Here is a 1,075,376-nt window from a genome sequence, read left to right on the forward strand (position 1 = left end):
ACCAGATGTATTCCATGCATTAAGAAAGGTGGAAGGAAGGGAAAACGATTACCTGCATGGTTAAAAGGTGAGGTGATAGAGGCTATTTTAGCCAAAAGATCTTCTTTCAAAAACTGGAAGATGGATTCTTCAGAAGAAAGTAGGATAAAGCATAAGCACTGGCAAGTTAAATGTAAGACATTGATAAGACAGGCTAAGAGGAAATTTGAAAAGAAGTTGGCCACAGAGGCAAAAACTCACAATAAAAATCTTTTTAAAATATATCCACAGCAGAAAGCCTGCAAGGGAGTAAGTTGGACTGTTGGATGATCAAGGGGTTAAAGGGGCACCTAGAGAAGATAAGCCCATCGTGGAAAGATTAAACTATTTCTTTGCATCGGTATTTACTAAAGAGGATGTTGGAGAGATACCTGCTCTGGAGAAGGTTTTCACAAGTGATGATTCAGATCAACTGAACCAAATCACAGTGAACCTAGAAGATGTGGAAGGCCTGATTGACAAACTGAAGAGTAGTAAATCACCTGGACCGGATGGTATACACCCCAGGGTTGTATACCATCCGGTCCAGGTGATTCTGAAGGAACTTAAAAATGAAATTTCAGAACTAGTAGTAAAAATTTGTAATCTATCATTAAAATCATCCATTGTACCTGAAGACTGGAGGGTGGCCAATGTGACCCCCCCAGGAAAAATCATGGAAACTGTTATAAAGAATAAAATCACAAAACATTTATATAGTCATGGTTTGATGGGACACAGCCAGCATTGATTTACCCAAGGAAAGTCTTGTCTCACAAATCTCCTATATTTGTTTGAAGGGGTAAATAAACATGTGGACAAAGGTGAACCGGTAGATGCGGTGTATTTGAATTTTCAGAAGGCGTACAACAAAGTCCTGCATGAGAGGCTTCTAAGAAAACCAAAAGTTATAGGATAGAAGGCGATCTCCTTTTGTGGATTGCAATTTGGTTAAAAGACAGAAAACAGAGAGTAGGATTAAATGGTCTGTTTTCACACTGGAAAAAGGTAAACAGTGGAGTGCCTCAGGAATCTGTACTTGGACCGGTGCTTTTTAATATATCTATAAATGATGTGAAAAGGGGTATGACGAGTGAGATGATCAAATTTGCAGATGACACAAAATTATGCAGAGTAGTTAAATCTCAAGCAGATTGTGATGAATTGCAAGAGGACCTTGCAAGACTGGAAGATTGGACTTTCAAATGGCAGATGAAATTTAACGTGGACAAGTGCAAAGTGATGCATAGAGGGAAAAATAACCCTTGCTATAGTTACACAATGTTAGGTTCTATCTTAGGAGTTACCACCCAGGAAAGAGATCTAGGCATCATAGTGGATAATATGTTGAAATCGTCAGCTCAGTGTGCTGTGGCGATCAAAAAAGCAAACAGAATGTTAGGAATTATTAGGAAGGGAATGGCACATAAAACGGAGGATGTCATAATGCCTCTATATTGGTCTAAGGTGAGATCACACCTTGAATACTGTGTGCAATTCTGGTCTCTGCATCTCAAAAAGAATATAGCTGCACTGGAGAAAGTGCAGAGAAGGGCGACCAAATTGATAAGGGGCATAGAACAGCTGCCCTATGAGGAAAGGCTAAAGACGTTATTGCTGTTCAGTTTGGAGAAGAGACAACTGAAGGGGGATATGAAAGCAGTCTACAAAAACATGAAAGGACTTGACAAGTTAATGTAAATCGGTTATTTACTCTCTCAGATAACAGAAGGACCAGGGAGCACTCCATGATGTTAGCAAGTAGCTCATTTAAAACAAATCAAATCAAATCAATTTCACTCAGCACATAGTTAAGCACTGGAATTCATTGCCAGAGGATGTGGTTACAGCTGTTAGGGTAACTGGGTTTAAAAAAGGTTTGGATAAGTTCCTAGAGAAAAAAATCCATAAACTGCTATTACTGTAATTAATAAGTAATAGTAGCTTGTGATTTATCTAATGTTTGGGTACTTGTGACTTGTGTTGGAAACAGGATACTGGGCATGATGGACCCTTGGTCTGACCCAGTATGGCATATCTTATGTTCTTATGTTCATTTATTGTTGCTTTTGTTTAATAAACCAGCTTTGTCAGGGGTATGTCAATACATTAGGCATTACTACATATACTGTCAACATCTTGTATCATGTTACAAGGTTGTTTTATACTGTCTGGCATCTCAAGCCTCCTATTTGTCTGTTCATTTGGTATTATATTTTTTTATTTTCAGACTTCTTAACATTCGCCAGTCTAGTATTCCTGTTTATCTGATTGTTTCATCTATAAGGTTCAATTTCTATTGGATACAGAATGAAATAATCACAATTAAAGACTAATTCACTCATGCTGTTTGGCTTCCTAATATAACTGTGCTCTCTCTCTTTTTTTTTTTTTTGATCTTTCTAGTTTGAGGGAGAACAGAGATTTTAATTCACTTCTACGTGGCTCCCCCATCATCAATTTTCATAAGAGTTTTTTTTTATTTTCTTGATCTTACCTTATTTTTATCATACAGTGTTTCTTGAAAATTGGGGAAGGACTATTAGAGATTAAGTGAATTCCAGTTTGTGAAAGATAGTGATTTAAGCAAATTCCTTTTTCCTCCCTGTTGAATAATGAAGTTTAGATAGCTGAACTTTCTGTACTGATTCCTTTTATGCTACACTCAACATCAAAGCTATGATTAAAACTTCACTCCAAGTACATTTGACCTGATAAGAGGACAAACCACTGAAGTCTGGCAAGCATGCCAAGGTCTAGTTAAGTAAAGATAATAAAAACCTGCAGTGCTGCAGACAGCAAAGTAAAATATACTTTTTTTTCCCTCTTTGTTTTATTTATCACCATATTTTTATTTTTCTTACTGTTGAGTTAGCCTTATGAAATGTTGTGCTCATGAATGTATGACCCAACTAGTTAAAGCAGTGGTTTCCAGCTCTGTTTATGCTAGGGAGAGCTATTACAAAATCACACATGCTACAAAATCAACTCCCTTCAGAACCTACTGGGGGGCAATTTTCAAAGATATTTCTGCACTTGATAAAAAATCGCTTGGAAAGAAAATTGTCCTGCCCCCCCTCCTCCGCGGGGAAAAAGTACGTGCACTGTAAACACGTATCTTTTTCCTTGTGAGGTAAAATGGTGGAGCTGGGGGCAGGCCCTGGGCGGGCTGGCTCAGGCACATGCAAGGATTTCATTCTGAAATTTGCACACATCTTTTAATATTCATATGGCCCTGCAAATATTAAAACGAAAATCCCAGTGGCATTGCGGCCTGTGGAAATTTCATTTCAAAACTCCATGGGGCATTTCCCTTTGCAAATCTGCTTGCAGACCCATGGGTACAAAATGCCTGTGGGCTTGCAAGCTCCCTGCACTCTCTGAAAATAACCCTCATTATGTAGCAGTCTTTTCTTCCACTGTTTTATACCATAAATGAGAAATAAAAGTCAACAAACAAGTTGTAGATGATACTTTTTTTTATTGAACTAACTTTGTACACTTTCTTCTTGCTTTCTGCATCCTTCATCAAGTCAGTGCAGAATAACCTACTGATGTTGATGCCTAAATATACAAATCATTCAATTACAGGTTGTCTTATAATGATAGTATGGTTGTGTTTGTTTTCAAAATTGTAAACTAAGATGATGATGTAGTTATAGAGGACTAAGAAAACAGAGGGAGAGACAGAGCAAAAATAACAGCTATAGGAGGACTATGGGGCTCCTATAATAAAGTTTTCAGCCCATTTAATGTCCATGGGAAAAATACTTATCACAATGGGCCCTCTGTACTGACCCAACGAAGGGAGCATAGCTCTTGAAAGAATGTCACAAAAGGACAACCGGTATATCAGTCCAATTAAAAGGTATCGCCTACAACTTGCTTGTTGACCTTTATTTCTACGTTTCAAAATGGATGAACATGACTACTGCACTACTCATCTTCTCAAAAGAAATCAAAATCAGAATGATACATTTTCATCAATAAAGCATAGTCTTTCCACTTCGTATTTTTTTCCACTGGAGCAGCATACAATGTACCCTTGCTAGCTGTCCATAGTTCACTTGTTGGATCCCACCCACAAGCTGAAAACTCCTGAGCTAGGTATAGGGCATGAAAACTCAATTCTACTAATGCATTTGGTTCTTAACTTGGTAAACGTGGGGCAAGAGTTAGCAAGTGACGCCTCACATTCTGAATTAAATTTTCTAAAGATTACAGAGAATTTAGATGCCTGATGTCAGTTAAGATGTCTGACAAATTATTTAAACACACGCAGTATCTTAAAAATCTAAATTTAGACAGCTGTTAGGTTTGTTCCACATTTTCTGACTGTATAGTCTTCTACCTGTCTTGTTTCCATTATTTTCTCAACCTGTCGTCTTCCGGAATGGTTGGATGAAAGTGCTTATGGTCTGTTTGCATTGTTTGTCACTGTATTGTCCATATTTGTTTTAGAATATAACATAGAAGACAGATTTTGTGTGAATCAGAAGAGTATGGAGCTTGGCAGAGGGTGTGAGAGGGGGCATAAGAGTATGGGTGGTGAGAGGCTGGTCAGCAGAAGAAGGAGAAATAAGGGAGAGGTGAATAGAAAAGGACACACAAGAGGCTAGGAGAGACTAAGAAGGACAGAATTAAGGGAAGGACATGAGAAGAAAAGGAGGAGGAGGAGCAGACAGGAATTTGGAATCCAACCACTCCCAGCAGAATCAAAATATGGAGGCACTTCAACAGGACAGATCCTATAATTGTGTCAAGGCCCTGGATTGACAGACAAAAAGTTCAGTGAAGAAGAGCTGTGACATACTCCTGAAGAGGGTTATGGAGAACTGCAGAGTCCTTTTTGGCAAAAAAGCCACAAGAAGGTCGATGCTGCCAAACAGAAAGTTTGGAAAGCCACTGCAGTTGAAATTAGCAGGCTTATGTTTGGCACAGTTGGAGCATGATGCTACATAGGAGTACATGACCTCCTTGATAGTAGGCCACCAATAATACTTCTGTAATTTCAGCAGGGTACGGTGTTGACCAGGATGGCCAGCCAGCTTGGAATCATGAGCCCAGTGTAGTATTTTCCTTCTGAGGTTCTTTGGTACAATAGTTTTACCGGCAGGCATGGAGTGGGTAGCCGCCAAGATGACTTTCTTCGGGTCGATGATATGCTGTGGTTCTTCAGGAACATCCTCCGAAAGGAAAGAGCAAGACAGGGCATCTGCTCTAGTATTCTTGTCTCCGGGATGGTATTTGAGCACAAAGTCAAAGCAATTAAAAAACAAGGACCATCTGGCTTGTCTGTGGTTAAGACGTTGCGCATATGGAGATACTCTAGATTCTTATGGTCCGAGAATACAGTAATTTGATGTTGGGCGCCTTCGAGCCAAGGCTGCCATTCCTCAAATGCCATCTTAATAGCCAGGACCTCTTTATCTTCGATCCCATAGTTCTTCTCTGCAGGAGAAAAGAGCTGCAAGAAAAAGAAGCAGGGATGTAAGGCTCTTAAAATCTCCCAGTTTGGCTCAACACGGTCCCTACTCCAACATCTGAAGCTTCAGCCTCCACGATGAAGGGTCTGTTGGGGTCCGGATGACGCAGGCATGGCTCGGTGGAAAAGGCAGTCTTTAATTTCTTGAATGCAGAAATGGCCTCCGCAGACCACTTAGAAGCGTTAGCCCTTTCCGTGTCTTCGCAGTTAAGGGCACAGTTAAAGAGAGTAGTAGTTGTTGATAAAGCTTCTATAGTAATTTGTGAACCCCAAATATCGTCTCAGGAACTTCAGACTGGTTGGTTGAGACCAATTCTTGTTACTCTCTAATTTTTGGGGATCCATCTGGAAGCCTTGTTTCTGATACGATGTAGTCAAGAAAAGGCACAGATTCCTTGTGATAACTCACATTTCGACAATTTGGCATAGAGACAGTGTTCTCAAAGTCTCAGTAATACTTGTTTGACATCTGCTAGATGAGTAGGCATATCTTGTGAAAAGATCAAGATGTCATCTAGGTAAACGACACATTGTACAGAAGGTCCTGCAAGATGTCGTTCATCATGTTCTGAAACACGGCGGGGGTGTTGCATCAGGCCGAAAGGCATCACCACATATTCGAAATGCCGTCTCGAGTGTTGAAAGCTGTTTTCTACTCATCGCCATCGCGAATGCGAACCAAGTTATAGGCTCCCTTTAAGTCAAGTTTTGAGAATATCTTGGCCCCTGCAGTCAATCAAACAGCTCGAGATCAGAGGTAGGGGGTATTGGTCTTTAATCGTGATCTCGTTCAGACCTCTATAATCGATACAAGGATGCAATGGTACCGTTCCTTCTTCCCCCACGAAGAAGAAGCCTGCGCCTGCAGTAGACTTAGATGGTCTAATAAACCCTTTTTGCAAATTCTCCTCAATATACTCCGACATGGCTTTTATTCTCCACCACCGACAGGGGGTAGGCAAGTCCTTTAGGGTGCATGGCCTTCGGTTCAGTACAACGGGTAACAGCACCTGGTAAAGGCTCCCCATGTTTAGTTGATAAGAGTAGTGGAGTCTTCATAGTGGTGAGGGGATCCTCAAGTGTTCCACTAAACATCGAAGAATAAAATTACCTCCTGCCCCTGAGTCCACCAGGGCAAGAGTCTGAAACTGCAACGGTCCGCAGATCAGAGAGACAGGGAGAGAGAGTGGAGGAGAGGGCGTAGTGAGGCCTAAGAAGAGTCCTCCCGCAAGACATAGGCCTGTTCATTTCTCGGACATATCGGGCATGTTTGGACTGCATGACCAGCTTGTCCACAGTACATGCACAATCCGTTCCTCTTCCAAAGTCTTCTCTCTTTGGATGTCAGGTGTCCGCTACCAAGTTGCATCGGTTCTTCCTTACTGGCAATGGGAGCCAATGGAACCTATCCTGAGTGCAGGCTTAGCACAAACTTCCTTCTGAACCGGTCCTCTATGAGGCTTGAGCTCTAACATCTTATCACAAAGCCGGTGATCAATTCTAGTAGCCAAGGCCACTAGCTCATCTAGCGACTCAGGAGTTTCACGAGCAGCCAGCTCGTCCTTCAAGCGGAATCCAAATCTTTAAAGAAGAGAGTTTTCAGGCATCAAGTGTCCCAATGTAGTTCAGTCGCAAGAGTCTGAACTCTATAGCGAAATCAGCCAGAGGTTGGTTGCCTTGCTTCAGGTTCCACCAATGTAGAACCAGCAACAGTATACGGGGTAGGATAATCGAAAACAGACTGAAACAAGTCCATGAATCCATCAATATCCTGAAGTATAGGGTCTTTGCGTTCCCACAGCGCAGAAACCTAAGTCAAAGCCCCTTCCATCCAGGTAGGATAGAATATAAGTAGTCTTGGCGTAGGCTGTTTTGGCGAAATGAGTAGGTTGCAATGCAAAATGCATACAACACTGATTTAAGAAGCCTCTTGTTTTGTGAATCTCTCCAGAAAAATGTACTGGAGCAGCAAGAGGCACAATAGTCTTTATAGTTACTTTGGGTAACTGACCTTCATTACTCGATATAGAACCTTGATTCTTCTGTGCATGCAGCTGATGAAACGAAGTAGTTAATTTCTCCAATGTGTCTTGTTGTTCAGCAATGTGCCGGGCCAGGCCTGGAATGGCCTGCAAGGCGTTGAGCTGAGTCGGACCCATGGAGTTAGCAATCTGTTATGGTTATTGGTGTTTGGGTAGATCCTTGGACACTGTGACAGCTGACCACGCCCACGGGGTTCAGTCCCGTGAGGGACCACAGTGTCAGGCTAAACTCCGGACAGACAAACACAGATTTGAGTCTTTTATTAAACAGTATTTGGAACCACTAGAGGTGGCAGTAGTGAGTAGTAGTTGTAGAGCCCAACTGGGCACGTCTTTTACAGAATGCTGGATCGTTTCCTCTGGAAGCAGTGCTGTAGTGGAAAGAGACTGAGAGTTATGAGCACACAATAGAATTAGCTTTCAGAGTCCCAAGTAGAATAGAAGAGCTCCAAGTCAGGGAGAGCAGGCCCTCGAGGAGCGAGTACCTGATCCCTTAGAGCAGAGAGACTCGGTAGCGTTGTACTCACTAGCAGTAGCCAAGATTCCACTAGACAAGAGGTCTGGCACCAGAGCACAGGCAGACCCTCGAGGAGCGAGTACCTGATTCCGGCGAAGTGGCACTGTAGAGTAGAGAAAGATTTTTTCTTGTACTTACCGATGATGACTGTAGTTAGTTCTTTCAAGTAGAAGGTAGACATTTGCAGGCAGTGACACAGGGAACATGAGCCCTCGAGGAGCGAGTAGTACTGGTTTCCTGATAGCACCTGAAAGAAGCAGAGAGGCCCCCAAGGAGCGGGTACCCCGTTAGTGACCCCGAAGGGTAGTAAGAGTTCCAGTAGAGCTGGAGTGGCAGCAGAGTAGCTTAGGAACGGAAAGCGAATCCCATCCATAGAGTTCCAGTTGCTAACTCGATGAGCTAGCAAATGCAGTTGGCAGATATACCCTGTGTCGTGACGTCAGAACAGAGGGACGCCCCTGATGTTCGCGCCAACCTGGAAATAAAGATGAGCGTGGCTAGTGCGCGAACATGCCCTAGAGGTACCTTGGAGGAGCATGGCGGGATGGCAGCACCAAAGCTGTCCAGGACACTGGAGAGGTCCGGCAAACAGACGGCGCGGTGGCCATCAGTCCAAGGTGAGCAGGAGGAGAAGCAAGTAGAGAGAGGTAGGCGGGGCGAAGCCATCAAAGACCGATGGACGCAACAGTTGTTGCCTGAATGAAATCCTCTTGTTCCACATTTCCTCTTGCCGTTGAAGCATAGAGCAATGTTGGAGTCTCATTAACCATGTGAATGTTTATTGAATAAGGGTATTAATCACCAGGTAGTAGCCGTCATTCTCGCAAGCCACCCCCATACCTCTTCTCTTCATTCCCATCCTCCAGGCTTTACGGATCCACAGTGTTTATCCCACGCCCCTTTGAAATCCTTCACAGTTTTGGTCTTCACCATTTCCTCCGGAAGGGCGTTCCAGGCATCTACCACAATCTCCATTGTTCGATGTAATATATATTCTCTAACCTTGGTTCGATGTAAACCGATGTGATATGTCTATTCATGAACGTCGGTATAGAAAAGTTCTAAATAAATAAATAAAATAAGAAATACTTCCTGACCTTGGTTCTGAGTCTTCTTCCTGGAGTTTAAATCGTGACCCCTGGTTCTGCTGATTTTTTTCCAACGGAAAAGGTTGTGGTTTACTTTGGATCATTAAAACCTTTCAAGTACCTGAACGTCTGTTTCATATCACCCCTGCTCCTCCTTTCCTCCAGGGTATACATATTTAGATTCTTCAGTCTCTCCTCATAAGCCATTCTATGAAGACCATCCACCTTTTGGTCACCCTTCTTATACCAGTTTCACATTCAGAGAATGGTAGGTTTTCTCATGTAGAAATCACCTCCCTTTCACAAAGAGGCAGCAAACATGCTCTCACACAAGCTCTCTCACCAGGGGTGCCTCAAGATAATCTGCTGCTGGAAGCGAGGAAAGAGCTAGCCCACCCAGCACAAATCAGCGAGAAAGCAAAAAAAGGGAGGTATCCCCCCTCGGCATCTAGCTCTTTTGGCTATTCAAAATGCTAGGGAAGGGGGGGGATGTGGGGTCAGGATCCCCAGAAGAGTGGCAGATAGAATGCTAATGATATTTCTAGGAAGCTGGCAGGAACCCCACCCCCTGCCTCTCAACTTTCCCCGGCATTTGCCCACAGGAAAAGTTGGAGCTGGGTGAGTGGTGTGCTCTGAGTGTGACTCTCAAGGCTGGTGCAAGGTATTAGGTGCTTTAGGTAAACCTTACACCCAATTCCTGCCCCTCTCTCCCAGCCCTTCCCATACACAATTAAAAATTATGCATTTATAATAACAGATTTTACATGAAAAAGGACAAAATGCAATCTTCTGAGGTAAGAACATCATTTACAATATATATATTATATTTGAATGCACTAATGTGGTGTCAACCAAAAAACACTGCAAAAAAAAGACACTTGGAACCCATGTGATATTAGGTCTATTGTGAAGAGCGTTAGATGCAAGCTTGGCCTTCAGAAAGCCATGAGTAAACTGAATTACAAATGACAATATAATAAACTTCCCATACCAAAACAGCACTAACTGCCAGCACTTAAACAGTAACAACCTTATCTATGAAAAGGCAATACTGTAAATATTACACCAGGCCCTAAAAAACTGATGCAGCGGCTATTGGGAAAACAGGCCAAGCTGTTATAGATCCCTACAAAGAATCTACATGCTAGCAGAATCTTAGTCACAAAAGCAGAACACAGACAGACCACACCAAATGCACAATAAAGGGCTCATAAAGTATAATTAGAAACAAGCAAACAAAAACTGAACTGGAAACTGCAACAAGTCTGACTTCATATATAATGCAACAATGGAACGAAACATCATCATTCCTCATTAAACATAAAACAATAAAATAAAAAAATATAAAATATAATAGTAAAACTAAACTCAAAAAAGAATACATATTCATAACAGCTGATGAATAGAACATCCAATGATTGCAAACATAAAACATTTGTTTTTTAATTTCCCAAACATCAATAAAATATTTCAAAATAGTAGACACATCAAACACCACCCAATAATTAAAACTAATGCTAAAATACATCCCCTGCTCTCCATATCTGGAAACTTTAGATTTTAGTCACCCTAAGATTGTCATGGATTAATCAGGGGTGGGAGGTATGCACAAACTTTCTCCTCGCTCTCATATATACATGCTCTAACACATATGTTCATTCTCACAAACTCCCTTATATTCTCTTTCTCACACATGCTCACTGGCTCATATGCTTTCTCTCACAGACATACTCATTGTGTCACAAACTATCTCATGTTCTCACTCACACCCATGATCACTGGCTTACTCGTTCTATCTTACACTCGCATACAGGCCCACTGGCTTAGTCCTCTTTTTCATATATATGCTCATTGGCTCACTCATTCTTTCTTGCTTCCACATAACCTCACTGGTTCACTCACTGTCACACACATTTTTACGGAAACCAGAGCAAGCTCGACTGTATTGTCCAGTAGAATAAGTTTATCCTCATCATTCTTGACTATGCCACACAATATCCAGAGGCAGTACCACTATGAAATATGAAGTCCCCGATGGTGGTGACCACCCTAATGGAGGTTTTTCATGACTGGGGATGCCCAAGGAGATCCTGATGGATCAGGGGACCCTGTTCATATCCAAAGTAATGAAACAATACTGTGCTTTGCTCAAGATAAATACTCTGCATACCTCTGTGTATCTCCTGCTGACCAATGGCCTCGTTGAGCACTTCAATCAGCTGCTCAGGCAAATGTGAGGAAATTTATGGATGAAAATGGCAAGAATTAAGATTCATGGTTACCCTATGTGCTGTTTGCAATCCATGAAGTAACCCAAAGCTCAATAGAGTTTTCTTTTTTTTTGCAAGTTATTTGAATGTGTTTATTGTTTACAGAACAAAAAGTCTTAAAAAAATATGTTAGAGATTTCTCCTTTTGAGTTACTGTATGGGAGAAGGCCAGAGGAATTTTGGACATAGCTCACGAAACTTGGTAAGACGAAAGGTACACCAGGCAAAACCTGTTGATTACTTGCTTCGCGTACCGGATCACCTAAAAAAATCTGGGGAGGCAGCCTGCCTATGCTTAGAGAAGGTTCAGGCTATCCAAGCCCAAGGTTATAACTCGCTCCACGTCTGAAGAGTGTTCCAGCTGGGGGACCTCACCCTTGTCCACCTCCCATCTTCAGAAAGCAAGTTGTTAGTCTTGTGTCAAGGACTCTATAAAGCTTTGGAGAAAAACAGGGCCTGTGGGTTACAAAATAGCCCAGCTAGATAAATGAAAGAAAACTCAGATCTACCATGTAAACCTTCTGAAGAAAAGGGTTGCAGGTGTGTGGAGGGTGCAAGAAGATTTTAGTCCAAAGGTCGGATCTGAAGTGGATCGAACCCAGATTCCTTTCAGAGAGCAGCTGTCCACCACACAGAAAGCTGACTTCAATCAGCTGGTGGAGCAAAACAAGGAAATCATCTCGAATCTACCAGGTCACACCCACCTGGTGCAGCATGACATCATTACACCTCCTGAAGTTGCTGTGCAGCAATAACTCTATTGGATTCCCAAGGCCAGGTGCCATGTCATTGAGACTCAAGTGTAGGAACAACCAGTTCTTGCTAACAGGGCAAGCAGTGAAGATTGATTCTCTGATGTCAGTAAAAATGGACTTTAGTATTTGGCTATGCACAGCCAAATGCAGGCATGAGAGAGACTCTTCAGTGCTGTGCATATGACTAAACCTGATGGAATTATTGGTTGCTTCTAGCCCAATTGGCGCCTAAAAGAGGCCCCAAGCAACATGGGCAAAGATGTTACTGTGTGAATTGATACTACAATAATATCAGAGTTTTGTTTTTATGGCTCCTAGTGTCCATCTGAGAATAGACTTATCAGTGCCTTGTCAAACCTGCCCCTCTATCATTTGTTTCTCTGACAGCTCGTTGTTGTGCCCGCCGGTCGCAGGCGGCTGCGACCTATGCTGCTCATCTCCTTTCTCTACACATCTCCACGGTCTGGGCAGAATGGCGGCCTCTGCTTCCACACGCTGGCCTCATGGCGTGCCCGGGATGGCGTGGGTGCTCCCGGCAGCGATCTTTCATCTGGGGTTACTTAGGCACGTGCGCACCTGCCATCCTTTTAACTACATCATGGCGGGAACCTAGGGGGTGTCCCCACCGCATGACGTCACCCGCTCAGGATACTTAAACCCAGCTGACCATCTGAGCTACGAGTTAGCAAAGGAATCTCGTCCTGCTAGTTCTGCTACCTTGGGACTTCCTCACTGACTACTGGGTGACCTAGATACCCACTCCTCGGGGGCCTTGCACAACTCAGGGCTATCTGCTCCTCGGAGAGCCATCTCTCTCTCTTCTCTTTTCAGTGAGTTCCTGCATCGTTCTCGTCTACTCCTGCTGATCCTGCACCAGTCATCCTCGGGGCTTTGCCACCTCTGTCTCGACCTTCTAGGTGTGAGTAATCTACCTTGTGGCACAGAATCTTGGTTACCCCGCTTGAGGACCACTACCAGATCCATCGTGTCTTGTGCCATCTCTACCAATGGCTTCCGGCCTACCCTGTGCTGTGGACCATTACCGGGACAGCCAGCACAAGCCAGCCTAGATAAGGTATACACCAGGACTCTCCGCGCTGCGGAGTTCTACGGGACTGGTCAGCTGATTCCAACCTCGTCTGCTTGCTCTTCAAGATTGTTGCTGTACATAAAGTTGTCTCTTGTTGTATCTCTGCTGAGACCTTGCAATGTTGGGGTAAGGGGCCCACAGGGTTCCTCCCTGTGGGTGGAGTCTTCACTTGCCTTGACCCAAGGGCCCACTATTTAGTTCAAGACACACCGAACATAACACATCGTTGAACTGTGCCAGCAAACAAGGACTGAAAAAGAGCAGGAAACTCAGCTAATTAAAAGCCTAATTATATATTCACCTGACTATGCATGAGGATGTTGAGTTATGCAGAGGTGAGCCCATTAAAAGGCTGCAGGATGCAGAGCTTGTGGTTGTTTGGTGGTTCATTGGGCCGCTTGTCACACCTCATAAGAAGAAACGATCCTTCCCGTGCTGCTGTTCCACCCCTGTTATGCTGCTCGGCATCCGGGGCAAAAAACGACTGGCAGAGACCAAAAGGCACAGCAGAGACCTTCTCAGGTAGCAGCTACAGGAGAGCTGAATAGCCCTACTGCTGAAGTGATAGGGGCTGTCCTCTCTATGGCTGTGTGAAGATTTGCGACAGGTTGAGACTTCTGAATCCCAGAGAAAAGGTGGCGGAGGTTCCATAGGGTGAGAACTGGGACTTCTTTTTCCCTAATTTGTGGGGTCAGTCAGTTAGAGTTTATTAGCATTATAAAAGCAAGTCTCTGCAAAAGTGATGTGGAGCAAGCCTTAATCAATTGTAATCTGATAAACTGGAGGTTCTGCATGCCTCTCTAAATTGCTGCTTCCTTATTTGGTGTTTCTCTATTATTAGTGCTGTGAATTGTGTATTATACCTAGTTTGTGTACTGCTAGGAATAAACGCATGTATTCAGACAAACAGTTTGGTGAATTTTTCTAAGGAAACAAACAGGAGGGTCACTGGAATTAGGAGCATCCAGAGAAAGTGGGAGGGTTAGAAAGAAATCCTAACTCATTTTGCTTACAGAAGTGAAGGGGATGCTCCGGCTCGGACTTATAGAGGAGTCTAACAGCGATTGGAACTATCCCATAGTGCTGGTGCCAAAGCCAGACGGGAGTATAAGGTTCTGCATTGACTTCAAAAAGGTCAACAAAGTCTTCAAACTTGATGCATTGAGTGGATGAACTGTTTGAGCATCTGGGATCAGCCCAGTTCATTTCCACCCTGGACCTTACAAAAGGGTATTGGCAGGTGCCCTTCACACTAACGGCAAAGGAGAAGACTGCTTTCTCGATGCCAGGAGGACTTTTCCAGTTCACCATCCTCCTTTTTGGACTCTAGGGCACACCCACAATGTTTCATTGCTTGGTTGACCACCTGCTCTGCCCACATCAAGGGTATGCAGCCGCCTACTTGGATGACATCGTGCTGTACAACCCAGATTGAAAGACACATTTAAGCCAACTTCAGGCCATGTTAACCAGTCTGAAGAAAGAAGGACTGATGGCCAACCCTTATAAGTACTTGCTGGGAAGGCAGGAAGTCCAGTATCTTGGCTACCCCATGGGGAAAGGCAAGGTCCACCCACAGTCCCAAGATTGAGGTGATCACCCAGATGCCAGTCCCGCAAACAAAAGCAAAAGTGAGATCAGTCCTGGGCCTCACTGGGATATTACAGAAGATTTATCCCCAGTTATTTAGGGAAGGCAGAGCCTTTCACAAGGCTGTTGATGAAGAAAGCACCAGAGCAGGTCCAGTGATCAGAGGAAGCAGAGGAGGCCTTCTAGGCTCTGAAAGAGGTGTTATGCTCCAAACCAGTCCTGATAAGTCTGGACTTCACCGAACCTTTCACGGTGAAGACCAATGCTTCAGAAGCAAGCTTGGGAGCAATCTTAGTGTAATAGAAGAATGGCCAAGAACATCCTCTGGCATACATTAGCCAGAAGCTGATGCCACAAGAGAGGCATTACTCAACAGTTGGCAGTCAAGTGGGGCTTATGTAAGAGAGTCTACAGGAATCTCCCTCAGACCACCTTAAGGAACTGGCCACAGCTATCTGGACCGGTCCTCCTTAAGTCCCAACCCAACAAGGGATTCTGGGCCCAGGGAAGATCCCTTCAGCCTAGCATAAAAAGGCAGAGCCCAGAAAGGTTAGATGGGCCCTGGGAAGCAAGCAGGAAGCCAGCCCATGTGAAGACCTGTTTTGTTTAATGTTGTTTATTTCCAGAACTGCAAGGTGAGCAGCTTTTCTTGTGTGTTTTGTTTTTTGAACATGAGAAAACAGCTGGAGTCTGCCTTCTTTATCTTCCCAGCTGTTTCCCAAGCCACTATCGCCCAAGTTACCATGGTTCCAAATAGCATTTTTTTCAGACTATGACAAATACTTCTTTCTTTGTTAATACCTCCTGAATATCATCTTTTATAACAGTGGCTATATATTTTTTGTCTTTATTCATCCTCAGGAGACCAAAAAGGGTTGTGGATGAATTGAGCCCAGTTTCAGCTAAGTCTAGATTGTTATCTACTTGTGATGAAGGTTTTTTGTTTTTCTATTTGACTAATGAGCCCAGTGAGGTTAAGGAACTTTGTATTAAGTTTTAATTTTGGCTAGGAAACATGTAAAGGCTGCTGTAGAAACCAGTCTCCATCATTTGTTTCCTTTTAATACAATGTGCTGTGTATAGAACATAACTCTTCAACTAAACTTTTAAATGCTCTGAATATTTTGCTGTGTGTCAGCATTTTGGGAACATAATAGCTTTTGGCACTGGATGGAAGAAAACATTTAAAAAAATTGATCACGGTGTTCTCTGTGTGCTTATAATGTTAATCCAAGGAGCAGGAGGCATTACATGCAAGGAATAATTGCAATCTGAACATGTAAACAAAATAGGCCAGTACAACTGTTAATAGTAACACTTGCGAAAGCTTGCTGGGCAGACTGGATGGGCCGTTTGGTCTTCTTCTGCCGTCATTTCTCTGTTTCTATGTTAATTACTATATTTTATTAACTATAAGAATAATTATTCCTCTCATATCATCTCCTTTTCTGTAGGGTAAATCATGGAACACATGCCACACTATTCTTTTGCTCTGATTCCACTTAAGTGAAATTGAAACAAAAAAAAAATGTCAGAAAGGAGCTGAGGAAAATTTCTTTTCTGAAACCCTTTCTTGCCACTTTTAAGGAGACAGTAATATGATCACTGCAACACATTGTAACACTTTATTGAAGAGATGCATTGGCAGTCCCTACCTACCGGGTCAACATCTGACATCTCCACAAACTCTCTGACCATACACGCACCCTCACCTCCACCCACACACCTCCCACATTTACGCATTCACTCTTGCACACCCACACAACTGAGACTTACACTGCATGCATGTGCTTGCACTCCAGCACTCAGACAAATCATTCACACACACACACATCCCTAAAAGCCTATTCATTAACATACACAGAACGCAGAAGTTATCCAAAATAAAACGAAAGTATAAAAATAAAAAATATGAAACTAGATTTGTTTTAGGTTTCACCCTCTACCCATTGGGCAGGAGGAAAGAAGAGATGGTTATATTGGTGCCTATTTCGCCCCCATTTCTGGAGAGGTGGGGGCTTCTCCTCTCACTGCAGGTCAGGGCCACCTGAATAAGACAAAAGGACAAGCTGCCGGTATAAAGTAGGAAAGAACCCTTCGCATCTCTTCACCTCTAGAGCAAACTGACTGGTGGCGTGCCTGAACTGTAAGACACAGGTCATGCGGAAAGGCTGCTGTGTCTGATGGGTAAACAAGAGAAAAAAAGAAGTAGTAGACATAAACTCAAATAGAAAGATGCAACAGTTAGACTTAAAAGCAAAGAATAAAAAGGGAGAATTCCTGAGAAGACATACAACAGCAACTTAATAGACACTTTTTAGGGACCACAGAAAATAAGAATGTGCAAGCAAAACAAGACCAGGACCCAGAGAACAGAAAGGAAAGAATGCCATGATACATACACCTATTGACCACACAAACAGAGAACCAAATATATCATCACACCAAACACTTCAATATCAACATGCAAAAATGTTTATTAAGAATAATACATCCTATCTAGACAATCAATACTATCTAGCCATTCAAACAATCACCCCATTCACTCATTAAAACAAAATCAGTACATCAATCAATGGACCTAACGTCTGCAATTTTAAATTCTTAAGCAACTTGTAAAAACAAAAAGTGTACAGGTCTCATATATTTTAACAAACCGCAGCAGTAATCATGATAAAATACATGAATGCATCGAACACATTAAAGCATCCTCTGTAATTTTTCTCAAATGGACCTAATCCACTTCACCGGTCCATTAAAAATAATTATAACTATATACTGCCTTAATGCAGTTAACTGAGTTCCTCTCCACCGTACACTTAACTATTACCCCCACTCTTCACCGGTCCATTGAAGATAGTTGTTACTAGGCACTGGCTTAATACTGTTCACTCGATTCCTCTCCGCCATTCACACGGCTATTCCCCAGTTGTTACTAAGCACTGGCTTAATGCCGTTCACTCGATTCCTCTCCGACGTTCACACGGCTATTCCCCAAGTGTACGGTGAAGAGGAACTCAGTTAACCACATTAAGGCAGTATATAGTTATAATTATTTCTAATGGACCGGTGAAGGTGGATTAGGTCCATTTGAGAAAAATTACGGAGGATGCTTTAATGTGTTCGATGCATTCATGTATATTATCATGATTACTGCTGCGGTTTGTTAAAATATATGAGACCTGTACACTTTTTGTTTTTACAAGTTGCTTAAGAATTTAAAATTGCAGACGTTAGGTCCATTGATTGATGTACTGATTTTGTTTTAATGAGTGAATGGGGTGATTGTTTGAATGGCTAGATAGTATTGATTGTCTAGATAGGATGTATTATTCTTAATAAACATTTTTGCATGTTGATATTGAAGTGTTTGATGTGATGATATATTTGGTTCTCTGTGTGGTCAATATTATTGAATATTAGAGAACCTATTTGAATATTTGCCCTCTGTGTTTGTATTACCATGGTACATACACAGGCAGAACAGAAAAACAGAAAGAGACAGAAGAAGGGAACCTGCACTTTGGAAAATAGGACCAAATCACCTTAAGCTTTGTCATGGGAGCAAGTGCCTGGCATCAAAATGTTGCCGTCCTTTTGGCCCTGAAAGTGCTGCAGACAGGCCAAACTTCTCTCCTGGGCTGCCTGCACCTCCTTCCACCTCACAATTGCAGCTCCAGGCCTCCACTCAGTAGGAACCCAAAGCAGGGCTGCAGGGGGATGAAATCCTATCAGTGCTTCTCCGCACAAAAACAACAACTTTTCCACATACTCAAAGCAAAATTATCTAACAATACAGCCAAGAGTGTAAGAACATAAGAAATTGCCATACTGGGTCAGACCAAGGGTCCATCAAGCCCAGCATCCTGTTTCCAACAGAGGCCAAACCAGGCCACAAGAACCTGGCAATTACCCAAACACTAAGAAGATCCCATGCTACTGATGCAATTAATAGCAGTGGCTATTCCCTAAGGGGCAGATTTTCAAAGGCTACGCGCGTAACATACGTGCGTAACCCAAGAAAATCTGCCCCTGCCCTGAAAGTGCCCCCGGGATGCACGTATATCCCAGGGCTTCGAAAAAGGGGCGGGAAAGGGGCGTGTCCAGGGCAAGATGGCAATCCGGGGGCGTGGTGGCAGTCCGGGGTGTGTCCTGAGCCCTCTTCTATTCTGGCCGTGCTGGAGGTTCGATGGCCGGCAGCCAGCCGGCGCGCTCAAGATACGCCTGCCTCTGGCTGGCGTAAGACATAAAATAAAGTAAGGAGGGGGAATTTAGGTAGGGCTGGGGGGTGGGTTAGATAGGGGAAGGGAGGGGAAGGTGGGGGGGGCCGGAAAAAAAGTTCCCTCCAAGGCCGTTCCGATTTCGAAGCGGCCTTGGAGGGAACGGGGAAAGCCATCGTGTCTCCCCTCAGGCTCGGCATGTGCAATTCCAGAGCTTAATTGTGCGTTGAGTGAAAAATAATTTTCTCCTATTAGTCTTAAATGTGCTACTGGTTAACTTCATGGAATGCCTCTAGTCCTTTTTTTTATATCTATAATATCAACAATCCTTCCCCATACTCCATCCTCCCAATCTCTCCCTCTATCCCTCCACCCATCATCCACCCCCTACTCACAAGGATGAGATTAAGAGGCATGGCAGGCACTAGGGATGGGAAGAGGGGAAAATTTTGGGGTTTTTTTTTCGTTTTGTTTTTGGGGGGCTTTTTCCCCACGAATTTTGTTTTGTGTAATTTTTTTTCATTTCTTAAAAAAAAACAAAATAAACATTGAACCTCCCCCCCCCCAAAAAAAAAAATGGAAAAAAAGGAAATGGAGCCTCCTAGGTTCTCCCATGCTCGCCTCACACCCTCCCACTCAGAAAAATGCCAGGGCGAGGATCCTCCCAGGCCCTCACTTAGCTGGTCTGGGGGGATCCACAGCCAGGGCCTTGCGTGGGGCCTAGGATGAGGTTGCGGTGACCTACTATGACCTAGGCCTACAACAGCTGAGGCTTAGGCCTGGGCCTAGTTGTCAGAGCCAGCTGGTCCTGATGCCTAAGTCCAGGTTGAAGTCTCGGCCTTGAGCAGACCTAGGCCTTGGTAGGTCGCCACAACCTCCGCCTATGTCTTACACAAGGCCTAGGCTTATATGCCTGGACTTGATGCCTTGGCCTTGGCCAGGGCACAGGCCCAGACCTAGACTCGATGCTGCCCGGCCCAGAGCCCGGGCCTCGGAGCTCTTCTTCAGCATCTTCTTTCTTCAGCTCTTCTTCACTAACTAATGCTGTCCGCTGTAATTGTTGTGCCAGAGTTAATTCAATGGCTGTACATCAAAATGGTGCCTTCCGCTGGGGAGGTTGCACTGGAATTAATTCCAGCCAATGACTCCAGCGACAGCGTCAGTTGGCAAAGAAAAGCTGAAGAAAGAAGACGCTGAAGAGGAGCTCTGAGGCTGGGCTCCTGGCCTGGGCATTGGCCTGGGTCCAGGCTGAGGTACCAGCATTGGGACCGGGCCAGGATGCAGCGTCAGATTTGGTAATATGGATGGGTCATTGAGAAATTTTGTGGGCCTAGGCTTGGGTCTGGGTCTTTGCTTGGGTCTTGGCCTAGGCCCTAGTATTGGGCCAGACCTAGGCTGACACCCCGGCTCCCGCTCAGGTCGTGGCCTATGCCTAGGCAAGACCCAGGCCTCTGACCTTGGCCTAGGCCAAGACGCCACAGTTGAGCTTGGGCATAGGCTGGGACCCCTGCTTTAGGTCTCAGACTACTCCCTACGCAAGGTCCTGGCTTCGGGTTTAGACCTAGGCGTGACCAGGGACTTATTTTTTTTTTTTTTTAAATAGATTTTCCAAACAAAACGAGATTCAGATGAATTTCACTCATTCTGTTTTGAAAACGATCTGAAATGAAATAGGAAATTTTGTATCATTTCCTATTTCATTTCTCTCAAATGCCCATCCCTAGAAGGCACCAAATACCAAAAGCATTTAAGGATTATGCATTTTTTTCACACCATTGGATAAGTGGGTCCCATAAACTCATAAAGGAATCAAGCTTATCTTTACAGAGAGTAGTTAATTTCCCCAGATAATACACATTAAAGAGGCATTTGACCCTATCCGAGTTGAGAGCATAGCAACTCTCTTCCAATGGGCTACAATTTAATATTTGGCCGTTGATACAATCTGGGTCATCAATTTTACTTTACTAGATTGCAAATCATCTGGGAATATAGACAGAAGAAAAATTCTTGGGTCCCTAACCACCTTCACAGACAATACCTGAAGCAATTCTTATAGCTTTCTTCAGAATGATTACGCATATTATACAGTCCCACCAGATCACACAGATGTCAGTAAGTGTCTGGGCAGCCAGATGGATTCCATGCAATCCAGCTGGTATCAAATACCATCTTAGTCATATCTTGTAGCCATTCTCCAGTAGAGATAAAGAGAGAGAAAACTTTTTTTTCCATCGACTAAAAACACTTATTCCATAACATTTCATCCATTCCACCCCCCAGATCTCTCTCCCAAGCTAAAATATATTGAGCCCCCAGATTTAGGGCCAAGAAAGGGATATATTTTGTATATCAATCCTTTTTTTTTAGCAATCTTAAAGCAAACGATCTCAAATGCAATTGGGAGTCTAGAGGATTCCCTTATATATTATCTTGTCATGTAAGAAGTGCTGTACCTTTGTATAGCCATTAGGTCATTAAAATGGAGCACCTTTTATTCTGAAAAAAACTGACCCAAGTACATAAGCCCCAGCCCATTCCATCTCTGAAAAACTGAGTGTATGTTCTCAGGGACAAAAGCCTTATTAAAACTAAAAGAAGTTAATGGGGAATAATCGCGATGATCTGTAAGTACAATTCTATAATTTCTTCACAGCTTAAGAGATAATGCAGCAAGAGGGTTTTTAATGCAAGCTATCTCTCCCTTCATCTTAGGCCCTTAAATTTCACCCCTTGCTTCCATGAGTCCATTAATTACCACATGCAAATGTCTCTAAGTTACGCCGTAACATAATAATGCTTGAAACTAGGGACAGCCAAACCTCGTGCCAAATTTTTTCTGATACGTAACCCTCTGAGAAACTCGTGGAGGCCTATGCCTCCAAATAAAACAAATATTCTTTGCTGGAGTAATTTAGGAAGGCATCTGATATAGCTACAGGTAAGGTCTGGAATAGATAACACCATCTGGGTAAAATTGCCATCCTAACTGCTGCCCCTATCAAAGGAACATAGTTCAGGCAAAACAAGTGTTTCCCGTCTGTTGCCAGATGGATTCCCAAGTATCTCACACTGTCATGAACCCACTAACAGAGAATTTGAGAAGAAGCTTTCCAGTGAAGCAAAGCTAATAATAAAAACTTTTCAAGTACATTCAAAGCAAAAAAGCCTGTGAGGGAATCAGTAGGACCACTAGATGACTAAGGTACAAAAGAGGTACTCAGGGAGGACAAGGAAAAGCAGAAAAACTGAATGAATTCTTTGCCTTGGTCTTTACTGAGGAGGACATTGGGACCATATCCACATCTGAAACATTCTTTATTGGTGGAGATTCAGAGAAACTAAAACAAATATCATTGACTATGGAGGATGTATTAGATCATATTGACAAACTAAAGAGTAACAATCACTGGGACCAGATGGCATCCACCCCAGAGTTGAAAAAGAGCTAAAATATTAAATTGCGAACCTGTTGATAGTATTCTGTTACCTATCATTTAAAACAGCCATGATTCCTGAAGACTGGAAAGTGGCCAATGTGACACTGATTTTTAAAAAGGGATCCAGGCTTGATCTGGGAAACTATAGATAGGGGCGGCTCACGGCAATCTGCTGCTTGAGGCGAGGGATGAGATGGCGTCCCTTCACCCCGCCTCCCCCCTCACACATACACTGTCACACACACACACACACACATACATACGCTTATACACACCCACAACCTCTCTCACAGACACTGATGCACTCTAAGGCTCTAAGACCCTCTATCTCCCCCGCAATCCCCCCATGTAAGCTCTTATCCCCCCCCCCCCGGATTCTCTCATACACACTCATGCTCTCACTCTCACTGGCTCTCTCACATACACACACACACACACACACCCAGGCAAGCTCCCATTCTCACAGACAGACCCCAGGAAGGCACCCATTCATTCACCTACCCACACCCAAGCAATTACACATACACACCCACACTCAGGCTCTCACCCCCCCCTGCCCAATGACACACACAAGTTCTCACCCTCCCACTGACACACACACAAGGTCTCCCATACACACACAGCCTCTCACCTACACACACAGGCTCTCACCCTCCTGCAACACACACAAGGCAGTCACCCACACACATCCATAGGGCCTAGACCTTTTTTTCAGCCACCGCGTCGTCCTCCTCTCTTGGGTCACCAGTCTTGCGGCAGCAGGAGATGACGAGTCCTGTTTCTCCCAATGTTATCTCCTGCTGCCGCAAGACCCGCAGCAGCAGGAGATGTGGAGAAAAACGTGAATACTGCTGCCCGGGGTTGCCACTGAGTAGATTGGACAGGGTTTTGGTTTATCCCTGCCCGATCTGATGTTTGACTTCGGAGGCAGGGTGAGGCGGTGGCACCGGTACAGGTGTTTTGGAGGAGCATTTTTTGCCGGTCAAAATTCTGCTGCCTGAGGCCACCGCCTCACCCTGCCTCATGACAGAACCGCCCCTGACTATAGACCAGTGAGCCTGAGTCTGTGCCAGGCAAAATGGTAGAGGACATTCTTAAAAACAAAACCACTGGCCGTATGGGTAGACAAAGCCTAATGGGGAAGAGTAAACATGTTTTTAGCAATGGAAAGTCTTGTCTTACCAATCTTTTTTACATTTTTTTGAAGGTGTAAATAAACATATAGATAAAGGTGAGTTGGTTGATATATTGTATATGGATTTTCAGAAGGCATTTGACAAAGTCTCCCAGAAGAGACTCCTCAGGAAATTAAAAAATCATGGGATAACAGACTATTGTGTCCTATTGTGGGTTTGTAACTGGTTAAAAGTCAGGAAACAAAGGTAGGACCAAATGGTTAGTTTTCCAAATCAAGGGCCTGATTCACTAAAACATTTCTCCAATTCTCTGTCTATGGGACAGACCCCAAGAAAAGTCATTAGTGCCATACCATGGGAATTAGTACTAGGACCTGTACTGTCTAATACAGTGGTTTCCAACCCTCTCCTGGAGGCACACCTAATTGGTCTGGTTTTCAGGATATCCATAATGAATATGCATAAGATAGGTTTGCATACATTAAATGAATAAATAAATAAATTTACAAGAAATCATACGACTTACAAAAATCCAGTCTAAATAACATATATGAGATAAAAATTATAATGCCAATCAGTTGGAAAATGTTATGCAAATAAACAAATTAACCCATTGGTGTGTAAGTTTAGGAGTGACGCATTTAACTAAGGGTAATTGCTTAGAAGAGCTGAGCTAGGGGGTTTACTCTGTGCTTCCCCTTGAGAACCATTTGGAAAATGACTTTCTATCCTTTTGGAAGTCCTTATTATTTAAACTGACCTTTGCAGCAGATATTTAATCCTACCAAGCTTGGGATATGTTCTTGTTTTACTGCTTTGAACTACCCTGTTTTATTTTGCCTTGTGACTCACAGTGAAGCCAGTCTAAATAGTTTCTTCTATGATTTTTATTTTGTAGTGTATTTTGGGCATGGAGATTAATTTTATTTAATGTGGGAGACCAAGTGATCAAGACTAATAATGGTTTTAATTTTGAATCTGTCCATGTTGTGTTTGTTATTGCAATTTTTATGAACTGAGATCTTCACTGAGCAACTTTTTCAAACCAGAGGAATGTTAATCATCAACAGTGCTTTTTTTTTTTTTTTTTTAGAAAAAACAGTGAAAATATTCATATGTAGGGCCATCCTTCGAGGGGGGGGGGGGGCCCAACTGCCTACATCTCTCTTCAAGATAGCCCCACCCTTTCCAAATAGCCAATGCAAATATTACACTGGCCCCAGCACACCAACACATCTCTTATTGGGAAAACATAACACGCAAACTGCTGGAGATTCCTCCATAGAAACTACCCTCTAGTAGTATCTCACTTCATTCATACAGGCAGAACATGGACAGACCCTCACCAAATGGTGGATAATAATGAGCCAGTTGATATAGAGTATTTGGAATTTCAGAAGGTGTTTGACAAAGTCCCCCATGAGAGGCTTCTAAGAAAATTTAAAAAAAATCAAGGGATAGGAGGTAATGTCCTCTTGTGGATTTGCAACCTGGTTAAAAGATAGGAAACAGAGAGTAGGACTAAAAGGCCAGTTTTCTCTGCGGAGAAGGATAAACAATGGAGTTCTGGGATCTGTACTCAGACCAGTACTTTTTTAATATATGTAAAAATGATCTGAAAAGGGGAACAATGAGTGAAATAATCATACTTGCAGACAACATAAAATTATTCTGAGTTGTTAAATCACAAGTGGATTGTGAAAAATTGCAGGACTTTGCAAGATTGGAAGACTGGACATCCAAATGGCAGATAAAATTTAAGTTGGACAAGTGCAAAGTGATGCACATGGGGAAAAGTAACCCACCATGTAGTTATACTATGCTAGATTCCAGATTAGGCGTTATCACCCAGGAAAGGACCTGGGTGTCATAATGGACAATATTTTGAAATCCTCGACTCAGTGTATGGCAGCCGTCAGGAAGGAATGGAAAATAAACAGAGAATGTCATAATGTCTCTGTATTGCTCCATGGTGAGGCCACCTCTGGAGTATTGTGTGCAGTTCTGATCACCACATCTCAAAAAAAATATAGTTGCATTGGAAAAGTTATAGAGTAAGGCAACCAAAATGATAACGGGGATGGAACTGTTCCCCCTATAAGAAGGGCTAAAGAGGTTAGGGCTGTTCAGCTTGGAGAAAAGAAGGCTGAGGCAAGATATGATAGAGGTCTATAAAATCAGTGGAATAGAACAGGAACTGTAAATTGATTGTTTGCTTTTTCAAAAAATTCAAAGACTAGGGGACACTTCATGAAGTTTGTAAGTAGCACATTCAAAACAAATAGGAGAATTTTCTTTTTCACTCCATGTATAATTAAGCTCTGGAATTCATTGGCAGAAGATGTGGTTAAGGCAGTTAGTGAAGTTGGGTTTAAAAAAAGGTTTGGACAAATTCCTGCAGAAGTCCATAAACTGTTATTAACCAAGTAGACTTAGGGGTAGATTTTCAAAGGGTTACTTGTGTAACTCCGAAAACCTGCCCCTGCGCGTGCCGAGACTATTTTGCATAGGCTTGGCGGCGCGCGCAAGCCCCGGGACGCATATATGTCCTGGGGCTTTGAAAAGGGGCGGGAAGGGGGCAGGGTTGTGGGCATGGCACTGATCCAGGGGTGGTTCGGGGGTGGGACAGAGGCCTCCGGCACAGTGGCAGTGCCGGGGGTTGGCGCGCCGGCAGCAGGCTGGTGTGCGCAAGATACACCTGACAGAGGCAGGCATAAAAAGTTAAACAAGGTCGGTAGGGGGATTTAGGTAGGGCTGGGTTAGATAGGGGAAGGGAGGGGAAGGTGGGGGGAAAGAGGAAGAAAATTTCCCTCCGAGGCTGCTCCGATTTTGAAGCGGCCTTGGAAGGAACGGGGAAAGCCATCGAGCCTCCCCTAGGGCTCGGCACGCGCAAGGTGCACAAGTGTGTACCCCCTTGCACGCGCCGCCCCTGGATTTTATAACATGCGCGCAGCAGCACGCGCATGTTATAAAATCGGGTGTACATTTGTGCGCACTAGGTAGCGCGCACAAATGTACCCCGCGCACGCTTCTCTTAAAATCTACCCCTTAGGGAATAGCCATTACTTATTACTGTGTAATAACAGCATGGGATCTATTTACCATTTGGGATCTTGCCATGTACTTAAAACCTGGATTGTCCATTGTTGGAAACTGGGTATATGCTTGGGCTGGCCCTTTATGGCAAATCTTATCTTTGTATGTTCTAAATACAGAATAAGTGACCACAAATTAGAAATGGAGATATGCTGACAAAAACTGACATGGAAACTCCAAGAAACCAAACAATGGGGCTGATGCAATAAAAGTGCGCCGAACGCGGGTGCTCAGTGTTCACCACCTGCTTTCCTAATGTGCACCCAGGCACTGCTCCTGGGGGTGCCTTGCAAAATTTAAATTAGGGATCGCGCTGCCAAGGAGGTGCTGGGGTCGACTGCAGAGGTTGGCTATCAATGGGATGAGAAAACAGACGCTAAATTTACTGGCGTCCGTTCTCCTCACCAGCACAAGGCCACAGGTTCAGAAAACAGACGCTCGTTAAGTAAGCCCTAACCTGACTGCCGGCAATCTTTTTTTTTTTTTTTTTAAATCTTTTAAACTTTTCATTCCTCCAACTTAATATGGCCATGATATTAAGTCGGAGGATGTACAGAAAAAGCAGTATTTTCTGCTTTTCTGTACAACGTTTTGGGCTGCTCAGAAATTAACACCTGCATGAGGAATATTTGCTTACATAGGAGGTAGTGAATGCAAATACATCTTATGCATATTCATTAAAGATATCCTGAAAACCCGACTGGCTGGGGGGAGGGGGGGGGGGAGAGGCAAGGATAGGTTTGAGCACACCTGGGGAGGGTAAGAGTGCACAAGTTTGTGACCTGTAACTTTATAAGAGGATGGAAGCAAGGAGAGCGCTGGGGTCAGGGAGGGAGGAAGGGAAATAATGCTGGGGATCATCACTGGAGGGGGAAAAGTTGGTGGTGGTGATGGAGCAAGATAGTGTGGATTAGCAGGATGAAGGTGGAGCAAAAAAGGTAAAGGGATGCGTGTGAAAGAGGATACACTCAGGAATAATCTAAGGAAATATTTCTGTCGCAGTTGTGGGCCCTTGGGCTGTGACGGGGTTGGCACTGACAGCTGGCAGATGCGACCTTCCTGGGGCTGAGCTGGAGCTGGGTTCCAGGGGCTGGCAGGTCTTAAGTGAGAGTCTCTTCAGAGCGGTCAGAGAGCGAGTGTGTCCGGATACAGGCAGAGAACAAAAGATGGTCAAGATACGCAGCAGGGGGTCAGCAGCTGGCAAGAGAGTAGTCTGGTCCGTAGCAGAGGTCACTACTGGCGGCAGGCAAGAGAGTGGTCTGGGTCTGTGGCAGAGGTCAGTCCCAGGAGATCAGGCCAAGAGAGAGACAGACAGACCAAGGCAGGGGAGGATGGACCAGGCAAGACAAGGAACTGACAAGGCAAGAACCAAGCAAGGATACAGACACAACAAGAATCAGGTACAAGCAAGGCAAAGCAGGACACAAACAGGACCAAGGCAAGAGACAAAGGCAAGGCGAGAGTAAGGCAAAGGGAAAGCACAAAAACAAGGCATGAGGAGACACAAGGGCAGCACACATTGCAGGCAAGACCTGTTGCTGAGGCAATTATTATTCTGAGAGGTGGGTTTAAGAAGGCTGGTCCTGCTGTGGTCATCAGGAGGTACTGTGGCTGGATTCCCACTCTGGGGCCTTTAAGTATAGGTGTGCCATGTGCATGTGGGCCTATGGAGGATCCCAGGAGTGAGCAGCATGGCAGTGTGCCGAGTGAGGGCATTGTTTGTCAGCGGCATCCATGCCACACAAGGGAACCGACGGCATCGTGGGGGTGAGTGCTGTCGGTTGTGGGATCGTTCCGCGACCGACAAATGTTACAATTTCTTTACAGAAAGGGTGGTGGATGCATGGAATTAGCCTCCCAGTGGAGGGGGTGGAAACAAGGACAGTTATCTGAATCTGAGAAAGCACGAGACAAGCACAGGGGAATCTCAGAATGGCAGGGATTGAGGAGCTGAGCAATTGGTGTGGGTGGGCAGATTAGATAGGCTGTCAGATATGCATTATCCCTTCCTCCTACCTATGCATGCCCCTCCCCTGCCTTCCACTAATCAACAGCAATCTCAGAACAATCACAATTCAAAAGTTCCCAGGTATGTCTACAGAGATGATGCATTCTCCTGCAGTGATTGGGTTTTGTGCTACCTTCTCTTGCAGGATTGGCTGGAGGTGCCATGTTTTTGCATGGGCCGTGGAGAATGGCTGGAGATGCCTCGACCACATTCTCCTGCGAGCCTGCACAGAAGAGAAGGTGCAAGGAGGAAGGGAGACCTGGAGCAGAGGCGATGTCAGTATCAAGCTCATGTTTGTATCTTGGGAACCACAAGGCAAATCTAGAAGGCGACTGAAATGGTGCCAGTACACAGTAATGGCTTGTACCGCCTGAAATAAATCCCTGATTGTCAATATACAAACAAATAATATAAACCTTTCAGGCTTGCTCAGCTTCAAGTTATCAGAGCCAGTTAGTGATTCAAGGGCAGAGCTCCAATCTTTTGTCTCAGCAGTCCGCTTGTTCAAGGCCAGCCAGAGCCTGTCTGCCTTTATAATTCTAGCTGTGATTAAGAGAAGGTAGACAGTGTGTGAGAAAGTGCCAGAGTTAGTGATGAGGGGGACTGGAGATGAGCTAGAGCTGGTTGGGGGGGGGGGGGGGGGGGAATGAACGAAAGCCGGTGGAGGCAATTGGGAGGGGGGAGAAGGGAGAGGACGTGTAAGAGAGGGGCTGATGTTCGAGAGTAGGGTATGTAAGAGGTTCAGAGAATGTATTGGGGGAAGGAAGTGTGAGAGGCAAATAGAGAAAGGGATTGGGAGGACTGGAAAGCATGTGTAGGGATGACTGGAGGGAGAGAGAATCAGACCTGGAACAATAGAAGGCAGGCATGAGAGCAAGAGAGGAAATGACTGGAGATGAAGAAGTAGGAGCAGATAATGATGAGGTGCTGGGAGAGCATGAGAGGGAATGACTGGAAGGGGGTAAGAGTGAAAAAGAATGGGATGGGAGAAGTGAGAGGGGATTGTTGGACAGTAAGAAATGAGATGGTGGATGGGAGAAGGACAAGAGCAGGAGACTGGTAAGGAGAGAAATCTAGTGAGGGAGATTGAGGGCTGACAGGTGGCAGTGGAGAAGGGAGATAATGTTGGCATAATGAGAACTGGAGGGTGAGAGATGGTAAGAACATAAGAAATTGCCTTACTGGGTAAGAGGTTCAGAGAATGTATTGGGGGAAGGATGTGTGAGAGGCAAATAGCATCCTGTTTCCAACAGTGGCCAATCCAGGCTACAAGTACCTGGCAAGTACCCAAAAACTAAGTCTATTCCATTCTATTGGTGCTAGTAATAGCAGTGGCTATTTTCGAAGACAACTTGATTAATAACAGGTAATGGACTTCTCCTCCAAGAACTTATCCAAACTTTTTTTAAACCCAGTGTTATGCCCGTCAGTCGCAGATGACTGCGACCGCACTTATTACATCCTGCACCGTTCTCCAGCCCTTCCCGGGTCTGCTCGCGGCACAGGCCAGTCTCCACCGCCGCGTTCCCCATGGCTCCTCATGGTGGCTGAGATGCCGCTGCCACCCACGTTGTCTCTGGGCTTTCCTAGGCGCATGCGCACGCCACCGGGCCCTCCTTTGAAGCCTCTTCGGCGGGAACCTTGGAGGTGTCCCTGTTTGATGATGTCATCAGATCAGGTACTTAAGCTCCACCTTCGCTCTCAGCTAGCCGACTTGGCAACAAGTTCCGTTCGTCTCTACTAGCTCCTGCTTATGTTCCTGTGGCTATGCTATTGGACTCCATTGGACCTTGGACTCTGGTACCCACTCCTCAGGGGCCAGTGGGCACTCTGTACGGGGACCTTGTCTCCTGGCCTCCCCCGCTCCTCGGGCTGGCTCTGCGCTTGCTGGAGTACTCTGCAAGGCTCCCCGCTCCTCGGGGCTGCCCCTGGTACACCTTTACCTCTCAGGAGTTGCTATTGTGCTTCCCCATTCCTTGGGGTTGTGCCTACATGCTGTGTTGGACTGTCGGCGCTTCCCCGCTCCTCGGGGCTGCGCCCTCATTCGATACAAGAGACTCAAGCACCATCCCGCTCCTCGGGGTCGTGCTCTCGTGCTACACTGCGACTGGCCACGCCTCCCCATTCCTCGGGGTCACGCTTAAGTGCTACTAAAGATTGCCAGCACTTCCCCGCTCCTTGGGGCTGTGCTTCTCTATCATACTGAGACTGTCGGTGCTCCCTGCTCCTCGGATTTCAAACTATGTCATCACCGGAGACCTCACTCGGGCTTCCCTGCTCCGTGGGTAGGCCTACGTCACTGCAGCGGCATCGCCCTCGCTCCCTGCTCCGCCCCTCGGGGAGGGTGTCTCCACTATACCTCCTGTACGCCAGCCTCAAGCCTGCCCGCTCTGTGGTCTACCTGGCGCCTTCCCTCTCGGGGCCCTCATTCCAAGTACTAGCCTCAGCCTGTTTGTCTACTGGGGAATTTCCCTGACATCTCGGGACCTCTCCACATCTCACCCAGAGTTCCCTGCCGTTCCTGACCTCGCCTCCCGGCGGTGTGGGCTCCTCCCCACAGGTGGTACCAACTCACACCTCGGGCCAAGGGTCCACATACCCACAAACCTTAACATCCAGTTACACTAACTACACTAACCACATCCCCTGGCAACAAACTCCAGAGTTTAATTGTGCGTTGAGTGAAAAAGAATTTTCTCCGATTAGTTTTAAATGTGCTACATGCTAACTTCAAGGAGTGCCCCCTAGTCCTTCTATTATCTGAAAGAGTAAATAACCAATTCACATTTATCTGTTCTAGATATCTCATGATTTTAAAGACCTCTATCATATCCCACCTCAACCGTCTTTTCTCCAAGCTGAACAGCCCTAACCTCTTTAGTCTAACCTTATAGGGGAGCAGTTCCATCCCCTTTATCATTTTGGTCGCCCTTATCTGTACTTTCTCCATTGCAACTATATCTTTCTTGAGATGCGGTAACCAGAATTGTACACAGTAGTCAAGATGCGGTCTCACCATGGAGCGATACAGAGGCATTATGACATACTCCGTTTTATTCACTATTCCTTTCCTAATAATTCCTAACATTCTGTTTGCTTTTTTGACTGCCATAGCACACTGATTTCAAAGTATTATCCATTATGATGCCTAGATCTCTTTCCTGGGCGGTAACTCCTAATATGGAACCTAACATCATCTAACTACAGCATGGGTTATTGTTCCCTATATGCATGAGGAACTTTGTCAAATGCTTTCTGAAATACAAATACACTATATCTACCGGTTCACCTCTACAAGTTTATTAACCCCTTCAAAAAAGTAAAGCAAATTTGTGAAGTATGACTTGCCTTGGGTAAAGTCATGCTGATTTTGTTCCATTAAACCATGTCTTTCTATATGTTATGTGATTTTGATCTTTAGAACACTTTCTACTATTTTTCCTGGCACTGAAGTCAGGCTAACCGGTCTGTAGTTTCCAGGATTGTCCCTGGAGCCCTTTTTAAATATTGGGGTTACATTAGCCACCCTCTAGTCTTCAGGTAAATAGATGATTTTAATGATCGATTACAAATTTTAACTAATAGATCTGAAAATTAATTTTTAAGTTACTTCAGAACTCTGGGGTGTATACCATCTGATCCAGGTGATTTACTACTCTTCAGTTTGTCAATCAGGCCTTCCACATCTTCTAGGTTCACCGTGATTTGGTTCAGTTCATCTGAATCATTACTCATGAAAACCTTCCAAACGGGTACCTCCACAACATCCTCTTCAGTAAACATCGAAGCAAAAAAAATCATTTAATCTTTCCAAGATGGCCTTCTCTTCTCTAACTGCCCCTTTAACCCCTCGATCATCTAATGGTCCAACTGACTCCTTCCCAGGCTTTCTGCTTCGGATATATTTTTAAAAGTTTTTACTGTGAGTTTTTGCCTGTTCAGCCAACTTCTTTTCAAATTCTCTCTTAACCTGTCTTATCAATGTCTTACATTTAACTTGTCAATGCTTATGCTTTATCTTATTTTCTTCTATTGGATCCTTCTTCCAATTTTTGAATGAAGATCTTTTGGCTAAAATAGCCTCTTTCACCTCACCTTTTAACCATGCCAGCAATCATTTTGCCTTCCTTCCACCTTCCTTCCTTTGGTGAAAGAGGAGGAGGAGTGAAATCTAGGCAGCAATGGAGAGGCAGAGAAGAGAGAAATGGAAAAAAAATAAGATAAAAGAGAGAGATCAGAGTCAGATCTAGGATAAGAAGTGAAGAAGACAGGAAAAGAGAGAACAGGCAAAAAATGGAAAGGAGATCATGAAAAGGAGCTAGGAGAAGAATGATAAGAGGAAAATGGCAAAAAGGGTTCAGAACTTGCGTGATGATAAAAATATGTAACCCCTCCTTAATGTACAAGTTGAGTACGGAGGAGGACATAAAGTTATTTGTAAGTTCTTTGGGGAAGGGACTCTGGCTAGCTTTTACTTCTCCTCCCATCCCAAGGTGTAGGTACTTCGGACTAGGGGTGGAAATGTGAGCTGTGTGTTGAGTGCCAAACAAACCACACTCAGATCACGTAGGCAGTGTCCAAAATAATGCTTTACTGATACGGTTTCTTTGAATGGCACAATGAAATATGGTAAATCACACACCACAGACTCTGCAGTTTCTCTCAGAATTACAGATCTTTTCCCCTCTATCTATGCATTAGTTTTTATTGGGCCTGGAATCCATCCACACTTCTGGATTAGATTGTGCAATGGTCCCTCTGGGTTAGGCTCCCTTGGATGGATGGGAAACTCCTCTCCATGGCACAAAAATCTATCTTGGCACAGAGTTAATGGCTCTATCCCTCAGGGCTCTTTGTGGATGCCAGATGGGTGCCCTCCCTTGAATGTAGATCTTTTACTCACAGTTAGTAGATTGATCTTCTGGTGGGATCTCTGGTGGTAGGAATCCTTATGGACTGCAGTTCTTGCCAGTCCCCTTTGATGGGCTAGAAAAGGGGCAGAAAACACTTCCTCCCAGATGGTGGAAAACAAATCTTCTTTCCCAACTTAGATAACTGCAGGAATACGCTGCAATGGGTCGGTGCCTTTGTTTGGCAGATCTTCCCTAAACACTGGGCATCTTCATTCCAGGGTTCCCCATTGCATAGGCTTCGGAAAGGCCCAGGCTTTCAGCAGGGCTCCTCTAAATAAATGTTCAAAATCCCCAAAATCAGTCCTAGAGCAGCCATTCTGCACCTCATGGGGAGAGTAAAGCAGCAGAGCCTCTTTTGCTTATCCTGGAGGGGTTTTGGAGGGTCTCTGAGACTCCAGGAAGGCCCAAAATCCAATTTAGGAAAATACAACCTCTCACTCTCAATTTAGACTGCTCCCAGAGCTTATTGCAGAGCTCCGCTATAAAACCTCAGGACCAAGGGTATCTATTACAGCTCCGCCAATGGGAGGGCTGTCTATAAATGGGTACTCCCCTAATTATTTCCCTATCTGCACTAGACTGTTGTGAAACCTATTAGTAACTCAAAAAGTGGACTGGGTTACAAATAAATGCCCAGACAACAAAGGTAGAAAAAAGGAATTTTATTTTCAGTTTAGTGATTGGAATATGTCATCTTTGGAAATGCGCATCTCTTATATTTTGTAGTTTGCTCAATAGAGGAGAAAATGGATTTCTGTTTCTTTTTCTTCAGAGTTGCATTTCTTGCTGATTCTGGTTTTTTGGGACTTGGGATTTTTGTCTACACATTTCTAATTTGTGGTTGACTGTTCTATATTTGGTGAGGGATTTTGCTAATGTGTAGTTTCTGTGAGGTATTTTGCTAGTGTGTAGTTTCTTTGTAGAGAATGCATAGCAATCTGGCATGGTTTTCTTCCAGTAGGAGGTGTATTGATGTTCTAGCGCTTTGTGTGCTATTTGCAATGTTACCTTTTCATAGGTAGGGTTGTTGAGTCCTGGCAGTTAATGCTGTTATCATATGATAGAGTTCACACATCGGTTCTGAGAGATCAATATTCAGTTACCCGGACAACTTTAGCCAGATACTCAGTGACACTTATCAGGTAAAAGTGCCGCTGAATATACTTGGGTAAAGTTATTCAGATAAAGTTATCTGTGTAACACTGCTTCTCACCAGCTTACTGAATATTGAAAAATAATATATAGTGGGCCAAGAGCCTGATCCCCAAAATAAAATCAAATGTAGGGGGCCGTGTGCCAGATTTTACCTCCCTCATGTACCAAAAAGAAAAAAAAATCTGGAGTGAAATCCCCTTCCCGCCTCCCAAAAGAAAAATACCGGTAAAGCCCAGAGGGAGGAAGAGAGGCTCTTACTTCCTCCTGCTAGGCTGAGCATTAAGTGCCAGTAGCTCTGAAAGCTGTCAGCATTTATTATTCATTTATGCACTTCATTCTGAGGTAAAGCAACCAGTCACATGAACAGGGATTGGCTGCTTCTCTGTCAGGGAGTTCTGAACAGGGATTGGCTGCTTCACCCCAGAGTGAAGTGAAGAAATGAATACTTAAGGGCCAGTGGCTGTCAGAGCTACTGGAACTTAGCATTCAGTGCAGCAGCAAGAGGGAAGAGCCTCTATTCCCTCCCCCACCCCCCTCCCTGCTGGGCTTCAGGGGAATTTTGTTGGAGGGCTTCAGGTGGGATTTGGTCTACAATTCTTTTTTTTAATATTAGGGAGGGGTGGTGGGATATGATGCTCGGTCCACTACATTTTATTTTATCTTGGGTGGGGATCCAGCGTTGAGCCTGCTACCTTTTTTCGTAGCTATCTGGATAACTTTAGGAAAGCAACTCTTCCAACCAGAAATAGCTGGAGGGATGACTTTATCTGGCTAGTGCTGAAAATCAGAGGCCAGGTACATTTTAGCCATGCCCCTGGAACTCCCCTCCCCCCCCCCTCCCTTTGTATTTGGTACTTTTTTTTTCTGGTGAATAGGGGACATTTTTCAATGCTTTATTTTGCCTGCCTCACTCCAAAAGTTACCCAGACAAATACTTTGAATATTAACTCCTGGGTGTGTTTTTTTGCAGTGTTTTGTGTCACTTCAGAATGTGCAAGGTAGTAGAGGGAGTGTGTGCTGCTGTCATGAATGTGAAACCATAATGTATATATATATATTTTTGTATAGTGAGGTGAAAGGGAAACATCCTGGTTCTGCTCTGCATCCATTCTTTGGAGATTTTCTATGAAGACCATCCAGATCGCTACATTCATCACAACAGGACCTTCTTGGGATTCTCTCTCCATTAGAAATTAGATTGGAGGTTACAAATGTGCAGCATTTAGTTCTCAAGCATTACTTCTCTGGAATGGTCTCCCATTGGAAATTCTCTTAGAGTCAAACTATTTGAAATTTAGGAAAGGCGCCAAAGCTTGGCTTTTTAGACAGGCTTTTATTATTTCAATTTATCACATTGTTTTTGTTAATTGATGGTTGTATATTTTGGTTTTTGTTAGGATTGCATTTTTATGTTAAATATTTTATGCTTATTTTATTACATGTAAACAGCTTTGATTTTTGATGGAAAGGTGGTATATCAAAATAAATAAATTAATGTAAACTAAAGCTAGACATGTGGGGTTTATATTGGCATTCTTTCCCATCCAATATTGTTATGAGTTAATGATAGACCCTGGACTTCACTCTCATATTGAACTGGTTGAATGATGCTATCAAATAATTTTAATAGTAGTTTTATTGAGTGATTGAACTGGCTGCCTGGTTCATCCTTACAGTGGTACTTCTGTTGTGTTTGGGGGATAATTATTTTACATTTTGAATTTGAGATGCCTTGAATATTCAATTTGGCAGAACTGAGGAGTTATTAAGAAAAATACATTGATTAAAAGAAAGCTTTTTGGAGAATCAAACCACTATAAGATTGTTTTAAAAGCAAATGCACTTTTATTAATGTCTGGCACCCCTACCTGCAAAATGTATCCCCTAGGGCTAGATGTGAGTTGTCTACCCATGAATAGATCAGTTGAGTAGGATCCTCCGTTTGGTCTACTTTCTAGCTGTTAGATGAGGAAGGGTGGGGGTGGGGGGTGGGACTGGGGCTAGGGTATCAAAATATGTAAATGTTCTGTCATGTACTTGTAATATGTAGGGTGTATCAGAAACAAATGCACCCTGCTGTTTTTCTGATGTTGTTAAAGACCTTTGAATTAATAAAACAGATTTGAAATAAAAAGCTTTTTTGCACTTTTATAGTATGGAGTTTGTGCCTTACTAAAATATAATCTTCAAAATATTTTATGATTGACTAAACTGTGTTAAAATTAATAACAAAAGCTTCATAGTATATTTTCTTAGTGAAAATAAAGTGGAAGGTGTTCAATAAATTGTGCACTAAATACAGACATATCAAAACTTCTAAATGAAATGCTTAAAGCAGTGATAATTACTATGCATAGTTGAAATATTTAAATGTAGCTGTACATAATTACAAGGGTATGGCTGCTGTTAATTGCTAGACTTTGTGCCCTTTCAGCAAATAGCATCATCTCAAATCCCACTGGCAACAACATATTATAATTTATATATATATCATTAACAGCTAATGAAAAAGATGTGTTTTAAAGGTGACCATTAATCTACGATACAAGTTTTTTGTCTTGTGGTTTATTGTGAAGCAGGCATCTTGGTTTTTAATTTTTTTCTTATTTATCTTTAGTGGCTGACTATGAACTAATTTTAACATCAGCCAAGCAGAATGTTTTCTGAATTCAGATGATAATCTGCAGATTTAACAAAGGTTTTGTTTAGGTGTTGATAATGTCAACCATCTGATTAGAAGCCCAGCGTAAACAGCTATAAACATCAGTAAAGTTAAAAATTGGAACTAAATAAATATTGTTTCTGGCATACCTTCCACTGATTTTTCTCCTTTGTGTTATAGCAAAGCCATTTTTCCACTGACTTTGTTTGTTAGAACACTGAAAATCCCAGGCAAACTAAAATAAAAACTGGAAAAGAAGGTCCCTACTCCAGAAGCATGGCATGAAAAGGATGGTCAGTGGATGTCAAAGGGGCTGGAGGGTGGGACCAGAAAGCCTGGAAAACTGGATCCTGCTGGGACAAGAAATTGGAAGGAGGCAAGGGGAGGCCTGGGACCAGAAGGAATTCCAGGCAAGACCTCAAGCATGGTAAAAAGGAAATAACACCGGAGTTCCCCTTGCAACCTCTGAGAGCAGGTCTTCCCTATCCCTAGGCATCCCGAACACAGAGTTCCCAGTTCTCTGAATCCAACAAGGCTCAGGTGTCAAGCAAAGCTCCTACCACATAAAAGTCCAAAATATTCCCAGGACAACCACTTTGCACCTTGGGAGAAGAATACAGCCGTGGAGCCTTTGACCTGTCCCGAAAGATCCCAGGCAGGATGGAGTCTAGGTCCCCAGGCACTTGGCCATTTTTTAAATCCAGTTACACTAACTGCCTTCACCACATCCTCTTGCAATGACTTCCAGAACTTAATTGTGCATTCATTGAAAAAGAATGTTCTCTGTTGTTTTTTTTTATATACTTTATTTTTTATTGGAGATTTCATTAACAGTAAATGAAATAACAATATGGAACATAAAAAGAAAAACTAAAAAAAGAAGAAACTCTTCAAAATGTCAATAATATAAATCATCTAGTCCACATTAAATTGGGGGGGGGAAGATAAAAAACATAGTAATATACATAGATACTGTAGAACCACTACTATTTTCATTACTCTAACTCTCTAAACAGTTGTCTTATCCCTAATAAATGTTTCAAGGTGTGAAGGGTCAGTGAACACAAATCTCGTCCCTTGAAAAGTAACCAAACATTTACATGGGTATCTAAGAAAGATCCTAGCTCCCATTTCAATAATTCTATTTTTAACTGCAAAAATTACTTTCTATGAGCTTGTGTAACTCTAGAGACATCCAGAAACACATTTATTCGCTGACCACAAAACCTATCTTTATAAGTACAAAATTTCCAAAAGCAAGATTTTTATCCTGTTCATGTGCAAAAGAAACTATGAGAGTAGCTCTAATGGAATATCATGAATAGATGATTCTAGGAAATCTGAAAGTTTAAGACTCTCAACCACCAGAGAATCTATTACACTTTCCTCAACTGCCACTACTTTCTTACCTGTTGGAAGGTAATATAAAGTAGATAATGGAGGGCATTTATTATCAGGAATCGCTAAAATATCAACAAAATACTTTTCAATAATTCAAAAGCTGAAAGCAACCTATTTTGTGGAAAATTTAAAAATCTCTAATTTTCCCCCCTAAACTGATTTTCCAAATTATCTGAGTATGAGTGTTGCGGTTCTGGCCGCGAGCACCGCGACCAGACCCTTACCTCCGTGCTCCTGGACCTACTCCCGCTTCTGGAGGCCTGGTTTGCGCCCTGTTTGGTGGCGTCCCCATGGGGGCTGCGCCGCCGGGAAGCTTTCCATGGACGCCCTGCTTCTAGGTGCGCGCTCACGCCACTTGGACGCTTTTCTAGGCCGTTTCCCGCCAGTGGTAACTCCGCCCAGTTCCTGACGTCAGACGCTGTGGCCTTGATAAGCCGGCCGCGGACACTCAATCTTTGCCTTGCAACGGGCTTAGCTCCTGGTTCCCTGTTGCGTCGTGCCCCGGAATGAGTTACCTTGATACTCGCTCCGTTCCTGCTTGCCTGCTACAGTACCCAAGTCTTGCTACAGTTCCTGCCTGGTTCCAGAACCCGAGCCCTGTTACAGTACGTGTCTACTGTCCTAGTCTGGTTCCAGTTCTCAGTCCTGATCAACAACCCGCCTAAGTCCCAGTGGCCGGGCCCCTACGGGCTCCTCCTGGGGGTGCTTCGGCTTCCAAGGGTGAAGCCGCCTAAGTCCCAGCAGTTGGGCTCCTACGGGCTCCTCCCGGGGGAGTACCAGCTTCCAGGGTGAAGAGCACCTCTACGTCCTGCCTGAACATCTGCCTCCCAGCCTGCCACATACTAGAGACATTGACCACCTTTCCCAGTCTCCTGCAGGTCGGCCTAAGGGTCCACTAAACTGAGACTCCATAACAGATTGCAAGGCCATGGACTCGGCGGATGTGTCCGCTCCCTCGGATCTGCCCGGGATGGCCCGGCAGATGCTACAGCACCAGAGCTACATTGATACTCTGGCAGCCACGGTGGAACGGCTATCCTCTCGCCTGGAGTCCTTGCCTCCTGCTGGCGGGGTCCCCGAGGGACACAGCTCTTCTGTGACTCAGCTACCGGCACCCTCCCGCTACACTGGAGATTTAAGGACCTGCCGCAGCTTTCTGAACCAATGTTTCGTACGGTTCTCTCTGTTGCCCCGGCAGTTCCCCTCGGTTGCGGTGAAAGTGGGCGTATATCCTGTCCCTGCTTGATGGGAAAGCCTTAATATGGGCTTCTCCCCTTTGGGAAAACAATGATCCTTCGCTAACGAACTTACAATAGTTCATCTCGAACTTCTGACAGGCCTTTGATGAGCCCGTCTGAGTAGCCACGGCTACATCTGATCTGCTGCAACTCCGTCAGGGGCCTCGCTCCTTGGCAGATTATGCTATGGAGTTTCGGACTTTAGCCCAAGAAGTAGGTTGGCAGGATGGTAGTCTGAAGGCCATCTTCTTGGAGGGTCTTTCCGAATGCATAAAGGATGAGATTGCTGCTCGAGATCTGCCGGAGGACCTCAACGCCTTAATAGAGATGGCCGCCCGCATTGACCGCCACCTACAACAACGGGCCAAGGAGCAACGCTCCTCTCGCCACAGTTCGGCTGTTGGGTCGGCGAGACCTGTGCCTTCTCCTAAGACATCTCGTCCAGATTCTCCCACCTGCGAACCTATGCAGCTGGGTCGGGCCCCGCTTTCTGCTGAAGAGAGACAACGTTGCCGTTCTTTGAAGTTGTGTTTGTATTATGGTCAGAAGGGCCACTTCTTGGCACGCTGCCAGGAGCGTGCGGAAAATGCCAAAGCCTAGGAGGTCGGGAGGAGCTCCTCCTAGGCTGTGCTACAGCTCCTCAATGTACCGTGCCTGTTACCCTGGAGGGTCCATTGAGACGACTGCATTCCTGGATTCTGGAGCCGGAGGTAATTTCATCCTGTAGGACTTAGTCTCCCAGTTGCAAATTCCTACGCATAGACGGGAGGTCCCGTTATGAATTACCTCTATCCAGGGGACGCTCCTTCCAGGACCTGTCCTGATGTCCACGGCACCCATTACCGTCCGCACCGGGGCGATCCATTCAGAGGAGATAGCCTCCTTATTAGCGCAACATCTCATTTAAATAGAGAATTGCACGCACAGGAGAGGTACCTGGGCGCATATCGGGAGAGTAGGCGCTCAACATGGAGCGCCAGCTATCCTGCACTTTTTACAGTATCGGCCTGTCTGTTGGGATTTCTCATTAGAAATTAACTCATTCATAGTTTTGAGCTGTACATCATGCTCTTGTGATTTCAGTCTTCAGTTATTTTGCACTATTGCAGCATAGAAGTAGATAGGGACTTATCAACCCGATTTACCACCCGCCAAATGTACAAAAGAGTAATGTCCTTAGAATTTGCTGAATCGATAGGTATCTCTGAAAAGGATAAAATAGAAGGCAAAGGAGCACTCCCAACCAAAGGAGGAGCTTCATAGGTTGAGGAAAGATTAATAAGTTCAAAGATGAATCTATAATAGAAAGAACATTACCCTTTAGCTGAACATCGGGTCCCTCAGCTCTCATAAGAGGGGCTCACCACCTGGAGAGCTAATGTATATAGGGGTGGCGGTATCCACCTCCAGTTGAAGAGGTATTGAGTTCGTGCCTGGACTTAGGGAGGCCCCAAAATAGAGGACGGTTCCCTCTCACAGTCTACTATGACTTCCTCAATTTGCCAGGTAAGATGGCGATTCGGGCCTTGGACGATAGGAGATACCATATAAATCTTTGCCTTTCATTTTCTTCCTATGAAGAAAGATGCCAAGAGAAACATCCTTGCTAAGGGGTGTGCCCTTTGGCATGTGGTTTCAGCTGCACGCCGCTGCTGCCACCCAGATGAAATAGGCCGTAAGTCAGGACCTCTCTTTGTCACTGGTGCCCCAAGATAGATGTAACAGCATAAGGAGGGTAATCTCACCACTGGCTTTCGGCTCTCTTCTCCTCTCTTTCCCCTCTGATTTGTTTTGAATGTGCTACTTATCTACTTCATGGAGTGTCCCCATATCTTTTATTTTTTGAAAGAGTAAATAACCAATTTATATTTACCATTCTATTTCACTCATGATTTTATAGACCTCTATTATATCCTCCCTTAGCTGTCTCTTACCCAAGTTGAGCAGCCCTAACCTCTTTAGCCTTTCCTGATAAGGGAGCAGTTCCATTCCCTTTATCATTCTGGTTGCCCATCTCTTACCTTTTTCATTGCATGCAACTATATCTTTTTTTTAGATGTGGTGATCAGAAATGCACACAACATTATAGGTGTAGCTGTACCATGGAACAATACAGAGGCATTATGATATTCTCCATTTTATTTTCTATTCCTTTCGTAATAATTCCTAACATTGTTTGCTTTTATGACTGTCGAGATGAGGATTTGACAACTCTAAAAAAAAAGAGCACACACCACTTAGTTTTACACTATTATAACCAACAGTCCAACACAATTATAACCAACAGTCCATTAAAAAAAACCCCAAGCAAATAATGTTTTATGAGGCCGTTACAAGGGTCAAAAGTCTGAGAAAGGAGTGTTAAGGCAGGCGTAAAGTGATGAAATAGATTAGCAGTCAATTGCCCACTCATTGAGACAAATAAGCGCAATGCTTGTGAAAAATTAACCGATTACATTATTTGCAATGGGCAATAACTCTCTGGCCTCTGCTCTATGGGACTGTTCTGCATTTGTTAGCTCTGCAGAGCCACTGGTGCCGCAAGTCAGCGCTTCTGTAAATCAGTGTTGTCAGACATCGGATAACTTTTCTGGAAAATGTGGGCTATAAATTAATGCATTATCATATTTATACAATAATTGCACAGAGTGACTGCAAAGGTCGTTTTGTTTTTCCTCACGCTTTTAAAAGCTGCGCTGGGGCACAGCGAGCGGCAACACAAACTTGCGCGAAAGGGCGAAAAACACAGTTGACTCGTTAACTTCAAACAGGGCCGGCCGAGCCGGGCCGCCTACCACGCCCCCTTTCGGGTCTCCGGCAGCCAATCAGCTAAGCCCGAGTGAGCACTCCGACTTGCCTCGCGCAGCGTTGTAGGGTGAGAAGGGGGAGGGGCAGGGGCGGAGCTTTCCGGCTTGCCTCGGCCTTGTCTGCTTTCCCCCCCCCCCCCCTCCCCCCGCCCTCGTTACCCCGGTTCCCTGCAGCCTATTGGCCGCGGTCTTCCCGGAGGCGGGGGGCGGAGCGCGGCTTGCTGGGTTACGCTGGCCCGCCTGGACAGGTTGTGGTGGAGCTTTCCCTCTCCCGCGGCCACCTGCCTGCCTCGAGGTAGGTCGGTGTGGGCTCCGGGTGCCTCCTCCTCCTGCCCTGAGATACGGAGGGCTGTGGAGCAGAGTTTGTTGCTGGAGTGTAATCTCAGTGCCTTCTACTTTTGACGGGGGGGTGGGGCTGTTTGTGTTTGTGGGTGCAGTGGAGTTTGCTTCACTAGAATTTCAGTGCCTCTCACTCCCTTCTGCTGCCAGGTAAGGGGAGGCTGCCTGCCTGCCTGCTTACTGAGTTTTTGTCTTGCTCTCTGCCGGGCCTTCTCGGTGCTGTTACAAGTGGGTCGGTGAGCCAGGGTGACTGCCATGGGGCCCCGAGGTGGTGGGGGCACCACACGGCGCTTTTGATTCACTCAGTGAGCCTGAAAGGATTGGGGGGGGACGGGACGGGACGGGACGCTCCAAGCATCCCTTGCCCCGGTGCCATTTTGTCCCGTGACTCCCCCTGATCGTGCACCTCCATTCCCCTCTGGCGGGCGCTGCGTGGCCGTTTCAGGGGTGAGGCGTTGATTTTTGAAGCCGAACCACCCATTGTAGTGATTATGGGGGAGGGACTCGCCCGGCCCGGCCTGGCCTGGTTCAGCCCTGGCAGGTGCCGTTCCTGGTACTCGCGCAGGGCCCCGGCCGGTGCTAAAGCTAGCCCGATTCTTGTTCCTCCGTTTCGCATCTCCCGGTGCCTGTGCGGCACGTGCTCTCTTTCTTCCGCCCCTCCGTTTCCCTTCCAGCTTGCTGCAGCCCCAGCCTCGGAAGGGTCTAAATCTCCTATTCGGCCTCCTGAGACAGTTTCTGTTATGTAAGGACCATGTTATGTCTTAATCCCCTCTCCAGTTCAAATGGAGGTGGCGCATGGTGGAACAATTTCCATCTTTTATTTCTTCCCCCCAAGCCAAAGTGAATGACTGATTATTAATAAAGAATAATAACTGTTATTCAGGAAAAGTTTCTCCTTAGTCTTTCCCTTCCTTGTCATGTGGTTTTCTGCTGTCAGAGGATGCAGGAAGGATATTCTGTAAACACTACAAGGTCTACTTGGGTTTACTTCCTCCTTCGGACCTAAAATTAAATGCATAAACTTCATTCTTTTAGTAAGACAACTATAATATTTTTTAAAAAGTCATTTTAACCAAATCTTTTTTTTTTTTTTTTTTTAAGATTCTGTTCAGGGTATTGACTCTGTCTGCAATAGTAACTGACAGAACTTGATAATGCCAATGCTTTCCTTCTAACAGGATTCTGTCAGAAAGTTACAATGGGATAATCAGGCCTGGAGTTATCAAGCACACTAAAGCCTTGTGCCTAGGGCTGTGAAAATCTGGTGGCAGTACTGAATCTCACTCCTCAGAGGACCGCTCTCTGGTTCCTGAACCTGCCCTTTTCCTCCCAGGCAGCTTGCAGGGAACATGAAAGGCGAATGTAACAGAGCAAAGCAGATCATTTTGGGGAGATTACAAGGGACTGTGTGTGGGATCACTGGGGAATGAAAGGGAAACAGTTTGGGAGCATATGTCTGTGTGAGAATAGTATTGAGTGGTGGTGGGATTGGGGGTAAAAACTACTTTCTGATGCCATTCTCTTCTCCAACATATGAACACCCTGCTTAAAATCTCCATCAAGGATAGGGTGTCCCAGCTGTCACTTAGTGAAAGAGATCTTAACTATTCCAGCTCTCAGTTGATAGTAGCAGCAATTATCATAGTGATAGACCTCATGCTGTCCCAACTTTAGTCGGGGATAGTAGCAGATTTCAGGGTAAGCTCTTTAAGCACTGCTTCCAATGTATAATAGACCCAGTTTCAGGTCTGACCTTTTATGAAGCATTTGGATTTTTAGAATGTTTTTCTTGTGATACACACTTTTCCATTTTAGCAGCTTATGGTGATTTTTTGTAAACTATGATCATTATGAGGTTCCCATATGATAATTTTGTGTTTCAGACTGGCATCATTGCTCTAAACACTTGCTTCGCTCCCAGGGGACACTGCAATTAAAGGCACCACACACCGCATTACTGCACCAAGTGACATTCACCATTTTCTCCAAGATGTCTGTAGCTCCGGTGACAAAACAAGGCTCTTCCGGTCAAAGCATCAGGAAGTTTTACACCAAAAAGAGAGGCTATGATCTCACCCGCAATCCGTACCTCAATAAGGTAAAAAAAAAAAAGTATTGCAGTTTCAGAGCAACTAGGATCTCAATCTCTACTTTTAATTATTGTGAGGGGGATGTGGTTTGGTGTGGGGGGTTGAAGTGGAGGCCTCACAAGGGGAGCTGACTCCAAGAGAGTCTCGGGTTAGGTGGGGTTGTACTCTTTCTCACGCCTTTACATCATTGGATTCCTCCCTCTACCCAAAATAAGTGAAAATAATCATTTGGCTATATTTATTGGGGGTTCTGCTTGATAAATGTACACTCACTTGTTGCCATTTCATTGCAGGGGAGGGAGGTGTAGCACAACTGTAAACTGTTATTATCTAGAAGAGATGCTGCTTGGCAAGCTCCGGCCTGTTCCCTAATTCAGGCGTGTCTCTTATGGCCGGGTGGGAACGATTTTGTATATGTCACCATCGGTTTCCACTTACAGAGCAGGTTCAATTCTACTTCCTCCAGGCCTGGAAAAGGGCATTACAGGGCCAGTTCTTACCTTAGTGAGCCTTCAAAACATTAACAGCATGGCTAAGGCCAGAGCAGAAAGGAATTCACTTTAGAAAATAATGCGGTATTCAGTTTCCCCTGCAATGCCCTGTCTCTGTCGTCGGATTGGTACGCCCACAAGCTGGGATAAAGAGCATGGGTTTGAATTTCTTTTTCCATCTGCTTGTAATGCTTGGGGTGGGGGAGTGAAAGCTGGTTATCGGGTTTTTTTTTTTTTTATTAAAGGGTAGTTACCCTCTTACCATAGTTCAGTACCTTTTATCATTAGTCCCTTTGGAAGCTGCCACCTGACAATGGTGAAATGTGTGCACACAAATTTGGAGGCTACTCAGCTGCAGTAACTGAGGTGCAAGCTGACTGTTGAGATTCTCTCCATTGCCAGATTTATTCAAGATTGGCATGAGGTTTACTAAAACTTAATATAGCAGCAGTAGCATTAGAAGGGTATGACTGTGTTCCAAGTTTCGTAACTGCCAATTGATTAGCTGGGAGTTGGCGGCTTCAAACACATTACCTCAGTTTCTTTCCTGGGATAGTCACCAGATTTACAGTCTCACATGTCTTAGAGCATTTGGACCTAAACTACTTTCACATCTATGCTTAATAATAATATTGTTTAGAGCAGACTTAACCTTTTTGATTTTTCTTTGAGGTCTCTTTCATGCCTTAGTTTTACAGATATCACAGTGTAAGTTAGTACTCTTGTCTAATCAGTTATTGTAAAGCTGTCTTATACTAAGGTGTGTAGGTCCTACAATATGATACTTTCAATTCTCAAAACTAGAACACTTTGCAGCTACCTATAGTTGCATGTTGCAGTGTGGTTAGTGGTGGATGCAGGTACATCTTCATTGACTCTATATTTTATTTTAGCTTTTTATATTCCGCTTTTTGGCAGTTTAAAGCACATTACATTCAGGTACTATAGGTATTTTCCTAGCCCCAGAGGGTTTATAATCTCATTTTGTACCTGAGGCAACGTAGTGTAAAGTGACTTGCCCAAAGTCACAAGGAGCAACAGGAGGATTTGAACTCTGGTTTCTCTGGTTTGTAGCCCACTGCTCTAACCACCAATTTCTGGATGTGCTTCAGTGACAGCATTGTGGAGACAGTGAACCAGAACAGTGCAAACAAGGTCTTGTCTATTCTTCACTAAGAGTTCTCTTAATGACTGCATATCTGGTGCAGTTTGAACTAGAACCCAGTAGCAAGGCTCTAACTTCCATTTGAATAGACTCTTTAGTGTTACACTAAGAATACCAAGGCCTATATTACTTTAGAATAGTAGTACCAACCGTGGTATTGAGCAAATTAGATTACTATAATGTTTTGTATAGAGGGATGTCTAAAATAATGTTCTGTTTGTTACAGATGGCACAGAATGCTGCTGCCAGGATTAGCAATGGTACCAGATATTGTGAGAGTATTTTTCTGAAAATTAAATTGCACTGGCTTCCACTAAAAATGGGCACTCTTTAACTAGTTACCATTATTCATGAGTTACTTTTCAATGTGAACTCCTTCATGTCTTAAAAAGTTGTTGACCCTTTATGTTCCAAAGCATTAGATTTGCTCCTTAGGTTAAAAACATAAGAAGTTGCAATAATAGGTCAGACCAAAGGGCCATAAAGCCAAGCATCCTGTTTCCAACAGTGGCCCATCTAGAATACAAGTACCTGGCAAGTTCCCAGACATTAAATAGATTCCATGCTGGTAATAATCAATGGCTGTGTTCTAAGTCAACTTGATTAATAGCAGTTTATGGATTTTCCAGGAACTTATCCAAACCTTTTTTAAACCCAGCTAAACTAACTGCCTTAATCACATCCTCTGGCAATGAATTCCAGAGCTTAATTGTATGTTGAGTGAGAAAAAGTTTCTTTGTTTTAAATGTGCTACTTGCTAACTTCATAGAGTGCCCCCTAGTCCTTTTATCTGAAAGAGTAAACAACTGATTCACATTGACCCATTCTAGTTCTCTCATGATTTTGTAGACCTCCATGATATCCCCTCTCAGCCGACCATTCTCCATGCTGAACAACTCTATCCTCTTTAGCCTTTCATCATAGGGAGCTGTTCCATCCCATTTATCATTTTGGTCGCCCTTCTTTGTACCTTCTCCACTGCATCTCTAACTTTCTGAGATGTGGCGACCAGAATTGCACACAGTACTCAAGGTGTGGTCTCACCATGGAGCGATACAGAGGCATTATGACATTCTTTGTTTTATTCACCATTTTCTTCCTAATAATTCCTAACATTCTATTTGCTTTTTTGACTACTGCAGCACACTGAACTGATGATTTCAATGCATTGTCCACTATGACGCCTGGATCTTTTTCCTGGGGGTGGTAATCCCTAACATACTAACATCGTGTAACTATAGCGTGAGTTATTTTTCCCTATATGCTTCACCTTACACTTGTCCACATTAAATTTAATCTGCTATTTGGATGCCCAGACTTCCAGTCTTGCAAGATCCTCCTGCAATTTATCATTGTCTGCATGTGACGTAACTGTTCTGAATATTCCTCTGTACTCTGGCAGGTCAATCCCCACCAGTGGGTTATGCACCTCTGCCAGGAGATAGACAGAGCAAAAGCTGATATTGGGCTATATAGTCCCACCCTGACATCAGACCGCCAATATTCTCCGTCTCTAGCAGATGGTGGATTTGCATTTTCCTACAGGGGGAATGAAGCAAGAAAGTAAAGATAAAAAGGAAGAAAGAAGTGCAAAAGGAGACATCAGGAAGACTAGATGTCTATATAGCCCTGCTTGCCTCTTGAGGTGATACCGTGCAGTCCTCTCTCAGTAAGAGTGTCTTAGTATGGTAGCCTTGGGTGGCATGGACTTAAATTCAATTAGCAGTTGCAGGCTGAGAGAGGCTCTGTGGTGAAGGCTTTTGCACTCCCCCTCCCATAGCTGGGACCCGTTCCTACTCTCAGCCAGGGAGGGCTGAACTCAGGTAAAGGTTTTTACTATATTCATTTAAAAAAAAAAAAAAAAGCAGTAGAAAGAGAAGTTTTCCTACTGGTTTCCTCTGCATTCAGCCTTCCCACTCGCGTCTCTGGGGAGGTCTATGAGGTGTAGAGGTAGTTCAGGCACGGCGGCTTGAGTAGCCATTTGACTAGGCCTAGCTTTCAGGTTTCTCCTTTTTGCAGTGCGTTGTAGGCCACGAGGGTGCTCGATCAGCGTGTGCCTGCACTTCCCTATTATGCGTCCATTGCCAACTGTGCGTACAAGATTTGGGTGTCCTAGCTTTTGGATGCACTCCTTGGGTGTGTGTATACCTGGACGCCCAGTTTGGGTGATTAGTTTGGGCAAGCATACTATGTGCGTGTACCTAGATTCACATTTTTTGGACGTCTGTTTTAGGCATGGCTTTTATGGGCTGGTACCTGACTGTACTTCTTGTGTGTCTAGCTTGGTGTGTGCTTGTAAGTGCCTGAGCACCTTACAACCATAGCGCCCACAGCAAAGAAGTCTAGGTGCTTATCTATTTGTGCTGTATGTCACATCAGGGCAATAGTCAGAGCTTTCTTTAAGCCTGTCAGTTCTGCCTGGATGCTTGTGGGGATTTTGCCGACGATGGTCCATTTCTTTGGACTAAGGGGAATGGGATCAAGGGTGACATGACGCTGGTGTCCCTCACCTTTGGTTGAGCCATGGGCTGATTCCTCAGGGAAAACTTGCTCTCAGGATGTCAGGTTCTTATCTATGGATCAGTCCTCCTTTTCCTGGGTGGAATTCCAGACATTTTTACAGGGGCAGCCTTCTGAATCGATTGCGCATACTGGTTTGGGTACACATGCTCAGAGTTCTTCAGTGCCTGCCGCCACGGTCAAGCGCTGTGACGCAGTGTGGCCTGACAAGGCTCGAATGCAGGTGGATCAGGATGACACCAATGATGATGGTGACTCTCATGTGGAGGAAGGAGAGATTCCCCCAGATCTGGAGCCACACAGAGCTGCTCTTCGTCTCTTTCATAGAGATGAGTTGCTGAGCTTGATCTCTCAGACTTTGAAGACCCTCGGAGTGGCTGGAGCTGACTTCTTGGGGATACAGAAGGAGGCTCTCATTTTGGTCACCCTACATAAGGTCTCATGTTTCTTTCCCCTTCTGGATGCAATTCAGGAGTTGCTTGATCTGGAATGGAGTTTGCCAGAGGAGTCCTTCAAAGGGGGGTTGCACCTTGGTGGGTTTATACCCCATAAATCTGTAGGCCAGAAAGCAGTTGCATTTCTCTGAGATGTGTTCTGTCATGAAGCGAACCACCATCCCGTTAAAGGGAGACGCAGCTCTTAAGGATGCTCAGGATAGGAGAATTGAGGTTATCCTAAAGCAAGACATTGAGGTGGTGGCAATGAACATGCAAATTGCGTTTTGTTGCAGCCTCCAAAGCTAATCTTACAAAGATGCCCTTTAAAGGCTTGCTTTTGTTTGGGAGTGAGTTGGAGAAACTGGCCAGTAAGTGGGGCAAATCACTGCTTCCTTGGTTGCCGGAGGATAAGAAGCAATTGCAGCACCCCTTTGGTATGAGGGACATCTCATGTATGAGGGTTTCCATGCAGTTTTGACCTTTCAGAGGATTCTCTTTCGGTAGATCTTAGTCCTTTCATCTCAGACATCCCAAGAGAGGAGCGGTCTCATGTGGTGGACCTTCCCGAGTTTGTTAATGAAGGTTTGCTGACCCACCTTCAGGGACGAGATAGGGGGAATGTCTCTCTTTTATCAGAGGAGGGTCAAAATCACATCTGAGGTAATATGAGAGGGATATGCGCTGGAATATCGTAGTGTTCCTCGGGACGTGTTCATGTTGTCTCCTTGTCACTTCCCACAGAAGAAGCAGGCAGTGAAGTCCACGCTTTAAAGGCTCCTCAGGCTGTAGGTCTGGTGCCCACGTCTCAAAGTATGGGGCGATATTCCATTTATTTTGTTGTACCCAAGAAGGAAGGTTCCTTTTGTCCCATCCTAGTTCTCAAGCGGGTCAACAGTCATTTGAAGGTAACTCATTTTCGTATGGAATCCCTACACTCTGTGGTGATGGCCGTGCAGTTGTGGGAATTTCTGACCTCCCTGGATCTGTCTGAGGCCTACCTTCATATTCCCATACATTTGGAACGTCAATGTTTTCTATGTTTTGCAGTGTTGGGACGCCATTATCAGTTTCAGGCACTGCACTTTAATCTGGCCACCGCCCCATAACGTTTTCCAAGGTTATGGCGGAGTAGAGGCAGCCTTGAGAAGAGACAGAATCTTGGTGCACCCATACATGGACGACTGGCTGATTCAAGCCAAGTCTCAGGTAGAGAGCCGCCTGATGCACAAGGTGATCTCCTTGTTGCAGGAGGTCAATTGGGTGGTGAACTTGGCCAAGAGCAGTTGGAGTATCTGTGGGGTTCAGTTTGACACAGGATAGGACAAGGTTTTCCTACTGGAAGTTTGAATTCAGAAATTGATGTCTCAGGTGTGTCAGTTGGTGAATGTTATGCCCAGTCGCAGGAGAGATCCGTAGTCTCTGGTCATAGATGCTCTCATACAGGTCTGGCAAGGAGACAGATTGCTTTATACCTTTCCTCCATGGCCATTGCTGGGTAGGATGATTCGTAGTATAGAAGGTCACGGGAGGTGGCGTTGGTTTTGCCCAGGTGTCTGTGGTATGCAGATTTTCAAAGACTCCTGGTGGATACCCCTCTTCAGCTTCCACTGTGCTGAGATCTGTTACAACAGGGTCCAGTTCTTCACAAGGATCCGACTCTGTTCTGTCTTACGGTTTGGATCTTGAGAGGGCTCGTCTGTTGAAGCATGGGTATTCTTTCGTGGTGATTTCCACTTTACTATGCGGTCGGAAGTTCTCCACTTCCTTAGTCTATGTGCAGGTTTGGAGAGTATTTGAGACCTCGTGTGAGGCGTGTGGTGTTCTTCCTTGTTCAGATCCCACTCATTCTGGATTTTTTGCAAAGTGGATTGAACAAAGAATTATCCCTGAATTGCAGGCCAAATTTGCGGCTGTTGGCTGTTTCAGGGGTCCAGTGAACAGTGACTCCTTGTCGACCCATCTTGATGCGGTTCATTTTGGGAGGGCGTGACGCATCTTAGGCCTCCCTTGATGTTACCGATCCCCTTATGGAGTCTTAACTTGGTGCTGGATTTCTTGGCGGGGCCTACATTCTGACTGCTGCGTAGCCTTTCCTTGCAGTTGACCTTGAAGACTGTGTTCCTGGTAGCTATATGTTCAGCACATAGAATTTCTGAGCTTCAGGCCTTGTCTTGCCAGGAGCTGTTCCTTTGGGCGACTCCAGGGGATTAGAGCTATGTACTGTTCCCTCTTTCTTCCCAAAGTGGTGTCAGACTTTGTTGAATCAGTCAATCTCCTTGCTGTCCCTGGATAAGGTCAAAGATGCAAAGGAGTATCGCCTCATGCGCTTCTTGTATGTCATGAGACTTGTCGTGCGGTATGGCTGAATGGCTAAACACGGCAATACGCGTGCATATCCCTCAAAGAAACCTCAAGTCAGCAAACAAGGGCTTATTAACAATACCTTCACTAAAGTCAGCATGCCTTAGCCAGGTGCAAGATCAAGCGATATCAATAGCAGGTCCCAAGCTCTGGAATACATTACCAGCCCAGAGACTACAAGCCAACACCAAGAAATTTTAAGAGCAAGCTTAAGACATAGCTTTTTGAATGTGCATACACAGATATTAACTAACAAATGACTGCATGATTGTTGTTAGTTTTTTAAGAAATTTTGTTTTTCTTAACCTGCTTCCTTGTAATGTATAGTATAGTTGTTCCTCACCATGATTTTACTACTGACTTTTACTTATTCTTATCTTTTATTTATTTACCTGATTTAATTTTATTAATGACTTACTGTATTTTCCCTCTTTTGTTGTAAACCGTTGTGAACATTTTTACTGATGTGATGGTATATAAAAACCTAATAAACTAAACTATCTGGAGGTTTCTGAGCGTTTCTGGAAGATGCATTGCCTGTTTGTCCTCCATGGTGGGAGTAGGCAGGGTGCTCCAGCTTCATGGGCTATCATAGCTCACTTGATTAAGGAGGTAGTCACTTCTGCGTATGTGGATGCTGAAAAGCCGTTGCCTATTCAGGTTAAGGCTTATTCCACTAGGGCTCAGGCAGCATCATGGGCAGAGGTTAGATTGTCTCCCGTCGACATTTGCTGAGCTGCGATGTGGTCCTCCTTACATACGTTTTCCAGGTTTTATCGTCCGGATATGCAATCCCGGGAGGACGCAGCCTTTGCAAGGGCGGTGTTGACTGGACCCTGGACAGCCTCTCATCCTGTTCAGGAGTAGCTTCCCACTGGTTCTGAGTCCATCTGTCTACACCCTAGGAAATTGAGAAATTACTTAGCTGATAATTTTGTTTTTTCTTAGTGTAGACAGATGGACTCAGCTTCTCGCCCTTGGTTGCCTCATGAGTGTGTCAGTATTCCTCCTGTGGGGCTTTGGATCCCAAGGGATTTCTGGTAAGTGTTTGTTCAGTCTCTAGATTGGGATACCTAGATTCTTACATGAGTTCAGTGTTTCTTGTTGGTTGGGTACAGTTATGGTTGACTGGTTTTAATAGTTTTTTGCTAGTCTGTTCACAGTTGCTTTTGAAGAGAATACTGGCAGGCTTTAGTCACTGCAAGATTGTATATACTGTGATGTGAGCTTGCTCCATCTCCATCTGCTGGGCCTGAGTCCGTTTGTGTACACTATGGAAAACAAAATTATCAGGTAAGTAACTTCTCCAATCTCTTAACCTACCCAATGGCAGATATATTCCAGGTGAAATAGCAAATTACAGATTGTTTCATGTTGGCCAGCATGATGAATTTTCAATTTAGAGGCCTGGATCCCCCAGCCTAATCCCAGTCTTCTTTGTCCAGCGAAATATAAAATACCTTTTGCCACATAGAATAAATAACTTGATGGATGGATGTCATAATGCCTCTGTATTGCTCCATGGTGAGACCGCACCTTGAATACTGTGTACAATTCTGGTCGCCGCATCTCAAAAAAGATATAATTGCGATGGAGAAGGTACAGAGAAGGGCTACCAAAATGATAAAGGGAATGGAACAACTCCCCTATGAGGAAAGACTAAAGAGGTTAGGACTTTTCAGCTTGGAGAAGAGACGACTGAGGGGGGATATGATAGAGGTGTTTAAAATCATGAGAGGTCTAGAACGGGTAGATGTGAATCGGTTTTTGGGTACTTGCCAGGTTCTTGTGGCCTGGATTGGCCACTGTTGGAAACAGGATGCTGGGCTTGATGGACCCTTGGTCTGACCCAGTATGGCATTTTCTTATGTTCTTATGGATCATCCTCCCTATTACCATAGTTTTGCTGAACTCTCTTCATAGCCACCCTCCCTCCTCCCTCACCTTCATTCCCTTCCTCTCCTTCCCCTCCTTGCATACCTCTTATAACCAGAACTACAGACTTTTTTTTTTCAGCAGAATCATCGCCCAACTATAGGTGTAAGAGGTCTCACCTCATGCGCAGGGACCTCACTCTTCCTCCCCTTAAACTGTAAATAGAACATTCCTAAATATAAGAAACATTTGGTAACCTAATTTGCAGCCCTGTTCATATTTGCCAGGACATTGATTCATAATTAGAAATATCAACATTGCTATAAACAGCAAAGAAAACACAATAGTCAGGTCCTCTCCATTCCATTTCATAAAAGCAGTGTAGTTGACATCTGTGAATAAATCTGTGGCAGCCAGAATTCTTCTCTATGCCATTGATTTGCAAACGTGTGGCTGCTGCTTCCTGAAAATATATAATTCATGGCAATAGCACAAATGCCGATTTTTAAACCTCTCAAAAGGATCAGCTAGCTCCAAAATTCCTGCTAGCAGAGTTTCCTTCATATTGTCCATTCTGCCATCACAAGTCAAGTGCAGCCTACAATTAATCATGTTTGTACTTCTGTTGATTAAACAAAAGGAGTGTTTGCTTCATTAACACATTCAAGCTCTCTATTGCTCAGGATCATAATGCCTTAGTCAAACCTCAATAAATGTCCACATAAGAAAGATCGACGGAATCTCTAATTGAGCTAGTAATGTTAAAGCTTAAGAAGCACACTTTAGGCTGGTAGTGTAGCGCCAAACTCATAGAAGTGAGGTGTATGGCAATTGAGAGCCCTGAAAGTCATTTGCATGCTTGTACCTGATGATTTGTAAAAATTCCTGAGCTTTTTTAGTCAAAAAAAAAAAAAAAAAAAAAGACAGTTTCCATAGGTCTCTTTAAACATAGCTGGAAACTGCAAAGCTGATGGGATGTGTCATTCAGCCAGCTTTGCATAGACTGGGGAGAAAGCTCTCTGCACTGACACTACTGCTGAAAAGTTCTGAAATATTAAAATCTGAGTCCCATTATAGAGCACGTTCCTAATCTTTTGATAGGTTTATATAATTTCTACCTTATAAGCAAAATTAAAAAAAAATTTTCAGCCAAGGTCTATTAGGCTGTAAGTTTTTAACACCAAATCTGAGCGCATTCAACTTTTAAGGATGTCATATTGTACACTTGGAGGCTAGAACCCATGGCAGCCATTCCTCTGTTATGTTAAATCTTTTTCATATATGCTCTCCAGAAGACACACACAGCAGAATTCCATTTTCCAGGTCTTCTAATTTAGTAGCCTGCTGGTCCCATGCTGATCTCGGAGAATTTCTCAGATTCTAAGGATAGAACACTATCATCTTGTCCTGAAACTCATGTTTCCATCTCTTGCATATTTCTCTTTGTAGCGAGAACACCTCATTTAGAATAGATTTTTACAAATTATGCCACTGGATCTTGAATCTCTGAGGTGAATGGGTTACTCACCATACCTGCTGTTTTCTGACTGACGCCTTTAGTTTCTTTTTGTCTCATCACTTTATTATAGTTGCCATCCCTTGAGCCCGTGGATGATTAAGCACTCACAAATATCCACTCTGGTGTTTTGTGCAGTATTAAGATGTGTTGCTGAAGGTTTTTGGAATAAAGCCACTTATTTAGATGTTATGCGAGAGGGAGGTCACGGAGCAGATGAACACGTCCTTCCCTCATATCGTGTCACATGACTGCTTGATTTTTGTCGCGAAGGGAGGGTAGTGAGTTGTTGGGCCGCTGTTAGGCAGTACCAACTTACATTGTGCGAGCACAAGATAAGCCTTAATAGGTGGCATCTGATACGCCACAAGACGAAACCTTTTGTCTGACCAGCCAGGCTTGAGCCCAGAGGTCCTGGCGACTGGCAGGGCTGGGTAGAAGAAACTGTGGCTGGCCTGAGGTCAAGGCAAGGAGAGCAAGTGAAGTCAAGGTAATGAGAAATCAGGCCGGGGGGAGAAATTTAAACAGGATAGACAGGAGAAGGAACGATTGGAACAATGTAGGGCAGGAACACAGGAAAAAAAGGGAACAAGGCAGGAAGAAAACCGGAAATAAGGCAAGAACACACTGTAGTAACTAGCACTGCAGAACGAGCAGGAGACCTACAAAAACACTGTAAAAAGGCTCTGAGCTTCCTTTAATACGAGGCTGGATGTGATGTCACCTGTGCGTCATGGAAATCCAGCCAGCAGACCCTATAAAAGGAGCTGAAACTGCAGGAAATTCGGTCCTGTTCCTTGGATGCATCATGATGCTGGAGGTGCTTCAGACACTAGGTGAGAAGTATTGCATTTTATCTTAAATGGAAATACTGATATGGACATTGAGAAAGTGTTGATCCAAATAGCCAGCCAATGTTTGAACCTCAGACTTAAAGAAAACCCACAGTGCAAATGCTGAACAAACACTGTGTACCTCTACATAATGCAAACAGCACATCATGCATCATCCAACAAATCCAAACCAGGAAAAATAAAAAGTCTAACAATATTACAACTACTAATGACGGGCAAAAAGACTGAGCTGGTAGACATACTGCAAGGAATAACAGAATGTACCAGAAAAAAAACCCCCTTTGACATGAAATACACTTTTCATACCATCCTGCCAGAAAATGAGAACGCTTTGCATGCATTTGCCCGCTCGGCTGTAAAGAAATCCATATTTGTATTTATTTTACCAAACAGCTGATGTGAGCTGCATCAGGGAGCGACTGCCCCTTCAAGAAGTCCAGCAAATCAATACACGGAGGTTTAGAGGAGTAGTGCATTTAACCAGCACATGGACATTCACAGGTTAAGACAATTTTATTTTTTAAACCTTTTGGTTCCTCAGACTTAATATTGCCACAATATTAAGTCTGAGGTAGTACAGAAAAAGTAGTATCTTCTGCATTTCTGAACACTTTTTTGGGCTGGTTGGACACACTTTTTTTTTTTTTTTTGATCTGGGGAGAATAGCATATGTATGCTGATGAGGCTGAGCACTATTAGTTTCACGGGGATTGGATGCGTGTTTTGGAAGCGCTAATCCCCTTATAGAATAAGGGGCTGTGGATGCGTGTCCCAAACCCGCGTCCAACCACTGGTTAAACAGTGCACTCGACTGAGCGCACTGTATTGCATCAGCTTCCAAGTGGGTTATAGGTGGGATTAATTTAGGAAGGGCAGTTAAAATTGAGTGAAGTTGCAAGAAAGAAGGCTTTTTAGAAGGTTATATAAAACAGCTACAGAGGTGGGTGGGACTCTAAAAGAGAGTAAGTAGGTAGGAAGTCAGGGGCCAATATATGGGGGGATTGTAAAAATGTATCTTAAAAGGAGGAGTAGCATTGAGTCTCTAAATTTAAGGTGATGATTATAAGAGAAATATTCTCAGTGTTAAAATTAGATACTGAGCTGCTGGGATCTGAGAAGATTTGTATGGTCCCGATATGAAGTTTACAATAGTTTGAATGTTTGTTTTGGAGAATGATGCTGAAGCTAGGAAATGTGGGTGTGGGAAACGGTTCATATACTGTATATAGTACACTAGTTAAAATGAAGGCATGGGATTAAATGATTGGGTGTTTACAGAGGAAGCCAGGACAAATGCAGATATGTCTGAAATAAGTGAGATGAGCCTGGAAAGTGAATGAGTGAAAAAGAAATGGAAGAGGACTATATTTCTTAGGAAGGTTTCCAGTATATGTTATTAGGGATTAGACTTCTTAGGACTGCTTTTAACATGTGTAGTGCTAGCTTACTCTTATTTTTTTACTTTCTGGGAGAAACTAAGATCTATTGTGGGAGATGTAAGTTGTGGGAAGAACCAGTCAGAGACGAGATTCCTCTTGCATGTATGGGGCCAGATGCTTGTTCTGAGATGATTCAACTGCAGAAATCACAAAAGGTGTGGCTGGTGTTGATTGTTTTAGTATCAGTAACCAATGTTGTATGGACTTGTGCTTTAATTGTTGATTTAAATCTGGGTGCTTAAAGATCAAGAACTATAAATTCATTTGGGAATTTGTGTGTTTAAGTGGTATTTCTGAATGTGAATGGGATAAATTGCTCAATTAAAATGATTTAGAATTTTTGTTAATAAGGAGAGGTGTGTGAAAAGTGGAGGACCAGTAGCAGGAGGCCATCTTCCAGCACAGACAGTGTTAATAACCTGCTGGCCCCTCTCTCTCCCCCCCCCCCCCACAGACATGTCACCTGACCCTGTATGAGAAGCGGGTCTGCAAGGGCTTCTAGATAAAATGTAACTGTATATATAGTGTTTGTTTTTCTATCCCACTTCCCCAAGTAAAGAATCCTTGCATTTTGCCACAGAAGAGTTCTGAGTCATTTCTGCTTCACAGAAAGGGTTTCTCCTGGAGGCATGAAGGTCCCTGCTGCACACACCCCATTTCTGAACCTGAATAAGCAGATCGGGCCAGAACTGGTACCAGACAAGGAGAGAAAAATCCATCAAAAAGTAATTGGAGGCCTATACGGAACCTGTTCCATGAGCTTATTTTTGGAGAAAGTCACTGTAGTTTCATGTTGCCATGGCTTCTTATACCATTATGTGTATCTCTGGTCTCGGCATGGACAGGTTGATGCTGCTATGAAGTTCTCACCTGGCATCTGTGCTGATGTGCTAGGCTTAGATGAAAATGCACCAGTTTGTAGGTTTGTGTGATATTCCTATCAGTATCGAAGAATCCAATGCATGAACCTTGACACCTTGGGCATGCCAAGCTCTTTCATATTAATCATACTTTGCCCACACAATCCAGCATACACTGCGTGCTCCAGTATCACACATTTGCAGTGTAATACTCGCAGTCTGACACAATGCACTAAGCATTAAACCTAGTGATGGAAAGGGGATGACAAAAACCAGCAAAAATCTACCATGAGAGTCTGTACCCATAAGGTATAATACTTATTTTATTTTTTATGTATGTAGTGATATTTTTATGTAAAAGTAAAATAAGTCCAGGTGTGAAAATTCAAGTTTGACCAACACCTGGAGAATGCATGGATAAAAAATTCACAGTTGCAGCAAGACTCAACAAGTGAACCTCCAACCAGCACCATTTAGGATTTGATGCTGTGCATGAACTATAGTATACAACACTAGGGATGTGAATCGGGTGCCCGATCGTTCCCGCTTTCGGGTCTGTCTGGCTGCGGGAAAATCTCGTTTTCCCACGGATCCCCGTTTTTTTGTTTTAGTGAAAAATCGTTTTTCAGGTTAGTGCGTGCTAACTCCCGTTAGCGTGCGCACTAACCCAAAAAAAGATTTTTACGAAAATTTGAGGGGAAAAGTGATCATTTCTGTTTTTACCTGATATCGTACGATATTTCAATTTACCGTAGTTAGAAAAATGATTCACATCCCTATACAACACTATCTCATGGATAAATTTCATTCATATCCATTTATGGAGAGCTCCTTGATAGATGTGCCAAGAGAGCAGAGCCTTGCTTGAGTTTGCAGGAGCAGAAACACATCTTTGTCCCATACTCCATACAAGTTTCTACTTGTTTTACACGTCCAAGTCCAATGTAATCTTCTAAAACTGTAACCTTTAACATACAATGCAACACAAATGAAAATACTGCCTTACAGTTATTAGTTTTATTTTGTGATTCTTTTAATTCTTGATGGAACTATGGTTTACAGGTTTGTACTTCTATTCACAGAAAACAGAAATTCAAGGAGGGGGCAATATTCAGACTGCCTGTGTTGGTGCAAAGTCTGTGCATATTTTTTACTCATGGTCTTTGCATGGATTTTCACTTTGAAAACTGCTTTGGGCACAAAATATGTGCAGATGCTTGTGCCTATTTATGTTGGTAGAATTTTGCTGGTAAAATATGGGCATAGCTTTCAAAATGCCATCTACATGTGTACTTTTACTCCCTGGGACTATTTCTTCTCAATAAATGTAACAATACATAAATGTAACAATACACATGTTGTGGAACACTGCATGCACTTTGGCTATATTGAAGGCAAGCAAATTTCAGACAACTGATTTACATGGGTAAGATGCTTTGCAAATTACCCTCCCTGTGCATTTATTTATGCATTTATTTTTGCCTGTTTGAAAATCAGTGAATGTTTGTCTAATAAATCATGTTAATAAAGACAAACACCTTCCAAAACTTTACCACCACTGTGTATTGAGGTGTTGCATGCTATCAGGTCATTGAGAATAATTAATATATCCGCCAAGATGGCAAGGATAAACAGGACCCCCAGCTTGAAGTTTTTTTACTCATATACTGTTCAGTATATCTGATGCAGACTTACTCTAAAATTAATGCGAGTCTGGAGAAGAGTTGACAACTACAATAAATTATACTGAAAATTAAAAAAAAAACAACAAAATCATCATGTCAGTAGAAACAGCATGTGTGATGGTTCTGTGCCAAATTGAGCTAGGCTGAAGTACTCAAGAGTTAGGGACTCTGTCTTGGTACATCTCTGCATAGTAAAGTAGTTTGCAAGGATGTGCATAAAACCAGATTTTATGCACCTAAGTGGATATTTTGAAAATAGTCCCAGTGGATATGTACAGAACATGATTTTGCACATACTTGTTGTATACGCATACTAAGTAGGTTTTCCATGGGGGAGTGGTGGGGGATGGAATTGGGGCAGGATCAGGATTTATGTGCATACTTTCGATTTTTGAAAAGTGTGTAAATCCGCATGCACAAAATTACACCTGCCTCTGAGCAGGTGTAATTTGGTGCTTATATGCCCTGCAGGGGTCTGTGTACACCTGTGAATATTCTGGCTGAAACCTGCGGGTAAAGAATATCCACAGATTTTAGTCTATGCAGGCTTTTTGAAAATTACCTTCAGTACATCCAATTGTGCAAAAAATGGTGGTGTACCCTGCGTCACCCGGTCTCTTTTCATGGAGGAATGAACTACATGCTCTACTTGTAATGGAAAAGATGGCAATATATATTACTACCCCAAACCAAATAAGCCTGATACTTCACTTTCAGTGCATATCCAGAATAGCCCTCTGCTTCAACGGCAGGGGGTAATGAAAAAAGGTGGATCTATATTCAGGCAACAACCAACAAGGACTGAATTACATAGTCTGGATAAACAGATAAGCATGGGTGTAGCTTGCTTATTGCGGTGGTTAATACCCCTAACTAATTAAGCTATTTCACTTAGATGCAGTTCCAACACTGCTCTCTACATTAGTGGTGGGGTTGGAAGGGAAATAGAATGAGAGAGGTTACTAAGAGCCAAGAGAAACAGATAAGTATGTGAGAGAAAAAAAAGTGCGAAAGCTTGCTGGGCAGACTGGATGGGCCATTTGGTCGTCTTCTGCCGTCATTTCTATGTTTCTATGTAATTTTCCTGGGGGAAACAGCGTTTTTACAGACCTGGACACACTAGTTTGGGCTCATAGTTTGATTTTGAATGATTTAGCATGATATAGTTGCTATTGGCTTGTGGTACGGTATGTCAATAGCAGATTCTGGGTACATATTTGCTAGATGTGGGGGAGGGGAAATGGGGGAAAGGAGGGTATATGTTCATGATATTTCTTGTTATTATGCTTGTCTATAAATGGTCTGTACAGAATCCACATACCTGTGTCCTGTTGTACATGTTTTGTTAAAAGTTCAATAAACATATTCAGACATAAAATGGCAAAGGTAAAATGTGTCTGTGACAAAAAAAAGTCAGTAAAAATTGTCATGAGTTGTCAATACTGGCCTGGAGCACTGTAATTATAATGCAACCTACAGAGGTTAACACCATCTAATAAGTATAGTCTGCTAAATACAACATGCCCACAGTGATCAGATCAGGATTCTGGCCTTTGGTAACCTTGCTTGCTAATTTATTACATCAGGTTCCAGTTTCCTTTATGCAGACAACAGCATAAAATCCTTGTGTGACCCTGATGTGCATTTCCTATCTGCTTCCTCAAATGAGGTATATCTGTGTTATTGTGTCTCGCATAATGTACTACAAAGTCTGATCTACACTAAATCAATATGCATTCTAAGTCCGATATTCAGCAGCGAGGGAGTGCCATGGCTATCACACATAGACGAATACTTTTATCTGGCTAACTTTAGGTCTGCTTTCATGCAGTCCCAAAAGTTATTAGACTAACTTAGCTGGATAAAGCTGAATATTGGCATTTATTTTGGCTAAGCTGGCCAGATAGCTGACTCTGTCTCGGAATGCTCCTCTTCCTCACCCCCCCCCCCCCTTAGGGTATCTTTTTATCCGGATAAAATGAAAGCCAGATAGATTCTGGCCATAGAACATGTCCAGATAGTCAAACAACAACAGTTGTCCTGCCAAGTCCGAATTTAGCCTGAGAAATGGTGCCGAATTTACATTTATAAGGAACAGGAGAGTAAAGAATTCAGGCCCTGAAGAATTTCCAATTTAACATCACATTTAAAGATCTAATACAGGAACAGGGAGACCAATATTCAATAGGCTGTTTAGAGGAAAAGTCATCCTGGATACAGTTAGCCGGTTAAGTTTTCCAGTATATTCCACAGCATAAATGTCCTGCTGAATATACTTGTTTAAAGTTACCTGGCTATGTATAGCCAAATATCTTTAACCTTATCCAGCCATAACTTTAGGTCTAACCAGCCATATTCAAATTAATCTGGCCTCATGGGGCCGGTAACTCGCTACTTACCTGGATCTCTTCAGAGAGATCCAGGTAGGTAGAGCATCTTAAAAAGTCAGTCGTGGGCCTCCAGGCATGATGCTCACTACCACATGTATTTACCCTACTCCATGGGTAACCTGCCGACAACCTTTAAATCTTTCGAATTTTAAAACTTGCCATAAAAAAAATGTTGCTGTTTGCCTGGGCCTCCCCCCTCCCTCCCCAGTCACCTCCTTCCCCTCCCCAGGCTGACACCCTCCCTCCCAAGTTATGCTGGAAGCGGATGGGGTAGCAGAGAACAGCAATCCTGGCATGGAGAAGGGGGGACACTTTTGCAGGTGACGGGTGGGGGGGGAGGAGGAAGAAGAGGGAAATACTTTTATTTTAGCAGAGAGGGAGGAGGAGGCCTAGGCCTGGGCTGGCGGCAATATTTTTAGCAAATACAAATATATAAGAAATGCACATTCTCAAAGATGCAAAATCTTTTTTTTTTTTTTTTTTTTTTTTTTTTTACCTTTGTTGTCTGACTTTATTTTTCCAATTGGTTGGTCCCTTTTTTTTTTTTTTACCCTTGTGTGTGTCTTCCTTATTCCTTTTTCAGGGTCGTTTCTTCTTCTCCTGTCTTTCCTTCCACCTTCATACATACAGACTTTCTCTCACATAGGATCCCACTCTTGCATGCTCTCTCTCATGTAGGCTTTCACTCTCATATGCTCTTGCTCTTATATACCCTCTCTCTCACACACACACGCACACATACACACACAGGTTCTCGCGTGCTCTCTTGCATGAGGATTCCCACTCCCCCACACACACAGGCTGTCACTCTCACATACAGGCTCCCATTCCCCCTCCACAGACACACAGGCTCTCGTGTTTACATACTCACACAGCTTCATATTTGCATGCAGACTTCTACTCCCATATGTACACACACACAGGCTCCCACTCTCAAATGCTCTTACAGGCAAGCTCCTTCAAACAAGCACTTTCATATGTGCTCTCTCTCCCATACACACACTCACTCACATGATCACTCTCTCACACACACCAAGGCAGACAAACTTATGCTCCTGCCCCTGAACCCCTCTCGAGTCCTTCGTGGTCTATCTGCAGCCAGGAGCACCCTCTAGCTCCAGGCTGGTCAATGCCATTTTCCAAAATGGCACTAGCCAGCCATTGCCCCTAGGTTGTGGGCATGGGTCTCACAGACCCTCAGGGTTTTGTTTTTTTTAGCTCACTGCAGGGGGGTTGTTTTTGGGTTGTGTGGCGCTTTAAAATAATGGCAACCCTGTGTGAAGTAGGTCACGGCTGTAACATTTTCCTAGGGAGGGGTGAAATATCGCAGGAATACCGCCCCCCCCCCCAATGATATTTCGCCCTCCTATGGTCAAATATTGCAGTATAGTAACTCTCCTGAGGCAATGAAAGATAAAGTCCTTATCTAAAAAATGTAAAGTGATTACACATGATCCTCTTAGTCTTTCATGATTATCAACAGCAATTTATTAAACAAAAAACAAGTAAATAACATTTTGTGAAGCTGTTACAAAGGTCAAAGGTTTGACAAAGAGCTGCTTAAGAAATGCAGGAGAGAGCTGCTGAAATATGTTAGAAGCCAATTGCCTCTCAATCAGGCAAATATCTGGCATGTTTGTAAAATATTAACAGACTTCATTGTTGCAGTGGGCAATAAGTTGCTGGCCTCTGCCCTGTGCAAGCGTAGCCTGCTTTTCCCAGCTCTACAGAACCCTCTTGCCCTAAGTCAGTGCAGTTTTTTGAATATTTGCTTCAGTCTCGTGAATACTTCAGCTCAAGCTGTCAGCTCTTGCCTCACTGCACCAAATTACAGCAGTGGACAATTTTCACACGCTGCTAATTTACATTTTTTTTTCTTGCTAAATTACTTGCCGTCCTCCCCAAGATGTATCAAGTTCTGGGGATACAAAAAGAGTCTTCCACACAAGGTGTGGAGCAATCCGACAGCAAAACTTCAAATTACACCAAAAAGAGAGGCTACGATATCACTCGCAATCCGAACTTCAATAAGGTAAAATTTTAAACAAAAATTATAATTTGTCCTAGAATCAGAGAAACTAGGGAGCTCTGTCTTCATTAAGAATTTAATGTGAGACTGATTTGATTTCATGGTGAGGCTCAAACAGTTATCACAATGGGACTTGAGTCCGACAGTCTCATATGTTGGGTGGGTGTGTGCTCAGTTGTTTCTCAAACCTTTATTTTGTTGGAAAAAAACTCCAAATAAGTGAATGTAATAATTTCAGATATATTTTGGGGTTGTACTTGATAAGGTACAGTGCTTTGTATGGGAGGGGAGGTGTGCTACAACTTTAAAGTGCAGTCCTCTTGCACTTTTGCTTCCCCACTCTACTACTGCAGTCCTCTCCCTCTGTCCTTTTGGGCTCTTGATTGGGGCCATGGCCTTCTCTTGCTGAGCCCCCCAGGTGCCCTCAAACATGCTGCTGCCTGTCATGCAGGAAAAATTCATTCTCCCTAGGCAAGCAGTCCAGTTCTTCAAACATGGCTAGAATGTTTTGCTTCCTATTGTAACTCATTCCTCCTTTTAACAGTTTTTGTTGAACTGATTAATACTGCTTTAGCAGCTAAAGAAATTGAATATTGTGTAGTCAGTGAGCACTTAACATTTACATGAGATTATAAAGCAACAGAAAATATTCAGCCAGTCGGATCACTAATGCAATTGAACAGTTCATCCTGTTTGCTTCAGTTTATGAAGTACCAGAGGATTTTCAGTCAATTTGATTTCTAGATTTGCTGATCATTCAGTTCCCTCTTCTCCCTGTATACATAGCTATAGGTAGGTGTCAGTTCTTATGTGCCCAGTAACTACTTTCTTTGTGTCCAACAAAGACCTTGAAACATTTTAAGGCTCCAGAGCAGTTTTATATTCCAGAAACTTTGTTACTCTAAGAGCATGAGGGTTTCAGAATGAAGATTGGAGTTAACATCTAGGGTGAGAAGGGCGTCTGATTGAAGATCAAGCTTTGGTCTGGGGTTGAAAGTATGTGATCAGGGATGGAAATAGAGTTCAAACATAGATTTATACTACTTTGAAGAATAGTGCACATCTGTGAGGCTTTATCTGCATAATTGTAGAATTACAAGAACAAAAACAGAGATGTGAAAATGTCTTCTCCTCCCCATGCCCCCATTTCTGGCTAAATTTTGTGTGGGTAGTGAGTTTTGTGCACAAAGATCTCCTGAAATAAAGAGGAGCTGATGGAGGTGGTGTGGTTACATTTTAACCAGTGAATGGTAATCCCCATTACCCATCTAAACATAACTGGGTAAGTCTGGTAATCAGGTAACTTTAGCTGGATTTATTCAGCAGTGCACCTATTCTGAAAAATGCTGCTGAATATCTGGATAGGTCATTTGGGCATCTTTCACACTCACTGGCCCTCTGTGTGAACTACATGCAGATATTTAAAAAAATCAAATGTATGCACATAGTTGTTTCTCCTGACCTAATACTGTCTTCCGGACTACCTATATTTTGAGGTTAAGTATAGCTGGCTTATTTAAAGAAAAAAAGTGTCTTGTGTCACTCAGCATGGGATAGTTTTCAGCCCCGTAAATCTAGTTAAGTAGATCCTTCTGAAAATAGTCCTCATCGAGCAACCATATAGAAGCCAAAACAATACTCTTTTTCTCATGAATGATAGTGAAATAGAAATTACTGATCAGAAAATGTCAGCTGGCTTTAAATAGTATTAAAAGCAAAAAATATTATTTTTTTTTAACTTTGTGTATGTGTGTGTGTGTATACACTTCTGTTTAATCACATTTTGAGGGCAATTGTCAGACATTTATGCTGGTAAATGTACTAAATGGCTGCTAAAAATTTCCCTCAATGCAACTGAAAATATGCTCAGTGTTCCACAATTAGAGAAGGTATTTCTGTGGGCGTGTTTCTGCAGGGAGACGGAAATAAGACATGTTCATTGCGTTTTCAAATCTACGCATGTTTACCATGAAAACAAGTAGGGAACATAGATTTGTAAAAATAGTGTGAGTTGGGAGACAGATAAGAACATGCCATACTGGGTCAGACCAAGGGTCCATCAAGCCCAGCATCCTGTTTCCAACAGTGTCCAATCCAGGCTATAAGAACCTGGCAAGTACCCAAAAACTAAGTCTATTCCATGTTACCGTTGCTAGTAATAGCAGTGGCTATTTTCTAAGTCAACTTAATAGCAGGTAATGGACTTCTCCTCCAAGAACTTATTCAATCCTTTTTTAAACACAGCTATACTAACTGCACTAACCACATCCTCTGGCAACAAATTCCAGAGTTTAATTCTGCGTTGAGTGAAAAAACTTTCTCCGATTAGTTTTAAATGTGCCACATGCTAACTTCATGGAGTGCCCCTTAGTCTATTATCTGAAAGAGTAAATAACCGATTCACATCTACCCGTTCTAGACGTCTCATGATTTTAAACACCTCTATCATATCCCCCCTCAGCCGTCTCTTCTCCAAGCTCAAAAGTCCTAACCTCTTTAGTCTTTCCTCATAGGAGAGCTGTTCCATTCCCCTTATTTTGGTCGCCGTTCTCTGTACCTTCTCCATTGCAACTATATCTTTTTTTGAGATGCGGCGACCAGAATTGTACACAGTATTCAAGGTGTGGTCTCACCATGGAGCGATAGAGGCATTATGACATTTTCCGTTTTGTTCACCATTCCCTTTCTAATAATTCCCAACATTCTGTTTGCTTTTTTGACTGCCGCAGCACACTGAACCGATTCAGTGCATTAACCACTATGATGCCTAGATCTCTTCTTGGGTGGTAGCACCAAATATGGAACCTAACATTGTGTAACTATAGCATGGGTTAGTTTTCCCTATATGCATCACCTTGCACTTATCCACATTAAATTTCATCTGCCATTTTGATGCCCAATTTTCCAGTCTCACAAGGTCTTCCTGCAATTTATCACAATCTGCTTGTGATTTAACTACTCTGAACAATTTTGTATCATCTGCAAATTTGATTACCTCACTCATCGTATTTCTTTCCAGATCATTTATAAATATATTGAAAAGTAAGGGTCCCAATACAGATCCCTGAGGCACTCCACTGCCCATTCCCTTCCACTGAGAAACTGTTTCTTGTCTTTTAGCCAGTTTGTAATCCACGAAAGGACTTCGCCACCTATCCCATGACTTTTTACTTTTCCAAGAAGACTCTCATGAGGAACTTTGTCAAACGCCTTCTGAAAATCCAAGTATACTACATCTACCAGTTTTCCTTTATCCACATGTTTATTAACTCCTTCGTTGAGTATCAGAGGATCCAGCATATGGAGGATAGCTAATGTAACCCCAATATTTAAAAAGGGCTCCAGAGGCGATCTGGGAAACTACATACCGGTTAGCCTGACTTCAGTGCCAGGAAAAATAGTGGAAAGTGTTCTAAACATCAAAATCACAGAACATATAGAAAGACATGGTTTAATGGAACAAAGTCAGCATGACTTTACCCAGGGCAAGTCTTACCTCACAAATCTGCTTCACTTTTTTGAAGGATTTGGAGGAGAGGATCTGTGACAAGAGTGTATTAATGGGGAGACTAGCTGGGAGGAAGAAAGTGTGGAAGAGAGAGTGTAAAGGAACAGATTTTATTTTGTTTACACAACGAGCTGTGTAACCTGGACTGCCAAGCTGACTGCATTATCGGATTGGACACCCCCAACCCGTCAGTTGGCTGCATCATTGGAAGGGAACTTCCCCTTTTATATATATATTTTTATGTTCTGCTTTTAAGCACTTCAAAGTGGATTGCATTCATGTACTGTAGGTATTTCCCTGTCCCCAGAGGGCTTACAATCTGATTTTGTACCTGAGGCAATGGAGAGTAAAGTACCATGTCCAAGGTCACAAGGAGTTACAGTGGGATTTGAACCCTGGTTTTCCTGGTTTGCAGCCTAGGGCAGCAGCCATTTTGTGAGATGATGATCCTAGCGCCCAATGAAGTATTTTTGTCAAGTGGCCTCAGTTTGAAAAATGGTGAAAATCTCTGGTCTGTGGGGAAAATGCTTAGTATATAGATTCCTAAATTGGTAATCCACATGCATGAATTCTTCTGACTGAACACAAGATAATATTCCTCTGTTCTGTAATGACAATCTAGTTTTTACAGTATTCCATGGTCTGAATTTCTGGTAAAAACCTAAAATAAGAGCATATTAGTGAAAATGTCTAAATTCCCTATTTATTTAATTCCATCTATCTATTTACTTATTTGTGTTTAGAAATATTTATATTCCATTGATCTAGCAATTATCATATTCCAAACAAATGCCAGCTACAATAATAAAAATAACCAAGAAAAAAAAATACTTCATGGCAGTTTCTTCTTACCCAGCCTCTCTTTCTCCCAGGACAAGCAGGATGGTAGTCCTCACATGTGGGTGACGTCAGCAGACGGAGCCCTATCACGGAAACTTTTCTGTCAAAGTTTCTAGAACTTTTGACTGGCACACTGAGCATGCCATAATCCCTGTAGCCACAGGGGTCTCCCTTCAGTCTGTTTTTTTTCCGCGCTGCAGTTTGCCTCGCGGTAGGAGCTCTGTGATAATTTCTCACTACTTTTCCTCATGGAAAAACTTGAAGTTTTCTTCACAAAAAGTTCCCTCAAAGGGATCTCCCATCGCGACATTGTTTTCTCCTTGCTCGGTGAGTAATATCCACTGTCTTCGGTCAGTTCCTGCTAACCTATCCTCTGTTCCCGCAGGCCACCGACTGTTTTTACAGCCCCCTTTTTTTGCATCATGGCGACGGGCTTTAGAAAATGCGCAGAGTGTCCGCGTACCATGTCAATTACTGACCCGCATGATGTCTGTGTTGTGTCTTGGCTCATCACACGATGTTCGTCGATGCCTGAACTGTGCTCAAATGACCCCGAAGGGCAGGCGTGCTTGCCTGGACAAGATGGAGTCCCTTTTCAAAATAAAGCTAACTCCATCGACGTCCACGCAATCGTCACCGGCAGGAACATCGATAAAATCCATCGACAAACCTCGCTGGGAGCAGCAAGCCATGGTGACTGTCATCGACAGCATCTAGGGCATCTGCATAGTGTTCCTTGGTGCCGGAGAAAGACTGGATTGAGCACTGAGGGAAGCACCAGTGCGATTAGCATCGGCTTCGATGGCTATCGAGCCAATTGCGAAGAGGACACGGGTAGAGGAGCCTCCAACCTCCTCTCCATCTGAGATACCGAGGTGATCCCCCACCGATATCGGTGCTGGGTACTGAGCCCCCACAGATTCCTGTGGTGGTGCCAGTAGCACCTAGCCTGCCTCCCTCTGCAGCTGTGTTGCCTACACCAGCTTCCAGGGAGGAGCTGGACATACTTGTCCGACAGGCGGGCCTTTGATGCCCTCCGGAACCTTCAACTATCGATCCCATACCAGCACAGACACTGGAGCCATCAGTCTTCACACTGGGATACACTCATTGGTGCCCTTCTGACCCACCCTGGGCCATCGGTACCAAGACAACCTACTGAGTCTCTGAAACCCCTGATTCCCATGCTGGGGTCCTCTGAAGACGAAAGCACGGACTCCAGTCCTCTTCCAGAGCCGGTTCCTGGTCCGTCAGGGCTCTAGGGATCGAGGCCCCCACGATTACCCTTGATGCTATTGAGGGATCTGCTGAGGCCAACATGTCCTGGAGTAGCAGGGTTTTCCCCTCCCTCGGGATCTCAGCCTGAGACCCTGTATGATCCATGGGAGGATATTGACACCGACATTTCTACAGAGGACATATTCTCAGAGCTATCTCCTCCGGAAGAAAGGAAACTGTCTCCTCCAGAAGACCTCTGCTTTGCGAATTTTATAAAGGAAATGTCAGAGACCATCCCCTTTGACTTAATCACCGAGGAGGACACACGTCACAAGACATTGGAAGTCCTTCAATGTGTAGATGCCCACAAAGAAATTATAGCCATTCCAGTCCACGAAGTGCTCTTGGATCTGCAACATCGCCTATGGGAGCATCCTTGCACTGTCCAACCAGTTAATAGAAAGACAGATGCAACTTATTTAGTTCAGCATACTCCAGGGTTTTAGAAGCCACAGTTATCTCGCCAGTTAATGGTAGTGGAATCTGTGCAGAAGAAGGCCATTCTTCAGCTTCCCCTGGAAAGGACCAAGTATTTTTGGATGGTTGGGCCGAAAGATCTTTCAAAGTTCTATGCTAGTGTCACGCATAGCTGCCTATCAATTATGCATGACACAATACCAGAGGAACTTGTGGAAACAGGTCCAAGGCATAGCGGACTTTCTGTCTCAACAACAGCAAGAACACCTCACTGCCATTCTCCAGAAAGGCCTCGAGGCAGGAAAACATGAGGTCAGAGCTGCATATGATTCCTTCAAGACAGCGTCTCGCATATCAGCAACAGGATCAGTTCCAGAAGAGGGGCCTGGCTTAAAGCATCTGACTTGCAAACTGAAGTTCAAGACAAGCTCGCTGATCTCCGCTGCACCGGAGATAATCTCTTTGGTGACAAAATTCAGGACTCAGTAGCTCAATTAAAAGATCACCATGAGACCCTGCGTCAGCTCTCCACGGAACCTCCTTCAGCTCGTAAAATCACCAGAAGGGATACCAGAATACCCTTTTATTGCTCACGCAAGTACTACCCACCCACATCTTGCGTGAGACCAGCCAGACCACCACAAAGGGGACAGCCACTTCAGACCAAGCCGTCCAGATCTCAGCCAGCCCCGCAAACAGGCCCAGCCTCTGGATTTTGAAACTTACCCAGAGAACAGCGGCCACTTTCTAAATCCAAGACCAGACTTGCCGGTAGGAGGTTGGCTACACCATTTTATAACTAACTGGCACTACACAATTACCACAGACCAAGGGGTTATATCCATCATAACCCAAGGATACCATCTAAACTTTCTCAAGGTACCCCTGGACTCACCACCCAACCCACTCTGGATGTAAAAAGATCACACAACTCTTCTACAGTCTGAACTGTCCACCCTACTGAGCGCCATTCCCTGGGCACAGCAGGGCAGAGGGTTATTCTCCTGCTATTTTCTCATTCCAAAGAAATCAGGCGGCCTCTGCCCCATCCTAGACCTCTGCAATCTCAACAAATTTCTATAGAAAGAAAAATTCAGGATGGTGACCCTGAGCACCATGCTTTCCCTTCTGCAAAAAGGAGATTGGCTCTGTTCTCTGGATCTTCAAGACGCTTATGCGCACATTCCAATATTCCGACATCACCGCAAATACCTGCGCTTTATATTGGGACATCAACATTTTCAGTACCGGGTTCTGCCTTTTGGACTCGCCTCGGCACCCCGTGTATTTACAAAGTGCCTAGCAGTTGCTGCGGCCCATCTACGCAGACATAGCATACACTTCTTTCTTTATCTGGACGACTGGCTAATCAAGAGCCAATCCAAACAAGGAGCTCTCAACACTCTCAAACTCACCATCAATCTGCTACACTCGTTGGGGTTTCTCATCAATTACCAGAAATCCCACCTGATTCCATCTCACTTCCTGACTTTCATCTGAGCAGATTTGGACACCACAGTCGCAAAGGCCTTCCTGCCCAATGACCGCGCAGACACACTATCCAAGCTAGCTACGTCTCTGCGCACAAAAGAAACAGCCTCAGCCCATCAATTCCTCACGTTGTTGGGCCAAATGGCTTCCATGGTCCATGTCACTCCTATGGCCAGGCTGGCCATGAGGATAACTCAATGGAGCCACTGAGATTTCATTCATCCTCTTTAATCCCAGATCCATGTAACCCACCAGCTGCGCCTATCACTTCTCTGGTGGACAAACAAAGCCAACTTGCTGACAGGTCTACCCTTCCAGTAACCAGTTCCTCAAGTGAGTTTAACCACAGAAGCATCCAACTTGGGTTGGGGGGCTCATGTGAACAACCTTCAAACCCAAGGGACTTGGACATAACTCGAAGCAAAGTTTCAAATCAACTTCCTAGAGCTTCAAGCCATACACTATGCTCTATTTGCATTCAAAGACTGCTTTCATACAAGACTGTTCTCATACAAACAGACATCACAGTTGCAATGTAGTACTTGAACAAACAGGGAGGCACAGGCTCTTATCTCCTCTGCCAAGAAGTTGCGCAGATCTGGGCCTTGCACACTCCATGCATCTCAGGGCCACTTATTTGGCAGGCATACAGAACATAGTAGCAGATTGCCTCAGTCAACAGTTCCATCCCCACGAGTGGTCACTGGATCCTGTGGTAATGAACAAAATCTTCCAACGCTGGGGTCAGTCAACAATAGACCTCTTTGCATCCAAACTGAATCACAATGTGGACAGATTCTGCTCCCTGCACAAGCAGCAAAACAAATTAGCCATGGACGCCTTTGCTCGCCCCTGAAACACCGGCCTCTGAAACACCGGCCTCCTAATAGCCAAAACTCCTGTGAAACTACAACAGGACAAAGGGTCAATGACCCTCATAGCCCTGTTATTGGCCTTGACAAGTATGGTTTTCCATGCTTCTTGACCTCTTGTTCCGAGAACCCATTCACCTGGGCACAGCGCTCAATCTCTTAACTCAGAACCAAGGCATGCTACTCCATCCGAACCTTCAAACCCAATCCCTCACAGCCTGGATGTTGAAAGCTTGATCCTACAACCGCTCAACCTTTCAACTGATGTCTCTCAAGTGCTTGTAGCTTCACGAAAGCTTTTCACACGAAAGTCCTATCGTTCTAAGTGGAATATATTGACCACATGGTTCACGCAAAAAGGTATTAACCCCTTTTCCTGCCCCACTTCACCTTTCAGACTCTGGTCTCCAGACTTCCTCGGTACTGGTACACCTCAGTGCTATTTCTGCGTACCACAAGGGAGTAGGGGATGCCCCGATAACAGCGCAACCCCTAGTGAGTCGGTTTATGAGGGGCCTGTTACAACTTAAGCCCCCTCTATGGCCACCAATTATAGAATGGAACCTAAACATAGTACTTACAAGGCTCATGCACTCCCCGTTTGACCCTTTGCATTCCTGTGATAGTAAGCGTCTTACATGGAAAGTTCTTTTCCTAGTAGCCATTACATCTGCTCGAAGGGTTAGTGAATTACAAGCACTTGTCACATACTCACCTTATACAAAGTTCCTACATGAGAGTGGTCCTTCGTACTCACCCTAAATTCCTTCCCAAGTTGATGATGGACTTTCACCTGAATCAATCTATAGTTTTGCCCACCTTTTTCCCAAGGCCTCACTCTCACCAGGGCGAGAGAATTTTACACACCTTGGATTGTAAACGTGCACTTGCATTTTCCCTAGACCACAGTCCATAGGAAATCCACCCAACTCTGTTTCTTTTGACAAAAACAAACCAGGAGTTGCAGTGGGCAAACAAACTCTCTCCAACTGGCTAGCAGACTGTATCAAATTTTGCTATCAAAAAGCAGGCCTTCCCCTCCATGGATGAGTGAAGGCGCACTCTGTAAGAGCCATGGCAACCTCAGTAGCAACTATCTTTCAGTACCGATTGCTGAGATTTGGAAAGCTGCAACATGGAGTTCTCTTCACACATTTGCAGCACATTACTGCCTGGACAAGGAAGGATGACAGGACTCTGCCTTTGGCCAATCCGTCTTAAAGAACTTATTTCCAGTATAATCCCAACTCCTTCCACATCCATCTGCTGTGATTTTCAGGCTGCCTCATTTTTCCAAACAGTACACCAGTTATTGTTCCTCTTGCACAAGTTGTATACTGTTGGTCCAAATTAAACATCAGTCAGCCTGTAGCTTGCTAATCACCCACATGTGAGGACTACCAACCTGCTTGTCCTGGGAGAAAGCAGAGTTGTTTACCTGTAACAAGTGTTTTTCCCAGGACAGCAGGATGTAGTCCTCACGAAACCCACTCGCCACCCTGTGGATTTGGGTCCGAAATCGTTTTATTTTTTTGCTCGCCCCTTTTGCTACAAACGAGACTGAAGGGAGACCCCTGTGGCTACAGGGATTATGGCATGCTGGGCATGCTCAATGTGCCAGTCAAAAGTTCTAGAACCTTTGACAGAAATGTTTTCCGTGATAGGGCTCCATCTGCTGAAGTCGCCCACATGCGAGGACTACATCCTGCTGTCCTGGGAGAACACCTGTTACAGGTAAGCAACTCTGCTTTCCCCCTCCCCCCCCCCCCCCCCATACCAAACCTTATCTTCAGGTTCTATCTTTCAAACTTCTTGGCTGTCTGCTCGGTCTTGCTTTTTCTCACCTCTGGTGTGTCCTGTCTGCATTCTCACAACCTCTGGCCTATATAAGTTTCTATTTCCATTTCTCTACATAGGATCTCTCTCTTTGCTCTCTAACCTTCCCCAAAGCTTCATCTTTCTTCTTATCGCCAAGGGCTAGGATGGTCAGATGTTCTATCTTCTTTTTTTTTTTTTTGTAACTTATGTTAAGTTTTCTCATACAACAAAACAGTAAAAAACATGAACAAGCAAACAGTGGGTCACACAACAGACATCCTGGTTACATTGGCATTATTTATGGTACAGAATTCAGAGAGTGCGCACACAGATATATAAGCCAACTGTTTTCCCAAAATGGGATAACCCAGTACTGTTGCCATTCTGTGCCAGTGTACCCGCATGTCTCCCCCATCCCTCCCCCCGTGTACCAACATGTCTGTGTGCCTGTGTGAACACCTAGTGTGTTTTGGGCTTCAAGTGTTCATCGAAGGGTTTCCAGACTTTTTTAATCTCAGACCATCATTTCGCCGAGGCCGACCTTGCACTAAAGATATTTCAATGTGTATAACTTGATTAATAAACGGAACCAATGATCATAATGGGGTACTGACTCTGAGACCCAATTGGAAAGAATGACTTTTTTCCCCCCACTAAACTAACTTTTGGATGAACTTTAGACCATATGCATCTATCCCTGGTGGGGTGGACTGGGCAGTACCAAAAAGCCAAAGCATAGAGTCTTCTGGGAGTGCAGCTTCTAACATTTGATTGCACCTGACTATGATCTGCTGCCAGACCTCTTGATCTCGGTTCAGGTCCAGAAACTATGTGGAAAAGAGCCAGTGTCCATCCGACATTTGACGCATATCGGGGATTCAGTCAAACGTGCCCAGAATGCCCTATCCAGGGTCATATAGAATTGTCTCAGAAATTTATATTGCAATTCCCTAAATAAGGCGCACTCAGACCAGTCGTGAATCTCTGAAAAACATAGAGTATAGGCCTGCAATTATAATGAGAAAGCTGGCCACTTCTGCCATTTGCTGAAGGCGTCTGACAGGTCCCCCTGATCTATATTTGCCTGCAAGACTTTACGATATGAAGCAATAGACTGTTTTTGCAATTTGGTGGCCATCAGGATGCTATGCAGGGACCAAAACTGCGGAGAAATCCGCAGCAAGCTCTCATGCTTGTGAATAAAGTGTCTAAGTTGCAAGTTCAGGAAAATAATCTGAAGCTGATAGCGAGAATGCTTGTTGGAGCTCTGTGAAAGTAATTGACCTATTTTCCTTAAACACTGATATACATACTTCAGCCCCTTTTACCGCCATTTATGGAATATGGAACAAGAGTTAGCCGGAGGAAATAGGTCATGATCACACATGCTCAATAGGGCCGAAAGCTTCGAGGGGAGATTCACCCGTGAACATAAAAAGGCCCATGCTTTACGGCAAGCCTGTACTAAGGGTTGGGTGGCCACTGCCATTGACAAGGCCGCCTTGGTGGTCTGTAACATATGGTTGAGTGATGAGAGATCCAACCAGTCCCTTAACTGGTGCTGCGGGTTGAAATAGGAGGCTCCGACAATAACATCGTTCAAGTGTCTCAGCAAGCATGCCAGATTATATATATGTAAATTGGGGCAATTCATCCCACCCTTGGCCACTGGTTGTATAAGGATGTGTAATGCTATTCGTGCTTTCTTTCCATTCCATATGAATTTCCGGAGTATTTATTTTTTTATTTATTTATTAAGGCTTTTATATACCGACTTTCTTGATACAAATCAAATCAATTCGGTTTACAATGAACTAAGCAGAGTATACAATTAACCAATCAACAAGAGATACGGAGCATACAGTTACATTATAACAAGGAAGCCTTAACTTGGAGTAGGAAAATAAAGAAGGGGTGAACGGAGCAATAAATATATAAATAAAATGAAATAAAATATAATAAATACTATATACAGAAGAGGGGGCAAGGGGCCAACCTCTCTTTAATGGATATTATGCATGAAAAATTTGGAGAGTTTTGTTTACAGAGATGTGTGGTGCACAATTCTAGATCAGGCAATGGAGTTTGTAGAGGGGAAGGCTTGTAGTTCCCACGTCTTTGCAGTCCCGTTTTGTAAGCCACGGCGGGGTCATCTGCAGAACATACAGCCACTTAGGTAAAATCATCATTTTGATTAGTTGGATCCTGCCCTATCCTGCCGTTTCTTTAAGAGTTGTGCAGTGGTTTGTAGCAGTGGCCCAATATTGGCCCCATAGAAGTCTTTCAGATTATTGGGAATTTTGATGCCTAAATATTTCATGGATGTTTCCACCAATTTTAGAGGAAAGGGTCCCCGCCATGACATCCTTACCCTACTCCCCATATCTAGAGCCTCCGACTTTTCTTGATTTATCCGCAGTCCTGCAAATTTACCATATTCAGTCTGTAAGTGAAGTAAGGGGGCTAATGACGACTGTGGGGTAGTAAGAAAGATTAAGATGTCATAAGTGAAAAATGCAATTTTTGAACGTGTAAACCAATCTTCTTTTTTTTTTTTTTTAAAAGTCCTGTATCCTGCTCCAAAGCAAGAACAGGATCCACAATTATTTTATTTTTATTTTTCAATGTGGCTATACACAGTAAAAGAAATTTGAACAACTTTCATACATGACACGTATTGGCAGATCTAGGAATTCAAACAGGCATGCGATGATATGGTATATTATCATGTCCCTGTACTCCTCGTTCCTTTTTATCATTATCTGCCCTTCTGCTCTTTCTAGGTTCCTCTCCAAATTGCGCCCCCCCCCCCCCCCCCGGCCACCCCCCATCCCTCTACCCAGGTTCCTCTTAACCTACTCCGTAGGTAAGTGCCTAGGTCTCTTTGAAAATTCTCCTTTGAAACTTTAACCAAATAGCGCAAAGTAATTAGAATGCAATTCAAGTGGTCTTACATGATGATCAACAGTAGGCCATTAAAAATAAAGAAACAAAAAACAAATACTGTTTTATCAGGCTTTAAAGTGATTGAAAAGCCAGGACAAAAGTAATGAAATATACTAGAAACAATTTGCCAACTATTGAAGCAAAAACCTGCATGCTTGTAAAACATTAACGGACTAGATTTATTTGCAGTGGGCAGTGAGTTTCTGGTCTCCGCCTCCTGCTAGTGTGACCTGCAGTTGTCAGCTGTATGGGGAGACAGTTGTCTCTGAATTCTCATTTTAGCCCCAGGGAACACTGCAGCTAAACCTGCCAGCTGCTGCCATCTCATCACACCAAATTAGTGTGCTGGGTGCTTTTTCACAAGCCTATTTGTGTCCCATTATGTTCTGCAAGATGTCTCAAGGGATACAGAATGGGTCTTCTTGTCAAGGCACAGAGAAATCCAATAGGAAATCATCTGTTTCCAGCAAAGAGAGAGGCTATGATCTCACCCGAAACCCATTCCTCAATAAGGTAAAATTTAAAATGTTTTAAATTATTTCTTCAAGCATCAAAGTAGTTTAGAGCTCGGTCTGTATTGATAATTAACATGTGGGTGTTTTTGAGGTGTGTGGTATTGGTATCACGACAGTTCATTATAGGTTGAGAAGGGGTTGTGTTTGGTTGTTTCTTATGTTGTTGTTTGGAACCCCCTCAGATAAGTGAAAGTAATAGTTTGGATATATTTGCTTGATGTGCAGCACCCACTTGTTTTATAGTTCTTTGCAGGAGAGGGAGGTTAATCACAATTATAAACTGTCATTTTCTTGCAGAGATGTTGATTTATAAGCCTCACACTTTCCATAATTCAGGCACTTGTCTCACGTGATTGGGGGTCAGCACTTTCATATGTCACTGGCCACTTCCACTTTCAGAGCAGATTCCTCTTCCTGACCAGACCTTTATCCAGTGAGCCTTCCAAAACTTAGTGTTCTAAGGGACAGAGAACCAGTGATACCAGGGTTCAGATTCCATGGCACTGCCACCAAATATACCCAGATAAGTATTAAAGACTGGTCCAATTATGGAAGAGGGACAATCTCCTCCTTTCCAAAGGGGGGAGGCCCAAGCCAGCTCTGACCCTTCTAGCTGAGAGAGGATATGTTACTTTGGCCTTGTCTGTGAGAAAAAGGATTGTCTGGAGCTCAAAGTGCATGCAGCATAAATTTAGAAAGCACCTGCACTCCAAGGGCTTCCGATGGAACAGAGGTGGCACCGCACAAGGAGCTGTAAGTACAGCCAGTTGTGGTGGAGCCACCAGAGGAGCAGGAGCCTGTGGGGAAGCTGATCACACATCTAACTGAGCGACCAATCAGTCCAATACCCCCGTGACCTGGTCTAAGATGTTTTGCTGCTGCTGGATCCTTTCGGACAGGCTGGGAATGGCCTGTAGGATAGCCATCTCCACTGGGTCCATGGCTTCAGCAATTCGTAACACCCGCAAGAATGGTGGACCCTTGCTACTATGGTGCAATTGGCACAGGCTAGTGAACAAGCCCACTTGGCCCACACTGGCAGCTGGCGGAGGAGCTCTATGGTGGGACTAGCTGGAGCTTCTCCTATACCAGATGCAGTGCCCTTTGTTCATCTCAGCATGAGGCCTCTGCAGTGGAGCCTTCAATCTCAGTGGTATCAGCTAACTCAACCCCTATCTCTACTCGTAATGAGATCATTTCTCTATTGGTGGATGAACCAGTAGATTATTGAGACTGATTCCTCTCTTTGATCGATATGGTATCAGGTGATGCTGGTTCCAGATGGGTCCACTGTTGGGGAGCACATATGGGCTCTGCGCCAACTCCTGGAACACGGTCCAAGTCAGAACATCGGTTTCATAACAATTTGGAGTTCAGTTGTTTGAAATGCCCTTGAAGCCTTCTCCCCTGCTCTTTAAAGGATGACAATTTTGATTCAAATTGACAATAAAGTGGCATCTTCTACATCAGCAAACAGGGGGGTGCGGGATCCTGTATGCTTTGTCAGGATGCTCAGAAGATCTTGGAGTGGGCAATCACCCATAGTACCTTCCTGCAAACAACTTTCTGGGTGTCGTTAACATGTTAGACTGCCTTAGTCAGGTTTTCCTTCCTTATGAATGGGTCATGGATCAGTTGGTGGCAGACATTCTTTTCCATTCTTTTCTCTGTTGACCTGTTTGTCATGGAGAGCAGCAAGGTTAAGCAGTTCTGCTCCGTTCATCAAAGCAAGTTCAGGCTTGCATTGTACACCTTCCTAATCTCTTGGGCGACAGATCTACTGTACACGTTATTGCCTCTTACACTAATGATGAAGACCATGCAGAAATTACTCAAGGATAGAGCTAGTCTCATCCTCATCGGGCCAGTCTGGCCCAGACAAGTCTGGTTCTCCTATCTTATCAGGTTCAGTTTAATCTCAGATTCATCTTGTGCCAGATCTGTCTTTTTGTTGATGCAGGAGAATGGCAATCAGCCTCAGAACCTGGACATTGAGCACTCGGTAGTGTCTTCCCTAGCGCTTTCTAAAGAAATCAAGGATTTTCTGATTTCAGCATGGCGTCTATCAGAAAGGTGTACAACTTCAAATCGAGACTGTTCTTCCTGTGGTGTCATTCACCTGTATTCCAGAGGACCAACTTCAATATCTGCTTCATTTATCGTTCTCTGGCCTTAGTACTTTATTTCTGAGAGTTCATTTCAGCACTATAACTGCATATCACATGCGAGTAGAGTACAAACCTATTTCCATTCATCCATAAACTTCCAGGTTCATGAAGGGGTTATTGCATACTAATCCTCCAGTTTCAAAGACTGCTGTCCCGTGGTAGCTCAGTAGTTTTAGTGCAACTAATGAGGACTTTTGACCTGCTGGAGTCCGTTTCATTGAAGTTCCTTACATGGAAAGTGGTATTCCTTGTGGCCATAACATCGGCTAGATAAGTCTGTGAACTTCAGGCCTTTGCTTCCTTCTCACTGAATTTCCAGTTCTTCCACAGCAGGGTCGTTCTCTGCACCCATCCTAACTTTCTTCCCAAAATGGTCTCTGCTTTCACATCAAGCCATAATTCTGCCTCTATTCTTCCCAAGGCCTCATGCACACAAAAGGGAAAATGCCCTTTTGCAGTCCAATCTTTGGAAGAGAATACATCCACATTGTCAGGCCTCTTAGCTATTTGTGTCTTATGATCCTAATAGGCTGGGCATAACGGTTGTTAAGCACACCATTTCCAACTGGCTTGCAAATTGTACTGCACTATCAGGCTGATACAGTATGGTGCGCTTGGCTGAGCGCACCGTTTAGCACCCGTTTGGCAACATGTTTTCAACATGTGCCTATTATCCCTTATACTGTAAGGGGTAATAGTGCCTCGAAAACGCACGGTCAACCTCGCAAAAACTAATAGTGCTCATTACATGCAAATGCATGTTGATGAGCATATTAGTTGCCCAGGATACTGAAAGTAAAATGTGCCTGCCCAAGGCTCTCCTGCACTTTTTACAGAATCGGCCTGATTTTATGTGCTAGCTGGCTGTCGAGTTTTGACAGAGTCCTTAATCTAAGTCAAGGCTATGGCCACTTTGGTTGCTCATCTTGGAACTGCTTTATTGTCTCTTCACACCTTCATGTCCCATTTCGTATGGACAATCTTTCAAGAACTTACAGTAACTTTGGACAAGCAGTTTGTGCAGCCTGCTCTCCCAGTAGTCCACTTTCATTAGGTGAACTGGGTTGCTTATTCGGTAAGTGCTCTGTGTGCAAACCTCAGCTTGGCTAATTCAGCACTGCTTGTTGATGGAGAAAAGAAAGTTTGCTTATCATAAACTGTGTTCTCTGTAGACCAGCAGGATGAATTATCCATAGCTAATACCTGCCTACCTGCCTCCCTAGAGAGTTGACTACCTTGCTTAAGCTAAGCTATGAAAGGCTGAGGGGCTCATGAGGTGGCTATGGGGGATCTCTCACACATGCGCAATAGTGTAGAATGAGAAGTCCGATTGGTGCCATCAGATGACGTTACCCACATGTGGCTGATTTCTCCTGTTTATGGAGAACACTGTTCACGGTGAGCAAACTTGCTTATATCTAGCAGCACTGACCTGCTGATGCTGGTGGTAACTGTGGCAGCACAACAATTTTGTATCTGCTTTAGAGCTGGATATGTTTTGATCCTTACTATAATTAAAAGATGTGTAGCAGAGACTTAACTTTTCCTTTTGTCTACTACACTTAACCTTTCATTGATTACTCTCTTGCAGCAGTAACCCTGGGGAAAAGACTTTAGGATGTGAAGATATGTATGCAAGATTATATGTAGTAGACTTGAGACAAATGTCAAGTCTCTGCTGCACATCTTTTTAATTCATCTTCTTACTTGAGATGTTAGTGTTTGGGCCTGTTTTTATAACATTTTCCAATTTACTATTTCTTCTCTTGTACCACAGTTACATTTATTAATATCCCTTACAATTTTCTTCTAGCATGGCAAAACCACTGAAACTGTTCGTGTGTCATCCACCCTATCTATTCTTTTCCTTTATATTTATTTTGTGGAAGTCATAACTTCTTGTAAGCACACTGTGGTTTTAAGACTCTTCAGTTAGCCAGACCAATGGCTTAGTGATTATTCCCAGCTATGCAGAAGCTCTGGCTTTGATTCTTATACTTTGTTTATGCTCATTAGTTTGGCAGAACTTGTGGAGGTGGAATTCTGAGCCTTGGGGTAACTGAAACCCAGATCAAACAAACAATTCAGCCTGTGATACCTTTTTTTAGTGGCCCATCAAATGCTGTGGTGGTCATAATGTGATGCTTCTGTTGCAGCCAGATAGGGTTACTAACCTTCAAACTGGTCATTCTCTGTAGACTAGACCCCCACCTTTGTGGATTGTCGCTCTTATCAAGCAGGCTATTTCTAGTTGTGATACTGACTCAGGTGACAGCAGGTTGTGAAACAGCACGAGCCAAGGACTGAACTAATGCATGCTCCTAGGCACTGCCTTAATTATGGGACCTAAAAGTATGCATTAGCTCAGTCCCTGGTTCAAGCTAATTCACAACCTGTTGCCGCAATCGGGATCAGGACCATCCTGCTTCATGAGAGAGAGGAGGTCTTGGGGTGGGTAGGGGAGGGAAAAAGTCTGTGGGTAGGGTTGAAGCAGCAGTGGAGGAGAAGATGAAATGAACTTGGGACAAGTGATGGTAGGAGGTGGTTTGTGGAGGAGGAGTGGAGGTGTGGGGAGTGTTTGCTAGAAATGCCAGCAGTTGCTGACTTTTAAAGGTCCTGCTTATCTCCCTTAATCAAAACTAGTCAGGCTGACCCAGTACCGGTCCTTTGGGAACTCTGTGTCTGGGTTTAGAGGAGTCCCTGCGGGTGGGCAAATCAGCAACCCATGCAGGATCCAACAAGTGTGTGGTTTTGACCATAAATGGCTCTCTCTGATTCACACCTTTGAATCAGTTTATTTATCTGGAGAGACCAGGAGGAACCAGCAGCCCCATAAAGAGCCTCTTTGGGGAAGAAGGTTACATATGTGTTTATTTAGAGCCTGAAAATAGCCATACAAATCACTGATGTAATGACTCTGAGATACTTTTTAAAAATTGACTGTTGCATTGTCATTTTGCTCTTTATGGGACAGTTTGGTCTATCATAATAAAAGCATAAAAATATAACTTAAATAACTTTTATTAGCAGGCACAATTATTTTAATTTTTAATGTACTCTTGATCTAGCGGTTCATATGTGTCTCCCATAGAAAACAGTATAGAAGAGTCTTTATCTTCCAGTCGTTCAGAAAATGTTATCAAAAGGAAATGTGAAAAAAAAAAAGGTAAATTAAGGTAAAACAAATATTGGCAAATGCATAATGAGTAATCTGGAAAGAGAAACTCTTTGTGGATATACTTGAAATTTTACCCAGGGGGAGGTAAATCAAACTCATAGCCCCATTATAACAAATTGAGTTTTCTTTTCATTGGACATATACAACAAACCAATTGACTGTATCACCTGCAGCTGAGTACATAGAAGTAAAAGATCTCTGTATTTCAGATTTTTATCTTGATCTCTATTAATATATTTTCAGTAGTAGTGGAATTGAAATATGAATGTCAAAGCTTGATCATTTTTTAGTCTCAATAGCAGTAATTTGAATACATGCCTTTTCATTCAGCTAGCTTTACTAAAATAAATAGGAACTTGGGTCATGAAGAGTTCTTGTATTATACAAATCTTAGTTGTATTAACCAAGGGATTCTGTATAAATTTAATAATTTGTTGAAAACATCTCTGTCATATCTAAATTAAAATGTAGCTAAGATTGTATGAGCAATAAATTTGTGTCTATAAAATGGTAGATGGTGTTGCATAGTTTGTGTCCAGGTTCCTAGCTGGAAGGTGTGACCCAATCAGTGTGAGCCATAGGTGGGCACTTTATGCAGATTGGTGAGCAAGACACCAGTAGGGCAGATAGTTTTAGTTTTAACAGTGACAAGTACTACTCTGACAATTTTTTTCCATCCCCAGGCACCTGGCAGAAACAAACACGCATACAAACAAAGATAAACACAGAAACGGAAACAAATTATTCAATAAATATACACACGGTTAATGCGACTCCAACATTGCTCTAAGCTTCAGCGGCAATGAGGAAATGTGGAAAAAAGGATTTGCATTCACAAAAAAGTGGGGAGTAGCTTGCTTGTTACGGCGGTTACTACACCAAATCAAATAAGCCTGATACTTCACTTTCAATGCATATAAAGCATAGCTCTCTGCTTCAACGGCAGGGGGGAATGAAGAAACGTGGATCTATATTCAGGCAACAACCAACAAAGACTGAATTACATAGTCTGGATAAACAGATAAGCATGGGTGTAGCTTGCTTATTGCGGTGATTAATACCCCTAACTAATTTAGCTATTTCACTTAGATGCAGTTCCACACTTCTCTCTACTTAATGGCGGGGGTGGAAAGGAAATAGAATAAAAAAAGGTTACTAAGAGCCAAGAGTAACAGATAAGTATGAGAGAGAAAAAAAAAAGTGCGAAAGCTTGCTGGGCAGACTGGATGGGCTGTGTGGTCTTCTTCTGCCGTCATTTCTATGTTTCTGTTTCAAATACATGCATAAAACTTACACATGACCACAAACAATAAATTTGTATTTGAATGAGACAGTCCCCCCCCCCCCCCCTCAGTTCTCCCCTTTGTACTATGCCATTGTACGCCTAATCCAGTTAGTTTGTGTTCCTTGCACACTTTGGGGTAGATCTTAAAAACATACGCGCGCGCACTTTTGTTCGCGCCCAGGCGTGAACAAAAGTACACTGGATTTTATAAGATATGCGCGTATCTTATAAAATCCAGGGTCTGCGCGCGCAAGGGGGTGCACATTTGTGCAACCTGCGCGCGCCGAGCCCAGCGCGCGCTGCCTGTTCCCTCCGAGGCCGCTCCGATTTCGGAGCGGCCTCGGAGGGAACTTTCCTTCGCCCCCCCCCCCCTTTACCTTTGTTGGCAGATTTACGTCTGCTGAAAGCAGACGTAAATCTGCGCGCGCCAGTGGACTGTTGGCGTGCCATCACCCGACCCAGGGGCTGATCTGGAGACCCTGACCACGCCCCCGGGCCGGCACCACGCCCCTGAGCCCGCCCATGAAATGCCACGTCATTCCGCATCGCCCCCCGACACGCCCCTTTTACGAAGCCCCGGGACTTACGCGCGTCCCGGGGCTCTGCGCTCGCCGGCGGCCTATGCAAAATAGGTGCGCTGGCGCGCGTAAATCCAGCTGGATTTACGCGCGCAGGGCATTTAAAATCCACCCCTTTGTGATTTCATTAAGTTTATCCTATATTGTTAGTAAGTTATGGTTATGTTGATTGCTCTTCGCTCTGTCCTCCTAACTTCTTTCCTTTCTCTCCCTCACTCTCTCACTCCTGCCCCCCCTCATCCCGCACCTTGTTCAATGTAATTTTCCTTTCCTTGAGTTAATTGTAAACCGGCGTGATGTTTCACGAATGTCTGTATATTAAAAAGTTCATAAATAAAAAAAAATAAATTTAAACACACAAACACATCCCTGCAGATACAGATTTTTCTTACTACATATTGTTTAAAATGTACTTAACATGAATTAACCATTCAAGGAGGACAGGCCACATGTGTAAACTATCAAAATACATTAAATATACTTTGAAGTCACAATATAAATACTCCTTTGTGCACAGCTCATAGTGAGTACTCTTTGTTCTTGTGACCTTCAATTTTTCATCAGTGATACCCATCCAGGTAATCAAAACCATAACTGGACAAGGTAGCTATGGCCCTGTTCTGCCAGTTCTTCAAAAGAAAAATTGTCAATCAAGGTCTGCTTTGATTTCAGTCTCTGTAAAAATATTTCATCTACTAACTCTTACCCTCTATCTATATTCCTAATTGATTCTTAGTCTATCTTGAAGAAAACTGCTGTGATTTATGTCTTGCTCACTCAATCTGAACCTGACTGTTTTCGTATCACTGAGACATGGTCCATAGATTGATATACAACAACTGAAGCAATATTCTCCTCCTGATTATTGTGTTTCTCAGGAACACAACAGGAAAGGCAAAAGCTTGTTTGTAATTTACAAGAGATCATTTCAGGTAATTAAACATCCTGCCTCCGTGCCCGCCTCCTTTCCATATGAGCTGCTATTGTTAACTTCTAAAGCTGTTAATATATACTTATCATACTGCCTGCCTGGTATACAATCTTCACAGTATTTCCCCAATTTTTGAATTCTTAGATGTCAAAAAGCTGGCGAATTGCTTCTTGATAATATGGCAGCATGTGGATGGGAGCAAATCATAGATTCTTTGACCCATAAGGTTGGTCACATATTAGATCTAGTGTTCTTGAATTGTTCAACTGTCTCCTTGAATCATGCTAATTTATCAGTAATTAAGTTTCTTGGTCAGACCACTCACTTATTAATATTCCCTTAGGTATGGTCCCACCCCTTACAACTGGTCTGGGTGAGCAGATGGTTATCTTTAAACGAGAATATATTGACTCAGTTTTATTTAAAAAGAAGTTTCTGCCACTTCTTTCTAATAATGTTTCAGATTCCTTTGAAAATACTATTCATAAATGGCATGATTCTATCCTGTCTGTGAATGAGTTAGCACCAATTAAACTATGGAGGCTTAAATGGAGAGCTAATGCCTAATGGTTTACACAGTTACTTGTCAGAAATGCCTTTTAAGTTGCCCTGAGTCTCGATAACATAAATTGACTACTGCTGAATGTCAAAGCTAATATAAAGCGCAGTTATCGCAACATAGACAAGCCATCCATGTGGTCAAAATATTTTATAACAATAGAATCATATCATCCAGTAATCAGGACGAGAACTGTATAAAAAAACCCCCCAAAAACCTAACTCGTTCAGCTCCAGATGTTAACACTTTTCCTCAGGCAGAAGCAAAAACTGCTCTTTGTGATTTGTTTGCTATTTTACCTCCAAGCTTTCAACCTTGTGTTCTTCTTTTCTAATCACTACTGCTTCTGCTGCTGTTAATGTCATTACCAGTTCACTGAAATTTCTCATGTGGAAACCTTACAGATTATATGTTCTTTAAATTCTTCCTCTTTTCTGCTAGACCCTTGCCCTACAGTTCTGCTAAAGTGTTGTCAACGAAATTACAGCACTTATCACTTCCATTGACCATTCATCTTTAAGATCAGGTCTCTTTCCTTCCTTCTTACAGCATACTTGTGTGAAGCCCTTAACCTCCCTAGATCCCTCTGATGTCTCTAATTACCACTCTATTTTTTCTTCTCTTATTCATCGCAAAAGTTATTGAATGTATTATGCTGAGACAGCTATCCCAATTTTTCAACAATTCAATTTTGGACCAACATCAATTTGGCTTCTGTAAACTTCATAGTACTGAGACAGTCCTCTCCCTCCTTGAAACCATTGGGATAGCAGTTTGGCACTGGCATGATGGCTCTTTTTTCACTGGTTATGTTAAGCAGGTTAGAATTGATCATTTCACTTCTTCTTGACATGTAGTCAACTTGGGCGTACCGCAAGGCTCCTCTCTTTCTGCTGCTCTTACTCCGCTGTTCCAATTATTGACTGAATTGGGCTTATCCTACAAATTGTATGCCTACGACATACAATTTTGTTGTCCTTTAAGGTATTTCTGGTCAACATCCATTGTTTGCTTTACTATGTCTGAGCACTATCTGGCATTGGCTTCACTATAACAAACTCTTTCAGTATAATGAAGACCGAGGTTCTCATTCTTGGCCATCCACCCAGTATTCCACTCCTCCTTCTCTTAAGTTTGGGCATACTATTACTCTATCCCAGATTGTATGCGATTTAGGAGTAACAATTGATCCTAAACTTTCAGTGGTACTCAGATTAAATCTGTGGTAAAGAGATCTTTTATAAAACTAAATCTCTTATGACATCTAAAACCTTGGTATGTGGAGTGGACTCACTATAGCAAGTGGACACACCCCGAGACAGAACTAACTGGAGCTTTGCTTTTACCAACTGTCTTCCTGGCACATTGGGTTCTGACAGCCTGCAGGGATTAGGTGGGTCCCTGGGGTCAGAGAAGAAGCAAATGTCTGAGTCCAAGCAATGGTCAGGGCTGGCAGCAGGTGGTGTAATCTAGTAGGTAGGCTGAGGGTCGAGGTGGGTGGACAGTATAATCGGTAGACGGGCCAGGGATCAAGGCAGGTGTCAGCGATCAATGGGTCCAAGCAGGGGGTTAGATCTAGGCAGTAGTCTGGAAAGGTCAAGTCCAAGCCTAGGTCAGAATTAAGGTGAGCAAGCCAATGGGAAACAAAAGAGCAGAGAACAAGGCAGACAAGTCAGGGGAATGAATAAGATATGGACAGGCCAAGGCCGAACAAGGAAGGGAACAGGCAAGCCAGAAGCAGACAAGGCGAGACAGAAAACAGCAACATGCACTGGAAGAAGAAAGCACAAGAGGACTGTTGCTGAGGTAGTGTGAAGGAGTCTGGAGAACCCTTAATTGCAAGAGTGTCGGTGATTTCATCAAAAGGTGCTGAGGATAGGATTCTGCTCGCGTGCCCTTTAAGGCTAGGTACTTCGGCTGTGTGCGCATCTAAGTGCAGTTTGGGGGAGTGGTGATTGGCGAAGTCTTACGCTACACTGAGCGGCACAGGTTCTTCGAGGTGGCATCTTCGCCACGGGACTGATCTGCTGGAGTCAGAGGTGAGTAAAGTGGCTTGTGGGGCTATTCTGCAAGTTGCTGAGCACAGCAAACCGGGTTCTAGCGATGCCCCCAATGCACGAGGACCATGTTTATCATGGATCCCCATGATAAATGTGTCATCTGCCTAGGGGCATTGCTTAATGTCTGGGGTTGCCACAAGTGTGCACAAATGATCCACGAAGGATGCCAGTTCCATCTGGAGATCATGGAACATCTCTTTGAGGACACAGAGGATGGCACCACCTTTCCTCGAGTTGCTACTTGACTCCTTGCAGGCGCTTGTTGGTACTCTGACACTGGCACTGATATTGGCTCCTGCTGCAGTACCAATGCCCAGAGGGGCATTGGAATCGGTGCCAACCATCCTTATGGTCCTCCCCAATTCCTTGGAAGGGGAAACTCCCCAGGGGGAGGGAGATAGGGCCTAGACCCCAAAGCCTCCCCATCAGCCAGCTGCCCTGTTATCTCTGGCTGAGGACTGAGCTCTCCACCCCTGCTAACCATAGTGGGGAGGAATCCAAGTAGTATTGGGGATGTTGAGGTTTTGATGGTGGCTCGATGATGAGGCATCAGATGGTCTTCCCTCCGATCCCTCTCCTCTAGTTGACAGAAGGAAGTCCCCTCCAGAGGACCTCTCTTCTCCAGGATTTGTTCAGTTGATGGCGGAGGCCATCCTATTTATTTTGGAGATGGAGGAAGATACTAGGCACAAAATGCTGGATATCTTCCAGTATGTGGAGCTTCCTAAGGCAGTCCCAGTGCACAAGTTCCTTCAGGAGTTGCTGTTGATGATGTGGGAGAATCTTTTCTCAGTGGCTCCCATTAACAAGAAGGCGGATCCCATATACCTTGTCCAGAAGGCTCATGGATTTGAGAAGCATCAACTTCCACACCAATCTGTGATGGTCAAATCCTCTCTCAAGAAGGCCAAGCATTCTATAACCCACTCCTTAGGCCCACCGGGGAGGGATCCTAGGGCCATGGATACTTTTGGGAAGAAAGTGTTTCAGGGTGCTATGCTCATTGCCTACATAGCGCCCTACCAGCTCTTCGTGGGCCAGTACATGTGAAATATCCTGGAGCAGGTGCAGGAGGTGGCTGTGTAGCTTCATGTGAAGCATCAAGACACCCTCCAGTCATTGGTGAACAAGGGCATGGAGTGTGGAAAACAGAGTTAGATTGACTTAGTGTTTTCAAAGCAGCATAGAGTTTCTGCTGTTTGGAATCGGGACCCATAGATTCATTTGGCTGCCAGCCTCTGATCTCCTCTTGGAAGTGCAGGATCGACTAACTGATGTATCATGCACCAGAGAAAATCTCTTTGGAAATAGAGTAATGGTTGCAGTAGTACAGATCCATGATCATTGTGAAATTGAATTTCCACGGCCATTCCAGACCTGATCACCTCCTCCAGGAGGTTCCCAAGATATGGGCAGAAGTCTTTGTTCCACCTGAGGAGATACTATCATCCACTCTTTCCCATCAGCAGCAGGGCCAACGCAGCCTTCCCAGGCAGCAGAGGAGGCCTAAGCCCCAGACAGCATCCTAGTCAACTTTGGGGATGGGGTTTTGACTGAATTGGAGAGAGCATGTTATAAAGTCATAGTGGACAGAGGGCAATTGACATACATTGCTGTTGCTCGGATAGAAATGACTGAAACAATTTAAATACAATCTCCTGAAATTCCTGCTTAAGCCAAACAGGAGAGCAGAATGGCATGGTTCAGCATAGAAAAGGCTGCAGTTACATCTAATAAAACTATTACACAACTTGCCTCCTGATCAAAACTTATGGCATCTATGCTTGTCAGTGTAAGGGTCTCTCTACTAAAATAAATAAATAAATTTTCTAAAACCAAATTAATAGTAGTATAAAGCTTCATTCTCATCTAGAAACTTGTTCAACTGGCTTAAAACTACATTGTGATTTTTGCTAAAAAGAGGACTGTTGATATCTAATGGATCCAGGGAGAGTTTTATCCGTAAAGGCTTTGCTGATGCTTTTTTTAGGCTACTCGGCATGCATCCCTCAGAGTGATAAATTCACACCCTTTCTTATGTATTCTGCCTAATCTTGTCATAAAGCTTTATTTATGACTGGTAGGCATATGGTCAATGCATATGGGGTAGGATTAAGTCTAAATAAAATTCACACGCTCTTCCTTTGTTACCGAAGAGAAACAGTCCCAACCTCATGACTTGGGGATATCCTTTATTGATCTTGAAATAATCAGGCATTGGAAGATCAGTATTCTACTTTTACGTGTGTAAATCTTTTTGAAAATTACTCCATCATTCTAAAAATAACATGTATTTCTTCTAAAGTATGCAGGTATTATCTTCGGATTATGAGGCGGCTGCACTGCTCACTGTGCTAAGAAGGCAGGTACATGCATAGGCACATCACTTAATTTTCATAACTTTTAGATAGATTTGATGGGAGAGCGTGGGATTTGAACATGTCTCAGGAGATTGCTTAACTTGAATTGCAAGGTGAATTCCAGCAGAAATACAAAGCACTTTGTGTAGATGACGTTGCATAGGATATTTAAGTTAAGACTACATTTTTGGCTTCATCAAACTATCTGTCCTAGTCATGCACCTTTGTTTTTGTCCTGCCTGTTTCCTTCTGCTCCTTTGAGTTTCCAGCTCATTTGAAACTAGCCTTTATCAGGATGAGACATGAACCTTTTTTGGCATCTGCCATTTTTAACTCTTTCCTTTCCCATCTAGCCTAAATTCTGTAGCAAAAGCCTTTGGCCAGGTTTTACAGTCTGCAGCTGTGTCCAGAACCTGGTGTGTGTATACTTTGTTTGGTAAGAAGATGTCCTAGGGCCTATAAATGCTGTTTCTGCAGTGTCCTGAGCCTTGGCCAGCCCAAAGAGCCGAGGCTAGACTCTGGCATTGCACCAGAATCTTCTGCATTGTACCACACAGCTAGTCATATTCTTTGCTATCACTTTATTAACATTGACTTCTAAACTTTACTACAGCACTTAAAGCCAATTTCAATATCTTTTATACACACTCTCGCAGCAGAAGTCTCTCAAAGTACTTCATTTCTCTTGTATACATATTCCCACTTTTTTAATCTATAAAGGAACATAAAGCTGTCAAAACCTTTTTAGCTGCTTAAACATAAAGAAGTCAGTATTAAAAACAAAACATTTAAATGGATAATTTGGCTTTACATGGATAACTTGGATAACCTGGAATTTGATAACTGATGAGTTAGATGGATAAGTTGTGAGTTATCCATCTAAATAGCTTTGAATATTGAGCTGAAAATAGTCTGCAAGAAACAAAAACACTCTCTTTAAAAAAACAACAAAAAAAACAAAACAAACCCCCCCATATATATGCATATATATGTGTATGTGTATATATCTGTTCCCAAAAAGATTGTATTTTGCCTTTAATAATATTGTGCAGAACTAACAGTTCCAAATGTTTCCAGAAGTACCTTTTTAAAGTAGCTTTGCAAAAAAGGCTATACTTACTCTATTCTGGGCAATGTTTACAAAATTCCCTATACTTTACAGTCATGTTACTTATTCATTAAATAGAGAATGAAAATTGGACTTCAAACAGCATTTCACCATAGCCAGTCTACAAATTGGCTGTGCTCTGGCTGACCTGTGATTCTAGGAAATCCTTTGTAGTATACTTGGCCCCACATAGAAAAGGGAAGAAACTAACATTTCCTCGTTGCACTGGCTGCGGATCTTGAAGATATGGTAGATATTTGTTAAAATAATGAAAATGTTGTATTTACCTCCTTTGGCAGAATTTCTCAATCCAGTTCTCAGGAGAGCCCTAGCTGAGATATTGTGTTTTCAGGTACATTGGCATATACTGGGTCACTATATATATATATATATATATATATCGCATTGCTGTTCAGTTCTTGTGCTGTGCAATTGTATGATACAGCCATACAAAGCAACTAAACAGTACTGACTTTGAAATGGACCTTTAAGGGTGTGATATCGAAAATGGAACTTAGCCTGATAACTACTTCTTATCTCGCTAAATGGCACTGCTGAATATCTGGCTATGTTCAACAGGTGCCACTTAACTCAGGCACAGGGAAAGGGTGGGATTGGGGAGGAGTTGAATTGGCCAGATGAGTTAACAGGCTAACTTGATATCAAGAATTAGCTGGCTGAATTATCCAGCCAACTTTTGGTCTGGCCATAGTGCTGTTCTAAAGTTGGCTGGTTTAACTTATCCAGCTAACTTTAAGATATCCAGGTATATTCAATGATGTGGCTGCACCACTGATTATACAACACTAGTTAGCTGGATAAGTTTACTGGCTAGCAGAGCTACGCCATGGCTGAATATAGACCTCAAGATGACTACTTCAAAATGTCTGTTTTGAGAATTGTTCATGACTTCTAGATCTAGACAATCATCGTAGGACGAATGTGATGTTTGCAACAAACACTGTGGTAATGCATGGGTTCATACATGGTGGATCCCGGTTTAATATGGATTAAATCAGAGCAAATAAAAGGTTTGTTTTTTGCATATGTCTTTTTATTAACACGTCTTTGTTATAGGAAACAACATTACAACAGAATTCGAAATCCAAAGGCATATCTGAACGAGTCCTAATCTGAAAAACAATTTAACAGTGACTGACAAGTATCACATTTCCTTCACACTAATTTTTCCCCTACTTCTCCCTATTCTCGATCCTCCCTCCCTTCTGCCCCCATGATCAGCCGAGGTTCTTGCAGCTTCATTATACCTACTATGGCACAGAATACATCCATCAACATCTTTATATACTCTGTCCTATAAAATCATAACCCATTCTGGGTTTTTTTCCTTAGCACTACGAATTAGCTCATTACTGTTTGTTTAGGACATTTCAAGGACACTAGGTCTTAAAGGTGTCCTTGAAATTTATATTGACCAATATGCAGGATATATTCTTCCTTCCTTTCTTTGGTCCATCCCCAGTTTTCACTCCAAATTCACAAGTAAGGAAAGAGACACTAGGTAGAAAACTTTGGACATATGCCCCCCGTACTTTCCAGAAATATCTGGAAGGTGATATTTTGGGGAATTTTTCCCATGATCTATATTCTAACCAAAACAGTTCAGTTAATTCTGCCATCCACAGCACCTTAGAAGGTGCTTCTGGAGCTAGCCATTTAACCAAGATACATTTTTTTTAGCAATGCAGAAACCTTTGATCGTGAACAGGTGGTCATACTTAGATCACTTGAGTCTTTGGTTTTACTGACAATTATCAGAACTCGGACAGTGACAGAACCTCAATCTTAAGAATAGTCTTCACATGATATACTACTTGCTCTAAAAGAAATCTCTGATAAATACACATTCCCACATACAGAGAAACAGGGTAGCTTTGCTTTCACTGCATTTCAGTTATAATTTTTACTGATACCCATTTGGAATGCTCAATAGGGGAATATCACTATTCTGTGGATCACTTTTTAATTGTTCTCTCAAAGGAACTGATAAAATCGCTTTGCTCATCCCCATCATGCTATCATACATATCATCTTCAATGGGAGCTGTCACCTCTCCAAATACAAAATTCTCTTAACATATAATCCCACGATTAAAGTAATCTGTATTGAAACACGTGGTATTTAGAAACTTAGACAAATTACAACGCTGTGTATGACAATGTTTTCATATATTCAAAATATGAGTTTAAGGACCGTCATATCACCCACAGTGCTCACAAGTTAAACTTGTATTTCATGCACTTCATTGGGGTCACTTTTAATCATTGGTCCGAGTAGCTAGCATCCAAAACGTCAAAGTTCAATTTTTGTTTTTTTGTATAATTTTTTGCTATATATTAAAAGGTATCAACTTCCCTTATTCGTAGCTGTCAGGGTCACTCGTCCGCTTAAAACTCTAAGCGGGGAAATGGCGTCGGGTTCGAAAAATTGACGGACCTGCAGCATCGCTCAAGTTTCTTGCATGAATTGGCACCGCTTAAAGATCTGCCTGTATCCCCGTCAATGAATCAAGAGGGGAGTGCTGGATCAGGAGAGTCTAAACAGATGTCTCTGAAGCAGCCTGTGTTGTGAAACGTGTGCGTCGGACGAGTGACCCCGACAGCTACGAATAAGGGAAGTTGATACCTTTTAATATATAGCAAAAAATTATACAAAAAAACAAAAATTGAACTTTGACGTTTTGGATGCTAGCTACTCGGACCAATGATTAAAAGTGACCCCAATGAAGTGCATGAAATACAAGTTTAACTTGTGAGCACTGTGGGTGATATGACGGTCCTTAAACTCATATTTTGAATATATGAAAACATTGTCATACACAGCGTTGTAATTTGTCTAAGTTTCTAAATACCACGTGTTTCAATATATATAGCTGTCACCTCTCCCCCATGTCTGCCAATGATTTCAATGTATGATATATACTAACAATGTAAATATATGTTATATTTGTTCCCTTGATATATTCATATGTTTCTGAAAGCCTTTAGAATTAATATTAGAAGTATTATTAGTATTAGAAGAGCTTAAAAGAAAATGTAACTTGCTAACTGTCTATATGCAAAGTGATCTTTATCTGTAAATCCCAGTTTTTCCTTACAGTGCTCAAAGGAGAACATAATTGCATTTTGACTATCAAAAAATATATTGCACCATATCTATTTTATTAATGCTTAACTTTTGAAATATTTTGTTATGATCCCCTGGGGAAAAATCAAATTGCCTCTAATTGGCAACTATAATGATACCTCCCATGAAAGTGATAATTGCTTCACAAAATGCTAAGCATATCTCATAGAGAACACTAAAGTTCTCTATGAGATAGTTATTGTGTTGGTTTGTAAAGGTTTAATAGTTACATCAATTTTTTAATTGTATGTTATACATTATTGGATGGTCCACAGTCTGTACAGTCTGTTTTCCATCAAAACTGTTATATGGAATTTATTTTATTTAATACCTATTAATAATGTCAATGTAAAGCTTGTTGCTAAGTTATTGTTAAATGTAAACCGCGGTGATGTATTTCTTTACGTACTGCGGTATATAAAAACCCTTAAATAAATAAAGGATTGGTTGCTATATAATTGGGAATATTGGACTGCTTACCATGCAATAAATATTGTAAGGGGCCACTGTCAATTGCTCCATGCCTGTGTCAGAGTAGCAGTTGCTCATCCACAACCAATCTCCAACCAATCGCAGTAGATGTCCAATATTGTAATATTTAATGTTGGGCAAACCCTACTCTCCTTCTTCCACAGGAGTGGAGAGCTTTGCATTAGAAAGCCACAGTCTTTTTCTGTTATTCCAAATAAACTGGAAACACAATTTATGCAAAAGTTTTAAATCTTTTGGTCTTATCACTAGTGGCACCATATGAAGGGTGTATAGTAGTTTTGGCAATAACATTTTAAACAATGCAATTCTCCCCAACACTGAGGGGGAGTAATGTATCCATTTTTTGGTGTTAATACGAAAGGACTCTATAATGGGAGTAATATTAGAGGGGTACCATTCCTCAGTTTTCCAAATATTTAATTGAATCGTGAGTCCATTTTAGGGGGAAATTAGGCCAGTTATGCGATACATAACTTACAATATGTATCGCCTTTGATTTATCAAAGTTTATCTTAAATCCCGAAAGTCCCATACGTCATAAAAAATCTCCAATATTTTCTCCATATGTGTCCTGTTTCTGGAATGTATAACAGGATATCATCCACAAACAGATAAATTGTAGGCAAATGATGCTCTTATAGTATAAATGGTTTTTATTGGCATTTATATAAACAAACATACAAAAACATTCAAAACATCTGAGGATGGTTAGGTTCTGATACCTTACCCAGCCATTGCCCAAGGGGATCAACCGAAGTTTAATTCCCCCAGTTACCCATGCCCCCTACTAGTACCATCTAGAATCCCAGTGGAATCGGCATGACACTGCCTAAATCAATATAATGAACCATTACAGTGAAATGGTACACTTCAGTCATTAAGTATTCGACTCTGTGCATGCTGTGGAAGAGCTTGTATATACACCTCCCAAATCGCTAGGAAACGCCCCCGGTGTTCCGGTGAGCTGCGGGAAGACAAGTGTTCCATTTGCATCATAGAGTAGAAAAGGTTCCGCCAAGCCTAACAGATGGAGGGTCCGTGCTGTGCCAAAACAACAAAATTACCCTTTTCCCCACCAAGCATGCCTTCTGAATTAATAAGGGTGTGAGGATCTTGTATCCTTAGAGGGGGGATACAGCCAAATAAAGCCATAATGGGGCCACTGGGATAGAGACCTGCAATAACGCCACCAGGTATCTAGCCACTCGGCTCCAAAATAGTTTAACAGTAGGGCATGCCCAAAAAGCATGGGCTAATGTACCCTGTGCCTATCTGCATCTATCGCAAGTCGCTGTGTCAGATATAGTCAGGCATTGTGCCACCTTGGTTGAAATATAAGCCCTCCCCAAGAACTTGTATTGTAGCTCTCGATAATACATATTGTACGAGATCCTGGTGACTCTACCATAACTGCGGATAATTGAAGGAGTGACCATAAATTCCCCATCGCTAGTCCAATGATCTGCGAGCACATCATATATTTCCTGCCTCCCCAGTGCCTGCAAGCCTTTATAATATTTAGACAGGGAAGGAGGCTTTGCCTTCGTAAGCTCCAGTCTAGCTTCCAGTTTCTGAAAGGCTGACTGTTGTAGAAATGCCGAGGGCATCGCTTTGAGGTAATGTGTAATCTGTATGTATGGGAAAAGAGATGAGGCCCCAGTCTATAATGTTTACACAGTTTAGTGAAGGAAATCGGCTTCCCCTCCCTCGTTATTAAATGCCCCGATTGGGTAATGCCCAGGGTCTGCCATTTCCGAAGACTTGGAACCTGGGGGAAAAGTCAACAACCAATAAGACATGAATTTTATAGTCTGGGAAAACAAGCATGGGTGTAACTTGCTGATGCAGCTGTTACTACCCTTAATCAATAAACCTTATACTTGTGATGTAACTCTAACATTGCTTTCTGCTTCAGCGGCAAGAGATAATGGGGAATTGGACTTGGACAGCAACCAACAAGGGCCCTTACTTTAACGATTTGGGAAACTAAGTATGAGGGTAACTTGTAAGGCAGGCACTTGCCATCCCCGAATAATAACTTTATGGGGCAGACCTGTTTGCCCAGCAAGCTTATGGTAGCACTGGATGGACCATTTGGTCCTTTTCTGCCATCGTTTCTATGTTAATGTCTCTAATTTTTCGAGCAACCTCATTGCAACCAGATTGTAATACTACACCACCGCCCCTTCGACTGCATCTAAATGGGGCCTGTACTCAAGCAGCAAAGTTTTCAGTTCATTAATTTGTACAGATATTGAGGCGAATCTGCTGGCTATCGCTGCTGAAGCAACTTCTGTTTCTTTATTGCTGCACTTTCCACTACACTGTGCCTTGCTCTTTACCTGCATCGGCCATCTTATCTTTGGCTGACTTTGGTTTCTCTTTATCCTTTTTGCCAAGTTTCCTTGGCATGTCCCCATGGGATTTCTTCATATATCAGTCAATTGACATATATAGATTCCAGATTTGTCACTTAGAAGCCTTAAAGGTCATTGATGGTTACAATATTTGCGGATGATCAGTGGTTAGCTCCCAGAGCCCAGACCAAAATGTCTGCATCACATGAGTCCAATAAAACGTTTATTATCAGTGAGCAGACCTACAGAATATATACTGTATAGTGTATTTTTCTTCATAATTTTGCTGCACTGCGTGCACCAGTGATTAGGAAGTAAATATGAAGTAAATAACTTAAAGGTAAATTTTAAAAACAACATATGCGTAAAATTAGCATATATGTGCGTAAGTAGTCTCTACTCATGTATTCCGTATTTTATAAAAAGTCCAAACTGTTTTCACTTTCGCATGCATATATATGTATGTAAAAATAGTGGTCTAGGGTGATTCCTGGGTGGGACCAACAGTTGCATGTCTGAGTTGATATTTAAAAAAAACACAACCCACATATATGTGCCAACTTGCATATTTTTACAGCTGCTATTTATCTGGCTTAAGTGATATTAAATGTGTTTGTTTAGTACTGATTGGGTGGGAAGTCTGGGTGAACTGGGGTGAGTTCAAGCTGAACAAACCAGGTGTGTCTTGGTGACCTGGAGAAGGACCTGGCAAACTGGTGGACTAACTGGTTAAACTGGTAATTTCACTCATGCATATGTTTTAAAGTGCACCGATTTTATGTGTGCAAATCATGACATATGAGTAAGTCCTATTTTATTGTGGCACTTAAAATATAAATGTGTATATTTTTAAAATGGTAAAATACATATGTTCAATGCACTGAAATATGTGGTTTCAATGCATTTCATGTATTTGCACATTGTCCTACATATGCACATATGTTTATTTATTTATTTAAAATTGTTTATATACCGCTTTTACAATTTGAGGATTAATCAAAATGGTTAACAATAAACATGTTGTGCGGTAAACACATGAATATAATCGTCCTTAGCAGAGGTAAACCATATTGTATCAAAACACACTTGGTGCTGTAATATACTGTATCATTCAATACTACATTTGCACCTATGTAATTCTATTCAAATGTTTGGAAAAGCTTTAATGAAAAACTGTTGCTGATAATTTTTAAGAAAGTAGTTACCTTCAAAACAAGTGGTGCGGTGTTACAAGTATGGCACTCGTTTTACACTACTTTATCATTCTTATCATGCTGAAATTTCATCATTGGTCTGTATTCTTTTTTTTGAAAACTATATTGTATGCATGTAAATCACTACACCACCCTCTTCCATGGATATGATGGTGGATCACCTTATGGCAGAATTGACTGCAAAACAGGAACTCATACATTTCGATGTGATGACCAGATGGAGGATACATGTGCAGAGATGAAATGCATGCAAAAGAAAATATGCCAGATTTGTAGAGTCCAGAGTATCAGCAAGGGAGAGCACAGCTGCAGCCAATGTGATGTCTGATTGCATTTGTGCTTCATTTGTTGACATTGCTGGTGCTTTACATGGTCTTGACACCATTTTGTGGTATGTAAATCAGAGACTGAATTATGTGACCAGACTCATGTTCCCCCAGGAGGCAAGCACATCCTCCTCAGAAATCAGTGTCCCCCCCCCCCCCCGCCCCCATCACGTAGAGGTAATGGCCACAGATATAAGCAGTATCCTTGAGGCGAGTTCCCATCATTACTTTTTCTGGACCTGATCCTATGCTACACAATTGTTGACCTCATCTAGACCCATTTTTACCTTATGCTGGACTACCAATGATTGTGTCTCAGTTCTCTTGTGACAGGTGGCTGGTACATAGCTATCCGTCAGATTCCTGGGTGCGTTCCTTGTTGACAATAGGAAACTAGCGGTAGTCTGTTACCATGCTGGATCACTAATGACAGTTCCCTGCCCAGCACATGTCTGACCACCAATGTCATCTGCCACACCAGACCACCAATGATTTTCTGAACCCCATTGTGCTGTCTTGTTAGGGCTGCATATTGAGAGAGGCTTTATTTTCCAGTGGTGCGTCATTTTGCGTTGCTGCAGTATGTGCAAATGGTGGCTACGTTCCAGCTCTTTCTTCCAGTGCACATGCGTTTTCCACTCTGATTCCTTGTCTATATACAGATGCTTCTCCCACCCATCACTGCCATTGCATGACTCAACATGATGCTCATCTCTTTAATGTTTACATTTACTGAATGAAATTATGATACAAACCTAACAATTGCGCAACGTGCGATGTTTACACAAAACACAATGGGGCAGATTTTAAAAAAGTACGTGCACCCGGCGCAAACAAGAGTACGCCAGATTTTAATAGATACGCGTGTATCTTTTAAACATCTGGGGTCTGTGCGCGCAAGGCTGCGCAAAATCAGTAGCCTGAGCGTGCCGAGCCGCACAGCCTGCCTCCGTTCCTTCCGAGGCCTCTCCGAAATCGGAGTGGCCTTGGAAGGAACTTTCTTTCCGGCGCCACCCGCCCCCCCGGCCCTAACTAATTCCCCCCCCCCCTACCTTTATTTCAAAAGTTACACCTGCCTGGGCCAGCTGCCGATGTTCCAGTCCGGGGGCTGGTCTGGAGGCCGGTGCCTCGCCCCCCGGAACGCCCCCCGATGATGCGCCGGCCGTGACCAGCCCCAGGACTTTCGCGTGTCCTGGGGCTTGCGCGAGCCCCCGAGCCTATGCAACAGCTTTTCGGGGGTTTCGCGCATACCCCTTTGAAAATCTGCCCCAGTATATGTACATCAGACATTTTCTCCCCAAGTAACTTGAAATACAATAGCTGAAAATGTAAACCATCCCTTTTATCTCTTCTCTTTACGTGAGTATTTAAACTCCAACATTTCACAGTATCATTCTATGATTCCCCGGTGGGTGCCGGAAGGCTTCAGAATTGATTTTATAAATTTTGTTTCTCTTTTCCCTTTTGCAGGTGAGTGCAATGTTGCTTGTCACTGAAGTATGAGGAGATGGTGGTTGTATGCTTACTCTTCTTTCTGATGCAGATGCTTCTCCCCCTCGACTCTGCCATTACCTGACCTGCTATCAATGCTCAACTTTTCTCTTCCAGTGAGTATTTACATTTCATTATTCCACCCCACTATTCCTGCTACTTCCCCAGTGGGCTGAACAGCTTCAGACTTGCAATTCTTCTAACTTATTTTTCTCTCTTTGCTTTCTTTTACAGGTGGGTGCATTGTCGTTGCTTGTCGCTGCAGTATTCAGAGATGGTCGTTGTGTGCCTGCTCTTCCTTTCAGTGTGGATGCTTCTCCTGCTCGGACGCTTAATTTCTGCCATTGCCTGATCTGCCGCTTGCCGATACTCAACTCTTCTCTCAGCATTCACAGTTTAACATTCAAAGCATGTACTCCTGCTGGTTCTCTGGTGGGCTCAACAGCTTCAGACTTGCATGTAGTCTCATTTTTTCCCCTTTTCCTTTTCTCTCTTGCAAATGGGTGCAAATTCATCATCAGCACTTGTCACTGAAGTATGCAGGGATGGTAGCTCCCTACCAGCTCACTCATTGCCACTGTTTTGATGAGATGATGGTTCATCTATAATTTTTTCTTCGGGAATGCTTCGTCCACCTTGCCAGGCTTTCAGCGGGGGGCTCAGTTTATGGACCTGTTGATGGAATTTGTGGACTTTTGCTGCATATGCAACTTTGCATTTTATGTAACCACTTTTAATCGAATTGTTTGTTTACACCATTGCTTTTGAAGTCAAGTAAACAATCTCAAACTTTTACATGTCTTGTGGTGTTTTTTTTTTTTTCCTTTAGGTCCTGTGGCAAAGTGGTCTAGGCCTGCAGCCTGGGTCCAGAGATTTGCAAGACTGGTCTTGTAAATCTCTGGATGAGGGTTGCTGGGTATCAGTTTCACGGATGTCACAGGCTGAGCATACTTGGTCCAGGGACTTCCACAGTGGGAAATTATAAAAAAACCAAATACAAATAAATAAATAACTATAATTCACAAAACAGGCACATTGCAACATTTTTAAAAACAGGAACATTTACAACTTGAACATATTCATAACAATGCATTTTTTTTCTGGCATTCATCTTCTTGGAGGTTGGCGCCAATCTGTTAAGAGAAACATGTTGAAGTCAGAATTCCACTCCACACACCACCCAGTTAACCCATCCCACCACCACTTTGTGTACAAACTATGGTTGCCAACTGCTCTGTTTTGGACCAGACAGTCAGACTTTTAGGCATGTTGTGCAGCGTCCAGTCAGAAGTACCAAGCAGAAGCTAAAAGTCCGGTTTTGCAGGTGGTTCCTTCTCCGCCCCTCAGACTCCTAGTTACAGAGAGAAAAAGACAGGATTGGAGCTTTGGAGAGGAGAGCTGCATTTTATTCCTTCCCCGCCTCTTTTCTTATGCTGTGATTGGACAGCAGAGCCCTCAGCAATCAGTGGCTCCCCACATTTCTGTAGCAATCACGCTCTTGGCCCCTCCCCTCACAGCATGCTGGGCCAGGACCTGAGAGAGGGGCTGCAGTGAGCCAGCCAAGACAGATACAGGCACAGAGCAGAAGGTGGAGAAACAGAGAGACAGATGGAGGTACTAGGGGAGAGATAGAAGGGACAGACGAAAGGGGAGATAGACACATGGGGAGCATGGTAGTGTTGAGAATCAGAGGGAGACATGGAGGGAGGGAATGGGTCAATGGTCTTTTGCTCAGTCTAGCTGATAGCAGCAGCTGTCTTGAAAAGTGCCCTATAGTCTGTATCTTCTTCCCTCTGGTCTCTCTCTCTGGACCCATGACTTATCCCTTAGCAACTTGGAATTTACTTGATGTTAAAAACCATATATGTACTGCATTCTCTACCCATGCCTGTACCCCTTTCCTGGCCTTTTCCCTGCCATGAACACAATCTCCTCCCCCCCCCCCCCCCCCCCAATTATCTCGCTGCTCCCTTCAGGCCTATTACAAGGTTTCCCAGTGCCCCGGGCAATGTAGGTAATATGGCTGGGTGGGGGTGAAGGCAGTGCCTCCTTTTTTTGATGTAACTGGCCTGCTGAGCCAGCAGCCACATAGGGGCTAAATAATGCTTGTTCCACTACAATGGTGGCATGCAACACTGATGGCAAGCCCCCTAATGAGGTGTGTTAGTGCACCCTGGGCATCTGTTAGCCTTTTCTCCCCTCTTTCCCCCACCCCCTTCCCTGCCCAGCATGCTTCTGACCTGAGTTCATGAGTGAGAGAGGAAGATGTATGAGTGAGTGTTTGTGTGTGACAGAATGTATGTGCATGGGAGAGGTACACAGTAAAAAAAAAAAAAAAAAAAAAGTGTGCCACCCACCACCACACGCTAATAATCCACGAGATAATCCAAGAAATGGGTAGCAGCTGAGTGACAGGGTTCCTCCTTCATTGCCCTGAGAGGCTGGAAGAGAAATTGGCTGTGTGCAGCCTGTTAATTCATTATTGCTCTTTAATGCTTACACACATCCAGTGTTTAGGCACTTCACTGGCAGGATCTAACATTTATGCAAATAAAGGACACCATCTCTCTTCTCCCCTCCCCCCCACTTCCGCGCCTGGTCCTCAAGTGTTCAGTCCTGGTCTGTGTAAATGTTGGCAACCCTAGCAGAAATGTACTTCCGATGTAGTCTGAAATGACCTTGTGACGGAGCCAATTCACCTTTTCTGTGCTGTTCTGTCTGTGGCAGGTGTAAACATTTTGGGCTGTAGTGCCAGGTCCAGTTTCACCTCATGATTTATGCCATGCTAGAAGACAATATTGTAGAGCATTCGGCACACCTCTACAATATCTGCTATTTTCTCTGGTGAATTCTAGATCTCACTTCCAGAGTGGTAAAGGCAGCGGAACCTGCTTTTCAAAACATTGAAATGTATGTTCAATGATTGCTCTGGTTTTTGCCTGTGCCTCACTGTAATGGATTTCTGCTGCTGTATGTGGTGCAGACAAGGGCGTGAACAGCCATGCCTTGTAGACGTAAACAGCATCTCTTCCCTTACAAACTTCTTTTTGTTTTGTTATTTTTTTTTTTATTACTGTTTAGCAAGGTGTGTAGTAGTATTCAGAAAATTTCTAGCTTTTTGTACCCATCCCAGAGAGCTTAACTTTGTAGAGAATTAGTATGTGGTTTGGCACCATTTACCAAAAAGTTCATTCTATTCTGCCTTTAATATCTGTCCTAGAGAGCTTCCCTTGAAAATATTTAGCTAAACTTTTGGTACCCACCCCCTAACCTGCTTCATTCTATAGCGGAATAGTATGTACTTCTGGTACCATGCACGTCAAAGTGTGCATTAATCTAGTTTTAGTACTCACCCAAAAGAGTTTACATTGCAACTTTTAAGCATGCGTTTTGTTTCAGCTTGCGTTTCAAACTCACCAAACAACCACCAGCCTTTGCCGTATTTCCCTTCAGTGAAATTTTGGCCACGATGACTCTGCAAGGATGGAGGAGTCGTGGTTGCTTCCAGCAAACTTCACTGGTATCTTGCAATGTGCACAGGAGGGTCAACATGTATATTCATGGAGTGAAAATGCTTCCTGTTATGGTATGTCATTTCTCTCCTGGGTGTGTATGTGTTGGGGGAGTAAGAGCAACACGGGTACAATCAGTTGCTCCTATTACATTCAGCATGCTAGCTATGTCAAAGAGAGCGTGCTTCATCTCCTGCCACTCCGTAAGATGCTGTGGATACTTGATGTACTACCTGACCCATTTCTTCATGGCTCTCAGCACTTGACTGATATGCTTTGAAAACATCATCTGATCCATGCTAGCCACCAAAGCTACTGTGTTCCGGAATGAGCCTGTGGCGCGAAAATGTAAAGCACCGAGAAGCTTGACTAAGCTTGGAATAGCATTTCCATGCTCTTCTAGATGATTATCATACTTGATTTCTTCATAGAGAGAATTACTCTGGAGCTCAGTCTATATGTCCGCATCACATCTGTTTCTGGCAAACCTAGCAGTGTTGTCCTCGGGCGCAATATCTGCTGCCTGCCTGCTCTTCTATGAAAGACTTGAGCCAAGTCCCGCTTCTCTTGGGCCTCCTCTCTTCTGCAATAAACTGTCCATTTCCTCTCTCTTCCTCGCTATAAAACATTTGCTGCTGTTCTTCTTCGGCTGACCTGTAAAATGTACCAAAGCATAAAAAACCCCAGACATAATCCATAATTACAATAGAGAAGCATCTACACACAGCCACACAAATGCCAGCAATGGACTAAAAGGGCTACCAGACATCTGCTTTTAACGTTTACTCCTGCCCTTACTCAGTTGTTAAAGAACTCAGTAATAAAATAGGCACTAAAATGTCTTCCTGTTTAACGCGGCTGTCTGAATTGCTGGGTAATAGCTAATTGCTTCACTTACATGGCATTTGCATGCACCCCTGCCAAGCCAACAGTCTTTTTACTCTGACTTTTGCACTGGTTTGTTTTCGGGGCTAAAACCCATATTACATACATGCTAAAATCTACCCAGGAATGAATTAAAATGAAAACTAGTTTTTGCTTGTTTTTATTAGCAGATTATTAGAAAATGTTATCTCTATATGGCTGCTTTAACAGTGCTGTTCCTTTAATTCTGTTGCAAAAAAGTACTCTAATGTTTTGCAGACCTTTGTGAGTTTTCCATGGCTTTTGTTTTAATGGACATTTTGGATGTCATCTGATGAACTAAGTTTCATTCTTACATTTTTGTCAGCATAAGAATCTCAAATACAACAAAAAATCTGCAAGTCGCTTTGGTTATATGTTTTTTTTTAACTAGATTTTTTTCTGCAAGAATTTCATCTACTGTCACTTTTTTTTCTGGAAGGGAAAGTTTCTGTGGAAGGCTTTGAGCAAGCATCAACTTGTACAAAAAGCATTGTGAGACTTTTGCCTAGTTGAACTGAGGACCCATTTCAGTGTGTAAATGTCCTTTTATTGCATATTTATGTTCAACACTACATAGCAGCATTCTTTTAGCATATGATCCACTGGTTCAAAGTGTCTCGTAAAATGAATCAGACAGGTCCAGACATACTTTATGAAATGTATTAAATTCATTTTATTGCCATAAGTATTGTAGGTTTAAATGTTTTCTTGAGAAAAGCCATACAAATATTGACATTGCTATGAAAACCATGAATGCAGCTGTCATCAGAATGACTAAGGACTTCTCAGAGTGCAGATAAAGAGATGATAGAAAGTCTCAGTGATTGAGTACTTGGCAGTTAAGATTCAGTGCAAAATCATGCATTTGAAGTTGCAGTACATGATGGGGTGGGAGATTGATGTGCATTGACCAGGAGAGAAACCGCTGGGTGATCATAAACGCACATACATAGCTTATGCTATTTTATAAACACACAAAATATGCACATTTTCGGTTTTGTGTGCATATTTGCATATGCAAATAAAGGGTGGTCTGGGGTGATTCCGGGCAGGGCTAAGAGTTGCACGCTATTTTATAAGAGACTTATGTGATTTCATTTGGCAGCTTATTTGCTCAGCTTTATACCTGCTAATTATCTTGTGCAATTGATATCAAATTCCTCTGTTGTCTGCTATTGGTTGGTTGACAGGTCTGAGTGTACTGGGGGAGTTCAGGGGAAAGAAGTAGAAGGGTCTCCATGACATGGAGAAGGACTCTGTGAACTGGTGGAGGTATTGATAACTAGTGAATTTATTTACATGCATGTTTTAAAATGTTCTGGTGCACACAGAGAGGCTAGGCGTAGCCTGGTGATTAGAACAGCAGGCTGTTAACCAGGGTTGAAATACTATTGCTATTCCTTTATTTATTTATTTATTTATTTAAAACCTTTTTTATACCGTCGCTAAGTTATGTACCATCGCAACGATTTACAAATAGGCACAAATAGGTATATATAGGTAGGTATCGTACATTCTAACAAGTGCCAACTAAAAACGGTTACAATATCATTAATAAAGTTAAATTTCCGGGTAAGTCTCGTCACCCTCCATTGCCTCAGGTAAAAATTTAGGGCCAGATTTAGTAAGGCTTTTCGCCCATTCTGTGTGTCTGGGAAAAATGCTTAGTAAATAAGGCCCTTAAATAGTAAGCCGTTTAAGGATTGGGAAATACCTACACTACCCAAAAGTAATTCTTTTCAAAGTGTCATGAAAGACCCAAGTGTCATGAAAGACACAGATTGGCAAGAAATTTCGGAGCAGCAATATCTGCATTTATTTATTTAATTTATTTAAACAGATTTATATACCGTTTTCCAGTAAAAAAAATACTGACCAAAGCGGTTTACAACAATAAATAACCTTAAAATTAAAAGGTTAAAAATTTGAGATAAAATAAAACTTAAGGAAATAAATAGGTAAGAATAAAAATACAGGATATTTCATAATCAATAAAAAATAATAATGACTAAAACAGATTGGCCAGTTTCTGTTAAAAATGAAAAGCAGGAATAAGTAAAAGTAGTACTATATAAATCAAATAATTAGTCTTATTTACTTCAATCTAAGATATTTCTAAATCTTTAAAAGCTTCCTGAAAGAGGTAGGTTTTCAAAGCCTTCTTAAAGTCTTTTCGACTGCTTATTAACCTAAGCGGGTCTGGCAATGCGTTCCACAGTATAGGGCCAGCGACCGAGAAAGCTCTGTTCCTAGTCATGCACAACGCCGCATTAAAGAAAATCAACAGGGTTACTACCTTTAAGCAGACAGCAAGACATTCTACAACAATAATAGTCTATATATTAATTGGTGTATATGCAAAATTTGGGGGTCAGGGGTAAAGATAGCTAATCTCTGCCCTAAAGAGATGCTTTTGAAAAATTCATAAAAATATATCCTGGAAGGCAAAATGTGGGTCAAGGTAAGAGTCTCCCTCTTCTACGCAGGTTTCAGTAATAAACCACATATCCACTTTATATTTTATGCTTTATAGTCATTCCAAATTAGTTGCAAATGGAGAGGGCATTATAATACCTAACTGGCACGAGGAAGGACATTCTATCTGAACTTGATGGCTAGAACATTTTGAAATAGCATTTAGATATCTTGGATAGATAACTTTAAAATATCCCTGTCTCCCTCTCTCTGACCCCCCCCACCCAGAGATGTGTTGCAGGGAGAGAACACACATGTTAAACAACTACAATAAAAGAAATTCAAATATCAAATTAAGTGCTTACTAATTTATTTTTTTTAAATATACTGCTCTCTTCAATTACAATTGATTCTAAGCATTTAACAAATATATAAAACTATAACATTAATTAAAAAAACATAATAAAATTAAAAACAAAGACAGAACAATTTCCTAAGAAGCATTTCAATACACAATGCCTTCATTCATATAACAAGGACCAGTCTCTTAAATTCAAATTTCAAATGCTTCCAAGAAATACTCTGACCTGCTTATAAAATATTTTGTAGTCAAGCAACCCTCTTAATTGTAAAGGTAAGGCATTCTTTGTTGTTGGCCCAGTCACAGCAAAAGCCCGCTTATGGGTGTCTTGCAGCTGAGCATCGGTAAATGATGTAACTACAAACAGAAAATTATCTGGAGACTGCGCTCAATTGCGCACAAAGGGGCAAAACCGTTTGGCACACTTTCTTGGAACAACTCTGGAGGTGCACTGCCTCTGGTTTTCAGCTTTTCTTCAAGCTCCTGCTAATGTGGTCATAATTGGGTGGGACTTAATCAGGAAAGAGAAGAAAAACCAATGAAGCAACACACAATGCCTCTGAAGGAAAGTCTACAACTCTTACCAATAAATTGCTGAGTGCAGTTTCTAAGCAGTCACACATGCAAGTAAACTACTTGTGTATGGCCTCCGTGTGCATAAGTTTACCTATACTGAACGGGGGTGTTCCCAGGGCTAGAGTTTTCAGGATACATGTTAATTTTCCAAAACTTTCCTGTGCAGAAATTAATAGGTATAATTATGTGCAGGTAGTTTTATTTATTCTTATGGGCTGTGGTGACTCCAGGCTCCTCCTCTCTCCATTTTTGGCAGCATATTCATGTTCCCGCATGTTGCACTTCTGAGTCTGTGCTGAGCCAGAGTGGCAGGGATCCTGCCAGAAACTTCTTCTGGTATGGGGCTGCTGCTCATTTGTGCTTGTGTGGCAACTGTGAAGCCATGCTCTTACACTGCAGGAAAGTGCTGCAACCGAAGCATTGGCCAGAGCATGCCTTCACAGTCATATAACTCTAGGATGAAAATTAGTTTAAACCAATTTTCATCTTTGGAACAATCTTGGAATTTGAGTAAAAATCTGTTTAAACTGAAAGTCCCTTGATAATCCAACCATTGGGTTGGTTCACCTTTCCGAGAGCCAAGAGTAGGCATTTTCTGTTGTTGGCCCAATCTACTGGAACATCTTCCTTGAGCAGATACACATCTCTTCAAATAAGCTGACTTTCAGAAAATAACTGAATGTGGCTGTTCAGACAACCATTGGCTAGATGCTTGATGATTGATGATTTCTACATTGAGTACTCATTGAATTAGTAATATTGTTCCTATATGTTTTCAGCTGTATTTTTTAATGAAGTTCTAAGTAGCAGTTCAAGTTATGTGTATATACCGTATTTTTCGCTCCATAAGACGCACCTGACCATAAGACGCACCTAGGATTCAGAGGGGGAAAATTTAAAAAAAAAAAAAATTGTGCTAAACCGGCTCTGCGTCTGGGCGTCTTATGGAGCAAATTAGGGGAGTGCATAGTTTTTTTTTTTCTCCCCATTTTGTTTTCGGGTCTGGGGAGGGCCATTTCGGTCCACTCCCCAGATCAGAAAATTTTTCTTTCTGTGGGAACCCCCAAAACCCCCCCCCCCCATCCCAACCCTTTAAATTAACAACCTCCACCCCCCTGACCCCCCCAAGACCTGCCGAATTAATTTCCTGCAACCCCCCACCCTCCTGACCCCCCCAAGACCTGCCAAACGTCCCTGGTGGTCCAGCGGGGGTCCGGGAACGATCTCCTGGGCGTGAGCCGTCGGCTGCCAGTAAACAAAATGGCGCCGACGGCCCTATGCCCTCACTATGTCACTGAGACCGACCACTGCTAGTGGTCGGTCTCAGTGACATAGTGAGGGCATAGGGCCGTCGGCGCCATTTTGTTTACTGGCAGCCGACGGCCCTATGCCCTCACTATGTCACTGAGACCGACCAATAGCAGCGATCGGTCTCAGTGACATAGTGAGGGCATAGGGCCGTCGGCTGCCAGTAAACAAAATGGCGCCGACGGCCCTATGCCCTCACTATGTCACTGAGACTGACCAATAGCAGCGGTCGGTCTCAGTGACATAGTGAGGGCATAGGGCCGTCGGCGCCATTTTGTTTACTGGCAGCCGACGGCCCACGCCCAGGAAATCATTCCCGGACCCCCGCTGGACCACCAGGGACGTTTGGCAGGTCTTGGGGGGGGGGGTCAGGAGGGTGGGGGGGTTGCAGGAAATTCATTTGTCAGGTCTTGGGGGGGGGGGGGGGTTGTAGGAAATTAAGTCGGCAGGTCTTGGGGGAGTCGGGGGGGGGGGGGGGTGTTTGTTAGATTTTTGTTTGGTTTTTTTTTTATATTCGCTCCATAAGACGCACATACATTTTCCCCCCACCTTTGGGGGAAAAAAAGTGCGTCTTATGGAGCGAAAAATACGGTATATATTTACATTTATTTTAATTGCTTATCGTTGTTTGATTTACCCTACTTTGAACTTTGTGATTAGTGAAAGTTAAGCTTTCAAATAAAAATAAAACTTTCCATCTACTTAGTCACCTTTATATCAGGCAATAGCTTTAAACAAACAGTGTTTCCACATCAAATAACTTTTTAATTTAGTTTTCATGTACAATATTTTTTACTGGATAGTTTCTTTGTTTATAATGAACTAACACACATCTATCAAGCTTTACCAGTTCCAGAATCTTGTTAAATCCAGTCTTTTTTTTCCACAGATGTAACGATTCACATTTAGTTTCAGGTGACCTTACTTGAGTTGACCATTCAAAGGGCTGTCATTTAATACAGGGAGAAAGATCTGTTGTATTGCCTTCTTATGTTCTGAAGAGATTAGAAATTGCCATATTGGGTCAGACCAAGGGTACATCAAGCCCAGCATCCTGTTTCCAACAGCGGCCAATCCAGGCTATAAGTACCTGGCAAGTACCCAAAAACTAAGTATATCCCATGCTACTGATGCTAGTAATAGCAGTGGCTATTTTCTAAGTCAACTTAATTAATAGCAGGTAATGGACTTCTCCTCCAAGAACTTATCCAAACCTTTTTTAAACCCAGCTACACTAACTGCACTAACCACATCCCCTGGCAACAAATTCCAGAGTTTAATTGTATGTTAGGTGAAAAAGAATTTTCTCCGATTAGTTTTAAATGTGCTACATGCTAACTTCATGGCATGCTCCCTAGTCCTTCTATTATCCAAAAGAGTAAATAACCAATTCACATTTATCTGTTCTAGACCTCTCATGATTTTAAACACCTCTATCATATCCCCCCCTCAACCGTCTCTTCTCCAAACTGAACAGCCCTAACCTCTATAGTCTTTCCTCATAGGGGAGCAGTTCCATCCCTTTTATCATTTTGGTTGCTCTTCTCTGTACCTTCATCGCAACTATAATCTTTTTTGAGATGCGGCGACCAGAATTGTACACAGTATTCAAGGTGTGGTCTTACCATGGAGCGATACAGAAGCATTATGATATTTTCCGTTTTATCCCAGGACAAGCAGGCTAGTCCTCACATATGGGTGACGTCACTGGATGGAGCCCTATCACGGAAAGCTTTCTGTTAAAGTATCTAGAAACATTTGACTGGCCCACTGAGCATGCCCAGCATGCCATGATCCCTCGAGCCACAGGGGTCTCCCTTCAGTCTTCGTTTTTCCGCGCTGCAGTTAGCATTGCAGTGAAGGAGCCCTGTGTGATTCCTCACACATCTACTGTGAGAAAAAAAGTTTAAAAAATCTCTCATTTCACCAACCGGTGAGTACAATTTTTCCCATTTCGATCCGGGTTAAAATAATTTTTTGGTCAGAAGGCCGTCGACGGCTGTCCGGCCTTCATCATGACCACGGGCTTCAAAAAAAATGCCCGAAGTGCCCTCACAAAACGTCGATTGCCGACCCGCATGTCAAGTGTGTTTTGTGCTTGGGAGAGCTGCACGCTGTTTCTTCCAGCCCTCAATGTGCTGAGATGACCACCAAGGGCAGGTGGGCCCGACAAGAAAAGATGGAACATCTCTTCCATATACGGCTTATACCGTCGACGTCGATTCATTTGTCTCCGGCTGGAGCGTCTAAAAGATTGGTTGTTCGCAATCGTCGCACTGATGGCTCCGGAGACCGGCTATCACCGATTCCGTCCGCGGCATCGGTGAAATCAACATCTGGGCTTGAAAAAACCATGGAACATAAACAAAAGCATCATAGGTATTAATGGACGTTGACGCCAGAAGCCTTACTGTTGCCAAAAGAGCCATCGCCGAAGAGGCCTCGTCTACAAGAGCCATCGAGGCCTACTACTCAGAGGCATTCCCCACCTGCAAAGGTGCCGGGCATCGAGCCACCACAGGGACCTGTGGAAATGCCACTACCTATAGCTGCTCTGACCTCACCAGCTATAAGGGAGGAACTGGACAGATTCATCCGCCAGGCAGTGAAAGAAGCTCTCCGGGATCTTCGTCCATCGACACTGCTGGAACCGGTGCCGGTGCTGTCACCAGTGCCGGTGCCCTCGCAGATGCAGATGCTTGTTCTGATGCCAATGCCTGCTCCGATGCCGATACTGGACTTTTCAATATTCCAGCCACTGATGTTGAAGCTCGATGCCCTGATTGGAGCTCTTCCAGTGCAGCCTATCACTCCGATTCCTGTCGGTGACTATGAGGCCTCGGGGGCTTCGCTGCCTTCTGAACCCATGCCAGGGCCCTCCAGACTTTCTCGGCCGAGAATCCCGGTATCTCCATCGATGCCGTTCTTTTCCCCATCGATGCCTCCACAAAAGAGACCAATGCCATCGATGCCTCCTCATACTTCTACAAGGCGCCCTCCATCAGACTCTTGGGATGACAGAGACACAGACACCTCTTCAGAGGACATCCTGTCTGAGCCGTCCCCACCTGAAGACAGGAAAAAGTCACCCCCAGAGGACTTATCTTTTACCAATTTTGTAAAGGACATGGCTGACACTATTCCCTTTCAACTAGTGTCAGAAGAAGATACCAGACAAAAGACCTTAGAGGTTCTACAGTTTGTGGACCCACCTGAGGAGGTACTAGCAATTCCGGTACATGAAGTCCTAGTAGACCTGCAGCACAGGCTATGGGAACACCCATGCTCAGTACCACCGGTTAACAAAAGGATGGATACCACCTATCTGGTGCAGCACATCCTGGTTATCAGAGGGCCCAACTTCCACACCAATCTGTGGTGGTAGAATCCACCCAGAAAAAATCAGAGAATATGCCTTCATTCATCAAGTCCGCCTGGCAAAGAACGAAAGTTCTTAGACACTCTAGGCAGAAAAGTCTTTCAAGGCTCTATGCTTGTTTCCAGGATAGCATGATGTTAACTATATATGATGCAGTATCAGCGCAACCTCTGGAAACAGATGTATCAACTATCTGAGACTTTACCTTAACAGTATCAGGACTCAGTAAGTGACTTCATTCACAAAGGTTTGGAAGCAGGCAAGCACGAGGTCCATGCTGCCTGTGACAGTTTTGAGACCTCTTTACGGGTAGCTGCAACTGGTATCAGTGCACGTTGTTGGGCCTGGCTCAAAACTTCTGACCTCAGGCCTGAAGTTCAAGAGAAGCTAGCAGATCTGCCTTGTGTTGGTGATAACCTTTTTGGAACACCAGTTCAGGATGCAGTAGCACAGCTCAAGGAACACTCTAAAACTCTGCGTCAACTGTCTGCTATCCCACAAGATAACCTCCTCTGCTCCACGTCGCACAGCGCGGAAGGACACCAGAAAGCCCTACTATAGACCACATAGGTACTATCCACCAGCACCCCGTGGTAGAGCATCCAGACCAGTGCAAAGAACCCAGCCTAGACAGCCGAGAGCTTCTAGGCCTCAACCTCCTCCTCAAACAGGCCCAGCATCAGGCTTTTGAAAACCAGCCAGAGGACAGCAGCCACTCCACCAACCTGAACCCAGAGATACCAGTGGGAGGTCGGGTCTCTCTCTTCCAGCCTCATTGGTCAAACATCACAACAGATCAATGGGTGCTATCAATTATAACACAAGGTTACCATCTGAATTTTCTCACAGTACCAAAAGACTCCCCACCAAAGTCTGTTTGGATACACAAGGATCATATCACTCTTCTGCAAGCAGAATTATCCACCCTTCTGAGAGCCAGGACCATGGAACCAGTTCCCTGACCTTAGCAGGGTAGAGGATTCTACTCTTGTAATTTCCTCATTCCAAAGAAAACAGGTGGCCTACGTCCCATCCTAGACCTCCGAAATCTCAACAAATTTCTACAGAAAGAGAAGTTCAGAATGGTCTCCTTAGGCACCATGCTTCCCCTTCTCCAAACAGGAGACTTTCTCTGTTCTTTGGATCTGCAAGACGCTTACGCTCACATTCCAATATTCCCTCCTCATCGCAAGTTTCTGCGTTTCCTGGTGGGTCATCAGCATTTCCAATACCAGGTTCTATCATTCGGACTTGCCTCAGCACCCCGGGTATTCACAAAGTGCCTAGCAGTGGCAGCGGCTCATCTGCACAAGGAAAGTGTACATGTTTTTCCTTATCTAGACGACTGGCTCATCAGAAGCCAATCACAGCAAGGAGCTCTTGCTTTTCTCAGGCTCTGCTCAATCTGCTCCACTCGCTGGGATTTCTAATCAACTACCAAAAATCCCCCATCATCCCATCTCGCCCACTACAATTCATCGGAGCAGAGTTGAACACCATAATATCAAGAGCCTTCCTCCTGGAAGACCGGGCGGCGATACTCTCCTCATTAGCAAACTCTCTGCGCTTAAAGAAACAGGCGACAGCACATCAGTTTCTAACTCTGCTCAGCCACATGGCCTCCACAGTTCATGTCACTCCTATGGCCAGATTAGCCATGAGAATAACCTTTGCCCATGCAATGTCACGGGGGCTACCGGTGCCATTGGTCAACCCCTGTCACATGGTAGGAACACAAGATGGCGCCAATGGCCATGTGACAGGGGCTGACCAATGGCGCCGGTAGCCCCTGTGACATAGTAGTTCAGAGGCTATCCGCACCATTTTGAGCAAGGCTGGCACGCCGGGCACGGAGGGACAAATGGCTCCCGGGACCCTGCTGGACCACCAGGGATGTTAGTAAGTCTTGGGGAGGGATCGGGATGGGGGGGGGGGGTTGTATTATAGTTAATCTTAATGCTTGGGATGGTTTTTAATTTAAAAAAAAAAAAAAAAAAAAGTGCCCCTCTCCCCGTACAAACCCGAAAAACGGATTTTCCCTGAAGTTCGGGGAAAATCCTTTTCGGGGTTCGGGGCCCCGGACCCATGACAAATTAGGCAATTTCGTTGTAATTGCCTAGTTCGTGATAAACGATTGCACATCTCTACATCTAAGTGCTATCTCAGCGTACCATCATACAATAGGGGATGCACCGATATCAGCGCAACCCCTTGTCAGTAAGTTTATGAGAGGTTTAATTCACCTTAAACCCCCGTTACGGCCACCAGTCACAGAATGGGACCTTAATGTAGTACTAACAAGACTCATGTGTTCTCCTTTCTGAACCCATGGATTCCTGCAATATTAAATTTCTTACATGGAAAGTTCTCTTCTTAGTAGCTATTACATCTGCTAGAAGGGTTAGTGAGTTACAAGCACTTGTCCCATACTCACCCTATATAAGGTTCTTACATGATCGAGTGGTACTCCGTACTCACCCTAAATTCCTTCCCAAGGTAGTTACGGAATTCCACTTGAATCTGTCCATAGTCTTGTCAACATTCTTCCCAAGACCTCACTCTCACAAGGGTGAGAGGGCTTTACACACCTTGGACTATAAACATGCACTCGCATATTACCTAGATCGCACAACAGTCCATAGGAAATCCACTCAACTTTTTGTTTCTGATAACAGAGTAAAGCAGTGGGCAAACAAACTCCCTCCAACTGGCTAGCAGATTGTATAGAGTTTTGCTATAAAAAAGCAGGCCTTCCTCTCCAAGGGCGAGTAAAGGCACACTCAGTAAGAGCAATGTCAACCTCAGTAGCACGCTATCGTTCAGTACCAATAACTGACATATGTAAAGCTGCAACATGGAGTTCTCTTCACATCTTTGTAGCTCATTACTGTTTGGTCAAAGAAGGACGACAAGATTCAGCCTATGGACAATCTGTCCTAAAGAACTTGTTACTAGCATAATCCCAACTCCTGCATCCAACCTGCTGTGATTTTAGGCTGCCTCAATTTTTTCCAACAGCACTGTCATTGTTGTGCCCGTTGCACAAGTTGTATGCTGTTGGTGCATTACAAAATGACTCAGCCTGTATTGCTAATTACCCATATGTGAGGACTAGCATCCTGCTTGTCCTGGGATAAAGCAAAATTGCTTACCTTGTAATGGGTGTTATCCCAGGACAGTAGGATGTAGTCCTCACGAAACCCACCTGCCACCCCGCTGAGTTGGGTCCGATACGTTTTATTATTTTATTTTTGCTAACACTTATTGCTATACACGAGACTGAAGGGGAGACCCCTGTGGCTCGAGGGATCATGGCATGCTCAGTGGACTCAGTGTGCCAGTCAAAAGTTTCTAGAAACTTTGACAAAGTTTTCCGTGTTAGGGCTCCGTCCAGTGACGTCACCCATATGTGAGGACTACATCCTGCTGTCCTGGGATAACACCTTTTACAAGGTAAGCAATTTTGCTTTATTCACCATTCTCTTCCTAATAATTTCTAAAATTCTGTTTGCTTTTTTGACTGCTGCAGCACACTGAGCCGATGATTTCAATGTGTTATCCAGTATGACACCTACATCTCTTTCCTGGGTGGTAGCTCCCAATATGGAACCTAGCATTGTGTAACTACAGCATGGGTTATTTTTCCCTAGATGCATTACCTTGCACTTATCCACATTACAGTTTATCTGCCATTTGGATACCCAGTTTTCAGTCTCACAAGGTCCTCCTGCAATTTATCACAATCTGCTTGTGATTTAACTATTCTGAATAATTTTGTATCATCTGCAAATTTGATTACCTCACTCGTCGTATTCCTTTCCGGATCATTTATAAATATATTGAAAAGCACGGGTCCCAGAACAGATCCCGGAGGCATTCCACTGCCCACCCCCCACCACTGAGAAAATTGTCCCTTTAACCTACTCTCTGTTTCCTGTCTTTTAACCAGTTTGTAATCCACAAAAACACATCGCCACCTATCCCATGACTTTTTACTTTTCTTAGAAGCCTCTCATGACGAAATTTGTCGATTACCTGCTATTAATTAAGTTGACTTAGAAAATAGCTACTGCTATTACTAGCAACAGTAACATGGAAGAGACTTAATTTTTGGGTACTTGCCAGGTTCTTATGGCCTGTTGGAAACAGGGTGCTGGGCTTGATGGACCCTTGGTCTGACCCAGTATGGCATGTTCTTATGTTAGATTTGATCATATTATGATCACTATTGCCAAGCGGCCCCACCACTGTTACCTCTTTCCCCAAATCCTGTGCTCCACTGAGAATTACATCTAACATTGCTCCCTCTCTCATCGATTCCTGAACCAATTGCTCCATAAAATTGTCATTTATTCCATCCAGGAACTTTATCTCTCTAGCATGTCCTGATGTTATATTTACCCAGTCAATATTGGGATAGTTGAAATCTCTCTAGCATGCCCTGATGCTAGAGAGAGATAAAGCATAAGCATTGGCAAGTTAAATGTAAGACATTGGTAAGACAGGCTAAGGGAGAATTTTGAAAAGAAGTTGATCATAGAGGCAAAAGTTCACAATAAAAACTATTCAAATATCCAAAGCAGCCTGCAAGGGTGTCAGTTGGACCATTGGAAGATCAAGATGTTAAAGGGGCATTTAGGGAAGATAAGGTCAACAAGGAAAGAAGGTTTTCATGGGTGGTGATTCTGATCAAATGATCCAAATCACAGTGAATTTGGAAGATGTGGTAGGCCTGATTGAAGAGTAGTAAATCATCTAGACCAGATGGTATATACCCCAGGGTTCTGAAAGAACTAAAAAATGAAAATTCAGACCTATTAGTAAAAATTTGTAACCTATCATTAAAATCATCTGATGTACCTGAAGATTGGAAGATGGCCAATGTAACACCTATATTTAAAAAGGGATCCAGGGGTGATCTGGGAAACTATAGACTGGTAAGCCTGACTTCAATGCCTGGAAAAATCATGGAAACTGTTATAAAGAATAAAATCATAAAACATTTAGATAGACATGGTTTGATGGGACACAGCCAGCATGGATTTGCCCAAGGGGAAGTCTTGCCTCACAAATCTCCTACATTTTTTTTTTAAAGGGATGAATAAACATGGTGGACAAAGGTGAACCAGTAGATGTGATGTATTTGGATTTTCAGGAGGCATTTGACAAAGTCCTGCATGAGAAGCTTCTAAGAAAATGAAAAAGTCATGGGATAGGAGGTGATGTCCTTTTGTGGATTGCAAGTTGGTTAAAAGACAGGAAACAGAGAGTAGGATTAAATGGGCAGTTTTCACAGTGGAAAAAGGTAAACAGTGGAGTGCCTCAGGGATCTGTACTTGGACCGGTGCTTTTTAATATATTTCTAAATCATTTGGAAAGGGGTACAATGAGTGAGGTGATCAAATTTGTGGATGAGACAAAATTATGCAGAATAGTTAAATCTCAAGTGGATTGTGATGAATTGCAGGAGGACCTTGCGAGACTGGAAGATTGGGCTTCCAAATGGCAGATGAAATTTAACGTGGACAAGTGCAAAGTGATGCATATAGGGAAAAATAACCCTTGCTGCAGTTACACAATTTTAGGTTCTATCTTAGGAGTTACCACCCAGGAAAAAGATCTAGGCGTCATAGTGGATAATAAATTGAAATAGTGTGTTGTGGCGATCAAAAAAGCAAATAGAATGTTAGGTATTAAGAAGGCAATGGAAAATAAAACTTAGGATTTCATAATGCCTCTATCGCTCCATGGTGAGACCGCACCTTGAATACTGTGTACAATTCCTGTCTCTGCATCTCAGAAAGGATATAGCTGTACTGGAGAAAGTGTAGAGAAGGGCGACCAAAATGATAAGGGGCATGGAACAGCTGCCCTATGAGGAAAGGCTAAAGAAGTTATGGCTGTTCAGTTTAGAAAAGAGACTGAGGGGGGGATATGATAGAAGTCTATAAAATCATGAAAGGACTTGAACGAGTTAATGTAAATAAGTTATTTACTCTCAGATAATAAAAGGACTAGGGGCAGTCCATGAAGTTAGCAAGTTGCTCATTTAAAACAAATCAAAGAAATTTATTTCACTCAGAGCATAGCTAAGCTCTAGAATTCATTGCCAGAGGATGTGGTTACAGCAGTTAGTGTAACTGGGGTTAAAATTTTTTTTGGATATGTTCATAGAGGATAAATCCATAAACTGCTATGACGGTAATTAATAAACAGTAGTAGCTTGGGATCTATCTAATGTTTTGGTACTTACCAGGTACTTGTGACTTGGATTGACCATTGTTGGAGAGAGGATATTGGGCTTGATGGACCCTTAGTCTGACCCAGTATGGCATATCATAAGTTGTGTTAGGAGGAACCAAAGAAAAGCAGTAATTCTGCTTTTTTTTTTTTTTTTTTTTTGAGACCTTGATGCGTGTCAAGAATTGACGTCAGCTCTGAGCTGGTGTTAATTCTTGCATGTAAAAAAGTGCGCGTCCGGCACATGGTGATTTTTTTTACATTGGGGGCAATAGCTAATAGCCTCATCTATGTGGCATTTATATGTGACGAGCTTGTTTGAGGAGCGTTTTGGACGCACTAATCCCCTTTATGCATTGGGCGTTAGCCTAGTGCATCCAAAACGTGCGTCCAATCATGGGCTATCCTATGCGCTAGCCTAAGCACACGATATTGCATTGGCCCCTTGTGTCTACACTTCTGATAGGATCTAAGTTTTCAGCTTTGTTCCCAAGGGTTAGCCTGTGGTGCAGGGAACAGGAGAGGCTATGGTGAAGCTGGAGCAAATAGAATAGAGAAGAGCTACTGTACTCCATAATCTAGCCCCTTCTCTCCTGTTTCCTCCCGTCCCAGGCAGCTGCAGAGAACAGGAAAGAAGAGGACAGGTGATGCTGGAATAGATGGTAGAGCAAAGAATTCAGTTTTTGTCTGCAGATTTCTTCTAATTGTGGTCTCTTAGTCTGTATTTGGTGACGATCTGTCTGTATTTTGCATGTGTGGTTGAGGTGAGGTAGTCTGCTAATGTGTAGTTTCTGTGTAGGGGCCTGTAGCAGTCCAGCTTCTTCTGTTTTCCCAGTACTTTTTTACATCTTTGATAAGTGTCTTTTTTGCAGGGTTTGCTGTTATTTCATAGAATTCCTGCTAATGAGATAAAATGGTCCCTGTCTTTTATTAAACTGCAGATATTAACCTCTTTTGAGACTTGGGTAATTTTCACTAGTGTGCATAACTCAGCATGCATGATTAGGCATGCATAAAGTTACGCCTGTGTTCTATAAACCGTAGAGTGGGTACTGTGTATCACTGCCCTGAAAATACATGTACATTTTTTTAATGCAGGGATCCACATAATTTACACACCAATTTTATAAAAGTGCATGCATTTAACTTATTATATAATTGTAACTTGGGCACGTAATGACCCTCAGTTTATGCGCAGAGGCAGGTATTTTATAAAGTTGACTAATGTAAGCTTCTATCTTCTTTATGAAAATACTTGTGCATGTACTTGAAAGCATCAGTTCGCCTACATCCTCCACTTGCTCCAGGACCCTCCCCCCCTCACCATTCAAAAACTGTAGACAAAATATCTGTGGTATGATTAGGTGTAAAAGCATGCACATGTATTTGATATATTCATGTACTCCATTTATAAAATACATACAATCACACATACTTTCAGTCCCTGCCCATGGAATGCCCTTATTGTATATATTTTTATATTTTTTTGTAGCTGCAATGAATCTACACGCATGATCCTACCCTTCTGAAAATTTGCTTACCGTGTGCAGTGGCTATTTATGGGCCTGTATGTGGTGCCTTAAAATATTTGGTTCAGTGTGTGGCAGCAGTCAAAATAGTAAATAGAATGTTAAGAATTATTTGGAAAGGAATAGAGTACAAAACTGAGAATATCATAATGCCTTTGTATGGATCTGTGGCGTTACAGCATCTTGAGTATTGACTGCCCCATCTAAAAAAAAAAAAAAGATAGAACAGACATAGAAAAGTTACAAAGAAGGGCAGCAGACATTTGGGGGGCAACAGGCCAGCTGAAGACTTGCTGCTTTTAGCTGTGCTGAATCTCACTCAATAGAGAACAGCCATCTGCTTCCTGATCCAGCCCCCTCCCTGCCAGGCAACATGCAAAGAGTAGGAGAGCCTGCAGCAGACAAAGGAGGATCACTTTGGGGACGTTAAGAGGGCCTGAGTAGAGATCATTGGAGGGTGAGAAGAGAGACTGGAGGATGAGGGGGAGATCGGCTGGGGGGGGGAGGGGGGCGTATGTCTGTGAGAGAGGGGAACAAGAGTAAGGGGACAGTGTTGTGTGTGTGTGTGACAGATGGGATTGTGTGTGTGTATTGATGTCATGTTGAGTGGGATATTAGAGAGGGGGATGCAAGGAGAAGCAAGACCCAGAGCATGGTAGGGACACAGTCTTCCTCTTCTCCCCACTCACTGCAATTCAAATCTTCCTTGCCTTGATCTTGGAATCTATCCACCAGATCCTGGAACCTCCCTCCCTTCCTTCTTTCCTGGTCCTGGAACCCATTCCCCAACCCTGCCTACTCCCTCTTCCTTTTCCTCAATCCAACTACCTCCCTCTCTCTCTCTTCTTCTCCATCCCAGATTCCTAATCTTCCCTATCTCCCTTCCATCTCATCCATAGTCCTCCCTCTTTCTCATCACCCCATTCCTGATCTGCCTCCCTTCCATGCACTATCCCTAAGGTTTCCCCCCTGTACTGATACTTGAGATCACTTTTCTTCATCCCATAAAAAAATAAAATTATACATACTATTAATTAAAGTGTAAAACAGTTTTTATAATGTAATAAAAATAAGATGGAAATGTTGGCCAGTTTACTTTAGAATTTTTTATTTTGTGCCACAGATCTATCCCTGAACTGACTGTGCCTTAGACCTTCTGCTCCCTGTTAACCAACCTCAGGAGGTGGGAGAAGGGAAGGAGGGGTGGCAGGGGGCGACAGCAGCAACAGTGCCTAGGGGTGCAAAAATCCTAAATCTGTCATTTGGATAAAGGGGATGGAAAAGTTCACTTATGGAGAAAGGCTAAACAGATTATCACTCTCTAGCTCGGAAAAGAGACAACTGAGAGGAGATATGTTTGAGATTTGTAAAATTATGAGTGGGGTGGAATGGGTAAATAGATAATGGTTATTTATCCTTTCAAATAACACGAGGACTTAGGGGAACACTCCATGAAACTAGCAATTGGTAGATTTAAAACAAATCGTATGAAGTATTTTTTCACTTAGACTGTAACTTTAAAATGAGCGCACAAGTACTCGTACGCTAAAATTTTAAATTGTGCACACAGTTGCGGGTATGATTTGAAATATGTCTACCGCATGCATGTGTGCTCCTAATTTTAAGTGGTTACTCGAGCAAAAGTATTTCGCCTTTCTTCCTTGGGACTTTGTTGGCTTTAATGTGCGCAGGTAAGCAGATTTTAAAACATATTCACGTGAAGGACATTCCCAGTTTTACAAATTAGTTCATCAGTTTGCCCAGCCCATCTCGAGTCCTCCAGATTCCTCTGGTTCTTCAGTCTGCCCACCTCCCAGTTGACCCAGACCCCTCACCCAGTTGTTTTAGGCCTAAACAGAGATATATGCAGGCTTATACCTCATCAAGCACAGAAGTAATCGTGCACGGCTAGCAGCCCGCTGTGTGCTGTGGCCCCTGGATTTAAAATATGGATTTATGCATGTAAATTTTGGCCCTACCCTGGAATACCCTTGACATGCCCCAACTCCTCCCCTTTTATTTTTACTCACACACATGCATATACATGTGTAATTTGCGGCTTTTAAAAAAAGTGTTGTGTATATGGGCCTTTTAACGCGAGCAATGCTTTTAAAATTAATCCCTTAGTTCACAATCAAGCTATAGAATCTGTTGCCAGAGGATGTGGTTAAAGTGAGTATCATAGTGGGATTCAAAAGAGGATTGGACAAGTTCCTGAAGGAAAAGTTCTTAAACAGTTATTAGCCAGGTAGACTTAGGAAAGCTAACACTTAACTTGTTAGATCAACTATTGGAGATCTGTTGGTACTTGCAACCTGGACTGGCCCCTTTTGGAGACAGATTTCTGGGCTCAATGGAATTTGGTCTGACCCAGCATGGCACTTGGTAATGTTCTTATGCCAATTTTTGAAAATTACCCCGTTTCCCCTCATTCTACCCAAACATGTATTTCTTGTCTGTCTGTCTTGACTAGATTGTAAACTCCTGGAGCAAGAACGCTCTCATGTATATCTGTACAGCACTGTATACATCTTGTAGTGCTATATATATGTTCAATAGTAATAATAGTACCAGGGCCTGGTGTAATATTTACAGTGCTGCTTTTTCATATATGAGGTTGTTGCTGTTTTGAGTTCCGGGAATTAGTGCTGTTTTGGTATGACTGTTTGCCTTATAGGTTCTTGTGACTTATTTTCAGGGTCTTGTTTGGTAATGGAAAGTGATGTGTCACTGTTACTGAGCTGACAACAGAATTAGAATTATTTTTTGTTTGGTGAGTAGTAAAGGAGAACCAAGTTCCAGCCAGCTAGCCATTTCAGAGATTACTTCTAGGAATGCAGTATGGATTTCTTTTAATTTATAAATGTATGTATGTATTAATTTTTTCCAGTCTACATGTTAAAATCAGACAATGAGATGCTTTTTGAAACAAAATGTGAATATTTAAAAGTAAGGTGCTCAATTTTTACATATTATCTGAGAGATGTGATGATATGGGTCATCATAATTGAATTTAATTATCAAAATATCGGGGACTGGGAGGGGCAGGGAGAGGATGAAGATTCACCTAGGGTGCCTATTACCTTTGCACCGGCCCTGCCAGTATAACTTGACTAAATTTGTCTTTCAGAATGTTTTCTCTTTTCCACTATGTAGGTGGCACAGGGTTATCCTAAAAGATAATGCCTCCCTGGCACAGAAGGCTGGAGCCAGTTCCTCCCTGCTTATTCAGGTAGTACATGGCTACCTAATTATTTGTACTAACATAATTATGTTGGCTGCCCAGTTGCTGAAGGCTATGATGCAACTTCTAGTTCGAAACAGATTATCAGTTATACTCCCCATGCAGTAGTGACCCACAGGGCATGCTTGCAGGGAAGCATAACAGCAATGCTAGCTCCAGCTGGCATTATTAATACTATTTAGTTTGAAACAAGGCACATAATAAAATGGTATGTGGGCCTCATTATTTAAAACAAAAATCTGCATACTTGTAAGACACACACAAACAGCTCTCAGTGATGTTAATGGAGAGATAGTATCTGTAATTTTAATTTCAGTTAAACTCGCACCTTTCTGGAGATAAAGCCCACATCCAACGTATGTTACAATAAGATTAATAGTATATATACATAATATAACAATAGAAATCAAATACAATATAAAAATATAAATATACTCACTATCTAGACCAAGGATTAGCAAACCCCCTGGCATGCGTTCCACCAGTCAGCACATGAGTTTTCACAGACCCGACAGCCCAATCTCCCAACTTCTGATCTTTCTAGCATACTTCTTTGTAGTAGTGGTATACTGGCTAGCAGAAAATGATGGTGGATGTAAGGCAGCATATGCTCCTGGCCTCTGAAACTGGGCTTAGAGCTGTATTCACTTTCTATTACTATTTCTGTCATGGGCTATGAAAGAAGGGAGAGAATGGGATTGGAGCACCACAGGACTTTTCTGGCAGTAGAGTTTAGGTGGCATGATTCCATCAAACGAGAAGGCCCTGGAGAAGTTAGTCTTGTAAGTCCCCTTGCTCTCACAGAGATGAGGGTTCCCAAAAAATATTGCTGATCCTTGGTTTTGGCAAAGGATTGAATAATGAAAGCAAACAAAAGAGAATGACATTTTACAATTCAAAAGGAAGGAAAGCAGTTTGGGTAATATTTTTTCACTTATTTTTATAGAGCTGTACAATGGTGGAAAGTATGATAAGTCCCTTCCCCCAAAGAACTTGAAATATTAGGGGGTAATTTTGAAAAGGATTTATGTGTAAATGCAACTACTGTTGTAGCAATTTTCAAAAGCCCACTTATGGGGGTAAAATGTATTTACACATGTAAAACCCAATTTTAAGCATATAAATGCTGCTTTAAAATTGGGCCTTAAGTGAGTATCGGAGGCAATGGGAGATAAAATGACTTGCCTAAGATTAAAAGGAGTGTGAGTAGTAGAAATATGATTTGATCCCTAGCCTATCTGGTTCGCAGCTGTTCTAATCACTGTGGTTTTCTTTTTCCCTGCAGATTTGTTTGACTAAATCTCAGAGTTAGCTGGAAGAATATTTTGAATATTGACCCCTCTAATCTATCTATATAAATAAAAATGTTAAATAGTTTGTACCAAATCGCTAATCTCAGCAACCGCTTAATCGATTGCGTTCAAATTTGGACACAAGTTTCACCTCACATACGGCAAGGATCTTCTACACTTACATTACATATATGTCTCACCGGGGGCTGGTAAAAAAGTTTTAAAATTTGGTTCCACAAAACAGCGACATCTGGTGGACGTAAGCGGAAGCTCTTACACCTTGCACAAACGCTTACACCCCACCACACGTGACCAATGTTTGCGATTCACACACCCTCTGAGCAGACACAAATCCACCCTCCTCACACCGCACCCCCCCCCCCCCGCACACATGCCAATTGTACTTATTTCATACACCCTCAAAAAACACACACAAACCCACTAAATACCAGCATGCTACACCGGGAGGCCACTCATATGCCACATGTTTTCAATTCCCACACCCTATGAACTCACACACAAACACCCTCCTCACACCCCTCACGCACATGACTTTTCTACTTACTGCCCTCAACCTCCGAACGCACAGAAAACTGCAGAATAGTTCGGGCTGCTCCAGCGGGAGGGGGCAACACCGCTCCGTGACACATCGCATACACTACGGCCGTCGGCTGCCAGCAATCAAAATGGCGCCGACAGCTCTTTCCGTTACTAGGACACTCGGGAACGCCAATAGCGGCAGTAGCCCATGTGACATAGTAAGAGCGAGGGTCTGTCGACGCCATTTTCTGAACTGGCAACCGGCGCACCTTCGCCCTTACTATCTGAGCGAGACGACTGCTCCCATTGCTCCACCTCGAGAGCCCGGCGCCAATACTTCCATGTCGGAACGAACGCCCGCTCCACTAACTACCATTTTTGAAAGGTATCGTCGGGCCTGCGGGGGGGGGGGGGGTATGGGGATGTTCTTGCGTCCATGTTCGGAGGGGGGGGGGGCCAGGGGGCAGTTCCAAGATTCTGCAACTCTTGTGGCTTAGTCTATTTCGCCGGCCTGGTGGGGGGGAAGGGAGGGTGGGGGAGGCTTATATAAACACAATGTTTCTGTGGGGATTACTTTGGGGTGCAAAGGGGGAGGGCACACACAAACACATACACAAAATGTGCACCATCTCCGAAAGGTTACAAAACAGTCCTCACCAGGTGGGGAGTCACTGAGGTGACAGGGGAGGGAGAATGAGGAGGGAGGTAACTGTCAGGGGAGGAAGAATGAGGGGACAGAATTGGAGTGGGGACAGGGGAGATTAGGGGGGGGGGAATGACCAAGGGGGAAGAGGATGAGTGACTGAGCTAAATGAGCAAGGGGAAGGGGCAGGGAGGGCAAAGAATCTGACTCAGCCACTGCAACGCCTGGCAGGGGTCCGCTAGTATTTTCATAAATATGTTAGAGTAGCTTTAAAAGAGTACGCCTGTGCTGTTCAGCTTGGAGAAGAGAGGGCTGAGGGGGGATATGATAGAAGTCTTTAAGATCATGAGAGGTCTTGAACGAGTAGATGTGAATCGGTTATTTACACTTTCGAATAATAGAAGGACTAGGGGGCATTCCATGAAGTTAGCAAGTAGCACATTTAAGACTAATCGGAGAAAATTCGTTTTCACTCAATGTACAATAAAGCTGTGGAATTTGTTGCCAGAGGATGTGGTTAGTGCAGTTAGTGTAGCTGGGTTCAAAAAAGGTTTGGATAAGTTCTTGGAGGAGAAGTCCATTAACTGCTATTAATCAAGTTGACTTGGGGAATGGCCACCGCTATTGCTGTCATCAGTAGCATGGGATCTTCTTAGTGTTTGGGTAATTGCCAGGGTCTTGTGGCCTGGTTTGGCCTCTGTTGGACCCAGCATGGCAATTTCTTATGTTCTTATGTTCTTAATTTATTGCAATAGGCAAATTTAGTAGGAATTTGGTTTTTGAAACTGAAACATTCAGGTGAATTTTCAAAGGAGTTATGCATGTAAATGTAATATACTATTATAGCAATTTTCAAAAGCCATTTATCCACATTAATAGGTAAATTTTAAAAGGAGTGGCATGCACCCATAAATGTGTGTATTGGGCACGTGAGCAAGAATACGCTTAATTTTATATCGTGTGCAAGTACACGCGTATCATTTAAAATATTCCTACCGCTCATACTCACACAAGTGACCATGGGGTGGGGGGGGGGGGGGGGGGGAGAGACAATCTGACCCCTAATCTGACCCCTAAAAAAAACCCACCTGAGTCGAAAGTTCCCCTCTTACAGTGGGAGATATATAAAGTATCAGATTCTCTTCTCTCTTGCTGTCTCTCTCTCAGGCCCATTGATGATGATGATTTGTTTTAGATAAATTTGTTGTTGCTTGCTCACTTAAGATAATTAGTTTGCTCTTTCCCATGATCTAATGGCTATGTACTGAAAAGGTTTAGAATTACATCTGCTTTATATCCTCCTGTGAAGTAAAAATTTCATTAGATCTACCTATTTGTCATCAACGGTGAATGCGTGAGCTATATCAAAAAGCATATTGGTGAATTCTGGCAACATTTTTGTTTAAAAAAAAATACTGTAATTATATCAGTAACTAAACTGTTTATAAGAGATAAGCTAATGTTCATTTTGAATACCTGCCAGTTTTAGAAATGTTAATTGATAGCAGATGAAGATTGCCAAACTCATTTTTTCAATCCATTTTCCCTATTTACTGGAATACCACAAATTCTATTTTATTTCCAGCATTACAGCTACTTTAGTACTACTCAGGATCCTCTGTGTTGTCTGTCTGTCTTTTAGAATTCTGTTCTAGTCTTGTCATCTCCACTGGGAGACTGATCCATGCAGTCACCCATTCTGTAAGGAGGTACTGCTTTACATTTCTCTGGAATATACTCACTCCAACTTCGTGCCATGGCTCTCTTTGTTCTAGAGCTTTTTCTTTCATAGAAAAATATTTACTTGTTGTTCTTCTCCTTTTATATCCTAGCACTCAAGTGGCTCTCTTCTCATCCTGTTTGGTGACTGAAGTAATCAGATATACTTTCTCCTGTTTTGTCATCAGCACCCCCTCTTCTATTGTAGATTGTTCCTCTGAATTTCCGAGTCCTACATATTTGATTCTGCACATTTTTCTATTAAATCTGTTAAGAGATTTGTGGTACAATGGAGTTTGGATAACAGAATGCCTTCTAAAGGAAAAAAAAACAAGCCAGGGAGGTTTCCTTTTGCAAGACTAGTAAAATAGCACTGCTTTCATTAACAAGGTAAAAAGGAGCTGTAAACAGCCAGCAGCTAAACTCACATAGAAACAGGAAGCTAGTAAGAACATATACAGAGCAGTATAGAAGCTCTAGTAGCTCAGAATCATTAGTTTCTAGCTCAGTACATTCCAGGACAGTGACATGAAACACGTTTCCAACAAAATCTTTGTTGCCACAATCCTGACAGTTTTTATCAGGAAGAGGTAGGAAATACTTCTCTTCAGTGCTGCTACTGCTTCTAACTTCTCCTGACATCTTTAGAGTACTTTTTTGACATTCATAGTGTCATACTACTAAAAAATACTAGGCATATGTTGGTGTTGTGTATGTAGAATCTAAAGAAATTATACCAAGAGATCCATATTCAAAAGCTATTTAGACAGCGTAATAGTTATCTGTTTAGAAACATAGAAAGGATGGCAGAAAAGGACCAAATGGTCCATCCAGTCTGCCCAGCAAGCTTAAGGTAGTAATTGCCTTGCTGTGCAAGTTACTCCCATATTTCTCTTAAGGGTAATAAGTGTTGCTTTGTGCAGTTATCCTGAAACCTTATGATACCCATAATTTAAGCTAGTAACATTTTTTTCTCCTAGGACAAGCAGGATGGTAGCCCTCACACATGGGTGACATCATCGGATGGATCCTAGCAAGGAACCTTGACCTCAAAGATTCTAGAACTCTCAAACATGCCCTACTGAGCATGTGTAGCTATAGTCATCACTCTGCCCCCTAGGCAGAGTCCCTTAATCTCTCTTTTTCCTTGGAGCTATGTGGTCGTGGAAGTTGGGTACTCATGGTATTCAGCTTTGCTTTCTTCTTACAGTTCTTATAAGTGATTTATTCTAGAGCTGCAGCTGTGTTCTTTCCTTTTCCTGTAGTTTTATTTCTTCTCTTTTTTCGTCGTCTTTCCAACTGTCTGCTGGCCTCATGGGAAGCTCCCCTGTACTGTCTGGTAGAGTCTGTTACTTAAAAAAAGAAGGAAGGAAAACTGTTTTGCAGTTTTGTATCTGTGTCCTCTCCTTGCTCTGTCTTTTTTTTTTTTTTTTTTTGTTCCCCTGGTGCTGACAGGACTGACTTCTGCAGTCTGTCGGTGATCCATGTAGGCTGCTGAGCCTAGGGACTTCCCTGAGTTCTACCCAGGCTGGAGTTCCATGTTGTTTCAATGATCATTCGGCATCGATGGATTCAGATGGTGGAGGGATCGAGGACTGTGTTGTTCCTGTGGGGGCGAGAGCTCATCCTATATTCCAAGCAGCTAGTCTCCATGAGCGGGAGCCCTGGATGACATAGCCTCCCCTCCTGCTTGCCAGTCTTGGCAGTGCAGTCTCCTTGGGAGAGAAGGTGAGCAGGAGCCTGTGCTAGCAGGTTGCTGCTGCAACTCCGTGCCATACCCAGTAATGATTGCCTGTGCACATCTGTGACCAGCGCATCGTTTTTCCGACGCATTGATATCAGGACCGCGTCGGGATCCCAGATTTAAGCTAGTAACATTTTTTACTGGATGATGAGCTTCTTGAAAATTCAGACAGTGTTGCTTGACCTGCTTTGCTTATGGACTTGACTATAGAAGCAGTCCTGTGCTTTTTCCCTTATGTCTGTATATCAGTACCCCAGACCATAGAAATCAGTGCCCTCTTGGTTTTTGTCTGAATACAATTCCCCTTTTCTCCCTGCTGTTGAAATGTGGAGCAATGTTTCAGTTGCATTTAAAGCATCAAGGCTTATTGATTAAGGGTCGAAAACTCCGTGCTTTCTGCTAAGGGTAGTAACTGCCGCATCAGCAAGTTGTTAAGGATAGTAACTGCTGCACCAGCAAGTTACCCCCCTGCACACTATTCTTCATTTCCGTCCTCTAGCTGTGTAATCAAGGAGCAATATTGCAGTTGCATTAAAAGCATCAAGTCTTATGGGTTAAGGGTAGTAATCTGCATGCCTTCTGCTAAGGATAGTAACTGCTGTACCAGCAAGTTACCCCCTGGCTTACCTGGCCATATTCAACCTTTATCTGGCTAAATTCTAGCTGGCTAATAAGTTAGGATGCTAGAATTTAGCTGGATATGTTGGGGGGTAGGGGGGGTTCAGGGGCGTAACTGGGAGGAGTTGAGTTAGCGGCTAAGTTAACCAGCTAACTCTGATATTCAGAGTTAGCTGGAGGATTTAGCCAGCTAATAGGGTCATTTATCAAAATGCGATATGGCCTTATTGCATGCGTTAGGGCCTTATCGTGTGTGATAACACCCTACTGCACATGATGATGGTCACATTGTGGTGGTATTATTTAAATGAGGGGAAGGGGAGGAGTGTGGGTGGGGTTTGGGTATGTTATGGCCTGGCAGTACAGCAGGTGCTAATGTTTTCCACATTCTCACAGGACAAGCAGGATGGTAGTCCTCACATATGGGTGACATCACAGGATGTAGCCCTGTAGGGAAAACTTTTCTGTCAAAGTTTCTATAAAGCTTTGACTGACACTGAGTGCACTGAGCATGCTCAGCCTGCAATTATCCCTGTGACCACAGGTTTCTCCCTCAGTCTTCTTTTTTCCGCTCTGCAGTAAGCATAGCGGTTAGGAGCTCTGTGAGAAATTGTAACACTTTTTCGTCACGGAAACACTTACACTTTTACTTCACAAACACTTTTTCCCTGCACGGGTCTCCCTTCGCATACATTTATTCAACGCTCGGTGAATACTGTGCCCTGTTTTTCGGTCCATTCCTGTCATCTCCCTGGCCTGCCAACCAACTGCGGCCTTCCCTCTCCCTATGTTTTCATAGTTAGCTACACATAGTCTGCGAGTGTCCCTTTGTGACACTCTGCCTGGTTATTAGCGCTAGTGAGACAGGGACTTCCATGGTTTCCATTGCCACCAGGGCCTCTGTCGAATCCAGGTCCTTCGATTTCCTCGGTAGCCTGCGCAATCTATGCCCCCATCGCTACTGTTGGTACCTCCTTCCAGACTGTCCTGCATTCTTCGATGCCATCGGAACCCCTCCCCTGCGGTACATTGATGCCATCGTTCCCTGCATTGATTCTGTTAGTGCCATCCATGTTTTTCATCCATGGCACTGATTTTTCCCTGGGTTTCATCGATGCCATCATTGCTCGGATGGATGCCATCGATGCACACCCTTGTGTCGTCGGTGCCATCGATAACCGGGTTGATGCCATCGTCGCCCGGGGCACTTCCATCAATGCAAGGATCATTTCCATCAATGCCATCGTTTATTTTATCGATGTCATCGATGTCCAGGACACTTCCATCGGTGCCATCGTCAATTCCATCGGTGCCTGGGTCGATGCCCGGGTAGATGGCATCTATGCCAATGCCGGTGGCAATGTCGATGCCATCGATGTTCCTATAGATGCGGTCATTGACGCCGATGCCGCCATCATTTTTTCCAATGCCAATGATGTTTTTTGATTCTTGATGCCACATCGTTTCCATAGATAGCTACGCCAATGCCATCTGTGCTTTCGTCACTGTTATCTTTGCTCTGCCCGGGTCATTGACGTTTTTCATATATATATTTTGACGATGCCCTTGAGGCTGCTTCGGCCGCCATCGACACCGTCAATACCGACATAGCACCTCCAAGTAATGCCCTCGCCTAAACACAGTGCTCCATGCTTTGGGTTCTTATTAAAGCCCCGTATTAGCCTATGACGCTACATAGTGCCAGGAGCAGTGCAGGCATGATGACAGTCCGTCAACATTCGCCATCCAAGACAGCGAGGGCATTCACCTCGGCACTGGGGAAAGACCGGGCCAAGCACCGTGGCACTCATTGTCACCGGCACGGTGACCGTCCGCCACCGACGCCATCCAGCACATCGGTGCTATCCTTCTCGGTGCTGGAGAATGCCTGGGCCGAGCAACATCACCACTGCCATCGCCACTGTTCCACACGGTGCTGGCAGTCCTTGGTGCTCCAGAAACACTGGAATGAGTGCCGAAGAATTCTGGATTGGCATCACGACACATCGAGCCGCTGCAGCGAGGGCTGGGTTCACGAGTCATAATGGCTCCCCTGTACCCGAGGCGTGCCCCACCGACATCGGTGTGGGATTGTGGCCCTCCAGAAATTACTGTGGTAGCGCCAGCCACGCTCAGGCTGTCTCCTCTATACCTGCGCTACCATACCAGGTTTCAGAGTTGAGACGGACGTTACGTCTGACAGGCTATCCCTCCATGATTCCTGAAATCCACGGAGCCATCAATCTTCACCGGCTCGTCCTTCGGTGATCCATGTCGGATGGTAAGTAGTCTAATCCCGCTTCAGTGGCATTTCCATTGAGATCTCTTCTCTAATTCGGGCCACATCGTTCGAAAGGTTCTAGGTCGCCTGTCTTCCAAGAACTGTATTAGTGTCACATATCACTATTGCCAGCTATGTCAGACACCATAGCAAGAGAACCTCTCTACCATTTATTTGGGATTGCATCAGGACATCCTCCCGTTGTCAGCAACGGGACCCTGTACTGATTAATACTCTGGCTTCTGGTTCCTAATTCAGGACTGAAGTTCCAGATGGATTCACTGATCTGCTAAACACAAGATCCAGCAAATACTGCCTCAAGTGCAAGTCCACCTCGAAACCTGGCGACAGGTCTCGACGTTTTCTTGTACAGCACACAGAAATGCGGGTAAGACTTTACCGCTCACGCTCCCTTGGGAGGTTACATCAGCCCCGCCAGTTGGGCACCTCCGGGTCTCTCAACTTGCCGGATGTCAGAGTGGCTACCTCACTCTGTACCAAGATTCACGGTACACTCCCCCGGACGCTACAAAGCGCAGGAGGGAGGGGGGTTGGGGAGTTTTAATTATACTATTCTTTCTTTCAACAGAAAGTAGTTACTCTCCGCCCATCCTGGACCTCAGAAATACCAACTTTCTTCAGAAGGCACAGATAAAATGGTATCTCTCGTCACCATGCTTCCATATCGCAGTAAGCAGATTGCCTCTAATCTTTCTATGTACTTCATGGTGAGTCAACAATATTACAATCCCAAGCTCTGCCGGTTGCACCAGCTCCGGCAACTGGGGTATTTCATTAAATCACTATCGGTGACTGCTGTTCTCTACGGAGTACAACATCATTCACGCTTTTCCTTGCATGGACAGCTGCATAACCATAGTCAGTCCAAGCAAGGAGCTCTAACTTCTTCATGACTCATTATAAATCTACTACCTGGGTTTGCTGTCACTGCTATAAATCCCTTATAGAACACTTCTGGACCCCACAGTCACAATGACCTTCCTGACCAGCAACCTTGCAGACATTCTAACAAATTCCTGTATGTCCCTGCGTGCATATTTCATAACTTCAGCCCCTCAATTCTTTCATTGTCGGGCCATGGGGTTTTTTCACTATGCATTTTCCTCATAGATCCAAAATTGCTATGGGTTAGGTTTAGTGAAATTTTATTATCAGTGGGTCTAAGCTGTTCAACTGCTTTCATCCCTCATCCATATTGCAGATCTAGAACCAAAATCTAGTCTGCTTCTGCTAATGCTTGCATCTACTCAGGGTTGTAAAGTTTGACCAAACATTTTCTTAACCCAATATGCATCTATTCCACTCCAGGCACAGTTTCACATGAACTTCCTGGAGCTTGTAGCCATGAGTTATACCCTTATGCCTTCCAATACTGTCTCTGCAACACATCTTTGTGCATACAGACAGACAGCATAGGGACAATGTGCTTTCCAACACACAAGCACGCATAACCTTTTAGCTGCTCTGCTAGGAAGCTCCACAGCTCTACCCTTGGCCCTTGCTCGCTCCATGCATCCTCGGGCCACTTATCTGACAGACTTACTGAACGCACTAACAGACCTTCTTCATATAGGTTTCCATACTCTTGAATGGTCTTGGACTACATGTGTAGCGAGAGAAACCTTCTAGCGCCGAGGTCAACCTAACTTTTGCCCTCTGCGTCCGCATCGAACCATACGGTGCACAGATTCTCCTACCTACTCATGTTTCCAATGCGTTCCCATAGGTGCCTTTGTTCCTTCAAGGCCCTATTCCACTGCCTCTCATAGCCAGCACTCTTCTAATGCTGAAACGGGACGGGGTTCACTGTTCCTCAGACCCATGTCTTGGCTGAGACCAGTATGCTTCTCATACTTCTCGGTCTATCACACCAGTAACCAGTTCGCCTTCTCACAAGTCAGTCTCATATCATAGACTCACTGATGTTCTCAGGTACTGGTAGCGTCACAAAAACCCTTCCACACCCAAATCCTACCATTCAAAATGACATGATTTACCACATGACGCTTACAAAAGGGTTTTACCCCTTTTTCTTTTTTCTACACCACTCTTTTTTCTTACTCCCTCGGATTCTGCTCCCCAGATATCCTTCATATGGGTACACCTTGGTTCCAATTGGCGTACCACTTGGGAGTGGGGATACTCGTTTAATGGTCAACCCCTTCTGAGTCAGCTTACCATGGATTATCCACTGATCAAGCCGCCTCTGTTTTTCACTAGTCACGGAATGGGACATGTAATTTGTGCTTACAAGGCTCAATCGTTCTCCATTCGAGCCTTTCCATTCCTCTCACTTAACAGTCTGCCATGGGGAACTCTTTCCCTCATAGACATCACTTCTACCAAAAGGGTCAGTGAGTTACACACCTTGTTACATACTCACCCGACCCTGCGTTCCTCCGTGACAGAGTGGTTTTACGTTTTCAACCTCATATCCTTCTTAAGGTAGACGTTGCATCTCACCTTACTCAGAATATACTCTGCCCACTTTCCCAACACCTCTCTCTCACCAAAGCGAGAGGGATTTTTCACACCTTGGACTGTAATAGTGCACTTGCATTCTATCTAGACCGCACTACACTCCATAGGAATTCCACCTAACTCTTTCCTTCTGTGGCAAGAGCCAAGCTGCGAGTTCCAGTGGGCAAACAAACCTATTCTTCCTAATTGACGGTCTGTATCTCTTTTTCCTACCAACAAGCAGGCATTTCAGTACAACACTATGTGTAACCACACTCTGTTCCGTCCGTCCCAACCTCCATAGCTTACCTTTGGCTGGTGCTGCTTGTACATATTTATCAGGCTGCAACCTGGAGCTCTCTCCATACCTTCACCGCCATTATTGCTTAGATATGACTAGCTAGCATGCTCCATGTTTGGCCAGTCCATCTACTCCTATTCTTTTCGGTTTAACTACCCAACATTCTTCCACCAACCTGTTAAGGGTTTCAGGATGCCCTCCGTTCCAAATTCCACCCCCGTCATTGCGCCTTTTGCGCGTCTTGGGTGCATTTGGTGCACTCTCGGGCATCCTCAGCTCAGTACTCACCCGTATGTGAGGTCTACCATCCTGCTTGTCCTGTGAGAAAGCAAATGTTGCTTACCTGTAACAGGTGTTCTCACAGGTCAGCAGGATGTTAGTCCTCACGAAACCCACCTGCCACCCCGCGGAATTGGTCTGTATACGTTTTTACTTTTAGTTTCGCTTGTGCTTTTTGCTATAAGACGAGACTGAGGGAGACACCTGTGGTCACAGGGATAATTGCAGGCTGAGCATGCTCAGTGCACTCAGTGTGCCAGTGTCAGTCAAAGCTTTATAGAAACTTTTCCGTAAAGTGCTCCATCCTGTAATGTCACCCATATGTGAGGATTAACATCCTGCTGTCCTGTGAGAACACCTGTTACAGGTAAGCAACATTTGCTTTATCACCGGCAGCACCATGGGAAATAACTACATCTTTTCCCATGCCACTATGGGTGTGAAAGTGTGTGGCCCACCTGCAACTGCGGCAGGCAAAAACGCATCGCTGCAATGCGGCTGACTGCACAATTTCGCTCTCTCCCCCCCCCCTTTTTTTTTTAGTGCAGCTCAACATTCTACTATATATATAGCAGAATGATGAATCTAGCTATAAGTCTGGTCGAGTCAGAGCTGTCCTAAAGAGTGCCGGCTATATTCAGTAGTGTGGCTGCATTGTTGAATATGCCTCCAAAGTTAGCCGGATAGGTTTATCTGACTAACTTTGCTATCCAGACTGTCTGAATAGAGGCCTCTAAGATTCCATGCAACTAACAGTATTTCATGGGCGAGATTAAATCAAACAAACACAAGAACATATGCAACCACTTAATTTATATTTCATCAACATATTTATTATTTATCTTCCAATTAAACTTGCTCAAGGCAAGTTACAGCATAAGATCAACAATACAGAAAAACAATATAAATAGAAAAAAAAACAAGCAATCAAAGTTTAATTAACAAGCAAGTATAAGAAATCTGATGCATTGCATAATTTAAAATTTTAAAAGCATGTTATAACAAAGCAAGTTCTAGCCAATACATTTTAAATTACAAGCCTATTTAAAGAGCCATGTTTTGAATCCTTTCTAAAAAGTAAACATTAGTTAGATGAGTCTCCTTAAGTACTGAATTCGATAATCCTGGACCAAACAACATGAAAACTTGTTTTCTAGTGCTAATAAAATAGTGCTTTAAAAAAACCTTCATCTGCTGGGTGCAAACGTTGAAGTGTCTTATATGGAATTAATCGGTTCCTTCAAAATTATGGTCCAGAATCATGTTTAGCTTTAAAAATGAGTCATAGCTTTAAACTTACTATAATACTTTATGGGTAACCAGTGAAGACTCATTAAAATACTCCCCCTGTGAATAAACAAATATATCAAAGCCCTAAAGGTTACTAAAACACAAAATTTTTGTTCAACAAAAGGGAAAACCTCAGACAGCATGCCAACAGTAATCACTCAAAAGATGATGTACTGCAGGCAAAAAAAATTCCATCATAGGTTTAAAAACAAGACAACCCCCCCCCCTTCATGTACTTTTTATGTAGAAAAAAATTGAGGCGAGAAGAAACTTCATTTACTTAAAACTGTCATAAGGTACTTTTGCTATTCAACTGAATGTAGTCCAGCTTTCCAGCATCAGAAGATGATGATCAAAACTGAGTTTGCATAAACATTGACAGACTGCGGTCGTCCCTGAAGCTTGCCTGCTGATTGAGGTAATGTTTCTTTCTTATTCAGCATTCAGTGGCTACTGGGTCTTAGGACAGCAGTTTTGAACATCTTATTCTGACGCCTGATGCTAGAAGGTTGGCGTAGAGTTGAGTAAGATAAGTACTTTGTGACACTAGAATTTAAGTTTATGAAGTTCTTCTTTTTTCTTAATTAAAAATTTTTTTTTTTACATAAAAATTGCACAAAAGGGCTTTTGACCAATGATGGCATATTTTTATGATTGCCAAAATCACAAATAATGGAACCAAGAGAATGCACTCCAAATATTCAATTATCCAACAACAAGGGAGATGCAAAAATGAAATTAGTTAGTCCAACAAATCTTAAACTTTGAAATAGGACTGCTTTTTATTTTTCAGCGCGGCAACGCCATTGCTCAATTGTCAAACATAGACAGTTCTCTTTAGGGTCCCCCGACACGGACCCGTGTTTCGTCCGGAGGCTGCATCGGGAGGGATGGAATAGACACTTTAAAACTGAAATGTAAACAATACATATAGATAATGTTTAACAGGACCAACAAACAAGGGTAAACAATTTCAAAAAGTTTTTGCTGATGAAACATACCTTAAATGTGGCGTTTTCATTCATAAAGTTGACAAAGCAAGGAGTGCAAGCAGTAAGGACAGGACCCGGCATTTAAAGGGAGAAATTTTGGCGCGAAATGGGGGCCAATGGGAAGAAATGTTTGTGATTAAAACAACCAATCAGAGGCAGGGTTACATGTAGGAGGACATCATGTAATGAATATTGCCATTCAATCTCATTATTTTAGCCCCTTAGGATGTAAACAATCAAGTTTAAAAATCCATTTTTGCTCTTTGCGGATTAACATTTCTGAAAATTTACCACCTCGGGATGGTGGGGACAAAACATCAATGACAAAGAATCTTATATCACTTTCTGAGTGTCCTGATGCAAGCCAGTGGTGACTAAAGGGGTTGTCTCCCGTTTGTTTTTAATATTAGAACGATGCTCCACAATTCTGGTGCGAATAGGACAAGTGGTTTTCCCTACATATATTTTTGTACACGGACACAGGATTACATAAATCACCCCCCGGGACTGACATGTGGATGAGAAATGAAATTTCTTATGAGAAAGAGGATGTTCAAAAAAGTTTAAGATTTGTTGAACTAACTAATTTCATTTTTGCTTCTCCCTTGTTGTTGGATAATATTTTTATGATTGAACATCTTTTCTGAATGATAACTACTGTTGGTGGGCTATCTGCAGTTTTTCTCTTTTGTTAAATAATTCTGTGCTCCAGTGGTCTGTAGGTCTTTAATACATTTATTTATCAAAATACATGACGTCCAAAATGTTGAGCATTGTAATTGTGAAGTATCATAGCCTCTTACCCAGCCAGAAAGGTTAGCAGTTGAAAAAAGATATAGGCGTGCATCCTTTGTATCTGCATTTGTAAATTAATAACCTATCTTTTTTGATTTGAGTGCAATTGTCAAAGCCATTTACTTGGGTAGAGAAGATGGGGTTTTACCTATAATTTAATCTGTACTTATAAGTGCTCTAGGATAATAAACTTAGAATAATATCTATTCTCCAAATGACAAGCAGGATGGTAGTCGTCACACATGGGTGACATCCTCAGATGGAGCCAGATGCATAAAACTTATGTCAAAGTTTCTAGAAAATTTCACTAGGCACACTGAGCATGCCCTTTATCACGTGTCCATGCGGGATCCCTCTTCAGTCTCTCTTTTTTCTGCAGAGCTGTCAGCATTGCAGTTGGATTGAGCTCTAAAGCTTTGGTTTTTTGCCTTGTGGAAAACTTCTTTTTTGTGGTTTTTCACTGTCTCTTTTCAAAAGTCCATCGCTGGGTCCCTCTCGGTACCTTCCTGTAGTGTCCCCAGCCAGGGCTTTCGACGTTCGGGTAAATTTCCTTTTGTGGTCATTCTCCCGTGATGGCTGTGCCTCAGTACCCGTTCTTTATCGCCACCTGCCGCCATGGTTCCAAACTTTTCCCATTTGTTTCGCCCTATCATGGCTGCATCTGGTTTCCGCCAATGCACCCAGTACCTGAGGACCATGTTGTACACCGATCCTCATGAGGTTTGTATCTTCTGCCTGGGTGCATCGCATGACGTTCAGGGTTGCTGTTTGTGCATCCAGATGACTCCGAAGGGATGTCTGTTTCACTCTACAAGATGGACAACCTCTTCGGGTTGAAATCTCAGGCATCATCGGACCTTGGAGCTGCACCAATGGACAATATGTCATCGGTGGGACTTTCGGTTCTGTTGAAGTCGCCAGTGGATAGGGGCGCAGGAGACCAACTGTTGTCGATCTCCCTGGGCCAAAGACGTCTGGTTCATTGTTTGTTTTTTGACCTCAACACTGGGGAAAAACCGGGTCGAGCATTGTGGGAAGACCTAGAAGCGTTGGCTCTGGTCACTGTCGCAGCATTGTCCCGGGCATGGGGACGCACCGGCTTTTTCCACGATGCCTCTGAAGCAACCCCATGGAGAGGAGTGCCAGATGTCCATTGATGCCCGAGGTCTGTGACTGTCTCCATTGGTCCTGGTGCCAGTCACAGATCCTCCTTCTGGGTCCGAGGAAGATCTGGCCAGCCCTTTTCCTCCCAGTTGGGGTTGGCATCGGCAACGTTTGAGGAGGAGCTGGAGTGTCTAGTTCAGCTGGTGATGGAGCGGGCGCTGCAGGGCTTCGGTCCCGTGGCACTGAATGCACTAGAGCCGATGCCGCTCGTGCTTGTACTGCTTCTGGAGAAGCTCACTGTGCTCATCAGTGCCTTACCGACCCAGCTGGCATTGGTTCGCGGGATGGCACCAGTGTTCAGGGCACCGAGGCCTCCCCCCTACCGATATGGTGGTCGTCATCAGTTCCTCCGAGGAGGAAGCTCCACAGAGGCTGATGGAGACACTGAGGCCAGTAGTCCCCCATCCAGTTCTATTGGAGTCTGCACCCCTGGATACTGGCTGAGCACCTAGGGCCCATCCCCCGTGGTATACAGTGAAGATGAGGGTCCCTATGACCCCTGGGGGATGATTAGACTGAATCCTCCGAGGATTCGGATGGTCTCCTATCAGACCCTTCTCCTCCAAAGGAACAAAAGAGGTCCCCACCTGAGGACTTGACCTTCGCAGGGTTTGTCAGAGTGATGGCTGAGGCCATTCCTTTCCAGCTTTTAACTGAAGAAGACAACAGGCACAAAATGCATGAGATTCTTCAGCTCGTGGAGCCTCCTAAGGAGATTGTGGCATTCCTGGTACACAAGATCCTTACGGATATGGTGCTGAGGTTGTGGGACCACCCCCTCACAGTGTCCCCATGCAAGGTGATCTCCTTATTGCAGGAACTAGGCTGGATGGTGAACTTGGCCAAGCGCAAGCTGCAGCCATCCCAAACACTGGTTACCTAGGTGTTCGCTTCGAAATGAAGCAAGGCAGGGTGTTCCTGCCAGAGAGCCACATTTAGAAGTTAATGGTGCAGATGTGATTTTTGACAGAATCAGTGCGCCCAACTGGGTGGTCTTATCTACAGGTGCTTGGATTGATGGCAGCCTAGAGGTGGTTCTATGGATGAGGGCAGATATTTTTCCTCTTCAGCACACCCTGTTGGCTCATTTGAGTCCGCAGTTTCAAGACTATTCGATTCGATTTCACCATCCGGTGAAAACTGGCATACAGTTGCAGTGGTGATTGCAAGCAGACCATATAAAGAAAGGGGCTTACCTTTGTTCACCAGACTGGCTAGTACTCACCACAGATGCGAGCCTCCAGGTTTGGGGGGCCCATTGTCAGGAGTTGACGGTCAAGGGCGCTGGAAATACAGAAGTCTCTCTAGAACATCAATCGCCTGGAAGGCCCAGGCTGTCCGGTTGGCCTGCTTATGATTTGTGGACTGATTGCAGGGTTGAGTGGTCTGGAAAATGTCAGACAATGCCAAGACAGTGGCTTACATCAATCACCAGGGAGGAACCAAGAGACAGCAAGTGACCGCAGGAAATAGCCCAACTCATGGAATAGGCAGAAGTGCATCTTAAGGAGATTTCAGCCTCCCATGTTGCAGGAAAAGACAATGTAAAAACTGATTTTCTCAGCAAACAGAGTCGATCCAGGAGAATGGGAATTGTTGAATTTATTTATTTATTTAACATGTTTTGTATACCGTCATTCGGTTTAGCCATCACAACGGTTTACAGGAAAAAGTACATAGTAAAATTAAGGATTTAACAGAGAGTATAACATAGTTGAAAATAGGTAACATTGATGGAAATAATATTAGAGGTTAGTTCTTATAAGTAGAAAAAGGTCTTGAAAAAGTATTGTTGGTTTCATGGTTGTGTTGAGATTTTATGTATGTACCGGTTGGTACCTCTGATTTCTTGCTGTAGTCTGGTTGGGAGTTTGTTGGTGTTGATGATTAAGTGTTTCTGAGAAAGCTCTGGTAAATAGCCATGTTTTTAATTCTTTTTTGAAAGTTTTGGTGTCAAATTGCATTCTTAGATTGAGGGGTAAAGAGTTCCATAGAGAGGGACTGGCAATGGATATTTTTCTCTCTCTCTCTCTCTCTCTCTCTCTCTCTCTCGTTGATGATAGATTCGTGGTTTTTGCATGAGGAATTTTGAGGAGGCCTTTATTCATTGAGCGAAGGTTCCTTTTTGGAGTATGTAATTCTATGTGTTTGGTTAGCCAGTAGTTTTGTTCAGCAATTATTTTGTGGAGGATTGATAAAACTTTATATTCAATTCTGTATTTTATAGGGAGCCAGTGTAGGGAGATGAGAGTTGGTGTAATATGTTCTTGTTTCTTAGCTCCTGTAAGAATTCTGGCAGCTGCGTTGTGCAGTATCTGGAGTAGACGGATGGTAGAAAAAGGAGGCCAAGGAGTAGGGCATTGCAGTAGTCCAGGTTTGCAAATAAAAGTTGTAGGACTGTTCTGAAATCATTTTGCGAGAGGAAAGGTTTAAGATGTCTTAGTATAAGTAATTTGTGATAACCTTCTTTGATTTTATTTGTTATGTGGGTTTTGAAGGATAATTCTTTGTCAATTGTATCTCCAAGCTTTCTGGCATGGACAACAGGAGAGATTAATGTTTCTGGGTTATCGGTTTTGAGTGGTTGTATGCGTGAGTCATTGATTTTTTTGTCAAGAATAATTAATTCTGTTTTCTCAATGTTTATTATGAGTTTTAGGTTGGAAAGGCATTGTTTGATTTTTGAGAGATAGAAAGTTGTTTTCTCATAGGTTTCTTTTATTGTATTTGAAATGGCACAAGTATTTGAATGTCATCAGCATAGAGGAAATGGGTCAGTCCTAGATGATCCAGCGTGTGACAGATTGGTAGGAGATAGATGTTAAAAAGTGTGGCTGATAGGGGCAGATCCTTGTGGGACTCCTGTATTTAAGTTCACTTTATTTTAAAGGTTGTTGTTGAATGTTACTTGAAAACTTCTTTGGGATAAAAAGGAGGTGAACCATTTTAGTATAGTGCCTTTTATCCCTATTTCAGATAGTTTGTCGAGTAGAATGGAATGGTTGACTGTGTCGAAGGCAGCTGACAAATCTAGGAGTAATAAAATGTAACTTAGTCCTTTGTCAAATCCTCGAATGACTGTGTCATTAAGTGATAGTAATGTTTCTGTACTTAAATTTTTTCTGAAACCAAATTGTGTGGGGTGAAGTATATTATTCGTTTCCAGGTATTCTGAGAGTTGGGAGTGGACAATTTTTTCTATGATTTTAGCAATGAAAGGTAGATTTGATATGGGTCTATAATTTTGGATGTTTTCCGGGTCAAGATTTATCTTTTTTATTAATGGTTTGATGATTGCTGATTTTAAGCATTCAGGATAAGTACCTTCAGTGAGGGAGAGGTTGACAATGTCCTTTATTGTTTTTATTATTGAGTTGTGAAGTAGTTTAATTGTTTGTATGGGGATGCTGTCAATGGAGTGATTTGCTGGATTCATTTTTTTGATTATTTTTTGAATTTCAAGTGATGAGGCAAATTCAAATTCATGCCAGGTTGTTGATGTTTCCAGAGATGGTATTGGAATTTGGGTGTGTGAGATGGAGTTGAAGTTAGAGTTGTTTATTAATTTTCTGATTTTTTTCAGTGAAATATTCAGCTAAATCGTTGCTTTTGATTGTGTTAGGAGTTCTTGTTTCATTAGGTGATTTGATGAGTTTTTTTACAATGGTGAAAAGCATTCTTGGGTTCTGTTTATATTTTGATTATTTTTGATTAGAAGTCTTTCTTTGTATTATTAATAAGCTTTTTGTAATTTGCTAAATGGGATCGGTATGCATTGAGTGATTAGGATGTTTTTTGTTCTTGCGCCATAATCTTTCTGAGTTCTCGTTTAGCTGTTCTTATGGTGTCGTTGTACCATTGATTGTTATGTTTAGGATTCTTTATTGCTTTTGTGATAATTGGGTTTGTTTTATCTGCTATGGCTTTAGTGATGTTTATCCATGATGTTGTTGCTGTTTCAGTGTTTGTGAGGTCAAAATTCTTGTTCTTCTTGCAGATTTCGTTGCAGTGTTTCAGTGTCAAAAGGAGGGCGATATGAAATAGTTTTTATGTAGTTTTTTGTTGTTGCGGGTATACTGTTATGAGTAAGGGTGGCATGGATGAGTTGGTGATCAGACCATGGGATTTCAATGATTTTTATGTGAATGATATGTTCCAGCTCATAGTGGACCACTGGGGTCTCCCATATCTAGACCTTCTGATGACATCTCACAATGTGAAGGGTTCTCGCTTCTTCAGTTGCAGGAGAGACCAAAAGTCCTTGGGCTTCGATGCCCTTGTAGAGGAGTGAAAGGCGGGCAAGCTCCTATATACTTTTCCCCCATGGCTCATGTTGGTCAGAATCATTTGGAGGATCGAGAGTTACCCGGGGATGGTACTTCTGGTGACACCAGATTGGCCCAGGAGGCCATGCTGTGTAGATCTGCAAAGGTTCCTGGTGGACCCTCCTATCCAATTACTGGTTCACAGGGATCTGCTGCGACAGGGCCCTGTTATTCACAAAGATCTATCTCGATTTTGTCTTATGATATGGCCCTTGAGAGGGCTCGGGTGCCGAAGTGTGGGTATTCCACTGAGGTGATCACCACCTTGCTATGAGCAAGAAAGTTCTCCACTTCTTTAGCCTATGTGTGGGTTTGGCGAGTGAGGCTTGGTGTGAAGTTCGAGGGATCCTTCCTCGTTCGGTTAAGATCCTACTCATTCTGGAGTTTTTGCAGTATGGAATGAAAAAAGGGTTTGGCCCTTAAAGCATTGAAAGTACAGGTGGCGGCTCTCGGCTGTTTTCGAGGTCAGGTGAAGGGTGGACCTTTGCTCATCCAGATGTGACTCGCTTCTTAAAAGGTGTAAAGCATATTTGTCCTCCCCTGCAGTTGCTAGTGCCTTTGTGGAATTTTCATCTGGTTTTGGATTTCTTGGGGGGAGGGTTCCACCTTCCGACCACTGCGTAGCCTGTCCTTGATGTTACTTACATTGAAAATGGAGTTTCTTGTAGCAGTTTGTTCTGCACGAAGAATCGCCGAACTGCAGGCATTGACTTGCCGGGAACCATTCCTGAGAGTGACTCCGTGGGCAATACAAAGGTGGTCTCAGATTTTTATTTGAATTAATCAATTTCCCTGCCGTCTCTGGACAGAGAGCGATGCAGATGAATATCGCCTTTTTCAATGCTTGGATGTTAAAAGGCATATAGTAAGGTATTTGGAGGTTTCTGAACCTCTCAGGAAGATGGACCAGCTGTTTATACTCAATAGTGGGAGTAAACAGGGCGAACCAGCTTCACAGGCTACAATAACACGCCTGATTAAGGAGATAGTCATGGTGCATATGTGGATGCTGAGCAGCTTGCCTAATCAGGTTAGGACTCATCAGACGGTGTCATGGGCAGAAATTAGATTGCTGTCTCCTGTCGAGATTTGCCAAGCTGCGACATGGTCATCCTTACATACGTTTTCCAAGCATTATCACCTGGATGTGCAGGCCTGTGAGGACACCGTCTTCACATGTGCAGTTTTGATTGGACCACGGGCAGCTTCCTGCCCTGTTCAGAAGTAGCCTTGGTACATCCTACTGGTTCTGGATGCACCTGTCTGAACGCTAAGACAGGAGAAATTACTACTTACCTGATAATTTCCTTTTCTTTAGTACAGACAGTGGATACACCTTCCTGCCCTTGGCTGCCGAATAATTGTGCTGTGGTCCTCCTACATGGCTGCGTGTTCCAGGGAGTACTGGTAAGTGTCATTCCAGTCCCTAGACTAGTGTTATTGCACTCCTTATCTGAGCTCAGTAGTTTCCTATTGGCTGAGTTCTGGAGTGGTTGTTTAATAGTCAAGTTTTTGTTAATGCAGGGCTATATCTATCGTGACGTCAGCTTTGCTCCGTCTGAATATGCTGGTAGAGGTACATAACCCACTGGTTCTGGATCCACCTGTCTGTACTAAAGAAAAGGAAATTGTCAGATAAGTAGTAATTTCTCCTTTTCTTTTCAAGCAGCAAATAAATGTAAGAATCAAGCAATTATCTTCTTCATTCAACAAATGTATCATGCAAGTACCAAGTTAGAATTAAGAATGCCAATAAATGAAAAACAATTGCTATCTTTAGGTTTATCATTAATTATATTCTACAAGCCGTTAAGCCCGTTAAAACGGGCTACATCCCTCTGTGTCTCACCTCCCCCTCTTTCTCTCTCCCCTCACTCTTCACCACCCCCTCCCTCACCCACTCCTCCCCACCCTCCCTCTCCTATCACTCAGTCCCTCCCTCCCACTCAGTCTCACTCACTCCCTCCCCCCTCTCTCCCTCCCTCTCACTCACTCAGTCCCACTCACTCTCACTCAGTCCCCACTCCCTCCGTCCTCTCCCTCAGTCCCACTCCCTCCCTCAGTCCCTCCCCCTCACTCAATCCCTCCCTCCCACTCAGTCCCTCCCTCCCCCCTCCCTCTCACTCACTCAGTCCCACTCACTCTCCCTCAGTCCCACTCCCTCCCTCTCTCTCCCAGTCCCACTCCCTCCCTCAGTCCCCCCTCTCCCTCTCACTCAGTCCCTCCCCCTCACTCAATCCCTCCCCCTCACTCAGTCACTCCCTCCCACTCTCTCTCTCCGTCCCTCCCTCTCTCTCTTCTCCCTCCCTCGCTACCGCCGTCGCCGCTACCGCCGTCGCTCGCTACCGCCGTCGCCGCCCGCTGCCGGTACCGCCGCTGCTGCCACTGGACGCCGCCATTTTTTTTTCTTTCTGAAGCTGCCTCAGAGCGACGTGCTCGCCCGCACATGCGCGGTAGAGCTGGTCTCTACTGCGCATTTGCGGGCCGTCGGTCACAGGCCATTTATAAGGTAGATAATCTAAAATATCTTACCTGAGCAGAAATATTACAAAAGATAAGATTGAGAGCATAGAGGAACAGTCTAATAAGGGCATATAAGAGCAAATCAAGGGACATAGTGAAACAAATTGATAACCAAGCGGTGACCTGGAAGAGTGGAAAAATAATGTAGGCACATAGGGCCTGCATGCTCAGGGAGTTTTGCTGCCTCCTGATTTTGTGGTGATGGACCATCTCCTCGGTCTTCCCAATGAAGGTTTGCGGGCTCACCTGATGATGCAGGAGATAGGTGGTCACCTTTCCCGATTTTATCACATACTACTTTGGATCAATGGGTTCTCTAAGTCAGTGGTCCCCAACCCTGTCCTGGGGACCCACCAGCCAGTTGGATTTTCAGGTGCATGCAAATTTTCTCTCATGTATATTCATTGTGGATATCCTGAAAACCTGACTTTGCTGGTGGGCCTCCAGGTCAGGGTTGGGGACCACTTCTCTAAGTGATTCAGAACTGGTATGCTTTAGAACTTCTTTGCATTCCTCCGGATGCCTTCATGGTCTCTCCATGCAACTCTCCTTAGAAGAGGGTAGAAATGGAAGTCTGATCGCTTGTTTGTGCTCCATGGTGGAGGTTGTTGGGGCTAGACAGGTCGCTGGATTTGCATGTGCGGTATTGACTGGACCACTGGCAGCCTCCCGCCCTTTTCGAGATTAGCTTTGGTACGTCCCATTCATTTGGATTGACATACCCGAATGCTAAGGCAAACTGGGAACAAACTGGTGAGACTAGTAATGGCATTGGCCTGTGTCCCTTTTTAGTTTAAAACATTAAATTATCCAAAATAACCACATGCACAAATCTTCAGAGTGCACTGTCTCTTTATGCACTCCAAAGTTTATTTAGAAAAACAATTGAATTTTTTCAATTAAGAACATAAATTGCCATGCTGGGTCAGACCAAGGGTCCATCAAGCCCAGCGTCCTGTTTCCAACAGAGGCCAAACTAGGCCACAAGAACCTGGCAATTATCCAAACACTAAGAAGATCCCATGCTACTGATGCAATTAATAGCAGTGGCTATTCCCTAAGTAAACTTGATTAATAGCAGTTAATGGACTTCTCCTCCAAGAACTTATCCAAACCTTTTTTGAACCCAGCTACACTAACTGCACTAACCACATCCTCTGGCAACAAATTCCAGAGCTTTATTGTGCATTGAATGAAAAAGAATTTTCTCCGATTAGTCTTAAATGTGCTACTTGCAAACTTCATGGAATGCCCCCTGGTCCTTCTATTATTCAAAAGTGTAAATAACCGAGTCATATCTACTCGTTCAAGGCCTCTCATGATCTTAAAGACCTCTATCATATCCCCCCTCAGCTGTCTCTTCTCCAAGCTGAACAGCCCTAACCTCTTCAGCCTTTCCTCAGAGGGGAGCTGTTCATCCCCTTTATCATTTTGGTTGCCCTTCTCTGTACCTTCTCCATCGCAACTATATCTTTTTTGAGATGTAGCGTCCAGAATTGTACACAGTATTCAAGGTGTGGTCTCACCATGGAGCAATATAGAGGCATTATTTATTTATTTATAATTTTTTATGACATTTTCCATTTTATTAACCATTCCGTTCCTAATAATTCCCAACATTCTGTTTGCTTTTGTGACTGCTGCAGCACACTGAGCCGACAATTTTAAAGTATTATCTACTATGATGCCTAGATCTTTTTCCTGGGTGGTAGCTCCTAATATGGAACCTAACATCGTGTAACTACAGCAAGGGTTATTTTTCCCTATATGCAACACCTTGCACTTGTCCACATTAAATTTCATCTGCCATTTGGATGCCCAATCTTTCAGTCTTGCAAGGTCCTCCTGTAATGTATCACAGTCTGTTTGTGATTTAACTACTCTGAATAATTTTGTATCATCCGCAAATTTGATAACCTCACTCGTCGTATTCCTTTCCAGATCATTTATATATATATTGAAAAGCACCGGTCCAAGTACAGATCCCTGAGGCACTCCACTGTTTACCCTTTTCCACTGAGAAAATTGACCATTTAATCCTACTCTCTGTTTTCTGTCTTTTAACCAGTTTGTAATCCACGAAAGGACATCGCCTCCTATCCCATGATTTTTTAGTTTTCTTAGAAGCCTCTCATGAGGGACTTTGTCAAACGCCTTCTGAAAATCCAAATACACTACATCTACTGGTTCACCTTTATCTACATGTTTATTAACCCCTTCAAAAAAATGAAGCAGATTTGTTAGGCAAGACTTCCCTTGGGTACATCCATGTTGACTGTGTTCCATTAAATCATGTCTTTCTATATGCTCTACAATTTTGATCTTGTGAATAGTTTCCACTATTTTTCCCTGCACTGAAGTTAGGCTCACTGGTCTATAGTTACCCGGATCGCCCCTGGAGCCTTTTTTAAATATTGGGGTTACATTGGCCACCCTCCAGTCTTCAGGTACAATGGATGATTTTAATGATAGGTTACAAATTTTAACTAATAGATAAGAAATTTCATTTTTGAGTTCCTTCAATACCCTAGGATGCATACCATCCGGTCCAGGTGATTTGCTACTCTTTAGTTTGTCAATCTGGCCTACTACATCTTCCAGGTTCACAGTGATTTCGTTCAGTTCATCTGACTCATCACCCCTGAAAACCATCTCCGGAACTGGTATCTTCCCAACATCCTCATTAGTAAACACGGAAGCAAAGAATGGCCTTATCTTCCCTAAGAGCCCCTTTAACCCCTCGGTTATCTAATGGTCCAACCGACTCCCTCACAGGTTTCATGCTTTGGATATATTTAAAAAAGTTTTTATTATGAGTTTTTGCCTCTGTGGCCAACTTCATTTCAAATTCTCTCTTCGCCTGTCTTATCAATGTTTTACACTTAACTTGACAATGCTTATGTTTTATCCTATTTTCTTCAGATGGATCCTTCTTCCAATTTTTGAAGGATGTTTTTTTGGCTAAAATAGCCTCTTTCCTCTCATCTTTTAACCATGACGGTAATCGTTTTGCCTTCCTTCCACCTTTCTTAATATGTGGAATACATATGGACTGCGCCTCTAGGATTGTATTTTTAAACTATGTCCAAGCCTGTTGAACACTTTTAACCTTTGCAGCTGCACCTTTCAATTTTTTTCTAACTATTTTCCTCATTTTATCATTACTACCTTCCCATTTCCTCTCAACTCCTCTTGCAGCCCAGAACACATCCATCTGAACCCATATCCCATGCTTAAAATACTCCCACTTATGTGGTGGAAACAGGATTTGCTCGCAGATGTGCGCATCCATTTCAAATAGGGCACACTTGTATGTGCTTTCAGACTGTTATACTACGTGTGCATATACACGTGTATGTAATACAGTGGCCGCGACCATTACACTGGTAAAAAAAAGTTTTTGTTTCCTTCAGGCTTTTTGGTGTTCCAAATAGATTTTTTGATGCTGATCACAGATATTACTTCGAAATTTGTACATCACATAAGGTTTTTGAGAAACGGCCAATTTTATGTTACAATAATTGTGAAATTTTAAAACATAATCTTGCGTACATATATTTTCTTGCTGGACAGTTGTTTTTATGATTTTTAAAATTCATGTCATATTTTTGATGGCCATAAGCAACGTAACATGGCACAATCCAAAGCTGAAGAACTGGCCCAATTTTTCCAAAATAAAATCGACAATCTTTTAACCCAACTGCCTTCCAATACAGCAGACGCCCTCCCAACATACCAACACCCGACATTCTTAAACTCCTGCCTTAACACTTTTGAGCCCGTCTCTTCCACTGAGATACAAACCATCCTGAGAAGAATGAAACCTTCATCTCATCCTGCAGACCACATCCCCACTAAACTACTTCTATCCATTCCAGACACAATAGCTACATCATTGACAAACATCATCAACTGCTCTCTAGCCCAAGGATCCTTCCCAGACGATCTCAAAATGGCCTCAATCTCACCTCTCCTAAAGAAACCCAACCTTGACCCAAAGGACCCCATCAACTTCCGCCCCATAGCTAACCTCCCATTCATCGCCAAGATCATGGAAAAACTTGTTAACACTCAACTCTCAAACTACATAGAAGACAACAATCTCCTCTTCGCCCCACAACACGGATTTCGAAAAAATCGAGGCACAGAATCTCTCCTCATCTCTTTGACAGACCATATACTATTGGGCCTTGACAAAGGAAACTCGTTCCTACTAATCTTGCTAGACCTATCCGCAGCGTTTGATACGGTCAACCATGCCATCCTCCTAAACCTATTGTCATCCATAGGAATCAGCGGCACCGTCTTCTCCTGGTTTAAAACCTTTCTCAACAATAGAGGTTACAAAGTTAAACTCCAAAACAAGGAATCCTCAAGATTTGACTCTGCTATAGGAGTCCCACAAGGTTCTTCACTATCCCCGACTCTATTCAATATTTACCTTCTTCCACTATGCCAACTTCTCACTGACCTCAATCTAAAGTTTTTCCTATACGCAGATGATATTCAAATCATCATCCCTATTAAAGACACTTACTCTAATGCTCTTGACTACTGGGAATCATGCCACCAAAAAATCAAACTACTCAACAGCCTACACCTCATCTTAAATTCCTCCAAGACTGAGATCCTACTCATCTCGCCTGAAAACACAAACAACAGTACTCTTCCTTCCAATCTTCTTACCACACAAACCAGAGACCTAGGAGTGATAATAGATAACCGGCTAAACTTCAAGGCACACATCAATAAAACAACTAAAGACTGCTTCTATAAACTCCAGGTCCTAAAAAGGATAAGACCTCTTTTCCACGCTCACGATTTCAGAACGATCATCCAAGCAGTCATTTTCTCGAAACTGGACTACTGCAATTCCCTATTGCTAGGTCTACCTTCATCCTACTCCAAACCACTCCAGATGGTGCAAAATTCAGCAGCCCGTATTCTGACAGGCACAAGGAAAAGAGACCACATCTCCCCCGTCTTGAAAGAGCTACATTGGTTACCCATATACTTCCGCATCATGTATAAGGCCTTAACCATCATCTATAAAACTATACATCAACTCACCACTCTCGATCTCCAACTCCCTCTCCAATTACATAATTCTACTAGACCTACCAGAGATGCTTATAGAGGCTCCCTACTAGTTCCCCCAGCGAAAACGACCAAACACATCACCCTAAGAGATCGCGCCACCTCCACAGCTGGCCCTCTACTGTGGAATTCCATTCCTACAGACCTCAGACAGGAGCCATGCCTCCCAACATTTAGGAAAAAACTTAAGACTTGGTTATTCAAGCAAGCTTTTCCGGACACAACCTAATGACACAATCCAATGACTCATAAAACACCTTGCCGTTTGTATTTAATATTTATTCTATACTACATTTATATTGTATTTTGTTAACTAGTCTCTCCTCTCTTCTTCCTTCCAAGTTCGGCTTCCCTTGTTAAATGTAACTGTACCTTCTGTCACCACAGTTCTAGTTCCATGTATTTATTATCATTTTTTGTATTTATTGCACCCCCGTTCTATGTAAACCAGCAAGATATGTTTTCATGATTGCCGGTATATAAAAACTCTAAATAAATAAATAAAAATAAATAAATACACCAAGAAACTCTGCCTGATCATGCCAGAACTTGCTGGGCAAGCCCCAGCTCGGCTGCAAGATTTCAACTTGTTTCCATGATGACGCATGCAGCGTCTGTGTGAATGAGTGAATCGTATCGCTAAAACTGTTGAGTTTAAAACTTGTGGATTTAATTTCATATACTTTATGAAATGTTGGGCCAATGTCGTCATAGCTGTGACACGTTTTGTTATATCTGTGGTGAGTTTACTCTGAAAGCACAGAAAAGGAGTATGATTGCACTCATTAAGAAGGCATTCGAGTTATACTTTGGGTGCAAAATTGGTGACCAGGATAGAGCATGGGCTCCTCATACATGTTGCGCATCTTGCGCTAGTAGTGTGTGAGCTTGGCTGAAAAGTGTGCGGCCATGCCGTTTGCCATCCCAATGATATGGAGGGAACAGAAAGATCATATAACTGACTGTTACTTCTGCATGACGAATGTCAGGATACTCATCAAAGAAAAGGAAGTTTGAGTACCCTTACCTTGCATCAGCAATGAGACCAGTGCCGCATGATGACAGTCTTCCTGTTCCAAAACCGCCAGAGGTATGGACACTTGAGGATGAGGAGGTAGGCGATAATGGCGAGCTGTCGCAGTTGGAAGCTGCAGCTGATCCTGACTTTGTGCTATCAACATCCAGTGATCCTCATTTAATATCTCAGTCACAGCTGAACAATCTGGTCAGAGATTTGGCTTTATCGAAGAGTCAGGCGGAGCTGCTTGGGTCAAGGCTGCAAGGATGGAATCTTTTGTCATCTGTTACGAAAATTTCAGTATTTCGCAGCCGTCATGAAGATTTGACAAAATATTTCAACCAAGTAGACAGTAGGACGTTTTGCTGTCACATCAATGGATTGTTTTGTGCTCTCGGATGTGACCACAACCCAACAGAATGGTGACTGTTTATTGATTCATCCATCTTAAGTTTGAAGGCTATTTTGCTGCACAATGGCAGTATCTGTCCATCAATACCTGTCGGACATACCGTTCATGTGAAAGAAATGTATGAGAATATGCAGCTACTGCTGAACCACATTGAGTACTCTAGGTACAACTGGAATTTGTGTAGTGATCTCAAGGTAGTTGCAATTCTACTGGGTCTGCAGCTTGGTTACACCAAGCATTGTTGTTTCCTTTGTGAGTGGGACAGTCGAGCAAGAGATTTGCATTACATCAGAAAAGTCTGGCCTCTCCACTAGAAGTTGGTTCCAGGGCAGAAGAATGTTGTGCACGACCCATTGGCGGATCCAAGTAAGATATTTCTTCCACTTTTGCACATCAAATTTGGGCTGATGAAAAACTTCGTTCAGGCAATGAACAAGCAAAGTAAAGCCTTTGATTATTTGCGGCAGATGTTTTCACGCATACGTGACGCCAAGATAAAAGGTGTTTTCGTTGGCCCACAAATCCGAGCTGTGATGAAGGACAGCCACTTTGATGGTCTTCTGCAAGGTACAGAATATGTTGCGTGGTCAGCCTTCAAGAATGTCATTTGTAACTTTCAAACAGGTTGAAAATCTGCTTCGGGTATACAAATTGATGAAGTGCAACATGCCATTGAAGATACATTTTCTTCATTCTCACTTGGACTTCTTCCCAGACAACCTTGGCACTGTGAGTTTCAAACATGGTGAAAGGTTTCATCAAGTCATTGTCAAAATGGCGAAACGGTATCAAGGCAAGTGGAACCCCTCCATGCTGGTTGGCTATTGTTGGACTCTCATCCGTGAAGCGTCAGAAAGTGATTAAGAGCGAAAATCTGCGGCAAAACATTTTTAGTTTTGTTTTCTGGTGCCAACATTGCCATTATAGCTTATGCTGCTACAGATTTCTAACAATGCTTAATGTATATCGCACTTTTCTAGCAAACGGTATGTGATACAAACATAATAAATGCATATTTGTGTTCAGCATGTTAAAATCTACTTGTTTCACCGAAGTTGTGGAGGAAACAAAATGTTCCTAGAAATGTGTTTACCAGTGTTATAGATGTGTTTATGCATGCCTGGTATAACATAGGCTGAAAGTGTGCAAATCCCGCTTCCAGTGAAAATCCCGCTTCCAGTGCATAAGTGAGTCAGTGAAGCAGCCAGTATCCCACTGCTAGTACATTTTCCCCTAACATAGAAGATTTAGGAAGAGGGCAGGTAAGAAAATAATTTATTTTTTTTTGGCCTAGCAGGGCTGTGTAGGTGTATGTCAGAAAAGCCCTCGTTTTATCGCTTGTGATAATAGCCGTGATAACTGCTACTATGGCACGATATAAACTGTTTTCCCTCTACTGCACAAAAGGTGTAGTTAAATTCGAAGTTAAATCCCATGTTTACTTTGTACTTTACCACTCCTGTACTTTTGGCGAAGTATAGTAGGAATGCCTCATTTATATAATTTTCTAGCTTTTGCATACTCATCATATTTGCATGCAAATTCGCGACACAATAAAGATCACTCATTTATTGTGCGTTAGACCCCTTTTATCGCACCATAAGGCCCTAATGTGGTTTGATGAAAGACCCTGCCAAGTTCCTAAATCTAGGCTAATGAATTGCAGGTTTAAATTTAGGCTTCTAAGTTTTGGGAGCACTTTCAGCTTAAAACAGAGGTGTCTAATTTAGGCACCTAAGTGAACCACTGAGTGTTTTGTTGAAAATTGACTGCAGAGTGACAAATATAATGTGGGGCCATATCCTGGACATGGTATTATGAAAGCAAAGAAGAGAAATGGTAAACGATAAGGCCTATACTGGAGATAAAATATTTTGGGGGTAGATTTTATTTATTTATTTAAGTGTTTTATATACCGTCATTCCAAAAGAAGATCACAATGGTTTACAAAATAATAATTCATATACTTAGATAACATTTACATTCATGGTTAACATTAATATTTTAGGTCAACCCAACAGCAAATATGTATTCTAAGTCATATTCATACATTTTCTAGGCCAACATGAGTGAGTGGAAAAGAGGAAGCAACACACGAGGCATAACAAAGTGGGAAACATATATGAAAGAGGACTTTAAAAGAATAGGAAGGATTACATAAAAGACTGCAAAGATGTAGTATGTGTATAATTAATGAACATATAGTTCTATCTTCAGGTGGACATGTTGAGCAAATGCTGGTTTAACCCTGGTGCATGTATGGAGATGCAGTTCTGATTTCCCAATGCAGTTTCCCAAGAAAAATCAGACTTACATCTTCATGCATGCACTTGAGTAACACCAGAACTGTGTAAGCTTGTCTCCCTGGAGATGGTGATCCTAGGCATAAAGGACATGAAAGGGTAGGAGGAGGGGAGAAAAGAGGCAGGGAGAACTTATAAATGTACATTTCAAAGTGTAATGAAGTGGATATATTGGAGGAACAAAGAAAGAGATTGGATGGTAAGGGGGGAAAAAAAAGCAGGACCAAAGTGCATAGAGCAAGTGTGACTGTGGTTGGTAGACAAAATTGATTTAATGCTTAATCTGTATGGTTTGCCACTGCGTGGTGTACAGTACCTCTAACACATTTAATATAATCACTCCTAAGTTCCTAGTGAGAGGTTAGCGTTAAGATAATATTTATAGTATGTGGTTTGTATAGAGGCCATACCTCAGGTGTGGCCCAAATAATTTTACATTGAGCTAAGGAAAAATTGAGAAAATTCAGCCAAGTATGTTTTTAGCTGCAGAGCAAACTCTGATCCTTTCATTTCTCCAAAAGTTGTCTGAATCAAAGCCAATTTTTCTCCATGTAGGGATCCCTTGGATTCCCCAGTAATGTGTTCTGTTTACAAGGAAATGTTTTTGGAGTACAGAATATGTGATATGTTCCATTTGTAAGAGCACCTCTTTCTGTGAGTGGTACTGCCATAGTGGAATGTACCTATGAGGGATATATTGTATGGATCACTAATTTTTCTAGAGTTTAGTCATGTGATGTGTAGTGGGAGCAGTTGCAGACTTGGAGGCAGGAAACTGTATGCTCCCTACCAAGGAGTAAGCAAAGCCAATGCTTTCTATTCTCACAGTATTTCTTAGTCCCCTAAAGTTGAGGATAAGTGAGAATTCCCCAGAAATAGAAGAAAGCTCTTGCTTTAGTAATTTTCAGATAAGGAGAGGCATCGGAGCAAGAAAATTCCAGTTGCTCAATGCTTTACTTCGGCGCCATTTTGATTACTGGCAGCCGACGGCCCTTTGCCCTTACTATGTCACAGGGGCTACCGCTGCCATTGGTCAGCCCCAGTGACATAGTAAGGGCAAAGGGCCGTCGGCGCCATTTTGATTACTGGCAGCCAACGGCCCAAGCCCAGGAGATCACTCCCGGACCGCTCCTGGATCCCCGCTGGACCACCAGGGAATTTTGGCAGGTCTTGGGGGAGTCAGGAGGGTGGGGGGGGGGTTGTTAGATTTTTAGTTTTGTTCTTTTTTATATTCGCTCCATAAGACGCACATACATTTTCCCCCCACTTTTGGGGGGAAAAAAGTGCGTCTTATGGAGCGAAAAATACGGTAATAAATTGCTAAACAAAACTTGAAGGACAATCATACAAGGCTTTGTGAGGCTAATTCGTGTTGTGCCACTCCAACGCCAGAAGTATCAAGAAATCAGTTGTTGAAAACCTTTTGTATATCTTTTTGAAAAATTGCATATTAAAACTTATTTTCATGAATCACAATGTAGCCATGCTTCCCTGACATCCCAGACATGGGACATTGTTTCAGAATTCATCAGGGGTAACAAATCATTGTTCATGAATTTTACAAAGTAAAAATGAAACCAGGACAAGATGTTTATATAGCTTCAAAAAATAGACATATAAATTAATATCTCTGACCATAATCTCAAAGAATTTTCTATTTTCAAACATAATCTTTTTTCGGTACAAATCACTGTAATTAAAAAAATGACCTTCTTGTAGTAAATCTCAGAGTTGCATTTAAACCATGTTTCAAAATACTATACAGCCACCATCTCTAAATGGAAGTGAGCAGCAAACGATAGAAGCTGGCCTCCCAGGAGGAAAGGCCTGTACTGGAAACAGCTACAAAGTCTCCAGTTCAGGGGCAAAGAGGGGGCAGAAAAAAAAAAATCTCCCTTTCCCCTAAAATGGAAAAATACAAAATTTGCAACAAACTTGAATCAAGATCTCTTCTCACTCTGGGTGCTGCAACATCCTCTTATGCTGGTTGAACAAGTTTAGAGTCTCTTCTGATCACCCTGAGCAGGGATTTCAGCTTCCCAGGAATGGAACAGGTCAAAAATGTAGAAACCAGAAAAACTGTAAAATCTTCTTAATAGCCCTCTTCCTTCCAGCCCTATTACAGGAACTGGCAGGGCACATATCTCTCTTTATCTATGTCAGACCTAGCTCAGAGCATACGTGATACACATCCTTCCCTTCTGATAGCAATCTACATCTGCCCTAAACTAACCTCCCCTTGTGCCTAAAGGATATCCAATTCCAGACAAACTCTGGGGGAGATGCTGTAATGAATGGTTTGGCCCTCTGCAACTGACTACCCAAAGGCTGGGACTAGGGACATCTAGTAGAGACACCAGGGGGTTTCTACAGTTTCATCCTCATCACATCCCTCCAAGGCACATAAAAAATAAAATCAGTTTTTATACAGAGAGAGAGCCTGCCGAAGTCCTTTAGAAAATGGACTTTAAAAAACAATCATGCTAATTTCTAGATGAAGTAAAATAAAACCTCAGGGTTGTGGGCTGGTTAGTAACTTGGTGGTAATGCTGTGCGCCTGCAATGTATAGCAACTGAGTTTAAATTCCTGGATTAGGTCTTCTGCTCTGTAGTTCAACTGTGGATGCTGTCAGGGTAGTGTTTACAGCTCCTGGGGGAAGGAGTACAAATAATAATGCAGCTATGATGTTTTGTAGACAGATTTAAGGCCACAATTGCAGGGTTCCGAATGGAGCCCTGATGTATGGGCCCTGACTGAGAACAGTTGCTGCAGTGAGTGAGCTAAATGAGTTAAGAGGGGTTATAAAGTAAGGGAAAAAAAATCCTGTGACAGTGGTGAATAAAGGTTTATGGTGCCATTGCCCATCATTCTGGGTCTGTTTGACCTGGAAGCCCCAAATAACTGTAGGAAAGCTACCAGGGCAAAATACTGCCCCCACTAAGGGTTTTTGTAAGTAGTGCTTTTAATTGAAACTAGAAGCCTTGCAACGGTTTTATATGGTTAATTAAATGATAGAAATTCAAGCTTCTTTTCTGAAATCTCTGGATAAGATAAGACTGTCTGTTGTAGGAGGTCAGATATTAACTTCACCTATGCACACTGTGCTGGATGGATAACATCTTTATTGCATATGGCTCTTAACTCTTTTAACTTGGTGTGCACCAGCATATAGTTGTACAACCCTGGATCAGGGGAATGAGTTTGTGTTTAGGCTAATTGCCTTTATATTTTTTATCGTGTTGGCTTTTCAGATTGGGGCAGTATGCAGATTACTGAGGAAAATACATTTGTTCTGCTTTCTATCCTTTACAAACTGCTATACAAACATGCAAGAACAAAACTGACAGTGTCTGAGATGTTTTTTTGAAAGTGTTCAGCATCTACAGTAATATTTTAATTTCATAATTATTTACTTTCCCCAAACAGTAGACCCAAAGCTGTTTACATTATTAAAAAAAATATTCATGATAAACTATTACCAAATTATTTTTTTTTAATATTTGAGGCATCCAGATGCATACAGTTTTAATTAGAGCTCGAGTAACATTTTTTTAAAATTTGTTACTAAAGCAACAATTCATAGTAGAGATATGCAGAGGAAGTGGTTATCATCTTGGCTGATATTTAGATTTTTTTTTTTTTATACGCCATACAGAAATCTTCCATATAAGTATTAAAAAATAGTTTGTTGGTCGTGGGCTCCTTGTGTGTTTGGGTGTCAATTTTAGTATATCACGCAAAGGGATAAGTGATCAATTTCAATATGCTATCACTTAAGAATTATTTTCCTGGAATAAATGCAAGAACAACTTGATCTGATTTACAGTGTTTGCAAGAACTTTGCCAGATAATGCAGATGACTATAATCATCACAAATAAGACAAATTCATCTGTCTCCCTGCACTAGTATTTAGACATGTTAGACTTAATTTTCAGTAGTGTGCATAACTCGGTACATACGCCCATGGTGTGCCTAAAGTTATGCTTGTATTTCAAAAATTGTGCAGTGGGAGCTACATAATTTATAAAATACCTGCATATCTCTTCCCCAAAAGTACATGTGTATTTGTCAGTATTTACACAAGTTTGTAATGGAGTGCTGCATATATTTTTGGAAAATATTTTATTTATTTATTTAAACAATTTTATATACAGACAGTCGGGAGCATCACATCGGTTTACATATAACATAATGTAGCAACAGGCTTTACAATAAACACTGATCTGGGAAATTGCTATAAAGGCAAAAAGGGTAACCATGTATGTGGGAGCAGAAAATATTCAAACAATTGGATAACTTGAAGAATTATTTACAATCACAGTTAGACATTAAAACCAGAGTGAGTTAATTATGTTTGGAGTAGATCACTGGCCGTATTGACAGAAAATTATATACACGGCTGATGTGAAAAAGTGTGTACTTAAGGTAAGAGCAGGGTATTCAGAGACTATACACTATGGAGAGAACGTGTTTGCTGTCCAGGAGGGGGAGGAAATATAACAATCAAAAGCATTTTTATCAAAGTACACACACATTTTATATTTACATGCACAATAACTGTAATGTGTGATAATAAATCTGTTTATGCGTGGAAGCAGGAATTTTGCAAAGTTGGCTGATGTCTGAGCTTATATCTCTCTTATGAAAATACTTGTGCATATACTTACAAGTGCAGGTTTGCCAATACCTACACTAGTTGATCCAGCCCTTCATCAAGTCACCCACTCACTTCACCACTTTTTCCAGACCACTTGCCTAAAAAACTGCAGACAAATTAAATCTGACTTTTCTTTTCTTTTATTAGCAGGTGTAAAAGCATGTGTGTATGTTTGATAACATATACACGCACTCCAGTTTTAAAACATATAAATATATGCATACTTTAAAACCCCCCCACCTATGAAAGCCCTCAAACGACCTTCTTTGTACACGCATACTTTTCTGCATGGCAGCAACTGTATATACAAACTCCCATCTTTCAGAAAAATTTCTTATCACTCACAGAGACTACTTATGCACATATATGCTGATTTTACATGCACAGTAAACTTACCCTTAAAGGCTTAGCCATGAAAAGTTTGTGATGCACGGTATATGCAAGTTAAGAGGCACACTATAGGAAGTGTAGGCCTTTTTAACAGGTATGCATGCGTTCTGCATCCTGAGATCTCCCATGCCAGTTGGCCTAAAGTGAAAGGACTGATCAATACAGGAGATTTCTTCTCTAACCTCTTGGCAAAAAATCATAGGGGGTATAAACATCCATCCTTTGATGTAGTGGCATGATACACTGGAATGTCATTAAGTGACACCGTTCCGAGAACAAAAGCAATGCAGGTAGGAAGTATCTGCTTTCCCTCCTGTAGGCAAAGAATTCTGGAGCATAAGGACAGGTGAGTAGGTATTCCAGGTGAGAGGGGTATAAGGATCCTTTGCTGAGTGCTCATCCGACCTGCAGGTGGTGCTGTGGGCTACCTGGACTATCTGACCTATTTCTCCTAGTTTGATATCTCCCCATTTCCACCTGGCAGCATCTTTTTTCCTCTATAGATCTGTATTGATACTGAGGCATTTTCATCAGACAGTTGCCAAAGCTTGGTCCTGCTTTTTGGTCCTCATAATCTGGCTCCATTCCTGTATCCAGAAGACTGCATTATTTTCAATGTTGCTGTTTATGCTCCTACCTGGGCTCTTGGATTTCTGGTTCATTCCTGCTCCTTACTCTGTTCCAGACCTCTCATTCCCTGTCTGTTCCGTGGTCTATACTGTTTTTCATGCCTTGCTGGCTACCAGCTTTAGAGGACTCAACCCAAAAGGAAGATGGCTAGTCTAGGTGGATGTCAAACTCTGTTGGCCAAGATTTGACTTCCCTGGTACTCGGCTGCTTGTTTCTGGGGCAACCAGTGAACAACAATAGACACAATAGATACCTGAGCCTACTTTTGAATGCTGGGAGCGTTAAAGGTACCAGAGCCTCTAGATTTCAATATCAGAGTAAGGAACCAGTTTGGTGGGGAGGGGCTGCACTTTGCTATTTGCATCAAGCTAACATTTTATATCACCTTGGAGCTGATGTTGGGCCTTCGGGAAATTTTATGATCCTTTGTGAATAATCTCTATTGCTCTCCTTAATACACGATAAGCTAGATTATAAGAGCTGTGCACACATAGACATGCCAATTTTAATAAATCATGCGCACATGTTATAAAATCCACTACTCTGCGGACATGCGCGCATGATTTTATATTGATGCGTTCATATGCCATCTCGCACGTGTAAGTGGGGGGGAATTTAGTAGATGCTCATAGTGACACATTAGGGCCTATTTCACTGTTCCCTCTCAGCTCACCCCAATAAAGGAGCGGACTTCCTAAACCCCCTACCTAACCTGCTTCCCTTTTACCCTTCTAGCTCCGACCCTTAAAACCCCGCTGACTAAATGTTTTTATTTTATTACTTACCCGCAGTCCATAGCAGCAGCAAGTTATGCGGTTGTGGGGTCCCAGCTTACACTTGTGTGTGACACTGACTTAATGGCCCAAAAAACAAAATGGAAGTCGGTCTAGGGTAGCCATAGATGTGAAAAAACAAAAGCAAGACCGATGCCTTGAAAAGAGAATTTATTAAATGCAATAACGCCCAAAAGGGTGCCCCTTTTTGCAAAAACCGTACAAATGCATGTACCAGGAGATATGTGCGTGCTTATGGGCCTCTTAAAATACATGCGGCCCGTGTGCGTCCTAGTCACACTTGGATCTCCTGGATTTGCTGTGCATAGAACTTTTAAAATTTGCTGTTATTTGTGTATTTGCATGCATATATGTACTTTTTTTTTAGCATCCATGTGCAAGCCCAGTTTAGCATGGGTTCTCACTTGTGCTAGATTGTTAGTGGCTAGCCTGCTTTTAGTATGCATGCTTATAGTGTGACTTAGTGATTAGGGCCCCAAATGTCTGTAGGCATTTCAGGAATAATTTTGAAAGCCATGTATGCATGTAAATAGCTGTTCTTAACTAACTTACCGTATTTTGCGCTCCATAAGACGCCCTTGACCATAAGATGCGATAGCGTAACGCACGTTATCGCACGCAACACTAAGCACCCCTCATTTTAATTTACTCAGCCCTAGCTCCTCCTATTCGGGAAAAACTTTTTAATTTGCATACGTATCTCACAATGTGCTATTTATCGCAGGCGTTGGGGCCTTATCGCCCGTGATAAGGTCCTAACGCAATTTGATAAATGACCCTGTGGGTCAGAAACTGGCTGAGTGGGAGATGACAAAGGCTAGTCGTAAATGGAGTTTGCTCTGAGCAGGGGAGATTTACTAATGGTGTGCCTCAGGGATCTTTTCAACATTTTCATGAGCAACATAGCAGGAGGATTATCGTACATTTTAATGCCGGAAATTTTAATGCCGGAAATAACTACACCTTTTTTCCTGGTGTTATGCTGTGCGATATGCCCGAAATGAGATTTGCACTAAAAATCGCAAACCCTATTTCAGGCGGAAGGAGGGGAGGGGAGAGAGAGAGAGAACCTCTGGGGAACATAAGAACATAAGAAATTGCCATGCTGGGTCAGACCAAGGGTCCATCAAGCCCAGCATCCTGTATCCAACAGAGGCCAAACCAGGCCACAAGAACCTGGCAATTATCCAAACACTAAGAAGATCCCATGTTACTGATGCAATTAATAGCAGTGGCTATTCCCTAAGTAAACTTGATTAATAGCCGTTAATGGACTTCTCCAAGAATTTATCCAAACCTTTTTTGAACCCAGCTACACTAACTGCACTAACCACATCCTCTGGCAACATATTCCAGAGCTTTATTGTGCGTTGAGTGAAAAAGAATTTTCTCCGATTAGTCTTAAATGTGCTACTTGCTAACTTCATGGAATGCCCTCTAGTCCTTCTATTATTCAAAAGTGTAAATAATAGGACTAGGGAGGCACATATTAGTCAACTTTTTATACCACTGTGAGCGGAGCAACTAGTAACTCGAAGTGAGGTTTTGGTGGTCATCTGGGTTTTGGAGGGCAGTTTTAAATGCAGTCAGAGGTACCAACAGCACAGTACACATCAGTGAAGATTTTATGTGATTTGGAGTGAGGAAAGGTACACAAAGATGAGATTTGTATAATATATTCTTGACCTAGTTTGGTGCACTCTCTACCTAGCTGCTATCACTGGGCACTTCTCAGCTTACAATGTGAAAATATTGTGGGTGCAATAAATTTAACTCGTTGTGGAAAATAGTGCTCTATGCGGTATCTCAAAAATTTACCCTAACCATGCCCCTTTTTTTTTTTTTTTTTTTTTTTTTTTTTTTTTATCGTGGGCGCTATTTATGCAAAATTTTTAGGAAAACGATAAATCTAGATCCCAGTTAGTCACTCTTAAATTCCATACTAAAGGCGTTCATTTTATTTATAAGTCTTCTATGTGGAACATGTCAAAGGCCTTACTGAAATCCAAGTACACTACATCTAGTGCTTTCCTTTGATCCAACTCTTTGGTTCCCCCAATCAAAGAAATTGTTCAGATTCATATGACAAGATTTATCTTTGGTAAATCATGTCTCCTTGGATCTTGCAATCCACTGGATTATAAAATCTGCACTATTCTATGTTTTAGCAGTGGTTCCATTAATTTGCTCACCACAGAGATCAGCCTTCTCCTTACTTCCACTTGTATGAACAGGAACCATATCTGCTCTTCTCAAGTCCTCCAGAACTATTCCTGACTCTAATCAGCATAACTTCCAGGACATCTCTAAGTTCTCTTAGCTTACCCTCTGATGTATCCTATCCGGCTCCATTGCCTTATCTGCTTTGTTTAGTTAGCTCTTCATGAACATATTGTACTGTTCCAAAAATCAATTGAGGTTTACCACTCTTTCAATCTTATTTCTGTTAATTTTATGTGATCCTGATCCAGTTCCTTCTACAGTGAAATCTGAACAGAAATATTTAAGCAATTTTGCTTTTTTCTCCTTAGCCTCTCAATATTCCTTCCCTTTACCTCTGAGTTTCACTATGCCATTTTTGCACGTCCTCCTATTACTAACATATCTATATAAAAAAGAAAGGTCTTGTGCCCCCATTTTACTATATTTGCTATTTTTCTTCTATTTGAATTTTTGCATTCCTGACTACTTTCCCAGCTTCTCTTAATTTTTCCAGATATTGTCGCCTGTCTTCCTCTTTCTTGATCTCTTGTAGTTTATGAAAGCTAACCTTTTCTACCTTAACTTTTCAGGTACTACTTTAGAAAACAATACAGCCTCTTTTTTTTCCCCTCTTCCCTTTATTTACTTTCCTAATAAAAAGGTTAGTTGCTCTTATAATGTCTCTCTTTTCAGTTTTACCTGCAGCTCTTCTTCCACCAGATTTTCCCATCCTGCTAATGACTCCTTAAGGTACGCCCCATTTTAAGAAAGTTAGCTTTTCTGAAGTCTCTGACCCTCACCTTAGAATGAATCTTAATCTCTTGCGCCCAGCACTAAACTACTATCTTGTGATCACTGGATCCCAGATAATCATTCACTACAACATCAGAAATACTGTCCCCATTGGTAAATACCAGGTCCAGTATTGCTTCTTCCCATGTGAGTTCTGTTACCAGTTGATATAGAAGTTCTCCTTGCAGATAATCCAGGATCTCTCTAGTTCTAAAAGATACTGCAGCCAGGATGTCCCAATTGAAATTCCCTAGCAAGAGCACCTCCCCTTTTGTAATTTTGTGAATATCCTCCATTAAATCTATTTTTCTGTCTGTGATGGAGGTCTAAATAAATAATATAAATAATGCTCCATTACCTGTACCCAGATTAACCCACAGTGCCTGCTCCTTACCTTGTAAACCCAGCAGTGCTGTTGCTTTAATATTGTATTTTTATATATAATACCATGCCTCTTCCCTTCTTTCCTACCTGATCCTTCCTGAATAGATTGTAGCCTGGTATAACTATACCCCAATCATAGTTTTCTGTGTTCCATGTCTCCATGGCAGCCATTATATCAAAATCAGCTTCTTCCATGACTGGCTCTAGTTCCAGGGCTTTATTTCCATAGTATGAGCATTAGTGTACGTGACGTTCCAAATATTGCCCTTTTTTCCCATTTCTCCCATTTCTGTACAAGTATGTAATGTTTTACTTACCTTAGGGTTTTGTTTACCCATTCATGATGATTCTGGTTTAAAGGCCTCCTCAGTAAGTTTGCCATTCTGTGTTGAAAAATGCTGTACCCCTTTGACAGGTGGACCACATCTCTGCTCTGCAGTCCTTGAAATATCATCCCATGGTCCAGGAAGCCAAAAAACTCTCATCACCACGATCTACGCATCCACTTATTCATCTCCAGAATGCGAGCTTCTTTCCTTGAGCCTTTTTCATTGACTGAGAGGATAGAGGAGAATACTTATCTGTACACCTGTCTGCTTTAACCTCTCTTCTAGAGCCATGAAGTCACTTTTGATGTATCCTGTGTTGTGTCTAGCACTATCATCGTGCCAACAAGAATGAACAGCATAAGATAGTAGTTGGTAATCTTGAGGATTTTCACAATCTCCCCATAATGTCTTGGATTTTGGCAGTCTGGAGACAGCGCACCTCCCAGGATACCATTTCTGGTTGGCAGATGGATGCCTTCGTGCCCCTCAGAAGTGAGTCACCAGCCACCACTTCCCTCTGCTTCTTCAGTGCAGTGATTGTTGTGCCTGCAGCTTTGGGTTTTACACATTTTGGTTCCTTTTCCTCATGGGATGGTATCTCCTCTTCCACTTCTAGGGCTGCATACCGGTCATTGAGCTCAAGGGAGATTGGAACCATGGTGTAGGGTCTAGTAGCAGTAGTAATCTGGATCCAGCGGTCATCTCATGGCCCAGTTTCACCTTCCTCTCTGCTTGAGTTCTCTATCTTGGATGCCTTAATAAGCATTTCATCTATATAGTCCCCATTTTTCTGGATGCTTCTCAGTTTCTCCACCTCCTCTCTGAATTCTGCCATCTGGTTCATTAGGTTCACCTGAACTTTAGGTGTTTTGATTCCGCAAATAACTAAGTTTATCTATATTACATCCTTGGGATAGTCTTCCATCTCATTTCAGGTTATTCTATGTAATCCAGACCCCTAGTGGGTGTAAGGAATGAGTTGAACGTGAGCCCCACTTGCCTTGGCACAACCTCATGAGCAGGGCCCCAAGGCCCACGCCAACAGTAGGTGAATGTGCTTAGCACAGGCCAGACTAAGACAGAGTTCGAGTCTATATCAAGCCAAAGCTGAGGCTGAGGACCCGGCGCAAGCAAGGCTGATGGCTTGACTCAAAGCTGACTGTTTGACCCAAGGCTGACTGCTTTAGACAAGGTAGATGGCTTGCACAGAACGAGGCTGGAGACCGAAGCGAAGCTGAAGCCTGACAACTGAAGCAAGGCTGAGGGCTGAAGCGGAGCTGAAGACAGGTGTCAGACTGTGAAGCTGAAGAGTAGCTAAAGACTTGGAGCAACCTGAGAGCAGGAACAAGCTGGAGTGGGATGCAAAAGATATCAGGAGACACCCCATAGACAGTTCTCCAGACTTTTTATTTCTTTTGACAAGAATAGGTTGATGTTTCCGTTGCCAGGTAGACACTATCCAGATGGCTAGTAGATTGCATCTCCTTCTGTTATGCACAGGCATGACTACATCTTGCGGGTTATGTCAATGCTCAATCTGTCAGAGCCATGGCAGCGTTGGTGGCCCACTTACGAGCAGTTCCCGTGGAGGAGATCTGCAAGGCTGCGACGTGGACTTCTCTCCACACATTCACATCCCATTATTGTCTTGATAGGGATGGCCGATGTGACAGTAGGTTCGGTCAAACTGTCCTTTGGAACCTGTTTGAGGTGTAGAACCCAACTCTGCCGTTGTTTGGGTTCAGACTGTCTCCCCCCTCTATTACCAACAGCACCGGTGGTGTTGTGCCTGTTGGTCCCTTTTGTATTGGAGAGCAGCCTGTAGCTAGGGATTCACCCATGGGTGAGGACTACCATCCTGCTTGTTCTTGGAGAAAGCAGAGTAGCTTACCTGTAACAGGAGTTCTCTGAGGACAGCAGGATGTTATTCCTCACGAAACCCACCCGCCATCCCGCGGAGTTGGGTTTCTCCTATGTTTTATTTTAATCATAATTCTGTTATGAGCCTGAAGAGGGGACCCCGCGTGGATGCATGCTAGGCATGCCCAGTGTGCCTAGTCAAAGTTCTAGAAACTTTGACATAAGTTTTCTGCATCAGGGCTTCATCTGATTATATCACTCATGTGAGGACTAACATCCTACTGTCCTTGGAGAATATCTGTTACACTAAAGCAGAGTCGCTTACCTGTAATTGCATTTTTAAAAAGTTTTTGACAGGTTTCTGGAGGAAAAGTCCATTAGCCATTATTAAAATAGAGTTGCAGAAATCCACTGCCTATTCTTGGGATAAGCAGCTTGGAATCTATCTACTCTTTGGGATCCTGCCAGGTACTTGTGATCTGGATTGGCCACTGTGAAAACAGGATTCTGGGCTTGATGGACCTTTGATCTGACCCAGTATGGCAAATCTTATGCACTTATTAGTGATGTCTGCAGCTTGATCTGTACCTATTTTATTGCAGTGCTGGTTGTCATTGGCAAATAGGTGACATTCGATGTTAAAGTATTGCATGAAGTTGCAGATTGTGTAGATGTAAATATTGAAAGAGGGTTGGAGAAAGTATTAAACCCTCTTAGAATGATTGAACCTTTTAAGTGCTTGGGAGTCCCCATTTGTATGGCTGAGCTTATCCTACATGTCCACAGAGAAAGCTAAGTTGTTTATCTGTAACAGATGTTCTTTGTAGACAGAAGGATAAATCTATCACACAATTCCTCCCACTTTTCCTTTAGAACTGAATTTTAGTTAAGACTGAGGAGATTCATGTGGTGGCTGATTGCACAAAATGGTCTGTGCATGCTCAGAATGACCTTTTCTGTCTTTCTGTCCTCTGACAGAAATTTTCTGTCTTGGTGCCATCAGATGATCTTATTCCACTTGAGTGGCTGATTTATCTTGTCTATGGAGAGCACTTGTTATAGGTAAGCAACTTAGCTTTACCCACACCAAAGGGGGAACAATAATCAAAATGTGATTGTATGTGGGTAAACATGTTTTTTTATTTTGTCAGTTTTAGAAGTTGCATACTTGGTAAAAAAAATGGTCATATGGAGGCAGTTCAGCTATGTGCTCAAACAGTTTTTTCATGCAGTTTTAAAAATGTGGCTTCTAATTTTCTGTTTTTTGTCTAATACCCAGCCAATTACATTTTGAAAACATGGGTTGGCGCTGTTGCCTAGGCTGCAGCACTATGTGCTGAGATGAGAGGGATCCAGGCAGGGGCAGATTGCAGGAAAATATCAGCCCCGAGGGATTTTGTCCAAACTGGCCCATGGGGGTATCTGTGACTCAGTCATGCACTTTCTGTGCAGCATGTGCTTCAACAGCTCCCAAAAGTTCGCCAAGCCAATCATTGAGAGGTACCATCATATGACCCGAAGCCTGGCAGAACTGTGAGAAAAAAATCTCCAACATAAATTTCATGTAAAGTAAAATGGTAGATGTAATGTATTTGGATTTTCAGAAGGCGTTTGACAAAGTCCCTTATGAGAGGCTTCTGAGAACTAAAAAGTCATGGGATATGAGGCGATGTCCTTTTGTGGATTGCAAACTGGTTAAAAGACAGGAAACAGAGTAGGATGAAATGGTTAATTTTCTCAGTGGAAAAGGGTAAACAGTGGAGTGCCTTAGGGATCTGTTCTTGGACCGGTGCTTTTCAATATTTTTACAAATGATCTGAAAAGGAATATGATGAGTGAGGTAATCAGATTTGCAGATGATACAAAATTATTCAGAGCAGTTAAATCTCAAGCTGATTGTGATAAATTGCAGGAAGACCTTGCGAGACTGGAAGATCGGGCATCCAAATGGTAGATGAAATTTAATGTGGACAAGTGCAAGGTGTTGCATATAGGGAAAAATAACCCATGCTCTAGTTACACGGTGTTATTTATTTATTTATTTATTTATTTATTTGTTGAGTTTTATATACCGTCATTCGGTAAAGCCATCATAACGGTTTACAAAATTTAAATTGTAACTCTCTTAACAATTGTGGAAAAAGTATAACAATGTGCATATTAAACAGAGGTTAAACATTTCAAGTCCAGAAAGTATCATTATGTGGGAGGAGGAGGGATTGTTTGTTCTGGTTGGAGAGAAGTTATTTTGAGGTTTTTGAATGAAAGTTTGATTGGGAGTTAGGATGTTCAGAAGTATGAAGGTCAGGGTAGAATTTGCGAAACAGTAATGTTTTTAGGTCTCTTTTGAACACTTTGAGGTTGGGTGGGGTTCTCAGATCTTTAGGTAGGGAGTTCCAAAATTTAGGGGAGGCAATGGAAAAGGCTCTTTCTCTTGTTGTTGTTAGATGCGCATCTCTGATGGGGGGGATGTTTAAGCATCCTGAGTTGTTTGTTAGGTTAGTTAGGTTAGTTTGTTAGGTTCCATATTAGGAGTTAACACCCAGGAAAATGATCTAGGCATCATAGTGGATAATACATTGAAATTGTCAGCTCAGTGTGTGCACTATTCCCTAGGAAGGGAATAGTGAATAAACTGGAAAATGCATAATGCCTCTGTATCGATCCACGGTGAGACTGCACCTTGAGTACTGTACACAATTCTGGTTACCGCATCTCAAAAAAGATATAGTTGCACTAGAGGAAGGTACAGAGAAGGGTGACCAAAATGATAAAGAGGATGGAATAGCTCCCCTATGAGGAAAGGCTAAAGAGGTTAGGGCTGTTCAGCTTGGAGAAGAGAAGGCTGAGGGAGGAAATAATAGAGGTCTTTAAAATCATGAGAGGTCTAGAACGGGTAAATGTGAATTGGTTATTTACTCTTTTGGATAATAGAAGGATTAGGGGAGCACTCCATGAAGTTAGCAAGTGGCACAATTAAAACTAATCAGAGAAAATTCTTTCACTCAACGCACAATTAAGCTCTGGAATTTGTTGCCAGAGGATGTGGTTAGTGCAGTTATTAGCTGGGTTAAAAAAAAGTTTGGATACATTTTTGGAGGAGAAGCCCATTAACTGCTGTTAATCAAGTTGACTTAGGAAATAGCCACTGCTATTACTGACAGTAGCTTGGGATCTACATAGTGTTTGGGTACTTGCCAGGTACTTGTAGCCTGGATTGGCCACAGCTGGAAACAGGATGCTGGATGCTGGACTTGATAGACCCTTGGTCTCACCCAGTATGGCAATTTATGTTCTTATCTCCTCCCTGCATGCTGCCCATTTACCACCACATTGCGGGCTCTTTCTGTAGCTAGGATGAGGTATGCATGATTGCACGTGTTCTCAGAAATTAGCTCCTATTAGTTTGAACCACCACTCGTGTCTCTTATGCCTTCAAGGTGCTAAGAGCAGAGCTCAGATGGTGGCCTATATCAGAGCATCAAGTAGTGGCGCACCTGATCAAGTCTGAATGCACACTGGTTGAGAAACACTGCCCATGCCCTGCTCTACATGCTTACTCCTGGGGGAGGGGAGGGAGAATACCAGAAATGATCCCTACTGGTGACTTCCTCCAGGGCTTGAGAAAAAGGAAACTTAAGCCAAAACTATATGCATTACTGCTCCAGCAGAGAGTGGGGATAGTCTAGCCCATCGCAGCATAGCTCCAGATGGAATTCTGCTTTCTAATGTGAAACCAGGTCATCAGAAAACCTTACAGTCTTGCAGCTCCCTAGCTGCAGCCTCACCCTCCATGCACACAATTACAAATTATATATTAGTAATAAGATTTGAAATGAAAAATGCACATTTATAGTACAGTAAGTCTCCTGTCAGTCAACTGGTGTGTAATCCATGCCACCACCTTGTCACTCACTCCCAAGCTTCTCATTTTATTTTCAGGCCTAGTATGTGGGACCATATAAAAAATTTTGCTGAAATCCAAGTAGATCACTTCAAGTGCTCTTCCTCGATCCAATTCTCTAGTCACCCAATCAAAAAAATCAATCAGATTTGTCTGACAGGAACTTCCCCTGGTGAATTCTTGTTGCCTCGGGCCCAGAAACTCATAACACATGTGATAATACTAGCACATGGCGCAAATGCAAAATTTGGGAAGGAGTGGGATTTATGAAAATGAGCGGCAATATCGCACCTTGCGATAGATTAATGCATGCTATCACACAGTTTTAATACCAGAAATAACTACACCTTTTTTCCTGGCGGTAAGCTGTGCGATATGACAGAAATGGCCGCAGTGCAATTTGCGATACATTTTTTGGATTGCATTTTGGCCATTTCTGGGCTTGAGAGGGGAAAGGTGGAGGAGAGAGAGAGAGAGAGCCTCTGGGGAGGCCCTCACAGTGTGCAACTATTTATATGCCTATAGGAGGGCCATCTAATAGCTCGAAGTGAGGTGCTGGTGGTGGTTTAAGGTTTAGTGGCCAGTTTGTCATGTAGAGTGAGACGTACGACAGCACAGTACACCTCGGTGAACATTTGACATCATTTGGAGTGAGGAAAGCCTCACAAAGATGAAATTTTGTACTATGTTAGCTTGTCTTAGCTTTATGGTACCCGGTTCTAGAGATCTATGTTTATTTATTATTTATTTAATTTGTAGGACCGATACTGAATTGGATTCTCAAATTGGAAAGCCACTCTTGGTTTAAAGTCTACTTTACTTTATTAATGTATTAATTACTAAATAACTTCTTTTGAAAATGTTTAAACCAGTCTCATAGGAGATGAATACCCCAAAGTTAGGTTTATTTCATCTCAAAGTGATCAAATCCAAGTCGAATGGTACTTTATCTTGCCGGACATATGACGATCAAATCCTGACATGAATTCATGTTTCGAACACCAGTCTGCATCAGGAGGTATCTTCTTCCAAACACTCACATGTCACCCAACCTCAAGAGATCAATCCAAATTGAAGATTTCTGTATACAAATTCACTTCATCTTATTAAACTTTGTCAATCCTCATTCCAGTGCATTTAAAATTGATGTGAAATTGACGTCAAATCTTCACCGAAGTGTACTGTGCTGTTCATACTTCTCACTCTGCATGAAACACTGACCCCTAAACCACCACAACACCTTACCTCGAGCTATTAGATGACCCTCCTATAGAGATATAAATACTTGACTACTATGAGGGCCTTCTAGTCTCTCTCTCTCTCCCCCCCCTCTCAGCACGAGATGCGAAATAGGAATTATCGCGTGATGCGGTAATTCTAAAATGTTGTGAACCTGCCCGTGACGAGTGTGGGCAGGTCCCCTATGTTTCGTGGGCAGGTCCCCTACCTCTCGTGGCCAGGCGGGCTGCTGACGCTGTTCCAGCAAGGCAGACCACCGCCAATGCTGTCCTCCGCGACCCGGAGGCTGCGGCCTTCTTCTGCCCTGCACAGCAGGGCTGAGCCCCGCCGGGAGCCTCCTTTGCTCCTGGAGTCGCCGCTACCGCTCCTGCTCTGCCTAACACATCTTCTTGCCGCTGCTGCCGCTCCTGGGGTCCTTGGACGGCAGGGGAGCCGTCCTTGCTGCTGCCGGGGTCTTCTGACAGCAGGGACAGTGCTGGGGAGGAGCCGGCTGTCGTGGTACATGTGGGCACCAACGACATAAGAAAATGTGGGAGGGAGGTTCTGGAAGCCAAATTTAGGCTCTTAGGTAGAAAGCTTAAATCCAGAACCTCCAGGGTAGCATTCTCTGAAATGCTCCCTGTTCCACGCGCAGGTCACCAGAGGCAGGCAGAGCTCCGGAGTCTCAATGCGTGGATGAGACGATGGTGCAAGGAAGAGGGATTCAGTTTTGTTAGGAACTGGGGAACCTTTTGGGGAAGGGGGAGTCTCTTCCGAAGGGATGGGCTGCACCTTAACCAGGGTGGAACCAGACTGCTGACGCTAACCTTTAAAAAGGAGATAGAGCAGCTTTTAAACTAGAACAAAGGGGAAAGCCGACAGTCGCTCAGCAGCGCATGGTTCGGAGAGAGGTATCTTTAAAGGATACTAATGATGCATTAGAATTAGAGCATCCCGACAGTGAGGTTCCAATAATTAGAAAAGTAGTCCAAGTGCCTGTAACTAAAAGCTCACCTGAGCTAAAAAATTCTAACTTATCCCTATCAATTAAAAAGCAGAATGAAAATACAAACAAAAAACAAACTTTGAAATGTTTGTATGCTAATGCCAGAAGTCTAAGAAGAAAGATGGGAGAATTAGAATGTATAGCAGTAAATGATGACTAGACTTAATTGGCATCTCAGAGACATGGTGGAAAGAGGATAACCAATGGGACACTGCTATACCGGGGTACAAATTATATCGCAATGACAGAGAGGAGCACTCAGGAGGAGGTGTGGCGCTTTATGTCCGGGATGGCATAGAGTCCAACAGGATAAACATCCTGCATGAGACTAAATGAAAATTGAATCTTTATGGGTAGAAATCTCTTGTGTGTCTGGGAAGACTATAGTGATAGGGGTATACTACCGTCCACCTGGTCAAGATGGTGAGACGGACAGTGAAATGCTAAGAGAAATTAGGGAAGCTAACCAAATTGGTAGTGCGGTAATAATGGGAGACTTCAATTACCCCAATATAGACTGGGTAAATGTATCATCGGGTCACGCTAGAGAGATAACGTTCCTGGATGGAATAAATGATAGCTTTATGGAGCAATTGGTTCAGGAACCGAAGAGAGAGGGAGCATTTTTAGATCTAATTTTCAGTGGAGCACAGGACTTGGTGAGAGAGGTAACGGTGGTGGGGCCGCTTGGCAATAGTGATCATAATATGATCAAATTTGATTTAATGACTGGAAAAGGAACAGTGTGCAAATCCAAGGCTCTCGTGCTAAACTTTCAAAAGGGAAACTTTGATAAAATGAGAAAAATTGTTAGAAAAAACTGAAAGGAGCAGCTACAAAAGTAAAAAAAAATGTCCAAGAGACGTGGTCATTTTTTAAAAATACCATTCTAGAAGCAAAGTCCATATGTATTCCACACATTAAGAAAGGTGGAAAGAAGGCAAAACGATTACCGGCATGGTTAAAAGGGGAGGTGAAAGAAGCTATTTTAGCCAAAAGATCTTCATTCAAAAATTGGAAGAAGGATCCAACAGAAGAAAATAGGGTAAAGCATAAACATTGGCAAGTTAAATGTAAGACATTGATAAGACAGGCTAAGAGAGAATTTGAAAAGAAGTTGGCTGTAGAGGCAAAAACTCACAGTAAAAACTTTTTTAAATATATCCGAAGCAGAAAGCCTGTGAGGGAGTCAGTTGGACCGTTAGATGATCGAGGGGTTAAAGGGGCACTTAGAGAAGATAAGGCCATCGCGGAAAGATTAAATGATTTCTTTGCTTCGGTGTTTACTGAAGAGGATGTTGGGGAGGTACCCGTAATGGAGAAGGTTTTCATGGGCAATGATTCAGATGGACTGAATCAAATCACGGTGAACCTAGAAGATGTGGTAGGCCTGATTGACAAACTGAAGAGTAGTAAATCACCTGGACCGGATGGTATACACCCCAGAGTTCTGAAGGAACTAAAAAATGAAATTTCAGACCTATTAGTAAAAATTTGTAACTTATCATTAAAATCATCCATTGTACCTGAAGACTGGAGGATAGCAAATGTAACCCCAATATTTAAAAAGGGCTCCAGGGGCGATCCGGGAAACTACAGACCGGTTAGCCTGACTTCAGTGCCAGGAAAAATAGTGGAAAGTGTTCTAAACATCAAAATCACAGAACATATAGAAAGACATGGTTTAATGGAACAAAGTCAGCATGGCTTTACCCAGGGCAAGTCTTGCCTCACAAATCTGCTTCACTTTTTTGAAGGAGTTAATAAACATGTGGATAAAGGTGAACCGGTAGATATAGTATACTTGGATTTTCAGAAGGCGTTTGACAAAGTTCCTCATGAGAGGCTTCTAGGAAAAGTAAAAAGTCATGGGATAGGTGGCGATGTCCTTTCGTGGATTGCAAACTGGCTAAAAGACAGGAAACAGAGAGTAGGATTAAATGGGCAATTTTCTCAGTGGAAGGGAGTGGACAGTGGAGTGCCTCAGGGATCTGTATTGGGACCCTTACTGTTCAATATATTTATAGATGATCTGGAAAGAAATACGACGAGTGAGATAATCAAATTTGCAGATGACACAAAATTGTTCAGAGTAGTTAAATCACAAGCAGATTGTGATAAATTGCAGGAAGACCTTGTGAGACTGGAAAATTGGGCATCCAAATGGCAGATGAAATTTAATGTGGATAAGTGCAAGGTGATGCATATAGGGAAAAATAACCCATGCTATAATTACACGATGTTGGGTTCCATATTAGGTGCTACAACCCAAGAAAGAGATCTAGGTGTCATAGTGGATAACACATTGAAATCGTCGGTTCAGTGTGCTGCGGCAGTCAAAAAAGCAAACAGAATGTTGGGAATTATTAGAAAAGGAATGATGAATAAAACGGAAAATGTCATAATGCCTCTGTATCGCTCCATGGTGAGACCGCACCTTGAATACTGTGTACAATTCTGGTCGCCGCATCTCAAAAAAGATATAATTGCGATGGAGAAGGTACAGAGAAGGGCTACCAAAATGATAAGGGGAATGGAACAGCTCCCCTATGAGGAAAAACTAAAGAGGTTAGGACTTTTCAGCTTGGAGAAGAGACGACTGAGGGGGGATATGATAGAGGTGTTTAAAATCATGAGAGGTCTAGAACGGGTAGATGTGAATCTGTTATTTACTCTTTCGGATAGTAGAAAGACTAGGGGGCACTCCATGAAGTTAGCATGGGGCACATTTAAAACTAATCGGAGAAAGTTCTTTTTTACTCAACGCACAATTAAACTCTGGAATTTGTTGCCAGAGGATGTGGTTAGTGCAGTTAGTATAGCTGTGTTTAAAAAAGGATTGGATAAGTTCTTGGAGAAGAAGTCCATTACCTGCTATTAAGTTCACTTAGAGAATAGCCACTGCCATTAGCAATGGTAACATGGAATAGACTTAGTTTTTGGGTAATTGCCAGGTTCTTATGGCCTGGATTGGCCACTGTTGGAAACAGGATGCTGGGCTTGATGGACCCTTGGTCTGACTCAGTATGGCATTTTCTTATGTTCTTATGTTCTTAGGGAAGCCGTCCCTGCCAGTGCCTGCAGCCTGCCAGCTCTTCCTTCTATCTTCGCAGCAGGGAGCCGCTCTGTCCTGGGCCCTCCACATGGCGGACGCCACCAATAACCCTGCTCTCTTCTGCTTCTCCCTAGGCGCAGGCGTGCGCCTTTCTTCAGCATTTAAAGGGCCAGTGGCGGGAAAAGGTCCCGCGGCCCTCAGAGATGACCTCATCACTCTGCCTTGCTTCAGCCCTATAAAAAGGGCCCTGTGCCAGTCCATCTTTGCCTTCGCAAGGAGTTAGTTGCTCCTGGATGTTACTGTCCTTGGCTTCAAGAGTCTTCTGTGATCATCGCTTCTTCAGGGTCCTGTGTTCCTTGTTCTTAGTTGGAGCTCCATGTCTTGTCTAGTTGTCTGTGATCCAGTCCTGATGTCTGTCTTCCCATTCCTGATGTTCCGTGATCCAGTCCCTAATGTTCCTGACGTCTGTAATCCAGCCTTGATGTCCTGAACACTTGGTTCCTCGTCGCCACCCTTCCTGGCATGCCATGTCGTGGTCTACGACCAGCCCTATGGGCGGGCTGAGTAGGGCGTCTCGTGGCACAAGGCCTGCCTTCTCACCAGCAGCACAAGCCTCCGGAGGGTCATCCTTGCTTGAAGCTTAATCCCATTTAGGCCCTGTCTCCTGAATCTTGTCCCAGCCCTCAGAGCTCCTTGTGCCTGCTCCGTCCATGTTTTAGACTCTGCTTGAACCTATGCCATCCCAGAGTGGTCTGAGACCACCAATAGGCGGCTGTGTAGGGCGCGCCCCGGTGCAGGCCTCTACAGTTTCTAGGACATGTTTCTCTCACTTGCTCCACTATTTCGTCTAGAATCTGCCCCGCTTCCAGCGTGGTCCACGACCAGCCCCGTGGGTGGGCCGCGTCGCAGTCTCAACCCAATACCTTGTTCCTGAGTCTTCATCCAAGTATCCACATCTTCGCCTGAGTCTTTGTCCAAGTATCCATGTCTTCACCTGAGTCTTCATCTGAGCCTTCCATGTTCAAAGGCCTTCGTTTGCCCCTGGGCTCCATCCGGCCTGCCACTTCTTGCCACTTCAGCAGCAGGTCCGAAAGGGCTTGGAATGGTCGGAGGACCATTCAAAGACCACCATTGCGTTATTGGTCTTCCCGAAGCGTGCAGGTCCGGAGGAGGGTCAGTACCTTCAGTCATCTTTGTCTTCGTTCCAGCCTTGCTCCTGCTCAGGATTCCATCGTCTGTCTTCAGTCCAGCCTTGCTCCTGTCCAGCCCATGCTCAGGCATGCCTCGCCTGCCTCGGCACCTCTTTGGAGTTCCTCTGAGGTCGAGTCGTGGTCCAAGAACACACAATCCCCTGGAAAGTGGAATCGCTCTCCTAGCGCTTCCTAACATAAAATTTCCATAAACACTCCTCTTTTTCTTAGCACGGGCTTTATCCATGTGTTATTATAGCATTTTGATGAATCTAGGGGTTAGTCGGCAGTATCAGACACTCAGTTGACAGTGAGATGATTCTATCAACAATATAGAAAGCCATATTATATCCGATGGAAACCATACAAATATTTTCCGCCCTACAGGCCTCAACAGTTTCCATCGTTCCAACAGCTGCTTTCTCAAGCTCAGCCAGCTCCAACTAGAGGACGTGCAAGAGACAGAGGAAACAACAAAAGCCCTCCCAGTTGTTTCTTCAAAAACCTCCACCATCTTTTTGAAGAACACAGAGCCACAGCCTCTCCTTCCCTGTAGGGGCAGAATAACATATTTTGCCTCGCAGTGGAACCAATTTACTTTAGATCAATGGGTTCTTCAAATTATCCGTGAGGGTTGTTATCTGAATTTTTTCTCCCAACCTCCTCTTCCATGCCATACAACCCATTTGAGGAACTCTTCTCAGTCACCTCTTCTGGAACAGGAGATCCATGTCCTGCTCCAGCAAAGGGCCATTCAGCTGGTGCCCAAACACCAAATCAAACCAGGGTACTACTCCCAATACTTCCTCATCCCCAAACGCTCAGGGGGTCTCTGTCCAATTCTAGATTTACGCTTCCTAAACAAGTATCTTTGGAAGGAAAACTCAAGATGACTTCCCTCAATCTGGTACTCCCATTCATTCAGGCAAATGATTGGATGTGCTTGTTGACCGCAAAGATGCCTACACTCACATTCCAATACACCCCTCCTGTTGGCGGTTCCTATGCTTCCAAGTGAATTCCAGGCACTACCAATATAAAGTTCTCCCTTTTGGTATATCCTCGATTCTGAGTTTTAGCAAAGTGTCTGGCTGTGGTTGTGGCTCCCCTCAGGCGTCAAGGGATCCACTTCTTTCCCTATCTGGTCAATTGGTTGATAGTTTTCCCCGACCAAATGTTCCTGGGTCAACATCTGGAATCTACAATCTCCTGTCTGAAGTCGCTGGGATTCCTCATCAACTAAAAGAAGTCTGTACTCCAACCAGCTCTGATTTTACAATTTATATGGGCCAGAATAGACTGTCCAATCTCAGGCCTTCCTACCCCAAAAGAGAATTGGTCGACTTTATCATTTCTGCACAGATTTGCTCCTCAGCTCAAGGATCACAACCTGCTAAATACTGATATTATGTAGTATTTCACACTCGCTTGCACATGTGCTATCTCCAATGGGGATTGAAATCACAATGGACCCAATATCTTGGTGGACATTGGTTGGAGATAACCATATCAGACACCATAAAAAAGGACATTTGTTAGTGGTTGAACCCGAAAGTCCTAACTGTAGGATCACCTCTTCGATATCCAGCTCACACCTTAAAACTCACCACAGACACCTCCACTCAAGGTTGGGGAGCACATCTACTCCATCACAAGACTCGGGGTCAGTGGTCAAAAGAAGAACTTGCTTACCAAATAAATCTTCTGGAACTTGGAGCCATGAGATATGCCTTAATGACCTTTACTCTTCTGCTACAAGGTCATATCCTCATGATTCATACAGACAATCAGGTTGCCATGTTTTACATGAACAAACAGGGTGGTTCAGGATCCTGGATTCTCTGCAGAGAAGCAGTATGGATCTGGGAATGGGCCCTCTACAACTCAATGACCTTGAGGGCCATATACTTATTGGGGATAGCGAACACGCTAACAGACCATCTCAGCAGAATATTTCATCCCCATGAATGGTCACTCACCCAGCAGTAGCAAACTGAATCTTTCTATAGTGAGGCTGCTCTTGGATAGATCTTTTCACTACAGAATGAAACCGAAAAGTACTCCGCTTTGCTCCATATGCCTAAGCCATCTCAGAAGGGCACAGGTAGCCTTTTAATATCATGGTAAAGAGGTCTCCTTTGTGTTTCCTCTGATACTTCTTGTCTCAAGAACAGTTCAGAAAAGGATACCGTATAAGGCTCGTATGACACTCATAGCGCCTGTGTAGCCGAGACAACCCTGGTTTGCTTATCTGGTACAGTACTCCGAGAGCGATCTGTTAGATCTTGGTCAAGACCCAGATCTCTTGACTCAGGAAGGGGGCTCCCTTCTTCATCCTCTACACTCCTCCCTCTACCTGACGGCTTGGATGTTGAATGTGAGATTTTGCAAGGATTAGCTCAAAAGATATTCAAAGAGTTATCATAGCTACGACCAAAATGATAAAGGGGATGGAACAGCTCCCCTATGAGGAAAGGCTGAAGAGGTTAGGGCTGTCAGCTTGGAGAAGAGATGGCTGAAGGGGGATATGATAGAGCTCTTTAAAATCATGAGAGTTCTTGAACGAGTAGGACTAGGGGGCATTCCATGAAGTTAGCATGTAGCACATTTAAGACTAATCGGAGAAAATTCTTTTTTCATTCGATGCACAATAAAGCTCTGGAATTTGTTGCCAGAGGATGTGGTTATTGCAGTTAGTGTAGCTGGGTTCAAAAAAGGTTTGGATAAGTTCTTGGAGGAGAAGTCCATTAATGGCTATTAATCAAGTTTACTTAGGGAATAGCCACTGCTATTAATTGCGTCAGTAGCATGGGATCTTCTTAGTATTTGGGTAATTGCCAGGTTCTTGTGGCCTGGTTTGGCCTCTGCTGGAAACGGGATGCTGGGCTTGATGGACCCTTGGTCTGACCCAGCATGGCAATTTCTTATGTAAAACCATCCACCAGATGTAACTATTCCTTTAAAAGGAAAAGGTATGCCGAGTGGTTTCAGACTTGAAAAGTTTGCCCTTTCTCTTCTACATCCAGCGACATCCTCACTTACTACATCTTTCCAAGTCAGGATTAGCAACATTGTGAATTGAGTTATCTATTGTTGTTTACCACGAGAGGGTCAAAGACTCTTCAATAGCTTCTCACCCTTTGGTGTCACGTTTCATGAGAGGACTCTTTAACCTTCATCCTCCAATCTGCAAACCTCCAGTTCCTTGGGATTTAAATGTGGTCTTATCAGCTATAATGAAGCCTCCCTTTTGAACCATTACATTCTGTACATTTCAGATATCTCACTTGGAAAATGTTTTTTCTCATAGAAATCACTTCTGCCCGATGAGTGAGTGAGCTCAAGCATTAGTTCACTTCTCTCCCTACTTGCAATTTTATCACGACAAAGTAGTTCTCAGAACTTATCCTAAATTTCTACCTAAAGTGGTTTCAGCTTTTCACGTTAATCAGGACATTTCACTACCTGTCGTCTTTCCCAAACCACACAGGAACAGAAGAGAATCTTTGCTCCATACCTTAGACTGTAAAAGAGCTTTAGTTTACTATAAACAAAGAACTAACCCCCTTCGGCAAGCCTCACAACTGTTCATCTCATTCAACCCTAACTTGTTAGGAGTACCAGTCTCCAAAAGGCCAATATCCAACTGGCTCTCAAACTGTATTCAATTCTGTCACCCTTCAGCAAATGTACCCATCTCCAGTTCAGTCACTGCACATCAGATGCGAGCCACAGCATCCTCTGTGGCACATCTATGAAGGGCATCTGCAAAGCGGCACATCTATAGAGGGCATCTGCAAAGCGGCTACTTGGTCATCAATTCACACCTTTACCGCTCATTTCTGCCATGTCCAGCTTAGGCTTCAGACAGTGGTCTGGGAAAAGCAGTATTATCAAGTGTGTTTAACCAAAAAGACATGTCCATGGGGCAGTATAAAAAAAAACAAACCCCAAACTTCTGCATATCTATATGTATAATGAACTTTTGGGTTGGTCAGTCGACCTCATACTAAAAAGTATTTTTCCTTTGGGTTTGGGGCTCCCAAATAGGACTAATTCAGCTGCTTATCCATGGAAAAGAAGCAAGTTTGCTTACCGTAAACAGTGATTTCCATGGTTAGCAGGATGAATTAGCCAATCGTACCCTCCCTGAACATCTCTTGTCTCTGCTATTTCTGTCATACTGCTGTCTTCTAGTTTTCTTACTAACTGAAGAGATGAGTCTCGTGCTTTGCGTGGGAAGTGCCACACAGGCGCAGTAGTTTCAAAACTTTAACTTGAATGTCTGCGAGAGCGCTGTTGGTTATGTCACCCATATAGCAGGGCTAATTCATCCTGCAATCTACAGAAAACACTATTTACAGTAAGCAAACTTGCTTCTACTGAGGCCCAGGTGGCAAGGAAAGAAAATAACTGCTTTTATGTTTGTCCTTGCTGTCCAATAAGTTGTGCTGACATTCACCTCAAACATGCTTCTCCAGTTCTTGGGTCATGTGGCATGGCCCCTGGGATTGGGGTGCAGTGGGATTGGGAGAAAAGGCCAGAGAGGTGGCCAAGAAGTCAAAATTCTGAATATATTCACACATTCATTATTCAGTCAATAATTTGGTGGTGACAGGTATAACAGACAGATATGTACTTCATTAAGTTAACAGATTAAGCACTGAAATGCTGCTGATGGACAGATGTTTCAATTAAGTTGGACAATAATCCATTTTATTTCCTCTTTTTCTCTTTTGACTTTATAAGAACAGATGTGACACAAATCATTGTATGAAGAATCTGGATTGTGAACTCTTGACTGCTGATTTAACATGTTCAGTTTAATGGCTTCCTTATTCTGACTTGGAATGTACAGCACTTGCAATTTTCCTTTCAAAACAGAGGAAGTCTATAACTTTTAAATTATGGAGTGTAGGGTTCATTTTGCAAAGCTATATGATAGTTTCCTGCTCTGTATCGTATATAAACTGATGGGAATTTTGCAGTAGAGATGCTTCATCATTTAAAAAAACAAGATGCTACTGATTTGCTATATACTTGGCATTGCTGCCAGGGGTTCTCCCTGCCTTCTACTGCATTCTTGTCTCTGGTTTATTTACATATCTCCTTGCTTTCAGTTTTCATTTTTGTATTTCCCCAGAATCTAAATGATTTAATACAAGGGTGTCAAACCTGAGTTCTCTGGGATGGAAATGGCTCAGTAAGTTCCTTGATCTGTTCCACTAGGAGGCCTCACCTTGTCTCTGCTGCTTCCTGCTGCAGACACCAGTTCTTCAATGAAAGGAACTGTGCGAGCAGGCATAAGCAGTCCTCCTCCTTTCCTTCCACAAGTTTCCTGCCCTACCCCTCTCTATCCCCATAGTAGCCTGCCAGTTCCTCCTACACGTGCCCAGCCGAGCCCTCTGGTCTTGCTCTGCCTGTACTAGAGCTAGAAACCAGCAATGCTGGCAAGTGTGGGCAAGAGCATAATTACTGCTTCTGCCACAATTAGCTGCTCTGGTCAATAGAGGGCATGGGTGTAGGGTGGTGGAGTGAATGATGAGAGCTGTGGCAGCCAGTGGAGAGAGAGAAGTAGTGTACAGAAAAGAACTGAACAGTGGGAGTGCTGAAGTAGCTCTCATCTCATCGCTGTTTAACTTGCAAAGGGGAAGACAATCTCCATATCTGACCCTACAGCTCTCTTCTCTATTGATGCCATGGTAAATCTGTCAGGTCCACTACAGACTAGAGATGTGAATCGTGTGATCGATCGTCTTAACGATCGATTTCGGCTGGGGGGGGGAGGGAATCGGATCGTCGCGGTTTTATTTTTGTAAATAGTGTAAATCGTAAATCGGGGAGGGCGGGAAAACCGGCACACTAAAACATCCCTAAAACCTACCCCGACCCTTTAAAATAAATCCTCCACCCTCCCGAACCCCCCCAAAATGCCTTAAATTACCTGGGGTCCAGAGCGGGGGTCCCGGTGTGCTTTTACTCTCGGGCCTGCGGTGCGTTGTAGAAATGGCGCCGGCGCTACCTTTGCCCTGTCATGACAGGTCAAAGATAGCGCCGGTGCCATTTTGTTTTTTGTCCCCCGACGTCAGGAGCGTAGGAGATCGCTCCCGGACCTCCGCTGGACCCACAGGGACTTTTGGCCAGCTTGGGGGGGGGCCTCCTGACCCCCACAAGACTTGCCAAAAGTCCAGCGGGGGTCCGGGAGCGACCTCCTGCACTCGAATCGTGTTGCCGTATGGCCGGCGGCATTTTGCACAAAATGGCGCCGGCCGTACGGCAACACGATTCGACTGTAGGAGATCGCTCCCGGACCCCCTCTGGACCCCCAGGGACTTTTGGCCAGTTTGGGGGGGGCCTCCTGACCCCCACAAGACTTGCCAAAAGTCCAGCGGGTGTCCGGAATGACCTCCTGCAGTCGAATCGTGTTGCCGTACGGCTGGCGGCATTTTGCACAAAATGGCGCCGGCCGTACACTCCTGACGTCGGGGGACAAAAAACAAAATGGCGCCGGCACTACCTTTGACAGGGCAAAGGTAGCGCCGGCGCCATTTCTACAACGCACCGCAGGCCCGAGAGTAAAAGATCACACCGGGACCCCCGCTCTGAACCCCAGGTAATTTAAGGCATTTTGGGGGGGTTCGGGAGGGTGGGGGATTTATTTTAAAGGGTCGGGTGGGTTTTAGGGTTGTTTTAGTGTGCCGGTTTTTCTGCCCTCCCCCTCCCCCCGATTTACGATTTTTGACGATAAATCGGGGGAATTCCTATTGTATCGCGCTTTTAATGATTTTTGACGATTTAAAATATATCGGACGATATTTTAAATAATCAAAAAACGATTCACATCCCTACTACAGACTTCCTTCAGTGTTTCCTCTGGCTTTACCCTTAACAGACATAATTCACCAGTCTATATACAGCCCCTATACACAGTTCCAAGGACTGATTTTCACGTCTGGACTTCTCTGGACCTCCTCCAGCAATTTCCTTCTGCTTCTCCCTGCCCAGGGATAGTAAGTTCCCATCTTTCAGCTGCTAGATAGTTCAATTAGTCATTTGCTCATGTATCCAGCCTGACAACCAGTTTGCATGTCAGGACTATTATGTACCTCCTTCAGTATTTCCCCTGACTTCAGGTCATTGTTCAAGATTCTTTGCACCTCTCGTAGAGGAAATGACATTGATATCGATTTGAGACCATTTTTGCCTTATATTGACATTGATTTGAGATTAACTATCTTAAAAAAAAAATATTTGCAAAGAAAAATTTACTAAAAAAAAAAAAAAAAGGTTTTCTGGCCCTTGAAGATGAATGATTGAACAGCCCGGGTGGCCCATTCTCTGCAGGGTATACTGTCTGGCTTGCTGACACCTTCTTTATATTTTCATATTGGAGAGTAAGCTGGTTTGCATATACATTTTGTTTGTTGTTCCCTTTTTGTTTTTTTGGGGAAAAAAAAGTACCCTATTCACACATACCCAAAAGTAACCCTTGAAGGGGCAGCTCTCCCCCTCAGCAACCAGGCCCAGAGCCTAGGCTTCATACTGTACTCCCAGTTTATCACTAAAAAACAAGTCCAAGCAGTAAGTAAAGCAAATTTCTTATACTTTCACGTGGGTAATATCAACTAGCGGCACCAAATGGGACCCCATCTCTCTGAGCTCATTATAGTTTTTACCCTACTGAGCATGCACAGAAGTTCCCACTCGCTCTGCCTCATGAGCCCCTCAATCTTTTTATGTCCGAGCTTTCATATGGACGTGTGCCCTCTCTCTTTCTGTTCTTTGCATACTTTGTATTTCTTCTTTAAAAGATTTTTTTCCTTCCAACTCTATTCACGTTGCCTTGCTGCTTTGGTAGCCTCTCAGGAGCACTTTTCAGTGCTACTAAAATGATCAAGAAGGTGGGATGAAGACCAGGAAATCAACATGGAGAAAAGTAAGTGTTCTGATTTACCCCCCCTGGATCTTGAAACACAGACTGCAGTGGGTTGTTTGAGCACTATTAATGGACTTTAATTGTAAAAAGGATTTCTTCTGCTTCGATATATATTTTTTGCATCAAAACTTTGTCGTCATATCATCATCTACTGAGAGCCCTATGATTATATTGAAGCTATTGGCATTACAGTTTAGTATTAGCTCATGTACCAACCTTCCTATAAGAAGATCTCGTAGCGTAAGTATCTTACATGTTAAGGAAATTTGGTAGAATTTGGTAGAATTTTTTTTATTGTGCTCACATTTTGAATATTCTACCTATTTTGATTTATCTGTTGAGTGTGAAACAATATATGACTCCATGATTAATTCAATAATCCCTTGGTCAGCAAATTGAAAATTAATACCAACGAGGACACTAAATTTTAAGGTCTGGGAAAACAAGTAGGAGTGGGGGTAACTTGCTGATGTGGCTGTTGCTATCCTTTAACCAATAAGCCTGATACTTTTGATGCTACCTCAAGCTTGCTGGACAGACTGGATGAACTGGTCCTTTTCTGCCATCATTTCTGTTTCTATAATTCAGTCCTGATAAAAAGAAAAAAAATATATATATATATATCAAAATTCTTTTTTTCCATACTTCCCTGTTAAACTACATAAAGTCAGTCAGAAATGTCTAGGCCTTTAGAATATGATGAAAAAGCTTGCCCAAATAATTGTCTTCAGTTTTTCTCAAACCTTGTTAAATCCCTCTTGCTCTTAAATTCCAAAGGTATTCCACTCCAGAGTGTGGACCCTATCACCAAGAAAGCCCTCTTACTGTGTAAGTTGCAGTCATATCCCTCTTCAAAAGAAGATACAGTTAATAGCATGTTCCCTGCTGAATGCAGCAATCAGGCAAGAAGATAATGGATTAAATCCTTTGTATAAACAGGACCAGCTTATATGTATGAACTAAAACCAACAACTTGAACTATACTTTAAAGGCTATAGGAAGCCAGTGGAGTTCTTTCAAGTAGGGGAGGTATCGTGTTCCACTGTTCGGTTAAGGCTTGTGGACACAAACACGATTATCCTTGGTAATTAATGCAACAGTTTTTATTTATAGGAATGCACATAGCTCAGGCTCCTTTCATCTTTCACTTAACTGAAGCACTAAACCTAGTTCAATAATTTTCTACTCACAGCATTTGAGTCTAGGTCCCATCATACAGTGTGTGAAGGAGTTTACAGGAAAGAGCCTAGAACATCTCAAGGGATCTGCTCCAGGTATCTGACCCAGTCTCCTTTAAGGATCAGTACAGAATGGTTCCATAAGCAAGGGAATAAAAGAGCAAGGCCAGGAGGGAACTAAGAGGACCCTGGAGAGCAGGAGGACGTAGACAATATACTAAGACTGTTTGACTGCTATTTGGATTTAAAGCCACTGAGGTAAGCAGGTCTTTTTCTGCTTTTGTTTGGCTGTGTAAATAATAAAAACATTTCTGTGAAGAGAGGCTTGAGTCCAGACTGCTTGTCTTCAGACACCCTCCCCAAGCCAAGGGTCTTTCCCATGGCATCACACTGGGTTCTTCACTGGTATTCCAGTCTAAGTTCAGAGCACAAGCCTAACTCTCAGCCCTTGGGGCCAGTTGGTTATGATATTTTGGGTCTTTTATACATACTCTCATTTTATTACCCTCCTTTCACTGTTGCCCCCTCTGGCTCTGTGTTTCCTTAGCTTTGCTACAACTTGTCTTTCTTAGATTCTTTATCTCTGTCATTATTGGCAATGACTGCTATAGGCCTCTGCATAGTTATAGACCTGCTCTATACCACAGTGCTTCTCACCTATCATACAATATCCCTTTTGACTGCACTTTAAAGTCAGGCAATCCATGCCAGTCCCAGTCTAGTCTCTCTTTGATTCTACTGAACAGTCAGGCAATTCATAAGCATATCTCTGTTTTATTAGACCTACTTGAAGATGGAAAGCCAGACTTACTGTGTATAGCTGAATCATGGCTGACACCTTCAGATTCAGTACTGCTGAACCAGCTATGCCTTCCTGGTTACATAGTTTTCTCTAAACTGCGCGTCAAGCGAAGAGGCGGCGTCCTGCTTATTGCAGCCAAACCTCCTTGCAGTTAAGTGTTGTGAACTCTGAGGATATTCACCCTCTGAAAGTTCTTTATTTAGAGTCTGCCCTGAAATAAAGTATTAGCTTGATATATGCCCCTTGGAGGGGCATATATCATTTGTTGATTCTCTCTTAGCGATCAAAGTTTATGCAAAGAGTGCTATCATCATAGAAGATTTTAATGTTCATCTTGATTCCTGCCTACCTACTGTGGTTTGTTCAGATTTTCTCACCATTATGCAGGCTTTGGGGTGGACCTAACTAGTTCAGTCTCCCACACATAAACTGGGGCACACCCTGGACCTCATTTTTGTACAGAGGGATTGGACTCTTTCCCAGCCTTCTGGAGTGGTCTGTTCTGTGGTCCTTGGACAGATCATTTCTTACTTTCATGCTCTCTCTCATATTCAGGCTTGCCCTTACATGTGATCCATCCTCCCAAAGCTATTTTGAGGCGGTTGCCTATCGAGCCTGATGAATTGCGCACTAGGTGGATTCCCAGTCTCTCTAATCCATTAGCACAAGTTGCTGACATTTTAGTCATCGTATTCACTGCACAATCCCTTGGACAGTTTTGCACCTATGTAACCTTTATAGGTTCGCTGATAAAAAAAAACCCAAAACAAACAAAAAAACCAAAAACAAAAAACTGCCCTTTGGTATACTCGCTCTCTCAAAGATATGAAACGTAGACTCAGGCCGCTGAGTGGCACTGGAGAAAAAATGTCAGATTTCACTCATTTGTTTTATCATTCTCAACTGTCCACTTACAAAGAGGCTATTGATCAAGCTAAGAGCTCATGATATTCCTTACAGATTGCTGCCACTGCTTCTTGCCCACGTGAGCTATTTCAAATAGTTAACTCACTAGTTACTCCACTCACTTGCAGCTCCTTGACCGCCATACGTTCTGTGTGTAACCTTTTTGCTTCATCTTTTACAAAGCAAATCTGTTGGTTGACACCTTTGCCACTTTGGTTCCCAGCAGTTCTCCCTCAGAACTGCTGGGAATCATTCCTCATGGAATGATTTCTCTTTCACCTTATCTGTGGCGATATCTTAATCAGTTGAAAGACAGCTTTTGCATTTTGAACTTCTGTTTGACTGCTTTGCTTAAGGTGCTGCGCACTGAAATAAGCCCTATCATTAGCTCTCTTATCTATGTCTCACGCTCTAAAGGTGGTGTTCCCCCAAAGCTAAAAACAGCAGTGGTGCATCCATTGATGAAAAAAACCTGGCTTGAATCCTCTAGATCTAGGGAATGTTCGGCCCATTTCTTCTCTCCCAGTCTTAGCAAAGATCACTGAAAAAATTATTTATAATCAGCTACAGGAGTATTTGGATATTAATAACTTTCTTGATAGTTCTTATTTTGGTTTCAAGCCATGTCACAGTACCGAAACACTGCTGGTATCTGTGTTCAACACCATCTACTTAGGCTTCGATTCTGGTTCTCAGTATCTCCTGGTCTTGCTTGACTTATCTTCAACCTTTGACACATTTAATCATAGTCTCTTATTGGGTCGTCTTGCAGCATTGGGCATTGCATCTACCATTTTCTCTTGGTTTTCTTCCTTCCTTTCTAACCGGTCTTATTATGTAATGATTGGCAATTTCTCTTCCAAAATGCACACTCTAACCACAGCTGACCCTCAGGGATCTTCTCTGTTTCCTATTCTCTTCAACATCTACCTTACTCATTTCTGTTCTGTTCTTTCCAGTCTTTCCATTTGTTCTTTCTATCACCTGTTCATTTGATTTTGCCCTGCAAAATCTTAGTCTGCTTAAGAAAGATTAAGAATTGGGTTTACTATAACAGGCTTTCCCCCAGTTTATGAAAAAGTGAAATTGTGTTTCTCTCCTGGGAGACTTGGTCTGATATTCCTGCAAACTTACTTTGAAGGATTTTCCATCCCCATTCTTTTAAGTGCTTGTAACCTGGGGGTCATAGTTGACTCCCCTTTATCTATGTGCCCATACATTAACTCTGTGATTCACTCTGCTTACTTCAAACTTTGGACTCTACATTCTCTGAAGCCTTTCCTAACCACTCATGATTTTCATAGTGACCCAGTCCTTCATCTTATCGTCGCTCGACTCTTGTAACAGCTTGTTCTTAGGTCTGCCCGACTCCCATCTTTGGGTTCTGCAGTTAATTCAGAATTCTGCAGCTAGATTGATTTCTGGTTCCTCGCCGCGTAAACATATGTCCCCGATTCTCGATAGCTTACACCGGTTCCCAGTTGCCTGGCGAGTAAGAACGTTCTAACCATGGTCTTTAAAGCCCTACATGGGCTTGCACCGATTGGTATCAAATTTCTATCCGACATTGCACTCCAGGTTGCCAACTATGTTCTTACTCTCAGCTGTTATTAGTTATTCCTACCCCAAAACAAGTACGATTGACCACTCTTCACAAAAGAAATTTTGATATAGCTGGTCCAAGTTTATGGAATGAGTTACCCATGACAATCAGATGAGAGAATGACCTGCTTCATTTTCAGAAGAAGCTCAAAACTTATCTTTTCCCCTGAGCTTTCCCAGGCTAGTAACTGGCATACTCTGGGCACTAAGTGCTGTACCTTTTGTACTGCAGATTTATTGTTGGTTAACTAGTTGCTTTTCCTAATGTTTGGTATCTGCCTTTGTAATTTCTTGTACTGTTTTATTTGGTTGAGTCTTGTACTCCCAGATACTCTGGCGATTGAATGTATTTTGACAATGTTATCGTGTCTTTTGTTATCCACTAAGATTCTTGGATTAGTGGACTTTAAAATTCGTAAATAAATAAATAAGGCACTGAAGCTTCACCTCAGCCATCAAGTTGCCAGAGCACTGGGCCTTTCCTAGCAATTCCTTTTTGAACCCCTGAGGACCAGTTCAGTTCCTTGTGGGTGTGGGACCATATCCCATGCTAACATACGTCTTGAGACGGCCTCAGTTTAAATCACTCTGTGCTCTCACAAGCAGGGCACAGGCCTTTGACTGGGCAGACTCCAGTTTAAAATCTACTAAACCACCTTTTTACTCTGACATCCCAACACTGACAACTTGAAATCAGCCTTACTGCAGTGTTATGGATCAGCTGCAATGCATGTAATTGATATTTGGGCAAACACGCACAGAGTTCATGATTGCATAATGACAATATACACAGCTAAGCTGCACTTTATTGAACTTTCTAATACCGAAATAGCTCAAACTGTGCCTATATTCTTTTTTAAATAGTTTGTGTCTTTATATTTGTATGAAAATGTAAATGAGTTGTAATAACTTATCAGCCTTTTAAAATTTGATGCCAGTTGGCAACACGAAATTTAATATGATAGTGATTGGCAGGACTGTCCACTGTGACCTGCAAATGGGTCAGAGTGCATAGTGCTGCCAAGGAGTTCCTTTTGAGAGTCAGTATTAGAGCCAGTAAGAGCTAGGACAGGGGGTCCTGCTGGTAGGAGGTGAGATGGACAGAGAGGTTGCTGAGGGGAAAGTATTTTGGTTCACTTTGTGCACTAGGGATCTGAGTTGTGGGTTGAGTGTGTGGTACTCTGGGAATTGGGAATCTCTGTTGCGAGAGGAGGATGGGGGTGGGCAGGGGAGGGTAGTTTAGAGGTTGGTTTGGGTTGGGGATGTGCCTTTCTTTTGGGGGTGGTTAACACAGAGGAAGATCTAATAAACTAATTTTAGGAAGAGTCACGTGTTCAAGGACAGTGCTCTGGACATCATTAGTTGAATACTTCAGGCATGGCAAAATACTCTAAAATTGGTGTGCCCAATTTTCAGTATGTTTTTTAATATATAGGCCCTAAGACAGGGCTTCCCAAACCTGTCCTAGGGACAGAATATCCACAATGAATATGTTTGAGATAAATTTGCATATCATAGAGACTCAGTATATGCAAATTTATCTCAAGCATATTCATTGTGGATATTCTGAAAACCCAACTGGCTGTGGGGTCCTCAGGACAGGATTGGGAAGCCCTGCCCTAAGATGTCTGGAAGTGTAGTACTGTGTAGTACTGTGATGATCATATTTCAAATACTCTAACTCCAGCACTATTTTAGATCATATCGTACAACATCCCCTTTTCTTTTTATTCAAGATATTGCATTCTTACTGAATGTGGTTTCCAGAAGCAATATTTTGCTAAAGTATGCTAAGCAATCAGATTTTAACCCATCAAAATAGAAGAAACATGCCGGGGATTAATATTTAAAAAATAAGACATTTTATAAACTTTGTTTGGTTTCTTACCAAAAGTTGTCTATAATTTAATTATAGAAAAGACTTCATTTCATAAAGCAACACATCTGTTTTTTGTTATTCCAATGTCAGTGTTTGAATCTTTATGCCTAAAATTTAAGACCTACATTTTTCTTTCTGTCATAAAAACTGCCAGAAGTGAATTACGATGTGGTGAAAAGGTTGTGCTGTATCATACATTCTTGTTAAATTGATGACGTGTGTTAAATATAATAATGGGTATTTCAGAAAGTCAAAAAAATGACTCTGAAGCGAGCTATGGCCCTGGCACATAATGCAGAAGTTTTCAACCCTGTCATTGAATACCTCCTCGAATACCATCCTCAAGCGTCATAAACAGGTCTAGTTTTCAGGATGTCTACAGTGAATGTGCATGAAATACATTTCCATGCACTACTTCCATTATATGCAAATATATTTCATGTATGTTTGTTATGGACAGCGTGAAAACCATACCTGTTTATGGCTTTTGAGGCCCAAAGTTGGCAACCATTGCCCTAGGCAGTTGGGTTTTCAGGCTCTCCAGAATGAATATGCATGAGGTACATTTGTATACACACATCTTCAATTTAATATATCTCCTGCACTTTCATTGTGGATATCCTGAAAACCTGACTGGCTATGCCAGTGGTATTCATTCCCAGCCCTCGAGGGCCATCATCAAGCCAGTTTTCAGGATATCCCTAATGAATATGCATTATATAATATTGTGGATGCAAATCCATCTCGTGCATATTCATCAGGAATATCCTGCAAACCAGACCTGTTGGTGACCCTCGAGGGCTGGGAATGAATATCACTGGTCTATGGGATACTCTAGGACAGAAATGAAAAGCCCCAGTGTAACACATTACCATTCTGCCACCCAGCTGGTTTCTGTTGAGAATTTTCATACTCACTTCATTGGATTGGGTTTAAATTGCTATGAATCTATGTAGGGATCTTCATTTTCAGTTTTTATTTTATTTTTCTCAGGCATTTGTATTCCTTATAATGAACAAAAATGGGAAAACAATCAGTGGAAATGTCATTAGTGGGAAAATGTATTCATTTATTTATATTGATTTTCTCCCATTATTGCTCATTATAATAAAGTTGGATAAATACATGAAAAAAAAAGACAGTCTCTAAACATGTTTTCTTGAACTTTTTTGTCATTGCTTTCCTCAATTAACACTTTATAGTGAAACCTGAAATAAGATTCACCAAACTACTTCACAACCTCTTATCAGAATGTTATAATTTTCAAGTCCTATATTACACGATAAAAGCCATCATTTGGAAGATACTCTGCAACATGAGCCTAGTAAATTTTATTCCAGCATCAGTAGAGGGGGCAATTTTCACAGGGATTTCTGAGGATTAAAAGCATTTTATTTGCATTAATCGCTTGTCTGAACATTTCTCACTTTTATGTGAGTATGTAGTTCCTGCATTTTTATCTGTATTGAAGTGGAATGTGTTCCCAGGCTGGAGTTAGGTCAGAGGAATAAACTGGCCTATAGTTTTGTATTTTTAATTGTGTGTGTATTTTTGGTTGGAAAAACCATGTGCATATCTCTGTAGGTACTTTTTCCGTAGGCAGTTTTCAAAGTGCAAGTATCCATGTACTTTTGTTTTGAAAATTGGTGCAAAGTTTGGAAGCAAAAAAAAAAAAATATATATATGGACAGTTTGAAAATTGTCCCCTGAATATACAGGTAAAAGGGAACTGAATGTGGTACAGGTTTACAGAAATTTTCACCTCTGGGTCATCAATTCAAACTGGAATTAAGTCAGTGATGACTAAAATCATTACCATCTGAATGTTTGGTGTTCTATGTATAATGAGCTGGTGGTCTTGGGGTCTGATTTACTAAGGCTTTTCTCCTGCTCTGTGTCTATGTGAAAAAAGCTTGGCAAATCAAATCTTTAGTCAGGTTCCCAATAGATAGGTGTCCATATCATTAAAAAAAAAAAAAAAAACAACCACCACCACCCTCACAATTTAGAAACTAATTGGTACCACTGTTAAAATTTCAACAGAGAGGCCGGAGACTTTTAACATGCAATGGAGGCAGAATTATCCCCTTGCCCTTAGAGTGGATCCCTCCAGAGCAGGTCTGAGGCATATCTATCTACAGGATAATGTAGTTAAACTTGCAGTGCTGCAGCCTATGTCCTATGGAGGGTACTTGCCAGGTTCTTATGGCCTGGATTGGCCACTGTTGGAAACAGGATGCTGGGCTTGATGGACCCTTGGTCTGACCCAGTATGGCATTTTCTTATGTTCTTAATGCTGTAAATTAGGGCACCTTTCACAAGCAGTAATTCGTTAGAAAATGTACAGAAGATATTTAGGAGATGGAAAGTCTTTTACTTTGAAATGAGTGAGCACGTTAAGTCTGAAGATTCACGTGATGAATATTAAAGTGTAGTTATTATCACTTCTGAAGAATATCTGCCTTTTGATAAAGGAAGAAACAAGTATTCAATCTATTGTCACTTTCTCTAATTGTGTGAAAATATATCTCTTGCCTAGTTCAGGTTGCAATGTTCTTTTCAAGTTGGTTTTTTTTTTTTTTTTTAAAGATAAATATATTTTTTTAACCAGTAAATTTTCAGGCATGGTCATCAACTGGTTTTAAAATTGTCTGTCCAGAGAAGATTACAGATTTAAAACTGTACAGCAAAATTCTACTAACATTTAGAAAACTGAAGAACACAAAATTCTAATGCAGATACACTTTTGTCATATGGCCTTTTTATAAAAATATTTGTATATTTTTGGAGTACAAGCTTGGTTACATTTGGCTTTTGTATAACATATTGTCAGACTAACTTACACTTTGTACTTAATTACATAGAAACTTAGAAAATGATGGCAGAGGAGGACCACAATGCCCATCTAGTCTGCCCATTCCTGATGCAATCCCATGGAGCCGACCCAATTCAAGATTTTACCCTTCTGTCTTTGCAGCATGCTTTCTTGAATTCTATTACTGTTCTGACCTCTACCATCTCCACTGAGAGGCTTTTCTGTGTATCTACCATGTGTTCTGTGAAGAAATGTTTTTTTGTTAGTGGAGTCCACCACACTTTTGCCGCATTTCATAACTCCTCGCTTTAGAATTTGCTTTTCTTTAAATGCTTCCTTGTTCATTGTTAATGCCATTATCATATGCCCCTGCCTCATCTCTCTTCCATGGACATTTTCAAAAGTTGCAGGTGTGAATCCAAACCTGTCCTCCATCTCGGTCATTTTTCCCCCTCCCTGTCTTCCTCCACCTCTGTTGCCATTAGATCGTCATAGGAGTCCTGAAACCTGGCCACCCAGGATCCTCCTGTTTTACCAACTGGCACCATCTTCTTTTTTAAGGGTCACTAACCAAGGCCCCACCAAAGGGCCTGCCCCTTTTTACGCCCTTCTGTGCACACTGAGGGAACACCCTAGTCCAAAGCTCTTCTAATTCCCCTAGCGCTGAAGGCCAATCCTGCCTTCATCCTGCAGCTGCAGGAAAGCCCACTCTCCCCCCCCACTCACTTTCCTTGCTAATAGTGGAGGACCCCCCTGAAAGATCCACTTTTGCTTTTACTTCCAGGTTTTGCCAGCTTTTACCCTTCACTCCCCTGCCTGTTTCCTATTCATACAGTGGCCCATCATGTGCTTTACCACATCTCTTCCCTTATAATTACTGGTAGGGGAAAATATGCACTCTATTACCACCCATCCCCTCACTGGCACTCAAGAACTTGATATTTGCTTATATACATCCCAGAGAACATGAACCCTCTGGAAAAATCTCTTCCCATAACGCACCTCACATACTCGTTCTCTTAAACACCAGATCCATTCAGGATCTTGCAGACCAGGCTGCTGACATTCTCTGCCTAACAGAAACCTGGACTTGTGAAGCTGATACTCAGCTCTGTCAAATCTGCTTGCAGGATTACTCCTTTGCTCACTATCTACACCAGAAGAAACGGGTGGACACGTGGCAGTTCTTTCAAGGAAATCTCTGGCCTATTTCAGACCCCCAAAAGGAAATTGGATGGCATCAAATCCCTACTAATTCAAACATAACCCAACCCAAGTAGAGGCTGTTTCTAGTATATCACCTGCCTTAGTACAGCTCCTTCCTGGAGCTCCTAACATTATTGTACGAGATCATTCTGGAACTCCAGATGTCCCTTATCTTGGGCAACTTTAATATTCACATTGACATCCGTAACTCAACAAATGCAGAAGAGTTCCTGTCCACCCTCAAAGCTCTTGATCTGTCTCTGTTGATAATGGATCTAATCTTGTACTTTTGCCACCAACATTTCTACAAGAAATTTCATTCAGTTGATCACATCATTTCTCTATCTTGGACTGACCACTACGTAATCCATCTGGAGATACTAATCCTCCCAAGCAATGCAGTTACTACAGGACCACCTGCAAAGTTGGTCAGACCTACTGAACACTTCACCCTAGAGAACTTCCTGCAGAAATTCAAAGGACTGACTAACAGCCTGGTCTTGGCTACATCTGACAGGGATACCTCCACTTCTGTTCTAGTTGACAGTGGAACTCTGACCTCAGGAAAACCTTGCCCAAACAAGAATCACAACCATTAAGATCCCCAGACCCAACCCCCTAAGCTGAAGGAATAATAAACAGAAGGTTAGAACTGGCAGAAATCTAAATCACAAGCTAACAGAGACATTTACAGAAAACATCAGAAAACCTACTGCAAGCAATTCTAGAGACTGAGAAGCTATTACTTCAAAACCATCATCCAAGCAGAGAACTTATCTAGAGAACTTTTCTGCATGATTAATATAGCTTCTTCTCTTCACACTGATGCCTACTGCATCTGAATTCTGAATCTAAATTCTTTGTCAATAAGATTGCAAACCGCAACACAGAACTCAAACAAGGATCACCCGGCACTGTCTGAACCAGACACTACTACACGCTCCCTCTCCTCCTTTGACTCCTACCTCTGGATGAAGTGAACTCCATCCTTGCAGACTTTAAGCTTAGTACTTATTTACAATATTTACAGTGTTTATATACCATCCTTCCAATTCGATCAGGGCAGTTCACACTATTAAAATATACATAAAATTAGCAGTACAACATTACACAACAGTAATCTCAGCATAATCTGTGGATCTTAATTGGTCCCTTATGCTGTCCTAAATAACCATGTTTTCAATTCCCTTTTGAAAGTTGTTAAATCCTTGGATATAATTAGTGCTTCTGGCATTGCATTCCATAATGAGGCCATTCTCTAAGTCAACTTGATTAATAGCAGTTAATGGACTTCTGAAGACTGGAGGGTGGCCAATGTAACCCCAATATTTAAAAAAGGCTCCAGGGGCAATCCGGGTAACTATAGACCAGTGAGCCTGACTTCAGTGCTGGGAAAAATAGTGGAAACTATTCTCAAGATCAAAATCGTAGAGCATATTGAAAGACATGATTTAATGGGACACAGTCAACATGGATTTACCCAAGGGAAGTCTTGCCTAACAAATCTGCTTCATTTTTTTGAAGGGGTTAATAAACATGTAGATAAAGGTGAACTGGTAGATGTAGTGTATTTGGATTTTCAGAAGGCGTGTGACAAAGTCCCTCATGAGAGGCTTCTACGAAAACTAAAATGTCATGGGATAGGAGGCGATGTCCTTTCATGGATTACAAACTGGTTAAAAGACAGGAAACAGAGAGTAGGATTAAATGGTCAATTTTCTCAGTGGAAAAGGGTAAACAGTGGAGTGCCTCAGGGATCTGTACTTGGACCGGTGCTTTTCAATATATATATAAATGATCTGGAAAGGAATACGACGAGTGAGATTATCAAATTTGCAGATGATACAAAATTATTCAGAGTAGTTAAATCACAAGCGGATTGTGATACATTACAGAAGGACCTTGCAAGACTGGAAGATTGGGCATCGAAATGGCAGACGAAATGTAATGTGGACAAGTGCAAGGTGTTGCATATAGGGAAAAATAACCCTTGCTGTAGTTACACGATGTTAGGTTCCATATTAGGAGCTACTACCCAGGAAAAAGATCTAGGCATCATAGTGGATAATACTTTAAAATCGTCGGCTCAGTGTGCTGCAGCAGTCAAAAAAGCAAATAGAATGTTAGGAATTATTAGGAAGGGAATGGTTAATAGAACAGAAAATGGCATAATGCCTCTATATCGCTCCATGGTGAGACCTCACCTTGAATACTGTGTACAATTCTGGTTGCCGCATCTCAAAAAAGATATAGTTGCGATGGAGAAGGTACAGAGAAGGGCAACCAAAATGATAAAGGGGATGGAACAGCTCCCCTATGAGGAAAGGCTGAAGAGGTTAGGGCTGTTCAGCTTGGAGAAGAGACAGCTGAGGGGGGATATGATAGAGGTCTTTAAGATCATGAGAGGTCTTGAACGAATAGATGTGACTCGGTTATTTACACTTTCGAATAATAGAAGGACTAGGGGGCATTCCATGAAGTTAGCAAATAACACATTTAAGACTAATCAGAGAAAATTCTTTTTCACTCAACGCACAATAAAGCTCTGGAATTTGTTGCCAGAGGAGGTGGTTAGTGCAGTTAGTGTAGCTGGGTTCAAAAAAGGTTTGGATAAGTTCTTGGAGGAGAAGTCCATTAATGGCTATTAATCAATTATACTTAGGGAATAGCCACTGCTATTAATTGCATCAGTAGCATGGGTTCTTCTTAGTGTTTGGGTAATTGCCAGGTTCTTGTGGCCTGGTTTTGGCCTCTGTTGGAAACAGGATGCTGGGCTTGATGGACCCTTGGTCTGACCCAGCATGGCAATTTCTTATGTTCTTATGTTTTCCTCCAAGAACTTATCCAAACCTTTTTTGAACCTAGCTACACTAACTGCACTAACCACATCCTCTGGCAACAAATTCCAGAGCTTAATTGTGCGTTGAGTGAAAATAATTTTCTCCGATTAGTCTTAAATGTGCTACTTGCTAACTTCATGGAGTGTCCCCTAGTCCTTCTATTATCCGAAAGTGTAAATAACCGATTCACATCTACTCATTCAAGATCTCTCATGATTTTAAAGACCTCTATCATATCCTCCCTCAGCCATCTCTTCTCCAAGCTGAACAGCAGCTCTAATCTCTTCAGCCTTTCCTCATAGGGGAGTTGTTCCATTCCCTTTATCTAGGGAAGCTGAAACTTTATAGTACCATTTCTTATGGGTTGCATGAAGCGGCATGTTTCTTTATGCATGCTCTGGCACCCACAGCATCTACACTCGCTCCTCATTCTGGCTCCCAATTAATGAAATCACTGGTGGACGGGGCTAAGCAGCCCCACCAGGTAAGTAGCGGTGACTAGTCTGGGGAGCAAAGAATGAAGTCTGGGCCTCTGGATGGCAATAAAAGGCAGCTATCAGCAGGTGGAGAGTAGATAGTAAGTGCCTATGGTGTTCATGCTCACTCCTTATCATGGCACCCAATTGATGTCACTGGTGGGAGGGGCTAGGCATTCCATTGGTAAGGACAGGTGGCTGTTTGCTGCTTCAAACTGCCAGGGCAGGAAAGTCTTCCAAGGTGCCATGCTGGTGGCCCGCATCACCGCCTACCAGGTCTATATGACTCAATACAACCGCAATCTCTGGAAACAGGTCCAGGACTTCACAGAGGGTCTACCTCAACAACAGGAGGCCCTCTTGGCCATTGTCCTGCTGGGTCTCAAGGCCGGGAACACGAAGTGTGTTCCACCTATGATGTATTTGAGACCGCAGCCTGCGTAGCTGCGGATGGCATCTGCACCAGGAGAATGACATGGCTCAGAGCCTCTGATCTCCGGCCGGAGGTCCAGGACAAATTAAGCCAGTCTCCCCTGCACAGGCGAAAGCCTTTTCGGGGATAAAGTCAGGGATGCAGTAGCACAATTGAAAGACCATCATGACACCCTTGTCCTCGGCCAGGAAGTCCTCTAGGAAAGGATCCCGGAAGCCTTTCTACAGGCAGAGGAGGTATTATCCTCCAGTCTCCAGGGCTCGCACGCCTTGTACCGGCTTGATGGGCTGCTCTCGCCAGCAATGAGCGCTAGGCCCCAGCAAGCCCTGGCCACGGGCTTTTGACTGGCGGCAAGGGAGCGAATGCCAGTTGACCGTACCCCTGCCGTCAGATCCCCTGGTTGGAGGTGGGCTCTTGAGCTTCTCCCATCGCTGGGAAGAAATCACTTCGGACCGATGGGTCCTCACTATCATCCTTCAGGGGTACCATCTAAACTTCCAGTTGGCTCCCAGAGACCTCTCCCCCATGTCCATCGTGGAGTTCGTCTACCTATTAGGTCATACTTCAGACAGAACTCACCGCCCTCGTGGCGGGTGCAGTGGAACTAGTTCCTCCACTTCAGTGGGGCTGAGGGTTCTATTCGAGGTACTTCCTCATTCCGAAAAAGAATGGTGGCTTGTGCCCCATTCTCAGCCTCCGGGCGTTGAACAAGTTTCTTGTAAGAGAAAAGTTCAAGATGGTCTCTCTGGATAGACTGCTCCTGCTCCTGAGGAAGAGACTGGCTTTGCTCTCTCGATCTCAAGGAGGCTTATGTGAACATTGCTATCTTTCCCAGCCACCGAACATAAGAACATAAGAAAATGCCATACTGGGTCAGACCAAGGGTCCATCAAGCCCAGCATCCTGTTTCCAACAGTGGCCAATCCAGGCCATAAGAACCTGGCAAGTACCCAAAAACTAAGTCTATTCCATGTAACCATTGCTAATGGCAGTGGCTATTCTCTGAGGGGTGGATTTTCAGAGCCCTGCTCGCCTAAATCCGCCCAAAACCGGGCGGATTTAGGCGAGCAGGGCCCTGCGCGCCGGTAAGCCTATTTTACATAGGCCTACCGGCGCGCAGAGCCCCGGGACTCGCGTAAGTCCCGGGGTTTTCGGAGGGGGCGTGTCGGGGGCGGGCCCGAACCGCGCAGCGTTATCGGGGCGTGTCGGGAGCGTTCCGGGGGCGGGCCCGGGGGCGTGGCTGCGGCCCGGGGGCGTGGCCGCGCCCTCCGGACCCGCCCCCAGGTCGCGTCCCGGCGCGCAGGAGGCCCGCTGACGCACAGGGATTTACGCCTCCCCTAGGGGAAGGGAGGGGAAGGTGAGGGGAGGGCAAAAGGAAGTTCCCTCCGAGGCCGCTCCGTTTTCGGAGCGGCCTCGGAGGGAACGGGGGTAGGCTGCGCGGCTCGGCGCGCGCCGGCTATACAAAATCGATAGCCTTGCGCTCGCCGATCCAGGTTTTTAGCAGATACGCGCGGCTCCGCGCGTATCTACTAAAATCCAGCGTACTTTTGTTTGCGCCTGGAGCGCAAACAAAAGTAGGCCTATTCGCGGAGTATGAAAATCCGCCCCTAAGTGAACTTAATAGCAGGTAATGGACTTCTCCTCCAAGAACTTATCCAATCCTTTTTTAAACACAGCTATACTAACTGCACGAACCACATTCTCTGGCAACAAATTCCAGAGTTTAATTGTGCGTTGAGTAAAAAAGAACTTTCTCCGATTAGTTTTAAATGTGCCCCATGCTAACTTCATGGAGTGTCCCCTAGTCTTTCTACTATCCGAAAGAGTAAATAACCGATTCACATCTACCCGTTCTAGACCTCTCATGATTTTAAACACCTCTATCATATCCCCCCTCAGTCGTCTCTTCTCCAAGCTGAAAAGTCCTAACCTCTTTAGTCTTTCCTCATAGGGGAGTTGTTCCATTCCCCTTATCATTTTGGTAGCCCTTCTCTGTACCTTCTCCATCGCAATTATATCTTTTTTGAGATGCGGCGACCAGAATTGTACACAGTATTCAAGGTGCGGTCTCACCATGGAGCGATACAGAGGCATTATGACATTTTCCGTTTTATTCATCATTCCTTTTCTAATAATTCCCAACATTCTGTTTGCTTTTTTGACTGCCGCAGCACACTGAACCGACGATTTCAATGTGTTATCCACTATGACACCTAGATCTCTTTCTTGGGTTGTAGCACCTAATATGGAACCCAACATCGTGTAATTATAGCATGGGTTATTTTTCCCTATATGCATCACCTTGCACTTATCCACATTAAATTTCATCTGCCATTTGTATGCCCAATTTTCCAGTCTCACAAGGTCTTCCTGCAATTTATCACAATCTGCTTGTGATTTAACTACTCTGAACAATTTTGTGTCATCTGCAAATTTGATTCTCACTCATCGTATTTCTTTCCAGATCATTTATAAATATATTGAACAGTAAGGGTCCCAATACAGATCCCTGAGGCACTCCACTGTCCACTCCCTTCCAATGAGAAAATTGCCCATTTAATCCTACTCTCTGTTTCCTGTCTTTTAGCCAGTTTGCAATCCACGAAAGGACATCGCCACCTATCCCATGACTTTTTACTTTTCCTAGAAGCCTCTCATGAGGAACTTTGTCAAACGCCTTCTGAAAATCCAAGTATACTATATCTACCGGTTTATCTTTATCCACATGTTTATTAACTCCTTCAAAAAAGTGAAGCAGATTTGTGAGGCAAGACTTGCCCTGGGTAAAGCCATGCTGACTTTGTTCCATTAAAACCATGTCTTTCTATATGTTCTGTGATTTTGATGTTTAGAACACTTTCCACTATTTTTCCTGGCACTGAACTCAGGCTAACCGGTCTGTAGTTTCCCAGATCGCCCCTGGAGCCCTTTTTAAATATTGGGGTTACATTTGCTATCATCCAGTCTTCAGGTACAATGGATGATTTTAATGATAAGTTACAAATTTTTACTAATAGGTCTGAAATTTCATTTTTTAGTTCCTTCAGAACTCTGGGGTGTATACCATCCGGTCCAGGTGATTTACTACTCTTCAGTTTGTCAATCAGGCCTACCATATCTTCTAGGTTCACCGTGATTTGATTCAGTCCAGCTGAATCATTACCCATGAAAACCTTCTCCATTACGGGTACCTCCCCAACATCCTCTTTAGTAAACACCGAAGCAAAGAAATCATTTAATCTTTCCGCGATGGCCTTATCTTCTCTAAGTGCCCCTTTAACCCCTCGATCATCTAACGGTCCAACTGACTCCCTCACAGGCTTTCTGCTTCGGATATATTTAAAAAAGTTTTTACTGTGAGTTTTTGCCTCTACAGCCAACTTCTTTTCAATTTCTCTCTTAGCCTGTCTTATCAATGTCTTACATTTAACTTGCCAATGTTTATGCTTTATCCTATTTTCTTCTGTTGGATCCTTCTTCCAATTTTTGAATGAAGATCTTTTGGCTAAAATAGCTTCTTTCACCTCTCCTTTTAACCATGCCGGTAATCGTTTTGCCTTCTTTCCACCTTTCTTAATGTGTGGAATACATCTGGACTGTGCTTCTAGAATGGTATTTTTTAACAATGACCACGCCTCTTGGACATTTTTTACTTTTGTAGCTGCTCCTTTCAGTTTTTTTCTAACAATTTTTCTCATTTTATCAAAGTTTCCCTTTTGAAAGTTTAGCACGAGAGCCTTGGATTTGCACACTGTTCCTTTTCCAGTCATTAAATCAAATTTGATCATATTATGATCACTATTGCCAAGCGGCCCCACCACCGTTACCTCTCTCACCAAGTCCTGTGCTCCACTGAGAATTAGATCTAAAATTGCTCCCTCTCTCGTCGGTTCCTGAAGCAATTGCTCCATAAAGCTATCATTTATTCCATCCAGGAAAGTTATCTCTCTAGCGTGACCCGATGATACATTTACCCAGTCTATATTGGGGTAATTGAAGTCTCCCATTATTACTGCACTACCAATTTGGTTAGCTTCCCTAATTTCTCTTAGCATTTCACTGTCCATCTCACCATCTTGACCAGGTGGACGGTAGTATACCCCTATCACTGTAGTCTTCCCTGATACACAAGGGATTTCTACCCATAAAGATTCAATTTTGTATTTAGTTTCATGCAGGATGTTTATCCTCTTGGACTCTATGCCATCCCAGACATAAAGCGCCACACCTCCTCCCGACTGCTCCTCTCTGTCATTGCGATATAATTTGTACCCCGGTATAGCACTGTCCTATTGGTAATCCTCTTTCCACCATGTCTCTGAGATGCCAATTAAGTCTGTCATCATTTACTACTATACATTCTAATTCTCCCATCTTACTTCTTAGACTTCTGGCATTAGCATACAAACATTTCAAAGTTTGTTTTTTGTTTGTATTTTTATTCTGCTTTTTAATTGATAGGGATAAGTTAGAATTTTTTAGCTCAGGTGAGTTTTTAGTTACAGGCACTTGGACTACTTTTCTAATTATTGGAACCTCACTGTTGGGATGCCCTAATTCTAATGCATCATTAGTATCCTTTAAAGATACATCTCTCCGAACTATGCGCTGCTGAGCGACTGTCGGCTTTCCCCTTTGTTCTAGTTTAAAAGGTGCTCTATCTCCTTTTTAAAGGTTAGCGCCAGCAGTCTGGTTCCACCCTGGTTAAGGTGGAGCCCATCCCTTCGGAAGAGACTCCCCCTTCCCCAAAAGGTTCCCCAGTTCCTAACAAAACTGAATCCCTCTTCCTTGCACCATCGTCTCATCCACGCATTGAGACTCCGGAGCTCTGCCTGCTTCTGGTGACCTGCGCGTGGAACAGGGAGCATTTCAGAGAATGCTACCCTGGAGGTTCTGGATTTAATCTTTCTACCTAAGAGCCTAAATTTGGCTTCCAGAACCTCCCTCCCACATTTTCCTATGTCGTTGGTGCCCACGTGTACCACGACAGCCGGCTCCTCCCCAGCACAGTCTAACTTTAGTTAGTCAGCCTAAGTGACTCACAGCTCCCTTGATTAACAAATGTTGTTCCCTATTCAAACCTAATCACACTACCTCAACACCTTTCCAAGGTGAGTAACTGAGCTGAACTATTCAACTTTTTTACTTTGGTATATACTGCTCCTAGCTTATTTCTAGCTTCTGGCTACTTTTTTGTGGGGTTTTTTTTTTTAGTGGTTTTTTTTTTTTTTTTTTGTTTTTCAATACAATGCACTCAGTTATTATTAAATAAAACACTTAGCTCTTTAAAAGTCTGGAGGACACTTTAATAGTCAGGCAGACTTTTAAAAAATAAACACACTACCTAATGCTACATTATTGACTGACTAAAAATACAAACAGTCTAACTTGTGTATTCACTGCCTACCTACTGCTACCTTATTGACTGACTATTTAAAAATGCAAACAGTCTAACTTGTTTGTTCACTGCCTGACTATTAAAGGCACAAACACACAAACACACTAAATAATATTCCCAAATAGTTAACTTTGCCCCAATACTTTTAAAAAAGTCAATGTCAATGTCCCAAGCAAAAACTTACTGATTCCTTTCAGCCACCAGCAAGGTGATCCTCTCCTCTCAGTGTTTCCACTGGAATGTGGGTTACTGAGCTCTTTCCTTCTAATTTATAATGTGCTTCTAAAGTAAATTAGTGCAAAACAATCCCTTAGGAGATGTACACTTCAGTTAGATTTCCTGAGTGACTCTTCAGTTAGATTTCCTGAGTGACTCTTCAGTTAGATTTCCTGAGTGACTCTTCAGTTAGATTTCCTGAGTGACCTTTCAGTTAGATTTCCTGAGTGACTCACTGCTGTGCTGATTAACAAAGAATAGTACCTATTCACAAAACACACAATCTTCACACTTAGTCAGCCTGAGTGACTCACAGCTCCCTTGATTAACAAATGTTGTTCCCTATTCAAACCTAATCACACTATCTCAACACCTTTCCAAGGTGAGTAATTGAGCTGAACTATTCAACTTTTTTACTTTGGTATATACTGCTCCTAGCTTATTTCTAGCTTCTGGCTACTTTTTTGTGGGGGTTTTTTTTTTTTTGTGGTTTTTTTTTTGTTTTTTTTTGTTTTTCAATACAATGCACTCAGTTATTATTAAATAAAACACTTAGCTCTTTAAAAGTCTGGAGGACACTTTAATAGTCAGGCAGGCTTTGTGATGGGGAAAGTACATTACCAGTACAAAGTGCTGCTCTTCGGGCTGGCATCAGCCCCCTGTGTTTTTTCCAAATACCTAGAGGTGGTGGCCACCTACCTCAGATGTTGCTTGGTGTATGTGTTCCCCTAAGTGAATGACTGGTTGCTCAAGTGTGACTCCCGCTCGGGAGCCTTTCATGCTCTGGCCCTGACGGTGCAGACGCTGCAGGCATTGGGATTTGTTATCAACTTCCCCAAGTCATATCTCTGTCCGTCTCCTCAGCTGGACTTCATAGGCACCAGACTAGACATGGCACAGGCAAAAGCTTTTTTGCCCAGGGACCGAGCGATCACTCTTGCCTTGCTAGCTACCCTTATCCGGAACAGCCGGAGGGTACCAGCCCACCTTCTGCTCTGCCAACTGGACCATATAGCAGCCTCTGTCCATGTGACCCCTATGGCTTGCCTCTGCATAAAGAGGGCGCAGTGGACCTTGCGGTCCCGGAGGCGACAGGCTTCCCAGGCTCTCGAGGCTCCTGTTGCAATCACGGACCCTCTGCAAGTGTCTCTTTCCTGGTGGGAAGATCTTTCCAATCTGGAAAAAGGACTTCCTTTCCAAGCCTCTCCACCCCAAGTGATTCTCACCATCAATGCTTCCCCTCAGGGCTGGGGAGCCCATGTGAAAGGTATCCATACGCAGGGTCTCTGGTCTGCCTCTGAAGCCTGCTGTCAGATAAACTTCCTGGAGCTTCAGGCAATCCGGTACGCCTTGTGAACATTCATGGACCAGTTGTTGTGCAAGGAAGTCCTAATTCGGACAGACAGCCAAGTTGTGATGTGGTACATCAACAAGCAGGGAGGCACAGGCTCATTCCTGCTGTACCTGGAGGCGGTGCAAGTGTGGTCTTGGGTCCTTTCACAGGGGATGTGTCCGCGTGCCACATACCTGCCAGGTCATCTGAATGTCCTGACGGATCGCTTAAGCCGCTCCTTTCAGCCCCACGAGTGGTCCTTCCACCTGGGGGTGGCGGCCGAGCTGTTTCGCTGCTGGGGCACGCTGGATGTGGACCTTTTCGCCTCCCCTCACAATTACAAGGTGATAAAGTTCTGCTCCCTGTTGTCGGGGGATGGACATCTGGCCTGCGATTCCTTCTCCCTCCACTGGGGGAGAGGCTTGCTATATGCGTACCCCCCTCTGCCGCTCCTGCTGAAGACGTTGCTGAAGGTTCAACAGGATGGTGGGACCATGATCCTGGTGGTGCCCTTCTGGCCATGTCAAGTCTGGCTCCCACTTCTGCAGGACTTGTCGGTGTGGGCCACCGTCCGGCTGAGGACATCACCCAATCTCATCTCTCAGAATCAGGGCACCCTGTGTCATCTGAACCTCCGAGCATTGGCCTTGACGGCTTGGATGTTGAGTACATAGTCCTTCAGCCACTGGCTCTCTCGGACTGCATTTCCCAGGTAGTAATGGCTCTCTCGGACTGCATTTCCCAGGTACTAATGGCATCCCGAAAACCCTCCACCAGAAAGCCTTATAGCTTGAAGTGGAAAAGATTTTCCATCTGATGTGCAGGGTATGGCTTGGATCCCTTCTCCTGCCCCCTCCCTCAGCTGTTAGACTACCTGTGGCACCTCTCAGAGTCTGGGCTTCAGACCAGCTCGGTCAGGGTCCACCTAAGTGCTGTCGGTGTGCATCATCGGGGTGTCGCTGGCACGCCGGTTTCCGTGCAACCTCAGGGACAGTCTGGAGCTTGGTATTCACCCACATGTGAGGACTGCCACCCTGCTTGTCCTAGGAGAAAGCGCAGTTGCTTACCTGTAACCGGTGTTCTCCTAGGACAGCAGGATGTTAGTCCTCAGGAATCCCACCTGCCTCCCCATGGAGTTGGGTTCTCCTTTTGGTTTGTTGTTTTATTTTTTTGCTCATACTTAACATCTATATTACGAGACTGAAGAGAGAGATCTTGCTTGGACGCGCGGATGGCAGCATGCTGAGCATGCTCAGTGTGCTGGTCAAAGCTTCTAGAAACTGTGACAAAAGTTTTCTGTGCCGGGTTCCATCGGATGATGTCACCCGCATGTGGGGACCAACATCCTGCTGTCCTAGGAGAACACCTGTTACAGGTAAGCAACTGCGCTTGTATTCTAATCCATCTAGATTGTTTATCCTGTCGCAGATCTTTATAGCATCTCTAAAAAAGCAAATCTTTTTCTACCATCTCCTTTGCAATATCGTTTATAAAATATTGAACAGAACTGGACAGAACGGATCCTTGAAGCACTCCAGTGATTATTCCCCTTTCCCTTTCCCTCTCTTGCTATTGCTCAATTAGTTTCTGGCACAGTTTACTCCCTTAGGACCTACCTCTAGGTTGTTCATTTATCAGCCACCTTTAGCTTATATAGGCCAGGACACTGATGTCATCTGGAGGCACTGCTCAGGTTTTCCTGCCATGGTGCACATATGTGCACACATGCGTGTGCGCCTATGGGAAGGCAGCAGCCTGGCCGGGATTGGGTAGCGGCAGGGGTGAGTCTGGTGGATCAAGGGACTGTCCCATGAGCCACTAAATGCAACATAAGATTTGCAATCAATCAAGGAATAAATTAAACTAGTGTCAAAACTTTTAAATCCACAGTTAATGCTTGCCCCTATCTGATTTGGTCATCCAGTCAAAAGAATCTCTTAAGTTTTGTTTGAAATGATCTTCCTCTGGTGAAATCATGCTTCCTTAGAACTTGTAACCTGATCGAGTCAAGATATTCCTTTAGTAATAACTTTATTAATGTACCGCCATAGAGGCTTGTACTATAGTTTCCAGCCTCTTCCCTATTGCCATTTTATGACAGTTGATGACATCTGACCATTTCTAGTCCTCTGGATCGACTCTGATCCTCCCAAAAAATGTTAAACAGTATTGTTAGTGGGGTAATCAGGCCTCCATAACCTCCATCAATTTGCTAGGATATAGCCTGGCTAGCCCTATTATTTTGTCCCTTTTGTTTTGCCAGTTCCATACAAACTTTCCCCTATAAATAGAGCTATAGCTATCCTTTACAGTTGCACTCTCCATTTGTTGCCACTACCGTTCCACTCCCTCCTCTAATTCCCCACTCCTATTTGTATTTGCTGTGTTAGGAGGGTGTATGGGAGTGGGAGCACTTTCCTCTTGTATTCTCCACTTTGACCTCCTGCCTCCCACTCTCTAGTATCCATTTTTCTCTCCTCCCCACTCTCCAGGGCTGATGTTAAGGTCTCTGCCGCCGCACAGCTCCTTCTCCTTTATGTTCCACTCAGCAGGATCTTCGGTCTTCCACAATCTAACTCTTTCATTCACCTCTGCTGCTGCTCACTTCTTCCACTTCTGGCTCCTGTAAAGGTGCTACTGGAGCCTTTTCTGTCTATTGGCCCCCATGGTTAGGGTCTGATTTATACAGTCTCTGCCAGATCTTCTTATGATAGCAGCGTGCTGCATGCACATGCGAAGATATACCCTGTTGCTCTCCCGGAGTCCCTTACAATTTTATAATATAGAGAGATTCTGTTTTTTTTTTGAGGAAAACCGTGGTGAAGCAGAAATACAGTTCAAAATACAACCAGCTTCATTGAAGAGATGCACAGAAACTGTTATAGAGAATCCATAGGACTCAGAACAGCTGATGACCCCTGAAAAACTCCATTTAAAATAAAGATTATATCCATAAAAGATATTCAGCTTGAGCAAAGATCACATAATGCTATATTACATTGCAAACAGTTAATGACCAAAATTATTCTATTAATACTAAACCTTTTAAGTTATACACCAAAATACAAAAGGAAAAGTGAAAGTTAAATGTAAATTAAACACACACAAGCTTACAAAGAAAGTGAGTGAATATTGCAGCTGAAAATGTGATTGATGCTTTGGACCATGTTCATGCTAAGCAGTCTGTATATGAATTCTAAGTAATCTCTTATTGGTCTGCTGGCAAAATGCTAATAAAAGGATAGCAACAATAGTTAGTTTCAGGCCTTTATACTACCTCACATATCTGCCCCTGCTATTATGTCCTCTAAGTCTGAGCTTTATCATCTAGGCTGTGAGGATTTAAGCACACAGCCTTATAAACCCTGCTATACTAGTTGCCTTAACCACATCCTCTGGCAATGAATTCCAGAGCTTGTGTGTTGAGTGAATTTCGTGGAATGTCCCCTAGTCCTTATATTATCCAAAAGAGTAAATAACTTTCACATTTATCCATTCAAGTCCTTTCATGATTTTGTAGGCCTCTATTTCCACCCCCTCCCCTTAGCTGTCTCTTCTCCAGGTTGAACAGCTCTAACTTCTTTAGCCTTTCTTTATAGGAGAGCCGTTCCATCCCCTTTATTATTTTGATCACTCTTCTCTGTACTTTCTTCAGTGCAGTTATATATTTTTTTTGAGATACGTGACCAGAACTGCACACAGTTTTCAAGGTGCGGTCTAACCATTGAGCAATACAGAGGCATTATGACATCCTCTGTTTTATTTGCCATTGCCTTCCTAATAATTCCTAACATTCTGTTTGCTTTTTTGACCACCGCAGGTCAGTCTGATCTGCCCAGTAAGGTGTTTAAGATTGTAACTGCCACTCTGTGCAGGTTACCCTGATGCAGAAATGTTACACCAAGATTACCACATATCTCTGTTCTTCATTTCCTTCTTCCATCCATTTTGGATCCTCTGTGTTTATCCCACACCCTTTTGAATTTTGCTACAGTTCTTGTCTTTACCATGTCTTCAGGAAGGGGATTCCAGGCACCCATCACCCTTTTTGTGAAAAAGTACTTCCTTTTATTGTTCCTTAGTTTTCTCCCTTGGAGATTCATATCATGACCCCTAGTCCTACAGCTTCCTATCCATCAGAAACTGTTTGAATCTTGTGCATTATTTCGGGTATTTAAGTCCGTTCACAAGGAGGAGGAGGACAGGCAGTTTTATAAGGAAAAAGAAATCAAGGCAAGGAATATAGTTAGAGGAATAAAGGCACAAAGTAAAATTCCCAGTCAATCAAAGGAAGAAACCTTCTTTAAAAATATAAAGGAGAGACAAGAAACCAAAGCAGGAATAGTTAAGATAAAGGGAGAAATCTGGATAACTGAGGAGGGGGCCCAGCAGAAGATAGAAATCTTACATTTTTTAGCTCAGCACTTACAAAACAAGGTGAAAATCCCTAAAATAGGAAATGGGCATGCATGATTGTGAAATAATCATAAATCCCTTTGCAGAAGAGAAAGTACTAAACTATGGATACATATGAAGGCAGATAATGATAGAACCTGATGGAGTATACCCAGAATACTGAAAATTCCAAGAAAGCATGAACTATACCCCTCACAGCTCTTGTTTAGTTTGCTTTTAGAGACAAGGAAGTGTAACAGGAAGCAAGCCTCTAGTTTTGGATTACTGCCTTTTCTGCATGCCAGTGCAGGTTTTATAGCTAGAATAGATTGTAAGATTGGCTATGGAAAATTCTGGCACTGCAGAGCAGCCGTAACTCAGCAGAAATAGGCTTCCTAATTAGGGAGGGGCTCATACAGGTGGAAATTGAGCTGCCTATCCTGAAAGAGATGCTGAAGATGGTTTTGCTACATACCATCTTGCAAGATGTTTTAGGATTGATAAACCCATTGAGTTCAAGCTGCTTCCTCCCACCTCCACCAAAATCTCTACCTTCAAGAAGGTAAAGCATGAACACCTGAAATAATGCAGTCTGACTCCAATTGCCATATGAGGGTAGCTATCTAGTGAGAAACTGAAGAAGCTGCTGCCACTACCTCCTTCCATTCTTTTGCTTCCAGGGACTGGTAAAGTGATTTCTAACTATTTGCTTGATAAACTCCTTTTGTTGTTTGAAGTAATATAGATTTATATTGCTGAAGACAAGCTATATTTTACTTTCATTGCTGATACTTAAATATAATACCTGCTACTTTAACCTAGCCTGTTGGAACATTCCTTCCAACATTCCAGTCTCCCACAGGGAGATTTTGAGGAAATGGAACAGAGCAAATGTAATCCCACTCCATAAGCATAAAGAATGTAGATGCAGATAACTAGACTAGTCAGTCTAGCTTTGATAGCTGGCAAAACTAAAGAAAAGGATAGTGCAGTACCTTGAAACACTGGGTCCCTCTCAGTTCTCTCTCTAATGTCTTAGTTAGGGTTTTCAGTGTTTTTGCTAAGTTTCCTTTTGTGTTGTTACCCCCGGGGTGATAGTGAGGTCGGTGCCTGTTGTCCATCGATGGCTGTTGCCATTGAGTTTTATCTAGCTTCCCTTTACCTTCGTCCTGTCATGACCGCATCTGGGTATAAACGGTGCCCTCGGACCATGTTTATCATGGACCCTCATGATGACTCTCCTCTGCCTGGGGCGTCGCCTGACATCCAGGGTTGCCGCATATGCGCCCAGATGACCCCAAAAGGATGTCTGCTTCGACTCGATAAGATGAAGTGCCACTTCAGGTCAAAGCCATTAGCATTGAGGGACCAAGGAGATGCACCAATAGACATTGAGCCATTGTCATTGGCAGGGCCATCAGATCCATTGGTGCCATCAGCTGATACGGGCGCCGGAGACCAACCATTGTCAAGCTCCTTTGTGCTGAGGACATCAGGTTCCTTGTCATCTGCCTCGGCACCAGAGAAAGGATCATGTCGAGCATCGAGGGAAGCTGAAGAAGCATTGGTATCTGTCCCCATCGATACATAATTCTGGCCACGGGGATGCGCCAGCTCATGCTGTGATGCCCATGAAGCGACCCTGCAATGAGGATAGCCAGTTCTCCACCGATGCTGGGGGGGTGCACCACGAAATCCATTGGTCTCTGTGCCAGCCACCAATCTTCTTCCTCTGTTCGAAGAGGATCTGGTTATGTCTCCTCCCTCCCAGTCTGTTTTGTTATCGGCAGTGTTCGAGGAGGAGCTTGAGAGGCGTGTGCAGCTGGCTGTCGAGTGGGAGATGTAGAGCACTGCTGGAATCTCTACATGCATTCATCGGTGAGTTACCAACCCAACCACTGTTGGTTCCAGAGATGGTACCAATGCCTGTCGGGGCACCGCAGCCTGCCCCTGCCGATACTCTGGCTGTGGCCAATTCTTCTTTGGAGGAAGCTCCCCCAGGCCAGCTGAGCCATCAAGGCCTGCAGCCCCCTGTCTAGTGCTGTCAGTGCCGGTACCGCTGGACGAAGGCTGAGTGCCCAGGGCCACAACCTTGGTCGATGATAGTGGGGTGGAGGAGACTCTGACCCCTGGGGGAATGGCTCAAAAGAGATCTCAGATGATGCCTCTGATGGTCTTCCTTCAGACTCATCTGAGGGACCTTAGCTTGGCAGGATTTGTCCAGTTGATGGCGGAGGCTGCCAGGCACAAAATGCTTGAGATTCTTCTGTTCGTGGAGCCTCCTAAGGAGGTCATGGTGGTCCCAGTGTATGACATCCTTAAGGAGTTGCTATTGAGGATCTGGGAACAACCCTCACAGTGCCTCCCATAAACACAAAGGCGGACACAGTTTATCTAGTTCAGAAGGCTCCGGATTCAACAAGCGTCAGCTGCCCAACCAATCAGTGGTAGTCAAATCCGTTCTCAAGAGAGCCAAGAGTTCTAAGACCTATTCCTCTGTGCTCATGGGGAACGATCACAGAGTGATGTATGCTCTTGGGAGGAAGGTCTTTCAGGGAGCTGTGCTCATTGCCCGCATTGTTTCCTACCAGCTTCTACATGAGTCAGTTCTCATGGGACATATAGAAGCAGGTGCAGGAGGTGGCTGAGCAGCTGCCTCAACAGCAGCATGACACTCTCATGTAGCTAGTGTATAAGCATCTAGAGTGTGGAAAACATGAGGGTCTCTGCAGCAGGAATCAGCAGTTGCCGAATGGCATTTCTGTGGGCTATGGATCTCTGACCAGAAGTACAGAAAAGACTCTCTGACGTGCCATGTATTGAAGAGAATCTCTTCTGAGATAAAGTGAAGGATGCACAGCCAAGCTTTTGGACCACCATGAGACCCTCCAGCAACTCTCTGCCAACACTCCGACCCATCCTCCTCATCTAGGAGGTCTGTGAGATCAGGGCAGAAGAAGTCTTTCTTTAATCAGAGAGGAAGTACTATCCTCCACCCTCTTGCTCCCATATGCAGCATTAAAGCTCTTGCTGCCATCACAGGTAGCAAAGAGCTCCAAAGGCCCAGCCAGCGCCTCAGTCAACTCTGGGGACGGGGTTTTGACTGGTTCGTAAGGAGCATAACCCAGTCATGCATACCAGGAGCGATGGATCCACTGGTCGGGGGCAGGCTATGATTCTTTGTGAACCAGTGGTCCAATGTAAACTTAGACCTGTGGGTTCTTTCCATCATCTGTCAAGGGTAATGCCCCACCAAATTGCCTTCTGAGCCCGCTTTGGGGTCTGGTTATTGGTTACTGGGGTCAGGAGTTACTGCTCGTGGAGCTCTCCTCCCTCTTAAAGTTCAGAGTGGTCAAGCCCGTTCCACCAGGGTAAAGAGGGTGGGGATTTTACTCCAAGTATTTCCTGATTTCAAAGAAAACAGTAGGACTCTGTCCCATCCTAGACTTGAGGGCCTTGAACAAATTTCTCCAAAAAGAAAAGTTCAAGATGTTTTCCCTGGGCACTTGATCCCTTGTCTGCAAAAAGGGGACTAACTATGTTCCTTCATTGTGAAGGATGTGTACACCCACATTGAGATCTTCCACAGTCACCAGTTGTATCTCAGATTCATGGTGGGAAAACAGTACTTCCAGAATTGGATGTTGCCGTTTGGGCTTGCATCAGCCCCACGTTGTGAAAGGTGGACTGTGTGGTGTTATATTACATCATATCACACCACACACACACACACGCAATCTAGTGAAAGCAAAACTGTTTACTAAATATAATAAAAATATAATATAAAATCAGCAAAGAGAAACAATATCAAAGTGAGTATCAGTAATAAGCTCACAACATCACAATAAACATTACATAGATTAATCAAGACAAATAGTTATTGCAGTAACAAAGATAGAAATAAAGAAAGGTGTCTATACAGAAAATTCTTTCCACATAGGCCTTCCTTTCAATGAGAGAGTATCTTCTTGAAAACGGAAGGATGTAGGACATCGGAGACTCCAAAAGTTGACTACCTGCTCACGTCCGTGGCTCATCTGTTGTGTACGTGGAGTAGTGCTGTAGTAGAAGTAGTCATGCTGCATTAGAAAATAGCCACTGCTATTACTGGCATCAGTAGCATGGGATCTACTTTGTGTTTGGGTACTTGCCAGGTACTTGTAGCCTGGATTGGCCACTGTTTGAAACAGGATGCTGGTTTTGATGGACCCTTGGTCTGACCCAATATGACAGTTTCTTATTTTCTTTTGTTCTGTTTGACCAGCCTTTACAGATGACGGTGAATGTTGGGTTTAAGAGGCTGCTGCAGCTGTTAGTCCCTAATTACAAATTGCATTCCCCATAACATTCAGTGGAAACGTTATCCCCAGCCTGTAAACTCAGTGTTATACTCGCATGCAGGCATCCATTTCACTAGTGACATCTGGGCCAGCCACAACACTACATATGCCTATCATTTGTTGACAGCACGCTGGTGGCAGCTATCTGAGGCAGAGGGAGTCAGCACCTGTAGTGGAGTGGAGCAGCAGGTTCAATGTCCAAATAATGGACAAAAGACACACCTTAGTGAATATCTTAGCAGCAAAAGGAAGGTGATGGAGGGCTAGCAGCTACAGCAGAGAAACAGGATTGTTCCTGTTTTTTTGTTGCCAGACAGTAGTGCAAATTTGAAAAAGGTAGTGGAAGATGAGGGTATGAGTGTGTCCATTGCTTTGTACACTTGCTATACCTTGCTGTAAAGGACACTGTGGGGTGCAAGAAGTAACATGTTGGCATAATCCTGAAAGATGTGATCAGGGAGATTCAGGAAAATAGGGTATTTTGTTTTACTGTAGCAAAAAGGATAGGCAGCATGCATGTGAGAAGCAGGAATTAGTGGGGGTGCCGGTACACAGGCTGATTAAGGATGTAGGCACTGAGCGGCATAATGGAAGAGGTTTGCCATCTGGTGTGAGCAGAAGGGCCAACAACTCCTGGACTATCTGCTGCACCTCTTGGAGGCGGAACATAAGACCAACTCCGAGTGCACCACAGTTCAATAGGAGCTTATCACCAGGAGGTGGATGGTTTGCCCATCTCGGTACAGCCTATTGTGGGGTGGTTCATGAAGGGGCTGCTTCAGCTGTGGCCACCACTGTGGGCCCCAGCGTTTTCTTGGGACCTGAACGTGGTGCTGTTGAAGCCACCGTTTGAGCCGCTGCGCTCATGTGCTCTCAAGCATTTGACATGGAAGGTCATCATCTTGATAGCAGTCATGTTGGCCCGCAAGGTCAGTGAATTGCATGCCTTGGTGACTTATCCACCCTACACGAGGTTCTTCCATGACAGGGTGATTCTGTGCTCGCACCCTAAGTTCCTACTGAAGGTGGTTACAGATTTCCATCTTAACCAATCTGTAGCCCTCTCCACTTCTTCCCCCGGACTCTGACCAGCCTGGGAGAGAGAGTGCTGCGAACGCTGGATTGTAAGAGGGCCTTGGCCTTCTACCTGGACCGTACGGCGGGCCACAGGCTGTCCACCCAGCCATTTGTCTTGTTTGACCCCAACAGGATGCATAGGGCTGTTACTAAACAAATCAAAGAAAATTCTTTTTCACTCAGTGCATGGTTAAGCTCTGGAATTCATTGCCAGAGGATGTGGTTACAACAGTTAGTGTAACTGGGTTTAAAAAAGGTTTGGATAAGTTCCTAGAGGAAAAATCCATAAACTGCTAATACGGTAATTAATAAGCAATAGCAGCTTGTGATTTATCTAATGTTTGGGTACTTTGTGACTTGGATTGGCCACTGTTGGAAACAGGATACTGGGCTTGATGGACCCTTGGTCTGACCCAGTATGGCATATCTTATATTCTTAAGCCCTTAGTTTGTACCTTGTCTAAGGTCAGAAGGAACATCAGTGGGATTTGAATCCTTGGTTTCCCTGGTTCTTAGCCTGCTGCTCTAACTACTAAGCTGCTCCTAACAGCTTTGTTATTTATAAGCTGAAAACACTGGTGTTTTTCCATAAATCATGAAATATTTGTTAGCTTAACTGAATTGCTAGTAATCAGATCAGCTGTGGGTCTAAGGATATACACAGGTGAGCCCCAGGCATGCAGCCAAAGAAAATGCTTAACTGTAGAGAAATACAATAAATGTGCGATCCGTTTCCAATCTTTAGGTGTGTATATATATATGAACATTTAAAATTAAATGTTAGGATGTCGACAATAATTGAATACCTTCTTGTTTCTTCTCAAAATTTCATAATTAGTATTCAAAAGATTGGCCAACTAGTACAAATGTAATTATTTTGAAATAGTTATTTAGGTAACCTGAACTGAAAAATCATTTGAGAAAACATGGGAAAAATACAGTGATTAGTAGCACGGTATACAGTGGAACAATTGTGCTTTCAGTTTCAGACATGAATGGTCCTTAATATGCTTATGTATTTAAAGTGGTTACTAACATAATTAGCCATATTCAGTACCATGAAATGGATATGGAAAGCAAGTAATCTGATTGGCTGGGAAAATGCAGAGCTGTTCCAACTCTGAGCACAAAGTCATTTTAAAAAATGTAACATTTTTAAGAGTATGACTTTTGTTACTTAATTTACAGTGTAAGGAAAAACCTTCTTAATTCTATTAGACAAAATTTCCAAAAGTGTAGAATACTTCACCTGTATACCAGAACCGTTTCAGAAAACTATAGCATTGCAGAGGATGATGTGTTGAGAAACATAAGCAACATAAGAAATTGCCATGCTGGGTCAGACCAAGAGTCCATCAAGCCCAGCATCCTGTTTCCAACAGAGGCCAAACCAGGCCACAAGAACCTGGCAATTACCCAAACACTAAGAAGATTCCATGTTACAGATGCAATTAATAACAGTGGCTATTCCCTAAGTAAACTTGATTAATAGCACTTAATGGACTTCTCCTCCAAGAACTTATCCAAACTTTTTTTTGAACCCAGCTACACTAACTGCACTAACCACATCCTCTGGCAACAAATTCCAGAGCTTTATTGTGTGTTGAGTGAAAAAATAATTTTCTCCGATTAGTCTTAAATGTGCTACATGCTAACTTCATGGAATACCCCCTAGTCCTTCTATTATTAGAAAGTGTAAATAACATCTACTCGTTCAAGACCTCTCATGATTTAAAAGACCGCTGTCATATCCCCCCTCAGCCGTCTCTTCTCCAAGCTGAACAGCCCTAACCTCTTCAGCCTTTCCTCATAAGGGAGCTGTTCCATCCCCTTTATCATTTTGGTCGCCCTTCTCTGTACCTTCTCCATCGCAACTATATCTTTTTTGAGATGCGGCGACCAGAATTGTACACAGAATTCAAGGTGCGGACTCACCATGGAGCGATATAGAGGCATTATGACATTTTCTGTTTTATTAACCATTCCCTTCCTAATAATTCCTAACATTCTGTTTGCTTTTTTGACTTCTGCAGCACACTGAGCCAACGATTTTAAGGTATTATCCACTATGATGCCTAGTTCTTTTATCTGAGTGGTAGCTCCTAATATGGAACCTAACATCGTGTAACTACAGCAAGGGTTAATTTTCCCTATATGCAACACCTTGCACTTGTCCATATTAAATTTCATCTGCCATTTGGATGCCCAATCTTCCAGTCTTGCAAGGTCTTCCTGTAATGTATCACAATCCGCTTGTGATTTAACTACTCTGAATAATTTTGTATCATCCGCAAATTTGATAACCTCACTCGTATTCCTTTCCAGATCATTTATATATATATATATATATATATATATATATATATATATATATATATATATATATATATTAAAAAGCACCGGTTCAAATACAGATCCCTGAGGCACTCCACTGTTTACCCTTTTCCACTGAGAAAATTGACCATTTAATCCTACTCTGTTTCCTGTCTTTTATCCAGTTTGTAATCCACGAAGGACATCGCCTCCTATCCCATGACTTTTTAGTTTTCTTAGAAGCCTCTCATGAGGGACTTTGTCAAACGCCTTCTGAAAATCCAAATACACTACTTCTACTGTTTCATCTTTATCCACATGTTTATTAACCCCTTCAAAAAAAATGAAACAGATTTGTTAGGCAAGACTTCCCTTGGGTAAATCCATGTTGACTGTGTTCCATTAAACCATGTCTTTCTATATGCTCTATGATTTTGATCTTGAGAATAGTTTCCACTATTTTTCCCGGCACTGAAGTCAGGCTCACAGGTCTATAGTTACCCGGATCACCCCTGGAGCCTTTTTTAAATATTGGCGTTACATTGGCCACCCTCCAGTCTTCAGGTACAATGGATGATTTTAATGATAGGTTACAAATTTTAACGAATGGATCAGAAATTTCATTTTTGAGTTGCTTCAGTACCCTAGGATGCATACCATCCGGTCCAGGTGATTTGCTACTCTGGCCCACTACATCTTCCACGTTCACAGTGATTTCGTTCAGTTCGTCTGACTCATCACCCCTGAAAACCATCTTCGGAACTGGTATCTCCCCAACATCCTCATTAATAAACATGGAAGCAAATAATTTATTTGGGGGTAGATTTTAAAAGGTGCGCGCGGGAGTAGATTTGTTCGCGCAACCCGGCGCGATCAAATCTACTCCCGATTTTATAACATGCGCGCAAGGCTGCACAAAATCGGCAGCCTGCGCATGCCGAGCTGCGCAGCCATCCTCCGTTCCCTCCGAGGCCGCTCTGAAATCGGAGCGGCCTCGGAGGGAACTTTCCTTCCGGGCCCCCCCACCTTCCCCTATCTAACCGACACCCCAGCCCTAACTAATTCCTCCCCTCCTTTATTTTACAAGTTACACCTACCTGAGGCAGGCGTAACTTGCGTGCGCCGGCCAGCTGCCGGCGCGCCATGTTCCAGTCCGGAGGCCGCGGCCACTCCCCCGGAACACCCCTGGGGCGGAGCCATGCCCACGGCCCCGCCCTCGGAACGCTCCCGATGATATGCCGGCCACGGCACGCCCCCGAAACGCCCCCCCCCCCCCCAGGAAAGCCCCTGGACTTACGCGTGTCTTGGGGCTTGCATGTGCCGCCGAGCCTATGCAAGATAGGCTCTGCGTGCGCAGGGGGTGGAAGGGGCAGCTTTTCGGAGGTTACGCGCGTATCCCTTTGAAAATCTGCCCTTAGTCTTTCTGCAATGGCCTTATCTTCCCTAACCTGTCTTATGTGTGTTCTGTAGTACAAACAAACATTCTTTGAAGTAAAATATCAAAAGAGATTAAAATGAAAGCTCTAGTAAAGAACTAATGATGAATGACTGTGAATTACATAAAATTGTACAAGTGTTCACAATAATAGTGTTCTTTTCAAAGGGTATTCACATATGGTGATATATCTTTTTTTTTAAATTATTTCTTTATTGATTTTCCAACTGTAACAATACTAAGAAAAATATCATAACATAAAATAGATAGGACTGATTTCCATCCATAATCCAGAAACAAAAAATTACATTCCATCATATCAATTTATAAATCAGCTCTAATCTTACTTTATATAATCAAATGCAATTTGTACTGACACCAATAAATCCCTAAAGGAGGCATTATGAAAATCTATTGGGGAGTTTCATTTTTCGAAATTAATATCTGAACAAAAAACAGAGCTTAACATAGCATCCTGCACTATATATATTCTTAGCTAGACACTGGGGACGAGGTAACTATTTTCCTTTGCTCAATAAAGCCTTTCAAGTGTTCAGGCATGAAAAACACAAATATATCCTGTTGCTTTTTTACCAAACATTTACAGGGAAACCTCAGTATAAAAGAGAATCCCAAAGAAATAACCTCCTGTCGGAGGCTTAGAAACTCTTTTCTCCATAGCTGAGTATGTAGAGCTAAATCAGGGAAAATCTTAACCGGTTTATCATGAAACAGAATGGGATAGTTTGAAAAAAATTTCTTCATGACCTTATTCAGGTCTAAGTAACTTATAAAGGAAACTAATAATGTGCCCCAGTCAATTACTTGATCAGAATTTTCTAAAAACTCAGTTAGGTTTCCCTGAAATGGTAAATCTTGCGTATTTAAATTAGATACGCTTTTTGGCAAAAAATAACAAACGTTAATATTTGGAAAATCAGTTTCTTCGAAGCCTAAGACTTCTTTAAGAAACTTTTGAAAAGTGCTCAAAGGTACTTCCCCCCCACAACTCTAGGGAAGTTTATAATACGCAAATTTAAACGTTTAGAGTTATTCTCAAAAGTCTCTATAGGCCGTGCTAGCAGGGCTCTGTCTTTTGCCACGGCCGCATGAAATTCCAGGTTTTTCACCTCTTTCTCTTCAAGCACTTTGATTCTCTCTTCTGTATTTTTGATAGATTTCTAAACTAACAGGATATCTTGTTGATTTTTCCCACTATTATAGTCCATCTTTGTCTCAAGCCTTTTTATATTTGTGGCTATTTCGGCCGTTAAGTCCCGCATAGATTCTAGCGTGACCACGGCCGGGCGAATGGGAATGTCCACGGACTCACCGCCAGCAGCTTGTTCCATTCCTCCGGTCGCATTATCGCTCAGAGCCAGGTCTCTCTCCCCTTCCTCTGCGTTCTGGTCTGCTGTCTCCGCGATCGGATCTCCTGTTCCTGCTCCCTTTGCACAGGTCAGCGTCCCTGACCCGGAAGGTGTAACCCCTTCGGCAGTGTTTCCAGGGCATTCCTCTCCCGGCCTTTGCCCCGGAGGTAGTCTGAGATTGGGACTCAGAGAGGCCTCCTCAGTAGATTGGGGCAGTCCTCCCACACGACCCGATTCATCTGGATCCTTGGCTCCTGGACTTAATGCAGGTGAGGTCAAGTAGCGGAAGATCTCCTGCTGAATTGGTGAGTGTAAGGGTAGAGAGGGGTATACTCTCACCTTACCCTTGCGTTTAGACGGCATTATTTTAAAGGAAAAAAAGTCAATTTCCAAGACTTGCAGGGGAGCAAACGTCCACAGCCTCGTCTATGCCGTCATCTTGCCTCCTTCCCCCATGATGATATATCTGAGCATTATTCACCACACTTATCACCTGGTATAATCATATTTTCTTATTCATATGTACTTAAAAACTTTGGCATGTTTACCTTGATAGAGTAAATATGAACAGAGAAACACATCTCTTATTTACATGGAGGTGCAACCAAGTCCTGAACAGTGTGAAGTTTTCATTCCCTCTCTATTTTATCTAATGATCACATCTTACAGTTACATCTGTCTCTCTTCATATTGCTTGCGTTAGCTCACAAGTGAAATGGCTCAACCTAGCTTAATTTAGTCCATAAGTAGAATAGCTCGAACCGTGAGTGGGATAGCTAGACAAAAATGTTATTGACAGGTTTAGTTGCGCCTGTTCGAGAGCCTGAATAACTTTGGATTGGTGATAATGAGGTATTTGGCACTGGCCTGATTCAAAGCCACAAAATGCATTATCAACCTTATTAAAATATACTTGACCTTCATTTATCCCTATTCAGACATGCAAGTCACTGAGAGAACGGCTGTAGAAAAAGGCAGGGAAACTGCACAGAGCAAATCCTGGCCACGAAGTTAGGGAACAAAGCCAAAATGTTTTCCACTCTTCAGCCTCAAGCCTGGCTCATTTGCATTCCCACTCCAACACTTGTGTGTCATATTTGTGAACTGCCTCCAAAAAAAAAAAAAAAAAAAAGTTTAACCCAAAGCAGTTCACAATATTATAGTACAATAAATACATAAATAAGTAACAGTATCTGGTGGGTATTCTTTGTGGTCTTTGTTTTGTTTCTTTATATTGTTCAGCGCCTTGTCATGCTAACAGCTAGGAATGGCAGTTTTATAAATTATTGAAGTATTATTTCATTATAAAGTATCATAAGAATACAAAACAATAAAATTCAGTACTGACAAAATGTCTCCTCAGCTGCACATGATTCAGAACTGTGGCCTAGACTACCTCACTCTCACTAGAGAGAAATAAGCCACTGGTCCATCTGCTTAGGATGGGATTCATTGAGGAAAACCCTAACACTCACACACATACAGTATGCAAAGCCATTTATTATTGTAAGATAAAGAGCTCCTGCATATGTTTTAACAAGCCACATGAAGAACTGCTGGCTTGCAGGGCCAGCATATGTCAACATGCCAAGAAAAAAGCTTTCATTATCTATATATTCTTTGATAGTCATATTTCACTCACAGCTATCCTGCCTATGAAGGCAAGAATTGGAAAAACTATGGCCAAGCCTATATTTCACATATATATATACACTAGGCAAACTTCAACTCCTGTATTGCTGTCTTGATCTCCCACACACAAACCCCTTTTACAAACCTGCCTTATGAAACCCAACAGTTTGCTCAGAGTACCCTGCCTTATGAAACCCAACAGTTTGCTCAGAGTACTTACAACAAAATTTAAAAAATGCCCTGTTCACATTTGCTGTCTCAACTCTGAACAGGGATGCATGCCAATATACATGTATGTAACCATTCATGTATATACAAAAGATGACATCTGGAAGGTGAAGAATGAGCGATGTCACTCATTGCCCTTTATCTAAACCCTGCTATTTATGATCACCAAATTGCATAAGATGTCTGCTCTGCCTAGGTAGCACAGACAGGCATGGTCCCTTTAAATGCTTATTCTCTTTTTATAATGTTTTTTATCTAACTTTGGGGGTCATTTTCCTAGCCTATCGCACGCAAAAAGTCCCTTTTTGCGTGCGATAGGCTAGGAAAATGCTGGGGGCTAGGAAAATGCTGCGATAGGCTAGGAAAATGCTGGGGGTGAAGACGGGGAGGGGAGGAGTCAGGGCAGCGAGGAGGTGGATATGGTGGTATCTTCGCTGGCGGCGATAAGGTAAGGACCATTATCACCGCCAGTAGAGCGCCCAATAGCACCACCTTTCACGATGGCGCTATTGGGTGTGAAAGCCGGCAGCGATAACACCATGGTGGTGCAATCGCTGCCAGCTTTCGCAGGCTTGCCCCCGTTACCGCTGGATTCACCATTCTCTGCGAGAATGGAAAATCCAGGCCTTTGTTTTTTATTGATTACAAATATTTGCTCTTTTCTGTTTATTTTTATTAGTATTGTATTCATGTTCTTATATGTTGTATACTATTATATCTCTTTTATCATCTTGTAAACCATTATGATGGCTCCACCGAATGATGGTATACAAAATCATCAAATAAATAAATAAATGTGCTACATTGATGGTGGCACTTGATGTAGTTGAAATATGCAGGCATACGTGCTTGTGCTCATGCTTGCTTCCTGACTGAGAGTAAACTATGCCCATAGCTAAGCTACCCTCAGCCACTCAGCTGATCTTTCGGGGTTCATAGTGGATGGATGGTATTTACCCCTATTGGGTCTTCCTCCTATATCCAGTAATAATGGCATATCTAGTCTCCTGTTCTGTTTGAGAAAGGTGAGAACACAGAAAGTACCATACTGAGTCAGACCTATAGTCCATTGAGCCCAACATCGTTTCAGTAGTGGCCAAATTAGGTCACTTGGAAGTTCCCAGCAGTTCTTGATGGGAAGATATTTTTCCTGTGGCTCATTCCAGACATAGGTTGGGAGATCACATCTCCTATCTGGACAATTTTTAAAGAATTCGTCCTCCAGATACCTGAAATCTTTTTAAAACCCAGCTACACTCTTAATAGTAACCACATTCTCCAAAAACAAATTCCACATTTTAATTGCGTATTGACTGAAAATACTTTAAATGTGCTACCATTTACTTTCATTGAGAGTCTGTTAGTTTTAGTACTATTAACCTTTTCTATACCACATATAGGGCATCATTTACCAAGTATTTTTCCCATAGAGACAGAATGGGAGAAGCCTTAGTAAATCTGGCCAATAGTTTGATAAACCTCTGTTATACTCCCTCTCAGTTTCTTCTCCAAGCTGAAAAGCCCCATTCTGTTTAGCTTTTCTTCATAAGGAATCTATTCTATGTCCTTTATCATTTTTGCTGCCTTTCTCTTTTCTATTGTATCTTTTTTGAGATGGGGTGACCAGAACTGTACCCAGTACTCAAGGCATGCCATAGATCTATATAGACACATTGTGCTGATATTGGCTTTCCTATCCTTTTCTGAATATTTCCTAACTTTATAAAAGGCTTCGGGGTGTTCTGGGAAATTATATTTTTTTGCTGACTGGGCGGTATACAAAATTCTAAAATAAGACTGGCGAGCCTGATGTCCAGGAAAAAAATCATAGAAACTATTCTAAGAAATAGAATTACAGAACATTTAGATAGAGGTGATTTAATGGGAAAGAACAGCCAGTCTTGATTTACCCAGGGGAAGTTTTGGCTCACCAATCTGATACATTTTTTGAAGGGGTTAATAAACACGTGGAACATGGTGAGCCAGTGGATATATACTGTGTGTTGAATTCTCAGAAAGCATTTAACAAAATCCATCATGAGACTCCTGAGAAAATTAAAAATCATGTGAAAGGAAGCAATGTCCTCTGTTAAAAGACAGGAAACAGAGAGTAGAACTAAATGGTCAGTTTCTCAATGGAGGAAAGTAAATAGTATAGTGTTCCAGGGATCTGTACTAAGACTGGTACTTTTTAATATATTTATAAATGATTTGGAAAAAGGAATGAGAGGTGACCAAATTTGCAGATGACACAAAATTATTCTGAGTTATTAAATCACAAGCAGATTACAAGAAATTGCAGCAGGACCTTAAGATACTGGCAGACTTGTCATCCAGATGGCAGATGAAATTTAATGTGGGCAAGTATAAAGTGATGCATATAGGGAAGTATTCCAAACTGTAGTTACACAATGTTAGGTTCCATGTTAGGAATCACCATCCAGGAAAAGTGGCTAGGCATCATTGTGGACAATATTTTGAAATCCTTGGCTTAGTGTGCAGCGGCAGTGGTCAAAGAGCAAACAATGTTAGAAATTATTAGGAAAGGAATGGAAAATAAAAAGAGAATTTCATAATACCTCTGTATTTCCTAGCGTGTAGCAGATGGACTCAGAACAAGTGGATATAGTGTGCTCGTGCTAGCAGTTGGAGACGGATCTGACGTCAGCACGGGTACATATACCCCCACAGGAAGTGAAGCAACTCAGTAATTTCCGTCTCCAAAGCAGTTTGGAGCGCCTGCACGCTTGCTGAGCGTGTTTTCCAATACTACTGTCTACTTTCTACTTTCCAAATTTCTCAGAAGACGAGCCCCGCACTCCTGCGGTGATACCCTCGGGTCCCTCCCCCAGTTGAGTTTCCCGAGGTGGTTTCCGCGACCCATCGGAGGTCTACGCCTCGGTCCGGTGGCCGAACCGCGGCAGGGATCTGGCCCCCGAGCGAGAAGGGCTTGGGCCTGGCTGAGAGGCGCCTCGGTCCCGGCGAGGACTTAGCCCTGAGCGAGACGAGTTCGGCGGCTTAGAGGCAGCGGGTGCACTTCCTCAAGCGTGGCGGTGAAGGTATTTCCCCTCTCCCCCCGCAGCCGGAGACCGCCCGGGTTACAGCCGGGAAGCGCCGAGGATCAGGTAAGGCGTACATCTTTTACTTTTGGTCTCCAAGGTACGAGGATCGGCGGCGTTGCCTGCATGTGGCACGCCGTGGAGGTCGCCATTTTGTCTGCCTTCAGGTATTGAGCGCCCATGGATAGGCGCCTGTTGATGGACGCACAACGCAGCATATAGATTGCTAAGCGTATATTATTGAGCGCATATTGTTTATTATTGAGCGCATATTGTTTATTATTGAGCGCATATTGCTGAACGCATATTATTGAGCACATATTGTTTATTATTGAGCGCATATTGCTGAACGCATATTATTGAGCGCATATTGTTTATTGAGCGCATATTGCTGAACGCATATTATTGAGCACTTATTGTTTATTATTGAGCGCATATTGCTGAACGCATATTCTTGAGCGCATATTGTTTATTATTTAGCGCATATTGCTGAACGCATATTATTGAGCGCATATTGTTTATTATTTAGCGCATATTGCTGAATGCATATTCTTGAGCGCATATTATTAAGCGCATATTATTAGTGGGCTCATATTATTATTGAGCACATATCGCTGACGCATAAGCGCCGATGCCCTGCATTCGCAAGACGCGATGGAACACCTAAACGCCCCGGCGTCTCCAGAGGTGGCACCTCCTGCTTCCGGCGTGAAAGCTCTTGGCCTGTGCCAGCTTAGAGCCACGCAGAGTGAGGAGCCAGACTCCCTTTGTGCCCAATGTGAGGAGGCCGTGGGAGCCTCGGGCCAGGACCAGTCTCAACCGAGGTTTACCGACAGTTGCCCAGGGGCCACCCCGGATCTAGCGGGCCGTCTCGAACAGCCAGGAATCCCAGGGGACCTGGTACCCCGACGGCTGGAGACCGCTTCCATTTCCTGGGTGGACTTATTTAAGGGGATCCACGCCTTCGTACAGATGCAGTCGGCTTCCCGTCCAGGCCCTGCTGCCCTGGCTGACCCTGCCCCCGGACCATCTCGCCCTTACCGTGGGCACCCGCCTCCAGGCAGTCCGGCTCCTGCGGACCCTGATGTCTCGGAGGACGAGTCCGAACCCCCCGAGGAGGGGGAACTTCCCCCGAGGATAGAGCCATATCGAACTATGAGGCGGTTCTTTCCCAAGGAGGATCTCTCCGACCTGGTCTCTCAGTGCCTGACGGAATTGGCTATTCCAGGCCCCAGCACCATGGAGGCATCTACGCAGAACCCCCTGCTGGAGGGTCTTCGTCCCACAGCCCGCCATTTCCCCTTCCTGCAAGTGGCACAACAGCTGATCGATTTGGAGTGGAATGCGCCGGAGGCCTCATTCAAAGGGGGTCGAGCCCTGTCCGGCATGTACCCCCTGGACCCAGCAATCAAGGATATGCTGGCGTGCCCTAAGGTGGACGCCTTGGTTAGCACTGTGGTCAAGCGCACTACCATTCCAGTGGAGGGGGGGTGGCCCTCAAGGAGGCTCATGACCGACGCCTGGACGCCATCCTGAAACAAACCTTTGAGGTGGATGCTCTGTCTCTGCGAATCGCAACCTGCTGCACAGTGGTAACGCGTTCCTGTTTGTCACAGGTCAGGAACAATGCGCTGGCAGCAGACATGGAGTCAGCTCTCTCGTTCCTTACGGATGCCACCTCCGACCTAGTCCGTACGACAGCCAAGGGGGTCTCCTCCTCAGTAGCAGCCAGGAGGCAGCTCTGGATACGGAACTGGTCAGCTGACGCTCCTAAGACACGTCTCACTAGAATGCCGTTCAAGGGGTCTCTTTTGTTCGGCAGCGACCTAGATAAACTGGCCAGCACATGGGGTGCCTCTCCAGTACCTCGACTGCCGGAAGACAGGTCCAAGAGGAACCAGCGCACCTTTCCGAGGCCCTTCAGAGGTAGAAGCTCCCAACGCTTCACTCCCTATAGGAGTCGCTACCAGGCACCTCGTCCTCAGGCCAGGAACCAGTCCTTTCGGACCAAGCAGCACAAGAGGGGAGCCGGCTCGGGTTCGGGTCCCGGCCGCATCCCACAGTGAGAATCAGCCGATCCATCCGGGGGACGAAGCCATAGGGGACAGGTTAACCCTCTTCTACCCCAAATGGGTCGAGATTATGTCGGACCAATGGGTCCTCGCCATCATCCGAGAGGGGTATTATCTGGACTTCCATCACATCCCTCCGGACAGGTTTGTGGACTCTCCGTGTCCAATCCACAAGAAGGCAGCATTGGAAGCTACCCTGGCGCGGCTCCTGTCCTTGAAAGCCATAATCCCAGTACCTGCATGGGAAATGGATTCTGGGCACTATTCCATTTATTTCATGGTACCCAAGAAAGAGGGCACTTTCCGGCCTGTATTGGACCTCAAGTCAGTCAACCGATACTTAAGGGTCCCGAGGTTTCGCATGGAAACTCTGCGCTCAGTCAAGACCGCAGTACAGCCAGGGGAATTCCTCACGGCCTTAGACTTGTCAGAAGCCTACCTGCATATCCCGATCCATCGGGATCATCAGCGCTACCTACACTTCAAGGTTCTGGGACGACACTTCCAATTCCGGGCTTTGCCCTTCGGGTTAGCCACGGCGCCGCGGACCTTCACCAAGGTGATGGTAGCGGTGGCAGCGGCGCTCAGACGGGAAGGAATCCTTGTCCATCCCTACCTAGACGATTGGCTGATCAGGGCGAAATCCCGAGAGGAGAGCCATCGGGCAACCAACAGAGTAATCTCCCTGCTGGAAAGCCTGGGATGGGTAGTCAACCTAAACAAGAGCTGCCTACAGCCTTCCCAATCACTGGAATACCTGTGAGTCCAGTTCGACACCCAGGCAGACAAAGTCAGCCTCACCACCAAGAGAAAGTTAAAACTCCAGATGCGTCTACGGTCCTTGATGGGAGCCAGCCGGCCCATAGCTTGGGACTATCTGCAGGTTCTCGGTCTCATGGCATCCACCCTGGAAGTGGTACCCTGGGCGAGGGCCCATATGAGACCACTACAATGCTCCCTCCCCTCTCGATGGAGCCCAAGTTCCGGAATTACTCCGTGCATCTACCTCTACCAGCCAGACTGCGGGCCCAGCTACGGTGGTGGTTGCAGTCCAGCCACACGAGCAGGGGGTCGAAGATGTCCTCCCCCACGTGGACTCTGCTCACCACAGATGCCAGCCTGAGCGGATGGGGAGCACACTGCGAAGAGCTCACCGCCCAAGGGCGGTGGAACAGAGAAGAGTCAGGGTAGAACATCTCCGGAGGGGGAAGCTGGGTATGCTCAGAGAGGCTCAGTCAAAGTTCTAGAAACTTTGACGAAAGTTTTCAATGCTGGGCTCCATCCGATGATGTCACTTGTGAGAGGATTGACATTCTGCTCTCCTTGGAGAACACCTGTTACAGGTAACCAATTCTGATTTTGTTTTTGCGTATAAGCAAATGATAGCAGGTCAGACATTGCTAAACTTGTTTGAGTAGAAAAGTAGCACATTTTACCAAAAGTCTCCTAAAATATTTATTTTATGTGAATAGATATCTTGCTTTGGGATTATGTCCAGCATTCTTTTTTAGTCTTGTTCCAGAACGCCCACCTCTATCAAATGAAATGTTGACTTCTAACATAACTTCTAAATCCTAAATGTGTTTAAAATTCAGCTAAATACTAGGTAAAGTACTTGATAAATACTTGTATGCCAAAAAACAAGATGTAGTACAGGAGAAAAAGATAAAGCTACTGAATAGAAACAGATTAATTTAGGACATGAAAGAAAGCATTACATCCATGTCTTGTGACTAGACATGAGACATTCTGTATATCTCAGCTATTTTTTTTGAAAGCTCAGCATTACTTATCTGTTTTGTTCCATTCTTTTTTCATAAACATTGTTGACTTTATGCCATTAATCAAAGTTAGCAGAGAAACTACAAAATATTGTGAACTTGGAAATGGAAGTTCAGGACAGCTGGAAGCACTATTCTTATTAGGCAGCTGTCTAGAGCACCACAGTTCTGGGATGGCATGGCGATGACATCTTCTTCTTGCTCATGCAAGCCTGGAAGAGGAAGTGGTGTCACGTGGGCCTGCCAGGATGGGAAAAGGAAGATGCTGTTGCTGCTATTGGAAGGAACAGGCTGCAGCGCTGGCCTATGATTCCAAGCGGAGGAGGAGGAAGGGAGGAGTGTTTGCCTGCATAGCCAAAAGCAGAAGAAAGGGCAGGAGAAAGAACAGCATCAGGAGCAGGAAAAGCATTGGCCCCTATGGCCCAAAGAAAGAGGAGTCCTGTTGGCTGCTGGGGCTGTAGGACGAGGCTGCTGTTGCTGCCCCTGCTTGTGCTTCCAGAAGAGCCAAGAGAGCATGTGTGAGTGAGTGAGAGGGCTGCATGGATGAAATAGCAGGTGTGTAAGTATATGAGAGAGAGGTTTGTGTACAACAATCGCCCGGCCCTCTCAGGGCATCTAGAAATCAAAACTTCCTAGGTATGAAGAGCAGAGGATTTTTTTTTAGCCTTATTAATTTTAATTATTGGTGGTGTTTGATGTGTTTTGAAATGTTTTATTTGGTGTTTGGGTTGTTTTTTGTTTTTTTTTAAACATTTTATAAGTTTTAAATTTATAGATGTTCTGTTTGTCACAGCTGTTTTGATATATTCTTTTTATTAGTTGGAATTACTATTATTGATTTATATTTCTTGATTTTATTGTTTGATATTTTGTGACTGTGTGTGGTTTCCAGTTCAGTTTTGACCTGCATGCTTCTGTTTATAGTTTTTCTCAGCATTCAGACAGGTTAATCCACGACCAGTAAGTTATGCACCTCTACCAGCAGATGGAGATGGAGCAAAGCTGACGTCATGGTATATATACCCCTGCTGTGTCATCATCCCGCCAGTAAGCTCCATCTCCAGCAGATGGTAGACATGCATCTCCCTACTGGGGATTGCTTGTTTAAAAAAAAAAAAGGAGAAAAAGGATTAATCATGCACCGCTTCTCCTGAGGTGATATCTGGTGATCCATCCCTCAGTCAAGTGCCTCGGTCCGGTAGCTGGTTTTCCAGGGGAGAATCAGCTGAGAGGCTAGTGGGTGCAGAAAGCCGTGTGTGGTGGTGAAGGCATTAGCCTCTCTCCCTGCAGCTAGAGACCGACTCTGTACTCGGCCGGGATGGGCTGAGCTCAGGTAAAGAGTTAAGAAAAAAAAAAGTGAGAGATTTAGGGATTCCTCTCCCCTTTTCTGTTTCTGATCTTTGAGCTTCGGTGCACAGATCCAACATGCGCTCCTATCTCTATGGGGGATTTGGGGAGTCATGGTAGTTTTGGTGGGTTGAGCAATCCTTTGGGCTAGGCCCCAATCTCAGTCTTTGCTGGGACGCCACATGGTAAGCCACAGTAGCATATTCGTGCTTTCTTCTGCGCAAGTCTCCCACAAAAGCTGTGCCTGACATCCACATTAAAATTCTTCTGTCACTGAGATGCCCAGTTTCCCAGACTGGCAAGGTCTTTCTGTAGTTTGCTTGTATTTTAATACTCAAAGCAAACTTCAACATCTTTGTTGTATGTCCAATAAAAGATACCAAAACCCAACAGAGAAATTCCAGCTTCCTGTTGGACTGTGAATACCATCTTCTTAATCCTAGGAGAATTTAACTGACAAATTTTTGAGTCAACATTAAATGCAACTAGAAAATAAATCTAACTTTTAAATTGAGAGCTAGCATACATACCCCTATAAAATGAATTTATTTTCTCAAAGTGGTTGACAGAATGAACAAGTAGAGCATGCCCATACTATAATAATACTACCATAACGGCAAGATGCTTACCTGCAACAGATATACTCAGGAAGGCAAAAGGGAGCCTCAGGTCAGCCAGCACCGTTTTGGATGATGATGCTAGTGGGGCAGGAGCAACTGAGGATTGCTCCTGCCACATTACGTATCCCGTGGCTCCTAAATGGTAAGAGAGGGGACTTGGGGAGTTTGCCAGTAGGTGGGGAACTTTTTACATTTTGGGAAGGGTGGGAAGGTCTTTCAAAATAACCTTTGGAGCAGAGTTTGTGTGAGTGTGGGGGGAGGGGGGGAGAGAATAGTCTCTTCAGAAAAGCAGGTTTGGGGTGTGTGTATTGGGAGGATGGGGTTTGGTCCCAGGTAGGTTCCAATTTATGGCTGCAGGTCCCTTTAGGCATCCATGGTGCGGGGGGAGTTGGGGGTGGGAGAATGAGAGAATCGGTAGATATGTTAGCCTGCCAATGCTATTGATGCTTAGTATCTACATCTCGTAAGGGGTGATTAACTAATATGGCTTAGAGTGGATTGCAGGAGGTGGTGAAGGCAAAAGCGGTTCAAGATTTCAAAAGGGCATGGGATAAACACAGTAGATCCCTAAAGGCAAGGGGGAGGGGAATGAAGTTAAGGCATGGGAGTATCTTGTTGGTGTGGCAGATACTACCCTTAGCAAATAGACTTTAAAATATGAGGCAACTCCATCATTGCTTGCTGCTTCAATGGCAAGAAGAAAAGAGGAAAGGAGGAATTGGATTCATATGGCAACCAACAAAGACATGAACTATTGGGCCTGGGAAAACACATAAGCATGGGGTAACTTGCTTGATGCGGCGGTTACTACCCTTAACCAAAAGCCTGATACTACACTTCTGATGCAACTCCATCATTGCACATTGCTCTCTGATTCAATGGCAGAGGGGAGGGAAATTGGTCTCAAACAGTAACCAACAAGAGCCCTGACCTTGGCAGGCTGAGAAACTGATAGGTATGGGAAACTGATAACTATGGGAGCTTGCTGGGCAGGCTGGATGGGCCGTAGGGTCCTTTTCTGCCATCACCTTCTATGTTTCTATTGCTGTCTTTATTAAGTGAGCTGTTTGAATATTTATAGTTTCTTATTTTCTGCTTAGGTAGTACCACTTTCACTCTGCAGCCCATTACTTTTGGCATGCATTGGGCCTGTTTTTCTTGTATTTGTGTGACATCAGCAATGCTTGTATAAGTATTGCTGATATCACACGATGCTGATTTTGGCATTTAACATGTTAACTCATTATTGTAACTAAGTAAATAGATCCCATTCTATTGTTGCATCTGTCCTCATTTGTATAAATACTTCAAGTACCACCTCCTCCTCCATAAGTAGTTTTTTAAATCATTTCATCTTTATTAATGTCATTTCCTGCCTGCAGTCTAGCTTCCCACCCGTCTGTAAATACTGAGGAAAAAAGCGTATTTAGATATCTGCCTTGTGCTGATCCTCCTCTTTGCAACTACTCCTTTCTCCCTTTAGATTACCTATACCCTTTTTTCTTCTTTTTTTATCTTCATAATATTTCTAAAGAAGGTTTTATTTCCTCTTGTTCTACATTAGACAATGTTCTTCTCTGTTTTGGCTTCTGACTGCCCTCTTGGTTTCCCTTTGTGTTTCCACTAATGGAAAGCAGCAAAGGCCCAGATGAGAAAATTGTCGAATCTATAAAAGGAAGAGAAAAAAAACTTTATCTAGATATGTAAAGAAGATACAAAAAGCCAAAGGGGGACTACTTAAGGTAAAGGGAGATTGGACAAATGTTAGCACTTTTTGTTAAGTAATACATTTATTCTTTTTGTAATGAAAATATATAATATTAAAGTAGATGCTAAATATCAGTTTTACTTATGATTTTATGTTAAAAAGTTATAGTAAGAGAAAAATAAAGTCAGTAAAATCAATGCTGACTAATAAGAATGGGAAATTTTGTCAATTGGCAGATGAAGACTTGATATAGAATGTACTGAGGTTTACCATACACTGCAGACTTGGCCAGATTTTATGGGACCTTAGATACTTCAGTGTACTTTTGATGTGGTTTAATGGAGATGAAAATTCAGACGTCGGCAGTGGAAAACTGGATTTCTGACAAAAATTGCTTCCCTCCCCACCCCTTCAATCCATAGTACAGCTTTATTTCAAAATACTTGCATTCTTTAGAACAAAGCAGAAATTTTACAGTGCCTTGGTAATGTGTTAAAGTTTCTTCTACTATGTTTATCTTTTTAAGTTATGCTTTTTAAGGCCATTACATTCAGTGAGATTATCTTGTTGTTCACTTTGCTCTTCTTGGAGTTCTCAGAGCCCCTGTTGGCTTAGACATGGTAAATAAATTGATATTTCTGGCTTAGGAACACAAAACACTGGCAGCAGGATATTTTGTAATCTTCAAGCCGATTTTGTTAAGCATCTTTTTCAGGTTAAAAAGATACCAAGGAATTTTTTAAATCATTCTCTCTCTATGGGAGAAAAAGCTTAGTAAACAGGCCCATAATGTATTTCAATAGTATGATCACTATAGTTTTAATTTGGGTGAAAAGGTCAAGGTCCTGTGTTTTTTGTTTTGTTTTTATATTCCTTAAATAGAATTGTTCTGTTTTTCCTCTTTTATAATTCTTCATTGATTACATTTTTCCCGTAAGCAGAAAATGGGCCAGACCTCTTTGTTATAAAGTCCTTGTTTGCTATCCAGTTGCTAGTTATTAATTTTAAATGATTTTCCTTAATCAGTTGAAATAAAATGAATGACCTTTGTTTCATATAACAGAAAATGTAAGCACATTTACATCTTCCATAAATTTTCACATTGTGGCCGCTCAATCATCTCTGTTGTGAGGGGTCCAGCCATTGGAGAGGCCCGCGATATTCCTCTGCTTCTTTCATTCTTGTTTGTGAGGGGTCCAGCCGGTGGAGAGGCCCGTGATAATTCTCCTGCTTCCTGGTTCCAGAGCGGTGACGTCAGAGGGAGGAGCCGGGTAGGCTACAAAATCTGGCCTACGCCGGTGCGACACCGCCGCTGAATAATCTCTGTTGTGAGGGGTCCAGCCGCTGGAGAGGCCCACGATATTCCTCTGCTTCCTTAATTCTTGTTTGTGAGGGGTCCCAGCCGGTGGAGAGGCCCGAGATAATTCTCCTTCCTGGTTCCAGAGCGGTGATGTCGGTGGGAGGAGCCGGATAGGCTACAAAATCTGGCCTATGCCGGCATGACGACAAAGCCGCATGCGGTTTGGAACGGGGAAACTTTGACATTGTGGCCCTTGAGAACATTGCCAAGTTAAGTATTAGATTTATTGTCCAATTTGAATGCAGTCTCGCTAGGGTAAATCTAGTCTTGTATAAAATTTGTTAATACCTATATCATCACTCAGTTGCTATGCCTCATACCAAGAGGAAAGCAAAACTGAGAGAATTTTCTTCTACCTCTATGCCAAATATAAAAACGATTCAACCTCGTATAGCGGACTGCTTTCAATCTGTTTTTGCATCTGCACCGGTAGGGGCCGTTTGTAGTATGGCTCAGGAGCAGGAGCCTAACTACCAGGCAATTGAAACATCTCTTACCCCCAGTGCCCCAGAAAAGCCAGCCCCCCATCTACAAAGATGGACTTAGAGTTCATTATTCCCTTAAAAGAATCATTTAGTTCCCAGAGAGATGTCGAGAATTCGACAATAGTCTCGGAGGACATGGAAGATGAAAGTCCCAGGGAACTTAATGAAATATCTTATTCCTGCACAGATGGAATTGGTGGGACATTAAAGCAATTAAGAGTGGAAGAACAAGTTTGTTTAAGCAGTATAAAAGATGTCTCTGTAATTGTACCAAAGAATTTTTCTATTGAAGAATTGGGTTCTATGATGGTTATTATGCAAAAATCTATAAATAACCTTACTATAACAGTTCAGGAAGCATTAAAGAAAAATACCCATGCACAGGGAAAAATAGTTTGGAGAAAAGTATTAATATACTTGAATTGAAAGTTGGGGAAATTCAAAATATACAGACTAATTTAATAAAATCAGAGGAAGAGCATGAAGATAGATTTGAAATATTGGAGAACCAAATTAGGAAATTTAATCTTAGATTTTTAAATTTCCCTAAAATACGTTTGGTATCCCCAATAGATTTATTTTAAAGAGTTATTTGAAGAATATTTTAAAATATTCTGATTCTTCTCTTCCTACTTTGTCTAGGATTTATTATTTGCAGCAACCACAGAATAGAGAAAGTGATATAAATCAAGAGAACCTGAATTTAACAGATTTTCATGAAAAATCTTATGAATCAAAAATCGATACAAGGGCTACCTTATTAGTTCAGTTTTCCTCACTCTCAGAGAGACGCTATGTTAAAATTACATTTTAAACATCAAAAACAGGATTTTTATGGCTATCCTATAAGAATCTTTCCCGATGTGGTACGTGCAACTCAGCTGAGACGCAGGAAATTTATAGCAATGCGTACAGAGGTGTTAGAAAGAGGGGCACAATTTTCCCTAAGATACCCTTGTAGGTGTCTTATAAGACATTTAGATGCAAAGTACATCTTTAGTCAGCCAGATCAGCTGCATACATATCTTGACACACACTCTTAGAATTTGCTTTATGTGGGATAAACATAAGTGTAAATGCGGATTTAGACAATTTAAGTTAAAATTGATATTTCTTTTTGTAAGCTCTATTGACTACTTGACTACCAATGTTCTCAAATTTCCTTTGGCCTTTTTATTATTGGATAATATGATAATAATGTTGAGAAATGTATGTATATCTCTGAGATGTCTTGTTGTCTTATTACTATATTTTATTTTATTTATTTAAGGTTTTTCTATACCGAATTTCTTGATGCAGATCAAATCAACTCGGTTTACATCGAACAAAAGTTTTAACATTAACATAGCCAATAAACATATTACAATAGGCAGATGATGGCAGAGACAAAAGTTACATTATAACAAGGGTGAGCAACTGGGGATTAGGAAAAAGAAGGGGGAAAACAAGAGTATACAACAATCGGAGATTTTATACAGGGAGTGAGGGTGGCTAGAATAGCCAATCTCTAAGGATACTTCTAAAAAATTAAGACATCTATGCGATTTAATGAGTGATTATGTGAAGGATAACGACAAACAGAAAATTAAAAGTTCAGTGCTGTAAAAAATAAGTTGTTTTGTAACATTTAAAAGCAATAAAACTATAATTTAAAAAAAAAAAAAAAATTTCACATTGTGACATGCAGCACTGGTTGTAGACTTTACTGATTGACAGGCCGATACAGTAAGGGCGCATAAGAAAAAGTGCCAAGCGCGCCCTCGTTTGCCGCACGTACAGTCCGGATCACATACCGCTCGATACAGTATTTAAATGGCATGCAAATGCAAGCCGCATCCAAAGCGCGTCCAAGAAGCGTCCATGAAGCGCAATCCGTTTTACTGTATAGGTGCTATACAACGCCTATACAGTATCCTGGGTGCACTGGAACATGTCATTTCAAATGTCATTTCAAATGACGTTTGAAATGACAGGTACCAGGAAGTGGATGGCTCTCCTACAGGCCCCGCTGCCTTGAGCGCCCGGCGCCTGCAAGCCCTAGCAGCCGGCGATCGGAGGCAGGAAGCGCAACAAAGCACCCTCCTTCGGACAGGCAAGAGAGACGAAATTTCACAGAACCAAACCAATCGTCAGGCAAGCCCCAGCAGAGAGAGACGAAATTTCACAGTCCCAAACCAAACCAACCCAATCCAAGCCCCAGCAGAGAGAGACGAAATTTCACAGTCCCAAACCAAACTAACCCAATCCAAGCCCCAGCAGAGAGAGACGAAATTTCAGAGTCCCAAACCAACCCAATCCAATCCAAGCCCCAGCAGAGAGAGGCGAAATTTCACAGTCCCAAACCAAACCAAACCAACTCAATCCAAGCCCCAGCAGAGAGAGATGAAATTTCACAGTCCCAATCCAAGCCCCAGCAGAGAGAGATGAAATTTCACAGTCCCAATCCAAGCCCCAGCAGAGAGAAACGAAATTTCACAATCCCAAACCAAACCAACCCAATCCAAGCCCCAGCAGAGAGAGACGAAATTTCACAGTCCCAAACCAAACCAACCCAATCCAAGCCCCAGCAGAGAGAGACGAAATTTCACAGTCCCAATCCAAGCCCCAGCAGAGAGAAACGAAATTTCACAGTCCCAAACCAAACCAACCCAATCCAAGCCCCAGCAGAGAGACACGAAATTTAACAGTCCCGGGCAAACTTTCCCCCAGCCCCCGCTCACCTGCCCTGGCCGTGGCCACGCAAACCCCCAGCAGCAGCAGTAGAAGGGCGCCGAGAGAGAGTGGCTTCAGCAGCCCGGGGCGGATCGGGCGCTTCCCATGCGAGGTGGCTTCCAGCAGCCCTGCCGGCGAAGGTGAATATGTGCACGCCTGTACGTCCAATATGGGCGCTCAAGGCAGTGAAGGTGCATTCGCACATGCCATGACCTGAGCGCCTGGCTGGACGTCGGAGGTCACGGCGTGTGTGTATTCACCTTCGCCGGCGGGGATGCTGGAAGCCACCTCGCATGGGGAGCACCCGATCCGCTGAAGCCGCTCTCTCTCGCCACCCTTCTACTGCTGCTGCTGGGGGCTTGTGTGGCCGCGACCAGGGCAGGTGAGCGGGGGCTGGGGGAAAGTTTGCCCGGGACTGTGAAATTTCGTCTCTCTCTGCTGGGGCTTGCCTGATGCTTGGATTGGGTTGGTTTGGTTTGGGACTGTGAAATTTCGTGAAATTTTCGTGTGAAATTTCATACCTTACACTAACGCCAGAGTCAGGGTAGGCGGTAAATTAGCAGGTAAGACGCAGCAAGATAGCAGGTTAAAAAGGAGATAGTCGGGGCGCACGTTACTGTATGGAAGGGAATAGCTAATTGGATCGTTTACATACATGTACATGCTGCGGGCGGAAAGGGATACGTGTTGAGTAAAAGAAGCGGTAAGGATAGGTAAAAACAGATAGTGATTCGCGGGTTAGACTTACGCAGCCAAATTGTGAGTACACAGTGGGTTAGAAACGGGGTAACTGCAGCCGTGCTTTACTGTATCGGCCTGTTAGTAAGTGATTATTTTAAAAATGTTTACTATAAATATGGAGTCTGTGACATAATTGATTTGTTTCTGAAGACAGGGTGTGAGGGAAAAAGATTTTACCATAATAATTTGTAAAGAATGCTACCTACTTCAGATCTGTGAAGTTATGTATGGGACAACTTTCATGAATTTGCAGCACATTATGCGAGAATCTGCCTACCTGGAAATGAGGTAGAATATAAAGCTGTTCATTAGTAAAACAGCATGAAACTGTATTCTCATCTGCTAGCTACACCCAAATGGTGCTCTCTCACTAGGAACATAAGTTTCTAAAAGGTAGAAACTGATTTATTAAGGGTTTTTAACCCCCTCATACTATATGCCTGTAGAGAAATCAGATCCATGATTACATTTCCTACTGAGCATGTACAGACATCATTGTATCCCAGTCAGAGTGGTCAATAAGCCCTGGCGTTTATGTTAATATTGTGACTTCTTTATTTGTCGCTGTTTTCATCATCGTCTCAATTAAGTGGATGATAAAGATAGCTTTCAGTGATCTATAGTAACCTTAGTAATTGCACAGCATCTAATGAGTTTGTAATGTGAAAGCGGTATTTTTAACTCAGTAAACCTTTTCTTTTTCTTCACAATGTTACAGTGCTTAATGGAAAGTCATTTACAGTTTAGCAGGTTAAATAACAATAGGGCTCAGATGCCATCTGGTAGAAGCTATTCTTCAATGTAGAATCAAGCAATATCAAGCATGTTTTTATAAAATAAAACAGTGTTTTGTGTTCCTAAGCTGTATGAAAGACTCTGTGATTGCTTAATATTAGTAAGAAGGCAAATTATATCTTGAATTCACAAGTATTTGTGTACCAGACAATATGTCAAGAAAAAGAACACTAAACTATGTTGTATGTCATTGTAGAATAAAGTGTATTAAATCAATGTATCTAACACATCAAATTATTGTCAAACAAAAGGATATATGAAATAATTTTATAAACCAACTTAAAGGAAATATACATCATATGAAGTCAAATATAAAATTTTAAATAAATACAAATGCATCACAGTCATAAATCTTAATCAAATTAATTGAATAGCATCCTAAATAACATTAAATGTAAAACACACTAATAACCACAGACAAAAATAAATCAAAAACACAGAAAGGGCCCATACACCCTCAAACCAAAGAGGTAAACAAACACACAAAACAACATTCAAAAACCAAACATAAACCATCCCTTAAGACTTGTACTGCATATGTGTTCACAAAATACTGACAAAGAATCAGCTCCATGATAATTCAAAAAAAATTTTTCTCTCTGAAATCTGCCATTACATATGATTTGGATCATGTAATTTACATGATACTTTGCTCTTGTAGTTTTATTTGTTAGTAAGACTGTACGCAAGGTGAAACCATGCACCATTGAACATTGAAGTGACATCAGAAATACAAGAATGGAAGCACCTCTTACCCAACACTAATTATAGCATAATCATTCCATAGATTCTCTACGGTTCTTTGCTTTGCAACAGGTTGCCACCTTTCGAGTGGGCAATGTTATTCATGTACTTTTACAACTTGAGCAATGTTGGATGTTCAAGCTGAGGTCTTTGAACTCTGATGTTCTAAACAATAGGATTGAGAGGTCTGTTTTTTTTATAATTTGCTTTGATGTATGGAATTGTAGAAATGTTCTGATTTTTTTTTTTGTTTGGTTGGTGTTATATGTGAATGTTTATAAAGTTTCTTGAAGTTGTTGTGAGTGTCATGAATAGATTGTGTATAATTGACCTGAAGTATGTTTAAAATTAATCTGAGAGCAACCATAAATGTTTGTTCAGAAGCAGTATGTGAGCTTGGTGAGTTTTGTGATATATAGTCGGTTATGGTTGTATTTAATTTTGTTATTGTCTTATTTCTTGTTTTTGAGCCACATGTATTTTGCATATTTTTATTGGAAACAAAGGGGAACATGGAGGGCGGTAATGCCTCGAAATAAGACACTCTTTGGAGAGGTAATATTCTATATGCAGTGGAAATATCTCTGAAGAAGTTGTTTATGAAACATATTGGGTGCCTCTGCCGCTGCTTCTCTCTCCATTTGATGATCCATATTTAACTTATAAGGTTGATTTAATTGTTGCTTATCCTTGATGTTTTGGATTTGAACTTGTATACAGCAAGTGTCTTGTTTTCTTGCTTGTGCTGTATATATCTATTTGAAGACTTTTAAAAGAAACCTAAATTGGGTTATGGCCATTTGTTGTAGAAGTTCTGTTTTTGCAATCTGTGGTTTACTCTTTGAGAGAAAACATTTTTGGAATTATCATTGAGTTGATTCTTTGTCAGTTTATGTGGACACATGCACAGTACAAGCCTTTTTAAGGGGTGCTTTGTTTGTTGTTTTATGGGTAATGTATGCTTGTCTCTTTGATTGTATGTGGAACCTTCAGGGGTAGATTTTAAAAAACTGCGCCCGCGCGACCAGCACAAACAAAAGTACGCCGGATTTTAATATACGCGTGTAGCCGCGCGATTCTTTTAAAATCCGTGGTTGGCGTGTGCAAGGCTGCGCGAAATCGGCAGCCTATGCGCGCCAAGCGGCGCAGCCTGCCTCTGTTCCCTCCGAGGCCGCTCCGAAATCGGAGCGACCTCTGAGGGAACTTTCCTTCCACCCCCCCAGCCCTATCTGAACTCCCCCCACCTTTGTTGTAAAAGTTACGCCTGCCCGAGGCAGGCATAACTTGCGCACGCCGGGCCGGCTGCCGGTGCATGACGTTCCGGTCTGGGGGCTGGTCTGGAGGCCGCGGCCATTAAAAGATTGCTCAACTTTACTGCATGCAAGAGACGGAACTGTTTGTTTTGAACTTCACTGTGTCGGTAGACACTATGAAACTCTGTTATTTTTGGCTCCTGATGAAGCTTATTGTAGCGAAACTTCGGCCGTTATTAGAGCCTGATGTCATAGTAGCAAGATCGTCTATGAGTTTCACTTTCAAACTTTTGCAACAGCGTCCATTTTGCATTCAAGCCAGTATCTATTTAATCGCCTTTTGGTGGTCCAAATGAAAAATATGTAGTCTATATATCTGGCAAACAAAAAGGGAAAAACTAAATGTACAAATTTCAGACAAATGCTCACTATATACTTTTTATCTTGTGTCTCTTATGGTTGATACATTTTTTTGTTTATTTATATTTTTCTATTTTTTATTATTTTGTGTTTAAACTCCAACAGAATTTTTAATGGAATAAGTAAACTGCATCAGCAAGCCAGTCAGCGTCTCTCCTCCATCCAGGAGAGCGCTCAGTCTTCTCAATCACTTGCAGTTACTAAAAGTGCAGTTAACTCAAAAACAATCCTTATTGAACGCCAAAAGGCAGCGTCGAAATGACATCATTCGCCCTCAACGCATTCGACGTCTACACATTAGACACCGGTCGCACCCAACGCATTCAACGTCGACGCACCTGATGCCGATACAGGATTTGTCGAAGCAAACCCCTTCAAACCCAAAAAAGGCACTCAGTGCGTCGGCCTCGATGCACCAGTCACAACATGTGGCACGAGAACATCGAAAATCGAGCCGTAGTTCACATCAGGAGCCACAAGTTCCTGTACCACCATGAAGACCTCATCCGCAAGAGGTACAAATGAAGGAACCGTTACGTCCACAGCCTAGACCACCTTCTTCACCATCATCACTACACTCTCATAAAGATCTCAATGAATCATATAAGAGGAAGTCTAAACGACACCACATCAGTGACGACACGCAGTTACCTATATCTCAAGGGGTTTCTACTCCTCTTCCTCCGTCTCAACCGGATAGAAACACTAAGAGACGAAGACAATCCCTCTCCAAATCACGAGATGAGTGGAGCGACGTGGAGTCCTTATCTTCCTCATCATCATCCTCGTCTATTCAGATCTACTCGGATCTCTCTGCAGCATCTAGAGGATGTAACTTATCAATTCATCTGCCGGATCCATTACAGGGTAAAGAAGGTTTTCCTGATGACCCCCCTCCACGTACCCCTGTCGCACCGGTGATGCCTGATGTTGCACAACAGGCAATCACTCAGATCTCTATGGCCCTGACAGGTCTGTTTGTCTCCCTGCAATCCAGTCTACAAATTCCGCAACCTCCACCACCTAATCGAGAGTTACCAACTGAGCCCCCTTGCTCCTCTCCAATACAACCACAACTTCCATCCACATCTCCTCCTAGAGGTTCTCTATTTCCAGGTCTGCATCCACAAACCCCCACAGACCCACTTCCACCCCATTACCTCTCCTACCTCTCCAGACTCAAGAGCCATACTCCCCACTGGAAGACCTTTCTTACCTGAAGTTTCTCGATAAAGTGGGAACCACATTAAGTCTAGCCACTCAGAAAGTTTCTGACCCAAGAACGGAAACTTTAGGAATATTAAAGATCTTCGATCTTCCCTCAGAATCAACTTCATTGCCATCGCATCAGGTCCCGGACTCACTGTTGCAGAAGTCTTGGGAGACTCCTTTCTCCATTCCTCCCAGTTCAAGAAAATTGATCTCAAATTTAAGATGCAGCAGTCTAAATTTTACTCACCTACACAATTGCCACACGCCTCTATAGTAGTAGAGTCTGTGCTTCAAAGAGCAAAAACACACTCTAGTGCTCCCCCAGGGAAGGACCACAAATATTTGGACGATTTTGTTAGAAAGTGCTTCCAATTTGCAATGCTGACAGCTCGAATCATCCAGCATCAGTTTTACATTGTCCAATATTTGTACGAGTGTGTACAACAGCTAAAACTCCTATTTCCAATTATGGAGACAACACCAGCGCCACCTCAATCATTACAAGATATATGGAGGAAGCTACAAGACACCTCAGAACAATCAACAAATCCTTCGAGACAACTTCTAGATCTTCTGCATCAGCAATTGCAGCCCGAAGAATGGCATGGCTCAGATCGAGTGCTATTCGTGAAGACGTCCACAAAAAGTTGGCAAACTTCCCCTGTACTGGGGACAACTTGTTCGGCGACCATCTACAGGAAATGGTGGCGCAGCTCAAAGAACAGTCAATGGCAGTACAATCCTTGACCAACTCTATACCACATACCTCTTTCTCTCGCCGTTATCTACCCCAAAATAGACGGCCAACATATCAAAGACGTCCTTTCAAACCTTATCAATCATACAGAACTACTTCATATCCACCAGTTCAATGCCCTCAGGGTCAGCAACCCCAACAACGACGAGGCCATCCTAGAAACCAGCGTCAGCAAATGCAATCCCAAACAACAACCCAAAACCCGCGTCGTCTTTTTAAAGACAGTTGGCCACCGCCACACCCTACTTTCATTGGAGACAGATTAACCAGCTTTCTACAAGCATGGTCAGAAATCACTACAGATCTTTGGGTGTTATGTTTTATGTGGATCCATAAAATCAAGAGGCCGTCAATAAAGAGTGGGTGGCTCACCAGAATGACGGCTACTGCCTGGAGATAATACCCTTATTCAATAAACATACACATGGTTACTGTGACTCCAACATCACTCTAAGCTACAACAGCAAGAGGAAATGTGGAAAAAAGGATTCGCACTCATAAAGTGGGGAGTAGCTGGCTTGTTACGGCGGTTACTACCCCAAACCAAATAAGCCTGATACTTCACTTTCAATACATATCCAGCATAGCTCTCTGCTTCAACGGCAGGGGAGAAGAAAAACTGATACTTCACGCATATCCAGCATAGCTCTCTGCTTCAACGGCAGGGGAGAAGAAAAAAGGATTCGCACTCACAAAGCGGGGAGTAGCTGGCTTGTTACGGCGGTTACTACCCCAAACCAAATAAGCCTGATACTTCACTTTCAATGCATATCCTGCTTCAACCGCAGGGGAGAAGAAAAACTGATACTTCACGCATATCCAGCATAGCTCTCTACTTCAACGGCAGGGGAGAAGAAAAACTGATACTACACGCATATCCAGCATAGCTCCCTGCTTCAACGGCAGGGGAGAAGAAAAACAACCAATAAGGGCTGAATAACACAGTCTGGGTAAAACAAATAAACATGGGTGTAGCTTGCTTATTGCGGCGGTTACTACCCCTACTACCCCTAACTAATCAAGCTTGATATTTCACTTGGTTGCAGCTCCATCACTGCTCTCTACATTAATGGTGGGGGTGGAAGGGAAATAGAACCAAAGAGCTAAGAGAAACAGATAAGTATGAGAAAAAAATGTGAAGCTTGCTGGGCAGACTGGATGGGCCGTTTGGTCTTCTTCTGCCGTCATTTCTATGTTTCTATAAAGATCATCAAAGAGGGATATCAACTGAATTTCTCTACCAGGCCATCTCTCCCTCGACCGTACCAACTCAGAGGAAACCGAACAAACCAAGCACAGCTGGTAAAAGAATTATCTCACCTTCGCACCCAGAAAGCAATAACACCCATTCCTTCATCCCATTACAATCTGAGTTTTTACTCCCCCCTATTTCCTAATTCCCAAGAAATCGGGGGGATTACGCCCCATTCTGGATCTCAGGGACTTGAACAAACACCTGGTGAAAGAAAAATTCAAGATGGTATCTCTCAAAATGATCCTACCACTTCTACAGCACGACGACTGGTTGTGATCCCTGGATTTGAAGGATGCTTACACTCATATCCCGATGCATCCGGAATCCTGGCAATACCTCTGCTTCCAATGCAATGGCAAACATTACCAATACAAAGTCCTTCCCTTCGGACTGTCGTCTGCCCCCAGGGTTTTCACAAAATGCATGGTGGTGCTGGTGGCCCACTTACGAAAAAAGGGAATAAAACTATTTATTTATCTCGACGATTGGCTCATTGTCGCCTCAGACCCACAGATACTACGACTGCATCTCCAACAAACCATCGACTGCCTACAACAACTAGGCCTTGTCATCAATTACGAAAAATCAAACCTCAACCCCTCTCAAACTCTTCAGTTTATAGGGGCACAACTAGTAACAACAAGGACCAGAGCTTTTCTTGGGTAAATCTAAGTTTGCTGTATCCCATTAAATCATGTTTATCTATATGTTCTGTGATTGTGTTCTTTAGAATAGTTTCTACTATTTCTCCTGGCATTGAAGTCAGGCTCTCCGGTCTATAGTTTCTCGGATCATCCCTTGAGCTCTTTTCAAATGTCAGGGTTACACTGGCTATTCTCCAGTCTTTGGGTGCAATGGACTATTTTAATGATAGGTTACAAATTTTTACTAACAGATCTGAAATTTCATTTTTCAGTTCTTTCAGAACCCTGGAGTGTATTCCATCCGGTCCAGGTGATTTCCTACTCTTTAGTCAGTTTGGCTTACTACATCTTAAAGGTTCACCGTGATTTGGTTCAGTTCATCTGAGTCATCATCCTTCAAAACCATCTTCAGAACTGGGTTCTCCCCAACATCCTCCTTAGTAAACTCTGAAGTAAAGAATTAATTTAGTCTTTCCGCAATGGCCTTATATTCCCTAAAAGCTTCTTTATCCTTTCAATTATCTAACGATCCTGCTGACTCCCTCACAGTTTTCCTCCTTTGGATATATTTTAAAAAGTTTCTATTATGAGTTTTTGCCTTTACGGCCAACTTCCTTTCAAATTCTTTGTTAGCCTGTTTTATCAATGTTTTACATTTATCTTGACAGTGCTTATGCTTTTTCTTATTTTCTTCAGATGGATCCTTCTTTCAATTGTTGAAGGAAATTCTTTTGGCTAAAATAGCCTCTTTCACCTCACCTTTTAACCATGCTGGTAATAGTTTGGTCTTCCTTCTACATTTCTTAATGCGAAGAATACATCAGTACTACACTTATGCATAAAGATTCTACTGTGCATTTAGTCTCTTGTATGAACTCTATTCTGTTGGACTCTATGCCTTCCCTTACATAAAGTGCCACCCCTCCACCAAGTTGATCCTCCCTATCATTGCAATATAATTTGTTCCCTCTCATTGGTTATCCTCCTTTCACTAGGTTTCTGAAATGTCAGTTATGTGTATTTCATCATTCACTGCTATGCATTCTAGCTCTTTCACATTTTAATTAGATTGCTTGCATTGGCATACAGACATTTCAAAGTGTGTTTTTTGTTTGTATTAACAACTTGCTTTTCAGTTGATAGGGATAATTTGGAATCCTTTAACACAGGTGATTCTTTACTTATAGACACATGGACTAGTTTTGCTTTTATTGGAACCTCTATTTTGGGATGCTCTAACTCTCCTGTTTCATTAGTATCCTTCGATGATACCGCCCTCTGAACCATGCACTGCTGAGCGACTATTGGTTTTTCCCCTTGTTCTAATTTAAAAGATGCTCTGTCTCCTGTGCCAGCCCAACTTCCAGGCCCTGTTGCTCACAGCCCTGATGTTAATAGGTTGATGATACAACCACTCAATTTCTCGGAAGATGTGTCTCAGGTCCTAGTGGCTTCTGGAAAGCCTTCCACTAGAAAGTCCTGTGGTCTGAAGTAGAGGAAGTTTTCCGTGTGGTGTGAGCAGAAGGGCCTAGATCCTTTCCCTCTCCTCCACACAAAAACTGTTCGACTGCCTTCTAAACCTTTTGGAGGCTGGCTTGAAGACCAACTCCATTAGAGTTCATCTAAGTGCAATTGGCGCATACCATCATGGTATAGATCAGCGATTCTCAACGGGTGGGTCGTGACACAGCAGTGTGTCGCCAAGCACCAGCAGGTGTGTTACAGCTCCCAGTGTCCCCCTGCCCCAGTTGTGCTTCCCTTCTCCCCAGGGGCGGACTGGCCTATCAGGGGATCGATCATCCCACGGTGGGCCGATGCAGTTAGTAGCGGAGTAATGCTGCATGCCGCCGCCGAAGGCTAGGCTGGTAGCAGCTGAGGAGTGGAGGCCAGGCTTATTGGCTCCATGTGAGAGAGGAAACTTACTTGTGTGTGTATGTGAGTGGCAGTTTATGTATGTATGTGTGTGAGTGGCAGCTTTGTGTGTGTGTGGTAGAATGGGTGCCTGGGTGCATGCGTGGCAGCTTTGTGTGTTTGTGGTAGAATGGGAGCAAGAGCATTTGTGTATGATTGAGAGCTTATATGTAAGTGAGAGAGCATGTGTGTGATTGAGAGACTGACTGGTCAGAGGTGACTGGTGTGTGTGTGAGAGAGAGAGAGACTGATCAGGAAGATGACTGCTGTGTGTGTGAGATATAGACTGGTTAGGGTGGTGACTGGTGTGTGTCTGTGTGTGTGTGTGAGAGACAGACTGGTCACGGAGGTGACTGGTGTGGGTATAAGAGGAAGAGAGACTGGTCAGCAAGGTGACTGGTATGTATGTGTGTGAGGTAAAAACAGACTGGTCAGGGAGGTGACAGGTGTGTGTGTGTGTGTGAGAGAGACTGGTTAGCGAGGTTACTGCTGTGTGTGAGATACAGACTATGTATGAGTGACTGGTTGGGGTTCTAAGGAAGAGGACTGTGAGGACAGAACTACAGCAGCCACTGCTGCTTCTGGTGTGTACTATTGGCCTGCAAGGGAAAGGTGTAGGAGAGTTGCTGGAGAGGGTATGTAAAGGTGGCTTTTTAAGTTTATTTTTCTTGATTGACTGCCATTTTAATGATTGGGTATTATATGATGTCTGAAATATTTTATTGATATTTGGACAATTTTTTATAATTTTTGTGAGTTTTTAATTGTTGGATGTTATTCTGTTCATCAGCTGTTTTGTAATATTTATTAGTATAGTTTTACAATTATTTCTGTGTGGGGATCTATGGCAGCTTTGCTTGTTCTGTTTTCCTAATAGGAGGTGTATTAGTGTTTAGGGCCTGGTTTAATATTTGTAGTGTTGCCTTTTCATAGTTAGGGTTGTTACTGTTTGAGTGTGCTCCATAATACAGGTGTAACTTTGTGTGAATTAATTTGTGTGCATTATTGCAGATCCTGGGACTATGTTAGATGCTGAATTTTTCTTTCTATTTCTCCAGGTTTGCACTGTATGCAGAGGGGCGTTTTTAGTTTTCCATTCCAGTCTGTTTCCATATTTATAATTTGTGGTCTTTCTGTATGTTAGCAATCTGCTAGGGAGTAGCAATCTATTACCAATCTCTCCTTGAGATGGGAAGAGTTAGTAATCTGTTATGGAAACTGCTAAGGGGTTAGCAAACTGTTATTGATCTCCCTGCCCAAAGGGCGGAGCTAGCAATCTGATGTCACTCGCTCTGTCAGGAGGGAGGAGTTAGCGAGCAGTTATGGATCTACTTCCCAAAGGGGAGGAGTTAACAATCTTGTATCGATCTGGCTGCTGAATACTCTTGTAGAGAGAAGAGCTACCATTTGTTATAGATAACCCCGCCAGGAGGAATAGTAATCTATTGTATATCACTCCTTGAGAATAGAAGGATAACAATATGTTCGTGATGTGACCGCCAGGGAGGCAGAGTTAGTCTTCTGTAGAATGATGTTTCCCCAAGGAGAGGAGCTAGCGATATGTAATACTCCGTAGACGTAGTTAATGTGGAGTTGGCTCCCACAGAGTGACAGTCTGTACAATACCTGCTCTAGTAGTGTAAGAATAAAAACTTAGTAGAAATGGTGAATCCCTGGGCCGATGGTAGAGGACAGTGCCCCCAGGAGGAGATCCTGAGAGGAACCACTGGCTAGGCTGGAGTATAAAACAAACACAGATAGTTCTTTATTAGACTGGAAGTTGAACCACCAGAGGTGGCAGTAGTGAGTTGATGTGCCCGGCAGGGCTGAAGTCCCTCAGATACTGGAATTACGATCTCTGGGTTGCTGAGCTGTAGAGAGAGACTATAGGTAATGAGTGGACAGGATATGCTGGATACATAACCAGTAGAAGATGGTACACTCACAATTGTAGATATCTGTAATGGCCTCTTATGCAACAGAGAGTCTTCAGTACATCCAGGAACAGGAGCCGTAGGTGAGCACTGGTTCCTATAGGCAGTCAGTAATAAGAACTCACAATAGCTGTGTATGGAATGGCTTCTGGAATAGAAGAGAGTCTGTAAAGGGTTTTAGGAACATGGGCCCTCTTGGAGTGAGTACCGGTTCCTATCTGCAATCTGTAACAATAACTCACGATCTCTGTACCTGCAATAACGTCTTAGACAGAAGGGAGTCTTCAGAAATTAGGAACATAGGCCCTCATGGAGTGAGTACCAATTCCTATCTGCAATAGAACTCACAGTGTTCACATCTGTGATCGCTTCCAGGCAGTGAGGAGTCTTCTGAGTATTCAGGGACGTAGGCCCTCGAGGAGCGAGTACCGGATCCCGTCTTAGCAATCTGAAATCAAGAAGAGAGAGAGCGGGGCCCCCGAGGAGTGGTTACCCCTAGGTAAGTTTGTAGAGGCCGAGCAGCAGAGAAAGGTTTCCCCTTGCTCACTCGGATCGTAATTACAAGTAGTGTGGATCGCCGAAGCAAGTCCCATTGGAGTTCCTTGCTAACTCAGTTTGTAGTAGCAAAACAAAGACCTTTTAAATTGGAAACGGATGATGTCACTACGGGGGGACGCCCCTGAGGTTCGCTCCCTTTCTGGTACAAAGTCTGGAGAGCGCGTACGCCCTTACGTCATCAGGAACATAGTGGATCCGTAGCGTCAAGCCAGCCCGGGGATACCGGGGCGAAGAGGCAGGGAGAAGCTGCGGCAGCATCTGTCACGCGCGCTCGTCTATGTGCTTTCATTGGCCGGAGCGCCAAAATCGACGGGCGCTCCGGCCAACGAAAGCACGCCCGTCTATGTGCTTTCGTTGGCTGGAGCGCCCAAATCGGGCGCTCAGGCCAACGAAAGAACGCTTCGCTCCGCTCATGCCGGAGAGGCCACAGAACAGTGGGCTCTCACCTCACGCCGAGCCAGGAGAACCGGGACCTGTGCGGGGGGGGGGGGGGGACAGGACGCTGCAAGCCGCTTCACAATTTGGCCGAGCCAGGAAGGAAGGAAGGATTGGGGTGGATGGAACCCTAGCTGTGGCTGCAGGTGGAGAATGTGAATACAAGGGGGAATGGATATGGAAACTTGTGCCAGACTGGACAAGTTGCTTTAATTGGTGGCCATTGTACTGCTGTTGCTGTTGCCGAGCCAGGAGAACCGGGACCTGCGCGGGGGGGACCGCTGCGAGCCGCTTTCGCCGCTGGCTGCCCCCTCCGGAGGGCGGCAGAGAAGGGAAGGGGCTGAAAAGCAACAAAAGGTAAGAAAACAACAAAAAGTAATGTCAAGTCGCTTCGGGAGGAGGGGATTTTAGGTTTTTAGAGGTTTCCTTTTGGGGGAAAGTTTGCCGTCTACCATTACCCCTGCCTCTAACGCAGGGGTAAGGGTAGGCGGTAAGTTAGCAGGTTAAAAGCGGGGCAAAATGGCAGGGTAAAATAGCGATAGTCGGGGCGCGCGTTACTGTATGGGAGGGAATAGCTAATTTGATCGTTTACATCTAATATATATGCCGCGTGCGGAAGGTGTTACCGGGTGATTTAAAGAGGCGGTAAGAATGGGTTAAAGGGGATAGTGTATCGCGGGTTGGACTAACGCGGCCGAAAAGTGAGTAGAAAGCGGGTTAGGAGCAGGGTAACCGCGGCCCCACTTTACTGTATCGAGCTGACTGTTGCGCCGGAGGTGGACCCTTGGGCCGAGGTGCGATTGACGCAACCCTTAGGTTGGGACCTATGGGTCCCCACCATCGGCAGGTGGAGTGGGCTGATAGACAGAGGCCAGCTGGAGCTTTACCAGTACCACCCCTCGTTCCCTGCGGGTTGAGCCTTTGGGTGCTGGACTTAGGTGGGCCTCTGTATATAGTCTATGTAGAGATCGGGTTCAGCCCAGAGACAGCAGGTGAGAGATGGAGCAGTCTTACACTGGACAAGGTAGTGTCCTGGAGACTGGGCGCCTAAGGAACAAAGGCAGACAGGGGGCGCCCAAGCAAGAGCAGGCCAAAGCCTGAATAGACCAGGAAGTAAGGTGGAGAGTCGGGGCTGGCAGCAATTTGGAGGCAGTGGCAAGCGAGGCTGAGGTCTGATCATGGAGATAGTCAAGCGAAGCAGAGGTCTGGGTCTGGAGATAGGCAATATCGTAGTCAGGTGAAGCAGAGGTCTGGGTCTGGAGATAGGCAATAGAGTGATCAGGTGAAGCAGAGGTCGGGATCTGGAAATAGTCATGGCATGGTCAGGCGAATCAGAGGTCCGGGCTTGGAGAGAATCAATGGTGTGGTCAGGCGAAGCAAAGTCAAAGTCCATGTAGCCAATCCGAGATATGAAGCAAGACAGGAACAAGGAGACAGGAACCAGGAACAAATGAGGAACAGGAACGCAGGAATGAGACAAATCTCTAGGAGGCAATGAGTACTCGACCAGCGAGGAGACCTGTTGCAAAGGCAAAGCTAGGGAGTGGAACCTGCGTTTAAATACTAAAGCTCCGCTGACATCATCATTCAGGACCGCGGCTAGGTTCCCGTCACGGTCCCTACTTAAACATCAGTAATGTGTGCGCGCCTAGGGAGGGGTGCGGCGCTGAATAGCAGCATCTCTCTGCGGGTCACGCGGAGAGGCCCCCCGAGAAGCAATGGATGTGGTGGCTGGACTGGGAATGCCAGGACTGCAGCTGGGCCGGAGGCCTGAGGACGGAGCTGACGGCCCACTGCCGCCAGCAAGGAGGAACCAAGAGCTTGAGTCGCTGTAGAAAGGTGAGGGAGCCGTGCCGCAGGTCTGCCGCGGATGGCACGCGTTACACACACCTCAATATGTGGCTGCTGCTTTCCCTCTAAAACCCCCTCCCCCCACTGGCCCTAAAGGTCCTTGTTGGCTGCAATTTGTTCCTCTAAGGCTCAGTCAAATACAGGAGTTTGCAAATAGCAACCTGATCGACCAGTGTATCCCTGATACTCTGAGGATGTTACCCATGTGACTCTGGCTGCCCCTGTTTTCATGATGGACAAGGCTTTCCCACTGTCATCCCCCTCCCCTCCCCCACTGATTCCCAGTAGGCAGCGAAGGTCCTCCCTCTCTCCTACCCACTGGCAGCTCCTGCTTCCACTCAGTGGTAGAAGGTGGCTTGGCAAACGCAAAGCAGCTAATTGAAAGTCTCTCTGGCGGCTGTGTGCGTAAACCCGTTGAGCAAATTTGTATGACACCCTCCCCTAAATTCATCAAACATGCCACGATCAGAGAAAGATCATTCATTATAGCAGGCACTTCCCACTGGAACAAAATGCCACCCCTCCTACGCCAGGAACCTTGCCATAAAAAATTCAAACAGAATCTGAAAACCTGGCTCTTCAAATTAGCATACCCCGACTAACCAACCAAGCCCAAAGATACATACCCGACCCTCACACCCCTCCTGACTGACACGCCTCTACTAAGCTTAGCGACCCCCCTCATCCCCGCCCCCCCCTACTTCCCTGCTCCCCTTCCTTCCACCCTCCACCCTTGCCCTTCCTTCCACCCTCCCCTCTTCCTCCTCCCCTCTCGTCCCAACCTTCCCCAACGTCCTTCTACCTTTCCATTACCGCCCATATACTCTGTTGCCTTGTGAATAGTTAATGAACCTATTCTCTTTTACTCTCCTTAAGAGTTTATCATATAACCACCTGTCTCAAGTTGAATTAATTGTCATAATGTTTATATATTCTAATTTATTGTAAAGCTAAATAATGTCTATGTTTTCTATCCTAAATCATTGTAAAGCCTGTTGCTACGTTACGTTACATTGTGAACCGGGGTGATGTTTTTAACGTGCCCCGGTATATAAAAAAATATTAAATAAAATTTAAAAAAAAAATGTGTAAGTGTGCGCACATCATTGCGTAGGTTGGTTTTAAAATACATCATTACTTGTGTACATATAGTTACTCCCAGACCATGCCCCAACATATCCCTTTTTTATGTGTGTGCCATTGCTCAAGCACGTGCATATACACATGTACTTCGTGAATTTTAAAATCTGCGTTGCTCACGCAAGGCCCACATATGCAAGTAATGCTTTTAAAATCGACCTATTAGTCTAAGGGGCTCATTCACCGAGCTGCAATATTTTTCTCAGTCTCAGATGTGAAAATACTGTGGGATTTATGAAGCTGCAGTACTTGGAATATACTGCAGGATTTACTAAGTTGAGGTGCCATCTAACTGGGAATGTGAAGTTTAGATTGGTTAATGACTTCAGAAATCTGTACTAGTACTTTTTTTTTTCTGACTACATTCATTTTTTTGTTTTTGTTTTTTTACCATTTACTTGTAAAACCAAATGGCATAAATGTATGCAACAGAGCATTTTTAGCTATCAAAAATTAGTTTTCTCATCTTTTCTGCATCTGTAATTTTGAGAGAAAATATGCACTAGCTTATTTAGTTAACTTTTGCCTTTTCCATTTTTTTCTATCAATCCAATTGTTGCTATGGTTACAGATTTTAGTTCTATTTATACAATTCTGCTGTTACTTCCAAAGAAAATAAAAGGAAGGATGGGTCTGGACATCCCATTGATTTATAGAGCGATGTCGATGTAATGCCAGATGCAAGTTTAAACTTTTTGAAGCTTGACACTCCCAAGACCGGCTGGTAACACTCATCCACCCAGCTTGACTGAGGTTCATACCACCTCACATGCTATTGTAGGAAAGCACTCAGAGTACAATGCCAAAAAGATGCCTACTCCTACTACTCTCCACCAACTAATGAAAGACTAGGCATAGATCATTTCTTGGAAACTCCAAAGCAATAGGTTTGTACGCTTTACAACTCCTTCATTAGTAATTTAGTCTAAAAGACTTCACTAAGGGCTAAATTTTCAAACACTTGAACAGATGTTAGATGTCTATATCGGGAAATATGGAGATACATTGTTAAGATCTCTGAGTTCCTAGAGCTTTCCCTGTTAATAGCAAGCAGAGCTCAAAAATATGACACAGAAGATGTTTCCAGCACTCAGATAGTAGTGCTGTGTGTCTCTTATACTTAGAGACTCTCCTAATTCATAAAGTTTCCACTCCCTTTGTTCTTAGCTTGAACCAGTGCCATTTGATGATCTTTCATTCTGGCTGCCCACAGACCAAGTCTTCTCCTCCTCCTCCTCATTTGTCTTACAAGTTTCTACCTGCTTTTCAGAAAATCTTCTATAAATTGTAATATTCTCCAGTCCAAGGGGTTGTCCCCGTTATACATAAATACCCACTGACAACCCCTCTGTGTCAATTATTTATACTTTTGTACGGGATCTAATTTTTTTTATATACCCATTTGTTCAAATTCATTCCTTCACCAATTAAGTCTAAACTTTTTTTTATTAAAAACTTTTTAAGGCTGGGTGTGGTAGTTTCATTTACTGACCTACTCATTAAACTTCAAATACATTGAATTAATGCTGGTCTTTTCTTTGTGTTTTTAGTCATCAACATACCACCATCCATCCTACTTTTTTTATTCGAAAACAAAAAAAATCCCACACAATTTTTTAAATTAATTTTAAATATTGCAATGCAATCTCTTCATTTGTTTAAACATTTTTCCGTCTTTTACTTAGCTTGTAATTGAGTCCTGTAGCAATGTTCATGATTCTCCCAACATGGCCATGTTTCAAAATCCCAGAATTTCTTCTTCAGGGGAGACTGTTGCATGTCCTTCTTCTCTCAATACTTTTTCTTCAATGCGACGGAATTGAAGAGGGGTTGACAGTGGGTATTACAGAAAATGTTCTAAGCATGATTATTGTGCAACTTTCCTACATGGGATTGATTTCATGCACCGCCCATCCTTGATGTATTTGGCTGTATATTCTGATCACATACTGGTCATTCTTGACACTATGTACTACAGTGCTGCTGATAAAGACTTAACGGCCTGATTTTTAATCCCCACGCGTGTAAAAAAAAAAACGGGGGTTACACGCGTGGCTTTGCCTTGTGTGCTCCGCATGCATCTTCAAAGGGGTCCGGCCACGCGTGTAACCCCTGTTATCCGCTGAAGTGCCTGGGCCAGATAAAGGGGCGGGGATGGAGGCGGCCGGTACAGCAACCATTTGCTGTACCGGCCGCCTCCATCCCCACCCCTTTATCTGGACTGCTGGTGCGCGCAAGTTGCTCCTGCGCCAATGGATCAGTAAGCAATGAAATAAAATAAAAAAATAAAAGGTAGGGTAAAGGGTTTAGGGGGTGGGAAGGACAGGGGAAGAGGGAGTGAGTATGGGCATGGGGGTAGGGAAGTTCCCTCCCTCCCAGTTCCCTCCCAGTCCGCTCCTTAATTGGAGTGGACTGGGAGGGAACTTGGAGATGCTTGTTCTTGCTGCCACGCGAAATTTGCTAAAATCTACCCCCCCCTTGCGCGTGCTGCCTGCACATACCTGCGCGGATTACAAAATCCGGTGCGCATGTGCGTGTGGCCCACCGATTTTATAACATGGGTGCGCCGGCACGTCCATGTGTGGATGCCGGGTAGCACGCTCAAATGGACGCGTGCGCCCTTCTTTAAAAATCTACCCCTTTGCTTTGCTTGATGGTTTTATTACCCAGCTATGATGGATCCCTACTGCAATTTAAAATCTTCATTTAGACTATCATCAACAGTAAATGTCTAATAAGTTATCAAACTGTGGCTAAGAATCTTAGATCCAAAAAGCAAATCGGAAGCCGATCCAGTTGGCTGTGATACAGTATTCACACATTAATACATGTATTTTATATTTTTAATTATTTAATTGTTTTAATTTTTATCTGAACACCTATACATGTATTTTATTTTATGATTTAAGTACGTACATCTATACATGTATTTTATGTCCTTATTGTTTTGAATTATTTAATTGTGTTGTTTTAAGGTTTTATATTTATTTGTTCAATTTTAGTTGCCCCTGAGGCAGCTCTATGAGCGAAACTCGGCCAGAGTCGGGCATTGAAATAAAGGGCTTCTTCTGATCGTCCGATTCTCATTGTCTTTACTGTATAAGAATCTTAGATGTCAGACATTGGATGACCTTGCAAGTTGGTTTGGAAGTATTTCATGTGGAACTCCAGCTGAAATAATCAAGTTAATGGGTTTCTCAATGTAATGCCATTTATGCATTTCATTTTGCACCAAGCATTAGAGCATCTGTGTAGGAACGTGTTTTAACTATAGCTTTTTAATTAAATGTCTAACAGTTTATACACATTTTATTTTTAAAAAGTTTGACTTATTGACTATGTAGGTTTATAAAACAGGTATTTCTCAAGTGTCTTATTAATTTCCACATAGTCTTTATGTACAGTTGTATAAGAAGGCAATTTTCAAAGGACTTTGCTTGAATAACTAAGCAATTACCTGGGTAAATTCCCTGTGCTGAAAACTTTACTGTCCTTAGTGGGCAAAACTGTACATGCACTGATCTACAACGTGTGCTTTTACCTGCAGTGAAAAGGGGACGAGGAAGTTAAGTATGCTGTAAATGAGTGCAAAGTATTTGAGTACCAAATTCCCTGTGGTGCCTGCCGGCTTTGAATTTTCAGATAAAACTCTGTGTGGAGTATCCTTCTGAAAATTAACTTGTGGATCTGCAGGTATTTGAAGGGTTTGAAAATTTCCTATAGAATGTTTAACAGAATGAGCTATTTCTTTTTATAGTAAATCATTTTTTAAATTCAGGTTCTAATTAGCTTATATTATTTTTTTGATATGCATCACTTATTCAGACTGTGGTAATAAAAATTGTTTTGCTCCAAACGAGACCCTTTGTTTTATTAAGAAAATAATGGTAGCCCTAGCCCCAGCTGCCTCAGGGACTGGAAGACTAGAGCTGGGAATAGAGCACTGAGCCTCTGAGCTGGCCCATCATTGCCTTTATCCAATCATTGTATTGTGATGACTAGAATTTTAAGATTTATTTTCATTGCTAAACTATCATTAGAAACCAGACTTCAAATGGCAAGGAAGAATACTGGTTCAATAGTTGCTGTCTTCACCTGGGATTATAGGTACATAAGAAATGCCCTGCTGGGTCAGACCAAGGTTCATTGAGATCAGCATCTTGTCTCCATTAGTGGCCAATCCAGGGATGCAAGTACTTGCAGATCCTATAAAGTAGTTCTATTTCCTGTTACACACTCCGAGAAATAGCAATAGCTTTTAGACTACTTAGTGTTTCCCAACCTTTTCAAGCCCAAGGCACACTTATATTAACAAAAATGTTGTGTTGCAAACCAACCTCCACGGAGGAGATAGGGTGAACGTGGAGAGGGCTTGTGGCCAATAGTCTGTCTTCCAGATTTTAAAACAAAGGGAGAGAGAGGGGGTGGAAACACACGAGAACTCGTCATAGTTCTCCAGTTACCTCCATATACAAGTGCCGAAGAAGGGAGAAGTTGATGCGATGTGGGCAGCTGGCTCCGTTAATTTCTTTGGCTGCTACGTGCGGCTGCTAGAGCTCCTCCGTTGCTGCTGTTCTCAGCACCGAGGCACATCCAGTGCTCAATTCATGCTCTCTTACTCATTAAACCTGAGGGTAAGACAGAGGCTGGAGGGACTTAACAGAGGAAACTCGGGAGGGGCAAGACGAGGAGGTGCTGAATGCACTGTGTGTGCCACACAAAGCAAAGCCCAGCTGTCCGTTCCTTACATGCTGCCCATTAATTTCTACATTCCTCATGTTATAGCTAAGAAGAGCCTTTCATGTTTACATGTTCTCAGAAAGAAATTCCTATATGTTTAAAAGCCACCGTTGGTGTATATATATATATATTTTTTTTTTTGCTATGAGGTGCTGAGAGCAGAGCCCAGGTGCTGGTCTGGATGTGAGGATCAGGCAGTGGTGTCTTTTCTGTAGCACTCCTGAATGAGCCTGAAGGCACACTGGTTGGGAAACACTGGTCTACTTGTCTAATAATGTTATGGACCTTTCCTCCAGGATCATGTCCAAATCTTATAAACACCTCTATGCTAGTCACTTTGACCATGGCCTCTTGCAACATATTCCACAGCTTGATTATGCTGGTTATTAGTTTTATGGAGTGTCCCCTTATTTTAGCATTTTTTGAACAAGTTAAAAAAACAAACCTTTCTTTACCCATTCTACCCCACTCATGATTTTTTACATTTCTATCAATTCCCTTTCAGCAGTCTCTTTTCCAAGCTGAAGAGCCCTGCATAGCCTCTCATCATAGGAGAGCCGTTCTATCCAATTTATCATTTTTGTCACCCTCCTCTGCACGTTATTTAGTTTGGCTATGTCTCTTTTTTGAGATGGGTGACCAGAACTACACACGATACTTGATACAGAAGCAATATGATATTTTCCATTTTATTCTCTGTTCCTTTTTTGATCATTCCTAACACTCTGCTGTTCTGACTGTGACTGGACATTGAGCTGAGGATTTCAATGTATTGTCCACAAGGACTCCCAAGGTCCTTTTCCTGGACAGTGACTGGCTTGTCACGGAATCCAGCATTGTGTATCTGTAGATGGGATTATTTTTCCCTATGTACATCACTTTGCACTTTTCCACATTAAATTTCATCTGCCCTTCAGCTGCCCAGTCTTCTAGTCCCACAAGATCCCTCTGCAGTAGCTGTTGCTGTTTTGACAACTTTGAATAGTTTTGTCATCTGCAAATTTTATCACCTCACTTGTCATTTCCATTTCCAGATCATTTATGAATGTTAAGCAGCACATGTCCCAGTACCGATTCCTGTGGTACTCCACTAATGACTTTTCTCCATTTGGAAAACTGACCATTTAATGCCACCATTTGTTACCAGACCACAATGACTTTTTTTTTATTTCCTGAGTCTCATGGGGGTTTTGAGAAATGTCTTCTGAAAATTCAAATATACTATGGGGTAGATTTTAAAAGGTGCGCGCACGCATCCATGTACACACAGACTTGATTTTATAACATGCTCGCGCTGACATTTTATTTATTTATTTATCTATCTACTTATTTATTTATTTAAAGGTTTTTCTATACCGACGTTCGCAGAGCAAGCATCACATCGGTTTACAAGTAAAGTGGGGAAACAGTATATCAAAATCATAACTGTGCAGTACATATAATGAAGGACATGAATATAGATGAATATAGAACATGAATATATAAAACATGATTTTATAATCTGCGCGTGCAAGTGTGGGTGGTGTGCACAAGGTGGGGAGGACTTAGGCAATTCCCACGTGACGACGCATTCCCTCCCAGTCCGCTCCAATTAAGGAGCGGACTGGGAGGGAACTTCCCTACCCCCCTACCTCACCTTCCCTACCCTTCCCCTCTACTCCGCACCCCCAAGGTTTTTTTTTTTTTAAATCTTTGTTCAGCAAATTACTTCAGCTCCCAAGCTGAAGTAAGTTGCGCGTGCTAGGAGCCGGGTATTCGAGTCAGCGAACAATGATGCTGTCCTGGCCCCGCCCTGCTCCTCCTCGCCCCCCTCCGGCCTGCCCCTTTCAAGGAGCCTGGCACTTATGCGCGTATCGGGGTTTACGTGCGTGGCCAGGCTCTTCTAAAATGTGCGCAGCGCGCGCAAGACCCACTCGTGCGCATAACCCCCGGATTTTACGCACGCGGGGTATTTAAAATTCACCCTATATTAGCTGACCCACCTTTATCTACATGGTTGTTAACACTTTCAAAAAAATCTAAAGATTTGTAAGACAAGACTTCTCTTTGCTAAAATCATGTTGATTTTTCCCTATTGAGCCAAGTCTACCTATATAGCCACTAATTTTGTTTTTAAGAGTAGCTTCTACCTTTTTGCCCAGCACTAGCATGGGGCTCAGTGGTCTAGTTTCCTGGATCACCCCGGCGCATTTTTTAAATTAGTTTTGCATTGGCCACTCTCCAGCTTTCAGGTGTTATGGCAGTTTTAAATGATAGGTTACAGATTACTAGCTACTATATAAATTGAAAATATATAAAATATCCCAGAGGTAACAGTCATAAAGTGATCCATACAGTTTATCACATATATTTATTACCCAATATACAAATTCATATTAAAACTTGCCAAATTGTATATCAACTTAAAATTTTAGATTATAGACCTTAAGGTGCTCAAGAATGAGACAGCAGTGCTTAATGACCCTGTTATTTGACTTGATTAAAATGCAACTCACCCATCCATCATACACATTTATTTTTTTTTTACTTTTTATTTATGATTTTGAAGAATTACAAGGAACGCTTTGCACAGAAACATAGAGAGTTTAGCAAAAGAAAAAAATCCATAGTAAGGAAATAAATCATGCAAAATGATTTAACAAGCCTAATATTCTCTTAATTTAAGCTTTCCAACTATAAGGGGGGGGGTGGGGCTGGAAGAGAAATGCAGGAGATACAAAAATAAAAGGAAAAGAAAAATCAGTGGAAGTTGACTCAGCATGAACCCAACCCTATTTTATACATAGAAGAGTTACAATTTATGTCGGGGATGCACTGGAGAAGCAACTGTCTTCCCATCAAGAAAGGATTTAAGATATTCTGGAACATAGAAGACAAACACTCTCTCAATGTTTATGACACGCAGGGATATCTGAGTAAAAAAAGAAGTCTTCAAACCCTGAACCTCCAAATGCAGGGCCAAAAAACTCCTATGCCTTTCTTGTTACCCTAGCCATGTCAAGATAGATCCTGACTGGATGTCCCAGAAAAATCCAACAACATATTTTTAAAGTAACTTTTCATGATGTAAGATGACACATGCTCACAAAAAAGGAAACTAGTAATATTGCCCTCAGTTATTGCAATAGGAGTAGACTCAAGAAACTGGGTTAAAGTAGACATCCAAAGAAACCTGTGGGACATCACCCTGGCTAGAAGTTTTCTTAAATGGGAGAAAATACATTTTATTAATAACGGGCCTGGACTCGAAAGTAAGATGTAAAATGTAAAAAACCCCCCAAAACTTCCTAAAAGTCATTTGGGGTAATTCACCCATTACCCTGGGAAAGTTTGTGAATTGCAGTGTAGGCAGACCGTCCAGTCCGTTACTACATGTCTTAGTTCCATTTCCAGAAACATAACATCTTGAGCTATCCATATACAAATACTAGAAGTCTAAAAAATATGTAAGTAGAGTGTATAACACTGGATGCAGAAGTAGATCTAATTGGCATCTGAGGAGGGAACGGAGGCAGGCTGCACGGCTCGGCGCGCGCAGGCTGCCGATTTTGTGCAGCCTTGTGCGCGCTGACCCCGGATTTTAAAAGATACGTGCGACGTACTTTTTAAAAATCTGCCCCTTAGTGCAAGAAGATAAGGTGCCCCCTGGAGAGCAGGTCCTTAACTACAGGATCACTTCCTGTAATGTCACTTCTCCAAAGCAGCACAAGAGCTCCTAGACTAATTTCAACCATTGTCTCTTGATCTGTATGCTTTTTTTAAAATTAGATTGTGAGCTCTATTGAGCAGGGAATGCCCCTCGTATGATGTTTGTACAGTGCTGCATATGTTAAGGAGTTCTACAGAAATTGGAGCGGCCTCTGAGGGAACTTTCTTTCCGGCGCCCCCCACCTTCCCTTTCCTTCCCCTAACTAACCCGCCCCCCGGCCCTAACTAATTCCCCCCTCCACCTTTATTTCAAAAGTTACGCCTGCCCAAGGCAGGCGTAACTTGCACGTGCCGGCGCGCCATGTTCCGGTCTGGGGGCTGGTCCGGAGGCCGCGTCCACGCCCCCAGAACGCCCCTGGGCCCAGTAGTAGTAGTAGTAGTAGTAGTAAATAACAGACTGGAATTGAGATTATGCTGCTGTGTTACTAAAGGTTTGCTCTATATGCTTCTGTGTCTGCCTCACATCGCTGTCATGCATATTCATTAGGGATATCCTAGAAATCGGACTGGTTTGTGGCCTTCCAGGATTTTGATTTGAGACACCTGGTTTAATTCATAAATTCCATATATATATATATATATATATATATGTGTGTGTGTATAATATAGAAAGAGAAAGATATATTTACACTGGAGAATGGAGAAAGGAAGGGAAAGGGTGTGTGATAGGTAACTGAAGTCTATTCCTCTGGCAATGTCAGTTTTTTCCAGATGTAACTTTGCATACTTTGATGTATTAGTACACTTTATCTCTTTTCTGCACTCTAGAAGTGGGCTTTGCATAAACATCTTTGTGGTGTACTGGCAGATCAAAGCCCATTCCTGAAGTTACTTCAGATACTTGACTGACTGTGGAATGGTCAGTCAGAAAGATGTAGACAAGGGAAAGAGCTACACTCAAGGGAAGTAAAGGAAAAGTTAGGAACATAAGTGCAAAACATCTCTGAACTCTCTCACTCTTGACTACAGCTAAAAACACACACCCTCTTTGCAACATCTCTGGACCTTACAGTGATTTTCCAACCACCCACTACCCCTGCCAAGCTGATTCTGAATATTTGGATTTCTATATTAGCCAACTTGGACAACCAAATGAGTCATGAGAAAAGTCAGCTTAATCTAAGTTGATTTTTAACTCTGGACAGGGCCAATTTGCCCATCTCTAAATATTTAGCTTTCTTTACTTGTCTATATTTATTAGTGTCACTTAAAGATTCTTTCAAACTTGTTTGATACTGCAATTTTTTTGTCTGCTTTTCTGTTTCATACTTTTCATGAACAGAAAAAAAGTTAAATAATAACAAAAAGAAATATATAAGGTGATATCTTTTTATTGGACTTAAATTCATTTCTTGACCAGCTTTCAAGAGCTAATGCTTTCTTCAGTCAGAATTCAGAACTGTAGTGTTTAGCCTGACCACAGTCTATGAGGGACCCAGTTTTACAATTGGTTATCCCATTCTACCTAAGTGAGAGAGGGTTTAAAATGACAGCTCTTTATTTTATGTATTGGAATTTTTATGTCTTTTCTTGTTTTGCATACCTTTGTCGCCTCATATAACTTGCAGAGTTTCTTATTAACCAAACCAAAACCATTTTCTGGAACTGAGTACACAGTATTTCTTTGGCTTATATGCACCTTTTTCTTGCCAAAAATGCATTTTTTTTCATAGGTACAGAATATGGGGAGGACAATTTATCCAGGTAAAATGGCTTGTCTAAATATTGCCCTCTGGTTAGCTAAAAGTATGAGTGGTGGTCTGTATCGTGCATGCTTTCAGTTGGGTTGTGAGGAGGCATTTCCAAAGATGTGTTTAGATTGGGGAAGGAAAATAGCACACAGGATGACATTTTTGTAAGTAAATTATCCCCTTTTAACCATCCACATAAAAGAGCAGATGCAAAGTATATGGTCACTTAATTTATGCTAATTTTTAAAGAGGAACAATGCAGACTTTTTTTTTCCAAAAAATCTACATAAGGTATGCTTGTTAAAAGATCATAGATAATCAAAAAGACACAGTTTATTCCAGTTAGTCCATGCCTTTCCTTTGTTTGCTCAAGGTGAGATTACAGCAAAGTAAAACTGCAGTGGAATTAATTTTCAAACTATTTTCACATATAAAATCAACATATACACTTAGGCCTGGATTCTCTAAGGTCGTAGACCTTAGAGAATCCAGGGATAACGGGGGGGCGGGCGGGCCTGCGAAAGCCGGCAGCCATTGTACCACTGCGGTGCGTTGGCTGCCGGCTTTCGCACTGAATAACTACACCATAAAAGGTGTGGTTATTCGGTGCGAAACTGGCGGCGATAATGGTCCTTACCTTTCGCCAAAGCGATGTCTTCGCAGCGTCCGCCCTGACTCCTCCCCTTCCGGTGCCGACGCTGCCCAGAACCCGCCCCGATTTAGAGAATGACCCCCCCTTAGGTAGTGCGTATATATTGATTTTGGAAACATCATGAGTCTACGTATACCTGCAGTGTTGCACATAAATATTAGCGTGGGAGGTGGGGGAGTGATTGTTGAGGGGTGCTCCTAGGTGGGGTTTAGAAGGACATGCACAAGTTGCTATTTTATAAGCAGTATGCAGGCTTACATTTCCAAACTTGCCTGTGCACAATATTACACGTGCTAATTAAATCACAGAAGTGAAATTGCATTTGTGTTTTGTTTGCAGTTTTTAAGTGGAAGGTCTGGGTTAGCTGGTGGGAATTCAGGTCGATGTGATGGAGGGTTTGGGTGAATTAGTGGAGGTATCAGCAAACTGGTGATTGAGCACACGCATGAGTAAGTGTTGTCAAAAGTGGTGTACATGCCTCCGCATATAATGCAGGGGTTTTTATATGCGTAAAATACATGCACATAATTTTATGGGTTGAGAAAGTATTCGTTTTCTTGTATAACAAATATACATGCATACTTTTGGGGGCAGAAATGTGTGGTATTTTATAAACTGTGGCTCCTGTTCCACTGTTTAATATTAATATAAATCTCAGCAGGCTCACTTATGTGTGCATTTGGTGACTTATCCAGACTATTGAAAATTGTAATCAAAAATACAAATATAAAACCAAAAAAAGTAAAATATAGCATAAATAAGACTCTAAAACAGTCAAAGCAGCAACAGCAAAAGGATAATTAAAATCTAAACATGTTTTACCACAGCCATCCATAACCAGCGGTAAAATAACTCTAGATCCTACACTAAAAAAGCTTGACAAGATAAGAGTCAAATCTTAATGGTCTGTCTAAAAATTAACAAGTTGGAAATTAAGAAAATCTCTTTAGGGGCAAGTTACCAAAAATGGTTAGTAGCAAATCAGGGCAAGAGTATTTGGTGCCTTAGGTGAACCTTAGGTCATGTGCCCCACCCCCCAGTTGCCTATTGGCAGTAGCCACAGCACAGCATTCCCTCCTGCTGGCAGTAGTAGCTACACCCAGCACTCCCTTCCTTGGTGGTATTTGCTCTGGTAAAGCAACTTTCTGAGACTCATTCTGGCAGGTTTTGTGCCCGCATAATTTCGATGCTCTAGGTCAGTGGTTCTCAATCTTTTTTCTGTCGGGACATCTGATAGATGGTTCTCACATGCATGATACACTGAACACATGACAGTCACAAGGCTAAATATACACTTTGCATCCACAGAAACCCCCTCCCCCTGCCCCTGATACTCAGCAATGGGTATAAAGCAGAACTAGAGTATTCCCTGTGCAACTTACCATACAAAAAAGATATTCTGGTGTTACCTCAATAACAGCAACACAAACTCCCTCTACTAACAGGTGCAACAGCCCTACTTATAACAGCAGTTCACCACCAATGCATGTCCTGTTGAAAAAATACAACAAATAAGGGGCCTCATTTTCTAAAGTATCGCAGGCCTGCGATACTTTAGAAGATGAGGGGCGGGGGGCCGAAACGGGGGGCGGGCCTGCGCTAGCCGGCAGTGATCGCACAGTCGCGGTGCGATCGCTGCCGGTTTCGCACCCAATAGCGCCACCATAGGAGGTGTAGCTATTGGGAGCGAAATAGGCAGCGAAAAGGCACTTACCTTTTCGCTGTGCGCGCGTCGTTGCGGAGTCGGCCCCGGTGATGCCCCGACTCCTCCTCTTCTGGGGCCAACTCCACCCCCATTTTGGTATCGCACGCGAAAAGGGACATTTCGCGTGCGATACGTTTGGAAAATAAGGCCCAAGGTGAGGTATTTTATTAGCCATGCTAGTTAAATACCTCACCTCGGTCACCCAAGTACAGAAAGACCACAAATAATAAATATGGAGACAGAAACTGGAATGGAGATCTAAAAAAGCCACGCTGCATGCAATACAAAACTGGAGAAATGGAAACAGAAATATAGCATCTAACACAGTACCAGTATCTGCAATAATGCACACAAATTAATCTGAACAAAGTTACACCTGCATTGTGGCATGCACTCAAATGGTAACAACCCTACCTATAAAAAAAGAAACATTACAAATATTAAACCAGGTCCTAAACACCAATACACCTCCTATTAGGAAAACAAAACAAGCCAAGCTGCTGTAGATCCCCACACAGAAATAATTTTATAACTATACTAATAAATGTTTCAAAACAGCTGATGAACTGAATAACATCTAAAAATTAAATACTCTTAAAAAGTTATTTAAAATTCTCCAGACATCAATAAAATATTTCAAAACAGCAGACACATCACATAATACCAAATAATTAAAATGGCAGCCAATCAAGAAAAATGAACTTAAAACATCACCGTTAATTACCCTCTCCAGCAGCTCTCCTACTCCTTTCCCTTGCAGGGTCAGTGGCACACACCAGAAGCAGCAGTAGCTGCTGAAGCTTTCCTCATGGTTCTCTTACTTAGGGACCACAACCAGTCTGTCTCTCTCTCTCTCTTTCACACACACACTCATCAATCATCTTCCCGACCAGTCTCTCTCTCTCACACACATACACACACATGCACACCATTCACCTCCCTGATCAGTCTCTCTCACACATACACATGTCTTATCTCTGACAAGTCGTTCTGTTACACAGTGCTCTCTCTATCTTACACACTGGCTATCAATCACACACATGTTCTTTCTATCTCACACACAAGCTCTCAATCATGCACATGCTTTCTCTATCTTATTTACACAAAGGCTCTCAAACACACACATGCTTTCTCTCACACACATGCTCTCTCTCTCACTTATATGCTGGCTGGCTCTCACTTCCACTCCCTTCCTCCCTCCCCTGGAGCACAAATGGTAGCTGCAGCAGCTTCCTCCAACTTCCACGGCCCAAGAAAGAAGAATCCCATTGACCATGGGAGCTAAAGCTGCTGTCTTCCTTGCTGATCCCCAGCTGCTTCTGATTTTGCTGCAGGCCTGCGCTGCAGGCCTGCGCTGCTGCCTAGGGCCGATGCTGTCGCTACTGCTGCTACTTTTCAATGCAGCATGGCCTTTTCTTCTTGTGCGCCCCACTACACATCACTTCCTCTTCTGGGCCATGGGGGTGGGAAGAAGAAAAGGCTATGGTGCAATTGCTGGCTTCAACAAACACTGCTGCCGTTCCTGTTCGGCTGGGTTTGAACGTTCTGATAGCCCAGTTGGCAGCGGCAGCAGTGGAAGAATATCTGTGTCTCACTCGATGGAGGAAGGGGAGAGAAGAGCTATGAGGGACTGGGTAGCACGCTGGTATGTCGCAACACACCGGTTGACAATCTCTGCTATAGGTGACCACCTAATTTGCTTAATGCAAGTACTGGCTGTGCAGCAAATGAAAACAAATATTCCTTGTTACCTTCATCAAAAGAAGTTAGACTGGTGGTATCTTAAGAGTTCCATAGATTGACCTCAGCAGTCAAGTAGAGATATATATTTCCAACTTGGCTCCAGTCCATGAAAGGCTTTAAAAATCTGGTTAGTATTTATTTATTTAGTTGGTTTTGTATACTGTCACTAAGGGACAATCGTAACGGTTCACAACAGCAATAAAAAACAGTGAATCAAATCAACTAAACATAATATCATAGCCTAAAAAAATTCCTTCTCAGCAACATAAATGTCTAACAATAAAATGACTCTTAAAAAAAACCAACTAAATCACTAATAACATCAAACCATCCTGTGGCTCATGAAAGTAATATTTCAAAATACCATCATGTAACTCCGAAGATAGCTCTAGCCTAGTATATTTTTATATTGACAGTGAGACCTCATATATTATGGCGGGCTATTAATCCGTTTGCCCTTGAACGCCAATGTCAATATTATGCGGTGATATAATTTCAGCTTCACCGTATCAAAATGTTATAATCATCGGTCTCTCTGACAATTGTTAGTGGTAAGACCTTGTGTCAATGTACACCATATTATAAAGGGCAGTGGAAAAGGTGAACACTTATCGTGGCACAGTGTGCAGATGTGCAGCAGGGTTAAAGCTCTGGCGGTGGCCCGACACGGCTCGTGTTTCTGGGAACCTTCTTCAGGGGCCGCAGTATGCCAGTACTGTAATATAATAAAACTAGGTTAAGACTTGAAACGAGAAATTTTTAACACAAACTGCAAGCTGCTCGGTACCTACTTTTTCCCAAGACTGCCGGTATGTTCTGCTGTGGGGCTGCAGCGATATTCGGGCAGCAGGATCTGCCATTTTAGACTACCTGTTTTGTACCTACCTCTGAGGGCGGAAACAATTAATGCTGACGTCAAACCACTTAACTCAAATGGATTAACTAAATGAGCGACGACCATTCCACAGATTCATTGAGACCAAGAGGTGATTCAGATGATAGTGTAAAGATCCACCATTGTTCTCGGAAATTCAGTAATTGATTAATGTTGCCACCGCGGGAACTCGGCGTTATTTGTTCCAGGATTGTCCATCGGAGTTGGTCAAAAGTGTGGCCTAATGTGATACAGTGGTTAACCATAGGTGCCTCCATATTTGCGGTATTAAGGCGGCTCCGATGTTCAACCAGCCGCGTTTTAATTTTCCTGCTTGTGCGTCCAACATATGTTAATTGGCACGGACACTGTATCAAGTAAACCACCGATGTGGAATTACAGGTTGTTTCTGATCTTTTATAATAAATCTTGCCTGTGCGGGGGTGTTGCCAAGATGATCCCTCCATTGTGGTGGCACACATTCCACAACTGCCACATCCAATGTGATTACCTTGCTGAATGACTGTTTTCTGACCAGTGATTGCTGCGTGCACTACAAAGTCCTTTAAATTTTTGCTTCGTTGGTATGCAAACAACGGGTGCTCAGAAAAAATGTGATGCAATTGCAAAACATGCCAATGTCTTTTTATGCTTTGCATAATTAAATAAGATTTATCAGTGTGTGTGAGTACACAAATGTCAGTGGTGACAGGAGCCTGAATTTTGTATTCCAACAACCCTGATCGTGGGGAGTGCCACGCTCTTTTGAAGGCTTTGTATACTGCACTGTAAGGATATCCCCTAGAAAAAAACCTCTCTGCAAGGTTACCTGCTTGAGTTTTAAAGTCGAGATCTCGACTTTTAAATTGCAACTGTCAAACTTATGACGGATTCTTCTATCGCAATATTTCAAAATACCATCATGTAACTCCGAAGATAGCTCTAGCCTAGTATATTTTTATATTGACAGTGAGACCTCATATATTATGGCGGGCTATTAATCCGTTTGCCCTTGAACGCCAATGTCAATATTATGTGGTGATATAATTTCAGCTTCACCGTATCAAAATGTTATAATCATCGGTCTCTCTGACAATTGTTAGTGGTAAGACCTTGTGTCAATGTACACCATATTATAAAGGGCAGTGGAAAAGGTGAACACTTATCGTGGCACAGTGTGCAGATGTGCAGCAGGGTTAAAACTCAAGCAGGTAACCTTGCAGAGAGGTTTTTTTCTAGGGGATATCCTTACAGTGCAGTATACAAAGCCTTCAAAAGAGCGTGGCACTCCCCACGATCAGGGTTGTTGGAATACAAAATTCAGGCTCCTGTCACCACTGACATTTGTGTACTCACACACACTGATAAATCTTATTTAATTATGCAAAGCATAAAAAGACATTGGCATGTTTTGCAATTGCATCACATTTTTTCTGAGCACCCGTTGTTTGCATACCAACGAAGCAAAAATTTAAAGGACTTTGTAGTGCACGCAGCAATCACTGGTCAGAAAACAGTCATTCAGCAAGGTAATCACATTGGATGTGGCAGTTGTGGAATGTGTGCCACCACAATGGAGGGATCATCTTGGCAACACCCCCGCACAGGCAAGATTTATTATAAAAGATCAGAAACAACCTGTAATTCCACATCGGTGGTTTACTTGATACAGTGTCCGTGCCAATTAACATATGTTGGACGCACAAGCAGGAAAATTAAAACGCGGCTGGTTGAACATCGGAGCCGCCTTAATACCGCAAATATGGAGGCACCTATGATTAACCACTGTATCACATTAGGCCACACTTTTGACCAACTCCGATGGACAATCCTGGAACAAATAACGCCGAGTTCCCGCGGTGGCAACATTAATCAATTACTGAATTTCCGAGAACAATGGTGGATCTTTACACTATCATCTGAATCACCTCTTGGTCTCAATGAATCTGTGGAATGGTCGTCGCTCATTTAGTTAATCCATTTGAGTTAAGTGGTTTGACGTCAGCATTAATTGTTTCCGCCCTCAGAGGTAGGTACAAAACAGGTAGTCTAAAATGGCAGATCCTGCTGCCCGAATATCGCTGCAGCCCCACAGCAGAAACATACCGGCAGTCTTGGGAAAAAGTAGGTACCGAGCAGCTTGCAGTTTGTGTTAAAAATTTCTCGTTTCAAGTCTTAACCTAGTTTTATTATATTACAGTACTGGCATACTGCGGCCCCTGAAGAAGGTTCCCAGAAACACGAAGCCGTGTCGGGCCACCGCCAGAGCTTTAACCCTGCTGCACATCTGCACACTGTGCCACGATAAGTGTTCACCTTTTCCACTGCCCTTTATAATATGGTGTACATTGACACAAGGTCTTACCACTAACAATTGTCAGAGAGACCGATGATTATAACATTTTGATACGGTGAAGCTGAAATTATATCACCGCATAATATTGACATTGGCGTTCAAGGGCAAACGGATTAATAGCCCGCCATAATATATGAGGTCTCACTGTCAATATAAAAATATACTAGGCTAGAGCTATCTTCGGAGTTACATGATGGTATTTTGAAATATTGCGATAGAAGAATCCGTCATAAGTTTGACAGTTGCAATTTAAAAATCATGAAAGTAATAGTCAGCCAATGTAGCTCCCTGAGAATTGGCATAATATTCTTTCCCATATTGAAAGCCAATTAAAAAATGAGTGGCAATATTATGTGCGAATTGTAATTTATAAGTGACCCTCTTTTGGAGATCAGAGTACAAAGCATTACAGTATTTGATTCAGGAAGTGATTGATGCATGAATAATAGAAAGAAACATATTGGGGTTCATTTTACAAAAAAGCGAGAGCGCGTACTTTTGTTCGCGCACCAGGCGCAAACAAAAGTACGCCGGATTTCAATAGAGATGCGCGTAGCTGCGCATATCTTTTAAAATCAGGCTTCGGTGCGCGCAAGGGGGTGCACATTTGTGCACCTTGCGCGCGCAGAGCCCTGCGCGCGCTGCCCGTTCCCTCCAAGGCCGCTCCGAAATTGGAGCGGCCTCGGAGGGAACTTTCCTTCCGCCTCCCCCCACCTTCCCCTACCTAACCCACCCCCCAGCCCTTTCCAAACCCCCCCCCCACCTTTATCGCAAAAGTTATGCCTGCTTGAGGCAGGCTTAACTCGCGCGTGCCGGTGGCCTGCTGGCGCTCCATCACCCGACCCGGGGGCTGGTCCGGAGGCCTCGGCCATGCCCCCAGAATGCCCCGAACATTGCCATGCCTCCGACACGCCCCCCCCCCTAGCAAAGCCCTGGGACTTACGCGCATCCCGGGGCTTGCGTGCGCCACCGAGCCTATGCAAAATAGGCTCGGCGCGCGCAGGGGGGTTTTTAAGGGTTACGCACGTAACTTATGCGCGTAACCCTTTTAAAATCCGCCCCATTTTGTTCAAGATTTGTCGTTCTGCTATAACATTAATTCTATCGTAAATTCAGGATTTTTCAAACTACAAATACTTTGTGGACTGAAAAATCTCCTTGAGTCTAGTGACTTTTGGTTCAGGTGTCTGTATTGTCATTACTAGACTATTGTAATGCCGTTTATGTTGGCCTGTTTTATTCCTGAAATCAGCTGAGCTGCAGCATTCTGCAGTAATTGTAAAACTCTTATTGAATAGCCTGGTAAGCCATGTGTTAGAAATCTTGGCTGATGTACAATGGCTTAAGATTTATTATAGAATCAAATACAAAGTTGTGATGACTATATGCAGTTATTAAAGTTGGATTCTTTATCATGGGCAAATGTGCTTCTACGTATATACTGTACAACTCTTCAGATGCTCTTACATCATCACAGAGAGGTCATTTAGATATTCCCTCTGTAAAGTTAGCATCCTTGGCAGAAACCAGGGACTGTGGCTTCTCGGTGGCTGCTCTGAGTATATGGAACTCTTTACTTATGTCTTCATGGTTAATTGATTATACAAAAACATTTAAAGTGATACTGGAGACATTTTTCTTTGAACAAGCCTTGGCACGGTAATCTATGGCGCGGTAATCTATGGCAATTTCACCACTTTGGAGTATGAACTTCAGCAAATTAATCGGGCGTAAAATGTAATCATGCTGTATTGCTTGCTGTATGATACATAATTCATATGTAAGTTTACGAAATCTGATTATATTCTTTTTATCTTAATTATGTATGTATGTTGTACATTGCGTATGGCCTAGACATAAGTGACAGACAAAACACGCTTTTGATGTATTACTCTTAACTGAGCCCATATACTGGAACACAGCTCTAATCTGGAGTTCCATCATTAAACCTGAATTTAAAATGGCCCTAAGACAATGCACATAATCCTTAAATTGGGCAAAATAGAAGAATTTTAAATAAATAATACAGTATATAAATTCTAAGGAAACATTACACTGCTGGTTCTCAAGCAGGGGTATGGGTGCACCTGGTGTTACTTAGAATCCTGTCAGAGGATACACAGCTGAACGAGGCATATTTTTTGGAGATGAAGAGAAGCAAGGTGGGTGAAGCAGTGTCCACTTGTAATATCCCTTCCCTCTTCTCCATCATGGTGAGCACTGTAAATTTCATCTGTCTGGCATTCCTTCCCCCTGCTACAGCTCCCTCTGCTTCTTCCCAAAGCATCAAACTGGTAGCAGCTTATCAAGAAGAGACAATAAAGCACTGCAAGAAATGTGCAAATGTATCCCCCAGCTATTTCCATACTACTGACTCCATGGCACCGATGTCAGTTCCTGCAAGAGTCTGAATTCAGCAGCATTGATGTCTAGTGTTTGTGTGCTTGTTTATTGGCATTTAAATGCCAATAAACAAGCCCTTAGATTTCTCCATTCTGTTAGTCCATAAAATCTGACTAGACATTCATTGTAGATATGTAAGCTCAGCGATGCATTTAGGCAGTAAGGTACACAGAAAAAGGACAGTTTCAGAGTGATTAACCTGGGTAAATTGATATTTACTTATACTTCCCTTGCTGAAAGTTTTTCCCTCACTGCAACTAAAAGTATGCATGGGCATTCTAATCATGGGGGTTTTTAAAGGTGAATTTTAAAAGCCCGATGCATGCTAAAACCTGGAGATACACGAATATGTTGGGCCAAGTGGATTTTAAAAGCCGCCCGATTCCGTGTGTATCTCCCACTGCACGCACAAATGAAAAGTTCCAAAATAGGAGCGGAGCATGAACGTTCCTGGATTTCAACTTCAAATTAGCTTATAAATACTTGCGTGTACAGGTGCATGCCGGGTCCCTTGCTGCATGACTTCATTTCTGCTATGGAGGATGTGCAAGTAATAAAATAGATAAATAGATTAATTGGCGGCATTATAAGGGTTGGGGCTAAAGGAGAAAAGAAGGCTTTTAAATTAGGAGGGTTTGGAAGTCCTATCCCTTACCTGGGCGAATTGAGAACGAACTGGAAAAACTGGTAATGGCGTTGATGAGCGCGTCTATTCAAATCCCCCTACTTATGAGGTAGAAGCGGAATTTGTGCATATAGGCGCACATCTACTTAAAATTGTGTGCATATATGCACCCATTCAGGCTATTGTATAACATGCACACGTACACATGCATGTTATAAAATGGTTGTGTCCCTAAGCACAGGCTGATGAACGTGTGCGCCTGCATGCCTATTTAAAAGTTACCATTTTAGCTGGGTTAAAAAGAGGTGTTCTTTGAATTGTGTATAGGTTGATATATATTTAAAAGCTTTCATATATTGATATTTTATTTTCCCCTCCTCTGCTTTTCGTCTCTTCCCATCTTACTTTAATCCAGGATATATACCAGGGCTCCTTCTGGAACCCTGCAGTCCTAGGCCTTAAATCCAGCCATAGGGTGACTGTCTTGACAACTAGTAAATCCTGGCATATGTGGCCTATGTGAAATGAGCTATAGTAGTCCAATTCTAGGAGCCTTAGAAGTGCTCACATTACTGCTTCTGTCAGATTCCCATGAATTTGGAATTTTGCTATATACCTCATCACTGTCTTGTGACAAGGGCATGATAAAAAAGAGAGATTGTAGATGATCATGGATTAATCCGACTTTTGTAATCCACAATCAGAAATCATGATGTAGTATCTGGTTTCGTCATCAGACAAGCCCTTAATACAAAAACTGTATTAAGTTAAATTGGATCACAAAATACATTTGGTCATTCCATCTCTTTTTCTCTTTTTATCCATTTCTCTGAAAGTGGTCCGGTTGCACAAAGTAATTCACAGGTGAGTTTGTTCACAGGTGAGTTTGAGTGTATCACAAATGGATCATAAAAAAGGAATATAAAATACTAAGTAGAGTGGAATGGATAAACGTGAATCAATTGTTTACTCTTTCAAAAACTACAAAGACTGTAGTTACTAGGTGATTTAAGACAAATAGAAAATATTTGTTTTACTCAGCTTATAATTAAACTCTGGAATATGTTGCTGAAGCATATGGCGAAAGCTGTTAGTATCTGAGTTTAAAAAAGATTTGAATAAGTTCCTAGAATAAAAGTCCATAAACCACTATTAAAGTGGACTTGGGGAAATCTACTGCTTATCCCTGGGATAAGTAGTAAGGAATCTGTTGACCATTTGGGATCCTACCAGGTACATGTGACCTGAACTGGCCACTGTTGGAAACAGGAAACTGGCCTTGTAACCTATCATTAAAATCATCAATTGTACCTGAAGACTGGAGGGTGGCTAATGTAACCCCAATATTTAAAAAGGGCTCCAGGGGCAATCCAGGAAACTACAGACCAGTTAGCCTGACTTCAGTGCCAGGATAAATAGTGTAAAGTGTTCTAAACATCGAGATCACAGAACATATAGAAAGACATGGTTTAATGGAACAAAGTCAGAATGGCTTTAACCAATGCAAGTCTTGCCTCACAAATCTGCTTCACTTTTTTGAAGGAGTTAATAAACATGTAGATAAAGGGGAACCAGTTGATGGTAGTGTATTTGGATTTTCAGAAGGCGTATGACAATGTTCCTCATGAGAGGCTTCTAGGAAAAGTAAAAAGTCATGGGAGGGGTGGCAATGTCCTTTCGTGGATTACAAACGGGCTAAAAGACAGGAAACAGAGAGTAGGATAAAATGGACAATTTTCTCAGTGGAAGGGAGTGGGCAGTGGACTGCCTCAGGGATCTGTATTGGGACCCGTACTTTTCAATATATTTATAAATGATCTGGAAAGAAATACGAGTGAGGTAATCAAATTTGCAGATGATACAAAATTATTCAGAGTAGTTAAATCACAAGCAGAATGTGATAAATTGCAGGAAGACCTTGTGAGACTGGAGATTTGGGCATCCAAATGGCAGATGAAATTTAATGTGGATAAGTGCAAGGTGATGCATATAGGGAAAAATAACCCATGCTATAGTTACACAATGTTAGGTTCCATATTAGGAGTTACCACCCAAGAAAGAGATCTAGGCGTCATACTGGATAACACATTGAAATCGTCGGCTCAGTGTGCTACGATAGTCAAAAAAGCAAACAGAATGTTGGGAATTAATAGAAAGGTAATGGTGAATAAAATGGAAAATGTCATAATGCCTCTGTATCGCTTCATGTTGAGACCACACCTTGAATACTGTGTACAATTCTGGTCGCTGCATCTCAAAAATGATTTAGTTGCAATGGAGAAGGTACAGAGAAGGGCGACCAAAATGATAAAGGGGATGGAACAGCTCCCCTATGAGGAAAGACTAAAGAGGTTAGGACTTTTCAGCTTGGAGAAGAGATGACTGAGGGGGGATATGATAGAGGTGTTTAAAATCATGAGAGGTCTACAATGTAAATGTGAATCTGTTATTTACTCTTTCGGATAATAGAAAGACTAGGGGGCACTCCATGAAGTTAGCATGGGGCACATTTAAAACTAATCAGAGAAAGTTCTTTTTCACTCAACGCACAATTAAAGTCTGGAATTTGTTGCCAGGGGATGTGGTTAGTGTAGTTAGTGTAGCTTGGTTCAAAAAAGGATTGGATAAGTTCTTGGAGGAGAAGTCCATTACCTGCTATTAATTAAGTTGACTTAGAGAATAGCCACTGATATTACTAGCAACAGTAGCATGGAATAGACTTAGTTTTTGGGTACTTGCCAGGTTCTTATGGCCTGGATTGGCCACTGTTGGAGACAGGATGTTGGGCTTGATGGACCCTTGGTCTGACCCAGTATGGCATGTTCTTATGAACATCAGCATGAGATAGATGGGCCACAGTTTGCCCATCTTTGGCATAAGTGCCTCTGGATTCTCACTCATGAAGTTCTATCAGTGTCCTTACTTCCAGTTCTGCAGTACACCTGCTAATTATCTTAGTTTTATATTTTATAACAGTTCAGTGGTGTATCATACTTTGAATTCATAGTAGGATAGGTTTCTGTGAAACAGCAGAAATTAAGAGGCTGCTATTTAAAAATAATCTGAGCTGCTAAATTTAGAAACCTATTTTAAGTCGCACTTAAAACCCTAACTTTTATTCATTAGCATAAATTTAGGGCCCTAAGTTATGGGCCTAGTGCTGAAAATCAGTGCTAAGCACCTACATTTTTTCTCCACCCCAGAGGTCTGTAAAATCTTGAGGGGACTCAAATGGGTTATTTACTCTTCCATATAATAGAAGGACTAGGGGGCACACCATGAAGTTAGAAGTAGCACATTTAAAACAAATCAGAAAAAAATTATTTCACTCAACACACAATTAAGTTCAGAGGATGTGGTTAGGGCAGTTAGTGTAGCTGGGTATAAAAAAGGTTTGGATAAGTTCCTGGGGAAGTCCATAAATTGCTATTAATGAAGTTGACTTAGGAAATAGCTACTGCTATTACTGGCTTTAATAGCATGGGATGTATTTAATGTTTGGGTACTTGCCAGGTACGTGTAGCCTGGATTGCCACTGTTGGAAACAGGATGCAGTCTGACCCAGTATGAAAATTTATGTTCTTATGTTCCATCCCTCTCATGACCACCCACTTTTTAGCCCCCTAAATTTAGAAGCTTAGTGATACTAGAAGAGTATATTTAGGCACTGAGCCCTAGCAAACTTTCACAAGCACTAATTTAGAAACTTAACTTCCAAACTAGGCAGCTTAACCCTAGAAAATCAGCCTGTAGATTACCAGAAAGGAGGAAACTCAAAGGCCTTTCAGGTAGCAGAGGAAACATGGTTCTTTCCCTTTGAATTATGAAATAATGGCAAGACACAGGACTTTTTACTTTTCTCTCTACAAATATACATTTAGAGCTATTTTTTATGAATAAAATCTGAAAAAAGTGACAAGTTATAAAATTGCTTCCTGGGTCCTTTTTATTATTAACAACAACATAATACATATGAGTTGTATTAGATGCCAGTGCAATTGCGTGCTCAGTTTAAAGGTATGAGGAAAAACCTTTTCAAAGCAGCCTAACAACCTTAATTCAAAAGATACTGTATTCAGATTTTAATTGTTTCCTGAAAAGTAAGTTGCAACAGTATAATTCTTCCTGTTTACTTAGGTCATCAAGGACCAATTTGTTAATGTGTAACCGTCTCCGGTACCTCCTGGCTGGCTCGCCAATGTAACCGTCTCTTTTTTAGTCAGTAAGGAGGCCCAGACAACTGATCCGTAAAGATAGACTTTTATTGCCAGCAAGATGCAGCTAAGACAACGGCTTAGTACAACTGCATGCCCCTCCCCTTCAGGAGCAGACTCTTATGCACTTTACAGTTCTTATCTTTTACACATGCGTTCTAAGCACTGCTGAGCGAGCATATTCCGGCTGAAGGGGCTACTGACCCCCTCCCTAGACACCCTGGAACTTTCGTGAAACTTCTCCCATGTTCTGCAGGAGAGGCTGCTGGGACTTGCAGTTCTGGAAAGGAATTCGCGAGTCTGCAGTAATACAGCCCATCACATAATACATCCATTGTTCTAATCTAGGTTACAGCAGTGAAAGCTTATCAGAGAATAAGAAGAGCGAAGCCAAAAAAAATGAAAATGTGCAATGTGCTGACAGAGAGTTTCTCAATGTCCTAATTACAGCTGTATTGCAGACTGTAAGTAAACCCGTCATGAAGCAGGGAATTCTGGTACATGAAGTCCTTTGTCAGGTTGAAGCGTTCAGACTCCTTCATTTGGTCCATCCATTACAGGATTATAGGTTGCAACAAATAAAGTCCAGGGCATTTTGGGTCCTGTTCTTTTGAACACCTTACCAGCAGGGGTACAGAAGGAATGCAATGTGAAGGCATTTAGGAAAAGTTAGTCTTATTTTAATGGGACTATTAATAGTTGAGGAAACCAATTTCTGGTCCTGATGTAGTTTTTATTGCAATTTATTGCATGTTATTTTATGTATATTGTACTGAGTGCAAATTGAATTTGTAATCCGCCTTTAACAATGAAGTTGCATTTGTGTGGATAACCAGAACTTTTAAATAAATAAAGATGCTAAGTTTTGTGCTAGTTTTGAAAAGAAAAAGTACCTTTGTGTGAGGTACAGTAGGAAAATGAGAGCTTTACTTGAAGGTAATGGAGATTAAATATATTTTTACTTTATTTCAGTAGAGTTGCTTATGGGTTGCTTGTGAACAGTTGGGACTGACCTATTCATTTCCTCGAGCATTGTCAGGTTTTCAGCCTCTTCATATAGCAAGTCACATGGTAGAAGGTCAAGCTTGGCTTTATTTATTATGGCAACATAACATTGACATCTTTGTTGCGGTTCTGGCCGCTACTGTCGTGGCCAGTCCCTTACCTTCACTCTCCCGGACCTGCTCTCGGCTCCTGAGGCCTAATTCGCGGCCTGGTTGACGGCGTCCCCGCTGGGGCTGCGCCGTGGCGAGCTCCCCCATGGATGCCCAGCCCCTATGTGCGTGCGCGCCACTTGGGCGCTTTTCTAGGCCGTTTCCCGCCACTGGTGACTCCGCCCAGATCCTGACGTCAGACGTCGCGGCCTTCTTAGGTCGGCCGCGGTTAGCCAGTCTTTACCTTGCAACAGGTTAGCTTCCTGGTTTCCTGTTGCGTTGTGCCCCGGAGCGTCTGGCTTGTCTTCGTCGCTCCGTTCCTGCCTGCATGCTTGCTACAGTACCTGCTTGGTTCCTGCCTGCTTGCTCTACAGTACCTGCTTGGTTCCTGCCTGCTTGCTACAGTTCCTGTTCCTGCCTGGTTCCAGTACCCGAGTCTTGCTGCAGTTCCTGCCTGGTCCCAGTACCCGAGGCTTGCTGCAGTTCCTGCCTGGTTCCAGTACCTGAGTCTTGCTACAGTTCCTGCCTGGTTCCAGAACCCGTACCCTGTTACAGTGTAGTCACTGTGTTTGTCTGGTTCCAGTTACCCGTCCTGATCCACCGATCACCTAAGTCCCAGCGGCCAGGCTCCTACGGGCTCCTCCCGGGGGGGCTTCGGCTTCCAAGGGTGCAGACACCTAAGTCCCAGCGGTTGGGCTCCTACGGGCTTCTCCCGGGGGAGTGCCAGCTTCCAGGGTGAATTGCATCTACGTCCAGCCTGATCATCTGCCTACTGTGTAGAGACAGTGTCCTTCTTTCCCAGTCTCCAGTGGGTCGGCCCAAGGGTCCACTAAACCGAGACTCCCACAACAATCTTGGACTATAAAACACAGATTTAAATTTAAGGATAATGCCTTTACTTTGAAGGGCATCTGCACATTAAGGGCTTCAGTTCTAAGCATTGATCCATTCCAAGTTCACTTTATATTACTCACACCAATTCCATTCCAGTTTCAGAATCTTCAGATAAATCAATCCAGTAAATAGACAGGCAACTTCAACACCAAGCAGAATATGTTAAAGACCATATAGCCCATCCACAACTTTTGCTCAGCTTTATAATCCCTTCCTATCCTTCAGAGATACTCTGTGCACATGCCATGTCTACACCATCTCCATGGCAAAGCTATTCCATATGACTACCACCCTTTGGTAAAGAAATATTTCTGTAGATTATGCCTGCATCTACCTCTTTTCACCCTCATCCCATTTATTTATTTAAAAGGATTATAGCCAGTGTATGTGATGGGTTACAATTAGTACACTCATAGTAATTCAAATTACATAAAAACAGCATAAAACAAATAATTAAAAAGGACACAACACAGAAGCATAAAAAAAATAAAATACAGTTTAAAAACTGAGTACAAAAAAATTATAGTGAACTACATCTCTCACTCATCTAAAACAGATGAATGCACTCAGTTTCCATTACCAGTCTATAAAGATTCACATTTGTTAGTTATATCTAATAGAACATAAGAAATTGTCATACTGTGTCAGACCAAGGGTCCACCAAGCCCAGCATCCTGTTTCCAACAGTGGCCAAACCAGGCTATAAGAACCTGGCAAGTACCCAAACACCAAGAAGATCCCATGCTACTGATGCCAGTAGTAACAGAGGCCATTCCCTAAGTCATCTTGATTAATAGCAGTTAATGGACTTCTCCTCCAAGAAATTATCCAAACCTTTTTTAAACCCAGCTACACTAACTGCATTAACCAGATCCTCTGGCAACAAATTCCAGAGCTTAACTGTGCGTTGAGTGAAAAAGAATTTTCTTTGATTATAAATGTGCTACTTGCTAACTTCATGGAGTGGCCCTAGTTCTTCTATTATCCAAAAGTGTAAATAACTGATTTATATCTACCCATTCTAGACCTATCATGATTTTAAATACCTCTATCATATCCCACCTCAGCTGTCTCTTCTCCAAGCTGAATAGCCCTAACTTCTTTAGCCTTTCATCATAGGGGAGCTGTTCCATCCCCTTTATCATTTTGATTGCCCTTCTCTGTACCTTCTCCAATGCAACTATATCTTTTTTGAGATACAGTAACCAGAACTGTACCCAGTACTCAAGGTGCGGTCTCACCATCGGGTGATAGAGGCATTATGACATTTTCCGTTTTATTTACCATTTTTTCCTAATAATTCCTAACGTTCTGTTTACGTTTTTGACTGCTGCGGCACACTGAGCTGACTATTTTATCCACTATGATGCCTAGATCTTTTTCCTGGGTGGTAACTCCTAATATAAACCTAACATCGTGTAACTACAGCATGGGTTATTTTTCCCTATATGCATCACCTTGCACTTGTCCACATCTGCCATTTGGATGCCTAAACTTCCAGTCTCGCAAGTTCCTCCTGCAATTTATCACAATTCGCCTGTGATTTAACAACTCAGAAATTTTGTATCATCTGCAAATTTGATAACCTCACTCGTCGTATTCTTTTCCAAATCATTTATAAATGTATTGAAAAGCACTGGTCCAAGAACAGATCCCTGAGGCACTCCACTGTTTACTCTTTTCCACTGAGAAAATTGACCATTTAATCCTACTCTCTGTTTCCTGATTTTAAACCAGTTTGTAATCCACGAAAGGACATCGCCTCCTATCCCATGACTTTTTAGTTTTCTTAGAAGTCTCTCATGAGGAACTTTGTTAAACGTCTTCTGAAAATCAAAATACACTACATCTACTGGCTCACCTTTATCCACATGTTTATTAACCCCTTCAAAAAAATGAAGATTTGTGGGGCAAGACTTCCCTTGGGTAAATCCATGTTGACTGTGTTCCATTAAACCATATTTTTCTATATGCTCTGTGATTTTGATCTTTAGAATAGTTTCCACTATTTTTCCCAGCACTGAAGTCAGGCTCACTGGTCTATAATTTCCTGGATCACCCCTGGAGTCCTTTTTGAATATTGGGGTTACATTGCCATCCTCCATTCTTCAGCTACAATGGAAGATTTTAATGATAGGTTACAAATCTTAACTAATAGATCTGAAGTTTCATTTTTGAGTTCCTTCAGAACCCTGGGATGTATACCATTCAGTCCAGGTGATTTGCTACTCTGTAGTTTGTCAATCTGATTTACTACATCTTCCAGGTTCACAGTGATTTGGTTCAGTTCATCTGACTGGTCACCCTTGAAAACCATCTCTGGAACTGGTATCTCCCCAACATCCTCATTAGTAAACACAGAAGCAAAGAATTAATTTAGTCTTTCTGCAATGGCCTTATTTCTGATATATTTTAAAAAGTTTTTATTATGAGTTTTTGCCTCTCGTTCAAATCTCATTTCAAATTCTCTCTTCACCTGTCTTATCAATGTTTTATACTTAACTTGACAATGTTTATTCTTTTTCCTATTTTCTTCAGATGGATCCTTCTTCCAGTTTTTGAAGGATGTTTTTTTGGCTAAAATAGCCTTTCTCGTCACCTTTTAACCATGCCGGTAATAGTTTTGTCTTCCTTCCACTTTTCTTAATGCATGGAATACATCTGGACTGCGCATCTAAGATTGTATTTTAAAATAATGTCCATGCCTGTTGAACACTTTTAACCTTTGCAGCTACACCTTTTAGTTTTTTTCCCAACTATTTTCCTCATTTTATCAAAGTTTCCCTTTTGAAAATTTAGTGTTAGAGCTATAGATTTACTTATTGCTCCCTTCCAGTTATTAGTTCAAATTTGATCATGTTATGATCACTATTGTGAAGAGGCCCCACCACCATTACATCTCTCACCAAATCCTGCATTCCACTAAGAATTAAATTTAAAATAGCTCCCTTTCTCATTGGTTCTTGAACCAGTTGCTCCATGAAGCAGTTGTTTATTCCATCCAGGAACTTTGTCTCTAGAATGTCCTGATGTTACATTACCCAGTCAATATTGGGGTAATTGAAATCTCCCATGATTGCTGCACTGCCAAATTGGTTAGCTTCCCTGATTTCTCTTAGCATTTCATCATCTGTCTGACCATTTTGTCCAGGTGGATGGTAGTATACTCCTATCACTATACTCTTACCCAACACACAAGGGATTTCTATCCATATAGATTCTACTGAACATTTAGTCTCTTGTATGATCCTGTTGGACTCTATACCCTCCCAGATATAAAGTGCCACACCCCCACCAAGTTGATCCTCCCTCTCATTGCGATATAATTTGTACACTGATATAGCACTGCCCCATTGGTTATCTTCCTTCCACCAGGTCTCTGCGATGCCAATTATGTCAATCTCATCGTTTACTGCTATACACTCTAACTCTCCCATCTTACTTCAACAAAGTACATTCTTTCTGGTTTTAGTTTAGAAGCAGCCTGGTTAGTGAGATGACCAAGACTCTGAGTGTGACCGTGGATATCTATCCCATGCCTATTGTGGGGAACTGCTATTAATCTGTTTTATATAAAAGAACTTTATTCCCTTTCACCATGTGTAAGTAAAATCTTCTCTGTTAGATTTCTTAACAGTGCTAGAACACAGGCTGGAATCTGAGAGAGAAAATGATGTGAGCCTACTTATTAAAAATATCCATGCCAAGAAAAGGAAGGGTGTGTGTTAAAGATGCTCAAGCTCAGCCCCAGCTTGCCTTCTGGCCTTTTATGTGGATTTTATGCAATGATTTAGAATGCTGTTCTATATAAAGTAAACACTAAACATGAGAACTGCAGCAGTATGTGGAAAATATGCTGCCTCAGAGACAGAGCGTATCTTTCAGCAGAAAGACACGTGCCAAGATTTAATACAACTCTTTTGTACTTTTTTCACTGTTTTAAGCAAAAAGCTGGTTTCCATATTTTATGCATATTATTAAAGCAACATTTTATTCTATGATAATCTATTGTCATTTATAGTTCTCAATTTCTGTATTACAGTGTTTACCTTAAAAAAAAATCAAATTTGTTGAAGACCTGGAATAGGATTGTTTGTAATAGCTTGCTGCATACAAGGATTGCAATAAGTTCTTTTTTCTATTATTGATTTGCCATTATTGTGAGGTGCTGCAGAAGGGGACCTTAGCTAGTTCATTAATTCCAGATTAAATTGTAAGTGGTGGGTATGTTAGGCCACTTGAATGCATGGAAACAAAGATGATAAAAAAGACAAAAATTAAGATGGTTGCTTTTTATTTTACTAAATGTATTTCTTGATAAGCTTGTGGGATCTATTACTCCCTTTCTCAGGCAGAGCCTTCGCCAGGCAATTTGTCACATATGGGCAAGTGGAAAAACTGTGCACTTGCCCACTACACATGACACCATAAACTGGGAGACTGTTAAATGCTTGTTTTTTTTAATTTAAAAAACCCTATTTATAATCTACAGTATAAACAAGTTTGTCCCTTAGGTGCATATAGATTTGTTCCTTATCCTCTACTTAATTGATTAGTAATCTCTACCTTGTTAAGCAGTAGAGGTTGAATAAGAAGTGTGACGTGCCTTTAAGCCATAATAATGTTATCCATGATCCATCATGGGTACAAAGGGAGAGACTCATAGAGGGATGTGTTTGATTTTGTGGGGATTTCATTTTACTATTTTGCAGGGTCATTCACCAAAATGCGTTATTGGCTTTAACACATGTTAATGCCATGACACATGCGATAGCACTATCGCTTGGCACAAATGCAAATTTTGGGAAGGGGTGGGATTAGGGGAGGGGTTTGGGCAGGATTTTTGAAAATGACGGGCAATATTGAACTGTGTGATAGCTTGCTTTATACTATCGCATGGTTTTAACACCGGAAATAACTACACCTTTTTTCCTGGCGTTAAGCTATGCGATATGACCGAAACAGCCATAACCCAATTCGCAATAAATTTTTTGAATTTCATTTTGACCATTTCTGGGCTTGGGAGAGTGCAGTGGAATAGAGAGAGAGAGGGAGAGCTTTTGGGGAGGCCTTTACAGTATGCAACTATTTACATGCCTATAGGAGGGGCAGCTGATAGCTCGAGGTAAGGTAGTGGTGGTTTAGGGTTTAGGGGCCAGTTTTTCTTGCAGAGTGAGATGTACGAACAGCACAGTACACCTCAGTGAAGATTTGTCATCAAGAGGTAGCAAACAAACTCTGCCCATTAATCACAAAACTAAGCAACACGACAAAAAAAGGAAACCAACCTTGGTTTTCCAACGATCTCAAACGGATAAAACAAGAATTACGCCACAAAGAAAATAAATGGCGCAAAGCACCTTCCACCACTACACTATTGTCATACAAAGGAACACTACATTACTACAGGACTTCCATTCTAAAAGCAAAAAGAGAATACTTCGGTAAAAAAATCCATGACATCCAATTTGATGCAAAAACCCTCTTTGCATATGTCTCTCAAATAACAAAGTCTCTACCACCGTCGATACCTGACGAACAAGCTCAGTCCAAAGCAAATTAGCTAGCCCTTTTCTTTCAGCAGAAGATTTCAAACACACTTGCTCTCCTTCCTACCAAGACTGACTACAACACCTCATTCGATAACACCTACATTCTTAAGGGAGTCAAATTCGATAAATTCGAATTAATATCGACCAAAGAGATCGAATCCATTCTTAAAAGGCAGAAACCATCCAGCCACCCATCGGACAACATTCCTTCCAAGCTACTGCTACTTATTCCTAATATAATCTCTGGTCCCTTAACCAAAATCATAAACTGCTGCTTAACTCAAGGACTCTACCCAGATAATCTAAAAAACGCCTCCCTGAAACCACTCCTCAAGAAACATAACCTAGACCCTGGTGTGCTGGCAAATTTCCGCCCTATCTCTAATCTACCATTTCTAGCCAAAATCACAGAAAAATTGGTCAACATCCAGCTCTCGGATTATTTAGAAGATCACAACTTACTTTTCCCCTTCCCAATATGGGTTTCGCAAATCTCGCAGCACAGAAACCCTACTCATATCTCTAACTGACCATATTCTTATGGGTCTAGACAAAGGACACTCCTTTCTCCTAATCCTTTTAGACATTTCGGCGGCTTTTGACACAGTCAACCACCCCATCCTCTTGAATCGCCTCTCAGACATAGGCATTTCAGGAACAGTCCACAATTGGTTCAAGTCGTTCCTCAGTAATAGAAGTTTTAAAGTCAAAATAAACAATAAAGAATCACCATCTACAAATTCTTCCCTTGGCGTACCACAAGGTTCATCCCTATCACCTACCCTTTTCAATATTTACCTCCTTCCCCTTTGCCAACTGTTAACCAGTCTTAACCTTATTCACTACATTTATGCGGACGATGTCCAGATTTTGATTCCCATAACAGAATCTATTAACAAATCCATCGCACTCTGGAACAACAGCTTACAAGCCATCACTAATCTCCTCAACAGTCTAAACCTGGTCATCAATGCCTCTAAGACTGAACTCCTCCTCATTTCCTCCAACCAAGAAAACCCCTCGTCACAGATCCATCACAAACACCTTCTCACCCACACTCATGTGAGAGACCTTGGAGTAATTATAGACAACCGTCTTAACCTAAAGAATATGATCAAAACCACAACTAAAGAGTGCTTCTACAGACTTCAAGTGTTAAAAAGACTCAAACCTCTCCTATTTTTTCATGACTTTAGGACTGTTCTTCAATCCCTAATATTTGCCAAAATTGACTACTGCAGCTCTCTCCTCATTGGCCTTCCCAACTCAACAACCAAGCCCTTACAGATGATACAAAACGCTGCAGCGAGAATTTTAACAAGCACCAACCAGAGAGACCACATTACGCCCGTCCTCCGTAATTTACATTGGTTACCAGTCAGTCACAGGGCTCTGCACAAAGCTTTATCTCTAATTCACAAATCAATTCATAGCTTCCTCCATCTTGACCTCGAATTCCCACTCAAACTCCACACTTCCAACAGACCAATGAGAGAAACCTACAAAGGAGCACTACAACCCCCACCTTCTAAAGCTACACGACTCATCTCTACCAGAGACCGAGCTTTTTCCACAGCAGGTCCAGCCATCTGGAACAACCTACCTGCAGAACTCAGAATGGAACCGTGCCTACCAACATTTAAAAAAAAACTCAAAACTTGGCTCTTCTTACAAGCCTTCCCTGATCCTTCAAACTTTCACTAGACAACTACAACTACTCAGCATTGAATTTGGAACTTCGCCCCTTCAATATTCTCATCAGTTACTAGTCTCCTAGTATTTTAATTTAATACATTCTTAAGGTTTCTCTTTTTCCAGCTGAATTCAGCTTCCTAGTTCATGGTCCTTGTTATTATGTAACTTTCTTACTTTTCTGCTTTACCTCCACTAATTATAAAAAGTTGTTCCTTTGTTATGTTATGTTACACTGATCTACCCCTGTTCGATGTAAACCGACCTGATATGGTATTTAACCTTGAAGGTCGGTATAGAAAAAAATGTTAAATAAATAAATAAATAAATTTGGAGTGAGGAAAGTCTCACAAAGATGAAATTTTGTACTATGTTCTCTCGCCCTAGCTTGATGGTACCCTGTTATAGAATTTTCAAGCTAGGGCGAGAGAACATAGTAGAAATGTCATCTTTGTGAGACTTTCCTCACTCCAAATAACGTCAAATCTTCACCGAGGTGTACTATGCTGTTCGTACTTCTCACTCTGCATGAAAACCTGGCCCCTAAACCACCACCAACACCTCACCTCGAGCTATTAGCTGGCCCTCCTATAGAGATATAAATACTTGACCCCTTTGAAGGCCTTATAGTCTCTTTCTCTCTCTCAGCATGAAATAGGAAGTATCGCAGAGTGTGAAAAGTTTACCATACCATGCGATACTACCTATCTGAAGTGCTATGTTACTGCACAGTGTGGTAATTCTAAAAATTACCCTAAACACACCCCTTTCTCTTACCATGGGCATTATGCATGCGATGATATAGCATTTTGATGAATCTAGGGGTTAGTTTGTTATCAAAATTACTATTGACTATTCTGAATAACATCAATTTTATTGTGACAAAAACATTTGATTTTAAAGACCATTAGTGGAAATATACAAATATTTAAAAAATTAGATGTTTCAAAAGTCAAAGAAACATTTTTTGGCAAATGATGATTAACTTATTTATTTATAGTTGTTATGGTCTGCACTTTCCAAATTAATCGATCAATGTGAATTATAAATAAAGATTTACAATCTTAAAAACAACACAAATCAGAAATCTCATAAAAACACATGTATTTTATAATGCAGCTGATTTCTTCCTAATATTACAACTTAATCAGTTATATGCTGCCTCAAACAAATAGGCCTTCAACAATTTCCTAAATCTTGCATAATCTGATTCTTGCCTAATAGCATTAGAGAACATAATCCAACTCATAGGACCTATAAATGAAAGTGCATCAGATCGAGTTTCTTGCAACCTATGGGGTAGATTTTCAAAGCAACACGCGGGCATAAATGTGCTTGTGCTACCCGGCGCGCACACATGTACGCCTGATTTTATAACTTATATACATCACTCGTCGTATTTCTTTCCAGATCATTTATAAATATATTGAAAAGTAAGGATCCCAATACAGATCCCTGAGGCACTCCACTGCCCACTCTCTTCCACTGAGAAAATTGTCCATTTAATCCTACTCACTGTTTCCTATCTTTTAGCCAGTTTGTAATCCACGAAAGGACATCACCACCTATCCTATGACTTTTTACTTTTCCTAGAAGCCTCTCATGAGGAACTTTGTCAAACGCCTTCTGAAAATCCAAGTACACTACATTTACCGGTTCACCTTTATCCACATGTTTATTAACTCCTTCAAAAAAGTGAAGCAGATTTGTGAGGCAAAACTTGCCTTGGGTAAAGCCATGCTGACTCTGTTCCATTAAGCCATGTCTTTCTATATGTTCTGTGATTTTGATGTTTAGAACACTTTCCACTATTTTTCCTGGCACTGAATTCAGGCTAACCGGTCTGTAGTTTCCCGGATTGTCCCTGGAGCCCTTTTTAAATATTGGGGTTATATTAGCTATCCTCCAGTCTTCAGGTACAATGGATGATTTTAATGATAGGTTACACATTTTTACTAATAGGTCTGAAATTTCATTTTTGAGTTCCTTCAGAACAGCCTTGAATTTTAATCTAGAATCCATAAGGATCCCCAAATTCCTAATTTGCGATACAATTGGCATCCATACTCCAGAAAGTTGTTGGATTAGGAGACCCATAGATACATCAAAAGGGTTTTTAAAAAACCTGTATACCAGCATATACATAATATATTTCCAGACAGTAATTTATAGAATGGCTGAAGATACAAGTTAAATAGAAGAGAAGACAGTATTTACTATTGAGGATTTTGGGGAGATACCCGTTCCTGATATGATTTTCAAGGGTGATGATTCAGATGAACTGAGATGTAGTAGAGGGAGATGTAGTAGGCCAGATTGACAAACTGAAGGGTAGCAAATCACCTGGACCAGATGATACGCACCCTAGGGTTCTGAAAGAACTAAAAAATGAAATTTCTGATCTATTAGTAGTAATTAGTAATCTATCATTAAAATCAGCCATAGTATCTGATGACCGGAAAGGAGCACAATGAGTGGGGTGATCAAATTTGAGGTGACACAAAATTATTCAGAGTAGTTAAATCACAAGCAGATTGTGATAAATTACAGGAGGACATTGCGAGTCTGGAAGATTGGGAATCCAAATGGCAGATGAAAGTTAAGGTGGACAAGTGCATGGTGATGCTTTTAATGAAAAATAACCCATGTTAAAGTTACATGGTTAAGCTCCCTATTATGAGTTACCACCCAGGAAAAAGATCTAGACATCATAGTGGATAATACATTTAAATCATTGGCTCAGTGTGCTGCAGTGGTAAAAAAAAACAAAACAAAACCAGTATGTTAAGAATTATTAGGAAGAGAATGATGAATAAAATGGAAAATGTCATATTGCTCTGTTATCGCTCCATGGTGAGACTGCACCTTGAATACTGTGGCCAGTTCTGGTCGCTGCATCTCAAAAAAGATATAGATGCCCTAGAAAAGGTACAGAGAAGGGCAATCAGAATGATAAAGGGGATGGAACAGCTCTCCTGTGAAGAAAGGCTAAAGAGTTTGGGGATGTTCAACTTGAGAGTGGATATGATAGAAGTCTATAAAATCATGAAAGGACTTAAATGGGTAAGTGTGAATCAGATATTTACCCTTTTGGATAATACAAGAATTAAAACAAATTGGAGAAAAATCTTTTTCACTCAACACACAATTAAGCTTTGGAATTCATTGCCAGAGGATGTGGTTAAGGAAGTTAGTGTAGCTGGGTTTAAAACAAGTTTGGATAAGTTCCTGGAAGAGAGATCCATACATTTCTATTAATCAAGTTGACTTAGGGAATAGCTACTACTTGGGATCTATTTAATGTTTGGTACTTGCCAGGTACTTGTAACCTGAATTGGCCACTGATAGAAACAGGAATCTGGGCTTGATGGACTGTCGGTCTAACCTAGTATGGCAACTTATGTTCTTATGATCTCTGGGATACTGCAATTTATATTTTTCCAGGTAGAAACATTATTTCCTATTCTAACCTGGTGCTATCTACCTGAGAGGAAGGATGAAAATCATTTTAGTACAGTATCCTCTATTCCAAACTCATGCAAATTTTGAATTAAGTAAATTGTAATTAATCATGTGAAATGTTGCAAAACATTTTAATTGAACTAATAGATCCACTTCCTCACCATCTAAAGTGCATCTAACAACAAATTTAGCAATGTTTCTATTCCCTGTGCCCTCAGGAATCCAGTTTGAAAATTATCCCAAATTCATTAGTCCTCTATAATCTCCTCTAGTTGATAAAGCTCTTCATACCCTTTATCAGTGGAAGTACTGCCTTCGAGGAGCTTGCCTTTTTTGCTTCTATTGAATTATGATTTTTTTAAAAATTCTATTAAACTAATTAGTTTCTGGATCTCATTAAACATCGAAGTAAGCTCCCTTCTCTTTGACACATTGCGATGTACCATAAAACCCACCCTAAAACATACTCCAGGCTTTTATAGCAAACCTGCCATGCTATAAAAGTAGTGATATTCAGGAATCACACGGGCACAACCCTTCCTATGAAACGCAGTTTTGCAAACATAGTAACGGGCCCTAAAACACCTCTTACTGGGAAAATAGAACAAGCTGGACTGCAACAAATCTTTGCATAAATGTGTTTGATTTTAAATATGCCAATTACAAATCACAAAATATACAAATATAAATATAAACAAGTATTCTTATACATGACAACCCTTTTAGAGAACCCTCCCTCCCTTCCCCCCCACTTCCACCCATAGTGAGAAGCAAAGCAACAGAGTTAAACATCATCAAAACTCACTACAGAGCCTAATTAGATCACAGTAGAAAAACCAATCAAATAAACATAGTTCATTTGTAATAGAGATATTTCATTAGCTGGATATGAAAAAAAAGTGCAACAAATAGTTAAATAATGCACATTTGGTCATTTAGAAATCTCTCCTAGAAGATAATTCAAAATTGAATTGTTTCTCGAATACCTTTTGTTAGATTCTCTATATATCCTCCCCATATTTCCATGAACTTTTTAGAACCTTTCACTCCCCTGGCCCAAGTCTTAAAATACATCAACATTACATCCAACATACCTGCTGACCACTGCCCTATAGTAGGATCTTCCGGCTGACGACAGTTAACCAAGTTGCACTTTTTGGCACTTGTTAGTACCATGTAGAGAAACCCCATATGCTCATTAAGTAAGGGTGAGGCTTCAGGCGTGTTCTTTCTCCCCTCCCACTGCACTCTCTGCCACCACTGGTTATATATCCCCGTTATCTTTATAAAGCTGCAACTGACATTGCAACATCACTCTATGCCGCCGTAATATCTCTAGTTCTCCTCGGGCCGCGGCTAGTTGCTACTGCAACTCCTTAACCCTTTAGTGAGCCTTCCTATGTCTAGTAAGAAATATCTTTCCCTGCCGGACGATTCATGCTAGCTCTTTATTATATATCATTCAAAGTTGATCTCTCAAATCAGCGGATACCAAACTGTCGGGCTGATACAGTACAGTGCGCTCCAACGGAGCGCACTGTTAACCTGCCATTGGAAGCACGTTTTCCCTTACCCCGTATTCAGTAAGGGGCAGAAAATGCGCGTCCAACCTGCCAAACCTAATAGCGCCCTCAACATGCAAATGCATGTTAATGGCCCTATTAGGTATTCGCGCGCGATTCAGTAAGTAAAATGTGCAGCCAAGCCGCACATTTTACTTTCAGAAATTAGCGCCTACCCAAAGGTAGGCGCTAATTTCTTTGGGCACCGGGAAAGTCCACAGAAAAGCAGTAAAAACTGCTTTTCTGTGCACCCTCTGACTTAATATCATGGCGATATTAAGTCGGAGGTCCCGAAGGGTAAAAAAAAGAAAAAAAAATGTTGAAGTCGGCCGGCGGCTGTCTGGTCGAAAACCGGACGCTCAATTTTGCCAGAGTCCGATTTCCGAGCCCATGGCTGTCAGTGGGCTCGAGAACCGACGCCGGTAAAATTGAGTGTTGGCTGTCAAACCCGCTGATAGCCGCCGCTCTGGGCCAAAAGGAGGCGCTAGGGACGTGCTAGTATCCCTAGTGCCTCCTTTTGCCCGTTTCTACCGCCGGACCTAATTTAAATACTGAATCGCGAGTGGCCTGTGCGCACGTCGGGAGAGCGGGCATTTGCCTGCTCTCCCGTGGACTTTACTGAATCGGCCCGATAGTTAGCAAGGAAGCACTCACTAAAGTCGACTTCCTCAGTCTCCATGTGTATATCACACTCCCACTTATTCAGAACTTAAATTCCGTGTGGGTTTGTAAAAACATATACACAGTAGATAATTTATATGTTCCACGCTGGTAAATTAGTAATATGTTTGGAAAGCTTTACAAGTGAAAGGGCCAACATTCCTAGATATAAGTGATCTAATATAACTGGCTAGCTGGTGATAGGCCAAAAAATCAGAGGGTTTAAAACCAAGATGTACCTGACAGTGGGCAAACTCATAAATACTATTCATATGTGGATTTACAAAAAATTGTATAGTATCTATTCTGTTTTTGGCCAAGTCTTGAAAACATCTAGTCTGTTGACCAGATGTAAAATCCAGATTATCACAAATTGGGTAAGGATACTTTCAAAGGTAAAGAAATGTGATTATGCAAAAATGTCCATATCACTCACATACTGGGAAGTTTTTCATTTGGTGCATGCAAAATATTCCTGACATCAAGGGCTTCACCAGAGATTGTTCTAATTGAATATCTGAATATATATTAGTCTTACGGATCCAATCCCCCAAGGACCATAGTAAGCAACCCATATTATAAAGTTTAAGGTCTGGAAAGCCCCATCTTCCCTCTGCCACAGAAGCTGCCATTTTCGCTAAGCTCAAATGAGCCCGCTTCCCCCTCAAAATAAACCTAGAACATTCTCTAAGAATATGAGTCATATCACATTTCCAAAGCACAACAGGCATAATTTGCAATACATTCAAAATCTTCGTTAAGTGCATCATTTTTATTAAAGCTATCCTGCCCAGAATATTTAAGGGTAGGTTTATCCAATTTTGTTATTTAGTTTTAAAGACTTGTAATATGGGATCAATATTAAACCAATACCAAGCTTGGAGATCTCTATGAATATATATCCCTAGGTACTTAAGCTTCTGATGTGCCCATTGAAGTGGAAAATCTGTTTAGTTATCTTGCAGCTGACCAAGTAAGTCCAATACTTCCGACTTTTCTTTGTTAATCTTAAAGCCAGAAAATTTTCCATAAGCTTCAAAGATCTTCAGGATCTCTGGCAAATGTACTTTAGCTTTGGGTAAAAACAGTAAAATATCATCTGCAAAGACAAAAATAGAGGGCAATTGTTTTCCCCGTATCACAGTAATAGATTGCATGTAAGATTCTATTGCATGTATTAAAGGTTGTAAAGAAAGTATGAAAAGCAAAGAAGGACAGGGGACATCACTTTCGTGTCATCCTAGTTAAAGGAAAAGTCACAGAGCTAATACCATTCACACAAATACAAGCAGTAGGGTTGGAGTATAATACCTGTATGGCCTCCATGATAAAACAATGAAACCCCAACTTGGCGAGTATAGCCTGCAAAAAACTTCAATCCACTCTGTTGAATACTTTTTCAGCAACAAAGCCAATTAGTACTGGATCTTTTAGTTTCAAATCTTTAGAGATAGTTTGTAAAACTATTAGCCTGCGAATATTTATGCTTGGCTGTCTGCCAGTGAGAAAGCATGTCTGCCCCTTTGAGATGAAAGAAGGTAAAATTGTCTTTAAGAGATTTCTCAAAACTTTAGCAAATAGCTTAATATCTAAATTTAGCAAAGAGATTGTCTGGTAGGAGGACGCCAGCTGTGGGTCACACCCTGGTTTAAGTAGCATAACAACATGCGCTAATTTCAACGATCCAGGCATCTCGTCCCCACCAGTCATTTCATGGAATAGATTTTTCAATGGTTCCGTGATGTGAAACTGTAAAGATTTATAAAAATGGGCTGTCAGTCCATCTGCTATAGGGGCTTTCCAATTTTGAAGTTCTGAGATCGTCATCTGAATCTCAGAGATATGAAAAGGTTTATTTAAATGTTCAAGCTGTGCAGGTGAACTGTAGGAATTGACATGTTACTGAGAAACCTATCTCTCACTCCATTGTCAGCATGCTCTGCAGAATAAAATTTTGCGTAGTACTGCTGAAAACTTCACCAATCCCCCAAATGGTTGTCGCCACTTGATCATCATGGTTCTGTATACTTGTAAAAAAAAAAAGGACGCCTTCCTATCTGAGTTTAACTAATTTTGCCATGTTTATCTACTTTGTTCCCTTTGTGTATAATTTATGTTTCAAAGCGGTTATCGAGGATAGCTCTCGCTGGTGGATTTTGGCATTAAGTAACATCTGACACTCCCAAAAAATTGTTTTATCCCATTCCTTATTGGAAAGGGTATATTGTCTTTTTGCCCATTTCACTTTTCAGTTAATTCTAGAATATCTTTATCTATTTCTTTCTTACATCTGATAGAATAACTAAGAATCTCTCCTCATAACACCACTTTTGACGTTTCCCAGAATAATGTGGGTTGGCTCCTCTGCTGTTGGATGTGATACTTGAAGTCCTGACAAAACAGCAAGGAAGGCTGCTTAATTAAAGCCGTGAGAGCAGAAATACACAATAAGCAGCCAGATGTCCAATCTGTAAAAATTTATTGTGTAGAACCAAATATGTGCAAATGAGCCCGACTCCAGCCGAGTTTCGCCCTCTTTCAGTAGGGCTGCATCAGGGGTATTTGCATATATGAATTCTATATCTTCATCGAAATATTGTGTGTGAACTATGAACCATACCCGATCCACCAAGCACACAGCGCAAATAATGCAGTATGAAACTGGCACATAAGTCAACAAAGGTTTCCAAATGTAGCGTTCCGGATCCTGAGTACTACACAAACAATGTGGTATCTTTCAGAACAGTTTGAAAACACATAGTTCACACACAATATTTCGATGAAGATATAGAATTCATATATGCAAATACCCCTGATGCAGCCCTACTGAAAGAGGGCGAAACTCGGCTGGAGTCGGGCTCATTTGCACATATTTGGTTCTACACAATAAATTTTTACAGATTGGACATCTGGCTGCTTATACTTGAAGTCCTGCCACTTGTCTAATAGAAATTGTTTAAAACCTTTGGGCTGGATTTTAAAACATACACGCGCAGCCTACATGTGTACGTGCTACCCGGTGCGTGCATATGTATGCCCGATTTTATAACATGCGTGCGCAGGCGCGTGCATGTTATAAAATCCAGGGTTGGCGCACGCAAGGGGGTGCACAAATGTGTACCTTGTGCGCGCCAAGCCGCACTGGCTTCCTCCATTCCCTGAGAGGGAACTTCCCTTCCCCCCTAGCCTGACCTTCCCAGCCCTTCCCCTAACCTTCCCCCCCCCCCAGCCCTACTCTAACACCCCCCTGATCTTTATTTTACCTTTTGCGCCTGCCGGCTGATTGCCAGCACACGATCTCAGACACAGCAGCAAATGGCTGCTGTGCCAGGAGCTGCTGACCCCGCCCCCGCCCCGCCCCTTTTTTCAAGACCCGTGACTTACACGCGTCCTGGGGCTTTACGTGTGCCGCCGAGCCTTTTGAAAATAGGTCCCCTACGCGTGTAAATCCTCAAATCTTCCTGTTTGTCTAATAATAGCCAAGCAGACATCTTCCAAGTAATAAAAGATGCCTTGTAGGAATATTCCCCCAAAGCACAGGAAACAGGACAATGGTCAGATATGGCCAGTGTTTCTATATTAGCCTGGGAGCAACCGGAGAACAAATTTCTGGAAAGAAATAAATATAATCTAGCTTTAGATGGGTGGGCCCTAGAGATATGAGTGTAATCTTTTGGTATGTGGATTCAGCACGCGCCATACATTTAGAAGCTGCAATGTAGCACAGAAGAAACTTAAACCTTTTGCAGCCTTCATATAGAAAGATGGGTTCTCCTGTTGTCGACCCATAAGAGGGTCCATTACACAATTCATATCTCTACCTATAATTAATTGAGCGGGTTCCATTTTAGAGATAATTGTTATCTTAGCAAAGACGTTGGGACCATAGAGAGAGACGAAAATCGTGCGTCTAACCAGCAAAGAGCCCACCACTATTACATATCGCCCATCAGTATCAGCACTGGTGTGTTCCTCTACAAATGTGACATCATGATGCATTAGAATTGCAACACCTCTACGGTGAGAAGACCTTGGGTGGTGAAGATTTGATGTACTCATCTCTTTTTTAATTTCCAATGTTCTTTAACCTTCATATGTGTTTCCTGCAGGAAAACAATTGTACCCTTCAGCCTTTATAAGTGTGTCAGTACCTTTTCTCGTTTTATGGGCGGCCCCAACCCTGCTACATTCCAGGTTATAACATTCTCACGGGCCACTTATCTAAGAGACTTACCGAACGCACTAGCAGACCTTCTCCATATAGGTTTCCATCCTCTCGAATGGTCTCGGATTACATGTGTAGCGAGAAAAATCTTCTAGCGCTGAGGTCAACCGAACTTGCCCTCTGCATCCGAATCGAACCATACGGTGCACAGATTCTACTCCCTACACATGTTTCCAATGCGTTCCCATAGATGCCTTTCTTCCATCAAGGGCCTCTTAAATGTGTCTCTTCTGCTGCCTCTCATAGCCAGCACTCTTCTAATGCTGAACCGGGACGGGGTTCACTGTTCCTCAGACCCACGTCCTGGCCGAGACCAGTATGCTTACCATACTTCTCAATCTATCACATCAGTAACCAAGTCGCCTTCTCACAAGTCAGTCTCAAAATTAGACTCACCGATGTTCTCAGGTACTGGTACCGTCACAAAATCTTCCACACACAAATCCTACCATTCAAAATGGCATGATTTACCACATGACGCATACAAAAGGGTATTACCCTTTTTCTTTTTTCTACACCACTCTTTTCTCTTACTCCCTCGGATTCTACTCCCCAGACATCCTCCACATAGGTTCACCTCTGTTCCAATTGGTGTATCGTTTGGGAGTGGGGATACCCGATTAACGGTAAACCCCTTCTGAGTCAGCTTACCATGGATTATCCACTGATCATGCTGCCTCTATTTTCACAGGTCACGGAATGGAACATATTTCGTGCTTATAAGTCTCATACGTTCTCCATTCGAGCCTTTCCATTCCTCTCATTTCACTGTTTGGCATGGGAAATTCTTTCCCTCATAAACGTCACTTCTGCCAACAGGGTCCGTGAGTTACACACCTTGTTACATATTCATCCGACCCTGCGTTCCTCCGTGACCGAGTGGTTTTACGTATTCAACTTCATATCCTTCTTAAGGTAGATATTGCATCTCATCTTACTCAGAATATACTCTGCCCTTTTTTCTCAACACCTCTCTCTCACCAAAGCGAGAGGGTTTTTCCACTCCTTGGACAGTAATAGTACACTTGCATTCTATCTAGATCGCACTACATTCCATAGGAATTCCACCTAACTCTTTCCTTCTGTGGCAAGAATCGAGCTGCGAGTTCCAGTGGGCAAACAGACCTATTCCTCCAAATTCACGGTCTGTATCTCTTTTTCCTATCAACAAGCAGGCATTTCACTACAACACTGTGTGTGTGACCACACTCTGTTGCGTCCGACCCAGCCTCCATAGCTTACCTTCGGTCGCTGCTGCTTGTACATATTTATCTGGCTGCGACCTGGAGCTCTCGCCATACCCTCGCAGCCATTATTGCTTAGATACGACTAGCCGGCATGCTCCATGTTTGGCCAGTTCGTCGTCTACTATTCCTTTCGGGTTAACTACCCAACATCCTTCCACCAACCCGTTAAGGGTTTCAGGATGCCCTCCTTTCCAAATTCCACCCCCGTCATTGCGCCTTTTGCGCGTCTTGGATGCATTTGGTGCACTCTCGGGCATCCTCAGCTCGGTACTCACCCATATATGAGGACTATCATCCTTGTCCTGTGAGAAAGCAAATGTTGCTTACCTGTAACAGGTGTTCTCACAGGGACAGCAGGATGTTAGTCCTCACGAAACCCACCCCACAGAGTTGGGTCTGTATACGTTTTTCCTTTTATTTTAGTTTTGCTTGCGCTTTTAGCTATAAGATGAGACTGAGGGAGACACCTGTGGTCACAGGGATAATTGCAGGCTGAGCATGCTCAGTGCACTCAGTGTACCAGTGTCAGTCAAACCTTTGTAGAAACTTTGACAGAAAAGTTTTCTGTACAGGGCTCCATTCTGTGATGTCACCCATATGTGAGGACTAACATCCTGCTGTCCTGTGAGAACACCTGTTATAGGTAAGCAACATTTGCTTTAATCAAGGAACTCATGCTGGAGGTCTGATAGCAAGTGCATAACAGCGTTACCCCTCGTAACTTTAAGTTGCTCAATGGATTCAATATTTCCTCAGCAAAAGTCGCCTGTAATAGGGTAATATGGTTACTCCACAGACTAATGGAAGATAAGCAAATCTCATTATGAGGGTTACCCAGCATGCATCTCATACCCTCCTGGATCCCTGCCCCAACCCCTCCCTCCACCCCCACCATCCCTTCTCCACACCCTGTACAAGAAACCTCATGGAATCCTAATCTGGAGCTAGGGAAATCAAAACACACATTCGGGTGCCGCCCCATCTGTCTAAACTGGTAACAAACCTCTCCCTAGAAGATGGATTATCAAAAAATGAACTGAATAATAACGGCAACAACTACTAAAACTGTTGCCAGCCAAATTAACGTGAACTGTGTACTTACACTCGCTTTATAAATTGAATTGTTTCAGTACTTTTCGTTCAGTTGGTGGTTTTGACAATCAAAACAAGAAATAGAAAAATAAAAAGTAGGAGACAAAAGGGCAACCAAAATGATAAAGGGCTCCTCTACACAAAAAAACTAAAGAGGTAAGGGCTGCTCTGCTTGGAGAAGAGACATCTGAGAAGGGGATGATATAGTGGTTTATAAAATCATGAATGGATTAGAATGAGTAAATGTGAATCAGTTATTTACTCTTTCAAAAAAATACAAAGACTAAGGGACACTCCACGAAGTTAGAAGTAGCATATTTAAAACAAATAAGCAAAAATTGTTTCACTAAATGCACCATTAAGCTCTGAATTCATTGCCAAGTATGTAGTTAAAGCAATTAATGTAGCTGGGTTTTAAAAAAGGTTGGACAAGTTCCTGGAAGAAAAGTCTATAAACTATTATTATCCAGGTGTACTTGGGAAAAGCCACTACTTATTGCTGAGTGTTAGCAATATGATGTCTATTTACTGTATGGGATTTTGCCAAGTACTTGTGAGACAGGATACTGGGCTTGATGAACTCTTGGTCTTACCCAGTATGGCAATTCTTATATTTTTTATGTAAATTAGTTTTAACAAATGGAATAAAGTGAGTTGCGATAAGTGATACATCTATATTTTTGAGTATTGTAGTGCTCATTTATTTATACATTTGTATATTCTACAACTTCCAGAAACAATTCTGTTCAGTGAGGATTACATGTTAAAACATTCTTATTCACATACTATATATTTCAGTTTAGAAAATGAGAAAAATTGAACATTGCCATTTATCAGAAAGCATCATGTAATGGTGTCTTGAAATCCTTCAATGCATAAGAAGGAGTTAGACTGCTCAGTTTCCCAGGGCTAAACCTGAGAGAGGTATAGGTGTATTCGTCTGTATGTATTTATTATTTGTTTCCTCAAATTAGTCTTCGTCAACAAAGGTCACGTGGTGTTAAAAATAATTATTGTTTCACTTTAAATTGAAGCCCAGAATAAAAATCAAGAAAATTACATGAATTAAAGCAGAGGGAGTATTGAAGAGTAGCTTAAGCACAGAGAGCACCAGTGAAATGAAATGCATACTGACTAAGGTTTGATCCTTCCTCAACATGACCACAAACTGCCAGACTCTAATTCAGGAAAATGATTTAGGCAGTGTCATCGATAATATGCTCGGTGTTCAGCAGCAACTAAGAAAGAATATTAGTAATTATTTGGAAAGGAATGGAGAATAAAACAGAGAATATCATAATGCCTCTGTATTGCTCCATGGTGCAAACTCATCTTGAGTATTGTGTGCAGTTTAGATCACCATATCTTAAAACATTTATTTCAGAATTGGAAAAGTTACAGAGATGAGCAACCAAAATGATAAAGGGGATAGATTGATTCCCCTATGAAGAAAGGATAAAGAGGTTAGGGCTCTTCAGTTTGGAGGGGCGATATGATTGAGGCCTGTAAAATGATGAGTGGAGTGGAAGAGTAAATGTGAATTGGTTGTTTATTCTTTCAAAATGTACAAAGACTAGAGGGCATACAATTAAGTTACTAAGTTGTACATTTAAAACTAATAAGAAAATATTTTTTTATTCAACACATAATTAAGCTCTGGAATTCATTGCTAGAGGATATGGTGAAAGCTATTAGTGTAGCTGCATTTAAAAAAAGGTTTGGACAAGTTCCTGGAGGGGAAAGTCCATAAACCATTATTAAGATGGAGTTGCAGAAATCCACTGCCTATCCCTGGGACAAAACAGCATGGAATCTTATTTAACTTTTGGGAACCTGCCAGGTTCTTGTGACCTGAATTGGCCACTGTTGGAAACGGGATATTGGACTTGATGGACCATTGGTCTGACCCAGTATGGAAAATCTTATGTTCTAAATACAACACCAAACTAACTGCTGAACTTGACAGCCTGTGAGCTTATTGATATTACCTGTAATATCAATACACCACACCCTGGGGTAGGGTGTGGTGTATTCCCCTGCCGGAAAACCCAGAGGGTTCTTGGATATTGTCACCCCCACCTCAAAGTTTACATCCCTCTGTAGTGGGTGGAAGGATGGTGGATCACATATATACACTAGGAAAATAAATCCAGCTACAGCTTATGTGAATCTATGACAAACTATATTCTCTGTATAATATTTGCACAAAAAACAAATGCTTTAGAGTAGCGATTCTCAACCGGTGTGTTGCGGCACACCAGTGTGTCGCCACGCAACGGCAGGTGTGTCACATGCTACAGCTGGAGACCAGGCCAGCAGAAACGAAGACTAGTGCTGCTGGCGGGGCTGAAGACTCGAAGACAGACGCTGCTGGATGCTCCCGGAGACTAGGCTGGCGGGGCCGAAGAAACAAAGACCAGCGCTGCTAGCCGCCGCCAGAGATCAGGCCATTGGGGCCGAGGATCGTAGCCCTGCTGCCGCCTGAGACCAGGCCAGCGGGGCCGAAGAAATGAAGACCAGCACTGCTAGCCACCGCCAGAGACCAGGCCAGTGGGGCCGAATATGAGTTGTTCAGCTGGGGGCCTTTGTGTGTGTGTGTGTATTTGAGATCGGAAGGGTGCTTCTGTATGTATGTGATATGTATGTGAGGCAGGGAGGGTGCTTCTGTATGTGTGTGGTGTGTATGTGAGCAGGGAGTGTGCTTCTGTGTGTGTGTGTGTGTGTGTATGTGAGACAGGGACGATGCTTCATGTATGTGAGACAGGGAGGGTGCTTCTGTGTCTGCATGGTGTATATGTGAAACAAGGAGGGTGCTTGTATGTGTGAGAGAGATGGAGCATGTTTTTGACTGGCTGTGAGAGAGAGAGGGGGCATGTGTGTGATTGAGCCTGTTTGTAAGTAAGATAGAGCATGTATGTGATTGAAAGCCTGTGTGAGTAAGAGAGAGAGAGAGCATTGTGTGATTGAGATTGATTGATCAGGGAGATGACTGGTATGCGTGTGTGTGTGAGTGAGAGAGACTGGGGAGATGATTGGTGTGTGAGACACAGAAACTGGTAATAGTAGCTTGAGATTTATTTAATTTTTGGGTACTTGCCAGGTACTTGTGACTTAGATTGGCCACTGTTGGAAACAGGATAATGGACTTGATGGACCTTGGCCTGTCCCAGTATGGCAATTCTTAAGTTCTTATGTTCAGTGTGGTGTTTACAAAAGAAAGTATTTGCTTTGGTGATGAGAAGATTTGTTTTTGCAATGAAAACTGTTGTACTTTTATCCATGTCTGGTATAAGTTTTATGAAAACAACTATTGTATTTTTGTGTTTCTTTCTTTTCATCAGTTTTGCATGTTTTTTCTTCAGGCTGACTGACTGTTTAATAATCTGACTACTGTTAAAAACATTTGCTGCTTTGGCTTATCTCTGCTAGAGTAGGACCATAACTTTTTCCATGAGTAAATTGAATATTACCCAGAAGAAAGTATACTCTGTCTTCCATCAGTGGAATGAAACTGAATAATTGTTTATACCAACAGAGAACCAAACTTGAAATCACAGAAGCATTTTCTGAGTTCATTTGAGGAAAAAATTGTGCGTGGGATAGAGTCCCTTTGACAGTAGAAATTTGTGGACACAATAATAAATAGGGTCAAAAGATAGCATAGGCAAACTTATTTTCTTCTTTTTCCTCTCCATCTCTGAATCTCCTTCCTGCCTCTTCCTCCTTATAATTTATGTAGTACTTCTGGACATATGCAGGGCTCTCTCTCTCTCATGGTTTCACCCTCTCTCACTTGGGGGTCTCCCTCTGGGTCTCTTCTCTTGATCTTTCTTCTTGGTTTCTCTCTCAAAAACAACCCTCCCCCAAAATAAAAAGTCCAAAACCAAATAATCCTCTCTCAATGCAACACTGGCATCTCACAGACATATGTTCAACAAAGTCCCCAAAAAAGGGGGATCAATTCCAAAGAATCCAAACATGCAAAATCCACCTTAAAATTATTTATAAACATTCAGATGCATACCACCAAGTAATCCAAGAACCATCATACTAAGCCACACAGATCAAATAATTTTAGTCCATGATAAAAGCTTTATATACTACTACTACTACTATATAATCATAGGTCCACAAATACGTAACTCATGTAGCAGTTTATTCTTTTTATACATATAGCATTGAAAACTGCTTATCTAGAGCTGAAAATGGCATTCCTAAAATATATCTCACCAATGATATCATAAATGTGACCCAATCCCTGACACGGGACCATATTTCAAAATAACTTTTTTGTGAGGGGGAATGGTCTGCAGCTCTGCTTCTACATGTTCGGGGCACTATAAACAAATAAAGGGAAAAAAATCAGGTACTAATGAAAGTTCAAAAATTGAATAAAACCAGCAATACCAAAATGTAGCCCCTGTGACATAGTAAGGGCAAAGGCTATCGGCGCCATTTTGATTACTGGCAGCCGACGGCCCAAGTGCAGGAGATTGCTCCGGACCCCCGCTTTACCACCAGGGACTTTTGGCAAGTCTTGGGGGGTCAGGAGAGTTGGGGGGTTGTAGTTAATTAAATTTAAAGGGTTGGGATGGGGAATGGGGACAAAAAACATTTTATGCCCTACCCTAATGTGCTCCATAAGACGCACAGACACCCGGGAACAGAGCCGGTTTAGCACACCATTTTTTTTTTTTTTTTTAAATTTTCCTGCTCTGAATCCTAGGTGCATCTTATGGAGTGAAAAATACAGTAGGTGGCACATGAGGTCCTTTACCATTACATCAGACAAGTTAGTTACAAAACGATCCTCACGCCCACTAGCTACCCAGTTATCTACTTTCCTAGTGATCGAATTACCCACTACAATGGCTGTCCTAACCCTTCCTTTCTGGTCATGGACCCCTGGAGAGACATCCTCTGTACGAGAAGATAAAGCATTACCTAAAGGGCAGGTCTTAGTTACAGAATCACTTCCTGCCTCACCAAATTGCTTAACATTCTTTTATTGTCTTGGCTTCTGTCTACCAAAATTAACTCTATTTACTGAAAAAATGAGTCATTTTTCCACTGATTTTCTCTTGTTTTTGTTCTTGTCATAATAAATCCTGATACATTTCCAGGAAATTAAAAAAAAAACCCTAAAAACTAAATGAAGGTCCCTACATATTTTCTAAACATGAGTTCTTACCAGCTTGGACTGTCTACACCTTTGCAATTCAGAGAATTTGGGGACACCTGGGATTGCAAGCACAAGACTACCCAATAATATTTCTTCATCTCTAATTTATTGATTTACAGGAAGTTAGTGAGGTGTAGATAATTGTGCTTTGTTTTCTCCTGAAAATAATAATTTCATTTTCTTCAGGATAACAGATACTTGAAGAGCTTTCTTGGTATTAGTATAATAGTTGCTTGATCAAGGGATTTGTACATATTTAGAATGATTCAGATTCCAATTTCCTTTTCATGTTGTCTGTATCTTTGGTGGTAATTAACATATGCATGGACTTCCTTTCACATACTGTAATTTTACTCTGCATGTTTAAATTATATAGTGAATGCTTGTAGGAAAAAACCCACAAAATCAGCTTTTGTTCTCTTGGTGATATTCCTCATTGCAGCAATGAAGATATTTACATCTGTATTAGTGAACATGATGATATTTGTTCTTCCACTTTTTAGTTGTTGCAAAATTTAAGTATGCATCTTTTTACCCAGGGTATGGCTTTTACGTTGGAGGAGAGACTGCAATTGGGCATTCATGGATTATTGCCTCCTTGCTTCCTCAGTCAAGAAGTTCAGGCCCTGAGAATCCTTGCAAACTATGAAAGGGAGAAGAATGATCTAGACAGGTAAAAACGTCAACATTCATATCACAAATACTATCGTAATGTTTTTTCTTGTAGCCAAAACATTAAAACATTTTCTCAGTTCGTTTGGTGTTTGATACAGTGTACACTTTACAGAGCATAAGCATTGCTATAAATCAATGATATTAATCAGGTGAAAATAATTTTTGTAAGTCGTTTGAATCTGAGCAATAACTCTCTACATCTACATTTTCTATCCAAATACATGCATCACTTTTTAAGGTTTTCTGATTTTTCATTGGTATTTACTTTTCCTTTTTGCCACTTTAGGAGTCTGTTGGGATGTTCCATAAATCAAGAGGATCATTGGGCAGTTTTAAAATTAAAACAAAAATGTGCAAATTGCATAAAAAAGTACAAAACCACTAGGTTTTACAGATGTATACATTTGTTAACCAACTTCCCACAAAACAGGTTTAACCAAAACCCCAAAATGTTAGTTCAGTGGTGAATTATCCATGGTCTTTCAGTCTGCAGGACTGCAGCCTGCCAAGATGAAAACCTGGTCTGCCTCCCCACCCTTTTTTTTTTTATCCTCTTGATTGGAGATATTCTCCAGCACTTTGCATGTGATAGGGAGTTCTCACCCATCTTCTTCCCCTTTGACCCTGTCAGATTACATGTCTGGCAGAGTTCATATTCCCTCTCCATTATGCTTCTTCCTGTAGCTTGATTTGCATTGCTCTTCTCAGATGCCTGTTTTAACCCTTTCTGAGCTCAGGATTGAGCTCATTCTAAGATGGGATTATGTACCATTACAAGCTTTATAAAATATTATTAATTTATATAAGGTAAAACAGGATGTATGTAAATCCAATTATGTTGTAACTGACAAACTATTGCCATATTGACAGGAGGCGAGGTGGCACCTTTATAGACTAACCAATTTACTGAGGCCTGATCTTTTGAGGACAGATTCCACCCTTATCAGATGCATGAAGTGAAGTACAGAGGTGGATAAAATATGTGGGGATGGGGGGAGATACAGAACAAAGAGAAGACATTGAATAGGCAGGCAGGGAGCAGAAACAAAATGATAATAGCATTATAGTCCAGACTACTGCCAGCTCATCAAAAAACTTAATACCATCACCCTAGGTCTGAACAGAGACAATGGCTTCATGGCACACTACAACTATCTATGAACTTAACTGTTATCAGATCATTTTGTCTATTCATACTTCCCTCACTTATCAGTAGTCTGGATTATGATGCTATTAGCTGCTCTTCTGCTTTTTCTCCCTTTTCTTAGTTTGCAATATAAAACTTGGGACATGTTTTAACTTTTATTTAAATTATGTAGTGAACATTTTCTTTTACAATAATTTTTTTATAAAATTGTTTTCTAAGTCTATTTTAAGTTGTATAAAGGTGTGCAGTCTCTCATACTGCCTAGGAATATCTCTAACCACAGACTATTTCTTAGTATAGGCAGATTACCAAATGCACACTTTTCAGGCCACTATAAAACTATGTGGAATTTGTGAAGAATTCATACATCAGACCAAAAATATAGTGGGGTAGATATTTAGATCTAGCCGGCTATGGAAGTGAGCCAGATAAGACTTGTCTGATTAATTTATAAAGGATATTCAGTGGGATGGCAATGCTGTCGAATATATACCCAGGTAAATATTACAGTTAGCCGGATAAGCTTGCCCAGTTAACTTTTAGGCCTGCTGTGGGTCACGTCTAACTTGTCCAGTTTACTTAACCAGATAAGGCTGAAATTGCTATTTCTCCAACTAAGCGCTAGATTCATTAAGGCCTTTTTCCCATTTTGTCTCTATGGGAAAAACCATATGGGGCGGATTTTGAAAGGCCTGTGCACGTAAATCCTTCCGGATTTACGTGCACAGGCCTTCCGGATTTACGTGCGCAGGGCCTTCGCGCGCTGGCGAGCCTATTTTGCATAGGCCGCCGGAGCGCGTAAAGCCCTGGGATGCGCGTAAGTCCCGGGGCTTTGGAAAAGGGGTGGGGAGGGGGCGTGTCGGGGGCGTTCCCGAAACGACGCGGCGTTTCAGGGGCGTGCTGCGGCGTTTCGGGGGTGGGCCCGGGGGTGTGGCGCTGGCCTGGGGGCGTGGTCGAGGCCTCCGGACCAGCCCTCGGGACCGGAACACGGAGTGGGGCTGCCGGCCGGCGCGCGCAAAGTTACGCCTGCTTTCAGCAGGCGTAACTTTGCTGACAAAGGTAGGGGGGGGGTTTAGATAGGGCTGGGGGGGTGGGTTAGGTAGGGGAAGGGAGGGGAAGGTGGGGGGAGGCCGAAGGAAAGTTCCCTCCGAGGCCGCTCCGAAATCGGATATAAGGATATAAGGATACAAGGATATAAGGGTTCAATAGAAACTGTGGGAATAGCCTTTTGGGATCAGTTGTATGGTTTTCCTGAGCTCCAACAGCAGTTCCGAATCCCAAACTCCGATAATTTTGCCTATTTACAAGTCAGACATTTTATGCAGTCACATAGCAGTAACTGGAAGACAGTCTCCATTAATGAGGCGTTGCGAAATACTCTGACAGGCAAGGTTACCAAACGGCCAAGTATCTCAGTTTTTTACAAAGAACTGGGTGCGGGGTCTTCAGATATCAATATGAAAAGACTATATAATAGATGGGAAAAATGGCCTACTTTCTCTTTATCTTATGAAGATTTTCTCAAATGTTTCTCCCAAATCTCCTCTATCACTGTCACGGAGGACTTGAGAGAGTCTCAGTATAAATTCCTGTGGCTCTCCATTATGTAGAAAATGTGGGCTATCGCCGGGGACCTATTTTCATGTATTTTGGGACTGCCCTGTCATACAAGCCTTTTGGTCTGACATACAAGGCTTTTGCACGTCCATTTGGCAGGGACCCATACCGCTGGAACTGCACTTGTGGCTGTTTGTGGTAAGGCCAGAAGGCCTGGCAAAGGGTCCAAAGTATAAATGGCTAAGAGTATTCTTGGTAAAAGCCGCGGTGATGGGCAAGAAGGTGATTTTAGCCTGCTGGATGGAACCCAAAGGCCCGGTGTGGGATTATTGGTTTAAACACATGCTTCGGCTGTGCACCCATGAACTCTAGTTACATCGCCAACAATCTTCCACTAAGGTGGAAGTTGAACAAGTGTGGGCTCCTTTCTTAACATTTCTCCAACCTAGACCTTCTATAGAGAGTGTTTATGAGAAAGCAAATTCCAGGTCGCAGGCCAGAACTCAGATTGCCCTCAGTGTCAGCAGTGTGTATCCTGGAAGTGTACTGTTTCTGGGTCGGAGCTCCATGGAAATGGAAATTAAATGTTTGCCACTTTTTCTACTTACTGTTTCCACACACAGCACCATGTAGGCTGTTTGATTCAGCTGTCATTCTTACCTTTTTTCAGTACCATACCAAAAACCGTACAGTACCCCAGGGAGGGGGGGATGGGTTGGGAGGGGAGAGTAAGGGATTTGGGGACGCTAAGAAAAACTTTTATGTATTTGGACATAACAGGCTAAGGGATCCATCACGTTAACAATAAGGCCACATACGTATGTGTTTGCATGTGTATTTTCTTCATGCTTTAGTAAACGGAAGAGAAAGATTTATGTTTTATTAGACAGTATTGTAAGGTATATATTCTCTAGGCCTTACCATGTGCCTAGGAGACGGGGCCCACCTCGTCGGCCTCTTCTAGGTCTATTTTCTCTAGTATATGGATTCCTTCATACCTTCCTTATACATATATGTTGACTTTGTTCATATACTGTTAAATTTTATCAACGGTTTCATGTTACAATGTTTATTTTGTTTATATGTCCGAATATAATAAACATAATTGAAAAAAAAAACAAAAACTGAAAAGAGGCCTCATAAATTAGTACTTGCCTCAGATCTACTAAATGTTAATGTAATTTTAAAGGAAACAGCAGATAGATAAACACCTTGTAATTGTGTTGGGAATAAAATTGAATGCTGACCCTCACAATAATAGAAAAAGTTACTCAAACAATATGTAAAATAAAGCATTAACTGGTCTATGTACTAAAGGGTACGAATGACAGTTTTACAGGAAAGTTAGGGGTGCCCAGAGATCAAAGAGAGAAAATGTGGTAAATTTTAATCAAAATATCAAGAAATAAATGCATCAATAAAATAAGTTAATATAAAGCAATGTGCAGTTTTGTCACAAGGCTGGATGCACAGTGCCCTACTCCAACTGGAGAGAAGACTCCAAAGCTTAACCCTCCAGGAGAAATTTCCAACTGCATGAGCACATTACCATAATATTTACATTACAACAGTCACAACATAATTAGCATTTTAATGACACACACACAATATATTTTTTCTGGTAGATCTTAAAAAAGCTGAGAATATTTTGTTACTTTAAAAAATGTTTTCCTTGTTGACTTTACTATTGGACATTAATCGGGTTGCTCACTGAAAACTTTTCATGACTAGGGAGAGTATCTCAAATAGCTTATATTCTTCCTGTATCTAAACTCAGTTTCTAGTGTACCTGTAATATTTTATTTAATTAACCAAATGTAAATTTGAGAAGAAGGTTCCCAATAATCTCATAACATCAGGCAAACATTGGTGTTAGTAACTCTTCTAGGATGCCAAGGGATGCCTTTCAGTTTTTCATGCACAACGATAATAAAGACGCTTAGTTCTAGACAGATATTGAACATGTGCAAGAAAACGTTTGTGGTGGGTGGGAGGGGGCAGTTCAGTTAAATGAAGCCTACCCACTCTCCAGGGTGAGGTTACAAAGACCGTCATTCATCTGTCAGCATGATTAAAAACAAGGTCTGGCTAGTCTTCCTAGGGTACTGTTCAACACCTGTGTCTCCAGAGAAAGAAATTAAAAAATGAAAAGACAGCCTGTATTCTGCCCAGTTGCAGAGCATGCAGTGATTGATGGCAGGTTTTTTTGTCCTGTACAGAAATAACCTGAGAGTCATGGTGATTGCTAGTTTCATTTAGACTTTATTTTTCCTGGAGCTGATTATTTGAATGAAGTATTTCTTATTATGAATAGCCAATCTTTCAATGTTTTGATACTAAGAGCTTTATATAGATTATTAGTAAGGCATTTGAAGAAAAATTGAGAAATCCTTTAGAAAGATGTATAAGTTTGTAGGCATTATACAATGTAGTAGTACAAGTTTTCTATTTTTCTTTTTTTGACCAGGCAGTTTTCTCCTGATTTTTATGTATTTCCAGCTACATTAGAACCAGGGCTGGGATTTAGTACCATGAGCCTTCATTCACAATTTCAGAGGATTTTTTTTTCCTCTGTTATATCTGCCTTCTCAAATTATATTTGTCTAGTTATTGTAGTGGCAGTCCTGGGCTGGGAGCCATGCACCAGGGCTCCTTCAGGAACCCTGCAATCATGGGTCCTGCCATTAAGTGTCATCTTTAGTCGATGACCAGTGACTCTGGTACAGGATAGATTGGTGGTCAATATGAACTCAGGAAGGCAACTCAATCTTAGAGTTCTGAATTTCCCTAAGGTCTCTTTAACTTCTTCCTTGGAACTTTTAAAGAGGTATCTGCAGGAGATCCTGGGTATAGCAGGGGAGGCTACTCCACCAGTTATTAAAATATACTTCCTGCTCCCAGTAAAAGATCAGACTCTAGGGAGAAGGTACCAGGGTGGATAATTTAACAGCAGATAGCCTGGGTTTGACAGGACTATTAGAGAATTCCACTGATGAGGAATCCACAGGAGCCACACTTTCTTCAAGACTGTGACTTTTATAATCATCAGAAATTATTTGTGGCCAAGCGTAGAAATGGAGGAAGAAATGTATTGTTATGCAGCAGGAGTCTGCCCTGTTAGGTGCAAGTTATTATTATTATTATTTTTATTAACTTCCCTCTAAATGTTTGTTTAACATTAATAATGTTAACTATGTGCTTTTGATCCCTTAGTTACATTTTCCTAGATGCTAAAAAAGTGAGACAGAGCAAAAGGTTTTCTTTTTGATTTTGGTTTATCCCAGGACAAGCAGGATGCTAGTCCTCACATATGGGTGACATCACCTACGGAGCCCCATCGCGGGAAAACTTCTGTCAAAGTTTCCAGAAACTTTTGACCGGCACTGTGAGGCCACTGAGCATGCCCAGCATGCCATGATATTCTCTGCCACAGGGGTCTCTCTCCGGTCTTCGTTTTTCTGCGCTGCTGTAGGTATCGCGGAGATAGGAGCCCTGTGAGTTTACTCACAATTCTGACTGAAAAGTCAATTATTTTTTCATTTCTCAACCCAATTGGGATCTCACTCTCCCTTTTGTCACCGGACGGTGACAAATTGATAGCGTTTTTACGTTGTAAAAACAAAATTTTTCTCACAGATGTTTTTCATCGACGGCTGTCGATACTGACATGGCTTCGGGATTCAAAAAATACCCGGTTTGTAATCGAACCATGTCAGTCACAGACCCACATCTAGAATGTTTAGTCTGTTTAGGCGAGAAACACAATATCTCCTCATGTTAACAATGTCAGGAGATGACTCTGAAGGGTAGAAAACTTCGCCTTCCACTTCAACCAAATCGTCTCCAACAGGAGTTACAAAGAAACTCCTCCTTAAAAAACGTCGACTGGAAGGATCCAGAGATGCGGCATTGCCAGCCCCGTCGATGTCATCGACAAGGTCAGTCACCGAACCACGGCCTAAACACAAACATCGACATCGTCGAGCCTCGGCGTCACCGTTGCTTTCCCCCCTGGGGGAACAGAGCGCTAAGTGGCATAAAGATACGGATCTACCACTCCCAACCGCGTCTACTCCGGTACCACCTTCGCAGTCACCGATATCGACGCCTTCCTCGGTGCCGATCCTTCCACCTACTACGCAAGACTTAACCACACTTATCAAACAAGCAGTGATGGAAGCCATGAAGACGCAAGTTCCGGCGATCACGCCGATGCAGGCGAGCGCACCAATACTGGTGACGTCTTCTACACTCATGTCACCGATGCCGGTAGTACCAATACTGATGACAATTTCGATGCTGGTGACATCACCCGGAGTATTATCAATGTCGGAGAAAACCCTGATGCCAGTGACATTGATTCCATCGATGTCCTCGATGACTATTCCCACATCGATGTTCACTTTTTTACCAACATCGATGTCGACGCCTTCATCGATGCCACAGCCGATATCTATCTACAAGACGGCACCGACCCTACAATTCAGTAAAAAATCATCGGTATCTGCCAAGAAGGCATAGTCTAAACTAAAATCTTCGATGCCAAAACATCCGCCAACAGCGCCACATCTTCCTGAGACTTCAGGTTCTGCAGAAGCAGCGCTGCATGGTATCCTTACTAAGCGATACCAGGATTTATTAGCCTCCTTGCCATCTGATCCTAGAGAAGAGGATCCAGAAGACACTCCACTCGAAGACCCTTTACTGGTCTTCCTCCTCCTCCTAGGACTACAACACCCCATCATCAAACTCAGGAGTACGACACTTGGTCTGACACCGCCTCGGATACATCCTCAGAGGCCTTTATGTCTGACCCATCACCACCACATGCCTGGAAGCAGTCTCCTCCAGAGGATTTCACTTTTACCACCTTTGTTCAGGAGATGGCAGACTCCATCCCCTTTCAATTGCAAGCAGAACAGGACACCAGACAGCAGACTCTGGAGGTACTCCAGTTTGTCGACCCTCCTAAGCAAATTGTTGCAATTCCTGTATATGATGATCTTCTCCAACTGCAACACCGTCTCTGGGAACATCCCTGCTCTGTCCCAGCAGTAAATAAGCACATAGATAGTACTTATCTTGTACAATCCACGCCTGAATATCAGAAACCACAGCTTCCCCACCACTCAGTGGTCGTGGAATCAGCGCAGAAAAGGTCTAAAAGAACAAGGGTCCACTCATTGAATCCCCCAGGTAAAGATCATAGGTTCCTGGATTCCCTGGGCCGTAAGGTTTTTCAAGGTGCAATGTTGAATTCCAGGATCTCATCCTATCACCTCTATATGACCCAATACCAGAGAAATCTATGGAAACAAACTGAGGAGTTTGTTCCATCTCTCCCCACATAATACCAGGAGGCTGCACAGGCCATCATAAACAAAGGTTTAGAAGCCGGAAAGCATGAAGTCCGAGCTGCCTACGACGGCTTTGAGACGGCTTCAAGAGTAGCTGCGTCAGGCATCAGTGCCAGGAGGTGGGCTTGGCTCAAGGCCTCAGACATTAGGCTGGAGGTGCAGGATAAGTTAGTGGATCTCCCCTGCCTAGGAGACAACTTATTCGGATCCAAGGTACAGGATGCTGTGTCTCAATTAAAAGAGCACACAGAAACATTGACAGCTATCCTCCCTCCCACAGGATCCCTCCATACATACTAGCCGTAGACCTCCAAGGAAAGATACCAGATGGCCTTTCTACTGACAACGGAGATATTACCCTCCTGCATCTAGACCCAGGCCCTCCAGAACCCAGCAAAGACCGCAACCATGGCAACAGAGAGCAGCTAGGCCCCAACCTGCTCCACAAACCGGACCTGCTGCTGGTTTTTGAAATTTCACCCAGAGAACTGAGCCTTTACTCAAATCCTCAGCCAGGACTACCAGTGGGAGGCCGGATATCCAAATTTTACAACAATTGGATATCAATAACATCAGACCAATGGGTCCGATCAATAATATATCAAGGATATCAACTTAACTTCATCTCAATTCCCCAAGAATTTCCACCAAGTCAACCTCATCTCAGCAAAAATCATATGCTTCAATTACAAATAGAATTATCCACCCTTCTGAAAATCAGGGCAGTAGAGCCGGTACCCTGGTCTCATAAGGGAAGAGGATTCTATTCCTGTTATTTCCTCATTCCAAAGAAAACCGGAGGCCTATGTCCCATCCTCGACCTCAGAAATCTCAACAAATTTCTGAAGAAAGAAAAGTTCAGGATGGTTTCTCTAGGCACCATACTCCCACTTCTTCAAACAGGAGACTGGCTTTGTTCTCTGGATTTACAAGACACTTATGCTCACATTCCAATATTCCCTCCTCATCGCAAGTATCTGAGCTTCATGGTGGGTCATCAACATTTCCAGTACAGAGTACTGCCATTCGGCCTTGCCTCTGCTCCCAGAGTATTCACCAAATGTCTGGCAGTAAAAGCAGCACACTTGCACAAGCAAAGTGTCCATGTCTTTCCATATCTAGACGACTGGCTCATCAGAAGTCACTCTCAAGAGGGAGCTCTCACCTCTCTCAGTCGAATGATTTCCCTACTTCACTCCATGGGTTTTCTCATCAATTATCAAAAATCCCACTATCCTATCAAGAGCCTTTCTACTCAAGGATCGAGCACAAACATTATCCCTGTTGGCAAACTCGATTCACTCAAAGAAACAGGCAACAGCCCATCAGTTTCTCACCTTACTAGGCCTCATGGCCTCCACAGTTCATGTCACTCCTATGGCAAGACTAGCCATGTGGGTAACTCAATGGACTTTACGATCTCAATGGATCCAAGCCATTCAACCACTACATTCTCCAATTCAAGTAACCCACCAGCTACGTTCTTCTCTACTTTGGTGGGTGAACAAGGACAATTTGCGCAAGGGCCTACCCTTCCAACAACTAGTCCCACAGATAACGTTAACTATAGATGCATCCACCTTGGGTTGGGGAGCGCACATTGACACTCTCCAAACTCAAGGAACTTTGACAAGACTCGAAGCAACATTTCAAATCAATTTCCTGGAACTTCGAGCTATACGTTATGTACTGCATGCGTTCAAGGACTGCCTTTCACACAAGACTGTTCTAATCCAAACGGACAACACAGTAGCCATGTGGTACATCAACAAACAAGGAGGTATGGGCTCGTATCTCCTTTGTCAAGAAGCTGCACAGATTTGGGGCTGGGCCCTGAAACACTCAATGTTTTTCCAGGCCACTTATCTGGCAGGCATTCACAATGTAGTGGCAGATCGACTCAGTCGTCAGTTCCAACCACAAGAATGGTCCCTGGATCCCTCAGTAGTGACCAGGATATTTCAACGTTGGGGTCAACCAACAATAGACCTCTTTGCATCACATCTGAATCACAAAGTGGACATGTTCTGTTCTCTTCACAAACAGAAAAACCAGCCAGCCAAGGACGCCTTTGCTCGCCCTTGGAACTCAGGCCTATACGCGTATCCTCCAATACCGCTCAAAACCAAAACTCTAGTGATGCTGCAACAGGACAAGGGGTCAATGATACTCATAGCCCCGTACTGGCCTCGACAAGTATGGTTTCCCACACTTTTAGACCTCTCAGTCTGGGATCCAATTCGTCTGGGAATAGCTCCCACTCTCATAACTCAGGATCAGGGTTGGTTGCGCCATCCCAACCTTCAAACCCTATCCCTGACAGCATGGATGTTGAAAGCTTGATTTTACAACCACTCCATCTTTCAACCAATGTATCTCAAGTGCTTATAGCTTCACGTAAACCTTCAACACGAAAGAATTACTCTTCCAAATGGAAGAGATTCACTTTGTGGTGCAGACAAAAGAATATTGATCCTTTCACTTGCCCCACTACTTCTCTACTAGACTATTTATACCATCTTTCAGAATCTGGTCTCCAGACTTCATCGGTAAGAGTACATTTAAGTGTAATCTCAGCTTACCATAACAAGATGGGAGATGCACCTGTATCCTCACAACCTCTTGTCAGTAGGTTTATGAGAGGTTTAACTCAACTTAAACCACCAATTCGGTTGCCTGTCGCAGAATGGGACCTGAATCTGGTTTTAACAAGACTCATGCGTTCTCCTTTCGAACCCATAGATTCCTGTGTTCTTAAATTTCTCACATGGAAGACTATCTTCCTCATAGCCATTACCTCAGTTAGAAGGGTTAGTGAGTTACAAGCATTTGTCACATACTCACCCTATACAAAGTTCCTACATGATAGAGTGGTTCTCCGTACACATCCAAAATTTCTTCCCAAGGTAGTTACGGAATTCCACTTGAACCATTCCATAGTTCTACCCACATTCTTTCCAAGGCCTCATTCTCACCAAGGAGAACGAGCCTTACATACTTTGCACTGTAAGCGTGCACTATCTTTCTATTTAAACTGCACTGCAGTCCACAGGAAATCCAATCAGCTTTTTGTTTCCTATGATCCAAATAAACCGGATAAAGCAGTGGGTAAACATACTCTATCCAATTGGCTAGCAGATTGCATACAGTTTTGCTATGAAAAAGCAGGCCTTCCTCTCCAAGGGCGAGTGAAGGCACATTCAGTAAGAGCAATGTCAACTTCAGTAGCACACTATCGTTCAGTGCCAATCCTTGACCATATGTAAAGCAGCAACATGGAGTTCTCTTCATACCTTTGCAGCTCATTACTGTTTGGACAAAGAAGGACGACAAGATTCAGCCTATGGACAATCTGTCTTAAATAACTTGTTTCCAGTTTAATCCCAACTCCTTCTACATCCAACCTGCTGTAATCTTCGGCTGATTCATTTTCAACAACAATACTTCACCGTTGCTTCACTATAAAATGACTCAGCCTCTAACTTGCTAATCACCCATATGTGAGGACTAGCATCCTGCTTGTCCTGGGATAAAGCAAAATTGCTTACCTTGTAATAGGTGTTATCCCAGGACAGCAGGGTGTAGTCCTCACGAAACCCACCCACCACCCCGCGGAGTTGGGTCTCATACCTTTTATTATTTTATTTTTTGCTAAAGCTTATTGCTACGTACGAGACTGGAGTGAGACCCCTGTGGCAGAGAATATCATGGCATGCTCAGTGGCCTGACAGTGCCGGTCATAAGTTTCTGGAAACTTTGACAGAAGTTTTCCCGCGATGGGGCTCCGTCGGTGACGTCACCCATATGTGAGGACTACCTCCTGCTGACGTGGGAGAACACTATTACAAGGTAAGCAATTTTGCTTTATCACTCTTCTACTAATTTTTCTTTTTACCAATTTCTTTTTAGGTTTGATTCTAGACCTTTCTTTGAACATTGCTCTCTGTGATATTGTGGATTATTATTTAGCTTCTTATTACTTTGGTCCTTATGTTTAATATTTCTTTGCTTGTTAGAGTTTCTACATAATACATTGATAAAAAAACATTTCTTTTGTTGTATAACATTCAACTATATGTATAATGCGATTGATGTGCTTCTCTTAATGAGCAATTAGAATCAGGTTGCACAAATATAAAAACCCTTGAATACAGGATGGCCAGTTTAGTAAAGAGGGAGTACCTCAAGGAGCCTTATCAAAGAGAAAAGATTTGGGTGGAATAGAGTAATAGTGGGAAAATCAGAGATGCCATTGTAATGGCAATAAATATTTTAAGCAGATAAGCAAAAGCAAGAGGTATAGAAAACATCATGCGGCCAATTTTATAACAGTGCACTTAAGGCTGAAGTATGCATGCACAAAGTACACACAGACTTCAGATTGAACTTTTAAAGCAAACTTGTGTCCACTTTGAAAATCAGGAGGACCATGCATATCTTCGTGTGACTTAGGCACACACATTTCCACTTGCTAAAGAGCAAATGTAAATGCTCATGCAAACATTTATGTGCATATTTTCAAAAATTAAAAGTACACATTTAAAATAATTTTGTCAATCCCAACACCACCCTACCCCACCCCTGGGAATGCCTCTTTGTAATATGTGGAATAGTACTTGTGGAATCACTTCTGAGTATACTGTTAGATTTCCAGCTATCATGATGATTTCCAAAAAGCCCATGTATGCTGTAACATGCTTTTGAAAATTATCCCCATGGTTCTTGACGTAGATCCAAGATGATACCCTGAATAGGTGTGCTGCGAGGAGCTCCTCTAATCTTTTTTCTTGTCTCTTACCTGCAAACCTTGGTGAAGCAGAAGGGCAAGCTGCGAGTCTTTCCCTCTGCATCTTTGCAGCAAACTCCAACACGGCAGACAGTGATCCCGGACCTCTTCTCTACGTCTTACTTTCGAGGATTGCCTTTGATGCCATTGATACTGAGGAAACAGATCAGCGGCTTGAGACAGACGCGGAAATCTCATTAAGCCCCAACGTCAGGACACCTCCTTCTACTACAGCCTTTGCCACGACACCATTCTTGAGAACCTCTGGTGGATTCTGGCAAGAATGGAGGTGTAGATGGCTGAGGGACACCAAAATAAAAAACAGTTGGCCCTGCTGTAATTGGAGTTTGGAGCAAGCAAGATTTGGGTCAGAAAGGTCAGACTTTTGGGGAAGATTCAGTTCCCTGCAATATGCACGGTGTGTGAGCCCCAGCAGTCCTTGCTTGAGATCAGAGGTTCTCTCCTTATGCTGTTGGCAGTAAGGTCCTGCATTCCGAAGCTCTCCCCCATTATGCTTGATAGCATTTGGACAGTTTTGTCATCAGTAAAGTCTATGCTTATTTCCTTATCTGACGCCAGAAATAATATTTCAGGCCAGTCCCAGTCTCAAAATGAACAGTTGGTAGCTTATATGAACCAGACTAATAATTTGAAGGATTCTACATAGAAGATCTTGTCAGTCCAATCCACTATGATTCAGGATAGGACCGTATTACACCGCAGATTAAAGAATTATAAAATTCTTCTAAAAGTTTGAATCTGCATGTTTTTAATTTTCTTGTGGTGGCTAGGATTTCCCATGTTCTTAGTCAGTACAAATATGCGGGATGTGTTTGGTATTTCAATGGAGACTATGCCTAAAATTAGCAACGCCTATTATCTTTTTCCAAAGAGAAACTCTACAGATGGTGAAGGTGTGCAAAATCATTTAGATGATTTGGATGTTTCGACTTTGCTGGAATCCACTACTGTAGATGAAGCCCATTGAACCACCTTTCTAGTGACATTTTCATTTACACAAGACTGGGACTTGGTCTTTTGCCTTCATTTTTCAATCTATAAATGTTTTGTTTATGGGATGTAAAATTTGAATATATCATGATCTCTGCAGAACTACATAGGAATGTAGGAAGAACTTTTTGGCTATGAAATAAGAGGTTAATTTATTAGGGGCTAGATTTTTACATCTATTTCCTTATAAATGTTTTCTTTCTTTTTCCTCTGGGAAGTTAATTTTCTTTGAACCATGCGAGATTCATAGCCTTATTGATTCTAGAAATCCTATGGCCAATTCATCAATTGTTCAATTTTATATAGGGTTAGTGTGCATTGTTGGGGGTCTAGTCCTGATGTATAAATATACCGTGTACATAAAAACATAAGATATGCCAAAGTGGGTTGGACCAAGGGTCCATCAAGCCCAGTATCCTGTTTCCAATAGCGGCAATCCAAGTCATAAGTACCTGGCAAGTACCCAAACATTAAATAGATCTCAAGCTACTATTGCTTATTAATTAATAGCAGTTTATGGATTTTTCCTCTAGGAACTTATTCAAACCTTTTTTAAACCCAGTTACACTAACTACTGTATCATCTGGTAATGAATTCCAGTGAAAAAGAATTTTCTTTGATTTATTTTAAATGAGCTTTTGTTAACTTCATGGAGTGGCCCCCTAGTCCTTCTATTATCTGAGAGAGTAAATAACCGATTTACATTAACCTGTTCAAGTCCTTTCATGATTTTGTAGACCTTGTATTATATACTCCCTCAGTGGTCTCTTCTCCAAACTGAACAGCCCTAACTTCTTTAGCTTTTCCTCACAGGGGAGCTGTTCCATGCCCCTTATCATTTAGGTTGCCTTTCTCTGCACTTTCTCCAGTGTAACTATATCTTTTTTGAGATGTGGCAATTAGAATTGCACACAGTATTCAAGGCGCGGTCTCACCATGGAGTGATACAGAGGCATTATGACATCCATCATTTTATTTGTCATTCCCTTGCTAATAATTCCTAACATTCTGTTTGCTTTTTTGAGTACCACAGCACACTGAATCAATGATTTCAGTGTATTATCCACGATTTCGCCTAGATTTATTTATTTATTTATTTAGTGTTTTTTTTTTTATACCGACATTTATGATACCAATCATATCATATCGGTTTACAAGAAACAATGGGGCAATAAAATTAACATCAACATGAACAATAAGGCGAAAAGTTACAATAAAACAGGGGCACTCGAACTGGGAGGAGGAAGAGCCAGAGGCATGTGTAACTCAGAACTAAATGATATCAGGTCATATACTCAGGACTATAATAATAATATGTACTCAGGACTGAATACTATCAAATATATAAATAATATCATATACTCAAAACTAGAATAATATCGTATATTCATGACTAAATAGTATCAGGTCATAAAACTCAGATCTAACTAATGTCGGGTCAAATGCCATGTCAGGGTTGGGGTACATCGACTAGAGGACCATGGCGAGTTATTGTAGTTGGGGAGGTCATAGATCAGGGAAGGCTTGTAGAAATAGCCAAGTCTTGAGTTTCTTTCTGAATGTCAGTATGCAAGGTTCTTGTCTAAGGTCAGGGGGCATGGCGTTCCAGATGGTTGGTGCCGCTGTCGAGAAGGCTCGATCTTTGGTGGATGAGAGGTGTGTGGATTTGGCTGGGGGGGGGGGGGGGGGGGGGGGGTGTAATGAGCCCTTGTAGGCTTCTCTGATGGATCTAGAAGAGAAGTGTAGCTTGAGTGGGTAGTGTATATCGATGGGTGTTCTGTTGTAAATAGCTTTGTGGATGATGGTGAGACACTTGTGTAGAATTCTAAAGGAGCCAGTGCAGGTTTTTTAGGATGGGTGTGATGTGGTCTCTTCTGTTGGAGTTTGTTAAAATTCTGGCGGCCGAGTTTTGTAGCATCTGAAGCGGTTTGGTGGAAGAGGTGGGAAGGCCTAGCAGAATGGAATTACAGTAGTCTAATTTGGAGAATATAATGGCCTGGAGTACCGATCTGAAGTCTTGAAAGTACAGGAGCGGTTTGAGTCTTTTTAGTACCTGAAGTTTGAAGAAGCAGTCTTTGGTTGTGTTGGTAATGAACTTTTTTAGATTTAGCTTGTTATCAATTATAACTCCGAGGTCTCTTGCTTGGCTGACCAGGGTGTTGGTATGAATTGAATGCAGGTTATCATTGTGGTTGAGAGAGATAAAGAGCATTTCTGTCTTAGACGTGTTAAGAACAAGGTTTAGGTTAGTGAGGAGGTCGTTGATATCTTGGAGACAGTTGTCCCAGAACTTCAGTGTTTTTGTGAGGGATTCGGTTATTGGGATCAGGATTTGTACATCGTCTGCATAGAGATAGTGTTTGAGTTTTAGATTCGTAAGCAGCTGGCAAAGGGGAAGAAGGTATAGGATGAATAGTGTAGGAGACAGAGAGGAGCCCTGCTGAACTCCTCTTGTGGTGTTCATGAGCGGAGATTCCTTGTTCTTGATCTTTACTTTGTAGCCTCTGTTCGTGAGAAAGGAGTCTAACCATTTGAAGGCCGTAACTGTTATCCCGATGTCCGAAAGTCGTTTAAGGAGAGTGGAGTGATTCACTGTGTTGAATGCTGCCGAGATGTCGAGGAGTATTAGAAGGAAGGAGTGACCAGAGTCCATACCCATGATGAGATGATCTGTGAGGGAGATGAGGAGGGTTTCGGTGCTTAGTGCTTTGCGAAATCCATATTGTGATGAGTGGAGAATGTTGTGGTCTTCCAGGTATTCTGATAATTGGGTGTTGACTATTTTTTCCATGATCTTTGCCAAAAAAGGTAGGTTGGAGATGAGGCAGAAGTTGTTGGGATCTCTTGGGTCTAGATTTGCTTTCTTGAGAAGGGGTTTGAGGGTGGCAATTTTTAGGACGTCCGGGAAGATTCCTTGAGATAGTGAGCAGTTTATGATGTCCGCTAGGTACTTGGAGATGGCGTCTGGCACCGATAGGAGAAGCTTGGTTGGAATTTGGTTGAGTGAGTGGTAAGAGGGTTTCATTTTCTTTATTAAGGATTCAATTTCCAGAGTGGAGGTGGGTTCAAATGATTCCAGTGAGGGTCCAGAATTTGAGGGAGGGGAGCTGGAGATGCGAGTGGAGGTAGAATTGAAAGGCAGGAGTGTTAATAAGGTAGAAATTTTGTTCTGGAAAAAAGTTGCCAGTTCATTTGCCTTTGCTCGTGCCTGTTCGTCTGGGATGGATGGGGTAGAGGTTTTTGTGAGCTCTGATACATAGGAGAATAGAGCCTTAGGATCAAAGACGAGGTCATGTATTCTGTGAGCGTAGAAATCTTTTTTCGCTCGAAGAGTGGCGTTTCTGTATATGTGTAAGGTTGATTTGTGCGCATTTAGTGTGCTCGGGCACGGGGTCTTACGCCATTTGTTTTCTCTTTGTCTGAGGTTTCGTTTAAGTTCTCTGAGTTCATTGGAGAACCATGGTCGTTTCCTATTAGGCGTCTGCTTGATTTTTTTGGCTGCCAGAGGGCATACTTTGTTCGCTATTGATTCTGCAATACTAAGCCATGAGCGGAGGGCTGAGTTGGGGTTAGAGACTTCTAGGTTGTGGAGTTCCTTTGTTAGATGTTCGCTGAGGACTTCTGGGGAGCAGGATCTCCTGTAGTGAACTGTAGATTGAGTGGGTTGTGCATTGGGGTTTTCCTTGCTTGTGAGGGTGATGGTAATCAGAGAGTGGTCAGACCAGGGGACTGGTGTGCATTCCGGGAGGGGGAGGGGGGTAGAGGGTGAAAAGCTGGAGTTGATGAAGATGAGGTCAAGAATATGCCCTGCTTTATGGGTGGGCTTGTTGATGATTTGTGTGAAGCCCATGGCCTTGAGAGAGGTGAGGAATGCTTCTCAGTTTGTAGAGAGTGGGATTGAATCGACATGGAGGTTGAAGTCCCCTAATATCAAAGCGAGGGCATCTTGGTTGATATGTAGATCTTTTTTGAGCTGCGGCGACCAGAATTGTACACAGTATTCAAGGTGCGGTCTCACCATGGAGCGATATAGAGGCATTATGACATTTTCCGTTTTATTAACCATTCCCTTCCTAATAATTCCTAACATTGTGTTTGCTTTTTTGACTGCTGCAGCACACTGAGCCGATGGTTTTAAAGTATTATCCACTATGATGCCTAGATCTCTTTCCTGGGTGGTAACTCCTAAGATAGAACCTAACATTGTGTAACTACAGCAAGGGTTATTTTTTCCCTATATGCATCACCTTGCACCTGAGCATATTAAATTTCATCTACCATTTGGAAGCCATTTGGATCACTATTGTTCTGTTTACTTTTTTAATATATATCTCCTTTAATTTTCTCTTTTGGATCTTTTCCCATAGTGGACTATTCATGGCAATGATTGTAATCTTTTTTCTTTATTTCTTATGTACACTTTTCGTATTTGATTACCTTTTCTATGCAAGGTATTCTTGTATATATTATTGAAAACATAAATAGCGTTAAAACAAAATTATCCCCATGGTTCTCAAAAGAGGTAACTAAATGTTTAACAATAAAAATGCTAACATTTAGAAAGTACAAAGAATCATTGGAGGAGGAGGGGTGTGTAAGTGAATTAGGCAGAGAAGAGGGAAGCAGAGAAAGTCGGAGTGTATAGTTAGAACAGATAAGCTAAAGGAGAAAGGGGCAGGGGAAAGTTTGTGAGACCGATAAAAGAAGGGGAAAGGTGTGTCACAGGGACAAAGCAAGAATATCATAGTATTCTCAGAAGAGGGGGTAGTGAAAGACCATAGACATGAGAAACGTCAACCCTAATCCATATACAGAAGAGAAAGTTCATATGGGACTAACTAAGCTGAATGTGGACAGTGTAGTGGGATCAGATAGAACATATCCTAGAATAGTTAGACAGTGCAGAGTGATGCTGGCAACATTACTAATGACCTTGCTTAAATAGTTGCTGAAGACTAGCGATGCCAGAGGACTGCAGATGTGCAGATATAGTCTCTTATTACAAACGTTTAAGCAAAGGAAGACTGGCAGTTACAGGCCTCTTAGCCTGACCTTAGTAGTTATAAAATGACCTGAACAGCTATTAAATGTAAAGTTTGTAGAATTTCTTGAATGCAGCATTTTACTGGTTCTGAAGCAACATTGGTTTAATAGGGGGCAAGTCATAACAAACAAATCAGATTGATTTGACAGAGGAACTATGAAATTAAATTGTGAATGAAGTCTACTGGTATTGTTCCACAAAGACAAGTATAAAAAAGCTGGGAAGCATGTGGATAGATCCCAAGGCAGTAATTTGAAGTATAACCTGGTTGTATGATAGGTGACAGAGGGTAGTGGTAGTGGTACCTTTCTAGTGCAACTATATCTTTTTTGAGATGCAGTGACCAGAATTGCACACAGTACCCTGTGTGCAGTCTCACCATGGAGTGATACACAACATTGTGACTTTTTACATTGTATTCACCATTCTCTTCCTAATAATTCCTAACATTCTGTTTTCTTTTTTGACTGTTGCAGTATGCTGAGCTGACAATTTCAATGTATTATCCACTATGATGTCTAAATCTTTTTCCTGGGTGATAACATTGTGTAACTACAGCATGAGTTATTTTTTCCTATATGCATCACTTTGCCCTTGTCCATATTAAATTTAATCTGCCATATGGCCACCCAATCTTCCAGCCTCGCAAGGTCCTTCTGCAATTTATCACAATCCGCAGGTTTGGACGGCATGGCCAATCAGGCCATGCCGTCCAAACCTGTTCCATCTATCTGGGAAACTGATAGGAGGACTTCTCCTAGGCCTCACCTCTCCTACTCCTCCATTATCACTACCAGTCTCTCTGCTCTGTGGAGGTCTTGAATTTCAGACTCTCGCTCCCATTGACTCCGGAACTGGAGGTAATTTTATCTTGAAACGCTTAGTAGAACATCTACAGATCCCTACCACACCTTGTTATTATCCTCTATCCATGGGGACCCACTTCCTGGTGAAGTTTCATTAAGTACCCAGGCCATTGGCCTGAGCACCGGAGCTCTACACTCTGAATCTATTTAATTTCTCGTATTGGAAAAGGCCTTGCACACGGTGGTATTTGGACTGCCGTGGCTACAAGATCATATGCCACAGTTTAATTGGGCCAAGTTGGAATTGTCCCGGTGGGGGCCTGACTGTCATGGTCGGTGCCTCGCGGAAGTTTCACCGCTCATCTGCATGCCCACTACACCATCGCTACCTGGCCTACCTCCTCAATACGCCTCTTTCCAGGATGTTTTCTCAAAACAAGCAGCAGATATACTTCCACCGCACAGGGTTTTTGACTGCACCTTAAACCTGAAACCCAATTCGGAACCTCCCAAAGGAAGAGTTTACCTTCTTTCTGTGGCTGAGACTAAGGCCATGTCCACCTACATACAAGAGAACCTTCAGAAGGGATTCATCAGACCTTCCAAATCCCCTGCTGGTTCAGGCTTCTTCTTTGTAGGAAAGAAAGATGGCACCTTTCACCCCTGCATAGACTACAGTGGTCTGAATGAAATTACCATCAAGGACCGGTATCCCCTGCCCTTAATTTCTGAACTGTTTGACAGGCTCCAAGGAGCTAAGATATTTTCCAAACTGGACTTGAAAGGAGCTTACAACTTGGTGTTCATTCGTGAAGGAGATGAATGGAAGACTGCTTTTAACACCCACGATGGACACTTTGAACATCTTGTCATGCCCTTCGATTTGAGTAACACACCTGTAGTCTTTCAAAATATGATGAACGATATCTTACGGGACTTACTATATCATTGCCTAGTAGTATATCTCGATTATATACTGATCTTTTCTCAAGATCTGCAAACTCATCAAGAGGATGTCAAGAAAGTCTTAAGACGTCTGCATGAGTACCACTTATATGCAAAGCTTGAAAAGTGTGAATTTCACAAGGAGTATGTACCTTTCCTAGGCTACATTGTTTCTAAGAATGGGTTTCAGATGGACCCCAAGAAATTAGAAAGTATCCAGGATTGGCCCCAACCTACAGGCTTGAAGGCACTGCAACATTTCTTGGGCTTCACCAATTACTATCGTTCCTTTATCAAAAGCTACTCTTCATTGACAGTCCCTCTAACTGCTATGACCAAAAAGGGAGCCAATCCCGCCAATTGGTCTCCAGAAGCCATATCAGCCTTCCTGATGCCCAAAGAGGCTTTTCAAAAGAAGCCATGCCTCCGTCATCCTGACCCACATCGCCTATTCATCGTCGAGGCCGACGCATCAGATGTTGGCGTGGGAGCGGTTTTAAGCCAGTACAGCGAATCCAATATGCTCCATCCTTGCTCCTTCTTTTCAAGGCGGTTCTCGCCTGCCAGGAGAAATTATGGAATCGGAGACGGAGTTACTCGCAATGAAGCTGGCCTTTGAGGAGTGGCGTCCTTGGCTAGAAGGCGCACAACACCAAATAGTTGTGTACACCGATCACAAGAATCTGGAGTACCTCAGACATGCTCAACGACTCAATCACTGTCAAGCCAGATGGTCTCTGTTCTTTAACAGATTTGACTTCCTTTTAAAGTATCGTCCGGGAGAGAAGAACACTTGGGCTGATGCCTTGTCACGATCCTTCTCCCCTCAGGATGTGCCAGACGAACCCTGTCACATCATTGACCTCGGGAGAGTGGTTCTTGCAGCCACTCATGTGATGCCTGCTGGGAAGATGGTTGTGGCCAGAAATCTAAGGAAGAAGCTGTTGAAGTGGGTGCACGATTCCCGTCTGGCCGACCATCCAGGATAGAGTCGTACTTTGGCTATGCTACACCGGTTCTATTGGTGGCCAACCATGAAAAAAGACATACAAGCTTATGTGGGTTCCTGTGCTGTTTGCGCCAAGCAAAAACCGCCAGCCGGATGTCCTTGGGGTTTTTTTAACAACCTCTACCAGCGCCAGATGAACCCTGGACACATATAGCAACCGACTTTGTGGTAGACTTGCCACCATCCAATGGAAACAACACCATTTGAGTCACAGTTGACCACTTCTCCAAAATGGCACATTTTGTAGTGTTACCAGGATTACCCTCTGCTGTGGAGTTAGCGAAACTCTTTATCAGACACATCTTCTGCCTTCATTGGATACCTAAGCATATTCTATCCGACAGAGGAGTACAATTTACTGCTAAATTTTGGAGAGCATTATGTCAAAGATTTGACATCGCATTAGACTTAACCTCTGCCTACCATCCTCAGTCTAATGGTCAGACTGAGAGAATGAATAGGACGCTGAAACAATTTCTACGATCTTATGTCAACTCAAGGCAGAGCGACTGGGCTGAACTATTGCCGTGGGCTGAATTTGCTATTAATTCACATCCTGCTACTTCCATGGGGTCATCCCCCTTCCAACTCGTCTATGGATGACAACTGCTTCGTCCTCTGCCAATTCCACTATCAGTGGCATCGCCTGCCACCCAGGCTACTGCATCAGAGTTATCCCAATTTTGGAAGCAAAAGAAGGAGCTGCTCCTTAAAGCAGGACAAAAAGCAAAGAAGATCTACCATGCTCATCATCGTGAGGCACCACAGTTTCAGCCTGGAGACAAAGTCTGGTTAAGTACCAAGTATCTCCGTCTTAAACTACCATCAGCATGTTTTGCACCTTGCTATGTAGGACCTTTTGCTATCCTTCTGCGATTGGGAAACCTGATGTACAGTTTGAAGCTACCTTCATCAATGAAGATACACAACGCCTTCCATGTCTCTCTGTTAAAACTCTTAATGCTATCCGAGTTCTCTAAAAAGACACCAGAACCAACTAATCTGGACACTGAGGATGATATAGAATATGCTGTGGATGACATCCTGGATGTCTGTAAGAGAGGCAAGACATGGGAGTACCTTGTCTCCTGGGAAGGCTATGAACCAGAAGAGAATTCATGGGAGCCTCTGGCCAACATCATGGATAAGGACATGGTATGTCAATTCCACCTTGCTCATCCACGAAAACCTAGACCACCAGGAAGAGCTCCTGGAGGGGGCCCTTTGAAGGGGGGGTACTGTTGAGTCCATCGGTCGCAGATGGCTGTGACCGCTCTGCCTCACCTCTTTTTTTGCCTTTCTCCACATCCATGGGCAAGATGGCTGCCTCCAGTGCCGAACCCTTGGCATCTCCAACTCAGCATGGGCGTCCCTGTCCACCATGCTCCTTCCTGTAGCCTCCTAGGGTGCGCGCGCACGTTGCATACGCTTATCTACTCGTTATGGCGGGAACCTCGGGGGCGTCCCCACCGCATGACGTTAATAACTCCGGGTATTTAAGCCTCTGCTCAGAACGAACGAGTTAGCAAGGACTTCGGTTTAGCTACTCTGACCGCTTCTAAGCTGCACGCTTAGACTCCTCGCTACCCTCCGGGGTATTAGCTCCTGAAGAAGTTCTGGGCACCTGCTCCTCGGGGGCCTCTCGCTTCCAACTAACCCTTCGGGGTCTTCTACTTCTAACTGAGACAACCACTCCTCGGGGGTCTTTTCTTCTCTTACAGGATCAGCTGTGCTTCCTGGTACTCGCTCCTCGAGGGCCTATCCAGCTCAGTGATATCCTGCATCACAGGCCGCTGGTCCCACCTTTACCAACCACCAGTAGCATCCCTGCACTACTCTTCAGTGAGAACCTCTATGATCCATCTCTCCATTTCCACCCACCAGGTTCAGGTTATCCCGCTCTGCGGAATACTACCAACCTTGAACATCTGGGTGAGACTTTCCATCTGAGGCTGTCTGAACATTTATTTATTTTTATTTAGAATTTTTTATATACCGACAACAGTTTGCATATTGTATCGGTTTACAAGTAACTTAAAACTTTCCGGCAATGCCTTTACAGGGAACAATAACTATGTATACAAGAACTTACAACTAATACAGAAATGGAGTAACAATTTACAGGTTTGATGGCAATTTACAATGGCAATTTACAATTTCCAAGGTACAGTGGCATATAGTCAATAAACCGAGTAGAGAGCAGGGTAGACAATGGAAAGTTACGGGATGTATGAAGAAAAACATTAGGGTAGTAAAAATAGGTTTCAAAAAGGGGTGTTAACAGGGGGGGGGGAGAGAGTAGGGTGGAATAAGCAGCAAATCGAAGTATTTGCACGGTGGGGAAGTAGCAGTGGATTGTACAAGGTTCTTCAAGGAAAAGTACTATACACAGCTCAGGGAGTCATCCGGACGGGGGTTAATGAGTGATGGGTATGCCTGTAGGAGCAGCCACGTTTTTAGTTTTTTTTTTTAATTTGAGTGTAGAGGTTTCGGTGCGTAAGTCAGGGGGCATGGAGTTCCATAGGGCCGGCCAGGTAAAAGGCTCTGTTCATTGTGGAGGTAAGTTTAGTGGATCTGATGGAGGGGGTCCGGAGTGTTTCTTGGAGGGCAGAGCGAGTTGGTCGAGCAGAGGTACGAGGAAGCAGAGGAGGGTTGATCCAGTGGGTATTTTCATTGTTAATGCTTTTGTGTATGATGGAGAGAACCTTAAACAGGATTCGGGATTGTACTGGTAGCCAGTGGAGCTCGATAAGAGTTGGAGTGATATGGTCACGTTTTCTGGAGTTAGTAAGGATACGAGCTGAGGCATTCTGTAAGAGTTGTAATGGTTTGGTATATGTGACGGGGAGGCCAAGGAGGAGTGCATTACAGTAGTCTATTTTGGAGAAAATAATAGACTGTAATACTGTGCGAAAGTCAGTGAAGTAAAGAAGGGGTCTGAGTTTTTTTATAGTTTGTAATTTGAAATAGCATTCGCTTAGGATAGATTTAATGAATGGTTTGAAAGAGAGCTGGTTGTCGATAAGGACACCCAGGCTGCGCTTTTGGATGGGGAATGATGTGGTAGCGTAAGCGGGGGGAATGGAAGGTGGAGAATGTTTGGTGGAGATGAGGAGGAGTTCAGTTTTTTGGGGGTTGAGAGCAAGGTGCATGTCAGTGAGTAGTTGGTTGATAGAGGTCAGGCATGATTCCCAGTTTTGAAGGGCGGTTTGGAGGGAGTCGGTAAAGGGGAATAGAATTTGGACGTCGTCTGCGTAGATAAAATGTTTAAAGCCAAGATTGGTGAGGGGGAGCATGTAAATGTTAAATAGGGTGGAAGAGAGAGAGGAGCCCTGGGGAACACCTCGGTTAAGGCTAATTGGGTCGGATTCATTATTGTCAGAGGAGACGATGTAGTGACGGTCTTGTAAGTATGATTTGATCCAGGAGAGGGCGGTGCCGGAAACTCCAATATTACTGAGGATGTTGATTAAGATGATGTGATTAACAGTATCAAATGCAGCAGAGATATCTAACATGGCAAGAAGAAATGAGTTTCCTGTGTCCAATCCTTTGATAATGGTGTCAGTAAGGGATAGTAGCAATTTTCGGTGCTCAGGTTTTTCCGGAAACCATATTGTGTGGAGGGAAGAATGTTGTGTTGTTCGAGGTAATCAGATAGGCGAGAATTGACTAATTTTTCTAAGATTTTAGATAGGAAAGGGATATTGGAGATAGGTCTGAAATTGGCTAGGATAGATGGGTCAAGGCTGGGTTTTTTAAGGATGGGTTTGACAACAGCTTGTTTTAGAATGTTGGGGACAGTGCCTTGTTCTAAGGAACGGTTGCAGATAGCTGAGAGAGGTTTGGCAATAGCTTTGGGAATAGCTAGGAGGAGTTTGGTAGGGATGGTTTCAGAGGGATGGGAGGAGGGTCTCATCTTTTTTAAGATGTTTTCAATTTCAAGGGAAGAGGATGAGTCAAAAGATAAGAGGGTAGCTGAGAGATTGAAAGTAGGCAGTGTCACAGTGTTTGGGTTAGACGAGAAGCGTGCGGTGAGAGTAGAGAATTTGGTTTGGAAGAAGTGTGCAAGTTCATTGCAGCGATTTTTTGAGGTGGGTGCTAGTGGTTGTGTGGAGGTGGGGCTGGTGAGGTTGGAGATCATCATGAAGAGTGCCTTGGGATTGTATTGGAATCTATGAATCTTTTTGGCGAAATATTCTCATTTGGTCGAGAGCGTGGCTTTCCTGTATTGGTGCATGAGTTGGTAGTAGGCAGATTTGGTTGCAGGGGAGGGATGTTTGCGCCAGCGCCTTTCTGAGGTTCTGAGGAGGGTTTTGAGCTCAGTAGAGTACCATGGTTTTTTATTTGGGAGGGCAGGTTTAGTGGTTTTTGCAGTGATAGGGCAGAGTTTGTTTGCTATGTTTAGGGTAATATCAATCCATGAGGTGAAGGCGTTGTCGGCTGAGGAGAGGTCAAGTTGGTTGGGAACGTTTGAGCATGCTGTTGTGAGGGTGTCTAGCGTACATGATTTACGGTATTTGAAGGTCTGGTGGGGGGGGGGGGGGGGTGGACTGTTGAAGTGCAAGGGTAGTTTGAATGATGGAGTGGTCGGACCATGGTATGGCGAGGCAAGATGGGGAGTTGATGATAGTGAGGGGGGAGTTGGTGAAAATGAAGTCCAAAGTATTGCCAGCCTTGTGGGTGGGGGAGTGTATGAGTTGTGTGAAACCCATGGCTTTGAGAGAGGAAAGGAAAGCTTCACAGGCAGGGGATTGCGGAGTGGCATCAACATGTAGGTTAAAATCACCAAGGAGGATAGTAGGAAGGTCTGGAGAGAGAGAATCGGCAAAGAATTCAATGAGCGGGGAGGAGTTGTTTTCTAGCAGGCCGGGGGGGGGGGGGGGGCGGGGTGTAGATGAGGCAAATTTGGAGAGCTTTGGCTTTAAAGAAGCCAATTTTGTATTGGCTGGGGAGATTGCAATTTTGGGATGAGAGTTTAAGTTCCTTCTTTGCAGCCAGGAGTAGGCCGCCGCCTCTCTTCTTTTTGCGGGGTAAGGAGAAGAAATCATATGTGTCAGTAGGAAGCTGGTTAATGAGGGGGGTGTCATGGGGCTTAAACCATGTTTCCGTTATTGGCACCTTGCTGGACTTCAGTGCCATCTCTTCCTGCAATATTACCATCTATCTACAGCAGTACAATAAAGCTTTCCATCTCCATTGTCTGTTCTCTGAGTCTAGCCTATCGCTGTGGTTCCCCACGGGGCCCCTCCCCATGGGAGGAGTCATCTCCACAGCGACTAAGAGTCCACACTATGCCTCAAACCCAACATCCCCAACATAGCTGAGCCCTTGAAATAGCACGTCAGCTAAAAAGTTAACATCTGGTCTATGCCAGGTAATGCAGTAAATGTAAATTTTAGTGTGTTCCTTAAATAGCATATCAAGAATAGCATATCACGCTATTTAGCACATGCCCATTAACGCAGAATCTATATATAACATTTCTTTATTTACATGACATGATAAAAGTTACAAACCAGTTGCATGGGAGACTGTAAATCGTAGTGGTAACTGAGTACATGCCAATAAAAGGTGGGAGGGAAGTGTGGATTACCAGTGATTTGTTTGAGGGATAAGTTCTCAGTCTCATTCAATATTTTTGTAAGTAATATTGCAGAAAGGCTATCAGGTAAGATTTGCCTTTTTGTGGATGACACCAAAATCTACATCAAATTAGACATCCTGGAAGATGTAGGAAATGGGAAGGGATCTAATGAAGTTTTAGGAATGGTCTAGTGTTTTGTAACTAATATTTAAATCTAAAAAATGCTAGGCCATGCATTTGGGTTATAAAAACCCAAGGGACCAATACACACTATAAGGTGAAGTTCTGTGCATAAACCAGGAGCAGGATCTGGGGTAATCATATCAAATGATATTAAGGTGACCAAACAGGTAGGTAAGGCAATGGCAAAGCCAGAAGAATGCTTCGGTTATATTGCCTCTAAGCCTCTGGTGAGAAATGTGTACATTTCTGAAGACCACACTTTCAAAAAATGATAAACATGATGAATTCAGTCTAGAGGACAGCTACTAAAATGGTCAATGGTCTTCATCATAAATGATATGGGGCAGAATTAAAGATCTAAATATGTATACCCTGGAGGAAAGGAGGGAAATGGAAGATATGATAGAGGCATTTTAATGCTGCCAAGGATTAAATGCACAGGCTGAGAGTTCTCTCAGTGGAAAGGAGGCTTTAGAGCAAAAGTCATTGGACGAGGATGAAAGGAATTTAAATCAGAAGTAATCTAAGGAAACATTTCTTAACGGAGAGGGGTGGTAGATGCATGGAATGGTCTCCCGGTGGAAAGATAGAGATGGGGCAGTGAGTCAGTGTTGAAGAAAGCATGAGAGCACAGAGGAGCTCCGAGGAAGAGGAAGGGATTATAAATCTAAGCAGGAGCCATGGATGGGCCAATCGGAGGGGCCAAATGTTCTTTATCTGCTGTCATGTTCTATATTTCAACACATAAATCCACTAATTTTAAAGCACATACTTTAATATCTTCTATGACCAGTTTAAACTTAGGATATAACACACTAGCATGCACAGAATCATGTCTTCATTTTCTCTCACAATTTAGCAGAGTAAAATCACAATCCTATTGCCAGTGCATAAGATCTTTCCGAGAGAATCTGCTGAGATGTACTTGCTATTTCCATGAGTGACTAGAAAAGTAGCAGGTGGAAAGTATGTGATCCAGAAACTTATGTAACCTATGCCAGCACTCAGTCATGCAAGAAAGCCAGGAGACAAAGTTGAGTGTCTGTTTTTGAACATTTCTCTTTTTCTTTTATTTTTTATTCCTTGCTATCCAATTGCAGCTATATAACAGTTTGATTTTTTACTTCCCCCATCTAATTCTTCTTACTTCAGTCACACATTTCTCCAGCTTATAATGCTGTATGGTGATATTCCAGCTAAAAAATGGAATCGAAAAGGATCCATTAAGTTAGTTTACAGTAGAGTTTTTGTATTTGTTTCTATTAACTAGTCAATTATCGTACTGTGAATGTCTAAAAAAAACAACCCCAAAAAACAAATGAAAGCACTTATGGTAGGTTATCTTATGAAGATTACCAGTTTCCTTGTATCTCGAAAATTCTTCAAGAGAAAAGATGGTAATACTATTTGCATGTCTGATTCATAATTATGACACAAAGAATGATGCTCACATGTCCCTTTTTTAAACATGTTCTTTAATTTACATTATAAGGGGCATGTTTGAAACAGAAAACAAGTCTTAACCGGCAAGCAAAATTAGCTGATGTGTACCTGTTAAGGCTGAATTATAGCCCATCTGCAGCATGGGGACAGAGGGAGAAGAAAACACAGGGATTCTACTGCTGCTCCTCTTCCAGAAAGCTTCTGATGTAAACAGAGAATTTATTAAGGATTGAGAAATCTTGCAGTGATCCTTTCTCCCAACCTTCCTATTGACAATCCGAGAGTAAACCTTATGCACCTTTGAAAAGAAGGTGTAGTTCAACTCTGAGGGGTGTAGCAGCCACCAAATATCCACTGATTCCCAATTAGATAATGCCTTCAGTCCTGCCCGATTCACTCTTGAAGCTCCCCCCCCCGCCACCACTATTGTCCACGTAAGGATATTAAAGTCTCGTCCCTCCCCAGAATGATATGGCCTTCCGTCCATTGTTGCAGTACATTTGAAAACCATTCTAAAAATTTTCCTTGCCCTAAGTTGGGACCATGCACATTCCCCACAGTGTAGCATGTATTCCCCAGTCTAAATGTAATTAAGAGAACCTCCCGTCTGCATCTCACAGTAGAGATCACATCCACTACAATATTTTTTGAAAATAAAATACCCACCCCACAGTATTTATTTAGTTTTGACTCAGAGGCAAAAATTGAAGTGGGTAATCTGCGAGATCATTAACCACTCATGCCTCTTCCGTAAGTGAATTTCCTGGCACAGCAATATATCCACCTTTATGCAGATGGCATCATTGAATAGTTTTTAACTTTTAACATAGGTGTTTAGACCTTTAATATTCCAGGACAGTATTTTTAAGTCTTCCATAATGCAAAGAAAATAGAACTCTCCGAACCCCTCCAAATCATTAAGGCATACCAATAATACTCATCCCCCACATACACCTTATTTTGTATGGTCGCAATTGGTCCCCCCTCGCATCCTTCACAGGAGCATCTAAAACCCCGTTCATCTCCCTTCTCCCTCCCATCCCTCCTCTCACTCTCCTAGCGCCTTCCTGTGGAATGATAATACAAGCTTCCCCCGGTGCTCTTTCCTCGCCCCACCGACCCCTGCTCAAAGTAGAAATTCATAAGCACTCTCCCCTTACATGAACTCTTCTGTATGAATAAACAATCAAATGCAAAGCCCTAATACAAAGTTCACGAGATCGTCGTTATTACTGGGGTATTCCACCAAGTTCGACCTTCTTGTTCAGGTTACTGCGCCCTTCGAGGAAGACAAACCCCCAGAATTTCTTCTCAGGTGCTTTCCGCCAGATTGTACCCGCTGCCAAAGGAGGTTCAGCCCTTTGCCATCATAGCCAGACAATGTACTGTCACTAGCCTCTACTCTCTTTAACAGTCCAGCTGCATGAGGGATATTCTTCGCTTCCTCCACAGACTTCACACGAGAAGTTACCCCATTGATGGAGAATTGCAATCCAAAGGGGAACAACCATTTATAGCAAGAGTTCCCATTCTTTCAGATCTGCAGCACCTCACGAAATTCCTGATGTTTCCTGAGCATAGAAAGATTGTGGCCATGCCACAGGATTTCTTTCATCTTCCTCGCTTGAGTCATCACCTTTTCTTTCACGCCATATTCATGGTAACGGACCACAATGGCCTGGGGCACATTCACATGAGGATGAGCCAAGGTGCTCTGTCAAGCACCAGCACTGGGCTTTCTTCCCGAACCTCACTGTTACGTAGAATCATTGTCGCAGATGTCCGTGATCACTTTAGTGTAGTCCGAATATGCAGCTTCCGACGGTATACCTCTGAATCTCAGGTTCCTTCTTCTGGACCTATTCTCAAGGTCTTTCACCCAGTCTGTTAAGAAGGAGTTATCCTACTGTAGATGTGTGATCTCACACTGCAAGTGCTCACTGATCCTCCTCATGATACAGCATCTATCCTGTCCTCCAATTCTACAATTTCTCGTCTGAGTTTGCCCACGATTGATTTGATTTCTTGTTTTAGAGAGCACATATCTGCTCCCAACTCACCAAACAGCACTTGAAAATCGTCTCTGGAGGGGGGCAGATCTCCTAACCATTGCTGTGGAACCAGTGCGGCGCTCTTCTCCGGAGGGGGTCAATTTTCCACCTCCATTTCCTCCCTCCTCCTCCATGATTGTGGTCTCCGTTGTTTTTGTCGCGGCGTTCTCATAGGAAGAATGTTTTAAATCAATAGATTTTTTCCTACCGGATATAATCTGTGCTAGTTGATGCACAGTAAGTGAATATCGCAGCATTTCACGGTTCAATGGCAGTGCTTGAGGGAGGATTATTAGATCAGGGTCAGGAGCAAGGTTCCTAAACGGCCATTCGGCAGCATGACACTTCCTCCACCAGAAATGTTTCTCATTTTGTTTCTCTGGGAAAAATAAAACATATTTAAATAATCTACCAAATTTATTGCTCTGTAAACAACTTGCTGCTTCTATACTTTTTGGTTTAGCAGTATATTTAGTAAATTCGTAATCTTTCAGGCCTTTTAGCAACTTGTATTGCAAGACTAGAATGATTCTTAAGTGTATTTTAGAAATATGCTCTAAATCTGTGCATTGAATCACCGAAATGGCATTTTGCATTACACTCATTTTAAACCCTTTGTTTACAGTAAATAGACTTCAATAGCTCTATGCACATCTGTTTTATGGTTGCACCCTGTTGATTTTTGCACATCACTACATGTTTACTTTTTTCAATTCTCCATAGATATATTCTGTTAATGGGTCTTCAGGATCGAAATGAGAAGCTTTTCTATAAAGTGCTGATGTCTGACATTGAAAGGTTCCTGCCCATTGTTTATACTCCCACTGTGGGTTTGGCTTGCCAACAATATGGTCTAGCATTTCGGAGGCCAAGGTATGTAAGCTTATACTTCAAATAAAGGTCACAGTAGGTTTTATTTTAAACGTAGACTGCTTTTTTTCAAGAAGATAGTTGAATGCACTCCAGTAAAGTAAATCTGGGATAATTCTTGATATTAATTATATTTTCAGTCTGCCTAGAATTGTAATTTCCCATTGTAAAAATAATCTGTTGATTCAGCAAGATAAAAATGTGTATGAAAGTTTAATAATTGTATCTTGAATCTGGCTTTTCTCCAGGTACACTTGTATACTAGTGATGTGATACCAAATTAATGTATTTATTCTAGCCGAAAAGTTATTTAATGATGGTGTAAAATAGTAAGTTACAATGTTCAAAATTAAAAGAAAACTCACATGAATGAGGAGTGCTGGTGAGCTTCAAAACTTGATGCCTGAGCCTTCTGCTCTTTAACTCATACAACATTTTAAAAAATAATTAAAAGTCACGTTTAATATCTGCAGTCTTTTTAGTCTGGCTACTAGCTGGTCGGATGTAGCCATGGAAGACCTAGAGAAAGCATCGTTGAGTTCTGAAGGCTTGTATAGCATAGTGTCCAATTTTCAGTACCACTGTGGGGCCTACTTGACAAGCCTATACACCCAACAAAATCTTGAACTTGCAGAGGATCAATTTTTCATATTTCTTAATGAAAAATGGAGGACTCTGTTTAAACAATAATAATAAAAAAGAAATTATAAAAATGCCTGATAATATCCAGGCTATTTGCTTTTGAGCTTGGCATTACTGAGGTAGATCTATCAGACATTCAGAAGGTTAGCCATGTTAGTCTGGTGTAGCAAGAATGATATGAGGCGGGCGGCAACCAGTTTATTGCCCCCCCACCTTCTGTTATTTTGAGGTAGAATTATGTCAGCTTTCACAAAGATCTTAGCCAGTTGCAGGAAACCACATTCTCGATAAAGAATTTTTAGTGTGTGTGCCAGAATAAAAGAAAGGAAAGGTAGGTAATTTTAGTGTGTATCTTTCCCTCTCACCTACTCCTAAATACATTCTTTGATTTATAGACTCTTATCCCATTAAAGAGGACAAGAGACATTTTCACACTAAAAATCAATCAGGGATTTAAAGCAAGAGAGTCACCCAGCCTTTATCAATAGATTAATTATTGTCCTCGTTTAGGTCATTGCCAAATTAACATTAAATACACCACATAAATTTAAAGGAATTTTTATGTAGCAGTCCAGCAGCGAGATGGGGGCCTTTCAGTTTTATCCACCAAGTGTCCATGTATGATTATATATCAGTTGGTGAGAGGGTTGTATGTGTGTGCCCGGTGCAAGGAGCTTATGGCTGTCAGAGAATGAATCTGATCTCTGGAAGCTAGAGTGACAGACCTAGAGGAGCTGAGGCAGACAGGTAAATAGAGGAGACCTTCAGGGACATAGTAGCCAAGTCCCAACTCCAGTCTGGTAGCAACAAAATCATCTGGACAAAGAACATCACCTTAGAGTTGCAGGAAGTGATCCGATAACTAAGATCTGTTCTTGTTGCGCTGGTGGACCCTTGGCCCAAGGAGGGGTTGATGCAACCTGTAGGGCAAGCCCTATGGGTCCCCACCATCGGGAGGCGAAGCTGACTAGGAGACGGAGGCCAACTGGAGCTTTGCCAATTCCAGCCCTCGTTCCCCGCAGGTTGAGCCCTTGGGTGCCGGGGCCGGCTGGTCTTAGGTGGGCCTCCATGTGACGACTCCCAGTAGTAGTGGTGCAAGGGTTGCAGGGAACCAGCAGAGGTATCAAGGGACCAACGTAGGTCTGGATGAGGCAGGGATCCAGTGACCCGGCCGCCAACAGGAACAGGGCAGAGACAAAGGGCGCCCGAGTAATAGAGGCCGAAGCCAAGAGGCCAAGTCTAAGTAGATACCAAAGGCGTAGTCAAAGCAAGCTGAGGTCAGGGCAGGCAGCTGAGCAAGACAAGGTACTGAGACAGAGCAGAGCAAGGGTCAAAGCCAGAGAATCAGTCCAGAGCGTAGTCCAACGTAGCAAGGGTCAAAGCCAGAGAATCAGTCCAGCGAGTCAAGGAAGGGACCAAGGTATGGAGCAGGAACCAGGAACAAAGTCAGGATCAAGAACCAGGAACGATGGGCAACAAGCACACGAACAATCATGGAGACCTGTTGCAAAGGCAAGGAACTAGTGGCGGAGCCCTACCTTATATACCAGGGCCTGATGATGTCATCATCCGGGGCCGTGGGCTAGTTTCCCGTCGCGGCCCCTTTAAAGGAACGAGAGGCGTACGTGTTTAAGCCAGGGCCCATAGGTGGCCGAACGATGGCGTCTCCCCGCGCCCCACTCGGGGAAATCTGCCGGGAGCTGAGGAGGTCCATGGAGGAGTCAGGAACAGCCGAGCAGGCAGTAGGTGCTCGGAGGCGTAGGCGGCTGCCCACAGCTGCGAGCGAGGATGGTCTGGGTCCAGGAGCAGCGCTGCAAGGTTGAGTAGGCCCTGTTGCGGGCCTGCTGCGGACGGGGTACGCAACAGTTCTCCAGGTAATGCATTATCCTCTCACACTGAGGATGGGTCTCCAAGAGCTAGTGTCCGGGAGGGAAGGGTTGGTCAGCAGTCATAGTTGGTGATTCATTTATTTGGAATGCAAATAGCTTGGTGGCTGATGGACATGAGAATCACTTGGAAAATTGCCTGCCTAGTGCGAAGGTGGTGGACTTCACGTATCACCTAGATAGGATTTTAAAAAGTGCTGGGGAGGAGCAAGCTGTTGTGGTATATGTGGGCACCAACAACATAGTAGGGTGTTAGAGGGAAGTACTGGAAGCCAAATTTAGGCTCTTACATAGAAAGCTGAAGTCCATAACTCCCAGGGTAGCATTCTGTGAAATGCTTCCTGTTTCACATGCAGGACTCCAGAGGCAGGCAGAGCTCTGGAGTCTCAATACTCTGGTTGAGATAATAGTGCAGAGAAGAGGGCCTTCGTTTTATTAGGAATTGGGGAGCATTCTTGGGAGGTGCAAACCTATTCTGAAAATATGGGTTCTACCTTAACCAGGGTGGAACCAGGCTGCTGAGGCTAACATTTAAAAAGGAGATAGAACAGATTTTAAACTAGAACAAGAGGGAATGCCAACAATTGCTCAGTAGCGCATGGTTCAGAGGGAAATACTTTGAAGTATACTAAACAAACAGTAAAGTTAGAGCATCCTAATGGAGAGTATCCAGTAAAAGCAAAAGTAGCCCATGTGCCTATAAGTAAAGAACAGATTGAGTTAAAAGATTCCAAATTATCCCTGTTAACTGCTAATAAAATTGTATATACAAATAAAAAACATTCATTGAAATGTCTGTATACTAATACCAGAAGTCTTAAAAATTGGGAGAGGAAAAATATTTATAGCACTGAATGAAGAGGTAGACATAATTGGCATCTCAGAAACTTGGTGGAAGGAGGATAACCAATGGGTCAGTGCTATACCAAGATATCAGTTATATCGCAATGATAGGGTGGATTAATTTGGTGGGGGTGTGGCACGTTGTTAGGGATTGCATAGAGTCCAGCAGGATAAAGATGCTGTAGGAGACTAATGTACAATAGAATCTTTATGGATGGAAATTCCATGTGTGATGGAGAATAGTGTTTGTGGGGGTGGGGGGGGGAGGTATAGTACCTTCCTAGCCAAAATGAACAGGCGGATGATGAAATGCTAATAGAAATTAGGGAAGCTAGTAGAACAGTAATAATGAGAGATTTCAGTTACCCCATTATTAACTGGGTAAATATCATATCAAGACTTGCTAGGGAGCTAAAGTTTCTAGATGAAACAAATGACTGCTTCATGGAGCAACTGGTCCAGGAACTGATGAAAGGGGAACCATTTTAGTGGAATACAGGATTTGGTGCAAGAAATGAGAATGGTTGGGCTGCTCGGCAGCAATGATCATAATGCAATCTAATTTAACTTAATGATTGGAAGGAGGACATCAAGTAAATCTGCTGGTCTAGCATAAAACTTTCAAACAGGAGATTTTGATAACATGAGGAAAATAGAAAACATCTAAAAAGCTACAAAAATTAAGAGTTTACATCAGGTGTGGACATTGTGTAAAAATACCATCTTGGAAGTCTTAACTAGATACATTTCACACATTAAAAAAGTTGGAAGAAAAATCAAAAGACTAACAGCATGGTTGAAAGATGAGGTGAAAGGTGCTATTTTAGCCAAAAGAACATCTTTCATAAATTGGAAAAGGGATCCACCTGAAGAAAATAGGAAAAAGCATAGGCATTGGCAAGTTAGATTTAAAATATTGATAAGGAAAGCAAAAAGAGAGAATTTGAAAAGAAGCTGGCAGTATAGGCGAAAACAAAAGCTTTTAAAAATATTTTCTAAGCAGGGAATCCTGTGAGAGAGAACAATTAGATTATTGAGGGATTAACAGCACTTAGGGAAGAAAAAGCCATAGCTGAAAGGCTAAATGAATTCTTTGTTTCATTGTTTATTGAAGAGGATTTTGGGGAGATACCCATGCCAGAAACAGTATTTAATGGTGATGATTTGCAAGAACTGATAGAAATAACGGTGAACCTGGAAGATGTACTAGGGCAGATTGACAAACTAAAGAGTAGCAAATCACTTGGACCAGATGGCTTATACTCCAGCATTCTGAAAGAACTAAAAAATGAAATTGCAGATCTATTACTAGTAATTTGTAACCTATAATTAAATATTCTATAGCATCTGAAGACTGGAAGGTGGCCAATGTAACACTGATCTTTAAAAAGGGCTCCAAGAGTGATCCGGGAAACTATAGAACAGTGAGTCTAACTTCAGTGCCGGGAAAAATCATAGAAACTATTCTAAGGAGCAAAATCACAGACCATAAAGAAAGGCATGGTTTAATGGGACATAGCCTACATGAGTTTACACAAGGGAAGTCTTGCATTACCAGTCTACTACTTTTTTCTGAAGAGATGAATGTAGTATATTTGGATTTTCAGAAGACATTTGACAAAGTCCACCACGACAGACTCATGAGAAAATTAAAATGTCAAGGGATAGGAGGCAATGTCCTATTGTGGATTGCAAACTGGTTAACAGATAGGAAACAGAGAGTAGGACTAAAGATCAGTTTTCTTAGCAGAAAAAGATATACCACGGAGTGTCTCAGGGATCTGTACTGGGACCAGTGCTTTTTAATATATTTTATAAATATCCTGGAAAAGGAAACGAGTGAGGAGATCAACTTTTCAAACACAACATTTTCTGAGTTGTTAAATCACAAGAGGACCTTGTGAGACTGGGCATCCAAATGGCAGATGAAATTTAATGTGGACAAGTGCAAAGTGATGTACATAGGGGGGTAGATTTTTAAAAACTGCGCGATCGCGTACTTTTGTTTGCGCAGCAGGCGCAAACAAATGTACGCTGGATTTTATAAGATATGCGCATAGCTGCGCGTATCCTCTAAAATCCTGGATCGGTGCGCGCAAGGCTGCCGATTTTGGGCAGCTGGTGTGCGCCGAGCCGCAGAGCCTGCCTCCGTTCCCTCCCCTCACCTTCCCCTCCCTACCTCTACCTAACCCACCCCCCCGGCCCTATCTAAAACCCCCCCTACCTTTATCCATGGATTTACGCCTCCCGGAGGGAGACGTAAATCCACACGTGCCATGCCCCCGGGCCCGCCCCTGAAACGCCGCGTCCCGCCCCCAAAACGCCGTGTCATTCGGCCCCGCCCCCGACACGCCCCCGTGCAAAAACCCCGGGACCTACGCGCGTCCCGGGGTTCTGCGCGCGCCGGCGGCCTATGGAAAATAGGCCGCCGGCGCCCAAGGCCCTGCTCGCGTAAATCCGCCCGGATTTACGCGAGCAGGGCTTTTAAAATCCGCCCGAGGGAAAAGTAATCCACAATGTAGTTACACGATGCTAGGTCCATATTAGGAGTTACCACCCAGGAAAAGAATCCAGGCATCACCATGGACAATACTTTGAAATCCTCAGCTCAATGTGCGGTGGCAGTAAAAAAAAAACAAATAGAAAGGAATTTTTTAAAAACTGTTTATTGAGTTGCAAGCACCATCACATAACAGGATAAAGACAGGCACATCAATCAACATACTATGCCTTAACTTGGCAAGTCAACTCAATCAGTAACCTTTCTCTTTAAACAAGTAACATGACGATCACCCAGACATAACTCATACATATTCACACAAGCAAACCAATCACACATACACCCCAATCAAACATGAATATCCACAATTGTAGGACTCTGGATTCACACTCAATGGAATGTTAATAATCCAGTTGCTTACACATCAAAGTCCACAACTTGTAGTAACCTTTGTTAGCAGCCTACCGACATGGATTGTGTACGTTGCCTGAAAAGTTCCATGCCAGCTACCTGCAGCATCAGTGCTGTCCATTGCAGATAATTTGGTTGATCTTCAGAATTGGATTTTTTTTGCCAATGATAGTCTGAGTCATATTTTACACCACCTTCAGAAAGAACTGTCAGCCTTTCATGTATGTGTAAATAAAGCATTTTCCCCAACCAAGCCATTATGCAGTACACTGCTTTTTCCAAGAAGGTGCTCACTTGATGCCAAAACGATTGTAACTGCGGACACTTGGAGAATATGTGACAAAGCGTCCCTGGTTGCACTTTACATTTCAAACATAGGTCTGAGACCCAAAGCTGCATTTTAGCCCCCATCGATCTGGTAATGTGTACTCCATGTAACAGCTTGAACAGTATTTCTGGCACATTGGCTGATAAACCAGCAATTTGTAAGTAGATGTGAATGCCCTTGAAAGCTCTTGAGCGTCCATTGCTTCCCCAAGATCCACGCTCTACGCGCTCGCCAGCTTGTAGAGATGATTTTCTGTTCCATCCTGCTTCATCATGCTCATCCAGAGGGAAATTCTATTAAACTTAGGAATTATATTGATAAAGAAATCTTCTTTGTCTCTGAAAGTCAAGAAGGACAGCCTTTCTGCACCCATAGCCAAGCTGAAGTGTCTGGCCTGCAAATAAGAAAATAAATGCCCCAGAGTTAGGGACCAGGTTTCCTGAAGTTGTGAGAAAGTATAGAGAGCATTTGTATCTGGATCCATCATCTGCCCCAAGCAATACAGCCCTCTGTCCTTCCAGTCTCTGAAGATTCCTGATGATCGTCCCGCAGGAAAGTCCATATTACCTTGAAGAGTTAAAAATAGTGATGTGCCAACACTGTTTCATGCTAATTTGCCACCAGCATCATGCTTTCTGAAAGGCAGCCATCCAAAAATTGGAGCAACCGATCCTCCATAACCTGAGGCTTGGCAAATATAATAAATTAATGGGGCAATAAGAATATACACTCACCACCATGAGCCAATCTGGTTCATATTTATTTCCTTCGCTGTCCCCTCCTGAATGTACCTATGTAAACAAGCAACATTATATAACTTCAGATCTGGTAATGATAACCCCCCTTTGGTCTTATCACAACATAACATTATATAACTGAGATGTGCCCTTTTACCTTGCCAGATACATGCAATAAATGCTAGTGAAATTTGGTGATATCAGCAAGTTTATCAGCAAGTTTATCCAAAGCAGTAACATTTGAAAGCAATACAGTATTTTTGGCAGAATCACCATTTTTATTGTTACATCTCCCCAATAACAACAAAGGCAGCTCATGTCATTGTTTTAATAATTTTTTAGTATAATCCAAAGCTGTCAAAACATTACGTCTGAATATGACTGTACAGATGTTGTCACTATTATGCCCAAATATGGACTAGAGGAGTCTGCCCATGTCAGAGGGAACAACCCCTCCCAGCTTTGCTGCCACCTAACCAGATAAGTTTGAAAAACTGCTACTTAAGTGTCTAAGTAATATAGCTGGATAAGTGTTCAAACACTACTCATCTAACTTTGTTGAAAATGCATGCTGCATATCTTTTAGATATGTGAGCATGCTGTAGGGTTGATTTAAGCATATTTTTAGTGTGTGTACAATTGAGCGCATAATACAAAATACATGTGATCTAGATGCGTTCATTGGCACACTTGCGCATGTATTAAAGTTATCCTTTCTGAGTACTGTGTGCAGTTCTGGTCGCAGCATGTCAGAAAAGCTATAGTTGAACTAGAAATTTTGAAGAGAAGGGTGACCAAAGTGATAAAGGGGATGGAATGGTTCCCTTACAAGGAAAGGCTAAAGAGATTAGGGCTGTTCAGCTTGGAGAAGAGCCAGCTGAGGGAGTATATCATAGAGGTCTATAAAATCATGAGTGGAATAGAATGGGTAAATGTGGATCGCTTATTTATTCTTTCAAAAAATACAAATATTATCTGACACTCCATAAACTTTGTAAGTAGCATATTTAAAACAAATCAGAGAAAATTATTTTTTCACTCAACTCACAATTATGATCTGGAATTCATTGCCGGAAGATGTGGTAAAGGCGGTTAGCGTAGCAGTATTTAAAAAAGATTTAGACAAGTTCCTGGAGAAGTCTATACGTAGTTTTTAACCAGGTAGATTTAGGGAATCCACTACTTATTTCTGAGCAATAGCAGCGTGGGATCTATCTCCTATTTTGATCTTACCAGGTACTTATGGCTGGGATTGACACTGTTTGGAAACAGGATACTGGGCTTGATAGACCCTCAGTTTGACCCAGAATGGCAATTCTTATGTTCTTAAAACTAAAAGCAGACGATGTCATTCACTTTGAAAATTGCCATGGGTATAGAGTGCACGCAGCCACTTGTACCTGCTTTCTGTGTATGTAGAATTTTGCTTGAGAAGTACATGCAAAAATTTCAATCTACATGCATACTTTTCCTCCCCCAACCTAAACCACTCCCTAGGAACAACACTTATCAATGTGGCTAAAAGTAGGAGCTTTGTGGAGCGTTTTGCAGATTTTTATCTGTATTGAGGGAAGACAATTTTTCAAACAGCCAATTTATGAGGTGTAGCAGTGGTCTGTTGGTTAGAGCAATGGGCTGCGAGCCAAGAAACCCAGGGTTCAAATCTTTATCTCCCATTTCCTAATGTACCCTCCTAGATTGTAAACTGTCTGGAGCAGGGCCTTACTGTACCTGAATCCTAACAGAGATTTAAGCTGCCTTGAGCATTATTTGGAAAGACAGGCTAAAAGTCAAATCCAAATTAGACAGTACTTTGAAAACTGCTTTTGGAAAATGTAGTCCAGATTTATTAAGTTTTCATTTTGTAGAACTTTGTGATTCCACTTGTGTTTTACTGCTAGTCACCCCATGAAGGTATGGTTTCGATACCCCTGAGGGCGAATTGAACCCTACGATCCAGCTCCTCCTCGAAGGTCGTTGTGGGTAGGACGGGTGGAGCAGCAGCAAGTGCCACCAGATCACCCTCGAAACAAGGGGGATCAGTGCCTGGCATAGACAATGGGCATTGTTGGGGGGATCGCTTCAGGCTCCCAGGCTTGACTGAGGGCGAAGCCTGGTCTCCGTGGGGCCACTTTGGGGGCAACACAGCTGATGCTGGTGCATTCCCAGAACCGGTGCCATGCGCCGATGGCAACCGGTGACAGTGTTTCCTGCCCTGCACCGACTGCCGCCAAAAATGGAGGGATCTAGTTTAAAGACATGGAGCAACTCAATGCGATTTTCCCACATTCAACCATAAATCACATTAAAAAAACCTGCATGTTTTTTTCAATGATCGTTACTGTGGGGGGCAACCGACTGACAAAGTGGAAACCGATTAGAAAAAATTGATACAGGAGAAAACAAAGAGGGGAGAAAAACTCAACAAAAATCTGAAAATTAAAAAAATATAAAGATTCTGTTTCTGGTTGATTTCTATACAACTCCCATTTGTAACTATTTATTCAGCATACAAGTACTTTTGTTCAAACTTCTAAGAAAAACACACACCAGAATATGGCACAAAAAATATCTTTGCACAAGTTTAAAAATCATTAGGACTGCAATTTGCAAACATTGCGCGCACATATTTGCTTTGAAAATTATCCCATCAAATATACCCGCACAAGTTACACCTGTTGTTTGATGCACACAAAAGTTTTACTGAAAGTGTATACGTATATGGTCAAATTTTACAAAGAATGTGGGTGTGACGTGTAAATGCAAACCCTTCCCCAACGTCACCCCCAAGAATCGCTTTCCCTCAGGACGGGTAAACAATGCAAATATATGTGTGTAAGTTTAAGGGCAGGCAATTTTGTAAAAAGCCACTTCTGAGCATAAAACACTGAACTGCAGAAGTCACTTTGAAAATTACCTTCTAAGAGGTTGAGTCATAATCCTTAAATACTGATGTAAAGAAATAAAAGAAATGAAACATTTAATCTGTGGTACGTAAATGCTGGAAATAAAGCTTTCTTTTCAACATTTTGTCTTTGCAACAAGAGTAACTTTTTGACTCCACTGATGCTGGAGCCCACGCCCTCGATCCTAGCACCGCTGCTGGAGCACCTCAATGTCTTGTTAGGTGTCCTTCCTACGCAGCCAGTGCCTGGGAGTTCCTCAGTCCCCAGGCGGCCATTGTTGCCTTCCCCCTCTGGGGCGATACCTATTGCTGGTTCCTCCAAGGAAGAAGGCTCGGTGCTTCCAGGGCCATCAGGGCCTCTGGCGCCTAGGCTGCCATTTCCAGCTCCGATGACAGGTCCTTCGGGGCTGTCGATGCAGTCAGTGCCCTCGATGCCCCCAGTGCCTCCAGGGGCCAGACCAAGGGCAGTCAGTGCAGGTCCTCCACTGACCTCTCCTGGGGATTTCAGTGAGGAGGACATCCCGTACGATTCGTGAGGGATGATATTTCCGAGTCCTCCTTCAAGGTCTCCAAGGATATTCTCTCAGATCCTCCCCCCCCCCCCCCCCCCGAGGAGCGGTGCCAATCTCTTCCAGAGGATTTGACCTTTGTTGGTTTCATCCGCACCATGGCAGAGTCTATTCCCTTTCCGCTGCTGACGGAAGTGGACGCTAAGCACCACATGCTGGAGGTCCTCCAGTTTGTGGGCACGTCAAAAGAAGTGGTAGCTGTTCCTGTGCATGAAATCTTCGAGGAATTGCTCCTACGCATTTGGGAACATCTCATAACCGTGTCTCCGGTAAACAAAAAGGTTGATGCTGTCTACCTCGTTCAAAAGTCCCTCGGATTTGTGCGGCGCCTCAAAAAGGCTAAATGGTCCTGGACCCATGCTTCTGTGCCTCCAGGTCGTGAGCATAGGGAATGGAATGCACTGGGTAGTAAGGTGTTCCAAGGGGCAATAGCCCGTATCGCTTCCTACCAATTGTATATGGCCCAACATTCTTGGAACCTCTGCAAGAAGGTTTAGGAATTGGTGGAGCGCCTCACCCAGCAGCAGGATGCATTCCTGGCACTGGTCCAGCAGGGTTTCGAGTGTGATAAGCATGAGATGCGTCCACATATGATGCTTTTGAGACGTCAACTTGCATGGCTGCAGCGTCCATCGGAGCCCACAGGATGGCCTGGCTCAGAGCTTTGGACCTTTGTCCGGAGGTCCAGGAGAAACTGGCAGTTCTCCCCTGTACAGTGATAACCTTTTTGGCAATAAAGTCCAGGATGCTGTGGCTCAACTAAAGGATCATCAGAGAGACCCTCCAGATTCTCTCAGTTAGTACTTCGCCCCCCCCACCCCCCCACTTCTGCCAGAAGGTCGGCGAGGCAAAGGGCGCATAGGTCCTTCTACCATCACAGGAAATATTTCCCTTCGGTTTTCCGCAGACATTTTCAGCATGTGTCCTCTAGAGGCTGCTCCAAGCAGCCACGAGCACCTAGTCCCCAACCAGCACCTCAGCCTCGCCTCGCTATGGGGTTTTGACTGGCAGAGAAGGGAGCACAAGTCCAGTCACTGTGCCTTCGGCGCCAGAGCCTCCAATAGGAGGTTGCATTTTTTTTCTAGATCGCTGGCTAGCGATCACGTTGGATCAGTGGGTCTTATCCATCATTCACCAAGGGTATCGTTTAAACTTGAGTGTGCTCAGGAATGCTCCCCCGTGGGGTCAGTCTCTCCATCAGGAAATATTGTTGTCTGAGCTCTCTGCCCTCATTCAGGCCAGGGCAGTCGAGTCAGTTCATCTGTGGTAGCAGGGAACAAGGTTCTACTCCTGCTATTTCCTGATCCTGAAGAGGACTAGGGTACTCTGACCCATCCTAGACCTGAGAGCTCTTAATTGTTTTCTCAAACGAGAGAAGTTCAAGATGGTCTCCCTCGGCACTCTGATCCCTCTCTTGCAGAGGGGGGACTGGCTTTGCTCCCTCGATCTCAGACATGTACTCTCACATCGAGATCTCCCGTAGTCACTGGAGATATATCTATTTCCTGGTAGGCACCAGGCATTTTCAACACAGGGTGCTGCTGTTTGGCCTTGCCTCGCCTCAGCGCCTAGTGTCTTCACCAAATGCCTAGCACCAGTGGCAGCACCACTGCGCTGTCTGGGGGTGCAGGTGTTCCCCTACATGGACAACCGGTTAATCAAGAACAGTTCCCAATGGGGGACACTTCGGTTTCTATGCTTGACCATTCAGGTGTTGGAGTCTCTCGGGTTTGTCATCAACTACCTGAAGTCCCATCTGACTCCGTCACTGTGACTGGCTTTTATCGGCGCCCACCTGGATGTGGCAGACGGCAAGCCTATCTTCCTTGTGATCGAGCACTCACCGTGGTGGCCTTGGTGGGTTTTTCGTGCTGGAGCCAGCGGGTCACTGCCCGTCTCATGCTCCACCTTCTGGGTCACATGGTGACCACAGTCCATGTCACACTCTTTGCCCGCCTGCTTATGCACCAGGTGCAGTGAACCCTGTGGTCCCAATGGCAGCAAGCCTCCCAGGACCTCAGTGTATGAATGTGTGTCTCTCTGCTGCTCCAGATTTCCTTGTCCTGGTGGAAGGACCTAGCCAATTTAGAACAAGGGTTTTTTTCAATCTCCCCTCCTTCCAGGTTGTCCTCACCACTGATGAATCCACACTGGGGTGGAGTGCCCACATGGAGGGACTTCGCACCCAGGGCTTGTGGTCAGCTTAGGAAGCTCAGTGCCAAATCAACTTCCTGGAGCTCTGAGCGATCCGTTACAGCCAGACCGACAATCATAAGCGATGTGGTACATCAACAAACAGGGAGGCACGGGATCGTTCCTTCTGTGCCAGGAAGCGGTTCAGACCTGGGCTTGTTCTCAGAATATATTACTTCGAGCCGTGTACCAGGCGGGGATGGAGGACGTGGTAGCAGACTCCCTCAGTCGGGCGTTTCGGTCCCATGAGTGGTCCCTGGACTCAGCGGTAGCGAACATGATCTTCCATCTTTGGGGAACTCCAGAAGTTAATCTGTATGCCTCCCCCTGCAACAACAAGGCGGAGTTCTTTTGCTCACTTTATGGGGAGGACAGCAAACCAGCGTCAGATGCCTTTGCCCGCCATTGAGGCAAGGGGCTTCTTGCGCGTTTCTTCCACTTCTGCTGGTGATGAATATGCTCCTGAAGCTCTAGCAGGACGGAGAAAACATGGTCGTCATAGCACCTTGTTGGTCGCGGTAAGCTTGGTTCCCACTCCTGCAGGACCTCTCGGTCCAGAAACTGATCAGTCCGTGGACCTCCCTGACCTTAGTCACATAGGATCAGGGCAGGCTGAGCTATCCAAACCTCAGGGCATTGTCTCTGATGGCCTGGATGTTGAAAGGTTAGTATTGCAGCTCCTGGCATTGTCTGATGATGTCTCTCGAGTTCTGCTTGCCTCTAAGGAGCCTTCAACTAGAAAGTTGTACAGCCTAAAGTGGAGGAGGTTTGCTGTCTGGTGTGAGCCACACAGGTTGGACCCATTTACCTGCTCCACCCTGAAGCTCTTGGACAATCTGTTGCACCTGTCAGAAGCTGGTTTAAAAAACATTCGCAAAATCCACCCAATCGTATCACTGGTAAGTATATTTCAACTTCACAGGTTAATGCCAAGTACTATATGTAGGCCCCTCACTCTCAGGGTCTGTAAAATCCAACAGACTCCTAATTAGGTACGAGGCCACCTTACTTTAATTATAACATTTTTTTAAGAGTTTCTTTTTTGTATATTAAAACTTCCCCATGTCAGTCCAATTATTCAATAATCCACTTAATTTTCGCAAACTGAACTCAAAGGATACGAGAGAAACAATCACTACTTATCTGTTCCATTTTTGGTTAGTCACCCCACTGGAACAGATAAGTAGTGATTGTTTCTCTCGTATCCTTTGAGTTCAGTTTGCGAAAATTAAGTGGATTATTGAATAATTGGACTGACATGGGGAAGTTTTAATATACAAAAAAGAAACTCTTAAAAAAGTTATAATTAAAGTAAGGTGGCCTCGTACCTAATTAGGAGTCTGTTGGATTTTACAGACCCTGAGAGTGAGGGGCCTACATATAGTACTTGGCATTAACCTGTGAAGTTGAAATATACTTACCAGTGATACGATTGGGTGGATTTTGTGGGTACACATTAAAGGTACACTGGATTACAGTAGTATACGGGTATAAGGTTGTGATTAAAAAACATTCGGTCAGAGTGCATCTCAGCACCATTGGGGCATATCATGTCGTGAATAGTACGCCTGTCTCAGTGCAACCCTTGGTTGGGCAGTTCATGTATGGTCTGCTTCAGTTGAAGCCCCCTCTGAGTCCTCCGCCTGTATCCTGGGACCTTAATGTGGTTTTGTCTTGCCTCATGAAGGACCCCTTTGAACCTATGCGCACGTGTAACCTGAAATATCTGACCCGGAAGGTCATATTCTTTGTTGCTATCACCTTGGCGCGTCGGGTCAGTGAACTTTAAGCTTTAGTGACATACCCACCTTATACAAAGTTCTTCCATGATAGGGTGGTTCTCCGTATTCACCCTAAGTTCCTGCCTAGGGTGGTATCTGACTTCATTCTGAATCAGTCTATCGTCCTACCTACCTACCTACCTTCTTCCCAAGACCTCAATCACACTCAGGCGAAACGGGCCTTGCATACTTTGGATTGTAAGAGGGCCTTGGTGTTCTCCCTTGAGATGTCGGCAGGTCATAGACAGTCCATGCAACTCTGCATTTCGTTTGATAAGAACCGAATAAGCACACCTTGTCTACCTGACTAGTGGACTGCATCTCATTCTGCTTTGTGCAAGCAGAACTGCAGCTTGAGGGCCCTGTTAATGCTCAATCCGTCCAGGCCATGGCAACTTCAGTGACTAACTTGCAAGCTGACCCGTGACGGAGATCTGCAGGGCTGTGACATGGAGTTCTCTCGCCAGGATAGTAGCTTCATTCAGTCTGTCCTCCGTAATCTTTTTTGAATCTAAACCCAAGTCTTCCGCCTAGGGTCCTGTTTTTCGGGTTCAGGCTGTCTTCCTCCATTACCAATAGCATCTAGATTGTTGTGCCCATTGGCACCTGTTTGGTGTCTGTTGGTCCACTCCCTTTGGAAATAGCCTGCAGCTAGGTATTCACCCATATTTGAGGACTACCATCTTGTAAGTTTGTTGTTTTATTTTTATAATTCTCTGTAATGAGACTGAAGGGGGACTCCATGTGGCCACGTGGATAGTGGCATGCTGGGCATGCTCAGTGTGCCATTCAAAGTTCTAGAAACTTTGACAGAAATGTACCGTGCCAGGCTCCATCTGATGTCACCCATGTGTGAGGACTAAAATCCTGCTTGTCCTAGGAGAACACCTGTTTACAGGTAAGCAACTCTGCTTTCTCCTAGGACAAGCAGGATGGTAGTCCTCACACATGGGTTTGGTGGAATATACACACAAATTAGTACTAATAGTGGTGCAATGGTTTCTGAGATTTGGATTAATCAAGTTCATAGAATGGGACAAATTTTTTCTCTAAATTAGAGCTTTTATGTTCAAATTCTACTTTTTTCCTGCTTTTTATTCCTCCCAGCAAATTTAGAAGCCCTGAATCTGGGTCCCAAATTTTATAGGGTAAGGCAATATCTGAGCATATAACTGATCAATCTTCAGATTCCAGAAAAGGGTTTGCTACTGTTAAAGTTTTCAGCCATAGAAGCTGGTAAAACTGGCATTGTAGGTTTTATGTCCAAAAAATGTTTCCCTGTAACTTGTTGGGCAGTGGGAAGATATCATATAACATATCTGTGGAGAAACATTTTAAAAATGTGCAAGAAATTTTAATATACTTACAGCAAAGTAACTCATTTTTCATGCAGAGCTCAGTATTCCTTGGTCCGTGTTAGCCATATTTCTGTATATCATTATGTGGCCTGATGTGACAAATAGAGCATATGACAGGAAGAATTATCAAGTGCAATAAATATCTATTGGCATGCTTTTAGATTTGGATTTATTCTTTCAGGACAACTAATTATTTTGAGTAATAGATTATTAAAGAGCCTCCTGCTGAAGATATAGTGTGATAGTATATCACAGCTGGATGACAGCTTCATGGTGTTTTCAACAAGGGAAAACAGCCAATGAATATTTCACTCTTTAATCTCAACCATACAGTCTGCAAGCAAAGATATATTCACTTATAAACATAGCATATACCGTTTTATTGTGTGAGCTACTGTGATTTTAAAAGAGATGGAATACAGGAATTTTTACCGTTTTCATGGTATAATATTTATGTGAGTGAAAGTGACTACTGCATTCAGTACCTTTCTGACTAGTATTACTTGTATAACAATTATGTCTAAATGGTAATATCAATGCAAGTGTAAATACTTGATCCTTCAGTATTTATCTTGAGAAACCTCACCTATAAAAGTAATTTTCAAGACATCTAGATAATTCAGTCAAATGCAATGCCTATCAAAACATGCCATCCATGAGAGAGCATTCCAGATTGGGAAGGCACCCCATATGTCTGGCATAGCATTTATCTCTAATTGCAATGATTTTTAATTTATATCTTCCAGTGCTAAAAATGAATTAACTGAGTTTATCTACTGAAGCTTTTAATTCAAATATGTCAACCCAGGCAAGTTAAACTACTGTTAAGAATTTGATATAATATAAATGTATATGACCTTCAATATGTATTGTGTCATACCATAAAATTTTATTGCTTAAACATTTTGCTTTATTTCCTATGTATTCTCCCCCATTTGTGCTTTTTGTGTACTAAGTGTGATTGGAGATGCATAGAGGTTTTGTCTGGTTAGATTTGGGTCTTAACCAGAGAAACCCGAGGCTTTAAATGGCCCGCCCCGCTGAATGGGTACATTTTAGGCAAGTAAGTCATTACCCAGATAAAAGAGAGGCAAAGCAAGGCATGGCCAAATTTTACCCAATTAGTGCTAGCTAGATAAACTTACCTAGCTAATTCTGGTTGGAAAAACTACAGGCCTAAAGTTAAGGGTAAGTTTAAAAAAATCCAAACAAAAGCAACTTGTAGGCCAGCAATGGTCTTATTCCCACCATGTCCCAAAAAAAAAAAAATTGTAGCAGGGCCAAAGCGGTCCTCCCCACCCCCAAATAATTAAAATTATTTCAGGGTTATAGTGGTCCCCTTTCCTACCACTCAAAATAATAAAAATTGTAGCAGACCCCCCCACCCCTTCATAGCTTTAATTTGTTTTTAAATTGTAGCAGGTGGAGTGCCTGCTACACAAAAGGGATCAAATGCCTACCCTTAACTCTACCCTAACCTCCAAAGTTGGCCCAGAAGCCCAGCTGGAGGAAGACAGACTGAAAACTAGGGGGGGAAGATGAGCCTAAGTGCCAGGACATCAGTAAGCTGTTCCAGCACTTATTATGCATTTTATCACACCATTTTGGAGCTGTAGGAAGGAGGGACAACTGTAGCCATACTACAGATTTATGTACATTTTTGAGTGGGAGAGGGAGGTTAAGCTATTGATGGTCTTGAATGGTATAGTTGATTCAATTATGATTGCAGATGACCTTGCAATTAATGTTGTTATACCTGTAAGTTTAATTTAAATTTGAGTGGAATCTGCCTTGAAACCATTCTTGGAAAAAGGCAGAATATCAAATGTTTGTAACATAGGACCTGCAAGTATTATAGAAATAAGACCAAGCCAGTTGCAATAAGACTGAGTCAGCATTTCCACTGTGATCTCTCAGTTTCTAGGTTTAATATTGTGGCTATAACTTATCATGGTGTGAAACTGGAAATACACATTTTAATTAAGGATTCAGTATTTTTAAATACAAAAGTATTGAACAAATTGATGAACAAAATTAACAAAATGTGTCTGTTTTTGGAGTTCCCAAGATTTATAAAGTGTTAATAGAGATAAAAATGAATTTTTCTTTATTCTGTAGATATTAAATTTATGATGAGGGGATGTACATGAAAGTGAGGAGCTACTGTAAATGTGCATCAATAAAGCCTGCAGAAAGTGGACATGGGGCATGGAATGATAAATAGTGTCTTGGCTTAAACAAGGCACTCAGTTATTGGTCAACATAATTAGTAACTAGCTGTACCTGGCCACGCGTTGCAGTGGCAGAGCCAGGTTAAGTGGAAAAGAAAGAAAAGAGAATGGGGATAACCGCCCCCTGCCCCCCCCCCCCCTTGCAGGCCCGCTGATACCTGTCAAAAATGGTAGTCGGTGGAGCGGGCGTTCGTTCCGGCATGGAAGTATTGGCGCCTGGCCCTCGGCAGCCAGCACTGAAACTGTCTCCGGCTGTTAGAACTTACTCTGTCAGTGGGTTGGAGCAATGGGAGCGGTCGTCTCACTCAGATAGTAAGGGCGAAGGTGCGCCGGTTGCCAGTCCAGAAAATGGTGTCGACGGGCCCTCGCCCTTACTATGTCACATGGGCTACTGCCGCCATTGGCATTCCCGAGTGTCCTAGTAAGGGACAGAGCCGTCGGCGCCATTTTGATTGCTGGCAGACGACGGCCATAGTGTATGCGATGTGTCACGGAGCGGTGTTGCCCCCCCCCCCCCCCCCCCCCAGCTGGAGCAGCCCGAACTATTCTGCTGTTTTGCGTGCGTTCGGAGGGTGTGGGCAGTAAGTAGAAGAGTCATGTGCGTGGGGGGGTGTGAGGAGGGTGTTTTTGTGTGAGTTCGTAGGGTGTGGGAATAGCAAACATGTGGCATGTGAGTGGCCTCCTGGTGTAGCATGCTGGACTTTTGTGGGTGTTTGTGTGTTTTGGGAGGGTGTGTGAAGTAAGTACAATTGGCATGTGTGCGGGGGGGGGGGGGGTTGTGAGGAGGGTGGATTTGTGTCTGGTTGGAGGGTGTGTGAATCCCAAACATTGGTCACGTGTGTGTGGGGTGTGAGCGTTTGTGTAAGGTGTAAGACCTTGCGCTTATGTCCAGCAGATGTCGCTGTTTTGTGGAACCAAATTTTAAAACTTTTTTACCAGCCCCCGGTGTGACATATATGTAACGTAAGTGTAGAATAACCTTGCCGTATGTGAGGTGAAGCTTGTGTCCAAATTTGAAAGCAGTTCACGCGTTGCTGTGGCTGAGCCTGGTTAAGCTGAAAAAACAGAACAGAGCAGTAAAGTTTACAGTTTGTGTGTTTTTTTGGGGTTTTTTTTTACCCCAAATGAACAGCACCAGCAAAGAATAGTTTAAATATGCAAGCACACCTTCCTGCCCCCCCCCCCCCCCCAATCCGGCGAAATACAGCAACCCACGCTAAAGCCCCCCTCTCAGGAGATGTGGAGAATGAGTGCCCCCCCCCCCCCCCGTGAAAAACACGCGGCGGAAAATAAGAACGGTTCTCCACCGTGCTCCTCCCCGGCTACCTGTGTAAACTGCCAGCCGGTGGCGAGGGTGTGTGCTAGGGTTTGTTCCGCCGGCTGCCATGTCGCAAAACTTCACCGGTGAAAGATGTGAGTCAGGATTCCTGACCTAGTAAGGGCAAATGTCCGCTGAGGATATGGCGCCGACGGGCTCTTGCCCTTACTATGTCACATGGTGTACCGACGTCATTGTTGTCTCCGTATAGCGTAGTAACGGCAAGGTCCGCCGGCGCCATTTTGGTTGCTGGCATCAGACGGCCCTACTGAATTCGATGTGTCCCGGACCGTTCCTGTGGTGCTGGCGGAGAAGCACGGACTTGTTTCAGGTGTAGTGTGTGATCGGAGTGCAGGGCGTGGGTGGGTGGAAGAGGGTACTTTAATTTAAATTCGGAGGGTGTGTGAAATGCGTGGCTTCCCAATGTAGCAGCCAGGAATCCGAATGTTTTGGGAGGGTGGGTGAAGTAAGTGACATCGGCATGCGTGTGGGTGGGGGTGTGTGGTGTGATGAGTGTGGATTTCTGTGTGTTAGGAGGGAGTGTGAATGAAAGACAATAGCCCTGTGTGGGGGTGGGGTGTGGTGTGTGAGTGTGTGTGAAAGGTGTAAGAGGTTGCGCTTGTGCCGACGGCCACCAGATGTCTCTGTTTTGTGTAAGCAATTTTTAAACTTGTATTACCTGTCACAGGTGTGACCTATATGTAATGTAAGTGTATAAGATCCTTCCCGTATGGGAAGTGAATGTTGTGTGCAAATTTGAACGCATTCAGTTAAGCGGTTGGCGAGATTAGCGACGACGTACAAACTATCTAACATTTTTATTTATATAGATATTTCTTTTCATTTTTATTTCTCAATAAACTTGTTATGGGTGAGCAGGTGAGCACTGATGGTTTTGTTTATTTATTTATATAACATTTATGAATCACTTTCTAGCTTTCACCATGAACTCTTTCAAAGCAATGTACATATTTTAGTTTAAAGCCAATACAACAATAAGATCATAAAAACAAAAAGCGTGTAATATCAAATTATTAAAATACACATGGTCATCATTGTTTCTTTCTCAGGCTAAATTGCCACAAACTCCATTGGTCGCCGACCATAAGGGAATCGTCATTATTTATTCCTTAAGTGAAAGGGAAAGGACTGCTTTTAGTATTTTTCTGCAGGTTGGTCTTTGAGTTCTACTAGTCCATGGCCCACTTTGGTCATTAGTATAGGAAAAAAATTGACTAAGAAGCTATTTATTTATTTGCTTTTTTATTTAGATTTTTCTATTCTGCTTTTTGGCACTTCAGTGTATACATCAAAGACAGCAGAGAGAGCAAAGACAGAATGACATAGCAATGAAGTGAGGTTCTTACCTCAGCCATATGGCTGCTGCCATAAAGGGAAGAGCAATTGCAGATAGATTGGAGCGTTTCCTCATAGCCATAGTCTGGAGAATACTAATTATATAGCAGTACCAAGAAAGCAGTGGTTTATTATTTTGTAATGAGGGAAAAAGTGTGAACTTCAAGAATTTTCTGACCTTTTGTTTCATTGATAGCTAGAAGAACAGTATTTAGAATAGTATCTGCATACATTCAATTTTAGGCTGACTTAGTTGCAGGGAAATCCAGAAGATTTGTCACAGTTTTATATAGAGTAGGGAGGGAATTTTTTTTTTTTTTTCTGTAAGAACCGGGACTTCCAATCTCCTGAAGCAAGTGGACACTGCAGCTGAACTGAGCTCAGGATTTCAAGCATCTGTATCAGCTTTATCAAACACAGAGTGGAGTAGCTTGCCTAAAGAAAAGGAAACAGAACTCACGTGAGACTTAACTGAGAACTTATGTTATTATTCTGGCCAGAATTTAGGTGGGAGCTTGAAATATTTTGCAAGTTAACTGAACTGAGATACAGTATAGGGCTAGTGATTTTTCTTTTATATCTTGCAACCTGATTTTCTCCACTTTTCCATATTAATAAAATCTTCTTTCTTTTTGTATTATAATGCCATTTGTCTGTGTTTGCTATAGAGTATAAGAATCCTAATGTGTTGTGTAACACTGCATGCACTGATTTTATATGCAATACTTGCTGTAGCTATATAAGGTGGGTTTTATGTTATGACTTATTGTTCTATTCTCTGCTCCAGCATCTCTTCCCTATCCCTGGGAGACCGTTTAGTCGTGTGGGTGCATTCCATGTGTCTGTCTCTAAACACCCAGCAGAGAGGTGGAGTTATTTTTGTGGCCCCTCCCACAATAGGGATATTAAATACTTTGCGTGATGCCAATTATAAACTTCTCCCCAAGGTATTGTCAAATGATTAACTTGTCACCATTTGCCTTTACTGTTCTCCCCCAGCATTTTTATTCACCTTTGCTAGTCAGAACAAGAATAATATCTTAAGCTTCTGGCTTACATTCCTCCCCACTAAGAATTAATGTTGCCCTCAACATTAACCCAGAATTCAATTTGATAACATCATAAACAAATCCGCAACTCTTTGGTATACAAAAGAACAACATTTAGTTCTCTGATTGCACTTTCATCAGAATAACTTCACAGAAAAGCAGCTTTATATCGCTCATCACATATAATGTTCACCTTCAGCAAGCATCACTGATAAACCCAATAGTGTTCCTTCAGATAATTGGACATCTTCCCTTTGTTGGACCTCTTTGACTTTCTGACATTTGACTCTGAAATTGGCTCAGAGCTGCCAGATGCACTGTCTTCACTTGGGGATTCCCTTTCAAGTTCCATCTCTCCCTCTGGGCCTTCAGGTTCTAAGCCATCAGCACTATCAAGTTCAATTCCTGGCTTTCACCTGGAGCTCCTGATTCTCTTAGTACTAACCAGATTTAATCAGAATTTTAGTCATCTTCCACTAACATCTCAGAATTTTGCTTTTGCCAAATTGCATCCTCAGGTGGTTTACAGTTTCCTAACCATTACAATGTCTTCATCCACCAGAGTATACAGCTTAATTTGGTTTTGGTGTACAATTTTTGTCGCCCAAGACTTTGAAAGTATTCTAAATGTATTTTCATGGGGTTCAAACAATTTTATCGCTAGTACTTTCAGTGGATACAAGACATTGATACACTGCTTCATAAGGAGCAGATTCCCAGACATTTGGCATCTTATGCCTACCCTGGAAGTTGTGTCATCTGAGGAAAACCCTATCACCCACATCTATCAGTATACCTCTGGACTTTCGGTCATAGTATCTCTTCTGAATGTCTCCACTTTGCCTCCATGTCTTCTCTGCTATTGCACAGACTGCATTTAGCCTATTTCGGTGAGACAACACTCAGTCATCTAGCATCGTATACTCTTCTTCTTCAGTGAATGGTGCAGCAACTACATCCCATGGTAATTGTGTGTCACAACCAAACAGTAGGTAATGTGGGAAGTATCCAGTTGAACTGTGCATATTTCCATTTATAGGCCATCACTAACTGGAAGTTACTCTGTCCACCTTCTCTTCTCAATGGACAGTGTCTTGAGCATGTCATGTAGGGTCTAATTGAACCACTCACACCTGCCATTCCCTTCAGGATGATAGGGAGTTATTCTGCTCTTCTCCATACCATACAACTTACAAAGTTCTTGTATAGTAGCAGATTCAAAGTTCCTCCCTTGATCAGAGTGTAGGCGAGAAGGGTAGCCATGATGGACTATCCAATGTTGCCCTATCACCTTTGCTGTGATTTTTTATGCCTGATTTCAAGTTGGTATGGCCAATGTATACCTAATGAACATGTCTGTCAGCACAAGAACATTTTCCATTCCAATGGAATCTGGCTCTAGCACAGTATAATCGATCGCTAGTACTTCCAGTGGATATAAGACATTGATACACTGGAGGAATGTGCGTTCTTTGGGGAATATGTCCTTTGCAAGAACACATCTTTTACAGGTCTTAACCCACTCAGGTATATTAACAGATCCAATAGTACAACGTCTTCAGGTTCCTCAAGGCGGTTTCCACTCCAAAGTGTCCACCCCGATCATGCTTAGCTGCAAACATTTCCCTCTGAAGAGTCTTTGGGACCATGAACTGAAACACATTGGAGGAGTCACGGGAGTCTCTTACTTTTTCGGTATAACAGCCCTCTCTTAAGAAACAGTCTGTCTCTCAGGTTCCACAATTTCTGGCAAGTAGGATTCCAATTAGCAATTTTTGGATTGGGCTCTTTCTCTAATGCTGTGATGATAATATTCAATTCGTCACCATCTCGTTGAGCTTCCTTTAGAAATTCATGAGAGTACTCCATACTGTTTGTCTTTGTCCTACATCTTATTGCATGTACTTTGCTCACAAACTTTTCACTTGGCAATAACCATTCTCAAACTTCCTCTGTTTGAATTCGGAGGAGAACTTTCCCGTTATCTTCATCTTCTGGCTCTTCTCTTTTTGGAAGACTTGAAAGCATATCTGCATTCACATTGGTGTTTCCGGGCTTGTAACAGTTTTCAAACTTCAGCTCAGCTAGTTGAGCTAGCCAGCATTGTTCCACAGCCTGTATATGGGCATTTTCTAAGTACCGCAAGGGGTTATGATCAGTTCTTATAGTAGATCAAGTATTCACAAAACTTTTCAGTTGCTGCCCATTTCAGTGCCAAAAGCTCTAGCTTAAATGCACTGTAGTTTTTATCATTTCTCTCAGACTTTCGTAGACCCCTGCTGGCATAGGCTATGACTCTCTCCTGTCCATCTTGCACGTGGCTGAGAATGTCCCCCAACCCATGAACCTTGAAAGATTGCATCAATTGTTAATATGAAGGGCAATTCAAAGATGGGGAATGCCAATATTGAAGCAGTACTAAGCTTGGTTTTCAAGGTATCAAAGGTGGCTTAACACCTTACAATTCAGTTGAATGGCTCTAGCCCTTTATGTTTCTTGGGCCTCCCTGTGGCAGCATGAAGTGGAGCAGCTATTGTTGCAAACCCAGGCACAAAACAGCAATAATAGCTGGCAAAGCCCAGGAACTGCCTTGTCTCTGTCACTGATGATGGTACTTGCCAGTCTGTCCTTCTTGCCCGTACAAATGTTAAATTACCCTCTGGCTCCACTACAAGGTGGTGGTGGGTGGGGGGGGATCGTCACATGGCTGGAAAACCAGAGATATTATCCCTTGAACTGCACAAGTGGACCTGGCTACAATTGCTAGGATTAAATGGATATTTCGGCAGAAGGAAAATTTTGAGTTGAATTGGACCTATGGCAGTTCTTAGAATCAGAACTTGGGGTGAAATCCCTGACCAGAGCCAGCGAGAAGCAGGGGGGTCAATTGTTAATGAACTCTTATCATTTGAGGATTGCCACCCTTTTACAAAGCCTGCTTGATGGATGGATGACATCAAGCATTATTTTTTCCAAGCACAACTGAGCACCTTGGCTAGAATTTTAATATCTGTATTGAGCAGAGAATGGTTTGTATGACCCAGGATCTAAAGCATCTTTGCCTTTTTTATGTAACACTACTATAGTACCATCTGTTATTCCGTGAGGGCAATTAGGGTGCAATTGTAATTGCTGGAATGTTTTATCTAGTATGGGTTCCACCTGAGGAAAGAATGGTTTATAGAAGTCTAGGTGGTATCTGTCCAGGCCTGGGTATTTATTGCTAGGTAGATTTTTAAGCACCAACCGTATCTTGTCCAGCAAGATTGGAGTTGCTAGTTTTGCATTTTGCACCTTTGTTATGTATGGCACACAAATCCCCTCTTAAGTATATGCTAAGTTCTGGAAGCGACATCCCTTCCTCTCTCTCATAAAGCTTTGAGAAGAAGGTGGCAAGGGTATGATTATTCTCCCAGGACAAGCAGGATGGTAGTCCTCACATAGGGCTCTGTCTAATGACGTCACCCATATCATGGAAAACTTTTCTGTCAAAGTTTCTAGAATTTTTGACTAGCACACTGAGCATGCCCAGCATGCCATGATTCCTGTGTTCACAGGGGTCTCCCTTCAGTCTCTTTTTTCCCGTGCTGCAGTTTGCCTCGCTTTTAGGAGCTCTGTGAGATTTTTCTCACAACTTTTCCTCACGGAAACACTTGACGTTTTACTTCACAAATAATTTCCTTACACGGGTCTCCCTTCGCGTACATTTCATCGACGCTCGGTGAGTACTATGCCTTGTTTTCCGGTCGGTTCCTGTTACCTCACTATTGGTTCCCCCGGGTTACCAACCGGATTGCGGCCCTCTTTTATCCCTATGTCTATCACCCTTGGTCCGCCCCACGATGCCTGCGAGTGTCTTTGCTGCGATCTTCCACTGGGTCCATCGGGGCATAGTGGGATTGGGACGTCCACAGTTCCCGTTTCCTCCAGGGCCGCCATCGATGCTCCCGTCGATTCCATCGATGATGCCGTCGATGCCCCCGTCAGTGCCGTCGATACTATCGAAGCCGCCATCAACACCTACATCAATGCCCTTGACTAAAGAAAATGCTCCATACTTCGGGTTCTAAACCAGAGCCCCGTGTAATCCTTGGGTGACAAACAATGCCAGGAGCAGTAGAGGCACGGTGACCATCCGTCACCAATGCCATCTGGGACAGCAAAGGCATCTTCCTCAGTGCTGGAGAATGACCGGGCCGAGCACCATGGGAATCATAGTCACCGGCACGGCAACCGTCCGTCACCAACGCCATCCATGACATTGGTGGCATCTTCCTCGGTGCTGGAGAATGACCGGGCCGAGCACCGAGGGAAACATCATTACTGCAGCGGTAACCATCCATTACCATTCTGGACATCGGTGGCAGTTTCCTCGGTGCTGGAGAATGACTGGGCCAAACATCGAGGGAAACATTGTTGCCAGCACCGACGTGGTTCTGCGTTCGGTGCCGGCACTGATACCACACCGGCATCAATGTCCATTGAGCCAGTTGTGAAGCGGGCCAGGTACAAGAGTCTCCATGCTCCTCTGCACCTGAGGCACCGAGGCATTCCCCACCGACACCGGTGCCGGGTACTGAGCCACCACAGATTCATGTGGAAGTGCCCAGTAACACCTAGTCTGTCTCCCCCTGTAGCTGCGCTACCTATAGCATCTTCCAGGGAGGAGCTGGATGTCCTTGTCTGTCAGGCTGTCCTCGATGCCTTCCGGAATCTACTTACACTGGAGCCATTGATATTCACACCATTGTGGCACCGCCTCGTTGTGTCACCTACCAACGACAGCCTAATTCATCGACGCTGACTCGTCCTTCTGAGCCTGCACAGACCCCTATACCTATCCCGGGATCCTCGAAGGACGATGGACACTCTAATCCCGCTTCAGCACCGATCCCATCGAGCCCTAAGTAAAGGACGTGTCTGAAACCATCCCTTTCGGCCTGGTCACTAAAAAGGACCAGATGTTTTGGGAGGGTCTAGGTCGTAACTTCTTCCAAGAACTATATTGGTGTCACATATTGCTATTTACCAGCTATATTTGACATAACACCAAGGGACCCTCTCTGCCATCCACATGAAATTCGAGCAACATGTGATTGCTTCGAAACGTCCTCCTGTTGCCAGCAACAGGACTCAGTGCTAGATGGTGAACCTGGCTTATGACCCCTGATTTACGGCCTGAAGTCCAAGTTAAACTAGCTGATCTGCCATGTACGCAGATAATCTTTTTGTGCACAAGGTCCAGCAGAGAGTGGCTCAATTGCAAGACCACTGCGAGACCCTGCGACAGTTCTCTACTTTTCTTGCACAGCAAAGAGGGTTGCTAGAAGGACCTTTTACCGCTCCTGCTCCTGCGTGAGACCAACTGATATCCAGATACACCAGCTCCGCTAGTCGGGCAGGCTCCTAGTTTTTTTTAACTTTGCCAGAGAACAGAACGGTCCATCCCACTGAACACCAGGGTTTGAGATACCGTTACCCGGATGCAACAAGGCAGAGGATTTTAATCCCGCCATTTCCTACTTTTGAAGAAAACAGGCGACCTCTGCCCATCCTGGACTTCAGAAAACTCAACAAATTTCTTCAGAAAGAAAAGTTCAAAATGGTGTCTCTCAGCACCATGCTTTCCTTACTACAAGTGTGTTGCTTCTATTCTCTGGATTTTCTATACACTCCATATTGAATCAACAACATTTTAAATACCAAGTTTTGCCATTCGAACTAGCTTCGACAACTTGTGTATTTCACCAAATGCCTAGCAGTGACTGCCGCTCATCTACAAAGAACAGCAGCATTCACTCTTTTCCTTACCTGGATGATTGCCCAATAAGGAGTCAATCCAAACAAGGAGCTCTAAATTCTCTAAGACTTACTATAAATCTACTACATTTGGCTGGGAATTCTGATCAACTGCCATAAATCCCATGTGGAGCATATATGGGCACTACAGTCACAATGGCCTTTCTGCCCAACAACCACGCAGACATCCTATCAAATTGTCCACATCTCTGTGCGCATGCAACATAGCCTCAGCCCATCAATTCTTCCATTGCTGGGCCACATGATTTCCATGATCCACATCACTCCAATGGTCAGACCAGCCATGAGAAAAACTCAGTGGATTTTAAGATTTCAGTGGTTCTAAGCCGTTCAACCGCTTCCGTCCCTGATCCATATCACCAATCCAGTAACCAAATCATCAGAAGATCTTGGCCACGGTCACATCCAACTTGGGTTGGAGAGCTCGTATAATCACCCTCCAAATCCAAAATGCGTGGACGCCGCTCCATGAAAAGTCTGTTCAACTTCCTGGAGCTTCGAGCCATGCGTTATGCCCTTTATGCCTTAAACACTGCCTCTCACACAAAACTTTGTGGATACAGACAGACAGACAACATAGTGGCAATGTGGTACTCGAACAAACAGGAATGCACAGGCTCTTATCTGCTCTGCCAGAAAGCTGCGCAGTTCTGGGCCTGGGCCCTTGCACACTCCATGCATCTCCGGGCCCCTTATCTAATAGGCATACCGAATGTACTAACAGACCATCTCAATGTGTAGCGAGCAAATCTTCTAGCGCTGAGGTCAACCAACCATCGACTTCCTGCGTCCGAATTGTGGACAGATTCTGCTCCATACACAGGCTTCGAAATGCGTTAGCCATGGATACCTTTGCTCGCCCCTGCAACAAAGGCCTCCTATATGAGTCTCTTCCGATACCGCTCATAGCCAAAACTCTTGTGAAGCTACAGCAGGACGTGTTTTTCAATGATTCTCATAACCTCGTACTGGCCTCGACAAGTATGCTTCCCCATACTTCTCAACCTATCACTCCAGGAACCAATTCGCCTGCCCACAGGTCAACCTCATAACACAGACTCACTGATATTCTCAGGTACTTGTAGCTTCACGACAAACTTCCACACGTAAATCTTACGGTTCAAAATGGGCAAGATTTACCATATGGCGTGCACAAAAAGGAATTGGCCCCTTTTTCCTGCCCCACTCCTTCTCTATTAGGCTATCTAGGATACCTTTCAGATTCTGGTCCCCAGACATCCTCCACACAGGTACACTTCAGTTCCATCTCAGCGTACCACCCTTATGAGTCGGCTTATCATGGGTTTTTTACAACTTAAGCCTCCTCTACGATCACCGGTTACGGAATGGGGCCTAAATGTAGTGCTTACAAGGTTCATGCGTTCCCCATTCGAGCCTTTGCATTCCTATAACATTACAATTCTAACATGGAAAATTATTTTCCTCGTAGCCATCACTTCTGCTAAAAGGGTCAGTGAGTTACAAGCCCTTGTTGCATACTCACCTGACACTAGGTTCCTCCGTGACAGAGTGGTCCTCCGTACTCACCCTAAATTTCTTCTTAACGTAAACACAGCCTCTCACCTTACTCAGTCTATAGTCTGGCCACTCTTTCCCAAGGCCTCACTCTCACCAGGGCGAGAAGGTTTTGCACACCTTGGACTGTAAGCGTGCACTTGCATTCTATCTAGACCGCACTGCACTCCATAGGAAATCCACCCAACTCTTTGCTTCTTTGACAAAGACAAGTTGCGAGTTCCAGTGGGCAAACAAACAAACTCTCTCCAACTGGCTAGCAGACTGTATCGAATTCTGCTATGAGGAAGCAGGCCTTCGTCTCCAGGGGTGAGTGCAGGCACATTTTGTAAGGGCCATGGCGACATCAGTGGCACACTATTGTTCAATACCAATTGGTGACATCTGCTAGGTTGCGACATGGAGCTCTCTTCACACATTCGCAAGACTCTGCCTTTGGCCAATCTGTCTTGAAAAACTTTGTTCCAGTATAATCCCCAACTCCTTCCACAACCATCTGCTGTGATTTCAGGCTGCCTCCTCATTGCCAATAGCACCCCAATTATTGTGCCTGCTGCATGAGTTGTCTGCTATTAGCCTGTTGTAATATGAGTCAGCCTGTAGCTTTATAATCACCCATATGTGAGGACTACCATCCTGCTTGTCCTGGGAGAAAGCAGAGTTGCTTACCTGTAACAGGTGTTCTCCCAGGCCAGCAGGATGTGTAGTCCTCATGAAACGCACCTGCCAGCCCGCGGAGTTGGGGCCGAAATGTTTTATTTTATTTTATTTTTTCACTCACACTTTTTGCTACAAACGAGTCTGAAGGGAGACCCCTGTGGACACAGGGATCATGGCATGTTGGACATGATCAAGTGTGCCAGTCAAAAGTTCTAGAACCTTTGACAGAGTCACTACCAATTCTAATTTTGTTTCTATGCTGGACTTTATCTGCGTATTGATTTTGTTCATTAAGTTCTTTGATTGTATCAAGCATGTCATCTGGTAGGCCCAATTCACCCAGCGATTCTTCATCAGACAGGGTTTTATCTGCCATCGTTGTTTTCACTGAAACAGATTTTCGTGGAATTTGCTTAGGCCAAGCGCTTTGCTCAGCCCATAGCAGCGGCAACAATCTCTTAGGTGGGTCTTTAACCATTTTTTGGTCAGAGGGAGATATAATAGGAGGATTAGGAGCTCACAGTTTCAGCAGCCACCTGCTACTCTGCCATCTTGAGACCCCCAAAATACGGATTTTAAATCTAATACCGCCAGCGTGTATTGGGCTGTAACTTCTTCTCTTGATGAGGTGTAAGTTTGAAGAAAAATTGTTTTAGGGCTAAAATGGCTGGGTGAAGGATATATGCAACTAGGGGGAGTGCAGGCTGAAGAACCAGGAGGGTGTTGAAGACCAAGAAAGAGACTGGGCAAACTGATAGACTAATTGATCAAATTGGCTATTTCCTTCATGCACGCATGTTTTAAAATCAGCTTAACTGTGTGCATTAAAGCTGACAACTCTCTAAGGAAGATGTACAAATAACGTTTGCTCATATAATCTCTTAAAATTAGGAGCACACATACGTGTGCTAGGTGTATTTTAAATCATACACACGTATTCACGCAGATGATTTAAAATTCCTGTGTATGTGTGCGAGCTTGTTTAAAAGTTACTGTCCCTATCTTTATCCTTTCAGAGGTACGACTTCCAAAACTGGACACACTATTTCAGATGAGGTCTTAAGAAGTGTCCTCTGTAGAAGCATAATCATCTTCTTCCTTCTCCCCCCCCCCCCCCCCCCAATTAGTCCTCTCCTTATGCACCCTATCAGTCCTCTGCCTCTGGCTATTGCCTTGTCACACTGCTTCACTACTTTGAGATCACTCCAAGGACTCCCACCTATTTAGAGCACATCAATTTCTCCCCTTCATTACATATTGTACTCTTAGATTTCTGCATCCCAGGTGCATGACCGTATTTTTTGTTGCATTGAAGCTTTGCTGTCACGCACTCATCCTCTCCTCAGTCTTTTGTAGATCTTGTCTCATTCTCTACTCCCTCAGAGTGGTCAATTCTATTAAAGATCTCAATGTCATTTATTTTTGGGGGAATTCTGTGCAAAAAAAAAAAAAGAAATTCTGTGCACAAAAATTGAAAATTCTGCAAATTTCTGCATACTTTGTCATGTATTTTGTGTAATTTAGACCAATATAATCTTTAAGTAATTAATTTAAACTAAAATACAGAAAATAGTTATTTAACATAAGAACATAAATTGCCATGCTGGGTCAGACCAAGGGTCCATCAAGCCCAGCATCCTGTTTCCAACAGAGGCCAAACCAGACCACAAGAACCTGGCAAGTACGCAAACACCAAGAAGATCCCATGCTACTGATGCAATTAATAGCAGTGGCTATTCCCTAAGTAAACTTGATTAACAGCAGTTAATGGACTTCTCCAAGAACTAATCCAAACCTTTTTTGAACCCAGCTACACTAACTGCACTAACCACATCCTCTGGCAACAAATTCCAGAGCTAAATTGTGCATTGAGTGAAAAAGAATTTTCTGCGATTAGTCTTAAATGTGCTACTTGCTAACTTCATGGAATGCCCTCTAGTCCTTCTATTATCCGAAAGTGTAAATAACCGCTTCACATCTACTCGTTCAAGACCTCTCATAATCTTAAAGATCTCTGTCATATCCCCTCTCAGCCATCTCTTCTCCAAGCTGAACAGCCCTAAGCTCTTCAGCCTTTCCTCATGGGGGAGCTGTTCCATCCCTTTATCATTTTGCTTGCCCTTCTCTGTACCTTCTCCATCGTAATGATATCTTTTTTGAGATGCAGCGACCAGAACTGTACACGGTATTCAAGGTGCAGTCTTACCATGGAGTGATACAGAGGCATTATGACACTTTCTGTTTTATTAACCAATCCCTTCCTTACATTCTGTTTGCTTTTTTGACTGCTGTAGCACACTGAGCTAACTATTTCAAAGTATTATCCAATATGATGCCTAGATCTTTTTCCTGGGTGGTAGCTCCTAATATGGAACCTAATATCGTATAACTACAGCAAGGGTTATTTTTCCCTATGTGCAACACCTTGCACTAAATTTCGTCTGCCATTTGGATGCCCAGTCTTCCAGTCTTCCAAGGTCCTCCTGTAATGTATCACAATTTGCTTGTGATTTAACTATTCTGAACAATTTTGTATCATCTTAAAATTTGATAACCTCACTTGTCATATTACTTTCCAGATCATTTGTAAATATATTGAAAAGCACTGGTCCAAGTACAGATCCCTGAGCCACTCCACTGTTTACACTTTTCCACTGAGAAAATTGACCATTTACTGTATTTTTCGCTCCATAAGACGCACCTGACCATAAGATGCACCTAGGATTCAGAGGGGGAAAATTTAAAAAAAAAAAAATAAATTTGTGCTAAACCGGCTCTGTTCCTGGGTGTCTGTACGTCTTATGGAGCAAATTAGGGGAGTGCATAACTTTTTTTTTTCTCCCCATTTTGTTTTCGGGTCTGGGGAGGGCCATTTCGGTCCACTCCCCAGATCAGAAAACTTTTCTTTCTCTGGGAACCTCCCCCCATCCCAACCCTTTAAATTAATTAACAACCCCCCACCCTCCTGACCCCCCCCAAGACCTGCCAAAAGTTCCTGGTGGTCCAGCGGGGGTCCGGGAGCGATCTCCTGGGCTTGGGCCGTCGGCTGCCAGTAATCAAAATGGTGCCGGCGGCCCTTTGCCCTTACTATGTCACTGGGACCGACCAATGGCAGCGGTAGTCCCTGTGACATAGTAAGGGCAAAGGACCGTCGGCTGCCAGTAATCAAAATGGCGCCGACGGCCCTTTGCCCTTACTATGTCACAGGGGCTACCTCTGCCATTGGTTGGCCCCAGTGACATAGTAAGGGCAAAGGGCCGTCGGCGCCATTTTGTTCACTGACAGCCGACGGCCCTTTGCCCTTACTATGTCACAGGGACTACCGCTGCCATTGGTCGGTCCCAGTGACATAGTAAGGGAAAGGGCCGTCGGCGCCATTTTGATTACTGGCAGCCGACGGCCCAAGCCCAGGAGATCGCTCCCGGACCGCTCCTGGACCCCCGCTGGACCACCAGGGACTTTTGGCAGGTCTTGGGGGGGTCAGGAGGGTGGGGGGTTGTAGTAAATTAAGTTGGCAGGTATTGGGGGAGTCAGGAGGGTGGGGGTTTTTGTTAGATTTTTAGTTTTTTTTTATATTCGCTCCATAAGATGCACATACATTTTCCCCCCACTTTTGGGGGGAAAAAAGTGCGTCTTATGGAGCGAAAAATACGGTAATCCTATTCTCTGTTTCCTGTCTTTTAACCAGTTTGTAATCCACGAAAGAACATTGCCTCCTATCCCATGAATTTTTAGTTTTCTTAGAAGCCTCTCATGAGGGACTTTGTCAAATGCCGTTTGAAAATCCAAATACACTACATCTACCGGTTCACCTTTATCCACATGTTTATTAACCACTTCAAAAAGCGAAGCAGATGTGTTAGGCAAGACTTCCCAGCACAATGTAAATAATTGCCCTTCTTGCCCTTGTTATTTATGCTTTGTTCTTCCTCTTCCCTCAGTTCCATCACCCCTGTTTTATTGTAACTTCTGCTTCTCTTCGCTTTGTTAATATCTAAGATTATTGTACCCCTGTTCCATGTAAACCGACATGATATGATTGTATCATGAATGCCGGTATAGAAAAGCACCAAATAAATAAATAAAATAAATCCATGTTGACTGTGTTCCATTAAACCATGTCTTTCTATATATTCTATGATTTTGATCTTTAGAATAGTTTCCACTATTTTTCCTGGCACTGAAGGCAGGCTCCCTGGTCCATAGTTTCCCCGATTGCCCCTGGAGCCCTTTTTAAATATTGGGGTTACATTGGCCACACTCCAGTCTTCAGTTACAATGGATGATTTTAATGATAGGTTACAAATTTTAACTAATAGATCAGAAATTTCATTTTTTAGTTACTTTAGTACCCTAGGATGCATACCATCTGGTCCAGTTGATTTCCTACTCTTTAGTTTGTCAATCTGGCCTACTACAGCTTCCAGGTTTACAGTGATTTGCTTTAGTTCATCTGACTCATCACCCTTGAAAACCATCTCTGGACTTGGTATCTCCCCAATATCCTCATTAGTAAACACGGAAGCAAAGTTCTAAATATTTTGAGCAGAATGTTCCTTCCACCCTCTCTCCCTGCTCCCCTGGCCAGTCTCCTTTCACTTTGCCTTCTCAGGCCCCCCCCCCCCCCCCAACTCCTCCAACCTCCACTATTTCTCCCCTTCCCCAATAGGCTCAACTCCTTCCACCCTATCTCCACTCCCAGAGTTTGACCCCTCTCTCTGTACTGCCCCTCACACAGGCTCCCTCTTCCCTCTGTCTCACACATAACAGGCTCCCTCTCTCTCTTGCACACACACACTCCTGTCACACAGGCTCCTTTTCTCTCTCATGCATACACCCTCACACAGGCTGTCTGTCTCTCTCACACACCCCACATTGGCTCACACACACACACATCCCTTCACACAGGATCCCTCTCTCTTTCTTTCATATACACACACAAACACACCCCTTCAACAGGCACCTTCTCTCACAAATACCTTCACTCCCTCACATACACACTCCCTTTTTTCATGCACATCAGCTCTCAATCTCTCACACATATACACATTCCTTCAAAATCTCCTCACATAGACTCCCTCTCTCTAGTACGCACACATACCCTCACTTATGCTGTCCCACACACTGTCCCACACGCCTCTACACACAGGATTGCAGTGTCATACACACATCTCTACATACAGCCTCGCAATCTCTCACCCAAACAACCTCTACACATAGAGACTCTCCCTCACTGGGGCCTGCTCCACCTTCTCACCGCGAGTGGGATGGGCTCCTTTCGCAGCACGTGGGACTTACACCTTCATCTTTGCCCCTAGCGAGATGGGCACCATTCGCAGCAAGTTGGGACTTGCATCTTCTTCTTTGCTGCAAGCAAGATGGGCTTTGCTCGCGGGACGCCGGGGCCTTCTCCCTCTTTGCCGTGATGTGGCACGCCATGGCCTTAACCGCAACATGGCATGCTGGGGCCTGCTTTTTCTTAGCCACAAGTGGGATGAGCTCCGTTCGCGGCATGCCGTAGCCTACTCCAAATTCTGCACAGGAGGGTAATTCTAGGCAAATTCTGCGCTTCGCAGTAGTGCAGAATTTCCCCAGGAGTAGTCATTTGCGGAAAAGGCACTAAAACATTGTACAGAACTAAGCCCAGGACCAATCCCTGAGACATTCCATTAATTAACCTTCTTTCACTAGAGTGGCCTCCATTTAGCACTTTCTCTCTTTTTTTTTTTTTTTTTCTTCTCCTCCCTCTCAACCAGTTTCTAATCCAGCAAGCCACTTTGGGGATTCAAAGTGACTGCTCAGTTTATTTACAATCTTCTTATACAGGATAGAATCTAAAGCTTTTCTGAAATCTAAGTATTCTACATTCAGCACATGTCCCAAATCTAATTCTCTAGTCATAAAAGGAAAGATATTTATCAGAGCTGTTTGACACGATCTCCCTCCGTAAAACCATGTTGCTTTAGATCTTGCAACTTGGTAGGTTTTAGATGTTTCGTTTTTCTCTCCTTTAGTAGTCTCAATGTACTGACGTTTTATTCTTGACCACCAAAGATGTGAAGTGCAGATAGCTTATTAGGCTAATCCTGAATTATCAGATACAAAGTATATCTTGTTCAGAAGGCATGTATGAACACTTTACTGGTTTTACAGTGTATAATCTTCTTTATCCAGTTTAAGCAAAACTTTAATCAGTAGCAGGACAGCTTTTTCTCTTGTGAGATAACCCAGTTTTTCATGAAAAGAGATTGATTTCACACAAAAAATGTTCACATGATTTTGAGAGGGCTGTAACTAGAGACGTTTTCTTTATCATTCCATTACTAAGAATCAAAAAACTGAACATCAACTGCTGAAGAAAATCTTTGGAACAGGCCACACACAGAAGCAGAAAGAAAGAATCATGTAAGCTGAGGATGTACAGTTTGCTTTAATGAATTTTTGAGAGTTGCAGGAAAAAAGTGTGCTGCTGACCTATTATTACATCATATAAGAGAACCTGCTGCTATGGTTATGATTAATGGATATGTTTACATCAAAAGAAATTTTATCTGAAATGTCAGTTTATCAGCTATACTTTTAAAGGAATAGGTTTCTTTTCTTCTATTACACAAGGTCTTTAGATATATAATTTTCTCCGAGGACAAGCTGGATTGAAGTCCTCACACATGAGTGACATCATTGCTTGGAGCCCGGCATGGAAAACGTCTGTCAAAGTTTCTAGAACTTTGAGCCTCTCTGAGCCTGCTCAGCATGCATTAGGCCATGCATCCACGTGGGGTCCCCTCAATCTTTTTTTCCATAGAGTCTAGTGTGTCATGGCAATTGAGTCTCTCTCTCTCTTAAAACTTCTCAGAAGTTTTCTTTTTTTGTGCGTTTTCATGTATTGTTAAAAATCTTCTTGCGGTATCGACACGGGGTTCACCCAATTCTCCCCTTAGTGTCTTTAACCAGCTTTTTCGGCATTTAAGATACATTTTCTTTCACTATCATTACCCCTGGGTAAAGGTTCCTTTGTTGCCTGCCTGCCTGCCATCATAGGCCACCGCCATCAAGTTCAATTTTGCGTCCCTTTTGTTTTAGGTTGGCATGTCCATGTCTGGGTTTAAGGCATGCCCTTGATGCTCGAGGACTATGTTGATCACGTACCCCCATGATCAGTGTCTTCCTCTCTTCCTCTACTTGGGGGTGTCGCACAACATCTGGGATTGCAACAACTGCGCCCAGAAGACCCCAAAGGGACGTAAGATCTGGCTCAATAAGATGGAACTACTCTTTGGGTCAGAGAAGGCTGGTGCATTGACATCGGCATTGGAGGAATCAAGGAGCTGCACTGATGAGCACTAAGCCATTGACCTCAACGAGATCGTCTATTCCATCAGTATCTGTGACTATCAGGCACCCAAAGATAGGCTATTCTCTACCTCCCCCAGTCGAAAACATCAGGTTCATCATCTTTGGCCTTGGCTCTGGGGATAGGCAGATCTGAGCACCAAGGGAAGCTGAGGAAGCATCAGCATTGGTCTCCGATGCATGGTGCTGGGCATGGGGATGCACCGGCTTCGACTGCGATGCCCCCAAAGTGCCACTGTGGTGAGGAGAGCCAAGACTCCATTGATACCTGGGGTATATGATGGCCTCCACTAGCTCTGATGCCTGCCACCGATCCTCCTTTCGGTTTCGAAGAGGATGTGGCCACATCACCAAGGTTCTAGTCAGTCTTGGCAATGGTACTCTTTGAGGAGAAGCTACTGAGGCACGTGCAGATGGCCATGGAGAGGGCAGTGTTGACCCTTGGCTTCAGGGCACCGATACGACTGGGACCGGCACCAACCATCCTCAAGCTGCTGTTGGAATCCCTGCATGCACACAGTGGAATGTTACACACAGCCTGTGTCAGTTCCTGGGGCAGCATCAACGCTCAGCGGGGCATCGGTGGCACCACTGACCAATCCGATGCTGGATCACAGTTATTCGAAGGAGGAAGCTCCTCGGGGGAACTGGAACAACACTGGGGGCCAAACTCCCACGGCCAGTTTACTCGGTACCCATATTGCTGGCTGGTAGCTGAGCGCCCAGAACCCCATTCCTGCTTTCAGGCAGTGAGGATGAAGACCCCCCTATGATCCCTGCGAGGGTGATGATTCAGATGCCTCTGACAAGTTGGATGGTCTCCCTTCACATCTCTCTCCTCCTACCGACAGAAAGACGTCTCCTCCGGAAGACCTCTATTTCGCTGGATTTGTCAGGGTATTGGCAGAGACCATCCTATTTCAGTTACAGGCTGAGGAGGATACCTGACACAAGATACTGGACATGCTCCAGTATGTAAAGCCTCCCAAGGAGATATTGGCAGTCCCAGTACACAAGATCCTTGTGGAGGTACTGATGAGGATGTGGGAATACCCCCTCTCAGTTCCTCCCGTTAATAGGAAGGCGGACTTTTGTATCTCATCCAGAAGGCTCTCGGATTAAACAAGTGTCAGCTACCGCAACAATCTATGGTGGTCAAATTCACTGTCAAAAAGGCCAAACGTACTTGGATCAATTCCTCGGTGCCCCCAGGCAAGGATCAGAGGGTCAAAGATGCTTTTGGGAGGAAAGTTTTCAGGGCACCATGCTTATTACCTGCATAAGGTCCTACCAACTCTATAAGAGCCAGTACATGTGGGACATACAGAAGCAGGTGCAGGATGTGGCCAAGCAGTTGCCTTAACAGCAGGATGCTTTCCATTCACTGGTACAAAAGGGCCTGTAGTGCAGAAACATGGGGTCTGGTTGACCTACAATGTTTTTGAGAAGGCATTGAGGGTCCCTGCAGCTGGAATCAGCACTCACAGACTTGCCTAGCTGAAGGCATTTGATCTTCATCAAAAAGTGCAGGAGTGACTTGCCGTGTACTAGGGAGAATCTCTATGGAGATAAAGTGAAAGATGTGGTGGCTCAGATGCAGGAGCATCATGCTACACTTCAACCACTCTCTGCCAGCACCCAGAACCCATCCTCCTCTGCTAGGAGGTCTTCAAGGTCTAGCCAGAGGAAGTTTTCTTCCACTCAGAGATACTATTCTCTGCCTCCTCACCCCAGTCAACAGCAGCAGGCCTCTGGATGTTTGGCTTGTCAGGAGCACCTCTCGGGCAGGGGCCGAAAAGTCCATGTGTTTGACAATCCGGATATTGGAGTTGCTAGGGTTCATCATCAACTACCCCAAGTCCCATCTCAGCCTGTCACTGCAATTGTACTTTATTAATTTATTTAAAAAGAGCTTGTTGTCCGTGCCCTCCAACATTCGGAATGGATTACAAATAAAACATTCATAATAAAATTCAAAGTATAAAAAATAAATAAATATATAAATATATATATATATATATTTATTTTATTTTATTTATTATTTTTATATACCGACATTCATCTCAATTGAGATATCACACCGGTTTACATTCAGGTACTGTAGGTATTTCTCTATCCCCAGATAGAGTGTGTGTATATATATATATATATATATATATATATATATATATATATATATATATTTATTTATTTAACACTTTTCTATACCGACCTTCATGGTGGAGACCATATCAGGTCGGTTCACATCGAATAGGGGAACTGAACCAAGAACAGTATATATATATATATATATATATATATATATATATATATATATATAAATAAAACAAAACAAAGTAAAGACATAAACAAATGCTTATGAAGCACAGAAGCCTGTAAATAGCCTGGGTGTTAAGAAGCCTAATCATAAAACAAAGGTAGAGGCTTTAAAAGATAATGGACTATAGAGCGCTAATAAGGCCTGAAAGAAGACTTAAGGCTTGCAGAGGTCTTTATATGCTTGATTGAACAGATAATATTTCAGGGCTTTTTTGAAATTCTTAGCACTAGACAAGGCTCTTAAGTGAGGCGGAATAGAATTCTAATTAATAGGGCCAGCAATAGAAAAAGCCCACTCACGAGTTACAACCAGGCCACTCGGGCTTTTGGACTCTCTTCGGTTCATCCTTGTTTGAGGTGTAGAACCTGCCTAGGGTCCGTTCTTTCTCTTTAGGCTGCATTCCCCCTTGTAACCAACAAAACTGGTTATTGTGCCCATTGGCATTTGTTTGGTGTTTTGTTGGACCCCTTTTATGTTGGGGGTAATCTGTAGTTAGGGATTCACCCATGTGTGAGGACTGCCATCTGCTTGTTCTTAGAGACTGCTTAACTGTAACAGGTGCTCTCTGAGGACAGCAGGATGTCAGTCCTCACAAAACCCGATTGCCACCCCGCTGAGTTGATTTTCACTTTGTGGATTCTTATTTTCATTTTTTGTTCCTCCATTTTATGTTATAAGACTGAGGGGACCCTGCATGGATGCGTGGTATAATGCATGCTGAACATGCCCATATTGACTTAATCAAAGGTCTAGAAACTTTGACATAAGTTTTCTGTGCCATGCGCCATCTAATGATGACACCCATGTGTGAGAACTGACATCCTGCTGTCCACGGAGAACACCTGTTACAGGTAAGCAACTCTGCATTATGACAAGTTGCCAAATTCTGTTTGCTAGTTGAAAATTGTCTGGAATTATCAAAGTAATAAAACCTGATGCTAGCTTTGATACCTGCTAATGCTTTTTTGTAGCACAATGAAAATGGTAAGCATTTAAGACTCCATTATTTAATCTTTCTGTCAGTGCTTTGTTAGGCCCTGAATTAGGCTCTGTGAATCACTGCCCAGTAGATTTCCTCTAGAATAACACTGCTGTTGACGTCAGGGAGGAATACTGAAGGACAGAAAAAGTCTGGACTCTGACTTTTCCACCAGAAAACACTTTTATTATTTATACTTAACTGAAGAGCAGCAAAAATAAGCCGCCTTAACTCAGTAGTGCTAACAGCAAAAATCCTACATACTGGGTTTTGGCATAATTTCTGCTGCTTTCTCCTCCTCTGTACTTCATTGTTCCTCTCTAGGCCTGGGTATTTCTTCCTGTTACCTGGGAAATGCTCTATAAGCTCAGTTTTCATTCTGGCTAGATTTTAAGTTGGACAAAGCTAGATTCTTGGTCTTTTAAGGGATTGCAGGGTTTTAAAGTGTATACCACTTTACATATTCTCCCCCATAGCTCAACCTTTTGATTTGAGTGCCTGCATGCACCAGGGACACCTCCTGGCAAAACAAGTCTGTGTTTCCAATGTCCTTTCCTGCCCTTTATTATACCTGTATGAGAAGGGTTGTAAGGCAAAAGCCTATGCATCACCCAGCTGTTTGTCTCCTTGCTTTGTGTGAACTAGACAAGGGTTAATAGTCTATGATCAATGTGAATTCCTGGCCCAGCAAATAATATCTGAAGGACCTCCAAAGCCCATCTTACTGCTAAGGCCTCCTTTTCAATAGTAGAGTAGCGTCTCTCCCTGGTGAGTAACATTTTACTAATAAAAGCCTTTGGTTGTTTTTGGCCTTCTTTTGAGGTGTCCATCTGGACCATGAAAGGCCTACTGAAGTCCAGGCTCATCAGGTCTGATTCTGAGGAAACAGTCTTTTAATCCCTGGCGTACCTTTTCCACCTCTTCCACCTCCTTGGACTATATGACTTTCTCTGGGGGCCTTCTTTTATAGCAGAAGGGTAAGAAGCTCTGCCCTTTCTGTAAACTTTGGACTGAAGAAACAGCAAGGGAGGCTGCCAAACAAAACCGTGAGGGCAACAGTACAGAATTAGCAGCCAAATGTCCGATCTGGATTTCTTTATTGAACAGAGATACAAATTTGAAAATAAGCCCATTTTCAAATTTGTATCTCTGTTCAATAAAGAAATCCAGATCGGACATTTGGCTGCTAATTCTGTACTGTTGCCCCCTTTCTGTAAAGTTTGGCATGAACTTCTGGTAGTAGCTGATGAGACCTAAGAAGGCACTTACCTTACTGTTGTCAGGGGAACTAGTACATGTGCGATGGCTTTGATTGTCTGTATTTGTGGGTGGACGTGTCCCTTTTCTAGGGAATACCCCAGATGTTTTTTGTAAACCGATGCGATGTGTCAACGGATGTCGGTATAAAAGAGACCTTAAATAAATAAATAAATAAATACTGTACTTCTTGACTCTCTAGTAGGTATTTCTAGGGCTTCACTATCAGCCCAGTCTTCCACAGACTTGTCAGTGTATAAGCTATAATAATGTCCAGGTAGGCGGCAGCATAGTCATTGTGCAGGTTCAGGAGGCTGCCATCCAAGGGCTGGAATGTGGCAGGTGCTTTGTGCAGTCTAAACAGGAAGATGGTGAACTTGAACAGTACTCCAGAGGTAGAGAAGCCTGTCGTATCTTTTGCTGCAGGAGTAATGGGTACTTGCCAATATACCTTTTTCAAGTCCAGCATGGATATAAACTGGGCATCCCTTAACCTTTCAATAAGTGCATCCTCTCGGGGCATTGGATGTGCATCAAGATTCAAGGCATTTATCTTCTGGAAATCCATATAGCAACAAAGACTGATATTGGATTTAGAAACTAGCATGATGGTGGAAGACCAATTGCTGTTGAATTCTTCAGTCAAACTGAGCTGGAGCACCACCTTTACCTCTGCCACCGCAGTGTTAAATTTAGCTTCTGAGATCTGGTATAGCTATCATCGAACCACCACCCCTGGAAGTGTGATGATGTTATGGGAAGCCATGTGAATCTGTCAAGGTATGCTGGAGAAGATATCTTTATTTTGGCTGACCAGCTGGTTGAAATCCTGTTTTTGGGAGGCAAAGAGCCAAAGTCTTCTCCTAGAACGAGGCTGCAGGTTGGGGTGACTCACTTCTTCCAAAGGTTTATGTGGAAGATCAGAATTTTCTTCCGTCTTATCTAGCTGGGTTGCCTTGTAGTCTACTGCACTAACTTTGTCTATGACCTCATAAGGGCCTTACCAGTGGTTAGTAATTTATTCTCGGAGGACCAAGTCTCACTCTCCTGGCTGAAAGACTTGCTTGGGCCTTCTCTAAACACAAGCGGGTCGCTTCCCTGAACTTCTTCAACAGTAACTTGTCCTGAGCCTCGTTCTTCTTCCCAGGTTTCCCAGGCCACATCTAGGATTCTTCAAGGTCTTTTCCCATAATTAGTTCAAATACGGAGAAACTGGATGAGCTTTGAGATACCTCTTAGATCATAAACAATATGTAGAGTAACAAGGAGTCAGAGTTCCCGCTTTCTTTACCAACAAACTTCCTCAGTATTTGCTTGAGGGTTTTATTAAAGCAATCCATGATACTATAGAAACATGACGGCACAAAAAGACCGTATGGCCCATCTAGTCTGTCCATCTGTCCAATTAATTTAGCATTATAATTCTCGTTACTTCTTTAGAGATACCTTGTAATTATCTCATGCGTTGTTGAATTCAGATAGTTTTTATCTCCACCACTTCCACTGGTAGGCTGTTCCACATATCTGTTACCCTTTCTGTAAAGAAATATTTCCTAAGATTACTCCTGAGCATAGTTCTCTCTAAGCTGAGTATGCTTGAGTGATTGCTCATACATTTTGGAGCATCATTCTCAGGTTTTTACATGGTCGCTCACATAAAATTTTCTTTGTGCTATATACAAAAATGCAACGCTAAGACGGGCGCTCAAAACTTGTTGGTTTAAAAACATTGGTGCTCACGTAAAAAATAATTTGCACAGACCTAGTCACTCCTTGGAGGGAACATTGCTTCTGAGTTTACATCCTCATTCTAGAGCCTCCTTTCCACTGAAAAAGGTTCTTCACATGGAAACTTTTGAGATATTTGAATGTCTGTATCATATTTCTCCTATCTCACCTTTCCTCTAGGGTGTCCATGTTTACTTCTTTAAGTCTTTCCCCATATGCTTTAGAACAGTGACCACTGACCATTTAGTAGCCACACTCTGGACCTACTCCATCCTATTTATATCCTTTTAAAGGTGCAGTCTCCAGAATTGTGCATAGTATTCCAAGTGAGGTCTCTCCAGGGACCTAAACAGGGGCAATATCACCTCTCTTATTCTGCTATTTTTCTCCTTATGCAGCCAATCATCTTTCTGGCTTTTACTGTCGCTTTATCATTGGTCCGTATCATTGTCCATTAATATGAGAAAATACTTTGATAAACTATTTTTGTTATATTTTTTAATGTACTTAAAATGCCATAATAATACTTTCCTCCTTATTTCAATGGCACTGCATCCAATCCTTCAATTTTTGAAACTTAAGGACCAAATGCAGTGCCTTTCAAATAAACCTGGAAGGCAATTTGGCTGCTGTCTGTAAGCAAATTAACCAGGTATGAGGTCCAACTAGACTCTGGCTATCCTGCTATCTGGTCAGTTCATTCAGAGTTCACTAAGGAACAGTCTGCATCGTCTCCTTAAGCCATCTCATGGATCAGGGGCGCCATGGGGTAGGTGTGACTATAACAGCTTGCACAACTTGTGCTAATTCTGTCAGTGAAGTTTGTTGCTGGTCCAGACGCCCTTGTTCTTGCTGCTAGGCCCACTGGCCCTGTCGACAGACTGCAGCTGCTGTTTCCCCTCCATGAAGACCTGGAATAAGTGCTCTATTCTGGCTCAGCAATCCCTCGGGTGTAGTGAGAGATAAAGGGAAAAAAAAGCACTTCCTTTTTTTTCTCAAAATAAAAAATCCTGTCCTGGCCATCTGATTTACTAAACTTTCTTGCCATTGCAGCTAGGCCTAGAAGCCAAAAATTGGTAGTGTGTCCCTGGTCTGTGCTGGCCTTAGACCGGTACTCTCACAACTGCTACCGCATGTGATAGCATGGGGTGGCCCTTGGCTTCAGGTAGGGATGCTGGAGTACAGAAAGAATCTGGACTTTGGTTTTTCCAACAGAAAATACTTTTATTATTTACACTTAACAGAAAAGCAGCAAAAATAAACCTGCTTACCTCAGCAGTGCTACAGCCAAAGTCGAGTAATCATACATGCAGGGTTTTGGTGTTGTGCCTGAGGCGGACCCTTGGCCCGAGGTGGGGTTGACGTTACACGTAGGGCAAGCCCCACGGGTCCCCACCATCGGGAGGCGGAGCAAACTAGGAGACGGAGGCCGACTGGAGCTTCACCAATACCAGCCCTTGTTCCCCGCAGGTTGAGCCCTTGGGGGCCAGGGCTGGCTGGTCTTAGGCAGGCCTCCATCAGATGACTCCCAGTGGATGTTATTGCAGGCAGCTAGGGACCAGCAGAGGTATCAGAGGGACCGAAGCAGGTCTGGACGAGGCAAGGATCCAGAAACCCGGGCACCAAGGACGGGCCAGGAACTAAAACAGGTGACGCCCAGTAGTAGAAGGCCGGAGCCTGAGAAAACCAAACCCAGGGTGATACCAAAGGCGTAGTCGAGAACAGTCTGGAGTCGGGGCAGGCGGAAGAGCTAGTCAAGGTGCAGAGTTCCAACAAAGCAAGGGTCATGTCGGTAGTCAGTCTTGAGCATAGTTCCAACGAAGCGATGGTCAAAGCCAGAGGTCAGTCCTGAGCATGGTCCAGATGTAGCAAGGGTCAAAGCCAGAGGTCAGTCCTGAGCGAGGTCCAAACATAGCAGGGGTCAAAGCCAGAAGTCAGTCCAAACAAGCGGGCCGATACAGTCTGCAGGAGAGCGGGCGAATGCCCGCTCTCCCTGCACGCGCACCGGCCACTTGCCGGTGAGCGCAATTCAGTATTTAAATTAGGTCCAGCGGTAGATCCGGGTAAAAGGAGGCGCTAGCGACACTAGCGCGTCCCTAGCTCCTCCTTTTTGACAGGAGCGGCGGCTGTCAGCAGGTTTGACAGCCGACGCTCAATTTTGCCGGCATCTGTTCTCGAGCCCGCTGACAGCCACGGGCTTGGAAACCGGACGCCGGCAAAATTGAGCGTCCGGTTTTCGGCCCGACAGCCGCGGGCCGAATTCAAATTTTTTTTTTTACTTTTTTTACTCTTCGGGACCTCCGACTTAATATCGCTATGATATTAAGTCGGAGGGTGCACAGAAAAGCAGTTTTTACTGCTTTTCTGTGCACTTTCCCAATGCCGGAAGAAATTAGCACCGACCTTTGGGTCTGCGCTAATTTCTGAAAGTAAAATGTGCGGCTTGGCTGCACATTTTACTTTCTGTATCCCGCGCGCATACCTAATAGGGCCATCAACATGTATTTGCATGTTGAGGGCGCTATTGGGTGCCGCGGGTTGGACGCTCATTTTCCTCCCCTTACTGAATAAGGGGTAAGGGAAAACGCGCGTCCAATAGCAGGCTAACAGTGCGCTCCGGAGGCTAGGTAGGAACCAGGAACGAAGTCAGGAACTGGAACAAGCAACGAGCACACGACAAGCGTGGAGACCTGTTGCCAAGGCAAGGAACTAGTGGCGGGCCCTGCCTTAAGTAGCAGGGCCCGATGATGTCATCATCCAGGGCTGCGGGTTAGTTTCCCGCCACGGCTCCTTTAAATGCCAGCAAGGCGCATGCGCGCCTAGGAGAGGCAGAGCGCTGGATGGCAGCGTCTCCCCGTGGCACACGTGGGGAGACCCGCTGGGAGCCAGGAACAGCTGAGGAGGCAACGGGGGTTCAAGAGCGCAGGCGGCTGCTCACTGCTGCTAGCGAGGATGGGCTGGGTCCAAGAGCTGGGCGCTGGAGGTAAGTGGGCTCGGTCGCGGGCCTGCCATGGGTGGGACACGCAACATTTGGTGTAATGCTTTGTATTTTCTCCTCCTGTTCTGAGCCTTTTTGTTCCTTTCTAGGTCTGGGATATTTATTCCCCTTGCCTGGGGAATTTTCAGTGAGCCAGTTCCCACTCTGGATGTGTTTTAAGGTGGAATCTTGGCCTTTTAAGGTGATCTGAAGTTCTAAAGTGTATACCCCTTATTGACGGCAAGCTCATATAAATGAAATGTCCTCCCTAGAACAGTTACCCATTGATAATGGGCTCTATGTGTTAAAATGCTAATACACGAGTTGCTTAACGAGCAGGTAATAATGAAGGAGGTTGGCAGTTAATGAATACAGAGATATCGGCCCTGATAACCCAGTTGGTATCTGTAGTGGAACCTGGTATGAAATTACTAACCCTTTCTATATAAAGATTTGTTTATAAAGCTGACCAAAGAAATTCATTGTTTTCAAAATCTAATTGTGTCCATTTTGTTTTGTTGATAGAGGGTGGGGTTTTTTGTATTTCACTTCATTTAAATATACAGACATCATAGTAATAACCTCATTGCTGTTGTATTTACAGTGGTACCTGAAATTTACCATAGCTGCATTTCAGTGGTAAACTTAAATATACTTTCAGAAGTGTAGTTAACTGGTAGCATACTGACCAGTTTACACACTAGCAGTTAACATATTGTGATGCTCTATCCTGGACTTTCCTTCCTTCCTTCCTTCCTTCCTCCCACGTCCTCCACAGCCACCATGCATAAGGCTCACTATGCCATTTTTGGGCATGCAAAGCCTCTCTGACACTGGTCTTCTGTAGAAAAAGACACAGGGTGCATATGGAATATACTCAACAAATTTACAGGGTTATTCTTTAAACTGCGAACTGCCACACGCGATGAGGCCCTAATGCATGTGATACTGGCCGGATTGCGGCAGTACAATTTAAATCAGGGGAAGGGGAGGAGTGTAGGCAGGCTTATGGTCCGGCAGCGCTGCGGGCCATAATGTTTTCCACATTATCACTGGCTGTACTGTAGGAAATAACACCTTTCCCCATGGCGCTATGGGGGCAAAAGTGTGTGGCTGTCTGCAGACTTTTGCCTCCCTACCCCTTTTTTTCCCACAGGCCATCATTTCTCTATATTTATAGTGAATTGATGAATCCCGGGGTTAATTAGATGACCTAAGCACAAGAAGCCAAAATGTTTGCCCACACTTCAGTTGTAAGGCTGCCATGGTTGCAAACTATCTCCGGCTAGCCTGACTACATTGAATATAATGAGGTGAAAAGACATCAGCCAGAGGTGCTGGAAATGCCTTGAACAATCTCAAAACGTGCAACCACTTAGCAAATAAAAAAACCCATTCAGGCCGATTCAATAAAGATTGCAGGAAAACGGGCGCTCCATGGTGAGCGTCCGCTCTCCCGACACATGCCCAGCCACCTCTCCTGGGCGCGCGATCCTGTATTTAAATGAGGAGTCATGTTAAAGGAGGCGCTAGAGACGATTACGCGCCTCCTTGACCCAGGAGAGGTGGCTCTGTCACCTGCTGTCAGTAGGTTCAGGAAACTGATGTTCAATTTTAAGAGCGTTGGTTTTTGAATCCGCTGACAGCGATTGGTTAGGAAAAAAATGGACGCTGGTAAAATTGAGCACCTGTTCTCCTACCCAGACCGGTTGGCACATTTTTTTTTTTTACATTTTTGGTGGTTCTGACTTAATATTGCTAAGAGATTAAGTCTGAGGGTGTACAGAAAAAGCAGTATCTTCTGCTTTTCTATACACTTTTCCAGACTGCTCATAAAATGTGAATATTGGATGCACATTTTACTTTTTGAATCCTGGGTGATGACTAATAGGCTCTTCAACATTCATTTGAATGTAATGAGAGCTATTAGTTTTCAGGGGTTTTGGCTGTGCGTTTTCGAGGCACTAAACCCCTTACAGTATAAGGGGTAATAGATGCCCCTCGAAAACATGTGGCCAAATGCATGTTGAACAGTGCACAAGGCCCAGCACACTTTACTGAATTGGTCCGATTGTAAACTGTAGTATTGAGTAATAAACCCACAGCCAATACTACAAAGTATTTTTTTTAAGATTTGCAAATACATATAATAAAATACTCACCATAAGCAATGGAGCCAAAGCAACTAAGTAAAGCCATCTGCGCAAAGAATATCGAAAATTCTTAACATCAAGCTAGTTTATATTTTTAATTCTGACCACATGAGTTCCTATTGCAAATCTTCAAAGTTAAGGCTAACAAATTCCAATAACCTGTAAGGGGGTAATTTTGTAACTGTCCACATTGATGCAAAGTCTGCGTGTACTTTTTACCCACAGACTTTAACAGATTTTCCAAGGGAAATTATGCTCATACTTTCCCTTTGAAAATTATCCCACAAAAACTATCCACACACATTTACATCGGGTAATATATGCACATAGTTGGTTTTTTTTTTTTTGCTAAATGGTATCTGAAGAAGATGCCTCACTCTTAACACACAAGCACAATGCTTGCAGTAGGCTATGGATCAAGTAACATATAGTTCAGGGATTATTTTCTTCCTTTATTCAAGAAGGTCAAAGTTTCCACCTGTCTATGCAATTCAAACAAAGTTTCCATCCAGGGTTATGTCAGGTGTCCCTTCACTACCAACCTCATCCTCAGGAAAGCTTTATTCATATGTTAGCAAAAGTCCACTTACAGTTCCACCCCCATCAAAAGTTCATGGTCCACCAGAATCTCCACATTATTTCTGGTCTTGTTTTCTCTCACCAGGGGGGTACCCTGGCAGTTCCACAGGGATACCTTAGAATTCTTCAATAGAGCCACTGGCCTATTCCTCTCCACCAGAGGATATTACTTACTCTGAATTTGTAGAGAAGATAACAGTGTTTAATGTGGTAGTGCAGCAAGAACAGGATCTCAGGTCAGAAGAAATGAGAATCCTTAATCTTCCAGCTGAAGCATCTGCATTACCACCCCATGCAGTTCTGGACAGTGTCTTACTTAACATGTGGGAAACAATTTCAGCATTACAGTTGCTAGGAAATTAGATTTGAAATTTCAGATGAAGAAATCTCCACGATATGGGATGGTACATCTTCCACATAACTCAGTGGTTGTGGAATCGGCCTTTAAAAAGGCTAAGAAACTCACCTTTATGTCAACTACCCTCTGGGGTAAGAGCACAAAATTTTGGATGATTTTGGTAAGAAATTGTTCTAAGGTAAAATGTTCATGGCTTGTGTAACTAAGCATCAATTTTACAACATGCAATACATTTATCAATGCCTACAATATTTAAAACCTTATATAGGGTCTGATATGGGAGAGTCATTTTCCCCTACACTCCTGTGCGACCTTGAGTAAAGTAACAGACACCTGTTCCATTCTGTGTATGACTCCTTCAACACCACAGCCTGTACCCCAACAGCATCTATTGATGCCTGTATGGCATGACTCAGGGCAAGTAGCATATGGGAAGACGTTCATGAAAAATTGGCCAGTCTTCCTTGCCTGGGTGACAGTCTCTTTGGGGAGAGGCTGCGAGAAATGAGAAATAAATTAAAGAACAAAATATGGCTGTTCATTCACTGTCTACAGCACCAAAACCGCACCACACCCTAAGAAAATCAATATAAGCGATCATATTACCCTAGATGTTGATATAAGTCTTATACTCTGATTTGACTTCCTCATATTCAAACACAATGCCAACAATTTCAGATGTCTTCCAATATGTTGTGTTTGGTGGTCTGCGGACTATCCCCGCAAACCTCCACACTCACCTCCCCCAGTTGGGCCGATCCTGTCACCTCTCAATGTGGCAATACGCTACCAGCCAGTGACTTGGCAGGGTGCAGCTCCTCAGCTAGGTGAGATGCTGTAGCAGGGCGCCACTGACAGCATGTGCTCTGCATCTCCCTAGGCGTGCATACGTAACACCTCCCGGCACTTAAAGAGACCATAGTGAGAAATTCCCCACAGCCCCTAGAGATGACATTATCAACAGTGCCCTATATAAGGGCTGCTCCCTAGGAGCAACTCGCCTCAGCAACAGGTCCAGCTACTTTTCAGTAATGCGTGTTGCTTCCCAGAGTTCCTTGTCTTCAGTTTTTGTCCAGCTTGTCCACAGTCTTCGTCCAGTTTGTTTCATCGTCCGTTGCCTGCTTGTTTCAGCTTTGACTGTCCCAGTCCTACCCATTCCAGTCCTACTCGTCCCGCTCCCTCTCTAGATGGATACCCGGTTTGACCTCAGCTCAGCCTTCAGATTCGCCTGACTGCCGCCTGCCTCTGACCACTGCCTGGATCTCGGATACACCTGATCTCCACCTGCCTATGACTCTAACTGACTACAGACTTTCTCTTCTGCCATTAGCAGAGATTCCAAGTAACTTCTATCGGCTCTGGCACCAGAAGGCTCAACTCGAGGGAAATGTGTGCTTGTATAGGTGAATGTCCTGATGGGTCTCTGCTTCGTCTGGGTCTGCCTGCCGATGGCAAGAACCTGCAGGGCTCCTCTCTGCAGGTGGTGTCAGTCTTGTCTTGGCCCAAGGGTCCACAGACACAACACAACAGAGGTAAACTTTCATCATCAAACAAACAGTAGCAACAAATTCAGGCAAAACCAGGGCAAGGATTTTGACCAGTCTAATTTTCAGGATCCTAGTGGAGGGCAGAATCCCATCATTTCACATCAGTTGGATTCCCAATAATGGACACCTGGATTTTGAAGATAGTACAACAGGGATATCACTTCAGCTTCAAACAATACTCCCTGCCGCCTCACATTTCAGTCCCACCATACAATCCAGCACATCTATCCCTCTTAAAACAGGAGGTCCAACTTTTGCTAGAACAAAAAGTGATTCAGCAAGTGCCTCTAAACTAACAGCGCAAGGGATTCTATTCCTAATACTTTTTTTTTTTTAATTTATTTATACCATTTTAAAACATTTTCACAAGAATTACATCTTGATTGGCAACAGTAAGTTTACATACAAAAATCCAATAATTAAGAAATCAGAATTCAATATTAAATTCTCTTCTTACATTATAGTCCACAAAGGATCCAATACTCATAACATTTCTTATAATAGTTATATACTTAAAATAACTGAATGTTATCACAATTCCAAATGCACTATTATTAAATTTAATTGGGATATTCACTATTTTAAGGTCTCAGAGTTCATTCCTTAATTCAATTTACTATTACTTTATCCTTTAAGAATTCAATCAATTGAAGAGAGGAAAAAAAAAAACAAAAGAATTACCCTTGTAACTGATAAGACACTTACAAGGGTGTTTTAGAAAGAAGGTAGCTCCTATTTGGAGCACCTTAGCTTTCAGCAATAAAAACTGTCTCCTTTTCTGAGTTAATTTAGAAAAATCTGGGTATACTCTTATACTCATAGTTAGAAATGTTTCCTTGCTATGTTTGAAAAATAATCTAAATACCCAATCTCTATCACATTCAAAAGCAAATGTGGTTACAAAGTGGCCCCCTGAACTAATTCACTGTCTGAGGTCTCTAATATCTTGGAGATGTTTAAATTAGACACCAATACATCTGCCTCAGCTATTTGTGCCTCTTCCTGTCCTTCTACCTTTTCCTGTTTTTTAAAAGCTGGAATATAATAAACCTTAACCAAAGGTGGAATTGATGTTTCTGGAATTTAAAAAATTTCCAGCATATATCTTTTAAACATTTCCTTTGGAGATACAAGAGGTAGCTTTGGAAAATTTATGAATCGCAAATTTCTCTTCCTATTAGCATTTTCTAAATTTTCTATCTTTACTTGCAACAATTGATTTTATTTTACTGCTAAATCTTGAACTGTTTTCCAATTTTCTAAATCTTTTTTAATACTATCAAATTCATTTTGTTCTTTTTCAATATTCCTCTCCAGATTAACCACTTTATCTTGTATAAAATTCACCTTCTCAACTATTGGGTTAACTTGAGCAACCATTGCATTTTGCAAACTAACAATTGCATCCATTATCACATCTAAGGTTACTACATTAGGTTTTACTAAAAGTGGTACAGATAATTTAGAGAGGTGGGCAAGATCTTCCTCATTTGCTAACCTGGGTTGAACCCTTCCTTGCACCATTTCAAGTGAAACAGTTTGTCCCTCAAGGGGATTCATCCGGTTTATATACCCATTCCCTTCCGGAGGAAGTGGTCCCGCTATGGTTGAACCATTCCCTGTGCCTTCCGCAGTATGGTTGGCCCCCACTTCCACCTGGATCCTGGATATAACCGGATTAATTGGTGGTTCCCTAAAGATCGGGGATAAAGTTAGAGAAAGGTCTGGTGGGAGAGCCCACGATATTATCTCTAAGGGAATCTTCCACCTACACCACATCCAATCTCAAAGTGCACTGAACATGAGTGTCCATGGGACCTTTTATTAGGGATCCGGGGGTAGAAGCGGGTTCCTCCCTCTCCTTTGCCCTTCTTTTACGAACAGAATGAGGCATTGAAATCAAAATTTACTAAAACAGACCCCACTTATCACTCAAAATTGTGAAAAAAGATAAAAGTTTCGAATCCTTGGGAGGAGTGAAAGAATAAACCTTATACTTACAAAAACAGCATAAAGTCCAACCAAAGACTGTCCAAAGCTGAACAAAGCCGAACTAAGCCGTGCGCCCCTTCGGAGCGTGTGGCTTAGGCAGTGCGCCGGCGGCGACCTTGCGCCGCAATTTGGCCGATTTTATGAGCCTCGGCGCCTCCCCCCTATGATGTCACAAAGGGGGCGGAGTCAGAATCGTCGTCTGGGCTAGCAGCCTCACCTCGAGCTGCTTCGGGGCCAGGCTCACCTCTCCCTATTCCTAATACTTTCTAATTCCCCAAAAGATGGGAGGTCTTCAGCTTATACTGGACGTCAGAGCCCTAAATCTACATCTTCATCAAGAGAAATTCAAAATGACCTCTTTTTTTCATTCAAAAAATGGGATTGAATGTGCTCCTTGGATCTCAAAGATGCATATGCATGCATCCCTAGTCATCCTCCTTGTTGGCGATACCTATGTTTCACTGTGGGCACAACCCACTTCCAGTACAAGCTGCTCACTATGGGGCAGATTTTAAAACCTTGCGCGAGCGCGTACTTTTGTTCACGCAGCAGGCGTGAACAAAAGTACGCTGGATTTTATAAGATACGCGCGTAGCCGTGCGTATCTTATAAAATCCGGGGTCGGCGCGCGCAAGGGGGTGCACATTTGTGCAACCTGCGCGCGCCGAGCCCAGTGCGCGCTGCCTGTTCCCTCCGAGGCCGCTCCGATTTCGGAGCGGCCTCGGAGGGAACTTTCTTTCGCCCTCCCCCCACCTTCCCCTCCCTTCCCCTACCTAACCCACCCCCCGCCCCCCCGGCCCTATCTAAAACCCCCCCCTTACCTTTGTCGGCAAAGTTACGCCTGCTGAAAGCAGGCGTAACTTTGCGCGTGTCGCCGGCAGCCCCGCTCCGTCCTCCGGTCCCAGGGGCGTGGTCCGGAGGCCTCGACCACGCCCCTGGGCCGGCGCCACGCCCCCGGGCCCGCCCCCGAAACGCCGGGGCCCGCCCCGAAATGTGTCGTTTCGGGACGCCCCGGACACGCCCCCTCCCGCCCCTTTTCAAAAGCCCCGGGACTTATGCGCGTCCCGGGGCTTTACGCGCGCCGGCGACCTATGCAAAATAGGTGCGCCGGCGCGCAAGGGCCCTGCGCGCGTAAATCCTTCAGGATTTACGCGCGTGGCCCTTTTAAAATCCGCCCCTATGTCTTCACAAAGTGTCTTGCGGTGGTAGTAGCCCACCTACAATCACAAGGGATCCGAATTTTCTCATACTTGGATGATTGGCTCCTGACTGCCCCAACAGACACAAATCTATGAATTCATCTAAAAATAATTATAGAATCTCTACAATTCTTTGGATTCCTCATCAATTCAAGAAATCCATCCTTGAACCGACTACAATTCGTTGGAGCAAACGCAGACACACACAAAGTGCAAGCCTTTTTTCCCCCAGATTGGAAGGCTTCTTTAAACTCAGTAACCCCCTCCTGACATTTGACAGCATGGAGGCTGCTATTATTCCTTGGCCATTTACTATCAGAAATCCATGTAGTTCCCTTGACGCGACTGTACATGTGTTGCTTTCAGTGGGATTTATGTATGCAATGGAACCATCACCTACATCCCCTTAGCATGTCAATTCAGATCACTTTGGAAATGAGAATGGAAATTCTATAGTGGTTACAACTGAAAATATTCCAGATAGGTGCTTCACTTCAACCACTTCCATACCAAGTGGTTCTATTAATAAATAGAACCACTTGGTATGGAATGTTCTTTCGTGTGTTATATAACTTTCCTTTTTACGCATCGTTCATTGTAATTTTCCTTTCTCAGTTACCTGTAAACCGACATGATGTGTCCTACGAATGCCGGTATATAAAAAGATTTAAATAAAAAAAAAAAATAAATGTCTCGAAAGGGGAGCTCACACTGGTCCATTCAAAACACAAGGTTTATAGTCCCCTCAGGAATGTGAACTTCATATAAATCCCCTAGATGTCCATGCAATGCAGAATATTTTAAAGCATTCGTATATCCTTCAGAATAAAAGCATCATGATTCAAACGGACAATCAAGTTGCAGTGTTCTATATAATCAAACAGGGTGGAACCAGTTTTTGGATCCTTTGTCAGGAAGCCCTCCTCATTTGGCAGTTGTTGATAGAAAGCAAAGCTACTTTACAAGCAACTTATCTGCTGGGCACATCCAGCATCTTAGCAGAACGCCTAAGCAGAATTTTTCCATGGAACCTCAATATAGTCCTCACTCACTTAATGCATCCACTGTTTGAAAGACTGGAATCAGCTTCCCTTAAATGTCTCACTTAGAAAGTGGTATTCCTAGTTGCAATTTCTTCCATGCAACGAGTCAATGAACTGCAAGCATTAGTCCACTAACCTCTGTACCTACAATTTTTCTATGATAAAGTAGTCCTCTGGATGCATCCAAAATTCCTACCAAAAGCGGTCTCTGCATTCCATTTCAATCAATTGATAGTATTACCCACTTTCTTTCCTTGTTCGCATGCCTCACAAAAGGGAAAGAATGCTTAATACATTAGATTGCAAAAGAGCTCTGACTTATATAAATGCCAAAATAAAGCACACAGAAATTCATCGCGACTGTTCGGCTTTTTTGATGCAACAGGCTTAGTTTTGCAGTAGCAAAGAGAATTTTGTGTAACTGGATTATGAGCTGCATTCAATACTGTTACTCTGCAGCTAATCTTGAACTCTCATATCTGGTCAAAGCCCATCAAATGAGAGCTACAGCATCTTCAATAGTACACCTCCAGTAAATACCTATTGAGGATATATGCAAAGTGGCTACTTGGTCATTGGTGCACACTTTCACTTCTCACTACTGTCTGGATACCCTAGCAGCGTCACAGTGCGGTGAGTAAAGCAGTACTGTACCATGACCTTCAAAAGTAGTCTACTGTCCATATTGGAGTCTGGGTTGCAAAAAAAAAGTATGCAGAGAATGCACATGGTTGTATCTCTCAGCTTGGGATTCCCCACAGATCATGGCTAATTCAGCCCTGGTTATCGACAGAAAAGAACAAATTTGCTTACTGTAAATGGTGAGTTCCTTAGGATGAATTAGATATGAGCTAGCTACCTGCCCTCCTCCCTGGAGAATAGACTATACGCTACTAGCTTGGATATAGACTGAGGAGACTCTGAGGCAACGCCTGCACGGGAACCCCCGCACATGATCAGTAGAGCTCAAAAGCTCTACTAACTTTGAGAGTTCCAGTCAGTGTTGCCCGATGACATCACCCACAGATCATGTCTAATTCATCCTGCTATCTACAGAAAATGCTGTTTACTTAAACTTGCTTTTACCTGTGGAAATGACTTTTAAAACAACATGAGGAAATGTTTTAATTGCTGGAGGGGGCTGGCCCGCCTCCATGGGTGTCTCAGTCCACCACTTTTAAGCACATTTTGGAGAGCTGCAGGTGGGGCACTTAGGAGAGAAGGCGGGGCCCTGGCTATAGGCAGAGGCTTAGTAGTTTTTTGTTTCTTTTTTCAAATTCTGTTGGCCATTAAGCAGCTATATTCTTTAATATAGCCACATAAGTTTTCTCCTGGATACTTTAAACCTGCTCCTAGGTCGAGCTAGAGTTAGGCAAAAATCCTATTCAGTTAACTCCAAATATTGGAGTTAGCCAGATAGGTTTCCCAGCTAACTGATCTCTTTCCCAAAATGTCCCTTACCTATTTAGCTAAAGTTTAGGAAGATAAGTGGCAAAGATTTTGAAAAGTTGGCATTTTGCTGGATAACTCGCAAATTTTCTGGCTAAATGCCTTTACATATTGACCACATTGAGGATATGTATAATCTCATCCAAACAAAGCAAATAGGGGAGGAATGTGCATAAATATCTTATGTTATTCAGTTCGCTTCTACCTAATACAAGGAAAGCTTTGAACACAACCAAAATACATGACCTAAGTATCCCCCATTGTCTGTACCCTCTTCAGCAATTTGAAGGTATTTTCATTTTAAAAATCTGATAAAGGATCATGTGTATGTTGGATAATTCAATACTAAATGTTTCATTTTCATACAAAAGGATATCGTTGATATATTTATCCATATAGGAGGGATGAATGAAGCCAGATGTTCTGACCATATTTTGCTCAGAATCCTGGCTCTAACTTCAATTTGGGGAATTAGCAGTTAGTAGCTAACCTGGGATAACCCTCCCCTTTTGCAGTGACCATGTTCCAAGATCGTAAGGTTTCTGGTGATATTGTTCATACAAGGTCCTTGTATTAAGTAGTATGTTAATTCTTTATATGCAAACTATGATTTCTGGGAGATTTCATATGTATTTTTGAGTTTCAAAAATGACATTAAGGTATTAACTTGAATTATATGCTTACATTACCATATTTCTGCCATTTCCTGCCTTCTGTGTTTACTGCTAGGCAAAGTCATTATTGGCAAATACAGGTATTAGTGTTGAGACAACATCTTTATTTATTCTTCTAATCCTCAAAGCTTTATATCATCATTATCATTATCTTTGTTTATTTTTGTCATGCTTTTCCACCAGAAGAGTTCAAAGCATCTTATATCATAATTACAATAGTAAGACATCAATCCAGCAGAAAGTTAATGTACAATCAACAACAGATAAAATAGCAAGATCTTATGGATTAAAAATGAAGGAATAGGAGACAGTACAAATTATAGACAACAGAGAATTATAAAACCCTAGTGTAGCATAACAAATGATTTCCTGTGGGCTAAGATTTTACAGTAAGTTGGTATGGAAAAGGCTTGGATCCAAAGAAGAGCAGTTTGTAGATCCTCTGGGCTAAGGTAGAGCATCAGAGTTCTGGTCAGGAGTTTAGGGGTCAGGCTTTGAACCATGAGCTATTATGGATGACCAGGTGTTCAGTCATTTCCTAAACATGAGAAGGTCTGGAGCAAGCCTGATCTCAAGTAGCAGCAAGTTCCAGAGGGTGTAAATTGAGCTTGTGAAGATTCTTTCCTGGTGGTTTTGAATCTTATTTCTTTGGGGCCTGGCTCTTCTAAGTGAGCTTGTGGTAGTGAATACAGAGGTTATGCAGGAGTGTAAGGGGTGAGTCAGTTCAGATACAGTAATGCCAGGTTTTCAAGGAACTTGAAGATCATAACAAGGGTTATGAATATGACTAGCAATGTGTTGAGCATCAGTGCAGAGTTCTGAGAAGTGGGGTGATATGGACAAATTTTCTGATATTTACTATGACTCATGTGGTTACATTTTGTATGAACTGCAGGCAGCAGTTGTTTTTTTGGGTACTTCAATGTATAGGGCATTGCAATAGTCCAGATAAGAGGTTATACAACATTGCAAAGTCCAGGCCATCAAGAAGGGGTGGAGGTGGCACAGCTGACATAGTTGGAAGAAAGTGGGCTTAGTTACAGAAATTATCCTGGCTTCGGTGGTGAGTTGGAGTCCAGGACAAAACCCAGGCTCCAAACCTGGTGGAAAAAGGGAGAAGCTATTATTTCTAAGGTCACCCTGAAGTGGATGTGGCTGTGTTTTAATTTTTTCGATCCATAGGATCTCTGTGTTTTGTGGGTTTAGTTTTAGTTTGTTGTAATACAGCCAGTTTGAGACTTAATTCAGGCAGTTAAGATTGCTTGGTTGGGGTCTGTGCCAAGGAGGCATACTTGTTGGATGTCATGTGCATAGGTGTGGTAGAGAATTTTGGAATCCTTGAGTAGCTTGCCTAGCGAGGCCATGTAGATGTTAAGAGTGTTGGAGACAGAATGGAACCCTGTAGCAGGGCTGGATTTAAGATGGCACCCATAGGTTGTGGACTTAGAGCAAAGGTTCCCTCTTTCTCCTCCTCTTGGAAAGCAGAGGAGAGCAGCAAGAGAAATGCCAGTTTTTGGATATCTTCGGAGTTGGCATGCAAGGCACATGCCTGCATTACCTGGGCCTAAATATGACTCTGCTGATTGGGACCCCACACAACAGGGGATGAGAATCCCTGTCCAAAGGAAACAGACTGGGTGAGATTCTGGAGGAAGGGCTTCAACCATTCCAGTGCTAGGCAAGTGAAGCCTAGATCTGTCAAAAGGGTAATAAGAATCTCATGGTCTGTGGTGCTGAATGCTGTTGAAAAATCTAGGAGTACTAGGAATGGAGAACTGCTGTGATCTATGCAGATTCTAAGATTGTCAATCAGGTTCACTAGTGCAGTTTTCATGCTGTGATATGGTCTGAAACCAGACTCTAAGGGATCTAGGGGATTTGTAGGTTGTCACAGAACTACTTTTTCAATAACCTTGCTGAGGAATGGAAGAGTGGAGACTAGTCGGTAGTTGCACAGGTCATTTGGGTCCAGGTAGAACTTCTTTATTTTTATTTTTTATTTATCACCTTTTATCAATTACAAAGATAACTTTGCTTAGAAAAACAAGAGTGTATGTCAAAGAAAAACTTTTTCTGATATTATCCCAATATAGAGGTATACATATATAGAAAAACTCTCTTTCTACTTGCAGAAATCCTGGGGGGAAAACGCTTAAGAAATATAGGGGAGAAAAAGGAAATTATAATACTTAATCATATCAAGCTACCCTGTCTTCCATATTATACTTCATGCGCGGTAAGTGCTGTTGGGGTTTGCTCCTTAGAACACAAAAACTGCCTAAGCTGTTCAGGGTTATAAAACACAAAGGTATTTCCAGAGGACTTAACACACTTAGCAGGATAGCGTAGTACGAAATTTACGCCCTTCATCAAAGCTTCAGGGCGCAATTGCAAAAATTCCTTGTGGCATAGTTATGTCGCTCTGGATAAGTCGGGGAAAATACGAATCTTACCCCCAAGATAGGTAATATTTATATTCTTAAAGTAATACTTCATAATTACCCCTCTATCATATTCAGAATACAAGGTAACAAACAAAACAGTTCTTTCTGCCACTTCAAGTCCAGAACTCTCTAAATAATCAGAAAGATTATCAAAATTCCCAGGGTCTCCAATTGGTGAGATCTGAAACTGCGATTGTTTCTGTTGGAGATATATTATCTTTTTTACTGCAGGTATCTGTTCTTCAGGTATCTTAAGAATTTCTTTTAAATACCGTTTAAATGTATTCAAGGGAACTTCTCCCATTACTCGAGGAAAGTTCAACAGTCTTATTTTTAGATGACGCAAGTAATTTTCCACAGATTCTAATCTGTGTGCTAATATAGACTGTTCCCGCATTATAATAGCATTAGAGTCAGATATTCCTTTCATATCTTTTTTCATCTCCATTATGGCTTGGTTTTGTTCACCTGTTTTCATATTTTTCTCAAGAGAGGTAATTTTCTGGGAGTTTTCTTCGACCCTATAGGCCTGTTCATTGTGTCCAGCTGCTAGCCCCACAATTAAGTACCATAGGGACTCCAGCATTATAACAGCTGGTTTTTTAATTTCAAAGGGCTTCAAAAAGGTTTTATTTACCTCCAGTCCTCCGATGTTTGATGTTAGTGCTGTTCCACCTACAGTTCCTCTCTCTTCCATCGCTGCGGGGGCACCATAAAACCTCTCCCTTTCCCCTATAACGCCGAGCAGCCCATCTTCCTGGGTCTGACCTGGGGAGTCTTTTCCCTGTAGCACCAGCTGGTCGACAGTGTCGGAGTGAAATGCTTCTGGCTGCAACCGCCGCTCTGGAGGACTCAACGATACATCCCCAGGAGGCGTCGGGCCCCCCCCCCCCCCCCCCCCGCATTCCTCCAGCGGGGCTCGGCGTCCTCATCTGCAATATGGGGGAGGCGAACTGCGGTATGGTTCTCTGTCCGGCAGGAATCTGAAGTTCAGATGGGAAAACTTTCAGCTTTCCTTTCCTCTTGTGAGGCATCAAAAAGGTAGGAATTAACTCCACAGACTCTGCGAAAGAAACTTGAAGATTGCCGGAGCGTGTGCAGTAAGCATCCGTTCAGGGAGCCATCTACGTTTTTCCCCCCAGGTAGAACTTCTTTAATGTAAATTTTACTATTCCTTTTCTGTAGTGACTTTGGAAGATGGTCTTCAATAGTGAAGTGTTGATGATGATAGGCTGGAGATGACAGAATAGCCCACTTTTGTCTTCTCTGGTAAAGCAGGACAGGTAGGGATTCTTTGGGTGCATAGGCTTGAGATTAGAGAGGGAAGGAGTCTACTACTTCAGGTAGAGGGTGGAATGCTGTGAGAGAAAGGTGGGGTGTGAATTGTTTTTCTTGAGGAGAACATTTTTTGTTGGTGGGTCTAGCTCTGATCTGATGCGACTGATTTTGTTGGTGAAAAAGTCAGATAGTCTATCACAGAATGCTTTTGTTGTATTGGATGGCGGGGGAGGAGCTGTGAGGCCTAGGGGTTTGTTGACTGTGAAGAAAGGTTCCCTAGGTGAGATTTTTGCTTGGGTGATAGTTTTGAAGAAGTAAGTCGTCTTCACTTCTGCAGTGACTTTGGGGTAGGTTGTCTGTCTGTTTGTGATCTAGATTTTTGCCATTGAGCTCTAATCTTCCAATTTGTTTTTGTTCTTTCAGTTCAGGTGAGATAGTAGAGAGAATGAAAAGTGATTTAAAAAAGGTTGAAGAGTGTTCAGGGTCTGGTGCTAGGAGTTAGCAATCTGTTCAGGATCTGATGCTGGATGGGCGGAGCAATCAGATAGGAGGAGCAATCTGTAATGAATCTGTGTTTCGGGCGCCTGAAGAGGAGTTAACAATCTTGTTAGGAAAGCTCTGAGTAGAGCTGGGAGTAGCAATCTGTAATTCTGAAATAGTAGTGGGTGGATCCCTGGGCCGGTGGCAGATGACCACTCCCCCGGGAGGATATCCCGAGAGGGACCACCAGCTAGGCTTGAGTATGGAGACAGACACACATTAGTTCTTTTATTAAACAGGTTTTTGAAACCACCAGAGGTAGCAGTAGTGAGCTGATATGCCCGGCAGGGCTGTAGTCCTTCAGGTACTGGAACAGCGATCCAGGATGGCTGAACTGTTGAGAAACTGTAGAAAGTGAGTAGACAGAGTAGGCAGAGTTCATAAACAGAACTAGATGACAAAAGTCACGTAAGGTGTCAAGGAAGCTCAGGAGCTGGAAAGGTTTAGGCCCTCGAGCAGCGAGTACCTGGTTCCAGGGAAAGATCTGAGAGAGCGATGGTAACTCACAATTGTTTGTAGCAGCAATAACTTCCAGGCAGAGAATCTTCAGAGTGTCCAGGAACATGGGCCCTCGAGGAGCGAGTTCAGGTTCCTATCGTAATCTGAAATACAGCAAGGTCCCCAAGGAGTGGGTACCGCTGGTAAGTCCGAGGAGGCTTGGGAGGTGAAGCCAAAACAATCCCCTTCCTTGCTAACTCAGATAGTGAAAGAGAGACCTTTAAATATTGGAAGCGGATGATGTCATCTCAGGGGACGCCCCTGAGGTTCGCGCTTTTGCTGGTACTTCAATCAGAGCACGCGCGCGCCCTAAGTCTTCAGGCAACATGGGGGATCTGCAACGTCGAGCCGGTCCAGGGACGCTGGAGGGAGATGACATGGAGATGCCGCGGCAGCCAGCCATCCATCAGACCCAGAGGGAGTCGCCACAGAGGTAAAGAGGGCGGAGTGAGGGCGTCAAGCAGCGATGGATGCAACAAAGAGTGGTTGAAGACTTGCAGCTGGGATTCAATACCAAGAAGTGCAGAGTCATGCATATAGGGTGCATTAATCCAAAAGAACAGTATGTGATGGAGAGTGAACGACTAATGTTCACGGTCTGGGAGAGGCACTCTGGGATGTTAGTGTCTGGTGATCTGAAGGCAGCGAAGCAGTATGAGAAGGCGATAGCTAAAGCCATAAGAATTCTGGGCTGCATAGAGAGAGGAATAACCAGTAAGAAAAAGGTGGTGATAATGCCCTTGTACAGACCCTTGGTGATGCCTGACCTGGAGTAATGTGTTCGGTTCTGGAGGCTGTATCTCAAAAAGGATACAACAAAGAAATAGATGCCCAAGGAAATCTTTGCCAAATCTTTATTGGGTGGAGACGTGTTCATTAAAAATGCCCAACATCTGTTGTCTGTTGGTTCCATTTACTAATGGTTCCACATACGTTCTCTGCAGATCAACACGGACTGTCTCCTCTCTTATCAATACAACAGATGTTTAAGCAATACTTACTTTACATAAGATATGTCTATACTGTGGATGACATTTTGAATTCCATTGTGACTCTATCAGTGTTTTCAAATTCAAGCCCCTGAGGCAGCCACTGGAATGTGGCGAAACTCGGCCTGAGTTGGGCATTTTTAATGAACACGTCTCCACCCAATAAAGATTTGGCAAAGATTTCCGTGGGCATCTATTTCTTTGTTGTTTCCTCACGGCTTTGTTAGATCGCCTGCCTTGCTATTTTTTGGGTCCGTCTCAAAAAGGATAGGCACAGGACAGAGGCGGTCCAGAGAAGGGCAACCAAAATGGTGTGAGGTCTGTATTGGAAGACTTAGGAGCAGAGGCTGAAGGATCTGAAAGGTTTTAATGATGCATGTTTCTCAAACTTTTTCCATCGGAAAGCAAACAGTAGAACAAGGAGTCACGAAATGAAACTCCAGGGGAAATGTCTCAGAGCCAACATCAGAAAATATTTTTTCACGGAAAGGGTGGTGGAAGCCTGGAATGCCCTACCAGAAGAGGTGGTGAAAACAAAAAGTTAACAAATTCAAAAAGGAATGGGATAAACACTGGATTTCGAAAGGCTAGAGTTGGCAATTAAGAAAAGGGTTCATGGCAGGTAACCTGCACAGAGCGGCAGCTACTAGCCCTAACAGAAGTCATAGGGATTACTACTTTTAACTAATTAGCTTACATGATTTTGACACAACAGCAGCATAGCTCTCCGCTTCAAAGGCAGGGGAAAAAAAGGGAATTGGATTCAGATGACAGCTGTGTCCCAACTTTTACAGTCTGAGGTACTGATATGCAGACATTAAGGAAAAAGTGCAGAACTGCTTCTGTGGCCAAGTCAAAAAGCAAAGTACGTTCAAGCAGCATTGCATGAATTAACAAGAAGGCTGCTCACTCTAAAATGTTATCTGTTTGACAGTTGCTTGGTTTCAGTTGTTAATATTACTACTCTTAACATAAGGCTTGGAGGTAACCTACATGGAGCAGTAGGTACATAAGAACATAAGAAATTGCCATGCTGGGTCAGACCAAGGGTCCATCAAGCCCAGCATCCTGTTTCCAACAGAGGCCAAAACCAGGCCACAAGAACCTGGCAATTACCCAAACACTAAGAAGATCCCAGTACTAAGGTACTACCTTAAGAAACTTGCTGGGCACACTGGATGGTCTATTTGGTCTTTTTCTGCCATTATTTATGTTACTATTTATGTTACTATGAGTACCAGGGATTGGGTTTAGGATTTCTGATGTGTATGATTTTCTTTTGGTGCAAGTGTGCCTATGGTTGTATGACATTCTAGAATTCCAGGAATCTTCAAGTAGTGAGATAAGGTATCCTTCTTGGTTAGTGTTGCTGAGTGGAAGAGGAGTAGTGAAATTCCATGTCCTGTAGGGTTTGAAGAAAGGTTTCAGGGGTGATGTTTCAGAAGGCCTAGTCAGTTTAGTGGCGGTTGTTAAGGTTTTATTTGGTTGTAAATGGTTTTATCTTTAGGCCTTTTAGGTGATGTAGTACCCAAGAGAGTGGGTGTTAGGATCATGGAACCTTGGGCCGGCTGAGACGGCAGGTGTAGTGCTGTGGAACCCCACAGTGGGTGTTGCAGTTGGGAGGTGGCACTGAGGAGAGACTTCGAAGAGGGCTTCACCACTGGAAGCCCGAGGTCCCCCCGGGAAGAGCCGGTAGGGACCTGGGCCTCTTGGTCTTAGGTGGATCCTATGCGACCAAGGATCAGAAGAGCAGCCTGCCGAGGTATCAGGCGATGAGATGGCGCCCAGGAGGTCAGGATAGACTTCACCCTTGGAAGCCCGCGGTCCCCCCTGGAGGAGCCCGTGAGGACCCGAGCCGCTGGGGCTTAGGAGAAACCTCCGGGCGGGTGAAGAAGAAGTACCTGCAGCAGTGGAGAGATACGAAGCTGAAGTCCAGAACAAGCCAAGGTCGGGAGCCAGAAGTCAGATGTCGAATGCCAAAACCAGGGACGGAAGCTGAAGCCGGAGTCGAAGAACGAAGCAAGGTCAGGAGCCAGGAATCAGATGTCTGATGTGAAAACCAGGGACGGAAGCTGAAGCCTGAGTCGAAGAACGAAGCAAGGTCAGGAGCCAGGAATCAGATGTCGGATGCGAAAACCAGGGACGGAAGCTGAAGCTGGAGTCGAAGAACGAAGCAAGGTCAGGAGCCAGGAATCAGACGTCAGAAACAGGCAGGAACCGGGGAGCAGGAAGCACAACTAGGTACTCCGAAGAGTGAGCCTCGTTGCAAGGCGAGGGTTAGCTGTGACTGCCGGGTTTAAAAAACCCGGCAGTGTCTGACGTCATCAGGAGGCTGTCTTCAGTTTTCCTGCGCTGGCCCCTTTAAATCTAGAGCCCCTGCGCGCATGCGCGCACCTAGGGGGCGGGGCCAGCAGTGGATTGTTGTCGGCGTCTCCCTCGCAGGGAGAACGCCGCGGTAGGCCGCATCTCGGGCCTGGACGGCCAGTGGGGAGCTCCCGCGGCCGAGGCGGGCCGCGTGGTGAGTGGGGATCTCGGGGCACGGCCCGGGATCGCAACAGTGGTTTGATTTGGATATTGTTGATTTGCAGATTTTGGCTGTGTGAGATGAGTACAAAGTCAAGTGTATGGCCAGCTTCTTCATGTGTTGAGCTGTGAATTCGTTGGACGAGGTTGAGGGTTTCCACACTAGTGAGGAATTCCTTTACGGATGTAGAGTTTGGGTTGCCATTCTGGATGTTAAAGGCACAGAAGAGTTTTTGGATGTTCCAAGATGATTTCTGCTATGGCTGTTAGGAGTTCTTGGAGGGCTTCATGCCAGTTCAGTGGTGGGTGGTATAACAAGAAGATGTCCTCTTTGGGGAGGGTTTTCATCATTAGGAATCTGGATTCAGTTTCACTAAGTTCTTGGCTAGGGGATGATGTTGAGAGTATTCTTGAAGGCTTGTTATTTCGCAGGGAGCAAGGGTAAGTGTAGCCTTGAGAGCATATTTTAAGGAATTGGGGTGAGTCTGTATTGTTTGCCCAGCTCCTTGTAAGGCACATGAGGTTTGTGGTATGGCTCATCTAATGGCCAGCTGATTTCTCTGGGTTTGCCAAGTACAACATGTCATCAGTATATAAGAATAATTGCTGTTCCCTACCCTAATTCTTATGCCGATAATTTCTTGAGTCCTGATTTTACCTGCTAATAGTTTGATTGCTAATGCATAGAAGACTGGTGATAGCAGGAATCTCTGATGTATAACTCTAGCTCAAAACATATAGATAGGTTCCCTTTGCAGCTAATCATGGCTCTTGAATGTGCATACATGGCCAACACAGCTTGCTGGAATAATCCAGCGACTCCCATATTTTCTAATACTCCAAACAGAAACTTTCACTGGACCTTGTCAAAAGCTGTTTTGTCAAACAAATGACATTGTAACATAAGGAAATGTCAGGGTTTGGGAACAGTGGATATTACTCAGCAATCTGCATATGTTATCTATCAGAATTAGCTTTGGTAGTCCCACTTCCAGTTGATTGGTTAACACTTTTGCAAATATTTTAAAATCAACATTTAATAGGGCAATGTGTTGCGCTCGGGGGTGGACCCTTGTCTTGGAGCAGTGGAGAACGGCTCCCTGGTAGGGACCAGGAAGCAACTGCCCCCAGGGGGCGGAGCACTGGAGGAGACAGAGGCTAGGATGAGCTTCACCACTGGCAGCCCGAGGTCCCCCCGGGAGGAGCCTGTAGGGATCTGGGCTGCTTGGGCTTAGGTGGGCCCCGCAGGGTCTCCTGGAAGGATGGAAGTCTGGCATGCCCACAGACAAAAGGGGCATGCGGTCAGGTTCGAGACTGGAGGTCAGATGGAACAAGGAGGACCAGGATAGTGTAGGTGATGACAAGGCTAGGAACAGAGCCAGAATCTAGAGATGTGGTCAAGCAGGCAGAGGTCAGAGTCCGAGGGTCAGTCCGAGGAGTGGTCAGCAAAGCAGAGGTCAGGTTCCGGAGGTCAGACGAGGTCACAGGCAGGCAGAGGTCAGAAGGCAGGCAGCAGTCAGATGAGTCTAGGAACAGGCTGAGGTCAGAGGGCAGGTAGCAGGCAGGCAGGTCGAGGAGCAGACTGGAGTCAGAAGGCAGGCAGCAGGCATGCAGGTCAAGGAGCAAGCCAAGGTCAGTATTAGTGAGACAGTCCGGAGGTACTACCTGGGGAGACGGACAGACGAACAGCAACAGAAAGACACTGGAGTACTAGGATGCAGGAACAAGGCAGGAACAGAACTAGAACAGAAGGATCCTGGAGCAAGACTTGGAACAAGACTGGAGCAAGGTTCAGACGCAGTGACAATCTAGCAAGACACTAACCCGATTGCCAAGGCAAAGAAGTACAAGCAAGGACTTCCTTATATCAGGGAATCAATCAGAGTGCGCTGCAGAGCTAAGACCCGCCCCTGGCCCTACAAGAGGCAGGGTGGTCTGCGCGCGTAGGGGCGTGGCCAACACTATCGAGGACGCCGAGCTCCGGCGTGAGGCCTGGTGCACAGTGGAAGGCCTGGCGACTGCCGCAGGACGCTGAGGCCTGGAAGTGCTTGCAACTGCCGCTAGGGAGGCCGACCCGGGACCTGCTGTGGAACCATAGAGGTAAGCAGGCCCGTGCACGTAACACAGTGGGCTTATATGCTGTACAATTGTGGGTGTTTGCCCACTTTTTTGGAATGAGTATAATCCATGCCAAGTCCATCAAGTTTAGCATGCACCCTACTCTTATGGCCTCCATGTATACCATACCCAAAGAGAAGAAAACCTTGGGAGACCTTATTAAATAACTTCTGTGAAGGCTGTCAGACCCTGGGGATTTGCCTGAATTTAATTTTTAATAGCTGACTTAATTTCCTTTACTTCAGTATTCTCATTCAGATATCCTAGTCTGTTTCTTCTATAACTTGAAGTGGATAGCCTTCACAAAAAAAAAATTGCTGTACTCTGTTCCCTGTGATAATGTCTGTCTAATTATAATCCCTGATAATCAGCCCTAAAGGGTCTGTTCAGTATCCTCTTGTGGAATATATATTTTTCCCTTCTGCATCCTGGATTACTTTAATTAAATTATGTGCCTTAATTTTAAACTCAGATGCTAACAGCTTGCATAGTCAGACTCTGTATTCAAAATAGTATTAGTTTGTTCTTTTAACACAGCTTCAGCTGCTTGTTTGATTAAATCTGCAAGTTCTGCCCTAGTCTGTGTTAGGATTTCACCTGCTATGCAGCCTTATCCTATCTTTGACACCTCCCCACCAGCAGAGGCACTCAGTGTGCCACATCAGTAGTCTTGCCATGCTCCTCCTCACTGCCCTTGCCATGCCCAAGCCCCAGCCCTATGTAACCTGCCTTGCCATTCTAACCTTGTCTTCTTATGGTGTCACTTCTGGCTCTGTGATCTGACACTTGTTCTTGTTTTGGCTTGTGGCCTTACAGGCCTTCTGTCTTGCCTTGCCTTGAGGCCCTCAGGCCTATCTTGTCTTGTTTCCTGTCTTGAGGCCTTAGACCTATTCTCTCTTGTATCCTGCCTTGAGGCCTTCGGGCCTAATCTGCCTGTTCCAGGCCTTGCTGCTTTCGGGCTTCTGTGTTCTTTGTTCGGTGTTTCATTTGTCTGCCTTGTCTAAGTCCTGTTCTAGTCTGCCTTGTTGGTTTTGTCCTGTCTGTTTCAATATCCAGTCCTGCCTGTACCAGAGTCTTGTCCTATCTGTTCCAGTATCCTGTCCAGTCCTGCCTGTACCAGGGTCTTGTCCTTGCTTTGTCTCCCCCTTGTGTTGTTTAGTTTCAGTTCCTGCTTGGTATCCAGCCTTGCTTTAGCCTGCCTGCTTTGTCCTGCCAGCCAAGCCTGCCTATCTTGTCCTGTCTGCCAAGCCTGCCCACCTTGTCCAAATCTTATCTCCAGCCTACTCAGCCTTGCCTGCCTTGTCCAAGCTTTGCCTATGTGGACTCACCACTATAATGTACTGCTGCCACAGAGACCTACTAGTCACCAGAACCCAAGGGCTCAGACTGCAGGAGAGGGGGCTGGCCTTTGTCTTGTCCAGAGTCCAGCCTTGCAGTCCTGTGCCATTCCCCAGGTGCGTTTCCCAGATTCCGGGACCCCCATAACACTGAGTTAATTCCCTAAATCTGGATAGATAGCCTAGATAGGGAGAAGTAGATGGTTTGCCATGGGGAGGAATTGAGATGGATCTAGTCTTTTAGGGTGTGAAGAAATAGAGTAAGTTGTTATTTGCGGGGATATTTTTATTGTTAAATGACTGTTGCTTTGATCGATGTATTTTTCTGTTTTTTGTATTGTGTATTGTAAACTGCTTTTTGCTGTTCTGCTGAGGTCTAAGAAGGCAGCATGTAAATTGTTATAAATAAATCAACCCTCATTACCATTCACTACTCTCTCCCTGTACCAGAGCATCGCCTCTATAAGGTGCACAGTCCATAGCTTCTTCCTTTATTATCCCTATCCCATCTTCTCCACACAGGAACATACATGTAAAATGAACAGCTAGTTGAAAAAGCATTTGCATGCCCCATGCTTTTTGGTCCCCTCTTTCCCTTTTCCCTTTTTTGTTTATATTTTTACCAGTTATTTAGATTATTGGTTATTCTGGCAGTTTCCAAAAGGTACCAACATTTTCATTATTCTTGCTATGGTAAGCTGCAGAGAAATCAGTCATGTTATTCTCTCCAACCCCCTGCCTTCTCTGTTTGGGCATCTGAGACTTGGAGACAGGTCATTTTTATGTGTCTCCTCCCTGATAAGGAGGGGCTTCTACCAGCCTGGTCTTTTGATTGCAGGACTGCCACTCCTTTATCTTTTAAAAGCATCTCTGCTTCAAGAGGAGTACCAAAGTTTCAGGATCTGCCTTGATAATTAACTAGTGTAGCTGGATATGTAAGAGATGCATTTAGACCTGCTGATTTCATAGGTTGAAATAGGAATTAACACTTGATGTTTTGCCATAAATTCTGCTGAGTAGTCATTGAAGACACAAATCTGGTAGTTAACAGAAATGTCCTTCTTAGATTATACCTGCAGAATCTTCTTTGCCCCTATAATTTAAAATTTGGAGAATAAGAATTCACAGCCTTCCATTTACTTTGGGTTTGACAACTAGAAACCAATGAACTCTCTCAATATGGATGCTTGCACCATCCATAATTCCTAGTGAATTCACAAAGAGCATGTACAGATATGGGATTGCATCCATTTCTTCTGGCAAACCTAATATATCCAGATGTTGTTTCTCTTAGAGCTGTTCCCAAGATCATCTCTTTTTTTCAGTAATTTTCTATACTTTAGCTGTTTAGCAGTTTTTGCCACTAGTCCATGGTATGAGGTCTGTATTGGAAGACTTAAGAGGAGAGTCTAAAGGATCTGAATATGTATACCCTGGAAGAGAGGAGGTGCAGGGGAGATATGGTACAGATCTTCAGTACCTGAAAGACTTTAATGATGTGCAAACTTTGAACCTTTTCCATTGGAAAAGAAACAGAACCTGGGGGTCACAAAATGAAACTTCAGAGAGGGGACAACTCAGAACCAACATCAGGACATTTTTCTTCATGGAGAGGGTGATAGATGCCTGGAATGCCCTTTTGGAAGAGGGGGCAAGGATGAAAACAGTAAACTAATTCAAAAGGGCATGGGATGAACATTGAGAATTCGTAAAGGCTAGAGGTTGAAAATAAAGAAAAGAGTGCATGGGGTAACCTACACAGAGTGGCAGTTACTATCCTTAACAGAAGTCATGGAGATTACTGCTCTTATCCAGTTAGCCTTGATGCTTGTGATGCAACTGAAATATTACTCTCCACTTCAGGGAGGAAAAAGGGGAATTGGATTCAGACAATAGCCAATGCTGGGCCCCACCTTTTACAGTCTGAGGTACTGATATGCAGACATTAGGGAAAAAGCACAGGACTGGTTCTATAGCCAAGTTCAAAAGCAAAGCATGTACACACAACATTGTCTGAATTATCAAGAAGGCTGCACACCCTGTAAAAATGTTGCTAGCAGTAATTTTTTTTTATGGGTTTGACAGTTGTTTGGTTTTAATTGTAAATACTACTACCCTTAACATAAAGCTTGGGGGTAACTGGCATGGAGCAGCAGTTATTTCGCTTAACAGAAACATGGAGGGTAACCTGCACAGAGCAGCTGTTACTACCATAAGAAACTTGCTGGGTAGACTGGATGGACCATTTGGTCTCTCTTTGCCTTTGTTGCCACGTATATATGATGCATTTCACTACAATGTCTTTGATTTTTTTGTGATTAGAATTTAAATCTAGCAATAGCACCAAAAAGTTCCTCATTTTTGGTTTTGATTCCTTTATAAACTCTCATTGTTTCCCTCTTGACTCTGTTTTCATTTTACTGTCCTCCTCTGCTTTCAAGCACTGTTAATTATACTATTTCAATTTCTATATTTCAGCTTCTGGAGCTCACTGGCTTGCTTGGATTGTAACAACCTAGTGTCAGTCCTCTCTCTTCTCATTTTTGAGGGATCTGCATGCTACATTCCACTTCTTACTCTCATATTTTCAATTGTAATCCCTAAGCATTCAGTTCCTGGTCCTATTCTTTTGTAAGGGTGCTTTGAAAAGGTTTACATATGAAGCTAGACTAGTTTGGTTACTGTGAAGAAATAAAGATCATTTCAGCAATGAAATTGCACTGATCAGACTTGCTAAAATATCCATGGCTGCTGAAATGCTAGAATGTATGCTGACATGCTAAAAAGGATGCTAAAGATCAAAAAGTATGTTTTGAGTCCAAGTCAGCAGTAAGTTTTGTTTGTACCTTCTGGTCTCAATTTATAAGAAATAACAATACTTACAAGAATTCAATCTTATTAACATACATGAGATAAAATTATGCCATCCAGACAGGAAAATATTATGCAAACAAATAAATTAACTTATTGGTGTGTAAACTCGAGGTGGTGACATATTGTATTCTTTGAGACCTGCTTCTCTTTCATTTTGTATGGTAACGTAGTAACTTTCCATAAGATATCTTATTTCCTTTTCTGAATATAAAGATTTTCCCTTTTAGCTGCCTGTGTTGAGCGTTTATTTACAGCACACAACACTTTCATTTTATTATTTTCATAACACATCATGCAGTCTTTCTTCTCTTCCCTTCACCTACCCCTTCTATTCTCTATCAGATCTTCTCTGTTTTCTTGGCTTCCTCTGATTGGATCTTCTTCCATCACCTTAAACCTAGCCTCAATAGGATTGAACTCTCCTTTCCCTATTTGGCCTTCTAGAAGGGCTAAAGTTTGTAGATTTTGTCCCACATTTTCAAAATAAACATTTGCACATAAGTCCGCTTTAAAAGCCTGCAAGTGTCCCGACCATGTGTGCCAACATACGCTGGTGTAACTTCTTGTATTAAGATTTATACACATACTTTCAAAAATCAAAACATTAGACATCTGGAATTTATTGGGACCCATGACAAAAAATTAAATTCATTCATCAGGGAAAATAGTATTCTTGTACTTTCTTCCTTTTCAAATAAACTATCTCATGTTGTAATACAAAATTTTTATTTTAGAAGGTGAGCATCAACTTTAATGGAAAATAATTTGGTGGAGATTACTACAGAGGTGGTCTGTAAATTAAAGCATGCATGTAAGTTCTTTCCCTGCCCCAAGTCTGCCTTGAAATACCTCTTGCATATGTTCTTAAAAGTATACATATAATATGCAGATACTTCTAGAAACACTGCTTGGATCCCAGTTGATTTTCAAAAGATAAGTTATGTGCATAAATTGAGTGGAGGAGTAGCCTAGTAGTTAGAACCAGGATACCAGAGTTTGAGTCCCACTGTCGCTCCTTGTGACCATGGGCAAGTCACTTTACCCTCCATTTTTAAAGTCCTGTGCGCATAAATTCTGGCCTTTAAGCGTGTGGCCCCTTCCAAGAGGCCCAGCACTTGAGTGTGTCCCGGCCTTTATGCATGTGGCTGGGTCTCTTGGAAGGGATGGGCTGGAGGGCGTGTTTTGGGCGGGGGAGCGGTCCGGGACAGCGTCATTGTTTGCTGTCCCAGAGCCTCGCGCGCCAGCCAGCTGCCAGCGCGCACAAGTTACTTCAGGTTAGGCCCTGAAGTAACTTGAAAAAAGAAACAAAGGTAAAAAAATGTAAAATTGCTTTTTAGAGGGTGGGGAGGAGAGGGGAAGGGAGGTTAGGGTAGGGGGTAGGAAAATTCCCTCCCAATCCGTTCCTAAATTGGAGCGGACTGGGAGGGAATTGGGGAAGGCTCCGATGCGTCACCACACGAATATAGCAAAAATGAACCCCCTCCTTGCGCACGCCACCCCCGGTTTTGTAACATGGGGGCACTGGCGTGCATGTTCGAAATCATGCGTCCACGTGTGCGCGCTGGGTAGCACTTGCACATGGATACATGCTCGTAGTTTTTAAAAATCTAGCCCTTAGATTGTAAGCCCTTTGGGGATAGGGCAAATACCTACAGTCCCTGAATGTAATCCACTTTGAAGTGCTGAAAAAAGTGCAAAAAGCGGAATATAAAAATAAATAAATGCATAAACCTGGTTTTAAACAAACTAATGGTACCCAATGAATAGCAGGAAATGCTTGAATCAAGATCTTATAAAAATATTCCGCTATGTAACTAGGCTCGTGCTATATTTATGTAAATTTAGAATGAGTGACCATCATACACCACCCTTACGACTCGTGGCTTGTTTGAGTCTTTTCAAGCGCTGGGGCTTTTTAATCATAGGTCACTTTCTTCTTGTATGCTCATGTGAAGGCTATGATATTTAATGTATGCCCCTAGGGGCTATATGGAGTGCATTTATCTTTAAACGAGTTCACACTACAGAGATGCTTGATTCTTCCGACACTGCAATGTTTCAAAGTTACTCTTTTATTCCTTCTTCAGGGAAATCACAGCTGAGAATTGTAATGGATGAGTCTGTGCAGCATGAGAAAATATGCAAAAACCTTTCATAACAGCATCTAGCTTGTAATAAAACATGGCTTCGATTGGTGAAGAAACACTTACTTGTTTGAAAAAGTGCGGTCAATTTACTATCGGGTAAAGTTATTAGTTGCGCTGAAAACAAACCAGGAGAGCGTCAACAATTTTTGAAATGTACTCAAAACGTTTAGAAAGATGCAGCTGTGTAAGAGGACGTGGTACTTCTCACAGGACAAGCAAGATGGTAGTCCTCACAGATGGGTGACATCATCAGGATGGAGCCCAATCACGGAAAAATTCTGTCAAAGTTTCAAGAACTTTGACTGGCCCCTACTGGGCATGCCCAGCATGGCACTAACCCTGCAGCCAGCAGGGGTCCCCCTTCAGTCTTCTTTTTTTCCGCGCAGCAGTAGCCTCGCGGTTTAGGAGCTCTGAAGAGATTCCTGACAGGAATTTTCCTCATGTAGTTAATTAAAATTAGATTGCCCCACAGGGATCCCTCCTCTAACTTTTCTCAGGCCGCGGTACTCCGGTATGTTTTTCACCATTTTTCATCGATTACCGTCGAGTTTGGCCCTCGCGGCTCGATTTTTTCTATGGCCATGGCGTCGGGGTTTCGTCGGTGCCCGGACTGTACTCGCACCATGTCCATCACAGACCCTCATGGAGTCTGTGTAATGTATTTAGGCCGTGAGCATGATGTCCTGACTTGCACCAAATGTGCCCTCATGACACCAAAAGGTTGTAAAGCCAGAATGGAGAAGATGGGACTCCTTTTCCGTGCTCGCACCCCGACGCCGTCCATCGCATCGACGTCATCGGAACCAGCACCGTCGAAGTCGCACCAGCATCAACAACCGTCTGGTGACTGCCCATCATTGACGTCTTCACGGCCATCGACTCCCGTTTCTCCCCCTCTAGATCGAGGGGTTCGTAGGGAGAAACATCGGCATTGTAAGTCTCGGACCATCGACCTCGCCACCGTCCGAGCCACCATCGAAGAAGCCCCATCCAGGAACGGCACCGACCACTCCTGCGACCGGGACATCAAGGCCACCCTCACCCGATCAGGGTTTGGGAGTCGCGATTCCACCTGTAAAGGTGGTACCTCCGACTGTGCCTCAGCCTCCCTCTTCCGTCACGCAGCCGGGGCTGATTGCCCCAGGCCTCCGGGAAGAACTGGGCTGGTCCAGGTGGCCATCAACAAGGCGATGCTACGACTCCAGGTTCCTCTGGCACCGACACTGGCACCGAGAGTGGAACCGGTCACCGACCCGATTCCAGCAGTGCTGGCACCGCTGATATCCTGGGTGGAGGCGCTCATGACTGCCCTTCCACTGGTGATTCCCGGGTCTCTGATGGCTCCGGTGTGCTCCCCGATGACAGCTTGATCGGCAGGAGAAACACCGTTTCGCATTCCTCCTTCGGGGGTATTGCCTCAGCCATTGATGCCATGTCGTCCCTCGCCACCGATTCATTCATCGGGGGCGATACGCACATCGGCGCCATCGATGCCTTCGATGCCGGCACCGATACCCCCCAGGGCCTCCACGGTGCCCCGGGCGATTCCTTCGATTTTCTCGGAGCCTCAGCCGGGCCCTTCGGGTATCCAACACCCTTCTCATCCTACAGGTCAGCCTGCTGATCCTTATGACACCTGGGGTGATGATACTTCCACAGACACCGATGACTTACCTTCACCTTCCTCTCCTACTGAAAGTAGAAAGCGTTCTCCTCCAGAGGACCTCTCTTTCATTAATTTTGTGAAGGAAATGTCTGAATTGGTCCCTTTTCAGCTTCAGACGGAGCAAGATGATAGGCACCAGATGATGGAGCTTCTCCAGTTCCTGGATGCCCCTAAAGTGATCACTTCTATTCCCATTCATCAAGTTCTTCTTGACCTCCTCAAAAAGAACTGGGAAAACCTTGGATCCATTGCCCCAGTACACAGAAAGGCTGACACTACCTATCTAGTACAGTCAGCCCCTGGCTTTCAAAAATCTCAGCTTGACCACCACTCAGTTGTGGTATTTATTTTATTTATTTAGTGATTTTTTATATACCGCGGCATGTTAAAAACATCACCTCGGTTTACAATAAACAATAACACAGCAATAAGCTTTACATTCAACAGGAAATACAGTGTACAAAATGGTTCAATTATTAGCAAGAATTTAAAACAAGTACAATAAACCAATGAACGAATGCAAAGAACAGTTCAATGTTAAATAGTAAGTCGAGTGTTAACCATGTGATCAGAGACAGTAAAGTCAATTTATAGCAGCGAGGAACATCTATACGGGTCAGCAGTGGAGGATCGTAGGAGAAGGGTTATACAGGATAGATAAATCGGAAAGACAGGAGTAGACATGGTCAGTGAGTGTAAGCTTGCTCAAACAGCCAGGTTTTGAGGTTCTGCTTAAATTTCCTGTGGCAGGGTTCTAGGCGTAGATCAGTGGGCATTTTGTTCCAAATGTTAATGCCGGCTATCGTGAATGAGCGTTCTCTAGTGGCCGCATGTTTGATGTGTTTAATTGGAAATAACGAAAGTTTGGCTTGGTGCATTTTTCTAATTGGTCTCTTTGAAGTGTGAAAAGTAAAGTGGTCGTGGAACCATTGCATATCTTGGTTGTAGATCGACTTATGGATGAGTGTGAGAACTTTGAAAAGAATCCTAGATGCTACAGGAAGCCAATGAAGGAGCATGAGAGCTGGAGTAATGTGATCATGGCGGTGTGTATTAGTGAGTAGGCGAGCAGCGGCATTTTGTAACATCTGTAGTGGTTGTAGTGTGTTTTTAGAGAGACCTAGAAGTATAGCATTACAGTAGTCCAGTTTTGGTAATATTGTGGCTTGAAGCACTGTCCTGAAGTCATAAGGATGTAGCAGAGGTTTAATTCTTTTTAGTGTATGTAATTTGAAGAATCCATTTTTGATTGTATCCGTGATGAAATTCTTCAAGGAGAAATGATTATCGACGATAATGCCAAGGCTGCGGACTTGTTGTAAATGGAGTGAGTCCAAGGGTGAGATGAGTGATGGGTTGAAGAGAGGTATTATTGTGTGGTGAAATGATGAGGAGCTCTGTTTTGGAAGTGTTTATTGCTAGGAAGTTTTCAGTAAGAAGTTTCTTTATTTCCATCAGGGCCGAATCCCAAGTTTTAAGGGCATTAGATAATGAATCGTTGATAGGGATGAGGATCTGTACATCATCTGCGTATATGAAATGAGGGAAGGCCTAGTTTGACCAGAAGACGACAGAGTGGAGCTAGGTATATATTGAAGAGGGTAGATGAAAGCGAGGATCCTTGTGGAACACCTTGTGCTAGATTTCTAGGTTTCGAAACATAGCAGTCAACTTTTACATTGTATGTCCTGTCCTTCAGAAACGATTGGTAGAATCAGCTCAAAAGAAAGCAGAAAGGACGAAGCCTCACTCCTCTACCACTCCTGTCAAGGAATACAAGTTCCTAGACAATATTGGTCGACGAGTGTTCCAAGGGGCCATGCTCATCTCCAGAATTGCTTCTTACCAGCTGTACATGACCCAATACAACAGGGTTATTTTCAAGCAAATACAGGACTTCGCTGAAACCCTGCCTGACCAATTCCAAGAACATCTTCAAATCCTTGTCAACAAGGGGTTTGAAGCAGTAAAGCATGAGATAAGAACAGCTTACGATATCTTCGACACCTCCACTAGAGTGTCTGCAACTGCCATTTCGGCAAGACGCTGGGCCTGGCTCAAGTCTTCTGACTTTCGCCCAGAAGTACAAGACAGGCTCTCTGACCTGCCCTGTATAGGAGATAATCCGTTCGTTGAACAGATTCAGCAAATAGTGGCTGAATTAAAGCACCATCATGAGACCCTCAAACAGCTCTCATCGATACCTTCTGACTTCCCTTCTAGACAGCCCTTCAAGAAGGACTCTAAGAAGTTATTCTTCCGCCCAAGGAAGTACTATCCTCCACCAACAAGGTAATGAGTTACGAGGCCTTATCAAAAATCTCAGCCTCACCAGCCCTGGAAGCAAAAGCCGCAAGCAGCTCCCCATCCAGTGCCTGCTTCAGGTTTTTGACTTTTCCTTGGAGAGCAGCAGCCTGATTCCTCTGCCAAGCATACCAGTGGGAGGTCGATTGTGCCACTTTCACGGCATGTGGCAATCAATCACAACCGACCAATGGGTACTAGCAATCATTGCTCAGGGTTACCACTTGAACTTTCTTGCTCTTCCACCGGAATCACCACCTCTACAAGCATGGAGAGTAACCGACCACTGTGTCCTTCTGGAGCAGGAGGTTTCCCTTCTTCTCCAGTTAAGAGCAATAGAACCCGTCCCTCTTTCGCAACCAGGCCTAGGGTTCTATTCCCGGTACTTTTTGATCCCTAAAAAATCTGGGGGGCTTCGTCCAATTCTGGACCTACGTGCCCTCAACAAGTACCTCCAGCGGGAAAAGTTCAAGATGGTAACCTTGGGCTCGCTTCTACCTCTTCTACAAAGAGGAGACTGGCTCTGCTCTCTGGACCTCCAGGACGCATACACCCACATTGCGATAGCTCCAGCTCATCGCAAGTACCTCCAGTTTTTAGTAGGCCCAAGGCATTATCAATACCGGGTGCTTCCATTCGGCCTAGCATCGGCACCACGAGTCTTTACCAATTGTCTCGTAGTTGTCGCAGCCTTTCTCAGGAAAGAAGGTGTTCACGTCTTCCCCTATCTAGACGACTGGTTAATCAGTGCCCCAACCCAGCAGGCCACTCGATCGTTCCTGGATATGACCCTACACACTCTAATTTCTTTAGGATTTCTCGTCAATTACGAGAAATCCTATTTAGTCCCATCTCAAACCTTGTCGATCATAGGGGCAGACTTAGACACCTTACAGGCAAAAGCCTTTCTACCTCAACAATGAGTGCAAACCCTCGTGTCCCTCGCTCACCAGTTGCAGCCTCAGTATACAGCAACAGCTCGGCAATTCCTTGTCCTTCTCGGACACATGGCATCCTCAGTCCATCTCACACCAATGGCCCCGCCTGGCCATGAGAGTCATACATTGCACTCTGAGGACACAATGGATTCAAGCGACTCAGCCTCTGTCAACCATTGTCCACATCACCGACGCACTCCGTTTGTCTCTCGCCTGGTGGAAAGATCAGAACAATCTCCTCCAAGGACAGCCTTTTCACCTTCCAGATCCTCAACTCATTCTCACCACCGACGCTTCCAACCTCGGGTGGGGAGTTCATCTGAATGATCTACAGACACAAGGATCTTGGTCTCCAGAGGAAGCCAAACACCAGATAAATTTCCTGGAGCTTCGAGCAATGCGATATGCTCTCAGAGCTTTTCAGGATTGCCTATCAAATCACGTCATCCTGATTCAGACGGACAACCAGGTGGCCATGTGGTACATCAACAAGCAGGGAGGCGCAGGCTCCTTCCTTCTGTGTCAGTAAGCTGCGCAGATTTGGGCGGAAGCGCTCTCCCACTCGATGTACCTCAGGATCACCTATTTGCTGGGAGTGCACAATGTCTTGGCAGACAAACTGAGTTGTGTCTTCCAACCACACGAGTGGTCTCTCAATCCCTCGGTAGCGAGCTCTCTCTTCCAGCAATGGGGTTATCCCCAAATAGACCTCTTTGCGTCCCCTCAGAACCACAAAGTGGACAATTACTGCTCCCTCATTCGGAGTGAGCGCTCTCAGCCCAGAGATTCATTCTCCCTCACATGGTCAGCCGGTCTGCTTTATGCATTCCCTCCATTTCCTCTTCTCTCGAAGACTCTCGTGAAGCTCCGTCAGGACAAAGGAACCATGATCCTGATAGCACCTCACTGGCCACGCCAAGTGTGGTTTCCCATACTCCAGGATCTCTCCATCTGCAGGCACATTCCCTTGGGAACGCACCCGCTTCTGATCACTCAGAACGATGGATGTCTACGCCATCCCAATCTTCAGGCCTTGTCCCTGACGGCATGGATGTTGAAAGGTTAATCCTTCAACCGCTTAACCTTTCAGATTCGGTTTCTCGTGTCCTGATTGCTTCGCGGAAGCCTTCCACAAGAAAGTCTTATTCCTATAAATGGAAAAGGTATACATCATGGTGTTCTTCGCGATCCCTTGATCCTTTTTCCTGTGCAATCCCAAGGTTTTTGGACTATCTCTGGCATTTATCGGAATCAGGTCTAAAGACCTCTTCCATCAGAATGCATGTCAGTGCGGTAGCCCCTTTCCATAAATGTGTCGGGGATGTCCCTATATTGGTACAACCCCTCGTAACTCGTTTTCTGAAAGGCTTGCTCCATATCAAGCCACCTTTACGTCCTCCGGCCCCTTCTTGGGACCTTAACCTGGTTCTCGGGCAGCTTATGAAACCACCCTTCGAACCTCTTCACTCCTGTGACCTAAAATATCTCACATGGAAAGTGATTTTCCTTTTAGCTATCACTTCAGCTCGCAGGATTAGTGAGTTACAGGAGGGCCCTAGTTACCTATCCACCTTACACTAAACTCCTGCAGGACCGGGCGGCACTCCGCACTCACCCTAAGTTTTTGCCTAAGGTAGTTTCGGAGTTTCACATTAATCAATCCATCATACTACCTATCTTCTTTCCCAAGGCCCACTCCAACCCAGGGGAACAGGCTCTGCATACCCTTGACTGTAAACGGGCTCTAGCGTTCTACCTAGACCGTACAGTTGTCCACAGGAAGAGCACTCAGTTATTCGTCTCTTTCCATCCCAACAAATTAGGGCAACCTGTGGGTAAGCAGCAGACTCTCTCCTCCTGGTTGGCGGACTGCATATCTTTTTGCTATCAGCAAGCAGGCATTCCTTTCCAAGACCATGTTAAAGCACACTCTGTGAGGGCCTGTTCGAAACAGGATGCTGGGCTTGATGGACCCTTGGTCTGACCCAGTATGGCATTTTCTTATGTTCTTATGGCCATTGCGACTTCAGTAGCACACCTACGATCGGTGCCGCTTCCTGACATTTGCAGGGCTGCCACTTGGAGTTCTCTCCACACTTTCGCAGCCCGCTATTGCTTGGACAAAGCCAGAAGACAGGATTCCATCTTCGGCCAATCTGTCCTGCGTAACCTATTTCCAACGTGATGTACCAACACCCTTCTGCCTGCCCGGTGGGGTTCAGGATGCCTCTACCAAATTCCACCCCAGTTGTTGTGCCTGTTGCACGCCGTTGGGTACATTTGGTGCATGTTCGGACATCCTCAGCTCGGTACTCACCCATATGTGAGGACTACCATCCTGCTTGTCCTGTGAGAAAGCAAGTGTTGCTTACCTGTAACAGGTGTTCTCACAGGACAGCTTAGTCCTCACGAAATCTGCCCGTCGCCCCGCGGTGTTGGGTTCGTAACGTTTTGTTGTTTTATTTTTTCGGCACTGCCTGTAGCTATCAAATAAGACTGAAGGGGGACCCCTGCTGGCTGCAGGATTAGTGCCATGCTGGGCATGCCCAGTAGGGGCCAGTCAAAGTTCTGGAAACTTTGACAGAAGTTTTCCGTGATTGGGCTCCATCCTGATGATGTCACGCACATGTGAGGACTAACATCCTGCTGTCCTGTGAGAACACCTGTTACAGGTAAGCAACACTTGCTTTACTTCTTGGTGCCACAAGCTACCTGTCAACGTTCTGTCCCGATATTGACAATCGGCTTTGACAGAGACACCATTTTTAAAGGGAACCCCATCGAATGGGTTGGTTGACAACCGGATGTGACGGGGGTAAACCATACCAAAAAAGGTTAATGACGATTACATGGCGGCTATTTTGAAACGTGCCCGGTATGCCGTGACAATAGGATGTGGTGAAGGAAACCATACCAAATATGGATAATGACATGTTGTGTGGAGGCCATCTTGTAGACCAATGTGCACGGAATATACTATTGCATTTAACTCAGAGAATTCTATTCTACTCTTTCATTTAATCCATCGGGTTCTACTGATTTTAATCGGAAAATCCATTGATTCTCTTTCAAATTAAGTATTGATGCTCTATCACCTCCATGCCAAAAAGGAAGGACGTATTCAAGAATGATACACTTGAAATCTTCAAATGTGTGGCAAAATCAATGCAGTGTTGGACAGTGGGAGCCTTGTTATCTTTATTATTGATGCGACTACGAAGCTCTGTGAGACGAGTTCGGATTTTACGTTTGGTGCGTCTGATGGATTAAATGAAATAGTAGAATGATATTCTCGGATTTAAATGCTATAGTATATTCTGTGCACATTGGTTTACAAGATGGCCTCCACACAACACGCCATTATCCATATTTGGTATGGTTTCTTTCACCACATCCTACTGTCATGGCATACCCGGCACGGCATGTTTCAAAATGGCCGCCATGAAATCGTTAACCTTTTTTGGTATGGTTTACCCCCGTCACATCCGGTTGTCAACCAACCCGGTCGATGGGGTTCCCTTTAAAAATGGCGTCTCTGTCAAAGCCGATTGTCAATATCGGGGCAGAACGTTGACAGGTAGCTTGTGGCACCAAGAACTAAGTACTACGTCCTCTTACACAGATGCATCTTTCTAAACGTTTTGAGTACATTTCAAAAATTTTTGACGCTCTTCCTGGTTTGTTTTTAGCGCAACTAATAACTTTACCCGATAGTAAATTGACCGCACTTTTTTCAAACAAGTAAGTGTTCCTTCACCAATCAAAGCCATGTTTTATTACAAGCTAGACGCTGTTGTGAAAGGTTTTTGCATATTTTCTCTTGCTGCATAGACTCATCCATTACAGTTCTCAGCTGCGAGTTCCTTGAAGAAGGCGTAAAAGCAATTTCGAAACATTGCAGTGTCGGAAGAATCAAGCATCGCTGTAGTGTGAACAACTCATTTAAAGATAAGTGCACTCCGTGTAGCCCCTAGGGGAAAACATTAAATATCATTGTCTTCACATGAGCATACAAGAAGAATGTGACCTATGATTAAAAAGCCCCAGCGCTTGAAAAGGCTCAAACAAACAAGTCACGAGTCGTAAGGGTGCTGTATGATGGTCACTCATTCTACAGTAACATAAATATAGCACGAGCCTAGTTACATAGCGGAATATTTTTATAAGGTCTTAAACCTGGTTTTATGCATTTAATCCTTTTGAAAATTAACCCCATAATAATTTTCTTTTATTTTTTTTATTATCTTAGTTGCCTCTTATAATACTTCTGTTTCTCTTTCTTGAAGCCTTGGCATTTTATGTTTATTTTTTCTTTTCATCTTTTCTTGCTAAGTTTTATTACCTTAGTATTCATCATATTCACCTGCCCCTCATTCATGTGTAAATGGACCTGAAGGCCTATATTAAAATCCTTCCTCCCTTGCCTGCACAAATGACCTTTGAAGAAAAGTATTACTTTCCATATTGCTACCCCCCAAAAGTGTTAGCTTCTAAGTCCACTCCTCCCACCAGAATAAAAAAGACCACCCTTGTATTATTCTCCACCAATTGTTTTCCAATAAAGCTGATGCCCACCTTCTATAAAAAAATTTTTATATTGTAACATGAGGTAATTTATTTAAAATGGAGGAAAAATGCAGGAATATTATTTTCCCTGATGTATGAATTTAATTTTTTGTCATGGTTCCCAATAAATTCCAGGTGTTTAATGTTTTAAAATATTACTTTAGGATGTTAGCCAATTTTTTATGAAATTTCTATGGAACGTTTTAACACTGCTCTATTCAATCAACAGTCTAGTGATTAACTTCTAATCCTTATTATTAAAAAATCAATATAGTTGCATTCAAGTAAAATATTTCTTTAAATAATATTTCACCTATTTCATGGTCTTTATTTTTAAGTTTGCAAAATATAGTTGTGTAAGTTTCTGATGTAATCACACAGATCTTTACAATATCTGTCTGAAGCTGCTGCTAAAAGGGGAAGGGTTTTCTTTTACTAGTGAGCCCTTTCAACATAAATCACGCAATGAATAAGCATTGATTCCACTGATACAATGTCAGAGAACCACAAAATGCATTTACAAAGTAGAAAAAGACTAACTGATCATAGAAACTTAGAATACGGCAGCAGATAAGGACTGGCCATCAAATTTTCACAGAAAAAGCTAAATATTTCTCTAAAAATAATAAATCTGTAAGACACTTGGCACAGCACTTGGCTATAAAGAAAAACAGAACCAAAATGCATGCTTTCAAATCACACCAAAACAAGATGTTCACTTGTGATGAAGCTATCATAGAGCAATTTAAACAACACTATACTTCTGTCTACACTTCGGAGGTATCTAATGCTGATCACCAGCAAGAGTCTTCTCTTTCCCAGCTGCATCATCCAAATCTGAGCGCTGCTGATAAAACTTTTTTGGACTTGCCATTAGAAATCAAAGAGAAAGAAGTGCAATGTACTCAATACCCACTTGCAAGTCACCTGGACTGATGGCTTGACTGAGATCTATAGAGCATTTCAGGACCTGCTGTCTCCCAAAATGTTAACGTTGTACCTATCCTTCTTTTCTTCTGGAAAGGCAGGAGGTAGCTTTTCTGAAGCAAGTATATTATTAATGGAAAATCCAGGTAGAGACCCCCCTCTTAGTACAAAACTACAGACTGAGCCTCCCTCCTGAATGAAGACTGTTAAATTTATTCTAAAATTTTGGCCACCTGTCTCAATTCTGCCCTTGGAGATTTGATTCACTCTGACCAAACTGGTTTCCTAAATGGAAGGTGTATCTTTGACAATGCCTTTTTCATGATATACACATTGCTCAGGCTCAGAATATACCTATCCTTGAAATGTTGATTGATGCTGAAAAAGCTTTCGATTGTATGGAATGGGCATATATATTCAGTCTTGATTGGTTTGGTTTTGGGGCTGACTACATTCAGTATATTAATGTCCTTTACAGTAATCCCACATCACATTTGATGGTGAATAATACACTTTCAAGGAGTTTCAGCTTAAGGAGCGCACGTCAGGGTTGCCCACTTTCCCCCTACTTTTCTTCCTTTCCCTTGAACCTCTTCTCCTTGCTTTACATCAGAATTCAGACATTCAGGGAGTCATCTATGACCAGCACTTGTGGAAGGTAGCTGCATGTGTTGTGATTTCGGGGTGTGAACCCTTGGTCCAGCGAAGAATGTATGTCCGATCGCTGGTAGGCGAGGCCTAGACCAGGACTCTCACGGAGTGGACGACAGGGAGATCTGGATGCAGGCGCCTCCTGCAGGTCGTGTGGTCCAGATGGCTGACGCCTCCAGCAGGTCGTGGAATTGCAGATAAACGTCCACAGCCGGTCAAGGAAGATAGAGCTGAGCTGGCGCCTCCAGCAGGTCGTGAAGTTAAAAGTGGAACAGTTCAGAATAATGGGAGTTTGAGGAAACTCCACAGCCAGTCCAAGGGTCGAGAGCCAGAGAATACCTCACAGCCGGTCCAGGGATCAGAAGCCAGAGAATACGCCACAGCCGGTCCAGGGGTCAGAAGCCAGAGAATACGCCACAGCCGGTCCAGGAATCAGAAACCAGAGAATAACACAGCAGCCGGTCCAGGGGTCGGAAGCCAGAGCACACACCACAGCCAGTCAGGAGTCGACACCGAGGATCAGGAACAGGAACCACAAACAGGAACAAGCCAGGAGCTGAGAGGAAGTCAAGGCAAGGTCTGAGGTGCAGGCCTTGCCTTTATATAGTTCCCACCCGCTGGCACACCAGGGGAGAGCCAATCCCGGCGCAGGAGGGCTTTCTGCAGCGAATCCTACGCTGCAATGTAAGCCCCTGGAGGGGGCGGAGCCAGCACCCCGGAAGAGAGAGACAGAACGCTACGGCCATGATGTGCCGCGGACCGCGGCCCCAAGCCCAAGACCCAGCACTCCTTCAATGCAAACGCGGCGGTCTGCCGCACCGGTAAGAGGCGGTTTCCGGTCGCGGCTTGCCGCAACCGCGGTTCATAACAGCAAGTGCTGATGATCTTCTATTATTTTTGTTTTTTTCTGGACACCTCCCTCCCTAACCTTCTACGGTTGTTTTCTGATTTTTCTGTCTTTTCATGTTATAAGATATGGTAAATTGGCATAAAAAGGAAATAATGGGTTCCAATATCTTGGTATGCGCTTTCATCCCCATATTAACCTCATGATGTAGGACATTAAGTCTCGTTTCTTAAAACTGGTAGAGGATACCACTAGTAGATGGTCACATCTCTACCTCTCTTGGTGGGGTAGATTAGAATCCATTAATACGATTTTGGCTCCGCATATTAATTACATATTAAGTATGGTACCAGAATTTCATACTTGGAACTTTTATAGTTCCCTTGATAAGATACTGTCATTGCTTTTGTGGGCTGGTAAAATCCCCAGAATTGCATTATGGAAATTTAAATTGACTAAAGAATGGGGGGGGGGGGGGGGTAGGTTTTCCTGATTTTCACTCCTATTACAAGGCCCTTTTAGCCTGATACTGTGTTAAATGGCTCTTCCTTATACCTAACTGGTTACTTTTTGAATGGGAATTGATTTTGCCCTTCTCATTGCTCCCAGGCATGAAACTTCCACCTCTTCTGCAGGGAATTCCCACGATTGCTGCTATTCATAAAGCATTGCAGGTCTTTGACTCATTAGTGAAAGGGAGGTGTAATATGAGTCATTATGCTCCACTTTGGTACAATCCTGCCTTCTTAATTGACAACTCAGTGGTAAATTGGCTCATCTGGCAGAAGTGCAGGATCTGGACAATAGGGCATGTTTTGGGTGACAAAGGCTTAACCCCATTTTCTACATTTCCCCTAGATTCATCAAAATGCGTTATTAATGGATTGATAACATCCACGTTAAGAAAAAGCGTGTTTAGGGAAATTTTAGAATTACCACACCACGCAATAACATACCGCTTCGCATCTGTAGTATGAGTGTGTGGTAAACTTATTGCACCATGTGATAATTCCTAATTTTGTATCTTGTGCTGAGAGAGAAACTATCTATAAGGCCCTCATAGTAGTGAAGTATTTATATCTTTATAGGTGGGCCATATAATAGGTTGAGGTGAGGTGTTGGTGGTGGTTTAGGGCCAGATTCTCATGTAGAGTGAGACGTTCGAATAGCACAGTACCCCTCAGTGAAGATTTGACATCATTTGGAGTGAGGAAAGTTTCACAAATATGCCATTTTTATTATGATCTCTCACTCTAGCTTGATGGACTATATAACAGGGTACCATCAAGCTAGGGTGAGATAACATAGTACAAAATTTCATCTTTGTGAGACTTTCCTCACTCTAAATGATGTCAAATCTTCACAAAGGCGTACTGTGCTGTTCGTTTGTCTCATTCTGCATGAGAAACTGAACCCTAAACCACCACCAACACCTCTCCTCAACCTATTAGATGGTCCTCCTATAGAGATATAAATAGTTGCACAGTGTGAGGGCCTCCCCAGAGGCTCTCTTTCTACACTCCTCTCCTCTCCTCTCCCTCTCCCTTTGGGCATCCAAATGGCAGATGAAATTTAATGTGGACAAGTGCAAGGTGTTGCACATAGGGAAAAATAACCCTTGCTATAGTTACACAATGTTAGGTTCCATATTAGGAGCTTCCACTCAGGAAAAAGATCTAGGCATCATAGTGGATAATACTTTAAAATCTTCGGCTCAGTGTGCTGCAGCAGTCAAAAAAGCAAACAGAATATTAGGAATGATTAGGAAGGGAATGGTTAATAAAACGGAAAATGTCATAATGCCTCTATATCGCTCCATGGTGAGACCGCACCTTGAATACTGTGTACAATTCTGGTTGCCGGATCTCAAAAAAGATATAGTTGCGATGGAGAAGGTACAGAGAAGGGCAACCAAAATGATAAAAGGGATGGAACAGTTCCCCTATGAGGAAAGGCTGAAGAGGTTAGGGCTGTTCAGCTTGGAGAAGAGACGGCTGAGGGGGGATATGATAGAGGTCTTTAAGATCATGAGAGGTCTTGAACGAGTAGATGTGAATCTGTTATTTACACTTTCAAATAATAGAAGGACTAGGGGGCATTCCATGAAGTTAGTAGCACATTTAAGACTAATTGGAGAAAATTCTTTTTCACTCAACGCACAATAAAGGTCTGGAATTTGTTGCCAGAGGATGTGGTTAGTGCAGTTAGTGTAGCTGGGTTCAAAAAAGGTTTGGATAAGTTAACGGCTATTAATCAAGTAGAATGGGATCTTCTTAGTTTTTGGCCTGGTTTGGCCTCTGTTGGAAACAGGATATTGGGCTTGATGGACCCTTGGTCTGACCAAGCATAGCAATTTCTTATGTTCTTAGGTTCTTCCCAAGCCCAGAAATGGCCAAAATGCAATTCTAAAAATTTATCGCAAATTGCATTATGGCCATTTTGGGCATATCACATATCCTAATGCCTGGAAAAAAGGTGTAGTTATTTAGTGTTAAAACTGTGCAACAGCATGCTATGCTATCGTACGGTGCGATATTGTCCCTCATTTCCATAAATCACGCCCAAACTCCTCCCTGATACCACCCTTTCCAAAAATTTGCATTTGCGCCGTGCGCTAGCGCTGTTATCGCATGCGTTAATGCCATAATGCATTTTGATGAATGACCCGGTTAGTTAGCAAATACAATTTACCTCCATCTCAATGTTTCCATTTGCTTCAACTACAACATTGCTTGTGCCATAGTGAGATTCCTGTGGCTAATTTGATTAAAACTCCAGATCTCATTACGCTAAGCTCAAAATTTTCTTTAGTGGGACATGAGGTTTCCTGTCTGTACAAAGATTTGAGAGCTCTTTCTTCCTCCGGATGTGTTAGGTTGGAGAAGGCATGGGAAAATGATCTCTCTCTCTCTCCCGAGGCTCTCAATTGGCAAGAGTATTGGTTGGGTATTATGAAACTCTCTTTATCTGCTAGTATTACTCAATCTCTATACTTTTTTACTCACCGCACTACATTAAGCCGACCTTAAATAATTGGACCCCATTGCAATTATTTAAGGTCGGCTTAATATCCTCTAAATCCTGATGGCGAGCTCCTCTCATGAGGGCACGATGGAACATATGCTATTTGCATGTAGTAAAATTGTTCCTTTCTGGTCCCAAGTGTGGGAGTATGTTAGTAAAATCTTATCTCTCTCTGACATGGTATCTTATCCTATTATTGTCCTCCATTCTCAATATTTTGCTGGTACTTTATCTAAACCCTCATGTAAGCTTTTGGATATTCTTTTAGCATTAGCTATACAGTCAGTCCTAAGCAATTGGAAGGATCATCACTTTCTAAACATATGCTTTTGGTGGAACACCCTTTGTTTAATATATAGATATGAAACTATCGCAATGTGCAAACTTAATGAAAAACTTAAATTCATGTTATTTGGAAACTACTTTTAGAATTTTGGGCGCTTTAATGCTTCTACCGATGGATGTCGCTTCTCTGTTGTTTTTGTGTTCTCTTATGTGTTTGTTTGGTTTATATATGCAATAAAAAGTTTGAACATAAAAAAAAAGAAAAGGTTCATCCTGCTTCTGCAAGTCAGTCAGTGGTTGAGGCCCCTGCTTTCTCCCTCCCCCCAACAATTCAGGAAAGCTTCCAAATCCTGTATCACTGCAATTTCAGATACAAATGTCACTGCTGCAAAGGCTTTTCCTGCTGTTGAAACCACAAATTTATCAATCAACCAGATGCAGCAGTGCTGTTATGAACTTTAGAGAAGGACTAGACCTTGCCCTTCCTCTCTCCAGTAAGAATGGAATTAAAAAGGGCAAAGATCACACAACAGAATGGACTGGGGTCACAAAAGGTAACTGATAGGGTACTCCAAGCTGAGTATCCAGTCAGGTTGTAGCTATCACGATCTCTCTAAATATCTAATTTTATGACTCTCTTCACCAAAAACGAATACTTGTTTATTCAATTTAGCAAGCAACCATTCAGTCATTGTGCCTTAGTTAAATCATGAGATAAGTCTTCAGAACTTATTCCTTTGCTTATTTTTTTTTCTTTTTGGATGTGCTTTCTGTTGGCTTGTGCCAAATTTCATTGCATTAGATTGAAGCCATAAGCAGATTTATTAGATTTTTTCCTGACAGATTACTTGTACTCTCTAGAAGTAGCTGCCAAGTATACAAAATGCTCACATTATTTTCTAGGTGAAATGAAGAGTAAATGTGGCATTATAAGACCAGAGGGAATTACAGCATTCTTTGGTTATGAAAGAAGACGTATAAATAAATAAATGGATTATAACAAATATCAGATAAGTAGTGAATTGACCAGCAGCTGAAATATTTAATGTAGGTTTCTTTTGGTGTTGTATATGATTGTGTACCTTAAATACCCTTAGTAAAATATGGGTCTGCAATTGGTATTATTCTTAAACTAAGATTTGTTTAAGAAGAAAGAAAAGGTTTAATGTCCCCTAGGGTTTTTAAATGTGAATTAAAGGTGTTTTCATTTGATTGCATTGTTTTATTTCTTTGATTTATATTCTTCCCACTTCAAAATGGATTACATTCAGGAACTGTAGGTATTTCCCTGTCCCCAGTGATCTCTAAAGAAGGAGAAGTTGTTTGCTTAATATATTATAATGAAGAATGTATTGGGTGCATTCCTGCTTCATTTGATCCATTCAGGAACATTAAATCATTTTTGTTTAAAGTTTATGGATAGAAAAGGAAATTTTCAAAAACCTAATGAGTAGCTAAGATATGTGGCTATTTTTATCCAGTTGACTTTAGGATAATGGATGCATTGATGCAGCAGTGTGCTTATCAATGCATATGGCTAAAAATTAACCAGAGGTAACATTATTATATAGCACATAGCGCAATTCAGTGCTGTTCAGAGACACACAAGAAACAGCCCAGTAAAATGTCAACCATTAACTAGCTGATGAGTGGCTTTGGATAAAGACTCCCTGCCTCATTGCCAACTACTCTCTCACCCAATGTTATCTAAAATATTATCTCCCCCCACGCCAATGCTTTCCTCACATTCTTCCTCCCTCCCACCCATGAAACATTATAAAACTATTTCCAGTTCCCTCTCCCAGGGTACCCAAACAAGGGAAATCACCCCCCCCCCCCCAACCCCACAGACTCTTAAAGACTTTCCATCCCAGATCCTTCAACTTGACCCATGACCTCTCCAGAATCAGCACTTTCAATTCCAGAGAGTCCTGTCTTTACTGGCTGGTGGGAAGTGAAAGCCTTCTTGCCAGCACAGCTGCTTCCTGCTAAATGGTGCCACTAGTAGGTGCTTTATCACATATGTGTGCTGAAGTGCTGGAAGGTAGTACCATTCAACAGCGAGCTGTGGTGCCAGTAGAAGGATTTTTATCTCCTTCCTGCTGGTGAGGAGGGGAACCGAATCATGTGTTGATGCAGATGGGTTTGTATATAGGTGGTCCAAGGGACAGTCAGAGGCAGGGCATCAGAAAGTAGGGATCTCTTCCCTTGATTGAAGTGGGGATCTTTGAAGGGATATTGGAGGTTCTGAAGGAGGTGTGTAAGTATCATGAGGGCTGCAGTTGAGGCAAGAGTAGTCTAAGGAGATAGATTTTAGAAAAAAATAAGAGAGGGGGTCAGTAGTTGTCCAATCAGGAGGGAGGAGGGCTAAATGATAGCTTAAAAAAGGGGACACACAAATTTGCACCATCTCAAAGGTTGTGGTAAATATATGCATACATTAAAAAAAAAATCCCTCAATGTCAGAGTTGGATCAAGGGAAATAATTAGATGTAGTGTACTTGGCATTCAATAAGGCCTTTGACATAGTTCTACATAGGCAAATTCTAAATAAACTGAATGCTCTTGGTATGGGCCTAAAATGACTGACTGGCTTAGAAACTGGTTGAGTGTAAGGAAGCAAAGTGCAGTGTTAAATGGAGTTCACTCTGAGGAAACAGGTAGTGTTAGTGGTATGCCAAAGGGATCAGTCCTTGGACTGGTTCTTTTCAATATTTTTGTTAGTCCTTCCACAATATCGCTATCAGGAAAGTTTTTTGTTTTTGTAAATGATACCAAAATCTGCAACAGGAAAGAGCCCAGGAAGATGTGGGAAACATAAGGAGTCATTTAGCAGCGCTTGAGGAGTGGCCTACAGTTTGGTAGGTAAGATTTAATGCTAAAAAATGCTGTGCCACTCTCTCTTTCCCTGCAAAGCCCCAAGGAAATGGTAAAGTATAGGATGTGAAATTCTTTTATTCACGAAATAAGAGTGGGATCTGGGGGTTATTGTATCTGATGATCTCAAAGTGGCCAAACTGGTAGAGAAGGTGATGACAAAAGCCAGAAAAATGCTTTGTTGTATAGAAAAAGGTGTCTAGTATAGTAATAATGGGAGATTTCAATTACTAAAGAAAGAAATATCTCTTTATAAACTGAACAATGATTAAACAATCCTGCAGCAAAACGTTGAATCACATACTTTTGGTTTTTTTAAATAAATGCTATAAATCTTTTACCTTCTTGAGACTTGAACATAAACACATTGGTCAAGGATTAGGGACCATCATAACACCCCCGGTGCTGCAATTTGACACTTGTATCTTACACTTTTATGGGTCCTCTTTAATCATAGGTCCAATAGTTCAATGTTTACTCAACAAAACAAATTTTTCTTTTTATCGTTTTTTAAAAGTTCAAAAGGGTATTACTTCCCTGTCAGAGGTCTGACGCGTGCGTTTCGCGAGCTGCCGCCTCAGGGATGTGTTAAGCTGACTCTCTCTACCCGGCGCTCCTCCGATCGCTTCACGGAGTACTGCTGCGGACAACTTTTTGTTTGTAACAAGTTTGTAAGTCCCTCACAATTTCTAAAAATAAAGATACTTTAAGTTAAACATTGTAGCATTATTTATAAATTATTTGCAATGTATACATCTCACTCAGATGGGAAGTCACTGCTCAAATCCACTTACCAGACCTGTCGCCATTTCCTGATTTTGGCGCGTAAGCAGGAAACTGGCCGAAAACGAGTCTGATTTTATAGGCAAATTCACTGATCTTACCTGATACCAGACTTACCGCTGATTAACCAGGGTATCACATAAAGTGAAACCACTCAATGTCTTTGTTGAGTCCACCTGGGGTAACTGATTGCAATTGAAAAATCAATTTTTGCTCACACTGTCTGAGCCTCTTTACTCGATCTCCCCCTCTCCAGTACGGGTTGACAATCTCCAAAACTATCCATTTAATATCCTTAAATTCGTGGTTGCAATCTCTGAAGTGGGTAACCAAAGGTTCCTCAAGTCTGCCCGTATTTAGGCAGCATTTATGTTCTGTAAGCCGGATTCTAATTTGGCGTTTTGTCATGCCCACGTATGTTAGAGGGCATGGGCAAAAAATAGCATAGACCACGAATGTAGACTGGCAGGAGGACTCCGGTAGGGCCATCACTCTACCTCTGGCTGTAGTGATGACAGTTTGTGTGGATTTAAGTGGGAAAAACATGCATCTAGTGCAGGGTTGTATTGATTCTGAATTTTCAGGAAGGTTAAAACAAATTGTGCGGACGACATAGTCTTTAATGTTTCTACCCCTGGAATATGCGATTCTTAGTGGATGATTAAATAAAGAGTGAATCTGTTGGACAATCCCCCAATGCTTCCTCATAGCTCTACTGATTGAGGCCATTGTCATTGTGTGTCTCAGTTCAACTGTCTCCGGGTTCAAATCCTGACCTGGTGGTTTTTGCAGGAACAAGTAATCCCTGTTGGAATATAGGGCTCTTCGATATGCTGTCTTGACACAGTGCACCAGGTATCCTCATTGTAAAAAATGATTGGCCATATGTTTGGCTTGGATTTTAAATTCATTGCGATCAGTACATAATCTCCTTAAGTAGAAGAATTGGCCCACTGCCTAATTTGTTTCTAACAATCAGGTTTAATTTACACACCTAGTTTATTATTTTACATTGTTATGATGGCACACGAGTAATTTGTAATCTATACCACCCATATTTCTCTTTATCGTGCCCTTCTGTAAACCGTTGTGATGGTATTTAACTTAATGACGGTATAGAAAATTTTTAAAATAAATAAATAAAGTTGGCTGGATGGAAGCTGTCAAAACCTAGTAAATTGTTCCGGTCATTTGGTTTGCGGTATATACTTGTGGTGATGCTCTGGCCATTTTTGGAAATCAATATGTCCAAGTACGCAATTTGATGCTGGTGATAATTCATAGTAAATTTAAGACAGGAATCCAAGTTGTGTAGCCAGACATGGAATTCATGTAATGTTGACAAGGGTCCCTCCCAGTTGACAAAAATGTTGTCAATGTATCTTTTCCAACACTTTAATTGTGGGACCCACTTACATCCTTGAATGTGTAGTGTTTCAAACATGGTGACACAGATATTTGCCACATCTGGGGCCATTACAGCACCCATTGCTGTACCCCGAATTTGTAAGTAAAATTTGTCTTCAAACATGAAATAATTTCTACTTAATGCTAATTCAAGCAATTCAATGATGTAACTTGTCTGTATCCTTTTTGGATGTAGACGTGTTTCTAGGACTTTCATGACTGCCACCAATGCCTGGTCTTGCGGGATGACTGTATAAAGCGACTCAATATCCAAGGTGACTAGGAAACTTTCTTGAGACAAATGAACTGTGTCAAGAAATTGTAACATGCTTGAACTGTCCTTAATGTAGGAATCTGCCTTAGGTATGTAAGGTTGAAGAATTTATCTAAGAAAGTAGAGATTGGTTCCAGGACTGATTCATTCGCCGACACTTATAGAAACATAGAAGTGATGGCAGAAGAAGACCAAATGGCCCATCCAGTCTGCCCAGCAAGCTTTCACACCTATTTTTTTCATACTTATCTGTTACTCTGACCGCTGAGGTCAGGGCCATTATTTGTAACTTATTAGTTCCAATTCCCTTCCACCCCCACCAACGAATCAGGCAGCAGTGCTGGAGCTGCATCTAAGTGAAGTATCTAGCTAATTGGTTTGGGGTAGTAACCGCCATAATAAGCAAGCTACTCCCACGCTTGTTTACCCTGCCTGTGTAATTCAGTCCTTGTTGGTTGTCTGAATATAAATCCTCTTTACTTCATTCCCCCCCTGCCGTTGAAGCAGTAAGCTGTGCTGGATATGTATTCCAAGTGAAGTATCAGGCTTAATTGATTTGGGGTAGTAACTGCCATAACAAGCAAGCTACACCCATGCTTATTTGTTTACCCAGACTATGTAATTCATTCCTTGTTGGTTGTTGTCTGAATATAAATCATCTTTTCTTCATTCTCCCTGCCATTGAAGCAGAGAGCTGTGCTGGATATGTATTCCAAGTGAAGTATCAGGCTTATTTGGTTTGGGGTAGTAACCGCCGTAACAAGCAAGCTATTCCCCTGCTTTTTTGTGTATGCAAATCCTTTTTTCCACATTTCCTCTTGCCTTTGAAGCATAGAGCAATGTTGGAGTCGCATTAACTGTGTGTATGTTTATTGAATAAGGATATTAATCTCCAGGTAGTAGCCATCATTCCCGCAAGCAAGCCACCCCCATGCCTCTTGTCTTCATTCACTAAAGACACTATAGGTCTTCCGGGTGGATTTGTCAAGGTCTTATGAATTTTTGGTACTATATATAGGATTGGTATTCTGGGATTATCATTGATCAAAAATTTGCATTCAGCATTGGTGAGGTAACCGCGTTCAAATCCTCTTTCTACTACTTCCTTGACTTCCGTCAGGATGCAATCAGTGGGGTCCTCTCCTAGACATTGATAAAAGGTTTCATTAGCAAGTTGGCGATGAGCTTCTTGTAAGTATGACGTCTTACTCATAACAACTACCGCGGGTTTGATGACGATATCCTCTCTTTGCTGTAAATGATATAGGGCTTGTGATTCTTCATGTGTCATATTATAATACATATGTGTCTTTGCTTTTTCCCAATTTCTCAACGTCTTGCAATACTAACTCCTGGAATGTATTAATCACCGGATCTCCCGGAGGAGGTGGACTCCATTTCGATTTTAATTTAACCAATGATTCAGTCATGGGTGTAAATTCAAGAGGACTGCATGATAGATATATTTTCCATTGCAGCTGTCTTATAAATTTCTTAAAATCACACCTGAACTGAAAAGGGTCTTGTTTTTGAGATGGAACGTAGTTAAGCCCCTTGTTCAGAACTTTGTGTTCTAGGTCCATCAAGGGGCATTCTGATATATTAATAACTGCTGAGTCTGTCCAGTCTTTCTGTCCCCCTTGTGTGAGGTAATTGTTGGCTGCATATTGTGACCTCGTTCTCGGATGATTCCATTCTGTGTTTTGATAATTCCTATTGCCTCTTCTTCTGCCTTTCGTACTCTGTCCTCTGTATGGTGCCGGACGTGAGTAGTCCCCCGACGGGCATTCGTCATCGCTACCTGATGAACTGTCGGAGAAGTTAAATGTGACCTGTTTAGGTTTTTGATCCTGGTTGAGCCATTGATAAATGGGACCTTTCTTAAAGTCTCCTTTGTCTCTATGGAATTTATTGACCTTGATGATTTTAACTTCAGCCATAAATTTATCCATGTTTTGTTTGAATTCTTGACCAATGTGTTTATGTTCAAGTCTCAAGAAGGTAAAAGATTTATAGCATTTATTAAAAAAAAACAAAAGTATGTGATACAATGTTTTGCTGCCAGATTTCAATTACTCCAACAGTGACTAGATAAATGTAATATCAGGACATGCTAGAAAGATAAAGTTATTGGATGAAATAAATCACAGCTTTATTTATTTATAACTTTTATATACCGAGGTTCAGTTAACAGGATTAATTATCACTTCGGTTTACATTACAACCAACAAAAACAGCAGTGACGAAGTCTTGTCTTACAAAGAACAAGGTAGAAAAACCTGGATAACATAACTTGGGTGGGGGTGGTTATATAGACATGGAAAATATAACTTGGGCGAGGCAGGGGAATTACAAAGGGGAGGACTCTGGTAACCTTGTAAGGGCGAAATTAAAACTGATGAAGTGGAATAAGACCATGGCGGAAGGCGAGGTTAGGAGAACGCTTGGTCAAACAAAAAAGTCTTGAGTCTTTTCTTAAAGGTGATTGGACATTGTTCCAGCCTTAGGTCTGGGGGGAGCAGGTTCCATTGCTTGGGGCCTGAACCGGACATAGCTCTTTTTCTGAAAGAGGTCTTGATGGTAGTTGCTTGGAGAGTGCCTTTCTGGGCTAGCCTTAGCGGACAGGCAGAGGTATGGAGCAATTGCTTCAGGAACCAGTAAGAGAGGGGAGCTGTTTTAGATCAAATTCTTAGCCTAGGATTTGATGAGAGAGGTAATGGTGATGGGGCTGCTTGGCAATAGTGATCATAACATGATAAAATTTGAATTAACGAATGGAAGGGGGACAATAAGTAAATCCACAGTTCTAGCACTAAACTTTCAAAAGGGAAACTTTGATAAAATGAGAAAAATAGAAAACAAATTGAAAGGTGCAGCTACAAGGGTAAGGAACATACAACAGGTGTGCACACTGTTGTGGTCCCAGTCGCTGCAGCCGCGACTAGGCCCTTACCTCCTTGGTCCCGGCCCATCTCCGAGGGTCTGCGGCCTGTTTCGCGGCATTCCTGCGGGGGGGGACGCCGCCGAGAAGCCCTGCCTGGATGCCTTCTCCTAGGCGCGCGCACGCACAACCCGCACTTATGAAGGCTGTTTCCCGCCATTGTAAGCTCCGCCCTATCGATGACGTCAGACGCCGCGGCCTATGTAAGGCCGCCTCGGAGCCCAGGACTTTGCCTTGCAACGGGCTTCCTTGCGGTCCTCTGTTGCTCCGTGCCCCGGAGTGCGCTATTGTGTTAGCGACTCCGTTCCTGCCTGAGACTTGCTTCGCTCCGTGCCCAAGTCTTGCTCTTGTCTGGCTTGCTTGTTGTAACCTGTTCTGCTTAAGTTCCAGCTCCTGTCTGGTTCCAGTAGCCAGTCCTGCTTCAGCTCCTGCCTGGTTCCAGTAGCCAGTCTTGCTTCAGTTCCTATCTGGTTCCAGTAGCCAGTCCTGCCTCAGTTCCTGTTTGCTTCAGTTCCTGCCTGTCTCCTGATCCCTGCTTGCCTGCTCCAGCTCCAGCTTCCGTGATCTCCTAAGTCCCAGCGGCCGGGCTCCTACGGGCTCCTCCCGGGGGAGTACCGGCTTCCAGGGTGAATCGCCTAAGTCCCAGTGGCTGGACTCCTATGGGCTCCTCCCGGGGGAGTACCGGCTTCCAGGGTGAAGCTCTCGTCCAACTCCTGCCTGGTATCCACCTTCCGACCTGTCACTCACCAGAGACTATAGTACACCTCTTCCCAGTCTCTCACAGGTCGGCCCCAGGGTCCACTAAACAGTTCACTCACAACAGATTGCAAGGCCATAGACTCGGCCGAGGTACCAGGATCCCAGGATCTTCCTGGGCTGGCTCTGTAGCTACAACAACAACAACAGTACCTGGACGTCCTGGCCGGATCCGTTGGGCAATTGGCTGCCCGAATGGATGCCCACGATACTCGTTCTTCGCCTGCTGTGGGTTCCAGACCCGAGGATGCAGCCTCACCCGTGACTCAGCTGCCGCCGCCTGCTCGCTACGCTGGAGATGCTAGGATCTGCCGTGGGTTCTTGAACCAGTGTTTTGTGCGCTTCTCGCTATTGCCCCGGCAGTTTCCCATGGACTCTGTCAAAGTAGTGTATATTCTCTCCCTGCTCGATGGAAAGGCCCTGCTGTGGGCTGCCCCCCTGTGGGAGCGTAACGACTCCTCCCTGGACGACTTGCAGCAGTTCGTCACCAACTTTCGCCAAGCCTTTGACGAACCTGCCCTCCAGGCCTCATTCATGTCAGAGTTGCTACAGTTTTGCCAAGGATCCCATTCCCTGGCGGACTATGCAATGGATTTCAGGACTCTCGCTCAGGAAGTAGGTTGGCAGGATGATAGCCTTAAAGACATCTTCTTGGAAAGGTTGTCTGGGCACATCAAGGACGAGATTGCTGCCTGGGATCTCCCGGAAGATCTTAATGCCCTCATTGACATGGCTGCCCACATCGATCGCCGCCTGCAACAGCGAGCACAAGAATTACGCATGACAAAGCACAGCCCTGCCCGCAGTTCCTCACGCCCGCTGCCTTCACCCAGGCCTGCCCGTCCTGATGTTTCTGCCGCTGAATCCATGCAGTTGGGACATGCCCCGCTCTCCCTTGAGGAGAGACAACGCCGCCGCTCGATGGGCTTGTGCCTTTACTGTGGTCAGAAAGGCCATTTCTTGGCATGCTGCCAGGAGCGTGCGGAAAACTCCAGAACATAGGAGGTCGGGAGGAGCTCCTCCTAGGTTGTGCCACAGCTCCTCAGAGTATGATACCGATTACTTTGGAATTTCCCGGAGGGTCCTTGGAAACCCTCACCTTCCTGGATTCCGGAGCCGGAGGTAATTTTATCCAGCAAGACTTGGTCTCTCAACTGCAGATTCCTACGCAGAGATGAGACGTTTCCACTCCGGATTACCTCCATTCAGGGAACGCCCCTTCCAGGTCGTATATTGACTGCCACGGCTCCCATCACAGTCCGCACCGGGGTGATCCACTCGGAGGAGATAGCCTTCCTGATACTTGAAAAGGCTGTCCACCTTGCTGGGGCTGCCGTGGCTCCAAAAGCACTCGCTTGTGATCCAGTGGGATACTCTGCAAATCACTAAGTGGAGTCCCTACTGCCTCTCTCATTGTATGAAGGTTCCCAAGCCTCCTGCACTTCTGCTTTTGCACTCCACCCTTGGACCTCCAGCTCCCTTCGAGGACTTTACTGATGTCTTCTCGAAGACTAAAGCCGAGATTCTTCTGCAGCATCGTCCATATGACTGCGCCATCGATTTATTGCCCGGATCTACGCCACCTCGGGGTAGGGTGTACCCCTTGTTGCTGCCCGAGACACGGGCCATGTCTGAGTACATCACTGAGAATTTGGCGAAAGGATTAATTCGCCCATCAAATTTGCCCGCCGGGGCGGGATTCTTTTTCGTCAGCAAAAAGGATGGCTCCATGAGGCCCTGTATCGACTACCGAGGGCTCAATGCAATTACCAAACGGGACCGCTACCCTCTCCCGTTAATTCCAGAACTGCTTGATCGGCTCCAAGGCGCAAGGGTCTTTACTAAACTGGATCTACGCGAGGCCTACAACTTAGTTAGAATCCGTCCCAGGGACGAATGGAAGACCACGATCAATACGCGGGATGGGCATTTTGAATACCTCGTAATGCCCTTTGGCCTTTGTAACGCCCCAGCGGTCTTCCAACACCTGATGAACGAGGTGCTACGGGATTTACTCAACGTCTGTGTGATCGTCTATCTCGACGACGTCCTGATCTATTCTCGTGACCTGCCTACGCACCGCCAGCATGTTCGCCAGGTGCTCCAAATTCTCAGAGAACACAGCTTATACGCCAAGCTTGAGAAATGCAGCTTTGAAAAGACTTCCTTGCCCTTCCTGGGGTATATTATTTCGGCTGATGGCTTCCAGATGGATCTGGAGAAAGTCGCTGCAATTAGAAACTGGCCATAGCCGAGGGGTCTCAAGGCTTTGCAACGTTTCCTCGGCTTTGCTAACTTTTATCAACATTTTATTCCCGGCTACTCTCGCATAGTGGTTCCTCTGACTGTGCTCACCCGGAAGGGAGCCAATGCGGTGGACTAGCCTGCTGAGCCTTCGAAGAATTGAAAAGGGCCTTCTTACAAGACACATGCCTCCGCCATCCTGATCCCAATCGGCCGTTCGTGGTTGAGGTCGATGCCTTGAATGTAGCGGTTGGAGCGGTGCTGAGCCAGCACTCCGAAACTGGACAGCTTCTCCCGTGTTCTTTCTACTCTAGGAGATTCTCCCCGGCCGAGAGCAATTACAGAGTCGGCGACAAGGAACTGCTCGCTGTGAAACTCGCCCTGGAAGAATGGAGGCAGTAGTTGGAGGGAGCCAACCACCCCTTTACAATCTACACGGATCATAAAAACCTCTCTTTCCTCCGCCAAGCCCAGTGCCTGAACACGAGACAAGCCCGCTGGTCTTTGTTTTTTGACCGATTTGACTTCACTCTACGATATCGCCCTGGCTCAAAAAATGTGCGAGCAAACACTCTGTCATGGTCCACTGAGATTGAGGAAACCCCAGAGACCCCCCAGTACATTCTGGATCCCAGGAAAATCTCTCTCGCCGCCACCTCCGTGTCTTCTGAAGAAAAGACCGTGGTCCCACGACGCGCTCGTAGGGCCTTGCTGGCATGGGCCCACGAATCCCTCACTGGAGTGCATGCGGGTCGTGCCGGTACGCTAGACCTCCTCAACCGGTACTATTGGTGGCATACAGTAAGACAAGATGTTCATCTCTTCGTCGACTCCTGTCCCATGTGTGCATTGCAAAAACCGATTGGCGGGAAACCCAGAGGGTTGTTACACCCCTTGCCTATTCTGGTGGAGCCCTGGACGCACCTCTCCACCGATTTTGTGGTGGATCTCCCAGCATCAGACGGGAACACGGTCATCTGGGTTGTTGTGGACCGGTTCTCCAAAATGGCACATTTTGTTCCCCTGTCAAAATTGCCTTCAGTGCCCGACTTGGCTAACTTATTCGTTCAACATGTGTTCCGACTTCATGGTCTGCCCCAGGACATCGTATCAGACCGAGGACCACAATTCACCGCCCGCTACTGGAAGGCGTTATGTCAATGCTTCAAGGTCCAGTTGAGTCATCAGCCTTCCACCCTCAGAGTAACGGGCAGACTGAACGTACGAACTGGACTCTGAAAACTTTTCTGTGCTCCTTTGTGAACGAAAGACAAGACGATTGGGCCAAACTTCTCCCATGGGCGGAATTTTCATACAACAGTCATACACACTCCGCTACAGGAAGTTCTCCCTTCTTATCCGTCTATGGGAAGCAACTTCGGCCGCCCCTGCCTTCGCCTGAACCCAGCGCACTGCCTGCAGTGCAACTCTGCCTGCCAGCTTCTTGCCCTCTGGACATCTATCCAAAGGAAGATGCAAAGAGCTGCCCTTGCTGCCAAAAGATGGGCAGACAGCCATCGTCAGCCAGCACCAGTCTACCTCCCTGGGGACTGTGTTTGGCTGAGTACAAAGAATCTACAACTTCGGATTCCGTCCTGCAGACTCGCCCCAGATTCTGTGGACCATTCCGCATTGCCGAGTACGTAGGAGCCGTTTCCTATCGCTTGCGCTTACCCTCCTCGATGCATGTGCACAATGTCTTCCATGTGTCGCTTTTAAAGCTTCTCATCCTCTCCAGGTACCATCCCCGAGCTCCCGAATCTGCAGATTCTTCCGTGCCAGGAGACGCCACCTACCAAGTCCGGGAGGTTCTAGATGTCAGATTCTATCAACGTCGCTGGGAGTACCTCATCGCCTGGGAAGGGTGTGGATCCGAGGACAACACATGGGAGCCAGCCCGCAACATCCTTGATAAGAACTTACTGAAAGCCTTCCATCGAGACCACCCAGGTAAACCTCGGCCTGCTAAGAGGGGGCGTAAGAGGGGGTACTGTTGCGGTCCCAGTCATGGCAGCCGCGACTAGGCCCTTATCTCCTTGGTCCCGGCCCGTCTCTGAGGGTCTGCGGCCTGTTTCGCGGCATCCCCGTGGGGGGGACACTGCCGAGAAGCCCTGCCTGGACACCTTCTCCCTAGGCGCGCGCACATGAAGGCCGTTTCCCGCCATTGGAAGCTCCGACCTATCGATGACGTCAGACGTCATGGCCTATGTAAGGCCGCCGCGGAGCCCAGGACTTTGCCTTGCAACGGGGTTCCTTGCGGTCCTCTGTTGCTCCGTGCCCCGTAGAGTGCTATTGCGTTAGCGACTCCGTTCCTGCCTGAGACTTGCTTCGCTCCGTGCCCAAGTCTTGCTCTTGTCTGGCTTGCTTGTTGTAACCTGTTCTGCTTCAGTTCAGCTCCTGTCTGGTTCCAGTAGTCCTGCTTCAGCTCCTATCTGGTTCCAGTAGCCATTCCTGCTTCAGCTCCTGTCTGGTTCCAGTACCCAGTCCTGCTTCAGCTCCTGCCTGGTTCCAGTAGCCAGTCCTGCTTCAGCTCCTGCCTGGTTCCAGTAGCCAGTCTTGCTTCAGTTCTTATCTGGTTCCAGTAGCTAGTCCTGCCTCAGTTCCTGCTTGCTTCAATTCCTGCCTGTCTCCTGATCCCTGCCTGCCTGCTCCAGCTTCCGTGATCTCCTAAGTCCCAGCGGCCGGGCTCCTACGGGCTCCTCCCGGGGGAGTACCGGCTTCCAGGGTGAAGCTCTCGTCCAACTCCTGCCTGGTATCCGCCTCCCGACCTGTCACTCACCAGAAACTATAGTACACCTCTCCCCAGTCTCACAGGTCGGCCCAAGGGTCCACTAAACAGTTAACTCACAACACACACTGTTTAAAAATTCCATCTTAGAAACACAATCCAGATGTATTCCACGCATTAACAATGGTGGAAGGAAGGGCAAACAATTGCCGATATGGTTAAAAACTGAGCTGAAAGAGGCTATTTTAGCCAAAAGATCTTTCTTCAAAATTGGAAGAAGGATCCATCTGAAGAAAATAGGATAAACCATTAGCATTGTCAAGTTAAATGTAAAACATTGATAAGACTGGCTAAAAAAATAATTTGAAAAGAAGTTGGCCGTAGGCGCAAAAACTCATAATAAAAACTTTTAAAAATATATACGAAGCCTGCGAAGGAGTCAGTTGGACCATTAGATGATCAAGGGGTTAAAGGGGCACTTAGGGAAGATAAGGTCATTGCGGAAAGACTAAATTAATTCTTTTCTTCAATGTTTACTGAGGAGCATGTTGGGGAGATAAACATTCTGGAGGCGGTTTTCAAAGGTGACGCTTTAGATGAACTGACCCAAATTATGGTGAACCTGAAAGATGTAGGCCAGATAGACAAACTGAAGAATAGCAAATCGACTGGATGGATTACATCCCAGGATTCTGAAAGAACTCAAAAATGAAATTTCAGACCTATTACAAGTAATTTGTAGGCTATCATTAAAATCATCCGTTGTACCTGAAGACTGGAAGGTGGCCAATGTAACTCCTATATATAAAAAGGGCTCCAGAGGTGATCTGGGAAACTGTAGAACGGTGAGCTTGACTTCATTACCAGGAAAAATCATGGCAACTATTATAAAGAATAAAATCATAGAACATATATAGACATGATTTAACGGAACACAGCACACATGGATTTACCCATAGGAAGTCTTGCCTCAAGGGTGAATAAGCATATGGATAAAGGTGAGCTGGTAGATGTGGTGTATTTGGATTTTCATAAGGCATTTGATAAAGTCCCTCATGAGAGGCTTCTAAGAAAACTAAAAAGTCAAGGGATAGGAGAAGTCCTTTTAGCGATTGTAAACTGGTTAAGACAGGAAATAGAGAGTACGATTAAATGGTCTGTTTTCACAGTGCAAAAAGGTAAACAGTGGAGTGTCCTAGGGATCCGTACTTGAACCAGTGCTTTTTAATATATTTATAAATAATCTAGAAACAGGTACAAAGAGTGAGGCATTCAAATTTGCAGATGACATAAAATTATTTAGAGCAGTTTAATCACAAGTGGATTGTGATAAATTGCAGGCAGACCTTGCGAGACTGGAAGATTGGGTGTCCATATGGACAGATGAAATATAAATTGGACAAGTGCAATGTGTTGCATATAGGGAAAAATAACCTATGCTGTAGCTATACAATATTAGGTTCCATTTTAGGAGTTATCACCTAGAAAAAGAGATCTGGGCATCAAAGTTGATATTACAATGAAATCATCGGCTCAGTGTGCTATGGTGATCAAAAAAGCAAACAGAATATTAGGAATTATTAGGAAGGGAATTGCAAATAAAACAGAGAATGTTATAAAGCCTCTGTATTGCTCAATGGTTAGACCGTACCTTGAATACTGTGTGCAGTTCTGCCCACTGCATCTCGTCACCGCATCTCAGAAAATATATAGTTGCACTGGAGAAAGTACAGAGAAGGGCAATGATAAAGGGCATGGAACGACTCCCCTATGAGGAAAGGCTAAATAGATTAGGGCTGTTCAGCTTGGAGAATAGATGGCTTGGGGGGGGGGGGGGGGGGGTCGGATATGATAGAGGTCTACAAATCCATGAAAGGACTTGAACGGGTAAATGTGAAACATTTATTCTTTTGGATAATACAAGGACTAGGGTCACCCCATAAGTTAGCAAGTAGCACATTTGAAACAAATTGTATAAAATACTTTTTCACGCAATGTGCAATTAAGCTCTGGAATTCATTGTCCGAAGATGTGGTTAAGGCAGCTAGAATAGCTGGGTTTTAAAAACGTTTGGATAAGTTCCTGGAGGGGAGAAGTCCATAAACTGCTATTAATCAATAGGAAATAGCCACTGCTTGTTGCCGGCATTACTAGCATGGGATCTATTTAATGTGGCTTGGATTGATCACTGTTGGAGACAGGATACTAGGCTTGATGGATCCTTGGTCTGATTCAGTATGGCATAGCTTATATTCTTATGTTCTTGAGTTTGTTAGATAGTGCAGGAGGAAGCCAGTGGGCACATGGCAGTATTCAATGTATATACCTTCATGGAAAGGTACATGATCCTTCCCTGCTCGGGCCAGATCCCTGGCCAAGGTGCTTCCCTTTTGCTTGGCTTCCCCTGAAGGTGAAGTACATTGTACTTGCCAGGTACTTGTGACTTGGATTGGCCACTGTTGGAGACAGGGTATTGGCTTGATGGACCCTTGGTCTCACCCAGTATGGCATATCTTATGTTCTTATGATTGGTCAGCAGAAAAAAAGGAGGTGATATTGCACCTGTATAAGTCCTTGGTGAGACCAGATTTCGAATAGTATGCACAGTTCTGGAGATTGCACCTTCATAAGGAAATAAATTGTATGGAGTTGGTCCAGAGGGGGGCTACTAAAATGGTCAGTGGTCTTTGTAATAAAACTTATGGGGTCAGACCTAACTATTTAAACATGCATACCCTAGATCAGTAGTTCTCAACCTTTTTTCTGTTGGGACACACCTGACAGATGATGTTCACATACATCGTACACTGAACATATGGCCATCACAGGGCCAAATATAAAATATGTTCTGCATCCACAGGAATCCTCCCGCAACTAGGGTACTGAGCCTAGTTCTTTTTCCAAGAACTAGGATAATTTCCCAAGAACTGGGATATGTCTCCATACAACTTGTCATACTAAAAAGATATTCTGATTCTGCTCTTATCTTAGAAACAGCAATAGAAACTCCCTTCAGTACCAGGCTTATTTTAAAATACAAAATCAGGTCCTTTACCATCCTTTTTGCCAGAGATTCTGGCATAAAGTTTAGTTTGATAAGTCTGATATTGCGAGTATTACTTTTCCTTGTAATTTAACTTTGATTGTGTTTGAAGATTTCTCTATTCTTCATTTCTGTAAAAATATCACAAGTTATGGCTCAAGAAAGGTTTTCTATTAGGTAAAAAAACAATTATTTTTTTTATTGGAGAGCTTCACATCCTTATAGTTTTACATACTAGAGAAATGCATTGTTTACTTTAGCTACTATGGATATATACTATGTGTTAGAGTCTTCTCCTAAATATAAAGCAGACTTTCTTCAAGTCTGGTTTCCCTATTTAGACTCTTTGCCTTCTAGAGCTCGAAGCCAAGTTTTAAATGATCTTGTTTGATAGACACTCTCCCTTAGCTATTTTTTTAAATAAGTATTTTTGGGGGGTTTGTAAATGAATCTACATGGATTTGTGCCTTCACCTTTCTGTTAAACTACTGCACTGGGGTGGGGGTGGGTTTGATGGAGGGAGTGGGATATAAAATGTTTATGTGGTTGTTTCTGTACTTCGCTGTCTTTATTTTGATATTATACTTTTCTATTGGATGTGGAGTATAGAGTAAATCACTCTGTATCAGTTTTTCTTGTGTTGTATTGTTATAATTAATAAACAAATTTAAACATTAAATAGAACACATGAAAAAAAAATTCAGCACATGGCTAGCAAACTGTTCATATGATAGCAGCAATAACTCCAAGGACTCAAACAGCAATAGCCCTACCAATGAAATTGCAGCAGTACACCATCAATGCATATCTTATTGAGAAAACACAGCAAATAAAACATACAAATTCCTACATGCTAGTAAAATACCTCTCCTTGGTCACACACACAGAACACAGACAAACTGATCTTCACCAAATATAGAATAAAAGACCACAACTTAAAAATATAGAGACTAAAGCTGGAATGAAAACCCCAAGAAACCCCTCTGCATGCGGTGCAAAACTGGAGAACTAGAAAAAGAAATGCATTTCTTTCTACACTAAATAAAATAAAAAGAAGAAATGTACATTCCCAAAACTGACACATTATGGCTCTTGCACCCTGTCATGCCCCCTTCATGCCTCCATTATCTCTCACGTCTCCCAACTACTCTCTTTCAATCATACACACCTATCTCTGCCCACCATTCATGACCTCCCATCCCATTTAGGGGGAGGTTGATCCTCGACATTGCTTTCTCTTCCCTCTGCTCTCTTTCTCCTCCCTGCTCAACTCTCCCTGCCCTTTTCCTTCCCACTCTTTCCTGCCCAGCACTCAGCATCCCCCTGACTCCCACCTTTCCCTGCCCATCAGTTGAACCTCCTTTTCCCCACCCCTTCCTACCTAGTAGACTTCTGACCCCGTATCTCCCCAAGCCTTTCTGCCCAGAAGATTCCTGAACCTGTCTCCCTACATCTCTCTGCCTAGTAGCATGCATACCCTGTGTTTTCCCTTCCCTCCCCTTCCTAAGAATACCATCCCCTCTCTCCCCCACCCCTCCATGCCCTGCAGCCTGCCCAGACCCCTCTTCCCCCCCCTCAATTCCACTCAGCAAACTCCTGAGCCTCTTTCTCACCCACAGCTTCCTGCCTAGCAGCAACCTCATCCCCTCTCTTTTCCATCCCTTCTTTCCTAACAGCACCCACGTTTTCCCCCTCCTCCCAGCTCCCAGCCAGCAGAAAAGCCTCCAGTCCAGAATCCCCCCCCCCCCTTTGCTGGCACCAGATGTGGTGAAGAAGCACCGGGGAGAAGAGGAGGTAGCCGTAGAAGTTTGCAGTGGATCTGTGTGTAGATTATGCACCTCTCTCCCTCATGGTCCTGCTGTTTTTCACTTCCGAGCCCTATAGAGTGAAGAGAACATCAACAGCATCACCGCTGGGCCCAGGAGGAGATTAAGTTGCTGTCCCACTGGGCCCAGAATAACAGGAGTTGGTGATGTCTCACTGTGAATCAGGGTGAAGGAGGAGGGAACAGCCTCTCTCTAGGCCAGGAATAGGGGAAAGAAACAATGTCAACTCCCACCCTGGTTGATGAGAATGTGACCTTCTGCTGGACCAGCAACATACCTTTCAGGACCTTGTGACCAATGTGTTCCAATACCTGTTGAGAACCCCTGCCCTAGAGGAAAGGTGGGATGGGAAGATATAAATAAGATAGATCGCATCATCTTAATGAGGCAGGAAACAATCCTGTACTAGAACTTGCTCTCAAGGTGATGTAATGTCCTCTCGCACCAAGGATGTCTCCAGGGGAAAGTGCCCAGGAGGGAAGGGTTAGGATGACCATTGTAGTTGCTGATTTGATTATTAGAAAGATTAATAGCTGGGTGGCTGGTAGCTGTGAGGAACATTTGGTAACTTGCCTGCCTGGTGCAAAGTTGGTGGACCTCATGCGTAACATAGATAGGATTTTAGATAGTGCTGGGGAGGAGCCAGCTACTGGTACATGTGGGAACCAATGACAAAGGAAAGTACAGGAAGGAGGTTCTGGAAGCCAAATTTAGGATTTTAGGTAGAAAGTTGAAATCCAGAACATCCAGGGTAGCTTTCTCAGAAATGCTCCTCGTTCCACGTGCAGGACCCTAGAGGCAGGCAGAAAGCCAAATTCTCAATACGTGGATGAGACAATGATGCAGGGGATATGGTTTTAGGTTTGTTAGGAACTAGGAATCAATTTTGGGGAAGTGAGGGGGGGGGGGGTGATTCTCTTTTCCAAAAGGATGGGCTCCACCTTAACCAGAGTGGAACCAGGCTGCTGGCATAATTCTTTTAAGAAAAATAGATAGGACAGCTTTTAAAATAGATGATGGGGGAAAGCCAACAGTCACTCAGAAGCTCATAGTTCAGAATGATGTTTCTTTGAAGGATATTAAGAGAACAGGGAAACTAGGGCATCCCAGTAGAAAGGTTGCAATAAATGCTAAAGTGGACCTGGTGCGTTTAAGTAAAGAGCAGACAGGCCAGAAAGTTTCAAAATTACCCCTGTCAACTGATAGGCAGGTTGTTAATACAAACAAAAAAAGCACTTTGAAATGACTTTATACAAATGCTAAAAGTCTGAAAAATAAGATGGGAGAGTTAAGAGTGTATTTTTAAGCACTTCAAAGCAGATTGCATTCAGGTACTGTAGGTATTTTCCTGTTCCTAAAGGGCTCACAAGCTGTTTGTACTTGAGGCAATAGAGGGGAAGTGGCTTGTCCATGGTCACAAGGAGTGGCAGTGGGATTTGAACACTGGCTCCCCTGGTTCACAGCCTGCTGCTCTAACCACTAGGCTACTCCATACCATCAGGTGATTTTTGGATCACAGGTGATCCCACACTGTGATATCTGAAGCACTCTTCCCCCCCATTTGTAAGCACCAGGTTCAGCGTCACCCCCTCACGTATTGGTTCTGTTAACAGTTGCCAGAGCAGTTCTTCCTGCAGACAATGCAGATTCTTTCTACTTCAGATAACAATGCAGCTGGTATGTCCCAATCAACATATATACTTTCAATCAGTACACTTTCACCATAAATACAACCCCATAATTAAATATCAGCTTCACATTTATTCAGAAATATCAGGCAAACCTGCAGCATTTTTCAGTGAAAGTATGTTGCAGGTGTGTCTCTTAGAAATTTAATGCAAAATATGCAGGCAAAAATATCTATGATTTCATCCCAGTGCAGACAATTTGAACATTGTCCCCAGAAGAGAGGTCTGTTCTCAGGCACCAGACCATTATGCTCTTCTTCCAAGAGGCTGCTTATTATTTGTTTGTTGCTGTCTGTCCTCCTCTCCAGTCATCATGTTATCCAAATGCTCAGTCTCCTTGTTACCTAACCTCTGTTAGTCTTCTTGGGCAACAAACCAGAACAGAAGTGTCCTGAGCCACAGGGTAAGCGTTGTCAAAAACCTTCCACATCCTCCTCTTAAAGCAACCTTACCTGCGCTTAGTAGTACTTATTTTATATTGTGTTAGATTTATAAAATTGCCTTTCAGATAAAATCTCTCAAGATGATAAGGTAGGTGTATTTTACTCATGTGAAACAATTTCATATTCAGTACAAATTGACTACAATTAACTGGACAGACTGGATGGGCCAATTGATTTTTATCTATTATTTGCTGTTACTGTATTATTACAATTGATTAATACTTAACACATGGACAATTTTGACCTTTTTATTGTGCTATTGAAAATATCTTCCTATGCAAAGGGTTGTCTTTTGTGTAGAGACACTCTTGTCAAGTGGTTTTCTGTGTAGGGAGCAATCCTGTGTTTTCTCTGGATTGAATTTTTGTATGACATTTTCACTTAAAGTTGAACCATAACCTAAGCTGGACAATTTTGCTTCTTAATACTTTGTAACTTCTATTAATTACATAAGGCTGGGTTTTGAGCCACCCCTGAGGTCCTACGATGTCAGCCAAGACTTAGCCCGGGATCATAGTCTTCTTATCAACAACATTTTTTTTTCTCCCATGATGGCTAGTTGCCTACCAACATAATAAGGCAGCTAGATCCAGCTGCAAGTACACTCCATTGTTATTTATAAAAACTGTGAATGATACAAATTAAATAGAGGAAAAGTTCAAGTAATTAAAAAATTATCAAAATAAGATATCCGGGATGTTAACAATGTTTTCTTTCATTGCAGGGGTCTTTTTATTACAATCCATGATCGAGGGCATATTCCTACATTGATTAAGTCATGGCCTGGAAGTGTTGTCAAGGTGAGTTTAGTTTTATTACCATGGCAACATGCATGTTCTATTTAGGTCAAACCAATCTCTTTGTCTAGAGCTAGAGTCAGTAATTTTAATATTTGTTATTATTGGTGAGAATTTAATAATTATTTGGTCTTTTATAGAATGGAATTTCTTCTATAGCTTAAATTTATAAATCTTTTAAGTATCTTTTCCACTGTTTATACTATCTTCTTTGTTGATTTTTTAATTTGGACCTGAAAATTTACATTCACTACACATTTGTGAATTTAAAATGCTAAACCAGTTACAAGCTAGTATGATATACATTTCCTTTGTCTACTTTGACTGATAAAGTGTCTAACACAGGGCTTCTCAAACCTGTCTATTGGACCTCACAGCCACTCGTGTTTTCAGGCAGTCCACAATGAATATGAATGAGATAAATTTGTGTAGCATTGCGACTAAATATATAAATCTCATATATATTCATTGTGGATAGTCTGAAAACCTGACTGGCTGTGGAGTCCCCAGGGCAGATTTGAGAAGCCCTGGTTCTAACAAGATTACAATTACAACACAAAAGTTGACAACTCCCATCATTACATTTTCCTGTGCCAGTTGGTTAACCTTATATTCACATTATATATACACACAAACTACACAATATATTTAAAACACTATCTCACTATTCAATTGAATAGTGTCACAAAACCATTGACGAGCAACTTTAATCAAAGTTTTACTCCAATGCAAAAATTGCTCATTTTGCCCCAGTGTTTTTCAAACTGAAAGTATTTAATTAGTTTCTTTAATTAATCTTGTGCATTTTCTTCATTAGAAGAAAATATTGGTAACAGCCCCAAAATATTCATATCTCAACTTCGACAATACTTTCTCTACTCGTTCTGATAGCCTCAACTGAGCATACAACTACAGACTATACCAGTAGCATAGCCACAGGTCGGCCTGGGTGGGCCGTGGCCCACCCACTTTGCACTCAGGTTCACCCAATCATAGTTGCCCAGTGCCTGATAAGAAAGACCTGTTACAGGGCAGTCTCATAGCTCATCCTGCTTGGCTTGAGGCCCATTACAGGGTCGACATGGAGCTCATTCCATGTGGCCTGTGAAGAAAGTCCCAGTTAAAGGGCCATCTCGAAGCTCATCCTGCACAACATGAGAAGAGAGGCCTGACTGGCTCAGGGCTGTCATGGATCTTATCCCCCACGGTTCATCCCTCACAGTTCGTGAAGAAAAGCTCTATTGCATGGCCATCACGGAGCTCATCCCATATATCCCAGAGAAGAGGCCTTGCAGCAAGGAGGCCCAGAAGTGAGGGAGAAGCCCTGATAGAGCATGTGTGTATGAATATGAGAGAGCATTGGGGTGAGAAGCATGTAAATGTGTGTATATGTGTGTGAGAGAACATGAGTGAGAAGCCTGTGTGTGTGTATGTTTGAGAGAGAGAGAGCTTGGGAGTGAGAAGCCTGAATGTGTGTAAATGTATGAGAGAGAGCATGGGAATTTGTATGGGAATGGAAACCTGTGTGTGAGTGTGTTGAGACAGAGCATAGAAGAATTAGAGCCTGTGTGAGAGAGAGCCTGAGTGTGTATATCAGGGTGGAAGGAAAGAAGACAGAAGGAGAGAGAAAAAATAGAAATAATTAAAGAACCCCAGAAATTGGAATTAGGAAAAGACAGACAAAGGGAAAAAAGATCAGTCAATAAAGGTAAAAAAAAATTTGACTTTCATTGATTGGCATCTTTGGGAATGTGCATTTCTTATATTTGCATTTTACTTTTTCTTCATTATTCTACTGTTCACAAAGACTGGTTTATTGGGCTTTCTATTTCAGTCTTAACTGCATGTTTCTGTTTCTAATTTGTAGTCCCTTATTCTGTATTATGTATGGATTGGTCTGTGCTCTGCATGTGTAACAGAGGTGCAGTGTTTTGGCTAGCATGTAGTATTTTGTAAGGATTTGTAGCACTCCAGCTTGTTGTTTGCCCAGTAGGTGGTGTATTAGTGTTCTATGACCTGGTGTAATGTTTACCTTGATGCTTTTTATAGATAAGGTTGCTTTTTTGTTTCTGCAAATGCTATGCCTTGAAAAAAAGAATATCTTCGTTAGGGTATGTTGTATACTATCACCAACAGCAAAATTCCTCTTCACTGTTCACTGTGATTTTGTCTGCCATAAGAAGGGAAAAGAGTGACCCTCAAAGGAACATATTTGTTTGGGCAAATTGTGGGTAAGAAAAGATAAAAAAAAATATTAGTGTTTAAATGTTTCAAAGGTGAAGATGTGAGTAAAAAGAGGTGTTGAGGGTATCAAAATAATGGAAATAAATGATTAAGGAATAGAGACATAAGGAAGGGAGAAAAAAGATAAAGATATATGAGGCAATAAGATTTACATGGGGAAAGTAATTATGTGATGATGATCTGATGCTAAAAGGGGAATGTAGATATTTTCAAAAGATAGATTAGATTAAAAAAAAAACAAAAAGGTTTTAAAAGGAAAAAAGAATAAATTATTAAGAAGGGAGCATTGTTAGTATATTTACAACTGGTTCTTTCACTTCAGTAAGAAATGGAAATTATTAAAAGTTAAGGATTGTTTGATAATTCAAAAAACACATTTCATTTATAGTAAGAAAAGAGGGAGAGTTATAGAAAAAGAAAGGTAATAAGAAAAAAATTGGGCCCTGCCTTCACCTGGTTCCCAGCTTCTACTCATGTGCTGCATCAGATGACCCGGGTTGGGTCCTGCCGGAGTTCTACATGTGCCAGCAGTTAGTGGCATTCAACAAGCCTGCCTTCACTTGGTTCCCAGCTTCCACTCAGGTGCTGCATCTGTTGACCCAGGTTGGATCTTGCCAGAGTCTTACATCTGCCAGTGGCTAGCGGTGTTCAGCTGGCCTACCTTCTCCTGGTTCCCGTCTTACACTCAGGCACTTTATTGGATGAACTGGGTTTGGTCCTGCCAGAGTCCCTCATCTGCTTGTGGCTAGCAACACAGCGTTCCAAAGCCATGTGCCCCTTCTATTGCTTTTTCCCCATTTTTTTCAGTATGGGAAAAAAGAGCGAGGGGAAGACTGGGACTCCTGTTGCTGCCTCTACTCTAATGAGCGGTCCTCTAGATATTTGGCAATGTGTCTGGAGCTCTTACTGCTTCCCCTCTTCCTTCAAATACCTTTCCTCATGGGATTAAGGAAGTTCTTGCCTCTTCCCAACCCATGGAATCCATATTGGGGAGAATGGAGGTTAATCCCATTGAAGGATCTGATTTAGACAACGAGAGTATTCCATCTAATTCTGAATCATCCAAAATCCCAGTAAAAGGGAGGACTCAGTGTCTATCCCAAAGGTAACTTGGTAATAGGGGCTGATTTCCTGATGTTGGCAGCACTTGTGCCACCATCAGCTTTAAGAGCCCTTCCATCCCTTGATATTACTTCAGAACCTAATGAGGTTACCTTAAGATATCTTTAATGGAGTTACTCGCACTAAATCAGGAATTGTCTCTACAGTAAGACACTTATATAACTTTTTAGTTGGATCTAGAGCTAAACTGTCTGAACTGGTCAGTACGATTAGTATGATGGCAGTGAATTTTACATCTGTTGAAGATAGGCTTACAGTGTTGCACCTTCCCAATTTGAAGGATTGCCTAATCTTTCATAATAATTTAGTAATGATGGAGAATAATTTCAGAGATAAACATTTGCATATTTTAAATTTCTCTAATTCTAGACTTTTGAAACCTTTAGAATTGCTTAAAAATATGTTAGGGAAAATCTGAAAATACTGAATGACAGGGTTATATCCCTGTCTAAATGTTATGTCCTGGAATTAAAAAGGGAGGTTGACAGGAAGGAAGAATAGATCCTTTAATATTATCCGACAGTGTTAATTTAAATGCTTTTTTACAGGATTCAGAAGGAAATATCTCCACCAAGACTACTTGGATTGTTTATTTTTGTAACAGGTTAGGATAGAGAGCTAGTTCTTAGACAGTATTTCAAGAATAGAAATGCTGCCTTTTGTGTGCACAGGTCCAGATTTTTCCTGATGTATCTCAGGAGACTCAGTTACATAGGAGATCTTTTTTGCTGTTAAAGACACGCATTACCTCCCTGGGTGCATCTTTCTTTTTAAAATGTCCTTGTAAATGTATTGTCACCCATCTAGGCAACCAAAATGTCTTTTCAGATCCATCACATTTAGAGCCCTTTAGAGCTGATAAAACACTTGGTAACCAGTAATATAGGGGTTGAGTATAAAAGGAGACAACTATTAATATTTAAGTGCCTAGGTGTTAGGGTGGAGTTAGCAATCTGATAGTGCTCACCCTGCGAGGAGGGCGGAGTGAGAAATCTGATAGGCTGGGCTTCTGTAGGAGGAGAGGTTAGCAATCTGTTAGTGCTCTGCTCCCCCAGAAGGGAGGAGTTGGCAAAGTGTTATGCTTTGTTCCTGTAGAAAGAGGAGCCAGCAACCTGTATATGATCCTCATGGGGAGTAGGCTGTCTGATATGGTCTGATGTGAGTTGGCTCCCACAGAGTGGCAGATGATGATACCGCTCTATTAGTGTAAGGAGTAACACTGAGTAGAAATAGTGAATTCCTGGGCCAATGGCAGATTCAGCGCCCTCAAGTGGAGATCCTGAGAGGGACCACCGGCTAGGCTGGAGTATTGAGACAAACACAGATAGTTCTTTATTAGACTGGAAGTAGAACCACCAGAGATGGCAGTAGTGAGCTGATGTGCCCAGCAGGGCTGAAGTTCCTCAGATACTGGAATCACGATCTCTGAGTTGCTGAGCTGTTAGGAGAGACTATAGGTAGTGAGTAGACAGGGTATGCTGGACATATAACCAGTGGTAGATGATACACTCACACTTGTAAATATCTGTAATGTCTTCTTAAGCAACAGAGAGTCTTCAGTATTCAGGAACAGGAGCTGTAGGCAAATACTGGTTCCTGTAGGCAGTCTGAAATAGAACTCACAATAACTGTGTAGGGGATGGCCTCTGGAATAGAAGAGAGGCTAGGAGAGATTTAGGAATATAGACCCTCGTGGAGCGAGTGCCGGTTCCTATCTGTAAATCTGTAATAGTAATCCATAAGATATAGGTATGCGATATCTTCTGAGGAAGAAGAGAGTCTGAGAAAGGTATTAGGAACATAGGTCCTCGTGGAGCGGGTACCAGTTCCTATCTGCAATCTGCAATGGTAACTCACGGTCTCCAAATCCTGCGATAACATCTTAGACTGAAGGGAGTCTTAGAGATAAGGAACATGGGCCCTCGTGGAGCGAGTACCGGTTCCTGTCTGCAATAGGACTCACTGGGGTAGATCTTTAAAAAATACGCGATCGCATAGTTTTGTTCGCGCACCAGGCGCGAACAAAAGTACGCTGTATTTTATAAGATATGCGCGTATCTTATAAAATCCGGGGTCGGCGCGCGCAAGGGGGTGCACATTTGTGCAACCTGCGCACGCCGAGCCCAGCGGCGCTGCCTATTCCCTCCGAGGCCGCTCTGATTTCGGAGCGGCCTCGGAGGGAATAGGCAGCGCCTCCCCACACCTTCCCCTCCCTTCCCCTACCTAACCCACCCCCCTACCTTTGTCGGCAAAGTTACGCCTGCTTTGAGCAGGCGTAAATTTGTGCGTGCCGGCCAGCAGCCCCGCTCATGTTCCGGTCCCGGGGGCTGGTCCGGAGGCCTCGACCACACCCCCGGGCCGGTGCCATGCCCCTGGGCCCGCCCCCGAAAGGCCGGGGACTTACGTGTGTCCCGGGGCTTTACGAGCGCCGGCGGCCTATGCAAAATAGGCGCGCCGGCGAGCGAGGGCCCTGCGCCAGCGAGCGAGGGCCCTGCGCGCGTAAATCCAGAAGGATTTATGCGCGCAGGGCTTTTAAAATCCGCCCCACTGTGTTCACGTCTGCGATCGCCTCCAGGCAATAGGAGTCTTCTGAGTATTCTGGAACGTAGGCCCTCGAGGGGCGAGCACCGGATCCCGTCCAACAATCTGAAATCAAGAAGAGAGAGCACGGAGCCCCCGAGGAGCGGGTACCCCTAGGTGAGTCTGTAAAGGCAGAGCAGCAGAGAAAGAATTTTCCGAGAGTTGCGATGAAGGGGTTCCTACCCTCGTCCTTGCTAACTCGATTTGAATTAGCAATCAAAGACCTTTTATGTTGGAAGCAGATGATGTCAGTACAGGGGGATGCCCCCGAGGTTCGCGCCCTTGCCGGTACAAAGTCTGGAGCGCGCACGCACCCTTCCGTCATTAGGAGCATGGTGGATCCGTAGCGTCATGCAGCCCAGGGATTCCAGGAAGAAAATGGCGAAGAGAAGCTGCGGCTACATCTGTCTGTCAGAGCCGAAGGGAGTCGCTACAAGGTAGAGAGGGTGGAGCGAGGGCGAGAATAGGCACGAATGCAACACTAGGGATCCTAGATGACAGACTATTCTTTATTTTTCCGCAAATATTTGTTACCTTGAATAGGCCCCTTTTTGTTGTGGACTTAAACTTGATGAAAAATTTCAATAAGAAAAAAAATCAAGAAATAAAGTTAAAAAAAAATATCCCAATGAAATGAGTAGAAGTATATATGGCAGTGCGAATTGCCCTTAGTGCATTTATTCCTGGCTAAGTAACTCTAGTCATCTTTAAGACCTCTCCGAGCTGCATAAGAAGCAAATTCAAATAAGGATAAATCACTCTGAGGAGGATGGTGTAGGGTGAAGTTGGTGGTATTAATAGGGTTCATGGTATCTCTTCGTCCTGCTGAGGCCAAATATTTTTAAGATATGCTGGCTGAATATCTGATTGGGGGGAGAGATTAGGAAAATATCTGCATTTGTGAAAGCTGATTATTTGTAAACTCAAATATCTCCTACTCTGTATCCCTGTCCATCAGAAAATATTTTGTGTGCATTGAGCTCCATAAGTAGATGTATTTCTCAAATTTACCCTATTGCATACTAGCTCACCAAGAAGAAACATTCAACATGCTTTCTTGTGATACTGTATGAATCTTGCTTTAGCTGACCTCATTTCTTATTTTTTACTGCATGTAAGCCTTTGGTTTTACTTTTTTGCTTTTCAGTCTTCACCAAAATTGTTATGTAAACAGGAACTGTATAGGTATTGCTTTTCCTTTCTGAAACCTTACAAGTTCTCATAAACAGCTGGTCTTGAATAACAAATACTGAGAGAACTTCCATAGAATAAAAACATTTTTTTGTTTTCCTCATGTCTATAAACAACCAATGTATATACAAGGTACACAGACATCATTAAGTTGCCATTCATTAAAATTTTTAAAACCACATTTGGTTACTGTAACATAACAAAACTTTACAGTTTTCTGAAACTACAGTTTGTCTAGCCTTTTTGTTCAGTTTGTTTATAGCTCAATGCTATAATAAATGTTTTTGGAAGTGAGCTAGTAAAAAAAAATTTAATAGTCACTTTTTCTTGAAATTTGAATTAATTGTCAACATTTTCCATATGTGATTGTCTGAAGACATCTGTGTGTTCTAGAAAGCCCATGTGCTACAACATCTTTTTTTGTTGATCTTTTAAAAAGTCCCACAACACACTAGGACTCCTAGAGGTCAATATTTAAAGCCTTTGTGCCTTTCAAGTTAAGTGCAACAAAATGAGCTTTCAATAATTTACCTCATTGCACACCCATATTCACAAAACTTTAAAAGTGTTGTGTGTATATGGGTGTGCAGAAATCTACTCGTGTATTTCATAACCTGGGATTATATGTGATATACACGGGTTATAAAATAAGTACAAAAGTACCCTACAACCTGCACGCATATGTTAAAAAACAAAATGCACAAAAATGTTTCATTTATCTGGATAAGTTCTGACATATCTAGCTAAGTAGCAGCTTTGCCACCACTTATTTGGATATTTCAAAAGTGCTACTTATCTGTCTAACCCCTGGATTCATCAAAATGCTATAAATATAGTGGAAATAGTACCTGCGATAAAAGTTTGGCTAATTTCTCTGTTCCCACATTGCACAGGTAATTTCCGCAAAATGTGATACATTTATCGCACCCATGCTATTTTTCACATTGCATGCTGATTAATCCACCGCAGGCATGTTATCAACCGAAAAGGATTTTATCAGAGAGAGCCAGAGAGCCTCTGTAGAGACCAATATGTAAATTTACTATTTATACCACTATAAGAGGGGGCACTATTAACCCAAGGTGATGTTTTTTTTTGGGGGGGGGGGGCTGTATATTTTGGGGGGCAGTTCTATATATACAGTCTCTCTCTCTCTCTCTCCCTCTACTCCACTCCACTTCCCTCTCCCTCCCCAAGCCCAGAAATGGCCAAAATGCAATTTGCAATCTTTATCACAAATTGCATTACGGCTGTTTCAGGCATATTGTACAACTTAATGCCAGGAAAAAAAGTGTAGTTATTTCCGGTGTTAAAAACATGTGTTATTTCCCATCATTTTAATTAATCCTTCCTAAACCGCTCCCCAATCCCGCCCCTTCAAAAAATTTTGCATTCGCGCCATGTGGTAACATAATTATTGCATATATTATGGCATTAACGCGTTTTCACGTGCATTTACACCATAATGCATTTTGATGAATGACCGTATTAGATGGATAAGTAGCTCTATTTGAGACTTATCAGTCTATTTGATTGAGGGCCAAACTCATACTGGGGTAGATTTTATAAATTTACGCGCGCGCGCGTACTTTTGTTCGCACACCAGGCGCGAACAAAAGTACACTGGATTTTATAAGATATGCACGTAGCCACGCGTATCTTATAAAATCTGGGGTCGGTGCGCGCAAGGGGGTACATATTTGTGCAACTTGCGTGCGCCGAGCCCTGCGTGCGCTGCCCGCTCCCTCCAAGGCCGCTCCGAAATCGGAGCGGCCTTGGAGGGAACTTTCTTTCTACCCCCCCTTGCACCTTCCCTTCCCTTCCTCTGCCTAACCCACCCCCCCGGCCCTATCTAGACCCCCCCCTACCTTTATCGGAAAAGTTACTACTGCCTCCGGGCAGTAGTAACTTCATTTTCAGGATATTGGCAACCTTCCTGCTTCACCATCTAATTACAGCAGTATAATAAAGACTCTATCCATTCTGTGTCTGCTATCTGTGTCAGCCTATCGCAGTGGTTCCCCATTGGGCTCCTCCCAGTGGGCGGAGTCATCTCCATTGCGACCAAGGTTCCACAAGGCTTCAAACACAACAAGCAGTTTTGTAATTACTAGCAACATTATCATCTTAGGCTTGCACTTGTTTTACTGAGACAAAAGACTCCATAAGTTAGATAAAAGATGCTGAAAAACAAGGCTTTAGAACATTTTGAACTGACATGAGGTTAGTTTACATTTCATCTAAGAACAGAGAAGAGGTCAGTTTACTTTCTATCTACATATCTAGAACCAGAGCAAGGATGAGGCCAATTGAAGGGCCCTGACTTTGATGGTTTGGGAAACTAAGTAAGCGGGTGACTTGTATGGCGCAGCAGATGCTCCCATAAGCTTGCTGGGTAGACTGGATGGACTGTTTGGTCCTTTTCTGTCGTCATTTTCTATGTTTCTATATATCTAAGATTATACAAAATATTCTTTGAACAAGCACAAGGTTGCTAATGCTGGCAAATTCCAAGAAAACATTTACATATGAATGAAAATGAAAGCAAAATACCATACAGCCATTCAGATTATTTGTTTATAATAAAAGCCAATCAGAGCAATTTTGACAATTATGTAACTTAGTTTAGGGGTTGGAAATATACAACTGAAATTCTATATATTGCTGTGCTATCAGTAAAATCATTTGAGAGAGAGTTTATGCTAGTGTCTTGCCTGGCACTCTTCCTCTCCATAAGGTACCTTATTATTTAACGTCTAAGGCCTGGATTTATCAAAATGCGCTAAGTATCGCATGCGATAGCAAAAGGGGCGTGTTTTACACTAATATACAGTTTATCACAATTTGTGCTAATTGCCTATCCGAAGAGCTAAGTTAGCACAAATTGTGATAACATTTTCAGACTTTGCGATAAGTGCCATACCTGTTGTATGTCTTGCATTCCACCACTGGGGGACCATTGTTAATGAGCTCAGGAGAGAGAGAGAGACTGTGTATATAAAACTGCCCCCAAAATCTCCCCCCCCCCCCCCCCCAAACATCACCTTGGGTTAATAGTGCCCCCTCTTATAGTGGTATAAATAGTAAACTATAAAAAACCTATAATAAAAAGGCTTCAAAAATCCTCCTTATTAAATCTATCAATCAAAACACTTCTCCAAAAAGGAGGAATTATATTTTACCCTTACTAACGCTCAAAAATATTTTTTTGGGAAATTGTATCAGAATGATTGTGCCTTCACAGTCGCCTGGCTCTTGCCCTTACAGGGCTACAACCAGTATCGTGTATATAGCACACAGAGTCACCTCATTTACTCTTTCCCAATTTATTTTTTTAAAACCCCATCATGTGACTCACTATTTTCTTAAAAACCAATCTCTCATGCAGTGTTTGAACTTTACCCACACCTAAGTGCTCCACACATATCCTCAAAGCATTTCTTTCAAATTCTCAATTATTGATCATTTCAAATCTCAAATGCTTATCTCTTTCTTTGCCCGCTATTCATTCAGTTCGCAATGCCGCTGTTATATACACACTCCCGCGCGGGTTGCTGCTTCCCAGATGGAAGGTAGCTATTCCATCTTCCTTTCTCTGTGGGGCTGTCTGTGATGATGCATGGCTGCCCATGTTCATGACCTGCACCCTCCATTCCAGGCACATGCTTGCAGTTGAATGGCTCTGGGCTCTCTTTTCAGTTGCCGTGGTATTATTCAACTGGGTTGTCCTCCAGCCTTCTCCTCATGGGCCTGCTCCCCCTCCCCCCAAATCCTCTTTCCCTTCCCAATTGCCCACCTGCTTCACTCTTTGGGCTAGAGTTTCAAAAGCATTTATCTGCTTAAAAATGGGTTTTACACATGTAAGTGTAATTTAACCATGTAAGTGGGCTTTTGAAAATTTCTATAGTATATGCAATTGAACTGTCCATAGGCTTTACCTGAGTAAGTGCACTTTCTCCTAGGACAAGCAGGAATGGTAGTCCTCACATGTGGGTGACATCATCCAATGGAACTGGGCACGGAAAACTTTTGTCCAGCATGCCACAATCCACGTGTTCACGCGAGGTCCCCCTTCAGTCTTTCTTTTTTCCGTGGTGCAGTTGCCTTGTAGTTTGTGGAGCTCTGCTTCATTTTTGCCTTTTGTCCTTGAAAAGTGATTTTTTTTTTCTCCGTTCCATTGTCGGATCCCCCTTCGCAGTCGGTGCCTTCTCGGCATGGTAGCTTAAAAAAACTTTTTTCCTGCTTCTCTGCGGATGATTCTCAGTATCCCACTACCTGGTGGCTGCCGGTCATCGACTGCATGTCGGGTATTTTTTCATGGCGTCATCCGACTGGGTACTGGTGCCTCCAGTGCCCGCGGATCATGGCCATCATGGATCCACATGAGGTTTGCATCCTCTGCCTAGGGGCTTTGCACAACATCTACGGGAGTCAGCTGTGTGACCAGCTGACACCTAAAGGTCATTGTGCGTGCCTTGAGAAGATGGAGAAACTTTTCAGTTCCAAAACGTCAGCTCCATCTACACCCGCATCAGAGTCATCGATGTCATTTACATTTATTCAGAATTTGTGAATCACCTAACTCTAAAAGGCCTAGGCGATGTACAGGACGACATTCATAAAACAATTCCTACATATCATAAAAGGCAAATTAAAAGTAAATCATAAAATAATAAAATCAAATTTAAACATCATAAAACAAAAACAGTATAAGGGGGCAATAAATAAATAAAACAATTCTAGCATAACATAAAAGGCAAATAGCAAATAAATCGTAACATAATAAAATCAGATAAAACTTCATAAAACAAAGACAGTATTGGGAGCATCAAATAATAAAACCAGACCAGAAATAAAGAACTAACTAAAAAAAACTAATTTGAAAAGAAAGGTTTTAATTAGTTTTATTTATTTATTTTTATTTATTGCAATTTTTTATTATACATTTAAGTAAATCCTTGAAAAAAAAAATTACAATGACATTATCAAAAAATGTAGAGTTTTAAACTCCTAATATATCATCAAAAAGAGGAAAATAAATATTATAATGTCAGTGTTCCCTCAAATCTGGGACATGGAAGACTCTTAATTTTAAGGAAACAAACTAAGCTGAAATACTAGATAAGGTGGAATGGTTACATACTAAAGAAAGAACATCCTTGCCTTAAGAGGCTATACAGTATTAGGTGAAGATACATCAGTCGAAGTGGAAATTCTATTGGAAATAAATCTAGAAAGTTGAGAAGGATGAAAAAAAGTACATGCAACATCACGATATTTAATCAGACATTTACATAGATATTTTAAGAGAAATAAAGCCCCCCATCTGTAAGACTCTTGGTCTCATTATAAGAAACTGTTTCCTCCTTTTTTGAGTGTCTTTAGTCAAATCTGGGAACACTTGAACTTTCAACTTCAGAAATAGTTTCATTCGATTCCTAAAATACATTCACAATATCCAGTCTCTATCCGAGTCAAGTAAAAAAGAAACAAATAAAGTTGCAGGTTGAGCTGCTGTTGAATCAGATGTTTCCAAAATTTTAGATACATTCAGAGGTGATATCGGAATGTCCTGACCCTCTATAGGTTTTTTCTTCATTGGTGGTAGTGTTATGGTTAAATGGTGTTTGGGTGGATTCTTGGGTACTGTGGCAGATGGCCACGGGGAGGGGCCCCGTGGGGAGCCACAGTACTGGGCTAGACTCAGGATGCACAAACACAGATTTAGCTCTTTTATTGTACAGCTTGATGTATACCACCAGAGGTGGCAGTAGTGAGGTAGTCTGGATGTGTAGCAGTCTCGGGACCCTTGGCGGAGGGGATCCTTCTCACCCCGTTGGTATAGGGGAATTCCGGTGTAGGTTTCCCAGCAAGGCAATGCTGTGGATGAGACAGACTGAGAGTTAGATTACTCACTAGATGGTAGCTGTAGGTATGTGATTCCACCAGGCTGAAGTAGGTGGTACTGGCACCAAGGCATGGAGAGCAGGCCCTCGAGGAGCGAGTACCTGATCCCTGTAAGGCACCTGAAATAAAGCAGAGGGCCCTGGAGGAGCAGGTACCCAGGTTAGTCAATACCCCGAAGGGCAGAGAGAGAGCTTCCAGCGGCAGCACGGAAGCAGCAGAGAAGCTTAGACAGGATGAATGCGAGTCTTTGCTAACTTAATTAGCTAGCAAGTTTGGGCAGGCTAAATACCCGGATGGCGTGATGTCACTTGAGGGAACGCCCCCGAGGTTCACGCCAATGTTGGAATAAAGGTGAGGGTCGCGCGTGCAATCTAGTAGGCCCTTGGGAGGAGCATGGCGGGAGGCAGCACCATAGCCGTTCTGGGGATGCCGGAGAGGGCAGCTTGCAGACGCGGCAGTAGCCATTTTCCCAAGGTAAGTGGGAAGAGCCATGAACAAGGTGAGGCAAATGGGGCAAAGCTGATGCAACAGTACCCCCCTTCAAAGGACGCCCTCCAGGCTTTCTACCTGGTCTTAGTTTCTGAGGATACATTCTATGGAATTGTTGAAGCATCTCTTTATCCATGATATTAGCCAAAGGTTCCCAAGAGTTTTCTTCAGGTCCATAACCCTCCCATAACAGGAGGGTTATGGACCTGCCTCTCTTTCTTACGTCAAGGATAGCGTCTACCTTGTATTCAATGTCTTCTTCTGCATCTATTGGTGTAGGTTCAGGTGTCTTGGTAGAGAACTCACTAAGGATCAATGGCTTCAAGTGAGATGTGGTACGCATTATGAATCTTCAATGCTGGTGGTAGCTTCAGACTATAAGTTAGATTGCCTAATCATCGGAGAATGGGAAAGGGTCCAACGAAGTGTGGAGCAAAGCGAGCTGAAGGTAGTTTAAGTCTTAAGTGCTTTGTGGATAGCCAGACTTTGTCACCAGGCTGGAAATCTGGAGCCTTGCAGTGGTGAGCATCGTATCCTTTCTTTGCTCATTGTCCTGCTTTAAGAAGCATCTCTTTGGTCTGAGTCCATAGTTGTTGAATATCTTTTGCAGTAGATTGAGCTACCGGGGATGACACTGACAGTGGAAGTGGTAGTGGTGGTAATGGTAGTCGTCAGTAAACCACTTCAAATGGTGTTGATCCAGTAGATGATGTTGGATGAGTTGATGGCAAATTCAGCCCAGGGCAACAGTTCAGCCCTATCATTCTGGCGGGAGCCCACATAGGCATGAATGAACTGCTTGAATGACATATTCATTCTCTCTGTTTGCCCATTGGACTGTGGATGGTATGCTGAGGTGAAGTCAAGAGAGATATCGAACCTCGTGCACAATGCCTTCCAGAACTTAGCTGTGAATTGGGCTCCTCGATCGGAGACTATGTGCTTTAGGCATGCTGTGTAGGCGGAAGATGTGCATGATGAAGAGCTTAGCAAGCTCCATGGCTATGGGTAAGCCAGAGAGAGCCAATCTCCCCAACGTTCTTAACCACAGGATGAAGTTGAAATATTACATTGGTAGGAAAAGACTTCAGGTCTTACCATGGGAAGCACTTTAATTCCAGATCCATCAAAAACAGTCATTTCCTGTAAAGAATCTCCCTGAAACTACAAATCTCCTCTGGGCAGGGTCTCTCTAGAGACGCTGAGTATATCGGATTCAACGACAGGGTTCAGAGTGCAGCGATCACAAGCCGGCCCCTGGTTTCCACGTCATCTGCTCGCGACGGGGGCAGACGCTGCGTAGTTGACCTAGTCTCCGCCGAGTTCTCAGGAGCCATTCTTTCAGCTGGAGAAAGAGATGTAGTAGAGTCATGAAGGGGGACTGTTGTAACTTCGCCTTCCGTCCCGACTCCAGAGACTGCAAAACCAGCTGACCAATTCATTGATGAATGTGAGCGTCCATCAGACCAATTAATGGGCCAATTGGGGAGGCTTCTAAAACTAATCTCTCCTGGGCCCTACGCTTCTGACCGGAGTGCGGCATAATCACCAAGAGTTAGAGGAAAAGGACGCATCACGTTCAATGCCTAATACGCCATCTTGGATTCCCCCAGGGCTCAACCAAACTTCTTTAATTAGTTTTCTAAAGGTCTTAAGACGTTTAGATGTCGGAGGGTCGAGGGGAGCCCCTCGATACACTTCCTCTCGCCACGCATCCTACTGCATCTTCGAAGGACCGTGGGAACGGTGATCGGTCTTCTATGATCTCACCGGTTTCCAGGACATTGGGATCCTCTGCTTCCTTGGCACCAGGCAAAGACTGACTGAGCACGGTGGGATATCCTGCAAGCATCAACACCGGTCGCAGTCTGCTGTACCGCCACCAAAGCGACCCCATGCCTTGGAGGTCCCATTCTCCAACATGCCCGGGAGTCCCAGGCGTTCCCCACCGATATCAGTGCCGGGCACCATGCCCCCCCCCCCCCCAGAGAACTGAGGAAGAGCCGGTGGTGCCTCATCTCCCTCATTCAGTCCTCACCTCACCACACTTTCAGGAGGAGTTGGACTGCAGGGTGCAAACTGTGATGCTCAGAGCTCTACGGAGCATTGAGCTGCACGTGCCACCTGTCCCCATGCCAGTGCCGGAGCCTCTGCCTTCTCTTCTGGCACCTCTGCTTGAGCATCTGGACATCTTGTAAGGCGCCTTACCAATACAGCCAGTGCCCGAAGGACCTTCGGTTCCCCAGCGGCCACCAATGCCCCACTTGGGAGCGATCCCTATCATTGGATCCTCTGAGGAGGAGGATGTGGCCGAAGGCCTCGGTTCCCCGAGCCTTTACCCGCGCCCTCCGGCCTCCTGCAGCCTTGGTCCTCCCAATGCCAGGGGAACAGTCTATTCCTGCAGTGCCCTTGATGCCTTCAAAGCCCTCAGAGCTCAGGGCTGGAATCCCCCATGGGCCTCGCCCACGCCTCGATGGCCTTAGTGAGGAGGAAGGCCCTTATGACCCATGGTGGGATGATTCCTTGGAGTCTTTGTCCGAATACTTTTACAAACCCCTCTCCGAGCCTTCCCCACCAGAGGATCCTTCCTTTGCGGGGTTTGACAGGACCATGGCCAAGGCTATCCCCTTCCAACTATTTATAGAGGACGATGAGCACCATAAGATGCTGGAAGTGCTCCAGTTTGTCGACACTCCTAAGGAGATCATGGCGGTTCCCACCCATGACATCTTTAAGGACCTTCTCCTTCAGATATGGGAGCACCCAATCTCCATATCTCCCGTCAATAGGAAGGCAGATGCCACCTATTTGGTACAACAGGCCATGGGATTCGAGAGGCGGCACCTCCCCCACCAGTTGGTGGTAGTGTAGTCCACCCTTAAAAAAGCCAGGTGCTCCTGTACTCAAGCCTCTACCCCTCAGGGGCGAGAGCATAGGGAGCTCGATGCTCTGGGCAGAAAGGTCTTTCAGGGCAATATGCTCATCGCCTGTATTGCCGCCTACCAGTTGTATATGATCCAGTACAACTGGAACCTGTGGTAATGAGTCCAGGATCTTGCAGAGAGCCTGCTGCAGTAGTAACAGGAGTCACTCTCAGCTATTGTCATGCAAGGTTTCGAGGCTGGCAAACACAAGGTTTGAGACCGCGGCCCGGGTAGTTTCTGTGGGCATCGGTGAGCTTCTGACCTCTGTCCAGAGGTACAGGAGAAGATGGCTGACCTTCCCCTGCACAGGAGACAAACCTCTTTGGGGGATAAGGTCCGGGATGCGGTGGCTCAATTGAAGGACCACCATGAAACCCTATAACAGCTCTCTGCTAGCACTTCTGATGCCCCTTCTTCTGCCAGGAAGTCTTCCAGGCCCCAGCACACCAGGATCAGATCTTCTTGGAGTCAAGTTGTTTGGTAAGACCTGGAAGACTTCCTGGAAGTCCTTTTGGAAGACCTGGAAGTCCTTTTGGAAGACCTGGAAGACCTGTTTGGAAGACCTGGAAGACTTCCAGGAAGAGGAAATATTATCCTCCAGCCTCTCGAGCTTGCACGCCATGCACCAGCTCCAGGGACCATTCTCATCAACAGTGAGCATCCAGGCACCCCAGCAAGCCCACGAAGCCGGCTGCCAAATAAATGTTTTGGAGCTTCGAGCGATCTGCTATACCCTCTGGGTGTTCAGGTTGTCCCACAAGCAAATCCTGATGAGGACAGACAACAAGGTTGCAATCTGGTCTGTCAACAAATAGGGAGGCACGGGCTCGTTTCTCCTCTGTAACGAGGCAGTGCAGGTGTGGTTCTGGGCCCTCTCTCAGGGGATGTTGCTATGAGCAACGTACTAACCTAGGGCTTTGAATGTGCTGGCAGACCAGCTGAGCCGCTCCTTTCAGCCACATGAGTGGTCCGTGAATACAGAGGTAGCGGCCAGACTTTTTCATCAGTGGGGTACCCCGGATGTCGACCTCTTCGCCTCCCAGTACAATCACAAGGTGGGAAATTTCTGCCCCTCTTCAGCCTCCTGTTGCATCCTGGGACCTCAACATTGTCCTGGCACAGCTCATGTGTCCTCCCTTCGAGCCGTTTCGTTCCTGTGATCCGAAGTTCCTCACCTGGAAAGTTTTGTTCCTAGTGATGGTTACTTCAGCTCGAAGAGTCAGTGAGCTTCAGGCCCTAGTTACGTACCCGCTATACATGAGGTTTTTTCATGTTCGTGCAGACTTGCATACGCACCCGAAGTTCCTCCCTAAGGTGGTGACTGATTTCCACATCAACCAGTCCATCGATTTACCCACCTTCTTTCCCAGGCCCCATTCCTACCCAGGAGAACAGGCCCTTCATACAATGGACTGCAAGAGGGCCTTAGTTTTATGTTTAGATCACAAAGCCAGTCACAGAAAGTCCACTCAGCTCTTTGTGTCTTTTGACACCAATAGACTAGAAATGGCAGTGGGTAAACAGACTTTTTATCTAACTGGCTAGCGAATTGTATCGCCTTCTGCTATGCACAAATGGGCCTTCAGCTGACAGGCCGCATCAAAGCTCACTCTGTGTGGGCCATGGCGATGTCAATGGCTCATCTGCAAGCAGTCCCCATCGTTGAAATTTGCCATGCCACAGTGTGGAGTTATTTTCACACATTTGCGGCTCACTACTGCTTAGACAATAATGGGCGACAGGACAGTGCCTTTGGTCAGTCTGTCCTGCGCAATCTTTTCCAGACTTGAACCCAGTTCTTCTTGTCTAGTAACCCTGGTTGAAGCCAGTCAGTCTCCTACCAACCAGCAGGGCTGCGGTTGTGTTGTACCTGTTGGCACTTTGTTTGGCACCTGTTGGTCTCACTTTTTCAAGAAGATAGCCTGGAGCTTGAATTTCACCCACATGTGAGGACTAACTATCTTGCTTGTCCTAGGAGAAAGTGCAGTTGCTTACCTGTAACAGGTGTTCTTCAAGGACAGCAGGATGTTAGTCCTCAGGAATCCCGCCCACCACCCTGCAGAGTTGGCGTCTTCTTCCAGTTAGTTGTTTTATTTTTTCACTCATATTTTTTTTTTATCTCTGTTACAAGACTAAAGGGGGATCTTGCGTGGATAGTGGCATGCTGGGCATGCTCAGTGTGCTGGTCAAAGCTTCTAGTAACTTTGACAAAAGGTTTCCCTTGTTGGGCTCCATCGGATGATGTCACCCATATGTGAGGACTAACATCCTGCTGTCCTAGGAGAACACCTGTTAGAGGTAAGCAACTGCACTTTATGTGGATAAATGGCTTTTGAAAATTGCTACATTAGCAGTTAAATTTACATATTTAAATTTCCCTTTGAAAATTACTGCTTTTGTGAGGAGGGTTGTGGCAAAGAGAAAGCACAGATGGAGGTAACCTCCTTCTGGACTACAACCTCAGGTCAGATGTGTGACCTGCTGGATTTAAACATATTGCTAAGCAGAGGAAAAGAAACTAAACAGTTACTGCAAGTTAAGCGGGTAGAGACCAGCACCTAATCCTTGCCTGTCTGGTATGCTCTGGAAATGTGGTATACAGAAAACTGACTTCTTGGTGGTGCTCAGGGGTCCAAGTCACTTCTGATTTAGGCTTAGCCAGTGGATGGTGTTAGGCTGGTAGTTGACCCAGCACACCAGGATCAGATCTTCTTGGAGTCAAGTTGTTTGATAATATTAACCAAAGAGTCCAACATGCACACTAGTTGGAAGGCCTATCAAAACCATGTGGCGCAATGAAAGTGAGAGCTGGTGCATGCTGGTTGAGGTGGGATCTTGCCGCAACCCGGTAGCGGGTGTACCATCGGTCCATCTCACCCACCCTTGTCAATAAAATAGAAAATGAGCGCACTTGATAGGACCTAAATGAAGGTGAGCTATGTCTCGGCAGGGCAAACCAGAGGAAAATGTGCAAATCAGTTGTCCAACCTGGGTATAGGGATAAAAGACTAATGGAACCATCTAATGGCTGGCTCCCTCCAAAGTTTCCCTCAGGATAGCTGGCACTTGGCCATGTCTAGTGTTATCTGGTAAAGCAAATGATTAGAGGTTTGGGGGTCTAAACAATCTCAACCTATTCTCAAACTTTAAATGGGTAAGAGACCTGGCTTACTGGCGTGGAATGCAAGTGCCTAGTGGGCCACTTTTGGTAAGCAGAAGTGCGCTGTGGGATGAACCAAATGTCTGGTTAGGACGCCCTAACCAGGTTAGAGCATTGGCACTAATGCTCATCAGACTTCAGACAAGGCGTTGGTTGCTATAGGCAGCAGGACAGTGGCCAAGAAAGTTGGAATCCTCTAAGGAGTATGCAACTCATCTGCCGAATCAACTAGCTGTGAATATAGTGCTGGAGCATTGCGCCCATACCCAGCCGTCGAAGGCCATAAGAGCCTTGGGAGCTAAGCTGCAATGAATAAGAGGGCCTCTGAGGTGGGCACGGAAGCCATTGGTGTGAGCTCGGGTGGAGCTGCCACAGTCAAAGATCTTAGTAATGATAGCAAATATTCAAATGAGAACTTTGAAGGCTGAAATGGAGATGGGTTCCATGCTTGAACATGGGTCAGTCAGTCCTAAGAGATAGGCAACTGCTATTTGGAAGGGATGGGTGATAGCCTTCCTTGCCCTCAGCTGATCGAACGGGGGTTGGGTTCATATTCTGAACCCAGAGTGGCAGAGAAGGGCACTGCAAGGCGTCCAGTATGATATTTCAGCCAATCCCAGAGAACCCAGTGGGATTCCTGGGGAGAATTCCTTCTTCTTCTTTGTGAAGAGTAGGATGTCCTGCAATTGGTTCACTTCGAGAGAGGGGCCAGAGCCTTGGAAAGCATTGTATTTTTAGCGGTGTCCTGTGATTTCTTACTGATCCTTAAAAATCCAGGGAGAAGGTGTAAAGCTTGCACTGGGCCATATCCATATCTGCAGCATGTCTCCAAGGTGAACAGCCTCTGGCATGTTAGAACAATGTAAGCAAGCGAAGTTGGCACATCATATCCGTAACTTCAGGATAAGGATTGGCTCTAAGGGCTGGGTTGGTCAGGCTGGGTGCAAAGAGAACCCCCCCTCTCTTCCACAGCATACTGCATGTTTGTAGGGAAGTTAGTGCTAAATCATTTGTAAATGACTTGATTCTGTGTCAGAGGTTCATATGTAGCAGAACAGCTACCTTGCTGCGATCTATTGAAAGTCATCCCTTGAGCCAAGCTTTTGTCTTCTACCTAAATCAGCTGGGAAATCATGCCTCCTGCAAAAGGATGATGACTGGGGACCAGCAGATAGGAAAGGACTCTGCCAGGAGAGTGCTTCAGTTGCTGGGTTTTTGCTGCTCTTGCTCAAAAGAACTAGATGGTCATAGATCCAGGGCAGCTTGGATGCTGGAGAGCATGATCTTTTGTAAGCAGGATGAGCTTAATAGTCCGCCTCCAGAAATAAAAGAACCAGATAATGGAGAGCCAGAATGGCATGACTGCTGGAGACTGTGTGATGCTTTATAAGGAGAACCGGGGGGGGGGGGGGGGGGGGGGGCTTAATAGTCACCCATCAGAAATAAAAGAACCAGATGGTCACTAGAAGTAAAAGAACCAGATTGCTGGGGAACTAGAGTGTATCGGCTGCTGGAGATTGTCTGGAGGATGGAGGCTTAATAGTTAGTAAGGATAGGTAGTCTGCACTAGGGCTTAATTTTTACCTGTTCATGTTTGGGTTTAATGCTTGCCCATCTGCTCTGGGACTTAATCCTCACCAATTTAGAGTAGGTACTGAAAGATGGAGGGGAACATGGAGGAGCATAAGTAAGATTTAATTGGTTGTTAATCCCCAGGAAATGAAAGAGCTAGAGTTATTTTGAAATGGCAGCATATCTCTGTTATATAGGAGAGACCTTCAGGGACATAATAACCGAGTCTCAACTCCAGTCAAGCAGCCCCTTTGCTGCTTTGGAAAAACAAGGTCACCTGGTTGGAGAGTGTTACCCTGGTGTAGCACGAAGTAATCCTGTAGCAAGGACCTGCTATCCAAGTGGTGCATTATCCTCTCACACCGAGGTTGTGTCTCCAAAGGCCCAGTGCCCAGGAGAGAAGGTTAGATCGGCCATCATAATTTGTGATTCGATTATTAGGAATATACATAAGAACATTAGATGTGCCATACTTGGTCAGGCCAAGGGTCCATCAAGCCAAGTATCCTGTTTCCAACAGTGGCTAATCCAAGTCATAAGTACTTGGTAAGTACCCAAATACCAGATAGATCACAAGCCACTATTGCTTATTAATTACCATCATAGCAGTTTATGGATTTATCCTCCAGGAACTCATCCAAACCTTTTTTAAAACCCAGTTACACTAACTGCTGTAACCAAATCATCTGGCATTGGAATTCCAGAGCTTAACTATGCGCTGAGTGAAAAAGAATTTTAATTGCTTTGTTTTAAATGAGCTACTTGCTAACTTCATGGAGTGCTCCCTGGTCGTTCTATTATCTGAGAGAGTAAATAACAGATTTATATTAACTTGTTCAAGTCCTTTCATGATTTTGTAGACTTCTATCATATCACCCCATAGTTGTCACTTCTCCAAACTGAATAGCCCTAACTTCTTTAGCCTTTCCTCATAGGGCAGCCATTCCATGCCCCTTATCATTTTGGTCACCCTTCTCTGTACTTTCTAGCTATAATCCACTAAGCTATATCTTAGTGGATTTGATTCGAGAGGTAACAGTGGTGGGGCTACTCTGTAACAATAATCATAGTGCGATCAAATTTAACTTAATGACAGGGAGGATATTAATTAAATCTACAGCTCTAGCATTAAAACTTTCAAAAGGGAGACTTTGATAAAATGAGAAAAATTAGAACAAAATTGCAGCTACAAAGGTTAAAAGTTTATATCTGGCATGGTCATTGTTTAAAAATGCTAACTTAGAAGTCGAATCCAGATGCATTCCATGCATTAAAAAAAATGTGGAAGGAAGGCTCAAACATCTGCCTGCATGGCTAAAAGGAGAAGCGAAAGAAGTAATTTTAGCCAAAAGAACTTCATTCAAAAATTGGAATAAGGATCCAGTGGGAGCACTGAGAGGAGAGGATCAGTCCAAGTACCGATCCCTGAGGGGTGGCTGAAGAGAATCATACTGCTTTGGGAAATTTTAGAACTTAAGTTTTGGGGAGAATTAACTATTGGGGTATATTCTTTAGTGTGTTTGTATGAAATAGCTAGTCAAAAGCCAGGAGTTTGTGTGTTTGTACAGGAGGCGATATCCTTTTGTGGATTGCAAACTTAAGACAGGAAACACAGAGTAGAACTGAATGGTCTGATTTTACAGTGGAAAAAGGTAAACAGTGGAGTCCCTCAGGGATCGGTACTTGGACTGATGCTTGTTAATATATTTATAAATGATCTGGAAAGGGGGTACAATGAATGAGGTGATCAAATTTGCAGATGACACAAAATAATGCAGAGTAGTTAAATCTCAAGCCGATTGTGATAAACTGTAGGAGGACCTTGTGAGACTGGAAGATTAGATATCCTAATGGCAGATGAAATTTAATGTGGACGTGCAAGGTGATGCATATAGGGTAAAATAACCCTTGTTGTAGTTACACGATGTTAGGTTCCATATTAGGAGTTACCACCCAGGAAAGAAATCTAGACATCATAGTGGATAACACATTGAAATTGTCGGCTCAGCGTGTTGTGGCGGTCAAAAAAGCAAACAGAATGTTAAGAATTATTAGGAAGGGAATGGCGAATAAAACGGTGGATGTCGTAATGCCTCTGTATCGTCCATGATGAGATCACATCTTGAATACTGTGTGCAATGCTGGTCGATGCATCTCATAAAAATATAGTTGTACTGGAGAAAGTACAGAGAAGGGCAACCAAAATGATAGAGCATGGAACAGCTCCCCTATGAGGAAAGGCAAAAGAAGTTAGGGCTATTCAGTTTAGAGAAGAGACAGCTGAGGGAGGATATGATAGAGATCTACAAAATCATGAAAGGACTTAAACAGGTAAATGTGAATCAGTTATTTAATCTCTCAAACAATAGAAGGACCTAGGGGGGCACTCCATGAAGTTAGGAAGTAGCTCATTTAAAACAAATCAGAGAAAATTATTTTTCACTCAATGCATAAACTCTAGAATTCATTGCCAGAGAATGTCTTCACGGCAGTTAGTGTAACTGAGTTTATAAAAGGTTTGGATAAGTTTATCAATAAGGAAAGTAGCTTAGGATCTATTTAATGTTTGGGTACTTGCCAGGTATTTGAGACTTGTATTGGCTACTGTTGGACACAGGATGCTGGGCTTGATGGACCCTTGGTCTGACCCAGTATGACATGTCTTATGTTTTTATGTTCTTAAGGATCCATCTGAGTAAAATAGGAAAAAGCGTAAGCATTGGCAAGTTAGATGTAAAACATAGATAAGGCGGGCTAAAAGAGAATTTTAAAAGAAGCTGGCTGTAGAGGCAAAATTCCTAGTAACAATGTAAAATATATCTGAAGTAGGAAGCCGGTTGGACCATTAGATGATCAAGGGGTTAATGGGGCACTTACGGAAGATAAAACCATTGTGTAAAGATTGAATTAATTTTTTGTTTCGGTATTTACTGAAGAAGTTTGAGAGGGAACTGTGCTGGAAACAGTATTCAGTGGTGATGGTTCAGAAGAACTGATGGCAATCTCCGTGAAGCTGGAAGATGTAACCAGGCAGATTTACAAATTAAAGAGTAGAAAATCGCCTGGACCAGATGATATACACCCCAGAGTTCTGAAAGAACTAAAAAAAGAATTTACAGATGTTATTGATAATTTGTAGCCAATCATTGGGATCTAGCATCGTGCTTGAAGACTGGAGAGAGACCAATATAACTGGGAAGCTATAGACTGGTGAGTCTGACTTCAGTGCCAGGAAAAATTGTGGAAATTATTGTAAAGAACAAAATTACAGAACATATAGAAAACTATATTTTAATGGGTCACTTGGATAAGTAATGTTCATTTCTTATATATTTTCCACTTAAGAATTGATTGATTGCATTACCAGATCCAGGTTAAGCAAATTATGTGAATTATTACATTGTGGAAATTGAACTGGCCAAGATTTTGAAATATAACAGTGAAGTTAATTCAAACATTTGGAAGACTAAAAGGGATTTTTGTAAACCAGTGATGACAGTTTATTTATTTAATGTATTTATATTCCACTTATCAAATTTCTAAGTGTTTCACAATAAAATGATCATAATGAAGAATGCACATTATACCATCAAGAGATTGATATAAAAAGATCTTGATGCGAGTGCTATCTGAGATTGTCTCTTTCCATTATCAATAAACAGCTGTGCTAACCTGGGACATTGCTGCTGTCTGAAGGTTTCTCAGATGAGGAAGTTATAGTTTAATAAAAACTTTTAAGGAATAATTTGAAAAATAAAAAATATAAAAAAACATTGAGATATCAATAAGTATAGTGACCAGTGTGCTTTAAGTTATTGTGTACTAATGCACTCATAGGGTCATTTATCAAATTGCGATAGGCCGTTATTGCATGCCTTACAGTGGTATCGCATGCGATACTACTGCGCTGCGCGCTAAAACGGTCTGTCACAAAATGCGTATGCTAATGAGAAAAATTGATATTCAAGTGGGAGGAGTTGGGGCAGGATAAATGTAAAGTAGGGTTTGTAGTGCGGTGTGCGATAAGTATTGCACGTTATCACAGGTCAGTAATGTGGCTAATAGCTACACTTATTTTTCTTGGTGGTGCCGTCCGATCGCGGGCGGTATCATGGGCTGCGGTATTATCGTGGCTCGTGTCGCACATGATAAACACTCCAAACAATCCCCACACACCTACCAAGCATTCCTGGACCAATAAAAACGCCTGTTTTTACCAGGTCAACCTTCCTAACACCATTTTGTCACTGTCAAGTGTACTTTTATAGGCACACTTCATGCCTTGCCAGGTTCATCGCAGACAACAAGATGTGGAAGAAGGACAACCAGAACAACAGTCAAGGCTACTTCCAAGATGTCTGAGGGAAGTACCAGCAGCGCAGGCAGAGGCTCCGCTGCCGCAGGCTCAAGCCCCGGACCAGCGGCAGGCACTTGTCCGGCCACGACCCAGGAGATAAAGGGAGCGTATCTTTCTGCCATGAACATCCTTGCTGGGCATGCCTGAGGACTTTGTGGTAAACTGGTATTGTCTCAGCTCTCAGGCAATCCTGGAATTATATGAAGACATCTGAGGAGATCTGGATCCTCTCACCACAAGGTCTCACGTCATCCCCAGCCTCACCAAACTCTTGACCGCCCTCCATTTCATGGCAAGCGGCTCCTTCCAAACCACAGTAGGGGTCTTGGGGTAATGTCCCAAAGCACATTCTCACGCTTTCTGGACCAGGTCATCAAAGCTGTCACTGACTGCATTAATCAATACATAAAATTTCCTCACGACAGGTAGGACTTGATGGATTTGAAGAGAGGGTTCTATGCCTTCGCACCTTTTCCCAGTGTCATTGGAGCTATTGACTGTACTCATGGGGCTATCATTCCACCCCATCAGAGGGAGGAGAAGTAGCGCAACAGAAAGCTCTTCCACTCCCTCAACATGCAAGTGATCTGTGACGCTCGAATGCGCATCCTGGACATGGTGACCAGGTACCCGGGAGCAGCCCATGATCCCTTTATATTTAAGCAGTCGGCCCTCTTTGACAATTTTGAGGCTAGCCTGTACGGTGACTTTTGGCTCATAGGTAAGACACACTTTTGTTTCTCAATTCCATCTCTGCCTATCGGTATGTGGCTAATGGCATCCAAATTGGGGGGGGGAGGGTTGAGGAGGAGGACACGATCAGTGGCATAACAGTTGGCTTGTGCGGTTGTATATGCAGGTCATTGGCTAAGGACATGCCTTTTTCCGGCCATGTTTGAAGCCTACCAAAGTAGTACAGCCAAATAAGGCACAGAACCTAAATTGAGGATCCACTATATATGTAACACATATTTATAACCTAAAAAGGCCCCGTTCCTGTCCTTCCCTTCAGAGCAGTTACAATGGCTCAGGTGAATCCAAACCATGCACTGTGTACACTGCCAGCATAGCATCTTTAAGTGTGAGCCATTACTGAGGTATCAGGAAGGTAATCACCAACAGTTTTTGTACAGCCTCACATACCTATACCACAAGCAGTCTTGACTGCATGTTGCAGGCCTACCGTATTCCCTGTGTTTAGGCTCACTAATAGGTTTCTATGCTGGACAGAGTGCACAGCTGCCGTGGACATTCAGCTGCACAGCATTAGTTATGGCATTAGCTTGTACTACAGTTGTCTTATCTCTTATGTATGTGTTGAAGGTTGGCAGGCAGCTACACACCAGTAGCCTTTGCTGGGTGTGAGGGCCTGTCATGCAATACTTCCAATAGGCACATCAGATGCTGTAGTCATGAACAGATCAGTTCCTTTTGGCTACAGTTTGCCTGCATGTATAGCGGACAACCTCAATGTTAAACAGTCTCAGGCAGCACTAATCTAGGTTTGAAGGCTCAGCAAAGGTACAGGCTACCTTATACAGTCTTACTGGATGTTGTGGTTAGCCAGTCACATCTGCCAGTAACAGTGCATACATTAATGCCTTTCTTCTGTCATTGCCGCAGGAGACTCAGGGTACGGTTGCAGGCCCTGGCTTCTCACCCCCATACACATGCCAAGTACGCCGGCACAGACTAGATACAACGAGGCCTTATGTACTACCCGCTCTGTCATAGAATGCACCTTCAGCCTTCTGAAAGGTCGCTTTTGGTACGTGTTGCCTATCAGGCAAAGTGTATTAGTATAAGGATTTGCTGAATCTGGCTGCCACTCAGCATGGTTTCCTGGGCTCGTGCACGGAGTCGTGGGGGATCCTGTGGGAGATCAGGACGTAGATCCATTGGTAGCTTTTCTGCTTGCAGGGCATGCTGATGCACATGTGTGTGACTGTTGATCAGCTACTATGCTGTAGGTTCTGCAGTAAGTGGTGTTACACACTTCAACTGTTACTTCTGAGGTGGCCTGCTGTGGTCATTCACAGTATTGCATTCTGTGTTCACCTACTGTCATCAGCTGAACAGGTTATGAGCAAACTGGCTGGCTGTATAGTAACTGCCACACTGTGCTCATTGGGGTAGATTTTATAATTTTGCGCGAGTGCGTACTTTTGTTCGCGCACCAGGCGTGAACAAAAGTACGCTGGATTTTATAAGATACGCGCGTAGCTGTGCATATCTTATAAAATCTGGGGTCGGCGCGTGCAAAGGGGTGCACATTTGTGCAACCTGCGCGCGCCGAGCCCAGCGCGCGCTGCCTGTTCCCTCCCCTCACCTTCCCCTCCCTTCCCCTACCTAACCCACCCCCCCAGCCCTATCTAAACCCCCCCCACCTTTGTTGCAGATTTACGCCTGCGGAAAGCAGGCGTAAATCTGCATGTGCCAGCGGGCTGCTGGCGTGCCATCACCCGACCCGGGGGCTGGTCCGGAGGCCTTGACCACGCCCCCGGGCCGGCACCACGCCCCCGGGCCCGCCCCTGAAACGCTGCGTCACTCGTGGCACGCCCCCCGACACGCCCCTCCATGCAAGCCCCGGGACTTACACGCGTCCCGGGGCTTGCGCGTGCCGCCGAACCTATGCAAAATAGGCTCGGCGTGTGCAGGGGGGGTTTGGGGTAGGTTTTCAGGGGGTTATGCGCGTATCCCTTTGAAAATCTACCCCATTGTGTAGATCTACTGCTCCCGCAGATGTTGTGTGGTTGTCATGAATGTTGATGGCCATTATGTATGGCCATTTTGACAAACGGGCATTTTGTGCCACCTAAGCCCTTCAGGGGCCCATGTCAGAATCTTACACTAAGTATGGGTAATATATGCCTGTCACAGAAGTGTTACCTGTGGGCAGCGCTAAACAATGTTTGTGGAAGGATGACTCACACAGACTCATTAGCTGTTGTAGGAAGCTGGCACACACCTCTATGTTGGTGAATGGCAAACATAGCTGCAACATAGGCCTTGCACATGTGTATGTGGAGGAACTGCAGCATATATTCCCTACTGCTAACATAAGTGAGTCTGTGACTCATGTACTATGTGTGCCTTGCTCACTCACTGAGTGAGGGTGCTGTAGCATTCACTGGTTGCTCCCTTGGGCCTGCATTGCAATACCCCTTAGTGGGCAGTGTGTGTTGCTAAATAGAGCACAGACACCTTTAGCATGCCTTCGATCGAGCGGTTGCCCTTTTGGAAAAGGTGTGGCTCTCACAAGGCAGTATATGGTCAGCATTAGGAATGGTCTTAGCCCTTGAAGTGCTCATTTTCCCCAGGTACACTGACAGTTAATATGTAGTGTTCACAGAAGTGCTGACGTATGCAGGTGGGCAGGGTGACACATCCTGTATGATGTACAACTTGAATGTTGTACTTTACATTTGATTGTTGCTCTCATTGTGTCCTGCCCTCCACATCGAGGTTTTACTAACAAAGATTTGGAGTAGGCCAAATTATGCATTTATTATGGAGAGTGCTGCCTACCCCCAACTAGATCGGGCACATACCCTTGGAAAGTTATGGAGGGAGGTTGTGTTGCTTAAGAAACTGCCCAGTGAATGCTGTGATGCATGGAACAGGCACAGTAAAGGAGTATGTAATGCTATGCCTATTAGGCAGATTCTGATGAGTGTTTACCATCATGGAGCTGTACACATTGCATGTACTGAGAAACCTGGCGCATTGATTGTATGTGGGGGTGTGGTGGCAGGTGCTTGGTTTGCCACAAGACACAGGCATTGGGAACATTGTATTACAGCGTCCCTTTATTCTGTCAGTGTTCTCTTTTACCTCCTCTCCGTATCTGATGATATGGACAGTTCACATACTGTTAGAAAGAACAGCCCCCCTTTTTTTCTCACTTAGTGCTGTGTAGAGACAGGAACGGGACACCTGCCATCTTTTCTGTGCAAAGCTAGATGTGGTGCACCTATATCTGCCTATGAAGGGATGAGCCACTGTTTCCTAAACACTATAGGAGCTTCACTTGTACAGTAACCAAACGTTCAGTTCCACTACCCTGTGTACTTGTTGACCACAGTGTCAGCTGCTGGGTGACAAGAAGGGAGGATGATACAGTGAGTAATGTGTTGTACAGATTCTGCACAGGTGCAGAGCACAGGATGAAGAGGGGTGCTGTTGACCAGACACACTTCTACAGACAGCCTGCCATGCCTGTAGTGATCTGCCTTTGCGATCTGGATGCTCTGAGTAAAGTTAGCATTAGCTTACATGTATAATAATTACCCCCAAGCCAGGCCAGTACAGGGATAGTAGGCAGAGTGAGAAAGGTAGCCTGGTTCCCAGCAACAGCTACATCCTTCTAGGCTCTCTGATGGTTGGGCATGGACATTGTACAGCAGATGGTACTCACTCAGTCATTATCCCTATGTGTGAGGCAGCAGCTGAGAGTGTGTACCAAGACTCAGTAAGGGATGGTCCCAGGAAACACAACGGAAGCCTAACCAATATGGCAAAGTAGCAACCAGAAGTAGAAGATCGGTAAAAGTCAAAGATTCTTTATTATCACAGTATGTAGAAAAAAGTAAGACCCAACTCTGGCCGAGTTTCGCTCTAGTGACCGAGCTGCTTCAGGGGCTTCTATAATTATAAAACATATATATTAAATATTTAAAAACATAAAAAGGTATTTACATGTTACAAAAACATAAATCATAAAAATAATAATTAAGTACAAATTATAAAACAAATATAGATACAAAGCAATGACACAAAGCAAAATCAACAGAAATACACACATGTGAAGGTGCATTAGCATTTGAATTGTGTAGAACAGTGAGTGAAAGACTGCTATATATTGCACAAATGTATACCTGTGATGATCAAGCACACTTTCTCAAGAGTGTCCCTTTTATCTCATTAATTTCTCTTTTTCTTAACCACAAGCAATGTTCCAAGATTTGTCCTTGTACTGCTGCAATTAATATAAATGGAAACATGGTGTCAACAGTGTAAGTAATGTTTAAGGAGATAAAAATGATACTAATTCATTTTCTTGTACGAATAGTAGCTAAATAAAGTATTTTGCAATATTATCACTTCCTGCTAGATATTAAAATTCCTCAAATCAATAAATACATAGATTAGTTATTTAAAAATGTTGTTTTACCATCCCCAATCCATCAAAAATTGTTCGAACAAATTCTTAAAGTGCAAGCCGTTACTCCATTGACGATACTGCAACAAACTCTCAACATTGAGCAGTTCATAGAACCTTTCTTTACTAAAAACGCAGTCGCATACTAAATATGCCTCGTGCCAACCTTATTATGCCCATTGCTTATGTGCACAATAACTTATTTCTATACCGCCAAATAGCATCCAACCGGTGGGTAAAAAACATTAGTATTATTTGTAGACCAAAAGGACAAGTAACGACTAATGTGTTAAGTGTATCTTACTGAAGCTGCGCTTTTCTTCAAGGAAGTCAGCGTGTCTGCGCCGTGCAACCGGAAATATACCTATGAGCTCCGTGCCACGCAATGCAACTCTTTTACCTTTAATAAAAATATAAATATAGTTCCTATACCATGAAAAAACGGGAGACCATTGAAGAAAACTCTTAAAAACAATAATTAGTAAAAATGACAGTGAAGGTATTAAATAAAAAACCAGGAGTAATGAAGCATAAAGTGAAAAAAAAAAATAAAGGTGTGACATGAGGAATTGAATGTTAGGGATAAATATAAAACCCAGGTATAAATAATGCTTCGCGCCAGTACTGCCTATAGCACAATCATGAAAGTACGTTTATGAGTGGAGTGCAGCCAGTCTCTTCTAACAGAGTATCTAAATCAATTTTAAATGCACTTTTGATTTATAAAATTTATAAAATGCACTTTTGATTTATAAAAAATGTTATTTAAATCTTAGAGGTTGCTTCCTACAGACAAACAGAGATAGCTTTTGGGTTTCATACCCATAATACCATCAGTGTACCTAACAATTTTGTAAAAAAAACTTTTCTGTCATTGAACAGATCTTCTCAGGACCCTTAGCTCTCCCCACAACTGCCTGTCTTCTCCTCCAGAGATGGGTGCTGCAGGTGCTGGTGCTGTTTCCGGTCCTGATGGTGGTGTGGATGCTGCTGGCAGTGGCTGTGATGATGAGGGTGGCTGTGGTGGTGGGAGTGGGCCTGATGGTGGCGGTGATGGTGCTGGTGCTGAAAGTGCAGGTGGTGTCTCAGGGCTCAAGCTGGGCATAGGTAGGCTTATGCCCATTGTGTGGCCTGGATAGTGAGTCTGCATGCTGGCGTGGCGTGCTGCTTCCTCCTAAGTGCTCATCTGAAGGTTGCCACTCCAAATTGCCTGCTTCCTTTAATGTGTCCAGATCGAGGTCCACATTAATTGGGATTCTGGAGCCTAGGGGCTGGAGCAAGAAGATTGGCTTGGATTGCTGGAACTGCTGCTCCTCTTCCTCCTCCCACTGTGTCTCTGCGTCCATCTGTAATGGCCTCTGGAACATAACTATTGGGCGGCTGGTCCCTGGGGCTTCCCAGCTGGGTGGTCCTGGGCATTCCTGTGTAACTAGACCTGTGTAAATAGAGAACAAACAAAAAAGAATACATAAGTACATATACCAGCAAGTATGGTTTATTTCTTTGGCATCAGAGTGCACTTAGGTTCTTTGCAAAGTGATCATCTAATGCCAATTTAAATGATAAGGCCTATTTATTAAAGGGTTTTTCCCATTCCGTGTCTATGGGAAAAAAGCCTAGTAGAAGCCCCCCTATGTCTACACCCATTGCTGTCTGCCCATTTATGCGAGAGGTGAACTTACTGGCGGTGGCTCGTATGGTGAATAGCCGCTCATCCACGCTCTCAAACACGTCTGGTCCCAGCCTATCGATCAGTCGTTGCTCCATTTCTGTGACTACAATGGGACAGGGGGCCTCTCCTCCCATCTGCTGTGTATATTTGAAACTTGCTGCAAGCTTAACCTTCAGCTGGGCTTTCACATCCTGGAAACAATGTGTGACCTGCTCACTGCTTCTTTGCGCTCCACTGTGGCGGGTGATGGCCTAGGCAATGTTTCTCCATATTTGCCCTTTCGCTATCTTTTTGAAGCCTTGGGCTGCGCGGTTTCCAAATAACATTGCGTAGTGCTGCAGGACACCAGTGATGATAAGCTCGTTCTCTGCCACACTGAACCTTATGGCCCCTGCCTTTGCCATGGTGCTGTTTGGCTGCCCAAACGGGGTGCCACTTCATCTTCCAGAGAGGTGTCCTTCCTGCCCTCACTCTCCGTCGCACTCTCCTCTTCCCTCTATTCCTCCCCCACCTCCTCACCCTGGCCTACCAATTCCCTTCTCCTCTGCCCTCTCTGTTTATGCCTATTCTGCCCTACTCCTCCCACCACTCTTTCCTTCCTAACCCCTTCCCCCATCCCCACCCTCCTATCCCTTCCCTCCTGCCTCTCTCTACTACTTCTCCCCCTGATCCTATTCCTACTACTCCTTCCCATGCCACTCCTGCCCTCCTCCTCCCACTCCCTCTACCTCCTCTTCCCACCCCTATCCTCAGACCTCTTCTGTACTCTGTTCCCAGACTGATCACGTTCCATGCTCTCACCTCTCACACAAAAACACAGTCCTCCTCACACTCCACTCCTCCGCTCCTGCTCACACTCCTTTGCTCCTCCTCCTCTCCCCCTCCACTCCTACTCACACTCCTCTTCACACTCCTCCTCCGTTGCACACAAAAAGACAAACTGGACTTACTCACTTTCACTCCAACAAATATCACAAAAGTCAAAGGAAAAGGGAACCAAATGACAACACAAACTGCACTACTCACTCAGAAATTGCAAAACATGGCACCACTTCTCCTCTAACTGCACTAAACTCCTCTCCTCTCACTCCAACACCCGACACACCCTCAAAGAAGGAGGTGCAGGAAGACAGTATTTATATTGTGGAAAAAATAACTCGCTGTGTGATGATGTACCGTGCAGCGTGATAACATACCTCTGTGAGCGAAATTTATCTGTGGATGCAGCAGGCTGCCCATTTTAATAAACCGCCCCTTTTGTTTATCACGTGTTAGTCATGCGATAAACATAGAATTTTGATGAATCTAGCTATCAGTTTGATATACACTGGGAGAATGCATTAGTCATTGTGGGGATTAATGTGATACAGACAGCAGCATGGATTTACACAAGGGAAATCTTGCCTCTCTAATCTGCTACATTTTTTTGAAGGGTTAATAAACGGGTGGATAATGGAAAGCCACGTATGTAGTGTATTTAGAATTTCAGAAGATGTTTGACAAAGTGCCCCATGAGAGACTCCTGAGAAAATTAAAAAGTCACAAGATAGAAGGCAATGTCTTATTATGTATCGCAAACTGGTTAAAAGATAGGAAACAGAGAGTAGGACTAAATGGTCAGTATTCTAACTGGAGAAGGATAAATAGTGGAATGCCTCATTGAGCTGCCCTTGGATGGTGCTTTTTAATATATTTATAAATGACATAGAAAGGGAAACGAGTGAAGTGATAAAATTTGCAGATGACACAAAATTATGCCAAGTTGTTAAATCACAAGCAGATTTTGAAAAATTGCAGGAGGAAACTTGCAAGATTGGAAGACTGGGCATTTAAAAGACAGATGAAATGTAATGTGGACAAGTAACCCACTCTGTAGTTAATAAGATGTTAGATTCCATGTTATGAGTTATCACATAGGAAAGGATCTTGTCATCATAGTGGACAACACTTTGAAATCCTCGGTTGTGTGTGGAGGTGGTCAAAAAAGCAAACAGAATGTTAGGAATTATTAGGAAAGGAATGGAGAATAAAACAACGAATGTCATAGTGCATCTGTATTACTCCATGGTGAGGCCGCACTTGGAGTACTGTGTATGGTTCTGGTCGCTGCATCTAAAAAATGATATAATTGCATTGGAAAAGATACAGAGAAGGGTTACCAAAATGATAAAGGGGATTGAACGGCTCCCCTATATAAAAGGCTAAAGAGGTAGGGCTTTTCCTCCTGGAGAAGAAAAGGCTGAGGAGTGATATGATAAAGGTCTATAAAATGAGTGGAATATAACGGGTAAGTGTAAATCAGTTATTTACTCTTAAAAAAAAAAAAAGTAGACTAGGGAACATTCCATAAAGTTGGTAAGTAGTACATTCAAAACCAGAGAAAATTCTTTTTCACGCGGCGCACAATTAAGCTCTGGAATTCATTGTCATTGGATATGGTTAAGGCAGTTAGCATAACTGGGTTTAAAAAAGGTTTAGACAGGTTCCTGGAGGAGATGTCAATAAACGTATTAACCAAGTAGGCTTAAGAAATATCCATTACTTATCACTGCGTGATAGCTTCAAATGATCTATTTACTCTTTGGGATTTGGCCAGGCACTTGTGACCTGGTTTGGCCACTGATGGAAACAGGATACTGGGCTTGGTGGACCCTCTTGTGTGAAGATGAGTACATAGATTGACAAATGAAGTGGGAAAATGGAACCAAAGCTTTATTAATTACAAATGAGTAAATTGAGATTAAATGCATGTTACTCCAGAACTGAGGATTTGGGGGAGCAGATATAGGTTTTGAGAAGGTTGGGCATGATGGGTGTGTCCAATTGTATCTAGCCATTGGTAACTCTTCTACTGATTTCCTTGCAGCCCTTTAGAAGCTTGGTAGGTCCACCTTTCCTCCCTTGAATTTACTTTCCTAGTCCATTCTTTGAGGAGCCCTAAACCTGGAAGTCAAAGCTCAAGGGTGAGCACACATTCTCACTTTCTTGGAAACAAACTGTGCACATGTCTGCCATCAGATTATGTACTGCAATAAGAGGATAACTGCTTCCAGCATTCTCTCCTCTTGTTATTCTTATACATCTTCTTCCAAAGATGTCATAGCCTTTGATAGCCATGAATATGGACATCTGAATGACATGATGACCCTCTTAACTTCAAAAGTCAAAGCTTGTGTCCATCTTTATTGCCTGTTTTCCTGAATTTTTTTCCTGCATTTGACCCAGTTTTTTTTATCGAACATTCTAAGAAAATGTATTACAGGACATAAAACGTGGTTTTAAAATTGCTAGTATCTTGTAGTACCTTGAGTCTGAAAAGTTTATGAAATTGAAAGGTTTTGTTGTTGACTATATCAAAAAAATAGTGAACTGCTTTTCTGAGGGTTGAATAACTTACTTGGATTGGGACTTTGGCACTATCTGCCAAATTTCAGGATAACAGGCCTTTGCTGGTGAAATACTAATCAAGTAGAAATCGTGATTTAACATACAAGTGCTGTTATAGTCATAGCTCCAGTGCCACTGTACCCAATACTACTGCAGTTGTTGATCAATTATAGCAGTAACCTTTGAAATGGATTTATTGTGGATTTATTGATTTACTGTAGATGTAGAGGACTGTAAACTCCAGGGCTATAGCAAGATAAGTTAATAGATATGCATTATACTTGAAGTCTTTGGAGCACTTCCTTGCAAGCATTTTTTTTTTCTTTGATTATGAATGGCACCCTGTCAGCTACTGGTAGCTGTTATGATATATGGTTGGGGTAGCATTCCTAACCAGTCAGTATTTATATCATGTGTTCTGACGATAAATAGAAAGCAGTTTATCAACTTCAGAAGCACGTTGAAATACCAGTACTAAAACAGACATGGATGATGCCCATTTGTTGTTTAAAATATGAGTCGTGGGAAGAGCAAAGGCACCACTGGGACAAAAGCCAGCTTTAAACTGCCTGTCTGCCATGTGAGCACTGTGACAAAGGCAAGTAAGTATAATCACATCCTGATGTCGACAAGTGAGGGTTGTCGGATGTGATTATACTTCTGTGCCTTCATCATAAAGTTTGTGAAAGACATGCAGGCGGTTAATGTTGTTGGGAGAGGAAAAATTTTGTTCTGTACAACACATCTGTATGTTATAAGAATAAATTGTTACATTAATAATAGTTTTGTAGAAGTTTAGATACTTGAGGTTGACAATAGGAAATATATTATGGGAACTTTTTCATGATATTTTCTGCATTGAGACGTTTAAGGAAAGCTGAAATACTCACTTTGTTTTAAGTATGCTGTTTGCAGTTTATCTAAGGTCTTCCGTTTTTTTTTAATTAAAAAAAGCAAACCAGCTGAAAGTCATCATGAGATGGACATACACAGTTAAGCCCTTAAATTTAATTACATTAGTTTAACATTCTAAATAATCTCCATCTTTTATTTGGGGTGCTTTGAATAAACAATATCGGTGGGAAAATATTGCTCTAGAACGTTTAACTGATTTTTAGAATGATATAGCATAGGTGCTTTGTTAGTCTTTTTAAAGATTAAAAGACTAATTGCAGATGAAACCTTTTTAGCGGATTATATATTTTTGATGAATAGTTAGTTTACAGTATTTTCAATCTTGAAAGAAGTATGGTTGCTGTGCTAATCCACTTAAATAAAGTGGAAATAGAAGTCAACAAACAAGTTCCAAGAGATATGATGAAAAGGCAAGACCTACTTGTTGGTTGACCTTTCATTCTACATAAATTATATTGTAATAGGCAGGGGTGGATTGGCCTATCGGGGCTTCAGGCATGCCCCGGTGAGCCAGTCAGGGCAATCACATGACACTGGTGTTGATTGCAGTGGCCCCATGCACGCGGAGCCACTGCGATTAACATCTGGCCCGTAGCAGCTGTTCTGGTGGAACGGGAACCTTCACCGAGGCTCTCTGCTCATTTCTAGTACGTTTTTTTTTTTTCCCCGTGGCTGCAGCCATGGTTCCATGGCCTCTGTTTTATTTCTTGTCTCCATGGCTGCGGCGTGGCTCTGAAGACTTGCATTTTCTTTTTTTGTTTTTTCTTTTCCACGGTGTTGCTGATGTCCCTGGCCCCTCCCCTACCACCGCGGTGGCAGGGAATGCTCCCTAGGCCTTCCCTTACATCACTCCATCATTTCTTTGCCTTATGAGGCAGCAAGCAGACTTCCCGCTGTTGCCGGATCACGGCTGAAGGCCTCTGACTGATTTCTGCCGATAACCCCCCCCCCCGCTGCATCGGACCTTTTGTCTACCTCTTCCCACAGCAGGGCCATCAGCTGGTAGCCCTGCCTAGATCCCTCCTGCCCACCAGTGTAAGTTAATTTTTTTAAATTACACATTCAGAGGGGAAAAGAGAGAGCGGGAATGTGCGAGGGAGCATGCAAGTGTGCATATGTTTCGGTGGATGCAAGGCAATGAGTGTGTGTCAGCAGGTATAACTGAGCATGTGTGTGTGTCTATTTGAGGCAGTGGGTGTGATTGACGTGTATATGTGTGTCAGGGAGTTTGAAGGGAGTATGCGTGTGTCAGTGCATGCAAGGGAGTGTGTGTGTATTAGCAGGTGGGAGCATGTGTGTATGTATATGTCGGTGGGTTTGTGTGAATGAATGTGTCAGCAGGTGCGAGGGAGCGTATGTGTGAGGGAAGAGAAAGTCTGTGCGCTCCCTCACCTCCACTAATCCAAAACAATCTCAGGGTGACTGGAAAGTATAGAAAGTGGGAGATTTTTAAAATTCTTATTGGTTTTAATTATTGGTTATCTGATGTGCCTGCTGTTTTTTAAAATATTTTATTGGTTTATGGGAAATTTGTAAGTGTTATATAAGTTTAATTGTTGGATGTTCAGCTGTTTTGAAATATTTATTTTTTCTTAGTATGGTGTTACTATTGCTGATTTATATTTGTTGCACTGAAATCAAGATCTATTTTGTTGTGGTTTCCAATTCAGTTTTTTGTCTTCACATTTCTATTTATACTTTATAGTCTCTTTATTATGTATTTGGTGAGGCTCGATCTGTGTTCTGCATGTGCGACAGAGGTGTGAGGTATTCTGCTAGCATGTAGTTTCTGTGTAGGGGACCTATAGTAGCTTAGCTTGTTCTGATTTCTAAACCGCTGATTTAGACCCTGGTGTAATATTTGTATCATTGCCTTCTCATAGATAGGGGTGCCACTGTTTGAATGCTGACTGTTGTTGATGTTTTGATATTGGAGTTTTACTATATTTTAATTATAATTCAGGTTACCCAAGGCTTTCTGAGAGCTGAACCCACACCCAACATCCGTTACAATAGGCTTAATGCAATATGGGATCCAAGTGTCTGTCTATTTTTTATTTTGCACAGTTTTCTGGTTGGTACCACAGCACTGCATTTAAATATAAGCCTGAATTTTCGATTGGCTGCACGTGTAAAATCGGGGGGGGGTTACACGCGGGGCTGGGCCCTGTGTGTGCGCACGCATTTTCGAAAGGGTTCACCCATGCGCATAACTCCTGATATGCGCAGAAAGGGGTTGGGTCTGGGCGGGCCAGTACTACACCATTAGATTCTATCCTGGGGAAGCAGTGTGCTGGCTGCGGAATTTACTTATGCTCCAGAGGAGCAGTAAGTATTGAAATAAAACAATTGGGGAAAGCTAGCATATGTTTAGGGGTTGGGGGAGGAGTGGGAGGAAGGAGGAGGGCTGACTGGGGGAAACTGGTTTAGGCTTGATCGTATCGCCAAGCGTATTTTTCTAAAATCCCCCCCCCCCCCCCGCACGGAGGAGGCCACCCACATGCACATGCGGACATTAAAATCCGATGCACACGTTATAAAATGATTGATTTTTTATGACTGATTGTAATTTCTCTACTGTATATTTATTGAAATGTTAACCGCTGTGAAGGCTATGCTGGGACAATGGTATATAAATGACAATAAACCTTAAACCTTAGCCATGGCCTTGTGCACGCACTGGGAACCACATGCACATGGACGCACACGCTGACCTTTTAAAATCGACCCCATTATGTACATGCTGTAAGTGATATTGTTACCTCATAAGACTGTACTTTGGATATCCTTTTTAATGTAAAAACAGTTATAAAGGCATAATTTTTTATTCTGTTTCGGGAGGGAGGGGATGGGGGTACAAGGTATGATAGGTAAAGCCTACAGCCTAATACCCTTGCACTAGCCTTGGCTGCATTGGATCTATGTGGGAAAGCAGGATTCTGGAGCTTACGGCTTTGGGTCCTGTGGCGCTCTCCAGCCTCAGCTTCATTTTTCTTTTTAAGCCCTGAAGGATCAGGCATACGTCTGGTCTTCCCGCCCCTCTTCTGGAGCAGGTAGTCACTGCAGAGCCTGGGGAGCCATGAAAGCAGCAGACTCCTTAGCTCTGTCAAAGGGAATGCGCTGGAATGGTGGCAGGGGCCCAGAGAAGTGGAGGCAAGCTAAAGGCGCATAAAGAGATGGGTGAGCCGAGAGGGAAGTGCCTGTCCCGTGTTGGGAAGGCTTCTGTAGGCTGTTCTTTCCAGCTAGCTGTGGAACCAGTGAGACTCCTGGAGAAGGGGGTGCCAAGAAGGGTAGGGGTGGGAATGAGAAATGGAGAGGGCTGCTGCAGGCTGGGGAAGGCTGGCAGCAAGCAAAAACGTTTTACATAATGCTGCTGCAGTATTGGAGCGGGGTCACTCACTATGAGCAGCAGCAGCACAATGATGGAATGTGTATATGTGTGTCTTTCTTCCTGACACAGAAAGACACCCATACACATTCCTTTTTGACACACTGGGAGTGAGTGTGTGTGTGTGGGTGTCTTCGTGTCAGAGAGAAAGACACCCAGACATACCCTGTCTCAGACATAAAGTGGATGTCTGAAAGAGTGTGTGTGGGTGTTTGTGTCTGAGAGACTGTGTGTGTTGTCAGACACTGGCAGGCAGTGTAGTTGTCACATTATTTGGCAACTGGTTCAAGAGCTGATTGGTTGGCAAGAGACTTTAATGCCAGACCATGGATCCAAGATATATATATGAGAGATGTAACTAGACTTGGGAGCAGATGAATGGAAGAGGTCCTGCAGCTCTGTTTGCTCACCCCTGGTCTAGCATGTGTTCTACTTAGTTATTTAGGAAAAATGTGAAATTTATGTTGGAGATTTTTTGGCTCAGATCTGCCAGACTCCTAGTCACATGATGTACCCAACCTCAGTTTGGTGTGTTTTTGGGAATAGTTGAAATCCATCTTGCAGGGAAAGCGCACAAGGGAGTCATATATCTTGTGGCCCGGTTTTGCAAAAAAATCCCCTGGGCTGTTGTTTTCCTGCAATCCATCCCTGGTAGCAAGCCTGCTCTTAGCCTCTGTTGAAATGCACCCAAACCCCAGGTGGCCATGCAACTTGTAGGCAATATTGTCTTTACTCCTTTTCCACTTCATAGCAAACACAGGTCCAGCCAATAGTAATTTTCTAGAGGAAAATAAAAAAGGTGCTGGTTCAGGGCCAATGGTGACCTTCACCTTATACTTTTTGCAATTTCAAAAAAGTTACAGTTAGCAACAAAAGATTCTAGGTGCGTGAACTGGCAGAAAATCACCGCTAGTTACATTCCCTATTACACCTAAGTAAACCAGTCAGGTACAACAGACATTTTGCGTTTAGCCTGGCTGAATTCCTAAAGACCATAAAACACCCTTTGCTGTACCCTGAAATGCTGTTCATCTTCTGGTAGCAGACTCTTTAGTCTTTTTCTTGCTAGCTGGAGTGGTAGCTTCGGCTCACCACATCTCATTTTGACCAGCATGGCCTTGTGTGGCAGCTTACTGGGCCTTGCCTTCTTATCAGCCTTCTGTCCCTTTGACTTTCCTTTGCTCTTCTCCCTATGTTCACTTGTTTTTTTAATCCACTGCTAGATTAGTCTCAGTGATTGCCTAGGACAGCATTAGGCAACTCCAGTTCTCGAGTGCCAGAAACCAGTTGGGTTTTTAAGATATCAACACTGAATATTCATGAGATGTATTTGCATGTACCATTGCATAGAAATGCATCGGATGCATATTCATTTTGGAAATCCTGAAAACTTGACCTGCTTTTTGGCAGTTAAGGACCAGAGTTGCCTATCCCTGGCCTAAGCTATGTCTTTCTGGACTATGTCATAAGAACATAACATGTTTCCAACAGTGGCCAATCCCGGCCATTAAGAACCTGGCACGTACCCAAACACCAAGTCTATCCCATGTTACTATTGCTAGTAATAGCAGTGGCTATTTTCTAAGTCAACTTAATTAATAGCAGGTAATGGTCTTTTCCTCCAAGAACTTATCCAAACCTTTTTTAAACCCAGTTACACTAACTGTACTAACTACATCCCCTGGCAACAAATTCCAGAGTTTAATTGTTGCATTGAGTGAAAAAGAACTTTCTCTGATTAGTTTTATATGTGCTATATACTAATTTCATGGAATTGCCCCATGTCTTTCTATTATCCGAATGAGTAAATAACTGATTCACATTTACCTGTTCTAGACCTCTCATGATTTTAAACACCTCTATCATATCCCCCCTCAGCTGTCTCTTCTCCAAATTGAACAGTCCTAACCTCTTCAGCCTTTCCTCATAGGGGAGTTGTTCCATTCCCTTTATCATTTTGGTCGCCCTTCTCTGTACCTTCTCCATCGCAACTATATCTTTTTTGAGATGCGGCGACCAGAATTGTACACAGTATTCAAGGTGCTGTCTCACCATGGAGCAATTCAGAGGCATTATGACATCCTCTGTTTTATTCACCATTCCCTTCTTAATAATTCCTAACATTCTGTTTGCTTTTTTGACTGCCGCAGCACACTGAGCCGACAATTTCAATGACACCTTATTCACTATGACACCTTAATTTTTCAAGATATTGTCACCTCTCTTCATCTTTCTGCATTCTCTTGTAGTTTATGAACGCTAACCCTTTCTCCCTTAACTTTTCATCTACTTCTTTAGAAAACATTAATGGCCTCTTTTTCCTCTTTCCTATATTTACTTTCCTAGGCAAAAAAGATTTGTTGTCCTTATATCTCCTGTGTCCACATGGAAAAGCTGTTCCATATCTTTATCAATTTGGTTGCCCCTCTCTGAACCGCTCCATATCCATTCCATACATACCTTTCCAACTTTTCATAGAAGTACTTTTCTCTAATATTACTTTCCCCCCTCTCCCCTCGTCTGCAATCAGCAGCTGTAAAGGACAGCAAAGAAGAGCCAGTCAGTTCCCTGCTCTAGCCCTTCCTATTCTGTCTAACCCCTCCACCCTTCTTCTGCCTGAAGGTAGAGTCCTCTTCTCTGGGCTGCTGTCTGGAGGGGAAGATCAGGAATGTACTTAGCACCAGGCTGAACAGCTCACTGTGCTCCTGAGACTTGGGATTCAGCTGAAGCAGAGGGGAGGAAGGAGTCATCCAAAGTTCATTAGACCAAAATAATTTGTGGCCAAGGAAAGGGTTAATGCAGTGGTTGAATATGAGGGGGAGCAGTGCATGAAGTCAATGTTGGGAGAGATGAGAGGTGTAAATGCTCGAAGGAGAGGTAGTGCAAGATGGGGATGAATGCTTGTGAGAACAATGACATAAAAAGAAGTGAATGTTGCAAAAGTTGGGTGGGGAAGGAACAGCACAAGGAGAAGCTTATCCTGTGGAAATGATGTGGAGGGAACATTGTTTTCTTTCCTATCTCCTTCAAGGCAGCCATGCCAATTGGATTGTCTGGTACCTTATTCCTCTCCAAGGTTCACTCTGCCACATGTTCTGCAACACCTATGAAGGGGCCAGGGCTTGGGTGGGGGAAATAGAGGGAGAGAGAGAGGGCCAGGATGAGATGTTGTATGAGCGGCATTAGGGAAGTGTTGAGGTGTCTTGAGAGAGCCAGGAATAGGGAATGGAGGGGTTCAAAAGAACAGGGAAAGGCAGTAGAAAGGTGTAAGAAAGCCAGAGGAGGAGTGGTATATGTGCAAGAAAGTCAGCAGTGGTGACTGGAGGGAAGGTGAAAAAACAGAAATGGTGGACAGGGGTGTTTATGAGGTTGTGTGTTTGTGTGTTAGCACAATCCTCATTTTTTGCACAGTGAGGCTCTTTGTTACTGTGCATTCTGACTTCTTGGCTTCTGATGCGTGAAAGGTTGGCCATCCTTAAAGTAGCATCTATTTAAGAAAAGATTGTTAATGGAAAACCTGCATTCTGAAATCATATGACTTCGGAATGTCAGCTTTGCTTCTTGTAGTCTCTTTCCTTAGTCTTTGTTTGTAACTTAAAAAAAATAAATAAAAAGCACATCATATCAGGGACTTGGCAAACATTCTGGCTTGAGTTGGTCTGCACTGCAGATAACTTTGGAGACTGCATATTTCTACCATTTTGGCAGGTGGCCCTCATAATGAGGCCCCTCAGATGCTATCTTGGATCCAGAAAAACTTTCTGGAAAAGCTTCAGAATTGGGAAATTTGTCCCCCTGCTTCTCCTCCTCAAATTATGAAGCCTATCATATTTGTATTAATGTGGAAGTCTCGGATTTCCGGTGATGATGCAGGGGTGACTGGATGTATCGGGGTGAAGTTTCCTCAGCATCTTACCTAATTTAGCCTTGTTGATGACCCATATAGCTGCTAATTTACATTTGCTTTAATGTGGACACGGTGATAAGGTGAGGGATGCCAGTGTGTTGTCACATGGCATTTTTTTTCCTTCAAGCGATGACCACTGAAACACCCAGAGTAAAACATGAGAAAGCAAGGTTGGTGGAGCACAAAATAGTATCAAAAAACAAACCAGAAGGGCAAGCAAACAATTTTAGTTGTCCATGTTTTTATTTTTCAGTATAGCTTCAAGCTTTCAGATGTATCATTGGATATCCAAACTTCAGTAGCGATTACATGGTCCCCCAACATGGACCCTGTTTCATAGGAAAGCGCGTTGGGAGGGACCGAACATCTAAATTAAAACAAAAAGTATATTTTGTATCCAAAGGGACAACATAAACAAAAGAGCCAACACAGGGATATAAATTGGCAACTTACCAAGAATTTTATAAAAGGGGTCAAAATTTCTTTAGATTCTAAAAGCAAAAATGTAAACTGTAGTTATAAATGTGTTCAAGTAAAGTTAAAAGCAACTGCACAGAGTTCTCAGAGAAGTATCACTTACAAATAGATATAGACGTGGGGCAATTATAGCGTATGTTAATAAAAAAAAACAAACAAAAAAAACAAATTGAGGAATGCTGAAGTTATGCGACTAACTAAATTGGTGCAAACAGCAACAATTTTTACATCAGAAGTGGCTTTTAAAAGAACAGAAGCAAACAGACCTCGTGAAGTTGACTCTAACTCATTTACTTTTTCAGCAGGCGGTGAAATCCTTACGATTACAAATTTATATTCTATAAATATGGCAACAAAGTGGGCAAAATGATGGCAAATTTAGTGAAGGTTAGAGGATCAAACTCATTCAACACTGAGCTTAGAGATGGGTCGGGGAAAGTGTGTCATGCCACTGCCGCCATCACTGATAAATGTATACAGTTTTTGACAGATGTCTATGCCCATAGAGAAGAAGACACATGGATAAAAAAATTATTTTTTCAATGGGTTGCAGCTTCTGCATCTCATGGGTTCAGTCTGACATGCTGAATGCAAATATATCCGAAACACAAGTCTACAGTGCTATCCAGAGACTAAAATTAGGGAAAGCACTGGGGTTGGATGGCCTGGGCACTGAATTTAATAAGGTTCTTAGGTTTCCATTTCTCCCTATTTTAGCCAGTTTGTATGATGATATATTGCAACAAGGTTCAGTAGATGTTGAGATGAATCAATCTCATAATTGTTTTACTCCAAAAGGGAAGGGATACTCCAGATGTAGGCTCCTATAGGCTAATATCTTTAATCAACGTGGATATCGAACTGCTTGCCATGATCTTAGTTGCATGAGCAAGTATAATGGTACCGCATGTGGTAGAGCTTACCCAGACACGGTTTGTTAAACTATGTCATGGAGTAAGAGAAGTGCAAAGACTGATTGCAGCATTGGCTGCCACAATACACAAGGTGGGCATTATCTTAAGCCTTGATGCAGAAAATGCCTTTGACTCTCTGATACAGAGTTACATGTTTTGGGTCCTAGAACAATATGGCTTTTAATGGGTCCTACCTGAATTGACTACATATTTTATATCATAATCAGCAGCAAAATGTTTGATTAATGGGCAAGTGTCATCTTCATTTTCTGTCTCTGGCAGAATCAGACAGGGTTGCCCTTTGTCCCCATTTTATTCATTATGGCTATTGAATCTCTGGCAACTAAAATACGTTCTCACGCTTCATTTACAGATATTACTTTAGGATCCCAAAACCTTTAAATTTCAATGTTTACTGATGACATTTTACTCTCTATAGAAGATGCCCTCTCAGAAGTAGAAGTTAAGTGTATTTTTGCTCATTTCCAGACATTTGCAGGATTGAAAATTAACTTTAAAAAATCAGAAGCACTCCCTGTAGAAGAAGAATTCGCCTCAAGGTGGCATGGCTCCTTTCCTTTTAGATGGGCATGAGGACGGCTGAAATATTTAGGAGTAATAGTCCCTAGAGACATAAACAAATTATACTCCCTCAAAAAGGGCTCCAGGGGTGATCCGGGAAACCACAGACCAGTTAGTCTGACTTCAGTGCCAGGAAAAATAGTGGAAAGTGTTCTACACATCAAAATCACAGAACATATAGAAAGACATGGTTTAATGGAATAAAGTCAGCATGGCTTTACCCAAGGCAAGTCTTGCCTCACAAATCTGCTTTACTTTGTTGAAGAAGTTAATAAACATATAGATAAAGGTGAACTGGTAGATGTAGTGTACTTGGATTTTCAGAAGGTGTTTGACAAAGTTCCTCATGAGAGGCTTCATGGAAAAGTAAAAAGTCATGGGATAGGTGGTGATGTCCTTTTGTGGATTACAAACTGGCTAAAAGACAGGAAACAGAGAGTAGGATTAAATGGACAATTTTCTCAGTGGAAGGGGGAGTGGGCAGTGGAGTGCCTCAGGGATCTGTATTGGAACCCTTACTTTTCAATATATTTATAAATGATCTGGAAAGAAATACGAGTGAGATAATCAAATTTGCAGATGATACAAAATTGTTCAGAGTAGTTAAATCACAAGCAGATTGTGATAAATTGCAGGAAGACCTTGTGAGACTGGAAAATTGGGCATCAAAATGGCAGATGAAATTTAATGTGGATAAGTGCAAGGTGATGCATATAGGGAAAAGTAACCCATGCTATAGTTACACAATGTTAGGTTCCATATTAGATGCTACCACCCAAGAAAGAGATCTAGGTGTCATAGTGGATAACACATTGAAATCGTCGGTTCAGTGTGCTGTGGCAGTCATAAAAGCAAACAGAATGTTGGGAATTATTAGAAAGGGAATGATGAATAAAACGGAAAATGTCATAATGCCTCTATATCGCTCCATGGTGAGACTGCACCTTGAATACTGTGTACAATTTTGGTCGCCGCATCTCAAAAAAGATATAGGTTGCAATGGATAAGGTACAGAGAAGGGCTACCCAAATGATAAGGGGAATGGAACAGCTCCCCTATGAGGAAGGACTAAAGAGGTTAGGACTTTTCAGCTTGGAGAAGAGACGGCTGAGGGGGGGATATGATAGAGGTGTTTAAAATCATGAGAAATCTAGAATGGGTAGATGTGAATCAGTTATTTTCTCTTTCGGATAATAGAAGGACTAGGGGCACTCCATGAAGTTAGCATGGGGCACATTTAAAACTAATCTGAGAAAGTTCTTTTTCACTCAACGCACAATAAAGCTCTGGAATTTGTTGCCAGAGGATGTGGTTAGTGTAGCTGGGTTCAAAAAGGTTTGGATAAGTTCTTGGAGGAGAAGTCCATTAACTGCTATTAATCAAGTTTACTTAGGGAATAGCCACTGCTATTAATTGCATCAGTAGTATGGGATCTTCTTAGTGTTTGGGTAATTGCCGGGTTCTTGTGGCCTGGTTTGGCCTCTGTTGGAAACAGGATGCTGGGCTTGATGGACCCTTGGTCTGACCCAGTATGACAATTTCTTATATTCTTATGTTCTAATATTACCAGTAGAATAGGCCAGGTGGATACTCAACTTATGGTGTGGAAACATCTTCCTCTGTTATTGATGAGAAGATGTGGGCTTTTGAAAATGGTTCTTTTTCCTAAACTCCTCTATAAGTTACAGATGTTACCTTGCTGGCTTTCGAAGAAAGATTTGGCTCGTCTCATTTCCATCTTTGTTGGTTTTTATTTGGGGATGCAAAAAAGTGAGGATTGGATATGTCGGACTTTTATGAAACAAAATTCTGGGGGGAGGGGGTTTAGGTTTACCAAATTTTGGTATATTTAAGGTAGAATGTCATGTGTTTTATTTGGGAGTAGTATACAGGTGACTATAAGTATTGTACTGATGGTCTGATTGTTGGTTAATGCATCCTATTTCTTTATTATACCCAATTTCACTTTCAGCAGTTTTAGGCTTTAGGGGAGCTCCTACCAATATTGTCATTGAGGCTGCTGGTGGGATTTGAGTATGTCTAATGGTCTTTTACTTCCACTGATGGGTTATTGAGACTTCACTCCAGGTATGACTCAAATGGCATTTAAAGGGTGGTATGAGTTGGATTTACGAAATGCTGAACAATGGTGTGATGAAATAGGAGATCCCTATATCCCACTTTTTTTGCTTATTTGCAAGCTCGCCATTAACTTTACTCTCTGAAGTGGACTGGGGCACAGATTATGATGGGGAAAAAGATACTGGCAAAGGCAAAAGGAATGGGAGAGTACACAAATTCCATCTCACGATGGTATAAATACTGTATCTCTAAAGAGATGCGTGGAGAGTTTCGTGACTTGGGCAGTTACTGGAGTGGAGTCTTGCAAAAGGAAATCACCACTACTGATTTTCAGCTGCCTTTTCAACAGCTATATATGGATTTTATAGATGTTTGTATGAGAGAAATACAATTTAACATAAAACATTATTGCTATCTGGACAATTTTAAAAGGTATCATATTGCTCTAGCTGGATCCGCTTTCTGCACTAAGTGTACCTCAGAACTGGGTACTTCATATCACAGATTTTTACTATACACCAGACTTGTACCTTTTGGTCAATGGTTCTTCAGCAGCCGGAACAATACTCTGGGACCGCACCGCTGAATATATCCTGCTATCCTAAAGTTAGCTGGATAAGTTTATCCAGCAAACTTTAGGACAGGTCTGTGGGGTGACCAGAGTTAGCTGGATAACTTATCTGGCTATCTTAACTCCTCCCTGTTACACTGAATCTCCTCCCACCACTTAACTACCACCAGGTAAGTATTTATCCAGCTAAGTGGCAGTTGCTGATCATGGATGAATATTTAAAATGCGCCACTTAGCCAGATATGTTGCAGTTTATCTGGCTGAGTGGCATTGAATATGGACCTCGTTGTTATTAATTAATTTTATTATTAATTAAAAACTTAGATTCCACATCCTTATTGCACTGATAAAAACACAGACTGTGTACCAGTAGGGATTACGGATAGCACTTCCTGCAGGCCTGTTGCAGGATTAATCAGAAGATTGCATGAGTGAACCTCCTCATATTTTCTTTAGCCTGACATCATGGTAATGGATCAGTGGTAAGACATGCGCATATGACATTGAGTTTTATTGGCTATCTGATAATGATCAACATTTTAGAATCTTAAAGTACTGAAATGTCTTAATAATTTTGAGAACGTAAAAGAAATCATCCTATCTGATGGTGTATTGCACAGTGTTGAAACATAGCCTTATTTTCAATTTGTGATACTTTTATTATACTAACACGAAGATTATAAAATGGTCCAGGTCTGAGCTTTTGAGGTCACATAGGTCTGAAGAAGGAAGCTACTGTATGTGGTCTCAAAAGTTCATATACTGCAAATAAGGAGGGCAATAATGTTCTCTGGTCCTCAGGTAAAACTGTTTTACCCAGGGAAATGGACCCTGATTATTGCCTCCCCTGTGTGCAGGTAAAAGCATGGGCATTTCTCTACAACATATGTACTTTTATCTGCATGCTTAAGACATGTGTGTTCCTGGGGGCTGGGGGAGGGCGGAGAATGGAAAAATGTATATAGTTTTGATTATACAAACTACATACGTTGTTTTGTTCTGAAAAAATTACTCGCAGAGAAAGCAGTTGCAGATCTCTGTGAGTCAGTTTTAGTTAGGCAACAGTCAAAAATTACCAGCGTGGTTTTGCTTGGATTATTGGTGCAAACCCTGTGAGTAAAAGTACTTGAGTTTGCACTGACGCAGGCACTTTTGATTATTGGCCCTTGTAGAGGTTTTGTTTTTTTTCCAGAGGGTATGTGTCGGTACTGAGTACTGATGCCTTTTTCTTCCATCTGCTTGATATTTACCCTGTGGTCACTCAAAGAAAACAAGCATCCTGCATGTGAGTTCTGGCAGCCTTTTTTCCAGAAAGATAGCACTGGCCCCTTGAATGCACTGGATTAACGTTGATCAAAGAAAAGGCAACTACAACATGCAAGTAATCTAATTTTCTCCAGAACCAATACAGTGACTAGAACTGCGCCCTAATCAGGCCATAATTAGAAAGGCTCCAAGCTCTTTAATAAATCTGACTGTGGCTATTTAATATTCCTAAATATTTCAAAACAAAAACATGTTGGGTATTTTTAAAGTTGTTTATTTTCCCAGAAAAGTAGTAATGAAGTAATTAGATTTCATTTAGGAATTCAGCTAAGGGTAACACAGTTTTCTTTGTTGTTGCTGTCTCCAGAATGCTATAAATTTTGTTTTAATGTTGAATATACAGTACACTCTGGTCAGTTTAGCTTTAGGCCATGGTTACAATGTTTCTTTCTTTTTTCCTCAAGGCTGTTGTGGTAACGGATGGAGAACGGATTCTTGGTCTTGGTGACCTTGGCTGTTATGGAATGGGCATTCCAGTTGGAAAACTGGCACTTTATACAGCATGTGGAGGAGTGAAACCCCAAGAGTGCTTACCCATAATACTGGACGTGGGAACAGATAATGAGGTAAAGTAACTTTCCAGCATTCTATGAACAAAGTGAGCAATTAAATGGTCAATTTGTGCTAAACTATTTTATGCAGCATTCAGGACTTGAAAAATCCAATCATCTGTTTGTTAGTGATGAGCAGTTTTGTTTTTTTTTAGAGATGAATGTATTTTTCCAATCTGGTCATAAAAGGAGCAGGCAGAGTGACAGTGCTGGGGTGGACATAAGCATGGCCATCTTTTAGGATGTGCAGTCAGACAGGGTACCTTGCCCAAAGGGGCGCTGTCATGCTAGACCCGCTTTCCCAAAAGCACTCTCTCTCCCCCACCCATGCCATTGAGGTATTCATTTTTCTGTTCTGGCTGCGGACAGTCCATGTGGGCCAAAGTTGTTGAGCAGGCCCAGAATGTAGATGCACCTTGAAGAATATGCCAAGTGTGTGAAAGCGGCAGAGCCAGCTGCTTTGCAGTACCACACAGAGGTACAGAAGTATTGATGAGGGTGTGTGGGTGAGAGGGGGGGGGGGGAGGTTAAAAGGGGAGGGATGGTGAGGGTGCTTGACAATCATAGGCAGTGAAGGTGGAAGGGAAAGAGGTAGAAGGGGTGATGGGGCATGGGGGTCAATAGAAGCTAGAGGGGTGATGGGATGGAGAGGAGAGAGAGAGCCAAGAATGGTGATTGGAGGGGGAAAGGTTTAAGAGATTCACATGGAGAGCGGGAGCAGTAGAAGAGGGGCGAATGCATCTGGGTGGAAAAGAGCAATTGTGGAAGCTTCACAGGCTGTAGCCTAGGCAGGAACCACCACCAAGCTGAAGGGCTAAAGGGAGGTGATGTTGGCTTGAGAGTTTTTAGAATGGACATGGGGATTGTCTCTTTCTATTTTAAAATATCCATCTAACATAGTAGCATAGCATAGTAATGAAGGCAGAAAAGACCAAATGGTCCATCCAGTCTGCCCAGCAAGCTTCTTCTGGTAGTATCTCTACAGGTTACCTCATGTTTACCTTAAGGGTAGCAATTATTGCTCCATGCAGTTATTTGATGAAGCTTCTTGAAAATGTATACAGTGCTGATGTGTTTTGGTTATGGACTTGGCCTTAGAAGCAGTCCTGTACTTTTTCACTTATGTCTGTGTAGTACTCCAGACCATTAAATTTAGAAATATTTGCGCTCCAGGAAAATACAGATGCAGGAGGTTCCATAGGGAAGAGGGTGATCCCTCAGTCATACACGTGCACTGTTTTTGCCATGTAAAACTGATTACACTGGCTACACTAATAGTACGTGAACCTCAGATAAGTAAACTCTGGATGATAGTAATTTGTAGATAAGGATGAACATCAAAACAACATTACTCCTATGCAAAAAAAAAAGTATAAAAATCTTATAAAGCCAATTGTATTTTGTCAGTAAGTCTTGGACAGAAAATTACTGTCTTTAGAACTCAGCTAAAAATGCATGCTGAGGCAATGATTTTTGGATTTTATTGGAAAAGGAGTGGTTAGAGTAGCAGGCTGCTGTCAGGTCCTAGCTTAGATACAACACCATATAGATGCCTTTTCAGTGGTGTTTAATAATAATAATAATAATAATACAAAAAAAGTCCAAACACGACATAGGATTCCTGCCTTAAAAACTGCAGCAACTAACAGTATAGTCCAGCAATGTGAATTCCTCTTACCAGAGAGTCAAGGGAGGAGATCCAGCACAGTTCAGTGACCCTGTTCACTGAAGACCAGCAAGTGCACCCTGCAGGCTAGCACTTAAAAACAGCTGTGCAGGTAGGTTGGATCTACCTGGTAGCCACTGACTACCTTTGTTCGGCATAGCTCTCTACCTACCATACCTGAAAACTAACATTGCTAGCTTCTTTCTCCATTCCCACAAATTGGGTAATTCCTTGTCAGAGCTCCAGTCCCATGCCTCCAGGGCCAATGATTCAACCCCCCCCCCCCCCCCCCCCCCGCAGACCTTATAGCTGCAAACCAGGGAAGCCAGAGTTCAATTCCCACTGCCACTCCTTGTGACTTTGGACACATCCCTTCACCTGCCATTGCCTCAGGTGCAAACCTAGGGGGTCATTTACTATGCCACAATATTGTACTGCAGAGGGGAAAAAATGCTTCAGAAAAATTCTGCAGAGGCATTGCTGTGATATTTTCCAGTCAGTGGTAAGAAACCGCGACGGCTTCTGCGTGGCATTTTTTTCTCATGAAAAAAATCTGAGAGAAAAAAATACAGTATGAAAGGGCAAAAATCGTGCGATGACAGCCCCTTTTGCCTTGGACTGTCGTCATCTTCTTAAAGGGCCATGGTGGCACTAATGACCTGGCCCCACAATGTATAAAATTACCCCGGGGGTCTGGCTGGACCCCCACTTTCCTGCCACCTGTAAACACAGCCCAACAGGGAAAAGTTAAAAAATTAAATAAAAGAAAAAGAAAGAAATTAGCAATCACATTGTGATTCCCCGTCCCCCTTCCCTTTAAAAAAAAAACAAAAAAAAAAAGTCACCATCCAGCCCTTCTACCCACCCTAGCCCACCCTGCCATAGCCATATCTGGAGGTCTAGAGTATCCCTGGAAGCCTAGTGGGGACCAGAGCGCCTCCTAGGCTATGGGCTCTAGGGGCAGTGGTTGGTTAGGGTCATTTTGTAAAATGGTGAATAGCCTGGAGTCTAGGGGACATTCTGGGCCCCACTGGACTACCAGAGACTCTTCTAGGCTACCAGGGATATCCTAGACCACCAGGTATGGCCAAGAGGTGATAAGCTAGGGGTGGGTAGGGGGCCCAGGTGCCTATTGGAACTATGGGGGGGACGGGACTTTATTTGAAAGGAAAGGGTTTGGGGAAGGAAAGTGGGACATCACCACTCAATGGTAATTTCAAAAATATATATATATTTTTTACTTTTCCCTTTGCTGGGCCACCTCTACTGGCAGCGGGAGGTAGGCAGAGATCTAATCAGACCCTCAGGAGTGGACTTTGGCACATTGGGAGGGGTGTTTTACGGCCATCACAGCCTTTTAAATTTCATGACAGAGGCATTGGAACATGCATTAACATCCTGATGTTCCTGGAGAAAACTACAACTCCTGAGTTGTAGCTAACTTTCTGGAAAATAATGTGGCTTGTGATATTTCAGGCAAGTAGCATTATTTTATTTGCATGAAAATAGGTATGTATGAGCTGCTTTGCATTCATTTGCAAATGTTATGCATCCAAAGCAGCTTATTTATATATGCTTGTTTTTAGAGGAAAATATTGCATGATATTGCTACGAGAAGCATATATCATGTGCTAAACAGTTTTTTTGGTTTATAAATGCTTATCATGGTTTAGTACATATACCCCTTAGACTGTAAGCCTTCTGGGATCAGGGAAATAACCTACAGTACCTGAATGCAATCCACTCTGAAGTGTCTGAAAGCAGAATATAAATCAAATAAGTACAAAAACAATTGCTGAGATTGTATCTTGAATTCTCTCTTTAAAAATTTCCATTTGGCTTTTGATTAGGATTCAAATCTAGGAAGGGTATTTCTCCAAGGACAAGCAGGATGGTAGTTGTCCTCACAACTGGGTGACATCATCTGATGGAGCCCGGCATGGAAAAACTCGTGTCAGTTTCTAGAAACTTTAACTGGTACACTGAGCATGCCCAGCATGCCACTATCCGCATGTCCACATGGGGTCCCTCTTCAGTCTCTTCTTTTCCGCGAAGCTGTTGCCACATGGTTCAGGAGCTCACTCTGTATTTTCCTAAAACATTTTTTTCTTCGCTTCTACGCATGTCGTAGAGTCCCTCTCCTTTTCGGAGATCGGTAAGTTTCCTCGGGTCTTCGCGGTCGATCGCCAATGGCTCTGCCTCCAGATACTCACCTGGCCAACGACCACACGTCGCTTTTTTTCGATGGCATCGCCCGGTTTCTGCCTGTGCCCCCAGTGCCCGCGGACTATGTCCCTCACATACCCCTATGAAATCTCTGCCCTTTGCCTGGGAGCCTCCCAAAATGCCAGCGTTTGTGATTTTTGTGTCCAAATGACCCTGAAGGGTCGCAGGGCCCACCTCGACAAAATGGAGACATTGTTTGGGGCCAAACATTCGGAACAATCCCCTGACGTCAGTGACCTCCACACCGCTCGGTAAGGAGGCCTAGGCCCCAAGTTCTCCTGTGCCTGTCGGGACAGCTCCTGAGGTAGGTGCAGGAGACTGTCCGTTGTCTGTCTCTTCCCTCTCCCGTTCAGGTTTCTTGACGTTTCCCTCGGCTTCAGGGAAGGATCGCGGGGACCACCGGGAGAGGTCCAGGAAACATAGACATCAATGTTCCTCTTTTAAAAAGGGCCGTGAGAGGGACATTAACCTCTGTGCCTCGCACAAAGCGGTCGAGGGCGGAGGACGTCATCCCCTCCGACCCCTATTGACACTTCCAGGTGGCCTCCACCAGTTCCAGTGGAGGGATCGTCCCCCTCCAACCAGAGGGTCTCCTGATTCCACCTGTTCCTCCTCAAGCCATGCTTAAAAGTGTGTATGTATGGCGGCCTGAAGCTACTTATTCACTCTGTTGTGAGGACTACCATCCTTCTTGTCCTTGGAGAAAGCAGAGTTGCTTACTTGTAACAGTGTTCTCCAAGGACAGTAGGATGTTAGTCCTCACAGAATCTTCCTGCCTCCCTGTAGAGTTGGGGTCTTTTTCTTTTTAGCGGGATTTTTTGGTTGCTCGCTAGCTCGCTCACTCTTTGTTGTAAGACTGAAGGGACCCCACGTGGATAGTGGCATCCTAGGCATGCTCAGTGTGCCAGTCAGTGTTTCTAGAAACTTTGACAAAAGTTTTTCCGTGCTGGGCTCCATATGATGATGTCACCCAGTTGTGAGGACTAACATCCTGCTGTCCTTGGGGAACATAGGTAAGCAACTCTACTTTTTCAAACAGCCAGCATAGTGGTAAAGTCTGCATATGCATTATACATGTAGATTTTGCCGAGGATTTTGAAAAGTAAACTTCTGTGCATGTTCGCTTTGAAAATTTGCAGGCAAGTGGCTAGGTACATGCAGATATTCATTCATGTAAAATTGCACCTCCTCTTCAGAGGATGTAACTTCTGCACACACACTTCTGCACTAAATTTTATAAAATGTAAAAGTATGGGCATAAATGCAGATTCATCATTATTTACTCTTTTGGATAATACAAGGACTAGGGGGCACTCTATGAAGTTAGCAAGTAGCACATTTAGAACGAATCAGAAAAAATTATTTTTCACAACGCACAATTAAACTCTGGAATTCGTTGCCAGAGGATGTGGTTAAGGCAGTTATTGTAGCTGAGTTTAAAAAAGGTTTGGATAAGTTCCTGGAGGAGAAGTCCATAAACTGCCTTTAATCAATAGGGAATAGCAACTGCTTGTTGCCTGCATTAGTAGCATGGGATCTACTTGCCAGGTACTTGTAACTTGGATTGGCTGCTGTTGGACACAGGATACTGGGCTTGATGGACCCTTGCTCTGACCCAGTATGGCATATCTTATGTTCTCTATCCCATCTTCGATCCCTGGAATGTCTTTGTTCAATTTTAAAAAAGTACTTATGAAACTGGACTATACCTTTTTTTTTTTTAAACGCTAAGCAATTGACAGACACCGAGAATAATATCTTACATAATACAAGTGATCAGTACGTCAAAACTCTCATTTGTCTTAATTCCACAAGCTCTACAGCAGAGATTCCCAGTCTCCATTATATGCATCTTTATTTCATGCATATTCATTGTGGATATCCTGAAAACCCAACTGGTTGTGCAGTCCCCATGACAGGTTTGGGAAGCCCTGTTCTACCAGATATGAGTATACATCCTAGTAAAACACTTGGATCTTACATTCTACAAATGTATTTTTATGCATGCTCAGTCCTGGCTGATTTTGTAACAGCCATTTACATGCATAAACAGCCATTTAGGAGCATAAAAACATGGGTTTGAAAATTACAACAAAACAAAAGTCCAAAAAATAAAGACAATCAAAAACAAACAATTTCAGGTCGGTCCAGCCAAAACTCTAAAGTATCTTACATTCAACACAGACCTCAAACCCGAAGTCGAGTCAACGCACCCTGTTGCAGGTTTGCAAACAGTGCAGAAGTTTTCATTATAATTACAGGGCTTAAATATGTGGTATTTTTTGATCTGTGATTATATTGAAAATGTCTGCACCTTTTGTAAACTTGCAGCAAGGTGCTTTGACTAGTCTTTGTTATGAGGTCTGTGGTTGTTGAATGTAAGATACTTTAGAGTTTTGACTGGATTGACCTGAAATTGTTTATGTACTGATTGCATCATGTTTTTGTTTTATCATCTTAAATTCTTATGAGAAGTTATTGACTAACTCACGGCAACTTTCTCTACTTCATAATCAAAGGGAGTTGATAATATTTCACCATTTAGTCATGCAGCAAAATTGCTCTTAAGTTTCCAATTGGGAAGACTCATTGAGATCCAATTGTTGAGTTATCCAGCTAAATGCCTTCTTTTGAATATCTAGGGCAGTTATCTGGCTAAAATTTAGCTGGATTATAACCTTCAGAGCAGAGCTAAATTGTCTGGTTTATTTTCATCTGTAAATTAGGATTACCTTGATGCAGTCCTAAAGTTGTCCGATCGCATGTGACTGGATAATTTAAGGTTTCAGCTATATTCAAAAGAATATAGACACATAAAAAAAAAAAAGGCCACCATTCTCTTCCCCCCCCCCTCCCCCCGACAACAAGGTATTCAGCATCAGACTGTGGTCTCGTGTCCCCACACCCTCTCAAGCTCCCGAAATTAATGTGTTGACCCTCCCCCTTTCAGCAATACATTTTTGCTGTTTGGATGGGGATTCCCCCTCCTACCCTTCCCCCAAGCCATCCCATTTGGAAGATGGAGGGGAAGCCCTTACCAACTTAATAAATGTGCATTGCAAGTATTTGCATCCCAATTAGCTCCTGTCCTGGCAAAATGTTTTCGAGATCTGAAGGAGGGCACTCCATTAACAGCTACAGCCAATATGGCCGGGATCACTGTACTGGCTAAACCTGGTCGTGATCCTGCTTTATGCGGATCATACAGACCAATTTCATTAATTAATATTGATTTAAAGATTCTTGCTAAGATTTTAGCATCATGCCTGAACAGTTTTATCGCGCAAATTATTAAACCAGGCTGGTTTTATCCCAGGGCGTCAAGCGAGTGACAATGTTCATAAAATCCTGGATTTGATCTAGTGGGTACAGAAATGGAAAATACCGGCCTTGGCTCTCTCGGTTGGTGCCGAGAAAGCCTTTGACATGGTGCATTGGCCCTATCTTTTTTCCCTGTTGCGGAAATTGAAATTTGGTGATCATTTTATGCAGTGGTTACAACAGCTATATAGTGAGCCATTAGCATGTATTAAGATCAACGGAGGCTAATCCCCTACCTTTCCAGTCAAACATGGCACCAGACAGGGGTGTCGCCTATCACCGCTCCTTTTTGCAATTTTTTTAGAACCCTTTGCTATCAATGTGCGTGCCGACCCAGCAATCTGGGGGGGGTTGAGCTAGGTCAGTTCTCCTCGAAGTTGTCATTGTTCACAGATGACATCATGATAGTCATTACAGAACCAAAAATCTCACTATCAATCCTGACTTGTGCCTTGGAAGACTTTAGTCGAATTTCAGGCTTTCGGATTAACTAACTGGGATAAGTCTGAAATACTAACTGGGATAAGTCTGAAATACTAACTGGGATAAGTCTGAAATACTTAACATCAGCACCGACCCAGTGGAGGCATCCTCTCTTAAGACCCAGTTTCGTTTTAAATGGGCTGCACAGAAAGTTAAATATCTAGGGATGTACCTGAGCGCTACTCAGGATTTACTTCAATTAAATTACATCCCCTTTGGAATAAAATATCCCAAAACCCAGAGGAATGGAATAGGTACAGCATCTCATGGCTGGGCCGTATAGCTGCAGTCAAAATGAATGTTCTACCCAAACTGCTTTATCTATTCCATACTTTGCCTTTCCCAATACCCCGACAATGGTTGACTAAATGGCAGAAGAGAATCATGTCTTATATATGGGGGGTAAGAGACCTCGACTTGCAAAACGGATTATGTACCAATCTTGACATCAGGGTGGTCTAAGTGTCCCCAACCTGGAATGTTATCTCCAGGCTGCTCAATTTAAAACCCTCATTGATTGGCACAGGCAATCTACCTCTAAATTGTGGGTACAATTCAGTCAGCAACTGGCAGGAGACATATCACTTTCTAGTTTGATGTGGCAACCTAGGAAAACGTGGTGCATTCAACCTAAAGTTTTATTGCCCCCCTCTATGGTCTATGTACTGGATATTTGGCATGCTAAAGGTTCCTCTCTGGTGGGGACACGAGAATACCACCTTAATACGTATTTATATGCGAACTATGGCTTCACACCAGGCTATGAAACTAAGGCTTTTCAGACTTGGAAATCAAAAGACATAACCACCTGGGTGCATGTTTGGGGTCGACTTGATTTGGTTCCTTTTGAGTAGTTGAAATTGAAGTACAGTTTATCTGACTTAGATATATATCGATGTATGCAACTAAGACATTATGCAAAAACTGCTATGCTTGCTGGACACTTTCAGCAAGGGAGGTCTGATTTTGAAACCTTTTGTTTAAAAGCCGACCAAACTACTAAATCCCTTTCGACAGTGTATACATTGATGGGACAGAAACTACCTATAAAGCCCACTCATCTATTAGCAGGGGAAAGGGAAATAGGTACCCCATTTTTGCTACGAGAATGGGAGGCAATTTTTCAAGCTTCTAGTAAGGGACTTATTGCAGCCTCCATGTTAGAAAACTCACTAAAATTATTATACCGCTGGCATTACTGTCCATCTAGATCTACCTACCATACCTGATGAATCCAGCAGTTTCCAATCACTGTTGGAGAGGGTGTCAGCTGACCGGGACTTATTACCATATGTGGTGGACTTGTCCTAAGATACGTCAACTTTGGTTGGATATTGAATCATGGCTTGGTAACTTATATTCAAATGTTGGGTCACTACAACCATAACATGCCTTACTAGGGGTCCCCATATTTCTGTACAAGACTAGTGACAATACAATGATTAATTATATTTTGGTAGCCACTAGAACTGCCATAGCACGATACTGGAATTTATCATGCATCCCTACTATAGCGGAAATACAGCTTAAAGTGGGGAAAATTTATGTGCTCGCGGAAATTACCGCCCATGCTCGTAAGACTATTGGGAAGTTTCATAGCACATGGAATAATTATTGCTTATGGAAAGACACACATAAGGTGTCGAGCACCACTAGCTAAAGCGGAGGATCTCAAACCTTTATACACAAATTGCCCACAGGATTTGGTCATGCTTTTGTAATGATTATTCACCATCTATGAAATAACTTTGAACATGGGATTACGAAAGGGGTGGGGGGAATGGGAGGGAGGGGTGGGGAGGGCATTACAGGGATGACACGCTATAAACTTATGACATGACGACAAAATCAGGACATGACATATGATGTAATCAACGCTTTATTGCAATTAGATGAAGATGTTAGAGGTCCGACTTCTAATGCTGTTCATACCAGAAGTTACTGTTCTATGATTGTTTGATATTGTTATACTGTATTTGTGTATATTTATGTTATGCAATAAAATAGTAAATAAAAAAAAGTGCATTGCTGAGAGGGGGAAGGAGTGGTCTGACACATTTCAAATTAATTTTGTGGTGCTTGTGGGGGCCTGCCAGCCCAATGGGAATTACCTCTCCAGGTAGGAGTAGTAGATTCCTGGCCTCTGGCTTGGGCTGCCGGATTTTTTTTTAATGTGCGTCGATGCACACTTTTAACCAGATAACTTTAAAATGTCGATATTCAAAGCTAGCCAGTTAGGTTTTAAGTTATCCAGATAAAGGTGGCTAGGTATCTTTATTTGGGGATACTCAGCAGGATGTTTGCCTTTCTGAATATCCTGGATAATTTATCTGGCTAACTTTAACCAAAAAAGTAAGCCTTTTCTGGGATTTTTACATTTTGGCCCTCCCTTCAGTTCAGATTATTTTCATGGGTGCTGAATGGGGGGAAAGCCGCTCTTGAATAAGTCCCATTAGTTCAGTTGTCGCCATTGTGCTTTGTTACATGTAATGTTTATTTGCTGTGGCTTGAATTGCAATAATCGGAGAGAGAGGAATTTTCTTCCATTAATTTTTATAGATATGATAGACATATATCATAGTGTACCAGTAAAATACAATTATTACAAGGGTTAATAAAAAGACCAGAACTACAACAAAAGTTCAATGAATCAGACATTATATCACCTTCACTTTTAATATATTCTATCCTGCTTATGAGTAAATTCACTGGAAAATCACATTAGCAAGAATTGCAAGGTATGTGTATAAACATTAATGCTCTTTCAGACAAATGTGTGATGTGAAGTTTGAGTAGTATAAACAATTTTTAACATTAATCTCAGAACCATTAAGCAGTTAATAGAAGAAAAGGTCATTCAGCCTTAGTTGCTCAGGAATATCTGGAATTTGGAAGCTTAGTGGTAAACCTAGCTTAAACAACTCTGGCAGAGTATCAGTTCCATCTGAAACCTGCGATAACAGCTAGTCTTTTATTAATTCAAACGTAACATTCAAAACAGTCTCTCTCCAGGCTCTGTTTGTGATTTTCCAGTGGAATATTTACCTTCAGAGTATGTTCCATGAATTCATAGCTTTTGTTTTCCGGTTCTAGTGACTTCTAAAATAGCCCAGAATAACACTATAAAAAATGGTGGGGAAATTGAACCAGAAGGAATTTATCATGGGATGAAATTAAATAAAAGCATTTTGAGCTGATTCCTCCATAGCATGACTTACATGGAATCCTGAGGACATCAGAATACAGAATTAAACAAATCAAATGCTTGAATGGCCTTTTGTACCCGCTTCCCCGTAACATCCACTCTTCAGGTTTTCAGTGATTGATAATGGTTTTGATCACAGCACATTTTGAGTATTCTGCCCTAAACAAAAGTTAGTCAATATCTGTTTAATATTTTATTAAAAGAATCAGTTCTTTGGGGAGGGGGTGTGGTTGGACCATTTTCAAAGTGATTTTCCATGTGTAAAAAAGCATTTTACCCAGGTGAATTATTTGCCTGAAGATTGCCCTCCCTTGGTGACTTTCAGCTGCATTGAGAGGAAATATTCCCAAGATGGAGGTGAACGCATACGTTCAGATTATGCATATTCCATTCTTGGCATATGCTTTTTCAGCGAAATTCTGTTTCCTGAAAAAAGCCTGTGCACATGAGCCCAGTGTGCTTTTTGTACCCGCAGGAAGTTTGTGTGAAAGTATGCATGTATGTTTTTGCTTTGTTACAAGCCCAGAGGTAAAAAGTACAGTGGATTTTGTCCCAGTGCAGACCATTTGAAAATTGCCTCTTATGAATCTTTGGGGCAGTTTTCAAGTAACGCTTTGTTACTACAAATTCGGTGGGTATTTTGTACTGTGCATGCTTGCAACAAACCTACATGGGGATATGATATACACACATACGTTCACCTGCATGTCAGGCAGACACTTTGCTAAAACACTGCTTTACCCACAGAAGTCCCTTTGAAAATTTCCCTTCCTGTGGGTATCTGAGATAATGGGAAATAAAGGGGCTATGGCACCATGAGCAGTCTGAGTAACCAGAAGAGGGATTCAGGCTGGACTCTGGTAGAAATCCTTGCATAAACTCCCTTATTGGTGACAAAAATAAACAAAACCAGCTCTGCTAGTCTCTGCAATTTAACAACACAAAAAGTAGTCTCACAATTTACAGTTCAGTAGTATGTTCTTTCTCTAGGCTTTCATCTCTCCCGTGGGGCTCTCGTGTATACCCCTTTACTTATCCTCCACCTCAGTTCAAACTTATTAGGTTGAACGCGTTCCCTTACTAAGAATATGCACATAAAAAGACCTCTGTTATTCTCTTCATTCATGCTGGGGTTGCTTAATTTGTTTAATGTTTCCCCTCCCCATGTCATTTGGGGAACTGCTCCAGAGTTCGTGGGGTGCCTGCTGTTCCACAATCCCCTTTCTTTTCGACTTGACAGTTGACTTTGCTTAAGATACTTTCCTTTCTCTGTATGGACTAGTCTCTAATGCTGCCTGTGTCAGTTGATGTCCATTGCTTCGCTGCACTCATGCTGACATTCCCTGGCCAAGTGACCTCTCCTTCCACAGTTGAAGCAAGCGGAAGAGGCTGTGACCTGTGGCTAGGGTATAGAGTCCAAGCTGCCTGTTTCTAGGGGCAGTGGTTGGGGGTTCTCCAGTCTTATTGCTGTTCCATAGAACATATGCAGGCTGTCTTTCCAACCTCCATACCACATCAAGCTTTAACTGAGCCTGGTAGAAGGCATCTGCCATTTCTAATGTTGATGCCAAAGTGAGTCCTGGGTACTGACAAACCCAACTTCAAGTGGGCTGGTCAAATCCATCTAGGAACTATTCCAGAAGCACCTGGTTGGCTACTTGAAGGCCGGACTTTGTCTACAGCTGCAGCCACTTCCATCCGGCATCTTTCAATCGGTGGAACAGGCTTTGGGGCTTTCCCCAAGCAGTAGAATGCTCCTTCAGAACTATTGCCCGTAGATTTCTGAAATATAACCCCATTCTTTTCAGGATAGCAGTTTTCACTTCTGCATGGGTGGCCCCTCCCTCTGGATTGGCCGCTGGAAAGGCTGCTTGGCATTTGCGTGTGAGTGAATTTGCCATATATATGTTCCAATTAGCTTCTTGCCACCTCGTCATGTAGGCGATCCTTTCAAAGTTTTTCAGGAAATTCTCTGGGACCTCCCTGGCCTTCATCTTAAACAGAATGGGAGATGGTGGATACCTCTGGGTTGCTGTAGCTCGCATCTAGGCGAGCTTTTCATACAACCCTTGAACAGTTTTCTGGAGATGTTGCTGACCTTCTGCCAGCATTGCATGTGTATCATCCAGTCAATGTTTCCTATTGTGCTCCAGTCACAATTTTTCCTAAAGGGTTTGGCTTGTTCCATAACAATCCAACAAACAAAAACCTGCCTGTTTGGCTGTAATTCACTGAATATTACACCTTGTCTCCAGTCTGAGCTAGCCTCCTTTGCCTGCTGTAAACTAACTGTAGCTGCCGTTGCAGCGAGGCCCAAAAAAAGGGAAGAAGAAAAACATTTTCCTTTGTTTTTTTCTGTTGGTGTGGTTCCTTTGTGTGTGCAAGGCTTAACACAAAAATCCCCAAACTGACACCGTATGTGGGATGATGAGTGGTTTCAGAGTAAGCAGAGGATAAATTCAGGCTGGGCTTTGGTAGAAATTTTACATAAACTTTTATTGGTGACAGAAATAAACAAAAGCAGCTCTGCTAGTCTCTGCAGTTGTAACAACACAAAAATTAGTCTTACAATTTACAGTTTAGTAGTTTGTTCTTTCTCTAGACTTCCATCTCTCTCATGGGCCTCCTGTTACCTCCTGGCCTGGCTAGATATACACCTTCCCATAGGCCTCTGCCCAGACCAGGATTCCCTATTACTTGAAGCTTAAGGTGGACCAGGCCAGATCTCTGGATCCAGGCTTTTAAGGTATTCTGGGGCTCTCTTGCGTATACCTCTTCACAGGGGTCTATGTAGTAAAGTGCACTAAGGCTAATGCAGCTATAACGAGCATTAAAACAAAAATTGTAATGCTTATTAGTGTGTGCTTAAGCCATTGTAGCTTTGATGTACTTGTATGTTAGACGCATTAACGGGATGTTAACACAAATTAATGCAATAAAAGGTTTAATGACCTGTGTCACTCAAATGCATGCAAAGTAGCTAATTAATATTAATGTTGCAAATGGTGTTAAGTAATGCAGTTTGTATAAACCCTCTATCACAAAAACCCAGGGAGGTGAACGTGGTTGTTTGCAGTAGCCCTGTGACTAATGCAAGGCCCTATGTGGGACATTGAAAGCCCCCTCCCCACAGGCTGAACTTCCAAGGCCTCTCCTATGGCCATCCCTCACAGCTGATAATTCACTGCTTCCCACAAGCAGTGGAGAAGATATTTTCCCTGCAATTCTGGCATGCAACCGGAATGTAACTCCAGCTGATTTCACATGGTTTTTTTGTCTCCTGGGATTAAAAGAGCAAATGAGGTCAGCGTTGCATTTTGCATGGTGCAGATGGCAGCAAGCCATTTCTTCTGCCTCTTTCAGCTTATGGATTCTGGCTGATGGGGAAGCCTGGCGAGAGGGATGAGACTGAAGAAGGGTTTCAGATCATGTGGGCCTTGATTCTGCCTCAGTGGAGGGGGCAGGGAGGACTGGCTCTTGAAGGCCTATATATAATGCCAGGAGTGTGGAGGTAATTGTGACCAACACTAGGCTTCTCAGTAATCACTTTGATAACATATCAATATTATCTATTGCAAAATATTGGGTTTAATGCCTATTAATACATCATATGTTTAAAGCTGTTTTGCGAGAGTTATCTCTCATATTCAAACTGGCCATTAATTCATATTAAGGGCCTGTTTTGACATGTTTTAGTACATTGTTCCCAAATCCCAAAGTTAGTTGTACAGGGTCACAGGGAGTGTCAGTAGCAGAAGCAGAATGTGAACTGAGCTCTTCTGGTTCCCCAGTCCATTATTATAATTTCTAGATTCGTTCTCTCCTAGCAGTTCTCATGATGATATCATGCATTAGCCAGTAGACTTCATTTGTTCCCCTAAGCCTTCCAGGAGTGAATTTAACAGTTGATATGGTAAAGGACACAAGGGTTTGTTTACTATTTAAGAATGCATATTAGTTTGAAAATGGATTTAGCTTTATTTTGTTGTTTTTTTTATTTAAGTTTAATACTCTTTCTTTACCATGAATGCTTGTGCATATATTTATTTATTCTGACTTGATTTTCTGCTTTAATGCTTTAGCCCCAAAGTGGATAATGAAATAAAGCAGCATTTTAAGTAATACAAAACATAAACTATAAACTGTTAGGATTTGTAGGTATGTGGGCCCTGGGCCGAGGTGCGAGATGGTACCGCCCACAGGGAGGAGCCCTGTGAGCCTCACCATCAGGAGGCAAGGTCTCAGCGGGCATTAGACACAGCTGTGGAATAGAGTCTTTATTAGAGAAACAGAGAGGCATTGCCCGTGAAGCGGGGAGTGCAGGAGAAAGTCACAAAGTCAGTGCGTGGGATATACCCAGGAGGAATACCTCTGTAGTGAAGATACGGCAATGGTCCATGGAGCAGGGTACACCGATGAGGCTCCTCTGAAGAGATGATATGGTAATGGCTCGTGGTGCAGGGCACACCAGAGGGAATCCTTGGAAGAGATGATATGGTAGTGGCCCGCAGCATGGGGTACACCGATGAGAGTTCCTCACTTGGAGATGGCACAGTAGTGGTCCGCAGTGCAGGGTACACCGATGAGGGTTCCTCACTAGAGATGGTAAGGTAGTGGCCCACAGCGCGGGGTACACCGATGAGGTTTCAACACTATAGATGGTAAGGTAGTGGTCTGCAGCGCGGGGTACACTGAGGAGGATTCCACAATAGAGATGGCACGGAAGTGATCCATAGAGGAAGGTACTCACAGTAGTGAAGTTTCCAGGAGAAGCCCTGAGAAGCGGGCTAGGCAGAAGGCCCTCCGAGGAGCGGATAGCCAGAGATGAGGAAAGGGCCCTGAGGAGCGGGTACCCAGAGCGTCTCACGCCAAAGGTACTGGAACGGGAAGCCCGTAGTGAGCGAAGCGGATTCAGCAATGAAGGAACTCGTTGCCAAGTCGTAGGTAGGCAGGGCTAGCCAGCTTAAGTGTCCTGGAAGGAAGACATCATCTGGAGGGGACGCCGCCGAGGTTCCCGCCATGACGTGCTTAAGACTGGCCCGTGCGTGTGCGTGCACGCCTAGGGGATTCTGAGGGCTAGATGGCGGTCGGCGGTGTCCAGGGAGGCCCGGGAGTGGTAGGCAGGCCGGTGATAGCTGGCGGAGGACGCAAGTCTTCCCCACGGAGTTAAAGCTGCAAAGAAGGAGGTAAGCAAGAGCGGTCACAGCCGTCTGCGACTGACGGGCGTAACATAAACAATACAATTATTAATTCTAAAGTGCCATCTGCTGCTAGCTCAGTCCAGGATAATTTAGTCTTTCAAATAACCACAGGTTAAAGAAAAAACACTTTCTTGAAATATCAAGCATTCATATGGGCCTGTTGTTGTTAGTGCCTTCAAACATTATTATTTTTGGAACCTGTTTTTCTCCAAAATATCTTCAAGTATGTAGCCTTTTTAGGAAGCTCAATAGAACATATTTGCTGTGGCAATAATTAGTGCCATGAGGAAAAGTTCAGCATGGAAGGTCTTGTATCAGATTGTTCTCGTCCATATTTCAGTTTATTCAGTCTCTGAAGCTAACTGAAATATTTTGTAACATAGTTATTTTTGTATTTGACAGTTTCTAATTCACAGTTTTATTTGTTGCTGCTTTTTGTTTCTGACCCCTTTTCTGTGTATTACAGTTTCTGATAATTTGAGGGTTTTTTTTTTAACCAACTAAAGCTGTTACTATAGTATAATAAGATCCTGTAAAAACAAATAGAACACTATAGAAGAAGTAGGAGTTAAATAAAAATAAAAAAGTTTCAAGTGCAGATATTTTTAGGGTAATAAAACCAAATCTTTAGTACGAGAATAAATATAAGAAAACACGATTTTTTTTAAATTTATACTTTATTGCATTTATACATTTATGCAAGAATTTTTAACAATGTGCATATACATAAACCAGATAAAGAAAATATCATTTCAAACAGCAATATATAATCTCTTAATAGTTCCATATACCATAATCTGGATGCAATCACATTGAATCTTATAAAGGAAATAGTGGAGACCAAGAAAAGAATATAGCAGATATGCTAAAGAAATATTTTTCTAACATAGCATAAAACTGTAAGGCATCGCCAAACTTTCCAATTACCAACTCCTTAAGAAGGATCTCAGGAACATGGACTAGCATCCAAATAGGAACGAAGTTGTTCTGGATCGTTAAATATATATTTAGTATCACCACAAAGCAATATTCATCGACAAGGAAAACGTAACATACATTTTACACCTCTATCAGTTACCTCCCCCCTCATCGCAATAAACTTCCTCCAAGACCAAGATGGCTGCCTACCTGTAAGGACTTGAAGGCTGCTGATCCCGGCTGTCGTTGAAGTATTTCAAGCTTTCCTTCTTTGATATTTCCTTTTTGAACAAGAAGAATATGCCACATACTAAAAGGAAAGCTCGGGTATGTGAGATTACCTCGACCCCGGATCAGGATACCCGGCAACCGAGGATTGACGCAGCTTTCACTAAGATGCCGACGAGTAACTCGGCTGCTGCAGTTGCTGGAGCTAGTAAGGAGCAGCTTCCAAGCCCCTTGACCCTGGAAATATCGCTCAGCCCAGGCGCACCAACAATTCCAGATCCACCGTTAGGGCAACCCGGAGAATTATTTTACTTGGAAGAAAATGCTATTGATAATTCCTTAACAGTTACTGGCGTCCAGAGAAGAGAGGAAGGACTCTCCGACTCTTCAGTGAACCCTGGGAGACCGGGTTCCAGGAGCCACGTGGACCGGGACAAACAACAACGCCCAGAACAACGAGGAAAAAGTGGTGAAAGACCTTAAGGAGGAAGGAACTGTGAGTAATAATAATATCTCCTTATACATTGCTACTCCAACTCTCGCTCCTTCCTTAGAAGAAATAAGGAATAAATTGATTTCCATGCAGAAATCAATTAACTCGTTAACTGTTACAGTTCAAGAAGCGATTACTAAAATACAAGTAGCAGAAGAGAAAGTGGTGACTGTGGAGAAACAACGGGAGGCAATGGAAGGGAGAGTAAAAGAGATTGAAAAAGTTCAATTTAATTTGATTAAGTCTGAAAAAATGTTTGAAAATAAAATGGAAATTTTTGAAAATCAATCTAAGAGAACAAATTTAAGAATTTTAAATTTTTCTAAGACAAAAATGATGTCCCCAATGGAATTATTTAAAAGCTATCTCTTAAACATATTGAAATATTCATCTGATGCAATACCTGCGATCTCAACTATGTATTATTTGCCAATGAGACAACCACTGGGTGAAAGTGTTCCACGACAGGAAAATCAAGAAGACTTAAATCTGAATTTAACTGATTTCCTTGAAAAATCTTTTGAAGCAGATATAAAATCAAGAGCAACGTTGCTTGTGCAGTTCTGTTTTCTGTCTGAAAGAGATAATGTACTGAGACATTATTTCAGATTTCAGAAATTAAAGTTTTATGGGCAAACAATCCAAATCTTCCCGGATATTGCAAGAAAATAAGATTTTAAAATAAGATTTTAATCATTTTGGTTAAAATGATTTTTTAAATGAAATATACATCAGCTTTATCTCCCTTTCAATTTCTCTAGTTAAAGTTTTCTAACAATTTAAAATATTCTTTTAATGGCAGTTTGTCAGGCTGTGATCTCTCAGGCCTCCTAATTAGTTATTTTTTCTTTTTGGGTCATCTTCCCTTCTGAAAAATTGACCTCCTATGATACCACCTCATCAATGTTTCGAACAGTGGCGTAAAAGAAGTCCAGTGGTTTCAGATTTTACCCCAAGTGCAGGTAGCTAATGTCCATCATGCATTATCACAAAGTTTGCTGTCAGTATCTGTGAAAAGAGTATGATTCAAAACTTTGTAGCATCTGCTTAAGGGCAAACATACAGGCAGGACCGGTGCAAGCGGATTTGGGTCGTGAGCAGGTTGCGCACTGCTCGCAGCCCGCCAAATCTCCACTCCTCTTTGCTACCGCTTGCGGCCCCATATGGCTCGCACCCAGTGGCATACCAAGGGTCTCCGGCACCTGGGGGCCAATGCATTTGTGTGCCTCTCCAGCATCCCCCCCTTAATCCTTCTTGTACTAATGCTTAAGGTCACAGAAAATCAGTGGTGTCTCTAGACAGAAGAATTGTTTTTTGGGGGGGAGCCAAAATGACATTTCTTCATCACACCCACCTCTATAGCATGGATCCTGCTTTAAAATTGGTTATTAAAAAAAGTTTTAATAAAAAAGTCCAAAGGGTCTTCTGCGTAATTTTAAAAAGCTGGCCAGTTTCACACTATAAAATTATTTGATAGCCTCATTCAACTAATTCTATATGGCTATGAGAGTGAAGTCTGGAATAAATAGGAAGGGACAGAATGTCAATATAAATCCTGCACCTCCAGTTCTGTAACTCTATGCATCCACTGAAATTCCCCCAAACAATGGAGCTTGGATGTTTCCCTTACAGCTCATCATACTAAAAGATATTTTCAAATTCTGGTGTCACCTCACAGTAACAGCAGCATAAACATCTTCCACTGCCAAGCACATTGTGAACTAACACAAAACCCCGCAAAAAAGACACTCAAAATCTATACTGCAATCCCATCGAAACATAACATTAATAACACCAAGGACTCAAACAACAATAACCCTACCTGTGAAAAAGCAAAGGTAAATATTACACTGGGTCCTAGAATACCAATACACCACCTACTGAGGAAACAAAACAAACCAGATTGCTATAGATCCCTATGCTAGCAGAATTTCTCATCCTGGTCACACACACAGAGCAGAGACAGACCCTCACCAAATACAGAATACAAAACAAAGAAGCACAAATTAGAAAAAACTGAAATTGAAACCCCAAGAAGCCAGACTCTGTGCATTAACAATGGAAAAACAGAACCACCATTCCTCATAAAACAAATAAAATCAAGAAACATAAAGCATCAGTTATAATAGTAAAACCATACTAATAAAAGAACATTTTAAAACTACTGATAATTAGAATTTCTATTAATTAAAATCATATACATTTTTTACAATTTCCCAAACACCAATAAAATATTTCAAAACAGCACATATATCAAATAACACCCAATAATTAAATCTAATAAGGATTTTAAAAATCCCTTGCTGTCTATACGTGAGAGCTCTTGATTTCCAGTCACCCTGATATTGTCGAGGATTAGGAGGATATCCTCTCTCTCACACATACTCACATGTCCATTCTCTCTCACACATACACTGTCACATACACACACATTCATGCTCTTATACCCACCATAACCTCTCGCTCTCACAGACACTGACACACTCTCAGGCTCTAAGACAATCTCTTCCCTTCTCTCCCCCCCCCCCCCCCCACACACACACAAACTCTTACTCCCCTGGATTTTCTCATACACACTCATGCTCTCACTCTCACTGGCTCCCTCACATATACACAAACACACACACCAGGCAAGCTCCCAGTCCTTCTCACACACACACACACACACACACACACACACACACACCCACCCACACTGACCCCCAGGCAGGCTCCCATTCATTTTCACACTACTCCCTCACCATCCCCCAGGCAGGCACCAATTCATTCTCACACACACAGGCAGACACCTATTCTAACACATACAAACCCCAGGAAGACACCTATTCATTCTCATACACAGACACACCCCCAGGCAGACTCCCATTCATACACATGCACACACTAAAGGCAGACCCCTCTCTTTCTTTTGCTAGCAACCTCGGAGCCTCTCTCATTCCTCTGCTGGCACTATCACTGCTGCCACATGGCTATTGGGGAGGCGTTGATTGCTGCTACTGGCACTGAAGCCCATTCTGCTGCCTTCTCTGTGCAGGCCCCGTGGGTTTCCAATTCCTCCATGCTGATCTTGTACATTGTGAGATCCACATAGAGAAAGTGCTACTCTTGCACATTACCAAAGATTACATGTGCCAATTAGTAAAAAGTAATTTATTTATTTTTTACCTCTGCTGTCTGATCTTAGTTTTTAATTGTTTGGTCACAGGCATTTTTGTTCCATCTTCCCTTTCTTATTTTTTTGCCAATTACTTTTATATTGTCGTCTTTTCCATTTCTTTTCTCTCCATCTATCTTCTTCCTTCAAACACACAGTCAGGTTCTCATTCTCACATGCTTTCTCTCATACAATCATTCATACACACAGTCTCTCTCTTGCACATGCTGTCTGACTCTCACACACACAGGCTCTCTCTCACTCCCACATGTTGTCTTGCTCAAGCACAGGCTCTCACTGTCACATGCTCTCTCTCATACAATCATTCATACCCACAGTCTCTCACTGGCACATGCTGTCTGACTCTCACACACACAGGCTCTCTCTCACTCCCACATGCTGTCTTGCTCAAGCACAGGCTCTCACTGTCACATGCTGTCTCTCTCTCTCTCTCTCTCACACACACACACACACAGAGGCTCTCACATGCTGTCTCTGCAAACATTCAGGTCTTCACTCCCACACACAGTCTCTCAACTCACTCCCACACACACACACACACACACACACACACACACTGTCTCTCAACTCACACACACACACAATCTCTCAACTCATCTCATACACACACACACGCACTCTACAGGCCCTCAGCCTCTCTCTTGCCTTGGGCCTCCTATTCACGGGTCGCCGCAGGTTGGGCTCTGCAGCAGCCCTGATCTTCTCAGGCTGCCCACAATGAGGGATCCGTGGTGGCAGCGGCCCTGCTACTGGGCCGCCTCCTCTTCTCAGCCCGCTGCGACTTGAGATTCGCGGATGACTATAAATGCTGCTCTTCTTCTGCACGCGGCTGATGCTCCTCCTCCTTCCTGCCCTCGTGGCTCTGGCAACATTTTCTTCTGGGGCCGCGTGGGCAGGAAGGAGGAGGAGCACCTGCAGGTTTGGACATGACCTTTTTCTTTGGGCCGTGGTGACATGAGCTCCACCACGGCCCTGCCGATCTTCCTGCTGTGTGTGTCCGGCATACAGCACAGCAGTAGTTTACTGCTCAGCCGCCAGTGGGATGAGGTCTACCGGCAGCCGCATTGGACTCCCCCTGACCTCCCGTCAGTATACCACTGCTCAGCGCCCCCTAATGCTCGGCGGCCTAGGCCGAGGCCTAGTTCGCCTGGTGCTTCCACCAGTTCTGCATACAGGGCTATTCATCAAATTGGGTTAGGGCCCTAACTCGCAATAAAAGGAGTATAAAGCACGAGAAATGTGCGATCTTTATCACGTCACACATTAGCATGCAAATATAATAAGTATTCAAAACCAGGAAAATTATGCAAATGAGGGACTCCTATCACCTTTCGCGGTAAAATAACATGGGATTTAATATGCCAAATAACGCATTTTTTTTTTAGCAGTAGAGGGGGGAAAAAAGTTTTTATTGTGCCATAAAGTAGCTGTTATCGTCGGATTGAGGCATTTTATCGCGTGTGATTAAAAAAAAAAAAAAAAAAAAGCCTTCTCTCAGATACACCTAGACAGCCCTGCTGGCCCAATAAAAACAGCATTTGTTACCTGTCCTGTCTTCCTAAAGCTACAGTGTTAGAGGGAAGTCTACTACTAGTGGAATACGGGCTGCTTCATGCTGCTCAACAACAGCAATAACAAGAACAGCAGCAACCGGCAAAGGAGATTCAAACACCTACTAGGGAAATCCCTGCACTGGACCAAAGCCGCTAGTTCTGCCGATGGAGCAGCCTCGCCAACGGCAAGGCTTCCTTTGCAGGAGGGCATGTTTGTGGTACAGGGAGTGCATCTTTGATCCACAAAGCACATTGCTGGGCATGCTGGAAGAACATGTGGTTCCCGTTAGCTCTCATGCTGTCATGAAATTATATGAAGAACTCAGAGGGGAACTGGATTTGGTCATGGAAAGGTTACACCCTATACCGAGCCTCACCAAACTATTGTGCACCCTGCGTTTTATGGTATCTGGCTTCTTCTAAACAATAGTCAGGGTCATTCTATAGTCTCTTTTAGGATATGTGTTTACAGCAAACATCACTGACATGGGCTATCGTGGATTTGACTGCATCTGTTATGTGACAAATGGCTTGTACAGTTAAGTCTACAAGCTGTATGCCAGGTCCTGGCTTTCTCTCCCCATGCTGGCAAAGCCTGCTAATGTTGCATACCAAACAATGCACTTGCCACAAAGCTCGGTGACGGAGTGGTTGAAGAGGCTCTTAGGGAAGATAAGGCCATTGCAGAAAGACTAAATGAATTCTTTGCTTCTGTGTTTACTAATGAAAATGTTTGGGAAGATACCGGTTCAGGAGATGGTTTTCAAGGGTGATGAGTCAGACGAACTGAACCAAATCACTGTGAACCTGGAAGATGTAGTAGGCCAGATTGACAAACTAAAGAGTAGCAAATCACCTGGACTGGATAGTATGCATCCTAGGGTACTGAAGGAACTTAAAATGAAATTTCTGATCTATTTGTTAAAATTTGTAACCTATCATTAAAATCATCCATTGTACCTGAAGACTGGAAGGTGGCCAATGTAACCCCAATATTTAAAAATGGCTCCAGGGATGATCCTGGAAACTATAGACCAGTGAGCCTGACTTCAGTGCCAGGAAAATTAGTGGAAACTATTCTAGAGATCAAAATCGTAGAGCATATAGAAAGACATGGTTTAATGGAACACAGTTAACATGTATTTACTCAAGGGAAGTCTTGCCTAACAAATCTGCTTTATTTTTTTGAAGGAGTTAATAAACATGTGGATAAAGGTGAACCGGTAGATATAGTGTATTTGGATTTTCAGAAGGCGTTTGACAAATTCCCTCCTGAGAGGCTTCTAAGAAAACTGAAAAGTCATGGGATAGGAGGCGATGTCCTTTCGTGGATTACAAACTGGTTAAAAGACAGGAAACAGAGAGTAGGATTAAATGGTCAATTTTCTCATTGGAAAAGGGTAAACAGTGGGGTGCCTCAGGGATCTGACTTGGACCGGTGCTTTTCAATATATTTATGAATGATCTGGAAAGGAATACGACGAGTGAGGTTATCAAATTTGCAGATGATACAAAATTATTTAGAGTAGTTAAATCACAAGTGTATTGTGATACATTACAGGAGGACCCTGCAAGACCGGAAGATTGGGCATCCAAATGGCAGAGACAAGTGCAAGGTGTTGTATATAGGGAAAAATGACCCTTGCTGTAGTTGCTTCATGGTTAAGTTCCATATTAGGAGCTCCCACCCAGGAAAAAGACCTAAGCATCATAGTGGATAATACTTTGAAATCGTCAGCTCAGGGTGCTGCATCTGTCAAAAAAGCAAACAGAATGTTAGGAATTATTAGGAAGGGAATGGTTAATAGAACGGAAAATTTCATAATGCCTCTGTATCGCTCCATGGTGAGACTGCACTTTGAATATTATGTACAATTCTGGTCGCTGCATCTCAAAAAAGATATAGTTGCGATGAAGGTACAGAGAAGGGCAACCAAAATGATAAAGGGGATGGAACAGCTCCCCTATGAGGAAAGGCTGAAGAGGTTAGGGCTGTTCACCTTGGAGAAGAGACGGCTGAGGGGGGGATATGATAGAGGTCTTTAAGATCATGAGAGGTCTTGAACGAGTAGATGTGAAGCGGTTATTTACACTTTTGGATAATAGAAGGGACAAATGTAGCAGACGTCTGGGGTTGGAGATAGGCTGAGGAGTAGTCAAACAAAGCCGAGTCAAAATCCAGAAAGTCAGTCCAACACATAGACAAGACAGGAACCGGGAACCACAGGAGACAGGAACACAACGTAGAAACGATTCTCTATCAGCAATGAGTACTCTGAGTACGAGGAGACCCTTTGCAAAGGCAATGCTATGGAGCGAGGCCTGAGCTTATGTACGCTGAAGAGTCTGAAGTCAGCATCCGGGGCCGCGGCCAGGTTCCCGCCACGGGCCCTTTAAAAGAATTAGCAATGGGTGCGGCGCCAATGGTGGCGTCTCTCTGCGGGCCACGCAGAGAAGCCCGACGAGCAGGGACATCTTGGCTGGCAACACTGGGGACCATGGCAGACCATGGAGGTGACCTGAGGTCGGAGCTGGCAGCCCACCACTGCCAGTGAAGAGGAACCAGGAGCTGGAGTCCGTAAAGAAGGTGAGAGGGCCGCGGGTCTGCCGCAGGCAGCACGTGTAACAAAATCCAGCGAAGGTGAACGAACATCATTGTCGATCCCTTTTGATGCCTTGCTCTGAGAGCAAGGGTTTTATGGAGACTGCTTTCTAAATCCTAAAACAGCTATGCTTGGACATTAGCTCAGCCTCTCATCCAGGTGTTCACTGAATCAGTCTCAATGTCCAGATTCAGGCTTTCATCTTCTCTTGAGAGACCACTAAGAAGGGTATTCCTCTTACTGAGCCCATCAAATATTTGAATTTGCAGTTTTCAAGTAGGAACTGCAAAGGAGAGTAGTGGAAGGTGCTTATTCAGCATCTGAAAAGTGCAGAGCAGCATGCATGGGGTATATGTAACTTGTGAATCTCACAGTGGTCTGTAGTTGCAGTTTATAAGATTTTAAAATAAAATAGCTCCACCCCTCTTGAACTGTTAAGAAAACCACCTGCTGGCTCCCCTATAGCTCTGTATATTTTGGGGCTAATATTAGGTGCTGAGTGCCAGGTTGAAGTCAAACAGGGAGGGAAGGTTCTCCAGCTTTGCAGTGCAAATCAGCCCCAAGAGGTAACCTTCATTGCAGACAGGCAGTCAACTCAAGAGTCAGTGACAATTCAGAAGCCAGCATTGTTCCTGCTAGTCTGTGCATATGTACGCATGCACACTGAGGTTGTGAACCCTGCACACACATGCAAAAACATAGTACGCACAGGAAATCCCAATATTATTTGCATTGTTGTATACAAATTTGATCTTAGCTTATAAAAAGATTCACAGAAAGAAAAATGTTGTGCATGTAGTTTTTCAAACATTTGGGAGAACATTGGAAACCACCTCCAATTTTTATTGAGTGACTCTGAGAATTCATGTGTGTCCCTCTATAGGTCATGGTAGTTGGGTCCTGAAGGGGAATACTCACCTGATTTCCCTCAAGAAGTAGTTCTCTCTCTTCCCACTCCCCCAAAGACCTTTCTTTAGATTTTGTGCAGGTAATGACCATTTCTCTGCCAACTGAATTGCAGGTCAAAAGAAAACTCAGTACCCCCTTTTGGGTGTCCTGATATGATCCTAAGGAACTAGTGGAAGTGCCTGGCTACCTTGTCTACCAGGATATATACAGGAAGATTTGGGAAAGCCTATACTTAGTACTTCTGGTTGCCAAGAAGACAGGTACTAAGCATTATGTCCAGCTGGCTAAAACATTTGACCAGTTCCAGTTACCACACCAGTCTTTGGTAGTCGAATCCACCCTGAGAAGGGCCAAAAAGTCTAGGATGCATTCCTCATTATCCTGGGCATGAATTTCAGACCTTTGACTATTTTAGGAAGAAGTATTTTCAGAATGCTGAGAATGAAAAATATCTATTGCTTACTATCTTCGTAAGGTCAGTATACCATAACAGTACTTTTGAAAGAATAACAGAACACTAAAGGGTATCTGTGTAGCTCTCAATATTTATGTTTTCAAAGGCACTTGTACATTAGCAATCCTGTTCCTCATGCCACTAAAAATTCCATAGAAATTACATTTAAAAAGGTAAAGATACCTAAAAGGATACAAAAGTAAGAAAACATAGTAGAATTGGATAGATAAAGGCTCTTTGGTCTACCCAGTCTATCTGTATTCCCTGCTGAAGTTTATATTGAAGCCTTTCTGCAATTTCATGTTGCTTGACTTTGCCTCCTCTTTTTGGAAACCTATTGCAACTCTATGCTGCTCGGTGCATGTTGACTTTTGTCTTTTCTCCTTTTTGGCTTCTCTGTTCCATGTGATTTAGTATAAATAGTTCTGAAACTACTCCAACAGTCAGGCCCCTGCCCATTTCTTCTATCCACTGCTTTCCCAGCCCCTCTTTCCACTGTGCTCTGTGGGAGCAATTTTCAAAGAGATCTTCACAGATAAATGGTTTTCACGTGTGGAATAACAAAAAAAAAATCTTTGAAAATACATTGTGGGTAAAGGGGGCTGTGCCTGGGAATGAGATTTCGGCAGGCCCAGTAAAATATGCACAGGTTTTCATTGAAATCCCCACACTTCTTTACCCTACATACTTTACATCTTTAAAGTATGCAGTATATGCAATCTTTTCAATACTGACCTGCCAAGAGGTTTTCAAAGAGAAATTCTGGAGGGAGTTTTCTTTGTATATTGGCTTGCTGGTACCTTGCAAGTCAGCAAGCAACCCTCAGTTTCAAAATGATTCTCTATGTATCCCGAGTGCGTTTGAATTGTGCCATGGTTTTATTTGCTAGTACCTCTGTTGATAGGCTATTCCAGGTAGCCTCCACCATTACAATAAAGAGGTATGGCCTCCTCCTACCTTTCAGCTTGCGTCTTTCCAGCTTTATACCATGTCCCCTTATTCTTGAAGATCTTTTTATATAGAAATAAGAACATAAGAAAATGCCATACTGGGTCAGACCAAGGGTCCATCAAGCCCAGCGTCCTGTTTCCAACAGTGGCCAATCCAGGCCATAAGAACCTGTCAAGTACCCAAAAACTAAGTCTATTCCATGTAACCATTGCTAATGGCAGTGGCTATTCTCTAAGTGAACTTAATAGCAGGTAATGGACTTTCCTCCAAGAACTTATCCAATCCTTTTTTAAACACAGCTACACTAACTGCACTAACCACATTCTCTGGCAACAAATTCCAGAGTTTAATTGTGCGTTGAGTAAAAAAGAACTTTCTCCGATTAGTTTTAAATGTGCCCCATGCTAACTTCATGAAGTGCCCCATGCTAACTTCATGAAGTGCCCCCTAGTATTCAAGGTGCGGTCTCACCATGGAGCGATACAGAGGCATTATGACATTTTCCGTTTTATTCACCATTCCTTTTCTAATAATTCCCAACATTCTGTTTGCTTTTTTGACTGCTGCAGCACACTGCACTGACGATTTCAATGTGTTATCCACTATGACACCTAGATCTCTTTCTTGGGTTGTAGCACCTAATATGGAACCCAACATTGTGTAATTATAGCATGGGTTATTTTTCCCTATATGCATCATAAAGGTCAACAAAATGTGATACCTTTTTTATTGGACTAATAGTACATTTCTTGACTAGCTTTTGTGAACTAAAACTCCTTTCCTTAGTTACAAACAGAACAAGCAGGTCAGAAATGGCATTGCAGCAAATACAAGTGCATCATAGATTGTTATAATGTAGTGTGAATGGGAAGGGGGCTTGATGTGTTAGAGTCACAAGAACGTGACAGAGGGGATGGTAAGATTATGTGCAGTAGTAAGTTCAAAATCCCAAGTCTCTGTTTTATGTGAGTTTCAAAGTATTTGATCATTTTAATGTCCTGGATTGCTCTGAATATGCCATTTAGTATCTTGATCATAAGGTCAACTGTCTGGTTCTGAAAATGCCCTCCTCCCCCCATGGAGTTGTTACCTTGTTCTTCTTCGTGATGTGTAATCTACATTGTATTCATTAAGGACCCAGTAGGAAGGAAGGGAGGAAGCATGGCATTATATATATATATAAAAAAAACCAGTATTAAAGCAAAAGAATTGCTGAGCTTAAGAGGTAAAGAGGAGGTATTGTGGGTTAATCTGGAAAGAGGGAATGGAACATCTGTTTGTATTGGTGTAATATACAAACCATCATAGACAGAGGAGATGGATAGAGATTTAATGGAGATATTCACAGAACTACTGTGAAAGGCGAAATGCTACTTCTAGGGGATTTCAATCTGCCAGATGTTGATTGGGACATCCCAACTGCAATTTCTTCTAGAAGCAGGGAGATCTTGGATTCTCTGCAAGGAGAACTGTTATGTCATCTGGTTAATGAGGGGGGTGATACTGGACCTAGTGCTTACCAACAGGGACAGAATTTCTGATGTTATAGTTGATTATCTGGGATCCAGTGACCACCGGATGGTGTGGTTCAGTATTAGGACGCAAGAGATGAAGATTCATTCTAAGGAAATTTCAGGAAATGTGTTGTTATGGTTATTACGGTTACTCTACTCTCTCTCTTCATATCTTTGTTCCTTTATTTCTCCCTCTGTCTTTTCTCGCTCCCGGCCCCTATTATTCCCCCTCTTGCCTGCTCCCTTTTCCCCACTCCCTGTTCATTGTAACTTTCCTTTTCTGAGTTAGTTGTAAATCAGCGTGATGTATTCTACGAATTTTTATTTAAAATCTTTTCTATACCGTCATTGAGTAGTATACCATCACAACGGTTTAATGTCGGTATATTAAAAGTTCATAAATAAATAAAATAAAATAAGGTGAGGGTCCTAGACTTCAGGAAAAATAACTTTCTTAAAATTGGGAAGTACCTCATGGAGTTGTATCTGTATGGAAAAATCTAGGAGAAATAGGGCAGAGAGCAAAACTAAAAGGAGATATCCTAAGGGCAACTAATATTTTTGATAGGAAAGTAAATAAAGGGGAGAAGAAAAAGAGGCTGTTTGATTTTCTAGCTGAAAAGGTAAGGGAGAAAAGGTTAGTGTTCATAAAGTACAAGAGATCATAGAGGAAGACAGGTGACAATATCTGGAAAAATTAAGAGAAGCAGGGAAAGTAGTCAAGAATGCAAAAAATCAAATGGAACCAAAAATAGCAAATACAGTAAAACAGAGGGCCAAGACTTTTTAGATATGTTAGTGGCAGAAGGAAATGCAGAAGTGGCATTGTGAGACCCAAAAGGTGAAGGGGAGAAGTATGTAGAGGCTGATGAGGAAAAAGCAAAATTACTTAAATATTTCTGTTCACTGTGGAAGGGCCTGGAGCCAAGACCACATAAAACATACACAAATAAGATTGGAAGTGAGGTAAACCTCAATCGATTTTTGGGGCAGCTTGTTCGTGAGGAGCTAACTAAACTTAAAATAGATAAAGCAATGGAGCCATATGAGATACATCTGAGGGTACCAAGAGAACTCAGAGATGTCCTGGCAGCTCCACTGGCTGACCTTTTCAATGTTTCTTTAGAGTCTGGAGTAGTCCTGGAGGACTGGAAAAGGGCAGATGTGTAAATGTGGAAGTATGGAGGAGGCTAGGATCTACAGACAGGGCTAGTCTGACTTCTGGTGAGAAAATTAATAGAACTGCTGCTAAAACATATTTCAGAGTTGCAGTTTCTGGAATCCAACAGAGTGCAAGCTTTGAAGCAACATGGTGTTACCAGAGATAAATCTTGTCAAAATAATTTGATCAATTTCTTTGATTGGGTGACCAGAGAGTTGGATTAAGGGAGAGTGCTAGATGTCATGCACTTGGATTTAAGCAAGGCTTTTGAAACAGAAGAATTATAAATAAATTGAGCACCTTTGGCATGGAACTTAGAATAACTGACTGGGTTAGAAAATGGCTGAGTGATAGATGACAAAGGGTAGTGGTAAATGGATTTTTCTCTGAGGAGAGGGGTGTTACTAACCGTGTGTATCAGGGATCCATCCTTGGACTGGTTCTTTTCATCATTTTTTGTGAGAGACATAATGGAAGGAAATATTTATCTTTTTGCCAATGATACCAAAATCTGTAACAGGGTAGACAGCCAGGAAGGTGTGGAAAACATGAGAGGGGATCTAGCAAAGCTCGATGAATGGTCTGTCAGCTAAGATTTAATGCTAAAAAAAGTACAGAGTAATGCATTTAGGATATAAAAACCCAAGGGAAAGGTACAGTATTCGAAGTCCCCCTACCCAAATTGTCCTAACAACTTATGCTTCCAACCTGGGGTGGGGAGCTCATGAAGATGGACTCAGCAGTCAGGATCTCTCTTTTACCCAGGAACGCTCTTGTCAGATCAACTTCCTGGAGCTTCGGGCAATCAGGTACACGCTATGGGCTTTCAGAGAGAGGCTCTCTAACAAAGTTGTCCTGATTCACACCGACAACCAAGTAGCTATGTGGTATGTCAACAAGCAGGAAGGCACATACCTCCTGTGTCAGGAAGCAGTCCAGATCTGGTGTGGGCCCTGTCCCAAGAGATGGTGCTCAGGGCCATGTACTTGGCCAGGATGGGAGAACATGGTAGCGGACAGACTGAGTCGAGCCTTCAGACCCCATGGGGTCTAGGGGTAGCGAATCAGGTATTCCCCTTCTGGGGGAGCCCGGACGTAGATCTGTTTGTGTCCCCTGTAACAGGAAGGTGCCTTGGTTCTGCTTCCTGTACAGGTTAGATAGCAAACCCGTCTCGGATGCCCTTGCTCGTCATTGGCGCAAGGTTCTTCTGTATGCGTATCCTCCAATTCCCTTAGTGGCGAAGACTCTCTTGAAGCTTCGCGAGGACAAAGGGGACTATCTTCCTCATAGCCCTTCCTTGGCCGAGACAGGTCTGGTTTCCACTCCTACAGGAATTGTTGATCCAGAAACCAATCAGTCTGGGGACTTCCCCAGATCTCATCACACAAGATCAAGGCAGGCTGAAGCATCCCAACCTCCAGGCCCTGTCGCTCACAGTCTGGATGTTGAGAGTTTAATCCTGCAGCCACTTGTTCTTTCAGAGGGATGTGTCTTGGGTCCTGGTGGCTTCTAGAAAGCTTTCCACTAGAAAGTCTTATGGACTGAAGTGGAGGAGGTTTTCCATGTGGTGTGAGCAGAAGGCCCTAGATCTGTTCTCCTGCACCACACAAAACCTGCTTGACTATCTCCTACACCTATCAGAAGCTGGCTTAGAGTTCATCTCAGTGCGATTGGTGCATACCACCAAGGTGTAGATGGTACACCCACCTTTGTACAGCCTATAGTTTGGATAAGATTTTGGAGGAGAAGTCCATTAACTGCTATTAATCAAGTTGATTTAGGTAATAGCCTCTGCTATTACTAGCATCAGTAGCATGGGATTTACTTAGTGTTTGGGTACTTGCCTAGGTACTTGTAGCCTGGTTTGGCCACTGTTGGAAACAGGATGCTGGGCTTGATGGACCCTTTGTTACGCGTCCTGGCCGTGGTAGGCCCACGCCTGGGCCTTCTCACCCTAGGAATCCAACTGCCAGCTCCGGTTCACCTTCACTAGCAGCAGTGGGCAGCCGCCTCCATCCCCGAGCGCCTGCAGCCACCTCTGCCGCTTCTGACTCCTGCGCGGTTCTTCCCTGCACCCAGCAGGTCTCCCCATGTGGGTCGCAGAGTGACGCAGCTGTCCTCTGTCCTTTGGGCCCTGGCTGAGGCGCGCATGCGCGCGACTCATGCACTCTTAAAGGGGCCGCAGTGGGAAAGGAGCTCGCGGCACTGGATGTTGACATCACTGGGCCTCTCTATAAAAGGCAAGGCCTAGCCACTTGTTCCCTGTCTTGGCAACAGGTCTCCATGCTTGCTCGTGTGCTCATTGCTCATTCCTGGTTCCAGTTCCTGTCATCGTTGTTGTCTCTGGTTCCTGTTCTGCTTGTTTCTTCGCCTGCTCCTTGTACCCTTGGACTGATTCTCTGGTATTGACCCCTGCTTCATCTGGACTGCGCTTGAACTGATTCTCTGGTATTGACCCCTGCTTCGCCTGGACTACGCTTGGACTGATTCTCAGTATTGACCCTTGCTTTATCTGGACTACGCTTGTTCTAATCTCCTGGCTCTGACTTCAGCTCTTCTTCCGGTATCTCACCTTCCTGCCACCTGTCCTGACTCCAGCTTGCCTTGGGCTCTCCTTCGGTATCCTATGGACCTGGCCTCTCAGGCTTCAGCCTGCTTTACCTGGACGCCCCATGCTTCCCTCTGTTCCTGTTGGCGTCTGGGCCTCTGGAACTCTGCCTCATCCGGACCGTCCTCGGCCCTCCAATACCTCTGCTGGTTCCTGGCGTACCCTTGTCTACACCAGCTGGGAGTCGTCACACGGAGGCCTGCCTAAGTCCAACCAGCCCCTGCACCTAAGGGCTCATCCTGAGGGGAACGTGGGTTGGTATTGGCGAAGCTCCAGTCAGCCTCCGTCTCCTAGCCTGCTCTGCCTCCTAACGGTGGGGACCCGTAGGGCTTGCCTTGCAGGTAGCATCAACCCTACCTCGGGTCAGTGGTCCACCATCAGCCCACACCCTTGGTCTGACCCAGTATGGCAGTGTCTTATGTTCTTATGCTTCATGTGGGGACTTCTTCAATTAAAGCCTCTCCTAAGGCCTCCCACTGTGTCTTGGGACCTCAACATGGTGTTAGCTCAGCTGAAGAAAGCTCCTTATGAGCTGCTGCACCCTTGTGACCTGAAATACCTGACCTGGAATGTCATTTTTGGTGGCGGTCACTTGCATGCAGGGTCAGCAAACTCCAGGCCTTATTGACTTGTCCACCTGTTTTATTATGATAGTTGTCTTGTGTACGCACCCTAAGTTCCTGCCTAAGGTGGTGATGGATTTCCATCTTAACCAGTCAATCTTCCTGCCCATATTCTTTTCCAGGACCCATTCACACCAAGGTGAACGAGCACTGCACAGTATGGACTGCAAGCGAGCCTTACCTTCTTTCTGGAGCAGACAGACAGTCCATACAGCTTTTTATTTCTTTTGACAAGAATAGGTTGGGTGTTGCTGTTGCCAAACAGATGCTATCCAATTGACTAGCAGATTGCATCTCCTTCTGTTATGCCCAGGTGGGACTGAATCTTGGGAGTCATGTCAAGGCTTATTCTGTCAGAGCCATGGCAGCATCAGTGGCCCACTTGCAAGCAGTTTCCGTGGAGGAGATCTGCAAGGCTGTGACGTGGAATTCTCTCCACACTTTCACATTTCAATACTGACTGTATAGGGATGGCCGACAATTCAGTAGATTTGGCCAGTCTGTCCTTTGGAACCTGTTTGAGGTGTAGAACTCAACTCTCCCCCTAGGACCCATTGTTTGGGTTGAGGCTATCTCCTCCCTGTTACCAACAGCACTTGTTGGGTGTCTGTTGGACCCCTTTAGCTAGAGATAGAGATTCACCTATGTGTGAGGACTACCATCCTGCTTGTCCTCGGAGAAAGCAGAGTTGCTTACCTGTAACAGGGGTTCTCCAAGGATAGCAGGATGTTAGTCCTCACAAAACCCGCCTGCCACTCCGCGAAGTTGGGTTTCTCATATTTTTTAGTTTAATTATAATTCTATATTACAAGACTGGAGAGGGACCCCGCGTGGTATAGGGCATGCTGGGCATGCTCAGTGTGTCTAGTCAAAGTTCTAGAAACTTTGACATAGGTTTTCTGCATCAGGGTCCATCTATTGATGTCGCCCATGTTAGAAGTACCATCCTGCTATCCTCGGAGAACACCTGTTACAGGTAAGCAACTCTGCTTTTTTTTTTTTTTTAACAGAGGAGGTTTGCCATCTGTTGAGAGATCAAGCACTATATCCTCTTTCTTTCTCCACATAAAATCTGTTTGAATATTTGCTACATCTCCTAGTGTCTGGTCTCAGACCCCAGTTGTTCTCTTTCACTTCCCGAAAACTAAATATAATCTGTGCTTACCCCATGCCTTTTGAGGAGACCATTCCATGTATCCACCACCTTTTCTCTAAAGAAATATTTTATAATGTTACTCTTGCGTTAGGGACCTTCGTTTTCAGTTTTCATTTTATTTTTCATAGGAATTTCAATGTTACAACAAAAAATAACATGAAAAAATGATTTTGTTATAACCTAGAAAAATCAGTGGAAAAATCATTCTTCCCCTGATATGTTTGGTTATAATTTTCAATTGCCAGGAAAAATAAAAAGTGAAAACAAAGGTCCCTATCTTGAGTTCACTCTCTTGGAGCCTCATATCATTGCCTTATCTTGTAGAAATTAATAACTTTCCACTAAAAAATGTGTAATTCTTGTACATTGTCAATACTTTTGAGGTATTTGAATATATCATTTCTTCTCTCCTCTCCACTTGGGTATACTTATTTACTCCCTAGGTCTCATCTCTTACGGTTTTTGTAATGGCACCCTTTTTAAAAATTTAAGTACCTAAATTTAGATTAGTTTGTTAGTTCTAGTGGTTCTTATTTAATAGCCAATTTTTCCTACCTAATATTTAGAGTGTAATATTCAAAGCCCTTGGTGCAGATAAAAATTAATTTGTAGGTAAAAAAGTGCCTTGTTCAACAACGCACATACTTTTTTACCCATGGTCTCTAGAGGCTTTCTCAGTGGCAGAGGGAAGAATAATGTTAACAAATTTGATTATTCAAACTGATGTGTGTAGTTTCCAATCAAAGAACTATCCATAAAGAAAGCAGGCACAATCTCTGCATGTATTTTTTCCTTCAGCAAGAATCTATGGAGGTAATTTTCAAAGGAGTTAAGTGCGTAAATGTAGTATACTATTGTAGGAATTTTCAAAAGCCATTTATTCACATAAAGCACACTTATGCAGATAAATCTTATGGACAATTCAATGGTATATATTGTAGCAATTTTCAAAAGCTCACTTATTGAAGTAAAATGCATTTTTAAGTATGTAAATGCTTTTTAAAATCAGGCCCACTGTGTTTTGATTATTGATGCAGACTCCATGGGTAAAAGTGTCTACAGAGCTTGTACCAGTGTGGGTCCTTTGGATTATTGTCTCAATAATGGATTAGAATGTAAGTTTCTTGCTATATTCCCTGCCTCCCCCCCCCCCCCCCTGAAAAAATGGAATACTTTGAGGATTTTTCTTACTTTTATTGGACCAACAAAAAAATATAGAGCTATATTTGTACGTGAGATGTCAGAGACCTAAGAGGCACCAAAAACTAATGATCATCTATGTGTGTTTATTGTTTGTTGGCCCAGTAACAGATGATACAACTTGTAAAGTATCTTGTCTAAAATATAGAAAGAATTTACCAGCCAAAGTCCTTTTCAAGAACTTTGTAAGTTTTTGTTTATCACCTAAAATATTTTGTAAAATCCCTAATTAAGAGAACTGTACATGCTAATTTCCACTTATATCAATCTTGTTACTGTCTCTTAAAATTCACCTAAATAAATGCCATATTGATTTTTTGATCCTACAGTACAAAAGAGTTAAGGGTGTTTGCATGACAGATTTCATGTTGTTAATTTCATTGCCTTTCACTGCAGGGGTAGAGGTTTATTTGCTGATGATGTCTTACAAGAAATGGATTACATCAACGATCTCCTGTAGTCATCTTCCCATACTTCATGTTTAAGAATTAACTCAGAAACCACATGAATGTCAGCAGTTTTCATTTCATTAACCATGCAACTGTTAAATCAACTGAAAGATTTACAGTTTGGTTTTCAACTGCTCCTATACTTAGTGGGGAAAAACATTTTTTAGAAGTTACTTCTGTTTCAGAAATGCAAATTTAATCCTGACCCTTTTGCTCTTGATCATCCTAAGTAAAAAGAAGAGCAGAAATAACGTGCCACTTTTCCAAGTTTCTCTATACAGTGGTTTGCAGTGGCTTGCAAACGTATTCGACCCCCTAAAAAGTCAGCACATTTTTATGGATTAGAAATGACACTTAATCAGATTGTTCTAGATAGTGGGCCAGATTTTATAACATGCGTGCACAGCCGCGCGCATGTTATAAAATCCAGGGTCAGCGCACGCAAGGGGGTGCATAATTGTGCAACTTGCGTGAGCCGAGCAGAGCAGCCTTCCTCTGTTCCCTCCGAGGCCGCTCCGAAATCGGAGCGGCCTCAGAGGGAACTTTCCTTCCACCCCCCAGCCCTAACTAACCTCCCCCCTGACCTTTATCGAAGAAGTTACGCCTGCTGGCTCTCCATCCCCCAGCCTGTTGGCTGTTCTGGAGGCCTCGGTCCCGCCCCCGGAATGCCCCCAGGCCGGCGCCCCGCCCCCAGAACGCCCATTTTTTTCAAGACCCGGGACTTAAGCGCGTCCCGGGGCTTACGCGCGCCGCCGAGCCTATGCAAGATAGGCTCAGCACGCGCAGGGGGAGGCAGGGGTAGGTTTTAGGGGGTTACACGCGTATCTTACATGCTTAACCCTTTGAAAATCTACCCCAGTATGTTTATTGCAAACCAGTATGCTCTTAAATTAAATTTTCAAAGGACAAGCAGGATGTCAGTCCTCACACATGGGTGACATCATTGGATGTAGCCCGTCACAGAAAACTTTGACTGGCACACTGAGCATTCCCGGCATGCTGCTAACCATGTGTCCACGCAGGGTCCCTCTTCGGTCTTATAACATAGAATACGCGAAAAAGGAAACCAAAAACATGAGAGAAACCCAACTCTGCAGGGTGGCGGTGGGTTTCGCGAGGACTAACATCCTGCTGTCCTTGAAGAACACCTGTGATTAACTTCCACATACTGTCCAGAGCCCTGAGCTTGGTTATTCTATGTCTGCAGTGGCTGCAGAGTTATTAGCCACAGTTTGGTTTGAAACTCCTCCAGTGAGGGCCTGGATATTCTGAATCCTGTATGGAACCCGAAGGGTCGTCTTGCCCGATGATAGTGGCTTCCATTCTTCCAAAATTTCTCACTCCCTATAGGGAATCCCGAGAAACTCTAACTGCTCCGCAACGCTTCCAGGAAAATATCCTTAAAGTAGTCTACAAACAATTACAGGACCAATTGGAACAAGAGAGATCTGAATGGGAAAATGTGGAGAAAAAAGTCTCACTAAGAGAAAACATGTCACTTATCAAAGATAAAGATGAATAAATATGAATCTTGCAGACCCAACTTCTGCTTGAAAGTGAAATAGTGAGAGGAATATGACGTTCCTGTCTAGTTCTACCAACCAAGAGTCCAAGGAAGTGGTAGAGGTCTCTACCTTCATGCTGGGGGCTGTCCTCCACCAAGACACCCCCTCGCCTGTGGCTTTGTTTTTGTCCCAGGAATTGCATGAACTATGGAACAAAACCAGTTGTTTGGTTGTAGAAGCTATCACCCAAGCCAAGAAACCTGCAGAGGGCTGAAGGGGGCCAGCACCATAGTCAAGATATGAAAGAGGAACCTTTTTAGCTCCTTCTTAGCCAAGGATATGGGCATATCCAGGAGCTCAGTGGTTAAGCACTTGGTTAGTGTTGCGTCCATTGCTGCTCGACACCCTCATTCCACCCTTTTTACCTCTGTGGCAACTCCCTCCGGGTCTGATGGACGGTTAGCTGCCGCGATGTCTTCTTGCCTTCTCTCTCCGGCGTCCCCAGACCGGCACGTCGCTGCGGATCCGCCATGTTGCCTGATGACGTAGGGCGCGTGCTCCGATTGATGTACCAGCAAGGGCGCAAACCTCAGGGGCGTCCCCCTGGATGACGTCATCCACTTCCAATATAAAAGTTCTCAGTATTCGCTAACAAATCGAGTTAGCAAGGACTCGCTTCGGCTGTCCAAGCTACTCTACCTCCTCGGACTTACCAGGGGTACCCGCTCCTCGGGGGCCTCGCTCTCTTTTCTTTATTTCAGATTGCAGATAGGAACCGGTACTCACTCCTTGACGGCCCATGTTCCTGAACACTCTGAAGATTCTCTATTGCCTGGAAGCTATCGTAGATACAGACAATGATGAGTTACCATCGCTCTCTCAGAGCTTTCCCTGGAACCAGGTACTCTCTCCTCGAGGGCCTAACCCTTTCCAGCTACTGAGCTTCTTTAAGACCTTATGTGAGTTTTGTCATCTAGTTCTGGCTATGAACACAGTATACCCTGTCTACTCACTATCTATAGTTTCTCTACAGCTCAGCAACCCTGGGATCGTTGTTCCAGTTCCTGAGGGACTTCAGCCCTGCCGGGCATATCAGCTCACTACTGCCACCTCTGGTGGTTCTACTAACCTGTCTAATAAAAGAACTATCTGTGTCTGTCTCCATACTCAAGCCTAGCCAGTGGTCCCTCTCAGGATATCCTCCTGGGGGCGCTGTCATCTGCCATCGGCCCAAGGATCCACCTATCTACATTTTTTTACAGCTGAGTGCCCTCTCCAAGCACTCCTCTGGTAACAGATTCTCCTTCCCCATCAGGAGTCTTTAGCAACAGATTCATAACGGATTGCAACTCTGCAGTCTATACCTTTACAGTTTGCTAAATCCTCCCTCCTTAGGGATCGAGGCATATCAGATTGCTAACTCCTCACGGAATCTCTAAAAAATTGCTAACTCCTCCTTCTTGAGGACCAGTTCCCAACAAGATTGCTAACTCCTCCCGCTACAGGAGTCAATGCATAACAAGATTGCTAACTCCTCCCTCCACAGGAGCAATTCATAACAAAATTGCTAACTTCTAGCTGATTGCTCCGCCCATCAGCATAGTGAATTATTACAGTTAGGCTATCCTTCATCACAAAGGCATGCAAATGGGGGGATTCTACCATGTCATTGTGATCAAGAAAATGCTGGCCAGATGGGTACAAGTCAATACTGAGGGACTGCAGGTGGCACTAGAGTATATATGGCAGTGCCCAATTTTCCAGTCTCACAAGGTCTTCCTGCAATTTATCACAATCTGCTTGTGATTTAACTACTCTGAACAATTTTGTATCATCTGCAAATTTGATTACCTCACTCGTTGTATTTCTTTCCAGATCATTTATAAATATATTGAAAAGTAAGGGTCCAATACAGATCCCTGAGGCACTCCACTGCCCACTCCCTTCCACTGAGAAAATTGTCCATTTAATCCTATTCTCTGTTTCCTGTCTTTTAGCCAGTTTGCAATCCACGAAAGGACATCGCTACCTATCCCATGACTTTTTACTTTTCCTAGAAGCCTCTCATGAGGAGCTTTGTCAAACGCCTTCTGAAAATCCAAGTACACTACATCTACCGGTTCACCTTTATCCACATGTTTATTAACTCCTTCAAAAAAGTGAAGCAGATTTGTGAGGCAAGACTTGCCTTGGGTAAAGCCTTGCTGAGTTTGTTCCATTAAACCATGTCTTTTTATATGTTCTGTGATTTTGATGTTTAGAATACTTTCCACTATTTTTCCTGGCACTGAAGTCAAGCTAACTGGTCTGTAGTTTCCTGGATCACCCCTGGAGTCCTTTTTAAATATGAGGGTTACATTAGCTATCCTCCAGTCTTCAGGTACAATGGATGATTTTAATGACAGGTTACAAATTTTTACTAATCGGTCTGAAATTTCATTTTTTAGTTCTTTCAGAACTCTGGGGTGTATACCATCTGATCCAGGTGATTTACTACTCTTCAGTTTGTCAATCAGGTCTACCACATCTTCTAGGTTCACCATGATTTCGTTCAGTCCATCTGAATCATTACCCATGAAAACCTTCTCCAGTTACGGGTACCTCCACAACATCCTCTTCAGTAAACACCGAAGAAAAGAAATCATTTAATCTTTCTGCAATGGCCTTATCTTCTTTAAGTGCCCCTTTAACCCCTCAATCATCTAATAGTCCAACTGACTCCCTCACATGCTTTGTGCTTCGGATATATTTTAAAAAGTTTTTACTGTGAGTTTTTGCCTCTACGGCCAACTTCTTTTCAAATTCTCTCTTAGCCTGTCTTATCAATATCTTACATTTAACTTGCCAACGTTTATGCATTATCCGTTTTTCTTCTGTTGGATCCTTCTTCCAATTTTTGAATGAAGATCTTTTGGCTAAAATAGCTTCTTTCACCTCCCCTTTTAACCATGCCGTAATCATTTTGCCTTCTTTCCACCTTTCTTAATGTGTGGAATACATCTGGATTGTGCTTCTAGGATGGTATTTTTTAACAATGACCACACCTCTTGCACACTTTTTACTTTTGTAGCTGCTCCTTTCAGTTTTTTTCTATTTTTCTCATTTTATCAACAAAAGGTTGGGATGCTCATCTTCTTCATCTAAAGACCTATTGGACTTGAGAGCAATAAAGAATGTGATGCATACATTCCAACCAACGCTTCATGGAAAGTCTGTAATGGTCCACACGGATAACCAAGTTGCCATGTTCTACATATACAAAGAAGGAGAGTCAGGTTCCAGGAATCTCTGCAAGGAGGCAGTGCAGATCTGTGAATGGGAAAAGGAGAATGGAACAATCCTACATGCGTCATATCTATCAGGATTGGCAAATATAAAAGTGGACAGACTCAGCAGAATCTTCCACCCACACGAGTGGTCCCTAAACCAAATGATAGCAGAAGATCTTTTCAATCACTGGGGAACTCTATGCATAGATCTTTTCGCATTGGAAGAGGGTTTACTAGCGTACCTACAATCACTTTCCACCTCAGGCTTAGCAGTGACATCCAAAGGAGTTCACCCAAGTGCAATAGCGGCTTATCACACCACAGGAAAAAGTTCCTCAATCTCTTCTCATCCTCTGATTTCACGATTTATCAAGGGTCTAATGCGCATTCACCCACCAATAAGGAAACTTTCTATACCGTGGGATATAAACATTGTCCTGGAAAGCCTAATGGGGGCTTCCTTTGAATCCATGGAGTCCACATCTTTGAAACATCTCACATAGAAGGTAATTTTCCTTGTTGTGGTCACATCAGCTAGGCGAGTGAGTGAACTGCAAGCTCTGGTGATCAATTATCCGGACCTGCAGTTCCACCACAATAATGTCTTATTGCGTGCACACCCGACCTTTTTACCAAAAGTGGTTTCAGCCTTCAATTTAAACTAGTCAATCTCATTACTCACCTTCTTCCCTAAACCTCATGCAAATAAGAGAAAAGACACTTCACACATTAGACTGCAAGAGTCCTGGCATATTTTAAAAGGAGAACTCAAGTAATTAGACATACATTCCAACTTTTTGTCTCTATTAATTCAAATCACCCTGGAAAAGCAATAACGAGAAGGACATGATCAAATTGGATAGCTCATTGCATCCAATTCAGTTATACATCGCATTCAATGGTGCTCCTTAATCCAATTAAAGCACATTAGATCAGATCAGGACTACAGTGACTTCATTAGCGCACCTGCATGATGTACCAGTTCAAGACATTTGTAAAGCAGCGACATGGTCATCAAGTCACACTTTCACATCCCATTACTGTCTCAATCAACAGTCAGCGGCTGACAGTGCATTGGAATCAGCAGTGTTACATCATGTCCAACAACAGTAGTGGCTGTCCACAAACGTGGGGTTGCTAGTTAGGACTAAAGATAATAGACTAACACAACCTTCAGCTTGAGACTCCCAGACAGCATGGCTAAATAAGCCTGCCTGTTGACAGAAAAAAGCAAGCTTGCTTTCCATAAATGGTGTTTTCTATAGATAGGATGTTTAGCCATGCATCCCCTCCCACCTCCCTGGACAGTCATCTGATACAATTATACATCGGCTTAATGATCAACTGAGGAGATTCGCTTGAGATGCACTGGAAGAGACTCACAAACAGAAAACTCTTCAAGCTTAGTGAGACAGCTCTGCTCCATGATGCCCGGATGATGTCACCCAGACAGCATGTCTAAATCATCCTGCTATCTATTGAAAACACCATTTACAGTAAGTTACAAACTTGCTTTTACTTTATCAGGATTTAAGTTTTCATTTTATGGAATAACTTTCCTTATTTCTAGGTTGCCTAGTGGATGATTTTTTGGTTTTTTGGGATTTTGAAACTGAAGCATTGTCAGACAACTGGTTTAGTTCAGAGGCAAAGAAAGATCATAGTATGATAACTGAAAAATGTATTGATCTGTGTTTAAAGAGCATGGTCATATGATAAAGATAGCTCTAATAAAGACTGTGAGAAGTGAGTGTATAAATTAACTTGTTCTTTTCTACATACAGTTTGACAATAGAAAATTTCTAAAGTGTCAAAATCCATAGGGACAACTATTTTCAAAAGTCATTTACCTGGGCAGTCTGAAAATTGCCTGCTCTTTATGCAGGTGAATGTACATGCAGGGATCAACAACATGTGTACTTTTAGCCATAGGGATGTTTTGTTTGAGGCATTGTGGACCCTTGGCCGCAATGGAGATGACTTCGTCCATGGGGAGGAGCCCCGTGGGGAACCACTGCAATAGGCTGACACAGATAGCAGACACAGAATGGATAGAGTCTTTATTGTACTGCTGTAGATAGATGGTGAAAGCAGGAAGGTAAGGCACTGATCCACGAAGTGCCAGTACGTTCAACAGGTTCAGAAGTATAGTCTCACCCAGATGTTCACGATAGGCGGGAGCCTGCAGTGCGGGTAACGCAGTGGGTGGAGTTGGAGCCCCGGATCGTAGAGGTACTCACAGAATGTGAAGGTGTCTTCCTGGTGGTAGAATGGTGGGACCGAAGGTCCGTGGTGCAGGATATAAAGTATATAGGCCCTCGAGGAGCGAGTACCCACTGGTCCAATATCCTGAAAGTAGAATAGAGAGAAGACTCCCAAGGAGCGGTTGTCTTAGCTAGTGAGGAACCCCGAAGGGAAGTTGGAAGCGAGAGACCCCCGAGGAGTGGGTGTCTAGAGCTTCTAGTGAAGCGAGGCCCTTAGCGAGAAAGCGGCGTCTAAGCATGCAGCTTAGAGCAGTCAGAGTAGCGAAGCAGATATATCCGGAGGTACTGACGTCATGCAGTGGGGCCGCCCTCGAGGTTCCTGCCATGACGTGTATTTGAGCGTAGGAGATGTGCACGCTCGCGCCCTAGGAGGCCACAGGAGTAAGCATGGCAGATAGGGACGCCCATGCTGGTCTGGAAACGCCGAGGCAGCCATCTTGCCCAAAGAGAGTGAAAGGGGAGAAAAAGAGGTAAGGCAGAGCGGTCACAGCTGCCTGCGACCAACGGGCACAACGAAAGATCAACAAAACTTGTACTTTTAGCCATAAGAAAAGTAGGTGGGATCAGAGATGGGGTTAGGTCAGGGGAGACAATAATGTACAAAGATTTTCATTTTTTTAAAACTATACATGTTGATTATCAGGGAAAAGCATCCACAGAAAAACAGGTACAAATCTCTGTGGATGCTTTTTACCTAGGCATTTTTCAAATGGAAAGTGTGTGCTCCATAGTAGAAATTTACATCGCTGCAATATGTGTTGCGCTGCATGCAGCCTTGAGCATGGGACGCTCGGAGTCCTTGGTGAATCTGTTGCACTGCGGTGGTGGAGAGAGCTAGGAGACACTCCCCAGCGCGGGACGAAGGAAGTGTGCCCTTGCGGTAGGACTAAGCCCAGTCTGGGACTGGGGCTAGGAAGTCCGGAGACAAGACGTGGAGCTTGGTACTCTGAAAACAAGACGTGGTGTTTGGAACATAGGGGACGAGACAGGGCGCGCAAGGTCTCTCAGGTGCCCTACACAGCCCGTAGGCTGGTCACGGACCACACTGTCCTCACTGCGCCCTACCAGCTGAAAGGTTGGTCACGGACCATGAGAGGAGCGGGCAAGCTCTGGACAAAGGCAGAGGTCAGGACAAGTTACCCCCTCGGATCCTCCGGAGTCAGAAACTGAGTCTCTTCGTGTAGTGCGCCTGCGTGGATCTTCCCGCACAGCCCCAGTCTCCCTTAGTCTGTTTTTTTCTGCTCGCCGATCAGCACGCGGAGATCTTCTCTCCTGACAAGGAACTTCAGATTTCTATGGAAAACAACCATTTTTTCTTCAAAATGCCATGGCTCCTGGCTTTAAATTTTGTCAGTGCGGCAAAATAATGTCTCTGACCGACGGTTACTCCAAATGTTACATTTGCCTCGGTCAACAGCATGATCAGGCGACCTGCAAGGACTGCGGACACATGTCCCCTCGAGCCCAGGATCGCCAAGTTAAAGGAAGCGGTATCAGGCTCATATGCCCCTCTGAGTAGTTGGCCAAGTCATCTCCAGGACTCCAATTCCGGACCTCCAAAGCATCAATGCATTGACGAGCCTCCTTGGTAGGGCCTTCCGGTTCGGCCAGGCCAGCACCTAAGAGAGCTCCCATCATACCGACGTACGGCACAGGGGATGCATCAGTATCTCCTACCCTGCCATCAGCGCCGCTCGGCATCGAGCCCCCAATGCACCACCGATGCAACCGAGTTGCAGCATTGACCACATGAGCACATCTTGAAGCACAAGCATAAAGCGTCGACGATGCACTGACGCCATTGACACACAGTGCTCCCAAAGCCCCAAAGAAGCACTCATCTGGCCATAAACGCCCCAGGGAGCCTTCTCCTCTGTTGGTAGTGGACTCTGATGTGGCTCAGTCATCTCCAGCCGCCCCTCACAGCTCCTCTGCCTCATCCAGGGTGTATTCCAGCCTGTCCACTGCTTCCCAGCACAGGGACAGCTCAGGCCTCCAGGAGCTGCTGAAGAAAAAAGATAAGCTAGCGGGTGCAGAAAGCCGAGCATGGCAGTGAAGGCCTGTGTAAAAATATACACCTAAGTATTTAAGGCCTAGGGGAACCTTTTGTATCTGAAAACGAGAGATGCCTACCATTGATCCTCGGTAGTTTAGGGGAAGGAGAAAGGGAAGAATAAGTTGAGATCAATGTGAAAAGATTGGATAGAGAAGAGTCAGGGTTCAAAAGAAAAAGGAGAACATCAGCATATGCAGACAGTTTAAATGTATCAGAACCAATAGTAATCCCTATAATAGAAGAATCATTCCGGATGGCAGATAGCAGTGGTTCCAAAGCCAGGTTAAAAAGTAACAGGGAGAGAGGACACCCTTGACGAGAGCCTCTAAATAAGGAAAAGTGTGGGGAGGACTGATTATTGATATATAGAAAAGCAGATGGGGAGTGATATAAATGTTGTATCCAGGATAAAAAGACAGAATCAATTTCAAACCACAGGAGGACCATGGATAGGAAGGACCATTCAACACTGTCGAAGACCTTCTCGGCGTCCAACGAGATTGCCACCGCTGGAGAGTCAGTGGAGAACATTACGTTATGTACATGGAAAAAGAGGCGGGAGTTAGATATCAGCCAATTTTTAAAAAAACTGGATTGGTCAGGTTGTATGAGATGGGGCATAAGATGGGACAGTCTAGTGGCCAGGATTTTCGGAAAAATCTTGTAATTCGTGTTGAGTAGAGAAATGGGACGATAGTTTGCAATATTGGTGTCATCTCTGCCTGGCTTAGGAATTACTACTCTACATGCCTCTGTGAAGGCAGAAGAAGCATCGGGGTGGGAAAGAAGTGAAGAGTAATAGTCCTCAAGATGAGGAATAAGGCCATCGCGGAAAGATTAAATGATTTCTTTGCTTCGGTGTTTACTAAAGAGTATGTTGGGGAGATACCCTTTCCGCAGAAAGTTTTCATTGGTAATGATTCAGACGGATTGAGCCACATCACGGTGAACCTAGAAGATGTGGTAGGCCTGATTGATAAACTGAAGAGTAGTAAATCATCTGGACCGGATGGTACACACCTCAGGGTTCTAAAGGAACTCAAAAATGAAATTTCAGACCTATTAGTAAAAATTTGTAACCTATCATTAAAATCATCCATTGTACTTGGAGGATAGCCAATGTAACCGCAATATTTAAAAAGGGCTCCAGGGGCGATCCGGGAAATTACAGACCAGTTAGCCTGACTTCACTGCCAGGAAAAATAGTGGAAAGTGTTCTAAGCATCAAAATCACAGAACATATAGAAAGATATGGTTTAATGGAACAAAGTCAGCATGGCTTTACCCAAGGCAACTCTTGCCTCACAAATCTGCTTCACCTTTTTGAAGGAGTGAATAAACATGTGGATAAAGGTGAACCGGTAGATGTAGTGTACTTGGATTTTCAGAAGGCGTTTGATAAAGTTCCTCATGAGAGGCTTCTAGGAAAAGTAAAAAGTCATGGTATAGGTGGCGATGTCCTTTTGTGGATTACAAACTGGCTAAAAGACAGGAAACAGAGAATAGGATTAAAAGGACAATTTTCTCAGTGGAAGGGAGTGGGCAGTGGAGTGCCTCAGGGATCTGTATTTGGGACCCTTACTTTTCAATATTTTTATAAATGATCTGGAAATAAATACGACGAGTGAGATAATCAAATTTGCAGATGATGCAGAATTGTTCAGAGTAGTTAAATCACAAGCAGACTGTGATAAATTGCAGGAAGACCTTGTGAGACAGGAAAATTGGGCATCGAAACGGCAAATGAAATTTAATGTGGATAAGTGCTAGGTGATGCATATAGGGAAAAATAACCCATGCTATAGTTACACAATGTTAGGTTCCATATTAGGTGCTACCACCCAAGAAAGAGATCTAGGCGTCATAGTGGATAACACATTGAAATTGTCAGTTCAGTGTGCTGCGCCATCAAAAAAGCAAACAATGTTAGGAATTATTAGGAAGGGAATGGTGAATAAAACAGAAAATGTCATAATGCCTCTGTATGGCTCCATGGTGAGACGCCATCTTGAATACTGTGTACAATTCTGGTTGCCGCATCTCAAAAAGATATAATTGCGATGGAGAAGGTACAGAGAAGGGTAACCAAAATGATAAGGGGAATGGTACAGCTCCCCTATGAGGAAAGACTAAAGAGGTTAGGACTTTTCAGCTTGGAGAAGAGACAGCTGAGGGGGAGATATGACAGAGGTGTTTAAAATCATGAGAGGTCTAGAACGGGTAGATGTGAATTGGTTATTTAGTCTTTCAGATAATAGAAAGACTAGGGGGCACTCCATGAAGTTAGCATGTGGCACATTTAAAACTAATCTGAGAAAGTTCCTCTTCACTCAACGCACAATTAAACTCTTGTTTTGTTGCCAGAGGATGTGGTTAGTTCAGTTAGTATAGCTGTGTTTAAAAAAGGATTGGATAATTTCTTGGAGGAGAAGTCCATTACCTGCTACTAATTAAGTTGACTTAGAAAATAGCCACTGCTATTACTAGCAACGGTAACATGAAATAGACTTCGTTTTTGGGTACTTGCCAGGTTCATGTGGCCTGGGTTGGCTGCTGTTGGAGGCAGGATGCTGGGCTTGATGGATCCTTTGTCTGACCCAGTATGGCATGTTCTTATGTTTGCCCTCTCCCCCTGCAGCCAGAGACCGACTCTGTACTCGGCCAGGACGGACTGAGCTGAGGTAAAGAGTATACATTAAAAAATAGAAGGGGAGGTAATTTTAGGGATTCCATCCCCCTTCTGGTCTCTGAGCTCGGCGGAGCTTGGGGAGTCGTGGCAGCTTGGTGGGTTTAAGCAGCATTTTTGATTAGGCCTTGCTCTCAGACTTTGCTTAGACGCCGCGTGGTAGGCTGCAGTGGTATTAGTGCACCTTTCTGCGCAGAAATGTGTTGTGACTCAGTGCCTGCTTGTCAGTTCATGCTTGTACGCCCAGGTGTGCACTCGGGAGGGTGCTTAGGTGAGCGCTCAGGTGGGCACCTACCTGCACCGTGTATTGGGCACCTACATTTTGGGCATCTGTAATATACGCTTATGGGACAGAGCTTGTTTTTGGTCGCCCTGTCCAGGTGGCTGTGCAGCTGGGCGCAAAGTTATCAGATGTTTTTTGGAGCATACTGATAGCGGATGTTTATCCATGATGGCTGGTAGCAAAGAGCCAAAGTGCCTTACCTTTTATGCTTCGTGCCATATTCAGGCATCACAGCCTGGCATCCCCTCTAACTTGTGTCAGCTGCTTGGAGGCTCAGGGAGAGTTGTCTCCGACTGATTTTGCTAAGCCTGCTCCTTCCCAGCATGATGTGGGAATGGGACAGGAGGGTAATTGTAAAGGTTTTGCCTGGTTTTGGGGCTTCCCTAACTGGTTCATCAGTGGAGGAAGGTAGCTCAGTGGGTGCAGGGCTGATGCTCCCTGGTTTTGGTTTTCTTGGGTGGAATTTTTTCAAGGGCTGCAGTCCTTTCTTCAGGTGCAATCGACAGCCCTGGCCAAACCTAACCGTTCACGATCACAGGCTGCAGATTCCCACACGCCTGGTGCCTGGTCCCAAGCGTCTGAGTTCGTCTAGGCCTGCTGTGGGTCACGCTGATAGGGATCCAGATAGCATGGATGATGAAGCCGATCCTTACACCCTGGAGGATGGGGAAATTCCTTTGAGATTGGAGCCAAATAGAACAATGTTGCTTTTCTTTCATAAAGATGAGTTGCTGTCTCTGATTTCCCAGACATTGAAGATGCTGGGGTTACTGGGTTCTGATTCCATGTCTGAGCCAAAGAAAAATCCCATTTTAATTTATTTGTGTAAAGCTTCATGTTTCTTCCCCATTATGGATGCTATTCAAGAATTGATAGGTCTTGAACGGGGTGCCGCGGTAGCCAATTTTAAAGGGGGATGAGCCTTGGAAGCTTTGTACCCCCTGGATCCGGCTCTGAGAGAGCAGTTGCGCTTTTCGAAAGTGGATGCGCTGGTGTGTACCATCACCAAGCAGATGACTATCCCTGTAGAAGGGGGAGCGACATTGAAGGATGCGCAGGATAGAAGAATTGAGGCTATCCTTAAGCAGGCCTTTGAGACAATGGCAATGAATTTTCAGATAATCTCTTGTTGCTCCCTGGTGGCTTGCACTTGTTTGCTTCTTTCTCAGGAAATCGATGAATCTGGTTTGAATTCCAAGGCAGTGATGGAACCGGCAACCGCCTTTTTGGCATATGTGGGCTGCAACCTGGTCCGCACTTCTGCCAGAGGGGTGGTTTCGGTGATAGCAGCCAGGTGTTGACTATGGCTGAGGAATTGGTCAGCCAATACAATTGGCTGACCAGATCACAAGCCCCTGGCAGGATCCCAAAAGGTCAATATATTCCATGATGATTATCCCAGGGATATAAACAGTGGATTTTTCCAAGTCCATTTTAATAATGGTTTATCAACTTTTTTTTCCCAGGAACTTGTCTAAACCTTTTTTAAACCCAGCTGCACTAACATCTTTCACCATGTCCTCAGGCAACAGATTCCAGAGTTTAATTATGCATTGAATAAAAAATATTTTCTCCTATTTGTCTTAAATGTATCATCTAGTAACTGTTGAAGGGAGGTTCTGGAAGCCACATTGAAGCTTTTAGAAAGAAAGCTGAAATCCAGAACCTACAGGGTTGCATTCTCTGAAATGCTCCCTATTCCACACGCAGGTCCCCAGGGGCAGGCAGAGCTCTGGAGTCTCAATGCATGGATGAGATTATAATGCAGGGAAGAGGGATTCAGTTTTGTGTATAAAATAATGAGTGAAGTGGAAAACGAATCGTTTGTTTACTCTTTGAAAAAGTACAAAGACTAGGAGACATTCAATGAGTTTTGTAAGGACCTTCGCAACCTTTTGAGGAAAGGGGAGTCTTTTCCGAAAAGATGGGCTCCACCTTTTATAAAAAATAAAAGATAAAAGATAATAAGATAATAAGATAAAAGATGGTGGATCTAGGCTGATGGTATTAATTTTTAAAAAGGAGATAGAGCAGATTTCAAACTTAGAGCAAGGGGGAAAGTTGACAGTCATTCAGTAGCATATGGAGGGAGGTAGCATATGGAGGGAGGTAGCATATGGAGGGAGGTATCTTCGAAGGATACTAAAGAAACAGGAAGCATCCTAATATAGAGACTCCAATAAAAGCAAAAATAGTCCATGTGCATATAAGTAAAGAATCACATGAGCTAAAAGATTCCAAATTATCCCTATCAACTAAAAAGCAGGTTGTTAATACAAACAGAAAACACTCTTTGAAATGTCTGTATGCTATTGCAAAAAAATCTAAGAAATAAGATAGGAGAGTTAGAGTGTATAGCAGTGAATGATGAGATAGATATAATTGGCATCTCAGAGACTGGTGGAAAGAGGATAAACAATGGGCTAGTGTAATACCAGGGTACAAATTATATTGCAGTGATAGGGAGGATCAACTTGGTGGGGGGCTGGTGCTGTATGTCCAGGATGGCATAGAGTCCAACTGGATAAAGAAACTGCAAGAGACTAAATGCATAGTAGAATCTTTATGGGTAGAAATTCCATGTGTGTTGGGGAAGATTATTTACCATCTACCTGGCCAAAATTTTAAGATGGGTGATGAAATGCTAAGAGAAATTAGGGAAGCTAATCGGTTTGGCAATGTAGTTTTTGCTGTGCTGTGTAGGTTACTCCCATGCTTATCAGTTTCCCAGTCTGTAAAAGTCAGAGACCTCCGTGGTTGCTATTTGAATCCATTTCCCTGTTATGTCTTGCCGATGAAACAGAGAGCAGTGTTGGAGTTGCATCAAATTATCAGGCTTATTGGTTATCAGCAAGTTACCTCCATACTTATTTGTTTCCCCAGACCATAAAAGTCGAGGCCCTCTTTGGTTGCTGTTCAAATCCAATTCCCCTTTTCCCCCTACCATTGAATCAGAGAGCCTTGATAGAGTTGCATCAAGAGTATAAAGGGTGGTAGTACCTAATATGGAACCTAACATCGTGTAACTACAGCAAGGGTTATTTTTCCTTATATGCAACACCTTGCACTTGTCCACATTACATTTCATCTGCCATTTGGATGCCCAAACTTCCAGTCCTGGTCTTATGTGACTTCTCTTTGTCCTATTCACAAAATCGAACCACATTGTCTGATGATCACTGGTGCTCAATTGAGCCCCTACTGAAACATGAGAGACATTATCACCATTAGTGAGCACCAGATCAAGTATTATCCCTTTTCTTGTGGGTTTCATTGCCATTTGTTCAAGCAGAGCTCCTGGAAGGGCATCCACTATCTCTCTACTTCTCACAGATTCCGCAGAAGGGATACTCTAATCCACATCTTGCAGATTAAAATCTCCAACAAGCAACACATTGCCCTTCTTTCCCACCTTTTGGATATCTTCTGTGAGTTCTCTGTCCAGCTCTTCTGTTTGAGTTGGTGGCCTGTTGGTTACACCAGTAAAAATGGAAGCACCATCTTCTTTTATTAGGACTGTCCACAATGCTTCTTCTCTACCCTACATCCCTTGCAATTCAATTGCTTAAATATTGTTTTTGACATAAAGAGCTACAGTACTTCTCCTTCTTTTCTGTCCTCTGTCCTTTCTTAGCAAGTTATAGCCTGGAATGGCCTTATCCCAATCCTTAGAATCAGTGAACCAGGTCTCTAACAGCAATGCTGTTTAAAATACTTCTCTTATAGAAAGCATATGATGGAACACTTATAAGTCAGCACAGTGTTTGTAACCACATTAATATCCCAATTAAGGTTTCTGTTTTGCTACCTGATGTTGGCTTCTTCAGAGGTTATCAATATAACACTGGCTATTTCAGGACTTTTGCGATGGGCAACATGTAAATACATTATTTATAAAAAGAATTATCGATGAAAGCTTCTCATCCACCCAAACACTGCTGCTCAGAAAATGAACGATTGAGCTTTTCATCCACTCAGACAGATTTTTCTTCTCTGTTTTCAGAATCAGTTTTTGAAAATTCATGTAGTTAAAATAAAAACTTTAATAAAAAGGATAGCTAGGAAAAAAGGAGGTTGTGTTGACTTTATCCAAAAAAAATGATTAAGACATTGCTTCAGAAGCAACCAATTGTCCAGAAACAAGATGATTTACAGAGAAGGAATAAGAGTGGGAGAGAAAAAAATGTGACCAACTAAATTCTCTCCTAAACATTGCCCTTTTTACGTTTTGCAGAAAATGAGAAGCATTACTGTTGTAAAATACTATTCAGTGTTGGAGTTCCGTATTCTCATTTTATTTACTGTATGAGAAGTTTGCCTCTTTTTCTTACACATGATTCAGTTAGAAATTGTTTCCATAGTTTTATTGCTTGTGAGCTCTCTAATTCAGAGCTACAACATTCTGTGGATTTGCACTTTGACTTAAAGACCATAAAGCATGAAAACTGAGTCATTCGAAAGGCATGTTAATTATGAAATCACAAAGAGCCCTAGAAGAGACTGCAGAGCTTTGTGTATCCTTTTTCTAGTAGAGTTGTAGATGTAGTTCAGAATTGCAAACCCAGTCTTTCTTTCATAGGAATTATATTCATTCTTTTATCTCTACAAGTAGTGTTTCTCAGACTTTAATATACAGTGGGAAGATGGTTTTTCAAGAAAAAATACTATTGAGGGAAAGCTAATCTGAAAAAATAGGTCTTTAAGCAAGAACAGATAATGGGTAATGAGATAGTTTCTTGGACTTCTAGGGGAACATTTTTTGCAAAGAAAGGGGTTAGGAGAGAAAAGCTAAGGAAATAGGATAACACTTGTTTAGTGGATTCTAGGTTAGGTAGTATAATGCAGGCTTTGAAAAGTGATTGTTTATTCTCTGAGAACAAGCACGATGGCAGTCCTCACACATAGGTGACATCACTGGATGGAGCCCGGCACAGAAAACTTGTATCAAAGTTTCTAGAACTTTGATTGAGCCTCCCTAAGCATGCCCAGCATGTATTATACCATGCATCCACGCGGATGCCCCTCAATCTCTTTTTTTGCAGTGGAGCCTAGTAGGTCATGACATTGAGTCTCTCTCTCTTAAACTTTTTTGAAGTTTTCCTTTTTCACCTGTTGCTCAAAAATCTTTCTCACAGAATTAATGCAGGGTATTCCCAGTTTCTCCCCTTATTGCCTTTAGCCATGTCTTTCAGTGTTTAAGGTAGGTTTTATTTCACTGTTGTTATCCCCAGGCAGTGGTACCTTTGGTGCCCACCAGCTATCGTAGGCCACTGCCATAAAGTTCGATTTTGCATTGTTTCAAGTTAGCATGTTCATGTCCGGGTTTAAGCCATGCCCTAGGTGCTCAAGGACCAAGTCGATCATGGATCCCCATGATCAATGTATCCTCTGCCGGGGGCATCACACAACATCCGGGCTTGTAGAAAGTGCACCTAGATAAACCCCTAAAGAGCGCAAGATCCGGCTCGATAAGATGGATTGGCTCTTCAGGTCAGAAAAGGCCGGTACATTGACATTGGAAGCATCAGCATCGAGGAGCCATGGAGCCACACTGATGGACACCGAGCCATCAATATTGGCAGGATAGTTAATTCAGGAAGTATCTGTGACTGCTAGGGATACTGGAGACAGGCCATTGTCTTCTTCCCCCAGGTTGAAGACGTCACATTCATCATCTTTGGCACTGGGGATGGGCATATCTGAGCGCCGAGGAAGCATCAGTCTCAGTTAATGCACAGTGCCGGGCACGGTACTGCACTGGCTTCAGCTGTGATATCCCGAAGATACTCCCGTGGTGAGGAGAGCCAAGCCTCCATTGATATCCAGGGCACATGATGGCCTCCACCAGCTCTGATGCCCACCACTTATCCTTCTCTTGGTTCTGAACAGGATGTGGTTACACCACCTGGGTCATGGTTGGTCTTGGTATCTGCGCTCTTTGAGGTGGAGCTGGAGAAGTGCATGAAGATGGAGAGGCCAGTGTGGAGCCTCGGCATCATAGCACCTTCCATTCTCGAGCCGCTGTTAGAATCCCTGCATGCGCTCATCGGATTGTTACTGAAACAGCCTGTGTTGTTTCCTGGGGAGGGGGCATCGGTGGTGCAGCTGGTTGATCAGGTGCTGCTTCATGGTTTCTCGGAGGAGGAAACTACTCAGGGGACCTGAACAGCACCAGAGCTTGAGCCCACACAGCCATTTGACTTGGTATCCATACTCCTGGCCAGTGGCCGAACATCTAGGGCCCCATCCTCGCCTTCAGGTAGTGAAGATAAGGACCTCTATAACCCCTGGGGCAAAGATGACTCGATGTGTCTGACGACGTGTTGGATGGTCTTCCCTCAGACCCGTTTCCTCTTGCCGACAGAAGGAAGTCTTCTTTGGAAGACCTCTCCTTCCCAGGATTTGTTGGGGTGATGGTGGAGGCCATCCCATTTCAGTTATAGTCTGAGGAGGATATCCGACATAAGATGCTGGATATTCTCCTGTATGTGGAGCCTCCCAAGGAGATTGTGGCAGTTCATGTACATGAGACCCTTGTTGAGCTGCTGATGAGGATGTGGGAACACCCTTTCTCACAGGACAAGCAGGATGGTAGTCCTCACATATGGGTGACATCATCAGGATGGAGCCTAATCACGGAAAACTTCTGTCAAAGTTTCCAGAACTTTGACTGCCCCCTACTGGGCGTGCCTAGCATAGCACTAACCCTGCAACCAGCAGGGGTCCCCCTTCAGTCTTCTTTTTTCCGCGCAGCAGTAGCCTCGCAGTAAAGGAGCTCTGAAGAGATTCCTGACAGGAATTTTCCTCACGGAATTACTAAAAGTTAAATTGCCCCACAAGGGTCCCTCCTGTAACTTTTCTTAGTCCGCGGTACTCCAGTAAGTTTTTACCCATTTTCCGTTGATTACCGTCGAGTTTTGCCTTCGCGGCCTACTGGCCGTCGACCGTACCGCGGCTTGATTTTTTTCCATGGCGTCGGGGTTTTGTTGGTGCCCAGACTGTACCTGCACCATGTCTATCACAGACCCCCATAAAGGCTGTGTAATGTGTCTAGGACGCGAGCACAATGTCTTGACCTGCACCAAATGTGCCCTAATGACACCGAAGGGTCGCAAGGCCAGAATGGAGAAGATGGAACTTCTCTTCCGTGCTCAAACCCCAACTCCGTCCATTCCATCGACATCGTCAGAACCGGCACCGTCAACTTTGCGCCAGCATCGACCACCGACCGGTGACTGACCGACAGCGATGACTTCTCGGCCACCGACACCCTCTACTTCCCCTCAGGATCGAGGGGATCGCAGGAAGAAACATCGCCATCGACACCGTAAGACTCGGACCATCAAGGGTGCGAAATCATCGACCTCGCCATCGTCTGAGCCGCTGTCGAAGAAATCCCATCCAGGAAAGGCACCGACCATTCCTGCGACCGGGGTCACCGAAGCAACCCTCACCCAATTGGGGATCGGGAGCCGCGACTCCGCTTTAACGGTGGTCCCTGCGGCTATGCTTCTGCCTCCTTCTTCTGTTCCGGAGTCGGGGCTGCTTACTCCAGGTCTCCAAGAAGAACTGGTCCTGATGGTTCAGGAGGCCATCGACAAGGCGATGCAACGTCTTCAGGTTCCTCCGGCTCCGACACCGGCACCGCCTGTGGAACCGATCATCAACCCGATTCCGGCAGCGCTGGCACTGCTGCTATCTAGGATGGAAGCGCTTATGGCTGCTTTTCCACCGATGGTTCCCGGGTCCCTGATCCCCGATGGCTCCGATGCCCTCCCCACTGAAAACATCGGGAGGAGAAACACCGTTCCGCATCCCTCCATCGGGAGTTCTGCCTCAGCCATCGGTGCCGATATGTCCATCGGCGCCACTGAGTCATCCATCGATGCCTCCGATAATTCCTCCGATTCCTTCGTAGCCTAGACTGGGACCTTTAGGTATCCAACCACCCTGTCCCCCTCTAGTTCCTAGAGGGACGGGTGCTGATCCTTATGATACCTGGGGTGATGATACCTCAACAGACACCAATGATTTACCTTCACCACCTTCACCCACTGAGAGTAGAAAGTGTTATCCAGAGGACCTTTCCTTTATAAACTTTGTGAAGGAAATGTCTGCATTGGTTCCCTTCCAATTACAGACGGAACAGGATGATAGGCACCAGATGATGGAGTTGCTCCAATTCCTGGATGCTCCCAAGGTAATCACCTCTATTCCCATCCATCAGGTCCTTCTTGATCTCCTCAAGAAGAACTGGGAACATCCTGGATCAATTGCTCCGGTACACAGGAAAGCTGACACTACCTATTTGGTACAGTCAGCCCTAGGTTTTCAAAAATCACAGCTTGATCACCACTCGGTCGTGGTAGAGTCTGCACAAAAGAGGGACGAAAAGGTCAAAGCCTCACTCATCCTTTCCTCCTGGAAAGGAACAGAAGTTCCTAGATAACATTGGTCGCCAAGTATTCCAAGGGGCCATGCTCATCTCCCGAATTGCTGCCTATCAGCTTTATATGACCCAATATAACAGGGTCATTTTTAAGCAGATACAGGACTTCTCAGACTCCCTGCCTCAGCAATTTCAAGAACAATTACAAACCCTAGTAAACAAAGGTTTTGAGGCAGGCAAGCATGAGATTAGAACATCTTATGACATTTTTGACACCTCTACCAGAGTGTCTGCAGCTGCTATTTCGGCGAGACGGTGGGCCTGGCTCAAGTCTTCTGACCTTCGCCCAGAAGGACAAGACCGGTTATCCGACCTGCCTTGTGTCGGAGATAATCTGTTTGGCAAACAGATTCAACGGACGGTGACAGAATTAAAGGACCATCATGAGACCCTAAGACAACTCTCTTTGATGCCTTCCGACTTCCCCTCAAAACAGCCATTTAGAAAGGACTCTAAGAAGTCATTCTTCTGCCCGATGTCATACCCGCCACCAACCAGATCCCGTGCCACGAGACCTTATCAAAACCCTCAGTCTCGTCAAGCCAGTAAACAAAAACAAGCAGCTCCTCAACCAGGACCTGCTTCCGGTTTTTGACTTCCACTTAGAGAGCAGCAGCCAGATTCCTCTGTCGCACATACCAGTGGGAGGTCGTTTGTGCCACTTCCACAACATGTGGCATTCAATCACATCTGACCAATGGGTATTGGCAATCATTGCTCAGGGTTACCATCTGAACTTTCTCGCCCTGCCACCGGACTCCCCACCTCTACAGACGTGGAGAACATCCAAACACTCCATTCTTCTGGATCAAGAGGTTTCCCTCCTTCTCCAGTCAAGAGCAATAGAACCCGTTCCATACTCTCAACAAGGCCTAGGGTTCTATTCCCGGTACTTCCTGATCCCCCAAAAAATCAGGAGGCGTCCATCCTATTCTGGACTTACGGGCCCTCAACAAGTACCTCCAGCGAGATTAGGAGACACAGAACATCCCTTAGTATCTAAAAATATCAGTTCCCATTCCTCTTTAGTGAAAAACCTGTTCAAATCCTGTTCCCATGCTTGGAGATATTTCATATTATCGGAGCTTGTGGTCTGAAGGATACCATAGATCTTAGAGAGGCCGCCTGTGATCCTGTCCGCTGCTTCACACCATACTTCAAACTGTACCTTGCCCTTTGACAAATCCCCTATGATAGCTGCCTGACGGATAAAGTGGCTTATTTGATATTATGGATAAGGATGAGAGTGTTGAAGTTGAAATGTGTCCCTAAGCTGAGGGTAGGGCAAGAGGTTGTCCCATCCCCACAGTTGACACACAGTAGTGAGGCCCTGCGATTTCCATTCCCCATATGACACGGTATCCCAACCTGGGGAGAAGTTCTTATTATAAAATAAATGGGTACTATGAAAGTAATGTCTCGCACCAGTGATGGTATGTTTCCACTGGGACCAAACCCAAAGCATGGTTTGTAAGGGTAAAGTCAAAGTCCCTTGGACCCTCCACGTCTCCCTTGGTTGCCAAGTAAGAGCCCGAATAGGTATATTTCCCAATACCACCTGTTCAATGGCAACCCATCTTGGTGGTTCCTTTACCTTGTGCCATGCTATAATAGCATTAAGCTGTGCTGCAGCATAGTACCCCTGAAGGTTAGGGACCCCCATACCCCCTTTTAGTTTATGAATGAATAGCACAGATTTGGCTACCCTCGGAGGTCTCCTCTTCCATATCAAGGTGAATATCCTCTTCTGCCAGTCCTTTAAAATCTTTGTAGGAATATAAATTGATAGTGATTGAAATAAATAATTGAATTTGGGGATAACATTCATTTTGATTGTGGCGATACGCTTGTCCACGCAATCGGATGATTCATCCAAGCATCTCGATCTTTAAAAATCATGGCCATCAAAAGAATATAATTCAATTTGTACAAGTCGTCTAATTGATTGCTGAGTAGTATGCCCAGGTATTTAATATGTGTTTTGGCCGATTTAAAGGGCCAAGTCCACAAGCTGGTCAGGGGGCAATGAAATATTGAGCATTTCTGATTTCCCAGATTTAGAATGTATCCAGATACTAAGTTAAAGGCTCTCAGCAACTCAATCACCCGTTCCAAAAGGTTTGAGGCTTCGATAACGTAAAAAGCACGTCTGCAAACAAGGACGTGCTTATAGTCTACTTCCCCTACCTGTATGCCGGTAACGTGAGGATCATTTCTAATACTAGTAATGAATGGTTCTAAGAATAGCACAAACAGCAAAGGCGATAACAGGCAACCTTGTCATGTGCCTCTACAGATGGGAAAGGGTTTTGAGTATACCCCATTAACTTTGACACGGGCCGCCAGCCTTTCATATAATTTAGACAGCCAGCTACAAAACTTTGGTCTAAAATTCATTTTTGTCAAGGTTTGAAAAAGAAAAGGCCAGTGGACCATGTCAAAGGCCTTTTCCGTATCCACAGCAAATAATACTGCAGGGGTTTGATGTTTAGCACACCACAATAGATCAGTAGTTTTCCTGACATTATCCGCGGCTTTATGCCTGGATATAAAGCCCGCTTGATCCGGATGAGTCAGTTTCGCTATCACACGATTAAGGGGGGTTGCTAAGATTTTCGCCAGTATCTTAAGGTCTATGTTAATTAAAGAGATGGGACGGTACGACCCACATTCCAGAGAATCATGGCCTGGCTTGGCTAAAATAGTAATGCCCGCCACATTGACACCTGGTACAAGCGAGTCACCTTCTTGGAGAGCATTATATGCCGCCATGAGGTGTGGAGCTAACTGGTCCTGAAACGTCTTATAGAAAATGCCCGTATACCCATCAAGCCGTGGAGCCTTGTTAGCTTTGAGCTCGCTAATTGCTTGTTGGATTTCCATAGGGGAAATTTCTGCCTCAAAAAATTGCTTCTCCTCCTTCATAATTCGAGTCAACGGGATATTATCGAGGTAAGAGGTTATTCTGTCCACATGAATATTAGAGTCTACAGCGTACAGTTCTCCATAGAACCTTTGGAAGTGCTGTTGGATGTCTGTGGGTGTATGGAGGACAGTACCATCCGCCGCCTTAATGCATGTGATGAGATGCTGTTCAACTTGATTATTTAATTTATGCGCTAATAGTCACCCCACCTTATTACCCCATTTGAAATGTTCCTGTTTTACCCGCAGAAGCATAAATGCCAACTCATTCACCTGCACCTCTCGCAAAGATGTCCTTGCGGCTTGTAATTGGGTATAGAGTCTAGGAGATAGGGATATTTTATGGTGTTTTTCCAGCAGGGCAATTTCAGCACTCAATTGTCTAATTTTCTCCAGTTTCACCTTCTTCTGGTCAGAGGCCTGAGATATAAAATTTCCCCTGAGAACTGTCTTCAAACATTCCCAAAACAAATTTTTGGACGCAGTAGATTCCCCATTAAACTCCTGGTATTCAGCAATGGCCCTGCAAATGGACTGGCAGAATGAGTCATCGCCTAGCAAGGTTTCATTTAACCTCCAGTATCAAATTCCTGCGGGTCTGTCTTGTAAAGTAAAGTTCAACCAAATCGGAGCGTGGTCTGACCATGTAATGTTGCCTATATCTCTCTCGCTCACGCTTAAGCTAAGAGCCCCGTCTATCAAAAAGAAATCAATTCTAGAATAAGAGTGGTGTGGGTGAGATAAAAAAAAGTGTAATCTCTGATCTCAGGGTGTCTATAACGCCAAATATCCTGTAAACCCCTATCCTTGATACATTTTTTGAGACTGAGACGCCCTGCTTTAGAACCCACCCCACCTCTGGTGGAGTTATCTATGTGAGGCAGACTAGTAATATTAAAATCCCCTGCTATGATCTGCTGCCCCACAACTACCGCATCTAATACATGTTATAGACTAGCAAAAAAGGCTGCATGGTCAGAGTTAGGCGCATAGACATTTAACAGTGTATATTTAGCTTGATTCATTTCAACTTGTAATAATAAATACCTGCCACTAGGATCTCCCAGGGTTTTCGTAACTTGCCATTGAAGATCTTTATGTATTAAGATGCTGACTCCTGTGTATCATGCTTGTTTGGAGGCCACAGCATGAAATTGTCGTGAAAAAAAGGGCCAGTGAAGTAACTTTTCGTACCTGTGTTTCAAGTGAGTTTCTTGTAAAAACAAAATATCTGCCCTTGAAGTTTGGGCATCAGCTCTCAGCAGATGCCGCTTCTGCAGACTATTAAGTCCCTTAATATTAAGGGATAATATTTTGAGTGATGTCATTCTTTAAATACATCAGACTGCAAGTGCACTCGCCATGATGTGACCTCCAATATGCCAATACCCAACACCCAAGATAAGCACATTTCCATGTTTTGAATTAACCAACGAAAGAAATATTGTGATTGACAGTTTGATGCTCTATTGGCCTGCAGAACCTTAGAATATGCCATAGTATCTATACCCTCTATCCCCCCTCCCTGGCCCACCCACGCCACACCCCGTGCCTGCGTAGCCCCACAGCCCTGATTCCCCATCATAGCTGCTTGAGCTGATGGAGATGTGTCTCACCACGGAACCTGCCCCCTCCGCACCCGGACCAATAATAAAAAAACTTCATCTTTAGGAAAACCTGTATATAAACCTGAAATACTGTAAACATTATCTTCAGAATGAAACTGCCGTTTAACCACATGGCTTCCAGTCAGAACCAATCCATCTCTCAGAAAGTATTTTGTAAAATCATTCAGCCTGGTCTCTTATCATGTCCTGGTCTGTTGTCCCCTGAATTCCTACGAAGTCTTTTTCCGCCCTTAGTAACGCGCTGCCATCTTGGTGTGTCCACTGATGCTGAATAGGGAAGATTCTTTTTTTCCTTCGTGATTTTCACCACAGGGCCTGCGTCTTTCAAAATGGCCACGGCTTCCTCGATCATATGTGCTTTAGAAGTACTGCCTTGAATGGTCATGGTGATACCAAATGGAAAAAGCCATCTATAGCGAATATTTTATTTCCTCAAAGCTTGAGTAATATCTTTAAACTCCATTCTTCTTCTTAATGTGATAGGAGAGAGATCTGCAAAGATCATGATAGGATGTGATTCCCAGTCCCAGGATTGTTTTCTTGCTGCTATATAAACTTGCTCTTTCACTGAATACTTGGAGAAGCAAGCTACAATATCCCGCAGTTTTCCAGGCATCTTGGGACCCAGTGTTCTGTGAGCATGCTCCAGTTCTACAATCGGAAGTTCCATGTCTGCTCCTGGAGCATGACCTTGCATTAGGAGAAAACTGCAGGCATTGATAATAGTCCCCTTGCAATCTGCGTATTCTTCAGTTTCAGGAATCCCCCTAAATCTCAAATTATTTTGCCTGCTCCTGTTCTCAAGATCCTCCAATTTAGTTAATGTCGTCATTCACAGTTTTATTTTCAGAAACTGAGGTTTGGAGGTTTAAAATTTTCTCTGCCTGGGCTTCCAGGCGGATATCACAATCATCCACACGCCTACCTATTTCAGCCATTTCTTCCTTCAGAATGTCCACGTGATTTAGGAGATCTTTCTTATTTTCCTTCATCTCCCTCCTGATTTCGGCAAACTACTGGCGAAATTCAGCCCTGGTCGACATGGTGTCCATCGGGGCCTCCCCGCTCTGAAATCGCTGTTGTCCTGGCCTCATGCGCACCGGAGGTCGGAGAGTCACTGTCATCAACAGGCCCTTCGTCAGACAGCGTTTTTGTGTAGGAGAACTGCCGAAAATCGGAACCTTTTTTCTTTTGAGCCATGTTGTGCAGTTCCGCTGTTGTTTTGCCGACTTTAGAGCCGCATTGGTGTCCAGGAATACAGGCTAATATCCAGTTAATGGTCTGATTACAGCAGGAGCTCCGGCTCAGGCAGCTATTTTGTTCCACGGCTAGAGCACCCCCTAAAAAGAATGTAGTTAAAGATTCTTACTCTGTTAGTATCCTAGGGGTGATGTAGCAAATTACAGATCAGTAAATCTGATGTTAGTGCCAGGTTAAATGGTAGAACAGAACAGAATTACTGGGCATATGGCTTGGCATGTTTTAATTGGAAAAAACTCAATATAATTTTAGGAAAGGGAAGTCATGCCTTACCAATCTAAGAACATAAAAACATGCCATACTGGGTCAGACCAAGGGTCCATCAAGCCCAGCATCCTGTTTCCAACAGTGGCCAATCCAGGCCATAAGAACCTGGCAAGTAACCAAAAACTAAGTCTATTCCATGTTACCGTTGCTAGTAATAGCAGTGACTATTTTCTAAGTCAGGGGTCGGGAACCAATGGCTCGCGAGCCAGATGTGGCTCTTTTGATGGCTGCATCTGGCTCGCAGACAAATCTTTAATAAAAAAGTAAAAATCTAACACAACCCCCCACCCTCCTGACGCCCCCCAAGACCTCCAAAATTAATTTACTACAACCCCCCCACCCCCCCACCCTCCTGACCCCCCCCCCCCCCCCCAAGACCTGTCAAAAGTCCCTGGTGGTCCAGCGGGGGTCCAGGAGCGGTCTGGGAGTGATCTCCTGGACTTGGGCTGTCGGCTGCCAGTAGTCAAAATGGCGCCGACGGCCCTTTGCCCTCACTTTGTCACTGGGGTCGACCAATGGCGACGGTAGCCCCTGTGACATAGTAAGGGCAAAGGGCCGTCGGCTGCCAGTAATCAAAATGGCGTCAATGGCCCTTTGCCCTTACTATGTCACAGGGGCTACCGCCGCCATTGGTCGACCCCAGTGACATAGTGAGGGCAAAGGGCCGTCGGCGCCATTTTGACTATTGACAGCCCAAGTCCAGGAGATCGCTCCCGGACCGCTCCTGGACCCCCGCTGGACCACCAGGGACTTTTGGCAGGTCTTGGGGGTGTCAGGAGGGTGGGGGATTGTAATAAATTAATTTTGGAGGTATTGGGGGGCATCAGGAGGGTGGGGGGTTTTGTTAGATTTTTACTTTTTTATTAAAGATTTGTCTGGGAGCCCTGGACCCCCGCTGGACCACCAGGGACTTTTGGCAGGTTTTGGGGGGGTCAGGAGGGAGGGAGTTGTAGTAAATTAATTTGGCAGGTCTTGGGTTCGTCAGGAGAGTAGGGGGTTATAGTAAATTAATTTGGTAGGTCTTGTATGGCTCTCACGGAATTACATTTTAAAATATGTGGCGTTCATGGCTCTCTCAGCCAAAAAGGTTCCCGACCCCTGTTCTAAGTCAACTTAATTAATAGCAGGTAATGGACTTCTCCTCCAATAATTTATCCAATCCTTTTTTAAACACAGCTATACTAACTGGACTAACCACATCCTCTGGCAACAAATTCCAGAGTTTAATTGTGCGTTGAGTAAAAAAGAACTTTCTCTGATTAGTTTTAAATGTGCCACATGCTAACTTCATGGAGTGCCCCCTAGTCTTTCTATTATCCGAAAGAATAAATAACCGATTCACATCTACCCGTTCTAGACCTCTCATGATTTTAAACATCTCTATCATATCCCCCCTCAGCCGTCTTCTCCAAGCTGAAAAGTTCTAATCTCTTTAGTCTTTCCTCATAGAGGAGCTGTTCCATTCCCCTTATTTTGGTAGCCCTTCTCTGTACCTTCTCTATTGCAATTATATCTTTTTTGAGATGCGGTGACCAGAATTGTACACAGTATTCAAGGTATGATCTCACCATGGAGCGATACAGAGGCATTATGACATTTTACGTTTTATTCACTATTCCCTTTCTAATAATTCCCAACATTCTGTTTGCTTTTTTGACTGCCGCAGCACACTGAACCGACGATTTCAATGTGTTATCCACTATGACGCCTAGATCGGTTTCTTGGGTTGTAGCACCTAATATAGAACCTAATATTGTGTAACTATAGCATGGGTTATTTTTCCCTGTAAGCATCACCTTGCACTTATCCACATTAAATTTCATCTGCCATTTTGATGCCCAATTTTCCAGTCTCACAAGGTCTTCCTGCAATTTATCACAATCCGCTTTTTGTATCATCTGCAAATTTGATTATCTCACTCGTCGTATTTCTTTCCAGATCATTTATAAATATATTGAAAAGTAAGGATCCCAGTACAGATCCCTGAGGCATTCCACTGCCCACTCCCTTCCACTGAGAAAATTGTCCATTTAATCCTACTCTGTTTCCTGCCTTTTAGCCAGTTTGCAATGCACGAAAGGACATCACCACCTATCCCATGACTTTTTAGTTTTCCTAGAAGCCTCTCATGAGGAACTTTGTCAAACGCCTTCTGAAAATCCAAGTACACTACATCTACCGGTTCACCTTTATCCACATGTTTATTAACTCTGTCAAAAAAGTGAAGCAGATTTGTGAGGCAAGACTTGCCTTGGGTAAAGCCATGCTGACTTTGTTCCATTAAACCATGTCTTTCTATATGTTCTGTGATTTTGATGTTTAGAACACTTTCCACTATTTTTCCTGGCACTGAAGTCAGGCTAACCGGTCTGTAGTTTCCCGGATCGCCCCTGGAGCCCTTTTTAAATATTGGGGTTACATTAGCTATCCTCCAGTCTTTAGGTTCAATGGATGATTTTAATAATAGATTACAAATTTTTTACTAATCGGTCTGAAATTTCATTTTTTAGTTCCTTCAGAACTCTGGGGTGTATATCATCTGGTCCAGGTGATTTACTACTCTTCAGTTTGTCAATCAGGTCTACCACATCTTCTAGGTTCACCGTGATTTGATTCAGTCCATCTGAATCATTACCCATGAAAACCTTCTCCAGTACGGGTACCTCCCCAACATCCTCTTCAGTAAACACCGAAGCAAAGAAATCATTTAATCTTTCCGCGATGGCCTTATCTTCTCTACGTGCCCCTTTAACCCCTCGATCATCTAACGTTCCAACTGACTCCCTCACAGTCTTTCTGCTTCGGATATATTTAAAAAAGTTTTTACTGTGAGTTTTTGCCTCTACAGCCAACTTCTTTTCAAATTCTCTCTTAGCCTGTCTTATCAATATCTTATATTTAACTTGCCAATGTTTATGCATTATCCTATTTTCTTCTGTTTGATCCTTCTTCCAATTTTTGAATGAAGATCTTTTGGCTAAAATAGCTTCTTTCACTTTCCCTTTTAACCATGCCGGTAATCGTTTTGCCTTCTTTCCACCTTTCTTAATGTGTGGAATACATCTGGACTGTGCTTCTAGAATGGTATTTTTTAACAATGACCACGCCTCTTGCACACTTTTTACTTTTGTAGCTGCTCCTTTCAGTTTTTTTCTAACAATTTTTCTCATTTTATTAAAGTTTCCCTTTTGAAAGTTTAGCACGAGAGCTGTGGATTTGCATACTGTTCCTCTTCCAGTCATTAATTCAAATTTGATCATATTATGATCACTATTGCCAAGCTGCCCCACGACCATTACCTCTCTCGCCAAATCCTGTGCTCCACTGAGAATTAGATCTAAAATTGTTCCCTCTCTCGTCTGTTCCTTAACCAATTGCTCCATAAAGCTATCATTTATTCCATCCAGGAACATTATCTCTCTAGCGTGTCCCGATGATACATTTACCCAGTCAATATTGGGGTAATTGAAGTCTCCCATTATTACCGCACTACCTATTTGGTTAGCTTCCCTAATTTCTCTTAGCATTTCACTGTCCATCTCACCATCTTGACCAGGTGGACGGTAGTATACTCCTATCACTATCGTCTTCCCCGACACACAAGGGATTTCTACCCATAAAGATTCAATTTTCATTTAGTCTCATGCAGGATGTTTATCCTGTTGGACTCTATGCCATCCCGGACATAAAGCACCACACCGCCTCCTGGGTTCTCCTCTCTGTCATTGCGATATAATTTGTACCCCGGTATAGCACTGTCTCATTGGTTGTCCTCCTTCCACCATGTCTCTGAGATGCCAGTTAAGTCTTTATCCCAGGACAAGCAGGATGCTAGTCCTCACATATGGGTGACGTCACTGTGACAGAGTCTTTAGGGCTCCGTCAGTGACGTCACCCATATGTGAGGACTACATCCTGCTGTCCTGGGATAACACCTATTACAAGGTAAGCAATTTTGCTATGTCATCATTCACTGCTATACATTCTAATTCTCCCATCTTACTTCTTAGACTTCTGACATTAGCATACAAACATTTCAAAGTTTGTTTTTTGTTTGTATTTTCATTCTACTTTTTAATTGATGGGGTTAAGTTAGAATTTTTTTAGCTCAGGTGAGTTTTTAGTTACAGGCACTTGGACTACTTTTCTTATTATTGGAACCTCACTGTCAGGATGCCCTAATTCTAATGCATCATTAGTATCCTTTGAAGATACCTCTCTCCGAACCATGCGCTGCTGAGTGACTGTCTGCTTTCCCCTTTGTTCTAGTTTAAAAGCTGCTCTATTTCCTTTTTAAAGGTTAGCACCAGCAGTCTGGTTCCACCCTGGTTAAGGTATAAATAAATATATGGATAAAGTTGAGCCAGTTTGTATCTGGATTTTCAAAAGGCATTTAATAAAGCCCCACATGAGACTCCTCACGAAATTAGTAATTACCACCCAGGAAAAGGATCTTGGGGTAATTATGGAAAACATTAAAATCATTATCTTAGTGTGTGGCAGCAGTCAGAAAAGCAAGTAGAACATTAGGAAATAGAAAACAAAACTAGGAATATTATAATGCCTCTGTATTGAGCTTGCTGTGGCTCCATACAGAGGCATTATTATATTACCTAAAAATATAACAGAAATAGAAAAAGCACAGAGAAGGGCAACAAAAGTGTTTGTGAGATGGTTTGGCTCTCTTATGAAGAAAGGCTAAACAGGTTTGGGCTCTTCAACTTGGAAAAGACATGACTTGAAAATGGTATGATAGAGTTTTACATGTGGTATGTAACAGGTAAATAGGGAATGGTTATTTACTCTGAATCATACTAGGATTAGGGATACTCCCTAAAGCTAACAGGTGACAGATTTAAAACAAATTTTAAAAGTATTTTTTTCAGGTAACAAACAATTAACCTATGGAACTTCTTGCTAGAATGATTGACTAGTAATATAGCTGGGTTTTAAAAAAAATGTGAATACATTTCTGGAAGACAAGTTCATATTAGCCAAAGAGAATTTGTTTTCTCCATCTCTGAATTTTTGGAAAGAGCAACATGAAACAGAATTTCATATTGGGTTTTGACAGTTAATGGCCATTGTTGGAGACAGGATGCTCTCTGCTCAGTGGACCACTGGTCTGCCCAGCATAGTGTGGCTTATATTCTTATTTTATGTTCTTAACCTGTTTTCAGATACATACTCTAGACTATAATTTCTTCTGATGTTCCTGACTGCATCATACACTTAAACCCTAACTTCATGTTGGCTCATCTACTTCCCACTAAATATATACCAGGCAACTGCTATTTCAAATTATCCATCATAGAAATTGTATATAATTGGTCTCTCTCAAGGTTGATACTGCCAGTGGATTCTTTTCTTAAAACAAAATCTTTTCTTGGAATATGAGTTGCAATAGCGCTTTTATTTACCCAATATTCAGCAACTTCTACTCTCTTAGGGTTCAATTCATTGAAATTCTTTTTGGCCTCTGGAGGACAAATGGTGAAAAACACTTGTTGGACAACTCTCATAACAAAGATATTTCACAAAACTAGAAAAATATTGTCATGACATGAAAGAAAGATATTCAGTGTCCAAAGGAAGAGCCATCACAGGCATTCCATTAACATCCTTTGCTTTGCTGTCAGATATGCCCACATACACTATACCCATTCTCCCAAATGCATGAATCCTTTATATTATTTTCCTGTAATTGTTAGATCCAAATAGATTTTCTCATGTTCCAGGCTGGTTTTAAGTCCGGGCTGCATTACTGCAGCTTTATAGCTTCCGTTAATTTACACATTGAGAAAAAGATAAAAACCTGTCTGGAAAAAAATGCCCTCCTCTTTCACTCTATTAAATGTAGAGGATAATTTTCCAAGTCATTTATCTGGGTAAATTGACTTGGCTGTAGATCAGCCTCCTTAATGCAGATAAATATCTTCATGGGTTTCCACAATGCATTTATTTGCAGCCAGATTAAAAGAGGTGTTCCTGAGGACATATTTAGGCTGGGGAGAGTAAATTGCACACATTTGGGTTTTGAAATGCATGCATGTTTTTTTTTGCCTCTGATCGACTGCTTGCACAAATAGAAGGTGCAGAGTGTGTGTAGCATTTGTACACTCATATCTTATGGTAATGTGTACCAGAGAACCTGCTCAGGAAAACTTCTCTCTTGAAAATTAACAGCAAAGTCTGAGCATACTTTGCGGGCTATTTAAAAATGCCCCAGGAGTAACCTTTACCTGTATTTAAAGACTGCCTACACCTTTCCATGCAGAAAACACTCTTTACAGAGCCAGTGTTGTTTTTCCTGCTGGGGTTGGCTATACTTTTAAAAAGATTGCTCTGGCATTCCCTAATTTCTAAAATCTTATCTTCAGCATGCACATCATTCTTCTTATCCTAATATAAGCCAATTTTTCCTTTCTTTGGCAACTTTAGGCTCTCCTGTTTCACACTCATTGTCGCACCTCACACACTTATCTATCTGGATCTATATCTTTCTGTAACATACATGTAACACCTTGTTTGGTCATGGGTTTTACCTCCCCTTTTCCAATACTAAGGATTTTCCATGCTTGTCCTCTTCTAATGCCATTTTTGCCTCTGCCACCTCTACTGGGAGATTGTTCCATGTATCTACCAGCCTTTCTGTGAAGAAATCTGCTCCCTCCAGTTTCATATTGCATTAATATAGTATCATTTTAATTTTCATTCTTGTTTCTGTTGCTTCTTTTAAATTATGAATCTGTCACATTTAAACATGCAAAAATAGTGAGGAAGTGACGTCACCCCTCATGCGAGCAGCTTAACTCTGCTGCTCCGTGAGCACTGCGGGCCAAATCGCTGTAACCGCGCGATTTTATCGATTTTTTTTTTCCCTCAAACGCGGGTGACTGTTACTCGAAGGGCTTCTGACTTATAAGGCATGACGACGAAACGCAAAATTAGCGAGCTTAAAAAGTTCTCCTACACCAGGGAAGCCGGCGAAAACAGCGGCGAAAATTCCAAAATGGCGGCGGAGCACACGCTTTCGGAGGGCGAAGAGGGGGCCCCTGCACTGCCGACTCCGGAGATCACAGAACCATTCCGAGATGAAATTAGAGGTTGGTTCATAGAACTGAGGCAGGACATTAAAAATTATAAAGCAGAAATTACCACTTTAATTGCTGACTTGAAAGAAGACCATGCAGAGCTGGGCAGACGGGTGGATGAGGCTGAGCTCCGGCTAGACACTCAGGGGGAGGGCTGGACTCAGATGCAACTCTGCCACCAGAATTTGCAAGCGATCTGCCAGACTTTAGCGGAAAAAGTGGAAGATATGGAGAACCGGAGCCGGAGAAATAATCTTCGGATAAGGGGGGTACCGGAAACGGAGGAGTATGGGGACTGCTTTGTCGTGGTGAAAAGAATAGCAGCTTTTCTCTGGGAAAGTGACGAAACACTGAAGGACACCGCCATGCCTGATATTCTTCTGGATAGGGCGCATAGAGCGCTGGGACCGAAACTTGCCAATCGACCTAGAGATATAGTGGTTTGTTTCCACTCTTTTCCTTTAAAAGAACAGCTTTTTACTATTTCCAGAAGCAAGCGCACGTGGCGTTGGGAGGATCAGGATATTGCTATCTTTGCTGATTTATCATCAGCCACTTTAAAAAAGCGTCAGGAATTTCGCTGTGTTACTATTAAACTACAGGAGGCTAACATCCGGTACCGCTGGCTTTATCCTGGAGGAGTGTCCTTTATGATTCAGGGTACTACACACAGAGTCAAGACAGTCCTGGAGGCCAGCGCGATTTTGAAGGAGGCAGGTATCATTATTGCAGTACCACCCGTGGCGAAAGGAGCTGGTTCTACTCTGACCCAAATTGCGGCTACAATCAACTCACAGCCTCGCTGGCAGCGCGTGCCCAAGGGGTGAAGACGGTTACAGAGGAATACTTCTTCGACTGATCCTACGGCGGACACTGTGGACTAACTGAGTTTGGTTGAAATGCATGCTGGACCTTTGTTCTGCTCGTTTGCAGGGACATAGGCGGTTATTTTAAGTTTCATTCGCTGCCCGTGTAGGTACCATGAGGCCCTTCGGCAGACACTGTGGACTAACTGAGTTTGGTTGAAATGCATGCTGGACCTTTGTTCTGCTCATTGGTAGGGCAATAGGCGGTTACTTTAAGTTTAATTCGCTGCCCGTATAGGTGCCATGAGGAGTGACGACGATTTCCTCCATGTTCATTTGGAGCACAGGGTTTGTGCTTCTGGGTTTGCTGGAGGGGGGGGGGTGGGGGGTTGGGGTTCGGGGTAAAGGCTTCTGATAATGAAGGTGATAAGGTTGGTCTCTATAAGCAAATGGATTCTGGGTGGGGGTTCCCTGGAGGGAGGTGGCAGGATAGGGGGGAGGCTGTCCTCTAATGTTTACTCTGAACTTTTTTTCTCTTAACACTAAAGGACTGAATAGCCCAGGTAAGCGTAAATTATTGTTTAAGGAATTAGACCGGATGAAGGCCGCGGTGGTTTTCCTTCAGGAAACTCATCTCCGTAAACGATATCTGGGCCTTATGAAACACCCTAAATTCCCTCATCAATATTGGGCGGCTGCAACTCCCTTATCAAGATATTCGGGGGTGGGAATCTTATTACACAAAGATGTTCACTTTGAATTTAAGGATCTTATAGCAGACCCATCCGGCTGCATGGTCTTGGTAAAGCTTTCATTGGGGGGAGAAATCTTCTCTTTAGTCTCTGTATACGGGCCTACTACCCAAAAGGCAGATTTCTTTAGATCCCTGAATCACACTTTGGCCTCTCAAATAGAAGGCACTCTCATTATTGGTGGGGACTTTAATTTGACCCTGGATCCGGGTAAGGACACTTCTACGGGACACAGTGCGGACCCAAAGCTGGCTCGCCGGGCCCTTAAAGGTCTGATGGCCGATATGGGCCTTTTGGATATTTGGCGCACTCGCTTTCCAAAATCCAGAAACTATACATTTTACTCAACCCCACATAATAGTTATTCAAGGATTGACATGTTTCTGGGTAGCAGAAGCCTATTACCCCGGGTGATGAAAGTAGACACAGAGGCCATTGTGTGGTCAGATCATGCCCCCATTTGGTTTTCCTTACAACTTAAAGATTATGACCGAGGGGTACAATATTGGAAATTGAATGATTCTCTTCTCAATGATCCGGATTTTACTACACACATAGAACAAGAAATTCAAGATTATTTAGCATTTAATGATACTGGGGAGATGAGTGCTGGAACAATTTGGGACTGCTTAAAAGCAGTTTTACGTGGGAAATTTATAGCTAGAGCTTCTTATCTTAAACGTCAAAGAATAGCAGAACGGGAGAGACTAGTACGACGATTGCAGGCGATAGAGAAAACTCATAAAAGGGACCCAATGAGAAAGGATGTTCTTGCGTCCCTTGAGGCTGTGCGCACGCGCATAGCGTCCCTGGATGCTGCTGCTATTGCGTTTCAGCTTGAACGGACTCAACAAAAATATTTTGAAGGCGGCAATAAAGCGGGGAAACTATTGGCTCGCAAATTAAAAAGCCGACAGGAGCAGGCGACCATTGTTAAAATTAAAAGTCAAGCGGGTACCATGTTAACCACTGGTACGGAGATCAGGCAGCGCTTTCAGCAATTCTATTCCGAATTGTACTCTGCTGATGGTCAGATACCACAGAGTGCCATAGACGAATATCTGGAGAATATAGACCTGATTGCCTTAGAGCCTGCGCAGCGGTCTATCCTGGAAAAGGATATTTCTGAACTCGAGATTCAAAAGGTTATTCAAAACCTCAAACCTGGAAAATCACCTGGCCTGGATGGGTTTACGGGGCGGTTCTATAAGCAGTTTGCTCCACAACTTGCCCCTATCTTAGCTAAATTTTTCAAGTCCTTGAGGGAAGGGCAGTCACTCTCAGCATCGGCAAATACGGCCGGCATAACGATCTTGACTAAACCTGGTAGGGATCCCGCGGTATGCGGGTCTTATCGACCGATATCCCTCATTAATATTGATTTAAAGATCCTCGCCAAGATATTAGCAAACCGGCTAAATGGGTTTTTGTCCCAGATAATTCATCCAGACCAGGCTGGCTTTATACCGGGCCGGCAGGCTAGTGATAATGTGCATAAGATATTGGATATGATCTGGTGGGTGAAACAACGTAGGATACCAGCCGTGGCTCTCTCGGTTGATGCCGAGAAAGCCTTTGATGTAGTTCATTGGCCCTATCTATTTACTTTATTAAGCCGCTTGAATTTCGGGCCAAACTTTTTGCAGTGGTTACATCAACTTTACCAGAATCCTTTGGCATGTGTAAAGGTTAATGGGGGGTATTCGCCCACCTTTCAGGTGCAGAGAGGCACACGACAGGGTTGCCCCTTGTCACCATTGTTATTCGCTATTTTTTTAGAACCACTGGCCAATATCATTCGGCAGCACCCAGGAATTTCTGGGGTACAGGTGGGCGCTTTCTCCACAAAGATATCACTTTTTGCGGATGATATTCTGCTTTTGGTTACTGAACCGGAGCACTCACTTCCACTAGTCTCCCAAATTCTTCAGGCTTTTGGCAAGGTTTCTGGATTTCGAATTAATTGGGAAAAATCAGAAATACTTAATGTAAATGTTCCAGCTGACATGGAGCAGTCTTTGAGGGGGAAATTTAGATTTCGATGGGCATCCACTAGCTTTAAATATTTAGGGGTCTATATCAGTGCTTCCCAGGATATGACCACGCTTAACTATGATAAATTATGGGCTCAGATCACTAAAGATTTGGAAGAGTGGAATCGATACAGGATTTCTTGGTTTGGGCGGTTAGCAGCTGTGAAAATGATGATCTTGCCCAAGTTTTTATATTTGTTTCAAACGCTTCCCTTAGCCATACCTAGGCAAAGCCTTACTATTTGGCAAAAACGCTTGTTATTCTACATTTGGGGGGGCCGCAGACCTAGAGTGGCTCGTAAGGTTCTTTACAGAAATAAATCGCAGGGTGGCTTGGGTGTACCAAATTTAGAAAGATATTATACGGCAGCTAGACTTAAGACGCTGGTAGATTGGCATAGGAGCTTCTTACAGAAGCCCTGGATAACATTCAGTCAACAATTACTGGCTTCAGTACCGTTGTGTAGTCTGCTCTGGCAGCCTAAAAAGACTTGGGTTCTCCAGCCCCGAGATATTCTACCACCCTCTATGCTGCTCCCTTTACAGCTATGGGAAGCTAATAAATCAGGGTTGGTAGGAAATCAGGAATTTCATCATAGCACATATTTGTATGCTAATTCTCTATTTACGCCAGGTTTCGAAAGTCTGGCCTTTCAGGGATGGGCTAAGAAGGGAATTCAACATTGGGGGCAGCTCTGGGGCACACAGAATTTATTAAGCTTCCGGGAGTTACAACAAAAATTTGATTTAGCGGCCTCTGATGTATATTTATATCTCCAGCTCCGACATTTTGCTCAGTCTCACCAATTGCAGGGACATTTAGGGCAAGGGAAATCTGATTTTGAACGTTTGTGCTTAAATACTCAAACAACTAAATTACTTTCAAATATATATGCGTTTCTGGGCAGGGAAAACTTCCAGAAACCCACTTACGTTAAAGCCTGGGAAGCCGACCTACATCGCACCTTTGAGCAGGGGGCATGGGAGACGCTCTTTTCCCAGATGGGCAAAGGTTTAATTGCATCCCATATTGTTGAAAATGCTTGGAAGATGGTGTTGCGATGGTATTACCCTCCAGAGCGGTTACATCGCATGTATCCTTCATTTCCCCCACAATGTTGGAGGGGATGTTCGGCCATTGGTAGTTTTTTCCATATGTGGTGGGACTGTACAGCATTGCACCCATTGTGGTCTCAATTGGAAATTTGGTTGACCAAGATTTATCGGGTCCATGTGTGCCTCCTGCCTCAACAAGCCTTGCTGGGGTTTCCCTTGTCCCTGGGAAAGGACCAACCCGATACTATGGCTCATTTTATATTCTCGGCGACTAGAATAGAAATCGCCAGAAAATGGAAATCCCCGCTGGTTCCCACGCTAGGGGAGATTCAAAGCAAAGTGGAACAAATCTACAGGCTTGCAGAAATTACGGCTCATCTCCGCCACACAGTGGGCGTTTTTAGGCGGGTTTGGCATAAATACTCTGAGTGGAAGAAGGGGCTGGGAAGTCTAGATAACGTTTAAATGCTGTTGTGGGTACTGGCCAGTGACTATGATCTCTGCTGCTTCTTTATTTTCACCAATCACTCGGGAGGTTTAGCTTCATGTACCCTTTTTCTTGTTCTGGGACACCCTAGGATCTATTAGATGGAGGTTCCACAGCACCTATATCTTATCACCTATATCTTATTCGTTGACAGGGGGGGGGGGGGGGGGGGGAGGGATTTAGGTCCCTATTTTGGTACTGAGGATTCCGGTGCTTAATACGGAGACCTTACACACACAATACAGTACTGATATTTGATGTTTTCATAAGTTTTTATTGCTGTACACATACCGGTGTTAAATGATGTTATTTACATACAATATGCGATGTCAACATATTATATATTTTGTATGGATGCAACATTGAGCAATAAAATATTTCAAACAAAAAAAAAAAAAAAAAAAACATGCAAAAATAGTAAAAAGCCATAAAATGTTATTTAATTAGATTAAAATGAAACATAATGAATGTTGTGAATGATGACATTGTTAAAATTATTAAAGTTTAGTCTTGAAAAGTGTAAAATAATTTTATTTTGATTATTATATAATTGTTTTTGAGGCCAATATTCAGCCATGGGGTATCTGGCTAAATTTGCTGGATAAACGTATCTTCCTAACTTACACTGGATATTCAGTGGCTTGGATACACCACTGAATATATCCAGCTAGTGGGAAGTTAGCCAAATAAGTTTATCCAGCTAACTTTAGGCATGCTTTCAGGCAGACCTTAAATAAACTGGTTGTCTTAGCCAGATAACACCGAATATTGGAGTTTATCTGGCTAACTTAGGCCTGGATTTTCTAAAATCGCAGGGCTATGTGAATCGTGCGGTAACAGGGGGCGAAGCGGGAGGCGGGCCTGCAAAAGCCGGCAGTGATCGCACCACCGCTGTGTTATTGCTGCCGGCTTTCACACCCAATAGCACCATCGTGGAAGGTGGTGCTATTGGGCGCACTACTAGCAGCGATAAGGGGTCTTACCTTATCGCCCTCAGCGAAGTTTCCGTAGCGTCCGCCCTGACGCCGCCCCGACTCCTCCTCTTCCAGAGCCGACACCGCCCCAACTCCTCCCCGATCTAGCTATCGCTTGCGAAAAGTACCTTTTCACATGCAATAGGGTTAGAAAATAACCCCCTTAGCCAGATAAGTAATGTTGCCTTTAGGATATTTGTTCAAGTTTTAGCTGGCTAACTACTTTAGCCAGATAACCTGTAGGCGTTCAGCATGTGAGAAATTTGAAACACCGGCATTTTTCCAACTAAGTGCCGTACTTAGCCAGACAAACACACTAAATATCTTTGTGTCTCACAACATGTGGTTATCACCTTAGTTGAAGGTAGTTTTCCTTTCAGAGAAAAAACTTTTGAAACCACATTAATATAGATTAGTGCCACAGCAGGACAAATAATACCTTTTGTAGAAACAAGGAATATACAGAATTAGCAAGATAGTAAGTCTTGGACTCTTAACAAAGACAGTGTTTAGTGCCGAAATATTGGCAATGTTATGTACTCCATGACTAGGACATATCCGGTAAAAGGGATGGTCCAAGAAAACAAACCGGTAACCGATCCAATGTGGCTAGCAGCAAAGGATAACAAGGTGGAATTGGAAAAAATGGACTTTATTGAACTTGCCCGACTCTGGCCAAGTTTCGCTCACATGAGCTGCCTCAGGGGCTTATTGAGCCAATGCAATTGGCTCTGTTCAGTTTCAATATATTTTTTTCAAGGTTGAACAGTCAGCATGCCCAATCTCGGCGTGTTCAAAATAGGCACTTGTAGTCCACAGATGACTGTGCAAGCAGTGGTAATGCTTCAGACGAACCGGCATGCAGTCACTCACCGCTCTAACATTCAAAACATCGATGTTTTGAGCGAAACTCGGCCAGAGTCGGGCAAGTTCAATAAAGTCCATTTTTTCCGATTCCTCCATGACTAGGAACACTTTTGCTCTTCAAAAAAAGTTCAAATTATTCTAAGTACAATTTTTTAAAGTACAAGTTTGACTATGAAGTGTCTGTGATGTTGGTTCACTTACTTATTCTGGTGAGCAGTTTTGCCGAGCTTAAAAATCATTTTCACCAAAACTTTGGAAACTGCCACATATACGAGAGTGCCACCTGCAGTCCCTCAGTATTTCTCTACTTCCAGCAGATGGTAGAGGTGCTAACCCTGCAGTCCTGACTGGATATTTTGAGGAAAAATTTCTCCCCAAGGTGGCAAATTCCTGAAGAAGGGCCATCCCTCGGGTTGAGCTGGGCGAATGGGAGGTTGGATACCCCTGTCCAGTTTAGCCCGCAATCCCAGGACCCCTGACAGCCAGTGGTACGGTTCCCTTGGTGGGTCCCGAAGCCCCTCCGCCAGCCCAGGATCTTTCAGGGAAGTACCCTTAGTTTGTTACTGTTTTATTGGTGTATGGGCCTTTAAGGCTTTAAGTTAAAAAAAAAAAAAAAAAAAAAGTTTCTGCTTTGCGGCAGAGGCGGCTCGAGCTTAGGCTGAACTGCCTGTCAGACAGTAGACTCGGCAGTCGTCGGGAGTGGACCTGATGGTACTCGAGCGGAGCGAGGGAACTGACAGCAGAGGAGGACCCCAGTTGGGGACAAATACCTCCATTTTTAGCTTGGCTGCCCTGCCATTTGGAGCACGCAGTTTTCTGCTGCACCAGCGGCCTTCTGAGCGCGCCGGCAGGAATTCCTTCAGGCAGTGAACCCTCTTCCGTTTCGGCCGCGTGGTGCGCCCCTCCCCCTCGCTGTCCCGGCCGCGTTGCTGCGCAGTGCACAACAGAATTGCTTATATTTATTTTTTTATTTTTCAATTTTGTGATTTTTGTGGTTTTTACTGTCTTTTGGGGAAAATCCAGAACCCAATTCCGAAGAAAATTCAGAAGTTGATTGACTGGGAGTGGGATTCCCCCCAACTCGGTTTTGCGAGTTGGCAGGGCCATGTCCAAGCTTTATCCGCTGATACAGGAACATTTAGATGTTCTTAAGGTTCCGAAGGTGGATGTAGTGGTTTCGGCGGTCACCAAGAAGACTACCATCCCAATGGCTGGAGCTTTTGCTCTGAAGGACATTCAGGATCGGAAACTGGGACTGAACCTCAAGCGAGCCTTTGAGGTTCTGGGTTTAGGCCTGTGAGCGGCGGGCTGTGCAAGTCTCATGCAGCGGTCCTGTTTGTGTTGGATCCAGAAGCCGCAGGAGCAGACAGCCTCTGGGACTCTGTCCCTGACCCAGGCGGCTCGCCTGGAGGTGGGTGTTGCCTATGGAGCTGATGCCTTATATGACCTGGTGAGAACCATGGCTCACCGTATGGTGTCGCTGGTGGCAGCCAGATGTCATTTGTGGCTACGAAATTGTTCGGCTGATCTTTCGTAAAAATCACAGCTCTGTAATTTGCCTTTTCAGGGGAAGCTGTTGTTTGGTGAGGATCTTGATCGTCTGATGAAGTCTCTAGGAGAGACGAAAGGAAATAGGCTGCCAGAGGATCAAAAATCGGTTCGGAAGCCTCTCTGCCTCATTTTCGGGAGTCAAGGCAGTTTCGTCCGACAAGATCCTCAGGGGCCTCGGCCCCAAGACAGTCCTTGCATAGACAGCAGTCCTTTCGGGCTGGCAGGACATCTAGAGGCAGATCCACCCAGGGAGCGGGTGGAAGTAAGTCCTCCCAATGAGATCCAGCAGGTCCACTCTTCATCTCTGGTGATCGGGGGCAGGCTGGCACGTTTTTACGAGGAGTGGACCAAGATAACATCCAACCAGTGGGTATTGAGCATGATAAGTGAAGGTTACGCCTTAGAATTTTCTCATCCTCTAAGGCTGGCCTTCCTGGAGTTGCGTTGTCTTTCCTGAAGCAAGTGGGCAGCTGTCCAGGAAACGCTTCAACGGTTGTTAAGTCTGGAGGCTGTAGTCCCGGTACCAGTGTCCAAACAGGGGCAAGGCAGGTATTTAATCTATTTTGTGGTGCCAAAAAAGGAGGGCACTTCCCGACCTATCCTGGACCTGAAAAAGGTCAACCAGAGTTTGAAGGTGCCCCATTTTCGGATGGAGAAGTTGAGTACCGTGATTGTGGCGGTGCGGAGAGGAGAGTTTTTGGCGTCCCTGGATCTCACTGAGGCTTATCTTCATATTCCCATCTGTCAGGAACACCAGAAGTTCCTCAGATTCATTGTGCTTGGACAGCACTACCAGTTTCAAGTTCTTCCCTTCGGTCTGGCCACCACCCCGCGAACCTTCATGAAGGTGATGGTGGTAGTGGCTGCGGCCCTGCAACAGGAGGGCTTGTTGGTGCACCCTTACTTGGTCGACTGGCTGAACCGGGCAAAGTCACTGGAACAGTGTGTGCGGTCCGTAGACCAGGTGAGGTCACTCCTGGAATCTCTGGGCTGGATCATCAATGTGCAGAAGAGTAATCTGGCCCCTTCTCGTTCCCTCTGTACTTGGGAGCCCGTTTCGACACCCAGCGGGGCAGAGTGTTTCTCACAGACGACAGGGTGAGCAAGATTCAGGAGCAGATAGTTAGTCTACTTCGTCTACCACTGCCAAAGGTCTGGGATTATTTACAAGTCCTGTGCTCGATGGTGTCCATGTTGGAGCTGGTGCCTTGGGCATTTGCTCATTTGAGGCCTGTGCAGAGAGCGTTGCTGTCCCACTGGAATCCTCGATCGCATCAATACTTTCTGTCCGTGTCTCTGATGGAGTCGGCCAGGTCCAGTCTGGCCTGGTGGATGATGCGGAGCAATCTGGAGAAAGGAATGCCTCTCGAGGTCCCGGATTGGGTGGTGGTCACCATGGATGCCAGTCTTCGGGGCTGGGGGGCGGTTTGTCTGGGCAGGTCTGCGCAGGGTCTCTGGTCGACGGCAGAGCATTTGTGGTCCATGAATCGATTAGAGATGAAAGCGGTACGCAGGGCTCTGGTGGAGATCCTACTCTTGTTCTGCGATTGGACAACTCGACTACGGTATCCTTTTTTTTTTTTTTTATTTATGCCATTTCAAAATACAACAAGAAATAATTTTGGAATACAGATACATTTATAACTATATGCCGTAAATTCAGATCTGTGTTTTAAGAGGTAATCCCCAGGACAAGAAGATACATTTAATAGAGGTTAAAGGTAAATTAAGGGAATTACCCCTATTATTGAAAATAGGAGATCACATAGTATATATCTACTTTGGCTCTGATCCTGTAGCTAAAGTCTCATGGTCATGGGTATCGAGAGAGGATCGTAACTGTGATATTTCATAAAATATATATTTCTGATTTTGATGCAGTAGTTCACATGTACATGGGAATTTTAGGGTCATTTTACCTCCCTTACTTTCCACCTCTTGTTTTACCACAAGAAATTTCCTCCTCCTCGCTTGTGTAACTCTTGAGAAGTCAGGGTAGATCCAAAGTTTTTCCCCATGAAAAAGTTCTGTCCTATTTCGCATGTAGAGGCGAAAGACTGCAGCTATAGCTGAAGCGAAAACGAAAGAAACGTGTAACATAGATCTAGTAGTAATATTAGTTTCAAAGGTAGCCTCAGTTATTGCCACGGTGTCTTACATCAACCGCCAGGGGGGAACCAAGAGTCCCATGGTAGTGCAGGAAGCTCAACAGTTGTTCAAGTGGGCAGAGCTCCATCTCAAAGGGATCGCCGCCTCACATGTGGACTACGTCCAGGCGGATTATCTCAGCAGTTGGATCCGGGGGAGTGGGAACTATCTCTGGGAGCCTGGAATCTCCTCTGCGATCGTGGGGGGTCTCCTCAGTTCGATCTCATGGCAACGAGTCTCATCGCCAAGACTCAGAGGTTCTTCAGCCATTTGAGGGAGTTGGGGGCAGTGGGGCTCGATGCCCTGGTATGTCCGTGGCCGACCGGTGTCCTCCTGTATGTCTTCCCTCCGTGGCTGCTTGTAGCGAGGGTGCGCAGGCAGATAGAAGGCCATCTGGGATCGGTGGTAATTATGGCTCCGGAGTGGCCTCGTTGTCCTTGGTTCATGGATCTGCTGCATCTGGCAGTAGATGGCCCTCCACGCCTGGCCCACTTGGCGGATCTGCTGCGTCAGGATCCTATATTTTCGGATCGGGAGGATCGCTTCTGTCTCGTGGCCTGGCTTTTGAGAGGAGGCGATTGCATGTGAGAGGGTACTCTGAACCAGTGATTGCTACACTTCTACAAGCACGGCGTCCTTCTACCTCTTTGGCCTATTCCAGAGTCTGGAAGGTGTTTGAGACCTGGTGTGGACAACAGGGATTGGACCCTCTTAAGGTTTCAGTCTCCCATATTTTGTCCTTTTTGCAGGTGGGCTTATCCAAAGGGTTGGCCTATAGTTCTCTTTGAGTCCAGGTTTCAGCCTTAAGTTGTCTTAAAGGGAGAGTACAGGGGAAGGCTTTGGCTTCCCATCCGGATGTGGTGCGTTTTCTACTAGGGGTCAAGCATCTCCGTCCACCTCTGCATAGCATTTGTCCGGAGTGGAACCTCAATCTAGTGCCTCTGGGTCGTACGTCTCTGAAGATCCTAACTCTAAAGACGGTCTTTTTGGTGGCTATCTGTTTGGCTAGGAGGATTTTGGAATTACAGGCGTTTTCTTGTCTTGATCCATTTCTTCAGATTTTGTCAGACAAAGTGTCTTTGCGAACGGTACTTTTGTTTCTTCCCAAAGTGGTGTCTGGTTTTCATGTGAACCAAACAGTGGAGTTGCCTGGGTTTCCAGATTGGGCTCGGGATCCCTCGATGGGACGAGAACTCCATCTTTTAGATGTGAGACGAGTGGTATTGCGATACTTGAAAGTCACTAACGCTTTCAGTCGATCTGATCATTTGTTCGTCCTGTCCAGGGGAGCAAAAAAGGGAGAGAAGGCATCAAAATCTTTGTCTCGCTGGTTGAAAGAGACTATTTCTGCGGCTTATGTATCCAAAGGCAGAGCAGTTCCAGTGGGGCTTAGGGCACTTTCGACTCGAGCTCAGGCGATGTCTTGGGCTGATTGTCAGCTAGTGTCTCCCCAGGAGATCTGTAGAGCCGCGGTGTGGTCCTCTTTACATACTTTCACCAAGCATTACTGTTTGAATGTGTGGGCTCCAGAGATGGCCCCTTTTGGGGAGAGTGTTCTTCGGCGGCTCTTTCGGGTTCCCGCCCAGTGTAGGAAGGCTTTGGTACATCCCACTTGTCTGGACTGATCTGGCTGTGTTCAGGAAAAGAAAGTTGGTTCTTACCTGCTAATTTGCGTTCCTGTAATACCACAGATCAGTCCAGAGGCCCGCCCTGAGGATCTAATCTGAAAGACTGCTAAGTTTACTGCTGTGTTTGGTTTGGCAAAGCAGAATTGCCATGGTTGGCTAAGTATTTCAGTTTATTGTTCTAAATTGGTTTTCCAGATGGTATGGGGTATCCATTTTAGGAGCCTCTTTCGCCCTCTAATTTTATTTATCTTGGCTTGGGTATCGATTAATACTGAGGGACTGCAGGTGGCACTCTCGTATATGTGGCAGTGCCCAAAGTTTTGTTCTCTACCTCCATCTGCTAGTAGGGATGAATAAAACCCACTTGTCTCGACTGATCTGTGGTATTACAGGAACAAAAATTAGCAGGTAAGAACCAATTTTTCTTTCTTATTGTGAATCCTTGTTTCCATCCTCACTCACAGTTGAAGCAAAAGAAAGAATGAAAGATAAAAAAAATCTTTTCACTGTAGTACCCAATAGTCTCTAATAAATAAGATAGAATTATGTTCACCAATGATCCAAAGCCTTTGCCGCCTATGAAGCCTAGCTTCATGAACTGTGAGTTATGTCTGACCCAAGCCATAGTTAGGAATGGCATAAATAAATTCCATTCCCTGCGGGGTACAATGAAGTATTTCTTTAATCTCTTTGTCTTGCTCTCAGTTTCGGTATACAGATGGATAAATGGATATGCTCTGTCTAGCTCTTCTCAGGTTAAGACTCAAAACACTGTATCATTGTTTCATTTTTTCCCTGAATTAAAATGTAACGTGTTTACCTACTAGTTTAAACATTATATTTCTTCTTTCAATAGGAGCTGCTAAAAGATCCTTTGTACATTGGACTAAGACATAAAAGAGTGAGAGGCCAGCCTTATGATGACCTCCTGGAAGAATTCATGCAAGCTGTGACTGACAGGTACATAATCAGGCTACATACAGGGAAACACCAATGTGTTAGGACAAGTGAGAAAACCTGATTTTTGCTAAAGATTTCTTTGGGGTTGTCATCATTTACAGTATAAATATTGTATTTGTATTTTTTGCTGTATTACACTTTATCCTCTGTAATGTGTTTATCACTCTACAGATTTGTTTGGTCCCTCTATTTCCACCTACTGTTTTATATGTCCAGCTCATTTGAATCCAGGGCTGGGATATGGGGCTATGAGCCTTTAGTGTATATCCTCCTCTCAATAGCTCAACCATCGCAGAAATGGTTCTCAATCAGCAGTTACAAACTATAGCATCCTCTGAAAACCGAATAATTTGACCCCAAGTCTGGCCACTAGGTGTCACCCTTGAATGGATTGCTGAGACTCCCTCATCCCAGGAACTGTGTCTCCGTGGCATCCCCAGTCTTGGTTGACCTGCATGACCTGGGAATCAAACTCAGGTATTCTGCAGATCAGTGCATAGCACTTATCACTGGACTGGCCCTGCTATAAATCCTAGTAAACTGGAGCTGTTTTGGATGAGATAACCAGGGGTACCAGTTTATGAATTGAGAGTGTATACTGATGATTTACACCTTGTTTCTAGCCAGGCCATCCAGGACCCCCCAGGTTGTCTGTGGAGGCTCAGATTGCATCAGTAACTAGGGCATCTTTTGAAAGCTTGCATTTGATTAGATAGCTTAAACCGTGCCTAGAAACAGCTGATCTTGCATCTATAATCCAAGCTCTACTAATTTATAGAATGGATTACTGTAACACCCTAAAAAAGCTGCTATGGATACAAAAAAACACTGCAAGTGTTCTGGATATTTGTTTTTATACTGATCACATTTTTCCTGTTCTAAGGAAACTTCACTTGCTCCCTATAGCTTTTAGGACTAGATTTAAGGAACTCTCTTTAACATGCAAAGATATGAACATTCTCAGTCCCTAATATTTAGCAGAGAAGCGAAGTCTTTATAACTCTGTTCAACTCTTGCAATCTTCTCAAGAAGTGCTCTTGTAGAAGTTTCAGCTCTTTTGTAGGTAAGACTATTTGGAACAAAGGACAGAGCCTTTTCCTTAATAGAGCCTCATCTATGAAAGTCTTTACCACGTGGGGCCCATCAGTGTAAGAAACACAGGGACTATAGACGAGTTGTACAGACTTGGTTTATCCAAATAGCCTTTACTGGGCTAGAGAGAGGCTAGAAACCGTCCAGAGATAGACAACCAAAATATGCAGGGTTTGCACCAAAAGATTTATGAGATGAGACAAAAAACTAAATATACTTGCTGTACAGAAAAGAAGAAACAGGAGGGGCATGATAAAAACTTTTAAATATCTGAAAGATATAAAATATGCATAAGAAACAAACCTTTTCCCATGGAAAGGAGCTATTGAACTAGGAGTTGTTGTGACGGTGGCCTCGAAAGGCCTTGCATTCTGTTGTGTAGCGGGTGTTTTAGTGTGCCCTTGGGCCTCAGCCCGACCCCAGACGGATCCAGGACCGAACCGAGGGTTGGCGACATGTCCCAGGATGGCAGAGACACGGTCTTACCCTCTGCCGGGCCTGCCAGCTCCCAGCGCCAACAACATGATGATGTTGGTAGGTGAACGGTCCTCCGACCGTTCCGAGCCCTTTCGGACCTGCCGCTTGGATCGGCATGGAGCAGCAGGCCGGCCTGAGGATGAGGGCAGACGGAGGCCTTGACATGAAGACATGACACCAAGGTTGATGCGACGGCATCACAGACGAGGGTTGAAGCGAAGACATGAAACCAAGACTGTTGAAGACATGACACCAGGGCTGTTGAAGACATGACACCAAGGCTGATGCAACGGCATTAGAGACAAGACGAGGGACTTGACGAAGTCCAGACGAGATGAGAAGCTGGGCAGGAAGACATTGGCACTGTATCTCAGGATGCCCTACTCAGCCCACCTTCACGGGCGGACCCAATGGGCTGGTCACGGACCACCCTGTCCCACTGCACGCCCTACACAGCCCGAGGAGGCTGGTCACGGACCACGCGGAGAGCAGGACAAGCGCAGGGAAGAATCCAGCTGAGGCAGAACTTCGACGATGGAGCCAGATGTCATCTGGAGCTCCACAAAGGCTGGCAGGACAAGACGCCCCAGAGCACGGGACACCAGTCCACTGCCGGCATCTCCCATGACGGCCACCCATCACCCGGAGATCCACGGCCGGCAGAACAGAAGGCTCCAGAGCAAGCACGAACACCAAGGAGGGCTAGAACACCAGGAAGCGAGACATCAGGAGATGAAACACCAGGACACCTGGACGGGGACCTCAGGCAATGAAGACATGGCATGACGAGACGAGGAGCTCCACGAAGAAGACAGAAGACCTGACGGAGCTCTGGCAGGCAGAAGCCTCCAGGACTGAAGACACTCCGATGCAAGGCGAAGAGCAATTGCAAGACCAGCCCTTTTATAGGGCTACAACAGGAAATAGTCACTAGGTGGGGCCCAAAGCATATCCGGCCGTGGGCCCTTTAAATTCTGAAGAGAGGCGCGGCCGCATGCCTAGAGGAAGCAGGAAGGAAGCTGTGCAGGACCGTGGACAACGGTCCTGCACCGACACGCAGACGCAGGGCTGGGCCTGGGAAACAGGCCCCGATGATGGCAGTGGCTCTAGCTGCTGCAGGAAGCCCTGAGGGTGGCTCCAGCCGCCAATCCAGGCCGGGGCTTGCGGCCTCCGGCTGTGAAGAGGACGGCAACGTCAGCGGCGGCTCCTCCGTGCTGCGAAGAAGGCAGGAAGACCGTGGCTCTGGCCACGGTGAAGATAGCACAGGATGAGCGGCCTCCGGCCGCAAAGGAGGGGGAGAGTCTGCGGCTCTGGCCGCGCGGGAAGACCCGATATCAGCGGTGTCCAGCCGCGTTGGGCATGAAAGCAGCAACGTGGGGGGAAGGTGAGTGCCTGCTCGTGGGGATTAGCTCTGCGGGCAGGGTTCATAACAGGAGTCATGATATGAAGCTCCAGGGGGACAGACTAAGGAACAATGCCAGGAAATATTTTTTCATGGAAAGAGTGTAATTTATCTAGAATGCCCTCCTGGAGTAGGTGCTGAGGACAAAAATAGTAATGGGATTCAGAAGGGCATAGGGTAAGCACAGACGATCCCTAGTGACAAGAAAATTGAATTAAAGCACTGAAGGTAACCCATGGTAAGTGGGGTCACCTGCACAAAGTCACAATTACAGCCCTAAACACAAGGTGAGATGGCAACCTGCACAGAGCGGCAGCTAAAGCCTTAAACACCTCACTGGGCAGACTGGACAGGCCATTTTAATTTTGTATCTACTATCATTTAGTAGGTTAATATCTTAGGAGTGAATTTTTAGAGAGTTACATGCATAAGTAGCATTTTCTCGTGTACATGCTCTTTTTATAAGAATCAAACATACACACATATTTTTGCTTTCAAATGAACATATACATGCTTAAAAAGTGGGCTGTCTGGGTGTTCCAGGGTGGGGCCAACAATTACATGTGTAAGCTGCTATTTTAAAATATACTTGTGCATGCAGATTTGCCAATTTACTCTTATAATTTTACACCTGCTAATTATTTTGTATACGTGATATTAAACTTGTTTATTGTGTACTATTGGCTGGGTGAGAACTCTGGCTGAACTGAGGGTGTTCAGGCTGAAGAACCAAGAGGATCTTGATGACCTAGAGAAGGACTGGATGAAATGGTGGAGTAATTGGTAAAATTGGTAATGTCAATTACATGCGCATGTTTTAAAATATACTGACTTCCGCGTGTAAATCAAAATATATATGCAAATAAGTCCTACTTTATTTTTATGTGTAAAATAAATGCGTGTATATTTTTTTAAATAGGTAGGAATCATATACGCAGTTAGTCCACTGAAATACTCTCAGTGCACTATGTGTATTCACGCGTGAGGATACATAATCCCATATGTTGTGGAGTAGAGATATGTCCATTTCATACGTGCACAGGCTATAAAATACATGCATGGCCATATGCGTGAATATACTGTCTTGCACAGTTGTTTGAAAATTATCCTTCCTTTATGTGTGTTACTCTGAGGGGTTGAAGGTTGAACTATATAAGCCTGCACTAGGGAAAATCTGCTTTGTTGCAGGGAAGTTACTGAAGCATACTTGAGCATCGTGAAACATAATGATTGGTTTCATTTTATTTTTATGTTTTTACTTTGCAATAATGCTATTGTTGACATTGTTTTATGATTGGTTGTGCTTACTGATCAACTGAACTGATCAACATTTCTGTGGTTAAGAAATGTAAACAAAAAATAATACATTCTAAGCCAGTGTTTTCCAAACCTGTCCTGGTAGCCCCACAACTAGTGGGAATTTCCCAAATATCCACAATACATGAGATGAATTTGCATAAATTGGAAACCATTAGATGTTCATTTATCTCCTGAGTATTCATTGTGGGTATTCTGAAAACTTGCCTAGCTATGGGGTCACCAGGATAATTTTGGGAGGCCCTGTTCTAAACTACTTCACATCCTTGATGTTTTTGCTGTATAACTGAATCTAACTAAAATGTATTTATGCTTATTTATATTAAACACCTTTTCTGAATTTTGTAGTGCTGCCGAGCATTGCTTTATAGCTCCAGGGCAATAAATAATCCTTCAGTTCTGCATTTCTCTTTTCCTGACTGCTGTCTTATCTCCATGGGGTCCAGTCCAAGAGAAAATGATATACTCTGTTACTAAATCCACAGGGCAGCTAGAGATGGGAGTAAATCAAATCCAGTGGATACTCTGAAGTTCATTTTTAGTAAGTTTTCAGAAGTAATTTGTTAAGGATATTGTTCCCCAAATGTATCTAGTAGGGAATTGCATTTGTTGCTCCATTTGTTTCATTTGTTGCAACGGTATGCACAGATCTCACGGATCTATAGTCCATGTGTAAAACGTATAGTGTGCGCATATGTTTAACGAGTTACGCGCATACCATCCGTTTTCCCCATGTTCTATAAATTTGTGAGGTATGTGCGTACCGGCGCAACAAATGCACATCCCTAGTATCTAGTGATCAGAATAAAGGACTGAGAGTACAGATTCCCGGGTTTCAGTTCAGTGTAACACTGGTTTTGTGTTTGATTCCTTATGCTTACTTTACCTAGCTTTTGGATAGTGAGGATAATATTGTAGATTGTTTGTCAGATAAGTTGAGGATAACTGGATACATGAATTGAACTCCATATATTTGTGAATTGTGTCGTATTTTGAATGAAAGTTGCTGTTCTACATAGAGTAATATATAAGCATTGGAAAATGTCAGCATATCCAAAATTAGTTTTGGTTGTATTGCACTCTTCCTTTGTTTTTTTACATTTAGATCTTTTCTCTCAGCAATAGCAGTTGTATAAGTAAGTATAGGAGGCATCAGAAAAAGTGACTGTTTTCTGTGTGGTTTGTACTGAAATGTAATAGTTGCAGCTATATGAAACTAACCCTCTCTTCAGCTTGTAATTATAAAGAAGCCAAATAAGAGGGCAACTAAACAAAAATTCCTTGTAATCAACCTTCTTGAAACAAGTTATTGCATGAGATAAAGCCACTTTGTTGTATTAGTGTCTGAAATTTGACCAACCAGGAAAATTATTAGTTGGCATTGTGATCATGTAAGGTCCTAATAACTTTTCTTGTTCTTTTGGTGGTAAATGACAAACTATACTTTAATAAGCAGCAATGGAGAGCAGGCTGGCTTTTCTTTAACTGGAGACATTTTAAACCTAAGTCTATATCACAGTTCCATGAAAAAGAAATAGCATGTCAGAATGTGAGACCAGTTCCAACAAATTTCTGTTAAATTGGTTTGGAATAAGTATTACAATTCTGTTCTCGGTCTTGGTGACCATGAGGGACAGCCTCAAAATTACAGGTCTCCAATTTACAAGCCCAGGACAAATATCTAGACTCTGCATGAATGGAATCAAATCTATATGCTTTGCAATGGTTGCAAATATAATCCAACTAATTGACAAATTCTTATTTACTTGAACTTCTGCATGAAGCAAATCATAGTAACATAGTAGTGATGGCAGAAAAAGACCAAATGGTCTATCCATTCTGCCCAGCAAATTTCTTATGGTAGTAACTACTGCTCTGTGCAGTTTACCCCCAAGCCTCATTTTAAAGGTAATAACTGCTGCTCTTTGCTGGTTACCCCAAGCTTTATGTTAAGGATGGTAATATTAAAAATACAAACCAAGCAATTGTCAAAATCTTAACAAAATTACTGCTAGCAACATTTTTTACTGGGTGAGAAAACGTCCTGATAATTCAGACAATGCTTCTTGAACATGCTTTGCTTTTGGATTTGGCCATAGAAGCAGTCCTGTTCTTTTTTCCTAATATCTATATATCAGTACTTTAGATCATAAAAGTCAGGGCCCAGCATTGGCTGTCATCTGAATCCAATCCCTTTTCCCCCCACCTTCCGCCATTGAAGCAGAGAGCGAAGTTGCAATTGCATCAAAAGCATCAAGGCTAAATGGTTAAAGGTAGTAATCCCTGTGCCTTCTGTTAAGGGTTCTGTAAGAATTGGCCTGAGCCCATGATGCTGCAATGTAGTTGAAGCAGCCTTGTGGGTGCACCCACGAGACCTACACTGACAGCTGGCAAACAGACTTGATAACGGGCCAGAATGAAGCTTTACCTATACAAGCCGCCTTCTGCTTGGGTTGAGCCTTTGGGTTCTGGTGGCTGGCAGGACTTAGGCAGGGCCCTATGACAGAGAAAAGACAAGAATCCAAGACACATCGTGGTCAGGATCAGGCAGCTAGCGAGTATGGTCAGACCCAATTAAGGGGGTCAGATCCAGGCAGCAGACTAGAATAGACAGAGTCCAGGCCAAAGATCAGGGCAGGCAGCAGACATCAAAGACTAGATCCAAGCTAGAGTCAGAACCAGGGAGTCAAGCCAAAGGGTACAGGGAGGCAGAGGACCAGAAGGAGGCAACAAGCACTAGGGTGCAAACAAGGCAAGGAACAGGGCACTGGGAATAAAGACAAAGCAATGAGGGAGACAAGAAACAAGGTGCAAGGCACAACAAGACACAGAAAACACCACACATTGGAGCACAAGGACACCAGAAGACTTCTTGCTGAGGCACTGGCTGGTTGCAAAGGACTTTCTTTTATACTGATAAGGGATGTGTTGTCATCAGCCAGTACCACAAGAAGTCCCAGCTAGGGGACCTATAAAAGGAAGATCAGAGTTACAGGAAGTTCTGTCCCGGGTCCTGAGAACACCATGCTGCTGGAGGCTCTACCGGAGTCACTTTCGGATCAGAGATAAGAGGAATAACGGGTATTAACTGCCGGTCCATGCAGGTCATCCCCATGCATCCTATTCTTCATTTCCAACCTCTAGTCTTTAAAATCATTATACTGTACTATTTTGAGCATTTATTAATTTGAACAGCTGCTCATGACTTCCTTTATCGTTAGGGGTAAAAATACAATTTGACAAAAATTATTTTTTTCCTTTTTTTCCCTGGTGACCAACAGGAGCAGTGAGTCACTCATGAGTCATGTTGTTTGTTAATCAGGAAAACACTTTCTAAAAAAAGTTTGAGCATCCATGTGTAGATTCCTATGTGTCACTGGATTTTATTGCTCACTAGCTGAACCCTGCCACGCGTTGCTGTGGCTGAGCCTGGTTAAGTTGAAAAAACAGAACAGAGCAGTAAAGGTTACAGTTAGTGTGGGTTGTTTTTTTTTTTACCCCAAATGAACAGCACCAGCAAGAATAGTTTAAATATGCAAGCACACCTTCCTGCCCCCCCCCCCCCAAACTGGCGAAATAGAGCAACCCACGCTACAGCCCCCCTCTCGGGAGATGTGGAGAATGAGTGCCCCCCCCCCTTTTGAAAAACGCGTGGCAGAAAATAAGAACGGTCCCCCACAGTGCTCCTCCCCGGCTACCTGTGTAAACTGCCAGCCGGTGGCGAGGGTGTGTGCTAGGGTTTGTTCCGCCGGCTGCCATGTCGCAAAACTTCACCGGTGAAAGTGGTGCGTCAGGATTCCTGACCTAGTAAGGGCAAATGTCCGCTGAGGATATGGCACCGACGGGCTCTTTCCCTTACTGTGTCACATGGTGTACCGACGTCGTTGTTGTCTCCGTATAACATAGTAAGGACAAGGTCCGCCTGCGCCATTTTGCTTGCTGGCATCCGACGGCCCTACTGAATGCGATGTGACCTGGACCGTTCCTGTGGTGCCGGCGGAGAAGCACGGACGTTTCAGGTGTAGTGTGTGATCGGAGTGCAGTGTGTGGGTGGGTGGAAGAGGGTACTTTAATTTAAATTCGGAGGGTGTGTGAAATGCGTGGCTTCCCAATGTAGCAGCCAGGAATCCGTGTTTTGGGAGGGTGGGTGAAGTAAGTGACATTGGCAGGCGTGTGGGTGGGGGTGTGTGGTGTGATGAGTGTAGATTTCTGTGTGTTATGAGGGAGGGTGAATGAAAGACAATAGCCCTGGGTGGGGGTGGGGTGTGGTGTGTGAGTGTGTGTGAAAGGTGTAAGAGGTTGCGCTTGCGCTGACGGCCACCAGATGTCGCTGTTTTGTGTAAGCAATTTTTAAACTTGTATTACCTGTCACAGGTGTGACCTATATGTAATGTAAGTGTATAAGATCCTTCCCGTATGGGAAGTGAATGTTGTGTGCAAATTTGAACGCATTCGGTTAAGCGGTTGGCGAGATTAGCGACGAGGTACAAACTATTTAACATTTTTATTTATATAGATTAGTTTTTTTCCTAATCTGGTGGAGCAGAGGACACGCACTAGATTGCAGCAGCTGCCATTTTTTGCCTTTTTCATGTTTTTCTAGGCATTTTCTATATGTAATTTAGTCACTCTCCTCAGTTCTGCCCCCCCCTCCCCCATCCCCCATAATGCACTACTTAAGCTTTTCAATTTTGGGTTATATTTAAGTTTCCTTATTTTTCTCTGGTGTTTCTTGTCAGCTTGAAACCAAATTTGGAGCCTTGTCTCCAATGAACTGTGGCCCATTCATTTTTGTTCTTCTTCTAACCATGTTTCCTTGAAGAAAATATTTCAGCTTTTGACTTTGCTTGATTATTTTCCACTCCAAAGTGACTGAGAAGAAGGTCAGCAATTTCAAGAGGTGCTCAGATGATGTCATTTTGAGTACTACAAGGGCCTGAGAGAAAACCATATCATCTTTGATGTGAATTCTCCACCCAATCTCATCAACTGCAGTTGTGGCCCAGCAAGAGACATGCCATGCCTAGTTGTCCAAGCCAAAACTACTCTCAAAACCTAGTAAAAAAGCTCAGAGAGGTCTATCTCAGTAGCAGTGCTGCACATTGCTAAGCACAGGGCCTGGGCTGCTCTTCTGCTCCCTGAACCAGATGGGGCTGAGGAATGCCCTGATGGTAGCATTCATACCATTCAAAGGGGGTGAAGAGAGACCCAGTCATCATGCAGAGATGATACCCAGTGGTCAGATTTAAGGTCCTTCATTCTGGAAGGGTTCTGGAAGGCATCCTGGTGCATGTTCCCACCACCAACCCCCACTGCCTCCCCAGCCAAGAACTATCACTTCAATAATTGAGCTTGGCTGAGTTGGGAAAAAATGTAAAATAGGAGAAAACATTCCTGGACAGATGCGTGCATATGGTCTAGCCCCAGTTGCAAGTGAGCTTGCAACTGGGGCTAGACGAAGCATGAGGAAACTTTCAGATCAAAAACAAAAAGGCTCAGAACCAACTTAATATCACACAGATGGACAGGCCCTTAACTACTTTAACTCTTCAGTACAAAGAGAAAGCCAAGGAACAATGTAGTAAGGTTAAGGGAAGCTAAGGTAGGAAGAAAAAAGGACTTACATGCTCCAAGGACATAACATAGACAAAATAAAGCTGGATGCAGACAGGAATCAGCAAGATTCCACCTATGTGAGAAGGCTTAGGGTGGGAGCTGACATAAACCTTTTTTTTAATTCTTTATTTTCAGTAATTTTTTACAATTTAAGTCAAAACTGACATTTATAAAATATTGAATAACCATTAGCGAGGAAACAAATTACAAAAGAAAAAATAAAATTTTAAACAAAGTTGTCATCTGAATGGGGACTATAATTTAACAAATGAAGATAATAAGAAAAAAGAGAGTTCCCAATTAATAAATATAGTCCGCTGTATCATAGACACAATATAGGAATGCTAATCTAAGAGGGTATAGACAAGGGTCTTTCTCTGTTCTGCAAAAAACCTTCTAACTGATTGGGATTAAAGAAAAGATACTTAAATGTACCTAATTTAACAATACACTTACAAGGAAATTGAAGAATAAATGATGCACCAGTATCAACCACCTGTGGATATTTAAGCAAAAAAGCTTTCCTGCTCAGCTGAGCACTTTAGCAACATCAGGAAATAGTGCTAGCTGCTGGCCAAGAAAACTTTTATCAGAAGCATGAAAAAGCATTTTAATAGTCTATATTCTATCAAGTTCTAGAACATATACAACAAATAAAGTAGCAGAACCTTGAATTTCAATCTGGGAATCTTGGAGCATAGCTGTTAAATTATCTATTACGTTAGATTGTACAGGAGGACTGCCAGATGAAGAAGCAGTCTGTCTAGAGGATATATATATAGAAAGCTTTAGTAATGAGTGGAATTGAATCCTGAGGTACTTTAAGAACCTCAACTTAAAATTTCCTAAGCAATTCAATTGGGGAAATATTAACCGATTTAGGGAAATTAAGTATTCTCAAATTTAATTTACTGGAATTGTTTTCTAAAGCTTCTAATCTTCATTGAATAAATTCCCAACCTTTAATCAAAACCTCATCACATTTGCCCAATGGTTCACACTGTTTCTCCATATGAGAAATACGTTCTGTATTTCCCTTTATAACTAGATCATGCCCCATAACCTGAGTTTGAATTCGCCCAACAACTGCAGTCATATTTTCAAATTTAGACCCTAAGGATTGTTCCAATCCCTTAATAGCAGTTCAAAGTGTCTCCATGGTAATTTGTGCAAGTCTGTCAGGGAGGTTAGGTGATGGTTAAGTAACAAGAACTAGTGTTACGAAAAAATCATTAGTGATTGCAGCAGATACCTGAAAGGCCATCAAAACAGGTTCCCCCACCACAGGAGAAACCTTCGAAGCACCCAAACACTGTCGAGATCTCCTGAGAACCAGATGATAGCACAGAGTCCAGGACAGGTGGTAAGTGGAGGTCAGGGCTGAGGGAGATGACGTTTCCAGAAGAAATGGCAAGGGACCCCATGCCAAGTTAAGGCAGCCCTGAAGGATTACTGGAGCTCAACAGCTGCATAAACCCATCAATGGTCAATTGAGACATAGAAGAAGGAAGTGCAGGATTTGGAGGGGGCAAACAAACAGTTCCTTTTCTGTTCTTCCCCATAAAACTAAAGAATGGAAAGTAAAACATGAAAAATATCCAAAGAAGGAGGGGCTTACTTGCGAAGATGTTCTAAAAAGAGCAGCGGGATAGTGTATGAAAGCTCGAGAAAGCTGTGCACCCCTTTGGCGCACGCGGTTTTGGTGGTGTGCCAGTGGCAGCAGCACTGCTGCAGGTCTGAAGAAATAGGTCCCTGCTGGCGTCCCGAGTTGATGTCGTCAGGTTGCCCGGGACAGCCAGGGATGGGAACCACCGCAGGACAAAGAAGAAAAAGTACTTCCCGGCAGCTCAGGGCTCCTCCAGTGGGTCAACAAGTCAACTCTCTCTCTTGCAGTCCCGAACTGCACACCCCTGCAAGTCAGAAGAAATAGGCCCCTCCTGGCATCCTGGGTTGATAACATCAGGACGCCCGGAATAGCCAGGGATAGGAACCACCGCAGGGCAAAGAAGAAAAGGCACTTCCCGGCAGCTCAGGGCTCCTCCAGCAGGTCAGCAAGTTGACTCTCTCCTCTGCAGTCCCCTGACATGAAATTTAAAGGATTTCAGATAGCACAAACATTGACAGAAGAGAAACATATTGTCAGGGACAGAAATTAGGTACTATCTGGTTTCTTCTTTATGGCATCTAAGAGCCTTTTCTCAGGGCAGGGCGTTGATGAGTCAGAACCAAAGCTCATCACTCTATCTCAAAGTTTAGTATCTAGTTTTTACAGCCTTCATACCAAGAAAGTAAGGATTAGTAGCTTTGGCTTGTGTAGGAAGTCCTTCTGACTTCCAAATAGTAGTCTACTAGGAAGGCATGTGGATTTAAATCAGTGTTTCTCAACCTATTCAAGCCCAAGGTACACCAACATTAATAAAAATGTGTGGCACACCAGCCTGCACAGGATGGCATTGTGGAAATGGAGAGGAATCATATAATTAAAAGAAGAGCTATGGGAAACATTTCGTCTCAACAGTCTCTTGGTCAAATTTTAAAACAGCAAAAACAATGTATTTATATTCTGCTTTTCGGTACTTCAAAGCGCAATGGCATAGTGAGGGGGGGGGGGGCCAGGCTGTAGGGGGCACCCGGGGACAGGAGACCCATCCCGCCTAGGCAAGAAAGGGGCCGGCAGCCATTAGGGGAGCCCAGCAGAAGATGAGGACTATGGCTGCCAGGGAAACCCATCCCATCCAGCGGCAGGAGGCCCGTGACTTCCGGGGGAGCCAATCCCTCCCAGTAGCAGAAGAGGAGGAGATCTGCAGCTGCCGGTGGAGCTAATCCCTCTTGGTAGCAGAAGAGGGGGAGGCCCATGGCCCCAGGGGAGCACATCCTGCCCGGCAGCAGAAGAGGAGGCCCACAGCCACCTAGAGCAGTAGTTCTTATCTAATGTGTCTCTACACTTCCTGGTTCCCTGCTGGCCTCAGCGAGATGTACACTCTTCCTCTTCCTGGGCAGAATGCAGCAGGAGAGCTAGATGATACAATCGCTCAGCAAAACTAGCAGCATGATCTCTTTTTCCCACCCTCGTGGCCTAGAAGAGGAAGTCCTGTGCAGCAGCTGCGCACGTGGGAAGAAGAGACCAAGTGCATGTAGCATCGGTCCGAAGGAGAAGGTCAGCATGGCCCAGAACCAAACGAAAAGCAACATGAGCCTTCACAGCTAATGGGACTTGTTTCTTGAGACCACAAGGGTTGGAAGAGGAGGAGGCTTCTGCTGCTGCCATTTCTTCAGTGGGGGGAGAGAGTGAGTGAGAGAGCAAATGTGTGTATGAGAGACAGCAGGTATATAAGTGAGTGATTGAGAGCCTGTGTGTAACTGTGCTTGAGAGCCTATGTGTGAGAGAGTGTATGTTTGTAATTGTGTGATTGAAAACCTGTGTGTGTGTGTGTCTGTGTGATTGAGATCTTTTGTGTGAGAAAGACACAGCATGTATGTGGGTAAGAGAAAGCCTGTGTGTCTGTGATTGAGAGCCTGTGGGTATAAGTGAGAGAAAGAGAGACAGTGTGGAATTTGAGAAAAAAATATCTTTTTCTGGGTTCTTAAAGGTCTCTAAATTTGATGGATTGGCTATATGGAAAGCACAGTGGATACATAAAAAAAGAAACAAATTTTGTAGAGCTTAGCAAGCATATTGTGTTCTGAGTTGCTGTTATCTCAAGAAGTGAATGTACTGTTAGATTTTGTTTGGACACCCTGTGGTCAAAATATGGAGCAGGCTACGTACTGACTTGAAGGATGGTTTGTGCAATGTTACATCAGACTTTGCAACTGATACCTAGCATGATATATGTGATGATACCTAGTATGTATGAAAAATGGGTGTTTCATTATTTGGTCTTGGTTACAATGGGACAATAAATGATTGGCAGCAGACCCTAAATTAGGGCTGTGATTTGACCAATTATGTGACAATAAGAATAATGATGTGATGTAAGAATGCTTGTCATCAGGGAATGAAACATTGATTGGTTACAAGCCATGTTAATGAAAGATATTAGAGATGAGCCCCAGGGGCTAAGGGGCAGATCGGATGAATAGAGCAACTGGTAGCCAAGAAGAACTTTATTTCTAATAAACATAATGAAAGATGAAGTGTTGCATATCATTTTTTTCTCCTCTGTGAAATAGAAATTAAAAGTTGCTTGGTGATGATGTTTAACAGCCAAGTCCTCCCACAGCTGCGATTAGGCTGGGAAGTTATTTTTTTCTTTGGATCGTAAATCTGACAACAGCATGTATGTAATTGTGTGATTGAAAGTCCATGTGTGTAAGTGAGAAAGACAGAGAGCATTTGTGTAAATGCATGATTGAGAGCCTATGTAAGTAAGATAGAGCATATGTGTATTTGTGTGACTGAGAGCCTATGTAAATGAGAAAGCATGTATATATGTGTGTGATTGAGAGCCTGTGTGACAGAGAGAGAAGAAAGTTGCAAGCAACCCCCCCCCCCCCCACACACACACACACACACACACACACACTCCTGTTAATTCACAACATCTCAGGGTCAAACATTTCCAGGTATGGAGAGCAAAGCATTTTTTTATCCTTATTATTTTTAATTATTGGGTCTTTGTGTCTGCTGTTTTGAAATTTTTATTTTATTGGTGTTTGGAAATTTTTTATATGAGTTTTTACTTATTGGATTTTCCATTTATTAGCTGTTTTGAAATAATCTGTTCTTTTTATTAGTATGTTTTACTGCTATTGATTTTATATTTCTTGATTTGACTTATGAGAACTGGTGATATCTCTCTTTTTTCTTTGTTGCACTACATACAGAGACTCTGGCTTGTTGCGTTTTCCAGTTCAATTTTTGTCTGCATGTTTCTATTTATGCTCTATGGTCTCTTTATTCTTTATTAGGTGAGGATTTGCACGTGACTGAGGTGAGGTATTCTGCTGGCATGTAGATTCTGTCTAAGGCTCTATAGCAGCCTGCCTTGTTCCATTTTCCTAATAGGTGTTTTAAGGCCTGGTGTAAAATTTTCAGTTTTGCCTTTTCTTAGGTAAGGTGGTTACTGTTTGAGTGCTGGAAGTTAGTGCTGTTCTGGTATGGAAGGTTTGGTATTATGTAATTTCTGTTCAGAGAGAGTACTTATCTTTCCCTTGAGTCATTCTTAACAATGAAAGTAATACTAGGTCTAGATTGTAATGAGCAATGTGTCACACATGTGAGCATTGTCCGTTAGGTGTGTCACAATGGGAAAGATTGAGAATCATTGGCCTAGAGTGCCACTAGTCTGGAAGCAGTGACAGCATGGTCTCTCCTTCCTGCCCGCGCAGCCCAGAAAAGGAAATGGGTCTGCACGTGCAGGAAAAAGGAGAGGCCATGCAGTCATGACTAGAGGAAAGAACAGAGTGTCCTCCACATCGTAGCAGGAAGAGGAAGCGTCGTCCCTGGGCCTTCACAGTGTTGTAGCACAGGAGGAGCAATGGCGTTCTGCTCCTCCACTCCTATAGACACAGTAAACAGTGTGGCATCAGCTCCTGCAGCCTCAAGAAGAGGAGGGTGCCCGCTGGACTTCTGCTTCTGATGGGAGGAAGTGAATGTGTCCTGATGAGCATAATTGTGTGTGTGTGAGAGAGAATGTGTATGTGTGAGATCATGTCTGTGTTCGTGAGAGCATATCTTTCTGTGTGTGTGTGTCTTTCTGTCTGTGTGTATGTGAGTGTGAGAGCATATCTGTCTGTGAGAGCATGATTGTGTGTGTGTGGGTCTGTGAAAGCATATATATGTGTGTGAGAGCATGTCTGGTTCTGTGTTTGTGAGAGCATATCTGTGTGTGTGTGTGTGTGTGTGTGTGTGAGAGAGAGTATGCTCTGTGATTCAGCATATGTGTATATATGAGAGAGAGGAGAAAGTCTGTAAGCAACAATCCCTTTCCTCTTCCCTATTAATCTAGAACAATCTCAAGGCACCTGGAAATCAAAAGATCCCAGGTATGGACAGCAGGGGTTTTATCTTTTTTTTTTAAGTTGTAAGTATTGGATGGTGTATTTGTCTGCTGTTTTTGAAATATGTTATTGGTCTTACATGAATGTTATATTATTGGATGTTATTCTTTTTGTCAGCTGTTTTGAAATATTCTTTTTATTAGTATGGTTTTACTTCTATTGATGATTTATATTTCCTGATTTTATTGTTTGATGTTTTATGGGAAATTGTAATGATTCTGTTTTTCCATTATTGCACTGCATACACAGTGCACAGGCCAGGTTATGGTTTACAGTTCAGTTATTGTCTGCATGTTTGTATTACTAATTTATGGTCACTTTAGTCTGTATTTGGTGAGGGTCTGTCTGTATTCTGCATGTGTGATTGAGGTTAAGTACTCAGCTAATTTCTATGCAGGGATCTATAGAAGCTTGGTTTGGTTTTTTTTCCTAATTGGTGTTTTAGGGCCTGGTGTAATGTTGGAAGGGTCACCTTTTCATAGGGTTGTAACTGTTTGAATGCTGGTGGTTAGTGTTGCTTTGTAATTGGAGGTTTATTATATTGTAATTGTAATTTATTTTGCTCATGGCTTTCTGAGGACCAAGCCTACACCCAACATGCGTTACAATAGTCCTAATATCATATTTGTAACATGGGTCTTTTTGGCTTTTATGCAGGGTTTTCTGGTTGACACCACAGCTGTGCATGTGCATATAATATACATGCTGTTGTGATAATTTTACTTCAAAAGACTGTACTTTGAGTGTGTTTTTCATGTACCATTTTTTTAAAATTATAAATGCATAATTTGCAATTGTGTTTGGAGAAGGCCATGGTCGCGTAAGGCTGGGCACAAAGCTGTAAGATTCACTTAGAGAGCCTAATAACCCTTGCACTGACCCTAATTAGTAAAAGAATACAAATTGAATGTAAAAAGAAAAAAAAATAGAATGAGGAGAGGCCAGTCCAGTAATTGTTTGCACAGGGCTGCAGAAAAGTTAGCACTGGCCCTGTATGATGGCATCCTGTGGTGATGTTCTGGTAGGGTTCCCATCCCTCCCCAGAGAAGAGACCCCGTGCAATAGTGCTATGTGGTGATGCGCTGGTGAATGATGGGGGAGGGAAGGGGGGGCCTTGCAGGGGCGAAAACACTGAATGTTTTGTGCAGGGGAGTTGAAGAATATATGATTTTAATAAATAAGTAAAAATCGGCTCCCGTTTGCTGGAGACCCTCGCTACACCTCGGACAAAGTGGATAAAAGGAGAGAGGGGGCAAAGACACACATGAACTCATCATAATGGACCAGTTTCCTCTATATACAAGTGCAGGAGAAGGAAAAATTCAGTGTGATGTAGATATCTGGCTTGGTTAGTTGCCTTGGCTGCCACATGTGGCTGCCAGAGCTCCCCCAATGCTACTGCTCCCAACATTGAAAGTAAATCACATCCAGTGCTCAGTGTATGTTCTCCCCATCTAGCTGAGCCTAGGGATAAGAGAGGCTGGAAAGACTCAAAGAACGAAGCTCAGGAGGAGCTATGTCCAATGTATGTGCAATGTGTATGCCACTCAAAGCAGGCCCTGCATGCTGTCTATTATTACCATATTCCAGGGATCATGCTGTAGTTAGGAAGTGACATACATGATTAAACATGTTCTCAGAAGAGTTTCACCACTGGTGTCTCATGTTGTGAGATGCAGAAAGCAGAGCCCAGGGGCTGACTTGGATCAGAGTATCCATTGGGCAGTTGTGACTTTTCTGTGGACACCTGATCAAGTCTGAAGGCACACCAGCGTACCATGGTACACTGGTTGGGAAACACTGATTTAAATCATGAGAATGCATATACCTAGATTCATTTTCATGCTCTGTACAGAAAAATGCATGATTACGTTTTCTATCTTTCAAAACAGGTCTGAGAATCGATTAATTCAGAGTATACTGCATGCAATTAGTGTGTATTAGTGGAAAGGAACTCAAATTCTGTTCATTCTAGAATTATCAGACTTTTCACTTAAAGTTTCATCTCAAGCTTGCTGCTGTGTCATGGAACATCAGCATGGTTTTTACCCAGCTGATGAAAGCCTTATTTGAGCCTCTTGACTCTTGAGAGCTCAAGTTCCTGACCTGGAAGGTTGCTTTTCTAGTGGCAATCATTTCAGCCCACAAAGTCCATGAGCTCCATGTTTTTGTGACTTATCTGCCTTATACCAAATTTCACCAGAACAGATTGGTACTCATCCTAATTTCCTGACTAAGGTGATATCAGATTTCTACCTTAATCATCTTTTCAACGTTCTTCCCTTACCCACATGCACATAAGGGAAAACTGCAGGTCATAGACTGGACTTTAAAAGAGCTGTCACAATCTATCTGGGGTACTTTCAGAATCCATCCTTCCTTTTGTTACTTTTGACACCAACATGCTGGTCCTGCTGCTGAAAAAATATATAATCTCTAATTGGATAGCAGATTCCATCTCTCAGTGTTAAGTGCTGGAAAGTTTGACCTCAGAAAGGCTCGTCAATGCAGTGCCTGCATTGTCTGACAATTTAAAGTGTACGTGTTTAGAAGAGATTTGCAAAACTGTAACTTGGGGCACACTGTTTCCTAATGTGAAGTCCCATCGAGTTTCTAGTTTTTATCTGTAGAGACAAACCAAATCCTTTGCCTTCCTAGGGCATAATTTTGTATGTTTCCACAATGGTCTTCCTCTTCCATGTGTTATGGTTCCCTTGAGACATGAAAAAGAAAAAAGGGAAATTTCTCCTTTCACAAAAGCATATGGTATTTTTTTTTTTTATCCTTTGCCATTTACTATCTTGTCTTACCATTTTTATTTGAAGAAAACCCACAAGTGTAGCTTATTTTTCTGCTTGTCATCATGGAAAGTATAATTGCTTATCTGTAATTTTCATTCTCTGATGATAAATGAGTCGCATTACTCATCTGCCTCATCTTATGGGAATTATTTTACTGCTCTTCGGAATTGTTTCACTGTTGGTTATTCTGAGAGGAAACAGCTGAGAAGCAGGTTTGGCAGAATCCAGGAAGCTAACTACATATGCTCAGAAGCTATCTTAGAAAATTCTGTAAACATTCTCCTCCTGATGGATGCACTTTATGCTGTTCACATGACCCATGAGTTTGGCTTATTGTTCTGTTCTAATCAGAGAATGACGATTATAGGTCAGCACTTACTTTTCGGCTTCCCAATTAAGCCGATTAGATAATATCTTTTAGTGGATTCTTCCATTATCAAAATTTCTCTGGTGGAATACAACAACTTGGATGATGTCTTGCTGTAGCCAAAGAGCTACAATTTGCTCTGGCATGCCTGAATCCTATTTGCTTGAGTCAGAGATATTTGCAGCAGTTCTTCACTTTTGTAAGAAAAAGAAGCTGAGAAAAAAAATGAAATAAATAGTATTGGAGATAAATTGGATAAGTTGAGAATGAAGATCAAGACGAAGCAGGTTGGGGAACAAGAAAAAAATCCAACCACAGTATTCATTACCCTATGTTTTGCCTAATTTTACCACCTTAATACATAAAGAGCATATGCCTTGCCAGTTTTCACAGCATTCACACTGGTAATAACACTCGAAGCTCTGGGAAAATTGGATAGTTCAGAATTTAGAAGTGACAGTTCAATGCTCATACATTAGTCCTAGATATATATGTGTGTTCTTGTTTCTTTGGAACTGGTTAGGATTTGACTTGCCCTAAGAGGAAATGCTGGGTCTGAGCTCAAACTTGTTTCAGGATGTTAGGAAAATGAAAAATAGAGGCCTGGAAATTGACTTTTTTTCAAGTTTGGACAGGCCAATAACCAAGAATGCTGTTGGGGAAAGCAGTTGGGTTTTTTTTTTTTTTAAGTCTCCTAGACCATGATGTGACTCATCTTTTTTACATTTTTATCCAAAAGCCTAGGCTCAAAAAGTAATGTCTGGATTTAATGCAAAAATTGATGCCAGCTATTGAAAATGAATTTGAGTTCCTCTTGAATACTAGTGAAGTTTCAATTGTCAAACTGGGAAAAAATACAAATGCAAGTTTAGGCAGATAGCATCCTTAGGCAAATTATAAATGAATCGAGTCCAGCCATGAAAGGATAGATGTGAATCCTACATTCTGATGGGCTAGTTTTAGCTTCTCGTCTTTCAAATCAGTCTGTTATTCTGCAATTAAAAACTGAAACAGTATCTGGGTCAAAAAGTGTGGGTTTACCCTGATGTCTCACCAGAGACACAGGTGAGACGTAAGAAATTTCTAGTTCTTGCTAATCAAGCAAGAACTTTTGGGTTCCAAGTTAATGTCAGGTTTCCTTGTAAATGTGTATTGAAAGCAGAAGGTGAAAAATTTATATACTATGAGCCTGAACAATTAGCTGAACACCTTGAGAATCGAAGGAACCAAGGGGCTGAGCCTGAAGTAACATCTAATCAATAGTTGTAGTATTGAAAGGAACTCTGTATTCTCTCTCCTTATAAAGTATAGATCCTCTCTTTTTATATTGTAACTGATTGCTCTGGCACTCCCTCCTAGTTTGGTAACATGGAGGAAAGAATTTATGTTTTTGTAATTTCGAGGATTAGAAATTATGTTTAGGAAAAACAATTATGTTTGAAAATTCTTACTCCTGTATTTATGTTAAATAAGTTTGGATGTATCAAATTTTGAAAAGTGCAAAATTAAAAATTTAAAAAAAAAAACTGAAACAGAATGCCGGTTACTTTGCATTTTACACACATTAGTCTGCACCAGACAACTGAAAATTGAAGAATATATATACTCTTTGTTTCAGTCTTTTCGGAAATCTCTGCTGTAGCATTCTGTATTCTTTTCCTTATTATTCTGTTATCAGGGGGTTCACATAGCCAGTAGCATCTCTAGACAGAAATATTTGAGGGTACTGAGGGGAGGGCAAGTCGATGCACCAATACCTGTCATCTCTTGCTATGGATATCAGACAATTATTGTGAATCCATTAGCATCTCATTGTAGTAAAATTTGAAGAGTAAAAGGAAACAAGTATGGTGACATCCAAGTCTAAATACATGAATGTACAATTTGTCATCCTGTATGCATAGAGAGTAATGTCATTCTGTGAAGTAGCATTCATTGTAAATTTAAATTTATTCACTTGAGGATCTTGGGAAAGGCTTCAGGGCAGTTCTAGATTAGTGAGCAGCCCCTGAACAGAGGTGAGTAGAACAAGTGAAACAGGAACAAGAGCACTGGGTGCAGCTGGGCTCACACCAGATGTTGGCCATCTCCAGATTACAGAAAAAAAAACCTAGAAAAGGTAGAGAAAAGATAAAATAAGAATATAGACTAGTTGTTGCCGCCCAAGTCTGTTCTAAGTGTATTACATTGCTTGCCACAGTCAGATTACAGAACGGTAATGCAATCAAATTATTTGAAAGTAATTCCTCCTCCAGATTTTATATGATGAAGCCATGCAGTTCTTGCTTACTGTGGTTTGCTGACTTGTTTCTTTGTTAATGAACACTAAATAGTAGATTCCATCTGTTTTGAGATTTGCAAATTTCATTTACACTGTTAAAAGAAATCAGAATTCTCAAAATCATTATGGCCAAACACTGTGATTTATTTTTTTTTCTATTTTCAATAAGGCTTTTGGTTCCTTGGAAACATATAGCAGTAAACTATTTTCTTGGTAATGGTAACATATTATCACATTATCCTACACCCACAGAATCACTATGTGCTATTTAAAAACAAACATATGTTTTAACTGATTTTTTTTTGCACAGAAATAAATTGGTCATCCAAAGAAAAAGAAAAAGTTTCTGGTTTCTGTTATATGTTTATGCCTCTGTTAAACCAGTTGTGTCCAAAATAGCAAATGTTTCCATCATCCACATGCTGCAGTAAGGGTAAGCCCATTGCTACATAGCGTGTGCACTGTGCTGTTAAGAAAACGTACAGTACAGTAGTAAGGAAACACTTTTATTAAGACATTTGTTTTTAATATATTCAAAAAATGATTTGCACGAAAGGGTAGGGCAGATATGGTGAAACTTAAGTGTTTATTGCATTTTGTACATCTAGTTGATGCTTTTCTCCAGGATCTCAGTGAACTTCCAAGAAATTTATTCTTGATTGTCCTTTTCTCTTTGATTCGGATAGCAATGGCTATACTGGACTGCTGAATGCTATTTTTTGCAAATATTTAAATTGTTTCCTCTATATAACTCTGGATCTTGTCAGCCATAGTCATAAACAAATTAGAGTACCTTGCTAGTCCCATTTGCAGTTTATGGATATTCCACTTGAAAATAATTAAACCAAACCATTTGCAAAGTTGGAAGTTATTGAAAATTGTATTTCTATTTGCCACTTTAAGTTTAGAATCAAATACATCATTTTCTACCTTGTTTGATGTATGTTTAATTTTTTTCAATAGTGTATCACAGTTATAGTAGAGACGCAAAATATTAATGACCTGTCATAATAGGCTTCATCATATGCATAAATCTGCCAGATGAGTGGCCTTATATTTAATCATCATAAGAACATAAGAAAATGCCATACTGGGTCAGACCAAGGGTCCATCAAGCCCAGCATCCTGTTTCCAACAGTGGCCAATCCAGGCCATAAGAACCTGGCAAGTACCCAAAAACTAAGTCTATTCCATGTAACCATTGCTAATGGCAGTGGCTATTCTCTAAGTGAACTTAATAGCAGGTAATGGACTTCTCCTCCAAGAACTTATCCAATCCTTTTTTAAACACAGCTATACTAACTGCACGAACCACATTCTCTGGCAACAAATTCCAGAGTTTAATTGTGCGTTGAGTAAAAAAGAACTTTCTCCGATTAGTTTTAAATGTGCCCCATGCTAACTTCATGGAGTGCCCCCTAGTCTTTCTACTATCCGAAAGAGTAAATAACCGATTCACATCTACCCGTTCTAGACCTCTCATGATTTTAAACACCTCTATCATATCCCCCCTCAGTCGTCTCTTCTCCAAGCTGAAAAGTCCTAACCTCTTTAGTCTTTCCTCATAGGGGAGTTGTTCCATTCCCCTTATCATTTTGGTAGCCCTTCTCTGTACCTTCTCCATCGCAATTATATCTTTTTTGAGATGCGGCGACCAGAATTGTACACAGTATTCAAGGTGCGGTCTCACCATGGAGCGATACAGAGGCATTATGACATTTTCCGTTTTATTCATCATTCCTTTTCTAATAATTCCCAACATTCTGTTTGCTTTTTTGACTGCCGCAGCACACTGCACCGACGATTTCAATGTGTTATCCACTATGACACCTAGATCTCTTTCTTGGGTTGTAGCACCTAATATGGAACCCAACATTGTGTAATTATAGCATGGGTTATTTTTCCCTATATGCATCACCTTGCACTTATCCACATTAAATTTCATCTGCCATTTGGATGCCCAATTTTCCAGTCTCACAAGGTCTTCCTGCAATTTGTCACAATCTGCTTGTGATTTAACTACTCTGAACAATTTTGTGTCATCTGCAAATTTGATTATCTCACTTGTCATATTTCTTTCCAGAGAGAGGTGTAACGGTGGTGGGTCCGCTTGGCAATAGTGATCATAATATGATCAAATTTGATTTAATGACTGGAAAAGGAACAGTGTGCAAATCCAAGGCTCTCGTGCTAAACTTTCAAAAGGGAAACTTTGATAAAATGAGAAAAATTGTTAGAAAAAAACTGAAAGGAGCAGCTACAAAAGTAAAAAATGTCCAAGAGGTGTGGTCATTGTTAAAAAATACCATTCTAGAAGCACAGTCCAGATGTATTCCACACATTAAGAAAGGTGGAAAGAAGGCAAAACGATTACCGGCATGGTTAAAAGGGGAGGTGAAAGAAGCTATTTTAGCCAAAAGAACTTCATTCAAAAATTGGAAGAAGGATCCAACAGAAGAAAATAGGATAAAGCATAAACATTGGCAAGTTAAATGTAAGACATTGATAAGACAGGCTAAGAGAGAATTTGAAAAGAAGTTGGCTGTAGAGGCAAAAACTCACAGTAAAAACTTTTTAAAATATATCTGAAGCAGAAAGCCTGTGAGGGAGTCAGTTGGACCGTTAGATGATCAGGGGTTAAAGGGGCACTTAGAGAAGATAAGGCCATCGCGGAAAGATTAAATGATTTCTTTGCTTCGGTGTTTACTGAAGAGGATGTTGGGGAGGTACCCGTAATGGAGAAGGTTTTCATGGGTAATGATTCAGATGGACTGAATCAAATCACGGTGAACCTAGAAGATGTGGTAGGCCTGATTGACAAACTGAAGAGTAGTAAATCACCTGGACCGGATGGTATACACCCCAGAGTTCTGAAGGAACTAAAAAATGAAATTTCAGACCTATTAGTAAAAATTTGTAACTTATCATTAAAATCATCCATTGTACCTGAAGACTGGAGGATAGCAAATGTAACCCCAATATTTAAAAAGGGCTCCAGGGGCGATCCGGGAAACTACAGACCGGTTAGCCTGACTTCAGTGCCAGGAAAAATAGTGGAAAGTGTTCTAAACATCAAAATCACAGAACATATAGAAAGACATGGTTTAATGGAAGAAAGTCAGCATGGCTTTACCCAGGGCAAGTCTTGCCTCACAAATCTGCTTCACATTTTTGAAGGAGTTAATAAACATGTGGATAAAGGTGAACCAGTAGATATAGTATACTTGGATTTTCAGAAGGCGTTTGACAAAGTTCCTCATGAGAGGCTTCTAGGAAAAGTAGAAAGTCATGGGATAGGTGGCGATGTCCTTTCGTGGATTGCAAACTGGCTAAAAGACAGGAAACAGAGAGTAGGATTAAATGGGCAATTTTCTCAGTGGAAGGGAGTGGACAGTGGAGTGCCTCAGGGATCTGTATTGGGACCCTTACTGTTCAATATATTTATAAATGATCTGGAAAGAAATACGACAAGTGAGATAATCAAATTTGCAGATGACACAAAATTGTTCAGAGTAGTTAAATCACAAGCATCGGTCAAAGTCAAATATTTTTTAGTATTTTTTCTTATGCAGTGTGCAAATCATGCAGTTATTTTAGTCCATTTACTTAGCTTGAAAGCTGCGCTGAAGCCAGGAACAGTAAACATGCCCGACATGGAACCATGTTTCGAACTCCCGTTGTTCTTTCTCAAGGGCTTAGTTCAGCGTCTGCGAGAACAATACATTTGTATCTCAAAACTTGTTTATCTGCTAACATTAGGATATCACGTAATTATTTCACTTTAGTGGGCAATATATCAGAACAATGGCATAGCTATCTCCCCGGTCCTCCTTAAGATAGAAATCTGCAGGGAATCCTGGGTAAAGGGAGGAGCCCTTCCCCAGAGGATAAGACCTCAGGCCTTAGAAGGGTTAGATAGGACCTGGGGAGTTGGAGTCCCAGCATATGCTGAAACCTACTTCTGAAGTTGGTACAGACTTCTCTGTTTAAAGACTGTATTGCTTGAGACCAAGGTGAGCTGCTGAAATGTTTTGCTTTTCATTTGCACTGCCTGTTTGGAGTTACCTGAAGTGAAGGTTGCTGCGATTTTGTTTTGAGTTTAATTTCACTGTAATTAATGAGCACTGAACCAACAGCCAGGTCTACTGGCTGTGCCCAGATCACCAATCACCCGACTTACCACATCATCAGAGGGATCCTTTGTCTAAGCAGGAAGCACAGGCAACCCACAGCTGCAGCAAAAAGGAAAAAAAAAACCCTTGTAGAGTTGGTTTTTTTCTTTTCCTGGGGCCTCTTACATTCCCATCTTAACAGTGGGGGCCAAGGAGGCTATCCCCACTTGTATAGTCAGGGGTCAAGGAGTAAGTAAGAGCCGGACAAGCTAGCAGGTTTTTAAATTTTTTTCCCTGCTCTCTTATCCTATCATGGCATTGAAGTCAGGCTCACTAGTCTATAGTTTACTGGATCGCCCCTGGAGCCCTTTTCAGATATTTGAGTTTACCTTGGCCACCCTCCAGTCTTCAGGTACAATGGATGATTTTAATGATAGGTTACAAATTTTAACTAACAGATCTGAAATTTCATTCCTTCAGAATCGTGGAGTGTATACCATCTGGTCCAGGTGATTTGTTACTCTTTAGTTTGTGAATCTGGCCTACTACATCTTCCAGGTTTACAGTGATTTGGTTCAGTTCATCTGAATCATCACCCTTGAAAAACATTTCTGGAACCAGCATCTTCCCAACATCTTCATTAGTAAACACAGAAGCAAAGAATTAATTTAGTCTTTCTGCAATGGCCTGATCTTCCCTAAGAGCCCCTTTAACCCTTCGGTCATCTAATGGTCCAACCGACTCCCTCACAGGCTTCTTGCTTCGGATATGTTTTAAAATGTTTTTTATTATGGGTTTTTGCCTCTATGGCCAACTTCATTTCAAATTCTCTCTTAGCCTGCCTTATCAATGTTTTACATTTAACTTGACAGTGCTTTTGCTTTTTACTATTTTCTTCAGATGGATCCTTCCAATTTTTGAAGGATTTTTTTTTGGCTAAAATAGCCTCTTTCACCTCACCTTTTAACCATGCTAGTAATCATTTTCCATTCCTTCCACCTTTCTTAGTGCATGGAATACATCTGGACTGTGCTTCTAAAATTATATTTTTAAACAATTTCTACGCCTGTTGTTTACTTTTAACCTTTGCAGCTGCACCTTTCAGTTTTTTTTTTCTATTTTCCTCATTTTATCAAAGTTTCCCTTTTAAAAATTTAGTTTTAGAGCTGTAGATTTACATATTGTCCCCCTTCCAGTCATTAGTTCAAATTTGATCATATTATGATCACTGTTACCTCTCTCACCAAATCCTGTGTTCCACTAAGAATTAAATCTAAAATAACTCCCTCTCGCATTGGTTCCTGAACCAATTGCTCTATGAAGCAGTCGCTTATTCCATCCAGGAATTTTATGTCTCTAGCATCTCTTGATGTTAAATTTACCCAGTCAATATTGGGGTAATTGAAATCTATATAGAAACACGTGGTATTGAAAAATTAAACAATCACAACGCTATGAAATTTTATCTTGTATGTTTAAGGACCATCATACCACCCACAGTGCTCACAAGTCAAACTTGCATCTCATGCACGTTCACGGGGTCACATTTAATCAATTGGTCCAGATGGAAAGCATCAAAGTTCAATTTTGTGTACTTTTTATGAATTTTTTACTATATATATTAAAAAGGCAACTTCCCTTGTTTCTGGGTTATCGGGGTTACTTATCCCGTAGCTGTCGGGTAACTTGTCCGACGCGCGCGTTTCGCCACACAAGCTGCTTCAGAGACATCCGTATTCAAACTCTCCTGATCCAGCACATCCCCGTATCTTTAGCGGGGGTACAAGCAAAAGAATTTCAAACAAGGTGCCGAAGGTCCATCAATTTTTCGAACGCAGACACCATCTCCCTGCCTAGTTAATTGAAATTCTTTTGCTTGTACCCCCGCTAAAGATACGGGGATGTGCTGGATCAGGAGAGTTTGAATACAGATGTCTCTGAAGCAGCTTGTGTGGCGAAACGCGCACGTCGGACAAGTTACCCCGACAGCTACGGGATAAGTAACCCCGATAACCCAGAAACAAGGGAAGTTGCCTTTTTAATATATATAGTAAAAAATTCATAAAAAGTACACAAAATTGAACTTTGATGCTTTCCATCTGGACCAATTGATTAAATGTGACCCCGTGAACGTGCATGAGATGCAAGTTTGACTTGTGAGCACTGTGGGTGGTATGATGGTCCTTAAACATACAAGATAAAATTTCATAGCGTTGTGATTGTTTAATTTTTCAATACCACGTGTTTCTATATAGTTCATTTCAATCGTGGGATTTTTCACTAAGAGAATTTTGTGTGTTTGGTAATTGAAATCTCCCATTATTACTGCATTGCCAAATTGGTTAGCTTCCCTGATCTCTCTTAGCATTTCATCAACTGACTGATCATTTTGGCCAGGTGGATGATAGAATACGCCTATTACTATACTCTTACCCAACACTCATATAGATTGTGCTGAGCATTTAGTCTCTTGCATGATCTTTATCCTGTTGGACTCTATACCCTACGGACATAAAGTGCTACACCCACACCAAGTTGATCCTCTCTATCTTTGCAGTATAATTTGTACCCTAATATAGCACTGTCCCATTGGTTATCCTCCTTCCACCAGGTCTGAGATGCCAATTATGTCTATCTCATCATTCACTGCTATACATTCTAACTCTCCCGTCTTAAGAACATAAGAATATAAGAAATTGCCATGCTGGGTCAGACCAAGGGTCCATCAAGCCCAGCATCCTGTTTCCAACAGAGGCCAAAACCAGGCCAAAAGAACCTGGCAATTACCCAAACACTAAGAAGACCCTCATGCTAATGATGTAATTAATAGCAGTGGCTATTCCCTAAGTAAAATTGATTAATAGCCATTAATGGACTTCTCCTCCAAGAACTTATCCAAACCTTTTTTGAACCCAGCTACACTAACTGCACTAACCACATCCTCTGGCAACAAATTCCAGAGCTTTATTGTACGTTGAGTGAAAAAGAATTTTCTCCGATTACTCTTAAATGTGCTACCTGCTAACTTCATGGAATGCCCCCTTGTCCTTCTAGTATTCGAAAGTGTAAATAACCGAGTCACATCTACTCGTTCAAGACCTCTCATGATCTTAAAGACCTCTATCATATCCCCCCTCAACTGTCTCTTCTCCAAGCTGAACAGCCCTAACCTCTTCAGCCTTTCCTCATAGGGGAGCTGTTCCATCCCCCTTATCATTTTGGTTGCCCTTCTCTGTACCTTCTCCATCGCAACTATATCCTTCTTGAGATGCGGCGACCAGAACTGTACACAGTATTCAAGGTGCGGTCTCACCATGGAGCGATACAGAGGCATTATGACATTTTCCGTTCTATTAACCATTCCCTTCCTAATAATTCTTAACATTCTATTTGCTTTTTTGACTGCTGCAGCACACTGAGCCGATGATTTTAAAGTATTATCCACTATGATGCCTAGATCTTTTTCCTGGGTGGTAGCTCCTAATATGAAACCTAATATCGTGTAACTACAGCAAGGGTTATTTTTCCCTATATGCAACACCTTGCACTTGTCCACATTAAATTTCATCTGCCATTTGGATGCCCAATCTTCCAGTCTTGCAAGGTCCTCCTGTAATGTATCACAGTGTGCTTGTGATTTAACTACTCTGAATAATTTTCTATCATCCGCAAATTTGATAACCTCACTCGTCGTATTCCTTTCCAGATCATTTATATATATATATATATATATATATTGAAAAGCACCGGTCCAAGTACAGATCCCTGAGGCAATCCACTGTTTACTCTTTTCCACTGAGAAAATTGACCATTTAATTCTACTCTGTTTCCTGTCTTTTAACCAGTTTGTAATCCACGAAAGGACATCCCCTCCTATCCCATGACTTTTTAGTTTTCGTAGAAGCCTCTCATGAGGGACTTTGTCAAACGCCTTCTGAAAATCCAAATACACTACATCTACCGGTTCACCTTTATCCACATGTTTATTAACCCCTTCAAAAAAATGAAGCAGATTTGTTAGGCAAGACTTCCCTTGGGTAAATCCATGTTGACTGTTGCGGTTCTGGCCACGAGCACTGCGGCCAGGCCCTTACCTCCGGGCTCCCGGACCTGCTATCGCTTCCGAGGGCCTGGTTTGCGGCCTGTATGGCGGCATCCCCACTGGGGCTGCGCCGCTGCGAGGTCTCCCAGGGACGCCCTGCTCCTAGGCGCGCGCACCACTTGGGCGCTTTTCTAGGCCGTTTACCACCAGTGGTGACTCTGCCCAATTCCTGACGTCAGACGCCGCGGCCTTGATAAGCCGGCCGCGGCCACCCAGCCTTTGCCTTGCATTGGGTTTACCTCCTGGTTCCCGCTTGCACTGTGCCCCGGAGTGACTCGCCTTGCTTCATTGCTCCGTTCCTGCCTGCCTGCTACAGTACCTGCTTGGTTCCTGCTAGCCTGCCACAGTACCTGCTTGGTTTCTGCTTGCCTGCTACAGTTCCTGCCTGGTTCCAGTACCCGAGTCCTGCTACAGTTCCTGCCTGGTTTCAGTACCCAAGTCCTGCTACAGTTCCTGCCTGGTTCCAGTACCAGAGTCCTGCTACAGTTCCTGCCTGGTTCCAGAACCCGAGCCCAGTTACAGTGTCTCTACTGTTCTAGTCTGGTTCCAGTTACCTGTCCTGATCCATAACCCAAGAAAACACAGGTAGGCGATCTATGATACCGTCAGGTGAACACAAAAGGAATAGATGCCTTGATCTTTTTCAACCTTTATTGGTGCAGAGACATTTCAAATAAAATTGCCCGACTCAGGCCGAGTTTCGCAGCTTTACAGCCGCTGCCTCAGGGGCTCCAATATTCAAATCACTGATGTTGTATGATCCAATCAAATGTAATAGTATGCCAGCGATGAAAAAACAACTTATACACAAAGGGTCAAAACGCAAGCTGGCATGGCAGAACGCTGAAATGACACTGAAAGGGAGAAAACGCCGGATGGAGAAGATGGAACACTTGTTCCACTTACAATTGATGCCTTCGATGTCAACATCCACCCAATCGTCTCTGGCTGGAGCGATCCGGAAGGTCATACTGAAAAAGCGAACAGCCGATGAGGCAGGAGATAGGGCATCGCCAACCCCATCTACATCGTCTTTCAGGTCGGTATCAATCATTGAGAAGACCGCCGAAAGTAAGCAGAAACATCTGCATCGGAGGCCGCACGACCCGGACATCGACCCGATATCCGGTGATCCATCGAGGGTTCCTGGGTCGCAATCTAAGAAACCTCGCAGGACCGAAACATCACCAAGGCCTTCTAAACCACGGCGATCCACACCGCCATTGGTGCCGGGAACCATACTTCTTCAGGGCCCTGGGGAAGTACCGGAATCGCCCTCACTGCCTCCCCCCATAGCTGCTCTGGTCTCACCAGCTATGCAGGCAGAACTGGACGAATATATTCACCAGGCAGTAAAGGATGCACTCCTTAGTGCGATGCCAACTCAGCCATCGAGGCCATCGCCATCGCCCAAACCATCGACACCACCGATGCCGTCGACTCCGGTTCCCATGAACCTGCCGATACCGACATCACCGATTCCACCGATGCCGGTACCTATACCCTTGCCTACACCATCGACGATTCCATCGATGCCAGAGCCCATGGTACCTTGCCGGTACCATCGTCAATACCAATAGCGCCATCGCCCTCGATGCAGACGATGCCAATACCTGATTTGTCTCTTAGCACCGATTTTGGCAAAATTAGACACTATTATCGGTGCCATTCCAATAATAACTCCAGAACCAACAATGCCACCACCCTCTGGAGAGGATATCCCGAAGGACCTTCCACCTTCAGAGCCAATTCCCGGTCCATCAGGGTTTCCATGCCCTCATCCACCACTATCACCATTGCTTCCATCTAAACCGTTGGAACACCCATCCAGACCAAAGGAGTACACACCTTCTACTCCACCTCATCCTCAAACACCGGACACTTGGCAAGATACAGATACGGACACATCCTCAGAGGAAGTTCTCTCTGAACCATCACCTCCAGAAGAGAGAAGACGTTCTCCTCTGGAGGACCTTTCATTCTCCATCTTTGTCAAAGAGATGGCAGACACCATCCCTTTCCAATTACACACTGAGGATGATTCCAGACAAAAGACACTAGAAGTACTACAATTTGTGGACCCACCCAAGGAAGTTTTGGCAGTTCCAGTCCACGAAGTCCTGGTAGAGTTTATTGCACAGGTTATGAGAACATCCCTGCTCCATACCCCCGGTCAACAAAAGAGTGGACGCAACATACTTGGTCCAGCACATCCCGGGGTTTCAAAAGACTCAATTACCTCACCATTCAGTGATAGTTGAGTCAGCACAGAAAAAATCAAAAAGAGTAAAAACTCATTCCTCAACCCCACCGGGTATAGATAATAGGTTCCTGGACAACCTTGGTAGGAAAATGTTTCAAGGTTCTATGTTGGTATCCAGAATTGCTGCCTACCAATTATATATTACTCAATACCAGTGTAACCTATAGAAACAGATCCAGGAACTCTCGGAGAATCTCCCACAGCAACTTCAGGAATCCTTCTCGACTATTATTCATAAAGGCCTTGAAGCAGGCAAGCATGAGGTTCGTGCAGCGTACGACTCATTTGAAACTGCATGCAGGATGTCGGCCACTGGAATCAATGCTCGACGATGGGCCTGGCTTAAGGCGTCTGACCTAAGGCCAGAGATACAAGATAAACTAGCAGATGTCCCTTGTGTGGGGGAGAACTTATTTGGTGATAAAGTTAAGGAAGCAGTTTCTCTGTTGATGGAACACTCCGAAACACTAAAACAATTGTCAGCTATACCTCAAGAGTCTCAATCATCAAAGAGACTTCCATGGAAGGAATCTAAACATCCTTATTACAGGCAGCGAAGATATTATCCTCCTCCTACACGTGGCCATTCATCTAGGCCTCCTCAACGCTCACAACTTAGACAATCCAGGACAACCAGACCTCAATCCCCTCCACAGACAGCGTCCACGTCGGGTTTTTAAAGTGATTCCAGGGAACAGCAGCCTCTCTCCCAATCCGGCACAACACATACCAGTGGGTGGTCGGATCACATTCTTCCATCACAATTGGGAACTCATAACCACAGACCAGTGGGTACTTTCCATCACATCTCAGGGGTACCATTTGGATTTTCTCACCATACCAAACGACAATCCTCCCACTTCGTTTTGGTCAATAAAAGACCAATCCACAATTCTACAAACAGAATTATCCACCCTTCTGAGCGCCAGGGCCGTGGAACCAGTTCCCCGGCCTCAGCAGGGCAGAGGATTCTACTCCCGCTATTTTCTCATTCCAAAGAAAACCGGAGGCCTACGTCCCATCCTAGACCTCAGAAATCTCAACAAATTTCTGAAAAAAGAAAAATTCAGGATGGTTTCTCTAGGTACCATGTTACCTCTACTTCAAAAGGGAGATTGGCTCTTCAAGATGCTTACGCTCACATCCCCATATTTCCGCCTCATCGCAAGTATCTACGTTTCCTTGTGGGTACTCACCATTACCAATACAGGTGCTACCATTCGGCCTTGCCTCAGTACCTCGAGTATTCACAAAGTGTCTAGCAGTGGCATCGGCTCATCTGCACAAGCAATGCGTGCAAGTGTTTCCCTATCTAGACGATTGGCTCATCAGGAGTCAAACACATCAAGGAGCTCTCAATTCTCCAGCTCACAATGAATCTTCTCCATTCCTTGGGATTCCTCATCAACTACTAGAAATCCCACCTCACACCATCTCACAACTTACAGTTCATCGGAGCAGTTAAACATCATAACAGCAAAAGCCTTCTTGCCAAGAGAACGTGCACAGACACTAGCCTCCTTAACCAGCTCTCTTCGGGCATGCACACAAATAACAGCACATCAATGTCTCACCCTCTTGGGTCACATGGCCTCCACAGTCCACGTCACTCCTATGACCAAATTAGCTTTGAGACTCACTCAATGGATGCTCAAAAGTCAATGGATACAAGCCATTCAGCCAATGTCTTTTCCTATCCAAGTAACTCACGAACTACACTCCTCGCTCCTCTGGTGGACAAATATGGACAACTTGCTCAAGGGCCTACCTTTTCAACAACCAATTGTGCAAGTAACATTGACTACAGATGCATTCACCTCAGGTTGGGGAGCACACATTGGCCATCTGCAGACTCAAGGTACTTGGACGAAACTCGAAGCAACTTTTCAGATAAACTTCCTAGAGCTTCGAGCTATACGTTATGCGCTGCATGCATTCAAAGACTGCCTTTTACACAAGACTGTCCTCATACAAACAGACAACACAGTTGCCATGTGGTACATCAACAAACAGGGAGGTACGGGCTCGTATCTCCTATGTCAGGAAGCTGCACAGATTTGGGACTGGGCCTTAACACACTCAATGTTTCTCCGGGCCACTTATCTGGCAGGCATTCACAATGTTGTGGCGGATCGACTCAGCCGTCACTTCCGCCCACACGAATGGTCCCTGGATCCCTCAGTAGCGACCAGAATATTCAACCGTTGGGGACAACCGACAATAGACCTCTTTGCGTCACATCTGAATCACAAAGTGGACAAATTCTGTTCTCTACACAGACAGAAGAACCAGCCAGCCAAGGACGCCTTTGCTCGCCCTTGGAACTCAGGCCTTCTATCCTCCGATACCGCTCATAACCAAAACTCTAGTGAAGCTACAACAAGGGGTCCATGATACTCATAGCCCCGTATTGGCCTTGACAGGTATGGTTCCCCACGCTTCAAGACCTCTCGATCAGGGAACCAATTCACCTGGGAGTAGCTCCCACTCTCATAACTCAGGATCAGGGTCGGTTGCGCCACCGCAACCTTCAATCCCTATCCCTGACAGCATGAATGTTGAAAGCTTGATTTTACAACTTCTCAATCTTCCCACTAATGTATCTCAAGTGCTTTTAGCTTCACGTAAACCTTCAACACGTAAGAACTATTCTTCCAAATGGAAAAGGTTCACCTTCTGGTGCAGGCAAAAAAGTATTGATCCTTTCTCTTGCTCCATAACTTCTCTCCTAGAATACTTATACCATTTTTCAGACTCTGGTCTACAGACTTCATCCGTAAGAGTCCATTTAAGTGCAATCTCTGCTTACCATAAGAAGATGGGAGATGCACCAATTTCCACGCAACCTCTCATCAGCAGATTTATGAGGGGTTTAATGCACATAAAACCACCAATTCGGCCACCAGTCCCAGAATGGGACCTAAACCTGGTTTTAACAAGACTCATGCGTTCTCCTTTTGAACCCATAGATTCCTGCGATCTCAAATTTCTTACATGGAAAACTATCTTTCTCTTAGCCATTACATTGGCTAGAAGAGTTAGTGCGTTGCAAGCACTTGTCACGTACTCACCCTACACGAAATTCCTACATAACAGAGTGGTTCTCCGGATACATCCAAAATTCCTTCCTAAGATAGTTACGGAATTCCACTTAAACCAATCCATGGTTTTACCCACATTCTTTCCAAGGCCTCATTCCCATCCAGGAGAAACAGCCTTACATACTTTGGACTATAAACGTGCACTCTCATTTTATATAAACCGAACTGCAGTCCACAGGAAATCCACTCAACTCTTTGTATCTTACGATCCAAACAAACCAGGCAAAGCAGTGGGTAAACAGACTTTATCCAATAGGCTAGCAGATTGCATACAGTTTTGCTATGTAAAAACAGGCCTTCCTCTCCAAGGTCGAGCAAAGGCACATTCAGTAAGGGCAATGTCAACCTCAGTAGCACACTATCGTTCAGTACCGATAGCTGACCTTTGTAAAGTTGCAACATGGAGTTCTCTTCACACCTTTGCGGCCCACTACTGTCTCGACAAGGAAGGACAACAAGATTCAGCCTATGGACAATCTGTCTTAAAAAACTTGTTTCCAGCATAATCCCAACTCCTTCCACATCCAACTTTTCGTGATTTCAGGTTGCCTCATTTTTTCCAACAGTATGCCAGTTGTTGTGCCTGTTGCACAAGTTGTACGCTGTTGGTCCAGTACAAAGAAGACTCAGCTTGTAGCTTGCTAATCACCCATATGTGAGGACTAGCATCCTGCTTGTCCTGGGATAAAGCAAAATTGCTTACCTTGTAATAGGTGTTATCCCAAGATAGCAGGATGTAGTCCTCACGAAACCCACCCGCCACCCCACGGAGTTGGGTCCGATACGTTTTTATTATTTTATTTTTGGCTACCGCTCATTGCTACAAACAAGACTGAAGGGAGACCCCTGTGGCCAGGAATATCATGGCATGCTGAGCATGCTCAGTGGGCATACAGTGCCAGTCAAAAGTTTCTAGAAACTTTGACAGAAGTTTTTCCATATAGGACTCCATTACCGATGTCACCCATATGTGAGGACTACATCCTGCTGTCCTGGGATAACACCTATTACAAGGTAAGCAATTTTGCTATCTCTTTAGTCTTGTTGTATATAAGTCATTTGCTCTGTGGTTTTCTAACAGCATTAGTATATTCCAATATTTTCCTGCGACTTTCCTAGGCGTACAGTCTATAATTGGCAAAGGTAGAATAATCTCCAACTTTCTACATTTGTTACATAATGGCACACCCGTAGATGCATTAATTATTCTCAAGAAAAAGACAAATTATTTGTAGCGATTTCTCTGGTTCTATGCTCTGCATTTTCTGTAGGTTTATTCTTGCATATCACATAATTTATAGTTACTATCTTACATTCCTTATCTAATAATTTTGAATTTAACTTGGTTATAGAAACCATAGAGGCCAATATTCAGCACTACTTAGCTGGTTAAGTAACAACCTATCCAGCTAAATGGCAGCTTCTGAATATCCGGCAGCAATCAATGATCGCCACTTAGCCAGATAAGTAGTTAGCTGCATAACTTGTCAGTGAGATGTGGGTGGATCGGAAAGAAGCTATATATCCAGTTAACTTAGCTGGATGTGTATCAATATTCAGATTTTTCTGGTTGTTAATCAAATAAGTTAGATCTGCTCAATAGCAGATCTAAAGTTAGCCAGATACAACTTAATCCAATTTACTAGCATTTACTGCTTCAACGGCAGTGGAGAAAGTCTGATACTTCACTTTCAATGCATATCCAGCATAACTCTCTGCATCAACAGCAGGGGGAATGAAGAAAAGTGGATCTATATACAGACAACAACCAACAAGGACTGAATTATTTAGTCTGGGTAAACAAATAAGCATGGGTATAGCTTGCTTATTGCGGCGGTTACTACCCCTAACTAATTAAGCTAGATATTTCACTTAGATGCAGTTTCAACACTGCTCTCTACATTAATGGTGGGGGTGGAAGGGAAATAGAACCAAAAGGTTACTAAGAGCCAAGAGTAACAGATAAGTATGAGAAAAAAAAAAAAGTGCGAAACTTGCTGGGCAGACTGGATGGGCCGCTTGGTCTTCTTCTGCCATCATTTCTATGTTTCTATTTATCTGTGCATATTCAGTGGTATAACTATGCCACTGAATATCCCTTCTAAGTTAGCCAAATAAGTTACATCTAACTAACTCAGTACCTAACTCACTAAGGGTTTTTCCCATAGACACAAAATGGGAGAAAAACCTTAATGAATCTGACCTTAGACAGCTGGATATCTTTGAATATTGGGGCCGCATTGTCTTAGGTGTTTTCTTTTGTTCTAGTTTGATACAAGAAATCTTGGATACACAGTGCTGTCCAATTCTTTCTTTTCACAACATCACCTGCAGAAGCATAATGCACAGTGTTATGTTTCTTGATCCCTTATTTTGTTTTGGTTCATATGCTCTATTCCATACTGCTGGCCCCATGCATGCACTAGAGCTTGTTGCAGTCCCTGGCCTCTCTCACGTATCTTAGGAGTAAGTCATGTGTACATTGATGAAGGTCAGGGTATAGTGTAGTCATTGTCTTCATTGGTCCATGTTGAGTGCTGGGATTTAGCTCCAAGGGTCTGCTGTGGCTTACCTCTTCAGCTAGCACGCATATTCACAGTCTTGGGCACCTGCTGTTCATTAAATCATTTAGTTTTGACATAAACATGGGCGACTGTTTTGCTTTTTATCTAGATAGATAACTGCACAACTTGTCTCTGGCAACCCTTGTGCCACCATTCTCGATGGGTCATGTATTCTTCTGAAGGAGCACAGAAAATATCTATATATACAGATATGTGTATATAGTCAGTCAAAGGGGTATAGGCTGCTGTGATTTATTCATCTGGGAAGGTAACTCTGCCTAAAATGACACCTGCAACTCTTGTAACACCATGCACCATTTTCTTGTAAAGGAACACCCAAAAAGTACTCCTGGCTGCTTCCACTTTTGATAGCAGATCCTCCAATCTGAGCCCGCAGCTCTGGTTTGGCCCAACAAGGGGCTCTCCTATCTCCCTCCATTCGTGCGAATGCACTGGAGAGGTTTGCCTGTGAGGAAAGGGCATTTGCCACATATGAGCCTTGGTATGTTTATGGCACACAATATGCATCATTGAGTTTAAGATTGAGATGCTGTTGACAGAGTTGGGCCTTTATGGCAAATTACAGTATGCATTACTGAGTTTTGAGACTTGGGGCCTCAATATGTTTTTGACCTATACAGTGCATATGTATCGAATACATTATCGAATTAGAGAAATGACCGTAGCTAGGTTGACTCCTGGAAAGCAAGATTTTGCTGCCTTGAACTGTGACAGGGTTGACCATGTCCAGGAGCACACAGCAAGTAATGTTAAAGCTGGTTGGACAGGGAATACCAAATAACCAGTCTCCCTGACCCTGAGATGAGTGACCTGTTGAGTCTTCAGATTTGATGACCAGGGCTATCCTGCTCTTCTCCCAGATTGTTACACATTCATAAGTAACTCCTTCTCTTTTATGGACCAAGACATCATCTGTTGCACCCGTCGGTCACAGGCGGCTGCGACCTTTGCTGCTCACCTCCTTTTTCTATGCAGCTCCGAATCTGGGGAGAATGGCGGCCTCCGCTTCCACACGCCGACCTTCATGGCGTGCCCAGTGTTGCGTCCGTCAGTCTCAGACGGCTTCAACCTCTGTGCCTCACCTTTCTCTCTGCTATCCCCGCTAGCCTTGGGAAAATGGCTACCGCCGCATCTGCTTGCCACTCTCTCCTCCGTCCCCGGAACGGCTATGGCAAGGCTATCCGCCATGTTTCTCCTGAGGGCCTCCTAGGGTGCGCGCGCACATGCCACCCATGTCTTTATCCACGTCATGGCGGGAACCTCGGGGGCGTTCCCTCGAGAGACATCACGCCATCCGGGTATTTAGCCTGACCTTCGTTTGCTAACAATTCGAGTTAGCAAGGATTGGAATGCCTCCGGTCTGAGCTACTCTGCCGCTTCCGTGCTGCTGCTGGAAGCTCTCTCTGCCCTTTGGGTAATTCTTCTAACCTGGGTACCCGCTCCTTGGGGGCCCTTTGCTTTATTTCAGGTACCTCTCTGGGACCAGGTACTCGCTCCTCGAGGGCCTGCTCTCCCTGCTTTGGTGCCTGCATCCAACTACTTCTGCCTGCTGGGCTCTCCAACTATACAGCTACCATCTTAGTGAGTAATCTAACTTTGTCAGTCTGTCTCATCTACAGCTCTACACTGGGAGCCTGCACCCGGAACTCCCTGTACTATCAAGTGATGTTACCATCTGCCTTAGTGAGATGGGTCTCCTCTGCCGAGGATCCCTAGACTGCTCTTACTGGATCACCTCACTACTGCCACCTCTGGTGGTACCATTAAGCTGTATAATAAAAGTCAAATCTTCTGTGTTTGCGTGTCTCGAGTCTAGCCTAGTACTGTGGTTCCTCACGGGGTTCCTCCCCGTCGGCGAGGCCATCTCCGCAGTACCCAAGAATCCACTCCAACACCTCAAAACCATAACACCCGGGATGGCGTGGGCGCTCCCGGCAGCCATCTTACATCTGGGGTTACCTAAGGCGCGCACACGCCTGCCCCCTTCTTAAACGCGTCATGGCTGGAACCTCGGGGGGTCCACACCGTATGATGTCATCCTCTCACGATACTTAAGCTCAGCTGACTTTTAGCAGTACGAATTAGCAAGGATTCCTGTCCTGCTATTTCTTCCACACTGGGACTCCATCTTGCTACCCTACTGGGTGACCTGGGTACCCGCTCCTTGGGGGCCTTGACACACTCAGGGCTGTCCACTCTTCGGAGAGCCATTACTTTCTGTTTCTCTGTTCCAGTGAGTTTCTGCATCGCCCTCGGACGACCCTTGCTGTTCTTCTTCGGACTTCCTCGGTGCCTGATCCTCCATCTACTTCCACAGTACCGGCGTGAGTACAGAACCTGCTCTTCTACCTTTGTGGCACGGATCCTCGGGTTACCCCACTTGTGGGCCACTACTGGATCCCTCCAGTCTTATGCAACTTCCCATCAGCTTCCGGCCTACCCTGCGCTGCGGACCACCTACTGGAGTTGCCAGCACATGCTATGCCTAGAGAAGGTATTCACCGGACTACTCCACACTGAGGATTACTACTCGGACTGACCAGCTGCAGGTCACTCTCTCGGGACTGACTCTATTGATCTGCTCCTCGTATCACATTGGCTGTATAATAAAGTTGCTGAGATCTTGCCTGTGGTGGTAAGGGCCCACAGGGCTCCTCCCTGTGGACGGAGTCTTCACTTGCCACGACCCAAGGGCCCACTATTAGTTCAAGATACACAGAATGTAACAGATTGCTAACTCCATGGACTTGGCTCAGCTCTCATTCTTGCAGGCCATTCCTGGCCTGGCCCAATGGATCACCAAGCAACAGAGCTCTCTCAACACATTGGCTACCACCTTTAATCAGCTGAATTCCAGACTGAAGGATTTTTCTATTTCCAGCGAGAATGTATTACCCCCGGTGGTTACCGGGCGAACCACAGTTCCTCTACCAGCCCCCACGCATTTAACGTGAGACTCCCTGTTGTGTAGGGGCTTCCTCAATCAATGCTGTATGCATTTTGCTCTACAACCAGCTTACTTTTCTACTGCTACTACCAAGATTGCTTACATTTTGTCCCTGTTGGATGGGAAAGCCTTGGCCTGGGCTTCACCCCTTTGGAAACGCAATAACCCAATCCTAAATGACTTGCCTGGGTTTCTGCTCTCTTTAAGTCAGTTTTTGAAGACCCCGCTCGCCAGTCTATTGCTGGTTCAGCACTCCTGGATCTACAACAGGGAACCAAACCACTCCCAGACTGCGTGATGGAATTCAAGACCCTGTCTTCCGAACTCCTATGGGATTCAGGTTGCCTAAGAGCTATATTTCTACGAGGAATCAATTCCCGCATAAAAGATGAACTTGCCACACGGGGAGATACCTGACACTTTAAGCCCACTGATGGACCTTGCTGATGCTCACCTGAGGTAAAACCTCTGAAAAAACATGGATCCAGAGGTATCCGTTCATGGAATCTGCCGCCCACTCTGGTCCAGGCTGTACCTAGCCCTGAAGAAGATGATGAACCTATGCAATTAGGCCGTAGTCATCTGACAGCCAAAGAGAGGCACTTTCGTAAAAAGATGGTCCTGTGCATGTATTGCGGGAAGACCGGCCATGCAGTTCAAACCTGCCCTATCTGTTCGGGAAACACGCAGACCTAGGATCCGCTGGAGGACTCTTCCTAGGTCTAATTGCTCCTTCTCCTCCACTAAGTCTTCCTGTTTCCATCATCTCTGGGCCTCTCGAATTTGCCACTCAAGCCCTGTTTGACTAGGATGCAGGTGGGAACTTTATTCTCAAAAGATTGGTTGAACACCTTTGACTTCCTACTGAGCCTGTACCCACACCGCTGCTCATCTCGTCCATTCACGGCGAGCCCTTGCCTGGAGAAGTTACCATCATGACACAGCCTGTTTGTCTCCGCATGGGATCTTTCAAAACAGAGACCCATTGCATTCCTGGTTCTCGAAAAGGCCATCCACCCTATAGTGCTTGGCATAAATTGAGCACGCTCCTCAATTTAATCTATGGAGCTATCTCAATGAGGCCCTGACTGCCATAACAGATGTCTAAAAAAAAAATAACTCCACTGCAATGTATGGCTACTACGTCTACTCCTCCTTGTCTACCACCACAGTACGCTTCCTTTCAAGACGTATTCTCAAAGCAAGCTGCAGATGTGCTTCCACCGCACAGACCCTTTGACTGTACAATCAATTTAAAGCCCAATTCCGAGCCACCCAGAGGAAGCCATGTTGGCTTATATCCAAGAAAATCTGCAGAAAGGGTTTATTGGACCCTCCAAATCTCCGGCAGGAGCCGGATTCTTTTTCGTCATCAAGAAAGATGGATCCCTTCGCCCTTGCATTGACTACAGAGGTCTGAATGAGATCACCATCAAAGACCGGTATCCCTTACCGTTAATTTCAGAATTATTTGATCGGCTCCAGGAGGCGAAGATTTTCACAAAAATGGATCTAAAAAGCGCCTACAATCTCGTTCGTATCCATCATGGTGATGAGTGGAAAACGGCCTTTAATACTCTCGATGGCCACTTCAAATATTTGGTAATGCCTTTTGGCCTCTGTAATGCCCCGGCCGTATTTAAAAATATGATGAACGACATTTTGCGTGACCTACTGTACCACCCTGCTTGATCTTCTTGAGACGCTTCTCACCAGTAGAGAGGAATTACAGCATTGGCAATAAGGAACTGCTTGCCATCAAGCTAGCGTTTGAAGAGTGGCGACCCTGGTTAGAAGGTGCCCAACATCAGATAACAGAGTTCACTGACCACAAGAACCTGGAATATCTTAGCCTTGCTCAGAGGCTCAATCATCACCAAGCTAGATGGTCACTGTTTTTTTAACAGGTTCAACTTCCTGCTCAAATATCGTCCTGCTGAGAAGAATGTTCGGACAGACGCTCTCTCCTGGTCCTTCACTCCTGATGATGTCCCAGACGAACCACGTCACATCATTGACCCTGAGAAGTTAATGCTGGCCGCTACCCATTCGGTTCCTTTAGGTAAAACGGTGGTTTCTCTAAGGAAGAATTTGTTGAATTGGGCTCATGACTCTGTTAGCAGGCCACCCAGGCAAGCCCGTACCCTTGCTACCCTACAGCGATACTATTGGTGGCCGTTTATGAGAAAAGATGTGCAAGCTGTGCACGTTTATGAGAAAAAACATGCAAGATGTGGAATCCTGCACCTCCTGCGCCAGGCAAAAGCCCCCAGCCAGTCGTCCCTGGGGTCTGTTCCAACCTTTGCCCATTCCTGATGAATACTGGACCTATATTGCAACCGACTTTGTGGTCAATTTACTTCCTTCTAGTGGGAACAATACGATATGGGTTACCGTGGACCAGTTCTCGAATATGGCACACTTTTTTGCCCTACCAGGGCTGCCATCTGCCCCAGAATTAGCCAAGCTATTTGTGCGGCATATTTATGCTTACATGGGATGCCAAAACACATTGTATCGGACCGAGGAGTCCAGATCACCGCCAAATTCTGGAGGGCACTGTGTCAAAAGTTCAATATTTCTCTGGATTTGACGTCTGCATATCACCCCCAATCTAATGGACAAACGGAGAGAATGAACAGGACTCTTAAGCAGTTCATCTGTGCCTATGTCAACTCTAGGCAAAATGATTGGGCAGAGTTACTACCCTGGGCTGAGTTCGTCTTGAATACGCATCCGGCATCTGCCACAGGATCCACGCCATTTCAGATCATGTATGGCCATCAGCCACTTCCACCACTTCCCATTCCTTTGACTGGTATGTCTCCGGCTGCCCAAGCTACTGCTGACGAGATTCACCAACTCTGGACTCAGACCAAGGAGCTTCTACATAAGGCTGGACAACAAGCAAAAAGATTCTATGATGTTCATCATCAAGCGGCTCCCCAGTTTAAGCCAGGAGATAAGGTATAGCTCAGTACCAAATATATCTGGCTCAAGCTACCTTCGGTTCGATTTGCTTCACGAAACATTGGACCCTTCATCGTCCTCTGACGTTTGGGACCTCTGACTTACAGCTTGAGGTTACCACCTTCAATGAAAATACACAACACTTTCCACGTTTCACTCCTGAAATCACTTATCCTCTCAGTGTTTTCTCATAAGACTCCTGATCCACAACCCCTCGATGCTGAAGAGGACATTGATTACAAGGTAGATAACATATTGGATGTTCGTAAAAGAGGAAAGCACCGGGAGTACCTCATCTCCTGGGAAGGGTACAGACCAGAAGAAAACAGCTGGGAACCTGCTGCTAACATACTGCACAAAGAGATGCTACATCGCTTCCACCTTGCTCATCCTAGGAAGCTGAAACCCCCTGGGAGGGGCCCAAGAAGGGGGGGTATTGTTGCGCCCGTCGGTCGCAGGCAGCTGCGACAATTGCTGCTCACCTCCTTTCTCTATGCAGCTCCGAGTCTGGGGAGAATGGCGGCCTCTGCTTCCATACGCCTTATGACGTGCCCGGGATGGCGTGGGCGCTCCACGCAGCCATCTTACATCCGGGGTTATGTAAGGCGCTCGCGCACGCCTGCCCCCTTCTTAAACGCGTCATGGCGGGAACCTCGGGGTCGTCCCCACCGCATGACGTCATCCGCTCACAATACTTAAGCTCAGCTGACTTTTAGCAGTACGAATTAACAAGGATTCCTGTCCTGCTATTTCTGCCACACTGGGACTCCGTCTCGCTACCCTACTGGGTGACCTGGGTACCCGCTCCTCGTGGGCCTTGACACACTCAGGGCTGTCCGCTCCTCGGAGAGCCATTACTTTCTGTTTCTCTGTTCCAGTGAGTTCCTGCATCGCCCTCGGACGACCCTTGCTGTTCTTCTTCGGACCTCCTCGGTGCCTGATCCTCCATCTACTTTCACAGTACCGGTGTGAGTACAGAACCTGCTCTTCTACCTTTGTGGCATGGATCCTCGGGTTACCCCGCTTGTGGGCCACTACCAGATCCCTCCAATCTTATGCAGCTTCCCATCGGCTTCCGGCCTACCCCGTGCTGCAGACCACTACCGGAGTTGCCAGCACAAGCTACGCCTAGAGAAGGTATTCACCGGACTACTCCACGCTGAGGATTACTACTAGGACCAACCAGCTGCAGGTCACTCTCTCAGGACTGACTCTATTGATCCGCTCCTCAGATCACCATTGGCTGTAAAATAAAGTTGTTTCCTCCGTTGTCTATCACTGCTGAGACCTTGCCTTTTGTGGTAAGGGCCCACAAGGCTCCTCCCTGCGGGCGGAGTCTTCACTCGCCGCGACCCAAGGGCCCACTTAGTTCAAGACACACAGAACGTAACATCATCACATGGTAATGAATGTCTTACCCAGCAATTAAGGACCAGATTACATAACTTTGAGGGCAAGTCTTTGAAGGCCCTGTATCCCAAACAGTGAAACACTGTATGGGAGGATGGCTTGTATGGCCAACCCTGTGGCAATGCAATGCATATTGAATGCTTGCAGCTTAAACTGCAGCAGAAGTGTGTGTGGAGGTAAGGGTGAGGTCATTCTATAGGTAATTGGGAAGTTCAGTAGGTATATTTGTTTGTGTTCCGCTGTTTAGTTGTAAGCAAACAACCTAATCTTCAGCCTCTTTTTCAAACAGCAGTGTGATAGTTCTTTCATGGGTGAAATAAAGGTGGTTTGACAGTAAATAGACTGGGAGTAGGAGGCGAGTTGCACCTGTCAGGGTTGTGGATCATTAAACATTTAGGGGCCAATGCAATACAGTGCGCTCAGCCGAGTGCACTGTATAACCCGCACTCCGACGCGGGTTAAATAGGTGCTAATCCACCCCCTAATGCAATAGGGGGATTAGCACCTATTTAACCCGCATCAGATGCAGAGTGAATGCAATAACGCTCTTCACATGCAAATGAATGTGAATTGAGGCTATTACTCATTCACTCCACATGCAAAAAAGAAAGTGTGAATCTGACGCACATTTTGCTCTCAGGTATTAACGCCTGCCTGGAGCAGGCGTTAATAGCTGAGCACAGGTAAAAGAAGTACAGAAAAGCAGAAAAAACGGCTTTTCTGTACTTGTTTTCTTAAGTAAAAAAAAACATACCTCATGAAGACCGAAGCCAGTAAACTCGGCAGCCATTTTCATTACTGGCAGACTGCCGGTTATGAAAAACGTCGCCGAGTTTACCGGCGTTGGTCTTCATAACTGGCAGCCGCGACCTCTAATTTGGGTATTGCATGGCGCCCCCCTTGCAGGTGCCATGCACACGTTAGGAAAGCTGGCACTGACTTTTTGGCATCCGCTTTCTGCGCTTTTTATTGCATCGGCCCCTTAGGAAAGAATCACTTACCATTTCCATAATATAAAAAACAAAAGATCAGATTCTAGGGAAGGGTCAGGGCAAGTCCTGCTTTCATAGGGGAATCCTTGATGTTCAAGCTGGGGTCCTTGATGTCGGGAGAGGGTGTTGGCTTAGCAATGTTGATGGGAGCGTTTGGGAGTATGAAATCTCCCGTGTTGACCAGGTCATTTAGTATGGAAGATGTTGAGATGCAGCGTGCATGCATACAAAGGAATGTATCATCCAATCTGCAGCATACTATATTTTCATACCTGCTATGCTAAAACATAATTCATATGCTGTATTTAATTTACATACAGGTGGGTGCTAATTTTAGTGTGTATCCACTAACATGCCAGAGATGTGGTTTAGCATGCATGCTAAGCTGTTTGTGCATAACACTATATTATTTTGTGCCAAGCTTTAATGCATAGACTGTTTTAGTCTGTTATGCACCAAATAAAACAAATCTTAAAAACACCTTTGTTTTATATAGATTCTAGAATCTCTGCTTTTGGATTAACCAAGCTTTTAGTAAACATTTTTTACTGTTTTTAGAAATGCAAATATGTTGCTATTATCTTAGGGGCCCTGTTTAACAAGAAATTTTCTTACAGAATGAAAATGGGAAAATCGTTTAGTAAATTTGATCCCTGATTTCATAGTATAATTATATGTTAGCCGTTACATTCACGCAGTAATTCGAAGATGCAGTCTGGTATATTTTGGCTTCGTTATAAAGAACAATTTCTATTATACCATAAACTAACAATTTAAAACATTTTGGAATAAGATTTCTTTAACTTAATCAGTATGTTTGTGTTTTGGACTTCTTAGTAGTTAATGTTAACATTTAAATAGTCCCAGCTGCAAGCTTTGAAGATAACATCTTAAGATGAAAGGGTAAAATCACACCTCTGGTGATGGCATACATTGTTTTACTCTGACTACAGACTCAAGACAACAATATATTGATGTAGAAGGAAACAAATAGGCCAGAAATGTGTTGGTTTTTTTCAGTAAAATATTATAGAAAAAATGTGGCAATACTAATTGCAGATCAAGACTAAGAAGGCATTGAGCACCATTTCGCTGTATAATTTTGTTCAAATGCAGTACTCTCAATGATATTTGTCAACCATGGTTTCTCCAAGGACAAGCAGGATAGCAGTCCTCACACGAATGACATCATCTGATAGTCCAGCATGGAAAACTTATGTCAAAGTAATAAATACTTTGACTAAGCCTCACTGAGCATACCCATGCATGCATTATGCCATGAGGGGTCCCTTCATTAATTTCTTTTTCCATGAAACGTGGTCACGGTTTTTTCTCTGAACCTCTTCTCGAGATTAATTTTTTTTTGAAATTTTGTTCCTGTGGCTTTATTTGGCTGTTTGCAGGGTCCCGTAGTTGTCCTCGTTTCTCCCTAGGTAGGGTTTTCAACTTTTCCAATAAGTTTCCTTTTGCTTGTCCTGCTTGGATTTGATGGAAAGTCTGTTTGGGCACCAGAAGACCGATCCAACTGCTTTGGAGGCAGCAACATTGAGGGACCACGGAGCCCACAGATAGTCATCAATACTGAGGGGAAGTCGGTTGCTTAGACATCAAAGGCTGGTAGGGATGCAGGAGAGAGGCTATCACCCATCTTCCAGCAAAAAGAAGGCATCAGGTTCCTCTTCTTTGACATCTGCATCAGGACAGACTGATTTTGAGCAATGAGGGAAGCCGAAGAAGCATCAGCATCGGTCCCCATCAATACATGGTGTCAAGCATGGGGACAGTCTGGCTTCGGGAAATCTTTGCAGATAGCAGAGGACTCCAGGCACAAAATTCTGGATATTCTCCAATATGTGGAGCCTCCTAAGGAAGTTGTGACACTCCCAATGCATGAGATCCTTCAGGAGTTGAGATTGTGGGAGAACCCCCTCTCAATTACTCCCATTAAAAAAAAGGTGGACACAGTTTATCTTGTTCAAAAAGATCCTAGTTCAACAAGTGATAGCTTCTGTTATGCTCGCCACCTGCAGCAGCCCCGTGGTACGGCCCTCTCGCCTCTCTACAGAAGCTTCAGGCTCCAGCTCCTCATCGCTGGTGACAGTGGGCCACCAGTCCCAACCTCAGACTTCTACCAGCGCCTCCGACCCTGCTCCGCTTCCCAGGACCTCCAGCCACGATACCTCCATTCGTCGGGCTTCTCCGCGAGGTTCGCGGAGAGATGCCGCTGGCAGCGCCGCTCACCAGTGGAACCTTTGAAGGGCCTGCGGTGGGAATCTGGCCGTGGACCCGGATGTTGACGTCAGTTCCCTCAACATATAAAAGCTCAGGCAGCGCTCCTCAGCGTTGCTTTTGCAACAGGTCTCCTCTGTTTCCTGATTCAGGTTCTGAGTGCTCTTTGCTTCTTCGTGTCTCCTGATCATGTTCCTGTGTCTTCAGTTCCTGGTTCCTGTGTTAGTCTTGTCTTTGTCTGCTGGATCGTCTACCTGGTTCTGACCTCTGCTACGCCTGACCTCGCCTGCCTTCTCCAAGCCTGACCTCTGCTACGCCTGACCTCGCCTGCCTTCTCCAAGCCCGTCTTCTGCTATGCCTGACCTCGCCTTACTTCTCCAAGCCTGACCTCTGCTACACCTGACCTCACCTGCCTTCTCCAAGCCTGATCTCTGCTACGCCTGACCTCTCCTGCCTTCTCTGTGCCTTGACCATTGCTACGTTTGACCACGCCTGCCTTCTCCGTGCCTTGACCATTGCTATGTTTGACCACGCCTGCCTTCTCCATACCTTGCCATTGCTACGTCTGACCACGCCTGCCTTCTCCATGCTTTGACCATTGCTACATTTGACCATGCCTACTTTCTCCGTGCCTTGACCATTGCTACTTCTGACCACACCTGCCTTCCTCGTGCCTTCTATTGCTATGAACGACTTCGCCTCAGACTTTGAGTCCAGAGTTCTACGTTGCTTGCTACACCTTCCAAACCCCGCCAGCTTCCATTCAAGCTTGATAGTGACGCCTCTGTCCCTATCCTCTGGACATGGACTATTAAGGCTTCAGCCTTCCTTTGCTCAGGCACCTTCCGTTCCTTCTTGTCCCTTGGTGCTTGAGTTTCTGTTTCTCGTCCCATCTGGGATAGGACCATGCCACCTGCTGACTGCTGTCTCTGGGCTGAACCATCTCCTACCTGTACTTAACCTTGAGGCCCGCCTAAGTCCTGCCAGCCCCGGCACCCGAAGGCTCAACCCGAGGGGAACGTGGGCTGGTATAGGTGAAGCTCCAGTGGCCTCCAGCTTCAGCCCACTCCGCCTGCTGACAGTGGGGACTCGTAGGCCCTCGCCTACGGGTTGCGTCAACCTCACCTCAGCCCAAGGATCCACCTCCTACGCAACAGCTTCCTCACAAGTCAGTGATGTTCAGATCCATTCTGAAGAAGGCCAAGCACACTAGGACCCACTCCTCGGTACCCCTGGGGAGGGATCCTAGAGCCATGGATACTCTTGGGAGGAAAGTGTTCCAGAGCACCATGCTCATTACCCAGATAGTGGCCTTCCAACTCTTTATGGGCCAATGCATGCGGGACATTCTGAAGCAGGTGCTGGAGGTTTCCGAGCAGCTTCCTTAGAAGCTGCACAACTCCCTCCAGTCACCGGTGACCAAAGGTCTGGAGCGCAGAAAACATAGGGTTCAGGCGACTTATGTTATTTTTGAGGCGGCATTGAGAGTCTTTGTTGTACGAATATGGGCCCGCTGGGTCACCTGGCTGTGCGCCTATGATTTCCACCCAGAACTGCAAGAATGACTCGCCGATGTGCCATTTCTGGGAGAAAATCTCTTCGAAGATCACATCAAGGATACGGTGGCACAGATTTGTAATCACTGTGCAGTGCTCCAGCAGCTCTCCACTCCCACTCTTGACCCGGCCTCCTCTTCTAGGATATATCTGAGATTGGAGCAGAGGAAGCATTTCTTCTGCCCAAGGAGAAACTATCCTCCACGCTCTCGGTCTTATACTCAGCAGGCCCCTCACAGCTACCATAAGTAGCAGAGGGCGCCTAATCACAGATGGCGTCCCAGCCAACACTTTGAACAGGGCTTTGACTGGCCCACAGAGAGAATAGCAAAGTTCCCAGTACCTGTGCTGAGAGACCTTCCTGTCGGGGGCAGGCTGCAGTTCTACTCAAACCAATGGCCAAGTGTGACTGCAGACGAGTGGGTCCTTGGCATTGTGTGCAGAGGGTACAAATTAAATCTATTGGGTGTCCCACCAAATCATCTACTGATCCCAACTTGGGAGCTCATAGCGCATTAGGAAGTGCTACCTTTGGAGCTCTCCACCCTCTTAATGACCAGAGCAGTTGAGCCTGTTCCACCAGGGAAGAGAGGGCAGGGATTTTAATCCTGATACTTTCTTATTCCAAAGAAAACAGGAGGACCCTTTCCCATCCTAGACGTAAGGGCCTTCAATATCTCAAAAGGAAGAAATTCAAGATGATTTCCCTGGGCATCTTAATTCCCTTTCTGCAAAAAGGGGACTGGCTTTGTTCTATTGATCTATAGGATGCCTATGCTCACATCGAGATCTTCCCCAGTCACAGGAAGTATTTTAGATTCATGGTGGGAAACCTAAACTTCAGTATCGCGTTCTGCCTTTTGGGATGGTATCTACTTCGCATGTCTTCACAAAATGCTTAGCCGTGGTAGCAGCACACCTGTGCAAGATAGGGGTACATGTGTTTACCTATCTCAGTGATTAGCTGATCAAGAACACGTCTCAGGCAGGAGCCAAGGACTCCATTTGCATGACCATCTAGCTGTTGGGAGTTACTAGGGTTCACTATTAACTATCCCAAGTTGCATCTCCATCTGCCACCACAATTGGAGTTTATTGGAACTCTGCTAGATACAACTCAGGCCAAGGACTTGCCTCCACAACAACAGGCTGTCACTCTGATAGCCATTGTTGCAGAAATCCAAGAGAGCAGATAATAGCTTGGCACATGTTGAGGCTATTGGGCCACATGACCACAGCTGTTCATGTTACCCCCATGGCACGCCCTTTTTTGTGTCACGGCCAGTGGAATTTACAATCCCAGTAGTGGCAAACCACTCAATCTTTGGGATTGCATTTGAGCCACTCCGCTGCTCTGGGTCTCTGTCCTGGTGGCAGGACAATTCCAATTTGGTGCGGGGGTTTCCTATCCAAATTCTTCCAGTACAATTTGTCCTAACCATAGATGCATACTGTTGTGAGCGCGGGGTGTGGTCACTTGCTCGACAGAGAGTGAGCCCTTGAACCACGGCATGACCTCAGGGTGGAGCTCCAAGGTACGCACTGTGGGAGGCAAGCATAATCAGGCATGGGCCTGAGCTTGGAACATAACTTGGAACTTGGAACATAGCTGGGAACTTGGAACTCAGCCCTCTGCTCAACCTGCATACACAGAGTGAGACCCAGAAATGCAATACTTTTCTCTAGGGTAGCCCTTCGGCCACGCGATAGCCCTTCTGGACCTGCTGCTTGGGAACAGCTTGTGCATCAGGACATGCAATGTCATGGAACTTGGACGAAGACTCTTGGAACCTGGAAAAAGACTCTGGAGACTTGGAACTTGGGACAGAGACACTGGAGACTTGGAACTTGGGACAGAGACCCTGGAGACTTGAAATTTGGGCGGATGTTCAGGAAAGAGTTCAGCTTCCCAGGACACTGCACCTCAGCATGCCCTACACAGCCCCCCCCCCCCCCCCACACTCCTGGGCGCCGGTTGCAGACCTTGCTGTCCCGCTGTGTGCCCTACACAATCTGCCACAGGTTGGTCGCGGATCATATGGGGAGTGGGATAGGCTCAGGACTGTAACTTGGAGGAGGACAGGAGTCAGGACATCACTTGGCATGAGAACACGGAGATCCACTGGCTGGACAAGCTCCAAGAGCCCAGAACTAGGAACATGACTAGGAACTCGAGACTTGACTTGGAAATTGGAACTCTAAAAACAAGGATGGACTCCGAGGACTTGATTCAGTGAAGACAGACTTGAAAACAGTTCCTGTGCCAGGAAGCACCCTACACAGCCCCCCGTAAGCTGGCCACAGACCACGATGCTGGCACGCCTGGAGGAAGATGAGGGAGAATCAAGAAGGCTGACCTTGGAATGAAGACCGGACATCAGGAACTTGATTGAAGATTCAGATGAGGCAGAGTTTCAGAAGACTTGGATGAAGAACTGATGAGAGACCAGGAACATGGAACAGGTAACATGAAGGAGTTCCAACGAGGAAGAAGGAGACCAGGAACTTGGAACAGGAGCATGAGGGTTAGGAACATCCAATGAGGAACATGAAGACCATCAAGACATGGAGATGACCACAGAAGACCTTGCCAGATGAACAGACCATAGATGACCATGAAGATCCACTGAGAAGGCCGTGAGGAACTGGCAGAGAGCCCTTTTATATGGCTACAGACAGAACGAGGTGATGACATCAAGGAGGGCCACAGGGCTTTTCCCACTGCGGGCCCTTTAAATTAACAGGAGAGGTATGCGCGTGAGCTTAGAGGAGCCGGCATTGGGCAGCCTCCCAGCTGCATAGAGAAGGCAGAGTCGTATGTGGTGTCCCAGCCGCAAGAAGATGGGAACAGCAGCAGCTAGGCAATGGCACTGGCACTCCAGCTGCAAAGAGGCGTCAACGACGATGGCAGCCTCCCACTGCGTGGCAAAAGGAGTCAGCAGCCTTGCAAAGTGAAGGAGAGTGTTGGCGGCCTCTCAGGCCGCACCGGGATCAGCGTCGGCAGCATCCATGCCGTGCTGGGAGGTGAGTGAGGCTGCTCGTGGTTGGAGCCCGCAAGTGGCGAGCGCAACAGTACCCCCTCCTCAAGCCTCTTTTCTTCAGCTGTAGAGAAGATGAAGGTGTATCTTCTATACCAGAATGGGGAATTGAGGGTCCAAACACAGGATCTAAAGATGCTTGGTTTCAGGAATTGAAGCAAGGAACCATTTGGAACAGGACTGGTTTGAATCTAGTGGGCCATGTCAAGGCTCATTGTGCCCAAGCCATGGCAGCATCAGTGGCCCACTTGCGTTCAGTCCTCATGGAGGAGATTGCAAGGCTGTGATGCGGAGTTCAGTCCATCCATTCATTCATATCGCATCACTGATTGGGTAAGGATAGCCAATGCAACAGCAGATTTAGCCAGTCTGTCCTCTGGAGCTTGTTTGAGGTGTAGAACTCAACTCTCTCCCCGCCTAGGGCCCAATTCTTTTGTTCAAGCTGCTCCCCCTTTAGGATATATACAATACAAAAAAAGGCTTGTTGCCAACAAAAACGTTGTGCCTATTGACACTGGTTTTGTAATTCCTTTTTTTGTTGGTGGGCTGCCTGTAGCTAGGGATTCACCCATGAGTGAAGACTGCCATCCTGCTTGTCTTTGGAGAAAGCAGAGTTGCTTACCTGTAACAGGTGTTCTTTGAGGACATCAGTCCTCGAGACTTTCCCACTTCCCCGTGGAGTTGGGTTTCCATTATATTGTTTGTTTGTTATTGCTGTTGTATTAGACTGAAAGGACCTCTTGTGGCCACGTGGTATAATGTATGTGTGGGCATGTTCAGTGAGGCTCAGTCAGAGTTCTAGACACTTTGACATGCCAGGTGCCATCGTATGATGTCACCCATGTGTAAGGACTGACATCCTGCTGTTCTTGGAGGACACCTGTTAAAAGTACAATTCTACTTTACTAGTTCTAACCTGTTGCACTTGCCTCCCTCTTCCACCTTTACTGTGTTCATTTAGAAGATTAGCGCATAATGTATGAGGACAAAGTGGTGCGCAAATGAAAAGTCCTCAGTTTTTGCACTTTCATAATTCTGAGCTCGCAATTGAGTATCTGTAAAAGTTTGCTGTTTTTAGAACATAAATAATATATATTCTGATACTAATAGGGTTTGGGAAGGCATCAAATGCAAGCACAGTTTTATAGTTTAAATGTTGCTAATTTTTAATAAGGATTTTCTTGTCTGGTAAAAAAATTAAAAAGATATAAAGGATAATCCTATTAATGGGGTGAGCATTTTATCATTTATATAAGACCAAGTTAAAATGTCATATTTACAATACTTAGAATTGAAATTTAATAAAAGCATCTAGAAATGCACTGACAATGTATTGCCATGGAGTTGACAATTCATCATTTTGGAGGGTAGTTTTTGAATCCTCTTGGGCCTACTAGCACATTTTACAGCAAGTGCACAGGAATTTCCAAATGAAATTCCTGCACATTGTCTGCTTGTGCCACCCTCCCCCTCCTGCTCCCAGCCCTGTTCATTCACTTTCCCTCCCCATATCACTAGCAATGCACTAGTGATGGCTGTACAGTCCAATGGAGCAACAAAAAACCAGGAGAAATGGATTGGTGTGTATCAGAGACTTTATTCTGGCATATGCAAGCCCGACTCTGGCCGAGACAATAGCAGCTGCATTCCTTCAAATCCATGCTGCAGCTGTCCCTTTGAGTTTCTCGGTGGACAGAATATTTATCCCAGGACAAGCAGGATGCTAGTCCTCACATATGGGTGACGTCACTTACAGAGCCCGAACGCGGGAAAAACTTCTGTCAAAGTTTCTATAAACTTTTGACTGGCTGCCTGAGGCTACTGAGCATGCCCGGCATGCCATGATATTCCCTGCCACAGGGGTCTCACTCCAGTCTTCGTTTTTCCGCGTGCCCATTAGCACTGCGGTCGTCGGAGCCCTGTGAGTCTCCTCACAAACATACTAAAAAAGTTAGTTAAAACTTAGTTTTTTTCCCACATCGGGTCTCATTCCTTTTTGACACCGGCCGGTGACAAAATTTTCTCAGACTTCTCATTTTTGGCGATTCTTTTTCTCAGACTTCCCATCGACGGCCGTCGGTTTTTCTCAGCATGGCCTCCGGTTTCAAGAAGTGTTCTTGTAACCGGACCATGTCCGTTACAGATCCGCATACCGAATGTGTGATCTGCCTGGGAGAGAAACATGAAATTTCCTCATGTTCTCAGTGCCAACAAATGACCCCAAAGGGTCGAAAACTAAGAAGGGAGAAGATGGCTCAAGTTTTTCAACTTCAAATATTACCATCGCCATCGACTTCGACCAAGTCTTCGCCTACAGGGGTAACTAAAAAGCTTTTATTAAAGAAAAAGCATGTCGAGGGTTCAGGAGACGCACCGTCGCCGACACCGTCATCAGCATCGGTCAGGTCAGTGTTAAAAACTAAACATAAACACAAGCACCATCGATCGTCGATACCACCATCGACGGAACCGTTAGCGAAACGGCCTAAAGTCATCTGAACTTCAACCTCGATGCCTGCGTTACCCTCGACGTCAACATCGCCTACACCAGATTTCACATCTATGGTTCAAAAATTAGTCCTAGACGCACTGCAGAAGCAACTTCCATCGCCGATGCCGGTGGACACACCGATGCCGACGGGACCGCCGATGCTGACGTTGTCGTCTATACCGGCGGGATCGCCGATGACGTCATCGATGCCGATGGGACCATCGATCCCGACGACGTCGATGCCGGCGGGACTGCCGATGCCAACTTCCTCGTTGATGACAGCAGAACCGCCAATATCGTCTATACTACCTATACTGCAACCATCGTCGATGCATACCACCTCCTCGATGCCACCATCGACGTCTGTCACTGCCAGAATACCAATTTCAGAGTTCTCATTCCTCCCTACTTCAACGACAATGATGTCATTGATGTCAAGATCACTACCTCTGTACACCACTGCTCCTACTATACCATACCTTCCTAAAAAGGCATTTCACAGTAAGAGATCATCATTGGCAACAAAAGGACCAATCTCTGAAGATAGATCCTTCCAGGATATTATTACTAAAAGGTATACGGACTTACTATCTTCGTTACCAACTGCACCAGAAGATGTACCGCCAGAACATTCTTCATCAGATGATCCTGACCCTCTGGAATACATACTCAAAAGGCAACACCACCTCATCAACCAATTCAATATGGTTCATGGTCTGACACGGATTCCGAACCATCATCAGAGGATTTTATGTCAGATCCCTCTCCGCCACCTGCAACAAAGCAGTCACCACTGGAAGATTTCACATTTCAATCATTTGTACAAGAAATGGCAGATAATATTCCCTTTCAATTGCATACGGAACAAAATAATAGGCAACAAACATTAGAAGTGCTTCAATTTGTTGATCCACCTAAGCACACTCTTGCCATACCTGTCCACGACATTTTGTTACAACTACAACAACGTCTGTGGGAACACCCTTGTTCAGTCCCTACAATAAACAAGCGCATAGAATCTACATATTTGGTACAACCTTCCTCAGCATACCAAAAACACAACTACCACACCACTCGGTGGTTGTTGAATCGGCCCAAAAGAAATCTCGCCAAACACGAAGTACGAGCAGCATATGACAGCTATGACACCACTTCACGAGTGGCTGCATCTGGCATTGCTGCAAGATGCTGGGCCTGGCTTAAAGCATCCAATTTAAGACCAGAAGTACAGGACAAGCTGGTTGATCTTGCCTGCCTGGGGGATAACCTGTTTGGTTCAAAAGTCCAGGATGCTGTTTCCCAACTAAGGGAACATACAGAGACACTGCGGCAGTTATCCACGCTGCCACATGACCCTTCTCCACATTCTACCAGACGACCATCACGAAGGGACACCAGAAGGCCCTTCTTCAGACAGCAAAAATACTCTCCTCCATCGTCTAGACCGAGACCTCCTAGATCTCAGCAAAGACCTCAACAGCGACAACAAAGAGCTCCAAGACCAGCACCAGCCCCTCAAACTGGACCTGCCACTGGTTTTTGAGATTACGACCAGAGAACAGAGCCCACATGCCAACCCTTACCCAACATTACCAGTAGGAGGCAGACTACAAAAATTTTACATCAATTGGAAATCGATAACGTCGGACCAATGGGTCCTGTCTATCATTCACAAAGGATACCATCTCAATTTCAATTCAATCCCTCCGGAATTTCCACCAAACCTTCTCATCTCACCGAGAATCACATTCTTCACCTTCAAAGAGAATTATCCACCCTTCTGAGCACCAGGGCAGTCGAGAAAGTACCCTGGGCCCAGCAGGGCAGAGGATTCTACTCCCGTTATTTCCTCATTCCAAAGAAAACCGGAGGCCTCCGTCCTATACTGGACCTCAGAAATCTCAACAAATTTCTAAAAAGAGAAAAATTCAGAATGGTATCCTTAGGCATACTGCTCCCACTCCTTCACCAAGGAGATTGGCTTTGTTCTCTGGACCTTCAAGATGCTTATGCTCATATTCCAATTTTTCCCCCACATCGCAAGTATCTGCGCTTCATGGTGGGAAATCAACACTTCCAATACAGAGTTCTACCATTCGGTCTTGCCTCTGCTCCCAGAGTATTCACAAAATGTCTGGCAGTCATAGCAGCACACTTGCACAAACAAGGTGTTCATGTCTTCCCATATATAGACGATTGGCTCATAAGAAGTCAGTCACAACAAGGAGCTCTAACTTCCCGAAATCACACGATTTCTGTGCTTCACAACATGGGTTTTCTCATCAACTATCCAAAATCCCATCTAATTCCTTCTCATCTTCTCCAGTTCATAGGAGCAGAGTTAAACACTATCATTGCAAAAGCCTTTCTACCGGACGATCGAGCAGAAACGCTGTCCCTCTTGGCAAAGTCGTTACATTCAAGGAATCAAGTAACGGCTCACCAAGTTCTAACCTTGTTAGGCCACATGGCTTCCACAGTTCATGTTACCCCTATGGCACGACTCGCCATGAGAATAATCCAATGGACATTAAAATCACAATGGATTCAAGCCATTCAACCTTTGCACTCTCCTATCCAAATCACACAACAACTTTGTTCATCTCTCCTTTGATGGTTGAACAAGGACAATTTACGCAAGGGACAGGACTTCCAGCAACCAGTCCCACAGATAACGTTAACTACAGATGCATCCACCTTGGGTTGGGGAGCTCATATAGACAATCTCCAAACTCAAGGGACATGGACAAAACTCGAAGCAACGTTTCAAATCAATTTTCTAGAACTTCAAGCTATACGTTATGCGCTACATGCATTCAAAGACTGCCTTTCACACAAGACTGTTCTGATCCAAACGGACAACACAGTAGCCATATGGTACATCAACAAACAGGGAGGTACGGGCTCGTATCTCCTTTGTCAAGAAGCAGCACAGATTTGGGGATGGGCCCTGAACCACTCAATGTTCCTCCAGGCCACCTATCTTGCTGGCATACAAAATGTAGTGGCGGATCGACTCAGTCGTCAATTCCAACCACACGAGTGGTCCCTGGATCCCTCAATAGCGACCAGGATATTTCAACGTTGGGGGTCAACCAACGATAGACCTGTTTGCGTCACATCTGAATCACAAAGTGACCAATTTCTGTTCTCTACACAAACAGAAGAACCAGCCAGCCAAGGACGCCTTTGCTCGCCCTTGGAACTCAGGCCTACTATACGTGTATCCTCCGATACCACTTATAACCAAAACTCTAGTGAAATTACAACAAGACAAAGGGTCCATGATACTCATAGCCCCGTATTGGCCTCGACAAGTATGGTTTCCCACACTTCTAGACCTCTCAGTCAGGGATCCCATTCGTCTGGGAGTAGCTCCCACTCTCATAACTCAAGATCAGGGTCGGTTGCGCCATCCCAACCTCCAATCCCTAGCCCTGACAGCATGGATGTTGAAAGCTTGATCTTACAACCACTCAATCTTTCATCCAATATAGCTCAAGTGCTTATAGCTTCACGTAAACCTTCCACACAAAAGAACTATTCTTCTAAATGGAAGAGGTTCACTTTGTGGTGCAGGCAAAACACTATTGATCCTTTCACCTGCCCCATTACTTCTCTTCTAAACTATTTATACCATCTTTCAGAATCTGGTCTCCAGACTTCATCTGTAAGAGTTCACTTAAGTGCAATCTCTGCTTACCATAACAAAATTGGAGATGCACCAATATCTACACAACCTCTTATCACCAGGTTCATGAGAGGTTTAACTCAACTTAAACCACCAATTCGGCCTCCAGTCACAGCATGGGACCTGAACTTGGTCTTAACAAGACTCATGCGTTCCCCTTTCGAACCCATAGATTCTTGTGATCTTAAATTTCTCACATGGAAAACTATTTTCCTCATAGCCATTACATCAGCTAGAAGGGTTAGTGAGCTACAAGCACTGGTCACATATGAACCTTACACTAAGTTTCTACATGACAGAGTGGTTCTCCGAACACATCCAAAATTCCTTCCCAAGGTAGTTACGGAATTTCACTTAAACCAATCCATAGTTTTACCCACATTCTTCCCAAGACCTCATTCTCATCAAGGAGAACGAGCCTTACACACCTTGGACTGCAAACGTGCATTGTCTTTCTACATAAACCGCACAGCAGTCCATAGGAAATCTAAACAACTTTTTGTTTCTTATGATCCAAACAAACCAGGGAAGGCAGTGGGTAAGCAGACTTTAACTGGCTAGCAGATTGCATACAGTTTTGTTATGACAAGCAGGCCTTCCTCTCCAAGGGCGAGTAACGGCACATGCAGTCCGAGCAATGTCAACATCAGTAGCATGCTATCGTTCAGTGCCAATTCTTGACATTTGTAAAGCAGCAACATGGAGTTCTCTTCACACCTTTGCAGCTCATTACTGCCTAGATAAAGAAGGACGACAAGATTCAGCCTATGGACAATCTGTCTTGAAGAACTTGTTTCCAGTTTAAACCCAACTCCTTCTACAACCAATCTGCTGTGATCTTCGGCTGATTCATTTCAACAACAATACTTCACTGTTGACTCAATCACAAATGACTCAGCCTCTAGCTTGCTAATCACCCATATGTGAGGACTAGCATCCTGCTTGTCCTGGGATAAAGCAAAATTGCTTACCTTGTAATAGGTGTTATCCCAGGACAGCAGGATGTAGTCCTCACGAAACCCACCCGCCACCCCGCGGGGTTGGGTCCGATACGTTTTATTATTTTATTTTTGCTAAAGCTTATTGCTACATACGAGACTGGAGTGAGACCCCTGTGGCAGGGAATATCATGGCATGCCGGGCATGCTCAGTAGCCTCAGGCAGCCAGTCAAAAGTTTATAGAAACTTTGACAGAAGTTTTTCCCGCGTTCGGGCTCAGTCAGTGACATCACCCATATGTGAGGACTACATCCTGCTGTCCTGGGATAACACCTATTACAAGGTAAGCAATTTTGCTTTACTGACATACTCTTTCCATCAGACGAAATAATCACTATGAACCGAATCACATATGATGGAGTAATACTGATCTATCTATAATCAAACAGTTCATTTGTACTGCCAATACTCTGTCCATACACCTTCATAGGCAGAGTGGGAGTAACACCCACATACAGCTGATTCGCATATACACATAGCCCCTGAGGCAGCTCTCCACAAAGAGCAAAACTCAGCCAGAGTCGGGCTTGCATTATGTCAGAATAAAATCTCTTTGATACACACACATCCATTTCTCCTGTTTTTTGGTCGCTATATAGCCAACTTGGATCGGCTTCCGGTCTGTTTTTTGGGTCCAGTCCAATGGAGTACTTACAGTAGTTAGCATTTCACTGTCTGGCAGCACACAATTTCATATTTACACCTGCTTCATTCCTTTTCTTTCTTTCAAATTGTATTCTCCATGGAGGTTTAGAATTGATATGGCAAATATAATGGATTGAAGTGAGTCTCAATGAGTTGCTTAGAAAAGAAAGCAAAAATATTTGTGCTGAAAATACTGCAGCTTAGCAAAGACTTATTACTATGAAAAACTTATTTCCTGTTTATGCCTGCTGCTGCTGCTGCCACCTTGCTTAGCTAGCTGTGGCCTCCCTCTATCTTAGCTTGGCCTAGCACAAGCTGCATGTGCTACTGAGCATGGAGGCTAAAATACTGTATTGGCCCCCAATATAAAAGAAGCTGTCATATTTTGGCCAAGAGGGTAATTTTTCTGTTGCTAGCATTTGCAATCATAGTATATTCCTCCAAAATACTAATTTTATTTTAATGGATGCCTCTGTTATAATTTGTGGAAATGATTTGAACTGTGTTCGGTTACTTACCTCTCCTTGATCAGCTTTATAGCAATACTTTCGCTGTACTATATAGCAGGTTTCATAAACCTTTATGGATTTGCTCTCTCATACACTAATAAATCTACCTAAAAGCCCAGGTGTTACATGTTTAGCTTTTAAAAATAATTTTTGCTTGTATTGTATTTATAACTTTCCCAGTCTCACGCATGTGCATTAGAAAGTTTCCTTCTCAAAAATCACCAGTTAGCCAAATAAGTCTCAAGAACTGCTACTTATCTGACTATGTTGAAGATACATGCCACATATCTTTTAGATATGCAAACATGTTGGGTAGATTTAAACATAATCTATATAGTATGTGCAGATTTGCATGCATGATATAAAATAAATGTGCATGCATGCACATGTCCATATATAACTGTGTATATGGATATCTGCACACTTTTTTTTTAAAGTTATCCTTTAAGAGGGTAACATTCAAATAACTCCATGCAGCTGCTTATATGCACGTATATACCATGCAGAGATCTACAATCGTATTTTATAAACCAATCAGTATCAGATAATGTTCATATTATAAAATATGCATATCTCTACCCTGTAACACATGAATGTATGTATGCTTACAGACGAATACATACAGTGCATGGAAAGCAAGTATTTCAGCGCATTGAACACGTGTACATTTCCTATCAATTTAAAATATATATACATGTATATTTTATGCCCAAAAAGTAGGATTTACTCACATAAAACCTGATTTGTGTGGAAGTCAGTATATTTTAAATCATGTGCACATAATTGAAATTACCAGTTTTCCCAGTTCCTTCACCAGTTCGGCCAGTCCTTCTCCAAGTCATTGAGACCTTCCTGGTTCTTCATCCTGAACTCCCCCCCCCCCCCCCCAGTTCACCCAGACCTCCTACCCAGCCAGTATTACACAATAGACAAGTCTGATATCAATTACGCAAGATAACTAGCAAGTGTAAAATTACTCAATTAAATTGTTAAATGTACGTGCGTAAGTGCCGTAAATACTCGTGAATAAGTCGATCTTATGTATAAGTCATGGGTAGTTTTTGGGCCCCAAAATCAAGAATTATCTGTCAAGAGTAACTAGGGGGCTTATAAAATGGTGAAAACATATTAAGAAACAAAACTATAACTTAAGAAAACTGCTTTTATTTATTTTCTAAAAGCAGAATAAAGTGTCTCATAAGAAACATCATTTAACAACTTAAGAAAATCTTTTATTTACTGGTACCAGTAGTTATTAAATGAAGAATAAAGTGCCTCATTCAAATCCTTCCAAACATAGAAATGATGGCAGAAAAAGTCTGATGGTACATCCAGTGTGCCCAGCAGGCTTCCCATGGTAGTATCTGCCACGCCGTGCAGGATATCCCCATGTATCAGTTAGTTTTGCTTGACGTAATTTGCTTATGGACGTGACCGTAGAGCAGTCCTGTGTTTTTGGAAGCAGTCCAAGTCCGAATCTTCATTGTCTGAATAAATTGTGGAACTATTCTTTGGTGATGCCATCAGCGTAAATGCTGTCTTCGCTGTCTCCTTCTGTTGAATCATCATCCGATGCTGATTCGTCTTTGACTTCATAGATGGCATCGTCTTCTGATCCATCCATAGCATTGCTAATGCTGCAGTTCAGGAATGACTTCTTGACCATTTCTGGTGGAATTGACTCCCAGGTATCCTTTACCCATTTTGCTACCAAATCAATGTCTGGTTTCATCAGGTTACCTCCTTTCGTTAACTTTGCTTGACCAGTACTCATCCATTGTTGCCACATATGCCGCAATTGGTCCTTTAAAGACTTGTTGAGTCAGACATCTTACGGCTGGAGCATTGATGTCAGACCTCCTGGAATCACTGCTAATGTGATCGCCATTTTCTTTGCATCATGCTTCACATCTTCTGTTATAAGTGTATAGAACATATCCCACACCAATAGTAACTGTCGTTTCCTTGCCCCGTGCTTGGTTGCCTACCCCACACATCACACAGCCACCATTTCATTCCTTCCTCATCCAGCCTTTAGGATGAACTTGAATAGTTTCACCTGCTGGAATTTTTAGATTCCTTGGCATCATTTTCCTCTTGAATATTACCACCGGATGCAGTTTTGTGCCATCTGCCAGGCAAGCCAGGACCACCATGAAATGGGTCTTTTCATGACCAGTTGTTTTTATAAGTACAGTCTTCTCACCAACACCAGATACAGATACATAAGGATTTCATCCATATTACCAATGTTATTCATATCAAAATGATTCTTTATTCTCTGCTGAATAATGAATTTGTGGAACGAAGAGATCTTTTCATCAAGCTCTTTAGGCAGTTTCTGTGAAATCTTTGTGTACTGATGAAGGCACAATCCATATTGGTTCATGAACCGTGAACACCAACCAGACGATGCTGTGAATTCTTTCAGACCTTCAGTCGCTGAATATTTTTCTTCTTTTGCCATTTGAAGGGCACGGATCCTAATGCTCAAACGAGTCACAGTGTAGCCATTCTGTCTGCATTCCATTACCCAGTCATTCAAATCCTTTTCCATTCCTTCAAAAGGTGCAATTTTGAAACGTAAGGCTTTGTTTTACTTTGGCATTCTAGCAGCTTGTCCTCTCTTTCTCCAGTCTCTGACGAGTTTTTCACTGTCAAATTCTCTTGCAGCTACACAATTATTGGTCTCCTTTGCACGTTCAATAACCTTCAGTTTTAGCAATGCGGCGTAAGATGCTCTTTTTCTTCTCAGAGCTCATTTTTCTGAGGGTAAGAAGTCATTATTCTAATGACTATCCCTGCTATCTGAATCCTTCCCTCCCTCCCCCATGGCTACCCCTCCTGATTGAATCCTTCCCTCCCTCCCTCCTCCATGGCTGCCCCTCCTGTTTGAATCCTTCCCCCCTCCTGATCCCTTAACTCACTCCCTTATATTAGAGTTGCCAACTGCCTGGTTTTGGATCATACAGCCATGTTTTCAGCTGTGCTGTACAGTGTCCGGTCAGAAGTACTGACCAGAAACTGAAAATCCGATTTTTGCAAGAGGCTGCTCTTTCCTACAGCTTCTTGGTTATAGGGAAAGACAGAGCCAAGAACTGAGCTGTCTTCCTGCTTGCTTCCTTTCCTGTATTGTGATTGGATGGGATGGGTAGAGGAGACGGGGAACAGCAAAGCCCTCAGTTCCCAGGGACTCCACAGGTCTCTGCAGCAATGCCCTTTGGGTCCCTCTCCCTCCTTCACTGAGTCCAGAGAAGGGGCTGCAGCGAGCCAGCCGAGGGATACAGGAAGAAAAGCGGGGAAGAAACAGAGTCACAGGGGGAGGAAAGGGGAGAGACAGAGCAGACACAGAGAAAAGGGGAGATAAAGAAGACAGACAAATTGGGGGAGCAAGGGAGGAAAGAGACACAGAGGAGGGGCTTAGAAGGAAGAAAGGTCACAGGGAAGGGGAGAGGTTAGGGTGGCAACTGACTGGTTTTGAACCAGACAGCCCAGTTTTAAAGCTTGCTTGTCGGTAACCAGACACTGTAAAGCCCAGTCAAGCAATCCCAGTGTTATCGAGGGGGAAGGCTGGGCATCTCAAGAACCAATCATCTGTGCCCCAGCTGTAGCACCAATCAGCTAACTTAAATACGGCCTGGCGATGCAGCCGCGGAATTGAAAATAAAGAAGCATGTTTTCCCTGCCCTCACCGTGTGCTTCTCGTGCCGACTCTGCTGCTGCTGCTGTAATTGCTGCTCTGCGAGCTGGCTCCCATATTGTCCCTCTTCCTCCAAGTCCAGTCCTCCGCTCCTGCGCTCTTCCCTTGCTGCAACTCGGGCAGGGCTGTTGCTGCCGGTGCCAAATGCTGATTTGTGCAACCATGATAGGCAGAGGAGGTTAATGCAGCTGGTGATTGTCTCTGTCCACTGCTGATTATGATGGAAAGATGCAGAAGGGCCTGCAGAACCTCTTCACCTTCTGCCCTGACGGCAAGGTACGCACGCTGCTGCCAGAGTCCTCTGGGCCTACACAGATTTTGAGACCAACTCCACCTTTGACAGTGGTTGTCGCTGCACTGTCTACGGCTCCACTGTATACCTCAGCCTGCTGCTATTGTCTTCTCTAGTTCAATCTTCTTCCTATCGGGTAAAAATTTGCCCTGTGAGCTGCAGCTGCTGCTATTTTTTATTTTGTTTTGGAGGAGGGGGGATAATATTTCTACAGGGTCTGATTCTGTTCTGCATACTTAGTGATTCAGTCTTGGTTTTGCCCCATTAAAATCATAAGAACATGCCATACTGGATCAGACCAAGGATCCATCAAGCCCAGCATCCTGTTTCCAACAGTGGCCAATCCAGGCTACAAGTACCTGGCAAGTACTCAAAAACTAAGTCTATTCCATGTTACTGTTGCTAGTAATAGCAGTGGCTATTTTCTAAGTCAACTTGATTAATTGCCGTTAATGGACTTCTCCTCCAAGAACTTATTCAATCCTTTTTTAAACACAGCTACACTAACTACACTAACCACATCCTCTGGCAACAAATTCCAGAGTTTAATTGTGCGTTGAGTGAAAAAGAACTTTCTCTGATTAGTTTTAAATGTGCCACATGCTAACTGCATGGAGTGCCCCCTAGTCCTTCTAGTATCCGAAAGAGTAAATAACCGATTCTCATTTACCAGTTCTAGACCTCTCATGATTTTAAACACCTCTATCATATCCCCCCTCGTGCATAGATTTGTACTTCTTAGGGAAATCAGTGACACGATCCAACTACAAAATCTTGCATGCAATGGAACCAAACCAGAACTGGATCAGCCTGTTTAGTCAACCTGGAGTCAGTTGGCAACCCTAAATCTGCTGCATCCCATGCTCCTCTTGCCTCTCCAGAATCTCCCCATTTCAGTTTTTAGGATGGTGCCCTAAGTACTCTGGAGGGGTTGGCTGGCAATAGGGGGATGGGGCTCTGGTAAGACCTTGGATGACATTAGTGGGCCAGAGCCTGTGGCCGCATAGGAGTCCAGGAGACTTGATGCCAAGCCCCCTGACTGATACATTGATACCCTCCATCCCCCGGAACTGACACAGTGCACCTTGGACAGTTGTCTGCCCCTTCCAACAGCCTTTACTGTCCACCTCTTTCTGCCCAACATCTCAATGGTCCCCTCTTCTACAACTGTCGCCCAGCATTTACTTTATCCCTCCTCCTGCCAAAGGAAAACATTATACTACCCCAATTATTTCAGAACCCCCCCCCCCCCCAAGCTGAATGAATACAGTTGCACCCTTGAGCAACTGATGCCTCCCATGCAACTCATATATGTGCACAGAAACAACATATCCTTCATCTTGCCCATCTGGAGCAAGTCATCCTCCCCATCTGGAGGCCCCGTCAGCCTGAGTATGTCAATCAGTCAGTCAGCCTGAAAGTGTGTGTGTGTGTGTGTCAGCATACATGTAAAGGAGAGACTGTGTGAGGGTCACTGTGTGTGTGTGAGCATTCCCGCCCCTTAATTTGGCCTTGAATGATCATGTGTGTTAGAGAGTGTGGGTGCGTGTATATGAGAGAAAGAGGAAACAGTGTACACCCTCCACCCCAACTAATGTATGATAATTGAATTATTTGATTTGATTTTATATTTCCCCTTTCAGCCACTTCAAAGTGGATTTCCTTCTCAGAAAGACTGGAAAAAATTTCCCAGGTATGGGGAGTGGGGGATTATGTGTAATCATTATTAGTTTTAATTACTGGGTGTTAATTGATATGTCTGCTGTTTTGAAGTATGTTATTAGTGTTTAGGAATGTTTAAGAAATGAGTTTTTAATTATTGGATTTTCTATTTATCACCTGTTTTGAAATATTCTTTTGATTAGTATGATTTTACTATTATGATTGATGTTTTATTTTTCTTTATTTTATGGTTTGATGTTTTATGAGGGATGGTGATGTTTCTGTTTTTCCATTGTTGCACTGTGGTTTCCAGTTCAGTTTTCTCAGCACAATTTCTATTTATACTTCATGGTCTCTTTGTATTTGATGAAGGTCTGTTTGTGTTCTGCATGTGTGATCAAGATGAGGTATTTATTCTGCTAGCATGTAGTTTAGTTTTGTTATGGCTCAGGTCCTGGCTAAATGCAGGGAATAAAACGTTTGGATTGGCGCAGGACTGCAGGGCAAGGCTAGGCCAGTCTTCTGCCCAACCAGCCCCATCCCCCACAAGTTGAACCCTTGGGTTCTGGGGGGCCAGCAGGTCTCTGCAGTTGCAGGCCATCATGGTGAGTCTGGAGCAAGGCTTGGACAAGCTGGTAAGGTTTGGAGCAAGGCTTGGACAGGAACAGAGTGCAGGCAAGGACTGGAACTGGAGCTTGACTAAGACAGGACAGGGCAAGAAAAGGACAACACAGAATATGGAACATAAAGGCCTAAACGCAACATTAGGCAGGGAGGGACCTAAGGGGCAAGACAAGGCCACAGAGCAAGATAAGGCCTAGATAGACCATAGGTCAGAGGAAGGCCTAGAAAGGTCGCAAGGCAGGGAAAGGAGCAAAAAAAGGACCTTTGTCCATAAGGCATGGCAAGGAGCGAGAAGGCCCAGAGGCCACAAGGCAAAATAAGGATAGGCCTGGGTAGGCTGCAAGGCAACAGTGGTTAGGGCAGAATGCCAAGGGTGACTCGATGCGAAAGCGAGGAGTGTTCGGCAAGACTGGATTATGTAGGGCTGAGGCTTGTGTGTGGTACAGGCAAGGAAGAGGAGCTTGGCAAGGCTGGAGACATGGTTTGCTGAAGACTCCTGGTGGCTAGGAGATGGCATCATAGGCTGAGCTCAGTGAGCTGTGAGGGAACTGACAGGTACTGTACAGAATGGCTCAGAGGAGACCTCTGCTGGCGGGGAGGCATCATAGTCAGGGTATGATGAGACTGACGGCCCAAGCCCAGGAGATCGCTCCCGGACCCCCGCTGGACCACCAGGGACTTTTGGCAGGTCTTGGGGGAGTCAGGAGGGTAGGGGGGGGGTTTGTTAGATTTTTAGGTTTTTTTTTATATTCGCTCCATAAGACGCACATGCATTTTCCCCCCACTTTTGGGGGGGAAAAGTGCGTCTTATGGAGCGAAAAATAAAGTTTTTATATTTGGGAAGAACACTAAATGAGAAAGTTTAGTTTGGGCTCTAATATGAGTCTCTGGCTGCTTGCACAAAATGTTTTTTGGTGTGTATGTGTATTAAACACATTTAAAAGATTTTGTTATGATTTAAAGGGTTTTTCTCTCATTTTAAAGGTATTTCAGAGATTTATAAATACAACTGTATTTGTTATAGTTTGTACCTATATTGTATCCATGTGATGTCCTTATGTTCACCTTACTGTGCTTTTATCTATTTGGAAAAGCATGAAATAAATGATGATGATGATTATGACAGTATCGATGGTATCATGGGCCGGTTTCCATATGAGAATATTATATCATTTGTTATTAAATCTATAGAAGTTTATTTCTTTAATTAGTTGCATTTGTAACTCGCTTATTGCAAAGCACCCTAAGCAATGAGCAACAAAGTAAATGACAAAATCATTAGAAAATAGTAAAATAGATGATAAAAATATGAAATCAAATACAAAAAAATACAAAAATAAACATGCAATAGAACAAAACAGCAAAATATAAGTTGCCGAGAAGATACAATAGAGTTTAAGCTGTTCAAAGAAGTAATTTGTTTTGGTGAGCTTAGAGACAATTTAGAGAGAAAGATCTTTGAGAAAAGAAATTGATATTTATTGTGATGGATGCGAGTTTGCCTAGGTAGAGACCATGATATTAAGACTCTCTCAGCTCAAGGTATATATTTTTATCTTTATTTTGATATTGCACATTTATTTTGTTTTTAAGATGCATATACAATGCTACAAGTTTTAAAAGGTAAATAATTGAAATTGTTATACATTTTAAAAATCTGTAGTGCTAAGGTGACTGTTATAATGCCCATTAATAATAATTACACATTCATATATTTTTAGCCTAATTTGCAAAGGAAAAGAGAAGGTCTTTGAGATTGCTCTGTGTGTGTGCATATATATATATATATATATATATATATGTGTGTGTGTGTGTGTGTGTCTCCCCTAATAATCTTTCTGTTTGATGTCCTACCGCACTAGATTTTAAGGACATGAGGAGGAGAGGTGAGCATTAGTATTCTGTTAGAAGTGTATGTTTTCGGATCCACCCATATGTGTAGTGCACAGACGCACACATAGTTGTGTCCGAAAAAGTAGGCTCCTTTAGTTTTGGGTGGAAATTCTTGTTTAGAGTTTTGTTGGGTCACTGTACGTTTTGTAGTAAAAGTCTACCTTGACTAAGCATTTTACTACAAATACAAAATAGGAAACCCTGTTAGTAATATAACTTATGATAGCCAAAATTGCAATTATTATTTAAAAAATTTATTTCTTGGTTTGTCATTGAACTGAGCATGCAGTGTACTTGAAAATGTCAAGACCAGCACCATGTTGCATGTTTCTTCTGCTTGTTATTTTCACTGAAAGCTGATAATGAACTATGAGGCTACTGAATTTGAATTGGCAAGAAGCCAGTCCAAATCCCTCAAGAGACTTTGTGCCTTATTCAGTGAAGATGTTTTCTCATAGGCCTAGAAAAGGTCAGTTTTGAATAAGGGTCTTAGTGTCCCTGTGAAGGTTACTAGAGTATATTTCTTCCTAAATTTTGATGAATTGGGAAAACTCATTCTTTGTTTATGACCAAGAGATAAAAGTGGGTGTAATGCTTTTTTTTTTTTTTACAAATTAAATTGCGAGTTGACTCATTCCAAGTATACACCCACTTCCCAAATCAAGATTCATTATTTCTTTATATTGTAGACAACTTGAACTTAACACAAAGTTTATTAAACCAAAGCACTTGGAAATGATGAGCCATTAAAAACACACTTAGCTCATTATAATTGTCACTGAGATTTTGATGTAGATAGTTCAGATCTCAACTTCTGGAAACTTTTATGACTGATTTAATTGCTTACATTTAGACAGCAAGTACATGTTTGTCAAATATAGCTATGCAATTATTGGCATGTAAAATGATCTTAACTCACAGTGTAGTTTACTTTCAAGTTTGTTTATAAAAAAAAGAGGGGTTAATTGTTTCCATATTCTTTTAAGCGTGTAAATTTGTAATATTGCAGGTAACTTGTAGCAGCTACGTGTATAAGTTACACGTGTGTTTCCAAACCAGTATGCCCTGACTGACCTGCAGGTGTGCCGTGAGAACAGCCGGGAATGAAAAGAGGAGGTGCCGGAAGTCTTGCATTTTTCTCCCGTCCTAGCCTGCAGGATGTCCTCTTGCCAGCAGAGAGTGTCAGAAAGCAGCACCTATCTGCTACTCATGCTGCTTCTCCCTCTGCTAGCTCTCTTACAAGACCTGCTGGCCTTGTGCTGTCACTATTGCAGAGGCAAGCTGGCAGAGGAGGAAGCAGCTGCAGTTAGTAAGTGCTGCTCAGACTAGTGCTAACTCAGGGGAGTGGAGGGAGGGAAAGATGAATGTGCCATAGGGTGTGGGGGAGAGAGAAGGTGAAGATGGCAGGGAGGGGAGGGAATGTAATGAAGACAGTGGGTGGGGAAGATGGAAGAAGATGATAAGGGCTAGACTGGAGCTGGGAGGGAACGGGGAAAGCCATCGGGGCTCCCCTAAGGCTCGGCGCACGCAAGGTGCACACTTGTGCCCCGACCCTAGATTTTATAACATGCGCCCGGCAGCGTGCGCATGTTATAAAATCGGGTGTACATTTGTGCGCGCTGGGTAGCGCACACAAATGTACCCTGCGCGTGTAGGATTAAAAATCTGCCCCAATTTGTTTGTGTTAATTTACCTGCATACTTTTAACATCAAATGTATGTGTGTAAATTCCAACTCCTGCCGCCTCCCCCGCCCCCCCAAAACACACACACATAAAACTATGCTTAAAATCAGGTTATGCCCATACTTTTATGCACGCAAGCTGTGGACAATTTTATAATGAGCCGTTTGTGCAAAAACCCATGTTTTACACCAGGGGTGCGCTAACAGGGGGGCCGCAAATGAGCTTCCAGGGGGGCACAAATGTTGTACTGCAGGGGAAGGTGCATGCGGCCGCCGGTGGACCCGATCCCAACAGTAGCTGAAAAACAGACAGAGGCCATGCAGCCAGTGAACCTCAACCCTCTGGCAGCTGAGCAGAGGACGACACCCTATTTGTGCAGGTTTGCATATTTAGAACTTGTGAGTGTAGCACTTTCTCTGTGCTGAGCTCACAATGCACGAGATCAGCATGAAGGAAGTGCTAGTCCAGCCAATTTTTAGTATCACAGGGCCTGCACAATGAGCTTCAGAATGAGCTTCAGTGACAGAAGCAGCAGTTAGCGATCGGCTCCTCCCCAACAACTATGCAGCAGTGGTGACAGCGGCAACAGGAATGAGAGAGGCTCCAAGCCTGCTGCAAAACAGAGAGAAGTCCTGCCTTCAATGTGTGCATGTGTACAAATGGAAGCTTGTGTGTGTGTGTGTATGAGAGAGAGAGAGAATGCGTGCCTGCCTGGGGGTCTGTGTGTGTGTGTGTGTGAGTGAGAGAATGGGTGCCTGCTTGGGGTTTGGTCTGTGTGTGTGTCTGTATGAGAATGAATGGGGGTCTATGTGGGTGAGAGCCTAAGTGTGTATGAGGGAATCTGGGGGAACAAGAACTTTTGTGTGCGTGGGAGGGGGAGAGACTTAGAACCTATGTATAAGAGTGTATGGGTATCTATGAGAGCATGTATGTATGTGTGAGAGAGAATGAACATGTGAGTGTGTGTGAGAAAGCGAGAGAGAATAAAGTTTGGGTGTCCTCCTAGCTCCCTAATCCTTGACAATCTCAGGGTGACTGGAAATCAAATTTCCATGTATGGACAGCAGAGGCTTTTTTTTTTAATCCTCATTAAATTTTAATTAATTTTGGGGTGTTATTTGATATGTGTGCTGTTTTGAAATATGTTATTGGTGCTTGGGAAATTTAAAAAAAAATTGTATATGACTTTAATAATGTTTTATTTGTCAGTAGTTTTGAAATATTCTTTTATTAGTATGATTCTGCTATTATAATTGATGCATTATGTTTCTTGATTTTATTGTTTTATGAGGAATGGTGTTCTGTCATTGTTACACTGTAGACAGAGTCTGATTTCTTGGAATTTCAATTTCAATTTTTGTCTGCACATTGTCTGGTTCTAATTTGTAATCCTTTATTCTATATTTGGTAAGGATCTGTCTCTGCTCTGGGCATGAGTCCAAGGGGAGAGATTTTGCTAGTGTCTGTGTAGGGATCTTTAGCAATCCGGTTTGTTTCATTTCCTCAGTAGATGATGTATTTGTATTCTGGGACCCAGTGTAATATTTATAGTGCTGCTTTTTCACAGGTAGGGTTCTTGTTTGAGTTCTTAGTGTTACTACTGTTACATTATGCTAAGTTTCCAGTATAGATTTTGAATATTTTTTTTACAGTGTGTCTGACAGTAGAAGGAGTTTGTGCTGCTGTTACTGTGAGAGGTGTCTGTCTGGATGTGGTGTGGTACTTGCCTGTCTATGTGTTTATGAAATTTTGAGCTTCTGGCTGGCAGCGTGATTGCCTGCTGTTTGGTAAACGGTTCAACAGCATATATATGCTCATATAAATATATAATATATATATGATGTAACCCAATTTTGTTGGATGGGGAGCCCAACAAATTGGTGGCATTAGATTTCGATTTCAAATTTTAAATTTCTTAGATCTCACTCGTTTTGATTCATGCAAAGTAGTGTTTAATTTATAATGCAATTTAGTATTCTTATTGTTCACTACCTCGGAGAATGGCTAGTTTAAGAAAAAGTATTGTACCCATTTGAGAATGGGTACAAAGGTCATGAGTACAAAGTATGTGTGGTCTTTCTCGTAATATAAACAGTTTGAACATTTACCCCATAATGAAGCTGTTCAAGGTAGACCTGTTCCGAGTTGCCTCATTTTCCTATGCATGAGCCCAATTATCTATTTTTGGACACACAGTCACTCAGGTGATATAAAAAACTCCTTTCCACACTTCAATCTCTGTACCTCCTCTTTTGCATATTCTATGGATGCATTTTAATTTTGGCTCCTTTTCTCAATTCCATAAGGATATGAAAAAAATAAAATATAAAACAAGTATATCAAATTTAAGTTACCTATTTCTTTTCTTTACTTATAGTAAGAGCATTTGGCATCTTAACATTCAAGCACATCATAAAACAGTACTCTCTTCTTAATCATTCAGATTTCAAACTAGACAGACTATGGAGAGTAATGATTAGTACCCTCATAATCCCAGAAATGAAAGTGAAACAATAATATAGATCCTAAATATGCAAAAGTCCTAACATTTCTATTCTTAAAAACTTCTTCCCTAATACTTTTTCTTAAACTAGCCATTCTCCGAGGTAGTGAACAATAAGAATACTAAATTGCATTATAAATTACATACTACTTTGCATGAATCAAAACGAGTGAGATCTAAGAAATTTAAAATTTGAAATCGAAATCTAATGCCACCTTTTTTGGTGCCAGTCACCATCTCTTCTGATTTAAAAATTTCTGTACCTTCTAAATGAGAAAGTATTACTTACCTGATAATTTCCTTTTCTTTAGGACAGTCAGATGAATCCAGAAAAAGTGGGTTACACACATCTACCAGCAGATGGAGATGGAGCAAACTGACATCATTTGATTAAGCAGATAACCATTTCAATGCTCAGCCAATAGGCAACAATGAGCTCAGACAAGAATGTATTAACACTAGTCTAGGGACCGTGCACATACTTACCAGTAATCCCTGTAACACATAGTCAAGAAGGAGGACCATAACATAACCATTTGGTAGCCAAGGGAGGGATGCTGGATTCATCTAACTGTCCTAAAGAAAAGAAAATTATCAGATAAGTAGTAATTTCTCATTTCTTAGCAATGAATCCAGAATAAGTGGGATGTACCCAAGCTACTCCCGAATAGGTTGGGAGGCTGCCCACGGAAAAGTCAAAACCACATTTGCAAAAGCTACGTCCTCCCGGGCTTGCATATCCAGACGATAATTCCTGGAAAAAGTGTGTAAATGAGGACCATGTCGCAGCTCAGCAAATGTTGATAGGAGATGACAATTTCACTTTTGCCCATGACACTACTTGAGTTCTAGTGGAATGAGCCCTGACCTGCAAGGTCTCCCTGCACAAATCCTGATCCCTATAATTGAATCCCTTGCGAAAACACTTAAGTTCTGGGACATCTGCCTCCAAGCTATCAACCTCCTCCTCACCAGCCTAAACGTGGTACTTAACTCTGCCAAGACGGTACTCCTCCTCATATCTCCTGACTACAGCGATATCCTTTAGCTGACCCACCCCAACACCCTGGTCATCCAAGCAAGAGATCTTGGAGTAATAATTGACAACCATCTGAATCTAAAGAAGTTCATCAATCACACAACCAAGGACTGCTTCTACAAACTAATTACAAGAACATTTTTCAAAAGCATGTGAGCAGGTGAAAAGTTCATGAGTACTTTTTGACCTGCAAATTTTGCATCAACTCTCAAAGAGAAAGTATGCATGTACTCTCCCTTTGAAAACTGCCCAAGGAAAGAGTACCCACAGAAATTTGCACTTCCTTTTTCTGTGGATACTTTTTCCAACAAAAATACACAGTTTTGAAAATCCAAACCTATGTGCATTGCTTTCTCCAAGGACAAGCAGGATGGCAGTCCTCACGCATCATCGGATGGAGCCTGGCCCGGAACTTTGATCTCAAAGATTCTAGAAGTTTCAAACATGCTCTACTGAGCATGTGCAGATGTAGTTAACACCCCGGCCCCCCAAGCAGAGTTTGTTGGTCTCTTTTTTTTCCACGAAGCTGCGTGGTCACAGGATTCGTGTAGACATGGCATTCAACTTTGCTCGCTCACAATTTGTGTTATGATTTTTTTCTGGAGCTGCAGCTGTTTTCTTTTTCTTTCCTTAGGGTAGTTTTTAGTTTTTATTTTAATTTTTCTTTTCCTTTCAGCTTTTGGACCGTAGTTTCTTTCTGGATGGCTCTCTGGCCCCAGCTGGCTTTTTGGTAGACTTGTGACACCAAAGGAAACCTTGTGGGCTTTGCCTTGGTGGGTTCTCTTTGCCTTTTCCTGTAACCAAGAGGATCTAGGACTACTATCATTGTCAAAACCCTGACTGTAATATTTTCCATGAGGCAAAGTATCCTCCTTGCTGGAATTTGCATCACCCCCCTGCCTTAGGCACCTCTAATATGCATCGGGGTTTTGTGTCTGTCTGTTCTATGGTTCTTTTAAGTAAGGAGTCCCATTTTTGTGACTGCTGATTCACCTTGTATTTAGAGATACCAGAGTTGCTTACCAGTAATAGATGTTCTTTGACAGAGGAATCACAGCCACACACTCCCACCCTCTTCCCCTTCTGCAGTTGAGCTTTCTTAAGGGTCAGGATAATAAGATAGAAATAAAAGATCTGTAGTAAAATTTTAGAACACATTTTGCAACTCCTGAGCTAAAAACTAACTTTACTTTGAGAACGCTGGTACTGAATAGTATCCATGCTGCATATGACTCCTATGGCATACCTCTATATGAGACAAGTCCAATGCACTTTCAAGTTTCAGTAGTATTAAGCCTTGAAGAGACTTAAGGATTGCATCTGTATTTTGCAAGTGCTCGAAGAATCCCAGTCTTGGTGGATCTACCATTCCAGTTTGACAAAGGGGTTACCCTTCCAAATTTTTATGTAGAACCCAATTCTTTTCTTGCCTAGACCCATTTTTGGGTTGGCTGCTTCACTGGCAAAAAGTAGATAGATGGTACTTTCAGCACTGTGGGGTTCCCCGCATTATCTTATTCAGGCAGCCTAGAGCTTAGGAATCACCCATTTGTGTGGACTGCCATCCTTCTTGTCCTCCAAGAAAGCAGAGTTGCTTACCTGTAACAGGTGTTCTCCAAGGACATCAGGATGTCAGTGCTTATGAAACCCACCCACCTTCCCTGGGAACTGTTTTCTCCATGTACTAGTTATATCATGGACTGAGGAACTCTGCCTAGGGGGCAGTTTGATAACTACAGCTGCATGTGCTGCTCAGTAGGGCATGTTTGAAAACTCTAGAATTTTTTAGATCAAAGTTCCAGGCTGGGCGCCATCCAATTTTGTCACCCATGCGTAAAGATTACAGCCTGCTGACCTCGGAGAACACCTGCTACAGGTAAGCAACTCTGCTTTTCCCCCTGGCCTAGCCTGCCCTCGGAATACCTGCTCTACAATACAAGTAAAAGTACGCACATTTTGGAGCTATATGCTTACTTTTACCTATATGCAGGGTGGGCAGTTTTCAAAAGCCCTTTTACCCCCATAAAAGGGCTTTTGAAAATTGCCCTCAGTATTGCTAAGGAAATTTTCATCCTTTTTAAGGAAAATCATTTTGAGCAACTAATCACAATCTGAGTCTACAGCAAAAGTTACTAATAAATTGGCCTTTTTTAGCAGCAGACAGTATTGAAGGAGAAGACTATAAATTAGAATTCAGCTGTAAATCTCCAGGTGAGGAAACAGGAGATGGTGGTACAGTATCTATTTTTACATCAAAAACCTTAATAAGCTTTTAAAATAAGTGGCTTGGAACCTAAAGATGGCAGTAAAACCTTTTTCACTCTCTTTTCTCAAACAAATCCACACCAGGCTGGATATGACTTTGGGGAAAATTTAAAAACTGAAATTCCCTAGTCTCAGAAAGGTTCTCCTACCTGCCTACCTAGTTAACATTATCTTTATGACAGTAATTAAAGCCTGTTGGTTAACAATGATTTTCTCAGTAGCTTCCAGTCTTTCAAATGAATCCTTCAAATATTCTTTATTTTCTCTGAAGACAAAGGGAATCATCAATCATATAGATGAAATATATATATTTCAATTATTGAGGGTTGTCTTCCCAAAATAATAATAAAAAAAGAGAATTCAAGCCAATACAAAAAAAGTTTGGTATCCTGTTTAAAAACTTGTTTGTTCTCGCTTCCCCTTTTTATTTTGTGGAAGACAACTTTTAGGTAGGGTGTCCCATTTTTGTGACTGCTGACTCACATTGTATTTGGAGATAGCAAAGTTGCTTACCAGTAACAGTTCTTTGATGACAGAGGATTCACCAGCCACACACTCCTCCCCTCCTCCCCTTCTTGAGTTGAGCTTTCTTAGGGGTTAGGATAATAAGATAGAATAAAAAATCTGTGATAAATTTTAGCGCACATTTTTCAACTACTGAGCTAAAAACTAGTTTTACTTTGAGAACACTGGCCCGGAATAGTATCCATGCTGCATGTGACTCCTATGGCAATCTCTATATGAGGCAAGTCCAATGCACTTTAAGTTTCAGTAGAATTGAGCCTTGAAGAGTCTTCAGGATTGCATTTGTATTTTGAAAGTACTCAAAGAATCCCAGTCTTGGTGGATTTACCATTCCAGTTTGACAAAGGGATTACCCTTCCAAATTTTTCCTCACCAAATTGTTTTAATTACATTTGAAGATCCCACAGTCCCTAATCCCAGGAAAAAAAAACTTCACACAAATCTTCTAGAGTAAAGGGCAGTTCTGAATACTCTAAAGGTTTTCAAAAAACAGGTAGTTAACAAAATTGTCATAGTTCAGAGAGAAAGTCACGTAATTGTTCTGTCTGAAAGCACAGGTAAGAAAGGCTCTTACATCCTGTGCCAGGAAGCAGTCATGGTATGGGAACTGGGTCATCACTCATGGGTGGATCTGAAGGCCACATGTGTGGCAGGAAAACCTCTTGTTATATAGGCTAAGTCATTATCTGATCTCCCATGAATGATACCAGGACATGATAAAGTCTTCCTGCAGTGGAGCACTGAGGTGGATATGTTTGTAACAGTCCTGTGCAGAGAGATTCTAGTCTTGCTCCAGGATGAGATCAGAAGGCAGGCTAACTGCAGATGCTTTCTCCATTTTTGGGAAAGAAAGTTTTCTGTTTGAATATTCTCCAATACCGCTAGTTGCAAAAATTTGATAAATCTGAAAAGACTGGGAAACTATGATACCTATGGATCCTTCTTGGCCAAGATAGATTTGTTTCAGATTTTGTGGGAACCATCCTTCAGGAACCCAGTCAATTGTAATCGTGTATGTGGAAAATGCATAAGATCAGGAGACCCTAGTTGGTTCTCCATCCATGGGACCAGTATGGGCTGGGTGTCCAGGAAAGATATGGATTCAGGTAGGACTGTTTTTGCTGTATTTGAGCTGAACCCCCTTCAGTAGGATTCCCAGTTAGCTGCTGGGTGAGTTTTATGCAATTAAAACTACCAGTTGCCTGAACAAAAGGACACCTACCTACAGAGAAATACACATGTACCAGCAGTCAGATGTAACTTCAACATTATGGACAAATTGACTTTTATTTAATTATTGCCAAATCAGTAAACTTTATTTTAATACCCAGAGCCTAATCGTGTCTGACTTGTCCCAGCATCTCACCTCTTGTTATGCAGCTGCAAGCTACACACAGTGAAAGCAAGACTCTATGGACTGGGCCATAAGCGAGAGCTTCCTCCTATAAAAAAAATCCAACATGGAGTAGAGTCGAGCATTGGAGTTAATTGCTACCTGGATCAGTCCTGAAGAAAACAAATATGTTTGTGTGCTCGTGGGACTTAAATCGCTCCAGTATGGGTTACATGGAGAACCAGAGATCGTTGTTCATTCCAACACCCAGACCCTAGTCTTCACAGCCTAGATGTTGTGGTAGACATAGGCGCCAGCACTGTGTGTGCTTGAGCATTCCCAATATTGCCTTTTGCATTACTGTAGATTGGGAGCTGAGAGCTTTAGGCTGCAGGGCTGTGGGGGAGAACAGTAAGGAAATGCTTCTGCCTCTCTGCTCTCGCATCCCCAAGCTGGCTGTGGAATGTCTGATCAATGGGCTGCAGGGGACCAGAGAGCAACAGCAGAGGAATAAGTCAGAAAGGCTTTCTGAGGTGAAGTGGAGATGGGGAGAGCTGCTGAAAGAGGGACTAGAAAAAGAGGGACAGAGTAGCTATACGGAGAATGAGATGGCTAGGAGATGGTTAAAAGGGGATACTGCCTAGGAGAGGAGGGTCTGATAAGAGGGGATATGGGCTATGAGAAGAAAGTAGCAGACATGGGAAAAGGAGATACAAGCTGGGAGAGAGAACATGGGCTATGATAAGAAGAGGAGCAGGAGTGAGTGGTTAGATGAAGGGCACTTAAGAGGAAAAGAAAGGTGAAGTGGACTTGGAAAGGATATGTGTGGACAGGACAGGAGGATAATAGGGGGTAAACCAAGAGAATGGTTGAGAAGAACGAAAATCATGGTAGAGAGAAAAGGAATTGAAGGGGTGAGGAGAGGGATGGAAGTAAAAAGCTGGGGTGACACTAGGTGACAGAGGATAATGAGCTGTGGAGAAACACCCAGTGGATAGAAAGATATATACATAGAGGAAAAGTAAATGATAAAGAAATGAGAGGACAAGAAAATAAACTTTTAAAAGAAAAAAGGAATGAGGAGGCAGGAGGGAAACTAAGAAAAGCCAAGAACAAGCAGCGACAGAGGATAGATTCAAATTACAAACACAAATGAGTGCATTTTCAAAGAGGCTTTATGTGGAAAATTAGCACACATGCACAAAGGTAGCCTGTACTTGAATACTTGCTATTTTAAAAACATTGAAAGTACATAGTTTTGTTTTCATGTGCATATTTACCTGCACAAAAAGGGGCAGTCTAGTAGCATTCCAGAACCGGCCAAGTGGTATACATTCAGATTTCTATTTTGTAAGAGATTTATACAAATACATTAGGCAACTTATTTGCACAATTTTACACCTAATTAACTAACTAACACAATTGATATCAGACTTGGTCAGGATGAAGTACTAGGAGGGTCTTGGTAAATTGGAGACAGACTGGGTAAACTGGGGGCAGTATTGACAAACTGGTGATTTCAAGTACATGCATATTTTAAAATGTACCTACTTAGTATAAATCGTGGTTTTACACAAGTACTATTTTTTTGCATGTAAAATATATACATGTATTTTTATAAAATAGATAGTAAAATTGTGCACTTTCAATGTGTTACAAATATTTGTGCATACTGAAACATATGTACATACCAGACGTGCAGATTTTAAAATACCATGTGAGACCATATATGTAAATATATCAATCCACGCAAAGATCTTGAAAGTTATCCTTAAAGGATGGAAAATGTTTTAGTCAAAGTGTATTTCTGTGCTAGCTGGGCAGGGTGAAGTGGGAGTGGGAAAATGTGGTATCTGCCATTTTCTTCCAGCCCTGCAGCAGGGTAAGTGAGGTATTGTACGGGAAGGATGGGAAAGGGGAAGAATGTTGTGATTGCATACCCTAACATAGACTCAGAATTTCTCTTAAAAATTGACAGTGGTCAGGGCTTGAATTGAGGGGGAATTGAAGAGACCATTGTTCCGTTTGTTCACAAAAATAAATAAAGCATTCCCCTGTAACATGCCACAGGAGATGGCAGTTATATCTGGGGGTTTCTGAACTGATTGTAGGAAGTACCACATGCACCTGTGGCACCAGAGCTGGGGAGAAACTGACCACTGAGCTGCTAGGATTCATGGCATGCAGGTGGTAGTGTCTCATGTGGGCTCTGCAGGCATAGGACTTGTCTCTGGCCTGGAATCTGTGAGTGCTGGGAGAAATTCTGCGGGAGGTGGGAAGGAAGGAGCAGTTCTAGAAAAAAAAAGTTTCTGGACTCAGGGAATGCACAGCAGAGGAGAGATCCAAGCTTGTGGAGAAGTGGGAATCACACACTGAAAGGTAAGCTGAGCCTTCCAATGAAGGGTGGGTGCACCAAGCTTGCAGAGCAGGACAATCAGCTAAGGAGGACTGAAAAGGACTCTGCTAGGGAGTGGAGGAATTGGAAGAGAAACTGGGAGGGGGAACAGAGGAGGACAGGTAGGTAGAAAGTGGGGAGTAATGTGGGATGTTGTGAGTAGAGCTGGAAGGGGGTATTAAACCCCCTGCCCCCAAATACAGAATTCAAAGTATATCCTTGCAGGAGGGGGAGAATTAAGAGTACAGAGGGAGTAAGAAAGGGAGGGGTAAAAAAGGAAAAAACGGGAAGAGAAGTGTGAGATAGTGCCCTAGTGTTCCCCTATTTACCTGTGCAGGACCAGGCCTAGATGCCTGGTCCACCTTAAATCCCCTAAGGAGAGTATGCTCTGTGGGCGGGATCCTGCAGGACAGGGAGAACTCAAAGAGCATGACCAGAGACTGAGGAATAAAGGTCTGAGCCTAGCTAGGATCAGCAGACCATGCCCAGGTCTCCAGGAGGAAAGCAGCTCCTGTAGAATATTGCTGTCCAGCCACTGAGCTGTAACAAAATTGTGAGTATTGTGTGAAGCTGCAAGAAGCTGTGTGTATTGAGAGTATATTATTCTGAGGTCTAACAGTCTACTATTGTTGTGTTTGCTTGAAGCTGAAAAAATATAGATAGAAGTGCTTTTAACAGGCTGGAGTCAGATTAACTTTGTGGCTTCAGGCCTGAGGGATCACTGCTTGGTCCCACAAGGAAGAAGAGGAGATTAGGAAAATGAGATAAAAAGGGATTAAGAGAGAGAGTGGTGGTGACAGGTGAGGTTGGAGGAACACACAATGGTATGGTTGGGGAGGGAATGGAGAAGGAGGGAGGAGTCAGGTAGGAATAAGCTGGAGTTGGATAGAAGAATGACTGATGGGACTTTGTCTTCCTAGCTTTTGTTTAGCCACATGAATCTTCCCTTTGTCCATTACTTCCTCCTCTGTGGAAATTTAAATGCAGGCTAGACAGTCACACTTTCAACTCACTGTGTTGGTTTTTTTTCTTTTTTGCTAGGGGAGCTGTAATTTGTGTTGAGTTCAGCATCTTCAATCATTTTCAAAAGTTGCCTTCTGTAGTGGTGAATGTATTTCAATCTTCTGGTCTCAAGACCTTATGGCTTTTAGAAAGGCATGCATTAAGAAGTCTTATTTCAAATGGAGGAGGTTTGCCATCTGGTCTGAGGGTAGGGCCCTAGATCTCTTCTCCTGTCTCACAGAAAAACTGCTTAAATTCCTTTTATATTTCTGAATTTGCCTTGGATCCAGCTCTGTTAGGATACACCTCTGTGTAATTGGCACTTAACACCAACATGTAGAAGGAAACCCTATTTCTGTTCATGCTTTAGTTGTCAGATTCATGTGGGCTTGCTTCAGATGAACTCTCCCATTAATCCTTAAATTTCCTGCTGTGTCAAGGATTCTAACCTAGCAGATGAAAGCTCCTTTTGAGCTTCTGAATGCTTGTGAGCTCAAGTACCTGATCTAAATGGTCAGGTTTTGGTAACAGTCATTCAGTTTGCAGAATTAGTGGGCTTCAGGCACTAGTAACTTGTATCCGCCTTACACTAGATTTCATCATAGCAGAGTGGTACTCCAGAAACATCCCACGTTTCTGCCTAAGATAGTATCATGTCTTTATCTTAGTCAGTTATTCTACCAACATTCGTCTCTAGACCACATGCCAATAAGGGTGAAGAAACTGTCCATACTTTGCATTGTAAGAGAGCAGATGCCCTCTATTTGGAACAGATTTAAATTCACAGCAAGTCCACCCATCTATTTGTTTGTTTGAGCACAATAAATATGGCAGTACAGTGACAAAATGCATAGTTTCTAGTTGGGAAGCAGTCTGCATATTCTTTTATTGTAGACAGGCAGGATTTATCTTAGTTGGGCATGTTAAGGCCCACCATGTGTTAGGGTTATGAAAACAACTGTTAACAATCTAGCAGTGGTATTTTGAGGGAGACCAATGCCCCCAGGTACAGAGCCGTATGGGGGCACTGATGGCCGACATGGGGAGGACACCCATGCAGCTACCAGTGGATCTCATCCCCCTGGTGGCTGAAAAATAGGGAGAGACCCATGCAGTACAACCACTGGTGAACCTCATGCCACCGGCGGTTGAGCAGAGAAAGGCACTCTTCTGGACAACTTTACCAACCCCGCAGTATTAAAAACTCATGAGAGTAGCACTTTCTCTATGCTGATCTCGCAATGCACGAGATCAGCACGATGGAAGTACTAGCCCCGTGAATTTTAACACCACAGGGCCTGCACAGATGAGACAGTAGAATGGGCTTTAGTAACAATTATCGGCTCCTCCCATATAGGCACATGGCAATGACAGCAAGCAGCAGCAGCAAAGGAGTGAGAGAGGCTGCGAAGCTGCCAGCAAACAAAAGAGAGGAGGCTTGCCTTTAGTGTCTATATATGTATGAATGGGAGCGTGTGTGTGTCTGAGTGACTTGGTGCTTGCCTGGGGCTCTGTGTGTTAGAAATTGGGTGCCTGTTTGGGGATTTGAGTGTGTGTGAGAATGAATGGAAGCCAGACTAGGCAGAGGGGGAAGTGGTGTGAGAATGAACAGGTACCTGCTTTGGAGGGAGGAGCCGGGTAAGAATGAATGGGAGCCTGCCTGAGGGTCTATGTGCATGTGTGAAAGAATAAATGGGAGCCTGCCTGGGGGCCTGTGTGTATGTGTGTGATAACGAATGGGTGCCTGCCTGGGGGGAGGGGAGCGATGTGAGAATGAATAGGAGCCTGCCTAGGAGTCTGTGTGTGTGTGTGGGTGGGGGGGGGACGGGGACTGAATGGGAGCCTGCCTGGGAATTTGTGTGTGTGAGAGAATGAAGGGAGCCTGCCTGGAGGTCTGTGTGTGAGGGGGAGAATGAATGGGAGCTTGCCTGAGTGGGGGTGTCAGAGCCAGTAAGAGTAAGTGCATGTGTCTTTGTGTGTATGAGAGTGAGAGCTGGTGTATGTATGAGGGGGGAATCTTGCTGAAGAAAGAGCTTGTGTGGTGGAGAGGTTCTGAGAGCCTGTGTAAGAGAGTGTGTGTGTGTCTGTGAGAGAGAGAGGTTGTGGATGTATATGAGAGCATGTATGTGTCAGTGTGAGAGAGAGAGAGAATGAACATGTAAATGTGTATGAGAGAGAGGATAAAGTTTGTGTGCCCCCCTCTAATCCTTAACAATCTCAGGGTGATTGGAAATCAAGAGTTCCCAGATATGGACAGCATGGGCTATTTTTCTCCTTATTAGTTTTAATTATTGAGTGTTATTTGATGTTTTCTGTTTTGAAATATTTTATTGATGCTTGGGAAATTAAAAAACATGTTACTTAATTGATGTTATTCCATTCATTAGTAGATTTGAAATATTATTTTATTAGTATGGTTTTACTATTATAATTGTTTCTATATTTTGTTTGTTTTATGAGAAATGGTGGTGATTCTGTTTTCATTCAAAAACAAAAAAAGTTTCAAAAGAAATACCTCATCCAAAATATATATTTTTTATTTTTAAAGAATGCTATTAGAAATTGATATGTGCTTTAATAATGTAATTTACTGACTTTCGCCCACAATGGGCCTCAAACAGTTGTCCGACACCAGCACAGTTGTTGCCTCATGTATCGATCCTCAGATTTAAAAAAAATAAAATTATATGCAAAAATTTCCTAATAAAAAAAAGCTATCGTAAATTGTACTAGCTCATCACCAGGGCCTGGCATCCTTCTTTGTACCCTGGTATCATGCACCAAACTTGCAAGCCACTTCCTGGAAGCACATGAATAGCCTTTTGCATACTGGAGAACAATCTGGGCCGATGAAAAAGAAGTCATCCAGGTAGTGGACTATGCTTTCAGCCTCTTCACTGCGAGCCACCACCCAATGCAACTGAACATCTCGAGAAAGGGGCACAGAATGGAACAGTCCATTGGCATGCATCTATCGAAGTAGAAGGAACCTTTGAACTTGAAACCCAGGAAAGGGAAACAATTTGGGTGGGCTGACATCGAGGCAGACTCCCATTCATTCCCCCCCCCCCCCAAACAAACACACAGACCCCTAGGCAGGCTCCCATTCATTCTCATACACACATACACATGAGGGAGCCCCTGCCATGCTTCCTCAAGATGATCAGGGCACTATCAAAGGAATCGCAAGCTACTGAGCAATCATCCCGATGGACGAAGTTGTTAACCAAGAAATCCGCAGGGCAAGACAGGTTTTATTTATTTATTTATAATGTTTTATTTTGCCTATAGTAACTCGGTCATGCTTGGCAGATTACAGTCTAAAACATAAAACAAAGAAATACATTAAAACAGAACCAACAAATGATTGAAATAACCATTATAGATATTATAGGTCTGCTACCTACTTCATAAACTGCTGAAAAGCTTCCTTAAACAATAGTGTTTTCAACACCTTGTGAAAAACACAAAACCATATAGAGATCGAATTTCTTCCAGAAAATCTGTTATGAATGAGAGGTGTTTGGGTGGATCCTTGGGTACTGTGGCAGATGACCATGGAAGCAGCAGAGTAGCATAGACAGGAACGGAACATATCCGGAATCAAGTCTTTGCTAACTCAATGAGCTAGCAAAAATAGTAGATGTTATATACCCGGATGTGTGACGTCAGTAAGGGGGAACACCCCCCGAGGTTCACACCAAGGGTTGCATAAAGACGTGGGTGGCACGCGCACCCTAGTAGGTACTTGGGAGGAGCATGGCGGGAGGCAGCACCATAGCTGTTCTGGGGATGCCAGAGAGGTCGGCTTGTAGACACGGCGGTAGCCATCTTTCCTAGGAAAGCAGGAGGAGCTGTGAATAAGGTGAAGCAAACGGGGCAAAGCCATCTAGCACCGACGGACACAACAATACCCACCTTCAAAGGGTGTCCACGCTGTTTCCTACCAGGTTTTGGTTTTTGAGGATGCAATCTATGGAAGTCGTGTAGCATCTCTTTATCCAGTATATTGGCCAATGGAGTCCAAGAATTTTCTTCAGGTCCATAGCCTTCCCAAGATAGAAGATATTCCCATACTCTGCCTCTTTTTCTCACATCAAGAATAGTGTCTACTTTATATTCAATGTCTTCTTCTGCATCTATTGGTGTAGCTTCTGATGTCTTGTTGGAGAACTCACTAAGGATCAATGGCTTCAACAGTGAGTCGTGGAATGCGTTGTGGATTCTCAATGTAGATGGTAGCTTCAGACTATAAGTGAGATTGCCTAGTCGTCGGAAAATAGGAAATGGTCCAACGAAGCGAGGAGCGAAGCAAGCTGAAGGTAGTTTAAGTCTCAAGTGCTTAGTGGATAGCCAGACTTTATCACCAGGCTGAAACTCTGGAGCCTTGCAGTGGTGAGCATCATATCCTTTTTTTGCTTGAAATCCTGCTTTAAGAAGCATCTCTTTTGTCTGAGTCCATAGTTGTTGAATATCTTTGGCAGTAGATTGAGCTGCCGCGGACGACACTGATAATGGAAGTGGCAGTCGTAGTCGTCCGTAAACCACTTCGAATGGTGTTGATCCAGTGGATGTTGATGGATGAGAATTGATGGCAAATTCTGCCCAGGGCAACAGTTCACTCCAATCATTCTAGCGAGTGTTCACGTAGGCACGAATGAACTGCTTGAGTGTCCTGTCTATTTATTTATTTATTTATTTATTTGTTTTTATATACCGGTGTTTGATTTATATATCACATCTGTTTACAAATACATTATGACAGGTACATATCACATCGGTTTACAAATAAATTATGACAGGTACAGTAGATGATTATAGAGATGTCATAGGAAGTAATAGTCGCAACATGGGTAGAGGAACAGGGCCATAACGATATACTGTTCATTCTCTCTGTTTGCCCGTTGGATTAATATTCTGTTCATTCTCTCTGTTTGCCTATTGGACTGTGGATGGTAAGCTGAGATGAAGTCGAGAGAAATATCAAACTTCTTGCATAGTGCCTTCCAGAACTTTGCTGTGAATTGGGTTCCTCGATCGGACACTATGTGCTTAGGCATGCCGTGGAGGCGGAAGATGTGTGAGATGAAGAGCTTGGCGAGCTCCATAGCTGTGGGTAAACCAGGGAGAGCCACGAAGTGAGCCATCTTTGAGAACCGATCTACAGTTACCCAAATCGTGTTGTTTCCTCCTGAGAGTGGTAAGTCCACCACAAAGTCTGTGACAATGTGTGTCCATGGCTCGTCTGATACTGGTAAGGGTTGAACTAGACCCCCAAGGCCAAATGGGTGGCGTCTTCTGTCTGGCACAATTTGCACAGGAAGCAACGTAGGAGAATGTGTCTTCCTTCATGGTGGGCCACCAGTAAAACTTTTGTAGTTTAGACAGTTCTGTGTTGACCAGGGTGTCCAGCCAGTTTAGAGTCGTGAGCCCATGCTAACAGATTTTTTCTGAGGTTCTTGGCTACGATGGTTTTACCTTCAGGTACTGAGTGAGTAGCTGCCAGAATGACTCTTTTCTGGTCAATGATGTGTTGTGGTTCCTCTGAGATATCCTCAGAGAAGAATGAGCAAGATAAGGCATCTGCTCTGATGTTTTTATCTCCAGGGCGATATTTCAGCACAAAGTCGAATCTGTTGAAAAATATAGACGATCTCTCTTGCCTATGGTTTAGGCGCTGTGCGTGGCAGAGGTACTCCAAATTCTTATGGTCTGTAAAGACTGTGACTTGATGTTGTGCTCCTTCGAGCCAAGGGCACCACTCCTCAAATGCCATCTTTATAGCCAGGAGTTCTTTATCTTCTATTCCGGGCATCAGCATCGTCTTCCTCTGTGCCGGAGAAAGACAAGACTGAGCACCGAGGAAAGCACCGGCACCAACACGATTCCACACCCGGTGCCGGCACCAACACTGCATCAGCTTCGATGGCTATCGAGCCATTTGCGAAGAGGACACGGGTAGCGGAGCCTCCAACCTCCTCTCCTCCCGAGACACCAAGACGATCCCCACCGATATCGGTGCCGGGTACTGAGTCCCCACAGATACCTGTGGCGGTGCCAGTAGCGCCTAGCCTGCCTCCCCCTGCAGCTGTGTTACCTACACCAGCTTCCAGGGAGGAGCTGGACATACTTGTCCAAAAGGCAGTCCTCTATGCCCTCCGGAACCTTCAACCATCGACGCCGACCCCCATACCGACACCAGAGCCATTGATCTTCACACCATTGCTCGACCGCCTGGATACACTCATCGGTGCTCTTCCGACCCAGCCTGGGCCATCGGCACCAAGATGACCTACTGAGTCTCCGAAACCCCTGATACCTATTCCGGGGTCCTCTGAAGACAAAGGCACGGACTCCAGTCCTCTTCCAGCTCTGCTTCCACCGATGCCGGAACTGGTTCCTGGTCCATTGGGGCTCTCAGGATCGAGGCGCCCACGATTACCCTCAATGCCATCGATGCCACCTCACTCCATCGGTGCCCCCGCATCCTCCATTGAGACCATCGAGGTATCCGCTGATGCCAACACATCCTGGAGTACCAGGTTTTTTCTCTCCCTCGGGATCTCAGCCTGAGACCCAGTATAAGCCATGGGAGGATGTTGACACTGACACTTCTACAGAGGATATACTCTCGGAGCCATCTCCTCCGTAAGAAAGGAGACGCTGTCCTCTAGACCTCTCCTTTGCTAATTTTATAAAGGAAATGTCAGACCATCCCCTTTGACTTAGTCACTGAGGAGGACACACAAGACATTGGAAGTCCTTCAATTTGTAGATGCCTCTAAAGAAATAATGGCCATTCCAGTCCATGAAGTGCTCTTGGATCTGCAACATCGCCCATGGGAACATCCTTGCACTGTCCAACCAGTTAATAGAAAGACAGATGCAACTTATTTAGTCCAGCACACTCCAGGGTTTCAGAAGCCACAGCTACCTGACCCGTCAGTGGTAGTGGAATCTGCGCAGAAGAAGGCCAAGAGGCTGCGCCCCCATTCTTCTGCTCCCCCTGGAAAGGACCAAAAATTCTTGGATGGTTTGGGCCGAAAGGTCTTTCAAGGTTCTATGCTAGTGTTGCACATAGCTGCCTATCAATTATACATGACACAATACCAGAGGAACCTGAAGAAACAGGTCCAATTCATAGCGGACTTTCTGCCTCAACAACAGCAAGAAAACCTCACTGCCATTTTCCAGAAAGGCCTCGAGGCAGGAAAACATGAGGTCAGAACTGCATATGATTCCTTCGAGACAGAGTCTCGCTTATCAGCAACAGGAATCAGTGCCAGAAGATGGGCCTGGCTTAAAGCATCTGACTTGCGAACAGAAGTTCAAGACAAGCTTGCTGATCTCCCCTGCACTGGAGGTAATCTCTTTGGTGACAAGATTCAGGACGCAGTAGCTCAGTTAAAAGATCACCATGAGACCCTGCGTGAGCTCTCCATAGTCTCCATGGAACCTCATTCTTCGGCTCGTAAAACCACCAGAAGGGATGCCAGAAGACCCTTTTATTGCTCACGCAAGTACTACCCACCTACATCTCGCGTGAGACCAGCCAGACCACCACAAAGGGGAAAGCCACATCAGACCAAGCCGTCCAGATCTCAGCCAGCCCCACAAACAGGCCCAGCCTCTGGATTTTGAAACTTATCCAGAGAACAGCAGCCACTCTCTAAATCCAAGACCAGACTTGCCGGTAGGAGGTCGGCTATACCACTTTATAACCAACTGGCACAGCATTACTACAGACTAATGGGTTATATCCATCATAACCCAAGGATACCATCTAAACTTTCTCAAGGTAACCCCGGATTCACCACCCAATCCACTGTGGATGCGAAAAGATCACAAAGCCCTTCCTGAGTCTGAACTGTCCAACCTACTGAGCGCCAGGGCCGTGGAAACCGTTCCCTGGGCACAGCAGGGCAGAGGATTATCCTCCCGCTATTTTCTCATTCCAAAGAAATCAGGCGGCCTCCGCCCCATCCTAGACCAAAATCTCAACAAAGTTCTACAGAAAGGAAAATTCAGGATGGTGTCCCTGGGCACCATGCTTCCCCTTCTGCAAAAAGGAGATTTACTGTGTTTTCTGGATCTTCAAGACGCTTATGCGCACATTCCAGTATCCGCACTTCATCGCAAATACCTGCACTTTATAGTGGGACATCAACATTTTCAGTATCGGGTTCTGCCTTTCGGACTCGCCTCGGCACCCTGTGTATTTACAAAGTGTCTAGCAGTGGCTGCAGCATATTTATGCAAACACAGCATACATGTGTTTCCTTACCTGGACGACTGGCTAATCAAGGGCCAATCCAAACAAGGAACTCTCAACACTCTCTAATACACTCATTGGGGTTTCTCATCAATTACCAGAAATCCCACCTGATTCCATCTCACCTCCTGACTTTCATCGGAGCAGATTTGGACACCACAGTCGCAAAGGCCTTCCTGCCCAATGACCGCGTAGACACACACTCTCCAAGCTAGCTATATCTCTGCGCACAAAAGAAACAGCCTCAGCCCATCAATTCATGTTGCTGGGCCACATGGCTTCCACAGTCCACATCACTTCTATGGCCAGGCTGGCCATGAGGATAACTCAATGGACTTTGAAATCTCAGTGGCTCCAAGCCATTCAACCTCTTTCATTCCAGATCCATATAACCCTCCAGCTGCGTCTATCACTTCTCTTGACAAACAAAGCCAACTTGCTGACAGGTCTACCCTGCCAGCAACCAGTTCCTCAAGTGACCTTAACTACAGACGCATCCAACTTGGGTTGGGGAGCTCATGTGAACAACCTTCAAACTCAAGGGACTTGGACACAACTCGAAGCACAATTTCAAATCAACTTCCTAGAGCTTCGAGCCATACGCTATGCTCTCTTTACATTCAAAGACTGCCTTTCACACAAGACTGTTCTACAGACAGCCAACACAGTTGCAGTGTGGTACTTGAACAAAAAGGGAGGCACAGGCTCTTATCTCCTCTGCCAAGAAGCGGCGCAGATCTGGGCCTGGGCCCTTGCACACTCCATGCATCTCAGGGCCACTTATTTGGCAGGCTTACAGAATGTAATAGCAGATCGTCTCAGTCGATGGCTCCATCTCGAGTGGTCATTGGATCCTGTGGTAACAAACAAAATCTTCCAAAGCTGGGGTCAATCAACAATGTTTATTTATTTAATTAAAAGTGTTTGTATACCGCATTTACAATTGAAAATTAATCAAAACGGTTCACAAAATTAAAACATACATAATCTGTGTAAAACAATAAAAGTTATAAAACATAAGACTAAAAACAGTAATGACACAAACACAACTCTGCTACAAAATTAATACAAAATGTGCCAATAGGTGAGAAGGTCAGGATGGGAGCAACAGCAATTATTAAGAACCAATATAAAGTGGTCGGATTCTGCTCCCTGCACAAGCAGCACAACAAATTAGCCATGGACGCCTTTGCTCGCCCCTGGAACACAGGCCTCCTATACGCGTACCCCCCCCCCCCCCCCCCCCCCCCCCCCCCCCCCCGATACCGCTGATAGCCAAAACTCTTGTGAAACTACAACAGGGCAAAGGGTCAATGATACTCATAGCCCCGTATTGGCCTGAACAAGTATGGTTTCCCATGCTTCTCGACCTCTTGATCCGCGAACCCATTCGCCTGGGCACAGTGCCCAATCTCATAACTCAGAACCAAAGCATGTTATGCCACCCGAACCTTCAGACCCTATCCCTCACAGCCTGGATGTTGAAAGCTTGATCTTCCAACCACTCAACCTTTCTCAAGTGCTTGTAGCTTCACGAAAGCCTTCCACACGAAAATCCTATCGTTCTGAGTGGAATAGATTTACCACATGGTGCACGCAAAAAGGTATTGACCCCTTTTCCTGCCCCACTCCATCTCTGTTAAATTATCTCTGGCACCTTTCAGACTCTGGTCTCCAGACTTCCTAGATATGAGTACACCTTAGTGTATTCAGCGTACCACAAGGGAATAGGGGATGCCCCAATATCAGTGCAACCCCTAGTGAGTCAGTTTATGAGGGGCCTGTTACAACTTAAGCCCTCTCTATGGCCACCAGTTACAGAATAGGACCTAAACGTAGTACTTACAAAGCTTATGAGCTCCCTGTTTGAGCCTTTGCTTTCCTGCGATACTAAATTTCTTACATGGAAAGTTCTTTTCCTAGTAGTCATTACATCTGCTCGAAGGGTTAGTGAGTTACAAGCACTTGTCACGTACTCACCCTATAAAGGTTCCTACATGACTGAGTGGTCCTCCGTACTCATCCTAAATTCCTTCCCAAGGTGGTGACGGGCTTTCACCTGAATCAATCTATAGTTTTGCCCACCTTTTTCCCAAGGCCTCACTGTCACCAGGGCGAGAGAGTTTTACACACCTTGGATTGTAAACGTGCACTCGCATTTTACCTAGACTGCAAGGCAGTCCATAGGAAATCCACCCAACTCTTTGTTACTTTTGACAAAAACAAACCAGGAGTTGCAGTGGACAAACAAACTCTCTCCAACTGGCTAGCAGACTGAATCGAATTCTGCTATGAAAAAGCATGTCTTCCCCTCCAGGGACGAGTGAAGGTGCACTCTGTAAGAGCCATGGTAACCTCAGTAGCACACTATCGTTCAGTACCAATTGCTGAGATTTGTAAAGCTGCAACATGGAGCTCTCTTCACACATTTGCAGCACATTACTGCCTAGACAAGGAAGGACGTCAAGACTCTGCCTTTGGCCAATCCGTCCTAAAAAACTTATTTCCAGTATAATTCCAACTCCTTCCACATCCATTTGCTGTGATTTTCAGGCTGCCTCATTTTTCCCAACAGTACACCAGTTGTGGTGCTTGTTGCACAAGTTGGATGCTGTTGGTCCAATTAAATATGAGTCAGCCTGTAGCTTGCTAATCACCCACGTGTGAGGACTACCAATCTGCTTGTCCTGGGAGTAAGCAGAGTTGCTTACCTGTATCAGGTGTTCTCCCAAGACAGTAGGATGTAGTCCTCACAAAACCCACCCGCCACCCCGCGGAGTTAGGTCCGAAATTGTTTTATTTTATTTTTTGCTCGCAGCTTTTGCTACAAATGAGACTGAAGGGAGACCCCTGTGGCTACAGACATTGTGCCATGCTGGGCATGCTGGACTGGCACAGTCAAAAGTTCTAGAAACTTTGACGGAGAAGTTTTCCGTGATAGGGCTCCGTCTGCTGACGTCACCCACATGTGAGGACTACATTCTGCTGTCCTGGGAGAACACCTGTTACAGGTAAGCAACTCTGCTGTCCGAGGGGCAAGACCATTCTCACCAAGACCAGGGCTCTTGAGCAAGGTTCCACCATAGCACTGTGGAGGATAGATCCCCTTTTCCGGCAAGGAATGCCATAGTGATACCCGATGGAATCATAGTGCCACGGGCCATTCCTCCAATACTCGCATAATGCCCCCTGGTGTAATACTCTTGACACTCCTGTGAGTGTCTGCTCCATCCTATGAGCTTGCATTCTTGAACCCACTTGCATTTGCCTGATAAATAAGAACGAAGTGTTTTTCATAATATTTTCTATTTTTTACTAGTTTTTAGTGCCAGCCCAGAAACACTGGAAACTTAACTCCATCTCTGACTCTGTAGTTAACTTTCCAACACTAAGAAAATTCTGACTTAGCCAACACACCTTTCTGCATCGGGGAGTAATACTTAATGCTTTTACTTGTATGGGATTTCCATGCCAGGGCACTAAGCAGCCCACCCAAACGCTCATTTTGTGAGCATAAAACTCCTTTCTGCAACAGTAGTAAAGTTTACGCTCACAAAATGAGCTTTCTAATACAGGCAAAGCTATGTATTGGTCAGAACGTACCTTTCTGCGTCAGCCTGAGAGTTTGCAGCATAGTGAAATGGTAATGATGTGCTCAGTTCAGTAGACTTTACAATGCCCTCTACTTTTAGTATTTACTAAAGCATATTATGTAGTATGCATCTCCCTTTAAATGGGACATATATTTTATTTAAATATAGCTCAGAGCAGCCCATGGTTTTGGCTTGGGTAGAAATACGAACCACAAGTTCTGCCTTGGTTCAATTCAAAATTTACTATGCAAGATCCTGGTTGAAGAATGCTTGAATTTCTCACCCCCTTTTGCCCATCCCTATTTTTATGAAGAATATTATATTATGTTTCTATATTCTGCATATGTAAAAGGAAAATAACTTGTAGAATATGCAGTAACCAAAAATGTAGATCCTATGATGAATAAAGTTTTTACTATATTCTTGTTTTGTTGCTTTCAAACTGAATAAATACAGTTCAATAAACTATATATCAATACAACATTGGTTAAAATACTTGCATGCATTATTTGGAATTATTGTTTTGAGGTTTATTAACACACTTTCAAAAACAATAGGTTTCACTGGTCAAAATTTTTCTTTTCAATTATAACCACATATATAGCAATGCAAATATGATGTTTGTAGGACCTACACTCCATGGGTTTGTATTTCAATCAAACTCAATCTGGTAATGGTCCATTTACTTTTTTAAATTGTTGAGTCCTTTTTTAAAGTATATTTTTATGTTTCAAAATTTTTCTTAAAACTAAACCAACTGAAACTGGCTCGCTGACCCCACGTAACAATATCTCATCGGAAAAATGGAGCAAATAGATAGGTATTCCTTTATAGTTCTTTATAACACAGTCTCATATCACTAGTCATGAAACACACTGCAGAGTAATATTCCTCTAATATAGCAAACAGTCCCACTTCAAAGTCATACTCATCTGATGCAGCAAACAGTCCCGACACGATCGTGTTTCGACCACTCGATCCTGCCTCAGGGGAAGATGCTCATCAAAAGGTTGCACTCCATGTCCCGTAGCGATTCCAGTCAAACTCTGTTCATTCTCCAGGCATCTGTGGTTAATTCAACAGTACCTTCTCTTCGCGTCTTCCCCTGAGGCAGGATCGAGTGGTCCGAAACACGAACGTGTCAGGACTGTTTGCTGCATCAGATGAGTATGACTTTGAAGTGGGACTGTTTGCTATATTAGAGGAATATTACTCTGCAGTGTGACCTGCAGGCAGGGTATACCGGACTGGTTCCTTCTGGAATGAAGCGGTAGTGGCCCGAGGCACAGGATACACCATAGAGGATCCCACAACTAGACTTGATAGTAGAAATCCTGTAGAATTAAGTACTCACAGGAGGTAGTTCCAGCAGAGGTCCAGGGAAGCAGGAGCGATAGAAGTCCAAGGTGGAAAGGCCCTCTGAGTAGCAGATAGCCAGAGACGAAGTAGGGCCCTGAGGAGCGGGTATCCAGAATGTCTCATGCCAAACGCAGAATCTGGAACTGGACGTCCAAGGATGGAGCAGAATTTAGCAACGAGGGAACTCCTTGCTAACTCGTAGAGGCAAAGGGCCAGCCAGCTTAAGTACAAGAGATGAGTGATGTCATCCAGAGGAGACACCCACGAGGTTCCCGCCATGACGTGTACAAAGGTGACCCATGCAAGCGGGCTAAGTAATTCCTGGAACAAGATGGTGGTCGACAGTGCCCACGCCATCCCGGGAATGCTAGGCTGGTCGGCGGTGGCTGTCTGAGGCCGCCATTCTTCCAAAGGATGACAATGCAGCAAAGAAAGAGATGAGCATTAGTGGTCACAGCCGTCTGCGACCGGGTGTAACAGTAAAAGATTTTTCCTTTGCAAATCATTTTTCAGATTGCCCTATTTTTTCATAAACAAATTTTTGTCTTACTATACAGTTGTGTGCTTATCTTGGATTCGTTAAAAACTGCTTGGGCTAAGACAAGTACCACAGTAGTTCACTGCATTTTATTTGCAATTCAAAAGCAAAATGAAAATATAAAAGAAAACAATATTGGAAGTTGTTTAACTTGAGACAAATGATTTTAAGAGAGAGCGAATATAGACACTCAGAAATATAGGTGTTTTGCTCATATTTTAATTTCCCATTCATTTTTTAGAATAACTTGGGGGAGGTTCAAGAGGTGGATTTCTGTTTGTGATCTTTAACTTTGTATCTAATGACACAAAAAATTGAATGGAACAATTCATAATTAACATATACAAAATATTTTATTCTATTCTTCAAAACAAATGTTCTATTTACTTTAACTTATAAATACATGCAAATAAATCTTAAATAATTATGAATAAATACCAACTATGCAATATCATTCTAACAAAGTAGGTAAAGATCACATAAAAAGGGCCCATCAGAACATAACACAATCACACATCCACACAATCATCATACATACATAATTAAAAAAAAACTATATAGTAATTCCACCCTCAAATATTCCCAAAATATTCATCAGTTTGATCAAAAACACTCAATTTTATATACATGAAAACTGTGCTAATAAGAATACGCATAGAAGCACCATTAACTTCTCTTTGGGTAACTTAGGGATATTCTGTCAGTGATATAAGGTTTTTAGTGCTACAGCAGATAACATTGAAATATGGAGGTAACATGGATCGTTTCCTTCTTCGACAGGAACAAAAATAGATATTTGAATTGGGGTCTCTAAGTCCTGCAGGTTTAAATAGTAAGATAGAGTAGGGGTGTTCCTTCAAGAATTCTGAATAACCATTGTGCTTGGTGATTGGTGCTTTATGTCTGACTTATTGGTGGATTTGAAGCTCCCTTTGGGAGTATTTAAGATCAGCTGATATGGACGTTGTTGATTCTCAGAAAGAATAAGGCGTGACTAAGATGTGAACATATTGAAGAGCTCTCAAGTAAGTGTTTTTGTTTTCTGTAGGTTTTGCAATTTTTCTCGTTATAACATGGGGTGTATTTGTGAGCAAAAGCTGGATTATTTTTAGCCTTTTGTTTGTTTTATGGTCTTAATGGTGATATTTTGTTTTTAGTAAAAACACTATAGAGAGCGATAAATGTTGGACATATAATTCATAATTGGTGGGTAGTTAATCTACACCCTTCTGGATGACTTTTTGAAGATTCATCACCCTCTGTTTAGATGAATTTTTCCAACATTATTACAACAACATTCTGATGGTATTTTGGGAAATAAATGCTTCCACTGAAGTGACTCTTTGTGAATACCAGCTTAATTGTTGAAGATAAATTCTTTTGTCTTTGAGAAGGAATCACTGTTGAAAACTACATATTAGAAAGGCCATCATTGTGAGAAGACCTTTGGAGTTTTGAACTTTAAAAAATAACAATGTATTCTTATGATCTCAGTTTTCATGTATATAAGATTGAGGGTTTTTGATCAAATTGATGAATATTTGGAGAATATTTGAAGGGATGACAGTATAGGTTTTTTTTATAATGTATGTATGATGGCATGTGTGGATGTGTGATTGTATTATTTTGATGGCCCTGTGTAGTGTTTACTTTTTATGTGATCTTTAAATACTATGTTACTATGCTATTGAGTAGTTGGTATTTGTGATTATTTAGATTTAATTTGAATGTATTTATAAGTTAAATTAAATAGAAAAACTTTTGTGAACAATAAAATATTTTGTATATGTTATTTATGAATTGTTACATACACTTTTTTGTCATTAAATATTTTCTTTATATGTATGAATACCTTTTATTTTTTGTTTTTTTAATGTTTCAACTTCTGTTCACTTAAAGATTTATTGAAACATACAGTTAGACCAGGGTACCTAGCATTTTGCACACAACTGGATATGTATTGTTTTTCCATTAATGTATAATACTAATAATTTTGATTTTTAGTTGAGCTAGAAAATGAAATTGTGTGTCAAAAATAATTATGTGATATGATACAGCTGCTGGGATTTGCAATTCAGGTTTCCAGCTGACTGACTAAACCATGAGAATCTGTTTGCAATTAAACAGAAAAAAAAGTTCCAAAATATCAAAATATTCTCTTCTGCTTCATCTTCTCAGTCAAATCTGCATTACTTTTAACTAACATTCTTGGGACAATATTCAGAGAGACAGGAGACTGCAAAGTAGAAAGTACCCTTGGAGTTTCCCTTTTAAAATTCAGTATTGTGGGGGACTGTGGGTACAATACCTACAGACTTCATACTTGCATTACAGCAAATGGTTAGTGAAAAATGAAATCTCCATGTATGCGTTCCCATTCCTGCCCCCTGACCCACCCCTTCCTGTTGCTGGTAAAAATATTGCATGTACTTTTACCTGCCATTTTTGGGAACCCCCATCTAACCACAGGAATCCATTTCAAAGTGGTTAGGGACTGTGGGTACAATACCTACAGACTTCATACTTGCATTACAGCAAATGGTTAGTGAAAAATGAAATCTCCATGTATGCTTTCCCATTCCTGCCCCCTGACCCACCCCTTCCTGTTGCTGGTAAAAATATTGCATGTACTTTTACCTGCCATTTTTGGGAACCCCCATCTAACCACAGGAATCCATTTCAAAGTGGTTAGGTATGTTTAAAAATTGCCCTCCTAAGGAGTGCAGGGTTTGGCATCAAGCAAAAAAAAAAGTTGAACTTTCCAAGAGCTTTAGTTTTCTCATGACAAACTGCTTTTTTATATTTTTTTGCTTCAAGATATTTAGCAAAGAGTTACAGGATTTGATAACTCATTTTGGCTTTTTCCCAGCTTGACAGCATAGCTTGGAACATCACCTCACTTAATATGTTGAACTTTTCATAACAGTTAAAGGAGGTTATTGTAGAAGGTATGAGGGGAGAGGCAAAGCAAATCATTTATCTGAGTTAGCCTAAGAGCCCATTCATACTATCTACTACTATCTGGTCACAAAGGCCCTCTGTGTTTGGCCTAGAAGAAATTCCTGTTACTTCTGATCTGCAATATAGCTCCGCCACGCCTCAAAGACTTCTTCCTTCACTATCACCGAACACACAGATCTAGGTTGACAATCTTCCCAGTGTATTATCTGGAAGTGGTCCCACTACTACTCTAATGTGAGGGAAATCCCTGCTGATCATGGGAGCATACCATACTTTAAACTGTGCTGAAAATCTGTTGTGTCTTCTGCGTACAGGAGTGAGAAAAAACAGAAATGGCTGTCCATGCATGTTGACTTCATGCCCCTTATAACACAACTAGCCCCCTAGAAACTTGTTTCCTCTCCCAACCCATTATTTGATTTTTGCAAGTTGGAAGTGGACTACTTTGAGAGATTTCTTAGGCAATCGTGAGCTTGCTCTTGCATCCCTGCCACCCTTCCTCTCCACACAAAGAAAGAACTGGTTATGGTTAACAGATATTTATTTATTTTTATTTATTTATAACTTTTCTATACCGAAGTTCAAATAACAGAGTTAATTACAGATATGCAGTGGTCCCCCCTTCACTTTTCCCACAGAAGTCTGAAATGTCCTCTAGTATTGCTTTTTTCCCCCGAAGTTCCTCCTAGTTTGTTGTGTTTAGATTTGTAATTCTAGAATATAATATAGTAACATGGCAAATGACAGCAGATAAAGAATACATGGTCCATCCAGTCTGCCCAGCATTGCTTATGGTAGTAACTTCTGCCTCAATGCAGGTTACCTCCATGCCTTCTATTAAGGATAGTAACTGCCACTCTATGCAGGTTACCCCTATGTAGAAATATTACACCTACATTGATATAGGTTATCCTGTCTTTTCATTACCATCCTCTAGAGATTCACAGTGTTTATCCCATGCCTTTTTGTATTTAAATACCATTCCCATTCTCACAACCTCTTTTGGGAGGGAATTCCAGGCATCCACTAACCCTCTCTGTGAGGAAATATTTCTGATGGTGGTTCTCAGTCCCCCCCGTCCCCGTCCCCCCCCCCCCCCCCCCCCCCTGGTATTTCATATTGTGACCCTTTAGTTCCACAATTTCCTTTCTAATAGAAAATATTTGATGATTGTGCATCATTGAAACCTGAAGATCTGTATCATATCTCCCCTGCACCTCTTCTCCTCTAGGGTATACATTTTAAGATCCTTCAGCCTCTCCTCTTAGGTCTTTCCATATAGATTCTGCATCATTTTAGTTACCTTTCTTTAGACCGCTTCTGTCCTGTTTTTATCCTTTTTGAGATACGGATTCCAGAACATAACACAATACTCTAGGTGAGACCTCACCAAAGACCTGTCAAGGGCATTATTATCTCCTTTTTCCTGCTGGTTATTCCTCTCATTATGCGGCCCAGCCTCTTTTTGGCTGTAGCTGCTGCCCTGTTTCATTGTTTGTTGCCTTCAGATCTCCAGACACTATCATTCCAAGACCCTTTCATGGTCCATGCACATTAGCATTTCACCCCCCTTCACATATAGGTCTTTTGGATTAATGCACTCCAAATATATGACTGCACTTCTTGGCATTAAATCCCAGCTGCCAAACCTTTGACCACTCTTCAAGTGTTTTTCAATCAGTCTTCATTCTCTCCACAACTTCTGGTGTGTCCACTCTGTTGCAGATTTGAGTATCATTTGCAGAAAGATACTTTTACTTCTAACCCCTCTGCAATGTCACTCACCAAGATATTGAACAGAATTGGTCCCAAAACTGATCCTCCATTTATCATTTTTTTCTCTTCAGAGTAGGTTCCATGTACCATTACATGTTTTCTCCTGTCTGTCAACTAATTTGTAATCTATTCCATCACCTTGGCACCTACTCCTAGGATTCTCATTTTATTCATTAGGGTCCTGTACAAGCCTATCAAAAACCTTGCTGAAATCAAAGTAAACCACATTGATTGCTCTTACTTGCATCTAATTCTCTAGTTACCTAATAAAAAAAATCTGTCAGATTTCTTTGACAGGACCTTCCTCTGAGGAAGCCATGTTGCCTTAGGACCATCAACCCACCAGATTGTAGATAGTTCATTATCCTTTCCTTCAGCAAAGTCTCCATTAAGGCTAAGAGGCCTGTAGTTCCCAGCCTCCTCTCTGCTGCTGCTCTTGTGAAGCAGGATCACAACTACTCTTTGCCAATCTTTTGGCACCATTCCTATTTCCAGGGATCTGTTGAACAGGTCATTCAGCAGACCCACCAACACATCTCTCAGCTCCCTTAGTATCCTGGGATGTACATCATCTAGCCCCATAGCATTGTCTACTTTGTTTTTCTAGCATTTCCCATTCATTCTCTTCCTTAAATGGGGTTGCATTTATCCCATTCTCATACATGCTCTTGTCAACCAGCAACAGTACTTCTCCAGGGTCTTCTTTAGTGAACTCCAAACTGAAGTATTTAATATTTCTGCTATTTTTTCATTTTCTCCACACATTGCTACTTGTTTCCTTTCAATTTTACAATGCCACTTCTGGCCTTCCTCCTTTCCCTGATATTTCTGAAAAATGTTTTGTCACCTTACTTGACCTGTTTGGCGATCCTTTCTTCTGTTTGACGTTTTACTTTTCTAATTTCTTTTCTTGTTTCCTGGAGCTTCACCAGATAGTCTTCCCACTTTTTGGGATCCCTTCCGTTTCCTGAATGCTGATCTTTTTGCCTTTATTATTTTATCCACCTCCTTTGAGAAACAGGTCAATTTATTTTTGTTTGTTTACTTTTCTTACATAAAGATGTATTGCCTTTGCAATACCTCCTTTTATTTGATCCACTATTGTTCCACTTCATCTAACTTATTCCAATCTTCTAGCTCCTCCTCAAGCTATGTCCCTATTTTACCATAGTCTGTAGTTTTGAAATTCAAAACTTGGATCTTTGTGTGTCTTCCTTTCCTCTTGGCTGCTATATTGAACCAAACTGCCTGATGATCACTGGTGCTCAGGCAAGCACCTACCTGGACATTAAAGATGACATCCCCATTTGTGAGTACTAGGTTAAGTATCACTCCTCCCCTAATGGGTTCCATCGCCATTTGTTTGAGCATAGCCCTTTGTATGGCATCTAATATATCTCTACTTCTTGCAGATTCTGCAGCAGGGATTCTCCATTCCACATTTTGTAGATTGAAATCTCCAACAGTTAACACTTCTCCCTTCCTACCTACCTTATGGATATCTTAAGCCATATTATTATCAAATTCTTCTGCCTGGTTGGGAAGACTGTAAACCACGCTGATGTAAATGAAAATGTCATCCTTTGTAAAGAAAATCCACAGAGCTGCTTCCTTTCTCCCTGCCCCCTGCATTTTAGAAGCTCAGATATTGGTTTTGACGTAAAGAGCTATTCCCCCCCTCCCCCATTTCCATCTTCTCTATCCTCACAAATCTGCTTAACTATTTTGAAGGGGTTAATAAACATGTAGATAAAGGTGAACTGGTAGATGTAGTGTATTTGGATTTTCAGAAGGCATTTGACAAAGTTCCTCATGAGAGACTTCTAGGAAAAGTAAAAAGTCATGGGATGGGTGGCGATGTCCTTTCATGGATTACAAACTGGTTAAAAGACAGGAAACAGAGAGTAGGATTAAATGGACAATTTTCTCAGTGGAGGGGAGTGGGCAGTGGAGTGCTCAGGGATCTGTACTTGGACACGTGCTTTTCAATATATTTATAAATGATCTGGAAAGGAATACGACGAGTAAGGTAATGAAATTTGCAGATGATAATACATTTTTCAGAGTAGTTAAATCACAAGTGAATTGTGATAAATTGCAGGAAGACCTTCTGAGACTGGAAAATTTGGCATCCAAATGGAAGATGAAATTTAATGTGGACAAGTGCAAGGTGATGCATAAAGGGAAAAATAACCCTTGCTATAGTTACACAATGTTAGGTTCCATATTAGGAGCTATCACCCAGGAAAGAGATCTAGGCGTCATAGTGGATAATACATTGAAATTGTTGGTTTAGTGTACTGCAACAGTCAAAAAAGCAAACAATGTTGGGAATTATTAGAAAGGGAATGGTGAATAAAACGGAAAATGTCTAATGCCTCTGTATCGCTCTATGGTGAGACCGCATCTTGAATACTGTGTACAGTTCTGGTTGCTGCATCTCAAAAAAGATATTGTTGCGATGGAGAAGGTACAGAGAAGAGTGACCAAAATGATAAAGGGATGGAACAGCTCCCCTATGAGGAAAGACTAAATAGGTTAGGACTGTTCAGCTTGGAGAAGAGACGGCTGAGGGAGGATATGATAGAGGTGTTTAAAATTATGAGAGGTCTAGAACGGGTAAATGTGAATCAGTTATTTACTCTTTCAGATAATAGAAGGACTAAGGGGCACTCCATGAAGTTAGCATGTAACACATTTAAAACTAATCGGAGAAAGTTCTTTTTCACTCAACACACAATTAAACTCTGGAATTTGTTGCCAGGGGATGTGGTTAGTGCAGTTAGTGTAGCTGAGTTTAAAAAAGGATTGGATAAGTCCTTGGAGGAGAAGTCCATTACCTGCTATTAATTAAGTTGACTTAGAAAATAGCCACTGCTATTACTAGCATCAGTAGCATGGGATAAACTTAGTGTTTGGGTACTTGCCAGGTTCTTATAGCCTAGATTGGCCACTGTTGGACACAAGATTCTGGGCTGGATGGGACCATTGGTTTGACCCAGTATGGCATGTTCTTATTATAGCCCAGTATAGCAATATTCCATTCATTAGATTCACTGAACCATGTTTCGTAATAGCCACAATATCCAAGTCTGTCTATACCATTAAGGTTTACAGATCTGGAATTTTATTGCCCAAACTATGAGCATTTGTGCTCATAGCTTTCCAGCTTTTCTCATTCTGCTTGCTGTTCTTTCTGGGTACCTTTTCTGCTATATTGAGCTGATTTTTGTTCTTTTCTTCACCCACATCCTGTTTTTGTTGGGGTGACATTGCAACTCCGTCTGCCACCCCCATCCTCTAATTTAAATACCTTATTAGATATGATTAGAATTTCTCATTTAAGATCCTTGTACATGCCATGGACAGATGTAAGCCATCTTTACCTGTTAGCTCTGTGGACCTTTGAGCCGGCACAAGCACTGGAATCACCACCAAGGGACGGCCCTCAGAGGTCCTTATTCTTGGGAGGCAGTTCAGGTCCAGGAGACCCAACAGGAGCTTCACCAATACCAACTCGCGCTCCCCTCAGGTTGAGCCCTTGGGTACCGGGGCCAGCAGAACTTAGGCGGGGGGGGTCTCCTGGCGAAGAGAAGTCCAACAGGAGAGGCAGCATCAGGAAGTCTGGGTCGAGGCTGGCGGAGGACAGGAGTACCATGGACAGTCTGGAAGTCAGGGCAGGCGGCGAGCAGGCAGCATGAGGAACCAGGCCAGAGGTCAGGGCAGGCAGTGGACTCACAGGAACCAGGAAATGAGCCGAAGGTCAGGATGGGCAGCAGATACACAGAAACCAGGAAACCAAGCTGAAGTTGAGACTGAGAAGAAAATGCAAGAAACAGGGGACCAGGAACTGGAGCAGCGGAACCTTGGGTACAGAACAGGCAGGAACTGGAACGTAGCAACAACGCACTCTACGAGCAGGACCCGTTGCCAGGGCAAAGAACGCTGAACTGAGCTGGGCTTAAATAGCCCAGCATCTGACATCATCTTCGGGGGCTGGGCCGATATTTCCCGCAGTGGCCTCTTTAAGATGCGGCAGATGCCGCGCGCGCGCCTAGGAAGGCATGCACAGAGGGCCAGTCGTATCAGTACCGTGTGGGAGGCCCGCCGCGGCTAGGAACAGGACCAGGCTGCCCCGTGCCACCAGAGAACGACCCCGGCATCTGTGCCTGCCAGAGCAGGTAAGGAGGACCTGGCTGCGGCCGGGATTCCCAACATTACCATATAGCCTGTGATGGAGTGTACGGACAACTCCCTCATTCTACCTTAAGGAGCCCAGTTCAGGTTTCTAATCCAGTCTTTAAAGCAGAACGCCACAAAAGATTCTGGATGAAGGGAGGTTGCCTTCACCCTACCATAAGAGCCCAGGCCTAGAAAGCTTGAGGAGGCCCCAGGGAGCTGTTAGGACTTTCCATTATATTTGTACTGAGTAGCTTTACCTGACAATTGTACCTGATGCAAGGTGAGCCATTATTTTGTTTCTGTAAGTGTGAAGCACTGTAAATAAATACTTGCACCAGAACTGGAATAATCAAGTCTCATTGTATTCCTGGACTATTCCCGAGGCTGCAGCAGGCCCTAATACGCTACATAGCCTTTTACTGTTCCTTATATGGCCCCAGCCCCCAATATATCCAAAACCACCTTCCTTACACCAGGTTTTGAGCCATGTATTTAAACTGTCTATTTGTCTTAGCCTTTTCTTCCCTTTCCCATGAACAGGAACACTAAATTATGAGGACATTTTCCAAAGGGATTTGCCTGGGTAACTAAGCTGTTACCTGAGTAAATTCCCTGGGCTGAAATTGCTGTCCCCTCAGTGTCTACAAGGGGTGGATCAGGACAGGCAAAGTATGAGCAGGGTTTTCATTTTGAAATCCTTTCATGTGCTTTGTACCTGCAGTAAAGCAGGTGCAATATATAATCATATATTTTAGCGAAAGACTCATACATTGATTAAGGTGTCGGAAAGAAGGATATACGAGGGAGAGGTAACAGGGATGAGGTAGAACTTTTAACACAGGGTGCAGGAGGGATATAAAGTGGCGGGTAGCGAGAAGATATACCAAATATATATATTTGGACTGGGTTGGAAAGTAAAGAGGTATTGAGTTCTTTAGTTAGGTTCATGATTAGTCCATGAAGGAGCAAGTAGTGATATCAGAAAAGCTTAAGTTAGGTTGTAGGCATATTGAAATAACCATTTTGAAATAACTCTGCATGACGTTTCTCTTTGGAAATGATCTTGTGGGCATTTTCAAAAATATCCCTCCCTAATGTTTTTAAGGTATTTTTTTATTCTCACAGGACAAGCAGGATGGTAGTCCTCACATATGGGTGACATCACAGGATGGAGCCCAATCACAGAACACTTTCGTCAAAGTTTCTAGAACTTTGACTGGCACCTACTGGGCATGCCCAGCATGGCACTAAACCTGCAGCTAGCAGGGGTCCCTTTTCTGTCTTTTTTCCACGCAGCAGTAGCCAGGCGGGTTAAGGAGCTCCACAGACATTCCTGTCAGGAATTTTCCTCACGGAATTACTAAAAACTTTCATACCCCATAGGGGTCCCTCCTTCGAATTTTTGACTCCACGGTACTCCGGTAAGTTTTTTACCCAGTTTCAATCGATTCCCGTCGAGTTTGGCCCTCGCGGCCTACTGGCCATCGACCGTACCGCGGCTAAAATTTTCAAAGGCCATGGCGTCGGGGTTCCGTCGGTGCCCGGACTGTACTTGTACCATGTCCATTACAGACTTGCATAAAGTCTGTGTAATGTCTCGGGTACGAGCATGATGTCCTGACTTGCACCGAATGTGCCTTAATGACACCAAAAGATGCAAGGCCAGAATGGAGAAAATGGAACTTCTCTTCCGTTCTCAAACTCCGACGTCGTCCATTGCATCGACATCGTCTGAACCGGCACCGTCCACTTCGCGCCAGTATCGGCCACCAGCCAGTGACCGTCCGGCGTCGACGACTTCTCAGCCTTCAACTACCTCAACTCCCCCTCAGGACCGAGGGGATCATAGAGAGAAACATCGGGATCGACACCGCAAGTCTCGGACCATCGAGAAAGGAAAATCTTCGACCTTGCCATCATCCGAGCCGCCATCAAAGAAACCCCGTCCACTAAAGGCACCGACCCTTTCTGCGACCGGGTCACCAAGGCAACTCTCACCCGGACGGGTATCGGGAGCTGTGACTCTGCCTTTAACAGTGGTCCCTCCGATGTTGCGTCCGTCGCTGCTCGACGCCCCCACTCAGCTCTCTCTACCTCTGTGGCGACTCCCTCTGGGTCTGATGGACGTTTGCTGCCGCGGCGTCTCCATGCTGTCTCCCTCCGGTGTTCCCGGACAGGCACGACGCTGCGGATCCGCCATGTTCCTGATGATGTAGGGCTTGCGCTCCCATTGATGAACCAGCAAGGGTGCGAACCTCAGGGGCATCCCCCGAGATGACATCATCCGCTTCCAATATAAAAGGTCTCAGTATTCGCTAACGATTTGAGTTAGCAAGGATTGATTGCGGGGATTCATCTGGACCCGCTTCTCTCTACACTACTCTGCCTCCTCGGACTTACCAGGGGTACCCACTCCTTGGGGGCCTCGCTCTCTTTTCTTTATTTCAGATTGCAGATAGAAACCGGTACTCGCTCCTCGAGGGCCCATGTTCCTAAACACTCTGAAAATTCTCTACTGTCTAGAAGCTATCGCATGTACAGACATTTGTGAGTTACTGTTTCAGATTGCATATAGGAACCAGTACTCGCTCCTTGAGGGCCCTTGTTCCTGAATACACTGAAGATTCTCTACTGCCTGGAAGTCATTACAGATACAGACAATTGTGAGTTACCATCACTCTCTCAGAGCTTTCCCTGGAACCAGGCACTCGCTCCTCGAGGGCCTAACCCTTTCCAGCTACTGAGCTTCCTCAAGACCTTATGTGAGTTATCATCTAAATACTGGCTATGTATACAGCATACCCTGTCTACTCACTATCTATAGTTTCTGTACAGCTCAGCAACCCTGGGATCGTGGTTCCCAGTACCTGAGGGACTTCAGCCCTGCCGGGCATATCAGCTCACTACTGCCACCTCTGGTGGTTCTACTAACCTGTCTAATAAAAGAATTATCTGTGGCTGTCTCCATACCCAAGCCTAGCCAGTGATCCCTCTCGGGATATCCTCCTGGGAGCACTGTCATCTGCCATCGGCCCAAGGATCCACCATTCTACATTCTACTACAGCTGAGTGCCCTCTCCAAGCACTCCGCTGGTAACAAATTGTTATCTACTCCCTCTACAGGAGCTGAGCATATCAGATGGCTACTCCCTAGCAGATCCATTACAGATTGCTTACTTCGCCCACGGAGCATAGCAGTTTGCTAACTCCTCCTTCACAGGAGACGTATTCAAGTGATTGCTAACTCCTCCCCTCTGGAGGAGCAGTTCATAACAGATTGCTACTCCCATCTGCTTGCTCCATCCATCAGCATAGCAGATCACAACAGGTTGCTAACTCCTCCCCTCTGGAGTAGCGATTCATAACATCCGGCTATGCCTCTCCCTCTTTCTTCCCTTCTGGAGCCGGGGCTGCTTGCTCCAGGTCTCCTTGAAGAACTGGATTGGATAGTTCAGGAGGCCATCGATAAGGTGATGCACAGACTTCAAGTTCCTCCGCCACCGAAACCGGTGCCGATTGTGGAACCGACCACCGATCCAATTCCGGCAGCACTGGCACCGCTGTTCTCGAAGATGGAAGCGCTTATAGCCGCTTTTCCACCGATGGATCCTGGGTCACCGATGGCTCCGGTACCTTCCCCGCTTACCCTGTCATCGGGAGGGGAAACACCGTTCTGCATTCCTCCAACGGGAGTTCTTCCGATGCCTCAACCATCTATGCCAATGCGCCCATCAGCGCCACCGATCCATCCATTGATACCCTCGATGCCTTTATCGGTGCCCCCAGCACTTCCCTCGATGCCTTCGGAACCTAGACCGGGACCTTCAGGAATACCATCGTCCCGTCCTTCTCAGGCTCCTAGAGGGGCAGGTCCTGATCCCTATGACACCTGGACCGACGATTCTTCTCAATGCACCAATGACTTGCCATCGCCGCTTTCTCCTACTGAAAGCAGGAAGCGTTTTCCTCCAGAGGACCTATCCTTCATAAATTTTGTGAAGGAAATGTCTGAATTGGTTCCCTTCCAATTGCAGACTGAAGAAGATGGCAGGCATCAAATGATGGAGCTGTTACAAATCCTGGATGCTCCCAAGGAAATAACCTCCATCCCTATTCACCAGGTTCTTTTGGATCTCCTCAAAAAGAACTGGGAACACCCTGGTTCTGTTGCTCCAGTCAACAGAAAAGCTGATACCACTTATTTGGTCCAGTCAGCCCCAGGATTCCAGAAACCTCAGCTGGCACCAATCTGTGGTGGTAGAATCTGCCCAAAAAAGATCAAAACCCCACTCTTCCTTTCCCCCAGGTAAGGAACAGAAATTCCTGGATGCCATTGGCCAGCGTGTCTTCCAAGGATCGATTCTTATCTCTCGGATCACCTCCTACCAGCTATATATGACCCAATACAATAGGATCTTATTCAAGCAGATACAGGACTTTGCAGAGACCCTGCCTCAGAAATTCCAAGAACAACTTCTAACCCTAGTACACAAGGGTTTTGAAGGCAGGGAAGCATGAAATAAGATCATCTTATGATATCTTTGACACCGCTTCCAGGTTATCTGCAACTGCTATTTCAGCAAGAAGATGGGCCTGGCTTAAGTCTTCGGACTTGCGCCCTGAAGTACAAGACAGATTATCTGATCTGCTCTGCATAGGAGACTATCTGTTTGGGGAACAGATTCAGCGGACGGTGGCGGAACTCAAGGACCATCATGAGACCCTTCGCCAGCTCTCTCTGATGCCCTCTGAGTATTCCTCCAAACAGCCTTGCCGGAAAGATACTAAAAAGTCATTCTTCCATCCGAAGAAGTCCTATCCACCACAGTCTAGGACTCGTTCCACAAGACCTTTCCAAAAGGCTCAGTCTCGTCAACTTCGTAAACAAAAGCCGCAAGCAGCTCCTCAGCCAGGCCCTGCTTCCGGTTTTTGACTCCTGCATAGAGAGCAGCAGCCGGTTTCCACTGCCTCACATACCAGTGGGAGATCGATTATGCCATTTCAACAATAGGTGGCACACAATCACCTCAGACCAGTGGGTCCTTACCATAATCTCTCAAGGTTATCGCCTGAACTTTCTCTCCATTCCACCGGACTCCCCACCTCTACCGGCGTGGAGAACATCCGACTACTCACTACTCCTGGAGCAGGAGGTCTCCTTCCTCCTCCAGTCCAGAGCAATAGAACCAGTACCTTACTCTCAGCAAGGCCTAGGATTCTATTCCCGGTACTTTCTAATCCCCAAAAACTCGGGAGGCGTTCATCCAATTCTGGACCTATGTGCCCTCAACAAGTACCTCCAACAAGAAAAGTTCAAGATGGTAACCTTGGGTTCCCTCCTTCCTCTTCTGCAAAGAGGAGACTGGCTCTGCTCTCTCGATCTCCAAGATGCGTACACACACATTGCGATAAACCCATCTCATCACAGGTTCCTGAGATTTCTAGTAGGCCCCAAGCACTATCAATACTGAGTGCTCCCATTCGGCCTGGTATCTGCACCACGAGTCTTCACCAAGTGCCTCGCAGTAGTAGCAGCCTTCCTCAGGACTCAAGGTGTTCACGTCTACCCCTATCTAGGCGATTGGTTGATCAGGGCTCCCACTCAGCAAGCTGCTCTGTTGTCCCTACGTCTTACTTTACACACTCTGATTTCACTAGGATTTCTCGTCAACTACGCAAAATCCTGCTTAGTCCCATCTCAAACTTTATCATTCATAGGGGCAGTCTTGGACACCTTGCAGGCAAAGGCATTTCTGCCTCGACAGCGAGATCTCACTCTCATCTCCCTCTCACACCAGCTACAGTCTCAGCAACGCACGACTGCACGCCACTTCCTCATCCTACTGGGACACATGGCGTCCTCAGTACAGGTTACCCCAATGACCCGCTTGGCCATGAGAGTCATGCAGTGGACTCTAAGGTCACAATGGACTCGGTCCATCCAACCTCTATCAACCACTGTCCACATCACAGACTCACTCCGTCATTCTCTAGCCTGGTGGAAAAATCAGATCAATCTCCTCCAAGGCCTGCCCTTCCAGGCTCCAGACCCTCAAATAATTCTCACCACCAATGCTTCCAACCTTAGCTGGGGAGCCCATGTGGCCAATTTGCAAACACAAGGGACTTGGTCTCCAGAGGAAGCCAAACACCAAATCAATTTCCTGGAGCTTCGAGCAATCAGATATGCTCTCAGGGTATTTCAGGATCGCCTTTCCAATCAAGTCATCCTGATTTAGACGGACAACCAGGTGGCCATGTGGTACATCAACAAACAGGGAGGGACGGGCTCCTTCCTACTGGGTCAGGAAGCTGCGCAGATATGGGCGGGGGCCCACTTGATGTACCTCAGGGCCACCTATTTGCCGGGAGTGGACAATGTGTTGGCTGTCAACCTAAGTCGTGCTTTCCATCCGCACGAGTGGTCCCTCAACCCCTCAGTTTCGGACGCAATATTCCAACGTTGGGGTCATCCTCGCATAGACCTCTTTGCGTCACCTCAAAACCGCAAGGTAGAGAACTTTTGCTCTCTCACTCGCAGCCAACACTCACAGCCAAGAAATGCATTCTCCCTCTCGTGGGCAACCTGTCTCCTATATGCATTCTCTCCACTTCCACTTCTCTCGAAGACTCTCGTGAAGTTACGTCAGGATAAAGGATGCATGATCCTGATAGCACCTCACTGGCCTCGCAAAGTGTGGTACCCAATACTTCAGGATCTCTCTATTCGCAAGCACATTCCCTTTGGAATGGACCCGCTTCTGATCACTCAGAACGGCAGGTGCCTACACCACCCCAATCTTCAAGCTTTGTCCCTGACGGCCTGGATGTTGAAAGGTTAATTCTTCATTCACTTAACCTTTTGGAACCAGATTCCCGTGTCCTGATTGCTTCACGGAAGCCTTCCATGAGAAAGTCTTACCTATTCAAATGGAACAGGTTTAAGTCATGGTGTTCTTCTCAATCCCTTGATCCCTTTACCTGTTCCACCATGAAGCTTCTAGACTATCTCTGGCACTTGTCGGAATCAGGTCTAAAAACTTCCTCCATCAGAATGCATGTCAGTGCAGTGGCCGCCTTCCATAAAGGTGTCGGGGATGTTCCTATTTCAGTACAACCCTTCGTAAAACGTTTTCTGAAAGGCTTGCTTCACCACAAGCCTCCACTACGTCCTCCGGCCCCTTCTTGGGACCTCAATCTGGTTTTGGGTCGACTCATGAAAACACTATTCGAGCCTCTCCAATCCTGTGATCATCGCTATCTCACATGGAAAGTGATTTTCTTTTGGCAATCACATCTGCTCGCAGAGTTAGTGAGTTACAGGCCCTAGTTACCTATCCGCCTTACACTAAATTTCTGCAGGACCGGGCAGTACTCCGCACTCACCCTAAGTTCTTACCTAAGGTAGTATCGGAGTGTCACATTAATCAAGCCATTATACTACCTACCTTCTTTCCCAGGCCTCACTCCAATCCAGGAGAACAGGCTCTGCATAACCTTGACTGCAAGCGGGCTCTAGCCTTCTATCTAGACCGTACAGCTGCCCACTGGAAAAGCACTCAATTGTTTGTCTCTTTCCATTCCATCAAATTGGGGCAGCCTGTGGGTAAGCAGACTCTCTCCTCCTGGTTAGCTGACTGTATATCCTTTTGCTATCAGCAAGCAGGTATTCTGCTTCAAGACCATGTTAAAGCACACTCTGTGAGGGCCATGGTGACTTCAGTAGCGCACCTACACTCGGTGCCGCTTCCTTACATTTGCAGGGCTGCTACCTGGAGTTCTCTCCATACGTTTACAGCCCATTATTGCTTAGACAAGATTCTATCTTCAGCCAGTCTGTCTTGCAAAACCTTTTTACAACTTGATGTACCAACACCCTTCCGCCTTCCCGTTAGGGTTCAGGATGCCCTCTGCTAAATTCCACCCCAGTCCTTGTGCCTATTGCACATCTTGGGTACGTTTGGTGCATTTCTCGGACATCTTCAGCTCGTTACTCACCCATATGTGAGGACTACCATCCTGCTTGTCCTGTGAGAAAGCAAATGTTGCTTACCTGTAACAGGTGTTCTCACAGGACAGCAGGATGTTAGTCCTCACGAAACCCGCCCGCCGCCCCACGGTGTTGAGTTCGTTACGTTTTCTTGTTTTATTTTTCGGCACTTCCTGTAGCTTTAAACAAGACTGAAGAGGGACCCCTGCTGGCTGCAGGTTTAGTGCCATGCTGGGCATGCCCAGTAGGTGCCAGTCAAAGTTCTAGAAACTTTGACAAAAGTGTTCCATGATTGGGCTCCATCCTGTGATGTCACCCATATGTGAGGACTAACATCCTGCTGTCCTGTGAGAACACCTGTTACAGGTAAGCAACATTTGCTAATTATTCTCCCATTAATGTTTGTGCATGCATTTTGACTGTCCTGTCTAACAGTTCGGTTTTAAAACAAGCCTCAGGGTTTGGGGTTTTTTTTCAACTTTGTCTTATATTTCATGTTCTTTCCAATTCTCTATTTTCACATTTCAGATAATCCAAGTTATCACACTGTTCATCACACTGTAACTAAGGGTGTTCACATCCTCTATTTTTCAAACTGTGACAAGCAAAACATGTTACCTTCCTGATTGGCAGTCTCATTGCTGATAAGATGTGACTTCTGGATAATCACATTAATGAAGGTCATGCAACAGAAGTGATTTTTATTGTTAGTGTAGTGGCAACCATAGAGAAATTCCTGTTTCATTCCATGTCCTACAGAATCTCACATTCCAGAAAATAATTGTTGCCTCACATAATACTTATACATAATACTCCTGTAGTTCAGGAGATAGAATCAAGCTAATGCTAGTTACTTGATAAAGAAATAAAAGCCTGAGGCCCTAAATTAGAAATTAAAATATATGATACAATATTTTATAGGATTTTCTCCATAAACATACAATGATATAAATCACTTAAATAACAGGTCACCTTCAAATATGAATTTGATTATAACATTAGTTTTAAACAGTGGTTCCTTCTAGTGACATAACCATTAAGTTGTTAAAATGTCTTTACCATCGATAAACAGGCTGACATCTGGCAGCACCATATGGATTTGTTTCTCCAAGTTAGAGCTTTGAGCTCTACTGAACATGTGCGGGAGTTCAAATGCGGGGTTTGCCTTGGGAGCCTCTTCAGTCCGTTTTAGACCAAGTACAGCCTGAACATGTACTCAGTCTTTCCATATATTTTTTTTCCAGAATCCTTTAAAACCATTTTTTTATTCAGTTTCTTCACTTTTAGTTGACTTTCTGTTCTACAGCACCTACAACAGGACTTTTCAGTGCTACAAAAAGAAAAAATTAAACAACTTGTGCCTCCTCAGAATGGCCATGGAAGTTCTTCTGTGGTAAGATGAAGTCCCTCATGCTATATTATCCTTGCTTTGCCTCGATCTGACTGTGGACCTTTCCCTGTTCTTAAAACTCCAGGGTGCCACATATAGAGGAATTGCATAAGTCTCTTTGAAGCAGCAGTAGATCATCCTCTCGCAGTGCAGCATCATCTGCCTCATCAGCAGGAGGTCCTCCTCATCTCCCCCAGCAGCCTAAATCAAAGTCATAGGACTAAGTGTTTACAATCATCTTCCATTGAGCCAGCGTCTGCATTGAAGAAATGTCAGTCATCATTGGCACAGTCAGCAAAAGGAACTGCCGTGCACACAATGCATACCACAGCAATGATTTGCACGGCATGCCGCTTCATACACTTGCTGCAAGCTGCACCGATGGAGCCACTCGATGCAAGCTGTGCTGATGCATGTGACACACAGTGCACCAATGCCCTCGACACAAAGTGCATTGTTGCCCTCGATGCAAAGGAAGCACTGAGGTACTTGATGCACAGGGGAGCACCAAGGCACTCTTATCTACATCGTCCTATTACCACAGGCTGATAGCAGACAGCTTCTGATTACAGACTGCAGCTCCAGTATACTTCATACTGTCACTTCCCAAAAATATGGGAGAAACCTCCTATTGAGGTGCAGGAACATATCCTTGTCATGGGAGAGGATGCTTCATCACTTTTGCCAGTTCAGAGGGTATGTCAGTCACTCAAGCAGACTGCAGGTCTATTGCAAAATTTCTTTGTCTCATCATTTAAAGAGACAGAAAGATTAATCCAACCGCTCTTCTTCAGCATTTCGGCAGAGATTCCTTAAACCAGAATCCCAATATCATCCATCGTGGTGAACACTTCCTCAGATATGGGGTTCTTGATATTCAATGGCAGCAGAGTCAAGCTGTTCAGATGTGGTTGACCAGGGTTTTTCCCCTCTAAAGCAACTGAAAAAGCTACTTGGTTCGTGTTCGTCATCATTAGAGTCATGGGTTAGTAAATCATTTTCAGAAGAGGGTTCTACAAATAGACCTCCTAACCCATTTCTGGATAAGCCTGACATCGCACAGGGCACACCTGTCAAATTCAAAATTCATGGAACAGGGGGGGAAAGGCTTGAGGCCTGATTTTCAAAAGCATTTACATGCTTAGAACTGGGTTTTCATGCGTACATACACTTTTTCCTGTGTTAAGTGGCTTTCTAAGAATTGCCACAAAATATGCTATTGAATTGTTCATACGTTTCGTTCACATTAAGTGCAATTAACATGGGCAAATGGCTTTCGAAACTTACTATGATAACATGTTATATTTGCATAATCCTTTGAACATAAATGTGTTAGCAACAAACAAAACCCTGCATAGAAAACGTCGGGTCCTTCAGATATTGGATGCCCCATCAAAACCAGTGGCTCTTCTAGTTTGTAACATTCTGAACTGTTTGCAGATGAGGATGTGGAAACACCTATCTCTGGTGTTCCTACAGCTACAAAACTATATGCAGAGTTCAAACTCACCAGGGTTTGGAGTCATCCAACTGCCACATCAGTCAGTCATTTTTGGGTCTGCTGCTGGACATTCTTAGCAATGTTTCCAGCCTGTATCTCTACTGATTTCATATCCTCACAACCGAATTCAAATCTGAAGGTTTTTCTGCAATCTGCAGAAGGAGGATCTTATTAACCATAATCGCTTTTGAAGGCAGAAGAGTGCATTTGTTACCACTTCCGTTCTGTCTACAAACTTTTCAACTTTTTCACGCATCATCTTCAATTGAAGTTTAGGTGTATGATGTGACTTAGCCCAAATAGAATCCAATATGAGGTTGCATGAAGTCTCTGGACCTGCCTGGTCTCTGAGACATATTTAAGAAACAGAATGTAGTGGTCCAACCCTATTGTGGATCCCTGAGCACCTTCTACACTTACTAATGGTTTTACTTTCATAGGAGTCCATTCCAGCCTTTTCAGCAATACCACCTACTGCCTGTTCCGGCCCAACATTGGCAACTACCTCCAGCATCACCCTGGCAGCATGAGCGCTATCAGCCTAAGGCTATTCAGTAGCCCCGACAAATGCCCAGGCCCAGTTTTTCAGCCGTCCGAACACTATTCTGGAGGGGAACATGGGTGCCAAATAACCTAGGACCTCTAGGTCTACCAAATCATGGATACCATTTGTATTTCTCCCAACTACTATACCCTCCACATTTTTTGAATCTTGATCCATATATAACTATCTTGGCGCATTTTCACTGAGAAGTACAATTATTTCCTCACCAGAAACTATAGAACCAGTCTATGCATCCTGCTATGAACGAGGTTTCTACTCCCCATATTTCCTAATCCCCAAGAAATCAGGATTATTAAGGCCCATTCTGGAACCATCATAATGAGAAATGCTCCAGCCATCATGTGCTGGGAAATCAATAGTTTATTTATGAGCATTATCACCATGTAATCCAGTGGGAGCACTGAGAGGAAAGGATCACCTTGCTGGTAGCTGAAGAGAATCAGTAAGCACTGCTTGGGGAAATTTTAGAACTTAAAAGTTTTGTGGAGAAGTAAACTATTGGGAAAGCCGATAGTTGCTCAGCAGTGCATGGTTTGGAGGGAGGTATCTTTGAAGGATACTAATGAAGCATTAGAGTTAGGGAATCCCAACAGAGAGGTTCCCATAATAAGAAAAGTAGTTCATGTGCCTATAGGTAAAGAATTACCTGAGCTAAAAGATTCCAATTTATCCCTATCAACTGAAAAGGAGAATGTTAATATATCAAAAAACACACTTTGGAATGTTTGTTTACTAATGCCAGAAGTCTAAGAAGTAAGATGGGAGAGTTAAGAGTGTAGAGTAGTGAATGATGACATAGACTTAATTGGCATCTGAGAGACATGGTAGAAGGAGGAAAACCAATGGGATAGTGCTATACCAGGGTACAAATTAAATCGCAATGATAGAGAGGAACAATTTGGTTGCAGAGAGGTGCTTTATGTCTGGATGGCATAGAGTCCAACAGGATAAAGATCCTGCAAGAGACTAAATGGACAATTAAATCTTTATGGGTAGAAATCTCTTGTGTGTTGGAGAAGAATATAGCGATAGGAGTATGCTACCATCCACCTGGCCAAAATGATGAGACGGACAGTGAAATAAGAGAAATTATGGAAGCTAACCAAATTAATAGTGCAGTAATAATGGGAGATTTCAGTTTCATCAATATTGACTGGATAAGTGTAACATCAGGACATGGTGTAGAGAGAAAGTTTCTGGAGAGAATAAATCACATCTTTATGGAGCAATTGTTCAGGATTCGACAAGAGAGGAGCAATTTTAGATCTAATTCTCAGTAGAGTGCAGGATTTAGCGAGAGAGGTATTGGTAGTGGGGCCTCTTGGCAATAGTGATCATTACATAATCCAATTAAAATTGACTGGAAGGGGGGCAGTAAGTAAATCTACAGCTCTAGCACTAAACTTTTAAAAGGGAAACTTTTGATAAAATGAGAAAAATAGAAAAAACTGAAAGGTGCAGCTACAAAGGTTAAGAAGGTGCAACAGACTTGGACACTGTTTAAAAAAACAAAAAAAAACCATTTTAGAAGTGTATTCCAGATGTATTCCATGGATTAAGAAAGGTGGAAGGAAGGCCAAAAGATCTTTCTTCAAAAGTTGGAATAAGAATCCATCAGAAGAAAGTAGATTAAAGCATAAGCATGGCAAGTTAAATGTAAGACATTGATAAGACAGGCTAAGAGAGAATTTGAAAAGAAGTTGGCCATAGAGGCAAAAACTCATAATAAAAACATTTTAAAATATAGCAGAAAGCCTGCCAGGGAATTGGTTGGAAAATTAGATGATCAAGGAGTTAAAAGGGGCAATTAGGGAAGATAAGTCCATCGCAGAAAGACTAAATTAATTCATTGCTTTGGAGTTTACTGAAGAGGATATTGGGGAGATACCCATTCCAGAGACGTTTTCAAGGATGAACTAAACCAAATCATGATGAACCTGGAAGATATAGTAGGCCAGATCGAGAAACTAAAGAGTAGTAAATCACTTCAACCAAATGGTGTACACCCCAGGGTTCTGAAAGAACTCAAAAATTAAATGGCAGACCTATTAGAATTAATTTGTAACCTATCATTAAAATCATCCTTTGTACCTGAAGACTGGAAGGTGGCCAATATAACCCTGATATTTAAAAAGGGCTCCAAGGGGTGATCCAGGAAACTATAGAGCGGTGAGCCTGAATTCAGTGCCAGGAAAAATCGTGGAAGCTGTTATAAAGAATAAAATCAAATAAATAAACATTTAGATAAACATGGTTTAATGCTACATAGCCAGCATGGATTTACCCAAGAGAAGTTTTGCCTCACAAATCTCCTACTGTTTTTTGAAGGGGTGACTAAACATGTTGACAAAGGTGAACCGGTGGATGTGTATTTGGATTTTCAGAAGGTGTCCGAAAAAGTCCCTCATGAGAGGCTTCTAAGAAAACTAAAAAGTCACGGGATAGGAGGCGATGTTCCTTTGTGGATTGCAAACTGGTTAGAAGACAGGAAACAGAGAGTAGGATTAAATGGTCTGTTTTCACAGTGGTGTGCCTCAGGGATCTGTACTTGGACCAGTGTTTTTTAATATATTTATAAATAATCTGGAAATCGGTATGACGAGTGAGTTGATCAAATTTGTGGATGACACATAATTATGCAGAGTAGTTAAATCTCAAGCAGAATGTGATATATTGCAGGAGGACCTTGTGAGACTGGAAGATTGGGATTCCAAATGGCAGATGAATTTAATGTGGACAAGTGTAAGGTGATGCATATAGGGAAAAATAACCCTTGCTGTAATTTCACAATGTTAGCTTCCGTCTTATTTATTTATTTTATTTATTTAGGGCTTTTTTATACCGACACTCATGATACCAATCATATCGATTCGGTTTACCAATAAGCAGCGGTGCAATAACATTAACATCAATGTGAACAATAGGCGAAGAGAGAAAAAGTGAATGAAAGTTACAATAAAACAGGGGCACTTGAACTGGGAGGAGGAAAAGCCAGAGTCATAGCTAACATAGAAATAAATAATATTTAGTCTCAGAAATAAATAATATCTAGACATATACTTAGGACTATAATAATCACTTGTACTCAGGACTGAATACTATCAAATATATACATGATATCCTATACTTAGGGCTGTAGAATATCAAATGTTCCTGACTAAATAGTATTAGTTCATAAAACTCAGGACTGATTAATATAACGTCAGAAGCCATGTCAGGAATGGGGAACGTCGACTGGCGGACCAAGGTGAGTTGTAGCAGTTGGGGAGGTCATAGATCAGGGAAGGCTTGTAGAAATAGCCAAGTCTTGAGTTTCTTTCTGAATGTCTGCGTGCAAGGTTCTTGTCTAAGGTCTGGGGGCATGTTATTCCAGATGGTTGGCGCTGCTGTCGAGAAGACTCGATCTTTGGTGGATGAGAGGTGTGTGAATTTGGCTGGGGGGGGTATGTAGCGTACCTTTGTATGCTTCTCTGATGGGTCTGGAAGAGAACTGTAGCGTGAGTGGGTAGTGTAAATCGATGGGTGTTCTGTTATAGATAGCTTTATGGATGATGGTGTGAGACACTTGTGTAGAATTCTGAAGTTTACTGGGAGCCAATGTAGGTTTTTCAGGATAGATGTGATGTGGTCTCTTCTATTGGAATTTGTTAAAATTCTGGCAGCGGCATTTTGTAGCATCTGAAGCGGTTTGGTGGAGGAAGCGGGAAGGCCTAGCAGAATGGAATTGCAGTAATCTAATTTGGAGAATATAAGGGCCTGGAGTACCAATCTGAAGTCTTGAAAATACAGTAGCGGTTTGAGTCTTTAGTACCTGAAGTTTGAAGAAAGCAGTCTTTGGTTGTGTTGGTGATGAACTTTCTTAGATTTAGCTGGTTATCAATTATAACTCTGAGGTCTCTTGCTTGGTTGACCAGGGTGTTGGTGTGACTTGTGTGTAGGCTATCTTTGTGGTTGAGAGATATAAGGAGCATTTCTGTCTTGGACGTGTTGAGCACAAGGTTTAAGGTAGTAAGGAGGTCGTTGATTACTTGGAGGCAGTTGTCCCAGAATTTCAGTGTTTTTGTGAAGGATTCGGTTATAGGGATCAGGATTTGGACATTGTCAGTGTAAAGATAGTGTTTGAGTTTAAGATTCATAAGCAGCTGGCAAAGGGGGAGAAGGTATAGGTTGAATAGTGTAGGAGACAGAGAGGAGCCCTGTGGAACACTTCCTGTAGTGTTGATAAGCGGAGATTCCTTGTTGTTGATCTTTACTTTGTAGCCTCTGTTCGTGAGAAAGGAATCGAACCATTTGAAAGCCGTACCTGTTATCCCGATGTCCGAAAGTCGTTTAAGGAGAGTGGAATGATTCACCATGTCGAATGCTGCCGAGATGTCGAGGAGTATTAGCAGGAAGGAGTGCCCGGAGTCCATACCCATGATGAGATGGTCTGTGAGGGAGATGAGGAGGGATTCTGTGCTTAGAGCTTTGCGAAATCCATATTGCGATGAATGGAGAATGTTGTGATCTTCCAGGTATTCTGATAATTGGGTGTTGACTATTTTTTCTATGATCTTTGCTAGAAAAGGTAGATTGGAAATAGGTCGGAAGTTGTTGGGTTCTCTAGGATCTAGATTTGCTTTCTTAAGAAGGGGTTTGAGGGTGGCAATTTTTAGGACGTCCGGGAAGATTCCTTGAGATAATGAGCAGTTTATGATGTCGGCTAGGTACTTGGAGATGCAGTCTGGCACCGATAGAAGAAGCTTGGTTGGGATTTGGTCCAGTGGGTGGTATGAAGGTTTCATTTTCTTTATAAGGGATTCGATTTCCAGGGAGGAGGTGGGTTCAAATGATTCCAGTGAGGGTCCGGAATTTGAGGGGGGGGGGGGGGCTGGAGATGTGAGTGGAGGTAGAATTGACAGGCAGGCCTGTTAGTAAGTTAGAAATTTTGTTGTGGAAAAAAATTGCCAATTCATTTGCCTTTGCTTGTGCCTGTTCGTCTGGGATGCATGGGGTAGTGGTTTTAGTGAGCTCTGATACATAGGAGAATAGAGCCTTAGGATCAAAGACGAGGTCATGTATTCTGTGACCATAGAAATCTTTTTTTGCTCGGTGAGTGGCGTTTCTGTAAATGTGTAAGGTAGATTTGTAAGCATTTAGTGTGCTCGGGCACGGGGTCTTGCGCCATTTGTTTTCTCTTTGTCTGAGGTTTCACTTAAGTTCTCTGAGTTAGTCAGAGAACCATGGTTGTTTCCTGTTAGGCGTCTGTTTGATTCTTCTGGTTGCCTGAGGGCGTACTTTGTTCGCTATTGATTCTGTGATACTAAACCATGAGCGGAGTGCCGAGTTGGGGTCGGAGACTTCTAGATTGTGGAGTTCCTTTGTTAGATGCTCGCTGAGGACTTCTGAGGAGCAGGATCTCCTGTAGTGAACTGTTGATTGAGTGGGTTGTGTTTTGGGGTTTTCCTTGCTTGTGAGGGAGATGGTAATCAGAGAGTAGTCAGACCAGGGAACTGGAGTGCATTCCGGGGGGGGTAGAAGGTGAAAAACTGGAGTTGATGAAGATCAGATCAAGAATATGCCCTGCTTTGTGGGTGGGTTTGTTGATGATTTGTGTGAAGCCCATAGCCTTGAGAGAGGTGAGGAATGCTTCACAGTTAGTAGAGAGCGGGATCGAATCGACATGGAGGTTGAAGTCCCCTAATATCAAAGCGGGGGCATCTAGGTTGATATGTTTGGCTATGATTTCAACTATGGGAGAGGCATCTGAGTCTAGAAGACCAGGTGGGGCGTATATAAGGAGGATTTGCAGATGGTCAGATTTAAACAGGCCTAGTTCTAATTTAGAGGCTGACTTAATTGGTTGGAGGGTAAGTTTAAGTTCCTTTTTGGCCGCTAGGAGCAATCCGCCGCCTCTTTTTTTTCTGTCTGGGAAGAGAGAAGATGTCATATTGATGAGTGGGTAGTTGGTTAGTCAGGGCTGCATCTGTCGGTTTAAGCCAGGTTTCTGTTATGGCGCAGATGTCTGGGTTTGCGTCAAGAAGATGATCATTTAGAATGTGTGAGTTTTTTGTGATTGATTGAGCGTTAAAAAGAGATACTGAGAATAGTGCAAGACCCAGTAGTTGGGTTAAAGGTGAGACCATGATCGGGATAAGGGATCTGGTGGTGCGTGTCCGGAGTAGTGTGAGAGATTTTTCCCTGGTAATGGTGCTGTGGTGGAGGATGGGAATCGGGTTTCCTTGAGTCATGTTCTGCTTGTGTTCAGACTAGTCCGGGCTTTGGATGAGCGTCTGTTTGTTGGAACGGAGGGGTTAGGGTGAGAATCCTGTGGGGTTGAAATTGGAGGTGTGAGGAGCTGGGTGTCCTGGTGGACTGGGCGAGGCTACGAGATGATAGAGCATCCTTGGTCTGAAGTAGACTGGATAACTGCGGGGCGTCCTTCTGCAGAGAGGGGGGGAAGGATGAATAATGGAGTTTTCGAATGCTGAAGGGTGAGCGCCTGTCTGCTAATTGAGGGAGGTGAGTGATGGGTGGGTGTCCGTCAGTCTATGTTATCTGTCAGTCTGTAGAATGAGTCCATTGAGTGCTGGTCTGTAGAGTGAGTCCGTTGAGTGTTGGTCTGTAAAGTGAGTCCGTTGTGTTGGTCTGTAAAGTGAGTCCGTTGAGTGTTCATTTGTAGAGTGAGTCTGCTGAGTGCTGGTCTGTGGAGTAAGTCCGTTGGGTGCTGGTCTGTAGAGTGTTCGTCCGTTGAATGAGTCTGCTAGGTGTTGATCTGCTGAGTGAAGGAGCAAGGATGAATGAACGCAGAATGGTTGTTTGTTGGTGAGGTATGGAGTGGCTAAGTCTGGGTGCAAGACTGTGCTGCCGGTTTGAAGAGATAGATGCCTTTCTAGGTGGAGTTCCAGTGCGCACGAAGGGGCGCACAAAGGGGCAGGCCCCTTTGTCGCGCTCCTTAGGCGTGCGACGCCTAGCGCCGTCGAGCCCCTTAAAGGGCTCCGAGCGCCTGGCTGACGTCGGCTTAGGGGGGCGGGCTTACCGCGGCATTTTCTTTTTTTTTTTCTTTTATGTTCCTGCCGGCTCGGGGATTCTGACGCGGTGTGGCCGCTCTCCCTGCCTCAGGTCCACCTCCCCTGACCCCGACGGGTCAGCGCCGGGAGGGTCGACCTGGGTTTCAGCGAGCAGGGAGAGCAGGAAGAGAAAAGGGCGCGTCTCTCACCGTCGAGCCCCTTAAAGGGCTCCAAGCACCTGGCTGACGTCGGCTTAGGGGGGCGGGCTTACCGCGGCATTTTCTTTTTTTTTTGTTTTATGTTCCTGCCTGCTCGGGGATTCCGGCGCGGTGTGGCCGCTCTCCCTGCCTCAGGTCCACCTCCCCTGACCCCGACGGGTCAGCGCGGGGAGGGCCGACCTGGGTTGCAGCGAGCAGGGAGAGCAGGAAGAGAAAAGGGTGCGTCTCTCACCGTCGAGCCCCTTAAAGGGCTCCGAGCGCCTGGCTGATGTCGGCTTAGGGGGGCGGGCTTACCGCGGCGTTTTCTTTTTTTTTGTTTTATGTTCCTGCCGGCTCGGGGATTCCGGCACGGTGTGGCCACTCTCCCTGCCTCAGGTCCACCTCCCCTGACCCCGACAGGTCAGCGCGGGGAGGGCCGACCTGGGTTGCAGCGAGCAGGGAGAGCAGGAAGAGAAAAGGGCGCGTCTCTCACCATCGAGCCCCTTAAAGGGCTCCAAGCGCCTGGCTGACTTCGGCTTAGGGGGGCGGGCTTACCGCGGAAAGAGATCTAGATGTCATAGTGAATAATACATTGAAATCGTCAGTGCAGTGTGCTATGGCGGTCAAAAAAGCAAACAATTTTAGGAATTATTAGGAAGGGAATTGTAAATAAAACGGTGCATGTCATAATGCCTCTGTATTGCTGCATGGTGAGTCCGCACCTTGAATACTGTGCAATTCTGGTCACCACATCTCACAAAGATATAGTTACACTAGAGAAAGTGCAGAGAAGGGCAACCAAAATAAGGGGCATGGAATGGCTCCCCTATGAGGAAAGGCTAAAGAGAAATAAGGCTGTTCAACTTGGAGGGGGGATATGATAGAGGTCTACAAAATCATGAGAGTTCTTGAACAGGTTAATGTAAATTGGTTATTTGCTCTCTCAGATAATAGAAGGAATAGGGGGCATGCTGTAAAGTTAGCAAGTAACTCATTTAAAACAAATCTGAGGAAATTCTTTTTCACTCTATGCACGGTTAAGCTCTTCAATTCATTGCCAGTGGATATGGTTATGGCAGTTGGTGTAATTTGGTTTAAAAAAGGTTTTGAAAAGGTCCTGGAGGAGAAATCCATAAATTGCTATTAATCAATAAAAAATAGTAGCTTGGGAGCTGTTTAATGTTTGGACTGGACTTTTTCCTCCAGCTAATGCCTCAACTGCAGATTGAACTTCCCAACCCTTTGATACATTCTTCCAGTTTGGCCACCTGAATCTCTGTAAGATTAGACTGTGACAAGGAGGTGAGGAAACTCTGAATATCGTCGAACTTCCTGAACAGGTTTCCACTTATATTTTTTTATAAACCTCCCTGAACACTGTGTCCACACTTTTTGGGTTTGTTTGAGCCCTTCCTGAAGGATCCCACACTCCCATTATAATAGCCCTACCAGCTTTCTTCCTAATCACTTGGGCCAGAAATGAACAGGTTTGTCACCTTGTTCATAAAACTTGAGCCTAGAGTGCCTTCCCTATACCTGTAACCTTGAGAGATTTCAGATCCCTTCAACATTGGTCCTGGGGCTTCAGAGTCCACTGCGAGCAGTCCTCCTTATGTTGTTTCTCTAAACTACCAATCTTCGCTAGGAGACTAAACCACATTTTGCTTTTGTAGCTTCTGCAAATGACTAGAGTATGATATTATTTTACCTCGCAAGTAGGCCTTGAAGGTCTCCCATCTTAAAAGAGGAGAATAATCTGCTTCTGGGTTGAAAGTATCAAACTTCTCTATTGCTCCCTTCAACAATTCAGGGAATCTTTTATCACCCAGGAGCAATGTATTGAGCCTCCAATTTGAGTTCTTTAGGCCCCTGCCTCCCAATTCCAAAACAACCACGCCAGGGTTATGATCTTATACAGAGGAGACCAGAATATCACGCCAAACTATTTTCAATATCAACTCCAACGAGCAGAGAAAATAGTCTATCCTGCTGTCCTCCCCAACCTCAGGTAGTCAACAGCTGTGGCTAGGCAGGGTGCCAGCACAAGTGAGGGAATTGTTCCCTGTCACAAGGGGATAATAAAAAAAAACAATAAGAGGAAAGAAAGGAAGGGGATTTGAGAACCTTCAACACCACTCAGATTAGGCTATCCACAGGGCAAGGGATTACAGGAGGCAAGTTATCTTAAAAAGTCAGGAGCTGTGATCATATATATTTAAAAAAAAAAAAAACAAAAAAAACCTGGGAGTACAGATGGCAAAGAAAGCCATTCCAATTTGAGGCATACCCATTCCAGCTTCCCCCCCACCCCAGCAAGCGGAATGATACACAGCTTCCCAAAAAATTTCTTCTTACAAACCTTCAGTTCACCCAACCATTGTAAGCAAGGCCACAGACAGCACAGTGGTCAGCAGTGGTGCACCAACGCTTGTCACAGATGCCCCATCAATCACCTCAGCTGCAGCTTGGCAGGCTTCTGATACTGCAATGCCCACTGGGTCAGACTGTCTAGCCGCTGGCGTATCACCAACAAGGAGCTGAAGACTGATGAGGCAAGGTAAAGCATCCGGGTCTCCATGGCGAGTTAAGTCTGAATCTAAGATCTAGGAGGGGCGGAAAGACAGGGGTGAGGGTCCCCAATGAGCAGGATCAATTGGCAGCACCAAAAAATCCCAGAGGCCGAGGAGGAAAAGCGCACTCTATGGGTGCAACATATGCATTTGTGATAGCAGCTACCCCCCCTTGCACCTACACTGTCACCCCCTAGAGGGAGCTCCACCACCAGATGCTAACTTGGTTCCAGAAAATGAGGTGCCTCCACTGACTGGCCAGCCAGATCCCATGCCTGTAACCCCTCGGGAGCTGAGTGCAAGTAGGTCCATGAAACCTGAGAGGTGACCAGCAACATAGGTCCCTGTCATGGGCTACCTCTCTTTCCTCCTCCAGGTTTGAGAGCAGCACCAGCAACAGACACCACTCCAGGTATAGCTACAGGATATATTCCCCTGTAGACTATTATAGACATAGGCACGGAGGGAGAGATCAAGCCTACAGCTGTGGTGTCTGGTCCCCACACTATAGGGGTCCTTATTACTCACCTGCCAGGAAACTCCCATCTCAGTGATATGGCAGGGAATTATTCCCTATATCAGGGTCATGGGAGCTACAGGAAACATAGCGCTTACTCTCCTCTCTACATGCAACATCACCATAGTAGCCATCAACATGACCATAGAGCGAAGTCAAGGCATTCATCGCAAGCTACATCAGATCCACAGCCGGTACAAGCACCTGTCGACCTCCAGAGCAAAACAAGTGATAGACCCCAGTCACAAGCGCCTACCATGGACTACAGCACTACAGAAGCACCAGCAGCCTCAGTACCAGAATCTGTGGCATCAGGAACAAAGTGAATCTACTTCCCAAGCATGGGTGGTTGCTGCACAGGGGTATCTCAGGCAGAGGGACAAGCATAAGCTTGCATCAGGGGGAACTTAACTTAAAATAATAGTCAGTACAAATTGTATCTCTGGACTTCATCATGTATGAAGCAAATGGGTCTTCCGATGCAGCCAAATTTCACCATTTTATACACAAAGGAGGCCAGACTTTATGAACATTGGATGATGTCTGAGCATATATGTACAATTCATTCATTTGAGTCAATTTGACTAGAACTGTTTGACAAACTACTGTCACAAAAATGCTGTTTTGAATTTCTTTTAAATGCAACAAAAAATTTCTGTAAAAAATAATGTTTGTATTCTAGGGCTTCTGTATGCTTGTGGGTGGATGATTGAGAGACCTGGATAACTTTGCTTTGAGAGGTCTTGCCTTTTTTTTCCGGGCTTGCTGACACCCACGTTAGTAATGTCAACAGACATTACTTTTTTTTGTTATAACTGTTCACCTATCACTTGATTTCATACCCTGTCCTTTTTGTCATTTGATATCTGACAGTAGCCAAGCCAGGTTACAAGTACCTGACAGGATCCCAAGGGGTAGATAGATTCCAAGCTGCTTATCCCAAGAATAAGCAGTGGATTTCTGCAACTCTACCTTAATAATGGTTAATGGACTTTTCATCCAGGAACTTGTCCAAACCTTTTTTAAATGCACCTACACTAACAGCTTTCACCACATCCCCTGGCAATGAATTCCAGAGCTTAATTATGCGTTGAGTAAAAAAATATATTTTCTCTTATTAGTTTTAAATGTATTACCTAGTAACTTCATTTTATGTCCCCTGGTCTTTATACTTTTCAAAAGAGTAAACAACTGATTAACGTTTACTCTTTCCATTCCACTCATTATTTTATAGACTTCTATCATATCTCCCCTCAGTATCTCTTCTCCAAGCTGAAGGGTCCTAACCTCTTTAGCCTTTCTTCATAGGGGAATTGTTCCATCCCCTTTATCATCTTGGTTACCCTTCTCTGTACCTTTTCTTATTCTGCTATATCTTTCTTGAGATGTGATGATCAGAACTGCACACAATACTCAAAATGATGTCGCACCATGGAGCGATACAGAGGTATTATGATATTCTTTGTGTTATTCTCCATTCCTTTCCTAATAATCCCTATTTGCTTTCTTGGCTGCTGCTGCACACTGAGCAGAATATTTCAACATATTTTCAATGATGACACCTAGATCATTTTTTCTAAATGATGACTTCTAATGTGGAACCTTGCATTATGTAGCTATAATTTGGGTTAATCTTCCCGAAGTGTATCACTTTGCATTTGTCCACATTAAATCTCATTTGCATGCCCACTCTCCCAGCTTTGAAGTTTCCTTTTACAATTTCTCACAATCGTCTTGTGATGTAACAACTTTGAATAATTTTGTGTCATCTACAAATTTGATCACTTCACTTGTTCCCATTTCAGGTCATTTATAAATATATTAAAAAGCAGTGGTCCTAGAACAGATCCCTGGGGTCTCCATTGGGAAAATGTACCATTTAGCCCTATTCTCTGTTTTATATCTTTTAACCAGTTGGCAATCAGCAATAGGACACTGCCCCCTATCCCATGACATTTTCATTTCCTAAGAAGTCTCTCATGAGGGACTTCGTCAAATGCTTTCTGGAAATCCAGATGCACTATATCAATTGGCTCACCATTATCCACATGTTTGTTTATGCCCTCAAAAAGAAGTTGCAAATTTATGAGGCAAGTCTTCCCTTGGCTAAATCTGTGTTGGCTTTGTCTCATTAAACTATATGTGATGGAGTGCCCCTATTTTCCCCCTTAATCCTGTGTAAGACCAAGCTAGAGGCCTGGTCCATCTTAATTCCCCTTGAGAGAGAAAACTCTGTGGGCGGAGCCCAACAGGGGAGGAATAAGAACTGGGACCCAGGTGGGGATAGTCAGACCAGGCCAGGTCTCCAGGAGGAAGGCAGCTCCTGTAGAATATTACTGTCCAAATACTGAGTTGTAAAGGAAGCTGTGAGTACTGAGGGAAGCAATATTAAACTGTGAGTAATTAGAGTACACTGTTGTAATGATAAGACAGTCTACTAAGGTTTGTTTGCTGTAACTTCCCAAATAAAGATAGAAGTGCTTTTAACAGACTGGAATCAGACTAAGTGTGTGCTTCCAAGCCTGCAGGATCACTGCTCAGTCCCACACAATGCTTATCTATATGTTCAACAGTTTTGTTCTTTTTTGATAGTTTCTACCATTTTTGCCTGGTTCAAACGTCAGACTCGCTGGTCTGTAGTTCCCTGGATCACCCCTTGTTCCCTTTTTAAAAATTGGCATTACATTGGCAACCTTCCAGTCTTCAGGTTTCATAGATTGTTCTATGTTGTGTGCATAGGAATATTTTGATGTGAAGGAAGTATGTTCCTGGGGCATACTCTCTTTCTTGTTGCAAGTTGTCCCTCTTCAGGAGACTGGCACCGCAAGCAGAGATGGTTGGACAGGAGGTCCCAGTGCAGCTATGGTCCTTCGGAACTGGAAGGCATACAAAGTGCTGTGACACTCACTTGCTCCATCTACGTGGAACACCTACTTCCAGAATTATGATAAGGTGACAGCGTTCCTGTATGAGAACGGTTGGACTGGGCAGCGGGTTTCAGAGGATCTACCGAACAGCTATATAGTCCATGTAAAACAGCAAGGCTTATCCAGCAATATGGTCTGCTCACACCTGGAAGCCTTATCATTCTTTATGAAGCTTAAAGATGATTGCACAGAGGTGCAATATTTCGCTGTCAAGAGTAATACAAGGTTGGGCCAGGGAGATGTTACCCCACACGACATGCAGAGACCTCTGACACACAAGTTGTTGCTGTGACTGTGGCGTGTACTGCTCAGCATACCCATTGATGTGTTCGAGACCACATTGTTTCAAGCTGCTTTTACGCTGGTCGGATGTCAGCATCCAGAAGGGCAAGTTGTTATTACGACTGAGGCAGTCAAAGACCAATCAAACAGCACAGGGTCAGGTTGTTATGTTGACGGCAGGGTAGGGCCTGGTGACATGTTCAGCTATGGCCAAGACAAACAGTGTAGCCATATGCCCAAAAGGGAAAGATCTGCTTTTACTTCATTGGTATGGGTCCCCTTTAAGCAGGTACCAGTTTTCAGTAGTGTTTAAGAAGGCACTGACAATGGCAGGGGTACAGAACGAGGGCTTCGGTACGCATTCATTCCATATAGTGCCGCATCCTGTGCATCCACAGTCAGTCTCCCAAGAGCAGACATTCAGCGTTTGGGGCGGTGGCGATCCATGGCTTACATGTCATACATTCAGCACGATGATGTTCCCCTGCACTGGTTCTGAGTGGAGTATCCAGCAAAACCTAACCTTCTCCCTGCTCACTTACAGCCACCATGCGTTGTTTTTCCATCTAGATTATCGACCACTCTTTTATCGCACATGCCCACAGAAGGCCATTAATGGGAAATTCCGACCAGATTTGGGACTGTCGAAAAAAAATGGTTGCATCGTCAGATTGATGGATCAAGGAGGCATGTGCAGCACCATCTGTGGCATCTCCTGTGAACCTGGGAAGCTGACTCTACTCCGAAAAACCTTCTCATCATACACCTGGGTGATAATGATCTGAGGAAAAGGTCTTACTCTGCTGACCAACATTAGGGACGACTTGGACTGGATAGCCATAACATGGCTGGGCACCAGAATAAACTGGTCAGAGATTATATCTCATTGATGAATGTTGGATACTGGGTGGGGAAATTAAATTGTGAAGTCCCTAAGTCTCTCCAATGAATTGGTGGATTCTACTTGAGGCACAAATGGGTAGACGTTCACTGTTCAGACTTGTATGATCGGGATGGGATGCATATGGGCCACGACCTGTTTCTGGAAGCATTACAGAGGTTGATCAGTAATTTGGCTGCTTGAGCTGCAGCCTAACTGGGGGGACTCGTATGTTTACGCCCAACCTGTGCATGATGAGACCTCTGTGGTGGGAATGACCGAATCCAGGAGAAGAGATGTAGAGAAATCAAAAGACAATAGGGGGGCTGAGGAGATGCCAGCAAGAAAGATAGTGGCTAGGGCAAATGGCCAAAGTGGGGGAATATCAGGCCCGGGGACTGGGCCTTGACATGTCCACCAGCTGAAATGCAACTGGGAGGGGCTCTGGTGGGCCTGCTTTGTAGCAGCCTACACAGGTCTCCTCCTGAGATGGTCTTGGCATCTGTTGGATTCACAGGAGCAAGACCTCAGGAATAATCTGCATGGGTGGAGGATTAAATACAAATTTCTTTGCATCTACCTGAAGTACAAGTGCAGATAGGAACGTTAGGTCTCTGCACCACAGTTAGATTTCCTTGTTAGGCTCATTTAATAATTGGCTGCATCCATTTGCATCCAGTTCGAGTGTTATGTTGTACTTGTTTGTGGTGTTATTACTGAGTTAACTTGAGTGGGGGAAAGGGAGGGGAGAAGGAGCCATGGGTGTCCAGGCTGCTCCAGATAGAGAAAATTATAAACCTTTCTGTACATCATTGTGCCACAAGCCGATATAATTAGCAAAAGCAAAAAGCATACAAATCCCCCCATCCCATTCCTGGAATACTAGGACAGACTTCATGAACCCTAAAATAAATTAAGACGTCATCAGATTCTGCCACCCGGAAACATCAGTACTGGTTACCACACATATTCATCTTTGCCTTGTGCACCCTTAACACAAGCAGATAATACCTCCATCATTTCACTCAAGACTACAGTTTTTTCAATGTTGGAGGATTTTTGCATTTCTAATTAGTTAAATTTATTTATTTATTTTATTTAACATTTTTATATACCGAAATTCATGTAGCAATGTTACATATCAATTCGGTTTACATTATAACATTAACATGCATGTAAGAATGCAGTTACATCGAACAGGGAGATAAACTTGGAACAGGTTACTGGGGAATACATTACAACGAATACATTACAACGAAAAAATAAAGTAGTGTAAATAACTTTACATCCTACTAGAAATATTTTCTTGACAAGACTGCCTGTTTTTCCCTTATGGACTGAGTCTGATATACGGTAAATAAAAATGTAAAAATTATTGGATCTTCAGAGAGCGTCACTTCATTTATGGATTCAATAATAGCTTTCATGCTATTCCAATACTCCTGTATTATAGTGCAAAAACATAAGATATGCATTCCATGGTCCCAATTCCCGCTTCTTTTTTAAATCCCTTATTATCATGTTTATATCATATGCCCATGCAACGCAGTAGAAAATTGTTCAGTTTTAGAACAGAAAATGTTATTTTGTGAATATCAGAAGAGTAGAATTTACTGTATTTATTTCTGGTTTATTTAGATTAAGGTCTAGATCAGATTTAAATCTCAAAAGAAAGTACCTAGTATTTCCTTTACGAAAACAATATTCTTCTCTGTTATCTACTGCTTCTGTTCATATGCAATTAAAACGAAAATAAGATGTAGATGATAATGTTTGACAACTTCCTTTGCAACGCACAGTGACTGAAACAAAAATATTACTGCTGTGAAAGGGGTCTATGTAGTAAGTGCATATTAAAATTGGTGTGCGCAATAACCATGCTATATAGAAAGATCTAGACCTACAAGAAAATGTGTGCTGTGTAACTCATATGCAGATGCTTTAAATTTTAATGTACCAATGTTTGCTAAACTGGTATATGGCATGATAATCTTATTAGTCATTAGCATGCTATGTACTAAGATCCCCTGAACAGGAGCTAAATTTAACATGTACTTTTTGTATATTCAACTCCTGTCAGTGGGTTATATTAAACTGATAGCATACCAGTTCATCATGTTAGCCGTTTACTACTAGGGAAGTCTGTCCAATGTTCCCTCTAATTTTTTTGGTGGGCTATTTGTGCAAAAATAGTTCTCAGTGCAATGTAGTATACAAATTTGTGTGCAGTGTTCTTTGAAACACCATTCTATTTTCCTTTTCTTGTGTGTGTTATGTTTTCTTGTTTGCACTTGTTTCATTACCTGTATGCACATGCACAGCTTACAGAGAACATTGGCTGTGTCTCCTACTTCTCCCCCCCCCCCCCCCCCCCATCCCCACAACATACAGAGGCTCCTTTCCCAGACTCCTTCACACTGATCCTGCCACCCACCAAAAGGAACATGCCCTCCAACAATCCCAACCCAACACCTGCCTCCATCATGACCCTTGCAAAAGGCTCCATACTGAGTCAGCAGGAGGAGAGTATCCTGCCTCCTCGTAGTATGGCATCCAATGTTGATCTGGTGCTGCCTCACAGTGTCTCAAATGTAGAGACTCTGGATCAGCATTGGTCACTGGGTGAGTAAGAGGTAAGGGACAGTCTTCCTGCTGATTTGATATGGAATCTTTCACAAGGGTTCTGGGCGGTAGGATATCATTGGTGAGATGTTTCTTTTGGGAGATAAGAGGGGATCATTCGGGGATGCTTGTTTGGTGGAGATTCAGGGGTTGGAAGTGGTGATGTGGGGGAGATGCAAGAATCAGGCGGTGTTACCATGGGCTAATCGGACCTAAGTTCTAGTGCATTCTTAATACATAGGCCTCAACAAAGTCTGCTGAAAATTTACTCTGCTACATTTATTGAATTGGGCCTCTTATTTCTATGTTTGTTTTGACAAGGCTGTTTAAATTCAAAAGTCTATTATTCATACAAGTTTGTAAGTTGTGAAGTTGTTGTGTCTTCATTAGGTGCGCAAATGAAAATTAGAAATAAATCAATCTTTGAATTGCGTCTTATGAATTAGTATTAGATTCTGGTATAAAGCTCTTATTCTTTCCCATCTCACTTTAAATATAATCAGAACTTCAGGGGTTACAGTAATTAGAGGAGGAATTTCTACTGCTACACAATCATTGGCTGCTGGAGAGGAAAATTCTTTATAACTCTATCTCCCACGCAATATACTAGTTTGCCATTTCTTTATACAGAAGTGGGATTCAGCTCAGTACAAAAACAGATGGTTATCTGTCTCAGAGCTTATGCATTGGAAAGAATAATAGCAGTCTCACTTAATTGCTTAGCTGGCAGATTCTTATAGAAGTGGCAAGCTATAGTTTCAAAGTTAATCGTTTTCTCCTTGTGCCAGTTTCTCACCATCATTGAAGCCTGCTGTAAAGAAATTGGTACTTTACTGTATTTAAATATACTAAAAATAAATTATTGTGATGTCCCTCATTTAGTGTTATATCTACCTGCAAGCTTAGCATTTTTAATGTTGAACTAGTTGAGGATGCCAGAAATCTAATTAAGAATAGTGTAAATTATGCCAAGACTCTTAGACCTTTCATTGTTTATACTTACTTAAATACTTAGATTTTAAAAAGAAACCTATACCACAGCACAAAAACATTTTTATCTGTCTAAAAGTATCATGAAAATTACTGTAGCTAGAACTTTCACCCTTATCTACAATATTTTAGATTAGATAAGAAAAGAAAAACTTGAAGTACCTTATTGACTAATTTATAAACCAGCCCAAATATAAGATGACACCTTAGGTCTGAATGGTGAATGGTCCTCTGAATCTGAGCAGGGATAGGCCCCTTCTTTTGAAGTTAAGTGAATAAATGCAGAAGTAGCTGTTATTACTCTTTTACCTTAGAGGACTGGGAATTGCCAGTTCACAGCAAGGATTTTGGAGACTTTCATTACAATTCAGTAATTTTGTTTATTTGCTGAAAGCCTTCCAAAACTAACTACAGATTATGTATGTTTTAACATTGTGAACCGTTTTGATTAATTTTCAACTGTAAAAGCGGTATACAAACACTTTTAAATAAATAATAATAATGGTAAAAATAATTCTTATTAGTTAAATGTTTGTGTAATATGATAGAGTCCTTTGTTTTCAGTTTAAACCAATTTTTACCCATAAATTCCCAGATTTTCCAAAGGCGACAATCGGTTTAATACGATATTCACCCTAATTTTAGGCTGAATAAAAAACTGCTCCAGAGCTGCAGATGTGCTTCATTGCGTGTCAATGCACTTGCTGTATTTCAAGTACCATCCCTACCAGTGAAAGCACTCACCTTCCAGAGCCGACAATGTCGTGTTTCAAATCCTGCTTCCTCACCTCCTGCAAGCAGCCACAGTACCTGCTGTATGGTGCCACAAATACATTTGAAGCAATTCCTATCCACCAGAGGCACTTCCTGGCAAGCTCCTTAGCTCTGCTGAAAAGCAGAAATGCAGTGCTGCAGAGCATAGGAGCCTTAGTAAGCATGCTGCTGAAGGACAGAGGAAAAGTCTCGAACTATCACTAGTAAGGATGGATGCTATTATAGTGTGGAGAAGTCAGGAGGGAGGAGAAGGAGATTCTCAGCAGGGCTGGGGTGGAGAAAGAGAGAGAAACATGCTAGGTAGGAGATGGGGATAGAGCAGCAGTGGCATAGCCATGGGTGGGCCTGGGTGGGCAGCTGCCCATCCAATTTGGACCCAGGCCCACCCAACTGGAACCGGAAGTGGAGCGCCAGACCTGCAAGGCCGTCACGGGATCCCATCTCCGTGCGGTGAAGAGGAGGACCTAGGGCCGACGCACCATAACGTGCATTTGCACAGCACACATGGGGAAGCGATCCTGCGGCCGTATGGCCCACTGATCTTCCTATTTTGGGGGGGGAGAGAGTAGAAGCGCCACACACAGCTTCTGCTTCCTCCCCCCCCCCAAGCAGGAAGATCGGTGGGCCATATGGCCCAAAGATAGCAGGAGACCAGTGGCAGCAGGAGAGGCCAACTGATCTTCCTGCTTCGGAGGGGGAGGAAGCGGAAGCTATACGCAGGCTTGAATGTGTATGTGTGGGTGAGAATGGGAGCCTGGGTTTGTGTGTGGATGAGAATGGGAGCCTGGGTTTGTGTGTGGATGAGAATGGGAGCTTGAATATGTGGGTAAGAACAGGTGCTTGAATGTACATATGTGGGTGAGAATGGGACCTTAAATGTGTGTATGTGTGGATGAGAATGGGAGCCTGGGTTTGTGTGTGGATGAGAATGGGAGCTTGAATATGTGGGTAAGAACAGGTGCTTGAATGTACATATGTGGGTGAGAATGAGACCTTAAATGTGTGTATGTGTGGGTGAGAAGAGGAGCATCGGTTTGTGGGTGAGAATGGGAGTCTGGGTTTGAGTGTGTGGGCGAGAATATGAGCTTAAATGTGTGTATATATGGGTGAGAATGAGAGCCTGGGTTTGTGTGTGCGTGAGAATGGGAGCCTGGGTTTGTGTGTGTGGGTGAGAATGAGTGCTTGAATGTGTGTATATGTGGGTGAGAATGGGAGTCTGGGTTTGTGACTGGGTGAGAATGGGAGTTTGAATATGTGTATGTGTGGGTGAGAATGGGAGTCTCGGTTTGTGTGTGTGGGTGAGAATGGGTGCTTGAATGTGTGTGTGGGGGTGAGAATGGCTTGAATGTGTGTATGTGTGGGTGAGAATGGGAGCTTGAATATGTGTATGTGTGGGTGTGAATGGGAGCTTGAATATGTGTATGTGTGGGTGAGAATAGGAGCATCAGTTTGTGGGTGAGAGTGGGAGTCTGGGTTTGAGTGTGTGGGTGAGAATGGGTGCCTGGATGTGCGTCTGTATGTGCATAAGAATGTAAGCCTAGGGAGGGGTGAGAAAGTGAGAGCTTGTATGTGTCTGCAAGAATGTGAGTTTGTGTGTGTGTGTGGGGGAGGGCATATTAGAGTGAGAGCTTGAGTGTGTGAGGGAGTCTGTGAGAGAAAGCGTGTGTGTGTGTGTGTAAGGGAAGAAGACAATAGTACAAGAAAAACACTGAAAAGGAATTAGGAAATGAGCGACAAGGGAAAAATAAGAGAAAGAGACCAGGACCCAAAAATACAAAGATCAGACAACAAAGGTAAAAAAAAAATTATTTTGAGATGTTAGATCTTTGGGAATGTGCATTTCTTATATTTTTGTATTTTGCTCTTTCTTCAGTATTCCACTGTTCAGAGACTTTAGTTTCTCAGGCTTTCTATTTTGGTTTTATCTGCATGTTTTTGTTTCTAATTTGAGGACTCTTATTTCTATATTAGGTAATGATTGGTCTCTGTTTTGCCAGTGTGTGTGACTGACATGCAGTATTTCTGCTAGCGTGTAGTTTCTCTGTATTAGTAGTCCAGCTTGTTCTGTTATTTCCGTAGGTGATAAATTAATGTTCACACAAGCAGGATGGTAGTCCTCACATATGGGTGACATCATCAGGATGGAGCCCAATCACGGAACACTTTTGTCAAAGTTTCTAGAACTTTGACTAGCACCTACTGGGCATGCCCAGAATAACACCAACCCTGCAGCCAGCAGGGGTCCCCCTTCAGTCTTCTTTTTTCCGCGCAGCAGTAGCCACTCGGGTTAAGGAGCTCTTCAGAGATTCCTGACAGGAATTTTTCCTCACGGAACTTCATCAATATTTTCAAAAACATTTTACCCCACAGGGGTCCCCTTATCGATATCTTTGCTCCGCGGTCGAACGGTAAGTTTTTTACCTGCTTGCGGTCGATTCCCATCGAGTTTTTCCGTCGGTGCCCTGACTGTACTCGAACGATGTCCATCAATGACCCTCACACGGTCTGTGTGATGTGTTTGGGATCTGACCATGATGTCCTTACTTGCACCAAATGTGCCCAAATGACACCAAAGGGTCGCAAGGCTAGGCTGGAGAAAATGGGACTTATCTTTCGGCCAAAAACCCCGACTCCATCGATAGCTTCGACGTCATCTGAACCAGTACCGCCTACTTCTCGTCAGCACCAGGAAACTGCTGCTGCACGACCGGCTTTGACGACTCCGCTGGTGTCCTCCTCAGGAGAAAGACCGAGGAGAACATCGAGAAAAATATCGACACCGCCATCAAAAAGCTTAGGCCACCGATAAGCAAGCCCTCGGCATCGATGTCGTCTGAGCCACTGACAAAGAAGTCACCGAGGCGTTCCCCACCTGGACAGGTGCCGGGATCCACGATTCCACCTTCACCGGTGGACCCTTCGGCTACCCCAGTGCTGCCTCCTACTCCGGAACCAGGTATCCTTGCCCCAGGTTTCCATGAGGAATTGGATCAGATGATCCAAGAGGCCATCGGTAAAGCACTCCAGGGGTTCAAACCTCCATCGATGCCGATTCCTGCTCCAGCCACCGATCTGATACCCATGGCGCTTGCACCGTTATTGGGAAGAATGGATAAGTTAATCAATGCCCTTCCACTGGTGCATCCGAGGGAACAGATGGCCCCGATTCCTTCCTCACCGATACCCTTGTCATCGGATGAAGAAAAAGAATCACCTATCTCCATTCTGCCCTCCGGAATGCTACCACCGACACATCCATCGATGTCACCAATTCCATCGGTGCCTCTGATGCCTCCCTCGATGCTGTTGATGCCTCCATCAATGCCTTCGATTCCACCTTCAAGGCCATCGATGCCTAGGCCTGGACCTTCCGGAATAACACCGTTACTCCCTTCTGATGAACATATGGGAGCTGGTGATGAGCCATACAATCCCTGGACCGATGATTCGACCCAGGATACAGATGATCTGCCTTCACAGCCCTCTCCTCTTGATGAAAGGAAGTGTTCTCCTCCAGAGGACTTGTCCTTTATCAACTTTGTTAAAGAAATGTCTGAAACAGTTCCATTCCAGCTTCAGACCGAAGAGGACTCTAGGCATCAGATGTTAGAACTTCTGATGCCTAGAACTTTCTCGATGCTCCTAAGGAAATCATGTCTATCCCTATTCATGACATCCTCTTGGACCTTTTAAAGAGAAATTGGGAGCACCCTGGCTCTGTGGCACCTGTAAATCATAAGGCAGATGCCACCTATCTAATTCAGCCAGCCCCTGGCTTCCAGAGAGCTCAACTAGATCATCATTCAGTAGTTGTGGAGTCAGCCCAGAAGGCACGACTCTCCAAACCCCACTCTTCCATTCCCCCAGGAAAGGAACAGACATTTCTGGATGCGTTTGGAAGGTGAGTATTTCATGGGTCAATGCTTATCTCTCGCATTGCTTCCTATCAAATATACATGACCCAGTACAATAGGGCCCTGTTTACGAAGATTCAGGAATTTGCTGAAGCCTTACCTCTGAAATTCCAGGACCAACTTCATGCCCTAGCACAAAAGGTTCTAGATGCTGGCAAACATGAAGTACAGTCGGCATATGACATCTTCGACACTGCCTCCAGAGTTTTGGCGGCAGGAATTAGTGCGAGAAGATGGGCCTGGCTAAAGTCTTCAGACCTCAGACCAGAAGTACAGGACAGGTTAATTGACTTGCCCTGTGCTGGAGATAATCTTTTCAGAGAAAAAATTCAAGAAGCAGTGGTACAGCTGAAGGACCACCAGGAGACTCTGCTCCAGCTCTCCTTACTGCCTTCTGATCTCTCGTCCTCTTCCAAAAGATCTTTTAGGAGAGACTCCAAGAGACAATTCTACCGGCAAAGGAGATTCTGTCCCCCGGCGTCCAGGGCTCGAGCTTCTAAGCCTTACCAAAAAGGCCAATCCAAGCAACCTCGAGTACAGAAATCACAGCCAGCCCCCCAGCCAGGTCCAGCGTCTGGCTTTTGACTCCTTCCTAGAGAGCAGTACCCAGCCTCCGCTTCCGACCATTCCCGTCGGAGGCCGGTTGTGCCACTTCTCCAAACCATGGCATACAGTCACCACAGATCAGTGGGTACTCGCTGTAATAACCCAAGGTTACCACCTCAACTTTCTTTCTATTCCACCAGATTCCCCACCTCGGCTGACCTGGGGAACATCCGACCACTCATCACTCCTGGAGCAGGAGGTCTCCCTCCTCCTCCAGTCCCAAACAATAGAGCCAGTACCCCCGCTCCCAACAGGGGGAGGGGTTCTATTCCGGGTATTTCCTGATACCAAAAAAGTCAGGTGGTTTTTGCTCAGTACTGGATCTTCGCACCTTAAACAAATACCTACAAAGAGAAAAGTTCAAGATGGTGACCTTGGGTTCTCTTCTTCCCCTTCTCCAAAGGGAAGACTGGCTCTGCTCTCTAGACCTCCAGGTCGCCTACACACATATTTCAATAACTCCTCACATCGCAGATTCCTGCAGTTCCTAGTAGGCCCAAAACACTTCCAATATCGAGTGTTACCATTCGGCCTAGCATCTGCCCCACGAGTCTTCACCAAGTGCCTCGTAGTGGTAGCTGCCTTTCTCAGGAGTCAAAGTGTCCACATCTACCCCTATCTAGACAATTGGTTGATCAGGGCTTCTACTCAGCAAGCTGCACTGACGTCTCTATGTCTCACGTGCCATACCCTGATCTCCCTAGGGTTTCTCATAAACTATCCAAAATCCAGGCTAGTTCCCTCTCAAACCCTATCATTCATAGGGGCCGACTTGGACACTCTAAAAGAGAAAGCCTTCCTACCTCAGGTTCGAGCTTTCACTCTTGCTTCTCTGGCCCATCAACTGCAGTCTCGACAACACTCAACTGCACGTCACTTTCTGATCTTACTGGGTCATATGGCCTCCTCTGTGCATGTCACTCCCATGGCTCGCCTGGCCATGAGAGTAATGCAGTGGACTCTAAAATCGCAGTGGATTCAGTCTTCTCGGCCAGTGTCCACATTACCAACCAGCTCCGCTTATCGCTGGCTTGGTGGATAAACTAATCCAATCTGCTTCAAGGCTTTCCGTTTCAGGCTCCAGACCCTTAAATAACCTTGACAACAGATGCCTCCAACCTCGGCTGGGGTGCACATGTTGCAAACCTGCAAACTAAGGGCATTTGATCTCCAGAGGAAGCCAAACACAAAATCAATTTCCTGGAGCTTCGTGCAATCAGATATGCTCTCAGGACTTTTCAGGATCACCTTTCCAACCAGTTCATCCTGATTCAAACCGAAAACCAGGTGGCCATGTGGTACATCAACAAGCAAGGGGGAACGGGCTCCTACCTCCTGTGTCAGGAAGCTGCACAGAGATGGGCGGAAGCCCTTTCCCACTCGATGTACCTCAGGGCCACCTACTTGCCGGGAGTGGACAATGTGTTGGCAGACAAGCTGAGTCGCACTTTTCAACCGCATAAGTGGTCCTCAACCCCACTGTAGTGGACTCAATATTCCAACGTTCGGGTTACCCTCACATAGACGTCTTTGCGTCAATTCACAACCGCAAAGTAGGGAACTTCTGCTCTCTCACTCGCAGCCAACACCTTCAGCCAAGAGATGCTTTCTCCCTCTCGAGGGCCAGTGGTCTCCTTTATGCATACCCTCCACTTCCACTCATTTCAAAGACTCTCATGAAGTTGCGAAGGGACAAGGGACTAATGATTCTCATAGCCCCTCATTGGCCACGCCAGGTCTGGTTTCCAATTCTCCACGACCTATCAGTACACCTGCACATTCCTCTGGGGAAGGACCCGCTTCTGATCACTCAGAACAACGGCTGCTTTCGTCACCCTAACCTCCAGGCCCTCTCCCTGACTGCCTGGATGTTGAAAGGTTTTATTTTATTTATTTATTATTTTTATATACCGACATTCGATCTCAATTGAGATATCACACCAGTTTACATTCAGGTACTGTAGGTATTTCTCTATCCCCAGAAGGCTTACAATCTAAGTTTTATCCTTCAACCTCTTAACCTTTCAGAGCCAGTTTCCCGTGTCCTAGTAGCTTCACAAAAGCCTACCACAAGGCAGTCTTATTACAAATGGAACAGGTTTGTGATATCGTGTACTTCCATGTCCATCGATCCCTTCACTTGTTCCACACCGAAGTTTTTGGACTATCTTTGGCACATGTCAGAGTCAGGTCTCCAAACTTCTTCTATCAGGGTACATGTCAGTGCGGTAGCCGCCTTCCATAAAGGTGTCGGGGATGTACCTATTTCAGTACAACCCTTTATAACACGCTTTTTGAAGGACTTGCTCCATCTTAAACCTCTACTGCTCCCTCCGGCCCCTTCCTGGGACCTCAACTTGGTTTTGGGGCGGTTCATGAAACTGCCGTTTGAGCCTCTCCAATCGTGTGATCTCCGCCATCTCACCTGGAAGGTGATTTTTCTTTTGGCGATCACTACTCGCAGAGTTAGTGAGTTACAGGCCTTAGTCACCTACCCGCCTTACACTAAACTTCTGCATGATAGGGTAGTACTCCGCACTCACCCTACGTTTTTGCCTAAGGTAGTATCTGAGTTTCATATCAATCAATCCATTATACTACCCACCTTCTTTCCCAGGCCCCACTCAAACCCAGGAGAACGGGCTTTGCATACCCTTTACTGTAAATGTGCTCTAGCATTTTATCTAGACCGTACAGCTGCCCACAGGAAATGCACTCAATGTTTGTTTCCTTCGATCCCATCAAATTGGGCAAACCTGTGGGTAAAACAGACTCTCTCCTCCTGGTTAGCGGACTGTATTTCCTTTTGTTACCGACAGGCAGGCATTCCGCTTCAAGACCATGTTAAAGCACACTCTGTCAGGGCCATGGCAACATCAGTAGCGCACCTAGGCTCGGTGCCACTTGCTGACATCTGTAAGGCTGCTACCTGGAGCTCTCTCCACACCTTCGCTGCCCATTATTGTTTAGACAAGGCTGGCAGACAAGATTCCATCTTCGGCCAGACTGTGGTACGCAACGTATTTGCGAACTGAGGTACCAACATCCTTCTGCCAACCCGGTTGGGTTCAGGATGCCCTCTACCAAATTCCACCCCAGTTCTTGTGCCTGTTGCATGTCTTTGGGTACATTTGGTGCATTGCTTGGGCATCCTCAGCTCGGTACTCACCCATATGTGAGGACTACCATCCTGCTTGTCCAGTGAGAAAGCAGAGTTGCTTACCTGTAACAGGTGTTCTCACAGGTCAGTAGGATGTTAGTCCTCACGAAACCCGCCCGCCACCCCGCAGAGTTGGGTTCGTTTACGTTTTCTTATTTTATTTTTCGCATGTATTTTTTATTATAAGACGAGACTGAAGGGGACCCCTGTTGGCTGCAGAGTTGGTGCTATGCTGGGCATGCCCAGTAGGTGCCAGACAAAGTTCTAGAAACTTTGACAAAAGTGTTCCATGATTGGGCTCCATCCTGATGATGTCACCCATATGTGAGGACTAACATCCTGCTGTCCTGTGAGAACACCTGTTACAGGTAAGCAACTCTGCTTTCTAGGGCCTGGTGTAGTATTTGCATTGCTGCTTTTTCATAAGGTTACTGTTATTTGAATCCTGAGATTCAGTGCTGTGACTGTATGGCAAGGTTTTAGATGCCTCTTTCTTTGCAAGAGTTTGTGTTACTTCACAAAATAGCAGTGGAGGGTTATTTTTTGCCGAGGTGACACCAGAATGTGAAATTTTTTTTTCATGTTAGTTGTAATGTGAATTGCCCTAGCTCTGCGCTGCACCTGTTCTGATGATTAATTTTATTTTAGTGTATTTATGAAGATTTCTGGTTTTCTGCAAAGATGGTTCATGAAAGAATACATTAATTTTTCTTTTATTACATGATTGGATCTGATTGTTTTCTATACATGTGCATTTATAAACTGCAATAAATATAAAATAAATTGAATTTATTTGCGTGAAAGCATAGATATGTGTGTATGTTGTGGAGTCAAAATACACGTATTTAATATGCATATATGTGATACGTACGGGTTATAAATTATTATGGTAAAACTACACACGGCTATATAGCCGGTAACAGTCTTAAAAAACATATATATGCATTCAGGCCTTTTGGCCCGATTCCCAGACCCCCTTCCCCACACACACACACACACACACACTCACACTCAATGTAAAAAAAAAACAGGTGCCCTGCTGGGCCAAGTCCCCTTTTAAAATCTCCAAGTCCTGTTTCAAAAGAAAATTAAGATAGCTTTCAGCCGGCATCCCCCTTCCCCTGCCCTTTCCTCAGCTAGGCAACAGCTTAAATCAATTCTCCCCTTCTCTCTCTCAATCTCCCCCCAACAACCCTCCAGCAGCTTCCAATGTTGCTATGACAGCAATGCTGTAGGTGCCTGCCATTTATTTGCTATGCCTTGCCAAAATGGCATTATTTGCAAGACTGGTGCTATGCATCTCGACTTTTGAGCACATTCTAGTATCCAAGGCCATTTTGGCAAGGCAAGTAAAACGAAAGCAAAAGAACTCTTGGGAAGACACCTATAGCTGTTCAGTGTTCTAAATGCTGTCTGTTGTACCTCTGACTTACCCTCCACCTCCAGAGGGTTCTCAAATGGTTCTAAAAGAGACAGTTTTTCTCTCCAAAAAGACATTTTCCCCTCTACTCTCTTCCCTGCCAGCTTCAGTTGATGCGCCTCCCACAAAACCATAGAAGATCTAAACATCATCTGGCAACCCAGCAAAATTGGAAAAAGGTTTTAGTCTGGGTCTGGAGAACATACCCAGAATCCCTGTCACCTTACCAAAGAATCTACTCGGAGGAAAGCTGGTAGAGCAATATTTCAACTTTAAGACACCCAAGTATCTCCCAGTAGGCACATATTCATGTGCTGATGATCCTAAATCCTAGCAAGGTGATGTCGGTAGGAAGAGTGCCAGGAACTTCTCCTTAAATCAATGTTAGTGCAATGTTCTGTAGACATGACATTGCACTTTCCTCTTCAGATCAAAAAAAAATTCTTTGCTTTTTATTGTACTATATATTACTAAAGTCCAAGTTATTTTGGTGAAAATAGGGTATTGAGTTCTGCTGGAACAAATACCCTATTTATAAAATTGTTGTTATGGGATAATTGGTTTCAACTTAGAATGTTTAAACTTAAGGCACAGTCTTTATGAAACAATTGTGTCTTAAGTCTGAGGACTTTGTGTATAAGAAGAGAAGAGTTTGTCCCTTAATCTTAAAAGTGGGAAAAAAAAGAAAGAAGGGTATAATGAAATATTGTTAACTCTAGGATAAAGTGCTGATTCAAAATGTTAAACTGGTTAGAGGATCTGGAATTTGGAAGGAATTTTTCTTTCACTCAGATATAAAATTGACTACAGATACAAAATGAAGAGGGGGTTTGGTTTGTCTGTTTTCCCCTTCCACTGGATTGCTATATAGCAATAGCTGTTAAACAGTTATAAGAAGATTGAACTCATTGGATCTAAGGTCTTCTTTCAGCTGAGCTATGTAACTATGTAGCTATTTCTGAGTGTGGCTTCTACAAGACCTATAGTTAATGCTATGCTCAGTCTTCTCATTCTAACTTCCAAACTCCTTGAACACTAACATTAGCAGCAAAATAGGTCATGAAGCTGGAGAACTGACAGGAGCTGAAAGAAGCAATGCTGAAAGCAGAATTTATAATCTTTTACTGAGTAAATGGAAAACTTGAAGACTTGCCCTGTATATATGTTTTATTTGTTATGGTTAATAATAATATTTCTTCCAATGCAAAAACACACTGAAAAGCCTGCAGAGCTTTGCTTGATCTTTTTTGATTTGGGTTGGGGGTTTTTTTTTTTTTTGCATTGAGGTTAATGTTTAAAGGTATTTATCAGGATAAACATGAGAATTATCTGGATAAGTGCCAGTGTTTGAAAATCTGCTGTACTTATCATGCTAAATTTTATCCAGTTAAAATATAGCCAGAGAAGACAGGATGTTCCCGGACAGGGATGAATTACCGTATATACTCATGTATAAGTCGAGACATTTATGTCAGAAAATAAGCCCAAAAAAGTTGGCTTGACTTATACACATGTAGTATATTTGTGCACAGTTTTGTTTGTTTTTTTTTTTTGTCAAAATATTGTTTAAAAAAAACAAACCTTGGGGGCGTGTCCATGGCTGCTGCATGAACACATGCTTCTGTCTCGTGCTCCCTAGGGCCTGGCAGGATTGCCCTGTCTAGCCCTCTTCTTATTCGTTAATAAAGGCTGCATCTGGTCGCACACGGGCGCTGGTATCTTTCCTTTTCTTTTTTTACTTGTCTAACTCCCTGGGGAAGCCATGTCAAGCTGCGCTAAGCGCACTGGGCCAGAAAAACTCTGCAGGGGAGAGGATAAGATGGAGGCAGATGGCTCGATTGCAGAGGGCCTTTCTGATTCAGCGATTAAAGAGCTTGCCCACTCTATTTCTGCTGCTCTTGCTGAGCAATTACAACACCTCCAATCCTCCGTGGATGGTATCCAGGACCAAATGGAGCACTATGCAACAGCCCTGATGGAAGTACAGGCAAAACTTGAAGATCACGAGGCGAGGATGACAGGCCTTGATTCTAGCGCAGCTGCACTGGGAAATGACTGCCAGTCCCTCGAGGAGAAATTAGATGACCTAGAGAACCGCAGCAGAAGGAACAACTTGCGCATCATTGGGGTCCCTGAGGCTATTTTTGGTGAAGAGCTGAACTGTTTATGTGAGAAATTGATCCCTGAGCAGCTACAGCTTGATCTACACTCTCATCCAATACTAATCAAGTGAGGGCACCATATTGGGCCCACGGCCCCAAACTCACAGCAGCCTCGACAGGTAAGTGCGGTACCTGAATTACTCTGATAAAGCCAGAATTTTGCAGGCATATCAAACTAAAAAAGACCTAGCAATTCAGGATTCCAAGCTTTTAATCTTTCCTGATTTTTCCAGTAAGGTACAGGCTGCCCAGAGATAATTTTCACCTTACTGTACCCAGCTTTTTCAATGCAGAATCAAATTCTTATTAGAATTTCCAACCTGCTTAAAAGTCTTTCATCTCGGCATGCCCAGACTGCTTTCTTCATCTCAGGAAGCTAAAGAGTTCCTGGACAAGCTCCAGGAGCGTGATGGCTAATCAGCTCTGCAGGTTTTAGTCATTGCTTCTTTTCATCTCTATTGTGGCACGGCGATTTCTTTTATCCGGATTCGCCATTCTCATATTAACTCAGAATCTGGTTAAAGGAGCTAAGTGCCTCGCACATTCTTTTTTTCATTCCAGCCGTGTCACTGAGACCTCTTGAAAGCATTTTCTGCCCTTGGACTAGCTATCTGGCTGTGTGGACCTTGTGCACTCACTGTTTTGCTCTTTTCTTTTCATCAAGTCTTTTGGACACAAATCACCATGATGATCTTTTGCATATTATCTGCAACCTCTAGACTTAACCCACTCGCTGGATCATTACAAGTTCCTCCGCCATGCCTCCTTCTCTCCATGGACACTAATCACTGTGCAGCCCCTTCCCTCTGTTCCTGCCATCCAGGATCTTGGGACCTTTTCACTACATTTTGTGTCTTTTTTTTTTTCTCTCTTTTCTTCTCCCTTCTTTCTTTTTCTTAGTGCTCACATGTGACCAGTGCACATTTGATTTTTGGTGACAGGGGGCCCCGCTAGGCCTGGGAGACCTCTGCTGAGAGTGGGTGTCCTCTACTAGAGACGAAGAAAGTGTCTGCTCCTTGGCTGATGAGATCAGAGGGTAGGGGTGTAAGAGTTGAAGGATTACACATGTTTGTGTTTTGTCAGGATGGGGTGAGTTTCTGTGTGTGTGGGTATGAGTGGATGTGTGTATGTATGGGCCTATTTGGGAACAGCAACAATTCTTTTGCATGCTTTTGCTGGGTGAAGAGGGGAGTGGATCTTAGCTGGGGGGTCCCTCCCTTCATGATTTTCATTCTACTGCTTTGGATTTATGCTATTGCCAAATTTTATGTCTAATCTCATAATTTCTTCCCTTAATGCTGCGGGACTCCGTTCACCGATTAAAAGGAAAAAGATCCTGATCGAGTTGTGAAAACATGGAACTTATGTGGCATTCCTTCAGAAGACCCACTTAAATGAGGATGAGCACAAGAAACTCAAACGTGACTGGGTCAGGCACTGTTTTCACTCGTCCTTCTCATCTCGACAAAGGGGGGTGGCATTATTGATTCATAAGTCACTATCATTTCAGAAAGAAAAATGTTATTCTGATCCTAATGGTCGATTTTTTTATCATAGTGTGGATATATTATAAGAGATTAAGCTGGTTTTGCCTAATCTATATGCCCCTAATGTGTACTCTTATAGTTTCTTCTCTACTAGTAGTAAATTGACGGTATGGGACGAAAACAGTTTGGTTTTGGGAGGCGATTTCAATGTGGTGGATAACCTTCTGGTGGATTGTAGACCAGCTAAAACTCCCAAAAAAACCCAAGCTGATTTGGTGGTGGGTTTCTTATCCCAGAACTGGGCCTAATTGATTTGTGGCACACGCTGCATTTAGAGGACCGAAAGTTTACTTTTTATTCTCATGTCTACAATGTGTACTCTCATTTGGATTACATTCTTATCTCTGAAACTCTCTTTAATAATTAGTAGCTAGTAAGATTCAGGAGGTCCCTTTCTCAGGCCACGCCATAGTTCGAATCACACTTGAGTTAACTCCACCACCTTTGGGCCAATTCCAATGTTCCATACCCCCTTAACTTTACCAGGATAAGCATTTTGTTGCATACTTGCAATTCTATTGGAAAGAATATGTAGACTAACTCATTCCCCTGATATTGATCCCATCCTCTTTTGGAAGGCAGTTATGTGGGGCCACATCCTAGCTTATCATATTCGCATTAAGTGGGACAGGAATTCTGCTATTCTAGCTCTATGGAAAAAAATGATGATATTGTGTCGGACCTATGTGAGAGACCTTGGACAGGTTACTAAAGCTCAACTTGAAGATGCCCGGAGAGAGCTTAACTCTCTTCTGGAAGGCAAGGCCCATCAGAACATATTCTTTCTCAAATATAAACAATGTAGCCTGTTTGCTTTGCTATATACAGGAGTGGTTATCACATAGACCAAAATTTGATTTGGATGACCTAATGCCTGACTGGACCACACCATACGCCCCGATCAACTTGATTCATCTCAGCTGCGGTAGATTGTATTCTTTGAAGATATCAGAGTTTTGGCTCATTGCTTTACGCAAAGCCCAGAGGTGGTGGGGGAGGGTCGATGGTCCGAAGTGTGTCGGTATCTCATTTTTTGCAGCTTATTGGTAACCAGGTTTTTTTGCCTGGTTTAGGCACTTCGTTTTTGGCTAGCCTGGTTGACCCCAAAGCTTCTTGTTTCTACTCATTTGAAGAAATAATTTTTTTGCCTATTTACAAGCCCGCCATTATTGCTTGACTATTTGTAAAAATGATATCTCATTGGTCTCCCTCGTTGATACCAAAGACAGCTTTTTGGACACCTCGCCTTGATTTAACAAAATCGCAGTTTGGGGGAGGCAGCCTCTATCTGATCTGCCTGCCCCACACTTGCAGTGCTTAGCTGCAAAGTGGAGTGCTGATCTGGGCTTTGAAATATCACCGCAATTACTGTCATGTGTGTTTAAGCTGCTCTACCACCACTATCTAGCGGTTTGCATGAGGTAAATTCAGTGTAAACTACTCCACCGCTGTGGGATTCAAACCTTTGTCTAAAGTGTAAAATGGCTCCAGGCAACCTTTATCATATATTCACTGGCTGCCCCAAACTCTAGCCTTTTTGGCATCAAGTCACGATGTATTTAGACAAGTTGCTGGGATGTCATATCTCTTGGTCCGGTGTTTCTTTTTATCTATGCCTTTGGGATAAGCAGGTTTCACTCCCACAGGAGGGGCAGGAAATTCCTCTCGGTTGCTATCCTTCTTGCAAAAAAGGCCATTTTGACCAGTTGGAAGTCGGAAAAGGTACCTTCTTTCACGCAGTGGGCCAGACAGGGCGATCCTGCCAGGCCCTAGGGAGTTGATGGCAAAAACTGCACACTTTGAATCTTTTCAGAAAAAAGACTTGGCATCCCATAAGGCCTTCCATGCCCTTAAGGGCTATTTTCTCTGCTGGAATAGAGTCCTCCAGGATCATGCAAAAGACTCAGAATGCATGGTCTCGCATGCCGCACATTCCCATTTTTCTGTAGGGGTGTGCTGTTCTCAGTGGGTGTGTGCATGTGGGAAACTGTGTGGTGTGAATGTGGTGTGCTTGTGTATGTTTTTGTAGGGTGTTACTTTTGTATGGGTTGGGAGAAAATATGTTCAAATAATTTGGGACCACTATGATTTGACCATTGTTAATGGTTCTCTTCATGGTTGTTAACTGTTTCATTCTTGGACCCAATAAAAATTAATTTGAAAAAAAAAAATCTGCCCCAATCCTTCAAACTTCATTAAATATAAAGCCACCCCCACCCTCTTGAACCCTCCAAGACTCACCCAAAGTCCGTGATGGTCCAGCGGGGGGTCCGGGAGCAATCTCCCGCTCTTGGGCCATCAGCTGCCAGTGGCCCTTTGTGCTTACCATGTGACAGGGGCCATGGGAGGGGCCATCCATTGCTCCTACTATGTAACAGGGGCTGGCCAATGGCACTGGCAGGCCCTGTCACATGGTAAGGGCAAAGGGCCACCATCCCCGTTTTGGTTACTAGAAGCCAGAAGCCTGGGAGCGGGAGATCACTCCTGGGCCCATGCTGGACCACCAGGGACTTTGGGTAAGTCTTGGGGGGCTCGGGAGTATGGGAGGCTTTATATTTAATGAAGCTTGAAGGGTTAGGGCGGGTTTTGGGGGTTTTTTAATAACGAAATTTTGATGATGATAAATGTTTGATTGCTCCCCCCCCCCCCCCCACCCGTTGGACCACCAGGGAAAGGAGGGACAGCCATGGGGGGAGGGAGGGAAGGATTCAAACAGGAAGGGCAGCCATGGAGGAGGATTTACCCTCGACTTATCCATGGGTGACAGAGAAATCTTGATTTTGGGGCCCAAAAATTACTCTCGATATCCATGAGATCGACTTATATAAAACTATACATGGTAGCCAAGTAATTTATACTACAAACTCCAATATTTTCAGTTAACTGAATAAGTTTTTTGGATAAGTCTAGACATGGCTAAAAGCAGGTCTAAAGTTACCTGGAAGTGTGTTCCCATATAACTTTATGCTTAACTGTTTATATTCAAAAGTATATAACCAATTAAATGGGATCTTGCTATAAAAATAAACAAAATAGCCTTGTAGGCCTGGCAGCACAACTTTGCACCCCAGTGCAGAAAAGTAAATCCCTCTAAGCAAAGTTATAAAGTGTAAGTCTGGGGACATTTACAACCCTCTCATGCCTCCTCCTTGGTTTGCCAAAAAACAGTAGCCCCCTCCTCTTCCTACCTCCCTCCCACCCACCACACCAACACTAACCTTCCCACTGCACCTGGCACCCTATCAAACCCTTTACCACTGCCAGAGTGGCAGTACTCTTGTCCCAATCCAGGTGGCTTCCAATATTGCTATGCGGGCAGTAAGGGATTTGACAGGGTGCCGGGTGATGTGGGAAGGTTAGGCTTGAGGTGGCAGGGAGAAGGAGCAAGAGAAGGGGGTGAGAAAGATTGTTTTTTGGCAAAAAAAAGAAGTGGGTAGGAGGGCTGATGAGCGGCCACAGGGCACTTAACACTTTAAAATGTTAGGGAGTAATTTTCAAAAGGAGTTATGCATATAAATGTAACTAATATTGTAGCAATTTTCAAAGCCATTTACTTGAGTAAAGTGCATTTACTCAAGTAAAACCCAGTTTTACTTGAGTAAATGCTTTTTAAAATCAGGCTCTTATTTGGGGGACAGCAGGCCCCAGTTTTTTGGAATGGGTACAGCAGGCCCCAGTTTTTTGGAATGGGGATAGGAATTGGGGCTCAAGCCACCAGGTCCACTAAGCTATATATATATTTTTTTTTTATACAGCTAGTTGCTACTTAACCAGGTTTATGCTTTTGAATGTAGCCGGTTAAGCTAAAGCTATCCAGGTCACCTACCAGGTAACCTTGAAACTCGACTGGTGATATTCAGACACAACCAACTAGTTTCAAATGTATCCAGCTATATGTAGCCAGATAACTCCTTTTGCTGAATATCCTTGCTATTGTATCCTTTATCCTAGTTTTTAAATATTGGCATCATGTTTTAAGAAATTAAAAAAGATGTTTATTTTACAGCTAGACAGATTTTACATAATTTTCTGGAGATCTGCCCTTGATCTTCTGCATGTGAGGATTTTCTTGTATTGTGATTTTAAACTAGGATATGAGAAGTAAAAACCAATGTTTTTTCCTTTTTTTTTTTTTTTTTTTTTACTGCTTTTCAATATTCCTGTGAAAAAATCTCTCTAGGGCTTGTTAAATCTATCTGTCTGGAAGCATTTTAATTTCTCATAGGCAACACTGATCCAGTCCAAGCAGGGAACATGAACTTTGCAGCTTTGCTTTTTAAAATGACCTTGATCTGATAAAGGTGAGGTCATTTACAATAGGGTCATAGTGCTAGAAAATCCACAGAAAAGTGTTCTTTCTGGAACAGTGTGTTGGTATTGCAGTGTTAGTAGGTTGTCTTTTCTGAAGAAATTAAATCCATCAGCAATTCTTAGCAAGGAAGCAGTAGCCCAGTTTTGCCTTGCTTAACACTGCAATTTGGCTGATGTCTGGTTATAACAAGGACTAAGCTAAGATAGTCTCTGCTTACATTACCAATTATTTCTTTGTATCCAAGTTAGGTTTTTGATAACTACAATTTATTTCAGCAAAAGGAAGAAAAATAGAGAGAGCGTGAAACTGAAGCAGAGCTAGTATATGGTAAGTAACTAATAAAATACCAGGGCTTTAAAATGCTTCATTTATTTGGCTTCTGCTGACACCTAGCTGCTGCCATTGATTCATACACAGCAAGAAGTTTGATGGAAACACCATTGAAATAGGCTTTCTTTTCTCATCAGATGTTATTTCTTGACACAGGAAGGAGGAAACATATATGGGTATAATATCAAGTTTCCTAATAAGAGTTAAGTGGGAAGTATAAAATACTTCTGCCATATCAAACTTAATAGTTTGGAGCAAAAATATTGAACTTGAAAGAAAATAGTTATTTATGTAATTTAGCAAGTCATCTTAGTTTAGATATCCATTCAAAGGGGCAGGATATTTAAAACTCTGGAATTGACCAGCTAAGTCCCAAACTTAGCTGGACAAAAACTTTTGAATATCAACCTCTTTATGTGTTATACAATGTTTATCTCAAAGTCTTTTTGTTTTATTTGTGATCCGCTTAGAACAATGTATTTTGTATTCAGCGGAATAGATAGGTTTTAAATAGAGGTAGAAATTTTCCATAAAATGAGAATCTCAAGGACATATGAACTGGAGGGAAAATAGACACACGGAAATCTTTGTGATAGGGCACGGAAGGGAGAAGACCACATATTGAGTAGGTTCTATGGCAGCACAGTAAGCAGGCACAAATGGACAGATGGATATGAGACTCAGATAGAGTAGAGGATTCTGGAGTAACATTAAAATATATATATATATATATATATATATATATATCTCCGAAGACCAGCAAGATGGTGGTCCTCACATATGGGTGACATCATCAGATGACACCCCGATGCGGAAAACCTATATCAAAGTTTCTAGAACTTTGACTAGGCACATTGAGCAAGCCCAGCATTCCTCTACCATGCGTCCTCATGGAGCCCCTCTCTGTGCTTCCCATAGTGTCTCTAGTCAGGGTTTTCGGCATTTTGGGTAAGTTTCCTTTCTCTGTTGATTCCGCCCATGGTGGCAGAGCCTCAGTGCACTCTACCATCGATGCCCACTGCTATTGCTTTCGACTTTGCAGCCTTTTATGTTTCACCTCGTCATGATCACGTCCAGTTTTTGTTGATGCCTCCAGTGCCTGAGGACCATGTCTATCACCAATCCTCATGAGATATGTATCCTCTACCTGGGGGCATTGCATGATGTCTGGGGATGCCGCTTATGTGCCCAGATAACCCTGAAGGGACGTCAGCTTTGATTCGACAAGATGGATCAGCTCTTCTGGTTGAGGAAGTCCGAGCCATCTGCAGCGTGGAATCTTGGAGCCACACTGATGGACACCATGACATCGGCCGGACCGTTGGTTCCGTCAATGCTGCCGGCGGATAGGGGTGCCTGAGACCGACCGTTTTCTATGTCCTCCGGGCTGAGGATGCTGGGTTCGTCATCTTCGACCTTGGCTTTTAGATACCAGGCCAAGCATCAAGGGAAGCCTAAGAAGCATCAGCACCAGTCCCATCGATTCATAGTGCCAGGCACGGGAATGCACCAGCTTTTGCCTTGATGCCCCCAAAGCAACCCCACAGCAAGGAGAGCCCATCCTCTGTCAGAGCCAGGGGTCCACAACAGTCTTCACTGGCCCTGGTGCCAGTTGCCGATTCCCCTCGTGGATCCAAAGAAGATCTGACCACCCCACCTTCCTCTGTCAGTGTTATTGGCAATGTTTGAGGAGGAGCTGAAACGCCGAGTCCAGCTGGCAGTGGTGTATGCGCTGCAGGCTTCAGTCGTGTGTCACCGATGGCACTGGACCCAATGCCGCCCATCCTCATGCTGCTTCTGGAGAAGCTCAATATGCTCATCAGTGCATTACGAAACCAGCTGGCACCGGCTCCCGGAACAGCATCTGTGCCAAGCAGAGCACCGAGGCCTCCCCCTACCAATAAGGTGGTCATTGCTAGTTCCGAGGAGGAGGAAGCTCCACTGAGGCCAGCAGAGGCACTGAGGCCTGTACCCCCCCCCCCCCCCCCCCACACACACACACACACTTCCCCGTTCAGTTCTACAGGTGCCTGCACCTCTGGACAAAAGCCAAGTACCTAGGGCCCCATCCCCTGTAGCATACAGTGAAGATGAGCGTCCCAATGACCCCTGGGGGGATGATCCGACTGAGTCCTCCTCCATGGATTCTGATGGTCTCCCGCCAGACTCTTCTCCAGATAAATGAAGGAAGTCCCCATCTGAGGACTTAACCTTTATAAGGTTTGTAAGGGCGTTGATGGAGGCCATCCCATTTCAACTTTTGACGGAGGATGCCAGGCACAAAATGCTTGAGATCCTCCAGTTTGTGGAACCTCTTCAGGAAATCAAGATGGTCCCATTACATGAGATCCTTAAGGAGTTGCTGTTAAGGATATGGGAACACCCCCTCACACTGCCTCCCATTAACCAGAAGGTGGACTAGGTCTAACTCATCCAGTAGATTGCCAGATTTGATAAGCGTCAGCTGCCTCACAAATCGGTGGTGGTCGAATCCGCTTTCAAAAATGTTGAGCGCTTTAGATAGTGTTCCCTGGCACCCCCAGGGAAGGACCACAAAGTGATGGATGCTCATGGGAGGAAGGTGTTCCAAGGTGACGCTTATTTACCCACATTGCTTCCTACCAGCTCTACATGAGCCAGTGCTCACAGGACATCTGGAAGCAAGTGCAAGAGGTGGCTGAGCAGGTGCCTCAACAGCAGCAAGACAGCCTCATGTCGCTGGTGCACAAGGGTCTGGCGTGTGGAAAACAAGAGGTCCGTGCGACCTACATTGATTTCAAAACAGCATCGAGAGTCTCTGCAGTGGGAATCGGTGCCCACAGAGATACAAGAGGTACAAGAACGATTCGCTGATGTGCCGTGTACTGGAAAGAATCTCTTCCGAGATAGGGTGAGGGATGCTGTGGCCCAACTTTGGGACCACCATGAGACCCTCCAGCAACTCTCCTCCAGTACTCTGGACCCATCCTCCTCATCTAGGAGGCCGTCAAGACTGGAGCCAAGGAAGTCTTTCTTTCACCTGAGGAAGTACAGTACTCCCACCTTCTCGCTCCTGTCAACAACTTCAGGGCTCTTGTGGCTGTCCCGTAGGAGCCCTGATCCCCAAACCCCAGCCAGCTCCTCAGTCAACTCCGGGAATAGGGTTTTGATTGGACCGTAGGGAGCATAAGCCAGTTGCCCATATCCATGACAATGGACCCTCTGGTCAGGGGCAGGCCATGGTTCTTTGCAAACCAGTGGACCAGGGTAACTTCGGACCTGTGGTTCTGTCCATCGACTGCCAAGGGTACCAATTGAATCTATTGGGTGTCCCGCCAAATTGCCCTCCGTGCCCATATTGGGGCCAGTAGCACATCAGGAAGTACTGCAAGCGGAGCTCTTCTCCTAATTAATGGCCAGAGTGGTCGAGCTTGTACACCAGGGCAAAGAGGGCAGGAATTCTACTCCACATACTTCCTGATTCCAAAGAGAACAGGAAGACACCGACCCATCCTAGAACTAAGGACCTTGAACAAGTTTCTAAAAAGAGAAAAGTTTCTAAAAAAAGGTTTCTAAAAAGAGAAAAGTTCAAGATGTTTTCCCTGGGCACCTTGATCCTAAATGATGCAATCACTCATATCGAGATCTTCCCAGGTCACAGGAAGTATCTCCGATTGTGGTGGGAACACAGCACTTCCAGTACCGAGTGTTGCCATTCAGGCTTGTGTCCACCCCACAGGTCTTCACAAAATGCCTGGCCATGGTGGTAGTGCATCTCCGCAGACCGTGGATTCATGTCTTCCCATATCTGAACGATTGGCTGGTCAAGAGCATGTCTCAGGCAGGGACCGACAGGTCCATGCGCTTGACCATTCAGGTGTTGGAGTCACTAGGGTTCATTCTCAACTATCCCATCTCAGCCCATCACCTTAATTGGACTTCATAGGAGCCCTGCTAGACATGGCTCAGACCAAGGCTTTTCTGCCCCGCCAGAGGGCCATCACTATGGCAACCATTGTGGCAGAGATTCAACAGAGCCAGTAGGTGTCGGCCTGGCACATGTTGAGTTTATTGGGCCATATGGCCGCAACCGTCCATGTTACTCCCTTGGCACATTTACACATATGCAGAGGTCACAGTGGTACCAGGTCACTCAGAGCATCCAGGCTTGCATCCATGTTACCCCCCTCTCTCTAGGACTCATTGTCCTGGTGGTGAGTACTTTCCAATCTGGAACATGGGATCTTGTTTCAGAGTATCCCCACTCAAATTGTCCTAACCATGGATGCATCTACCCTGTGTACCATCATGTAGATGGGCTCGGTACTCAGGGATTTTGGTCTGCTCAGGAACATTCTTGTCAAATCAACTTCCTGGAGCTCTGAGCAATCAGGTACGCACTAAGCGCTTTCAGAGATTGGCTGTCCAACAAAGTTGTCCTGATCCAGGACGACAACCAAGTTGCCATGTGGTATGTCAACAAGCAGGAAGGCATGGGATTGTACCTCCTGAGTCAGGAAGTGGTCCAGGTCTGGTCGTGAGGCTCTGTCCCACAGGATGGTGCTCAGGGTCATGTTCCTGGCTGGGATGGAGAACATAGTAGCAGTCAGGCTGAGTCGAGCCTTCAGACCCCACAAGTGGTCCCTGGACCAGGGGGTCGCGAATCTGATAGTCTGCCTCTAGGGGAGCCCCTGCAACAGGAAGGTGCTTCGTTTATGCTCCCTGTACAGGTCAGACGGCAAACCAGCCTCGGACCCCATTGCCCATCATTGGGGCAGGGGTCTTCTGTATGCATATCCTCTGATTTCCTTAGTGGCAAAGACTTTCTTGAAGCTTTACAAGGACAGAGGGACTATGATCCTCATAGCCCCTCATTGGCTGAGACAGGTCTGGTTCCACTCCTGCAGGAGTTGTCCATCTGGAAAACGATCAGTCTGGGGTCCTCCCCAGATCTCATTATGCAAGATCAAAGCAGGCTGTGGCACCCCAACCTCTAGGCTCTGTTGCTCATAACCTGGATGTTGAGAGGTTGATTCTGCAGCTGCTTGATCTTTCAGAAGATGTCTCAGGTCCTGTTGTCTTTTAAAAAGCCTTCCACTAGAAAGTCCGACAGACTGAAGTGGAGGAGATTTTCCATGTGGTGTGAGCAGAAGGCCCTAGATCTGTTCTCCTTCCCCACACAAAAAGTGCTCGATTACCTTCTACATCTATCAGAAGCTGGCTTGAAAATCAACTCCATTGGAGAGCCTCAGAGTGCAATTAGCGCATACCACCATGGTGTAGATGGTACGCCCAACTCTGTACAGCCTATAGTTTTATGTTTCATGTGGGGCCTGTTTCAGTTGAAGCCTCCCATAAGGCCTCCTGCTGTGTCTTGAAACCTCAACGTGGTAGTAGCTTAGCTGATGAAAGCTCCTTTTGAGCTGCTGCGCACCTGTGACCTGAAGTACTTGACCTGTAAGGTCATAATATGGCGGCAGTCACTTAAGCGCCCAAGGGAGGCAAGCTCCAGGCCTTAGTGTCGTATCACCTTATACTAAATTTTATCATGACAGGTGGTCTTGCGTACATACCCTAAGTTCCTGCCTAAGATGGTGACAGATTTCCATCTTAACCAGTCAGTTGTCCTGCCAATATTCTTTCCCAGGCCCCATTCACACTAAGGCAAATGAGCACTGCACAGTGTGGACTACAGGCGAACCTTAGCCTTCTGTGTGGAGCAGACAGAAACTCATAGACAGTCCACCCAACTAGGCTGGGCGTTGCCATTGCCAAACAGACAATATCCAATTGGCTAGCAGATTGTATTGCCTTCTGTTATGCCCAGGTGGGACTGCATCTTGGGGGGCCATGTCAAGGCTCATTCTATGAGAGCTATGGCAGCGTTGGTGGCCCACTTGCAAGCAGTTCCTGTGGAGGAGATCTACAAAGTTGCAACATGGAGTTCTCTCCACACATTCACATCTCATTACTGTCTGGATAGAGATGGTCAATGCAACAGTAGGTTCAGCCATTCTGTCCTTTCGGAACCTGTATGAGGTGTAGAACCCAACGTTCCCAACCTAGGGCCCATTGTTTTGGTTCAGGCTGTCTCCCCCTCTTACCAGCAGCACTGGTGTTGTGCCTGTTGGCACCTGGTTAGGTGTCTGTTGGTCCCCTTTTTGTGTTGGGGAGCCTATAGCTAGGAATTCATCCAGGTGTGAGGACTACAATCCTGTTTGTCCTCAGAGAAAGCAGAGTTCCTTAACTGTAACAGGTGTTCTCCGAGGACAGAGGATTTCTCTGCTTCAATGGCAAGAGAGGAAGACTGACTTTGCACTTTCAATGCATATCCAGCATAGCTCTCTGCTTCAACGGCAGGGGAGAAAGTTTGACACTTCACGCATATCCAGCATAGCCCTCTGCTTCAACGGCAGGGGAGCAAGACTGCTACTTCACTTTCAATGCATATCCAGCATAGCTCTCTGCTTCAACGGCAGGGGAGCAAGACTGATACTTCACTTTCAATGCATATCCAGCATAGCTCTCTGCTTCAACGGCAGGGGAGCAAGACTGCTACTTCACTTTCAATGCATATCCAGCATAGCTCTCTGCTTCAACGGCAGGGGAGCAAGACTGATACTTCACTTTCAATGCATATCCAGCATAGCTCTCTGCTTCAACGGCAGGGGAGCAAGACTGATACTTCACTTTCAATGCTAAGCCAGCATAGCTCTCTGCTTCAACCGCAGGGGAGAAAGATTGACACTTCACGCATAGCCAGCATGGCTCTCTGCTTCAACGGCAGGGGGGAAATGAAGACACATGGATCTATATTCAGGCAGCAACCAACAAGGACTGAATTACATAGTCTGGATAAACAGATAAGCATGGGTGTAGCTTGCTTATTGCGGTGGTTAAAACCCCTAACTAATTAAGCTATTTCACTTAGATGCAGTTCCAACACTGCTCTCTACATTAATGGCAAGGGTGGAAGGGAAATAGAATAAAAAAGGTTACTAAGAGCCAAGAGAAACAGATAAGTATGTAAGAGAAAAAAAAAGTACGAAACCTTGCTGGACAGACTGGATGGGCCGTTTGGTCTTCTTCTGCCATCATTTCTATGTTTCTATATATGACAGCAGGATGTTAGTCCTCACGAAACCTGCCCATCACCCCACGGAGTTGGGTTTCTCCTATCTTTTATTTTATCATAATCCTATGTTACAAAACCGAAGAAGGACCCCATGTGGATGCATGGTATAGGATATGCTGAGCATGGTCAAAGAGCCTAGTCAAAGTTCTAGAAACTTTGACATAAGTTTTCCACAATGGGGCTCCATCTGATGATGTCACCAATGTGTGAGGACTAACATCCTGCTGTCCTCAGAGAACACCTGTTACTGGTAAGCATCTCTGCTTTCTTTAGTGAATGCATGAAATGGCCTCCTGTTGGAAGTGGCAATGGCAAAAACAATGCAAACAGGCCCTCGGTAACTACAAAAATCACTACAGAATAGTGTACAGCACTTATGAAATAATTTAAATCATTGTAAAACACTCATATTAATGCCTGTCATATAGACATCCTTTTGTATCAGGTCTAATTATAGTCTCATGTAGTACTCTTATCTATTAGCAAATCCTTTGTTTAAACAGTCTAGATTTGGATTTTGGACTAAATGACTTGCTTTTCCAACTCTGAATTCAAAGCAAGTAACAAATCAGGTATAGTAGGTATCTCTCTGCCTTAGGAATGTCAAGTGGGAGAAGCAGGATTCAAACCCTTGCTTCCCTGGTTCTTGTCCCATTGCTGTATCTTGAGATCGGCAAACTATGGCATGTATGCCACTTGTGGGAAGTGAGAGCATTTTTATTGGCATGCAGCAGCAGCAGCACCAGATTTGTTGTATCAGGAAAGGTCTCACGCTGAAACCCCATCCACTCATGAATAGAAACCCAGAATACCCACTCTGCATGCAGTGCAAAACTGGAGAAATGAAAACAGAAATATAGCACCTAACAATACAGGCCGATACAGTAAAAGTCACGGGAGAGCCAGCGAGCACCCGCTCTCCTGACACGCGCAAAGGCCAGTCTCCTGGGCACGCGATTCAGTATCAGCCCGTATGCAAATTAGGACCCACGGTAAAAAGGGACACTAGCGCGTCCCTAGCACCTCCTTTTTGACAGAAGCGGCAGCTGTCAGCAGATTTGACAGCCGATGCTCAATTTTACCAGCGTCTGTTCTGGAACCCGCTGACAGCTACGGGTTTAGAAAATGAACGCCGGCAAAATTGAGCGTCCGTCTTCCAACTCGCGGGCCGCGGTGTTAGGAATCTGCTATCTGATGGAAGGAGCAATCAGATAGGAGTTAGCAATCTGTAATGAATCTCCATGAGGAGTTAGCAATCTGATGTAGTTGAGGGTGGATCCCTGGGCCGGTGGCAGATGACCACGCCCCTGGGAGGATATCCCGAGAGGGACCACCGGCTAGGCTTGAGTATGGAGACAGACACACATTAGTTCTTTTATTAAACAGGTTTTTGAAACCACCAGAGGTGGCAGTAGTGAGCTGATATGCCCGGCAGGGCTGTAGTCCCTCAGGTACTAGAACAGCGATCCAGGATGGCTGACCTGTTGAGAAACTGTAGAAAGTGAATAGGCAGAGTAGGCAGAGTTCATGAACAGAACTAGATGACAAAACTCACATAAGGTCTCAAGGAAGCTCAGGTGCTGGAAAGGTTTAGGCCCTCGAGGAGCGAGTTCCTGGTTCCAGGAAAAGCTCTGAGAGCGATGATAACTCACAATTGTTTGGAGCAGCGATAGCTTCCAAGCAGTAGAGAATCTTCAGAGTGTCCAGGAACATGGGCCCTTGAGGAGCGAGTACCGGTTCCTATCTGTAATCTGAAAGAAAGAAAAAGAGTGAGGCCCCCGAGGAGCGGGTACCTCTGGTAAGTCCGAGGAGGCAGAGTAGCTTGGGAGGTATAGCCGAAGCAGTCCCCTTCCTTGCTAACTGACAGGCCGATACAGTACAGTGCGCTCCAATGGAGCGCACTGTTAACCTGCCCTTGGGCGCGCGTTTTCCCTTACCCCTTATTCAGTAAGGGGAGGAAAACACGCGTCCAACCTGCGGCACCTAATAGCGCCCTCAACATGCAAATGCATGTTGATGGCCCTATTAGGCATAGGGCCATCAACATGTAAGTTGATGGCCCTATAGTAAGTATCCTGCCTAATAGGCAGGATACTTACTGTATCCTGCCTATTAGGCAGGATACAGTAAGTAAAATGTGCAGCCAAGCCGCACATTTTACTCTAAGAAATTAGCGCCTACCTTTGGGTAGGCGCTAGTTTCTGCCAGCACCAGGAAAGTGCACAGAAAAGCAGTAAAAACTGCTTTTCTGTGCACCCTCCGACTTAATATCATGGTGATAATAAGTCGGAGGTCCCGAAGAGTGTAAAAAGTAAAAAAAAAAAAAAAAATTTAAATTGGGCTGGCGGCTGTCGGGCCAAAAACCGGACGCTCAATTTTGCTGGCGTCCAGTTTCCGAGCCCGTGGCTGTCAGCGGGCTCGAGAACCGACGCCGGCAAAATTGAGCGTCGGCCTTCAAACCCACAGACAGCTGCCGCTCCGGGTCAAAAGGAGGCGCTAGGGTCCCTAGCGCCTCCTTTTGCCCGTTTCTACCGCACCACCTAATTTACATACTGAATCGCGCGCACCAGCGAGTGGGCATTCGTCCGCTCTCCCGCGTTTTTACTGAATCGGCCCGTCAGATAGTGAAATAGAGACCTTTAAATATTGGAAGCGGATGACATCATCTCAGGGGGACGCCCCTGAGGTTCCCACTCTTGCTGGTACTTCAATCAGAGCGCGCGCCCTAGGTCTTCAGGCAACATGGCGGATCTGCAACGTCGAGCCAGTCCGGGGACGCCGGAGGAAGACGGCAAGGAGACGCCACGGCAGCCAGTCGTCCATCAGACCCGGAGGGAATCGCCACAGAGGTAAAGAGGGTGGAGTGAGGGCGTCAAACAGCAATGGTCGCAACAGCGGGCAGATTTTTTATTTTTATTATTTTTAATGTTTTATTTTTGGGGCCTCCGACTTAATTTCGCTATGATATTAAGTCAGAGGATATACAGAAAAGCAATTTTTTCTGCTTTTCTGTACACTTTCCCGGTGCTGGCTGAAATTAACGTCTGCCTTTGGCAGGCGTTAATTTCTGAAAGTAAAATGTGCGGCTCAGCCTGAGCGCACTTTACTGCATCGACCCGATAGTCCCAGGATCTTCAATAATGCACACACAATTACACTTGCATTATGGAACACACTCAAACTGTAACAACCCAACCTATGAAAAGGCAACTCTACAAATATTAAACCAGGCCCTATACACCAATACACCTTCTATTAGGAAAACAGAACAAGCCAAGCTGCTATAGATCCCCACACAGAAATAATTGTAAAACTATTCTAATAATTGTTTCAAAACAACTGATGGACAGAATAACAACCAATAATTAAAACTCATAAAAATTTTTTAAAAATTTCCAAATACCAATCAAATACTTTAAAACAGCAGACACATCACATAATACCCAATACCTAAAATGGCAGTCAATCAGGAAAAATAAACTTAAAAATTCATCTTTATTTACCCTCTCAAGCAACTCTCCTATTCCTTTCTCTTGCAGGCCAATAACACTCACCAGAAGCAGCAGTAGCTGCTGTCCTCATAGTCCTCTTCCTCAGGGCCCATGACCAGTCTCTCACATATACACACACCAATTAGACCCCCTGACCAGTCTCTCTCTCTCTCTCACACACACACACACACACCAGTCACCTCCATGACCAGTCTCTCTCCCTCACACACCAGTCACCTCCCTGACCAATCTCTCTCTATCACACACATGCTCTCTTACACACATGCTCTGAATCACACACATGCTCTTTCTCTCAATCACGCACAGGTTCTCTTTTTTACTTTCATACATGCTCTCTCACTTAGACATATCCTGTCAATCACACTTGCACAAACACGCTTTCTCTTACTTATATACATACTCTCTATCACACACACATGCTCTCTCCTCCACCAGCTAGCTCTCACGCATGACCCCCGTCTCTCCAGCACAAGCAGTAACCTCCTCCTGCCTCCACAGCCCAAGAATGAAGAATTCCATCAACTGCGGAGGCTAACGCTGCTCTTCCTCCCATCACTGTACTTCAATTTGGTCCGGACCTGTGCTGCTGCTGCTGCTGCTACTTTATGCAGCATGGTTCTCTCTTCTTCCCGTGTGCCCCACTGTATGTCATTTCCTCTTACGGGCTGTGAGGGCAGGAAGAAGAAAGGGCCATGCTGCTAATTTTGCCAGATTCCATTACTACTGTTGCCGTTCCTGCCTGGGTGGAATGGCAGCAGTGTTAGTGGAAGAATGTCTGCACTTTGCTGCGAAAGAGGAGAGGGAGGGAAGCGGGACCCTGGGAAGCCATGACACAGCTGCAGGTGCTTGGCGACACATCTGCTGATGCTTGGTGACACACTGGTGTGTTGCAGCACAATGGTTGAGAATTGCTGCTTTACAGCACCAACTCTCATACCCCCCCAGCTTTCCCTCCCTTAACCAGAAAGGGTAATTATAAAGCATACAGCTCCTGCAGTTTGCATGAGCTCTGAAACAGCATGACCTCATCCCCCTCAGTACCCCTTCTTATAGCTGATGCTTGCAGAGGGCAAGAGTTGTGCACTTCTCACAGAACTCCTTAAACTTTGGGTGAACCCTGGACAGTGTAAAGCACAGCTGGAACCATCCAAAAAGCTTTAAAACCTATTGCAGGACACTAGTAACCCCGGATAGGGCTACTCAAGCATATAGAGGTTAATATTGGAAGCTGTTTAGATGTATAACTGACAAATTATCTGTCTAAATGGCAGTTTAGGAATATTCAGCCTCTTATCTGGCTAAATTATAGATGGAAAAGTCATTATCTGGCTGAAATGTAACTGGATAAAAATGCATTCTGGGAAGAAGTTAGGTTATATGGCTAACTTCCAATTTTGAACAATACCAAGCTATTAAATGCCCCTCCTATAGAGATATAAATACTTGACTGCTATGAAGGCCTTATAGATAGTGTCTCTTTCTCTCTAAGTTACTGTGCCATGGTGCAGTAATTCTAAAATTTCCATTAACACACCCCTTTTTCTTAGCGTAGGCATTATCCATGCGTTATTATAGCATTTTGATGAATCTAGGGGTAAGTTAGCTGGATAACTTTTAACTGGATATCTTCAAAAGATACCAGGTTAAATAGCACTATTTTGATAAAAATTTAAAAAAGTACTCGCTGGCCTCCTGGCTCAATTCCCCCCCCCCCCCCCCCCCCCACCCATACACACTTAGCATAAATGTCAAACTCCTCAGGTTGCCAGGACCTTCCACTGCCCCAACCTTTCCAAATTTAAAGAGAAATGGAAGTATTGGTGCTGGACCTCTAGCCTTCTCCCCTCCCTCCCCGCTAAATACAAAAACCATTATTGCCTCCTCACCACTCCTCACATGCCTCCCACATGTTAGAATTTGTGGACCCAATGGTAGTGCAACAGTCTTACCTGAGTCAGCACGGGAAGGGACTTGGAGTTCCCGGCGACAGTCCAACGCCCGCACAGGGGGGAACTCTGGCAATAGCACCCTAGGGTGGTCAAAGCCAGAAGGCAGGCAGCGGAGAAGGGTAATCCAGAGCCAATCCAGGTATAAGGCAGGCGGCAGACAAGGGCAATCCAAACACAATCCAGGTAGTACGCTGGCAGCAGACAAGGGCAATCCAAGCACAGTCCCAAACAGCGGCAAGACACGAATTCCGAAGACAGCAACAGCACAAGTGAGCCTGTAGCTGAGACAAGGGACTTGTGCTGGGCTGTCAGATCAAATAATGTAGCTTTCCCGCGCTAGGCGCAGGGGCTGCCGGGAGGGATGCCAGTGAAAGGGGAGGAGCAACGCTGCATCAGCTTGAACACTGCATCGCGGTGCAGGACCACGCCAGGGACGTTCCGGCAGCAGCGCGGAGGCACAGGTTCGTTCCTAACACCACGCTGCTTCCCTCCCACCCAGTACTTGCATGGTATGCCCTTTTCCAACCCAGAATTGCAATTCATTACATTCCCGGGCACTTCCAGTATTACTTAGGTAATAGTGCTGGAAGCATATGCTATCAATGTCAATATTCAGCGCTGAGGCTAACATTGACACTGATAGCGTATGTTTCCAGGATATGCTATGAGTGTAAATGTTAGCTCCAGTAACTTTAGATGAGTATATTCAGCAGGACGTTTATCCCACTGAATATAGGGGACAAATTATTGGTTAACTGTTGCCAGATAATTTGTCCACTGGCTGGCTTACTGAATATTGGCCTGATAGTTGATGAAGAGGTCATAGAAGCTGAAGTGTTTGTATAACAGAGGCTTGATGGCAGAAGGTCTGACATTGGAAACTGAGGTTGTGTTATATAATCACCATATTTCATAGAGTAAATAATGTGAAATAGATTCTTGACACAATAAACAATCCGAGCTCCAAGAAAACTATAGTACAAAAAATATTTTCTTTCACAGCTGTGTTGTGGCATCTTATGAAAAAAAATGCAAGTCTGAAAAGTATATATGTCAGGGCTTTTAGCTTATAGCTTTTCCAAGCCACAGGATTTTTGTTTCTTTTTTTTTTGGGGGGGGGGGGGGGGGGACACCATTGCAAAAGCTGTTTAATATTAAGAAAATCTCTTTTCTTTATTTTTTCCCTTATTTACCCCTATTTTCTATCCCAGCTCCTAAGACAATTTTCTCAGACTCTTTAGATGAACTTGTTTTCCAAGAGCTGGGCAGGAAATTTCCATAAAAACTTAACTCCTCAGTGCAGTTTATTTCTACAGAGGTCATTACTGCAGTAGAGAATCATATTCCTTCTCCCTGTTTCTTCCCCCAAACAAAAGCACTTCTAAGCATCATTCTCAAACCCCACTGGGTCCAGTGGACAAGAGATCTAATCTATCAAACCAGGATCCCAACAATGACTGGCTTTTAAGGACAAACACATGCACTCTTATGCAAAGAATCAGCAATTCTACCAGAGAGTGAGGGAGGTGATGTATAGGAGGGTGAGAGGTAATGGATTCTGTGTGTATTTGCACTATCAAATCCTTTTATTTATGATGGACATTCTGCTAATAATTACATAATAACCACCCTTTTATTGCCTGCTATCTTTTCAAAATTCAGTTTTTTATTCAGCCATTCTAATAATTTTTTATACCAGCATTTCAGATGTATCCAAGCTATTTCTAAACATATTCAAAGAAAATGAAGTAGTATGATTGCCATAATAGTCCATGTGAATGTGCAGAAATCTTTAAAAAATATATTTAGATTTTAGTTCATGTCTTTTCATTGGTAGCTCAGGGTGAATTACATTCAGGTCCAGTATTTCCCTATCTCCAGAGGTCTTATAATCTAAGAGAATAACTTTCAAATAACTCCACGCGGCACCATTTATGTGAATATGTGGGTCTGTACAGATTTACTATTACATTTTAGAATCTACGTGGATGCATCTGTGCTGCTTCTAAAATACATGTATCAATGGCCCCAATAGTATATGCATATTTTTTATTTTTGTGCACAAATACACACATACCTTGAAATGGTCTTGCATAATTTGTATGCACATATGGTTTTGTCCATGTGCATGAACAGGGGCAGGTTCATTACAAGATGCCCCCCCACCCCTATTATGGAGGCAGTTGTCTAGGCAATTGCCTCCATAATGTACAAGAGTGATCATGTGAAAAAGATATGAAATGGAATCCCCCATTCATTATATACCAAGTTCAACTGCAGTAACTTGTATAACAATAGGGGATATATGACACTAGGTTCTGAAGTTGCATGTGGAGAGCTGGAACAAGCAGCTGCATACTCATTCTCTGGGGCTAATTCTTCAAAAATAAATCTGGAAGTCAGGATGCAGCATTAGGCTATAAACTAGAGCCAGAACAAAAGCAACTTCCCATCATTATGATTGATTTGTGTGCCCACTGTAAATATCACATTTGCAAAATAAAATCAATAAATCTATGTATTCCTAGCCAGAAGATCTCTACAGATTATAAAGTCACATCACATTTTTGAAATCGTAAACATTTAAAATCTTGACAGATCCTGATTTTGTAGGAGATAGTTGCCTCATTATTAATCTTCCTGTTCTGAGAGAAAGTCTATAACCCAAAGCAAACTTGTACAGTATTTTAAGAGAACACATTATTCTGAAGATCACAAGGGCCAGATTTTTTTTATTTTTTTGTATGGACACAAAATAAGAGAAAAGGTTTAGTGATTCAGTCCCGAAATGATGCACAGGAGTTAAGTACAGTATATTCTGAAGCCATGGAGTGTGCTGTATGCGATATTAGGGGTTCTGTAACTTGGTTTCATCCTGTGCACCTCACTTCCTCCTCCCCCCCACCTCTTGGAGCCGGCAGTGCTATAATTATCTCTCATACCTACACAATCTGAATAGCTCAGAAGCAACCACATGTTTATCCAGAGAACCAGACTTTTATTTTTCAGACTTTGCAGGGTTAGCATTTAGAAGAAAAACAGTACATGTCTCTAAAGTCCTTGCTACTTAGCATTGGTTTATACTAAATAAAGCTCTTCATCATTAGTGGATTGAAACATTCCAGAATCTTTGGTCTTCTTAGAGCATTAATAAAGGTAACTAGCTTGCTTGCTCTACCAAGCTTTGGGAGATTACCATCTGTTTACCTCTAGAACAGTCTCTGGCTTGAGATCTCGGGGTCCGTCTCAAGGGACAAGGCTTGGCTCCTTGGTCCGGATACAGGCTGGGCTGAGGAGGTATCTCTCAGCTCTGGGGCCGTCTCTGGCTTCATGACAGGCGGCCAGATATCAGGCAGGCTTTCCTCTCTCCTGTCTCACTGGACACCTCCGATCATCTACCTCTTCAGCACAAGGGAGCGGCATTGTTGATTCCTTCATATCATCAGGTGTTGTTTGTCTTTTCTTATTTTCCCTCCTTGTTTCTCTCTCCTCTGCTCTTTTAACAGCCCAGACATGCATATGTAAACAGTTCATGCATAATCATGTGGCAGGCAGATGGTGTGTCTGCATTTCAGATCACTGACCTCCCCCCATTTCCATGGGGGGAGTCACTGCTCCTGTTGCGTGGTGACTCTGCACCCTTTCTGGTCATGTCTTGACAAGCGCTGCCTTGCCATGTCAGTGATTCTCTTCATTTCAGATTACTGACCTGTCTGATGAACTGTCCTTGACTAGGCTATTTTTCTGCTTTTTCCAGGCAGATTTATGTGTCTTGGGGCAGCTTACTTTTAATTTAGAAAGAAGCTTATAGTTCTTAAATCAACAAGTAGATCTGATAAGCTGAGTAGCATTGTTATCTTGATCAGAGTTCCTCATCTTGTTTTTCTCTGCTGAGAAATACATGTTAGCTCACATTTTCTAAAGCCTATGCCCCTCTGAAGTAAGATGGGAGAATTAGAATGTTTAGCAGTGAATGATGACATACACTTAATTTGCATCCCAGAGACATATGGAGGATACCGGGGTACAAATTATATAGCAATGACAGAAAGGAGCACCCGGGAGGCAGTGTGGCGCTTTGTCCAGGATGGCATAGAGTCCAACAGGATAAACATCCTGCATGAGACTAAATGCACAATTGAATCTTTATGGGTAGAAATCCCTTGTGTGTTGGGGAAGACTATAGTGATGAGTATACTATCGTCCACCTGGTCAAGATGATGAGACGGACTGTGAAATGCTAAGAGAAATTAGGGAAGCTAACCAAACTGGTAGTGCGGTAATAATGGGAGATTTCAATTACCCCAATATTGACTGGGAATATGTACCAAAGGGACATGCTAGAGAGATAAAGTTCCTGGATGGAATAAATGACAGCTTTATGGAGCAATTGGTTCAGGAACTGACAAGAGAGGGAGCAATTTTAGATATGATTCTCAGTGGAGCACAGGATTTGGTGAGAGAGGTAACGGTGGTGGGGCTGATTGGCAATAGTGATCATAATATGATCAAATTTGAATTAATGACTGGAAGGGGGACAGTAAGCAAATCCATGGCTCTCGTGCTAAACTTTCAAAAGGAAAACTTTGAAAAAATGGGAAAAATAGAAAAAAAACTGAAAGGAGCAGCTACAAAGGTAAAAAGTGTGCAAGAGGCGTGGTCATTGTTAAAAAATACCATCCTAGAAGCACAGTCCAGATGTATTCCACACATTAAGAAAGGTGGAAAGAAGGCAAAACAATCACCAGCATGGTTAAAAGTGGAGGTGAAAGAAGTTATTTTAGCCAAAAGATCTTCATTCAAAAATTGGAAGAAGGATCCAACAGAAGAAAATAGGATAATACATAAGCGTTGGCAAGTTAAATGTAAGACATTGAAAAGACAGGCTAAGAGAGAATTGGAAAAGAAGTTGGCCATAGAGGCAAAAACTCACAGTAAAAACGTTTTAAAATATATCCGAAGCAGAAAGCCTGAGAGGGAGTCGTTGGACCATTAGATGATCGAGGGGTTAAAGGAGCAATTAGAGAAGATAAGGCCATCACGGAAAGATTAAACGATTTTTTTGCTTCGGTGTTTACTGAAGAGGATGTTGGGGAGATACCCATATCGGAGAAGGTTTTCATGGGTAATGATTCAGATGGACTGAACCAAATCACGGTGAACCTAGAAGATGTGGTAGGCCTGATTGACAAACTGAAGAGTAGTAAATCACCTGGACCATATGGTATACATCCCAGGGTTCTGAAGGAACTCAAAAATGAAATTTCAGACCTATTATTAAAAATTTGTAACCTACCATTAAAATCATCCATTTTACCTGAAGACTGGAGGGTGGCTAATGTAACCCCAATATGTAAAAAGGGCTCCAGGGGCGATCCGGGAAACTACAGACCCATTAGCTTGACTTCAGTGCCTGGAAAAATAGTGGAATGTGTTCTAAATATCAAAATCACAGAACATATAGAAAGACATGGTTTAATAGAACAAAGTCAGCATGGCTTTACCCAAGGCTTGCCTCACAAATCTGCTTCACTTTTTTGAAGGAATTAATAAACATGTAGATAAAGGTGAACCGGTAGATGTATATTTGGATTTTCAGAAGGCGTTTGATAAGGTTCCTCATGAGAGGCTTCTAAGAAAAGTAAAAAGTCATGGGATAGGGGGCGATGTCCTTTCGTGAATTACAAACTGGCTAAAAGACAGGAAACAGAGTAGGATTAAATGGACAATTTTCTCAGTGGAAGGGAGTGGGCAGTGTAGTGCCTCAGGGATCTGTATTAGGACCCGCAGTTTTCAATATTATTTATTTTAAATTTATTTATTTAAATTCTTTTAATATACCGATGCTCAAGACCAGGTCTTATCGTACCGGTTTACAATGAACATATTTATAAATGATCTGGAAAGAAATACAACAAGTGAGGTAATCAAATTTGCAGATGATACAAACTTGTTCAGAGTAGTTAAATCACAAGCAGATTGTGATAAATTGCAGGAAGACCTTCTGAGACTGGAAAATTGGGCATCCAAATGGCAGATGAAATTTAATGTGGATAAGTGCAAGGTGATGTATATAGGGAAAAATAACCCATGCTATAGTTACACAATGTTAGGTTCCATATTCGGAGCTACCACCCAAGAAAGAAATCTAGGCGTCTTAGTGGATAACATATTGAAATCATCTGTTCTGTGTGCTGTGGCAGTCAAAAAAGCAAACAGAATGTTGGGAATTATTAGAAAGGGAATGGTGAATAAAACGGAAAATGTCATAATGCCTCTGTATCGCTCCATGGTGTTAGACCGCACCTTGAATGCTGTGTACAATTCTGGTCACTGCATCTCAAAAAAGATATAGTTGCGATGGAGAAGGTACAGAGAAGGGCGATCAAAATGATAAAGGGAATGGAACAGCTCCCCTATGAGGAAAGACTAAAGAGGTTAGGACTTTTTAGCTTGGAGAAGAGACGGTGATAGAGGTGTTTAAAATCATGAGAGGTCTAGAATGGGTTAATGTGAATCAGTTATTTACTCTTTCGGATAATAGAAAGACTTGGGGGCACTCCATGAAGTTAGCATGTGGCACATTTAAAGCTAATTGGAGAAAGTTCTTTTTCACTCAACGCACAATTAAACTCTGGAATTTGTTGCCAGAGGATGTGGTTAGTGCAGTTAGTGTAGCTGTATTTAAAAAAAGGATTGGATAAGTTCTTGGAGGAGAAGTCCATTACCTGCTATTAATTAAGTTGACTTAGATAATAACCACCGCTATTACTAGCAACTGTAACATGGAATAGACTTAGGTTTTGGGTACTTGCCAGGTTCTTATGGCCTGGATTGGCCACTGTTGGAAACATGATGCTGGGCTTGATGGACCCTTGGTCTGACCCAGTATGGCATGTTCTTATGTTCTTAAATTTTTAAATAAAAATAAAAATCCTGAATTTAGTTAGGCAAACCCTTTTAAATATTTACCTCTCTGTTTACAAAATATCTGAGAGATTGTAGAATACGTTAAGGCGTGGGCAGTTTCTCCTCCTTTAAAAATAATTTTTACCTTATAACTGAGTGATTACTTTATCTTGTATTTATTTGATCTGAATACAAACATGTGCAAGGGAGAAGACCTGATGTCATTCTGCCTGATGCAAGGACTTCACAGCTTTTTATATGCTTTAACAATTCATTGCAGTATATGGCAAAATATTGGCAATCTTGTACATACCAGGTGTGAATACTACAAACTGGACAGTGGGCATGTTACTGTCTTCACTCAATACTATATTTAGAGGCTTTGACACTAACATAGATTAGATACTGGTACTGTTTGATATTTCTGCCGCATTTGACACATTAGATCATTCAATACTGTTCTCAAGACTATGTTCAATTGGTATAACAGACACTGTACTTAAATGGTTTCACTCATTCCTTACAAATCGTTTGTATCAAATAAATATCTGCTCTAATCCCTCAGACTGTTACACAATTTCTACAGACATGCCACAGGATTCCGCTCTATCTGCCACTCTCTTTAGCATCTGTCTGTTACCACTTTGCTACTTATTAAACAATCTAGATATACAATTCAAAATCTACGCCGATGATATTCAGACTTTTATTCCATACTCATCGTTATGGTCCAACACACTCTCCACTGTCAGTCTTTACATTAAAACAATTAACAGTAGGCTTTCACACAACCGCTTGAAACTCAACACTGCAAAGACGGAAATTATTCATCTGTCCTCAGTTCCTCACGCCGCATGTAGCCCACCAATGCAGCTCAATTTAGACAGTACCTTAATTCCAATACTATCAACAGCACAAAGCTTAGGTGTCATATTAGACTCCAGTCTGTCACATCATATTTCCCTTGTAAAAAACTATTTTCTCAAACTACGTATGTTGAAACAACTACATCCTCTCCTGTATCCTGATGACTTTCGAACAATCCTGCAATCCTTAATTTTTAGTAGCCTTGATTATCATAACGCTCTCGTTATTGGACTTCATAATAATACCATATGTCCCCTACAACTAATAGAAAATTTGGCAGCTCGTATTCTAACTAGCAGATCTTGCAGAGATCATATCTCTCCGATTTTATATTTACTACATTGGCTACCAATCCATTACAGAATAAAATATAAAATTCTCTCCATCATTCATAATCTGATACATAATGATACATCTCCCTGGTTAAGTACACAACTTCGAATATATCAACCGAACAGGAATCTGCGTTCGATGCAAAAAAATCTACTAAAAGTACCCACAATTAGAGTTGCAAGATTAGACGCAACTAGAAGATGTGCTTTTTCTGTCGCCCCCAAATCTGGAACGCAATCCATGATAACTTGAGACAAATTAATCATAAAGAGTTTAAAAAGACTTTGAAAACATTCAGACAGATGCGCACCTCTCTTCTTGGAGGGCACACCCCTCCGTCGTCTCTCTGGGAGACCCCCTGAGGCCCACCTAAGACCAAGCGGTCCGGAAAACCAAGGGTTCAACCCGCGGACTGTTATTGGTGAAGTTCCTGTCAGCCTCTGTCTCCTTGTTGTTGCCCTCCTCCTGGCGGCAGGCACCTGCTGAGATCCCTCAGAGGACCAAACCAATCCTGCACCAGGCCAAGGGTCCACCTCCAGCGCAATATTTATTTTAATAGCTACATCTAAATTATATTAGCAAAACCACAAGGCATCGTCCTGCAGAAAAACAACTTCTTCTGAAACTCATGCAAAAGGCATCTGTATAAGTCCTAGCACTCGCCTTTGATGTGGTTTGTCGCCTTTTTCAGAACATTTCAACTTACTGTAAAACTTTAAGCTTTTATTTATTCTTAAAGCAATCTCTTAAAGTTACCTTCTTAATAACTTATTTCAAGCTTACCTAATATTTCAGCATACAAGGCTTTACCCATATTAGTTTCCAGCAGACAAAGTTCAACTAAACATAGGCCAGACCAGATCAAATGGAATTTTGACCTAAGAAAATTCCACAAGCTCAATTAGGCTAAATTGTGTTAACAGAAACCTGAGAAATTAGACATTGTGTTAGCAGAAAACGGGGTGTCCAACAGCAGGAGAAAAGTAAAAAGTAAAAAAAAATAATTTAAGGGAAAAATTGTAAGCAACTTTATACAGTACCTCCAAGAAGGTAGAGTAGAGATTTGTTAAACAGAAAAGTAGCAAGAGGGTATCTAGATTATAAAATGATGAGTATGTGTTACAGTGGATAAATCATACCTACAGGTAGAAAGTCACTTTTGCTAGGAAACACTTTAATGTAAAATAAGTGTATGACACCAAAAAATCACTATATTAAAATCAAAATGGTGCATAATTTGAAGTGACAAGTCTACTTATGCTTGAAGTAAGATAAGTTATAATATATCTCCAATTAAAGTTTGATGGAAAATCAAAACTTTAAATCTTATTTGTTGAGTAATACCTCATATTTCAGCTCTTCTGTTTTGTCTACATATATAAAGGTCATATATTATTAATTTAGGCACATTTCTTGAGGCTCTATGATTTAAATGACAAAACCAGATCTCAGTTGCTCATATCTTGCAAGAACCTGGCAGAAGTCTTTGTACAGGATCTGCCCAGAAATGTATGGGGGGTAAACTTTCCTGTGCTGAACCCAGTTGTGACTTTGATTTACTTTCTTAACTGAGCCTGAGGATTTTAAAGGGAATTTGGAGATTACCCAAATGTAGATTTTGAATATATTTATTATGTTTCAGTCTTTGAATAACTTTGGACTTGGTTCATCAAAATTTATCCTCCCATCTGGAAGGTGAATGGAGCCAAAAACCCAATTAGCAGCTAAAATAAAAGCTGATGTTTGGTAAATATTCCTCAAAGTGAAAAAAAAAAAAAAAAAATATATATATATATATATATATATATATTTTTTTTTTTATTATTTATATCTGTCACAATCCAAAAAAAGTTATTCAGTGCCTGCAGCAGGAAGAACTCTTACATATGCTCTATTTATGCCTTCTACTCTGCCTACCAACATACTTACAAACAGTAATACACCCAAATATATGCACACATTTTATTTCCGTCCAAGAGTTGTCCTGTATGCAAACCCGGTGCAACCGGGTCTGCATACCATGCATTTGCATGAGGCAGCGCACACCCAGGGGGGGTTGGGGGGCTGGCAGCCAAAGAAGAAGAGAGGCCACCAGCGGAAGTCAACCTGGCAACGGCTGAAAATGAGGCCCGGGGTTCCTATACAGGCATGCGCACCTGCAAACAACTTTACCTGCGGGCACACACAGCTTATGCTTCCCCCACCTGTAAGCAGGAAGGCTGGTGGGCCATGGTGAAGCTCAACCCACCACGGCCCAAAGAAAACAGGAAGCCCACAAGGCCGTGGTGGAGCTCATGCCACCACAGCCCGATGACAACAGGAGGCCGTGTATGTGAGCTTGTATATTGTGTGAGTGAGTGAGTGAGAGCCTGTGTGTATGTGTGTTTCTGTGTCTGTGTGAGATCCTGAGTGTGTATGTGTGTCTATGTGTGCCTGTGAATGTGTCTGTGTGAGAACCTGTGTGCTTGTATGTGTGTATGTTTGTGTGCCTGTGAGAGCCTATATGTCACATATAGGCTCTCAAAGGCATGCACAAACCCACACATAATGTATCTGAGGGAGAGGGAGCCTGTGTATGTGAGGGAGTGTGTGAGAGAATGAATGTGTTATTGTGCAAGTGTGTGAGAGAGATGATAAAATGTATGCGGCCCTATCTCCCCCAATCCATGACAATCTCAGGGTGACTGGAAATCAAAAGATCCCATTGCAATTTGATGTTCCTGCTCTTTTGAAATATTTTATTTTTTAGGGAAATAGAACATTTAATTATTGAAATTTTTATTCATCAGATGTTTTGAAATATTGAAGTTTGGGAAATTTTTTATATTCTATTTATTAACTGGTTTGAAATATTCTTTTTATGAATATGATTTTAATATGATGATGATTTAATGTTTTATGAAGAATGGTAATGTTTCTATGTTTTTATTGTTGCTCTGCATATAGAAGACAAAAGACAAGTCTAATTTCAATTGTGCTATTCAATTAGCAGGTGTAAAAGTGTTTGGACCAGTTTGGTAAAATACTGTATGTGCATAAACCACTTACAAAATAGCACCTTGCACGTGCACTTGTGAATCCCGCTTCAGACCACCCCTTTTTTCTTGTTAATATGTATATGCGATACTGCAAGCATGTGCATTCACTTGAGATTTCTAAAATAGCATATACATGCTAATTTTACATGTGAAATCCCCGCATATCTCTTTAAAAATTGCCTCCATATTGTTTTCTCAAAAAAAATATTTCCATCCATTAGTGGATCTTTTTCCCTTTTTGTTGAAGAGGCATGAAGGAGTGCCCTAGTGTTAGAGCAGCAGAATGAGAACTAAGGGAAGGCAGATTTCAAATCCTGCTTCTCCCATTGACTCTCCTTGTAGAATTGGACGATGACTTCACCCTCCATTGCCTCAAGTACACAGCTATATTATAAGCCCTCTGGGGCAAGGAAATGCCTACTGAACCTGAAATGTAACTCACCTTAAGCCTGGGCTGTGAAAGATGAGTAATGATATCCAAATCTAAGATAATATTTAGGCAAGAAATCTCATGTGCGTGATTCAGGGAGTGTAAGGTTGCTTACCTTGAGCAGATCTTCTCTGAAGACAGCAGTTCATTAGTCACACAAATCTTAGCTCCTCCACTTTAGAGTTGTTCTTCTCTCAATCAAAGCTGCGGGGTCACATTCTGAGGCAAGATGGCGGCATAGACGGAGGATGTAGTCGCTGGTCTCTCCTAAACTGTTCGGTTTTTTTAATTTCTATTTCAAGATAATGCCGCCAAAGCGTAAGGGGAAGGTGAGGAATTTTCCTTCACTACCCCTACAATCACCGATACAGCAGGAAATTACGCGATTTATGTACTCACCTGCACTAAATCCGGGAGCCAAGGATCCAGATCGGCCGGGCGTTTTGGGAGGACAGCCCGTCCTGGCTGAGGAGGCGTCACTGAGCCCAGATCGCAGACCACCACCGGCGCAGAGGACGGGGGAACAATGCCCGGGAAACGCTACGGAAGAGGTTACTCCTTCCGGGTCAGAGTCCCTGACCCGAGCAGACGGAGTGGAGGATCAAGCCACGGAGACACCGAGTCAGAGGCCAGAGGAAGGGGAAGGTGATCTGGCCTTAAGCGACGGTGCGACCGGAGGATTAGACCCGACTGCTGGTGGTGAGTCCTTGGACATTGTAACTTGACCTGCCGTGGTCACATTAGATTTAATGTGGGATCTAATGGCTGAAATGTCGACAAATATTAAGAGACTTGAGAAAAAAATGGATAGTAACAGCAGGAAAAGTCAACAAGAAATTCAGTTGCTACATAAATCCTTTAAAAAATCAGAGGAGAGGATTAAAGTGCTTGAAGAGACAGAGAAAAAGAACATGGAATTTCATGCTGCGGTGGTGAAAGACAGAGCTCTTTTAGCAAGGCGAATAGAAAATTTTGAGAACAATTCAAAACGTTTGAATTTGTGTCTCCTAATTTCCCTAGAGTTGTGGGGGAAGTACCCTCGGGAACTTTTCTCAAATTTCTTAAAGAAGTGTTGGGTTTTGAGGAAAATGATTTACCTAATATTAATGTTTGCTATTTCCTGCCAAAAAATTTCAAATTTAAATACACCTGAATTACCCTTTCAGGGAAATCTTACAGAGTTCTTAGAAAATTCTAACTAAGTGATAGATCGGGGCAAATTAATAGTTTCCTTTATAAGTTACCCTGACCTGAATAAGGTCATGAAGAAATATTTCTCAAAGTACCCCATCTCACTCTATGATAAATGTGTTAAGATTTTCCCAGATCTTGCTTTAACAACTCAGATGCGGAGAAAAGAGTTTTTGGCTCTCCGCCAGGAAGTTATATCCTTGGGGTATTCATTTACACTGAGGTTCCCGTGCAAATGTTTGCTAAAAAAGAATCAGGAAATCTTTGTATTTCTCATGTCTGATCACTTGAAAAGCTTCATTGAGCAAAGAAAAATAGTCACTTCGTCCCCATTATCTAACTAAGAAAATATAAATATAGTGCAGGAAAGTCTATGTTAAGCCTTTTCTTTGAATTTTTCATGGATTTGACTCCCTATATTAACCTAATGCCTCTCCTATGTTTTATGGTGTTGGACTATATTACTTTGATTATATAAGTAAGATACAAAGCTGACTGTGATTCTTAGTGTGTGAAATGAACTACAGTTTCTTCATTCTTATGTCAGTTTTGTTTTTCTCTGTCTTCTTTTTGACTTTGTCTTTGTAATTTCCACTTATATTTAAAATTATGTTGTAATTTTGAAAACTGATAAATAAAAAAAAAAAAAAGCTGCGGGGTCACAGCAGCACTGCAACTACTGCACATCAACGGTGAAAGGCTTTTGCCTTTTATAGAAATCTTTGAAGGAACCCATCCAGTCTTTGCCAAATGTGGTCACATGATTGTTTTCTTCAGAGAATACCTGATACAGGTGAGCCACTTCATTTAAAAATTTTTTTCCCTTTTTTCAGTGTGAATTCTCTAAAGTAGGGCCACATAAGTGTTTTAAAGCAAAATTAAATGAGACAATATGATTTGAATTGCAAGCAAGTATTTTTGACTACATGCGATTAGTTTATGGTGACATCACACAGAAAGCATAGATTGCTTTCTCTACCCAGGTCCAAATGGAGGTAATATCAGGAAAGCAATTGTGCATTCCTGATATGATTTTCATGCATTCCTGAAAGATGATTTTCATGCACTTTGTATCAGATGATAGTATATTATGTGATGTCAAATAGAATTCTGAAAAGTCTCATAAAAGGAGTTTGTATCTGTATGCAAATACCAGAAATTGACAGAAACGATCCACCCAACACTGTAGTCTTATCTGCAGGTGCACGGATTGAAGGCTCACATCCAAGAGGTGGATCCGTGGGCAAAGGCGCATTGCATCCTCTTCAGTGCACCGTGCTTAATGCATTGGAGTCCACAGTCTCAGAACTCCTTGATACGATTTCAGATACTGGTGGAGATCTGCATCAGACTACAGTGGTGGCTGCAGGCGCATCATCTAATGAGTCTGCTATGAACACTGGACTGACTACTACGCATGATGGATTCAAGCCTCCAGGGTTGGGAGGCTTACTGTCAGTTGAACGCGCAGGGTAGCTGGAGTACAGAACACCACCTCTGGTGCATCAATCTGCTGGAAGCTCATGCCGTTTGGTTGTCATGCTTGCAATTCATCGATCACTTGCAGGATTGAATGGTCTGAATAATGTCAGACCATGCTATGACAGTGGCTTACATTGATCGACAGGGAGTTTGGATCCAGGAGAAAAGGAGTGGTGCAGCAAATCGTTCTAACTCATTGTGGGCCGCTGAGACCTACCATTTCTAGGCTTGCTGGCGACATCACACAATGCAAAAGGCTCCTAGCTTCTTCAGTCCCAGGAGAGATCTGACGTTTTCAGGCATTGATGCATGAGATAAATTTGCATGCATTGCCTCAATTGTTTGCAGATCTGTCTCATGTATCGTCATTAGAGATATCCTAAAAACCAGACCGGTTTGTTGCCCTCGAGAACCAGAGTTGGACAGCCCTGCTTTAGAACAAAGACCACTGACCATTTTAATAGCCACCCTCTGGACCAAGTCCATCCTGTTTATATCCTTTTGACGGTGCGGTTTCCAGAATTGTAAACAGTATTCCAAGTGAGGTTTCATCAGGAATCTATACAGGCGAAATATCACCTCCCTTTTTCTGCTGACCAATCCTTTCCCTATGCAGACAAGCTTACCATTGCTTTATCCACCTATTTGTCCACCTTAAGATCATCAGATAGAATTACTCTCAGATCCTGCTCTTCCTTTGTGCTCAGAAGAAAGTCACCCCTTGGGTTTTTGCATCCTAAATGCATTTTTTAGCATTAAATCTTAGCTTCCAGACCTTAGGCAATTCTGCAAGCTTCGCTAGAACCTTCCTCATGTTTTCCACTCCTTCCTGACTGTCCACCCTGTTACAGAATTTGGTATCATCGGCAAACCTTTCCCAACAACACTTCTATTATGTTGCTCACAAAAATGTTGAAAAGAACCAATCTAATGACCAATTCCTGTAGTACACTGCTAGAAACAACCCCCTCCTCAGAGAAAACTCCATTTACCACTGTCCTTTTTGCCTCCGACTCAGCCAGTTTCTAACCCAGTCAGTCATTATAGTATCCATACACAATTTATTTATAAGTCTTCTGTGCGGAACCGTGTCAAAGGCCTTGGTGAAATCCAAATGCACTATGTCTAGTGCTCTCCCTTGATCCACCACTCTGGTTACTCTATCAGAGTAATTGATCAGATTCTTCTGACAAAGATTTACCTCTGGTAAAACGTTGCTGCTTCAGATCTTGCAATCCATTGTATTCTAAAAATTGCACTATCCTCTGTTTTAGCAGCGATTCCATTAGTTAGCTCACCACAGAGGTCAGACTAACTGGCCTGTAGTTCCCAGCCTCCTCCTTACTTCCACTTTTAAGAATAGAAAACCACATTCACCCTTTTCCAGATCTCCAGAACTATTCCAGACTTTAAAGATGCATTGAAAAGGTGAGCCAGCAGAGCTGCCAGGACAGATGGGATACACCTGAGTTCCCTCAGGTGTATCCCATCTGGTCCCATCGCCTTATCTACTTTAAGTTTAGTTAGCTCCGCACAAACACATTGTTCTGAAAATTGAGGTTTACTTCACTTCCAATCTTATTTATATTTCTTTTATGTGGTCCTGCTCCAGGTCCTTGCACAATGTGGTGGCCCCATCTCAAAAATAGACATACAGAGGAAGATATTCAGAAATAAACCTTTATGTAATGTAACTGGATAAGACTAACTTACATGGGATATTCAGCAGCACGGCTGCTTAGCTGGATAATTTATATATATGGCAGATTTAATTTATCAGATTAACTTAACCAGATAAGTACAAATATCAGCACTTATTTGGCTAAGTCCTCTGGCTAACTACTTAGATGGATAAATGGCTTATCCGGCTAAGTGGCACCCACTGAGCGGAACCAGATATTCAATAGCCATCACTTAGCTTCAGAACTAGAAAAGGTACACAGGAGGACAACAAAAATGATAAAGGAAATGGAACAACTCCCCTAGGATGAGAAGCTCCATAATTTAGGGCTATAGCTTGGAAAAGAGGTGGCTGAGAGGGGACATGATAGAATTTTATAAAATCATGGATGGAGCAGAACAGGTAAATAAAGGATGGATAATTATTATTTCAAGAAATACTAAAACAAGTGAACATGCCATGAAACTAACAACTTGCAGAGGCCCCGTTATTCTTCAGGTTGGGAGATGGGGATCTGATGCTGAGGCCAGTGAAATTCTATCATCATGTGTTTGGGGGGGAATGTAATGTTAGGGCTGATGAGCCCCCATTATTACATGTGTTGTGGGCAGGAGGAGGTTCTGAGGTAGGGGTAACTGAGTCTCCTCCTCCTCCTTCACAAGTGTTGTGAGAGGGATTGTGTGGACTAAGCTTCTCGATTTTGTGGGGAAGAAAATGGCCACCAGGATTTTTCAAATTGGATGAGAGTAGGAGGGAATTAAATCTTTCTATGCTAACCAGCCCAAAGTGAAAGGACTGGTTAGGACAAGAGATTTTGAGAGTAAGTAAGCATGCAAAAAATGTAACACTTGGTTTGATACAAATAATAGATTTTAAGCCTTAACAGGTAGAGGACAGCATACCACATTTATTTGTGCCCACTAAAGCTTAATTTGCATGTGATGTTACCTCATTTAAATATGGAGAAATGCTAATGTTTGTACGTACTAACATCTTCAGATCCCCATGTTGTTTCTCTTTGAAAACTGACAACAAGGTGTGCATGTATAAAAGTACCTGCATACTTAGCAACAGTGCAAGCTACTGAGAATTGTACCCTGGATTTGTAAATTGTTCCAGATTCGAATCCTGGGGGTTAAGGCTTCCACTCTTTGGATCTAATACATAAGGGGAGAATTGACTATGCAATGCTGCTACACAGAATATGATTTCAAAGCATAATAATAAGTAATTAGGAAAGGAATAAGACTGAAACATTAATTTGATTAATGGAACTCTAATAGCTTAAACTGAAGTAAGCTGAGAATGGAGATGAGAGAATAAAATTAGAGGAAATAAAAACTTCTAAAGAGAATGGAAATTAAGAAGTAATGCTCTTTTAGTACCCTCAAATAAACATTAAAAAGTTGAGGTGCCCTAACTGCAAAGAATCAATGAATCTATTTTATCACTCATAGAATTACAGAAAATCCATACAGATATTGAATTGGAGCTTATCGTTAGTTTGTCAATGACTATGCATATGCACACTTAAACTGTACCAATGAATCCAGTGCATGCCACCTCCAAGCCCATTGTGCTGTTTGATATTTGGGACATATGCATTTTTCAGAGTGCATATGTTAATTTAAGCTGGTTTTAGAAACAGTGAAGTGCCTGAAAGGCAGAATATGAATCAAATAACTAAACTGATATACATAGAAAAGGTCTACCATGAGGTCCATCTAGTCTTCCCATTACTGTTCTCGGGCTTTACCCTCATTTCCTTGCATCTAAGGAATCTCTGTGCTTATCTCATGCTTTCATGAATTCTGTTACTGCTTTGGCCACTAATGGGAGACTGTTCCATGTATCCGCTACATTCCTATGAAGAGATATTTCTTTATATTCATCCTCATTCATGAACTCTTGTTCTAGAACTTTCTTTCCATGAGAAAATGCTTGCCATTATGCATTACTATCATATATCTTTGAGGGCTTTGAATGTTTCTACTATATCCTGCTTCTCCCTTCTCTAAAGTTTACATATTTAGTTACTATGTTTCATTTCATTAGGGTTTTTGGTTCAGAGTTTGGGTGAATCAATCATAGGAGGCAGATCCCCCTTCAGCCTTGAATTTTCAAAGAAAATTAGCTTGCAGGTTCATAAGTATAAATTACCCGCAGAACTGCAAGCTCCCCTGGCAATATCAAAATTGCCCCCAAATGCATGACTACACTTTTTTGCATGAAATCTTTATTGCCAGACTCCTGACCACTTCTTAAGCCTTCTAAGATGATTCTTCATTTTTTCTTCTCCATATGGAGTTTTCACACTGTTGCAGATCTTTGTTTTACTTACAGAAAGACAAACCTTCTTTACTAGTCCCTTTGCAATATCACTTACAAAAATATTAAATAGAATTGGGCTTGTTACTAAAAATGTTTAGCCTGCTGAAGGTTAATATCATAAGATATTCCGTTTATGCTAAATATCAACTCTTATAAAATTAAATATTTGCCTCTAAGTAATTAAAGGTAGCCGATAAGCACCTTGAAACTATATTAATGACTTCAACTTCATTCTTGGACCTGCTTCCTAAGATTGATTCGGGCAAAGACAGAAATATCTTTTTATGCAGCTTCAGGAACCCTTTAAGGCAAATACTGTACATTTGCATCTACCTCAGAAGAAAATCCAGCTTAGATGGCTTTTTATAAGGATACTTTTTATAAGCTTAAGATGATTAAGCCGTTGAAAAGTTTCTACCACACGATCTCTTTTGCATTGTGGTACAGGCTCTGATTCAGAGCCATTTGGATTATTGTAATGCCCTGTACGTAAGTTTGCCAGAGAAGCTGACACATTTTGCAACACTCGTATTTTGACCAGTCTCTCAAGAAGAGACCCTGTGCTGAGAGATCTTCACTGGCTACCAGTCAAATGGAGGGTGAAATTCAGGTTGTTGACAATTGTCTTTAAGTTTCTAATGAGTGATTTTCCCCGTGTTTTATGAAATTTGATAGAGTTGTACACTCCTGAATGGTCACTGAGATCAGAAGGTGCTCATTTGTAGTCCATTCCTTCAGTCAATCAGTACAAATGGGTGCAAACAAGGGCAAGAACCTTTTCCTCTGTAGCAGCTATTGAATGGAACAAATTGCCAGCAAGGCTTCGTGAACAGCAGGATTTAAAGTTTTTTAGAAAATGTATTAAGACTATGTTCTTTGAATAAGCTTTTAACTGAAATATGATGGCTTATATCAGTATTGAATTTTATGTTTTAGCTTAAATATAGTGTTGTCTGTTTAATGTCATGTTGTGATGTTTTTATGGATGTAGCCTTGCACCCTGTGCTGGACATGTATTAGAAGAAATTATAAATAAATAGCTGCCACATAGACTCATGCATTTCATTGTTATTCAGTTAAGTAGAAACTGTTACTACTTTTAAATTATTTTAATATTTTAAGTTACATGTTTTGTTATTTATTGTATGTATTTGTGTATGTAAACTTGTATGCCGCCCCGAACAACTGTTTGGAGGAGGTGGAATATAAATATTTTTAAATTAATAAATACTGAGTGATGATAGAGTATGTTATAGTTGCCCACATAAACCCTAATTTACTAGTGCTGTACCAAGTTTGTAGAAGCTTATGCATTTGATAAATGTAAGCAATGTGACCTTAAACTTTATAGGCTTACTTCAGCAATACAAAAGCCAATTTGCATGTATAAAGATATATCAAGCATAGTACCCCTGTTTCCCCGAAAATAAGACTTCCCCCGAAAGTAAGACCTAGCAAAGTTTTTATTTGGGAGCATGCCCGTCGCACAGAACACCAGAGCATGCAGCTGTGATTTTTTTACCCTGCAGGATTCACAGTTAGTTGTCATCACAAACCAGCATAACCAGACAACTATTCAGAATATAATATATGTTCATTTTTTTGTTCAACAATATATGTGAATTCTTCTTCATGGAAAAATAAGACATCCCCTGAAAATAAGGCCTAGTGCATCTTTGGTAGCAAAAATTAATATAAGACACTGTCTTATTTTCGGGGAAACAGGGTAGTAGTATGAAAAACATAGTTTTATGTGATTTTGAGTTTTTTTCTCCTTGTAATATTAGAAAATCTTTTACTTTTATAGGTATGGCATAAACACTCTCATTCAGTTCGAAGACTTTGCCAATGTCAATGCATTCCGTCTTCTGAATAAATATCGGAATAGATACTGCACATTTAATGATGACATCCAAGGTAATAAAATACTATTGTTTTTCTTTGTTTTATGTAGTCTGATATTCAAAAGATCTAGTCACATTATTTTAAGAGTTAGGTGCCTAGATCTCGCCAAAAGGCAATTTTTACCCTCTAAGCTCCTCAATTCACAGAACCAGGGGAGGGGCTCGGTCTCAGGTGTAAGGTTGAGCACTAAGTACAGATTTCCAGTGCTGTGCTCCTAACTTAGGAAACTAAAATTAGGAGAATCAATGGCAGTACACAACTATAATTTCATTTAGATGCCTATCCAGGCCAGAATTAAGGCATCTAAAGTCACTGAATATAGGAAGCTAACGTAAGTTCCTAAATTTTTAGCACTGAGTATGCTCTGAATATTGGCTTCATGGGGTTGATGGAGAATTGCTTATAGCATAGTCAAATGTTATAGATGGCAATTACACACATCTGTATATTTACACTAAAAATATTTTCTTTCAAAAATGTTGGTAACACTTATTCAATCCAGCTACCACTGAGAGAATCATTTTCTATACTAGTGATATCACTGATTTCATACAATGTGTCTCACTTCTGTATTCATTGAAGGGGGAATTTTTAAATTTCTGCGAAGTTTGTAAAGTACCTGCAGACCTACAAGCAAATTATGAAAGGAAAACATTCAGTGGAGTTTCCCTTTGAAAATTTGAGGGCGGTGGCGCTGCGGGGCTTGAAAAGCCTGCCCTGTAAAGCACACATGGAAATTTCACTCCTTGCTGACCCCACCCCCCAGATCCACTCCTTTGCAGGATGGATAAAAGCACTTGTGGTGTTTACTTGCAGAGGGGGAGGGCAATTTTTACCTGAATAATTGTTTAATTACCTGGGTAAAATATTTTGAAAATATTCCTCCTCAATTGTACCTGCTTACGTGTGCATATCTGCTGCCTAGAGATATTCATAATGGGGGAGGTGCTCGATCTGCCTCATCTGCAGGGGAAGCTTGTAGTGTAGCGTGCCCATAGATTAGGAGCGAGACCAGCACCGGCGGGGCATCCTCGGCTGATTATCGCAAAAATCCTTAACTCAGCTCATAAGGCTGAACTCTGGAGGGCATCCCAGTCGAGGAAGGATTTACAGTATCAAGCACATTCCATCAGAATCTTCCAGGATTTTTCAGCATCAGTGTCTGAGGCCAGGCGAGGATTTTCACCTCTCTGCTCCACCTTGCACAACCGAGGCATCAAGTTTGCTCTCATGTTCCCGGCACATCTGAGAATCTGGAGTGGAGACAAAGTTCACACCTTTGATACTGTGGACTTAGCTCGGGCGTTTCTGGATTCCTTGGATTCCTAAAGTGGTTTGTTTTTTCTCTTTCCAAAACCCGCTGTTTCAAAGAGACTACAAACGGGAATGGGTGAGAGGCAAGAATTGTCCATAGCCCTATAATAGACTGGGCATAACTTCTGGGAATACTCCCTAAGGTTATGCAGGCTTTTACCCTTGAGGCGTGGTTTTTTCCTTGCTCCTGAATTCATTTGTTGCAGCACTCTCAATAATTCACATTGGAAATTAGTACTTTTTGGGAACTCACATAATGCTTGCTCTGCGCAGCGGCTTTTTTGGGACAGGGAATGGAACATGTGGTGGGAGAAATTTTTTTTTCTTTGAATATCTACCTTGCTGTACCATATGGTTATGAATTAATATCCCAATTAAGGATGCACTGCTGTTCTTTTTATAGTTCCCTGCATTTGAGGTAAAAGTGGTTTCTGGGACTGTTCCTAGAATAGATAGATGTACATTATGATGTGGGGGCTCCAGGTTTTTTGTAAGGGGCCTAGTTGATTTTTGGACAAATTTTCTAGCTGGATTTATATACATGGCTACATTATATGCTATGTTTTCTCCGTGAAACACACCCCATCAGAATCTCCCAAGATTTTTCAATATCAGTGTCCAAGGCCAGGCAGGGATTTTCACCTCTCTGCACCGCCTTGCACAACCGAGGCTTCAAGTTTGCTCTTAGGTTCCCGGCGCATCTGAGAATCTGGAGCGGAGACAAGGGTTATACCTTTGATACTGTGGACTTGGCTCTGGTGTTTCTGGACTCCTTGGATTCCTACAGAGGGGTTTTTTTCTCCTCCACAACACCAGCTGTCTCAAAGACACTACAGCTGGGATTTGGTGGGATGCAAGAATTGTTTACAGCTCTATAACAGACTGGTTATGACTTCTGAGGGTACCCCCAGAGGTTAGGCAGGCCTTTCCCCTTGAGGCCTGGTTTCTTTTTCCTTCTCCTGGCTATAAGTATGGCAGTACTCCCAAGAATTCACATTGCAAATTGGTACTTTCTGGGAATTCACATAATGCTCACTCTGTGTGGCGGCTTTTATGGGATGGGGAATGGAATATGAGGTGGGGTAAATCTTTGCTCTTTGGATATTTATCTTGTTGTATCCTATGGTTAGGACTTAATATCCTATGAAGGGACGCACTGGTTTTTTTTTACGGTTTCCTGCATTTGAGGGGAAAGTATTTTCTGGGACTGTTCCTAGAACATACAGTTGTACATTATGTTGTTGGGGCCCCAGGTTTGTTTATTTTAAGAGGCCTAGTTCAGTTTTGGACAAATTTATTTTTTTTTAGCTGGACTTATGTATATGGCTACATTATATGCTCTGTTTTCCTTTCGTGACTCCCTGAGCTTGGGTTTTTCTTTTTATTTCTTTTTTCTGCGAGTAACAGGACTTCAAGGTTGTATTTCAAATCATGTTTCCTGTCTCAAGACCCATTGCTCAGGGAAGGGGGGGGGGGTGCAGTGACGGACGCATCCATACGTGATCTCTTCGCTTCCACTACGGAAGCATGGTGGGGTGGATTAAGAGAGGAAGGTGAGGGGGACAGTCTAGTAGACATGGGAGGGGTGGGGGGGAGGGAGAAGGATTTGGGGGATGGGTGCAGCAGAGGCATTACACAAAAATGTGAGTAAGGTCATTCACGTAGCAGCAGTAGAAACACTTGGTATAACTCACCCTATTTTAGATTCGGTCTCTACTGAGGGGCTGGGGGTTGGGGGGAGCTCTAGCTGGGGGGGGCTTCCACCAAGCCATTTCTGGCACTCAAGCATTTTTCGATGACCTTTTGAACTATAATGAGTAATCATACATGGATTGTCTCTTGGAATGTCTGCGGGATACACTCCCCAGTCAAGCGCTCTAAAATACTTTCCTTGTTGAAGAAAAAAATGGCTTTAGTGGCCTTTTTACAGGAGACTCATCTCTCTGCGGCGGAACATGCTAAATTGCGCCGCGACTGGGTAGGGAAGGTGAGGTCTGCGGCGGCCTCTTCGAGGTCCACGGGTGTGGCCATTTTAATACACAAGAAACTCCCTATTAAAATTACGAAAGAAATTGTGGACCCTCAGGGCCGCTATATAATTTTAATATCTGAATTATATGGTAGGACAGTTGTACTATGCAATGTATATGCCCCTAACTCTTACGATCCCACCTTCTTTCGGGGACTCCATTCTCACTTGATCCCATATTTCAATGATTAATTGAGGTAATTGGAGGAGACTTTAATACTATCCGTGATGCCACACTGGATGCTTCCCAGTCACGTACTTGGAGAGGGGTATGGGCAGGGGTCCTCAGCTGTTGGAAAATTCTCTTCACTTGTTAGATGTATGGTGCCTGTTGCATCCAACGGACCAATGTCCCGGGCGCATGCATCATTTTCTCGGATTGATTATTTTCTGGTTAGCGATCATGCATTCCCACTAGTAAGTGATGCACGAATTAACAATCTTGTGATCTCAGATCACGCTCCCATCTGGGTGGATTTCCATTTCTCAGTTGGATTCCCAACGGCGAAAATATGGCGTTATCCTTACTTTTTGGCTAATGATATGAAGTTTCAAGCTTATTTGCGGTCCAAATGGGCGGACTATGCCTCTTTTAATCAGGCACATATCTCTCAACCTGCTTTATTTTGGAACATGGCTAAGGTAGGGGGGATATAATTTCCTATGTTTCACACCGTAAACGGGTAATGGACTGGCTTATTTTGGCGTTGAGTAGGCAATTGCAGGGGGCACGGGTACAATTGGCAGCGGGAGGAGGTATAGTCTCGCGGGATAGGTATCGTTCTCTACAGGCGGCCCTTAATTCCCTTTTACATCAGTGGGCAAAGAAGAGTTTATTATACTACCAGTTTCATCTTTATCAATACAGCAACAAAACTGGGCGTATGATGGCTAATCTGATCCGGTCCTCCCGGGCTACCCGGTTTATACCAGCACTTCGGACGATGCCTACTGAAGTGGCCCGAACGACCTCTGATATTCTGCGGGGGTTTCGGGACTTTTATTTGGCCTTGTACACTTCTGAGGGGGGGATGGAGGAGGCTAGTGCCCGCTTTTGTTCCAAACTCCCCCTTTCTTGTTTAACCCAGGCCCAACGGGTGATACTCAATCAGCCAATTTTGGAGGAGGAAGTACGCAAGGTTATAGGGGGCCTGCTTAATTTTAAGGCTCCCAGGCCCAATGGACATACAGCGGAATTTTTCAAAACTCTAGTGGATCAGATAGCACACCCCTTGGCCGTGGGATTCTCAGAGTGGATACAGGGTGGTTCCTTTCCCATTAATGATAATCTAGCTTTAATTACTCTCATACCTAAACCGGGCAAGGACCCTCTCATGCCAGAATCTTATCGCCCGATTTCCCTGCTAAATTTAGATCATAAAATATTAGCCAAGCTGTTGGCGGAACATTTGGCTTCTATCGTGCCTTCACTAGTGGGAGATCATCAAGTGGGTTTTGTACGCCAGAGATATGCTTTGACTAATATCCGCCGGGTTCTCATTGCTCAGACAATCTGTCGGCAGATGGATGACTCCCACTTGATCATCAGTTTTGATGCTGAAAAAGCCTTCGATCACGTGGAATGGCGCTACTTGTTCTTTATTTTGGAAAACATGGGGTTTGATGGTCTCTTTCTGCAGACAGTACGTTTACTGTATTCCAATCCCCGAGCAGCGATATTTATTAATGGCGTGCAAACAGAACCCTTTATGGTGGCCAGGGGTACCAGACAAGGCTGCCCATTATCGCCCTTATTGTTTATATTGCAATTAGAACCTCTTTTATTAGCTATTCATCATAGACATGAAATCCGGGGGGGGGGGGGTGCATTTTGGGGAATGCATCTTTAAAGGTGTGGCCTTTGCGAATGATTTGTTGGTTTTTATAACAGACCCCTTCTCGTCATTGCCCTCTTTACTGAATACAATTTGGGAATTTGGTACTTTCTCGGGGCTCCGTTTGAATAACTCTAAATCCTCAGTTTTGGCTTATCCTTCTAATCTGCCGACTTCCTGGCCAGGAGATTTCCCATTGAAGTGGGCTACTGGCTCTTTACATTATCTGGGGGTCCGTCTCCCAGCAGATCCTGACAAAATATACCAGGCTAATATTCCTCAGATATTGAAGACTACTATAGAATCATGGGCCACCTGGCATAGACTACCTCTTTCCTTAAGTGGGCGGGTTAATTTATTTAAAATGAAGGCACTGCCCCGATGGCTCTATCTTCTACAAAATCTCCCGGTCATCCTGAAACGGGCAGATTTACAAAGACTTGAGGGGGCATTTCGGAGGTTTCTGTGGAGAGGAGGGAAGGCGCGTCTCCCCTTGGCCTGGTTGAAGGCGAGGTGGGGTAGGGCTGGCTTGGGTATACCAGATTTGGCGACTTATAATCTAGCCAGCAATCTCTGGATTTTACGAGATTGGTTGCTGGACACCTCTGCTCATACCCCATTATCTGCTGACAAGGCTCTACTGGCTCCGGTGGCTCCCGCTTATGTTGCTCAGTCAGGTGCTACCTCTCTCCCTTCTTTTATTGTACAAACCACACTGGTCAGCCCGCTACGACTGACATGGAGGAGGCTAAGGCAACTTTTAAAGTTACCACCCTTTTGTGCATATCTTCTCCCAGTAGTGGGGAATCCTGATTTTACCCCGGAATCCCAATCTTTCTATTTTAAAATTTGGGCGGCTAGGGGTATACTTTATTTAGGTAATTTAATGACAGGTACAGGGGACCCGATATCTTTTCAGGATTTTCAGGTGACTTATGGTTTTGGACTTACACATACATTTCCCTATATCCAAATTACACATTATATCCGAGCACTTCCTGAAAAAGCGAAGGATCCCTCGGTGTTTCACACTCTAGATGGGGTTTTTTGTTTTGAGAGGGCCACAGCCCCCGTCCTTGTCAATATATTATAAGCGCCTACAGAAACATGTTGAAGTGGATATGTGTGTCATTTTGGAAAGCCGCTGGAACAGAGACGGTGACTTTGTCCTTACACAAAATATTTTGAAGACATGCTTTCGGCGTATATCCAGGATCTCAGCCAATATGATTTATAGGGAGTTACAGTTTAAGTTTCTTAGTCGGGCCTATGTGTCACCACAAGTGTCCTTTTGATTAACCATAGCATCTTTAGCTGGTTGCTTATGGTGTGGGCATGCATCTGGAACGTTATCCCATGTATTTTGGACGTGCCCTGTTATCCAATGATTTTGGCGCAAAGTGGCTGAGTACATGGCTGATTTGATAGATGCTGCTTTTCCAGTCACACCGCTCTGGCTGTTGTTCGGGTGCATTTCACTGATTCGGATACGAGATCCTGGGGCACGCATGCTTCTGCGGAAAGCTTTTCTTGTGGGGAAAAAAGTGATCCTTTCTGTATGGCGGTCGCCTGACAACCCATCCTTTTGGGCCTGGAGAAACTGTTTCCACAAAATGATGACCATGGAGTCAATGGCTTCTCGTTGCTCCCCTCGCTGCCGAAAGAAATTCTTACAGGTGTGACAGAGCTACCTTCAATCTCTTTCACATCATGCCCGCAGTCTTGTAGTTAATGATTGATCCTGCTGTTGTGTGTGTTACTAGGGTGGCACTATGACTTGGCTGCTGTTTTAATGTTTATGCCTGCTGTGGTAATCAGGGGGGAGGGTGGGCAACTCGTTATTTGCAATTTTTTCGATTGGTTTCTTCTGAGAGGGGGGCAGAAACATCCCCTCTTAGGTGATGTATTATTCATGTTGTACTTTTAAAGTTGCAAAACTCTAATAAAAATTGTTTAAACATAAAGAAGCGCGCGCGGGGTACATTTGCATGCGCTGCCGTGCGCATGTTATAAAATCCAGGGCCGGCGTGCACAAGGGGTGCACACTTGTGCACGCCGAGCCCTAGGGGAGCCCCGATAGCTTTCCCCGTTCCCTCCGCTCCACCCCACCTTCCCCTCCCTTCCTCTATCTAACCCACCCCCCAGCCCTATCTAAATCCCCCCCCTACCTTGTCAATAGTTACGCCTGCCAGCTGCTGGTGGTTCATCCCCTGGCATAGCGGCTGTGCCGGGGGCCTCTGTCCCGCTCCTGGACCTGCGCTACGCCCACGGCCCTGCCCCCTTCCCGCCCCTTTTTCAAAGCCCCGGAACATATGTGCATCCCGGGGCTTGTGCGCACTGCCGAGCCTATGCAAAATAGGTTTGGCGCGCGCAGGAGGGTTTTTAAGGGGTTACGCGCGTATATTATGCGCGTAACCCTTTGAAAATCTACCCCGTATGTTTTACCTGTGGTATTTGCACCAGTTCTCAAGGCAAAAGTACCATGGATACAATGTATGTATAGTCACGTGCATCTGCTATTGTGTGGATGACATTTTATATGAAAAGTGCGTGCGTAGATTTGAAAATTCAATCTGTGTGCAACTTTCCCTCCAACTGGTCTAAACATGCCAAATCCACCCCTCCTCAGTTGGCTAAAAGTCCAAGAGTTGGAGAACAATTTAAACATTTTTAGCTGGACCATTTTTAGAGAATTGATTTAAAAGGGTAAAAGGCTTTTTACTGGCAGAAATCCATAAAAAACTGACCTCCTTATTAGCAGTTAACAGTATATCCAGAGCCTGAATTACTTACAGTAATTTAAAGCTAGACTGGGAAGAATTGAAGTGTCTGTAAAATGAAGCTGATGTTTATATTTTTGGAAGAATATGAAAGGAGAAAAACACCAGATGTAGTAGTTGTTCAAAGTTCTCTCTTATCATTGATATATTCCCTGAAAGGGAATGATTTCCAAAACGTTGAAAGAATTCTACAGAATCCACTATTGGGAATGGGTATTTTTCTCTACCCAGATATGAGACACCTGTAGCATACCTCCTCTCAGTATCCACTGTTTGAGGATATTTGAAACAAGATAGCCACTCACCTTTTCACCACTGATGGGGGAAGAAAAACAAAGTTCTTTGACTCACAACTTTCAACCTTAAAAATGTCTTTGTAAAATAAAGTAGTTTCTTGTAATACTACATCTGAGTCTCCTCCTTAATATCATTTAAAATCTTCTTTTTAATTGGGTGATTCATCACATGCATTTTCAGAGGTACCACTTTTCATTGAGAAGTAGATATCATTCTCACACAAACTTATATGGGCTGGTATTCACAGAAAGCTGAGCACCTCAGTTTTAGAAGGAAATTTTTCAGCTGAACTTAGACATCCAAGTTTTCGACTGAAACTTCACTTAGCTCTAGGATCCTAAAAATGAAGCACCTAATTTTAGATCTACTATTGTGGTACTAAAGTTATGAAAATCAGTGCAAGGTAGCTAAATGACTTCCCCCAGCCTGACCCTGCTTAATTTTAGGTCCATAGTCCTAAATATAGATGCTCATGGGGGAGGGGGAGTTTTCAATTTAGGAAGATCTAAAAACATAACTCCTTAAACAGCTACATCTTTTGAATATCAGCCCCATATTTCTTGATTGCCATGCACCCAGATTTAATTTAAATTTTATTCCAAACAAAACTCAAATCTGTACAACATTGCTTTGATATCAGCAACCAAAATACACCAAACTTTGTGTGTTTATGCGGTTGAACAAACTGTAAACTATAAAAATACCCTAAAACAAATATTTGACCCCATGAGCTGCATTCAGTGTTGGAACTGTGGACCCTTGAGCCGGCTTGAGAGCTGATGGCTCCATCGAGGGACAGCCCTCTAGTGACTCTCATAGTCGGGAGGCGGTGCAGGACCAGGAGACCAGACAGGAGCTTCACCTTTTCCAGCCCTCGTGCCCTTGGGAGCTGAAGCCGGCAGGACTTAGGTGGAGGTCTCCTGGTGGAGGAAAGTCCAGTAGATGGTCCGAGTCGAGGCTGGTGGAGATCCAGAAGAACTGAGACGGTCCGAGAGTCGAGGTGAGCAGCAGCAGTTCAACACAGTAAACCAGGCCAGAAGTCAGGGCAGGCAGAAGACATGCAGGAGCCAGAGATCACCCAGAGGTCAGGATGGGCAGAAGGCAGAAGAATCAGGATACCAAGCCGAAGTCAGAGCTGAAGAGACAACGGAAAGCAGGAACAGGAGAAGGAGCGGAACCACGGGAGCAGGAACACAGGAACGGATATTGGAATGCAGGAACAAGCAACTAGCTACTCTCACGAGCTGACCTGTTGCCAAGGCAAGGAAGGGAAGCAGGAAGTGGGCTTAAATAGACCCAGCCAATGATGTAAGCTTTGGGGGCCGGGCTGAGGTTTCCTGTTATGGCCCCTTTAAATCCCCAGCTAGGCCGCACGCGCCTAAGGGGGTGGACCCCGGGAAGCAGTCTGCGGCGTCTCCCTCATGGGGAGAACGCCACAGCAGAGGCCTGGAGTGGCCTACCAGGCGGTGCCATGGAGGAAGGTAGAAGCCGGCATCTGCTGGTTGAGGTAGGGGGACCCGACTGCGGCGGACTGCAGCCGGGATTCTCAACAGTATCCCCCCCTTACACCCCCTCCGAGAAGGACCAGGCTTGTCAGTGTGCTCACGATGGAACTGATGGAGGAGTTGGAGGCAGGTTCCCAGGTGTTCTCCTTCGGGCCGAAGCCCTCCCAGGAGATTAAGTACTCCCAACGTTTGTGGTTGTATCTGACATCCAGTATGTCTTGGACTTGATAAATAGGGTCCTCATCAGCCACCACATCCAGGGGTTCGGGGGACTTACGATGAAACGCTGACAGGACTAGGGGCTTCAACAGTAAAACATGGAAGGTATTGTGGATTTTCAGATTTGAGGGCAATTGCAGACGATAAGACCTAGGCACGCACTCACAGCAAAGGGTCTGATGTACTTGGGTGGCAAGTGCATAGAAGGCACTCTCAAGCGGATGTGGCGAGTGCTTACCCACACTGGATTTCCAGGTTTGAAGAGCGGAGCCTGCCAATGGTGTTTGTCCATACCCTTCTTGCTTGACTCGGCTGCTTGTTGCAGGTGAGCCTGGCTGGAGTTCCAGAGTGCATGAAGTTGTTGAGCTGTGAGTTGCGCTACGGTGAAGGTACGGCCAGCAGTAAGGGCAATGGCGGCATGGGTTGCTTCCCAGAGACAATTTGGAATACAGATGCTCCTGTCACAGAGTGGACATGATGGTTATAAGAGAACTCCACCCAAGGCAGAAGGGGTGCCCAGTCATTTTGTCTGTGTCCCATGAAAGTGCGGAGATAGCCTTTTAAGGTGCGGTTGGTACGCTCTGCTTGACCGTTCCCTTGCGGATGAAAGGCAGACGTAAAATCCAGTTGAACCCCGAACGTTTCACAGAGGGCTCGCCAATACTTGGGGTAAACTGTGATCCTTGGTTCGAGGCTATATGTCTTCATAGGCCGTGCAGACGGAAGATATGTTGGGCGAACAACTGGGCAAGTTCAGGTGCAGAAGAAAGTTTTGGAAGGGCCACGAAGTGGGCCATCTTCGAGAACCTATTGATGGTTACCCAAATAACTTGCTTCCCTTCAGATACTGGTAGGTCCACCATGAAGTCTAACTTCAGTTAGTCAGCCTGAGTGACTCACTTCTCTCTTGATTAACAAATGTTGGTCCCTATTCAAACCCAATCACACTACCTCAACACCTTTCCAAGGTGAGTAACTGAGCTGAACTATTCAACTTTTTTACTTAGGTATACACTGCTCCTAGCCGAAGATTCAGCCGCTGAGCCCGGCACAAGTACTCCAAGTTCTTGTGGTCTGTATATACAGTAACTGGGTGTTGGGCCCCCTCCAGCCATTGCTGCCACTCCTCGAAGGCCATCTTTATTGCAAGAATAGCCTTATCCCTGATACTATAGTTTCTCTCTGTGGGGGAGAATTTCCGGGAGAAAAGGAGCAAGGTAGAGGCCCCATTGAGCGAGAACTGGCTGAGCATGGCAGAGTCAGAGGCGTCCACCTCCACTACAAATGGCCAAGAAGGGTCAGGATGATGCAGGCAGGTGTCCTGGAGGTAGGCCTGTTTCAATTCTTCAAAAGCTCTAAGCGCTTCTGGTGGACAATCCCTGGCATTGGAACCCTTTCTAGTAAGTGCGGTGAGCGGAGCTACTTTGTGCGAGTAGCGAGGAATGAAGTCCCGATAGAAATTAGCGAAGCCAAGGAAACGCTGGAGAGCCCGGATTCCCACAGGGTGTGGCCAGTCTTTGATACTAGTGACTTTCTCAGAGTCCATATGGAAACCAGTGGTGGATACAATATACCCTAAAAAGGGGAGAGATTCCTGCTCAAAGAGGCACTTCTTGAGCTTAGCATAGAGGTGGTGTTCTCGGAGGCATTGGAGTACACGTCGCACCTCCTTGCGATGAATGAGAAGATCCTTGGAGTACACCAGCACATCATCCAAGTAGACAATTACGCAAGAGTGGAGAATGTCCCGAAAAACCTCATTCATGAGGTTACGGAAGACCACTGGTGCATTGCATAGTCCGAAGGGCATTACTAAATACTCATAATGCCCATTGCGGGTATTGAAGGCGGTCTTCCATTTGTCGCCTGGCTTTATGCGTATTAAGTTATATGCCCCCTGAAGGTCAAGCTTCGTGAAAATCTTGGCTCCTTGCAAGCGATCCAAGGGCTTGGGGGTGAGTGGAAGAAGGGTACCGGTCCCGACGGGTGATAGCATTGAGGCCACGTTAATTGATACATGGCCTCAAGGAGCCGTCTTTCTTGGCCACGAAGAAGAATCCTGCTCCTGCCGGGGAGGTTGAGGGCCAAGTAAATCATCTCCCTAGGTTGTCTTGGATGTATTGTATCATGGCTTGCGTTTCAGGCAAAGACAGAAGGTAGACTCGACCTCTGGGAGGAGTAGAATCGGGTAACAGGTCAATAGCACAGTCAAAAGGCCGGTGCTCAGGAAGTGTTTCAGCTTTGTCTTTAGAGAACACATCGATGAAGTCAGCATATTTTGCTGGTAGGGACACAGAAGTAGTAGCCAAAGGCATTCAGGACCAGGGCAATTCTGGTAGGCAGGAGGAGAAGCAAGCTGGCCCCCAAGCTGCAATCTGCAGAGTCTCCCAGTCAATGCAAGGAGAGTGCTTTAGGAACCAGGGTAGCACCAACACTACCGGATGAATCGCCTTTTCCAGTATGAAGAAGATGATCTGTTCTTCATGGAGAATCCCAGTGCGGAGAGTCACTGGACCAGTAATGGCGATCACTCAACCAGGAAGGGGACTTCCGTGAATGGAGGAAATTCGCAGGGGTGGAGTTCTCGGTAGTACCAGGAGCTGTAGCTGTTTCACCAAGTCCGCCAAAATGAAGTTCCCTCCGGCTCCCGAGCCAATGAAAGCCAGTGTAGGGAATTATCCTCCTAAGTACGTCAAGGACACAGGAACCGTGCATTGGGGAGCAGGATTCACACAGCCTAGGGTCAGCTCCCCTGTGACCCCTAGGCTCGGGAGTTTTCCAGATGTTCCTTGCACTGGGCCAACAAGTGACCCTTGCTGCCGCAGTAGAGGCAGAGGCCCAGAGAGCGAAATCACTGCCTCTTCTCAGGAGTGAGAGGACTGCGGCCCAGCTGCATGGGTTCTTCAGCTCATGACGAGTTGGACTCGGTGGGAGGAGGAGCCAGTGTTCGAGAAAAGGAAGGCACCAGTGGAACGGGTCTACGTCCGGATTTCAATTCTCGGGCTCACTGCTTAAGCAGCGGTCAATCCGCCCAGCCAAGTCAATTAGAGATTCAAGGTCATCAGGAAGTTCCTGAGCTGCGAGTTCGTCCTTGATCCTTGAGGCCAGACCTTCAAGGAAAATGCTTTCCAAGCTGCCCTCCCACCAGCCCAGTTCCGAGGCCAGCGTGTGGAACTTGACTGCATAGTCAACTAAGAGTCGAGAACCTTGGTGTAAATGGAGGAGCTCCGTGGCAGCTGTAGACTATCGAGCTGGCTCGTCAAAGACCTGCTTGAACATTTGGACAAACCGCTGAAGATCCTCGAGCAAGGAGTTGCCTCGTTCCCACAGGGGAGAGGTTCAAGCCAGGGCCCTGCCATCCAGCAAGGACAAGATGTAAGTCGCCTTGATTTGGTCAGATGGGAACTGCGCTGGCTGGAGCGAGAAACGCAAAAAGCAGTGTTTGAGGAAACCCCGGCACTGCTTAGGATCCCCAGCATAGCAAGGTGGTGCTGGCAGATGCAGGGAGGCAGAAGGTACTGGAACTGGAAGCGGAGGCGGGGCTGCAGCCTGAGGGGAGGAGTCCAGGCGGTTAGCTAGCCGCTCAATGGTGGCAGCCAAGAGATCCAGACAATGTTGCTGCTGCTGCAAACATTGAGCCATGCCCGGATGGCCTGGAGGCTGGAAAAGTCCGCCAGATCCATGGCCTTGGCAAACTGTTGGAAATGTGGGCACTTGAGCCAGCTTCAGAGCTGATGGATCCACTGAGGGAAGGCCCTCTAGTGTCTCTCGTAGCCGGGAGAAGGTGCAGGACCAGGAGACCAGACAGGAACTTCACCTTTACCAGCCCTCGTTCCCCACAGGTTGAGCCCTTGGGTGCCGAGGCCAGCAGGACTTAGGCAGAGGTCTCCTGGTGGAGGAAAGTCCAGTAGATGGTCCGAGTCGAGGCTGGCGGAGATACAGAAGAACGGAGACGGTCTGGGAGTCGAGATGTGGGCAGCAGCAGTGCAACACAGTAAACCAGGCCAGAAATCGGGGCAGGCAGAAGAACACACCAGAGGTTAGGACTAGCAGAAAACAGAAGAATCAGGATACCAAGCCGAAGTCAGAGCCAAGGAGACAACCGAAGGCACGAACAGGAGAAGGAGTGGAACCACGAGAGCAGGAACACAGGAACTCTGGAACAGACACTGGAACAAGCTGAAACACAGGAACAGAGACTGGAATGCAGAAACAAGCAACTAGCTACTCTCATGAGCTGACGTGTTGCCAAGGTAAGGAAGGGAAGCAGGAAGTGGGCTTAAATAGCCCCAGCCTATGATGTCAGCGTTGGGGGCCAGGCCGAGGTTTCCCGCCACGGCCCCTTTAAATCCCCAGCTAGGCCGCGTGTGCGCGCCTAAGGGGGCGGAGACCAGGAAGCAGTCTACAGCGTCTCCCTCGTGGGGAGAACCCCGCAGCAGAGGCCCAGAGTGGCCTACCCGGCGGCGCTGCGGAAGAAGGCAGAAGCCGGCGTCTGCTGCTCGAGGTAGGGGGACCTGGCTGCAGTGATCCGCGACTGGGATTCCCAACATTCAGAAGACTTGTAACAAGTTGGGATTGGAGGCGTAGCTGCTGGTTAGAGCAGCAAACTGAAAACCATGGAAGCAGTGGTTCAAATACCACTGAAAATCCTTGTGTCCTTGGGCAGAATACTTTACCCTCCATTGTATCAGGTACAGATTACTCTGCCTTATCTATAATCATTGATCATTGTCACAATCACTATCATCAAACGTGAAAGTGCAAAAATTATTTTTTTGGAATTTTTCTATTGTAAATAAAATATCCGTCTTTTCTGAAACTATGTGAAAACATTTATAACTCAGTCTTGGAATCATCAAAATTCTAAAGACTTATCTTATTCCATAATCACTGTGCATACAATTTCTGACTTATAATTCTTTGTAATAGAGGTTAAACCTTGTCCCTTTCTTGTGGGGGTGATTTTTCAAGTCACTTGCTATAACACAAACAGCTTTGGATTTTTTAATTAGGCATCTTCTCACTTGGAGTTCTCAATAAGAAGATTGAATGATTTGCCTTTGTTTAACCATTTAAACTCTTTTTCAGCTTGCTCTTTGACTGGCACTTCTTGTTTCATTTTATCTTCTTCACAATGACTTCTTCTCCACTGTCTCACTATCTTCCACTCTTTACATTTTAGTAAATGTAGGAAACATTATCTCCATGAGAGAGTAAGAATATTTTTAGATATTTCCAGAGCTTCTCTGGCCCAAAGGTGGAAATTAGTTAATTATCCACAGGATATTTTGGAAATGGAGGAGGAATTCTTTCTGCTATACCCATGTAAATTCAATACAGCTTAGATCACCATTTTGCTGTTGAGTTGAAAGTGTTATTGAGGAGCAATTTGATTGCTTAGTTCTAAATTTAGAGGACTGAATATTTATCATATTGTATTGTTGAGGTCGCATACATTGATTTGGTTTAGTGTCATGAAAAGAAAAATTTATGTAGATAAATTTTAATTTACACAAATTAGCTGTTTCAAAATTGCCCTGCCTTAATATGTTAAAATCCGCTGCATCCATGTGCACACACTGGGAACCGCGTGCGTGGGTATTAAAATTGACCCCTCTGGTAGAATTATTTTTGATCTAGCAGTTTTCTCCTGCTTTTTTAGATTTCCAGATTAATAAGAACCAGGTATGGAATTTAGCACCATGAGTTCATTCTTAACTGCCTGGAAATGTTTCCCCCTATTTCATATCCCATTTTCAACAGCTCTGGGTCAGCAGCCATCCAGGGCTTCTTACAGAATCCTGCTATCATGGGTTCTGTTTCTGGGCAGTAAGTGTCACCCTTGAGCAATGGCCTCTTGTCCTTAAAGTTCTTTTTCTATGGAACATTTCACTTTATTTTTTTAAATGCTTATTGAACATGTAAATGTTTCTATCATATTCTCTGTTTTCTCTCGTGAGTACATTTTAAGTGAAGGGTTGTGTTTCAGGCCTTGTATCATCTTTGTAGCTCTTTTCTGAGTTGCTTCCATTTTTCAATATCCTTACAAAGGTATAACATTCAGAATAGCGCCAAATTCTCATGGTGATGTCTCACTAGTGAGCTTTTTTAGGGCAATATTACCTCCTATTTTATGCCAGTGATGCCTCTACTTATACACCAAAGCATTCTGTTAACTTTACTGCCTTTTTTATTATTTTGACTGGTAACCTTCAGATCACCTGAGCTAATTACGCCTACCTCTTTTTCCTGTTTAGCAATTGCCAGTTATTTTCCTTGTAAAGAATTAATTTAAGTTTACAAAAAAAAGTCCCCTTGTAATACAAATTGCAACATGTACAATTGTTCATTCATGGATTTGTAGGTGTCTTTATTTTGGCACATTTATGAAGTGCCTATTCACTTAAACAGATCCAGGCAATGTACAAAAATAAAACAATTATAATAAAATAATAAAAACATTCTAGACAAAATGTATTTAAAAACAAACATTATTACATAATAAATCACAAATAAAATTAAAATCAAAGACAAACTTATCATGGAAATAACATAACAGCAACACCAGATAACCAATTAAACAAAAGTAATGGTAAGTAACCATCTTTTATAGCCCTTCCTTCTGGAGAAGTACTTGTTAATAAGACAAATATATTTAGGTAAAGCATTCCACAAAGTCAGTGCCAAGCAGAAAAAGGTTCTGTTTCTAGTTTCAGCATATTTGATATCTTTTACTGAAGGAATGCATAAAGTAACAACAGCTAAATGTAGCTGTTTTCTTGGAACAAAAAAACTGACAGTTTCTCAAAAGCATGGGGTGATCTTACAAACCAATAGGAGAATCTTAAACTGTATTTGAGACATTACCGGGAGCTAATGGAGATCATCAAGGGCAGGAGTAATATGGTTATGAAGTTTTAAATACAGAGATTTCATATAAGTCAGAGCTGACAAAAAGAAGAACTAACACAATTAATCTGTGGTGCCTGAGTCAAAGACACCCACAGGATCTTAACCTCTGATCTTAAAGATAATAAGTGGCTAACCAAAAATACCTGTGGTGCAAGAAAAATCTAATATATTTTTCCAGATCCATAACACATCAATTTTTTGCAAATTTAAAAATAACCACTCCTTACTTAAAAACAATTCAACAGTTTGATTCTCATTTGCTCTTTCCACAGCTCAACACAAATGTGTATATCAGCATAGAACAAACATTCAAATCCACAAAAAGGTTTTCTAATTTTAAGTCATATTCTTAGAGAAAACTTATTTTATTTATTTAACAGCTTTTCTATACCAGTATTCGTGTGAACATCATATTGGTTTACATCAAACAAAAGATAGAAATTACATCGAACAGGTGGGAAAAACTGGGGCAGGGAGGGAATGACGAAGAGAACAGGCAGAATGAGTTTAACGGTAAACATGGAAAGCAAAACAAAGAACGATAAAATTTAATATGGCATAAATAGTTAAAATAGTTATCTGAAAATGCATTAAAATGAGGTAGACAAGTCAAAGGCCGAGTAAATCAAATTTGATTCGAGGCAGTTTGAGGGAGAGATAAAGGCAGGAGAGTCCTATTCTGGGAAAGCCTGGTTGAATAGCCAGGTCTTTAATTTTTTTTTTTTTGAAGTTTTTGGGGCAGGGCTCGAGATGGAGGTTTGGAGGTAGTTTGTTCCAACAGGTGGGGCCCACAATAAATATGGCTCTATCTCTTGTTGAGGAGAGGTGTGCTTTTTTGAGGGAGGGTATTTGGAGCATACTCATTTGGTTAGCTCGAGTGGGGCGGCTAGGTTGAGTGTGAAAGAAAGGTTCACCTAGCCAGTCAGAGTTATGCAAATAGATGGATTTGTGAATGATGGTCAGTGTTTTGTGGAGGATACGGGAGGGAACAGGGAGCCAGTGAAAGTCTTTAAGGATGGGGGTGATGTGGTCTGATTTGCGTGCATGGGCAATGATTCTTGCTGTGGCGTTCTGCAGCATTTGTAAAGGTCTAATGGTAGAGTATGGGAGGACCAGGAGAAGGGAATTACTGTAGTCGAGTCTAGATTTGAGGGTTGATTGAATGACAGTGTGGAGATCATGGGGGTAGAGAAGGGGTTTAAGCTTCTTCATAACGTTGAGCTTAAAAAACCATTCCTTCAGTATTTTGTTGGTGTGTTTTAAAGTTTAGGGATTGGTCGATTTGGACTCCTAGGTCTCATACGCATAGTTGATTGGTAATGGAGTTGAACGCAGGGTCATTTGTGAGTGCAGGCTTCAGGGTTTGATAGTTGGTTATGAGTAGTAGCTCTGTTTTTGAGGAGGTCAGGGCTAGTTGAAGGGTTGAAAGGAGGTTGTTTATTGAGTTGAGGCATTTGTCCTAGAAGTTGAGGGTGTCTGTAAGGGAGTTTTGTATAGGGATGACGATTTGTACATCATCGGCGTAGATGAAAAATTTGAGTCCTAGGTTGGTTAGGAGGTGGCAGAGGGGAAGGAGGTAAATATTAAGTAGAGTAGATGAAAGAGAGGAGCCTTGCGGGACTCCTTGAGACAGGGGGTGGTTGGGGGATTCTGCATTGCCGATTTTTATGGAAAATTTTCTGTTGGCTAGGTATGAGGCAAACCAGAGCAGGGCTGTACAAGAAATGCCTATCTCGGCGAGGCGAGTTAGCATGAGGTTGTGACTGATGGTGTTGAATGCAGCGGAGATGTCAAGAAGAGCAAGGATGTAGCTGTGTCTTGGCTAATACCTAAGGGAAGGGTGTCTGAGAGGGCAAGGAGGAAGGTTTCGGTGTTTAGATTTTTTTGGAAAGTCGAACTGGGATGGGTGGAGGATATTGTTATCATCAAGGTATTCCATGAGTTGAGTATTAACCACTTTTTCCATAATCTTTGCGATAAATGGAAGATTGGAAATGGGGCAGTAGTTTGATGGGTCTTGAGGGTCCAGAGATGGCTTTTTGATGAGGAGTTTGACAATTGCATGTTTAAGAGAGTCTGGGACTGAACCCATGGTGAGGGAACAATTAATAATGTCCGCTAAAGGTTTAGCGATAGTGTTAGGGATGGATAAGAGCATTTTAGTGGGAATGGTGTCAGAGGGGTGGGATGAGGGTTTGAGTTTTTTTAGGATGGATTCTATTTCCTTTAAGGAGGTGAGGTCGAGGGAGCTTAGATTGGTGTTGGAGGTGGTGGAGATGATGGGTGCAGGAAGGGGGGTGTTGGTGAATCTACTGAGGATGTTTACTATTTTATTGTGGAAGAATGAGGCAAGTTCGTCACTTTTTGGGGGGGCTTCATTGTCGGGGATTTATTAAGGTTCAAGACAAATGAGAATAGAGCTTTGGGGTTGTACATGTAATTGTGGATTTTGGCTGCATAGAAATCTCATTTCGCATTGAGAGTGGCAATTCTGTAGGTGTGAAGGGAGGATTTGTAAATGGCTGCTAGTTGCGGGGAGGAGTTTTTGCGCCAGTTTCTTTCTTTCATCCGGAGATTGGTTTTCATGGTTTTGAGTTCAGGTGTGTACCAAGGGTTTTTTTTTTTGGGTACAGTGAGTTTCTTGGCTGATGAGGGGACATAGTTCATTAGCTATGTTGAGGGTGAGATTATTCCAGGAGTTGAGGGCAGCTTCTGGGGAGGAACAATTAATATTCGGGAGGGACTTAGAGAAGGCTGTTATGAGGTCCTCGGAAGGGCAAGGTTTTCTGTAAGTGAAGGTGTTTCTGAGGCGAGTGTTTCTGGGTTTTAGGGTGTCTAAGGATAGATGGGCGTTGATGAGGAAGTGATCTGACCATGGTACAGGTGTGCAGGCAGGGGAGTTGTAAATATCAGGTTGATTTACCACACAGTAACTAGATTTCTCACAGGACAAGCAGGATGGTAGTCCTCACAAATGGGTGACATCGAGGATGGAGCCCTGTACGGAAAACTTTTCTGTCAAAGTTTCAACAAGCTTTGACTGACACTGGCACACTGGGTGCACTGAGCATGCCCAGCCTGCAATTATCCCTGTGAGCCACAGGTGTCTCCCTCAGTCTTCTTTTTTCCGCTCTGCAGTCAGCATAGCGGTTGGAGCTCTGTGAGGATTTTTTAACTAATTACCTCATGGAAACACTTAACTTTTCACTTCAAAAAACACTTTTCCCTGCACAGGTCTCCCTCCGCGTACATTTTTACGACGCTCGGTGAGTACTAATTCTTATTTTTCGGTCGGTTCCTGTCACTATCTTAAGGCTGTTAACTGACTGAAGCCTTCCCTTCCCCCATTTTTCAGTTAGCTTTAAACAGCTTGCGAGTATCTCTGTGACACTCTGCTTGCTTATGCTAGTGGGGTAGGGATTTTTTCCTTAACTTTAGGACTTCTGTAGCTTCAAGTCCTTCATTCCCTGGTACCCTCACGCAGTCGATACCCTATCGCTACACCGGGACCCTCCTAAACCGCCCTGGGCTTTTATATGTCATCAGCGCCCCTCCCCCCACGGTGCCCTGATGCCTTTATCCATGTTTTTTGCTTTTCAGTGCTACCAGGCTTTTTCCTCCTACGCACTGTTTTTTTCCTTGGGCTTCCTCGGTGCCGTCCCTACCCGGATGCATGCCATTGACGCACACGCTGTTAGTCACTGCCATGCATACTCGGGTCGCCGCCACCGCTGCCCGAGACACTTTTTAACGATCCCAGGGTCACTTCATCGATGCCACCCCCCCTTTTGGGGATGCCATCGATGCCCCATCCTCCCCACCGATGTCCAGCCCTTTTCCATCGGTGGGCATCGGTGCCACATCGATTCGTTGGTGGGCATCGATGCCGGATGGTCCCCATCGGTGGACATCGGTGCTGGATGGTCCCCATCGATGGACATCGGTGCCGGATGGCTTGTCCGTCGATGGCATCGGTGCCGGGTCCTTTTGCATCAATGGACACCGATGCCCAGGTGTTTCATCCATGGGCATCTATGTTAGAATGCATCCATCGAGGGCAGTCGATGCCAGGCTGCTCCCATCGGTGAAATTCGATGCCCAGGTGGGTCCCATCGGTGGGTATCCATGCCGGCTCGATTCCGTGGATGGGCGTTGATGCCAATGCCAGCCTTATGGCTGGCATCGATGCCCATGCCGATTCCAGGACTGGCGTTGATGCCAGGATGGAATTCATCGACTGGGAGATCCATGCCATCGATTCCATACGTGTCCATATCGATGCCACCGACACACGTGTCTGGGGCACCGATGCCATGTACACTTGGAAATCTGAGTCTGTCCAAATCGATACCGTCAACGTCTGTGGCCCTATAGTTGATGCCCGTGGCCATGCCACAAACGGCATAAATGCCCGCCTCCATGCATCGATGCCCTCGACACCTCCGTTTTCCTTCGGTGTCCTTGACGCCCTATTGATTCGACTTCGACTCAGTCGATGCCGGTATCTTTTTCAATAACGGCAATGTTTTTCGATTATTCGATTCCACATCGTTTCAAAGATACCTATGCCACTGCTGTCAGTGCCCGTCACTGTCATCATTCTCCTGGCCAGTCATCGACGATTTTTCATACCCATTTTGATGATATCCTCGAAGCCCCTTAGGTTGCCTTCAATATCGTCAATACCGACATAGCACCGCCACATAATACCCTCGCCTCCTCACATTGCTCCACGCTTTGGGTTCTTTTTTAAGCCCCGTATTAGCTTAAGACACTCCATTGTGTCAGGAGCAGAGCAGGCGTGCTGACAGTTCGTCATCGATCGCATTCCAGGACGACGAGGGCTTCCATCTCGGCGCTGGGGAAAGACCGGGCCGAGCACCGTGGCACCCATCATCGCCGACATCGTGATCGTCCGCCGCTGACGCCATCCAGCACATCGGTGCCATCCTTCTCCAGGCTGGACAACGCTCGGGCAGAGCGACATCACCACTGCCATCAGCACTGTTCCTACAGTTTTGGCAGTCCTTGGTGATCCAGAACTTCCGGATCCAGGTCCGACAGCTTCTGCATTGGCGTCACGACACATCGAGCCGCTGGGACGAGGGAAGGGAACATGAGTTCCGTTAGGGCTCCTCTGTTCCTGGCGTGCCCCACCGTCAAGTGGTGTGGGACTATGGCCATCTGTTACACTTAGCAGTCTAAACGCCACTCACGCCTGGCCTGTCTCCTCTGTACCTGTGCCACCATACCGGGTTTCAGAGCGAGATGGACGTTTACGTCCCCGGCCTTACCCTCGAGGACTCCGGAGACCGTCGGGGTCAACAATCTTCACCGGCTCGTCTTGCGGCGATCCACGTCGGATGGTAAGTACCCGCTTCGGCGGCATTCCCATAGAGTTGTGTTCTCCCATTCAGACCGTGGTTCGAAAAGTTCTGGGTCATGTGCCTTTTAGAACTGTATTAGTGTCACATATCACTATGTTAGCTATGTTAGCCACAATATCAGGAGAACCCCTCTATCTTCTTGGGATTGCAGCAGGGCTTCTTCTCTTGTCAGTAACAAGTCCCTGTGCCGACCAATGCTCTGACTCTTGGTTCCCTCCCAACCAGGGTCCAGCTGCATTGGCTGATCTGCTAAACATGAGATTCAGCAACCATTGCCCCATGTACAAGTCCACCTTGAGGCCTGGCCACAGGTCTCAGTGTCTCCTTGTACAGCATACAGAAATGCGGGTACCACTTACCGCTCACACACCTGCAGGAGCCTACATGATATCCTCCATTGGGACACCTCCTGGTCTCCCATCTGGTCAGATATCAGAGCGGCCACCCCACCTTGTACCAAAGTCCCGGTACACTCCCCCAGGCGCTACAAAGTGCAGAGGGGAGAAGGGAGGGGGGTTGGGGAGTTTTAATTGCACTATTCTTTCTTTTAACAGAAAATAGTTACTCTCCGCACATCCTGGACCTAAGAAAATCCAACTTTCTTTAGACGTCACAGGTACAATGGTATCTTTGGTTACCATCACTCCATACTGCAGTAAGTACATTATTTTAATGTTTCTATGTGCTTTATGGTGAGTCAACATTACAACCCCAAGCTCTGCCGCCGGCACCAGCTTCGGTAAGTGAACTGTCTCTTGCATCACTGTTGGTGAATGCTGTTTTCTCTGCGGAGTGTAACATCATTCACTTTCCTTTCAGTACATGCAAGGAGCTCTCACTTTTTTCAGGACTCACTATACATTTACTAACTGGGATTACTGTCACTGCCATAAATCCCTTCTGTAACACTTCTGGACACCACAGTCTTAAGACCCTCTTGTCCAGCATGCGCACAGACATTCTGATACATTGTTATATGTCCCTGCGCATATTTTCCATAACCTCAACCTTTCAACTTTTCATGGTTGGGCTATGGGGTTTCTTCCCACTATGCATTTTTCTCATAATTCAAAACTGCTATGGGTTATATTCAGTGACATTCTATACTCAATGGACCTAAGTGGTTTCATTGCTTTCGTCCCTGATTCTTATCCCAGTTCGAACTAGGACCTAGTCTCCTTCGACTCATGCTCGCAATTCCTTAGGGTTATAAAGTTTCTCCTGAAAGCTGTCAACCCATTATGCATCTATTGCACTCCAGCATAGTTTCTCATAAACGTCCTGGACGTTGCACCCATGAGTTATGCCCTTATGCCTTCCAATACTGCTTTTGCAACAATTCTTTGTGCATACAGACAGACAGCATAGGGACAATGTGCTTTCCAACTCATAAGCACGCACAACCTCTTAGCTGCTCTGCTAGACAGCTGCGCAGCTCTACCCTTGGCCCTTGTTCACTTCATGCGTCCTTGGGCCACATATCTAAGAGATTTAATGAACGCTCTATCTGACCTTCTCCACGTAGGTTCTATCCTCTCGAATGGTCTCAATTACATGTGTACAGGGCAAATCTTTTAACGCTGAGTTTAACTAAACTTTCCTCTGCGTCTGCATCATTCCATACGATGCACAGGTTCTGCTCCCTACACATGTTTCCTATGCGTTCCCTTAGATGCCTTTTCTTCCATCAAAGGCCTCTTCAATATATCTCTTCTGCTGCCTCTCGTAGCCAGCATTCTTCTAACGTTGAACTGGGATGGGGTTCAGTATTCTTTTCCCCACTCCCTGACTGAGATCAGTATGCTTCCCATACTTCTCAATCCATCATATCAGTAACCTTTTATTCCCTCACCAGTCAGTCCCAAATCATAGACTTACTGATGTTCTTAGGTTCTGGTAGCGTCACAAAACCTTCTAAACATAAATCTTGCCGTTTAATATGGCAGGCTTTACCTCCTGACGCTAAAAAAAAAAAAAAAAAAGAGGTATTACCCCTTTTACTTTTCCACCATTTTTTCTTACTCCCTCGGATTCTGTTCTCCAGACATCCTCCACATAGATACACCTTTCTCTTAGGAGGTGTATCGTTTTGGGAGTTGGGTTCCCGTTTTCGGTAATCCTCTCTGAGTCGGCTTACCATGGATTATCCACTGATCAAGCCGCCTCTATTTCTCTAATCACGGAATGAACATATATATTCTCCTTATAAGTCTCATACATTCTACGTTTGAGCCTTTCCATTCCTCTCTTCCACAGTTTGGCAAGGGAACTTCTTTCCCTCTTAATGTCATTCCTGCCAGCAGGGTCCGTGAGTTATGCACTCTTTCCATACTCACCTGACTCCGTTCCTCTGCCACTGAGTAGTTCTACGCATTCAACTTTCTATCCTTTTCAGGTAGATGTTGTATCTCCTTTCCTCAGGAAATACTCTATTAATTTTCCTAACCTCTCTCTCTCGCCCTAGGGAGAGACTGGGTTTTCCACATTCCTGGACAGTAATGCTGCGCTTACATTCTATCTACATTGCACTGCATTCCATGTGAATTCCACTTGACTCTTTCCTTCATGCAAGGGTCAAGCTGCTACTTCCAGTGGCCACACAGACCTAATCCTTCTGATTAAGTGGTCTATATTTCCTTTCCTACCAACAAGCAGACATTTCACTACAACACTGTGGGTATCCACATACTGTTGTGTCCGTCTTAGCCTTAACAGCTTCCCTTTGGTTACTGCTGCTTGTACTTTTTTATCAGGTTGCAGCCTGGAGTCCTCTCCATACCTTCGCAGCCTATTATTGCTTACATTTGACTAGCCGGCATGCTCCATGTTTGGCCAGTCCGCCTACTCTTACTTTTTTCAATTCACTACCCAACATCCTTCCACGAACCCATTATGGTGTTGCGGATGCCCTCCGTTCCCATTTCCACCTCAGTCGTTACGCCTTTGCGCATCTGTGGTGTATCTGGTGCATTCCCGGGCATCCTCAGCTCGGTACTCACCCATTTGTGAGGACTACCATCCTGCTTGTCCTGTGAGAAAGCAAATGTTGCTTACCTGATGTAACAGGTGTTCTCACAGGACAGCAGGATGTTAGTCCTCACGAAACCCGCCCGCCACCCCGCGGAGTTGGGTCTGTATACTTTTATTTTAGTTTCGCTTGCGCTTTTTAGCTATAAGACGAGACTAAATTTGAGGGAGAGTACTTTCAGTTTGAAGCTTGCCACAGGTTCAATTTCCTGTAGACTTTTGCACTTCCTTTTATGTGGACACTTTTTTAAGAGAATCACATGCATAGAGTTGAAAATTCAATCTATGTTCATTATTTTCCTCCCCTGACCTCCTTTAAACGTGGCCAAAAGTATTGCGTGTTGTGGAATGGCATGCATACTTTCAGCCTCATTAAGGGAGGGCACATTTCAGACAACTAATATATTTGTTGAAAGATTTGATGAGGAAGTTGACCCTTAGTACTGAGGTATGGTTGGCGCTGCCTAGTGGGCAAGAAGCCCGGAGGCGGGACTGTCTGGAGCTTCGCCTATGGCAGCCACCTTCCACACAGATTGAGCCCTTGGGTTCTGGCGCCCGGCAGGTCTTAGGTGTGTCCCTAGAGCATTCCTGAGGCAGGTCCAAGGCAGAACGTAGGTCTGGGCAGGAGACAGACAACTGAGATGGATGAGCCAGGAGTCAAGGCAGGCAGCAGAAACAGAAGACAGGCCAGAGGTTGGGGCAGGCAGCCGGCAGAGCAGATTTGAGTCCAAGGCCGAGATCAAGGGCCAGGAAGTGAAACAGAGGGGGCAAGGAGCAGTGGACAAGACAACCAAGGGCAACGACCAGACAAACAAGGGACAGGCTGGGAAAACAGGCAAGGTACGAGGCAAGACCGGAACAAGGCACAAATGAAGACATGGAATAAGGCATAAGGAGACTATCAACACGCATGATCATTAGGGGAGCTGTTGCTGCGGCAAGGTCTGGGAATCCAGGGAGCCCTTTTAAAGGGCTGAAGTTGGTGATGTCATCCAGTGGCACTGCAGCCAATTCTCCCTGCGGGCCTTTTAAGTTTGGGGACATCAGGTGCACACACACCTAGAGGGGCTGTTAAAAGCAGCTTGTGGTGGCGATATCCTACCGCGTGGCTTGTTGACAGCAGTTGGCATCAATGGCGGCCTCGGGGGTAAGAGAGGCAGCTTGTGGGGTCTTCCCATGAGCTGCTGAGTGTGACAGTACCCCCTCTCCAAATCCCCTCCCCTGTACTCTGGGCCAAGGTTTTTTGGGGAACCTCTGATGGAATTCCTGAATCAGTTGGAAGGCTTGGAGGTTGGAGGCAACAATACAGAATTAGAAGCCAAATGTCCGATCTGGATTCTTTATTGGACAGAGACAAATATCTTTAAACAAGAAAAGCGGCATTTATGTTGACTTTCCATTTTAGAAAAGTGTTTGTTTTTTAATAGTATGGGTCCAGCATAGGTTTTTGAGTGACCGTGCACATTTTTGCAATGTATAACTATGGACATAAGAATAGTGCTTTTGTTTTAAAGCGATGTCATTTTTTAATTTTTTAATATTTTTTACAGTATTGGAGAGTGTTGTTTTTTAAATAACACTGTGGCACAGGATAATACAGTCTGCCAGAGGTACATTTTTTATGAGATTTGATAATCACAAACACAAAGTTTTTATTGATGGTTTTATTAATTTTTAAACCCTGTTTCTATTAACATATTTCAGACCATTTGATGCATAATCATAATTTTCAACCCGGATACTCAGAAATCCCAAAATGATAAAGCTGAGGTAAAGGCAATACATTTTTATTTATAACATTTATTAGTTTCCCAGATACATAATTTCATATATCACTTTTCAGGTTTACATGTTACACCACATATATATATGTTACCATTTTATATGTCTATTTTAAATTGTTTTTTTATGATTTCTATTTGTTTATTAGTATGTCTTATTTGTTTGTATGTTGTAGCCCCTGATGCAGCCCCATTGTAAGAGGGCGAAACTCGGCCTGAGTTGGGCTTGTTTAAAGATATTTGTCTCTGTCCAATAAAGAATCCAGATCGGACATTTAGCTTCTAATTCTGTATTGCCTCCATGGCTTGGTTAGATAGCCTCCCTTGCTGTTTCATCAGTCTATCACTTTGGAGGTTGGAGGCCAGTTCCCAAGATTTTCCTCTGGTCCTTATTTCTAAGAAATAAGATACTGAAGTTTGTTGCCGACCTTTCTGGCATCCAATATTTCTTCCACCTTGTATTGTGTATCTTCTTCTTCAGCCGTAATTTGAGATGTCAGGGAGCAAAGCTTTCCTCAGCCATGAGAACAAGAAATGCATAATGTACTTTGAGAGACAAAGGCAAGCGAAGTTGTAGGTTACCAATCCTATTTGTCAGACTACAGGGAAAGGTCCAATAAACAAGTGCAAATTTTAAGGACAGCATCCTCAGACGGAGGTTCTTAGTGCTTAGCCAAACCAATATTCCAGGATGTAGTGACTGTGCTGGGCATCGCTTCAGGTTGGCTTGGGCCTTGAAGCAGTTGGCTGCCTGAGACAAGAAGCATGAGCCTTTTGACAGAAGGTGTGAAGTTGTTGCCTCGTTAAAGTGGCTGCCGGGCAGATATCCATGGTAAGTAGAGGCTGGGGTATTCTGGAATGGCATCCGAGAGGAGCTTATGAACACATTGATGTGATTGTTGTGAGAAAACTCTGCCCAGGAGAGCAGAGAAGACCAGTTGTCCTGTCTCAAATTGACATTAGCTCATAGGAATGTCATAATGCCTCTATCGCTCTGTGGTGAGACTACATCTTGAATACTGTATAAAATTCTGGTCACCACATCTCAAAAAAGATATAGTTGCACTGGAGAAAGTGCAGGTTTTTTGGTTATACAGCATATTGCATTTAAAAGCAGAAAGAATTCTACCACTATTTCCAAAATATCCTGCATGTACAGTTAGCTGCATTGAGAGAGGACAGTTTGCAGATGGCTTTGAAAATTGCCCTCTGTAAGAGCAATTCTTTCTCATCTTAGGATAAAGTAGTATTTCATAATAATTTGTTTTCAGATGACTTCTAAGTAGAAACGGACAACATTGTCATCCAGTTTAAATCTAGGACGTGATCTTCATATATTTACCTGAATTTTGCTCCTTGTTAGAATCAGGTTTTTGTTCTTGTTTGATTCTTATACAAAAATTCTGAATTCACTCATACTATTTTGATGTTTAAGATATCTGCATCCAAACAAGGCCAAATAAAATCCAAACAGAGCAAATTTGGAGGTTCCAGTTGAGCTAGAATGACGTAGATTCATGTGGAGTCCTAAGTATATCAGATGTATCTGAATTAATTGTGCTGACTCAGTTCCGATTATTCAGACTATCTTCCTGGCACACATAAACTCCAAATCCTCCACCAGCACTACCACTATCACCCACTCACACATCCTCCTCTTCAAATTGGATTCTGATTTAATCAAAGCCAGTTGATATTTCTACTTCAGATACTAGAATTAGGATATGGGCTTTATTTTCATACCAATTAAAAAAACAAAGGACTTTGTGATGAAACGCCTCATGCATGAAACATTGGTCCTGCAACATGTGGACTAGATTATTTAGGGGGCAATTTTCATTAAGCTGGTGAGGGTCAAAGTACACTAGTGCAAAATGTGTGTATGTAGCTTCTCCCGCCTACCTCCATCTGCAGATTAATTAGCATTAATTGGCCATATCAAAAGGCCCACCCTGGAAATACCTCTGGAGCTGCGCCTCTTTTTGCCTAGTTAAATTTGGCTGCATTGTTAATTTAGGAGGGCAAATTTAGCCAGTCCTTGGGGAAAAATTTCTGAAATGCAGAGATTTAACAGCCTAACGTCCAAAACTAATCAGTTAAACTCATTGAAAATTGTTCCCTTTAAAGAATAGGATCAAAAGTAAGAATTTAAGATTAATGCATTTCACAAAGATAAATTCTGTTTAGTCCCAGAGACGTATTTAGGCATACTTTATAGAACTGTTAAAAATTCCTGAGAATTAAATTCCACCAGTAATTAAAGCTTAATAGATATCTGGCAAAATGGATGGAGACATTATGGAAAATATGCAATCAAAATGTCCTCATGTATCTGACATTACAGTCCTGTTTTATAGGGCAATGTTCAAAATACTTTACTTGGGTAACTAAGCAATTATGTAAGTAATAGACTGAAAAAGGCCATTACAAAGCAGCAGAGTGAGGGTGGAATCAGAAAACAATAAATGGGGATTCCATTTTGAAATCTCTGCGCCTGATTTACAGTGTGAATTTTGCACCTGCTATAAGGCAAGAACTGAAATTTCCCTTGGAAAATTTTCTTGCAGACCCTGCATATATTTTAAAAATTGCTCTCATAAATTTTTCTAGGTATCTTTCTTCTCTATTGTCTCCTTTTTAAGGCCACTTCATAGTAGAGTTTGTTTTCAGATCCATAAAGAAATAATTTTGAAAACATATTTTTGTTTGAATGAAAATAATTTTGTCTCTTAAGGTTCAAATGTTTCCTGATTTAGTATGACATTCCCACATCGGAAGAGAAATAAAAAAAAATGAAGAATGAGGATTTACTAAATGGGCATCCTGCATGGAGTTGTGGTTCTGATTGTTCCATTGATTTCCCTTAGATAATCAGAACTACAATCCATGCATGTAATGGGACAAAAACAGGACTGCATCGATCCTGTTGGTTGACCCTAGGGATGGGGGATCAGTTGACAACACTAGATCATTTCCATGGATATTTGTAGGTTGCCACTTGTTCACTGCTAATTTTCTAGTGTTACATTTAAAGCAGCTATTTTTAGGGGATTTTAGATAGGCCATATTTGAGGATTGCCTGATTTACTCTGCTATAGGCTTATATAGATTACATTTGCCTAATGCACTTTTCTCTAAAATGTGTGGGAATGTTGATAATGGCTAAAGATAATGTATCAGGTTCCCTTCCCATTACTATTGTTAGGCAGTGGCATTTCAAAAACAAGTAAAACTTGTACCTTTCTGTTTTAAATATCTGGCTTCAGGATATTTATATTTCATTTGCAAGTAGTGAGCAAGTAAATTAAATTTTTATTTTTTTTTCTATCAGTTTATTAATTTATTTACAAGTATTTGTTTCTCGCGCCCTCCGTTTGGGATGGGGTATATGAAAAGTAAGTAAATTCTAGTTTTGAGCTTCCATGCCATGTGGACACATCTGTTAGTTCAGTAATCCTGTACCTGTTTCCTGAGCTGTACTTGTAAAACTGTAGCTTGTAGATTCTTGCATAAAGGCATTACAATAATACAGCCTCTGCCACAGGAATTTGAATTTATGAGTTCCTGATGAGAAGCCTTGTGTTTTTAAAAGAAATATATGCTTTGAAAAAACAGAGTGGGCTATGTTGTTATGCCAAAAGTATCTGCCTACAAAGTAATTGAAAGAGATGATATCTTATAAAGCTAACAAATGTTTATATCACTACTCAACTACTTTGTTGGTTTTTCATTTAGCTAATTCTGCAGAATATCCACACCCAGAAATGCTTTGCTGGGAGAAATTGGTTGATCTCTGAAGCTAAGCAGGCTAGTAACTGGATGGGGAAACACTCTGGATGATGAGGGGCTGTGGCCTGTAGAATGGCAAATCTCTGTAGTATTTTACCAAAGAAAAGGTCACAGGCAGTGTGATATGACCATGATTACATAACCCTCAACACCAAAAAATGGGTGGAAAGAAGTTAGGAAAAATAAACTGACAAATATCCAAGTTTTAAACTATATATAAGAACAAAAGAAGTTGCCTAACTGGGTCGAGCTGAGGGTCATCAAGCCCAGTAGCCTATTTCTAACAGTAGCCAATCCAGTTTACAAATACCTGGCAAGTACCCAAACATTAAATAGATTCCATGCTACTGATACCAGTAATAAGCAATGGTTATTCCCTAAGTCAACATGATTGGTAGCATGTGAGGGAGTCTACAGGAAACTCCCTCAGACCACCTTAAGGGACCAGCCACAGCTATCTGGCATGATCCGACTCAAGTCCAACCCAGCAAGGGATTCTGGGAAGTTCCCTTCAGCCTAGCGTAAGAAGGCAGGGCCCAGAAGGATTAGGGAGGCCCTGGGGTAGCAGGCAGGAACCCAGCCAACGATAAAGCTGCTATGTTTGATGATGTTTTGTATCAGAGCTGAGCTGCATTTACTTTGATATAGATTTGTAAATAAAATTGCACAGAAGGAAACAGCCAAACTCAGATTCCTTATTCCTCCAGGCTGTTTCCCAAGCCGCTATCACCCAAGTTACCACATATGGTGGCAACAGTGGGAAGCACAGGCAGGAGCCCACAGCCACAGCAGCAGGAAAAAAAAATACAGAGTTTTTCTCTTTTTTTTTCCTGGGACCTCTCAGGTGCACTTACCCAGCTGAAGCTACAACAGGCCTAAGGGGAAGCCCACCTCTGCAGTCAGGGCCAGACAGGCCAGCAGATTTTTTTTTTGTTCTCCCCCCCCCTTCCCCCAGAGAGATACATAGTTTTGAGGCAGTATGGACACAGGGAAGATGGAACAAGTGATGTAGATCCTTGCTATAGGGCTGCAACAGTTGCAGAAATGCTATACAAACTCAAATTGACCAGCAGCAGGTTACTTGAGAACAAGTAATGAAGCAAAGTGCACTGCTAACTCAGGTAACGCAGGCAGTGCAGACCGCAATAACCAGGCCACCTCCCTGGTCACAAGTGTTACCAAAAATAGGCTTTGGGTCATCTCCTAGGCCTTTCTTAACTTCAAAAGAACTGCCCAACTGGTGGAGCAGACAAAAGTTTCATGGAGCATTTATTTGGGGAACCTGCTGACAGGCAGTAGTCAGGCTGCATTTCAGACATCAAATCTGGATAGAAGGGCTAGCTATGCAGACATGAAAGCCTCCATACTGGAGAGAGCAGGCTGTACTCTAGAAGCATATCGGCTCAGGTTCTGGAGAGGGACTCTCTGCCCCAAGGAAAGTCCTTGAAATCTTTTGCACCGACTCAAAGTACCTGCGTAGAAATGGCTATAGCCGGATGGGAAATTGGGCTTCAAAGTAGCCAATATCTTCCTCCTCAAACAATTTGTAGAAGGCCTATATCTGGCCATGCGACACTGGGTACGTCGGGGGGGGGGGGGGGGGGGGGGAGGGGATGTATTGGGGAGGTGAGAGGAGCTGAGTTTGTGAGAGGAAGTCCCCTGGAAGGGAGGAAGTTAAGAAGAGATTCAGCTTAAATGCAGGGATGATGAACAGGAATGATCACACCACAGCTTAATTTATTTTGGTCATCCTCTGGGGTCATGTGAATTTTCAAGTGCTGAACTGAGGTCAAATTATCAAAACATTTTGGAAGCCCTGTAATAGGGTAGTATTAGAATAGTAAGTTTGGCAGTAGATTCAGATTAGCTGGCTTACAGTTCTGTAAAAGGATAGCTTTGTGAAGTTTTCACATTTGTTATCACATTTGCCACTTTTGGAGTTTGTGTCCTGGAGTAACTGTTGTTTATCCTTCAACATAGATTAACTGATTCTTACCAGATTTGTGTGTGAGAGATGGGATATTAATGCTTTCTTCTTTTCTACTTTATATTTACATTACATTACATTTTTGCTCCCCTATGAAAAGGACCCAGAGCAACTCAAGTCATAATAGCAATAACATAAGAAAAAATACATAAGAAAAATAGAAACAAATGAATAACTATTGCTTTTTGTTCCTCCATCTCCTTCTCACAAAGGGAAGGGAAAACTAAACCTTTCCTCAGAGAGAGCCAGTCACCTATGAGGGAAAGGCTAAAGAGATTAGGACTCTTCAGCTTGACTGAGAGGAGATATGATAGAGGTTTATAAAATAATGAGTGGAATGGAATGAGTAAACCCTAATCGATTTGTTTACACTTTCAAAAAGTATGAAGACTAGGGGACCTAAAAAGGAGTTATTAAGTAATACATTTAAAACTAATAAGAGAAAATATTTTTGTACTCAATGCATAATTAAGCTCTGGAATTAATTGCCAGAGGATGTGGTGAAAGTTATTAGTGTAGCTGCATTTAAAAAAGGTTTCAACAAGTTCCTGGAGGAAAAGTCCAAAAACCATTATTAAGGCGGAGTTGTAGAAATCCACTGCTTATCATTGGGGTAAGCAGCATGGTATCTATCTACCCCTTGGGATCCTGCCAGGTACTTGGGATCCTGGACTGGCCACTGTTAGAAACAAATTATTGGGCTTGATGGACATTTGGTTTGACCCAGTATAGCAAGTCTTATGTTCTTATGTTCAGCATGCTAAGGTCACCATGGATTCTGCTGTGGAGATGGCTAATGCACGAGCAATCATGGAGACCTGTTGCCAAGGCAGGGAACTAGTGGCTGGGCCCTGCCTTATATACTAAGGCCCAGTGATGTCATCATCCGAGGCCACGGGCTACTTTCCCGCCATGGCCCCTTTAAAAGAACAGGAGTCACACACGCGCCTAAGCTGGGACTCAGAGGAGGCAGGACGGCAGCGTCACAGGGAGGCCCACCGGGCGCGGGAAGGATCCGCAGAGGAGTCGGAAGCGGCAGAGGAGACTGCAGGCGCTCGAGGGCCGCCGCCACGAGCGAAGGTGATCCAAGATTGACACTCAATCCGGGCCTACTCACCCTGGAAACCCTGGGTTTCCGGGGTGAGTAGGCCCGGATGCGGCCCTACCACGGATGGGCCGTATAACAGTAGAGGTCTTGCATTTCTTTGTGGAGCACTGTCTGATCGCTGACCAAACAGCAAATATGCAGTCAAATTCATTTTTCGGTGACTCAAAGGAGCAACCAACTATCTCCTTATTGTAACAGTAGATATTCAGAGAGAAGCCAATATTTGGCCACTATTCACCTAGTGGAGGCCCAAATCTCCAAGATTGAATGAAGCCCTAAAACAAATTATGACAACAGTGTTTTTTTCAGTTGCTGTTAGATTGTATAAAAGTATTTAAAATTCATGTTGTGCTATATTAAAAACATCTACTATGAATGTATGTGTTCCTGTAAGGGACAGTTTTCAAAAGAGCCCATCCAGTTGCAAAGTCCACAGATACTTTGTACCCATGGACTTGGTACAGATTTTCAAAGGGAAAGCCTACTCATATGTCCTCTTTTGAAAATTGCCTTTGGGTACAGCTTCCCTATGGACTTTGTACCTTCTCTTTGGGATATATCTGACTGAGAAAAAGCATATGCAATGTGCACATGCTGTTTCATAATCCCACCCAAAATATATCCCTGGGAACACCACTCCCTAACCTGGCTACAGGTATGTGCACTGTGGAGCCCCATTCTTACTTTTAGCTGAGTTAAGGGTGAGTGATTTTCAGGCAGCCATTTTACCATAGTATGTCAGTATTCACCCAGGAAAATGGCTTTTGAAAATGAACTCAATACACACTTCTGCCAATTTTCCCTACTTTCTGCAGCTCCACAGACCCTACTTCTAATGATCCTATCCAGAGTTCCTTGTTACTTGGCATTCATTTATTGTTTACAAACTATTGTCCTTATTTGCACACACAACAAACTTCCTCAGACTAATAAATGCAAATCACAGAAGTAAAATATAAACACTATTTGACATTCCTAGAAATAAAATGCTTTAACTGCAGTATGTTAATCTTAGAATTTTAGTCACAGAACTCTGCTATAAATCATGGCTTTCACCAAAAATATGTGAAACATAACATGTTGTAGTATTGCTTGCAGCAAACAGAAGTTTCTATGTATAGGCATATCAAATATGTTTACAAAATCTTTGAATGTCTGTGACATTCTCAACTAATAGTCATGCTCTTGCTTCATAGAATTTAACTTACAGAACCATATTATTTTTACAAGCTGATTGTTGCCCATAGTAAGGCAAGAGTAAATACCCTGTCAAATTAAGCATTTATCCTCTATTATTTATTTATGAAGATGCCTATAGGGAAACTGACCTTATAAGATTATCATGTCTGCGGTGGTCTTTTTCCCCTGTCCTACCACTATTCACTTTTGAACCATCTAATTTCCTTCAGATTTTTTGCCACACTTTAGGGAGTGGGAGCCTACAATATTTATCCTGCATAGAATAAGAGTTCAAGCAGGTTGATCTTCAGTGGAGTAGAGGGCAGAGGGATAGGGCTGTTCAGCTTGGAAAAGAGACGGCAGAGGGGGTTATGATAGAGGTCTACAAAATCATGAAATAACTTCTTTTTCACTCATTGCACAATTAAGCTCTGGAATTTGTTGCCAGAGGATATGGTTAAGGCATTTAGTATACCTCCGTTTAAAAAAGGTTTGGGTAAGTACCTGGAGGAGAAGTTCATAAACTGCTTTTAATCAGTAAGGAATAGCCACTGCTTGTTGCCTACATTAGTAGCATGGGAGATATTTAATGTTTGTGTACTAGCCAGGTACTTGTGACTTGGATTGGCCACTGTGGGAGACAAGAAATTGGGCTTGATGGACCCTTGGTCTGACCCAGTATGGCATATTTTATGTTCTTATGAGGGAAGTGTTGCCAGTCTGGGTTAATAGGCCACATAGAGCTCTATTACATTTCTTTTCCTCTTTCCCCTTCTCCCCACATCCATTTTCCACTCCTGTTACAACCTCTCTGAATGTCTGACTTAATTTTCATTTGATTTCCTTTATTCATTTATATGCCACATACTCGTAATTTTGCTTGAAGTAGACTACAAGCATTGAAAACAAATAGAAACAATTCATACAATTAAATAATGACAATGAAAAATCTTTTCAAGGCAGAGGACACACATAAACACATTCAGTAAATAAGGACAATCATAAAACTCAGTAAAATATATTCACTCTCCCCCCCTTCCTTTCCGGGGGGGGCGGGGACGGGCCAGCGTTCCATCTTGGCCGACACCTAGCAGCTGACTTAGAATTGGTGCAGCCCAGGGGAAGCCGACTGTTTAATTAGAAATAAACCATGTGATGAAGCAGATTTCTACCTCAAGCTTGCATGACTATCTCTTCAACTAAAAACAACCCAAAATGTTTCATACATTAGTCCTAAAAGTACAAAGTTTCAAGCCTACGAGCACTAAATCGGCATTATAATAAAATGGTATATCCATTCCCATCAACCAATTATACAATAAGCTGTGGCCAGGCAAACCAAATTGTATATTGAAATTTGGCTATCGATAAACTGTTTACCTAAACATCCTTACTTGCCTTTCTTTAATGTAGGGCATGATAGCATGACACTGACAAAAGTTAATACTTTAAATCATCGGCAGGCTGGCAATACTAATCCCAGTTTATCCTAAAATATAGTGTGTCACCTTTCACACTAGCACCTTTCAAAGACAGAAAAAAGCAATAAGTAGGGCAAAGTAGTATTTAACCGAAATTGATGACATCATTTGAATAAGTTGCAAGTTCATTCAAAAACGGCTCAGGTTTGAAGCGTGGCTTTGTATTCTGTGTTAAACAGTAGATTTTTCTTTAACAGTAGCGGCAGAATGGAAGAAGTTTTATCATTACTCTTAAGAGTATTAAACTGTCTATGCCATCTTTTTCATAGCTGTGCTGAACCCATACACTTGTAATGAGGCACAGTTTAATCAGCTGCGATGTTTCTTTCTCAAAGTTTTGTTGAGTCATGTATCGTTAATTGTACTTTATTCGAAAAAATGACCCTTAGACCTGTTTTTTATGTTTTAGGAACTGCAGGAGTAGCTGTAGCGGGTCTCATTGCAGCTCGGCGTATTACCAAGACCAAACTGTCAGACCATACTATTCTCTTCCAAGGAGCTGGAGAGGTACCTTTCATTTAGTTTTTGTTTTGAAACTGACATATCTTTATCCTCCTTCCCTATATTTTTTTAACATTGCTTGATAAAAGCAGTAAATTTAGATCACATGGTATGAAGCTTGGGTAGTGATGCTATGTGGAGTCTGAAGCCCTATGAAATAGGACTGGGGCCTATGACCTAAAATTTAGCATGCAAGTTAAGGCCACTTAGTCTGCCCAAAAAAATACTACATGCACAGTAAATTGATCCCTGATGATAGCAGGTATGCACTAAAATTAGCACATAACCATACATAAATGAACATCATATCAAATTAGGCTTTAGTGGGTGCACAGGAAAATAACATAGTATACTTTTTTACACATGCTATTTAGCTTGTACTTACTAAATCCAACTTTTAACTGACTTGGACCTTCTATTAAAAGGGTTTTACTGCCACCATGCATGGTTGCTTTCAAGGTAGAGGCAATATTTATTGTTGGAGCAAATGTAGTTATGGCTGGAGTGGGGAAAAGATCAGAGGAGACAGAAGGGGTAAGAGAGAGAGAGACATAGGGAGAAGAGTAGAAGGTAAAGGGGACAGAGAGAGAAAAGAGGATGAGGGGTGGGAAAAGGGGCAGAGAGAAAAGAGGAGGCAAGGACAGCAGAGGACAACAAGGAGGCAACTGCGACTACACATCTTCAAGTCCAGGCACACTCTACTGGACCTGCCAGAGGAAGAGAGAATTTGTGTGTACAGCTTGAGCTTAGAAGCTGTTATAGTCCTAATAGCAGTGGTAAAACCTCATCTGGCTTCCAAGAACAAATTGAGGTAACTTATACAGTGCAGTGTTTATGACCCTAAGAATGGTGGTATGGCTATATTAAATTTCTAAGAAGCCTGGGGTAACCTGCATGGAGTGACCATGGTTAAATTCCATTCTTCAATGAGCATGGGGAGGCTGGATATTTTGGACAATGGCCTTGCTAGATTTGGTGATTGTGTGGATTGTTAGAGAACTTAGCGCTAACACAGAGAGAGAGAGACCTGGTATTAAAGTAATTTTTGTCTTGTAAGAATTAAAGAGAACGATAAGTCCTGAAATGGCCTATCCATAGAGGTAGCAGAGTTAGTATTTGAACACATTCTGGTCATGCTTTGGATGGTATGGAGGGCAGTGGAAGGAAAAGGTTTGAAGTTTCAGGTAAAAGATATAGGGGGAGGAGGTTGGGAATAGTGATGGTTGTATATGGGTGTTGGATTCTTATCTATCCAAAGTGAAAAAATCTCAGCTGGGCAGAATGGATGGGCCAGTTTGGTCTTTTTCTTCCATCATTTACTTTTTTACTGTATGAGGAGGTAAAAGCTTGACATCAGTCCTCAGACAGCCAGGTCTCATTCCACACCTGAGCTTGCCAAACTATTGTGCTCATTACATTATTTATCCTCTGGTTCGTTGATGGGATGGAGCAAAGCACTTTCTCCATATGTTTCCACCAGTTACTGCTAGCCCTGCACAGAAGAACTGGAATACACTGCCTATATTCTAAATCATAATCAATGGCAACAACAGCAGGACCTGAAAAGAGATTTGTATTGCTGACCTACCTATTATAATGGATGCCATAAATTTCACACATATAATGCTTATGCTACCTCATGAAAGGTAAGGGGCCTATAGGAAAAGGAAGTCTTTCCATTCCTAGAATGTGCAAGTAGCGTTTGACATGCACATGTGAATACTGAATGTAGTGGCCAGAAATCCTGGATCCTGCCATAATTCCTATGCTGTGGCACTCCACCCTCTTTAACCAATTTGAGGAGAGCTTTTACAGCAGACGCTGGCTGCTAGGTGTAAGTACTTCTTTATCTTAACTATCCTTTAGCTACATACACACTGCCGCTTTTGCTCTTTGCAACCATACTTGCACACACTTCACCCATTATAGCCATGCAAACCTAACAGTCATTATGAGACAACATTCATGGCCAAAACCAAAGAGGCATATACATAACATAACATGCATAGTAACTTAGTAATAATGGCAGAAAAAGACCAAATGGTCCATCCTGTCTGCCCAGAAAGCTTCTTATGGTAGTAAGTGCCGCAACATGCAGGTTACCCCCAAGCCTTATATTAAGGGCAGTAATATTTTCAGTCAAAACCAAGCAACTGTCAAACCCATAACAACATTACTGCTAGCAACATTTTTATGGTGAGAGCAGCATTTTTGATAATTCAGACAATGCTGCTAGAATATGTTTTGCTTTTGGACATGGCCTTAGAAGCAGTCCTGCACTTCTTCTTTATCTAGGCAGGCCAGTTCACATAACTGGGTTATGCACTCCTACCAGCAGATAGAGATGGAAAGAACTGGCTCGCTGATGTCACCCTCATATAGTACTGCAATGACATCAGCTTGCCAGTATTTTACGTCTCCAGCAGATGACGAACATGCATGTTCACTTGTAAATCTAGGCCTATCAGGAGATAGGACAGGTTGGCTGATGGGTCCCTGAGATGTTAGCTAGCTCCCTCCCTCGTGCACTTCTAGTGCTTCTTGAGTGCCACTTCTAAAACTCTGGGACTGCTTGGCTGTGAAGGCTGTTAGCCCTCTCCCTCTGCAGTCAAGAGCCTTGTTCCCAGCTGAGCTCAGTTTTGCTTACCCTGCCTTGCATAGGTTCCCTTCCTGCAAGCAATATTTTTTTCTCCCTCTCCCCTGGGCAGTGCTGGGTGGCTGATTCAGGACAAGTCAAAAGGCAAAGAGCTGGCAAAAAAGAAAAAAAATATAACTGCTCTTATCGGCAGAAGCTCAGTGGGGAGTTTAGAGCTTAGGAGAGGCAACTTCCATGGCCATTGGCATCGGCACATCTCATCGAGCAGAGGCTGTGTGTGTGTTTTTGCTGAACTGGCAGAGTGTGCATCTCATGGGACAGACCTGCTGCTACCGTGAGACAGTAGGGAAATCAGCTGTATTTTAAGACTCTGTGAGTTAGCTCAAATGGCATCAGGCAGTAAGCACGCAAAGAGGCCTTCTATTTGCATAGCCCACCTTGTGCAGGCGGTGCAACTGACTCTTCCCCTCAGCTTATGCCACAGATACTGCGAGGCTCATAAGGAACTGCCTTCCGATGCTGTTGTTCCCACAGGGACATCTTACTCAGTGATGGAGGAGGTCACTTGCAGGGGGAGGAAGCTATTATTAACCTCTCCTGGTTAGAGAGGAGCTCCCCTCTCTTCTCTACTGTCTATCCCCAGAGGGGCTGCAGGCAGGATTTTGGACGTCAACTTGTCTGCTCCCACAGTGCCAGGAATGGATCTGGCTTCTTTTTCATGGGTGGAAAATTTTATTTTTCTAGAGGTCAAGAAGCACCTTGTACGGGTTCAAAAACAAAACCCCAGCCAAGGCTGCCACGCCATTCCATAGGGACAGAAAACATTTGAACCCTTCCTCTCCCCCTCAAGGCATATCAAGTGGTGGTGGGGAGGGGGGGGGGCGAAAATCAGGTGGAAGACCATGTTGTCTCTGAGGACTCCTGGGATAAATCTGATTCATCCCCAGGGGATGTAGGAAAGGTGACCATGGAGAAGTGTGAAATCCCAACGTGGAACCACCCAGATCTATGCTGTGTCTCTTCAGTTGTGAAGAGTTGCTTGGCTTGGAGGCAGTCAAGCAGATTCTGCAAAGTTGCAGAAGAAAGATCCTAATATGGTCAGTTGGTGGAAAGCATCCTGTTTCTTTCCCCTTCATGCAGTTGTTCAGAACTGATTGATTTGGAGTGAAGCGCTCCAGAGGCTAACTTTAAGGGAGGTATGTCCTTTGAGGAATCTACCCCATGGATCCTAATGCAAGGGAACAGTTACTGTTAGCAATCGCGGCTTGCAGGAAGGGCCCATGACCCACTGTACTCACCCCCTGCCAAAAGCCCCGACTGAAACACTGTAGGAATGCCTCTGAGCCCAGCAACTCAAGCTGTCATGCCACTGCAAACCTGACTTCTTCTAGGACACGTGCAGAGCCTGCTCTTAAAGGGCCCATGGCAGTAATATCCCCACTGTGCCCTCTGATGATATTGACTAGCCCTCCCTACTTAAGGGCTCCGCAGATAACTCACCATTGACTCAGCAGCGGGTCTCCTGCCTTGCAATACATGTTGCCAGTGTTCACAAGTTCCTCTGTCTTCAGCATCATCCTCTCCTGCCTTGCCTTGTGTTCATCAGCCTTGCCTGCCTCGTCCAGCCATCCTTGTCTTCTCCAGCCCACCTCATACAGCCTTCCTTGTCTATCTCTCTCAGTGTATGTCCATCCACCCTTGGCCGACTTCCATATTCTGACCTTTTGCCTGGTCCTGACCACATTTTGCCAGTCACCTGGACCTGGCCTCTTGCCCGGACCTGGCCACTCTTGCATTGCTGCCTGCCTTGACCTTAGCCTGCCTCCATTTCCGTCTGTCTGCTGCCAGCCCTGACCTCTGTGTTACTTTGGACTCTCTATCTATCCACCACCCTGGGGATCCGTCTATGACCTGCTGGCTGCCAGAACCCAAAGGCTCAACCTTCAGGGGAGGTGGCTTGAATAGTTGAAGCTCCAATCTGTCCTCCTACTGGACATGTTCACCAGATGCTGGCATAGGCCTTGTAGGTTCACCTACTAGGCTGTGTAAACAACACCGTAACACCAAGTGCTCACACTCATGCCACCCTTTACAGAATGCTGAGACCATGAGCTCAGTGGACTCATCTCAAGCCCCCGCCATCTCTGGACTGGCACTCCAGTTAAAGCAGCAGCAAGATCAGCTATAGGATCTGATGAAGTTCATGCAAGGCCCTGATTTTTGGTCCGAGGCTTCCAAGATCATGGCACCTGTTCCAGCAACACCTGTCAGGTCCACTTCCACCATGCTCCATTTGCCTTCCCCAACCCGGTATGGGGGGTTTCCCAGGAAGTGTTGAAGCTTCCTAAATCTATGCAGGATGCAAATTCGTTACAAATGCCTCTCTTCATCTCAAACTGGGTGAAAATCAATGTTGAAAGCATGATAACCTGCTAATGGGGAACTTGGGCAATTTCCTCAATAGATCCAGCTGATATTTGACAAACCTGGATGGATCTCCTCCATGGCCACTGAACTACTACAAATTCGGCAAGGCTCCAGGACTGTAGGAGAAAATGCAGTTCACTTTCGCATGCTCGTAACTGAGCTCCAATGGGGCAACAACAGCCTGACTGCCAGCTTTTATCAAAGGTTATCAGAGAGAATTAAAGATGAGCTAGCCAGCTGTGATCTACTAGACACACTGGAGGGCCTGATCATCTTGGCCATACGCCTTGATCTCAGTTTCCAGGAGTGAGCCCATGAGAGAGGTGCCACTCAATGTCCGATCCGTTTGGCTGTCAGCTTCCAGTGCCTTGTGGTTACCATGCTGGTTTATGAACCCAGTACTCTTTCTGAGGAGCCCATTCAAGTGGATGAAGCAGAGGAAAACCAGCAGAGGCTACACCTCAACTTTTGTTTATATTGTGCAGCATTAGGGCACCTTGCAAATCGTTGCCCGGCTAAGCTGGGAACTCCAGGACCTTAGTATGGTGAGAGAGGCCACCCTAAGTCAACTCTGTACCGCTCTACAAATTGTAGTACCAGTACACCTCTCAGTCAAGGACACCCATGTTGATACGGAAGCTTTCCTGGATACCGGTGTTTGAGGCAGCTTCATTTATGAGTCATTGGTACACCAGTATGGTATTCCAACTGTCCCATTGGACGCCACTTTCACCATCTTGTCTGTTCATGGAAAACCCCTACCAAGGCAGATCACAAAGGCTACTGTTCCGCTCATTATGCAGGCTGGCCTCCTGCACCAAGAGTACATTAGCTTGTATGTGCTTCCCAAGGTAGTCACTGAGGTCATCCTGAGCCTACCCTGGTTCATGTTGCACTAACCGCACAACAACTGAGGCACTCTACAGCTCACCAGATGGAGTCCTCACTGCCATGAACAATGTCTCATCAAGGTCCCGCCTGTCTTGCACCTCGCCCGGACAGTCACCAATGAGTCAGCTGGCTTGCCACTGTAGTACGTAGAAAATGCCGATGTCTTTAGTAAACAACAGGCAGAGGTCCTGCCTCCACACTGCCCCTATGACAATACTATTGACTTACTACTAGGGAAGGTACCACCAGGAGTAGAATCTACCCCATCTCTGTACCAGAAACTGAAGCTGTGTCCAAGTATATCAAAGAAAATCTGGACCAAGTATTCATTCACTCCTCTTCTTTCCCTGCTGGGGCTATCTTCTTTATCTTGGAAAAGGAGAGCGGGTCATAGCGCCCCGCATTGACTATTGTGGACTTATTATTACCAAGAAGAATCGCTACCCTCTTCCCTTGTTCTCCAAGCTCTTTGACTGCCTATAAAGTGCACAAATATTCACCAAGCTGGACCTCCAGAGACCTGTGGTCACTTGGGCGATAGTGGCTTGGAAACAGCCAGAAAGAATAAGGAGGCAAACGCTGGCTGTTTTCTTGTTGTGCAGTTTATTTACAGTGAAAATTGAAGAGTTAAGCAAAATCAACAAATAATAAAGCTCAACTTCAGGTAACACATAATCCTCAAACATAGCAGGTTTTCTCATACAATGGCTTCCTGCCTGCTCCCTGGAGCCTGTCCAAACCCTCCTGGCCCTTTCTTAAACTCTGATGAAGGGCTCCTCCCTTCATCCAGGATTCCCTGTGGGATCTGTTTTGAGGAGGACTGGGTGAGACAGCTGTGCCAAGTCCTTTAATGTAGTCTGAGGGAGTTTTCTGTATACTCCCTCACAGGGGCATACAACCTGATCAGATTCCGAGAGGGCAATGAATGAAAGACCACATTTGACACCCATGACGGACACTATGAATACCTAGTCATGCTCTTCAGATGTACAATGCCCCTGAAGTCTTCCAATTTATAATAAATGAGATCTTCTGGGATCATCTCTATTCCCATGTGGTAGTTTACTTGAATGATATCCTAGTCTTCTCAAAGTCTTTGTCAGAGCATTGACACCATGTGAAACATGTTCTCCAGAGTACTTGCGAGCACCACCTCTAGACTGTTAGTGAAGTGTACTTTCAACAGGAAGAACTTCCCTTCTCGGGATATATTATCTCTCGCCATGACCTCCATATGGACCCCAATAAAATAAAAGCCTTACTGGAATGGCCCTAACCTGTGGGCCTTAAGGCTCTGCAGTGCTTCCTGAGGTTCACAAATTCCTATCGGCAATTTATCCATGATTACGTCTCCTTGGCGACCCCACGCACAGCCCTAACTAAAAAGGGCTAAGACTCCAAGAACTGGACCATGAATGCTATCCAAGCCTTCGAACATCTCAAAGAGGCGTTCACTCTTTATCCATGCTTACACCACCCAGATCCGTCTAAGCTAATCATATTGGAGGTAGATGCATCCATCCTCGGTGTAGGTGTTGTCCTCCTGCAGCATAACCATAATGGTACTCTCGGACTTGCTCCTAATTTCAAAGCAATTCTCTCCGTCAGAGAAATATTACACCATTGGAGATCGTGAGTTACTAGCAGTCAAGCTAGCCTTGGAAGAATGGCGTCATCTGCCGGAAGGAGCCAAGCACACAGTAACATCTATATGGATCACAAAAACCTTGAACATTTAATGCAAGCTCAGAGATTAAACCCCAGGCAAGCCCGCTTGTCATTGGTTTTTTTTTAATCTGTTTATCTTTGAGTTGCGGTACTGTCCTCCTGAGAAGAACCATTGAGCCAATGCTGTCTTACATTCTTTTGATACTGAGAGAACCCTGGAAGCTCCACAACACATCATCAACCCTGCTAAGATTGTGGTTGCAGCTACATTCACAGTTTCTCCAGGGAAGACTGTGGTATCCTGGCACCAACGAAAGAAAATTTCTTACTGTTCAATATATTTATAAATGATCTGGAAAGAAATGATCTGGAAAGAAATACGACGAGTGAGATAATCAAATTTGCAGATGACACAAAATTGTTCAGAGTAGTTAAATCACAAGCAGATTGTGATAAATTGCAGGAAGACCTTGTGAGACTGGAAAATTGGGCATCCAAATGGCAGATGAAATTTAATGTGGATAAGTGCAAGGTGATGCATATAGGGAAAAATAACCCATGCTATAATTACATGATGTTGGGTTCCATATTAGGTGCTACAACCCAAGAAAGAGATCTAGGTGTCATAGTGGATAACACATTGAAATCGTCGGTTCAGTGTGCTGCGGCAGTCAAAAAAGCAAACAGAATGTTGGGCATTATTAGAAAAGGAATGATGAATAAAACGGAAAATGTCATAATGCCTCTGTATCGCTCCATGGTGAGACCGCACCTTGAATACTGTGTACAATTCTGGTCGCCGCATCTCAAAAAAGATATAATTGCGATGGAGAAGGTACAGAGAAGGGCTACCAAAATGATAAGGGGAATGGAACAACTCCCCTATGAGGAAAGACTAAAGAGGTTAGGACTTTTCAGCTTGGAGAAGAGACGACTGAGGGGGGATATGATAGAGGTGTTTAAAATCATGAGAGGTCTAGAACGGGTAGATGTGAATCGGTTATTTACTCTTTCGGATAGTAGAAAGACTAGGGGACACTCCATGAAGTTAGCATGGGGCACATTTAAAACTAATCGGAGAAAGTTCTTTTTTACTCAACGCACAATTAAACTCTGGAATTTGTTGCCAGAGAATGTGGTTCGTGCAGTTAGTATAGCTGTGTTTAAAAAAGGATTGGATAAGTTCTTGGAGGAGAAGTCCATTACCTGCTATTAAGTTCACTTAGAGAATAGCCACTGCCATTAGCAATGGTTACATGGAATAGACTTAGTTTTTGGGTACTTGCCAGGTTCTTATGGCCTGGATTGGCCACTGTTGGAAACAGGATGCTGGGCTTGATGGACCCTTGGTCTGACCCAGTATGGCATTTTCTTATGTTCTTATGTTCTTAAAATTCTTCAATGGGCTCATTACTCCTGCCTATCTGGTCATCCTGGTATCACCCGGACTTTGAAATTAATTGTGTGATAATACTGGTGGCCTCAGATGAAGACTGACATTAAGCGTTATGTAGAATCCTGACCTTCGTGAGCCATGAATAAGTGTGTAAGAATGGCCTTGAGGGTTGTTACAAGGAACTCTGCTCCCATATGGCCATTAACGTCATCACTGACCTTCCTCTCTCTGGTGGCAATACCATCATATGGGTGGAAGTAGATAGATTTTCGAAGATGGCGCATTTCACACCCCTTCCAGGCCTCTCATCCGCGCCTGAATTGGCCAAACCTTTTGTTCAAAATATCTTCCGTCTGCAAGGGCTCCCTCTTCACATCCTCTCAAACCGAGGGGTCCAGTTCACAGCCTGTTACTGGAAGGGCTTATGCAGAAAGTGTGGAATTACGTTGGATTTCACCTCAGCTTATCACCTCCAGAGCAATGGATAAACAGAGAGGGAACATCAAAGTCTGAAGGCCTTTCTGCATGCCTACGTGAACCAATGACAAGATAATTGGGCCTCACTCCTTCCATGGGCTGAATTTGTGTTACAGTTCCACAGGGTCATTACCCTTCTACATCGTATTCAGATGCCGTTCCCATCTCTGAGATTTGCCCAACAGCTAACCTGATTGAACAGGAACTTCCAGAACTGTGACAAAGGACACATCACCTTCTAGACCAAGCAGCAGAACATTCTAAACAAAAACAAGCCGATAAGGAATATTGCCCAGCACCTCAACTCCACCCAGGGAATTCTAGTTTGACTCAGCACCAAGAACTTAAGACTGAAGATGCAAAATCTGAAGTTCGTCCCATGATTCATGGGACCTTTTCCCATCGAGCAACAATTGGGTCTTGTGGCTTATAAACTCAAATTGCCTGCAACCTTATGGATCCATGATGTGTTCCATGTTTCTCTATTAAAACCTGCGATTCTCTCCTGGCTGGGCAGATCATCCCTTTAGACCGCTGAAGTTTCCACAGAAGAAGATACACAGTTCAAGGTCCAGGAGATTTTAGATTTCCGAAGGATTCAAAACCAGTTACAGTACCTTATCTCCTGGAAGAACTATGGACCCAAGGAAAATTCATGGGAATCAGCCTTCAACCTATAAACCCCTCAACTTGTATCAGAATTACACAGATTTCCTGGGAAACCCAGGCTTAGAAGACTAGGGAGGGGGCTTTGGAGAGAGGGTAGTGTTAGCAGTTGCAAATCGAGAGAATGCCCTGTGACTGCTGGAAGGCCCAGACTACTGCACAACAGGAATGCCACCAAGCCTAGCTCCTCAAGCCATCGTTCCACTGCTGACCCAGCTCCTCCTAGGGCACGTGTGCAGTGCCTGCTCTTAAAGGGCACACAGCAGGAAAATTCCCATGGCGCCCCATGATGACATTGAGCAGCCCTTCCTACCTAAGGGCTCTGTATACAGCTCACCATCCCCTCAACAAAGGGTCTCCTGCTTGCAGTACATGTTGCCAGTGTTCCCAAGCTCCTGTATCTTCAGCATTGTTTTTTCCTGCCTTGTCTTCAGTTCATCAGCCTTGCCTTGTCTTGTCTAGCCTTGCCTGCCTCATCCATACTTTCTTGTCTTCTCCAGCCCACCTCATCCAGGCTTCCTTGTCCATCTCGTCCAGTGTCTTCGGTGTATCTCCATCCACCTTGGACGGCTTCCAGATTCTGACCTCTTGCCCGGATTTGACTACTCTTGTATGCAGCCTGCTCTTATGTTAACCTGCCTCTATTTTCGTCTGTCTGCTGTCACCCCTGACCCTGGTGTATCTTTGGATTCTCTCTCTGTCCACTGCCCTAGGAACCTGCCTAAGAACTACCGTCACCAGAACCCAAAGGCTAAACCTGAGGGGGAGGTAGCTGGTATAGATGAAGTTCTGTTCCACTATTAGGTGTGTTCATTAGCTGCCAGTGTAGGCCTCTTAGGTTCGCCTACAAGGCTGCATCAACTACGCTGCAGCACTGAGGGCTCCCACCCAAGCCACTCTTTACAGTTGCATTTCGCAATTGTGCACGCCTTAGTGTGTGCCGTGTCTAAGATGTCAACCATCCCAGTGGAAGTTGGAGCTGCTCTGAAGGATGCTCAGGATGGGAAGATTGAAGCTATATTGAAGCGAGGCTACGGCCTTTAAATTTGCAGGTCTCCGCATATTCTATTCTATTCTATTAAGTTCAGTTCTATTCTATTCTATTCTATTCTATTAAGTTAGCCAGCTTGCACTTAATCCAGGAGGCCGGAAGAAAATGAGCCTTACTTAGAGCCAGGAGCTTCCTTTTTTGACAGATGCAGGCTAAGATTGGATGCACACTGCAGCTCAAGGACTACTTCTGTGATAGTGGCTAGATGCCTTCTTTGGTTGAATTACTGGTTGGATGATACTGTTCTATGTCAAATTGACAAAATTACCCTACAAGAGCCGCTTTTGGTCTGGGACAAGTTACAGAAAGATGATGATTGGTCGGGGAGAATATAAAATTCTGCATTTACTGGAGGATAATTTGTCAACCTCATGCTCACCACTCGGAGCCATTTTCGTGATTCTTAATAGCTTCACTTTTCTAGAGGTTCAGAAACTCTAAATCTTGTCCCTTCGTGAGATCTCAGTCTTTTCAACCAAAGAAGACTGGTAAGGTTGGAAACTCTGCCGCCGAGACTTCCCATTCCTCATAATGAGGCTTTGGGTGTCTACCCTCTGATTCCAGAGTTAGGCGGACATTATCTCAATTTTATCAAAGATGGACCCATAAGACTTCAGACCAGTGGGTCCTAGATGTGGTGAGAAAAGTCTATGCCCTGGAGTTTCTCAGATCCCCCTACAGATGCTTTTATGGTTTCCCCATGCAATTCTGTAAACAAAAAACAAAAAAAAAAAAAGAGCGGCAGTGCAGCCACCTTACACAATTGATTGAACTGAAGGTCGTAATTCCGTCCTCCCAGGAACAGGAAGGTACAGGTCACTATTCCATTTATTTTGTGGTTTCACAAAAAAAAAGGGTTCCTTTCATTCCATTTTGGACCTGAAGGAAAGAGTCAAGATTGTTTTTTACTTGTGACCCACTTCAGACTGGAAACCCTGCAGTCCATGCTTATGGCACTTCATCTATTTATTTATTTATTTATTTATTATTCGCTTACAAATACCTAAGTGATTTACAACTGATATACATAACTAAAGGAAAGAATTTCAGACAAAATAACCTAAGGCAAATAAATCTTCATATGAATCTCTGCTAAAGTACTTTATTCAAAGGCTTGTTTGAAACATTGATTTAAAAGCCTTTGAATTCTCTGTCAATCGCAGTACCTCTGGAAGCAAGTTCCAAATGCTGGGGGCTGCCACCGAAAAGACTGTCTTTCTGGTTTCAGTTTGCCAAGCCTGTCTTACTGAAAGGTTTTCAAGGAGATCTTCAGTAAAAAGTGGAGTTTCTCGTATTCCTCAATCTGATGGAGGCCTACCAGCATAGCCCCCATCAGGGAAGATCACCAGCGATTCTTGCATTTCATATTGCTAGGTTGCCATTACCAGTTTCAGGCCTTGCCATTCAAATTACTATGGCCCCAAGAACTTTCTCCAAGATAATGGTAGTGGTAGCTGCTGCCCTGTGCAAGGAAGGCATCTTGGCCAATCCATATCTGGATGATTGGTTAATCAGAGCCTAGTTGGTGGAGGTGAGCCAATCTTGTACCACAGAGTAGTCCAGCTGTTACAGGAGCTAGGTTGGATAGTGAATCTAGCCAAGAGAAATTACAACCAGCATAGACTCTGTAGTATCTAGGAGTCTACTTCGATATGGCACATGGCAAGTTATTTCTTCCAGAGTAATGTTTCAGGAGCTTTGGGGATAAATATGAGCCCTGAAGGCATCAGTACATCCAACAGTATGGGGTTATCTCCAAACATTGGGATCAATAGTGGTAATGTTGGAAGTGGTTCCATGGGCAAGTGTGCATATGCGTTCACTTCAGAGGACATTGCTGTCTTATTGGAATCTGCAGTCTCAAGAGTATATGGTATGGCTGTCTTGTCCATCAGAGGTGAAGCAGAAGTTGCTATGGGGTATGCACAGGGATCATCTCTCTAAGGGGGTGGACTTAGGGTTGCCTGACTTGATTGTGGTTATTACAGATGCGTGTCTTCAGGGCTGGGGAGATCACTGCCAGGAACTTGAAGCACAGGGGCAGTGGTCTCCTGAGGAGATGGGGTGATCCATCAATCAGCTAGAGCTCGTGCGATTAAGTTGATAGCACTACATCAATCTTCAAGTGGGCACCCAAAGTCCACAGATTGTTTTGAAAATGGATAAGCTGCTGGCATGGATTATCTCAGCCATCATGCCTTAGATCCAGGAGAATGGACACTGGCGCACGAGGCCTTTCAACTCATTGTCTCTCGTGGGGTCTGATGTCCTTATATCAGATGGCGAGCCCTGTCAATGCAAAGTTTCCCAATCACTTGGGCTTGATATCTTTGTTCAAGCATGACTGCAGGACAAGTTGCTTTATGAGTTTCTCCTATGGCCAATGATCAGCAGGTTGCTGCAGAGGATTGCACGGCATCCCTGCTTAGTTCTTCTAGTGGCCCTCCACTGGCCAAGAAAACATGATGTGTGTACCTTCAGCATCTGAGGGTAGGCAGGACATTCCAATTGCCTATACTCATCAGAGGCCAATCCTATACAAAAATCCAATCAATTTTCTTTTATGGTTTGGTCATTGAGAGAGCTAGGCTGTTGAAGCACTGTTCTACCTTGGCAGTGGTAAGTCCATTGTTGCGAACTTGAAAATTTTTCCACATTTTTAGCTTGGAAAGGAAGTGTCACTCTCCAGGGCAGTGATGCCCTTAATCTTGGACTTCCAGCTGTACGGCTTGGTTGAGGGCCTAGTTGGCCCTCAATATGGTGACTGAGCAGGTCACAGATTTGGATTACATAGAGGAAAAGTTCAAGATAGACCACCGTCTTCTCCCAGATATCACTAGAATTTAAAGGGATTTAAACATATCCGACCTTCATTGCATATACCTATGCCACTCTGAGATCTGAATCAGGTTTGACCATTTGGCGGGTCCCACCATCCACCCTCTTCGGCAGCTTCCTTGCACTTGTGAACCTTGAAGACAGTGTTCCTGGCAGCAATATGTTCAGCAAGTTGCAGGCTCTTTCTTGTCGAGAGCCTTTCTTGATGATTAGCCCAGATAGAGTACAGATTAGAATGGTACTTTCTTGCTGAAAATTATATTGGATTTTCATCTGAACCAGTCCATTTCTCTACCATCATTAGACAGGTCTTGGGATGCGCAAGACTTTCATTATTTGTGATCCTTGGATATCAGGTGGCATCTGTTGTGGTATCTTAAAGTTACCAACCCGTTGCAGAAATCTAATCTCTCTTCGCTCTTCATGGGGAAGTTGAGAAAGGAGAAGCAGCTTAGCAAGCCACAGTGGCCCATTAAATTGAGGAAGTTATAACTGTGGCTTATGTGGTGGCAGAGAGGCCTTTACCCAGGCAAATTAGGGCTCATTCTACTAGAGCATAGGTGTGTCCTGGGCGGGTTGGCAGCTACTATCTCCATTGGAGATTTGTAGAACAGAGATTGTGGTCTTTCTTCTATACTTTCTTCAAGCATTATTGTTTGGATATCCGAGCACAGGAGGACATGTCCTTTGCAAGGACAGTCTGGAGGGGAACACAGGCAGCATCCCACCTCTCTAGGGAGTAGCTTTGGTACATCCCACTTGTGTGGATTGTCCTGTCTGGATGAAGAGGAAGGTGAAATTACTTCCTACCTGATAATTTCCTTTCTCCTAGGACAGGCAGGCCAGTCCACACACCTTCCCTGGGCTGCCTGTGTTGCAATATTGCTTGGTCTATTTGCAGGGACATTATCAACAAGAGAAAATCGGAAGCTGATCAGAAATGACCGGGTCAAGGTGGATCCTGGTAAATAATGGTCTTCATTTTTTTCTACTATTGTTCTTGCATTTTCTTACTGATCCCAGTGCTTCTTGGTGTCCTGGAAGTAAAAAAAAAAATTTAATAAACTGAGGAGTTTGGGGTTCAAAAGATGTTATGGTTAAAATGTTATTCAGTTGTCCACAGTTGGCTTTTCCAGGAATACTGGCAGGCTGATGTCAGTGTAGTACTACAGAGTGACCCATGGAAAAGTAGCCTGCCTCCAATGCACTGGTATTGGAGGCGGGCTACTTTTCCATGGGCCACCTTGTATATGAGGGTGACATTAGTGAGTCAGTTGTCTCCATCTCTATCTGCTGGTAGGAATGCATAACCCATTTTTGTGGACTGGCCTGCCTGTCCTAGAGAAAAGGAAATTATCAGGTAAGAAGTAGTTTCATCTTTTTCCTTAATGTCTGCATATCAGTACCCCGACCATAAAAATCAGAGCCAGTGTTGGCTGCTGTTTGAATCCAGTTCCCCTTTTTTCCCCCTGCTGAAGCAGAGAGCAGTGTTCCAGTTGCATCAAAAGCATGAAAGCTAATTGTTTAAGGGTAGTAATCCCCATGCCTTCTGTTAAGCGTAGTAATGGCCACCCATGCAGCCTTTTCTTCATTTCCATCCTCTAGCCTTTAGGGGTCCACAGTGTTTATCTGATGCCTTTTTTAATTTGTTTACTGTTTTCATTCTCACCACCTATTCCGGAAGGGCATTCCAGGCATCTGCCACCCTTTCCGTGAAGAAATATTTCCTGATGTTAGTTCTAGTCTCTCCTGGAGTTTCATTTCATGACTCCTAGTTCTAATTCGCTTTCCAACAGGTTTGAATTTTGTGCATCATTAAATCCTTTCAGATATCTGAAGGTCTATGTCATATCTCTCCCTGCACCTCCTCTCTTCCAGTATAATCATATTGTGACCAGGTGGGGAGCCTCAGAGCATTCAGGAACACTGGGTTGAAGTTTACGACTCTCCTTGGGTGCAGGCTAACCTGTAACAAGGTAAACTCTAACAAACCAGAGGAATTACAGGGTCAGTGTGGCATAGACTAACTTCCCTAAAATGAAAGGCATATCAAGCGGGGTTGTCTAGTATTTGTAGCGTCTCCTTTTAGGATGCGAGCTGAACCTCCACCCTCTTATCCCATAACAAAATTCCAATATTCTTAAACCACTGCTTTAAATTAACATGATCCTATGGCACCAATTTCCCAGGCATTAGTCAGGATAACAGTCTCTTAATACTTGCTGTGATTGCTGGCTAGTTTCAGTGGCTGGGATTGGCGACTTTTATCCATGCACAAATAATTGGTCATTTAACCTGCTGACCAGTTTGCCAGCCCTTAATTTCATAAGAACATAAGACTTTCCATACTGAGTCAGACCAGAAATCCATCAAGCCCAGTATCCTGATTCCAACTGTGGCCAATCCAGGTCACAAATACCTGGCAGGATCCTAAGGGATAGATATATTCCATGCTGCTTATCCCAGGGATAAGCAGTGGATTTCTGCAATTCCACTTTAATAATGGTTTATTAACTTTTCCTCCAGGAACTTGTCCAAACCTTTTCAGAAAAGCTCAGACACCACAGATACTCTTTCGGCTGTTTTATTTTCAAGCTTCACATGTGCACTTTCATTGAGAGCGTACGACAACTTTAAGCTTCAGGAAACAAAGCAATTCTTTGGTAAACAATTATAGTCCACACTCTAGGATTTCAACAACAAAAAAATCAAATAAAAAAAAAAATTACTGTTTCTCAGATTAGTTAGGTTACAGCCAGATACAACCTCATTATTCAAGCATTGCTCCCAGGTAACTTCCATTTATTAAAATATATCTCCTACTTAAGAGCTCCTCTTCTGTATAACTCCCTCTTCACTGCTTACCTGGGTCCAGGACCAACCTGGTGAGAACCTCCCTAGGGCAGATTCTGTGAGTCCTAACGTTCTTGGTGCCTAGTTCCTCCATCTGGGGAAGAAGGTATTAGTGGGTGGGATTTCCCTCCCTTCACCCAAGGAAAACAAACGGGACTGTGAACAAGGCTGGCAGTATGTACAAATATAGACAAGTTTATTACACTATATGTTTATATACATTTCTACATGACTATGTACATTGCTAACAGGATATCAAATAGCACACTTATCTATTTGTGGTTATTAGTCTCATACCATGCAACTATATACATTTCTACAAGAGAGCAAGAACATTTAATATTTGGCTATTTGGGGTTGTTGGTCCTCACTGTATAACCACCATATAGAATAGGAGGTACCTCTTGTGTTCTCATTCAGTTTTATTCCAAGTCTCACTCATGTGAAAAGATACAACTGGGCCGTTGGGCATTTCTGGTCAGGGGGGAAAGGGTCTGTTGTGTCTCAACTGCTGCCCTCTACTTCACTTAGGCTCTGCTGACAGGTCTGTGCCCTCCTTGGGAGACTCAACTCTGCCTCCCGGTCCACTGCTGGGGTTCACCCCCCCCCCCCTGGGGGACCCTACTCCACCTCATGGTCCTCTGCTGGTGTCAACGCCCTCCTGGGGGACCTGATTCTGTCTTCTGGTTCATTGATGGGGTTGGTGCCCTGTACAAGGGCATTATCACCACCTTTCTTACTGGTTATTCCTCTCTCTTTGCAGCCCCTCAGTCTTCTGGCTTTAGCTATCACCTTGTCACATTGATTCATTGCCTTCAAATTGTGAAACACTATTATCCCAAATTCCCTCTCCCAGTCTGTGCACATTAGTCTTTTATCCTCCCATTACATACAACTCTTTTGGATTACTGCACTCCAGAAGCATGACTGCACTTCTTGGCATTGAATTCCAGCAGCCAAATCTTTGACCACTCTTCAAGTTTTCTTAAATTACTTTTCATTTTCTATACTCCTTCAAACGTGTCCACTCTGTTGCAGATCTGTTTCGATTTCACCTGCTATGCAGCCTCATCATACCCTGATTATGATGCCTCTCTGCCAGTAGAGGTCTCCTCAGAGCTCTGTTCTGTGCTTTCCACATCAGCTCCTCACTACTCAGCCTGTGGTGCAACCACTTTACCACCAGGATTCCTCAGAATGCCAGCCCTCCAGTCTTGCCAAACTCCTCCTCCTTGCCTGCACCACACCCAAGCCTCAGTTCTACATAACCCTCTCTTTCCTTGCTTTGATGCCTTCGCATCGAATCTGTCTTGGCTTTTTGCTCTGGCCCCTCTGGCCTCATGGCTTCCAAGCCTTCTGACCTTTGCCTTGCCTTGCTTTGCCTCGCCTTGCTTTGCCTCGTGGCCTCTGGGCCTTCTGAACTTTGCCTTCCTTGTGGCCTCTGGGCCTTCTGACCCTTGCCTTGTGCCCTTTGGGCTTTCTTGCCTCTTGCCCTGCCTTCTTTCCTATCTAGGCCTTGTCTTGCTATGTGGTCTATCTAGGTCTCTCCATTGTCTTGTCCCTCAGGGCCTTCCCTGCCTAACACAGCCTTTGGGCCTTTATGTTCTATGTTCCATGTTGTCCTTGTCTCGCCCTATCCTGTCCTGTCTTAGTCATGCCTTAGTTCCAGTCCTTGCCTGCACTCAAGCGTCAGTTCCAGTTGTCACCTGCACTCAAGCCTCAGCTCTGGTCCTTGCCTGCACTCAAGCCTCATTTCCGATCCTTGATTGCACTCAAACCTCAGTTCTAGTTCTTGATTTCACTCAAGCCTTAGTTCTAGTCCTTGATTGCACTCGCACTCCAGTCTAGCCTAGTCTGTTCCAGCCCTACACTCCAGTCAAGTCTTGCCTGTTCCAACTCTATACTTCAGTCAAGCCTTGCCTATTCCAACCCTGCACTTCAGTCCAGCGTTCTCTGCTCAGCAGTCCAATCTGCCTCATCCAGTCCTTACCTGCACTCAGTACCAGATCCTGCACTTACCCAGCACTCACCAACATGTACCAGTGCCACTGCCAAGTCCTCCTGACCCCAGATCTCAACCCATGGGGGAGGGAGCTGGCTAGGCAGAAGAACAGCCTAGTCCTGCCCTGCCATCTCGTGGCACTCCCAGGATGGTGTTCCCACAACCCAGACTCCTGGATCCTAAAAAGATCTTAGTATCATCCGCAAATAGATAAACTTTACTTTCTATCCATTCCACAATGTTTCTTACAAAGATATTGAACCAATCCTTGTGGTATTCCACTTAACACCATTCTGTCTTCAGAGTAGGTTCCATTTGCCATTACACACTGTCTCCTGTCGGTCAACCAGTTTATAATCCACTCAACCACCTTGGCACCCACTCCCATGCTTCTCATTTTGTTCACAATCCTCCTATGCGGGACTGTATCAAAAGCTTTGCTGAAATCCAAATAAATCACATGGAGCGCTCTTCCTTGATCCAGTTCTCTAGTCACTCAATCAAATATTTCAGTCAAATTTGTCTGACAGGACCTTCCCCTGGTGAATACATACTGCCTCAGATCCAACAACCCACCATTTTGTAGATAGTTCACTATTCTTTCTTTCAGAAGAGTCTCCATTAATTTTCACACCACTGAAGTGAGGCTAACCGTCCTGCAATTTCTAGTCTCCTCTCTACTACCACTCTTGTGAAGCGGGACCACAACCTCTCTTCTCCAGCTTGTGGCACCACTCCATTTTCCAGGGATCTATTGAACAGGTCGTTTGGCATGCTGGCTAGCACAACTCTGAGCTCACTTAGTACCCTGGGATGTATCTCATCTGGCCCTATGGCCTTGTCCACTTTCAGTTTTCCTAGCTCTTCCCATACATTATCTTCTGTAAACGGAGTTTCCTCTACCCCACCCCCATCTATAGTCTTGTCAACCAGCAACGGTTCTTCTCCAAGGTCTTCTTTAGTGTTTAATATTTCTGCCATTTCTTCATCTCTCTCTAGACATTGGGGTAGATTTTTAAAAAGTATGCCCGCACGTACTTTTGTTCATGCACCAGGCGCAAACAAGAGTACGCCGGATTTTAATAGATACGCACGTAGCCTTTAAAATCCGGGGTCAGCGCGTGCAAGGCTGTGCAAAATCGGCAGCCTGTGTGTGCCGAGCTGCACAGCCTGCCTCCGTTCCCTCCGAGGCCGCTCCGACATCAGAGCGGCCTCGGAGGGAACTTTCCTTCCATCTCCTTCCCCTTCTCCTCCCTTCCCCTACCTAACCCAGCCCTATCTAACCCCCCCCCCCCTACCTTTATTGCAAAAGTTACACCGGGCCGGCTTCCGGCGCACCATGTTCCGGTCTGGGGGCTGGTCCGGAGGCCACGGCCACGCCCCCGGGCCACAACCACGCCCGTGGCCCCGCCCCAGAACCCCCCCCCCCCCCGGATGACGCACCGCCGCAACACGTCCCCCAGGAAAACCCCGAGACATAACGCGCGTCCTGGGCTTGTGCGCGCCGCCGAGCCTATTCAACATAGGCTCGGCGCACACAAGGGGAAATTCGAGCAGGTTTTCGGGGGGTACGCGCGTATCTTACTCGTGTACCCCTTTGAAAATCTGCCCCATTATTCCTTGTCACCTTTCAATTTCACTATACCACTTGGGGCCTGCCTTTTTTCTCTATTAATCTGAAAAATGTTTTGTCACCTTGCTTTACTTCTTTGACAATCCTTTTTTCTGTCTGACCTTTTGCTTTCCTGATTTCTATCTTCTTCTCCCTTAGTTTCACCAGGTATTCCTCCCATGTTTCTCTTTTTGGGATCCTTTAATCTTCTTGGACGTTGTTCTGTTTGTCTTTATTTTTTCAGCCACCTCTTTTGAGAACAAGATCAATTTCTGTTTCATTGTGCTTCTGTTTATTTTCTTAACATAGATTTGTTTCCTTTGTAATAGCTCCTTTTAATTTGGCTCACTGTTGTTCCATCTCACCCATTTTCTCCCAGTCTTCTAATTCTTCCTCCAGGAACATTCCTATTTTGACAAAGTCCATAAATTTGAAATTCAAAACCTGGGTCTTCATGTGACTTCTCAGCATCTTATTTGTGATATAAATCGTACTGTCTGATGATCACTGGTGCTCAGTTGGGTACCTATCCAGATGTTATCCTCCTTTGTGAGTACTAGGTCGAATATCACAGGCTCTCTCATGGGTTCCATTACCATATATTTGAGCAGAGCCCCTTGAAGGGCATCCACTATCTCTCTACTTCGGTAGATTCTGCAGAAGGGATAGTCCGGGCCACATTCAGGAGATTAAAATCTCCAATGAGAACACTTCTCCCTTCATTCCCAGCTTTTGGATTTCTTCAACCAGATCTCTGTCCAGTTGTTCTTTCTGAGTTGGAGGCCTGAAGACCACACCGATGTAAATGGAAACACCATCTTCTTTTTTTAGGAAAGCCCATAATGCTTCTTATTTCTATATTTATTTATTTATTTAAACGATTTCTAGACCACACATTACAGGCAGTTTATAAGTATAACACACATAGAGGAAAAAAAATACAAAATAAGAAATAAACAGCATACATACATAAAAACATAGCTATTCTAGCATTAGTGGCACTATAACCCCAGTATCTTTAAAGGCCAATGTAAAAAGATGAGCTTTTAGGATGATCTTGAATGATTTGATGGTGGGCACTTCTCAAAGTGGATCTGGTAAACTGTTCCAGAGGCATGTCCCTGCAATAGAGAAGGCTCTATTACATCAAGTCTGTCCAGTTTAAGAGCAGGAATTTCCAGTAGGTTTTTATTTGTAGATCTGAATTGCCTAGATGATTTCTAAAGGCGGAGGGTGGATGCTAGCCATGTTGAAGATTGATAATTTATGATAGGGAGATGCAAGAGAAGTAATGGTCCAAACAAGGAATAAAGTTAATCTTTTTCCAAAGTTGTCATTTATTTGATTTTCATTTTTTAAATAAAACGGCTGCTCCAGAACTCAACATATTAGATTACAGTTCTCAGATAGGTCCCCCGACACGGACCCATGTTTCGCTCCAAGCTGCGTCGGGAGGGACTAGAAATAATTTTAAACACTTAATGTTGGTATTTTGTTGAACATAATTTGAGTAAAGGCTCTCCTTTACCTGTCTGAGAACTATAATCTAATATGTTGAGTTCTGGAGCAGCCTCTTATTTAAAAATGAAAATCGAATAAATGACAACTTTGGGAAAAGATTAACTTTATTCCTTGTTTGGACCATTACTTCTCTTGCATCTCTCTCATTTCGTGTGGATAATTTTTGGAGTGCAAATCTCTTCTCCTTATTTTGTGTTGGAAGATTGATAATTTAACAGGTTATATATAAGAGTAAACACTTTGTATTGGACTCTTCATGTAATCAGAAGCCAATGTAAGTTAATAAGTACTGGAGGAATATGATCCCAACATCTGGTTCCTATGAGTATTCTAGCAGCAGTGTTCTAGATGACGTGGAGAGGACATAAAGTAGAAGCTGGTAACCCTAAATATAAGGAGTTACAATAGTCTAAAGAATTTAAGACAAGGTATTGCAAGACTGTGTGAAAATCCTGATAGTGTAACAAGGGTTTTAGGTTTTTCAGTAGATGCATTTTGTAAAAATATGATTTGACTGTTGATATGTGTAACTTCATGGAGAGATTGTAATCCAGAAGAATACCTAAACATGCATCTTTCCAGATATTGAGGGATTGTCCATCATTGAGAATATAAGAAGGTAGTTGAACAGGAGTTACAACAGAGATATTAACATTTCAGTTTTGCATTCAACTGCAAGCAGTGGAGGGATAACCAATCCCAAATCTTTACACCACAACCCTTACATTTCAGTTGCTTGGATATTGTTTTTGATATAAAGAGCTACTTCTCCACCTTTTCCATCCTTTCTGGCTTTCCTTAATAAGTTATAACCCAGGATGGCTGTATCCCATTCATGAGACTCAGTGAACCATGTCCAAGTCTGCTTCCACCATTAGTGTCGACAAGTCTGGTATTTTATTGCCCAGTCTATGAGCATTTGTGTTCATAGCTTTCCAACTTTTTGCATTAGTTTGTTGCTCTTCTTAGTCACCTTTTCAGCTGATTGATCTTATTTTCTCCTTTACTTCCTGTATTTCTTGGAGATGACATGCCGATTTCATTGGCCACCTCCTGCCACCCCTGCTCTCTAGTTTAAATGCCTGATAATAATATATGATATAAATTTCTTGCTTAGCATCCTCTTTCCTGCCAAGGTCAAATGTAGACCATCCTTATCATATAACCTTTTACTGCTGCATACATGGCCCCAACCTCCAATGAATCAAAATCACTTTCTTTATAGCATCTTTTGAAAAAGAAGTTGAAGTTATCTATATGGCAGAGCCTTTCCTTCCCCTTTCCATGAACACGTAATACTTCCAAACAGACAATGGTCTTTGCCATGTGTCTAATCTTCTTCCCTAGATTTTGGAAATCTTTCTGTTCTGCAAGGATACCATTTCTAGCAAGGTCTTTGGTCCCCAGATGGATGTCATTGATAATAGTTTCTCTACTTTCTTCTGTAATTGCATTGACTATCTGGTTGGTATTTCTACTGGCTGAGATCCTGGAAGGCATTTGACTCTTGCATCCCCATCAAAATGATTTCCCAGATTGGTTCCTCTGATGACAGAGTTTCCCAGCAGAAGAAGCTTTCTTTTATGACATTTAATAATGTTTAAGGGTTTCTGGTTAAACTAGGTGACTACATCCCTTTTAGACCACTTCATTTTCTATTGCTGGAGCTTCTTCATTATCCAATGCAGAAGAGGTGTTATGTAAAGGTGTAATGACGGGGAAAGCAGGTGTGTCTTAATCACAGGCCTTATTCTGCCAGAGCCCACTTATTCCATTTATTCCTGGGTTTCTGGATCCTGGATGTTTGACTTCTCTGTGAGAGTGGGGGTGAATATTCAGGATGCTGCATAGTTGGGTATATTGGGTGTCATATAGTCACATGTCTTGTTCTACCAGAGCCTATTGTAACACATTTATTCCTGGGGTTCTGAATCTTCTGTGGGAGCTGGGGGAGATATTCTGGATGTTGCAAGAAAGGGGAAGCTTTTTGAACCTGAACAGTTCCTCTTTCAGATGATTCAGCTGCTTTTTCATTAGATAGCTGAAAGCAAATTAGACAACCCTTAAGTCAACACTTACCCAAATGGTAGGTCTTGGGAAATAAGCACCACAATTGTTACACCGAATAAGTCAATTCTGCTAATGGTGACTAATAGACAAGTTGTTCAATTGGTACTTAAGTCTTATTCACTTAACCTAAGTCCTTGGAAGAACTATTTAAGAAGAAAACATCCTAGGGGTGGACGGATGTGCATGAAGCAGGGTGGCAGAGAAGAAACAACTCTTGTAGATACTAGCCCTTTTTTTAAATTAACAAACACAGACCTAGATTCATCATTTTGCTATAAATTTCACAGGAATAGCGCCTGCGATTAAAAAAAAAGAAAAAAAGGGGGGGGGGGCATGGTTACGATAATTTTTTAGATACCATGCTTCTTTTTTTTATCACGGGCGCTATTCCTGTGAAATTTATAGCAAAATGATGAATCTAGGTCTGAATGATGAATATAGATCTGTCTGTTTTACAAACAAACAAAAAAATTGTTGTACACTAAGAACATAAGAAAATGCCATACTGGGTCAGACCAAGGGTCCATCAAGCCCAGCATCCTGTTTCCAACAGTGGCCAATCCAGGCCATAAGAACCTGGCAAGTACTGAAGGTGATGGCTCAATAATATACGTTTGAAACAGATACCAGTTTAACCATACATTGTGTTATATTGGTTACCAATAAGATTACTGGAATACACATTTTGTGTTGGTGGGTGTTGTTGTGTGATGAATATAGATCTGTCGCATAGGTATAAGAAATTGCCATACTGGGTCAGACCAAGGGTCCATCAAGCCGATGATTAAGAATGACCATTCTTGTAGGGAAAAGTGACACACTAAGTATCCGCTCTGGGGCTATGAAGGTCCCTCAATCAAATGTTTGATATGCCTTTTTGATACTAGTGCTGAATTTATTTACTTGATTGTTTGTGCAAGAGAGTTTTTTTTTTGGGGGGGGGTACTTATTCTTTTGCTCTCATTGTTTTTGAATTCTTGATTGATTGATTGTTCACTCTAACTTTGCCAGCGCAAAGGTTGAAATTGAAAATATTTAATATTTAATCCCAGAATTTGTCAGAAAGTTTTATGCCTAGTACAAGTGACATTATTTAAATAACAAATGAAACAAAATAATTTGAGTACACTCATATTTTACATTTTTATATACTAAATCTCCTTTTATCTCTATCTAAGGCTGCCCTAGGGATCGCAGACCTCATTCTGTTGGCCATGGAGAAGGAAGGCACTCCTAAACAGCAGGCAATCAAAAAGATATGGATGGTTGATTCAAAAGGATTAATAGTTAAGGTAATGTGAGAATAGCATCATAAACAGAGAATGAATGTGGAAGTTCAAGAGGACTGAAAATATTTTGGTTATGTTAATCTGCTCTCTTGTGTATATGCAATGATAATAAATAGTGTTATTCACTCTCCACTGAAAACAGTTGATATGGTGCAGTTGAATGCTACTGAAGGTTGATTGCTTTTACAGTAAGCAAATTTTACTATGCGTGTATCAAATAAATGAAAATGACTAGGGCCAGGTTTGCTTCTATTCTGAAAATTCTTATTAGAAAGTGGAACATTTCTGTCAGTCAATCAATGGCATCAGACAGCAAAACTCTTCTGAATCTTACTACTAATGTGACAGTTGAAAAATAATTTAAAACATTCAGAAGGTTTTTAATTCTATTTGAAATAGTAATAGCCCCCATTTCATTGGACTCTCTGCCTTAACACTAGATAACTTTGCCTTTGGCTGCCTTGCTATAGAATTCACTACCACAGTGACTACCCAGTAGGAATGTGCATTTGTTTGAAACAAATGGGTTATCCAAACTTAAAAATCCCATTTTCATTTCAGTTCAGATTATGTAAAACAAATGTGCCATCCTACAAAACGCCACAAAATATTTGCATGTTTTCATTTTCAGAAATAGTGCATGCTATTAGCAAATAGCTAATAGCGCCATATTTTCCAAGAAAAAGAAAATGGCTTCCACCATTAACTAGGGCCAGGGTCTACCCAGCTGGGCTGAGCCAAGTCCAGCCAGGGCCTCCCTACCTGGCTGGGGCTGAGCTGAGTCCAGCCATGAGCTCTTCAGACTCCCCTTCTTACTTCCCCAAAAATTAGCCTGGGATAAGGAACCACACTGGCTCCACTTTATTTATTTATTTAAAAGGTCTTTTATACTGATATTAGTCGAAACATTATATCGGTTTACATCGAACTGTAGGAAGGAAAATACAAAAAACAGGGGAGTGGGGAAGGGGGTACAATGAACCAAAAGGAGAACAAGGAAAGCGCAGGAACAAATCAACAGGCGAACTTGAGGACTAAAGCAGAGTCAAATTAAAACAAAACATTACAATTCACGCGGGCTGATTAAGGTTTTTGGGGGAAGGCTTGTTTGAAAAGCCAAGTCTTTAGTTGGGATCTGAATTTTATAATACATGGTTCTAGCCTGAGGTGGGTTGGAATAGCGTTCCAATGCATGGGGCCAGCAATGGAGCGCGCCCGATCCCTCGTGGATGTGAGGTGTGCCTTCTTTAAAGAGGGCAGATGGAGGGACCCTTTCTTTGAGGTCCTCGTGGGCCGATTCAGGCATGTGAGCTGGAAAGTGTCAACGAGCCAGTCGGAATTGTGTGAATATATGGCTTTATGGATAATGGTCAGGGTCTTGTAAAGGATATGAGAAGGGATAGGGAGCCAGTGCAGTTCCTTAAGGATCGGGGAGATATGGATGTATTTACGTGCGTTGGAGAGGGTTCTGACTACTACATTCTGCAGCATTTGTAGGGGTTTTATGGAGGAGTAGGGTAGGTCAAGAAAGAGGGCATTACAGTAATCCATCTTGGATGCGAGTGTGGCCTGGACAACAGTGCAGAAATCACTGGCATGAAGTAGAGGTTTCAGATTTTTTAAGACATTTAGTTTGTAGAATCCCTCTTTGAATATAGCATTGATGTGTTTTTTTAGGTTCAGTTGCTGGTCAATCTGAACCCCAAGGTTCCTTGCGCAGTGCTGCGCATGAAGAATCTTGTAGGTGGGGTCATTTGTGAGTGAAGGGTTAGTGGGAAAAGGTTGGGAGATGAGGAGCAGTTCAGTTTCGGATGTGTTTAGGGCCAAATGGAGATTGGTGAGTAAGGTGTTGATGGCAGCAAGACAGTTTTCCCAGGATTCAAGGGCGTTGGATAGAGGGCCTTGAATGGGTATGATGATTTGCACGTCATCTGCGTAGAGAGAGAATTTGAGGCCAAGTTCCGATAAGAGTTTGCAAAGAGGGGTGAGGTAGATGTTGAAGAGGGTAGAGGAAAGGGAGGAGCCCTGAGGGACTCCCTGGGAGAAAGCGTAATAGGTAGACTCGGCATTGCCTATCTTCACAGGGATGCCTATTGTCAAGATAGGATGAGAACCACTTGAAGGCCGTGCCGGAGAGGCCAATGTCGGTTAGGCGGGAAAGGAGGTGGTTATGGTTTATTGTATCGAATGCCGCCGAAATGTCCAGGAGCGCAAGGATGTTGATGCCTGTGGCCTTGATCCATTCCCCTGAGTAGGTGGTCGGTTAAGGAAAGAAGGAGGGTCTCCGTATTGAGATATTTATGGAAGCCGAATTGGGAGGAGTGGAGTAGGTTGTTGGTTTTAAGGAAGTCTGTTAGTTGCGAGTTGATGACCTTCTCCATGACTTTTGAGATGAATGGGAGACTGGAGATAGGACGAAAGTTGGCAGGGTCCTTGGGGTCTAGTGAAGGTTTTTTGAGCAGTGGTTTAACCACGGCATGCTTGAGCAAGTCGGGGACAATGCCTGAGGAGAGGGAGAAATTTATGATATCCGCAGTGGGTTTAGAGATGGTGTCAGGTATGGTGAGGAGGGCTTTGGTAGGGATAGTATCTGAGGGGTGTGTTGCAGGTTTGATCTTTTTAAGAATTGATGCAATTTCTGTGGATGAGACAAAGTCAAGGTCATAGAAGGAGGCTGATGTTGGGATGGGTCCTGTGATAACAGGGGGCAAGTGGGGTATAGGGGGAAATCTGAGGAGAATGTTTGCAAATATTCCATCCCCTGCTCGCTCTGTGCGCATGTTATAAAATCAACATATTCATGTGTACATGACACTTTTAAAATCGACTCCAATGTGAAAAAGAATTTTCTCCATTTTGTTTTAAATATGCTACTTGTTAACTTCATGGAGTGCCCCTTAGTCCTTCTATTATTTGAAAAAGTAAATAACCGATTCACATTTATCCATTCTAGTCCTCTCATGATTTTATAGACCTCTATTATATCCCACCTCAGCCGGCTCTTCTCTAAGCTAAATAGCCCTAACCTCTTTAGCTGTTCATCATAGAGGAGTCATTCCATCCCCTTTATCATTTTGTTCACCCTTTTCTGTACCTTCTCCAGTGCAACTAAATCTTTTTTGAGAAGTGGTAACCAGAATTGCACACAGTATTCAAGGTGAGGTCTCACCATTGAGCAATACAGAGACATTATAACATTCTCTGTTTTATTCACCATTCTCTTCCTAGTAATTCTTAACATTGGCCTGGATTTATCAAAATGCACTAAATATCGCATGCAATAGGAAAAGAGGTGTGTTTTATGGTAATAGCCTATTTATCGCAAAGTGTGCTATCTTAGCGCTTCGCATATGTATTAACGCAGAGTGCGATAACCTTTTCTCTCTTGCAATTAGTACCACTATTGTTGCAATTCCTACCTACAACCACTGGGGGGGAGAGAGAGAGAGTGCGATAAAGCCATATCGCACAGCTTTAACGCAAATGAAAAAGGTGTAGTTAATTTCCTTGTTAAAACTGTGCGATATGGCTTTGCAATTTGCGAAGCCAGCCCACTTGGGCAGAAATCCTGCCCCAAACTCCTCCCCTTTTCCTAATTTGCATCGCACCATGCGTTATGGTGCTTTTCGCATGCGTTAATGGTGTTTTACGCATGCGAAAACGCCATATAGCACTTTGTTAAATGACCCCCATTGTTTGCTTTTTTGACCGCCGCAGCACATTGAGTGATTATTTCAATGTATTATCCATTATGATGCTTATATCTTTTACCTGGGTGGTAACTCCTAACATGGAACCTAACATTGTGTAACTACAGCATGGGTTATTTTTCCCTATATGCATCACCTTGCACTTGTCCACTTTAAATTTCAGCTGCCATTTGGATGCCCAATCTTTTAGTCTCACAAAGTCCTCCTACAATTTATCACAATCCGCATGTGATTTAGCTACTCTGAATAATTGTGTCATCTGCAAATTTGATCATCTCACTCATAGTGATATATTTCCAGATCATTTATAAATATATTGAAAAGTACCAATCCAAGCACATATACCCTGAGACACTCCACTGTTTACCTTTTTCCACTGAGAAAACTGACCATTTTCACTGAGAAAACTGACCACCCTGTTTCCTGTCTTTTAACCAATGTGCAATCCATGAAAAGACATCCCCTCCTATCTCTTGACTTTTTAGTTTTCTTAGAAGCCTCCCTTGAGGAACTTTGTCAGACACCTTCTCAAAATCCAAATACACTACATCTACTGATTCACCTTTATCCACATGTTTATTGACCCCTTCAAAAAATGTTACATATTTGTGAGGCAAATCTTCTCTTGGGTAAATACAAGCTGGCTGTGTCCCATTAAACCATGTCTGTCTATATGTTCTGTGATATTAATCTTTATAATAGCTTCCACAATTTTTTCCAGCACTGAAGTTAGGCTCACCAGTCTATAATTTACCAGACACAGCTCTGAATCCTTTTTTAAATGTCATGGTTATATTGGCCACCTTCCAGTCTTCAGGTGGAAAAGATGATTTTAATGATAGTTTACAATTACTTGTAATAGGTCTGACATTTCATTTTTTAGCTCTTTCAGAACCCTGGGGTGTATACATTTGGTCCAGATGATTTGCTACCCTTCAGTTTGTCAAACTGCCCTTATTACATCTTCCAGGTTCACCATGATTTGGTTCAGCTCATCCGAATCATCCTTGAGAGCCATCTTCAGAACCAGTATCTCCCCAACATCCTTATTAGTAGACACGGCAACAAAGAATTGTCTTTCCACAATGGCCTTATCTTCCTTAGGTGCCCCTTTAACCCCCTCAATCATCTAATGGTCCAACTGATTTCCTCTCAGGTTTCCTGCTTCGGATATATATTTTAAACTTTTTATTTATCCAATTTTAAATATGCAAACCATTATACATGTTTGTAAAAGCAATATGAGGATAATAAAAAAGAAAATGAAACAATCTTAATTCAAGATAAATACATTGCCATTATATTTGATAAAGCATGCTGGAAACAAAACACATGACATCATTATTATCATCCTCTAATAGAAAAGAAACAAAAAGGAGGGGAAGTAACTCTAGGGAGTAAATAATAAAGCAATTCAAGGAAAGGCTAGTAGCAAATAAGGACCTCCATACATAAATAAAGGTCTCTAATACTAAGGATCAGGTAGAAATGGAGAAGAAGAAATTATTTTCCTAACATTAAGGAAGGATTGTAGCTGCTCAGGAGCAAAAAAAACAAAAGTATTGAACATAACATTTACATGGGTAATGTAATACAAAAGAAGCTGATAAATCAAGAGTATCTTTCCTGGGTAAGCCTAGAGATATCAGGAAAAATACGCAGATTTTGACCATAAAAAGTAGAATTTAGATTAGGAAAGTATAGGGTCATCACTATGGAAAGATCTGAATCGGCAAAGTAACCCTGTCTTTTATTTCCGGACCAGATGACTCAAGAAATTCTGTAAGATTCAAAGTCAACATGGATTTACCCAAGGGAAGTCTTGCCTAACAAATCTGTTTCTTTTTTTTTGAAGGGGTTAATAAACATGTGGATAAAGGTGAACCGGTAGATGGTAGTGAATTTGGATTTTCAGAAGGCATTTGACAAAGTCCCTCATGAGAGGCTTCTAAGAAAACTAAAAAGTCATGGGATAGGAGGTGATGTTCTTTCGTGGATTAAAAACTGGTTAAAAGACAGGAAACAGAGAGTAGGATTAAATGGTCAATTTTCTCAGTGGAAAAGGGTAAACAGTGGAGTGCCTCAGGGATCTGTACTTGGAACGGTGCTTTTCAATATATATATAAATGATCTGGAAAGGAATACGATGAGTGAGGTTATCAAATTTGCGGATGATACAAAATTACTCAGAGTAGTTAAATCACAAGCGGATTGTGATACATTACAGGAGGACCTTGCAAGACTGGAAGACTGGGCATCCAAATGGCAGACTAAATTTAATGTGGACAAGTGCAAGGTGTTGCATATAGGGAAAAATAACCCTTGCTGTAGTTACACGATGTTAGGTTCCATATTAGGAGCTACCACCCAGGAAAAAGATCTAGGCATCATAGTGGATAATACTTTAAAATCGTCGGCTCAGTGTGCTGCAGCAGTCAAAAAAGCAAACAGAATGTTAGGAATTATTAGGAAGGGAATGGTTAATAAAATGGAAAATGTTATAATGCCTCTATATCGCTCCATGGTAAGACCGCACCTGGAATACTGTGTACAATTCTGGTCGCCGCATCTCAAAAAAGATATAGTTGCGATGGAGAAGGTACAGAGAAGTGCAACCAAAATGATAAAGGGGATGGAACAGCTCCCCTATGAGGAAAGGCTGAAGAGGTTAGGGCTGTTCAGCTTGGAGAAGAGATGGCTGAGGAGGGGGATATGACAGAGGTCTTTAAGATCTTGAGAGGTCTTGAATGAGTAGATGTGAATCAGTTATTTACACTTTCGAATAATAGAAGGACTAGGGGGCATTCCATGAAATTAGCAAGTAGCACATTTAAGAATAATCGGAGAAAATTCTTTTTCACTCAACGCACAATAAAGCTCTGGAATTTGTTGCCAGAGGATGTGGTTAGTGTAGCTGGGTTCAAAAAAAGTTTGGATAAGTTCTTGGAGGAGAAGTTCATTAACGGCTATTAATCAAATTTACTTAGGGAATAGCCACTGCTATAAATTGCATCAGTGGCATGGGATCTTCTTAGTGTTTGGGTAATTGCCAGGTTCTTGTGACCTGGTTTGGCCTCTGTTGGAAACAGGATGCTGGGCTTGATGGACTCTTGGTCTGACCCAGCATGGCAATTTCTTATGTTCTTATGATTCCCAGCTGAGGTATTCGCTGTAGCCTAAGAAGATGACAGCAAAAAGGTTAACTTATTTATGGGAGGAGATTCTTCAGGTGGAATACCCAGAACTTGGTGAAAATATTTTTATATGATAACCATTGGGAGTTTGCCCAGAATCTTAGGAAAATTCAAAATTCAGAGATTAAGCCGACAATGAAGAATTCTCCATCAGTTCAAGCCTATGGGATAGAACTCCATTATCCTGAATGGAGATTGATTGTACTGACTGAATATTTGCAATGTCTTGCTGAACTGCCTGCAAGTTGCTTAGAATGCTCTTGAATGGAACATTCATGCTTTGCAACCATAGGATCCAATTTAGTAATAACCAAGTCCACTTTAGATACTGAAGAGGACAAAATCTGGGCAGATGTCTCCATCAGTTCCCATAGTGATTCCAAAGTAATATCCACCGGCTTAACAGGCATCTGAAGAGACTCCTGCAACCATGGAACCGCCGGAGAAGAAACAGCATGTCCTCTTACCAGACCAGTACTTTCAGACGATAGAGAGGAAGAAACCGTTCCAGCAACTGCCATTCCATCAGAAGCCTTCGAAGTTGTAATGATAGATGCGACAATATCCTCGGCTCCCACCCGCACAGATGCCGGCAGAAGTGTACTTGCTAGCGTTTCGGCGGCATCATCAGAAGGGGTGCATTGATCAGCCAGCGGAAGAGCCTGTTCTCGGAGCCTTGAGGGAAACCTCGTCCCCAGGAAGCACTGACGCTCCCTCGCTGAGTGCTGCATCGAGGAGCTGATCACCGAGATTCCGGGTATTCACAGGAGACGCGAAGTTAACATTCAACTGCTGGCCAGGAGGTAAAGAGGGTTCGGTGGGAAAAACCCTAATTTTCCCCTTTCTCTTCGGTGCCATGTCAGATTTGAGCAGGAAACTAACAAATAAGGAATGCTCAGGAGCACAGCGTCGACTGGCAAAAGGCAATCTTGTCCTCTCTACTTCAGATATACAGGGTGTTTCAAAATGATGGACCCAATTTCAAAGCAGTATATTTCAAAACCGGGTCCATCTTTTTTAAACAGCCTGTATTTGAAAAAGTTTTTATTATGAGTTTTTGCCTCTACGGCCAACTTCATTTCAAATTCTGTCTTAACCTGTCTTTTCAATGTTTTCCATTTAACTTGACAATGCTTATGCTTTTTCCTATTTTCTTCAGATTGATCCTTCTTCCAATTTTTGTAGGAAGTTTTTTTTTTTTTACTAAAATAAGCCTCTTTTACCTTGCTGCCTTTTAACATGCCAGTAATTGTTTGGCCTTCCTTCCACCTGTTTTGCTGTAAATTCCTTCCTGCTCCAGGCCTTGTCTGCTAATGTGTTGTAGGTTCCTTTTATTTGCTTCTTATCATTAGCCATTCACTGGTGGGTGCAGAGGTCACCCAGTGCCTGACTCTGTTTGAGCATCCCTGCTCTGGACTCCTGCTCTAGTGCACTGGCAACACCTGGCTTCATTAAGTACTTGTAGGGCAGTAATGTGACTACTTATTAAGAAATTATGTTCTTGATAGCCTTGTCTCCCATCAGATTAATTAGTTGTGTGGGTAAACTGTTAGTCCTCAGTGCTTTTCCTTCTGTTATTTCATTGTGTACATTGCACTTTAGTCTCTAGTACCATAGGTTCATAGCTGAACCTTCTTTTGTCACATGTTTGTCATGTTGTACTATTGCTTGTAGAGGTTTTCTATATATTCTTTCCATCTTGTCTTGATTTTATTTTCTGTCAAGGTCATATCTCTAAATGGGTTTGTTTTACACGTACTATGACCGGAATGAACCTCACCAGGTTGCGCTGGGATTGATCTGAAGCTCTAAACTTTACTACTAGTAGTCCACTTAATAATTGCATTGTGTCAAAGAGAGCTTTCTTCTGGAGTTCATAGAGTGTAATATGTACAAGCAATATATCAAGGTGTGCACTTGGATGTTCTTTTTAACCAGGCCAGTGATGCCCAGTATAACTGGAACTATTTCTGTATCTTTCTACCTCATATTCTTGCTCTCTTATTGCATCTCTTAGTAATATAGCAACATAGTAAATATTGGCAGAAAAGGACCCAAGCAGTCCATCCAATCTGTCTAGCAATTTTTTTTTTGTTTGTTTTTTTAATGTAGGGGTAGTAATAGCCATTCCGAACAGGTTACACCCATATCCATTCACTTGGTACTGACACTTTTATTAGTAATCCCACTTTTATGTTTTTCTCTTTTACCGCTGTGTCCAGTTGTCTTGCATTGAGTATTTTGTCAATTGGAATGGGAATGTCCTGCATTCATTCTCTGCAGTTCTGACAGACTCGTGATTCCAGTGTTTTCTGGTACTGTGATGCTATAGTGTTTCCAGTGATGAACTGTGTCATCTTATCATGCCTTTCTATATACAGGCCGCCTGACATCAGCACATCACACCTAGTGTTGGAATGTACAACCATTTCAAGTTCTCTTATATGTGTCTGCTCTATTGATTTATTTTCTAAGCAGGCTGTGAACCATCTTGTCCATACTGCGCTATCCTGTGATGAAATTATCAGTCTAAAGATGAGAGGCTGATAATTGCATCTCAGGATAGCGCAGTTTGGACAAGATGGTTCACAGCAAGCCATTCCTGCCATTACAACTTTCTTGTGAACATTTTGCAAATTTCCATTTCTTGCTGTAAACTTGGCTGCAATTTCTTTCATCTTCTTAAAAAGATTTCTTATTTTTCTCTTTCTGTTATTCTTCTCTGCTTCTTGACATTCCTGATTAAGATACCTTTCTTTATCCTTTCTTGCTTAGTGAGCATTCCCTATTGAGTTTTCTGTCTTTCTAATAATCACCTTTAATTTTTGCTTTCCATCTTTCTTCTGCATTCTTAATAGCTTGTGCTGAAAGCCACTTTGATTTTCTTTCTTGTGGAAAATATCCCTAAATATTTTCCTTTGCTTAAACCTTTACCAACTCTCATGTCTCTTCCAACAGTGCATATGGCTGGCTGCCAGGTCAAGCACAGCAAATCTGTTATTCACCTCTATTATAAACTTTGACGGGATATTCTCTAAATTGTATATTGTTAGTCTTGTAATCTTATTCACTTTTCTCAGCTTAATCTGAATTTTTGGTGCCAGACATTCATGATCTTTTCACACCTAGGATCTGGTAAAGTCTTTGCCTATTGAATTACACTTCTCCAATATTTCAATGCCATAGTTAGGTTAAAATAGACAGTAATGGTTCCTAAATATTTATAAAATAAAGATTTAGTTTTCTTTTAAAAAAACAGAACTCTGTGTTTACAGCCATACAAAACAACCATGCATAAGCTGCTCTTAAATAAAATGTATTATGAACCATGTTCTGTAGGAAGTTTTGGTAGAATAAATCCTCTTTTTCAGGCTGCTAAATCATATAGGGGCCAATTTTAAATCCTACGCGAGCGGGGTACATTTGTACACGCTACCCGGCGAGCACAAATGTACACCAGATTTTAAATCCGGGGTCAGCGTGCACATGGGGTGCACACTTGTGCACCTTGCGAGCGCCGAGCCCTAGGGGAGCCCCGATGGCTTTCCCCGTTCCCTCCAAGGCCGCTCCGAAATTGGAGCAGCCTTGGAGGGAATTTCCTTTTGCTCCCCCCCACCTTCCCCTCCCTTCCCCTATCTAACCCACCCCCCTGCCCTAATTAAATCCCCCCTACCTTTATTGTCTAAGTTACGCCTGCCTGCCAGCTGCTGTGCCGGAGGACTCTGGACCAGCCACGCCCCCGGACCGCCCCTTTTTCAAAGCCCCGGGACATACGCGCGTCCCGGGGCTTGCGTGCGCCGCCGAACCTATGCAAAATTGGCTCGGCGCGCACAGGGGTGTAGGTTTAAAAGGGTTACGCGCACGTAACCCTTTGAAAATCTACCCCTTAATGAGACAGTGACCAGAAAACAAGTGACTGAATGACTTACAGATCAAGATGCTTAGTTATTACACAGACCTGCTAGGATTCATTTTAAAAGAAACAAAACCATAGTATCAGATGTGGATGTACAATGGCAGGCAGATCTGGTCAACCTGACCACCTTGTCCAGATATAACAGCGGCTAAAAAATACATTTTGACAGTGATAGATGTTTTGTCAAAATATGCATGGGTTGTGAGCCTAAAAACAAAAACAGGTTGTGAAGTGGCCAAGGCACTTGAAAATATATTTAAAGGTAGCCGTGTTCCCAATAAAATACAAACAGACTGGGGTAAAGAGTTTTTAAATAGCTCTGTGAAGCATTTGTTAAAATATAGAGGCGATCATTATTTTGTGACCAAAAACAATGTTAAGGCAGCGGTTGTGGAGAGATTTAACAGGACTTTAAAATCCAAAATTTGGCGACACTTTACATTGCACAACACTTTTAAATATGAAGATGTGTTTCAGGCTGTTTTATGCCCCTTGTTTAAGACGTTTGTTATTATAAATATCTCATCTATCCATGTTTGCTCATAACCTTTTTCAAATTTCCCTTTAGTTTTTGACAATCTAATATGATTCCCCCTTTTAAAAAATGGCTTAGCAGGTTCAAGTTTGTTGTTGTTGCCATAGATTACTTTCCAGAACCACAGAGAGTTTGAGGCTGTTATATTGATGGGGCGGGCCTGTATTGTTCTGTGAAAGCTGTGGTTATAACTATTCAGAAAAGCCAAAGCACATCTTCAGATTGAAAAGAGTTGTGCAATGTAAAGTGTTGCCACATTTTGGATTTTAAAGTCTTGTTAAATCTCTCCACAACCGCTGCCTTAACATCATTGTTTTTGGTCACAAAATGATAAACACCTCTGTATTTTAACAAATTCTTCACAGAGCTATTTAAAAACTCTTTACCCCGTCTGTTTGTATTTTATTGGGAACATGGCGGCCTTTAAATATATTTTCAAGTACCTTCACGACCTGTTTTTGTTTTTAGGTTCACAACCCATACATATTTTGACAAAAAATCTATTACTGTCAAAATGTATTTGTAGCCATTTTAATAACTGGACAAGGCGGTCAGGTCAACCAGATCAGCTTGCCATTGCGCATCCACCTCTGTCACTATGGTTTTGTTTCTTTTAAAATGTATCCTAGCAGGTCGGTGTAAAGAATGAGCATCTTGATCTGTAAGCCCTTCAGTCACTTGTTTCCTGATCACTGTCTCATTACATGTTTTATCAGCCTGAAAAAGAGGATTTATTCCACCAAAACTTCCTACAGCGCCTGGTTCATAAGCTGCTTGTGCATGGTTGTTTTGTATGGATGTAAACACAGAGGGCTAGTTCTTAAAAGAAAATAAATCTTTGTTTTATTCACTTTTGCAGTCCCCCCAACAGCCTGTTAATTATTCTTTTAGTATACTACAAAAGATCTGCTCAAATTTCACTCTGCAAGGATAGGGGCCATTGTGCATGCTTACCTATAGTGAGGGGAGGAGGGAAGGAGGAGATTCTCCCTGTCACTGTGTACAGAATGAGAGAAAGCTTCCTGCCACCTCACAGCTAGTAACTTTTAAAACAGAGGGGCTAGAAAAAAAAAAACAACTCCTTCCGGCTCTGTCATCATTAGAAAGTGACAGGGGTCATTTCTGAATACGTTCTTGGGGAGGGGGGGGCGCATTTTTGGGTGTGGGTAGGGTTTGTGTTATACTTCCGGTAAGATCATCAAAAACAGCCAGAGTCCATTAATTTTGTCGTCATTATAAAGCAACAGGGCCTTTTCTGATGAAATTCTAGGGAATGTATTTGGGGGGGGGGGGGGGGGGGGTTGAGGGTTGGACTTCCGGTGATGTCATACGAGTGACAACATAGGGGGGTTTGATTTGGGGCAGGGCTTGGGAGGGGCTACACAATTCACTTCTATGGGGTGGGAGGAGTGTGGGTGGTGTCAGGGGTGAAGCTAGGGTTGTGATCAGGACCGGATGGGGGTGTGGGCGGGGCTACAGCTATTCATTTCTATGAAGGTGGGCGGGGCTTAGGCTGGAAGTGATCGCTGATTGGCTGACGTCAGTTTTGAGTGACAGTGTACCCATAGACTACTTTCCAGGATACCAATGTCAGTAATAGCACTGGTTATTTCCTAAGCCAACTTGATTAAAAGCAGTTAATGGACTTCTCCAGGAATTTATACAAACCTTTTTTAAACCCAGCTACACTAACTGCCCTAATCACATCCTCTGCCAACAAATTCCAGAGTTTAATTGTGCATTGAGTGATACAGATTTTTCTCTGATTGTTTTGCTACTTGCTAACTTCATGTAGTGCCTACTAGTCCTGTTATCCAAAAGAGTAACTAGCTGATTCACATTTACCCATTCTATACCTCATGATTTTATAAACATCTATCATATCCCCCCTCAGCTGTCTCTTCTCAAAGATGAACAGCCCTAATCTCTTCAGGCTTTCCTCATATGGGAGCCGTTCCATTTCCTTTATCATTTTGGTCGCCCTTCTTAGTACCTTCTCTAGGCCATGAATATCTTTTTTTGAGATGTGGCGACCAGAATTGTACACAGTACTCAAGGTGCAGACTCACTGTGGAGCGATACAGAGGCATTATGACATTTTCTGTCACCATTCCTTTCCTAATAATTCCTAACATTCTGTTTGCTTTTTTGACTGCCACAGCACACTGAACCGATGATTTCAATGTATTATCCACTATGACGCCTAGATCTTTTTCCTGGGTGATAACTTCTGATATGGAGCCTAACATTGTATAACTACAGCATGGGTTATTTTTTTCCCTATATGCATCACTTTTGCACTTGTCCACATTAAACTTCATCTGCAATTTGGATGCCAAATCTTCCAGTCTCGCAAGGTCTTCCTGCAATTTATCTCAATCTACATGTGACTTAACTACTCTGCATAATTTTATATCATCTGCAAATTTGATTACCTCACTTGTCCTCAAAGTGGGTGCAGTGAGTGCAAAAGAAATACTTGTGAGGCACTGTGTAGGGTCCAAAATGTGACATCCTACTTACAGCACTCAATCACCTAGGCTTCAAACAGATCGTCAAAGGGCCCACGCACAAAGCGGGACACACACTTGACTTGATCTTTCTCAACGATGGCATAACCTCGGCCGCTAACCCTACTTGCGTCCCTGTCCCATGGTCCGACCATCACATCTCCGCAGAACTTCAAATTAAAGATCAGCCTCGTCCTATCTTCCCGGCAACCACTATACAATACAGGAAACCCTGCCCCATAGATAGTCTCAGCAACCTGCTCACTAAAGAGCTCGACCGACTGGATCTCACAGACGCTCCCTCAGCCATCAACTCCTGGCTCAAGATAACAAACGAGGTCGCAGATCTATCCTGTCCCTTCATCACTAAATCTTTGAAACCACCTCAAGCCAATAGACATCCGTGGTACACCCCGGAACTTAAAATCCTTAAACAAGAACTTCGGAAAAAAGAAAGCAATTGGCACAAGTCTCCTTCCACCGTCTCAACTCTAAACTACAAAACCCACCTCAACACATACAGAATAGCCATCCTCAAGGCCAAAAAAGACTTCTTTGCAAAAAAAATACACAACTTCTCATTCGACTCCAAAGCCTTATTTTCATTTGTATCATCTCTAACAAAACCATCCCCACCTATCATCCCTGACGAACAAGCATCCAACAAAGCCACGGAACTAGCAATATACTTTGATGAGAAGATCACCAACCTACTCAAGCCTATCTCTTCTCTACAGCTGATAACAATGCCCCCCAGCACCTCAACACCCACCAAGAAATTCAGCTTTACATCGTTCGAGACCCCATCATCAATGGAAATCGAAATCATTCTCAAAAAGCTTAAACCCTCCTCTCATCCTCTGGATGCCATGCCCTCCAATCTTCTGCTAGCTATTCCTAACACCATTTCCAAAGCATTAGCAGACATCATAAACTGCTCTTTAACTCAAGGAAAGATCCCAGAACAACTTAAAATAGCCATACTGAAACCCTTACTAAAAAAACCTAACCTCTCAACGGCTGACCCTGCAAACTTCCGTCCAATCGCTAACCTCCCCTTGATCTCAAGAGTGATGGAAAGATTTGTTAACAAACAACTGTCTGAGTACCTGGAGGAGAACAACATACTCTCCCCTTTCCAGTTCGGTTTTAGGAAATTGCAAAACACAGAAGCGCTACGCGCATCATTATCTGACACTATCCTCCTCAATCTTGAAAAAAAACAACCGTACCTCCTCGCCCTTCTCGACCTATCTGCCGCCTTCGACACAGTTAGTCATTCCATCCTTCTCGAGCGGCTATCTGATATAGGAATTCAAGGAGAAGCTCACAGCTAGTTCCAATCATTCTTGGAGAACAGATTCTATAAGGTCAAGATCAATAACGAAGAATCACTTCCCATCAAATCAATCCGAGGAGTCCCACAAGGATCATCTCTCTCCCCAACACTTTTTAACATTTATCTTCTACCACTCTGCCACCTACTCTCCAGCCTTAATCTAAAGCATTACATTTTCGCTGACGACATTCAGATACTTCTTCCTATCACAGAATCCCTGCAAAAAACTTGGGCACATTGGAACAAATGCTTACAATCTATCAATACTCTGCTATCTAGCTTGAACCTCATACTCAATCAAAATAAAACTGAAATCCTCATCATCTCGCCGGATGAAAACCATAGTCTCACAAACTCCCAAAGCGCAACACAATTCGCAAAATCATACATTAACCACTCCCCCTCTGTCAGGGACTTAGGGGTGTGACTCGACAATCAATTTAACCTCAAATCATTCGTCCACAACACCACTAAAGAATGTTTTTTCAGACTTCAAGTGCTCAAAAATCTGAAACCGCTCCTTCATTTCAGCGACTTCCGATTAGTAATTCAGTCTATAATTCTGTCAAAGTTGGACTACTGCAACCCCCTTCTACTAGGTCTCCCTGCCATTTCCACGAAACCGCTACAAATGGTGCAGAATGCTGCGGCGAGGTTACTCACCAACTCAAATAAAAGAGCCCACATCACACCAATTCTACACGGCCTTCACTGGCTTCCTATAAAATCCAGGATCACCTTCAAGACATTAATGATGATCCACAAGGACATTATGGGCATCGCCCACCTACATCTAAACACGCAACTCCGCCCTCACACATCACAAAGACCAATCAGATACAATTACAAAGGATCATTATATGCTCCTCCGGTCAAATCCTTATTAAGAAAACGAGCACTCTCTACAGCCGGGCCCACCCTCTGGAACTCATTACCTCCGGAACTTCGCCTAGAAACATGCCATCAAACTTTTAAGAAACAACTAAAAACATGGCTCTTCCGGCAAGTCTTCCCGGAATCACAGGAACACTCAGACACCGGTCAAAGGGCAAAATAGAACATAACAAATCTATTGAACACCCCCAAACCCCGCTGGGCCCGCTTACGCCTTACCCGGACAGTCCACAGATTATGAAAGTCACCACTGTAGATGCACTAGCTCATTAGCTCTCATTATGCTCAGGTCATGCCCTTCAACATTGTACACTGTTACTTGATACACTCAATTTATTTTATTATCTATTGTAGATATTTTTATTTTTGTTTTTTACGTCTTTTGAACGCCGTTTGACGTGTTATTGATGTCTATTTAATATTTATGTTCTAATGTTCAGAAACTGTTTAATATTTTTACGTTCTCATTTTTAGAAACTCCGTTTAATGTAACGCCTTAACCACGACTGTTTTGTTCAGTGGAAACCGACCTGATTCGATATGTGTATCGAGAATGTTGGTATATAAAAAATTCTAAATAAATAAATAAATAAAACAGCACAATAACTTAAACTGCAGCACCACAGAATTTATTTTTTATTTATTTATTTATTTTACAGTGTCTTTCCCTTTATCTGTGCAGGACTCACATAGGGCCAGGGAAACATCCACTCTCCAGGGCTTGATTAAGTGCAGCTCCCAGGTGGACAGGGTCTCTTTAGACTGCGCAAAATACCCCTTCCAATCTGATAAAAATGTAAGAGTCTATGGCACAGAGAGTAAATCTCTCTCTCTCTCTCTCTCTCTGTGAAACACTGGATGGGTGTCCGTAGTAATTTTTTGTTTTCCTTACCAGAGTTGTCAGATCTTCTGGATCTCCTTGGTTCTTATACAGTCTCTTTATTTCTTCTTTCTATATCCCTGATGGGAGGGTTCCCCTTGAAGCAAGCAGCTCTCTTTGCTTCAGACAGGAAGAAAGGACAGCCAAAGCTTTCTCCTGGATCTTGAAATCAAAGTTTATTTTCCCCAATATAATTTAACATCAGAGTTCCTCCTAACAACGAGTCACCACCACTTCAGGGACAGGTCTTCCCTAACCCTGGCTCACATGGGATGAACATGGGGCGGTTAGATGAAATCACCAAGAGGGTCAGGGCAGGGGGGAGGCAAGGGAGGGTGAAATGACTTGCCCAAGGTCACAAGGAGTGGCAGTAGGATTTGAACCCTGGCTTCCCTTGTTTGCAGCTCACTGCTCTAATCACTCAACTTTTGGGCCTTTTATTTTCTTGTTCTCAGTCTTCAGCGTTCAGTGGGGGCGGGGCAGCGTTTGGCCACCCCACCCCCTGGGTTTAGAAATAGGACTCCTCCATTCCCTATTGCCTGCCTCCTATCCTTCTCCAGGATCTGCCCCCTGGGGTGTGAGAGGTTGGTGAATGATAGGAGGTTGTGTGTGTTACACACTCTTTTAGAGCTGATGCAAGGGTATTAGATGCCCTAGACAAACCTTACTGCCATTCATTCTCCCTTCCCTCCCCTCACCACACAATTCAAACTTATGCATTCTTTTCCATTTTAGAATTTAACTACTTCCCCAATCTACAAAGGGCAGATTGCATATGGAAAATAGACATTCAAAGTACAATCTTCTGAAATAAAAATATCTCTTACAACATATATATTATAGTTGCATACACTGCAAAAGAAGAATCTTTCAATAATAATAGTTTAATAGACTTAATAAACTACCTTTCTGATAGTAATCAAGGCGGTTTACTGGATCCCATATTGTATTAGGCTTATGGTAAAATGCACTGGGGGTGGACTTGACCCCCAGAAAGCCAGGAATAAACTGAACTACAATTCCAATATAGTAAGCCTTCTGTACCATAACTGCCAGCACGCAGCCTATAAAAAACCATACTTCAAATATTACATCAGGGCCTAAACACCAATACACCTTCTATTAAGAAAACAGATTAAAGCCAGGTTGTTGTAAATCCCTACACAGAAACTACATGCTAGCAGAATACCTAAAGCCTCAGTCACACAAGCAGAACACAGATAGACTCTCACCAAATACAGAATAAAGAGACCATAAAATATAAATTAAAACACGCAGACAGAAAACAGAATTGGAAATCACAAGAAGCCAAGCTCTGTAGGCAATGTAAACACAAGAAATAAACATACCAATAAAAAGAATGTCAGATCTATTGATAAATAGAACAGCCAATTAAAAACATGTATAATAATGTTTAAAATATTGCCAAACACTAAAAAAAAAATTTCAAAACAGCAGATACGTTATAGCCAATAATTAAAACTAACAAGGATAAAAAAAAAAAAATCTCCCACTCTTCATACCTGGGAACTTTAGATTTACAGTCGTCCTGAGATTCTCATACATTGGAGGGGAGCTCACAAACTTTGACCTCTCTCACACACATATATACAGATATTCTCACTCACTCACACACATAGACACATATATACAGAGGTACTAACACACACACAAACACTCTCTCATATATACAAACATATTCACACTGGGGCAGATTTTAAAAGTTATGTGCATGGCCTACATTTGTGCGCGCTACCTGGCGCGCACAAATGTACGCCCGATTTTATAACATGCGTGTGCAGCCACACGCATGTTATAAAATCAGGGGTTGGCACGCACAAGGTGGTGCACATGCCGAGCCCTCGGAGAGACCAGCTGGTTTTCCCCTGTTCCCCGTTCCCACCATCTCCTCCCTTCCCCTACCTGTCCCACCCCCCAGCCCGAAAAAAAAAGCAACCCGTACCTTTGTTGTGGAAGTTACGCCTGCCAGCCGAGTGGCAAAGGGCTGCTGTGCCGGAGTCTTCAGCCACACCTCCCAGCCCGCCCAGCCACACCCTCGAACCATCCCGCCCCCTGCCTGCCCATTCAGAAAAGCCCCAGGACATACACGTGTCCCGGGGCTTTATGCTCGCCACCGGGCCTTTTGAAATTAGGCCTGGCGTGCATAATCCTCCTTCTCCATAGCAACTATATCTTTTTTGAGATGCGGCGACCAGAATTGTACACAGTATTCAAGGTGCGGTCTCACCATGGAGCGATATAGAGGCATTATGACATTTTCCTTTTTTTTAACCATTCCCTTCCTAATAATTCCTAACATTCTGTTTGCTTTTTTGACTGCTGCAGCACACTGAGCCGACGATTTTAAAGTATTATCCACTATGATGCCTAGATCTTTTTCCTGGGTGGTAGCTCCTAATATGGAACCTAACATCATGTAACTACAGCAAGGGTATTTTTCTCTATATGCAACACCTTGCACTTATCCACATTAAATTTCATCTGCCATTTGGATGCCCAATCTTCCAGTCTTGCAAGGTCCTCCTGTAATGTATCACAATCCGCTTGTGATTTAACTACTCTGAATAATTTTGTATCATCCTCAAATTTGATAACCTCACTCGTATTCCTTTCCAGATCATTTATATATATACAAGCCGTAAAGCCCGTTAAAACGGGCTACATCCCTCTGTCTCTCACCTCCCCCTCATTCTCTCTCCCCTCACTCTTCACCACCCCCCTCCCCCACCCACTCCTCTCCACCCTCCCTCTCCTCTCACTCAGTCCCCCCTCTCCCTCACTCCCTCCCACTCAGTCCCCCCTCTCCCTCCCTCCCACTCACTCCCTCCCACTCACTCAGTCCCCCTCTCCCTCCCTCCCTCCCTCCCTCCCTTCACCCACCTCCATTTCCTCCCGGCACCGTAAGCGCGACTTCCCGCAACCCTCACCCGGCTCCATTAACTCCTCCCGCTCCTGCCGGCAGATCTCGGGGGGGGGTCACTCCCGCGCGCGCGGCAGTGACCCCCCCGAGATCTGCCGGCAGATCTGGGGAGGAGAAGTAGCGGCACCGCGCGCGCGCGGTGCCGCTACTTCTCCTCCCGCTCCTGCCGGCAGATCTCGGTGGGGGGGGCGCGGGAGTGACACCCCCCCCCGAGATCTGCCGGCAGATCTCGGTGGGGGGGGCGCGGGAGTGACACCCCCCCCCCCCCCCGAGATCTGCCGGCAGATCTGGGGAGGAGAAGCAGCGGCACCGCGCGCGCGCGCGGCGCCGCTGCTTCTCCTCCCGCTCCTGCGGCCCCACCGCCATTTTTTTTTTTCTGATCGACATCCTTGCCCGCACATGCGCAGTAGAGCTGTGCTCTACTGCGCATTTGCGGGCCGTCGGTCACAGGCCATTTATAAGGTAGATATTGAAAAGCACTGGTCCAAGTACAGATCCCTGAGGCACTCCACTGTTTACCCTTTTCCACTGAGAAAATTGACCATTTAATCCTATTCTCTGGTTCCTGTCTTTTAACCAGTTTGTAATCCACGAAAGGACATCACCTCCTATCCTATGACTTTTTAGTTTTCTTAGAAGCCTATCATGGTTGGCCCTTTAGTTAGTGAGAGTGCAGGTTAGTGTCAGGGAGACGTACCATTCAAATGCAGCCACTTCCTTTAAGGGGTCTGGAATGGCCTTCCCCCTGAGCGTCTAGGTAGCAGCTCCTTACAGAGAGCTGGAGAGGCAGTCCCTTTAGGGGACTGAGCTTAAGACATGGCTCTTTGGCTGTGCATATGCAGACACTAACTAAAATGACTCTTATTTTAACTATTTAGATTAAAAAACTTTTAACTTTACTGCTTACCTTTCTTTTAATGTTTGAAATTTATATGGTAGTTTTTTTATGCTTTTATGATTTTAGTATTGTACTAGTTCTTAATTATTTATTATCTTATAGCTATATATTTGCTAGTATTTTGATTCTATTAATGAGTTATTGTATTTTCCTTACTTTTATTGTATTGTAAACCATAGTGAAGGTTTTACTGATACTACAGTATATAAAAAACTAGGATGTCCCAGACACAGGATTCCCTTTGCAATGTGTCCAAGAAAGGCCCAGGTGACCAGTGACTCAAAATATAGACCCAAAGAGAGAATCCTAACCAGCCAGTGAGTGGACTGGAAAAGGAAACCTCTCCTGACCTTGGTCAGGCCCACCAAGCAGGGCTTGCCTGGCTCCTTTGATTGGGCCTGAAAAAAACAACTCAAGAAAATCTCCTCTCTACCTCTTACTCTCAGTAAACCTAAATGGACTGCCTCTCCAGCTCTCTGTAGGGAGCTGCTACCTAGACGCTCAGGGGGAAGGCCATTCCAGACCTCTTAAAGGAAGTGGCTGCATTTGAATGGTAACCTCCCCCTCACACTAACCTGCACTCTCACTAGCTAAAGTAAAGACTCACCCGGGTCTTAATGGTTTTGCAACCGTAGGGTCCGTCATAATTATAATACTTTTATAAAGAAAATCTGTATTTTCTACCCCCATTTGTACCAGTGGATATGGAGGAGACTATGGCAGATTCCAATTCCTCTCCAGTTAAATTGTTTTCCATTTTCAGGAGCTCTGCTGCATGCGGCAGTGACCTTGGAATCAAGACTAAAAAACACCATTTCCCAGCATGCTGTCACACTGCTGGCCCCACCTGACCTTGGAGTGGCAGCCAGCAGAAGCTAAAAGACAATTTAAGAAAACAGTCCTTAGTGCATTTGTGCTGAAGTGTGTCGATATATTTGTCTTAGTTTGTGTTTCAGAGGCTCTTTTCCCTCTGTCCACTGGGCCACTTTGTCTTTTATTTTTTAGTTATATTCATTTTGTTAGCTCTTTCTCCTTTTTTAATATTTATGTTCCATTGATTGTAATTTTTGTAAAGAATACTGGATAGAGTAATATGCAAGAATTAAATGAAACAAAATAAAAATATATTAAATATGAGGCATGCCTACAAATCCAAATAAGGTCGCTATTCTTCAAAAAAATTATGTACAAATGTAAATGTGTGAGAAGAGAGAGGCAACTTTGCCCTCTTCCTTCTTGAATATCTATTTTGCAGCCTGAGAGAAATGTCACAGGGCCAACCAAATATGCAACTGAGGAATTTGGCAGAATAGAAGTCATAAATCAATGTCACAACACAATTCAGCTGCAACTATAAAAGGGATGTAAAATACCAACCAGAATGACTTGCTTATGATATATTTTGGCTCTTGGCGAGCACCACTGAACCTTTATTTCAAGATCCCATAGAGCTAAGTTGTCAAAGATAGAAAAACCCATTCTGGTGTATGTATTTCTATCTGGTGATAATTTCTCTCTCTCATATGCTGTCTATAAACCAAATGCACAGATTGTCTTGCTATAAGCAAAGTATTGTTGTTGCTGTGGCTTGCTATAGAACTCTTAAGATTAATGCAACTGGCTTTTCTTATTTAGCTGGGGTGAAAGGAGCAGATTCCTACTTCTCTGTTGAGGACTATTATAAATTTGTACTCTTTTATGGCTTTCAAGATCCCCGTTGCCGCATATTTTTTAGCTGCTTGGTGTTATATTATGAAATTCTGTCATGGAAAAATAAAGAAAGCCAATTGTAAAAATATTATACTTGGTTATACTGCAGTGCCATCTGCTGGAATGGATTTAGCCATCTCCTTGGGGATTATTGATACTGGCATGGTTTCACAGACTATTTTGTCATGAAAAGTTCAGGGAATTTTGTTAGCAAAGTATATGAATTAGAAACCATCTCAGAACTCCCAAAACCTTTAAATTCAACTTAGTGTCATTTGTGGGTTTATAATATTACATTGTGGATTTGAAATACCATATATTACCCTAGGCAAAGGTGTAATGCTCTGCTGTTCCATAATTTCTGTCAGGCCAGTGTAATAAGGTCTACTATGCTATGTGCACATATTAGTGTGCAGCTGTGTACACATTTTTGTGCATAGAATGTCACTCCTGATTTAAGGAATTTTGCGTACACAAAATATACACATAAAAATGTGCATACAAGTTAGCATGCTTGCATGCAAATCTAATGTTAATGAGATATACTTTTACTCCCTAATACAGGGAAGTGCGTCAATCTTGAAGGCTTAATGCAGGTTTTTGTTTTTTTTAACACTGTAAATTTATCTCCTGGTCTGAGTTGGAGTAAAGTTAGCTCAGATTTCTAGCACTAGTGTTAGTCTATGGTGCTATACAAGCATAGGCCCATACCTGGAGTTACTTGATGTGGGGATTTTGGACTAAGATCTACCCGGTCCATGGTGGATCACCACACTTGGGAACCACAGGCATAGCATAGACTAACACCAGCCCCAGAAATATAAGTCAACTTGACTCCATCTCTGCCCCAGGAGTTAAATGTCCAAGCCTAAAAAACTAGACTAAGCACTGGTATGTGAGTCCAAGATCCTGAGCCAGAGGCCCTCTGTCCCATAAGTCCCGAGCCAGAGAGACAGAATTGTTGTATGTGCAACTGTCTATCATTATGTAAACTTTTTTGGGCAGCTACTTATAATAGCAAAATTGTCATTATATGTACAATTATCACTGTTGCCTTATGCTTCTCCAGATTTGTATAAGACCAAAGAGAATAGCAGGCCACAGAACTGTTGGCTGGGCAGGAGCTACATGACAGCAGTGTGATTGGGGAGGAGGGGGGCAGGGAAGAGTGGGCCTTTTGCAGCAAAACCGAGATGCATGAGGTGTCTTCCCCAAACAGCTTATATAACAATGAACAGTTGCACATGCAATTTGCAGCACAATGGTGACAAGTGTGCTAAATAGTGCCTTTCCCAAAGAGAACTTTTTTAATGCTATACCTAGTGCTAGAAATCTGAGCTAACTTTACTCCAACTCAGACCAGGAGATAAATTTACAGTGTTAAAAAAAACAAAAACCTGCATTAAGCCTTCAAGATTGACGCACTTCCCTGTATTAGGGAGTAAAAGTATATCTCATTAACATTAGATTTGCATGCAAGCATGCTAACTTGTATGCACATTTTTATGTGTATATTTTGTGTACGCAAAATTCCTTAAATCAGGAGTGACATTCTACGGTCCCTACTTAGCACAAATTGTATTTATTTGCACATAAAATATTATTCGTGCACTTAAATCATGTTGTACATGTATTAAACATTTTTGTGCACAGTTAGTTTTATGTTGGTGCAAATTTTTAGAACACCACATTAATTTGCGTGCCTTTAGTTTCTGCATCAGGAGTACTTTTTTTTTTTTTAGCATATGCATCAAGAAAATGTGTGTTGAATTTCAGAGCACAGTTTTTACGTATGTCTTACTGCATTGACTTATGTGTTATGAAAATCAGTATACCCTACTACTTGCCAATATTTGAAAGCTGAATAGAGAGAGACTTAGAAAGTGAAAAAATGCCTTAATCCACAAAGAATATGTAACAGTAAAGCAAATTTCAGGAAGCAGAGAACAGAATAATGGTTCAGTTGCTGACAAATAAGTCACAGCCTCCTTCTATCATTGGGCATCTAGAGTCTGGGATGATGATAATACTGTTTTGGCAATTAAGTAAAACAATAAAGGAAGAAAAATGAACAGGCATATATTGGATACAAGGTAATAGAAATATACAAGGATTGAATTAGCACAGGGTTGAAATTCATGAGCAGTAGAACCAATCCTCAAGGCTTCAGCCATAGTCACTGACCATTTATGCATCTTTCATAATTCAATTACCTTAAAAATAGAACTAAAAATATCAAAAGGGTTTCCATCCACCCACCTCATATTTAGCTCTTAATATTTTAAGGGCTTGGATTAGGGAATTTAAATGTCAATAAAGAAAGGAGTTTTGCAGTGGAATGTGATTGGGGATGAACGATGGAGGCAAGGAGAAAAGCACAATTTTTTTTACATATCTTGGAAGCTGACTTGGGGTGTAATGCTGAAACAAAAACAATCAGGCATTACCAGAGATCCTGTCACGATCCATATCCATTTCCTATATACATTTTAGAAATTTAGGCTTTTAAACTGTCCAGTTAAGTTAAAATAACATTTCTAGATACTCTCTCTCATTCAAGTGTTGACTTTCAGCCTAACCAAGGGATCCAATTCCTTGAGTCTTTCAAGAAAGTATCCCTGGTACATATGTAAAATACACTTCACTGAAATTACACAGAAAATTCATGTTCCCTTGTATTTAACACTTGATAACATAAGCAAATGGATTGAATTAGCACAAATTTTAAATTTGTAAGCAGTAGTGCCAATTGCCAATGCTTCAACCTTAACAACAATGAAAATGAAAATATTATTAATGGAAGGGATATAGTCTCCTTTTTTCATAGGCTTCTAGAGGGACTCCATAACACTGCACTAGAAGCCTACACTTCCAGCATAGTTGCTATGCGACAGCTAGGTTCCCGCCGCGGTCCCCATCTAACATCAATGATGCGCGCGCACCCAGGGAGGGGCGTGGCGCCATGTAGCAGCATCTCTCTGCGGGCCTCGCAGAGAGGCCCGACGAGAAGTGGAGGCAGGACCGGGAACGCCTAGACCACGGCAGGGCCGGAGGTACTGGGAGAGGCCTGCGGACAGAGCTGACGGCCCACCATCGCCAGCAAGGAGGAACCAGGGACTGGAGTCGATGTAGAAAGGTGAGGGGGCCGTGCCGCGGGTCTTCTGCGGACGGCACGCATAACACAACATTGCCAATTCTCACCTGACAGGAACAATTTGTTAGAAAAGAAGTAAACCATTTCAATGTTTGCCCAGGCATGCCAATTTCTGAGAGTCTCTGAACCATAATTCCAGAATCAACCTTATCAAATGCAATAGACAAGTCCAAATTGTCAAGTAGATATGATTTACCTGCATCAAACCAACATAAGATTGTGTCTGTTACAGATAATGGTAAGGTCTCAGTGCTGTAATTTTTTCTAAAGCCAAATTGTGTAGGATATATAATATATTTCTTGAATCGATATGTGCAGTTAATTACTTGAGTACAATTTCTCAATTATTTTAGCCATGGCTTGTAACGTTGAAATGGGTCTGAAATTATTAAAATTATTACTATGAGTGCTTTTGTTTTATAAAATTGGTCTTACTGAGGCATATTTTAATACTGCTGTGATCTTACCCTTCTTTAAGGATAGATTTACATTTCTTGTTAGGTTGGGAGATATAGCCTCGCTTATTGTTTTTATTGACCTATTCAGAATTACATGTAACGGATGATTTGCTGCATTAATATTTGAGTTTCCAAATTGGAAATACTTTCAAATGATGACCATAAATTAGTGTTGACAGATTGTAAAATTATATTTTGATTTTGTTTGGTTACAGTGTTTTTAAAGATTAAAAATGTTACTTTTGAGACAATTTCAGCACTGAGGTGGGACCAAATAATCTCTGAACCAACCCAAGGAGCATATCAAGTACTTAATTGGATATTTATACGCTGATGACATTCAGCTTCTAATTCCCATACAAAACTCAATCGAAGACACCTACAGGAAAACCTCAGATCTACTGGTTTCAATCAAACATCTCCTAAATTCTTTGAAATTAATAATCAATTTTGACAAAACTGAAATAATTCTCATGGACAAAAAACAGAATCCAGCTCCACCACCCCTGACTATTCCAGACAGATATATTATATCTATAATACCTACCACCCACCCCAGGAACCTCGGAATTATCATTGATAAAGATCTTTCTTTTATGAACCATATATCAAATAAAACCAAAGAAGGATACCACAGACTCCTAACCCTAAGACATCTGAAACCATTTCTTAACCCTGACGATTTCAGAACAGTCCTACAACTACTCATTTTCTCCACATTGGACTATTGCAACTCCTTACTAACGGGAATACCCTTTTCAACTCTCAAACCACTACAAATACTGCAGAACTCCTGCCAGAGTCCTAACAGGAACAAAAAGAAGTGACCACATAACGCCCATATTAACCTCACTTCACTGGCTTCCTATTACTGCACGTATTGCCTACAAATCTATGACCATCATTCACAAAATTTTAAACAATGACCATCAAGGTCTAAACACGCTTAACATAACTCCTCAAAACCCCTCAAGAAACCTACGCTCCAACAACTCAAGTTACTTAAACATCCCCACTATCAAAGATGCACATCTGGCAGCAACACGAGAAAGAGCCTTCTCCATCGCTTCCCCCAAACTCTGGAATGCTCTACCTGAAGACCTGAGAACCCAGCACAACATAAAAACATTAAAAAAAGACCTAAAAACTATTTTCTTCCACAAATTCTTCACTGACCCTCCGTCATCTGACCACACCAACCATCAAATGAACTCTCAACTATAATCTCCAACCAAACATGTTTACCCTCCTCATCCAACCTAAGAATACTTATTGGACTTGATATGTTTATCTTTGTATATTCTCAAACTGCTACAATGTTTCAACACTGTTAAGAAAAAAAAATGTTCACTTTGTAAACCGTTATGATGGCTCTACCAAATAACAGTATATAAAACTCATCAAATAAATAAATAAATGTATCAATAAAAATAGAATTAATATTGAAAATATAGAGATTAAATCTATCCCTTGGTCAAATCACAAAATGATTATATCAGTACTATCCAAAATAAAATACCACTCAGATGAGGAGAAAACATAAGGTGGTTCATTTTTGAAAAGCCATAAAAACAGAAGAGTTGCTTGAGCACCTTCTGGAAGCACTGAGTAATATGTCTTATAATGAAATCTATACAGCAGTTGACTCATGGTTCGATACAACAATACACGTTGCCAATGAGCTTAGTCCTATTACTACTAAAATAATCAACAAAAAAAGAGAAAGTGCCCCATGGTACATGATTCAAAACAGAGAATCGAAGATTGTTCTGAGGAAAAAAGAATGACTGTGGTGAAAACACAGATCTGCAAGTACATTAGGATTATATAGAGCACATTTAACAAAATAAAGAACATTAATTAATGATACAAAGAAAGATTTTTATACAGAAAAGATACAAGATGTGAAATATAATCTGAAAATATTGTTTTCAACCTATTTCTCTGGTGAAAATGTTGAACAGTATCTATAGTTCATCTACTTACTTTTTTCCTGATATTAGATTTAATCCTTTTGGTGCAACACTAAAGGGCTCACAAAGGGGCCTGCCCCTTGTGCGTGCCGCTTTGGCGCACAGCACCTCTGGTATTGCACTCACACTTTTCACCCACACCCCTTGATGAGGTCAGGAGAGGCCGATGGTACAGTCCAGCGGGGAGGCATTGCGGTTGACCTGAGAAGCAGGAATCCAAGAACGTGAGGAGACTCCAAAGGCAATATGAGACAGCAATCAGATCAGCCAAGATCTCTTCTGCCTCTGGCATCATGCTCGCGCCTTTCACCTGCACTCCTTGATGACGTCAGAGGAGACCGATGGTACAGTCGAGCGGGGAGGTGTGGCATTTCACAAGAATAGTAGCTGAGTGGAGGCTGAAAACCAGGTTTGTCTCACCTCTATGGTAGGAAAATTAATGGAGACTCTGCTGAAGGAAAGGATAGTGAACTGTCTACAATTAGGAGGAATGCTGGACCTGAGGCAGCATGGATTCACCAGGGGAAGGTCCTGTCAGACAATTCTAATTAAATTGTTTGTTTGGTGACTAAAGAATTGGATCGGGGAAGTGCGCTCAGTGTGATCTACTTGGATTTCAACAAAGCTTTTGATACAGTCCCGCATAGCAGGCTTGTGAATAAAATGAGAAGCTTGAGAGTGAGCGCCAAGGTGTTGGTGTGGATTAAAAACTGGTTTGATGGATAGCAGTCGGCGTATAATGGTAAATGGAACCTACTCTTAAGAGAGAATGGTGTTGAGTGGAGTGCCACAAGGATCGGTGTTGGGACTAGTTCTGTTCAATACCTTTGTGAGTAACATTGCGGAAGGGATAGAAAATATAGTTTGTCTATTTGTGGATAAAGATCTGAAACAGAGTGGACATTCTAGAAGGAGTAGAGAGAATGATTTAAGAAAGCTTGATCAGTGGTCAAAGATATGCCAACAAGTGCAGAGTCATGCATCTGGGGTGCAGTAATCCAAAAGAGCTGTATGTGATGTGGGGTGAAAGACTGTTGTGCACAGACCAAGAGAAGGACCTTGATGGTGATAATGTCTGGCAATCTGAAGACAGCGACTCAATGTGCAAGGCAATAGTTAAAACCAGAAGAATGCTGGGCTGCATAGAGGAATAACCAATAGGAAAAAGGAGATGATAAGCCCCTTGTACAGGTCCTTGGTAAGGCCTCACCTGGAGTACTTTGTTCAGTTCTGGAGACTGTATCTCAAAAGGGACAGAGACAGGATGGAGGTGGTCCAGAGAAGGGTGACCTAAATGTTGTGGGGGCTCCTTCAAATGACTTATGAGGAGAGGCTGAAAGACCTAAATATGTATGCCCTGGAGGAGAGGAGGTGCAGGGGAGATATGATACAGACCTTCAGATACCTGAAAAGTTTTAGTGATGCACAAACTTCAAACCTTTTCCGTTGGAAAGAAAATAGTAGAACTAGAAGGGGGTGGTAACTCAGACCCATTGTCAGGAAATATTTCTTCAATCAGAGGGTGGTGGATGCCTGCAATGCCCTTCCCGAGGAGGTGGTGAAGACAAAAAGTCAAAAAATTCAAAGGGGCATGGGATAAAAACTATGAATCCCTAAAGGCTAGAGGACAGAAATGAAGAAAAGAGTGCATGGGGTAACCTGCTCGGTGTGACAGTTACTACCCTTATCAGAAGCACAGGAATTACTCCCCTCAACCAATAAGCCTTGATACTTTTGCTACAACTACATCACTCTCCACTTTGACAGCAGGGGAAAAAAGGGAAATTGGATTCAGACAGCAAACAGCATGAGCTCCGACTTATAGTCTGGGGTATTGATATGCAGACATAAGAGAAAAAGCAAAGGACTGCCTCTATGGCCAAGTCCAAATGCAAAGCAAGTCAGCATTGCTGGGATTTTCTGGAATGCTCCTCTCCCAGTAAAAATGTTGTTAGCAAGAGTTTTTTATGGGTTTGACAGTTGCTTGGTATTTGATTGCAAATATTTCTATCCTTATAAGGATTGGAGATAACTGTACAGATATTACCCTTAAGGGAAACCTGGGGTGACCTACTCAACACGGTAGATATTACCATGAAAAGCTTGCTGGGCAGACTGGATGGACCATTTGGTCCCTTTCTGCCATCGTTTCTATGTTACCAAGTAAATTGGCCTCATCTATGTTAAATTGTTCTGAATAACATGTTAACAAGATAAAGGGGGTCATTTTCCAAGGAGTTACCGCAGGAGATAATTCCGCAAATCGCGCTAACAGCCGTTAACGCGATTTGCGAATGCAAATTTTTAATTTTGTATTCAGGGGCGGAGTTGGGGCAGAGCATATGTAAAGTAGGAAAGAGTTATCATGTGCCGCGAAACAGCCGCAGTGTTAGCGTGGCCAATAGCTACACCTCTTTCATTTGCGGTACATTGTGCGCTAGAGGCCAGTAAAGGTTTATCGCGGTTCACGATGTTGCCGGACCGGGGGGGGGGGGGGGGGGGAGAGAGAGCGAGAGAGAGAGCGCCTTGCTATAGTGTCTCTTCCCTAGACGGGTATTTGTATCCCTATGGTAGGCCCACCTAGTAACTCGAGGTGTGGATTAGGTATTAGTGTAGGGGGTTGGGGGCCATTTTCACATTCAACATGAGACGTACGAACAGAACAGATTTGTGAAGATTTGATGGCCTTCGGAGTGAGGAAGCTCACTCCAAGATGAGATTTGGGCAATGTTCTCTCCACCTAGCTTGATGGACACTCTACCTGGGCAACAACAAGCTAGGTGGAGAGAACATTGTCCAAATCTCATCTTGGAGTGAGTTTCCTCACTCCGAAGGCCATCAAATCTTCACAAATCTGTTCTGTTCGTACGTCTCATGTTGAATGTGAAAGTGGCCCCCAACCCCCTACACTAATTCCTAATCCCCACCTCGAGTTACTAGGTGGGCCTACCATAGGGATACAAATACCTGTCTAGGGAGGAGACACTATAGCAAGGCGCGCTCTCTCTCTCTCAACATTGCGATATGAGCGTATTGCATAGCTGTTATCGCAATTTGCGATACACATGCTTATTAGCATAAGGTAACACCCCTTTTTGGTATCGCATGCAATATTGGAAAATGAGGCCCAAAGTCAGTAATTCTATCTGTTGGGTAGTGGCAATTTTGAAAGAGCTACAGTGTTATAAATGAGCATATGACAACAATTTTCCAAGCACTCCACAAATCTGGCTTGTACTAGGTTTTGCTTAATTTTTTTCTGCCCCATTATATCAGCAACCAGAAATTTGAAACAACCATGCAATATACCATTTTAATCAGCAATCAAAATTGAATTGACATATAATTAATACTTGGTGTACCCACCGTTAACTTGCAAAATGGATTTAAAATGTGCTGGGTTCTCAGGTCTTCAGGTAGCTACCAGCTACTCTAAAGATCCACAATGCATTCCACGTGTCACTATTGAAACCAGTGATACTCAGCGAATTCTCCAACAAGACACCCGACTCTACTCCAGTAGATGCAGAGGAAGACATTGAATACAAAGTTGATGCAGTTCTCGATGTAAGAAAACAAGGCAGAGTATGGGAATACCTCCTGTCATGGGATGGTTATGGCCCAGAAGACAACTCTTGGACTCCAATGTCCAATATCTTGGATAATGCTGTAATGACTAGAATATGTCTTATGCTTTGCAACACTTTTATAATTTATAAAAGTGTTGCAAAGCATAAGACATATTCTAGTCATATGCTGTAATGACTAGAATATGTCTTATGCTTTGCAACACTTTTATAATTTATAAAAGTGTTGCAAAGCATAAGACATATTCTAGTCATTACAGCATATGACTAGAATATGTCTTATGCTTTGCAACACTTTTATAAATTATAAAAGTGTTGCAAAGCATAAGACATATTCTAGTCATATGCTGTAATGAAGATGCTGCAAGATGTCCATCATCTACATCCGCAAAAACCTAGACCTGGTAGGTCATTGCGTGGATGCCCTTTGAAGGGGGGTACTGTTGCATCTGTCGGTCTTCGACAGCTTTGCCCCGCTTGTTTCACCCCTAACTTGGCTCCTCCCACTTACCTGGGCAAGATGACTACCGCAGCATCGTCAAGCCGACTTCTCTGGCGTCCCCAGAACGGCTATGGTGCAGCCGTATGCCATTGCTCCTCCCAGGTACCTGCTAGGGTGCGCGCGAGCAACCCACATCTAAGTATGCCCAGTGGTGCGAACCTCGAGGGTGTTCCCTCAGCTGATGTCACGCCCATCCCGGTTTATCTACTTCTCAAGACTGCTAGCTCATTGAGTTGGCAAAGACTCAAACTAAGACTCGAACTAGGACTTGAACTGTTCCTGTCTGCGCTACTCTGCCGCTCCCTGTTGCCTGCAGGAAGCTCTCCTTCTGCCCTTCACGGTTGGACTACTAAGTTGATACCCACTCCTTGAGGGGGTATCAGGTACTCACTCCTCGAGGGCCTGCTCTCCCTGCCTCAATGCCTGTACCTTACTACAACTATCTGGTGGAACCACATCTATAACAGGTAACACCGAGTGAGTACTCTAATCTCTCATCTGTCTCATCCACAGTAACGCCTTGCTGGGTAACTTGCTGCGGAACCTCCTGACGTCATCCAGGAGAGAAGGGTTCCCTCTGCCGAGGTCCCCGAGACTACAACTCACCACTGCCACCTGGTGGCTACATCAAGCTGTATAATAAGAGTTCAAATTCTGGTGTTTTGTGTACTAGAGTCTAGCCTAGTGCTGTGGCTCCTCATGGGGCTCCCCCCTGCGGGCGTGGTCATCGCCACAGCACCCAAGGATCCACTAAAACACACGTAATAACAACAGCACGTTCTTATGTTCTTATATAGCACCTTTCGACAAATCTTTCTTTTGGTCAATTTGAAAACCAAATTTTCAAAGTGATTGAGGTGCTCAAAAACTTTGAATGAAATTAGCGACGTGGAACATTATCACTAAATTGTCATAAACCGTGCTTGAATTGGTCTTTTTGTCATGTTGACAATGAAAAAAATGTTTTAGTAATCAAAGAACGTGGGGAATCTTGGAATAGTGCCTATTTTAAAATACGATTTTAGCAGAAAATGTTAACCCATTTTTGAGTGATCCACAAAATGTTTTGGCAGTAGGCGAAGCTACTTTTGTCTATGATAAAGTACCATGTATGTGAGCCAACGCCATGTGACAGCTGCTTAAAGAAAATTACATTGATTTTTGGAGTAGCAACGTTTGGCCAAGGAACTCTCCAAACTTGAATGCTGCCAAAAACATAGGTGCCATTGTTAAAGATGAGGTGGAGAGTTTAATGTTGAAGGAAAGTGGTCAGGGATGTTATTCCATTTAAACTTTGTGTCAAAATTTGTAATTGGTCTTATTAAATTTGGAAAATGCTACCAATTTATTTCAAAATTTGTGTTCATGCCCTCTTTTATTATACAGCTTGATGTAGCCACCAGGTGGCAGTGGTAAGTTGTAGTCGCAGGGACCTCAGCAGAGGGAGCCCTTCTATCCTGGATGAAGTCAGGAGGTTCCGCAGCAGGTTACCCAGCAAGGCGTTACTGTGGATGAGACAGATGAGAGATTAGAGTACTCACTCGGTGTTAGCTGTTATGGATGCGATTCCACCAGATAGTTGTAGTAAGGTACAGGCACTGAGGCAGGGACAGCAGGCCCTTGAGAAGCGAGTACCTGTTCCCTGAATGGCACATGAAATAGAGCAGAGGGCTGCCGAGGAGTGGATATCAAGTTTGTAGTCAAACCCCGAAGGGCAGAAGGAGAGCTTCCTGCAGGCAGAAGGGAGCGGCAGAGTAGCGCAGACAGGAACAGTTTGAGTCTTAGTTCGAGTCTTTGCCAACTCAATGAGCTAGCAATCTTGAGAAGTAGATATACCCGGATGGGCGTGACGTCAGCTGAGGGAACGCCTTCGAGGTTCGCGCCACTGGGCGTATTTAGATATGGGTTGCGCGCGTACCCTAGCAGGTACCGGGGAGGAGCAATGGCGAACGGCTGCACCATAGCCATTCTGGGGACGCCAGAGATGTCGGCTTGATAACGCTGCGGTAGCCATCTTGCCCAGGTAAGCGGGAGGAGCCGAGATAGGGTGAAACAAGCTGGGCGAAGCCGTCGAAGACTGATGGACACAACGCTTGCCATGCTGGGTCAAACCAAGGGTCCATCAAGCCCAGCATTCTGTTTCCAAGAGAGGCCAAACCAGGCTTTTTTGACTGCTGCAGCACACTGACCAGATGATTTCAAAGTATTATCCACTATGATACCTAGATCTTTTCCTCGGTGGTAGTTCCTAATATGGAACCTAACATTGTGTAACTACAGCAAGGATTATTTTTCCCTATTTGCAGCCCCTTGCACTTGTTCACATTAAATTTCATCTGCCATTTGATGCCCAATCTTCCATCCTTGCAAGTTCCTCCTATAATGTATCACAATTCGCTTGTGATGTTACTACTCTGAATAATTTTGTATCATCCGCAAATTTGATAACCTCACTCGTCGTATTCCTTTCCAGATCATTTATATATATATTGAAAAACACCGGTCCAAATACAGATCCCTGAGGCACTCCACTGTTTACCCTTTTCCACTGAGAAAATTGACCATTTAATCCTACTCTCTGTTTCTTGTATTTTTAACCAGTTTGTAATCCATGAAAGGACATCACCTCCTATCCCATGACTTTTTAGTTTTCTTAGAAGCCTCTCATGAGAGACTTTGTCAAATGCCTTCTGAAAATCCAAATACACTACATCTACTGGTTCACCTTTATCCACATGTTTATTAACCTCTTCAAAAAAAATGAAGCAGATTTGTTAGGCAAGGTCAATCCATGTTGACTGTGTTCCATTAAACCATGTCTTTCTATAAGCTCTACGATTTTGATCTTTAGAATAGTTTCCACTATTTTTCCCGGCACTGAAGTCAGGCTCACTGGTCTATAGTACCCTGGATCACCTTGGAGCCCTTTTTAAATATTGGGGTTACATTTGGCCACCCTCCAGTCTTCAGGTACAATGGATGATTTTAATGATAGGTTACAAATTTTAACTAATAGATCAGAAATTTCATTTTTTTAGTTCCTTCAATACCCTAGGATGCATACCATCCGGTCCAGGTCATTTGCTACTCTTTAGTTTGTCAATCTGGCCTACTACGTCTTACAGGTTCACAGTGATTTGGTTCAGTTAATCTGACTCATCACCCTTGAAAACCATCTCCGGAACTGGTATCTCCTCAACATCCTCATTAGTAAACACGGAAGCAAAGAATTCATTTAGTCTTTCTGCAATTGCCTTATCTTCTCTAAGAGCCCCTTTAACCCCCCTGTCATCTAACAGTCCAACCGACTCCCTCACAGGTTTCTTCAGCACGGGGATGTCCCATCCATGCATACGGTGCACCGCAAGGTGGAGGGTACTGCATCCAGGGCCCCATGAAATGCCATAGAGCCAATGGTGACTGCAGCTGGAAGGGGGGGTATCCTCTTGTGTCGCAGGAGACCCAGGAAGAAAAGGAAGTTCTGCTGTTGCAGAAGTATGCATGCATGAGCGTGCGTACGTTCTTGTACGCGAACATGCATAGACGGCCTGTATGCTTGTAAATACGCGCACAATTGCCCACGTCCATATGTGCACATTTTGCAACATATGGGGCAGATTTTAAAAGCCCTACGCGCTGGCGCGCCTATGTTTCATAGGCCGCCGGCACGCACAAAGCCCCGGGACACGCATAAGTCCCGGGGCTTTGCTCGGGGGGGTGTGTCGGGGGCGACGTGGCATTCCGGGGTGGGGCCGGGGATGTGGTGCCGGTCCAGGGGTGTGGCCGAGGCCTCCGAACCAGCCCCCAGGCCGGGGAATGGCGCGTTGGCAGCCGGCCAGCACGCGCAAGTTATGCCTGCCTCGGGCAGGCGTAACTTTCTCAACAAAGGTGGGGGGGGGGGATTTAGTTAGGGCTGGGGGGTGGATTAGGGAGGGGAAGGGAGGGGAAGGTGGGGGGGGCCGGAAAAAAAGTTCCCTCCAAGGCCGCTCCGATTTTGGAGCGGCCTCGGAGGGAACAGAGGCAGACTGCTCGGCTCGGCGCGTGCAGGTTGCACAATTGTGCACCCCCCTGCGTGCACCGACCCTGGATTTTATAACATGCGCACGGCAGCACACGCATGTTATAAAATCGGGCGTAGATTTGTTCACGCCGGGTTGCGCAAACAAATCTACACCCGCGCATAACTTTAAAAATCTACCCCTACGTGCACACATTGCAAAATGCCCTCTTTTGTGTGTGCACGCCCATGTATGTGCATTCATGGGCACGATCATGCATATTTTAAAATTTACATCATAACTTTTAAGTTAGCCATCTAAATGTTTTTTAGATATCAACCTCATTATATTTGGCACAAACCCAACACAGCACATCACCTAGAGAACACCATCCATATTATGAAGTATGGTAGTATCAGCATCATGTTATGGGGATGTTTCTCATCAGCAGGGAATGGGGCACTTTTCAGGGTAGAAGGGACAACAAATGGAGAAAGGTCCTTGAGGAAATACCTGCTGTCCTCTGCACAAAGGCTGAAACTGGGACGGAAGTTCACTTTTCAGCATGACAATGACCCAAAGCACACAGCCAGTGCTACACTGGAGTGGCTAAGGAACTAAAAGGTAAATATCCCGGAGTAGCCCAGTCACAACTCTGACTTCAATCCAATTGAAAATCTATAGCATGACTTTAAGATTGGTGTGTGTTAAGACTCTTCAAGAAACTTGACAGAACTTGAACAGTTATGTAAAGAAGAATGTTCTAATATTGACAAATCTAGGTATACAAAGTTGATGGAGACCTATTCCAACAAACTTACAAATGTAATTGCTACCAAAGGTGCTTTCACCAAGTATTGACTTGTGAGTGGAGCCTTATCCACTTGTTGGATTTCACTTGTTTTTTTGGATACATATATGCTTTTTCCCCTAATAAACCATTTTTGGCCCTGAAAGGTGTGGAATATGGTATGTTAAGTAGATAAAAACTCCTCATTTAAATGCATGCAAGTCTTACACAACAAAATGAGAAAAATGTTCAAGGGGGTCTAGACTTTTGATAGCCCCTGTAAGGGGCTTGGAAATTGATTTTACATTATAGATCTAGATTTTTATAGATTGATTACTAAGAAACTTTCACTGTTTTTAAGGTCATTTAAAGCCAGCTTTTTTCTGTTTCTTCACTATACAGCACTATATGAACTTGTAATGCTATGTACAATTAAAATCATAATATAATTATTTGTTTACATATTGATTCAAGTGTCAAGTTGATGGATAAATATTTTTCTCCAGAACCATGGCTAGCAAGAAGCAGATGTTTCTTCTTTTTATATAATAATCCATTTGATTAACTAATGCTAAAAGATTGCTCTGAGCTATTTATGTACTCCATGCCTTATTTGTTTCCTAGGGACGGGCTTCTTTAACGCATGAGAAAGAGCGTTTTGCACATGAGCATCCCGAACTGAAGAAATTGGAAGATATTGTGCAAGATATAAAGCCATCTGTACTTATAGGTAGCTTTCCTTTTTAATGTTAAGTTTTTGTCATCCATTGTTCTCACCAGTTTCTGGCTCCATAATAAGGCAGGAATTCTTTCCAGATAAAGTTATGTATGAACATGACATATACCTGTAAGTTTTTCTGGATTGTACTGGGCAATTTTATGAAAGCTCATTTCTGTGGGTAAAACACTTGTGAGTTCAATATTCAATGTTTTTTACAGCTAACTTGTGAAGTTACCTGGACAAAATGTGGCATTAAAAATTCCTCCCCTCTCCTATTTACTGGCTAAATTTTAGCAACACAAAAGAGGTGATGTGGGGGACATTCCCAGGGAATGATTAAAATTTATCCTGCTGGCGTTGATATTCAACTTAAGCTGGATAAAGTTAGCCAGGTAAGTCTGGTTGGAAAAATTGCTGTCCTAAAGTTACCTGGGTAACTTTAACTGAGTATATCCAGCAGAACACATTCCCAGCTACGTTCTGCTGAATATCTGATTAAAGTTACCTGAGGACCTTTCCTTCTCACCAGATCCTGAATATTGCCCTCTGTTGTACCCGAACCAGTGCTTTCAAACATTGCCCTCTTTATGGGAAAATGCTTAGTACAGGGTTAGGAAACGCTGATCCTGGACTGCCACAAACGGGCCTGGTTTTCAGGATATCCACAATGAATATGCATGAGATATATTTGCATACATTGGAGGTAATGCATGAAAACATACTTCACACATATTTAATTTGGATATCTTAAAAATCAGACCCTTTTGCAGAACTCCAGGACCGGAGTTTCCTACCTTTGACTTGGTACATAGGACTGTTAATGATAGATATGCATCAAATTCAGCAGTAAAAGTATCTTTCTTCTTGACCATTAAAGATAACATAAAGTTATATTATTCTTTTTGGAAGATATAATAATGAGTTTTTTGGCAAGGAATTCATACAGTAGTTGAGTGGGAAAGTGATAAAATTAAGGACTGCTAAAGAAGGCATCTATATGTTCTGTCTGTTTTGTATGATATAAAAGTTCTGAGAAGTTAAACTGGAAATTCATCCCCTTATTTGAATGGAATAAAATATTCTTTGAGATAAGGAAGGACCCACAAAGCAGGATGGTAAACGGTCTAGAAAAGCCACGGATGTGAAAAAACAAAGCAAGACCGGAGCCTTTGGAAGAGAATTTAATCAATTGGATATAATCAGCCCGACTCTGGCCAAAGTTTCGCCTTTTATGGCTGCATAGTGCTATTTTGTTATTACTGACTGGAGAAATTTTGCTATTCCTTTCAAGTCATCTTTAAAGTTCTAGCTGCTGACATATCACAAGTAAATACACCCTGTAACCATATATGGTGCTCGGATTACCAATTTATATTTTATCCATAATCAAGAGCCCCTGATGCAGCCATAAAAGGCAAAACTTTGGCCAGAGTTGGGCTGACTATATCCAATTGATTAAAATCTCTTTCCAAGGCTCGTCATGCTTTATAAAATTTTCTTTGGGATTGATATTCCAAAAAATCCGGATAAGTAAGTTAGCCGGATAAGACTTATCCGGCTAACTTACAATGAATATTCAGCAACATGATTATGCTGCTGAATATCCCCAAAGAAATCTCTAGTTAGCCAGATAAGTCTTATCTGGCTAACTGTGACCTGCTATTCAGCAGGTCTAATTTATCTGGTTAACTTAACCTGATAAGTGCAAATATCAGGACTAACCTGGATAAGTAACTCCTCCCCGAGATGTCCATTTCTTGTACACCACTTAGCCAAATAAGTACTTATCTAGATAAGTAGCAGCCACTAAATGCAGCCAGATAGTCAGTTATCACCACTTAGCCAGATTAATCCATACTTATTCGGTTAAGTGGTGCTGAATATCAACCTCCCTGACCTTTTTTCTATGATTTCTGCTAATAAAATTATTGACCCAAGAAGGCACTGCAGGAATACAAACTCAATAGCACTGAATTAAAAGAAAGTTGATATTGCAGGGTAGCATAGGGAGAAATTGGCTATGGGACCAGTGGTGCTAACAATATCTACAGCGCAAAACTTCCTAACTCCTTGTGATGGCGTAATCCACTGGGAGTATGACCCCAAGGTTGTAGTGGCTGGTTCACATAAAAGGCAATTCAGACAGGTTCCAACTGGAACAGCAGCAAGGCATCTTCTGCCTATGATTGCTTCCTTCTTCAAGTGCTGGGGGCTAGTAGGGCTTAGGTAGCAGGAACACAGAATGAAGCATACATGAACTCAAAACAGAAAGACCAGATAAGACAAATCAGATTCAGAAAAGCAATGGAGTCAATAAAGCAAGATGAACTCTAGAAGCAGGATGACAACAAGGGGGCCAGAGAATGAGAACCAAGCTCTGGCAACCTGCTGACTGGATGCCTGGAATAAATATGTTTATCCCAGGACAAGCAGGATGATAGTCCTCACATATGGATGACATCACTGGACGGAGCCCAATCATGGAAAACTTTCTGTCAAAGGTTCTAGAAACTTTTGACTGGCACTCTGAGTCCACTGAGCATGCCCAGCATGCCATGATCCCTCGAGCCACAGGGGTTTCCCTTCAGTCTTCTTTTTTCCGCGCTGCAGTTAGACTCGCGGTGAAGGAGCCCTGTGTGATACCTCACACATTTTTTCTTCATGGAAAAAGTTGAAAAATTCTCAAATTTAATTCCCTTCATAGGGGTCTCCCATTTTCCATCAATCAGTGAGTAAATTATTGTCGCGGTCAATACCGTTCCAACTTTTCTTGTCAGAAAGCTGTCGACTGCTGTCCGGCATTCATAATGACAACAGGGTTTAAAAAATGCCCAAATTGCCCTCGCACCATGTCCATCACGACCCTCATCTTGAGTGTGACCTATGTTTGGACGAGGGACATAGTGTCGCCACATGTCCACAATGTGCCGAGATGACAGCCAAAGGCAGACGGGCTCGTCTGGAGTAGATGGAAAGCCTTTTTCATATTCAACTACTTCCATCGACGTCAACATCGACAGTCTTCACCGGCAGGAGCAGCCAAAAAGTTAGTAATTAAGACCAAGTGGCGTCCCAAAGACAAGCGGTGACCAACCATCCCTGACTCCAACTCTGTCATCCATTAAATTGACCTTGGTGTTCGAAAAGAAAGGCACCGAACATTGTGGAAAGCATCGGCACCGACACCGATGGACTTCTACCCCCGATGTCAGCTTGTCAGTTTCAATACCCATTGAGCCTCCACTGAAGAGGGCTAGAGTAGAAGAGCCATCGATGCACTCGATGCCTCTTACTCCAAGGCGGTCCACCGATATCGGTGCCGGATACTGCACCACTACAGGGACCTGTGGAAGAGCCAGTTCCACCTTCTCTGCCACCTCCTACAGCTGCTCGGACCTTACCAGCTATAAGGGAGAAACTGGACGGTTTCATCTGCCAGGCAGTAAGGGAAGCTCTACGAGACCTTCATCCATTGGTGCCAATGCCAGCACAGACACCGATGCCCAATCCGACACTGATGCCGATGCCAGACCCATTGGTGTTCACTCCTCTACTCGCTAGACTAGATACCCTGATCAGAGCCTTGCCGATGCCACTGAAGATACCGATAGACCAACCAATTCCTGATCCTCAGGATGACGATGCCTCAGATAATTCACCGATGCCTGAGCTAATATCGGGACCATCAGGAATTTCTCAACCGAGGCGTCCGATTACTCCATCTGTGCCATCGATGTCGCATCAACCTCCATCGATGCAGCCAACAAAACCATCGATACCTTCACATCCGTTGGTGCCATTTTTCATCCCTCACTCCACTCCTCCCCGGTGTACTTTATCAGACACATGGGAGGATGTGGACACTGATTCTTCTTCAGAAGATATATTATCAGATCCATCTCCACCAGAAGAAAGAAGGAAGTCTCCACCCAAGGACCTCTCCTTTTCCAATTTCGTGAAAGACATGTCAGATACAATCCCTTTCCAGTTGGTCACTGAGGAAGATATGAGGCAAAAAACTCTGGAGGCTCTACAATTTGTAGATCGCCCCCTAAAGAAGTACTTGCCATACCAGTGCATGAAGTCCTCGTTGATCTCCAGCATAGGCTGTGAGAGCATCCTTGTTCAATTCCACCAGTGAACAAGTGGACTGACGCCACTTATTTGGACCAACATATACCAGGTTTTCAAAAGCCTCAACTCCCTCACCAGTCTGTAGTGGTGGAGTCCACCCAAAAAAGATCCAAAAGAATCTGCTGTCATTTATCCACGCCTCTTGGCAAGGAGCAAAAATTCCTAGATGGTCTGGGGTGAAAAATGTTCCATGCTTGTATCCAGAATTGTGTCATACCAGTTATATATGACGCAATACCAATGAAATTTGTGGAAACAGATGCAGGAGTTGTCTGAATCTCTGCCTTAGCAAAACCAAGAAGCCTTCACTAATATTATTCATAAAGGCCTAGAAGCAGGTAAGCACAAAGTGCGTGCCGCCTGTGACTGCTTTGAAACATCTTCCAGAATGGCAGCAACGGGGATTAGTGCCCGTTGATGGGCTTGGCTAAAGGCTTCTGACATCAGGCCTGAGGTTCAAGACAAATTGGCAGACCTACCTTGTACTAGAGACAATCTTTTTGGTGAAAGGGTACAAGATCTGTTGCGCAGCTCAAGGAACATAATGAGACACTGCGACAACTCTCCACTGTTCCAGCAGAGACTTCATCTTCTGCAAAACGCTCAGCCAGAAAAGATACCAGGAAACCTTTTTACAGACCACGAAGGTATTATCCTCCAGCTCCTCATGGTAGGACAACAAGACCATCCCAAAGAGGTCAATCCAGGCAACCAGGCCTCAGCCTCCCCCTCAGACAGGCCTGGCATTGGGGTTTTGAAAAACAGCAGCCACTCCATGAACCCAATCCCGGATGTTCCAGTTGGAGGCCGAATCTCCATCTTTCTACCCAATTGGTTAAAAATCACAACAGATCAATGGGTACTATCCATAATAACACAAGGTTACCATCTGGATTTTCTCACAATGCCCAAGGACTCTCCACCAAAGTCCCTTTGGATACACAAAGATCATACCACTCTTCTGCAAACAGAATTATCCACCCTCCTGAGAACTAGAGCCGTGGAACCAGTTCCCCGACCTCAGCAGGGCAGAGGATTCTACTCCCGCTATTTTCTCATTCCAAAGAAAGCAGAAGGCCTACATCCCATCTTAGACCTCTGAAATCTCAACAAATTTCTACGAAAAGAAAAATTCAGGATGGTCTCCTTAGGCATCATGTTTTCCCTTCTTCAAGCAGGAGATTGGCTCAGTTCTCTGAATCTTCAAGATGCTTATGCTCACATTCCAATATTCCCACCTCACCGCAAGTACCTGCACTTCCTAGTGGGACGTCAACACTTTCAATACCGGGTTCTGCCTTTCGGACTGGCTTCGACACCCCATGTATTCACAAAGTGCCTAGCGGTGGCAGCAGCCCATTTATGCAAGGAAAGCATACACGTTTTTCCTTATCTAGATGACTGGCTCATCAAAAGCCAATCAAGTCAAGGAGTTCTAAACTCTCTAGACCTCACAATCAATCTGCTTCACTCGGGATTTCTAATCAACTACCATCAATATGAATTCCAAGGTCTCGAACCTCATCTGATGGAGTAATATTGGTAATTCCTAATAACCAAACTCTAGTAAAGCTACAACAGGACAAAGGGTCAATGATACTCATAGCCCCGTATTGGCCCCAACAAGTTTGGTTTCCCATACTTCTCGACCTCTCAATCAGGGAACCAATTCGCCTGGGCACAGCACCCACTCTCATAACTCAGGATCAGGGCAGGTTGCACCACCCCAACTTTCAAATCCTATCCCTCACAGCCTGGATGTTGAAAGCTTGATCCTGCAACCACTCAATCTTTCAACTAATGTATCTCAAGTGCTTGTAGCTTCATGAAAGCCTTCCACATGAAGGCTATCTCTGGCACCTTTCAGACTCTGGTCTACAGATTTCATCAGTAAGGGTACATCTGAGTGCCATCTCAGCTTACCACAAGGGAGTTGGGGTGCCCCGATATCAGTGCAACCCCTCGTCAGTAGGTTTATGAGGGGTTTAATTCAACTTAAACCCCCGTTACGAACACCAGTCACAGAATGGGACCTTAATGTAGTACTAACCAGGCTCATGCGTTCTCCCTTTGAGCCTATAGATTCCTGCGATATTACATTTCTTACATGGAAAGTTCTTTTCTTAGTAGCTATTACATCTGCTAGAAGAGTTAATGAGTTACAAGCACTTGTCCCATACTCACCCTATATAAGGTTCTTACATGACCGAGTGGTCCTCCGTACTCACCCTAAATTCATTCCCAAGTTAGTTACGGATTTACACTTGAATCAGTCCATAGTCTTGCCCACATTCTTCCCAAGACCTCACTCTCACCAAGGTGAATGGGTTTTGCACACCTTAGACTGTAAACGTGCACTTGCATATTACCTAGACCGTACTGCAGTCCATAGAAAATCCACCCAGCTCTTTGTTTCTTTTGACAAAAACAAACCGGGACTGGCAGTGGCGGTTGGCGGTTTGAGTATCATGTTGTCTGTCCTTAGCCATATAATTGTAAATGATGTTACAGTTGTCCAGTGTCAAAAGGACCAGACTTCTTTACCAGTGTTAGAAAATCATCTTTCCTCAATACAAAATGCAAATGCTGCACTACCCTTAATTTGAAATAAGCGACTTTCATAACTTTTCTTAACTGTCGTTTAAAGGATAATTCAGCATGTAAAATAATCCCTCAATTCTGTTTGCAGAGGAACCTCCTTACCATCAATCAAAATCTTGGGTGCTTCTTCCACTGGGATTATATGACTTACCCAGAGCATTTCAGTCTTGGTTATTATATTCAGTGTCATCTTATTTGCTGTCATCCATTCTTCAACTTTCTTCAAACAACCTGTTATTTACTCATTTCAGTCTACCTCCGCATGGTTCACTGGGAAGAGAAGCTGAATGTCATCAGTGTAAAACTTTAATTTTACTCACAGGGTCCTCAGTAACCGGGCTAATGTGGCCAAAAACACATCAAATAATGGTGCCAAAAGGGGGCATTCCAAGATGGCGCTGTGAGGAGAGGACGTGGAAGTAGTAGCTCCCATGCTTCTCATTGTTGTAATCTATTCCTAAATGCCTCATACGAAAAGGAAAGGACGGTTAGAGAAGGAGCCTTGGCCTCTCTAAAACCTGCTGCTGTTCAGACGAACATTGCTGGATTCTACCCACTTGCAGGTGTAAACGCTCCACAAGTTCCCGCGAGAGCAGTGGGAGGAGAGCAAACACTCCCCCCCCCCCCCCCCCCCCCCCCCCCCCCCCCGCTCATGGGAGAGATATCGCTGAGTCCTGGAGCTCCGACGACACCCTCTCCACAGCTGCTGCATGCCGCGACTGTGGGCCTGGACGTGCCCCATAGATGGAAGGCATCTTTAGGCGTGAGCACCTCCGGGGAGGGGTTCTGCATAGGTTAAAGCGGCGCCTGTTATCGAGGGTGGAATGTTGTCCTCCACGCCACGGTTGGAAGTGCTAACTCTCAATATTGTGCGAGATGGTGGTGGTATTTGGGCCATTACAGAACGGAGAGATGGAGCAAACGGCCTGGATCCAAGATGGACATTTTCCTCAAACATCTCAATAGGTAACTTTTACTTCTTAATCATTATTGGTGAAACCAAGTGTAGTGACTCTGGATTCATTATGGCAAGCTATTTCTTTTTTTAGAAAATTCAATAATAACTTTGACCACGGCTATTAAAGATACTCAAGTTCAGTTTAATAACTTAAATCCTGTTGTGTCTTTGCACACAGATAAAATTGAAGAAATGGATTAAAAAATTACTCAAATAAAATCTGTCCAGAATGGCCTGATACAAGGTGAAACGGCTTTAATTAGAAGAATGGAAAATTTAGAGAATGCTGCAAGATATTTAAATTTAAGAGTTCTAAATTTCTCAAAGTGTAAGATGGTCTCACCGAGGGAAAAATTTGGATGTTAATTACAAGAAATACTGCAAATTTCAACAGAAGCACTACCACCAATATCTAAAGTGTATTTTCTTCCAAAAACCAAGATAAAAGGAGAAAATCAACAAGTTACTAGGCCAGTATCTTTGAATTTAACAGAGTTTTTGGAATCCTCCTTAGAGGCACAGATAGAGAAAAGGCGTACATTGCTGGTAAATTTTGTATTGTCTTCTGACTGGGACAATATTTTGAAAATATTTCTTCATAATAGGAATACCCTCTATTTGGGCCAAAAGGTCTGGATGTACCCAGATATATCTAAAGCAACACAGCAGTGACGGAAGAAATTTTTAGTTCTCTGTATGCGTGCACGATAGATTGGAGCACAGATAGTTATCTGTTTCCCATGTAAATGCGTTATGAAGATAAATGGTGCCAGATATATTTTTTATGATCCTCCCCAGTTAGAGCTGTTTCTGTATTCTCATCAACAGACCCAAGGAGTTATTCAAGTCCCAGTCATCGGTGATTGATTAGAGATCTGCACTCTCTCCTCTTTCCTTTTTACTATCTGTATGTTGTAATTTGTTCTATTCATGGTTACTCCCCCCCCCCCCCCCCCCCCCCCACACACACACTTTATTGTAAATTCAGGATATGGGAAAATTTGGTTTCTTTGGTATTATGTTAAATGGTAAATGATTTCCTTCCATGATGTACCTGATATTTTATGGGGCATGCTATCTGCTGTCTATAAATGTGAACATTTATAAATAAAAAAATAATGATGCCAAAAGAGCCGACCCTTCAGGGATCCCTAAACTTAATGCTCTAGGCTCTGAGATGATAGTATTCCATTGAACGTAAAATGTACATCCCACAAGGTAAGATTTAAACCACTGTAACACTTGCCCATGTACTCCAAAAGAATAAAGTTTCTTAATTAAAATTTTAACACTGAAGCCATAATCCAAAAACACTACAATTATTGAATCCCTTTGTCCAACTCCATCAGCAATGAATCTGTTACAGATGTCAGTAATGTTTCGATCCCATGATGAGCCCAAAATCCAGATTGCTCTGGATCTAATACAGTCTTCTCATCCAGAAAAGCTGTCGACTGGCTCCACACACATTTTTCAACCAATTTTGTTAAACTAGGCGTATTAGTTATAGGGTTCTAATTCCACATGTCTACAAATGGCAAATTTTCCTTTAAGACTGGCTTCACTCTAGCAAGTTTCAGTTCATCAGATAGTATTCCACCATTCAAAGCTGAATTAGTAATATCTACCAACACCTTTCCAAACAGCTCCTTCATTACCTGAAGTAGCCAAAATGGGCATAGATCCAATACACATCCTTTAGCCTACATTGATGTAATTACCTCCATCATCTCATTGATATTTATATTCCACCTTGTGAAGTATTTGTACATTTTGTAGTATTTCATAATGTATTCTATGCTCAGATCACTTTATGATACACATGCAAATTAACATCGCTATTCGCAAGCCGCCAATGCAGATCAATAAGGCAAGGTAATTTAGACTGCACAGTTATGTTTAGAATGATTACTAGAGTTAAATCGCAGGCTAGCTGCTGTGACTATGACAGTCAACTGTAGAGGCATGACATGACTCCTTGCTTAGGGCTGTAGACATAGTGCCTATAAAAGCAAAGGTTTCACAGAAAACTCACATTCTTCCATGGTTTAACAATTACTTGAGTGATACTAAGGGGCAATTGTGAATGGTAGAATGTTGTTGGCATAAAACCAAATTTACTGTTGATCTGACAAAGTATACACAACACAGCTAGATAAAAATAGGTGTTTGAGAGATAAAACTAAAAGAGCATTTTGCTCAGCATAAATTCAGGCTGCAGGAAATTGCCCTAAGAAATTATTCCTTATTATGAAGCAACCAACTCAGGATCCCAGATAGCATGATATTAGAAATGATAGGCAATTACCTGTTCATTGCAAATAGTTTGCAACTTTGGTTTAATGACTAAATCACTTAGCTATGTACCCATTTTCCATCAGATTCTAATCTGAAGCTAGATGTTGAATGTGTTGATTATGAGGGAAACAGATGTTTTTCAGTGGTCTCCAGCTCTAAAATAATCCAACTAATGTCTACAATTAATGGCTTTTTCTATCCTCTAAACCCATGTTCTCATATAATACTGAAAGCAATTCCAAAAGAGGTTGGAGAAGGATTGATTAAAATTGTTAAATCTATCTCTAAGGGAATGCTCTCTACCAGCCGAATTGAAATAGGTATTCGACTTGTTCTGAAAAATCAAATCTAGACCTGTATGATGTAACTGTCACTCTATATTGTCTTGTTTTTGACTAAGTTGATAGGAGTTGTTTTATATAGAAACATAGAAACGACGGCAGAAAAAGACCAAATGGCCCATCCAGTCTGCCCAGCAAGCTTTCACACCTATTTGTTTTCATAATCTGTTACTCTGACCGCTGAGGTCAGGGCCCTTATTGGTAACTTTTTGGTTCAAATTCCCTTCCACCCTCACCATCGATGTAGACAGCAGTGCTGAAGCTGCATCTAAGTGAAATATCTAGCTAATTGGTTTGGGGTAGTAACTTCCGTAATAAGCAAGCTACTCCCGTTTGTTTACCCTGCATGTGTAATTCAGCCATTGTTGGTTGTCTGAATAAAAATCCTCTTTACTTAATTCCCTCTGTTGCTGAAGCAGTGAGCTGCGCTGGATACTTATTCCAAGTCAAGTATCATGCTTAATTGATTCGGGGTAGTAGCCACCGTAACAAGCAAGCTACACCCATGCTTATTTGTTTACCCAGACTATGTAATTCATTCCTTGTTGGTTGATGCTATTCTGCATTCATTACTCTGGCTTCTGATATAATGGTGTATCAAGTTTAAGATCCTCATATTGATCTTTAAAGCTTTGAATGCCAGAGTACCAATATGCATTAGTGTAGCATTGACTATGTATGTATCTTCAGATCAGTATTGCAAACACTTATTTTTTCCAGCACTGACTACTGCAATGCACTCTTACTAGGACTCCCAAGCACATTGATAAGACCACTCCAGATACTTCAAAATACTGCAGCCAGAATACTGACGGGAAAAAAGAGGAGGGACCATATAACCGAAACTCTAGCAGACTTACATTGGTTACCCATTGAATACAGGATAAAATACAAGGCCTTATGTACCATACACAAACTAATATATGATAAAGAAGCAGATTGGCTAAACACAGCCTTACGAGTACACGTTCCACAAAGAAACCTCCGCTCAGCAAACAAAGCACTACTAACAATCCCTTCAGTAAAGTAGGCAAAATTAACCCAAGTGAGAGAAAGGGCTTTATCATTGGCTGGGCCCATGCTATGGAACACAATGCCCCCTGAACTCAGATTACAGAATAATCTCAAAACTTTTAAGAAAAATTTAAAAACATGGCTCTTTAAAAAAGCCTTCACTAAAGAGTGTGGAGGGTAGAGAATGAAAGTACAGAGTAATGCAGATGAGAATGAATTTACTCAATCCTACATTTAAGAAGTAATATATCAAAGAGATAATAACTCAATAATATACCTGGACTTGACCAACATTACTCAAATAATGATTTTATTTATGAAATTGTAACCAAACTTTATTGGCACCTGTTAGAATGTACGATATCCTAGATTTACTAACCTTAGCTATGTGCCTATTTGTAAACCGTTGCGATGGTATATAACTTAGCGACGGTATAGAAAAATTTTTAAATAAATAAAATAAATAAATGTTTGCTAAGATCTCGAGGGAAAAATCTGCTTGAGGTACTATCAGGTCATCAAATGTGCTTATGCAAAACTTGTGAGAGAATGTTCAGGGTAGCAGGTCCAATAAGCTGGAATATACTGTGAGATGAGTTCAGGTCGACCTGTATAAAAAACATTTAGGATGAAAGTTAAGACACTAGTTCTCACAAGTATTCAGATCCTGAATATTTCAACCATTATTCTGAAAGTTTGATGTTTGTTAGTATGATTTAATGAATGTTTACTGTAACCTGCCTGGAATTAAATATAGTGTGGGTGATAAATGCTGTAATTAAGTAAATACTTGGTCTCATTAGATTTGTTCATTGTATTGTAGATAGTTCATGATATTAGAAGTTTACTAGATCTTGAATCTAACTGGGATAAAAAAAAATTACTTTGACTCTTAAAATAAAAATATAGTATCCAATTTAAGATCATCAGGCAAGGCACTTCTTTCTATACCCTCTCCTAAACCCACTCATTTAAACTCAGTTAGGGAAAGGGCCCTTTCGCTGGCCGGGCCAAAACTTTGGAACTCTTTACTGCTTGACATCCGACAAGAAGCTAACATGCAATCATTTAAAAGAATGTTAAAAACATGGTTGTTTGAGCAGACCTACCTCCAACCAAGTTAATCCTTTGCTACTCTTGGACTTCCCCACGTATATTAAGTTAGTTATTAAATGTTTATGTTAATGAGCTATAGCATGGAAGCTTTTAGAAAACATTCTGTATTTTATTATTTTGTATTATCTTGCTTGTATTCTTTTTTAATATTTTATTGGGCAATTTTTAATTTAGTTTTTATTTTATTTAGTTTATTTTTATTTAATATTTTGATTTTTTACAAATGTTTTTATATAATTAAATTTACTTGTTTTATTAGAACAGGATTAAAACCTGGTCTTAGTCACAATGTAAACCGACATGAAGTGATAAACAAAATGTTCGGTATATAAAAATGTTAAATAAATAAAAAAATAAATCCACTACAAAACTACTGGTATTAGTGACTGGCTAACACCTATGTCCATTGAAAAAGGGCTCCTGTGGGATTTATTTTATACAGTTCCTTCAAGTGCTTGCATTAACAATCTGCTCTGGTCAAGCAAACATAATAAGGTTGTACAAATGACTAGCTGCGGACCATGATCTATAGTCATAAAATCCCTTGTAGTGTATATAGTACATGACTGCATTTACAATACATGTGTATTCTCTTTACAATCTTCTTTAGGAGTTGCTGCAATAGGTGGTGCATTTACAGAACAAGTAATCAAAAACATGGCTTCCTTCAATAAACAACCCATCATTTTTGCCTTAAGTAATCCAACCAGTAAATCAGAGTGTACTGCTGAACAATGTTACCATCTGACAGAGGTAAAGTGAGATTCTTTAAATGGTATTAGAAATTTCAGAACACTACAACTTAAAAGATTATCACTAATCTAGTCATTGTGCAGTTTGTATCACAATAAAATATAAAAAGTAAGGCTATGGTGAAATGGAAATCCCTGCAAAGTATCCGATACCAAGGTAAGATTCCTGGTCTCTTTAACATAATGTTTCAGCAAGTCTCCATGTTGCATAAATTCTGGGGCAATCGGCTGCACATTGCAGACAAAATGTAAAGTTGAAGCCTGTACAGCAAAAGCAATACAAGAAAATGCCATCAGTGGTTTGATTTAGAAAAGAAGTGCAATTCTGTCTTCATCTATGTATTTTGATAAAATACCATTAGCCACTCCGGGACACAGCCATCTTGAAAATTTTCAAAGAAATTAATTTGGATAGATTGCCCTGGTTGAAAACTGTCTTCCTCAGAGGGGGTTAAAAGAAGGTGTTCTGGGGATGGGGGGAGGGGGTGCCTAAGTGGGGAGATTTCAAATGCATGCATACTGTTTTACTCCCAGTCAGTCACTTATGCAAATGTCTGTGCATATCTTGTGAGCACTTTTCAAAGTGAAACTACCTGGTATACCCATATAAAAATGTGGGTATGCCTCGCAACAATGCGGGCTGTTCAAGACATTTTGATGACTGAGAAGCAAGGAGAAAAACATCCTTGATGCAGTGTCATGTTTCAAAGCCAAAATATCCTAAAAATGTGAAACCAGTTTCTCATTTGCCTGTGCAAAGCACACAGGTGAGATCTAGCTTCGTTAGCATACCATGCTCCTGCAATTTTTAATAACAATATTTTCTGAAGATAAACAGTTCACCAAAGTAAAACAAGTTACTTAGCTTAGTGCCAGACATGTTTCATAGTTTTCTTCAAAGACCTTTACTATGCATGCAAGGAGGCTCCAGCACTGCTGTGGCCCTCAGATCATTTTCATCTGTCATAGAAGTTAGACATGTCCACTTCAGTGAATCTGCTTCTCACAGTTTTTTTGCACGTTTCATCATTTAAAAAGCAAATCAAACCTGTTGAGCTGAATGTCCTCACTCAAGCTGGTTCCCATTCAGGGATGCAACACCACTCCCTAAGCCCTCCTTCTGGCCTCCCACCAGCTAGACTCTTGGTCGGGGTTATAGGGTCATGCTCACCTCCACTCCTTAGGGTTATCTCAAATACCACCATTACCACCACCCACTACACCCTTTGCCCAGTGCCATCCCCAGTCCTTCAAAGGAGTCCTTTTGTTGCTCTGGGTTTCACGCCTTCCCCAGCTGAATTCTCTGGACTTTATTTGCGTGTTCCTGTGGTGGCTTCCACTCATTTTCCACTTTTACCACAACATCTTCTGACTCCTTTGCACCATCTTCATCTATACCACCACTATCTGGCCGTTCTGTAGTAGTTGTCTCTCGGTACTTTAAAGCGACTCCTTCTGGCTTCTTTGTAGCATCTTCCTCCATTGTCTTTGTAGCACCTCCATCTGGTTTTTCTGCAGCATCTCTCTCAAGCTACTCTGCAGTGTCTCTCTCTGGCTGCACTATGCTGCCTTCCTCGGACCAGTCTGTGCGGCTTCCAACAGGCCACTCTATACTGCTGCCTCCAGGGAAGTCTGTGATGCCTCCTTCAGGCCAGGCTGTAAAGATCCAACATGAACTCCTGCATCTTGATCACCATTACTGTAGGTTTATTCACCTGAGTTCTGTTCTCTTTTCTTGCACTGCTTTGCCTGTCCTTGCTATTCAGGCTTTTCCTTTACCACCTGTTCTAGCAGTGTGTTCACTGGTTCTGTGCCAGGTTTTCCTGTCACACCATCAACAGGCTCTTCTCTGGCTCCAGTACATTTGGTGTCATTAACTTTCTCTGCTTTCAGGTGCAGTGAGCCCTTCTCTAGCCTTACTTCAGATAGGTTGGCAGTTAGGAACTCAAACCCAATATCCAACTCTCTCATGATATAGGTCCAAGAGATCTGGCCCTTACGGCACTCTTGCAGTTGCCTCTCTCTTCTTCCAGAAGGCTTTAAATTACAGCTTGCATTTCCAACTCGGTCATGCTTTCCCCCAGACAAGGCTGAGTTCCTTGAGCTTAGTGGAAAGCAACTGGCTTGCTGCTGGAGGGCCAGATCCTGTTCAACTCTCTGCACAAATGTTTTCTCTCTCTTTTTTTTCTGTTAGAAGGTAAAAGGGAAAAAACCCTGCTTGTCCAGCAACTAACTTACTCTGTTCCCTCACTAAGCAAGCTGAGCTTCTCTCCTTACTTGCACACAAACTTGTCCAGCCAACCTTTCCTTCAGGGCTCAAACACCGCTCTCTGTATTAAAGGAAAAAATATTTTCTGTGCTCCTCTCTGAATGTAGTCTATTAAAGTCCTCCATAGTTTGTGCACAAGTAGCAGCACTGCTTCTTTGGTAGACAACCCATAACCAGGGAATTTCTTTTCTTCTGTACTGCTTTTTCCCCTCCCTTGGAGACTGGGTTTCTCTCTGTGCACTTGTGTAGAGTAGAAATCCCCAAACTGACACCATATGTGGGATAGCCGAGCAAACGTTCACAGGCTGGAGTCAGGAACCACACTGGCTCCAGCCTTTCTTCTTGTACTTTCAACTTTATTACACACTTCTCAACATATAAAATGTAGACTGCTTACCTCTCAGCAGTGTACTCACAGAATAACTTCTTCCATTCAGTAACTAGCTTTTCCTGGAGATGCGGGGGCCCTCTGTTCCCAGCTGGGATCTGCCTCTTAGTCTACACAGCAGGTTCCTGCCCACCGAGCTCTTTTCCTTTATTGATTTAAGGTGGATCAGGCCTCTAGCCTGGTCATGCATAGATTAAGGAGGGCCACTCTTTTACATCCTATAACTTTTTAATTTCCTGGTTAGTCTGTCGTGATGGATTTTGTCAAATGCCTTCTGAAAATCCAAATATACTATATCACAGCTCACATTTTCCTAAATGTTTACACCTACAAAAAATATAATAGAGGCAAGACTTCTGCATTAAGCCAGGTCTATCTACATAGCCAGAATTTTGTTTTTAAGAATAATTTCTACCATTTTTCCTGGCACCAACATCGGGCTTATTTACTAGTAATAGCTGTGTTATTTCATGCTTGAGTTCTTTCAGGACTTTGGAGTAGTTATCATCTGGGCTTGATGATTTATTATTCTTTAGTTTGTAAGTTCGATCTATTATATGCTCCATTATCACATAGATTTTTTTTTAGTATAAGAACATTTGAAATAGAAATACCATGCTAGGTCAAACCAAGAAACAATACATAATTGAGAATTATATCTTTAAGATGACAAACTAATTACAGATTATCACAGAAATATTCAATTGTTTGAGGGCTGCATGTATTAAGAACTTGGACAACAGTAAGGTTGGAAGAGAGATTTCAATATGCATCCAAAATGAGAAATGGGCAAATAAATGAAAAAATTCACATAAATTTATTTAATATCATCAGTCAAGTATACTGCACTCTGGATAGGCTTAAGAAAATGATTAAATAGCCAGTATCAAAATTGAAGAAGACATGGAACAAGTAGAAAAAATCCTTAGTTGCATGATATAGAAGTAAAAGTCAAATATGATGTAGGGTCTGCAGGAAAGTAAATGTGCAGATTCTATAAACCTTGTTGTCTTTTCCTGCCATCGTATATTATATTTGTGTGTCAAAAGTTAACGTCTGGAAAGAACCAATAACCAGAAAATGAAGGGATATCAGCACTTTCATTTCCTCCGACCAGCTGTGAGAGTGGACTAGACAAGAATACAAATAAGATGAGAGCTCTGGTCAGGCAAAAACCTAGCCAGGAGCTCTTTTGGCCAGCTTTTCCAGATCCAGTCTAGAGCTAAAGATATTTCAGAATCCAAAATAATGGTTCCACAGGTTGAATCACTGTTATGGACCCTTTTCCTCTTCTTTTTGTATATTGGTTTCACACATTTCTAAAGATTCTTCTCCAAGCTGTCTCATGTCTCCTCAATCTTCCTTCCAAAATGAGGGTCACTTTCAGAACAGCAGAACTATTCATCATTAAGTAGTTCATTATGGTAAAGGTAAGAGAAAATTGGAGGTGCCTTGCAGTTATATAATTTATAGGTTTCTGTTAATTAAAATCAGTGGTTCATTAATCCCATTCAACTGTATATGGGATTCTGTTAACTATCAAAGATCTAAATATTTATGTAAGATGCCAAGTATTTCCTGATATTCACCACCTTTAGCCCAATAATAATTTGGGCAAATTGAGCACTGTTTTGCTTTTTGAATTACCCACAAAGAATATTCTAAACTATGGTGAGTAGATTTTATGACCTAGAAACCGTAGCATTTTTAAATATTTAGGGGCTAATGGTCTGAGCCAGTGGTCAGAAAATGGGCACATAAAGCCTAGAGAACCAGGAGTGAACTCTCACTCCACCTCTCAATTTGCAATTTTCAGAAATCCTATATAGCTGCAAAGTCCCTGGTTACAACCTTGCAACTAATTTTGAAAGGGAAACTAGGCAGGTCATTTTGAAGTTTGCCTGTGAATGCAAAATACGCACATACAGACTTTGCACTTGCCTTTCTTTGGCAAAAACTTGCTGTTTGCATTGTTTTCCATCAGTAAGCAGGCTAACTTAGCCATACTTTCTTTGTGATGGCATCTGATGGCACGTGGTGGAGCCTTCTTTCCAAGCTTACAGAGCTTTGCTCTCCTGAGCATGCGTGGTCATTCCCACGCAATTGTCTGATTCTCCTCAGTTCTATTTTTTTCATATTTTGTACGAACATGTGGAACCTACTTTTTACCCACTTTTTCTTCTCAGAATTTTTACTGACTTCTCTAACACGAACCCCCAAAGTCTATTAAAGCCCAAAGTACTTTTAAATGCTAACGCGAACCCCCAAAGTCTATTAAAGTCCAAAGTACTTTTAAATGCTAACATGTCAAAAAGGATGCCCAGTTTCAGATATTGCCAGTGTGGGCACATCATATCCATAATGGTCAGGCACAATTGTTGCTACATCTGCCTTGGACCTTACTACAACCAGTCAGCCTACCAGGATTGTGGAAGGATGTCCCCTTGAGCCCAGAGGAAAAGAGCCCAAAAAATAGCCTGCTTAAGGGAAGAAGAAAGAGCGTTGTCGATGTCAGGTAGCTATTCAACTTCTTCCCCCAACCTACTCCTCTCCAGGGCCTAAAACTTATCACCAGGCCACCAGAGATGAGCTTCGTCTATTGGCCTAATGGGAGGTGCCTCGGCCCAGACAAACTCTAAAAGGAATAAAATGACTAAAACATCTAAAGAGGAGGAAAAGTCCACAATGCAGGAGAGGCCTCCAACCATGCAGGCTCACCGACATATGTCAAAGGCTCCCGCTCAGCCTTAGAAGCAACATGCATCAGAAACTACCCTGACGCCCACAACACACAAATCACGTGATGCTTAGTGATGTGACGCATCCAAACAAGTGGTGCACATCACGCTTCCAACTTTGAAGCATGGAGCGCCGAAGCAAGTGTCGATAGAAACTAAGGGCCACGACGAACTGAAGATGAAGCACAGAGCACCAAAGCAAGCGTCGATAAAAACTATGAAACACGACAAACCTAAATTGAAACCTAGGTTGCACGCGCCAGCTAAGAAGCCAAAAATTGCACTCCAATGCCAACGATGCACCACAAACACAAAGATCCTCTGTAGATTGCAAAACCATCCTCAAAGATTTCTGCACTTCAATAGGTCACTATAATTTTGCCTGCAACCGGGATTCAGACAGTCACATAAGAAGAGGCATCCTTCGTTCCTTCATGAGGGGTCAGGTTATCAAAAAAAGAAGAAACTAAAGAATGTCAGCATCATCACAATGCCAATCAACCCTTCAATACAAGAAGGTGTTCACCTAGGAAACTTTTCTGAATAGGAGTGGTAATCTTTGTCTCCTACTCAGCCCCACTCCAGTGTATTCTCGGTTTCATCGCAGAGTGGAAGGAGAGTCTACTCGGACCTCTCATCAGTATCCATACAATGAAGGCAACTCAGCACACCTGAGGAACTTTTCACAAGGCATAAAGATGTCCTGCCTGAAGCATCTCCTCTCACTCCTTACAGACCTCCAAAATTGACTGTCTTGATGGTGGCTATACCACCTACAAAACACCAACAGACCACATCTCCTACTTTTCATTCTGCTAACCTACCAGTTGTCAATGCCCCCCCCCCCCCCCCCTTATTGCCGGGGACTAGATCCTACAAGCAATGGAACAAATAGCATCCAGTCTAAAAAAAAATTTTTCCTCCGGAGGAACCGACTTTCTTCCCGCAGGGGTATCCTATGAGCCTGTGCGCCATCAACAACCACGTCTCCATTACTAGAGAGGCCTATATCTCTGCCAACAGACGATGTCATTAACCCGCTTGATCCGGCAGAGAAGACCAGACCCACCAGAACTGTCACCAGTGAATTCACCAAGCAGTTCTACTACCATTCCATCTGATCCTCCAGAAGAGCCCACAGAACACTCTTCTCCAGCGGAGAATCTAACCTATTCCAAGTTCATTGAAAACCTTGGAACAGCTTTAAACGTGGAAATCTGCAAAATGCCAGACCCAAGATCAGAAGCCTTAGGCATCTTGAAAATTCTGGATATTCCAGCAGAACCTACAATCCTACCATCACACACATTGCTAGATACGGTTCTAATAAAGACATGGGAGTCCCTTTTTTCTAGATTACCGGTAGCACAAAAGGTAGATCTCAAACTTTGGCTGAAGAAATCTTCACACTACGGAATGGTTCAATTACCTTATCCCTCAGTGGTAGTGGAATCAGCCATGAAAAAGGCTTAAAACAAAAACAAAACAGGCTCCATCCATTTGATGACTTTGGTCACAAAGTATTCCAGAGCTCAATGTTAAAATCGAGAATTCAACAACACCAGTTCTACATAGCCCAGTATTTGTATGAATGTGTGCAAAAACTAAAGCCATTTGTGAAACCCAATACTGCAGAAGTAACACCATAACCACTGCACAATCTGGAAGAGGGCCTGAGACACCTTCAATGATGAGTGTATGAAGCCTTTGAGACCACGGCCTGCACTTCTGCAGCATTAATCACAGTATTTAGAATGGATTGGCTCCAAGCAAGTGCCATTAGAGAGAATGTGCTTGAGAAGTTGGCAGACCTTCCATGTCTTGGAGACAACCTCTTTGGGAATAAACTAAGAGAGACAGTCTCACTGCTCAAAGAACAAAATGTGGCAGTTCAATCTTTGACCACGACCTCAGAACAACAAGGAATGCCAAGGACATATTACAAGCAGTATGGGGCGGATTTTAAAAGGCCTGCGCGCGCCAGTGCGCCTATTTTGCATAGGCCGCCAGTGCGCGTAAAGCCCCGGGACGCACGTAAGTCCCGGGGCTTTGGAAAAGGGGCGGGGAGGGGGTGTTCCCGAAACAACGTGGCGTTTCGGGGGCGTGCCGTGGTGTTTCGAGGGCGGGCCCGGGGGCGTGGTCGAGGCCTCCGGACCAGCCCCCGGGACCGGAACACGGAGCGGGGCTGCCGGCCAGCGCGCGCAAAGGTAGAGGGGGTTTTTGGATAGGGCCGGGGGGTGGGTTAGGTAGGGGAAGGGAGCGGAAGGTGGGGGGAGGGCGAAGGAAAGTTCCCTCCGAGGCCGCTCCGAAATCGGAGCGGCCTCGGAGGGAACAGGCAGTGCGCGCTGGGCTCGGCGCACGCAGGTTGCACAAATGTGCACCCCCTTGCTACGCGCGTATCTTATAAAATCCAGCGTACTTTTGTTTGCGCCTGGTGCGCGAACAAAAGTACGCGGTCGCGCAAATTTTTAAAATCTACCCCTATGTGTACATATTACTAAAGGAAACCTTATAGACACCAGCCACCCAGACAACAGTACCAACAGACACAACAAAGGAGATGCCAAAGGGACTGAAGATCACAAAAAAAACCCCAACAGCAGCCAGTTTTTTTTAGTTCAATTCAGCCACAACTGCCTATTAAGATCGGAGTCAGAGCAGCACAATTTTTCTTAGCATGGGCCAAAACAATATTTGAATAATGGGTGCTGAACATAATACGCCAGGGTTACTGATTTAATTACAAACAATGCCCACTTAGTAGCAACCACCTGGGATCCATCCCAACCAGGTGTCTTCCGAATTGCACAAGATGCAATTCGGAAGACACCACCACCTCAATACAATAAAAGTTACTACTCCCAATATTTTCTCATCCCAAAGAAAACCAAGGGCCCCTGTCCAATTTTGGATCTCCGTTCTCTCAACAAGCATCTGCACAGGGAAAACATTCAAAATGACATCCCTAAAATCAATTCTTTCATTCATTCAACCCAACTATTGGATGTGTTCCTAGATCTCAATGATGCTTATACTCACATACCAATCCACCATTCTTGTTGGCACTACCTTTCCTTCAAAATAGAATCAGATTACTACCAATAGAAGATATTCCTGTTTGGACTTTCTTCTGCCCTACGAGTCTTCACAAAGTGCCTAGCAGTAGCTCTGTCTCACCTACAAAGGAGGGGAATAAGAATATTCCCCTGTCAGGATGATTGGCTCATAGTCTCTCTGAACTCAGCCAACCTGCAAAACAATCTGAAATATCATTAAGTGTCTGGAACAATTAGGGTTTCTAATAAATTGCAAAAAATTAATACTGCAACTGATTCAGAGTCTTCAATTTATCAGGGCAAGGATAAACACAATCCTTTCAAGGGCCTTTCTGCCCATCGACAGAGCTCAGTGATTACGTTCTCTGTCTTCAATTTTGTCAACATCTTATTTGATAGTACACCACATATTAGTACTACTTGGCCACATGGAGGCAGCAATTCATATAGTCCCTCAAACACAACTCCATATGCGGCGAATACAATGGGGATTGAAAACCCAATTGTCACAGTACCGACAACCCATGTCTACCAGGATGGCCATAACTCAATCAGTGAGAATAGATATTGATTGGTGGCTAATGCTTACCATTTTAACAAGCAGTGCTCTCCTTTGAGAACCACCACATCAACTGATCCTCAAAATGGACGTTTTCATTTCATGGTTGGGGAACCACTTACTTCAATACAAGACCCAAGGTATATGGTCTCAAGATGAAAAATTCCTACCAAATCAATCTGTTAGAACTCAGGGCAATAAGGAATGGCATTCACACATTATGCCACATTCTGCAAAACAAATGTGTAATGATTCACTCGGACAGTCAAGTAGCCATGTTCTACATAACAAAGAGGGTCTGGTTCCTGATACTATGCAGAAGAGCAGTAAGCATCTGGAAATGGGCAGAGACACTCTATTTCCCTTCAAGCAACCTACCTGCTGAGAATAGCAAATACAGAGGTAGACAGTCTTAGCAGGATTTTTCATCATTGGTATCTCCCATGGATAGACCTATTTGCATTGGAACACAACAAAAAAAGTGAACAAATTCTGATCCTTTCATCCAAGTCCAAACTAGGAGGCACAGGATGTTTTTTTCCCCTCATGGTCGATGGGTCTATGCCTATTCCCCAATTCCACTAATCACACGAACAGTGCAGAAATGCATTCAGTCAAATCCTGAATGATTCTAATTGCATCAGCATCACCGAGACAACCTTGGTATGCATATCTTGTACAACTTTCATTTCAAGCTCCATCTCCCTCAGAGACAACCCAGATCTCCTGACGCAGGAAGGGGGGCTTTCTTCTCCATCCACCATTCCTCCCTGCACCTGACGGCATGGATGTGGAACAGAAAATTTTAACAAAATTCAATTTACCAAAATTAATTCAAGATTTTCTAATTTCTGCCAGGAAACCTTCCATGTGCTGAAACTAAACCTTCATTACTCCATTTGGTGCATTTCTAACACTATCGACCATTACACGTGAACCTGAGAAATTGCTAACTTATCTTCATACGTTATCTCAGCCAGGTCTAGCGACTTCTTCAATCAGAGTGCACCAAACTGCTATTGCGGACATATAACAATGGAATAGAAGGACTGTCCATTTCAACACATCTCATCTCACATTTCATAAAAGGGTTCCTGCGACTTTGACCGCAGATACATAAACCTCCAGTTCTTTGGGACATTAACGAGGTGTTATCCAAATTGATGACTCCCCCTTTGAACCTTTGGAGTCCGTATTTTTAAGACATATGACCTGAAAAGTATTATTCTTCGTAGCTAGTACATCAACCAGAAAAATAAGTGAACTTCCAAGTATTGGTACATTTCTCACCAAATTTACAGTTTTTCCATGATAAAGTAGTACTTTGAACCCATCTAAAATTCCTGCCAAAGGTAGTGTCTACTTTTCACTTAAAACAGTCTTTCTCTCTTCCTACATGTTTCCCTAAGCCAAACAAGAGTGAAAAGAAGAAAACTTTACACACTTTGGACTGCAAACAAGCCTTGGCTTACTATTAATGCCAAACCCAACACCACAGAAAAACATCTCAACTATTTGTCTCTTATAATTCTAACCTCTTGGGAACAGCAGTAACAAAAAAAAAAACACCTTGTCCAACTGGATTACACAGTGTATTCAGTTCTGCTGTAATGCTAATTCTTCTCAGTTTCCAGGTCCATTAAAGGCAGATCAGGTATGAGTAATTGCCTCTTCTATTGCTCACCTCCATGAAATACCGATCAAAAACATTTGCAAAGCTGCAACATGGTCATCAGTTCATACTTTTACCTCTCATTATTGTCTAGACCAGAGCTTTCCAAACTTTTCATGTTGGTGACACACTTTTTAGACAAACATAATTTCACGACACAGTAATTCAGTCTACTAGTAAACCAGAGGTTAAAGGTTAAACAAACGAAACATATTTCGACAATTTATGTATGTTTCCTTTAAAATATATATATATATATATATATATATAAATAAAATGTTTCATGACACAACCTATCTCATGAAATCCTTTCATTTATATTAAAAATATATAATATTCCAAGATTAATGTTATTGTTATAATTTATGAGTAAAAATGTCTGTCCCCCACAAACTCATCTCTCTCTCCCCCCCCCCCCCCAAAGCATATGTCTGTCCCCCACACTCATGTACCTCTTCTTTTTGATTGTTGCCAGTTAAGTGCTTCACTCCCTTCAGCATTCAAGCCTGCCGTGGTGCATAACACCTTCCATGATCACCAGACACTGTTGCTTGCAGTACCTGTTTGCCCATGTGCTCCTCGTGGCCAGGCCACATCGGCAGCAGCAGCCAATGAAAGGGACAGCTGGGCTCAAGTCCCACCCACCAAGCCCCCAAAAAAACGCGATTGACAGCAAAAATCGCCCAATAATAAGCAACCCGTGAACTGAAAAAAAAAGTGAATCGCCCAAACTCGCGTTGGAGTTGATGGCACAGCGTCACGTGCAGTCGCATGCGCGTGACGCTGGAGGGGAGCGGATATGTGGCTTTAATGTGCTACGTTCGCGCGACACACCTGCACCCTACAGGTGACACACTAATGTGTCGCGACACACAGTTTGGAAAGCTCTGGTCTAGACCAACTATCAGCCTCTGACAGCTCTGTACATACAGCAATCTTAAAACATAGGACAGATAGCTGAAGGCTGTCCATGAGGAACATGAGTTGTAAAAACAAAGGCAAATGCTAAGAAGCACATGACAGTAACGACTTCACAGCAACCCTTTTCCTGGGAATCCCAGAAAACATGGCTAATTCAGCCTGCTTATTGATGGAAAAAAGCAAGTTTACTTACCATAAACTGTGTTTTCTGAAGATAGCAGGATGAAGTTGCCATGCGTACCCAACTTCCTCCCTGGACTGCCATTCTACAATTTACACTTACTAGTCGCTTTTTATAAACTGAGGAGAATCAGACAATTTCATAAGCTCTGTAAGCTTGGAGAGAAGGCTGCACCCGTCACTCAGAAAGCATGGCTAATTCATCCTGCTATCTATAGAAAACACTGTTTACAGTAAGCAAATTTGTTTTTTCCCTACCCCATCCCGATAATGCCTCCCCTCTGTCCAGCTTAAAGCATGTGCTCTATGGAAGCCTGTATGCATGCTTTTAGCCAGACTGAATGGGGCCAATTTTCAAACTGGCCAGTATACCTGGAAAATGGCTTTAAAAATTGCCCTCTTAAATATGCTAACACTTATCTTGTAAGTTCCATAGGGCAGGAACTTTTCAACCATCTTTTTTTTTATGTCTACATTATCTGTGCTGGCGCTATATAGATAATGACATTATAGTGCTGTCATCCATCTTCCATTATCACAAGCAGCTGGAGTTTTAGCAAGTGAAAGATATATTGAATATGTATGCTGCAACTTCAGTTGTGTTGTTTCTTAAGTTATTAAACAGCATTTCTTAAAACAGCCTGATTTGTTACTAAATACTACGTATGAATAAGTATTTCCATGTTAATATAGCAGAATGTGTAAAATCTGATGAAAATGACATAATATAATATGACAGATATGTTTGTCTTTGTAAGTGTCACTTGCCTTTTCTCTTACAGCTAAGCATTGTCTGTGGATACTAAAAACATTACAGTTGACATAATGTAAAATACTTGATTTTTAAACTTTTCCAGCCTATTATATCTTATCAATATTTTTTCAATCTGTAAAATTTTACCTGGGATACCTTTATTTAAAATGCAGTGCTCATATTTTTAATAACTTTCTGTATGATCCACATTAGGGGCGTGGCATATTTGCAAGTGGAAGTCCCTTTGCTCCTGTGACCCTTCCAGATGGACGTACTTTGTATCCTGGCCAGGGTAACAATGCCTATGTGTTTCCTGGCGTTGCTCTTGGTGTTGTGTCATGTGGAATGAAACACATCCATGATGAAATCTTCCTTTTGTCTGCAGAGGTATGAAAAACATTTTATTATAGAAAGTTACATTTTTAAGCTAGTGTATTTAACTATCTGAAAATTAATGTTGCTGAGAGAGAGCTCATTGCTGGGAATTGAGTTTATTAATAAATAAGGAGGAATATATTCTGATGCAACATATAGACCTGCAGATCAGTAAACCTTTTAAAGATTGAAACAATTTTTTGTTACTAATATTCTGTGTGACCTTGGGCAGATCATTTTATCTTAGTTGCATAGAATATATTCCTTCTCACTTTTGGAAAGAATCCTGTAGCACAGGCAACAGAAATATGTAGAATTTAGCCAGTTAAGAGCTGAATATACCCAGGTAAGCCATTTAGACGGATAACTGAAAGGTTATCCGTCTAAATGGCTTTTGAATATCAACCACCTTGTTTTTATCTGAGTTCTAGAAGCACAGGAGATAAAGCGAATTGCTAAACTTGCAAGTCAGTTTCAGAGGAGGATTTTGAACTCTATCATAAGCTAATACTTTAATCTTAAACTACTTTTCCTCTTCTATTACCTTTGTTTTCTATCTTTGTTTTAAAATGTAAGTGGATTATTTAAGTGTTCCTTTTTGGGAATAAATTGTAGCAAAATGATCTTTTGCTGGATGACATACAAATAGTACTTAGGGGAGAGACTGCATAAAAGTGTTATTTTCTTGAGTTAAGAAATTCTCACACAAACAGATCTTGTTGCTTATATATTTTTATGTTTATAATGCAATCGCACCTTGAGTATTGTGTACAGTTCTGGTCACCCAATCTCAAAAAAGACATAGATGACATAGAAAAGGTACAGAAAAGGACAACAAAATTGGTAAAGGGGCTGGAAAAACTCCCTTATGGAGAGAGGCTAAACAGATTAGGGCTCTTTAGCTTGGAAAAGAGACAGCTGAGAGGAGATATGATCAAAATTTATAAAATCATGAATGGGGTGGAACAGGTAAATAAGGGAATGTTTACCCTCTCAAACAACACTAGGAATAGGGGACACCCTAAGAATCTAGCAACCAGCAGATTTAAATCATATGAAATATTTGTCACTCACCACACAAGCAAGCTATGGAATCTTTTGCCAGAAGGCATAGTCAAGCCAACTAACATAGTGGAGTTCAAAAGGAGATTGGACAACGTCCTGAAAGAAAAGTCCATAAACAGTTATTAGGCAAGTAGACTTGGGAAAGCTAGTAGTTATCCCTCAGTTTGTGACACAAGAAATAGATCAACTGATGGGGATTTGACAAGTAATTGTGACCCAGATTGGCCACTGTCGGAGACAGAATGCTGAGCTTGATGGACCTTAGTCTGACCCAACATACCACTTCTTATGTTGAAAACATGAGGGTAGTTGCAGAAGTGGAATGGATGAAGGTTGCATCCCCTGTATTCTGGCATGAGTGCTGAGAATGCAGAGTAGGAGATAGACTAACGATTGTACAGATATGGAGAGATGGATTTGAGGACTTTTCTATACATGCTGACCTTGCCTCCCAGCAGTTCCTGGACCTGTAGCTTGCTGATGCCTTGGTAGTTTGTTTTTTTGACTGTAATAAATAGTTTTTCATATGTTTAACTGCTAATATTTTCTCCATTCACTCCTATGGGACTGGGGCCAGTAAGTGTTTCAGAGAGTATGCAAATGAGGTAGTGTTGGGTTGAAATTTGAGCAGGCATTTTGATCATCTTGCTATTAGCTCATACTGATGTCTAATAAAAGATCAAATAATTAAAAACTCACATACAATTTTTTTAAATGAACAAGCCACCAATAAAATATTTCAAAACAGCAAACACATTAATTAATACCTGAAAAATAAAACTAAAAAGGATTTTAAAAATTCATGCTCTCCATACTTGGGAACTTTTGATTTTGAGTCACCCTGAGCTTGTCGTGGATTAGTGGAAGTGGGGTGTACAGACTTTCTCCTCTCTTTCTTATATATACACACACAAGGTCATACACACATATGCTTCCTCTCAGACAAACCCACAGGCATCTGCAACTCTTCTTTGGTTGAGATCTGCCAGCAGCCCCGGGCCGTCCTCTTCATTTCAGCTGCTGGCAGATTTGGATACACCTGAAGCCCCATTCTCTTGCTTTCTCACACACACACACACACACAACCCAGGCAGCTCCCATTCTTTCACACACACAGAATCTAGAAAAGCCCCCATTCTCACCCACACACCCCAGCAGGCTCTCATTCATATCCACCCAAATGCCAGGCAGGCTCCCATTCTTCAACAACCCAAACAATATCATACAAGACCTCGTCAGTTAATCCCAGTCACAATGCATAACTCTTTATCAATTCTACACCCAATAATGTTTACAACACTAACCATATTACTAGTTAACATTCAATCTATAAGAAAAAAGACTCCAATAATTCATGATTTAATCACCTCCACATCTGCAGATATAATTTTATTAACAGAAACCTGGCTATATGAACATGACACAGTAATTTTAAATAGTTTATGTCCACCTGGATATATACCGATATCACAACCAAGAGTCAATCGTAAAAGAGGTGGTTTATTAGTAATAATAAAAACATCCTTATCTCCATGCAAAAAACCTATTACTACAAATGACTCAAAGATTGAAATGCTGTTAGTAACCACCAACTGTATAAATATATGTTTAATATACAGTCCCCCAGGAGCTTTCCATAATCAAACATCATCTTTTTTAGAAACTTTAGTCACCCTACCATGTGACTTAACGCAGCCAGTATTGTGTTCGACTTAACGAACACAATACTGGCTGGTGACTTTAATTTACACTATAATAAACTGCAACAGAATCCACTACTGTTAAATTTATCAGATGCCCTTACTGGTTTAGACTTAGAAACTTTGATTAATACACCTACACATAGATTAGGAAACACGCTTGATCAAATTTATTTTAACTCATCATTTATCACATTTCAGGTGGATGTTAACCTGGTCCTATGGTCAGATCATTATCTAATAAAAGCTGTAGGAACCTTTAAAATAAGAAACAATAATAAAGAAAATACCAAACTATGTGAGAATAAAATATTACGTCGTAGTAAAATCAATACAGATGAACTATCTGAGGCAATCATACCAATAGTAAATCAAAATCCATATTTGGAAGTAAGAGATATATTATTATTTTGGAATGACAATATAAATAATCAATTAGATAAAATAGCACCATTCAAATTGAAGAAGCTTCCAAATAAAAAAACATCTGATTGGTATACAGAATCATTAAAAGTATGTAAAAGAAAACTTCGAAATTTAGAACGCAGATGGAGAAAAAACCCTCTTCCAAATCGAAAACAAGAGTACTATACTTACTTGCAGAAATATAAAAAAGAACTCCTTAAGACCAAAAAAGACTTTTATGCAGCTAAACTAAAGAATGCCTATGGAAATCCTAAAATTCTATTTTCAATAGTAAAGGAATTAACTACCATTACTGAATCATCTTCATCAGTAATGACAGATAATCTCGGTAATAAAATTGCTGATTTCTTCAAGAATAAAACGGAAAGCATTTCATTAGAATTTGAGTCATTACCAATCCCAAAATCAACTATTCCTCAACTGGCTTGTTCTTTTTCAGATTTCCACCTGACCAATGAAAATATTATTATTAAGATTTTAACCAATTCAAAACCATCAAACAGTCCATTCAATGCATGTCCTGGTCATATTCTCAAAGAGATAAAAGAAAAAATTGCACCTTCGATATCAAACATTGTGAATGCCTCGCTCACTCAAGGCAATTTCCCAGATGAACTAAAAAAAACATCAGTTTTACCAATTCCAAAAAAGAAGAATTCTGATCTTTTAGATTTTTCTAATTATCGACCTGTGGCTACTTTAACATCTTTAGCCAAAATTATAGAATCAGTTGTGCTACATCAAATCTCAGAATACATTGAAGATAATAACATATTACACAATAACCAACATGGTTTCAGGAAAGGACATAGTACCAAATCACTACTCATTTCAAGTACTGATACAATCATAAGAGGATTTGACTCAAATGCAAACTACATATTAGTTCTTCTTGATATATCAGCGGCATTTGATACCCTGAACCATAACATTCTGTTGGCTAACTTATCACAAATTGGTATAAGTGACATAGCCCTGCAATGGTTCTCTTCTTTTATCTCGAATCGTCCTCAAAGGATAACTATAGGTAAACATAAATCTGAATGGTATACAACCAAAATAGGTGTCCCACAAGGCTCGGCACTATCTGCTCTTCTATTTAATATATATCTTTTACCATTGTGCTGTCTCCTCGCTGGTCTAAGTTTAAATTTCAAAATTTACGCTGACGATATACAATTCATAGTTCCTTTTTCAGATTCATGGGCAAAAACCTTTTCTCTTCTTCAACTATACCTCTCAACAATAAAAACGTGGCTATCTCATAATAGACTAAAACTAAATACTTCCAAAACAGAACTTATCTACTTATCCACAGTTCCTGACTCAATTCATCAACCGCCACAATCGTTCACTTTTGAAAATAAGTTGATTCCTATTAAATCACATGCTAAAAATTTAGTTGTGATCATAGATTCACGATTGACACTATCCAAAAACATATCCGAAGTAGTTAAGAAATCCTTTTATAAATTACATATGTTGAAGAAAATAAAGCCTTTACTGTCACCAAACGATTTTCATCAAGTAAGCCAAGCATTAATACTAACTACATTAGATTACTGTAATGCACTTTATTTCGGCTTACCGTTATCTTCAATTCACCCGTTACAGCTTGTTCAAAACGTAACAGCGAGAATGTTATATAATGTTTCACGTAGAGATCATATTACGCCCATACTGTACAAATTGCATTGGCTTCCAATTTCCTTCCATATTACCTATATAATTACCTATATAATTACCTATATAATTCTAACTCAATTGGTTATGTTCAATTCCAGGATTATACAAACCTAACAGACAACTTAGGTCTATGGATAAATGTATATTGGAAGTTCCAACAATAAAATCAGCAAGCTTAGCTTTAACAAGAAAGCGAGCTTTTTCAGTGGCAGGCCCATACTGTGGAACACAATGCCAGAATATATACGACTTACAGCAAACCGTAACGAATTTAAGAAAGCTTTGAAAACATACTTCTTCACATGTGCTTACAACACAGTTTAATGCTCCTCAAGTTTAAGCTTATACTAAACTGGTCCAAAATTTTAGTTTGAGTGTATTTTTATTTTTATTTTGTTGTATTGTCATGAAATTATGTATGTTTTATACTATGTACACCGCCTAGACGGTCAGATTTCTGTCCCTTGGCGCGGTATATAAAAAATTTTTAATAAATAAAAATTCTCACACACACACACCCCCTGCCCATCCCAGGAAGGCTCCCATTCACACACACACACATACCCATCCCAGGCAGGCTCCCATTCACACACATGCATGCATCCCGGGCAGCCTCCCATTCACACACACACACACACACACACACATACCCATTCCAGGCAGGCTCCCATTCACACACATGCACCCATCCCAGGCAGACTCCCATTCACACACATGCACCCATCCCAGGCAGACTCCCATTCACTCACACACATACCCAACCCAGACAATCTCCCAATCACACTCACACACCCCATACAAACACCCATTCACACACACACATATGTAGAAGAGGCAGGCAGGGTCCACAGGTCATTCCTCCTCCGCTGCTGCTGCCGCCAGCCTGAATCTTCCTCGTTGGGGAGAGCAGCCATTTTACACCTCCTCCTACATGCTGGCCCAGCGGTAATTCAACTACTAGAGGTGCTAGCACTTCCTGTATTCTCATCTCGTGCATCATGACAGCAGCTAGACATCAGCTGTGGTTGCGAAATTGGTTGGCAGATACAATTTTGAAGTCCAATCTCATGAGGTTACACTTTCAAGGGTTTTTTTTATTTGGAAGTGAGTTTGAAAACATGGTACATAGATGAGGGTAATCCAGGTCCTTCGTTTGCCAGAGTATAAAATGTTGGCATCGCATCCTTTTGGACAAAAGGTTATGCTAGAGGCTGCAGCCATTGTCATCCCTATAGGGGACTGACTACTCAGAGTTCTTGTCCTCTTGATAAGTCTTAGTCCTTTTGATCCAGAAAGCCTCAGAAGAAGGTGGGCTCCGGGAGTGGAGCACCTTGTCTATCTCACCATTATCAGAGCTGGTTCCGGATCATGTTGGTCCAATGGGTCCTGGATGTGTTCAAAGGCAGTTATGCTCTGGAGTTTTCTTTGCTTTCCACTGGATGCCTTGTGGTCTCATCTTGCAACTCCCTACAGAAGAGGGTGGCAGTGGAGGCTTCCTTAAGGAGGCAGTTGGACTTTGAAGGCTGTAATTCCTGTTCTTGGATTGCAAGAAAATATGGGACACTGTTCCACAAGTGACATTTGCGAGTGACTCATTTCTGTATGGAAACTCTGTGCCATAATAATAGCAGTGCAATCGGGGGAATTCTCCCATCTCTAGATCTGATGGAGGCATTTCTACATATTCCCATTCGTCGGGAACATCAATAGTTGTGCTGTGTGCTGTTCTGGGACATCCTTATCAGTTTCAGGCCTTGCCCTTCTGGCTGTCCACTGGGCCCAGGACCTTCTCTAAGGTCATAGTGGTGATAGCAGAGTCCTTCTGCAAGGGTGGTGTCTTGGTTCCCCCTATCTGTATTGGAAGAGAGTCACCTGTCTTCTCGCATGGCTAGAGCTAGGCTGAGTGGTGAACTTGGCCAGGAGCTCCTTATAGCCAACTCAGACGCTGGAGTATCTTGGCATCCGTGTAGATTCCTAGTGTTTCGGACAGGAAGTCACATTCAAAAGTTGATTGCTCCAGTTCAGACTCTAGGAAGGTCTATTCTCCTGACAGTGTGACCTTATTTACAAGTCCTGGGTTTGATGGCAGCCATGTTAGGGGTTTCCCCTGAGCAAGGGCGCACATGCAGCCTCTTCAGCACATCTTCCCAGTAGGGTCCACAGTCTCAATACTACATAGTAAGTCTTCTCTTGGAGGTGACAGTCCACTTGCAGTGGTGGTTGCAAGTGGATCTTCTCAGGAAGGGAGTTTCCTTAGAGGCGCCAGAATGGTAGTATGGATCGCAGGGGCACTGAGAAGCTTCAATCTATTGGAAACACATGCAGTTCAGCTGGCGTGCTTGTGATTGTTGAGCTTCTAGAGGTTTGGATGGTTGGGATAATATCAGACAATGCGCCCATGGTGGAATAATTCTTTCCTCAAGCTGGAACCGAGATTCCTCAGGTGTCATAGCAAATGGATGAGCTCATAATATGGGTAGTGTCGGCTGATGCCTTTCCGCTCATAGTGGTGCACTGGGGTCACTATTCAGGCTTTGCTGGCAACTTCAGCCAAATCGAGGTACCAAGGTCCTTCAGTCGCAGGCAGTATCCAAAGCTCTGCAGTTAGTGTAGGTGGATTTAAAAAAGGTTTGTATAAGTTCTTGGAGAAGAAGTCCATTAACTGCTATTAATTAAGTTGACTTAGGGAATGGCCTCTGCTATTACCGGCATTAGTAGCATGGGATCTTCTTAGTGTTTGGGTACTTGCCAGGTCTCTGTAGCCTGGTTTGGTCTCTGTTGAAAACAGGATGCTGGGCTTGATGGACCCTTGGTCTGACCCAGCATGGCAATTTCTTATGTTCTTATGCATATTGATGCTCTCGTTCCAGAGGGGCCATGGGACGTGAAGCTATATCCCTTCTCACCATGGCCACTATTAGGCAGGGTCATGCGAAAGATCACAGACAGACTTAAACTCATGTTTCTGGTGGTTCTGGCTTGGCCTGGAGGCTGTGGTATGCCAATCTGTGGAGGCTATTGGTTGGCAGTTGTCTCAAGTGGCCACCCTGGCCGGATCTGTTGCACAAGGACCCATTCTACATGACGATCCGGGTCGATTTTGTCCTTTGGTTTTTGAAACGTGGTTATTCTGCTGCAGTGATTCCATGTTGTGCCAGACTGGAATGTTTTTTTCTACATCTCTGGCTTATGTTAGCATTTGGAGTGTTTTCGAGGCCTGGTGTGAGGTTCGAGGTTCGAGGTTCTCAGCCTCTCAAAGTGGAAATTCCATTAATTTTTGGAAGTTTCAAGTGGCAGCTCTTCTAAGGGATCAAATCAGTGGAGGGCTTTGGTCTCCCCCTCTGGATGTGTCTCGATTCTTGAAGGGTGTTACAAAATGTTGTCCTTCCTGGTGGCTACCGGTGCCCTTATGGAACCTTAATCTGGTTCTAGATTCTTGGCGGCTCCTGCTTTTCGACCTCTCCTTGAAGCTACTTTTCTTAAGGACAGTTTTTTCTGTGTGTGACTCCAGAGGCGATGCAGTTCCAGACTGTACCTTTTGCTGCTGAAAATGGTTTCATTGGAATCTGTCTATTTCTCCTGCCTATACTGGGCAGGAATAAAGTTAAGAGTGATTATTGTTTCTTGCATACCTTGGATGTCGAGTGGCATCTGAGATGATGTTTGGAGGCTACTAATCATGTCAGGAAGTCTGATTGATTATTTCTGCTCCATGGTGGAAGTAAAGAAGGAGAACTGGCAACACGGGCAACTATAGTCCATTGGCAAAAGGATGTCATCATGGCCATCTGTTTGGTTGCCAAGATTCCTTTCTCTAAGCAACTTAGAGCGCATTCCGCTAGGGCTCAGGCACTAGTGTGGGTAGAACCTTGATTATAGTCTCTGGCCAAGTTTTCCCGGGCAGTGTTGTGGTCTTTCTTGCATATCTTCCCAAGCCTTCTGCTTAGACGTTCAGGCTCTACAGCAGAGCTTTCCAAACTTTTCATGTTGGTGACACACTTTTTAGACAAACATAATTTCGGGACACAGTAATTTAGTCTACTAGCAAACCAGAGGTTAAAGGTTAAACGAACGAAATGTATTTCAACAATTTATGTATGTATCCTTAAATATATACATAATAAAATGTTTCACGACACAACCTATCTTGTGAAAACCTTTCATTTATATTAAAAATATATAATATTCCAAGATTAATGCTATTGTTATAATTTATGAGTAACAATAATAAAACAAACTTATTGTGTTATTCAATTTACCTCTTTAATGAGATATATGAACTTGATGGGATGAACACAGCTTTTGAATATTTGGTGTTTATAAAAAAGTCCAAAGGGTCTTCTGCGTAATTTTAAAAAGCTGGCCAGTTTCACACTATATAATTATTTGATAGCCTCATTCAACTAATTCTATATGGCTATGAGAGTGAAGTCTGGAATTTATAGGAAGGGACAGAATGTCAATATAAATCCTCCACCTCTAGTTCTGTAATTCTGTGCATCCACTGAAATTCCCCCAGTTTCATCCAATGTAAGGGAATGTAATGGGAATGTAATGGAGCTTGGATGTTTCCCTTACAGCTCATCATACTAAAAGATATTTTCAAATTCTGGTGTCACCTCACAGTAACAGCAGCACAAACACCTTCCACTGCCAGGCACATTGTGAACTAACACAAAACCTCGCAAAAAAAACCACTCAAAATCTATACTGCAATCCCATTGTAACATAACAGTAATAACACCAAGGACTCAAACAACAATAACCCTAACTGTGAAAAAGCAAGGGTAAATATTACCCTGGGTCCTAGAATACCAATACACCACCTACTGAGGAAACAAAACAAACCAGATTGCTATAGATCCCTATGCTAGCAGAATCTCTCATCATGGTCACACACACAGAGCAGAGACAGACCTTCACCAAATGCAGAATACAAAATAAAGGAGCACAAATTGGACAAAAACTGAATTGGAAACCCCAAGAAGCCAGACTCTGTGTATTAACAATGGAAAAACAGAACCACCATTCCTCATAAAATAAATAAAATCAAGAAACATAAAGCTTCAGCTATAATAGTAAAAACCATACTAATAAAAGAATATTTTAAAACTACTAATAAATAGAATTTCTATTAATTAAAATCATTTACATTTTTTACAATTTCCCAAACACCAATAAAATGTTTCAAAACAGCACATATATCAAATAACACACAATAATTAAAACTAATAAGGATTTTAAAAAGCCCCTGCTGTCCATACATGGGAGCTCTTGATTGCCAGTCACCCTGATATTGTCGAGGATTAGGAGGTTATCCTCTCTCTCTCACACATACTCACATGTCCATTCTCTCTCTCACATACACTGTCACATACATACACATTCATGCTCTTATACCCACCATAACTTCTCGCTCTCACAGACACTGACACACTCTCAGGCTAAGACACTCTCTCCCCCTCCACACACACCCCCCCCACACAAACTCTTACTCCCCTGGATTTTCTCATACTCACTCATACTCTCACTCTCTCTGGCTCCCTCACATACACACAAACACACACACCCGGGCAAGCTCCCAGTCATTCTCACACACACACACACACACACACTGACCCCCAGGCATGCACACATTCATTCTCACACACACACACATACACCACACACAGGCAGGCACCTATTCTCACACATACAAACCCCAGGAAGACACCCATTCATTCTCATACACAGACAAACCCTCAGGCAGACTCCCATTCATACACATGCACACACTAAAGGCAGACCCCCCCACCCCCCCCCTCTTTCTTTTGCCAGCAACCTCAGAGCCTCTCTCATTCCTCTGCTGCCACTGTCACTGATGCCGCATGGCTATTGGGGAGGCGCTGATTGCTGCTATTGGCACTGAAGCCCATTCTGCTGCCTCCTCTGGGCAGGCCCCATGGGTTTCCACTTCCTCCGTGCTGATCTCGTACATTGTGAAATCTGCATAAAGTGCTATTCTTGCACATTCCCAAAGATTACGTGTGCCAATCAGTAAAAAGTAAATTTTTTTTTTTTTACCTTTGCTGTCTGATCTTAGTTTTCTAATCGGTTGGTCACAGGCTTTTTTGTTCCACCTCCCCTTTCTTATTTTTTTGCCAATTCCTTTCATATTATCTTTTTTTCTATTTCTTTTCTCTCCATCTATCTTCTTCCCTCAAACATACAGTCAGGTTCTCATTCTAACATGCTTTCTCTGTCTCTCTCACACACACAGGCTCTCACTCTCACATGCTCTCTCTCATACAGTCATTCATACACAGTCTCTCTCTTGCACATGCTGTCTGACTCTCACACACCCAGGCTCTCTCTCACTCCCACATACTGTCTTGCTCAAGCACAGGCTCTCACTGTCACATGCTCTCTCTCTCACAAACACACACAGGCTCTCACATACTGTCTCTGCAAACATTCAGGTCCTCACTCCCACACACAATCTCTCAACTCATCTCATACACGCACACAATCTCTCAATTCATCTCATACACACACTCTACGGGCCCTCAGCCTCTCTCTTACCTTTGGGCCTCCTCTTCACGGGTCACTGCAGGATGGGCTCTGCAGCGGCCCTGATCTTCTTGGGCCGATCCGTGGCAGCGGCGGCCCTAATCTTCTCGGGCCAATCCGCGGTGGGGACCCTGCTACCGGGCCGCCTCCTCTTCTCAGCCCGCTGCAACAACGCTGCTCCTCTTCTGCACGTGGCTGATGCTCCTCCTCCTTCCTGCCCGTGTGGCTCCGGCAACATTTTCTTCCGGGGCCGCGTGGGCAGGAAGGAGGAGGAGCACCTGCACGTTTAGACGTGACCTTTTTCTTCGGGCTGTGGTGACGTGAGCTCCACCATGGCCCTGCCGATCTTCCTGCTGTGTGTCTCCCCGGCACACAGCACAGTGATTCTTCAGGGCTCAGCCGCCAGTGGGATGAAGTCCACCGGCGGCTGCATTGGCTCCCGATTGCCGGTGTGTCGCGTGCATTGGGCTTGCGCGACACACCAGCACACTGCAGGCGACACACTAAAGTGTCGCGACACACACTTTGGAAAGCTCTACTCTAATATTAGAAAACATTTCTTCATGGTAAGGGCAGTAACTGCATGATATGGGTTGTCAGTGGAGATTGTGGAGGCAAGAACATTAAGAGAAACAAGAAAGACTTTGATAAGTACAGAGGACCCTTAATTACCAAGAAAAATGAATAAAGAAAAGGAAGGAATTGAACAGCTTAAGTGGGCCTCAAGGACCTTATCAGCTGTTATATTATATATTTCTGTGTACAAATCTGAAAGAATGGAAAACTTTTATTATTAAAAAAAAATATTGAAAGATTTTCAATAAAATAAAATTTTTTGTATGTAGTAATTTAAAATTATTTAGAAATTCATACCAATGTAATGCCACTTATCAAGATGCCACAAGAAACCAGGGGTCTTGGTTATATCACTTTTGTTCAAATTTGTTTACATATGCAATGGTTTTGCCAAATGTATATAATGGGGGTAATTTTCAAAGGAACTTCTGCACATGAAACACTTGTTTGCAGCTTGATGCATGAGTAAAATTGCACGCATTCACACTGTATGCACACATTTTAACATGCATGGGAGGAGGCGGAGTTGGAACTGATGCACATACTTTTTTCTTTTAAAAAGTTAACCTGCATACATTATGCCCTCTGAAGAGGAGGTGGATCTTTGCACCAGATAATCTGTGTAAGCACTCTGCACTTGCCATTAGGCTGGGAGTTATAAAACTACAACAGGAAGCATAAAATACCAGTTGTGAACCTTTCCACCTGGATATTGCAGTATAACTACTTTTGCTTTCTTAATATGGAGAAGAGTGATGTCTGAGAACAAGGACACAGGAAATCAGAGATAAAAGAAATGGCACATGGATTTAACAGAGAAGGCTAGAATATATATATCAGAAGCTCAAATACCATAAGAAAATGAAGACTATGAGGGCTTTTATGGGGCAGAACAATTTGCTTGAAGATTGCAAGGAAAATGATTTTTTCTGCTTTCTTTGTAGATTATAGCTCAGGAGGTTTCAGATAAACATTTACAGGAAGGGCGCCTGTATCCACCTCTAAACTCCATCAGAGATGTCTCACTGAAGATGGCTGTGAAAGTGAGTTTTGAAAAGAGCCTTCTTTCCTTTTCTATTATTTTTTGGGTGTCACAATGTGAAATAGTACATTATATAATAAGAGCGGGATGACAGAGTTACTAAATGTATGTTGTATTGTTACCTGTCTCGAGCATTTAAATCCTCTAACGATAAAGCAAGTAAGAAATCTTAAATAAGAAAAGCAAGGCCGTACTGCCCCCGGACCGCTCCTTTAGTAAAGCCTAAACAGACATTTGTACATCCTTCCTGATGCATCATGGTAGCTATAGTATTGATTTCAAAAGGGAGAAGACTACAGCTACTGCAATCCATTGGGGATATAAGTACAAAAAAGTCTATGTGGTTAAAAAAAAAGATCAACTTAATTCACATGAACTCCAATGTTAATGGAATTTTGTGTTAGTACTAAGGTGAAAATGCCGCACTGTCATCGATTAATAATTCACCAGTACAACAATATATAGAACAGACGCTTAAGGTAAATAATGACCTGTCATAATAGGCTTCATCTCATATGTGAGTTTGCAAGATGATTAGGCTTATATTTAATCGTCGGTCATATATTAATTTTTTGATATTTTTCTTTGCTTAGTGAGATTCGTGTCACTTAACTTAATATAGTCGCTGAAGCCATCAGTACGCCCGACATGGTTCCATGTTTCGAACGCTCCTCGTTCTTTGTCAGGGGCTAGTATTCAGCGTTGTATTTGTAGTCCTTTAGGAATCCAAGATTCAAAGTTGCAATGATGGCGAATCCGTTTCATTTCCTGTCAACGCTGAATACTAGCCGTTGACAAAGAACGAGGAGCGTTCGAAACATGGAACCATGTCGGGCGTACTGATGGCTTCAGCGACTATATTAACTTAAAGTGACACGAATCTCACTAAGCAAAGAAAAATATCAAAAAATTAATATATGACCGATGATTAAATATAAGGCTAATCATCTTGCAAACTCACATATGAGATGAAGCCTATTATGACAGGTCATTATTTACCTTAAGCGTCTGTTCTATATATTGTTGTACTGGTGAATTATTAATCGATGACGGTTAAAAAAGAAGAAACATCCTCCCAGATAGAAGGTCTTGACAGAGTTAAATCAATGATTGTTTTACATTTGTACATGTAATACATCTGTAATGGACTGAATTGGATCTTAAGCAAGTTATAAACTAATTCATACAAAAAGAACCTTTTGATCTGCATTTTAATTCTGAGCATCTGTAATAACCATCTAAATTTAATCTATGCCCAGACATTATGGGGTAGATTTTAAAAGCTGCATGAGCGCATCCATGTGCGCGCTACCCGGCACGCACACATGGACACGTGATTTTATAACATGCGCACGCATGTTATAAAATCGGGGGTCGGCACATGCAAGGGGGTGTACAATTGTGCACCTTGCACGCGCCGAGCATCGCTGCCTTCCCCCATTCCCTTCCCCCTAGCCCAACCTTCCCACCCCCTTCTCCTAGCCCTACACTAACCCCCCCCCGTCCTTTGTCTTACCTTTTGCGCCTGCCTTCAGCCTGTGCCGGCACGTGTTCCTCCAACACAGCAGCAATGGCCACTCTATCGGAGGCCTCGTGCCCCGCCCCCAGACCGCCCTGCCCCCGGACCGCCCCTTTAGTAAAGCCCCGGGACTTACACGTGTCCCAGGGCTTTACGCACATCGCTGGGCCTTTTGAAAATAGGCCCAGCGTGCGTAAACCTTTGAAAATCCGGCCCTATATGTAGTAGAATAAGCATTTCATTGCTTCTGTCCAATTTTCATGCTCTCATTCAACGTAATTACAACAAAATAATGCAGAAAATGTGAAAGATTTTCAAAATGTCTATTTATTCAGATGACATTGATAGTAATATGACACAGGGAAATGAAATATTGGAATTGGTAAAATGATCAGATCATGCAATGGATTTACCTATTAGGATCTGCCGGGTACCTTCAATAGACCATTGCTGGAGCCAGGATATTGGGCTTGATGAACCTCTGATCTGGCAATTCTTCTATTCTGATTAAGAACCGATGTCCATGAAAAGGCATAGGATTGTGCGTGTGTATGGGGGGAAGGAGTGGATTCTTTTACAATAAAAAAAAAAAGTAAACACCTTCATTGTTATAGATTATTATAAGAAGCTGCTATTGCTGCTCTTATTTTCTGAAAAATATGTGTAATAAAGCACATTTTTGGATGTTTTCAGATTGTGGAATATGCCTACAAAAATAACATCGCATCTGTGTATCCTGAGCCCAAAGACAAGGAGGCGTTCATCCACTCTCAGGTTTACAGCACTGATTATGAAGAGTTTGTGGTCGATGCTTATGCATGGCCCAAAGAAGCCATGCAAATACAGACCACAAACATTAAGTGAAGAGCGGGAAAGCAGCAGAAAGGAAATAATTCTAATGTTTTTTGTGAAGCTGTTTTAATTAACCAACAGAATGATGTTCTTTTCATGATACCAAAGAGATTTAAAATGGCATTTTAATGTTTGGAAAGTATGTTCTGATTTGTTATCATTAAATTTCTGAAGCAAATAAATAAGACAAATAGTTGTTGAAATAAATAAGTGAAATTCATCAAATCTGGGTTGTTTGGGTTTTGTTTAGAGTTGTGTTAATGACATTGCACTACTTGAGCATATCAGTGTTTTGGTCCATCATGTGACCTTCCTCAGGTTTATAGTGAAATGTGAAACATTTGTTATTTATTTATTCAATTTCTTATGTATTACCAGCCAAAACCAGAATCATGGTGGCATCATGACATCCCAGTATAATCAAAGAAAGTCATCTCAAAGTGTACCAGAAAAAGAATTAATTGTGAATATGAAGTGTAAAAACTGCAACATCTCATACAATAACACAAGTTCTACTTACAGTGCATCTCTTCCTGACTACTGTGTCCCTTAGTCTCCAAAGCTGACACATGGGCTGCATCTTGACAAGGCACATCACTGAAAACATTCTCTTCCTGGCCTTCAGTTGTTAAACAACTTCTGCATGCTTTTTTTATTCCAGTTTCTGTTATTGGATTTTAAAGGAGCTAGTTTCTTCTACCTCCCTTGTCTGCTGTCTCTTGCAGCCTGTGGAGATATAGTCTGGTCTGCCTGCAAACATTCCCAAGCTGCTAAAATAGAGCTTAAATTGACTTCATCAGTTGTCAATCCTGTTTCCTACAGTTAACCTCTTTAGAAAAAGCAGAGAGGAGTTTAACCCTTTCCTATCCATTCCAATGTTTGGGATCTGACTACCCCGCCACTGATGGGCAGGTTACTCTAAACTTGTGCTTAAGGGCATACATGGTGTCTATATTCCAAAAGGAATCCAAAATACAACCAGGCCACTATAGACAAATGGACAGAGTGACAAATGCACCGATTACAGAAACAGACAAGTCTGTGTATGTAGGGGGGATGGTTATGAAGACTTCATGAACAATTATTTTCCAGTTACAGTAATAATGTCTCTTTCAAGATTTACACTATTGAAAACCTTACAAGGGGTTGCGAAAATTGCTATAAATCTCCATTCAGATAGAGGACGGAAGAGAATTGTGAGTTGTAGATTTAAGATACAGATTAGAATCAGAACTAGCTAACAATCATAATATAGGAGATGTTGCCAGATAGGGACCATTTATCCCAATGAATCAGCTCAGTTCTTATTTGTTAGGCCATGCTCTTGAAAATAAATATGAGCTGATGTGCACCAGATTGAGCTAGCAACTGTGCTGATGTCAACACAGCAACTAATCTATGTCAAGGAATAAGTTACTACTGACCCAAAAGGCACATGGGGACCTAGGAGACTAGATGCTCAGACAATGGCCATACTGGTGTTGGTGGTTATTTGGATTATTGTGGGACCTGGCAGTTAGAAATGGGAGGGGAAGGGTGCTGAGTGCAAACTAAATAGGGGTCGTACATGTTCAGCTACACAGAAGGATGATGTACAAAGGAGGAAGACAAAAAATGTCTTTGATAAGGTAGTTATATTGTATGGCTGGCAGGTGGGGGTATATCCTCAGCAATGTGGTCAAGAATGACTGGGCATACCAGATGCACTAGTTGGTATTTTATGCCGTCATCTACTATGTTACTATGTTAAGAACGATACAAACTCAAATAAGGTTTCCAGGTCAATGATATGAATCATAAACGCCGATATATAATATAATATTGAAAGTTAATATATGAGGGACTACTACCGACTGGATCTGCTAATCAGTCAGACCCAACATAGGAGGAGTCGCATTACTTTATTTAATAATTATTTAGAGTCTTTTGTCATATATTCAAAAAATATTGCCATGGGAAATGTGGAAGCCACAACGGGCTTTCAATTAAGAATAATAGCAGTACTTAGCTTCAAAAAATGTGTTGTGATTGTACTATGTTAAGAACAACACTGTTGCGACAAATAGTAGCAGCTTTAGGATATAGATTACAAATTTTAAAGTTTAGAATTTGCCATGCAAAGATAAATTATTTTATCCCAGGACAAGCAGGATGATAGTCCTCACATATGGATGACATCATCAGATGGAGCCCTGACACGAAAAACGGCTGACAAAAGTTTCTAGAAACTTTTGGCTGGCACACTGAGCATGCCCAGCATGCCATGATATTCTCAGCCACAGGGGTCTCCCTTCAGTCTCTTTTTTTCCGCTTTGCTGTAAGCATAGCGTACTAGGAGCTCTGTGAGAGTTTTCCTCACGGAAAAGATAATTTTTTCAGTCACAAAAAAGTTGTCATCGGGTCTCTCTTCGATAAAGTAATCGGTGAGTACTTTTTTGAATCCATTTTTGGTCGATTCCTGTCACCTTCACTCGGTATCCGCAGGTCATCGACCGTTATTCGGCCGAAATTTTCTAACATGGCCTCCGGATTCAAAAAATGTCCAGATTGTAACCAAACTGTGTCGATTACCAACCTGCACAATGTTTGTGTTTTGTGCCTGGGATCAGGCCACAATGTCTGGGCTTGTACAACTTGCGCCCAGATGACACCGAAAGGCAGGCGTGCCTGGTTGGACAAAATGGAGGAGCTATTTAAGAAACTCACTCCATCGTCATCGTCAACGTCATCTCCAAGGAAAGTATCACCCTCTGTTGAAAAACATCGAGGAAAAAAGAGGACTGATGACTGTCCGTCACTGACCCCATCAGGGTCCTCCATAGCGTCTTCTTCGACATCTAAAGAACATCGAGAAAAAGTACGCCATCGACACCATTCCGTCACTGATCCATCGGAGGGAACTGCATCGGCATCGAAGGACATCGAGCCGATGCCCAAGTGAGTCCGGGTACTAGAACCAACACGCCTTTCTATACCCGAGGAACCGAGGCGTTCTCCACCGGGATTGGTGTTAGAGACTGTGCCACCACGTTCAGTCGTGGAAGTGCCAATAGTCCAGTCTTACCTTCTCCTGTGACACTGGACCCAGTTCCAGTCTCCAGGGAAGAAGTGACTTCCATGGTCCAGCAGGCCATTGTCGAGGCTTTTTGAAAATTTCAGCCTCCCTCCATGCCAGCATCGGTACCGACACCAGCATTGTCATCGGATCCGTTGATTTTTCAGCCTTTGCTGAATAGAATCGACACATTGGAGTTTTTCCTCCACCAGCATCGACGACACTAACTCTTCCGGTGTGGCCATCGACTCCATCGATGCCGAAACATCACCGATGGTTCCTTTGATTCCAATCCCAGGCTAATCAGAGGATGATAAGGATTCGGATTCCGTCCCAGGACCATCGTGCCTTCAACATCACCGAACACCGACAAGACCGTCGATGCCATTAAAGGACCCCTCGATGCCATTGTGTCCCGGTCCATTGGGTGACACCTGACATCAATTGACATCGAGACCCATCAATTCCCCATTGATGCCTTTATTGCCTCCTATGCTACCAAAGCAGATTCCATCTCAACCATCAAAATCTGCTTCTAAAACGAAACACCATCTGCAAATACACAGACCAGATGATTCTGAATCACCTTACCATCCTCAATATACTCCTTGGAAGGATGTAGATACTGACACTGATTCAGAGGAATTACAGTCTGAACCTTCTCCACCAGAAGAGAGGAGGAAGTCCCCTCCCGAAGATTTGTCATTCACAAATTTTATGAAGGAAATGGCGGACACAATTCCTTTCGAATTACTGACTGAGGAGGACACAAAGCACAAGGCTCTAGAGGTCCTACAATTCGTTGACGCACCAAAGGAGGTAATGGCAATACTTATTCATGAAGTCCTGCTGGAACTTCAGCATAGGTTATGGGAGCATCCTTGCTCTGTACCGGCTGTAAACAGAACAACAGACGCCACATACCTGGTGCAACATACCCCAGGTTTCCAAAAACCACAACTGCCTCATCACTCTGTGGTTGTCGAATCAACTCAGAAAAAAGCCAGGAAACAAAAACCACACTCTTCTACCCCTCCAGGAAAAGAACAGAAGTTCTTAGATACCTTAGGGAGAGACGTTTTTCAAGGGTCCATGCTGGTATCTCGCATTGCGGCATACTAGCTTTATATGAACAATACCAAAGAAACTTGTGGAAGCAAGCTCAAGATATTGCCGATGATCTCCCTCAGCAACAACAACTGGCTTTGAACACACTAATTGCAAAAGGAATTGAATCTGGCAAACATGAGGTATGGGCAGCTTACGACTCATTTGAGACATCTACCTGCCTATCAGCATCTGGAATTAATGCAAGGAGGTGGGCTTGGCTCAAGGCCTCAGACCTCAGACAAGAAGTCCAAGAGAGACTGGCAGATCTTTCATGTCCTGGAGAGAATCTCTTTGGAGAAAAAATTCAGGCTATTGTCTCCCAATTGAAAGATCACCATGAGACACTATGTCAACTCTCTAGACTACCATCGGATCAGCCATCCTCAATAAGAAAATCAACCAGAAGGGAAACCAGAAGACCCTTCTATAGGCCTAGAAGATACTACCCACCTGCTTCTTCAGTGCGTTCCTACCATCCACCACAAAGGGGACATGCATGCCAACCAAAACAGGCAAAAACCCAGCCACCACCACAAACTGGACCAGCAGCTGGTTTTTGAAATGAATCAATAGAACAGACGCCTCTCCATCAACCCTATGCCCCTCTTACCAGTAGGAGGTCGACTCCATTATTTGAAGCACCAATGGAGTCTCATCACAAAAGACCAATGGGTATTAGCCTTACTAAATCGGGGATACCGTCTAAAGTTCAAAACAATACCCCCGCATTCGCCACCCATTCCACTTTGGACAAGCATAGTCATCACACCTTAACTTCAAATAGAACTCTCTACTTTGTTAACTGCCAGGGCTATCGAACCAGTTCCCCGGTCTCAACAAGGCAAGGGATTCTATTCCCGCTATTTCCGAATTCCAAAGAAAACAGGCGGCCTTCGCCCTATCTTAGACCTCCGCAATCTCAACAAATTTCTTCAAAAAGAAAAATTTCGGATGGTATCTCTGGGAACCATCCTTCCATTGCTTCAACAGGGAGATTGGCTCTGTTCTCTAGATCTTCAAGACGCTTATGCACACATACCCATTTCCACACAACATCACAAGTATCTATGATTTGTCATGGGAAGGAATCATTACCAGTATCGAGTCCTACCATTCAGACTAGCCTCTGCTCCTCGAGTATTCACAAAATGTCTAGCAGTAGCTGCTGCACATCTAAGAAAAAACAGCATTCATGTTTTTCCATACCTAGACGATTGGCTAATCAGATGCCCATCCAGGCAGGGAGCTCTCTCTGCCTTGAAGAGCACAATAATACTATTACACTCCCTGGGATTTCTACTCAACTATCAAAAATCCCACATAGAGCCGTCTCAACTCCTCACGTTCATCGGAGCAAACCTCGACACCACAGTGGCGAAAGCTTTTCTTCCAAACGTCCGTGCCAACATTCTAGCACATTTGGCGATCTCTATAACCCAATACCAGTTCGCCTTTGCCCATCAACTTCTAGTGCTACTAGGACACATGGCCTCGACAGTACATGTTACCCCTATGGTGAGGTTAGCCATGAGAAGAACTCAATGGACTTTGAAATCTCAATGGCTACAAGCTTTCCAACCACTGTCGTACGTAATTCAAATCATTCACCAATTACGCCTATCGCTCCACTGGTGGACAAATCAAACAGCCTTGAAAGCTGGTCTCCCATTCCAACAGTCAACTCCGCAAGTCATCTTGACCACAGATGCCTCCAACTTGGAATGGGGAGCTCACGTCAACAACCTTCAAACACAAGGGACGTGGACTACACTCAAAATGAAGTGTCAAATAAAGTTCTTAGAACTTCGAGCGATGCGATATGCCCTTTATGCCTTCAAAGATTGCCTCTCAAACAAGACTGTGCTGATACAGACGGACAACACAGTAGCAATGTGGTACATAAACAGGGAGACACCGGCTCTTATCTGCTCTGCCAGGAAGCGGTTCAGATTTGGGTGTTACGTCTGGTAGTCAGATAGTAGTGGAACCACAGTTTAGACCGCTTACCTGGGAATGTAGGAGTCTGGACTCAGGGTGAGAGCGTGGGTACCGGTAGGTAGTCCGAGTAGGGCCGGCTGCAGACAGGGTACTCCAGAGGCAGTCCGAGGTCGGGGCAGGCAGCGATCAATCAGGAACCAAATGCAGATAATCCGAATAGGCAGGCAGAGTAATCCAGAGGCAGTCCAAGGTCGGGGCAGGCAGCGATCAATCAGGAACCAAATGCAGATAATCCGAATAGGCAGGCAGCAGGCAGAGTAATCCAGAGGCAGTCCAAGGTCGGGGCAGGCAGCGATCAATCAGGAACCAAATGCAGATAATCCGAATAGGCAGGCAGCAGGCAGAGTAATCCAGAGGCAGTCCAAGGTCGGGGCGGGCAGCGATCAAACAGGAACCAAAAGCAGAAATCCGAATCAGGTCTGAGGTAGCAAGACAGCAATCCAAAACACAGCGATGCTCCCAGGAACAATCGTGGCCGAAGCAGTGAATCAGGGAGCCAGTCTCCCTTAAATAGTCAAGTTTCCCGCGCTGAATCGCCTCTGCCGGCGTCTGACGTCAAGGGGGCGTGGCCAGGTCCCGAATCGCGCGAGAATTGGTTCCCCTAGATGCGCGGAGGTGCTGGCTGGCGCGTCGGAGAGAAACGCCCCGATCCCTGCCCGATCGCGCTGCTATGGCTGCCAAGTCGGCCCCGCTGTTCCCCGGAGCCCGGACGGTCCCTCCCAAACGCCGTCGCGCTGAGACCCGCGCGGCCAAGGTAACAGTACCCCCTCCGCAAGGTCCCCGCCCCCCTCCACGAGGCCCTGGCTTGGAGGGAAAACGAAGATGAAAAGCCCGCAGCAAACGGGGAGCCTGGATATGAGAAGAAGGCTCCCAGGTATTGTCCTCTGGGCCAAAGTGCTTCCAAGAAATAAGATATTGAAGTCGCCCCCTCACGCGTCTGGAATCGAGAATCTCTTGTACTTCGTACTGACCATCATCAGGAAGAATGGGTACGGTGGTCCTCCGCCTCCGCTGAGGCCAAGACAGGATAGCAGGCTTCAGCAATGAGACATGGAATGCGTTGTTAACACGCAGTGAGGGCGGGAGGCAAAGCCCATAGGTAACTGGGTTGATCCGTCGCTGAATCGGAAACGGCCCAATGAAACGGGGCGCAAACTTAGCAGATGGGAGACGTAAGCGAAGGTGACGAGTGCTCAACCAAACGAGGTCCCCACAACGGAGATCAGGAGCTGGAATCCGCGTCTTATCCGCCCGTCGCTTCATGGCCACAGTGTGTTTGGCCAACAAGGCATGAGTGGCGGACCACAGTCGAGACATAGAAGCGGCCGTGGCGTTGACCGCCGGGCAATTGGAGATGGTACGAATGGGCAGAGGAAAGTGCGGATGCCTGCCATATACCAAGAAGAACGGGGAGCTGCCGGTGGCCTGGCAAACGTGATTATTATGGGAGATCTCAGCCCAGACCAACAGGGGAGCCCAATCATCCTGGCGTTGGTTTACATACGCTCGAAGAAACGTCTTCACCGATTGATTGGTTCGTTCAGTAAGACCGTTGGACTGGGGGTGATAGGCAGATGAAAAATCAAGCTTCACCCGTAGAAGTTTACAAAGATTGGTCCAAAACTGGGCGGTAAACTGTATGCCTCTATCGGACACAATACTAAGAGGAAGTCCATGGAGGCGAAATACGTGGTGCAAAAAAAGTCGTGCCAGTTCCGGGGCTGAGGGCAAACCCGGAAGAGGAATGAAATGTGCCATCCGGGAAAAACGATCTACCACCACCCAGATTACAGTGTTGCCACCGGAGGGCGGAAGATCAGTCATAAAGTCGGTGGCAATATGTGTCCATGGGGACGTGGGAAGAGGAAGCGGGTGTAGTAAACCAAAAGGTCTCCGGCGCGGCGTCTTCTGAGCCGCACAGACAGAGCAGGAGTCCACAAAATGCTTGACGTCCCTCTCCCAGTTGGGCCACCAATAATGGCGCGAGAGCAGTTCCTTGGTACGAGCGACCCCCGGATGGCCAGCTAGTTGATCATTGTGGGACCACCGAAGAACCTTGAGGCGCAACCGTTTGGGAACAACGGTTTTCCCTATCGGTACAGTGAAGGTGGCAGCCAACTGAAGTTGAGCAGGATCAATGAGGAAGCGGGGAGGATCCGGAGCATCAATGATGTCGAAGCTACGTGAGAGTGCGTCGGCGCGGACATTCTTTTGGGCCGGACGGAAGCGGACGAAAAAATGAAACCTGCTGAAGAAGAGCGCCCACCGGGCTTGACGTGGATTCAGACGCTGGGCGGTTGCCAAATATTCAAGGTTTTTATGATGGGTATATACCGTGACGACATGGCGGGCCCCCTCCAAAAGGTGTCGCCACTCCTCAAAGGCCAGTTTTATGGCCAAAAGTTCTCGGTCACCAATGGTATAATTCCGCTCCGCCGGTGTAAATTTCTTAGAAAAGAACGCACATGTTACCCACTGATCCTCTACTGATCTTTGGAGAAGAACCGCCCCGACGCCCACCGCTGAGGCGTCAACTTCGAGAGTAAAAGGCTTGGTAGGATCAGGGTGGCGGAGACACAAATCGTTGGTGAATTCAGTCTTCAACCGGTGAAAGGCTAATACCGCCTCCTCCAGCCAGTTCTGTATAGAAGCACCCTTCTTCGTGAGAGCAGTGAGCGGCGCCACTAATGAGGAAAAATGAGGAATAAACTGTCTATAGTAGTTAGAGAACCCCAAAAATCTTTGTAAGGCTCTTAACCCCACCGGCTGAGGCCAGTTAAGTATGGCATTGAGTTTGTCAGGGTCCATGGATAAACCGGTGTTGGAAACAATATAACCGAGGAACGGTAGGCGTTGCTTGTGAAAAACACACTTTTCCAGCTTGGCAAACAACTTGTGCTCCCGGAGGCGTTGCAAAACTTGTCGAACATGAAGCACATGCTGGGACAATGAGGGAGAAAAAATCAATATGTCGTCCAAATAGATAATGACGTGGGAATAAAGGATATCACGGAAGATGTCATTTATCATGTCCTGAAACACCGCTGGAGCATTGCACAGCCCGAAGGGCATTACCTGATATTCATAATGACCGTCGTGCGTATTGAACGTGGTTTTCCACTCATCCCCCTCCCGGATTCTGATCAAATTGTAAGCCCCCCGCAAGTCCAACTTGGTGAAGATTTGAGCCCCCTTTATCCGGTCAAATAATTCAGAAATGAGCGGAATAGGATACTTGTTCTTCCTGGTGATAGAATTAAGACCCCGATAGTCAATACAAGGTCTTAGGGACCCATCTTTCTTCTTCACAAAAAAAAATCCTGCTCCTGCCGGGGAAGTAGAGGGTCGGATAAATCCACGATCTAAATTCTCAGAGATGTATTGACGTAATGCGGTGGACTCCGGTTCCGATAGAGTGTAAATTCTTCCCTTAGGTGGGGTCTGCCCAGGCAGAATGTCAATGGCACAGTCATACTTTCGATGGGGTGGCAAGGTCTCTGCGTATTGTTTATTGAAAACGTCATGAAAGTCTTTATAGGGAATCGGAATAGCACTGGAGAGTTGTGTGGTATATACGGAGATAACCGGAAGTTTCTCAAGGCAATGTTGGAAGCAGAAGGGGCTCCATGCTGTGAGCTCTAGAGAAGCCCAATCTAGGTGCGGCTGATGAATCCGTAACCATGGTAGTCCCAGTATTATCTGATTCACGGATGCTGGAAGTACAAATAGCTGAATGCTTTCTTGATGAAGAACACCGGTTTGGAGCAACACGGGCTTGGTTATGTAGGCTATATGCATTCCCACCGGTTGCCCGGAAACAGAGGTTACCGACAGAGGAGTGGGTAATGGTTCCACCGGAATCCGAAATTTCTGTACTAAGTGTTCCTGAATGAAGTTTCCCGCTGCTCCTGAGTCTATGAAGGCTTGGAAATGCAGTGATTCGCCATTGAGGCAAATGGTTGTGGGTAGTAATAATTGAGGAGAGGGAATGGTGGAACCCAGGGAGGCCTCTCCCACCCGACCTAGGTCCGAGAGTTTCCCGACTTGTTGGGACATTTGTTGAGGAAATGGCCTGCTCCGGCGCAATACAAACAGAGATTCCTTGCCCGTCTGCGATTCCGCTCCTCGGGAGTCAGGCGAAATCTATCAATTTGCATGGGTTCCTCTGAGTCCCCCGCAGCCGGAGCCGTCGGAGGTACGACCATTGGTTGCTGGAACATGGGGGCCAAACGGAAATTTCTGCGAGTGGCAGCTCGCTCTCGGTTTCGTTCTTGAACACGTAAATCCAAACGGATAGCCAACCGGATCAAGCCCTCTAGAGTCTCCGGAGGATCCCGACCAGCCAATTGATCCTTGATATGTTCTGCTAGGCCTTGTCGAAAAATAGCCGTGAGACTCTCCTCTCCCCAGGCCAGTTCAGCTGCTAAAGTACGAAATTGGATGGCATATTCACCCACAGTTCTGGAGCCCTGTCGTATCTGAAGCAATTCATTTGCTGCGGAAGAAGAACGTCCGGGTTCGTCGAAAATCAGCCGGAATTCTTTGAGGAACCGGTCCAGTGAATTGAGGATAGGATCATCTCGTTCCCATAGGGGAGACGCCCACGCTAGTGCTGGACCCTCTAGTAAGGACAGAAGGAAGGTAGTCTTTGTCTTTTCGTTGGGAAAAGAAGCAGGTTGTAAAGAGAAATGCATCCGGCACTGGTTGATGAAACTCCGACATAGGGCTGCATTCCCATTGAATCGAGGCGGAGGGGGCACCCGGATGGGAGCAGGGGTAACCGCCGGGCTGGGAGCGGGCCCTGTGGGCAAGTGGGCTAAGGCATCCATACGTGCCACCAATCGATCTAGGACCCCCGTAACTTGATCCAGGACTCCTTGCTGTTGTTGGATCTTATTGGCCATCCCGGGAATGGCTTGTAGAGCGGTCAAATCAACTGGCTCCATGGCTTCGGCCAACTGTTACGCCTGGTAGTCAGATAGTAGTGGAACCACAGTTTAGACCGCTTACCTGGGAATGTAGGAGTCTGGACTCAGGGTGAGAGCGTGGGTACCGGTAGGTAGTCCGAGTAGGGCCGGCTGCAGACAGGGTACTCCAGAGGCAGTCCAAGGTCGGGGCAGGCAGCGATCAATCAGGAACCAAATGCAGATAATCCGAATAGGCAGGCAGCAGGCAGAGTAATCCAGAGGCAGTCCAAGGTCGGGGCAGGCAGCGATCAATCAGGAACCAAATGCAGATAATCCGAATAGGCAGGCAGCAGGCAGAGTAATCCAGAGGCAGTCCAAGGTCAGGGCGGGCAGCGATCAAACAGGAACCAAAAGCAGAAATCCGAATCAGGTCTGAGGTAGCAAGACAGCAATCCAAAACACAGCGATGCTCCCAGGAACAATCGTGGCCGAAGCAGTGAATCAGGGAGCCAGTCTCCCTTAAATAGTCAAGTTTCCCGTGCTGAATCGCCTCTGCCGTCAAGGGGGCGTGGCCAGGTCCCGAATCGCGCGAGAATTGGTTCCCCTAGATGCGCGGACGTGCTGGCTGGCACGTCGGAGAGAAACGCCCCGATCCCTGCCCGATCGCGCTGCTATGGCTGCCAAGTCGGCCCCGCTGTTCCCCGGACGGTCCCTCCCACACGCTGTCGCGCTGAGACCCGCACGGCCAAGGTAACATTGGGCTTGGGCTCTAGAGCACTCCATGCATCTCCGAGCAACTTATCTGGCAGGCATACAAAACATCCTAGCAGACGATCTCAGTCGACATTTCCATCCCCACGAATGGTTTCTGGATCCACGTGTAGTGAGCAAAATCTTTCAACGCTGGGGTCGCCCAACCATAGACCTCTTTGTGTCCAAACTGAATCACAAAGTGGAAAAGTTCTGCTCCCTCCATGGCCGTCAATAAACGTTCCCCAGGGATGCCTTTGCTCGCCCATGGAACACAGGACGTCTATATGCGTATCCCCCGATTCCGCTCATATCCAAAACTCTCGTGAAGCTACAACAGGACAGAGGAACAATGATCCTCATAGCCTCGTATTGGCCTCAACAAGTATGGTTTCCCAAGTATGGTTTCCCAGAGAACCAATTCACCTGGGCACAGCGCCCACTCTCATAACTCAGAATGAGGGCAAGTTGCATCATCCCAACCTGACAACTTTTGCCCTGACAGCTTGGATGTTGAAAGCTTAGTTCTGCAACCACTTAATCTTTCAACTCAAGTCTCTAAAGTTCTCATAGCTTCATGAAAGCCTTCCACACGTAAATCTTACCACTTTAAGTGGACTAGATTTACCAAGTGGTGCACACAAAAAGGTTTTGACCCTTTCTCTTGCCCCACTCCTTCTTTACTGGATTACCTATTCCACCTTTTGGATTCTAGTCTCCAGACATCCTCTGTAAGGGTACACCTAAATGCCATAGTGACATACCAATAACAAGGCAACCCCTAGTGAGTCGGTTTATGAGAGGCTTACTCCACCTTAAGCCTCCCATTTGACCACCGGTCACTGAATGGGACCTTAATTTAGTACTAACGAGACTCATGCGGTCACCATTTGAGCCTCTACACTCCTGCGATGAAAAATTTCTTACATGGAAAGTATTTTTCCTAGTAGCCATTACACCTGCTAGCTCTCGTCACATACTCACCCTACATAAGGTTCCTGCATGACCGAGTAGTCCTTCGCACTCACCCCAAATTCCTACCAAAAGTAGTAACGGATTTTCACCTCAATCAATCCATAGTCTTGCCTACTTTCTTTCCAAGACCACACTCACCAGGGCGAGAGAGTTTTTTACAGCTTACATTGTAAACGTGCACTAGCTTTTTATCTGAACCGCACGGCAGTCCATAGGAAATCCACCCAACTCTTTGTTTCTTTTGACAAAAATAAGCCAGGAGTTGCAGTAGGAAAACAAACTCTCTCCAACTGGCTAGCAGACTGCATAGAATACTGTTATGAAAAAGCAAAATTTTCTCTCCAGGGGTGAGTAAAAGCACACTCAATAAGGGCTATGTCTACATCAGTAGCACACTATTGTTCAGTGCCTATTGCTGATATCTGTAAAGCTGCAGCTTGGGGTTCACGTCACACCTTTGCAGCACATTACTGTTTGGACAAGGAAGGACGACAAGATTCAGCCTTTGGACAATCTGTCTTAAAGAACTTATTTCCAGTATAATACCAACTCCTTCTACATCCATACTGCTGTGCTTTCAGGCTGCCTCATTCTTTCCAGCAGTACACCAGTTGTTGTGCTTGTTGCACAGGTTGTATACTGTTGGTCTAATGCAAGAATGACTCAGCCTGTAGCTTGCTAATTACCCATATGTGAGGACTATCATCCCGCTTGACCTGGGATAAAGCAAAATTGCTTACCTTGTAATAGGTGTTATCCCAATTTTGCTTTGTCTAGTGAGTTCTGTGACATCTGAGTGCAGAAGGATAAGCATTTTAATTTGCTTATACAACTTTCTCTTATGTGGTTAGAGTGGAAATTATCCTCTTTAGTAATCACCTTTTTGATGATTCAATAAAGATAAAGGTTTAACTGGAGCCCACAAGCTCCAATATAGTTCTAAAAATTATAGCTTAAAACTTCTTTGCAATTCCAAGATGGGGAAATGTAACAGAAGTGGTTTGTTTAATATATCCATAAAAGAAACATGGGAAAATTAACTTTGTAACCACACACATAGTAATGTATCCCAGCTACAAAGAATTGTATGGTATAGGTCCAGCCTATCAATTCTAAATAAACATGAATGTTTTCAAAAGGAGAGATTCTAGCTTCTCTGACAGCAAGATAACTGATTGCAGTACATTTTAAATACCACTACATAGATTCCTTGTCCCACTGAAATGTAATATTGTATGAGCATGCAGAATATTAGGGAGTGCTGCCAATAACCACTGGATAACTTGTTTTTCAGATGGGATTATATCCTGAAAAAAACATTTTAGTGTGAATGGGCACATATGAGATTTATTAATGGTTAAATAGGATTATTGGTTCCAAACTGTTATACTGAGCAAAAGAAATAGATGGAACATGTGTGGTTGAGCAGTATGTGAGACTTCTTATAAAATGATCAGCCAAAATGTATTTCAGTTTGTATCTTGATCCTTTATTGCCCTGAGCCATGAACTTCTTTTACCCAGAGTTCTGTTTCCTATGTAAAAGACTAGAAGTATAATCAGCAGAGTGGCAGTAGCTGAGAAAGGAATAGACACATACAAAAAAAAAAACCATAATAGCTTTATAATTAAGTTAAATGTATTCAGAACCCAAATGAAAACAAGTTTCCAACTGCCAGATTCGGCTTTTTGAATTTTTCTATTCTAAGGGAGACAGCTTAATTGTAGAGTGACACTAGCACCTTTGAAAAGTTTAAAATATTTGATAGCCCAGTTCGCTTAGCAGTATGCAAGAACAATATTTCTAACATTTATTTTCTACCATATTTGGAGGGTGGGGATACCAGACAGGGAAATGCAGGTGCCCTCCCCTTTCCATATGCAAGCTCCATGGCAAGGTGGGAGTCAGTTGTGGAATATTTGCTGAAGTGGAGGGTGTGGGTGCGGTGGCAGTAGAGGAGGTGGAAGATAGTGGATGCAAGCTGTCAATCCTCTTTCTCACTCCCATGCAGTTGTATGAAGCTGCTGGTGTTTTTATTGGTCGTTCTCATCAGCTGGGACACCAGAATGCTGCTTACAAATGGGGCAATTGGAGCTCCCAGCGGCCATAAAAGCAGATGGGGGGGGGGGGGGGGGCGCGGGAGCCTAGGGATATCCTGACAGCCAGAAGAAAGGCCTGAGTGCCATGGCATATTTTTCTAAATAAATATTTGCTGCTTCAGTGTGGCTGAGAAGGCAGCAGCAGCACTGGGAAATCTGCCACTGCGAAATTAAAGGGGAACACAGAATTGGGGCTCTAAGCAAAGTCTGAAAGACAGAGACTGGGCAGGGAGGTGACTGGGTCTGAGAGACAGACTGGGCAGGGAGGTGACTGGGTTGTGTGTGTGAGAGAGACTGGGCAGGGAGGTGAGAGACAGACTTGGCAGGGAGGTGACTGGGATATGTGTGTGAGAGACAGACTGGGCAGGGAGATGACTGGGTTGTGTGTGAGAGACAGAGGCTGGGCAGGGAGGTGACGGGTGTGTGTGAGAGACAGAGACTGGGCAGGGAGGCGACTGGGATGTGTGTGAGAGACAGAGACTGGTCATAGGGTTTAATTGGGGTGTGTATGTGTGTGTGTGTGTGTGTGTGTGTGTGACTTTTTGTGAGTCCTAAAGAAGAAGACCGTGAGGACAGAGCTTCAGCAGCCACTGCTGCTCCTGGTATGTTCTTTCAAGGGAAAGGAGTAGGAGAGTTGCTGGAGAGGGTAAGTAAAGGTGGCATTTTAAGTTTATCTTTCTTAATTGCCATTTTAAATATTGAGTATTATGTGATGAGTCTGCTGCTTTGAAATATTTTATTGATATTTGGACAATTTTTTTTGAATTTTAATTGAAGTTATTCTGTTTATCAGCTGTTTTGAAACATTTATTAATATAGTTTTACAATTATTTCTGTGTGGGGATCTATAGCAGCTTGGCTTGTTCTGTTTTCTTAATAGGAGGTGTATTAGTGTTTAGGACCTGATTTTATATTTGTAGTGTTGCCTTTTCATAGATAGGGTTGTTATGTGTTCCATAATACAGGTGTAACTTTGTGCAGATTAGTTTCTGTGCATTATTGCAGATCCTGGGACTGTGTTAGGTGCTGTATTTCCCTTTCCATTTCTGCAGGTTTGCACTGCATGCAGAGTGGCTTTTTTTTGGTTTCAGTATTTGTCTCCATATTTATAATGTGTGGTCTTTCTGTACTTGATGAAGGTCGGTTCTGTGTGTGTGACTGAGGTGAGGTATTTTACTAGCATGTTGGCAATTGTATCAATCTTATTTGTTGTGTTTTCTCAATAGGATATGCATTAGTGGTAAATTATTGCTTTTTCATAAGGAGGGCTAGCATACCTGGTAGTAAAGGGAGTTTGTTTTGCTTTTACTGAGATGTAATCAGAACCAGAATATCTTTTTTTTGCATGGTGAGTTCTATGGGTAATGCCCTAGTTCTGCTCTGCATCCATTGTTGGGGGTCAAGAGGGTTCCCGTGGATGCAGAGTGTATGTTTACATATAGCCCCGTGATGATCACATGTTCAGTGTCATGCATGTGAGAACTATCTGTCAGGTGTGTCACGGCCGAAAAAAGTTTGAGAACCACTGTTATAGCTGATGAAACCTTAGACTGGTTTGGATTTGGTTTTCCAAAATTCAAACCTGCCTCATCTCAGTTCTGGCCCAGCTCATTGAATTGGGAGCAGAGTGGCTCTGAATTGGATGCTCTCTTGAGAAACAGCTGCTATAAATTTGCTGCCAGATGTCATAGATTATATGAAGAAAGCAAAAAAGCATTAAACAAGCACTACTTTTAAAAGTATTTCTAGGCAGCCTGATTGGCAGGCAGAAAGAACCAAAATAATTAAGATCCATCTTGTATTCTCATTCATATTTCAAACTGGAGAAAAGTGTTTTTTAATCATGAAGTTATGTAAATCTGGACATTGCAATGCTAATCCACATTGGAGTCCTATTCAGGCATCACACTGAAACAAGCATGAATATAGCACAAGCATCTAAGGAGTGGAGAAAGAGATTTCTTCTTTTGTTTAGGCAATGAATATTTAATCAAATTATGGGTAGACAGGGTGTATACTTGTTTCATACGCGCACACACAGCTTACAGGAAATACTGGTGGGGGGAGTGGCCAAGAGGGCCCCACATCACATCTCTATACTAGCACTTTTTTTTCCCCTAGAAAAATGCACCAATCTCACCTATCCAGCAAATATGGCTACCAGTAATCCATCAACAAATGGAGGACAGAAGCAACAGCTTGATGTACTTATGATCACACAGACATTTGACATTACTATATTGTTTGGAGAAAGAAGAAACAGAAGCAGGTTGATATGAGGATTCAGTTCTAGCTCATCTACAATCTATGACATCAAGGTACAGAAGGCAGAGTTGCTGCAGATTGTGACAAATTCTAAGACAAGCAAAGCAGTTGATCAATACCGTATGCTGCACAAACCAAAACTGGAATGTTTAGATAAGGTAGTTGGATGAATTGTTTGCCTTAAAACATTTGGAGGGTGGTCCAATTTGTGGCCCAGTATTGATTGAAAAAGCAAATGACTTTGTCATGGTTTTGCCTGCAATGCAGTCTTCCTGTGCCACGGTTTCACCTGTTGTGCAGCCTTCCCTCCACCAGGGGTACTCGGCGAGCCTCGCTCCCAAATACGCAAATCACCAATTCACTGAATTATTTATTTATCTAAAATGATTTATATGACTCTGCCCCAGGCCTACTTAACCCAGCCTGTCCAATCTCTCGGTGCTTCTTTATTGAGTCACCTTAGCTCCTTAACCTGGCCACCTCTTTCTCGCTATTCTGCCTTGCCTTGCAGCCTACCCAGACTTCCTGCCTTGCCTTGTGTCCTATCCATGCCTTCTACCTAGCCTTGAGGCTTACCCAGGTCTTCTTGCCTTGCTTTGTGATCTCTCTTAGCCTTTTACATTGCTCTGCGGCCTTTGTTGGCATCTTTCCTTGCTCTGTGGCCTGTTTTGGCTCCCTGTCCTAGTCTGTACTTTTCCAGGCTTCCTTGTATAATTGAGTTAAAAATAAAAACAAGACATTTGCTTACCTAGGTGAGGGAGAGAGACTTGACTTAGTGAGGAACTGCTAAGGTTGTTGAAGATCACAAGAAGGGGCTGCTGACAACATGGGCTTGGGTAGAAGAAGAGGTGTGAACAGGTGAGAGGCCCACAAGGCTGAAAAGGCCTAATTAAGGAGGGGGCCCGAAGCAGCAGAGATAGCTGTAGGCTGTGGCAGGAGCAGCAACAGGAAGCCATGAGGGAGAGACTTACAAAAGTGTTTGAAAGCCACGAAGATCCAAACTGTGATGCAGGGGAGGAGAGCCAGGCTTGGAGAGGCAGCATGAGCACTGCGAAGGAAGAGTGGGTGAAACAGCTGACCGGCAGCTGCAAGCAAGATCACTGCCGCTACTGACATCTTCTCCCATGATGTGCCCAGACCAGGCGGTGAGTGAAGAGGAAGGCAGGAACATATCGCTGCCACGACTTATTTTTAAAATATGTAGATTGGTAACGGGGCCTTGGGAAGCCCCTATGCGATGATCCAGACTAGGCCACAATCTGCTGACATCACTCATGACGTCAGTGGGACCCACAGTGCTTGTGGGTAGGGGGCCATGAAAATCATTAAAAATAATACAAACCAAATTTAATGAAAAACAACAAGGGGGGTCTGGTGAGGGAACCCAGGGGACGTGTGTGACACAGCCTCCCAGCCCTAAAAAGTGTATTTTAAATATGAAAATGCCCCAGTGGAAGCCAAGCCAATTTGGAGGTTAAATTACCCATAAAACATTGTAAAACCAGGGATTTTTTTGGGTGGTTACCAGAGGGGGACCAGACAAACCTAACCCAGTTATTCAAAAAATTGCCAGGGTATAATAGGTTTTAAAAGAAAAATAGTAATTCCTTTCTAAAGACTGTCAGTAACACGCGAAAGAGCATTTTTTATAGTCGGATCAGTGTTTCAGAATTCCCTTCCTTTACTGATTTGTTCCTTAAAAGACACTAAAGAATTTAAGACTGCACAGAAAACACATCTGTTTAAACAGATCTTCCCCACTACATCTTAGCAACTCGTTTCCTCAAATAACCGTGGCATTAAACCTCTTGGCACAGCCTTTACTCATGAATCTATTATAATAATCAACAAATCTCTGCAGATATCCTAAATTTTATGTGAGGAACAGTAGAATAATGATAACGAGAATGAAATCACTAAACCTCTCATTTACTCATAAAGGTTAAAGACGCTTAAATTAGTGAATGACAGTCATACTAGGCTTCATCGTTAGTGAGACCACTTTACTGCTTGTCCACCAAAAAGTTCAACATACAAAAAGTATTTTTCTGGATTTTCTTCGATTGAACTTGATGTTCATTCAATTCTCCGGAATGTTCATGCCTCTCCAAAGGCTATGCAATGCTCAAGATGTAAGATTCCGGAGAATTGAATGAACATCAAGTTTAAGATAAGTAAATCCGACTATTCTATAACATCTGTTGATTTCCCCTGAAGAAAGACCCTGCCGGGTCAGGAACAAGGCCTTGTCGGGTGGATTACAAACTTTCAGATAGAGTCGGTGTTATCAGTGAGTGGTTAGTGAATTTCCAGACACACAGTCGGTGTTATAAATAAACAAAGTGGGACTCTAACTGATCACTGCCATTAAAGAATATCTATGATATGTTTTTAAAGCACTTTGCAATATACAAAAAAAATTTCAAAAAACAAATAAGGTAGGAGGTGGAACGTTCATGATTAAAATCTATACAAAGCATTACAAATTAGTAATGCATTGAAGTTCTATGAAACCATCCACTTCCTTCTTTAAAAATTCTCTGTAATGAATGTTTAACTAAAAGAAATTAGTCGAAGTAACAAGAGGGTTTTTTTGTAGTCCCCATTTGATATTTTGAAAGGCATTATTGAAAATCGTACATGGGACACTTTCCATCTGAGTGGTAATTTTCTGGTTCATGTAATAAGGGTACCCTTAAATTTTTGATGCATAGTATTTTGACTTCTCCAAACCATGGCATACAGTCACCACAGATCAGTGGGTACTCGCTGTAATAACCCAAGGTTACCACCTCAACTTTCTCTCTGTTCCACCGGATTCCCCATCTCGGCTGACGTGGGGAACATCTGACCACTCATCACTCCTGGAGCAGGAATTCTCCCCCCTCCTCCAGTCCCGAGCAATAGAGCCAGTGCCCCTCTCCCAACAGGGGCAAGGGTTCTATTCTCGGTATTTCCTGATACCAAAAAAGTCAGGTGATGTTCGCCCAATACTGGATCTTTGCACCTTAAACAAAGAGAAAAGTTCAAGATGTCGACCTTGGGTTCTCTTCTTCCCCTTCTCCAAAGGGAAGACTGGCTCTGCTCTCTAGACCTCCAAGGCGCCTACACACATATTTCAATTACTCCGTCACATTGCAGATTCCTGTGGTTCCTAGTAGGCCCAAAACACTTCCAATATCGAGTATTATCATTCGGCCTAACATCTGCCCCGTGAGTCTTCACCAAGTGCCTCGTAGTGGTAGCTGTCTTTCTCAGGAGTCAAAGTGTCCACGTCTACCCCTATCTCGATGGTTGATCAGGGCTCCTACTCAACAAGCTGCATTGATGTCTCTACATCTCACGTGCCATAGGGTCTCCCTAGGGTTTATGAGATCTCCCTAGGGTTTCTCATAAACTATCCAAAATCCAGGCTAGTTCCCTCTCAAACCCTATCGTTCATAGGGGCCGACTTGGATATTCTAAAAGCGAAAGCCTTCCTACCTATCGATCCATAAAGTCTAGAGGATGTGAATGAAGAGAGGGTGGCTTACGGGAAAGACAGCTAATACCTGGAGATAATATCCTTATTCAATAGACACACTGTTAATGCGACTACGACAGTGCTCTATGCTTCGACGGCAAGAGGAAACGTGGATAAAAGGATTTACATTCACAAAAAAGCGGGGATTAGCTTGTTTGTTATGGCGGTTACTACCCCAAACCAAACAAGCCTGATACTTCACTTTCAATGCATATCCAGTGTAGCTCTCTGCTTCAATAACCATCAAGGACTGAATTACACAGTCTGGGTAAACAAATAAGCATGGGTGTAGCTTGCTTGATACGGCAGTTACTACCCTGAATCAATTAAGCCTGATACTTCACTTTCAATACATATCCAGAGTAGCTCTCTGCTTCAATGGCAGGGGGGAATGAAGAAAGGTGGATTTATATTCAGATGATAACCAACAAGGACTAAATTGCACAGGCTGGGTAAACAAATAAGCGTGGGAGTAGCTTGCTTATTGTGGCGATTACTACCCCTAACCAGTTAAGCTGGATACTTCACTTAGAAGCAGTTCCTGCACTGCTCTCTACATTAATGGTGAGGGTGGAAGGAAAACAAAACCAAAAGGTTACATTAATGGTGGGGGTGGATGGGAAATAGAACCAAAAGGTTACTAAATGCCAAGAGTAACAGATAAGTATGAGAGAGGAGAAACAAAAGTGTGAAAGCTTGCTGGGCAGACTGGATGGGCCATTTGGTCTTCTTCTACCGTCATTTCTATGTTTCCTAAGGATTGAGCTTTCACTCTCGCTTCTCTGGCCCATCGAATGCAGTCTCGACAACACTCAATTGCATGTCATTTTCTGGTCTTACTGGGTCATATGGCCTCCTCAGTGCATGTCACTCCCATGGCCCGCCTGGCCATGAGAGTAATGCAGTGGACTCAGTCTTCTCAGCCAATGTCCACCATTGTCCACATCACCAACCAGCTCCGCTTATCACTGGCTTGGTGGATAAACCAATCCAATCTGCTTCAAGGGCTTCCATTTCAGGCTCCAGACCCTCAAATAACTTTGACAACAGATGTCTCCAACCTCGGCTGGGGTGCACATGTTGCAAACCTGCAAACTCAGGGCATTTGGTCTCCAGAGGAAGCCAAACACCAAATCAATTTCTTGGAGCTTTGTGCAATCAGATATGCTCTCAGGACTTTTCAGGATCACCTTTCCAACCAGGTCATCCTGATTCAAACCGACAACCAGGTGGCCATGTGGTACATCAACAAGCAAGGGGGAACGGGCTCCTACCTCCTGTGTCAGGAAGTTGCACAGATATGGGCAGAAGCCCTTTCCCCCTCGATGTACCTCAGGGCCACCTACTTGCCGGGAATGGACAATGTGTTGGCAGACAAGCTGAGTCGCACTTTTCAATCGCACGAGTGGTCCCTCAACTCCACTGTAGCAGACTCAATATTCCAACATTGGGGTTACCCTCACATAGACCTCTTTGCTTCAATTCACAACCGCAAAGTAGGGAACTTCTGCTCTCTCACTTGAAGCCAACACATTCAGCCAAGAGATGCTTTCTCCCTCTCGTGGGCCAGCGTTCTCCTTTATGCGTACCCTCCACTTCCACTCATTTCAAAGAATTTCGTGAAGTTGCGAAGAGACAAGGGATTAATGATTCTCATAGCCCCTCATTGACCATGCCAGCTCTGGTTTCCAATTCTCCACATTCCTCTGGGGAAGGACCTGCTTCTGATCACTTAGAACAACAGCTGCCTTCATCACCCCAACCTCCAGGCCCTCTCCCTGACTGCCTGGATGTTGAAATGTTAATCCTTCAACCTCTTAACCTTACCAAGCCGGTTTCCCGTGTCCTAGTAGCTTCACGAAAGCCTTCCACAAGGCAGTCTTATCGTTACAAATGGAACAGATTTGTGGTATGGTGTACTTCCATGTCCATCGAACCCTTCACTTGTTCCACACCGACGTTTTTGGACTATCTCTGGCACCTGCCCGAGTCAGATCTCCAAACTTCTTCTATCAGGGTACATATCAGTGTGGGAGCCGCCTTTCATAAAGGTGTCGAGGATGTACCTATTTCAGTACAACCCCTCGTAACACGCTTTTTGAAGGGCTTGCTCCACCTTAAACCTTCACTGCGCCCTCCAGCCCCTTCCTGGGACATCAACTTGGTTATAGGGCGGCTCATGAAACCGCTGTTTGAGCCTCTCCAATCCTGTGATCTCCGTCATCTCACCTGGAAGGTGATTTTTGTTTTGGTGATCACTTCTGCTAGCAGAGTTAGTGAGTTACAGGCCTTAGTCACCTACCCGCCTTACACTAAACTTCTGCATGATAGGGTAGTATTCTGCACTCACCCTACGTTTTTGCCTAAGGTAGTATCGGAGTTTCATATCAATCAATCCATTATACTACCCACCTTCTTTCCCAGGCCCCACTCAAACCCAGGAGAATGGGCTCTGCATACCCTTGACTGTAAACATGCTCTAGCATTCTATCTAGAGACCATACAGCTGCCACAGGAAATTCACTCAATTGTTTGTTTCCTTTGATCCCTTCAAATTGGGCAAACCTGTGTGTAAGCAGACTCTCTCCTCCTGGTTAGCAGACTGTATTTCCTTTCGTTACCAACAGGCAGGCATTCCGCTTCAAGACCATGTTAAAGCACACTCTGTCAGGATCAAGGCAACATCAGTAGCGCACCTACTCTCGGTGCCGGTTGCTGACATCTGTAAGGTTGCTACCTGGAGCTCTCTCCACACCTTCGCAGCCCATTATTGTTTAGACAAGGCTAGCAGACAAGATTCCATCTTTGGCCAGTCTGTGCTACACAACTTATTTGTGAACTGAGGTACCAACATCCTTCCACCAACCCAGTAGGGTTCAGGATGCCCTCTACCAAATTCCACCCCAGTTCTTGTGCTTGTTGCACGTCTTTGGGTACATTTGGTGCATTGCTCGGGCATCCTCTGCTCGGAACTCACCCATATGTGAGGACTACCATCCTGCTTGTCCTGTGAGAAAGCAGAGTTGCTTACCTGTAACAGGTGTTCTCACAGGACATAAGAACATGCCATACTGGGTCAGACTAAGGGTCCATCAAGCCCAGCATCCTGTTTCCAACAGTGGCCAATCCAGGCCATAAGAACCTAGCAAGTACCCAAAAACTAAGTCTATTCCATGTTACCATTGCTAGTAATAGCAGTGGCTATTTTCTAAGTCAACTTAATTAATAGCAGGTAATGGACTTCTCCTCCAAGAACTTATCCAATCCTTTTTTAAACACAGCTATACTAACTGCACTAACCACATCCTCTGGCAACAAATTCCAGAGGTTAATTGAGTGTTGAGTAAAAAAGAACTTTCTCAGATTAGTTTTAAATGTGCCATATGCTAACTTCATGGAGTGCCCCCTAGTCTTTCTATTATCCGAAAGAGTAAATAACCAATTCACATCTACCTGTTCTAGACCTCTCATGATTTTAAACACCTCGATCATATCCCCCCTCAGCCGTCTCTTCTCCAAGCTGAAAAGTCCTAACCTCTTTATTCTTTCCTCATAGGGAGCTGTTCCACCAACCCTTATCATTTTGGTAGCCCTTCTCTGTACCTTCTCCATCGCAATTACCGTATTTCCACGCACATAACCCGCGGGTAATGTGCGTTTTTACCTACCCCGCATGCCCCCCGCGGGGTATAAACGTGGGCGGGTTATGCAGAAAAAATTTTACAGCAGCGGTTAACATCTCTCTCCCCCCGCCCCGGGGGGAGAGAGATGTTAACCGCGAAGGAGGAAACAAAACAAAGCGTCAAGGAGCTGAGAGGAGTCCGTCCTATCCCTGCGCCCGGCCGCTTCCTGATTGGTCAGGAAGGAACGAGGGCGATGTGAGGGGGAGGGCCTGTTTTTGGGTCTTCGCGGGCTCTCCTGCTCCGCGGCACAGCATGCCGAGGCAGGCAGCTTGTCGGGCCTGTGGGTCCGCGGCGACGTGGCTGTCTAGAGATAGCCTCTGCTCTTCATGTGTGGGAGGGGGAGAAGGAGCGTCGGCGCCGGCGTCGGGGACCCGGGGTAGGCAGCCATGCACCGTATACTCTGCGGCTGCCGCGACAAAGCGCCGGCGATGTGAGGCTGTACACGGCTGTACACGGCTGTACACGGCGCGCAGAGTGCGCAAGGTCAGTGTGCCGGCGGCCCCGCCCCCTCGGACAAGCGCGGGTTATATGAGGAGGCGGGGTATATTAAAACTTTATTACAAAAATTTTGAAAACCTGCGGGTTATGTGTGTGGGCGGGTTATATACGTGGGCGGGTTATTGTCGTGGAAATACGGTATATCTTTTTTGAGATGCGGCAACCAGAATTGTACACAGTTTTCAAGGTGCGGTCTCACCATGGAGCGATACAGTGGTATTATGACATTTTCCGTTTTATTCATCATTCCCTTTCTAATAATTCCCAACATTCTGTTTGCTTTTTTGACTTCCGCAGCACACTGAACCGACGATTTCAATGTGTTATCTATTATGACGCCTAGATCTCTTTCTTGGGTTGTAGCACCTAATATGGAACCTAACATTGTGTAACTATAGCATGGGTTATTTTTCCCTATATGCATCACCTTGCACTTATCCACATTAAATTTCATCTGCCATTTTGATGCCCAATTTTCCAGTCTCACAAGGTCTTCCTGCAATTTATCACAATCTGCTTGTGATTTAACTACTCTAAACAATTTTGTATCATCTGCAAATTTGATTATCTCACTTGTCGTATTTCTTTCCAGATCATTTATAAATATATTGAAAAGTAAGGGTCCCAATACAGATCCCTGAGGCACTCCACTGCCCACTCCCTTCCACTGAGAAAATTGTCCATTTAATCCTACTCTCTGTATCCTTTTAATCAGTTTGCAATCCACGAAAGGACATCGCCACCTATCCCACGACTTTTACTTTTCCTAGAAGCCTCTCATGAGGAAATTTGTCAAACACTTTCTGAAAATCCAAGTATACTACATCTACCGGTTCACCTTTATCCAGTTTAAAGAAAGCAGAGTTGCTTACCTATAACAGGTGTTCTCACAGGACAGCAGGATGTTAGTCCTCACGAAACCCACCCGCCACCCCGCGGAGTTGGGTTCGTTTTCGTATTTTATTTTTCGCATGTAATTTTTACTATAACACGAGACTGAAGGGGGACCCCTGCTGACTGCAGGATTGGTGCTATGCTGGGTAGTAGGTGCCAGTCAAAGTTCTGGAAACTTTGACAAAAGTGTTCTGTGATTGGGCTCCATCCCGATGTCACCCATATGTGAGGACTAACATCCTGCTGTCCTGTAAGAACACCTGTTCCAGGTAAGCAACTCTGCTTTCCTTAAACTGGCATGCAGCCAAAAAAGGCACATAAACCCAAGTGGATGCAAGCTGCTAGCTATTCTTGGCATCCCCAAGTGGCCCTAGCGACCCGTAATTGCTTCCATTGATTTCAGTGAAGCACAGTGGGGAATGGTTCAGAGGGAATACTCACGGCATTACACAACCTTTCACCTCAAGGTTACCAGTTCAAATCCTGGCTCAGATGGCCCCATTGTAAATGATCATGAATAGCCTTTCAACCCACCTAAAAAAGTCTTGTCATGACAGTTCATTATTTTTTTCTTGCAGAGAAGTCTTAATTTTATAAGCAACTCTGGGAGAAACTCCAACTTTGACTAGCAATTCTATTGGAACCAATGTAAACATTTCTTTGATAATACTTATCACCGCGATGACTCTGTGGCCCCGTTTCGGATACCAATCCTTCTTCAGGGAATAGTGATAAAATGAATAACTCCAAGATTTTAAAGCATAATCAAAATCTCTCCTTGACAATGATGTTATGTTGTATTTCCTATGGCTGGTTTTTTAATGCCTCACTCAAAAACATATTAACAGCATCCATTTAAAAATACCCATGTGACTGGTAACTAACCTATCAACAAGTTGCACTGAAGAACATCAGCCAATCGAAGGATGTCGTGTTATTGTCCACTGGGAACTAAGTCACAATAAATTGACAAATCAAGCGCTTCATACATTCCAAATGGAGACATAGTATTGAGAGTAAAAATCCAAAAGGCCTTGCAGTAATATAAAATAAATGTTAAATCACCCCCATTTCAATTACTCAAAGAATAAGTATGATCAACACAATGTTGTAAACAATATAGCAAAATGCTGGTGTCCCTGGTTTCTCTCTTAAATACCTTTAATCCTGCTATCATACCACAAAGGGCTATATAATTTTGTAGGACCACTACTCGTAGGGTCAAGGTATTCTACCAGACTCTTTTTACGGTTTCAGGTCCTTTTTACTTTATACGTATTTTTTATAATATTTTAGTGATTTTTTTCTTAATGATTTTTCCCATAATTTTCATTTTATGAAAATTATGGGAAAAATCATTAAGAAAAAAATCACTAAAAAATTATAAAAAATACGTATAAAGTAAAAAGGACCTGAAACCGTAAAAAGAGTCTGGTAGAATACCTTGACCCTACGACTAATGGTCCTACAAACTAATATAGCCCTGTGTGGTATGATAGCTGGATTAAAGGTATTTAGAGAGAAACCAGGTATACCAGCATTTTGCTATATTGTTTACATATCGGTGCCTGGACTACATTTGATGTGTGAGAGCCGTTGGGTGTGATCAACACAATGTTGTACCATTGGTGCCCTGGGTTTTCCCATGTGCAATCAAGAACATTGCTCAATTAATCTAATCTTAACTGCACGTGTAGTATGTCCAATGTATACCTTTGGACATGGACAAATACATATTACATTTGATGAATTGCAATCTGTTTTATCTCTCCTCTTAATGATATAACTTGTAACAGGATCTTACCATTGAAAACCCTCCATTGTGCTTTGGCACAAATTACAATTCTTACAACACTGATGATAACCTGTTTTACATTGTGCCACAGAGTCAGCAAAATGTGAATAGACTATGCAATCTCTTATGTTAGGTCCCCCCATCATAGCAATCAATAGTGGTTCCTTAAAAACATCATGCAGTGTTAATATATGCAAATGCTTTTGTATTGAGTTTGCTATAAATGTAGCCATTGTTGATTGATTTAGAACACATACCAATTTGGAATTGTCTCTATGAGGTTTATATTGCAGTAGTGTTTGGCAATCTGAAAATCTTACCCATTTATATGTGTGTCTAATGGCCTGATGAGGACGATCTCTTGCTTTAAAATTGGCCATTAACTCAGCTGCCTGCTGCTCAAACTCTTCAATGGTGGAACAGATACGCCTGATGCAAAAGAATTGACTAACTGGAAGCCATAACTTAAATGATCGCACGTGGTGACAATGGAAACTATGAATCTGTAAATTCTGCTGCACACTCCATCACTGACTTGCAACAAGGACATGATGATACAGGATGAAGCCACAAGAGATTATCAGCATATTTCAACCATATAAAAATCAATCAGCTTCTAACATACTAAGGAGTGTGGTTGGCAGTCATCCTATTAATGCTCATACATTATGGGTGTGGAGAGCAGTACAAGAGCGATTAGGCCCAATAGACATCTTGGTCCTACATGACCTCTTTGATAGGCAACCTTCATGTCTCTCAGTGTATGTTCTCACAAGACATAGAAACTTGGGAATCTCAAGACCTGAGATTTATGGGGAATTGTGGGAGGAGGAGTGGTTCAAAATCTTTACTGACTTATGGAGGAATTTCAGATCCTGGCCAGCACTAGATACATCTATTGACAATTGTGAAAGGATTTATCCCATCTACAGCACTTGGCTGAATTTTTAGAGGAGAGCAGAAATAGAGAGAGAGTGCTGTGCTGTAAGAAAAAGAACTCATAATTTGATTTCAATTCTGTATATATCATTTAGATCAATGTTTTGTGACAAGGGTACCTCAGATAAGCTGGTGTGTCAGTGGAATACAGATCTGGAGGGGGAACTGGATTAACAAATGTGTAAGTCTATCTGGAAACTGGCAAGGCAGATCACATTATGTAGTAAAGGTCTTGAGTTAATGTATAAGCTGCTGCATATAATGTATAGAACACCTGTCTTTTTTCAAAGTTCTACAACTCCAGTAAGAGTTGCTGGCTTGAGTGTGGTCACAGTGGGTCATATGTACATATGTGGTGGGAGTGTAGGGTGGTACAGGGGTTCTAGTCTGGAGTAACAGAAGGGATTTCATGTATTTGTGGCCATCAGACAGTGGAGGGCTGAGGCCATGCAACTATTTCTCTTGGGGGTCTGGTCCAACAGATGGGCAATGAAGCCACATAGAAAACTGGCTGGGCAACTGCTACATGCTGCAAAGTTGACGATTGCTTAAGCATGAAAAGGCATAAGAACATAAGAAAATGCCATACTGGGTCAGACCAAGGGTCCATCAAGCCCAGCATCCTGTTTCCAACAGTGGCCAATCCAGGCCATAAGAACCTGGCAAGTACCCAAAAGTGGTACTTGCCAGGTAGAAGTGGTACTTGCCATGGTAGAAGTGCCATCCACTGATGGCACTTCTACCATCAGTGGATGGCGAACTAAGGTTGCTGAGGTTGCCACAATGAAGATTAGCTATATGCTTCGGGACCAGTTGGACAGGTATGAGATGGACTGGGATCCTTATTGGTTTTGGAGAAGAGAAGATTTGAACACCTAAATAAAGAGGACAGGTGGGTGGAGGATGATTATTTCATGCTAGTTAGGATTCTCTGCTTTTATAGGGTATATTATAGAGATAGAGGTCATATTGTATAAAATGAACTGTCCTGTTGTATAAGACTGGGTGTGATTCTTTGTGTGTTGAAATGGTACCACTGTTTATTTTTTTTGTTGGTCTAAAAAGTATGAAAATAAACGTTATAAAAATAAAAAAGCAACCAGCTATACCACATTGTTCAAATTTACTGCTTGATATTTAAAGTAAAATATGTTCCAACTACAAATGCTGCTAAATAAATTGGGGGAAAGCAGGCATAATACATTCTCTAAGCCTGATCCAATAGTAAGCCCTGCTGCTGTGTTCTCCCCCAAATGATTTTATATAAAGAAACCACCAAATCAAATGTACCCTGTAAGAAATAAATTAGGGGGTCATTTTTTTAATCTCTGAAAACTATGCATGGGTACAAATGGGCTTGCAGACTTTACACCTGCAGGATAAATCTGATTAGGAAATAGAATGCATACATTTGAAAATATAATATATACATGCTATTTCCTAATCTAATCCAAATCATGCCTTCAGGAACGCTTCCCCTTAACCTGCAAGTACACGAGCTACAGAACCGCATGCTTTCTTTGAGCCAGGCTGCAGGTTGTACCTGCTATGTTTATCTTTCATTCATTTATTGTGTTTTTAGCTTATGCCTTTTCATTGTTGGTATGCACCCAGCTAAATGGCATTTCAAAAATGTCTGTGGCTGTTGGGGAAGGATGGAAGAAGCAATTCTTTACACACAAAACTCATCTGTCACAATGTGAGGCCTACACATGGTCATGACTGCTGAGTCTTACAAAAGATAACAGGAGCCACTGAGCGCCACACAGCAGCAGGGTTTACTTACTGCAGCATTCATATATTTATAGCATTAATTCATTCTAGATGAATTTCTTTTTAAAAAAGGCAAGTAATAAATCCAAATAATGAATACATAAGAGAAAGGGAGGATCTCAGGAGTTGTGAACGGGTTGTTTATGACAAACACTGACCTTGAGCAAGTTACTTGGAATATAAACTTTTCAGGACAGGGATTCACTATTTATTTTATGTATATATTATATTCTACAGTATGCTGATTTAAATTACCATATAATTGCTGAAAAACAAACAAACAAATTTCAATCAACTTTATTATAAAATATTGAACATGGTGTCCTTTATTTTTAAACAAAGAATGTAACATTACAAATATTTTTGCATGGATTTTATACTATGCTCAATCCCCTTTGGGAATAATAATGTTTTTTTTTCCTCATTTCCTTTTGCCTTTTCCCATCCTCTAAAATGACGAAGAGAATTTCCCACAGAGGATTTTAAGGATGGTAACATACTTCCTTTTCTTTTCAAAAACTCTTTGCTAGAGATGCAGTTGGGCAGCTGTATTCTCCGACCCAGATAAGATTCCCCAACCCAGATAGATGCCTCTGAACCAATAAAACTCCCTCATCAAATCTCACCAGGACTAGATATGAAGTCAGCTGACAGGGATGGCTGTGATTCCTCATGCTGTCGTGGAGTGCACAGCCCACCAGTCTATGGGGAAGGGCAGAGATCATGGGTCATCCTTGAGGTTAGAGGTATATGGGCATGTGCACGACTGTGAATCCTAGACTCCTTCTGGACCATGGAGTGGTAGGCATATGAGAGCCGGTTGACAGTGGTGCCATTCTAAGGTTGGTTGTTCTAAGCACTGCAGGAGCTGCAGCTGGTGGGAAGATCACAGAGGACTTAGACCTCCATGGGGGAGTCTATGTGAGACACCTAAGGGGACTATGCATTTGGAATGGAGTTACGTGGCTGATGGCCAGAATTTTGGCATAAATACATTTGCAGCACTCTTCTGTTCTCTAAAGCTTGAAAACAGACTAAATACCCAGGAGAGAGTTAAACTGTCCCTAAACTGTTGAAACTGGACACTATAGACTCCTCCATGCAAGCTGTCTTTGAATCTTTGATTAAATTAATAGCTTTCTTAGGCAAAAAGTGGAAAATATTTAAAACGTTGCCAAAATTAGAAATTTGCGCATGGCAAATTTTCCACAAGTCTTTAATGTATCTGAGAGTAATATGTTTAATAGCTATATGAAAGAAGTTTATTAGTTGCCTGCTAGACTGCCTAAAGATGATTCTCTTTTTAGTTATAAACCTGCCATGGAAAGTACTAGTACTTCAGTTGGCATCATGCATTATCTGCACAGTTGGTATCATCCTCTGATGAAAGGCTACTTTATTAGCGCCCTCTGTTTTAGAGCCTGATTGGAATTGCATATTAAAGTTTTTCTTTCAAAACATCACTAAACCCTTTGTCGGCCAGAAAGCAAGACTTTATCCTGATATTTCTAGAACTATATGACTTTGCAAGCATTTCTAGATCTTAGACACCGTGTGCATATAATAGGTGCATGTTTTTTCCTTAATTATACTTACATGTCAGATCACATCTGAACAGAAAGCATTATTTTTTAATGACCCTGAACAGTTGGTCATTTTCCTTGGTGTTCAGACATCACAGTGTGAAGCCTTGATATCCTTATCAGTAGCTCTGATAAGTCCTCTATTAGTGAGCATTTCCAATGCCTGGGCTTTTATGTATACACATGGGGATATGTAAGATTGGAAGATGGTGTTTGTTTTGTTAACACCTTTTGGCTTCATTTACTTTAGGATTTTCTCTCACTAATCCCCTCTCTTTACTCTTTTGGAAAGATTAATTTTAGTATATGGGACTCCCTCTTGTTCTTGCAGACTTATAAGAAAAATGAAGGACTTGCTGGTGATTATGTTGCATTTGTTTTTAATATATTTAAAGAATGTGTTATATGCCCACATCACAAGAGGTTGGGGTTTGTCTCTTTCAGACAATATTGTTGCATGTCTTATACTGTTTGAATTGTTACCCTTCTTTACATTCATTGTGCATAGTTTCCTGAGGTTTAGCAGACTAAATTTTGCCTTCAACCCCAAACAGTATCTGAAATATATGTTCACTTTGGTGCTGTTTAAGATATTCTAAAAACTGTCCCAAGTCCATGTGATAGTCGTTCCTCAGTCCATAATCTCCATGTGCCTCAAACATCAGCTCTTCAAACGCAGGAAAGAGGCACAGCTCTTCCACCTTCCCATCTGCTTCCACACTCTCCGTGTGCTTGCACGAAATGTGCTTCCAGTTTGGGTAGCGGATATCCCGCCAGAACTCCTCGCACTGCTCTTTTAGCCCCTCCACGCAAATCACACCAGGTTTCCCCGTCAGACAGAACCCAGTCAGGTTTAAGCGTTTGGCACACTCTAGGATCTTCTTCCTCAGTTCCTGCCGATAGATGTGGTGGCTGTAAATCCACATTCGGTGAAACACAGTCCGGCTTTTGGCCTCCTGTGATTTCAGAGCTGGTGGGGTGGGCAGTTTGCTTTTCTGTACATACGAAGAGACATTGTCCTGTAACCACTGGATAGCAGTGCTGATGCAGAGCTCACCACCGTGTAAAGAATGGATGTGCGAGGTGAGATTTTCATTCAGCTGCTTCTGTAGCTCACGATCTAGGGCAGCTGATCTTGCAAATAACTGCGGTCCTGCCCCGTGGGGGTAGTCATGAGGCAAAGATACATGCAGGTCTGCTCTTACCTTAAAGGCAAAATTACAAGAATATATGTAGCACATAAATAAATTATAAAATCAGAAATAACAGAACGCTATCTAGAGTGTACTTTGCATAACTTGAATGGCATATTTCAAAGCACCACGTGATTTTCAATACTGGAATCTGAAGAAAATTCTGTGCTGGTTTTAAATGGAAAATGACAAAGCTTGATGCAGGCAGCACCCATTTTGTGTCATCCACTATAAAGCAGTCAATCATAGCACAGAATCTCACTGTTCCGCTGCTAATAGCACTTAATCAGAATCTCCAGATGCCAGAAGGAGCCTCTGTTATAATCTATATGGATCTAAAATGTATCATTTAACTTAGGGAAGCAGAGACTCACTTTTACCTAGCTAGACAGTCACCTTGAAATCTGAGCATAGAGTTCTCCTTGAAAATAAATGTGAAAAAGCAAGTGTACTGCTTACAAGTATTTACATTTATGGCCAAATTTAAACTGCTAAGAGAAATCTAAAAAACAGTGCTAGATTAGGACCTGACTGCCTAAGCTTTTTATCTCCATAACACAGAATGGGAGAAAAGCCCTAGTAAATCAGGCCTTTAGAAAGAAAATGGTTTATTACCAGCCATGCAATCCAGCTCAAAATAAACTACTTGCACAGACAGATTTGTAGGTAATGGTCTTCTCATAAGAACATAAGAGATTGCCATGCTGGGTCAGACCAAGGGTCCATCAAGCCCAGCATCCTGTTTCCAACAGAGGCCAAAACCAGGCCACAAGAGCCTGGCAATTACCCAAACACTAAGAAGAACCCATGCTACTGATGCAATTAATAGCAGTGGCTATTCCCTAAGTATAATTGATTAATAGCCGTTAATGGACTTCTCCTCCAAGAACTTATCCAAGCCTTTTTTGAACCCAGCTACACTAACTGCACTAACCACATCCTCTGGCAACAAATTCCAGAGCTTAATTGTGCGTTGCGTGAAAAAGAATTTTCTCCGATTAGTCTTAAATGTGCTACTTTCTAACTTCATGGAATGCCCCCCGGTCCTTCTATTAGGACTGCATGGCCCATCAAATACTGATCATATAGAGGAAATGGGCTCTTATAAAACCACCCACAGAATACACAGGTAAACTTAATGATCCTCTTGAAATGCAAACAAAATAGCAAAAGTTTGTACCCACAAAGAAGCTAAAAACATTTACCTTGTCCTTCTCAACTTCAACAGAAATTGAAAATTCAATTTTAGGTGGCACTGCCTCACGTATATCATCCAAGTATCTCCGCACATACAGAACAGCATTTGCATCTTCAAGGTTGATTTCCCCTTTCCTAGGGAACATGGAGAAGAGCATTTCCATCTCTGAGAGCTGCAGCTCAAGGCATTCTTTTATTGAGCCCGACATTCACTCACAGAAGTAGCCTCTGAACAACTGCAGACAAAAGCAGATCACAGCAAGAGTTCTGTTAGACCAAACATAGACAAAATGTAAATGAAATCAACACAGAAGACCTGCTTCAAATGTCTCCTTAAAGTATGCATCACCAGTAGAGAGGCTTGCGGATCACAAAAGGCTGAATTAGTTAAATGATTTTGGCTGCTTTGCCTCTTTCATTATGTATAGTGCATTTATACTGGCAATAATTACCATAACTGAAAGCTAGAATCAAGTCCAAAATCCTCATCGCCTTTAACATATAAAAAATACATTCAATAATCTTAACATAATAATATATAGGAGAGAGAGAGCACACACAATGAAATAGATGCAGAAAAACATCCATGGCATCTTGCAGCTATAATGAGATAGCATGCATAGGTTTTGGGAACTTTCTTTAAATACTTAAACCAGCCATTACATTCAGGGTGGCACCATAGCAGGGCAATGTTTTGTGTACAGCAAAATAGTACCGGCTACAGGGTCCAGCCAGTGCCATTTTTACGTACCGGTAGGTGGGGCAAGAGCACTTGGGGTTCACTCCTGCGCGATTTAGGAATTTTGTACCTATAGATGGGATAAGATATGTTCATGGAGTGTGCCAATTTTGAAAGTCTGGATCACTGGAGGGAGATGTGGGGTTTTTAGGTGGGAAAAGGGGGTCTGGGACAGAGCATGGACTGATATTTATTATTGTGTGTCGGTTATTTGGAAAACAACAAAAATTCTGTGTTAAAGAAACAGAACTGCAGAGCAGGGCAGGGTGGAGGCAGCCCAGTAACTGTTCACACAGGGCAGCAACAATACTAGCACCGGCCCTGAATGTCTCCATGCGAAATGACGGTTGACCCCTTTGAGATCCAGGATGAGATGAAAAGAGCCCTCCTTCTTGGGCACAACAAAATAAATGGATTATTGGCCTGAATTTTTTTGAGATGTGTGCACTGGGACCACAGCCCTCAGACCAAGCAGCCTTGACAATGTACACTCCACCGCCTGCCTCTTCTGCGGGGAGTGGCAAGGAGACATCATGAACATGTCCAGAGCAATACTGAGAAACGCCAGCGCATATCCATCTCGTATCACCTCCAAGACTCACTGGTCTGACGTGATTTTGACCCACCTCTGATAAAAGAGAGAGAGCAACACCCCTATCTCCTGTTCCCGGGAGTGGGTCAACACACCTTCATTGGGAGGCTCAGGAGGTTCTGCTACCCGAGCCTGCACCCCATCTGGGCTGTCTGAGACAAAAGGACTGAGACCTACCAAAAGGTTGAGTCCTCTGAAAGGTTGTTCCTCTGTTAGGTCGAAAATGCTTGGAACCCCTAGCACGACCTCTCGTGCATCTGCTTTTTATTCTCCAGCAACCAAGGAACTGGGGATTTGCCTCACTTATTGGCCATTTTCTCCAGCTCTCTCCCAACAAGAGCAAGCCTTTAAAGGACAATATCATAGGATTAGCTTTGGAGGTCGCATCAACTGATGAATTTCTCAGCCATAACTGATGCCTGTGCACTTTCCTCCTCCTCTCTCAGGTCTCTCTTCCCTGGCCTCAATCCTTCTATCACGCGTATACTTCAAGGCCGCTCCTCCCTCCACGGGGATAGTTGTCTGCTTGGAGACAGCATACTTGAGTGAGTCCACTTTCGAAAAACTCAACCACTCTCTCACCACTGTATCGAGGGGATACAGACCTTCCAAGACTTTGAAATTAGCCTCCGATGCACCCCACTCAAGATCAGTCAATTTCTGAATGGCATCCATAAAAGGAGAAAAAAATAAAAAGAGGCTTTATGCAAATAAACCAAAATTGAGTTTTTCTTTAGCTCTGACATGGAATCATCCCCAGGTACTCCCAGCATCTTTAATGTCTGAGAAATCAGAGCCGGTAACTCATCTCTATGAAAGAACCGCAACATGGTCCTATATGGTTCCAGTCCCGGTCAAATTTCCCTATCCTCCAGAGAGTAAGAGTAAGGTTTGGCCTCATCATTCGTGCTATTCGGATCCCTATCGGGAAGACCAGCTGTCAATCTAGGGTACTTTGGCGCTTAACAGTAGTACCAGGCATGTGGGACGTCACCACTTGTGACTCTGACTTGGCAAGATTGGTTGGGGAAGAGGATTGCATCTGAAGAAAGGATTGCAATCCTTGAAAAAATTCCACCAAGAAAAGGCAGAAGGATCCATGCCAAAACCAGAAGGCACCTGTCCTGTGCCCACTGAGCTACCTTACCCTGCTGACGAACCAGTTAAGGGAGTTCCAAGATCAGGTGCCCCTTGTCATATCTTTATCCAGACCCACATCAGGCTGGAAAGAAATGGGCTTAGTAAAATCAGACGAAGGTAATTTTCTTTGAGTCTCTAAGCAGTGCTGGCACAAGTTAGAGGGAACGCCAGGCTGAGATACTCAAATATGACAGTCAGCACACAGGGAAAGGCATTTAGCTTTCCTAGCTATAGGAACAAACAGTATGTCGGAATGCTTAACAGTGGACTGAAAGATATGCATCCAGCTAAATTTGTGCTGTAAAAAAAAATATACGTGCATCCAAAATTTAGGCGTCCAAAATTTAAGCGCACAACACTGTGTGTAATGAGCACCCAAACCCAGATTGTGCGTACAGGCAAGCTCGCCCCGAAAACAGACGCCGCTACCAACTGGACACCCAAACAAGCATCCAAATAAGTGTCCAAAAAACTGGGAACACAATTTGGACGCATAGCCGGAAGTACTTGCACAAACCGATGACCTTGAAGATGGCAGCCTAACGTGCAGGAAAAATGTGCGAAAATGTCTGCCACAGCCTACCACATGGCACATAGAGAAAAACCTAAGAGTGGGGCCTAGCCCAAAAAAGGCTGCTCAACCTGCCAGGCTGCCCACGTCCCTTAACCTCTCCTCAGGGGTGGGAACGAACGTCAGATCAGCACACTGAGCATGGACACCGGAGGAAGCCCTGCAAAAATCCCTTTTTTTTTTAAAGCTTTACCTGAACTCAGCCCATCCCAGCTGAGCACACAGTTGGTATCTGGCTGCTGGGAGAGAGGGCATATACCATCACCGCCGCACTTGGCTTCCTGCACCTGCTGCCTTTCAGCTGTTTCAACACCTAAGTCCACACTGGCTGAAATATACAGCTACTGGACCGAGGCACTCACCTGAGGGATTATGGAAATAACCTCAGGAATTCTCAACTGGAGGAGGACCATTTTGTATTACCACAGGAGAGCAGGGCAAATTAAATTTCCTTCTTTCTTCTTCTAAAATTTGAAGCAATCCCCAGTAGGGAGGTGCATGTCTACCATCTGCTGGAGACGGAGAATACTGGCAGGCTGTCAGCTTTGCTCCATCTCCATCTGCTGATAGAGGTGCATAATCCACTGGTTCTGAATTCATCTGTCTGGACGCTAAGAAATTTAGCGATTCTGTATCTAGATCTGGTGACTTTTTGAACCAAATGGAGATTTTAGAACTGTGAATGAAAAGGGAGCTAATTTAGCTATTTTTGGACATAGAAACATAGAAATGACAGCAGAAAAGGACCAAACAGTCCATCCAATCTGCCCAGCAAGCTTGTGGTAGCATTAAAAGTATCAGGCTTATTGGTTAAAGGGTAGTAACCGCCACATCAGCAAGTTACCCCCATTCTTATTTGTTTTCCCAGGTCTTAAAATTTAGTGTCCTTGTTGGTTGATGTCAGACTCTGATTTCCCCCCCCCCCCCTTTTTTTCCCCCTATACTGTTAAATCAACGAGCAATATTGCAGCAGAGAGCAATACTGGAGTTGTATCAACAGTATGAAGGCTTATTGGTTAAGGGTAGTAACCACCACGCACTTCCTTCTTCATTTCAGTCCTTAGGGATCCACATTGTTTATCCCATGCCCCTCTGAAATCTTTCACTGTTTTTGATTTTACCACCTCCTCTGAAGGGCATTCCAGGCATCTACCACCCTCTCCGTGAAGAAATATTTCCTGATGTTGGATCTGAGTCTTCCTCCCTGAAGTTTCATTTTGTGACCCCTAGTTCTACTGATTTCTTTCCAACAGAGGTTTGCTCATTGTCATTCATTAAAACCTTTCAGGTATCTGAAGGTCTGAATCATATCTCCCCTGCACCTCCTCTCTTCCACTCTATACATATTTAAGTTCTTCAACCTCTCCTGGTAAGTAATTTGATGGAGACCCCCCAATATTTTGGTTGGACAGCCTCCATCCTAACTCTGTCCCTTTTGAGATACGGTCTCCAGAACTGAACACAATACTCCAGGTGAGGCCTCTCTCTATGCAGCCCAGCATTCTTCTGGCTTTAGCTATCGCCTTGTCACATTGCTTCGCCATCTTCAGATCACTAGACACTATCACCCAAAGGTCCCTCTCTTGCACCAAGCACAGCAGCCCTTCACCCCCCATCACACACATCTCTTTTGGATTACCACACATAAGATGCATGGCTCTGCACTTCTTGGCATGGAATCCCAGTTTCACACAAAGGAAACCACAAAGGTAAAATAGCAACAGAAGGTATATATTAATTGTTTCCTAAAATAATTAATCCCTAAGGAAACACTTCAAACTAAACATTTCATAGTAAGCAATAATATATAATTTATTTCACGCTAGTGTATTTATTAATACAAAATTTTACAAAGATCAAATTATTCTTACAAAATTAATTCTTCACAACACTTAGAATCCATACAAAAGATATCTATTTAATACCCCCATATTCTATCATTCACAGAATCACTCATACATACTAAAATTATCATCATAAAATCCAAACCCAATAAAACAGGATCCTCTTTTTTTTGCCTGTATCTGGCTTCCTCAGAGGATTTTCTACAGCGATCAATTTACAACTTTATTAATAATGTTTTTTCCAACGAAGAGTTCCATGGTGCGATTCTTCCCACTCCAAAATCACCAATAGTCTTAATATTAAAAGTTGAAGAAATATCAATCAGTTGGTTCTTAAGAACAAGTTCCTTCAAATTCCTTGGGTGCTATTATTGCTTAAATTGTTTCCACTGTTTGATCTGTAGAACATATATTACATCCATTACTTACCACCCTATTAACAACATATATTTATTAATTCTAGTTATCATGAGGGTTTGAAGTGGATAGCTAATTGGTTAGGGTTTAAAAAGGGAAGAAACGGACTCAATGTGTAGCTGCAGCATTTTCGATTGAGCTAACGGCATAGTATCCGTGTAAGAAAAGTGACTAGTACAGGTAATCGTCAATGGTTGTGGAAGTTTAAAATTATGGGTTATAAATTAAGTGGTTGTAATATTTTTTTTTTTAATTTTTGTATATCAAATAGCAGAAACGCTCTTGAATTAGATGTAATAATGGAGGAGTTTTCCATGGATGAAAATCGGAAGACTTTAGGAGTTCGATATAGTAACGCTCCAAATAGTAAGTTTCTTCTTATAATTTTGTAGATATTGTTTATATATGTTGTTAATAGGGTGGTAAATAATGGATGGAATATATGTTCTACAGATCAGCTTCAGAGTCTTTGCTTTCTTCTTTGACCGCATTGACTATGGGGTAGATTTTAATAAAGTACGCCCGCGCATACAAGAGTACGCCGGATTTTAATAGATATGCGCGTAGCTGTGCGTATCCTTTAAAAATCCGGGGTCGGCGCGCGCAAGGCTGTGCAAAATTGGCAGCCTGCGGGCGCCGAGCCGCGCAGCCTGCCTCTCCGTTCCCTCTGAGGCTGCACCTTCCCCTCCCTAACCCACCCATATCGAAACCCTCCCACCTTTGTTTGAAGAGTAACGCCTGCCCAAGGCAGGCGTGACTCGCGCGCACCAGCAGTGTGATTCCCCGGCCCAGGAGCAATTTTGGAGGCCTCGGCCACGCCCCCGAAATGCCCCCGGGTCGGAACCACACCCGCGGCCCCACCCCCAGATGACGTTCCGCCGCGACACCCCCCCCCCTAGCAAAGCCCCGGGACTTGCGTGCGCCGCCGAGTCTATTCAACATAGGCTCGGCACGCGCAGGGGGAGGTTGGGGCAGGTTTTCGGGGGGTACGTGCGTACCCCTTTGAAAATCTGCCCCTATTTGAATAGCATTTCTACTAGCAGATGATCCCAGAAAGCTTTTAATTATAGCGTTTCCTTTGAAGAGAGTTCCCATGTTAGTGCCTCTGATGATGGAGTCACTCAGCACAATAAGCCTTTTCTTCTGGTTATTGATTTTATTATGGAATTTCTGCGTGCATTGGGTTCTTCTTTCTTTTCAGATACCAATTCAGTCTCCATTGCTAGAGCCTCTTCATTATTTAATACAGAGAAGGTATTTCATACTTGTGTCACTTGAGGGAGGGTGAGTCTCTGTATCACATGTCTTATTCTACCAGATTCCATTGTAATCCATTTGTTCTTGGGTTCCTGTGCGCTTTGTGTGTGTTGGGGGGGGGGGGGGGGGGGGAGAATATGCAGGTTGTATACTAGTGAAGAATGGATGTTTTGGGGTTACAGGTCTTATCCTACCTGAGCCCACTGTAGACCACTTTTTTCTGGGTTTTTGAGTTTTCTATGGTAATGGGGAAATTATTTCTGAGTGCTGTAGAGTAGGTGAGTATACCTTGATGGCTGCTGATACTTTATTGCTGTTAATTCAGCTTTAAGGTGAGCCAACTCCTTTTTCATGGAAGAGAGTTCTGAACAAATGAGGCAAGCCCTAAGTTTGCAGATGATTTGCCTCCACAATTGTCACATGGGATAGTCCTGATTTTGCACAATTGATTTGATGGAGAACACCTAAGGAATTGTCTAGTAACCAAATTATCTTGTTTTCAATTATGTATCCAGGCAGACTATATTAGAACAAACTGAGTTGGGTGGGTAGAGTGGGAGGGAACTAAACAGTCGGCACACTTCCTAGTTGTGCTTAAGTATCTGCAACTGATTTGGAACTGCCCCTCCCCCAAACTGACTGTTAGGTGAGTTTTTTTTTCCGTGAATGACAATCAATTTAAGTACAGGAAAATTGGTTCTTACCTGTTAATTTTCGTTCCTGCAATACCACAGATCAGTCCAGACCAGTGGGTTATGTATTCCCACCAGCAGATGGAGTCAGAGAGCAAAGCTTCGAGGCACTGGTATCCCAAGTGTGCCATCTGCAGCTCATCAGTATTTACTCGATACCCAAACAAAGTATTATTGACAAAAAAATCATCTAATTCCTGAAACAAGGGCGAACAGGAAAACCTCCCTCAAGGGTCTGAAACAAATGACCCCCAATACCTGAAAATCAGGTTTGAAACACAGTTCATAACAAAACCCAAAATATTATAGAATCATTCTGATAGATTCCCTATGTACAGCAGCTAACCGTTAGGTAAATCAGTCTTTCGGCAGTAGCAGCCGGGCAGGATCCTAGCAGGTAAGAACCAATTTTCCTTTCCTGTACATACCCAGATCAGTGGGATATACCAAAGCCACATTACACCGGGCGGGAACCCGAAAGACCTGCTTGCAAGACGCTCTCCCCAAAAAGCGCTTGGTCCGGAACCCTGACATCCAGACGATAATGCCTTGTGAAGGTATGCAGGGAAGACCAGACTGGGGCTCTACAAATCTCCTTAGGTGACAACTGACACTCAGCCCAAGAAGCCGCTTGCGCTCTCGTCGAGTGAGCTTTCAAACCAGTCGGGACAGGGTGACACTTCCCAATGTAGGCCAAGCAAATTATTTCCTTTAGCCAGCGAGCCAAGGATGCCTTAGATGCCTTTTCACTCTTCTTTGGACCTCCAAATAGCACAAAAAGGTGATCCGATTTTCGAAAAGAGTTAGTGACCTTCAAATACCTGGCGGACATTTAACAGATGAAGATCTCTTCCCATAGTGGGGTCATGAGCCCAATCAGGGAATCCGGGTAACTCCACAGATTGATTAACATGAAAGGCAGACACCACTTTCGGCAAAAAGGAAGGGACCGTGCGCAGGGATACCCTATCAGCCGAGATGCAAAGGAAGGGATCCCTACAGGAAAGAGCCTGCAATTCTGAAATACGCCTCGCAGAACAGATGGCCACCAAGAACACAGTCTTCAAGGAAGCATGTCCCAGAGGCTCAAAAGGGGGATCACAAAGCACCCTCAACACCAGACTGAGATTCCACTCCGGGCATAACTTACAAAGAGGAGGACGAAGGTGCTTCACCCCTTTCAGGAAACGGGCAATGTCCGAGTGGCTGGCTAGAAGCCTGCCACCTACCCACCCTAGGAGACATCCCAGGGCCAAAATCTGAACACGCAGGGAACTATAAGCCAAGCCTTTAGATAATCCCTGCTGCAAAAACCCCAAGATCTGAGGAATGGTCACCGACAAGGGCACTACACCCTGCTGGTCACACAGACTTCAAACACCTTCCACACTCGAGCGTATGCCATATACGTCTAGGGCTGCCTGGACTGAAGCAGGGTGGAAATCACCTGTTCCGAATAACCTTTCATCCGTAACCGCCGCCTCTCAAACACCAGGCTGCGAGAGAGAAGTGATCCTCCCGATCCGAAAAAATGGGCCCTTGTTGCAGGAGGTTCAGCAGATGAGCTAGGCATAGCGGGCCGTCTGTCACCAACCGTACCAGGTCCGCAAACCACGGCCGCCACAGCCACTCCGGTGCCACCAGAATTACCAAACCGGGATGGTCATCTATACGCCGGAGAACGCGCCCGATCAGGGGCCATGGAGGAAAGGCATACAGGAGGCTTTTTTTTTTTTGTTACTAGAAGTTAGTGTTTAAAAAAACCAAAAATCCCAGCTCCAAGTTCCCTGTTCACCGCGGCTCCTGGGGTAAATCAGTCTGCATGTTGGTGCAGAGCTAGGCAGACCCCTGAAGAGGAGGGGAGGAGACCTCGAACACCCGCTTCAGATGCAGCTCCAGCTTGCGATCCTGCACACCTCTGAGAGCAGCTGCTCCCGCCACTGAAATGGTCCATCTTCTTGACCACTGCTGATACAGCCGCATCCACCTTAGGTACCCTGAGGCATTCTAAATGTTCCAATAGCGGGTGGAGTTTTTGCATCGCCTGGCTGACCTTAAGCCCCGCCTCCAGGGATTCCCACTCCCGGCTGATGAGCTTTTGAATCTTCTTCGGGATGGGAAAAGCACTAGGTGGACCCTGGAGACCATCCAGGACTGGGTTCACTCCCTCGCAGTTGGAATCTTCCAGTGAGGGTCTTACCCCCAATTCCTCAAGTACCTGGGGAATAAGGGGTCGCAATTCCTCCCTCTTAAACAGCCGGGCTATGCGGGGGTCGTCCCCCTCCGCACTAGGTTCTACCGGATCCTGATTATCGTCGCCCTTTTCTGCGTCTGGAAGGACCTCACCCTGATCTGCAGCGGTGTCCCTCGGGGCCGGAGTGGTGTCGTTCCCCTGCTGGTCGACTGCATCAGCTAGATCCTCTCGAACCAAAGTTGCCACGGATGGACGACCATCAGTTCGCAGCTGGGGACACTTGGGAACTCCCACGCGCCCATCCTGGGCTCTGTGCTTCGAGAGCTTCTAAACCAGAAATGCTTCATGCATGAGCAGCACAAATTCCAATGAAAATCCCTCCGATCCTGTCTCATCATTGCTAGAATCAGTGTTCATGTTTCTCGACTCCTCCAGTCTATTCCTCCGGTCTCAGAGTCTGCGCAGTGGGGGACAGCGTGGGAGGGTCATCCTGGGAGACCTTTTCCACAGGGTGCGCAGTGGGGGTTGGGCTCCTTCCGTTAGACCCAGCCACTGAGCCTGACCTGCGTGACTTTTTAGGTTTGGTCCTCTTGTCTGAGGCCCCTTCCCCACCTAGTGCACAGTCCATGCACAGTGACAGGGGGGTCTAAATAAGCTGATCATACCCCGCACACCTTACAGGATTCCACCAGAGGAGTTTCTGCCATGTTCCTTCTGCAAAAAGGGGTATATAACTCCCCCCCAGAAGAAAACAGGTGCTGCCACCCAGCCCTGGTAACTCCCACCAAAAATGCTGCAAAATCGGCCCCAGAAACGCTGGGGAGCCGTGTGGGAGGTTGAAAAAGAAAAAACAAAATGGCTGCCGCAGTAAAAACAGCTCCAGAGCCGGCGGTAAAAATGAGGCAGGGAACCTAAAAACGTTCTCTGAGGTTCTTACCAGGGCTGAAACACTCTCCCCTCCTCTTCAGGGGTCTGCTGGCTCTGCACCACCGGCAGGGCTGGTGGAAGCACTAGGCGAACTAGGCCTGGGCCTAGGGCGCCGAGTATTAGGGGGTGCCGCGAGCAGTGGTATCCTGAGGGAGCCAATGCCCCCGGGCGCAGGGAGGCTCATGCGGCTGCCGGTGGACCTCATCCCACTGGCGGCTGAGCAGCAACACATAGGAGGCAGATCGGCAGGGCCGTGGTGGAGCTCACGTCACCACAGCCCAAAGAAAAAGGTTGCGTTCAAGCCTGCAGCTGCTCCTCCTCCTTCCTGCTTGTGCAGCCCCGGAAGAAAACGTTGCCGGAGCCGCGTGGGCAGGAAGGAGGAGGAGCATCAGCACGTGCAGAAGAGGAGCAGCACTTACGGGCCGCCACGAATCCCAAGTCGCAGCAGCCCGAGAAGAGGAAGAGGCCTGGTAGCAGGGCCACAGCGGCCCGAGAAGATCAAGGCCACTGCAGAGCCCATCCTGTGGTGACCCGTGAAGAGGAGGCCCAGAGGTGAAAGAGAGGCTGAGGGCCTGTAGAGTGTGTGTGTGTATGAGATGAATTGAGAGATTGTGTGTGAGAGTGAGGACCTGAATGTTTGCAGAGACAGCATGTGAGAGCCTCTGTGTGTGTGAGAGAGACAGCATGTGCCAATGAGAGGCTGTGTATATGAATGATTGTATGAGAGAGAGCATGTGACAGTGAGAGCCTGTGCTTGAGCAAGACAGCATGTGGGAGTGAGAGCGAGCCTGGGTGTGTGAAACTCAGACAGCATATGCCAGTGAGAGACTGTGTGTGTGTGTGAGAGAAAGCATGTGAGAATGAGAACCTGACTGTGTGTTTGAGGGAAGAAGATGGAGAGAAAAGAAATAGAAAAAAAAGATAATATAAAAAGGAATTGGCAAGAAAAATAAGAAAGGGAAGGTGGGGAAAAAAAAGCCTGTGACCAACTGATTAGAAAACTAAGATCAGACAGCAAAGGTAAAAAAAACAAAAATTACTTTTTAGTGATTGGCACACGTAATCTTTGGGAATGTGCAAGAATAGCACTTTCTCTATGCGGATCTCACAATGTACGAGATCAGCATGGAGAAAGTGGAAGCCCACGGGGCCTGCACAGAGGAGACAGCAGAATGGGCTTCAGTGCCAGTAGCAGCAATCGGCGCCTCCCCAATAGGCGTGCGGCAGCAGTGACAGTGGCAGCAGAGGAATGAGAGAGGTTCCAAGGTTGCTGGCAAAATGCACCATTAACCGACGCTCAGACTTTACCTTTAACCTGGTAAATAATAACTTTGCAAAATTCCATAACTTAGTAAATACCATTATTTGGTAATTTTGTTCTCTTTGTTAATTTCCTATCGCTTCACTGCTCCAAGTTATGTAAATCCCTGTTTTATTGTAACTGCAACCTTTCGTTCAGCACCTGTTAATATTCTTATTGTTTCTTCCTTCTCACCCCTTTGTTAATTGTAAACCGGCATGATGCGATTCCCATCACGAATGCCGGTATAGAAAAACACTAAATAAATAAATAAAAGAAAGAGAGGGGTCTGCCTTTAGTGTGTGCATGTGTATGAATGGGACTCTGCCTGGGGGTGTATGTGTGTGAATGCATGGGTGCCTGCCTTGGGGGTCTGTGTGTGTGAGAATGAATGTGTGCATGCCTGGGGGATGGGGAGGGAGTATTGTGAAAATGAATGGGAACCTGCCTGGGGGTCGGTGTGTGTGTGTGAGAATGACTGGGAGCTTGCCTGGGTGTATGTGTGCTTGTGTGTGTGTGAGGGAGCCAGTGAGAGTGAGAGCATGAGTGTGTATGAGAAAATCCAGGGGAGTAAAAGTTTGTGTGTGGAGGGGGAGAGTGTCTTAGAGCCTGAGAATGTGTATAAGAGCATGAATGTGTATGTATGTGTGAGAGAATGGACATGTGAGTATGTGTGAGAGAGTGGATAACCTCCTAATCCTCGACAATATCAGGGTGACTGGAAATCAAGAGCTCCCACAGAAGGGGACAGCAGGGGCTTTTCAAAATCCTTATTAGCTTTAATTATTGGATGTTATTTGATATATGTGCTGTTTTGAAATATTTTATTGGTGTTTGGGAAATTGTAAAAAATGTATATGATTTTAATTACTAGAAATTCTATTTATCAGTAGTTTTAAAATATTCTTTTATTATGGTTTTACTATTATAACTGATGCTTTATGTTTCTTGATTTTAATTTGTTTTATGAGGAATGGTGGTTCTGTTTTTCCATTGTTAATACACAGAGTCTGGCTTCTTGGAGTTTCCATTTCAGTTTTTGTCTAATTTGTGCTTCTTTATTTTGTATTCTGTATTTGGTGAGGGTCTGTCTCTGCTCTGTGCGTGTGACCATGATGAGAGATTCTGCTAACATGTAGTGTCTGTATAGGGATCTATAGCAATCGGGTTTGTTTTGTTTTCTCAGTAGGTGGTGTATTGGTATTCTAGGACCCAGTGTAATATTTACCCTTGCTTTTTCACAGGTAGGGTTATTGTTGTTTGAGTCCTTGGTGTTATTACTGTTATGTTACGATGGGATTGCAGTATAGATTTTGAGTGTCTTTTTTGCGAGGTTTTGTGTTAGTTCACAATGTGCCTGGCAGTGGAAGGTGTTTGTGCTGCTCTTACTGTGAGGTGACACCAGAATTTGAAAATATCTTTTACTATGATGAGCTGTAAGGGAAACATCCAAGCTCCATTGTTTGGGGGAATTTCAGTGGATGCACAGAGTTAGAGAACTGGAGGTGCAGGATTTATATTGACATTCTGTCCCTTCCTATATATTCCAGACTTCACTCTCATAGCCATATAGAATTAGTTGAATGAGGCTATCAAATAATTTTATAGTAATTTTACTAGAAGTGTGAAACTGGCCAGCTTTTTAAAATTACGCAGAAGACCCTTTGGACTTTTTTTATTAACACTTTTTTTTGTAACCAATTTTAAAGCAGGATCCATGCTATAGAGGTGGGTGTGAAGAAGAAATGTCATTTTGGCTCCCCCACCAAAAAAAAATTAATCTGTCTAGAGATGCCACTGATTTTCTGTGACCTTAAGCATTAGTACAAGAAGGATTAAGGGGGGGATGCTGGAGAGGCACACAAATGCATTAGCCCCCAGGTGCCTGAGACCCTTGGTACACCACTGGGTGTGAGTCATATGGGGCTGCAAGCGGCGGCAAAGAGGAGTGGAGATTTGGCGGGCCACAAGTAGTGCCCAACCTGCTCGCGACCCAGAAAACCACAGTCTGTGAGCGTGATCGAGAACGATGTAGGAGTCTGGGCCGAGACCGGGGGGGGGGGGGGGGGGGGGGGGGCGCAAGGGAGAAGGCTCGCTTAGGGCGCCTAATCCCCTTGCACCGGGCAGACTGATTTATCCTAGGAGCCACGGTGAACAGGGAACTTGGAGCTGGTTTGTTTGTTTTTTTTACTTCTAGTAACAGAAAAATATAAAGCCCAAGCTAAGAATAATAGAAAAAGAATCCTCAAAGGGGCTACTTCCCTGTATCGCAGACACTGAGGGGGAGCCTTTGGGTCGCTGAGGGAGCCAGTCCCCTGGCTATCAGGGGACCTGGAACCACACGGGTTAGCACTGCCAGGGGTAACCAACCCCCTGTTCACCCGGCTCTACCTGAGGGATGGCCCAGACACTGACCCTAGCACCTCAGGGAGCAAGAAAAATCCGTCTCACACAGCTGTAGGTATACTCTACCACCATCTGCTGGCGTCAGAGAAATACTGATGGGCTGCAGGTGGCACCCTTGGGATACCAGTGCCTCGAAGCTTTGCTCTCTGACTCCATTTGCTGGTGGGAGTGCATAACCCACTGGTCTGGACTGATCTGGGTATGTACAGAAAATCCCTTTTCCACTGCTAAAAACTCAATATTAATATTGCACAATACAGTTCTGTAGTCTGACCTATGCCACACACATTAACAATGCAGTTATAAAAAGACTTTTTGGCTAAAAGTTGATTTCAAGGAAGTTCTGGTGTTCAAATATAGGCAGCCAGCAATGGACAATTTAGCTACAAATCTAGTGACTTTCTCACAACTCTAAAATTCCTATTGGGTTCCCTACTTATGGACCATATCTTGAAGCAGAAAAGTGCAAGAGAGTAAGACCTGCTCTCACTAGAGTGCCCCAGAAATGTGAGACGTCCTCTTCCTAGAGTGTTGCAGGAGAGCGAGACTTCCTCTGGATAGAGTGCCATGAACCTGCCCTCTCTTCCCTCCCTCCTCAGAACAGGCTCTGGTGGGTCAGTCTCCTCCACTCCCTGGAGAATCTAATGACATCATGACTGAGCTCTCTGCTAGGAGATAAAAAAAAAACAACCAGGAATTGCAGCAACTTTTATCACCATATAATAGACTGCCAACAGCAAAACAGAAGACATGCGGAGGGTATGCTTTATCCAATTTTATTTTATTTTTGCTGTGCTTCTGATAGTCAGAGGAAGTTCTTTGCCATGTTAATAAGGCATGTGTGTGAGCTGGCTGGGCCGGTCTGAGAGAAGGGCAATGCAGTGTGCCATGAACAAAATGAATGTCCTGAGGAGGAAATGTAAAGGTGGCTACTGCAGGCTGGGTTAGGGCTAGCAGCAAGTGTAGAATTTCAGATGATGTGGTAATGCCCTTGGTTAGCCAGTCCAGAAGAGCATATGAGCAGTAGAATAAGTGTGTGTAGTATATCAGAGTATCTGAGAAGCGTGTGTGTGTCTGTAAGAAGGTGGTCCCCAACCCTGTCCTGGGGGCCCACCAGCCAGTCTGGTTTTCAGGATATCCACAATGAATATGCATGAGAGAAAATTTTCATGTTATGGATGCAGTGCATGCAAATTTTCTCTCATGCATATTCATTGTGGATATCCTGAAAACCTGACTGGCTGGTGGGCCCCCAGGATAGGGTTGGGGACCACTGCTGTAAGAACATAAGCACATGCCATACTGGGTCAGACCAAGGGTCCATCAAGCCCAGCATCCTGTTTCCAACAGTGGCCAATCCAGGCCATAAGAACCTGGCAAGTACCCAAAATAAGTATATTCCATGTTACCGTTGCTAGTCCTAGCATGACTACGAAAGCGTGTGGCTCAGAGACTGTGAATATGTATGTGTTAGTTTCTGAGAGAACAAGAGAATGGTGAGTGATCCACCCCCTTTCTCTACCAGCTCTGCTGACGCCACAACTACTACTTTTTACCCAATCTGGAGACTTTAAACAGTGGATCTAGCGAGTTTCTTCAAGCAGGAGTTGGCAACACTGACAGGTGAAACTATGCCTTCTGCTGTACTTATTGCATCAGCCTGTGTAGTGGGAGCTAATTGATTTTTAACAGGTGCCTTAAACTAGGCACAGAATGTCAAGGCCTAGCTACTTCCATTGCCCCTTAGAGGGCTTCAGTCACTCTCAATAGTGAGGAAAAGCTAAAGCCATAGAGAGCGACGGGGGACAGCAGGCTCTTTGTCCTGCTGCCCAATTTCCAGGTTCCCCTGAGCCGCTGCGCTTCCAGCACCAGAAGAAACCTGGGCTACGACCTGGGCTGATTATTTAACGCGCTCTTCACGACCACCCTCATCTCTCCCTAGTCACAGAATTGAAAGGGACTCGGTCCCGGGTGCAGAGCAGCAGCCGCCGCTCTCTTGTTACACAGGCTTCCCCGTGCTTTGGACACAATAACCGCGGCCTTCCTTCGGTTACAGCCTTACCGGAGGGCCCGTGATCAGCCTTCTCACCCTTACCGCGGCGGCGGCGGCGGCTTTGCGAGTCCAGGCAGGTCAAACCCCCGAGCTCGGCAGCACTGGATCGGGGTCGCAGGCCCCCCCCCCCCCCCGATAAAACGCTTCCAGTTTTCGTTTCGGGCTCCAGCAGTCCGTAGGGAAGGGGGGGGGAGGGGGAGCTCTTCTGTTACCCCCCTCGCGCCCGGCGAGTCTACGTCACCGCACCTCGGCGGGGCTGAAGCCACTTTAAAGGCAGACGAGGGCGCGTCCGAGGCGCAGCGGCAAAACCGCCGAAACCGGCAGACTCGCACAGCCTCCCCCCGGTCCGGCGGTGGCGGCGAGCAAAGCTTCAAAGGCGCCAAAGCTCCGTCGCTGCCGCCTGCTGGGGAAAGCGCTGCGCCGGTGCGAGGGTTTCGGGCCCTTCGCCACGTCTGCTGCGCGCCCACCGTTCAGATCCCACCCGGCTCTCTCTCGGCACGCAGGCGGCTGAGAGCGCAATATCCGGACGGGAGAATACCTGCCTTCTGCTAGGGATCAAAGAGTCCTTTCGCTTTTTGTTACAGAAATCCACTATTTTGTTTTCTGGGTCGCTTTGAATGGATCCTGCTTGCTTTGTTTTAAATGAGCAAGTAAACTCATGGAAGAACATAAGAACATGCCATACTGGGTCAGACCAAGGGTCCATCAAGCCCAGCATCCTGTTTCCAACAGTGGCCAATCCAGGCCATAAGAACCTGGCAAGTACCCAAAAACTAAGTCTATTCCATGTAACCATTGCTAATGGCAGTGGCTATTCTCTAAGTGAACTTGTAAATTGAACCCCTTCAAACTTAATAGCAGATAATGGACTTCTCCTCCAAGAACTTATCCAATCCTTTTTTAAACACAGCTATACTAACTGCACTAACCACATCCCCTGGCAACAAATTCCAGAGTTTAATTGTGCGTTGAGTAAAAAAGAACTTTCTCCGATTAGTTTTAAATGTGCCCCATGCTAACTTCATGGAGTGTCCCCTAGGCCTTCTACTATCCGAAAGAGTAAATAACCGATTCACATCTACCCGTTCTAGACCTCTCATGATTTTAAACACCTCTATCATATCCCCCCTCAGTCGTCTCTTCTCCAAGCTGAAAAGTCCTAACCTCTTTAGTCTTTCCTCATAGGGGAGTTGTTCCATTCCCCTTATCATTTTGGTAGCCCTTCTCTGTACCTTCTCCATCGCAATTATATCTTTTTTGAGATGCGGCGACCAGAATTGTACACAGTATTCAAGGTGTGGTCTCACCATGGAGCGATAGAGAGGCATTATGACATTTTCCGTTTTATTCATCATTCCTTTTCAAATAATTCCCAACATTCTGTTTGCTTTTTTGACTGCCGCAGCACACTGAACCGACGATTTCAATGTGTTATCCACTATGACACCTAGATCTCTTTCTTGGGTTGTAGCACCTAATATGGAACCCAACATCGTGTAATTATAGCATGGGTTATTTTTCCCTATATGCATCACCTTGCACTTATCCACATTAAATTTCATCTGCCATTTGGATGCCCAATTTTCCAGTCTCACAAGGTCTTCCTGCAATTTATCACAATCTGCTTGTGATTTAACTACTCTGCACAATTTTGTGTCATCTGCAAATTTGATTATCTCACTCGTCGTATTTCTTTCCAGATCATTTATAAATATACAAGCCGTTAAGCCTGTTAAAACGGGCTACATCCCTCTGTCTCTCACCTCCCCCTCTTTCTCTCTCCCCTCACTCTTCACCACCCCCTCCCTCACCCACTCCTCCCCACCCTCCCTCTCCTATCACTCAGTCCCTCCCTCCCACTCAGTCTCACTCACTCCCTCCCCCCTCTCTCCCTCCCTCTCACTCACTCAGTCCCACTCACTCTCACTCAGTCCCCACTCCCTCCGTCCTCTCCCTCAGTCCCACTCCCTCCCTCAGTCCCTCCCCCTCACTCAATCCCTCCCTCCCACTCAGTCACTCCCTCCCCCCTCCCTCTCACTCACTCAGTCCCACTCACTCTCCCTCAGTCCCACTCCCTCCCTCTCTCTCCCAGTCCCACTCCCTCCCTCAGTCCCCCCTCTCCCTCTCACTCAGTCCCACTCCCTCCCTCTCACTCAGTCCCTCCCCCTCACTCAATCCTCCCCCTCACTCAATCCCTCCCTCTCACTCAGTCACTCCCTCCCACTCTCTCTCTCCGTCCCTCCCTCCCACTCAGTCCGTCCCTCCCTCTCTCTCTCTTCTCCCTCCCTCGCTACCGCCCGCTACCGCCGTCGCCGCCCGCTACCGCCGTCGCCACCGCCGCCGCTCGCTACCGCCGTCGCCGCTACCGCCGTCGCTCGCTACCGCCGTCGCCGCCCGCTGCCGGTACCGCCGCCATTTTTTTTTCTTTCTGAAGCTGCCTCAGAGCGACGTGCTCGCCCGCACATGCGCGGTAGAGCTGGTCTCTACTGCGCATTTGCGGGCCGTCGGTCACAGGCCATTTATAAGGTAGATTGAACAGTAAGGGTCCCAATACAGATCCCTGAGGCACTCAGGGATCTGTATTGGGACCCTTTCTCACTCGGCACATTGTTAAGTTCTGGAATTCAGTGCCAGAGGATGTGGTTACAGCAGTTAGTGTAACTGGGTTTTAAAAAGGTTTGGATAAGTTCCTAGAGGATAAATCCATAAACTGCTATTACAGTAATTAATAAGCAATAGTAGCTTGTGATCTGGGTACTTGTGACTTGGATTGGCCTCTGTTGGAAGCAGGATACTGGGCTTGATAGACACTTGGTCTGACCCAGTATGGCATTTCTTATGGTTCGGAATTTTTATTTTTTTTTAAGCTACTCGTTTCAAATTGTAATGTTAACAGACTCGGGTACTGTCTATATTTTTCATTTCCCTGTAAGTACCAGGATCAGGCCAGACTGCTGGGTTATGCCTCCCTTCCAGCAGATGGAGTCAGAGAAAAGCTGAAAAGCTCCCACCATATAACCTGGTGTGCCACCTGCGATCCCTCAGTATTTCTCTGACTCCAGCAGATTGAGAGGCATAACCTGCAGTCCTGGTTCTGTCTAAATTTCCCGGGATTTGTTCCCGTCAGGTTTGATTTCTCTTTTTCAGACAACCTTTGACTAAATCAAACTTTACTGTAAAAAAAAAAAAAAAAAAAAGGACATTTTTCAGTTTGCAGTGAAACAGCAACTATCTTCTGGCAGGCAAGGCAGGGCATTGCCCTGCAACTACTTTCCCGGAAAATTGGATTACTGACCCGGTGAGCCGGTCACTCTCCCCCTCCCTGGACAGATGTGAAATGTTTTGAGCCTTCTATTTATGGCCTGGCTGTCCACCAAGGCTGACTTATAAAAAAAAAAAAAGTAAAGTAACATTAAATAAATATATAACAAGTCGGGGTTCAAACACTTTATTTTTACCTCTGATTGCTCCCCTTTGTCAGCCGTTGCCTGCTCAAATCTCCCAGGCCTCCGGAGGGGGTGGAGATTTCACCCGGCTGCTGCACTTCTTTTTTCATGCCGCGTGGCAGCGTGTGGAGAGCCGGGGATCCGGCTGTCCCGTGAAGGCCTCTGCTCCCGGTGTCTCCCCGGGGGCGAGGGGGCCTTCGCGCCGGTCAAATTCGGGTCGGGGGGTGGCCTTGCTGGGTTCGCGCGGTCGGCTGTCAGGCAGGGGCCTGCCTCGCTCCCGATCAGCGTGGGAGCGGCGGCCATCTTGCCTGCAGCTGGCAGGGATGCAATTTCATCGGAGGAGGAGGAGCATCCTTCTCCTCTGTCCCTGCTGGCCCTCAGTCCCCAACGACCGCGCGGCTTGCAGGATGCCTCTGCTCCACCTCTGCCTATGCTGTCGGGGGAGCCCTTAAAGCGGCAGCATCCCTTCTCAATTTGTTCTACTTTTACACAAGCTGAGGCTGATGGGGAAGTCCAGTCTCCTATCCAGGCTAAGATATTCAGAGCTTCCAAGGATCAGGGGAGGCCTGAACCTTGCACCACACGGCAGAATCCAAGGGGGGGGGGGGTTGTCAGACCCCCTTATTCCGGCGGATCCAGAACTTCTGGATCCCTCCACCCAGGCCGGGGGGTGATGGAATAGATAATGCCACCCCGGTGGAGGGGGATGATCCACAGGTACTCCGCTTGTTCCGCAGAGAGGAACTGGACCCCTTAATCTCCCATGTACTCCAGGAACTGGAGATCCCTATCCCGCAAGAGGTGTCGGATAACTCCCCAGGGGATGCGGTTTTGGTGGGTTGGTGCTCCAACCCCAAACTTGCTTCGGGCTCCACCCCCAAACTTTTCCGTTCCATCCAAAGCTTTTCCAGCTCATGTCCCACGAATGGGAGACACCTGAGGCCTCATTGAAGGTTAGCAGGGCTATGGAGAAGCTTTACCCGCTTCCCAATGATTCACTTGATCTCCTTAAGGTTCCCAAGGTAGATTCAGTGGTCACAGCCATAGCGAAGCATACTACTATCCCTGTGACGGGAAGCACAGCACTCAAGGACCTCCAGGATAGGAAACTGGAAGTGTTACTTAAACTGATTTTTGAAGTGCCTGCCTTGGGGGTACGAGCCGCACTTATGCAAAGGGCTACCTTCCTTTGGGTTCAACAGATGCTCACGGCCCAGGACCTTCCCCCAGGGGAAGTCGAACAGGTGAACCGAATGGAATCAGCAGTAGCCTAACCAGCTGATGCCTTGTATGATCTCCTCCGTACTTCGGCACGCACTATGTCTTCGGCGGTGTCTGCCAGGCGACTTCTATGGCTACGTAACTGGTCGGCGGATGCCTCGTCCAAGTCTCAGCTAGGTTCCTTCATTTTTAGGGGAAAATTTATTATTTGGAGATGAACTCGAACAGCTTATAAAGGCCTTGGGAGACAAAAAGGTTTATAAGCTCCCAGAGGACAAGCCCAGGTCGGGCCACTCACCCGGTGCCTACAGGAGACGTTTTCGGGGGCAACACCGTTTCCGGACTGGTAGAGGTTCCTCGTCCTATATCCCTCGACATTCGGCTACCCGAGCACAATCATGGACATATTCCTTTCATGGCAGATGGCCTCAGCGTACTGCAGCCACCCATGCCTTTGCCCACAACAATAAATCTCCTCAATGAAGGGGCGCCGGCCCATTCCTCGGTTCCACGGATCGGGGGTCGACTTTCGCGTTTTCGAGAGGAATGGGTCAAGATTACCTCAGATCAGTAGGTCCTAGATATTATAAATCATGGATACGCTTTGGATCTTGCTCAACCCCTTGCGGACCCCTGCAGAAGGAGCAAGTCGTCCTCCAAATGTTGTCCCGGTTGAAGGCTCTCGGGGCCATTGTTTCGGTTCCCGGAGCCGAACGCCGGACCGGTCGCTACTCCCATCTATTTCGTAGTACCCAAGAAGGAGGGCTCCTTTCGGCCAATATTTGATCTCAAGCAGGTCAACAGGACGTTGAGAGTACCACGGTTTCGCATGGAGACGTTGAGATCTGTCATTGCAGCTGTCCACAAAGGTGAATTTTTGGCTGCTTTGGATTTGACGGAGGCCTGCCTCCACATAGGAATCCAACCATTCCATCAGAGGTTTCTGAGGTTCATGATCATGGGACAACATTATCAGTTTTGTGCCCTACCTTTCGGGCTAGCGACAGCTCTCGAAAGGTAGGGCGCAAAACTGGTAATGGTGGTAGTGGCAGCGAGCCTTCGACGGGAAGGGATCTTGGTTCATCCCTACCTGGACGATTGGCTTATATGAGCAAAGTTGGAGATTCTTTGCAGGGAAGCGGTTCGTTCGGTATTGCACCGACTACGGTCCCTGGGCTGGGTGGTCAGTTGTGCCAAGAGCCAATTGGTTCCCTCCCAGGTGTTGGAGTATTTAGGAGCCCACTTCGATACCGCTGTCGGCAAGGTTTCAATCCCTCTGGTGCGGATGGACCGATTGATGTCTCAGATATGGCGCCTGTTGTCTCTCCCCTCGCCCGTAGTGTGGGACTATTTGCAGGTTCTTGGTTTTATGGCATCTCTGCTGGAATTGGTTCCTTGGGCTTTTGCGCACATGAGACCTTTGCAGAGGGCACTCCTTTCACGTTGGGACCCCAAGTCGGAAGAGTTTCAACTTCCATTGCCTCTACTGGAACCGGCTAGGTCCAGTCTGGATTGGTGGCTAATTCTGGATCACTTACTTCGAGGGGTGGACCTGGAGAATCCTCAATGGATAATCGTGACGACCGATGCCAGCCTCTCCGGTTGGGGGGCAGTTTGTCAGTCAAGGTCAGCGCAAGGTCTTTGGACACAATCACAGACCAAGTGGTCCATCAAATGCTTGGAGACCAGAGCAGTTTGTCTAGCACTGCAGCAATTCCTACCCCTGATCCGTCACCGGGCAGTATGGATTCTGTCCGACAATGCGACCACCATGGCCTACATAAACCATCAGGGAGGTACAAGAAGTCACCCCATGGCCGACGAAGCGGACATGTTAATGGTCTGGGTGGAACGCAATCTTGCCCGCATTGCTGCGTCTCACATAGCCGGGGTCGACAACATTCAGGCGGACTTCCTCAGTCGTCAGCAGCTAGATCCCGGAGAATGGGCGCTATCCGAGGAAGCGATGCAGATGATCTCGAGCCGGTGGGGACTCCCCACTAGACTTAATGGCGACTCATCTGAACACCAAGGCGACCCATTTCTTCAGTCGCAGAAGGGATCACGGATTGGAAGGGGTGGACGCCCTGTTACTTCCTTGGCCATCCCATATTCTCCTTTATGTGTTTCCTCCTTGGCCATTGGTAGGAAAAGTATTACGACGCATAGAATCTCACCAAGGACCGGTGATTCTAGTGGCTCCAGAGTGGCCGCGAAGACTGTGGTTCGCGGATCTGATCAACCTAGTGGTGGACGGTCCTTTGCGCCTCGGTCACCTCCCGAACCTACTCCATCAGGGTCCAGTATTTTTCGATCAGGCAGACCGCTTCTGTCTAGCGGCTTGGCTTATGAGAGGAGACAATTAAGAAAGAAAGGTTACTTGGAGGCAGTTATTACTACCCTTTTACGGGCAAGAAAAACTTCTACATGTATCGCCTACATGCGAGTATGGAAAGTGTTTGACTCTTGGTGCCGTGGGTTGAGTTTGTCCCCGCGGCAGGTCACTATTGTTCACATTCTTGCCTTCTTGCAGGGCGGCTTACGGAAGGGCTTGGCGTACAATTTGCTCCGAGTGCAGGTAGCAGCCTTGGGCTGTTTTTGTGGTAAGGTTGATGGTGCTTCCATTGTTGCTCACCCGGATGTGGCACGATTCTTGAAGGGGGGGCCAAGCACTTGAAGCCTCCAGGGCACGCGACCTGTCCGTCCTGGAGTTTAAATTTGGTTCTCCATAGCCTTTGCAGGTCCCCCTTTGAAGCGGGCCACATTGAAGGACTTAACGCTTAAGACGGTATTTCTCATGGCTATCTGTTCGGCTAGATGAGTTTCGGAGCTCCAGGCCTTGTCATGTCGGGAGCCTTTTCTGCGTATTTCTGATTCAGGGATTTCTATTCGGACAGTACCCTCATTCCTTCCGAAGATAGTCTCGGCATTTCATGTCAACCAGTCTATCGAGTTGCCAGCATTTTCTGTTGAGGATAAGGATCTAAGGAGGTTGGATGTCCGTAGAGTCAGATTGGTACCTAGAGGTTACCAATCTGTTCAGATTGTCAGATCATCTGTTTGTGTTGTGGAGCGGACCTAAGAAAGGGTCTAAAGCTTCTAAGACTACTATTGCCCGCTGGTTGAAAGACGCTATTGCTTCTGCTTACACAAGTCACGGGCGCCCAGTACCAGAGGGCCTTAAAGCACATTCTCTTCGGTCACAAGCAGCGTCATGGGCAGAAAGCCAATGTGTTTCGCCCCAAGAGATTTGCTGGGCAGCTACTTGGAAATCATTGCACACGTTTGCTAGACATTACCGGTTGGATGTCCAGGATCTGAAAGTGGATTCCTTCGGCAGCAGTGAGCTCCGTGCCGGACTCTCCAGGCCCCACCCCTTCTAGGGCAGCTTGGGTACATCCCAGCAGTCTGGACTGAACCTGGTACGTACAGGGAAAGGAAAATTAGTTCTTACCTGTTAATTTTCGTTCCTGTAGTACCAAGGATCAGTCCAGACACCCGCCCATTGGCAGGAGAATTTGTACAGCAGTTTATATTTCTCTTGGCAACTTATTTCACAGATTATGCATCTACGCGACATGTTTAGTGCAGTTTAAGACGTTCCTTTCAGTTTTACTTTAAGACATTCAAGTTAAGTTTGACTTGGTCTAGTCATTGGTTGTTGAATTAAAATACAATATAATAAAATAGTTATAATGACAGCTATTCATTCTGCTTTGATATTGATTATACTGAGGGATCGCAGGTGGCACACCAGGTTATATGGTGGGGACTTTTCAGCTTTTTTCTGACTCCCATCTGCTGGAAGGGAGGCATAACCCAGCAGTCTGGATTGATCCTTGGTACTGCAGGAATGAAAATTAACAGGTAAGAACTAATTTTCCTTTCAGATGTATAGTGATTTCTATAAGAAATTCAAAAGGACCTTTTAATTATCTTTACGTTTAGAAACACTATTCCAGTTATTGAGTTTCATTTTTTCCCCTTTTCTGTCTGTTTCTTGTACATCTGCCAAAGCAATAGTCGAGCAGCCTCATTACCACATTTAAAAATAATTCATTTTAGCTAGACTCAATTCATGTCCTGTATTTTCAGTGTTAAGACATTTTTAACCCTTTGCAAAGCCACCGCAGCGGTAAGGGTGAGAACGCTGATCGCTTTCCCTCTGGTAAGGCTGTAACCGAAGAAAGGCCGCAATTTATTGTATTCAAAGCACGGGGAAGTCTGTGTAACAGAGAGCAGCTGCTTTGCACCCAGGACCGATTTCCTTTCATTTCTGTGACAAGGGACAGATGGTGGTCGTGAAGATTGTGCTAAATCAGCCCAGGTCGTAGCCCAGGTTTTTTCTGGTACTTGAAGCGCAGTAGCTCAAGGGAACCTGGAAATTGGGCAGCAGGACAAAGAGCCTGCTCTCCACCGTCGTTCTCTATGGCTTTAGCTTTTCCTCACTTTTGAGGCTCAGAGAGTGACTGAAGCCCTCTCACACTGAACATATATGACAGCACTCATAGCAAATGTTCTCTTGAATCCTGTTATTTTCAGAACTGTTTTCAAAGGAATTTTAATTTAATTTTAGATTTCTATTCTGCCTCTTTTGGCTGGACATCCACTTCAAGGTGAATTACAATTCGAGTTGTAGGGTGAAATCTACATATGAAATCACAATGAAATTATAGGGTAAGGTTTTGTATACAAGAACCAAAATACGAAACACAGTTCTTGATTTGCTAAATCACAGTGAAATTGAAGGGTGCAGCTTACACATGATAAAATTACAAAACAATGTTAAGGCTTGGCAGACAGCCTCACTACAGAATGTGTTACAATCGGCAAGAAGGCTGGAGTTTTGCATTCTGTGTCCATAAAGCATATACAGCATTGTCTGTTGACTAGTAGTCAGTTGTCTCGTGTCTGCTGGGCAGCAGTCAGACTTGAGCCATCAGAAGTTTTCTGTTTAGTTCCTAGTTTACAGGGCGATCTGCTTGGTTCCTGGTTCAGTTGCTGACTGAATGCCAAGTACTCATTGGTGCATGGCAAAGAGGGAGTCTCTTAACTGGGGAGAGATGGGAACTCCACCAGCGTGTCTTCTCAGGGCGCCGCCATGCAGGGTCAGTGCTAACTTTTCTGTAGTCCTGTGTAAACAATTACTGGGCTGGCTCCTCATTCTGTTTTTTGTTGGGGTTTTTTTTAACATTTAATTTGTATTCTTTTACTAATCGGGGTTTGTGCAAGAGTATTAAGCACCCTAAGTGAATCTTACAGCTTTATGACAAGCCTTTCCCCTCTATGGTCTTATCCAGAATTTCAAATTATATTTTTATAATAAAATAAAATTACATGAAAAAAACACAGTCTTTTGAAGTAAAAATATCACATCAACATGTATATTATATTTTAATGCACAGCTGTGGTGTCAACCAGAAAATCCTGTATACAAGCAAAAAGACTCTTGTAACACATATGGTATTAGGACTATTGTAAGCATGTTGGGTGTGGGCTTAGACCTTAGAAAGCCATGAGCAAGCTAAATTACAATTTCAATATGACAAACCTCGCATTCCAAAACAGCACTAAGTGCCAGCATTCAAATAGTTACAACCTTATGAAAAGTTGACCCTGCAAAGATTACACCAAGCCCTAAAACACCAATATACCTCCTATTAGGAAAACAGAACAAACCAAGATTCTATAGATCCCTACATAGAATGACACATTAGGAGAATACTTTACCTCAGTCACACTTGCAGAACACAGACAGACCCTCATCGAGTATAGAATAGACTATAAAGTAGTAGTACAAACATACAGACAAAAACTGAACTGTAAACCATAACAAGCCAGATTGTGTATGCAATGGAAAAACAGAACACTAGAATTCCTTATAAAACAGTAAAATCAGGAAATATAAATCATCAATAGAAGTAAAAGAATATTAATAAAAAGAATATTCCAAAACAGCTGACAAAAGAACATATATTGATATAAAACTCATATACATTTTCCAAAGACCAATAAAATATTTCAAAACAGCAGACACATATACCACCCAATACTTAAAAAAAAGATAAAACTCCTGCTGTCCATACCCGTGATCTTTTGATTTTGAGATTGTTGTGAATTAGCAGGGGAAAGTAAAGGGATTATTGCTCATAGTATTTTTCCTATCATATACTCTCATATACACATATATATGCTAAGTTTCTTCCTTCCTCACCATCAGAAGCAGAAGTCCAGTGGGCAACCGCTTCTTTCTGAGGCCTCAGGGGCTGATGCCAGAGTTTCCTGAGTCTCTGGGGGGGGGGGGGTAGGAGGAGTGGTATGCGGAGGATGTGCTGTTCTTTACTCTGGCCACGACTACATGGCCTCTCCTTCTTCCCGACCGTGCAGACCCACCGCTTCCTCTTCTGGGCTGCGCAGGCGGGAAGCAGAGACCTTTCTGTCATTACCCCAGATGGGTGGCACTTTAGGCGGCTGTAGGCCTCCTGCCAGCGGGATGGGCTTCCCCGAGGGCTATGTGCCGCTTCCTCTTCTGCCGCTGGGCAGGATGGGCTCCCCCTGCACCTGTGGGCCTCCGTTTGCCACCAGGCGGGATGGGCTCCCCTGGCAGCCATAGGCCTCTTCTGCTACCGGGCGGAATGGGCTCCCCGGTGGCTGCAGGCCTCCACTACCTCTTCTTTTGCTGCCGGGGTGGAATGGGCTCTCCCGGCGCCCGTATCTGTGTAAATCTTTTCCCTGCCCCCTTGAAATACCTGCTATGAGTTCTCATAAAAGTATGCACATAATCAAGTTATGCATGGACATTTACATGCATTGGCTCTTGGTTGATTTTGAAAAGACAATTTATGAGCATAAACCAGAGCAGGCTAAATACCAGGATGTGATGACATCACTCGGAGGGGATGCCTCCGAGGTTCCCGCCATGACATGGATAAAGATGTGGGTGGCGTGCGCGCACGCACCCTAGGAGGCCCTCAGGAAAATCATGGCGAACGTCATTGCCATTCCGGGGACACCAGAGAGAGCAGCATGAAGACGCAGCAGCAGCCATCTTCCCAAGGCTTGAGGAGAGAGAAGGAAGAAAGGTGAGGCACAGAGGTCGAAGCCATCTGAGACGACGGACGCAACAGACCTATTCCAGAGACAGCACTGGCAACAAACATCTGGCGAAGGTCATCGGGGGTATATCAACAATGTTTTGAGATTTGCTTCTCTCCCTTCTCTCTTGTGTGTAAGTATCTCTCTCTCTCTCTCTCTGTCTCTTTCTCTCCCTTCCTCTGTCCTCAGCATAAGTTCAGTTGTTTTTGCCACTGAGTTACTCTTTCACTATTTGGTTTCTATTTCCTGTCCAAATATTTGCATTATCAAATTCTTATTTATGTTCACCAGAAATTATTAATAACAAAAAAAAAAGAGAATTTTCCAAGTATGTTTGAACAGCAAATTTTTAAAAAATTGACCATACCTTGATTGTTAAGTGCAGAAACAGTTTTATTAGTTTCCTAATATGTTGTGTCACACAAAAGGGAAAGTATCTAGTTTAAAAACTTGTTAAATTGAATGTGTCTAGCAGGATAACTTCATTTATATTGTATGCCAACTAGAGTCCCATAGAATGTCTGATAACTAATAATAATAATTTAGATAGAATGTCTGCTTTTAAAAGTTCTGATGAGTTTACAAAATATCATAACATATGATACAAAAACCTATGGGAGGTTCTCTTATTATCTTTGCTACTTTGACATGGTTTAGTCAAATAATTGAAACCATCTATAACCCTGAGTAGGTGTTTTAATCCAAAGGGCAGACAAACTTGCTTATTCTTCAGGGCTGCTCTGGCTAGCATTCTTCCCATATACGACTCTCTTTCTCCCATGTCATATTCTCTTTCTCCCCAGGGTGGATGCTCTTTGGGGGCAGACGCTCTCGTTTATGGTCCAGATGGTGGTGTGTTTTTCCCTGTGTTGTGTTTAGCTGCTGCACCCCAGGGTGTTAGATACTGAGACAAACCAGGTAGGACAAGGCATTGGGTGTTTAAATGTTTATTGATTCTGTAATAATTAAATCAAAGTCCATTTCTCAATAAAAGTGAAATTACACTGACTGATGTACAAAAGTGTTTTTTTCTCTTCTGTGTAGGTGTCCTTTATCTCTCGGGTATCTGGGCAAAGCTTCCCATGGTGGTTTTTAAAGTGCACAACAGTTTTCCCAGCGGATCAAACGGGAATCCTATTGGAGGGGTCCTCTCAAACACAGAAAAGTCCTGCCTGAGTCCAGTTTATTCACAATTACCCAGTCTGTCTTGATTCCATGGGGTGGAGACTTGAATGGGAATTTCCAGAATCTTGGCTCTTCTCCTCGATGTTAATACTGGCGACTTCTCTGGCAGGAAAAGTCTTTAGAAGGTGGGAACCAGGCTGTCCCAGCTCTTGTACACTGTGGCAAGGATGAGTCAAATAAACCTCCCGCAACAATATCCGAATACTTGCTGTCTGAAAAATCTCTCGGTGGCTGCTGCCTTACCATCACTGGTGCTTGCCCCATCCAGGTTGTAGATTAAGGCTCACAGGTCTTTAGCCCTTGTCCTTTGTGTCCGGGAGGAACCTTCTCCAAGGGTGCAAGGTTTAAGCAGGAGTCCCTACTGAAAAAGTCTGGATACATCTTGACTATCAAAAATCTCACTCGGAAGATCTGTCACTGGTGCTTGTCCCATCCAGGGTGTAGAGGGGCTCCCAGGTCTTCAGGTCTCTGGGATGAGAGCCCTTTTGCCCCAAAGGGAATCAAGCAAAAATGTATCTCACTGCAGCTAAGTAAAGGGCAACCCTCTGGTAGGGTGTGCACAGAGAGGAGCCTCATAAAAATATAAAGATCCTGAGGCCTCACCAGAGAGTGGAAAAGCTATATCCTCACTGCTCTGAATCGAAATCAAAATGACTCCCAGGAACACTAAAATGGCGTCCAATACAAACTCTCCATGATGGGAGGGACTGAAAGGGTTTGAAGACTCAGTGATGGGTTCTATGCAGGGTCTTAGTGACATCTAGTGGCCAACCTGTAGGGTGCCACATATCCTTGCAAAACCTTCTAAATTGTAATATTATTTAATTTTTAATAAATTCTAATTTACTGTTCAAACAGGTAGTGGCATTAAACTTAACAACAGCTGCTATAGTTACGTTTCCCTACCAGAAGACTTTGACTGTGTATTCTTACTACTAATCATTAACATGTAGAAGTCAATGGCAGTTGGGTTAATCATGCATGGCCAGATGTGGGTGGAAGTATGTTATACTTTCCTTTCTTTCTTTTTTAAATTAAAATAAAACCTTGATAATGCACCTAAAGATATAAAATGTGTTTACTTATCAATAATAGTCCTATCCAAACTTTCACAAATTAATGCTCTTATATCATAAGTCCCAGATGCAAGACATTTGAACTTACAGAGGTAAATATTCAGAGGCATTTAGCTGAATAATTCACAAGTTATCCAACCAAATGCTGAATTTTGCTTATTGTGGGCATTTATCTGGCTAAAAAACTTACATAGAAACATAGAAATGATGGCAGAAGAAGACCAAACGGCCCATCCAGTCTGCCCAGCAAGTTTCGCACTTTTCTTTTTTTCTCATACTTATCTGTTACTCTTGGCTCTTAGTAACCTTTTGGTTCCATTTACCTTCCACCCCCACCATTAATGTAGAGAGCAGTGTTGGAACTGCATCTAAGTGAAATATCTAGCTTAATTAGTTAGGGGTAGTAACCGCCGCAGTAAGCAAGCTACACCCATGCTTATTTGTTTACCCAGACTATGTAATTCAGTCCTTGTTGGTTGTTGTTTGTATATAGATCCACTTTTCTTCATTCCCCCTGCCGTTGAAGCAGAGAGCTATGTTGAATATGCATTGAAAGTGAAGTATCAGACTTTCTCCCCTGCCGTTGAAGCAGAGAGCTATGCTGGATATGCATTGAAAGTGAAGTATCAGTCTTTCTCCCCTGCTATATATCTCATTATCTGGCTAAACTTTAGCCAGATAATGTAGAGGCATTTCTGGGAAGAGTTAGGTTAGCCAACTCTGATATTCAGAGTTAGCAGGATAACATATCCAGCTAACTCTGGTCATGTTGCAGATTTGTCCTAAAGTTAGCCTGATAAACTTATCTGTCTATCTTTAAGATTGCTAGCTATATTCAATAGTGCAACTACACCACTGAATATCCCTTCAGAATTATTCAGATAAGTATATCCAGCTAACTTTGCAATTCTGGTAGTGACTGAATATTAACCCCTTAATATTCTTATAAGAACTGGTATTTCCCAGTAGTAAATGTGTTATTGGCCACATTTTCTTGGCGTGCAGTAGATTTAAAAGTGTAGAATGTTTACTAAGATGCTTTAGTCTATTATCAAATGATGGATGCCCCCTCAGCTCCAGATGATTGGACATATTTGAAGGTAGTCATACTCAAGTTCATGAGATCAAGGATTTTGTAGTACTACCATTATCACTCCTGTTGAAATTATCAAGCAATAAGCAAGCTACATCCATGCTTATTTGTTTACCCAGACTATGTAATTCAGTCCTCTGTAATTCAGTCCTATGTAATTCAGTCCTCTGGCAACAAATTCCAGAGTTTAATTGTGCGTTGAGTGAAGAAGAACTTTCTCCGATTAGTTTTAAATGTGCCACATGCTAACTTCATGGAGTACCCCCTAGTCTTTCTATGATACGAAAGTGTAAATAACTGATTCACATCTACCCATTCTAGACCTCTCATGATTTTAAACACCTCTATCATATTCCCCCTCAGCCGTCTCTTCTCCAAGCTGAAAAGTCCTAACCTCTTTAGTCTTTCCTCATAGGGGAGCTGTTCCATTCCCCTTATTTTGGTAGCCCTTCTCTGTACCTTCTCCATTGCAATTATATCTTTTTTGAGATGCAGTGACCAGTGGGAGATATATAGAGTGTCAGATTGTGTCTCTCCCTCCCACCCCACCCCCCCCAATGGTCACTTGCGAGCATGTTTTTAAAATATGCATGTAAAGGCTGCACACATACATGTGGCAGGGATATTTTAAATGATACACATGTGCACGATATATAATTAAGCATATCTCTGCTTGCATGCCAATACTCGCTTTTATGGGCACATGCACGCCTTTTAAAATTTACCTGTAAGTGAGAGAGAGAGAGAGAAAGAGAACTGTGGAGCTGGAAATCATATTTAGTGTGCCACCAAACCAACTTGTATACAGTAAAGTATTAATTTTGGACACTAATCCAGTGGTCTTGGTATTTTTTTGGGGGGACACACAGTACACAGAAGAAATTCACTTAACACAGAGAATTCAGCCTAGGAAGTTAGTCACCCCGCACTGGGACCTGAGAGGACTCCTTTCTACCCCAGTCAAAGAATCCACACCCAAAGAAGCGAGGGAGATCAAAGAATATAAATAACTTTATGGCCTCACCCTTGCTGGACCTGCACACTGAGGTGGGGGGTTACACAAGTAAGCCTGCTTAAAGGCACAGGGACTGGCAGTGATTGTAGCACCACCAGACCTTCTGTTATAATTAGTGAGGTTGGGTGGACCCTTGGACACTGTGGCAGCTGACCACACCCACAGGGCGGAGTCCCGTGAGGGGCCACAGGTCACACTCAGCTCAGGACACACAACAGAAATGAAATCTTTATTTAGACAGTTTGTGAAACCACCAGAGGTGGCAGTTGTGAGTAGAAGGTGGAGCCCGGCTAGGCTAGAATTCCCCAGGGCACTGGAACAGCAATTCCTCCGGTAGCAGTGCTGTAGTGGAGAGAACTGAGATAATGAGTACAATAGAGCGTACACAGAGTCCCAGTATGGAGAAGCCCCAAGATAGGAAGAGCTGGCCCTCGAGAGGCGAGTACCAGATCCCTAGGAGCGGAGAGACTCGTTGGCAAAGTACTCACACAGCGGTTCCACATTGGAGATGGCATTGGCACTGGAATGGAGGCAGGCCCTCGAGAAGCGAGTACCTGGTTCCAGGGAAACAACTCTGAGGAGTAGATGATGGCAGTACTCACAAATGGTGTCTGTAGCGAATTCGTCCAAGCTGAAGAGGAGATAGATGCTGGCAGCGAGTCAGGGAACATGGGCCCTCAAGGATCGAGTACCAGTTACCTGATAGTGTCCTGAAAGAAGCAAAAGAGGCCCCCGAGGAGAGGGTGCCCCGTTAGTAGATAAAGTCCAATAGAAGTTGGAGAGGCAGAGTAGCTGGGTATGGAGAGCGAATCCCATCCTTAAGATCACCCTTGCTAACTTAACGGCTAGCAATAAACTGTAGGCTTAAATATCCGGGATGTGTGACGTCATCACAGGGGGATGCCCCTGAGGACCGCGCCAATGAGAAAATAAGAATGAGGGCCACGCGGCGTGCATGCCCTAAGGTACCTGGAGAACATGGCGGGAGGCAGCGTCCAAGCCGGTCCGGGGACGCCGGAGAGGACGGCAGGCGGACGCCGCAGCAGCCAGGTGTCCGTGCAGAGCAGGAGGAGCCACAACAACAGAAAGGTAGGCGGAGTGAAGCTGTTGGGCAGCAATGGTCGCAACACCTTCTAACTGCTACACCTTTAAAGGGATGACCCTGCTGCTAGGGGTAGGTGCAAGAGCACAGGCACCTGAGGACCATCCGTGGCTATGCCTCTGTTACAAACTGATACCAGAATTCATTGGTATCCAGCAGGACCCCTCAAAGTGGCCCTTCTAGCCATTGATGTGCTAGCAATGCCTTTTTGGTCTCCCAGCACTCCTTTAGAAGACCTAAGGACCAAATCACCTCTTCAGACTGATTTGTATGTCTTGCTACAGCAAACCTCTTGTGGACATTTTTTTGAAGGGATGAATAAACACGTGGACAAAGGTGAACCGGTCGATGTGGTGTATTTGGATTTCCAGAAGGTGTTCGACAAAGACCCGCATGAAAGGCTTCTAAGAAAACTAAAAAGTCATGGGATAGGAGGTGATGTCCTTTTGTGGATTGCAAGTCGGTTAAAAGACAGGAAACAGAGAGTAGGATTAAATGGTCAGTTTTCTCAATGGAAAAAGGTAAACAGTGGAGTGCCTCGGGAATCTGTACTTGGACCGGTGCTTTTTAATATATTTATAAATGATCTGGAAAGGGGTACGACAAGTGAGGTGATCAAATTTGCGGACGACACAAAATTAAGCAGATTAGTTAAATCTCAAGTGGATTGTGATCAATTGCAGGAGGACTTTGTGAGATTGGAAGATTGGGCTTCCAAATGGCAGATGAAGTTTAACATGGACAAGTGCAAAGTGATACATATAGGGAAAAATAACCCTTGCTATAGTTACACGAGGCTAGGCTCCATATTAGGAGATACCACCCAGGAAAGAGATTTAGGCGTCAGTGTGGATAATACATTGAAATCGTCAACCCAATGTGCTGTGGTGATCAAAAAAGCAAACAGAATGTTAGGAATTATTAGGAAGGGAATGGAAAATAAAACAGGATGTCATAATACCTCTGTATTGCTCCATGGTGAGACCACACCTTGAATACTGTGTGCAATTCTGATCGCTGCATCTCAAAAAGGATATAGCTGCACTGGCGAAAGTGCAGAGAAGGGCAACCAAAATGATAAGGGGCATGGAACAGCTGCCCTATGAGGAAAGGCTAAAGAAGTTAGGGCTGCTCAGTTTGGAGAAGAGATGACTGAGGGGGGAAATGATAGAAGTCTACAAAATCATGAAAGGACTTGAACAAGTTAATGTAAATTGGTTATTTACTCTTTCAGATAATAGAAAGACTAGGGGGCACTCCATGAAGTTAGCAAGTAGCTCATTTAAAACTAATCGGAGAAAGTTCTTTTTCACTTAGTGCATAGTTAAAGTCTGGAATTCATTGCCAGGGGATGTGGTTTCAGCAGATAGTGTTACTGGGTTTAAAAAAGGTTTGGATAAGTTCCTACAGGTTAAATCCATAAACTGCTATTACAGTAATTAATAAGCAATAGTAGCTTGTGATTTATCTAATGTTTAGGTACTTGTGACTTGGATTGGCCACTGCTGGAGACAGGATGCTGGGCTTGATAGACCCTTGTTCTGACCCAGTATGGCATGTTCTTATGGATTGCCCTGCTTCAGGCACACAGAGCTACTCTGTGGCTCAAAGATATAAATGTATTGCCTTATCCCATCAGTCCACAGGTTCAAGGCCAGCTAGCACCTTTTTGCACTGAAGTGTTCTTCAGTTTTATGCATCTTAGTTCCTGTTCGCCTGGCCAGATCTGCCATTAGACGTACAGCAGGCCTGATTTACACATGTAAAACTGTGTTTTATGCACATAAATGGCTACTGCAAAACATCCTGGGATTCAGTCTGCACATAACTTGAGTCTGGCACACATTTATGCGAATTGGGGATGGGAGTGGGGATGGGGCAAAGCTAGGATTTAGGCACATTCTTTTGCATGTTAAAAAGTATGGGTGTAAGTTAACCTGCACTATGTATGCCTTTGATAGAGCAGGCATAGCTCTTTCGATTAAGATGTGCAAGTATCAGGCCACTTTCCTGGAAACTTTCAAACTGAACTTATGCACATAAATTTGCTTTGAAAATTTAGGGTAAAGTCTGCGCATAAATGGTACACAGAGACTTTACCCCAACATGCATGGTTATCTCTCAGTAGGCGCATGCCTAGGGGGTGCCAGCGATGTGCAGGGCACGATGGGTTAAAAGTGGCTGGAGGAGGCCCTGAAGATCCTGCGCCTGGAGGAAAGCAAGATGTAAAGCTGGGCCTGTCTGCCTGGGGACTCAAGTTTAGTGGTAAAGTTATGTTTATAATTAAAATATGATGTGTAAGCAATGTAGTCAGATTCATATTTAGGAAAAAAAACAGTTTTAAATAATTGTTTATCAAGGCAAATTTCAAAAGCCGTGCGCCTGGGTAAATCTGCTGTCTGAAAATTACCCATCCTTTCCCCGGGTGAAAGTATGTGGGGATCGACTCGCAAACTTTCACCCAGGCAAAGTGTAGGAGGGCTTGGAGTTGGGGGTTAGGTCAGGGGAGGGAACACTGCTCATAGTTTTTTCATTTTCCACGCTACCTATACTGTTTTCATGGAAAAAAGTGCAAATCTCTGTGGTTACCTTTTCCCAAGGCAATTTTTAAAGGGAGAGTTTATTTGTTATTTTATTTATTTTACAGTACTAATAGTATGCTCTTGCTTTTTACTCTGGAAAACTGGTGCTAAACCCAGAGGTAAAATTAGTCACAGACTTTGCACCTGCGTGAATAGCTTTGAAAATGACCCCATATTATACTTGGCTCAGCAGTGAAATGAAAGATATTCTGAAAGACACAGGCGGGAGGAGAAAGAGAGGGAAATAGATAGAGCAAGAGATAATGAAGGAGAGAGAATGAGAGAGAGAGACTGAGAGATTAAAACAGCGATGTAAAGGCTATAAGAGAGACAGAGGTGGAAAGTGAAAGAGCCAAAGGGGTACAGGTTAAAAATTAATTTGGTAGACTCTAGAAATCTTTGTTGACATATTTGTGCCATTACGCAAGTACCGTTCACGTGTGCTTGGAGAATGAACTGCATATAAAGGATGGGTTGGAGTCAAATCTGAAGCATTTGGTCGTGAAAGATATTACAGTGGGTCTGGTCCCTGAAAACTGACTGGAGCATGCTGCTGCCGTCCCTTTTGCTCTTCTTCCTGGGGTTATATGCTGCTGCAGGTTAGTACAGCAAAGTTCAGAATACAAATCGGTCTGATGATGTGGCAGCCAGGAGTCCCAAGATTCAGGCATCTTGCTTGCCAGGGTTTGCTGGGGTTCAACCTCATCACAGATGTGATAAACTCCTGAGAAGAGAGAGGGGATGATTGCTCACTGAAAAGGTGGCCCCATAGGCATGTATGGCATTGAAAGATTCATCTTCAGAGGAGACTTCCCTGGCAGCCCTTGGTCAGCAAGACAAATCACCTCTGCAGTCATCCTGGAGAGAAAGTGGAAATGAGAACACAATATAAAGCTTGACAAGAGTCATGCACTATCTCCAAAGCAGGTCATGGCAAAACAGAATACAGTAATTACATTTATCTATAATGCAGTCTGCATTACACTTGTAGATTCTTGGACAGCAGTGTTAGAGGTCGGGGGTAAGGGACGTCATAGAATGTCCATGCAGTATACAGAAAGAGAAGACCAGCAACCAGGAAAACAGTCCCCTTGCAATTAAGAGATATAACGGATTAAATATGAAGACAAGCAAACAATGTATGTCAGTACCCAGAGGAAACTGTGGCCAATAAAATCAGAGCATTTGTTTCTCAGTAAGTTTCACTTGTATGCAGAGCAACACTTAATGGCTGTTTTGAATTATCTGTCAGGAATTCCTGCAGCTGGATCCACAAGTCTTCCAAGGAATGCGCCTGCAGGTAAGGTTAAAATACCTTTCAGCACTATTATGTATAAACACAGTCTAATAATGGAATAATAATATTTAAATGTAGACAGTCTGTGCTCACAGAGCTAGATGAGAAAAATCACATCCTTAAAAAGTCACTGCCCCACAGAACTTATAGTGTAAGCTTCAGCACGGGAAGGTTAAACGACTCACTGAAGTCAGGTTTTGTTTCTTACGCAATTTAAAACGTTTATTTTTAGATTGTGGGTTTTGTTTTGTGAAATACGTTAAAATTGGTGATTGGTGGGGGGTTGCTGTTCATTTAAAGTTTAAAATGAGCCAACACCCTCAAAACCTCCCCCAGTGATTATAACTCGTCCCTCCATTCCTGCTGCCTCCAGCACAGCTTTTCCCTAAAAGCAGGCCTCCTGTCTTCTGCCTCCTCTCCCTCTTCTTCTTCCTTCCACTTTCTGGGCCTAGTAGGGTTGCCAACTTTCAAGTGTGAAAATTCTGAACACTTGGACACAGGAAGTCAACATTTTACCGGTGTCTTTTCACAGGACTGTTATTTATTTATTTTATACTTTCAATATTTGTCTTATAAACTAGAAAAGTCTGCACAAATCAAGACACAATCAAATGGTCCCAAATATAAAAAAAAAATACCAGTAACATTCCATTAGAACAGACTGGAAAACTTTAACAATTTCCATCCCTACCATTAGGGAAACATCCATTTCATTACAAGCAAACTAAAATTAGAATTCTAGATAGATCTATATTTTTGTGTGTGTGTGTAAATAAATATATATATATATGTACTAAATATTGACCATGAAAATGATGAGTGAAAAAGGCAGTGGAACAGTGTCTCACACACACTCACAGTCTGTCATGGAGACACTCATGCTGTCACTCCCTCACTTTCAATCTGTCTCCTACATGGTCACTCTCACATTCCGTCCCACTCTCTCATACCCACTGTTTCCCTCCATTTCATCTCACAAGTCCTCTCTCTCTCTCACAGTCACTCATACACCTACCAACTCTTTCTGTCTCACATATCCCCGCTTTGTCTCACATACCTTCCTTTTTTGGCTCACTCACACAGATACTGTTTATCTTTAGTGCATGCCAGTTTGCTTGAGCACACAAGAAAATGGGGGATGGGAGGGGACAAGGAGAGAGCCTGTTACAGCCCAAACACAACATCATCCCCTCCCACACAGAGGCATAGCCAGAATTGATTTTTTTTTGTGGGGGGGGGGGGCAAGTTTAACATGGGTTGGTAGTAGGCATACAGGTTTGAGCCCTACTAGTTGTATTCTTATCAATAAATAATGCCTTGGTGTGTATCTGACAGTAGGTTCCAAGTAGTCTGCAACAGCGTCATGCATCAGGAGTGAAACTTTAAAATATTTTAGCTGAATTATTTCAAGCAAAAAAATCCTTATTAATCTGTATTAATTTATTTTATAGTTATTGAAGTTTATAAATACACAAGAAGAATATCATGTAAAAAGCAAACAAAGAACATATAATAATCATCAGTTCTGATCAATCATCTAATAAAACAAATATCAATGTATTCTTTCATGATTCCTCTCTCCAGAAAGGCAGACATCATCATAATTGCAATAAAATGGCAATAATCATAAGAGGATGCAGAACAAACCTAGGATGTTACAACCCAACATGCAAAAAAAAAAAAAGTCAATACTGGTGACTTCTCAGCAAGACAAAATCCCTCCTCTGCTAAACACTTTGGAGGTCGATGCAATACAGTGCGCTCAGCCGAGCGCACTGTATAAACCGCAGTCAGATGCGGGTTGTATAGGCGTTAATAGCTGAGCACTCCTTAAACCAGTACAGAAAAGCAGAAAAAAATGTTTTTCTATGCTGCCTCCGACTTAATATCATTGCAATATTAAGTAGGAGGAAAAACTAAAGTAATTTAACCCAAAAAAAAACCCAGTAAAAAAATTGCGCTAGCAGTTGGGTGCAGGAAATGGATGCTCAATTAACTAGCGTCCATTTCCTGAACCCCTGGCTGTGCGGTATTTATGAAAACCAACCCCCGATAAACTCGGCTTCAGTTTGGAGTCTCCTTAACAAGGAGATGCTAGGGGTGTGCAAGCGACCCTAGCGCCTCCTTGCTAATGCGACCCCCTAATTTAAATATTGCATGGCGCCTCTGGGGTGGGGGCACCTGGGGGTGCATTAAGAAAGCGGGCGCTAACTTCAGCACCCGCTTTCTGCGCAAAATTATTGCATCGGCCCCTTTGTGAAGTAACACAAACCCCCTTTGCAGGTGGTCAATGTCCCAGACCTGGAGATCCTTTGGCTGTGAACCGTTCAGCCAGGGTGGGGAGAATTGTTCAGAGTCCCGAGGAATGGGGAAAGGAGACTCCTGCAAGGCTACTGAGAGAGTTTACCAAGAGAAAAAACCCCCACACACACAGACCATATTGAGTTGTGCTTCAAACAAGAAGAAAGTTTACTTTGAGAAAAATCAGTAGAATTCAGCAGTAATATCAGCAGGTGCAGAAACAAAGTCCATGCAGTTCCACGGTCAAGGAAAAACAAACCCCTCTTCTCCAAAACACTTTCACAATGCACGGTTCTTATGCAAAGTATGTCAGTCAGTCTCCGGTAGCTCTACTCCCACTGGTGTTCTGTGGCTCAGCCCAGAAAGGAACAGACAAGAAGATTTCTCCAATTATTTACATTTCACTGAGTAGCCCAAGTGCAATCTCCCACTTTCCTCTGGTGAGAAGAAGTTCCCTGTTCTTCCTGTCTTCTTGCAGAGGGATCCTCGTCCTCCCCAGAAACATGCCTGGCAGCCCATGTTAGGACACACAGCTCCTTGCTGCCCCTTCCTGTCTTTCAGTTCCTTCACACAACACTCAGAACTTTCAGCTTCAAAACTTCCTTCAAGAATCCCCAAGAATCCTCAGCCAGGGATCTCAGTATTACCCCTCAGAAACTACAACTCACAATAACTCTTTCCTGTGCCTGTGGGAGATACTTTTATAGACCGCCTACTGTCCCACCCAGTGCTGTAGCAAGGGGGAGGTAGGGGGGCCAAGGCCCCCGGGTTCCAGGCTGTAGAGGGTGTCAAGGGAGCAGGCAGGGCCGGTGCAAGGGGATTTGGCGCCCTAGGCGAGCCTTCTTCCTTGCGCCCCCCCCCCCCGGTCTCGGCCCCGACTCCTACCTCATTCTCAATCACGCCCGCTGACTGGGGTTTTCTGGGTCGCGAGCAGATTGGGCACTGCTTGCGGCCGCCAAATCTCCACTCCTCTTTGCCACCACTTGCGGCCCCATATGGCTCGCACCCAGTGGCGCACCAAGGGTCTCCGGCGCCCAGGGGCCAATGCATTTGTGTGCCACAGAAAATCAGTGGCATCTCTAGACAGAAGAATTTGTTTTGGGGGGGGGGGAGCCAAAATGACATTTCTTCATCACACCCACCTCTATAGCATGGATCCTGCTTTAAAATTGGTTATAAAAAAAAGTGTTGTTTAAAAAAGGAAGCAAACCGGAATAATAAAATAATGCAGAGGACCCCAAAGGGTCCTCTGCATTATTTTAAAAAGCTGGCCAGTTTCACACTTCTAGTAAAACTACTATAAAATTATTTGATAGCCTCATTCAACTAATTCTATATGGCTATGAGAGTGAAGTCTGGAATATATAGGAAGGGACAGAATGTCAATATAAATCCTGCACCTCCAGTTCTCTAACTCTGTGCATCCACTGAAATTCCCCCAAACAATGGAGCTTGGATGTTTCCCTTACAGCTCATCATACTAAAAGATATTTTCAAATTCTGGTGTCACCTCACAGTAACAGCAGCACAAACACCTTCCACTGCCAGGCACATTGTGAACTAACACAAAACCCCGCAAAAAAGACACTCAAAATCTATACTGCAATCCCATCGTAACATAACAGTAATAACACCAAGGACTCAAACAACAATAACCCTACCTGTGAATAAGCAAGGGTAAATATTACACTGGGTCCTAGAATACCAATACACCACCTACTGAGGAAACAAAACAAACCCGATTGCTATAGATCTCTATACAGACACTACATGCTGGCAGAATCTCTCATCATGGTCACACACACAGAGCAGAGACAGACCCTCACCAAATACAGAATACAAAATAAAGGAGCACAAATTAGAAAAAACTGAAATGGAAACCCCAAGAAGTCAGACTCTGTGTATTAACAATGGAAAAACAGAACAACCATTCCTCATAAAACAAATAAAATCAAGAAACATAAAGCATCAGTTATAATAGTAAAACCATACTAATAAAAGAATATGTTAAAACTACTGATAAATAGAATTTCTATTAATTAAAATCATATACATTTTTTACAATTTCCCAAACACCAATAAAATATTTCAAAACAGTACATATATCAAATAACACACAATAATTAAAACTAATAAGGATTTTAAAAAGCCCCTGCTGTCCATACATGGGAGCTCTTGATTTCCAGTCACCCTGATATTGTCGAGGATTAGGAGGTTATCCTCTCTCTCTCACACATACTCACATGTCCATTCTCTCTCACACATACACTGTCACATACATACACATTCATGCTCTTATACCCAACCATAACCTCTCGCTCTCACAGACACTGACACACTCAGGCTCTAAGGCACTCTCTCCCCCTCCACACACACCCCCACACAAACTCTTACGCCCCTGGATTTTCTCATACACACTCATGCTCGCACTCTCACTGGCTCCCTCACATACAAACAAACACACACTCCCAGGCAAGCTCCCACTCGTTCTCACACAGACACACACACAGACACACACAGGCAAGCTCCTAGTCATTCTCACACTGAACCCCAGGCAGGCTCCCATTCATTTTCACACCACTCCCTCCCCATCCCCCAGGCATGCACACATTCATTCTCACACACACAGACCCCCAGGCAGGCACCAATTTATTCTCACACACACACATACACCACAAACAGGCAGGCACCTATTCTCACACATACAAACCCCAGGAAGACACCCATTCATTCTCATACACAGACACACCCTCAGGCAGGCACCCATGCATTCACACACACACACCACCAGGCAGACTCCCATTCATACACATGCATACACTAAAGGCAGAGACCCCCTCTCTTTCTTTTGCCAGCAACCTTCACTCCCACACACACAGTCTCTCAACTCATCTCATACACGCACACATACACACTGTACAAACCCTCAGTCTCTCTCTCACCTCTGGGCTTCCTCTTCACGGGCCACTGCAGGATGGGCTCTGCAGCGGCCCCGGTCTTCTCGAGCCGCGCTGATCCTCTTCTGCACGCGGCTGATGCTCCTCCTCCTTCCTGCCCGCGCGGCTCCGGCAACATTTTTCTTCCGGGGCCGCGCAGGCAGGAAGGAGGAGAAGTTCCTGCATTGGCTGATGCTCCTCCTCCTTCCTGCCCGCGCGGCTCCGGCAACATTTTTCTTCCGGGGCGCGCGGGCAGGAAGGAGGAGAAGTTCCTGCATTGAGTTCACCGCTCAGCCGCCATTGGGATGACGTCCACCGGCGGCCATTGGCCATCAGCGGCTCGGCGCCCCCTAATGCTCAGCGCCCTAGGCGATCGCCTAGTTCGCCTAGTGCTTCCGCCGGCCCTGGGAGCAGGGAATCTATTATGATTATGGGTAGATGTGAACCCTTGAGTTGAGATGAGCATTGTCTCTGCCCACAGGGAGGAGCCCTGTGAGCCTCACCAGCAACAGGCGTGGTCTCAGCAGCGTATGACAAGGCTATAGTTAGAGACTTTATTATGAGGAGAGAAAGTGGAACCCACGAAGCGGGATTATTAGTAAATACAGTAATTGAGCAAGAAGGTATATCAATGGAATACCACAGCTGATGATCTGGTAGTGGCCCGCAGTGCGGGTTATGCCGATATGTTCCCTCTGTAGGTATGGATGATCTCAGGGATGCAGCTCCGGTAGTGGCCCGCGGAGCGGGGTACGCTGAGGAATCTGCACAGAGATGAGAAGACTGAGATGTAGAACCCGGAACTGTAACTGGAAGCTGTAGTGTGGATATCCAGTAGCTCAGGCTATGCAGTAATAGGTTTCACCGAAGCAGGAGTGGTAGTGGCCCGGGGTACGGGGTAACCCACCAGGAAGGCTTCAGTGAATGTTTGACTCGTAGAAGTCTGAGAAGTACTCACAGGTGGAGGTCCACGAGAGGGTCAATTGTAGAACAGGAGAGTTCCCTTGGTAGCAAGGCCCTCCGAGGAGCGGATAGTCGAGAACGAGGAAGGGCCCCGAGGAGCGGGTACCCAAAGTGTCCAGTTACCCAGAGGGAAGTCCGGAACAGGAGCTCCAGTTTAGAGTGGATTCAGCAATGATGAAACTCCTTGTTAACTCATCGGTGTAGAGGGCTGGTTGGCTTAAGTACGGCATCATGCTGACGTCATCCGGAGGGGACGTCCCCGAGGTTCCCGCCATGACGTGTACAAAGCGTGCCCTCGTCTAGGTGATTCCAGGTTCAAGATGGCGATCGGCATCGCCCACACCGTCCCGGGGAGGTCGGCGTTGACTGGCGGAGGTTGCCACTCTTCCCAGAATTGAAGGAAAAAAGAAAAAAGAGGTGAGCATGAGAGGTCACAGCCGTCTGCGACCGACAGGCGTAACAGAATCCCAGCCCGCCTGGAGCGGCTATCCTGCTTGGCAGCAGAAGAGGTGGAAAGCCACAGGCAGCAGGGGAGTCCATCCCGTCTGGCACCAAAGCAAGGCCACCACGGGAGCTCATTCCTGTGATGGTGAAGAAGAAGTCCTGCCAAAGCAAGGCCACCCCGGGAGCTAGGGATGTGCAGAAGGCAAAAATTTGTTTCATTTCATTTTTCATTTCGCTGGGACCCAAATTTGTTTCATTACTTTCATAGGGGGAAAAACCAATTAGTTTATTAGTTTCATTTGTTTTTCATTTTGCCATTAAAGTCAATGGGGGAAGTATTTGCAGCCTATTTTTGGCTGCAGAATTGGGGTTTTCTTATCAATTCTGATGAAACTTCTGGGGAGCAATCATCAGAACGAGAAAAGAGCTCCAAGGTACTTAGACTGTGGCAAAGTGGCATGAATAGCCTAAGGCACTGTAAAGGGCTACCAGGAGTGGCAAGAGTGCTTTAACAGAGGTGCAAAGCAGCAGTGAGAGTGTCAAAAACACACCATAGCTTCAGAAGAGATTACCAATAACAGTTGCATGAACCCTTGAAGGCAGCACGACAGGCAAAGTGGCAAGCAAGTGGCATCAACATCCTACAGCACAAGGAAGGGGGAACATAGCAAACAGAAAGGGTGTCAGAAAAAACCACAAGGTGCCAATAAAGGGACAAAGCAGCAGAAAAACTAGCATCAACACACAACCATGTTAGTGGCAAGAACACCACAAGGAGTAGAATCATCTGGTGTATGGCATCAAGGCAGAGTGGCAGAAAGTTGATAGGTACAAGACAGGATGGCAGAACAGAGGTAGTCTGGTCCCTGTGGTTTTGATAGGGGCAAGACAGGCTGGCAGAGCTGAGGTAGTCTCGCAAACAACCTTCTCAGATAGAACCCAAGAAGAAAGTGCACTGTGTGCTATGCTTGCTTAAAGTAGAAATACAGTACCTCCTGCAACACACAAAAATGCAGGAGAACTATAGCACAATCAATCAGCTGCCAAGGGCGGAAAGTTGGATTCATATGACTGTACTATGGTCCAGTCAAAACCGCATATGTAAAGGCTGTGTCCTTCCGGGCTTGTACATCCAGACAATAATGCCTGGAAAAGCTATTTAAGGAGGACATCGGGAGACAACAATCTAAATTCCGCTCATGACACTGCCTGAGCCCTAGTGGAATGAGCCTTAACCTGACTAGGCAATGGCTGCTCAGCATCTAGATATGCAGTCATGACTTAATCCAGCAGGCTATGGTAGTTTGCATCACCGGCTCTCCCTGTTTACTCTCACCAAGGAGAATAAACAGCCAGTCCATCCTTCTGAGAGGTTCAGAAACCTCTAAATATCTCAAGATATGCCTTTTTATATCCAAGGGCCGTAACAGGCAATAGTCCTCGGCATCTCTCACCCTGTCTAGAGATGGCAGGGAAATATACTGATTCAAATGAAAATCCAACACACTTTTGGCAAAAAAGGAAGGAATGCTGTATTGCCACCAGAATCACTCATAGAAATGGCTTCCGACAAGACAAGGCCTATAGTTTAGATATTTAATGTGCCAAACATATTTTCACAAGAAACACCATTTTCAAGATCAGTAACCTCAAGGAAAGGTTATGCATTGTTTGAAAAGTAGGGCCTGCTAAAAAATCCCAAACTAGAATAAGATTCCACAAAGGCACTGGTAACTACAAAAAAGGACGAACATGCTTCACTCCTTTCAAGAATCGGACCACATCTGGATGAGCCGACAAAGGCCCACCATTCACCTGACCTTGGAAACAGGCAAGAGGAGCCACCTGCACTTTTAAGGAATTAAGGGCCAACCCTTTACTCAAGTCATCCTGCAAAAATTCCAAAATGAGCAGGATCATAAGAACATGCCATACTGGGTCAGACCAAGGGTCCATCAAGCCCAGCATCCTGTTTCCAAAGTGGCCAATCTAGGCCATAAGAACCTGGCAAGTACCCAAAAACTAAGTCTATTCCATGTTACCGTTGCTAGTAATAGCAGTGGCTATTTTCTAAGTCAACTTAATTAATAGCAGGTAATGGACTTCTCCTCCAAGAACTTATCCAATCCTTTTTTAAACACAGCTATACTAACTGGATCTTCAGTGAATGAGGAAGAACTCCTCGATCTTCACACCAAGCCTCAAACCTTATGTAGACTAAGGAAATGTAGAATTTTCTTGCTCATAGCAAGGTGGCAATCCCCATGCTTCAGCAACTATAAGACAAAAATCAACTCGGATCTTTGAGAAGAAACAGTCCCTGCCACAACTGATCCCTGTGTGCCGGAAACTGGAAGGGAGAGTCCACTAGCAGTCTTCATAAATCTGCATACCACAGTCTTCTGGGCCAATCTGATGCTACCAGAAGCACCATCCCCCTTTGCCTCTCGATATTCCGAATCATTCTGCCTAACATGGGCCACAGGGGAAAACCATACAGCAGCTTGTCCTCTGGTCATTCCAGCATGAGGGCATTGATGCCCAAGGACTTTGGATCTCTACTGCACCTGAAGAATCAAGGAATCTTTGCATTGTGAAAAGTCACCAATAGATCCATCAAAGGAAGGCTCCAGTGATCCACTATTATCTGAAACACCTTGTTTGACAATTCCCATTCTCCTAGGTCCACACTCTGTTTGGTAAGAAAGTCTACCCTCACATTGTCTTTCCCTGCAATATGCGAGATCAATATTTTCTGAAGAGGCACTTCCGCCCAATCCATAAGCTGGGCTATTTCCTGCAACACTTGCTAGCTCTTGGTTCCTCCCTGCTGACTGATGTAAGCCACTATTGTTACATTGTCCGGCATTATACGGACCGCACGCCCCTGCAATCTGTCACTGAAATGTAAACATGCCAACTGGACTACACGGGCTTCCAGGCGAATGATGTTTCAGAGGGACTCCTCTGCACTTCAGAACCCTTGCACCGTCCATTCCTGACATTGAGCTCTCCAGCCTTGGAGACTCGCATCTGTCTTGAGTATTAGCCAGTCCAATGATCTTAGGGAAACTCCCTTTCTTAGGTGATCTGCTTTTAACGACCACTGTAGTTGAGAGCAGACCTCCATTGGCAGGAGGAGCCGAATCGAATAGTCCTTAGACTGTGGACTCCAACAAGACAGCAGAGAATGCTGAAGAGGACGTAAATGTGCCTTTGTCTGTGGCACTATCTCCAGTGTCTCCACCATCACTCCAAGTACCTGAAGATAGGACCACACTATCGGGCGTACTGTGTTCGTCAATAGATGCCCCTGTGCCATCAGCTTCCAAATACGATCCTCCAGCAGGAAAACCCTGCCCTGTTTCATGTCAAATTGAACACTGAGATACTCCAGTGACTGTGATGACTGAAGATTGCTCTTGGCCAGATTCACGACCCAACTGAGCTCCCCCAAAGGCCTGCTTAAGGATAGCCTTAATTTTCCTGTCCTAGGACACTCCCCCCTCTTCTACGGAGATAGCCGTTCTCTTTGTGTCCACACACACACACAAACGTATCCACCTTCAGAAAATGTAATAGCTCTTTTGCACCTGGATCCAGGGGTAGAGTCCTTCCAAGACTCAACCTCCTTTAAAATTATCTTCTGGGGTGGCCCATTCAAGATCAATTAATTTTTAATATGAAAGAAGCATGAGGCTTTTTGCAAGGAAATCAAATGGGAGCTTTCTTTGGCTCAGGTACTCCCAGCATCTTCAGTGTCTGGGAAATCAAAGTCAGTAACTCATCTCTATGAAAGAACCTCAACATAGTTCTTTATGGCTCCCCATCCTCCAGGGACTAAGGATCTGTGCCATCTGGGTCCCTATTGGGAAGACCAGCTCCAGGCATACTCCGACACTTACTGCGGGATTTCACTGCTTGTGACTCTGGTTTGTGAAAATTGGCCAGGGTCGGGGACTGCGCCTGAATGAAGGAGTGCAGTCTTTGAAAAAATTCTACCCAAGAAAAGGTAGAAGGATCCATGCCAAAATCAGAAGGCAACTGATCTGTGCCACTGAACTATCTTCCTCTGTTGATGAACCAGTTAGGGGAGCTCCAAAATCAGGTGACACTTCTGGCAGCTCTTTAACCATTCCCACATCCAGTTGGGAAGAATCAAGCTTAGTAAAATCAGCAGGAGGTAATTCTCCAGCTTCGCGGGATGCCAGGTTGAAAAGCCCAAATATGACTAGTGACACATAAAGCAAGGCATTTAGTTTTCTTAGCTATAGGCGCTATGAAACTGTTAATACCTTTCTCAATAGTTCAACCAGAAATTAGGTGCACAACACTGTGCCTAAATAAGTGCCCAAACTGAGCTCTCCAGGACACTCAGATAAAGCACATAAAAAGCACATGCGTGCGTGCACAACTGGTCGACTCGGTAGGCACACCTATGTGCCTAACTAAGTGCCCAACTAGGCACATGACCAGGTACCCAACAAGATGCACAATCAGAACGCACAATGGACCACATAGTAAAGGTGCACAAATGCGATCTGACAGAACTGAAGAGGACAGTCTGCAGTGCACAGAAAAGGCACAAAATTGCCGCCACAGCCTACCATGTGGCAAAGCAGATGAGCCTTGGAGCGGGGCCTATCCACAAGGGGTGCTCAACCCACCAGGATGCCCCCTATTCCCCGAATGCCTCTGGAGGTGGGAATGACTGTCGGATCGCTTGCCAAGCATGGAGGCTGGGATGGGGGGGGGGGTGGAGGAATTCCTACTTAACTCCTCTTCTGTTCACAAAAATTTTAAATTACCCCTTTACCAGAGCTTAGTCCATCTCAGCTAAGTATAAAATCCAGCTGTGGAGGGAGAGGGCAAAGGACTATCACCACAGTGTTTGGCTTCCTGCATCCGCTTGCCTTTCAGCTGTTTTTATTTTTTTTTTACAGCTAAGTCCATGCCAATTAAAAAAACAGCTACCGGACCAAGGCACTCATCTGAGGGTCCACGGAAATCAACTTAGGAATTCTCAACTGAGGGAGGGACCATAAGGTATCACCACAGGAGAGCAGGGCAAATTAATGTCTTTCTTCTTTTCTCCTTCTAAAATGTAAAGCAATCCCCAGTAGAGAGATGCATTTCTACCATCTGCTGGAGACGGAGAATACTGGCGGGTTATATATACTGTGTTGTCAGCTTTACACCATCTCCATCTGCTGGTAGAGATGCATAATCCACTGGTTCTAGATTCATTTGTCTGAAAGCTAAGAAATTGTAATTTAGCTTGCTCATGGATTTCTGAGGACCAAGCCCATACCCAACATGTGTTACAGTAGTCCTAATACTAAGCATAGTCAAAATCAACAAAACTATGATTAGGGAGATACAGGATTTAAGATTGGAGAGCTGGCTCAAAAAAGGTGGGATTTTAGCCTGGTTATGAATATAGTCAGAGGGAAAGAGACTGCATAATGCACCAACTCATACAAAGCAGCAATGTGGAAAGTATAGGTTCAAAAGTTAGGGATGGAGGGAGGTGAGAGAGAAGAGTTGGATTACCTGGGGTGAGGAGGTATCCCGGCCCTGCTTGTATTTCTTTCCTGGAAACCTGCCTGACTATGCCGCCTCGGAGGGTGAGGAGAGCCCCCACCCTTGTTCTGGGTCTGTCGCACCCTTGACGTCATCGAGGGAAGGGACCAGTAAGGTCAAAACCAGACCCCCCTGAGGCATGCAGACGAGGTGAGAGAGGAGAGTTGGATTACCTGGGGTGAGGAGGTATCCCAGCCCTACTTGTATTTCTTTCCTGGAAACCTGCCTGACTGTGCCGCCTCGGAGGGTGAGGAGAGCCCCCACCCTTGTTCCGGGTCTGTCGCGCCCTTGACGTCATCGAGGGGAGGGACCGGTAAGGTCAAAACCGGACTCCCCCTGCAGCGCACGGATGACGCCGGTGCGCAGCCGAAGCCGCGAGCGCCAAAGGGCCGCACGGCTTTGACTGGACTCTTAGAGTATTTTGATTTTCCGGCCTTTATTATGACTTTCCAGTGACTGAAGAATTAGTAAGTAAATTTTTTCATTACTCCTCTCTCTTCCTTCTGTCCGAAAGACATTAGATAGGGAAATAATCAGAGTTAGCCATAAAGAGGGAGATAATATTGCTTCTAATTTTTAATGCCTCACACCAAGCAGAAGGTCCAAATAAGGGAGGCTATAGACTCGTCTCCCTTACCGGGCCCAACTCAACCTCAGATATCCTCATTCTTTATGTCAACAATAAATGAACTACCGGAGGGAAAGGCCGCAGTGGAAACGGATCATGAGCGAGAATCCGTGCTACAGGCCAAAGCCATCTCTTTGAGCCCCGGTGCTCCCAAATCCCCCAACTCCACCAACTGCTTTAAAAGTTATTCTTGGGGACTCTCCATTTGAGGAGAAATCTCCAGATTTAAATGTTGTACCTAATATAGAAAGGGGAATGGGGATCCTAGCTGCAGGGGGTGAGGAGGAAATGCCTAAAATGAATGTTATTATACCAATTAAAACTACTGAAGTAACCATGGACATACTCTGGGATGCGATTAAGTCTCTTGAGAAGGCAATAATAAAGTTGACCAGTATTAATATAGAATATCAACAGAAAGTTTCAGGTTTAGAAAAATCTATTTCCCATCATAATGATAGATTGAAAGTTCATGATGAACGATTGGAAAAATAGAATTTCACCAAAATAATATAGTTAACATAGAGATGTCTAACTTGAAAAAATTAGAATATATGGAAAATAGCTTAAAATATTCCAATTTAAGGATATTAAATTTTCCATATTTAAAAATTATGCCCCCTAGAGAAATGTTTAAGGAATATTTAGAGCATGTTTTGAAAATGCCAAGCCAGTCTATTCCACCTTTGGCAAAAATACATTATAAAATACAAAGAGCACGAACATGAGACACGCAACCAGAGCAGTTCATGAATGTTTCAGATGTTTTAGAAATAACTACTGAAACTGATATTGTCAAGAGCAACTTTATTTGTTTCATTTGTCTTTTCATCTGAAAGAGATACAATATTACAATTATTCCATCGTAATAGATTACAAAAATTCCATGACCAACAAATTTGGATGTACCCGGACCTAGCAAGGGTAGCTCAATTAAGAAGAAAGGAGTTTCTTAGGTTAAAATCTGACACCCTTGTTAGGGGGGCTAAATTCTTCTTATGGTACCCTTGCAAATGTGAAATTTGGTATAAGGATCAGAAATATGTTTTCTACGAGATTAATGCTTTACAGGCATTCCTGGATACCCACCCCCTAAATGTAGCAAATGGTTGAGAGCAATAAATAGATTTGTTGCGTCTCTGATTTTCTTTAAAGAAGAGAGAGTTATATACTCTCTTAAAAGCCTTGTTTCGCTCAGTTTAAACAACTAATGTCTTAAGGTTTTTCTTTAAGAAATAATACTGATATATGGATTGTATGAGGATTTTCTGTTACAATGTAAAGTTGATATTATTACTGTATATTCATATCTCAGTATATACATATAACATTATGGTTATAATTGTTGAAAATTCAAAATTAAAAAAAAAAGTTAGGGATGGAGGAGAAAGGGATAGATAAGAGCAGCTTCCTCTGAAGAATAGAGTTCATGAGGAAAGGCATGGGGAAGATGATAGAGGAGAGGCAATGAGGAGCGGTGGAGTAAATGCTTTTACAGATGAGTAGGAAAAACTTGAACTGTATGTGGAAGCAAATGGGGGGCCAATGTAGTGACTAGGCAAAAGGAGGTCATAATGACACTGGAGAAGGATACATCATGTGCTTACATTTTGAAAGAATTACAGTGGAGATAAATGAATCAGTGAAGGAGCAGGTTGCAGCAGTCTGAGAGAGAGGCAATGAAAGTGTGAAGACAGGTTTTGGCAGTGTGCTTAGAAAGGAAGGGACTGGATTTGTTGATGCTAGAGATTAAAACGACATGTTTTAGCAGTGTTATTGATATGTGCAAAAAAGGAGAGAGAAGCGTTGAAGGTGACCCCAAGATTGTGGGCTGAGGGGGCTGGGAAGATGACAGTGTTATGCACAGAGATAGGAAAAGGGGGAAGGTGGACGTGGATTTTGAGAAAAAGTAAGAAGCTCTGTCTTAGCCATGTTAGGTTTAAAGTGGCAGTAGGACAGTGGTGCTTTGTAATATATATGCGCCCAATATCTACGACCCCCGTTTCTATCGTGGGTTGTATTCTCATCTGATCCCATATTTGTCTGACACTCTAATCATAGGGGGCGATTTTAACACTGTTAGGGACGCACAACTCGATGCCTCTCGTAGTCGCGATTGGGACGCAGGGGTGGGCCGCGGCCCAGCCATGTTGGAATCTCAGCTCCACCTTTTGGATGTTTGGAGGACCCTACATCCTACTGAACGAGACTTCACGCATCTGTCTAGAGCACACGCCTCCTTCTCTCGGATCGATTACTTCCTCCTTAGCGTTCACGCTTTCCCTCGTGTCTTGGAGGCAGGGATTGAGAGCATTGTTATTTCAGACCATGCCCCGGTATGGGTGGACGTGGGGCTCATGCCTCCCTCTGCTTTACCAAAACAGTGGCGCTACCCTTACTATTTGGGGCAAGATGAGAAATTCACCGAATTCCTTAGGGTCAAATGGAACGATTTTGCACTTCATAATCAAGCCCATGAGTCTAATCCCGTCCTCTTCTGGAATACTGCTAAGGCAGTGTTGAGAGGCGAAATCATCTCTTATGTCTCTCAACGCCGGAGGACTCTCGACAGGCGGATTCTGGCCTTGAGCACCCAGGTTCATCAGGCCCGGGCCTCTCTGATCCGGTCTAATACGGCGGACGCCCGTGCCCTTTACCTATCCCGACAGCATGCTCTCAATTCCTTACTTCACCAACGGGCCAAAAAAAGTTTCCTTTATTATAAGTTTCAGCTCTATCAACATAGTAACAAGGCTGGGAAACTGCTGTCCAATCTTATTAAATCCTCTAGGGCAAGCAGGTTTATTCCGGCACTACGTATTTCCCCGACCGAGGTAGCTAGGGACACTCAGGCCATCCTTACCCGTTTTCGGGCGTTTTACTCTTCTCTCTATGCTTCCGAGGGTTGGGATGGGCAGCGCTGTCAGGAGTTCTGTGATAACCTTCCGCTCCCGAGTTTGACTTGGGAACAGCGGGATCAATTAAACGCCCCTATCTCCGAACAGGAAGTTCAAATTGCTATTCATTGTTCTAAAAATTTTAAGGCCCCGGGGCCCGATGGGTTTACTGCGGAATTTTATAAATTGCTCAAGGATTCTGTCTCCAAACCTTTGGCATCGACATTTACTGAGTTAATTGCCCGGGGCTCCTTCCCAGATCACGAGAATGCGGCCCATATTGTTTTGATTCCCAAACCTGGGAAAGACCCCCTCTTGCCGGAATCTTATCGCCCTATATCATTGCTCAATTATGACCACAAGCTTTTAGCTAAAATTCTGGCGGACAGATTGGCGGTTTGTCTCCCATCTTTGATTGGCGAACATCAGGTGGGCTTTGTCCGTCGGCGCTACGCGAGTTCTAATATTCGGAAAATTCTGTCGGCCATGACGATGAGTCGGTGGATGTCCCACCCTTATCTGGCCATTAGCTTCGACGCAGAGAAAGCGTTCGATAGGGTGGAATGGGATTACCTCTTTTTTGTCCTGCGGCGTATGGGATTTCAGGGCCTTTTCCTACAGGCTATCCACTTGCTTTACAATGGGCCCAAGGCTCGCATAATGGCTAATGGCTCTCAGTCTGATATCTTTCCTGTGGCGCGCGGTACTAGACAGGGCTGCCCCTTGTCTCCTCTGCTCTTCTTGTTACAGTTGGAACCTCTTCTGCACGCAATCAATGAAACACCGGAGATACGGGGGATTCGGATGGACTCTCTCATCTTTAAATACGTGGCATTCGCTGACGATCTCTTAGTTTTTATCACTAAACCCCAATCCTCCTTGCCGCCCCTTTTGCGCGTACTTGAGATTTTTGGGTCCTTCTCTGGCTTCCGTCTCAATGAGTCCAAATCTGCAGCCTTAGCCTACCCCCCCACCTTGCGGGATACCTGGGTTGGCCCCTTCCCATTGCAGTGGGCGGGAGATAGCCTATGTTATTTGGGGGTTTGTCTTCCCTCCGACCCGGAGTCTCTTTATCAAGCCAACATCCCGGGCCTTCTTCGCCACACTACGGACCAGCTGGGGGCGTGGAGGGGTCTGCCTCTTTCAGTCGCAGGGCGTGTCGCACTTATCAAAATGACCCTGCTTCCGAAGTGGCTCTATCTTTTGCAAAATGTGCTGTTATTTTTGAAACATAGGGACTTGGCCCTGGTGGACAGCGCTATGCGCCGCTTCCTGTGGCGTGGTGGGAATTCCAGGATTCCGTTGAAGTGGCTAAAGAACCCGCGAGTAGGGGGAGGTTTGGGGGTCCCGGACCTCGCTACATATAATCTAGCCTGCAACATGCGGATCCTTCGCAATTGGTTAATAGAGACTTCTGACTACACACCTTTCTGGGTGGAAAGGGCTCTTTTGCACCCGCTGGCCCCGTCGTATGTACTGCAGGCTGAGGCAGGTCACCTTCCCCCTTTACTGCACGCTTCAGCTCTTATCCGACCCTTGAGGAGTACATGGCGTCGGTTGGTGAAACTCTTACGCATCCCCACAATTTGTGCTTACTTCCTCCCCATTCAGGGTAATGCTGAGTTTCCTTCCGGTTCCCAATCTACGATGTTTCGTCAGTGGGCGGCTAAAGGTATCACCCGCCTGGGGCATTTCTGGACCCGAGAGGGGTTGTTCATGCAGTTCTCGGATTTTCAAGCCCTGTATCAGCTGGGGCGCGCACACACCTTCTACTACTTGCAGGTTCGACACTATGTGAGGGCTTTGCCGTCTAACACTCAGGAGCTGGCAGTTTATGTGGCGCTCGATACTGTTTTTCACTTTGAGAGGTTGAGGGCCCCTTCCATTTCTAGTTATTACAAGGCCTTGCAACAACAAACTCTGATAGATGTCTGCTCCCCCTTGGTTGCACGCTGGAACGGGGATGGTGTGTTCTGGATTACTAGTTTTATTTTACGTGTATGTTTCAGGCGTCTATCCAGGATCTCATCGAACGTGTATTATCGGGAAATGCAGCTCAAATTTTTATGTCGAGCTTATGTGTCCCCTCAGAGGGCACACCAGTTAACAATAGCGTCTTCGCCGGAGTGCCCGCGCTGTCTCGCGGCGGTGGGCTCCATGTCTCATGTTTTTTGGGCATGTCCCCCTGTGCACCACTTTTGGCGTAGACTGGTTGATTACATGTCTGCTCTGCTAGACGTGGCATTACCTTTTTCACCCCTGTGGGTGCTTTTTGGCTGCGTTTCCCCAATCCGAGTTCGAGATCCTGGCTCTCGCTTACTTTTCCAAAAGGCATGTTGTGTGGGGAAGAAAATCATCTTACAGGTTTGGCGCTCCTCGGATACCCCATCTTTTGGTGCGTGGAGGAATCATTTCCATGCGATGATGACGATGGAGAGCATGGTGGCCCGGGGCTCCCCCGGCAGACGACGCAGATTTTCCAATACGTGGAACTGTTATCTCCAGCAGCTTACTCCCCAAGCACGCAGTCTGGTCCTGAACGATTGACGGGGCTCGCAACGCAGGGGCTCATTGTATTGCTATACTTCTTGTGAATGCGCAATTATTAATGTCTGTTCTGTACTCTGTGGAAATGAGGGAGGTGGGGGGGGGTGGGGGGCGGGGGGCTACCTTATTGGGTGTAAGACTCACCTTACAGAGAGGGATCTGAACCAACCCATCTCTGTGTTGTTATCTGTTTTTCTTTGTTAAAACTCAATAAAAACCGTTTTACACAAAAAAAAAAGTGGCAGTAGGACAAGATTACATATTTCAGATGATCCATCCTGGAGTTTCAAATAAAGGAGAAGATTGTCCTGGTAATGGCTCTGGTCACTGCCTGAGCTCCATACAGCAGTTTGGTGAGACCCTCATTCTTGAGCATCAGGACTTTTCCATAAATAAGCAGTTTCCTTATTCTCCAAAGTAGTAGCTTCTGATTCATTTTTGTGTGTCTCTCTTCCCAGCCATTCAGGACTGCTTCCTCTCCCCTGAACTTACACCCTCAGGATTGTGATCGGGCTTGGCCTGATGAGAAAAGAGAAAAGGGTGATATGCTGGGTGCCAATCCCTGAAAAGATTAATCTTTGATTTCCCACTTTTGTGAGTCTTTCAACATTTCAGGGCCACTTTGGCTCCCTTTAATCATATTCCCAGGATCTTGATGAAGCTTTCAGCCTCCCCCACCCAGCCAGCATCTTCTATCTCCCTGTCCAATGTCACAAAAGCCAGGAGGTGCCACCAGTCCTCCCTCCCACCTGCCCAGCCAAAATAATCCATGCAGAAATCCTCCCCCCAATCTCCCTTCCTCCTGCTCCCCAAAAGCCCTCCAAAGGATCTCTACGCCTAGCTTCCCAACTAGGCATCCAGTTTTGCTCTGCTAGAGCAGTGCAGGGCGCTGCCAGGAAGGCTATAAGCATGTAACATTGCTGTGAATATTGCTGATAAGATTGGCATTTCTTAACCAGTGTAAATCACTGTCCAAAGAATATCCCCATGTCACGGTCAATATATTACATCCAAGCCACAACTAAAGGAAATGGCACAATAATGCTGCAGTTGCTAAAGGGAGAGGAAGAAAAATAATACTATACACATATGCTGTTTTATATTTTGTTTTCCAGCTCCCAATGTAGCTCTTCACGGTGCATCCTTCCAGTCAACCAGCTCCTATTTTGGGGCCTCTCGGAATGCCATTGATGGCTCATTAGCTAACAATTACCTGAGAGCACAGTGCTCCTACACGAATGAAGACTTTGCGCCCTGGTGGATGGTGGATTTGAAGACAACCTTCCGAGTGATGTCTGTTGCGATCACCAATAGAGTTTTGGAATGCTGCAAGGAACGAATCTATGGGGCTGAAATTCGAATTGGGAATTCCAAAGATAATGGAGGGACATTAAATCCCAGGTACCTCTTTTTATTGTTTTATTTCTAAAAACAAATAAACAAATAAATACATAATTGCTTATGTATTCACTCTATATGTGTACATATTGGGGCCAATATTCAAATCCCCTAAAAGAGGCTACAATTTGCCAGATAAGTTAGCAGAGATATTCAGCAACATAAGGGTCCTGCTGAACATCAAGGATAAACACTGTGGATCCCTAAAGGCTAGAAGTTGGAAATAAAGAAAAGAGTGCATGGGGGTAACTGGGAGTAACTTGCTGGTGTGGCAGTTGCTGCTCTTAACAAATAAGCCTTGATACTGTTAATGCAACTCCATCATTGCTCTCTGCTTCAACAGCAGTGGGAAATTGGGAATTGGATTCAGACAGCAACCAACAAGGGCTCCGACTTTTACATTTTGGGAACAAATAAACATGGGGATAACTTGCTGATGCGGCGCCTACTACACTTAGGGCCTTATTTTCTAAGCCTATCGCAGGCTTGCGCTAACCTAAATCGGGGCGGAGTCGGCCCCAGAAGAGGAGGAGTCGGGGCGTCACCGGGGCCGACTCCGCGAAGACGGCGCGGACAGCGAAAAGGTAAGGGCCTATTTCGCGCCTAATAACTACACCTTCTATGGTGGAGCTATTGGGTGCGAAACCGGCAGCGATCGCACTGCGGTGGTGCGATCGCTGCCGGCTAGCGCAGGACCGCCCCTCGTTTCGACCCCCCGCCCCCCTTAGAGCGATTTTCTAAAGTATCGCAGGCCTGTGATACTTTAGAAAATGAGGCCCTTAGTCACTAAGCTTGATACTTTTGATGCAACGCCAACATTGCTCTCTGCTTGCATGGCAATGGTTAAGGAAAATTGGATTCAAACAGCCTCCGAGGGTCCTGACTTTTATGGTATGGGAAACTGAAAAGCTTGGGGGTAACCTGTACAGTGCAGCAGATACTGGTATAAGCTTGCTGGGCAGACTGGATGGATCATTTGGTCCTTTTCTGCTGTCATTTCTGTGTTTCTGTGTTTCTATCTGGCTAACTGGCTAGCAGTGAATATTACTGATTAGGTTTAAAGTTCTCTGGCTTTGTGTGGCCGGATAACTTTAGACTTAACTGGCTATATTCAAAAGAATATAACTGGTTAACTGGCCATACTGTAAACCCCCCCCCCCCCCAAGAAAAAAATACTCTTCAGGAATTAAATGAATGCTTTAATATACATAATAGAGATTTTTCTGCATCCTTACAAATAATATACTATGAAGGTAATTTTCAAAAGGATTTATGCCTCTGTGTTGTGTGAGTGAGGGAGAGAAAGCCAAGTGTGTGAGAGTGTGTGTGTGTGTGTGTGTGTGTGTGGTGAGTGTGAGGGAGAAAGAGAGCAACGGATGAGAGTGCCTTTTTGTGTGTGTGTGTGAGAGAGAGAAATCCACTAAGTGTGTGAGAACTTGTGTGTGTGTGTGTGTGAGGGAGAGAGGGCCAATGAGTGAGCATGTGTGTTTGAGGGAGTGTGCATGAGAGTAAACAGATGTGTGAGTGTTTTAGAGTGTATGTATGGGAGAAAGAGAGAGGATAAAGATTGTTCACCTTCCCCCTCCCCTACAGATATAGGACAGTCTCAAAGTGACTGAAATCAAATGTTCCAAGGTAAGGAGAGTGGAGGATTTTTAAAATCCTCATTAGTTTTAATTATTGGATGATATTTGTTCAAGAATCCTGGTTAATAATACTCTTTAAATAGCCTTGTTTGGGAAGAGGAACAAGACAAGGATGTCCTTTGTCTCTGCTATTATTTATCTTAACCCTTGAACTGCTCCTTCTTGCTCCTTCTCAGCTGAAAAAATTAAAGGAATTTCTTTAGGAGGTAGAGAATACAAATTTGAGGCATATGCAGATGAATTTTAATGCTGACTTTGTAAACCGTTGTGGTCTTTTGGAACAAAAGTATATAAAACGCCTAAATAAATAAATAAATAAATAAAATATTTTGGCTCACCAATATAACCCTAACAAACTTAGGGGGTAATTTTCAAAGGAGTTACGTGCATAAATGTAACTACTATTGTAGCAATTTTCAAAAGCCATTTACTCACGTAAAGTGCACTTATGTGAATAAATCCTATGGACGATTCAATGGCATATATTGTAGCAATTTTCAAAAGCCCACTTACTCGAGTAAAGTGCATTTACATGCGTAAAACCCAGTTTTACGCATGTAAATGCTTTTTAAAATCAGACCCTTAGTGTTAATGGATACATTCTCAGCTTTCATAGGTTTTAGAGTCAATTGGGATAAAACAGGATTAATGCCATTAAATGCTTTATGTACTCGATCCTCTCTTCCAGACTTCAATTTCAAATGGTCATCTGGAGGTTTTAAATACTTATGGATGATATTTAAGCTATGTTAGAAGCTACTGTGCAGTCAATTACTAAATTATTAGAAGAAACAATTCATTGATGGTCTCCATTGTATTTGCTTGGTGGGGAAGACTCGAGGCAATTAAGATGGTTTTAACTACACAAATAAATTACATTTTAAGTATGGCTCCCACACTCCTCCCTAGGTTATTCTGTGCCAGACTAGACAAACTATTAATTTAATTTTTTTTATTCTTTACGAAAATTAAAACAGAAAAAAAGAATTGGGTAAGTGGGATTTCCAGAATTTTTAAAGTATCACCAAGCCTTCTTCCTCCGATATAGAACTCTATCAGGCCGATGCAATATCATTGTGTAAAAAAGTGAGTCTAAACTAAGCACACGTTTTTTGAAAGTACGCACATCCACCTCTCCTGGGTGCTCGATGCAATAGGCAAATGAGCTGATGCATTAAAAGTAACACACAATGAGTAATTTAAGAACATAAGAACATGCCATACTGGGTCAGACCAAGGGCCCATCAAGCCCAGCATCCTGTTTCCAACAGTGGCCAATCCACTGTTGGATTGGCCACTGTGCCCAAAAACTAAGTCTATTCCATGTTACCGTTGCTAGTAATAGCAGTGGCTATTTTCTAAGTCAACTCAATTAATAGCAGGTAATGAACTTCTCCTCCAAGAACTTATCCAATTCTTTTTTAAACACAGCTATACTAACTGCACTAATCACATCCTCTGGCAACAAGTTCCAGAGTTTAATTGTGCGTTGAGTGAAAAAGAACTTTCTCCGATTAGTTTTAAATGTGCCACACGCTTTCTTCATGGAGTGCCCCCTAGTCTTTCTATTATCCGAAAGAGTAAATAACTGATTCACATCTACCCGTTCTAGACCTCTCATGATTTTAAACACCTCTATCATATCCCCCCTCAGCTGTCTCTTCTCCAAGCTGAAAAGTCCTAACCTCTTTAGTCTTTCCTCATAGGGGAGCTGTTCCATTCCCCTTATCATTTTGGTCGCCCTTCTCTGTACCTTCTCCATCGCAATTATATCTTTTTTGAGATGCAGCGACCAGAATTGTACACAGTATTCAAGGTGCGGTCTCACCATGGATCGATACAGAGGCATTATGACATTTTCCTTTTATTCACCATTCCTTTTCTAATAATTCCCAACATTCTATTTGCTTTTTTGATTGCCGCAGCACACTGAACTGACGATTTCAATGTGTTATCCACTATGACGCCTAGATCTCTTTCTTGGGTTGTAGCACCTAATATGGAACCTAACATTGTGTAACTATAGCATGGGTTATTTTTCCCTATATGCATCATCTTGCACTTATCCACATTAAATTTCATCTGCCATTTTGATGCCGAATTTTCCAGTCTCACAAGGTCTTCCTGCAATTTATCACAATCTGCTTGTGATTTAACTGAACAATTTTGTATCATCTGCAAATTTGATTATCTCACTCGTCGTTTTTCTTTCCAGATCATTTATAAATGTATTGAAAAGTAAGGGTCCCAATACTCTCACATACTTATTCTGTCACTCACACAGGCTCAGGGCATCCCTCTCTCTTCTGGGCCTGTTCTTCATCCACCGCGGGATGGGCTCTGTTTCAAACTGTTAGGCCTCACTCTCTTCAGCCACCAGTCAGATGGGGAATACAAGTGGCTATCAGTTCCTCTGCTCTACTCTTCTTCAGCCGCTACAGGATGGGGTCTGTGGTGGCCTGCCAGGCCTCATTTTCTTTTCAGCTCATACAGGCTCAGGGCATGGTGGTGGCCTGCCAGGTCTGTGCTGGCCTGCCAGGCCTCATTCTCTCTTCAGCTCACACAGGCTCAGGGCATCCCCCTCTCTTCTGGGCCTGTTCTTCATCCACTGCGGGATGGGCTCTGTTTCAAACTGTTAGGCCTCACTCTTTTCAGCCGCCAGTCAGATGGGGAATACAAGCGGCTATTAGGTCCTCTGCTCTACTCTTCCTCAGCCGCTACAGGATGGGGTCTGTGGTGGCCTGCCAGGCCTCATTCTCTCTTCAGCTGCCAGCAGAATGGGGATCTTCTGGTGGCTACCAGGCTGCAGGCAAGGGCCATGAGGAGCAGCAGCAATCACATTTAAACATATCTCCTGCTGCCATGGGGCCGATCTTGAAGTAAGAGCTTGAGGCACTCCACTGCCCATTCCCTTCCACTGAGAAAATTGTCCATTTAATCCTCAGCAACAGATTCTATAAGGTCAGAATAAGCAACAAAGAATCCCCTCCCATCAGCTCAACACTTGGAGTATCCCCAAGGTTTTTCTCTCTCCCCTACCCTCTTTAAATATTTATCTATCACCCCTCTGCCAGCTCCTCGCAAATCTAAACCTATCACATTTCATATACACCGATGACATGCAGATACTTATTCTCATAACTGAATCCCTTCCAAAAGCCCTCAAGTTCTGGGACAGCTGGCTTCATTCCATCAACCTCCTTCTCACCAGTCTCAACCTTGTCCTCAACACAGCCAAGACTGAACTCCTCCTCATCTCCCTGGAGCACAATAATCCTTCCCTCCCCTGCCACTCAACTGTCACAGTGGCCCAAGCAAGAGACCTCGACATCATTCTGGACAACCAACTGAACTTAAAAAAATTTGTTAACAACTAGTCACTTAGACTCTGCCTTAACATGGCAATTAACTCCACAGTATCAGGGCAATTCATTATTGACTCTATTGCACTGATAGGCATTTATGTTCTCTCTATTTAAACCCCAGCTTCTTCCTTCTGTTCCAAGTTATATTACTCCCTTGTTTTATTGTAACTGCAACACTTAACTTTCACTTGTTTAATGTCTATTTACTATCACCATTATTATCTATGTTATTTAATGTTATTTATAACCTCTTGTTCTACACTTGTTAATTGTAAACCGACATGATGCGATATGTATTGTGAATGCCGGTATAGAAAAACTTAAAATAAATAAATAAATAAATAATGCTTCTACAAACTACAAATTCTTAAAAAACTTAGACCTCTCCTCCACGTCTATGATTTCCGGACGGTCCTCCAAGCTACCCTTTTCTCTAAAATCGACTATTGCAACTCCCTCCTCCTTGACCTCCCCGCAACTACCATAAAACCCTTACAGATGCTCCAGAATGCCACTGCTAGAATCTTAACCAACTCCAGCCGAGGAGGCCACATCATACCCATTCTCAAGAACCTCCACTGGCTCCCCATAAGCTTCAGAATCCTTCATAAGTCTCTCACTATTATTCACAAGACCATCCACAATCAGCACTCGCTCGAGCTAAAATTCCCGCTATGACTCCACACCTCAAATAGACCTGTTAGAGCTGCATATAAAGGAACCCTTCAAGCTCCCCCCAGCAGATCCACTTGTCACACCTCCACTAGGGAATGAGCCTTCTCCGCAGCTGGGCCAGCTCTGTAGAACGCCATGCCTCCATACCTACGACATGAACACTGCCCGCTGACCTTTAAGAAAAAACTTAAGACTTGGCTGTTCAAACAAGCCTTTCCTTAACCTGTCAATATCTAATGTTACTTCCAGTAATTCATAGTGTATATCGTAGATGTATATTATTGGTATAACTAATAGCTTTTATTTATTTGCTCCTCTCACATCTGTTATTCGACTTAAACTACTACCCAATGGGTTCCTTCTTACCCTGCACCTTCTTCCTTCCTCCAAGTTTACCCCGCACCTTCTTCCTTCCTCCAAGTTCTAATAACCCTCGTTTCATTGTAACTTACCTCTTCTCTTAACTCTACCAGTACCTTCCTAGCTACGACTAGGATTAAGTTAATGTTAATACACCCTTGTTCGATGTAAAGTGATATGATATGACTTATGTCAGGAAAGTCGGTATAGAAAATAAATAAATAAATAAATAAATTAATACTCTGTTTCCTGTCTTTTAGCCAGTTTGTAATCCACGAAAGGACATCACCACCTAACCCATGACTTTTTACTTTTCCTAGAAGCCTCTCATGAGGAACTTTGTCAAACGCCTTCTGAAAATCCAAGTACACTACATCTACCGGTTCACCTTTATCCACATGTTTATTAACTCCTTCAAAAAAGTAAAGCAGATTTGTGAAGCAGGACTTGCCTTGGGTGAAGTCATGCTGACTTTGTTCCATTAAACCATGTCTTTCTATATGTTCTGTGATTTTGATGTTTAGAACACTTTCCACTATTTTTCCTGGCACTAAAGTCAGGCTAACCGGTCTGTAGTTTCCCGGATCGCCTCTGGAGCCCTTTTTAAATATTGGGGTTACATTAGCTATCCTCCAGTCTTCAGGTTCAATGAATGGTTTTAATGATAGGTTACAAATTTTTACTAATAGGTCTGAAATTTCATTTTTAGTTCCTTCAGAACTCTGGGGTGTATACCATCTGGTCCAGGTGATTTACTACTCTTCAGTTTGTCAATCAGGTCTACCACATCTTCTAGGTTCACCGTGATTTGGTTCAGTCCATCTGAATCATTACCCATGAAAACCTTCTCCGGTACGGGTACCTAGCACTCTGAATCAGTTGCCCAGGAGAAGTGGCTGTTCGCTCTCAACAGCCTGGCCTGAGCTCCCTCCCCTCTCCCAGCAGGGCTGTTCCCGATTGGTCCTTTTATTTATTTTTTGGTTGTGCCCTTGCATGATTCTACTTTCTGTGGTTCCTCCTACTTAGTATCGCGATGATACTAATAGAAGGAATCACAGAAAGGATTTTTTTTTTTGTAAGCTCTTGAGTGTGGCATGCTTTAATGCCAGCTCCCAGACAGTCATTAAATTTGCTGCATTAAAATGAGCGCCTTGGCTGCTCGGCAATTTTTTGCATTGCGGACTAATAGCTAATAGCTTCATCTTCATGGAATTTGCATGTGATGAGCGCTATTAGCTATGCGCTCGATTGGACGTGTATTTTGGACGCACTAATCCTCGTATTGCAATGGGGGTTATTTTAGCACATCCAAAATGTGTCCAATAGAGTGATACCTGGAGCACTAGCCTGAGCACACTAAATTGCATCGGCCTGAAAGGCTGTTAAATGCAGAGGATCTACAATATACACCAAATTGGCTAATGCTAGAAAGGTCTATGGTAGCCCCATTGCCACTTATTTTACTAGAAATGAGAGCCCCCAAATCAGTAAATATTCCCCAACTTTGGCTGCTACATATTCAACACTTTGTACTTTTAATAAAATATTAAAGACAAAATTGAATTTTAGTAAGTGTTCCTGTATCTGGTTAAACCCAATTTTCTTTATTAATGAAAAAAAAGTAATTACTTGAGAGGAATAGCAGGACAGATTGATTTGGTCACTCCAGCAAATTCTGGATAATAACTGAGTGCGTTCCTTTGAGTTGGTTCAAACATATCAGCTGCCTCAGATTCAGTTTTACAAATGGTTACAGTTACATTATTGTACAACACGACCCATTCCCATTCTGAGTTCATTACCTAATTGCTTGGAGCTTATTCCCTTTGTCTCAAGTTTCACTCTAGTGGACATGTAGCATCTCAGTTTTATAAAATAGTTTGGGTTCAATTAGCGACTAGGATTGGAAGCGGTCTGGGAAAAAGATAAGAACATAAGAACATGCCATACTGGGTCAGACCATCAAGCCCAGCATCCTGTTTGCAACAGTGGCCAATCCAGGCGATAAGAACCTGGCAAGTACCCAAAAACTAAGTCTATTCCATGCAACTGTTGCTAGTAATAGCAGTGGCTATTTTCTAAGTCAACTTAAATAATAGCAGGTAATGGACTTCTCCTCCAAGAACTTATCCAATCCTTTTTTAAACCCAGCTACACTAACTACACTAACCACATCCTCTGGCAACAAATTCCAGAGTTTAATTGTGCGTTGAGTGAAAAAGAACTTTCTCCGATTAGTTTTAAATATGCCACATGCTAACTTCAAGGAGTGCCCCCTAGTCTTTCTATTATCTGAAAAAGTAAATAACTGATTCACATTAACGCGTTCTAGACTTCTCATGATTTTAAACTCCTCTATCATATCGCCCCTCTCCCAACATAACTCAATCCCACATCAACTACCCTTCAGCCGCAGACATCTTTATCTGCAACTTCTCCCCAGAAAATGCGCTCATCCCTGTCTGCACCTGAACATATTTCAACCTGAAATTAAAACTTGGTCTTTTTAATTGCAAAGATTCTGGACGCAAATTATGAGGGTTTCATGTACAGCCAGACTTACTCAGAATTTCGATTTTTTGCTCAACCGAGTCCCATGGATTCCAATGAAATTATATAGGGCTGGATTGCGGAAATCCGATACATGTTGGCGTTGAGATTCAAATGAAGGTACTCTGAAACATATGTTATATGAATGTGTTAAAATACGACCCTTTTGAAATCAGGTCTGGAAATACATCACTAAAATTTTTTCATTGCCTATACCTATGACCTGTAAAAGTATTACTTTACACTCTCACAATACAAATAATGGGGCAGATTTTCAAAGGGTTACGCATGTAACCCCAAAAACCTGCTCCTGTGCGCGCCGAGCCTATTTTGCTTAGGCTCGGCGGTGCGCGCAAGCCCCGGGATGCACGTGTGACCCGGGGCTTGGAAAAAGGGGTGGGAAGGGGGCGGGGCTGTGGGGCATGGTGCCAGTCTGGGGGCGGTACAGGGGCAGGACCGAGGCCTCCGGCACAGTGGCTGTGCCAAGGGATGGTGCGCCGGCAGCTGGCCGGCGCACGCAAGATACCCCTGCCAGAGGCAGGCGTAAAAAGTAAAACAAGGTGGGGGGGGGGGTGGATTTAGGTAGGGCTGAGGGGTGGGTTAGTTAGGGGAAGTAAGGGGAAGGTGGGGGAGGAGCAGAAGAAAAGTTCTCTCCGAGGCCGCTGCAATTTCAGAGGTCAGCAAGTCAGATTTGCTCGATGTCCCTTCATTACGTATGGCTTGGTTGGCATTCACAGTAGGCTTTTCTCTGTGGCTGGTGCTAAAATGTGCTGTTGTAGGCAAGTTTAGGGGTGAAGGGATCTGTCTGCTACAGGACACTGCCAGCTGCCCTCCCACCTTACTTGCGATCCTAAGTCAGGAAAAAGCAACGTGTGTTCTCCCCAGAAATAGACTTTTATTTATCAGATTTGGTATGATATTGTTATGACTGTGGATCCTTGGACTGGGACAAGGGTTAGCACTACCATGGAGGGACGGCCCTCAGTGATTCTCGTCGCTGGCTGGTGGTACAGGTGAGGACAACCCTGCTGGAGCTTCACCTATACCAGCCCTCATTCCCCACAGGTTGAGCCCTTGGGTTCCGGGGCCTGCAGGTTTTAGGTGTGGGTCGCCTCAATGAGATGGAAGTGACGGTGGGCGAAGGCAAGGTCAGAAGTCCGAGTCAGGGCTGGCAGCAGAAGTGCAGAATGAGTGTCCAATCCGAAGGTCTGGGGCAGGCAGCAAACAGACGAAGATGAAAGAACCAGGCCAGAGGTCAAGACGGGCAGCAGACAAGCGTGGAATAGGGACGAGCCAAAATCAGAACCAGGAGATCAAGCCAAGAAGGAAGCACAGAAACTGGAGGACGAGGAAAGGAACAAAGTCAGGAGCACTGGCATGGGCAGGAAAGCAGGAACTGGAATCCCGGGACTGGACTTCAGGAATGAAGCACTGGAACAGAGCAGGATCAGTATCAGAATCAGGAACAGGATATGGAACCGTAGGCATGAACCAGAAGACGTCAGGATGCAGCAACTAGCACTCTGAGGAGATGACCTGTTGCTAAGGCAAGGAGCTGGAGATTGAGGCAGGGTTTAAATACCCCTCATCTTGATGTCATCCTTTGGGGCCGGGCCAAAGTTTCCCACCATGGCCCCTTTAAGAAGCGGAGCCTCCTGCGTGTACATGCCTAGGGAGAGCTCTGCAGGAAGGAGAACGGTGGCATTTAGAGCCATGTGGGAGGCTATGGTCGGCTGGCTCCAGAGCGGGGCACGCTGCGCTAGACAGAAGGGACTCTGGCTCGCATTGGAGGAGGTAGGGGGGACTGGCCGTGGCCAGGAACCACAACAGATATAACATTTAGAAAATAACAATTCCTGGTAACAGACATTCCATAAACCTTAGCCTGCTTAATATATTAACACGGCTAATTTACTTACCCTTGGTCTAGATTTCAAGCTATATCTCTGTTCACCTCTGAAGCAGGCTCCAACTGGAGGGCTGGAGAATGTGGGCGGGGGAGAGGCTTGCTTCCTGGTCATGGTACTGGCAGAGCAGGCAGGTGGTCCCGGAAGGAGACTTGCTTCTGGCTCTGGTACTTGTTGGCTGCCTGGGCTTGTTCTTGCCCCCTCACTGTCTCAGACTCCATCCTATTCTCCACACCTGAACAGGCACCTTGTCTCTATGATCTCTGGGCCACGCCTATGCTTCTCCCTTCGATAGCAGAGAGTGCTGGTCTGCTGCTGTTCAGCCTGTTCAGGATTTGACCTCCAGGTTTTCTCCCCGGGTTTGTTCCCTCTTTCTCCCTTCCTTTTTCAGGAGGGTCCTTCACTTGCCTTTCTCCTCCTTTTGGTTTCAGGGTCGCTTTCCCCAGGGGGGTTCGTTGCTTCAGCCTCCTTTTTTCTTTTTCTTTGCCCCCCTGTCTTATACTCCCCAGCTGATGAATATGCATAATCTCATGCATGACATTGTGGTGGGTGGAGGGTCTTTGGCCACATTGCAGGTCTTTTTGCCCACTCCCCATTTCTTCGGGGGGGGGGGGGGGGGGAGAACTGTCACGTCTGATGCCAAGCTGTCTTGTCAGTATCATCATTTTTCTCTGCCCTATGGTCTCGCCTTGGCTCATCTCTGACACTGGCTTAGAAGCTTAAGTAATATTATCTCTTTGTCTGTTTTGCTCCTGTTGACACAGGAACATGTAAATAGGCAGATCTGATAAGGTATCCTTCAGTGTACCAGGACAAAAGTTCTTCATTTTCCATTGAAACAGTGTAGTTTTAAAGTTCACCTGGGTAGATGTTTTTCTTCTTTCTTGCAATGACAGTGTCTGGGGCCTGTTACCACACTGGCCTGTAAGTTTCTTGGCTATTATGATTCATCATTGGTGAATCAGTGATAAAACATGAGATATCTCCCTACACTGTACCTGCTGACCTACAGAGAATAAGCAGGAAAAATCATTTGTAATCCTCAGGGAGCCAGGAGAAACAGTAGCTATAACAGCAAAGTATTACACCCTTCCACTGTGCCAGAATGTTAATATGATCAGATGTCAATAATGGTCACCAAAGCCCCCCAAATATTTTATTTCTCTTCTCTTCTTGTTTCCTTCCCTCATTACCTAAAGCAGTATTTCTCAAGCTGGTCCTGTAGGAGCCACTAGCCTGTCTGGTTTTCAGGAATTCCACAATGAATATGCATGAGATAGATTTGCATGCATTGCTTCCATTTCATGTAGATGTATCTCATGCATATTCATTGTAGATATCTTAAAAACCAGACTAGATAGGGGATAGTCCGAGACCTTCATGAGAAATACTGACTAAAGAACTACTTTTGCTAAACATATACAAATTGTAATGCAGTAAAGTTTCTTTGAGTTTGAATGGATGACTATAGGGAAGCAACAGTATCTTAGTTATCAACAATCTCATGTTTAAATCATTCCTGTCTATGGGTGGCAAAGGCTGGATGGAACTGACAAAAAATAAAGAAGGCAATAGGGCCTGCAGCCTGGATTTTAAAATCCACAACACAGCTAATGACATTGTGGTCATTTTGTCCCCATTCCTCACACCACTTCAACTATAGATGAATAGGAGAGTGCAGCCTGAACTATTAGTTTTCTACTCAGTGCTATAAGTGCTTCCTCTTTTCAGAGAACACTACTGTAATCAGTCAGAAACTTCTTCATTCATGGTTATACATATGCACACAATTATTTTGTTGGTATGATGCAGTCTGGATAATTCAGCACTTGCTTTCTTTCATTCACAGATGTGGGACAATCGCTTCTATAGAATCTGGGGAAACACTCTCATTTTCCTGCAGTGGCATGGAGGGTCGTTATGTGACTGTCACTATCCCAGGACGAAAAGAAAAACTTGCCCTCTGTGAAGTTCAAGTCTTTGGTTTACCAACTTATTCTTCCGGTATGAAGAATACCCATACCTCTGCGCGATCCATGTAATAGCAGTACCACCAGTATGATCATGATCATAAATTATTGGTAGCTATGGTTTTGGCAATTATTGTTAATTTTATTATTATTATTATTATTATTATTATTATTATTATTATTATTATTATATGTAGGGATCCTTTGGCCCTACTAAAGAGTAAATTGCCTTGGTAAAGGGTTAATCCATTCCCTGGTAAGAGAATGCTGTAGTCAGTGTGGCAACCCCTTCCCCCCACCCCTGTTGGCCACTAGATGTCACTAGATCACTGTAGAAAACTTGAATATTATGAGCCATCCACCCCTCCTCAGTCCCTCCCACCTGGAGGATTGAAGTGGGATGCGTCTAACTATTTAGCCCCACCATTTTAGAACACAGTGGGATCAGTTTTAGGAAGCCTTGAAACAGTAAGGAAGTTGAAGTTTTAAACTCTGCTGAGGCCTTCCAGCTTCACCCAGAAGGAGTTTGTTAGAAGTGATACTTTACAATGCACTCCCTGCCAGAGGGTCCTTCTTCAACTGATTTACAGAAGAGAGAGATTTTTATGTCTGATTCCCTTTTATGGCAATAAGGCTCTTAACTAGAGGACCAAAGACCTGTGAGTCCACTCTAAACCCTAGGGGGCAGATTTTCAAAAGGTTACGCGCATAACCCCGAAAACCCGCTCCTGCGTACACCGAGCCTATTTTGCATAGGCCCAGCGATAAGCGCAAGCCCCAGGACACGCGTATGTCCCTAGGCTTGAATAAAGGGGTGGGGAGTGGGTGGGGCGGGGTGGTCCGGGGGCGGGGCCGGGACGGAGGCCTCCGGCACAGTGGCCGTGCTGGGGAATTGCATGCCAGCACTCAGCCGGCACGCGGAACCTACGCCTGCATGGAGGCAGGTGCAACTTCTTTAACAAAGGTGAGGGGGGGTTTTAGGTAGGGCTGGGGGGCAGGTTAGGTAGGTGAAGGGAGGGGAAGGTGGGGGGGGTGGAAGGAAAGTTCCCTCCGAGGCCGCTCCAATTTCGGAGCGCCTCGGAGAGAACGGGGAAAGCAATCGGGGCTCCCCTAGGGCTTGGCGCGTGCAAGGTGCACAAGTGTTTACCCCCTTGCGCATGCCGACCCCGGATTTTATAACATGGGCGCGGCTGCGCGCACCCATGTTATAAAATCAGGCGTAGATTTGTGCGCACCGGGTTGCGCACACAAATCTACGCCCACGCATAACTCTTAAAATCCGGCCCTAGGTGGACAAGCACCAGTGATGGACTCTGCTGCAAGAAATCATGATGGCTGAAGACATATCCAGCTTTATATTTATAAATATTTTTTGGATACAATATTTTTTGGAGATTTTTGGATTCCCCCCCTCCTCAGAAGGATTGCAGTGTAGTCTGATCCCATTGGACTTTTCCCCCAAGAGAAATCCCCAGAGATATGAACTAAGGATGAAAGAACAAGATCGGGAGACCTTGTTCAACTAAGGATGAAATAGGATTCCTGGGTTGGCTGCTGGCTGAGCTTTGTACAAGTAAAATCACCTTGGGAACCCTACCCAGATGCCCGAACACTTACCTACAGAGAAAATCATTCATATTTACTCAATGTAAATTGTAAATTGTTAATTTATTATCCTCTTGTTATGACTTACTTGTTTTCTTTCCTTCCTACTGCTTCTTGGTTACCCCCTCGCCCAGTTACTCTCCCTGTTGAAATGTACTTTCCAAGCTTTCAGTTATTATGTGAACCGGTATGATGTCCCCACAATTACCGGTATATAAAAGTTTCTAAATAAATAAATAAATAAATATATCACAGCCATGTGTAATTTCACTATTTATGGATGAATGGACCTGTATTTATTTATTTATTTATTTTATTTATTTATTTTAAAGTGTTTGTATACCGCTTTTATAACAAGTTGGTCAAAAGGGTTTATAATTAATAATATACATAATAAATAAACATAAGACATACCATAAAACATAAGAATATAAAATTTATAAAATGAAAGGGTATAGGGAAGGTCTGGAGCCTGGCAAATATAGGGAAATTATGTGAAATGTAGCAAACCCTGAAACAGCCTATTGAGAGTTAGAGAGAGATCTGAATGGCAATGAAAATAGATAGGTCTTTAAATTATTTTAAAATTCTTTGTGTGGTTAGCTGCCTTAAATGATCTGGGATGGATTTCCAGAGTGTTGGACCGGCTACTGAGAAAGCGCTTCCTCTAGTGATGGCTAGCCTTGGTAAGCGTATTGATAGAATTTCCAGGAGGTTTTTGTGCAGGGACCGTAACTGCCTGCTGGGTTGGTAGATGCGAAGTAAAGAGCAAAGCCAAGTTGAAGAATCGTTATGTATTAGGTTGGTAAGATAGATAGGACTTTAAATTGAATTCTGTAGCGAACTGGTTGCCAATGTAATGTTCTTTCCGAGAAGTGCCAGTTAGGAAACATGCAGCAGTGTTTTGAATTAATTGTAACAAATGAAGTGCATTATCATGAAGACCAAGATAAAGGGCATTGCAATAGTCTAGACTGGAGTAAGACATTTCGAAAATCATCTGCAAAAAGAAGGGGCCGGAGTCATTTCAACATCTAAAGTTTAAAGAAGAAATTTTTAACAGTAGTAGAGATATGAACCGACATGGTGATACTTGAGTCTATGATTACCCCAAGGTTTTACACTTTTGAAACAATGGGGGTAGATATGTCATCTATAGACAGATGTGAAGGGGGGCTAAGCGTGGAGGATAAAGGAGAGATAGAGGATTTCTGTTTTAGAAGTACTTAGTTTCAGTCGATTGTGGGATAGCCATGAGTTGATAATTTTAATTTAGAGGCATATCATAGCAAATGTAATAGACCAAGATGAGGAATACAGCATTAACTGTTCATTAGAAGAAGGTATATTGCCGGATTCACTTAAATGCGCAGTGGTTAAACCAATTCCTAAGAATATGCAGTTAGATAAAGAAATGTTATCTAATTTTCGACCAATCTCTACTCTCCCTTTTTTAGCAAAGCTTTTAGAGAAAGTTGCCAATCGGCAGTTGATGGTCTATCTGGAAAGTAAGCACCTACTTTATCCGGCTCCATTTGGCTTCCACAAGTCTTTTAATACGTAAATATTAATAACCTCACTTTCTGATATAGTATTAAGGGGTCTAGACAATAGCAAAGCATATTTTTTGATTTTATTAGATATTTCTTCAGTTTTTGATAATGTCAACCATGAAGCTTTGGTAAAGAGACTAGAAGAACTAGGTATAACAGACACAGTACTGGCATGGTTTAGATCATTTTTAGCTAATACAACTTTTAAAGTAAAATTAGGCAGTACAGAATCAGACATAATTCAGCTCAGTTCAGGGATTCCCTAAGGCTCATCCCTTTCTCCAAATCTTTTTAATATTTATATGGCACCACTTTGTAAATTTTAAGAGGGTTTAGGATTGGTACATTTTATATATGCAGATGATATACAAAGTTTACTTCCGACAGAAGGCTCTTTCGATGCCACACTAAAACTATGGAATACGTTTTTTAAGTCCATTCAACGTTTACTGAACCAGATGCATTCATCATTAAATCATTCCAAAACAGAAATTGTATTGATATGCAATAAATTAAATGATAAGATTTTAACAGAAACCAAAGGACTAAAAGACCCCCATATTATTATTAATGAGGTAAGGGACTTAGGTTTTATTTTAGATTTGGAATTTACTTTTAAAGGGGCGATAAATAAAATCATGAAAGAAGGTTTTTATAAATTACAAATTAAAAAAAAATTAAAACTGCTGCTGCATATGAACAATTTTAGAACGGTCCTTCAGGTGCTATTATTTTCTAAACTAGATTATTGCAATGCCCTGTTTTTGGGCCTTCCAGCATCGATGATTCGTCCATTGCAGCTTTTGCAAAATGCAGCAGCACGGCTTTTAACAGGAAGTAAAAAGCAGGAGCATATTACTCCAATCCTAAAAGAATTGCATTGGCTCCCCATCCATTATAGAATACAATATAAATGCTTATCATTAATTCACAAATCCATATACAGGGACAAGATAGAGTGGTTAAATGCAGCCTTGCATATACATGTACCCCAACGTAATTTACGTTCCTTAGGAAAGGCTCTCCTGTCTATTCCATCCCCTAAACTGGCACATTTAAATATGGTTCGGGATAGGGAATTGTCTCTCGCAGGCCCAAGAATATGGAATGAACCTCCAGGAGAATTAAGGTTGGAATCTCATCTGTACACTTTTTTAAAAAAGCTGAAGACTTGGTTCTTTGAACAGGCATTTTTAAGTTGAAGTTATCCTTTTCTTCCCGTTTCCTTCCTTTCCTGTTTTAATTTAATTTAATTTTGAATGTTATTTTAGCTAGTTAATAGAATTTTGTCAAATTATAATTGATTATTTTATAATATGATGATGTATTTTAGAAATTAGTTTTATAATGTTTTATTTGGTTTGAATATGTGAATATGTAAACCGATATGAAGTTTTACGAATACCGGTATAAAAAAAGTGTATAAATAAATAAATAAATAAATCTCATCAGTATAAATCTTGAATTGGATATTGAGACTGTTGAGAAGGTGACATAGCAGTATTAGATAGATGTTAAACAGGATGGCTGATAATGAAGAACCTTGTGGAATATCTGAGGAGGGGATGTACCATTCAGATGAGTAGGGACTGATGTTGATCTGATGAGGGCAATTCAATAGGTAGGAACAGAACCAGTTCAAAACAGTATCTGCTACACCAATGGATTCAAGCTGATGAAGGAGAATTAGGTGGTCTAGCATGTCAAAGGTGGTTGAGATATCAAGAAGCATGAGTATATAATCTTCAAGTGAAGACAGGAGTAGTGTTTCTGTGCTATGGCCTTTGTGAAATCCATGTTGGTTTGGGTGAGGGATGGCATTTTCAGATAAGTAGTTAGTGAGTTGATGTAAGACTACTGATTCTAGTATTTTTGCTAGTGAGGTAAGAAATGTGATAGGATGTAAGTTAGAGAGATTTGTGATATTCTCATTTTTTTCTTTGGAATAGGGCAAATGGAAGTCTGTTTAAGCAGGTCTGGGAAAATGCTAGAATCTAAAGATTGGCTTACAAGTAGGGATAGCTAAGGGCTGGCAAGGTCACCTAAGGCTTTTAATAGATGACCAGGACAGGGGTTAAGTGGAGAATTTGAGATTTTAGTTTGGTTTTTTTTTAATTCTTTATTTATCATTTTCATATTTTACAAAGAAAACAATTTTATATAGGTAGAATTATCACAGTTGGATATAACAGAAACCTCTATTATGACCACAATAATAATCCAGAAAGAATAGTTATTAACTATATCCAAACTATACCTCCTTAACAAAAGGACACTTTTGAAAAAAAAAATAGAGGAAATAAAAATATTTACCATTCTACCTTTTAACAACTTAAATATTACATTTGAAGTAAAAACAGAAAGAGGAGGCAAGGGAAAACTAAGTGAGAGAATTACAGGAATCTGTTACATGCATACGGCATTAACATAGGTTACACACCGGAGCTATTACATTTAGTTACCCTTATTTAATCAACCGGGGAAGAAGTGGTAGGCCTACGGGCATTCACAAATTGGCGAAGCTGTTCTACCTGGAAAAATATAAAACAGTCATCCCCTTTTTTAAGAATGCACTTACAGGGATAGCGAAGTGTGAACGTATATCCTAGGGAAACAACATCTTGCCTTAAGGACAAAAATTCTCTCCTCCTAATTTGTGTTATCTGTGCTAAGTCAGGATATATTCTTATTGCTTGACCATAAAACAGTAAAGGAAACTTTCTAAAGAAACCACGCATCACATTATTTAGGTCTTGCACAGAAATAAACGCAATTAGCAAAGTATTTCTTTCTAATACATCCGTATCAGAATTCTCTAAGAAGCTGGTTAGATTTATTGGAATAGTTGATACTGCGGCTGTTCCTATACCAGAAGGTTTACTATTCAGGAATCTACAAAAATTAATAGATGGCATATCATCATCAGAAAATCCTAAACCTTCTCTTAGGAGCCTTTTCAGTGTAGTAAAGGGAATCTCTCCAGCAACTTTAGGAAAGTTCAAAATTTGAAGGTTTAAATGCCTAATGTTATTTTCTAGGATTTCCAAACGTTTGGAGCACGCCATTTGTTCTTTAATTACTGCCACGTTAACAGCTTGAAGAGACTGAATTTTACTTTCAGTCTCTAAAACTTTATTATTTGTCTCTGTGGTTTGCTCCTGAATTCCAAGTATTTTTTGCTGAAAATTATAATTTAGGGAGTCCATTTTAGTTTCCAATCTTTTCATCGAATGTCCTTGACACGCAACTAAATCCCAAAGTGACTCGAGAGTCACTGCGTCCGGTCTGGATGGTAACTCTGGGGACTCACCAAATACGCCGGGAAATGTTGTTGCTTGACCTCCGTTGCCCAAAGCCTCCTCGTTCCTCCTCCCGAGGCAAACTTCGGTTCCAGAGGTTCCCGACGCTCCCACACCGGCAGCAAACTCAACTTCTGCCCGGGTAAGATCCTCAGTTCCCGGCGTTGTAACAGAGTCAGTTTCCACCCCCCCAGTTGCTCCGGCCGCGTCATCGACCTGCGACTGGGTAGTGACTCTGTCGGGGTCACGCTGCGCCGGAGGCGGTCTGATGTCAGGGCTGTGGGATGCCTCGTCCATCGGAGCTCCCAGTTCTCCCCCGCCGGGGCTCACATCGGGTTCACCGGTTCTTCCTCCTTCTGACGCATAAATCGCAGGATATCTAGTTGCCTCGAGGGAGGTACGGATTCTGGTGGAAAGATCCTTGCTTTCCCCTTTCTTTTGGACGGCATATCTCACTCACTGTAGAAACAACAGGAAATTCTCGGGCAACCTGCGTTTAGCGATCTGCCTATGCCGTCATCTTGCCTCTGAGAATTTAGTTTTATGTAGAATATGAGTGATTGACGACAGATCTACGTAAGAGAAAACTGACCAGGAACAAATATGTGATGGAAAAGATGATTTATGATAAGTGATTTGTGGGATGCTGCTTGTTGCGTTTAGGCTGCTGTGAGAGTAGAAGGTGACCCTTGGGCCGGCCTACTTGAGATGATAGGGCAGGCCGGGAGGCGGAGACACAATTTGGCAAGGTTTCACCCGGAGTCTGGGACACCCCCCTGGAGGAGCCCGTAGGGGACCGGACCCTTGGGACTTAGGCGCTGCTGTGAAAGTCCGGAAAGGCTGATGCGTAGGGAAGGCAGGAGGCCTAACAGGAGCAGAGGCGGCTCGAGTATTGCCAGAGAGTCTCAGTGAAAGGCCAGGTCAGGGAGCTGGCCCAGAAGGTACACTGGGGTCGGCGCAAGCAGGCAGAGGTAAGAGTTCGTGGCAAGCCGGGTAGGATAGCAGACAGGCTGTAGCGAGGTCAGAGGTAGACAGGAGACACTGCAGGCCGCGGGCTGCGGTGAAGTCAGAAACAAACCGAAGACAAGCAAGCTGCGGGCTGAAGCGAAGTCAGAAGCAAACCGGAGTCTAGGCAGGCAGCGGGCTGGAGCGGAGTCAGAAGCAAACTGGAGTCAAGGCAGGCAGCGAGCTGTAACGGAGTCAGAAGCAAACCGGAGTCAGGGCAGGCAGCGAGCTGTAGCGGAGTCAGAAGCAAACCGGAGTCAAGGCAGGCAGCGGGCTGGAGCGGAGTCAGAAGCAAACCGGAATCAAGGCAGGCAGCGAGCTGTAGCGGAGTCAGAAGCAAACCGGAGTCAGGCAAGTAACAGGAAGACAACAGGAAACGCAACTGGAAACAACTAGATAGCTGGGAACCTCGTTGCAAGGCGTTTAGGGAAAGACTGAATGCCGGTTATATCGGGAACAGAGGATGACGTCAGCCGAGAGGGCGGAGCCGGGCTTCCGGGAGCTGGGCGCACAAGAAGAGCGTCTTCACGTGCACGCGAGGCCGGAAAGGAATAGGCCCGCAATGGCGTCTGCCACGTGGGAAGTGCGCGAACCGAGCGCCCACCGGGACCTGGGCCAGGCGGAACCCCGCGGCCGTCGGAGCAGAGGTAGGCGGGCCTGAGCCCTATCAGGAGAGGGGCGGTCGGGACCGCAACACTGCTAGTAATTTTGAGGATCTTATCTTGAAAATGGGTTGCAATACGTTGGAAAAGACATTGTCAATGTCAATGTCAGTGTCAGGATCAGAGGACTGAGAGATATTTGTTAGGCTTTTTACAATATTAAAGACAGTGGACAGGTTTCCATTGGCTGCCATTATTTTCTGGGAGTAAAAGGTTTTTTATGGCTATGTCTATTTCCTTTTTATATTTACACAGACAGCAGAAAAATGAATTTTTAGAGGAAACTGAATGATGTTTGTGCCAGTGGATTTCAGTGATTGCAGAGATGCGGAGAACCAAGGGTTTAGGTTTAGCAATGAAAGGAATAAAGGAGGCTATAGCATTGAGAGTGGTATCAATTGCAGAGTTCCGCGAGGATATGTTGTGGTTTTGAGGTGTTTGGGTGAATTCTTGGGCACTGTGGAGGTGACCACGCCCACGGGGAGGAGCCCCATGAGGAGCCACAGTGATAGGCTAGACTCTGGACACACAAAACACAGAATTTGTCTTTATTATATAGCAGAGGTGGCAGAGGTGTCTTTATTATATAGCAGAGGTGGCAGCAGTGAGCCGGTTCTGATAGCTGTCCAGGGAGATAGAGAGAGAGAGCTCCGATGAAGTTCCCAGCATTGCAAGCTGTAGAAAGACAGACTTGAGAATTAGTACTCACTAGATGATAGCTGTAATGATGAAGGATTCCACCAGGCAGAAGTAGTTAATTCCAGGAGCCAAGGCAGGGAGAGTAGGCCCTCGAGGAGCGAGTACCAAGTCCCAGTGAGGTACCTGAAATGAGAGGGCCCCCGAGGAGCGAGTACCCAGGTTAGTTGCTACCTCGAAGGGTAGAGAGAGAGCTTCCAGCAGCAACCTGGAAGTGGCAGAGCAGCTTAGACCGGACGAATCCAATCCTTGCTAACTCGGTTTCTTAGCAAACGAAGGGCAGGCTAAATACCCGGATGTTGGGACGTCACTCAGAGGGGGACGCCTCCGAAGTTCACGCCATTGCTGGAATAAAGACATGGGTGGCGTGCGCGCGTGCACCCTAGGAGGCCCTTCAGAGAAACATGGCAGGAGGCAACGCCATAGCCGTTCCGGGGATGCCGGAGAGGGCGGCTTGTAGACGCGGTGGTAGCCATCTTCCCAAGGCTAGCGGAGAAAGCAAAGAGAGAGGTGAGGCACAAAGGTCGAAGCCATCTGAGACCGACGGATGCAACAGGATACAGTGCTGTTAATATCAGAACTTGTCATTTTGGGCATATTTGGTAAAAAGGCTTTAAAAAAAGTTTTTTCTTTTGAGGTGGATCTTTTTTTCCTTAGTAGAATTGATGGGAGTAAAACTACCTTTGATGTTGATGGAAAGGTGAATAAGTGAGTGATCAGACCAAGGTACAGAGTATATGGAGAGTGAGGTTGGGGGGAGGGAGATAAAGCAAAGATTATAAAACACAAGGGCGAGAGTACTGCTTAGTTTGAGGGTGGGAGCAGCAATCAATTGTTCCCATCCAGAAAAGACGATGCAGATGGGCGAGGATGAGAGGAGTTAAGGTGAAGGTTGAAATCTCCGGTAATGATAGTTTTTGAGAGATCAACTTGCAAGGTAGAAATAGCTTCAAGAAGAAGAGATGGATCAGAATGTAGGAGGCCAGGGGGACAGTATGTGATTATAAAATTGGCAATAGCTGTGATAATGAATTGGAGTTCATATGGGTAAATCTGAGTTAATGACTTTTTGTAAGGTTGAAGAGAGGATTTGACTATCGTTAATAGCCCTCCACTGCGGTGGCAGGGCGTAGGCTCAGAAAAGGGAATGTATTTAGGGGAACATAATGAGTTGATTGTGACAGAATCGGAGTCAAATAACAAGTTTCAGTAATTAGAAAGCAGTCAGGCTTATGTTAATTTAGGAGATCATAGATAACAGCAGTTTTTTTCTAAGCGATTGAGCATTGTAGATTAATAGTGTAATAGAAGAAAATACAGCCAGAGAAGTAAAAAGGAAGATACAATACTAATTAAAGAGCTGACAGCCACGGGTTCGGAAACCGGACGCCGGCAAAATTGAGCATCCGGTTTTCAAGCTGCGGGCCGATTTTAAAATTTTTTATTTTTTACTTTTTTTAACTTTTGGGACCTCCGACTTAATATCACCATGATATAAAGTCAGAGGGTGTACAGAAAAGCAGTTTTTACTGCTTTTCTGTGCACTTTCCCGGTACCGGCAGAAATTAGGTCCTACCTTTGGGTAGGCCCTAATTTCTGAAAGTAAAATGTGCGGCTTGGCTGCACATTTTACTTACTGAATCACGCGGGAATAACTAAATATGGCCATCAACATGCATTTGCATGTTGCGGGCGCTATTAGTTTCGGGGGGGGGGGGGGGGGGGGGGGGTTTGGATGCACATTTTCCACGCGCTATTACCCCTTACTGAATAAGGAGTAAAGCTAGCACGTCGAAAACGCGTGTCCAAACGCGGGTTAACAGTGCGCTCCGCCGGGTGAGGTATGTACTGTTTTGTTTATGTGGGTTTTTTAATTTGTTTTATAAAATATGATAAAATAATACGTCGCAAGATTGGATACTGTTATAGTATTTTGTTTACTTGCATTCATGCAGTTGGACTTTTTTTTTTTTTTCATTTTGTATATTTTGTACACCAAAGTGTGGGTTTAATAAACAGATCTTAAAAAAAAAAAAAAAAAGAACATAAGCAGTCAGTATAGTATACGAGGAAGGTAATTTTCAAAAACCATATACCTGGGTAAATCATCTGTCTAATAATTTCCTATCTTATATGTGGGTAAAAGTACACACAGGGATCAACAAGAAGCTTATTTTTACCCATGGAAATCGTAGGTAGGCTCAGAGCTGGGGTTTAGTCAGGGGAGGCAATAGTGCACCTAGTTTTGCATTTTCAAAATTATGCATGGTGTGTTACAGAGAGAAAGAAAAGGGGCAGGGACTTTGTTCCCTGAGCAATTCTCAAAGGGAAAGTCATGGAGTAAATGTACCTGGGGTCTTTTCAACTATCTGAATAGATTTCTATTTCTTTATTTATTAACATTTATTAGCATATTTATTAGATTTGAAAACTACCCCCAAAGTGTGAGAAAGTATAGTTCTAGGGCAAAACAGAGTTATGGGGGGGCCTGGAGTTTTGTGAAAATGAAGAGAGAAAAAGGAAGTCAACAACTGATCTTATGGGAAAATGCTAAGTGCAACAGGAAGACAGTACAGCAAGTTAGATGTGCAGGCAAGTGGGAGTAAGGAGAAAAGGCAAGAGCACAGTGATATTTATTTAAGAAAGAAAAGAGGAACTAAAGAAGAGAATGTGACTTGTCATATCTAAAGAAAATGAGACAAACAGACAGCAAATGTGCTGAATCCACCAAATTGGAAAACTTGTATGTGATATAAAGTTCCCTCATTTATGGTACTCAATAAATATTGAAATAATAATAATAAACATTGCATTGTTTGCAATATGAATAAATAATTGGAAGTGCATTATTAGAAGTCAGGGAAAATGGCATGAGGATGACAGTCCTGGGAGACAAGGAACCTCTAGTTCCAGTCCTATATTTCATTTCATATTTTTCCTCGGTATCGCATCATCATCCCCGCCCCACCTGTTCCCTAGGGTATACCATCACACACATCAGTTCCATATGTTTGCAGCCATGATCTAAGAGACTAAAGTTCATTAGTATTCCCTATTTGAATTTCGTATTTCCATTTGCTGCATTGCTGGTATATTTTATCCTGGTTTGGTGCTATTATCCTTCATGGATTAGTCATTTTTCAAATGCAACCTAGGCACCTGCTCCAGTTATTGTGTTATGAATTGGAGAGTGGACCCCTGTTCCGAGGTAGAGTCAGCACTGCCAAGAAGGGAGTTAACCCTGGTCGGTCTCTACCGTCAGATGGCAAGGCCTGTTGGAGAGGTAGAGCTGAAGACTTCACCCTGGAAGCTCGTGAACCCCCCCCCAGGAGGAGCCCATAGGGGCACGGCCGCTGGGACTTAGGAGACTCCCTGAAGAATGAAGATGGTCTGGATGCAGGCGCCTCCTGCTGGTCGTGGATTCCAGACGGCTGGCGCTTCCAGCAGGTCGTGAGAAGTCTGGGAGTATACTTGAAGAATAGTCCCAGTCCAGTCCAAGGGTCGTAGTCCTGAGAGAGGTCGAGAGCCGGTCCAGGAGCAGACGGGAGAATGGTCCGAAGCCAATCCAGGAACAAGAAGGAGAAGGGTCCAGAGCCAGTCCATGTCAAAGCCAGAAAATCACCACCACCGGTCCAAGGGTCAGGAGCCAAAGAATCAGTCCAACGAGGAGAAGAGCAGAAGCGGGGCAAGAAGCGGATCCGGAACACCAAACAGGAAACCAGGAACTGAGCCTCAATACCAAGGCAAGGTCTGAGGAGCAGACCTTGCCCTAAATACCTGGAGGAATGGAGGAGTCTTCAGGAGGGAGCCACGACATTTCCTGTCGTGGCCCCTTTAAATCTATTCTTCAGCCGCTCGTGCGGCCCTATGCAGCCAGGAAGTGGGAGGAGTCATCGCAGCCCTGCTGGGCTCCGCGGCCGGCCCGGGCAACGGCCAAGGCCATGAGAGGAACACCGAAGGAGGCTCTCTGCTCCTGCAGGAGCCCCCGAGTCCACCCGGCGTCGCGGGTGAGTACTTGTTCCGGTTGCGGGCCGCCACAGCCGGCGGCCATAACAGTACCCCCTCCTTTAGGCCTCCCTCTAGAAGGCTTGGGCTTATTGGGGTGTTCGGTATGAAAGTTCTGGAGAAGTGTTTTATCCAGGATGTTCTTTGCAGGCTCCCAGGAATTCTCTTCTGGTCCAAATCCCTCCCATGTACTCCCATGTGTGACCCCGTTTACGGACATCAAGTACTTCATCCACTTGATAAATTGTTTCTTCTTCTGCCCTAGGCGGTAAAGCTTCGGGAATCTTTTGAGTAGGCCAAGTGAGGACCAACGGTTTCAGAAGGGACACATGGAATGAGTTATGAATTTTCAAGGTGGTCGGTAAACAGAGTTGATAAGTTACAGGACCCAGCTGACGTAGTACAGGAAAAGGTCCAATATAACGTGGGGCCAACCGCATGGAAGGAACTCGCAACCGGATATGGTGTGTGCTGAGCCATACTTTCTCTCCTGGACGGAACTGTGGAGCTGCTCGTCGATGCTTATCAGCGAAAGTCTTGGCGGAATGAGCAGCTTTCCGGAGCATGCGCTGAGTGTGAATCCAAAGCCGACGTAGCTGTACTGCGGTAAGCTGAGCTGCTGGAGATGGTACCGGTAAAGGCAACGGTAGAGACGGCCTGGGGTGTCGTCCAAATATAATCTGGAACGGAGACAACCCTGTTGCGGAGCAAACATGAGAGTTATTAGAAAACTCAGCCCAGGATAGGAGTGTTGCCCAATCATCCTGACGGGAGTTGATATACATCCAAAGGAATTGTTTCAACGCAAGATTAGTGTGTTCCACCTATCCATTAGCCTGCGGATGAAATGCCGTGGTGTAATCCAGGGAAATGTTAAATTTTTTGCAAAGATTGAGCCAGTAACGGGCCATGAACTGAGGGCCACGATCAGATACAATGTGCTGTGGAAGGCCATGGAGACGAAAAATATGAAGCATAAACAGTTGGGCCAGGCGAGGAGCTGATGGGAAGGAGGGAAGTGGGATAAAATGGGCCATTTTGGAAAATCGATCCACAACCACCCAAATTACTGTATTGCCCTCAGAAGGCGGAAGGTCCACAATAAAGTCCGTGGAAATATACGTTCAGGGTTTCTGGGGAATAGATAGTGGCTGTAAAAGTCCCCAAGTCTTCCCAGTAGGACTCTTGTGTTGTGCACAAATTGGGCAAGAATCCACGTATGCACGAATATCCTTGTGCATGTTGGGCCACCAGTAATATTGTTGTAGAAGCGATTGAGTCTGAGCTCTGCCCGGATGTCCAGCTAGCTGAGAATCGTGTCCCCATTGTAAGACTTTAGTACGAAGTCTCTTAGGTACCAGTCTTGCCCGGTGGGACTGTGAACGTGGCGGAGAGGATAATGCGAGTAGGATCAATAATATTTTGAATTGGCTCCTCAATGTCCACATCGGAGAAAGATCGAGACAGTGCATCAGCCTTGATGTTCTTTGTAGCAGGTCGATATCGAAGCTCAAAATCGAAACGTGAGAAGAAAAGCGCCCAGCGAGCTTGACGAGGATTCAGATGTTGAGCTTGTTGAAGATACACCAAGTTTTTGTGGTCAGTGAAGACAGTGATATGGTGCTGTGCCCCCTCCAACCACTGTCGCCATTCTTCGAACGTGAGCTTGATGGCAAGAAGTTCTTTGTCGCCAATAGCATAATTGCGTTCTGCTGGAGAAAATTTCTTAGAGAAATATAAGCATGGATGAGATTTTCCCGATACACCGTTTTGACTCAGTATGGCTCCTACTCCCTCAGCGGAAGCATCGACCTCCACTGTAAACGGACGTCTGGGATCCGGATGTTGCAGACAAGGTTGTTGAATGAAGGATTCTTTGAGAGCCTGAAAGGCTTCTACAGCCTCAATGGGCCAGGCCTTGACGTTTGCCCCCTTACGAGTGAGTGCCATAAGAGGTGCAGCCAGCTTAGAAAAGTTCTGTATAAAACTACGGTAGTAGTTTGCAAATCAGAGGAATCGTTGGAGGGCCCGTAGACCACTAGGTTGAGGCCATTCTTGGATGCATTTTAGTTTAGAGGGTCCATTTGAAACCCTTGCTTAGAAATGATGTACCCCAAGAAAGGCAAAGCTTCTCTTTCAAAGATGCATTTTTCCAATTTAGCATAGAGTCGATTTTCTCTCAGACGTTGTAATACTTGCACAACATGTTGACGATGCTTCTGTAAATCACCGGAAAAAATCAAAATATCGTCTAAGTAGACTACCACGCAGATATAGAGCAAGTCTCTAAATATTTCATTAACAAAATGCTGGAAGATGGCAGGAGCATTGGTTAATCCAAAAGGCATACAAGATATTCATAATGTCCATCTCTGGTGTTAAAAGCCGTCTTCCATTCATCCCCCTCATGAATCCTCACTAGATTGTATGCTCCTTGAAGGTCCAATTTTGAAAACACCATGGCCCCCTGTAGACGGTCGAATAGTTCAGCTATAAGCGGCAATGGGAACCGGTCCTTGATGGTAATGGCATTGAGCCCACGATAGTCTATACATGGACGCAAAGTCCCATCCTTTTTTCCAACAAAGAAAAACCCAGCCCTGGCTGGAGATTTAGAACACCTGATGAATCCTTTCTGCAGGTTGTCTCGAATATATTCAGACATATCTTGGGTCTCCAAGGCAGACAACGGGTAGACCCTACCCCGAGGTGGGGTGGTGCCAGGAATCAAATTGATGCCACAATCGAATTCTCGATGTGGAGGTAAAATGTCCGCAGCTTTTTTGGAAAAAACGTCAGAAAACTGCTTGTACTGTGACGGCAGACCTTCCAGCTGAGAAGTACAGATGAAGCTGCTAGAGGAACTTGATCCGTGAATGCAGGTCTCCAGGCATTTTGATCCCCAGTGGATGAGTTTTAAAGAAGTCCAGTCAAACTGGGGGTTGTGTAGCTGTAACCATGGAATGCCAAGAACTATAGGATGGATGGCTCTTTGGATGATATAAAAAGAAATCCTTTCAGTGTGGTTCGGTGAGATGTGACATTCCATCGGAACTGTATGATGAGTTATCCTCCCAGGCAGGGGATCTCCATGGATGGAGGATATAATTAACGGCTTTGGACATAAGCAAGTGGGGATGTGTAGTTGCTCTACCACATCTTGTAGAATAAAATTTCCACCAGCTCCAGAATCCACTAAAGCCAGAGTGGAGAACCGGTGATCTTCGAAATCCAGGGTGACCTGTAGAGTCAGTGGGGGAGCCGGAGAGGTGATGCCTAGGGTTACTCCCCCAATAGAGCCTAGGCATTGGAGTTTCCCGGATGTGTAGGACAACGGGCAATGAGATGACCCGCTCCTCCACAGTATAGACAGAGGCCTTGCGGCGTCTTTGCCGTTCTTCTGGAGAAAGGGGGCCTCACCCCAATTGCATAGGTTCCTCCGTAGTTCCTTCAGATTTAGGTGCCGTTTGGGAGGCAGGAACCGAATGGGAAGACGTGGCTCCTGCTATGTGCCTTCTCGTACTTGATCCCTCCCGCGCTCTTTCCTGTAGTCGTCGATCAATTCGGGTGACCAAGTGCACGATGGCATCCAAGGATTGTGGTATCTCTTGGGCCGCCATTTCATCTTTTATTCTAGGTGACAGGCCCTCTAAGAATATAGACCGAAGACAGTTCTCCTCCCAGTGGAGTTCGGATGCCAAAGTTCTGAATTCAATAGTATAGTCGACCAGTGGTCGTCCACCTTGCCGGAGTTGTAAAATCTTGGAACCCGCGACCACTTGTTTCCCGGGGTCGTCAAACACCGCTTGAAATAATTCCAAGAATTTAGGCAGGTTTTGTAGGATTGGATCTGACCATCGCCAGAAAGGGGAAGCCCAGGCTAGGGCCTTACCCTCCAACAACGATAGGATATATGTTGTTTTGGTGAGATCATCTGGAAAGATGGAGGCTTGAAGATGAAAGTGCATGCTGCACTGGTCGAGAAATCCTTGACACTGGCGAGGGTCTCCGGCGTAACGTGGAGGAGTCGGTAGTGGAATCACGGACCGGGGATTACTCTGCACCACCGAGGGTAGTGGCGGCGGCATGCCTTGAGTTGCGGCTATAGAATCCAGCCGGGCGTTAAGTCGTTCCAAGGAAGCTGCCATGGATTCTAGAATTCGTTGCTGCTCTATGACCTTCTGGGCTAATCCAGGAATGACCTGACGAGCTGAGGCCTCTGCCGGATCCATAGCCTTGGTATTCTGTTATGAATTGGAGAGTGGACCCCTGTTCCGAAGTAGAGTCAGCACTGCCGAGAACGGAGTTAACCCTTGTCAGTCTCTACTGTCGGATGGCAAGGCCTGTTGGAGAGGTAGAGCTGAAGACTTCACCCTGGAAGCTCGTGAACCCCCCAGGAGGAGCCCAAGGGGCATGGTCGCTGGGACTTAGGAGACTCCCTGAAGAATGAAGATGGTCTGGATGCAAGCGCCTCCTGCAGGTCATGGTTTCCAGACGGCTGGCACCTCCAGCAGGTCGTGAGAAGTCTGGGAGTATACTTGAAGAATAGTCCCAGTCCAGTCCAAGGGTTGAAGTCCAGAGAGAGGTCAAGAGCTGGTCCAGGAGCCAATCCAGGAACAAGAAGGAGAAGGGTCCAGAGCCAGTCCACGTCAAAGCCAGAAAATCACCACCACCAGTCCAAGGGTCAGGAGCCAAAGAATCAGTCCAACGAGGAGAAGAGCAGAAGCGGGGCAAGAAGCGGATCCGGAACACCAAACAGGAAACCAGGAACTGAGCCTCAATACCAAGGCAAGGTCTGAGGAGCAGACTTTGCCCTAAATACCTGGAAGAAGGGAGGAGTCTTCAGGAGGGAGCCACGTCATTTCCTGTCGTGGCCCCTTTAAATCTATTCTTCAGCCGCGCGCGTGGCCCTATGCAGCCAGGAAGTGGGAGGATTCATCGCCCTGCTGGGCTCCGCGGCCGGCCCGGGCAGCGGCCAAGGCCATGAGAGGAACACCGAAGGAGGCTCTCTGCTCCTGCAGGAGCCCCCAAGTCCACTCGGCGTCGCGGGTGAGTACTTGTTCCCGGTCGCGGGCCACCGCAGCCGGCGGCCATGACGGTCGGCCCCGGTTGCGGTTTGCCGCAGCCGGCGGCCATAACATATTGTAGATGTCTATAATATAAAGCTAATAAAATGTAATAAAATGATAAGATTTTTCAAACTACCAATCATGTAATTATAATTAAAGTAGTGTCCTGGATTAGAAATATCTTATAATTTCCATTAATTATTTTGTGTTTTCTAGAAAATGTTACAGATGAAGCACCAGCTGTTCTGAAGACTCCAATTGGAGGTAAAATATAGTTTTTGTACACTTACAAGTAAATTTTAAAAGGAGCACGCATTCGCCCATAAAAGCGCATATTGGGCATGCGAGCAAAAATTCACTAAATGTTATATCGTGCGTGCAAGTACATGCATATCATTTAAAATATCCCTACCATGCATGTGGAGCCTTTATGCGCGTACTCACAAGTGACTGGGGGGGGGGAGGGGAGAGAGAGAGAGTCCTAAAAGGTAGTTTTTTTGTATGTTGCTTGCACAAAAAACAGCCCTATACACGCGTATGTGGGCCACAGGGATCCTGAACACCCGGGGGGGGGGGGGGGGGGGGGAAGACAATCTGACACCTATATATCTCCCACTGTAAGAGGGGCACTTCAACTCAGGATGGGTTTGGGGGGGGGGGGGCGGCAGTGTTACAAGGGTCTACAGACCCTTACGCTCTAGGCAGACCAATGTAATGCCACCCCCCAAAACCCACCCTGAGTTGAAGTGCCCCTCTTACAGTGGGAGATATCTAGTGTGTCAGATTGTCTCTCTCTCTCGCCTCCGGTGTTCAGGATCCCTGTGGCCCACATACGTGTGTATAGGGCTGTTTTTTGTGCGAGCAACATACAAAAAAACCCTACCTTTTAGGAGTTCATTTTAAAAGCGTTGCTCGTGCCAAATGGCCCATATACACCAGTATGTGGGCTGCGCGCAATATGTATTTTAAAAGCCAGAAATTACACGTGTAGATATGCATGCACAAGTAAAAAGGAAAGGGGTAGAGGTAGACCTAAGAGGCCAGGGTGAGGGGACTTGGTCAAGTGTGGGTGACCTCTAGATAGACTGGGAAACTGATGGATCAATTGGGAAAATTGACAATGTCCTTCATGCAAGCATGTTTTAAAATCCGCTGACCTGCGCATGTTAAAGTCGATAAAGGCCTAAGGAAGGTACGTGAAGTACGTTTGCTTGAGTAACGGTTTAAAATTAAGAGCACACATACGCATGTTAGGCATATTTAAGATCATACCCGTGAAAATGCGCGCATGATTTATAATTCTAGCTTTTGAGCGCTCATTTTAAAGTTACCATCTTAGATTTAGTTTTTATTGTATATGTTTAGAATATCTTACTACAAAAAACCCAACCATGCAAACAAAACAAAATAAACAGAGACTTGGGGTTCCTGTTCATTATAACTAGAAATGGGAGATTCTGTAATCTGATTATTAAGAAACCCTTTAAAATGGAAGGAGAAATTGTAGCAACCTCAGAATATACTTCCATATGCATGCAGCAAAGCATGGGAATGATTAAGGAAAGCCCAAGTAAAAGAGTGTATAAGAAGAGGAAAGGCGGCAAAAAAGGAAGAAAAAGGAATAAATCTGAGTTTTAAAAAAATTAGGATTGGGAGATAAATATTTAAGCTTGGAAAAATGAATAGGCAATAGTGAATTAGAAAGACTGAAAAGGATTCCTGTTGTCTTCAGAGGCAGAAAGAAATCATTTGATCTTTGCAGACATTATAACTGCGTTGTGAAATACTTAGGAGAATTGTCATAATGTTTTTATGATACAATCAACAAATCACCACAGATTCATAATGAAAAGCAACTACATTTGTCTAACATGACAATATGCTCTGTTTTATTTTATTAAAAACTATCTCTTAATAATTTTTCTGTGTGTCTTTCCAGCTCCCAACATAGCAGTCAAAGGCATCTCCTCTCAGTCTAGCCTTTATAACAATTATGGGGTATCCAAAAATGCTATTGATGGGTCATTAGAAAGTAATTACCTACACATAAAATGTACGCACACAGCAAAAGATTTTGAGCCCTGGTGGATGGTAGACCTGACATATACCTTTAAGGTCTTTTCCGTTGCGGTGACCAACAGAGGTGATTGCTGTAAAGAACGGATCAATGGTGCAGAGATACGAATTGGAAACTCCACAGAAAATGGTGGGATGAATAATCCTAGGTATGTTGGTTGGTTTTTGTTTTTTATTAATTAATAACATTCTTATATCCCTTTCTGTAAAACCACTTGTGATAGCTTTATTTTATTCAGCATCTTTCATCTAGTGTGTTGGAACATCCTTTAACAACTACAAATGATCTTTGCTTGTTGGTTTGCCCTTTGTCATCCCCACCTTCTGGTTATCCTTTTGGACTGCTTTCTTACTGGGGAAAGCCAGCGAGGGATGCTAGAGAGAGGAGTCCAGCCCACAGGCCATATGTGCTATTCCAAGTCTCTCATGTGACTCATAACTAAGCTGCCCTCAGCGGTTCTAGTGCTGCCTGTGCACCAAATCCAATGGCAACACCAGGGAGCAGAAGGCAAGGCTTTCTTTAGGTTATTGCAAATGATGTACTCTCACCAGGTCCTGTGGCTGGAAGGACCCCATGGCGGTTGCACCTGCACAGAACTTAAAAGATGGGCTGACTAACATGAGGTAGAATAGGAGGGACGGTCAACTTCATGCAAAACCAGTCAAAGGCAGGAGGAAGAGAAATGGAGATGGCTCCAAGTGAGACCATCAGCAGCAGGAGGAGGCCAGAAATACAAAGAAGGAGGAGGAAAACTGCTGGTCAAAAAATTAAACCAAAATAAAAAAAAAGACTTTATACTGATATGTTGAAGCCAGCTGATTACCCCAAGGTTTATGTAATGAATCTCTTTAATATCTTCTTTGTACTTATGAATCAAGCATTGGGTTATTAAATGTTCTATGGTCTGTTCCCATTAACCACAATAACATTCTGGATCTTAATTTCCATTTATACAAGAGGTATCCACATCTACCATGGCCTTTATGAATACAGATTAGAGATTAATCCACTTGAGAAAGGGGTGTGTCAGGTTACGTACACTATCTACAGGCACAGGAGCCCTACTGAGGTAGCAAAAGTTGTTTTTATTCAGTTAGCATAATTATCAGGCAGACAGATCTTGAATATTAAAACAGTCAAGCACCTCAATGTAAGAGCATTATAAGTTCCCCCGACATGGGCTGTGTTTCGCACCGGCTGCATTGGGAGGGACGGAACTAGGGATCAGAAAGATCTTCAACAATATGAAGACAGATCTACATTTATATTCAGACATACAAAGTAACAAAACGCCATGTATGCAGTCAAGGAAATACAGATCTTAGAGAATCCGATCATGAAAATGTGTACAGTCTGCCGCAGATTAGAGATGCCATAGCTCACATGGCTAACAATACATTTTTACAGAAACTTTAGCTACAACTTTTTCCAGTAGTTTTCCTGAAGGAAAACCTGTTGGCTTTAGCCAAATTGCAAATTTGGATGAATAAATCACTAGAACTTCAGTACCATCATGAATTAGATTTGGTCTGTGTTGGCTATTGGGGAAACAGGAGAGTATTTGGCGGAGTATTTGGAATCCCACGCCGATTCTTTTGATATTATACAGGGTTGCCCATGGAAAAGTAGCCTGCCTCCAATACCAGTGCATTGGAGGCAGGCTACTTTTCCATGGGCCACCCTGTAGCATGATCTTGATTGTTGTTGTGTCGCCAATGAACAGAACGAAAAGTAGCTCATTAAGGATCAAAAATTACCATAAGTGTTCTTCATTTGTATCATAGCTCCACTTGGTGTAATGTCTACTAAAATCAGCAAAATTTAAAGTCAAAATTAGTGCACTAATTAGTGAACTGGATTCCATCATTTTAAGCCTTGAAGCAGTTTATACTGTATATGTTGGAAATATTCAGTTCCCTTATTTTAATGGGCAAAAGATTCTTGATCACTACTTTCAACTTCTTCCTTCTAGTAATGGATGGGACCCCATTCCTCACAGATAAAATCTCTACCCCTCAGCCTCTTCCTAGGTAAAAGACATCCTTTCTTCCCAGTGATTTGAAACTGGGTCCCTGGTACCTAGTCCCAAAAGGAAGAAAAAGCATAACATTTCTGACTCAAAAGGGGAAACAAAAAAACAGAAAGGGTGGAAAAAACCTTCCTTATCTAACAAAATGAGAAGATAGATATTGAAGAAAACAGCTCCAAATAGAAACTCCTTTGCATTGACACTGATTGATCTATTCCCTGGAGGTAACATAGAGAACAGTAGGTCTCCCCTACCTTTTGGTCTAGACTTACACAGAGACTCCCTGAAATTCTCTGAGAAGGGGTGCCAAAACTCTCACAGAAAAGGTTTCTAAATGGACTCAAAAAAAGTAAGTAAGCCAACATAAGTCAGAGAGAAGGGCTGACCCTCAAAAGGGCAAATAAAGTACTCTTAAATAAATTGGCAAAATAATTAACAGGAGGCAGGGACATCCTGCCTTGTGAACGATTAACCAAAAATGCACAGCTTAAATCCACTGAAGTCAACTAAAAATCCAACAAAAGTCCACACCCTAAGAAGGTGGCAGGAGTTTATAAAGGCTCAATCACATATCATCTGCTGCTCCCAGATGGGGGAGTCAAAACCCCAACATCTGTGCACTAATCTCTGTACCTCCCTACAAACGTGGTTCATTCCTTTGTTGCTTGGAAAATGTTTATGTGAGTTTTTAATTATTGGATGTTAATCTATTCATTGGAAGGTAAATTTTAAAAGCTCGGCACAGGCATCAAGTTGGCGATGTGCGCTCAAATTGGGTTGGCGCTTGCAGACCGAACATTAAAAGCCAGCCAGATATCTCTTGCTGTGTGTACATCTCAAAAGTTTTTGAAAAAGGGGAGGGCGTGGACGTTTTCTGGAAGTGGCATGGACATTTCAGGGTGTGGCCAAGAGATGCGCACATATCTACATACACTTCTGGGCATGCGCCCAAGTCCAGTGCCATGTAAGTTTACTTCTGATATGGAGGAGGTGAAAGTTAAAAAAAAAAATATATATATATATAAACTAGCCATAACTGAGGGGATTTAAGAGTCTGAGGTAACTGGGGGGAGTACAGATTATCAAACCAGGGAGTTTTGGAGGACCTCTGTTAACTGGGTGAACTGGTGGGCGATGAACTGATGAAGCTGGCAATGGTGTGAACGCACACTCCTTTTAAAGTTCCCCGACTTATATAGTAGAAGCAGCATTTGTGCACCTATGCAGGTGCCTAATTAAAATTGGGTGCATACGTGCTCATGGTCAGACAATTTTATAACGTGCATACAAGTTATAAAATTCTGTATATCTGGGCGTGCGCCAAACACATGTGCCAAAGTGCGCCCACAAGACGGTTTGAAAGTTACTGTCTAGCTGTTTTTAATTATTCTTTTTATTAGTATGGTTTACTGCTATTATTGATATTTATATTTTTTTATTTTATTGTTTTGTGAAGAATGGTAATGTTTCTGTTTTTTCATTCTTGCACTACATACAGAATTTGGCTTGTCGCAGTTTCCAGTTCAGTTTTTGCCTACATGGGTTCTATTTATATTTTATGGTCTCTTTATTCTTATTTGAGAGTTTGTGTTGTTCTGCATGTGTGATTAAGGTGTGAGGTATTTTGCTAGTGTGCAGTTTCTATGTAGGGATCCATAGCAGCTTGGCTTATTTTTTTACCTAATAAGGTGTATATTGGTATTTTATGTGCTGTTGTAATATTTGCAATGTTGACTTTTCATAGGCAAGGTTGTTATCATTTTGCGTACTGGCAGTTAGTGCTGTTTTGATATAGAAAGTTTACTGCATTGTAATTCTGTTTTCTCAAGGCTTTCTGAGGACCAAGCACATGCCCATGGCACATTCCAATAGCTCTCATACCATATGAGTTGGAAGAGTCTTTGTTGCTTTTATGCAAAGTTTTCTAGTTGGCACTGTAGCAGTACATATAAATATAATATACATATTATAAGTGATATTTTATTTCTTATTTATTAAAACATTTATAGGCCACATTATTTACCTCAGATGAATGTACTCTGAATATTATTTTTCATGTGAAATCTGTTATTATAAATACATAGGGCCTTATTTTCTAAGGCTATCGCATGCTTGCACTACCAGCTAGCGAAGGTAGCGCACGCCTGCACTACCTACATCGGGGAGGAGTTGGGGCATCACTAGGGCCGACTCTGCGAGGACGGCGTGGACAGCGAAAAGATAAGGAGCCTTTTCGCTGCCTATTTCGTGCCGAATAGCTACACCTTTTATGGTGAGGTTATTCAGCGCAACGCCAGCAGCGATCGCACTACGGCGGTGCGATCGCTGCCGGCTAGCGCAGGACCGCCCCCCGTTACCACCGGATTTTCTAAGTTCTGCGAACTTAGAAAATGCAGCCCATAATTTTTAATTGTGTGTAAGGAAGGATGAGGTAGATGCTTGGGCTTGGGGACTCTGGAAGGGGAATGAGTGAGGTTTTCCTTCTTATCTGCACTGCCCTATTTTGTTAAAAGAATGGCTCACCATCCGGGTCTGTTGTGCTCCTACTCTAAAGGAGTACATTTTTTTGAGAGGTGAGGATTTCTAAGTATTCAGATTGTATCTGTTGTACTATTTTTGTTTGCAGTGGGTTTTTTGGGGGGGTGCCAAATTACTAGGAGGGTGCCAAACCACTAGCTTGCCCTGATTGCCAACATATCCCAGTCCAGCCCTAGTTAGGGTGATTTCTGGAATTGACCACCGAGGCATCAGAGAGAAATATGGGCTGCAACCTCTTCAATATCTAGCAGGATGCTCAGGGAATCTCGGGTGGGAGCAGATCAAGCCCGAGGTGGGTTATGATGACTTCCAGAGTCGACCATCTAGGCAGCTGGGAGAAGCCTGCAGATAGGTTGCAACCTCCCAGTACCTGGCCAGCTGCTCAAGGAGCACAGGGTGAGATCAGCTTAGATTTCAACGTGGGTTGTATTATCTACCAGAGTTCATCACAAGGCAGCTGGGAGAAGTATGCAGATGGGCTGCAACTGTATCAGTACCTAGCTAGATGACCAGAAAGCAACTTAGGCCCAAGGTGGGTTGTTCTGGCTTCTAAAGTCTACCAAGGCAGCTTGGAAAATTATGCAGGTATCCTGTCACCTCCTCAATACCTGGCTGACTACTCAAAGAGCATGCGGTAAGAGCATCTCAGGCCCAAGGTAAGTTGTGATAGCTTCTGAAGTCAACCACCAAGGCAGCTGGGAGAAGTATGCTGATGGACTGCCACTGTCCCAATACTTGACTGACTTCTCAGGAAGCAGCTCAGCTCTGAGATGAGTTGTTGTGTCTTCCAGAGTCAGCCACCAAGGTAGCTGGGAGAAGTATGCAGATGAGTTGCAACCTCCCCAGCACCTGGTCGGCTGCTCAGGGAGTATAGAGCCTGAGCAGCTCAGGCCTGAGAATGGTTTTAGTGCATTCTGGAGTCTGCTACTGAGGCAGCTAGGAGAAGTAGTCAGATGGGCTACAACTTCCCCAGAACCTGGCTAGCTGCTCTGGGTGTATGAGGTGGGAGAAGCTCAGGCTCGAGCTGTGGTCTGGTGCCTTCTGGAATTGACTACTGAGGAAGCTGGGTGAATTATGTACATGGGCTGCACCCTCACTAATAATAATAATAGCTATGAAGTGAAAGTTTCCCTTCAGTCTCTCCTTTCTTTGTCTCATGGATTTCTTCAATGAGAGGAAGCACTGAGGAGTCTGTGCAAATACTGGATTATCTCTGCTGAAGGCTAAGGGTAGGGGTAATACTAAAAATTTTTACTGGGCCATCAGGGGGGCCATATTTAGCGGGATTTATCTAGATAACTTGTGAGTTATTCAGCTAAATGCCGACTTTTAAATATTTCTGTCACTTATCCAGGAAATGCTTAGCCAGAGCTGGAACAAAACTGGACCAGGATCAAGACAGGAACATCAAGGAACTGGAGCAAGGCAGGCTCAAACCTCCACTGGACCTGCACGCACCAGTGAGACCCAGCAACGCAATGCTGGTCTCAAGAGTAGCCCTCCGGCCACTCGGTAGCCCTCCCGGACCCGCCACTTGGGAACAACAAGTGCGTGAGGCCACACGGAGGCTGAGGGCAGGAACAAGACGAGACATGGAACTCAGGAACTTGGAAGACTCAGATGAGGACTCGAGGAACTTGGAAGACTCAGACAAGGACTTGGGGTACTTGGAAGACTCAGACAAGGACTCGAGGAACTTGGAAGACTCAGACAAGGTTTCAGGATTCAGGCACTGGTACAGGTTGAGTACTACACCGCAGCACGCCCTACTGAGCCGCCCATGGCTGGTCACGAACCATGCCGGAAGCAAAGCAGACTCCAGGCAAGAAAGTGAAGACTTGGAACCGGAAACATGTCGAAGATTCAGGAGAGGCCTGCACCGAAGCACGCCCTACACAGCTGCCCATGGCTGGTCGCAGACCACGCTGAAGTGGAGCAGGTTCTGGCTTGAGTCTTGGGCATGGACGGAAGCAGGTACGCCGAAGACTGGGAACAGGATTCAAGACTCAGGATTCAAGACCGGAACTCGGATTCAGGAACAGACCTTGGCATTAAAATCAAGGGCCTTCCAGAGACTTGCGCTGCAGATGTGCAGACAGGCCTTGTGCCACGAAGCGCCCTACACAGCCCCCCATGGGCTGGTCACGGACCATGACAGTGGCATGCCGGGAAAGGTGGACAAGCAGGAAACCTGGAAGCAGGATGAAGAGCGGAGATGAGGACATCAGGACCAGGACTGGAACATGGAACATCCGGAACAAGCAACATCTGGAACATCAGGACATGGGACATCAGGACACCGAAGAGACGATGAAGGAGCTCCAATGAAGAACAGGACCAGGAACATCAGACAAAGGAGACCAGGAACATCTGGAACATCAGATAAAGAGCCATCTAGACAAAAGAAGACCACGGAGGACTTAGACCGGAGCAAATCATGGATGCCCATGGAGATCCAATTCGAAGGACATGAGGAGTGAAAGCTATCTTTTATAGGGCTGAACCTGGCAGAGAGTGAAGACATCATCTGTTGGGGCAGCAAGCTTTTCCCACCGCAGGCCTTTTAAATGTAAAGCAGAGGTGCACGCGCACACCTAGAGAAGCCTGGGAGGTGTAAGAAGTTGGCAGTGGCACGAGGGCTGCGAAGAGGAACATCGGCAGCGGCTTCTTCTGCCACGGGAAGAGCAGGACCAGCATCCAGCTGGCAAGTGGCAGCAATAGTGGCTCTTCTGTCGTGAAGATGAATCCCGGCAGCGGCAGTCTGGGGTGGCCTAGGCCGCACAAAGAAGTCCTGCGGCATTGGCCAGAGCAGAGGTGAGAGGTTGTTCGTGGGATGGCCTCCGCGAACAGCATCGTAACAGTAGAGTCATTACGGGGTGGAGTTAAGTGAGCCAAATAAGTCATCCAGCTAACACCAATATTCAGAGTTAGCCAGATAACTTATTCGGCTAACTCTGGTCATGCCTTGGAGTAATCTTGTAGCTAGGTATGTAAACTTTTCCAGCTATCTTTTGGATAGTTGAATATATTCTGTGCCCTAGCTTTCTGCAATTTTAGGATCATGTTGCTGCATATTTTGCAATCTGCCACAAAATCAACAATGCTGAAAACATTTACACCTCTTAATTCAATATTTTGAACAAAGCTATAAAAGAGCCTACCTACCTTCAGCTTCATCTCTCTCTCTGCTCTTGCTCCAGCCCTTCCCCTCGCAAACAGCCTGCAGGGAACCTTCTGTTCCCTCCCCACCACCACCACCTCCCTTTCTTCTCTCCTGAAATGAAGCGGAGGAGGTGAAGTTGGATTGCACAGAGAAAGCAGTCAGAATGTTTGATCCTTCAAAGGTCACTTAAATTCTCATCAAGCCAAAGATGATCTTGATATAATTCCCGGATAGAATGAGTTCCCTATAAAAAGTTTTTGCACCTGGCCAATTATACACCATTTACAAAGACCTGAGTATGTTTTGCAAGTCTGCAACAGTGGTGTATCACAGCTGGCAGAGAGAACATTAATTTTAATTCATAGAAACCTTGATGACTGGCACTGCTGCTGACAAGTTTCAGCTTGCGCTAATTCAACCCCTTTTTGTGTCTGTTGCCAATATGTGTGCAGATATCTTTCTGTGTAATTAACAGCATGACAAACAGCTGACACTGAGGGCATATACTTGTGTAACCGCTTACCTCATGGGGCATTACTGGAGGCTGGCAGTATGTACAAATATATACAGGTTTATTAGACTATATAAGCATATACATGACTATGTACATTGCTAATAGGACAACAAACAGCACACTTATCTACTTGTGGTTAATAGTCTCAGGCCACACAAATATATACATTTCTACAAGGCAGCAAGAACATTTAATATTTGGGAATTTGGAGTTGTTTGCCCCCACAGTATACACCCATCTATAGAGCAGAGTTGCTTACCTGTAACAGGTGTTCTCACAGGACAGCAGGATGTTAGCCCTCATACATGGGTGACCTCATCAGGATGGAGACCAATCACGGAACACTGGCACCTACTGGGCATGCCCAGCAATGCACTGACCCTGCATCCAGCAGGGATCCCCCTTCAGTCTCGTGTTCTAGTAAAAAGTACGTGGAAAAATAAAATAAAACGTAAACGAACCCAACTCTGCGGGGTGGCAGATGGGTTTCGTGAGGACTAACATCCTGCTGTCCTGTGAGAACACCTGTTACAGGTAAGCAACTCTGCTTTCTCACAGGACAAGCAGGCTGGTAGCCCTCACATATGGATGAGTACCGAGCTGAGGATGCCCGAGCAAAGCACCAAATGCACCTAAAGACGTGCAACAGGCACAACAACAGGGGTAGATTTTGGTTAGGAACCCTACACGGGTCGGCGGAAGGAGTTTGGTAAGTTAAACTGAAAATAAGTTGTGTAGAACAGACTGGCTGAAGATGGAATCTTGTCTGCCAGCCTTATCTAAGCAATAATGGGCTGCGAAAGTATGGAGAAAGCTCCAGGTAGCAGCCTTATATATGTCAGCAAGCGGCACCGAACGGAGGTGCGCTACTGATGTCGCCATGGCCCTGATAGAACGTGCTTTCACACGGTCCTGAAGCGGAATGCCTGCGTGCTGGTAGCAAAAAGAGATACAGTTCGCTAACCAGGAGGAGAGGGTCTGCTTTCCCACAGGATTTCCCAGTTTGATGGTATCACACGAAACAAACAACTGAGTGGATTTCCTGTGGGCTGACGTGCGTTCTAGATAGAAGGCTAGAGCACATTTGCAATCAAGGGAATGCAGAGCCTGTTCTCCAGGATTGGAATGGGGCATGGGAAAAAAGGTAGGTAGAATAATAGATTGATTGATATGAAATTCCGACACTACCTTTGGTAAAAATTTAGGTTGAGTGTGGAGTACCACCCTATCATGCAGGATTTTAGTATATGGCGGGTAGGTAACTAATGTTTGTAATTCACTAACTCTGCGAGCGGGCTTGATCGCAAGAAGAAAAACTACCTTCCAGGTGAGATAGTGGAGATCACAGGAGTGGAGAGGCTCAAACGGAGGTTTCATGAGCCGTCCCAAAACCACATTCAGTCCCAAGCAGGGGCCGGAGGGCGCAGTGGAGGTTTTAAATGGAGTAAGTCTCTCATGAAACGCGATACTAAGGGTTGTGTTGAAATGGAGACATTCCCTCTACCCTTATGGTACGCAGATACTGCACTAACATGCACTCTAATAGAGGAAGGTTTTAGGCCTAACTCTGACAGGTGCCAGAGATAGTCCAGGAACCTCGCAGTGGAACAAGTGAAGTGGTCTATGGACATGGAAGTGCACCAGATCATAAACCTGTTCCATTTAGAGTGATAAGACCTTCTCATTGAAGGCTTTCGTGAAACCACCAGGACTCGGGATACCAACTCTGAAAGGTTAAGAGTTTGTAGTACTAACCTTTGAAATCCAGGCCGTCAGAGACAGAGCCTGGAGGTTGGGGTGACGCAGGTACCCTTCATTCTGAGTTATTAGAAGGGGATCCGTCCCCAGGAGAATGTGCCAGCGTACTGATAGGTCCTGGAGGATTGGAAACCACATCTGGCGTGGCCAGTGGGAAGCTATTAGAATCATTAATCCCTTGTCCTGCCGGAGCTTCATGAGAGTCTTTGAAATGAGAGGAAGTGTAGGGTTCGCATAAAGGAGACCGTTGGTCCAGGAGAGGGCGAAGGCATCTCTTTGTTGTGAGTGGTGACTGCGAATGAGAGAGCAGACATTGTCTACTTTGTGGTTGTAGACCGATGCAAAGAGGTCTATGCAAGGGTAAACCCAGCGCTGGAATATCGTGTCCGCTATTGTGGGATTGAGAGACCACTCGTGCGGGTGGAAAGTGCTACTCAGCTTGTCTGCCAACACATTGTCCACTCCTGGCAAGTAGATTGCTTTGAGGTACATCGAGTGGGAAAGGGCCCATGCCCATATCTGTGCAGCTTCCTGACACAGGAGGTAGGAGCCCGTTCCCCCTTGCTTGTTGATGTACCACATCGCAACCTGAATCAGGATGGTTTTGTTTGATAGGCAATCCTGAAAGGCCTTGAGGGCATATCTGATCGCCCGTAGCTCCAGGAAATTTATCTGGTATTTGGTTTCCTCTGGAGACCAGGTTCCCTTAGTCTGCAGGTCGCCTACATGTGCGCCCCAGCCAAGGTTGAAAACGTCTGTTGTTAAGGTAATTTGAGGTTCTGGAGCCTGAAATGGAAGGCCTTGAATGAGATTGGAGTGGTGCATCCTGTTGTGTTCCGCGCCCCTGGATGGCCACGGGCATGGCCCCCTACCTCACCCGCGGTGGCGACCCGCCGCGGCAACTTCTAGTCATGCCCCTGGGCTGGTGCCTGTCGCCCTGGCGTAGGTCCCCGGTCTGGCCGCCAGGTGGAGAGACGTCCCCGCTCCTCCCTCACGGCGTTCTGCAGGCTTTCCTCCGCGGAGGAAATCCAAGATGGCTGCCACCATCTTTAGGCGCGAGGCCGCGCCTCCTCCACAGATTTAAAGGGGCCAGGCCCCTTAACTACTCACAGCTGTCTCTAATGGGCCAGAGTACAGGAAGTATAAAGGGAAGCTTCCTCTGCCCATTCTTCGACTTGGCAACGTCCCACGTAGTCAGGTCTGCTTGCCTTGGTGAGTTCGTGTACTTCGGATCCTTGTTCCTGTCTTGTCTTGGTGTTCCTGGTTCCTGACTTCGGATCGGCTAGCGGTGATTCCTGGTGTGTGACTTTGGACTGGCAAGTGGTGATTCCTCGGTGTAAGTCCTCGGACTGGTAAGCGACGACCCTCTGGCACTTGATCTTGGACTTCTTCTGGACCATCGTCTCCAAGGACCCACCTAAGTCCCAGTAGCCCGGGTCCCTATGGGCTCCTCCCGGGGGGACCGCGGGCTTCAAGGGGTGAAGCTCCAGTTAGCCCTTGCACCGAACTCACGACTCCTTGACCTCTCAAAGGTCCGCCTAAGTCCCAGCGGTCCGGGTCCCTACGGGCTCCTCCTGGGGGGACCGCGGACTTCCAGGGGTGAAGACATAGTTCCTTTCCTTGATGCCACGACTTTTCGTCTGCCTCCACAGTCGCCTCAGTCTCCAGTGCCGAGGGTCAGCTGGTCGCATCCTCTGTCCTGCCTCGCCACCCAACGGGAGAACCTACGGATCTTCCTTCTAAGGTATACCATCCTCCCGTCGGCCCAAGGGTCCACAAGCCTGAGCATAACATATCCACCAGGCTAGCGACAGACGGAGCTGTTTGGTAACCTGGATTATGCTGGACATTGGCTGACAAGCTTGAATCCACTGGTATTTTAGGGTCCACTGCATCACTCTCATGGCTAGGTGAGCCATTGGAGTGACATGCACAGAAGACGCCATGTGACCCAGAAGTATGAGGAGGTGACGAGCAATTGAAGATGCTCGAGTCTGTAGGTGATGGGCCAGAGAGGCTATGGTGAAAGCACTATCCTGGGGGAGGAAGGCTTTCGCCTGTATAGTGTTTATGTCGGCCCCTATAAAGGATAGGGTTTTGGATGGAACTATCTTGGATTTGGGTAGTTGATTAGAATCCTTAAGGAGATCAGGGTGTGGATAGTAAGATGCAGGGAAGCTAGTGCATCCTGCTGAGTTGGAGCCCTTATCAACCAATCGTCAAGATAAGGGTAGACATGCACATCCTGATTCCTGAGGAAGGCTGCGACCACCACCAGGCACTTGGTGAATTCTCATGAAGTGGACGCTAGGCCGAATGGTAGTACACGGTACTGGAAGTGACAAGGGCCGACCGGGAATCGCAAGAACTTGCGATGATATGGAGTAATTGAGATGTGTGTGTAAGCGTCTTGGAGATCTAGAGAGCATAGCTAATCTCCTCTTTGTAGGAGAGGAAGTAGAGAGCCCAAGGTTACCATTTTGAATTTTTCTCTCTGCAAAAATTTGTTTACGGCGCGAAGGTCCAGTATCGGGTGTATGCCACCTGACATTTTTGATATTAGAAAATACCTGGAATAGAACCTTTGGCCCTGCTGGGAAAGGGGCACTGGTTCTATTGCTCGGGATCTGAGGAGGGAAGAGACCTCCTGTTTAAGCAAGGGAGAGTGGTCGGACGTCCCCCACGCCAGCCAAGGTGGAGAGTCAACTGGAACAGTCAGGAAATTTAGGTGGTAACTCTGAGTGACTACTGTACGTACCCACTGGTCTGTGGTGACTGTATGCCAAACGCTGTTGAAGTGGCAGAGCCGACTGGTATGGATGGAAGAGGAGGTTGGCTTACACTCTTTAGGAAGGAGTCAAAATCCCGACGCTGGTCCAGGCTGAGAAGCTGGCTGAGACTTTTGAGGCCGAGTCTGCCTGGATTGACTTTTTGGTAAGGTCTGGAAGGGCGTCCTCTAGAAGCCGGAGGATAAAATTTCCTTGGCTTGTAGGCCAGCCGCTTAGAGTCACGCCTGAAAGTTCTCTTAGGGGCGGATGGAAACTCAGACTGCACAGAAGAAAGCTGGCACAGCGTTTCATGGTGGTCCTTCAACTGCGCCACGGTCTCTCGGATCTTTTCTCCAAAGAGATTTTCGCTCACACAGGGTAGATCTGCTAATCTGTCTTGGACTTCTGCTCTTAAGTCCGAGGATTTGAGCCGGGCCCATCTTCTCGCACTAATGCCCGCTGCCGACATTCTAAAGGCAATGTCAAAGATATCATTCACAGCGCGGACCGCGTGCTTTCCAGCATCCAGGCCTTTTTTGTTACGAGCGCGCGCGGGCGCGGTCGTCTCGGGTGGGTGGTGAGCCCTTGGGCCACGGCAGGACCCCAGGAGGAGCCCAAGGCCACACCGTGGGAGGTGAGCGGAGCAGGCATGGTGAGCGAGGCAGGCAGGAACAGAAGCAGGGAGTCCGACCCTCAGCCGGACCTGCATGCCCATGGTAGCCAACACGGGGAAGTTGACTAATGAACGGTCCTCCGACTGTTCCCGGCCCTTTCGGACCTGCCGCAGGGAACGGCAATGGGCAGCAGGCCGGACAGAGGCGAGGGCAGACAGAGTCCTTAACAGAAGACATCAGACGGGGCAGAAGCAGGCAGAAGCAAGACGGAGACATCAGGACAAGGGCTGAAGCGAGACACAGGAAAGGTCCAGGCGAGCAGGAACTCCGATGCTGGGATACTCACATCCGAAGACCCCTCGGCTGGCAGAAGCTCAAGAGCCCGTGGGACGAATCCCTCCTGTTGGCCACTCCAGGGCCCAACAGGACAGAAGGCTCAGGAACCAGGTCAAGGCAGAGACAGGAAGACATCCGGACAAGGGCTGAAGCAGACACTGTAGACAAGGCTGGACGGAAACATTGCACTGTCCATCAGGGCGCCCTACTCAGCCCACCCGTGGGACTGAGTCGCGGACCACCCTGTCCCAGACGCGCCCTACACAGCCCAGGAAGGCTGGTCGCGGACCACGCTGAGAAGGAGGGTGCGGGGAAGACCCAGGCGAACAGGAACTCCGATGCTGGGATACTCACATCCGAAGCCCCCTCGGCTGGCAGAAACAGGAGCAGACATCAGGCAAAGACACTAGACTAGGAACCATGGAAGACCTGGATCAGCACGGTTACAGCCAACTGTAAGGCCTGATCGAAGGCCCTTTGCAAGTGAACAGGCAGTCCTTAAATACTGGAGGCAGAAGGCAACTCCCTGGGAGGAGCTTGCCAGGACCGCCCACCGCTGGTCCTATAAGTCAGGTGGAGAGCTGCGGGCCAGCCCCTAGGAGAAGGGCGTCGCCAAACAGGAAGTCCAAACGCAGAGGCATGCAAGCCACAGGCACAGCTAGGCCTCTCAGGCCCTGGAGCAAGTCCCGGATGGGACACAGGCGAGGCCCTGGCTTCAAGGCGGCCTCTGGAGGAAGGTAAGAGACCTCCTGTAGCGCAGCAGCAGGGGGGATCGCAACATTTTTGAGCCAGAGTATGAAGTTGAGCCTGGAGTTGCTCTGGTAAAGAATCATAGAAATCCTGAATCCTCTTAAAAAGGTCTCTGTTATACTGGGTCATGTATAATTTGTAAGAGGCAATGCGAGATATGAGCATTGAACCATGGAAGACCTGCCTGCCAAAAGCATCCAGGGATTTTTGTTCCTTCCCTGGAGGTATGGAGGAATGAGGTTTTGAACGTCGTGCCTTCTTCTGGGCTGATTCAACAACCACTGAAAGAGAAACTGCATTTTGTCTAAACGAGCCTTGCGGCCCTTCGGTATCATTTGGGCACATTTGGTGCAAGTTAGGACATCATGGTCGGACCCCAAACACATAACACAGACCCAGTGTGGGTTGGACATTGTTCGAGTACAGTTGGGGCCCTGACTAAAACCCGATGCCATGACTCCGACAAAAATTTAGCTGCGGTGCGGTCGATGGCCGGTAGGCCCCAAAGGGATAACTCGACGGGAATCAACCTCAACAAGGGTAAAACCTTACCTTTTGACCGCGGAGTATGTATATCGATAGGGGGACCCCTATGGGGTAGAATTTTTTGAAAATTTTTGAATGAAATTCCGTGAGAAAAATTCCTGTCAGGAATCTCTAGAGAGATCCTTAACCCGTGTGGCTACTGCTGCGCGGAAAAAGAAGACTGAAGGGGGATTGAAGGGGGACTGAAGGGAGACCCCTGCTGGATGCAGGGTCAGTGCATTGCTGGGCATGCCCAGTAGGTGCCAGTCAAAGTTCTAGAAACTTTGCCAAAAGTGTTCCGTGATTGGGCTCCATCCTGATGATGTCACCCATATGTGAGGACTACCATTCTGCTTGTCCTTGAGTAAGTGGTCCCGCTTACTCAAGCATTGTTATTATTCTTCCCCCCTTCTTTTTTTCTCCCATGTCTCACTCATGTGAAAAGATGCCACTGGGCTGGTGGGCAGTGTTGGCCTGGGGGAAGGGGTCCATTGTGTCTAAACCATCTCCTTCCACTCTGCTGAGAGGTCTGCTTTGCCGAGAGATGCGTGGCAACGCTGGGGTCCATGCCCTCTGTGGGATCTGACTCCACCTCCAGGACTGCCAAGGGGGACCACTTGATCTCCAGATCTGCCACAGGGGGTTCCCTCACTCAAGGAGGGGACCACTCCACCTCCAGGCCTGCTGCTATCCTTCAGTTCTCCTCCCTCAGTAGGAAGGTTTTCCCTGGCTTGGGTGTACAGCTCCACTAGGCTCATGGCTGTTTTAGTGTTAGTGGTTCTAACCCTTACAGTCTTAGCTTTCAGTGATTTTAGCTCTGCTAAGCTCATGGCCAGTCATGTGCTGTTACTGTTGTCTGACCCTGTATGAGTCACTTCCTCTCAGCCAAAAGGCCAAGACCCAGGCAGGACCATGGAGAGAGAACATGTACATGGTCCTCTATCCTGCCTGGCCATCCCTCCTGTTGCCTGGGAGCTCGGTACCCACATGTCTGAATACCCTTGTTAGGGTGAAAATCTACCTCAAAGGACTGTTTTTCTGTAAATTTTTCTCATAAATCCCTTTCCCAGTCATAGTTCTATAACTATGGGTTTGAATCCTCTGATTTTTAGTGATATTTCCTATAAAATTACCAGCAGTTGTCCATGGGGCTGTGATATGCAAATCCCCTGCCTGAATCTGTGACTCATCTATTCAATGGTCAGTTAAGCACCTTCACAGTAAGGGGTATTTTTGGTTTCCTGGGCTGGCAGCTCAAGTTACATAGCTGCATTGTTCTCTTTTTTTTTTTTTTGTCTGCTGCAGTTCACTTAAATGTTAGCATGCTCAAACCTCTGTCTCTTGTGAAGGGGTTTCACTTGGAAAGATTACAAGGACTTTCTCAATAAGATATTAAAAAGATGGGTGCACTATTTAAATTCAAAACAAAAGTGGCATTTCACAGTTAAAAGTTTGTAACTTATATGATTTAACTTGATAAATTGTTGATTTTTTTGCTTGCTACATTTTTATTTGTATATAGTTTAAATATTGTTTAAAAATATACAATATGAATGAGTTTCAATACAAAATAGACGTTTTTTGCACAGCCAGAGGTGTGAAACTTTATACAAAATTATGCAAATTTGCCACATACTTGTCACAGAATCTTGAAAAATCTACCACAGGATTAAATGCTAGCCAGGGTATATTAAATGGTGCTGCTGCTGAATATCCCACCAAAGTTAGCAGATAAGTTCATCTGACCAACTCTGTAAGCCAACCAGTGGCTAAATATTATCCGCTAGGTTCGGTACAGAATAATAACCATTGAATCCTTATTACTAACTGTTATGACTAAGTATGAGAGAGAGAGAGAAAAAAAAAGTGTGAAAGCTTGCTGGGCAGACTGGATGGGCCGTCTGGTCTTCTTCTGCCGTCATTTCTCTGTTTCTATGTTTCTATTTAGGGCCAGATTGATTAAGACTTTTCTCCCAATCTATGTCTATGGGAAAAGATCGTCATTTATTTATTTATTTATTTATTTCAAATTTTTATATACCGGCATTCCAGACAGCAGTCACATCATGCTGGTTCACATAGAACAGGGGTGCATAGTAAACATAACTATAACAATGGTGCTGAAAAGGCAGTTACATATAACAGGGTGTTAAGAACTTGGCTTAGAAGAGAAAGGACAGGTTATTATTCACACGAGTAACGATAGAAGATAAGGTTAACCATGGTGTAGGTGGAGAATGGGGGTGGCTTGGAAGAGTTAGATCAATTAGCGTCCGGGAAGGCTTGTATGAATATCCAGGTCTTTAGTCTTTTTTTGAAGGTTGAGATGCATGGTTCTATTCTGAGATTTGAGGGGATGGAGTTCCATAACGGTGGGATGGCTGTAGAGAAAGCTCGGTCTCTTAGTGTGCTGTGTCTGGTGGATTTGGGCGGTGGTACCTGTAGCGAACCCTTGTATGCATCTCTTGTTGGTCTTGACGAGTTGTGTAGTCGGAGGGGGTTGTGTAGTCGGAGTTGTGTAGTCGGAGTTGTGTAGTCATGAAACAGGCCACAGAAACTGCATTTTTTTTCCCAATCCCCAACTTAGTTGAGGAAAGGTGTGATACCCAAATAAATATTGGCTCTATCCATTCCTAGATGTGGTACAATTCACTCCATGGATCATGGAGAAACACTTTCATTCGAGTGTGACGGGATGGAAGGACGGTATGTGACAGTCGGGATCCCAGGACGAACAGAGCACCTCTCCATCTGTGAAGTGCAAGTGTTTGGTCTGCCTGCAGAAGATGCCTCCAGTAAGCCTGAATGTTTTAACATGTAGTGTTCCTCATGTTCCTTGTTTTTCTGATTTTCCCTGTACTGTATATTAAACTTCTTTCATTTTCTCTTTTTTAATCTGTTTCTTTTTCTTTCCTCTTTCTCATGCTTCCCATCAATTTCCATCTCTGTTTACATTGTGTTCTTCTTCCTTTATTTCATTTTTTTAACTTTTATTTCTCTTTCTGCCCTTTTGCTATCTTTTATTCTAGACCTTTCTGTTGATGTCTTTTTCCCTCTGTTGATGTCCTTTTCCTATTTCTTTCACTCTCTCCTGTTATCTTTTGTTTTTGTTTTACAGATCCATCTCTTTCACTGCCTTTCTCTGTTTGATTCCCTCATCTCTCTCTCTTGAGGGCGTGCTGACTGCAGAAACTTCATCTGCTGGGGAAAGTTGTATTTGCTGGGAAAGAAAGCTTAAATCATGAAAAAAAAATTGTTTTAGGGTAAAACTCTTACTCTATGTATAAGTGTGCTATTTCAAGATTAGCATTTAATTTTGTGTAAAGTTTAAGGATACAATTTAAATCCAAGTTTACAATTGCAAATGTTCTGGAAAATAGAGCTTGAATTTATCCTGTATGTAATTTAAGGCTAGCATTTAATTCTAAGCTTAAAATTGTGAGTATTCTGAGAAAATAGACATAGCTTTAATTTAATTGTGTGTAGTTTAAGGTTAACATTTAATTCTAATTCATAATTGTGAGTGTTCTGGGAAAATAGAGCTTGAATTTAATTCTGTATGTAGTATAAGGTTAGAATTTAATTCTGTTTATACATTTTCAAAGGCCACTTGCTTTATCTGAGCAGGTGAAAGAATTAGTTCCTGGGCAAATAGTCACTTGTGTTTTTTCCAACCCATGCTCCCCATCTTCTACCCACTCCAGTTACATTTTTTGGTATGGGTTATTACCTTCTTTAGGAGGAAAATCTTTAAAATAAGAGTCAATAAGTGATATAGAACAATGTGCAGTTAATCCTGTTTTTAGTAACTGACTAATTTTGATCAAATTTCTCATCATTGACAAACTGACACATAATCAAATTTTAGAACACTATGGGGTAGATTTTATAAATTTGCGCACATGCGTACTTTTGTTCGCGCACCAGGCGCGAACAAGAGTACGCGGGATTTCAATAGATATGCACGTAGCCGCTAAAATCTGGGGTCGGCAGCCTGCGCACACCGAGCCACACAGCCTGCCTCCGTTCCCTCCGAGAACACTCCGAAATCGGAGCTGCCTCGGAGGGAACTTTCCTTCCACTCCCCCACACCTTCCCCTCCCTTCCCCTCCCTTACCCACCCCCCCAGCCCTATCTAACCCCCCTTACCTTTGTTGAACAAGTTACGCCTACTCGAGGCAGGCGTAACTTTGCGCAAGCCTGGCCGGCTGCTGCGCGCCATGTTCCGGTCCAGGGGCTGGTCCGGAGGCCATGGCCATGCCCCCGGAACACCCCCAATGACGTGCTGGTCGCGTCACGCCCCTGACATGCCCCCCGATGACGCGCTGGTTGCGACACGACCCTGACACGCCCCCAGGAAAGCCCCAGGTCCTACGCGCGTCCCGGTGCTTTGCACACGCCGGAAGCCTATGCAAGATAGGCTCGGCGCGCGCAGGGGCGGTTTGGGGTAGGTTTTCGGGAGTTACGCACCTAACGTATGCACGTAACCCTCTGAAAATCTACCCCTTAGATTTTGACGTGCCCACTTCTTAAACAGGTTTTTTACACTTTATTTTTATTGACATTTAAATCATTTGTATCAAATTAATTTACACCCAAGAATCATGAGTTTACAAATAAATTGAACTCAAGAAATATAACCATACAAAAAACAAAAAGAAAATATCTCATTATAGGAAATGAGGGGAGAAAGTAATAAAAAAATATTAGGCAAGCCAAATTTATCTACACTCACCACCAAATCTATGTATTCAAAGCAATACCAAGATCACTTTGCTACTTCTTTATCATGAATACATGTTTCCAAGTGTAATGGATCAGAAAACACAAACTTGTTCTTCTGATAGGTAATCAAACATTTGCAGGGAAATTTAAGGATAATAGGTAGCCCAAATGGCTTTAAATCCTTAAACAACTCGGTAATATTAAGATGCCTTCAGAAGTCCAGTAGTGAGATGAGGTCTATCCAGTCTTTTTCTCCGAGTACCACACGTATGATTATCTAGCTGGTGGTGAGAGGATGTATGTGTACACCTAGTTGAAAGAGCTCCTGGCTCTAAGAAAACAAGTCTGATCTCTGGCAGCCAGAATGACAGACCTAGAGGAGCTGAGGCAGACAGTGTGGTATATAGAGGAGACCCTCAGGGACATAGTAGAGCAGTCCCATCTCCAGTCTAGTAACTTGCCATTGAACTTCTTTGGAGGAGGAGGGTTACCTGGAAGGAGACCATCACATTGATGTGGCAGAAAGTGATCCTGTATCTAGTCCTGCCTTCCAGATAATGCCTTATCCTCTGTGTCTCCAGGTGTGTGTTTCAAGGAGGGAGAAGTTAGGACTGCCATTGCAGTTGGTGATTCAGTCATTAGGATTATAGATAGCTGAGTAGCTGGTGGGGATGAGAATTGCTTAGTAACTTGCCTGCCTGGTGCAAAGGTATTAGAACTCATGCATCACATAGGATTTTAGGGAGTGCTGGAGAAGAGCTGGCTGTTGTGATACATGTGGGTACCAATGATATAGGAAGGTGCAGAAAGGAAATTTCGGAGGCTACATTTAGGCTTTCATGTAGAAAATTGAAATCCAGAACTTCCAGAGTTGCATTCTCAGAAATTGTCCCCATTCCATGCACAGGGCCCAAGATAAGCTGAGCTACAGAGTCTCAATGTATAGATGAGACGATGGTGCAGGGAAGATGGTTTTAAATTTATTAGAAATTGCTCCACCATAATCAGGGTGGAAACCAGATGTGAGGCTAACATTTAAAAAGGAGATAGAGTTTTTAAACTGGACCATGGGGGAAAGCTGATAGTCGCTCAGAATTGCATTGTTCAGAGGGATATATCTTCCAAGGATGCTTGCAAAACAAAGATGTTAGAATATCCCAGTAGAGAGGTTGTAGTTAAAGCTGAAGAAGCACAGATGGATGTAGATAAAGAGCGCACAGATGTCAATGACTCAACACTACCTGTGTCTTCTGCTAATAAGCAGGTTGTGTATACAAATATAAATACAATACAAACCAAAACGAAGTCTGTATGCAAATGCTAGAAGTCTGGAGCAGATGGTCTTAGAACCAATCAGAGGGGCAGCTAATTTAGATCTAGTCCTCAGTGGAAAGCACAACCTGGTGGAAGGGGTTATTCTGGTGGGGCCGCTTAGCAATAGTGACCATAATCACTGGAGGGAGGACATTAAGTAAAGCTCCTGCAGTAGCAAATAACTTTAAAATGGGAGACTATGATAGACTAAGGAAAAGTAGTTAGAAAAGACCTAGAAGAAGCAGTTGCAAAGGTCAAAAGTTCACATGGACATTGTTTTACAATCTTCCTCATCTCTCAATATCCACATATAGAAATATATTATATTGTGTGACCATCATAATAGGTGTCATCAAATAATGTTGTTCACATAATTTTGTTCTCTGCCTTATACTTAATCATAGGTCATAATGCTGGTTTCAATAATAAATATTTTTCATTTTTTGTTGCAAGTAAAATAATATGAATCAACAATGTCTCTAAATGTATTCAATGATGAACTTATCTCATTCCCCGCTGATAAACTTAATCCTTTCCCAGTTGGTGACTGTACACTGAAGGACTAATAAGTCTGAAACACTGTCCCATGTTTGACAGAGAAAGGCATTTTGGAAATTTCAGAAGTTTTCACTATGATAGTAAGATCTGCAACAGGGTGGACACGCAAAATGGAGTAGACTAAATGAATAATCTTGAGGAAGGATCAAGTGTTTGAGGAAGGATCAAAAGCTTGAGGAAGGATCAAGTGTTTGGCTACTTAGATTTAATACAGAAAAAGTGTAGAGTAGTGCATTTGGGGTACAGAAACCCAAAGGAGCAGTACACAATGGAGTCTGAGATACCTTATGTGCAGCATAGAGGAGTCACATCAAGATGATTATAATCTGTTGACCTCTAGGTTGCAAAACTCTTCAGTGTCCAGAACCAGAGGAGTTCTAGACTATACAGAGGAAACCAATACCAGTAGAAAAGTGAAGGAAATAATGCCCTTGTTCAAATCATTGGTGAGATCTTATATTTCCAGGTTTTTGGAGGCTGCATCTGCAAAAAGATATAAAGTACTGGTAGTCCAAACAATGGGTGCTAGAGTGGCGCAGAGTCTGCTCCATATGAATTAAGGAATTAGTGGAGAGGAGGGAAGGGTGATATGACAGAAGCATTCCAATACTCCAGAGGTATAAATAACGCACAAGCAGCACATGGTACTCTGTTGAAAGGAATTTCTAAAACAAAGGGTTAGGACTGGAAGATCAAAGAGGGTAGATTCAGGAGTAACATTAGGAAATATTTTTTCACAGAAGGGGGTAGTAGATGCCTAAAACAGACTCCCAGTGGAGGTAATGTAGGCAAAAACATGAGGAAGCAAAGCCAGCCATCAAGTGGAGTCTTCAGTATTGCAAGAGGAAAGGAAATTGGCCAGTCTAGATGGACCTTACACATCTTACCTGGCAGCATAGTCTGTGTTTTATGAACTATGCGGAAACCCTGCTTTATTTAGAGAGTTCTAGATACCCAGAGTCACCTACTAGCAGAATGGAGGCAGAACAATGACAGAATTCAAGCATGCACGGGGCAGACAGGAAGAAATGGTAAGGAGAAGAGAGGGAAAAGACTCAAGATCAAATCAAGACATGGTAAGGAGAAGGGAAGGAAGATTGTCAAATCAAATAAAGTGTCATGGTAGGCAGACTTGGTACACCAAAACAAAAGGTGCCAACATTATGCTACGGTGTTAAGAGCAGATTATAACTTTCTTTTCGTTCTTCTTAGCTTATTCCCCTGAATATATCCTTCCCCAGAGGAACTACAGTGGCTCAGGTAACACCTACATTTAATTTTTTAGGAAGTTTTCTTAACTCATGTGTGCATTAGTGGGGCAGTGGTGAGGGAATGAAATGTGTGAGCAGGAGATTACTCAGTATTATGCAGAATATTTGCATTTAGAGTCCATTCACTAAAGGTTTTTCTGTACCTGTGGGAACGATGCAGAGGAAATCAGGCCCTAGTTCTAGGAGCTAACTGGGATAAACTCCTCATTATTTAACCAGGCTGGGGACTTGAACCTCCTGTATTCAGATAAGCTCTTATGTCTTACCTGTGTTGAACATTTTCACTTAATACATAGGGAATTGGAGAAATGCCCTCTTCTGATAATTTAGTTTTCTTAGTATTTTAGGTGACAAGTTTCAAAATCTCATGTACTAAGTCATCTTTTTTCATACTTAAGCATTCATTAACTAATTGCAACTGGCACATTTATTTATTTATTTTTATTTGCCTGTTTTATGTGCCTCATAAGGATGAAAGGCTGTGTCAGCATGTGACCCACAAGTTCACACCAATGTTCACACCCCAGACAATTGAGCTTATAGATCTGACTCCTAATATGTGTTTCAATTCTTGGAGTTTTCATATATGATTATCTAGAAAGGTAATGAACATCTCGATATATAATAGAATATATGCCACATAGAAGGATTGTGGACAACTTGTAATAAACTCCGAGAACACTGGGGGGGGCATAGTTTGACAAGCTCCTTATTCGCTCGTGCAGGATGGTACTCAGTGTACAAGCTGTTTGGTCAATTAAAAAACAATTCTGTCAAAGAATGAAAAGCAAATCTTTATTTGGAAGACTTTAATGTTGCTGAGGTATCTAAAGGCCCCAGCACCCCGGGTGATCTCTAATGTACCTAGCATATTTGCAACCTATAGCATTATCAAAAATATAGTTGAAGTCTCGTCCCCATAGAATAATAATGTAAGGTTGCAGTAAGCTGCATATAAAGAGTCATATGAGTTTACATTAGACATGCATGAATACAGTATATTAGGATTACTGTTTGCAATGATATAACAACTATATATCAGAAACCTTAGGAATGACAAAATAAAATACTTATGTATTTATTTACTTATTAATTTATTTATTTTCTTTTGATATTCTGCAATATCCCTGAAAGCCCAAAGCAGATTCCATAAAAACAAAAACAATCAAATATATATTCATTAGAACTATACAGAAATAAAAATGCACATCACAGAACCCATAACCCAATCTTTCCTCTCCATAGACCAATCCATAAATCTGCACAAATAGCCAGGTCCTGATTTCCCCCCCAAATCTAGGGTGGGCGGGGGGGGGGGGTTGTCAATATTGTAAGGTATTTGAATATTGTAAGTTTTCCTGCTAAATGCCAGCTTTTCAATATTGGGGGCACTTATCTGGCTAAATTTTTTTTTTTTTTTAATTTTTAATTTTAAGTTATACATTAATTATAACTACAAAGTTATTACTTTATACTGAAATATGATCATACATAATAACCTTAACTTTACATATATTCATGAAATTGTTTTATAATCAATATATCAGTATTATTCTTTAAGGAAAACCGTAAGCCATTGAATAATTAAATAGAACGAAATAATATTCTACAAAATTTTCCTAAGAAATATCAGAGATACAACAAATTTAAATTTTTGCTCTCATCCACTTGCTACATTTTGAGGGTGTGCTTCAAGAAACGCCTGTAATGCCAGAACTTCATAAAATACATATTTATGGTCTTGATACCATAATTCGCACTTACAAGGATATCGTAAGAAAAACTTTGCATTCCTAGCTAAGATATCAGTTTTTAATTTAAGAAATTCTTGTCTCCTTAATTGAGTTGCCCTTGACAGATCTGGGTACATCCAAATCTGTTGTCCATGATATTTCTGCAATCTTTTACGTAGGAATAATCGTAATACTGTGTCTCTTTCTGTTGGAAACATAAATGAAACAAATAAAGTTTCTCTCACCGATATCTCTGTTTCAGTAGTTGTTTTCTAAAACCTCTGAAATATTCATGGACTGTTCTGATTGCTTACTTCCCATTGGTAACTTTTTAGGAATATAGTAAATTTTTGCTAGTGCCGGAATAGCCTGTTCTGGCATTTTCAAGATATGTATCAAATACTCCTTAAACATTTCTCGAGGAGAAATAATCTTTTGAAAAGGAAAATTTAGTATCCTTAAATTAGAGTATTTTAAATTGTTCTCCATATATTCTAGTTTTTTCTCATTCAGCATTTCTGTCTTGATTAAGTTTTTTTGAATATTTTCCACTTTTACCAAACGTTCTTCTTGTTTTTCCAATTTATCATTATGGGTAACAATAATTTTTTCTACTTCTAATACTTTATGTTGAGATTCTGTATTAATATTAGTTAGCTTAATTATTGCTGTCTCAAGTAATTTAATTGCAGCCCAGAATGTGTCCATGGTTACCTCTGAGGTCTTTACTGGTAAAATTATTCTCATTTCAGGTGTCTTCCTCACTTCCCTCTGCAGCATGGCTCCCCATTCCCTTTTCTGTATTACCTACTATATTTACATCAAGGGGATTCTCTTTAAAAGAAGAATCTCCTATACCATCTCTTAATATTATTGGTGGGGATGGGGTATTGGGAGCACCGGGGCTCAATGAGATGGCTTCGGCCTGAGAAACGGATTCTCATTCATAATCCGTGACTACAGCGGCCCTTTCCTCCGGTTGTGTATTTGTTGAGGTCATGAAGAAAGAGGAAATCTGAGGTTGGGATATCCCGGGTAATGGAGACGAAGATAAAGCCTCCCTTATTCGGGCCTTCCTCTTCGTATGGGGCATAACAAATTATAAATCTAGCTGATTTTCTTCTCTATGAACTAGCTCTGAATAATTTCTAATCCTAGGCTCATGGAGTGGAGACAGGAACAGGAAAGGAAAGAGAAAAATTACTCACTGCTCTTCAGACTTATCAAAGCAAAAACGAAGAAATATGTATTCCTTACTTGCTGCACAAAGCCGCGCGCCGGCGATGACGGCGCGCCGCTGGGGGGACCGGTTTTAGACCTACCGGTCCCGCCCCTTGATGACGTCAGCGGTACGCCGGGTCCGGAGCAGGAAACAGTTCTCTCCTGAACTGCTGGGGTCCACAACAGTCCAAAGATGCCAAAAGCAATAGGTAATGGGGCCGAGATGCCTCCTCACCCCTTTCCTCTCCTCGCCTGCCTCTCTGCGCATCGCTGGGGGGTCCGGTTTTAGACCTACCGGTCCCGCCCCTTGATGATGTCAGCGGTACGCCGGGTCCGGAGCAGGAAACAGTTCTCTCCTGAACTGCTGGGGTCCACAACAGTCCAAAGATGCCAAAAGCAATAGGTAATGGGGCCGAGATGCCTCCTCACCCCTTTCCTCTCCTCGCCTGCCTCTCTGCGCACCGCTGGGGGGTCCGGTTTTAGACCTACCGGTCCCGCCCCTTGATGACGTCAGCGGTGCGCCGGGTCCGGAGCAGGAAACAGTTCTCTCCTGAACTGCTGGGCTCCACAACAGTCCAAAGATGCCAAAAGCAATAGGTAATGGGGCCGAGATGCCTCCTCACCCCTTTCCTCTCCTCGCCTGCCTCTCTGCGCACCGCTGGGGGGTCCGGTTTTAGACCTACCGGTCCCGCACATTGATGACGTCAGCGGTGCGCCGGGTCCGGAGCAGGAAACAGTTCTCTCCTGAACTGCTGGGGTCCACAACAGTCCAAAGATGCCAAAAGCAATAGGTAATGGGGCCGAGATGCCTCCTCACCCCTTTCCTCTCCTCGCCTGTCTCCATCTGGCTAAATTTTAACTGGATAGCACAGGGGTGTTTCGGGACATAGCTAAATTATCCAGCTACCTTAACCAATTTTCAGCTGTATCCAGCTAAGTAAGCTGGATAACTTTAGACTGCATGTGGATGATGACTTTAGACTTAATCAGCTATAATCAAAAGTGGCACAGTGTGTAAGAAAAAAGTGAGGAGTAAGTATGTGGCCTGAATCCCAAACCCTATCCAATATGTTAAAATGGGCCCCGCTGGGCCACATACTCCAGCACCCTCCAACCCCACTCCCAAAAATGCTTTACAAATGAAACGCGATAGGGATCGCCGGGCACCTTTCCTCTCCCTTTGCTCCGTCCCTGATTCACCAAATAGTTGAAGTAATGCTCCCTCCCTCTGTCCCCCTCCCCCCAACCAAACCTTAACCCTGCCACTCACCCCTCCGATATTCCGCCTCGCACCGGGATCGCAGTGCACTCCTACAACAATCCCCATGGCTTTCACCATTGCTGTGACAAGAATGCTGGAAGAGTAAGCTACCAACATTGCTTTCAGATGGTAATGCTGACAGCAGCACTGGTAGCTTGCACTACTTTCCCACCCCTCTGCTTCTTTCTCCTCCTCCTGCCTTTACTATCATCCCCCCCTCCCCCTGCTGCCATCAATCCCTAGTTTTTGTCTCTACCTTCCTTCCCTCCATTCAAATTTCTTTTTCTTTCACACCATCCCTGTTCCCCTCTCTAAAAGACACACAGACTCACCCACACACTGGCATCGCTCCCCTCTTTTACTCTCTCCTCTTGGTCCCTGATATTAGTCCTCTCTCACTCACTCTTATGCCATCTGGTGCTGATTTTCCCCTTTCTCCCCCCCCCCCCCCCCCCCAGCCACAGCTGATCCTCTCTCTCACCCCCACTCCTCCCCAGCTGATCTCCTCTCTCACCCCCAATTCCTCCATTATAGAGAGATCTCTGGTATCTTGCACGGTTCAAACTGCTAGTCTGCTCCCAGGCGGCAGAGGACAAAGACAGCCTAAAGCAGTGCCACTCTCATCCTACTGATGGCCAGCAGAGTGGGTTGGATGGTTATGAAAGGAGGGATTGGCCACAAATAGGGGCTTGGCATGGAGGAAGAAGGATCAAGTAAGGGAAGGAGAGATGTTTCCCACATGTGCATGCCCAGCCAAGCTAAGAGCAGCCAGTCACCCGCTCGCTGCTCTTAGCTTGGATCCTTCCGGTTGTGGCTGACCCCAGTTTCCCATGAATGCAAACCCACTGGAACCAGTAAATTCTGCAGCAAAAGCCAGATTTCGTGACCCTTTCCATGGCATCACAGGAAACCAGGGGCTGTGGATATACTGTATCCTATAAAGCAGAAATGGTACTGTCAAATAATTAGAACTAGTAGCCTTGCCCGAGGAAGGACACTTAGGGGGTAATTTTCAAAAGGAGTTACATGCGTAAATGTAGCTACTATTGTAGCAATTTTCAAAAGCCATTTACTCAAGTAAAGTGCACTTATGTGAGTAAATCCTATAGACAAGTCAATGGCATATATTGTAGCAATTTTCAAAAACCCACTTACTCAAGTAAAGTGAATTTACTCCAGTAAACCTGGTTTTTACTCGAGTAAATGCTTTTTAAAATCAGGCCCTTAATAGTTTAGAAGATGTGAGTATTAAAATATTTGTTAGCCTCATCACACTTTGTTGGATTTCTTTCAACAAAATGTATTACTACAGAGTTTTCACATATGCATTTCACATCCATTTTCTATGGCTGAAGAGCCATCTGAGTCAAACATTTTGTGCTTATTTTAATTGAGAGAAACTGCTCCAGGGACAGTTGGGGCACTTGATTGGGGCAGTAGACTTGTAACACCGCAGCGCAAGTCTTGGGCAAGCTTTTACACTGTACCATGCCTGGATGTCTTGGCCAGCAGGCATGTAATAAATAAATATAATTAATAAGTAAATATATAAATGTGGTCACACATTCATTGTGCTTGCTTATTTTCTGCCAGATGTGTGTGATAACCTGCAGGATCCAAGACTTTAACAGTCATCCTAGTGTTTGGCTCCACATTGTGCTGCCTTTGAAATGCAGGTTGTATTTTGTGGGCCCCTATACCAGAAATCTGAATCAGCACAGCCCAGATGTTATGATGTTGTTCAAATTCCAACCTTTGCTAAGCGAGGGTTTCACAAATCACAATACAAAGCTACTTAACAGCCCATCTAACGATGCACCTTTCTATTAGGTCTTAAGAGGAAAGCCTTGATTTTCCCCGAGGAAACGGAAAACAGTTACGTGCTCCTGTCTCCATCGAAACCCATGCAGCTACAAGCATTCACGCTCTGCATGAACCTGGCAACAGAACTGCCTGTACATAGGGAAATCATCCTCTTCTCTTACCACACTGGGGAATATGATGAACTCAACCTCTGGCGAGAGAAGGATGGACGCCTCTCCCTCTACTTGAGAAGCAGTGAGAAAGGAGCACTTTTTAGCTTACCGAAACTCAGCACCTTTGGGAACCACCTTTGTGTAACATGGGCGTCATATTCTGGCATTACGGCTTTCTGGTTTGATGGTCAAAAATCAATGAGAAAAGTCTACAGGAAGGGGCACCGCATCCAGTCAGGGGGCATAGTAATGATAGGGCAGGACCAGGATGGTTTTGGGGGGGGGTTTGATATCAAACAAAGTTTTGTGGGGGAAATCCGTGATCTTTATTTGTGGGATTACATATTATCTGACCAGACTATCTTGAACATCTATAAAGGTGTAAAGATTCCCAAAGCAAATATCCTGGATTGGCGAACCTTGTCTTACGAAATTCAGGGACAAGTGATAGTGCAACCCAGAACTGACTACTACAGAAAACGGAGCTTCAATAACCAGCTAGTACACTATAATCTCACCAATTCTTCTGACTTCGAAAAAGCTGGGGATTAGCACAAAGTGGGAATTGATTAAAACAAAAATGTGTCAATTGTTCTTCAATGTTTTATATGTTTTTAAGTGTGCTTTCCTATTTTCCTGATAAAAATCAGTTAAGTGAAGACAATAGTTTTAGTAGGGGAAATCTTAACATTTCAAACCTAGGGGGCAGCTTGATGGCCCACAGTGATGCAATGTAGGAGGCCCAGATTGAATTCCAAATTTGTCTCCTTATCCTGGCATTCTCAGGGACTGGGAGCGATGGGCAGGCAACAATTACAGACCTTTAGGCTGATGCAATATCGGCATGCGAAAAACAGGCGCTCATGATTGAGCACCCACTTCCTAATGTGCGCCCATCCACCTCTCCCGGGCCCGCAATGCAGTAGGTTAATGAGCTGCTGCGTTACAAAAGGAGGTGCTAGGGGAAATTGTGCGTCCCTAGCATCTCCTAGGCATCAGGCGCCCAGGAGACGTGGCTGTCAGTGTGTGTTAGGAAAACGGATGCTCAATACAAGCGTCCGTTTTCTTCCACTTCCGGCACGATATACACGGCCTGGACCATGTATATTGTGTGTACATCTTGGGCTTCCAGAATGTTTTTTTTCTCAAAGAATTTATATTTTCTGTTTTCTGTGGTTCTTCCTATTTTGTATCGTGATGATACTTTTAGGAGGAACCATCCCCTTCATTCCTAACCTGAGTACTAAACCTCTATGAATAATCAATACATGTAGTTCCCCTTTGTCTAGTCACTAATAATTGTGAATGATATTGCTGTAATGATATTGCTGTTATGAAAGTACTATTATGATATTGCTGTAATCAATAATTTGTGATACATGGTATATAATTAGTGAATGTCAACACTGTAAACCATGGTGATCTTGTGATTTTCACATGGAATGATGGTATATAAAATGTCTAAATAAATAAATAAAGCAGGATTTTGGGGTTTTTTTTGGCTAAACACTTCTGCAGCAAAAGCCAGAATTTCGTGGCCCTTTCCAAGGCATTCCTTAATGCCAGCTCCCGGGCTGTTGTTAAATTTGCCGCATTACAATGGGTGCATTGGCTGCGTGGGACTTTTTTGAATCATGGGGTAATAGCTAATAGCCTCATCTACATGGAGTTTACATGTGATGAGAGCTATTAGCGATGCGCATTTTGGATGCGCTAATCCCGGTACTGCAACTGGCATAAGTCTAGTGCGTCCAAAACACGTGTCCAACTGTGCGGTTAGCGGAACGCTGACCTGAGCGCCCAATATTGCATCGGCCTGCTTGAGAGGTAAGGAATCCCAGTTACTATACAACAGTGACACTTATGCTTTGCGTACATGTGTACTGCATTCTCAAAGAAGCTGTGATCTATGGCCCTGGCCAAATATTATCTCTGCAGTGACTAGGTTATGACGGAAGTGAGGATTTGGAGGGAAGAACTAGGAATTAAAAAAAAATAAATAAATAGGGGAAAACCTGGAATTAGGGCTGTGCATTCATTTAGAATGAAAGGGTAATCCGAACCAAAAAGATACTTTAGTTTTGTGGACAGTAGCAAGCAAAAACCACAGCTTTTCATCTATTCAAGCTAGACAGATGAGAGCCAGACTAGGAAGGGGAAAAAAAAGGAGTAAAACCAATCAAGGTGAAGTGCTTTTTCAATCAGCCTATCCCAGCTGACAGCTGCATGGATTGACTGACTTCCTCATTTTTTTAAACCTGAAAATGAAAGCCACATTGAGCCAGTTAACATTTTGAATCATTTCTCTCTTGGCAATCAATGAGAGAGGAGCTAGTTTCTGTGGCTGTGTGTGTAGGCTTAGGCTATTTCTTCTTGTCAGTGTGTGATAGGATATACACTGATCTCTCTGATTGTTAGGGTTACAGTATATCAACAGGAATTAGAGGGCTGTGGAGAGACACGGTGTTTCACTGTCTCCAGAAGATAGGAGAGATCTGTATTTTCACTCTGACTGGAAGGTATACAGCACTGCAGCATTTATGAGTGTTTCTTAGTGGAAGCGCAGTGCACCCAGTAAAGTAGTCTGCATTTTGTTTCATAGTACAAGTGACCGTCTGCAGCATGTGCATGTGTTTTTGGGTATATTGTAACACTAAAGATCCCCAAGCAGTGCCACTAGTCATCTGTATGTAATTGCATCATATCATTGCCTGTGGCATCAAAGGGCAGATGTGGTAGCCATGACAAGAATGAGAGAGGAAGGGGGATCTAAGGGGAAAGGCAGAAGCAGCATAGTTGATACTAATTACTGTACCAGAAGTCCTCTAACCAAACTAAAGATCTTCTATTAGCAGGAGAGAAGCAGTTATGGATGCAGGGTCAGGTAAAAGGTGGAAAAACAATTGCTTGCTCCCATCTCCTCTTCCACTGTAATTCAGGGTCAAAAAAGGCAGATTTACTTAAGAGTTAAATTAGCAATTGAGGGGGGGGGGGGGTGGTTGTGAATGTCAATGGAAGTAGAGAAGCCAAAAGCAGCACAGCATTGCCGCTCACCTCTGTTTTTTCTTGAGGGCTATGTGCAGAAGTTCCAATCAGGTCCTCTGTGCCTTAATGGATCTTGTTCTTCGTGTTCCTGATCTTCTTCATCTTGATGGTCCTGGTCTCGTCTCTCATCAGAGCTCCCTCACCGCTTGTTTCATGTTCCTGATGTTCCAGATGTCCAGTTCTCCTGATGTCCAAATGTTCCTTGTCCAGATGTCCTGATGTTCCGTGACCAGCGGTACCATGTTCCACATTTCTGATATCTTATGTTCCTGTCCTGACTCCATCGGTCTCATCTTCAGTTCTTCATCCAGTTCCCAGGTCCCTCTTCTGGTCACTTTTCCTGGCATGCCACCGTCGTGGTCCGTTTCCAGCCCATGGGGGGCTGTGTAGGGCACCTTGTGGTACAAAGCCTTCTTCTCGTCAGCAACACAAGCCTCCGGAAGACACCTGTTTTTAATGCCAGCTTCTGAATCCTGAGTCTTGGATCTTGTCCTGGTCTTCAGAGTTCCTTGTGCCTGCTTCTATCCATGCCTAAGACTCTGCCACAACCTGCTCCGCTTCAGTATGGTCCGCAACCAGCCATAGGGCACGCCTTGGTGCAGGCCTCTCCTGAATCTTCATGTCTTGGCTTCAAGTTCCACTGCCTCGACTGGAGTCTGCTTCGCTTTCAGAATGGTCAGCGACCAGCCATGGGCAGTTGTATAGGGCGAACTGAGATGCAGCACTCACCCAGTACTTTATCCTGTATTCTCGCCTAAGACTTCCTAGCAACCCGAATCCTTGTCTGAATCTTCTGAGCAACCTGAATCCTTTTCTGTTTCCTCTGAGTATCCTGAGTCTACATCTGAAGTCCTCCGAGTATCCTGAATTTACATCTAAGTCTTCTGAGTCTTCTGTTCCAAGTTCCATGTCTCGACTTGTTCCTGTCCTCAGCATCCATCTGGCCTCACACACTCATCGTTCCCAAGCAGCAGGCCCGGAAGGGCTATCGAGTGGCCAGAGGGCTACTTCTGAGACCAGCATTGCATTGCTGGGTCTCATTGGTGCGTGTAGGTCCAGCGGAGGGCTGAGCCTGCCTCGTTCCAGTCCAGATGATCCTTGCCTTGTCTTCAGTTCAGCCTCAATCCTGCTTCGCCCGTTCTTGTACTCACTCACCTCTCACGGGGTGTATTGGGGCTCCTCTCTGAGCCATGCCATGACCCAAGGGCTACCAATCTTCCTCGAGAAAGCGACCATGCCTCTGTGATTCGCAACAGGATCCGAAGGCACCGCAGTCGCTACACAAAGAAATGTGACAAGGTGATAGCTAAACCAGAAGAATGATGGGTGCTGCATAGAGAGGAATGACCAGTAAGAAAAAGGAGATGTTAATGCCCTTGTAAAGGTCATTGGTAAAGCCTTACTAGGACTGCTGTATTCAGTTCTGGAGTCCATATCTCAAAATGGACAAAGTCAGGATGGAGGTAGTCCAGCAAAGAGAGACCAAAATGGTGTGGGGTCTGTATGAGAAGACCTATGAGGAGAGGCTGAAGGATCTGAATATGTATGGGTGCAGGGGAGATATGATACAGACTTTCAGGTACCTGAAAGGTTTTAATAAGAACATGCCATACTGGGTCAGACCAAGGGTCCATCAAGCCCAGCATCCTGTTTCCAACAGTTGCCAATCCAGGCCATAAGAAGCTGGCAAGTACCCCAAAACTAAGTCTATTCCATGGTACTGTTGCTAGTAATAGCAGTGGCTATTTTCTAAGTCAACTTAATTAATAGCAGGTAATGGACTTCTCCTCCAAGAACTTATCCAATCCTTTTTTCAACACAGCTACACTAACTGAACTAACTACATCCTCTGGCAGCAAATTCCAGAGTTTAATTGTGCGTTGAGTGACAAAGAACTTTCTCCGATTAGTTTTAAATGTGCCACATGCTAACTTCAAGGAGTGCCCCCTAGTCTTTCTATTGTTGAGAAAGGTGTTTTTCGTGTGCCCATGGGCCTCAGCTCAGACCCAGACCTTCTGGACCGAGCCAAGGGTTGACGGTGGCTACGCATGGTTGAACAATCGTGCCCTCGGCCGGGTCGGCAAGCTCCCATGGCCAACATCCGAGGATGTTGGAAGGTGAATGGTCCTCCGACCATTCCGGGCCCTTTCGGACCTGCTGCGAGCAGCATGGAGCAGCAGGCCTGGCCTGAGGTTGAGGGCAGACGGGCCTTGACATGAAGACATGACTATGGAGTGATGCGACGGCATCCAGGGACGAAGACACATGGCTGATGCAACGGCAACCAGGGACGAAGACACATGGTTGATGCAACGGCATCCTTAGACGAAGACTGGGTTGATGCAACGGCATCCTTGGGCAAAGACTGGGTTGATGCAACAGCATCCTTGAGCGAAGACACTCGGCTGGCAGAAACAGATGCTCCAGGGCGCAGGGACGGATCCCACCTGTTGACCACTCCTAGGCCCAACAGGTCAGAAGGCCCGGAGCTCAAGCCAACACTACTGACGAAGACACTTGGCTGATGCAACGGCATCCAGGGACGAAACTCTTGACATCACAAAGGCAACACGAGGCATGGACATTGGCACTGTCTCTCAGGGCGCCTTACTCAGGCCACCCACGGGACTGAGTCCCGGACCACCCTGTCCCAGTCCGCGCCCTACACAGCCCTTGCAGACTGGTCACGGACCACGACGGGAGCGGGAGAGCACAGGAACACACATCCGGGGCATGACGGCTCAGGAGCACAGGACAACCGTCCACCGGCAGGCTAGTCCACATAGGAGTACTGCATCCGAGGACCCCCGGCCTACCAGTACCAGAAGGCTCAAGAGCGAAGATGATGTTCCTTCCTACGCCATGTAGGAAGGAACAGCACGGAAGGCAGGAACACCAGGACGTAGAAGATGAAGACATCTGGATGGGGACCTCAGGCATGAAGACATGGAACACTGGACGAGACAAGGAGCTCCTTGAAGACGATAAGACCTTACACAGGCTCTGGCAGGCCGGAGCCTCCAGAGAGAAGATACCAACACGATGCAAGGCCAGGAACAACTGACGGAGCAGCCCTTTATAGGGCTGGTACAGGAAACAGTCATCAAGGTGGGGCCCTCCCATGCTCTCTCTCACACCCTCCTGCTCTCTCTCACCCTCCTCTCCCCCACACCCCTCCCCTCATATAGGCTCCCTCTCTGAAACCCACACTCAAGCATCCCCCTACCCCACTCCCTCTTACCAACCATGCGCTCTCTCACCCCCTCTCTTCTCTGACCCCCTCTCTTCACCCTCCCCCTCTCTTCACCCTCCCCTTCTGACACACACATTCTCTCTCACCGGCATGCCACGAACGGAGTGATGATGAAGGCCTGGTGCGCCATTCACGCCGAAAAGGGAAGGTCCCGTGTGCCGCGGGATGTGCTCCGTTCGCAGCAAAGATGAAGGCCCGGGCACGCCGTCTGTGGCACATGGGGCCTTCCATCTTCACCGTGGAGCACACTCCATGGCACACAAGGGATCTCCTTTGCTATTTTCTGCGCAGAAATTGGGGTTAGTCATCCAATTAAATTTAATGTTACTGTATATAGTTAGTTTGGTTTTGTGCCATTGTGCCATGTGACTGAGTAATACTGACGGACTGTGGGTGGCAACTCAGGGTATAGGGCAGAGGCTATTAAAACTTCTCTGTCTCCACCTGCTGGAGGGGAGGCAAAACCCAGGAGTCTGGACTGATCCGGGTACGTACAGGGAAATAGCGCTTCATCAGGAGCCGCGTAGTCACTTAAAGAATCCTTGTATCTCAATTTGGTTTCCTTTACGATCGGTCATAACGTCCCGTACACGAGACGTTATGATTACGCGGCTCCTGATGAAGCGCTATTTATGCGAAACAACAGCCGTTGTAGAGCCACGGCCACCATACTGATGGACTTTATATTTTAATGCATTCAAAAAAATATTGAAAAATAATTGCTTTGCCACAAATGATCGAGTCATCCGGGCGGCCCGTTGTACTGAAGGCACACCATCAGGATTGCTGATGCGGCTTTCCTTATCCAATTAAAGACATATTTATGTAGGGGTTTTTGGGGGGATTTCCATTTCTGTTTGGTCACCGTGACATTGGAAGCTTCATAGCTGTTTTCTTTTTGACATATTCTGAAGGGCCAAAAAGAATTTATAACTGAGGCTGTGCTCACACGCCCTCATTCCCCTTTCCTGAGCTCCCAAGGTATGGGCCCTTTTTGTGGGGTAGGAGGCTATCCTCCTTGTCCCAGGCACTAGTGTTTTCCCCTGTGTGTGTGTGTTACCATAGCTATTTGGGGAAGGTACACTGACAAACCAGGCAGGACTCACTGGCTGGGTGTTCAAATTATAGTTTACTGTAATTCCTTGTAATAAAATCAAGAGACGCAAAGCATAAAGTGCCCAGATACTTCCAGTGGTCCCAGATTTACATGAAACAGGATTTGAATACTCTCTGAGTCTGTGGAAATGTCCCTCCAGGAAGGGGCTTGGAACCTGAGTATCCTCCATGGTAAGGAAAGATGATTATCCTAGGAGGCTGGGGAATTTTAACAGTGACCAGATACCTTCCCACAGTACCTGAAGTCCACGTTGAATCCTGACTTCACCTGGCAGAGTCCTGTGTCCCGGAGTGGAAACTCCGGATGAGGGTCTCCTGATGTTTCTCCCATGATGATTCCTTTTCAAAAGACAAAGCTGGCCTCCTGGGAGGAAAAGCCTACACTGGAGACAGTTACTCACATTCTCCAGTTCAGGGGAAAGGAAGGGGCGGAAAAAAATCTCCCTTTCTCCAAAAAATGGAAACATACAATTTGCAATCTTGAATTAGGATCTCTTCCCACACTGGGTACTGCAACCTCTTCTTATGCTGGTCAGAAAATGTGTACAGTCCCTCCTGACCAACCTGAGATGGGGATTCAGCCTGCAAGGGATGGAATAGAACAAAAAGGTGGCGATCAGAAAAACTGCAGAAACTCTCTTAATGTCCTCTTTCCTTCCAGCTCTATTGCAGGAACTGGCAAGGCATGTGCCTCTCTTCCTTATTATCGGACTGAGCACATCTGAAACACAACCTTCCCTTTCCAATGCAACCTACATCTGCCCTGCATTCTCCTACACTAGCCCCCTCCTGGTGCCTAAGAGATGTCCAATTCCAGAAAAACTCCGGGAGAGATGCTGTAATGAATGGTTTGTCCCTCTGCAGCGGACTACCCAAGGGCTGGGACTAGGTTCATCTAGTGGAGACCCCAAGGGGTTTCTCAATACACATTCTTATTTTAATGCACCAGAGAGGCAGGAGGCACAGCTCAGAAGCTTGCAACTGTATTTTCTTTGCTAGGGACTGTTTCGTGTATGAAGAACTATGTTTTATTTACATGCCCTTTTCACTGCACAGGAGATGCTCAAAAGTTTGCAACTGCACTTTGAAAGGAACCATGTTTTGTCTACTACTATTTATCATTTTTTAAATGCTCCTAGGCATATGCAATGCTGTACAGACACATATGTAGCAGTGGCTTCACCTCTATTCCTCTTTACTACCTCAATACTCCAGGCTGCATTTTTTTGGGCCTCCACCTGGTTTGGGTCCACCCTTAACGGAGTTGGGTTTTAGCCTTCCTATAAAAGGGGGTGGGCAATACTGTTGTTGCAGAGGGATCCGGAGATCTTGGAGAAGCTGGAGTCTACCTTGACATTCAGGGTCTGAGCTTGCTGTGTTTGGTAGCCTCAAGGCCCGCCAATTAAGGACGTATTGTTAGACACTGAGAGGGGTCCCCATTTGTTTACATTTTTAATCAAGCCTCCCTGCTGCCCCCGCATCCCCCCTGCCTATTTGCACTCATAATACTCGTTACCTCCCCCCCCCCCCCCCCCAATCTGGATCCTTGTCAAGATCTCTTACCTGCTCCCAGCATTTCCAGCACTGATCTGCCATGACGGGCGCTGGAAGCATATGCTACCTGCAGCTGGTTGGCTGATGGGTGGCTCCTGCCTCCTTCCAGCCTTTCACTCCTCAAAACTTGCTACGCTCAGAGCCCCTTGTTTTCTTGTGGCAGAATTTTCAAGATTCTGCAGCAAGAGTTGCCAACTTCTTTGTCAGATTTTTCAAAATTCTGTGGCACTTATGTGGTAAATTAGCATAATTGTGCATATATTTAATTTAAATAATGCATTTCTTTTTTTTACTTTATAAAAATAAAGTTGTTTTCTGACATTTCTGTGTCCAGTTAATTTGGTTCTTTATTAGAGGAAAAAGGGATTTTACTGAATGGCTTGGAAAGGAAAGAAGAGAAGGGATCTGGGATTGGGAAGAGAGGAGAGGAGAGTGCAGAGGAGGAATCTGGAGAAGGAACCTTAGGTAGGAGGGGTAGAAAGAGAAGGGATGGAGAAGGATAAATTCAGGGAGAATAAGGAAAGAGAATGGGAGGAGAGGAGAGGAGGGAGGGGAGAGAAGAGGGTCAGGAGTGGGATAGAAGAGGATCAAGTTCAAATTGCAATGCTGGGGCCTGCAGGGGTGTAGGAGGCACTGCAAGACTGCTTGCCTCCTCCTCATATTAACTTAAAGAACAGGTGAATGAGGGGATCACGGGGCAGGGGTGGGGGCATGGTGGGAAAAATTGCTCCTCTCACACTGCCACCAATGATTTTCTTCTGGAGCAGGTAGGTGGGAGAGGGGCAATGTGCCAAGCACATCCCACTGCCATCAACTCATTTTTTGAGAAGGTCCCTGGTCTCCTGCAGTAATCTGGCCTGGCCAAATCCACAGCAAGGGCTGAATTTTGTGGTCATTAATGTGGCTGTGGAATTGCAGGAGACCAAGGGCCTAGGCTGGGCTAGTTCAGTCCCTCTTTCCACAAAATGCGCTTGGGAATCCAGTGACTTCAGTATCTCTCTCTGCGGAAGCCAGAAAGAACAGATCATATCCAGCAAAAAAAAAAAAAAAACAACAACAAAGAAACAAACAGAAGCCGCAACTTTAATACTACCATAGTAGTATGACCGACTGAGAGCAGCATGCATCTTGTTGATGTTTATGTGTGAAAGGCTGCAGGCTGGACATTAACTGAATGAGTCGAGCTGATGAATATTCAGAAAGGATGAAGCTGCTGCAAGTTGGTTTAGGACTGGCAGCAAGCACAAAATGTTAGCCAGCCCTTAGGGGAGCACTCAGTGAGGGAGCATATGAGTAGCAGCCCAACAGCGTGAAGCTCACCTCCCAAGGGAGATAGAGGTTAAAGAGCATGCTGCCATTTAACTGAACTGCAGCAAAGAAAAAAGCGGACAATGCAGCTATGTAACATGAGCCACCGGCCCAGGAAACCCAGAATGAGATTGAAAGGTTTGTCAGACCCTTTATTTATTTATTTATTTATTTATTTATTTATTTAAAATAATTTATATACCGGAGGTTCCTGTATAATATACATATCACCCCGGTTCACAAAGAACAGTAACTATCGCTACAAATAGCGGTTTACATAGAACAGAATAAAAGAAGTTTTACATTGAACAAAAACTAAGTAAACAAGTTTTTACATTGAAGTCAGCATGTGTAAATTTCTGATTAACAAAGGAAGAAAAAAATAGATCTGAATAACTCGTTGTGGGCTTGAAAAGACTTTTCTTCGTGTTCTTGGCTCTAGGGGAAAGCTTGTTTGAAAAGCCAAGTCTTAAGTTTCCCTTTAAATGTAGAGTGGCATGGTTCCAAACGAAGGTCTGGAGGGAGCGAGTTCCAAAGTGAAGGGCCCGCTGTGGAT

At 43.6% G+C, this 1,075,376-nt stretch overlaps 3 protein-coding genes across 11 annotated transcripts; 2 read left to right on the forward strand and 1 right to left on the reverse strand.

Moving 5' to 3' along the window:
* Nucleotides 1-43,070: 43,070 nt before the first annotated feature.
* ME1 (malic enzyme 1) lies at nt 43,071-912,093 on the forward strand. 5 transcript variants are annotated; one of them, XM_029595519.1, is made up of 15 exons: nt 43,071-43,226; nt 45,154-45,368; nt 308,198-308,331; nt 339,983-340,132; nt 451,551-451,626; nt 501,956-502,117; nt 585,045-585,148; nt 770,032-770,141; nt 807,169-807,266; nt 832,507-832,620; nt 870,231-870,336; nt 883,400-883,542; nt 896,292-896,465; nt 909,400-909,498; nt 911,710-912,093. In XM_029595519.1, exons 2-15 carry the CDS (start codon nt 45,261-45,263, stop codon nt 911,878-911,880), a joined length of 1,749 nt encoding a protein of 582 aa, XP_029451379.1. In that variant the 5' UTR covers nt 43,071-43,226; nt 45,154-45,260; the 3' UTR covers nt 911,881-912,093. The 5 variants fall into 5 exon arrangements, with proteins under 5 accessions (XP_029451379.1, XP_029451380.1, XP_029451378.1 ...); XM_029595520.1 differs by lacking the exon at nt 43,071-43,226 and adding an exon at nt 43,242-43,420; XM_029595518.1 differs by lacking the exons at nt 43,071-43,226; nt 45,154-45,368 and adding an exon at nt 64,845-64,985.
* Nucleotides 912,094-942,413: 30,320 nt separating this feature from the next.
* Nucleotides 942,414-962,687, reverse strand: RWDD2A (RWD domain containing 2A). Of its 5 annotated transcripts, none has more exons than XM_029595526.1 (4): nt 962,247-962,687; nt 960,665-960,849; nt 946,114-946,341; nt 942,414-944,920 (listed from the first exon to the last, which is right to left on the reverse strand). In XM_029595526.1, the coding sequence occupies exons 3-4, from the start codon at nt 946,312-946,314 to the stop codon at nt 944,243-944,245; spliced, it is 879 nt and encodes a 292-aa protein (XP_029451386.1). In that variant the 5' UTR covers nt 946,315-946,341; nt 960,665-960,849; nt 962,247-962,687; the 3' UTR covers nt 942,414-944,242. The 5 variants fall into 5 exon arrangements, with proteins under 5 accessions (XP_029451386.1, XP_029451384.1, XP_029451383.1 ...); XM_029595524.1 differs by having other exon boundaries at nt 960,675-960,852; XM_029595523.1 differs by having other exon boundaries at nt 960,665-960,852.
* A 19,826-nt stretch (nt 962,688-982,513) lies between these two features.
* LOC115087862 (pentraxin fusion protein-like) lies at nt 982,514-1,065,467 on the forward strand. Its single transcript, XM_029595528.1, has 9 exons — nt 982,514-982,651; nt 983,305-983,352; nt 1,002,764-1,003,049; nt 1,015,399-1,015,553; nt 1,033,630-1,033,677; nt 1,035,353-1,035,638; nt 1,053,123-1,053,280; nt 1,058,295-1,058,342; nt 1,064,399-1,065,467. The coding sequence occupies exons 1-9, from the start codon at nt 982,600-982,602 to the stop codon at nt 1,065,094-1,065,096; spliced, it is 1,779 nt and encodes a 592-aa protein (XP_029451388.1). The 5' UTR covers nt 982,514-982,599; the 3' UTR covers nt 1,065,097-1,065,467.
* The last annotated feature ends 9,909 nt before the right edge of the window (nt 1,065,468-1,075,376 follow it).

Source organism: Rhinatrema bivittatum, chromosome 3, assembly GCF_901001135.1.
Source record: "Rhinatrema bivittatum chromosome 3, aRhiBiv1.1, whole genome shotgun sequence".
Classification (NCBI taxonomy): Eukaryota; Metazoa; Chordata; class Amphibia; order Gymnophiona; family Rhinatrematidae; genus Rhinatrema; species Rhinatrema bivittatum.

Bases quoted from the DNA above. Each gene is read 5' to 3' on its own strand.
- ME1 (XM_029595517.1), top strand. From the start codon at position 78,534: ATGTTCTGCAAGATGTCTCAAGGGATACAGAATGGGTCTTCTTGTCAA. The intron at 308,332-339,982 runs GTAAAAACGTCA...AATTCTCCATAG, and splicing joins GAGAAGAATGATCTAGACAG to ATATATTCTGTTAATGGGTC. The intron at 502,118-585,044 runs GTAAAGTAACTT...TTCTTTCAATAG, and splicing joins ACGTGGGAACAGATAATGAG to GAGCTGCTAAAAGATCCTTT.
- LOC115087862 (XM_029595528.1), top strand. From the start codon at position 982,600: ATGCTGCTGCCGTCCCTTTTGCTCTTCTTCCTGGGGTTATATGCTGCT. The intron at 1,033,678-1,035,352 runs GTAAAATATAGT...GTGTCTTTCCAG, and splicing joins TCTGAAGACTCCAATTGGAG to CTCCCAACATAGCAGTCAAA. The intron at 1,035,639-1,053,122 runs GTATGTTGGTTG...ATCCATTCCTAG, and splicing joins GGTGGGATGAATAATCCTAG to ATGTGGTACAATTCACTCCA.
- RWDD2A (XM_029595527.1), bottom strand. From the start codon at position 946,314: ATGTCGGGCTCAATAAAAGAATGCCTTGAGCTGCAGCTCTCAGAGATG. The intron at 944,921-946,113 runs GTAAATGTTTTT...TTTGCCTTTAAG, and splicing joins TTGAAGTTGAGAAGGACAAG to GTAAGAGCAGACCTGCATGT.